The sequence below is a fragment of the Kogia breviceps genome, chromosome 2 (genome assembly GCF_026419965.1).
Source record: "Kogia breviceps isolate mKogBre1 chromosome 2, mKogBre1 haplotype 1, whole genome shotgun sequence".
NCBI classification, from domain to species: Eukaryota; Metazoa; Chordata; class Mammalia; order Artiodactyla; family Physeteridae; genus Kogia; species Kogia breviceps.
In genome coordinates this window covers 29,038,787-30,140,000 of record NC_081311.1, presented here as the reverse complement: position 1 = coordinate 30,140,000, position 1,101,214 = coordinate 29,038,787, and the positions used below count along the sequence as shown (strand labels likewise).

Sequence of the window (1,101,214 nt, the reverse complement as noted above, 5' to 3'; positions counted from 1 at the left end):
CAGAGTAGTGCCAGGTATGTAGGTGGCACCCCGTAAATATCTGCAGATGCGTGGATGCAAGGTGGCATAGCACTGCGCTTAAGCGTGCAGACTGGGAGTCAGGCTGCCTGAGTTCACATCCCGCCTCCACCAACTGGTTTCTGGGTGGTCTTGGGCAAGTGATTTAGTTTCTCAATCTCAAGTGATTTCGTTTTCTCATAGAGTTTATCCCCTCTATAAAATGGGGGTAAGATTCTTGTGAAGATCAAACGAATGAATACGCGTTAAGCCCTTAGAAGAGCAAGCTCTCATCTGACAGCTATTATTAACAGCAACTGAAACAGCTACTACAGAACCATTGGTCTAGGTTGGTCCCAGCCTCTCTTTGGATAAAGAAGGAATGGAGGCCGCGTTCCCAGCTCAACATCAAGTCCCCAGTACTGAGAGCCTTCTTTGCGACACTTCCTTCTCAGACTTAAGCACTGTTTTCTTCATGTCCCTCCCCACTCAGGAGCCGGTGGAGGCTCCCTGCTGGCTGTCACCACACACAGAGTGCTCTCTGCTGCTTGGGATGTTCCCATTCCTTCCTCCCTGCATCCCTAAGGAGGAGGTGGACAGCTAGGGACTGAGCCAAGCCGAAGTCACTGTGGATCGAGACCTCCCCCAGATGACAAGAGAGGATAGAAAGATTGGGCTCAGGGCCCACCAGCTGTTAGGACCCAGGGGTCACACTGGGTCTGGCCTGAGGGATGACCCCGCTCCCTGTCACCAGGAGTCAGGATGCTCCTCATTCTGCCACCAAATTAGGTGACATGATTCAGATGCTTTCTTCTCAGATTCAGGTGCAACACCTCTAAAATGAGGGGGTGGCACTGGAGGTCCCCCAGCTATGATATGGGCCAGGGGGTGGGCTGGGCAGGTCAGTTGTGTAGCTGTGGCTGACATCCCCAGAGTACTGTGGAGGTCTTATTAGAGGCTGTGGACACTCCTGGGCCTACAGACTCCCGCCCCTCCAAGGGGCCTCCATGGGGACAGGGGTGGCCTTCTGCTGAAGGATCCTGGTGCTAGATCAGCTCCCTTCTATGAAAGCCGCCCAGGAGGTGGATGGGCGGTAGAGGAACCGAGTCATATACAGGGAGAGCCCACTCCCCAGCCTTCCTGCCCACTGCAGGTCCCTCTGCAGCTTTCGTTCCCATCACACTTGTATTCTCACGTTCCCCAAACACATCCTTCAGTTCCCAGCCTCCAAGCATTTGCTCTCACTGTTCCTTCTACTTGGGGTACCCCTTCCCTCAATCTCAGATTGTTAAATTCCTACACATCTTTCCACACCCAGTTCAAACGCCACCCCCTGCATTAAGTCCCCCACCCAGACCCCCACCCTCCTAGCACTTGGTGTCTTTGCTTCCTGTCTCCACAACCCAGGGGAGTGTCTCCCATAACTGTTCCCCCAGAGCTGAGCACAGAAAAGAGGACCAGGCTGAGAAGCCTCCCTCAGAGAAGGAAACAGCCTCAAAAGTGGATCTTTTCCAAAGTGAAGGAGAAAGGGATAGAGTGAGGCAGAGGAGGAGGGCAGGTTAATAATAGTAAGTTTATTATACAATTAAAAATATTTATTGAATACTTATCTCCACTTTATAGATGAGGAGACAAGGTCCAGAGAAGCTAAGTTAACTTGCCCAGCCAGGATTCAAACCCAGGCAGCCTGGCTCCAGCACCAGGCCCCCAGTCAGGAGAGAGATGGACACGGGAGAAGGGGAAGAAGCAAGGGAGGCAGGGAGATGAATGAAATTCCACCCTGTTGCTGGTTGATTTATGACCCAGCCGTGGTGTGAGGGCATTGGGCTGGATGCCAGCGCGGAGTGCAACTAAGTGACTGATCCAGGATCCTGCCAGCTTGGAGGAGAGAGGCACCTGATCCAGGTGCTGCCAGGGGACTCTGGCACCTGGCTTGACCTGGCCTTGCTAGAGAGGCTGGAAGTGCCCAAGGGTATTCAGGAGAGAGCGCTGGGGTGCTGTCCTGGTGGGAACCAGGCTCCGGAATCACTGGAAGGCGCTTCTCTCTAGCTTTTTGATGAGGGGGTGGGGTTTCCCCTCTCAGCTCTGGTTGCCTGCCTGGGACCACTGATTGTGGTGACCTGACACAGCGCCAGCAAAGGTCCACCTGTCCAGGCATAGGACATGTAGAGTTTAAAGCCCCCTGCGCACCCTCCATCTCTGTCCCCAGTCTCCCCCCCACCCCAGCATACTCAGTTTTGGTCTGTCTTTTTCAGAGAGCCCGGCTCCACCCTGCCTCTTTGTCCCCTGTCACAGGAATGACGTCTGAACCCACCTGTCCGTTCCCCTGCCTCCCCCTACCCTCCCCCGGGAGAGGCCAGAGAAATGGCTACACTACACGCAGAGTGTCCACAAACAAGACACGCAGGCACCCCGAGGCCACGACGCACCACCCTGGGCGGCCATGGGGCCAAGCTCCCCCACTCGGTCACTTCCATTGGCAGCAGGTTGGTGAGCCACTAGGGGTCTAGGCTAACTGTTCACGGGACCCCCATCCCTGCCATTCCCAGCCTTCAGGAACCCTCAGAGACTTGCTGACCCCCAGAGAGACAGAAGTCGGACAGACAGGACAGCGAGAGACAGACTTGGCCAGGGGCCAGGCAGGGGCTCACCAGCTGGAGTGCGACGTTGCGGGTCTGGGGCCGGGGCTCCGCGGCCGGGCAGCGCTAACGGGCCTCCTGGGGCACCCTGGGGCCCTTTTATCCAGCTGCGGCCCACGGGCGCCCGCACGCCGCGCCCGCACGCCACGCCGCGCCGCGCCGCGCCGCCACGCCCCGCCCCACCCCACCCGCCCCCACCCGCCAGCCGCCGAGGAGGTCCGCAGGCCCCGCCCCCGGGCGGACCTGGACTCGGCGGGCGGGCGCCCCTCCCTGTCCGTCCCTCCGGGGGCCCGGCGCCCACCTCCCCCGGAGGCGGCCCGGGGCGGCCCGGCGCCCACTCGCAGCCCGCCGGCCCGGGAAGTCCCGGGGTCCCTAGGCTGCGGGGGTCGGGGCAGCTGTTTGCCGTGGAGGGAACTGGTGCGCTGCAGCAGGAGGGACTGTGGGAGGATCGGCGCCAGGGGGCTGCGTTTGCCCGAGTCCCGCTGTGGCCTCGTGAGTGCCTGTCCGAGGCGCAGCTTCCTCTTCTGCAAAGCCAGGTGGTATGGCCACCCCCAGAGTTCTCCTGGGGATTACATTCAGTGGCTCCCTAAGATGCGCAGCGCCTTTCACGTGGCAGCGCCTCACTGTCCCACCGGCTTGGTTACTTCGGACAACGCAGGCTCATTTCGGCGGGGGCGGGCAGGGGGCGAGGGGGCTCTGTTCAGATGAGGTCGGGATGGTGGGGTGTAGGTGTGCTGTCTTTGGGGTAACTGGCTGCCCTGGTCCCTCGAAGTTTATTGAGTACTACGGGGGCATGAGGCCCCTTGTACAGTTGGGAATACTGAGCCCCAAGAGACACGACTTGCCCCCCAACGTAATAAACCGTAATGGAGTAAGCTGAAATCCTCCACTACAACCCCTTACAGAGCTGAATGAGGCAGCCCTGGCCCTTGACAGGCTAATAGGCGGAGAGTGTAGGCGGAGAGTTTATGCGGAGGGTGGGGTGTGGGGAGATGGTGGAATAAGACAAAAGTAGGAGGGGCTGACAGAGGGGAGTCCCATCAGTTTTGGGGGGCACCCAGGCACCTGAGTCCCAGCCTGGTTCCTCCAGATTCTTTCCCCCAGTCCTGGTTCCTTCCAGTTCCTCAGTGCCCCGGTCTGTAAAATGGTCAGAGTTCCAGCCTCCCAGCTTCCTCCCTAGGCCCAGATCAGTGCAGTCTGATTCCGCTTCTTCCCCTGACCTTGCCTGACCGTCTTCCAAAGGCTCCTCCATTCAGCACATCTTTGATTTTCTCCTACTTGCTGGACAGGGAGCTAGAGTGCTAGACATTGCAGGGGGTGGATGGGAGGGGCTTCCCGGTCTGGTCCGGGAGGCAGAGGCACGTAAGCAAACATCACTATAAGGCAGAATGCGATAAGGGCTAGGGTTGCAAGGTAGACCTTTTTGATTCCTGGGTGACAGCCAGGTCACACTGACCTGGCCACTGGAGGACTAGTGTTCACCCCTGGCTGCCTGTGTCCCAGATGTACCCCCAGTGCCCTGCCCCACCCCGACTGGGCCCAAAGAGCACTCTGTGATGAATCAACAGCAAAGAATGCTTCCAGCCTTGGTCAGTGGCAGCAGTAGTGGCCCAGCCCCTCCCCCCAGGGACAGTGAGCCCGCTGTGGGCTGGGGTGCCAGGTGTGCCTCGGGCCCCCTCCGCATGCCCAGCCACCTCTCATGCTGAGCCAGGAGCAACACGGGAAGCTCGAAAAACACGGGCTTCATCTGCTGCCAATCACCCTCCCAGGCCTGGCCGCCCAGAACTAAAAATACCCTGGAGGCCAGGGCCTTGCCTGGGCTAGAGCCCAGGGAATGAACGGATGCTGCCCAGAAGTCCTTTAACCTACAAGTGTCTGGGCAGAGGCTGAGGCTGGGGAGCAGTGGAAGGAGGGACTTCCCAGGGGGTCACTGTGAGCCCCCTGCTTCAGAAGTGAGGCGCTCGGGTCCCAGGCCCAGCTCCATGATGTACTAGCGGTGGGATTTTCTCAGCTGAGTGGCCATCTTCTCATCCTTAAATACTGTTGCTCTGGGGGTCAAATGGGACAATTCAGTTCATCTCAATAAGCTTTGACTTGATGGAGACTGTCTGCTTCCTCCTTCGTGCCTGGCTGTGCTCACAGCCTCAGACCCTCTGCCGCACTCTCGATATACAGGTCTGTGTCCACCTCGACTCTGGGGCCCCCCCTTGAGCTTCTTATTTATCTCTAAATGCAGTTTCTATCACAGGGCTTAGCACCCATAGCAAGCGTTCAATAAGTGCTTATGGATTGAATAAATGGGCTGCTCTGTGCTTTGAGCCAGACCTGGTGGAGAAGCAGACAAGCTGGATGTGAGATCCCTGTCCTCAAGGAATTTGCAGAGTGGTGGGGGAGACAGACCCACAGTCAACCAAACAGATGAGGCCTCATCGTCATCATCATAACAGCTTGCAGGTGTGGAGCCGTTGTTCTATATATCATCTTATTTAATCTTAAAATCCCTGTGGACAATACTTTCATTACCCTCCTTTTATGAATGATGAACTTGGGGCACAGAGAGGTTAAGCGAGTTGGCCAAAGTCACACGGCTCCTATCGGCAGAGGGTAGCAAGTGGTAGATTGGAGCCTAAGCACGGGGCTGTGAGGTTACAGAGGAGGGAAGTCGAGGATTGAAGGCTTCATGGAAGAAGAGCCTTGAAGGATGGCTATGATTCACTAGCTGGAGAGGTGGGAAAGTGGGGTGGTCATGAATAAAGCTTTGGAAGTCATGGAGCACTTTACAGATGTCAGGAGTTTCCCATGTCCCCTCACCCCTCACCCAGTCCCCCAGAGCCCCAGGTGTAAGCATTGCTATCTGCCCACCCCTCTGAGTGAGGAGCTGAGAGATTAAACAGTAGCTAACACGAATCCCTTCCCCATGGTGTGTTCCTCACCCCTGCCCAAATCAGAGCCTGGCCTTTCCTCCCGAGTGGGAAGGCCCGAATCTCCTGCACAAAGCTGTGATCTCGGACATTGCCAGCAGCCCCCGGGGAGAACCTGGCTAGAGTACCCAGTGTCGTGCCCGCTGGGCAAAACTTCCTCCTCAGCAGCCTTTGGGACTCAGCCCCACCTCCTCTGAGACTCAGTATGGAGGAAATTGTACATCTTGGGAATTGGGGACGTGAATTCTAGTTCTGACTGACTGAGCCATGTGGCGTCAGGCAAGCCATTTTGCTGAGGCCAGTGAATGGCCTCCAGCATCCATTTGTCCTGCCTTTGCACTCCTGCCCTCTGACATCCCAGGGCCAAACTGCTCTCCTCTCTTCCCTGCATCTTGGCTGGCCCTGACTTCAGTAAATCCTGCGCAGATGGATCTTCCTAACGTGTTGTCATGCCCTAGCTCAAGAATCTTCGGTGGCTCACTGTTGCCCACAGGATATAGTGACTCCACTGTTACTCCTCCTGTTCCCTCTACTCCTTTCTCCTCCTGACTTCATTTTCCACCTTCTACCTGTTCTTCAAGCCTAACTCCAATTCTGACTCCTTCACAAATTTGTCCATGAAGTCTTGCATAAATGGTCTCAAAATATAAGGCGCTGGCCGAGTCACGGAGCTGAACCAGAGACAGTCTCTGCTCACCACCTAGTGGGAGAGATGAAGACACAGCAGTGGTGGAGAGCAGACTGTGATAACACGAAGCAGGACAGATGGAGATGGAGGGACCATTTCAACAGAGGACAGGTTTTCCCTTTGCTGAGAGCTGTTTATTAGGCTTGTGTTTAGAGTGGGGTTTGGGGAGTGGGAGCTGAGGGGACCTTAAGAAATCTTGGGGATGGGGGAGCGAGGAGGTGGATCTAGCCAGGCTGGAGAGGCTTACCAAGGAGATGGGCCCTGGGGAGACAGGAGCAAACGGTCCACTGGGTAAGGGGAGGACATGTGAGGGAAGAGATGTCATCTTCCTCCCTGTTCCTCTGAAAACTTGTGAAAAATCTGTTACTCAATAACATTTGCAGGGCTTGGGCATGAGTCAAAGGGGGCCTCATACTGTATGTCCACGTATCTAAGAATTAAAAATCAAACTCACTCACTGTCAAATAAAACATAGTCTGTCCTCCTGCCTTGACAAATACACCTTTGGAAAGCCCTGGAAAAGCCAGGCATGAATCCAGAACTTTCTACTTCTTGGAGTTCTGTGTCAAACATGTTATTACAGGGAGCATCAACCCCTGGCCCTGAGCCCCGGCGTGGCCCACCTGCCTCCCTTTCCCACCCTCTGCTCCATCCCACACGGCAGGCGTCCTTCTGCTGTGACATGAGCACACCAGGCCCTGTCCAGACCTCTGCAACAGTGGCCCTTTGGCCCCCTGAGCCTGGGCGCACAGCCTGGAGGTGCAGTCTACCCTCAGGAAGAAGGGCTGGGAGCTGGCTCGGGCCTCTTGGGCAAGAATTCCCCAAGCCTGGGTTTAGAAATTGGGTGTGGGCTCCAGTGAGTACATTCTCTTGGCCCTGTGAACGCCACGTCCTCTGGGGGGCCATGATTGGACAAGGGCCACAGTGATGCCCCCTGATGCAGAGAGTCCTTGCCCAGTCTAAGGACAGTCTTGGGGGTGGGGGGCGGGTGTAAAGGGGCCATGAGGAGGTGGGGATGTGGCTTCGAGGTGGGCTCTGGGGCTGCGGGTGGGGTATCAAGTCACTCAAGTTCTGCTTAGAAAGCCTCTGGCCAGGCTTCCCTGGTGGCGCAGTGGTTGAGAGTCCGCCTGCAGATTCAGGGGACACGGGTTCGAGACCTGGTCCGGGAAGATCCCACATGCTGCGGAGCGACTGGGCCCGTGAGCCACAACTACTGAGCCTGCGTGTCAGGAGCCTGTGCTCCGCAATGGGAGAGGCCACGATAGTGAGAGGCCCACGCACTGCGATAAAGAGTGGCCCCCGCTCGCCGCAACTAGAGAAAGCCGCACAGAAACAAAGACCCAACGCAGCCAAAAATAAACAAACAAACAAACAAATAAAAAGAAAGCCTCGGCCCATCCAGCCCCAGAGCCAGGTGTGGGCCCCGCCCTACCTCAGCAGGTATGGGGCCATGGAAGCTTTCCCAGGAGGCCTGGGGGTGGGTTTGGTTAGACCTGGGCCGTAGGAACCTTAATCTTTTGGGTACTATCTTGAGCTGGTACAACTCTTCACGGATTCATATCTTTTGGTGGGAGCGGGTAGGGCCTGGGAAAGGCGGGGAGCTGGGGCAAGGACAAAGAGGATATTAGTAACCAGTAAGCTGCTAAAAGGCAGAGAGCCCGACTGAGTCTTCCCTGTTTCCACCTCCACCTCTTCTCCAGCACAAAGGCCCTGAGTTCCCACAGGTGTTTGGCTGTTCATTTGATTTGATACCAATAGTTTTCCCTCATCTTTGGCCCGTAGCCTTGTTTCTGCCACCACCCTCCCCAGGAAGATCCGTGCTCTCAGCTCGTTACCTTGTGTCTCAGGTTCAAGTCCTAGGCTGAGGAAGGTCCTCCTCGTCGTCCTCCTGCTCCTCCCCGCCCATTGTCTTTCCCTCCCTCTCCCTCTAGACCCCTCCCCACGCCCTGCTCCTCCCTTTCCTTTTCTCTCCCTGCCCTTTCCCTTTCAGCCACACACCCCTCTCTAAACTCTCCCCCATGGAATTCCCTGGCAGTCCAGTGGTTAGGACTCTACGCTCTCATTGCCAAGGGCCCGGGAATGGTCTTCTCCAGGCCCCTTAAAATATGCCCCCCTCCCGTTCTCCTTCTTCCGCCCAGTTCCACCTGCAAACCCCAGGTTTCCCTGTCTCAGCAGCTAAACATGGCCACAGTGCCTGCACGTGGTTCTACTCAGGTAAATGAAAGTCATAAGTTCTGGGGGAAATGAGATGCAATGAAGACTCAGTGCCGCAGTCCCGAAGCCCCCGAGGCCCCTTCAGAATCTCACGCAAGTCTGCTATGCTGACCTTCTCACCCGCCAGTAATTGAACCCCTTTTTCCTCAAATGACACCAGACAAGTTAAATTAAAAACCATTTCTTATTCCATGCTGTTTTCCTGGATCTCTTAAAATGACTAATACAGTGACCTCATTGCTTCTCCAGGTTTCCTGTGGCAGATGAGGTCAGCTGGCCTTAGTGGGCTAGACCGGGAACCTCGCAGTTTGCACAACACTCCCTTACCCAGGGCCTAGCCTCTTCTTGGCCCCTTTGGGAAGATCGTTGACTACTTGGGGGCTGAGCCAAACTGAACATGAAAGTATTAGGAGCCACTCATAGCCCCAGATCAACCATTTGTGAATTATCTCTGGAAGTAATTGAGGCCGTCAGTGAGAAATATGAATGAGTTCTGGAACAGAGCTATTGATCAGAGAGAGGTACACGCAACCTAAACACGGTTTTGTATTCTCTTGCATTTGACTGTATTGATCTAGAGCTTTGCACTCGTTTTTAAGGTTCTTTGTGCAGAACTGGTTTTATCTCCCCAGCTAGAATGTAAGATCAAGGCTGGGACTGACAGACTACGACAAAGGGTTAATTTTCCACACAACCAGCCGACGTCCAGCTTCCAGGAGCCAGGAGGGGGCAGCAAGGAGCTGTCCGGTGGGGAATTTCCCTGACCAGGCCTGCCCCAGGGCAGAGGGTGGGACCTGCCGCGATAGAGGTCAGGGGAAATCCCTGGATGAAGCGGGGAGCTGAGCCAAGACCGGGCAGAGAGCCAGAGGTGACACAGGGAGCCACTGGCATCAGGGCAGTCAAAGGCCAAACCAGCGAGTCTGGGGGCCTAGGGGTGAGAGACAAGCCGCAACAGAAGGCAGGGCTAATCTGATGGGCCTGTTCAGACAACGCCAGACAGGGCAGGAAGCAGGCTGGCAACCTCAGCTCCAGTCCAGCAGTGCCCCAAGGGTGGTCCCAGACCAGCAACCTCGCGTAACCTGGGTGCCTGTTAGAAATGCCACTTATCAGGCCCCACCCCAGACCCACTCCGTGAGGAGCTCCCTGGATGCGGCCCAACATCTGTGTTTTAACAAGTCCTTCAGATAATTCTAATGCCTGCTAACATTTGAGAACCACCTCTAGACCACACCCTCAGAAAATGTTTGCCTGACGGGGTCTGGAGCCCTGTGGATGCCATTTTCCTAGGAGTCTCAGACCTGTCTGGTGGGTCAGCCCTCTCAGCGGCCCTTCTGCATTATGAAGGACCCCCTCCTTGTACGATGAGCTGATTTTTGAGGATCACAGTCTTCTATATCGCAGTTACTCCCAAAGGGATTTCAATCCCTTCATGGTGGGGTGGGAGGGCCATATCGTCTGCTCTATGTAGAGTTCTGCCAGAACCTCCGTGTTCCTGAGGAGCCCATCGTTGGCGTGGTGGTGGTGGATTCCTTGTTATTGTCCTCAGGAGGCCCTGTGTGTGCTGGGCCAGGAGTGGGAGGTCAGGCCAGCCTCTAGATTCTGGCAGAATCTTCCTCCATGACAGGAAGTTCAACATCTCTCTAACCCCACAAAGATGTACGCCGTGGTGAACATAGACTGAATGTCTGGGGTTGGCCAACAGGTGTCATTGACGCCCATCAGCTCTGGGCAGGCAGAGAGACCTGGAGCCCTGTCCAAATGCCTCTCCTTCCCCTAGTAGGTCTTGGCTTTCATAATGCACAGTGAATCCTGAGTTGCAGGAACAATTCTTAGTCCTGGACCATTCTGGATACACCAGTGGCCAAAGAGAAGTTAAACAGTTACAAGGTTGTTGATTTGTTCACAGAGGAAACTACCCAGAAAATACAACAAAAGCTTCATTTCCTAGTCATTAGCTGAAAACCACTCTTAGGACAGCTTGACCCCTAAAGTGTTGACTGAACTATCCAGAAAAAATGTAGATAAATGATGTCTCCTTTTAGCATTGAGTGCTAGTAAACAAGGTGGGAGAGAAGGAATTCCACCAAGATATCAGCAGAAACTTAACTTCTTAGGGGAAATAATTTCCTCTCCTCATTACCAATTAATGAGCATATGATTCTGCCCACCAGCCCTCTTTGAATTATTGTCACTGTGGTGAGGTGGTGTGACGGGAACTTGGTGTTAACGCCTTATGCTTTGGGCAAGGATCTGTAAACCGGAGCTAATCGGTGAATGTTTCATTCAGATGGGAGCGTTATCCTGTACGAAATATTAGGCATGGATCTGTCATATTTGCACAGAGAACACATTGCTAGGTACAGGCAAGGGGCAGACACAAAGGCATAAAGACCCAGTTCCTGCCCTCAATATAAGTCATGAATTATATTTATATCCTTATGTGAGTTATGTGAATTACATCAGCCAGTGCAGTCTGTTTGTGTGGATCAGGTGGTTTATTTACTTATTTGTTCAGTGACATTTGCTGAGCACCTATTATTTATGTAGCCACTTTGGGAAATCTAGAAAAGTAAACTTAACCCAATTTCCCAGGCTCCAGGGTACTACTGGGGTCACAGTAACAGTAAAGGCCATATTTTCCAGGTTCTTCTCTCTATTATTCCAGTAACGCATTCAGCACCCCCCCCACCACCAACCAATCTCACTCAGTTTACATCTAGGAGTTTTCAAGGTGTGGTCAACATGCGCTCATAAAGCAAGCTGTAAGCTACAGTTAGGTTGTAGCATCTTCCATAATCTTCCACCCAGCTTTACACCCCCCAACCCTGCCCGCCACCACCACTGATGTCCATTACCTAAGAAGCTTCTAGAGAAACTTTTCACGTATTTATAGCTAGTGCTCATGGGCCAAAAATGCTAGCTCCAAGCCAGAGGGGCTACTTGTCGATGCTTCTAAAGCTGCCGCCTCTCAAGGCACAGAATGCTGCTGCCTGCCCTTAGAGTGAGGAAACGCCTCCCCCGGACGGGGCTGTGCTCTGTTCCCTGTACTCTATCCTGTTTCCCTGGCCTCTGGCCTATTTTTTTCACCAATATCACACTGTGTTGTCATTACTTTAGAGTAAGTCTTACAACAGATAGTGACTCTTCCAACTTTGTTCTTTTTCAAAATTGTTTTAGTTATTCTAATTCCTTAGCCTCTCAGTATACATTTTAGCATCAGCTTGTCAATTTCTACCAAAAAAAGCCTGCCAGAATTTTGACTGGGATTGTGCTGAGTTTATCAGTCGGTAAGGAGAAGTGGTATTTTAAGAAAATTGGGCCTTCTAATCCATGAACATGGTATAGGTCTCCATTTATTTTTCTCCTTTTATTTATTTAATCAGTAATTTATAGTTTTTGGCATAAGGATCCCACATATAACATACATTTGTTAGATTTACGCCTAAGTATTCCACATTTTGGTACTACTGTAAATGGCACTTAAATTTTTTAAAATTTCCACTTGATCCTTGCTGGCATATAAAAATACAATCAATTTTTACATATTGACCTTGTATCCTGTGAAATTGGCCCCGAATAAGATATGTCCAAGTCCTAACTCCCTGAATCTATGAAAGTGATCTTATTTGGAAAAAGAACCTTTGCAGATGCAATTAAGTTAAAAACCTAGAGATGAGATCATCCTGGATTTAGGGTAGGCCCTGAATCCAATGACTGGTGCCTTTATAAGAGACAGGAAAGGGAGATTTGAGACACACAGACAGGGAAGAAGGCCATGTGAAAATGAAGTCAAAGGATTGGAGTTAGGCTGCCACACGTCAAGGAACCAGAGCTGCCAGAAGCTGGAAGAGCCGAGGAAGGATTCCTGAGAATCCTTGAGAGGGAGTGTAGCCCTGCCGACACCTTGATTTCAGACCTCTGGCCTCTGACTGTGAGAGAATAAATTTCTGTTGTTATAACCACCTAGTTTGTAGTAATTTGTTGCGGCAGCCACAGGAAGCTAGCACACCAGCCACGGACTGAAACTTTTGCTCTGAGAGGACCAAGTACCCCAAAGATGTAGCAGCTGCCCCATTCATTGCTGTGTCACCTCTGGTTGCTGGGATGTGGCCACTCTGTAGTCTGCTGGCCTCATGGACCTCACCCCTGATGTGACTCAGCTGGCCATATCTGTGGTCTTTGTACCCACTCAATATGACCCTGACCTGCAAAAATGTTCCTATTAAAGGGTTTCATCTTCAAGGAATTCATGGAAAAGACTCTGACAAGTACAGGTTTCTGGTAACTGACTATACTGCTGAACTGAATGAATAAGCATTTTCCGAACTCTAATGGAAAACTGATGAATTCATAAAAGTGCTAACAAAAGATCCAGATAAAAAAAATTAATTACATGGGACTGAGTCAACTGATAAGGATGATTATAATTTTTGTGACTTTCTGTTTGAATAAAAAAAAAAAAATCCCACAAGGACTCAGAGGCAGTATGGCCCTGACCTGCATGGTGACCCCACTTTCGGTAACCCTGAAGTGGCTTAGTTGCCCAGGCCCTGCTCTGACAGAGACATGGGATACAGCCTCTTATCTGTCATCCTTCTGACCTTTCAGGCGATAGACACCAACTTCTGCTAACTTAAACAAGAAAGGGACTTATTGGAAAGAAACAGAAAAGCTAAATAATGCAGGCTGGTAAAAGGCAGGCTAACAGCTTCAGGGAACCTGGTTATTAGCAGGAACTAAAGGACAGTTGACTCCGGTTGCTGCCCGTGGAATGGCCTCAGGTCATCTCACTCAAGTTTAAACTCAACCCGAGAAGGTCTGGGGCTGATGCTGTTCTGTGCCAGAGCTTGCTCAGGGACAAGGGGGTGGGGTGGGAAGGGAGCACTTTGACAGTGTTACCAAGGCATCATGGAATGGAGGGGGCGGGTAGTTCCTCAAAGGGAAACTGGTGTGCTGATACCACGAAGGGGAAAGGGCGCTAGGCAGGCAGAAACCCCAGCTGCCAGGCAAGGGGCAAGAGCCAGCTCCCTGTTCCTCTTCCCCCGCTGATTCCTCTCCTCCAATCTCTACTCCTTCCGGCTCAGTTCCTCAGAAGGAGTAAGGAGAAGCCACAGACTGTTTTTTATAACTTCAGAGGATGCCTCGAGTCAGCGATGAGCGATAATTAGACTGTGATCGGTCAATTTCAGCATTTCACTTAATCAGTGACAACCACCTATGCTGTCTCCAGGTATTGATTATAGAGTCCTGCCTTCTGGAAATCTTAGAGCGTCCTCCTGGGGTGCTACCACAGACACTGGGGGTCTCACAGGTGTGTGAACACCCTGTGCTGAAACCACCATTTCCATGTGGTTGCTTGAGATACTTTTTCATCTTAATTGTTTCTGACGACAGGACAAAATAGCAGCTCCTCTTGCTAATCTGAATCTAAGTGGGAAGGAGCGGCCCAGTTAATGGTGCATACAGATGTGCCCAGGTGGGAAGGATGGGGTTGGCTGTTCCAGATGTCCTCGCAGAGAAGAGACAGGACACAGCCTAGAGATTGGCTGTGAACCCTTGTGAGGATGACAATTGAGAAGAGGCGACCCTGGACAGACACCAAGTCACCCCATGCACCCATAATCATCATGGCAGCAACAGGGGCTCAGGCCTGTCCAGGAGCCCCACTGAGCAGAGGCCTGGAGACGCCACAGGTACAGGCAGTATAGAAAGGGGTGGAAGGGCTAGGTCAAAGCAAGGAGGCAAGTTGCAGCGTTTCAACCTGGCTGCATGTTAAAAAAGACCCATGCCTCAGTCTAGCCCAGACTCACTGTATCCGAATCTCTGCAGTGGTGGGGGTAGGGGGGCGTTTCAGGGCATCTGTATTTTCTAACTTCCCAGGTGACGTTTTATTGAGTGTCGAAGGTTAAGAATCCCTGAGTTAGCATGGTCCTCAACCTGAGATCTTTGGTGGGCCTTGCGGGAATCTCTGATGTTCCCCCCGATGCAAAATTATCTGTATATAAGCTTTTCTAGGGAGAGGAACTTATTGCTTTCATCAGATTCTCACAGTCTTGTGACCTTGCAAAGGACACGAAGCACCGAAATAAAGGGGATAGAGGGCCTGAGCCAGGGAAGAGGAGGGGGGATTCGAGCCATGGTGATTCTGATGCCAGGAGTCCCTTGAAGCCCTTCTATCACGACCCCACAAAACGGCCCTTCCTCCCTTAGCTCAGCAGCCAGGTAGCCTGGCCACCAGCCCTGCTGGGTAACTTCTCTATCAGCTGCTTGAAACCATCTGCAAAAAGACAGGATTTGGAAGCAGATGTGAAGTAACTAGGGATCTGCCTCAGGCTCCTCTGACCCAAAATTAGGGCAGCAGGAACCAGTTCCAAACCTTGAAAGGCAGTGGTTCTCAAAGTGTGGTCCTCAGATCAACAGCTTCAACATCACCTGAGCGCTTAGTAGAAGTGCCAATTACCAGGCCCGACCCTAGGCCTCCTGAATCAGAAACTCTGGCGAGGCCCAGCGATCTGTGTCCTAACAAATCCCCTGGATGAACCTCAGGCACGCTACAGTGGAGAACTACCGCCATGCGGAGTGAGCACCTCGTCGTTTGTTGATGGATTTGTTCTGGGTGAGCTGAGTGCCCTGGTAAGGCTGATCTAGTAGGTTGAGAGCCTCCTTACTCCCACTGAGACAGGCTCAGCGGAGGCTGAGAATAAAAATACTTCAGAGGCCTGTGCTGGGTGAGAAGAGGGTTGGGCGGCCATGCTCATTTGCTGCATCGGAGACCACGGAGGCTGGGGAGTGCAGCAGGTTCTATATCCTGTTTCAGGCACACGGAGACCTCCGTATAGATAGTCCCAGCAGCCAGCTAAGGAGTGTCGTCTTTACTTTGGGAGGTGCGGGGCCGGAGATGTACTTACTTGTCAGCAAGTAGGTTTAGGTCCTGCGGCAGAAGTGAGAAGGGGTGAAGGAGCTGAGTGCAGAATCCGAGTCCTTCAGAACCCGCTCGCCGGGCCCAGAGCATCTGCGCTGTGCTGAATGAGCCCTGATGTCTGCAGCACAGGGGCAATCCTGCCCTTGAGGGGCTGTGTCCAGCTGGGAAGAGGAGACCTGTCCGCAGGGAGCAGCCCTGTTTGGAGGGAAGAACTTCAGTGGAGGCGGGGACATGAGGGTCTGGGGAGTGTCTGGGAAGGATGGAGGGGAGTCTTGCACTACTAGCGATCCCAGAGGGGTTCCCATACGTATACAAGCTGGGCGGGCGGGCATCTCCACAGCCTCCCACACAGGCCTGAGAACACAGAGACTCCCGGCCTGTCTGGAGCATCAGATCAGGGAGGCAAGGCTAGAAAGGAGGGTCCAGTGCTGGGTTGAGGGAGCACGACAGCCCGGGTGTGGATTCGGGCCCCTGCTGCAGGCTTAGTGGGGATGCAACGATCAAGTGGTGGGTCAGGGAGAGCAGTTTGGCAGCACAGGCTGGAGACCCCTGAGTGGAGAAATAGCTGGGAGGTTACCCAGGTGTGAAGTGATGAGGCCCTTCAGTTAAGGCGGGGGCAAGTTAGCGAGAGAAGCTAACATCTGAGCTAATGGCCTGGTGGTTATTTGAAGGGTTTTCACTGACGTGTGGAGCATCAACAGCTCGGGTCGTTGCTCCCTTCTTCTGCCCCCGGCCCAGGGCCCAGGCCTGGGAAGTGAGACATTGTGAATGAACCCAAGGACCTGTGCAGAGAACTACCTTTCCTGGTAGTTTACCAGGAAAGGAAGGAGGGAAGATGAAATAACCCATGGCACAGCCCTGGTGTGGAATATGATGCAAGACAAAAAGAATGAGGCCGATCTCCAGGCACTGATGCAGAGTGGTTTCCCTGCACTTTGTAGAGTGAAATAAAGCAAGTTCCATACCAATGTCTGTGGAACGATGCCATTGGCGTACACGGTAAGAACCTCTTGTCATATGTGAGTGTGCAGATACATTTTTTAAAAGTGGTCCAGAAAGATGCACAGCCAATGACTGATGGGGTTACCTCCAGGGAAGGGAGGGTAGCTACAGCACGGTGTGAGGAGGGCCCTGACGTCCTGTTGTTTTTGTAGAGCTGGGGGACAGTGGTGGCCTGCAATGCATGGCCGGGAGGGGGTGAGATGAGAATGACCCCCGTTTCAGGGACTTTTTTTTTTTTTTTTTTTTTGCGGTACGCGGGCCTCTCACTGTTGTGGCCTCTCCCTTTGCGGAGCACAGGCTCCGGACGCGCAGGCTCAGCGGCCATGGCTCACGGGTCTAGCCGCTCCGCGGCACGTGGGATCTTCCCGGACCGGTGCACAAACCCGCGTCCCCTACATCAGCAGGGGGACTCTCAACCACTGCGCCACCAGGGAAGCCCCTCAGGGATTCTTAAACCCCACTGTGCACCAGAGTTACCAAGGGTCTGGTTTAATGCAGGTTCCATGGCCCCATCACAGCCATACTGAGTAGGATGTTAGGGTGAGGCCTAGGCATCTGCATTTTACCCATCTTCCCATGATTCTCGTGCCAATGGTCCTTCGCAACACTCCCAGGGCAACTCTGTAAAACTGCCCTCCCTCCCGTAGCTCGGGCGCTTGGCCCCCAGCCTCGCTGGGGAACTGGGTGGAGTTCAGAGGTGGAGAGGCCAGGGGAGCATTGTGTGAGGCAGCCTTTCCTTTGGCATGTACCCTCCAGTGGGATAAACACCATTCCTAACAACCAAAGTCACTCAGCTCCGAGCCGATTGCATTGAGCTGGATGCTGCTGCCTCCTCTGGGGCCTTCATATATATTGAGGGACAAAGGTAACCACTCAAACTTCCCTGGGCAGTTTTTAAAAGAGATCTGAGCTACCGAAATCATCCTTCCCAAATTCATTTGGAATTCAAAGCAAGTGGGGAAAAATGGCATTAACTAAATATTTAATTGACCCATTAAGGCCGGAATATTGGTTTTGTTCAATAATATTAGTTTAAATAATATTAGTTCAAAAATATTAGTTCAAATTTATGACATGGTTGTATTTTTTATAGCTACACATATATTGCATATAGGCCATTGGTTCCTCTCATGTAATAAAGTGTTGGGTATATTTATGCCCATTTTGTAGGACTTGGAGCATAACTGAAGTACTGCAGGTGATCATGGAGACATACAGTGTTTGCTTTTATCATGCTGGTGGTGGTATAAATTTGCTGCTAAGTCACCACTGATCAGACCAGTAACCACCAATTACAACCCTGGGCCTCTGAGAAAATGTGGGCTGCTTTACTACAATCCATTTTATTATGCAGTTTTCAGGTACCTGTTGAGACAAAATGGAGTCTGTTTGTGTATTTACAAGGTTGGGGGCGGTTGAATGTCCCCTCACCTCATGTGGCCAAAACAAAGTCCAGAAGCAAACTTCTGTGACTTAAAACATGAGTTTGAAGGGTCACTGAGGAACGGAGTGGGTTATGAGGGATAGATGCATGTGCGGATGGGGGATGGAGGAGATAGGAACACGCAGCTCCCCTCTTGCTCTTTCGTTCAGCCTCCAGAAGCCCTTGCCCTGGGCCCCTGACCTCTCAGCAGTGACTATTTCCACCTGGGAGGAGGAGGAGGAGGAGGGGGACGGGGAGGACGAGGAGCTGAGGAATTCCTGGTCTTCTACAGTCAACAAAACTGATGCTGAGTCAGTTTGGGTTCAGTGGTTAAAACAGGGCCAGAACTAGCCCTTCTTCCGGAGCAGCTCTTGTTTCCAGTAAATCAGTTTTGCATAACTTTAAATTTCTAGAATGGCTGAAGTAGGACCCAGTCTGTTTTAATTAACACAAGAGCTGGGAGAGAGTTTAGAGATCTGAGGTCCAACATCCATCTTTGAAGTCTAAAAAACAACAGTAACCAAAACCAGGCAACAAACAAAACTGACCTTGCCTCATTTGACCCTCAGAACAGCCCTACAATGGAGGCACAGTTATTACCCCACTTACAACCAAGGAAATTGAAGCCAGTGAAGGTGAGTGATTTATCCATGGTCACCCAGCCAGAGAGTGGCTCAGCATATGGAATGAGGTCGCCCTGGTGCCAAGCCCAAGCTCTCAGCCCTCTGTTGTTGAGTTGGGGAGGGGGCGGAGGCTTAGATTCTTGAGATCCAGACCTAGGGAGACAGGCAAGGGCAGAGGCATGGCACGGTCCAGAGAGAAAGTCCAGAAACAACCATCGGTATACTCGCCACTTGTGCCAGGATGGGTCTCCATCCTCTGCACCACATCCGTCCCCCTTAGGGTTCCCTGTCCTCTAAGTCTGAGAACAGTTCCCACAGCACCAGAGACTTCTGAGCTGTGCAGCACAGTTTTTGTGTAGCTACAAAGTAACTTTTGCTCAATATTCCAGGAGGTGTTCTTTGCCTCAGCATGGTTTGGAGATCGGCTACTTGCGGGGCCTAAGCCTTTATTTAGACCATCTTCAGATGCTCAGCACAAAGCCTGGCCACTTCAAAATCGAAACACCCTTATCAAACCTACAAGAATCAATCCAGGAAACTGAGGTTCAGAGAAGCCAAGAAGCCTGGCAACAGGCACACAGCCGAGTCCAGGCTGAGACCCAGTGCTCCTGTGACCAAGCCCAGTCTCTCCCCATGATGCTCACGTCCACCTGCACCCGCCTGAAGCCTCAACTTGAGGTGTTTTCAGCCTTAAGCACACCTGGGATTTAGTGGAAAGTCTCAGACGGTTCACAAGCACCCCGGCCCACCACGTTACTCCTTCTTAGACTTCCTTGCCATTTCTGTTTACTGGGTTCCCCTCTCCCTACCTTGACCTTGGCAGGAGGTCACTGGTTGCCAGGGGACATGGCAGGGAGAGAACGATTACAAAGGGCAGCACCAGTTCTGGGGGAACTGGAACTGTCCCGTATCCTGATAGTGGTGAGGGTACGTGAATCTATACATGTGCTAAAACCCACAGAACTCTACACCCAAAACAAAACAAAATGAAAATGAAAAAGAAGATCCACCGCCGCTGGAACACATCCAGCTCTGACAGCAGCAGGACGGGGGATTTCACGTGGAGGAGGGTCGTTCTGGGGGCATCCTCATGGAAGCTGCCTTTCTGCTCTCCAGACCAGCAGGACGGAGCCCCGCTTCCGGGCTCTGACTCTGCTTTGGGCTCTGACCTATTGGGTGGCACTCCCCTCAGCTCTCAGAGGAGTGTCCACCTCCTTCCCCCTCATGGAGTTGGGGTGGTGTGAGGGCAGCAGGCCCCAAGGCTTTCTCCGGACTGGCCGAGAAGCTCCAAGGCCCTTCTTCCTCTGGGTGGCTCTGGGGACTGACGTGGGACGGACGTACTGTTGTCCCTCTGAGCCCTGCTGGGGTCCTGGAGAAAGGAAGTCAACCCTCCACCCTACTAATGGGAGAAGCCTTCCAGAATCAAGTCAGCCTGGATTTGGCCAACCGAGCCAGGAGCCTGGAGCACGTGGGCACAGATGACCCAAGGATGCAGGACAGGGCCCCCAGGGTGGTGACACCTACGTCGGTAGTGGCCTCTGGCCCTGTCTGAGCTGGAGCCCTTGGGGTGACCCACATACCACAGGGCCGTACCGGAAGCACGAGGAGAAAAGGCCGAGGTGGTGCTTTTAACCAGCTGTGGTTCCAAGACGGGGGCTCCGTGGGTGGCAGCTCGTGTCACGAATGACAGGCAAGGCCTTGGCACAGGGTGAGGCAACCCCAGGTGGGCCTGGGCCGCCAGGCTGTCAGCGGCCAGTACTTTTCCTCGCTGACTCATCAGTCTCAAAAACAACCCCACCCGCTGGCGGTAAATGAGGCCCTGCATTTTTCACCCTTGGGTTACAATTCTGTGGGAGAAATATCAGCCTGGGAGGAAATTTTGGCTAAGTTCAAAGGGAAAGCCTTGGGGGATAGAAAGTCCTTTGAAACCTCACTTGGATGGTGACTGCCTGACCCAGATTTTCCCTTTTCAAAAGTACGCTCCGAGCTCCAAGCCCCGGGTGTCATGTAGACAGAGTCTTGGGGAAAACACAGCAGCCAGGCACAGCTGCAGCCTTGCTCAGAGAAACTTCAAGCCTGAGGGTCCGGCCAGACTCCAAAGGGCAGGCTGGCTGCCGACACTTCCTGAGGGGGCCTCTGGGGCCGCCTGCAGAGGGTGAGGCTTCAGCCCACCACCCTGTCCGCGGCTGGCTCCTCTCCTGGGGCTGACTTCTGTCTGGACACGAGGCCCCTCTCCTTTTGTCCCATTTTCCGGTCTCTTAATTCCCGCAGACCTGGAGGTGGTCCCAGGAAACGCTGCTGCCAGAGCAGGAAGGGGGCACAGCAGGGAGGAGAGGATGACCGAGCGAGTTACTACCGTGGGCATCCGGGCTTGAATTCTGCTGGGAAACAGCACAGACCGGCCACTCAGAGTTAGCCCTCCCTCCCCGCCCCCGGGAGCAAGGGAACTGGGGTATTTCTGCTCCATCAGGCATTGGTTAGGGCAACGGCGTCGTTCCACGGCAGAGCAGGCTGCGGTGGTGGCAGCCGTGGGCACTGGGCTGCCAGCTCGGAGGCAGTAGAGGCTGAGGGACAGTGGCCTGGCACAGTGTGGCCGCTCCGCTGGGCTGCATTTCTGCGCCCGGCCCATGCAGGCAGCTGCTTCCCCGGCTCCACACTCCTACCGTGCTGCAGCCGTGAAAACGGGCCGACGCCCCCGACACGCTGCTGGCATCCCTGCGACAAGAAAGAGAGCTCCCGTCCTCCCTCCTTCCAGTGGGCCGAGTGGCGTAGGCCCAGCGAGGACAGCAGCTGGTGGAGGCAGAGGCAGTGCCCCTACCCCCGAGGGGATGCTGTTCAGGGGCAGATTTTCCTGGGGCGGGGCTTGCCCCTCTCTCCCCGCGTCCGCATCAAGGAGTCAGTTCCTCGCCGCAGCTTGCTCCTCTTCCTCCACAGGAAGGAAGGAGAGGTGCTGGAAGTGAAGGCGATGATGACCCTGCATGCTGGCCTCGCCTTGGTTTCCTGTCTCCAGAATGGGGTTGTTTGGCCCAGAATTCCAGGGGCGCCGGCTGGCAGCCCATGGCCATGCCAAGCTTGAGCCTCACCCCAAACCCAGCCACTGGGGGGCCCTTGCCGTTCCACGGGCCCCCGGCAGACTGTAGCTTCGTGGTCACACCGCACCCCGGGCCTTCTTAACTCTCCCCGCCTGCCGCAGACCCCACGGCTGCCGAATGTAGGCTCTCAGCCCAGCCCTACTCTTGTAGATGGGGATTTGGGGCGCCCAGGCTGGGACCCTGCACACCAGCGGGTGCCTGGTAGGTTCTGCCCATGGGGAGGCCGGGGGAAACAAGAGGCAGGAGGAGGAGGGTGCTGGGACTCGCTCCTCCCGGACCAGATCTGCTTCTCGTTCTGGTCACCCTCACCCTAACGGCGGTTCACATCCTGGCAGCAGAAGTCAGTTCCAGTCTCCAGCTTTTCTGGCTCACTTCTAGCATTAGCCTCCTTGTGCCCACTCAGATATGCCAGGCCAGCTGGGCAGCGCCCCTCCTCAGAAGCCAGCGCAGCTCCTCCCCCTGAACCCCTCTTTTTAGCTTCAGCATCCCCACACCCCCAAACCTTCCTTGTTCCTGCCCTGGGGTGGCAGCTGCTCTTGCACTTATTCACTCTGTTTTCTCAGTGTGTCTCCCCTCCTTTTTGTCTCCTCCTTTTCAGTCATCCAATACCTGTTTAAGCAATTCTCTAGATCAAATTCTCTCTGTTAAAATAACTGCTGTGGTTTCTATTTTCCCGACCAGACACTGACTGATACAGACCCCACGGCTGCCAACAGACTACGCGAGGAAGTTGTAATTCACTGTCATTTTTCATCCATCAAAGGCCTAGGTGTCTGCCAGCTTACCTAGTTACCACGCTGCAATGAGGCCGTTCCAGCCCAAAGCGAAAAAACCCGATGCCTTGGTCAGCCTGTGTGACCTGATCGTGAGCAGAGTACGTGTTCCCTTCTGTCTTTAGAAGTAGTTAGGCTTTTTCGCAGGGTCCGTTGAGATCCTTGGGGTGGGGGGTTGAGTGGTGAGGGAGGAAGACCATGATGGGAACATCGATCTGGACTCAGGTCTCCTAATTCTTGCAGACCTCTCTGCTCCCCAGATGGCTGTGACACCCCTCCAGGCTTGAGACTCCCGTGGCTCCCTCCCAGGTTGCCACCGTCTGTCCTCCCACTCAGTCATTACAGGTGGTCCCCTCGGTGTGGTGGAAGGGTCCTCACGGGGCCCAGACTGGGACTGGGAGATTCCAGCACACACGGCAGCCAGGGATGAGTTTTTCCCAGCTCGGCGGCAACAGCATCCACAGTCTTGGAGCTGGAAGAGAACATAGGGATCAACCGCTCCCACCCTGCCGTTCTACTGATGGGGAAACCATGACCCAGAGAGGTTAGGCAGCTTGCCCAAGGTCACACAGCTTGTTAGAGACAAGCCCATGGCTAAGGCCAAATTCTCTGTCTATGTGGGGGAGTTCCAAGGTCTTTCCATGAGCTACACTGAAATTACTTAGCCTGCAAGTCTTTGCAGGTCAGCTGAGGTTACCTTGTTTCTGTGCAGTATCCTTTTCTCCTAGACTTCCTGAGAATTAGCATTTTCTATCTAGTTCTCTCCTTCCCCTGATTCAGCCCTGAGTTTCCTCTGAGCTTCCCTGTCCCTCTAGCTTCTTCTTATTCTTTGCTTCTGGTCCAGCTCTCCTGATTCTCTGATGGTCCTAACTGCCCTCTCCCACCCAGGCCCAGGCCTCTCTGTCCCTCTTAGGGGGGCTGGGAGCGCTCTCTTTACCATTGTTGTCTTGGCTTCCACCAGACACTACCATGTCCTTGTAATGCAACCTCTATTTTTTTTTTCTTACATAAGCCAATGCCCATTTTCTGTTCCTTGCCACCACTGAGTCCCAACTCATGAACAGGGAAAGGGGTCACCGGTCCAGGAATTGACAGGCTGCTAAAGCAGCCTAAGCACAGCATTGAAGCTCACTGGATAATGATGTTAGGCATTTGTTATTGAGCACCTACTGTATGCCAGACACAAGAGAAGTGTTTTATATTCACCAACTATTAAAATATTTACAACGACCCTAAAAGACAAGTGTTATTACCTCATTTTACAGTAAAGGGAGCTAAGGCTCAAGGAGAAGAGATAACATTCCCAACTCACACAGTGAGTGTGGAACAGATGCAAACCCATGTCTCTCGGACTTGAAAATCTAGCCTCTTTCAACTACACCTTGCAGCTTTTTCATGTGGTATGAGACTAAGGAGGAGGATGCGAACACTGGCAAGCCGGTCACGTTCGGTGTAGCTGGTATCTGGAGGGCAAAGCCTGGAAGGCAGAGGCGGTGGACCCAGCTCAGGGCCTGAGGGTCCACTAGGTCAGAAAGACTTTTAGCAGAAGCTGTCCAGGACCCTGGAGAGCTCCCAAGGACCAACAAAGCCTAACCCCTTCTGCCTGGTAGCTCAGCCTCTGTCACGAACCTCTGGATGCTGAAGGCTGTTCACTGGCATACACGGGGAGGGTTTATTCCTCAGGACCCCAGGGATTATCCTGGGCCAGCCCATGCACTCCCATACCCACCGTAAGTGTTTCTCTGCATCAGCTTTTGGGAGAGAATGATGACTTAGGCTGCCCATGCCTCCATGTTTAAAGAGTTGAAAAGAACTTAATCTCTTTCAAGCTAACCCACCTTTTCATAGATGAATGATTGGCAAACGTGATCTGTTAATCATGCCAAGCCTCCTTTGGCAGTGTAAAACCAAACTGGCTGCTTTGTATAATAAAATTATGAGCCGTACAGGGAACAAATAAAGCTTGATCATTCAGGCTCGAAATCTGTGACTGAGCATCCTTGCACTTGCCTTTCACGTTTGCTCCGTCATCACGTGTCTGCCCTCAGCTAAGGCTGTTTATTTTTAATCCACGTTTTCCCAAAATAGATATTAACAATTTTCCTGCAGCTTTCTGGCAGCACCATCTGCATCAACCAAGAGCAACAATATTTCTTTGACCCTACGCATTGGGAAGTTTCTTTGACACCACGAATGGATCCTTTGCTTGGTATTTAAACTGGCTTTTTGTGGGAAGCGTTGGCCAGTTCAAACTTCCTTAATAAGTTCTCCATGACTGCATCTGCCATGACTTTAATGAAATCATTCTGAATATCAATGGGCAGATAATGAGCCCAGAGGTGGTGCCCAGGGTGAGGGCCCAGATGGAGGGAAGGGGGGGGGGGGCGTGGGGTGAATGAGAGGAAGTGGTAACAAAGCTATCTTTCTGGCTCCTAAAGCAAGGGGGAAATTAACTAACCACCGCACCCCCCCCGCCCGGGTCTGACTTTTCTCTTCTCCCCCCATTTGGAGAGATTTGGGTGTTGAGTATCCCACAGTTTTGGCTACTCTTCCCTAGCCTGTGTAGGAGAATGAGACCCAGGAGTCAGCTCTCCCAGCCCTCCCCTCTCATGCTCTCCCTCTGCAGGGGAAGTTAGCTAGAGTTTTCCTTTCCCAGCTTAGAGAGAGAGACCCTGGAGGCAGGGACGCATTTTGGACGCGTTTGGCTTTGTGCTTCTATTTATTTCTCTCCCACGCTGTCTTGCCTCTCTATACCTATCACCCCCAACAGCATCCTCTATCTACACTGCCAGGGGCAGCTCTCAGCCTCCTGCCCAGCTCTTCTGGTTCCAAGCAGATGTTGGTCTGGGCTCCTTTCTCTGCCCTGGGGCCTCTGGCCATTTCTTTGTGCTGGGGAGGGTGCAGGAGGCACTTAGGGCCCCATCAATAGACTGTCCGAATTTATGGGGCACTGCAGGCTGTCCATCCCAGGCCGAGCCAACTGTTCAGGGAATGGAAGGAGACAATCAAAGGTCTTGAGGGGGCTAGTTTGGGAGGATCTGAGATAAGAGGCAGAGCAGAGCTACCAGCCCAGGCCACCTCACACCGCCACGCAGGTGATGCATCGCACAGCTGTGGAGGCCCTGCTCATATCATATACATTACAGATTTGTAAATGAGTTATGACAGTCTCCTGGCAATCAGGTGTCTTGTACTAACAAAATCAATATGTTACCACAATTCTCAACAGGTCGTGGAAGGGGAACTATTTTCTACTTTGAGCAAGGGTGCTGTGCAGGCTGGAGTGTCCTCTATTTGGAAACCCCATAAATTTTGAGGGACTTGATGCATCACGCATAGAGAAAATCTCACTCCACCAGTTGTGCCTGGCCCTGGGAACGTGGCACTAAACTGGTTTCCAAACCCTCAATTCAGTGTAGGAGGTATGGGAGCTGTAGACCGGGCTGCTCACTTGACTGGGCAAAACTCAGCTGATCATCTACAGATTGTGGTGGCTGTACATACAGCCCACTGACCTTGACCTCCCAGGGTCGTTGGGAGGTGCAGCCATGAAAATGACACGCACGTCTTTGGAATCTGGGGTTTGGCATTGTCTAAAAACTCTGACCCGATAATACACAGAGCTGAAGCAGGGGCCGGATCACTCCCCACCGCTGCAAACAGCAGTTCCATTTCATCCTTCTAGACATTCCAGAGCTGCTGGAATAACAGTCTGCTTTTCAGAAGAGTCATTCAGTAGCTGTGGCCCTGCCTGGCCCCTCTGGCTCTTCCCGTAAGAAAACAAACAGGAAGGCAATGCTGGCAGTAAACAGAGTGGGACCAGGAGCCAACCATATGGCTGGAAAGGAGCGCCGGTCAAGCCCCGTGTGGAGCTGTTACTCCAGGCAACAGATGACCCGGCTGAACAGCCCAGCCAGCGAGTCCCCAGGGAGATCACTGTAAGGCCAAGAGCTGTGGCTTTGCCTCACTGAGAACGCAGAGAGTGCCTTCCCCCTCTGGATGTTAGTTCCCCAGCTGGTCAATGGAAAGGTTGAAAGAGATGATCTCTGTTGCCCTTGCCAACTCTAATAAGTGTGGTTCTGGGCAGCTCTCTTCCTGACACGGCCTGTAGGTGCCAGGTAAGGGGATGGCTCGCATGTGGGTTTGTGTCTGTCTTTGCCCTGTCCCTGGAGCCCTCTAGCCACCCTCAGGCAGTTGGGTTGGAAGAAAACGCACTCCTCTCGCATCCAGGGCCAGGCATGCCTCAGCCCAGCTCGGCGGCCCCACTCCTAGACAGCTGGCCCCCAGCTGGAGCACACAGAGGTGCCAAGGAAGCGGAGCCACTCAAGCAATTGATTTTAGAGAGAAGCTTGGAGGTCATGTGTTTTCTTTTTCCCTAGAGAAGCTGTTCTCTGCAGCCAAACATCTCAGCTCAGGGGACTTCAGAATAGTCTGATAAAAATAGACTTTAGCCAGAGCAGCAGAAATGGGAGGAGAGGACAGGGGCTCAGACCCTCTCCTTCCTGAAAATTCAGCACAGGCCATGTGCCCCAGCCAGGGGAAGGGGACATCTGTTTCCTGGAGCAATAGTTCTCTGCCATCTCCCATCTCCTGAACCAGATATGACAGTGCATGGACCAGCATCCTCACTCAGGGAGGGACAACATGGAGAAGAAGCTTCTGTCAGGAGGAAGGCTCCTATCACTATTTAAGAGAATGGTTGTCAAGCAGATCACCCCTGGCCGGGAATAATAATTGTAATCATGGTAATAGTAGCAATAGTAGCTAAAATTTAGTGAGCGCTGGCTATATGCTGGGAACTGTTAAATGTATTTTTCACTTAATCTTCATAGCAAAAGTATAAGCTGTTATTATTAACTCCATTTCCCAGACAAGAAATGGAAGCTCAACGAGAGTAACTGTCTGCAGCCACCCAGCTGGTCCGTAGTGATGCCAGGATTCCAAGTCATGTCTGTGCAGCCATAAAGCCCACGTGCCTAGCCACCTGGTGGTGAGGGGAGCAGACTTACCTGTGGGGCTTCTGGATCCCAAGCTGCAAAGAGGGAAAGTTGAGTAGCCAGGGGCCATGGAGAGGATGACAGAGTGATGACAGGTGCTGGTGGCTCAGACAGATGTCCAGCACTCGGGGCGATGTCCTGCAGGAAATAACCAGGTTACAGGGCTGGCAGATGGCCTCGGCTATCTGGAGTCTGGAGAGGCGGGGGAACTCTGGGAAGTGGGAAGGTCGTCCATGTTCGGATGTCTAGCAGGACAGCAAACAGGTGAGCCAGCAAGCAGAGGTCGGCCCTGGGGAGGGATGCCAGGAGGGCGAGCCCTGCCTCACACTTGGGGATTCTTCTAAAGCCTTCAAATCTTCTATAAACTTAGAACCCCAGGCCTGTCCAATCAGCCTCTCTGGGGAGAGGGTTCTACAGCTGGTTTTGCACAAGCTCCTTTGGGTGATTCTGATTCAGATGCTTGGGGGTGGGGGGTGGGGGATGGCAATACTTCTGGCAACTCCAGTCCAGGAGAAGTGATGAGAGCTAGGAGGGCCTGGATCTCGGAGAAAATGGGCTTTGGGTCAAGGAAAGGCTGGGGCTGGAGCACTGGGATGCAAGACAGGGGCCGGCCACCAGGACAGGGACACCGGGCCTCCAAGAGGTGCCTCCTGCCCGGTGAACGAGGTCCTCAGATCCTGCCACATGGGGCTGATGGGGCAAAAGTTAGGATTTGGGCTGGAAGTGTCATCTCTCCCTTAAAACTTTGTAGGGGCTCCCTATACCTATAGAATAAACCTAGTCACCTTCCATGACCGTCAAGACGCTGCGTGATTGAGCCCTTGGCTGTCTCTTGGGCCTCATCCCCCTTCAGGCTCATCCTTGTCCTGCTGTATCCATATTGCTCTTCTTTTAGTTCCCCCACTCTACTCTCCTCCCCCGCCTCCGAGCCTCTGAACACGCGGGTCCTTTGCCCTGATGAGCCGGTGACAGTCTCCTTCTCTCTGTCCAGTCCTGAACGAAGCTTTGGACCACCTATCTGAGGTGGCTGCCTGTACTCTCTATCCCACAGCCATTTTCCATCTCTCTCCTCATTGCTTTCTTTCATGGCTCTCACCAGTATTTGTGAGGTCTTGCCCCCGCCCGCTCCCAGTGGACTGTCAGCTCCGTGAGGCTGGGCGGGGGGGTGGGGGGGGGGTGGTGAGTCAGCCTTGTTTACCACCTGATTAGTATTCAGGGAGGTGGGGGATGTGGGGAAGTTGCGAGGCTGAGGAAAAACCTCTCTGCGAACTTTTCTGAAACATTTTCTTTAACATGAATTCAATGTTCAGTCATGGGAAAGTAGGGAAAGTTCACATCGCCTTCTGGTTTTATTGTCCGGATCAGAAAGAGACGATGTGGGGGAAAAGAGTTGTGCTCTTGCTGGTCCTTAAAAGGTAGAATAATAAATACAACATCCATTGACAGGCTACTCTTCTTCGAGGCTTTGTTGGAAAAGCTACCTCTCTCAGGAAGCCCTCCTTGATCACCATCTACCTTAGCCAGTCAGACATGACTGCTCATTCCCCTGTATCTTTTTCTCACCTTTGGTATGTCTTCGGCGGTGCTTACTACATTCTGCCTGGATTGTGCTACATTTGTGTGCACATGTCTTCTGTCTTATGTGTGCATCTCTGAATTCATCAGGATGCTTTTGATAGCAAACAACAGAAACTCAATGCAAACTAACATAACCCAAGTGGAATTTATTGACTCATGTAACTAGGAATAAAGAGGAGGCGCTAGCATTGGACTTGGCTGGATGGATACAGGGCAACTATGAGGGGAGCTCTTCTCTCTCTCTCTCCTATCTCTCTGTCTCTCTCATTCTCCTCTCCTACATCTCCCTTTTCTTCTCCACCCCTCTCCTCATTACTCCATCTCTTGGCTCTTCTCTCTATACACGGACCTCATTCTTCTTCACTGAAGAGTTTTCTCTATGTGGTAGGGAATATGACCACTGTCACTGCCAGGCTTATTGCATCATTGGTCACTGTCCACGGAGGATGAACCTCTCTCCCACTGTCCTTATATCAAATCCCCCAGAGTGTCCTAATTGGCCCTTCTTGGGTCACATGCCCAGCCCTTTGACCAGTCACTGTGAATGGGGAAGGGAATTGATGAGGCCTTGGTTACACTCACATCCTTTCGGGCAGGCACAGGCCACTGTTATTGGCAGCCTCACTAGAATCGCATGATCAGAGAGGGGGAGGAGAAGTTTGCCAAAGAAAGGGACGTGGAAAAGGGGTGCTGGGCAGATAAAAGAAGTTTACTAAAATATCTTATAATGGCTTCTATTTCTATAGTGTCTATGTGTTAGACTTGGTGCAAGACCTTTTCCACTTGCTATTTCTAATCTTTTAATAGCCAATCAAGGCGGGTATGGTGCATCCTAGTTTTAAAGATGAGGAAACTAAGTTCAGAGAAGTTAAGTAACTTATCCAAGCCAAGTAGCTAGTAAGTAGTTAGTCCAGGACTCAGACATAGGTGTGTTTTCCCCCAAGGCCCAAGCTTGACCTATTGCCTTGTTATTCCTAGTGATAGAGATTATCTATTACTAGGAATAAAGTGATAGGTAACCTAACATATTCCCACGTGGGAATTGTATTAGTCAGGATTGGCTTGGTTAAGATACAGTAACAAACAAGCCCCAAAATCTCAGTGGCTAAAAAGAGTTTTCTTTCTTGCTGGGTCAGGATGTCCATTACGGGTCAACAGGATGTTATGCTCATCATTTGGGCTCAGGGAGCTGGGCTGATGGACCAGCCACCAACTCAAATGTTGCCAGTCACTGTGCCAGAGAGAAGGGATCTTTGGAAGGTATAGAACCTTCCACTCTGTCCTCATTGGCCAGAGTAAGCACACAGCCTTATTCAACCATAGGGGCTCGAAAAATGCAACTCTCCCATGGGAACCAGGAAGAGGAAAAACAGAAAGATTTAGAGAACAACACTAACAAATATTTTAAAATCATTTTGTAATTTTTCTGTGATATGTGAGAGTGATTTTAAATGTAATAATGTAATTTTAGTTCAGTGTATTATTAAAGGTTGTATTATAAAGTTTATTTTAATCACTCTTTAATTATATCCATTATGTTTAAAACTTGGGCATGTTTGGGCATTTTCCCCATTGAACAAGTGATAAATGTTGTTTAATTTACTTTAATTATGTGAAAAGGTGATTTATTGACAAATTTTAATTTGATATATAATATGTTTCATTTGGGGACCAAATATATTTTAAAATGCAGGTTGTAAATACAATTGCAGTATAAAAAACCATTCTTAGGACCTCTTATTTGGAGTTACTGAAATTTTTGTGTTTTGAAAAATCACCTAGTTTTTTAAATGTAAAGAGTTTTCTTCCATTGGATATTGAGATGAAAGAGAAAGTTTGAAAGTGCTAATTGTAAGCGCTTTTCAAAAACACATTATCGAAGTGGATCATCTTTATTCTTAATAAATAAAAAACCAAATGGCCTGTAATTGCCACTGTGTGTTTTCCCTTTTTAGCACTGGTTTATGGAGTCCTAGGAAAATTTTGAGAATTATTCTGTTTTTTATGTTCCTCATTAACTTGATATTGTATTTCCACCTCAGAGTTCCTTATGCTTCTTGTCTTAAACCAATGGTCCATACTGGGTATAAATTAAACTGAGTATGACTAAACATAAAAAGAATTTAATACTGCATGATAGTGAAAACCACCAGGATGGTTTTTGGTGATTGGCTGAGTGATGAGCCAATGATCTGGAGACTGAGTCACGGGCAGACTTATCTGATCTCAGTGGACTCAAGGTGGGTGCCCTCTCATGGCATGCCTTCAGAGTACTCACAACATCCCATTTTAAAAAGTAAATATTTTATTGATTTAGAAAAGAAAGGGGAAACTATGGTCAACTAATCTATGACAAAGGAGGCAAGGATATACCGTGGAGAAAAGGAAGTCTCTTCAATTAGTGGTGCTGGGAAAACTGGACAGCTACATGTAAAAGAATGAAATTAGAACACTCCCTAACACCATACACAAAAATAAACTCAAAGTGGATTAAAGACCTAAATGTAACACTGGACACTATAAAACACTTAGAGGAAAATATAGGAAGAATACTCTTTGAAGTAAATCAAAGCAAGATCTTTTTTGACCCACCTCCTAGAGTAAAGGAAATAAAAACAAAAATAAACAAATGGGACCTAATAAAACGTAAAAGCTCTTGCACAACAAAGGAAACTATAAACAAGATGAAAAGACAACCCTCAGAATGGGAGATAATATTTGCAAAACGAATCAATGGACAAAGGATTCATCTCCAAAATATATAAACAGCTCATGGAGCTCAATATTAAAAAAACAAACAACCCAATCAAAAAATGGGCAGAAGACCTAAATTGACATTTCTCCAAAGACGACTTACAGATGGCCAAGAGGCACATGAAAAGCTGCTCAACATCACTAATTAATAGAGAAATGCAAATCAAAACTACAATGAGGTATCACCTCACACCAGTTAGAATGGACATCATCAGAAAATCTACAAACAATAAATGCTGGAGAGGGTGTGGAGAAAAGGGAACCCTCTTGTTGGTGAGAATGTAAATTGATACAGCCACTATGGAGAACAGTATGGAGGTTCCTTAAAAAACTAAAAATAGAACTACCATATGATCCATCAATCCCACTACTGGGCATATACCTTGAGAAAACCAAAATTCAAAAAGAGTCATGTACCACAATGTTCATTGCAGCACTATTTACAATAACCAGGACATGGAAGCAACCTAAGTGTGCATTGACAGATGAATGGATGAAGAAGATGTGGCACTTATATACAATGGAATATTACCCAGTCATAAAAAGAAATGAAACTGAGTTATTTGTAGTGAGGTGGATGGACCTAGAGTCTGTCATTCGGAGTGAAGTAAGTCAGAAAGAGAAAAACAAATATCGTATATTAACTCATATATGTGGAATCTAGAAAAATGGTACAGATGAACCAGTTTGCAAGGCAGAAATAGAGACCCAAATGTAGAGAACAAACATATGGACACCAAGAGGGGAAACTGGGGGGTGTGGTGGTGGTGGGACGAACTGGTGATTGAGATTGACATGTATACACTAATATGTCTAAGATAGATAACTAATAAGAACCTGCCATATAAAAATATAAATAAATAAAATAAAAGTCAAATTTTAAAAAAGGGGAACGTAGTATCATTACCTTTAAGCTCGTGGATCCCTTGCACTATCTTCACGAGCCCTTGTGATCACAACCAACCACTGGGAAATGCTTTGCATCAGCTTCCATCAGACTGAGGGGCCTGGGGCACATCCCAGAACTCAATCATCTTTGCACATTTCACCCTTTGTCGTGTCAGCCCAGTGCCTTTGCTGCAGGCTTAGATGCTGAATAGCTGTGGATTGGAGCTAGCAAAGATAAAAAGGAGGGAAAGATCAATGACCCCTCTTTGAGTATATTCTGCTTCACAGTTTACAAGGGGGTTGACAGCATTGCCCAGGTCTGGAGCATGTCCACACCACCAGGGAAAGAGAAGTGGCAGTTGGGGCAGAAAGATGCTGGCGGGGCTAGAGAGAGAGGCAGACGTTCTCCAGTCACCAATGTGTGAACTCCCAGGCCCTGCCCTCCCGCATCGTGAAGAGCCTAGATAATGAAGACAGAGCAAGTTCAGAGAAGGGCAGCAGAAGCAATCCAGGAGACATAATTTACGGGAGGAGAGTTTAATTGGTTTAGCCTAAAAAGCCCATTGCGCTCTCTGGTAGACACGGTAATGCTATAAATATCTGCAAGGTGACAGCAAGAGAGAGAGGATGGACTCTGTCTCACTGGGCACTAATGTGAAGACTGGAGGCCTGGGGGGAGTACAGAACCTGCTGAGGGCTTGAAGGCTTTTTCTCCCGGTCGGAAGGAATCCTTTGTTTAAACAAAAGCATACGGGGAATTCTAGTCCCTGAACAGATGCACAGCGGAGCCTCCTGAGTGAAGTGGAGGAGGGGCACAGGGTCCCTCTCTGCCCCCACCCCTGCAGGCACCTTCCCAGGCTCCCAGGGCTTAGTCGGCAAACCTCTAGCCCATGCTCGGGAGTGACAGTGTGTAGGCAGCAGCTGCGGGGGGTGGGGGGGGGCACGCACAAAGACAGGGGGAGGGGAAGCAGCTCAAAACAGGGCCACTGGTTGGAGAGGGGTTTGGGATGAGATCCTGGTGGCTGTGAAACAGTCCCAATCAAGCCACCTGAAGAACTGAGCTCATTACGTCGTGAGTTGCAGCTCAAGGGCAGCGGCAGCCTTGGGGGCAGGAACCTGGGATGGCGTGCGGGACCTCGTGTGCACGTGCGTGCCCGTGGTGTTCGCAGGGTCTGGAGGGGAGCACAGCTTTCAGGGAGCACCTCAGGGTGTCCAGGTGGTAGGCTAGTAGAAGGAAATCGCTGGCATCCTCTGGACTTGGGGGCTGCCCAGAGGGGGCAGGGTGGTGGAGGTGAGAGTCCAGGACCCAGAGTGTGGACGTCTGAGCTACAAATCCCAGATCTCTGTAAATCCGCTGTGTGGCCCTGGAGGGGTTGGCTCTCAGTTTCCTTAACTGAAACACACAGTCAGATAAGAACGGGCAGTGAATGGAGGGATAAGCACTGGGCTCTCTGATCCCACAGCCAGGCTGCGGGAGCCAGCTGGGTGTTCCTGCAAAACCCATTACTTCCTCCGTGCCTTGGCTTCTTAATCCGTGAAATGGGACAGCAGCCTCATACAGCTTTTGTCGAGGATTAAGTAGAGTGCCCCCTGTAGAGAGCTCGGCACAATGCCTGGGGTATCTAGATGTCAGCTCTGGATATTTCTAGTACATCAGTTAATTGGATTCCAAGATTCTTTGCAGCTCGGTGCCGGGATAGGGGTTTTCTATAGGACAAGGAACGTGCCACAGAGAGCTGGGAAGGGGACAGGCAACTGCACTGTCCTTGGGCATTCCAGAGTGGACAGTAGTCCTCCAAGGCCATGGCTTCTGTTCCGTGTATCTCTCTCACCCCATGTGTACATTTGTTCATGCATTCATTCAGCACCCTCTTCAGGAACATTTATCGACCACAAGCCAGGTACTGCTGTGGGTTGAGGCTGCCACAGTACCGACTTGGTCCCTGCCCTTGTGGAGCTTGTGACTGAGTGGACTGATGGCTGAATAAAACGAGAGTGGTTGGTACTTTGGCAGGGGAACAGAGGAAGCAGAGGGGCACAGGGCAGAGCTCCTAACTGAGCCCTGGGGAGAGAGGACAGGAGGGTTTCCCAGAGCATGTGAGGTTTAAGTGGAGAAGTGAGGGACACCTAGGAGCTGGCTGGAGAAGGTGGGGAGGAGATGAGGAAGAGCAGGAAGGCTGGGGACGAGCATACTAGGAAGAATAGCAGCATGTGCAGAGGTCCAGGGCCCAGAGAGAGCAGCAAGCATTCATGAGCCTCAAGGCCTTAGGGAATGGGGACTGATGAGGCTGGTGAGGTGGGACAGACTTCAGGGGCCGTGAGCAAGCTGTGTGATTTTTATTCTGAGGGTGATGGGGAGCCACTGAGGAGCGCTAAGTAAGGGACTGACGTGATCCTATTGGTGTTTTAGGGACGCTTTCTGATATTCTTTTGAGAATCGACTGGGGAGGCAAGGCTGTGGGCAGGGGATGGTTGCAGTCATCCAGACAAGAGAATGAGAGAGAGCAGGACAGAATTAAGAGATATCTAATGGGTAAAACTGGCACGTCTGTGATGGAGAGGCTACGGGGGACTGGGGAGGAAAGAGCCCAAGCTTCTAGCCTGGGTGGACTGTGGCATTCCTAGAGATAGAGAGCTCAAGGGATAGAGGGAACTGGGGACAAGGATATAGTCCTTCTTTTAATGTCCTAGATGAGAAGCTTGGACCTCTAACAATAGCTCTGTAAGGGTAAGGGCTATGCAACCCCCTCAGAGCTTAGAAAGGAGGCTGCCCCCAAAGAATAAGCCATTGTGCTTCTGATCTGCACATGAGAACATCTGCTCCTTAAACAACTTCATAAGGCTGGCACTGTGGTTATCCTCGCCACTATTGTACAGATGAGGAAACTGAGGCCCACGGAGGCAAACTAAATTGCTTAAGGTTGCAGAGTCAGTTCTAGTCCTGATCTGATTCTCAGTGTGAGGGGAGCTATCCTAGGAGCTGGTGCACGGAATCCTGCCCAGGAGGGCTCATGAGTGGCCTTTGCAGGGGCAGGAGGGTGGGGACATCCATTCAATTCTCTAAAAATGCATGTAGAAAAGAATGGTGGCTTTTTCTGGGAAGAAGTTCTATTGCTTTCGTCAGATTCTCAAAGGGGCCCATGACCCCCTGATGGTAGGGATCTAGAGAGGACCCAGGGCTGGCTGCTCCTGTTTGCATGATCTGGAGTGAGGGCAGGGGAGGAGGCCTGAGCAGCTGGTGCATCTGTGTGAGTGAGACTCAGGGATGCTAGCGGTCCCCAGTTGTCACAAGGTAATAGGAGCATGATCCGATGACCTCTGGCCCACAAATATATATCAAGTGTGAACTGAGACATAGACCCTCTGTTAGGGGCTGGGAACCCAAAGGAGAGTGATGCAAGGTGGCCCTCACCTCCATGCCTGGGGGAGTCAGTGAAGGGGGATCCAGTGCCCATCTCCCTAACCCTGTAGTTTTTAAGGAGCAAAGTCCTGAAGGGACAAAGTGGGGACGGGTAGGGGTAGAGGAAGATAAGACTGGGGTCTTGATCGTTTCAGACAACTCCCTGGAGAGGCCTCCCTCTGGGGTCTGTGCTTGGAGACCCTGTGTGTATATGTGTGTGCGTGTGTGCGTGCGTGTGTGTGTGCGTGTGCACGCGTGTGTTCCAAGGACTCTGAACTTATTCTGGGGAAGCGACCCATGCAGGGTTCTTAGGTCACAGGTGGGGCCCTAAGGCTGGAGGGAACCCTGGAGGGGCCCCCACACCTGCTAGCACATTCCGGCAGGTTGGAGGCTAGGTTCCTAGCAGTCAGGGGGTTGGGTGGGCAAGTTGTTTCCTGGTGCTGACTGGGAAAGTGATGCGGGTGGGGAGAGAGAAAGAGGGCGAGAGGAGTGCAGTCCAGCCGCAGAGAAAGGCTCTGGGGAGGCTTCAGGTGCTGGCAAGTGGCCCCCAGGGGACTTTCTTCCAGTAAAGGCGAGAGAAACTCCAGCCCTGACCACACTCAACCCGCAGTCTATGCACATGTATGTAGGACAACCACTGCCAGTGCATCAGGATTATTGATACAGGCTGTCCCTTGCCTTCTTTCATGTGAACGCCTCCGTAACTCTGCTATTAACCTCTCCCAATTTGCCAAAGAGGAAGTGAGGTACAGAGAAGTCAGTTAACTCATCCAATCTCACACAGCCAGGAAGTGGCTCAGCTGGGAATCCAGCCCAGGTCTGTCTGACGTTGTCCAGTTCTTGTCATGGCCTCTGTCCCCAGAGGGCAGTGCTAGCCTTGCTCCTCCTCCCTTCTCCCTCTCCTGCCCACACCCCACCCATACCCAGACTCCAGGCCAGCGCAGGTTCCCAGGGCCTCCAGCTGCAGGCAAGGCCAGCACACCAGGAGGGGCTGCGTGAAGGCCCATTACCAGCCCTCTCCTGCCCTCTTATGGCCACCCCTGTGCCAGTCTCTGCTATAGGACTCCCCGGGATTCACCAGTACCTTGGCAAGGATGTCCAGGGCCCTGGCTCCTAGGAGAGACAGAGGGCTCAAATCCAGCGTCAGAGAAGGGAGCTGGGAGAGCTCCTTCTCCAAGGGCCTATGCTGGGGACAACCCTTGGACCCTCTTTCCACCAGGGAACAGAGACAGCTCCACATCCTCTCAACCCCCAACACAGCTCTCTGATACCTGCAAATCAAAGAAAAACACCAGTGATGGGGGAGCACTTCTATACTCCAGCTCCCTCCCTCTTATTCCTCCCAATTTCCCTCCTCCTACTTTGTGCTCCATTAAACCCTCCAGACTCAGCAGTCCTCAGATCTCTGCTCAGTTAGTCCCTGTACTTGCAAATGCTCGTTCCTGCCCTGAAGCACCTCCAGTCCCACCTGGGAAATCCTACCTCCTACTTCCACTGTGCCGCCCCAAACAGTGGACGCGAGTCCCCACTGACAAGACACAATTAATTACTGTTAAAATCAACCTGAAACCCCACTACTCACACCTAGATGTGTAGCCCCTCAGAAGGAGCCAAGGTGCACCTGGCATTTTGTTCTTGATTTTTCATCATTATAGGATCATTTTCTTTGGTTGCTACCAATTCCCTGTAACAATAACGTGATGGCTCCATGATCTCTTGTCATATAGACTGGGATTTCTCAATCTGGGTTTAGGGGTGTCCAAGGGGTGACATCCGACCTCTCATTCAACCCCAGGAACTCTGCTTTGATCTTTTTCACAGCCTCTTTGTCGCTCTCGTTGTCACTGTAATACATTGGAGCTCTGGGAAAGATTTTATTTGGAAGAAAATTCTGTGCTTTAAAACACTTAAAAATTACGGAGTAAATTAATGACCATATATCTAACCAAACACGTCATTTCAAAGAATGATTTTGTGCATGTAGACTTTTCTTCTTTTAAAATGATTTCCTCGGCATTTTTCTTCTGCCTTGGCAATGTGGTCCTCTGGAGAATGCATGTGCCTTGTCTCTGCCTTTGGAACAGGGCTTCTGAGAGCCAGGGGCTGGGTCCTGGTCATCCCCAAGCCTGGCCAGGCACCTTGCACACAGTAGGTGCTCACGTAGCACTTGTGGAATTGAATGTGAAAGGGAAGGTTGCTCCATGTGCCCAGGTTGGATGGGCGAGAAGTTCCCTTTCAGAATCGCTCAGCAGGTCAGGGAAGAGCAGAGGTTCTCCGAGGGAGTCTTTGTCAGCAGGGCAGGGCCAAGACCGCCTCGGCTGAACACTATGCAGTGTGTAAGGTCCTTTCATTTTGCTCTAGTTCGTTTAATCTTTGTAATAACATTTTCAGGAGGTAGATATTAAGATTCTCATTCTATAGGTGAGGAAACTGAGGCTCAAAGACATTAGCTCGTCCCAAATCACAGAGTTACTCAGTGGCTGAGTAGGGACCCTGGGCCAGGTATGCACCCCGCCCCCCAACCATCACCCTTTGCTGGCTGTGAGCTGAGGACTGCACAGCATAAGCAGAAGTGCGCTGAAAGGGAAGCCGAGTTTGGTGATGGGGGTTATGAATTATTTGCTAAAACCTCAGGCTAAGTACTAGGTATTCTGTGGTTTTGACAAAGTGTAAACACCTTCCCTGAGTAGAGGGCTTTTGTAAGCTGGGCTTCCTTGGCTGGGAATCTAGGTCTGAGTTGTGGGTTCTGAGATGTACATAACTTTGCTGTTTGTGGAGTCAAAGTTCCTAAGCTCTTCCTTGGCATCGGTAATAATTGTCCGTTAAACGTTGGCATTTTCCCCTCCGCAAGGGCCCTCCCCGGCCTTTAGGCGAAATCTGTCTCTGTAACTCAGGCCTTTGGAAGTGAGACAGGGAAGGGAATTAATATTGAGGAAGGGACTGCCATGTGCCAGGTATGTCACTTCCATTCTCTCATTAAATCCTCTGCGTGAGCCTGAGACGTAATCAAGCCCAGGTTTCAGATGAGAAATGGAGACTTGCCCAGGGCCTTACGCCACGGAAGGGAGGAGCTGGGTCTTGAACTTGTGTGGGGCTGATTGCCTTTCTCCTGCTTCTAAGGGTAAGGGTCTGGTATGCCAGAGAGGAGTTCTCAGAAACCAGTAACATCCTGGACAGGAATTTAAGCTGTATCTAATTGAGGCAAAAGTAGAAACTGTTCCAAGAAATCAGGGACACTTGAGAACATCTGTGTCAAGAATTCCAAGGACAGAGTCCTTCAAAAGCTGCTGACAAACAGCTTTAGAATTAAGGGGCTTTAGAATTCTATTCAATTCAACAAACTTTTATTACTGCTACTCCTGGCGGGGTGCTGGGCCTGGTGCTTTGGGGAAGCAAAGATGAATAAGGCAGGTCTCTGCCTTTATGGAGTTCTCCGGAGGGGGAGGGGTTGGGGGAGGGGGAGGGGGCGATTCTGGCATCACCGTATTGAATGGAGTCTTCGGGTGATCGTCTTCAAACGTGTTTGGGGAGCATTGCGTTCTGGATCTTTCTCTTGTAGCTCATCCACAACAGCATTTTCAAAGACTTGAGAAGGAGGGACATTGGTTTAACTTTCTTTAGTCCAGTGGTTCCCAAACTTATTTGGCAATGGAGCCTCCTCCCCCCATGTTCTCTTGATGCCAGTAAATTATTTATTAACATCCTCAGAATATTCCATGGAACACATTTTGGGACACAGTGGGTGGCCTGAGGCAGCTCCATGGTGGGGCTGGGAGGCTGATGAACACATTTTCATCTTTTAAAATAAACTAGAAGGTTCTACCTTTTGGGGCTATCAGTCTTTCTCACTCTTTGCTCTCTTGGGGAGAAGATGTGTCTGCAGCTGCTTGGGTTTAGACTTGGCTGCTTTCTTAAAAGTGTGTCTTTTGAAATTGAGGGATTACTCAGCCTTTGTGCCTTTTAGCTAAAGGGATCTCCTGGGTTGGAAACAACGTTTGGGGAACATAAGTACAGTCATGGCTTTCATAACGTATGCAAGAGCACAATTTCCAACAGGGGATTGACACAGCCTGCATTTTAATAAGGAGAACATACTGGAAAACAACCAAGGGGCCCTCTGCCTCCAGCTTGGGGGGTTTGTCAACAGGGGTCTGCTCTCATCTATACTGAGGTCACCTACTCCCTGGCCAGAATCCAGGCATTTATTTGCAGCATGAAAATAGGTGGGCAACTGTTTCCAGCATGTCAACATCCTTGGCCTTGTAACAGTGGTCTCTTCTTGGGGTGGCACGTAGCAGAGCTGTTTATCCAGCAGAGCCAGTGCATGCAAAGAAGTGACCTAGATGCCCAGGGCTGTAACAAAATTAAATGCCTTCATGGGTGTGGTGCCATTTTTCCTTGGTGGGGAAATACCCTGGAGCCGTGATTAAAAGGATGCTCTTCGGTGTCATGCAGGTTTGGCCCTGCCTTGGAACTGCCATGTGACCTTTCTGAGCCTGGGGTTCTTCTGTCAAACAGGGATAATTCCTGCCTTGGCATGTCTAGCGCTTGATGAATTTGAAGGCCCCCCCCTCCCCGGGTCTGCCATTATGATTGGATTGTCAAGAAGAGAATGTATGTGAGAAAGTTTCTTAACTGTAAAGCGCTGTACAGTAGAAAGGGTTATAGCTAAACTTTGCTGAGTGCTCACTCTTTGCCAAGGTCGTTCTAATTGAGTTACATGTATTATCTCATTTAAGCCTCAAAACCCTATGTGATCTCCCTTAGGAGATCCTAAGATTCTCTCCATTTTACAGATGAGGAAACTGAGACCCAGCGAGGTTATGTCACTAGCTTAAGGTTACCTACAATGGAGCTGGGATTCCCACCCAGGAGTGTCTGTGCAGAGCCCCAGACCTCAGTTTCTGAATCTTTGTTGGGGCATCTCTTTGGGGGTGGAGGACAGGGATCTGAACGTTCTAGGAGGGCACAGGGTTCTAAGGGCTTCATATTGTTTCCTGAGGTTTCTTGGTCAGGTGTCCCAGGGCGAGGAGTTGGGAGGGAGGAGGGTTCTTCTCACTCTGGTCCTGCAGGTGACAGTACTTCCCATTTCCTGGTGAGGAGGAGGGATGGGGGTCGTAATAAAAGCACTGCCACTTACTCTGCTGGGAGGTTACTGGTTACAGGAACATTGATTGACCCCTTTGGCTTGTTCAGTCCTCAGAACAACTGTGAGGAAGGGCAACTGACTCCTTGTTTTTATATATAGCTGGGAACGCTGAGGTACAGGGGAAACCTGTGCCGTCCCCCAGCTAGTGAGCTTCAGAGCTGACACCCACGCCAGGATGCCCGCTTCAGGGCCTGTGCCTCTCACCACCACTCTGCATAATGCTGCTGTTTCACACCCACTGAAGGGCCAAAGGGGGAAACACAGCCAGTTCCTAACCAGGCTTGGAGAGAACCGGGTGGGCCCTTTACGTATTGACATGTTATTAATCCGCAGGGTTAAGGTAGGTCTTACTGTCCTGCTTTTACAGATGAGGGAGTTTAGAGGCTTGTCCAAGGCCACCCAGCAAGGAGGGGGCGCCAGGCCTTCCTGGTTCCAAAGCCCACTTTGTCCCTCTACACCTTGGTCACCCTTAGGAATCCTCTGCTCTCTGAGGCTCTGAGTCCACGAAAGACCCAGGGGCACTGTGTCCTTCTCAGTGGGACACTAGGGGGACCAGGGCTCTGCTCACGTCTACTTTCCACCTCTTTCCTCGCAGCCCAGACCCAAGGGTAGATGGTTGGGGGAAAAAAAAAGCGTAACCATGAAAGGGAGAAAAGCCTGGTGGGGTGAACCAAATCATTTGCCTTCCACCTGTGATGCCACACCCACTAGAGTGTCAGCAGAGAATTTAGGTTTCTTTTTCCTGCATCCTCTGGGCATTTCATGGGACAGAGTCATGACCAGCTCCTCTTCTCCGGAATCGCACACTCACACTGGTACCTCAGAGCAATACAGAAGGCACCAGGCCCAGGTCTTTGCAGCAGAGATCAGGGACGTGGTTGGAAGAGCCAGGCTGCAGTCGCCCCGCTGGGCAGAGCTGATGGGGCGGGACCGGGCGGTGGGGGATGCTCGCATAGGCTGAGCCTGGGCAAAGCGGGAAGCCAGGAGCAGGCATTCGTTCACTCACCCACTCGCTCCTCTCACCACACTGTAGGGAATACCTGCTGCGTAGCAGGCACCATGGCTGGTGCCCGGGTTAAGAGACAGAGGCTCTGGAGCATGTTGGACTGAATTCAAATTCCAGTTCCGTCCCTGAGCCAGTCATTTAACCTCTCTGTGTATCAGCATCCTCCTCTCCAAATTGAGGACAGTGGCAACGCTCAGCTCACCAAGCTGCAATGGAGGATTAGGTACATTAACTTCTTAGAACAGTGCGCGGCACATAGGTAAGAGCTGAATAAATGGTGGCTAACAGTGCTATTATTATCTCTGTCCTTGGGAGTTCACAGTCCGGTGAGACACAGACATGAAAAGAAACAGATAATTTCCTAATGACTCGGGGCCAGGAAGTGATGCTGAGTTTCACCAAGTAGCCGTGTCAGCATTTCCTGCTTCCCTGCTCTCTACCAAACGCCCTGAGGTCTTATTCTGTGCTTCGCTCTGGAGAGGCATCCATCTGCAAACACTGCCGCCACCCTGAGCCCGGGGGGTGCGTGGGGAGGATCCAGGACAGGGCGCCTCGCCCCTTTACTCCTGTTCAGTTTCACCTTCTAAAAGGGGAGAAAAAATGCGCTGGGATTAGAAACAGTTGCAGAGGATTCTTTACAATTCTGCACTGCAGACAAGAGACAATGAGATGGAAAATCCAAATGGCCAAAATGAATATATAATAGCCAGAAGTTTAACAGCCTGACGACTAGCAGCACATGAAATGATCATCCTCTGGCAGATGATAAGCATTTCAGAAGTGATAAAGCAGAAAGGGATTATGGGGTAAAGTTGGGGACCCTCACTCCCGGACCTAGCGGAATTCCTCTGGGGATGGGGTCGGGTCAGCCGGCTGGGCTTGGTACGGGGCTTGTCTTTCCATTTTGCTACACCTGGAAGAATCACCCAGAGGTGGAACTCTGTTCTCAAGTATCACCTGCTTTGTTATATTCATGATACTAAGGACAATATTTCTCCAGGGGCAGAGGGGACAAGACTTTCCAGTGGCCCCCAGAAATTCTCAGCTTTAATTAGACTTGTGAGAATCTCACTCTCTGATCCTAATAGTAGAAAATAAACAATTCTAAATTTTTTCTTTTCTTTTATACCCAAAAGATCATCTTTAGGAGATAGCTTTACATTTTTAATTATTAAAAAATTATCATTTGGGGATAAATCACACTCTGTATGGAAAAGCTACTTCCTTTTAAGAGGTCAGGTGTGCTTGTCTTAGGATGAGATGGGAATGAAGGTAAATGTTAACTCTTAGGTTTGCCTGCTGGCAGGACTGTTGGTTCCCCGAAGTGGCTACTGTCGTGTCCAGGCATGATCTAGACACGACAATACGGTTTAGCCGAGACCCTGTGGGCGAGAGGAGGATGAAGAAGCAGATTGGAGGAAAGGGAATCCAGGAGGGATATTTAAGTGAACTAGCATCGTGCCTGGTTTGAGATTTCCCACTAGGGTGACCTTGTCTTGGTGGGTGTGGGTTGAATGGTCCCACCCCCTCCAAGATATGTCCACGTCTTAATCCCCAGAACCTATGAATGTGACCTTAGTTGGAGAAAGAGTCTTTGCAGATGTGATCAAATTAAGGATCATCCTGGATTTTCTGGGTGGGTCCTAAATCCTTTTAAGAGCCAGAAGGCCAGAGATCACAAGCATGTAACCTGATTACAGGTGTTCTGGTGGAACACTGGGAACCACCAGAAGCTGGGAGAGGCAAGGATTCTCCCCTAGAGCCTTTGGAGGGAGTGCAGCCCTGCTGATAGCTTGGTTTTGACCCAGGGATACTGATTTTGGGATTCTGGTCTCCAGAACTGTGAGAGAATAAATTTCTGTTGTTTTAAGACCCCAAGTGTGTGGTAATTTGTTATGGCAGCCCTAGGAAACTGATACAGTGGGTACAGAACGAAACATTGGTTGAAGACTGGAACCCACGAGGATCATGGCTCTCAAATAGGTAGGACCTTTAGAGGCAATGGGCCCAGGCAGGGTTGTCGAGGGAAAGAAGGGAATAGAGATCAAGAGCCTCTTATCCTTTTCCTCAGCAGCACAAGCTTAGGCCAGGGGTGAGATATCCTGTATTAAATGGACAGGGCCTCTCCTGGGTGACATGGATGGTCAGGTGGTGACTTCCGTTGATTCCTGCTTCTCCATCCTTTCAGTTGTGTCTACCTGGCTTGTCATGGTCACAAGGAAGAGGTTTGCCGGGGTGACTTAAGGATGCTGAGAACGTAAAGTAGCAGCAATATCAACTCAGCAGCAGCCGACTCACCCTGGAATCTAGAGCTTCAACCAGATGTGTCAGCAGCTCTAGGGCTTTGGGACAGTGCTGGGGGCTGCCCAAGTCCCTGGGACACTTCTGAGATCACAGCCCCATGTCTGGGCATCTGGAAGGGGTTTTCTGACCTTCATGGCCCAGATTCCTGCTCACCCCTGCTCACTATTCTCATCCCAATTCTTGATTTTTTTCTTAAAACTTTGGTACCTACTGCTCCTCAACTGCTGGGAAGCCTCAGTAGACAACAGCATGAATGAACAAGCAGCAAACAAATATGAAAGAGAAATCGCACACACAGCCAATCTCAGCTTGGGAGCTTTTTTTTTTTTTTTTTCCTTCTAGGACACGTGTGTTTGTGGTTACATATTATACTGCATGCATTAATATTGTCATATTTTCTGTTAGTAAAATTGCTGCTGGATCGTATAATGGGATTAAATACGTCAGTATTTCATGGTGTTCCGCAAAGAGCCCCGTAACTTTCAGGTGCTCAGCCACAGGGACAAGTCTGAGAACAACTGATCTATAATAAAGGGTAAAATCATTGAACACACAGTAAACAGGCTGTTTGAAAGAAGCCATTTGTCACTAATCCATCAGCATTCTGGGAGGTGGAAACTGAATACGGGTACAGGCAAACTGACAAATGTAAGTTATTTAAATTTTTCAAAGAGTATTTGATTAGACTTCATGTCTAATAGAATCGCTATGAAACCCTCTCAATGACCTCTTTTGGCCTTCAGGGCTAAGCCAGAAAATCAGTCTCATTATTTCATGAGCCAAACATAGCCTCATGACTTCCTGGCCTCACTGTGACTTGCCCGTCCCAGCCAGTCCGTGCAGATAGATGCTGTATGTGTAGAATCCACATCACAGGCACTGGTCTCTGGCCTCACAGTCCACACATCCCACCTCCTCATCCTTGATTTAGGAAGCACCCTCCAGAGAAGGGAATCTCCTGGGATTAAGGCCATTGTCTCCTTGACCCACATTGTAGTCTGCTGAACTATCAGATAAAACCCAGAAAAGGGACCTGGAGGCCCAGAAGTTATTGTTAAAAAGACATTCTGTAAAGGCCAAGAAGCCTGGACATTGACTGACCTCTTGCCAGAAAGCATTGCTCTCCCTCTGAACCCAGAAGTCAACTAGCCACAGGGGAGTGTGGCATGTATCTTGGTCACTGGCCACGCCCACATCAGAGTCAGTTCAGACAGGAAGTTTCTGGAAGACCAACGGGGTAGTGATTTGGACTGCAAAGGACAGAAAAATCAACAGAACAATTAGACCATGCAAATAAAAAAATTCTTGTTTTATTAATATTAGATGAGGATGAGAAAGAAGAAGATGATTTAGAAAAAGCAAGTAAGCAAGTGATATACTTTTGACTTAGAAAGGATGACTTGAAATCAAGTGGACAAAAAATATTCCTTTGTAACCTGGAGTAGATTACAAGAAAGCATACACAGAAAACAGCTAAAAAAAAAAAAAAAAAAAAAAAAAAAGGTTCAGGAAAATCCCTCTTCAATGGATTCACAATTGGCTCTTATAGAAAATTATGAGTTTAGGGCATGTTGTTCATTCAGTTATAATGTATTCAGTCTCTACCATGTGTCAGGTCCTGTGCTGGGCCCTGGGGAAACAGCCGTGCAGAAGGCAGAAATGAACTTTAAGAAATGAACTCCCTGATGGGAATCCAGGAAGAAAGGTGGTAATTACAACATCAGGTGTCATGATGGGAAACCCAGCATCTGAACAATGGAGGGCCATCTCCCGTGGGGGGGGAGGGTAGGCATAGGGGTGCACGTCTCCATGGTCACTGGTACAGACAGTATCCTGCCTTACATGGCCCTTGGTGGCATTTCTCACACTGCGCCACACCATGCCCCTCGCAGAGTAGCTGCCAGAAGCACAAATGGTTTTGAAAGCATTTTAATGACTGGGCCCATTCATAATGCAGCTCCAGAAGCCCCAGAAGCTCAGACAACGAGTAGCATGATGGAGTCTACTCTCTTATAAATATTTGATCTTCTAAAATGTTATTACCGTAAATATTAGTTGCTGCCCTGAAAAGCTTCAAGCTCACGGTTTTTTTTTAAACAACTTTATTGGAGTATAATTGCTTTACTGTGGTGCTAATTTCTACTGTGTAACAAAGTGAATCACCTATACATATACATACATCCCCATATCTCCTCCCAAGCTCACAGTTTTAATTTCCTGCACCAGGAGTCTAATGAAGAGGATTTCAAAGTGTGCTCTCCGGGGACAGGGTTTCTTGGCAGGTCCAGTCTAGGCCTTGGGGGGGAGGTTAAATTCAGATCAGGAGATGCCTGCTCTCGGTGAGGGAGATGGTCAGGGGGAGTGTAAAACTGCAGGTGTAGATGTAGAAGCCCATGCTGGGGGCCCCGAGGAGACAGAGACCTGTCCTGGGGGTCCCAGGAAAGTGGAGGAGGCTGTATTTCATCCAGGCTCCCAGAGAGGAGGTAAAGCATTTCAGCAGAGCCAGAGCTGCTTCTGATTCGCTGGATGGCCTCAGGCAAAATACAAGGTTGCTTCCTGAGCACAATGCAGATAATCGCCACCCTACCTTCTAGGTGAACTTGCCGGGAAGGTGTGCCCCTAGCACAGCGTCCTGCACAGAGTAAGCGCTCAGTAGGCCCTGGCTGACAGCACTGCTGCTCCTTAGATCCCACAAGAGCAGCTGCTGCGGCTGCTAATGGACACCTGTGACCTTCAGGTTAGACTCCAGCGCCCTGGGCCTGGCCCACAAGGCCCTCTGCGAGCTTGCCCTCTCCTCTCCCATGCTGACCTCCTTCCTCACTGCTGATAAGGTCCCAGCCAGACAGCTTGCAGTTGTCCATCATGGCCACATAGGCCACACTGTCACCTGCCCTACCGCTCTGACTGGGGGTACGCTTGCCTCCAGGCATCTCTGGCCTGGCTGGCCCCTTCGGGTCACCATGTTTTAACTGCTCCTGTCTTCTCCGTGAAGCCTCCCTGACATGCAGGCGCACCTGCTACCTCTCCTCCGTCTCCTGTAGACCCTGTGCCTGCCTGTGAGGGGCTTGTCGACTGCCTGCTTCTCCACATGGCTGTTGAGTGTCTGGCTAGGATGAGACTCGCTCATCTTTCTCTCTCCAGGGCCTGGCAGAGTGCTTGGTTTGTGGTGCTGAGTAAAAATGTGTTGAACAAACGAATAAATTACACAGAGATTCACGATTGCTAAAGGCTTTTCATCTCTGATGCACTGTTTGTTCCACCAAAGCCCCTGGGAGGATTATGGTACCTCGTAGAGGCTCAGAGAGGTCAAATGACTTGTCCAGAGTTACCTGGCAAGTTAGCGGCATGAAGCGGCCCCAAGGCAATTCTGAGTGACTATAGAGTATTCCAGAGTTGGGGTCGTCTAAGTACGGAGCAGGGCATCTCTTCTGACTCTGGCTGATTAAGAGTTAAGACTCTGGCTCCTACAGAAACCTGAGTCCTAGGCCTCCGGTAGTTCCAAGTCATTGCAGGGTGAGCTGGGAGTGGAGGGGCTCTTCCTGGAACTGGAAGCCCCCACGAGTTCCCAGAGTCACTGGATTCTATAACAGTGTGCTTGAACCTCGAGAGGCATTCTCTTTCAAGTGCTTACAGCCCCATTTACAGAAGAGGAAATTGAGGCAGAGGGAAGTTCACCTGCTAAAGGTCACACAGCTAGTAAGTGACAGAACTTGGCGAGGAACCCAAGCTCTTAACCACTGCTCATTTCCCTTGGTCTTGGACACAGAGATCATGTCAGGGCCTAAAACAAATCTAGCCCCCAGGGTGGCTGGTGCTGATGATTTAAAGGGCCCAGCAGTGCTTCATCTTCTTGCCGGACTCCATCATTTTAGTAAATGTTGAGATTTAAGAGCTCATAAAACTGAGCTATAACAGTGCCCTGCCAACAGCTCTGCACGGGGCTCTCTATCCTGGGCTGCACCTGACCCAGCAGTCCCAGCCCTGTCCCAAGTCACCCTGGGAGAGTTCTGTGGCCGATGAAAGCTGCCAGGCTTCTTGAGTCCTCAAGAGGCCCATCGGGTTGTTTATGTCCTCACTGGGGCTGGATTGACATGTGGCGTGGCAGGGTGCACAGTGACAGGCTGAATTCGTAAATTGTTCAGGATTCTGGCAGCAGCAGCAGCAGCAATCCTGGGCAGGCATCTGGGCTCAGCCTGGTCACAAAAGCAAATGCACGTGGACGAATCAGCTGCCCAAGGACCTCCTTGTTGTGGCCACCGTGAGACAGGGGTCACTCATGCCTGTAAAAGCAACTCTGTGGCTACCAGTAATCCTCCTCCGAATCTTCCTCTGTGGTGGTTTTCTTCCAAAGTCTAGGGTTCATGTCACCAACCGATACATTCTCCAGCCACGCCTCCAACACCTGGCATGGTCCTGTTGTGTAGTAGGTGTCCAGTCAACGTGTATTGGATGGATGGAGGGAGGGAGGGAGGGAAGAATAGACTGAAGCAGGGAAGGAAGTGAGGACAGGATAAACTGATGATTTAAATGTCCCCAGTTCTTCATACTCTTCTGTATCCACACCTTTGGCTATGTGACTTTCAGCTCCTCACATGAAGAGGTGGAGGTTTTTCCTCTCCCATCCCTTAAATGTGGGCTGGCCTTGTGACTGGCTTTGGCCAGTGGAATGTAGTGGAAGTGATAAGCCAAGACTTCAAGACACCTTGTGCATTTCTGCTTTTTCTCTTGGAACTCTGTTAAGCGGCTGAGCGAATAAGCATGAGCTGGCTTTCTGGGTGATGAGAGACACATGGCCCAGTCACCCCATCACCTCAGCCTACAGCCAGCCAACCACCAGCATGTGTGTGAAGAGCCTCTAGATGACCCGCCAGCTGATTGCAGATGCAAGACTGAGCCCAGTCGAGGTCAGCCAAGCCTGGTTTAGATCTGCCCAGCTGACCCGTGGTCTCACGAGCAGTAATAAATGCTTGTTGCTTTAAGCCATTTAGCCGTGGAGTGGCTACTTACATAACTAGGCATAGCTAATGCAGTGCAGACACGCAGGAAATGATGCCTTTTAGGTTCAGCATAGCCGCCACCTCCCATCTTTCTTTCCCTTTTGTGCTGTGCCCTCATCTCCTGTCACACCCTAGCTAGAAACTTTTTTTTTTTCTTTTTTAACATCTTTATTGGAGTAAAATTGCTTTACAATGGTGTGTTAGCCATAAACTTCTATCCCAGGTTTGGACTTCTGTGTCTGAGATGCTGGGCAAGCTCCTTCAATTCAGTTCAACCAACAGCTTTTGTGGAGTGCCCACTGTATAAAAGACATCCTTCCAGCTCCTATGGAGATGGAGAAAAACAACCTATGACTCTTGCCTTCGATAAGCTTCTAGCAGCCGTAAGGAATAGCAATATTCAAATAACTGATATCTGCACAGTTCCTGAGGATATTCAAAGCGCCTTCACACACAGCACATATGTGAGCTTACACTTTGGGGGGTGACACAGCAGGCGAGATGCCGATTCAGCTATTACTGAGCGCCTACTGTGTACACAGCGCCATGAGAGATGCTGGTGAAAGAGAAACAAATGGCCCAAGATCACTGTAAAGATTCATATTTCTCGAAGTGTTTGGTGTGGCTGAGTCCACCCCCTTTTCGCATGCATCGGGCTTGGTTGAGGAAACGGAGATGCTGAGCCAAAGATCACAAGGAACAAATGTAAAGCTCCACTTTTGCATTAAAAAAAAGTCAGTGTTGCAAGCACAGGTTAGGCAAGTCATGACTTACCATCAAGTCCCGGAGAGGAAGCTCTGAAGAGGCTTTAGTTGTCAAAGCTACAACTGGAAAGCCAATTCAAATGCTAGATTACAGAAGCAATCTAAATTCATGATGGTGGGGGACAGGGAGAGCTGCTGGGCTTCCCAGACCACAGGTAGAAGAAGGCATCCCAGGCTGGGCTCTCCATTCTAAGGAGCCTATTAATCCAGGATGTGGTTCAAGGGAAATGACTGGGATGGAGAAGAGGCAGGAAACCACGCCTGGAATGTTTGAGTGAATATGGGCTATTTAGCCTGGAGAAGAGAAGGCTAAGGAAAGATGGGAGGGCAGATTCAAATGGTTGAAAAGCCTGCTGTATTTAAAAAGTCTGGTCTTTTCCAATGTTGTCCAAAAGGTGCAGGGCGAGGAACGGTAAAGGGACACATTTCAGTTCAACTTGAAAAATCACTGTCTAACATCTTGACCTGCCCTCCCATCAACAGAATAAGCTCTTCCTCTGTAGATCTGCAGTCTCCATTGACTAATGGTTGCTGGAAAAGCATTCCTAGGCAAGGTAGGAGTTTGGATTCAATGACCACTAAGGTTCCTTCCACCTCTGAGTTTCCATGAAGGGCTCTGCAAAAGTCGAGGCTTCTAAGCCCCCAAAGGTCTGCAATGCTCTTTTGTAAAAATAGCTAAGAGGAAGGTCAATGTGGAATGATGCTTCCATCAGCACATTGGCCACTGGTGGCTGCTGAGAAAGCCTGGGCCCCTCTTTTAGTTATGATGAGTGGCTTGTCTCTCCCAATTAAAGAGTTCAAGAAAATATAAAGCCACCGTGTTAACCAGAGGGAGCTGGAGAGGAAGACAGACAAGGAAGGGAACTGACAAGAAACACCAAGCCAAAGGTGTGGTCAGAATAACAGCGCTGCTGCACGGAGACAGATCAGCCTGGCAAAGAGCTGCGGAAGGTGCAGTGTTCACTGGCTGCAGGCATGCTGCTCTGGGATGATGATGTTGGTGATGATAATAGTAATAATAGTTAACATTTATTGAGCACTTACTTTTTGCCAGGGAACTTTTTGCCAGGGACTATGCTTTACAAATATCTCATTTAAACCTCACAACAATCCAATGTAGTAGGTGCACTTGTTATTTCTATTTTATAGAAAAGCAATTAAAGCACAGAGAGCTTAAGGAAATTCTCCAAGGTCACACAGCCAGGAAGTGGCAGAGTTTGCATTTGAACCTAGATCTTCTGACTAGAGCCTGCACTTTTCACCTCTTCCCACTCACATCTTCTCTATCTGTCTTTGTAGCACTAGAGGAGGGCCATCTGTCTGTCTTTCAGTCACCTGCAGTCCCCAGGGTGTGATGGGGTGGTGTCAAGAAACATTTCAAGAGCGCTGAGCAATCCCACTACCTCAATATATTGATTCCTCCTCCGGAATGAGACAGGCATGAAAGATGAGTTCTGCCTGGTGGCATAAATTAGCTCTGTGCCCTTGGGGTTTTGTCCGCTATGCCGCCCCCTTGCTGTGCAGCCTCCTTGCCGTGCAGGTGGGGGAACTGCCTGCAGCAGAGCCGTTGCTTTAGATCGATTCATGACTGGTACATGGCAAATGCCGGGACAAGAGCTTCCACATCGCAAGCCTGGACGAATGGCAGAGCAGAGCCAAGCAGAGGGCAATGCAATTTACAAGGAATCTTAGCAACCAGGCAACGGGAAATAAACCAGAAAATCACCGAGGAAACTCAATAGAGCATGAGCTAAAGGAATTGCAGGATTTGTGAACCAATTTACAGCCCTCAGAGGAGAGGGGAGAGAGGCACTGGGCAGCTTTGAAGACAGAAGATTGCGAGGGGGCTACCCGCCCATACCTGCCGAAAGGCAGTGAGAACACATGTCTCTGCGGAGAGACAGCTGGGTGGTGACCTCTGGGGACTTCCCTAGGCTGATCTCGGCCTCCCTCTCTGAGAGGGACCTGGGGTAGGTCATCAGTGTGGAGGGATGGATGTGAGTGCACGGGTAAAGATGTGAATGGAGGGGCCTTCTCTTCTCCTTGCTCCCAGGAAATCGATTAAAGATAGATGAAGCGTTCTCAACCAGAAACAGAGCCTACCTTTGGTCTCCACTGCAAGGAGTAAGTCTCTTAGGTAGCAAACACCCCCTCTCACGGGTCCGTGGGCACTGCCAAGAAGTCCCTCTCTCCATTCCACTGCATCAGTTGCCAAGTGGGCCGGCATGGAAGTGGCGTGGCTATCATCCCTGCCTGGAAATAGCTTACTGTTATATCAGTAAGAGGCCATGTTCAATCAGAGAGGCTTACCAGGACTTTAGTTATATAGGAAAAGGACTAAGTGACACCAGCATATAGCAATTCATTCCTAAAAAATCCCATTCTTCTCAGTCAGGCCTAATATCTTCAACTGCATCTTATAATAGCTCTCTGGGCACAGTTGCCTTGAAATATCAGGAAGGAACTCAGAATTAATGAAAGGAATTATTAATTACTAAGGCACCTATGACTTTAAAGACATGGCCTAGGGGTCAAGATTGTCATTTATTTATTTATGATTTGTGTTGCTGCTAACTTCCAAACAAATTTGAGATGATTGACACTTAAATATAGAGGCCCCAGGACAGTGAAATTAAAGATGAAATCTCCAGGGGACACGGGTTCGTGCCCCTGTCCAGGAAGATCCCACATGCCGTGGAGCGGCTGGGCCCGTGAGCCGTGGCCACTGAGCCTGTGCGTCCGGAGCCTGTGCTCCACAGTGGGAGAGGCCACAACAGTGAGAGGCCCGCGTACCACAAAAAAAAAAAAAAAAAAAAAAAAAAAAAAAAAAAGATGAAATCTCCAAAGTCATATGGATAAAGGGAGGAAATGACTAAACCAGAAACCCAGCAGAAGATAGTTACTGCAATTGTGCATTAAACTGAGCTAAAGTGAACGGGGAAATGTGATGAGTTATTGGATGAAAGGAAGCCATAGCCATTTGTCAGGAGAGGCAAACTTTTCCTTGACATTCAATGTAAGCACAAATTTATCATGAGACTCTCAATATAAGGACAGTGAGGCACATAATAGACACTTCCTCCAAAGACTTCTGCAGAAGAAGCAGAAACATCCTTCAGATGGTCGTTTCCTATATCGACCCTGAATAAAAGCTGAGGTCTTAGGGGTGAACCCTTCTGGATTTAATATAGCCCCAGCTAATGGCTTATGGATTGTTGTAGAGGCAGGTCCAGTTACGAGTGCTTAAAAGTCTGGAGACAAAGGTCAAATGCTTGGAAAGATGTGTGGCTTTCCTCCTGCAGGCCAGACTGAGAATGCACTCCCCTTGCCTGGGACACCACCTTGTCTGGGACACCACTTTGCCCATTCCCCCAAAGGCATTAGAGGTAAGCAAGGCAGGGAAAGGTCATGAAAGCCCTTGGACAAAAGAAGACAAACCAGACTACAAAATGGAATATATTATTCATTTACACAAACAAAACATATATGTAAAGAAAAAAGACTGAAAGGAAATCTGCCACAATGTTCATAGTGCTAACCTTTGAGTTGTGGACATTTGGAGGTTGTTTAATGATTTTCTTTACTTTTCAAATCTTCTAGATTGATCTTGTGTAAATTTTACAATAAGAACGAAAAAAGAAAAGATTTATTTTCTAAATCCTGGTTTTTGAGGTCTCTAAGTGGTGGAGAGGTATCACCAGCAACCACCCATGTTTTCTTGAACAGATGCTTTAAAGCACTCTCTTCTTTCTTTTTCTGATTCTCCACAAGCTACTAAACCTAACCCCTCTTTCCAAATTGTGTAAATAAATCACATGTGTTAGTTTCACAATGGGGTAAAGAAAATGATGGAAGAACTCGGCAGCTGTGATCTCCTGAAAATAAGAATGTGTTATTTCATTGGTACAAGTTCTCTGGCAGGAAAGCTGACAATACATGGCAAAAGTCTCAAAAATGTGCATATACTGTTGTTTACCTGTGGGTACTTATTCTAAGGAAATAATCATGGCTACCTGTGAAGACTGCCCAGTAAAAATATCCCTGACAGCATTATCAACATAGTAAAATGTGGGGAACAACCTAAATATTCACCATTAGAGATTTAGTTAAATAAACTGTGGTCCTAAGGAACACAATACAACCATCACAAAGAAGAGCTTGGAAGGTTTCTTAATGGCAAGGGATGATGCTTTGTAGTTCTCTGTTAAATGAAAACTGCAGGGACCATTCTATTTTTGGAAAAAGGAAAAATGTATATATCAGAAGGATTATAGACGATTTTCCTTTTTTTCCCGTTCCCCTATTTTTGGCCTATCTGTATTTGCTAAAATTTCTAGTACGACTATGTGTTTCTTTGGTAAGAAGAAAAAAGGGGAAGAAAGCTTTTTTTTTTGCAAAGCAGTACTATTTCATAGTTCTGTTTTCTGGAGGAAAACTAGAGGAACATCTCTCATGTTGTGATGCTCTGTAAGACGCATGTTTGGAACAGGCTTGCTGGCTTCAGGACAGGAAGTTGGAGCTGAATAGAATCAGAGCATCTCTAGGCCATTTATCTCCTCTGATTTTTCCTTTTTGTCCTCCCTTGGCTTGAAGCAATTAATGTGAGAGCCTGAAAGCCCAGCGGATCCATCCTTCTCTCCTCGCTTCCCATCCCAACGGACATGATGGTAAAGGATTAGGTAGGAGATGATTATGAGGCTTGTCCTGAAACAGAGGCTTCTGGGTGGAGCGTCCTAGTGTAGTGTGCGTGAGAAGTGACAGGAGGAAAGACCAAGAACAATTGCTGACCCTGACATCAGGCTGGCTTTTAAAAGATGGCATGTTCTTCTAAGGATAAACCAGCTTCTCAGAGACAAGGACTCAAAAGCAGTGCTCCTGTGTCTTGTGTATACACTCCTTGAGATTTATTTGGCTTTTTGCTATTAAGTTCAGCCCTTGGAAAAATTCATCTCAGTCCAGTTTCTTACCGTGTTTCTCCTCTTTGCAGACAGGCTAAGACAGACGTACATTTTTCCACTTGCTTTCCCTAGCTTATAAGCCATGAGGAGTGAAGGAAATGTCTTCAAGTGAAAAGAATAAATTTGGCCATGTCAGAAGTGTTGTCTGGACTTGGGTCCATGAGATGAAAGGTATGTCTGGTTGAAATAAAGACAGGCAGGAAAAATGTCCTTAGGGAGAAGGCAAGAAATCACAGACTACAGGAGTCCTGGGCTTGGCAAGACACCAGTGAAGCTGGCCAAGTGCCTCATTGTCTGTTGAGATGGTTCTTAAAGTATGGCCCAGGGATCTGGGTGGGCCGTGAAGGTTTCCCATGTCTTTCACAGAAAACAAGGAAACAGGTATTTATTGAGGGTCCCTCAAATGCAGGATGCTTTGCATATGATACCTCATCAAGCCTCACCACAACCAGAAGGAGCTGTTGTTACCCACACCCAATAGGTGCAGAGATTAAAGTTCAGAAGGGTTGAGTAACTTGCCTGAAGACACACAGCTAGAAAGCAGAGGAGTCTGAATTTGAACCCACACGGGTCTGACTCTGCCATGCAATTTCCTTCGATGTCAATATTTATAATATGACAAAAGTAGATGAGAATATTTAGGACAGTGCTCTTGTCTTGGCACCGGTCAGCTCCAACTATCTGCCAGAAGCACTTGTTTTGAAAACTTTAAAGGCTTTCTATTTCTGCCATGGATCAGTTGTTTGCTTTTGGGATTGTAAACAAAGGGTCACTTCATAGTGTCTTCCCAAAGCAGGACCGGTTTCCTATTTACTCTTGTGAGAGATTTTAAAATTTATTTTATTTTGCTTTGGCATTTTGCACTGGTCAGCAGAAGAGGGGGCTGGACTTGCTTCACTGGAGAGGATAATGGCTAGGCCTTTTTAAGAGGCTCTGCTCATCACAGTGAAGATGTCCCTTCCCTTTATCAAAGGTTTGGGGGCCATGGATAGCAATTGCAGGGCTTGGTTATTTAAGAAACAGATTTTTATAGTTGATTCTGAAGTACGTTCAAACGAACAAGGACATTGCAAGAAGAGTACCAAGAATTCCCATCACCCCTCACCCCGATTCTCCATTTGTTAACACGTTACTTTATTTCCTCCATTCTCTCTCTCTCTCTCTGTGTATCTACCCATTATCACTATTCTTTTTCTGAAGTATTTGAGAACAAGTTGCAGACATGATCCCTCACACCCCTAAATACTTCAGTGTGTAACTTCCCCAAATCAATGACACTATCTTAGGTAACAACCACAAATCGTCCAAATCAGGAGATGACATTGCTACAATAGGACCATCCAACTCACAGATCTCACTCAGAATTTGCCAAATGTCCCAACACTGTTTCTTTTTCTTTTCTGGCTCAAGACCAGTCCAAGAGGTCATGTTGCTTTTGGCTGTCACGTTCCTTGATTTCCATTCAATATGGATCAGTTCCTCAGTCTTTCCCTATCTTTCTTGACCTTGGCAGTTTAAAAAGAGTACAGATCTCTCACTGGGTTTTTCCAACGCTTCTTCACGTGTAGACTCAAGCCATGCATTTTGACAGGAAAACCACAGAAACGAGGCTGAGGCCTTCTCAGTGCATCTCATCAGAGGCTCACGCTGTCAAACTTTCACCCCACTGGGATAGACCCTCTGTCATCTGGTCAAGGAGGTGTCTGACAGACTTCTCTACTGTAAGCTCACCAGTTCCCCTTTGTGGTTGACAAGTATTTTGTGGGGAGAGAGTCTAAGTCTCTGCCATATCTTATTCCTCATCAAACCTCTACCCAGACTTAGCATCTGTGCATGCCTGTACCAACGACCTCTAAGATGGTTGCCGAACAGTGAAAATTGATTTCCATCATTCCTTCTACATGTGTTTGTTGACATCTTGTGGTAAAGAAGAGTTACCTCTTCTGGTTTACTTGTCTGTCTATTTCTGTCTAACTATCTATCCGTCCATCTACCATCTATATCTATCTATCCATCTATCTAATCATCTATCACCTATCTATCTGTTTAGTCATCTATCTGTCCATCTATCTATCTGTCTATCATCAATATCTATCCATCTATCTAATCATCTATCATCTATCTATCTACCTATCTATCTAACCACAAGTTTACATCAACAGTTCCAGCTACAGTCTGTCACCTCAGGATTCTTTCTAATCTTTCCCTCTTCCATATTTGTAAATTCCTTCTCCCACAGTGAAAAACTTGGCTCCAATTAGCCTCAAAATACTTACTTCTTCACTCGCTCCCCTTTCTGTACCCGGCAGAGTTTCCAGCCCTGTCACCACCATCTCAGCCCACGGCAACTTCCTGGGTCCAGGGCCTTGCATCACCTCTTTGGCCCTGCTGCCTCTCAGCCCCCAGCCATACTTGTACCTGCAAGGGAATGAAAGAGAAAGGAAGATGAAGATGAGGAGGAGGAGGAATTTGTGAACTTGGTCATTTTCTTCAGGATCGTTCTGTCTTGCTTCCCTCTGTGCTTATTCCAGTCTGGGAATCACCCTCACTCCTAGGCTATGCTAAAGGGATGAACCTATTTTTTATACAAAAGGACTCTCACTCTTCCAGGTGATTGGATGGGGGAGAGTCAAGGCATTGGTTGGCCAACAATCGGTGAGATGGTTGAGTCCTTTCTATCAAGGACTTGAGCCGAAGCTGGTGGACTCTAGGCAGTGAAGCTGGGGCTTGTGCTGAATGACGAGGCAGCTGCCGCACGCAGGTGGGTGGCCAGCCTGCAGAGAGAGAGCTGAGGATCATAGGCTTGGGTCCAGCTTGCGTGGAGCATGACGCTCTTACAACTTGGGGGTCTGCTTTAAGAAAAAGATTATGGATACGAGTATATAAACTTGCAGGTTTTAGATATTCCTTGCTCTTTCCGTTACTGTTTTAATTAAATTAGCCCAAATGGCTTTCTGATTCTTGCCCCAAGAAGCCAGAACTCTGAGTATTAAAGCATTGACAATGAGCAGACACTAGCTATTTTTTTCTTTCGATTTTGAAGGCCAACTCAGCTCAACGTTTTTGTCCCTGAAAAATGTTCCTCTTAACTAGACCGCTGAATTGCCAGATAAGTTTTGGGATTTTGCAGTAGTAAACAAAGAAGAATCAGAAGTTATAGTTTTGGCATCACTACCCCAGATTTTTAGTCTGGTTCACGAAAGTGCCCTCTAAATCAAGTGTCTGAGTGTCCTTCAGGATTACTGTTGATTCAAGATTACTGGACATGCTTTAAATCCAATTCCAAATAACTTCAGTGTTCATGTCAGAAAAAGTTTACAGACTCGCTAGCAGGAGATAACTTTTAGAAGTAAAAATTAACCCCCCTTACAGGAGGCAGTGGGCCCTTGGTAAGCAGAAGCAGACTGCTAATTAGGGAAGCTCCCTAGGCTTAGCTGACTTGGCAACAGGGGGCAGGGGAGCGGGGTGGGGGAGGGGTCCCCCCAGCCCCCTCCCCTCTTCCTCCATCCCATTCTTCTCCCATACAATCCAAGAATTGTTAGTGATTTGGGGGACCGTTTAGGAAGGATATTGCAAAGTTAACATTGCTGATGTCAAAAAGAAGGAAAACCACCCGGTGCTAGAACAGGAGGAAGGTTTCTCACTATCAAGGCAATTCCTGGCTCAAGTTCTAACTGTACTCACTCACTAACTTTCCTGAACATTGGGGTCCCTCTTCTATAAAATGGGTGTAAAATCAACACCAAAAGCTCTTTGTAAATAGCAAAGTAAACAACAATAATTCAACCACCACTAACAGTCATGTATTATGTATGTATCAGCCTCTGTTCTGAGCGCTTACATTATTTCATTTAATCTTTATAACAATCACATGTCTAACCATATGACATACAAGTATTATTATTCCCATTTTACAGATGAGGAAACTAAGGCACAGAGAGGTTAGATGATTTGCCCAAGGTCATTTAACTGATTAGTTGTTATTTTTATTACATTCAAAGACTGGTTCAGAAAAGACTGAAGTGACTTGCTCAAGGTCACGGCATTAGTCTGATGAAGGGATAGCTTTTTAGTTTCAAGGGGAAATTAGCAGCAGGTTCTTCTCCCAATAAAGGGGGAAAGCTGAGACTTGGAGGACACCGAAGGCTTATGAGGGGTGGGCAAACTAAGCCCAAGGTCCGATAAGAGAGGAAGAAAACTTTCAAATCCTTTCTCCAGCAGGTTGGAGCACGGGGGTGTGGAGAAGGGCTGAAGGGCTCTAAGATTCTGGTGCTTTCTCCTCTGGTGAGGAGAGGAGCAAGCCCTTCTGTCTGTGGAGCTCAGAAGGCCAGCATCAGCAGCGCCAACCCACGGATGGCCTGTTACCTCCGCTGCCCCAGAAACGTACCCCTCAGGGGCTCCCACTGAGTCGCCGGGCTGCCCAGGTACAAGTAATCACCACCCTTTAAAAGCATAGCGCTGCAAGGAAGATGCACTTTTACATTTCAAGCGTGGTGTCTTCTACATTCATATTGCCACGTTACAATGAAATGGCATCAGCTACTTCTTTATGTAAGACCTATAGGCTTTGACTAATTTAGAGGACAATGTGGTGACCTCCCCCCAAAAGAAAATCTTATTATAAAGAAATTTCGCTTGGAGGGTGTTCAAGCCCCCAAAAGGATATTTGCTGGGGACCCTCTCAACTCAGTTCCATGGCTGTTTAGTGGCAGAGCCAGGACTAAACACTTCTTTGGACTTTGGAGCTTGGCCTGTGGGATTGTTTTGACGTGGGTCCAATCCCAGGTTTATCACTCACTAGGGAATTTGAGCAAACTACTCATTGTTTCTACACCTCCCTTTCCTCCTAGGTCTGTTATGAGGATTAAATGAGATCATGCCTGTGAAGGCTTAGCGTGGGCCTGGTGTGGTGTTGCAGAAGAACTGTTATTATAGTCTAATGTTCTTCCTATGGCTCACAAATAATACTCCCAATCTCATTCTTTTGAAGTAGTCTTTTGTTTTTCCTTCAATTTTTTTGAAGTATAACTGACATACAATAATCTACACATACTTAACGTGTACAGTTTGATGAGTTTTGACTTATGTATGTGCCCATGAAACCATCACCACAATCAAGATAACGAACATATCCATCACATCGCAAAGTTTCCTTGTGCTCTTTTATAATCCACCTCTCCTCCTCCCTCCTTGTCCCCCAGCAAACACTGATCCGCTTTCTGTCGCTATAAATTAGCTTGCATTTTCTAGAATTTTTATGAATGGAATCCTACCGTATGCACTTGCTTTTTTGTCTGGCTTCTTTTACTCAGCGTAATTATTTTGAGATTCATCTATCCTATTTATTATTGACTTGTTATTTTTGGGGGAGGGCCGTCCTTTTCTCCCTCACATGATGGACAAAGTATTTCCAAGTGAGAGATGTGGACCGGTGGAGCTCCTCCTCAAGGTCCTGGCTGCGGTTTCTAGGCGTACACTTGTGGCTGCCTGAGGTTTCCAACACTTGGTTCTGAGCACTCAGTTGGTCCCTGTGTCCCAGGAGCATGCAAGTGCAGGTGGCTCAAATGCAGCAGGACTTCAAGGGCACACACCAAGCAGCCTTCTCACATGACACGTGCCCAGACCCCATCCCCAGGATTCATAGGTCTGAGGGGTGGTGGGGTTGAAGACCGCTGTTCTCAAGTAATGGCACGAATTTCCAAAAGTCACCTAGGCAGTAAACATTAAAGCAAAAGGGAGGGAATTAGGGCAGCACCTGGTGGTAAGAATCACATTTCACAGACAAAAATGAGATGCTCTGTAGTGTCTGAAATACATTGTAAGACATCTGTGGGGCATCATCAATGTGGTATCTACAGGTTTTATCACCACACGTGAAAATAAATCTGCTCCCTGGGCTTATTTCAGCTTTCTAAACATATGTGACCAGAGAGCCACCGAGTGTTGTGTGGACCAGGAAATCAACAAGGGTGGTGCCATCACCTGCCTCCACATGGGATTCCAGAAAACCACACTCTAGAGGGCACGGAAATCAGTATCGAAAATGAGACACTCAAGTTACCACAAAGAGCTATTTTTGCTTATTCCAAATTGCTCTGTTTCTCTAAGCAGCTATTTTCATGGCAAAGCCAGCCTCTTCCCCGGCTATGTATAGGGATGACTCAGCAACTTAAAAACAAGTGGGAAGAGAAAAAAAATCTGCAAATAGGCCCTGGGGCTAATTCAAAAGGTAGTGCAAGTTGGTTATTTTCCAAAATATCCGGCCTCTTTGAATTCCACCGTTGGGTTGGAAACCATCATGAGCTAAATATACATGCACGTTGGAGGGTCACTTTCTAGTAAGCGCTCAGTGTTTATAAAAATAGGGATTCAGAAGGAAAAGTCTCCTCCATGTCTAGCGGTGGCGGTTCCCTGTGCTGCTGTTTACTCCGCTCTCCAGGGATTGGGTTTTTTTGATAGATGAGGGGAAGCGCGGGTCTATTTTTAAAGGTCTCTGGTTTTGTGACTGTTGCCAGGGAGAAGGTGGACAAAAGAGGAGCACAGTAAAGGAAGGTCACCTCAAACATTGGTTCAGTGAGTCGGTTAACAATTATTTACTGGTTCTACTGCCCGAAATACATCAGATCTACCCACCTGGCTCCATCTGCTTTGCTGCCATATTTATTTGTCCAGGAGGCCAATATTTTTCACCTTGTCTAAGTGGACTTCCTGTTTTCGCTGGGGGCTCCTCCAGGAGTCCATTCTCCATCCTGCAGCCAGAGAGAGATTTTCATTCCTTTTTTAATAGTTTTGCTTTTTATTTATTTATTTTAAACATTTTTATTGGAGTATAGTTGCTTAGTTTCTGCTGTGCCGCAAGTGGATCAGCTATACGTATACATATGTCCCCTCTTTTTTGGCTTTCCTTCCCTTTAGCTCACCACAGAGCATTAAGTAGAGTTCCCTGAGCTACACAATAGGTTCTCATTAGGTTTTTTTTTTTTTTTTTTTTTTTTTGCGGTACGCGGGCCTCTCCCGTTGTGGAGCACAGGCTCCGGACGCACAGGCTCAGCGGCCATGGCTCACGGGCCCAGCCGCTCCGCGGCATGTGGGATCTTCCTGGACCGGGGCACGAACCCGCGTCCCCTGCATCGGCAGGCGGGCTCTCAGCCACTGCGCCACCAGGGAAGCCCAGGTATCTATTTTATACATAGTATCAACAGTGTATGTATGTCAATCCCAGTCTCCCAATTCATCCTGCCCCCCCACCTTTCCCCGTTGGTGTCCATACATTTATTCTCTACGTCTGTGTCTCTATTTCTGTTTTGTAAATAAGATTGTCTAAACGATCTTATTTACAGAGAGAGCTTTTCAAAAGTGGAAAGTGGACCAAATCACACCCTCGATTAATAGAAATGCATAGTAAAAGATCTGGAAGCATACCTATCCTACCAAACTCTTTATAGGGGGTGTCCCCAGGGAAGGGGTGCAGGAAGACCTGAATGTTTTTACTGTGTGGTTGGAATTTTCTATAGTGAGCTGTATTTCTTTCATGATTTTGAAAGGATCTCAAATGTTTAGTTTGGTCCCTATGTGCTAGGAGCACTTAATCTTGCATTAGAGTCCTAGACACTGAAAATTCAAGGAATTATGCTTGTTTGTTATGGCCTCGCAGGTTAGAAGCTGTGATCACAGAGTGGAAGTGATAGGGGATGTGAGCTTGAAGAGGGAGCTTGCATAAGCAGAGCTGCCCGAAGATTCGCTGGTTGGCCAGCATGGGTGGTGACGGCCAGGACAGGTGTTTGGGCTGACGCTGGGTGCCTTCTGCTGGAAGTGATGTCAGGGACTTGAGTGTCACATGCCCTCAGGGTCCCTGTAGTTCTGTGATTCCACGTGATGCCCCAGAAGGCAGATTTTTTTTTAGCCTGACTGCTAAGGGGATATTCTGCAGGGGCCTTAGTCACAGTCGGCTTTGTTTCTTTTCTACCTCCAATTTCTATCAGTCAAATACATTTCTAGAAGCCTTGAATTCACCTCTTAGTTTCACGTGCCAAGAAGGTTATGGATGATGATCCTTCTGCGAGGAAAAAAGCACACACAAGATGCACATGGATCCAATCTGGGTACTAAAAGTGGAAAGAAGAAGGGATCCTGGAAAAGTAGCTAAGGAGAAGCAAACAGCACAACATTCCCTGCTAATCTCGCTTCAACACTAGAAGCCACTTCGCTGTAACTCCACTCCCAGTTTGTGTGCCCCGCTGTCTCTGGCCGCTTACTTTCTGACCCCCGCTCCTTCCCCAGGCACAGACCACTCCCCGATGTAGCTCCTTGTGTGGCTTCTGGAACAGAAGTCATAGTGCCATCCAAAGGGATGACATATCCTCCGAGATGTCATTATTCCTATTCTGGAATAAACAGAGATATTAATCTGATTGGACAAGCACTTTGTGGAGCCTCCCTTGTTCCCTGTACTGTCCCAGACATTTACAAGTTGCTTGAACCATGTTTTTATTTTTTCCACTACCCCAAGGCCATACCATTTTTTTTTTAGTATACAGATCATGCCTTGCACAAAGTAAGTGCTCAATAAATATTTGTTGAATTGATTTTCCCATTCAGAGATGTGGCAGAAAGACCCTTTTGCTTTATGCACGTAACCAGGGTAAGCCTCGGGTTCTGAGCTGAGGATTGTCTGGATCAACAATAACAAATGTACCCCAAGGACGGGAGTGGGGGGCAAGGACAGCAATATGAGCCGTAGGCAGGAGTCAAGGTAAGAATTTGAGAGTGTGTGAGATGAGGAATGGATGAAGGCATTTACAGTCAAGGAGGGTCGTATGAGAGGTTCAAGGGCCAGACATTGCCCAAGGGCGGCCGAGTCAGACTCCCTGGGCTCATGTGTGTCCTGTTCTGTGATGCACATCCCTTTGGGTAACTCAGTTAATCCCACCCACTGAGCCCCACCCTCGTCAGTGAAACGAGGCGGCCCCTAGTCAGTGTGAGGGTTTAATGAGAGAGCTAATATATTTGAAAACACTATACACTGTGAAATGCGATGCAGAGAAAAGGTGAATTAGCAAGATTTGAACGCATCTAGTGATCGTGCAGAATTCTTCACAAGTATTCTTCTGCCTCCACCCCTCTCCTGCAGTTTTATTCCCAGGAACCCAGTGTCTCTGAGATGGAGGATCTTGGAGTTTCTCTGGCCTATTCCCATCCTGTTCTAGACTAGGAAATGGGCTCAAGAGATTCAGTCACAAGCGGTTAATTAAAAAACAAATCAGGACTTCCCTGGTGGCACAGTGGTTAAGAATCTGCCTGCCAATGCAGGGGACACGGGTTCGAGCCCTGGTCTGGGAAGATCCCGCATGCTGCAGAGCAACTAAGCCCATGCACCACAACTACTGAGCCTGCGCTCTAGAGCCCACGAGCCACAACTACTGAGCCTGCATGCCGCAACTACTGAAGCCTGCACTCCTAGAGCCCATGCTCCACAGCAAGAGAAGCCACCGCAATGAGAAGCCCGCACACTGCAACAAAGAGTAGCCCACTCTCACTGCAGCTAGAGAAAGCCCGCACGCAGCAACGAAGACCCAGTGCAGCCAAAAAAAAAGCAACGAATCAAATGGTATCAAACTGATCAAAGATTGTCAGCATCAGACTCTTCTAATTTAAAGGTTTGCTTTGTTCTTTATTCCCCTAGTTTACATTTTACTTTGGTCCCACATGTCATTTTAAGGACATCCTGATCACTATAGAAAAATGGGGTCTAACTATCGAGTGTGTGACAGAGAAGCTCACTCAGCAGCCCCCAGACCTCTTGTCTTCCTAGTAATGATAATTACTGCAGCTCAGACCCTTTGACTCTCTGCTGCTCTGACCAGGCTACTTTGGAAAGGATGACCTTCTGCAGGGTCTGCAGCCCACTGATCAAGGCAGGAGGAAAAAATAAAGAGCCTCTTCTCCTCCATGTCTGCAGCATCACCTTGCTCTCTCTTGCCCAAGGGCAAGTCTCCTTCGATTCTGTCTGGTTTCCTGCCTGGAGCCTGCTTCCTGCCACCCCTCCTGGAGGGCTGTGTGTTCTCACACACTCACTGGCTGTGTTGCTGCTGTTATAAGTCTCAGTTTCCTCTTCTGCAAAATGGGCTTAATAGTCAAAAACAATGCCCATCCTATTTACTTTATGAGGTTCTTGTGAGGATCAAAGAGTGGAAAGTTCTATGAAGCCTATAAAAAAAGCTATGCTTGCATATAAGATTATTTGTTCCATAATTAGCAAAGTGCCTTGCTTAAAATAAGCACTCACTAGACTTTAGAACTGTAGTTCGATTGTGCAAGAAAATCCTATTATTTTATGGCATTTTGTACCTGACATTCTTATCTGTTTGCCTCTTTATTATCTGTCTCCTCCATTAGACTCAAAGCTCTATGAGAGCAGGAATTCTGACCATCTTAACTCAGAGCTGTAGTCTTATGCCTTGGGTGGTTTTGGTACATTGATAATTAAGTAGTTTGGGAGTGGAGGAATGACAGCTTTCTGGCTCAGAGGGAAGCAATGGAGGGAGGGAGGAGTTAAAATGGGCTTAATTCTTGTGAATGCATGTTTATCTAACTAGAGCTTGCAGCTGGTGTAGAAACGAAAATACACCTTAGAAAGTGACCAGGTCTCTTAGAGATGGAAATATAGATGGAAACACTGAGCATGAGGAACAGGTAAGAGAATTGTGAATTTTGAGTAGAGAGAAAACATTTGTTCTAAACGTCTCCTAAAGGGCTGACTCCTTCTGGGTTGCCCCAGAAGGTAGACGGGGACCTGCAGAGAGATGGAGTTTGTTTTAGTTAAAGGTATTTGAAAATAGGTTGGCCCAGGAGGCACGAGTTTCTTGTCAGAGGAGGTATTCAAGAAGAGGCTGGATGTATTTGTGGAACTAATGTTGTAGGTGGATGAGTTACTATGTTGCTAGATGAGATATAAGATGGCATCCATGGCCCTATTTAATCCTGCCTGTAAGGCTCTGGAGGCAAAGTCCAATATAAATAAATAATATAAAATAATAGGGAAAGAGAAAGAAAGGAAAGGGGAGCAGGGAAAGGAGGGGAAGACATGGGGACCTCTGCTATTTGCTTCCTTGAAAATCTTTTTCATCTGCAATCCCAGGTCCCCCTTGGGGAGCCTCAGACACCACCCACACTCAACTCAGAACAACCCGTGGTTCACATGCTCCTTCTCCAGCCATATCTACGCCTCTCGCTGGGTCACATGGCCTGAGTCTAGCCCTCAGCTCCAGTCACCTCAATCCTTAGTCACCCCTCCCATCAGACGGTCCTAGGGGCAGCTCTCCACCTGTTCTCCTTTAGTATAAGCAAGACAGCTGTTTACTTCATAAGAGGGGCTTTTCATGTATGACCTCAAAATACTCATACTGAGTGGGATTTGGTAGCCCTCATGCTTTGCATGTTTGTGTCCCACCAAAATTCAGTATGTTGAAACCCTAACCCTAAATTCATATGTGGCTATATTTGGAGATGGGGCCTCTAAAAAAAGTGGTTAAGGTTAAATGAGGTCATAAGCGTGGAGCCCTGATCAAATATATTAGTGTCCTTATGAGAAGAGACACTGAAGTGATCACTCTTGCTCTCTCTCTCGCGCTCTCTCTCTCTCTGTCCCGTATGAGGACACTGTGAGAAGGTAGATGTCTGCAAGCCAGGAAGAGTCCTCACCAGAAACTGAATCAGCCAAGCACCTTGATCTTGCACTTCCCACCTTCTAGAACTCTGAGAAAATAAATTTCTGTTGTTTAAGCCATTATGATATATTGTTATAGCAGACCAAGAAGATGAATACACCCTCTTAGAGGTAAAGTAACTTCAAGAAAAAGGCATGATTTGAACCTCAGTTCCGCCACTTACTACCAGGGGGGCCTTGGGTACGTTGTTTTTTCTCTCTGAGCCACAGCGTACTAGTTGGTAAAATGTGGATCTCAACATTTATCATAGAGAGCTACTGCGAGGATTAAGGGAGGAGTCTTATGTAGGGTATGTGGGACACAGTAAAACTTTACCTTAGAAAATGTTAGATTTAAAGGAAGATACCCTTGTCTTGAGGCATGAGCATCTCTTGGTGTGATCCCTTGGAAGCAAAAAACAATAGCCATGACATAAACCACCTGCCCCCATCAAAGCTGCCTCCTCTGGACATTGAACTTGAAGTTCCCACTTGTTTGTCAGTTACTCTTTGGGTTGGTGGAAGAGCGTGCATCGTCTACCAACACCAGCCTCTCCTAACATCCACATCCAAGAAGTCCTTCATGTGCACCTCCCCGTAGAATTTTGGAATCACAGTTAAGTGAATCAACCAGTCTGCCGGAACATTTACGTTCTCCTGCCCTCCTGAGCCCTGCAGACATAGGTCATAATTCCATGTGCACAATTTCCAAGTAACGATCATGGCCCCGGGGCTATAATTCATTCCATGAGGCCACCCCCTGAAGGACACCTGGAGGTCCCCCACTGAGGAGCCAACCTACCCACTCAGCCCATGAGCACTGGCAGCTTGTTAGATCAAATCAGAGGCAAGGAGAGATTTATAGTTTATCTCAAAACACCCTGGACAGCAATGTCAATTCCAGACAAATGGCAGGAGAGGGTACTTGGTGCCGAATTACAGGCCTCGCTTCTGAGGGGCAGCAGCCCTGAGTGCTTGCCTTGAACACTTCTCAGCGTGCCGTCTCATCAGAGTGTGCACATCTGGACTCCCAAGTAAGAGCAAGAGCTATACATTTTTCTTGCTGTTGAAGTGTGGCTCCCCGGGGACCCAGCAGGTCTGGCCAACACAGACACTTCCCGCATCCTGAACTCAAACAAGCCCACATTCTCCAGGATAACAGAGGGAAAGCTTCCAAGTCTACAAGCTGCTGTCAACCAAGAATTCAGGCATCCTTGCTTCGTGCTGGGAGGAAGCTCTTAAACAGATCACTGCCTTGGCTGAGCTCAGCGGAGAAGGAAGTAGAAAATGTGATTAACATGTAACTATAAAATGTTGCAGCCATAAAAAGAGAAGGGAAAGAAGTTACCGTATGTAATGGCTTTGTGAATGGCCACATCAAGCCACTTCCAAAGCTCCATCTCACCAAAGAGCAGTCATCTTGTTTGCCAAGTGGAAACTGCCTTAAGGAATCTCAAAATTAGTACCATTCTGCCAGCAGCCACACTAACTGTACGGAGATTCTGACCACAGTCAGTTTGCTAGAGTCTCTGAGGTCCTTGCAGTCGACTTTAAAAAATATGACGTATCCTGCAGGAAAAATGATGGGGGTTGGTTGGTTGGTTCTCAACCTGCATTGTCATAATCAGGTGTGACATGTTACAACTCATTTGTTTCGAAAGTAAAGAATTCATGCTGGGAAGAAAAAGAGAGAAAACATATCTGAGATTTCTCTGTACTAAACATCATCATCTCACTTACATTTTGAACTGATTTCCTGGAGGGAGAGAGAAAGATGGTATTAAAGGGGAAACAAAGACCACAACGGTGATCAACTAAATGAGAGAAAAACCACTTGCCTTGTGAGGGAACTCACACAAGGGAGGAAGTTCACCAAATGGGTCTAGGATGTCTAATAATAGCCTGGGGATTTCATGTTCTAGAAAAGGGAGTTTCTTTGTGATTATGCTAATTAAGGACTGAAGCTGGTAGCTTGGGTAGGGTGGAATAAATCCATAAGTCCATATGTATGAATCCATATCCATATTATGAACCCATGCATGCATACTATGAAATAGATGATGAATCCATACGTCTGTATATGATGAGTCATAACAAATCCCACTTTTCACTGCTCAGGAGAATCTTCCTTTATGTCCAGTATCAATTTTGTCTGGTTAGACCCAGCAGGGGTGAAACATGGCATCCAGTTTTTTGGTGTTTTTTTTTTTTTTTTTTTTTTGCAGTACGCGGGCCTCTCACTGTTGTGGCCTCTCCCGTTGCGGAGCACAGGCTCCGGACGCGCAGGCTCAGCAGCCATGGCTCACGGGCCCAGCCGCTCGGCGGCATGTGGGATCCTCCCGGACCGGGGCACGAACCCGCGTCCCCTGCATCGGCAGGCAGACTCTCAACCACTGCGCCAGCAGGGAAGCCCTGGCATCCAGTTTTGATACCTCCGAGACAAATGATGCTGCAGGTGGAAAGTTCTTCTTTCACAGAATAGAGTCACTGAGGCAGATATTGGGGCAAGTACTCCAAGAGTCTGCTCTGACCAGCACCACTGCTGTGGCGGTAGGAAAAACACTGAGATTTGCAGGACCTTGTGTATCGATGGCCCTGCCTGCGCATGCACTGCAGGGGCTCCAGCTCTCCCATCCCTCCCCCAGAGACTTTTGGCAACACCCTCCCAAGCCCGATGCTACATGGCTCGACCTTCTTCTGTGATAGCCTCTGGCTCACATCTCTTCCAATGCTTGCTGTCCTGGAGAAAACATTCTTCTTGCTCCATTTTGTTCCCTTACAAATTCGCTCTCTTGTTTAGAGTTGATGTTCCAGACATCTCCTTAAATTGTGTAGTTCTTCCATTATCTGCCACAAACCACTTTCCTCACTAAAGGTTTGTTAACGTGAGCCAGAAGGGCATCAATTTCTGGTGATGGAATCAGACGAGGCAGGTGCAAGGATGATGTTCTCCTTCGTCCCTGGGTGCAAAGTGTCCAGCTCAGCTTAACACCCAACTGACTTAGACTAAAGGGGCCTCCTGACCCATGCCCGGAGGTGATACCACATGGTTGGGTATGTGATGCGGACACAGAGACCCCACTCAAGCGAGTCCTCTCTCTCTGCTGCTTGCTTGCTGTGAGACCCTGGGTGAGGAACATGACCATCTTGAGCTTCAGTCTTCTGATGTGAGAAATGGAGATAATTATTGTCCCTGTCTGGTAGGATATTACAGGAAGCAAAGGAGATCATGCTTAGCATAGTAATTGGAACATCTTTAGGACCCAATAAAAGGGGAAGCTATATTCCTTGTAGTGATGGGGTAGTTCTGTATTTTGATTGTGGTGGTGGTTACATAAATCTACAAATGTGAGGAAATGGCATAGAGCTATAGACACACATCGTCCCAGTGTCAATTTCCTGGTTTTGATTTTGTATTAGAGTTGCATAACCATTGGGGGAAACTGGGTGATGTTTTGTACTATCTTTTGAAATGAAGACCTACAAAATGAAGTTTTATATATCTTTGTACTATCTTCGAAATTTCCTCTGAATCTATAGTTATTTCAAGATAAAACAAACACCAGACCAGAAAGGGAGAAAAGAGGTGGGGTAGGGAGATTTAATTTCCTCAACTGCCTTACTTTGTAACTTCAAAACTCTGTTTGCTGACCCTGCTGCCTCTTCTCCTTTGCCCATCACCATGGCCCGCGGTTTAAGATACATTACTATCTCTCAGACACACAGCTTCAGCCTTCATCCTGGCTCTGCTGGAGACTGTCTTGGAGCCACGTTCCTGGGCTACTTCCCTGGTGTGTCACTCCCACAGGAAGTTCCTCCAGTCCTGCCCTACCTGCAACAAGACACACACCTCATGTGCTCTGACTTCTCAGGCAAGCTCCAAGACAAGAAGAAAGGTTATACTGGGAGAATCCTGTGTCGGGGAGGAATATCTCGCTGTGTGAGCAGGGCTCTCCCCAGGCCCTGAAGGCCTGACCCTGGAGGGTAGCCTCTTCCCACAGCAGTGCAACCTCCCATAGTCTCTGAACCTCAGTTTCCCCTTCTGTGAAACAGGCATGGGGTTACTAGGAAGATTACCTGGGACAGCAAACAGGCTTTGAAAATTGTAACACACCTCTCCAATGGCAGGTGGCATTGCTATTATGACACATGAAGAAGCAGAGGTTTTAGAGTTTGGGGCCATTTTCCTGGGAGGAGGAAGGGGTGAAGAGGCTAGGACGGTTGGTTCTGCTCCAGATGTTGGAGTTGCTATATAGGAGTTAAAATCGCAACAAAGGAAATAACTGAAAATACACACAGGAAGAGCTCTGGACGGAACAGGTTCAGGAGACTCAGGAAGTGACCACAAAAGCCTTCAAAGAGCAAAGAAGAAAAATGGTAAGTATGTGCGTCAGGCTACAGAGATCTATGATTAAAGAAGAAATGTGAAAATGAATAACGAGAATTAAAGTTCTGCAGACAAGAAAGGGAGGGGAGGAAGCAGCCCCAACCCTCCCTGCACATACATCCTTCATTACATCCTTCTTCCGCCCTGGGAAGGAGGGAGGGGCAGTGCACAGCTTTGAAGGACGAAACGGGGCAAGTCGAAACCACATGGCTGATGAGGTCATGAGAGGTTAATAAGAGCCATTTCCAGATCTGTTGGAGAATGTGGGCATCACTAAGCCTGGAACACGATTTGGGGGTCCCCTCTAAGATGTTACTGACAGAAGGGGAAGCGGGGGATTTTAGGATCAGAAACCTTGCCCTGGAGGGGAAGGACCATTTCTGGAATAGATATCAAAGAACTTTCTCCTCGCAATTCTCACCTCATTGTTCAGAGAGGAAGAGCGATGGAGAGAGCAAGTCCTGACCAAGGCTGCAGTGGTAGGCGTGACCCCACTCAGCTCCTGGGGTCAGCTTCCCTGCCAGCTCCCCTTACAGCCTGGAAGGCCAGCTCCCGGTCCATACCATGTAACATTTGCAATAATTTGTATTTAATGCCAGGTGGTGTTTGAGCCACGTTACTATTAATGGTGAGAGCTGAGGGAGTGATTCTTGAGGCATAGAAAGTTCCCTGAAGAAGCCTGGAGTCGCATCGCAAGGACCACACGTGGAAAAGAATGGTGTGACAGGACCTGGGCTTCTAGGCAAGTCAGACCTGGGTTCTGATCCTGGGGCCCCTACCTGCTAAACTTGTCTCCTTGGAAAGGGACTTAACTACTCAGTTTACTTGCTGAGATTCAGTTTTCTCAGCTATAAGACAGGAATGACATTATGTCCCCCAGAGGATGATCAAGTAGATGACCTAAGATAACAGGTGCAGTGCCCAGGGCTACACCGCAGTACTGCTCAAGAAAGGGGTTCCTTTCCAGGGCATTCAGGGAAACCAAGGCAAACAGAATCTTAGTTTGCAGCTGCCCAGAATGCATCTAACATTGTCATTTAGCCATTGAGGCAAGCTCAGAGAAGTCGCCGTATTCTCCTTTGTCCCACTCCCATCTTTTTCAAGCCCAGGGTGCCTTTTAAAAATCAGGAAAGGCAAACTGTTTAAAAGAAGTACCAAGTTCCAGGCAAATGTCGCAGTGGGCGGGTGAGGGTCTTAGCCCCTGGGATCCACCTCTGCCCTGTATTCGCTCCTCTGGGGGCTGGTGGCTTCTTTCCTAGTTTCAGCCACTCCATCCGCCCTGGATTAAACCTTCCCCATCCCTCTGAACTCTTCTCTAACGTCCGCTTTTGTAGTCCCAGAAGCCTTGGGTCTCAGGCTGTCTCCGGAATGTGAAAAAGTCCTCCATTTCACCTCGGCCTAGTAGATTGCACTAATTCACACTGAGGGGCGAATGAGGCTGAACTCATGAATATATCTGCAGCTCAGGAGTACAGGAGGGGTGAGGGGTGAGGGCTGCAGGAGGGGGTGTGCAGGGGTGGGTGTGTGGTCACCAGGTTTGCAGGCCAGCACACAACTTCAGGAGCGGCGTGACTGCCCCTGGCCCGAGAAGACCCCTCCTCACTCAGAGACACATTCTCCCCAGGCTCAGGGGAGAGGATGAAGCACTGGATGTGGGGTTTGTATTGGCCCCCAGTCTTTGGCGGCCTCAACTTTTAGCTGAGATCAAGGGCAGAGGCCCTGTGGGCTGAGTCCCTGCCGGCCAGTGGCTGAGCTGCCCACATCCGTCCCCGCCCCCTCCTGGGGCACAGACTTCACACCTGACAACCGTGACCAAGACCTGCTTGCAGTGAGCTCTGTGTTTTATTTCCCTGCTGTGATATGTAGTATTTGAGCTGTGAGATCCCATTAGCTCTCCCGTGACCCCGGGGCTTTACATTTTCCATTGAATTCATTTTAACCAACATGTATTGGCTGTGTGCAAAGCTCTGGGCTCAGCACAGAAAAGATAATAGTGAATTGGCCCCGGGGGAGCTCCCAGTGTAACAGGAACCAACCTGCAAGCCCCTACCGGTCGGGTCTGGTCTGGGGAATGAGCAGCCCCTGGAGGGCAGGGCTGGGGGAGAATTCCTTCCACAGGGACTAGTGGGCGGTGTACAGCTGCTGGTTAGAGAGAACTACAGAGAAGAGGGAGACTTGAAGTGGGCTTCCTTAGGAGGTCTTCAGACAGAAGAGGCACAGAGGAGCGGGTGCGGGCAGCCTGTGGCAGGTGGGGAGAGAAGCTGGAGAGGGAATTAAGACCCGACCACAAAGAGCACTGGTTAATACTCAAACCTGACGGCCAGGGAAGGGCCTCAGGCGTCTGATTTCCCATATGTTACAGATCTGAATGTACATGCCTTTTTTAAGGGGAGACTATACATTTTATCAGGGACTCAGTGAGATACCTCACTGCTGATCTAGACCATAGGGGACCCATCAGAACTTTAAAAAAATTATTTATTATAGAGATTTTCCAAGTATACCAAAAGTAATGGACCCAGTATAATGGACTCAAAATGCCCTACCTTCAGTGATGACCAACTCGGGGCCGGTCTTCTTTCAGCTATTCCTCCACCTCTTCCCACACTCTCAAATTAATTTGACATGAATTCCAGACATCATATTGTTTCAATTGTAAACATTCAGTATGTATCCAAAAGATAAGGATTCTTAAAAAAAAAAACAAACACAAGGTTAAGTCATCTAAAATGTTTAACAATATTTCCTTAATATTGTCAACTATCCAGTCAAGTGTTTACATTCCCTTATTTTTTTTTTTTTTTTTTTTTTTTTTTTTGCGGTATGCGGGCCTCTCACTGTTGTGGCCTCTCCCGTTGCGGAGCACAGGCTCCGGACGCGCAGGCCTAGTGGCCATGGCTCACGGGCTTAGTTGCTCCGCGGCATGTGGGATCTTCCCGGACCAGGGCACGAACCCGTGTCTCCTGCATCGGCAGGCGGATTCTCAACCACTGCGCCACCAGGGAAGCCCTACATTCCCTTATTTTTATCATCAGTTTGCTTATTTGATTCAGGATCCATATAAAGCTTGTAAATTGGTCTTTAAAGTCTCTTTTAATTCATAGGCTCCCCTGTCATCTCTCTCTCTCTTTTTTTTCTTCCTCTTGCAATTTTCTGTTGAAGAAACCTAGTCATTTGTCCTGCAGAGCTTCTCACAGTCTGGATTTTGCAGGTGTGCCCAGGGTGTCATTTAATATGTGCCTCTACCTGTGTCTCCTGTAAATTGGGAGTTAGAGCTAGAGATGTCATCAGATTCAGGTTTGATTGGGTTTTTTTTCCCCCCAGACTACTTCAGGAGGGTCATAATGCCTGGTCGGCTCCCTTCCTGCCATCAGCATGATTTTATGCAGGAAGAGAAATGCTGGGCATTTCAGAAAGGGCTCTGTGTAGAGTGGAGTCTGGGCAGAGTTAGGGAGACTTGGAGGCAGGCCGGCCAGTTGGGAAGCTCCTGCAGTGATCTCAGCAAGCTGCTGCCTTCCAGCCTTGCAGATGATCTCTTGTAAACAAGGGCTGCCTTGTGTCTGCATTTCAGAAGGCCCACTGGAGCTGCAGGCAACCCTCTGAAGTGACAAGCTTGTTTTTGTGACCTGGAGGGACTTAAGAGCCACCTGAGGTGCATGAAGCAACTAAATACAGCAAAAGAAATGAGCCACTTTTATGGCTATGTTTGCTTTTTTCTGCAGCTTTGCTAGGTGAATTATATCTCCAATGTGCCGCCCCTCCCCAGAAACATAAAATCCCCAGGGGTTAGGAGGTGGGATGGAGCAGAGAACCCCCGTCTGTGTGGTTTGCTGTGTGTGTTTTAAACGAGAAAAACAGCAGCTGTTTTTTTTACTAGCAAATGCTTAAACAGTGAAAAAGCCCCAGATTGCAATATCTCATCCTACTAAAAAGGTACCAGGAACTTAATGTTTGAAAATGGTTTCCAATCTCTTTTGGGACCAGAAATAGTCCTGTTGTCTGTATGCCCATCAGCTAGTCTCTGACTCTCCTTGAAATGCAGGAAAGAGAGAGAAAGGGAGAGAGAGAAGCATAGCATGCCTCTTACACATAAAAGTATCCAGTAATGTAATTTCTGAATGTGTAACTCGGCTTATTTTCTGATAGTCTTGAGTCATAAAATGAGACATTAATTTTAGAAAACACTTTGATTCCAGGATGTAATAAAATCATATTGGATGCTGTGAAACATTTTAAAGTGTGCTTTTAAAGGAAAATAATACACTTTGGATGTCTATTAAGGAGTTCAGCTATTCAAAATAAACTATAAAATGCAAATAGAAATGTGCCTGGACTATGTTTGCATTTTGGCACCAATGCCTTAGAGCTCTGCTGTGGCAACAAGAATGGCAGCTGAGCTGAGCAGACCCCACGGGGCCTGGCATCCAGCGTCACCATGGCACCCACTCCCCACATCCTGCAGCTTGATCTAATGCAAACTAACGCTGAGGGCTCCTCAGCGTCCATGTCTGGGTGTTTTGAGGACACTGATTTTAAGAATGAGCAGGTTGATGTGGCATGGAGAGAGCAGAGAAGTAGGCAGGGCCCAGCCCTGATGTGAACACCCAGGAGCCTTTTGGACAGCAGCTGGGGAGGGGGTAAGGAAGGACTCTGAAGTCTCGTAAGCCAAGGTTTTAGAACTAGACTACCACTTCCTGGCTGGGTGCCCTTGGACATGTCATTTAACATCTCCTTTGTTTCCTTTATCAATAAATGGGTATAAAAATCCCTTGTTTCTAATACCCAGTAATAGGTGGGGACTAGAAATAATGGTTAGGAAAACTGGCTATGCCAAGAACCAAGTAGTTGCCCAAGAAATGATAAACGTTACTATTACCAGGACACATAAGAAAGTAAGTCAATAATAGAGGAAGAGGTTAGCTATCATTTATAGCTGAGGGAATATTTTGTAATCTCATTTTTGTTATTCAGTAAGCGTAATATCAAGGTATTTCTCTGATTTATGAATATTGAAAGTCTGTGGTATGGTAACCAGCTGCCAAGTTGATGCCCATGGACTCCTGGTCTTCATGACTAGAGGGGGATGTGTAGTCTCTCCATATTGCATAGGATTGGCCTGTGTGGTCAATAGACTATGGCAGAAATAATGGAAAGTCACTTCTGAGATTAGGTCATAAAATACATTGTATCTGTATGCAAGTGATTGAGGTTGGATCCTTAACTCACACCATAGGCAAACAGTTTACTCAAAATGGGTCAAAGACCTGAATGTAAGAGCTAGAACTATATAAAACTCTTAGAAGAAACCTAGGGAAATCTTTATGACCTCGGATTAGGCAATGGTTTCTTAGATATGACACCAAAAGCACAAAAGAACAAAAGAAAAAATAGATAAACTGGACACCATCAAAATTAAAATTTTCTGTGCTTCAAGACCAAAATTTTGATCAAGAAAGTGAAAATAAAACCCATAAAATGGGAGAAAACTTTTGCAAATTATATTTGATAAGGATCTTATATTTAGAATATATAAAGAACACTTATAACTCAATAATAAAAAGAGAAATAAATGGACAAGGGTCTGAATAGACATTTCTCCAAAGGAGATATACACGTGGCCAATAAGCATATGAAAAGATGCTCAACATCACTGGCCATGAGGGAAATGCAAATCAAAATCACAATGAAATACCACTTTACACCCATTAGGATGGCTATAATAAAAAAGGTAGACAATAACAAGTGTTGACATGGATGTGAAGAAATTCAACCCCTTATACATTGCTGTATACATTGGGAATGTAAAACAGTGCAGCTGCTTTGAGAAACAGTCTGGCAGTTTCTCAAAATGTTAAACATAGAGTTACCATATAACTGAGCAATTCCATTCCTATGTACATACCCAAGAGAAGTAAAAACACAGGTTGACACAGAAACTTGTACATGAATATTCATGGCAGTATTATTCATAACAGCCAGAAAGTGGAAACAACCCAAATGTCTATCAATTGATAAATGGATAAATAAAATGTGGTCTCTCCACATAGTGGAATATTATTCCACACTAAAAAGAAATGAATTACTGATACATGCTACCAAAAGGATGACCTTTGAAAACGTTATGCTAAGTGAAAGAAGCCAATCGTGAAAGACCACATTGTATGATTGCACTTATATGAAATGTCCAGAATAGGTAACTCCCTACAGAGAGAAAGTGGATTACTTGTTGTCTAGGACTGGGGGGCTTAGGGAGAAATGGGGAGAAACAGTTATGGGGTTTCTTTTGGGGATGATGAAAATACTCTAAAATTGCTCATGGTGATGGTTGCTCAACTCTGTGAATATCCTAAAAGTATTCACATACTATACACCCAAGTACTTACCAGCCCACTTAAAAATTAGAATATTACCAAGAATATTACTCACTGCAGTGGAATTCTTTTCCTTTTCCCAAAAGAAACTCTGAATTTTATGTTAATCCTTCCTTTGCTTTTCTTTCCATCTATTGTTTTCTAAGGTTTCTTGTTGTTTGTTTGTTTGCCCATAGTGGCCAGCATGTTTGCATTGGGGAGGATTCTAGACCAGACTAACCATTTTCAGGTTTCTGGGTGAAAAATCCAGACAAGAAAAGTCTAACACCCATCTTCCCTCTCCCATGACCACCCTAAGTAATGTAGACTCTGGGTGGCATGGCTGTGTCTTGAAACAAATGCCATTAGTCATGTACCATTAAAGATCAAAGGGACTTTAAATATCTTCTTGGCTGAAGGTGGTAAATTGTCCTCTGAATGCTACCATTCCTGTGCTCCTGCAGACATCACTAATCCATCAGGATGTTCTTTCATACTGACCTGTTTTGATCCCAGGGAAGAGATTGTGGCTGTTACTACCATCAATCAACCACAGGAAGGAAGCTAACATTTATTAGACACCTACTATATGCCAGGGACTGTGCCAAATGCTTTACCCTTTATCTTATTTAAGCACCACAATTCTCTAGGCACTAGTATCTCCATTTAGGGCTGAGGAAGCATCACTCAGAGATACTGAGTCACTTGCCCATGCAGTTAGCAAATGTCAGAGCAGAGATTCAAACCTGTGCAGTTGGGGAGCTGGGTGGAACCTGACCCCCCGAGAGAAATACAAATTAATCACAGTGAAAAGATGCCACAAGACCACACAGAAGTCCATCTCAAGCAAACACGTGAATGAAGCTACCAAGTAGATCCAGTTCCTCACCTAAGAAGGCGCAGCCTCTCTCTTGGCAGACGTCAGCCAGCAGCAGTGGTATCCATGGGTGCCCAGGATTCTCCAACCCTCATTACTGGAGGTGATGAGAAAAAAGAGGGAGAAGGGAAGCAAGGTGTCCTTTGGCACCAGTGTCCCAGAGCTGACACCCCTGTAGTGAGGGGACCTGAAGGAGACCTCTTCTTTCCTGCCCTGTCCAATGTCAGGCTTGGCTCTCTGAGGAACCACTGGTCACCAAAACCTTCAGACACAGGTTTTTAACAATTTTGAAAGTTCCCGGCTATAAACTCAACTCTAGATAGGCCACGCAGAGGGCCTAGTTCAGACAGCTCTCATCCGATAGAAAATCCCAGCAGGCCTGTGGATGAGGCCCACCCTGTAGAGCTCATGTGGGCACAGGCATCTGAACAGGCACTCAGATCACTTGGTGGACGAGGGATCTGAGCTGAATTCTGGCTCCAAACAAAGGTGGGGCTGGTCAGGGCACCCCACTGGAACTTCAGCCATTCCCGCAGGAGAGGCTCCTGCCTCCAGGTCTGGTGGAAGCTGCGTGGAGCCAAGTCAATGCTTAATTATCATCTAAGACCAAAAAAATTTTTTAAAACACCCCCAAAATGCTGCTTTCAGGTTTGACGGAAGGGGACTCAGAGTGCTGAGCACAGAGCAGGTACTGCTCCAAGCAACCAAAACGGGCGGGGCTGAGGCAAAGCAGCCTTGGGCTTTGCCTCCACATTTCAAAAGCCTGAGTCAACCCATGACGTTTTAGCCGTGGGGAGGTGGGGACACACACACACACACACACACACACACACACACACACACACACACACACACACACACACACACACACACACATCCCTCTGGGTAAGGCAGGGAGGCCCGGCACAGCCCCAGGACCCCTCTTTGCACATGCAGTGTGAAGTGGGAGATGAGCACAACAGGAAAGGGTTGTCATACCTCCTGAGTCGGGGCCAGGATGATGTCGCAGGAATTTCCAGCTTCGCCCTCAGCGCGCTCACCAACTCAGTGCCCTCTTTATCCCAAGTGAAAAGGGATGGTTGCCTCACTTGGTGCCCAGGGTCCCCAGAATGTTTACTCTTCTCTGTAGAAAATATTTCTGGGCCCGTCCTCTTTTTTCCCACACTTCTGGGACAAAGCCCCCCTTACAGATGGAGGGAGGACTGTGGCTCCTGCTCCGGTTCCATGTCTTCCCCCAGGATAAACAGCTTTACCCTCAGCTTTATGAATTCCTTCCTTATTCTTACTTATCTTAGAAGCTATTTTTAATTGACCCGATGTCTCATGATCTATTGATAAAAGCACCACTAAAAGTGCCCTGTGTGCATGTAAATCACTGTTAATTTGATGTTAAGTCGAGGCCTTGGCATAGATTAGATGCAAACTCAGATTTTTACTTTGATGCTATGGCTCTTCCTTTTATGCTATTCTTCTTCCCCCAAGAGGGAAACTGAGGAGAAGGAGGACATAGGGAAGAGAAGGGAGGTGGTGTTTGTCTCTAGTTGCAAGCGACAGAAACTGACATCTAGCTTAGATGGGAAAGGATTTTATTAGAGGGGCACCAGGTGGCTTTCAGAATCCAGTGGTGAGTCCAAGAACAGGGCTTCGAAAAGGACAGGAACCAGAGCGTACTGGGGTCTGGGCAGGAGAAACTAATTAATTAATAGCTGCCTTGGGGCTCTGTCCCTGGAACAAATTTGCTCCCACAATTTCTGTCTCACTTGGAGCAATTGTCCAAGTCCCAGGAGAGAGCCTGATTGGTTGTACTAGGACTACTTGTGTACCTTAGGCCAGGAAAGAGAAGAGCCCCAAGATGGCACACGGTGCATGGGAGACATCTAACTGTCTACACGCTGTTAGCAAATGAAGGAGAAATGGATGCTGAGTGCCCAAACGACAAATGACTACTATGCCAAAACTTTCTAGGTGTTGGGGACTAAGATTCTGGCCACCCCAAACTGGATTAGGGCTGGGACAGGGCCCTGAAGGTTGAGTCTTATTCATGACATTGGGATGGCCGCCATCATTACCACCATCTCCTTCTATCTAGGAAAGATGGGTTGGGCCCCTACATCCTGCAAACCTGGCTGCTGGGGGTGGGGGAGCATTTCTTCTCTCAGGAAGTAGCCCTCATCCAAAAACATAAGATCCAGCTATAAGGTGGTAGACCAATCAGTGACTTACAATCAACTGTGTAGACACACTGTCTTACAAAGACCACTCATAATGCAGTGGTCTTTATGGTCAAATGACTTGAGTTGGACATCTAGCACTACTTACCTGTTATGAGACTCTGAGAAAATACCTATGTACTCTCTGAGCCTCAGTTTGTTCTGCTGTAAAATGGGGAGATAATAACATGTACTCTGCCTCCATCTACATGTCGTTCAATCAAATGAAATAAAAATGGAGTTTGTAAGCTGTGAGCTATATACAGATACAAAGAGGGATGCTATAATTTTCATTATTATCAAGTGAGGCCAGGCTGCTTGAATAAGTGGACAGAGGCAGGAAATGCAGCTGGAGACCACAGTAACTGAGGGGAGGTTTGAGGAGTGGAGGATGGGAGCTTAGAGGGCAGTCATCTAGGCTTTCCCATTCTTCTCAAGGTCAAGCGCTATGAATAGGTGAGGCTTCCACTAGATGCTGTCACATATCTCAAGGCCAAATGGCCTGAGGGTAGTTATAAATTCCACCAGTAATTTTAACAGCTCTGTTTTAAGTTCTGTCTCCTGAATGAGACCCCAACTGCAAAAGCCTTCCTGGCAATTAAGCTTCTTGAGGCTGAGCATTAACAAAGCTGGGTTGCCTCCAGACTCCCTTCCTCACCTCTCACAGGTTGGCCTCATGCAAGGATGGAAGCTGATAAAACACTCCCTCTTCCATCGCCTACCTTTATCTCGCTGGCCGTGTTTCCTGCAGCTGTGCTCCAAGAGGAACATTTCAATCGTCACTCCTTAATAGCTTCATCTCCTCCTACTCCAGGGGGATGTGAATTCCTCTCCTCGCTTACATGCCCCACTTTAAGCCATCTGCACGCACTACAGGACACTTGCCACCTGACATCTTGATGTTCAAAACAATCCAAATCCTCTGGAATCTCACTGCTTGTGCTATTTATGCCCTCGGAGCATGAAACAGAAAGCAACCTTCTCATCTCTTTATTCTAAACGTTTCATACAGGTTCCATGGACCTGGTCTGTCGCAAGATGGGCTTGGTCTAACATAGTCTTTTTATTAATTATTTCTCATTGTCTTCCATATCCTTGTCCCTTAGTGACTATTCCAGACCCTCTCTTCTTTAAAATCCTATTCCCACTCACATTTTTATTGCTTATTTACTTCCCAGAGGCTTCCTGAGGTTATGGATTCTGTTTTATTTTCGTCTGTATCCCTAACACCCAGCACATGCCCACCCCATCGTAAGTGCTCAATAAATGCAGGCCATGCCTGCATGGATAAGCCCTCTGACGCTGCTGTAACATGTAGTACCCCTGGTTCGAAAATAAGCATCATTAAAGCAGCATTCTGGAAAGGGTTCTGTTAACCTCGTGGTCTCACTTTGGGACTTGGAATCTTGTTTGGTCAGTCACCTGGGGGACCCTCCATTACAGATTTATAATTATAATGATATCCAGTAACGTTTTTACCGTAGGACTTCTAAAGAGAGCAAAATAATTGTTTGAGATGGTCTGAATCTTCACTCTGGAATGAGAATCTTAGACAGCTTACTGTAAAGTAAACAAGCATAATTATAGACTGTGAAGTACAGATATACAGTGGGATTCTGATATTAATTTCCACTCACTCCTCACCAAGGATTGGTAAAAATCCTTAGCCAAGTGCGGTTAAGGAAATGTCCCTGTTTCACCTGGTTTGGGTTTATTGTCGGCGTGCCGCTCACAGATCCTCTTCCTCCAGCTTCCAGGCCGTTCCCGCTTCATACTGCCCGGTCCTGGGAGGCTCCGCTCCCTGCACGTAAGGACTTGTGTCACTGCAGAGACTTCTTGTGTTCTGACTGCAATCCTACACAATCCAGATTTTAAATTAAAAAGGTGAAAGTGGAAAGATTTGGATAGAGGTTCACAGAATATCATCATTGGAAGAGACACGAAACATCACTGAGTCCAAGGATCACACAGTTTTCTTCCTCAGGTGTCTCGCCAACCAGCGCTGCGTCCAGGCTTCGCCGGAAAAAATGTAGTGACCATTCGGTGATTTGGCCACAGGCACGGGATGAAGAGTGACATACGTCACATATCTGCCTCCTTGCAGAAAGGCAGGGCAGTCATATGGGTGAAGGAAGGGCAGGATTCAAGTTGAAAATAGCCCTGGGGTTTCAGGAAAGTGGAGGCATGGTGGCAGAAACAGTATTCTTTTACTCAATATCACCTGATATTCAAAATCACTTCCACTCCAACAAGACTAGTAGCAAAGTGCAGAATAGTGGCATGAATGCCACCAGGTTGGTATGGGGCAAAACAGGCCCAAAGCCAAGCTTCTGCCAAACAACCAAGCTGCAACTCGGCTGATTTCCAGATCGTGAGTGTTGGTGGGAGAACAGGGCGGAGGCAGACCAGCAAAGCCCCACCTCCCTCAGACCAGGTGCAGCCGACTTCATGGACCAGACACGTTAGGAGAATCTCAGCTCTAAAGCAGTTTCTGCAAACCCTCTTTCAGCTTCAGCAGAGGGAAGTTGCCATCCCACAGGGGCGGGCAAATCAAAGTGTATCCTGGGACACAAAATGCTGGAGACGTTTAAAAAGTTGTAATTTAAAGAAAGGGGGGATAAACACTTTGATGAGACGTAAATAAACACATGCATATGAGCCACAGAGTTACGGAGTAAATTACTGCTTATTAATAAAAATAAACAAAAGGGATTAAAAGACATAAACAACCTGTAAATTCTCTGGTGCTCTGAATTTTGATGTTAGAAGTGAAACACAAAATTCCTAATTTAAAAATTCCAAACCTAAAATTAAAATTTCCAATTATAGGGACTAAGTAAATGAAGGTTTATACACTTAGGGGACTATTATGCCCCTTTAAATCTTAGAATTATTAAGAATGAAGGGTTTAGAACAACATGGGGAGATGCTTGTGATGACTTCAAGTGAAACCACAGTTTTGTAAACACAGGATAATGTGTTTCCAGCTAGGGAAAGAAGTGCTTTACTGGAAAAAGCTCTCTTTATTCCTTTACAGAGTAAGAAAGCGTTAACGTTACGTATTATGTGTACTTATATCATTATCTCCCTCTGCGTGTTTTCAGCTGTCCATCAGGCATCAAAGTAATAAGAGCATTTGTGCTCAAGAGCTGTAACTATGGGTGGTTTTCCTTTTGTTAGTTTTATTACAACTTTCCTTCCATTAGAGTTTATTGTAGCAATATTAGAAAAGTGATAAAAGTAAAATAAAAACATTCATAATTCTACCCTGGATATATAGCATTTGGTGTTTCCTTTCCAGGTATTTTCATATACAGATACATATGTAAGTACATTTATTTTATAAAATTAGAATCATACTCTGTGTCTGGTGAATATTTATAACCATCGACCTTGCACTGGCTGGTGCAATCCTGGCCCTGGGAAGCTGCCTTTCTCCTCTGGGTGGAAGTTCACAGGCAGTCAGATCACAGAGCAGTTTGTAACCCAACCAAGTCCGTATGTTGCTTTGGAAGATGTTAAACCTGAAATCAAAATAATGTGCAATCTTCTTAGTTTCCACAGAGGTAGCCCCTCCCCGGGTAATCTGATGAGCAATTTGCTTTTGTCCTAGAAAAAAACAGAGAAGGGCAGGATGGCTCATTGAATCCAGTGCCCTTGCCAAATGGCGTGTGGACAGGAAAATGTCAAGGGGTCCTCCTGGAAGCACTTGACCAAGAACAGCACCCTCCGTGAGCAAGGGAGCGTGCCTGCCAGGGCCCCCCACCCTCCTGCTGCCCAGACATCATCCACCCGCTCCATGCCTGAGCTGTGTGCCCCCACCCCGAGCCCCAAGGGAGGGAGACTCCAGAGCACTCTGATGTTTCTGTCACAGAGGCAGGGAAGACACAGTGAAGACACTGAAGAGGAACTGTCCCTCCCTCTTTTGTTCCCCAGATACCCAGCCCCTAGGGGCTGAGAGCCACTTAGAGGTCTTGCATGAGTTTTCTGGAGCAGCTGCGACTAAGTACCACAAACCAAGTGGCTTACAACGACAGAAATGTGTTCCCTCACAGTCCTGGAGGCTAGAAGTTGGCAATCAGAGTGTGGGCAGGGCTGTAGCCCCTTTGAAGCTTCTAGGGGAGGATCCTCCCTTGCCTCTTGCTTCTGGTAGCCCCAGGTGTTCCTTGGCTTGTGGCAGCGTCACTCAGATCTCTGCCCCTGTCTTCACGTGGCCGTCTTCCCTCTGTGTCTGTGTCTTCACGTGGTGTTCTCCTGCATGTGTGTCTCATTTCCCCTCTTCCTGTAAGGACACCTGTCATACTGGATTAGGACACACCCTGATGACTGCGTCTTAACTGGATTACATCTGCACAGACCCTGTTTCCCAACAAGGTCACATTCACAGATACTGGGGGTTAGAACCACAACATATCTTTTTGGGGACCAACTGAATCAATCCTCTTTCACTATTTAGATGTATCTGGAGGGAGTGACTAAATAGGACAGATTAAGTATCTGAAAATCCTACAACTCTGCTCTCTAACACACCTCTATAATACTCAGAAGATCTTTTTGGGGTCTCCACGACAATCATAGCTTTGAAAAATCATTTAACTTCCCTGGGTCTTAGTTTTCTCATTTATTAAATGAGTTAATGCAGTGCCTTTGAAGGGGTTGGCTATGACTCTGGTGGGAACTAAGTGTTGTTTTGATGACTATTAATGACCCAGGAATGCCAGTCTTTCTCCTGGTTCCTGCAGGTGACTCATACACTTTCCTCCTCATGTAGAATTGAAGGCTGCTTGACAGTAACCCTCAAGAATTTGGTATTCATAAGCTAAACGTAGTGTTTGCAGGGTTTACCAAGGATTCAAATTTGTTATTCCAGGCTATACACCGGTGGAATTTCTCCAGTTTTTGGAAGGATGCTTGGCATTCACTTTGAGTTGTTGTGGTTTCCAATAGCTGTTATTCACACTTTTTATTTACAAGTCACTATTGGTTTTGTGCCCTCATTATCCATTTTAGTCTGATGAGAGATTTTGGTTTGTCCTAGAGTGGGTATTTTGGTTCTATAAAAAGTCCACCATTCAGATGTGGATATAAATGAATTGTAGTTTAGTAAATAATCCCTTATAGATCCCAGTTGCTAAAGGAGACAGATGCACGATCCCTTCCAGTTTGCTTGTATAGTAGAGTGAACAGCCAGCCATCCCAGTCTGGTCAGGACTGAGGGATTTGCCAGGATGTGGAATTTTCAGTGCTAAAACTGGGAAAATCTGGGCAACCTGGCACCATTGGCCACACTCTAGTATAGGCACACTTCCTAGTGTCTTGCCTGCCTGTGGATTTATGCTATTCTAGTAACTTGCATCTCACAATTTAGATTAGTGTAATAGACCTCAGTAGGGTTGTTTTTGAGACCAGAGGCTATTCACTTACTATGTAAAATCCAGTGTATGTCAGGCTCTTCTCTTTTAATACAAATGGGGAGTGAGTCTGATGTCACATGTTCAACAAGTTCAGTGCAACAAGTTCATTGGGTTCCTCTGTGATTCTCACCTCCTTCCCTTTAAGCTCATTCCCCTAATTACCAAACTCAGGAGAGGCATGGAATAAATAGGTGGGACGTTGGTGTTCTTTGGAGCTGCCCAAGTGGGTATAGTGGAAAAAGTTTAGGAACCCCTGGTTAAAGGACTCAGAAGAACGTTCCTCCCTGCCGCCTCCCCTCTGCAGCCTCGGGTTGCAGATCCACCTTGATTTAGCTCAAGGTTCTAGGCAAAGGCAGACGGAGGATCACGGCCTCGTGAAGTATCCCTGGAAGTCCTGACCGAGAATTGCCTCAAGGGAGGGGGATTCTCACCACCTTAGGAAGATTTTGATGCTGAGACAGACTCCTTGGTGTCCAGTACAGATCCTCTTATTTGGGTCCATTGTTTTATGGGAAGCAGGGGTGGGGGGAAGGGAGCTGCTATTAATTGATGTGTTCACCTTCAGCGTGGCAGAGCTCGGATTAGGGGCTTTTTGCTTCTAACTTAATTTACTTTAGTCCTCGCAGCAACTCTATGAAGTCTGACTAACCCAACTTTGCAGATGAGGAACCTAGCTGGCCGGACATACCTCAAACCCTGGTCTCCCCTCTGTGCCCCGTAGCCCTCAGGGTCCCAAAGAACCGGGCACTCCACTTGCCTGAGCAGAGGTCACTCTCAAACTGTGAAAGGAGCAGAAGCCTTAAGAAGCTCAAACAAACAAACAAGAGGTTGACAATTTAAAAATAAAACCAACGCATGCTGAGCCTGGAATGGAAGCTCCTGATGGGTCCGTCCTTAGAACTCACTGCCCCCGATTCACCCCAAGCCCTGGGTGACCCCTCTGCCACTGTTGCGGTTGCATTTAGGGTTCCGTTGGCTCATGGGGCATCACGGCCACCATAAAAGGTGGCCGAACCATGGATGGGAGGCTGCTTTCCCCCCACATACATCTCTTCCCAACTTGGAATGTCTTTTCAAACACAAACATTTCTCTGCCTTATATTTCCAGAGGCGGTGTCCTTAAGCGCCGGTAGGCACAGTGTTGTGACCTGATTCCTGCTCAGCCCTTAGGGTTTTTGTGTCTCCTGGAAAAGGGACAGACACTCAGCATTCCAGGCAGGGTTAGCAGCCAGACTGCTATTTATTTAACTGCTAATCCCACTTATGTGAAATTAATTTATTATTATAACTCCCCTTGCTTCCTGCCCTGAAGGCTCCTATAATTTACACCTGACTGCTTCTCTGTGCCCTGCTTCCTGGGCTGAGGGTTGGGAGCTGGTCTTGGGGTGACTCATGTTGGGAGGTTGTTTACACCGAAGAAAGGTTTTCTCATTATAGACTGAGGAGGGTTACTATAAAAGCAGTGGTGGTGTTTTTTTCCCCTAATAACCGGTTCCCCTTTAGGTCACCCCTTTCCAAGGAAGTCTGTTTACTATTATTAAACTTCTTCCCCACTCCAAGTGAGGGCTGCTCCCGTTTATATAGTGTGCAGATGACTTTCCACCTTCTCTAGCGCAAACCCGGCCCCTGGGTTCTCACCTGTCTCCAACCTTGATGAAATGCAGGTCAGCTGCACAGTCCCAAAGCAGGCACTCACGGCCGAGGTGTCCGGGCTGCTCTTAGAACAAAGAGCTTGCGGGGGCCGTTACTTACCAGGTTTTACAAACATCTCCAAAAAGCAGGGTCTGCTCACTAATACTTCTACAATAAAGGTCCCCTGGCCAGGGTCTTTCACCTTTCTTGTGGGAGGGGTGAGCAAGAAACGGTTGGCATTGAGGCTGCTGGTGACAGGGCTCTTCTACTGAGAACAGAAAGATCCATTCTGGCCCCCTGCAGACACCCCCATATCGAGTTCCTGGCCTGAGCAGACGGTGGGGGTGATGGCCTGAAGATCTGGTTCTAGCCCTCTGGAGACACTGCCCCATTCCTAAGTCTCCTCCATCTCTGAACAGCTCATTTGGGTGCCTAGAAGCCGAGAGAAGGCAGCCGCAAAGCTTACCTTGGAGGGGCGCTGCCGATACGTGAATGTGGTCACTTAAACAAGTGAAGGGACTGGTCATCTTCCAACTTGTATACAATCGCCAGTGTCTTCTCAGGAAAACCTCGTGTTGGCTGTAGAATGAAATCAGCCTTCAGCCAGGCTTGAGCCTTCTGTCCTGCCTATTTCCCATCATTGCTTTTCACAAATCCTCTTCCCACCCAACAGTGCTCAGTGCTCCTGAGCTCTCTGCCCATTGGCTACCTCCTTGCCTTTGCCGCATGGCACCCTGGAGGACTAGAATGCCCTCCTCATCCTTTTCAGCCATCAAGTCTGGAGTGACCTCACTCTAGCTCAGGTCCCCTCTGCTGGAAGAAATACTCCCTGACCCTACCTGTCCACAGGCAGCTCTCTCGCCATCACATTCCACTAGTGTGCTCGGTACAGGTTCATATGGCACTGGAGATGTTAATAATCCTTACATGCATGTTCTCTGCCTTCCCCCAGTACCCTGTGGATACTGTGAGACTAGGGACTATTGCTTCACATTCATGCACAGCCCTTCACATAAGTAGGCCAACAATGAGTGAGACTTGATGATGAGACAACCAGTTATCTACTAGTCAGATCCAGAGTGTAGCTTCTTGCTTAGGAAGTGCTTTTGGTGTCAGAAAGACCTCCCTTCTAATCTTGACTGTGTCAACTCCCAGCTTTATGACATTAGGCAAGCTATTTAACTTCACTGGGCTTGTTTCTCATCTGGGAAAACAGACACCCAGTGGAATTGGCTCTCGGGTTTGTTGTGGATTTAAACGAAGTAACACATGTCAAATGCATGGTTGGTGCATTGGCTGGCACCAAATCAGGTCTCAACAGCAGCCGTTATTATTATCTGATTCTTTTTTGGGCTGGTGCCCAGGTATCTCTGCTACAGTAAGACTCAGCAAATAGCAAATTAATGGAGATGTTGGTTTTAGGGGAGGCATCCTAGTGAGAATGTTGAAGTGAGGCCTGGAGATCCAATAAGGAGAGAAATCAGGGGTTAACCCAGCCCCATTTCTCCCAACTTTTCAACCACCTGTAGACAGACTAGCTCTTAGCTGATTCTCCAGATATTGTAGAGTTTTTCCAGAGGCAGGTTAAGAGTGACTGTGTGTGACTCTGAAGACCTGTACTCGTCACCTGACCTTGAACATAACAAACAACCCGTGAGGAAGGTAGCTCCAATTACAGTCATGGACTTGGAAGAGCTCTTTTAAGGCAGATTGATTTATTGGACCAGAAATTCAGCTCAACAGCCCATGCACAGAATCTGCCTTTGGCAAACTGCCCTGCCTGCTTCCTTCTCTCTTGCTCTGATATATTGATCTGTATGTGTGAGTTGGTGCAGTTTATTGTAGAGGTCTGTGCGTGTGTGCTACTGTCCCAGGATGGAAGCTCCTGGCTTGGGGGCCCTCTGTCTGAGGGATCACCAAACCTGAAACCGGAAGTTCTCTTGCTCCATTTCTTCATGTGGTAGCTTAATTTCATTTGTCTACTTCAGGTGGGCCCAGAATGTTCCAGACTTCCTCTCACTCTGTCTGACCTTCTGTTTCTGAGTGCAGTAACATGTCATTTTGCAAGGAAGGAAGAAACCTAGTCTTCGTTGTGTGCCTTGTGCCAGGCAAAACATCACTTTCCCCATCAGTCAAAAATAACTGAGACTCAGAGGTGTTAAGGAACTTTCCCAAGGTCAAATGCCAGTAGAGCGAAGATCCATGCCCAGGTGTGTCTGAGTGATGACCTCAGTGATGGCAGACTCCAAGCTTAGCCCTGCTGGGGGACAAATGGCCAGCCATTACAGGGGGGACATCTTAGATCACAGGGTCACCTTCAATAGAAATACTTTGAAATTTAGGGTCACAATTTCCACTCATATCATCAGACATATTTTATACCTACCATGTGCATGGCTGTTTGCCCTCCCTGTATTATCTATTGCTGTGTAACAAATAACCACAAACTTAGCAGCTTAATACACATTTATTATCCCATAGATTCTGCCGGTCAGGACTCCAGGCAGGTTTAGCTGAATCCTCTGCTTAGGGTCTCATAATGCTGCAATCAAGATGTTGCCCAGGGCTGCACTCTCCTCTGGAGGCTCGACTGGGGATGGATCTGTTTCCCTGCTCACATGCCTGTTAGCAGCATTCAGTTCCTTGAGGTTGTAGGACTGACAGCTGGTTTTTTGCTGGCTGTTGGTTGGAGGCTGCTCTCAGGTCCTAGAGGCTGTTTTCCATGTGGGGGTTCCCAGTGTGGCCACCTGTTTGCTCACAGCCAGCCCAGGAGAGAGAGATTCCTGCAAGATGGGCGCTACCATCTTTTGTGACATAATCACATACATCCCATCACCTTTGTCATAGTCTGTTGGTTAGAATCAAGTCACAGGTCCTGCCCACACTCAAGGGGAGAGAGTCACACAAGGGCATGGACACAAGGAAGCAGAGATCATGGGTTGGGGGCACCTTGGGGGTCTGCCCACCATATCCCTCTTGTCCTTTCCCCGTTCTTCTTTCTTTCTCTTTTTCTTCATTTCATCATCATCCACATCTAGACTCAGACCTAGGGCTTTGCCAGTAAGTAAGAGCTTTACAGCAATGACGTTAACAAGTAATATGACTTTGTGCCAGGCACCAAGCTAGTTTTCTTTTTAACTTTCTCTTAAAGTATAATATACACACAGAAATCTGCAACATCCGAAGTGGAGAGCTCGATGAATTTGTTTGAGACCGAACATACCCGTGTAACCATCCCACAGATCAAACAGCAGGATATTACCAGCACCCCAAGGCCCTCCGCAAGCTCCCTTCCAGTCCCTACACCCTCAAAGGTGAATCTCTAACAGCATAGATTATCTCTTCCTGTTTCTGTACATTTTATAAATGGCGTCCTACAGCTTGTATTATTTTGCGTCTGGCTTTCTTGGCTCAACGTAGGGCTGTGGCATGCAGTTCTAGGTTGTTCGTTCTCATGGCTGAACAGGATTCCCTTGTGTGAATATACCACAATTTGCTTATCCGTTCCACTGTTGATGGGCACTGAGTTGCCGCCAGTTTGGAGGTGTTACAAATGGTGCTGCTGTGAGCAGTGTATTATGTACCTTTTGGTTAACACCTGTTAGCACTTCTGTTGGAAATCTCCGTGGGAGTGGCACTGCTGGGTGGTAGGGTGTGCATATTTCCATGGACTATGTTTCTATATAGAATCCTTACATCCCCTCTGTGAGGAATCCTCATCATCCCCTTTATATCGCACGACAACATTTGAGCCAGACCCGCACTTCCTCCAGAGCTCCTGAAAGATTAGACTGGAGGAAAGGCACAGTGGAGAAAGTGTAGGTCTGGCTCTAATGCTTTCTCACTATTGGCAACCCTCTTTGTTACTTTTTTTAAGAGACCCATCGTTTTGGAAGAGTTCTGCACATCAAGCTACCAAGCAAATGTCGTTTGTTCGTTCACTATCATTTAATTCATCTTCCAATTCTCTTACTAGTCAAAGACATATCTAACCAGCTGCAGTGTGACAACATGTATAAAGAACTGATATAATTTCAGAAAGAGACAAAGGAAGTCCTGGTTTGGGTTCACCTCTGTAGCCTCCTTACAAGAACACAGGGTTTCCGCAGGGCTGTGGAAACACTGACAGTCTGCTGTCCTTTCCCTTGTGATGTGAGGGAACTCCAGGTGATGGAGATCCCCACCCCTCCACTAAGGAAATCTAAGACCCAGATCCTGTCTGAAATCCTCTGATTTATGATCAATAAATATACATTAGTGCATAAGTAATTCACAAATCATTCAGACTAGACCTAGACCATCTTCTCAAACAAAATTTCAAAGCCCCAACCATTTATTATGGGCTTATTCTTAAACTAAGATAGGTTATAAGAAGAGAGTAAGGAACACTTTCCAAACTGCCACCAAGTGGCCAGAAAGACTTCAGGCTATTGCTTACATGTGGGAGTACTAGTTTCTTTCCCTTTTGTCTGTTTCTGTTCTTCTCCATCTCTGTCTCTCTTTCTCTGTCTCTCTCAGTGTGTCTCTCTCTGTATGTGTATGTATGATATATATACCATACAAATCTCTCATACACATATATCTCCCGTATATACACATATGTAATATCTACATACATATTAGAGAGACAGAAAGATGTCTATCTTTATATCTCTATCTCTATCAACAAAATTGGGATCCCATGGTATCTTACTTTTTTATTAGCATTTTTTCCATGCGATTAAAAAAGTAATTTCAAAAATATGATTTAAAAAATACTGCTGTTTGATATTCCATCACATGCAGTTACCATGATTAATTTAACTAATTCTCTATTTGGGGATGTTTAAGCTGTTTCTAATATTTTGCCATTGCTAATAACACTACATGAATATGTCTGTACCTAAATCCTTGGGGACACCCCTGATATTTTCCTTAGGCTAAATGACAAGATGTTGAACAACCTACCAAATGGGTTGGCTTTTGGATGCTGACTTTTGAGTCTCATTATTAAATTTAAATTTATGCTGCTGCCAACAGTGTACTAGAGTGCCTGTTCTGCCCACCCTGGTAATTTTCTATTATAAATAATTTCTCTCAATTTTATAGGTAAAACACGATTGTTTGACTTTAATTGATTCCTGGTGAGGTTAAATATTTTTTCAGACTTGGTTTCCATTTGCGTTTCTCTTTATTTTGCATTTTGTGTTCCTTTTTATGCCTGCCATGTGTTTTCCCACTCCTCCACAGAATGCCACCCTGTGCTCAGGCAAGCCTCTTTCCCTGCTGCATCCCTGACTTTACCAGGGCAGTGATATTAGTGTCCCATAGAACTCGGCATGGTCAAATGCTTTGCAAACAGAACGTGTGTCAGCAAAATGCACATTCACAAGGCCCGCAGGTGGCTTGGCCAGCCACATCTGTCATTCCTCCCGTTAGGATCCCCCAAACGCTCCCAGAGCTGTAAACCTCACATCTCACCCAGACTCTGGACCTTCACCCAGGGACCGTCAGAGCAGGAGGGGCTGTGGCCACGGTGCCTAATGACTTAACCAGGTGAGGTTCACGTGTGCGTGATTGTGCCTCAGAGGGAGTGTTCCCTACTGCTTTGGGGAAACGGGCAACTGTAAATCAGGTAACGATATGGCACTGACTTATTTATCCTTGTAAGAGTTTTACATTCTGAAGTCAGCAGGGGACCCATCGCAGGATCCACGGCCAGTTTTCAGTCACCACTTTGGGGAAGCTCAACCCCCTCGCTCAGCTGGATGGCATGCAGGGGCCGTGCAGGAGCCAAGGCACCCCACTGGGCCAGACCCATCCTGTATCTCAGTTGGAACCAAATGTTATCTTCCAGAGATGCGAGACAGAGACGGGAAGTCACCAAACAGCGGGAATTTCTCCCCCTCACTGCTAACACTGCTCTTTCACACCCCCCAGCCTCCTGGAGCCAATTTCCTCCTCCTTCAGAGGGAGTGTTTGCCAGGATGGCAGCTGCACCCTGGTAGCTGTGACAGTGAGTCATTCGAGTTGGAGTGGACATGACAAAAGAGAGGCTTTCCAGCCTTTGACTGGTGCTATTTAGCAATCAAAGCCAAGACTGCACTCAATGTCCCCAAATATTGGGCTGGCCAAATCGTTGGGGTTTTTCCGTAAGAGCATACAAAAAAACCTGAACGAACTTTTTGGCCAGCCCAGTAAGTCATGGTATAACCCTTACAAGAGACTATTAGGCAGCCATTATAAAGAACGTCAAAGAATTGTTATGAGACTGAAAAATGCTCATGACATGAAGTAAAATGAAGGAAAGAAAGGTGTAAAACCCACCTGTAGAATATAGAATATGATTCCGATTATGGAAGACTAGCTGGAAATATTGTAAAATGGTGACTGATGATCTCTGCAGGTAAGATTAGGTTTGAGTTTTATGTTCTTGATTATTATATGTAAAATTTTTCCTACACTAAGCATTTGTAACTTTTATTTATAAAAAAAAAAATATTTTGAAAGACTGAGTCTGACGCAAACTGCCCCAGGCCCCTGGGATTTCACAAGTTCCTATTTGTTATTCAATTCTGCTCTCCTTAAGCTAGTGTTAGGGATGGATGTGCTTGCCCTCACCCCACAGCTTTCCTTCCTCCCTCCCTCCCTCCCTCCCTCCCACCCTTCCTTCTTTCTTTCTTCCTTACATTTTCCCCCTCTTGGGCCCTGGCAAGTCTTTTGAGAAAAGCAAATCTTAGAAACCAGACCAAAACCAAATTTTCAACAAGCTCAAAAATTTAGTTGTACCAGTGCTGCATGAAGCAGGGGTAGGGGACAAGATTGACAGCCCTTATTGTGGGAAGAGCTTGGTGCACCCAAAGATTGCTCTGCTCTGCCCTGGTCACACTGCTTCTAGTGGGCTGGTTTCAATCTGGTGCCTGGTTAAAAAAAGGATGTCAAAAAGACTGCTTTCTGCAGAATCCAGAAATGACAATAATATCTCCACCAACAATATTAGCAGCAAGACCACCACCGTGTATCAAATGCTTATCTTGTGCCAGATAGTGGACTAAACCATCATCTGCTGTCTTATTTGATCTTTAAAACAACTCCTTTACAGATGACAAATCTGGGTTTATCGAGGTTAAGTAATAAGGCAGGCATTTGTTAATCTGTATAAATTTGCCCAGGAAAGAGAGGGAGGTGATGCCCCAGGGAATGTTGCACCTCCTCTGCTGATGGGGGCTCTGGACCATGGCCTTGGCTGCTGGGATGGAAGAAGTTGGATTACCACGGGGACATTTGTGTGACACTTTCTGATCAAGAGTGATAACCCAACTCACTTCAGAATAACACAGGTTTACGTGGAAAGATTTTAGTGATGTGACAGGTATGGCTCGCTCATGGGAAGTCAGCGGTTGAATCTCGAGAACTGGGAATGTGGGTCCCCAGATGGCGCTCAGCTACACCCACCTTGCACTCACCCTGACTGCTGTTTGCCTGACTCTGACGGTTTTGATGGCCTGAGAGGCCATGCACTGCTCAGGCCAAGGCTCCTGTGGGTGACCTTGTGGGGCACTGGGGAATTGGGTCCTTTTTTATACAGTTTGCCAGAAATGTGACAGCAGTAGACTGGGCCTCCCCGGGCCAGTCCTTTAATCAGCTAGCAGAGGGGGCCAGACAGTGCGGAGAGGATGCTTGTTGATCAGACGGACTGTTTGGAGCTGATGTTGTGAGGTTACTGGGCACCCCAGACAAGTTTGTCCCATCCGGTTATTGCACATTACCTATTGTACTAATACACAGAAAAATGCAAACTATCGATATAAAACAAAACCAGTTCATTCAAGAAGCCATAGATGCGAGGTTAACTAGGACCCAATGTAACTTGTACGTTTTTTCTAGAATAGTGGTTTGAGACTTGAGGACTTGCCTGCCTCAAGCCGTATCCTGGGAAGCTGACCCAATGGAGACGTAACATCTCAAGGGTGAATTCATCTTCCTGGGTCAGAGTTGGTTTGGGGTCACATGCTCCTGAGGTCCCTAAAGACCACGTGAGCTGCATTGCGTCCAGCGGCTCCCATGACACCTCCTCCTGGAAGGGAGTCTCCCATGAACCAAAGCTGTGCTCACCCCCCTCCCACCCCTCCGTCCCCCCATGGGACTTGCTGAGGCACCAGCCACAAAGCAGAGCAGGGACGCCTGAAGGGTGATGCTGGGGCTGTGGGTATCAGAACCACCTGGGATGATTATTAAGATCCTGGACTCCCCTGAATCAGTGCAGAAAGGGCCAGGTGCCTGGTCCAAGCAAGTGGCCCTCTCCCCCCCCCACCCAGCCTGAGAACCAATGGGCCAGATGGTGAGACTCCCAGCACGTGAAACTAGAATGAGGGATTAAGGATTTGAGAGGAAGTCATGGAAGTATGGACCCTGTCTGGGAGGCCGGGGCCCACATAGCTCAGAGGAAGCATCTATATGAGATGAGCTTCCGTGGGGTCAGTAGGCCTGGGAGGGGAGCAGGGAAGAATTTTAAAATTGAGAAACTGAACTTTGCCGATCCTTACTGGTCTCAAATACCGATGGGGAATTTAGAGGCATGGGTCTTACACAACCCACCATGGGAACTTGGAGAGATGCCTCCACTGGGATGTATCCCCTGGCTTCGTGGGGAGGAGGTGAGCTAACCTGAGGGTTGTGGCCAGAGAATTCTCAATGTGGGTGGTGGCTTGTTCTCCTGGGAGTTCCCTCCCTCTCACCTCCCCCCTTGTTTACCCTGCTCCCCTGTCTGCAAGCCTCTGCCAGCCCTCGATGCCCGCACAGGATAGTGGGACCGAGGGTCACTCACCAGGATGGGCCCCACTTCCGCAGAGATACAGGCCCCGGAGAGGGCAGCGGTAGCTGGAGTGCAGGGGCACAGGGCGGGCGAAGTACAGCTGGTCCAGGGCCATGGTGCAGTGGAATATATTCTGCAGGAGGCAGGGCCACAGTCTTTAACATAGGAGTGTTACATTCTCCCCCCCTTTCCCCTCCCCTGTTCTCCAAGGAAGGTTCTTCTTCCAGGATGTTTTCTTGGGCTCTTGTGATGCAGAATGAGGATGGGAAGACAGAGAATAGGCACAAGTCCTAGGGCTGGGGGTGAAGTTTCCTAGAGGCATTTTTCAAGAAGGAAGAAGGGTAGGGAGCATCTTCAGAGGGTAAGGAAACTGGATGGGAAGGAAAAGGGAGATTTTAAAGATGTTGCTGTGGACTAGGAATCCCCCTCACTCTGTTTGAAAAATAGAGGAAGTGGATTTATTTTGACTGCTGGCACATGTTTCTTTGGCCAAGACACCCAGCTGAGCTTGCGCCTTGGGGTTCAAAGGTCACAGTAAATGGCAGATGGATACTGGGAGCTGAGCAAGGTTCTGCTCCACTGGCCTGGGTCAGACCAGCCGAGGAGGGAGCAGGTGTGGGGGAGGGGGAAGGGCACACCTGCGGGGCAGGTCTGGACAAGGAGACCAACATCTGCTGGACGTCACCGTGGGGATGCCCTTCACCTGCCCCATCAACATGTCGCAGGCTGAGCTCGTCCTCCTCCCTTGAGTCGGCTCCTGTCCTGTCTTCCCTGCTTCCGCAGATGGCGTCACCTCCCCCTCCTGGGCCTTCAGGTGGACTCTTTACGTCCCCTCCACCCGCCTCGGCACGCACATTTATCAAGACCTCTCAACCCACCTGCCCAGGTCTTCCGCCTCCACCCTTTCCCTTCCCTTCCCACTGCCTGGCCTCCCTCACTCTCTATCCTGCCCAGCGCCGTCCAGTAAAAACATAACGGGAGCCACACATGTAATTTTAGATTTTCCAGTAGCCACATTAACACTTAAAAGGAAACTGGTGAAATTAATGTTAATAATATATTTAATTTAACCCAGTTCAATGATATATTTAATTTAACCCAATGGATCCAAAGTATTATCACTCCAACACGTGGTTGGTATTCAAATTATTGATGAGACATGCTACATTTTTCTGTATTCGGTCTTTGCAATCTGGGGTACATTTTATACTCGAAGCGCATCTCATTTTGGCCTGGCCACATTTAAGGGCTCAATAGCCACAGGAAGCTAGTCACTGCTCTATCTGACCTGGCCTCCTGACCCATCCCCCTGCCTCCAGGCTCAGTGAGTTTTTTGTGTTTTTTTTTTAACATATTTATTGGAGTATAATTGCTTTACAATGGTGTGTTAGTTTCTGCTTTGTAACAAAGTGAATCAGTTATACATATGCATACATTCCCATATCTCTTCCCTCTTGCGTCTCCCTCCCTCCCACCCTCCCTATCCCACCCCTCTAGGTGGTCACAAAGCACAGAGCTGATCTCCCTGCGCTCTGAGGCTGCTTCCCACTAGCTATCTATTTTATGTTTGGTAGTGTATATATGTCCATGCCACTCTCTCACTTTGTCACAGCTTACCCTTTCCCCTCCCCATACCCTCAAGTCCATGCTCTAGTAGGTCTGCGTCTTTATTCCCATCTTACCCCTAGGTTCGTCATGACCTTTTTTTTTTTTCCCTTAGATTCCATATATATGTGTTAGCACACGGTATGTGTCTCTTTCTGACTTACTTCACTCTGTATGAAGGGAAGTGTGAGCACATGCTGCCTGGGGGAGGGGAGCTCCCTCTGAAGAAAGGCAGATGGGAGGGGCTGACATGGACATCCAGGCAGAAGGGCCGCAGTCCTGGTGACCTGCTCGGCAGGTGCTGCCTCTCCTCACTCCTCCCTCACTGCCTAAATCTGACCGTGTCTCTGTTCCCTCTCTGCTGTGGTCTCCGCCTCTGTCCTCTCTTCCTGCTGAAGGCTGGGTGTGGAGGGACAGGATAAAGCTGAGTGGGCATGCCAGGGAGTCGGGGTACAGGGAGAGTGTGACGAGAGACCCCAGTCCTGTACTCACCCCCCCAGGAAGCCCAAAGACTCTCTCCAAGTCAGGGGGTGTGAGGATGTCTCTGCCCACCACGGAGCCCTTGAAGCCAGGGGCGTAGGCCTCAATGCAATCACACACTGGGTGTCGAACACAGGGAAAAGAGGTGGTGTTAGGAGAAAGAAGAGGCATTAAGATTGTATAGCTCGGCATATTTACCAAATTCATTAAACTCTACACCTAAAATGGATATTTTTTCATATGCAAATTATACCTCAATAAGCAAAAAAACAAAAACAGTCCACAGGCAAATAAACAATTCATTACAGAGGCCTATGGGTGTCAGGCTAGTAGAGCTTCCCACTCCTTCCCACCTTTTTACTCCAACCCTAAACACTTGTCTCCCCTTGAACATGCAAAAATTTCTTCACCTCATTGCTCTGCTCAAGTTATTTCTTTTGCTTGGAATGCACTTTGCTGCCTGGTCGACTCCTATTCATCCTTTAAAACCCAGCTCAAATGTCCCTTCCTTTGGAAAGCTCTCCTGTCTCTCTGGCTCACAGCTTCCTCCTTTGGTTCCCACAGTCCGTTGTACTGTAAGATGGGTTTGTTAGTCTCCCCCACTGGACTGTGAGCAACCTGAGGGCAGGAACTATGTCTTTTTGGCTTTCTTCATCCAGGGCCTGACCCCAGCAGTTACTCACTGCTGATTTAGGTTTCCCTGGGTACTCCTCTCTCCCTGGCACAGAACTTGCAGGTGTTAATACTGAATGGGGTAGTCAGGAGGAGAGGAGGCCATTCGGGACGCTCGGCCAGCTGTCACTGTGGAGCCGGGGCAGTCTAGCCCTCCTTACCTCTGTCTGCATAAGCGTTTCTCTCCTGCTCGTCCCAGGCCTTGCCTGCAGCCAGTGTGTAGGGCGTGTACTGAGTGAAGAGGGAGATGACGTGGCAGCCGGGGGGAGCCAGCGTGGGGTCCAGCGAGGAAGGGATGCAGAGCTCGATCATAGGTCTATGTGCGACACGGGGAGGAGACAGGGTGGGGACACGGGGAGGAGACAGGGTGGGGCCTGAAGAGCAGCACCTGCCCGAGGGAAGGGGCTGGGGAGCCACTCTGAGATGATGGGACAAAATGAAGGCCTGACATGGGAGGATGCTGGGGCTGGGCCGATGATCTCTGTAAGGACATGGTGGTGTTTGCCTGCAAAGGCTCGGTGACCACCAGGACAGTCCAGACCACCCACGGGGCGCTCCCTCATCTCCAGCCCCCTGTCCCCGGCCAGACCTGCAGGCTCCGGGCTCTCTGGGCCCTCCCAGGCCAGGGCGGTGAATGAGCAGCGGTCCCTGCCGTCCCACCACACCTCCTGTGCTCTAACCAGGGGCTCAAGTGTCTCTAGGGCCCCCACCTGTGGGAAGGCAGGCCATCCATGGCGTCTTCAAAAGCCCGATGGAGAAGGAGGGTGTCCTCACAGTTGAGGTGGATGGAGCACTGGTGATGGGGCAGCGGCTGGCCCCTGGGAGCATTGGGGGCTGCCAGGAAGTCAGGCAGCCTGTCGACAGCCACTGAGGGGCCAAAGAGGAGGGTCAGGGCCCAAAGGTCTGTGTCCTCAGCCCCCCAGGGTCCTCTATCTCTACCCATCACCTGCTCACCCACATGGTGGACTGGAAAGAAAAAGTATAAAAAAGTGTTTCACCTTCAAACTGGGGGGCAGGCTGTGGGGCAGGGGATAGAGATGATGATGCAGGTCAGCCTTTCCCAGACATGGAGATTTCTCACTCAGATAACCTCAAAAGAAACAGCTCTACAATCTGGTGTGCCTCTTACCATTGATCTTGGTAACAGGCGACTGGGTGTCCAGCTGGGAGATTCTCTCCACGAACTCCTCAGGAAGCCACTCCTGAAAGAAGAAGGTTCTACCCTGGGGGTGGCCAAGGCCCCCCAGTAAAGGGGGCTGCTTTACTCCTTTGTTCAGACTGGTCCCTCAACCTCTACTGCTGGAGACCTTCTCCCTCCCTCAGAGCTCAGCCAAACCACTTCCTCTGTGAAGCCCTCCTGGACCCCTCCCGCTCAGCGCTAACCACTTCTTCCTTTGCAGTCTGCCAGCGTCCTGGCTGTAAATGCCCCTTCCAGCTCCTGCTATGGATATGGCCTGTGGGCTGCAGTGTCTTTCACCTCTGGTCTCTAAGCTCTTGGAAGTCTCAATGATCTCAAAATTGTCTCAAGATGCTTTTGAACTGATGTTTGCTGAATTTGATTAGTGGAATCACTCAGAAAAAGTGGTGCCTTGTCCCCAAGAATAATCCCCAAATCGCTGGGAGCTCCATGCTCATACACATATACACATGTCTTTGGGGGACAGGGAAGGTGTGATCAATTGCAAAAACTGCCCCAAGTCCCCAACCCTCCTTGTATGCACACCCCTTTTTATTGCCCTCCCACTGTGACTGAGCTTGGCCATGAGACAAAGCTAATGTTAGCAAAGAGGATGCACACAGAAGCACCTGCGTGACTGAGTTTGCTCAATTTTGCCTTTCGCCAGATCTGGACTACCATGCCGGGGGATGAGAGACACGTGGAGCAGAGCTGAGACATCCTGGACGTTCTGACAGAGACCGCTGGATTAGCCACAGCCATCAGCAGGGCCCACTAGTGACCCGCAGCTGCTGGAGGAGTGCATGAGTGAGCCCAGATCACTTGAACTCAGCCAAGATCAACTGATTTCTACCGCTCTGTGTGCTAAATCTGTATTTCTTGTCATATGCCCAGAAGCTGTGTGGTTGTTATGCAACATTCACGTGGCAACAGATCACGGACACAAACAGTGGAATTAGAGCTGGTTAGAGGGGAGAAATCAGGATAGTAGGAAAGCTGTAGGAGTAACTCTGGGTTGAAAGTCAGACCTGAGTTCTAGCTCTGGCTCTGCCAATTGCTAACTGCCTGGCCTCAGTCACCTCACCTGCCCGGACCTTTCCCCTCACCTGTGAGGCTTCTTTGCTCTTTGCTCCCTGCCCGTTAGGTAAGGAGAGAAGACAGATTTCCCCACATCCGGAGAGACTTGGCACTCGCATATCCCACCCTGATGCAGCCCTGGTCCCCTTGATCCCTCCACATACCGACCCCAGGCAGACATCTCACCTCCACCCCCAGCCTCACCTGTGGCGTCAGCTTCAGGAAGGTGATCTGCGGCGACGCGCTGGACAGCACCACTTTGCTCCTTACCTCCGAGCCGTCTTGCAGCACGACTCCTTGAACGCGCCCACCACTGCTCACCTGCACCTTAGCCACTGTCTAAAGACACCGGGAAGGAGCCCCCAGGGTTCCCGGGCAGGGAAATGCAGGTTGAGTCTTGGGGGATTTCCGCTGTCCGTGCTGCTCCTAAGCACTCACAGCCTTGTCAACCCCGGCCCCGATTCTCTGCAGCTCCTGGTGAGGCGTTAGCCCACCCCTCCAATGCAAAGGCTCAGCCCAAATGTGGGATAGTGGCTGTGAATTCAAAGTGGGTATGCAGAAGAACTGGGACCTGGTTCATAGCAGTGCAGGCTGCAGAGCCCAAGCTCCTCAATTCTGAGCCCAGCCTTGTCCATCAAGGAGAGCCTGTAAAATGAGGGACCCTCCAAATCCGAGACTTTGTTCTACTCTAAGATCCTTGCCAAAAATTGGGGTGGGGTAGAGGGGCTGTTCACCTTTTCAGTGAAGATACTTGCTCCGTGTGCGGTGGCTGAGCTTGCGATGGCGTCGGAGAGGGCACCCATGCCACCCTGGACGTAGCCCCAGGCCCCCCGCATCCCCTCCAGACCCCCCATCACGTGATGGAGTAACACATACCTGAGGACAGATCATCAGAATCAGTGGCTGGAGGTGGGGTTTAATCTCCTCAGAGTTCTAGGTGCAGAGAGTCCTTCCTGTGCTGTATCTTCAGCCCCTCCCTGACCCTATCCAGCCCGGCCTGACTATCCTTTAAATGAGCTCGAGACCCTTGCAAGAGCCCTTCGCTTCCCATTCTGCATCCTCTCCCCCTGTAAACGTCTGGGGGCAGAGCTTTGGTTCCAACAATGTGGCAGCGATGCCCAAACCTGCCTCTCCAGCTCTCTCCTGAGTGCCAGACTGTATGCCCAGCTACCCACAGATATCTCCACTGGCATGGCTTTGGGCAGGCATCTTAAACCCATCCCCTTGCCCCCATTCCCCAACCTGTCTCTCCATCAGTCTTCTCCATCCCAGTGAATGGCACCTTCAGTTACCAACAGAAAACTGGGTGTCAGTCTTGCCTCCCACTAGGCCCTCACCACCTACATCGTCGAGTGCCTCCCAAAGAACTTTCCATGGCCCACTCCCTGCTGCTTCCTCCCTGGCCCAGGCCACTCTCTTCTCTTTCTTAAGTTGCTGTAGTAACGTCCTCCTAATTGGACCAACTTCTCCCCCTCGTTCTTCCCTGTAGACCTTTCTCCACGTAGAACCTGGAGCCCAGTCTCAAAACTCAGCTATGCTCCTGTCACTCAGCTCTTTTCAAGCCTTCACTGGCTTGTCAGTGCTCTGAGGGTGATGGCCAGTCTCCAAAACTGGCCTTCAGGGCTCCTGCCTGCTCGTCAGCCTTGGCCCTCCCTACACCGCCCCCCTAACACCCCGCACTCCTATTAAGCCAAACCTCTCAGTGCCTTCAATAGATCATATTATCCACTTGCAGCTCCTACATTTGCACATGCTGTTCCAGAATCTAGAAGCCCCTTCCTCCCTCTTCTTTTATTTGGCTAATTCCTCCTGTCCTCAGAGTCTCAGATGAAACATCTCTTTCTCATGGGGGGCTTCTCTGAGCCTGGACCACGTTGCCCCACCGTTACAGTGCCCACAACTCTCCATTCCACTCCTTGCTCGGTGTCTACCTCCCCCATTAGGATTTCAACCCCATTCACTACCGTGTCCCTGGACCTAGTCCCCAGGCAAGTGCTCCATCGATATTTATTGAAAGAATTAATGAAAAAACAAATGACTTAAAAGGCCCATTTCACAAACTGGGCGGTAGCTAAGCCTCCTGAACACCCACAGAGAAAAGGACCAGAGACCCCAAATGGAAAACCCAAATTGGCTGGTTGATCTTGGCCAAGATGTTGCAACTGCTGCCAACTCCCACTTTTCCATGGCCCTGGGGAATTTGGGGCTGGCTTAGTGTGTGTTGAAAAACCACTTCCAAAGTGTACTCTTATCCCTTGAGAGATAAGCCACACTGACAGCTTCTAGCTGCATCTTCTGGTGCACTGGAAATGGCCCAAGACTTGGCAGCATCCTCTATCCCAACACACACATGCACACACAACACACATACAAAACACACACACACCACACACACACACACACACACACACCCCTCCATTCCTGCTCCTACAGGGGCTCATTAAATCATACCGCAACTACACACTTCACTGTGTCTGACTGCCCCCTCTCGGATGAGGCTGTCAGCACACCTCCCGCTCACAGGGGAAAGGCAGCTTCCCATCCACGTGAAGGTATCTGTGTGTATGTGAGTCCTGGAAGCCACGGAAAGGATCTGCGGGAGAGGGACAGGCAACGGGGCTTTGTGGGAAGGGAAGAGATGATAGATAGGTAGGCAGATAGGTAGGTAGACAGGTAGATAGATAGATAGATGATAGATAGATAGATAGACAGATGATAGGGAAGAAGATACTCATGTTGAGCTATCACAGGAAGCAGGACAGAAGTGTTTCTACTGAAGCAGTAGGGAGTAGTGGCTAAGAAAGAAGACTTGGGGTGGGGTTGGGGGGAGGTCAGACAAATTGGGCTGGAAATAAGCTCTGCCACTTACTAGCTGTGTGACTTTGGGAGGGATACTTCCCTTCTCTGAACCACGGCTCTCAGATGTTGCTTCAAGGCTTAAATGAATCCTGTGTGAAGTGCTTGGCTCCTGGCTGGCTCACTGGGTGAGCTCAAGGAATGATAGTTATCGCTCTCGTGGGGGAATCTGCTCCACTCCTGCTGCCCCACCTCACCTGCCACACTCACCCACTCCCTGGAATGTAGGGACTTGTCATGGCTCCAATCACAGCATCCGTTGCTAGAGTAGCTTTTAGAGGCTCAGACTCAAACCACTGATCCAGCACCTGGGTCAGCAAGACAGCCAGGAGAAGGGCTTACCTTGGGAGCAGAGGCCTCCTCACTGCAAGGTCCAGTCTGAGGCTGGGGAGCCCCTCACCTTGGCAGCTGGAGCTGTGAGGACCTGGTAATACTGGGGCAGCTGGGCTCCCAGGATACGACCTAAAGGAGGAGATCCATAAAATGTAAACTGAGACAGGCAAGAAGGGAACACTCTGATCCATAATGTCCCTGCACCTGTTTCTTTTCCTGTAAAATGGGAGTACAAAATATTCTGTACCCCTAAGAGCTATTGGGAGGATTAAACGAGGTATGTAGAGCATTTCTAAAGCACTTCCATAGGCACTTAATACATTTTACCTGTTAGAATTATTTTTGGGCAATTTTTAATTTGTATCTTATTCCCCTACTTTGAGTTCTATAAGGCCGTACCCTGGGAGGCAGCAGCTTGGCTAATCCATTCCTCTGATACTGATTCAAACTATCTCCAAGAGTAACTGGGCACTAGGACCTTGAAGGCAGAGGTCATGAACCCTAGGCATTGTAGCCCCAGTGCCCAGCTTGGTGCCTGACACATAGTAGATGCTCAATAAGTATTTACTACATGAATGTTTATTGTATGACGCTCCTTGGACTGGTAATCTGGGAGGTGATGTCTACTTTTGGCATCTGTGGTAGATTCTACTGGCTCTGACTCTTCACCCCTCCCCGTGTCCACACACTTTGCCATGTAACTCTGCACTGCTTCCCTCCCTAGCTGAGTTGACCGCCCTGCCCCTTGATTCTGGGCTCAAATGATTTGCTTGGCCAGTGGAATGTTTACTGATGTGATGCAGTCAGAGGCTTGAAACTGGCCTGCACATTGGGGCTTGCCCTCTGTGCTTCTGTCACTGACATAAGAAGGCCACGCCTGGACTAACCTATGGCTTCCAAGAAGAGGATTAGAGGCACCTGGAGCAGAGCTGCCCCAGCCACAGACACATGCATGAGACCAGACCAGATCAGCTCAGCCCGGCTGGGATCAGCTGAACCATTAAGACACTTGAGAAATAAATGTTTATTTTTATATGCTATGGAATTTTGTAGTCTGTTATGCAGCAATTTTGTGACCACAGCTAACTGATGCAGTATTTTTCCAGAATATAGAAGCTAAACTGGTTTTTGTACCCTAGAGGAGTGGTAGAAAATAATAGCAGGTTTGGTGAAATTTCCATTCTCATACCCACGGCAGACATCACTAATTCATCACAGATTTTTTTCTTTCTGAGCCCAATAATCTAGCATCCTTCTTGTATGGGGGTATCTCTTCAAACTCTCTTGGCCCCATCTCTTATTCCAGCCACGCCTATGGTGACGAGCTCCGTGCAGGCTCTGGTCAGCTTCACACAGGGCAACCTGACAGCATCCCACCTCAGACCTGAAGATGTGCCTCTTCATTTCTTCCCTGGGGCTTCTCTGGCATCACGACAGGACACCCACGGGAACCCACTTGGCACCCATGGATGCACAATCCAGAAGTTAATGCCTCATGTGGGAGTTAATACCCCAGGGGGCAACCTCTGACCACTGGGGGACAGAACCCAATGGGTAAATGTTTTCCCTTTCTTCTCGTGGGCGTGTCCTCATGTGCATTTCCTAAGGCTTCTCAGAGGGAAGGACCTCATCAGCCACAGTGGTGGCCAGGTCAGTAACACACCCTGGTATCAACTCTCCCTCTTTCCCGTTTCTCCTCCTTTCCCTGGGATCCCCCTTCAAAATGAATTACCTGCACATAAGTCTTTGGCTCAGGCTCTATTTTGAGAGCACGCCATCCTAAAACTTTGTCATTTAAAGTGCTCCAGGTGGCCCCTATTAATCGATGGCAGTTGACAGGCTGCCTTGGAGGTTCAGGCTTATGTCCAATTGTGGAGAAAATGGGCTCAATCACATGAAGGTGCTCATCATGCCCAGATTCCTGCCCTTGGACTTACCCGCCTGCAACAGGGGCTTGAGGGTGGAGAGCGACTTGAGCCTCTGCAGCAGGGAGCCCCGCTGGAAGGCCTCCATGTCCACCGGGGCTGCGTCCAGCAGAGGGTCAATGGCTAACGCCAAGCGATTCACGAAGGCCTCATATTTGGGAAAGGCCTGGAACAGAGCTCCGAGTCAAGGCCCCATTGCCTAGAATCCCACAAAGACACTGTCCCCTTGCTTGGCCCTCCAGCTGCCCCATGTGGCCTGCTGCCCCCCAGCTGAGCCTTGATTCCTCAGCCCTCATGCCCAGTGTGGCTCAGCCTGGCTGTGTTGAGTTATTCCCAGTTCTAGGTCTGTGTGCTGATGTCAACACTAGGGGAGGTCAGAGAGAGCCTGGGTAGTAGGAGGGCCACCGTGTAGTGGCAGGGACAAGGGGGTTGATGTGGGCCAAGACCAGTTGTCAGCCACGGAAACCTCAAGTATCCTAGAAAGTGGTCTCTGTGATAAACTAAAAACCACTTAAAAGTTTCTCCTCTCTGTCCTGTCTTTCTGTATCTTATTGATAAAAGTGAGATCTCTCTGCCTGCATTCCAGCATGCTGACTGTTCCTTCCCAGGCTGCAAATCTCCTGCATCCTCTTGTCATCAGCAGGGACAGAAACTTGCATCCCTTCACCCCACAACCTCCCGCAACAGAATCCACTTCGACAGCCTGGTTATGACCCCCACACCCCCTTCCCTGGATGGGTGACAGGAGCAAGGGTGGACACCCATGCTACCCGAGGCCCTGTCTTAATTCTCAGCTGAGAGCTTTTAATTTTTGGTTCATCTAGACTCATGGATATACCCATGGAACTTTAACAACTGTTACATAAAGAAAAGCTCTGTGTTGAAGTACATTGGAGAATCTTGATTAAAATGAAGGTAAACAGCTTTCTCTACAGCAGGTCTTTAATATGACAACGTGCAAAGACAAAACCAGAATTCAGCTCCTTACTTTCCACAGTGGGATGTGGCCTCTGCCTCCTGCTCCTGTGGTCACCAGCACACAGGGCCACGGCCACACATGGCCGAGGCCACTGCTCTATAGGCCCAGGGATCTGGCTTTGCCCTGAATCCTCTCTAGCGCATCTGAGACAAGCAGGACTTGGAGGAGAGGGTGTAGGCAGTGGACCCCCAAGTCACTGCACAAAAGAATCACTTGAAAAGCCCTTTTTTTTGGTTGACTTGATCATCAGCCAGTGTTTGAAAACCACTGGCTGAAGAGAGATGCTGTGTCTGTGGTTTTCTTGGTTTTACCCAATACTAGATTAACACAACAAAAAGTAACACACATGGACTGGTTAACCCAGGTTCTTCTTATAAAAATGTTTCCACCAAGATATGAGTTAATGCTATGCCTTCAGCTTGTATCTAGGCTTGGTACAAAAAATGGCCATTCAAAGAATCTTTTTATATCTGTAAAACCAATCACACCGGGCCCGTTACATTCAACGACTCATCCGGACAAAGCTACCCAGCAAACTCCTCACAGTGCAATCCTAGGAAAAGAAATATGCCTTCTCCATCAGCTGTGTGTACTCCCTTTCACCAGACCTGCTCGCCATCATGGACACATTCTTACCTTGGGCTGCCAGGGGATGATGCCAAAATAAATGAATATTTATTACGATGCTCTTATCCTAAATTCCTGATCGAGTGTATTCTATCCTAACTGTCTCTGATCTCCCCTTCTTCTTTTTGGCCTTCATGTGCTTTAATATTGATGACCACCTGGAATTCTGTCTGAAAGCAGGAGAGGAGAAAGCACATAGAGCTAAGGATATATCAGTGGACTCCCTTTTGAAATTCAGGTGGAGCCCACCTCAACAGTGGTCTCATGCTGAACACACACAGGTTGGAGGGTGTCCAGTGTTCACTGGTCTTAACCAACTGTCCGCCACCCCTTCTCTTTGCAGTGCTGGCCCAGACTGGAGCCCTCCTAGGGCAGATGAAGTGGCCTGTCCACACCCTTGTGGCCTTTGACAACCCGCCCTAGGACAACTCCAACCAAACCCATTTTTTTTCAAGAGCGGCCACCAGGCTGAAATGGAGGAGATCAGTCTCTGGTCACCTTCCCTACCTGGGCATCCTTCCGTGAGAACTGGGTGATCTGCTTCTGGTTTTCTGCCATGTCTGTGCCCAGCAGAAGGGACCTGGGCACCTTGCCCGCTGTGCCCTCTTCCAGCATAGGTGTGAATGAGTGGGGGTTTCGAAGATGAAGCCTCAGCCCGTGTTTCTGCAGAACACAAGACAGCACAGGTAACATTTGAAGGGATCTGCCCATGACCCTTCTCTGGTTGTGTTTGTGTGACCACTTAGGTACCTGCATGCAGGTTCCCAAGGCCTGTGGTCCTGGTTCCTATTTTTGATATAAGTGTATAAAAAGCCCTCTTGCTCAGGCACCCTATGGCAGACCATACCATACCATGCCACACTACCCAGTGCCAGGGACTGTACTAGGGTTTACAATGGTTACATCACAACAGCTCCGTACGTATATCATCCTCATTGTACAAATGCAACAGCAGAGGCTCAGAGAAGTGAAATAACTTGTCCAAGGTCACATGGGGAGGTGGATCCTGGTTTCGAAACCACACCCCTGTGACTCCAAAGCCCTGGCTCTCGTTGTTAGTCTTTAAATGCCCCCATTTCAGAAATAATAATTAAAACTGAGAAAGACACAATAAAGCCACGGTTATGTGAAAATCCATATTTACAAGGTGGATAAATCATTCACATCAGAAACAACTTATTTACTTTGCAGACTCATTTACTGCAGGGTCACTTTAAATGGAAGTTCCTTTGATGCATTGAAAATATGATTTGATTTACAAATATTTGACTAGCACACAGAACTTTCCAAGAGTACATTTACTTCTTCAAAGAAGGTGGAGATAAAACAAAAAGGGCCTGTGCTACCTCCACAAATAAGACTTACTGCTCCCGCTAGAGACTTCTTTTTTCTTAAACCACTTTATTGAGGTATAATTGACATACAAAGAGCTGTATGTATTTAATGTGTGCAACTTGACGTATTTGGCACTTAGAGACTTCTTTCCCCAGAAACTTGGTCTGCTCCCTCACCTCTCTGAGGTCTTTGCTCAAATGTCACTTGAATAGCAAGTTCCCCACTCCCATCCCCTGCCCCCGAAATGAGATCTGTGAGCAGAAGTTTTAGGAAAACATGAGGAAACCAAAAGAGATCTTTCCAATAATTACAGCAGAAGTTTCCCCACACCACAGGTGTTCCAGATGGCAGGATCTCCACGGTTGAGCATTCTATGGAGGCGAGTCTGAGCATTGGTAGGGGCAGGGAGACCCGCAGGATCCTTTCTAACACTAAGATGGGGAATGCCTTTGATTCCAAACTGGAGGAACTTCCAGTTTGGTTCCTCTTGATACAGTGAACTCTTTCCCACCCAGGTGGCGTCCCTAGTTCCTCTGTGTCCCTCACCCTTGGCATCCCATCCATCACCAGGTCTCACAGCTCAGCCTCCAGACCTGGTCCACACGTCCCCGCCCTGACTCAGCCTGAGCCACCACCCTGCGACCACGGCTGCTTGCACCACAAGCCACACCATCCAGCAGGTGGTATGACCTTTCACAAAGTCACAAATCCCAGCACTCCACTTCTCGATTAACACCTCTGCTGTCTGCCCCCTGCGCTCAGGATAAAGCGCAGGCCCTTGCTTACAGCACGCGAGGCCCTGTCTCCTCTGGCCCCTGCCCCTCTCTCACACCATCTGCTGCCTCTCCGCTGGGCACTGTCTGCTCCGGCCACATGACCTTCCTTCCCCCTGGGCCTGTCCACCTTCACTTCCCTCTGACTGCAGTGCTTTCTGCTCAGATGTCCACAGGGCTGGTGACTTCTTGGCATTCGAATGTTAGCTCGAACGTCACCCCTTCAGGGAGGTTTTCCTGGTCATCAGTCCAGGCTGGACCTCCAGTTCCTCACTGCCACATTGCTTTATTTTCCTTTCTTTAGGTGGCACTCACCTCTCCCTGAAGTCCTCGCACTAAGAGCACAAGCCTTGCCCCCTTCCCTCGCCGCTGTCTCCCCACATGCCTCTCCCAGGGCCTGGCACAGGGCAGGTGCTCAGAAGCATTTGCTGAATGAATGAATCAATAACCTCCCCTCACCGAAAAAGGGACCCGAGAGGATCCCAAGGGTTGTTTCAAGTCTCAATAATTGAACAGGATTAATTTATTTATCTGATTCCAGGACTTTCTCTCATAAAGGGAGCCGTGGTTATTCTTGATGGTTTTGATGATGTGGTGTCAGACTAAGAAGAGGCTGTTAAACCATCGTTAGATTGCCCCAGTTAGATTTGCTCAGATCACACAGTTTCACTCTTGTAAAAAACAAAACGCTTCTGATCTACCCATGGGATTTCTCAGCATGTACAGCCGTCCTGGCTGGAAATTGCTGGGAAGGGACAAGCCGTGTATTAGGGACCAGAGAAATGGGAGATTTAAGTGGTGTGGTTCTCCGAGTTGTGCTCTGGGGTCCTCCTGCTTCAGAATCATTGGCTCCTGGGCCTGCCACAGTCCCACAGAATCACCCTTAGTTCCTCTGAGCAAGAACCACTTTCCCACCAGTTGCCCAGATTATCCTGAGGGACCTGACAATTTGAGAGCCCTGCCTTAGAGAAATTTCCGAGGAAAGCAGGAGCAAAGGGATGGGGTTGGGAGCCAGAAGGTGAGTGCAGGGTGGGAGGGAGGACAAGGGGTGCCACTTGAGTGAGGTCAAGGCTGGTCCAGGGAGAGTTGGGGAAGGCAGCTGCTGGCTGATACAGGATGAAAGACACCCCCTCCCCTCCACCACATACACCCAGGGCAAAAGCTCTGCCCTCCTTGTCTGGATCCCACGACTCACTGCGGCGCCACTGTAAAAGCAAGCTTACTCTCCAGGTGGATAGAACTGGGAGATGATCTCATCGACAGCTGGGGAGACTGAGACTTGGAAGACAGGCCCAGTGAGGCCCCAAGCAGGTTGGCGGAGTCATCCTCTGGCTCAAGCAGAGCTCAGTCTAATCGGGTACAGGCCCACAGTGGGAAGGTCTGAGAGGAAGTAGCAGGCCACAGGTCCTTCTGGAGCCTCAGTTTTCTCAGTTGACAAATGGGCATAATACTGGGTTGGCCAAAAAGTCCGCTCGGATTTTTCTGTAACATCTTACGGAAAAATCGGATGAACTTTTTGGCCAACCCAATAATACTAGCTGACAGTTGTCAAGCACTGACCATGCCCCAGGCACTGTATCAATGATTAGCAAACACCAACCACTACGATAGCCTTATGAGGCAGGTACTATTACAGGATGCCCTCAAAATGGCCCAGGAGCCCAAAGAGGTGAAAGTCCCCGAGTCCGACTTCCTGTTCAAGCTGCCGAGGACGGTGACAGGCTCTCATGTGTAATGAGGGCAGAAATCAGCTCAGGTCCTAAGGCAGCTTCGCAAACTCAGATGCCCAAGGCTTCTAGCAGGTTTCCCATAGGGGCTGGACAGACCCCGGGAAGTGATGTGACAAAGCAAAGTTGGGACCGAATCCACGTAAAGGGCCAGCCGGTACAGCATGCAGGAACATGGGCCTGATGTTGACAAAGCTTGTTCTACGAGAGGTTTGAGTATGAAATTTCCGGGTCTTTAAGACACTGGGTGGGCCAGACAAAGCCCATTTGGGGCAGGCACTACAGAGACCATGGGAGATAGATACACCCTCGGAGGGAAGAATAGCAACTGCCCACTTCCCCAGCCCCCAAGCCATGGAGCAGGTGCCCCCCCCTCCCCCACACTCTACCTTCAGCTCCAGTTCAGTGTAAATCTGCGGTCGTAGCAGGCTGAGGAGGTAGGCTGCTCGGGAGAACTTAAACCCTGAAAATGAATCGGATGAAGACAGTAACCGGGGGTCACCAGTGGTCACCCCCCCCACGCCCCTCACCCACCTCTTTGGCTCACCTGGGATTATTTCCTCTGTGACAGCTGCACCCCCGATCACGTGGCGTCTCTCGAAGACTGCCGTGTTCACCCCCAGTCTCTGCAGGTATGCTGCCTGGGGCGGGGCACACAGGGTCCTCCCTTTACCCCTGGGGGCTGACCCGCACTCTCAGGGTCCTCACCACAGGGCTGGCTCAAGCTGTTGTTGCCTCTGAGATGCCCTTCCCCCGCCACCCATACATTTTCACCCCCCCAAACGTTCTCTAAGACCTGACATGATTGCCCCTGCCCCTCCACTTCCCAGCCCGAGGTGACCTTCCCTCCTGAAAGGTCCGGTGCCTCTGTGAACTCCTGCCCATCTCCTGGGGAGGTGGGGTGGCAAGCCTCGCTCTCCTCATTGGTCTGAGGCAGGCAGCACGGTAAGCTTGCCTTGTGAGTGCTGAGCCAGACCGCCCAGGTTCCACTCTCCTTTCTCTTGTCTGCTGGGGCAGCCTCAGCACCTAATCCATCCAGCCTCAGTCTCCTCATGTGCAAAAATGGGGCTGATGATAATAACACCCACTTTGACTGCTTCATGGGGTCGCTGTGAGAATTCTCTGAGCTGGTCCCTAGGAGGGGCTTACACGGGGTCCTGGGCATATGGGACGTGTTCAATCAATGAAGCCATGATTATAGCACAGCCTTATTTTGGGAAACAAATGATGCAGGGGGGGCGGATTAACTTTCCTCTAGCACTTAGTGGAAAATCAATAAATATTTGTTGAACCGAACTAGTCCTGAGTCTACAGACCTAAAATGCTGGTCCTCACACCACTACAGCTACCACCCCCACGGTGACAACAGGGATGGCGTAGCTCTGAAGGCAAACTTTTAAAAAAGTTCGCTTGGCGACTACAATGTGCCAGACACCGTGCGAGCATCATCTCATATAATCCACCCCAGAGGTGGGCACCGTGATTCTCCCCATTTCACGGAGGTGGAAACCGAGGCTTGGTGAGGCTAATAGCTCAGGATCACAGAACTGATGAGTAGAGGTGTCAGGAACTGAACCCGGGCGGTCTGGACCCAGAATCTACACTCCTGACACATCCTAACAAGAAAGGAGAAAAGAGCAGCCCAACATGACATTCAGAAGGTGGCCTGGCCCTCAGACGTAAGCCCTGTTTCTCCCATTAGACGTGAACAATCTCACAATGATGACCGCAGACAGGGATAATCTAGATCACGACAAATGGGACAGAGCAAGCCCACTTCACAATTGTGTCTAAGCACAAACGAGACAGGGTCTACTGGGCCACCACAAAATACCAAATGCCCCCTCTCTCGGCCGAGACGCTACGTGTGCACAGTGACTGCTCTCCTCACGCTAGTCTCCCCTTCACGCACACACGGTTACTGAGATGCCTGCTCACAGGGCTGCCCCGACTCTGACAGTATCCAATCTAGAGCCAACCCCTACTGCCTTAGGCTCTCCCCGAATCAGCCAAGCGAAGCGCATGTCCTAGAGTAAGTCCCTCCTACACCTCTCATCCTGGGACGCCCCGCGGTGTCCCCATACTCACCATCTGTGTAAGGCTTTATGAGCCGGGTCTTTGGGGCACACCATCTGTTCCCTTCACCTCAATTCGGTGAGGGTGGGCATTTTCATTCTCATTTTACCATGGCTCAGAGAGATAAACTGATTCGCCTTAACCTTGGCAAATGCAAAGTGGCAGAGCTGGGGACAAACCCACGTTGGTATTAATACAAAATCAATGTTCTAAATTACTGATCGGTTGAGTTAAATAATGTCCCCACTGAAATGTTCAAGTAAAACTGCTATGTCAGGGAAAGTCTTAAGATTTAACATAGGTCTCCTGGCTCTCCATGTTGCTGAGCCCCCTGCATTGATATTCTAGAGCAGCCGCTGCTGCAGGAAGATGCTCCATGTTGGGCTTGTGGCCTGAACCCCTCTAGCACACACTGTGGCCTCTTAGGGGTACAAGGATTCCGGTCTGAGAAGCACAGCCTTAGGGTAACCCTGGCCTGGCTCAGTTTGGGACCCAGAACCCACCTGTGCTGGGGCAGGGCCCTGCTTCCTCTGCTAGGTCGGCTTCCTCCCTGTCTCCAGGGCACACTTTGGACCGTGTATAGCTGCTGTGTTCCCCTGGTTGGTACCTGGCCTAAACCTAGCTGGGGAACATGGGGTCTGTACACAAGGACAGCCCACCATCTGGAGTCAAAGGCCCCCCAGCCCCAGTTACCTGACCCCGCAAGCTCTGACCTGCCTCCCAGGCTATGCCCATTACACACTTTCCCAGCTACTTATCACCTTGCTTTTGAAAGGTCATGGGGGAAACCTATGCGCATTAAGGAGAGGAGAACAAGGGAGCCCCTGATATCCTCCTTAGCAACTGCAGATGTCCATTCGAGCCAGCTGCTGGTCAGCACCAGGGCGCGAGGACTAGCCGGCCTTTCCTTCTCCCCCTCGGCCTTCATCCTGCTGGCTTCCTTACACTCCTGCTGAGGGCCACACACCCAGGGACCAATGAAGTGGGGCCGAGTGGGAGGGACTCACAGCCACCAGCCCGTTGTGTCCTGCAACGAGAAGGAGGAGGGGGCAGGAAGGCGACAGTGGTCAGCGGGCAGACAGACACATTCCTGGAGGAGTGTGGCCACCCACCCCTGTCCCCATGCCCATGGAGATCCTGGAGAGGTAGCAGAACTTGGGGGACCCCCTCACCTGTACCTCGATGTTGGAACAGCATCTAGCTCAATGCTGTAAGACACCAATCTCTGGGGAGTCAGAAAACCCTGGTTCTTGCCCTGAGCTGAAAAAAGTCCTGTCACCCTGGCTTGGCCAGTGGCTCACGCTGGAGTGGGGACAAGGAGAAATCCACAGTCATTAGATGAAAACAATCCCACGAAGGCTCGCACTGTTGGGCTTCCGGCACTTGGGGATGAGCGGGTGACTCTGTCAGAGGGAGTGTGACAGTTGACTTAGCAGGGGAGAGAGGGAGGCGAGGCTGTACGATGATGCCGCACGTCCTTGGCTGGCATGGAATCACCAGCCGTCCGGGGGAGTGCCGGTCCTGTGGACAGTTGCTGCCACGCATGGCTTGTTGTGCCCCAGAAGGGGCGTCTTTGTCAATTCCCAGTGTTCCCCAAGTAAAACAGGAACAGCTCAAAATGAATGAAACACATACGGCTTTGACGTGCGCTAGAGTAGCTCAGCGTGCTTCAGGGGTGCCAGCTGACTGGGCAGATTTGTCTATTATAAAGTTTCTTTCCAAAAATTTTAGGCAGGCTGCCCCTGGGGTAGGAGCCCTGAAACTTGGCTTGGGATCCCATGTTCCACACACCAAGCCCACTGCTAGCAAGTGCCTCTCCAGCTCTTAGAAGCTTCAGGATCACATGAGAGCTCGGGTAAACACCGATTCCCCAACGCCTCCCCAGAATCTACTCAGCAGGTTGGGGGCGTGGAGCAGGATGCACTTCACAGAAGCTCCCTGGTCATTCTGATGCAGGTGGTCTCAGACCCACAGGCCAAGCACATGGGGCCCTGGGATTGGGGCCTCCCCTTTCCTTAGTCTCAGAATAAAATGCAGCAGCTGGAGAAGTCCTCGATGGGCAGAGAACAGGCCCTGGTTGCTTTCAGGGAGGGGGGCCAGGCCTCCCCTGGGACACATGGCTCATGCTTCTCTTTGGTTGTGGAAAGTCACTCTGAGTCTTCAAAAATGCCAGAAGATAACTATGTTCTCTGAGCGCCAACCTGAACCCAGCGTTGACTCTAATAAAAGGCTCAGCCATTAAATTGACAAACATCCACAAATAGGAGGCAGCAATGACCCACATGATGGATTTCTCATGGCTGAGCTAGTTTTGTTTTACATTTTCCACATAGAGACCTCCCAGAATTTTCGAGGTCATTGAGCCAATTTATCATCCATTAAAGAAATCTCTGAAATGGAGTTTTTTAAACCTCTTTGACCATGATCTGAGGAAGAAATGCATTTTACTCTGTGACCTGACACCACCACCCCCAAATAAATGTATTTCACAGAAACAAAAGTTTCAGGAACTAATATTAAATCATCATGTGATAAGCATGTGATGATCTACTTGATTATATTTCATTTAAAATGCTAATTGATATAGTACTTTTTAAATGTTTTTGATAATTTTCTTAAGAAAGTTTTAAAAATATGATGGAAGGGAATCATGAATGGATGGATTGCAACCTGAAATTTGGAAAGCCCTGCTCTCAAATACATACAACAAATTAAAGGCAGACTGTCCTGGGCTCATTCTGTCTTCTGCTGCCTCCCTCACGTCTAAAAACACAAGGCCTGACAGACCTGCAGCGTTGAAGGGAGGACAACCAGTAATGCACGTAAGGCACCTGTCCCTTAGCAGACAATAAAAGGGAGCTGCCTTTTAATCAGTGCTGATCATAAATCTTGGAAAACTAATGAAGGCTTCCAGCAACAAGGTCCAGTTCAATCATCACATGTAAGCCCACAAATGCACAAACAGACCTCAAAGGGCAAAGGTCAAAGATCCAACAGCCCAAGTTCCTCTGCGCTCCCCAACTCCCCCACCCCCAGTCCTGGCTGAGCCTTCCTGCAGCTTCTGGTGACCTCTCCTTTCCCCTTGAAGGAGTCTTAAGCTGTGGGCTCTGGCTCAGCTTATCTCCAGGCCAGATTGCAGGGTTCCTTATGCAGCAGGAACGGGGGAGCTCTGGAGAGAAGCTGCTCTGAACGTGGGTTCTTGAATGTGTGGGCTGCAGATGCCCCCATCAGATCCATTCCAAGTGTTGGTTAGATGTGCTGACTTCCTCAGAATCCTAATCACCAGGTAGGGGGCCCAGGAACTGCATTTTAACAAGTTCCTTGGGTCATTCTTAGGCAAAGTTAGTCAAATGACTAAATCAGGGTCCTCTTTAAGGTGGCTCCCAGGCTCCCAGTGTGACCTCAGGGAGCAGAGATAACCTTTACCTTAGAAGATGCCACTGTGTTCCTCACTCAGGCTGGAAATGCCTTCAAACCAGCAATTAGAGAAGCAATGCCAAAGAAAAACTCAGGCCTGAGACTCACAACACTTGTGGCAATTCACCCAGGTATCTGGGGACCTATGATGAACCCTCTCTGCCAAGAGACAGCAGGGCTGGGCTGTCACCAAGGGCAGGAAAGGTGGGAGGCACTTCCGTTTCCTGAGCCCAGTCAGTGGGGGCTGCAGCAGGAGTCCCCCAGCCCTGGAAGTTGGTGAGATAGTTGTCAAACGCAGCCCCTGGTAAAAATTAAATTACATCAACTTACAATGAAATAATTATATTAAAAACAAAGGTAATAAGTACTCAAACCTTGTCACTTCCTAATTGTTTTACTTTGCTTTAACGGTTGGCTATGCTTTCACGGTTATTTACCTCTACAGACCCATAGAGGGGCCATGCTACATGGTGATCCTTGGCTGCATTTCTCTCCCAAATTCACCTTCGGTGACATCATATTGGTAACTTTGAAAAAGGCCACAGTGGGAGTATTCACACTATGGAAATCTGCGAACATTACACACCAGGGCTTGAGTTATTATGTTTTTGGTTGTTAGGCTTAAGAAAGTGATGGAGAACCTGCTAATAATGTAGATTAAACTTAACGGCAGTTGTGTCTGTAGCTGTTACATTGTGAAATGGTGCAAAACATTGAGGAACTGTTCTTCCAGTGTTCGAAAAACATTATCTGATTGAGCCAAGTCATTCCCTTCGTTGAGGAAGGAGTGAAGTTCAGACACAAACCTTTGTTTCACTTTTTTTCTGCTGTTTAAAGTAAATAAAAATATCAAACAACATTCCTTTCAGAACTATTTTCATTTGTCAAATTGCAACCACAGGTTGGTTACTGAGTTGAGCAGAAGTCACAGGTACTCAGTAAGAATGGATTGGCTACCTGGAATTTAGAGTATTGTATATTTTATCTGCAAAACTGTGTGCTACACTTCTTTTACTTCCGTATTTATAATAAACTTACGTATGGATATATATGCACACATTTTCCCTGGAGAGGTGACTGGTAAACATTTGCCAGCACACGACTGCTCTTCATAGGGGTAAAAATGAAGAAATGCCCAAACAGGGGCACAGCTTTAAAGCTGTGTGATGAGCATGTCCTTCCAGGCCTGTCATGGTCGCTCTGTCTAAACCCAGTGGGAAATAAGGTCAGAAGCTGAAATTTGGGGCTCTGTGTGAGTGTGAGGGGAAGGCCTCGAGGAAAGGCAGCCTGGTCCTGTCCCCCAGCTTCACACACTTGCGGTGGAATCAGGTGCCCTGCAGCCTGGGGCTCAGCAAAGCATAGCAGGGTCACTGCAGCAGGTCTCCCACATGCCCAGGCAGGCAAGGCAACAGGGGCTGTCACCCTCTGCGTATAGGCAGGAGAACCTCTGGGACTCATTTCTATTTTTTCCTAACTCCCCTTTATGGAGCAACTGCAGTGTCCTCGGGTGGGGGGTGGGGTCTCAGTGGTCAGGTGGTGGTGACCAGAACTCAGGGCACTTGGGGTGGCTGGATTTCACACTTCTGTCATCCCAGGGCTCTTTCCTTCCAAACCTTATGTACCATATGCTTTCCAAGAGCATGGTGGCAAATGGCTAATTTCACAGGAGATATGCGGAAACCCCTGAATTCACCTAGTCCTCCCTGGTCATTCTAGATGGGAAGACTCAAGCCCGGAGACGGCAAGAATCTGCCCCACGCCACACAGTGAGTCGACAGCAAAGCCAACCCCAGAACCCCGGCATCTGCTCGCAGACAGGTGGGCTTCCCACACCAGCACCTGCTCTCATCCCAACTTCTGGCCAGCTTGTGCCAGAGTAGAGGGACGCGAGGGGCTTCTGGGCAGGGCTGCCCTTCAGCCCCTCAGCTCTGGCCCAGCCCACTTTACCTGCTCCTATTACCACTGCATCGTACTCCGGCTTCAGACGTCCCCTGGTGTCAGAGTGAGCTTGTCTCCAAGCGGGGCAGGGAGAGGCACCCACGGCCCTATGGAGCCCTCGGCCACATGCAGCCATTTCTGCCCTGGGCTAGGCCAAGAATTTGCTTGCAAGCAGCTTTTCGTACCTCTCCAGGCAGGGGGAGGAGCAGGGAGAAAGCAGGAAGAGAGGAGGAGCTGCAGCCCAGTTGCCGTACTTGGCCCTGGGCCATGACTAAACAGGGCACGCTGAGCTGCCCACAGCCCAGCCTGGCCCCATCCACAGCGGGCTGAGTCGCGGGAGGTCGCCTGTTAACCAGTCCCGTGCCTCCAGACCTCTGGAGAGTAACCACCGTGCTAATTCTCTAGGGTTCCTGTGTGCCAGCCCCTGTGTAAGCCTCAGACGAGGGGCACTGAGGCTCGGAGAATGTGTGTGTGAGGCTTGGAGAGTGTGTGTGTGTGTGTGTGTGTGTGGTGTGGTGTGTGTGTGGTGTGTGTGTGTGTGTGTGGTGTGTGTGTGTGTGCATGCAAATGAGTGTTCCAAAGGCACTGAGGCTTGGAGAGTGTGTGTGTGTGTGTGTGTGTGTGTGTGTGTGTGTGTGGTGTGGTGTGTGTGTGGTGTGTGTGTGTGTGTGTGTGGCGTGTGTGTGTGTGCATGCAAATGAGTGTTCCAAAGGCACTGAGGCTTGGAGAGTGTGTGTGTGTGTGTGTGTGTGTGCGCGCGCGCACGCGCGCGCGCATGCAAATGAGTGTTCCAAAGGCCCGTCTCCTCCCCCATGCTGTCCTGCTTCTGGTTAAGGAACTAAAGGTCCTGGATGAGCTAGGGGTGGGAATCCAAGTAAAGAGAGGGACTTGGGTCAGACTCTGTTCCAGCTTCCCGTCCCTCCGGCTTGTGGGGGGGCTGCTCTATGCCCACAGTGGGCTCAGGGACCCGCTGCCTGAAGGCTTCTGGGGCAGGCCCTCCGCACTGCTGGCACCAGGGCCTCAGCAACGCTGCGGGGAGGGCGGGCATGTGGCCCTGGGGCCCCCAGAGAGAGCCACACGTCCTTGCTTCAATGCCATCCACTTCTCAGGCTGCCGCACAGCAGGAGAGGTCTGGGGGCCAGTTCAGTCCTTGTGATTTTGGCGGTTCGCCTTTTTCTTTTGAAGGCCTGAACATTTCTCTTCTGTGTTTTGGTACCTTTCCCATTTTCCAAGAATCCTCAAGGATTAGAGACCGCATCTCCAAATATCTTTGGCTTAGTGCTTACTCTCCTTTGGCCTGTCCTGAATTAGGAGCCTCTTTTGCTCCCTTCCCATTGGTTAGGACATTCCCCGTATAGGAAAAAGCACCCTAGGGGCTGGGAATTTCTGTACTGCTCTGATATCTAGAAACCCGTTATTAGAAGTGCATCTCAAAATTATAAGAGTATATGGAAAGTAGCTTCTGGGTAAGAGGGACTTCTGGGGACACTTATACTCGCGACTCAGACACCCCTCCACACGCCACGTAAAGTTTACACTGTGTGTCTCTGCTAAAATCCGAGTCAGCATCTTCCCTTCAGTGTTATTTATAATATTGAAAAACTAGGGGGACTGGTTAAACTAGACATGTCACATCATGCAGCTGCTGAAAGTGAAGGGAAAATATTAGGTGCAGGAGTGAGGATCCTAAATAGCAGTGGCTTCTAGACTTAGTTTCCCCTTCTGCTCCTTTCCACGATCTGTACTTTCCACAATCATGTCATAATTCCTGTCCATAAAGCCATGATATTAAGGAGGAAGGCAGTCCCAGTCACCTCGTGACTCTGTCCCTCACTGCCACCTTCTGCGGACTTTAGCCCGCAGTGTTGTTCTAGCTCCTTCAGTACCTCCGTCCCGGCAAGCTGTTCACTTAACAGGAAAGATCAGTCTGCTCTCATGAATTTCAGCTCAAGACTGAAGGCACGGAAGGCCTGGCCGCTGTCTGGTGTCACACGCAAACCCACCGCCTCGCTGCGCTGTGTACTTCTGCCTCCTCACTTCCCTCTGTCCCAGCTGTGGCCTCTCGGTCCCAGAGCAATGGATGCTCCCAAGTCCCAGGGCTCTGACGGCCTCTTGTCCTTGTGTCTGTTTGGGGGGGACTTTCAGGTTAAAGGAAGGGCTGTACCCCTGGGGCAGTGCTCTCAATCCAGGGCACACCAGGACCCCCAAAGAAGCTTTGAAAAACCTTAAAGCCTGGGATCCATTGGACCGAGTGACACGAATCTCTGGGGTGAGGCTGGGGCAAGAGCCAAGAACCAAGAAGGGCACAAAGAGGCTACCGAGAAGGGCCAGGGGCTTGAACAGTAACAATAACCATAACCAGCATTTATTGAGTGGCTGCTGCACAGCCGGCAGCCCCACGACCATCCTGAGAGACGGGTGCCGTCACTCTGAAAGTGGGGAGACAGGCTGAGAGGTGGGGGAAACCTGCCCAGAGCTGCAGAGGGGGCGTGGCAGAGCTGGAGTTCAACCCAGCCAGGAGAGCTCCTTTCACCTGGGGAAGGAAATGGCTTCCTGGGAAGCTTTCTCTATTCTGAGAACAGCAGACACCCAAGGCAGTGGGGACTTCCTCTGTCTCCTAGGGGTAAACGGAGAGGCAGCTCTGAAAGAGGGGCTGCCCCGGGTCTAAGCTCACAGCCACAGCTGTTCTAAAAAGACCAGAGAACTCCTCTGGCCCTCCTCTCCCTTCAGAGGGAAGGATTTGGGGGTTTGCTCGTTACCCGGAGTGGAGGTTGGTCTACGTGGAGTTTCTTTAAGAAACTCTGGGGCCGCCCTGGGGACTGTGCCATCCTCAGGAGGCTGCCGTGCACAGGAGGAGGCTCTCACCATGGGGATGTCTGCAAGCCAGGTGGGCCTGGAGAACTGGGGTGCACAGGCAGATGCACGGGGGCAGCCCACCCTGGCCTAGAGCAGGGGGACACGGGAGGCCTCGCCCAGGCGCCGGGCCAGCTCGCCGGCCTGCTGCACCAGCACGTCTGTGGGGATGACGGACAGGTGGAGGGTCAGCAGCTCATGGCACCTGACAGCCTCAGCCGGGTGGCCCTTGCTGTAGTAGCGCAGGAGCTTCCTGGGGGATGGAGGGGGAAGGAGGACAGGATTCAGGAGGGAGCCAGGCCAGGGGCCTTCCCGGCACTGCACAGGTACAAGGTCACATCACTAGGCCCCAGCACCGGGCCAGAGAGGCCTTCCCTGCCCCTCGCTGACCCAATCTTACAAGGCTCAGCCCCAGGCCACCACGGCCCAATCCTGTGGGCTCCTGATCCTGAAATGGGGTGCACTAGATGGCAGGGCCCCATCTATGGGGCACACAGAGCCAGCAGGGAAGGTCTTCAGGAGCCCAGCAGAGACGCCTGCAAATGCTGCCTCAACGTGCTAACAGGAAGAAGGGCAAGAACCCCAACAAGCGCCCCACTCTCTTCCTCTCACTGAATGCCTGGCTGTGAGGAGCTTCTAACAAGGGGGGACGGGCTCAGGGGGACGTTCCTGAAGGACGGGCCGCACGCTCTGTGGGGACTGGCACTGATCGCCCATCATCTGCTCCCCTCTGTGCCCAGGGCCCTCTGGATCGGCGTCACCTGTAGTAGTCTCCTCCCAGCATGCCGACGGGAGCCGAGTCATCGGACAGGACAGGCACCTCGATGATCTGGAGTTTGTACCCCTGGGGAAGGAGGCAGGGCGTCTTGAGTGGGGAGGCGGTGGGTGTGGGGGGAAGAGCATGGACTTGAGTCAGACACACTTGGTCTGAGGCCAGGCTCAGCCCTGCTTGGCGTGTGCCTGGTGCTGGGAAAATACACTGGCCTCTTTTTACTTTGTCTTCTCACCTGTGAAGCGGGAATAAGAATAAACTCCCAAAGAACTTTAGACGTGGCTGTACAGTTCCGAGCGTCATGCCCGGCACCTGGTAGCTCTCATTCCCATCAACCAGTGGACCTGGGTCAGCGACAGGCACACGTGAGGGAGGACGACCCGGGGACGCGTCATGAAGAACAAAGTGTTACCAAAGGCCAGGTCTCTTTCTGAAAGCAACGGGTATTCCCAGGGTAGGACACGGCAGGGAAGGGACTCAAGCTCTGTTGGGCTCCCACTGTGTGCCAGGCGCCCTCACGGGGCTCCTGTGACACTGTGCTCACCAAGCCCGCAGGCCCGCCCCGCGCGGGAGGAGGAGGACTTGGTGGCGGCCCAGGTGCAGCCAGACTTCACACCTGGGTCTCCCCGCACCACAGCCTACTGCCCTGTGGGCTAACCACACACACGGAGCCCTGTCCCTCACTAGAAGCTAAGGTGATGGTCACGTCCACATCCTGAGTGCTTCTGAGGCGGGCACAGAGCAAAGATGGGAGCCTGCAGGTCGGGAGAGCCGAGCCTGGGTTCTGACATCATCACCTAGGACCTCGGTGGCCCGGGCCATGTGTCTGATCTCAGGGCGTCAGTGTCTCCATCTGCAAAATGGGGTCAATGACACCCGCCCCGACCATCACAGGGGCTGTGCGGATGTGAGGCCGTGACAACAGAGTGAGAGACCCCGATGGCTGCACCGCACCATGCAGGAAGGGGGGAAGGAGGGCTCGCTGACAGGGGCAGAGAGGGCAGGGCACGAGCAGGGGAAAGGACAGGACGGGGGACCAAGGCCATGTGGGAGGGAGAAGCAATGGCCCTCAGAAAGCTAGAATGATGGCCAAGGGTGACAAGTGAGGAGGAAACAAAAAAAGAAAAAGGACACAAAAGCAGAGGAAAGAGGGGAGACACAGAGCGAGACAGTGAAGCAGAGCAACAGCGAGGTGGGGGGAGGACACGGATAATAAACTCCCGTGACCTGTGCTCATACTGCAGCAACAGTGAGGTTTGGCCAACACGGCCGGCCGCAAGAGCTGAGCCTTCCTGCTAGCTTTGCGCTGGGCAGGTTGGTTAACTGCTCTGAGCTTCGGTTTATCAGACTCTACAACGGGAACAGGGAGCCAGGCTCTGTAAGTGCAGCTGGTAACACTGATGCACCACTGAGGAAGCGCGGGCTGAGCGGCCTTGCTCACGCGGGGCGCACATCTCTTCACATGTCACCTGGATGCTGCCTTGATCAATGGCATGAGTTTTTCAGAGAATGGGGTAGAGGGGCCTGAGAGCAAATGGGACCTGAGTTCTGGGTGCCAACCAGATGGGCTTAGCTGTCAGCTCCACCAGGGACAAGAAGAGCTGGAGACACAGACTGAACAGAATCCAGAAGAAAGGGATCCAAGGGTCACAGGGAAAGAAAGCATTTCAGGACCGCCCTGCCCCGCACTGGCCACACCCACCATCTCGTTCTCGAACCACAGGAAGTAGGAGCAGTAGAAGTCGCCCTCGCGGGACAGCAGCGTGGTGTAGCCCTTCTGCAGGTATCTGCGTGCCAGCTGGATCAGAGACCAGACCTGGGGAGAGGAGAGAGTGTTCATCTCTGCAGCCTGTGGGGCGGCCCTCTCCCCACAGCAGGGGCTGGGCTCAGGCTCTCAAATCCCGAGGGGAGAAAAGCACTCAGAGCAGGAGCTCCTGGAAGGCCAGGGGCCTCTCCTGCTCATCTTCTTACTTTGTGTCTGGGCCCAGCCTTGGCTCAAAGCAGGAGCTTAATAATAAATGGATGATGGATGGATGCATAGATGGACTACCCACCCCTCCAGTTACTGCGATGACAAAATATATGTATAAACACTTTATGTACCTTTACTATACACACAAGCCATAAAGAGTAGATTCATCTTTCGGGCCAGAACAGAGCCAGGGACTTAAGAGAAGATGAGGGGGTGGCCACCTGGAACCCTCCTGCTGTCGAGGGCCAGCCACTCACTTGGGCCCCTCAGGACTGAGGATCTCTGGCACAAGCTCTGTGCCAGAAAGTTGTCAGAAAAGTGTTTGAACGTACAGAGTGCCCTGGTCCAGGAACGTCCTCTGCTCCGGGGCAAAATCTGAACGAGGGCTCACCAAGGGCACCGACGGGAACACAGTGACCGAGAGACAACGTGCCTCAGATCCCCTCCGCGAAGATTCTCCTGCCTAATTCAAGGACTTCTGACGCTGCCTGTGAACTGCCCTAGGGAAGCTGGCAGCAGGGGCAGCTCTGCTCCCCCACCTCCCAGGGCTTGGAAAGGCCTGCTGCACTCTCACCAAAGAGCTTAGAAAAAGCTTAGTGGCAGGCATACAGGAGCTACTCCAAACCTGCCCACAATGCAATGCCTAATTAAATCTGCAAACAAATACATGGGTTTGCTCTGTTTTTCAGGAAAGCAATTCGACAACACGTATCAATAACCTTAAAAACATTCCTTCCGTTTGACTTTGTAATGCCATTTCTCGGATTCCATATTGAGAAAATAATCAGAGATGAGGATAAGGATGTAATGCCCAGAGGTATGTGCTGCAGAATTATTTACAACCGTGAGAGCCTGGGAACAATCTAAATGTTCAACATTGGAGAAATGGCTAAGTACATGATGTTACGTTCACATGATGGACTATCATGGAGCTGATGATAATCACATTGATAAAGAATTAATGACATGAGGAAATGCACCAGATATAAAGTGAAGTGAAAATGTGGTAAACACACTGCTTACACAGAATGATCTCAACTACAACAAACTGCACAGAAAAACAATGAAAAGAAATGTACCAAGATAACCCCAACTATCTCCAGAAGGAGATGAAGATGCCGGTATGGATGGTTCCAGGAAATGCTCACCGACTCCAGCTACATTCTGTGCCACGTGCTGTGGTAAGTATTTTACATGCACCATCTCATACACTTGTAATCTCTGCAGCAATTCTATGATGTCACTAGTGTTACTATTTCTTTTACAGATGAGAAAACTGAAACTTAGACTTTGTAATACCCCAGGCCACACAGCTAGTGAGGGGCAGAGCTGGGTCCCCAACAGGCCTTTTGTCAGGATCTTGTTTTAACCATTATGATACAGCTTATTTGGATACACAATGTATATAAAAGTGTAAAGTTTTTTACAAAGTGGCAGAGGTCCTCCATTCTCCCCACCAAAAATACTAGTTTGCTATGAAGATGAATCAAAGAAGGAGAACCCTGGAGACTGTTTTCTTCGTAGAAACTACCTAGTTTTACATTCTGATACTCAAGCTGATTAACCCGTGTGTCTTCTTTCTGTTTGAGTGAACTCAGCCAACACTTATCGGGCACTTATTTATGCCAGGCACTGAGTTAGGCCCTGGCCATCTCCTCCCCTGAACTCGCTGCCCATACTCTGCTGCTCCAGGCACACTGACGCACCCGGGAAGGTGGCCCTGAGTGCCGACCGGTATCCTGGGGTGACGAACATGGACACTATTCTTAGGAGCCTAAAGAGCTGGGTGCAGACGCCAGGAAGAGTGCCGTAAAGGCTTCTGGCGGGGGTGCTTGGAGCCTCCTGGGAGCCCGAGGGCGGGGGCTAGTCCTCTGGCCAGGGGTCAGCACGCACCATCTGATGCGCGCGGAGAGGGCCCGGGCCAGGCCAGGTTACCTTGGTTCTGACGAAGGTGGCCAGGGGCCCCCTGCCCAGCTCCGATGAAGTCCCTTCAGTGCTGCTGAGGGAAGGGGCCACCATCTGGCCGGTGGTGCGGTCCACATAGATGAAATGCACCAGGCCTGGGAAGTCTTCCAGGTAGGTGAGGGTCTGAGTTAAGGTGTTCGTTAAGCCAGAAGCAGGGAGGGAGCTCCTCTGGCCTCGACCTAGGCTTCCAGCAAGGCCCGCCACCCGGCCCCAGGAACCCCTCTTTCCCAAGGCTCTCTTTACCATCGAACCCCCAACCCTGAGAAGGTCTAAGATGCAAGTACAACGGATCCTTGGCTCTGGCACATTTAATGCAGGGAGTTCTGGTCCCAACAGGAACACAGTATGTTTGTTTTACTATTTTCACGCGGGATGAGTTTAAATGATACACACGCTGTGGCTGGTATGAGAGCAGAGCTGTAGAGCTAAAGAGTGAGGCTAGCTAGCCGCCCACCCACACACCTCGCTGTGATCCTGTTCACCTCTACATTTCATCTCCAGAGGCTGGAAGGTTCCCATCTGAGAGGAAGGGCAGTGGCTGGTGACTAGCAAGGCCTTCTCACCTGCGCACTGAAGACCGAAGTCTCTGGAGACAGGAGGCCACACCCCTTAGAGATTTTAATACAGAAAAAGCTGTTTCATACAAAGTTCCAGGGAAAATCAGTATTTGGTAAAATTAGTTCTGTAATAAAAGGGTAAGTCTTAGAGGTGACTTTTTAAATGGGGACAAATAAACACATTTACTGCAGGCCTTCTCAGAGCCTTCACGCGCCACTGTGTACTGTGACCTCTAAGAAGGAGGACGTGGGCCCTCAAACCTACCCAACCCCGGGCCCCTGCCCCTCGTGGGAGACCCACTGCCACTTAGCTGGCTGGACAACACTGACATAAACGATCCCCAGAGCTCTCAGAAGTAACCGTGGGAGAGCAGGATTTTCTGAAATTCCAGCTGTGGAGCGTCCCTACAGACAAGGCCCCTGGGACACTACCTCCTATCATTTTTCTTCAGAGAAAGAAAGCTGAGGTGGTGAAATATACGCTCTTTTTCCCCAAAGCCACAGTCCTTCAAGTGAGTGGGTGGAGGAAGCAGGGAGTCCCGAAAGGCCTTTCTGGGCCTCCTCAGGGCCAGGTATCAGGATATGACACCATGGTGACATTCCTCCTGCTCTTCACCAACAGGAAGTCCTTCCAGTCTGCCAGCTTTTCTCTGCCGAGGAAGCAGGGAGAACAGGGCTGGGGTCAGGTGCGCCCTAGCTCCTGCCCTGGCCACCGAGGGGCCACACCCACACTTACTGCATGAGCGTCTGGACCTGGTCCTGCAGGTGCTGGGGCAGGGAGGGGCCTCCCCGGCCCGGAGCTGTGGTCAGGAAGCTGAGCCGGTAGATGGTGCAAAGCTGCCTCTTCACCTTCCCGCATGCCTGGAGCAGCCTGGGCACAGAGAGGTGAGATGTCACAGCCGGAAGGGCCCTAGGAGGGCACGCCCAGGATGGTACCCCATCCCCTGTGATCACCCTCCTCCTGGACTGACATACAGCACAGCTGATGTCCCACACCCTGGCCCTCACTGAGCCAGGAGGCAGCTTCCCAGTTTTCTCCCAACGTGTGCTCTGAGTACTTGGAATCTCATCCAGCCTCATGGTTTATTTTATGGAGAAATGAGGGGCAGTGACTTGCCCGAGGTCACACACTGAGTCCGTGCTGAAGCCGGGCCTCTGCTGGTCGTGTCAGGTCCTCAGGCCCTGCTCCTCAAAGTCTGTCCTCTCTGCTCCCAGCCTCCCCTCAGCATCTGTGGGCTGGACCTGCCCTCCCAGGACCCCCTCTGCCCTCAGAAGTGCCTTCCTCAGCATCCTCTCTCTCTGGGCCTGGAGGAAACTTGCTCCTCTGTCCAAACGACTCCCCCATTGACCTCAGAGCCCATCACTCACTCCCGGGATGATCCGGGCTCACTTCTGGAGAAGGCTTTGGTCTTGAACTCCAGCCAGGTGCTCTGTAAGGAGGACAGGTGACAGGCAGCTTCCTGACAACATTCCCACAGCGAGGTCCAGGGGACACCCTACACTGGGCTCTGAAGGGCTCCAAAAGGCCCCCTGCCTCCATGGCTTATTTAGGCCCAGCACACACCTGCCATCCACAGCCAAGCTAGGTCTCTGGCAGGTCCCCCAGCACCCTGCACCCCACACTGTACACCAGTCTACTCATTCAGCAAGCATTTATTTAAAGAGCAGTTTCTGTGTGCCACGTACCGGGCTCACTGCCTCGCTGGCAGACACCGTAAACCAATGCTGCCAGAGTGACAGGTAGGCGCCTCAAGGCAGGGGTGGACGCAGGCAAGAGCTGGGATGCTGACCCCCTCAAGGGAGCTTTGCATCCTAACACGTGCTCATGAATGCGCTGGGCATGGAGAGATGCTGAGCGCTGCGGACTGATGGTTAGTTTGCGTCTGGGCTTCAGTTGGCTGCTCTACCTCTTCTAACCCCTCTGCTCGTTTTCAGACCAGTGCAAACTCCGTGCACAACGAAGCTCGGTTCCTCGAGCCCTGCCAGCTACACGAGTGGCCTCAGATCTCAGCCCAGTGTTCTGGCCTTGAGAGCTCCCTGCCAGGCTCCGGCATGGGCTGTGCCCCGTTTTCCTGCTCTGCTCGCGCACTGTCGCAGGGTCTCGGCCTCATCTCCCAACCTGGGTTCTACGCCCCCTGCGGGTGCAGCGGCCCCCCTGTGTCCTGCATGCCTGAGACCAGCCAGGTGGTGAGGGGTGTGGTGGGCAGACCTCTGGCCGTCACTGAGCCCTCGAGTTGGGCTCTGGCTCCACCGCTCACCAGTCCGGTAACTTTGGCCAAATCACCATCTATCTGAGCCTGGGTTTCCTCATCTGAAAAATGGGGGCTATAACTCGTCACACAAGAACGTTTTGGAAATGTCAAGTGCCACTGCTGTAAGTTTCTGTTCCTGTTTCCTAATGGGGGAAACAAGGACCACAAGCCCCTGGTGGGGTGGGGCAGGGCCCCTCACCTGGGCCCCTCACCTGGTGTGGACAGAATGGGCCCTGCCCCCTCTCCCTAAGGTGGGGTGTCCAGGGCTTGAGTCTCACCTGAAGCTCTTGCCCACCTCGATTCTTGACAAACTTGTCCATCCTCTGGCGTAGGTCCCCCATGAGGGGGTGGGACCGCAGGGCACTCCCGGCCTCCTGCCCCTCCTTCAGCTTCTTCTCCAGTAGAGAAAACCCATCCAGCAGCTGGTACAGGGCCAGGGCCAGGGCCGTACTGGGGCTCTAAGGTTAGAAGAGCAGGGCAGGGCAGACAGGGGCAGCCGTGGGGTGGGCATCTAGGCTAGGGCATTGCCAGGGCAGGCAGGAGTGCTCGTACCTTGGTCAGGAGCACCATGTTGATGCCTGGCCACAGGGGCAGGCAGTACATGGTGTGGGGCACCATGGGGCAGTAGCTCTCTTTCATGGTGGCATCCAGGAAAATCCTTCTGGGGCTGGAGGGTCCTGGGGAGCGAGGGACCAGCGTCTGGAGGGTGTCCTCAGCCATCTGCGGAGGAAGAGGAGCTGTCAGCGGGAAGGGGTGGGCAGCCGTCTGGCCTCTTCCCCATGTCGGGTCCACCCACGGCTGCCCACTTGCTGTCCTCCCTGTGAGCCACGAGGCATAAACTTCTCTAGCCCCAAGGAACCCCAGTTTCCAAATCCCTGCGCTCTGCTGTGGTTGCCCTGGCAGCTCCCGTCCTGCTGCCCCCTTCTCTCTCAACACCTTCGGGGCCCTTCTGCCGGGAGTCAGGACTGGATGCCACACGGGGGTAGCGGGTGGTAAGAAGGGACAGGAAAGGTGGGAAAAGCAGCTGGGTTGGGGTGGCATGAAGGGAAGGAGGCTCCTCTACAGCTTTATGTAAACGAAGCATTTACAGCTGATTAACACCTGTCATTTCACCACCTTCAGGATATCCTGATAGTCATTCCAGGGGGGCGAGTGAGGCAAAACAGGGCTAAACAAGCAAGACTCCAGCCTTACAAGGGCTCTGAGTAAGAAAGTCTTTACAGGCAAAAGCAGAGAATTAAGGAAATCATTAGGGATGCCACAAAAACTTCTCTATAAGGAAGTCACTGCAGTCTTACGATAACAGCAGAAGACTCCACACAACACACTGGTTGTTCCAGGAATTTGCTAAATAAATAATAACATACGCAGGCAATGCACTCTGAACAGTCTTGTTAAAAACCACACTGCTGAGGAGTGCCTAGTTAATGGGAAAATGCTCAAAAAAAGAAAAAAGAAAGAATAATGAAGTACATCAGGATTCAAATTTGGTAAAAGAAAAAATATGTCGTGTGCGTATGTGTCAATGCACATATAAAGTCATGGGAAAGACTAGAAAGAAACACTCCAAAGTCTTAATAGTAGTTAACATCTAGGGTTGGGATTTGAGAGTGATTTTTTTTCCTTTTCCATATTTTACTTTTGTTTTTCCCAATTTTTCTACAATGAACGTATTTACTTTCTCATTTTAGAAAACATTAAAAATTAAGTTGGACTTTCACTCCTAAGAACAGTGAGGGTGGAGATTTCTCAGGAGTGGAGGCCAGGTGTCTGGGGGAGGGGGAGGGGGGCGGTCACCCGCATCCATCACTGCCCCCCACCCCTGCACTGGCCAGCCAGCCGCAGCCGTGAGAGGGCATGAGGAAGGCCAGCGTGGCTGGAGAGTCACCCCAGGAGAAGCCCTCAGAGTCCCCACTGCTCACTGCAGCATCTCAGATCAGCTGGTGCCCCGGCCAACCCCACCCCCATCCCCAAGCCCCCCAGGAGAAACTCACCTGGACATGGGGATCATCAGTGGGAGGGGTACCCCCATCCAGCCAGACTGTGCTACCTGCAGGCCATAGGTAATAATATAACAACATAAATAATGGCAAAATGTAAATACTGGCCCAACAGCCTGTCAGCAGGGGAGGATGGAGCAGAGATGGCCCCATGCCATCAGCAGCTCACAGCACGTTATGAGCTGGAGAGACTTCCCCTTCTCACCCTATCCCAAGCTGGCGAGTGCAGGGCGAGCTCGGAGGTACCAGAGCCAGAGCAGGCTGGGCCAGGGAAGAGAGGCTCCCTGCCGCCCCAGTGGGCTGCAGGGAGGAGCTTCTGCACGTGTACCTGACAGTGGTGGGGGGGTGTCCCTCAACCCCCTCCTCGGCCCCCAATCCACTCCTTGTTTGTGCCCTCCCTAACCCTTCAGGCCCCTCCCTGGCTATAACAGTGCCTCTTCACTGGGAGGCAGCACACACTGTCTACAGTTCCCCATTTATTTAGTCAATCAGCAAACTTTAACTGAGTATCTACTGTGTGCTGGGAACTGAACTAGATTTCCTTTCCTAGGTCAGCTCACAAAAACCAGCTGAACTGACCGCATATTTGAAATATTGTAGGCTTGTAATAATAGCGCTCTAGTATATTTCATTGTGAATAACTATCATTTATAATCATTATAATCATGTTTCTCTGGGGAAGCCTGTGTCTGTGTTTCAAACACCTGACTTACGAATGGATGAATGCAACTCCACCCATTTGTAAGCTGTGAGTTCCGTGCACTGTGGAACAGGCATTATTTACAGTTTTGAGGCATGAAAAAACAAGCTACTGAGAGAAAGGGGCCAGGAGGAGGAATGAGGGAAGGGAGCAGTGAGAAGAAAATGGAACTTCAGCCATTACCCCGAAGTAGTGCTTTTTAACGTGTTTTGGGCTTGTGGAGAGCTTAGAGAACCCAGGACAGTTACGATCCCGGCCGCAGAGAAACGGACAAGCAGAGATGAATTGGCACATGGTCTCAGGGGTCCCAGGCTCTTTTTTTGTTTTGTTAATAATATTTCCAATATTTTTCGTTTCTTTTTGTTGTTTACCCACATACTTTGGAAAAGCAGGTAAGCTATAAACCATATAGACTATTTATATTTTAAATCACTGTACTAGAAATAAAATGATTATTACTTATTTGATTACTTATTAATTATAAAAAAGAGAAGGCAGAGAGTACATATATGAGAGATGAATTTTTAAATGAAATCAATTTGTCATAAAAAATCTTAGGGATCATTTGAGTGGCCTTAATAGTCCTTGAATTCAAGCTGGAGCCGGGAGGGTAGACAGAGGGTTTGCTGCAGTGTCCTGGGCTCTAGGAATTTGGGTGTCTGTGCCTGGGCCCTTACAGGGCATCGGGATTCACTGAACCCTAAGACAGATTCGGGGCTGCCTATCCGCCTCCTCCCGGTGCCTCCTCCCGGTCCTTGTCCCGTGCCCCTCCTCCTCTCCAGGTCTCACCTGAACTCTGCTCCCCAGGGGAAGGAGCTGGTGTGAAATACTCCTCAGGGAGGGAGAGGCTGTCTGTCTCCTGGGAGGTAGAAGGGGCAGCTGGGTTGAGGGCTCAGAGAGGCTCTCCCAGGAGGCTCGACCCTGGTCCCTGCTCTCTGCGGAGAGGCCGACCCTCCCCTCCCCTCCCCTCCCCTCCCCTCCCCTCCCTCCCTTCCCTAGAACACAGCACATACAGTCCCTGTAGAACTCCTGGTCTGGTCTGTAGAACAAGAGCCCCAGGCCTGCTGCACAGGGATGCTCTGGCTGCGGAGAGGCCTCCGTGGGGAAGGCTGCAACAGGTCCGGGGATGCTAGTTAGAGCTGCCTGCCTGGCTCCTCTGCCTCCTGCACTTCACAGTGCAGCCCTCAGGGGGCCCGCCAGCCCTTGCGTGCACTCCACTGTGCAGCCCTGGGTGTGCGCCCTCACTTTCCAGGGATGTTTCAATTTTAGAAATTCCAGAAAGTCCAACACATTGGCACCCAAACCACTGCCAGCACTTGCTGAGAGTGTTCGCTACACCCCAGGCACTGCTGGGCTCTAGGTAAACTGTCTCCTTTACTCCTCATGACAACCCTGAGAGGTAGATGCCATCGCTGTCTCATTGCACAGATAAGGGAATCGAGGTTCAGATGGGGTAAGTACTTGCACAGCAAACAGCTAAGTGGTAAAGTTGGGACTATGTTGGGACTATTTTTGGGACTCCCAAAATCTGCACTTTTAACCCACTAAACTGCATGCATTCTAGAATTCCCCTTACATCTGAAAGCAGCTGGAAAAAAGTCATGCCCAACCACATGCCCAGGACTGTGACTTGGAAACCACAGTCTCCCCAGCAGCCTGCCCAGCACTCTCCAGACTGGTTTTCCGAGTAGCCTTCCTGAAGGCCTCCTGCTGCCCAGAGAGCTGCCCCGAGACCTGGGTGGTGTTGTCCTCCGCCGTGCTCTCGCTCGGGTAGAGGTCCTGCACTAGAAGGATGAGGGCGAGGAGGTTGGCTGGGCGCAGGGAGCCGGCGCTATGGCTGCGGAGAGAACAGGCAGCAGGTCAGCATGTGCCCGCTGCCCCCAGCCCACAGGTGGCAGTGGACAGGGGCAAGTAAGTTAAGGGAGTCTGGAGCATAATCCCTGCCCTCAAGGAGTTTACAAATGTGCCAGCTGACTTCATCCTTTCTGGAGAAAGACAAGGTATGCACAAAATTAGTTAACTCATCCATTTTAAAAATAAAACTTGGTTGTGTTGAAGAATAAAAATTACCAGTGGAAAACCACCAGGGACAAGTAACAGCATATCAGGAAACCCTAAATTAAGATTCTGAGACAGTGTTCCAGGAAGAAATAATTCAGAGAAGGAAGTGAGCTGAGAGGGGAAGAACAGAAGAATCCAAGAAGACTTCCTGGAAGAGATGGGTCTGGAAGGTTTCCCTGGCCCAGGAGGTAGTGCTTTTCAAGTAGGGGGAATAAGAAAGGGTGAAGGTGAGGGGACCCAGGGCCTCCAGGCTACCCCATGCTGGGGTCCTTGGGCTCACCTGGAGTAGAAAGCCAGCAGCTTGGAGTGCACGAGCAGGAATGCGTGTAGGGCCTCCTCGCCGGCCCGCCCAGGGCTGGAGTTGATGGCCTGGATGACGTGACGCTCCAGCACCTCGATGCACAGCTCACATAGCTGAGGGTGGATCAGCCGCTCCACAGCCTGGGCATGCGGGCAGGGAGAGGAAGTCACATCACCCCCACCCCTCCCGCTCCAGCCCCAGGCTGGCATTACATTCACTTAGGCCACAGTGAGCACACACCATGTGCCAGATGCTTGGAAACAGGGAGGCTCGGACCAGCACAGAGCCTGCCCTTCTGGGGCTTAGTGTGATCACTAGACTCTAGCGGATGAGACAGACAATAGGCAGAGAAAGAGATAAAATAAGTGCTAACAACTGCTGTGTAGGAAATATACAGTATTGGACTAGAGAAGAAGAGCAGAGACCTAAGTGAGTAGGGTGTTCAAAGAAAATGTCCCTGAGGAGGTGACCTTTAAACTGCTATCTAGAGAACAAGAAACCCCGTCAGTGAAGGAGGGAGGGGGAGAATGCCACAAGCCGAGGAAAGAGCACATGCAAAGGCCTTGAGGTGGAGACAGAGTTCGGAGCAGTGCTGCCTAATTGATTACGAAGGCAACCCCTACACATAATTTAAAATTTTCTAGTAACTACATTAAAAAGTAAAAAGAAATAAGTGAAATTAATTTTAATAATTGATTTTACTTACTACATCTAAAATATTATCATTTCAACATAAGGTATAAAAGCATTATTAATGGGATAATTAATAATCCTATTTGACATTATTATTATTTGCATTTTTTTGTCCTAAGTAGTCAATATCCAATGTATATTTTACAGGTATAGCATAACTCAATTTGGACTAACTATACTTCAAATATTCAACAGAGATATGTAGCTAATGACTACCACACTGGACAGAGTTAAACAGAGTGCCCCTGAAATGGGAAGAAGTCCAGGGTGGCCAGTGCATGGTGAGTAAGGACAAGAGAGGCATGAGATGAGGCTGGGGCAAAATAGGCAGTGGTGGATCATACAGGGCCTGATAGGTTTGGTAAGGACTGTGGATTTTATCTTAACTGCATTAGGTCACCTCCTACAAGAAGCCTTTTGCTGATGCTTCAGAAGGAGTTGACCACACCAACCTTTGTGCCACCATGGATTTTGAGAAACCCAACCTGGCAGCACCCAGTATACTTTATTGTTTTTAGTACATATGAATGGCTGATTTCCTCTCAAGGGCAGAGACTTTATTCATCTCTGTATTCCCAAGGCCTGGCACACCTCTAAGTGTATGGGAGGTACTATATGTTTACTGGAAGAGTGAATGAGTGGGGTGTGAAAATGAATTCTTTCAGATCTATTTTCCAGTTCACTAATTCTCTTTCTAGCTATGTCTCATCTATTATTTAACCCATCCCTTAAGGTATATTTTTTAACAATTATTTTTTTTAACAGTTATGTTTTCACTTCTAAAACATCTACATGGGGTTTTTCCCTAGCTTTTATGTCTTCAAATATTTCCTGGTTATTTTATGTTCTGAACCTAAAAATTCTAGTATATCAACCTCCTTGGTATCCACATCTGCTGGTGATTGATTTCCCTGACTCCTACTCATGGTGGCTTAATCTCTTGTGCATCTGACTGTTAACTGTGAGCTCATATTTGTTTGCTCTTAATCTGTCCTCAAAATCAATGGCTTTCAAAACATGTAGTTCCAAGACCAGCATAACCAGCATCACCTGGGAACTAGTTAGAAATGCACATTGTAGAGCCTCCCACCCTTGACTCCCACAGTGAATGAGAAAAGTGAGGCCCAGAAACCAAGTCCTCCAGATGATTCTGATGAACACGGAGTGAGAGAATCACTGATTTAGAGAGAATCTGTTTGTCTATACAAGGAGCAAGGGGGTGTTGCTGATGACCACCTTACTCCTCAGGTCTGGGCTTAAGTAGGAGTTGCAGGCTCAGCTCTCCTGTTGCTGTTGGCCTGAGGCTTAGTTTTCTGGCTGTAGCGTTGGTACCATCATCTGTACTCAGGCAATCTTGCCTTTAGTGCTGCTTATTTTTCACTACTTTCCACTCTCGTTTCAGCTCAATATAATTTGGGGGGTGATCAGAGTTGAGGGGGCTATCTTCAGAGATTTCCATAACTTACTGAGAGCCCCAGAACTGCATTAAAAAGTTCATTTTATCCAAAATCTAGCTGTGTTAACATAGGGAGGCTCATCAGAGTGCCCAGCGCACCATGTGGCCAGAAAGAGCAACCCTCTGAAATGCATGGGCTTGAAGGGCGGCCTGTGCCCTCACTCATGGAGGTGTCAAAACATGGTCTTCAAGCTGCCGGGCCCCTCTGACCTGACTCCCCTGTGGCCCGAGGACTCCCGCAACCAGCAGTCACCTCCACAGCGAAACACTGCTCCTGCTCCCGCAGGCGGCCATAGGTCCACAGCAGGCTCTGGAAGTGCTCCCACACCTGCACACGCTGCTCCAGGTCTGGGGGCCGCAGCCTGGGGACAAGCAGGGGAGACCCATAAAAGAGCCGGTTGTCCCCAGCTTCAGCCAAAGGAGCAGCCTGACATCACCGCCAGAGCCAGGCAAGCCCACAAGACATGACCAAACCCCTGCAGGAGCCCACACAGCACAGAGGGGGCATGTCGGGCTCTGCCCTCTCTGTGGAGCCAAGTGGGATGGGCATGGAGCCAAGAGGTGGGCGCCTGAGCAAATCGCCTCACTTCTCAACCTCTCTCACACACACACACATGACAACAGCCAGCTAGAGAGACCCAGGAAGAGGCCAGGGGCAAAGTGTGACAGGCAGCTTCGTTGAGGCTGGGCGCACACCGCCTGGCCTTGAGAGGGGCTCAGCACAGCACCCAGGGGACTCACTCCTTTCGGATGAGCTGCCCGTCCATTGTAACCGGCCCGAAGTGCACCTCGAAAAGGTACTTGAGCACGCACAGCTTCTGCCGCAGGTCCCCCTCGCCCTCGGTGTGGTCTCCATTGATGGCGATGAACAGGCACTCTCCGAACTGCAGGCACAGCGGTCAGTGGGTGTCAGCCAGCCCCAGGGGACCCCCTCACCTCCCCTGATCGCTGGGGACAGTGAGCGGGGCCCAGATCCCAGGGGATTTTGTTAAGATGCAGCTTCTGCCTTCTAAAAGAGTCCGAGTTTCAAGATGAGGAAGAGGCGTGTGGACTGCCCAAGGAGCCGAGGGAAGAGGAACACAGGCCCCAGGGCCGCACGCTCACCAGATGAAGGACGTACAGGTAGTTGCCATTTTCCGTCGAGAAGCAGGTGTATGTGTCTGAGAGCTTCTCCAGCATCGTCATAGAGGAGATAATGACTGGGGCCAGGAGGGTGCTGAGCTGGTCCTCCAGGGCGGGAAGCTGCAAGAGGGGATACAGAATAATACTGCTTAGTGTGCCAGACCCTGGGACGAAGGAATGGACAAGACCCAGGCCTTGCCATCAAGGGCTCCATAGTTTTAGACCCACCTGGGAGGCTATCACTGTCCTGACAGGGAGACACTTGGGTCGTAGTTAGGAAGGCTGGGAAGGGTCAGGCAGCTAATTGTGCTGCTCGGGTTCTGATTCTAGAAGGAAACGTTAAGGAATTAGGCCACATTTCCAAAGAGGAATGTTTGGGGCATTTAATAGAGAGCTGGCCAACTCTAAGAAAGTTCAGTATGTGGACCAAAGTCCATGTCCTTTGTTGCAGTTAAGTTTCCTTTGGGGAATGTATCTTAAGGAAAATAATCAGAGATGAGGCAGAGATACATGCGCAAAAATGTTCCCTACAGCGTAATTTATAGTAGAAGCAACTGGAAAGAATGTAAATGTCCAGTACCAGGGAAAGAGTTAAATAAACAATAGTACATCTGAATGATGGGAGAATATACAGCACTTAAAATATTAGAGTGTTTTCGGTGACATGGAAAATTCCTATGATACAATGTAATGTTTAAAAAAATGGTTGTGAATGCTCTGTATTTTCAAATGATAAAAAAAACAAAGTATTGAAAAACCACTGAGAAATTCACACTATTAAAGTTATTGCTTCTGAAGAGAAGGATCAGGAATGATCTCTCCCCCCAGTTTTTACATCTTTCTGTACTTTCCCTATTTCAGGAACAAGCATGGTTTTACTTTTATAATCTCTTCACTCATGCATTCTTTCTGACCTCCAAGTAAGAAACAGAACAAAGAGACAAAACCAAAAAGAAACTGGACAAATTTGCTGAAGGTCTGGGAATAAAAATGGGATAAAGCCAGGGGAATGGTAATAACTCAAGTTCTCAACACTGGAATGAAAAGATAGGAGGAGACAGCTGACCTTCCCATGCTGATCTCAGGAGCCTTGACTGAAACAGGGAGAAAGTGGAGTCCTAATTTTAACTTGTACACAAGGAGCTGAGTAAAACCTTGCCTTGAGAAGAACAGGCAAGCAGCCAGGGGTACTGTGCGGCACTTAAAATACGAGGGGGTCCATGTCACGAGGGGTGTCGTTTCCTCCCACAGACTCAACATTCAGGAGCCCAGCACCGTGCCCACTGCTGCGGAGGCTGTCAGTCACCTGCGACAGGTCCCCGCTCAGGCAGCTCCTCTCCTGACCACCCCCAGGCCACACCACCCCAGCCTGCCCATCCCACACCCCAGTGAAATAAACCCATGGTGTTTATTTGCCACCTGGCTCATCTTCTTTAGACTGTGAATGCCACAAATGCAGGGTCATGTTGCTATGTTCACTGTAAATAGTCCACTCTCAATTACTATTCGTTGAATGAATATCCCTTAACATTGGCAAACGTTGGTTGAATTATTCATGTACGACAATTTTCTTGAACCATCACAAACCAATTATACTAATAGAAATGTCACTTAAAAACCTAGATGGTGTATAGCAACTCACTTTAAAAGTAGTAGCTTTTTCTGTAGGGATATAGGTGTAGCAAGAATTGTTTTGGTTGGGGGTAAATTATAATCTTTTTGTAGCTAGAGTGTGAAGAGAATTCTCCTATATTACTTGGTGTGATTATAAAGTGGTACAGTATCTTTGAATGGCTTTTGAATCGATGATTCTACTTTTAGGAATTTATCCTAAGGAAATGAGACATGGGATAAAATTCAAGCACAAATGTTCCCTACAGTAATAGCTATAGCAAACTAAAAGCAATATATGTGTCCAGTACTAGGGAAATGGTTAAATAAATGATGCTACATTTATACATATACTGAATATAATGTTTCCATTAAGATTTATGCTTTTGAGAATATTTAACAAAATGGAATAATGCTTTTCCTATAATGGCAAGTGGGCAAAAAAAGGAAATAAAATTGTAAGTGTGGTATGATCCCAACTATTTATAAATGATAAAGACCCAAAGAAAATATATTGAAGAGCTAATAGCTCAGGGTAGTAGAATTATGGGTCATTTAAAGACTATTTCTCTGTTATTTCCCAAATTTTCAACAATTAGTTCACATTATCTATAGGATCAGGAAAAAAAGTGTTGGATACCTGAAAAATAAAACTTTGAAGACTTTTTTTCTTTACCTTAGTCATTTAGGAACTGAAAAGTCAGGAGTTTGTTCCTTTATGAGGTTTTTAATAAAGAGGAAGAGAAACACTATCAAATAGTTTGCCTCTTAAATTGACCAACTTGATATAGTGGTTTAAGAACTAAAATACTTTAAAATTCTTAATTTAAAAAATTATACATCTTGACTGCTAAAAAATAAAGGAGGCTAACAGATAGACCTGATTTTTAGCTTAAATAAGACCACTTAAATGTCTATGATCTCTGATATGTTGTATCATTCCTAAAGAGTATCAGTGATATCGAGGTGAACTAACTTGCTGTTGTGCAGTTGGTCCGGTGGAGCAGGAAGGACACTGAGAGGCAACCAGTCCATGTGGCTGCAGAAACGCAAGGACTGTCTACTGCATCCCCAATAAAAAAGTTTTTAATCCAAAATTAATCTGGAAAAAATTTCAAAATAAATTACTCCTTTAGAATGTAGAGCAGAAATTATCTAAGTGAAAATGACAACTGTCTCTGAGTTGTGATATTAAAGCGTTAAAATGGATATCCATATGCAAAAATATAAACTTTATATTTTACACCACATACCAAAATTCAAAATGGATCATTAGACTGAATATAAAACCTAAAACTATAAAACTTCCAGAAGAATATGTGGGGAAAACTCTTTGTGATCTTGGGTTGGGCAAAGATTTCTTAGATATGACACCAAAAGTGTGATCCATAAAAGCAAAAAATGGATAACAGGGAGTTATCAAAATTAAAAACTGCTTTTTGAAAGATACTGTGAAATAGATGCGAAGACAGACACAGACTGAAAGAAAATATTTGCACAACATAGATCTACAAAAGGACATATCCATAATATCTAGGAAACTCTCAAAACTCAGTAGGAATAATAAGAAACAATCAACCCAATGAAAACTAGGCAAAAGATCTGAACAGACATTTCATTAAAGAAGACATAAAGATGGCAAATAAGCACATGAGAAGATGCTCAAAGTCATTAGTCATGAAGGAAATGAAAATTTCTTCATAGGGTTGGGGGTGGGTGGGTCACTGCCCTGGAGATCATCAAGGGCTGACCTCTAAGGGTGTGCAGGTGTGAGGGGCGCTGGACCACACACAATGCCTTGTTCATCCCTCTGGCTGGGCCAGGACGGGTGGACAGGCTCTCCTGCCTCCTGGTAGTTCTGTGTTGTTCCCTCCCATCCGTCCCTCCTACCTTGCACTCACCCCTTCTCCCGCATTCTCCGACTGCCCAAACTTCAGCCGCAGACTCTCTTCAAACTCCTCGTCCGTCCAGTAGAAGAGGACGTCTGCGCCCTCTGTGGCCACCAAGACGCACTTCATCTGCCAGGGAGAAGCAAGGTCAAGGTCACCTCCCAGCCCCACATCCATAGGCTTGGCCTGAGTAATGAACAGGATCATAATCCCACAAATACCTACTGGCCCTTACTGTGTGCCAGGCACCATGAGGGCCTTCCTGGTGTTACTCTGAGGCACCCTCACAGCAACTGGACAAAGCAGGACTCTTCAGTTACTCCTATTTTTAAGTGACAGAAGTGGGATCCAAACCCAGGCCTGTCTAATGCCAAGGCTGGGGCTCTTTCCTGTGTTATCCGGACTCTCTATACACAGCATCAGACCCACCACCAGCCTACTGGGACCAAAGGCAAGGAAGGACCCAGCTCTTGATCTGAACACGAGGTCAACTGTACAAGGGGTACAGGCAGTCAGGGCCTGGTCTGGAATGGAAGGCAGCTGGTGCACCTCCCTCCAGGAAGTCCAGAAAAAATGTGCTTCTCCTCAAGTCACAAATAGCTCCAGAGGACAAGCTTCAAAGCCCACAGGCAGCGGGTTCAGTATTACAGGAGTTTCATTCACAAGTTCCTCCTGCTCTGGTGGACACAAAGGCTACGTGACCTTGGCCACGGCTCTCACTCCTGCTTAGCTGCTGCGTCCTCAGCCACCTCCACCAGTATCTCCTGCCCTTCCGGACCTCCTTCCCCAGCACCCACACATGTACCCTCTGTGCCACACATTATAATGCTTAACTATATACAATGTGTTTTCATATTCACCAACTGGTAGATTCTTAATCCAGAGCTTCCAATGCTGGGCCTTGGCCCTGTGAGGTGTAGCAAGACATAGATCTTCTCAGCGCTTAGGGAAGCCTGACCATGCCTGGTGAAGCCAGAGCTGTCAGGCCAGCTGCTTGCTTCAGTCAGGGGCTTCAAACCTTCTCCTATACCTCAGCATGTAACACAGATATGAGCACATCACCCACGTGATGTGGAAGCTCTGTTGTAACTCTTCCATGGTGGATGTCCAGTTTCCTCAACAGGATCATAGCATCTCGAGGTGTCAGACTCAGTAACATTCTTCAGGATCCCCTACGTGACCAGCTTATTGGTACTTACCGAATTCCTCCCAAATCTCTAGTTGGTTTATCAACTTTAACTCAGAGAACCTAGCTTGATGGTGTTTCCAGCACAGTGAAAAACAAAGAATGCATCCTATTCCCATGGAATTGCTAAACACCAGGCAGAGACTGGGAGAGCAATGGAGTGTGAAGGAAAGGTTGCTGGACGAGGGCAGGTGGGCTTGACAGGAAGGGAGTGCATGGGCTGGAGAACAGTGGGCTGTAGCATGGAGGCTGTGAACAGCAGGAAGCCCCCATAGGCTGGTAAGGGTGTGGATCATGGATGGGTGGGGTCAAGGTTACGGAGGCTATTGTCCTGGTGTGGGGTAATGTGGGTCCACTCCTTGGTGGAGGCCAGGGGAGGAAGGTGCTGATTCAAGAGGTGTAGCTTAGAGACTTGGTAGGCCATGATGACCTCCTGGATGCAAGGGAGGAAGGACAGAACAGGCAAAGGTGACATCAGGATGCAGAGCTGGGATAGGGGACGGAGATGAGATGACTCTGCACAGCCAGTGAGAGCTCAGTCTACTGCCTACCTCACCCTGTCCACCTCCCAGAGCCTGAGTAGCCCCCAGGGTGGGTGCTGCCTGCCTCCGTCTCAGGCAGGATCATCTGCCTTGGCACGGAGCACAGCGGAGCTTCCAGACAGCCAAAGATTCAGAAAAGGCTGCGGCAGACAGACTCGGTGACCAGTTCATGGAGAGCAGCCTAGCATCCCAGGTCCTGCTTAAAACAGGGAGGTCATGAGGGCAGGCAGAGGCTCTCGTTCCAGCTGCTGCCTGTTCCCAGGAGTGGACAAGCTGGTGAGGGACAGAGTGGTCAAAGGTCTCTCTCTGGCTCTAAGGCCTTCTGCTCAGAACACACTCCCCTCAGCCAGGAGGTGTCCAAGTGTCCCACATTCTGCCCACCCCTGCCCTCCCACAGTGGAGAACACGAACCCGGCAAGCACAGTCCTTTGGCCATAGCAGGTGTCCACAAACATTAATTCTCACCTACTGTTTCCTTCTGAGCACTCTCACTTCCCCGTGGGTCACTCTGAGCCATGGTGTGGTCAGCAAACCCACCCTGAGCAGCCCCAGGAAGCCCGCTATGAGTGCCTATTGGGAAACAGCATGGCACATCCCAGGGAGACAGAAAAGCGGTCCTGGGGAAGAGAGGAGGTATCCTAGGGGAATGCAATGAATGGCAGTAAAGCAATACAACAGGCAGGGGAGACCTGGTTCCAGTTTTGTCTTTGCCAAGACACTTAAACCTCTCTGAGCCTAAACCTCCGGCTCCACCTCCCTCCAGGGTTCTAGTGAGAGCCTGGGAGTAACCAGGCAGACACACCCCTAGCAAACTTTCTTACACAGAGGTGGGGGCTCGTTATTCTTACTTCCTAGTTTCCCCTCCTCAAATAACAGGTGAACTAAACTGCTTTCAGAATCACTCATATTTTGATGATAAAAAGCAGGAACAATATAAAGCTTTAGCTTAATTAGGAAACCAAACATTGTAAACAAACAAGACACAAGAAAGGGCTGTTAGGGGCTCAGCATCTTGTGCAACATGAGACTCACTACATCACCGGCATGATTGACCTTAACACCATATTCCCAGAAAAATGGAAATGCTCTTTAGTGGACGTTCGGTTCTACTTTTATTCCACAAAGTTGTTGGAAAGAGAACCTCACCCGTGTTATTTTGTGATTTCCTTGTTCTCTCTATCATGCTCTGAAGGAACACGGGACTCACTGGAGCCCCAGACGAGGCCGGGGCAACCTAGGGAAACGCCCCCACGCCCATATTCGCCATCCTCCCAGCAAACTGCCCCTATGGCCGCCGCCCCAGCCTGCCAGCAGCCCACTCCCTCAGCCTCGTCCTTGCTCCTGATGGGCTGGAGGACGCAGGAGTGAGGACCTGCAGGGCGCGCCCGCCGAATGGCAGCCTTCGTTTGACCTGCACTTTACAGTTTATGCAGCAGTTTCACCCCCAAGTCCCCAGAACCTCACAGATACCCTGGGAAGAAGGCCCGGCTTGTGACTACTGCCCCACTTAGTAGCCGCAGTAACTTTGGCTCCGAGAGGTGAGGCGACGGGCCCACGGCCCCAAGCTGGGTGGGTGAGGCTGGAGGTGGAGACGCCCCCACTTACGGGAGGGAAGCGCCGGGGTCCCGGAGTAAGCCCCACCGACTACCGAGGCCCTCAGACAGTGCGCAAGGCCCACGTACCGCGTAGTAGCCAGACACCGGCCAGCCTGCCAGGAGCCCGCGGGCGCGCTTCCGGGTGTGGCCACGTGACGGCCCACGTGACCGCCCGGGGAGGGACTGGAAGCCCGCCCCGCCCCTGCCTGGCTTAAACGCCTCTGCCTGTTGTTCGCTTTGCTTCCGCTCGGCGGCCGAGCCCAGGGACCCCTGACTCCTGCGCTTTGACTCCTGCCGGGCGGTGGCCACATTCCTCCCGTCAACAACGGGGGCACCGAGGCCCACAGTGTGGGGCACTTCGCAGGCAGCCGTCAGAGGCACCTGCTCCTTCCGGCCCTGCAACCTGCCTTAGCTCAAGCCACTCCCCACCGAGGTACTAGGAAAGTTTCCATTTACAGAAGAGGAAACTGACGCCCAGAGAGAATAAATAACTTACTGAGGGGCCGAGTCAGGATCAGAATGCAGGTCCCCCGGCGCCCCGCTGGGCTCTTCCCCACCCTCTGGCTTTTCTTGCTGAGCTGCAGTTCTGGTTGGGAGCTGCCCTTCTGTGACCGGTTTCCTTGAGCTTCTTGGGAGGAGACGCAACCTGCAGAAGGACGCAGTTACCCCCAGAGTACCAACGCTGGACTTTCTTTATAAGTGTTCTCAATCCATTTTGGGGATGGGGGTGCACATCAGGGTCTTTGTTTTGAACTTGTGTTTGCTAGTCTCTTAAATTGTATGTGTTTTTGTAGTGGCTGAAGGTGGGGGGAGCTGATGAAGATAATGGAAGGGATGAAATTCCCACCCAAGCCACCCCTTAGTTCCCTGGTGCCACCTGCGAGCTTTGAGCACAGCCCAGCAGGAGATGAGTTTCGAGGACTGGCTGGGGTACAGCAGTTTGAGCGCCACCTGGGGCAAGGCAGGGGCCAAGAATTAATGCCTCCACCACCTACAGACAAAGCGAGTATCACTCTCCCACCCCCGCTTCACCGCCCACTCCTCCCAGCCCACCTTAAGCCCCAGACCTTCCAGCTCCCCATCTGCAGCACACAGCCTCTCTGCAGGCATCTCTGCAGCCCACAGTTGAGATCATTCTGGCTGCACACTCTTTACCCTGCTATTTTCACTCATCATGTTTCTCTGTGTCAAACGTTTCCTGAGCATGAATTTCAGTGGTTGAATAAATTCCATCAAAAGGATACGCTGCTGTTTACGTACTCACTTCTGTTACTAGTAGTTTTCATTCCTGCCAGCAACATCAACGTCCTAGTTACCCCACATCTTCACCAACACTTGTTATTGTCTATTATAATTTAGCCATCCTAGTGGGTGTGAAGTGATTTTGATTTGATACTGAGACTAATGATGTTCAACATCTTTTTATGTGATTTTTGACCATTTTCTTGGGGAAATGTTTATGCAGATTCTTTGCCTGTTTTAAAATTCTTTTTATTATCGAGTCGTGTTTGTTATGTATTATCCATACAAATCCTTTTTTAGATATTTATAAGATTTGCAAAAATGTCCTCCCATTATGTGGTTTGTCTTTTCACTTTCTTAATGGTATCACTTGTAACACAAAAGTTTTCAATTTTGATGTAATTCAGTTTATCTATTTGTAATTATGTCCAGGTTTTGGTGTTAATATAAATTTTTGTTTCACTTGGGTAAACACCTAGGACTGGGGTGGCTGGGCTGTATGGTAAGTGTACGTTTAAGTTTATATTATACTGCTGAACTGTTTTCTAAAGTGCATGAACGACTGTACATTCCCTCTAGCAATACTAAGAGTTTTAGCTGCTCTGTAGCCTCCTTAGCACTTAATATTGTCCTTTTCTAACTTTAGCCATTCAAGTAAGTATATAGTGGCATCTAATTGTGGTTTTAATTTCCATTTTCATGGAAAATGGAATAATGATGTTGAACTTCTTTTCATGTGCTTATATGCCATCTGTATCTTTTCTCTGGAATTCAAATCATTCAAATCATTTGCCCATTTTTAAATTGGATTGTTTTTCTTCTTATTATTTATATGGTTTCTTTATGTATTTAGATACAAATCCTTTATCAGATATGTTTTGCATTATTATTAGTTTATTATTTTTGCCAATCTGTGGCTTCGTCTTTTCATTCTCTTTATGCTGACTTTTGAAGAACAGAAATCTTTGTGCTTCTTTGTGTACTGTCTATTGATAAAAAGTCTTCACCTAAGCCAGGGTCACAAAGATTTTATCTTGTGTTTTCTTTCAGAAGTTTTATAGTTTTAGGATTTGTGTGGTGATCCACTTTGAGTTGATTTTTGTAGGTGGTGTGAGAGAAGGGTTCAGATTTTTTTTGTTATTTTTGCATATAGATGTGCAGTTTTTCTAACACCATTTGCTGAAAAAATATATTTTCATCACTGAATTACTTTGACACATTTGTCTCAAATCAGTTGACCATATATGTGTGGATATATTTCTGGACTCTATTCTGTTCAATAAATTTAGAGGGATTCAGGTCACACCAAGGATTTTACTGATTTTCTCAAAGAAACAGCTGTTGGTTTCATCAATTTTCATTGGTTGCCTGGTTTTTATTTCACCAATTTCTGCACTGATATTTACTCTTTCTTTTCTTTTGTTTACTTTGGTTTTAATTTGCTCTTTTTTTAAATAGTTTCTTAAGGTAGAAACTGACCCATTGATTTGAGACTTCTTATCTTTTCTAACAAAGGAGTTTACTGCTATGAATTTCCCCCAAGGTACTGCTTCTCAGCACCCACAATTTTGATGTGTTGTCTTTTCATTTTTAATTAGTTCAAAATGCTTTCTTTTGTTTTGATTTTTTTGACTTTTGATTTTTTTGACCCATGAGTTATTTAGAAGTGTGTTATTAATTTCCAGACATTTGGAAGATTTCCATGTATCTTTCTGTTATTGGTTTCTATTTCAATTCCATTTGGTCAGAGAACATGCTTTGTGTGATTTGAATACTTTTACATTTATTGACGGTCTAGGGTATGTTCTATGTTGGCGAATGTTCCATTTGTACTTGAAAAGAATATGGATTCTTCTTTTGTTGAGTTGAGGGATCTGTAAACGTCAGTTAGGTTAAGTTGGTTGATAGCAGCATTCAAGTTTTCTATATCCTTAATGGTTTTCTGTGAAGTTATTATATCAAATATTGAGAGAGTGGTATTGAACTCTCTAATCATAATTGTGGATTTGTCTGTTTCTCCTTGTAGTTATGTCATCTTTTGCTTCATATTATTTTGAAGCTCATATTATTTTGATGCATAAACATTTATGACTTATGTTCTCTCAGTGTATTAACCCCATACCATTATGAAATGATCTTTTAATTTTTGGCAATATTTATTGCACTAAATCTACTTTGTTCTGATAATAGTATAGCTACTACAGCTTTCTTCTGATTAGTGTTAACATGAAACGTGAAGGAGTTCAGGACATGCCACCCCAAAACATGCCACTTTGGTATATTGATTATTTTGAGCTAAAGGCACTTGAAAAAACAGCAGGTGCATGCAAGAAGGGTGCTCTGACCTTCCCTTTTCTTCCTGAAAGCAGTCATGAAACTCCCACGTGAAAGATACCCTCCTTATACCAGGAGAAAAGAAACATTCTTATTACCAGAGATGAGGAGTCCAGGCAGAGAAAAATCTTCGTTAAAATAATTCTTATCTTTCTTCAGTCTCCCCAAACAGTTTACTTTTCCACAATTGCTGCAATTTGTTGAACCTAGTATATATGCACTTAGGCCCTGCCACTTCTCTGGGTCTTCATTTTTCTCGTGGGAGCTCCTATGCACATGTGAAAAATTACTAAATAAAACTTGTATGCTTTTCTCCTATTAATCTGTTTTATGTCAGTCCTAGCCAGAAATCCTAAGAGGGTTGAGGAGAAATTTTCCCTACCCTACATATGTAATTTTCTATTCTTTTATATTTAACCTACTTCTGTCTTCATATTTATAGTGCATTTTTTGGTAGGCAGCATGTAGTTGGATCTAATTTTTTATGTGGACTGACAATCTCTGCCAGACTAAATTGTCAGATTGTATGTTAAGACAATGTACATATAATGTGATTATTAATGTGGTTTGGTTTGTTTATCAGTCTGTCATCTTGCTATTTGTTTTCTATTTGTCCTGTCTTTTCTTTGTTCCTTCTTTAATCTTTTTAATGCCTTTTCAAGAAATGTATAGAGCATTTTTATGATTCTGTTTTTTATCCTTTGTTGGCTTCAGGACTAGGACTGGGGTGAGAATGAGATATTTACCTTGAATGCAAAATTTAAAGGGATGTCAAAAAACTTAGTAATCAAGATAAATACTGTATGAATTAATGTTTTTAAAATCAAAATTACTGTAAAAATCCATGATAAATAAAATATCAAAATTTTAAATATAAACATAATCATTATTTCTGATTTTTCCTTTGCCTCAGGTTTCAGTATAGCTCAACATGACACTATTACTGACGGTGAGTCACATATTCCTGCTTCTTTGTGTGTCTATTAATTTTTATATTTTATACTGGACATTGTAAGTGATGCATTGAAAAGACTCTGGATTCTGTTGTCTTCCACTGAAGTGCTGAGTTTTGTTCTAGGTGGCAGTTGAATTAATGGCAGTTCATTTTTATTGTGGAGTCTTGATTTTTGGCTTTGTTAGAGTGGATGTATTTCATTTTCTTTCTTAATCCTAAGAGGGTGTGATCTTTAGTGTTAAGGTGTGGTCTTTTTAGGGTTTCAGTGGGAAGTCTGAAGTGTTTACCAAGCTCCTCTAACTTGGCAGGACCTGAACTCAAACTCTCTCCCACTAGAGAGCAATTTATATCTCTGCTGCTCTCAGCCTTCCAGCTCTTTCTTTCTACCAGGGTTTTTGGAGTCTCACTCTGTGCATACATAGTTCAGAGGTCAGCCAGATATTTGAGGGCACTTGGTACCGGCTTTGTTGGCTTCTCCCATTATTTCTCCTTTTTCTACCCCCTTTCATTTTCAGCTGCTCTGTCATTCCTGAACACCAGTCTCTTACTCCACAGTCCAATACACAGCTGCTTTCTGCTTGACCTCAATCCCATTTTTGTTGTGAACTGGGGGAATTCCATCAGGGGAAAAGCCAGATAAATGTGGTTTCTTACCCCGTTTGATTCCTGTCATTCAAAGGTCATGTCTCCTGTAGTTTCTGCCTGCTTTTAGCTGTTCAGCTGCTTGCTATTGCCTTCAAAGAGCTGTGTGTGTGGGTGGGTGGTTTTTTGTTTTTTTGTATCTTGTCAGCAGTTTAGAATTGCTGTTGGCAAAAGGGTCAGTCTGATAAAATAATGTTAATTAGCAGAAGTTGGGAGTTCTTGCAAATTTTAATATGTAGTATTTTTCATTGAATTTGAAATATTTTCTACTTTTTATTGTGATTTCTGATTTTTTTTTATCCATGGATTATTTACAGGTCTGTTTCTTAATTTCCAAACATAAGTAGATATGCCAGTTGTCTTTTTAAAAATATTTCCACCTGTATTTCACTGTTGTCAGAGAAATACTTTATATTTTATCATTCTTTGAAGTTTTTTGAAACTTTTTTAATGTCACAGCATATAGTTTTTTAAGTATTTCCACGTGCCCTTGAAAAAAATGCTCTGTATTCATTTGTTGGCTCTGCTGTTCTATATATATATTACTTAGGTGAAATTTGTTTATTGTATTTTCTGAGAGAAGTATGTTAAAAATCTCTTATAATTGTGAATTTGCCTATTTCTCCTTTTACTTCTGTGAGGTTTTGCTTTACATATAGGGTACTTCTAAGGTGCATGCAAATTTAGAATTTTTACTGTTACATTTCCTTCTTTATATACCTTTCTATTATTAACACTGCTTTTTGTTTTACAAAAGCATTTGCTGTTTCATGTCAGTGTAGCTAATTACCTTTCATTGCATGACATAGCTTTTCCTTAATCCTTTTTATCTTCTTATATTTTAGATGTTTTTTTGAAACAGCATTTAGTTGGACTTTGTTTCTTTTTATTTCATCTGAAAATCTTTTTCTTTTAATTGGAGCATTTGTTCTATTGACAACACTACAAATAAATGTGTGTTTAAATTCATCATCTTACTATTTGCTTTCTATTAGTCCCACCTGTTCTGTGTTGTCTTTCTCTTCTTTCTTGCTTTCTTTTAGATCAACTATTTTTTATTATGATTCCACCCACCCCCCACCATTCAGTTAGAAGTAATGCGCTCTTTTAATATCCTTTTAGTGGTTACCCTAGAGGTTAAAACATGCATCCTTACTTATCAAAGTTTAATATAAATTGGTACTTTTACCTCTTCCTCAGAAATGGAAGGACGTTAGAATACTTTCCATTTACCTGCTTTCAATATGTATGCTATTGCTGTAATGCATTTTAAATTCTCTCTCTATATTAAATCTCATGAGACATTACTATTATTGTTTTATATTTATTTAGACTTTCCTACATGTTTACCCTTTATGTTGCTCTTTGTTCTTTCCTGCATCTCCCTTAGCATTTTTATGATTATTCATTCTTTTGCTGCCCCCATCTTTCTTTTCATTGTCCCTCCAATTTCCCATCTCCTACTGCCTGCCTCCACCTATAATGAATTCCGGGACATTAGGCACACACATGATAAAATTCTACTATGCTACATCAGATGCTTTTATAGTAATCCCTTGTATGTGTCTTAAAGTTTGATTTAACTAATTTCTCAAAAGTGAGGTCAATCTGTTTCTTTCAAAAACTAATAACAAGGTGAGTGTACCTTGGGGCATGCTCCATCTACATTAAATTTGCAATAAATCACTGCTTGGAAGAACTTGGATGGAAAGAGTCACGTCATTAACTCAAAGAAAAATCATGACATTGACATTATCTCTAGAAAAAAAGAAACCACCATCAAAATGTGTTATTTGTGTTGAATTTCACATGCATGCATCCTGAAAAGCACATTGCATTCATGTAGAAATAGCACCAAAAACTTTAAGGCTAACTTTGAAACCTCTCAGAAAGATATATCTGAGTTGATTTTATATATATAACATACATGTTATATATGAGGAGGAAATAGGAAGACAGTAGCAATAGCACCTGGAACAGGGACCATCTAACATAGGTAGACAATGGGTAGTTTTAGGTGACCCTAGAATTCACTTAATCCAAAGTCCTCATTTTACAGATGGGAACGCTTAAGTCCAGAGACGCTGAGTGACTTGTCTGACATCTCACCGTTAGTTGGTGGAGGGCTGGGACTGGAATCAAGGTCTCTTGGTCAGAGCAGTCTCCTTCAACTACCTGCTCTCCTCAGATGGATTCAATCAGTGGGATAGTGTTTGTGATCTGCAGGTATGGGAACTCACCCATTTGGTCAGTAGCTGAGGCCTCTATGATTCTCCAGTGTACCATTAACCCACTTTGCTATTTGAGGCTTTAAATGATATTTTTGATGTGTCTAGTAGAGGGCACAGTGTCTAGTGCTAGGTAAAGCCTAACTGGATAGCAGTGGAACAACACAGACATTATTTTCTGCTGAAAATCAGCCAAGTACTAGGAGAGGTGGGACTTAAGGAATGGGAGAGATGGAGAAGAAAGCTCCTTTAGGTCATTATGAAGTATGCTAAAAATAAAAAAATCCTTTGAATTTAGATATCTCCACACATAGTGTGTAACACTCACTTGATGGCAAATCAACTGGAGGGACCCAATAGCGTTGGCTCATTCTCTGGTCTCCTAGCTGTCCATCGAAGTTTTGTGCTCCTTTTTCATGAATGTCTTAGTCCATTCAGGCTGCTATAACAAAAATACCATAGACTGGGTGGCTTATAAACAACAGAAATTTATTCCTCACAGTTCTGGAGGCTGGGAAGTCCAAGATCAAGGCTCCGGCAGATTCAGTGTCTGATGAGAACATGCTTTCTGGATCATAGGATATGTCCTTTTGGAAAAGTCCTCACATGGTGGAAGGGGCAGAGGAGCCCTCTGGGGTCTCTTTTATAATCCCATTCATGAGTGCTCCACCTTCATGACCTAATCACTTCCCAGAGGCCCTACCTCCAACTACTATCATGTTGGGGAGTAGGTTTCATCATGTGAATTTTGGGGGGACACAGACATTCAATCTATAGGAAATTAACATAATTGTTGTTGGGAAGTGGCTGCCCAGCCAGGGACTTCATTTCCTAGATCCCGAGCATTTGATGGGACCATGTGACTGACTTAGGGCCTAAGGAATTGAAGGGAAGGAACTTATGCCAGGTTAGGCCCCTAAAATACTCCCATATGATCTGCATACTCTCTTTCCTTGTCTGCCAACTGCATGTTGATGCCATAGCAACCTTGGAGGCCAAGTGCTGAAGATGGCAGAGAGCCTACATCAGTCTGGATCCCTAAAGGACTACATAGAAGAGAAGCACTGCCTACCTTATCCATTATCACCAACTGAACTTTACATGATTTATTAGCAAGAAATAAACTTGGATTGTGTTAAGCCATTGAGATACTAGTGTTTACCTGGTACTGCAGCTAACGGTTACTTTAACATAGTGGCATCTAATTTGAATAATAAAATTGAATTTCCACTTGGAGTACTTGAAGCAACACTTGTGGGGAAGAGAGTAGAGGGAGAGCATAGCACACCATGAAATCAAAGATCCCTAGCGTATATTAGTTCATTAGGCAATCAGTCTTCAGGTCGAGGTGTCGTGTGGACAATAGCGGCCTCCCTCACCCCACAGAACACCCTGAGAACAGAAAGTTAGAGTATCCACATTTTATTACTTACAGAGCATTACCTCAAAATATGAACTACCTCAGGGACCCAAACTCTCTGCCATCACCAGGCTCATATAAACCTTAATATAATCCGTTCCCTGGAAGAAAATATTAACACCTGTTAAAATCCCCTGCACAGAGAACATTTCCCTGGGAGGTGTTCCTGCACTCATTTTGCCAATTTCCAGATGAATAAAACTAAGGTTTCATTTTGCTTCTTCCCCAAATATAATTTATTATGTAACATTTACAACTTGGACAAGAATCCGAGACTATTTTCATGAATAATAATTAGAAGAGTAATGTGCCTGACATAGGCTACAAAGAAGGGCCCCCCTTTTCTCTGCTGGGCGCACAGGACGGTGGGGTTTAGTCTCGAACCAGTCATGTGGAGCTTGGTCCGCTCCCCCAGATGCTCCCAGGGCCCCTGGGGTTGCTCTGCTGTTTAGGAGGAAATGGATGTTGAAGCAGTTGGTTTGCTGTATTGTGGCTTTCTTGCTTTACAGTGATACTTGCAAATACTACCCCTAGGGCAGTAGTTAATGGATTTGTTAGTTAGTCCGGGAAGGTGAAGAGAAGCTTCCAAAGCTGTGGGTGGTGGGGGAGGAGGAGCAGTGCTCAGAGGCAGTGCCTGTGTGGGTGCTGACTGGCTCAGCCACTTACCTCTGGGACTTTGAAATACCAAGAGTCATCACCTGTGGTGGGTGGTAGTGGTGGGAGTGGCCCTTTAAATTGTTCTCCAGACAAACATAGGAGAGGAGCCGACCGGGACCGCCACGGTGAGCCTGGATTCAAAATTCTACAGTTAAGGCTGGTCACAGATCGACTCACTAGTCGTCAGAGCTACTGGTCAGTTCCTCCAATCCCTGAGATCAACTCTCCTGGGCGAAGGCACCGCTAGGGTTCTGTGTAGACACAGCCAGGACCTCACGAAAGCTAGCTGTGGGCAGCAGAGGTGACAGGAAGTTGGCCACAGCCAGTCCAGCAAGAGTGAACCCAGTGCAATGAGAGCAGAACTTGGACTCTGACAGATCTGGGTTCAAGTCCTAGTTATGCCACTCTGGTTCTTCCAAACATCCCAACTAGTCACCACCACCAGGACCGGGCATAGGAAGGCAGTTACAGAAACTGTTAGTGGAACTCAGAGGCAGTGATTCGAATGCTCTTGGGCTTTATAATAACTATTTCTCTTTGCGTACTCCTTACTATCTTATTTGCAATTCTGGTACCTCTTAAGAAAAAGATCAAATCAAAACTTAATTCCCTATCAGTACAGCGGATTTCCCTGGGCTCTGGGTTGGGGAACAGAGTGGCTGGCAGAGGTGAGGCTGTGGAACTGGAGAGAAGGTGTGGAAAAGAGCAATGGGCAGTGTTCAGGCTGGGGCAGTGGTGTTGAGGTTGGGGAGAGGGGGAAGTGTTTATGGCCCCCTTCCCTTGCCTTCCCCAAGCCATATCTTTATTACTTTTGTTGGCTCTATTGACATTTCAAAATTTTAAAGTCCTTCTTTGTCCCAGTGTTTTTACTGTCCGAGTGACCCACCTGGTTTGCCTTGGATTTTGCAGAGATGAAACACTTCCTGTTTTGTTTTCAGAAGTCAAGCTCTCACTGCATTTCCACAGTGAATCCTGCAGCTGCATCCATCCCAAACACAGGGGCCTTGAGTGCAGGCAGCAGGGCCCACCTGCAGATGTTGGGCCTGGCCTGGACCACATGGCTGCTCAGCAGTTCAGTCCTGCTGGATCCTCCCCACCGTTGAGGGTCCCTGGTGCTGAGAGCTGTGGTGGGGGAGGCCTCTCAGGCAGAATCTGCCCACAACCTCTGCCCTGTTGGAGGGTACAGGGCTGGGATTCATCTGCCCAGGGACTGCCCAACAGCTGGGGAGGGGCAGGGACTACGGAGGGCTAGTGGGCCTTTGGGAATTGTGGTTCTGGGAGTCCCCAGCCTTAGGCTCAATGTAGCCCAGGTCTGGTGTTTTCAAGCTTGTCTCCAGCTGGAGATAATGCTAATATCCCACACTTGCAGCTTTTTCAGGGCACTGGAAGATTGAGACTTTCTCTTCAAATAACAATGAGCATTTGTTCTGAGCCTTTGTGATAAGACAGGAGAAAGAAAATCATTCTCAGAGGCAGGGGGAGCAGAAAACCATCTCAACAAAAGGCACAAACTTCTCATTGTACATTATTATGCTTTCAAAGAAGCATTTGTGCAAGCACATTCTTTGGTTTAAAACAAAGTGGCTCTTAAGACTATCTCGGCTGTGTCTTGTTTTGGGAGGAAAAATCTGATGGGGGGAAGCTGGTTGATGAGCTCTTTTGTCCTGGGGCCCAGCCTGGCAAGCTGCTCCCCTGATGTGCAGCGTGATGCTGAGTTTTGCCACAAACTGTCTTTTGGGGAGAGTGTGATAGGACAATCCCTTATAAGGGGGGACCCCTACAGATTTAGTAATTACCCCTCACCCCTAAATGAGAAAGCCAGGACAGATGCCCTGTACTAAAATCCTTACAGAATGTGATGTTATAGTGAGTTTCTCGGTATCCTTTGAACAATGCAAATACTTCTTCCATGAGGCTGCTGCAAAGTTAGAATTGTAGGACTCTAAAGATAAATTTCATTGATTCCCTTCCCTTTTTATTAATTAAAAAAGAAAAAAAAAAACCAAACCAAAACCCAAAACTTAAACCTCTTAGGAGCAGTATTTAAGATATAAAGACAAAAGAAGCACGGACTGCCTATATTCTGCAAGTCTAGAGGCTTAGTGAAGAGTCAACACTTATTTAGAGAAAGTGTGTCTGAATGGAGCTCCGGAGGTCCTGGCTGTACTGAATTAGCAGAACCTATGAAGAGGTAAAGAGGTGAGTCTGTGAATTGGGCAGCCACTGAGCTGGGCGGTTAAATGAACAGGCTCTGGACTATTCTGATCTCAGCAACCCATTCCCCTGGATGACCCTGAGCAAGTTACAGACCCTCTCCAGGCCTCATAAGAAAAATGGAGCTAAGAATAGTGACTCCCTGAGGGGCGGCTATGTATGTAAAGCAAACTAGCCCAGGGCCAGCCTGCGGGGACCTCTGGTTACCCCCGTTATTATGAGGGGCCTGCAGCTGTACCAGTATATAGAAGAGACTCTGCTATCTGCACAAAGTTTTTAAAATTGGGGGAAATAACCTCTTCGTCTCTTGTTTCTCTTTTCTCTTCTCTTCTTCACTTTCCTCTGCTGCTTCTTCCCTGCCTTTCTACCCCCAGCCTTGGCACTTCCCTCTCTCCCAGACCTGAAGCGTCAGTGGGAGAGGCCTGCTTCCGGGGAGACGAGGGGCCCCTCTGGGCAGCCTTGCGGGGATATGCCAGGGTCTGGTCCTCTCTCTGCAGCTGCTTCCAGGCTGAGCCACCACTGACCGAGGCCAGCCCGGTCCTCGGTCTCCCCCTTTCCCACTCCACACCTCCTGGTGCTGTTCCTCCTCTACCTAATAAGCTTAGGTCGAAGCTGACTCCACTCTCTTCCTGTCGTGTAAAATGAGCCCGTTGGTTTCCCTCTCCCAGATTCCCAGTTCTCCACGCTGCTGAGTCCCTTCCTGCTCCTGTCTAATCTTCCTTCTCACTCGCTCTGCAGACTTGGCGCTGCTCCTTAACTCCTCCTTAGGCAGTCTCCCTGGCCTCTGGCCTCAGCCACCTTGCCCCTCTCTTCCATTTCTGTCCTTTCACATCAGCAGAAGTTGTATCTCTCTCTACTGGAACCCTGTGACATTGTCTAATATCTCCTCCTTAAAAGAAAGTCATTTCAGTTGCAGCTTGTTTGCAAAGACCCACACAAACCTCCTGAATCATACAGAAGGTCCTCATCGTGAACTTTATACCACTCCACTCCCCCCTGCCCAACTCGGGGGCCTCCCACCTCCCATTCCACAGTTTCCCCATCAGACCTCAGTCTCCAGATCCCCCTCCCCCAACGTGGCGAACTGAAAGCTTAGTTCTATGGTCAAATAAGCTGGCCTGGGAGAGCACGGACCTGGTCATCTTTCACGAGCACATTAGATTTCTGCCTAGTACAAGCCATTGAGAGTACTCAGATACTTGGGAAGAAGCAGAAAAGGTTCGATTCAGTTGTGTCTTACAGTTGTGATGACCTTTGATTTATACCTTTTTAGAAAATGGTTTTGGTCAACCCAACCATTAAGGACTTACCCTATCAAGCCCTTAATATTCGCTCAAAATTGAGGTAGGTCTAATTATTTGCTTTGTTCAGCCGAGGGACATGTGTGTGTGTGTTTGTGTGTGTGTCTGTGTTTGGTGGTTGGGTGTGCTTTCTCTTTGTACTAAAACTCTCTCCCTCGCAGACACATGACAGATGATGACCGTTTTTTTTTTTGCTGCCTAATACATTGCTGTCCACTCAATGAATACTGTTACCTGACTTCCATTCCAACCCTGGGGGAATCTGGATTCACAGAGGAATAGAACCTTCTTACAAAATCCGGAGTATGATTGCAATTTTACTTTTGAAGCACCCGCTTCCCAGAGGAATAGCTCGTGATTGATGCCACTGTCAGAAACCCAGATGCACACACTCATACATCAGCCAGGAAATTACATTAACAGCTCACCCAGCAGGCCAGCACTGACTCACCCACTTGCTCCCCTATGGGAGGAGAGGTGATACGAAACCCAGGGCAACAGCAGGGAACAAAGGAAAGGAGTTAGGGGGGATTGGGCTCTCAAATGTCCATGGGGTTTTTTTCCTTCCTCATCTTCTGCCGAGGGCAGCAGCCACAGGCTAAGGTCTGTAGTTATTTTGCTACATGACCAGGACTGTGGAGAGTTATTTCATTTGTCCTGGAAGTGCACTGTCAGCTTGTTCTCATGATGCATGTACAAGGGTGCATACAGCTCTACACACATACCTTTGTGCTTACGATATGAGGTCTACATTTTCCTTTGGGGTAGAAGTGACCTACCTAGGCTAAGCTCATGCTAGGGCTTTTGTCTCTTTGGAGAGCAAGTTAGTGTTGATTCCAGCAGGATGGGGTGGCAGAGACTGGTTTGTTGCTCAGAAGATGCCTGAAAAATACTGAAACCGTTAGGACGGAAGAGTGGAAAGCAGTCCAGCAGGCCTGCTGGCAACTTGTGAGTGTGAGGGGGTTTATCGGTAGCGGCAGGCCAAAGCGTTGACATTCTTGACCACATAAAAGCCCATGGTCACCGGAGGGATGACCAATGTCCGGCCGGCCCGCAGGGGGCGGGGCTTCAGTTCTGGGAGGGTCCCATCGTCCACCATCACTAAGGGCTGGCCGTTCAGCTGCACTGACCTACAGTGAGGAAAAACAGCATGGGACTCGTTATTGCCTTGAAAGGAAGCCATCGCAGCAAAGCCTGCGCAGCCTCAAATTGCCCCCGTCTGCTGACCGTGCCCGGCTGGCTATCACTGACTGATACTTACTCTGCCCAGGCTCTCAGCTGGGTGCTTGGATGACACACTCGAACATCCCAGCAATGCTCTGAGGAAGAAACTGTCCTTGTCCCATTCTACCTAGAGTACTTAGATGACTTGCCCAAGGCTATACAGCTTGTGGTCCTGGGAGCCAGGATTTGAACACAGGTAGTCTAGTTCCAGAGACACATCATTTATTTTGACAAGTTAAATGTCTCTGAGGCAGAAGCTGAAAAGTGTCTCATGTCTGTTTTTTCTTTAAATCATAATAGCAGTTCAGTTTGACTCTTCTACCTAAAGAATTTTCTTCTACCTAAAGTGTGGAATGATGCATAGGCTTAAGGGGACTTCAGAAATTCCCATTTAACTGGCATCTTTCATTAGTTTATTTGAGAGATGAGAGAACTGACATTGTGTCACTTGTCTAGAGCAGTTCTGGAGGAGGACAGAGACTTATGTAACAACCTTCCTTTCTCTAATCTGAGCATGAGTTTCCATATCTAATATTTAATGGATGTTTACATTTTAGAGACACAAAGAAGTAGGTGATGAAGCAGGCATTTGTGATCTCAGTTCACCTGTGTTGCTTGCTTTTATCCTTCCTGTGTGTCAGTCATTTTCAGCCCTGAGAAGGACTTAGAGAGCAAAGGGGAACGGCTCATCACCCATCCTAGGCCTGTGGTACAGAATCCAGACAGTCTCCCAGCTGTTTCTGACAGGGGAGTGACTCAGACAGCCAAGTACCCAGACTGAAGCTCAGTTTTATGGGTCAGTAGAAAAGGCCAGAACCAGGCCACTAGCTGGAAATAAGGCTGTTAAGTCACTTTGGAAAATCAGCATTACAGTGATGACTATTTCTGGGCCTTGCCCAGCCTCCAGCGTGATAACATTGCAGTGGTATCATCTGAGCTGTGAAGAGAACAAACTGTTAGAAATTGATATAGAGGTCTTGGTTTAGTGTTCCTTCTATGCTGTGAATGACAGGTTTAGAGAGAGATCATCAGACCCCTTGCTCAGTAAAGCCATGAATCCCCAGAGATAAGTGCAATGCAAATTGCTCCCAGGGGAGAGCTGGGCAGAGAGACGGCTCCAGGCCCGGTCCGACGTGGATCAGTTTGGGCCCGGTCCAGATCTGACAGGCCAGGGGGCAGTCCCCCTCTCTTGTTGGTATGACTGAGGAATGAATGAACAAGCAGGGGGCTCCTGGGTGGAGAGCCAGGCCTGCCTCTGGAAGATGTGGAGGTGTGAGACTTGAGATCTAAAGGTCAGTGTTGACCTCACCAAAATATGCAAGAACCTTCTGCGACCCTCTCTGGTGAACACAGAGTACTCATTGGAGTGGAGGGCAGGGTGAGGAGAGGGGGTTCAGGTGCAAAAAAAGCCAGGACAGATCTTCACAGTGTATTTTTATTATTTGGTTCTAGGTGATGTGACTATCCAACAACCAGACATATGCAGTATCAAATACTAGTTCAATAATACTAATTAATCTTTCCAAAGCATACTCAAATTGCTATCACTTGAAAACCTTCAGTGGTCCCTCCTATATATGGTGTTAGGTGCAAGCCCTCCCCCTGAGGAGTTAGGCAACACCCTCTCAGATTCAGACGATCCCAGAGTATTGCCATCTCTGGGTTCTAGAAGTCAAAACAAAGTGTGAGAAGCAAGCCTTTTCATTTCCATACTAATAACGAGTGGTTATTCTGCAACAGGCTCCTTTCTGATTTCCTTATTGGTTGCTTAAAAAGCTGACTCAGGTATGGTTGGAACCAGGGAGCATGATCTAGACTGTGGACTGATCTCTAATTCCAGGAGCCGGCCACTAACTTCCTAGACGGCTCTGGCAACTCTCTTTACCTCATGTCCCTCAGTTTTGCATCTATGAGAATATAGGCTATACAGGATGTAGTATGAATGAAATGAAATAAAAAATGTGAAAGTGCTTTGAAAGCATAATGAGCCATGTATGTGGGAGATGGTGTTTTTTGTTGTTACTCTTTTCATTGTCATTCTGGGTAGGTGAACTTCTTGGTCCTTGTACTGTGGCACTGATGAGTTTCATGGCTCCTTTCCTGAAGCCCTCTCTTCCCTTGGCTCCCGTGGTAGCATTCTCTCTCTCTCTCTCTCTCTCTCTCTCTCTCTCTTTCCCTCCATTTTCCTCCTTCATTTCTGCATGTTGTTTCCTTTTTGGGGGACTGTTGCCTTATACCTGCCTCTCAGATGCTGGGGTTGCTGGTGCTTGGTCCTGGGACTTCTTTGCTTCCCACACTACATACTCCAGCTGGGTGCTGTTATCAACACCCAGGACTTTAATTACTATCTGCATGTCGATGCTTCCCAAACCTGTATCTCAAGGCTGAATCCTTCTTGTAACTTATATATCTCCACTTGGCTGTTCCACAGGATCTTCGTAGTCACGTGTCCAAAGTCAAGATCTTCTCCACAAACCCTGTCCTTTTCTCTGCCTTTTTATCTTTGGGCTGGTACCACCATCTATAAGATTACCTAAGCCAGAAAGCTGCGGTCATCTGGGTCTTCTCCCTCAGGTCCCAGGTATGGAGTCGCTAAATCCAACCAATTCTATCTTTAAATATTTTTCAGATCTGCTTCTTTCTCTCCCTTCACTGCTATGATTGTAGTTCAGAGTTTGCCCTGTGACCTATCTCCTTGCCCCTGGCCTTGCCTACCTCTCCTGTGCTGGCCACATTGCTGACAGAGCCATCTGCTGTTGTCCCTGCTTCAAACTCTCCAACAACGCCATCCCTTCCACCTTAATCCGGATGATGAAGCCAAGCTCCGGCCACCTCCCCAGTCTCAGACGCTGCCAGTGCCCCTTACTCCAGTGCCACCTGTGGATCACAGCCCTCTGGGGGTGGGCTTGGGCTGAGTAGGCAGTCATTGTAAGGACATCATCAGTATATGCATGAACAGATTGTTCCCAATGAAAAACAGTTAAATTTTGCCCATAAATGAGGTAGATCTTTCTCAAATGAAAATGTCAGTAGATCCTGGTGGGAATAAAATACACCAGTTCATTTTTTTAAAAAAAGTAAATATTTTTCAAATGTTAATGCCTGTAGACACTTGGGATTAATAAGACACAAGTTCATTTAAAACTGTTATAAAATTCCTAGTAGATTTTTTCGGGAAGAAGGGGGCATCATGTGCTTTTTTCAAGCAAGAGGTTTTTAAAGGGACAATTACTATAGTGTGGGAGGGCTATGACATCGGCTGCCATTACAAAGGAAGCTCAGAACCTGAGGGTGCCTTTGCCCCAGCGGGACCAGATTAAATGACTTAGTTCCACTTTGGGTTGTTGGGCGCAGTGCTCCCTCCACCTGGAGCACAGCCAGTTCTCCCCCTCTGTGGGACTAACTGCCCTGGGTCCCTGCAGAGTCTGCTCTCTTGTTGCCCCCCCTCTGGGGAACCTTCTTTGACCCCTGGGTTAGGAGCCCCAACTCTGGACTCTCGTGTACCCAAAGCTTCCGTAGAACCACCTCACGGAATGGTAGGGACTTACCCACCCTGCCCCTCACCGGGCTGTGAGCTTGGTGAGGAAAGGGACAGTGCCTTTCATCCCGTTAGGCATCTCGGTGCCTAACTGAGTGGCATAGAATTGGAATGGAATATTTTCTGAACAAGTGAATGGACTTTTGAGGCTCTTTCACATTATTTCTGGTATTCCAGGACTGAGTTTCTCCAGCTCTAAAGAGGCTCCCTGGAGGTTTGCTGAGTGTCTTTACAGATTTCATTAATGTGCCAATTACTCTTGCTCTCAGTGGCCCTGGAGATGTTAGATAAGACCTGAATTATCGCTGACTCTCACAGTCACTCACCAGATACCTTATCCCAACTGGACACGTGGCCATTGATCATTGATAGCGTTTTTTCATCCTTAAAAAAGATCTATGTGACCACCTCTTAGCTAAGTCAACTTGAGTTAATTTTGTGAGAACTTAAGTCCTCATACAACCTTGTTTACAAAGTTCCGTCACTGTAACGATGGACAGTGTGCTTTACCACCTCCGCTCTATTTTTCCTGCTTGTATTTTTATTTTAATATTTATCCTATTACCCAGTTAAGTCATATCACACCAAATATTACAATTATCTTCCACTCTTATGCACTGAACAACTTGTAAGTTTGCAAACATATCATGTTAATGATAAAAATCACTGATTACTGAGCACTGTCTATGCAAAAGGCAGGATGCTGTGATTTATTCTATCACATTTAGTCCTCACAACTACCAACTGAGGCAGGTGTTAGCAGCCCTACAGACGAAGACATCACAGTTTAGAGGGGTCTAAGATTCATCTAAGTCACATAGCTGGTAAGTGGTAGAGCTGAGATTTGCCCTGCAGCCCTTCACCATAGTCCTATTTGGCCTCCCTTGTGACTGCTACAAGAGCCCTGTGAGGTACATAGGCAAGTATTATTATTATTATTTTTGTAACTTCACTATTGAGATGAGGTCAGAGAGGTTAGGTGGCCTGGGCAAGGTCACATAGCTAATAGGTGGCTAAGCTCTGTCTTGGATTCAAGCCTCCTGATACCTGTTTCTACTATTTCGTGTTGTTCCCCAATTCCAGATGGCACTCACTAGGATCATGTTTCTTTCTTTGAAAACCTTTCTTATCATATTTTCATCACATTCTGGGATCTCCTTCCTGGCCAGTGACTTTTCAAACCAAATGCTAAATGATCCAGTCTATGTTGAGCTATTTCTCTTAATTCCCTAGCTGCTGAGGGCTTTTAAATTATCCAAATATTAGGACAACTGAGTTTTTCTCACCATCTGTTTTGTCAAAGTCTGAATTGCTTTGTTCCTAAACTTGTTTTCTTTGCATGCTATTTGAAATGGGATTCAGTGTCTCAATTTGGAGTCAAGCCCTCTGCTTCCCAGGTCTCTGTGGGATCCCCTTGGCCGGGTCACCCTCCTTCCCCCACCACCTGTCTACAATCTCTGGTCTTCATGGCTTATTTTATGGTTCTTGCTAGCCATGGGTACTGCAGCAAGCTTTCAGCTGTTCTGAGGTCTCAGGGAAGCAAGTCTAGCGAGCATGTTCTTTGCCAGGCTTGAAGACCCTTTGCTGGTCTCTGGCCTGGCCCTGGCTGGGCTTTTGTGGGAGCAGAGGCAAGGGAAGCCTGCATGTTACTGGGAGAAGCCTGGGGAGCTAGTGTCTGGCTCCTGCTGGTGCTTTTAGGGCCTTGAATGGGGCTTAGAGAGAACTAGCTCCACCTCGGCCACTTTGAGAAGGTGATTTGCCTTCTGTCAGCTCAGGTTTCTCCATCTGTATGACAGACTAGATGAACCCTAAGATTCTTTCTGGCTCCCACATTTTTCAGGTTGGCTGCCCACAACCTAATAGCTAGCCTGAAGCAGAGTTTAATGCCAAATTCAGAGTGATCCTGCACAGACAGAAATCTGATCAGGACATTCACCTGTCTAAATGCTCAGTAGCTTCCTGCTGATCTTAGAACATTCTCCGAAGTCCTTAGGAGACCCCATGAGCGAGGCCATTTACCTCCGTCTGCAGCCCGTAGAGGCCCCTGTAGCTGCTGCTGCCCATTGCAGCTCCCCACCACCTCCCACCTCCTTGCGCCTTCTCCAGTCACAATCTCTCCACTCCCAGGGTTTTTGTACATGTTGTCACTCTTCCTGGAAGCTTCTCCGTACTCCATCCCTGCTTCCAGCCTCCTTTGCCCTGCTAACTCCTACCTGTCCTTCAGGTCAGGCGCCCGCAAAGCACTCCCTGTCACCCAGTACTTCTCCTGTCTCTGTACTCGTCACAGCGCCGGGATCGCTGACTGCTTGTCAGCCCCTCCCCCAGTCAGGAAGACCATGTGTGCGCCCCGCTCATCTCGCGCTCTCCTGTCCACTAACCCACATATAGCAGGTGCTCGGTAAAAGAAGGATGGGCTATAAATACATGGGTAGACGAGCTACAATCTGGAGGGAGAAGACACTGCGGTGGGAGGACAGAGACTTGAGTTCGAGTCCATATCGGAGCATGACGTGTGCAGGCCTAGGAATGTCACAGTTGCCTCCGGTCTGGGTTTCTGGATTGGTAAATGAGAGGGAGGGAGGGAAGCAGGAGTGGGGAGCAGAAGAGAGGGAGGAAGGAGGAGAGAAGGAGAAGGTACAATCATCTGAGGAGCTTGCGGCGGGCGGGCAGGTATCCGCTCCCTTTGCTGCTCAATAACCCGCACAACCTCCTGGCTCCGACTCTGCTGCCAGCGTGCTTCCCCGCATGCCACTAGAGGGCCCCCTTGCTCTTCACAACGGTGCTGAGAGCCCGCGCGCCGGCTCCTTGGAAGCGGAGCTCCTGCCTCTGCCCCTCCAGCCTGCTCTCCGCTCCCGGCAAAGCCCGGAGACGTGCGCGGCCCTTGGCCTCCTGGAGCAACAAACCGCAGGATCACTCCAGTCCCGACAAAAACTTCGTTGCGGTGCACTCGGCACCCCCGCAATGTGGCTAATATTAAGGAACCGTGCGAACCCGGGCTGCGATTCCCACCGCGGGTGCGGCTTCCCGGCTGGCGTGCAGGGAGGAGGGGCGCAGGTGCGGGGCTGGCGGCGCCGCGCGACTCGGCGCCTGGCTCTCCTGCCTGGGTCCCGGCGCCCCGCCCTCCCGCCAGCCGCACCTGTGTGCGCTTTACAGGCCCCCGAGGCCCAGGTGTCCCTGGAGGACCCCTCGCTGAGTTAGGAAGCTGGTGTGTGCAGCTCCCTGCCCTTCTCCACCTCAGGGGCAGGTTAGAGCCGGGAGGGAGCCCGGCCGGGTTTGAGGACGGAGGGGCCTCGCTCAATTTCCCAGCTCCGGGAGAGGCTGTGCATCTGGAGTAGCTTAGAGAGGAGGTTCCTTTGAAATGGCCGTGAGTGATGCTACCCGCTGAGGAGGGCTGCTCGGAGGTGGCCTCAGCAGGCTAGTCCCTACTTGCCCAGCTGAAGCAAAAGCTGTAGGATGCTCATGACCCTCTCAGGGGAGCTCCTACTCCTGAGGGGTCATTGGGAGGATTACTTCCTACCAAGCGTGTCCTGAAGCTTTCTCCTATGTGTTAGGGGATTGTTCTCCTGCTAGGCTGATTGTTCTCATTTCTAAATTTTCAGTGGCACGTGGTTCAGTGCCTTCTTGCGCATGATAGTAGTTCACATTAATGCTTGTCGGGTTCCACTCAGTCAGCCTCTCCAGGGGTTCTCATGTGGTTGGTTGGACACTCCAATCCCTTACTCTGCTGTTGTTAAAGAGAGGAGACGAAGTGAAAAATGGAGGTGAACGCTTCCTTTTCCCCTTAACACCTTGAAAAGCCTACATTATATATGAAGTTCCTGGCCACTTAGACAACTTGAGGCTGATAAGATCATTTGCCCTATGTCCTGTTCTTTGAAAGCATATTGAAATAATGAGGAGTTTCAGTCTAGCTTCTGTATCACTGAACTAGGACTCCCTTATGCAAGCAGAGCTGGGGATTTTTTTTTTTTTTTTTTTTTTTTTTTTTGCGGTCCGCGGGCCTCTCACTGTTGTGGCCTCTCCTGTTGCGGAGCACTGGCTCCGGACACGCAGGCTCAGTGGCCATGGATCGCGGGCCCAGCCGCTCCGCGGCATGTGGGATCTTCCCGGACCGGGGCACGAACCCGTGTCCCCTGCATCGGCAGGCGGACTCTCAACCACTGCGCCACCAGGGAAGCCCAGAGCTGGGGATTTTTAGGCAAGTTGTTAGGGATGTAAGCTTTTCCTGTTTGCAGTTAGGTTTGGGGTCATGATTTGATCTGTGTTCTATCCAAGTCTGTGTAATAATGGTTTATGCCATCATGGGATCCTACCATCTGCTTCTAGTGGTTTAAAATAACAGCACACTTGGCAAACAAGGTGAGAGCCCAGCTAAGGAACCTGGATTTACACTGATATTGTTAACGTCTAACAGATGAGGCAGTCATCTGGGGGCACTTTGGGAAGACAATTTGATTCTGTGACCATCTCAAAGCTCCATGTCATAGGCATATCACACTCAAACCACACTAGGAACCGGCTATTAAAATCATGGAGACTTTACCATGCGGTTAACTCTGTTCCCTCCCATTGTAAAGACTTGGTGCCACGATCACCAACATTCACAAATGTATGGGAGGGGCATTATTCATAGTCCTACTGTTCTTTGTGTTGTACAAATTCAATTATAACAGATGTAGTCCTTACCCACTATGACAGAAAACACAGAAATGCAAATGTGTGGTCAGAGGCACTATAATTAACACATTACACAAGGGGAGAGAGAGAAAGAAAATCAAACATCATGGCCTGGATTTCAAGGCCTTCTGCATTCTGGCACTAATGTACTTTTATGGCTTCTCCCCTCACCTCATAAAGCATCCTCTATTCCAGTCACGTGAGACGATATGCTATGGCCCCAAACAAAATGGCCCTTGAACTTTCGTACTTCTAAACCTTTAGTAAGCTCATTCCATTGCCTGGAATCACCTTCCCTCCAGCATTTCCTAGATGTATGACTCATCCTTACAGCTCCTGCTCAATGGTCCTCAGCCCTGAGGATTTTCCAGATTCCCAGGTTAGAAGTCATCTCTCCCTTCCTTACGCATGCATTCTCCTATATTTACCCTCTGTGGTCGGTCTTGTCTTAAAGTATCCTGTGTGGGGAGGGACCAGGTTTCCCCAGTCCTAATTGTGTGGAGCTGGAAGGGGCAGTAGAGGATCAGAAGCATTCTCTTTATTACAGGCAGTCTGCAGATCAAGAGAGTCAAGATCAAGAGAGTCAGGTAAAAGGGCAGGCGTGTGTGTGTACACACAGGTTTTCCATATGTGAGGGTATGAAATAGAGTGCATTAGTCATGCGCAAAATGAGTTCCATTACTGTAAGGTCACAGCTTCCTGGAAACCTATTCAAATATGTTAAACCAAAGGGATAAATAGCTCAGTTTGATCAGATTTTGACCGTGTTCCCTATAACATCAGGTGCATTGGTGTACCCTCAAAAGGGAAAAATAAGATGTCCCGGTGGCACAGGTTCTGCTCCAGGGTCCACAGATGTCAGAGTACAAAGAGTGTGGTGACTCTGAGTTGTTCTAGAGAAGGTGAGTGGGGAGGAGGATAGGCTGTCAAGTGATTGCTGGTGTTTGGCAGCTGGTCCACAGTTTGGAGCTCCAACCCCTTGTCTGAATGAACCACATCCTGTTGTGGGTTCCCGATGCTTGGCAGCCAAAGAAATACTGTTTCAAGGCCCTGGACCTACTATAGGGATGAGGTGGATTAGGCCTTTTCAGTTCCCTGAGGCTTACGTTTGCCCATCACCTAAACCACAGCCTCTGGAGGTTGTGGAGAAAGGAGAAGACAAGGATCATTTCTTCTCTGCCCACCAGAACTGCCTATGTATTCTGCTTCCCTGCCCCTCAGTTTAGAATCAACTGCCCAGAAACGTGTTAGCTTTACTCTAAAGTGCTCATTTACCAGGATTTCATCTGGGTCATCTGGAACAGAATGGAAATCTCTGCTTGCAACGAGGGTCCCCAAGTGAGTGGAGCTGGGGTGGGGACACCACAGTATTGATGGACAGCTATGCAGAGAGGTTCCAGCTGCTGGGAGTGATCTGAAAGAAAATGTATTCTACAGCTGAGAGCAAATGAAAGCTCTCAGAAAGTAACAGTGAAAATGCTGGATTCCTAAACATCTTGGTTTAAGATGTCAAGTCACTGTAAAATATAAAAGCATTTTATAATCCTCTAATCTGCACAGAGATCTGTACATTACTAATCTGGGAGTTAAAACAAAACAAACAATAAAACCTTTGGGAACCGTACACACCTTTCCACTTAGTCATAGAGAACTCCCAGGGGCTCCTGGCATGTTCGCACCTTTGGCAAAATGGCTTAGTGCCTGAATGAAGAATAGAATCTGGGTGAAATCGAAGATGCAAATCAGCTGGAATCTTGTTCCAGCATTTTCTAGAGGGACAATAGTTCTCCACTTTGGCCACATATTTGAATCACCTGGGGAACTTTAAAAAAATACCGGTGTCTGGGTCCCAGCCCAGAGACTTTGATTTAATTGGTCTGGGGTGCGGCTTGGGCACTGGGGTTTTTAAAGACCCGCAGGTAATTCAAAGTGCAGCCATGGTTGATCAGCAGGAGCTGATGACGAAAGAGTGGGAATATGTTGGTAGCTGGGGCAGGGGTGGGGGGACTCAAATAGCTTTCTAACCATTACGTTCTGAATTTATTTTGAATAAACAGGTCTTTTCTTACTCTTTTGGAGTACCATGTAAGAGGCCACGTTTTTTAAACTAAGAAAAAGATGTGAACTTTTCACAGGCAAATTTTTTGTTGAATAGTGTAGAGTGAGCACTTCTGCTATTTCTGCAGCAGTGCGGCATTTAATGGTCCCCCTGTAGTGAGCGCTCTGGTGAGATGGGTGAGCTCCTCAACATGTACCAGGGAAGCGTGTGTGTGTGTGTGTGTGTGTGTGTGTGTGTGTGTGTGTGTGTGTGTGTGTTGGGGGGCGCCTCACAGCAGGAATTCAGAACCAAATCCAACGGAGCATTTGCACAGATAAAAAACTCTGTCTATCTTTAGCACTGAGAAGGAAACGTGTGCTTTTCTTGAAAGGCAAGGTCGCTAAAGTCGTTTAGATTCCTCTCAGATCTTGGGCTGTGTCACAGAGGGCTCCCCACAGACAAAGAGCAGTCCAAGCTCTCTTCAGGCAGAAGGCGCTAAGGGGGTTAAATATATCATTCAGTACCCTCACTATATTTTCCAGATATGTATATAATTAGTTACTTAGATAATGCTGTATGCATTGCTTATAGCTACTATCTCTTTAGGAGCCACCAAAACCCCTCAAATGAGCACAAGGGTGAAAAGAATCCAAACTCCTCTAAGTCTTGTTGAGTAAGCGTACGCTGAGGAAAAATTGGAAGGCTTATTTCTCTCCACTTTTACTTCTCCTTATTTTTTCTACAGACTGACTCTGAGCCTTAAGTAGAAGAATTCTTATAAATACATATAGTCATATATATTTATATTTATACTTTCACAGCATCTATTTCAGACTTTCTGAACTGGAACACTAACTTGAACTTTGCTGGTTAGAAGTACCACCTTCCTGTTCACCTTCGACCATTTCATAAATCTCCCCAATCCCAGGCATCTCTCTTGCCTCAGCTTGCTCCCAGCCTCTGCGGCTCCTCTGTCCCTCTGAGGGGCTCTGAGTGGCCTTTCAAAAGGCCTGCAGGTGATGTGGTTACATGTGCAATAGCAGGGCCTTTACCTCCAGGAAAAAGAGGTCTCCATCATCTTTTTTTTCTGACATTTTAAAACTGGCACCTGAAGCCCTGCAGAGGTTAACAGGGTTCCTCACACACTCTCAGCTTAAAAAGCACTATTGATGTTCCTTACCTCTTACAGAACATCAAAGCAAATTCCAAACGCATTAAAGAAATGAACATAACAAATGAAACAAAAAGGAAACTAGAAGAAAATAAAGATATCTATTTATCTGATTTCAGGAGTATAAGTAGATAACCATATAAATGGAAAGAAAGAACCACAAAGCAAAAGATGGATTTAACTGTATAAAAAGGGAACACTTGGGGCTTCCCTGGTGGCACAGTGGTTGGGAGTCCGCCTGCCGATGCAGGGAACACGGCTTCCTGCCCTGGTCCGGGAAGATCCCACATGCCGCGGAGCGGCTGGGCCCGTGAGCCACGGCCGGCCGCTGAGCCTGCGCGTCCGGAGCCTGTGCTCCACAACGGGAGAGGCCACACAACAGTGAGAGGCCCGCGGACCGCAAAAAAAAAAAAAAAAAAAAAAAGGGAACACTTCTGTATGTCAAGATAATACCCTAAAAATGAAATAGTTGGAAAAATAGCAAATAAAATTCTGAGGAAAATATTTCAACACATATGATAGGTAGCAAAGGGGAAATTGCCTATATTAGAAAAAACTTACAAATCATTAATAAAGTGGATAACAGCCCAATAGAAAAATAAACAAAGGAGATGTAGAAAATTCCCCAAAGCAATAAAATGCTAATAGATGCAAAAATTTCAACCTCACTAATACTTAAAGAATACAACTTAACATAATAATACTGTAATTCATTATGAAGTTGGAAAAGATTTTAAAATATTACTGTTCTGTGTTGCTGAGGTAAATTGTAATAATAAAATGTTCACATTTCCTACTCCTTCTCAGACCTCCACAACTAAGCTTGTCTGAGGTAAGAAAATTGAACAGTTAATCATATGAGATAAGTTTATATAACTCAATGGATTCCAAGGTGAACAGACAGTGAGTGATCAGGGAACCTGCTATTTGAGGAATGGCTGAAGAAGCTGAGAGTGTTTGGCTTGGAGACTGGAACTCTAAGGGAACACATACTGGAAAATTGTTACAAGGACAGTATAGATTTACTCTGCTTAATTTTTCTAAAGCAAGGATAGAAATGGGAACAAAACAGCCTTTGGCCACAAGTAAGGAGGATCTTTCCTGCAATAAGACCTGTCTAGTCCTAAAGTGGGCCAACTCATGAGATGAAGAGTCTTATCAAACAGAAGCTGACGGGCTTTTTGTCAGGGATGTTATAGAAGAAACTTCTTGATCTCTAAGAGTACTTCCAAAATTTTCCTCTATAAAAGCATCTCTTAATAACTTCAGAACTTTTATAGAGTGGTTTATTTTAAGAAGAAACTAATTTAAATGATCCCAGACAAGTGAGGATAATGGAAACCTGCAGGGAGCACATCTGGTCGACCAGAGTTCAAAAACTCCAAGTACCAACTAATATCAGCATATAGAACTTAAACACATAGATGTCTTGAATCTGCTGAGATATATGGAGTAATGGCCCCTTCAGTCCCAGAAGACAGGTCGTCAGGTTTCTGAGTGAGAATTCTTGGTATAGAATTCTTAAGGTTAAGGTTTTTCCTAAAGTTCCTTTTACCAGATCTGTCCATGTCCCAAAATAAATGCGATGCTTCCCGATATCTGTGGGGTCAGGTGGTGGCCAGTTCAGCCCTCAGGACTTTTCATACTAGCCAAGCTCTGAATCTGGAGATGAAGTATCATAATGTGGTCTGTTCCAACAGGGACATGAAGATATTTTTAAAGTCTTAGCACCTGGGAGTTACTTCAGTATTTTCAGAACCTCTCTGTTTGGCTAACATCAAATGACACCTCTCTAAAGGCATGCAGTTAGATGCCAATGTTTTCCTTTGGTATAGGATTTAATGAGGCTGAAATCAAAGCAAAAGTTATATCCCAGAGAGATGGAAAAAATAAGCAGTATGTAGAAAAAGAAGAAAAAGATATTCATTTCTTCACAGAACAGGCAATAAGATTCTTGGTTCACAGGAGGCTTGAAATTCTTTCAGCTAAAGTCATGGCAGCTGAAGGAGAGGCTCATGCAGATATGAAATTTAAACATTTAATATGAAACCTATTAGCCCCAAAGCAGAAATATTCTGCACCTCTCTCATGGCACCACCCACAGTCTGCTTCCTGTTTGGTCTTTTGCTTCTAATAATAGAGAAGAACTTTTTGAGAGCAGAGACCTCAGAATCCCTTTCCCCTCCAAACATCTCTATTAAATAGCTCTTGAAGTTCAGGTGATGACGTGGCCTGGCATTAGGACAATCAAGAGACATTCTGATCTGAAACATCACATTAAACTTTATGTTCAGACTTTTTTCCTAATTTGTCTACTTGGGTTTCCCGAGTTCTTATTAATTATGGGACCACAATTCATTAAGAATTTAGCCAGATTAATTGCCACTGAAAGTTAGAGTGCTGAAGAGGAAGAGTTATGTCTGGCACAAAGTAGGATCTCCATCAAAGTTGATGAATGGATGAAGATACATACTCTCCAATTTCCCTGGGAATCCGCCCCTGACAGCATCTTTCCCTCTGAGGGTGGACTCCATTAGGTTTAGGGGATCTGACAGTGTCTGTGTACATGGGGTCAGAATATAAAATGCTGAGATTGATTTTTAGAGACCTCAAGTTAAACCAACTGACAGGCACTCCTGGCATTTAATAATCCTTTTGTTTGAGAAGAGCATAGAAGAAACAGAAGGGAATTCCCTGGTTTTGCTGAGAAAAACAATGGTTTTCCCTAAAATTCTGTGATTGGGAAATGGAATCTTAGAAGCAGCTCAAAGAAGAACTTTTACAGAGGATCTGAAAATAGGACTTGTGAAGAAAAGTTAATGGAAAAGGGATGAGTTAGCCTAAAGGAGAGAAAACTGGTGGGTCTCCTAATACTTTTCAGATATATTCATAATGTATCATGAATACATAATACATTGTATTCGTAAGCCTAACATGAAATGAACTCAGACAGTATCATGACAGAGCTCAGCTATACATATGTATATTTTTCAATAGCATTATAATTTTACATTACTGGACTCTTAGGGTAGCACAGTGTTGAAGAAAGTGCGGTGGACTCGGGGTCAGGAGACCTGGATGCTAGGTACTTTCTAGCTCTGTCAATAGTTGTGTGACTCTTGAATGAGTCACTTAGTGCCCTAAAATTCAGTTTCTTCAACTCTAAAATGCTTCACGGTGCTGTTTATTATATATAAAGTCCGAGCCACAGGCACGGTCTGCCCCAGTGTTCCTATAAAATTAAATGTTCAGACAGGATTGAAACTGTGGGCATTCCTTCCCTAGAGGTCTTTAGATGTAGAGCATCTTCTGGTCCCGATGTCCTAGCCACAGACTGTCTGAGGGCAGGGGAGTGAACCAGACCACCTCAAAGCATTATTCCACCCCAGGATTCTTAGCATCAGTGCATCAGAATAGAAGAACCAGTGTGATGAAAGTTGTTTCCTTCTTTTCCAATTTTTGGATCGTTTTCTCTCCAAATGGAATTGAATATGACACATAGGGAAGAATGCTGGGATCTGATGAGACACCTGCTCCTGTGGTTTGACTTTCCCCTACAAAGTGAGTCTTCCTGTTTTTTTGAAGTAAATTGCCTTGTTTGACCTAACTTTATGTTGCTTCTCTGTTTGCTGAAAGACATTGGAGATATTTATGTCTTGGGTAGAGATGATTCCCTAAAGGACAATGTTCATTGATTTTTGATCACCCGAGGCATTGGGCAGATTCTCTCATAGATGGTAGAGCTGCCCCAAAGGTGCTCTTAGACTTACCTAGAAGGGGAAATATTACTGTCTTAGGTGTGAATGGTTAGTGTTTCCCCCAGAAAGGTGAGAAAGCAGTGAAAATGACAGGGAAGGGACCTACAGCTGGACATTTTTGGGAAGAGAACTAGCCTGGTATAACTACCACTTTCTCTTGTAGCACCAGTTTCTTTGTGTGGCTCTTTGGTGGCTTGAAGAAGCTACTTTTCTGGTGACCATAGAGACAATAAGCTCCAAAAGTGAAGTGGATGTGGGGGGAGGGAAATGGAAGAGAATAATAGAATTTTAGAGTTTGATGGGAAGCAGTAATCTTTCACCTCAACCTCCCACCGAGTAAGGAATCTTAGAGCACCTCTGAGGTGGCCATGGCTACTCATTCCTTGATTAATAGTCTACCTCCTGAGAAAGCCTGTCCTGTCCTCAGTTAAGCCAGGCATGCCTTTGGAAAATGAGCTCGTTTTGTGGTGACATCTTTCTCTTTTAAATTGTAGTCCCTGGTTTTCTGTCATTTTAGAGGATCCTGGGCCAAATCTATTTTCTTTCATTTAGCAGTCCTTTGAATATCTGAAGAAAGTCCTCACAACTTACCTTATTTTTCATGTCTAAATTAAATCTCCCCATTTTCTTCAGCCATCTTTGAAGAATATATATTCCAGACACAGAATACCCTTCTCTGGTACACACTGCAGTTTTCTAAAAGTTTCCCTTCTTCTGTCCCATAGGGTATTGGGCACCCACCTTTTGTCTGGTTCCCAGAGTGAGAACTATCTCTTACATAAAGAGTTGAGACTTGAGTGGCGGGTCTTACGACTGGTTCACTCACTGATATCAGAAACAGGAACCTTCACTGTGGACCTGGATGTCTGGACTATGCCTGATGAGTGACCTCAAAGGTGCCTCCTGTACAATACCTAACATCCCTGAGCCCCAAGTTCACATGCAGCTACCCTTTCAGAGATCTGAACTATTTCCAACCCTCGTGGCAATTCTAAGAGAAGGAGAATTAACCTATGTTCTCTACACATCAATAAAGGTTGCCGGTATCTCCCTAATCTTAAAACCCCAGGCCAAAAGGCCCAACTGGTGGCTTGAATGGCACACTCATCTGCTTTATAGCCTCTTCCTGGTTCCTAAAGACAGAAGCAGTTTCAGGTTCCCAGAGCTTTCCATCCTCTTCTGAACTGACATGGCTTCAGGCTACAGCAAGGAATTAGCAGGCACAGAACACAGAATCCGGCCCCAGAGGTTTATAAAAGAGAGAAGGAGACACCAAAGGCTGAAATCACTTCCTAGCATTTCCTTTCATCCTTTCCTGCAGAGCCTGTTGCACCAAAACCACACTCTTCCTGTGAGACCCGCATCCCAGAACCATGGAGGGCTCCTGCTCTTATTAGCAGTTACTGAGGAGCGTGGGATGTGCCACTGAGCGTGCGCACGGCAGTCCCTGTCCGGCAGCTTACAGCCGGAGATGGCTCGGCACGTCCTCTCTAGAACGAGAGAGGTGTTAAATTAGCAGTAGTTCACAGGAAGAGGAACAGGCTTGGAGAAGTGAGTGAAGGGCCCAGAGTTCCACAGTGAAGTACTGGCAGGAATAGAGCTGGAATCCAGTTCTGTTGACTTCTAATCCAAAACTCTCTTTAATACAATCTATGTAAAATCATATGTGTGTGTCTGTATTTATACTTCTATATGTATGTGTATGCATGGACGTGTGAAATTTTCATTTGTAGAAGGCTTCATTTCACCCATAGGCTCTAGTTTGATTCTCACAATAACCCCACTTGATGGGTAAGGGAGCTGAGGTCACACAGGTAAATGGTGGCAGCTGGGCTCATATCCAGGCTTCCGGGTTCCAGCTCCCTCGTCTTCTAATTGCATAACATTGCTATTTGATTTCAGTGGGTGTTACCAAATTCCTCTTCAGGACCCCTGTGGATTGAAATTCTCTTTTTCCCTGTCCTTCTCTGACATTGTCAACAAAGCCAGAACATAGCTCCTCACCAAGATGGTGACAAGGTTAGATGCATGAGAGCATAATTGGAAATGCAGCATATCGGTAAGCCAGTGAGAGTCACTTCAGTCACTCTAAAGAGCACGTATAAGCAGGACAGGGGCCAAGGCGTGGCCAGGTTCAAACGTCAGAGCTGTGATCCTGGAGGCAGGGACATAGAGTTGGGTAAACAGGGTCAGAGGCCTATGCCCTTGGTTGATGGAGAAACAAGCTCCTAAGATGGTGCCACCCTGGACCATCATTTCCTCATGTTTCATGGTTTTGCATTTATGCACTTCTTATGTCTTTTTATCATAATCTTAACAAATGTCTTATCTACACATTATCTTAAGAGCCTGAGAAAATGCCACTTTTGAAGACCATTCTTAGAGCAGTTGTTCCTCTCTTCGTCCCCAACCGGCTCGAGTTCTGAGTTGAGGAAAAGGAAGGCAATGGGCATTTACTGAGCGTTTACTATGTATCAGGAACTTTACATAGACGACTTCATGTACTTCTCTTCACAGAAGTCTTACAGTTGAACAAACTGAGGCTCCTAGAGATGATATAACTTGCCTCAGGACACAGCCAGCAAGTGGTAGAGCTGGGATTGACACCTCAGCCTGTTAGACTAAGGCATTTGGTCGGTTCCTTCCACGTGGTACACGTGGTCTTCCTGACACTGGGCAGGCTTAACTCCTAACATCTTGGGCTCTAGAGGACCCTGCAGTGTCACAGTCCCTGCTGAGGAGTCAGTCCCTTTGCCAGGCATGACTTTGTGAGTCATTCCTGGATGACGCTGGGAGGCTTAACCATACGGACCCCAGAAGACCAGACCACGATGAGAATTTCAGAGCCAGAAGGGACCTTACCAAATATATAGCAACTCTTGAATTTTGCAGATGAGGAAACTGAGGCCTAGGGGTTAGGATTAAAGGATTTACCCAGGTTATTCAGTGAACCAGAACCGAGTCTCCTGCCTAGAATGAAGACCAGGAACTCAGCACACCAGTCATGAACTACTGGGAAATGGAGAGAGGGGATAAAATGCTCACGGGAGTTCTGCTGGGATAGATAGGATTGAGGGGAAAGAAAAGTGGGAGCAATGTACTTATAGCCAGAACAAAGAGCCAGTATGTGAACCAAGACTGAATGCAGATCTAGCGTGGGCTAAAGAGGCTCAGTAAGTGACTTCCCAGATGATTGTGTTTTGTTCCTATTGCATACAGTTGGAAACCAAATGCAAGCCACCAAGGTTGCAGTGAAACAGCAAACAATTATAGCGCAAATAGTTGTGGGCAGCTGTGGGAACACAAGCCACCTGCTCTAAGTTTATAGCTTTGTTAAACTTGGTAAACATTAAAAATGGAATGGGAGCGCTCCCAGTTTGTACAGCATCCCATACGCTTCCTGGGAGGCCTTCCTCCAGGATGGGGTGGCCTAGAGCTACTTTCTGTGTTGCCAGTCTCTAGAAGAGACTGAGGGAGGTAGAGTATCACAGAATCATACACTTACAGAGTTTGAAGAGACTACAGAGCCCCCAGAATATAATTTCTCTCCTAATGTTCAGATAAGGAAACTACGTTCCAGAGAGGTGATGTACCCAAAACTATAAAGTTAGGGGCAGAACTGCCTCTTTTTTTATTCTTACAGTGATTTTATTTTATTTATTTCTCCAGGGTTTTATTTACATTTATTTTTTATTAAGTTAAAAAGTAATCCAAATTAACCCCAAATTAAATCTTTGAATTAAATCCAAATTTTTAATTCATTAGAACTGACTCCTGATTCTGAACTTCTGATCCTTTGTCCAGTGCTCCTTCCTTTAAGCCCCACAAGGTTTGTAGATGGAGACAAACAGGGAGTTACAGCATTACAGAATGTTACAGCTGGAATGGATGTGGTTCTTAACTACCACTGTTTTTGGTTGTCACGTGACTGGGAGTGCTATTAGCATTTGGTGGGTAGGGACCAAGGATGCTAAATAGCTTAAAATGTGATCATCCTGCGTAATGAAGAATCCTGTGGTCCAGAATCCAAGAGTGTCCTTGTTGAGATATATTTTGTCCATCATTTGACTTTACGATTGGGGACTCTAAGCCTGGAGACAGGGAGGGGCTTGACCAGGGTCCTAAAGGGAGTGAGCAGTCCCTGAGTGAATTAGCAGCAGCCTTGGTGCCCTCAGCAAAGCGGCACTCCAGCTCCCTGAACACCCAGCTCCTGCTGCACTCGCGCCTAGGCTATTTCCGGGTCGGCACTTACTTGGACTTCAGGCCCTCCTGTCCATAGGGCTGCAGTAGGTACTGGTGCACAAGCTTGTCCCTGAGAGTCCCGGCCAGTTTAATTTTCTTTCTTGATCGGTGCAAGTTGATGATAAAAAGTGTAATGGACCCTCGAACATAGTTGTGGCTGATGTCCAGAGAGAGAGAGAGAGAGAGAGAGATGGAAACACAGTGGTCTGTTAGATGCTTCTAGATCATTTATAGGCTGCACGAAACAGGACTACCCCAGGAAAGGGCACTTATTTTATGGTTCTTGGCCATCCTAGCCCTTCAAAGACAGGAAGGCCTTGTTACTGTGGTGTCCTGCAAAGAAGATACCCACTTTCCACCACACCCCTTTTGTTTTTGTTTAAATGTATTGCGCTAATTTTAGAAAACAAAATATCTTTTTCTGAATATGGAAGTAAAATATGCTGATTGGAAAAAAAAAGGAAAAATATAGAGAAACACAAAGAAGAAAAAGAAAAATCCCCCATAATCCAAATGTCTTAAGATATGATAACATTTTGGTAGACACCCTTCCAGTATTTTTTAGTTTATTAATTCAACAAATATTTACTGAGTTCTTTGACACATACATAAATATTTCTCAGTTCTTACATAATTGGGATCACATTGTTCACCAGTTTTTTTAGTTCGTGAACATCTTAAACATGCTGCTATGTTACTGTTATTATATATTCTTCACTTATAGAAGAATATTAAGTTCTTCAATCATAGAAATTTATTTAACTAGGCTCCTCCTTTGGGGACGAATGTCGTTTTTAATTTTTTGCCATTATAAATTATGTGATGCAGGACTTCATTTATATAAACTTTTTGCACTTCATGATTATTTCTGATGGATGAAGTGCCGGAAGTTGGAAACACTAGGTCAAAGGGAATGCAGTGTATGATTCCTCACCAAATCTTCTGGTTCATACCCAGTTGGTGCCCCTCTCTGTGGGAAGATTTTTTTGTCCCTGCTCTGTTGAACACTAGAGTGATCACATGATTGGCTTTGGTCAATGCAGTGTGGGTGGACCTGTTAAAACCTCTGGGGCAGAGGCTTTAGTAAGCAGCCCATATTTTGCCGTGTCTCTTTGCCCTCTGCCAGAAGACTGACAATGTTCTTGATAGAGGCTGCTCTATTGGTCTGCATCCTGGAATGAGGATGATGTGGAGCAGAGATACAGCTGACCCAGACAGACGAGTAGTGTGAAAGAGAAATACATTTTCTGATTGAAAGCCATGGGGATTTGGAGGTCCTTCGTTATCAGAGCATAACCTCGTCTATCCTAATATACACATTTTGATAATATTGATATTATCTCGAAAGCTTGTATCAGTTTGCTCTGATCACCTATGTATGAGAGCACCCATCTCCTCGTACCCCTAAGAACACTGGATATTAACCTTTTAAAATATCTTTCTCAACCTGAGAGGTGATAATGGTATTTCAATGTTGTATTAATTTGTATTTTTAAAAAATTCACACTGAGGCACAGTATTTTTTTTTTTCATTTGTCTCTTTGCCATTTCATTTCTTCTTTTGTAAACTGACTGTTCATGCCCTTTGCCCATTTTTCTATTGGTGTATAAAAACTATTTATTTATTAAAGATAGTGATCCTTTGTTTGCATGTATATTGCAAATTTTTCCCCAGTTTTCTTTGACTGATTCAGTTTGTTTGCATTGTATTCTGATGTATAAAAGTTCAAAACTTTTAGGTGGTCAAATTTATTGACCTTTTTGATTTCTACTTTTGCTGCTTTACCTACCCCATGATTATATAACTATTCACTGTTTTGGAATCCTTTTAATACAGCACAGGATGTTCAGGAGCCTGAGAGAACTACATGCCTACATGCAAGAGCCTTTTAGCATGTATCAACAAGACTATAATGATTTCCTTCTCTCTTGTAGGAAAAAAGACTTTGTTTCTAAGGGGTCCCTTAAGGCCCCATCTGGATGGGTTAATGAGAGGAAACAGAAAAAATGGCTCCCTCCTGCTTTCAAAGGAGAAGTTCAGAGCAACTCGAAGTCAACTGTGCCCACAGGAAAATATAATTCTCTGCAGAAACAGCACACCTCAGCCTCTGGGTCACTCATCTATGCCTCTAAATGTGCTAATTAAGATCTGAGTGACCAAGGGCCAGTCATTGTGACAACTTGGATTAAAAAAAATACAGAATACAGTTTCCAGGTCTCATCCCTTTATTTAATCCATTTGTGATTGGGGTCTGGGAATCGATATAAAAAAAAAATCTCTCCAGGATATTTGGCAGATGAGTTTGGTTTGGGAACCACTTGCCTAGAGCAACCCATTAAGGTTATGAGAAGAATTCCCAGAGTATACCCTTTTGGCTGTGTGTCCGATGATTTTTCTTGCATCTGCAGGAGGGCACCTTATTGCATTCAAGGCTTTTTGGATACCTGAATTGATATTCTGATAAATTACTAAATGACTCTTCTATTTGGTCCCTCCTCCTCTGGTCCTTCTTCTCAATCCCCTGAAGCATGTGAACTAGCTTTTGGAGCCAATGAGTTAGGGCAGAAGAGGATGCCAACTTATTTATGCAGACTTGTGTCATCAGAGATCTGAAGAAAGGTGCTGCCAGCCGATGTTGGCGCTTACCAACATTAAAGAACACCAACTACATTCCATCGGTGGCTTTAAGCTCAGCTCGGCTGTGTGCAGAGCGGAGGAGGACATCATTAACTACAGGCACTGCGGACTTCAGCGTGTGAGCGAAAGCAGGCGTGCAAGGGACCGATGTTCACAGACTGTGGTAAAGCCTTCTGCTAACTCCCATCAAACAACCTCCTCAAAGGCTAGAGGCAGAGGCGGACAGAGCCGCGTGCTTGCATTCAGGAGTTTCTCCTCTGCAGAGCTGGGGCAGAACGAGCCCTCGGAGATGGCAGAGGAGAAGGGAGGGATGTGGGGAAGTGGTGGGTGGGAGGGAGACCTGAAATCACACCACTGCTTCAGGCAAAGCTATCTTTTCAAGCTGCTCGGCAGTGGTCTGATTTCCATTTACACAGTTCCACTGGGGGAGACAAGCCAGTACTGAAAGCCAGCCCAGACGCCAAATTGCCGAGGCTCTCACAGAGCTCACGGAGCCTCCTCAGGTAGGAACTGGCATTGAAGACGCCCTCGGTCATCGCTTTCCCTGCTTGGCTGATGGGCAAGGACATTAAGCAGAGGCCTTTGGCTGTGAAGACACATTCTTGGCTGGGGAATGCAGCACCAACCTGAAAGTACTATGTTGAGAACCCAGATTCCTGAAGAATGTACATTCTCTGCCAACACAAAAATAATCTTGGGGGACTATTTGTTCCCTGAGGAAATGGGGTCTTACTGAAGGTGTGGACTGGAGGCAACTGCTGACTTTCTGATGTTGTCAAGTCCAGGGGGCTTTTGGTTCTCTTAGTTAATGCCCCTTCTGTCTGGTAGAACATCTGTCTTGTTCCATGTCTCACTCATGGTAAGACTTTGTCACCAGCAGAGAATGCATGTATCTGGAATTCATCTTTCTGGCTGTTCTTTTGCTGCCTGACATCCCTATGTTGCCATGTGGGAGGGGGAGGAAGTGAGTCAGGAGGGGGACGGGGACTGGAATATCATGGATAGAAGAGGCGAGGGGTGTCATATGGGGAGGTGCATCTTGACTTACAGATGAGAAACAGTCCCTGTTCTAGAAACGTCTCCAGTGAAGCTGGGAGACTAGGAAAGGGAAGGGAGGGTGATGCTTTGAAATCCGTGGCCATTTCCAGTGAAAGTCTATGTGTTTGAAAACTGTGTTGGTCCATTGTCTCCAAATCGAATTCAAAGTTACTGGGTTCGGTAAAAGTCAGGCCATGTTTTGCCAAACATCTTTTTCCCTAATTTCAAAGCCGCTGTGTATTTTAAGGGAAATTTAATCCACATGTTTCTGATTCATTTACACTTAACTCATCAAAATATTGTTTTGTAAGAGTCACTTGATGTCCAAGCAGCCTCAGGAACCTTTTTATGAGTCTTTAAAAAAACTTCTTCTGATAAACAGGAAGTTGTGCTTTGCCAATAATAAACGAACTTGAACCCCAAAAGGCTCAATTTTGCTTCAGTATCCACCAGGCTCCAATTGGTTCTGAACTTGGCTAAGGACCTCAGCTCCTCCCAGAAACATACATTGTGTTAGTAGAATGGTTTAGAAAAAGAAGGTTTCCTAGTCAAAACTTATTCGTTCTCTGAATAAGAAGACTTAGGGTGAGAACTGCTATGCTGCCAGTGTCCTAATTTGTTGGCTCTGGAACAGAAAGCAGAAAAGCACCTGCTAGTGTTGGTATGAGTATCTAACTCTTTATCCTAAATCAGTCATAAAAGACAATGCTCTACTAGGTCAGGAACGACCCCCAGTGTAAGAGATGCCATGAGAGGGAGTGAGGTACTCAAGTAGAGGTTCATGACTGTCTGGGAGATTGTAAAGGGCATTTCTGTGTTATATAGGACACCAGGCCAAAGATCTCTAAGGGTTTTTTCCAAATGTAAAAATCTTTACATTATTAATGTTTCTACTTGCCTATACGTGTGATACCATAGAACCTTTGGAATTTGATACGATAATACAAATGCGAATATCTGGCAAGATACTTGGCACATAGCAAGTGTTCAATACAGACTGGAGTGCAGGAGTTATTTTAAAAGACCCCTTCTTTGGTTTATTCCACTGGTAAACTTATACTTTCCCACCCAATTCCCTGTTTTGACCGAGGATGTATTTTCAGAGTATTGGTCAAGACTGGACAGTGTGAAGCTAACATGCCCACTCTGGCACATTTCTGTGACCATGGCCTCTTTGGCCACAAAGAAACTAAGTGAACCAGGAGTGCTTCCTCGTGACTGCTGTGGAGGATGAGGGGGCACAGACAGGGCACGTGGCTTCCCACCGAGAAGGAGCAGACACTTCTATCTCTGTGCCCACCTATCTAAGGCACCGGACACCCACTGACATGGAGAGGTCTGCAAACTCAGCCAGCTCAGAGTATCCACTGTGGGCTTTCTTCTCTAACAGGAGCAAAAAGACCTTCAGCCCAGTAATCACTAAGGTCATCTGTGGAATAGATTAGTAAAGTCTTTTTTTTTGTAACAGGGAGAAAGAGGGATGGAACTGACAGAAGCACAGTGGCACCGTTTCCCCAGAGAGGTTCTAGAGTGACTTCCCACAGAAAGCAGAGGAGACCTGGTGATGGAGAGAGAATATTGAATGCAATGAATGATTTGATGCTAGTGAATGGCAGAATTCTTAACCATTCCACCCCACCCCTTCCTTCTGTCCAGTGTGGTAACAGCAAAGGGAAAGAGAGCTGTAACTGTAAACCATCAGTGATGCCTTGATGCCCTATTTCTGCATACATTCACTCGCCCATTCTTCAAACATTCACTGAGACCTTCCTCAGGCCAGTCACTCTATTGGACGCCAAGAATACAGAAATGCATGAGGCACTGGTCCTGAGGGCACGGTATATTCAGAATATTAGTGACAACTTCCCACAGGAATGTCAAAGCAGGTCAGGATGAACACTAGGATGAAACAATGTGAGGAGGCCTCTGTGAAGACCCTCAAATTCTGCTAAGCCCCTGGCTTGGCTACTGACATTTCCCCCTGTGTCCCCAGACGTGTAGTATAAAGGGCACATACTGCTGTGCTTCCCAAAAGAGACAAAAGGTGCCAAGAGTAATTTTTCTCTCTTGAAGCTGGGGGTCCACCTTTTGGGTGGTTACCTCAAGGCCAGGGTGCAGACAAGGAATACAATGTTTCCTTGTGTGGTGATCAGATAACTCCAGCCAAGGCCATAAAGCAGTCACTCTCTGTCAGGTATTGGATTGAGCTTCCTGTTGAGCAAAAGGGACGTTGAAAGCCTCTGGCCTCTGCCCAAACCAGCCTCCGCTCATCCACAATAGGCACTTGTATCTACAGACAAGACAACTGGCCCCTGAACCCCCTATGCTCAGAGTGATTCTTTGAAAAATCTCATCCTGATAAATTAACTGGCTTGGCTCCTCTGTCATCAAGGAAGGGGAAGGAGCGTCTGTTGTAACCTGACCACTGGAGCTCTTTGTGCGTCCACTACCCGTGATCAGTTCCTGACAGGCTCACTGGAATGAAGATCTGGCTGGAGGCACTTGCTTCCTTCTCCCTCACTCCCACTCCACTCAAGGTTCCTCTGCAGGAAGAGAAAAGTTCTTACTTCCAGAGCTGCCTACTCTGTTCCTTAAATAGAAAGTGATGTAAGAAAGCCATATTTTGTCTGATAGGTTTTGCTTTAGGCTCAGTTTTAAGTTTATACCTTATGAAGCTCATGTTTTAAAATATTTTATCTGCCATACTTTATTTATTTACTAATTATTTTTCCTATTTTTAAAAAGACAACTCTGATAACCAGAGCATCAGATGAAAAAGAGGATAATCATACCTGTTACTGTGCCGATTGTTCAAAGTCCAGCCTCCTAAAAAAAGGAAGCCTAGATTTTATTTAACCTTTAAAAGAGCTGAAAAGGTTTTCCAAATACTGAAATAGCTCTAAAGCTGGCCTACTTTTGGGCGCTCTCAGCTTGGGATGCACTGGTATATGGTTAGGTTTCTAGTGGTATAGCTCTCCAAAATGCATCTTAGAGATGTAGACTTATTTCCTCAAGCTCGCCTGGTGTATCTTAGGAACAGATTTTATATCTTTAGCCTTGGTTCAGGCATAGGCATACAAATAAGCCTCCTGGACATTATATCAACTGGCTGAGAGAAATTGCTCAGGAAAAATTTGTTGGATGAAGAAGTAAATGAACAAATGGCATGTATTTTTACGACCATTTTATGAATAAATCCTCTAAGTGTGAGAAAGGGAGTTTATTTGGAGAAAAAGCTGTTTATCAGAAATCATTTGAAACCTGCAAAGAGCAGGCAAAGTGAATCCAGAAGTGGTTTTCAATAAGTCCTGAAGGGGCCCCATGTATGAAATTCTCAAAGGGGCCTGAAGCTCCCCACGGGTGGCTTTCTGTGCCGTTTCTCTGCAGACTTACTTGTGGTGGTTTGTGCAGTGAGCATAAATCCTTAGTTTGTCCCGGAGCACTCGGCCTGGCCGTGGCTTCCTCTGGAGCCCAGCCACATGCACAGCCAAGACTTTGGGGCCAATCAGACGCTTGTAAAGGAGAGAGAGCCAGTAGTCCTGAGGAGAATAGAGAGGCAGAGAGTCAGAGATAGACACACATTCGGGTGTTCTGAATAAACATACAAACACGCAGGCCAGAATCCACTTCTTACCAGGAATATGGTGAATCAGGACTAGCGAGACCCTAACCCTGTAAGCATGGTCACCCCAATGAAGCGCTCATCTTCGGTTCATAGTGAAGTGGGCATTATCTAAAGTGGCCTTTGCAACTGGCCAAATGAGGAAATATCAGTGGGGCGAACCCCGAGTGGCATACAAAGCAAATGAATCCGTTTTTCACATATAAAAGACCAACCAGCTGGGCCTTGAATTTTCAACTTTCTTTTCCTATGACTTTACTTTCATACTGGTTTATGACTTCTGTTTAATTATAGAATGGAAGATTTCCAATCTTTAGGTTTGTCACCATTGTGAGAATCCAAAATATCATCCTCCAAATATTGTCACTCTTAATGTGGTGGGAGGAGGATGAAGTCCCTCCAGACAGGAGACCAGAGTCCAGATTCCAGAGGCAAAAATACAAACAGAAGAATGTCTGCAAACCGTGGTGCTAATTCTTGGTCATCCTCAATAATTCTAAACTAAAAACAATGTGGTGCTTTTAAACATTCCAGGGTCCATTTGAAACTGATTAATAAATACTCAATCTGTAATCCACACAGGTGTTTGAACTTATAAATGCCTATTTACCACCACCTTAATTTCTACTGTATTTGCTATTATCATGTTTTATTTTTATATTGGATACAAAACATATTTCGTATTTGTTTTCTATTTGCTCTTAAATCCTATTATGGGATAATGACTTCAGTGTTTATAACTCACCATGTAAATAGGGCCTCCTAATTTGTTTAGGAGCTTCCCCCCTCCCCCCATTTCTGGAATTCAGTGAACATACTCTTCAGTGCAGGCATGCTATTCAAGATCTTATAGACATCAATCATGTCTTCTCAGCCTTCATCTTTTAATCTTTTTTCCCCCCCTTTTGTGGTCATCTATAACATCAGCTGCTTAAAAATATCTGGTGAATTGAATAAATCAGAACAAAGTCCCTGAGCTCAGTTTGTCTCCAGAATAGCTCCAAATCTGCCCTGAGCACTAAGTCTTGCCCATTTACCTTAATTAACTTTATGTGGACTTAGGATGGCTGTTAAATATGGTTTCCTTATATTTAAAATGGCAAATATTTCATTATTGTCAATCATATAGATGAAAAAAAATTCATTGCTCTTACTTGACTACAATTTCTGTGTCTTTGATTTGAAGTAATCTTTGTGAAGAGATTATCACAGTCACAGTATTTCCAATGGGATGTCCACATTTTCCTCATTGATTTGAAACATATCTTTTAATATTAGTGGTAAGAATCCTTTGGAATATTTATGAAACAAATATTCTGTCCAAATTTGTAGTTTACTTTTTATCACTTCTTATGATTTTTTTGACATGAAGAATTTCAAAAATTTTTATAGAAAAATATATCAATCTTTTTCTTTTGATTTCTTCCTTTTCTTTTATTCTTAGAAAGTCCTTCCTCACACAAGGGCAAGATCAATCTTCACTGATATTTTTTCTAGTTCTTTTTATATTATCATTTAAAAATTTAAACTTTTAATTCACTGAAAAATATTTTGGTGTATGGTACTAACTTTACTATTGTCTAAATTATCTACTAGTTGTTGTAGCATCATATAGTGAATAACCTATCCCTAAACCCACCTTTATCACAAACTAAAATTTATACATATGAAATATAAATGTTTATATTATATAATATTATACATTATCATGTCTGTTTTATCTAATATATAATATACTGTATATACTATATTGTATTAAAATGTATATTGTATATATTATACAATATATGATATGGTATAATGTGTATATATATTATAATACATATATACTATATATACATATACAGATATATAATATATACACATATATACAATATAATATACATTGTGATATATAATATAAATGATATATAATTATATATGTGTATTATATAACATATATTTAAAATCATGTTATATATAACACATATAAACATATATAAATATATGCATATGTCATATATAATAGTTTATGATATGTATATCATGATATATATACTGATAAGAAATGTTATATATAATTCTGTGTCTGTATTTTCTATTCTCTTCCACTGAACTCTCTATTTTAAAAAAATCAGTTTCACATCATTTTCATTATTATAGTTAGCATTTACTATCTAGAGATTCAAGTTCATTTCATTATAATTTTCCTTTCTTTGTTCAAATGTTCCTTAATTAGTCATATTCATTTATTTTTCCAAATAAATTCTGAAATTATTTTTTTCGCAGCAGTTGTTGCAGAGAAGTTTGAAGCTAGCATGAATTTTCTTCTATGTTTGGTTAGCCTGTTTGTTTCCTATCTTTTGTGTCCTGCCAGGATGCTTATAGGAGTCATGTTTTATCCTTGATATTTGAATTTTTACCAGGAATGTGTCAATGTGAGTTTCTGCATTAATTTGCCTGTATTTGGGGACTACTTTTAATCAGAAAGACTAAGCCCTTTCTTCAACCTGTGAGAATTTTCTTTAAATATAGCTTCAAGTTCTTATGTATATGTTTTCCATATACAGGAGAATATATGTAACTTAACGACAGTTCTGAAGCATATGAGAACCCACCATACACCTTAAAAGCTACCATAATACCCACACTGTTGCATTTAGTTATGTGTCTTCCTTTTCTCGTTTTTATGTTTTTCATTCCCTTCCTTCACAGTTTAGTTTTATCCATATACATATATTTGCTCCTAAGCCATATATTATTTAACTTGTTAGTTTTATAAAAGTGGTATCACACTGTATGTAGATTTCTTTGACTTACTTTTTTCACTTAACATTATGCTTCAACGATTCATCCAGGTAGTTAAGCGTACTTACTTACAGTTTATTCATTTTCAATATTGTATGATATTCCATTGTGTAAAAATACTATAGTTTATTTATCCATTATTCGCTGATAGATATTTGAGTTGTGTTCAGATTTTTGCTATTATGAACAATGTGTCTTTGAACATTCTTGTTCCTGTTTCCTAAGACCCAGGTGAAGAAATCTGGAGAAGCATTACTCCAATTGTGATTGGAAACCAGCACTGCCTCATCACCTGGGTGCTTCTTAGGAATGCAAGTTCATGGACTTTATCTTAGATGTACTGAATCAGAATATCCAGGGGTGAGGCCCCCAAATTGTGTGGCTCTCTAGGTGATTCAGATGCTTGTCAAAGTTAGAGAAGCACGGTTCTATAGTACAAACTGTAGTACTGGAATTGCTGGGTTACACCCAGGTATAAAAATATTCAGGTTTACAGGATAATGCCAAACTGTTTTCCAAAGTGATTCCAATTATTCCAACTTACACTTCCTCCAGCAGTGTCTGTATGTGTTCCCTGTGATCCACATCCTTGTTAACACCTGTTATTTTCTGACTTCTTAATTTTTGCCAATCTAGTGGGAATAAAATATCTATTTCTTTTTATGTTAAGAAGTCCTTCCTCATGTCTAGCTCATAAAGATATTTTATGTTTTCTTTTAAAACTTTTAGAGTTTCTTCTTTCATAGTTAAGTCTTTAGTCAAAGTAGAATGTAGATTCCCCTCAGGGGAATCTAGGATTTGGGTTGGTAAGTCAGTTGACAGTAGGTTAAAGCCAAAGTGAATGTGAAATTTGCACCTTTACATAGCTCCGTGCACCACTTTCAGACTCCTCTCTCACCTTATTCTTTTCTCAGTTCCCTATTTAGCCTACCTCTTTTTTAAAAAACTCCACCTTCCCTCTCGCACTGTCCTTATCTCTCCCTCATGTAAACCAGCAGAAGCAAATTATATTTCCTTCCTCCCTCCCTCCCTTTCTCCTTCTTTTATTTTGCTATGAATATGTGCCATTTATATAATCACAAATAAGATTAAACAAATGGAATAATTACTGAATATCTCTTAAGGCAATGACATGAAAATGCAGAAAAAATTATCTTTATGCATAGATGAGATAGGAAAAAAAATAAAGAATGCACATATATATCTAACAACAGCAACAACAACAAAAAGACAGTCCATGAAAGATGCAATAGAAAGAGAACTTTTCAAACAATAACAGTCATAAAGAAGGAAGGCAAATATAATAGCTTTTCACGTCAACAATAAAAAAATCCAAAGCAAGGAATGCATTGCAATTTTCAAGGGACAAAGAGAGACCCAAACAAACATTCTTTAAGTGTATCAGACATGAGAAGAGGTTGAAGAAAAATAGAGTCCATTTATTAGTTGGAGAGGGAAAACTAATAACAGATGACACTAAAAAGACAGAGGTTTTAAATCTTTTCTTTTTCTTTAGTATTTGTCAGAAAGTCAATTGTGGTCTGAAAGCTGGCAAACGCAGTATATAGAGTAAGTTCAACCAAAATAAATGGGAAAAAAGAAAGAAACTGACAGAGGGTTGCAGAATTTACTGGATTAATCACTGAACCATTTGTTCCTCAAGGTCTAAGACTACTTACTCATTCTTAAAGCCCATACCTAGTAGAGTGCCTGGTTTATAGGAGGTGCTAGAATTCAATTATGGAATGTGTACTATGTTTAAGGCTCCATGCTAGGCATTAGGAACATAGTGGTGAATAAGACAAATACAGTTCTTACCATCATGAAGTTTATAATCTTATCAAGAAAAAATAGTCCTTAAGCCAATGAGTTATGCAATTAATTTCAATAGAACTAATGGTAATGGAGAAATCTATGAGACCATATAGTATCATACATGTGACCCAGTCTGGGCGGGGTGTATGGTCAGCAAAGGAGTCTTGTTGCCAGAACCTGCGTGGACCTCAACCTGGAGTCTGGCTTCCTGGGAGTGGACCATAGCTTTGGAGTGTGCACCACTAGGCTGGAAAGGTGGCAAGGGGCAGCTGCTGATGGAAAAGTGATCAGGGCTTGGGCTTGCAGCCTGGGTGGTCCACATTGCATGACCATGAGACCCTTGGTGATACACTACAGAACTAGGAGTGGGAAGGGGTTCTGGGTTGTGGCCTTAGGCTCTGACCACCCATGTGAGGCCTGCGAATACATCTTCCATTCTACAAGCACTTTCTGAGCACATATTCGTGGCATGCAGATATTCTGCTCAGCCCAAGTGATACTAAGATGAACAGGACATCTTCCTGTCCTCAAGGAAACTAGGGGTCAAGATACATGTAAGCAATTCTTTGTAAAATGAGGCTGACTAAAGTAAACACCACAGAAGCGGGAACCACTCGTAGAACTTAGGGAATTCAGAAGCCAAAACAATTATTTATGACCAGGGGATTCCGGGAAGGCTTCACAGAGAAACAAAAGTGGAGAATTAATTTGCTTAGAGTTGAAAGGTGTATATTCAAATCCTGGAAATTTATTTATTATCTCTAAATCTCAGTTTCCAGGGCTTCTCTGGTGGCACAGTGGTTGAGAATCCGCCTGCCAATGCAAGGGGCACGGGTTCGAGCCCTGGTCTGGGAAGATCCCATGTGACGCGGAGCAGCTAAGCCCATGAGCCACAACTACTGAGCCCATGTGCCACAACTACTGAAGCCCACGCACCTAGAGCCTGTGCTCCACAACGAGAGAAGACTGTGCTGAGAAGCCACTGCAATGAGAACACTGCAACGAAGAGTAGCCCCCGCTACAAATAACTCAATTTCATTTCTTTTTATGGCTGAGTAATATTCCATTGTATATATGTGCCACACCTTCTTTATCCATTCATCTGTCAATGGACACTTCAGTTGCTTCCATGTCCTGGCTATTGTAAATAGAGCTGCAATGAGCATTGTGGTACATGACTATATACACTACCAAATGTAAAACCGATAGCTAGTGGGAAGCAGCCGCATAGCACAGGGAGATCAGCTCGGTGCTTTGTGACCACCTAGAGGGGTGGAATAGGGAGGGTGGGAGGGAGGGAGATGCAAGAGGGAAGAGATATGAGGATGTGTGTATATGTATAGCTGATTCACTTTGTTATAAAGCAGAAACTAACACACCATTGTAAAGCAATTATACTCCAATAAAGATGTTAAAAAAAAAAAAAAGAGTAGCCCTTGCTCGCTGCAACTAGGGAAAGCCTGTGCACAGCAACGAAAACTCAATGCAGCCAAAAATAAATAAATAAAATAGATACAACATTAAAGAAATAAAAAATGTTTAAAATAAAATAAAATAAAACTCAGTTTCCTCATAGGGATTTAATGAGATAATATACCTGGAAATATCTATTAGTGCCTGATATATTGAAATATTTAATAAATGTTACTTCTTCTTCTCTTTATTCCTTGAAAGATGTTTTTTAGCCTCATGAAAATAGTTGTATTCTAGTATGTACACAATTATGCTCTAAGTTGCCCTGAAAACATAAATATAACTCATGTGTACGTGTGTGTGTGTGCGCATGTGTGCATGTGTTGGGAAGGTTAAGGATGGTTGGAAGGAAACTCCTTGAGATCAGGGCTTACTTTTGCATATCTGGTGCCTATGAACATAGATATTGGTACTCAGTAAATGTTTGGTTGAATGAATGATCAAATCAAGATTCACCTCCTGAAACTGATGGGAGGTTTTTCAGGGCTGAATGGTAGTGAAATGATAACTTCGCAAGGTTCAAAGGTCATGGTTTTCCTGAGCACTGATAGGCGTTGCGGCAGGTGCCTAAACTTGTTTAATCTCAATATTTTCTGTTTCTGAGACGTGTACACACACTGAAGTGTGAGCCAAATGACAAATATTTTTCCATCGTGGAGCCTCTTGCCTGACTTCCAAAGTCACAAAAACATAGCTCTAGTAGGCACGAGGCTACCCTAGTAGCCACTCTTTATCTAGATAGCTGACCTTAGAGAGCCAAGAACAAGTGAAGTGGAACATCCCCGTGGAGTTTTGCTCTGGATGTGGCAGTGGGCCAGAGCTCACGTGTAATGGAAAGAACCCTGCTGCTCCAACTTCCTCCACAGAGGGGGAGCTGCAGGGCAGATCTAGAAAGTTTCCATGTGACTGAAGCATTTTTGGAAATAATACTAAAAGCTACAATTTTCCCTGCTGCCCTCTCTAGAGGGAATGAAATCCCCTCCAATCCGTTTTTTGACCACCTTACTTAAAACTGCCCAATGCCTCCCCATTGCTTGCAGGCTAGAGACAGTGGCTAAAATCAGTGGTTCTACCATGAATTGGTCCCGTACTACCTTTCTCTACTTGGCCTTTTATCCTCAAGGACATTGATTTTTTTTATCCCTTCCACCATGGACAGGGCCTGCCTGTTTCTCTAATTATCTCCCATTCCTATCCCGCACACCCCTCCCCAACACACGTGGGTGCACACATACACAAAATTTGTTAACTCTTAGCTCAGATGTTAACTCTAGGGTCACTTTTTCAGGGAAGTCTTCCTGGACCACATTTTTGTAATGTGTCCTCAGAAAACAATTTCTTTCCCTTAGGACACTTGATTCAGTTTATATTTACACATTTATTAGTAGGATTTTCTGATTCATGTGTGTCTTATTTTCTAGACTATGAATTCAATGATGACAGGACTGTGTTTTCTCACAGCTGCCTAATACAGCACCTAGAACCTGAGCACCTGTAAGGGTGCTCAATAAACAGCTGGAACTAGAAGGGCCTGAAGGTACCTGTATCCCCCAGTCTGGTCCCCTGCCCCTTGCTTCTCTTAGACAGTCTTATCTACAACTGGACTTCAGGTAATGTGTTCTGAAACAAATTACAGAGTTTTTCTGTACTCAGCCCCATCAATCCCAGACCTGAGTAAGGGTGGAAGGAAGCACTGGCTGAGCTGGTGTTCTGTGGTGCACAGTAGTAGTAGTGAGGAATTTCTAGCCCAATCCAGTGGGAATGATGCCCAAACCAGAGAACTGAGTGGAATGGAGAATCAGGAAGCCTCCAACCTAGAAATGCAGCTCAGAAGGTCATCATACAAAGGGCACCAGAAGCACTGAATATGAAATCAGAATTCTAGGCATGCTGCAAGTGAAGGAAATCACAAGCTCGCACAAAGAATTATACAGGCCTGCCTTCACCTGCTCACTGAGACAAGATAGGAGATGTTGTCTGGGTTCAAAATGGCAGGGGCAAAACTGATAAGTTTGCTATAAAAATGCCAAGCTACATGCTTTTAATGAGAGTTGCTTTTGGGAAAAAATGCAATTGAACTATTCTTGCTTATCTTGAATAGTCCAGTCATGAAGTTTAGCGTATCAGTGAAACATTTCCCAGAGTTTAGTATCAAGAATGATTTGCCAAATGGTATAGCCACTGTGGAAAACAGTTTGACAGTTCCTCAAAGAGTTAAACATAGAATTACCCTAACACAGCAATTCCACTCCTAGGTATACAGGTATATACCCCAAAGAATTTAAAACAGGTACTCAAACAGAAACTTGCATGTGAATGTTCATTACAACATTATTCACAAAAGCCAAAAGGTGGAAACAACCCAAGTGTTCATCAACAGAGGAATGGATAAACAAAATGTGGTATATCCATATAATGGAATATTATTTAGTCATAGAAAGGAATGAAGTTCTGATACATGCTACAACATGGATGAACCTTGAAAACATGCTAAGTGAAGGAAGCCAGACATAAAAGGACAAATATTGTACGGTTCCACTTATACGAAATATCTAGAATAGGTAAATTCATGATACGGAAAGCGGAATAGACGCTACCAGAATCTGGGGAGAAGGTGAGAATGGAGAGTTATTGCTTAATGGGTTCAGAGTGATGAAAAATGTGGGGAATAGACATGGGAGATGGTTGCATGACATTGTGACTGTACTTAATGCCACTGAATTGCATACTTCAAAATGGTTAAATCAGCAAATATTATGTTATCTATATTTTACCACAATAAAAAAAGAGAAAAAAAAAGGATGAATTGCCAGAAGTAATCCTTCTTGAGAATAACCTGGTAATATGCATCAAAAGCCTCAAATTGCTGTATACCCTTTGACCTAACAATTCCACTTCTCATAATTTATTCCAAAGAAATAATCATAGATATGTGCAAAGATTTATCAGTAAGATGGTTGTAGCAGTCGTTGGTTTTGTGCCTTAATATCAATTCTTCCTCCTTTTGATTACAGCATCTGGATTTTCTTTTGTGATATGGTTCAGCCATGATTGTATACTGTTTATCAAGTTTCCCTGATCTCCCTTGAGGAGAGTAACTGATCATATTAGGCCTGTTGGACTTTCTTTCCAGGGAATCTGGAAACTGAATGGGATGGCCAAGCATATTAAGAGCGGCTGGACTGGATTTACTCTATGGAGTGGCAACTTGAGGGGACTGAATGTTCATTGGTGCTGCCACCCAGATTCTTCATTGGCCTGAATCCTACCCTTTCCAAGCTGGGTGCTTCAGCTTTTCAACAACCCCATTTCTTCTCTGCTTAAGTTCCCTAGATTCCTTCTCTCCCTTTTTTTTCTTATGACCGAAGAATCTTTATTGGTTCCATGATCATCACAACATTATTTTTACTGGGGAAAAAGCTTCAAAACAATTAAATGTTCAATAAATAAATTACTGGATAAGCAGATTGTGGTGGATCCAACTATGGATAGTTTTCAGTCACTAGAAATTCTATTTTAGAAGCATATTTAATTATGTCAAAATATGTTCATTATAGTGTGTAGGAAAAGAACAGACTCTAAAATAGGGTGATCTTATTTTTGAGGGGAAATAAGTGTCTCTGTGCAATGAAACTTGAAGGATATACACCTAAATGAAAACAGTAGTTATCTCTGAATGCTACTCTTCCGCCCATGCCCTGCCTAGCCAACTCCTTCTCATTCTTTGGGTTTTGGCCTAAGTGAAACTTCCTCTTAGAAACCTCTCTGAAGCCCCATGTCCAGGTTAGGGTTTCTCTTGTATGTGATCCTGTGAACACTGAGGTAACCCCCTCAGCAGTTTTCACAGTGTTTGCTAATTGCCTATTTACTAGTGTATTCTCCCCTAGACCCTTCAGTGAGATCAGGGTCCATGTTTCTTCCAACAATGTCAACAAACATTTCTTGAGTGCTTAATATGTTCTTCACATGTATTATCTCACTGAATTCACCAATAAATCCTATGAGGAAGCACTGTTATTTTTCTTTTTACAGGTGAGGATACTGAGGCTCAGACATAGATATAAAGCAATGTACTGAGGTGACAGAATTATAGACCCAGCACCGGTGCTTAATAAATGTTTGTTGAATTAATGAATGAAAATACTAAAATTATGTAGATAAATTTCTCTACTGCAGTTCTCTGAATCTATGATTCAGAAGTATTGCTAGAATTAAAAGTATTGGCCTGATCAAATGGGTAAGATGTCAGTACGCAGCCAAACATCTTATCTCACTGATTAATGAATTCAGTCTGAAGCTCCCTTAAAAATTCAGAGCTAGTGCTGCCTGGAGATAAAAATCAGCCCCATCCTCTCCTCCTCTGAATGCTCTGAATTAGTAAAACAGAGGCCACACGTCACTGGCTGAATTAGGTACAGGTAAACACACTCCTCCTTGCTGAACTACCCCCTAAGATGCCCTGTACCCCTCTTTGCTGCACTTTGAAGACCTGAGCAGAGCCCGAGCAGGCCCAGAATAGGCCTGAAATATGAAGAACTAACCTGGGACAATGTGATAATCAATTGAGCACTGCAGGGAAGTGAAAAGGATCAGGCTGCCAGAATCTCAATTTAAGTTGGGATTCAGCAAACAGAAAAGTAAGTGATAAGAAATCTGATTTCACTAGGATTGTCAAATTTCCTAAATTCATTGGGTTCTCCTTGATTGAGAGAGTCTCTGAAGTAATGTTATACATTATTATTATCTACCCTCAGTTCCTCAATTCTTTGACCCTGGTTCCTGACACAGAGTTCCTAAACCCCTTGAATTTCCTGGGTGATAGGAGCATCTTTTGCTCTAATGCGGCTACTCTTATTGGGCTCCTGGGTGGAGGCTGGTCACCAGAAAGACCAAGCATATTTAGAAGTTTGGAACATTCAGCCCCACTGCCCCATTCTCTGGAGAGGGGAGAGGAACTAGACACTGAGTTAATAACTGATAATACCTAGATGATGTAGCCTTCATAAAATCCCCCAAATATGAGGTTTGGAGAGCTTCTGGGTTGGTAAACACATCCATGTGCTGGAGGGTGGTGCACCCCAACTCCATAGGGACAGAAGCTCCTATGCACAAAATTCTTCTGGACTTCATCCTATGTATCTCTTTTTTTTTGGTTTTTGTGGTATGCGGGCCTCTCACCGCCATGGCCTCTCCCGTTGCGGAGCACAGGCTCCGGACGCACAGGCCCAGCGGCCATGGCTCACGGGCCCAGCCGCTCCACGGCATGTGGGATCCTCCCGGACCGGGGCACGAACCCGTGTCCCCTGCATCGGCAGGCGGACTCTCAACCACTGCGCCACCAGGGAAGCCCCATCCTATGTATCTCTTAAACTGGCTGTTCATCTGTATCTTTATCATCTAATAAACTGATAAACTTAAGTAAGTGTCTCCCTGAGTTTTGTGAGCTGATCTAGCAAATTATCAAACCTGAGGAGGAAGTCACTTTTGCCCGACAACCTGGTATAAATGCTGATTTATACCAGGTTGTTGGTCAAAAGTACCAGGGACAACCTGACACTTGTCATTGGCATCTGAAGTGGGGGCAGTCTTGTGAGACTGAGCCATTAAGCTGTGGGATCTGACGCTAACTCCAGGTAGACAGTGTCAGGACTACATTGAATCGTAGGTGTCAGATAATTGGTTGGTATGAGAAAAAAATCCACACGTCCGGTGTCAAAATTGCTGTGAGTATGGCAGTAGTGTGAGAGTAAAGGAAAAAACAGTGAGTTTTTCCTAAACAGATTCCTGGTTCCAGGCACAGTTATTTTTTTACCCAGGATGCAGGAGGGATGTGCTAGGAATAAGCCCTTCTCTATAATGCCAGGAACCTGGGAGAAAGTGTACCATTTCCCTCATCTTAAAATGTAGAGCAGGGTCTTTCAGCCTCAGCACTCTTGGTAGCTTGGGCTTGATGATTCTCTGCTACGGCAGGTTGTCCTGTGCGTTGTAGGATATTTAGCAGCATCCCCAGCCTACAATTACTAGATGCCAGCAGCACAGCCTTCCTCTAGTTATGATAACCAAAAATTTGTTCAGACATTGCCAAATCTCCCCTGGGGCTCCTCATTTGGCAAACCACTGACCTAGAGTGTGGAAAGTATAAAATATTGGTGCATCTCCCTCCCACACTTCATAGGGTATCTCATAAATATACATGTGGACACACTCATACTTGTTTATCTATGTAGAGTGGAAGTAAACAATATCCCATTAAACCTAACATTTTATGTTCGATGGTGATATGTAAGAATGTCTAAGATTTTGTTAAGAATCATTTAAGAACTTTCCTTCCATTCACCCCAGTTAACTATTTCCAAGCATGGAAAACTTATATTATGCTCTTTGCTTTTGCAGTGGTGTTGGCTCCCTGGACTGCTTTGGGTTTCCAGACACTTGTGTATGATCCTAGCAGAGGCAGAAAAGCATGAGCTTTGGAGTCAGGCACCCTGGATTGGAATTCCAGTTAAATTTCATTTATCTGTGTTCATTGCAAGTCAGTCAACTGCTTTAAGCCACAAGTTCCTCAACCGTGAAAACCTTTCTTGCTTGATCATGATGAACTTTAAATGAGATGAGGTCTGGGAAAGTGCCTGGCCCAGTCCTGGAAGGTAGAACCAGTTCTTACCCATGAATGTTTTCTTTCTTTTGGTGCTTATCACTCAGGAAGTAGAGTAAGGGAAAGCTTCCATCCCAGTGTCTAGTGCCCCAGAATATTCCTTCAGCTCTTCTCAAAACACAATGAGGGCAGGTGGCAAAGTCATGCTGGGGTAATGAAGGAAGGCTCTCGAGTGTGACTTACAGCTTTCACCTGGAGTTGGTCAGCAGTTGAGAGGCAGTGAGTGAAGACTGGGCTTGAGTGGCTAGGGCTTTGTCAAGGAGAATGTCCTCACAGAGTGAGGGGGCTACTAGTACAGAGGTTTTGTTTCACTCAGGACACCTCATTGACATCATTTTTGTGACCTATAACGTGGGTGGCAGTAACTGAAGTCAGACTTGGGTTCTAGTTCAACTTCAGCACTTCCTGGGTGTGACTACCACCTTAGCCTCAGGACTGTCACCTGCAAAATAGGGTAACACTTGTGCCTACCTCTGAAGATGCTGTGAAGATTAACATAATGAATGCAAAGGCCCAGTGCCTGGTGAGTAACAGACACAGAGAAATATCAGCTGATATTACTATTAATAATCATCTTCTATAAATGCCTGTGCTTGTATGTATGGTATCTGAATACAGTCTAGAAAGGATGAATGATGGGGAAAGCATGGCCCAAGGTAGATAAGACATAACTCAAACAACTAGCCAATCAAAAGAGAACAAGCAGAGGATACAGTATATATGGAGAAAAACTCGGGAACAAGATAGAAAGAAAAAGTGGGCAAAAAAGATAAAGGTTACAAGTGAACAGTGGCACTTTTATGAAAAAGTTGGGGGCAATTACTTGCATGCACCAAAGTCTTAGAGAATCAGGCCAGGGACAAGGTCCTGCCTTCACTAGAAATGAATGAATAGGTAGTAGATATGTGGTTTTTGTCTAGATATCATCATCATCATTATTATCATCAGGCTACATTTGCTGAGCACGTGTGATATACCGGACAAGTAGAAATTACTAAGACACAGCTTCACACCTTGAAGAGCTCAGCGTTTACTTGGCCAAAGCCAGTAAGGTCTCTAAGTAGATTTTGAGCAAACTCTGAGGTCCTATCTCTCTCTCCTTAACTGACTCTTCCTTTGGGTGTTGGTAGGCATTGGGGCACAAGCACCTGTGACCTGGAGCAGATCTTTTCTTTCCCCAAACTTGTCCTCTTTTACACCAAACTTTTCTGTCCCCAAAGTATTTGTACAAAACAGGAAAGTTAAGCGCATGTAAGGTACGTAGAGCGTAGAGGCTTCATAATAACAGGCTGCCTTCTGGGCAGACTACTGAAGCTGAGCCAGTGGAGAGATTCCTGGAAGCATTTGGAGAGGAGCTGCTCACTCTTTTGTCTAGGGTGGCAGAATGCTAGCACCTTTCTGGCCAACAGGGAGGGAATCAAAGTCCGTGAAGTCAGCCACAGACTTAACCACAGCTGCAGCAGGCCAACGGCAGGGGCAACCAGCTGCAGAAGAGACATTTTCTTGACAGACACTGACAAGCTCAGGGGATTCAGAACCACAAAGTGAAGGTGGTCTCCACCCAGACAGGTCTAGGAAAGCCTGTGGAACACTGCATCGTCCGCAAGCTATTTTGAAGCTGCTTCAATTAAAGAATTAAACTATATCTGACTAGCAGCAACATCCACCAGAGCCAAACTGGATTTCTCCTTGGCAAAACAAGCTACAGACCATATCTTTATTGTGCAGACACTCATTAGCGAATATGTAAAAAAATACCAGTCGGAGAAAGATGTTTTCCTGCTTTGGAGACTTTTAAAAAAACCATTTAGGGCTTCCCTGGTGGCGCAGTGGTTGAGCGTCTGCCTGCCGATGCAGGAGACACGGGTTCGTGCCCCGGCCCAGGAAGATCCCACGTGCCGCGGAGCAACTAAGCCCGTGAGCCATGGCCGCTGAGCCTGCGCGTCCGGAGCCTGTGCTCTGCAACGGGTGAGGCCACAACAGTGAGACGCCCGCGTACCGCAGGAAAAAAAAAAAAAAAAAAAAAAATTTAATTTAATCTGGCACACATGGCTGAACCTGAAATGGCTACAATGTGTAACTGGTGGGAAAGCATGACCAATGCAGTTCTATCAATCCACCCTCTGCAGGACAAATACACCCCACACTCAGCTGGGGTTAGCAGAAGGGGCTAGCTCCCTTTACTTTTTCTGAACACTGGAGGAGGAGGAGGGTTTTCTATGCTTCAGGAATTTCTAAGGTCAAGATCTTTCCTGAGGAAAAGAAATGCTGGTTGCAGATAACTAGATTAGTCTCTCTACCTCTTCCCTTGCTCTTGGGCAGAAGTTAAATTTCTATGAAAACCACAACTTATAGACCCTAGGATCACCTACAGAGAGGTTTAAAAACTGATTTTCAGGAAATTGTCCCAAATAACCTCACATTTTACTGTTTTAAGTGTAGAATATGCTGTCTGTGTTTGTATGGGGTCCATTAAGTTTGTCTAGAGTCCAGATCCTGCTCTACAAGGCCCATCTCAAGTGGATCCAGGCCTCCCAGTAAAGTGGACTTCAAGGTGCAAGGTAAGGTCCATCCTTTAAGGCGAAACTATATATCTAATGGCTTTTAGGATATTTTCATTGATATCAAACTTTATGTGATTTTAAAAGAATAGTTAACTTTGCAATCACCAAAGTATACTTACTACCCCAAAGCCAGGGCATGTGAAAAAGATAAAGAATCAAGCTGGGGAGGGACAGAGAATCTTTGTTCCCCTTCATTTCCTGTAATAGAAGCTGGTAGGTACTTTGCTCCCTTTTTATGAAAAGCAAAGAAGTGTGTGAGGTTTTGAGGCAGTTATTGGATGAGAGTAAGTAGGTCTTGTGGAAGAAAGCCCACCTCCATCAGGGAATCTCGAGAGGAGGAGACAGAGGCAATAGAGAAAAAAGGCAGAAGACCTGCATCTATCCTGTGCCTTGAGACTAGTTCTCATTATGGTGACCATTTTTGTCAACATCAAGTGAAGAGAAGATCTGGCAATTAACTAGCAAACCCATATTGCCAGCCTGGATCATTCCCAACAGAAAATACACTAGAAACAAAATTAACCAAAGTGGTCATTCGTATGGCAAAATTTTTCTGGACTGGGGCTTAATTTTTTTTTTTTAATGGGTGCTGCCCTCTGACCAGGGACAACAAGCCTTGCTCCTGATTGTACACAGCACAGAACCATTGGAAGAGGTTTTTATTTCCAGCCATTACCTCCATCCTTACTATTCAGGGAGTGATTGAGGGTTAGTGACAGGAACACTTTGGAGTAGGTACTTTGCCAATATATATTATCATTCTTAGTAAGTGCAAATGGGAAGCCACAGTACCAAGTCAATAATTACTTTTGATATTTCCTCACATGTTGGAAAGCAATCATTACAAACCCAAAGAGCTTCATTTACAGGGCTTTACAGACTTTGCACAAAGAAATATTAGTTGATGGAGAAGCTGGAAACAATAGCAACCTTGGCGCAGAAACCCAGTATGAAATAGAATATGGACTCTTAGAAATGTGCAAAATTTTCAAAGTTCAAAAGGAAGTCCAATTCCAGGAAACTGCCAGCTGGAAAACAGCTTACTGAACCCTGAATGAAGACATTATTATAAATCTCATTACATAATTTGATAATTCTGACATTTGCAAAAGCACACTGACATAGTCTTGAATTGCACAAAATCAAACTCTCCACATAAAAGAAGCCAGATGGAAAATTTTATTCTAATTTTGCTCTGATCACCATTTCTTAGTTTTAAGTGACAACAGGTGTTTTAAAAGTATAAGTGGGACACTGAAAATGCATTTAAAATTTCCCTTATAATTAGGAATTAAAGTCTGTGTCATATAGGTTTAATATCTGGTCTCTCACTTTTACCTCAGTGAAGTTTCCTTGTCAACTGGAATGAAAAAATTGGCAGAGTTCCCTCCTATCTTCTCTACTTTCTCAGGCAAAGATATAAACACAATTTTCAGATGTTCCTGACAGAAACTGGAGAATAAAGTCCAATAGGTTAGGGGATTTTCATAATAAGACATTTCATTTGGCAAAGTCAAGGTTCTGTTCCACCTGCTCTCCCAACTACCCAATCCTATAACCCTCCGTCTGTCCCCATTCTCAGAAGGGCCCTGTGCTCAAAAAAGCCCCGCATTTGGCTTAATGCTCTACTGTTGCTGTCTTGAAATTCTTAATAATTTTGTCTTTCAACTCCTGTTTTGTAAATGAAGTCTAATGAGACAAGGGAGCATGCATGTGAGCAGAGGAGATATACCCAATATGTGTGTCTATAGTTCTTCGTTATCCAGTTAATATACAGTGTTTGTGATGTACAACAGCACAGAATTCTGGTGTATCCATGACACGTGGGAGTGCAAAGTGAGTGTGTGTAAGTGGGGAGCAGAGGGGCTGACAGCCTCAAGAAGCCACACTTTCTGTTCACACCAGAACTCGTTTCAAACACAGGGAGAAGGCAATAGCATTCTATGAAACAGAAAAGAATCCTATCATATCCTTTCTTACTCATATTACTTCTCTGTATCAGCCAATCACTTTTGCTGAAAATGAAAGCAGAAGTAAAGGGAAAGATAGGGCAACTCACAGTTCCTTTTTCTTTCAGTCCTTTCTTATTTATCAATAATCTGAAGGTAGGGAATATTGGTAGCACATCCACACATCAAGAAGTGAAATAAAAAACAGTTGAGTTAATTTTGTGCAGTGTTTCCATTGTTCTGTTAAGAACAAAATACATATGTATGTACAACCTATGAAATACAAATTGTATAATTTTGATAATTCCCACACAACCTAAATGCTCTTATATTAGCTTTTAAGTCTCGTGTACAATATAAAGATGAAAGGCAAAATTCATGCTAATTATTTAAAACTTTATTTCTTTACTTAGAACAACATTAAAAGGCAAATAAAAAATACCAGTCAAGAGAGAGACTGGCAGAAAGGAAAAAAGCTTTGCATTCTAGTACCTTTAATAGCACTTTTTAAAAGGTGAGGTCCCACATTTTCATTTTGCATGGGGTCCCGCAAATTATGTAGGTGAAATGATCAGTCCTCACTTTTCTTAACAATGCTACAGCAATGTAATATCTCCTTCTTCTTGTATATTTCACAGGCAGATACTATAAAATAGTGTGGGAGTCCAAAAACACGAGAGAGAATGACAGACTACTTTCTGGGAAGACAGGCCTAAGGGAGATCCAAAGTGGCGTTTTGACTATAAAAGGAAAAGCCATAGAAGGAGAAGAAAAGATAGCAGCTGCTAATTAAGGGAGATAGAAGGATCTGCCTCTGGTGAAAACTGGGTTTGACGGGTGAAGCCCACAAATTTCAGAGAAAGCAAAGCAGGCCTGTGGGCTGCTCTAGTGACCTACACCTACCTCTGTGGCCTCCAGATCTCAGAAGAACAGGAAATGAAACATTAGGAGTAGCGTGGGCTAGGTAGCATGTGAGCTCAGAAGGCCAAGACTGGTAGAAAAATCCTTCAATATTTTACTTCCATAAAAGGGTTTGGGAATTTGGCAGCATGAGAGAAGTAGCATTTGGCAGCTTTTGACATCCATTATGAATGTTTCAACTTAAAATTTTTGATGTAACGCTCCTGTAAGAATAACTATCCTGTAGGTTAGATGCTCCCGCGATGGTAAGGCAAAATTACATGAAGAGTTGTCTAAGAATGTATTGTCTAAAATGTAATTTTCCAACATTACATACCCCTTAGTCATGCCACAGAACTGGGATATTATAATTGCCTCAGGCAAAAAGTCCACAGTCGCAGAAACTAGAGTTTCTGCTATGTCTATCCTTCTAGTATGGTTAGAGTAGAATCAGTTATGTGTGCTACTTAAGGACCGGAGTGTAGGGGGGAAGGTACAGGATAGGACGGGGTGCAGCAAGGGAAACCTCAGCCCTGTGAGTACAATGATTAGAAGTAAGGAAATTGTCTTTTGCTATGAGTTTGTGTTCACGTGGGTGATAGAGATAATAATTGACAATTCTTACAAGAAAACTACAGCTTTATAGCTTTGGTGTGACTGTGAAATAGAAACGTATGTAAGTCATTTACACAAACATCATTTCTCGTAGCATAACAACAATCACATTATTAGATTTATCAGATCAACTCTGATGTAAGTTTTATTTTGGTTACAGCACTAACTCCAATATTAAATTAAACTCCATAGTATAAAGTTTAGCACGAGTCATGGGGAATCAGTTTCATTCCAAAATCACATCTCCTTGGTTCAGATTTCAGTGTCTGTGTTCACCCAGCATGGGCATCTGCTCATGACTTCAAAAAAATAGATACAGAGAACATTGTTTCTAAAGGACCTGGAGGCGAAAGTACAGAACATGGTCATCATTAAGTTTACAGATGACACTAAGGGCAAGAAGCGTGGGTTAGGAATTCAAGTAGGAATAAATGCAGGGTAGAGGCCTGGAGAGAAAACCTCAACCATAAAAGTGAATGAGGGTGAAGGACTGCCTTTGTGTGATCATGACTAGATTAGGATCAGGGCTCATTGGGGTTGGGGGAGATGAAGCTGGTATCAATTTCTGAGGCCTCCTACTCTGGAACAGGGACCAGTGTCCAACTGTGCTACTATCAATTCAAGTCCCTTGCAAAGATTTTCAGCCAGTCTACCCTTGCTTGGGGAGGGGTGGAAACATGTTTTCAGGAGAGTTCAAACCCATGTTGGGGTTTGTACAGCATTGTTGTGATTTAGGATAATACTATCCGGGGGTTTGCATAAAAGGAGGTAGAATGTAAAAATGGTTCTTTTCTTATCCTTGCTACTTCCCATCCAGACCATCCACATGTCCTTTCATTTCTACCTCGTACTCCAATCTCTCATCTGTCCCCTTCTGCCCTCTTCATTGCCATTACCCTAGTCTGAGTCATCACAGTTTCCATCTGGTCTGCAAAAGCCTTCTATCCAGACTTCTCTGCTTCCGCTCTTGACTGTTTACAATCCATTCTCCACAGAGCAGCTAAAGTCATCTTCCTCAAACTTAAATCAGATCATAGCAGCTCCCTGTTAAATCCCGTCAGTGGCTGCTCATTGCTCTTAGACTAAAATCCAAGCTCTTCATGGTGATCTTCGTGCTCTTTACCAGCTGGCTCCTGCTTAGCTCTCCAGCCCCACGTCCTGTCACTCTTCTCCTGCCTCACCACATGTAGCTTCCTTTTCTGCTCTGTGAATCCTCTGGACCTGCTCCCTTCTATGGCCCCAGCGCAAAAGTGATCCCTCTAGCTCTTCTTAAAACCACCTCATGCCCATCCTTTAGGTCTCTGCTTAAGTGTCCCTCTTAAGGAATCTATCTTTATCACTTTATCCAAAATAGCCCCTTCGGGCTTCCCTGGTGGCGCAGTGGTTGAGAATCCGCCTGCCGATGCAGGGGACACGGGTTCGTGCCCTGGTCCGGGAAGATCCCACATGCCGCGGAGCAACTAAGCCCGTGAGCCATGGCCGCTAGGCCTGCGCGTCCGGAGCCTGTGCTCCACAACGGGAGAGGCCACAACAGTGAGAGGCCCGCATACCGCAAAAAAAAAAAAAAAAAAAAAAAAAATACCCCCTTCACCAGATTTCTCCAAATCTTTATTGTATTTCTCACCATCTGTAGTAATTATTTTATTTATCTGGTTACTTATTTATTATGTCTCTTCCCTAGATAGACTCTGAGCTTCTTGAGAGCAAGAGATGATGTCTGTTTCCTTCAGAGCTATATTCCCAGAAACTAGCACAGTGTTAGCACAAGGCTGGTTGGTACTCAATAAGTATGTGTTGAATAACTAAACTCATCTCCTATCACATGGCCAGTGCAGTGCCCAGCATATTTTAAAAATGGACCTCTGAATCCTATGGTCTATAGCCACAGAGTGGATGAACGTACAGGAACAGTAAAATTAACCATATTTTCAAGCTCCCAAGTTGCGTATCTGAGGCCCTTCATGAGTGGGACAGGTAGGTATCACGCATGGTTGGATGATCTTTGAACTTCTGAACCTTTTATTACAGTACTGGCAGCTTTGGAGAAAGCATTTTTTTTTCTTTTGTATACTTTCCACCAACATTTTCTATGCCTTGCAGAATACCTCTAAGTTTAGTGTCACCTACATTCTCATTAAGATGACTTTAACATCTGCCTTCTAGATTGTGAATGATGATGAGAGAGATAACAATTAAATGGCTGCTCATCCCTGAGCCTCACGCAGGCACCCCTCTGTTCGGCCCAGAGTCCCTCATCACTCTCTTGTGTTTGTTTTCCCCCAGCCAGCTTTTAGTTCACTTGACTGGCTTCAATTCAACACACTTAAGTTTTGAAAGCTGAGCCTTATGAGGTAGAATTCTAGACACTTACATTCTCTGAATCATGTCATTTTATCAAAAAAGCATGTGATGCGAGTTTTAGAGGGCATTTCCAGAGGCAGAGATGGAATAATAATTTTAAAAAAAGGTGGAGAGCAAGTGGATGGATGGTACTTTGATCAACACTCATTCCCTAGGCCACATGATGATTCCATCAGTGGAACTAAGTGTGTGCAAATCAAACCCTGAGAGCCAGTGGAGGACAGACAACCAATTAGTTACAATAACCTCTGACTCGTAAGTGAAAGGAGAGACCTATGAAATTGTGGATACCCAGAAAGAATTTTGGGTTCAAACCACTCTGAGTTTCCGGTCTGATGTGTCAGCTGGAAGTGTAGTCCCTCTGAGAACTGTGCTGTGCATTCATTAGAACATGGGGAGCCAAGTGATTACAAGTCAAGTGAAGCAACAGCTCCAAATGAGCTTTACAGTTACTGGGAATGAAAAAGGAAGGCCATATATTTTTAAGAGAAAAAGCCATATAAATCTGACAGCTCCACCCCACTCACAGCAAATCCCAATCATATCTAGCCAAACCATTCTATTTTCCTGACATAGACATGCACAGTGGGAAGGCACCGTGAAAAATCAGTGGTAGTAACCACAAACCACTTACAGTACACTCGGGGCTCAATCATGATGTCTTTGGGTCTGTTCAGGGCAAGGTAGGTCACCTTCAATTTTCAAACACACATACACACACACACATACCCCAAACCCTTACTCAACCAACAAACATGCAGCAAAAAACTCATACATGCAAGATCAATTATGCAAGTAAATTGCTTTTCTCCTTAAATTATATTAAACTTTTCTGTTTTGAAACTTCTGAGTTATTAGTCTTCATAACACTGTTATCCAGTTAGTGCTTTTGTTTTTGTTGTGTTGAAAGAGACAGAGATGAAAACAGTATTTTTGTTTTGTTTTTTAAAATTCCAGGCTTCCCTGGTGGCACAGTGGCTAAGAACCTGCCTGCCAATTCAGGGGACACGGGTTCGAGTCCTGGTCCCGGAAGATCCCACATGTTGTGGAGCAACTAAGCCCATGTGCTACAACTACTGAACCTGTGCCCTAGAGCCCGCGAGCCACAACTGCTGAAACCCGTGCACCTAGAGCCCGTGTTCTGCAACAAGAGAAGCCACCACAATGAGAGGCCCACGCACCGCAACTAAGAGTAACCCCAGCTCGCCTCAACTAGAGAAAACCTGTGAACAGCAATGAAGACCCAATGCAGCCAAAAATAAATAAAACAAATAAAATTTTAAAAATTCCAGTTAAATCTGCAAATATATCGATTGATAGTGATATCTATCAACATTCAAAATATACCTACCCTTATTAAGTAACTTTATTTCCAGGTATTTTTACTACAGACCTACAACAATACACAGAGACATCCTTAACCACCTGTCTTCTTCATTTTTGTACCCAAGCAGCTGAATGTAGCTGGAGAAAAGCATACAATCAGGCAGACAGGTTTCACTTTAAATATGATTCCATACCTCAGATGTGTTTTTGGTTCTACCAGTAATCCTATGATGTTTCTCTAGTTTCTTTATCAAGCTCGCTTTTCTAGTCTCTGAGATGACTATTTTGTACATTTCCCCTCTGTTCAAATCCACTTCTCTACTCACTTCCCTTCCTCTCAGTCCATGACCTTGCATTATGCTTTAAGCAATAGAAGAAATGATGATTTGGGAGCTCCTTTCTTCCCATCACCCAATCTATGCATGGTTGTCTCTGTACCCCACTCTTCCTGTACAAGTCAGAAGTGCTGCTTTTCCTAAAGAAGGTTAGTCTCTATCTCTCTTGTTCTTTCTCTTGTGAGTCATCAATCCTCATACTTTCACCTGGCTTTATAAATACACTGACAAATTTATATCTTCAGTCCAAACATCTCCTTCGAGCTCCAGACTTGTGATTAATCTGCATACTCAATGCTACATTTGGATGTCTCCCAAGCATCTCAGACTTAACATGCTCAAAATAGACCCTCAATTCAGCCTTCCCTCCAAACTGATTCTCCCCTTATCTTCCCCATGCAGTGAATTGTCCGGGTTTCTCTTCTTCAATCCCCACATCCATTCCTGTTATTCGTGTCAATTCTGTCTTTTAAATATATTTTGAATATGTCTATCTCTATTGCCACTAGCCTGGCCCAAACCATCCATCACCATCTTGCCTATACTGTTAAAACATGTTCCTTCCTGGCTTCACCCTTGTCCCATTACAATCTGTTCTCCACAGAGTATCTGAGTAGTTTTTAATACACCTATATCTATACTTATATCTGTATCTATATCTGATCACATTACTCCCCTGAAAAAAATTCTCCATTGGCTTCCCTTAACTCTTCGGATCAAACCCAAACTTCTTACCATGGCTTACAAGGTATTTTACGATTGGTCTCTCCCTACCTTTCCAATGTTATTTCATACCACTCTCTCTCATCCATCATCTTTTAGCCACATTGGCCTGTTTTCAATTCCTTGAAAATGCTAAGTTTCTTTCCGTCTAGGGCTTTGCAAATGGTGTTCCTTATGCCTGGAATGCTCTACCATCTTTGGGTCCCAATTTAAATGTCAACTTCTCAAAAAGTCCTTCCCTGGTTCTGTGTTCAGGTAAGTGTTCCTAGCTAACTCTACATTAGCACACTTCATTTCTCTCATAGCACTTCTCATAATTTGTAATTATATATTTATATCTTCACTTAGTCTACATATTACTGCTGCTAGATTGTAAGCTCCATAAGGCAAAGAATATTATTCAAATATGTAATACCTAGTCCTTCCCACAGTATGTTACACATAAAGAGACCAATAACTATTGATGAATATTTGAGTAAATGAATTAATGAATACAAGAATGTTAGTTATAGCATTGTGATAACAGCAAAAATGTAAACAACTTAAGTGTCTTAAAAAGTGAAAAGTTGTATGGCAATAAAATGGACAACCTGGAAGAAATGTACAAATTCTTAGAAATGCACAACCTACCGAGACTGAACCAGGAAGAAATAGAAAATATGAACAGACCAATCACAAGCACTGAAATTGAAACTGTGATTAAAAATCTTCCAACAGGGCTTCCCTGGTGGCGCAGTGGTTGAGAATCCACCTGCCGATGCAGGGGACACGGGTTCGTGCCCTGGTCCGGGAAGATCCCACATGCCGCGGAGCAACTAAGCCCGTGAGCCATGGCCGCTAGGCCTGCGCGTCCGGAGCCTGTGCTCCGCAACGGGAGAGGCCACAGCAGTGAGAGGCCCGCATACCGCAAAAAAAAAAAAAAAAAAAAAAAAAATCTTCCAACAAACAAAAGCCCAGGACCAGATGGCTTCACAGGCGAATTCTATCAAACATTTAGAGAAGAGCTAACACCTATCCTTCTCAAACTCCTCCAAAATATAGCAGAGGGAGGAACACTCCCAAACTCATTCTATGAGGCCACCATCACCCCGATACCAAAACCAGACAAAGACGTCACAAAGAAAGAAAACTACAGGCCAATATCACTGATGAACATAGATGCAAAAATCCTCAACAAAATATTAGCAAACAGAATCCAACAGCACATTAAAAGGATCATACACCATGATCAAGTGGGGTTTATTCCAGGAATGCAAGGATTCTTCAATATACGCAAATCAATCAACGTGATACACCATATCAACAAACTGAAAGAGAAAAACCATATGATCATCTCAATAGATGCAGAGAAAGCTTTTGACAAAACTCAACACTCATTTATGATAAAAACCCTGCAGAAAGTAGGCATACAGGGAACTTTCCTCAACATAATAAAGGCCATATATGACAAACCCACAGCTAGCATCGTTCTCAATGGCGAAAAACTAAAACCATTTCCACTAAGATCAGGAACAAGACAAGGTTGCCCACTCTCACCACTCTTATTCAACATAGTTTTGGAAGTTCTAGCCACAGCAATAAGAGAAGAAAAAGAAATAAAAGGAATCCAAATAGGAAAAGAAGAAGTAAAGCTGTCACTGTTTGCAGATGACATGATATTATACATAGAGAATCCTAAGGATGCTACCAGAAAACTACTAGAGCTAATCAATGAATTTGGTAAAGTTGCAGGATACAAAATTAATGCACAGAAATCTCTGGCATTCTTATACACTAATGATGAAAAATCTGAGAGTGAAATTAAGAAAACACTCCCATTTACCATTGCAACAAAAAGAATAAAATATCTAGGAATAAACCTACCTAAGGAGACAAAAGACTTGTATGCAGAAAACTATAAGACACTGATGAAAGAAATTAAAGATGATACAAATAGGTGGAGAAATATACCATGTTCTTGGATTGGAAGAATCAACATTGTGAAAATGACTCTACTACCCAAAGCAATCTACAGATTCAATGCTATCCCTATCAAATTACCACTGGCATTTTTTACAGAACTAGAACAAAACATTTCACAATTTGTATGGAAACACAAAAGACCCCGAATAGCCAAAGCAATCTTGAGAACGAAAAATGGAGCTGGAGGAATTAGGCTCCCTGACTTCAGACTCTACTACAAGGCTACAGTAATCAAGACAGTATGGTACTGGCACAAAAACAGAAATATAGATCAATGGAACAGGATAGAAAGCCCAGAGATAAACCCACACACATATAGTCACCTTATCTTTGATAAAGGAGGGAAGGATATACAGTGGAGAAAAGACAGCCTCTTCAATAAGTGGTGCTGGGAAAACTGGTCAGCTACATGTAAAAGTATGAAATTAGAACAATCCCTAACACCACACACAAAAATAAACTCAAAATGGGTTAAAGATCTAAATGTAAGGCCAGACACTATCAAACTCTTAGAGGAAAACATAGGCAGACAACTCTACGACATAAATCACAGCAAGATCCTTTTTGACCCATCTCCTAGAGAAATGGAAATCAAAACAAAAATAAACAAATGGGACCTAATAAAACTTAAAAGCTTTTGCACAGCAAAAGATACTATAAACAAGACCAAAAGACAACCCTCAGAATGGGAGAAAATATTTGCAAATGAAGCAACTGACAAAGGATTAATATCCAAAATTTATAAGCAACTCATGCAGCTCAATAACAAAAAAACAAACAACCCAATCCAAAAATGGGCAGAAGAACTAAATAGACATTTCTCCAAAGAAGATATACAGATTGCTAACAAACACATGAAAGAATGCTCAACATCATTAATCATCAGAGAAATGCAAATCAAAACTACAATGAGATATCATCTCACACCGGTCAGATTGGCCATCATCAAAAACTCTAGAAACAATAAATGCTGGAGAGGGTGTGGAGAAAAGGGAACCCTCTTGCACTGCTGGTGGGAATGTAAGTTGATACAGCCACTATGGAGAACAGTATGGAGGTTCCTTAAAAAACTACAAATAGAACTACCATACGACCCAGCAATCCCACTACTGGGCATATACCCTGAGAAAACCATAATTCAAAAAGAGTCATGTACCAAAATGTTCATTGCAGCTCTATTTACAATAGCCAGGACATGGAAGCAACCTAAGTGTCCATCAACAGATGAATGGATAAAGAAGATGTGCCACATATATACAATGGAATATTACTCAGCCATAAAAAGAAATGAAACTGAGTTATTTATAATGAGGTGGATGGACCTGGAGTCTGTCATACAGAGTGAAGTAAGTCAGAAGGAGAAAAACAAATACCGTATGCTAACACATATATATGGACTCTAAGGGAAAAAAATGTCATGAAGAGATTAGTGGTAGGACAGGAATAAAACACAGACTTACTAGAGCATGGACTTGAGGATATGGGGAGGGGGAAGGGTTGGCTGTGATGAAGTGGGAGAGTGGCAGGGACATATATACACTACCAAATATAAATTAGATAGCTAGTGGGAAGCTGCCACATAGCACAGGGAGATCAGCTCTGTGCTTTGTGACCACCTAGAGGGGTGGGGTAGGGAGGGTGGGAGAGAGGGTGATGCAAGAGGGAAGAGATATGGGAACATATGTATATGTATAACTGATTCACTTTGTTGTAAAGGAAAAACTAACACACTATTGTAAAACAGTTATACTCCAATAAAGATGTTTAAAAAAAAAAAGTGAAAAGTTTTATAAATGATGGCATATCTTTATAACACTAAGAGGTGGAACTATTTGCAGAGGTAGAAAGCTGTCCAAGATAAAGTAAGTGAAAAAAGCAAACTGCAGAACATGGTATTTAAAAAGGTTTATGATACACATAAATATATTACTGCATATGTATGCAAAGTTTCTGAAACCAACATGAGAAACTGTTAACAGTTGATACTTCTGTTTGTTTAAAGGAATCATTTATGTCCTCACATACAACTTGAATTTCCTACCATAATTATGTGTTACTTTTATAATTTGAAAAACTTCTTAAAATTAAAATATTAACATATATTAATTAACAAAAACTTAGCCATGTATTGTGTTCCTGCTCCAGGGGTACTAGTCCCCATTTGCTAGAAGCTACTGGGGTAAAGGACACAGGTGTAAGAAATCATTTTCATTCATGGAGACCTTCTCTGCCTTGTTCCAAAAAATTAACTCGAGGTGGCTACAAGTAATTGTGTTCTATGTGACAGTTAGAAAAGGTGGATTTGTAACCAGATCAGGGAGGACCCTGTATGCAGAGCAAGCGGTCTGCACTTAACTGGATGGGAACTAGAGGATCACAGAAGACTTTGAGCTTTAAAAAGTTCAATCTGGAGAGCCAGGAAGACTACTCTACCAGAGCAAATTTAACCTCTTTATAACATTTTATGATTTAAAAACCACAAACCAGGTAACACTCGTGTTGCTCCTCCGCTAACAGTAATAACACGGAGTTGCCTTTAGTTGTAAATTGCTTAGATGATTAGAATCATCCCTGATGCCTCTGGCACAGATTTTCACGATCCTCACCAATTGCCAGGGCTTTGTCTGATTTGAAAACTTGCAGACCACATTACTGCACACTGGCTTCTTTTGGTTTCCTTCTGGCTGCTTCATTTGTATTTATAGACAGACATAATGGAGGGGTGTATGTAGGTGGGGATGGGGCAGGGTGAGGTATGTGGTCTCTTCCACTCGGAAGTACTAAGCCCAGCCAGCTTACTTCGGTTCACTTGTGTGTTCCATCCCCCACTTGGAGGGCTTTAAATCCTCTAGTGGTTCTCAAATTTTAGGGTGCATAAAGAATCACCTGGAGGGCTTGCTAAAACCCAGATTCCTGAGGCCCATCCCCAGAGATTCTGATTCAGTAGGACTGGGGTGGGCCCAAGAAATTGCATTTCCAATAAGCTCCCAGGTGATGCTGATGTTCTGGTCCCCACCCTCAAACAGTTTATACCCCAGTGGAGGAAACAGACATCTAAGTCGTTACCACGGAAGATCAAAAGCAGCAAGTGCTAAAATGCAAATCTGTGGCAGAACAAGGAGCACGGAAGTAGGAACAATTGCTTCTAATTGGAGAAATAAGTCCGACTTCAGAAAGAGGTTGCCATTTCAGCTGGCCACAGATGCGTATGGGAAGAGCAAGGAGTCTGCTTTGGGGAATAGAAGATGGGAAACTGTATTTCCAACCTTTTCCTTGGTGTCAACAAAAGCATAAGATCTTTCCAACTGTAGCTCTGCCCTCCAGGGATATTTGTAAGCTTCCTAAGTTTGTAGCTGCCCCGAGATCTGTTTTACTCTGGGCCTAGCAACTTTAGAGCATATGTAGGCTAAAATGGGCGGGGAGCCTGTGACTAATATTGATAGGGGTCTTCCTAGGGAAAGATGCCCAGTTTTCCAAATGTAGAACAGCAAGATCAGTCTTATACATCTCATTTTCAAATATGTACCTACATTTCAGACATGGCCTTACTAGACACATGGGCTTTCTTTAGACCCCGTGACATAGGAAATGGAGTAGTTATTTTTCTGAATATTTAATTGAAAATGCAACACAGGAAGCCTTCTAGTGACTTTGAATTTCTACTCTATTATCTAATTCCCTATTATGTAACCCTTAGTAAGTTGTCTTATCACTCTGTGCCTCAAGTTTCCTCATCCATAAATGGATATCATAATAATGCCTACGCTCATAGGGATGTTGTAAGAATTAAATGAATTAGTAAGTGTAAGCACTCAATAATAAGTGTAAGCACTCAATAACTATTAGTTGTTTTTCTTTTCTTTTTCTATTGACAGTTGAGCCAAGCAAATGTATTTTTAGGTGAATTGGCCCTTCTAGGGCCAATTTCCACTTTTTTTTCCCCATATCTTTAATTCAGAACACTATCTGGATTTCATAAGGGCCCTTCCTAGACATGCTATGTACAATGTTTGCCTTTTCAACATGGAAGGCACCTAATTAAGTTCTATGGCTGAGCAGCTCTTCAGATATTTGAGAGCTTGGGGGAAGAAAACTCTCCTCTTTCTGATATGTTGTCAGTCTCTAGTATATCTTTAATACTTCTCCCAAACTTTTTATGAGGTACAAAGTTAGAAAAAACAGAGAAGGTACATCAGGTCCTAAGGGACAATTTACAACACAATGATGAGCACAGAAGTCTTGAACTGCCTCTTTCTCCCAACGGGAGTATGGAATGGCAAGTTTACTGAGTCTTGAGTCAGCGTGGGTCTGGATCCTGCATCTGCTTTGTGATCCTGGACATGTACCTTAACCTCTCCTTGCCCAACTTTACTTATCTGAAAAAATGGAGATGATAAATGTACCTACCCTCAAGAGGTTTTCAGGAAGATTTTATACTACCAAAATAACATTTTAGGTAAAGCTTGGCACATAACAAGCACTCAATAGTAGTAGGTCTTGTAGCATAATGGAAAGATTATACTGGAAGTTGAAGTAATAGATTTTTAGTCCAGATGTGCCACTAATAATCTTTATGGTATTAGGCAACCTCCTAGGGCCTTAGTTTCATTTTTAAAAAAAATAAAATAAAGATAAAATAAAGGATCAGGAGAGGATGATTTCAAAAGATTCTTCCCAAGTCTAATCAGCTGATTTTAGCCTATCATCTTACCTTTCAGAGGGTGGAACAATATAGCCTTCTCTCTCTTTGGTATTTAGAGAACAGACTGCAGACCCTGGAAAAGTTTCCCTTTGTTTGTCTATTTTGACATTTATTGCTTCTGACCTTATCGATTCTCAGGGACAAGGGTAATCTGGTTCTTTTTCTTCATGGGTCTGTGTCTGTTTCCATTTTTTCAGACGCTCTGAACTTACTCTGATCCCTTGGTATCTTGATGTTCACTGAAGACCTAGGACCAGATATGCCCCTTCTTGGAGCCTCAGTATTCCCAGTTGTAGGGACTGGATGATCTCTAAACACTTCTAATTTCGGTGTTTTATGAGTCTGCAAATCTCAGCTGGTACCCTTTTCCAGTGGGTATTTGGCTGTGACTGCCACAAAGCTGGATGCATTCAAAGGCAGAGTGGGCAACAAAGATTTCAGCCAATGGGCTAGACTGCAAATGAAGCTGCTGTGATGTCAAGAAGCATCACTATAATTTGTGGCTCAAACAGTGTAAGGTAGAATTTTATAGAATAAGGTAGGTTTTGGGAGATATTTATGGGAGTCACAATGGGACATTCTGAAGATATAAAAACACCGTAATACAAAATATCCTGGCTTTCTTTTGAATCACTGGAACACAGTGTTTATGTTTCGTAATGTTAATCACATGCAATTCTTCTAAATCCGGGATCTAATGAATGCAAAAATTGGTCCAAATGTCAATTTTAAACATATGTTTTTTAAAATTGAATAGACCTGAATGGTTCCAAGCACTAGTTAACTCTTTGATGAAGTCAGGGTCTGATTTTTCAGTGGTGGTTCTGATTGGTAATCAAGATGCGGAGAACTCCTCAGATCACTCCAGCAACAGGGTCAGCAAAGGAATTGCAAAGGTACCTCCTGAAGCAAGGCATGAAGGTCTGGGATGGCTCAGTGAATACTGCTCACTCTGAGGAATGGAGGGAGTTACAAAGCTGTCCGGCAGACTTTGGTAGGTTCTGGAAATTTCAAAATTGGACAGAACAATTAAAGCCAACGTGTGAACCCTTTCATGGGGACTTTAACTGCAGATGGAGAACATACTGATTTTGTTGGTCATTAATAGTCATTCTGAATTTCAAAATAACCATTTTCATTGTTTTCTAATGATGTGAAACAGTTTTACTCAGTCCTCAGAGAGCAATTAACCAGACTTTTCGTTGGTGTCCAACGACTGTGCTTGTTGTTTTGTCTAAAGAAAAGGAGGCTGTGAGATGGCTTAGCTTTTCAGGACAAGAAGAAATTTATAGTTTAAATAAACTATAAAGCTTTAAATTCCAGGATACCACAATTAGAAGAACTGACAAAAACCATCATACTGAGGGATGGGTGGCATCTGCTCTGAAGATCTGAAAACTACCACCTGTTTTGTCCTACTAAGAGATTGGAGGCAATCTGATTCTTAAAGTTGGATACCAACTTGGTCACTTGGTGCTTCAAATAACACTGCCATGACTCACAACCATTTGGATACTTAAATTCTCTTCAGCCAGTAAAAGTCATGGAAGAAATCCACTTCATAATCATAACCTGGGAATTTTTTCACCACAAGTGAAATTTCTTAGCTAAATTATCCACTCTAGTCATTAGTCTTGGCTCCAAATGACATTTAGCTATTTCAAAAAATCCATCCCACCACTACAGGATAAAGGTTATCCATGGATAGACACGAAAGAATGTGCTATAAACCCAGGAAGCAATTCGTAAAGAGATGTTTCAGAGATACTTTGAGCAACGGCAGTATCAGTAAAAGAACTGCCGAGCCTTCTGAAGTGATTCCTTTTGAAGAGAACTCCATTTGGGTATATTAGTTCTGGCATGTTTGGTAAAAAGTTAGCATACTATCTACTAAGCTTACTTCATATGCCCCTTTTCCCGCCCTATGAGACATTAAGAGTACAAGAGTAATGGTTTATTGAAAGGGCTCAACTTGGTGGAATACCCACAGCAAACACCTTTATGCTTTTTTTAAAATTAATTAATTAATTAATTTATTTTTGCTGTGTTGGGTCTTCGCTTCTGTGCGAGGGCTTTCTCTAGTTGTGGCAAGCGGGGCCACTCTTCGCCGCGGTGCGCAGGTCTCTCACTATCGCAGCCTCTCTTGTTGCGGAGCACAGGCTCAGCGGCCATGGTTCACGGGCCCAGTTGCCCCGCGGCATGTGGGATCTTCCCGGACCAGGGCTCGAACCCGTGTTCCCTGCGTTGGCAGGCGGATTCTCAACCACTGCGCCACCAGGGAAGCCCCTATGCTTTTTTTTTAACCACTGCCTTTCAAAGCCAGTTTCCTAACCCTGAATCTCATCTCAAAGCTTATTTCTTAGCTTTTGGATATTAATAAATAATTTCATTTTTCAGGTATTAAAAATACCAGCCTAATCTTATATCAAAACTTTAGTTTTTCATCTAATTTGATTCATATCTTGACCAGTGTAGGCTTGACATAAATCAGAAACTGTAGTGGAGGAAGGGGATATGTTTTTGTTTGTTTGTTTGTTTTTTATTTAATCCTCTTCTCCCGTAATTCCTGAAGGAGTAGAGGTAAAGAAGAAAGGTAAAATGGGGGCAAAAATGCGTTATTGACTAGTGTTATAGTAATCTGGCTTTGGTGCACTCTCGGAGGGAGATGCTCAAGTAATGGATCCTTCTCTTTGGGGACATTTTTGTGGGTTCTTCCAATGCTTTCCTGCTGGGACCCTCCACGTTATACTGCTTTCTTATACCTGCAATAGGCTTTACGACTAACCCCTTAAAATTCCTCTAAGCTTCTACCCTGATGATATATCTCTCACAACCTCTTTCTGCTGGGGTGTGATTCTTTAAAGACAGCTGAAACTTGGTTGCCTTCTGTAGTGTACACTGTAGTCCAAGCTCTCCCACCTCATTCAATTGTCAAGGACATCTCCAGCCAGCCTCTTCATGAGACCTTTCCAGGGGAGGACCAGGCTCTGGACTCAGTGCCTGCCAAACTTCAGAGAACACATGTCAAGTCCTCCTAAGAATTCTCCTTTTAGTTCTTCTAGGACACATCTGGGGCCGAAGAGCCCTCTCACTTGGCTTGGGGTAGAGAGGAAGAAGCTTCTTCCTGTCCCTACTTCCGAGCTGATAAAACTCTCTTCATACAGAGAAATAATCTTCTCTCTCATCAACCTCCTAGCCTTTTCTTACATGTAGACAGGATATGGACAATGGATCCCTTTTGGGTTTGGGTTTGGGTCCAGAACTTGTTTGGGACTATCCTGTAGGAGGTCCTACATGGATGGTCTAAATAACTCTAATCTCTCTTTAAGATGTGTGGCACTTTATACCCATTGACCTCAGCTTTGGGGTCTCAGCTGAAATGGACAACAGAAAAGTCCCATTTGTTACACAAGAAGAGGCACACGGGCTTCCCTGGTGGCGCAATGGTTGAGGGTCCGCCTGCCAATGCAGGGGACGCGGGTTCGTGCCCCGGTCCGGGAGGATCCCACATACCGCGGAGCAGCTGGGCCCGTGAGCCATGGCCGCTGAGCCTGTGCGTCCGGAGCCTGTGCTCCGCAACGGGAGAGGCCACAACAGTGAGAGGCCCGCGTACCACAAAAAAAAAAAAAAAAAAAAAAAAGAAGAGGCACAATGAGAATTAGAGCCAAGGCAGAATGAAAGGATATTTTCAGTTTATGAAAAGGAAAATCATTTCAGACATAACTATTTCTTTATTGCTTTATTTTGGGTTAGTAGAGAACCCAAACAAAACTGCTGAAGAAGCAGTTCTGGTAGGAAACTTTGAGGTGATCTTAGAAAGAGAGAGTGCTTCTGATGTGAACAGTGAATATTAATGCCCTTCCTACTGAACTATTAAGGCAGAATTAAGCAGAGATGGACCTGGTTATCAGAGAGGGGGAAGAAAGGGAAAGGTCAGGGTTGGTGGTAAAACATCAGGAAGTGAGGTCAGTAGGATAAGAGGCCAGAGTCAGGTTTGTTAAACCGAGGCTAAGAAAAACAGAGATCAGGAGCAGGCAGGGTAAGAAGAGTATTATTCTGAATCAATAGATTAGCGCTAGTGAATTAGCCCATTATCAGAGAGGAGAACATTCTAAGGCTTTGAGTGCCTGAAAACATATTCAGTCTCTCATGCACACACACACACAAGCCACAGTGCTCCTTGGGTGCTTACGTTGTACCAGGTACTGTGGGGCGCACTGGGATTGCAGCAATGAAAATGACAGAGTTTACCCAGAGATGAGAGATACAACATTTAAGGAACTAAAGGAAATTCAATTTGGCTGGAGCACAGAGGGCAAGAAAAATAATGGCAGTTGATGGGAATGAGGTATGAGTAGAGACCACATCATGTGGGTCCCTGGGCACCATTTTAATGAATCTGAATTTTATTCCCGAGGCAATGAGCTAAAGGGTTTTTAAGAAAGTTTTAACAGACATTGTGTTTTAGATAATAGCTTTGATTGCACTATAGAAAATAGATTGAAGAGAGGCACAGCAGAAAGACAGACAAATTAAGAAGACTTGGGGAGTGAGATGAGGGCGAAGTCAAGATTTGTAGCTCATTTCTAGCAATTGGGTGGGTGTTGGTGCCATTCCTTTAGATGTGGCACAGGAGGACATTCAAACTTACAGCATGGGAGTGGAGAGGTAGGGGAGCTGAGATGTTGAGTTTACATTTAGACATGCCTGTGAAGCATCCAGTCGGATATATCCAGTAGGAAGCTCAAAGTTAGGAGAGAGAAATGGGTTAGACAAAAGCATTTATGAATGTGCAATGAATGGATGATAATTGGAGCTATGTGAGTGGATGAGCTTACATAGGGTATGTGTAGAATAAGAAAAGAAGTAAGAGTAGGAAAGAACCTTAAAGAATATTGATGTTTATAGGATGAATAGAGGAAGAAGGGCTTGCAAAGGGAAATGAAATATTGCCAGAGAGGTAGGCAAGAAGCTAGGAAAGAATGGTGTCTCAAAGTGAAGCATCTACCATCAGCCTTCTCCTCCATGGGGCTTTCATCATCTTCCTGTGGGTCCTGACAGTCATGAAGTTTCCTGAAACTTGGTTTGCCTAATAGTACTAGTAGATTTGGGAATGTATTTATTACAATTTTACATTTGTTTCTTGGGGCAGCTGGGAGCGAACAAGGCAGATTGTTTATTCTCTAGGTCTCTGTAATGTCCCCCAGTATATCTTATTAAGAAGGCCCAGGTTCTGAACCTTGGCTGTACACTAGAATCATCTGGGGAGTTTAAAAAAATACTGATAAATGGGTCTTACTTCGCTCCCTGATTTAATTGGTCTAGAATGTTGCCTAGGAATCAGAATTTTTAAAAACTCCCCAGGTGATCCTAAATGTGTAGCCAAGACTGAGAACAATTGACCTTAATTAAGATGACTTCTGATCTTGCATCAGTGTTTCCCTATAAAGGACATGCATTAATCTCTAGAGAACTGCTTGGTTTAGCTTAATGGAAGAAGTGAAAAGTTCGAGCAGGCTTTTCAGGAATGCAAGTGAATGGAGTCAGCATACCCATTTCTGGGGATAGCGAAGACATTGGGGGGACCACAGCTGATGGTTTCTTATGAAATGCCAAGTATTTTGACAAACCTTGTCTAAATTGTCCATTGTTGGGAAGTGACATAGGGTGGCTCTCTAGTAGCAGCACCAAACAGAACTAGAATATTGCTCTCTAGAATTACTGACTCATTACATAGGGAAAGCAATAAGTGATTGCTTAATATTAGGCTCAGGAAATTGACAGCCCTCTCTTGTCCAACCTTTTTATCAACAAATCAACTCCACAATATTTAACAGCCTGCTAAGTGCACAGCATGGTGCTTACCCATCCTTAAAAGCCATGTTAAGAAAGATGTGTGATCCTACTTTTAACATTTTACTCATATTATTAGAAGAGTGTAGATGGCATTCTACTTCAGCAGCGTTTCCACCTCCCTATTTGTTGTCACCACTCTCTTTCTTTCTTTGATCGCGGCTCTGTCTGTTCCATACCTCCCTTCTTTACTCTTTCCCTCCACTTCCTTCTCTTTTCTTCTCTGTCTCCCACACATCTGCCTCTTTCAGTTTCTTGGTACTTTGCCCTAAGCTCTTTGCCTCTTCATTCTCTTTTAACCTCCATATTCATTCCTGGTTTTACCCACTGTTAAGCACATATTTTTTAGCTCTGTCTTCCACTATTCTCCCTGGACCCTTGAAGTCTCACTACATCTTTAAGAGGAGTCTTTATGGCAGCAAAGACCTTGAGTGGAGGAGTATGAAACCTGGATTTCATCCTCCACCCTGACAGTTGTATTAACTGGAATAAGCCACTTAAACACTGATAAGCCTCAGTTTCCTCATCTGTTCTTAACTCTGACTGCATAGGGTAGAATCATCTGGAAAGCTTTTTAAAAAATTCCAATGTCAGTGTCACATTCCAGATCAGTGAAATCAAAATATGTGCTGATGAAACCATTGCCAGGTTCACTTTCCTCTGCCTAAAGAGTTATAAGGAGATTGCTCTCAGAACCTCCAAAATTCCGTCCCATCTTTTTTGGCCTATATCAGTTCTTGCTCTGCTTTGGAGAAGCTTTCCAATTTCATAGTTCCAAGGTTCTAGGTTTTCAAGGCTGAGTAAAAACAAGTGGGGATGAGCAAATAGCACTAAGGATGCAATTAAAAAGGAGTCTAAAAGGATCGGCTGGAAGGCACATTTAATTTAACCACATCAGTAATGACTTGTATGAAGCAAATGTCACACAGTAAAGGAGCATGGTAAACTTCAATGAGAAGGTAAAGCACGAATCTAAGTGCCAATCAGAAATGTTAACATGAATAAAAAGTTTAAAATGTTGAAAAAAAATCAAGAATTTCAATTTTATAGAACTACTGATACAGAGACACTAGAAGAACGGTTAGGGATTGTCTAATTCAACAGATTTCAAAGGATGGTCTGCAAACAACCCCAGGGGATCCAAGACCCTTTCATGGGGTCTGTGAAGTCAAAACTATTTCCACAATACTAAGACATTATTTGCCTCATTCACTATGTTGCATTTGGATTGATGGTAGAAAAGCAACAGAGGATAGAACTACTAGAGCCTTGGCACAAATCAAGGCAGTGCCACCAAACTGTACTAGCAGTCGTATTCTTCACCACCACACACTCACAGTGAACAACAATAACAACAAAATCAGTTTCACTTAAAGATGTTCTTGAAGAAGCAGAAAAAAAAATTTTTATTAATTCTTGACCCTTAAATGCATGTCTTTTAAAAATATCCCATGTGACGAAATAAGTATGCATAAAGTACTTCTACTGTGTACCAAAGCACAAGGAGAAGGGTTAATGTGATTGACTCCTAGCTAAACTAACTGCTTTTTTCATGGAACATAATTTTTGCTTGAATGAATGATTAAGAGGCAAACTATGATTATTCAGACTTGAGTGTTTTAACAGACATTTTCTCCAAAATGAATGAAGTGAGTCTGTCACTTCAAGGAAAATGACTGACAGCACTTGTTGCCAAAAATAAAAATCTGAGCTTTCAAGTGAAAATCAGAATTGTAGAAAAGTTCAATCTACCTCTGTGAGTGTGACAGCTTCCCACTAATTAAAGAGTTTCCTGATGAGATTGGTAGAGATATCAACAAAGTGATTTTTTGATATTGTATAATTCAATAATAAAACATTTGGAAGATCCATGTAGCTCAGTGAACCAATATTTTCCAAGTGATCAATGAATGATGTTACAAAATCATGTATGAGTAAAAGATCCATTCGAATTACAAGACAGACTAATGGATTTTAATGCAACAGAGTACTAAAAAGTTCATTGGTGAGGTGTGGATTCCACATTGCAATTAACCTTTGAAAAATTACTGCTAATTGATATAGTATCAAACAGGAATATCTGAATTACCTGAAAAGCCTATTAAATAACCCTCCCTTCTCCAACTACATGTCTGTGTAAGTACAGATTTTCTTCATATGGTTCAACCAAAACAACATATGGCAAAAAAACTGAATGCAGAAGCAGATGAAAATTCAGCTATCTTCTCTTAAACCAGACAGGAAGAGATTTGCAAAAATGTAAAACAACGCCACTCCTCTCATTAATTACTTTTTTGTTTTGGAAAATAGAGCTATTTTTCATAAGATGTGTTATTTATATGAACATATAATGGAATTTATTATTATTTTTTAAAATTTATATATTTTTATTTATTTATTTTTGGCTGCTTTGGGTCTTCATTGCTGCATGCGGGCTTTCTCTAGTTGCAGGGAGAGGGGGCTATTCTTCATTGCGGGGCACAGGCTTCTCATCGCGGTGGCTTCTCTTGTTGCGGAGCACGGGCTGTAGGTACACGGGCTTCAGTAGTTGTGGCACGCGGGCTCAGTGGTTGTGGCTTGCGGGCTCTAGAGTGCAGGCTCAGTAATTGTTGCACACGGGCTTAGCTGCTGCGTGGCACGTCGGAGATCTTCCCGGACCAGGGCTCGAATCCGTGTCCCCTGCATTGGCAGGCGGATTCTTAACCACTGCACCACCAGGGAAGCTCTATTATTATCTTTGAATGAATTAATACATAAATACTCAAATTTTTTTCTCAGTTTTAATTTCTGCAAGGTAAATATTGATAGATTTAGCCCACATATCTTTAGGTTCTTCAATTATTTTTAAGAGTGTACAGGGAACCCGAGATCAAAAAGGTTGACACCTGCTGTCTAATACGACAAGCTATTGGAGGACAGGAAATGTATCTGTTTAACTTCATGCATCACACTCAGCCTTATGGGCCTAGTACAGCATTATGTATGAGCTTTATGATAGAGTGGGAAAAAAAACAACACTGACAAACCAATCAGGCAACTCATTGGTTCTTTAATTCAATGAAATGTTTACTGTTCTAAGTACTAGGAATGTAGTAGTGAAGAAAACAGAGGAAAATCCCTTTTTTGTGGAGCTTTCCTTCTGGGGGTTTGGGTTTTAGTTCTAATCCTGTCCCTAACTCATTGCATAACTTGGGTAAATAACTAGATCTTCCTAGGGCTCAGTTTTCCCATGCATGAAATGAAGAATTTGGAGAGAGTGATATCTAAGGGCCCCCTGAATTCTATGATTCTATAATTTTGACTGGGCTTTTCAAGGTGACCCTACTGATTTACCTGGAATGTTGCCCTTCTTATCACCTAGCTCACCCCTCATCCACTAGGTCTCTCTTTTTTTTTTTTTGTGGTACGCGGACCTCTCACTGCTGTGGCCTCTCCGTTGCGGAGCACAGGCTCCGGACGCGCAGGCCCAGCGGCCATGGCTCACAGGCCCAGCCGCTCCGCGGCATGTGGGATCTTCCCGGACCGGGGCACGAACCCGCGTCCCCTGCATCGTCAGGCGGACTCTCAGCCACTGCGCCACCAGGGAAGCCCCACTAGGTCTCTTTTTAAATGCCACTTCTTCAAATGGATTTCCCCTGACCCTCAGGTTGGCATCCCTTATAATAACTAGCTGTACTCTCCCCTTTTAGGACACTTATCAGACTGTAATTTCTTGTTCAATATCTGTCATACCTACTGGACTGTTAGCTCTCTGAAGGCAGGAACTGTGTCTGCCTCTTCACCAAATGCATGGAACAGAGCAGGTGTCCAAAAGATATTCGCAGAGATGCCACTCTAAAATTTTACCTTTCTCACTAGCACTTTTTTTTTTTTTCCCAGAAGTATCAGTTTTTTATTATTTTATTTTATTTTTATTTTATTTTTTTTTCTTTTGACATCTTTATTGGAGTATAACTGTTTTTACAATAGTGTGTTAGTTTCTCCTTTGAATCAGTTATACATATACATATGTTCCCATATCTCTTCCCTCTTGCGTCACCCTCTCTCCCACCCTCCCTATCCCACCCCTCTAGGTGGTCACAAAGCACAGAGCTGATCTCTCTGTGCTATGCGGCAGCTTCCCACTAGCTATCTAATTTACATTTGGTAGTGTATATATGTCCCTGCCACTCTCTCACTTCGTCACAGCTTACCCTTCCCCCTCCCCGTGTCCTCAAGTCCATGCTCTTCACTAGCACTTTCTAACCATCTTACTTACTTTCTTTAGAAATCATGTTACATATCTAACTTAGTTATCATGTTTATTATATACGGTAGGAGGGGGCTATAAAATTCCATGAGGGCTAGAATAGCCCCTTTTGTTCCCTGTGTATCTCCAGTAGCTAAAAGAGTACATGGAAATATAGAAAGAAGTTAATAATTTTTTGTTGAATAAATGAATAAATTTTTTGCTTGAATAGGCCATCAGTGGTAGAGCACATAATTGAACCATTTTTTAAGCAGTGGGTTGGATTTGGATTTATTCATACATATGTTTTCCCCTAGTTTCTCTTCTGCCTAAAAATATACATTTGTGTGAATTTTGAACAAGGTCACGAGCAAGGGCTGTGTGCTGTAAATGGTGCGACATAAACTGGCCCATGTGGTAAAGGGCTTGTGACCTTGACCATCACTGGACCGTGATGAAGATGGAGTGGGCCAAATGCAATTATGGTTGGCTTGACCATTCTCTAAACCATTTACAAGTGTGCCTTAAACACATTTTTGAGGAAATCAAGAGCATATGAAGAAAGCAAAATAATCTTTTTAGAATACATGAATAGAGAACAGAGTCCAAAGGATCTTGAAGCAATAAACCAATGATATAAAACATAAATTTCCTCAAAAGCACATAAATAACTTAAATAGAGAATGTTCTCTCTCTGAAAATATAGTTTGCAAGATGGAGCAAAAGTTAAACAGCAAGAAAATTAAGTAAACAAAAGCAACTAAACCACAGCTCATTAAGACTTATAATCCAGTTAAGAAACAGCAAGTTTGAAATGCACAGCCATTTCAAACACATCCACCATGATATAACTGGGTTCTAGATGTAAAAAGGAAATATCAGGATTATTAAATTTAAGGTTGTATAGACTTAAGGACTGTAACATAAACTGAATCAAATCATAAAGGAGAAGCAAGAACAATGTGAAGAAGAAGAATAACTATTCTTTTAGAAATAATCCTTAGTTAGTATCAGATGACTACTTAGAGAACTTTTTATTAATTCCCTTCATATAATTTAAAAAAGTGTTTCAATGTAATAATTTAGTGTGGTATAAATGTTTAGAGTCATTACAGTTGGAAAATAGTTTGCTACTTTTCATAATTTAAAAGGCTTTAACATTAGAATATCCTATACTGCTACAGCAGGGTTTAATTGCTAAAATTTAATTTTTCAAAGTTGAACTTTACTCCCCTGAAATATGCTGCATGTGTCAAATTCTGAACCATACAGAAGCATTAAATCTATTGAAACATTGCAACTGTCTCTGCAGATTACTTAAATAATAACTAAAGTGAGGATATTGAAACTGACTTGTCCATGTCTAAGAATTCATTTAAGTTCAGAATTATTTGAACTAGACATAATTTCCAAGAAGTAGGGCAAGAGGTCTTTCTCCTCTACAGTAATTCAATTTAAAGACTTATTATGCACTTATGAGAATCTAGGCACTGGAAATACAGATATGGGCAACACATAGTCCCTGCCTTCCAAAGCTGATGGTCTCATAGGGGGACAAAACATTCCCACAAAAAAGTATAATGTAATGAAAGTTATACATTCTATAAGACAAAGCATTAAGGCCACAGCGAAGAAGGATATATTACTCACATCTAATGGCTCTTATAAAACTTTTGCCATCATCTTGATTCTCTGACTTAGTGAACAGTGTCAACAAAAAATATATTGTTGACAATGGGTGGACAAATCCCTTTCCCCTCTATCTTCCTGTAGAAATTCAGAGATCCAGAGATGGATACTTACTATTTTTAACCTTCAGTTAAGGGGGTGCAAGAGCTCCTTTGCACACTGATATGGGCCTACCACTGTCGGAATCCTGTTTAGCACACTGAGAAGCTGAGACATTAGGCCCATTCCCCTACCCTCAATTCTACAATCAAGTACTTTAGCATCTGGATACAGCTTGGAAGGGTCAAGAAAAATAAACACATTAATTGTCCTGTGATAATCACTTCTCTCACTATGGCTGTTAAGAAGGATATGAATCTTGTTATTCGTCTCTTGATAGCTCTCTGTTGAATTCATTACAGTAGATTCCCAAGTTATCTCTGTTCCCACAGAGGCACCCAACCTTACCTTCTTTCACTCAACTGCAGCAGATGGCCTCAAGTTCTATTTTACTACATAGTTTTAGGCCATCTGACACAAGTATCTTAAACTTCCATTCTAGCAACCTCAAAGTCTTTATTATCTTACAGTGTGCTGGTTTAGGCTGGAGATTCTGGAATCAAGTTACTTAGAATTAAATCTTGCATATACCACTTACTGGCTTTGAGACCTCAGAAAAGTTGTTTAAAACTCTAAGCATCGGGGCCTCCCTGGTGGCGCAGTGGTTGAGAGTCCACCTGCCGATGCAGGGGACACGGGTTCGTGCCCCGGTCCAGGAAGATCCCACATGCCATGGAGCGGCTAGACCCGTGAGCCATGGCCACTGAGCCTGCACGTCCGGAGCCTGTGCTCCGCAACGGGAGAGGCCACAACAGTGAGAGGCCCGCGTACCGCAAAAAAAAGCAAAACCTCTAAGCCTCAAATTTTTCATCTGTAAAATATGATAACAGTGCTTACCTCACAGAATTTTAGATAAGATTAAACACTTATAAACTTCTTAGAATAATTCTTGATACTTAGCTAAAGTTCAAAATAATAATACTGTTATTATTATTACTCCTCCATTGCAGAGAATGAAGTGTCCTCCTTGTTAAGGATCTCCCTTTCCTCTGGCCTCCTTCAGAAGTCAACTCCTCTAATTATGTGCATCCTATATCTTGACTTATTTCCATTAAGTCAATTCCCCCACTACATCAAAATTGCATTTTAAAAACCTGTTTCCTCACTCCTGCTATAGGACTGTGACTCTTCCTCATAGCATGGACAAACTTCTTGAAAAAATATCTGCAACTCCTGCTTTCTTTTTTATTTATTTATTTGTATTTTATTTGTATTTTTCCTGCTTTCTTTTAAAATCACCTACCCACTAGTTTCCATCTAATCCATCTGAAGCCAGTGCTCTTTCTCATCACCAGTAAGATTCTCATTACCTAATGTGAGGGTTTTACTTAGTCTTCTCCACCTCTTCATTTAACATTGTCAGTTTAACATTGACCAACAACCTCCTCCTTCTTGAAACTCTCTTGTTTGCCTTCTGAGACCTTCTACGGTTTCAGTACTCTTCCTACCTCACACTGAGCCTTCTCTTCTATCTCTCTTAGATGTGGAGTTTTCTCAAGTTGTCCTTAGCTTGTTTCTACCAGCAATATCATCTACTCCCACACTCCCAAATCAATACCCCTGGCTCAATGTCTGCCAAAATCTACACACTAGTGTTTCCAACTGAGTAGAGGATATTTGCACCTGCATTTCTTGTAGCACTTAAGAACTTAATTTGTCCAGTTTAAATATTTTCCTTCCAAGGGAAATTTTCTTATTTGACCTCCTTCTCCCTGTTGATAATTGTTATGAACTGAATGTTTATGTCCCCCTCAGATTAATATGTTGAAGCCCTAACCCCCCAATGTGATGGTATTTGGAGATGGGGCCATTGGGAGGTAATTAGATTTAGATGAAAGTCATGAGAGTGGGGCCCCATGATGGGATTAGTGTCCTTAAAAGAAGAGGAAGAGAGACCAGAGCTCTTTCTCTCTCTACCAATGTGAGGACACAGTGAGAGGGCAGCCATCTACAAGCCAAGAAGAGGGCTCTCGCCAGGAACTGATTCTGCTGGCATCTTGATATTGGACTTCTCAGGCTCCGGAAGTGTGAGAAACAAATTTCTGTTGTTTAAGCCACCCAGTCTGTGGCATTTTGTTATAGCAGCCTGAACTATGACAGTGATTTTTCCTGTTATCCCCTTTTAAAACCTTCCTTCTCTCTCAGCTTCCATCCCCACTCAGCTGACAAGTATTGTAGATTTAAATCCTATGGATTTGCAAGGTCTCTCATGTCCATTTTTTCTATTTCTGCCACTTACTAGCTGTATGACTTTGGGCAAGTTACTTAATTTCTATAATGGGGATAATAATAATAATTCTTATTCATAGAGTTTTTATGACACAATATAAAACATTTAGAATGCTGCTTGGCACATGATAGGTACTACTACATGAGTGTTAAATAAATGACTGAAATAAAGTTGGATATAAGCATCTGCATTTAAGGGGAGAAATTCTGGCAGGAGATGAATATTTGTGAGTTATGATCCTATAGGGAGTGATTGAAGTCATGTGAATGATCAAAGAAAGTATGTAATATAAAAAAAACAGAAGAACCCCTGCTTGGTGAGCTTTTTCTCTTATTTCAACCTGTCAGAATTCTTCAATGACCACATTTCATCAATTCTAAAGTGATTTAACATCTCCTGAAAAGGACTGCCTCTTAAAATCAATGACATGTCATAATTTAATTATCAGAATTCCTTTTTTCTTAGTGGGGCATAAAATAGTGGTGTGTCTCTCAATTGACAGCATCCAGATTTAATGAGATATAAGGAATATGATCTCTCTTCTTTGAACCTTCAAGACACACTAGATGAGCTTCCCCTATAACATTTATTTTAGATTTCCTATATTAGAGATGTCTGTTGACTACTAGACTGTGAGGTCCCCAAGGATCAAGAAAACCCTGATTCTCCTTTTTGTTTCTCTAAGGACACACTAAACGGTTCTGCCTGCAGAAGGACAACAATAAAAATACTTGAATGAAACTGTATTACAGAGCAGGATATTAATATTTTTAGAATTTTGGATATTTTGCAATTAGCCTCATCACTGTTCCCATCCCTTAATTTGACATGCAGAAACGCACTTATTTGCAGATTACTAACATTGCACCTGATTCAAAGCATCTGTCACATGAATTCCACAGGTAGCTGATTATATGAACTATTTCAAGAAAACATATTCTTGTCATTCCTAGGAATTTAAAAGATAGGACCAGAAATCTTACCACAAAGTTATATTGAGAACAGAGTACAATGTTCACACAGATATTAATGATTAATTATGTAATTGTAGTAGATGCTTATTCTTTCTGAGTGATCTCAATTTGCATTGTCTGTTCTTTCTGTTAATGAAGCTTTATTCCTTTCCTTTTTGAGATGTGGGACTTTGGATGGCCCTTACCTGCGTGTTCAGTCTCCCAGGATCCCCAGAGGTCAATTACATGCTCAGACATGCATCCTTATGTGAAGTAAAGGGCTCACCTCTCCCCCAAACCTACCCGTTGCACAGAGCAAACTTCAAGCTTTGGCAATGGCCGGGTAAATTCTCTTGGTCTGTTCCAGCTGATCTTTCTACCAGTCTTCTCTCTACCACTTCTAGCCCTGCCATCCCATTGCTCAAGGCTTGATTTCACCTCTTACCTTCTGGATCCTCATATCGCATGAAGTCATTAGCCTTCCTTCTTTCCCAAGGCCTTAGGTTGCTGAAGCGTCTCTAGCATCACAACAGAAAAGAGGAACTTACTTGTCCTCACAATGATTGCTATTTTGTTTCTCTCTGTGGCTCTTCCTGTGCTAGTTGAGGAGTTGCTTTTCAGTCCCACTGAAACTTCTTTTGTCCAGGTGGACAGCCAACTGTGTATCTGTCTAGTCGGTCCTCTAGCCCCTGTTTCTTTTTATAGTACAATTGGGCATCATGACCTTGTTCATTAGTGCTCTGTCCTCCTCAGAACTCACCAAAGATTCAGGTACTTCAGGTACTCTTAGTGTTAAGCAAATGGGGATATAGGCATGTAACGGTCACTATGAGAACATGTGACTCCTCAGTCCCATTTATCTTGTCTCATCATCTACAGAGTAGAATTCAAATTTCTTGGCACTGCAACCAATGCCCACCAAGACTCAGACTCATCCTGTCCTTCAAGCCTTACCTCTCAGAACATCCTACACACTGACTCCTCTAAGTAGGCCTCCCAAACTCACCATGTACTCAGGCATCTTGCAGACTTTGTTCCTGCTCTTTAATTAAGCCTGGGATTTTCTTACTTCCTTCTTTTTTTTTCTCCAATTCTTTTCTTATTGTGGTAACATACATAGAACATAAAATTTACTATCTCAACCATTTTTAAATGTACAATTCTGTGGTACCATGTACATTCAAATTGTGCAATCGTCACCACCATCCATCTGTAGAACACTTTGTATTCTGTAAAATGGAAATGTTATACCCATTAAACAATAACTCCCCCATTTGCCTCTTCCCCCAGCCCCTGGCAACCACCATCTACTTTCTGTCTCTATGATTTTGACTTCTCAAAGTACTTCTTCATATGAGTGGATTCATACAATATTTGTCTTTTTATGACTGGCTTATTTCACTTAGCATAATGTCCTCAACATCCATGTTGTAGCATGTGTCAGAATTTCCTTCCTTTTAAAGGCCAAATAATAGTCCATAGTATGCATATACCACATTTGGTTTATCCACTCATTTGTCAATGCACATTTGGGTCACCTCCACATTTTAGCTATTCTGAATAATGCTGCTATGAACATGGATGGATGTACAAACATCTATTTGAGATCCTCTCCCTCCTTTTTGCCCAATGAAATCCATTCATCATGCCAAGCCTAACTTAAGCAGCACCTACTTCATGAAGTCTCTCAGTTTCCACCTGGAAGTAACTGCCTCTTCCTCTGTTCTTCTACACCTCTTTTCTTGTATTGCTGTATCTACACTTATTCTATTGTGTCTTGAATAATTATTTTTACTTAACCATCTAATTCCCCATAAAATTACATTCTTTGTGGTCAGGAACCCCATCTTCCTATCTCAGTATTCCTTATATTACTCCCCACAATGCTTTGTAATGTTTATTCAGTGAATGACTACATAAAGACAGAGAGTTTGTTTGTAGTTAAACAAGTATCATAAAGGTAAATAGTAGACAGAAGGGTAAGTTGAATACCTAGCAACTCTGCCGATTTTGAATCATCTTAAATTAACTAGGAAATCTTGTCAGTTGCAAAAGAAGGCACACTGGTCTGGGAATTAAGAAACTTGAGTGTTTTTCTTGGTTCTGCCTTGTCTCTTCTCTGGTTTAGTCTCCTCACAGTTGAGATGAGGGGGTTGCTCTAGCTCAGTATTTCCCAGACCATCTTGATTTTTGCAATATCTTCACAATACCTGTGCTTTATTTGTTTATTAGTTATCTTTAAATCAACCCAGGCCTAACATTACTACCAACTTTAGCTTTATCCTAAATAAGGATATCTGTGAAATTGTTGTTTCATTGTATTAGCTATACTTTGTTTCTAACACAAATTAAAATAAATATAACTATAAAAATTAAAAAATACCTGTGTACCATTAAAATAACTTCTTACGCCAGTAGTGGCACATGGACCATGCTTTACAAGGTATTGGCCTAAACCCTCCCTGAGGTCCCTCCCAGCTCTGTCTTCTCTGGGGACCTCATGCCCCTCTTGAGCCATTTAGCAAAATGCATTAAATGAATCCTTAGGAAGGATTCAGCATTAGCCCCAGGGAATGGAATGTAACTTAATAAGACTTCCAGCACCTCTAATGCCTGGGATTCCACCCTTTATGTCTCCCCTCTGAGCGGTGCTGTTTGCACATTCTACCTTTTCTGCAGCTTCCCCTTTCCTGCAGGGCCCTGTCTGTGTTTGCCTGCCCAGATCTCTCCTCCGAGGGCTGTTTATGTTTGCACACCCGGCTTGTCCTGTGGACTTGTCTAACTAAACTCCCCTTTGAGGGCTGTATATTTTGGCACAGTCTAGCTCTCTAAGGGATTCTTTTGTCCATTAACACCTCCTGTCTTGCAGATATACCAGTCTTTGCTGCTCTCGCCTCAGGCAAATAAGTCCTTACTATTCTGTTCTTAACGATTCTTCTGTGCATTGCCATTTATTTTCTATACTTTCTACAATGAGCTTATATAAAGTTTATAATAAAAAACTATAAATTTTAGTTTTTAAAAATGTGAAGAGGGAAAAGTGAAGGGGATATCTGGTTGCAGATGATGTAATAAAGGCATTTTAACTTCATTACCCTCCTTCAAAACCCACTGACAAAAACAGAGTGAAAAGTAGCATTAAGAAAAAGGCCCATAATCAACGAAACAAGGAAACAACCACAGTAATTCATCATTAGCACCATATACCATAATTAGCATCCTTACAAATGTTAGGCTGGTTTGCTTGAGGTAGAATAGAGTCACAGTCTTAAAAGTACATTCTTGTGAGCACTAAGAAATCTAAGGGCACAGGTGGGCTACCAGAGAAGTGGAGACTGTTCCTACTAGGGACTTAGCTCCCTAACCAGAAAAGACTGAGTGAATAATAAACCATGCTGACTTCTCACTTTTATTGTTTACCACATGTGCTTCTAGCCAAAAGAGACTGGTGATGATAATGGGAAGGGTGAGTTTACCAGATATTAACAGAGTCTAGATCTAAAGGAATTTACTGTGACCTACACTGACCCCTGGGATGCAGAGAACAGAGGAAGGAACATACTTCCAGAGCAAAGGAACTGTGAATGGTAGATCACCCCCATAAACATACTTGTTCAGGAAAGAGATGGCCCCAATCAAAGATGAGTAACAATCAGAATAGGAGAAATAAAACTGTTATTATTTGCTGATAATATTATCATGTATGTAGAAAAAATCCAAAAGAATCTACAAACTATTAGAATTAAGTGAATTTAGCAAGATCACTAGATATAAGGTCAACACTATATACTAGCAACAACTACACAGAAAAATCTTTATAAAAGATATAACTTAAACAAATATCAAATATCTAGGAATATATCTAATGAAATATTAGGCCTCTACCCTGAAAACTGAAATTATTGAGAGGAACTAAGAAATCTAAATAAATGAAGAGATATACCATAGTAATGGAATGCAAGACACACCATTGAAAAGATGCCAATTCTCCCTAAATTAAACTACAGATATAATGCAACTTCTATCAAAACTTCAGCAGGTATAACTGAATCACTTTGCTGATCACCTGAAACTAACACAACATTGTTAATCAACTATGCTCCAATATAAAATAAAAATTAAAAAAATATACTGATTCTATTAAATTTCAACCCTTGCATAGATGTTATTTAAAAAAACACAAAAAACAAAAAAAAATCTTCCGGAGGTTCTTTTGCAGAAATTAACAAGCTGGCTTTAAAATTCACATGAAAAAGACCAAATGCAAGGGGCCAAAAATATCTAAAAGTAACCTTGAAGAAGAAAAACAAAGCTGGAAGAGACTTACACCATTAGATATGAAGGCTTATTACAAAGCTATAGTAATTAAGACACTGAGGTTTTGGTGTAAGAATAGACAAAGTAACAAATGAAATGTAATACAGAATCCAGAAACAGACCCTCACATATATGATAACCTGATTTATGACAAAGGCAACATTGCAGAGCATTGGGAAAAGGATGATCTTTCTTAGTAAATGGTGTTGAGACAACTGGATATCCATCTGGAAAAATACTTACTGACCCTACCTTATATCATACAATAAAACAATTCCAGATGGATTGTAGAGTTAAATATGAAAGGTAAAACAATAAAGCTTTTAGAGGAAACATAGGATAACATCTTTGTGACAGTGAAGTCTGCAAATATTTCTTAAGCGAGACACAAACAATTCTGAACATAAAGAGAAAATTGATAAATTGGATGATGTTAAAGTTAAGAACTTGTGTTTTTATCAAAAGACACTCAGGAGTGAAAAGGCAGGTGACTGAGTGGGAGAAGATACTCCGAGTACATTTATCTCTCAAAGGATTCACATCCAGAATATAGAAAGAAAAGGATAGATAACTCAATAGAAAAATGAGAAAATAACTTGAACAGTCACCTCATAAAATAGGCTATCTAAATGGACAGTGAACATAGGAGAAGGTTTTCAACTTCAATATTCATCAGGGTGATATAAATAAAAACCACAATGCAATACCACTACATATGCATGAGAATGGCTAAAATGAAAAAAAATCACTGTTGACAAGGTTGTGGAGAAACTGGAACTTTCATACATTGCTGGTGAGAATGTAAATCTATACAAACACTCTGGAAGTATCTACTAAAGCTGAACATATACCTGTTTTATGACCGTTACACTTCATTCCTAGGTATATACTCAGTAGAAATGTGCACATATGTTTACCAAAAGACATCAACTAGATGTTCCTAGTAGCACTGTGTGTAGTAGTTAAAACACTGAAACTAAATGTCCTTCAGCAGTAGAACAGACGTATAAGTTGTGGCACACTCAGCACACAGTGGGATATTACACAGCTGAGAATGAGCAATCTACAACTACACCCTCAAGCGTAATGTTGAATGAAAGAACCTAGCCACACAAAAAATGAATTACATGATTCCATTTATATAGCATATAAAACTGGCAAAATTATTCTGTGATATTGGAAGTCAGGAGACAGTAAGGACTGGAAGGGAGCATCTAAGGCATGTTTCTGATAATATTCTGATATTGATCAGGGTACTGGTTACATGGATGTGTTTGGTTTGTGAAAATTCACTTAGGATATTTGTACATTTCTGTATATACATATATGTGTGTGTGTATATATAAAATGTTCCAGTAAAAAGTTTTAAGAACTCTAATTAGTTTCTAATATTTCACAAATGGGAGATTTTATCAAAAATACATATTTCTGGCTTCTCTTGAAAACGTTTCAAGATCTATCCATGGTGGCTCACCTGCAAGAACCCACTGTGGCTGAGCAGAGGCTGTGCCCATCAGAGAAGGTTCGCATTGCTCCCCCTCACCTCACTCATCTGTGCTCCCTGTCCAGGATCTGTAGGCATCTGAGTTTATCCCTGAGATTAAAAGCCATTCTGTCAGTTGGTTCTTTAGCTCAAGTCCGAGTCCTAGGATAGAGCTCCCTCTTTGCCCTGAATACTCCCTTCTCCTCTGCCCACTTGGGCTCTCCACCACCAATCTCCACTCCCAGCTGACTATACCTTAGCATACCTCTCATCATCTCACCTGAAGCCTTCTCTCCTGGCCTGCACTGGCACTTATCTGATTATGTCCAGCTTCCCATCCCCCAGCTCCCTTCTTGCTCCCCTTATCCACATCTCTATTTCATTGTCATCCATCCACTGATTCAACAAACATTTATTGAATACCTATTACATGCCAGACCCTATATCAGGGACAGGTGAATTAAGAGACAGTCTTTGCCCCTGATAGGCCTACCCTCTGATGAAAAATAAAGACAACCTGTTAGTGTCATTATGCAGGAAAAGCATTATATGTATCCTGGAAAGTTTGAGATTAATTCTGTCTGGGAAGGAGGGTGTGGAGATTTTGGAGAGTACTTGTGGAAAAGATAGTTTGTGAGCTGAGCTTTGAATAACTGGCAGTTATTTGGCTACACAGAGACTAAAGGAAATAACTCCAGACAAAGGCTAGATTCTGGTTTCATTTGGGAGAGAGTAAGTACCCTAGAGGTACTGAAGGGGAGCAATGGGAAGTACGGTTGGAAAAAAAAGCTGGGTTCAGACTTGAAGGGTCATGGATGTCTCACTAAGGACTTCATTTTATTGGTAGTTCAGACTATTGAAAGGTTTTGAAAAATGGAATGCAGAGCTGCGGTTATAAAGAATCTGTTTCACCTAGAGGGGTGGGATAGGGAGGGTGGGGGGGGAGGGAGATGCAAGAGGGAAGAGATATGGGAACATATGTATATATATAACTGATTCACTTTGTTGTAAAGCAGAAACTAACACACCATTGTAAAGCAATTATATTCCAATAAAGATGTTAAAAAAAAAAAAGAATCTGTTTCATCCATGCTCACTTCTCTCATTCTCTCTAAATCCCTTGGCCATCTCTGAAGCTCTACCTATCATTACTCCCAATTGCACCCCTAAATCTCCTTGAAAGTCTCCTCCCACAACCACCACAGCAGTCCTAGGTACTGGTAATGATGGTCACAACTTGCTTGTTTCTCTCTATTCCTTTGCTAGTGAGACTGCAGCCTCCTAAAGTATGAGGTCATGTGCTACCTTCTTCTCCCAGCCAGTTTTTATTGGGATAAAGAGCAGGCAGAGGGCTTCCTTGGTGGCGCAGTGCTTGAGAGTCCGCCTGTCGATGCAGGGGACACGGGTTCGTGCCCTGGTCCAGGAAGATCCCACATGCCGCGGAGCGGCTGGGCCCGTGAGCCATGGCCGCTGAGCCTGCGCATCCAGAGCCTGTGCTCCGTAACGGGAGAGGACACAACAGTGAGAGGCCCGCGTACTGAAAAAAAAAAAGAGCAGGCAGAGGAAGGGACAAAGACACATAGGACTTGTCTCTGCCCTGAGATGCACCTCACAGGTGGTCCTGGGCCCTGCCCCTTTCTTTGGGGCCTCCTGATAAGCCCTGAGCAGCCTGAGACCAAAGCCTAGTCCTGTCCCCATGTAAAGTCCACCTTCCTCTTTGCCTCTCAGGCCTTTTCTTCTCTACTGAGTGCATTTTTTTGGTCCACCTCAGGAGAACTTCACCTCCCTGAGAACACTCCTACGACAACTCCTTCACAACTGAACAGCCATTTACAGTACACTAAGCACCTGATCCCATTGGAGCCTCACAGACACCTTTCAAGAGAGCTTGGAAAGGCAGTGAGTAGATCTTTTAACTTCAAATCCATTGGTCTTTTCTTGTATATAATAGATACACACACACAAAAATGTAGTATGAACAAATTATTCAATGTATATTTCAATCTCTCTTGAGGATGAGTTTCATATTTTTTATTCTATTTTTCTCTTTGTTATTCGATTTTATAAGAGGCTTGACATGGAACATCTAATTTTAAGATAATTTTCTGTGCTCCAACTATCATATAAGTGGTTCTGGGGGTCCTGGCTTTTTAAAAAATTAAAAGGATACATGTGTTCCTCAAAAGTTTACACATAGAGTTACCATATGACCCAGCAATTCCACCCCTACGTATATGCCTAAGAGAAACATGAAAACATATGTGCACACAAAAAACTTGTACAAAAACGTTCATAATAGACAAAAAATTGGACACAAATGTTCATCAACTGTTGGGTGGATAAATGTGATATATCCATATAATGGAATATTATTTGGCAATAAAAAGAAATAAAGTACAAATACATGTTACAAATTTATGAACCTTGAAAACACTATGTTAAGTGAAAGAAGCAATTAACAAAAGGCCATATATTGTATGATCAAATCTATATGAAATGTCCATAATAGGTACTTGTCCATAATAGGTTCCTGAGTCAGAAACTTGCTTCTGCCTCTAACTTGCTATGAGGCCTGGGCAAACTCCTTAACCTCTCTAAGCCCTCACTTTCCTTAACTGTGAAATGTAAATGTGATACCTACTTTCCATGGATGTCAGGAGGATTAAATGTCAGGAGGATTAAATACAATTTTTCTTCATTTATTCCTCAGCAAAGACCAGTCTGTTTCCCTCAGTTGCAAGGCAGTCCGATCTCACCAGTAACCAGCTCAGATAGACTAGAAGCTAACTGGTACTATTGTCCCCACTTCATTCAAACGGAAGCGTTCTATCTGTCCGGGAAGTTTGCAGTACAGTGGTGAAGAGCATAGGCTCTGGATCCAAACCGCCTGGGACAAATTGTGACTCTGCCGTTAACTTGAGCAAGTTCCTTATCTCTCTGTGACTCAGTTTTCTTATCTGTAACTATGATTAATAGTAGTACTAAATTCATGGGGTTTTGGGAGGATGAAGTGTGTTAATATCTGCACAGTACCTGGCATGTTGTTAATTATTACAATATTCTTCCCCAAGTAGTAGTCTGCATTCTTATTTTAAATGTTTAGTTGTCCAAGAATTTGTTAATTTCCGAACCTACAGTATCTCCTTTCCACAATCTGAGGCAGAGTGTCACTGGCTCTAAACTCATAATGGTTGCTCATTCACATCCACTAGCCCATAGCACAGAGAAATTTTTGTTTGGCAAACTGAGTAGTTAAGAATGTTGTTTACATTAATTTTACTACCTACGTACCTCCTGGGGGCAGGGCAAGGCAGTTTAGTTAAACCAAACCAAACAAAGCATTTTAGGGGTTTATAAATGAGTACTTGTTTGCAGTTGTTCTAAATCATCCCAGCCAGGCATGTTTTAAATATTTCCAAGGAAGAGATTTCACAAGCTCTCTTAGTAACCTGTCTTAATGCTTCTAACCTACATTGAATGTCTTTTGAAAATCTAATGTTTGGGGAGACTCAACAATTATCCAAACTAGGACATTTTTAAGGGTATTAATAATTACAACAGGAAAAAGTGGGGCAATTCTGGGCAAACTGCTGGGAATTCCAGTCACCCCACTAATGGCAATCCCTCCTGTTATGCGTGCTGCCCACATCCTTTTACTTGATATTCAGTGGAGCAGAACAACTGGTTCTCATGGTCTATGTAACAGCCTTATATTCATAAGCCTTTCCTTTTTTGTCAATTTGTGGAATGGAAAAATAGGAAGCAGAAAACCTAAGTAGGAAAACTGGAAGAATTTTTTTCCTTGTTGTCTTCCTACTCGATGATGATGATGATGATAATGATACTTATAGAGCACTTAATATATACCAGACACTCTTGTGAGAGCTTTACATGTATTATTTTATTTAACCTTCACAAAACTTATAATATCATCATCATCATCATCATCATCCTTGTTTTTGCAGGTGAAGAAATGGGCCACAGAAAGACGGAACATCTTACCCAAGGGCATGCATCCAGGATCTGCCCCTAACCAGGAGTCTAGAGGCTGGGATTTTAACAAAGACACTCAGCTCCAGGCCTCTGCAAGACCCCGGAAGGTCAAAGATTTTTGCTTCAGTGCCCTACCCTGACTGGCTATACCAGTCCAGTGAGTGGATTCAGTTCTCTCCTTGAGCTGGGACTCAGAAGGGTCTAAGCTAGAGGCTCTCCCATGGAAGTGAGGTGACTTAGTCCCTGTGGCTCCTGAGGGAAGGGGAAAAATGGGAAAAGTGGGTGAGAATGATAGGAGGTCAAATTCAGCCCAATGAAAGAGATCTTTCCCCTCATTACAATTATCTTAGACTAGACTCAGCTGCCCAAGGAAGTAGTGAATTCTACTGTACATGACAAAATGCATGAAAGTGCATAGTGAATTCTATTGTACATAAAACAGGGGTGGATGGTCTGCTTCTTGTGGCCATTTCCCCATAATGATGATTCCCAGGAATCTGCATTTTTAACAAGTTTCCTTGCTGACTCTGACACAGGTAGCCAAGCAACACTGCTATAAAGGGGTTCCTGTTTGGAGTGTGAGAGGAGATGAGGTGGAAGGCAGGGATGAGGGGAGAGAGTAGGGCTGATACACATCCCTTCTGAGCTGAACCATACGGTTTGGGTGAACTTTACTCTTTTAGTCTCTCTAATATTAATCTTCTTTTTGGATGTTTATTCCTTGGTTTCCTGACAGAGAATGCTTGAGTGACATATGAGGTGAGAGATCTGGGCTGTAATAATACCGTGTCATGGAAACACTCATAAAGCCATGACCCTATGGCACATGAATTCTCTGTGGGGTTTGCACAGGTATTAAATGTTCTGTGGTTGGCTTTTGGAAGGCTGCTCTATCCTGACACCAGGATTTCTAAGCTGGCCTGGAGGGAAGCAGGCCTGCAGCTTCCTGGTGTTTGGAGCAGATGGGGAAAGAGTCTGAAATATTCCTTGTCATCACCTCCAGCTGACAGACCACAGGCAAAGGAGGCAACAGGGAGAAGTCAGACCAGTTGATCTGGGAGAAAAGAGAGAGAAATCAATGGTGATGCCTTGTGAATGTTTCCTTCTTTGTGTTCCTCTCCAAATGGATGGGGTGTGAGTGTGAGTGTGTGTGTGTGTACAAGCATTCACACGTGTGTGTTGTGTGTACAAAACTGTGTAGCACTTGTGTCTGGTTGAAGACAGTAATAAATCAGGGGCTACAAAAGCACCACTAGCCACCTCCTGCAGGCCTTGTCAAAGAAACAGGCCTTCACGAGCACAGCTGAACAGGCAGGATCCCCAGTACTATGGCCCCACCACATGGGATGAAAATCACATATCTGGGATCTAGCATGCCAGATGTGCAAAGGGCTAACACAGAAAAGACACGGCTGGGAAGATCACATCGCTCTCAAAAACATGAGTGAGGGGTTCAAAGATTTTTCTAACCTTAGTCACCACAGTGCTTTTATCAGTCTTGAGTAGTAGACTTTTTCTTATACCTTGGTTCTCTGTCCTGGGGAGTCAAGAGGGTTGCATAAGGATGTTGACCTCAGTGAGGCAGTGACAGTAAAGACCTAGAAGGCTAAATGAGTCCTGGTTGGAGTCCTGGGTTTGAAACACACTCTGGCACCTGTCAGGTACACGATTCTAAGCAAGTTTCTTTAACTCTATGAGCTGCAGTTTGTTAATCTCTCAAAAAGAGGGATAGCCATCTCAATTTCATAGAGCTGTTGTGAGGATTAATTACCTCTGGGAGATAACTCAGAGATGGTCCCTAGTTCCTGCCTGGCACTAGGCAGCACCAGGGCAGAAAGGTGGAGATGAGCACGCTCAGGGGCTCCAGGGAGGGGGCACAGCAATAGGGAAATAACTTCCTGTTCAGGTGAGCCCCGGAAGGTCTACCGGGCAAGAGCAGTTGCACGATTGTCCTATCAGATTCTTGCATTACCAGGGCTGCTGGGGAAGTGCTGCCTTGCTCTCTGCTCCCCAACCTTAACCCAAGTTGGCTTCTCCTTCCCTTGGGGCCCAACAGCTCCCTTTCTCTCCCCGGGTTCTCTTACCTTTCCCTCCTTTCTGGGCTCCAGTGCTCCAGGCCCTTTCCTCTTCATCCCTGCAGCCTGGTCACATCAGGATGTCTTTCCCTAGAGCAGCCATGACATGGGACTCAAAGATTAATGAGAGTCATTCGAGGTTTCTATCCAGCTAAGAAAGAGAGAATTCCTGGCAATCAGAACCTCCATTCTCATTGTGTTCGTGAGTTTTAAATTAAAATAGGTCAGTCTACTGCTCATGGGTATGGGATTTCTTTTTAGGGTAATGAAAATGTTCTAAAATTAGAGAGTGGTGATGGTTGCATAATTGTGAATATACTAAAACCACTGAATTGTACACTTTCAAGTGAATTTTCTGTTATGTGAGTTATATCTCAATAAAGCTATAAATAAAAAGTTTATTTAAAGTTATAAATAAAACAGTTCAGACTATCTAGCTTTCCAGTCTTCTTTCTCTAGTTTTAATTGAAATATAAATTATAATCTAATTATAAAATTAAATTACAAATTTAAATTATAAAATACAAATTTAATTAAATTATAAAGAGCTATAACATACCATGTAGCATTTTGAACCAAGATTAAAATACTACCTCTACTCTTGCAAGTATATATTCCTTCTCATTCTCTCCTCCTCAAGTACCACGTACCTGTCAAAATTCAATTCATCTTTCCAAATTTATCCCAGAAAGCCTTTCCTGGTCTCCACCAGTAAGTCTCCTCTCTCTAATCATGTATGAAACCTGTGCTTGGTTACTCCTGTCTGGTCCGCGTGGAACCAGGCTCTGGGGTGTAAAGATGAGGAGGTGAAGGAGGATATTAACAAGATCACTCTTGGAGACTCCTCCACCCAGAAGTCTCCCCATTCACTTCTTCCAGGAGAGCTCCAATCTCTGACTCAGACCTGGGCTGATACCCAGAAGACTTTCCTGCTTCCTGGATTCTCCTACTCCACTGACTCCCAAAGAGCTGCTGCAAAAGAAACTTTTTCAAACACCACTTCCATTTACTTTCCTCTCTGAATTGAGAGCCCAACATGGTCCCAATTGCTAATTGAGTCCATCTAAGTGCTAAGAGGCCTTCTCTGGACCAGCTGTTTTATATCTCACTGGCATCTACTGACACTTCCCAATATACCCACTTGTTGCCTCAAAGGGTTTTTCCTGGCAGGTGGAATCCTTTCTCCAAGCTGCTCCTTCTTTGACCCTCACCTCTTTCCAAAGCCAGGTCTGAACATTCCTTCTCCTTGAAGGAAGTCCTCCCCTAAGGAGCCTTATTCCACACTTACCTGATCTTTCTTTGTTCAGCTTATGGTCCATTATTTTGCCCTAGCTGGTCATGTCTATGTGGCATGGCTTCTATCACTTTAATGCCCTCACCACACAGTAAGATACACTGTCCCCAGTAGGTATTTGAATGAATGTTTGCTGACTTGATTTTTCTTCCTTAAGAAATATGTCCTAGCTGCTTCAAAGCTCTCCCTCTGGACTATGAGAAAGTTTGTTTTGCTTTTTAAAATAAACTGTTAATTAATAATTAGCTCTTAATTGTCCATGTGCTAAGAACAGGAATCCAGCAGTTAGTGGTCACCTGGTAGTTGGTTTCATTGTTTTGTCTGTTCAGCCCCCATCTACCAATTCCCTTCATTTTTTCATTAAAACACAGCCATCTGATGGTTATATAGAAGCAGCCCTTTGTACAATGTGACCCTGTGGCCAGAGATGAGGGGTCCAGGGGTAGACAACTAACCAGTATTGGTCAACTGGATCTTGACCAAACTGTACCTTAGATCTTCTGACTCAAAGTTTGAGGCTTGAAATAATCTATCCTGCGTAATTGAATAAATACTATTCCTTCCCAGATTCTGTTTTCAGTTGTATAGTGTTCATTACTGTATGTTTAAAGTTCTTGGTACTGTATAGTATAAAATCTCAAGTGTATAAATCTAATGAAATATGCTTATTGTGGCCTCATTGAGAGCAGAAGGAATATACAACTCTCTTTTAAAAATATAATTCAGGCAAATAAAGGCATTAAGTTATCCTAGTGCAATGGAAGATTTATTATCTAAACTTGGAAAACTCAGGAAATACCAGAGGCGGACTCCAGGAGAAATATTTCTAGAAAAGAAAGTAGAAGAGACCTAATGCATGTCACTGCTTGGTCCATTTGCTGCCTGATACAATAATCCTGTGGATTAAGCATGGGGTCATGTTCCAGAGACTCTAGCCCTGTACCTTGCACAAAGGAGACCAATATTTAATGAATGATTGTTGAATGGGTTTCAAAGGAGTAAAATAATTTTACGTTTTTAAAAGCATTTATCTTGAGGTCACTGACCAATAAAACTACATTATCTCCGTTACAAAAGGAGACATTGAGGAACAATTGAGGAACTGACTCATGTCTCCTAACATGTCCATAGTAGACCTAGGAGTGAATTCAAGATTTACTTACTCCAGAGACCCGACTCCAGTTTGGAAGCTAAAATGTTCATGGATGGCTGACTTATTTCATGAGATAAAGAAATTACAAGCAGAATAGAGGGCATTCAAAAGTCCCTCTAAAATAAAGTTATATAAAATATCTCACACAAAATAATTGGTAGGCAAGAGAGGGTCCTCAAGTCCAGCCTGATTCATCTCTGGCACTGGCAGTTAGGCCAGCCTTATTTTCAAAGCTGTCTGTCTCACAAGGACTTTTATCTATCTATTCTGAGCTCCAAGTCCTGAAGTTCTAATCCAGAGGAAGAAGATTCCTTTAATCCTTTCCCGTTCTTATCTGGTCTTATATCTAATTTCAAAACAAAACTACTTTCCAAATACAGTAGTATCTCCCTTCCATTGAGGCAAGACACTCTAGTGGATGATTTTTCTCTTTGTCTTGAGATAGCATCTGCGTGTTCCAGAGGTCAGTTTTATTTGTTTCTATGAACATGTAAGCATTTCTCAATGTGCATCATTCTGCTTTGTCCATCCTCTAGTTTTCTCTCCTTCCTAATCTGATCCACACATGCTCATGTGCATTAGGGAGGACTGGGGTTGGCTTTCTTCCTTCTGAAGGTACTTTGTTAACTCCTGTACCTATCATTTGCATCCTGCAAACTGCATCCTCCCTATCTCTCCACTTTTCTGCTTTCTTGAGAGTGAATTTACCTTCCATGACGAATGCAATTCGTAGGCAGCCTTCATGCTGATTCCACAGATTTTAATTTCCTAAGATTTCCCTTTAGACTCTTCTTAACATCCTCTTTTTTTAAAAAAAATCCCCTTCTCAGAGTTAGTCAGAGGCTCCACCTGGCCTCCTGTGTGAACCCGATAGGGAGCTCATGCCTCAGGTAGTACATGGCCATGCTCAGACAAGGCCTGCACAGGCGATGTAAGGCAGAAGGTACTAAGAGTACATTTCCACTGACATGTACCAGGAACCAACTGTGTGTGGAGCAGCCTGCGAGAGGTGGTGAATGAGACAGAGATTAATCGAGTAAGCCCTCTGACCTCGTGTTCTCAGGTCCTTAGCATGATATTCAAGGCTAAAATACACGGAAGACAGCATATGTAGTAGAAGGCGCATAGGCTTTGGGGCAATAGATCTGCATGACTTCAGGCTAGCTACTTAACCCTATTTTCCCCAGTTGTGGAAGGTTATGATACCTTTGTCATAGGGTTTCTTGTGAGAATTTACTAGTGCGAGTGGTATATACTAGGCATTCAACATATGGTGATTGATTATTTAATGTTTTCTAATGTAATAGCAGTGTTCACTATTAGTGCCCAGAGTCAGCAATACAAAATCTGAAACCTACTTCTATTGTAGAAAAGCCTTCACAGAGAGGCCTTTAGTACAGAGGAGAGAGAAATTGCTCCAGCCTCGTTGGTAAGCCTGACTGTTGAGCCTGGCATATAGAACATCTTTGTACTCCTAAGGAAAGGGCCCATTTTTACCACGAGCATTGAAGAACTCTTTGGAGAGCCCACTCTGGGAAGTATTGTCTATTGCTCAGGTCCACAAGGATGAAGATGAGGACATTGAGTTTGCTGCCTTCCATTTTAGACTCACAAGTGATATGGGGTGAGAGCAAGTTTCCCGCTTGACTCCTGCTCTTAGGATAGATGATGGAAACCACCAGGAGCTCTGCACTGCTCAGCCCCTGTCTACCCCCTCCTCACTTCTTTACAAAGGTCACAGATCACATAGGTCATGGCTCAAACCTAAAAAACTTTAACTGCTAAAGAGACTAGGCTTATCACAGAACATGCTACCTGTATAAATGAGGAGCTGAGGTTAAAAACCACCAGCACCAGTAAGCAGTCCTTGGAGACAACCTCTGATTCAATCAGTCCTGAAGAAGCATATCTAATGAGATAATTAATATATTTCTTTTTCTTTTATATAGCTTTATTGAGATATAATGCATATACCATATAATTCATCAATTAATGTGTACAATTCAATGGCTTTTAGTATATTCATAGAGTTGTGTGTCCATCAACGCAATCAATTTTAGAATATTTTCATTACCCTGAAAAGAAAGCCTGTACCCCTCAGCCATCACTTCCCAACATTGCTCTCCCTCCCACCCCCAGCCAGGAAACCACTAATCTACTTTCTGCCTCTATAGATTTGCCTATTCTGGATATTTCATATAAACAGAATCATACAATACGTGGTCCTTTGTGACTGGTTTCTTTCATTTAGCACTACTTTATTTCTTGAAGGCAGAAGTAACGTCAAAGTTTGTCAGAAGGGAAATTGCTAAATAAAGCAGAGTGCAGCCATACTGTGGATTACTGTAGCACTTTAAAACATTAGGTAGATCTACATATATTAATAAAGGTCTCCAGTATATGAACATACATATTAAATCTGGAAAAATACACACAAAAATGATAAAAGTGGAAACCTCCAAGGAGAAAGAGATGGGAATAAGACTGGGGATGGAATACAAAGAAGGATCTTCTTGTTTGGAATATATTAATTTTTTTCAAGGATAGTTTATTCATGCATTACTTTTATAATTAAGAATTAATTAAAAAGAGAACATTAGATTTCTGTTTTCCAGTTCTACATGTAAGGAGCTTGGAAGTCACCATCCCATCCTAACTATGAGTAAAAAGCTGAACAGGCTGAGAAGTCAACAACTCTTCTTGGATCTATAGGAGAGGGGAGGACACAGTGCACACTACTGCTCCCAAGATTGGAGAGTCAGACAGGCAAATACAGGTCATTACCGCTAACTGGAGTAGAGACCTGGGAATGGAAACCATCTTGGGAACCAGTGCCTGGGCAGGGAAACCTGAACTGTCACTGACTCTGAGAGTTTAAAATAAAACTCTAGGGGTAGCACTGACATATACACACTACCAAATGTAAAACAGATAGCTAGTGGGAAGCAGCCGCATAGCACAGGGAGATCAGCTTGGTGTTTTGTGACCACCTAGAGGGGTGGGATAGGGAGGGTGTGAGGGAGGTGCAAGAGAGAGGGGATATGGGGATATATGTATACATATAGCTGATTCGCTTTTGTATACAGCAGAAACTAACACAACATTGTGAAGCAACTATACTTCAATAAAGATGTAAAAACAAACGAAAAAAACTCCAGGGGGTCCCAGTCACGGCTCCCCCCTCCCCACCCCCAATACTGTGTGATTTACCACCAGGAGCTCAACCAGGTTCCTACAGTAAATAATGGAGAAAAATCCCTCACGCTTCCAGCAGGAGGAGGAGAAAAGGAACCATATTGAAATAGAGCAGAGTACACTGTTGTTCTTAACCAGGCCTACCCTCAGGGGAAACCAGTTAACCAGTGCCTAATCTACTGGGGTATTATCAGAGCCAAATGACCTGGGGAAGGGAAATACCCAACTCCAACCCACTCTGGGCATCCTGTCCCACCTAAGGGGAGGAGAAAAAAAATTGAGAAACATTGTGAAGTTCACAGTCCAGAAGCACATACTCACTAAAAGACTGAGACCTAATAGTGGCACTATAGAACTTTTCCCCTCCACCCATACCTCACCACCACATTGCTCAAGTCCTATATACAGCAGTTCCTTTTACTCAGTACATCATGTCCAGCTATCAATAAAAAATTACAAGGAGTACCAAAAAGCAAAAAGCACAAGAGACTGAGTAAGCATCAGAATCAGACACAGCAGGGGTGTTGGAAATTATTAGGCCAGGAATTTCAAACAACTATGATTAATGTACTGAGGGCTCTAACGGATAAAGTAGACAGCATGCAAGAATAGATAGCAATGTAAGTAGAGAGATGGAAATCCCAAAGAAGAACCAGAAAGAAATGCTAGAGATCAAAAGCACTGTAACAAGAAATGAAGAATTCCATTGATGGGCTTGCTAGTAGACTGGACCTATCTGAGGAAAGAATCTCTGAGCTAGAGGGTATCTCAACAGAATCCTCAAAAACTGAAAAGCAAAGAGAACAAAAACTGGAAAAGAGAATGTTAGAAATGAGAGAGAGAGAGAAGTGGGAGCTTTCCTTGGAAAGACTCAAAATCTGGACAGTAAGTCATAGGTGTACTGATGCATCCTGAAGAACTTGGAATCATTCTGACGTCATAGACCCATTCAGTTGACCCAATGTGCAGACAACTCCTAGGATAAGATTCAGACCCAGAGCAAATCCCAGAATGAGATGCTCTCCTTTGAGTATGGGATTCAGGAACAAGGTCTACTTCAACCTCAGGACAATCCCAAGTTGTCCTCAGTTTTCTACTAATTTAAAGGGAAGTGGGAGACTGGGGACTGTGAGCATTGAGAGAAACCACCAAGATCCAGGAAATACAAGGGGGGCAGGAACTCATTTCCCAGGACAATTACATAGAAACCAGGATCCAATTTCTAGAACCTTGGGAAATACCTCAACCTCAGGAGTCTCCACAGAGATGAGTGGAATCGCCCTTAAAACAAAAAAAGGAAGGGAACTTTTTACTTTTCTTTTTTTTTTTTAAACTGTTTTCTGGGATAGCAGGAAAGAAAGAAGCTGGGCAGGTTAGTTCTGCAGCTAGTAATAGGGAAAAACAGGCTGAGCAGCCTTGACAAGGAAAAGACCTCAGATAGGATCCTGGGTTTAAGCAGCTAATTATGTATGGATCATGAAAAGAATTTAGGTTTGTTGTCAATAGACTCTGACGTTGCTTAAGACCTAAGCATAACTGAATTTGCTTATGTAATAACCTTAGAAGAGATGTCTGCTATCTCCCTACCTGTGGACAGAATACAGGTCACCACATGATGGTGGTCCGTGGTGGGTCTTAGGCAGAAGAGAGTCAAATTGGAGTGTCACATAAAAACAGAGATAAGAGAGAACTCATCTATTGTAACAGACACCCAGATAGGTAAAATCATTTGCCTGAAGCAAAGTGGTGAATTTGTAGCAGCAGCAGTCATAGTAACATTGATGATAGATTATTAATTATATTTATAGAACATAATTTTAATATTTTAATAAAATTTTAAAATATATTAAATATAATATATAATCAGTTGACCCCTGAACAATGCAGGGGTTAGGGGTGTCAACCCTCCATGCAGTCAAAAATCCATGTGTAACTCATAGCTTGACCTCCTTATATGCACTTTGTCCATATCTGTGGTTCTGCATTCACAGATTCAACCAACTGCATACCATGCGTGTACTACTGTCATACTTACTATTGAAAAACTACATATAAGTGGATCCATTCAGTTCCAACCCATGTTGTTCAAAGGTCACCATATATGTAAATATTATATATAATAAGTTGTAAATATTATACATATATAATAATATATAAGTTAATATTTTTTATGTACTTACTATGTGCCAAGCATTTCATATTCATTATTTCAATTAATCCTCACAATAGCTCTATGATGTAGATGGTATCATTATCCCCATTTCACGGATAAAGAAATAGATTCTCAGAGCGATTAAGTCGTTTGCTAGCCAGTAAGGTCACACAGTTCATAAGAGGCTAGACGTACACCTCATGTCTTCTGACTGCAGTCCAGGACCCCTGCTGCGCCATGATGCCAATTCTTGACTTTCTTGCCCTAGGCCTCCTACAACCACTGGAATCTTTAATTCCTTAGAAGTTTTCAAATTGAATACAGGGTACTTAATCTTTTCTCATCATTTCTAACTGTATATTTGAGCTAAATTTATCTGATAAAGACAAAAGGTTATTTTAGTAAATAATCATCTGCTGGAATTTTGCTCATCCTGTGTAAATCTCCAGTTAGTATTTTCATATGCTGACACTTAAAATCTAAGTGTTTATTATCACTATTTAACTAAAACTTAAAATTGACTCCTGAGTTTCTAAGAGGAATGAAATCCCTGCTTCACTTTTTTACTGGGAAAATATATGTAAAGGTCAAAAGTAAGTTTAGAAATAATTTGAATATTATATACTAAACTACAAAGTGACCAACTTATGACCTCATAGATAAAACCTAGAGTAGGTTAAAATAATGAAAAGTGTCATAGAAGAGCACAAATCACCAGGGAAACAATAAAAATTCTGGCATATGAGAAGGCAGATTACATTTACCAAAGGGAATAGTGTAGGCTGGGGGGTCGGGGAGGGGCAAGGCTTTGAAGAATACTCACCCACAGAAGGAAGTCAACTGAAGACCACAGAGAAATAAAAAGCAACTCAATTTAGTTTGATTTTTTTTTCTCGTGAGAAACAGAAAATGTTTAACTCATCTGCTTTTTCAATTATGAACAGGAAACATAAAACTATAGTCAATAAATACACCAAAAATTGTAATAAAAACTACTCCAGGCCCATGTTACAGCCGGTGAAAGAGGAAAAGGAGAAGCAAAGAGGGAGTGAGTGCAGGGGACGGAAAAGAGGACCCTCAGCTGGGTCCCAGACACCTTTGCATCTGTCACAAGCAGACCTCCTTACCTCTCTGGGTGCCCTCCTCCGGACTCTCCCATTTCTTTGTTTCGGTGCTGCCTAAACTTCTCAAGCACTCCCTTTGCTTCTACTTTCTTCCCCTCCCCCATGCTCTCCCTAACACTCCCCCCTCACAACTCTGAGCAAACTTGGAGAAGATAGTCAATGACCCCTTGTCTAATCAAAGCCCTTATTCTCTAGACTTTCTACTGAGCAATCAATTGCTAATTAGCCTTTCCTCCATTATTATTATTTTTTAATTACCAGAGTAATATATATTTACATAGTTTAAAAAAAACAAAAGGTTCATAATGAAGAGTACTGCCTCTCCCACCAAATATACTACCATTTCTTAATTATCAATTTTGGAAATTATCCCAGATTTCCTTGTATGAAAGATAAGGGTTTAGCTCTTTATAAATTTATTTATTTATTTTATTTTTGGCTGTGTTGGGTGTTGCTGTGCGCGAGCTTTCTCTAGTTGTGGTGAGCGGGAGCTACTCTCTGTTGCAGTGTGAGGGCTTCTTATTGCGGTGGCTTCTCTTTGTGGGGCATGAACTCTAGGCGCATGGCCTTCAGTAGTTGCGGCACAAGGGCTCAACAGTTATGGCTCGAAGGATCTAGAGTGCAGGCTCAGTAGTTGTGGCACATGGGCTTAGTTGCTCCGTGGCATGTGGGATCTTCCTGGACCAGGGCTCGAACCCGTGTCCCCTGCATAGGCAGGCGGATTCTTAGCCACTGCGCCACCAGGGAAGCCCAAGGGTTTAGGTCTTTAAAAGCACCCCCACCACCATTCCTTCCTTCCTCCTCTCAATAGGATTAAATTATATTTTCGCTTCCTCTTCTGTTCACCTCTGTAATTCCCAGCAACACATTTAAGCGGATAATTCTTTTGTTAGCAACCACACACAGTTATCTGTTAATACCTCACTGAGAAAGGAAACCAACTACTCTCTTCATCAACATGACTTTACCACCCCAGGAAGCTCTTGCCCAGGAAGATACAACTTGAAAAAAGTTTATTGTTTGTTTCAGTAACTTTATGAAAACCTATTTAAAGGAACATCAGACTGTTCAAATTTTCAATAGATAGTATCAAATGACTGTTAATTCTCCAAGACACTATGAAACCCTCACCTCAAAACCCTTGCTTTGCTGTATCCACCAATCCTAAACTATTATGTCACGATACCCAAACCTCAGCAAGCTCACACATCGAAAGACATACTTTAAACCAGACTTCAAAATCTTCATAAATATTCTGACTTTGTCCTCGCTCTTCTGAGATGCTGCTAGACTTTGTAAAGGTATTTTCTCTCCTATCACGATAACCAATAAACTCAGTTTTGCCTTACCAACAGGTCAATTTGGTGGTATTTTAGAGTCAGCATTCAATAATTTTGACACTCCCACTAAAATCCAATTGAGACTTCTTCATCAACAGGACCCAAGGCTCTCAATCCAAAAACTGTTTCCCAGACCCCCTCAGCCTCCTGCTGTGGTCTCTTTGATATTAACACTGAAGTTTATAAGTCTTGCATTTGGACTGACTGTGACTTCTTTTTATTTCATTTCTTTGAGCTCCTCAAATGTTGAGTATATTTTGTATCCCAGGATTAAGAAATCTATTTTAAGAATCCTTTGATCATCTGATCAGATTGGCAAAACTTTTATACTTCGTGGAAATCTGTCTTATTAGTAAAAACGCTACTATTTGTTTCTGACTGTCCTTCCCACTTTTTTTTTGAATTTTATTTTATTTATTTTTTTATACAGCAGGTTATTATGTTGAGGTAGGTTCCCTCTGTGCCCACTTACTGGAGAGTTTTTATCATAAATCAGTGTTGAATTTTGTCAAAAGCTTTTTCTGCATCTATTGAGATGATCATATGGTTTTTATTCTTCAGTTTGTTAATACGGTGTATCACATTGATTGATTTGCGTATATTGAAGAATCCTTGCATCCCTGGGATAAAGCCCACTTGATCATGGTGTATGACCCTTTTAAAGTGTTGTTGGATTCTGTTTGCTAGTATATTGTTGAGGATTTTTGCATCTATATTCATCAGTGATATTGGTCTGTAATTTTCTTTTTTTGTAGTATCTTTGTCTGGTTTTGGTATCAGGGTGATGGGGGCCTCATAGAATGAGTTTGGGAGTGTTCCTTCCTCTGAAATTTTTTGGAAGAATTTGAGAAGGATGGGTGTTAGCTCTTCTCTAAATGTTTAATAGAATTTACCCATGAAGCCATCTGGTCCTGGACTTTTTTTTTTGGAAGATTTTTAATCACACTTTCAATTTCATTACTTGTGATTGGTCTGTTCATATTTTCTATTTCTTCCTGGTTCAATCTTGGAAGGTTATACCTTTCTAAGAATTTGTCCATTTCTTCCAGATTGTCCATTTTATTGGCATAGAGTTGCTTGTAGTAGTCTCTTAGGATGCTTTGTATTTCTGCGATGTCTGTTGTAACGTCTCCTTTTTCATTTCTAATTTTATTGATTTGAGTCCTCTCCCTCTTTTTCTTGATGAGTCTGGCTAATGGTTTATCAATTTTGTTTATCTTCTCAAAGAACCAGCTTTTAGTTTTATTGATCTTTGCTACTTTTTTCTTTGTTTCTATTTCATTTATTTCTGCTCTGATCTTTATGATTTCTTTCCTTCTACTGACTTTGGGTTTTGTTTGTTCTTCTTTCTCTAGTTCCTTTAGGTGTAAGGTTAGACTGTTTATTTGAGATGTTGTTTCTTGAGGTACGATTGTATTGCTATAAACTTCCCTCTTAGAACTGCTTTTGCTGCATCCCATAGGTTTTGGGCCATTGTCTTTTCATTGTCATTTGTCTCTAGGTATTTTTTGATTTCCTCTTTGATTTCTTCAGTGAACTGTTGGTTTTTAGTATCATATTGTTTAGCCTTCATGTGTTTGTATTTTTATGTTTTTTTCCCTGTAACTGATTTCTAATCTCATAGCACTGTGGTCAGAAAAGATGCTTGATAATATTTCAATTTTCTTAAATTTAGAGAGGCTTGATTTGTGACCCAAGATGTGATCTATCCTGGAGAATGTTCCATGTGCACTTGAGGAGAAAGTGTAATCTGCTGTTTTGGGATGGAATGTCCTATAAATATCAATTAAATCTATCTGGTCTATTGTGTCATTTAAAGCTTGTGTTTCCTTATTAATTTTCTGTCTGGATGATCTGTCCATTGGTGTAAGTGAGGTTTTAAAGTTCTCCACTATTACTGTGTTACTGTTGATTTCCTCTTTTATAGCTGTTGGCAGATGCCTTATGTATTGAGGTGCTCCTATGTTGGGTGCATATATATTCATAATTGTTACATCTTCTTTCTGGATTGACTCCTTGATCATTATGAAGTGTCCTTCTTTGTCTCTTGTAACATTCTTTAGTTTAAAGTCTATTTTATCTGATATGAGTATTGCTACTCCAGCTTTCTTTTGATTTCCATTTGCATGGAATATTTTTTTCCATCCCCTCACTTTCAGTCTGTATGTGTCCTAGGTCTGAAGTAGGTCTCTTGTAGACAGCATATATATGGGTCTTGTTTTTGTATCCATTCAGCGAGCTTGTGTCTTTTGGTTGGATCATTTAATCCATTCATGCTTAAGGTAATTATCAACATGTATGTTCCTATTACCATTTTCTTAATTGTTTTGGGTTTGTTTTTGTAGGTCTTTTTCTTCTCTTGTTTTTCCCACTTACAGTAGTTCCTTTAGCATTTGCTGTAGAGCTGGTTTGGTGGTGCTGAATTCTCTTAGCTTTTGCTTGTCTGTAAAGATTTTGATTTCTCCATCAAATCTGAATGAGATCCTTGCTGGGTAGAGTAATCTTGGTTGTGGTTCTTCCCTTTCATCACTTTAAATATGTCATGCCATTCCTTTCTGGCTTGTAGAGTTTCTGCTGAGAAATCAGCTGTTAACCTTATGGGAGTTCCCTTGTATGTTATGTGTCATTTTTCCCTTGCTGCTTTCAATAATTTTTCTTTGTCTTTAATTTTCGCCAATTTGACTACTAGGTGTCTCGGCGTGTTTCTCCTTGGGTTTATCCTGTATGGCACTCTGTGCTTCCTGGACTTGGGTGGCTATTTCCTTTCCCATGTTAGGGAAGTTTTCGACTATAATCTCTTTAAATATTTTCTCGGGTCCTTTTTCTCTCTCTTCTTCTGGGACCCCTATAATGCTAATGTTGTTGTGTTTAATGTCCCAGAGGTCTCTTAGGCTGTCTTCATTTCTTTTCATTCCTTTTTCTTTATTCTGTTCTACAGCAGTGAATTCCACCATTCTGTCTTCCAGGTCACTTATCCATTCTTCTGCCTCAGTTATTCTGCTATTGATTCCTTCTAGTGTGTTTTTCATTTCAGTTATTGTATTGTTCATCTCTGTTTGTTTGTTCTTTAATTCTTGTAGGCCTTTGTTAAACATTTCTTCCATCTTCTCAATCTTTGCCTCCATTCTTTTTCTGAGGCCCTGGATCATCTTCACTATCATTATTCTGAATTCTTTTTCTGGAAGGTTGCCTATCTCCACTTCATTTAGTTGTTTTTCTGGGGTTTTATCTTGTTCCTTCATCTGGTACATAGCCCTCTGCCTTTTCATCTTGTCTATCTTTCTGTGAATGTGGTTTTCATTCCACAGGCTGCAGGATTGTAGTTCTTCTTGCTTCTGCTGTCTGCCTTCTGGTGGATGAGGCTATCTAAGAGGCTTGTGCAAATTTCCTGATGGGAGGGACTAGTGGTTGGTAGAGGTGACTGTTGCTCTGGTGGGCAGAGCTCAGTATAACTCTAATCTGCTTGTCTGCTGATGGGTGGGTCTGGGTTCCCTCCCTGTTGGTGTTTGGCCTGAGGTGGCCCAACACTGGAGCCTACCTGGGCTCTTTGATGGGGCTAATGGTGGACTCTGGGAGGGCTCACATCAAGGAGTACTTCCCAGAACTTCTGCTGCCAGTGTCCTTATCCTCATGGTGAGACACAGCCACCCTCTGCCTCTGCAGGAAACCCTCCAACACTAACAGGTAGGTCTGGTTCTGTCTTTCCTGGGGTCACTGCTCCTTCTCCTGGGTCCTGATGCACACACTACTTTGTGTGTGCCCTCAAGAGTGGAGTCTCTGTTTCCCCCGGTCCTGTTTAAGTCCTGCAATCAAATCCTGCTAGCTTTCAAAGTCTGATTCTCTAGGCATTCCTTCTCCCATTTCTGGACCCCCAGGTTGGGAAGCCTGACGTGGGGCTCAGAACCTTCACTCCAGTGGGTGGACTTCTGTGGTATAAGTGTTCTCCAGTTTGTGAGTCACCCACCCAGCAGTTATGGGATTTGATTTTATTGTGATTGCGCCCCTCCTACCATCTCATTGTGGCTTCTCTCTTTGTCTTTGGATGTGGGGTATCTTTTTTGGTGAGTTCCAGTGTCTTCCTGTCGATGACTGTTCAGCAGTTAGTTCTGTCCTTCTCATTTTTTACTGGGCATGTTTAAGATGAAAGTTCAGAGGGGACAGGACAAAGACTCAGAGTCTGTTCCTCAAGCTGGTCCCAAGAACTAAGAAGTTCAGGAGGTTTTGTTAGGGAGGAAAAAGTTTTCCTCAACTGTCTTAGGGTCCCTGGTTGGGTCTAAAAGTTAAATCGACAAATACTGATTATCAGGAAAAAAGCAAATGAATATATTAATGTAAGTTTTTGCATGACACATGGGCCTTCATAAAGAAATGAAGACCCATGGAAACATTAAAACCTGAGGGGTTTTTTGCTGTTGTTTTTTGTTTTTTTTTTGTGGTATGCAGGCCTCTCACTGTTGTGGCCTCTCCCATTGTGGAGCACAGGCTCCGGATGCGCAGGCTCAGCAGTCATGGCTCACGGGCCCAGCCGCTCCACGGCATGTGGGATCTTCCCTGACCGGGGCACGAACCCGTGTCCCCTGCATTGGCAGGCGGACTCGCAACCACTGAGCCACCATGGAAGCCCAAAACCTGAGTATTTTTATGTTGGGTTTGATGAAGAGTGGATAGTCATGGAAAAATGTGATCAGTCAAAGAATATGAGATAAGTGTAGTAAAGTGGGGAAATTTAGCAAGTACTATTTGTTGAATTCTTCTTGGCTTCCCTGCTCCAGGAAAGAAGGAGAGAGGGAGAAAGGTCAGAGTGACCTTTATGCTTCTGTTGTGGTCTTCAACTCCTTCAGCTTAAAATATTCAACATGCTAAGGTGCCGTATTTTGGGGTAATGTGTCCTGAACCCCAGCAGTTTCTTCCTGACCACCATCCTTTGGGTAAACTATGCTTCAGGTAAGTTTTCAAAACCTTATAAGAAATTTTCTCACTCTTGCTATTTTGTCTGTGAGACTCTGTTTCTGGGAGAGATCTTCTCTTCAAACTTTCTGTTTGGGAACTGGAAATCCATCAAATTTCCCAGTGGCAATGGTCCAGCCATTTAGATGGGGACCTAGGTAATGAGGAGCACAGTGACACTTATAACCAACTGTTTCCAGCCTGTCATGTGTTTGTCTCAGTCTAAATCTAATGATTCAACCTTCCAGGCTATACTCCTGCTTCTTACATGTACTTATACAAAGTCCAAATTCATGAACTTACTTTGTAAATGTCATAATTTCACCATAATTTCTTCCATTTACCTCTGTTTCTATCTCTTCTTCACCCACTCTACTTCTCTCCTTGCTGGCCAGAAACCCTCAAATCTCCTTAAAGTTAAACCCTTTTCAGAACAGGGAAAATCCCCAGCTTTTAGTTCCTGATCTCAGCTTGAGCTGACAGCCATTGTAAAAAGACTTTCCAAAGTCTAGACAAGATATAGTGAAATTTGCAGAGGAATTTAGAGTAGTTCTGGTTGTGCATAATCTAGGGCTCCCAAATCCACACCCAATATTTAATTTGTTAGTGGGGACCTCAGCTGCAAACAAACAGATGGAGAAGGCAGAATGGGAAGACTCTGAGGATGACTTAAAAGATCTAGAACTGAAAAAAGGGAAAAGTAAATAACAATAAAGTGGATTTAAATTTTTTTAAAAAAGATCTAGAACTGCATTGGAAGCTCTGATTCAGTCCTATAAGTAAAGAAAGAATGAGTCCATCTGAAACTTCAAGGATAAGCTTTTTAGCACCTTTAACAGCATTCAGGAGTAGATCCTGAAGCAGAGGTGACTCTAGCTCTCTCCTCACTTTTTGTGAATAGCCTTAAGCCAGAAACAGGGGATTTAATATGCAACCAAAATCTAGAATGGGAAAGAGTCCTGTTGCCAGACCATCAATACCTCTCTGTATATTAAAAAAGTTTGAGAACAAAAACAGAATAAGATTTGCCAAGTTAGTGTTCTCCATTTTCTCCATTACTGCAGTAAGCAATATACTCATCTTTGCCACATCAACAGGTCATTTGGGTGGTATTTGCAGGACACTCAACTCCACTTTGTAAGAGAATGTCATTAGTTCTCTCATCTTTCCCTCTATCTCTCCTCTCACTTTCCACTTCCCAACTTCTATCAGCCACACCTTTGTTTTTTACATTTTTCCAAGGCCAACAATATTTACGGTCTTTTCTATAACCATGACTGTCTTTTATTATTTGTCTATTGGTGTATTCTAAACACTGAATATCAACTGCTGAAGGTCATATCAACTCTTAGTTTGCTCGTATTTGAATCATGACTTTCTCATTTGGTTCCCTCCTTTCTCCTCACTTTTCCTCTCCACCTCAGAGTTTCTAAAAGACCTTTCTTCAGTTTTTGCTAAAATCTCCAAAATTCTGCCTGTTTCATCAAATTGCCATTTCTCCCCTGAAACCATCCTCTTGGAGTCCTCCATCTTCCAATGGCTCCGATCTGGACCACCTGCTTTGTAAATTTGCTACACAGCTGGTGCTTTTTGGATTTTCATGTCTGAAAAAGCATTTGACAAAATTCAACACCCATTTATGATAAAAACTCTCAACAAAGTGGGTATGGAAAGAACATACCTCAACATGATAAAGGTTATATATGACAAACCCACAGCTAACAATACTCAACAGTGAAAAGATGAAAGCTTTTCCTCTAAGATCAAGAACAAGACAAGGATGCCCACTCTCACCACTTCTATTCAACTAGTACTGAAAGTCCTAGCCACAGCAAGCAGACAAGAGAAAGAAATAAAAGGCATCCAAATCAGATGAGAAAAAGTAAAACTATCGCTGTTTCCAGATGACATGATACTATATACAGAAAGTCCTAAAGATACCACCAAAAAACTACTAGAACTAATAAGTGAATTCAATAAAGTTGCAGGATACAAAATTAATCTACAGAAACCTGCTGCATTTCTATATACTAATAAACTGTCAGAAAGAGAGATGAAGAAAATAATCACATTTACAACTGCATCAAAAAGAATAAAATACCTAGGAATAAATTTAACCAAGGAGGCAAAAGACCAATACTGGGAAAACTGTAAGACACTGATGAAAGAACATGAAAATGACACAAATAAATGTTCCTGAACTGGAAGAATTAATATTGTCAAAATGTCCATACTACCCAAAGCAATCTACCAATGCAGTGCAATCCTTATCAAAATATCCATGGCATTTTCACAGAAGTAGAACAAATAATCCTAAAATTTGTATCAAGTTGTACACATTTTGGATTAGCAACTTCTGTGTTGTTTTTTCAGTTGTATAAATGCTGAGACTACAAAAATGATGGGCAAATACACTTTGACCTGCCATTTTGCAGAAAGAAACCCCCAAATATTTTGAGATTTTGTACTTTTTAAGCCCTAAAGCTCCAAATATATCTAGTATAGGTTTTTTAAAAAGATCTTGAGTTCAATTTTAGTACTCAAATAGATAATTCATGTTCTTTTGGTTCTGTGACATTTCTACTCATATAAATAAGGAATTAATTTTACAGTGCTACAAGTGGCCATTTCATAAAATGACACACTATCTAGTAAATTCAGATGGTTAAAACTTTCAACTGAATAAACCATGAGAAGTTTACCTAATACAGCATTTGTGAAATAAGAACAGAAGCCTTAAGCTTCTGATCCTTAGAGCTAAGCTGGCTCTTCTAAAACCTGAATGAAAGAGCACTGGAATTGGAATCAAAAGACCCAGATCAAGAATCATCTTAGCCATGTGGCTTTAGGAAAGTCAAAACCTTTCTGAGACTCAGTTCCTTCATTTGTAAAATGGGGTGGGGATAAAGATCAAATGCTTGTATGTCTGAAAGGATTTTTAAGAGAGTTAGACAAAAACTCAGTTAAAATAATTTATTTTGAAATTATTAGAGATTCTTAGGAAGTTGCAAAGATAGTACAGATTGGTCTCATGTACCCTTCACCAAGTTTTCCTTAATGGTTACATCTTAATGTAATGATAATACAATATCAAAACAAGGAATTTGACATAAGTATAATGTATATAGCTATATGTCATTCTATCCCATGTGTACACTAGTGCAACCACCACCATAATCAAGAGATAGAACTGTTCCATCACAAAGATCTCCCTCATGCTACCTCTGCATAGTCACACCCACCTCACAACCTCCCAGCATCTCTAGTCCTTGGCAGCCATGAATCTGTTCTCCATCTCTATAATTTTGCTATTTCAAGAATGTTATAAATAGAATCATATATTATTTGACCTCTTGATACTGGCTTTTCTCACTCAGCATTTTGCCCTTGAAATCCATTCAAGTTGTTGGATGCATCAATAGTTTATTGTTTGTTTATTTATTTTTATTGATGAGTAGTATTCCATGGTATAGCTGTCTCACAGTCTAACCATTCACCTATTGAGAGACAATTTGGTTGTTAACAGGTTGTTAACTATTACTAAGGAAGCTGCTATGAACAACAGTATATAAGTTTTAAGTTTTCATTTCTCTGGGATAAATGCTTAGGAGTATGATTGCTGGGTTGCATGGGAAGTGTGTATTTAGTTTTCAAGAAATTGCCAAATTTTTTTCCAGAGTGGCTGTACCATTTCACAGCAAGGTGTGAGAGATCCAGTTTCTCTGCATCCTCAGCAGCAATATAAAGCAATTGAAACTGTAAAAGGTAGACAAATCTGAGGTAGCTTGTTAATATTCACAGAACTGCAGAAATGCCAATTTTCTCTCTCTTCTAAGCTTCTGAAACTTCTATGTATTGGGCCATTCTCTTAGGCTGACCAACAGGAAAAACAGAATGATAGGAGACTGTGTGGTTATGTTGAAACCGGGTGGATAATGGAACAACATATCCTGCTGAGTAGAGCCAGGAAGCGGGAGGTAGAGAAGAGTGCAATTCAAATCCGGGGCTGATACTATGACAGGCAGGGTGACCTTAAATCATTCACATTAGATTCCATTTGCAGCTCTCAGACTCCCAGCCATGATGAAAGCATTATAATCTCAGGTGGGGGCAGAATAGCTAGACTAGCTTTTTGCTCTTGTTTTTGTTTTTTGTCCCCCTCAGATGTGAACAGGAAAGGCATGAAGAAAATAATTTAGGTGACCATTTCCCATTATAGTGTGTCCTACTTAAATTAACCCAACACAAACCTACAAGTATAATGTTTGTCATGGTAGATTCATACAGTAGGCTATTTTAGCATACTAGTTCAAATGGATTTATAGGTTATTGGTATCAGGTTAATTTAGAAAATAAAATGTTAACAAAATAATTACAGGTACTTAGGCTGGGGACTAGAGCTATCTGGAGGCATTTTTAGTCACTTATCTGTTGACTGAGTTGGCTGTTGGCTGGGATCTCAGAGGGGCCAGTGGTTGGAGCACTTCCATGTGGCTTCTCCACGTGGTTTCTCTGTTTAGGCTAGCTTGGGCTTCCTCACAGCCTGGAGTCTGGGATACAAGAGTAAGTGTTCTAAGAAGTAATCAGAGTGCCTAGTATTTTAGTGATCTAGTCTTGTTAGTCATGTGGTGTATCTTCCACTGTACTCCATCAGTGGAGGCAGTCACAGCAGTGTGCCCAGATAAAAAGAGGGAACACAGTGCCCTCTACTCTACGGGTGGAATGTCAAGGTCACAGTATAAGAATAACATGTGGGATGGATGATATTGTGGTAGTTTAGAAAATAATAAGGCTCAAGCATACATCTAGGGTTTTAGTTGAGTGAATTTTCATTGACCTAAATCCATATGGGAGAAGCTCTATTTCTGAGTAGAAGCAGCTCTCTTTTTCTCGACTGTCTGATTTTGTTGTGATTGGGAACTTCAGGGGCTGGAGAAAGTAGCTCTTAGATGGGCCTGATGGCACTTCTTCTAATAAGGCTGAGCAGCCCTCTCACCCTAAAACAGCTTTCTGAGGAAAGGACTCAAGGGAATCAACCAGTGTAAGCAGGTTTTGTTATGGACTATTAGAATTAATAGGACCTCTTAAACCTGAAAAATGGAGATGGGGAAAAATTATAAAGTATTGCTTATCCCAAACTCACTCTTGTGTATAGAGCTGAGCAGAAAGAAAAGATTTTAGAGTAAAAATTCAAATTTGTGAAGGTCCTATTTAAGTGAGCTTGACAACCTGTTCTACAAAGTCAGTTAATGTCTTGTAAGCTGTCAATAATCCGGGAATTTCCCATTAATTGATTGTTGCCCATATGAGGTGCTCAGTAAAACACTGAGGATAAATCAATTTTTAAACTACTTCAATATAAAATTGAGGAACATGAGAAGAAAGCAAAACAAGTCTTGAACTCTCACTGTAGAATGTCTTCCCTCTGCTCCTCCACCACCTCCCACCACACATGTGTACACCACCTGGAGAACTCTTGAAGCTCTTAACACTCAGTTTGATGTCACCTCTTATAGAGTTTCTCTATGCCCATATAGGGCTAGTTAACCCTTCCTTGATGCTCCTGCAGCTCTCTGTACATTCTTATATTGCAGCACTAACCATACTGAATGATAATAAGTTGTCTGTCTGTCTTTGCCACCAGACTGAGAGAGTTTTGAGGGCAGAAATGATAACATTCATCTTTATGATTCATTACTTAGCATAGTGCCTGGAATATAAGAGGAACTGAATGAATGAAGAATTTTAAAAATGGAAAGTAAAAAGGGTGGAAAGGCAGGCAGCTAAGAAAAAGAATGCATGGATAGGTTGATGGGATATTTTAGTTCTCTAAACAAAACTTTAGATCTCTAATATATGAGTATATTATAAAAGAAGTCTCTAGAAGTCTTAATGATTCAGTGTATAGGGTCAACTGGTTTTGTTTTCCGTGTATATATTTATCTTATATTTCATACACCTTTCTGTTGAAAAAGAGGTAAATCCAGACAATATGTCATTACTATGTTAAATGCTCTTATAATTGTTATAATTGTTTGCTATGATTGTTTGCTTATTATTTTCTTCTTTTCATGTTCTAGCTATTTTTTATATTAAAATATTTTCAACATTTAAAAACAAAATGTGTGTCGGGTGCCCCAAGATCTCAACAGTAGTTTGTAAAAGTCAGTCTTTTCTCATACAGATGGCCAGTAGGCACATGAGAAGATGCTCAACATCACTAATTATTAGAGAAATGCAAATCAAAACTACAATGAGGTGCCACCTCACACTGGTCAGAATGGCCATCATTAAGTCTACAAATAAGAAATGCTGGAGAGGGTGTGGAGAAAAGGGAACCCTCCTGCACTGTTGGTGGGAATGTAAGTTGGTACAGCCACTATGGAAAACAGTATGGAGGTTCCTCAGAAAACTAAAAATAGAATTACTATATGATCCAGCAATCCCACTTCTGGGAATATACTTGGACAAAACTATAATTCAAAAAGATACATGCACCCATATGTTCATAGCAGCACTGTTCACAATAGCTAAAACATGGAAACAACCTAAATGTCCATTGACAGATGAATGGATAAAGAAGATGTACATATATACAATGGAATGCTACTCAGCCATAAAAAAGAATGAAATAATGCCATTTGCAGCAACATGGATGAAACTAGAGATTAGCATACTAAGTGAAATAAGTCAGGAAGAGAAAGACAAATACCACATGATATCACTTATATGTGGAATCTAAAATATGGCACAAATGAACCTATCTATGAAACAGAAACAGACTCACAGACATAGAGAACAGACTTGTGATTGCCAAGGGAGAGGGAGGTGGGGGAGGGAAGGACTGGGAGTTTGGGATTAGCAGATATAGACTATTATATATAGGAGGGATAAACAACAAGGTCCTACTGTATAGCACAGGGAACTATATTCAATATCCTGTGATAAATCATAATAGAAAAGAATATTTTTAAAATGTCTATATGTGTATAACTGAGTCACTTTGCTGTGCAGCAGAGATTGGCACAGCATTGTAAATCAACTATACTTCAATAAAAAAATAAAATTTAAAAAATCAGTCTTTTCTTCTTAATGAACAAAACCAATTTTTAACTTGGGAAATCCATTTTAACTTATTACAACTTAGTGTGGGCTTTAGAACCTCCGTGAGCTCAGAGGTTTGCTAAAAGTTAACCATTTAATTCCAGTGCTAGGCTTATATAACAGTCTTACAGCAAGTTTAGATTTAAAGGATACAATTTTTTACTCTTAGGTTTACATATTTTACTTACAGTAGCTATAGTTGTTAGAATACATAAGCCATAACTTACCATGGATACAGTTACATCTACTCAGACTTATGCAAAAACATCAGTGGTGTTCCAGTGTAGGATAGTGGGGGCAGTCTGCCCTGGTACAGGCATCTGGGGGGTGCACTATTTATAGAGATTTCAAAAACAGTGATAAAACCAACTAAAAGTCAGTCTGCTTTTTATTATCACCATGTGCCAACAGTTCTAAACATTGCCATTGATAAAGTACTCTTCCCTGAAAAAGTCTTTTGTTGGCCTAACTTTGAGACAACCACAATGGTTACTGCTGAATTTTAATAATGTATGTGTAAGCTTCAAATGATCACATTTTAATAATTTAACTGTCAGTAAACATTGTATTCTACATGGAAGTTATTCTGAGAGCCCTCAGTTATTCAGTGGATTCCCTACACACATGGAGTTGGCAACACATGTTCCTTTTGAGAATCAGTTCAGAACAGTGGGAGCTGTTCGGAATTGTGCAAATTCTTTTTCAGCCAGAATTTCACATCTCCAACTCCTGTGGTACTACATATTCCTACATTTAAACTAGAGATTCTAAATAAACAGCAATTGCATGGTGATCTTAAAGATGAAAAAAAATAACGAGTTATTTCAATGCTGTTATTTTATGTGACCACTTGGAGATTTTTTTAAAAAATTTAAACAGTAAAACAAAATACAAGCTGTAAGGTGTACTATTCCTGTTTGATAAATGCAAATTTTAATTTATATTAAAATCTTTTCTGAATTTGAAAAATCTACTTAAATAGAAATATCTTTAAAATAGAAATATATTCACTCTTTTGCACTGTCAACTTTTTAATACTAAAAAAAGAATCAAGGGCTTCCCTGGTGGCACAGTGGGTCCACCTGCCGATGCAGGGGACGCAGGTTCATGCTCCGGTCTGGGAAGATCCCATATGCCCCGCAGCGGCTGGGCCCATGAGCCATGGCCACTGAGCCTGCGCATCTGAAGCCTGTGCTCCGTAACAGGAGAGGCCACAACAGTGAGAGGCCTGCGTACCGCAAAAAAAAAAAAAAAAAAATCAAGAAAATAATGCTATTACTGATGATCACTACTAACTGTCATATTGAGGATTGAGGTTGTTAAAAAATGATCCTCCTCTGAGTGCCAAAGCACATGGAGCACGCTCCTGTGTGACTTGGCTGGCCGCTAGGGCAAGTCCAGGTGGTGTTTGAACCAAGAGAGGTTGGTGGTGCCAGTTCATTAGCTCCACGGGCATTTCCTCTTTCAGGCCCTGTTTCTTCCCAGTCCCCATCCCATTTTTTCAACAAATCCAAGATTCCTTTTCTGAAATTTCACTCTCAGCACTCATGCTCTATTCTTTTACAGCATGACTCTGTCTAAAGAATCCTTACATTTTATGGGAACATTTTTTTAACAACAGCTTTATTAAAATGTAATTCACATATTACAAAGTTCACCCATTTAAAATATACCATCCAATTCTTATTATGTTCACAGAGTTGCACAATCATCACCACAACTTTAGAACATTTTCATCACTCCAAATAGGAAACCCCATGACTATCAGTAGTCAGTCTTCATTTTACCCGGCTCATCTCCCTCCCACCTGCCAGCCCCAGGCAATCACTACTCTACTTTCTGTGTCTATAAATTTACCTATTCTGAACAATGCAGTGATACAGTATGTGGTCTTTTGTGACTGGCTTCTTTTATTGAGCATAATGTTTTCAAGTTTCATCCATGTTGTAGCATATATAATAATTTTTTCCTTTTATTGCCAAATAATACTCCATTGCATGGACATATAACACTTTATTTATCCATTCAAATGCTGATGGGCATTTGAGTTGTTTCCACTTTTTAGCTATTGTGACTAACACTGCTATGAACATCCGTGCACAAGCTGTTGTATAGACACATGTTTTTAATTCTCTTGCACAGATTCCTAGCAGTAGATTTGTTGGGTTGTATAGTAAGTTTACATTTATCTTTTAAAGAAACTGCAAAAATGTTTTCCAAAGTCGCTGCGCCATTTTTCATTTCCATGAGAAATATATGAGCATTCCAGTTGGTCCACATCTTAACAGAAGCCTTTGGAAGCAGGAAGAGGAAAGGAAGGGTGGAGGAAAGGAACATTTGCTGAGCACTAGGCTATACAAAATATATTAACTCCTCATCCCGGGCAATTTTCAGTGTGCTATCCTGATGACCAAAAAGCCTCAATGAATCTTCAGCAGTGTAAGGACCAAAATAAGCACTTTAACACCCCACTTTCCCCAATGGACAGATCATCCAAAATGAAAATAAAAAAGGAAACACAAGCTTTAAATGACACATTAAAGAAGAAGGACTTAATTGATATTTATAGGAACTTCCATCCCAAAACAACAGAATACACTTTCTTCTCAAGTGCTCATGGAACATTCTCCAGGATAGATCATATCTTGGGTCACAAATCAAGCCTTGGTAAATTTAAGAAAATTGAAATTCTATCAAGTATCTTTTCTGACCACAACACTATTAGATATCAATTACAGGAAAAAATTTGTAAAAAAAATACAAACACATGGAAGCTAAACAATAAACTACTAAATAACCAAGAGATCGCTGAAGAAATCAAAGAGGAAATCAAAAAATACCTAGAAACAAATGACAATGAAAACACGACAACCCAAAATCTATGGGATGCAGCAAAAGCAGTTCTAAGAAGGAAGTTTATAGCAATACAATCCTACCTCAAGAAACAAGAAACATCTCAAAAAACAACATAACCTTACACCTAAGGCAATTAGAGAAAGAAGAACAAAAAGAAACCCCAAAGTTAGCAGAAGGAAAGAAATCATAAAGATCACATCAGAAATAAATGAAAAAGAAATGAAGGAAATGATGGCAAAGATCAATAAAACTAAAAGCTGGTTCTCTGAGAAGATAAACAAAATTGATAAACCGTTAGGCAGACTCATCAGGAAAAAAAGGGAGAACACTCAATCAACAGAATTAGAAATGAAAACGGAGAGGTAAAAACTGACACTGCAGAAATACAAAGGATCATGAGAGATTACTACAAGCAACTATATGCCAATAATAGACAAAATGGAAGAAATGGACAAATTCTTAGAAAAGCACAACCTTCTGAGACTGAACCAGGAAGAAATAGCAAATATAAACAGACCAATCACAAGCACTGAAATTGAAACGGTGATTAAAAATCTTCCAACAAATAAAAGCCCAGGACCAGATGGCTTCACAGGTGAATTCTATCAAACATTTAGAGAACAGCTAACACCTATCCTTCTCAAACTCTTCCAAAACATAGCAGAGGGAGGAACACCCCCCAAATCATTCTACGAGGCCACCATCACCCTGATAAAAAAAACCAGACAAAGATGTCACAAAAAAAGAAAACTACAGGCAAACATCACTGATGAACATAGATGCAAAAATCCTCAACAAAATACTAGCAAACGGAGTACAGCAGCACATTAAAAGGATCATACACCATGATCAAGTGGGGTTTATCCCAGGAATGCAAGGATTTTTCAATATATGCAAATCAATCAATGTGATACACCATATTAACACACTGAAGGAGAAAAACCATATGATCATCTCAATAGATGCAGAAAAAGCTTTCAACAAAATTCAACACCCATTTATGATAAAAACCCTACAGAAAGTGGGCACAGAGGGAACTACCTCAACATAATAAAGGCCATATATGACAAACCCACAGCCGACATTGTTCTCAATGGTGAAAAACTGAAACAGTTTCCTCTAAGATCAAGAACAAGACAAGGTTGTCCACTCTCACCACTATTATTCAACATAGTTTTGGAAGTTTTAGACAGAGCAATCAGAGAAGAAAAAGAAATAAAAGGAATCAAAATTGGAAAAGAGGAAGTAAAACTGTCACTGTTTACACATGACAGATATTATACATAGAGAATCCTAAAGATGCTACCAGAAAACTACTAGAGCTAATCAATGTATCTGGTAAAGTAGCAGGATATAAAATTAATGCACAGAAATCTCTTGCATTCCTATACACTAATGATGAAAAATTTGAAAGAGAAGTTAAAGAAACTCTCCCATTTACCACTGCAACAAAAAGAATAAAATACCTAGGAATATACCTAAGGAGACAAAAGACCTGTATGCAGAAAACTATAAGATACTGATGAAAGAAATTAAAGATACAAACAGATGGAGAGATATACCATGCCCTTGGATTGGAAGAATCAATATTGTGAAAATGACTATACTATCCAAAGCAATCTACAGATTAATACAATCCCTATCAAATTATCAATGGCATTTTTCACAGAAGTAGAACAAAAAATTTCACAATTTGTATGTAAACACAAAAGACCCCAAATAGCCAAAGCAATCTTGAGAAAGAATCAGAGCTGGAGGAATCAGGCTCCCTGACTTCAGACTATACTACAAAGCCACAGTAAACAAGACAGCACGGTACTGGCACATAAACAGAAATATAGATCAATGGAACAGGATAGAAAGCCCAGAGATAAACCCACACACATATGGTCACCTTATCTTTGATAAAGGAGGTAAGAATATACAATGGAGAAAAGACAGCCTCTTCAATAAGTGGTGCTGGGAAAACTGGACAGCTACATGTAAAAGAATGAAGTTAGAACACTCCCTAACACCATACACAAAAATAAACTCAAAATGGATTAAAGACCTAAATGTAAGGCCAGACACTATAAAATTCTTAGAGGAAAACATAGGCAGTACACTCTATGAAATAAATCACAGCAAGATCCTTTTTGACCCACCTCCTAGAGAAATGGAAATAAGAACAAAAATAAACAAATGGAACCTAAAGAAACTTAAAAGCTTTTGCACAGCAAAGGAAACCATAAACAAGACCAAAAGACAACCCTCAGAATGGGAGAAAATATTTGCAAATGAAGCAACTGACAAGGATTAATCTCCAAAATTTATGAGCAGTTCATGCAGCTCAATATCAAAAAAACAAACAACCCAATCCAAAAATGGGCAGAAGACCTAAATAGACATTTTTCCAAAGAAGATATACAGATTGCCAACAAACACATGAAAGAATGCTCAACATCATTAATCATTAGAGAAATGCAAATCAAAACTACAATGAGATATCATCTCACACCAGTCAGAATGGCCATCATCAAAAAATCTACAAACAATAAATGCTGGAGAGGGTGTGGAGAAAAGGGAATCCTCTTGCACTATTGGTGCAAATGTAAATTGATACAGCCACTATAGAGAATATTATGGAGGTTCCTTAAAAAACTAAAAATAAAACTACCATACGACCCAGCAATCCCACTCCTGGGCATATACCCTGAGAAGACCATAATTCAAAAAGAGTCATGTACCACAATGTTCATTGCAGCTCTATTTACAATAGACAGGACATGGAAGCAACCTAAGTGTCCATCAACAGATGGACAGATGAATGGATAAAGAAGAAGTGGCACATATATACAATGGAATATTACTCTGACATAAAAAGAAACGAAATTGAGTTATTTGTAGTGAGGTGGATGGATCTAGAGTCTGTTATACAGAGTGAAGTGAGTCAGAAAGAGAAAAACAAATACCATATGCTAACACATATACTGGAATTTTAAAAAAATTGGTCATGAAGAACCTAGGGGCAAGATGGGAATAAAGACACAGACCTACTAGAGAATGAACTTGAGGATATGGGGATGGGGAAGGGTAAGCTGGGACAAAGTGAGAGTGGCATGGACATATATACACTACAAAACGTAAAATAGATAGCTAGTGGGAAGCAGCTGCATAGCACAGGGAGATCAGCTGGGTGCTTTGTGACCACCTAGAGGGGTGGGAAAGGGAGGGTGGGAGGGAGACGGAAGAGGGAGGAGATATAGGGATATATGTATATGTATAGCTGATCCACTTTGTCTTAGAGCAGAAAGTAACACCATTGTAAAGCAATTATACTCCAATAAAGATGTTAAAAAAAAAAAGATTAAAGAGCTGTAAGGACATATTCCATCAAATTGAAACTTCCTCCCAGACTTTAACAGAACATTGAAATGGGAATAATTCCCCCCCCACTATAGGATACAATGTTTTGTAATACTATGCATTGTTTCTCCTATGCCTTGTTTCTCCTTGTTTCACAGCACACCTAGATTTATCTCCCTCATCACCACTGATGCTTGTTTCCCACTTTGGGAATATTGGTGCATTGAGAACAATGGTTGGCTTTGGAGCTAGATTGTTCTGGGCTAGAGTCTGAGCTCTGCCATTAGTAAATTTGGCTTTAGACAAGTCACTAAACCTCTGTGAGCTTCACTTTTTACTTCTTATTAAGAACTGCATATAAGATCTATCTCAGTGGATGCTATAGACTGAATGTGTCCCCCCCCAGCAAAATTCATGTGTTGAAATCTTAATTTCCAAATGTGATGGTATTTGGAGGTGTGGCCTTTGAGAGGTTCCACCCTCATGAATGAATCAACGTCCTTATGAAAGAGACCCCAGAGACATTCTTCGCCCCTTCCTCTATGAGATGACACAGAGAAAAGGCAGCCATTTATGAAACAGAAAGCAGGCCTCATCAGATGTGGAATCTGCTGGTAACTTGATCTTGGACTTCCGACCCTCCAGAACTGTGAAAAATTAATTTATGTTGTTTGTAAGCTAGCCAGTTTATGGGATTTTTGTTATAGTAGCCAAAATGAATGAAGAGAGTGGAATATTTTGAAGATTTGAGATAATGTATACATAGAGTGACTAGCACATGACTGGTCTAAATGAACAGTAGTTTATATTAATATTATTATCTTTATCATCATTATCACTACCATCCTTCAAGGTGTAAATCAAATGTCATTCATTTGGCAAAAATGCCACTTTCTTCCTTGAAATCACAATACTCTGAATATTCTTTCATTTTGAGAGAATAATTTGTTTACATCTGTCTCACTTGTTGTTTGGTGAGTTCTTCAAAGGCAGGGCCTCTTTTCAGCCCAGCAAAGCAGACATTGATTGAAGGCCTATTGTGTTCAAAGCTTTTTGAACCATAGCATTATCTGGAGAAATTTTGCAAATTTGGTTACTGAAAGACAGAGTACTCAGAGTGGGTTATGGTCACATCATTAGAACAGTTGCTCAGAAAACAGCCTTTTACATTCTGAAAAGAGCAACTGGTATATTTTTCCATTTTGTAAATTAAGAGACACTTAAGTCCAGAGAATTTTCCACTATGACCCTAACATGTCCTTGTCTCCCATAGCTGTTGCTCTCTACTCTTAATAAATTCAAATTGCCCAAACAATGGCTGCTAACTCACAAGTGCAATTCCTCCCTCTTCTGAGAACTCTCTTGATCCAACTATTCCCCAAACTAGCTGAACTTCAGCTAGCGCCTCTTGCTAAAGCCCTATGGAAAACTTCCACCTTTCTTCCCTAAGTTAGCTCCTGTGGAACATTTTCTGGTCTGGCATTTTTGAAAAAAGACTTATGCTAACAGGTTGTTGGGTTGATTTTCTTTACTATAGAAGGCAGTAAAATATAATGAGAATGATATTTTAAGATTAAACCAATATATTTAAATTTTTTATTATAAAATATTTCTTGAAACAGAGGATACATAAAATAACCAATTTAGTTTTCATTCTCTAGAACCAATTTTAGCTTTCATTCCCTATAAATCTTTATATATTGATTCAGCTCTTTATATATTGAATCAAGGATATTCAAGTTTCTTTAGAAAGTCAGAAACCACTTAAAACAACAGGGTCAGTGCTCAGCTTTGAGTTTCATATTAGCGTAAGAAAGCTTCATGAGGCAAAGTCTTGTAAAACATATTTTGTTAATTTCTTCCCCCCCAAGTTCTTTTGTTGTTGTTGTTGTTGTTTTATTTGTACACATATATTTTCTGTCCTAAAATTATAACTATTACATATGCTCCATACAGTTCAAATTGAACTTGGAGTATACATAGTGAAATTTATTTTTGACATTGTTTTCAATATGTTTTTTTTCACACAACACTGTATTTTATTTTTACAAGAGCTAAATAAACTGACAAATGGATAAAGAAGTTGTGGTATGTATGTACAATGGAATATTTCTCAGCCACAAAAAAGAACGAAATTGAGTCATTTGTTGAGACGTGGATGGATCTAGAGACTGTCATACAGAGTGAAGTAAGTCAGAAAGAGAAAAACAAATATCATATATTAACGCATGTATATGGAACCGAGAAAAATGGTACAGATGAACCAGTTTGCAGGGCAGAAGTTGAGACACAGATGTAGAGAACAAACGTATGGACATATGGACACCAAGCGGGGAAATCCCCGCTAAGTTCTTAAAGCTAGTCTTAACATAGCAAAGCTCAGAGGTCTGAACATAAAAGTTTCACTGGAGCTCTTATTGTAGAGAGGATTGAGAATATGACATACAGAAATTTTGGAGGACCAGGGTTAGGAAGTTGCCTAGATCACAGAAAAGAGACCCTGTGTTCATCCCCTAGTTCTCAGGCCAGGAAGGAAAAACAGAAAGAAGACGGTAGTGTGTTCTGCTTTTCATATGGAACTCTGGAGGGAGGCTTCACATACCAACATGGGCAGCTACAGTGGCACAGAAACAGTGGCTTAGTGAGACTCTGCAAAAAGAGAGGCTGAGTCAGTGCTTCCTGTCTGCCTTGGCTTCCATTTGGCTACAGGAGACCCACAAGTTTCCCTGTGTTCTGTTAGGTCATGGAGAACTGCTGAGGGGACTGGTGTCTGGAAGAACCTTGGTGACAGTACAAGGAAGTCCCAAAGTGTAGGGACCTTAGCACGGAGCAATGGTAATGCCCATGCTCAATGGCAAGTGCCAACACGAAGCCAATGGCAATACCCCCTACACCTCAGTAAATACCAGGCTAGTGCGTCATGTTATCGGGGGGATGACAGAGTAACCAGATGATAGCACATGAACCATGCTGCCCCTCCCCATTACCAGAACAAAATGTCAGCATCCCTTTGCATTCTGATGGCGTCTAGGAGGAAGAAAGGAAGGAGGAGTAAGAGACAGAAACTCTGAAAAGTCTGCAAAATTACCAGGAAGAAAAGACTGAGCTACCTGTAACTGGCAAGTTGATTTTGGGTTGTTGTTCTATTATTCCCAAGTAGCGGCTCAGAAGGATCAGTTAGTAAAATAAAGTTTGATTTTTTAAAATATCTGAGTTGAAGAGTATAAATTCAAGCCCTGCTGTTAAAATAATATAGTGGTTAACTTAGTGGTACATGCATACAACAGAACATTACTCAGCCATAAAAAAGAAAGAAGTAATGCTATTTGCAGCAACATGGATGGACCTAGAGATTATTGTACTAAGTGAAGTAAGTCAGAGAAAGACAAATATATGATATCACTTATATGTGGAATCTTAAAAAATGATACAAATGAACTTATTTACAAAATAGAAACACAGACTTCAAAAACAGACTTATGATTACCAAAGGGGAAAGGCTGGGGGGAGGGATAAATTAGGAATTTGGGATTAACAAATACATAATACTATATATAAAATAGATAAGCAACAAGGACCTACTGTATAGTACAGGGAACTCTATTCAATATTCTGTAATAACCTTTATGGGAAAAGAATCTGAAAAAGAATGGATATATGTATATGTATAACTGAATCACTTCCCTGTATACCTGAAGCTAACACAACATTGTAAATCAACTATACTCCAATATAAAATAAAAATTAAATTTAAAAAAAAGATGAAGTGCTCTGGGGTCAGACTAGGGCTTCAAATCCTGGCTCATCACTTCTGGCAGGAGCTCAAATTCTTCTCTTTTAAGTTTCCACCCCGGGGTGCAGTCCTGTGCATTACAGGAAATCTATGCCTTATAGAAGAAATCTAAACTCTCTTACATGACAGCCTTTCAGATGTTGGAAGACAACCGTCACATCACCTGTGAGTTTGCCCTTCTTTCACCTTCTTTCTCCAGGACTTTCAACCCATACTCATATTGTACGACTTGGAGTCCCTTCACCATCCAGATGGCTCTGCCTAGAAGCCTTTGCAAGTCGTCTATATTCCCTTCACACTCATTCCACACTGCTGCATGTCACTGCTTGATAACACTACACTTTTATCCTCAGCCTTGATTGGAATGGTTCTTTTCATTCCCTTTGAATCCTTATCTGTGACTTAAACCTCTTATGGAATTACTGCAGAATTTACTCAGTCTGTTAGGAAAAGGCCTTCTGTCAGCTGTGAGTCAACTATCCAGATGTTCACGATTTTCCCTGCCTTGTCTCCATTAAGCTGGTAGATTTAAACAAAGAGGAGCTGAGTTAGAAGGTCAGCTATTGGGTCCAAGTCCCCTGGTCACCACTTCTTTACAGAGCAAGAATAGAAAAATAAGAGAGTAAGGCAAGGGGTATCTGCATGGCCCAACATCAAATCCCAAAAGCCTATTCCCCTTTCTCCTAATGAAAACAAGAGAATTCCATTCTCTCCATTCCCCATTAAGAAGGAAGAAGCAACCATCCTGCCAATGGGAATCTCTGATTATGCTTCCAGGGTCATATGATTTAAATACTGTACAATTTAAATATCACTCCTTATTCTTTTTTTTAAACATCTTTATTGGAGTATAATTGCTTTACAATGGTGTGCTACTTTCTGCTCTATAACAAAGTAAATCAGCTATACATATACATATATCCCCATATCTCCTCCCTCTTGCCTCTCACTCCCACCCTCTGGTTCCCACCTCTCCAGGTGGTCACAAAGCACCAAGCTGCTCTCCCTGTGCTATGCAGCTGCTTCCCACTAGCTATCTATTTTACATTTGGTAGTATTTGTAAGTCCATGCCACTCTCTCACTTCATCCCAGCTTACCCTTCCCCCTCCCCTTGTCCTTAAGTCCATTCTCTATGCCTGCGTCTTTATTCCTGTCCTGCCCCTAGGTTCTTCAGAACCATTTTTTTTCTTAGATTCCATATATATGTGTTAGCATATGGTATTTGTTTTTCTCTTTCTGACTTACTTCACTCTGTATGACAGACTCTAGGACAATCCACCTTACTACAAATAACTCAGTTTTGTCTCTTTTTATGGCTGAGTAATATTCCATTGTATATATGTGCCACTTCTTCTTTATCCATTCATCTGTCGATGGACACTTAGGTTGCTTCCATGTCCTGTCTATTGTATATAGAGCTTCAGTGAAAATTGTGGTACATGACTCTTTTTGAATTATGGTTTTCTCAGGGTATATGCCCAGGAGTGGGATTGCTGGGTCGTATGGCAGTTCTATTTTTAGTTTTTTAAGGAACCTCCATACTGTTCTCCTTAGTGTCTGTATGAGTTTATATTTGCACCAACAGTGCAGGAGGGTTCTCTTTTCTCCACACCTCTCCAGCATTTATTGTTTGTAGACTTTTTGATGATGGCCATTCTGACCAGTGTGAGGTGATACATCATTGTACTTTTGATTTGCATTTCCCTAATAATTAGTGAAGTTGAGCATCCTTTCATGTGTTTGTTGGCAATCTGTATATCTTCTTTGGAAAAATGTCTATTTAGGTCTTCTGCCCATTTTTGGATTGGGTTGTTTGTTTTTTTGATATTGAGCTGCATGAACTGCTCATAAATTTTGGAGATTAATCCTTGTCAGTTGCTTCGTTTGCAAATATTTTCTCCCATTCTGAGGGTTGTCTTTTGGTCTTGTTTATGGTTTCCTTTGCTGTGCAAAAGCTTTTAAGTTTCTTTAGGTTCCATTTGTTTATTTTTGTTCTTATTTCCATTTCTCTAGGAGGTGGGTCAAAAAGGATCTTGCTGTGATTTATTTCATAGAGTGTACTGCCTATGTTTTCCTTTAAGAGTTTTATAGTGTCTGGCCTTACATTTAGGTCTTTAATCCATTTTGAGTTTATTTTTGTGTATGGTGTTAGGGAGTGTTCTAACTTCATTCTTTTACATGTAGCTGTCCAGTTTTCCCAGCACCACTTATTGAAGAGGCTGTCTTTTCTCCATTGTATATTCTTGCCTCCTTTATCAAAGATAAGGTGACCATATGTGTGTGGGTTTATCTCTGGGCTTTCTATCCTGTTCCATTGATCTATATTTCTGTTTTTGTGCCAGTACCGTGCTGTCTTGATTACTGTGGCTTTGTAGTATAGTCTGAAGTCAGGGACCCTGATTCCTCCAGCTCTGTTTCTTTCTCAAGATTGCTTTGGCTATTTCTGGTCTTTAGTGTTTCCACACAAATTGTGAAATTTTTTGTTCTAGGTCTGTGAAAAATGCCATTGGTAGTTTGATAGGGATTGCACTGAATCTGTAGATTGCTCTGGGTAGTATAGTCAATTTCACAATATTGATTCTTCCAATCCAAGAACATGGTATATCTCTCCAGCTGTTGATATAATCTTTAATTTCTTTCATCAGTATCTTATAGTTTTCTGCATGCAGGTCTTTTATCTCCTTAAGTAGGTTTATTCCTAGGTATTTTATTCTTTTTGTTGCAATGGTAAATGGGAGTGTTTCCTTAATTTCTCTTTCAGATTTTTCATCATTAGTGTACAGGAATGCATTCATTTTGTATCCTGCTGTTTTAACAAATTCATTTATTAGCTCTGGTAGTTTTTCTGGTAGCATCTTTAGGATTCTCTATGTATACTATCATGTCATATGCAAACAGTGACAGTTTTCTTTCTTCTTTTCTGATTCCGATTCCTTTTATTTCTTTTTCTTCTCTGATTGCTCTGTCTAAAACTTCCAAAACTATGTTGAATAATAGTGGTGATAGTGGGCAACCTTGTCTTGTTTCTGATCTTAGTGGAAATGCATTCAGCTTTTCACCATTGAGAACGATGTTGGCTATGGGTTTGTCATATATGGCCTTTATTATGTTGAGGTAAGTTCCCTCTATGCCTACTTTCTGTAGGGTTTTTATCATAAATGGGTGTTGAATTTTGTTGAAAGCTTTTCTGCATCTACTGAGATGATAATATGGTTTTTCTCCTTCAGTGTGTTAATATGGTGTATCACATTGATTGATTTGCATATATTGAAAAATCCTTGCATTCCTGGGATAAACCCCACTTGATCATGGTGTATGATCCTTTTAATGTGCTGCTGTATTCTGTTTGCTAGTATTTTGTTGAGAATTTTTGCATCTATGTTCATCAGTGATGTTTGCCTGTAGTTTTCTTCTTTTGTGACATCTTTGGTTTTGGTATCTGGGTGATGGTGGCCTTGTAGAATGATTTTGGGAGTGTTCCTCTCTCTCCAATATTTTGGAAGAGTTTGAGAAGGATAGGTGTTAGCTCTTCTCTAAATGTTTGAAAGAATATGCCTGTGAATCCATCTGGTCCTGAGCTTTTGTTTGTTGGAAGATTTTTAATCACAGTTTCAATTTCAGTGCTTGTGATTGGTCTGTTTATATTTGCTATTTCTTCCTGGTTCAGTCTCAGAAGGTTGTGCTTTTCTAAGAATTTGTCCATTTCTTCCATTTTGTCCATTATTGGCATATAGTTGCTTGTAGTAATCTCTCATGATCCTTTGTATTTCTGCAGTGTCAGTTTTTACTTCTCCGTTTTCATTTCTAATTCTGTTGATTTGAGTGTTCTCCCTTTTTTTCCTGATGAGTCTGCCTAATGGTTTATCAATTTTTTTTTTTTTTTTTTTTTTTTTTTGCGACACATGGGCCTCTTGCTGCCATGGCCTCTCCCATTGCGGAGCACACGCAGGCTCAGCAGCCATGGCTCACAGGCCCAGCCGCTCCGCGGCATGTGGGATCTTCCCGGACCAGGGCACAAACTCGTGTCCCCTGCATTGGCAGGCGGACTCTCAACCACTGCACCACCAGGGAAGCCCTTTTTAAATTTTCTTTTCTTTTTTTCTTTTTATCAATTTTGTTTATCTTCTCAGAGAACCAGCTTCTAGTTTTATTGATCGTTGCTATCATTTCCTTCATTTCTTTTTCATTTATTTCTGATGTGATCTTTATGATTTCTTTCCTTCTGCTAACTTTTGGGTTTCTTTTTTGTTCTTCTTTCTCTAATTGCTTTAGGTGTAAGGTTAGGTTGTGTATTTGAAATATTTCTTGTTTCTTGAGGTAGGCTTGTATTGCTATAAACTTCCCTGTTAGAATTGCTTTTGCTGCATCCCATAGGTTTTGGGTCATCGTGTTTTCATTGTCATTTGTTTCTAGGTAATTTTTGGTTTCCTCAGTGATCTCTTGGGTATTTAGTAGTGTATTGTTTAGCCTCCACTTGTTTGTATTTTTTACAGTTTTGTTCCTGTAACTGATATCTATTCCTATAGTGTTGTGGTCGGAAAACAACTGAATTGTACTTGATACGATTTCAATTTTCTGAAATTTACCGAAGCTTGATTTGTGACCCAAGATATGATCTATCCTGGAGAATGTTCCATGAGCACTTGAGAAGAATGTGTATTATGTTGTTTTGGGATGGAATGTCCTATAAATATCAATTAAGTCCATCTTGTTTAATGTGTCATTTAAAGCTTGTGTTTCCTTTTTTATTTTCATTTTGGATGATCTGTCCATTGGTGAAAGTGGGGTGTTAAAGTCACCTACTATGATTGTGGTACTGTCGATTTCCCCTTTTATGGCTGTTAGCATTTGCCTTATGTATTGAGGTGCTCCTATGTTGGATGCATAAATATTTACAATTGTTATAACTTCTTCTTGGATTGATCCCTTGATCATTATGCAGTGTCCTTCTTTGTCTCTTGTAATAGTCTGTAATTGTCTGATATGAGAATTGCTACTCCAGCTTTCTTCTGATTTGCATTTGCATGGAATATCTTTTTCCATCCCCTCACTTTCAGTCTGTATATGTCCCTAGGTCTGAAGTGGGTCTGTTGTACACAGGATATATACAGCTCTTGTTTTTGTACCCATTCAGCCAGTCTATGTCTCTTGGTTGGAGCATTTAATCCATTTAAATTTAAGGTGGTTATCGGTATGTACATTCCTATTACCATTTTCTTAATTGTTTTGGGTTTGTTATTGTAGGTCTTCTCCTTCTCTTGTGTTTCCTGCGTAGAGAAGTTCCTTTAACATTTGTTGTAAAGCTGGTTTGGTGGTGCTGAATTCTCTTAGCTTTTGCTTGTCTGTAAAGGTTTTAATTTCTCCCTTGAATCTGAATGAGATCCTTGCTGGGTAGAGTAATCTTGGTTGTAGGTTTTTCCCTTTCATCATGTTAAATATGTCCTGCCACTCCCTTCTGGCTTGTAGAGTTTCTGCTGAACGATCAGCTGCTAACCTTATGGGGATTCCCTTGTATGTTATTTGTTGCCTTTCCCTTGTTGCTTTTAATATTTTTTCTTTGTATTTAATTTTTGATAGTTTGATTAATATGTGTCTTGGTGTATTTCCCCTTGGATTTATCCTGTATGGGACTCCCTGCGCTTCCTGGACTTGATTGACTATTTCCTTTCCCACATTAGAGAAGTTTTCAACTATAATCTCTTCAAATATTTTCTCAGTCTCTTTTTTTTTCTCTTCTTCTTCTGGGACCCCTATAATTCGAATGTTGGTGCATTTAATGTTGTCCCAGAGGTCTCTGAGACTGTCCTCAATTCTTTTCATTCTTTTTTCTTTATTCTGCTCTGTGGTAGTTATTTCCACTATTTTATCTTCCATGTCACTTATTCGTTTTTCTGCGTCATTTATTCTGCTATTGATTCCTACCAGAGAGTTTTAAATTTCATTTATTGTGTTGTTCATCATTGTTCGTTTGTTCTCTATTTCTTCTAGCTCCTTGTTAATCGTTCCTTCTATTTTCTCCATTATATTTTCAAGATTTGGATCATCTTTACCCTCATTGCTCTGAATTATTTTTCAGGTAGACTGCCTATTTCCTCTTCATTTGTTTGGTGTGGTGGGTTTTTAACCTTGCTCCTTCATCTGCTGTGTATTTTTCTGTCTTCTCATTTTGCTTAACTTACTGTGTTTGGGGTCTCCTTTTCATAGCCTGCAGGTTTGTAATTCTCATTGTTTTTGGTGTCTGCCCCCAGTGGGTAAGTTGCTTCAGTGGGTTGTGTATGCTTCCTGGTGGAGAGGAATGGTGCCTGTGTTCTGATGGATGAGGCTGGATCTTATCTTTCTGGCAGGCAGGATCAGGTCCAGTGGTGTGTTTTGTGGTGTCTATGAACTTATTATGATTTTAGGCATCCTCTCTGCTGATGGGTGTGGTTGTGTTCCTGTCTTGCTAGTTGTTTGGCAGGAGTGTCCTGCTTGGAGCTTGCTGGTCGTTGAGTGGAGCTGAGTCTTAGCATTGAAATGGAGATCTCTGGGAGAGCTCTTGCCGATTGATATTACAAGGGGCCAGGAGGTCTCTGGTGGACCAATGTCCTGAACTCGGCTCTCTCACCTCCCAGGCTGAGGCCTGACACCCTGCCAGAGGACCAAGACCAGTTTAGAATTGCCTGGTCCTCGATGAATTCAGCTGGCTGATTGATATGGAACAATTTCTGTTGAAATCCAGGAGTGCAGTCCAAATCTTCTGCAGATGTTAGCAGCAGAACCTGCTAGTGTTGGAGGGTCTCATGCAGAGATGGGGGTCGGCTGTTGCTCACCACGGTTACCAAACCAGTTCAGATCCTCTGGGCCTTATTGTCCCAGGGGCCTTTGGCTATTGCTTTGTATCAGCCCGTTTTCTCCATGAGCTCGGACAGACTCTCACTCCTTATTCTTACACTTTAGAATCCTCTTTCCACCTAGGATTTAGCAGTCACAATAGTGGCTGAGACTAGAGCTACATGTCTAGGTTGGTGTCACAGTGTGTCATCTGCTGATAGGCATGTCACATTAGCTTTTCTCCAGTACAGAAACATGCAGTTAATTGAAATCTGTACTTCAAGATTAGATACACCCAGAATTAGATGCCAACTTCTTTTTGTTATGCATTTCCCCTCACCAGGAAAAATGATATTTATGATAAAGTAGCTTCTAAATTCAGCAAAATGTAGTAAAGGGTAAGTCCTTGAGCTAGACTGCCTGGATTTGAATTCCAGCCCCTCCACTTACTAACCAGTGGGCAAGTTAATTGCTCTTTACCTGTTTCTCTATCTTTAAAATGAGGGTAATAATAAGGTCTACCTCACAGTATTGCTGTGAATATTAAATGAGTTAGTATGGTAAAATGCTTAGACTATCCAATCAATTCAATCAACAAGAGATATGAACTATGTAAAGAAACTTTCAACAAGCTACAGTAATCTTCCCTACAAAGTTATACCAATAAGCCATAACATTATCTAGATACAGAAAGAATACTGAATTAGGGCTCAGAAGAACCAGTCTTGAGTCCCTGACACTGCCAGTAGTTAGCAAATGGTCATTTCTGTGCTTCCGTTTCTTGCCCATAAAAATGAAATAGTAATATTATCTAGTGGTTACTGAGAAAATTATGGGACAATGAGTAAAAAGCACCAGGTAAATGGTAACACATTGTACAAATGTAAAAGATTATAATTATCATTGATCATTATTATTTTTCTCATACTTGATTGGGCATCCAGAGATTTTTATAAGATCAAGATATCCTGCCTCCTAGAAAGCAATAGATTATTTTCTTCAACTCTCTTTTCTAGACTTGAAGAAAACATCTTTGTATTTCCTTGTCATTAGAGCATTTGGTTTTCACTTCAGTGTACCTGTATAACACTGCATGGTCTAGTTTCCAAGGTCAGAACTTGCCTATCATGACTGGACTTTAGTTTGGCCTATACAGATGTCTGATCTCTTCAAAAAGTGTTTTCAAATTATAAGGACGGATAAACACTTCTAGGAAGGTCTCCTGTTGATGATCCATAATGTGTGCATGGCTTCAGACAAAGATTGTGTCCTTTCCTAGCAAAGGTATCTCATTTGAACTTGAACTTCAGTTTTCTCTTGCTTTGGATCTCAGACTCCATATTGCCTCTGGACTCTATGCTCAAAGAGTACAGTTTTGACCTTGTTCATTTATTTCCTTGAGTTATCTGGAAAAGTTAGTCCAATTTTAGCAAAACCTTTCTTCTGCCAGGTAAACCTTGATATTACCAAAAGCACAATGGCCACGCCAACTAGAAATTACCCTGAATGTCTTGTAGTCTCCATAACTTTATTGGGTTCTCCCTCAAACAAAATCTCTCTGTTTCTGATTATTTTGCCCCAGATGTACCTGGAGCATACTTTCAAGCTGAATCTCATTTTCTTATTTCCTGTCCATATTTCTACCTTCCCCAGACCCCCTGAATAATTTATCTGTTGGACTAATATTCATAGTCAAAGAAGTATAGACCTGCTCTCTCTTTGTTTGTAGGCTCAGGAAATATCTCCAACTATTTTCCAATAATTTGTGGTCCACAGAGAGCCAAAACATGCCTTTTCTGTGGAAATTTAATCCAAGTGTTTATGATTAATTTATATGTAAGTCATTAAGTTGGTGTTTCTAAGACATTTCATTTGGCAAGCTACCTCTCTCTCACCCTTCAAATTCCCTCTCAAGTCTTATTTGAGTTGGTATGGAACCACTGCACCCAGGTTCTTTTCAGAGCTACCAAAACACTTAGAAAAGTTGTCCTAAATGTATCTGAGATCCATTCTGTCCATATTGTAGTTGATACACAACTGCCTGAATGGTTGGCGTCTTACAGTATAGAGAGCGATCTAAGAATTTATAATCATTTTATAATCAATTCATAATCATAAATGTGTCCCTTTAGGCCACAGCTGTAATTGTTCCTCAAAATGGGGTACGGCTTCTAATGACTTATTCACCCCAAATTCAAGCTCATTTCAATTTAATTCAGCCAATTTAACAATCTTTCCTTATGCACCTATTATGTGCTAGGCACAGTAAGTCATAATATTCTCCGCCTTAAATTTGTTCATTGTCTAAAAGGAGAGACTCACCTGTGTATTTACAACTATGATAGACAGTATTGGAGAACCAGGTGTAACATAATTAAAGTGCTACTAGAGAACCAGAGTGAGGGATTCCTATTGCGGATATTAATCTGGGAGTAACTGGTTCAAAATAGGACTAGAAAGTGAGGGCAAGTCCAGGTTACAAAAATCCTTGAATGCCATGCTTAGGAGTTGAGGGCAATGGGAATCTAATAAGGGTTTTTGAAGAAGGTGAGTGACATGACTATGTCTCTGTCTAATACTGTGGAAGACATACTGGAAGTAGAAGAAACTACAGGCAGGGGAACCATGAGAAGCTCCCTGTGATGACCCAGACAAGAGCTAAAGAGGGACTAAACAGTGACAGAGAGACTGGAGTAATGACAGTGGATGTGTCTTGACTTTGAGAAATATTGCTGAGATGGACTTCAAAGAGCTTAGATATGAAAGATTAGGTAGGTTGTGAGTGATCTCTGGGTAAATTACCTAAAGTCCTTAGGCCTCCATTTCCTCAATAGTAGATGAAAGATAGTATTTCCAGTTCTTTGGTGGTGAGTACACTATGGTACACAGAAGTAGAAATACAATAGAGTACACATGAAACGTATACAATGTTATAAATCAATGTTACCTTGATAAAAAAATAAATCTAAAATTAAAAAGTAACAATTAAAGAAAAATTCCAGTTATTTTGAAGTTTAAAAAACATGGCATGAAATGATCTAGTTCCTGGCATATAGCAGGCTCTCATTTCATGGTAGCTCAGAAGATGAAGATGATAATGAGATATATGAAGTAGGATTTCTAGAAAAATTCACCACCCATTCTATTGGGTCTCTGAACCTTTTGTGCATTCTCTTCACAGGTCTTTCACATGTATGCTCTCCATAAACATCTAGTTATTGGCTCATTTGAAAGGCAACCAGTCATTACAGAGATGTGTGGTAGTTAAAGTGATCATTACCAAAAGGGCCATGTTTCCTAAAGGTAAACTGAACTGCTAACTAATAATCAGAAACACCTTTAAGACCAGATGTGGATAATTAGCACATTTGTGCCACTGATTCCCTACTCTGGTTTGAGACAGCCCAAGTCAGCAGACAATTTTTGACTGTTTATTATGTACCAACTGTGTACTAGGTGCTAGAGAAGATGTAAGAATCAGTATACCAAGTCCCTACTTTCAAGGAACTTATATTCTAGGAAGGGAAATATGACAAGTTTGCAAAAGACTATGAATATTTATAGACAACATCATACCTACTAAATTCATAAAGGGATATGGATAAAATGTTAATGAAATTTAGAAGCAGGAGAGAAAACATTCACTTAGAAGAATTCAAGAAGAGCTCTGAGAGAGTTGATCAGTGATATGAAGCTTGAAAGATAGCTAGACGTTTTTGCTGGATGGAGATGTTAGGGAAGCCAACCATGGGCAATAGAAGAACTCCAATCATGTACTCACACACTCAGTCCCTCTCATTCAACAAACCTTCATTGAATGCCTACTGTATTTGAGGAACAGAGAGATTACTAAAATAGAGTCTCTGTACCCAAAGTTTCACAATCTCTTTCAACTCAAATGTTTCTCCTCTCCTGGGAAAGAAGAAAGAAAGATGAACAGGTGAATTGTAATACAATATTGTCAGTATTTTATAAATGTCCTTTTGATAGTAACTTTAATTAAATGCTATATGTTTTAGAGTTCACAATAAGATATTATGGGTGTATATCTCTCTCTATCTATCTCTATCTATCTATCTATCTACCTACCTACCTATCTACCTACCTACCTACCTACCTATCTACCTACCTAACTACCTGAGAGATTGACTTTAAGTAATTGGCCCACATGATTGTGGAAGCTGGCAAGTCTAAAATCTGTAGGGTAGGCTAGCAGATTGAAGACCTAGGGAAGAGTTATGTTGCAGTTAGAGTCGGAAGGCAGTCTGTTGGCAGAATTCCTTCTTGCTCAGGGGAGGTCAGTTTTGTTTCGATTAAGGCCTTCAACTGATTAGATGAGGCCCACCCACATTATGGAGGACAATCTGCTTTACTTAAAGTCTACTGATTTAAATGTTAATCTCATCTAAAAAAATACCTTAACTGAAATATCTAGAATGTTTGACTAAATATTTGGGTACCATGGCCTAGCCAACTTGACACATAAAATTAACCATCATCCTGTATGAGACAAATTGAACAAATTTGGTCCCAGACTTCTGTCAGTCAGATTGACCAGAGTGACTGACAGACTATCACACTTAGATGTAAATTTGAGCTCAGCCAAGAACATACAGGGCCAAGGGGTGGAATTTTGGGAGAGGCCACCAACCTGGTGGCCACCAGCCCTGATTGTCATGCATGTTCTTGGTGAGTGTGCCAGTCTACAAGGTTTATCTGTATTCGGATAAAGAGCAGTTTATGTAGCCATTTACATAGTCAATAAAATGGGTCAGTGACCATGGTATTACCATGCATGCTTCTGGGGGGAGGAACATTGGTTTGTGTATTGCTTGCTACAATGTTTGTTGCTTGCTCAAAAAGCGCTGGGTCCTTGGTCCTGAATTCCTCAGCTGCAGCTCAAACCCACTGCATGAGGAGCATACACATGGGCCCACTGCACTGCCCCTGTGGGACCTGGTGGCCAGAAGAACCAGTGCAAATATGCTAATGTTCATGATGCTTCCTGTGCAGGAGTACATAGTCTTTTGTTGCTGACCCAGGAGTCTTGGGTCTTCTGCCTACATCTGTGAAGCAGTAAAGGCTAACATACTAGTTTGCAAGTAGGGTAAAATCTCAGGCCCTTCACAGTTCTTAACAGCTGTAGTGATGAGGATGGGGTGCTAACAGTGGCATGATTTTATGGAATAGGAAGGACAAGGGCTTTGTAGGCCAGGTTTAGGGATATATGAAGCCTTCCCAGGATCTGGTGGTGAATGCTCTCACCCAAATGGTGGGTGAGGTTGGGGAGTAAGGGTGCCCCAGTGTCCTGCCTATTAATGAACAAAAGTTGAATTAATATTTAGAGGCTGAGCAGTGACAGGTAGGATTGAAAGAAGCCACCAAAATTGTACCATGACTGTTGTTCACTCTCCCCAGCTGGGTGAGGGAAAGGATATTATCATGACAATGGGGCAGTGAGTCCTGTTACCCCAACCTAAAGTCAATGTGGCTGAGGTTACTGAGCCAAGGGGTTCCTAAAGCTGAAATAGGTGATGTCAGTAATGATGCCACCCAGTATGGGTCTTTGGGTGGTCTGAACATTGGAAGTTCATTTGGTTGAGCTATGAGCAGCTGACACAATGCTCAAAACTGAAAGTAGTTGCTAAGACAATTTTGTAACTGAAGAACATTTTCTTTATGGGACTCATACTCAATTTCAAAATTTACTACAAAGCTGCAGTAATCAAGACAGTATGGTACTGGCATAAAGACAGACATTTAGATTAATAGAATAGAATTAAAAGTACAGAAAAAAGCCCTTACATTTATGGTCAATTGATTTTCAACAAGGATGCCAAGACAATTTAATGAGAAAAAAATAGTCTTTTCAACAGATGGTGCTGGAACAACTGTATCCACATGCAAAAGGATAAAACTGAATCCCTATCTCACATCATACACAAAAATTAACTCAAGGGCTTCCCTAGTGGCACAGTGGTTGGGAGTCCGCCTGCCGATGCAGGGGACACGGGTTCGTGCCCCAGTCCGGGAGGATCCCACATGCCGCGGAGCGGCTGGGCCTGTGAGCCATGGCCACTGAGCCTGCGTGTCTGGAGCCTGTGCTCCGCAATGGGAGAGGCCTACGTACCACAAAATATAATAATAATAAAAATAAAATAAAATAAATATAATAAAAAATTAACTCAAAATGGATCAGAGATCTACACATAAGAGCCAACTATAAAACTCTTAGAAGAAAACATAGGAGTAAATCTTCGCGGCCTTGGATTAGACACCAAAAGCACAAGTGACACAAAGAAAAATATATAAGTTGGATTTTATCAGAATTAGAAACTTTTGTGCTTAAAAGACACTATCAAGAGAATGAAGACAACACACAAAATTGGAAATATGTTTGCAAATCACATATCCAATAAAACATTTGTATTATTAAGAACTCTTACAATCCAACAATAACAGACAAATAGACCCCCACTTAAAGAATGGCAAAGAATTTGAATAGACATTTATCCAAAGAAGATTCATAAATGGCCAATAAGCACATGAAAAGATGCTCAACATCATTAGCCATTAGGGAAGAGCAAATCAAAACCATAATGAGATATATGTCACACTCACTAGGATGGTTATAATCAAAAGACAGACAATAACAAGTGTTGGTGAGGAAGTGAAGAAATTAGAACCCTCATACATGGCTTGTGGGAATAAAAAATGGTGAAGTCACTTTGAAAACAGTTTGGCAGTTCCTCAAAAAGTTAAACACATGACCTAGCAATTTCACTCCAAGGTATATAACAAAGCGAAATGAAAACATATGCCACATAAAAACTTGTACACTTATGTTTAATAGCAGGATTTTTCATAATAGCCAAAATGTAGAAATAGTTCTTATGTCTATCAACTGACGAGTAGGTAAATAGAACATGGTATAGCCACACAACAGATTATTCAGCAATAGAAGGGAATGAAGTATCGATACATATTACAATACAGATGAGGCCTTGAAAACATTATGCTAAGTGAAAAAAGCCAGTCACCAAGGGACACATACTGTATGATCATATTTATATGAAATATCTAGAATAGGCAAATCTACAGAGATAGAAAGTGGCTTAGTGGTTGCCAGCAGCTGGGGGAAAAGGAGAATGGGGAAGAATCGCTAATAGACATGGGGTTTCCTTTTTGGGTGATATTCTAAAATAGATTGTGGTGATGATTGCACAGCTCTATGAAAATATTAATACTAAAACAATTGAACTGTACACTTTTAAAGGGTGAATGTTCTGGTAGGTGAATTTTTAACTCAAAAAGCTGTTATTTTTAAGATGCCTAAATTAATGTAAACGCAAAGCCTTGCTTACTGGTGTGGAGCTGCTCTCTTCCTCAGCATCCCTGATCCTTCCCTTCCCCTCTATCCCGGTTCTAGCTGTTTTAAGGAGAAAGATGACTAGAGGTAGAATTGAGGTCTCCCTTTCTCCATGAGGACCAAAGACCATATGCATACATTCAAGTAAGTTGGGAAACTTTCGGGAGGAAGGAACTCAAACGCTTATGGTTCTTTTAGATACAGGTGCCCAAGTCACCATTCTACCCATTTCGTTGGGGAGGAGGCTCCTGAATTCAACTAATAAGGTTTGGGCAGGGTTTCCAGTAGGAAAAATAAATCTAAAGTGATCTTGTGGGTGAGGCCCTTTGGACCAATTCAATGTCTTGTTTTGGTGGCTTCCAATGTATATTCCCTATAGAATGTGTATTGGCATTGATGTTTTACATGTTTGTGCTGTGAATGCTCATAATATCCAGAGGGGATTCTCCTGATCTAGAAGAGTCACATGTAGAGAAGTAATGAGACATGTGTTAGGATGTTTACATGTAGTGGGAATATTCACATCTAGTGGGACAAGTTAATCACTCCCCAGCCCACCTCCCTATTCTATCTCCAGGTGGTCCCAGGAGGAGAAAGGGAAATCACAGTCTTGATTAAGGTCTAAAAGGCAGCAGGGATATTAAGAGATGTAATATCTCAATACTATAGCTCTGTAGGTCCAGAGGAACAGGAACTGGAGACTTATGGTAGATTATCACCAACTGAATTAATTAAGTTGTTACTCCTGCAGCCCCCGCTATTCCAGACATTGTAGCTGCAGCTGAATCCACTGCACAGACTGATGGCACTTGGTATGCTGTCCTGGACATTGACAACACCTTTCCTTTATTTACCCCCAAGGGCAAGGGTCCAGACCAGTTTGCATTCATGGCAAATCTTCAAATATATGTTTGCAGTACTTCTCAGGAGGTAAGGTTAATGAAGGGGCATTAATTATCTTTTGTCTTTCAGAGCCACCTTGGAACTTTCCTCAGGAAAATGCCCTGCTGTGGCTCTCCCAAACAATTTAATTGACTTCTGGAACCGGATCCGCTATCCATCATCAGATGGCTAAACATCAGGGGATGGCTCAGCTCTTGCATTGGTGGAAAGGTTTTAAAGTAGCCCCACTTTCAAGGAGGTAGACATATATACAAATAATAATGAGGAACATGATAGCTGCCATAAAACAGGTAAACTCTATATCTCTATAATATAGTCACTATAAGTAGTGAAACTAACCTGCTGCTGCATGAAATTGAAAATTTGTTCCTTTCTTCCACTGTTCTTTCATTATTCAGTAAAAATGTAAATCTATAAGTCAGTCACTGTTAAATCCCAGGTTTTATCTCCTGAATCATTTTATTTTACCCTGAAGCCAGCTTTTTATTTTTGCTTCCTCATTGCTTTTTCTATCTGCCTTGGCCGCTAGAGGATATGGTTAACCTGAATTCTTAACTTGACAAAGCTGTGGCAGAACGAACCAAAGGGAGGAGATGAAGTAGTAATGAAGCATCACAGAACTCAGAACAACTGGCTCGGTCTTGCTGTGTCCCCTTGAATAAGTTGCTGGACCTCTCTGAGCCTCAGTTTTCTTCCCTGCCAAACAGGATGAGTATATCTGTGCTATCTACCTGCCTTATCAGGGAGCTGAAAAAGCCAGATGATTTAGTGGGTGGAAATAAGCTGTGGAACTTATGGTGGAACATAAAGAATAAATTCAAAGAAGCCAAAGAAGAAAGTTATTATACAAGATACTGAATATAGTTGCCTGTGCTATACAGTTAGTCCTTGTTATTTATTTATTTTATATTTGGTGGTGTGTATCTGTTAATCCCATACTCCTAATTTATCCCTCCCCCTCCCTTTTCCCTTTTGGTAACCATAAATTGGTTTTTTATGTCTGTGAATGTTTCTGTTTTGTAATATGTTGATTTGGTTTTTTTTTGATTCCACATATAAGTGATATAATGTTTGTCTTTGTCTGACTTACTTCACTCAGTATGATAATCTCTAGGTCCATCCATGTTACTGCAAATGACAATATTTCATTCTTTTTTATGGCTCACTAATATTCCATTATATACATATACCACATCTTATCCATTCATCTGTTGATGGACACTTAGGTTGCTTCCATATTTTGGCTATTGTGAATAGTGCTGCTATGAACATTGGTGTGCATGTATCTTTTCAAATTAGTTTTCATCTTTTCCAGATATATGCCCAGGAGTGGGATTACTGGATCATATGGTAGCTCTATTTTTAGTTTTTTAAGGAACCTCCATACTGTTTTCCATAGTGGTTGCACCAATTTACATTCCCACCAACAGTGTAGGAGGGTTCCCTTTTCTCCACAACCTGTCCAGCATTTATTATTTGTAGACTTTTTGATGATGGCCATTCTGACCAGTGTGAGATGATATCTCATTGTAGTTTAAAAAAATATTTAAATATTTATTTTGGCTGCACTGGGTCTTAGTTGCGACAGATGGGATCTTCACTGTGGCATGTGGAGTCTTTAGTTGTGGCATGCAGACTCTTAGTTGCAGCATGTGGGCTTCTTGGTTGCAGCATGCATGTGGGATCTAGTTCTCTGACCAGGGATTGAACCCAGGCCCCCTGCACTGGGAGCATGGAGTCTTACCCACTGGACCAGCAGGGAAGTCCCACCTCATTGTAGTTTTGATTTGCATTTCTCTAATAATAGAGATGAGGAGCATCTTTTTTTTTTTTTTTTTTTTTTTTTTTTTTTTTTGCGGTATGCGGGCCTCTCACTGCTGTGGCCTCTCCCGCCGCGGAGCACAGGCTCCGGACACGCAGGCCCAGCGGCCACGGCCCACGGGCCCAGCCGCTCCGCGGCACGTGGGATCCTCCCGGACCGGGGCACGAACCCGCGTCTCCCGCATCGGCAGGCGGACTCTCAACCACTGCGCCACCAGGGAAGCCCGAGGAGCATCTTTTCATGTGCCTACTGGCCATCTGTATGTCTTCTTTGGAGAAATGTCTATTTAGGCCTTCTGCCCATTTTCTGATTGGGTTGTTTGCTTTTTTTTTTTTTGATATTGAGTTGTATGAGGTATCTGTATATTTTGAAAATTAAGCCCTTGTCAGTAGCATCATTTGCAAATATTTTCTCCCAGTCCAAAGGTTGTCTTTTTGTTTTGTTATGGTTTCCTTTGCAAAAGCTTATAAGTTTTATTGGGTCCCATTTATTTATTTTTGCCTTTATTTCTTTTGCCTTGGGAGACTGACCTAAGAAAATATTACTACAATTTATGTCCAAGGAATAATTTTCATATATTTAGAATAACAGTCACATTATTATATACTTACTGTCAGGCACTTTCTTAAGCATTCACAAGGACCCTGTGATGTACAAACTATAGGCATCCTCATTATACAGATGATGGAAGATGAGAAAATCTGCCAAATGTGACACAGCAAGTAGACAGTTACACAGCAAGTAGACTAGATCTGACTCCAGAGCCCAGCCTCTTAAGGACCAAGCTAACTATCTTCTTTTACACCGTGTGCATGCAACACCTGACCATAAACACCTGCCTTCCATATTTCCATTCCATTACTAAGTAGTGCACTGCAGCCCCCAGATTCCCAGTCACTGAGCGTCTTTAGAATTCAGTAAGGACTGACTATGATCAGGGCATTGTGAGAGATACAAAGACATGAGAGATGGTTTGTGTTTTCAAGCAGCTTACCGTCAGAGAGAGGAAATTAGATGTACCCAAACAACTCTAATAACGAAAGTGATAACTGCTATAACAGGGTTACAAGAGTCTTGAGAAAAGAGGAATTACTCCCTGTGTGATTTAAAAGTAAAACAGTGTGGTTTAGTTTTATTTTTAAGTTTTATTAGTGTCAGTTCAGCTGGGAGGTATGTCTGAAGATACTGGTATAGAAATCTTGACAATGAATAAGAAAACATCAGAGCTGAAGGGGACCTCAAATGGTCGAGTTCAACACCCACATCTGAGGTGAACCCAGAGTACCCAGTGCCCCAGGACGAGTAAGCTGGTGGCAAAAACTGGGATCAGATACAGAACTCCTGGTCTTCCTTCCATCCTAAGGCACTCCTTCCTTTCCACTGTCTCAGCAGAGGGTGCCCTGGGGCAAGGAGCTTTCTCAGGAACATGTATTCTTTGGGTAACTAATCTTACAAGTGTCCACTAATGACATCTTGTACAATCCTTCCCTGACTCTCCCCTCTAGCGCTTTCTTTCCAGCCAACAGTAGTATCTCCTACTCGGAGGTCTGGCTTTGGAGATACTGAGTGAACAAGACAGATCTTAGGGCATCATCTTTTGGCTCTCTCTCAAAGGCTGTATGTTCTGTCAACCCAAAGAGATTGTGAACATGGAGAGAAGGAATTTGACTTTTATTTTTTATGTCCCAGAACAACCAAAACAGTGCTTTGCTTTATTGTATGTCACAACACACTAGCATGAAGACATTTAAAAAATCACTGAAATTTTTAAACATACACAAAAGCAGAATTGTATGACAAACTCAGAAATGTTCATCACCAGCTTCCACAAGTATTGTTATTCTGCCATTCTTGTTTCAAAGCCTACTGAGAGGTAACGGAGGGTGCACATGGAAATGGCCAGGTCGGTGACAGGGAAACGCAGTAGGCATCAGGCTTGGTCAAGGACCCCAGACGTAGAGGGAGGCGGTGGGATACCATCATTCACACGAAGAGACAGGAAGCAAAGCAGTTTGCCAAGTGCTGGTGACACAGGTAGGGTCGGGAATCAGGTGTGGGAGCCTGAGAGAAATTGTACCCAGCAGTTGGCTGGCTGCCTCTGTGCCTGGTGCATGCTTCAGGGGGGTCTTAGAGACACTGTGCAGCCTCTGATGTGTGACGGAGCCTGTCCCCACCGCAGCCTTTGCAGATGCTGTTCCCTCTGCTAGGACGCTCTGCTCTTCCAGCAGCTTCTCCAGTGGCTGCTTTCTCAGTGAAGACTTCCTCGGCCACACTTTCTAAAGAGGTATCCTCTCCTCATTATTCTTCAACTTCCTACACACCAGTCTGAATTTTGTAATTAATTATATTAGTGTTAGTTTACTTGTTTGTTTTCAGTCTCCCTACTAGACTGTAATCTCCAATGAGGGCAGGGATCTTGTCTTCCTCCTTTACCTCTATCTCCTCAGAAACTAGAAAAGTGTCTGACACATAATAGATACTCAATAAATATTTGGTAAATGAATGAATGATAGACAGTTATAAATTTTTGTTAATATCTTGATTGTTGAAGTACAAGTTGGGTACAAAAGAGTACAGGAAAACGAAAGGGTAATTTCTAATTTAATCAGGGTAAATGGCACCCTCTAACTAAGTGGTTCTCAATCCTGGCTGCACATTAGAATCACCCCGGGAGTTTTAAAAAATACAAACACCTGCCCTCCTCTATAGGCAAATTGAATCAGAATCCCTGGGGGGTGGTTCCTAAGCATGGGTAATTTTTTAAAGCCCTCTAGGTGAGTACAATGTGCACAGACGTGAGAATCACTGCTCAAATGAAGAAACACTACAAGGATTTTGACATTAAGATGACGGCAGTGAATTTGGAGCAGAAGGCAGGTCTGCTCAAGTCAGGTTTAGAGTGAGTCATAAGGACGTGTTCTAGTCAGTCCTTTCAATGCTTAAAATCAAATCAGAGATGAAATAAACAGAGATTGATAATAGTTGAAAGTCAGTGAGTAAAGTACCTAATGACTGATAGATTTTTAAAACTTTATAAATAGTGTAGTGCATATAAATAAGAATTAAAAACAATATTCTATTTTTAAAGACTTCTTTTATTTAAACAAACAAAAAAATCAAAATTGAGTTAGAAAAGACAATGTATTATGTTTGGCTATCATGGTCACCTCTATCAGAGGCCTATTTCTTTTTTTTTTTTTTTTTTTTTTTTTGCGGTACGCGGGCCTCTGACTGTTGCGGCCTCTCCCCGTTGCGGAGCATAGGCTCCGGACGCGCAGGCCCAGCGGCCATGGCTCACGGGCCCAGCCGCTCCGCGGCATGTGGGATCCTCCCGGACCGGGGCACGAACCCACGTCCCCTGTATCGGCAGGCGGACTCGCAACCACTGAGCCACCAGGGAAGCCCAGAGGCCTATTTCTTGGTTCCTAAATGTCATAAACAGGCATCATTGTGCTCTTAATGTTTGCAAATATATGTTTAAGGTGAAATAACTTCAAGTTTGTCATATTGTGGCACTCGCAAAAGATCTTTCCAACCTACAAAAGGGCATTCCACTTTTCCTCTCCTTTCTTTCTTTTTCTTCCTCCCTCCCTCCCTTCCTCTCTTTCTGGTCAGACATTTTTAGATAATATCTAGTGTTTTCGGTGAACCCACGAAGCTAGGTAAGGTGCAGCTTTTCTCATTCTCAGGGCTGGCCTCGCTCCTCCGTCATCTGAAGGTTGCTTCGAGGATGGCACACTATGCTCCTAAGCTCAAGCACAGTGAGGCTGCAATTGCTTTTTCTCCCTCTCCCCGATTTATTTAGGTTGCTGCACAATTTACTGTGACTGTAATCCCTCAGTATCGCAATCTGGGAGCAATATAAATGGTTGACGGTAGAGTGAGATTTTCAATTGTTGCTTCTCAGTGATTCATATAATGTGCTGTCATTAGCACTTTTTATGTGACATATCATGGTCTCCAGGGCTTATTGGGCCATTTATAAATGCCACATGAAGATATTAGAGCTAGTGTTGCAGTGCGGTTACTGTCTTAATCGCCTTCAGTGGAAAAGGTTGGCAGCATCTTCTCTGGAGGAAAGTAAACTGTAATGTTTAGTTTGTCTTTAACCATTTGCAGTCAATTCCTTTCAAGTGGAGGAATCACAGCTTTCCTCTTTTGTTCTTCTAATTCTCCAGTCACTTCATTCTTGCAAAAACATTTACTTTTCATACTTTAGTTATCATTACTTGGTTGATTTCCAGGTATCTGTATGAATATTCAAATGTATATTATCTTACCACAGTTATTAATGATAATTACTGATATTACTGACTTACAGAATTTTACAAAGTGACTTTATAAAATAATAATAGCTGCTGACATTTGTTGAGTGCTTACTATGTGGTAAAAGATACATATGCATTGGTTCATTCAATCCTTTCCAACAATGCTCTGAGATAGACACTATTATTGTCTCCATTTTATGAAGGGAAATGGATGATTGTTGAGGTTTACTAATCCGCCCAGGGACACAGTAGTAAATGACAGAGCCGGGTCTGAAACTCAGTTCAGTCTGATTCCAATGCCAATACTTTTAAGCACTACCTTCAGATACTCCCCCTCTCCCTGACCCCAGCACAGTTAGCCCCATTTTACAAAGCAGGAAATGCAAACTCAAGCAACTGGAACACTGTGGTGCTGCCCTGGAGCCTGTATCTTCTGATTCCAGGTGCAGCACTCTTTCTACTTCCCAAGACAGCTTCCACCAGGGTGAGCTGTTCAACTGCTGACATGTGTCACTGACATCCCATGTGCACCACTCAGGTTGGTAAATAAGCAACGGATGAAGACTGGTAGTTAAAAATCAGAGGGGCTTCTCTTTAAAGCATCAGGAGCAAAAGAGCTGCGTGCCTGGTCACACGGTGCAGGTGCAGGCTCTGATCTTAGAGGCCAGGGTTCAGAGGCACAGCGGAGGAAAGAAGCAAGTCATGCCCACTGGGCATGCAGCCCAGGCGCTTCAGCCACTGACATGGAGCCGGCCTGAGTCCCAGTGATTGATCCTGCAGCTGAGGATGTCCTTCTCTCAGCAGCCGCAGGTTCCCACAAAGGAAGGTTGCACATGGAGAAGTCTTTGTCAGGGACTCTAATGAGAGGATTGGGTTTCACATCACAGCTACCCCTAAACAGGTACTCTCTGCTTCTTTCATCTTCCTGATGGCTCCCACGGGAAAGAAAAGAAAGAGAAAGGAAGCTACGCCAAGAAACAGGTCACAGGCTAATTTGGCAAGGTTCTGTACCACCCCTGCCCCACCACCTCCAGGTTTGTAACTTTGAGATTCCTTAGTTTTTACACAGCCTGTGTGGCCAACAGAGAGAGATGGGAAAAGTTTTCCTAAGTAATTTTTCATAATCCATCCACCATGACTCTCTGGAAAATTAAAGCCTCTGACCCTTTGTACATGCTATTGCCTCCGTTTGGAAGATTCTCCTCAGACCTCAAACTCTTCTTCCTGTGGCTAACTTGCCCTTCCCCTTCAAGATCCAGCTCAGGCACTGTCTCCTCCAGAAAGCTTTCCTTGATGCCCCATGCCTGCCCTCTACCTCTACAGGCTGGCATCTGTTCCTCTTCTGTCCTGCTAAAGCACTTCTGCCACAGTCCCTGCTGACTGATCCATCTCCTATCCACACTGTAAGCTCCTTGAGGGCAGAGACACTGTCTCCAGGGTCCAGCACAGTATCGAGCATAAAGCACAAGTGTAATAAAGCACTTAATTCTTTCTAAACACTCTAGTTTTTCTTTTAAAAATAAACTTTTTTTTTCAGATTATGAAAGCAATCATGCCGATTGCAGCAATTTTTCATACAAAATCCACAAAGAAGAAAATAAAAACTATCTGTAATCCCACCACCCAAAGAAAACCACTTTTAACATTTAGATGTAGTCCCTCCCAGTAATTTTCTATGTGTACATGTACACAGGAAATCAGAATCCTACAGTCATATCTAGTTTTCTCAAGGATTATACCAGTATCTTTTGGAGGCAGATAGAGGAGACATTTTTATCAGAATTTGAGTGATGAGGAAACTGGAACCCCAAGATACACCTCTAATGGACGGCAGAGCTATAGGGCTAGAATCTGTGAAGCTCGTCACGGTACCAGGCTCCTGCTGCTCCCCGAGGCCTCCTCATTAGGTGGTGCTCTTCTTGCAAGAAGAGAGTGTGCAACATCCAGCAGCAATGGGATGTGGGTTTGCAACTGGATGTTTTTCCTCAGGAAAGTGACAGATTTAAGCGGATCCTGTTTCCACATCTTGGTTGTGTAATGCATAAAGAGTCGAATGTTTCAAAGGGAAACAAGGATGGAGCACCTAGGATCTCATCCCTGTGATAGGTTAAGAAGTAGAGCTACGCAGATATCATTAAGATGCAGAGTTTCTTTCCAATAACCAAATGACATCTGAACAGTGATGGCTTGGCTCAGAGTATGTTGCTACGGGAACCACAGCTATAGGTTCAATCCCATCATAGACTACTGAGTTTTCTATGACCACTGACTGTATTCCAGAACAACGTACACAGCGAGTGTTCAATAAATGTGCACTGGGCTGAATTGAATGTTTATAGTTATTCATAAGGGGCAGTCAGCAAAAAAGAATGTTGCCAGCAAATATAAATATCCCTACCAGTACGCCCCGTATAGAAAACGCTATCCAATGTGAACTAGCTTTCTATTTTATTCTAAGCAAAGGACTAAATTGTAATCCCTCAAACACATACCAGATTGTTAGCTCTACAGATGAGGGAACCAAATCTTATTTATCTTCATGTCCCCAGAATACCTAGCCTAGAGCCAGACACATTTGAATTGTCAATGTTTTTTGAATTGAATTATATTTGCTAGGCCGGTGTGGGAGTTAAGAAGATGTTGACTAGTAATTCACTATTCCTTTCCTTGAAAGCTCTGTAAATCAAGCTCTTAAAAAAAACAGCAAGCTAAATTCCAAAACCCTCTCTTAGGAGAAATGCCCACGGCTGGTGGGGTCTGGACTATGTCCACTGAATGTGCAGATCTCTTCTGCACAAACATCCCTTACTCCCAAGAGAGTCCATGACTAGCCGACAGGCTGTGGAGACTCACATGTTCTCTCTTTCCCAATGGCGAGCGGGTCAGGGGAAAGGGGTGGGAGTCGAGTGATGAAGCACTGCTGGACTAAATGTTCTCCTCTTCCCAGGAGAAGGAAAATCTCACAACAGGAGGAGAGTTGGCACTTTTCTAGAGGAACAGCCAGAAAGAACATGGGCTGTAGTTGAAAATGATCTTTTCTCAAGACAAATTTTTCTTCTTTAAAGGACTACCTTCAAAATTCTCTCTTACCTTAGATTGGAATGGCCTTGCCAGAGCTGGACTGGAATCCTACAAACTCGAATCAAAAGCTGACTGGGTAGGTGGAGGGGTGATATGGGATATGGGTTGAGGTGCCATTAGGCTAAGACCCGATAACGACAGCAACAGAAAAAAAAATAGTATCTGCTAATAGGATCTTTTCCTGAAGTGCACTGAGCTGAATTTGAAGGGACTGTAATAGAAAATACTGATTTTTCTGAGAGGCAACTAAAACATAACTCACTAATGCCCTAAACTCTTAACACTCTTGAAGATTTAATCGCAGTGTAAAACGCACAAGTTTTTATTGGCAGTGTTTGGATATCAACTGTACAACTCTCTGAAGTGGCAACAGTATGATCCTAGGTCTGTGACCATTGCACATCTCAGGGGCCTGCTGGCAAGGTCTGTCAGATTGGTGCCCGGGTCTAGCCTAGTAAATTCTTTCCGGGAGACTTAGGACACACTCTCCCAGCTGCAAAGTTCTCTGCTTATAAGGTACAGAATTTATTAGCCCAAAGAAAGAGAAAAAGAAAGCCTGCTACCTTTTAAAGTGTTTTTACATACAGTTTCTTTACTAGATCTTGGCATTTCCAGAAATACAGCTGTCCAGAACATTTGAGCCTTTGTACTAAATCAATAGGACTTGTTTTAGCTTCCAATGAACCTCTGTGCTGCTACTACCTATCAACCAAGGTGTCTCATGGTAAGCTTTTAAAGAAAGTCACCTGTATTATCGCTCATTTGGGGAGAACAAAGCCATGAGAACTTGCATCTTTAACCAAACACATGGCCATGTGAAGGTACATAGAGAGTTGATATGCAATCCAGGTTTGTCCAGCTCTGGAAATCAAACCGGTCTAGTCACCCACAGACCATAGGTTTTCTTCTAGCCTAGGTTTTCTTCTCTCCAGTTCCTCAAGATGCCTGTTTCCATCTCCAGACCCAATTCTGAGACAAACAGTGGCCTCAGACCACAGCACAGACACCAAAGAGAGTACTACAAGAAATAATGTGGCACGGTGAAAAGAAAATAGCATTTAGAACTGAAAAACTCTGAGTCCCAGCTCTTACTACTTGTCTGACCTTGGATAAGTCACTTAACAACTTCAAAGAACCCTAGTTTCTCTTCAGCAAAATAGTATAAATAGTCATACTCATCTCACCAGGCTCTCTTCAGAGCAATTATGACCAATTTTTTAATCTTATTTATGTGTTCATATACTTTCCGTTTCTCGGTTCACTTCACTAGACTATAAGCTCCAGCAGTTCACGGACCTTGTCTTTTTGGCTCATCACAGTGGCTGTTTGCTAGGAATAGTGATCAGCATATAGTACATGATCAAGAAGAGTGAAAGAGATTTGAATGTGTGAAGGAAGGAATAAAGGAAAGACAGGAAAAAGAAAGGACAGAGTGTTTGGAGTTTTACTGATGTGTGGTATATGAAAGTGGTCTGTAAATTGTTAAGTATTATACACATTATTAAATATATAAATAATATTTGGTGCATTAATTATACCAGGGTGATCTTTTAAAAATGTAAGTTAGATCATGTTACTGCCCTGTAGAAAACTCTCCAATGGCTTTTCATACTACTTACAATAAAATTCAAACTCCTTTTAGCTTTCAAAGCCCTTCGTGACCTGACCCGGGCTGGCCTCATGTCCAGTCTCCCCCTCGCCTGCCAGGTCCCCAGCACTCTGGTGTTCTTATGTCTCCTCAAACATGCCAACTCTGTTCCTGCCTTGGAGTCTTTGTGCTAGCCCCTTCCCCAGCCTGAAGGCTCTTCTGCAAAATCTGCATGTCTGGCTCCTTCTTGTCACTGGGCTCTTGGCTTAAATGTCACCTTCTCAGAGAGGCCTTCCTTGTATATACTCTAAAGGAGCCCTCACTGACCCCCTCTTATAGTAATCCACTATCTACTTATTCAGGTATCTACTACTAGTCTCCTCCCCAGTGCCTGATGGTCAATAAATATTTACATTTGTGTGACATTACATTTGTTCAGTGCTTACATTTCATAGATGCTTTTCTAATTGTTATTTATTTTTATCACCACAAGTTTATGAGCTCCAAACAAACAAAGGAAACCCCCTATGGTTACAAACTGAAAATTCCCTCTCACCCCTCCATACCCCAGCCCCACATACACTGAGAGAGGTATCCTGGCCCTGTGAATAAAAGCAACTGTGCCAGTCAGCTTTAATATTTGTGACTTAATTGGAGTCATGTACAATCAGGGATACAATAATTACTTAGTGCTCTAACTAGAGGGATTCTTTTGAGACATGGAAATGGTGCTGTTGGGGGCCAAGATGTTCTCTGTTCTGGGCTTGGAGGCCTGGGTAGTGAGAAGAATAGGGGGGTGGAAATTGCAGGAACACTCACTGGTTCCAGTTGGGTTTGCTTACTGTGGACCCCAGGGCAGCAGTAATTCTGTAGGAAGATTACTGGCCCAGGGCACCGAAGCAGGTTCTAGGGCTGGCTCTGCATGCCCCTTTCCCCCACCCCAGGCTATCATTCCCTCTGTTATATGAGGTGGAACTGGATCATCTTGAAGGGGAATGCCAGCTCTGATATCTATGGGTTAATGAGAGGACTTTGACCTTTTATCATTACTAAGATGTCTGTGAGAAGGATAACTCATGTAATATTTTTGATAAGCACAGCTTTTCTGGACTAAGTGGGGTTTCTTTGATTGGTCAATAAAGTCACTGGACAAACCCAGATCTGTGCTTTTGCCATTCTTCTTTAGCCTTCCCTTTCCTTTGCTTTCCTAGAGAAGGTGATACCCTGGGCAAATCCCCTCATTGTCACATAGGGATCAGTATCTGGTGTAAGTGCACTTCAGCCACTCTCCAAGGGATGGGTTCCTACTGTATCTGATCTTGGCCAACACTCTCCCATCTGCTTTCAACATGTTGCATCTGACATTAACTAATGTCTCCTATTAGCATTAAAAGAAAACAACCTGGAAAAATTCACTCTCAAGCAGAGTTCAAACAGGCCACAAGTAGATTTGGAATCTCAGCTGCACAAGGTTTGTTAAATAATAGTGGTAAGTATATAAATATATAAAAATGTATATATGTGTATATGCATAAACCCATATGTACATACGTGTGTGTATATATTGGGGTATGTGTGGGAGGTAAAGCCAAGAGTCTGTAAAATGGGTCAAGAATTCTTCTGTTCAATTTATGAAATTAACTGGTAACAGAAGGAGGAGAAAAATTCTACCAGTGTGGAACAAAGCATGATCAAAAGAACTGAAGGACATGGAAAAGGAGTTGGGAACCTTTATCGTACACTTACTGGTAATGGGTTAAAATTCTGGTCCACGAGGTGATTGTATCCATGGTCAAAAAATGAGTGCCGAATCACAACATCAATGCCCTGATTGGCCAGCATTCCTAAAGTGTTCAACCATCTGAAAAGCAGGGGAAAAAAGCTACATCAATACATTTTAAAAATAGCACATAACAAGCTCTATTAAAATTGGCCAACATACACACATACACACCACCACCCACACCCATCAAATTTACCTAGTACTTTAGAGGAAACTATTTTAAGCATTAAATACACAGATGGAAGAGATCTATAGAGATTATCAAATCTAACCTCTTCAGTTTATAAGAAAATAAAGAGGTCCAGGGGAGTAAAATGAATTGCACTTGGTCATAAAATAGCTTGTTGCTAATGACTTGTCTCTTATTCCTATAATACTAACAAATAAAATGAACACCCTAGCCACTTGTAAGCCTAAAGTCATCCCCCTTGACCACAAGACACACAATCACAGAAGCATACACACTATAGTTTCCAGCACACACACTATATTTTCCATCACTCAGACTCCCCTGCTTGCACCTATTCACTGTACATGTACTTTATAGGTGACGCTAACCCACATACTCCTGTGACCTATGGTCCAGTCATTTGCATCCCTCATATATCACTGTCAGTAGGCAATGCAGTAATAATTTCCCTTGGCACTATAACTAACTATACAGGGATTGGAGTATGCTACCACCACACACATGTTGCAGTAGAGGACCTGCATTGCTCACACACTTATTACATACCCCATCATGCCAAATACCCACTCTCCAGGGCATGCTATCCTTCAAAAGTACTGCCCTCATGGTTTTTCCAACACCTACTGCTAACTCTGCCTTCATCATTTACATATTTAACTCATTCATTTGTGAATTGATTTCATTTTCTTTCTTTGTATTCCGAAATGCAAGGAAACTTCCAATTGTAATAATATATGTGTGTAAGAAAGGTGACTTAAAGCTTCAGTCTTCTCAGTGTAAATGATAAAGCATTTCACAATCTTTCCTAAGAATATATTGTCTGGCTTCATCTATCACCTCTTCTCTCACCCTAAACTTTATTCCCCAGGCTCTAAGCCACATAAAACTACTTTTGGCTTCTCTCACATACTTACCTGAGCCTTTATATGTTTTAACTTCTCCTTAGAATTTCCTTCCTCTCTTCCACTAACCCACCTCACCTGGCAAATTTCTTCCCATCTTTTAATCTCCAAGTCAAGTGTCATTTCCTTCTAAACTCTGCTGCCCCAGCCAATAGTAGTATCTTTCTCCTCTGTACTTCCCCAGAACTCTTATTCATACCCTCTGCTGGCCCACTGAATGATAATTACTTACTTCTCTGTCTTCTCCCAGCTGGTATGAGCTCATCAAAAATAGACACATTTTAGCTTTGTACCCAAAACAACCATCACAGTTCCTGGCACACTATAGGTGCTCAATACTCTAAGTTGAAATTGATCTGGATAAAATTAGATTCTAGGACTTTGAGAATCACCATTCAGCACACTAGGGACAAATAATGCATAGTTATGATTTCCCAAATCTGAGACCATATGGAGCTCCAAACCAGTGACCTTACTGACATGAAGACCATTGCTAATTAATGACTATGGACAGAGCCCTTGTTTTCCCATGGCTTTTCAGAATACATGGTTAGTTCTGGAGTTGTCTTCATCTTCCTCCTGTAATAATAAATCTCCTGAGTAGAGGAAATAAATGATGTTCCAGGTCTCCCTTTTATTTTCAAGTAGAGAAAAGTGACAAGATAACTGGTATATCTCACCAAGGATGCTTCTGCAGCCATTATCTTTCATCCACAAAACTTTATTGAACATCTGCTACGTGGTAGACATTACTAGGTGCTGCAGACATGGCAGTATGCCAAGGGTAAGGCATCAAAGAATCTCAAAGCCCTGATTGGGAAAACAACCCTTGAATACTTGGCAGCAGAGAATTCTAATTTGTGCATGCATTTGTATATGCCCTGGTAAGCTTATAGTTATGCCATATATTGAAAAAGGGCTGTAAAATGCCTTTTTTCCAACTCCTTGCTAGCCTTCTGGAGCTTCCTAGAATGCTTTACATTTTTTTTCCCAGGAAGCAATTTATGCCCCTTGGAGAACTGGGACTCAAAGGGCATATATCTAGGTACTCCCAGTGGGGTTGAGAGGAAATGGGTGATAAAGAGGTAAGAGAGAAGACCAGGGTCAGAATGAGCTGGTTGTCATTTGATCTGTCAACAAAGCATTGGACATCTGAACTACAACCAAAATCTAAACAACAACGTTAATCTGTGTTTGCAAAGCGATGCAGAGATCTATGGATATTTGGCTGATGCTCATGAAAAGGCAGGTCTCTCTCTAGCTCTCTTCATGAAGGTCTGTGGTATTTCTCATTTCACATCACTCTCTAAAGGGAAGAAAGTTCACGAAAACAGTACAAGAGGGCTGCTTGCTGGGCCCTGCAGAGGAGTCCTTCTGTGAAGGCTGAGCAAAGGCCATTCTCCTGATTCCAGAGGCCTCCTGCAGTACGCAGACTGTCAACCTGTCTCTCACAGTGAAACCCCATGAGGAGAGTTTTTTTGTTTGTTTTTTCTTTTGCAGTACGTGGGCCTCTCACCGTTGTGGCCTCTCCCATTGCGGAGCATAGGCCCCGGACACGCAGGCTCAGTGGCCATGGCTCACGGGCCCAGCCGCTCCGCGGCATGTGGGATCTTCCTGGACCAGGGCACGAACCCATGTCCCCTGCATCCTCAGGTGGACTCTCAACCACTGTGCCACCAGGGAAGCCCAGAAGAGTATTTTTGAAAGAAGACCCTCAGCAACACTGTAGCAAATGCTGATTCACTCCATTTCCTTCACTGAACCATGCTCCCTGAACAACCTCTCTGTGCCTCTCATGTGAGGACACAGGTCTGGAAGACCCCAGCCATCATCATGTAGACATTGACTCATTATCTTCATCTGCATCTGCCGGGATGCCATCTTAAAGACAATCTATTTGACCAGCCTGATTTGTCCTTCACAACTGTATTTAAGAAGCTGCCTTAATGGAGAAGATCTACAGCTATATAATTAGGAGCAGCTGTTAGTAGTGAAACGCACAGTTGACGGCAGAGCTGCAGTTCTTAGGAGAACCTTTTGCTCAGACAAAAAACCAGTACCACAGACTAGACTGGACCAGGAACAGGTCACTTGGCTAAACTGTGGTCCATGACAATGGGAGGCCAGCCAGAGGCCCTCATGCTTCTGGCTTAAGTTGTTCTCCAGATGATTGCAGTAGCCTTCAAGTTCATTTCCCTACCTCTTGCCTATCCAAACTCTTGTGCATACTACTATCAAAGCCAACGTTTTAAATACAGGTCAGATGGGTCTCTCTATTCCTCCAAAATCATCAATGGCTTGCCACTGAGTATAGAACAAGGCCTCATTTCCCCTGCCTGGTTTTCAAGGTCTTCCATGATTTGGTGGTAAAACTCTGTCCCTAATCACAGCCCTCACTACACCCCTGCAGATACTGAGGCTTTCTCACACTAATCATTTCCCCTCATGATGTTCCTCAGCCTCTATGCTCTCCACTACCAACAACAACAATCGTCACCTATAGAAATTAGAGAAATCTATGTTCCACTCAAATGCCTCTTCCTCCGCAAAGCCCTTCCTCATCCTCCCATTCAGAAATTCTTGATTCTTTTGCATGTCTACCCCTTTTGTGGATAGCCCACGTAAGGCAGAAAGAGAGATGGCATACTGTAGTGGCAAAGAGGCTGGACTCTGGAGCAGACTGCCTTGGCTTGAGTCTGAGCTCTGCCAGTAACCAATAATCACATTTATCTCACTGGGTTCTTATAAGGGTATAAGGGTATAATACGGGTATCTAGTACACTGGTTGTTAAATTATTAAATACATATAAAGCACATCAGATAGTCCTTAACACATGGTAAGCACTATGCAGTTAAAATTATTATTATTATGACACTTGTCTCCTACAGCTTTTCTTATTCCCCATCTCCATTCTTCCAATCGTAAGTTTCTAAAGGGCAAAACCCCTGTCTTACTCTTACCTATCTCCCAGGACTCAGGTGAAAATTAGAAGAGAAAATGTATGTTGTCTGTACTGTATTTTGCACTGAAGACATAAAATAAAGCTCTTATTACTATCATGATTACTACTACTATTATTACTTTTGCTCTAATGCTTGTACCTGAGATCTTTGTAACTAGACAAGTCCCTAATTGCTGTTTGTTGAGTGATTAAACACATTTACAAAGAAATGGATGAAGAATTTTCAGTGGGAAATGAACCCCCACCCCCTCCAATGGGCAGAATAATGAGCAATTTCACTGTCCTTTCCTCAAAGCCCTTGGGAGTGAAATTGCAAGTGTTACTCACAAGAATCCTGCAGCATAGGAATCTGACAGATTATTTGTGCCTCCAGCTGAGGTGGTCACCACACCTTCAAGCCAAATCTTCTTTCCTGGGGTGTATGTGTTAACCACCTGTTCACACAACAAAAGCAGAAGGAGATGATGAGATTTTTTAAAGCTGTTCCCAAATGAGAAGGAACATACATTCCCTTAAAGAAGTTCCTCTCATCCCCTGCTCCCAGGTGGTCATGACCTGTGCTTTTTTCATGGTGATGCAACCCATACAGATAGCTGGCACACACACACAAAAGAATTAATATTGATACATGTCCACTCAAAGAAATGATCATTTTTTTCCCCTAAGAAAACCCAAGTGACAATGTGACAGAAGAACAATGCATCCTTATCTAGGACATAAGTTGACTGCAACACCCTTCACTGTAAGATACAGGTGGTATGATGTTTCCATATTAACAAGTATTGAGAAGCACATTTTCTTAATACTCTGTTATGGCAGATCCATGGATGAGTGTACTGTCCATGCATCAGCAGTTGTGAATCATGAGAGAGGGCAGAGATCAATGTTTGGGAGAAGTATATTATCATTACCAAGGCATGTATATATATTACAACCACATTTTGAACATAACTGTAGTAAGTGTTAAAAAGAATAATCACTGACTCACACGTGAAACATCTTACACAGGGAGCTGTCTTGTAAGCAAACACAAAGCCTCTTGTCAAAAGGTGGCCCTCTAAAATTTTGAAATGTCCTCATCTCTGATCCACAAGCTGGAGATTGGCTAGACTATCTAGATCTGGTCTCAGATTCTCTGGAGAGCAATCTGGCAGTACTTAGGGATAATGTTGTATGCTGGGTAATCTCTGAGAGCAGAGTCTAAGACAAAGGCTTGTCTATATGTAGTTCATTTGGGAAGAAATAACAGGGAGCAGGAATGAGGAACTGGGGACTGTGAAAAGGAAGAAGAAAAAAACAGTACAAGAATGAGTTTTCAAGTTGGTAACTACTGGCAACTCATACTCAATTCTACAGGGATCTTGGTAAAAGCCTTAAGAACTGTGTCTCAGAACTGTCCCCCAAGGCGGGTGTGTGTGTGTGTGTGTGTGTGTGTGAGACCAGGGGAAGCATTCATCATTTGGCTCCTATTCTCCAAAGGTCAAGAGCAGCCTTGTGACTGCTATCACCCCATTTCATTGTGCAGGCATGAGTGCTGAGCAGGTTCCCACCATTCCACACTCTGCCTTAGACAAGTCCCAGAGCAGAAAATGAGAGGTCCTCCCACACCACACCAGCACCAAGCTGTTTGCAGCCTGTGCAGCTGCCTAGCTCTGGTCTCTGCAGGGATGGCTAGAGTAGGAGGTGGAACTGAGAGGATGCGGGTTGTGCACAAGAGGGGCTGGATAAAGACAGTAGTGTATTTAGGTCCTACGGCCCAGCAATTCCTCTCCTAGACATATAGAACAAAGCAATTCTGCCTCAGGTCTCTAAGGGGACAAGTATGAAGATGTTTACTATGTCACTGTTTGTGGCAGGTGTCCATTGCTAGAGGAATGAAAAAGTAAAATACATACATGAAATATTATGGAGCAGTTAGAGCAATACATTCAATGTAAGTCCAGCAACATGAACAGGCTTTAAAGATTTAGTGAGCTTTTAAAAAATAGAAACAGAATGAGGTTTATGGCACAATATTATTTATGTAATTACTCATTCATACCCCATAACACTAAAAGTATATAAAGATACATCTCTGTTAAGGACATATATCAAAGACATAAGGAAGGCATGTATAAAAGAGAGGTGAATGTAAGTGAGGATTAGAGATGAAGGTGAAAATTAAAACAAAAGGAGGGCTTTGCATGAACTGATGATAATAGTTTGCTGTAGCTGAGGAGGGTAATTAATTCTCTGCACCTCAGGTCCCCCCCAAAAAACCCATATGTATGTTGTAACATATATGCCAGAACTTTCCTTTTCCCAGACCCATGGGCAGACATTAGCAAGCAATCATATTCCTCTTTTCATCTCTCCCTATGTATAGCTCCCTGCCCTCTGCTCTCTCCCCTGCATCTACTAGAGAATATGCATTATTTGGGACCTATTTTACAATAAGCGTTGGTAAAGTACTTGACCCTTTTAGGGTCAAAGTTGTAAATATATTTCAAAATTTTGAGATGTAAGTAAGGATTATGATCAAGAATAGAAGAAAAAATTAATAGTGGAGGTCAAACTGGAAACTGTTAAAGATTAAATAAGAATTTCCCCTTGCACCCAGAGTCACTGAGGACACCATAAGGTGGTCCTCTCCCGCTTCTTGACACTACTCAGAGTGCCCAACCCAAGGGCAGCTGGAAATAGTATAAATAAGAAAGCGAGAAAAACACCTTAAATGATCAGAAGACAGAGTCATATGGTGAAATTAAAGGCCTACAATGATGATTCCCCTTAAAACATCCATGCTTTTGATAAACTTTGTGCTTCCTTTATGACTAACTGGAACTATAGGAGCAGTTCCAAGTGTAGATGTTTTTCTGATGTATATGTGGGGAGGAAGGTAATTTCCGCGTCTTACTCTTCCGCCATCTTCTCCCTTGATCATGGTGATGGTTTCATGAGTGTTTGCATATGTCCAAATTCATCAAATTGTATACAGGCAGACCTCGAAGATATTGCTGGTTTGGATCCAGGCCACTTTTTTTCTTTTCTTTTCTTTTGCACTTAGTCTAGTTTCACTGGCTCATAGGGTGCGGCAGACAGAGGCCTCAAACCCAGCACTTTCAGACCAGAGTTTGTAGCGCAAAGCCGCTAGACAACTTCCCAACTCAAGATGGAGGCAGCGACGGCAGGCCGTGTGCAGAGAGGCTGCGCTCGGATGGGATCTGGAGCTGTGACTAACTGGAACTGAGTAACATATTTGTGTTTTTCTTTTTTGCCTTTGGCTTCCAGGATAGTCAAAGATTACTTTTTGCTCAAAGATATTGAAATGATTGAGGCAGTTAGAGAAAGGTGGTTTGGTTAAACAAAACAAAATAAAACAAAACAAAAAGGTAACTAGTATAAGATGATAAACCTTGAAATCATTGAGCTAAGTGAAAGAAGCCAGACACAAAAGGCCACATATTCTATTCTTTCATTTATATGAAATGTCCAGAATAGTCAAATCCATAGAGACAGAAAGTAGATTAATGGTTTTCTAGGGTTGGAAAAAGGGGGGGAGAATGAGGGGGGAGGATGGGGAGTGACTACAAATAGGTATTGGGTTTCTCTGGAGAGTAATGAACATGTTTTAAAATTAAATAGTGGTGATGGTTTCACAATTCTGTGAATATACTAAAAACCACTGAACTTCACACTTTTAAAGGGTGAATCTTATAGTATGTGAATTACACCTCAATAAAGCCGTGTGTGTGTGTGTGTGTGTGTGTGTGTGTGTGTGTGTGTGTGTGTGTGTATGTATTATTAGCAAAAGGAGAGGTAGACTCTAATAGGCAGATAACTGATGTGGAAAGAGGAATATGTCCTGGAAATCTGGGGGTCTACCACATAGCAGCTGTGAGACTTTTGGCTCATCATTATCTTGGACTTCAATTTCTTCATCAACATGTAAAGCCACAAATTTGAAGTAGATGAAATCTAAGTCCTTTCCAAATACAAAATGTTAAAAAAGCCACATTTTTTTCCATTTTGCATGCCCTATAAAATGTTTGTCAGCCACTTTGCTTATTAAAAACTTGTTAAATAATGAGACAATGAAGTAGTTTACTTGTTAATAAGTGAGAGAGGTAATATTTTTACCAAGGGAAATGCTGAGTAGATATCAGAGAAGATAACTAATAAACTCAAAACCATAAGAGCAAACATCAAATTCTCACAGTTCCATTTCGGGACTCTGTTCACTTTCTAATTGAATTTTCCTATTTGAGGAGACCTAGAAGCTTCTGGTTCACTAAACTGCCTCCATATTTAATATGTCCTTCTCAGGTTAGACAAGCCGAGCTATTCTGAGCTCAGCCATTCCAATATCTCATCACATTCTTCCTGATTTATTTCTTCTGTCTAATGTACTTCCTGTCAGTTTCATTAATTTTTTTCTGTATAATTTCTTTTTAACATCTTCCTGTTCCGGAGTGCCATATTTGCCCATTTTCTTTTGGTATCAGATCAATTTTTAATTTGTGGCTTCTGTTTCTGTGTCATTTTTAGCATTTAAAATTGTATTCTCTGCTCTTGTTATCTCAAACTGCAGAAAAGCAATCAAGTGTAATTGCAACTAAACATAAAATTAAAATAAGAAAATACACAAAAAAGACAGTCACTGGGGAGGCAAGGAAATTATGATCATATGCAAGAAAATGAGGAAGAAAGTTTCACAGTCCCAAAGCAATGACTCTGTTCAAGGATAAGTGCTGGTGGAGGGAAACACTGGACAGCAGCTACCTCTGCATAAAACACTCTTCTTCCCTTCTCCAGTCCTCTTCTATGACTAACCAACCCCTCAGGCTTCCTGTCTACCTACTGACGAGTCATAGGCTCCACCAGCCCCAGAGGTAATTTCCTCTCACTCAAGACAAACCCTGTAATCTCCCCACTTCCATGGGGAAATGTTAGAAGGTCACCCCAAGCTGCCTTTTCCTCCTGAAGATTTTTGCCCCAAGTGGCAGTTTGTTCTCAGGGCCCTTCCCCTAATATGTCCTTCATATGGTCATTGCCTTCCACACAGCAGGACCTCACTATACACGAGCACATGAAACATACGAATGGAGTCCAGTGAATGAATGCAAATCACTCCCTGAAAATCCTTGTCCGCGTCCACTATCTAATATTGTGATAATATTAGATATCACCTAAGATTGTGGCCCCCAACTTTCATTCAGCTTTCACTTCTAGGACACCCACCCCAGATTATATCAACTGCCTGAGAGGTCAATTTGATATTCTTTCACCAGGAACATTCAGTATTCTTCTTTTTAAAAAGGTTTCCTAATCCTGGATGGTCAGTAATATAAATATTCCATGGGCTACAAAATTAATGGTTAACAAGCATGGGAGATTCAGAACTGTGTATTGGTGTATTTTACTACTTAGCAAGTGTGACCTTGAAAAAAATTACTGGTTTCTTCAATGGGTTAGTAATGTATGATGTACTCAATAGATGGTATTTGTAGCCTAAAAGGCGATACAATTACTATATTTTTGTCAGTTGATGATACATTTTCCACATTTTAATGGTGTTGAAATCAGAATGTTTTTCATCAAAAGAAACTTGCCAGCTGTTTACTCTCTCCCCTCAGCTGTTATTAAATTGATGCTACATTTTATAATTGTTTGTGTTTAAGAATCAAGGAAATGTGGTTCTTGGAATGACACTGACCGAAACTTTGGAGCTCTTTTGTGGTAAACATACCTTTCCAGCTAGATTCCCCTCTTTATCATCAGTGTCCTATATCTGAAAGAGAAGAGCCAAAGTCTCCCTTGGGACATATTCTCCCATTTTCAGAGAGCCAAGTTGAGTCACAGAGGCTAATTTACTGGGAAGCTCATCAACTTCCAGCTCCCCATTTTCACAGGCCTCTACTTCTGTGCTGGGAAGGGCCATGATAATGTGTTAATATGGTCAGATATATTTCTAAAACATGCAAATTTGTTTTGTTTTCTTTTTCTTAAAGAGGTCCCCGTTGTATAAGCTTCCAGCCCCATAAAACATAGACTCACACCTGGATGTCACCTAAGGTATTACTGTGGCACAGTTTGTGTTTAGGGTCCTTTGACTCTCTTAAGTATTTCTTTGCCCCGTGTTTCTCTTCCCCTCCATCAAAATCTTCTCTTGAAAAGGACAAATACCATATGATATCACTTATATGTGGAATCTAAAATATGACACAAATGAACCTATCTATGAAACAGAAGCAGAAACATGGATGTAGAGAATAGACTGGTGGTTGTCAAGGGGGAGGCGGGTGGGAGAGGGGTGGGTTGGGAATTTGGGATTAGCAGATGCAAACTGGTATATATAGAATGGCTAAACAACAAGGTCCTACTGTATAGCACAGGGAACTATATTCAGTATCCTGTGATAAACCATAATAGAAAAGAATATGAAAAAGAATGCACAAATATGTATAACTGAGTCACTTTGCTGTACAGCAGTAATTAACACAACATGGCAATTCAATTAAAAATTTTTTTTTAAATAAACTAAAATTATTGCAAAGAAAAAAGCCCTGCTCTTGGGAAAGGATTATTTGATATTAACACCTTAGTGTGACTTTAAATCAGTGTAGTTTGCCTCTTCTCAAGTTATTTACATTCTGCATCCTCCCCTTAATGTAGAATGAAAAATTATTTTTCTAAAATGAAATATCTGGCATTAGCAAACTGACTGATATTTTACTTTGAGCCACAAAGAGAACTTTCTTTCACCCTTAAGCATATACCCAGAAGATACTCTCCTACTGTGCCTACATATAGGCATAGCTCATTGTTGGTTGCCTAAATCAATATCTATCTATTCAACACTATGTTACAAAGTTAGTAGCAGACTAGATTCTTTTGCATGTGAACAGCTGAGATAGCAGATCCAAATGCGATTGAGACATAGACATTACTTTGCTTCTTTTACATTTCTCCCACTATTTTACTCTGCTCATTCACCTTCCGCTCCCTAACTGCCTCCCTCCAATATTGACTGAGCACCTGCCAAGTGACAGGCACTATGGTAGGCACGGGCACATTGAAATAAGCTGTCAACATTATTGAATGAATGAATGAATGAGTGAATGAATGAATCAATCAATGAAACAGTGATTTTTTTTCCAGTAATGATACTACTGTTCTTTCCCTACTAATGTATTTTCATTCTCCAGTTTTCTTCATTAGAGAAGGTTAACATTGTCATTGTCCTCATTTTCCTTTAGTTGTGCATCCAGTTATTCTATGATCCTCACGAATAACTGTTATTCTTTTACCCTCTTCCCCTTTGATATACTTTCATATAATAAGCAGTTGGCTGAGAAAAATGTTTCCTTTTTAATCTATTCGTTACTTCCAAAGGATTAAATATTCCTCTGCCTTACCTAATTCCATGATACTGCAACTAGGATATATTGGAAAAAGGGGTATAATGTTACTGCATTTATTGAGATTTCAAAAGAATTAATCTTTATTAAGTATTATAAGCAATCATAAGCAATGATGATATTAACAAAAGAATGATCACGGTCATATTATAAATCATGTAAACCATTCCCTCCACCATATACATCTACTACCAGGAGTCCTCTGATCACACCCTAAGAAGAACTGTATAAGGTGTATAAGGTGTCTATCCTTTCAGAATTAGCCTAAATGTCACTTCCTCTGGGAAGACTTGCCCAATTTCCCTTCCTTTACAAACTAAGGTAGATACATCTCACCATGGGCTCCTGTAGCACCCTAAACGTCCCCTGTTATAGGAATCATTGCATCTTACTATCATTGCTTGCTTCATTAACTATTTTCCCATTAGACCATAAGGTCTTTGAGGATAACCACCACATCAATCTTGCTCTCCATTTTATCCTCAGGAGTCTGGAAGATATAAGAATGTTATAAACAGTTGATAAATGAAGGAAGGAAGGGAAGAAAGAAGGAAGGGAGGAAGGAAGGAAATTTTCAAATATTAGGGAAGCCAATTGTTCAGTTTATTTAGTATTCAAAATGCAACCATAAGGACAGTACTTTTGGAAATACTTCCCTTATGACTAGGATTTTACCATCTCTTTCCTGTGCCTATTGAATTGCTGAAAATAATATCAAAAAGTGTTATTTCCTCCTCTGATTCCTCTAGGAGATGAAGACACAAATCATAGAGTCCAAGTGACTTAAGCCAAAGTGGTTCATCTTGGTTCTTATGTTATTGTTTTGGAGTCAGCCCAGCTATCCACGCTATACCATCTGTACTGTATCCTGAACATCTCTCACTTTCCCGTCTGACTCTTGCCTGCCTTGAGACACTCTCAACTCTTTCCCTTGACTCATCTCCCAACGTACAGATGATTATCCTCATTCTAATGGAAAGGAGAGAGTGTGTGGATCATCCAAAGGAGTGGGTTGTCCAAACATTGTCCCTGTTAGGCTTTCAAATGCATCACGTAGATTTTCACATAACCAGAATTCACCCACTGCTCAGAAAACTGAAAATTCTTAAGTGGCAGTCCAAATTTGGAAACCACAACTGTTTTTAGTACTGCCTTTCAGGTGCCAAAAATATCACCTATCATATTCTCCAGGGTTCAAAGAAAGAGGAAAGAGGAAAAAAGCAAAGAACAAGTTGAGGATAAAGGTAACATGAAGTGGGCTTCCCTGGTGGTGCAGTGGTTGAGAATCTGCCTGCCGATGCAGGGGACACGGGTTCGTGCCCCGGTCCGGGAAGATCCCACATGCCCCGGAGCGGCTGGGCCCGTGAGCCACGGCGGCTGAGCCTGCGCGTCCAGAGCCTGTGCTCCACAACGGGAGAAGCCACAACAGAGAGAGGCCCACATACCGCAAAAAAACCCAACCCCAAAAAACACAAAAGTAACATGAAGCTTCTCCAGTTACATAAATTATTATTAAAAATAACCACAATAATTGAAACAACAATGATAATAGCAATAAGAACTAGCATTCACTAGCAATTAACAAAACAGGGCCTCATGTGACCTTCCTAATCTCCCTAAGAGGGAAGGAGAATAGTACAGTGGTCCCTATCTGTTGAGTATTAGTTCCAGGAACAATTGTGGATATCAAAATCTGCAGTTGCTCAAGTCCCGTATATAAAATGGTATGGTGTTTGTCTTATAACCTATGCACATCCTTCCATGGACTTTAAATCATCTCTAGATTACTTATACTACCTAATACAATGTAAGTGCTATGTAAATAGTTGCTGGTACATGGCAAATTCAAGTTTTGCCTTTTGGAAACTTCTGAAAATTTTTTTCGTGAATATTTTCAGTCTGTGGTTGGTTGAATCCACAGATGCAGAACACATGGATACAGATACAGAGGGCTGACTGTATTCTTAGCATCCTTGTTTTACAGATGAAGAAACAAAATCAGAGAAGTTACGTGAATGGCCCAAGGTCATACAACCCAAGCCACTAGACTTGGAATCCTATATCCTATCTCTTCTTCAAACAGCCTCACCACTGGTTTATCTAACCAATCTCACACGAATCTGTTTTGGTGGGAAATTTGCCCTTTTTTCCATTACTGTGGACCTAAGGAGAGGTCATTAGGACTTCTCTGAACTTCTCAAAATAGAAAAGAAACAAAGATTACATTTCTAGCTTTTGGATGAGAGTTTCAGTTATATACATATTAAAATCTTACTTGGTCCACCTCCAAACTGGTTTTGGGGGCTTGAAAGAAGTTTGATCACTCTTTCCCAGTTTGTACCCTGGACTCTAATTCCCCAAACCCCCACCCATCCACAGGGGACTTAAGGAACAGCCAAAGTAACTTTTCAACTGGAAAATCTTGGTGACCCTTCTCTGGTCTCCCAGCCCTCATCTCCCCAAGTCAGGCCAGTACCTGGCATATCCTGCACTGTGGTAGAGACTCTCATCCTCGAGGCCCTAACAACTGGGTCCAGTCTGCTGTAGCCAATAGAAGGTCTATTCCATGAATCAAACCTCAAGGAATTTGTGATCCAGTAACACCCCTAGCAGATACCCGTTTAAGGCAATACCTGGCAAGAGCTTTGCAAGAGAGAACTGGAAAAAGAAAACCAGTCAGAGAAATAACTGAATGAGCTACTAAATGAAACAAGGAGCATGGAACTTTGGCAGACAGTATTTTCCAAAGATGACTGAAAAAATATTTCTGGTCTTATATGCCCTTCCAGAACCTTGCCACTCCCCCATCCAGAGAAGTTTATTTCCTCTTGTCTTAAATCCCTATGGATCTTGGTGACTGTTTCAATGTATAGACTGTGGTTGAAGTGATGCCCTATGACTTCTGAGGGTAGATAGAAAAGGTGATAGAGCTTCAACCTGGCTCTCTCTCTTGGGCATCTGACTTTAAAACCTTAGGAGGAAGCCCAGGCCACACAAAGAGGCATTCCGGTTATCAGCCCCACAAAGGTACTAGCTGACAACTGACATCAACTAACTGCCAGACACATGAGTGAATGAGCCTTCTGATGATTCCAGTCGCCAGCCTTTGAATTACCCCAGTCTTTGAGTTTTCCAGCTGAAGCTAATGGAGCAAAGACAAGTTATCCTTATGGGAATTCCTGACCCACAGAATTCATAGTCATAATAGATGATTGTTTTAAGCCACTAAGTTTTGGGGTAATTTGTTGCACAGCAAGACATAACCGGAACAGGAACATAAGCCTGAGGGGACCTCTGAGCATGTTGTATTTGCAACAGCCAAAAGGTGACTCCAGGTCCTATTGCTAATTCTAGCCATCCCCTGCCAGGTGCCTTCTGTATATAGGTTATTTCTCTTGGAGACTCCACTGCTCCTCTCTGCCACCACACTTAGCGCTCCCCTTCCAAGTCCATCACACATGTTTTTAAAGGTCTGAATTTCAATTGAGCACAGGGTTTGAGCCCTTTATTCTAAGTTTCTTTGGCCTTGTCTGGCCAATTCAGGAGGTGAGTTTAGCCACTTATTTCAGTCTCTGAACATTCTGTGATGATGAAGATGTATGCAGTGGTGGAGAGTACTGGGGTAGTGGGAAGAAAGGGAAGAACCTAACTCCTAATCCATTTGTCTTGGCTTTGACCTAGAGCTACCTATTCTACTTAAAGAATTACATGAACACAGCTAGACCCTTCACTCACAGTGCCATGATACCACTGAATCATTACTTCCAATGACAATCCTTTGATCAGATCATTAGGCTCAAAACTGGAAAAGCCAAAAATAGAAGGACTTGTTGTCTTGTACACTAATGTAATACAGAAACTTAGTATAGTGCCTGGAACACAGTAAACACTCAATAAATACCTACTGAATGAATGAATGAAAGAAATTTCTTCCCCTCTTTTTAGAGACCAATAACTAATATTGGATTAGCATAATGTGCTTAGAAACCTGTAGTGTTCAACAGGCTGACATTCTACTCCATTAGGTAACATGTTTTTCAACCTGCTCAAAGTAAGTATTAAACCTTAAAACTGTGAGTTCCTTGAGGGCAGAGACCATGTCTTATTACATTTTGTATCCTCAGCACCTGGCACTTTGCCTGGTACTTGCTAAAAGCTCAGTAAATATTAAAAACTAAGTGAAAGAGGGAAGAGATATGGGAACATACGTATATGTATAACTGATTCATTTTGTTGTAAAGCAGAAACTAACACACCATTGTAAAGCAATTATACTCCAATAAAGATGTTAAAAAAATAATAATAAAAATTAAAAAAATAAAAACTAAGTGAATGTCAAAGAGACTGACAAAGATATTTCAAATAGTTTAGTTCTCCTAGGCTTTGCCTAGTAGGAGACAGTGACAGATAAGGGTGCTGGTCAGTGCACCTGATCCCCAGAGGGATCAGACTGGGATGTAGAAATTCAGAAGTCCTGAGGCCTCCCAGCCTCTGAAGACTCCAAAAGCTATTCTGTAATCTGAGTATGGCATTGGTATGAATACAGAAAAGTGTACAGACCTCCCGTTTAGCAATCAAAAGTGCTTTTCTATGATTGCTCCAAATAGTATTTTTTTTCACAACTAATTTTATAATGAGCCATTCATTTATTTGCCCATTCATTTATTCATTCATCTCATATATATTTTGTGTTTTTGGCCACACCTCACGGCTTGCAGGATCTTAGTTCCTGGACCAGGGATTGAACCCATGCCCTTGGAAGTGAAAGCATGCAGTCCTAACCATTGGACCACCAGGGAACTCCCCTCATTCATCCTATATTAATGGGGGCCTACCTGTTGCTATTTTTCTGCAAAGATATGTTTAATCTGCTCAAAAGAAAGTTGAATGTTCAAAAGGTCCTCATTCCCTGGAAAAGGACCTGACTAGGAAACTAAAGATGAGATATCACCATTTCGTAGAGGCAGATGGAAATTGTAGACATAAGATCCTCACAGTTCAGAATTAACTAATCTAGTGTATTTCAAAACGTGATCTGCATTGGGTGGAATCACTTGACAGATGACTATTAAAAATAGAGATGTCGGGCTTCCCTGGTGGCGCAGTGGTTGAGAGTCCACCTGCCGACGCAGGGGACACGGGTTCGTGCCCCAGTCTGGGAGGATCCCACATGCCGCGGAGCGGCTGGGCCTGTGAGCCATGGCCGCTGAGCCTGCGCGTCCAGAGCCTGTGCTCCACAACGGGAGAGGCCACAACAGTGAGAGGCCCGCGTACCGCAAAAAAAAAAAAAAAAAAAAAAAAAAGAGAAAGAGATGTCTGGGATCCACTCCAGACATACTAAATCAGAACATCAGAAGTAAGACTGGAAACTACAAGCAAACTCTGGTGATTTTGATTGTATTCAAGTTTGAGAACTACTAACTACAGGTGTCGTGCCAGTAGCACCTTCATGCAATTGCTTAATTTAACCTTATCTTCCCCAACATCTCTACAAAAGTAAGATGTTACTTGGATGATTCTAAGACACCTAGGAAGAGTGTAAATGTGGCTCAGAATTGCCAATACCCCAGACCACAATTCCACTGAATGAATGTAATCATTCTCTCCTTAAACTAACCCAAAATAAACTCCTGCAAGAAGAAAGTAAACCTATTCTTCCCTTAAGAAACTCACAATTTAGAAGCCAACTGTTACAAAATGTTTGTTATTAAAATAGAGAAGCTTTTAAACTTGGATATGGTACATTCAAACCCTTCTTAATCTGAAAAGCAACAAACGGCAATCATCAGCTGTGAGAGGTACCTCTTGGCCATGCAAATCCAGACTGCACTATTTTTCTACCCACAGTGCTAACATCCAGCTGGAACCCCGTGACATTTTCCTCGCCTTACCCCCAAACTCACTCCTCTTCTTCCCCAGAGATTTTTACTCACTTTCTGAATTTTCCTAATCTGGTCAGAGAGTGTGTCTAACAGGCGAGTTTTCAGGAAGTCCATCACCTTGACCACCCGGCCATCAATGTAGCAACTGGAATAAAAATAAAATAAGAATCAGAGAAAATCTCGAGCAGGAGACTACAAATATATTTCTCTAGCCAGAGGTCTCTGTTGCTTGAGGAAAGAGCCCAGGGTTCACTTGGGCTCTTACATTTTAAGAAGTTTTGATCCTGGGTACTTTTCAAACAAATAATATACTTTTTATCCTCTTCATTTTCACCTCCATTTGTGGGCTAATATTGTGATTTTTTTCAGCCTTTGTCCATTGAAACTGCATTTATTGCTCTATAGGAGCTGACAGGACTCTGTAACACAATTGGGTAATGGGGAAAAGCTTAGTTGTGTTCCCCCTAGGGAAAGTAATTTAACACCCCTCCCATACCATCCCTACACCCACCTTAAAGTAATAAAGGTATGTGAGAGGTTTGAAAGACTACTCATACATTTTGAAAGGTTTCCACACCTTTAAATAAGAAAACACCAACCACAAAAATCTGATTTAGTGCAGTGAGCAGGTCTCAAAGAGTTCATCTCCAGTTCACTTCCCTGGGCAAAATACCTTGTAGTCAACCTCCTTCCACCCCCAGAATAAATGAAAGGATAAATGAATAAACAAATAAATAAGTCAGACAGATTAAAGTCCAGGTGCCCTCTCCTAAAATAGCAACAAGTTTGGCACACATCAGTGTGGTGGTGTCTCCTGTTTTGTTAGGTAGCTTAAGTGAAACATCAAGTTGTGCTGATACTACGTTGTTAACATTTAACCAAAACAGGTCCATCTGGCTTTGTGGGGACTCTCTGTGTGAATCTTTACCCTGAAGGCTAAGCCCAGGATTAGGTGACCTTCATTATCTCAAACCGCCCAACACTCATCTTTGCAAAATTCCAAATTAAATCGATTTAATTTAAATCAATGCTTATGACTCCTGGGTGCCTTTTCCAATCCACTTAGGTCTCCTTGGCTGATGGATAATGATAGATTATGTCATTTTTAGTAAGACACCAACTTCTCAGTACATATTATAGAACTATAATTCTAATTCTAGTACTAAAAAATTCCTTTTAATGTTAAATTCCCATACTAATATGTGATGTAGTGGAATGGTTAAAATTCTTTTGTAATTGCACTTTCAACCAGGTGCTCCGGTTGAAGTGAGGGTGGGAGATGAGTTCCTCCCACTCAGCCTTCCCCTTGGCTTGCCTCACCACCTCACACATTTCCACAGAATCCAATGTTTAAATCATTTGTATATTGGAAGGAGTATGGGTTTTGGAGCCAGAGATACCTGAGATCAAATTCCAAGTCAGGTATTTACTACCTATGTGACCTTGGGCAAGATGTTTGGCCTTTATGGACCTCAGTATTCTTATTCTTAAGAGCGAGGTAACATATCTACTACTCAGGATTGTTTGAAGATCAAGCAGATAAACCTAAAGTGTCTGGCATATAGTAGGCACTCAACAACTCTTAGTTCTTTTCTGATTTCTCTAATTTTCAGCTCACAAAGATGGGGTCATAAATAACAGGGGTCTGACTGTGTGTATAGAATTCTAAAAGTGAGGTGATTGTGTCAAAGGGTACATGCTTTTGAAAATCTGGGTGGTTACTTATATTAGGGGATAAAACAAACCAATGACATGACCTTTCACCTCATTCCTGGTATAGATGCTAGACTTAGATCCAATAAACATTTATTATGTGCAACACACAGAGCTGGTAATGTCCATGTCCATTACCTCACAAACCTCTTTCTATTAGTGCTCCACTGTCAGCACCTCCAATTTTTTTAAAGTTGTGATTACATAGTATACTACCTGAAAGCCAGGCATATTAAAACACTGTAGTGTTCAAATTAAAAATAATTCATGAAATGTTAATGTAACACACATTGAAGGACATGAACATTTGTACTATATTACATGATGATTACACATATGATGAAAATGTACTGTAATTAGTGTTCTTTTATGTTCTAGTCAAATATATTATAGTTTCCTCTTTTTTCTTTGTTAGCTCCCAGTAACTATTTTAAACAGCAGAGTTTATAAGTTTTGCTGGCAACACATATAGTTTAATGCTCATTGAGATAAAAGTGCCAGATGTACTTTTTCAATATGTAGCATTCCCTGTGAACATCCTTCCTATCCCACAAAATCCACAGCCCAGGGTTGAGGGACCTCCACTTGTCCCCTCCTTCCTTTGGTCTCATTTCTCAAGTACATGAAACTTGGAGTTAGAAAACCTTGGTTCAGTCCCAGCTTTGCCACATACTACCTATATGATACTGGGTTTCCCCTTCTTTAAAATCAGTTTAAAAAGAACCCCAACCCTACAGTATTTTCACAGGGTTACTGTACCGATAAAAATGAGAAGAAATTCTGGGCACAGAACCTGGCACATAAAAGGTATTCAATAACCAAAACTACCCTCCAGGTTACTTAAGTACCCAAGGTGGCAGCAACCTAGACTGAAAAGCCATGGGATGGGGTGAGCAGGGGAACATCTGTCTGGAGAAAGACAGTATGTTCATCCACCATAGGATTTGGAATTAGGGAATTATGGAGGAGCAAAAACGGACTCTGGATTTCCAGTAGGTGGGAGGCAGAGAGAGAGAGAGAGAGAAAGAGAGAGATGGAGAGGGCTGTGATTCTGTTCCAAAAATCTGGAGTTTGAAAAGACCTTAGTGGTCATGTGGTCTGAAGTAGGTAAGTCTGTGATGACATCCCTGGGAAGTGATTATCTAGGACAGGGAACACACTCTCATACACTACTAGTACTGTTCCACTGTACCACAGCTCGGCTCCAGGGAAGGCTCTTCTTCCATGGGTCTAAAATTGGCTCCCTCTTACTGTTCACTCAATGGCTGTTTTCTTGGACCTGGGAATAGTCCAATTCCTCCTTCATGTGACATGTGGGGGAGGAATTCCAGTAAAAACTTTGGTTTAAACTTTTTAGAGCCTATTTTTGGCCCCGATTTTAACCTAACAAGCTGGATTCAATCATTCTCAGTTGGTCTCAGGCTATTCCTGTGGGCTATGAATTAGACTGGAGCAGGAAGAGCTCCAGGCAGGAAACCAGTGTGACAAGGTTATCTTATCTCAACAGTGCAGGCAAGAAGAAATCTGGGTCTAAGTAAGGGAGATCACGGAAAAAGTAAAAGTGAGAGCCTGTGAAGAAACAACTAATAAAATAAAGCTTCTGTAGTGAGTAAGAGAGATAGGAAGGGAGTCAATGATGACCACGAGCTAATGAGAGAGAATGTCTTCGAGAACATTGGTGCCAAGGACACGTAGGCTTAGTCAGACTCGGTTTTAGGTTTGTCAAAGGAGATAAATTATTCTGTTTGAGATATCAAAGACCCAGAGAATATCAAAGAGAAAATATGCAACAGGTACTTGGAGATGTGAGAAGTCAGCACAGAGAAAAATTGAGACAGAAAACGTTGACCCGGTTGTTTTTTTCAGTTTGTAAGTAATGAATGGAGGCACGGCCGTAGATGAGCTCTCTAAGAGAATCAGAGATGTTAACAGATACGGCAGAGACCCTCTAAAATTCTCAGATATGGCCCTGGACATTGCCTCTATCTTTGGCCTAAATAAGAGTTCCTTCCTTCCCCAGCCTGACCAACACAGTGTCTTTTTAATAATTTCAGTCTGAGTCAGATTCACACTTGGATGCCAAAGGAATTCCCATATTATACTGTGAAGTTTCAGCAACTTTATTTGCAAACATAAACCCACATTTATATTGCACTATGGAAATAAGAACTTTGGTCCTCCAGAATTTAGTATTCCTTTTTAAGAGAGGGGATAATTTAACCATAGGTATGAATTGATAAATACCTGAGCCTTTTTCATGGGTAACCCTGGACAATTAGCTTGCTGCACTTACCCTTCATAAATGTGAAGCTTCTAAGAAAACATTCAATGTCAACAGTCTGTGGTTATTTGAAAAACTCCTGCCTATTACAGAGCTTTGATTCTCTGATAGTGGCTGCCTGTAGTAAAAGGCTCAATACATCATTTAGATTTGGACATGATAGCCTGTGATGACACTTGGTAAGAATAAATTGTTAAAAATGGTAAAGATGGTGATTTCTAACTAAGACTGGGTAAGAGGAAGTAGGATTGGATTCCACCAGACTGTCCAGTGACCTGGGGGCAACTCTCTCTGCTTTCCTCTGTCTTCTTCACTGGGAAGATACAGATGATTCTGAGCTACCAACTGGTCTCTCCTGAAGAGTTAACTAGTTTAGTAATGGATACAAAGGCACCAGAAGACCCAACAAATCAGAGAGGAAAGGAAGGATTGAGGGAAGGAAAGAGAGAGGAAGGAAATTTGCCAATTAGAGGTGCTTTGGCATCTTCCACATAAACCCTGGCAGAATGGTTGGCTCTAGAAACACTTAGACTGATAATTTTAGGTAAATCATAGTCCTCCTCTAAGTTCTCTTGAAATTTCAGCATCTCCTAGGGTCACACCACAGGTGGCTGAGCTGTTCAACTAAAAGCTGAAGCCAGGAGAGGCTGTGCAGAAATAACCTTTCTGTGAACTATTACTACAAATGCAATGAGCTTGAAACCTTTGTGTGTGGACAAACAGCCTGTTCTCAGTACTGGCAACCATCATTCCTTCCTCAGCTGGCCTCTAGATTGGCAGGTCATATCAAGCACATACTTGGGGAGGTGGCAAAGATGGCAGAGTATACATGGTAAATGGAACTACTTACCAATTCATTCACCAACTCTCTTGCTCTTCTTAGTTTTAAATTTTATTTCTAGTTTATTACCTTTCATCTTACAGTAAGTCCCCTACATATGAACCTTCAAGTTACGAACTTTCAAAGATGTGACTGTGCATTCGCATGTCCAATCACATAAGTTAGTTCACGTGAAATTGCAGCTTGCCCTCCGTCTCCTGTTGCTGACTATCCTTCAGCTCTACCATCTCCCATCTCCTCTCCCTCCTCCAGTCAGTAACTCTTCTTTCCTGTTCACTTGATGTCAGCCCCTGTGTGCCAGCTGTTGGACTGTACTACTGTACTTTTCAAGGTATTGTATGTAAGACTAAAAATGTTTTCTTTATTTTTTGTATTTGTTTATTTTTTAAGTATTATTTGTGTGAAAAGTATTATAAACCTATTACAGTACAGTACTCTATACCCGATTGTGTTAGTTGGGTACCTATGAACAAACTGGACTTATGAACAAACTGGACTTATGAACATGCTCTTGGAATGGAACTCTTTTGTATGGTGGGGACTTACTGCATTTAAAATTTTGCCCTTTATCTGTTGATTGTAAAAGAAACAAGTGCTCATTATAGACGAATTAGAAGATGCACGTAAATAAAATTAAAATATGAAAATGAAAAATCATTGATAAACCCAACACCTAGAGAAACTTTTTTAACATTTTGCCTTGTACCCTTTCAGACTTTCCATAGTAAATACACATAAAATTTCCCATAATTAGTTATTTTTAAAACTTACTCCAGGTCCTATTCCACAAGCGTATAAACTTAAAACTGTCCCAGCTGAGATTCCCAAGCCCATATCGCAGAGATACTGCCAGAAATATTAGAGACTCCAGGTGAAATCATCTCACTCGTATTTTAATTCCATTCTGGCCAGTTAGGGATCTTCTGCCAGGGGCAGGTCTCATCTCCTTTCTTCTCTGCCAGCCAGGTTTTAACCCTGATTCCCCTCCCCCCTTTCTCTAGGCCCCTAGATTTAGTCTTCAGGATTGTACCCCAATTAGCCACTTATGCCCATTAACCTCTTAAAAAACATTTAATGAGGAGAGTTTGTTGTCCAGGGGCAGCTGGTTTTGTTTACCGGGCTCTTGACTTTAAAAGGAAAAACCTTTGCCCCTTATTATCTGACCTCTTCTTTTATTTCAGGTAATTGCATTAGTGCTGGCTTCCCAATGCTCAGGAATTTCCGGACCTATTTTGCTGCCTGCTGCTTTCAGGGAGGAGGGGCAGTCTGCTCAGAATTCTTACACCCAACCTCCTGCCTGGGCAGGTAATTCCATAAAACTGGGGCCTTCCCCACTGGATGAGGAGAAGCTTGGATAATCATTAGAACAACCCTGTTGACCTATAAAAGCTATTCTGACACCTTGAAATCAGTCAGACTAGAGGCTGACTCTAGTCTCTCCAAAGCTTTATAAATTGTATCTGCTCCTCCTCCAAAGGCCTCACTCTGGGTTCCTACTGAGCACATTCTTCTCACACATGCCTTTAGGTTTTCTTTCTGAGGCTACACTATTCTTCATTTTCTTTGCCATGGTTCAGTCTTCCCATCTTGTGTTCAGAACTACTTTGAGCAGGTAGAGCTTGAATGAAATGAATACTGTTAGGAAAAAAAACCCTACAAAATATAGATATTTCTTTGGCTTTCTTCAACCAGTTCCTATATAATCCATACAGGAGCCACCCAGCTGACTAAAGGGCTGTGGTTCAGGAATTTCAAAGTTTGTACCCTGGAAAAATGTTATCAGTGAAAACTTATACAAGTAAAGGTCAGGATGGTGGGCAATCCCTGAGGCACATACTGGGTACTCAAAAAATATATTTAATGAAAGCATGAGTATCTGTATAATCTAACCCACAATGAGCCAAAAGGGTGGCCCTGAGGCTCACGTACTGTCCCAAGGGCCCCATTTTCTTGAACTTCTCTCTCTCCTAATTTCTTGCACACTTTGGGTCCTGAGCTTCGGGCCCTAATCATTCTCCCCAGTGAACAGAGTGCATGTGGAGAGACACTTTGTCTTGGCAGGGGCTCAAGCAGCTGGCCCTTGATTCTAGCAGTGATGAGGAGAGCTCTAGGGGAGCAGGGAAGGAGAGAGATAGGAAAGCCATCTGCAGCTCCAGCTATCGGAGTGGGCTCTGAGCAGGGCACCTCTGGGAATTTTCAGGGTAGCAGCACATCATGGCACCAAAAGTGTGAGCAGGAGTGGATCCGTGTGTTTGAAGTCTGAAATGTAAACAATTTGTGGGACCCTCTTTAAGAAAAAGAAATAAAAAGTACAAAACACAAAATTAGGTGCAAAAATAAATATTTATTTAGGATGACAAAATAAATCACAACAAATTCCCAGAAAAATTTTTTCGAGTCCCTTTTTTCTCAGAGCTCTTTAGGCAATTTACCAGAAATGTTTACACAGCAATGCTTCCCCCTCACCACCTAGAACATTCTGCAATTCTCATCAACTCCCAGCACTCCTAGGAACCAATGCAAGTGAAGGGCTTGAAGCTTAAGTCATTAGCTTCATGGTCAATCTAATTGTGGGTCATCAATAATAGGAATGGCAGGGTCTAAGTCACTGGAATCTAACCATCTATGTGCAGTATTTATTTTAGTTCAGGGTTTGGAAATTGGGAGCTTATACAGTTACCACATCCTTTCCCTGACCTCTTTTCATATAATTGTCATTGTAGCTGAATAGCACAACTAACTTAACTATAATTAGGTTAGTGCATTTCTAACTAGGAGAACACAGAAAGAATGAGGAAGGGAGGAGCCATATATGTATTAAGTTTCTTCTTATTTGCTAGCTGTTTCACATATAGTGTCTCATTTAACCTCGTGAACACTCTCTGTTTGCAGATTATAAACTGTGGCTCCTACAGGAACTAGGAAACCAGAGACCAACTAGGTACTAGGCGACAGATACCAAAAACTTTCCTCTCTGTTCTGCCAAGTGGGGGAGCTATGCATACTACTGCACTCAGTTCATTTGTCCTGTAATCAAGTACAGATGCTTTTCAACTTCCTTTAGTCTTTCCTACTTCAACTATCTCGACCACTTAAACAATACTGAACTAAACTCAAATTTCTCAAGAAAACAAAACAATTACAACAAATAAAAACAAAAGCAAAACAACAACAAAAGCAAAAACCTGGAGAGATAAGTAAAGGAATGGAGGTGGTATAACTTTACTCTTTTCCTTGCAAAAATGTTTTTCAAAGTATTTTATTAGTAATTGTTACATGAAGAAAAGGGGCTCCATGGTCAAATAAGTTTAAGAAATGCTAGGTTAAAACCAAGTTAAGTAGTACTTCCTGTTCTAGCCATCATGGAATAGATCAGAATTACCCTCCTGTCATAGACAACCTGAAATCCAACACAAAATATATATAACAACTGTTTGAAGGAATCGAACAGCAGCCAACTCAAGCTGTGATCCTTGAGAGGGGAGAGGTACATAAGGTAAGCCCCGCATTCACCTGGGCTTGCTCTTCTGGATAGGTTGGAGACAATTTATTGACCACCAAAATTTTGTGCCCCCCTTCCACATTGCAGAGCTGTTGCCAAGAAGCAGCTACCTAGCCAGAACCTACTATACCTCTGCCTCCATCACAAGAGGGGTGCCCATAAGACTAAACAGGTCAAAGCATTGTGAGCAGAAGTAATGTGTCACATTAGGCTGAAGTAGTTGGAGATGTGTATCACTTCTGAGCAGAAATCAAGAAGCCATGTCCTTCCTTATAGTTTCTTTTCTCTATTGCCAGATGAATGGAGGAGTCTCCAAGGAAAAGCCACAAGACAGAAAAATCCTGGGTCCTGGAATATCACATAAAAGGCCATCCACCAGGTACCTCAGCACTGGATGTGACATTAGTGAGAAACAAACTTCTATTGTTAAGCCACTGAGATTTGGGGGTTTATTTATAAAAGCAATAAGTGTTAGATTTCCTAGTGCATAGGTATTCATTATAACAAAACTCCATTCAACCAACTGATGTGTTTGACCAACAGTGCATAATAAAAATGTTGTCCTTTGAGAGGAAATGGTCCCTGGTACGAAAATAAAAAGATTAACCCAGAGAACTCTAGTTAATTCTAGTTTGAATTGACTGGGTAACTATAAACAATGGGCTGAATTCTAATATGCAAGGACAGCTGAGGAGGGGAGAGATCATTCTTATTCTTCTATATCTAGGCAAACTGAGTCCAGGGTGAAAACAATGACTAAGGTGATTACTAATGACCAGAGAGGACATGAAATCTAGAATAGTGGGAGGCAGGTCAATTAATGGAAGTCACATATCAGTGGGTGGCGGCCTTTTGACTCTATATCCAGTATCCTCCACTAGTCCTCTGGTGAAAACTTGAGTATTAACTCTGAGGGATAGCCATAGTTTGAGGTAGATTCATTTAGGCAGCATCATTGTCAATGGAATCATATGTCCTAACTAGCATGTATCAGACAAGCAGGAAAACCAGAGGTTCAATTCTCCCCTGCATGATGTTGCTTACTTCTAGGCACCCAGCACTCATAACTGTGCATGTGTGCATACACACACACACACACACACACACACACACACACACACACCCCAAACTGCTCCTCTAGCTACATTCACCAATACTCTGTATATTTTCATTCCTGCATCTAACTTTTATTCCCAGCAAACTCAATGTCATAGAGCTACACATCCTTGAAGTATACTCACTGTGTAGAATATTTCACCTGGAGAAAAACCTTACATCAAAATAATTCTTTTCACAACAACTGCCATGTCTTCGTTTTAAAAGAAATGCTAGCTCTCACCATATAAAGCATTAAAAGGAACTATTTATCAATATCATGAATATATGTGTATGTACACACATGCATGTGTGTGTATGTGTGTATATACGTGTTAAGAGAGACAGAGATTGAGACGGAGAGAGGTATCCATCTACTAGTTAGATTTCAAGATCGGGGTAAATATTACGTTGCTTCTTGTGTTTTATGGTATGTGAATGAGCCCCCAAAGAAACCATTTCTGGTAGGATATTTTAAATTTCAGTATTTGCATTTTTCTGTAATTTAATTTGAGTATCATTAATGTTTTAAAGTTTTCCTTTAAACAGATTATTTTTAATTGCTATATTCTTTGATTCATAATTTTAAAATACAATAAAAATAATTCTGTTACAAAAATACATACTCATTTTAAAACTTAAACATGATAACAAATAGAACAAAGAATTTAGTAATTAAACCAAATCTCAATGCACCACCTTTATCAACATTCAGAGAAAATCATGCCATTCAGCTCTGTATGTCTGTATATATATATATCTATAAACATACATACACATGTATACATACATATATGCATAATAAAGTACTGATATCAATAATTTTAGAGCAACGTTATCTGATATATCAGATACTAGTTCCTTAAAATGTTTTTTATAAAAAATTTTAAAAGATGGAGTCATTATGCTTTTGCTTTAACTATGTTCAACTTTAGACAGTATATATCAACTGCCTCTGTGAAAGATAAGGGTATTACTCCTATTTTTCTACAACATTGACAGCCATATCAGCCAGTGTGATAATTTTTGCTTCAACCATCAATCATAATTTAGAAAACTCAAGAGGAGAAAGAAAGTCTATTGCCTTTTTTTGCCTTTTGCCTTTTTGTTTTTCCTCCTAAATGATGTTCCAAGTTTCCATCTTTTATCATTTCCTTTCTTTTTAGAAAACTTACTTTACCCATTCTTTTAGGTAGGTCTTTGTCAACAAATTCTTAGTTTTCCATCATCTGAAAATGTCTTGATTCCCCTTTCATTCCCAAAAGATATTTTTGCTGGATATAGAATGCTAGGTAGACAATTCTTTCCTTCAGCCCTTAAAAAACTGTTGTGCCACTTTCTTCTGGCCTCCATGATTTCTGATGAAAAAAATCTGCTGTCATTTGAATTGCTTTTTACCTATAATTAAGCTGCCATTTCTCTTACTGGTTCCAAGATTTTATAGAGCTTTCAGCAGTTTGAGTATGGTGTATCTTGGTATGGATTTCTTTGAGTTTATCTGTTTGGGGTTTACTCAGTTTGTTGAATTTATAGGTTTATGTCTTTTGCCAAATATGGGAAGTTTTCAGCCTTTAGTTCTTTAGGTATTTTTTTTAGTCTCACCTGCTTTCATTCTGGGGCTCCAACAACATAAATGTTAGATCTTTTGTTTTGGTCCTGCAGATCCCTGAGGCTCTGTTCATTCTTCTTCTTTTTTTTTTTAAAATCCAGTCTATGTTTTTCTCTGTTGTTAAGACTGGGTAATTTCTGTTATTGTATCTTCAAGTTCACTGATTTTTTTCATCTGTCTCCTCCATTCTGCTGTTCAGCCTATCTACTGAATTTTTTATTTCATTTTCTGTACTTTCAATTCTAAAATTTCAATTTGGTTCTTTATATCATTTATTTCTTTGTTGAGACTTCCTATTTCTTTGCTATCTTTCTATTTTTTTCATTTGTCTCAAGAGTATTTGTAATTGCTCATTGAAGTATTTTTATGGCAGCTGATTTAACATCCTCATAATTTGAGCATCTATGTTATCTTAATGTTGGCATCTGTTGATTACCTTTTCTCATTGAATTTGATATTTCTCTGGTTGTTGGTATGATAAGTGATTTTCACATGACATCTGGTTATCTGGGGTATTGCATTATAAGACTCTGGATCTTAAATCTTATGTTTTGGTTGGCCTCCTATGACACCACTCTGGCAGGGTAAGGAAGGAATACTGCCTCCCTACTGCCTGGTTTGACAGGCCTGGTTTACTTGGCCTCCATTGACACTCATGGATTAGGGAAACTCCTTACTGTTGTATGTGTGTAGTAGTTTCAGCTCCCCACTAGGCCTCCATTGATATACTAACCTGACTTCAAGGGTAGGAGTACCTTGTTACTTCTCCCCATGTGGCCTCCACTCACATGGGTGGGGAGTAACCTCATTCCTTCTGGGTGGTGGTAAAAGTCCTGAGTCTCCACTAGGTATCCTCTGACAGCATCCCAGGGGGGAGGGGAAGAGGCACCTCATTTCTAACAGCTGGGGGTGGGAATCCCAGCTCTCCATTCAGTCTCCACTAACAATGAGTGGGGATGGTGGGGAGGGTCTTTGTTATAACTTAGCAGGAATGAAAGTCCCAGCACTCTTCACTAGGTCTTCACCAATGGGGGCACTGAGATACCTTATTATAGCCTGGCCAGGGGGATGGTCTCAGCTCCCTGCTTGGCTTTTGCTGGCAGGGATAGGGGTGGGGATGGTACCACAGTTTTTTTTTTCAAGTGGTTGTGTTACTGGAATAGAATGGTTATTGTATAAAAGTTTTCTGTTTTGCTAGGTTGTTCCTTTTCTGGTCCTCCGGCTACAGAGAACTGGCTTTGGTTGGGGCATTTTTTGTTTGTATCCATTGGTGCTTCTGGGTTGCCAGCTTTTCTAGAACGAACTCTGGGATATATGAGGCAAAAAAAAAAAAAAAAAAAAAAAACCCAAACCAGGAAGCTCTCCACTGTACTGTTTGTTCCCTGGTTTCCAGTCTACCTTATTCTCTCCAACTTTCAGAATTTTTTCATGTTTGTTTTATAAATAATGGCTAGGACTTTTAGTTGTAGTTAATCAGAGGAATAAGGAAAAGTATGTATACTCCATCATTCTTGAAGTGAAAGTTTTTATGTTTATCTTTAACTGTAATTCCAACAATTTGAATTTTAATTTTTAATCTTAATATTTAAATATAGAAAATTCATTTGATATTTACAACCAATCCTTTTATCATAATTTCTCCATCATGACTCCTTTTTTTGTTCGGCTGCTTCATCTTCAAGTAGACATTTCTACAAAGCCTCATGCATAACTAAATTTTCCCTAAGTTTCTGTGTGCTTGAAAACTGCTATCTGCTCCCTTTGACAAATCAGGTACATAGAATTGGATGATATAAGAGTCTTCCATAATAAATGAAGGAGGTTAAATATCAGATTTTCAATTTTAAGTATCTCTGACTACATTAAAGGTTATAACCAGAAGACAGCTAGTTATGATTGCTTAGGAGAAATGCTTAGATATCACTCTCCTAGAAACAATAAAATTCCCTCTACCATTTTAACAGAATGTCCCCCTTCAAAAAGAGAAATTAATGATAAGGATGATGATGATAGTATAAAACTAACAGCTATTGAATGCTTAGTATGTGTCATGCATCACATACATTATATAATCTTCACATAGTATTATGAGATAATTATTTATCCAATAAACACTTATGGAGTGCATACTATATGCTAGCTATACTCTAGATTCTAGGTAGAGTTCTGTTAGTGTTCATGTTTTACATACAGAGAAACTGAGTCTCAGAGAAGTTAAATACCTTGCTAGTAAAATGGCACCAGCCAGTATTTGAAGTGAGATCCGTATGATGTTTAATCACAACATATACTTACTTTATAGCTGAGTAGATATAATAAATACATCAGTACCATGAAATAAAATTCAAATTCCTTGGACTAGAGCTCAGAATGTATAATTATATTATTTGTAACTGACAGAGGATTTGATTAGATTTATTTAGCTAATAGAAATTTTAATGTCATAATTTCAAGGTAAAATTTCACATATCTCTCCACAAAGGAATGTTTTCTTACCATCTTTCCCTTTAAAAAATTTCAGAGAATTGAAATTTTCATGGTACCCTAAAATATCCTATTTTTTCCCCTAGAATCGCCTACAAATTCAGTTTGATTATTGACCTCAAAAGGGCCTGAGAATCAGGGAAAACATCAGCATGTTGTCTTCCCTGTGGTTAAGAATATGTGTTTGAACATGAAGCATAAGCAAACTGACTGCTATCATTGCAAAGATGTTTAGAAGAACAGCTCCCTTTTAAAGAATTATTTACATTTTAAAGAGTTCATCAATCATGAGTTTAACAAGACAGAAATAAAAAGCAAATAAGTTCTGTTTCTTTTTTTTCTTGAGAGACTCAATGATAGTTGGCTTTCTAAATTAAGAATGAAAACGGTAAATTTTCATTTAATATATTCTGTTTACATATTTGGACAATTAGAGTAGAATGAAGTATACAGTCATCCCTTGGTATCTGGGGGGGACTGGTTCCAGAACCCTCCTCCTTACCCCCTGCCCCCAAGGGGTACCAAAATCTGTGGATGCCCGAGTCCCTTATATAAAAGGGTGCAGTATTTACACATCACCACGTACATTCTCCCTTATACTTTAAATCATCTCTAGATTACTTATAATACCTAATACAATGTAAATGCTGTGTAAATAGTTGCCAGTCAATGACAATTCAACTTTTGCTTTTTGGAACTTTCTGGAAATTTTTTTTCAAATATTTTCAATCTACAGTGGGTTGAATCCACAGATACAGAACCAATGGATATGGAGAGTCAACTGTATAAAGAAAATAAAAACAGGAAAATAGGGGGAAAGAATGAGCAACAGCTGGATCTCCCTGTCAGGGATCTTTTGGTTTCCCCAAAACTCAACTCACCCTCCTTCTCTGTTCTTTATCTCTGCACAGCCTACCAAGCCTCACCACCAAACAACTAGCCCCACATACACACTTCTGGACACCTGCTTCTTCCTATCATTAGCTCCTAAACCTACCTCTCCTGCTCCTTTAACTCTAACCATCACCTGTCCAATTCCACCTCTATCAATGAACCACAACAGAGCAGTTTTTAGCAACCCCCCCTCCTTCCCCAGTCTCCTGCTATCTAGTCCCTACTCCTAACTTCCTGAATGATCTATCACTTGGACTGGCAAACCAAGCTTCAACCTCTGATTTTTTCCCTATCTTGTGCAACCATTCTTGACAAAACTGCAATGTTTACCTACACAATTGGTCTTTGGAGGCCTTTACCTGATCAGCCTTCTCCACACAAAGCCCAGGCTTAACTGAATGGTGTCTTGGGCTAATGTGTCACCTGGACTCTATCCCTTATCCCAGTGGTTCTTAATCCTGTCTACGTCTGTATTAACTAAGTGAAGATAATAGCTCCTCAAACAAAATTTTCACTTATTAGATAGTGATCCGGACAAGGAACTAGGAGACCCCTGTTCTGTCAATCACTAGTCTTGTGACCGTAAGCAAGTCACTTAACCTCTTTTATCATCTCATCTATCAAGGTAGTTGGTTGGCCTAAATCAAGGGTAGCTAACAGTACTCTGTCAGTTTTTGCCTCATGTATTTTGATGCTCTGATATTAGATACATACACATTTAGAATTGTAATAACTTGGAGAATTGACCCCTTTATTATTGTGTATTGTCCCTCCTTATTCCTAATAATTTTCCTTGTTCTAAAGTTGGCTTTGACTGAAAGTAATATAGTTCAAGCTTTCTTTTGATTCATGTTAGCATGGTATATCTTTCTCCATCTCTTTACTTTTAACCATCTGAGTCTTTATATTTGAATTGGGTTTCTCGTAGACAATATATAGTTGGGTTTTGGTTTTGCAGCCTCTCTGCCAGTCTCTGTCTTTTAATTGGTGTATTTAAACCATTCACATTTAAAGTGATGATGGATATAGTTGGGAATAATATTTGCTGTGTAAGTATTTTCTGTTTCATGCATCTGTTCTTTTCTCTTTTGTCTCCTTTTTTTCTGTTTCTCTGGTTTTAACTAAACATTGTACATAATTACATTTTATCTACTTTTTTTTTTTTTTTTTTTTTTTTTTGCGGCACGTGGGCCTCTCACTGTTGTGGCCTCTCCTGTTGTGGAGCACAGGCTCCGGATGTGCAGGCTCAGCGGCCATGGTTCACGGGCCCAGCCGCTCCGCGGCATGTAGGATCCTCCTGGACTGGGGCATGAACCCGCGTCCCCTGCATCGGCAGGCGGACTCTCAACCACTGTGCCACCAGGGAAGCCCTTATCTCCTTTTTAGCAAGCAATTAAACTTCTTTCTAAAACAAAATTTTAAGTAGTTGTCCTAGAGTTTCCAATATATGTTTTAAACTACTCTAACACTATACCTCTTCACATGCAGTACAAGTACAGTATAAAATATTATCCTCAATTCCTCACTCACATGTCTTACAATATTGCTGTCATTCATTTCCTTTATCCATATTCTATGATCACCCAATACATTGTTGTTATTATTACTTTAAACAAACAGCTTTTAGATCAATTAAAAATAATTTAAAAATAAGAAAAATAAAAGATATTGTTTTACCTTCATTTATTCCTTCCCTGACACTCTTCCTTTCTTTATGCAGATTTGAATTTCTGGTCTATATCCTTTTCCTTCTCTCTAAAACACTTCTTTCAATCTTTCTTGCAGAGCAAATCTGCTGGTGATGAATTCCCTCAGTTTTTGTCTGAGAAAGTCTTTATTTCCCCTTCACGTTTCAAGGATAATTTTGCTGTCTATAAAACTCTACTTTGGTGAGTTTTTTTCTTTCAACTTTATTCCACTCAATTCTCTTCATGCTTGCATGGTTTCTTATCTTTGTTTATATTGCTTCATATCACTGTACTTCATATCCTTGTACCCTATAAGCAGTGCTGTTTTCTCCTGGCTTCTTTCAAGGTTTTCTCTTTCTCTTTGGTTTTCTGTAGTTTGAATAAGATAGTATTCCTAGGGGTAGTTTTCTTGGTATTTATCCTGCTTGGTATTCTCTGAGATTCCTGGACCTGTGGTTTTTGTGTATATCATTAGTCTTGGAATGCTTTTTAGCCAATATCGCTTCAATACTTGAATTAGTTCATGCCATTATTGTTTCATTACACTTCTGCTCTATTCCCTCTTTCTTCTCCTTCAGGTATTCCAATTATGTGTATGTTATACACTTTCAAACTGTCTTACAGTTCTTGCATACTCTGTTTTTTTCATTCTTCATTTCCATTTGGGAAATTTGTATTGACCTATCCTCAAGCTCAGATTCCTTAGATGTGTCCAGTCTACTGATGAGTGTACCAAAGGCATTCTTCATTTCTGTTATAGTATTTGTCATTTCTAGTATTTCCTTTTGATTCTTTTGTAGAGTATCCATCTCTACGATTACATTACCCATCTATTCTTGCATGTTGTGTACTTTTTACATTAGAGCCCTTAACATATTAATCATAGTTATTTTTAAATCCCTGTCTAATAATCCTAACATCTGTGTCATATCTGAATGTAGCTTTCATGCTTGCTTTTTTTTTTTCAGACTGTGTTTTTTTTCTTGCTTTTCAGTAAACTTTGTAATTTTTTCTTGAAAACCAATATGCTGAATCAGGTAATGAAACTGAGATACATATACCACTAGTGTGAACATTTGGGCTAGAAATTGGGGTATGTTTCATGTTTGCTAAAGCTTTAAGTACCAGAGACTTCAAATTTTTCTAATGTCTTTATGTTTCCTCTCTTAATGTTAGGCTTCCTTAGTTACTCTTCCTCAGAGAGAGGGTCTGTGTCTTGCATCTCTTTCAGCTGTAATTCACTGTTATTATATTAGAACCCTGTAGGTGTAGTCATTGGTTATAGAGGAAGAGAAGTGTTCTATAACTTTATGACTGAATTTCAGTCTTTTAGTGGGTCTATATCTCTGGGTTATAAGCTTCACAATTTTTTCCCAATGCTATAGCTTTTATCCCCCTAGGTGAGATAGGAAGTCTGGAGGGGGTTAGAGTGGGAGGAATGCCTTTCCCCAGATGGGATAAGGCTCTGGTTATGTCTTTTCCCTTGGAGAGTTGGCCTTTGTTATAGAGAATGCTTAGGTCATATTTTACAATGATTACTTTAAGCCTCTCCCTGCAAGGGCTGCTGGGGGATTTTTCGGATTCTACAAAAGTGTATGTAGGGAGGGCCTAAGACTGCAGCCTCCAGGAGTTTCTCCCTCTCAAGCTAGTCTACACTAAGTCTTTAGTAATTCATCAAAATTATCACTTAAATGTTCCTATCAGTTTACGGCTCAATATTTTCTGTTCCAGGTATGCAAATTTTGGTGGTGACTCTCTGGATTCACCTGTCTTTCCAGATTTCTTAGTGATGGTTTGCCCTGTAATCTTAATTCTCTGACGGGTCTAAGAAAATTCATTCATTATCAAATTGTTTAGCTTTTTCTAGTTGAATGAATGAGAGTAACAACTTCCAAGCTCTTTACATGTTGGGACTAAAACCAGAAATCCATTAAAAGCATTCTTATTGGGCATGCCAGCACTGATCTTTTGGTAATACTTGTATTAAGGGTTGTGTTGAGAAACAGCCTTATCTCCACTTTGTATTATCCATCCGTGTATTAATGTAATCAATTAGTAATGTCTGCCATGGTAATGAGAGTAAGGAATGTAGGCACATATGCCACACATTTGCTATTATTGACCAAGATGATTTCTAAGGCCCTTTTCAGATCCAAGGCTCAAGGTCTCCTCTTTGACACAAAGTGAAATGATACCACTAGGTGTCCCCTCAATATGTGTGAAACTACTACATTTCAGATGGTATTAATGAAATTGTATTTGAGTATTATGTCATCCAACAGATGAACACAGGAGTAAATCCAACATATGAGGAAAGCAAAACAAAATGACTTGCCCAAAGGTCTCATGTAAGTTTCTTATTTGAGTTTAATTTTCCGCACTGTCATTTATTTATGAGATCTAGAAATTACTGCTATTTTGCACTCAGACCCTATAGCATGCCTTTTCCTTAATGTGCATTTTGTATCCATGCTTTTGAAAGAATAGGATAGATAAAAAGTGCCTGTATTACACATGTGTGTGTGTGTGTGTGTGTGTGTGTGTGTGTGTGTGTAAAAGAGCATCCATGTCATCACATAGTAAGCCTTTTTGTGAGGACCTACCAGAAACGTTTATCTCAAGATTTAGTAACAGGAAAATGATGTTTCTCATGAAAAATTAGTTTGGTTTTTGACTCATGGACACTAAATTTTATTTTATTTTCCACTTTGCTTTGGCTGCTTGAAGCAAAGAATCAAATGTGTAGCCTATCTCTAACAAGAGAATAAAACCAGCTGATATACATTAGAGTGTTAATCTTTCCCACTGCTTTAGTATTCTTCTAACCCCGTTTTCCATTTACTCTTACTTCCTCACTTATTTATTTTTATCATTTTGCTATTGGACAGAAAAGTGACCAGAAAGAAGGTTGAGAGAAGCTGTGAAAAAAAAAAAGGCACTCAGTAATTCACAGACTATAAATCTGCCCCTCTATATACACAAAGAAAAGAAAAGCTCCTTAGTTTTAATTCCTGCTTTATTTTCTTTTCTCCAAAATTTAACTTTCATCTTATCAAACATTTGGGAAAGCTTCAGGAAGCCCTATTCTCTTATCAACTTTAAAAACACTCTTTTCTTTGTTATATCAAATGATTTGTTTGATACAATGCACTTTGAGGTTGAATAATGAATCCATTAACCTTTAGCTTGTCATAAATGGATTTCCCCTTTTAAGACTTTTTAGACATTTTTTATGTTTTCCTGGGGTTAGAATTGGCCCTTCTAAGTGGCACCAAGAATTAGTAAGGGTTGAATTAATATAATGAGAATTACTGATTTTTCCTGAACAGATTTCCCAAAGATCACAGAATACTTCAAAGGTAAACTTAAAGAATCTTTCTGAATGAGAACAGGGCAGTTTTGCACAATGAAAAAGACAGTCCGGGGCTTCACTGCTGGACATTCAGTCAGGGTGTGTGTGTGTGTGTGTGTGTGTGTGTGTGTGTGTGTGTGTGTGTGTGTGTGTGTGTGTGTGTGAATGTATGTGTGTTTCGGGGTGGGGGGGTTACCAGGGGAGGTACAGAAGTGGAGGCAGCCTTGGGGTTATGAGGAGATTAACAGGCCTGCACAGTATGATGAAAGCCTACAGCCTTGCCCAGGGGGCTGCAAACTTTTTCTTCAAAGAGACAGTTAATAAGTAATTTAGGACTTGGGGGCTATAACGTCTTTGCTGCAATGTCTCAACCCTGCTATCGTAATGCAAAAGCAGCCATAGACAATTCATAAATGATAAGCATAGCTGTGTTCCAATAAATCATTATTTATGGACACTAAAATTTAAATTTCATAGAATTTTCACACTTCACAAAGTAATTTTCTTCTTTTGATTCTTTTCAACCATTTACAAATGCAAATAGCGTTCTGTAAAACTTGGTGGCCAAACAAAAACCCACGATGGGCTGGATATGGCCTACAGGCTATAGATTGCTAGTCCCTGATACTCTAAACAATTAAAATTCTCCACAGCTAGAAAACTACCACTTATTCTCTTCGATTAAAGCATTATCTGCCATATTTCCCACAGTTGATAATACAACCACTACTGGCAGTGTTAATTACATACATATCTCTAGTACCTATCTGTAATGACTTTTACACTTGAATATATGAATCACCACCATAGAAAGCATGTTAAATGTAAATTCCCTGGCTCTGGGTGGAGCTCTTGAATCTATATTTTTAATCAGCATCCCCGGTGATATGAGTTGTGAATAGATCCAAATCCTTGAGAATCACTGCATCACTGTAAATTATTAGATACTTTGCTTGTATAAAACACACAAACAAAACCCCACCAGGTGCCTAGTGATAAAGAGCAAGCGCTCAAAATAAGGTCAACCAGAAAAGAAAGTGCTAAAAGTACACTGGCTTGCCAACATTTGTTTCCAATGGTTGTATAAACCTCCAGATCCCTCTATTTCTCTCTTTTTACTCTAAATAGCTTCCTGCTCTGTGAACTCTTTTAACTTACTGTGCCCGCAATGACTTATAGTAATATAGTCATGAATCCAGAAACAATCCAGGCTATATCACCCACTCTAATTTAAGTTGACTTCATGAAAATGGAAATTGGACTTCTAAGTAAACACCCATGACTGAGTGGATGCTAGGAATCCCGCCTCCAATCTTAAAGATGTAGAAATGCTGCACAAATAAAACAAAAAATATCAGCTAAAATTTCTGAAATGAAGAAAAATCTCTAAATAGTAGAAATAAATAGAGATTCAAAATCAGAATGGCAACTGAGTAGAATCAAGAGAAACTGGATCAAGCATAGGCCTCAAGAATGGGGACTGGGAGCTACAACTTACACCAGAAATCTCAGAGGGCTGTTCCATACACAAAACAGGACATTTTGTGAAGTGCCTGTTTGTGTCTTTTGCCCTTTTTAAGATCAAATCCCCCTGTTTTTTCTTATTGACAAGCAGTAATATTTTATATATCCTGGATGCAAACCTTTTGTTGTATATATATGGCCAATATCTTCTCTCAGTTTGTGACCTGCCATTCCACTTGTGTATGGTGTCTTTTTTTTTTTTTGCGGCATGCAGGCCTCTCACTGTTGTGGTCTCTCCTGTTGTGGAGCACAGGCTCCGGATGCGCAGGCTCAGCGGCCATGGCTCACGGGCCCAGCCGCTCCGCGGCATGTGGGATCTTCCCGGACCGGGGCACGAACCCGTGTCCCCTGTATCGGCAGGCAGATTCTCAACCACTGCGCCACCAGGGAAGCCCTATGGTGTCTTTTTAAAAATTTAATGATTAGAGATTGTTCATTGACAAGAAGTTCAATTAATCAATCTTTTTTTCAGAGTTACTGATTTTTATGTCTTATTTAAGAAATCTTTGCCTACTTCAAGGTCATGAGAATATGCTGTTTTCTTCTGAAGCTTTGTTTTATCTTTCTGTGATCAATTTAATTAAAATTTTTGTTTATGGTGTGAGATATGAATCAAGCAAAAATCTTAAAAGCAGCCCAAAAAAAGACTTTATCTTCAAAAGAGTGATCATATTACTTATCAACACAAACTATAGAAGCTAGAAGATAATGAAATAATATATTTTTTTCAACAGCTAGTTTTGTTTTCTCGCAGTATGACTAGATTTATCTAGGTGTGATTTTCTTTGTATGTATCCTTATTACAATTTGCTGAGATTCTTCTATAAATGTTTTTCAATTGTGTAACATAAAATTAACCATTTTAAAGTTTACAATAGCGGCATTTAGTACAGTCATAATGCTGTGCAACCATCATCAGTATCTAGTTCCAAAACATTTTCACCTGAAAAGGAAACCCCATATCCATTAAGCAGTCAATCCCCATCCTCTTGTTCCCCAGCCCCTAGAAACCACTAATCTTTCTGTCCCTATGGATATACCTCTTCTGGGCAATCCATATAAATGGAACCATTTGATACGTGGTCCTTTGTGACTGGCTTCTTTCACTTAGCATAATGTTTTCAAAGTTTATCCATGTCGTGTCATGTCATGTATCAGTACTTATTCCAGATATACCACATTTTGTTTATACATTCAAAAGGTGGACTTCTTCCACCTTTTAGCTGCTTTTGTAAATAGTGCTGTTATGAATATTCATGGAAAAGTATTTCCATGGAAATACTTGGAAAAGTATTCATGGAAGAGAATACCTGTTTGCAATTTTAAAAAATACCTGTTTTCAGTTCTTTGAGGTATATAACGCTAGGTAGAATTGCTGAGTCATATGCTAATTCTAAGTTTAACTTTTTAAAAATGTGAGCTTCTTCAATTTGTGGCGTTTTCTTGGTCATTCTGTCTTCAAAAATTGCTTCTGTTGCATTTTCTGTTCTTCTGGTACTCCAATTCTCAGTAAAAGTTGATTCCCACATATTCCATATACTAATTTTTACCATTCTTTTTATTTTTTCCTGTGCTTCATTTTGGATATTTCTGATTAACCTGTCTACAAGTTAATTAATCCTTTTTTTTTTTTTTTTTGCTATATCTTGTCTGTTTTGTTAAACACATCCAGACAGTTCTTAATTTCAGATATTTTTGCACTAGTCCATTTGATTTTTGTAAAATAGGTTCCAATTCTCTGTTAAAATCCTCTATCTTTTACCTTTTATTCATATTTTCCTCTACTTTCCTGAACATATTGATCTGAGTTATTTAAAGTTCCTTGTCTGATAACCCAAATGTCAGAATCATGCGAGTGTACACACATACACGTGTGTGTGTGTTTCTCCTCTCTTAGCTTCTGACAAGTTAGTTCTATTTTTTGGCATGTTTCATAACTTTCAAGTGGATCTTGGACATTGTGAATTAAAAACTGTAAAGGCTATGGACGATTTGCCATTCTCCAAAGACAGTTTTTGCTTTTTCTGGAAAGAACAGAGAATACCAGCAGATCACCTTGATCTTATTAAAGTTTGGTTTAAGGCTTTGGTAGATTTGGTTTTTTTCAGATTTGCCTTTACTGCTAAGACACTGTCCTTATTTCTAGGGCATTGTCATTACTCCTAGGGTATAAGCCTTGCAGAGTCTCAACTGAAAATCAGGGGCATTTATTAAAGCCCCCACCCACTGACAGGACTTGAGCTCTAATCTGTTTCTCTATCATTATGTGGTTGCTAAAATCTTTGTGCAGTACTCTAGCCTCTCAGCTGTTGTTTTTTGCTTCATTTCTAGGGGTCTCACCACTTGTACATGCAGCTGAGGAGTTGGCCAATCATGTGTGGGGAATTTGTATTATATTTTTGGGCTCCTTCTCTGTGCTTTGCTTTTCTCTGGGATTTTCCCTTTAATACGCCACTTTGGCAGTCCCAAAATCTGACTCTGTCTCCCCAGCACAAAAAGAATGCTGTTTCTGTTTAAACTCTATTCCTCTAGGTGATAATCTGGAAAATGCCCTTAGGGAAAAATCTAGAGATGGTGGTGATATGTGGTTCACTTCATAGATTTCCTTTCTTTCAAGGATCCTAGCCCCTCAAGTCTCCCTGTGTTGGTAATACTCCAGTACCTTCGAAAGGTTATTTTATTATTTGACCACCTTTTAGAGTTGTTTTTGGTAGGAGGGTCAGTCCAATATAAAGTATTCCACCATGGCCAGACCAGAAGCTCCCTACAACCGGTTTAACAAAACCCTTAAAGAACAAATAATCCCTATATTAAATACATTGTTGCAAAGAATAGGTAAAGAATAGATAAAGAACAAAAACTACTCAAATCATTTTATGATAGTAGAACCCTCATTCTAAAAGCATTAAAGAATAGTATAAGAAAACAAAATTATAGGAGGACCTTCAAGATGGTCTGGCAGAAGACCTCAGACTTTCCAAAAGGCAAGAGACTTTCCAAAAGCCAAGAAACTCCCCACGTACCTGGGTAGGGCAAAAGAAAAAAGAAAAAACAGAGACAAAAGAATAGGGACAGGACCTGCACCTCGGAGAGGGAGCTGTGAAGGAGGAAAGGTTTCCACACACTAGGAAGCCTCTTCACTGGTGGAGACGGGGGCTGGGGGGAGCTTCGGAGCCACAGAGGAGATTGCAGAAACAGGGGTGCAGAGGGCAAAGCGGAGAGATTCCCGCACAGAGGATCGGTGCCGACCGGCACTCACCAGCCCGAGAGGCTTGTCTGCTCACCTGCCGGGGCGGGCGGAGGCCATGAGCTGAGGCTCGGGCTTTGGAGGTCAGACCCCAGAGAGAGGACTCGGGTTGGCTGCGTGAACGCAGCGTGAAGGGGGCTAGTGCGCCACAGCTAGCCGGGAGGTAGTCAGGGAAAAAGTCTGGACCTGCCTAAGAGGCAAGAGACCATTGTTTCCAGGTGCGTGAGGAGAGGGGATTCAGAGGACTGCCTAAATGAGCTCCAGAGAGGGGTGCAAGCCACAGTCATCAGCGCAGACACCAGAGACAGGCATGAAACGCTAAGGCTGCTGCTGGAACCACCAAGAAGCCTGTGTGCAAGCACAGGTCACTATCCACACCTCCCCTTCCCGGAGCCTGTGCATCCCACCACTGCCAGGGTTCCGTGATCCAGGGACAACTTCCCTAGGAGAACACATGGCATGCCTCAGGCTGCTGCAATGTTATGCTGGCCTCTGCTGCCACAGGCTCGCCCCGCATTCTGTACCCCCAGCCTGAGTAAGCCAGAGCCCCCTAATCAGCTGCTCCTTTAACCCCCTCCTGTCTGTGTGAAGGACAGATGTTAGAGGGCAACCTACATGCAGAGGCAGCGCCAAATCCAAAGCTGAATTCCAGGAGCTGTGCGAACAAAGAAGAGAAAGGGAAATCTCTCCCAGCAGCCTCAGGAGCAGTGGATTAAATCTCCACAATCAAGTTGATGTACATTGCATCTGTGGAATAACTGAATAGACAATGAATCATCCCAAAATTGAGGCAGTGGACTTTGGAAGCAACTGGAGACTTGGGGTTTGCTATATGTTACTGACTAGTTTCTGATTTATAAGTTTATCGTAGTTTAGTTTTTAGCACTTGCTATCATTGGTGGATTTCTTTACTGGTTTGAATGCTCTCTTTTTTGTAATTACTTAAAAATTTTTAATTTTAATATTTTTTAAAAGTTTTTTATTTTAATAACTTTATTTTATTTTATGTTTTCTTTCTTTCTTTTTTTTCCTCCCTTTTCTTTTGAGCCGTGTGGCTGACAGGGTCTTGGTGCTCCGGCCTGGTGTCAGGCCTGAGCCTCAGAGATGGGAGAGCCGAGTTCAGGACATTGGACCACCAGAGACCTCCCAGCCCCACATGATATCAATTGGCAAGAGCTCTCCCAGAGATCCCCTTCTCAATGCTAAGACCCAGCTCCATTCAACAACCAGCAAGCTCCAATTCTGGACACCCCATGGCAAACAATTAGCAAGACAGGAACACAACCCCACCCATTAGCAGAGAGGCTGCCTAAAATCATAATAAGGCCACAGACACCCCAAAACACACCACCGGATTTGGTCCTGCCCACCACAAAGACAATATCCAGCCTCATCCACCAGATACAGGCACTAGTCCCCTCCACCAGGAGGCTTACACAACCCACTGAACCAACCTTACCCACTGGGGGCACACACCAAAAACAAGGGGTACTACAAACCTGCAGCCTGTGAAAAGAAGACCCCAAACACACTAAGTTAAGCAAAATGAGAAGACAGAGAAATATGCAGCAGATGAAGGAGGAAGGTACAAAACCACCAGACCAAACAAATGAAGAGGAAATAGGCAGTCTACCTGAAAACGAATTCAGAGTAATGATAGTAAACATGATCGAAAATCTTGTAAATAGAAAGGAGAAAATAAAAGAAATGTTTAACAAGGACCTAGAAGAACTAAAGAACAAACAAACAATGATAAACAACACAATAAATAAAATTAAAAATTCTCTAGAAGGAATCAGTAGCAGAATAACTGAGGCAGAAGAACGGATAGGTGACCTGGAAGATAAAATAGTGGAAATAAAAAGCACAGAGCAGAACAAAGAAAAAAGAATGAAAAGAATTGAGGACAGTCTCAGAGACCTCTGGGACAACATTAAACACACCACATTCAAATTATACAGGTACCAGAAGAAGAAGAGAAGAAGAAAGGGACTGAGAAAATATCTGAAGAGATCATAGTTGAAAACTTCCCTAATATGGGAAAGGAAATAGTCAATCAAGTTCAGGAAGTGCAAAGAGTCCCATACAGGATAAATCCAAGGAAAAACATGCCAAGACACATATTAATCAAACTATCAAAAACTAAATAGAAAGAAAAAATATTAAAAGCAGCAAGGAAAAAGCAACAAATAACATACAAGGAAATCCCCATAAGGTTAACAGCTGATCTTTCAGCAGAAACTCTGCAAGTCAGAAGGGAGTGGCAGGACATATTTAAAGTGATGAAAGGGAAAAACCGACAACCAAGATTACTCTACCCATCAGGGACCTCATTCAGATTCGACAGAGAAATTAAAACCTTTACAGACAAGCAAAAGCTAAGAGAATTCAGCACCACCAAATAAGCTTTACAAAAAATGCTAAAGGAATTTCTCTAGGCAGGAAACACAAGAGGAGGAAAAGACCTACAATAAAAAACCCAAAACAATTAAGAAAATGGTAATAGGAATGTACATTTCGATAATTACCCTAAATGTAAATGGATTAAATGCTCCAACCAAAAGACATAGACTGGCTGAATGGATACAAAAACAAGAGGCATATATAGGCTTTCTACAGAGACCCACTTCGGACCTAGGGACACATACAGACTGAAAGTGAGTGGATGGAAAAAAATATTCCATGCAAATGGAAATCAAAAGAAATCTGAAATAGCAATTCTCATATCAGACAAAATAGACTTTAAAATAAAGACTGTTACAAGAGACAAAGAAGGACACTATAATGATCAAGGGATCAATCCAAGAAGAAGATATAACAATTGTAAATATTATTCACCCAACATAGGAGCACCTCAATACATAAGGCAAATGCTAATAGCCATAAAAGGGGAAATCAACAGTAACACAATAATAGTAGGGGACTTTAACACCTCACTTTCCCCAATGGACAGATCATCCAAAATGAAAATAAATAAGGAAAAAGAAGCTTTAAGTGACAAATTAAACAAGAGAGATTTAATTGATATTTATAGGACATTCCAACCAAAAACAATGAATACACTTTCTTCTCAACTGCTCATGGAACATTCTCCAGGATAGATCACACCTTGGGTCACAAATCAAGTCTTGGTAAGTTTAAGAAAATTGAAGTCGTATCAAAGTATCTTTTCGACCACAATACTATGAGACTAGATATATTACAGGAAAAAAACAGTAAAAAATATAAACACATGGAAGCTAAACAATACACTACTAAATAACCAATGGAACATTGAAGAAATCAAAGAGGAAATCAAAAAGTACTTGGAAACAAATGACAATGAAAACACAACGGCCCAAAACCTATGGGATGCAGCAAGAGCAGTTCCAAGAGGGAAGTGTATAGCATTTCAATACTACCTATAGAAACAAGACACACCTCAAATAAACAACCTAACCTTACACCTAAAGCAATTAGAGAAAGATGACCAAAAACCCCCCAAAGTTAGCAGAAGGAAAGAAATCATAAAGATCAGATCAGAAATAAATGAAAAAGAAATGAAGGAAACAATAGCAAAGATCGATAAACAAAATTGATAAACCATTAGCCAGGATCATCAAGAAAAAAAGGGAGAAGATTCAAATCAACAGAATTAGAATGAAAAAAGAGAAGTTACAACTGACACTGCAGAAATACAATGGATCATGGAAATTACTACAAGCAACTATATGCCAAAAAAATGGAGAACCTAGAAGAAATGGACAAAGTCTTACAAAAGCACAACCTTCCGAGACTGAACCAGGAAGAAATAGAAAACATAAACAGACCAATCACAAGCACTGAAATTGAAACTGTGATTAAAAATCTTCCAACAAAGAAAAGCTCAGGACCAGATGGATTCACAGGCATATTCTTTCAAACATTTAGAGAAGTGCTAATACCTATCCTTCTCAAACTCTTCCAAAATATAGCAGAGGGAGGAACACTCCCAAACTCATTCTATGAGGCCACCATCACCCTGATACAAAACCGAGACAAAGATGTCACAAAGAAAGAAAACTACAGGTCAGTATCACTGATGAACATAGATGCAAAAATTCTCAACACAATACTAGCAAACAGAATCCAGCAGCACATTAAAAGGATCATACACCATGATCAAGTGGGGTTATTCCCAGGAATGCAAGGATTCTTCAACATACTCAAATCAACCAATGTGATACACCTTACTAACAAATTGAAGGAAATAAACCATATGATCATCTCAATAGATACAGAAGCTTTCAACAAAATTCAACACCCATTTATGATAAAAACCCTACAGAAAGTAGGCATAGAGGGAACTTATCTCAACATAATAAAGGCCATATATGACAAACCCACAGCCAACATCATTCTCAATGGTGAAAAACTGAAACCATTTCCACTACGATCAGGAACAAGACAAGGTTGCTCACTCTCACCGCTATTATTCAACATAGTTTTGGAAGTTTTAGCCAAAGCAATCAGAGAAGAAAAAGAAATAAAAGGAATCCAAATCGGAAAAGAAGAAGTAAAACTGTCACTGTTTGCAGATGACTTGATACTATACATAGAGAACCCTAAACGTGCTACCAGAAAACTACTAGAGCTAATCAATGAACCTGGTAAAGTAGCAGGATACAAAATGCACAGAAATCTCTTGCATACCTGTACACTAATCATGAAAAATCTGAAAGAGAAATTAAGGACACACTCCCATTTACCACTGCAACAAAAAGAATAAAATACCTAGGAATAAACCTACCTAAGGAGACAAAAGACCTGTATGCAGAAAACTATAAGACACTGATGAAAGAAATTAAAGATGATACAAACAGATGGAGATATACACCACATACTTAGATTGGAAGAATCAACATTGTGAAAATGACTATACTACCCCAAGCAATCTACAGATTCAATGCAATCCCTATCAAATTACCATTGGCATTTTTTACAGAACTAGAACAAAACATTCCACAATTTATATGGAAACACATAAGACCCCGAATAGCCAAAGCAATCTTGAGAAAGAAAAACGAAGCTGGAGGCATCAGGCTCCCAGACTTCAGACTATATACTACAAAGCTACAGTAATCAAGACAGTATGGTACTGGCACAAAAACAAATATAGATCAATGGAACAGGATAGAAAGCCCAGAGATAAACCCACGCACATAGGGTCACCTTATCTTTGATAAACGAGGCAAGAATATACATGGGAGAAAGACAGTCCCTTCAATAAGTGGTGCTGGGAAAACTGGACAGGCACATGTAAAAGTATGAGATTAGAACACTCCCTAACACCATACACATAAATAAACTCAAAATGGATTAAAGACCTAAATGTAAGGCCAGACACTATAAAACTCTTAGAGGAAAACACAGGCAGAAGACTCTGTAACATAAATCACTGCAAGATCCTTTTTGACCTACCTCCTAGAGAAAGGGAAATAAAACCAAAAATAAACAAATGGGACCTAATGAAACCTAAAAGCCTTTGTGCAGCAAAGGAAAACATAAACAATATGAAAAGACAACTCTCAGAATGGAGAAAATATTTGCAAATGAAGAAACTGAGAAAGGATTAATCTCCAAAATATACAAGCAGATCATGCAGCTCAATATCAAAACAACCCAATCCAAAAATGGGCAGAGGACCTAAACAGACATTTCTTGGAAGAAGTTGTACAGATTGCCAACAAACACATGAAAGGATACTCAACATCACTAATTATTAGAGAAATGCAAATCAAAACTACAGTAAGGTATCAACTCACACTGGTCAGAATGGCCATCATCAAAAAGTTTACAAACAATAAAGTGTAACCCTCTTGCACTGTTGGTGGGAATGTAAATTGATACATCCACTATGGGGAACAGTAGGGAGGTTCTTAAAAAGCTAAAAATAGAACTACCATATTACCCAGCAATCCCACTGCTGGGCATATACCCTGAGAAAACCATAATTCAAAAAGAGTCATGTACCACAATGTTCATTGCAGCCAGGTAATGGAAGCAACCTAAGTGTCCATCAACAGATGAATGAAATAAAGAAGATGTGGCACATATATACAATGGAATATTGTATAGAAAGAAATGAAATTGAGTTATCTGTAGTGAGGTGGATGGACCTAGAGGCTGTCATACAGAATGAAGTAAATAGAAAGAGAAAAAAAAATACTGTATGCTAACACATATATATGGAATCTATTTTTAAAAAATGGTTCTGAGGAACCTAGGGGCAGGACAGGAATAAAGACACCAATGTAGAGAATGGAGTTGAGGACATGGGGAGGGGGAAGGGTAAGCTGGGAGGAAGTGAGAGAGTGGCATTTACATATATACACTACCAGATGTAAAATAGATAGCTAATAGTAAGCAGTGGCATAGCACAGGGAGATCAGCTTGGTGCTTTGTGACCACCTAGGGGGTGGGATAGGGAGGGTGGGCGGAGGACACAAGAGGGAGGAGATACAGTGATATATGTATACATATAGCTGATTCACTTTGTTATAAAACAGAAACAAATAACAATGTAAAGCAATTATACTTCAATAAAGATATTTTTAAAAAAGAAAACAAAATTATAGACTGATTTCACTTTTGAATATGTAAACAAATATCTTAAAAATAAAGTATTAGCAAATAGAATCTGGCAATGTATTAAAAATATTCCAGTCCAGATAGTGTTTTCTGTAAATAGAAACATAGTTCAATGCCAAAATCTCTGTCCATGTAATATACTATCTTAACAGGTTAAAGGAGAAAAATCACATGATCATCTCAATAGATACAGAAATGAAGTTGGATAAAATTTGACACTTTCTGTTACTTAAAAAATAATAATATTCAATAATAATAAACCATGCGCCAATAAAAATTTTAGAAAAAGAAAAAAATCAGCTCAAGTGGAATACTATAGCAAGCTTAAAAGACCAAAAAGAAAGAATATTCCATACACAGGCTAAATTACTGGTGACTTTTCATATATATAGTTCATTAAAGAAATATAAACATTATACTTGTGTCATATTTACATAAAAGGAAAAATATTTAAAATAAACAAAATAATGCTAATTTACTTATATGAAAACCTAGTTTGAGTTTTAGAATTATAAGTTTTGACTAAATGAGAATGCTGAAATGATATTGTACCAAAAACAAGTAGATTCAAAACAGTTTATCAAATGGCATTTCCTCATCATTTAAAAATAAATATCTTCAATATTCCTGTTTTTAGTAGAAAGCTTTGTCATTTCAAGCATTTCCAAATGAATCCCTCAAAAGATAATCATTCATTTTCCTTTGATTATACCAAAGGTTCTTTAAATCTTGTTCATTTATTCAAAGACATTAAACTCTATTCCTTGATAGGCCAAAAAAATAAAATAAAAATAATTTAAAAAGTAATAAAACATCTCTTTAAAAGAGATAAGAAGATCTTCTTAAGCTGATAAAAGCTATCTACCAAAGCAGAGAAAATATCATACTGTATGGTGAAAATTGTCATTTCCATTCACGTCAAGAACAAACAAGGATGACTTCCAACACCCTTACTATTTAACAGTATACTGAAGATCCTAACTAGTTCAAAAATCAAAAAAAAAAAAAAAAAAAAAAAAGCACATACCTATGAGAAAGAAACAGAAACAAATCTATCATTATTTGCAAGCAATATGATGGTCCATGGAAAAGCTAAAAGAAACTATAGAAAATACTTGAAAACTAGAGAGAAAATTTATCATGGTAGTAACTTAAAAGATGAACATATGAAATCTATAGCATTCCCAAATACTAAAAACAACGAATTAAAAAACATATTGAAAATATGACATTCACAACAGTGGCAAATCTTTAAGATCCTTGGGAACAAATTTATCCAAATATGCAGGAACTATATGAAGAAAATTACAAAATCAGATTTTTAATTTATATCCAAAAATAAAAATTTATTCCAGATGGAATTAGGGCTAAGTATTAAAAAATATCTTTAAAACTCTAAGGAAGGAAAACAGAATATCTTTATGATCTTATAATAGGAAATGTTTTTTATTATACTGTATAGGAGAGAAAATGAAATAAATGAAATAAATTTATATTTAACAATATACATAGATCTTAAAAACATGTTGAGCAGGGGGGGAGGGGGGCTGGGAAAAAACAAAAAACAAACAAAAAAACATGTTGAGCAAAGAAAGCAATCTACAGAATATGTAGAGTGTTATCACTCTATATTTATGTAATTTTATATAATTTTCAATTACCTAATTTATGTAAATGATTAAAGCATACAAAGCAATACAAAAGATAAAGATTCTCACAGCTTTAGTAAAAATATAAAAAAATATAGACTGGAAGCCTGCAATCTAAAGTTACATAAGTATCTCGGGGAAGTAATGGGACAAGACAGGACAAGTAGACTTCAATTTTATATCTATGACATTTTGTTTTATATAAAAATATCATAAGCAAAACCTAAAAAATATTAAAACATTAATTACGAGTGTGGACACATGAATGTTTTTATATAATTCTTTCTGCGGCCATTTTTGACTTCTCATAAAACATTCTATGGATGGTTCTTTTGAAATCACCCTCTTACCTCAGGAAAAGAGTCAGTAAAGAGTTTCCTCTGAAAAAATTTCCACACAAAAAATTTAAAAGATAAAGAAAACAAAACTCAGGCCAAAGAGAAACTGAAACTTTACAGGGAAATGGGTTCATTTCTAGAGGTGGAAAGGAGAACTGACAATAGATGTCAATAGTGTTAGCATTTTCCTCCCTGGGAGCTAGCTGTGGCCAACTTCATTGAGTGCTTGTGAGGCTTTAATGGGCTAAAAACAGGAAAGTTATGAGTCTTTGCTCAATTAAAATTTGGTTGAAGCATCGTTAAAACTAAGCTGTTCCACCTGCTACTAATTTCATTCTTGGCTACTAGGCTGGTTATTTATTTGTTTGTCTGAATGAAAAGAGGAAGTACTGCTGGTAAGGCAGATCAAATTGAACCACACAGAGGAAAAGAATGCTCATGTGTTCAAGAACTAGGGAGCTGATCCTGGAGAGGTTCTCAGCACGATCGTCTCACTGCAAATTTATTTTCTAAATCTGACGACAGTTTGAGCACAGAACTGCACAAATGCCTGGGATTTCTGTTTTCCTTCTTCCAGTTGTGTTGGGTAGTTTTCTTACTTTAAAATTGGAAGGGTCTACATGGTCCTAAGGACCTTCTCATTTACAGACTTGGAAACTGAGACCCAGAAATCATTGGTCCAAGATCATACAACTCATTACTGGGTCTCCTTCCAATGCCTCTGAAAATAATTCCATGTTCTACTTCTAAAATTATTCCATCCCTATTAAAAAGGCAGCTTTTAAAGGCACACTTGACACATCATAGCCTCTCTTGGACACAGGAAAGACCTTGGCAAAGGACTGGCAAGTGAGCCCAGTTGAACAGGGAAGGTAATGCCTGCCATCAGCTGGGTCTCTGGACTTCAGCTTCCCCATATTGTCCCTTATATACTCAGGGTGAGGTTCCAGAGACTGGAGAAAATATGGCTGCTTTCTGCTGCCTTTATGAGGGATGGCAGTGCAGCACCAGGAACAATACTGCTTTATTGTCATGTGAGTGGATGCACCTGGAGCAATTTACTCTCCACCACAAATCCACCTCTTCCATATATATGGAATCCATTGTGTTTTCCAAATACATTTTCATCTATAATTTCATTTGAGCCTCAAAACCCCCCTGACACAAGTAAGTCAGACTTTGTTATTCCAATTTTCCAGAGGAGAAAGTTGAAATGCAAAAAGGGAGGACCCTACGTTGGCACCACAGGTCAGGGCTCATAGCAGCCCACCTTGAATCTGGACTGCTAGTCATTCCTTGGCCCCTCCTTGCCCTGACAGCACCTTCCTCCCAGGTTGTATTAAGCCTGGCAGATACAGAATAACCAGCACTGGTGCTCCCCTGAGAATCACAAGCCTGCCTGAGGGCTGAGAAGTTGGGGATGCAGGAGAAGGGAGGGGGCATGATTATCTTTTTCAAAAAGAATGCATAAGGAAAGTCACCAGAAGTAGCATGATTGGACTAATGAAGTCTCAAAGGATTCTGATATAGGAGGACAACGTATGGTCCAGTGGCTTCCAAATTCCTGCTTCATTAGCATCCCCTGAGATTACTTTTTAGTTATTTAATTTTTGTTTTTGAATAGGTAATAGATTCTCAAGTTTCAAAAAATTAAAAGGAAAAAAGAGTATATGGGTATATAATGAGAAGTCTCCTTTCACCTCTATGTCTTAGTGACCCTATTCTCCTTGGAGGCAAAAAATGTTATTGATAACTTTAAGCATGTATAACTAAAGCATATATTTCCCACATACACATGCCATACACACATTTTTACAGAAAAGATAATATTCTATACACATCATTCTTAACTTTCCCTTTTTCAGCTACATAATATATTTTAGAGATTGTATCATATTAGTGCACAAAGAGCTTCCTCTTTCTTTTTAAGCTGCACAGTATTCTTTTATGCACATATAACATGATTTTTATTTAACCAATTCCCTCTTAATAAAGCATTACGTTGTTTGCAATCTTTTGCTATTACAAAGTTGCAATAAATAATCCTGTGCAGTGGATGTCTAAGAGAACTGAGTTTTACTCTAAACTCTAATACTATTCAGCCTTGTGGCCTTGGGCAATTCGAGGATTTTGACCTTCTAGAAATGAAAAGAATCTTGAGCTTTTGCTTTAGCATATTCCCAAAGTATGTGCATGCGACACTAGTCTCAAAGGGTGCACACCCTGAAAATTAGTAGTACACCTTAGAGTCTGAGAAGATGAAAGCAAACAAACATTAATTAATCCAGGCTTTCACAAATTTATTTCATAATGGGGTCATTTTTTTTCAGAGTCTGTGATGGTTAATTTTATGTGCCCACTTGGAAAGTAATTCTGAATGAAATTAACATTTAAATCAGTGAACTTTGAGTAAGCAAACTGACCTCCATAACGTGGGTGGGCCTTGTCCAATCAGTCGAAGACCCAATAGAACAAAAAGACTGGCTTTGCTGAGTGAAAGAGAGCAAGAGGCAGTCCAGAAGATGCCTTTTGGACTTCATCTGTACCATCAGCTCTCCTGGGTATTGAACCTGCCAGCCCACACTGCATATTTAGACTTGCCAGTCTCCATAGTCACATGAGCCAATTCCTTATAATAAATCTCTTTTTGTATCTATACACATCCTGTTGGTTCTGATTAATATAAGAACCAACCAACTGTTAACATGCTGTGGAATTAATGTTCCTTAATACACACTTTGAGGGCTTCCCTGGTGGCGCAGTGGTTGAGTCCGCCTGCCGATGCAGGGAACACGGGTTCGTGCCCCGGTCCGGGAAGATCCCACATGCCGTGGAGCGGCTAGGACCGTGAGCCATGGCCGCTGAGCCTGCGCGTCCGGAGCCTGTGCTCCGCAACGGGAGAGGCCACAACAGTGTGAGGCCCGCGTACCGCAAAGAAAACAAAAAAAAAAACCAAAACACACTTTGCGAAAAGAGAGCCTAGTCTAACCTCCTCTTATTTTACAGCTATGGAATCAGAGAGGTTCAAGGTTGTATGTTCAACATCTAACACATGCTTGATCAGTATAGCTCAAGAAATATTATTTGATTTGTTTTAAACAGTGATCTGGATAGGAAGATAATACAAACTTGTAAAATAAATTTTAAAAGATTTAAAGAAAATAAAGAAGAACTTGAAGTGACTAAGATAGGGCATGATGAATTGTCAAAAAATTGTCCCATGTTGAATATGAGAGTTTAGAGATCACCTAACATTTATAGAGGGTCACTTAACATTTATAGAGGAAGTGAGATTTAATATGGGTCCCAAAGAATGAACAGATTCAATGGCAGAGATGTGAGGGTTAGACATTCCAAGAGTCAAGAAAACAGAAGGCATGGTCTGGGCATAATGGAAACCAGTGTGATTAGGCCTCCAGTCTTCACCAAGATTCCTTTGGTTTTCTCATTCAACAATTCATTATGGGGGATCTACTATGTACCAAACACCATTCTAGGTACTGGGGATACAGCAGTAAATAAGATAGACAATGTCTCTGATCTCATGGAACTTGCATTCTAGAAGGGGGAGAAAAAAATAAAAATAAACTAATAAATGTATCAGACTGAGAATAAATGCTATGAAGAAAAAATAAAGCAGGAAAAAGGGGATACAAGAAGTATTGGGCTGGGGGAAATTGCCCTTTTACAAAAGGTGGCCAGAGAAGGCCACTTTCGTTAGGGGACATTGGAGCAGAATCCTGAAATGAGAGAGTCATGCAGATTTCTGGAGGAAGAGGATTCTAGGCAAAGGGAAAAGCAAATGAAAAGACCAAAGATAGAAGAAGAAATATTAAGCAGGTGGGAGTAGTGTCGACAGTGAATAGGAGGACAGCAGCAGGAGATGAATTCAGGGACCCAGTTAATGTAGGTCCTTATAGGCCAACTTACAGGCTTTGGTTCTTTTTCTAAGCCAGATGAAGAGATATTGATGGATTCTGAGCAGAGGAATGATAGTATCATTCTAGTTGCTTGTTGCAATAGGCTATAGGTGGGAGCAAAGAGATCAGTTAGAAGGCTATTGCAATAGTCTGGTTAAGAAATGAAAATTGTTTTGAATTTTGATGGTAGTAGTCAGAATGGTTAGAAGTGTTTTAAATCTGGATACATTTTCAAGGTAGAACAGAATTTGTTGATGAATTGTCTGATGGTAGTGTAGGGCCAAGAGATCTGCACAAGGAGGGAAAAATCCTGGGTTCTGGTCTCTCTTGCTACTATTTGGTCATGTGACTTTGAGCAAGCTACATACCTCTTTGGTTCTTACTTAACCCACTGTAAAATGGGGTCATTAAGTTCTTGCTTGGAGTTATAGGGCCAAGTCAAATGAGCTCATGAATTGCCTTCAGTTGTAAGGTCTATACATTTGGTTAATCTGTGCCTCAAAATTAGCATGTAATTATCTACTCGTACTATTCACTTAGTTTGATGTAAAGAACTATATTGTAAATTTCTTGGAGGCTGAGACCTTGTCTAATATCCCTACATATCATCTAGTGTTTATCAACTGATTGAAAATAACCAATCCTCAGATAATAAACCTATGTGAATTGTACCCTGCATTCAGTTTACTAATGAATTTTGTAATTCTTCATCCTCCACTACTTCTTTCACTTTTCTTATGAATCTTTAAGTTTAGTGATTAAGAACGAACCTCAGTTTCAAAGATCAAGAAAGGAAGGGCAAGGAAGAAGGAAATTCCAATTCAATGGTTGCTATTTTGAGTTAGGTAGATTACTTAAGAAAAACTTAGAAGTTGCAAGTTTGACATGGGAGCTCAATTCTAGAGCACCGGTAGGATTTTGTAAGACAGAGAAGGGAAAGAAAGGCATTCCAGGGGGAAGAAATAGCACTGGCTTGAAAGAGCCTAATGTGGAAAAAGAACAGTTATCTCAACTGGAACACAGCATGTCCAGGAGTGAGGGAGGTAGAAGAATGGAGAAGGATAAAACTGGAACAATAAGTGACATCAGGATTATGATAAACCCAGCATGTTGTTCTAAAGTGTTGATATTACCAAGGAGAAAATGGGAAGTTTTGCTTAGAAGGTAATCACCATGACAGCAAGTCCTATGCCTGTTTTCCTTTGTATTCCTAGGGGCCATTACATGCCTGGCACATAGGAGTTCAATAAATAGCTACTAAATAAATCACTATTTTTAAACAGGAGAATGATATAATTAGATGTGTATTTTGGAAAAATAACTGGTGATAGTGATGAGAAGGGACTGGGAAGTGAGACAGACAAGGGACAGGGAGACCAGTTAGTTAGCTGATTATTGACAGTCTAGGTGAGACAAAATAGGCCAGGTATACAATGGTCTTTATTAAAATCAAGAGGAACTTTGATTTAGAATTTAAATAATTGAGTACTAATACCAACTGTATTTTGTTTAAAAATATTAGCATGCAGGGGTGTTCAGTAAATATTTGTAAAATTAATGTAGAAAAGGCATTAATTAATTCTACAGTATCTAATCTGCTTTGTTTGCTGAGAGAGCAATCAATATGCAAAGATAACGATACCAAAATTGATGTAACTGATTAGTTTACTTTGGAGAATAATATTTTCTGTGATGTATGCGAAAATAGTTATTGCTTTCCTACAGTGATGCCTGGTTTACATAATTTTTATTTACAAGATGATATCAAAAAGTCATAAAATTGCAAAAGGCAAGAAAGCAAAGGCGTTGTTTGTGAAAAGGTTACAGATGAGTAGGAATTTCTTTACAATGAAAGAGAATTTGCATTAAGACTAGAGAACCAGAGAGAAAGGGGAGCCTAGGTCTAGAAGGAGAAAGAACCAAGGGAAAAAAGGAATGAGAATATGGGAGAAGTCAGGAGATGAGAAAAAGGAAAGGGATCAGGATTGAGAGAGATTTAGAAAGGACTCAAAAGGAACTAAACATTGGTCTTACATAAAAAAGGATCTTTGTGTAACTAGGTAATAGATGCTGGTGATGCAAACAACCAACCAACCAAAAATTAGACAGACCTAGCTTTAAATCTTGAGCAAATTAGTGAAGTGCTCTGAGCTTTGCCTTCCTCCTCGATATACCTCATGGTATAATATTACCAACTTTCCATGGGTTTTACGAGGGATTAAATGAGATGATACATATAAAGTACAAAGCACATAGTAAGTATGTGACATACATAGCTATTAATTCAATCAGGGAGAAGGCAAAGGGCTAGTTCTGTAGTAAAAAGGACTTGGGAAAGGTTAACCTGAGGTAATAGTCAGAAAGGGGAATTTTAGTATTTGACATTTTAGAAGCACAGCAGAATCACACTGAATCACACTATTCATTTCTTAATCTTTCATGACCCTTACTGCATCAGGTTACATAGATTATTTGATAATCTTCCCAACAAAGTTAAGCATTTTCATGAAAATTTTAAAACAGAGCAAAAAAAGCCTAAAAGTGATTATAAGGAATCAGGACTGGCTCCATAATTTGTAGGGACCAGTGCAAAATGAAAACTCAAGACCCTTTGTTAAAAAATAATTAAGAATCTCAAGACAATGACGACAGAGCATTAATCTGAGTGCAAGGCCTTTCTGATCATGGAGCCCTATGTGAAACTGCACAGGTCACACAGTCATGTAGCCAGCCCTACAAGACATAAATCATGTTGGCATTCAAGTGGTAAAATTCACATATTAAAGCTCTTAAAAGTACAAGCATGGGGTGTTGGCAATGAGCATTCTAGGAACATGTCAATTAACTGTGAAGGTTCTCGGGTCTTGAGATACATAGCATAGAGGAGCTAGTCACAGTGCCAACTGGCCCTGAAAAGCTAGTTGATGGCTAATTGACATTAGAAGGGTTGGCACTAGCTGTTTTTCTACCTCCTTGATTTTTCACATTTTAGTTAATTAAATTACCACTTGAAGACAGAAAGTAACCCACTGATTTCATTTTTTAATGTCCTTCTAGGACATGTAAAACTTTTATTCTGGACCACCTGAGGTGGGTGCATTTCCAACTAATTTGAGGTCACAATTTCTCCCCAAATCCAACATCTCCTAATGTGCATACTAAAGGCAGGCCCACCCCTGAGAAAACTGGTCACTTTTACGGGATAAGTTCCTGTTCCTCTGCACCTTTATCTTCTTCCATTTTACCTCCTTATATATTAATATCCAATGTAAATATAATACCTGATTACAAAGTGCCACATTGTGTCACCACAACATGGATTTGACAGTGGACCATTTTTTGTATCTAGAACTAAAATGGAACCTGGAGATGACTCCACTTAAGCACCTAATTTTATAAATTAGAAACAACTTCAGAGAGATAGACCTGCCCAGGATGAATTCAGGGGCAGGTGGAGAGCAGGATTGGCAGTTCCAACCAATAAACCATACCACGGGACTAAAAAGAAGGAGCACAGAGCCTGTCACATAGAAGGTACTCAATAAATATGTCCAGTTGAGTAAAGAAAGGAAGACATGAAATTCTAGAAATCTAGGTTCTAGTAAAGGTTTTGCTATTAACTAAATATACTAATTGATTAATTATCATATGATAATAAAGATAAATTGATTAAATTGTTTAATTTTTTTCAACCTCTTTTCATCATCTACAAAATTGAATAATAATATTGTTTTGACCAAGACCATAGTTCCACGAACGATACTCTTAGTACATGTGCTGTAACATAATTTTTATTAATTAAATAACAATATAACTTTGGCAAGACCATTGAAAAGTTTAAAAGTACTGTATTTAAGGTTATTCTTTTCCAAAGGCCCTGAAAACCCTCCTGTTATGCTGTGGCCCTGAAACTTTTGTATTTTATCCTCAGGGGAAAGTTGTGATATAGAATAGACCTGAATTGTCTTCCCACAGCACTGTTAAGGGTGTTCTTCAGGAATCGTCACATGTGTTTTTTGGTATGATCAGGGAAGATATCTGAAAAGCAATCATTGTTCCATTTCCCCCAATTGAATCATTGTTTCATTTCCCCCAATTGAAACAGATTCAGATTCAACATTTATTGACTATTTCCCATTTACAATGGTCTGTGCTCGATATTAGTTGAACCACATGAAATTGCCTTTCCTGTGGGCCAAAAATAGTTGAATATTGGCAATTTCATATGGCTCAACTCTATAACATATGTTAACTCCCTTTTCTCGTACAATTATTCTGTGAGGTAGATGGTATTACCCTCATTTTATGTATGAAGAAATCAAGGCTCAGAAAATTAAATTGACTTGCCGAAGGCCCTACAACTGGTCAATAGCAGATTATAGATAGAAGCCTAAGATCTCTATCTTAGGGTTCCAAGAAGAATGGCATATCTTCCATACTATAAAACAATACATAAATTAAAAAGACAGTGTTTAGTAATAAAAGTGGGCAGGTGCATTGGGAAGACTGAGTGAGTTGAGAAGCCCCAAGAGGCTCCAATAAAGTTGAGAAATAAGGAAGTGAAATAAAATGGCAGTTATCGACAAAAATGTATCAGTTCCCTTCTACCTGGAGACACTGGAATTGTAGCTTCAATTATGTATGTGCCCTGGGCAAAGAGCATGGAGGCCAGCGACAGCTGTCACGTGACTTGAGGGTTTCCAAGAGGCAGTAAGTGATCATAATCTGAGTAATGGAGGTAGACAGAGCACTGAGTGGAGAGGAGAGACAGCAATGAGACTGGGGTAGAGTCAAGAGGATTTTCCTGTCTATCCACCAAATTCAAAAGCCAAAGCTGAATCACAGAAGCAAGAGAGCAGAAAGCAATTGTTAATTATAGATCATACAAAATGATGTTGTGCCAGAATAATCAGCAGTTTTTTGCAATCTGCCCACTAAATGTCTGTTATATATGGGTTGTGCATTATTTTCTGTTAATTAAAATTCTTAGTACAATTGCAGTAAAAATGCTTGTCTTTACAGATGTTCCCAGAAGTTCTGGGCAGGAATATATGCCAATCAGCAATGTTCCATGAATCTATAAGGGAGGAATTCATAGAAAATGTTTGGATCATGAGATTATACAAACATTTCACTGCCTCTTTTTCTCTCACACCCAAACTCTGACAAATATAAGTCCAGGAAAAATAAAATAAGATCAAAATAAAAGGTCTTCAGACATTCACGTGTCTTTTTCTGTGTGTCATCTCCATTTCTCTGTACAGTGATTTAATGAACACTAGTCATATACAAAACATCGAGCGAAGTAATGGAGGGAAGACTAAGAAAGATTTCTTTCTTCTGGTACCCACAACCCCTTTCTCCTCTTGTTACACAGTAATAAATTAATTTATATTAAGATTGTTGGGCCTTTATGTTTTCTACTTCAAAGGCATTTTAAAAGAGGACTTGGGGGCATGGGAGTTAGTAGTATGGTGTGAAGGCAGGAGGAAGGCTGCCCAAAGCTAGTTCTTAACACAGGGTCTTTGGATTCCTTTAGGTTCATGGATGGGCTTCAGGGGATCCATAAAAACCTTGAAATCACTTGTAAAATTGTGCATGTGTGGGTGTATTTTTGCATACACACACACACACACACACACACACACACACGCATTTTTCTAAGAAAATCAATAGTCTTCATCAGAATTGTAAAAGGATTGATTACCTTAAAAGTGCCTTAAGGGCAAAGAAATAGCATTGTAGGTTTGGCTTCTGTAGTAAATGGTAAGGATCTAGGAAATCTCTTAAGACCTGGAGATCTTTCCTGTAATTTTGAGTCCCACCAGTCCATAGTCTGCCCACTCACTAGGTTGGTTTTCTCAAGCACTGAAAGACTGCTGCTGTTGATGACACTACTAATACTGCCCTGTCTGGAACAGAGGCTTTTTATGCTCTCCTTATGGCAAACCTTGGCTCTTCATGAAGTAAAAAGTCCCCCATGCCACAGGGAAATCACCATCCCTTCACATAGAGCATGCCAAATATTCAATAAGGAAGGGCATTTTCCAAACCCAGCTGGCCAACTTCTTCTTTGCCCCCTCCCAGTCTGTCAGGCTAACCCCAAATTTACAAAATTACCCACGCAGAACAGGAAACGCAAATGTTAAAGTGCTCATAATACTTGGCCACATTTTTCATGTGACTCACATTAAAGCATCTTATGTAAAAGTTGAACAAGTATTGAAAAAACTATACTAATTACACACAATGTAAATGAATTTTTTCAAATGATAGAAAATTTGAATTCCTTGAATTTTTTAGGCCAAGTTTAGAACTTTAACAGAAGCATTTGTTGGTGCTGCTTCCTTTGTTACTCTTAACTTTGTTTCATTTTACTTACAGGAAATGAAGTGGAAGAGAGAAAAAAGGGGGGCAGGAGTGGGGGGAAATATAGGAAACAGCTATCCACCTCTGCAGGAAAAATACCAGCAGGAAACCACAGTTATGCTGCCATCGAACAACAATATATTCTGTTTAGGAAACTCCCTGATTCCAGAAACAGCCATGTAACTCTAGACAATAATGAAATTACATCCTGCACATGCTCAAAACCATCCTCCCTAGCTTCTAACAACCTAACGTTCTTTTTCTCTTTGCTTTCTTGAACTCTGAGGAGATTTTGTTCCTTAGATAGAAACCTAACTATGACTTTCAGAGAATGTTGTGATGGTGGCACCTGCCTGGTAATATAAGTTTTTCAGGACCTTCAGTTTCAGCTGCCATAAAGTTGGGAGCTTGGCTCATTTATTATCAGAAAGGAGAAAACAGCCAATTTTCTTAAGGAGAACAAATGTCTGTCAGGGTAAATGATTCAAGCAGAGCGCCCAGCCCTTTCTTGGTGACAGTAGCCCGGCTCACTTGCAATTTATCAAGAGACCAGTCATTTCTAAACTTCTTAGGAGGAAAGATTTAAGCAACTATTGAAATCACACAACTGCATTCAATTTTACTTTGCAAACCTCCAAATGGTGACTGTCTTGCTTAATTTTTCCAAGAAAAAGGTAAATACTAAATAATGGTAATAACCATAACTTCTGTGCTGACATCAAGTTGGCAAGTGTTGCTCACAAAGATCATCTGAGAGGAGAAAGTGGAATATATTACCAGAAATTGAAATTTGGATATTTGTATAATTTTCCCAGATGCCATCAGCTATGGTTTACCCCTGGAAATCAGAGTTCTGATGGTGGTAAATATAACAGTGGTTCTAACGAGGTCCTCGGATCCAGTCACCTATGAGGTTGCCATGTTCTGCAATCCTAGAATCCAAACTCCCAAATGAATATAATCAACACTCCATGTAATCCGGGGAACACAATCAAACAGATGTACTCACTGCACAAAGTAAGCCTGAAAGTCCAACATCCACACTGAGGTAATAACAGCACTCAAAGGGATCAAATGACACCAGAGACAAATGTATCACATTGTTGTGGCAACTGAGCCACAGTGTGGTCCAGCTGTTTCTGGTCTGCTTTCCCAACATCAGAGGCGATTCACTCAAGGCAAACCATATAAATACCTCCTTGCTCATAAAATAAGACGTTCCCTGACTCGTACACCAGATTGTTCATCTCCTCAGGCCAGGTCCGCCTTTCTCCATTTGCTCTTGTCTTCTGCGATTTGGGGAGAATCCTGCCAACAATTACACGCGGGTTCCCTAATTCATCAGAAAGGCAGGTAACCTCTGAAGAGCCAGGGGGCATGTGACTCATCTACCCACAGCCACACACACAAACTCAGTTATTTTCTAGGCCTGCTTCTTTGGACCAGTTGTTTACACTCAGACTGTCTGGGCAAATGCTTTCAAAGTAGGCTCAAATAGAAGCTAACCTATTTTTTTCTCTATAAAATAGACTATGAAAAATACCTATTAAAAAGGACTTGTGAGGGAAATAATGTAGTGGAAAGAGTTTGGACTCTGCGAACAGACCTCAGTTAAATCCTGGATTACCATTTACTTGCGGTATTTAGACAAGGTACCTGCTCTCTCTGAAGCTTACTCTTCTCATCTGAGAAAGATGGTGCTAGTGATATTTGTCTTGTCAGGGCAGTGCTTCTCAGACTTTAATGTGCATGTGAAACACCTGGGGTTCTTATTAGAATGCAGATTCTGACTCAATAACTGGTCTGGGGTGAGGCCCAAGAGTCTGCATTTCTAGCAGCTCCCAGACAATGCTGATGCTGCTGGTCTGGACCACAGTTTGAATAGCAAAGTAGTCAGGTTTTTCAAGGATTTAATTTTATATAAAGCAGCTACAACGAACAATATCTGGCAGGTGGAAGGCTTTCAGTTAGTGCTCTTATTTATTTTCATCATCCTTACCCCACACAATATATTACATAAAACACTATGTATACAGAGCGCTGATTCCTCTGAGGATTTGCAGTTTGAGACAGTCAAAATAGAATTCTAATAACATAAAATCTCCCATTCTTTTCTTCTAAAAAGAAAAGAGACATGGAAAGAAAAAATGGTTTGACTGGCTGGGAATACTGGAAAGTCCTCCCTAGTAAATGGTTGTGCTTTTGACCATAGCAACCTTTCAGACAATAACCACTGAGAGACTAATAAAACAGGTGAATATGTGGGAACAGTGGTCACAGCTCCCAATTACCTTCAAAAAAATTTTAATATAACAGAGTTTACACCTTTTTCATGACTCTTGCCAAGGAAAGAAATTATTCAGAGACAATAAATATATATTTTATCTGAAAGTAATATGTATAAAAGTCAAGAATATGTAGGGAGGAAAACAGCAATTGCAAAGAGGCACCATTCCATTCATGTGCTATTGTGGATCATTCTGAAAGATTTTACAACATATTGAATATTTAGAAATGTGACTTCCATAAAAATGATAAATAATAATCATAACCAAACTTACACTTACACTCAACTTACACTCATGATTGTAAGTACTAAGCTAAAGGCTTTACATGCATCATTTCATTTATCCTCACAATAACCCTATGTGGTGGGAATGAATATGACACCTAAGACCCACTCCCATCTTGGAGCCTTTGATCTAGCTCCTCCTTTGCCTGGAACACACTTCCTCAGGGTATCAGCTTTGCTAATTCCCTCAACTCTTTTACATCTTTACTCAAAGCTCACCTTCTCAAAGATCACTCTATTTAATACTGCAGTCTGCCTCCTCCCTACAGTACTTCCTTTATTCCAACTTTAAAAAAAATAAATGTATTTTATTTATTTATTTATTTTTGGTTGTGTTGGGTCTTCGTTGCTGCACACGGACTTTAGCTGTGGCTAGCGGGGGCTACTCTTTGTTGTGCTGCGCGGGCTTCTCACTGCGGTGGCTCCTCCTGTTGCAGAGCTCCGGCTCTAGCTGCGCAGGCTTCCGAAGTTGTGGCACGTGGGCTCAGTAGTTGTGGCTCGTGGGCTCTAGAGCACAGGCTCAGTAGTTGTGGCACATATGCTTAGGTGCTCCACGGCATGTGTGATCTTCCCGGACCAGGGTTCGAACCCATGTCCCCTGCATTGGCAGGCGGATTCTTTTTTTTTTTTTTTAAATTTTTGTGGTACGTGGGCCTCTCACTGTTGTGGTCTCTCCCGCTGCGGAGCACAGGCTCTGGACGCGCAGGCCCAGCGGCCATGGCCCACGGGCCCAGCCGCTCCACGGCATGTGGGATCCTCCCGGACCGGGGCACGAACCCGTGTCTCCCGCATCAGCAGGCGGACTCTCAACCACTGCGCCACCAGGGAAGCCCGACAGGCGGATTCTTAACCACTGCACCACCAGGGAAGCCCCTATTCCAACTTTTGACCTTCTAACATACTATATAATTTGCTTGTTATACTTATTGTTTATTGTCTTTCTACCTAACCATCTCCTTCCCACCAATCCCCACTTCCCTGCCAGAATCTAAGCTCCATAACTGCAGGTATTTTTGTCTGTTTTGTTTACTGATCTATCCCAAGAACCTGAAACAGTGCTTGGCAGAAAGTAAATTGTTTTTGAATGAGTACTTATTTCACAGATGCAAAACCTGAGACAGTGCTGTTAAATGACTTGTACAAGATAAGTAAGCATTAGAGCCAGAATTCAAAACCAGCAGTCTAACTCCAGACTAGTGCAACACTTGCTTAACAGAAGAGTAAAGAAAGTGAGGGTCAGGAATTTCTAAGTCTAAGCTGGTACCCAGACCCTTTGATTTCCCATGCAGTTACAGGATGGATAGTTAGAACCAACCAGCACCTCTCCAGGGTGAGCTTCAGGGTGATTGAGACAAGGACAACTGGGACCTGGCACAAAGATAGAGGGGGTGATCTTAGAATCTCAAGCCTAGTAAGTCCCTAAATGCAGCCCATTTAACATCCATACATGTAGCAGATACCCTTGATATAATGTATATCATGCTTGGGTAGCTTTAATGAATGGCAGATGTTATTAGCTATGTGCAAGGCCCTACATCATCGTTTCTCAAACTTTCCCTCCTTAGGCAGAGGAGATCCCCAAGGGAACCTGGAGATAATGCCAGATCTAGCCTTCTTTGGGGTTTTCTGTATATGTGTATGCTCTGAAATGGGAAGGGAGTAGCCCACTCTCTATTGGCCAAATCAACAGTAGACACTGAGACAGCTTTCCTAGTAGTGACTGAGGTAACAGGGAGCCACTAATGGAGACTACGCAGCCTTCAGAATTCGGCTGAGCAGAAAGCTATAAGCACACCCCTTGGGCCAATGATAAGGTGCCTACCCCCTGGGTCACGGGTATTATTGTGCCTACTTTCCAAAAGAAGGCATTGAGGCTCAATGAGGTGCTGAGCAACTTGCCCAAGGTCACACAGACAGTAGGCGCTAAGGACCTGAACTCAGTCTGTTAGACAGCAAACCCATGCTCTGAATCACTTCTGAAACGAACTTATTAGCACAGAGCTTGACACCAGAAGATGCTCAATTAAATAAAATACACTCTTATAGATGTATCTTATAGATGTGTGTATAGTCTTCACTTTTTTTTTTCTCGGTCACACTGCACGGCTTGCAGGATCTCCGGGAAGGGATTGAACCCCAGCCCAGCAGTGAAAGCACCGAGTCCTAACCACTGGACTGCTGGGGAATTCCCAATCTTCATTTTCCTAAAATAAAGAGCTCTTTGATTCTTCGACTCTCTTTTAGAAAGTTCTTTTTTTCTCTCTTCCTTTTTCTCTAATTCTTTTGCAGTCAAGCTCCATGTCATTTGTGGCTACCTTCCCTCCTTATCCTTTCCTTTTAAAATCATCTGCAGCAGATATTTGTCTCGACATAGCTCTCTCTGGGGCCCAGAGATCGTCTTCCTACTGTCATCCTTATTTCTTCCACCAGGAGTACCTTTTCCTTTCTACTTTCTCTTCCAGATGAAGAATAGGCATGGCTTATAGAAGTGATCACTATAGGGATAAACTCTTTGCTAATCAGAAGCCCACTAAGCTCCCCACGGGGATGGCTCTTGTCTCTTTTCTCTCCCTAGTCTATCTTTAACATCTAGCACAGTGCCTAATATAATAGGTGCTCAATAAATATCTCTTGAATGAATGTAAAACATAACAGGGTGACCCCACAGAACTACCTTTGGCTGAAAAGGTGTTTTAGTGGGTGACCCCGCTAAAACAACGGTTTCTTCCTTTGGCTGAAAAGACCATAAGCAAAACACCTGACGCATCTACACGGTACTATAAAAATGCTCAGTAATAGAATATGTGCTAAACATCTGTATATTCTATAGCAAGACACTCATAAACAGAGAGATTGGGAGGGATCACAAAAAGACAGAAAGGGAAGGAAAAAGGGAACTCACATTTTGTGAGGACTCAATATATTGTGTGTACTGTACAAAGTGCTTTTCATGCATTACCTCATTTAGTTTTAACAATAGTTTTATGAAGTAGGCATTAACCCTACTTTATAGATGAGAAAACTGAGCTCTGAAAGATTTACTTTCTTCCCAAGGCCACAAACCTCCTGAGGGTCAGACGGATTCTGTCCAGGCCTGTTTGACTTCAAAGCCCTTGTTCTTTCTACCAAACCATAAGGTGCAGCTCTACAGGTTCTTCCCTTCCAAAATAGTGTTTCAAATAAGTTTTAGCACTCTTGTGAATCACATTAAGTCTTTTTTTCCAAATAAAGTTCACATTTTGTCAGCACTCGTTTCTCTAAAACTGATTATCTATGTGATGGATTCCTTCAGCTTTTTCTTTTAAGCAGAATTTTTGCTTAACAAGTCATTCTAATCTCTGGTCACCCCTGGAAACATTCATGAATTTCCAATAGATGCTATTCTCAGAGTCATTTTGCTCACATTTAATTATATTGTGGGCAAACCCATAGTTGCCCTTACAATGACTTCTTAAAAATGTTCATTTTTTTGGGCTTCCCTGGTGGCACAGTGGTTGAGAGTCCGCCTGCCAATGTAGGGAACGTTGGTTCGTGCCCCAGTCCGGGAAGATCCCACATGCCGCGGAGCGGCTGGGCCCGTGAGCCATGGCCGCTGAGCCTGCGCGTCTGGAGCCTATGCTCCGCAACGGGAGAGGCCACAACAGTGAGAGGCCCGCGTACCGCAACAACAACAAAAGTTCATTTTTATGCTTTTAAATATAGCTAAAAATCTAAATTATAAAATTGATATCTTAAAATTGATCTATTTAAGCCTACAGCTGTAGTATACACACCATATTTCGTTTTTCTGCAACAGAAGTGAGGAATGAGGTATATAAGTGCAGACTAAGACCAAAGAGAGAAAAGCACTGACTTTTATATAAGAGAAAAACATATTGAAAACTAGATGACTTGAAGCTCTGACTCTGACTACAAGGGGCAGGACTTCTCCTTTTTAAAAATTTTTTGGCTGCATTGGGTCTTCATTGCTGTGCAAGGGCTTTCTCTAGTTGTGGCGGGCGGGGGTTACTCTTCATTGCGGTGCACGGGCTTCTCATTGTGGTGCCTTCTCTTGTTGCAGAGCACAGGCTCTAGGTGTGCAAGCTTCAGTAGTTGTGTCACGCAGGCTCAGTAGTTGTGGCTCACGGGCTTAGTTGCTCTGTGACATGTGGGATCTTCCCTGGCCAGGGATCGAACCCACGTACCCTGCATTGGCAGGCAGATTCTTAACCACTGTGCCACCAGGGAAGTCCCGGGGCAGGAATTTTCTAAAAGCTAATTCCCAGGGAAATTTTTCTTCCGTCTTTTCTCCCATTGACATGTCAGAAGAGAAGCTACTGAAAAAAGTTTTATGCCAAAAAATTCAGTGATGAATGTATTCTTAGAAGAAAAGCAGTCATCTTCTATGGCTGTGGTTCTCAAGTTTAGAACACATCAGAATCACCTGGAGGGAGTGTCAGACCACAGATTGTTGGGTCCTGATTCAGTGGGTCTGGAATGGGACTTGAGAATTTGCATTTCTCACAAGCTCCCAGGTGATGCTGTTGCTGCTGGTGGTGGTCTAGAAGCTGTATGCTGAGTGTGCTCTCTGGAGTATAAGTGCAGAGGGGTTATTGATACTCAATCAGAAGGCTCCAGGGCAGTAGTTCTCAATCCTCACTAAAAGTCAGAAGCACATAATGAACTTCTTCAAAATACTGATGTCTGGGCTACACAGCTGTAGTTTATTTTTCTGTTTGTCTCTGGTGAGGCCCAGGCATTGAGAACACCTGGGTTTGCCTAAATTGATAAATATGAACATTGATGTCATATTTTAAAATTAATTTTTAAATTTTGTCTTACTAAAAATAATCCTAGAAGAACAAAAGAGCAGACAGCAGGATTTCAGGTTAAATATGGTGGTTTAAAAACAGGCATTTACTAAGCTCTCTCCCATAACCCCACAAAAACAATGGTAATGGGGCAAAAAAAGAAAAAAGAAAACAGTCATTAACCCAGAAGGTCTAAGAGAATAGGATAGGAAAACACCACAAGAAAAATGTTGATATTAGAAAACAGAAGAGTGAAAACTGACTTCGCTAACCAGAGGAGGCTGAATTCTACATCCATGAATCCTTTTAGGGAAACCTAAAAGGAGTTTGCTTCTTGCCGTGGAACCCCAGAAAGTCTCAGGAGCTGGAAGCACCAGGTGCCTTTGTGAATGGGGGAGAAAGGGAGGCTGAAACAAGAGAACTGGGAAACAACTAGACCCTCAGATCCCTACCCTCACTCTATATCAGTGGTTTATTAGAGTATGGTCCAGGGACTCCTGGGATACCCAAGACCCTTTCAGGAGTCCATAAGAGATCAAAGCTACTTTCAAAATAATACTACGACAATTATTTGCCATTTTCACTCTCATTTTCTCACAAGTGTACAGTTGGGTTTCCCAGTATTTATATAACATGTGACAATGTCATTGCTCTGACAACTAATGGAATGTATGCTTGTATATTCTTGTTTTCTAGACTTTTCTAAGGTATGATTTTTTGGGGTATAAATATGTATGTTTTCAAAGGTTAACTCAGTTTGTTCTCAATACTTCTACTGTGTTTACAAGCTAGTTTTATTATACCTGCTATGATCTGTGTAACCTTAAAATTATCCAATAAGTTATTTTGAAATTCTAATGTTTTTCTTACGCCTATATGAAAGTAAGAACATTTTGTTGTCTTATTTTGCAAGTAACATTTTAAAATTATTCTGAAGGCTTTTCTAAATTTAAAATCTAGAAAAGTCTTTGAAATAATTTTAAATTTAGAAAAGCATCTTATAGGGCTTCCCTGGTGGCGCAGTGGTTGAGAATCCGCCTGCCAATGCAGGGGACACAGGTTCGTGCCCCGGTCCGGGAAGATCCTACATGCCGTGGAGAGGCTGTGCCCGTGAGCCCTGGCCGCTGAGCCTGCGTGTCCGGAGCCTGTGTTCCGCAAAGGGAGAGGCCACAACAGTGAGAGGTCCGCGTACCACAAAAAAAAAAAAAAAAAAAAAAGCATCTTATAGAGTAGTTTATCATACTTCATTGGCTAGAAAGGTACACAAGGTAGCTAAAAGAGCGATAGAGGCTTCCACAGTTGACATTGCTGAATGCCTGCTGGATGAAAAGTCAGTAAAAGTTACTAAAAGAAATCACCCCAGGACCATTTCCCAACAATACATTAACTCGTTAAAGATTTAGCTACAAACATGAAGACAAAGTTATTATCTCCGGATATTAATATCTTGATAAATACAGACATAGCTTTTTTTTTTGTATCCATCCAACATAAACACCAACTAACCACTGATAAAGATCTTCTTTTATGTGACTAGCAGTAAAATACACTTGGTGTATTGGTACTAAACACAAATGCTTGGCACTAAATACAAATGGTGATGAAATACCTAAAGTGTTAAATAATTTATTTGACTCTCATGGTTTGTTTTGGAAAAACTATTTGACATTTGGGCTGATGGTACCAAAGCAACAGTGGACAAAAGAGCTTAAAACAAATCAAGACAGGAACGTCAAACTGTGCTGGTGGTCAGGTCACATACTTGCAATAAAACAAAAATGTCAGTTTTACTTAATAATTCCCTAAAGTAAAAGTAATAAAAATTATAAATTTTATTAAATTTTAACACCTGAGTACACATTTTAAAAATATTCTACGTGACTAAATGAGAAATATACATAAAAGACGTCACTTCCACAGCAAAGTATGATGATGGTTGTCTCGAGGATAAACACTTACATGATTGTTTGATTTGCAAACTGAATTGGTTTTTTTTATGAGCAAAATTTTTACTTGAAAGAATGACTGACAGACAAATTATGGTTATTCAGACTTGGGTATTTGGAAGACATTTTTCTCAAAAATGAACAAGCTAAGCCTGTCACTTCAAGGATAACAACTGATAGAACTTGTTGCTGATTATAAATTTTGAACTGTTAAGTGAAAATTAGAATTTTAGAATATTTGTATCTGCCACCATGAGGTTGTCAGCTTCCCAAAACTTAAAGACTTTTTCTGATTAGGTCAGGGGTGATATTAATAAATGTGCTTTTTTGATGTTTCATAATAAAATGTATCAACATTTGGAAGATCTGCATAACTCACAACTCAATAAAACAATATTTTCCAAATGATCAATGCATGATGTTAAAATGATGCATGGGTAAAAGATACATTCAAAATGTAAAACCAAAAAATTTAATGCATCAGAGTATGAAAAGTTCATAAACATGGCTTCATAGTCCATATTGCAACTAACCTTTAGGAAGCTATCACTTGTTGAATTTTGGTGTAGTATCTGAGAAGAACAGCCACAATAACCTGAAAAAGACTATTTAAATACTCCTCCCTTTTTAAGCTACATATCTCCATGAAGGCAAATTGTCTTCATATTTTTAAACCAAAACAATATGTTGCCACAAAACATAGAAGATATAAGAATACACATATCTTCAATTAAGCTAGGTGTTAAAGAGATTTTCAAGAATATAAAATAATGCCACTCTTCTCACTAACTTTTTTTTGGAAAATATAGTTATTTTATAAAAATACATTATTTGTGGTAAAATGTAATGAATTTATTATTTTAAAATAAACATCTTTAAAAGTTCTGTTTTAATTCTAATACAGTAGGTATCTATAAATATGATCCACTACCTTACATAGTTGAGAAACTGTCCCATTTCCAAGAGAGCAGAGCATTGGAGGTTGAGCTAGAGTCAAGGCCACCAAACATAGCTGAGGTGGGGGCAACAACACTGAAAACAACAGGATTAAGTGAAAGGCTACATACTAAACAATGAGATATCCAGCTCCTTTCTTAGATATGAGGATGCTAGCAGATTTATACTTCCAAGTTGGCAGAAGAGAGAATTCTTCTCTGGAAAAACTAAATTGCACATAAGAAAAGACCAACAGATATTGCCAGTTAGGAATCCCCTAATGTAATAACCGAGGCAGATCACCCTACATAGACCCTCAACTAGTTGAGAAGAAATGTCCACGAGGAAAAAAACATCCAATCAGTTTTTCATGCCTCTCTCTTAAATAGGAATAGAGATCTAAGGATCATTTGACAATTTGAGGAAAATCTTTAATATGAAAAACAAAAACAAAAAAAAAAAGAAATGGGGGGAGGAGGGAAGAACATAGAGGGAAAAAAGTTTAATGAAGAAATCATAAGAAAAGGATTGGAGAAGAAAGGAAAGGAAGGGAGGAAGGAAGAGGGAGGAAGGCAAAAGGAGGGAGAGAAAGAGGGAGGGAAGAGAAAATAAGAAAAGAAACAAAATAAACAAACACAACTAACATTGATATATTCAGAGAGAAAAATGATTTTGCATCCAGAAACAAGAAAAGAAGCCATAAAAAGGAAGCTTTGAAAAATAGTTTTTGGAAATTAGAAATATGATAACAGAAATGAAGATTTCAACAGAAAACTTAGATGATTAAGGAGATTTAGCAGAAAACAGAAGAAAAAAACAAGGGAGAGGAAAAATATATAAAAATTAGACTACTGTTTGAGGAGTTCTCATATCTGAATAATGGAAGTTCCAGAGGGGGGGGGGGGAGTGCACAAATGGAGAAGAAAATCATCAAAGAAAAAAATTCAGAAAAATTTCCCTAAACTGAAGGGTATGAGTTTCAGATTGAGAGTGTCCACCACATACCTAGTAAACAGAATAAAAAGAGTCACACAAAGGATCACTGAGGACAAAAAGAAGATTTTACAAGGACCAACAGAGAAAAAACAAGGCAAATAAAAGGAATGGAAATTTAAAAGGATCAGATTTCTCAACAGTTACAAGAAAAGCTAGAATAAAATGGAGCCAAAGCATCAAAATCCAAGGGAAATCTGTATGCATCCAAAATATAAATCAAATTCTAATACAAGGTCTCAACAAGTTTACCTCTCATTTATCTTTTCTCAGAAAGTTCTTGGAAAAAAAATGTTCCACCAAAATGAGGGAGTAAACTTCATAAAAAGGCAGGCATCCAACAAATAAGAGAGCCAAAAGGAATCCCTAGGATGATGGTGAAGGGAGATCCCAGGACAACAGCTGTGCAGGAAGCACGGAGATCAATTAGTCCAGATGGGACCAGAGGAGAGACTGCTCCAGGAGAACACCTCCAAGGACAAGATGAAACTGATAGCTACCTGGAGTGTTTGCACAAAGAGAGAGATCTACTAATCTGGTACAGAATTTAGGCATGACTTAGGGAAAGACTAATAAGAAATTAAGCAAATGAAAAAGAGTTATTAACTGCAGGGAGAACAAAAAGTTGTGGAAGAAAGAAAACGTAATCATTGCACACACATTCTCTTCTGCAAGTCATATTTACATAGGAATAAAAATATGAGCACTGAATTCTGATCTAACCAATACTTAAGATATAAAATATTGGAGGATGGGGAAATGTAAGTATGTTTCAGTGTGTGATGAGTTAGGGAGGTATGAGAGCTAAATTCTTATCTTCCATAGTAGGAAATTAATAGATAATATTTAAATTGGAAAAAAATTTAAAATATTAGATTGTTATTTAGAAATATGGAAAGAAATGTAAGAAGTGGCTAAAATTGCGATGAATGCTTCTAGGGAGGGGGAATTGGAGTTGGGAAGGGTGGAGCTGGGTATTGATGATTTCTATTATAAACAAGAATAAGGATGTAATAAGGATGCGATAAATACATCCGTATTACAGAAAACTTGGAAACTATAGAAAAGTAAAGATGACCATAAAAGCATCCCTATACTTCTTACATCTAAAGGTTAATACTATTAACCTATTAGTAACTTTTCTTTGAGTTTCTGTGCATTTTTATATTATTGAGGTATGAATTGTATATTTTATATTTTATTTGATTCACTTAAAAGCATTTTCTTATTTATTTTTCATAACTATTTTCACAACAATATATCATTTAATATTACATAATATATTTAGGTATTACAATTTAGCCTTTTTTCCTATATCTTATTATGAAAAATTTCAAACAGAAGCAGATGGAAAGAATTGTAGAGTGAAAAATATATATCCACCACCTAGGTTCTACCATTAACATTTTGCTAATGTTATCAAACTATCTATCCCTCTATCCATCCATTGATCCATTTTATGTTTTGAGGCATTTCAAATAAGTTGCAGACTTTCGTATACTTCATCCTAAACACTTCATCAATCATACTATTAACTAGAGTTCTTTAATAGAGTTCTCTAATGTCTGTTATGGTTCTTTTTCTTAAGTAAATTTTACATATAATGATCTGCACAAAACTTAAATGTATCATTTGATGAATTTTGACAAAAGCATACATAATCCTGTGTAACCCAAATCCCTATCAAAGTGTAGAACATTACAATTACCCCAGAAAATTCCCTCTTGTGCCTTTCGCTCTCGATTCATGTCTCTACCCGCTACACTTAATTTTTCTAATTTTCAGTCTATTCCAGAACTTCATATAATTGGAAAAACACAAATATGCTGTTTTATATAAGGCTTTTTTTCCACTTAGCGAGATTCATTTATGTTGTGAAGTGTATCATTATTTGGTTTTTTGATCTTGCTGAGTATCATTCCTTTATACAACTATACAACAGTTTGTCTAACCCATTCTCTTGCTGATGGACACCTGGGCTGTTTCTAGTTTTTACCTATCATTAATAAAACTGCTATGAACGTTCTTATAAAAGTGTTTGTGTGGCATGTTTTTATTTCCTTTGGGTAAATACCTTGTGATGGAATTGCTCTGTCATAGGTTAGGTATATTTTATTTATATAAGAAATTGCCAGATATTCCAAAATGAACCAGATATACTATAATGATATCAAGAATTTTTAATGTGTCTTTTTGATGTTATATTTTCAAGGAATTTGTCCATTTCAATTGTCAAATTGGTTGGCATAAAGTTGTTCATAATGTTCCCTTATTATACTTTTAATATCTATGTGATCTGTAGTGAGAATCCCTTTTTTATTCCTGATACTTGCAATTTCTGTTTTTTCTTTCCCATTCTCTCTTTCTCTCTCTCCCTCTATCTTTCAATCTCTCTCTCTAAGTTTTCAAATTTGTTCACCTATTCAAAGAAATACTTCCGGCTTTGTAAATTTTCTTTACTGCTTGTCTATTCTATGTTTTATTGCTTTCTGCTTTTACCTTTGTAATTTTCTTTATTTTACTTGGTTTGAGTTTAGTTTGTTCTTTTTCTAGCTTCTTAAGATAGAAACTAAAAAAGGTCATTGATACCAATGTTTCTTCTTTTCTAATATAAGCATATTAGAATATAGATTTCCCTCTAAGCTCTGTTTTTTCTGAATTCCACCAATTTTGATAAAATATATCATCATACTCATTTCAAAATATTTCTCTTTCCCTCATGATTTCTTCTTTGATCCATAGATTATTTCAAAGTGTGTTATTTAATTTCAAGATATTTAGGAATTTTATAGATGTTTTTCTTACTGATATCTAACTTAATTTCTTTGTCATCAAAACAGACACATGAAAAGATGCTCAACATTGTTAATTATTAGAGAAATGCAAATTAAAACTACAATGAGGTATTACTTACACTGGTCAGAATGGCCATCATCAAAAAGTCTATAAACAATGAATGCTGGAGAGGGTGTGGAGAAAAGGGAACCCTCCTACACTGTTGGTGGGAATGTAAATTGGTGAAACCACTATGGAAAACAGTATGGAAGTTCCTTTAAAAACTAAAAACAGAGCTACCATATGACCCAGCAATCCCACTCCTGGGCATATATCCAGAAAAGACGAACACTCTAATTTGAAAAGATACATGCACCCCAATGTTCACAGCAGCAACTATTTACAATAGCCAAGGCATGGAAGCAACCTAAATGTCCATCAACAGATGAATGACAAAGCAGATGTGGTATATATATATAGGTACACAATGGACTATTACTCATCCCTAAAAAGAATGAAATATTGTCATTTGCAGCAACATGGGTGGACCTAGAGATTATCATACTGAGTAAAGTAAGTCAGACAAAGACAAATATTATATGCTATCACTTATATGTGGAATCTAAAAAATAATACAAATGAATTTATTTACAAAACAGAAACAGTCTCACAGACATAGGAAACAAATTTATGGTTACCAAAGGGGAAAGGGGGAGGGATAAATTAAAAGTATGGGATTAACAGATATACACCACTGTATATAAAACAGATAAGCAACAAAGATTTACTGTATAGCACAGGGAACTATATTCAACATCTTGCAGTAACCTGTAATGGAAAATAATCTGAAAAAAAATACATACATACATATATATATATATATATATATATATATATATATATATATATATAAAACTGAATCACTTTGCTGTATACCTGAAACTAACACAATATTGCAAATCAACTATATTTTTTTCAATTAAAAAATTCTGTATGATTTCAATCCTTTCAAATTTATTGAGACTTGTTTTATAGCTGAGCATATAGATCTATCTTGATGAATGTTCCATGGGCACTGGAAAAGAATGTATGTTCAATTCAGCCTACAACTGTCAATTAGGTCAAGCTGATTGATAGTGTTATTCAAATCTCCTATATCCTTTCTGTTTTTAATTTAGTTGTCCTATTAATTACTGAAAGAAACGCTTTTAAATCTCCAACTATGAAAGTAGATTTATCCATTTTTCCACCTTTTGTTCTTTTAGTTTTTTCTTTGGGTACTTTGAATCTCTGTTATTATGTATTGTTTCTATAGTTTTCTATTGCTGCTCTAAAAAATTATCACAAACAGTGGCTTAAAACAATCCAAATTTATTATAGTTCTGTATGTTAGAAATTAACATGGATTTCACTGGGTTAAAATCAAAGTATTAGGAGGGCTGTATTCCTTCTGGAAGTGCTAGAGAAGAATCCATGTCCTTGACTTTTCCAGCTTCTAGAGGCTGCCCTTATTCCTTCACTCATGACCCCCTTCTTCCACCTTCAAATCCAACAATAGCGGGTCAAATCCTTCTCACATCACATCACTCTGACTTCCTCTTCTGTAGTTAACTCCTCCCATGCCTCCTCTTTTATGACTCCCTCTTCCACTCTGATGGTTACGCTGGGTCCATCTGGATAATCCAAGATAACCTCCCTACTTTAGGTCAGCAACCTTAGTTCTATCCGCAGCCTTAATTCTAGGAATACAATTTCACAGTCTTCTTAGAGTAAATATTATATTCCTTCACATAAAAAAAACTTGGAACAGTATAACTCCATTTACAGCCTCCTCCCTTCATCATCCTTTGTGGTATTATTGCCGTATATTTTTACAACTCTGTATGTTATAAACGCCATGATACAGTGTTATATATTTGTATTAGAGTCAGGTTTTTAAAAAGAAATTAAGAGAAAAATATATTTATCTATAAATTTACACTTTCCAAAGCATTTCATTATTTTCTGAGATCCAACTTTCCTTCTGATGTTACTTCTGTCTGAAGAACTTCCTTTAGTAATTCTTGTAGCACAGGTCTGCCGGCTTTCACTTACCAAAAACATCTTTATTTCACTTTCATTTTAAAAGAATATTTTTCTAAATAGAGAATTCTGGTTTGACTTTTTCTTCTTTAGCACTTTAAAGATGCAGTTCCATTGTCTTCTGTTCTCCATTTTTTCTGATGTCAAGTTAGCCATCATTTGTGTCTTTGCTCTCTATGTAAAGTGTCATTTTTATCTGAATGCTTTGAAGATTTTTCTCCATCCTTTTGTTCTCAACAGTTTAAATATTATGTCCAGGTGTGATTTCCCTTGTATTTTTCCTTCTTAGGGCTTGCTTAGCTTCTTGGTTCTATAAGTTAATGTTTTTCACCAAATTTGAGAGAAGTTCAGCTTTGGTTTCTTTTTTAAAAAATATATTTATTTATTAACATATTAATTAATTAATTAATTTTGGCTGTGCCAGGTCTTAGTTGTGGTATGCGGGATCTTTAGTTGAGGCATGCGATCTCCTTAGTTGCAGCATATGGACTTCTTAGTTGCGGCATGTGGACTCTTAGTTGTAGCATGCAAACTCTTTGTTGTAGCATGCGTGCGGGATCTAGTTCCCCAACCAGTAGTTGAACCTGGGCCCCCTGCATTGGGAATGCGGAGCCTTAGCCATTGGACCACCAGGGAAGTCCCCAGTTTTGGTTTCTTAAAAAAAGTTTTCTGCCTCATCCTCTCTCTCTTGTCCTCTGGATTCTAATTGCACAGATGTTACTTGATATTGGCAATGAGGTTGCTGAACCTTTGACAATTTTCTTCCCAATATTTTTCCTCTGTTCTTTAATTGTATAATTTCAAATGATCTGTATGCAAGTTCACTAACCCTTTCTTCTGTACTTTCCAATCTCTTAGTAAATCCATCCAGTAAGTCTTTCATTTCAGTTATTTATTTAGTTATTTATTTTGGTCACACCACATGGCTTGTGGGATCTTAGTTCCCCAACCAGAGATCGAACCTGTGCCCCTTGCATTGGAAGCATGGAGTCCTAACCACTGGACCACCACAGAATTCCCATCATTTCAGTGTTCTATTTTTTCTTTAATAATTTCATTTGGTTCTGTTTTATATATATATATAGTTTCCATGTTACTGCTGATATTTCCCTATGTATTCACTCAATATGGACATTTTCCCTTAACTATTTGAATATATGTGCAATAGCTTATTTAAAATCCTTGTCAGCTAATCCTATTATCTGGGTCATCTCAGGGTTTCAAGTTATAGATCATTCTCTTGGCCATGGGCCATATTTTTCTGTTTCTTTGCATGTCTAGTAATTTTTAAATTGTATACTGGAAAGTGTGGTTGATATGTTGTAGAGACAGAAGAGTGTTGGTTTGGGATCTAGCAGGCAGTTGGATGAACGTCTGGTCATCTTGTTCTTGTGGCAGCCGCAGTTCAGACTTTGTTAGGGTGAGTCTGTTGTGGTTACACATTAGACTTAAGGCAAATCTTTAGTCCTGGGTCATAGACTTTACTCCTGAGGCATGTCTTTTAGTTTTCACTGGAAAGCACAAGGTGTTTATCAAGCCCCTCAATTTGTGAGATTCAAATTTCAATCTCTGTCCCTCATGTGACAGACAGCAGCTGAAATTTCTGTTCAAATTTGTCAGGCTTCCAGCTGTTGTTTTCTCCCAGGCTCCTTGAAGTCTCCCTTAAATATGCACAGTTCAGGGATCAGGCAAAGATTTGAAAGGAAGTTTATATGCATATTTGGTGTTCTGCCCCATAACTCCATCTTTCTGATATTTCCACCTTCTGACTTTTTTTTCCCGACACCTCAAATCAATATGACCATGTATTTCTTTTGAGTTTAAAGCCACCTCATACTGTATGGATTCTTAAGTAACCACAGATCTCACCAGTGCCATTCACTTCTTTCAGGAATTGAATAACTTCCTCTAGCTTTTGCTGCCTTTTGATCACTCTGTGTGTGTGTGTGTGTGTGTGTGTGTATTTAATTATTGTCCAGATTTATCATTGATATCTGATACAAGCTATTCCACCATTCCTGTAATTGGAACTTCATCTCACTAACTCTTTCTGGGTTTTCTGCATGGGTTGGTGTGCAGAACCAATCATCAAGTTGTATATCTTGGTCCTGAAAATCCAAGAGCATGAAAGTCCAAATCAAAATAGTCTAACTATATAGATTTATTTATTTATGACTTCAGACTCAGAGTTCTGGTTGTTCAAGCTCCAAGCTCAATATCCTAGTATTGAACTGATTCTTTTGGCTAGATGAATACTGACAAATTCGATTCTCCTTTTTTCTTCCTGACAGTGACTCTTGATTTCCTTTACATCATTAAGAAATTTTCACCTCAGCATTTCTCAGGGTTAGAGAAACATGGCATTTGGCTTTAATTTTCACTGAGTCCTCCTGGCCAAGATTTCTTGGAATTGTTCCATGACTATTCCAAGTCTTGACTGAAAATTATGGCTGTAAGGAATAAATGGTAGAGTCCAGGTGCTACTTGTTCTCCCCAAATGAGTGCTGATCCTGGAGCCAAAAGAAACACAACCCCATGCCTGCTTTGGGGGTATTTTTAGAGTAGTTACAAACACATGATATTTATCTTGAGAGATGGCCAATATTTTTTTAAATAGCTAATAAACAGACTGTATTTACAAAAATGTATTTTTCCTTTATAAAAAAAAAATACTGTGCTCACTTCACTGCATTTGTACTATGGAGAGTACTTGAGTAGGGGAAAAAAACTTTCTCTGATCCCTCCCTGTCAGCCATGATAACTGAGTAATGCTTACATTCTTACCCACTAATTTCTGTACACTTCTCATTACTTCCCTTTATAAACACTATAAATTCTCCAGTCTCTTGTCTTTATGCTACATTATCCAGATAGCTCTTGGTGAGGACACTGAAGAGGATTTGAATTCCACCAATAGAATGTAATATTTCCAGTATAGGATCATTGTCTTTTTACCAAAGCAGTAACAGTTAAGAGAAGCCCATGGAGTGAGACAGATCCAACTTCAAGTCCAAAACCTGCCACTTTCTGTGTAATCTTTGGATATTATACATCTTCCTCCTCTAAGTTGTAGAAAAATATAGATTTGGTTGTTCTGAGGATCAGATATGGTAAGACACATAAAGGTTCCTGCCACATTGTTATTATTATCATTGTTGTTATTCCCACCCCCACCCCCCAGTAAATGCCCAATTAACAGTTGCCTAAATAAGCAATTGTTGAACTGAATAAGTGCTATTCTGGTAAAAGGGAAAACACACAAATTACAAAAACAAATATAAAAAATAGTAATTGTAAGTTATGGTAAGTGCTATGGAAAAATGAGCTAAGAAAGACAATTAAATAGGGGGTCTACTTTAGATAGGATCATCAGGGAAGGCCTCTTGAAGGAGGTGACATGTAAGCTGAATCTTAAGAGATGAGAAGGAGTAAGCTACACAAAATATGAAGATAACAGCATTCCAGGCAGAAGGAATGACACATACAAAGTTCTTGAGGCAGACATGCATGTGAACTCTCTACAAACTGAAAGTCCTCACCAGTGTGTTGGGACAGAATGAGTAAGGGCAGGATGGCATCAGACGAGAGCAGAGGCCAAACACAAAGAGCCTTACAGGCCAGAGTAGAGTCTGGCTTGTGGTCTACATGCAAAGGGAAGGCACTGAGGGGTTTTAAGCAAGGGAATGACAAGATCCTCAGACCCACTCAATCCATGGCTCACAACGACAAACTGAAGGAGAATAAGAATTTCTGGAAATATTTGGAAATTGTTGCTTATAGAAACTAAGAGTATAAATGCAGAATAAAATATTTTTCATTATGATTAAAGTTATTGATTGCCAACAACTAATTTTGGAGTTAGTTTTAACTTTTTTCTTGGAGCACGAAAGATAGTTTATTAAATTTCAGTTATAACTTCATGACAACTACTTATCTTTCATTTCACAGCATCTGATAATAAGTAAGAGCAAAAATGGTGAATACCTACTGTTGCCAGGTAACTGCCTCCACTGTGTTTCCTGCCACCTTCATGAATCTGTAGGAAACAGAAAGAACAAAGATATTGCAACTTAAAGTAAACCATACCCGCAGGGTTAAAATAGAATGAGCTGAGACAGAGATGAGGCCAATCCTTGGGCAACTATGCTTTCTGAGAGGGCCCACAGCCATGGCCTATCCACAGGTATTGGAAGTTAAAAGGTACAGAAGGTGAAAGAAATCACACTTTCAGTTCTCCACACATCCTTTACCATCTGGAAATCAAGACCTCAAGACAGCATTATACCTACATCTGTCTTTCCAATCCCATGCCTGAGGGCTCCCACATTGCCTTCCCTGTGATCAAAACTTATCTGTCACATTTCCTATTCTCTAAGGATTCTGAGATCTACTAGGAGACAAATGATAACATTTTCCAAGGATGACAACACAACATATGCCTTTGAAAAACCTCAGGTCTCTCCTTCTATAGAGAGCATGGGAAAACCCAACTTATTTATATAAGTATATAAGTATGAAGCACTAACAAATATGCCCTAGTGATGGGTTGCCACAGCTGTCTAAGTGTAGAAACCTGAGCACACATAGAGAAATTTAACCATTTCTGGAGCAGCTAAGTAGAGAACTGAGTGTCTCGACCAGGATGCTCAGCTCAAAACGGAAACCAGACTTGTTTCCCTGCAAAGCACTGAGCAAAGTCTTGCTAGCAATTTGCCACCCTCCTGTGCCCCTTGGGGTTCCACCAGAAACATAGTGATAGGAGACAGCATCCAAGGCCACACAGATTCCATAAGGTATTATAAACTGCAAGTCTGTGAATAACTCAATTATTGACCTGCCTCCTTTTAGCCATCCACATGTTCTGAGGCCATGTGCTGTCATGGCTCGTGTTACTATTTGAGAGAGTTACCACTCAGACACAGGAAATCAAAAGGAACATCTCAGTTCTTCCAGATCTTACTTTCAACTCTCTTTCCTGAGATCCTGGAAGGGAACTTTTCCTCAGACAGAAACAATCTTCCATCAGTACTTCATAAACAAAGAATTTGTCCACTGAGAAGGGAGAAGGATGGTATTTTGTCAAGAATGACCTACCCCTGCCCTACTCCAGCCTAACCTTGCCAGGAGGACACATGGGCAAAGGCTGTGCTTGCGCTGCCCAGACAGAGGCTCTGTTTTGCCCTGATGGTGGAAGAGGACTGAGTCTCTGCAGGACTGGGTGAGAGAAGGAGAAGGGATACCAGGACTACTGTTTAGTAGCAGAGTGATGTTCATAAAAGAAGATGAAGAGGACGGAGAGTAGGGAGACAATGAGGAGGGGAAGGAGAAGGGGGAGGGAGAAGGGAAGGGGAAAGAACAGGAGGGGGAGGCAGCTTGGCTCTTGCCTGTATGGTTTTGCCTCTTTTTGTCGAGTACCACTCAGCAGTCCAGGAACAAGAACGTGGGAAATGGAGCATAGTGTTGATTGAGGAATGAAAGTGGTTGCTGAGCAGGATCAAAACATAAATGGGGATTGGAGGGAATATAACATTTACTGAATACCTATTTAGTACCAGGTATTCACATGTATTTCCTTCATATAATTCTCAAAATTGCTTTGCTTGGTGAGGTGGATATTATTAATCACATTATACAGGTTACCAACTTCCCTACTGGCTAGAAAAATAGTATTTCCAGACACCCTAACCAGCTCATTTTTATGGGATCATGCCACCCCTCCTAGCAGTACTTCTTAGGAAGCAGGACATAGGAACCCTCTGCTTTTGGAGCCCATGGATTTCTTTTTCTTCTCCTCTCCTTTCTCCAGCCCAGAAAAATCTCTTGACTCTGGGAAGGTAGCTCCACTCTCCTCACCATTTCTAGCCCTATGCCCAGGATTCTTCCTTTAAAATTCAAAAGCTGGAAAAGCTGTGCATTCTCTTCTCCATCCTGTCATGTCCCACCCCCGAGTCAATAAGCACACAACCAGCTATCTGCTTGAATAGACGGGAGAAAAATGGAAAAGTCCAGGGAGAAGGAAAACAGATTAGGATCCAAAATATTATAGCTGCCACATAAGTACTCTAAGCTGTGGAAACCTGATGGTAATCTTAGAAGTAGGATAACCCACAAATTAAGATGGGGAAATGAAATTTTGTACCCTCTCCCCAGGATATTTTAAAAATTAGAAAACCTAGGCAAACTTAGATACAAGTGTCATTAAAAAATATATATATATATATATATATATATATAAAATATATTTACATGGGCTTTACTCCTCCAAAATTATTTCTAAAATCTCTGAAAAGTAAAACTGCCTCCCTTTACATATAAAAATAACCATAATAAAAATTACACTGACATTTAGAGTGCTTTCTCATTAAAATTTTTTTTCAGCTTCTTATGTATATAATTTCACATAACTCTCAAAACAGCCCTGGTAGGCAGATATTTCTAATTTATAGTGGAGGTTGGTAAGTCTCACAGAGGTTATGCAACTTGTTCAAATTCATAGAGTAGTGCAGACTAAACTCAGGTTTTCTGATTCCAAACCCTATGTTGCCTTCAAGCTGTTTTCACTGAGGCCACAAATTATTAAGACTCAAAAATTAAGCTGAATTTTTGCCTTGAGAAAACACTACCTTATTTTTTGGAAAAAGAATAAAAGACCTCAGCACCTTCTTTGCTTGTGGCTTCCTCTCACAGACTTGAGCATTTCAGTGTTATTTGTAAGACTAGGTGCTGGAGCAGGTGTCGAAAGGTGACTAACTCAGGGCCTCTGCTATAAGACAATCACAGTAAAGCCAAGAAGACAGACACTGAGACAAATTAGTCTCTTTGTGTTGCATTACTGGTGCAAACTAACTGCTGTGGGAGAGCAGTCAAGGGAGTAGCTAGCTCTACCTTCTATGGTGTTAGAAGAGGGATAAGCATTGAGTAAAGCTTCACATATCACAAGAGGTTGAATCTAGCATTGAAAGAAGGGTAGGATTTTGCCATGAAGAGCAGGCCAGGCATAGAGCACCTTGAGCAAAGCATGATAGAGTCAAGGTGAGTGTTTTCTCAGGAGTCCAGGATATCTGGGTATCAGGGGACAGGTAAGGGAGTGGTAGGAAGTCAGCCTGGTCAGATAACTAGTTGCTAGCCTGTGATGCTAACACATCTGGCCTTTATTCTTTAACATCTCGGTACAAGTCGAGGTCTTCTTTATCTTTGTATGATTAGCACCCAACAAAATATTGTAAAATACAGCTAGCTCCTCCTGCATGTTGGATTTATCCTGTGCTTAAGCAAGTGAGGGTGTGTCAGGATCAGACTTGAGTTTTAGGAAGATCACTCTGGCTATGGTAAAGGTGAAAGGTAGTGTGGTGTGGACAAACTGGAGGGAGATGACTGCAGAGTGATGGGAGGCTTTGAAATGTGGGAACGAAAAAAGACACAGTTGAAAAAAACACTGTTGGAGCACTGAAGAGGACTCGGCAGGTGAGTTTAAGTGAGGAAGCGGTGTAAGAGAGAACCCCAAAGTTTTAACTGTGGTAATGCCATTGCCTAAGATGGGAAATCCAGGAATAGACTTTAATGCTGGTGTTGGTGAATGTACTCCAAGCCTTCTGAAAATGCCTCAAAGAACTTGAAGTAAATAGTCATTGATGATAACAGTTACACATTCACAAGAAAATTAGGAGGAAAAAATAATCATCAATGTCCTGCCTGGCTAAAAGGCTCTGGACAGGCAATTAAGAACACATCTAATTTGGTGTCTTAGAAGCTAGAAACTTGTTATGTATGATACTACAATCTGGAGATCCTCATATGCATTGAATAGTTTGTTCTGCTACAGGTTGATAATTAAGTCTTTAAACAACCTTCCATTATCAAAAGTTACATTATAAAAAGAATGGGAAAACTAGAGTTAGGAACATTTAAGGTAATGTTAATGTTTTCTCCCCACACCCCTCCCCCACCCACAAAGAAAATCTGTAATATCTATAATTAAATATGAAATATACTGGACCCATATATAGAATATTATATAGTTTACAGAGAAATATTTTTAAATTGAATATAGGAAAAGACCTACCATGATCCTGAATAGGAAAATCAATTATTCTTCCTAACCTAATTTATGGGTTTAATGAAATTATAATAAAAAATCCCATCAGATATTTTTGAAATTTTGCAAAATCATTCTATTTTTGAAACTTTGCAAAATCATTCTAACATTCATCTGAAAGAAGCCAAGAATGTTCTGAAAAAACTGTAATACTGAAAAGACATTTATTTGATCTACCATATATTAAAATATACCATAAAATCTGTAATTATTAAAACATTCCTAGGCATTAGTCAGGAGATCTTAGTAAAGAGATCAGGAATTAGTAAGGATATCTATGGAACAGAAGAGACTTTTTACAAAAATTTATATATAAGAATTTATTACATGGAAAAGAATTTAGTATGTGAAAAACTGAAGCATGTTTTTAATAGTGCTACGTGATTTGTAGCTATTTGGGAAAACAGTAAAGTTAGATCTTTACCTAAAGTCTTATTTTGTAAAAGAAATCAAAATAGTAAAATATACTTTCATTTCATTTTACTATTTTTAAAAATTTGTCAATCACTATTTAATATGTTTAGACCAATGATATTATTATCTTAACTTTAGTAGCATGTTTAAGCAGTAGAAAAGTTGTTTTACCTAACTTTACGGGAAAAAATTATTAAATATATGTTCATATGAAAACTGTTGTAAACTACTTTCTTCCTTTTTCCCTCTTGGCAAAATGATGAGAACAACTTGAAACATATGGAAGCATTTTTACACTTATTCTGATGAGGAAGAATCTAATTCAGGAATAATGTCAAACAAAATATGCATTTCCAAATACTACCAGGATGACTAAACATACTTTTGTTTTTTTGAGAAGTGTATAAAACTCATCTAAAATAGAGCAAATGTTCTGTTTTCAGAAGTCTTTGAATGATTGAAAAAAAAAAACTAGAAAAACAAAAACAAATGACAGAAATAACACATAAAGGAAACTGATTAGACAAAACTCCATGGAATAGATATTGTAGCCAGTGAATTTGGCGAATTCTCCCCAGACACATGTTCCCTCTCTGAACACTAGGGTTCTCTGTATCTACCGTGTATCTATATCATTTCCATACTCTGTTTTTATATCTATATTGGCACTGCGGAGGACAACAAGTCCAAAAAGATTATAATTTTCTTTGTTCAAATCTCACATTGATGGATTTTTCTGCTCCTTAGTTTTGCCTGTTTCTCAGAAACTGGCCCAAACCACATAAATGAATAACTTCCACACAGCTGCAGAATGCTCAGCAACAAGAAAGCTGTAAGGTGGAGGTGGAATAACATGCACACAGACTAGTGCTGTCAGGAGTGAAATACCACTGGGAAAGTGAAATTCTGTTTAGGGTCCAGTATTATCCAAGCGTTTTCAACCATCCACCTTCATTCTAATCCCTAGATTTAGGTCTATGAATGAACAAGTAAAAGATGACCCAGGATATGAATAATGACAAAAAGGAAAGATCTTGGTTTTCCAAGGTTGGATATCACCGTACCTGAATTACGAAGACAGAAATCTTGGATGATTATTTCAGAGAACAGAAGATGTCTGTCCTCATGCTGACATCCAGTCACTCAAAAAAGGATAAGAGAGGGAAGGGGCAAGGACCTGTACCCAAGGAAATTGGCCAGTGCCAGGCAGACCTTTCAGTACTGGGGAATCTTTCCCACTGGAGCAAATATGCTGCTATGGAAAAGAACAAAATATCCCTTTTCATTGTGAGAGTTCCTTTCCTCCCCCAGGGGACCCCAAATCTGGGAGAATTTCTTTCCTTTGTTATCCACCTGCACATATGACGTATCTGAAATGTTGTGGAGTCTTCTCTCCCAGTGCATATCACAGCTCTCTCTTATAAGAAGGCACATCTTTACTCATGGTCTTTGGGGTTTGATTTCTGCTTCTGGACCACAGAGTGCAACCCTGAAAACTGGTTTCTGAATTTTGCTCCCAGGAAAGAGGATAAATCCTTCATGGGGAACTGGATGTCCAAATGACTACAAACTTCAGTAAGAGTGTGGCAGCCTGATCCTTCTTTTCCTTGTCCACAAGGAGAATCTTTGGTTATGTAACTAACATGAATAAGATGTGACAGCCATTCTACACAAAAGCTAGGAAAAACTTGTGAGGAAGTTATTCATTTTGAGTTACAGCAAACAGGCATCTTCTATTTGGTCCAAAGTCACTTACATTTCCATGGCTAATTATATATTAAGCTATACTAGGTTAACTATATATTAAGCTTTAGGAGAAATAAAATACTGATCTCTTTCTTCCCCACCCCCTCTCTCTCTTTTTACTCTCGCTGTTTCTCTTTCTCCTTCCATTCCTCCCTTCAAGCCTCCCTTCCTCTCTCCCTCCCTCCCTCCCTTACTTTTTCTCTCCCCACCCCTATTTATATATAATATTACACTTGCAGTAGGCTGATAAATAACATGGCTATATGTTCATTGACTTTAATGGCTAGTGCAGCTCTCTATTTAGACTACTCTTCTAGCTTATAATTCCTTTAATTTGATAGATTTATAGAGTTTTTAACATACAGGGAGTTGAGAGGGGTGAGACTCTCCACAGAATCTCTCTTGCCAATAAAAGTTACATCCATGAGGCTTAATTTAAGAAGGATCTTAATGAAGAAAGGAAAAAATAAGTTAGCTACCACTTACTGATTGACAGGCACTTGGTAAGCAGTTTACATAATTTATAATCTCATAGGTAGGTATTATTACTTTCATTTTATAGATGAAGAAACTGTGCTTAAGATCACCCAACTAATAAGTTGCAGAGCTAAGAATCAAATCCATTTCTGACTTTAAATCCCTTGCTTTAACCATGCAGAGATGGCAAATTTGTGATATGTGCTCCCTTTTTCTGAACCCATGGTAGACCTTGGTAATAGATCTCAATATCCTTTCCCTAATTCCAGAATTGGCCTAAGAATCCTTCTCAAGATAGGGTGCCAGGCACTATTACCTGGAACTGGCCCCCAAGAGGAAGGCTATTTCATGCTGCTAATGGGGACTTGGGAGGAGGGAGGCTATAGAACCATGTCTGGAATAAAATGGAGGCAGATGTGAGACAATAATACAGAAAGGACAAAATAGGTTTGCTTGATTAGAATGAAGACAAACAGCAGGGGGTTGAGGGATGGTGAAAGATGTTGAAACAGATCTGTAAGGCTACGGCCGGAGCTGGAAGGTGCTGGTTAGGGGAATATTATGACAGACATGTCTCGACAATCTAAAATGCTGCTGGATTCAGGCAAAGAAGGCTATAACTGACCTGATATGATTTGTCCTGGCTGTGGAGCCAGGTGGGAAGGAGGAAAAATGCATCTAGATAACATGAAGAATTTCACACAGAAAAGCAGACTTTCCAAAAGCTCAAGTCCCAGTATGAAGCTGAGTCTATGAGAGTGAAAACTATGGAACTAAGGTGAAGAGTATTATATATTTTTTCCAGTATGCTAGACCATGTGGCTTCACTCAAAGATGAAAATTCAGGAAAACAGCACCACAAAGTAGAAAGAGCATGGGCCTAGGAGTCAGATAGATACTTGATTTAAGACCTGGCTCCACAACATATTAGCCATGTGACCCTGGATAAGTTGTTTAACCTCCCTGAATGTTTTCAAATGGAGAGAGCCTACCTCCCAAAGGCATTGTGAAGATGAACAAGATAACATACATGAAGAAACAAGGGTACTGCCAGGCACACTGCTGGCACTCAATAAATGTGAGCTTGGTAAATAATTTAGCATTTGTGTACCTCCATTCCTTAATCTGTAAAATAAGATAATAAGACCTGCTCTGTCTATATTATAGGGCAGTAGTTCTCATACTTTGGGGTGCAAAGAATCCCTGAAGTCCCTGTTCAAATGCCAATGTCTAGGTCCCATCCCCACACATTCTGGTTGGGTAGGTATGGGCTGCAGCCTGAGAATCATGCTGCATTTTGTTTTACAGAGATATTCATAGCAGCTTTATTCATAATAAACAACAACAGGACAAGATGTCCTTCAGTGAGAGAATTGTTAAACAAAATGTAGTCTACCCACACCATGAAACACGACCAGCAATGAAAAGGAGCAAACTATAGACACATGCAGCAACCTGGTTGAATCTCCAGGGAATTATGTTGAGTGGACAATCGAACCCTAAAAGGTTGAGTATTATATTATTCCATTTATGTAACATTTTTGAAATGACAAAATTATAGAAATAGAGAACAGATTAGTGGTTGGCCAGAGTTTTAAGTAAAGAGCGAGAATGAGCAGATGAAAGAGCGACATGAGATATCCCTGTGGTGATGGAAATGGTCTGTATCTTCACTGTATCAATGCCAATGTCCTAGTGGTGATATTGTCCTATAGTGTCACAAGATGTCACTGTTGGGAGAAACTGGATAAAGGGGACTCGGGACCTCTCTGTACTATATCTCATGCTGCATTTTAAAGAAGCTCTCCCGGTGCTTCCATTGAGGGAGGCCCATGGGCCACACCTTTCACAGATGGTGATCTTAGCAGCACCTGTTAGGGTAGGTCATTCTTGGAGGAAAAGTAGGGTTCTTAGGGAAAATAGAATGGGGAAGGGAGGAAAGGAATGGAAAAAAAGCAAGTGAGGAAGCTATTTCCTAAGACCATATGTGTCAAACCTAAATCTATATCCCAGGACACCAGTCTCCTTTTCCAATGTTCTTTCTAACCCCAATCTGACTTCTCTGACCACAGAAGAAGGGAGAAACATCCTTCATCATAATAGCCATAACTGATATCCTCGGGCTTGTGTCAGGAACTAGGCTGTCTCTCTAATCAAGAAAGAAGTCCTGCCCAGGAAAAAAAAATAAAAAGAAAAAAAAGCAAGTTTAGAAGTAAGCAGTCATTAGCATAATTCTTAGCTAGGGAGCAGACCTTTACAGTAGCCAGTGCTTCCTTGTTAATTAGCACTGAACAGCTGCTGGGAGGCCCTGAATCTCTCTACAGGCAGAGAAGGAAACTCTCTTCTTATAAACTAAGAGGAATAAATTGTTCTCGCCTCCTGTAGTTTAAGTCATATATTCTTTCACAGGTGAAATAAAACATAACAATTATTAGGAATAACACTGTGATGATTTCTCTGTGTACCAAATTGTCCCCGGCTGTGCAATTTCCCACTCCAGACAAGAATGTGGTGTAAGTAGGTTTGTAGGCAGGAGCTGTGATCACCCTCATTATATGCAATGTTACTGTAGCTAATCTTTCTGGTTCTCAATCTCATTCAGTACTCCGAACTGCTTAGAAGCCTACATTGAGTCATAGGCAAAAAGTCAGAAAAAAATCCCTGCCTTTTCCATTTGAAATTCACTTGTCCTTAAGGATTGTAGCTGACATTTCTTTAGGTGTGGACTGTGTCAGGAACTACACTAAGCACTTTCAATTCATTATCTCATTTAACTTCACAACAAGCCTAAGAAATAGATAATTTCATTAGCCTCATTTTACCAATGAGGAGACCGAGGTTTTAGAGAGATTAAATAATTCAAGGTGACCTAGCTAGAAGCTGATCTGGGTCTCATCTAGTTCTAAAGTGTATGCTCTTTACATTCCTGCTATTTCCACCCTTGCCCCCAATCCTGCTATATTGACTTACTACAGTAGAACACAGAAGGCTGTTGATTTAATATGTCTTTATGGAGGAAGGGACCCATGAGGTCAAAAATGCCCAGGGCTCACAAAAGTTGTAATGAGAGTCTGTGTGTCTATGCTTTGAGTACCAGTGGAGTCTATAAATCAGCATTAGGCACTTAGTAGAAGTTTTGGTAATCAGACAGAACTAAAGATAGAAATTCTGGATATAAAAAGGCAATTTTTCTGTTTCTGTTTTGTAGATCATTGAGCACACAGTATACATAATGTGGTCTGCTGTGATGGAAAAGAGCATTATTTCCTTCCTAATTCTCCTGCTTTTATCCTTTTAGCCAAAATTGGAATGCTTTCCATAGCTCTCTGGGCCACCATGGGAGTTAAAGGTCCTGTCTAGCTTTCTGTTCTAACCTAGGTTCAGGTTAGAATATGACACTAGCAACTCTGTAAAATATTAGTATAACTTCCATTCTTCATTCAACAAATTGGAGCTCCCACCATGTGCTAGGCTTTTTGCCAGCACTGAATATATATTAGTAAATACAACAGACAACTTCCTGCTCTCATGGAGTTTATGATCTATAAGCAAAAAATAAACAGTAAATATGCAGTTATAACTTGTGATAAATGCCATAAAGAGAACTAACAGAGTGCACTGATAGAGAATCACTTAGCTAGGCTATTCAAGAAAGAACTCTGATGGGTGAGGAGAAACCAGCCATGTGGCAAGCTGAGAGGACACTCTAGGTAGAAAGAAAAGCATGTGTTGTGCAACCTCCGCTCCCCACAAAAAAAAAAAAAAAAGAGAGAGATAAACTTAGCACATAGCAGGCCAGTGAGGCCTGAGTGAAGTAAGGAAAAGGGAAATCTGGAGAAAATAAGAATGAAGAGCTGGACAGCAGCCAGACTGCTCATTGTAGAGCCTTGTTGGATGTGGTAAGGAGATTAAATTTTATTCTAAGAGCAATGAAAAGTCATTTAAGAGTCTTTAGCAAATGACTGACATCATGTGAATTATGTTTGTAAAAGATTTTCTGGCAGCTGAGTGGTGAAGACTGGAGAGGACAAGAATGGAAGCAAATAGACCAGTAATGGGGCTATTGAAATGGTCCAAGTCCTGAGTTCTCCAAATTGTAATTCTTCTGCTATTGTTCGCTCTATGGCCATATCTCACCTAAAGCAGGGCTCATATTCCAAGTCAGTGATGTCCAAACATGTTAGTGGAACACTAGTCCCTCAAGATACGCTCGGAAAATAAGACTACGGTCAAATAAATTTTTAAAATTCTGCATGCTAAATCCCCTTCTTGGAGATTCAGAATGTAAACTAATGTAATAAAGATGCTGGAAAGTGTTTCAGTACATTTGTATATCCCAGTATTTCTCAAACTTACTTGACTATGGAAGCTTTTACTTTTTTCCCCCTCCACATAATGTTGTTATCCTGCAGAACTGATATTTTCCAGAGCACATTTAAGTAAATGCTGCCATAATTCATTCTAACCAAGGGTTAACTCCATGTGCATGGTTTACTGGGCCTCCTCTTCTCCACATCTCAATTTATTATTTCAATGGCTTAGACAATATTTTCCAACTCCATACATATTATAAGAGGATATCAGCCATGTGGGTCATATTTCTTCTCTCCATTTTTACTGCCTATTTTCTGTCAACTGTCTCCTTAATATTACATTGTAAAGGTTGATAAGGTTTTCATTCTTTCTGTGACCATAATTTTCTTCCTTGTTTCTGGATCTGGATATCCTATGAGACAGCTGTTGGGGATCCTGAACTGATCTTTTATACCAGTAAGATTTCATCCCCAAATTTTTGTCTCTGTCCAACACTCTGTGTATGGGAGATTTCCTTGATTTTATCTTATAATTCGTTTATTGGACTCTTAACTGCTTTTCAGAGATAAAATTTAATACCATATAATCCCCTCATTAACTGTACAGTTCAATAGTTTTTATTATATTTACAAATTTGTGCAACTATCAACATAATCTAATTTTAGAATATTTAATTTCAAAAAGAAACCCCATTCCCATGAGCAGTCACTCTCCATTTCTCTGAAAACTTCACCAGTCTAGGCAACCCAATCTATTTTTTGTCTCTATAGATTTGCCTATTCTGGACATTTCATATAAAGGAAACCACACACTGTGTGAGCTTTTGTGACTGGCTTCTTTCAGTTATAATGATGATTTCAAGGTTCATCTCTGACAACATGTGTTGGTACTTCAGTTCTCTTTATTTTCAAGTAATATTCCATTGTATGGATTTACTGAATTTTATTTATCCATTCATTGGTTGATGGACATTTGGGTTGTTTCTACTTTTTGGCTATTATGAATGATGCCACAATAAATAATTGTGTACAAGTTTTTGTGTGGACATATATTTTCATTTCTCCTGGGTATATACCTAGAAGCGGAATTGTTAAGTCATATGGTAACTCTATGTTTAACCTTTCAAGTAATTGCCAGTCTGTTTTCCAAAGTAGTTGCACCATATTATATGCCCACCAGCAGTGTGCGAGGGTTCCAATTTCTCCACATCCTCTCAAACATTTGCTTTTGTATGTCTGTTTGATTGTAGCCATCCTAGTGGATGTAAAGTGGTATCTCACTGTGGTTTTTTTTTTTTTTTTTTTTTTTTTTTTTTTTTTTTTTTTTTTTTTTTTTTTGCGGGCCTCTCACTGTTGTGGCCTCTCCCGTTGCGGAGCACAGGCTCCGGACGCACAGGCTCAGCGGCCATGGCTCACGGGCTTAGTTGCTCCGCGGCATGTGGGATCTTCCCGGACCAGGGCACGAACCCGTGTCTCCTGCATCGGCAGGCGGATTCTCAACCACTGCGCCACCAGGGAAGCCCACACTGTGGTTTTGATTTGCACATTCCTAGTGACTAATGATGTGGAACATCTATTCATGTACTTAGTGGCCATTTGTATGTCTTTTTTGGAGAAATGCCTATTCAAATCCCTTTTGGTCATTTTTAAACAGGTTGTCATATTACTGTTGAGTTGTAAGAATTTATATGTGTGTGTGTGTATATATATATATATATATATATATTCTGGATATAAATTCCTTATCAGCTGTATGACTTGCAAATATTTTCTCCTATTATGTGTGTCTGTTCACCTTCTTGATGGTATCATTTGATGCACAAAAGTTCTTAATTTTTATGAGGTCCAGCTAATCAGTGTTTTCTTTTATCACTTATGCTTTCAGTGTTGTATCTAAGAAATCATTACCTTACATTTATTGGGCTTAATTTCAGCAATTATATATTTAGTTTTAAAAAATAATTTTTGCTCTGTATACAAAATGCAGTATATATAAATACAGTATCTTACTATATCTTTATCAGGATACTAATTATAGCTTTCTACTTTTCTCGTTCTGATCTTGAATTATAATTCTTCTTGGGTCAATTTTTAAAATGTATTTGTCTTGGTTTTTCTCTTTTATGTTACTTGTTTCCTTCTTACATCTTTTGATATTTGCCTATCTATTTTTTAAAATTGGGGACTAAATAGATTCTTCTAGGTAGTAGGTGCAGATTTTTCTAAGCTGTTGAATATATGGGGTTTTTTTTTATAAGTCTCTCCTTTCCCTGGGATCTCTATTTTGTGGTCAGAGCTTGTTGACTAACACACATCCCTTTAGAGAGGGAGGAGGGAGGGCACAGATAGCCTTTGGGCTAGGATATCCCACAGTGCTCTACTCAGCATCTTACTATGCAGAAGCAACTCCACCTTAGCAGTACTAGCTCATCCCCAAGTATTCCGGCAGTATTTTTTTTTGGTGAAGGCTCCTAACTATCGGTTTGGCATTTGCTAGGAGATAACAGACTGAGCTGTCTTTGCTCTGTAGGCAGGGTAGGGGACTTAAAATGATGGAGGGGAGAGTTTAGTTGTGGGTGTAGTCCCGCTGAAGACAGACTTTCATATTAACCCCTTGGCTTGGTCTCTTCCCACCTCACCCTCTCTGGCCTCTGAGCCTATCTGCAAGACAGATTCTCTATCTTTTCTCAGAGCCCATGTTCTCTGGGTTGCCACTTTCTCACTCTGATTACTCTGTCAACAGGCTTCCATCTGTTTACTGTCTTATAGAAATCTGTCAAAAGTCTCTCATCTGCTAATGATCCCTCTTTCATGTGCTTGTCATTACAGAATTGTTCTTTACCAGTTTTTAATAGGAGTTGGGATGATGTTCCAGAAGGAAATGGAGCTTGTGCTCAGATCACTATCCTGAACTTGAAGCACACCCAATGTAGTTTATTTATTTTTATTTTATTTATTTATTTTTGGCTGTGTTGGGTTGTCGTTACTGCATACAGGCTTTCTCTAGTTGCAGCAAGTGGGGGCTACTCTTCCTTGTGGTGTGCGGGCTTCTCTTGTTGCGGAGCACAGTGCATGGGCTTCAGTAGTTGTGGCGCACGGGCTTAGTTGCTCCGTGTCATGTGGGATCTTCCTGGACCAGGGATCGAACCCATGTCCCCTGCATTGGCAGGCAGATTCTTATCCATTGTGCTACCAGGGAAGCCCGCCAATGTAGTTTAAAGTCATCTTTTGTTGCTCCAGAGATACTGTTTCCTGAGCATGAATATGTGTTTATTTTGGTGTAACTTCTTTTTGAAAACCTCCCTTTTCTGCATGTGATGGCTCTTGAAAGAGAGATGCTAACGTTCAAAAGGTGGAAGTCATCCTTTATTAATTCCTCCTATTCTCTTACCCCCACCTTGCTGGGATATGCATCAACAAAGCAAGTCTGCCTTAACTTCTCTCCATTTCTTCTGCCATTACCTTAACCCAATCACACACACCTTACAGTGAAAACCCTCCTTACTGAACTCTTTTGATTTCTTACTTTTGCACCTTAAAATCTATCTGGCACACAAAACAGAGTAGACTCTGGTACATGTTGCTGCCCTTATAAAAACCCTGTAATAGCTTTCCATTGCTCAGAGAATAAAATACACAACCTCTTTTCCATGGTATACATGGTTCAGTAATGATCTGGTCCTTGCCTGTCCATGCATTCTCACCTCCTACTGCTCTCCTTTTGCTCACTATAATTCCCATCTTTCTATTGCTCAAATGCCTTAACCTTGTTTCTGATTCAGGACATTGACAAACACGACCTACCACCTCTATCTTAAAACTTTTTTCACTCTGATATTTGAACAATTGGCTCCTTCTTATTCTTTTGTTCTTGGCTTAAATAAATTGTTCCTCAGATAAGTCTTCTCTGATCACCTTATCCAAATAAATCCTCCAACTCCAGGTATCCTGATCATTTCCTTCACATAATTATACACAATTTGGGATAATTTGTTTTCTTATTTACTGTGGCTCTGTCTTGCTAAGCTCCAAGAGGATAAGAGTTACTTTGGCTTTATTCATCAATATAAACCCAACACTTAAGGAAGGATCAAACATGAAATAGCTGTTCAATAAATGTTTATTGAGAGATAATTTAGTATTCATCTCCCTATGATTTAAAAGCCCCCCCAAAAGCCTCAGTAAACATGCTTTCAATGAATACCTGCTTTTCTTGTCACATCACCAAAAAATAGATTAGGTTCTTACTCTATAGTACATACAGCAATAAACTCCAAATAAGTTAAAGAGCCTAACATTGAAAATTAAAACATTTTTAAAAGGCTATGTGAAAATGAAATAGTAACTTTATCCTAATTGTGTAAGTAAAGAAACAGAAAAGACAACCAACAAGAAAATGGATAAGAACAACTATAATAAAGAGTAACTTCTGAAGCAATAAAAACATATTTCAAAGTAATAAGAAAAGCAATACATTAAGATAAAATTGTCATTACATAGATGATGCATAAAAGTTTACAAAAGAAAAGCAGAGGAAAATAATAAAACCCTAAAGAACACTACTTATGCCTTTAGATAAAAATCAATAACTGGGAAGAGCCAGTTCCTGAATGAGGAAATGAAAATAATATAACAAGCATTTTATTAAGTACTTCCCATATTCCAGGCAACATGATAGTATCTGAAGACACAAACATGAAGATTCTATCTCTGCTTGTTCATATCCTAACTGGGAAGATAGTCCTATATTGTCCAGTAAATACCTAAGTAGTTTTAAGCTTTTTTAAGCTTAAAAATTAGTTTGGCTCTATAAAACTAAAGCTATTCCTAGATTCTGAAGGCTACAGAATCAATAAAACATAGACTGAGTCTTGACCTTAGTCTACAGTCTGTTAGGCGAGGCAGACAGGTAAATAAGTAAGTTATCATCAATTTGATACGTGCTATAGCAGAAAAATAAAGTACCATATAAGGACAGAGGAGGTGATAAGAAATCCTGCATGAAGATGTCAGAGAAGATCTATTGGAAAGAAGAAAAATAATGGAAGAGAGTGGTATTCCAAAGAAAATGACACAAAACTAAAAGGTGCAAAGGTAAAAACGTGTGGCATCTTCTAAGATGGACATATACTTTGATGTACTAAGTGCAGGTTATGCAAGGGTGTGTAGCTACTGACTAGCTGCAAAGAAGGCAGGTACTGGACCCTAAAGGCCAGGGGTACATGTGAAAGAGTTTGGATTTCAAGCAAGAGTGACTTGACCACATGTTGCATTTTTAAAAAACTACTCAGAAATCTGTAAGGAGAAATTAGAGTCTGAGACTAGATATGGAGAAATTGTTTAGGAGGAAAAATGATAAGGTTTAAAATAAAAATGAAAGGAAGATGGGATATGAGTGATACTAAGAAGTCAGAAATAACAAAACTTAATAAATAACTAATGGAGACTGTGAACAAAGGAGAGGAATGAATCTAAAATGACCTCCTGGTCTGTGCCTCAGGCAAAATGGTTATTGTGTCATTAGTCAAATGTGGAATAAGGGGAAAGGAGACAACATAAAGTTTTGGAAAATGTTTGGTTCTTTTCACAGTTAACAGGATTCAAATTTAAACAACCATGAGGTGCAATCTTGCATTAATTAAAATAGAGTAAATTAATAAAAATAATACTCATTGTTGTAGAGTATTGGGGAAAAGATACACTAATACATTGTTGCCCTTCAACCTGGTGAAACTGTTCTGGAAAGAAATTTGGCAACAAATACAAGAGCCATAAAAATTATTATATACAGTACTTTGACCCAGAAACCCAGCTTTTTGGAATATAGCCCAAGGCTGTAATTCAAAAGAAATTTTTAAAAAACCTATTTGTATAAAGATGTTTACAGCTGTGCTATATATTACAGACAAAAACTGGAAACAGCCCAAATGCCCAGCAGTGAGGGAATGCTTAGCCAGAATTCAGTACATTAATGCAATGGAATATTTTACTGGTATTAAGAATGACAAATATGAGAACTATGTAGAAATAAGGAAGGGGCAATATAAAGTAGTGAGCAAATAATGCAGAATTCAAAGTGATGCATATACAATGATCACAACTACATAAAATTATATCTGTATAACCAGGAGGATTGGAAAAACTACAGAGCTGGTAATTTAGAGTGCTGACATTTTTGTTATTGTTGGTTGAGTCACTGGGAATGTTTACATGTTTAAAGTTATATTTCACTGTATATTTAGTACATATACGTTAAGAAAGGTAAATACCCATTTTTTTCTGGCACATAAAAGAAAAAAATGTTCAATACCTTTCCTTCTTGCCCTATGTAATTTTTTCTAGCCTCTTGAGTGCTATTAGTTTTCGGATGTATGGGGAAGTAGGTCTCACCACTTGTCACCACACCACCCAGTCACATGATCATTTCTTTCATCTGTTGCCAATTATTGTGTCCAAGTTCTTGACTTATTCACAACAAACTAGCATCTATGTGCCCAGAATTACACCATGTACACAAACTGGAATGCCTTAACTATACCTTATATACTGTGTAGAAGTGTCTCCTCAGTATGCCTTTTTAATCTCTGACATAGAAAACTATTTGTTTCTTCCTTTCTGTTACCCTGGTATAATTGTCCCTACATTTAATGAAGGCCAATTCCTCTGGATTCCATTTCTTCTAGCCTTAAAGAACGTCTCATTTTGGTTATATCGTTGATCTCTTGTATCACTTAGCTCTTCTTCTTTCCTGGATAAGTCTCAAAATACAAACCTGTTCTGCTGTCTCCCACATTAAATTAAAGGGGAAAAAATGCCATTATCTTCCTTGACCCCAAATCTCCCTTCATTTTTCTACTTTCCTTCACAGTAAAAATTCTCCTAAGAGTTGTCCACATTATTGTTTCCAATTTCTCACCCTCCATTCACTCTTCAAACTATTGTGATCTGACTTCTGTTCCACCACTCCGCTGAACTATATTTCCCAAGGTCACCAACAACCTGCATGTTGCCAAGTTCAACGGCACTTTTCTGTCTTCCTATTACTTGACCTCCTGGACTTCTAGCAGCACTCCCTCCTTATTTAAAACTCACTTTTCTTGGTTCCTACACCTCAATCTCTCCCTTTCCTCTTACCTCTAAGGTTATCCCTCTTTTCTCACATCTCTAAATGTGATAGATCCTCTGGGCTCTCTCCTAAGCCTCTTTCTCTTTTCTTTCCATATTCTAACAGATCTCTTATAGTCCCATGGATGGCCTTAAATCCCATTTGCATGCTAATGACCACCAAAATTAATATCTCTAGCAGAGACCTTGATCCCTTGACTCATATTCAAGGATATACTTGACATCTCCATTTAGATTCAAGCACAATAAACATAACATGAAACCTAAAGTCATGATTATTTTTCCCCAGAACCAGTTATTCCCCCAATCTTCCCATCTTCGTAAATGATAATAACACCCATCCAGTTACTTACACATCCCTGTGTCACATCACCATACTTAGCCAATATATCAAGTCCTGTGGTTTCTATCTCCAACAATATATTCCATTGCCACAACCCAATTCAGGTTCCCATCATTATGTGCACTCCTACAACAGCCTTCTCACCGATTTCCCTGCCTCCTCTCCAATCCATCTTCCATAGAGGAGACACAGCATACTTTTTGTATAATAAGTCAAATTATTTCTTTCCCCAGCTTAAAAACATTCAATATTTGTCTCACTGCACTTAGAAGAAATTCTAAGCCCTTCACTATGCCTGTAAGTCTCTATATAATATGACTCCTAATTACTTCTCTAGCTATATCTTTCTTTAGCCAATCTGGCCCTCTTTTCATCCTTAGGGCCTTTGCACAAGCTTATCTTTCTTCCAAGAACACTGATAATGTTTACTTCTCATTTTGTCTAGTTAACACCTTACTCATGCTTCAGATTACACTTTATTTATTTTTAATGAATTTTTAAAAATTGAAGTATAGTTTATTTACAATATTACGTTATTGCTAGCGTACAACATAGTGATTCAATATTTTTATAGATTATACTTCATTTAAAGTTATTGTAGGACTGCCCTGGTGGCGCAGTGGTTAACAATCCACCTGCCAATGCATGGGACACAGGTTCAAGCTCTGGGCTGGGAAGATCCCACATGCTGCGAAGCAACTGAGCCCATGGGCCACAACTACTGAACCTGCACTCAAGAGCTCGTGAGCCACAACTACTGAGCCCGTGTGCCACAACTACTGAAGCCCGGGAGCCTAGAGCCCATGCTCTGCAACAAGAGAAGCCACCACAATGAGAAGCCAGAGCACCACAACGAAGATTAGCCCCTGCTCGCTGCAACTAGAGAAAGCCCGCACGCAGCAACGAAGACCCAACACAGCCAAAAATAAATAATAAATACATTAATTAATTTAAAAAATACAATCCTAGACTGTCAAAACTGAAAATTTTTTTTAAAAAGTTATTGTAAAATATTGACTATATTTCTCATGCTGTACAATATATCCTTGTAGCTTTTTTATTTTATACATGGTAATTTGTTTGTATCTCCTAATCTCCTACGCTTATCTTGACCCTTTCCCCTTCTTTCTCCCTAACCGGTAACCACTAGTTTGTTCTCTGTACCTGTGACTCTTTTTTTATATTCATTCTTTTTTTATTTTTTAGTTTCCACATATAAGTAATAATGTACTGTATTTGTCTCTCTCTGTTTGGCTTATTTCACTAATCATAGTACCCCTCGGGTCTATCCATGTTGTTGTGAACAGCAAAATTCATTCTTTTTTATGGGTGAGTAATATTCCATTCCACATTTTTATCCATTCATCTGTTGATGGACACTTAGGTTTCTTTTATATCTTGGCTATTGTAAATAATGCTGCTATGAATATTGGAGTGCATATATCTTTTTGAATTAGTGTTTTCATTTTCTTCAGATATATACCCACAAGTGGGATTGCTGGATCATAAGGTAGCTCTATTTTTAGCTTTTTGAGGAACCTTCATACTGTTTTCCAAAGTGGCTGCACCAATTTACATTCCCACCAACAGTCTACTAGGGTTCCCTTTTCTCTACATCCTCACCAACATTTATTATCTGTGGTCTTTATGATGATAGCCATTCTGACAGGCGTGAGGTGATATCTCATTGTGGTTTGACTTGCATTTCTCTGATGATTAGCAATGTTGAGCATCTTTTCATGTGCTTCTTCCTCTTAAGTGTGACTCCTTTAGGGAAACTTCCAACCACCTAACTTAGTCAAATCCCAGCACTTACAGTCATTCATAGTACCATGTACCTCTCCTTGGTACTGTTTTAGTCTTAAGATAAGTTGATTATTGTCTATGTCTCCACTACCATATTATATACTCCATGAGGGCAAAGAAAGTATCTATTTTTGTTTATTTTTACATTCCCAGTTCCTAACATAGTACCTGGAACATAGCAATTATTCAGCAAGTATTTGCAGAATGAATGAATGATTGATACAGGGTCATGCTACTGAGAAGACTGTCAGTCCCATGAAAATATATTAATCAAATCATTAAAGAAAAGGTATAATCTAAAATAACTATGTGGACTTAAGTGATAGTTATTGGCTTTGCTTGACTGTGTATTATGAACTATGAAAATGTTCTACACATGTGATTCTTATCCCCTAATTAAAACATGTAAAATAAAACCAACCTCTCCATCACCATCCCATACATACACACACACACACACACACACACACACACACACACACACACACACACAGTAATTTCAAAGTTCAGCAAAAGTATGCAAAGGGAAGCCCAGAGCTGCATTTGTAGGTAGGAGTCAAGGTCAGAAAATTGTTCTGCAAGAGAAAACAGAAGTTCCTACTGAGAGAGGAGGAGAGAAAAAAGAAGGATGGGGAAAGGATAGGAATTAAAATAAGGGCTTGGGGATTCTTTGTAAAGACGAACATGCCTAAAATTAAACTTCAGGCTGTTAATGTTGTTACAGTGTAAATCCTTCCAGCTTCCCGAGCCTTCAATAATGTCTGCTATGTTAATTAGCTTAGATCAAGACTAAGCTACCACAAAAGGGAAGAGAGAGAGTCATAAGAGCCATCAAGCCACAAAGGCCATTCAGGAGATTGGCCAGAGGTTTCTTTCTACTGGAACATATCTGTCTATACTTGTACGGCATTTATCTAACCTCACTTGGGCTGTACACTTCACTGGAAAACATCTTACTTGTCTTTGAATTTGTAGGAATAACCATACCTGTCCTAGAATTTGACAGGATGCTGCACAAAAGGTGTGCCTTGTTGCATACTCTGTATGCCACATGAACTCCTGCCTCTCCTAACTTCCTTGTTCCTACCCTCTCTGTTGTAGTTACATATCCTCTTTGAGTATTTGATTCAACATATATCTTCAGTCTTCCTCATGCTATTCCCTCAGACATCCACTCCAACCCTGAATAACTGGACCCAACATGCATGTATGTTCCACTTATTTAATCTGGGCCTGGCCCACCAGCAGGACTGGGGAAGAGAGCATTTAACATAGTGCTGCATCCATAACCACTGCTTAAAAAATGATTGTTAGATTCAGTCAAAATTAAATAAATCACATGATAGCAATTCTCTAGAATACCTAATAAATCTATCTGTCAAGCTGTGCTTTAATGTACAAGCATTTGTAGTGTTTTTCAACTTTTTAACCCAGATCCACTGTCCAGGATTTTGTCAAGTTTTACCTTCTGTAAGAAGTCCCAAGAATACAGTAGATAATATTTTACCTTTAAAAAAAATATTAAGTGATGTTATGCAATGCTGTAATATTAAATATGCTTTTTAAAACAACACACCCTTTCCAACCTGTTCTGGAGGTTGTGATATCCCTCCCAATCCCACTCTCTTCTGCTGACTGTGGAAGGCCTGGAGAGATAAGTTCTTCCACTGTTTGGTAGAGAATCCCTGATTTATGGTGGGAGACGTCACTATGAAAAAGTCTCTCTGCCCTTCTTAAGACCAGAAATAACCAGGAAAAATACGAATACATTAATTCATTATATTTAATGAACAATATTTTAAAAACTGCTAAGTAATCTGACCTACCCATCTAGGAGGGTGATGACGTTCTTCCTGGGCCGCCCAATATTAGGGCCATACAAGCTGGCTCTGGAGTAAATCCGGATGGGTTGTAACAGGCTCTTCAGCTGGATGTAATCCTTTCCCAACTGGCTGCCATTTACTGCCCGGCCATGCATGGTCCGATAGTTATTTGGCTCTAGATTAAAAGCAGACATGCAAGTCAGAGTTGAGAAGAGTGAGGTTCTGCTAACCCTTTCCTGTCCACAGATCTCTCTGCCTTTTTCTTAACAATGTAAACAAAATAACCAAAAAGAGGGTGCAAGCTAGCTTAACTTGAGAAACTATCCCAACTAAAAAGTCAGGTGCCATTTTACCATTCTATTTGTTTTCAAACTAATCTTCACAAAAGATCACCTAATCCACAACAGAGAGACCATACTGATTTTCAAATGATACTTTATAATAAATGGTGTACTGAGTTGAATAGTGTCCCTCAAAATTCATGTCAACCCAAAACTTTAGAATGTGACCTTATTTGGAAATAGGATCTTTGAAGAGGTGATTACTTACGTAATTATTTATGATGAGGTCATATGGAAATAGGATGTGTTCTAAGTCCAATGACTGGTGTCTTTATAGAGCAAGGAGAGGGAGATTCAGGTACACAGACACACAGGTAGGAAGGCTATGTATGGACGGCAGCAAAGATTGAAGGGATGCTGCAATGCTAAGGCTTGTTGGCAGCTATTAGAAGCTAGAGAGAGGCATGGAATAGATTCTCTCTTAGAGATTCCAGAAGGAATTAAACCTGGCAATGTTTTGATTTCAGACTTCCTGAACTGTGATTGAAAAATATTTGTTGTTTTATAGCACTGAGCTTGTCATGATAGGCCTAGGAAACTAATACAAATGGTAAGAAAGGAAAGTTTCATAAAGACGGTCCTTGTATCAAAAAGTTAGAAAAACCTTAATGTTCAATAATAGCAAAGTGGCTGAGTGAAATAACTTAGAGCAAAATCCCCTCCCCCAGTTTCTATTAACTTGGTAGTTCTAAATAGACAAGTAAAGTCCTAAAAACCAGCAGCTCCACTGCTGGAGGGGGCTAACTTGATTCAGAATGAAGCACATATCCCAGGCAAGGCCAACATTTTGGCTAGCTTCAGGTTTTGACACTGGTAAGGGCAAGAAATAGACCAGCAGACTTGCAAGAAATGTAACAGGGAGATTTGGGGAATAAGAAAACCATTGAGGATTTTGATAAGCCCACAAATACCCCCGTAGTCTGGAAGGCTGTGCATGCTCAGGAGGGACTGGAGAGGGCACTAGCTATCCATGTATTTCCAGATGAATGTGAAACCTAGTACACTCATAAAGTAGACATGAGAAGGCATGTCAAAAAGTAAAAGCCAATCAGATTTGTAAACTGCCTAAATTTTGAAAGTGTTCCCAAACCCACACACAGATCTACTGGCAAAGGGTGAAAGCCTTATTAGCTCAAGGTAAACACAACCTCTGATCAATCATCATCTCACTATTAAGCTATGCTGACTCAGGGGCAACCCCTAGGAAGCTGGCCTTAAAAAAAAAAAATTAAAAATAAAAAACTTAAGAGATACTAGCAGCTCCATGATGCAAGAGAGACAGACTCTATGGAACTAGTCCAGGAAGTGACTAAACAAACAAATGAACAGAAAAGAAAAAACAAAAATAACCTCTGGAATGGAGGATTTGGAATCCAGATTTGCTCCAACATATTACCTAAAACGTATAGTTTTCAACAACTACAAAATTACAGCATGCAAAGAAATAGGAAAGTGTGACCCATAAACAAGAAAAAAATAAATAAAGAAAGAAACTATATCTTAGGGGACCCAAATGTTTGACTTAGCAGACAAGGACTTCAAAACTGTTAGTATAAATATATTTAAAGAACTAAAGGGAAGAATAAAAAATTAAGGGAAAGTATGATTTTATTGACTAAACATATATAAAGAGATAGAAATTATAAAAAATTATCAATTGGAAACTTTGGAACTGAAATGATTCTTCACATACAGAATAACACAATGAAATTAGTAGCTGAATTTTTACCAGAAATAATGGAGGCCAGAAAAAGACAGTGGGATGACATATTCAAAATGCTGAAAAAATGTCAATCAGGAATTCTACATGCAGTAATCTATCCTTCAAAACTGAAAGCAAAATTTAGACCTTCCCAGAAAAACAAAGGACAGAATTCGTTGTGAGAAAATCTGCCTTACAAGAAATAAGAAAGAATGTCTTTCAGGGTGAAAGGAAATGTCAGCAGATGGTGATTCAAAAGCACACAAAGAAATAAAGAACACAAGTAAAGATAGTTACACAGATCAATATAAAAGACAGTTGAAAATACTCATTACCCAGCTCTTAACTAATTTAAATGACAGTTGCATAAAACAAAACTATGAAACTGTATTGTTGGGCTTATAACATATAAAGATGTAATACTTAGAATAATAATAGCACAAAGGAGGGGGAAATGGAGTCTTATTGTAGCAGTTTCTACAGTTAACTGGAATTAAGTTAGTGTTACCCTAAAGTAGATTGTAATGAGTTAAGATGTATTATAATAAGAAACTACTAAGAAAATAACTAAAACAAAACAAAAAGAAATTAAAATGGTACCTTAGACAATATCCCTTTTGAATGAAAAAACAGTAAAGGAGAAACAGAGGAATAAAAAAAATGAAATATATAGAAAATTGCAAGATGGCAGATGTAAGTTCAACCATACCAACAATTACATTAAATGTAAATGTATTAAAAACGCCAATTAAAAGCAGAAATTATCAAGCTAAATGAAAAAGTAAGATCCAACTAGAGAGACACATTTTAAAGTCAAAGACACAGAAGAGTGAAAGTTAAAAGGATTTAAAAAGATATGCCATGCAAATGGTAAACATAAGGGAGCTGGGATGACTATACTAATACAGACAAAACAGACTTTAAGACAAAAATGTTACTAGAGACAATGTGGGGCATTTTATAATGATAAAAGGGCCAATTTATCAGGAAGATATAACAATTACAAACATATACATACCAACAACAGAACACCAAAATAAATGAAATAAAACTAACAAAACTGAAAATAAAAATAGAAAATTCAACAATAACAGAAAGAGACTTCAATACCACATTCTCAATAATGAATAGAATGACTAGAAAGAAAATCAGTAAGGATATAGAAAACTTGAGTAACATCATCAGCTAACTTGACCTGACTGAATTATCTATAGAACACTGCACCCAACACATTCTTTTCTAATGCATATAGAATATGCTTCAGGACAGACCATCTATGCTAGGCCATAAAACAAGTCTTGTATAATGAAAAGGATTAACTCATATAATGTATGTGCCCTGACCACAACAATATTAAACTGGAATTCAACAACAGAAAGTAATTTGAGAAATCTATAAGTATTTGGAAATCAAACAAATAATCCATGAATCAAAGAATAAATCACAAGGGGAATTAGAAAATATTTTCAATGAAATGAAAATGAAACTACAATATATAAAAATGTATGGGATGACACCAAAGTCACAATCCATGAGAGAAATAATTAAGAAACTGGATTTCATTAAAATTTAAAACTTCTGCTTTGTAAAAGACAATGTCAAGAGAATAGAAGACAAGCTATAGACTGGGAGAAAATACTTGCAAAATACATATCTAATAAATGACTGCTATCCAAAATATACAAAGAACTTAAAACTTAATAAGAAAACAAACAACCTGATTAAAAAATGGGCTAAAGAACTTAACAGGTACCTCACCAAAGAAGATATACAGATGACAAACAAGTATATGAAAAGATGCTGTACTTTATATGTCATCAGGGAAATGCAAATTAAAACAACAATGAAATACCACTCTATACCTATTAGAATGGCTAAAATTTGTAACACTAACAACACCAAATACAAGCTAGAATGTGGAGGAACATAACTCTCATTTATTGCTGATGGGAATGCAAAATGATATGGTTACTTTGGAAGTTTGGTGGTTCTTACAAAACAAAACATACTCTTACCATACAATCTAGCAATCATTCTCCTTGTTTTTACCCAAAGGAGATGAATGTCCTCACCTTGTCTGCACATGGATTTATGGCATCTGTATTCACAAGTCCCAAAACTTGGAAGCAAGCAAGATATTCTTCAGTAAGTGAATGTATAAACAAACTGTGGTACATCCACACAATGGAATAATTTTCAGCACTAAAAAGAGATGAGCCATCAAGCTATGAAAAGACATGGAGGAAACTTAAATGTCTTTCACTAAGTGAAAGAAGCCAATCTTAAAAGGCTATATACTGTATGATTCCAACTATATGACATTCTGGAAAAGGAAAAATCTATGGAGATTGTAAAAAAATCAGTGGTTGCCAAGGGTTAGGGAGAGGAGGGAGGAATGAATAGGTGGAGCACAGAGGATTTTTAGGGCAGTAAATACTCTACATGATACTATAATGATGGATACCTGTCATTATTCATTTGTCCAAACCCATAGTTTGTGCTCACCAAAAGTGAACCATAAATTCTGGGTGATTATGATGTATAATGTAGGTTCATCAGTTGTAACAAATGTACCACTCGGTGAGGGATATTGATAGTGGGGGAGGCTGTGCACATGTGGGGCAGGGGATATATGAGAAATCTCTATACCGTCTCAATTTTGCTGTGAACCTAAAACTGCTCTTTAAAAGAGTCTTTAAAAAAGTTAATTTGAGCACAAAGAGACCTAGGTATGCACATACAGAGGGAAGGCCATGTGAGGACATAGTGAGCCAAGGAGCCAAGAAGAGAGACCTCAAAAAAAAAAAAGATCTGCTGGATAACTATATGTTAGACTTCTAGCTTTTTTTTGTTGTTTAGGAAAAAAACCCTAATGCTTACAGGGAAATTTACAGCCTTAGACTCCTTTATTAGAAAAGAAGATCTCAAATCAATAATTTAAGCTTCTATCTTAAAAAAGGAGAAAAAGAAGACTGAGCTAAACCCAAAGCAAGAAGAAAAAATGAAATAATAAAAATTAGAGAAGAAACCAATGATATAAAAAATGGAGAAAAACCAATTAAAGTAAAAGTTGGTTCTTTGAAAAGATCAACAAAATTGATATAACCTTTGGCTAGACTGACCAAAAATGAAAAAAAAAAAAAAGAGAGAGAAGACACAGATGACCAAAGTTAGGAATGAAAAGAAACATTATTAAGGATCTCACAGTAATTAAAAGGATAAGGGACTACAACCTTATGCCAATGAACAACTTTATGTCAGTAAGTTACACAATGTATATGAAATGAAAAAATTTTCAAGAAAGACACAAATTACTAAAACCAACTCAAAAAAAAAATCTGAATAGGCCTTTAACAACAAAAAACATTTAATTAGTCACTATAATTATTTCCACAAAGGAAGCCCAGACTCAGATGGATTAATTGGTGAATTCTACCAAGTTTTTAAGGAAGAAATAATGCACAATTCTTCATAAACTCTTCCAGAAAATTGAGGAAGAGGGAACAATTCCCAACTTATTTTATGAGATCAATATTCCCCTGACACCAAAGTCAGACAAAGACATCACAAGAAAACTACAGATGAATATTTCTCATAAATATAGATTCAAAAATACCCAACAAAATATTTACTAACTGAAACCAGCAATATATAAAAAGTATTATAATATCATGACCAATTGGGATTTACACCAGGAATGCAAGGTTGATTTAATACCAAAACCCAACTAATATAAAATACCATATTAATAAATACCATAGAATAAAAGACCAAAACCACATTATCATCGCAACAGATGCAAAAGAATCAAACCAAAACAAAACAAAAAACCATTTGACAAAATCCAACTCCCATTCCTGATAAATACTCTCAACAAACTATGAATAGAAGGGAAATTCCTCAATCTGATAAACAGTATCTAAGAAAAATCTATATACTTACTGGTGAAATACTGAATGCTTAATGGCAAAATATCATACTTAATTGAAATACTGAATGTTTTCCCCCCTAAGACTGGGAACAAGGCAACGACCATTTATATTCAACATTGTATTAGAGGTTCTAGTCAGTGCAATCAGGCAAGGAAAATAATTTAGGCATCTAAATTAGAAAGGAAGAAGTTAAACTGTCTTTATTCTTAGACAACATATCCTGTATATGGAAAATCTTAAAGAATTCACACAGGTAGGGAAAAATAAACAAGATCTAAAAATCAAGTTCAGCAAGATAAAAGATCAATATATAAAATCAATTCTAAATACTAGCAATGCACAATACAAAAATGAAATTAAAATAATTCCATTCGCAATTTCATTGAAAAGAATAAAATACTTAGAATAAAGTTAATAAAAGAAGTGCTAAACTTGTACACTGAAGACTACAGAACATTGCTGAGAGAAATTAAAAATTAAATAAATGGGACGTAATCTATGCTCATGGATAGGAACAGTCAATATTATTGGGATGGCAATTTTCCCTAAATGATCTACAGATTCAATGTTCTCTGTTAAAATTCCAGCAGGCTTTATTGAGGAAATTTAACAAACTGACCCTAAAATTTACATAGAGATGCAAACACCTAGGAGAGCCAAAACAATTTTGAAAAGAAAGAATGGAGTTGGAGGACTTACATTTCCCAATTGCAAAACTCATTATAAAACTTGTAATCAAGACAATGTAAAAAACAAACATAGAGGATAGATTGGTGGTTACCAGAGGCAGGTGTGAAGGTGGCAAAATGGGTGAGGATGATCAAAAGGTACAAACTTACCTTATAAAATAAATGTCACGGGGATGTAATGTACATCATGGTGATTATAGTTAAAGATACTGTCTTGTATATTTGAAAGTTGCTAACAGAGTAGATCTTAAAAGTTCTCATCACAAGATAAAAGTATTTGCAACTATGTGAGGTGATGGATATTAACTGAACTTATCATGGTGATCATTTTGCAATAAATACATATATCAAAAAAAAAAAAAAGACAGTGTAGTCCTAGTATAGTAGTCCAAGAACAGACATACAGATCAGTGGAAGAGACTTGAGTCCAGAAATAAACCCATTTGTGGTCAACTGATTTTTGACAAAAGTGTCATGAGAATTCAGTAAGGAAAGGATAATCTTTTAAACAAACAATGCTGGGACAATTTGATAGCCATATGCAAAAAGATGAATTTAGATTCTTACTTCTCACCATATTCAAAAATTAACTTCTAATGGATCTTATGCCCAAATGTAAGAGCAAAAACTACAAAGCTTTTAAAAGAAAAAATAGGAAAAAAACTTTGTGATCCTGGGTTAGGCAAAGGTATGATACCAAAAGCACAAGGAATAGAATAAAAAATTGATAAGCTGAACTTTATCAAAATTCAAAACATCTGAACTTCAAAAGATGCCATAAAGAAAATGATAAAATAAGCTATAGACTGGGAGAAAATATTTGCAAGTCATATGTTTGATGAAGATCTTGTATCCAGAATATATTTAAACCTCTTACAACTGAATAATATGATAACCCAATTAAAAAGGCAAAAAATTTGAGTAGACATTTCACCAAAGAAGATGTAAGAATGGCTGATAAGCACACGAAAAGCTCCTCAATATCACTTGTCATTAGGGAAGTGCTAATTAAAGCCATATTAATATACTACTTCAAAAACACTAAAATGGCTGTAATCAAAAAAATAGACATTAACAAGTGTTTCCAAAGATGTAGAAAAACTGTAATCCTCATTCACTGCTGGGGAAAATGTATAAAATGGTATAGCTATTTTGAAAAGTAGTGTGGTAGTTTGTTTAAAAATAAACAAATTTACCATACAAACTAGCGACTCCACTCCTCTCCCAGGTATCTTCCTAAGAGGAATGAAAGTATATATCCACACACAGACTTGTATATGAATATTCACAGCAGCATTACTTATCACAGTCAAAAATTAGAAACAATCCAAATGTCTGTCATCTGGTGAATGGAAAAGCAAAATGCAAGATATATATGTATATATATAGATAGATAGATATCAATATAGATTTATCTCTATGTAGATATATAGATATGCACACATATATATGAATATATATATTCATACATTGGAATACTATTCAGCAATTAAAAGGAATGAACTACTTTTACATGCTACAAAATGGATACACCTCAAAAACATGCTAAGTGAAGGAAGTCAGATGCAAAAGACTACATATTGTATGATTCCAGTTACATGAAATGTCCACAAAAGACAAATCTATAAAGACAAAAAGCAGATTAGTGTCTCCTAGGACTGGGAATGGTTACAGAGACTGACTGAAAACTGGCATGAGGGATCTTTTTGGAGTTATGGAAATGTTCCAAAATTGGACTATGGAGATGGTTGTACAAGTCTATAAACTTACTAAATAGCATGAGAGTGTTATGTAGATGGGAGTATGTGGAGAAAGAATAGAGAAGATAAAGGTGATGAAGGTGAGAAGCAGGCAGGGAGAGGGAAAGGAGAAAAGTAAGCAGGTAAATAAACTATATATGTTTTCTCATCTTCCTTTGTCTTCCTCGTTCCCCCTCTTCTCCTTCCCTAAGCATCAAACTCTCTCCAACAAAAATGCAGTTCTCTAAAGCTATGGGCTGTGATCTAGCCTCATAAACAATTGGAAGTGTGTCTGAACACGGTGGCTCAACCCTGTGTTTGGCCTTCACAAGACTATATCTGCTATATACACACAAATATACATAATAAAACTGTATAAATGGCTATATATAAATACATCATACATTTATCCACACAAACACAGACTAAAAGCTTAATAAATATTGAGTTAATGAATGAATTAATAAAGCTGGGCTGCCAAAATCATCATCTCTAAGCGGCTAAGTTTTATAAGGTCATAATTTTAATTTTATGAAGTTGCTCAGTAGACATCAGGTTCCAGGGAACTGATTCATATAACTAAAATCAAACAAGAATAATTGGTGAATGTATAGGTCAGGCATAGGTATAAATATATGACACTGATTCAGTAATTAATTACAGTGGTGTTTATTTGTTCTCAGAAGTGGGCAGATCAATTTGGGGAACACACCTAATTTGGGAAGCAATTTATAATGTAGTGTTCAATTAGAGATGCTGCATTATCTTCAGAAAATTTTTGTTAAGGATAGCCCTCTATAGAACAAACACCATCTCACTGGAGCAGAATTGGATTAAATTTCTTATTCTACACTTCCAAGATTTGAGTCTCGGCTTCAAAATTCCCCTCTGCTCTTCCTTACTTTAGATTCACCAATGATTAATAGAAATGCAAATAATTACAATCATCACCTAGTATTAATCAAATATAGAGTTTACAATTTATGACATTTAAGGAAACATTTTATATCTACAAAACATAGTTGTTAAAAATCTTGTATCAAGAAAGTCATTCTTTGACTTTGACATCCTAAATTTTCTTAATCTTCACCTCTTGTTACTGGGTATATTTTGCTTTCATGGTCTGTAGCCCACACTATTCACTGATTTTAAAGGAGAAAAAAGTTTAGATACTTTAAACTTTAAAAAAGTTTAGTCACTTTAAGTTTAGATACTCCAGGAGAAACAACCAAATAAATATCTACTTTAGTTTTTCCAATGCCAGATTTGCTCTAGAGATAAAGTACTTGTTAACAGGATGTGGGTATATGGGAGGATGAGAGAACTGACCAGTTCTATTGTCTCTCCCTAAATGTGTATATGATAGTTAAACTATTATGTCTGTCCAAAAAGATATGGTTACAAAAAAGAAAATGGATAAAAGATTGGAGAGACAAGTTCAAGCCAGGAGGATGATCAGATAATTTTTGAGGGGCAAGGGCCTAAATATACAACACAGAATCATTGTGAACAGAATACAATGGATATCTTAAGGGATATGATGCTAGCACAAGAAAAACTATCAGTAGTTGTAAAATGAATTAGAAGAATCAGCAAAATAAATCTTCAGATCGTAAAAGGTGTGTTTATTTGGGCAAACTACTCATTTGTCATATCAAAAAATAGAAATGCAATTTTTAAAATAAAAGCAAGGAGGTGGGGAAACAGACCAACTCTAGTCTTCTTGACTAGAGACTCAAAAACCATCTATATCTACCTTGATAGAAATGCTCACAGGAACATTACCAGATACTTTCTACCTTATTGATTTTTAAGTTCATAAATTTGGTTATTTTTCTATCTATTGCTATCTATATCCCTATCTATTTTCTTATCTATGACTGTGCCTTTTCTCCTCCTCAAAAACGATTCTTTGTTTTTGTTAATCCTTGAAGATGGATTGATGATGATGGGAATCAAGTGTTGTGTGGCTAAGGTGACTAAACAACATTTTAAAAATGTAATTAGCTCCGTCTCTAAACTGTTTAGCATAATTTTGGGGAAGGATGGAAAGGGGCAGACTCTCAGTTATTTGGAACAGACATATATACAGAAAGATGCCTATACTCTCCCCACCCCCACCAAATCACATCAGTTATACCAATTAAATATTTATTTAATTTAATAAGCTCCCAAATTCAGAGATGCCATAAACCCTGGAGGAATTATTCCCATCAGTCATTTGTAAGTAAGTTTTAATTGCTTTGGGCTTATCTACAACCAGCTGAGATTCTTTTACAAACCAATTTTATTTAGAAATATTTTAGAAAGAAAACAAACACTTTAGGCACAGCATGTATTCTCTAGCTCATCAGAGGCCCTACCACTCCTTACTGTCTTACACTCACCTGTTTTAAACATTACACCTAATTGGTCCCTCATGACAAGTATAATACCCTGTTTGGGGAATGCATTGTTTGAATTGTTTGAAGAATATTTTGCTGTGTTTGGAGAAAAGAGCTAAGCTGGGTGGAGTCTGACACTGGAGCAGGGTAAGGTTAGGTGTGGTAGTCGTGAGTAGACAACATAAAATACCAAAGAATGTCAAGGAGCATGAAATAGAAGATATAACAGGGAGGGATCAGTAAATGGCTTTGTCTACTATGTAATAATTTTGCCTCGTTCTAAGCTGATCACATCACTCTTGCTCTTGTCCTAGAACATACGATACCTAGACTGGTTGGGAAGATGAAAAATCTCAGGCTACCCTCGTTATGCCCCCTGTAACCAAATTATCTTCAGTTCAGCTCAAGTCTCCATTTGGTAGCTAACTCTCCCCCAATTTCCCCCACTCCAGGGAAGGAAGAGAGAGCTACATTCCAGTTAATGGCTAGTGATAGGAAAAAAGATACTTGTTCTTACGAGATCCTCATCCCTTGCTACCTTATGAGAACTTCAAATTCTAGAGTGGAATGCATAAATATACACATGTGCTTGTGTATATGTACACTGCCCCCCACGCCGCACACACACGGTGCTCCAAACAAACATGGGTTAGCTACAGATATACATGGCCATGGACAAAAATGTTACTATCAATTTGTAACAGTAATTTTAAGAGAATTCTTGGTTGTTTTGTTCTAAGGTTTACCAAAATGTCTTTTTATTAGGAATCAGAATATTTTCACATTTATACTATCTATAATTTTAACTCTAACCCATAGTAGTTGACTCAATAATATTAGAGACTCATGGAATCTACAGAATATCATATGTATCACACAAAGATATATATCACTAGGAAAAATAGTGTGTTTAGGAACATTGTGTGTTCCATGGAACATTGTTCCATGAGATGATAATAAGTCTCTCTCTCCCCCCCACACACGCTCACACACACACACACACACACACACACACACACACACACACACACACAGTACAATGATTAAACAGGACTGGCTACATAATTTTCAGGGCCCCATGCAAAATGAAAACATGGATCCCTTTATTTAAAAATTAAGATGGCAATAGCAGAGCATTAAACCAAGCATGGGTCTCTTCTAAGCATGAGATCCTATGTGACTGTACAGGTTGCATGCCCCTGAAACCAACCCTGGTTAAATGATTTAAGAAATGCTGGGTTAAAAAAATGTTATACAGATTTTATTGCAACAGGACTTCTCAAGCCTTTTACATGCTAATGTGCATTATGAACCTTCAAGAAGTACATATACTGTAGAACAGTTCCCAAATATACTTGACCAAACTCTTTTGAATTATTATAAGGGCCATCTTGTAGGACCAATGTTCTATAGAAGATTGTAAATTTCAGCTTAGGCTGAGCAGATAGGTTGTATCTGGTTTAATATCAATTTGTTAATCATAAGTCACATTTGGCATTTCCCCTATATTTGGAATAAGGTAACTAGAGATAACTATAGATGCAAATGGTGGGCTTCACTAAATCTACTCTCCAACTGTTTGGTCTTTTACTATTTGGAAGGTCAACTCAGTGATCAAACAACCCAAGTGTTTTCTGGGCCACTGTACTAGAGATGGTCTGAGCCATCTTATTTTTTACCCTTTATCATGTCAATTCAGAGGAAATAACATCCTTACTTACCATTACCCAGTTCCCAAGAAATGTTGTACTTTTTACTGGCGCTGTACTTCAACAGACTCAGGGCACTAGAACTGTTCCAGGAGTTATTGGGATTACGACGCAGTGCATTTAGAGCAAATATCAGGTGGAGTCCAGAGCAATCAGCAAAGTTATAAAGTTTGTCTAGAGACCTGGCTGGGAAGAAGCAGAGAAAGGCTTGTAACTTTCAAATCAACATCCCAACAAAAGGAAAATATTAGCTACTACAAAAAGCCTTTCTATGAGCTTCCTGCTAATAGGAATTACACAGAGGCTTCCAAAAGGGACTATTACCTTTTGGTTCAGGGTACGTTTCAAGGTGATTTGCAAAAGCAGCACACACAACTCCAGATAAAGTTTGCAAACTGACAACGAAATCTAGTCTATAGTATATGTTATCTGTTAACAAAAAAATTGAATTGTTAACTTTTAGAAATGGGAAGATATCACAAACTAGCTAGATTTATAGTTTTTCTCAAAAAATCAGAAAATCTGGCACTGCTGGATCTGTACTCCTTTATGAAATGATAGGAATAGTGTCAGGAGACAAGACCAGGAAACAATGACTGGCTGGGGAGTCAGAAAATAGCTCAACCTAGCAGCACTTCCAAAACAAATCTCACTCTATTTCACATTTCTAATATTTCTGAGAATGAAAATACCACAACTACTAATAGAAATATGTTCATTGTTAGGCTGATCCCAGATACCATGAATGCTATTTACCATATGTCCCATACCCATCCCACTCCTTCATGCCTATTGCCACCATTCTGGTTCTGGCTCTCATTTTCATTTGCATGAATTATTACAAGAATGTACTTGCCTCTCTGCCTTTAGATTCTTCCCAGATTGCCAGATTCATCTTCTCCCAATCAATTTCATTAGTTTCACTTATTCCTCAAAACCTTAGTGGATTTGCAAGACCTTTGTTTTCTTTAGTTCAAGGCCCCTACAACTCAACTATAATTTTTCCCCAACTTCAGGTCTCTCTATTACTGTCAAAGAATTCTTTGCAGGTGTTATCCAGTTCTAGTTATTATAGAATCCCCTGCCCCCCTGGCCTTTGCTCTGATTATTCTCATTTGTCATGCCTTTTCTTTCTCTTTTAAACATATCCAGATTTTACTTGTCCTGTTATACAGTGTTTCACAAAATATGGATGACATGATTTTAAGTGGTATACAGACTGAAAAAAATTTTTAGGTTAATAATTATGTACAGGAGTTCACATTATCTTAATACTCATTATCCAAGTCCCTAGAGCAGGGTTTCTCAAATGGGATTCTGTGCAACACCATGTGGGGCTCTATAAGATATCATTAGGGGGTTCTGCAAAAGATGACACAGAGTAACCAAGGTGTCTCATAGCAGCTGTTATAGGTCTTTTAGTACCTACGAAGCAGGATCATGATCATTTGGTTGAATCCATTATCAGTTTTTGAAGTGGGATACAGGGTTGCTGCCATTTTTATCTCCATACATGTACAAGAAAGTGTTTTTTAAGAAGCATCAAGAAAAAGGACGGAAATTGTCTCATTTTAGTTGAAAATAAAATCCATGGGAACTTATCTCATGTTAATCCCAGAATCAAGGAACTAAGCAACAACAAACAGCATAGTTTCACATTAAAGAAATAAACTTAATCATTAAAAGAAAAGGAAATAAACGTAATTATTTATTTTTAGTTCCAAAATAGCAATTAAAATTAAAATGCATTTTAGGCCTATTAAAATGATCATGAAACCAACACATGTGTATACTGATCTTATAATTATCTACATAATCTGACCATGCGACTCAGTAAGAAAGTGGTTTCTTTCAAAGTCTCATAGAAAATGTTTTCTTAGGCTATAATTTTATTCATATTGCTTTGACATATGGTTTTAGTAACTTTACTATTCAATACTGCTAATTTATTTTCATATTGAAAACCACATTAACTTAAATTCATAAACCTTATTTAAATAACCTAACAAGCCTACCTTTAGAAAAATTATATCTCATTTTGGCTTAAACCAGTTAATTAACAAAAACATACTATGTTTGCCTTATAATTTTTCAAATTCATAAAAAGGAAAAAAGGGATTCATTTCAAGAACTAAAGTTAATTACTTGTTCTTTTTTTCTTTTCTAGAAAGACTGTCTAAAAGGTCATTTTCAGTTTTAAATAGGAAGGAAAAAAAACTAAGCTTACAGCTTACCATATATCACGTACCATACCTCAACAGCATTTATATGATAGAAATTTGTGATAATGTTTTAGCCTTACTTGGGTAAGGCACCAAAAAATCAAGTAGAACATTTTAAAAAGAAAAATTGAAGTTTATTTTATCCATACCACTGACCTTTTGGGGGGAACCTACAAAAGAATAGGCTAAAATGTCAGCCAAACTAAACAGATTCTCAGGAAAATATCACTCTATTTAAAAGAGCATTGGCAATTATTATTGGATTATAACATCTACAACTAAATGATTACACTGACATACCATGAGCTTTATATATAATTTTTATCCAGAAGTTCCCTGAGACTTGAGAATATTTCAAGTGTTTCTCTGATATAAAGTTTGAGAAGGCTGTCCTAGAGTTAAAGGATGCATAGGAAAATAAAAGTAATCCTAACACTAAAATATTCACTGTTGAGCTGAGATCTGATTTAAACATTCCTTCCACTTGGTAATATCCTCACTAATCAAAGCAATGATGTTTTTAGTTTCTCCAATATAAGGCAAATTCAGTACAAATCTGTTGGAAAGCCAAGTTGCAAATGTGAGAAAAAGACACAGGGTTTTGTGCGATCAATGAAAATAATGTTTGATAATTGTTTAAATCACATACAAATCCACTAATAAGTAAGGATCTAAAAGAATTTTATCAGTTAACTGAACAAGAGAAAACTCACAAGAGTGATAATAAAACAGGTTGCTCAAAAAATAATTTTATTAAAAGATCATATGAGGTCTACTTTGATGTTTTTTAATACTTATGAGTGTGCCACAAAAGTTAAATTATTTTATCAGAAAAATACTCAATATTCAATTAAATATCATTTTCTTCATTCAAATTGTTCATAGTTGCAATAACAGCTTATAATTTAAGTATAAAATGAAATACACTTATTTTCATAATTTTTAGTTTTATTTATAAACTAAAACCCTAATCAAACTTTTACGTCAAAATTTCATATGAATAATATTCTTTTTAGGTAGATTAATCCCCTTTAAGTGGCCTTTTTCTAGACCTAATTGTCTCCATATGATGAGAATTATCTGTGTTTGTTTCATATGTAATAAAAAACATATATCAAACACAAAAGCACATCAAACCTGTGATTTTATGGATTTGATGGTTTAAGACAAGGAAAATGGTATTTACCAAAAAAGTGTCAGTATAAAGAAAAATATGGAACAATAACAATATAGACAGTTTGTTAATATGGCAAAAATTGAGAACAAGAGAGCTAGAAGTTTGGGAAATACTTTGTGAAGGATAAGTTTGTCCCGCCTCCTCCAGGAAGCCATTCCTCAGCAAACTCACCAATCCGCCGTTTGTTGCATAAAAATGGTCTAGTAAGAAACTGAAAGTTCCCAATGAAAGATATGTATAATAATTATTATTGCTAGTTCAAGAAATATACCCTGAAATTTATTTTAAAATGACATATATTTGAATATAGAGCATTCAGTAGATGCTCAACAAATGTAATCTTCCTTGTAACATCTCCTGTCAGGTTCCATCCAAGCAAGCAGATACTTAAAGATGACTTCTACTCTCTCCACCAGAGGGTGCCAATGCCTTTATATCCTATAGTCAGGTTGTCTTGGCATCTCACAGGAACAGAACTTTAAGGAGTCTTGTTTAGCAGGCAATTAAAGATGAGGAGCTGGAGTCTTAGAGAGTTGGAAAAGAGAGGCTTGGGAGTCATCTATATAGTGCTGAGAAAGTTGATGCTGTGAAAGTTCTTGAGAGTTTTGAAGGACAAAATGGTGGGACAAAACCTTATGAAATGTCCACATATAAAGGTCAGGAAGAAGGAAAAAAAGGTGGGGGGGGCACAGAGAATAAGGAAGAGAACCAGAAATGTAGAATTAAGAGATCCAAAAGAAGACAGTTTCAAGGAGGTTCTGGTCAATTAAAGTAGATGTTGGTGAGAAATTGAGGAGAAAAAGGAGAAAGAAGAAGTAAATTTATTATGGTTAATAAAAAAATGAGATTAGACTCTAGATTTAGGTTGGGGTGTGAACTTAAAGAATGAATGGTAGAGAAAAAAGAATAGACTCTGGTACACTGAACTTACTTCTTGAAGTTCTGTGGCAACAAAAGGAAGAAAAGAAACAAAATAATGAATAGAGTAGTACCAGAGACAGGTTAAAGTAAAAAAATCAAGAACCAAGACTGCAATCTGTCAAAAACCATTTTTTCAATGAGGCTAATCTCAGCTCTGTATTACAAATGGATAAGGTCAATGAATTCACACTAAGATATAAATGATGGTCATTTTTCTCAGTTTCCTCAGCACTTGGCACTTTAAAAACAAAATAGACAAACAACAATCCAAAGAACAAAAAATAGGGCTCCCATTAATCTAACCAACGAGATAGCTGGAATTTCAAGTAGGATTTGTTCATTTATTCAACAAATATTTACTGAGTACCTACTATATGCCAGGAAATATTATAGTCTCCAGGGTCACAGCCATGAACAAAACAGAAAATAGGTCCTTGCGCCATGGAGTTTACCTCTAATGTGGCTGTAGTGGGGGTTGATGGAGTCTGTAAAGCAGGGTAGGAGATAGTAGAACCACTAGGGGTGGTATGCTATTTTAAATAAGCCTCATTGATAAGATTAACATTTGAGCAGAGACCCAACGGAGGTTAGGGAGCAAGTCAGGGGGATAACTACGGAAAGAATTCCAGGCAGAGGGTATAGTAAAGGCAAAGGCCTGATGAGACAGGTAAGAAATTGATGATTGTGAAGTAGAGCAATGGGGCCATTATGGCTGCCCCAGAATGAACATAAGGGAGAGAAATAGGAGATGAGGTCAGAGTGCCAGCAGGGTCAGATTGTGTAGGGCCTTACTGGTCATTGTAAGGACCTTGGCTCTTACCTTAAATGACACAGAAAACCACTGGATGGTTTTGAACATGACCAGATTCACATTTCAAAAGCATCACCCTGGCTGCTGAGCCAAAAAGAGACTATAGGGTAAATAGAGGGCAAAGGTGAGAGCGAGGAAAGTAGCTGGGCATCTATAGTGATAATTCAGGCTAGAGATCATAGTGACTTGGACCTGGGTGGTAGCAGCAGAGTGGTGGATTCCTGGGATGTTTTAAAGGTAGAAGATTTGCTGAAGATTGGATATAGGGTCTGAGGGTAAAAAAATAGTCAAGGAAAACTCAAGCTGTTGACTTGAGCAACAGAAAGATGAAACTGACATTTAAGAAGGAAGTGTAGAAGATTGGGAGATGGAAGGAGAGGAAGGCAAAGATCAGAATTTTGGTTTTGGCTACATTGAGATGCCTAACTGACACATAAGTAAAGAATTTGAGTGATCAGAATATACAAATCCAGAGTTAAGGGGAGAAGTTTTGACTGAAGATATAAATCTGGTTAAGCAAAACATTTTGAAAGGTTGGGAGACATACAGAGCTATAAAGGAAGGAGAGTGGAACCGTCATAGGGATTTTCTGATTTCCAGATAACTACTGTCCTCAAAGCAGCATATCCCAGCCCCTGTTAATTTTACAGGAACAATTAACATTTTCTTAATCTTACGTAAAGTGCTGTCTGAACAAATCTTATACATGTGGCCCCATCCCTCACCTTCCTGATAGCCACCTCTAAACTCCTCTTCTATAGAAATTATGGAGGCACAAGTGTCACCTGGGAATTAAATAGTGACTTGCTAAGTAATTTTGGCTTCCAATTTGTGCTTACCCAGAATTCTGTCAAGATGAGGCATTAAAGTCTCTTCATAACTCAATACCTAGGAAAGCATCCCAAGTATTAACTCTGCCCCAAACAGGCCCCTTTCCATTAAGTGCTTTTTTTCTTTGGAGGGGTTGGGTGGGGCAGGAGGCAGCTGCCTCAGAGGATGTCAAAGTATCAACTGAGCTCTGCTCAAGTATGTCCCATTTCTACATTTTGTTTTTCATGAGATTTGATAATCTGTTCATATTTTCATGTGCTCACAATTAGAATAAGCTGACACTATGCTGTTGAACTCAGCACTAATTTCCCCTTTTGAAGTTCAGTACTGTCCTCTAAGAGCTAAGAGTAAGAAACACATGTGTAAATCCTTAGCCACACAGAAAAAGCACTCTCCCTTCACATGAAGTTTTCAAAAGAACAAATAGTTACCAAGGGGTATTTTTGTTCTTTTTCCCAATTTAGAAATGAATAAGATTGGACTGAGTCCTTAAAACAAGTAAATTATTTTCTCTGCCTGATACTTGCTTAGACTTGGCCAAAGAGTTTCTCAAACACGAGTGTGATGAACTTTGGGTCATGTTAGAACTCCTCACCATTCCTTGACAAACCACATTATTCCATGGTTCTCATTGCTCTAAGCTTTTTATCTCTGCCTGGAATATCCTTTCTCCTCTTTTCTTCATTCTTCCTAGCTTAGGCCTATGGCCTTCTCTGTGAGGTTCTCCCTGATTCTCCAAGGTAGAGACACTGGGGGTCCCTCCTCTCATCTCTCCCAGCTCTTTATTGGCTCCTGTTACAGCAATAGACAACCATGCTATCATTGTTCAGCCCTGCATACCTCTCTAAAGGCAGACTGGAGCATTTGCCAAAGAGAAGGTACCATGTCTGCTTTTTTAGCATCCATTTCAGTATCCAATATACAATAAGCCTTAATAAATGTCTGACACCTACAGGTGTTATTTAGGCCCATTCAATGCCACTTGCGATCTGTCTGCACCCTATATATAACCCAACCTGAATTACCATTATTCATTGTAGCAAATTCCCTCGAGATTATGTCTATTACTACATGCTGCTAAATGCATTCAAATACTCTACTTATTGCCTTAGGTGTTCATTTTGGAATGAATAATATTGGGGAGTCATATGTGACTATTCAATAGAAACTGGAAGAGGAATTTCTAGTGGAAGCTAGGCAGACAGATCCTGAACGAAATGAGAGCTGGAGGCTGTTGTCTGCTGACTTTACTCCCCACCACTGGGCAGCAAGTATTTCTTTGAAGGGAAATCTGAGCAATACGTCTCCCTATCTATCACAAATAAGGAAAGAACAGAAAGCTAATGTCTAGAATTGCCAGATTTAGCAAATACAAATACAAATAATGCTACTGCATTAATACAAGTATGTCCCATTAATATTTGGGACATACTTATGCTAAAAATTATTCACTGTTTATTTGAAATTCAAAATTAATTGGAGGTCCTGAATTTATCTGACAACTCTACTAAGGGCTGAGTCTTACAGCAGAGCCACAGTTGTCAGGAGAGAAGCAAGTGGAATTGTCAAGAAGAGATAAGAGAAAGTCATAGAATGATCCAAGAATCAAGATGAAAGAATAGCAATGAGATCCAACAAAGAAGGTGATTTTCAAAATAATAAGATAATACAATATCGAGTCTTGAAAAGTAAAGAAGATACATAAAGGAAGATAAAGACTGAGAATTACTGCAGTGACTCCCAGATCAGAGATTTAAAAAGCTTCGAAAAGGAATGGACCCCAGCATCAAATGACACAGACACGCAGAGCACAGTTAAAATATTTGGGGGGAAGAGGGGCGAGTGAGATGTCTAATTAGCTGTGGTACGGCATGCCTTGCCACAAGATGGCACTCATAGTTCCCCTTTTTCTGAGTTTCTATCAATAAACATTTTGCAAAATTTTTATTGTCATTGAACAAAGAGAATATCTTATGTTTCAAATCTTACATATAACCTTCTGTTTCATGTTCTATCATTTTCCCACAGCTTATCATTGTTTTTCCCTTTAGAATATGAAGACATAGTAAATGCTAGAATTGAGTGGGGGTGGGGGAGGCATTAGAACCTGGAGGAAGGAACAAATGTAATGCTATAGCAGATACTCAGTACAAAGCCTTAACAAAAGGACTGGCCATCAAACGAAGACTGATGAGCTTCAAGAAAACTTATACAGATAGAAATGGAAGCCAGATTGTTCAGTGTTGAGGACTGATAACATGCTGAGAAAGTAGAGACTATGTGTTTAGCACATCTGCTGGGAAACATAGGATGGAAGACAGGTGGACCTTTTCCTTATAGGTAATTACTTCCCAAATCAGAGTTTGTTTGCCTTATTCATAAGTTTCAAATACTTGACCGAAATATCTATTAAATAGCAGTTGACCTCATATAATAATATCTCTACAAAAAAATGCATTTGTGTTGCAGAGATACACCTACTTAACTAAATAACCCCTTTGGTCCCCCAATATTATAGCACTTATTTCCTTTCAAAAATAACTTCATATCTATTTGTCATATTATATTGCCCATAGAGTGAATGTTTGAATGGAGGCCTAGAGAGATCACAAGATTTGACTAACATTGCACAGAAACAGAACCATGGGCCAGTTTTCCGATGCCGAATTCTGTACCCCTTCTATTAAATTATTCTTCCTGTCACTCAATTTCTATTTCAAGTTTTCCACTTATCTAATTTTATTTTTCTGGCATGCATAAAATGAAAATGGCTCTTTGAAATTACCCTGTTTTGAATATTTCCCATGCTATACCAGATATGTAACAGTTAAAAATTACCTATCTTCAGAATAGTATGGGAAAATATGCTCATTATCATCTCTGATTTTTTACAAAACTGAGTATAACCTTGAGCTGAACTTTAAAGAAGAACTTATAAATTAATGTACCATTGAAGAGGTAAAATCCTGTGCCTGTTGGTTCAGGTGTATACTTTTGCTAGAATACAGTCCTACCAAACAATCCAAAACAGTTTTCCTTTCAGCCAATAAACCAATCATTAGCTATGTGTTTTTATCTTTTTTTGATCATCAAAGTGAAAACATTATTTGTATCTAAATCTGTTTGAACCCTTTAGACATAAAGTAGAGTGAAATGAAGACAACTTTAGCTTTGTTTCTACCATTCACCTCCCCCACCTCAAATATAAAAAAGGGTGGAGGGGCTTCTATAGCTAGTTCACCAATAATTCCATATAAGCCAAACAAAAGAAAACTTCAAACTTGCTTTGTGGCTAGGCCTCCATGGAGGAACAGCCTTCTTATTGAGTTGGAAAGAATAAAGGGTATTTCTGAATTCACAAGTGTCTGAAAACATCATGTCTGCAAAGTGTGGTTGGCATTTTTATGCATTTGAAAGAGTCCAATGAAGCCCAGATCCTTACAAATTCCTACAAATAATGAAGAATGGGAAACGGTTTCTGCCACTCGGAGGTCAGAGTGGTGGTATTGCTCCAACCAACTGTACAAAGGGGACCTGTCATTTATAGATAGTTCCAAAGTCTTGCATTAGCAAGAACACCATGAAGACTGGATCTTACCCAAAGAGTTTACTCAGAGAGACATTTAATATGGAGTAAATACAGCCTCAAAGAGAACAGCTTTGAGGAAGGGCTTTGAAAAGGTCGGAAGAAGATGAAATGAAGAATGCTGTTACTTAGTGCCTGTATTAAACAAATGCTTGCCTTAGCTCTTCTCCAGCACATCTCAAAATGTGGCAAAGTAATAATGACATGCTCACTTCACAGACAAAAAAATAACTTGGAATGGGAAATTTTTTGTTAGGATGGGCCCTCAAGCCACTGGGTTGTTCTCAAAGTGTGTGAATGTTCTATTTCCATCAGCCTGGAGACTCTTCCTCTCTCAGGGGCATATCTACTGCTCCACGAACAGCCCAGGATAGTTTGGAAGTCAGATGTTCTCCCCTAACTGTTATACCAGTTAAGCTTGGAAACCCTATTTTCCCTAATCCTTATACCATGTCCTATCTACTCAGGCCTTTGCTTTAGGAAGAAAGTAACCAATCACTGCTACCATTACAGCAGACAGCACTCTAGGTGTTAACTATTTTGGAGTCACAGGCACTTTCTATTATAAAATCAACTGGCTAGTGGTATTCAATAAAATTTTTAGTTATCCATAACATCACTCCCTACAACAGATTTTTTCCTGTTGCTATTCATCTCTAGTCTTTGTACATATAAATGCATTCATCCATTTGACAAATATTGCTGAGTACCTGTTATGTGCCAGATATTGTTCTAGACAATGGGTTTATAGCAATCATTAAGACAGACAAGGTCACTGTTTTCAGGGACCTATACTCTAAATAAGTAGGAAAGGAGGAGTGGGAGTGAGGAGGTGATAAGCAATAATAAACAAGATAAATTCGGATGGTGGTAAGTCCTATGAAGAAAAGAAATCAGGTTAATGTAATGGAGACTGGGTGGAAAATTATTTTGTTTGAGTAGTCAGAGACTGCTGCCCTGAGGTGAGGTGCTGAAGTGTCACACTGCTAAATCATGAAGAAGTTATATGTGAGGGATCTCAAGAATTGTAAAGTTTTTTTTAACTCCTAAGTATTTTTGTGTGTTTTTCCTAAGATCAAGGACAATTATGAAGGTATAATTAGCAAAATCAGGAAATTTTTACTAAAATAACCAATAATAATTAAAATCAGAAAATAACATTAACAAAAAATAGATAACAACATTATTATCCAATTTATAGACCTAAATTTTGCTAATGGCCCCCCAAAAATGTCCTTTATAGAAATTTTATTGATCCAGCCCAGGATCACATATTTCATTTAATTTTCACATCTCTTTAGTTTCCTTTAATCTGGAACTGTTCCCCATCTTTTCTTTGTCTTTCACGACATTGACATTTTAAAAACTACTGGCCATTTGTTTTGTAGTATTTAAGTTGGGCTTATCTGATGTTTCCTTGAGATTAGATTCATGTTATGCAGGTTATAAAAAGTTTGTCCTTTCAATGTAGAAAATCAGTTGTTTCGTTGCTAATATGCAAGGTGGATGGGATGAAAAAATGTATCTTTTGCTAGGGAGAGATCAATGTATGTTTATCCTTAAGATGGCAGCAAAAATATCAATTCCAAAAATAGAAGTAGAATGTGGACAAATCCTATGAATTAGATGCAAATGCAGGAAGGCTTTCCTTACTTGTTCAAAACCCTGAATACAGAGCTTTAGGAAAATCTCAAGAGTCACTAAAAAATTAAGGAAGCATGAGATGGGAAACAGAATGTGAGTTATTAATAAGAACAAAGATACATTTACAAACTTCAAACAAATAAAAATAGCTGTGACTGAATATAAATCTATACAGTTTAAATAAAATAGACAAAATACTTAGGTAAATAAATGCTTTTACATAGGTAATGTGAAAAGGAATTGTTAAGCATTTATGAAATTGAAATTTGTGTAGACCACCCAGTGGCAATCGCAAAGTCTCCACTGTAGTGTAGCTTTCCTTCAATTGTAGTGTAGTATGGTTTATTTGGCCACAAATACTAACTAAAAGCAAACAAACAAGAAAGGTGTGGTTGGGTAGTTTGTCACTAGGAATGATGGAGAAGGAAAAGACTGGAAAATCCAAAGTCTGTATAGAAAATATAAGGAATGAGAGTGGTAGAGACTGAGCAAGAAGTACTGTCACATGAATTTAGCTATTAGACCACTGCAACATAAGGGCCTTGAGGGCATGGACTAGGGTTGTTCTCTGGTTATAGTTCTCTTTACCAATGCCTATCTTAAAATATGGTATCCAGAAATTAAATTAAAACTCTGTATATGACCTAGCACATACAACAGGACTGCTGCTTCCCTTTTTATTTCTACATCTCTATTCTATTAGTGCCTAAGTTACCATCGAACCTAATCTGTGAAATTTTAGAGATGAAGCAGAAGCAAGACTGTCATTTAGTTCAGTTTCCTCAGTTTTCAAATGAGAAGAATGAGTGATTAAAGTTAACTGACTTGCCCAAAATTATCCAACAGTGATACTACTAGTGAGCAGACAGTTCAGGTTTGGAACCCCAGAAGACGTCATGAAGAAGCCACTACCAAAATAACACCACCCAGTTAGCACAGGGAACAAAGCACTGGACTTGGAGTCAGAAAACTTGTATTTGAATCCCTGCCTCTTACTTTCTATAAGATCATGGGCAATCACTACAACTATCTGTAAAAATGGAATGATAAGACCTGACACATAAAAATGTCACATATACTCAATGCAAAAAAATAATTTGTAAAAAACATTGAATATTAAAGCTATTGGGATGTATTATTATAATGATGATCTCATAGTCACAATTTGGTTAAAAAGATGTAATGTTTTTCAAGTAAGTAGATGGTTATGGGGATATTCCTAATCCCCATGCTTCAGGAAAGATGTTGCATACATTTAAATCTGACTTTAAAGAATCTTAATTTTTAAACTTTTGATTATGGAAAATTTCAAACATATACAAAGTGAACAGAATATAACAAATCTCCATGTATCTTTCACACGGCATCAATATCTTTAAAATTCTGCCATTCTTTTTTTTTTTTTTTTACTGTGGTAATATACACAAGACATAAAATTTACCATTTTAACCATTTTTAAGTGTACAGTTCAGTGGCAATAAGTACATTCAGATGTTGTGTCTGCCATTCTTATGTCACTTAAATCTGCACCTTCTCCCCATCTATTCACTCCATGATATGAGAATCTCACGTTTTACTTTTTTTTTTTTTTTTTTTTTTTTTTTTTGCGGTACGCGGGCCTCTCACTGTTGTGGCCTCTCCCATTGCGGAGCACAGGCTGCGGACGCGCAGGCTCAGCGGCCATGGATCACGGGCCCAGCCGCTCCGCGGCATGTGGGATCTTCCCGGACCAGGGCACGAACCCGTGTCTCCTGCATCGGCAGGCGGATTCTCAACCACTGCGCCACCAGGGAAGCCCCGAGAATCTCACGTTTTAAATCAGACATCTAACACTTCAATTTCCGTCCAAATTCACATGAAATTTTTTTGCTCTAATCCTCAGTTCCCCTTCATGAGTATCGTAACAACTCTCTCTCAAAATTGCTGTGAAATTTAAAGGATGCACTGTACTATCACATAGCAGGCACTCAATAACTTAGTTCACTTGCCCACACCATTCACACAGTATGACTGATCCTAGCGATGCTGTACTGATAATGCAATGGATTCCATTTCACTTATGTGATAACTCTCAAGTTTTATTTGGAATATTTTCTTGATATTTCTTCATTGTTCCCTTGTACTCTAGGTGGGAGTTCCCTTGTCTAGGTGGGATATATAACCCTAATTAAGTTTCCAATGTGTCTAGGTGGGATATATAACCCTAATTAAGTTTCCAATGTGATAATTGTCTCTGTAGAAAAGTGATGAAGAAGTTCTTTATATCTTGGTGATAGTATTTAATTATAAGAGCAATAAAATAAGCTCCAATAGCCTAAATGAGGAGTTTCTCAACTCAGTGCAGTAATTTATTCAAGTGTATTGATGAGAAAATCAAAAACACCTTTGCTTTCCCTTTAATGGCTGAGCCACTGTGGAAGGCACCAGGAAAGTGTTGACTCCCATTTTCTGGGTCACAGCTCTGACTAGACTCTCTCATCTCTGACAGGTTCTTCTCAGCCTCGCTTTATCTTTCTGCATACTAAATGGGGAGATATTCTAAGAACTACTCCTCAGCCTTGAGTTCTTTTACAAGCTCCAACAGATGACTCATTTACATGGCTTCAGTCTACAGCTCTATATGAGCCGCTCTAAAATGAACATCTCTGGCCCACAATTCTCTGACTCCAAGAATCTTCTGAACTCATCATCATCCCCCACCCCACCCCCCAAACTCTTTTTTCCCTCCCAGAAATCTTGTTTCTGTCAATGGTACCATCACTCTCCTGGTCATCCTGTCTTAAACAAAAGCCTCATCCTTCCATTTTTAAAATCCCTATCTCCTATACCCAATTCAATTCCAAAGAAGAGTGATTCTTTCTTAGAAATATCTTTTAGTTGCTCCACACTTTTCCCAACTCCACTAGTTGGAAACATTACAACTTCACAACCTAATTAATGCAATAGCTCATGTGGTCAATCATATATGATTTCTAGCATATAATGCTTAATCAAGGAATCAGAATTCTGAACTCTTCTAGAAATCAATCATGCTTCAGCAACCCTTCAACTAACACTTAGGAGAGTTTAAAAAGACATAAATCCTTTTTCTGAGCCAGATAAAATGAAGTTCTCTTTGTTGGTAAAGCATGTTATTTTATAACTAGGTCTGAATAATGCAAACATCTGATAATCTTCAGAGAAATCACACTAACAAAATCTGAGTGCAATCTGGGCCCTCTTAAATACAGCTCACATTTCCCTAATTTTACAGTCTCTGCATAAAAACCTATATTCCCATTACTTCATTTAGAGAGCCCTTCAAAGGTGCCATAAAGTTCCAGTCTTGATAATCTCCAATTAGTGTCCTAGTTACATAGCTCTGAAGTTCCAGTTTACTAGCTTAACATGTAAGCTAGAGCTTATCGTAACTGAAAGCATTTACCTCTAATGACTGGTTTTCATTCCAATCCCCCAGCTATACAAAACAGCTAACTTCCACAGATTTTAGTTTTCTGCTTAGTTTTTCTCAGGCAGGTTAGTACAGTCCAAACATCTACCTTCCCAGGTTTCTATCAGAGAATACCCCAGTTGACATTCACTCACTGGTGCTCTGGGGCTCAAAGTTTTTATAATATGCATGCACAGATACAATTACAAATACACATTATAGTCCCATTTGTTTAGTAAAATCTTAGACATAACCTTAGTGTCTATTCACAGGTGGATAGGAGAGTGGGTGAGTATATAGATGTAACAAAATTACCATGAGTTGTTACTTGTTGAAATTGAGTGATGGTTTCATTATACAAGTCTCTCTGCTTTTTTGCATATGTTTAAATTCTTTCCATAAAAATTTTTTAAATTAAGGCATAAACCTACTATGAATATAATGTAACACTAGAAACAAATAATTGGTTGATCTGTACTCGCAGAAATAGAGCTATGATACACTAAGTGGAAAAGAACAAGTTAATAAACAATAAGTATACTATGGCTCCTTTTTAGGATTTTGAAAGCTCTCTGTATGTTTATGAGTATATATATTTGCATATCCACAGATAAAGGTCTGAAAAGAGACCCACCAAACTAACAGATAACCCTAGGAATTAGGAGGGATAAGAGTGGATGATCATGTCTTACTCTATATACTGCAATAAGGTTTGAATTTTTGCCAGCATCTGTAAATTTGAAAAATAAAGAAAATAATAATAGTAATAATAATATTAACAACTAAAATCTTTACTGCTACAGGGACCTAGAGGCTTATATTCTTGGGAGTATTAAATACTGAGGAATACTAGAGGTATATGTCTATACTTCAAAGCATGCAACATATTGAAGGTAAAATCCAATCCGTTTATCTGACCTACTCTCTCAAGGCACTGACTTTAATTAAATGCTTTCCCTACCAACCTTATCTGGGACTGCCTTCTGTTACTTCCTGGCAAAGTTTTACTTACTTCTTTGATTTTCCCTTGTTATAGGCAGAACAGATGGAGGAAAGCCATAAAAGATTTTTTTGCTCTTTAGTCTGGTCCAAATTCATAATTTTCTTCAAAATCATGATCGGAGTCGATTTCCATGGCAACCAGTAGCTACTAACTTTGTACTTGGCCCAAAGACGCTACTATTCCTTCTCTACTTTCAACTCAGGGATCTGCACCTCTCTTTGTTTGTTTGTTTTTGCGGTACGCGGGCCTCTCACTGTTGTGGCCTCTCCCGTTGCTGAGCACAGGCTCCGGACGCGCAGGCTCAGCGGCCATGGCTCACGGGCCCAGCCACTCCACGGCGTGTGGGATCTTCCTGGACCGGGACACGAACCCGTGTCCCCTGCATCGGCAGGCGGACTCTCAACCACTGCGCCACCAGGGTAGCCCCTCTCTCTTTGTTTTTGTACCTACAAATTCTTATAACCTTCAGGTCCTAGTTTCCCTGCCTTCCACTATCTCTCCACCCATGTCTGGGTCTAGTGCTTTCCTCTATCAAAGTACTTGTCATATTATACTAAAATTGTTTATTAACTGCCTCCCCTGTAAGACTGTAAGAGAGTTGCAACCAGGGGTAGATCCAGGTTTTGTGGATTCTGAACCTAATGCAACTTAGGGAGCCTTTTTTAAGAGAAGGATATAAATTATAAATACAAAATATACAAAATTATGTATAAATATGTATATTATTTAGAATGAGAAAAGAAATCACAACGGATTATTGAGGCTTTAGAGCTTAAGATCCCTCTCTTCTGAGACTTCTTTAGGCAATTTACTAGAAATGCTTACTTAGAAATGCATCCTGATTTCAACCTGGCTTTCCTTTCCCATTACTGGTACTCACACACTAACAGGTGATGGATCTTAAAGTCTAAGCTCCAGTAACTTCACCATAAATTTATGTCTGGCTTCTTCACTGCTGAATTCTCAGCAATCTGCTTAATGTCCTATACATATTAGGTCTTCAAAAATAAAACTGTGATGCATGAAAGCAGGATGGATGTATTCATCCTTCTTTTACCAAATACCTTTTACAAATCCTTCTACTACCTTTAAGAGAAAAGCCTACTGTAAAATCTAGCCCTTGCCTTCCCTCTCCAATAGCCTCTTGAACACCTCTCTTCTTTACCTTATATGTCTAGCCACTCTGGCTTTCTCTCGTCATCTCAGGACCTGTCTGTGGTGGTCCCCTCTGCCTAGATCCTTCTTCTTATTCTCCTATCTCAGTTCAGATGTTACTTCCAGCCTAGGTTTAATCTCCCAGTCATCTCATTCATTATATTCCCTACTTCTTCAAAACACTTTTCACAGTTTAATTGAAGAGCTGTGTAAAATGTAGTTTAATATCTATTTTGCTCCTGGAATGAAAACTTCATGAAGGTAGCAGTCATAGTTTGCCTATTTATTCATTGTTTCCCCAGCTTACCACAATGCTGTATACAGAGTAGGTGCTCAATAAATATGTGTAGAATGAAAGAAAAAAATGAATGAATGACGATGAATGCCCCAAAGAATACAACTCTCAGTATATATTGAAGAAAATGTGGTGTTTAAGATCAAAGACACCCACTGGCCAAAAGGAGCAATGAAATGACTGTAACATATACACACATATATATAAAATAGATAAACAACAAGGACCTACTGTATAGCATAGGGAATTATTTCAATAACTAGTAATAACCTATGATGGAAAAGAATCTGAAAAAGAATATATATATATATATATATATACACATAGATATACACATAGATATGTGTGTAACTGAATCACTTGGTTATACACCCTAAACTAACACAATATTGTAAATTAACTATACTTCAACTTAAAATGGTTAAAAACATTGAGTAATAATAGTTAACATTTCTTGCTTTCTGTATGCTAAGCTTTGTAGTAAACTCTTTATATGTAGTTATTTCATTTGATCCTCAGAACAACCTTATAAAGAAGTAAATTTTAGAATTAGCTTGTTAATTTCTATAAAAGATCCCACTGGATTTTGATTGGGATTACATTCTACAGATCACTCTAAAGATTAGATTGCCATCTTAACAATAATGAGTATTGCAAACCATGAACACACAAAATATTTTCATTTATTCAGGTATTTTAAAATGTACTTTAGCAGTTTTGTATTTTTCAGCATGCAAATCTTACACATGCTTCCATAGTGTGGCTGTGTAAACACATATTTTTCTAGAGTTGTACCTAATAGTTACATGGTTTGTGTACTACTGTGACATTATTTTTAAAATTTCAATTTCCAATTGTTCATTGTGAGAATATAGAAATACAATTTTTTTGTATCAGCCTTGTATCTTGCTACCTTGCTAAACATACTTATCAATTCCAGTGATGTCTTTGTAGATTATTTGAAAGTTTATATACAATCATGTTGTCTGTGAATAGAGATAATTTTACTTAACCTTTCCAAACTGGATTCCTTTCATTTTAAAATTTTTATTTTATATTGGAATATATTTGATTAACAATGTTTTGTTAGTTTCAGGTATACAGCAGAGTGATTCAGTTTTGCATATACATGTATCTATTCTTTTTCAAATTCTTTTCCCATTTACATTATGACAAAATACTTTGTAGAGTTCCCTGTGCTATACAGTAGGTCCTTGTTGGTTATCTATTTAAAAAAAAATAGCAGTGTGTACATGTGAATCTCAAAGTCCCAATCTATCCCACCCCCCACCCTTCCCCCCATAACCATAAGTTCATTCTCTGAGTCTGTCACCCTTCCCCCCACAACCATAAGTTCATTCTCTGAGTCTGTCAGTCTGTTTTGTAAATCAGTTCGTTTGTATCACTTTTTTTTTAGATTCCATATATAAGCAATATCATAAGATATTTGTCTTTCTCTGTCTGACTTACTTCACTTAGTATGATAATCTCCAGGTCCATTCATATTGCTGCAAATGGCATTATTTCATTCTTTTTAATGGCTGAGTAATATTCCATTGTATATATACACATCTTCTTTATCCACTCATCTTTCAATGGATATTTAGGTTGCTTCCATGTCTTGGCTATTGTAAACAGTGGTGCAATGACCACTGGGGTGCATGTATCCTTTCAAACCCTGTTTTTCTCCAGATATATGCCCAGGAGTGGGATTGCTGGATCATATGGTAGCTATATTTTTAGTTTCTTAAGAAATCTCCATACTGTACTCCATAGGGGCTGTACCAATTTACATTCCCACCCATAGTATAGGACGGTTCCCTTTTCTCCACACCCTCTCCAGCATGTATTGTTTATAGACTTTTTGATGATGCCCATCCTGACTGGTGTGAGGTGATATCTCATAGTTTTGATTTGCATATCTCTAATAATTAGCAATGTTGAGCATTTTTCCATGTGCGTCTTGGCCATCTGTATGTCTTCTTTGGAGAAAGGTCTATTTAGGTCTTCTGCCCATTTTCTGATTTTTTTTTTTTTTTTTTTAATTGAGCCACATGAGCTGTTTTTAAATTTAGGAGACTAATCCCTTGTTGGTCACATTGTTTGCAAATATTTTCTCCCATTCTGTGTGTTGTCTTTTCATTTTGTTTATGGTTTCCTTTGTTGTGCAAAACCTTTTGAATTTATTTAAGTCCCATTTGTTTATTTTTCTTTTTATTCCCATTACTCTAGGAGTTGGATCCCAAAAGATATTTCTCCATTTTATGTCACAGAGTGTTCTGCCTATATTTTCCTCTAAGAGTTTTATAGTATCCAGTCTTACGTTTAGGTCTTTAATCCTTTTTGAGTTTATTTTTGTGTATGGTGTTAAAGAATGTTCTAATTTCATTTTTTGACATGTAGCTGTCCAGTTTTCCCAGCACAATTTATTGAAGAGACTTTGTTGTACATTAATTGACTATAGGTGCATGTGTTTCTTTCTGGGCTTTCTATCCCGTACCATTGATCCGTATTTCTGTTTTTGTGCAAGTACCATACTGTTTTGATTACTGTTGCTTTGTAGTATAGTCTGGAGTCAGCAAGCCTGATTCCTCCCACTCCGGCTTTCTTTCTCAAGATGGCTTTTTTTATTCGAGGTCTTTTGTGTCTCCATACAAATGTTAAGATTTTCTGTTCTAGTTCTGTGGAAAAGGCCATTGGTAATTTGACAGGGATTGCCTTGAATCTGTAGATTGCCTTGCGTAATATAGTCATTTTGACAATACTGATCCTTCCAGCCCAAGAACATGGTATATCTTCCCATTTGCTTGTGTCATCTTCAATTTCTTTCATCAGTGTCTTATAGCTTTTGGAGTACAGGTCTTTTGCATCTTTAGGCAGATTTATTCCTAGGTATTTTACTCTTTTTGATGTGATGGTAAATGGGATTGTTTCCTTAATCTCTCTTCCTGATCTTTTGTTGTTTTTGTATAGAAATGTAACACATCTCTGTGTACTTCTTTTATATCCTGCATTTTACCAAATTCATTTATGAGCTCTAGCTGTTTTCTGGTAGCATCTTTAGGATTTTCAATGTATAGTATCACGTCATCTGCAAACAGCGACAGTTTTACTTCTTCTTTTCCAGTTTGGATTCCTTTTATTTCTTTTTCTTATCTGACAGCCATGGCTAGGACTTCCAAAACTATGTTGAATAAAAGTGACAAGAATGGACATCCTTGTCTTGTTCCTGATCTTAGAGGAAATGCTTTCAGCTTTTCACTGTTGAGTATGATGTTGGCTGTAGATTTGTCATATATGGCCTTTATTATGTTGAGGTACATTCCCTCTATGTCCACTTTCTGGAGAGCTTTTATTGCAAATGGATGTTGAATTTTGTCAGAAGCTTTTTCTGCATCTATTGAGATGATCATATGGTTTTCATTTTTCAATTTGTTGATTTGGTATATCACACTGATTGATTTGCGGACATTGAGAAATCCTTGCATCCCTGCAATAAATCCCACTTGATCAAGTTGTATGATCCTTTTAATGCACTGTTGGATTCATTTTGATAGCAATTTGTTGAGAATTTTTATGTATATGTTCATCAGTGATATTGGCTTATAAGTTCCTTTTTTCTGGTATTTCTGTCTGGTTTTGCTATCAGGGTGATGGTGGCCTCATAGAATGAATTTGGGAATGTTCCTTTCTCTGCAAATTTTTGGAATAGTTTCTGAAGGATAGGTATTAACTCTTCTCTAAACGTTTGATAGAATTTGCCTGTGAAGCCATCTGGTCCTGGACTTTTGTTTGTTGAGAGTTTTAAAATCACAGTTTCAATTTCAGAACTTGTGATTGGTCTGTTCATATTATCTATTTCTTCCTGGTTCAGTCTTGGGTGATTGTATCTTTCTAAGAATTTGTCCATTTCTTCTGGGTTGTCCATTTTATTGGCATATAGTTGCTTGTAGTACTATCTTATGATCCTTTGTATTTCTGTGGTGTCCGTTGGAACTTCTCCTTTTTCATTTTTGATTTTATTGATTTGAGCCCCCTTCCTTCTTTTTGTGGTGAGTCTGGGTAATGGTTTATCAATTTTGTTTACCTTTTCAAAGAACCAGCTTTTAGTCTTATTAATCTTTTCTATTGTTTTTTTAATCTCTATTTATTTATTTCTGCTCTGATCTTTATGATTTCATTCCATCTACTAACTTCGGGTTTTGTTTGTTCTTCTTCCTCTTGTTGTTTAAGGTATAAGGTTACGTTGTTTATTTGAGATTTTTCTTGTTTCCTGAGGTAAGATTGGATTGCTTCAAACTTCCCTCTTACAACTGCTTTTGTGGCATCCCATAGGTTTTGGATCATTGGTTTTATTCATTTTCATATGTCTCTAGGTATTTTTTTGAATTCCTCTTCAATTTCTTCAGGATCCATTGGTTGCTTAGTAGCATACTGTTTAGCCTCCACGTGTTTGTGTTTTTTACAGGTTTTTTTCTTGAGTTGATTTCTAATCTCATAGTGTTGTGGTTGGAAAAGGTGCTTGATATGATTTCACTTTTCTTAAATTTACTGAGACTTGCTTTGTGGCCCACTATGTGATCAATCCTGGAGAATGTTCCATGTGCACTTGAGAAGAATGCATATTCTGGGGCTTTTGGATGGAATGTTTTATAAATATCAATTAAGTCCATCTGGTCTAATGTGTCACTTAAGGCCTGTGTTTCCTTGCTGATTTTCTATTGGGATGATCTGTCCATTGATGAAAGTGGGTGTGTTAAAGTCCCACACTATTATTGTGTTACTGTCAATTTCTCTTATGGCTTTTAGCATTCATCTTATATATGAGGTACTCCTATGGTGTGTTCATATATATTCACAATTGTTACATCTTCTTCTTGGATCAATCCCTTGATCATTATGTAGTGTTCTTCTTTGTCTCTTGTAACAGTCTTAATTTTAAAGTTTTTTTTTTTGTGATATGAGTATTGCTACTCCAGCTTTCTTTTGATTTCCACTTACATGGAATACATTTTTCTATCCCCTCATTTTCAGTCTGTATGTGTCCCTAGATCTGAAATGGGTCTCTTATAGACAGCATATATACAGGTCTTGTTTTTGTTTCCATTCAGCCAGTCTATGTCTTTTGGTTGGAGAATTTAATCCATTTATGTTTAAGGTAATTATCAATATGTACGTTCTTATTGCCAGTTTGTTAATTGTTTTGGCTTTGTTTTTGTAGGTGTTTTTTCTTCCCTTCCACTTTTGTTCTCTACTCTTGTGATTCGATGACTAACTTCAGTGTTGTGTTTGGACTCCTTTTTCTTTTTTGTGTGTATATCCATTTTATATTTATGGTTTGTGGTTACCATGAGGTTTTGATATAGCAATCTATATGTAAACAAGACTGTTTTAAGTTGTTTTTCTTTTAATTTCAAATGCATTTCCAATATCCTGCATTTATGCTCTCCTCTTCTCACAACTGCTGGCTTTTATACCATATTAGTGTGCAGACAATTTCCTGCCTTTACTGTATGTTTGTCTTTACCAGTGAGCTTTCCCATTTTTAAGTTTCTTTTTTTTTTTAAACATCTTTATTGGAGTAGAATTGCTTTACAATGGTGTGTTAGTTTCTGCTTTATAACAAAGTGAATCAGTTATACATATACATATATTCCCATATCTCTTCCCTCTTGCATCTCCCTCCCTCCCACCCTCCCTATCCCACCCCCTCTAGGTGGTCACAAAGCACTGAGCGGATCTCCCTGTGCTATGCAGCTGCTTCCCACTAGCTATCTATTTTACGTTTGGTAGAGTATATATGTCCATGCCACTCTCTCACTTTGTCAGAGCTTACACTTCCTCCTCCCCATATCCTCAAGTCCATGCTCTAGTAGGTCTGTGTCTTTATTCCCGTCTTATCCCTAGGTTCTTCATGACCTTTTCTTTCCCCTTAGATTCCATATATATATGTTAGCATACAGTATTTGTCTTTCTCCTTCTGACTTACTTCACTCTGTATGACAGACTCTAGGTCCATCCATCTCACTACAAATAACTCAATTTTGTTTCTTTTTATGGCTGAGTAATATTCCATTGTATATATGTGCCACATTTTCTTTATCCATTCATCTGTTGATGGACACTTGGGTTGCTTCCATGTCCTGGCTATTGTAAATAGAGCTGCAATGAACATTTTGGTAACATGACTCTTTTTGAATTATGGTTTTCTCAGGGTATATGCCCAGTAGTGGGACTGCTGGGTCATATGATAGTTCGATTTGTGGGTTTTTTTTTTTTTTTTTTTTTTTTTTTTTTTGCGGTACGCGGGCTTCTCACTGTTGTGGCCTCCCCCGTTGCGGAGCACAGGCTCCGGACGCGCAGGCTCAGCGGCCACGGCTCGCGGGCCCAGCCGCTCCGCGGCACGTGGGATCCTCCCAGATCGGGGCACGAACCCGCGTCCCCTGCATCAGCAGGCGGACTCTCAACCACTGCGCCACCAGGGAAGCCCTGATTTGTGGTTTTTTAAGGAGCCTCCATACTGTTCTCCATAGTGGCTGTATCAATTTACATTCTCACCAATGGTGCAAGAGTGTTCCCTTTTCTCCACACTCTCTCCAGCATTTATTGTTTCTAGATTTTTTGATGATGGCCCTTCTGACCAGTGTGAGATGATATCTCATTGTAGTTTTGATTTACATTTCTCTAATGATTAATGATGTTGAGCATTCTTTCATGTGTTTGTTGGCAATCTGTATATCTTCTTTGGAGACATGTCTGTTTAGGTCTTCTGCGCATTTTTGTATTGGGTTGTTTTTTTGATATCGAGCTGCAAGAGCTGCTTGTAAATTTTGGAGATTAATCCTTTGCCAGTTGCTTCATTTGCAAATATTTTCTACCATTCTGAGGGTTGTCTTTTTGTCTCGTTTATGGTTTCCTTTGCTGTGCAAAAACTTTTAAGTTTCATTAGGTCCCATTTGTTTATTTTTGTTTTTATTTCCATTTCTCTAGGAGGTGGGTCAGAAAGGACTTTGCTGTGATTTATGTCATAGAGTGTTCTGCCTATGTTTTCCTCTAAGAGTTTGATAGTGTCTGGTTTTACATTTAGGTCTTTAATCCATTCTTGTTTCTGCTTACGGCCTTTTCTTTTCTGCCTAGAGAAGTTCCTTAAGCATTTGTTGCCAAGCTGGTCTGGTGGTGCTGAATTCTCTTAACTTTTGTTTGTCTGTTAAGCTTTTGACTTCTCTGTGAAATCTGAATGAGGGCCTTGCTGAGTAGAGTATTCTTGGTTGTAGATTCTTTCTTTTCATCACTTTAAGTATATCGTGCCACTCCCTTCTGGCCTGCAGAGTTTCTGCTGAAAAACCAGCTGATAACCTTATGGGAGTTGGCTTGTATGTTATTTGTTGCTTTTCCCTTGTTGCTTTTAATATTTTTTCTTTGTGTTTAGTTTTTGTCAGTTTGATTACTATGTGTCTCAGTGTGTTCCTCCTTGGTTTTGTCCTGTATGGTACTCTCTGTGCTTCCTGGACTTGGGTGACTATTTTATTTCCCATGTTAGGGAAGTTTTCAACTAGTATCTCTTCAAATATTTTTTCAGGTCTTTTCTCTCTCTCTTCCCCTGCTGGGACCCCTATAATGTAAATGTTGGTACATTTAATGTTGTCCCAGAGGTTTCTTAGATGGTCCTAATTTCTTTCATTCTTTTTTCTTTATTCTGTTCTGCGGCAGTGATTTCTATCAGTCTGTATTCCATTCTGATCTCTATCATTCTTCTGCCTCAGTTATCCTGCTATTGATTCCTTTTAGTGTAATTTTCATTTCAGTTATTGTATTTTTCATCTCTGTTTTTTGTTCTTTAGTTTTCTAAGCCTTTGTTGAACATATCTTGTATCTTCTTGGTCTGTTTCTCCATTCTTTTTCTGAGATCTTGGACCATCTTTGCCATCACTACTCTGAATTCTTTTTCAGGTAGATTGCCTATCTCCACTTCACTTAGTTGTTCTTCTGGGGTTTTATCTTGTTCCTTCATCTGGGACATATTCCTCTATCATGTCATTCTGTCTAACTTTATGTTATTACAGTTTCCATTCCACAGGCTGCAGGGCTGTAGTTCTTCTTGCTTCTGCTGTCAACCCCCTGGTGCTTGAGGCTGTCTAAGAGGCCTGTTCATACTTCCTGGTGGGAGGGACTGGTATCTGCCCACTGGTGGGTGGAGATGGGTTTTGTCCCTCTGGTGGATAGGGCTGTTTCAGGGGTGTGTTTATCAGGCACCTGTTTACTCAGGAAGACTTTAAGCAGCCTGTCTGCTGATGAGTGGTACTGTGTTCCTGCCCTGTTGGTTCTCTGGCCTAAGGCATCCCAGGACTGGAGCCTACAGGCTGTTGGGTGGGGCCAGGCCTTGGTGAGAAAATGGCGGCCTCCAAGAGGGCTCATGTTAATGAGTACTCCCCAGAACTGCTGCCACCAGTATCCCTGTCCCCACAGTGAGCCACAGCTGCCTCCTGCCTCCACAGGAGAACTTCCAATACCTGCAGGTAAGTCTGGCCCAGTCTCTTATGAGGTCATAAGAGACCTCATAAGAGAGGTCTTTTTTTGTGTGCACCCTCCAAGAATGGAATTTGTTTCCCCCAGTCCTATGGAATTCCTGAGATCAAACCCTGCTGACCTTCAAGGAGGCCAGATTCTCTGGGGGCTCCTCCTCCCGTTGCCAGACCCCCATGCTGGGGAGCCTGACATGGGGCTCAGAACTTTCACTCCTGTGGGAGAACTTCTGTGGTATAATTATTTTCCAGTTTGTGGGTCACCCACCTAGTGTGTATGGAATTTGATTTTATCACGATTGCACCCCTCCTACTGTCTCATTGTGGCTTCTTTTTATCTTTGGATGTAGGGTATCTTTTATTGTAGGTTCCAGCATTTTTTTGTCAGTGGCTGTTCTGCTGTTAGTTGTGATTTTGGTGTTTCCATAAGAAGGGGTGAACTTACATCCTTCTACTCTATATCATCTTGTCTCCTCCTCTGGATGCCTTTCATTTCTTTTTCTTGCCTATTGTCCTGCTGAATAGGAGTGGTCAAAGTGGATATCCTTGCTTTGTTCTTTATTCAAGGGAAAATCATTTAGTCTTCCACCATTAACCATTAATAACAGTGGCTTCTGCAGATGCTCTTTATCAGGGTAAGGAAATTTCTTTGTATTGCTAGTTTGCTGAGAGTTTTCATAATTAATGGATGTTGGACTTTGTCAAATGCTTTTACTACATCTATTGATGCATCTGTTGGTTTTTCTTATTTATTCTGAAGAACATTGATTGATTTCTGAATGTAGAACCAGCCTCATTTCAGGATAAATACCACTTGATCCTTTTGACATATTGTTGGATTCAATTTACTATTTTGTTTAGGATTTCTGAGTCTATGTTCATGCGGGACACTAGTCTGTAGTTCTCTTTTAATAACTTTGTCTGATTTGGGTATCGGTAATATTAGTCTCATAAAATGAGATGGGAAGTGTTTCCTCCTTTTCTGTTTTCTTGAAATTTTGGTATATAATCAGTATTATTTTTTTCTTATATGTTTGGTAGAATTTGCCAATGAAACAATAAGGCCCAGAGTTGTTTTGTTAAAAGATTTTAAACTATCAATTGAATTTCTTTCTTTAATAAACACAGTACTATTCAGGTTACCTATTTCTTCTTGAGTGAATTTGTTAGTTCAGGTCTTCCAAGGAATTTGTCTATTTCATCTAAATTCTCAAATTTGGGGGCATGTAATTTGTGTCTTATCTCTTTTTTTTTCCCTTGGTCTGTCTGGCTAGTAGTTTGTCAATTTTACTGATATCAAAGAACCGGCTTTTGTTTCATTGATTTCCTCTATTGTTTTTCTGCTTTCAGTTTCACTGATGTTTGTTCTTATCATCACTATTGTCACCATTTCCTTCCTTCTCATGGTTTAGGTTTAAATTTTTCATCTTTAAATTTATCTAGCACTAGCCAAGGAAAATGCTACATTAATATCAGACAGGTTTCAATCACAGGACAATCTTCTTAGGGGTAACTCTTGCTTCAACCTCAATCCACAAGGAATATTGTTCACAGAGGATTATGAATGGATCAAGAGTTACCCAATAGGAGATTATACAGTGGTAATCCCTAACTGATATGAATTGTTCTGACTTTTATGATTTGGAAATGAGAAAGACAGAAATGAAGGACTTCTCCAGGAATATCTGAGGCCCACCCTCAGAGATTCCTGTGCTAGTACCCAGGACTGTGCCATTTTAAAAAGCCACCCTAGGTGAGTCTGATGCAGGTGGTCCATGAACCATACTTGAGAATCACTATTCTGTGCTCTCTAAAGCAGTACTGTCCAGAAAAACAAATATCATACAAGACACATATGCTCATTTAAAATTTTCTCGTAGTCTGGTTAAAAAAAGAAAAAAACAGATGAAATTAACTGTAATAATACATTTTATTCAGCCCAATATATCCAAAATATTATTATTTTGACATGTGGTACTGGCCACATTTCAAACACTCAATAGCCACTCATGGCTAGTGGCAACTGTGTAGAACAGTACAGATTTAAAGCACTGTTTCTCAACTTCTTTGATGATGACATTCACCTTGCGTTTTCTTTCTTTTTTTTCTTTGAATGCTTATTACATATATAAATTAATAAACTTCTCCCCTGAAAATTCTACTTCAGTAGGTTTGTGTGGGTAACCCCAAGAATTTGTGCCACTTCAGGTGATTCTTATTTTCAGGGGTGTTTGGGACTCAATGGCATCAGAGCATGGACCACAGCTCACATGCACTCTCAGGCAAATATTCTCTATGGGCTAGATGGGGCCAAACACATGATAAAGACATTCCAGAACATTAAAGAATTGATGGGGCTTCCCTGGTGGCGCAGTGGTCGAGAGTCTGCCTGCTAATGCAGGGGACACGGGTTCGAGCCGTGGTCTGGGAAGATCCCACATGCCGCTGAGCAACTAGACCCGTGAAACACAACTACTGAGCCTGCGCGTCTGGAGCCTGTGCTCCGCAACAAGAGAGGCCGCAATAGTGAGAGGCCCGCGCACCGCGATGAAGAGTGGCCCCCGCTTGCCACAACTGGAGAAAATCCTCGCACAGAAACGAAGACCCAACACAGCCAAAAATAAAAATAAATAAGTAAATAAATAAATTTAAAGAACTGTTGGTCAGTCCTGGCTTTCTCCAGCCTCCCAATTCTGCTTACTTCCCCTTACCTCAAGGGTATTTCTGTTACCCCAATGAAAACTTGGGGTTTCTTCCTCCAAGGAAAATTGCTTTCTGATCTATCATTCCCATCAGGAGACAAACAAATAATAATGTCACTCAGCATGAGACCTGAGCCACCTAAGCACAAAACTGGATCAAACTCATGAACAGAACTTTAAATATTCTCTTCCTACAAGTCATGAAAAGGCCCAGAAATTCCAGCATTTTTGGTCTCTAAATTATATCATCCCCTAGGTAAAAGCAGGATGTCTCTTTTTTAGGCAGTGTCCCAGTCATTAGCTTAAATATGGTCACCTAAACAAGAAGTTTCAATTCATTAGCTCCAAAGCATTGTGAAGTTGAAAGGGGAATTGTTGATCTTAGGATCCTTAAGTTCATTTCCTTCTTCATCTAGGTATAAAAGTGGCTCTGCCCCTGCAAGAGTCTAATAGAACCAGATCAATTAAAGGAATGCTAAGCAAGAGTAAAATATAATGTTTAAAGACACAGATTCTAGAATCAATCAGCATGGGACTAGGTCCCAACTCCACTGCTGACCAGCTTATAACTTAGGCTAATCTCTTTATTTCTCTAAGCCTCATTTTTATCAACTGAAAAATGCTTTGCAGGATTCTTGAGAGGTAAATTATATATATATATACATATATATTTATATATAAATTCATCACATATGTATTTTATATAAATGTATCACATATGTATTTTACATAAATATATTACTTATATATTATATAGAACCTATATATTACATAATTACATAAATATATTATGTATATTTATATATAGAAAATATTTATCATATACATTATATATCATATACATATTATTATATATTATTAATTATAAAATGTTTAATGTATCAAATATAAAAATATTTATTTAAATAATTTGTAACATATAAAACATATATTTATATAATTATTATAGTATATAATGAAACAAATTATATAAAGAGGATTATTTATTGATTTAATTATTTATAAGATTTATTTTTATATTTATAGAAATTACATAAATATACATATAAATATACATAAGTAAATATATAACTACAGCTACTGTGTTTTGAGGTTCTCACATAGTCACCAGTCTAAAAGAAGCCAGATGATCTATTGGATGCAATGACCTACTGCAAGCTATCTTATATCTGGTCCTGTCTTCATGCTGCAGTTCACAATCAGCTTTCCTAGAAATCAACTGCTAACTAAAAATATTTTAGGTAATTTGGGTATAATTAGGTATAATGCTATAATAATATGCTTTGGTCCTGACAGAGTTAAAGTTTATAAAAAACTATTATTTCTCTAAAGGAGTAATAGATACCCCTAAGATAATTAAGTCCATTTTATTAGATATTGCTATTAAAATAGAAAATGCTTTACTTTATCTTATGGGTTCCAAATTACTATCATCTCTCCATAAATAACCTTCTTTGTCACTATCAGTATTTATAAGGCAGTATTTTCCATATGACAATTCCCTGGCCTTTGTTTTGTGAACTAATTGATATACAAATGGTCATGTTCATTATATTTTCTAATGGTATTCTTTCTTTCCATATGTTTTTGTTTTAATAAATCAACCAGTATCTGAAAAAGTTAAGATAGCCAGTTTGGCCATATTTGAGATAAAACATTTTAAATTCACAAGTAGAGCATGGTCCCTATATTACTATGCAGAAAAGAGAGATATCACTAACATTTACTAAGCTATGTAGCTTAGTAAGCTACGTAGCTTATATGCTATGTACCATATATGTTGACCCATTTCAACCCCCTGAGGTAATTTTTACTATCCTAATTTCACAAAAGGGAAAACTGAAGTCTAGAGAGGTTAAACACCTGCCTAATATTACACTGCTAGTAATTGGTTAAGGGGCAGGGTTTGGATTTGTTTAACCCAAAAAGCTCGTACAAGTTAATGAAAATGTTTATGTAAATTTTCACAGATCTAATTTATCAAATTTGTTACTTTGTATATTTTCTTTTGATGCTATTGAAAATGGTATTTTTTAAATTTTATTTTCCAGTTGTCTGTGGCTAGTATGTAAAAATATAATTGATTTCGTATACTGACCATATAGCCTACAATCCGGCTTAATTCACTCATTAGTCCTGCCAGTATTTTTGTAGATTATACAGATCCAATCCATATAAACTTAATTGTCTGTTTATTTCTCTATGCTATGTCAAGTAAAAATGACCTTATGGGTTTTTACCAAATTTGGAGGCCATGACTTGGACTAAACTAATAATCTATCCAAAAACGAACAAAGGGAAAGGCCACGCTTATTAAAATACCAGGGACAGAGAAAACAATCAATTAAGGAGCACATTAAGGGCAGACATACTAAACTGCAATTTATGACCTGCCTTTCATTTGGGCAACTCTATGTATTATGATGCTCCATAGTGAGAAGCAGCAGAGATTTATTTATTTCACTATTGTAAACAATTATCTTTAGCAATAGGGAAGTCAGCCAGTAAAATAACCATTATTTATTGTTTCTTAATGCTATCTCTGCCTCTTCCTGTTTATCACCCAGTATAACTTGTTATTACTTTATACCCTTGGGGCCAATAAATTTTAAAATAACTCCAAGACTTCCATTCTTGATTATGAAGAGTCATGCTGTATCAGACTATCCTTCCTGTTGCTATAAAAACTGGATTTAAAAAATCAGTTTGAAGGCATTGGAGAGTTATCAAGAAAAGTCAGGACCTGAGAGGTAGATCTATGAAAGAAGAGTGTCTTATTGAGGCTAGCTGAATATTCTTTCGTGGCCTTCCTCTCAAAGCATTTGCTAATTCACATGAGTGCAGAGATAAGAAATTGCAGTCAAGGAGCAGCAGCTAAACGGCTGAGACCCTGAGCACAGTCTCACCGTGCTGGGATGTAACACTTATCCGGAGCTTTCTGTTGGGATCCTGAAAGGATGTAGCCTAGTTGTAAGAATTAACAAGAAATAGAAGTCCTCACAAAGATTGAAACAAGTTTCAAGTCAGCTCAGTCCCAAAATGAATTAAGGTAATTGGCTCCTACTCTGCCTGACAGCAACAAAAGTAAATACTTTCTGGAGGAAAATGACAATCTGAGTGTCATGTTTGTTTTGTGCTAACTTGGTTAAGTTGGAAACATTTTCCTAAATCTCCTCCTCCATATAGTTCTGGGTTAGAGTTGGCCAAAAAGGAATTAATGGAAGATTTGAAAGGCAGAAGGTAAGCAACAGCCATTACACTCTAAGGGATTTTTTTCATGGTGAAAAGTGGTTATTGACAGATATAAAGGTGCCCAGTGTGTTCCAACTTATGCTTATTCCCTTCTGGGAGTGTGGGGCTCAAAACACACAAAGTAGTAAAGCACATGACAACAACAGCACAAAAGATGAACTATTTGAATGCATTTAAAGTATTTTGCAGTCCTTGCATTGCCCAGTAAATTATGAAAGTACTAATTTATATCATAAGTCAAGAATGCATGCTACAATTACAGAGATAATCACTAAAGAGGCGTAAAATAATTTTTATAAAACTAGCCAGCAGGGGGGAAATGAAATAATAAAAGTTGTGAATTTTAAAATTTAAGAAAAGGAACATAGAAGAGACAAGATGATTAGAAAATAAGCAATAAGGTACAGATGTAAACCCAAATATATAAATAACAACATATAAAGGAAATGGATTAAGAACTCCAATTAAAGGACAAACACTGTCAGCTGAAATGAAAAACAAAACCCACTACATCTAACTAAAAAGAAACAAGCTTTCAATATAAGGACAGGGAAAGGATAAAAGTGATAGATGAAAAAGGTATACCTTGAAAATGCTAACTAAAATAAAGAAAAGGGGGCAAAATAGGTGAAGGGGATTAAGAGATAAAAACCTCCAGTTATATAATAAATAAGTCATAGAGATGTAATATACAGTATAAGGAATATGGTTAATAATATTGTAATAACTTTGTATGGGATACAGCATAAGGAATATGGTTAATAATATTGTAATAACTTTGTATGGGAATAGATGGTTACTAGACTTATTATGGTGATCATTTCATAATGTATGCAAATATCAAATCACTATGTAGTACACCTGAAACTAACATTATACTGCATATCAACTATATTTCCAAAAAAAAGGAATTAAGAAACGAAAGTTATATGTACCTATGTATTTCTGTCAGACAATGAAAACTTAAAAATGATGTGGTAGGATGAATAATGGCTTCTCCTGCCAAGATGTCCACATCCAATCCCAGGAACCCGTGAATGTTAGTTTATATGGCAAAAGGGATTCTGAAGACATGATCAAGTTGTGGATCCTGACATGGGGAGATATCCTGGATTGTCCAGATTTAATCACAGACTCCTCGTAAAAGGGATGCAATAGCAGTCAAACAGTAGCCAATGTGACAATAGCAACAGAGTGAGAGATAAAAAGAGATTTGAATATGCTATGTTACTGGCTTTGAAGATAGAAGTGAACCACAAGGCAAAGGATATAGGCAGACTCTGGAACCTGAAGAGAGCAGGGAAACAGACTCCCCCTGGAGCCTCTAGAAATAACACAGCCTGGCGGCACCCATTTTAGACTTCAAATCTCCAGAATTGCAAGATAATAAATTTATGTTGTTTAAAGACATTAAATTTGTGGTAATTTGTTACAGCAGGAATAGAAACTAATACAGATGGATTACTATAGACCCAGAGAAATAATGATTATGGGGAAATCCACCAAGAAATATAATAGTTCTAAATTTTCATGACTATAAAAACATAGCCTCAATGTATAAAGTAAAAGTTAACAGACCTAACAGCATACATAATCAAGTCCACAATCACAGCGGGATTTTAATATATCTCTAATAGTAACCTTCAGAAGCAGGTAAAAACTATCAACAAGGATGTACAATATTTAAAGAGCACAATCAACAGACTTTACATAATAAATATTTATAGAACCCCAAACAGAAAAACACATGCTTTTCAATGAACATTTACCAAAATAAAACATATGTTAGGTCACAAGGTAACTCTTAATAAATTCCAAAGGATTTTAAGAATGTGTCCTGTAAAGTAAAATAATATCTTAAAAGATAGCTAGAAATTAAGCAACATTCTTCTAAATAATCCACGAGTCAAGAAATAGGTCAAAAGAGAAGCCAGAAAATATTTTGAATTGAGATAATAAAAATAAAATATAAAAAAACCTCAAGGGATGTAGCTAAAGCAGTATACAGAAGGACTGGAAAGTTTTTAGTCTTAAATACACTTATGTATTAGAAAAGACAGTCTAAAAGAAATTAGATAATCTTCCATCTTAAGAAGTTATAAAAAGAATAGTAAATTAGACCCAAGTAGTACAATGAAGGAGAAAAATGTAAAAGCAGAAATCAGTGACTATAAAACAGAAAAAAAAAGAAAAAAATCAACAAGGCCAAAAGTTAGTTCTTTGAGAACACTAAGAACATTGATGAACTCTTGGCAGCTCTGAACAACAAAGAGAGAATACACAAATAACAATATAGAATTTAAACTGGCCCATCACTCTGGATACTGTATACATTAGTAACATATGAGGATAGAATGATAGTCAACTTCTCCCAGTGGATTTGAAACTATAGATGAAATGGACAAATTCCAATAAAAATCAATTTATCAGAATTAATGTAAAAATAAATAGAATCAATGGAACAGAATAGAGAGCCTAGAAATAAATCCACACATATATGGTCAATTAATAAATTAATATATGACAAAGGAGCCAAGAATATGCAATGGAGAAAAAGAAGTTTCTTCAATAAATGGTGTTGGGATAAAGACTTGAACAAAAGACCTGAAACTATAAAACTCCTAGAAGAAAACACAGGTTGACATAGGTCTTGACACCTCCTTGACATAGGTCTTGGTGATGATTTTCTAAATGTGACACCAAAAGCAGAAGCAACAAAAGCAAAAATAAACCACTAGGACTACATCAAATTTAAAAGATTCTGCACAGCAAAGGAAACCGGTGGTTTTCATCAACAGAATGAAAAGACAACTACCAAATGGGAGAAAATATTTGCAAATCATATATCTGATAAAGGAGGTAATTCCAAAATATATAAAGAACCCATACAACTCAATAGCAAAGCAAATGAACAATCCAATTAAAAAACAAGCAGAAGATCTAAATAGACATTTTCCAAAGAAGACATACAGATGGCCAACAGGTACATGAAAAGATGCTCAACATCACTAATCACCAGGGAAATGCAAATCAAACCACAATGAGATATCACCTCACACCTGTCAGAATGGTTATTATCAAAAAGACAAGAAATAACAAGTGTGGGTGATGATGTGGAGAAAAGGAACCCTTGTGCACTGTTGGTGGGAATGTAAATTGGTGCAGCCACTATGGAAAACAGTATGGAGTTTCTCAAAAAATTTAAAATAGAACTGTCAGCAATTCCACTTCTGGGTGTTTATCTGAAGAAAACAAAAACCCTAACTCAAAAAGGTTTATGCACCCCGTGTTCAGTGCAGCCTTATTTACAATAGCCAATATATGGAAAATGACCTAATTATTCATCAATGGATGGATAAAGAAGATGTGGTGTGTATATATTAATATACATATATATACATATATGTGTATATATATATATTCTATATAAAATAGAATATTATTCATCCATAAAAATGATGAAATCTTGCCATTTGTGACAACATGGATGTGCCTCAAGGGCATTATGCTAAGTGAAATATCAGACAAATACCATATAATCTCACTTATATGTGATAAAAACAAAACAAACAAAATATAAGCTCATAGATACAGAGAACAGATTGGTGGCTGCCAGAGGTGGAGTGTGGGGGATGAGAGAAATTAGTGAAGGGGTTCAAAATGTACAAATTTTCAGTTCTAAAATATATATCATGAGAATGTAATGTACAGCATGGTGACTATGGTTAATAATACTGTACTGCATATTTGAAAGTTGCTAAGAGAGTACTAAAAGTTCTCATTACAAGAAAAAAAAATTTGTAACAATGTAAGGTGACAAATGCTAACTAGACTTATCGAGAATATCATTTCACAATGTATACAAATATCAAATCATTATGTTGTATACCTGAAAGTAATACAGTCTTATATGTCAATTATACCTCAATTTAAAAAAGAAATAAAGAAATAGAATTATGAGTAGACTAATATTTATCAAAATTTTTAATTTTTAATCTTAAATATTCCCACAAAAAATCTCTATAGCTAAATGGCTTCACTGGTAAATTCTCCCATTGATTTAAGGAAGAAATAAGCCTTACACAAAGTCTTTCAGAGAATTAAAATAAAGAGGAAGCACTTCCCAATCCATTTTATTTGATAAAGCATAACCTCGATATTCTTAAATCCAGCATACCTTGATTCAAAAACCTAACAAAGACATTACAAGAAACAAAAAGAAATACATGTCAGGCATTCCCATGAATATAAATGTAAAAATTCTAAATAAAATCTTAGCCAACAAAATCTAGCAATATATTAAAAGGATAGTACATAAAAATCAAACTGAGTTTATCCCAGTAATGTAAAGTTAGTTTAATATTCAAAAATCAATGTGATTCACCATATAAGAGAATAATTATGTGAAGATCTCAATAGACAAAGCAAAAGCATTAGATAAAATTCCACACTCAGTTACATAAAAATTTTGAACAAATTAGAATTGAAAGAAATATCCTTAATATGATAGAGTATCTACAAACATCTTCAACAAACCTCATACTAATGATAGAAAAGTGAAAGCTTTCTCCCCAACACTGGTAATGAAATAAGTATGTCCATTAGGACCATTTCTTATCATCATTGTACTGGAGGTCCTAATCATCTAATAAGCCAAGAATTAAAAATAAATGTATAAGAAATGGAAAGGAAGTAACAAAACTGTCATTATTCATAGATGACATGATTGTGTACATGAAAAATCAAAAAAATCTGCAGATAAAATTTTAGAATGAATACGTAAATTAAGCAGGGTAATGATAGATGTCAACATATAAAAAATCAATTGTATTTCTATATTCTGTCAACAGATAATGAGAAAATGAAATTCAAAACAACATGAGACTATTTCCAATAGAATATGAAACCAGATTGCTTTGAATAAATTTGAATAAACTTAAATGTGTGTAAGACATCTACACTGAAAACCATGAAATATTGCTGAAAATAACAGATAAATAAATGAATGGATACATCATGTTCATGGGCTGAAAAATTCAGTGTTAATTCTCCCTAACTGATTTACAGATTGAATGCATTTGCAATCAAATCATGAGCAAGCATTTTGCAGAAACTGATTAGCAAATGCTAAAATTCATATGGTATTGTGAAGGCCAAGAACTGCCAAGGCAACTATGCAGAAGAACAAAGGTGGAGAATTCATTCTACCAGATATCATGACTTATAATCTATAGTAACTAGGAGTATGTGATATTGGCATAAGGATAGGCAAATAGGCCAATGGAACAGAACAGAGAATCAAGAAGCATATCTGGACACTTGCTTTATGATAAAGGCTACTCTGAAGACAAGCAGGGAACAGATGATCTTTTCAAAAATGGTGCTTGGTCAACTGGATATCAAATAGAAAAAGTTTTAATGTAGTCCCCTATTCCCACATCATATACAAAATAATCAATTCAATGGATATTGTAGCTCTAAGTGTAAAGGGTAAAACAGTAAAGTTTCTCAAAAATAAAACAGGAGAATACTATTTATTACATGGGATAGGCAATAATTTCTTGAACAGAAAAGCACTACCAGGAAAAGAAAAGATTGATAAATTGAACTACAATAAATTTTAAAACTGTTTTTCATCAAAAGACACCACTAAGCCAGTGAACAGAAGAGTGAACAGAGTGGGTAAAGATATTTGTAATACATATAATCCACAAAGGGAGTGTATTCTGAATACATAAAGACAGAACACCTCTTCAATAAGAAAAAGACAAGTAATAGAAACTGGGTGTACTTGAAAAGGCACTTCAGAGAGGAGGATAACCAATGGTTATTAAATATTTGAAAAGGTGCTTAACTTCATTAGTCATCTGGAAAATGCAGTGAGATACACTATGTACCCACCAGAATGGCTAAATGAAAAAGACTGTTAATACCAAGTGTTGGTGAGAATGTAGAAAAACTGGAACAGCCAATGGATATATAAATTGGATAATCATTTTGGGAAACTGTTGTACAATATTTATTCTATGACCTACCATTTTTTTTCACTCCTAAGCATGTCTCTAGACATGCTTAGGAGTGAAAATGTCTCTAGACATTCTTATACAGAAGTGTTATTTTTAATAGCCCCAAACTGGAAAAACCCAAATGTTCATTAACAATATACAGATTAAATAAATTTGGTATATTCAAATAATAGAATACTATAGAGCAATGACAATGAACGAACTATAGCTATATGGAACATGAATCTCACAAAAATAATTGTGAGTGAAAGAAGCCAAACATAAAAGAGTATTTACACTGATATACTCTGTTTCCATATATATAGAGTTCAAAACTAGGCAAGACTAATTTATGGTGTTTAAAAGTCAGTACAGTGGTTATCTTCAAAAGGAAGATTGCGATCAGTGAGAGAGTGGTCATGGTGAGACCTTCTCAGTGGTAGTAATGATCTACTTCCTCACCTGGGTAATTGTTATTCATTTGTGCTCACTGTAAAAATGCACCCAGCTATTCACTAATACTGTGTGTACTTTTCTGCATTTAAGTTTTAATTCAATAAAATTTTATTAAAAATCAATCAGAATATATTCCTTCCATTTTACTTCCTGTGGTACTTAAAGATTTTGCATGTGTCCTAATGCCTCTTATTATAGAGACCTAACAAGGTTAACAAAATGTTGCTTCATTTACCGTAACTTACCGTAATTTACCGTAATGAGATGTCCATCTCATTTCTAATCTTTTATGATTCTCTAAACTAGGGGAAAGATTTAGTCACATTCTGATTCTCATACTAAAATTACTTTATTCCCTCAAGCTATTCAGTTGGGCCATTTTGAAGACAGAATTAAATGATGAGAATTGCCTAGAATATAAAAACCACTTAATGAATCAGCTTTGTTTTCAATCAGGCAGAGTCAGTTGTTGCTGACTCTTAAAACCCTTTCTAATATCTTACTTCTACTATAAGCTTTCAGCAGGTCACATTATAATTGTTTATTTCTCTATTTTCCTTAGTAGTCTGTATGTTTCTTAAGGGTAGGGGTTCCCTCCCTCCCTTTTATTCACTCTAGAACATTATGATACACTAGTATGTGTCAGGCTTTGTGCTAGGCATTAGGGATATGATAAAAAGGAAAAATGGATATAGTGTCTGTTCTTGAAGCCAAAGGCATAGTAGGAGTAGCACATGTTACTCAAGTAATCGTACTCAAAAAACTCCACCGTAATAATTACAACAAAAGAGAGATACATGTGTCTGGCAAAAGATATCTGGTTCTTTAGAGTTTATTAATCCAAGAAGATTTGATCTGGTGTTTGGATGTATGTGAGGTGGAGAGGCAAAAAAGGTTTTACTGAAGAAATAATACTTGAGCTGAACTTACCTGAAAGAAAAATAGATACTACTATTATGAAAGAAAGGAGAAAGCATACAGCCCTAAGGAATGTCATAGCAAAGGCTGGAACGAATATGTGGATAACTATTTGAGAAGAGACTGGAAAACTAAGTAAGGTGCCAATAGTTCCTTAAGTGTTTCCTTTTCCTCTAGCAAGGATGGCTCCTTCCTGTCATTCAGATTTCAGCTTAAATGTTACCCATTCAAGAAAGATCTTTCCTAACCTCTCAATTTAAAATTTAGTCACTGAAGTTAAAGCCAGCCCTAACTTTATTCCTCTTCTCTTGAGCAGACTGGTGCTTGAGGGGAGACAAACACCATCCCCAGGGATGAATCTAATGGTCTAAGTCAGGTATAGTGGTCTCAGTCCATCACTATGATTGGTTTAAATTTGGGCACGTAACACAATCCCAGCCAATGAGACATGAAGGAAACCTAACTCTGGGAAAATTTCCCTCACTTATGCAAAAGGCAAAGAAAGAAGATGCACATGCACATCCCTTTCTTTTAACGCTTTGTTATCAGACATAGTCATGAATGTGATGCTAGAACAGCTGCAGCCATTTTATGACTATGGGAAGGGAAAGAGGGAAAACACCTGGTTCTTGATGATGTCTCTGACCACTAAATTAACCAGACAGAACTACCCTACTTCCAGACTCCTCATTATTTAAATTACTCTTAACAAATTACAAGCTGTTACTTGCAGCTGAACGCTTTCATTTCCATCATTTTACCACATTATTGTAGTTTAATTCTCTGAAGAGTATGTCATTATTTGATTTTCATGTGGTTTCCCCACTAACATACATGATCCAAAGAATGCAAAGACCTTGTCTATCTTGTTCACCATTGTATTTAAAGTGTTTAGAATAGTGCCAAGTACATAGTATATGTTCAGTAAATATCAATATCTGTTGAATGAATACATGAGAAAACTCTGAAGGATTTTAAGTGTCCACATTGTGTAGGAGCAACTAAAACAAACTGACTCTATTTCTAATGTTTTTTACACTAATTTTACTACATTAAACTTTTTTTTAATTTAAAATAGCAACACTGAAAAGAGGGTGGAGACAAGACCCAACTGTGAGTTTTTTTTTTTTTTTTTTTTTTTTTGTGGTACGCGGGCCTCTCACTGTTGTGGCCTCTCCCGTTGTGGAGCGCAGGCTCCGGACGCGCAGGCTCAGTGGCCATGGCTCACGGGCCCAGCCGCTCCGCGGCATGTGGGATCTTCCCGGACCGGGGCACGAACCCGTATCCCCTGCATCGGCAGGCGGATTCTCAACCACTGCGCCACCAGGGAAGCCCCCAACTGTGAGTTTTATGGAAGTACCTTTGCGGCAGATTTAAAACATGACCACAAGTTTTTTGACACTCTTCTCTTTGACAGGTGGGATCTATGTCTCCAGTCACTGGATCTAGGCTCTGTGACTACCTGACCAATGGAATACTCCAGAGGTGACAATGTACCAATTTTTAAGGTTAGGCCTCTTCAGAAACTTGGCAGCTTCTACTTCATATCTCTTGTAATATTCACTCTTGGCACCCAGTCATCATTTCATGAGAAAGACAAGCAGCCCATGGAGAGATCATGTGGATAGGAATGAGGCCCTCAGCCCTGAGCCCCAGCAGGCATTTGTGCCAGCTCCAACTTACTGGCCATGTGAGTCAGCCACATTGGAAGTGGATCCACCAGCCCCCAGGTCAATCTGTCCAGTTGGTTGATACCAACTGGAGCAGAGATGAGCCTTCCCTGCCAAGCACTGAACAAATTAAAAACCTGTGAGTTAAATGATTATTGCTGTAAACCACTAGGTTTGGGAGTGGTTTGCTATGCAGCAATAGATAACTGTAAGAGCCTTCAACAGAAAAGGGCAGAAAGATGCTTAGAGAAGAGCAGCTTAAATTTGGTTACAAAGGGGAACAATGGTAGGTATAAGTATGGTAGTGAAGGACTGAGAAATGAAAGGGTGAGTGAATTATATATTTTATCATGTGGTGAAAGTTAATAGTTAAAAGCTGCTTTGAGATTGTTGGGGCAGTGGTGCCACCAAGGAATATATCTGCCCACTATATCACCGTGTGGAGTTTAACTTTGTGTGTCAAATTTGCTGGGCTATGGTACCCAGATATTAGGTCAAACATTATTCTAGATGCTTCTGTAAAGATATTTCTTTTACATGAAATTGACATTTAAATCAGTAGACTTTGAGTAAAACAGCTTATCCTCTATAATGTGGGTGAGCCTCATCTAATCAGTCGAAGGCCTTAATAGGAAAAAAGACTGATCTCCTTCGAGCAAAAGGGATTCTGTCAGTAGACTGTCTTTGGATTTAAATTGCAACTCTTCCCTGGATCTCCAGCCTGCCAGTGTCTCCCCTGCAGATTTAAAGCGAATTACTTTAAATAAGCCAATCTCTCTCAACCTCTCTCTCTTTCTTATCATTCACACATACACACACACACACACACACACACACACACACACACTCACACCTTATTGGTTCTGTTTTTTCTGGAAACCCCTTACTAATATAAATTGCTTCTTCTTTGCATAAAGCTTTGTAGTTTCCAAAGACTATTCATATGTATTTTCTTATTGGATGTCCACAATCTTGAAAGGTAGCAGAAGGAAAATTTCAAGTTAAAGAATTCTTCCAATGTCACAAGGCTGCTAAGTGGCAGAGCCTGGGCTAGAACTCATAATCATCTGATTCTTGGTACAGATTATTGGTGCTATATCACCCTGCCTTCTTTATGAACTTTGACACATTCTCATGCAATCTAAGCCCATATTCTGATGAATGGTTAAACTTTGAGGACATTATGCTAAGTGAAATAAGCCAGTCACAAAGGACAAAATACTGCTTGATTACACTCATATGAGGTACTTAAAATAGTCAAATTCATGGAGACAGAAAGTAGAATGGTGATTGCCAGGGGCTAGGAGGAGAAGGAAATGGGGTATTACTGTTTAACAGCTACAGAGTTTCAGTTTTGCAAGATGAAAATTGTTCTGCAGATGGATGGTGGTAATGGTTGCACAACAATGTGAATATCTTAATGCAATTGTTTTGTCTTCCCCACTAGCATATAATCTTCGTTAGGACAGGGACTGCATTAAGGGATTGTGCACTTAAAAATGATAAATTTTATGTTATATATATTTACCACAATTAAAAATAAATTTTAAAAAAATGAATACCAAAACCCCTCAAAACAAACAAACAAACAAGCAAACAAACAAAAAAACCCCACGAAAATCCCATCCAGCATTTATTATAAGGCCTTAGATTGCATTTTCAGTTATTTTTCAACATCACCTTGATTCAGGAAATTTTTACCTCTCACTACTCTCCAATACCAATGGGAATTTTTAAAGTAACTTGTTTCTTTTCTGCATGTTCTCATTCATTCATTTATTTAATCAGGTAGTCTTGTCTTGTCTTTTCTTTTTTGCGGTACGCGGGCCTCTCACTGTTGTGACCTCTCTCGTTGCGGAGCACAGGCTCAGCGGCCATGGCTCACGGGCCCAGCTGCTCGGCGGCATGTGGGATCCTCCCGGACCGGGGCACGAACCCGAACCCGCATCCCCCACATCGGCAGGCGGACTCTCAACCACTGCGCCACCAGGGAAGCCCTAATCAGGTAGTCTTTCAATCAATAAATATTATTGTCTATTCTGTGCCAGGCACTGAGGAAACTGTAGTGAATGAGGCAGGTGCAGCTCCTGTCTAAATGGAAATTACATTCTCCATTAAGAAGACAGAAAACAATAAGACAGAAAACAGATAATAATAAGTGTAATGGGGAAGTAAGGGGAGGAAGAGAGAAGGGGAATGACAAGGAGGCGTGGAAGATGAAGGAAAAAAGAAAGCAGGATAAGGAATAGGACTTAATGGAGAGGAAGGGACTATTTTAGATTAGCGTCATGCCTTCCTCTATTTCATGGGCAAAAGGCACCTACAATACAGAAATGAAAGGCTTCAGTCTGAAAATAGTAGGTTCAGTGACAGAACCCTGAGTCGCAGGGGTAATACCTTCTTGGGAAGAAGGAGAAGAATTTACAAGAATTATGCTTGACTCTTGCTGAATCTAATTCCATGGTAAAAGTGTTCATGTAGACACAAGAAAGGCTTATTAACAAAATTTCAAACATTATGAGAATTTTGCTTTACTTTAACAAAGAAGCTTAAAAAAATAAACATCCATCTTGTGTATGGGGAAAAGACTTGATCCTTTAAAATAGTCTTTAACTTATCCCTTGGTTAAAAGCAAACACACACATGTCAGTCCTAGAGAGCATGATTCTCCCCTCAGAATCAATGGGAAAGTAAGGCCATGCATTTTCAATAGTGGACATGAAATTCAATTTGATTCACAATAGTCCAGGCAGATATTTCCCAAGTTATTTTTATATTAAGGCATGCTTGAAAAATTTCAACCCAGATTTAGGTTTAAGTTTCCCAGACTTAGTAAGTAATTGCTATAGTAATGAGTTCTTATGTCTTAATTTGGTCTGCTCCAGATGTTAACATCTATTTGTTTGTTTCTCATTCTCCACCCCTCTGCATTTCCTTAAAAAACAGTACAATTGTAAATGTTCTGTTTTTTTGGTTTTTTTTATTGGGGAGTGCAAGAAAGAGGGAAGAAGTAGTGTGGTCAAGAACTAGGGTCTCACCTGCTGTGCCAATTTGACCAGCTTGTCTGTTGGAATAAAGCTGGGGGAGGACCAGTTTTTACCTTCACAGAAGTTATACTGGCCTTTCTATATTTGCAGGATAGTGTGGTCCTAAGGAAATGCATTCAGGGCCGCTGGTATGCTTCCCCCAAGGCAGGATACTGTATTGGTGGTCCTCTTTGAGTGGGAAATAAACTCCCTGTGGCAGAGTTGGCTGTGCTGTCCACAACTCAGCTTACTCCCCTGCCTCCATATTTATTGAACCAGGGGAATATAAGTCCTATCCTAGAAAACCAGCACAACTGAATAACGGTTAGGAAAAACTTGGCTTATACATCCAAGTTAATAAAGTAATATACTGATGGAGTATATTAATGAGAACCTGCATCTTAGACCCAGCTGGTGAGCAGCTGGATGGCAGCTGGGAGATCTGAGATTGTTCTCCAACAGATAAAGGAGACCTTACTGAAGGGCAATTGTTCTCAAATTTTAGTATGCATGGAATCAGCTGGAGTGCTTGCTAAAAATGCAGATTCCGTGGTCACGGGTCTAAGAATTCTGAGCCAGAAGAACTTGGAGAGGACCCAGAAATCTGCCTTTTAATAGGCATCCTCAGGTGATTCTGATGCAGGTGGTGCTAAAAACCACATTTTGAGAATTACTGCTCCTCAGAGTTACTAATATCATCATTCAAAATCTTTAGCAGCTGAAAAAGATAAATAGGCTTTCAACCCAATCTTTCTGCTTAGTTTGTTGTGTTTTGTGTTTTTTTTTTTTTTTTTGCGGTACGCGGGCCTCTCACTGTTGTGGCCTCTCCCGTTGCGGAGCACAGGCTCCAGATGCGCAGGCTCAGCAGCCACGGCTCACGGGCCCAGGCTCAGCGGCATGTGGGATCTTCCCGGACCGGGGCACGAACCCGTGTGCCCTGCATCAGCAGGCGGACTCTCAACCACTGCGCCACCAGGGAAGCCCCTCTGCTTGGTTTTTGATAGCCGAGTCCAATCCACAGCTGGTAAAGAGGTTGGATAATGACCACAGATAGGTTTTATCCCTTGAGATAAAATGCTTAATATGGTTTGGGGACTTCCATTTCTGCCCCATCAATAAGGGGGCTGGAAGGCAGCCATAGATGGGGCTTGAAATCCAGCTGGCACAAAAGTTGGAAGACGATCTTCAATGAGGTCTGGGTTCAATATTTAACGGCTAAAGAGCTTGGCTGTCTGCCTTCTGTTATGCAGTCAATCTCCAATTGATACAATGCTTTGAAAACATATGAGCAACATGGGTTAAATCCAGAAACTGTAAAGAACTTAGATAAAAGTTCTAAGACCTAAAGTTTGGTCCTCAAATGGCGTGGAGTTTGGACAATATTTGAGAATGAATTTAATCCTCAAATGGTAAGAGTTTTGGATGTCAGGAGTGAGGTCTGGGTTCAATCTCTTGTCATTAAAAAGCTTGGAAGACTAGCTTGGGAGTCTGGTTTCAATCGTAAGATGGTAAAGAGTTCAAATGACAACAATGGTTTCTAGGTTCAAGTGAAAGCTGACAAACAGCTTGAAATAAACTGCAAGATCTGGGTTCAATCTCGAAATGTTAAGGGTTTAGATAATTGTCATGAGAAATGAGTTCAGCTTAGAGGATTCTAAAGTCTAGGCGAGGTAGCTAAGAATATGCACCAGATGATTAGAGACAACTCGTGGTCATGATCCACATGGGGAAAGGATTTAGATAGTGGCTGTTCTTTTCTGATTATGAGAGAGAGAGAGAGAGAGAAGGTGCCCATATACCACTGACTTAGGGCTACATATTTAGCTAATGTAGAAAGAAGCTTGAATTCCAACCATGGGGTAAGAAACTGTATATACAAGTACTAGGTCATGGACTACTTTTGCAAAAGAATATTTTTTAAACAACTTTATTGGAGTATAACTGCTTTATAATGGTGTGTTAGTTTCTGCTGTATCACAAAGTGAATCAGCTATACGTATACATATATTCCCATATCACCTCCCTCTTGTGTCTCCCTCCCACCCTCCCTATCCCACCCGTCTAGGTGGTCACAAAGCACCAAGCTGATCTCCCTGTGCTATACGGCTGCTTCCCACTAGCTAGCTATTTTATATTTGGTAGTGTATATATGTCCATGCCACTCTCTCACTTTGTCCCAACTTACCTTTTCCCCTCCCCGTGTCCTCAAGTCCATTCTCTACATCTGCATCTTTAGTCCTGTCCTGCTGCTGGGTTCTTCAGAACCTTTTTTTTTTTTTTTAGATTCCATATATGTGTGTTAGCATATGGTATTTGTTTTTCTCTTTCTGACTTACTTCACTCTGTATGACAGACTCTAGGTCCATCCACCTCACTACAAATAACTCAATTTCATTTCTTTTTATGGTTGAGTAATATTCCATTGTATATATGTGCCACATCTTCTTTATCCATTCATCTGTCGATGGACACTTAGGTTGCTTCCATGTCCTGGTTATTGTAAATAGTGCTGCAATGAACATTGTGGTACATGACTCTTTTTGAATTATGGTTTTCTCTGGGTATATGCCCAGTAGTGGGATTGCTGGGTTGTCTGGTAGTTTTATTTTTAGTTTTTTAAGGAACCTCCATACTGTTCTCCATAGTGGCTGTATCACAAAAGAGTATTATGGGACTTCTCCAGATCCATAACCATGGAGACACAGGTACCCGGCCTGGAAATGTGATTCCTGAAATAATGGAGCTCTTGTGCCAGGACTTTGCTGACGGAATGACTGTTTTATATGGCTAAGAAAGCAAATGTCTGAAAAGCACTGAAATCTATGATGTGTATTCCTAAGTGGGATGACAGCTGGCACCACTGCATAAAATCTTGTTCTTACTTTTACAGTTTCACTAATACTCCTCTTTCTGATTATTCCAATTTATCAACAAACAGCAGTTTCTGGAAACTTTTTAAAGCATACTGAAATAGTCAAGAGGCAGACAGCTCTCCAAACACCTAACAAGCCATGAGGCTCTTAGATAGACAAAAATAGAACAAGATCCCTAGGGAAGAAGCAAAAATCAAGCCATGACTACCAACTAGTCTTCTTCCTAGAGATCTTTATTCTTTGACCTGAAAATTCAAGGTGAATTCAAAAAAGATGGCTTCATTAGGGGACAAGTTTAGAGCATGGATATATCTGCCAAAACCTTCTGTGCTTCTTAAATCTGAACATGTTCTGAAGAATATCTTTTAAGGAATAACCATGCTCAGACTTCTGGAATATAGTAGGCATTTAAGACACTGCTACTGAAATAATATTGTTATTAATATGTAATATTTACTGAGTACTTATTATATGTCTGGTACAGAATGAAGTATTTTATGTAGTAACTTATTCAATCCTTAACATAACCCTGTAAAGTAAGTCTTGTTATTGTCCTCATTTTATAGATAAGAAAACTGAGACATAGATGTTAAGCAAGTTACCTAATGTTACAGAGGCATTGCTGTATTCAACATACCACTTTTCCCTAGGCACAATGGAAGACTAAATTTCCCAGCATCCCTCACAATTAAGTTGCAATCAGGTGATTAAATTCAGCCAATAAGGAATGTGGGTAGAAGTGATATATACTACTTTGGGGCCTAGACTTTAAAGCATCTGGTACAATCCTCAAATTTTTTTATAATCCTGTCACAGTAAACTTAGAGTCCAGTGCATCAGATGATATAACAAGATGGACATGCCCTGCTTAACATGCCTCAATCAGACTTTAAGCAAAAAATAAACGTAATTGTGTTGAAGTATTTCAACAAGTCTAAGATGATACTGACTGTATTATCCACAATTATTTTATATATCACAGAAAGAAAAAATAATGTTTCCAAATAAACAATGACACCCAACTAAGTGTAAGATACACACTTATTTCAGAAATGCTGATTGTGATAAAATGACAGGACTCACTACCAGGACTAAGGAAGCAATTTCAAGAGGCTCCAACTAGTTAAGATAGAGCAATATAAACTTCAAAAAGGATAATAACTGCAATTTATTTGAACACATGAAATATCTTTAAGTCCATTAATCCATAGCAATATTTTAAAAGCCAATTGATCAACTTTGGGGTATAACAGAGAACCAATTAATTATCTTGAAAATAGGTAAATAAGGGAAAAGAATCATTTATTCTATCTTTTCTGTATTAACTGTACCACTAAGTACACAGTAGATGTGGGAAACAGATTTGTATAAAAGTATTACAATCAATAAATTTAAAATAAATGATAGAATATCACCAGTTTGCAGCCTTCAATGATTTAATGCATTTGGGCACTGAGCATCAATAGCTGCTATCACCATAAAAAAGATGGGCTTCATGTCCCTCTTGATGAAAAAAATCTCAAAACCACCTATAGACTTGCCCAGAGATTCTCTAAAGACCCTGGTACCCTTTCAGGGGATCTGTGAGGTCCTTACATTTCCAACAATATCTGTGTTGGAAATATCATGTTTTCTTCATACACTTCAAATAAAACAACATAATGCAACAGATTGAATGCAAAAGCAGATATGATAATCCAGCTGCCTTCTATTAAGCCATACATTAAAGGGATTTGCAATAAGACAATGTCATTCTTCTCACCATTTTTTATTTGGTAAAATATAGTTATTTATGATTTTTAAATGCCATTTATATGTTAACATGTAATTATTATTATTTTTAAATGGAATATTACATAAATATTTTTAAATTTCTCAGTTTTAATTTTGAATATAGCAAATATTGATAAATATGACTCACACAAACAAAAGCTTTTGAGGGGCTCTTCTCTTCAAAATTTTTAAGAAATAAAGCAATCCTGAAATTAAAATGTTTGAGAACTGTTGGTCTTACCAAAGAGATCAAACCTGAGTCTGATCAAGCCTTTGGATCCAGTTATCAATTTTCAGGCAACACAGAGGAGAGAGGAACATGTTGAACAGCAACATAAGTATGTAATCAGCACAAATCAAACTATGGGAAATTCTACAAGTCAAATACACTGGATTCTTCCACAGACAAACTGTAAGGAATAGAAAAGGATGAAGGGAGAACTTATTAAAAGAGACTTCAAAAGCATGAATTTTTTTTAATGGGGCAAGGCTAAACTACAGTATTTAGGGATACACACTTGGATGACAAAAATATAAAAATATACAAGAAGTGACTGCGATAGTGGTTACTTTGGGAGGGAAGGGAGTTAATTGTGGTGGGGCACACTGAAGAGATTCAGCATGACTAAAAAGTTTTATTTCTTGATCTCAGTGGTGGTTTTATAAGGGTGTTCACCATATAATAACTCATCAAACCCTAAAGAGTCCATCTTAGAATCAATAAGGTATGGCAGGTTCCTGCACCACTCAATCCTCTCCAGTGCAGGAATGAGTACAGAGCTTGTTGGCTTAACCATTATGCTATACTGATGGATGTGTTACAACGTGAAAAGACCACTCTTCAGCTACATATTTAAAAGAAAATGGAATGCTAGCTATATTCCTCTCGAGTTCTTCTGCCTGTAACTCTCTAATCATGGGTTCCCATAACTTTTCTTTGGAACCTAAACCACCTTTGAAAATGAAATAATGTTTTACATGTTTAGTCAGCCTCCTCGAGACTCTTGAAGTATCCCATGCAAATCTCTGGCACAGACCCTGGCATACTTTGCTATCTTTATCCATTTACAATCTATCTGCCTCCTTGCAGTGGACTGGCACAAAGCAGGTTCTCAGGAAACCAATTACACAATGATCTTACAAACTTTAAAGCAGCTTCTGTTAAGAATTCACAGATTTCTGAGCCAGATGCATAGAAATTCATGCCATTCATTCTGTTCCTCCAGCCTAGAGCCTATCTATTCTTTCTTCATGCACTTTTATTAAAAACTTGCTTCTCTGGTTTATAAGCTTATAGTATGTTAGACCTGACAAATTAGAAACAGAGAGGATGGCTATAGGCTGTCAACTCAGCAAATGTGTACTGTGTACCTGTTATGTGCAATACACTTAAATGATGGAAGATAAAAATAACAGCCTCAAAGAGAGAGAGAGGAGATAGAGGAACAAACCAAATAATAAATTTTGAATGACTGAATAATAATAACATACCTAATATTTTAAAAGAAAGGGAAGGGGCTTCCTTGGTGGCACAGTGGTTAAGAATCCACCTGCCAATGCAGGGCATACGGTTTCAAGCCCTGGTCCGGGAAGATCCCACATGCCATGGAGCAACTAAGCCCATGCGCCACAACTACTGAGCCTGCGTGCTAGAGTCCATGAGCCACAACTACTGAGCCCGCGTGCCACAACTACTGAAGCCCGTGTGCCTAGAGCCTGTGCTCCGCAACAAGAGAAGCCATCGCAATGAGAAGCCCGTGCACTACAACGAAGAGTAGCCCCTGATCACCACAACTAGAGAAAGCCTGCACGCAGCAACAAAGACCCAATGCAGCCTAAAATAAATAAATAACAATAGATAAATTTATTTTTAAAAAAAGAAAGGGAAGGAGGAAGGTGAGAAGGAAGGGAAGAAGGAAGGAAGAGAAGGACAGAGAGAGAGGAGAGGGAAGAAGAAAGAAAGGGCAAAGAAAGAAAAAAATAGATGCCCTACCAGAATTTTTTCAACATAGTGTATGTATCAGTCAGAGTTCAACCAGAGAAGCAGAACCAGTAGGAGAGAGAGAGAGACAGAGAGACAGAAACAGAGACAGAGACAACAGTATAAAAGAATGTGGGAAAGTGTCCATTCCCCTATTTTATCCATGCTACTGGCCTCCTAACCTCTCAGCTGACCTCCTTTTAGGCAGAGCGCTTCTGACAATGCACATAGGGGCACATATACAGTCTTCATCTGGCTACAGGAATTTAGAAATTTAGGATCTAGTCTATATTTAAAATTCATAAACCATCTAGAGAAGTTAATATAAAACTGTAATAGATAAGTTCTAGAAATAGACCAGTGAAAAATATGTGACTCAAATTTTACTACAGTGTCTTTACTAATGTAGGTAATGAGCCATATAAAGAACACTCACTTCATTCATCTAGACATAATTAAAATACAGAAACTGTATAGATTAAATGGCCAAAACCAAAGCCATGCAACATTAAGCCTAAAAATTTGAATGCAGAACTTAGAAGAGGTAATTTTCTCCTGTTACGGACATCTAGTAACTCAACACACATAGCTGTTGCATTTGATAATAGTTATGAGGCTGTAAACTATTATCAGATTCAAACCCTTCCCAAACCTCACTGGTATTCTGTTCTTGAAAGATATGATGGAGATTTTTAAAAGAAACATTATAGAAAGGTGAATAATACTTTTGTAACCATAAATTAAAATTCATCATTCATCTACTAAGTATAATAGAACATTCAGAATGTTTAAGACAGCATACTAAGTTCTAGGAGGTAGAAACAAAGATGAAATATGATCTGGAACCCAGTCTTCCAGATCCTTACAATTTATTAGGAGAGATAGGACATAAACATACATCTTTATAATGAAAGGTATGCTGGTTAAGTCACCCAAGTAAAGTACAGTGAAAAACCTACTGGAGTTCAAACAAGACAGGACTTACTTTCAGTTGGAGGAAGAGGTAATGATGGTAAAAGAAAATTTCCAAAAGAGGCATTCAAGAGCATCTTTGAGAAGCAGAAATGGGAGGAACTAATTACATTTTAAAACATTTTACAAAGCATTTTAAAAATATACATTTGCATTTAAAAATATATTCTTGGGCTTCCCTGGTGGCACAGTGGTTGAGAGTCCGCCTGCCGATGCAGGGCACACGGGTTAGTGGCCCGGTCCGGGAAGATCCCACATGCCGCAGAGCAGCTGGGCCCTTGAGCCATGGCCGCTGAGCCTGCGCGTCTGGAGCCTGTGCTCGGCAACGGGAGAGGCCACAACAGTGAGAGGCCTGCGTACCACACACACACACTATATATATATATATATTCTTATTTAAACCTTATGACAATCTTCAGTTGGATTTCATTTTTTTGCAGATAAGGACATTGAGGCTTGGAGAAATTCAGTGACTTGTTCAAGATTCTACAGCTGGTGAATTTAATCTCAAGTTGTCTTATTTCATGTTCATTGTTCATTCCAGTAGACAAATTATCCTTTAATTAAGAAAATCTCCTATCAAGATGGGGCAGGAAATCATTTATAAGGAAAAGTGAGTTAGTAGTTCAGCTGTATTATATAATAGATAAAAGGAGAAGAGTATAAATATGGTTGAAAATAGGCAGGGGTAGACGGCAGGTCTGGAAGAGCAAACTATTGAGTCTGGACTTTATCCTTAAATGTTAAAAAGTTCTGAGCAGAGGTGTGCCATGAAGTCTGAAAGTATAAAGGGAGAATAAGTCTGAAAGCACCATGAAAATGGATGGGAGAGGTGATAGGCTAGAGGCAGAGATAGCAGTTGGGAGCTATTTCAATATTGTAAGAGAGATAATAAGAGCTTGGGTGAGGATGATGACAGTGGGGATAGAGAAGATGGGGCCAGAGAAGACTGTACAGGGCTTGAAAACTGACTGGATTTGGGAGGAGACAAAAGAAAAAGTAGGCTCCAGAGATGACTCTGAATTTTCAAGACTGAGTGGCTCAGAGGAGGATAGTGTCATTGACCTAAACAAGAAATTCAGAAGAAAAAAATGTTTGGGAAGATGATAATTCGACTTTTAGTCATACTGAGACAAGTGAGAGTGGTTAAAGAAATTAGCACATCTAGCCTGGAACTAAGAAAATGAGAAGTCAAGATAGCCATGTTTATTTAAAGGTCTGTCACTTAACTTTAAGAGAGAAAAAAATGTTTTAATCTACTGTACACAGTATTGAATTAATCATAATTCTTGGTTCATGACACACTCTAATTATTATTTAGTCAACTAATTAACACTTAAGAACTCAAAACTCAACATAAGAAGTGTAATAATTATAATGACATACATTTACCTATATGCTCCTTCCCTATCCCTTCCTTCTGCCTTTCTGATAGTATCTCTGAGTAGTTACTCTAAGGTAACTACTACCCCAATCTTCTGTTTATGATTCCCTTAGCCTTTTTAAAAATGAAGGTTGAGGGACTTCCCTGGGGGTCCAGTGGTTAAACTCTGCACTCCCAGTGCAGAGGGCACAGGTTCAATCCCTGGTCAGGGAACTAGATCCAGCGTGCTGCAACTAAGATCCTGTATGTGGGAACGAAGATCCTGAGTGCTGCAACTAAGACCCGGTGCAGCTAAATAAATAAATATATATTTTTTAATGTAGGTTGATAATACATATATTCTTTAAAAGTACCTTTCTTAGTTTTGGTTGTAATTTAGCATCATTTAAAAAGATATCATGACTTTTTATGCTCATACTTTAAGTAATCTTCTGGAACTTACTTTTTTCACTCATGTTGCTAATATTTATCCTCACTTCTATGTAGCTATAATGCATCCGTGAAATCTTATTTAGTCTTGCCCTCAGAATTGTAGCTGTGAGTGAAATAGGGGCAGCAATTGCTCCCCTGATCATTTTCTTTTTCAATAATTCTCATGTAATATGCTAACCTAAGAGTTGTGAAGGATATGACAAAAAATACATCGTCTTCCTCCAGCAGAATGTGAATTCCATGATTTTTGGCAAGGATTAGTCTTCCTTATTCCATGCTGTATCTCCTTGCCTGCTTCATAATAGATAGTCAAGAAATATTTACTTACATACGCTGATGCAATGGGAACTAGTATACAGAAACATTAGTGATCTAAAGACAGAGTAGGTCATCAGAAGATATTCTCTTTTTATGTGCTTACCAAGGAGCAACAACCCTGTGCAGACTCCAAGTTCCTCATGGCTAAGGTCTCTGCCTCCACAAGTCCACTTTTATAAGGGACAGTGTCCAGTTGCATGAACTGGTTCTAGCTGAGTTTGCCAAAAATTTGCCTCATTATTTTAGTGATGTCAGTGATGTGAAGTTGGATTCATTGAGATTTAAATCCCTTCTAACTTAAAATTCTACATTGGGATATAAAGGAAATGGTTGATAACAGAAAGAAGAACCTAATACAGAATACAATACATTCTCAATTATGACAAAACTGGAGTGAAACTGGAGTGATATAGCTAATTCAAAAGTTATTTGTATTTGGCTTGTTTGAATATGGAGAGGTTATGGAACTATATCAAATTTCAATAATTAAATTAAACCATAACATAAAGACCAATGGAAAAAGAAGAGAAAAGTTTTTCAAATTCCCTGATCTTTTTCCTGCTAACAGCTATTCCCATCTCCCTTCTCACTGTTGAAAGTAAACATAACATCACCTCTCATGAAAAAATTGCATTCTACACAAATCTTCAAATAAAAAATCTTCCATTCTCTCTAAATATTTATATTTGTATGTTACTCCTTCCCCAGGTTGGGGAAAGAGTATTCAAATGTTTTGGTTCTAACGCCTCCAAGTGATGAGTTTACTATCTGGTGAGCAACGGTAAATAAACTCCTGAGTCTTCTGACTTAATTTTAGATATATATATATATATTTCTTATATTTTTAGAAAATGTTATTATCTCGATTGTAATTCTGGCTAAAGGATTCTCTTTCATTCCTAGGATGATAGTTTCACTGGAAGACAGGAATTCCTTGGTGTTTCTAAGGAGTTACCAGTGGCAAGGACTCATTTAAATTAGGTATTAATTGATTTGGTTCTATTTCTAAGTTATGTGACTTTAGACAAGTCACTTTCCCTCTCTGGGCCTAAGTTCCTTCATCTGTAAACTGAGGAAGTAGGCTAGATGATTTCTGAGGTCTTTTCCAGCTCTGATATTCTCTGAGTTGGTAAGTTTAAAAGGGAGAAGAGCTTCCTCAGAAGGCATCTGCATGGTTAAAGCTTTCAGTAAGAACAACTCAGAGTGTGTGTATGGAATGGTCAGTCTCTCGACTTCATTTAGAACTGCTTACATTTTTGGGGTGTGGGCTATGCTTGAGTGTATGATATTAAGCTATTCATATTCTTATGTGCTTTTGATAATTATTTAAATGATAGCCATATGTCTAAAAATAATTTCCTTAGAACAAGACAGTAGATTGAAGAATTTAGACATTTGTCTATTTATGACCTGTGCTTCAGAGACAAAGACAGATAAACATTAATGAAATGAAAAAGTCAGTACCTAGATTAGCAGTAATCAGAGATACAACACACTTGAATCCAAGTCCATACCAGGATACCAATCAGTCATGTGACCTTGGGAAACTCAGCCTCTGAGAACTTAGCATTTACTTTTAATAATAGCTACCACAGGGCTTCCCTGGTGGCGCAGTGGTTGAGAATCCGCCTGCCGATGCAGGAGACACGGGTTCGTGCCCTGGTCCGGGAAGATCCCACATGCCGCGGAGCAACTAAGCCCGTGAGCCATGGCCGCTAGGCCTGCGCGTCCGGAGCCTGTGCTCCGCAACGGGAGAGGCCACAACAGTGAGAGGCCCGCATACCGCAAAAAAAAAAAAAAAAAAAATAGCTACCACATATTAGATATATACTACGTTCTAGGCATTATGTAGGTTTACATTACATATATATTCTTAGTACTTAATCTTTACAACAAATCTGAAAAGTCAGTATTACTATTCCCATGAGAAATCTGAAACTCAGAGTGGTAACATTACTTGAGAATACCAAGATTCTAACTCTCACCTTCTGACTAATAACCCCAACCTCCTTCTATTAACAAATTACATCAAATCAAGAATATTTATTTCTATTATGTGCAAGGTAAGGCAGTTGTTAAATTCCATTAAGATTTTTAATTTACTGGCTGAGCGTGTTGCCAAGTGTGACCCAAATGAAATGGAGGTAACTCCTAAAGTTGTAACTGGGAAGGGAAAGGTGGTAAGGGATGGCTAGTAACAAGGAAGTTTCCTCAGAGCTAGTCAGGGCTGAGGAAGACTTAGAGAAAGGGGAATAAAAAGTAATTTGCCAAAGTAAGTTAGGAGCGTGGGGTCGGGGCAGGAGGGCTCAATACTTTATTCCTCTCAAATGAATGTTTCAGTGATGAAGACTGGGTGAGTAGCCTAAAGATGACTTGCAACATCAGTTTCTCATCTCCTTTTGTTGTTTCTAACAGGTAGTTTGTGGCAATGATGGCATCTCTGGTGGTGTATATCTCCTGTGTAGGCCTCTTTTCTGAGCACCAAATCTATATAGCAAATCACAAAGTTTTTTGTTAAAAGACTGACATGTGAGTATTAAAGAAATGGACAAATTTTCTTGAGAAGATCATAATCTCTAAAGGCCATTCTCAAGGAGACATTCTAAAAGTGCTATGTGCAATGGCAGCATTTCATGTTTTCCATGGTGACCACTTTGAGAAACAATCCTCAATTGAATGCATAAATCCTGTTCTTGGTCCAGTTGTCTCATTACTTTCCAGTCACACCTGGTGTGTATCTCTGATGTGGCTGCTAGCAGCCTGAACAAGGGACTTCCCGTCTACTCTCCAGTGTGTCCTGGCCAGTGCACAGGTGTGTCATGGACTAACATCATGTTGGGAACTGGGTCATTTGCAGGCTAAAGGCAGCTGGAGTCTTTAGAGCACAAGCTTCTGCTGATTGCCTTGGGAATGTTCAGTAAAGGAATCAGAATCCTTAATTACCAGTAGTGGTTTTTCCCAACCAATAGGAATTCTTTTCCATCCCAAGTATTTCCCTCTTGAACAGATGCCTTAGGTCTGGCATGTGGTGTGGGATTTCTGTTTCCTATCAAGCAAGATAACTTTGCAGATTTTCTTTTACAGCTAGAGTTTATTCACCATCAGATGGGAGTTTGTCATAGCTGATTCTGCAGAGAAATATATTATTATAAATTTACTGATAGAAAAATTTCATTTTGTTTTTATACAGAAAATAAACCAGGCTAGAAAGCCTGCACCAGGTTTTGAGAGTTTTAAAAAAGAAGCAAGTCAAAGTTGAAGTTTTTGATAGCTGTATAATGCCCTGCCTGCCTACCTCCTGGGATCACTATACAGATCTATTCATCTGAAAGTGCTTTGAAAAGCAAAATGATCTGTTTAGATCCAACATACAATTACCTGACTTTGAAGAATATTAAATCTAATGACTTTATTGACCAAGGTGATATATGAATTATTCTCTTTTGATAGTTATATTAAGAAATATTAAGTGAAGACTTTTCACCCTTTTCAAGTAGAACATTCTTTAACATTAGTTAGAAATTTAAAAGTGTAACTGCTACCTTATGTTCGAATTTCATGTTTTGGATTTTTGAAATAGAAAACATAGGGCACTGTTTTAAGGGATGCTTTTGGGAAAAGAAACTTTGAAATGGCAGTTGTTATATTATCTAGAAATGATCACTTAAAATTAATAAGAAATAATTTAAAAATTTTTAAGAGTTCAAGGAGCAGAGACTGGAAAGTAAGGATAGAAGGGTATTACTGTTCAATTAACTAGCTCCTAAACGCTAGAAATTTTGTTTTATTCACATTTGAACACACCAACTCTAACAGATTTCTGGCATCTCTAACATGGCAAATAAATGTAGAATGGGTCAGAGATAACTGCAAAATTTGGTTTCTTAATTTTTTTCTAACACATGTCCTACCAACCAAGAAGAGCTTTTTGAGTTTTAGTTTCTGTTTCTTTATGGGAATATTTTTTGTTTTTCAATTATAACATTACAATACTGAATATACCTTTTCAGACTACTCATATGACATGGCTTTCTAAAATGTCCCAGAGGCTCCCTCAAGCCACCAAGAATGAATACTGTGGACCTACATGTTCATATAGGAGACAAAGATAATAAGTTTCAGGGTGATTAAGTGATTTAAGCAAGAAAGGTCAGACAACTAGTTAGTACCAGATCTGGCACTAGAATCCAAGGCTCCTGGATCTTTTAGTTATGCTATGCTACTTCCTACACTTGGTTATATTTCTTCTTTTTCATGACCTGGGTTTTGAAGTTCATTATTAGATTAAAAAAAGAACCTGAAAATACAGCACACATCTATATGTGAGTATGCCGAGCGTGGAGACATGCCTTGCTACACAGCTCCTGTGTATATCTTTTCCTTGTTGTCTAGGAAACCCTGGGAATAGGGTACAATTTGTTGGAGATATCACTGGAGTAATTGATGTACAATTTAAACATCTTAATCCTCAAGGAAAAAAACTTAACAAAATCTGGAAAATCAAAAAGTTACTGAAACTCAAGCCAAGCAAAGAAACATTAAAATAAACAAATAAATGAGCAAATGTAAAATAAACAAATAAATGAGCTGCCTTTAAGGCAGCTGCAAACTGCTGTAATGGCACATTATTTTCAATGACAGGGTTCATGCTGATGAGTGCAAGAGATGAATTCCACAATATCCTGGGCAAGTCAGTGACTGTGTATCTGCAGATACAAAATAACCTCAGAGAAGTTCCAAGCAAGTATAAAATACAGAATAAGAATACTAATGGCTGAAGTTAGCCCAAGCATATCCTTGACAGTCTGACACATTCATCTCTTCAATTCACCATCCACCTTCAGATTCAATGAAAACATTTGACAGGAAACATAAACTCCAAATTATTAAAAGGTTTCCCAGAGCTATGTAGATGCTGTATTAAGAGTGTAATCTGGGCTTCCCTGGTGGCGCAGTGGTTGCGAATCTGCCTGCTAATGCAGGGGACACGGGTTCGAGCCCTGGTCTGGGAGGATCCCACATGCCGCAGAGCAACTAGGCCCGTGAGCCACAACTACTGAGCCTGCGCGTCTGGAGCGGGTGCTCCGCAACAAGAAAGGCCGCGATAGTGAGAGGTCCGCGCACCGCAATGAAGAGTGGCCCCCGCTTGCCACAACTAGAGAAAGCCCTCACACAGAAACGAAGACACAACACAGCAAAAATAAATTAATTAATAAACTCCTACCCCCAACATCTTCTTAAAAAAAAAAAAAAAAAAGAGTGTAATCTATGTCCCCTTGCCTTTCAGTCAGGGATGGGTCATACTGCCTCCCAAAATGCATTTAGTAACTCTTAATTCTAATCATAATAGCAGCTACCACTTACTGAACACTTGTTATGTGTCAGGTATTTGTTGAGTGCTTCATATTATATCATTTAATAATTACAAAACCCTAGGAGGCACTTATTATTATCCCAATTTAATAGCTAAGGGAATTAAGGCTAAGAGAGGTAACACAGCTAATAAGTGATTGGGCTGGGACTGAATCCAAATTTGCCTAAACACTAAAGCCAGTGGTTTTAACCACTACTCCAGGCATGGATACTGAATTTCACTTTATATGCCAATTTTCTTGGATTAGGAATACATTCCTGGATTCTTAGGCAAAGTGTAACCTCAGTGGGGAAAAAATTGTGATCATTTATTGATGTCTGCTATGAGTAAGAGGTGAAAAGTGGTAGCAGTAACAGGCATATCAGGTATTTGCCAACTCTGCCCTAGGTAATGCTTCCTCTATGAAGTATTAATCACTCTACATATGATATGTGATCTACTCTGTAGACCAGCTTGTGTCATGTCTGTGCGAACATATTTTGCCAGACTAATAAGAGAACACTTTGCCTGTCAGCTTGACAGAAATTTTTAAATTAGTACTTTATTAGAATATCCAGGCTGTATAATCACTGTACTATTTGTGGGAAACAAGAAGTGGCCTTGAGTTTTTCATAAGAATTTGGTGGCTCAATCGGGTGGGAGAATAATAAGAACCAGCATATTAATTTTTTAAATGTTAACAAACCTTTATGCACTAGCTAGATGTTTTCTGTGCTTATCACTCATAAAATAATTCAGGTGAAAAAAAATTAGTCTTAAAAAGATTAAGACTAAGATGAAGCAGACTTGTCCACGCCAAGAGTTAATTCAGGATTTGAGACTGAAAAAGAAAATAGACTTAGCAGGAGGAGAGTAAAGGTATTAAAAACTAAGGAAGGCCAAAAAGCAGCAAGGTTAGAGAAAAAAAGAATCAGATCAAAGCTTGAAACTCATAAAAGCCATGACTTACTCTAAAGAAAGAATTATTTACTTACTCCTTATCTGGTAATTTTTATCCCTGCACCAAAACAGATGACTCAAAGTTAGTCTTGTGGATGCAGCGAATAGAATGTACATTTCAGAGGCCATGGAAATGGGTGAGAGTGCCCAGGTCCTGAGACAATTTCAGGGAAGTCGGGTTGTTAGTGTTCCTTTAGCTCCAACACATTCCTATAGCTGCAACACAGTCTCACCTGCTAAACTCAACCAACGTAAGAAAATACAAGATACACTGAAGATTTTTCCTTCATCCTCTCCCTTTCCTCATAATTCTGTGTTCCCTTCTGTCCTTCCTTTTGCTGCCTTTCCCTCCCCTCTTTACTCTCACCTTTCCTTCCTCTCACAAGACATTGCGGAGGACCTGCTACATTTCAAGTACTTCGGGTTTACACGAGTGAATCAGATTCACTCTCTGCCATTCCAAGGCTCACAGTCCAGTGGGGAAGAAAAAAATCCATTGTAACTACACAGCACTTTACAAAACACTTTCTCACACAGGGCAGGGAATTACTATCTCCCTTTTACAAGCAAAGAAACTGATGCCCAAAGAGGTTAAGTGAGTTGTCTAATATCGATCCTCTAGTATAGAATATGGGTGCTGGAGAAAAGACAGGGAAGGAAATAATGAGTGAAAAGAAAGTGAAGGATACCTTTTTTCCCTCCCAGTTTATTAAGTTTCACCATAGCCGCATAATTAATATATACACACTTTGCATATGTGTATAAAACACATACACGTACACATATGCACACACGTGTGTAAAAGACTACACTAGATATATGTGAAAGTACTTGCAAAAATATGTCAGCACCATTATTACACAGAATCAGAGTCAATAAACAAAAGAAAAAGCTAAGATTTGAAATATCTGGCAACCACTCTTATGCTTGCAAAAGGCAGTACATTTCAAGGCTCAGGTCAACCATTCAAGAAACCGAGTCAGGCTGAAGAAGTCTAAAAAACAATCAAATAAATAAATAAGCCTACCAATGTAGGAAAGTAGTGGATTCATCACCAGGAAGTTATGGAACAGATTCTCCAAAGGCTTTAGAAGTGAAAGTCAAGAGTTTAATACAGTCATAAGATCTTCTAAAGGGAGAGGAAAGATGAGAACTAGAAAACTGGAAAGACTCATTCTTCTTTCTCAATATATAGATAAATATAAAGAAGTGATAATTAGCAATGTTAGTCCTTTTTAAAAAGTAAAAATAAGGAAATACAAATTTACAAGTACTTGTTCTTATTTAATATATGAAGAAGTGAACTCAAATATATCAATGACGTCACTTTTGTATGAGGGCCTAGTTTTATACAAGCTAATGATGATAGAGGTTTCCTGACAGAAAAGGCCTCTCTGTACCACACAAATCATCCCATATAGGGTGGACGGCACATTCCATGTCTATCTGACGTTGTTCAACAGATGACCCAAACCCTTATATAAATGAGAAATACAGAGGGGAGTTGAAGATGGCCGAAGAGTAAGACGCGGAGATCACCTTCCTCCCCACAGATACATCAGAAATACATCTACACGTGGAACTGCTCCTATAGAACACCCACTGAATGCTGGCAGAAGACCTCAGACCTCCCAAAAGGCAAGAAACTCCCCCATGTACCTGGGTAGGGCAAAAGAAAAAAGAGAAAACAGAGACAAAAGAAGAGGGATGGGACCTGCACCAGTGGAAGGCAGCTGTGAAGGAGGAAAGATTTCCACACACTAGGCAGCCCCTTCACGGGTGGAGATTGCGGGTGGCAGAGGTGGAAGCTTCAGAGCCGCAGAGGAGAGCGCAGGAACAGTGGTGCGGAGGGCAAAGCAGAGAGATTCCTGCACAGAGGATCAGCGCCGACTGGCACTCACCAGCCTGAAAGGCTTGTCTGCTCACCACTGGGGTGGGCGGGGGCTGGGAGCTGAGGCTCTGGCTTCAGTTGGATCTCAGGGAGAGGACTGGGGTTGGCGGTGTGAACACAGCCTGAAGGGGTTAGTGCACCAAAGCTAGCCGGGAGGAAGTCCGGGAAAACGTCTGGACCTGCCGAAAGGCAAGACTTTTTCTTCCCTCTTTGATTCCTGGTGCGTGAGGAGAGGGGATTAAGAGCACTGCTTAAAGGAGCTCCAGAGACGGGCATGAGCAGCGCCTATCAGCACGGACACCAGAGACAGGCATGAGAAGCTAAGGCTGCTGCTGCCGCCACCAAGTAGCCTGTGTGCGAGCACAGGTCACTATCCACACCTCCCCTCCCGGGAGCCTGTGCAGCCCACCATGGCCAGGATCCCATAATCCAGGGACAACTTCCCCGGGAGAACACACGGCGCGCCTCACGCTGGTGCAACGTCAGGTTGGCCTCTGTTGCCGCAGGCTCGCTCCGCATCTGTACCCCTTCCTCCCGCCGGCCTGAGTGAGCCAGAGCCCCCGAATCAGCTGCTCCTTTAACCCCGTCCTGTCTGAGCGAAGAACAGACACCATCAGGCGACCTACACGCAGAGGCGGGGCCAAATCCAAAGCTCAACCCTGGGAGCTGTGTGAACAAGGAAGAGAAAGCAGCCTCAGGAGCAGCGGACAAAATCTCCACAATCAACATGATGTACCCTGCATCTGTGGAATAACTGAATAGACAACGAATCATCCCAAATTGAGGAGGTGGACTTCGGGAACAAGATATATTATTTTTTCCCCTTTTCCTCTTTTTGTGAGTGTGTATGTTTATGCTTCGGTGTGAGATTTTGTCTGTATAGCTTTGCTTTCACCATTTGTCCTCAGGTTCTGTCCATCCATTTCTTTTTGTTTTAACTTGAAAAAAATTTTTTTTCTTAATAATTATTTTTTAATTTAATAACTTTATTTTATCTTACTTTGTTATTTTCTTCCTTCTTTCTTTTCTTTTCTTTCTTTTCTTTCATTTTATCTCCCTTTTATTCTGAGCCGTGTGGATGAAAGGCTCTTGGTGCTCCAGCCAAGAGTCAGTGCTGTTTCTTTTTTTTTTTAACTTAAAAAAATTTTTTTTCTTAATAATTAATTTTTATTTTAATTACTTTATTTTATCTTACTTCATTTTATTTTATTTTATCCTTTCTTTCTTTCTTTCTTTCTTTCTTTCTTTCTTTCTTTCTTTCTTTCTTTCTTTCTTTCTTTCTTTCTTTCTCTCTTTCTCTCTTTCTCTCTTTCTCTCTTTCTCTCTTTCTCTCTTTAATTTTTTCTCCCTTTTATTCTGAGTCGTGTGGATGAAAGGCTCTTGGTGCTCCAGCCAGCAGTCAGTGCTGTGCCTCTGAGCTGGGAGAGCCAAGTTCAGGACACAGGTCCACAAGAGATCTCCCAGCTCCACGTAATATGAAATGGCGAAAATCTCCCAGAGATCTCCATCTCAACACCAAGACCCAGCTTCACTCAACGACCAGCAAGCTACAGTGCCGGACACCCTATGCCAAACAACTAGCAAGACAGGAACACAACCCCACTGATTAACAGAGAGGCTGCCTAAAATCATAATAAGGCCACAGACACCTCAAAATACACCACCAGACGTGGACGTGCCCACGAGTAAACAATATACAGCCTCATCCACCAAAACACAGGCACTAGTACCCTCCACCAGGAAGCCTACACAACCCACTGAACCAACCTTAGCCACTGGGGACAGACACCAAAAACAACGGGAACTACAAACCTGCAGCCTGAAAAAAGAAGAACCCAAACACAGTAAGATAAACAAAATGAGAAGACAGAAAAACACACAGAAGATCAAGGAGCAAGGTAAAAACCCACCAGACCTATCAAATGAAGAGGAAATAGGCAGTCTACCTGAAAAAGAATTCGGAGTAATGATACTAAAGAAGATCCAAAATCTTGGAAATAGAATACAGAAAATGCAAGAAACATTTAACAAGGACCTAGAAGAACTAAAGAGGAAACAAGCAATGATGAACAACACAATAAATGAAATTAAAAATACTCTAGAAGGGATCAATAGCAGAATAACTGAGGCAGAAGAACGGATAAATGATGTGGAAGATAAAATAGTGGAAATAACTACTGCAGAGCAGAATAAACAAAAAAGAATGAAAAGAACTGACGACAGTCTCAGAGACCTCTGGGACAACATTAAATGCACCAACATTTGAATTATAGGGGTCCCAGAAGAAGAAGAGAAAAAGAAAGGGACTGAGAAAATATTTGAAGAGATTATAGTTGAAAACTTCCCTAATATGGGAAAGGAAATAGTTAAGTAGTCCAGAAAGCACAGAGAGTCCCATACAGGATAAATCCAAGGAGAAACATGCCAAGACACATATTAATCAAACTATCAAAAATTAAATACAAAGAAAACATATTAAAAGCAGCAAGGGAAAAAAAACAAATAACACACAAGGGAATCCCCGTAAGGTTAACAGCTGATCATTCAGCAGAAACTCTGCAAGCCAGAAGGGAGTGGCAGGACATATTTAAAGTGATGAAGGAAAAAAACCTAAAACCAAGATTATTCTACCCAGCAAGGATCTCATTCAGATTTGATGGAGAAATTAAAACCTTTACAGACAAGCAAAAGCTGAGAGAGTTCAGCACCACCAAACCAGGTTTACAACAAATGGTAAAGGAACTTCTCTAGGAAAGAAACAAAAGAGAAGGAAAAGACCTACAATAACAAACCCAAAACAATTAAGAAGATGGTTATAGGAACATACATATCGATAATTACCTTAAATGTAAATGGATTAAATGCTCCAACCAAAAGACACAGACTGGCTGAATGGATACAAAAAAAAGACCCATATATATGCTGTCTACAAGAGACCCACATCAGACCTAGGGACACATACAGACTGAAAGTGAAGGGATGGAAAAAGTTATTCCATGCAAATGGAAATCAAAAGAAAGCTGTAGTAGCAATTCTCATATCAGACAAAATAGACTTTAAAATAAAGACTATTACAAGAGACAAAGAAGGACACTACATAATGATCAAGGGATCCATCCATGAAGAAGATATAACAATTGTAAACATTTATGCACCCAACATAGGAGCACCTCAATACAAAAGGCAAATACTAACAGCATAAAAGGGGAAATTGACAATAACACAAACATAGTAGGGGACTTTAACACCCCACTTTCACCAATGGACAGATCATCCAAAATGAAAATAAATAAGGAAACACAAGATTTAAATGATACATTACACAAGATGGACTTAATTGCTATTTATAGGACATTCCATCCAAAAACAACAGAATACGCATTTTTCTCAAGTGCTCATGCAACATTCTCCAGGAGAGATCATATCTTGGGTCACAAATCAAACCTTGACAAATTTAAGAAAACTGAAATTGTATCAAGTATCTTTTCAGACCACAATGCTATGAGACTAGATATCAATTACAGGAAAAGATCTGTAAAAAATACAAACACATGGAGGCTAAACAATACACTACTTAATAACCAAGTGATCACTGAAGAAATCAAAGAGGAAATAAAAAAATACCTAGAAACAAATGACAATGGAGACACGACGACCCAAAACCTATGGGATGCAGCAAAAGCAGTTCTAAGAGGGAAGTTTATAGCAATACAATCCTACCTTAAGAAACGGGAAACACCTCAAATAAACAACTTATCCTTGCACGTAAAGCAATTAGAGAAAGAAGAACAAAAAAACCCCAAAAGTTAGCAGAAGGAAAGAAATCATAAAGACAGATCAGAAATAAATGAAAAAGAAATAAAGGAAACGATAGCAAAGATCAATAAAACTACAAGCTGGTTCTTTGAGAAGATAAACAAAATTTATAAACCATTAGCCAGATTCACCAAGAAAAAAAGGGAGAAGACTCAAATCAATAGAATTGGAAATGAAAAAGGAAAAGTAACAACTGACACTGCAGAAATACAAAGGATCATTAGAGATTACTACAAGCAACTCTATGCCAATAAAATGGACAACCTGGAAGAAACGGACAAATTCTTAAAAATGCACAACCTGCTGAGACTGAACCAGGAAAAAATAGAAAATATGAACAGACCAATCACAAGCACTGAAATTGAAACTGTGATTAAAAATCTTCCAACAAACAAAAGCCCAGGACCAGATGGCTTCACAGGCAAATTCTATCAAACATTTAGAGAACACCTAACACCTATCCTTCTCAAACTCTTCCAAAATACAGCAGAGGGAGGAACACTCCCAAACTCATTCTACGAGGCCACCATTACCCTGATACCAAAACCAGACAAAGATGTCACAAAGAAACAAAACTACAGGTCAATATCACTGATGAACATAGATGCAAAAATCCTCAACAAAATTCTAGCAAACAGAAACCAACAGCACATTAAAAGGATCATACACCATGATCAAGTGGGGTTTATTCCAGGAATGCAAGGATTCTTCAATATATGCAAATCAATCAATGTGATACACCACATTAACAGATTGAAGGAGAAAAACCATATGATCATCTCAATAGATGCAGAGAAAGCTTTTGACAAAATTCAGCACCCATTTATGATAAAAATGCTGCAGAAAGTAGTCATAGAGGGAACTTACCTCAACATAATAAAGGCCATATATGACAAACCCCAAATCAACATCGTCCTCATTGGTGAAAAACTTAAACCATTTCCACTAAGATCAGGAACAAGACAAGGTTGCCCACTCTCACCACTCTTATTCAACATAGTTTTGGAAGTTTCAGCCAGAGCAAACAGAGAAGAAAAAGAAATAAAAGGAATCCAAATTGGAAAAGAAGAAGTAAAGCTGTCACTGTTTGCAGATGACATGATACTCTACATAAAGAATCTTAAAGATGCTACCAGAAAACTACTAGAGTTAATCAATGAATTTGGTAAAGTAGCAGGATACAAAATTAATGCACAGAAATCTGTGGCATTCCTATACACTAATGATGAAAAATCTGAAAGTGAAATTAAGAAAACACTCCCATTTATCATTGCAACAGAAAGAATAAAATATCTAGGAATAAACCTACCTAAGGAGACAAAAGACCTATATGCAGAAAATTATAAGACACTGATGAAAGAAATTAAAGATGATACAAATAGATGGAGAGATATACCATGTTTCTGGATTGGAAGAATCAACATTTTGAAAATGACTCTACTACCCAAAGCATTCTATAGATTCAATGCAATCCCTATCAAACTACCACTGGCATTTTTCACAGAACTAGAGCAAAAAATTTCACAATTTGTATGGAAACATAAAAGACCCCAAATAGCCAAAGCAGTCTTTTTTTTTTTTTTTTTTTCTTTGTGGTACGCAGGCCTCTCACCACTGTGGCCTCTCCCGTTGTGGAACACAGGCTCTGGACACGCAGGCTCAGAGGCCATGGCTCACGGGCCCAGCCGCTCCATGGCATGTGGGATCCTCCCGGACCAGGGCACAAACCCGTGTTCCCTGCATTGGCAGGCAGACTCTCAACCACTGCACCACCAGGGAAGCCCAGCCAAAGCAGTCTTGAGAACGAAAAATGGAGCTGGAGGAATCAGGCTCCCTGACTTCAGATGATACTACAAAGCTACAGTAATCAAGACAGTATGGTACTGGCACAAAAACAGAAATATAGATCAATGGAACAGGATAGAAAGCCCATAGATAAACCCATGCACATATGGTCACCTTATCTTTGATAAAGGAGGCAAGAATATACAGTGGAGAAAAGACAGCCTCTTAAATAAGTGGTGCTGGGAAAACTGGACAGGTACATGTAAAAGTATGAGATTAGAACACTCCCTAACACCATACACAAAAATAAACTAAAAATGGATTAAAGACCTAAATGTAAGGCCAGACACTATCAAACTCTTAGAAAAAAACATAGGCAGAACACTCTATGACATAAACCACAGCAAGATCCTTTTTGACCCACCTCCTAGAGAAATGGAAATAAAAACAAAAATAAACAATTGGGACCTAATGAAACTTTAAAGCTTTTGCACAGTAAAGGAAACCATAAACAAAACCAAAAGACATCCCTCAGAATGGAAGAAAATATTTGCAAATGAAGCAACTGACAAAGGATTAATCTCCAAGATTTACAAGCAGCTCATACAGCTCAATAACAAAAAAACAAACAACCCAATCCAAAAATAGGCAGAAGACCTAAATAGACGTTTCTCCAAAGAAGATATACAGATTGCCAAGAAACACATGAAAGAATGTTCAACATCACTAATCATTAGAGAAATGCAAATCAAAACTACATTGAGGTATCACCTCACACCGGTCAGAATGGCCATCATCAGAAAATCTGCAAACAATAAATGCTGGAGAGGGTGTGGAGAAAAGGGAACCCTCTTGCACTGTTGGTGGGAATGTAAATTGATACCGCCACTAAGGAGAACAGTATGTAGGTTCCTTAAAAAACTACAAATAGAACTACCATATGACCCAGCAATCCCACTACTGGGAATATACCCTGAGAAAACCATAATTCAAAAAGAGTCATGTACCAAAATGTTCATTGCAGCTCTATTTACGATAGCCAGGACATGGAAGCAACCTAAGTGTCTGTCATTGGATGAATGGATAAAGAAGATGTGGCACATATATACAATGGAATATTACTCAGCCATTAAAAGAAACGAAATTGAGTTATTTGTAGTGAGGTGGATGGATCTAGAGTCAGTCATACAGAGTGAAATAAGTCAGAAAGAGAAAAACAAATACCATATGCTAACACATATATATGGAATCTAAGAAAAAAAAAAGTCATGAAGTACCTAGCGGTAAGATGGGAATAAAGACACAGACCTACTAGAGAATGGACTTGAGGATATGGGGAGGGGGAATGGTAACCTGACAAACTGAGAGAGTGGCATGGACATATATACACTGCCAAACGTAAAATAGATAGCTAGTGGGAAGCAACCGCATGGCACAGGGAGATCAGCTCAGTGGTTTGTGACCACCTAGAGAGGTGGGATAGGGAGAGTGGGAGGGAAGGAGATGCAAGAGGGAAGAGATATGGGAACATATGTATATGTATAACTGATTCACTTTGTTGTAAAGCAGAAACTAACACACCATTGTAAAGCAATTATACTCCAATAAAGATGTTAAGAAAAAAAGAAAAAACTGTAATAAACAAAAACATGTGGAGGCTAAACAATATGCTAATAAACAACCAATGGATCACTGAAGAAATCAAAGAGGAAATAAAAAAATACCTAGAGACAAATGAAAACAAAGACAAAATGAGTTAAAACCTATGGGACGCAGCAAAAGCAGTTCTAAAATACTACTGTAGCTCAAGAAACAGGAAAAATTTCTAAAAAAAACCAAACTAAATTACACCTAAAGCAAATTTAAAAGAAAAACAAACAAAACCCAGAATTAGTAGAAGGAGAGAAATCATAAAGATCAGAACTGAAATAAATGAAACAGAGATGAAGAATACAATAGGAATGATCAATGAAACTAAAAGTTGGTTCCTTGAAACAATAAACAAAATTGATAAACCTTTAGCCAGACTCATCAAGAAAAAAAGAGGGCTCAAATCAATACAATTAGACATGAGAAAGGAGAAGTTACAATGGACACCACAGAAATACAAAGGATCATAAGAGACAACTACAATCAAGTATATGCCAATAAAATGGATAACCTAGAAGAAATGGACAAATTCTTAGAAAGGTACAACCTCCCAAGACTGAACCAGGAAGCAATAGAAAATATGAACAGATCAATCACAAGTACTGAAATTGAAACTGTGATTTAAAAACTCCCAACAAACAAAAGTCCAGTACCAGATGGCTTCACAGGCAAATTCTATCAAACATTTAGAGACAAGTTAACACCTAAACTTCTGAAACTATTCCAAAAAATCTTCCAGAGGAAGGAACACTCCCAAACTCATTTTATGAGGGCACCATCCCACTGATACCAAACTAGACAGAGATACCACAAAAAAAGAAAATTACAGGCCAATATCACTGATGAAGATAGAAGCAAAAATCCTGAACAAAATACTAGCAAACCAAATCCAACAATACATTAAAAGGATCATATACCACAATCAAGTGGGATTTATCCCAGGGATGCAAAGATTTTTCAGTATCTACAAATCAACTAGTGTGATGCATCACATTAACAAATTGAAGAATAAAAAAACATATGATCATCTCAATAGTTGCAGAAAAAGCTTTTGACAAAATTTAACACCTATTTCTGATTAAAAAATTCTCCAGAAAGTGGGCATAAAGGGAACATACCTAACATAATAAAGGCCATACATGACAAGCCCACAGCTAACATCATACTCAAGGGTGAAAAGTGAAAGCATTTCCTCTAAGATCAGGAATAAGACAAGGATGTCCATTCTCACTGCTTTTATTCAACATAGTTTTGGAAGTCCTAGCCATGGCAATCACTGTAGAAAAAGAAATAAAAGGAATCCAAGTTGGAAAAGGAGAAGTAAAACTGTCACTGTTTGCAGATTATATACTATACATAAAAAATCCTAAAGATGGTACCAGAAAACTAAGAGCTCAGCAATAAATTTGGCAAAGTTGCAGGATACAAAATTAATACCTAGTAATCTGTTGCATTTCTATACACTAACAGTGAAAGATCAGAAAGAAAAATTAAGGAAACAATCTCATTTACCACTGCATCAAAAAGAATAAAATACCTAGAAATAAAAGTACCTATACAGGCAAAAGGCCTGTACTCTGAAAACTGTAAGATGCTGATGAAAGAAACTGAGGATGACACAAACAGATGGAAAGATATACCATGTTCCTGGATAGGAAGAACCAATATTGTCAAAATGACTATACTACCCAAGGCAATCTACAGATTCAATGCAATCCGTATCAAATTACCAATGGCCTTTTTCACAGAACTAGAATAAAAAATTTTTTTAAGTTGTATGGAAACACAAAAGACCCTGAAAAGCCAAAGCAATCTGGAGAAAGAAAAACGGAGCTGGAGGAATCAGGCTCCCTGACTTCACACTATACTACAAAGATACAGTCATCAAAAGAGTATGGTACTGGCACAAAACCAGAAATACAGCTCAATGGAACAGAAAAGAAAGCCCAGAAATAAACCCATGCACCTATGGTCAATTAATCTTTGACAAAGGAGGCAAGACTATACAATGGAGAAAAGACAGTCTCTTCAATAAGTCATATTGGGGAACACTGGACAGCTACATGTAAAAGACTGAAATTAAAACATTCTCTAACACCATGCACAACAATAAACTCAAAACAGATTAAAGACCTAAACTTAAGACTGGATACTATAAAAATTCTTAGAGGAAAACATAGGCAGAACACACTTTGACATAAATAACAGCAATATCATTTTAGATCCACCTTCTAGAGTTAATGACAATAAAAACAAAAATAAATAAATGGGACCTAATTAAATTTAAAAGCCTTGCACAGCAAAGCAAACCAAAAACAAAACATAAAGACGACCCACAAAATGGGAGAAAATATTTGCAAACAATGCAGCTGACAAGGGATTAATCTCCAAAATATACAAACAGCTCATGTAGCTCAATATAAAAAAAAAAAAATCAACCCAATCAAAAAAAAAAAAAAAACAATGGGCAAAAGATCTAAACAGACATTTCTCCAAAGAAGACCTATAGATGTCACAAAGCACATGAAAAGATGCTTAACATCATTAATTTTAGAGAAATCAAAACTACAATGTGGTATCACCTCACACCAGTCAGAATGGCCATCATCAAAATGTCTACAAACAATAAATGCTGGAGAGGGTGTGGAGAAAAGGAAACCCTCCTGCACTGTTGGTGGGAATGTAAATTGGTACAGCCACTATGGGGAACTGTATGGAGGTTCCTTAAGAAACTGAAAATAGAGCTACCATATGATCCAGCAATCCCATTCGTGGGCATATATCCAGAAAAAAAACATACCTCGAAAAGATACATGCACCCCAATCTTCACTGCAGCACTATTTACAATGCCAAGACATGAAAGCAACTTAAGTGTCCATCGACAGAGGAATGGATAAAGAAGATGTGCTACATATATACAATGAAATATTACTCAGCCATAAAAAATGAATGAAATAATGCCCCTTGCAACAACATGGATGGACCTAGAGATTATCATACTAAATGAAGTAGGTCAGACGGACAAAGACATATATCATATGACATCACTTATATGTGGAATTTTAGAAAATGATACAAATAAACTTATTTCAAAACAGGAACAGAGTCACACACTTAGAAAACAAACATATGGTTACCAAAGGGGAAAGGTAGGGGGGGGATAAATTAGGAGTTAGGGATTAACATTTACACAGTACTATATATAAAATAGATAATCAACATGGGCGTGCTGTATAGCACAGGGACCTCTCTACTCAATATTCTGTAATAACCTAAATGGGGAAGAATCTGAAAATGAATGGATATATGTATAACTGAATCACTTTGCTGTACACCTGAAACTAATACAACATTGTAAATCAACAATACTCCAATATAAAATTTAAAAAAAATTTTTAAGGTTATACTCCAGTTATAGTTATTATTGTACAACATGAGGAATATAGGAACTATTTTATAATAATTATAAATGAAGTATCAGATTTTAAAGACTACTTTTGTATATTCAGATATTATCATTTTAAGAAATGGGATAGGATGAAAAGGCATATTCTATTACTTTGAGTGAAAGTTCTTGAAGTGTTTCCTTTGATTGTTCATTGGCTTAAATGTTAGATCAATTTAGGTTTTAATCCGTCATCTTGTACAAATTATTTAATCTCTGATACTTATTTTTCTCATCTGTAAAGTGGGCATAGTGAACTATATACATAGATACATCCAAAACATATAAGGTAAAACCACATTTGCTTTGACTAAATAAAAGGCATGCCAATCTAATCTAGTAGAAAATATTTAAAAGATCTAATATTTTCACAAAAACCCAACTCCACATAAATTTATAGAGCATCTATTAAGTATAATGCCTTAACAAGGAGTTAAAGGTCTACAAGGGGACAGAAGAGATGCATGTTAATGAATCAAACACAAAGACTACAAAGAGGGATAAAAGGATTCATTAGAAGGGATAGTGAGGTTCATCCATACACAGAACAGAGAGTTGAATGTACATGACCTCTTAACATGTTCCAAGATTACTACTAAATACTGGAATGGCCTGATGAGTAAACTTATCAATATTGAGATTAGGGAAGAGAAAAGGTTTGAGAGGATCAGAAAAGCATAAGGAAAGATTGATATATTTAATGCAGAGCCAGCCAGGTATGGCTCCTGCAGTACTTCCTTAATTCAGCAGGGCATGGGAAGCCAGAATGGTATTTTTAAGGAGTCAAGTGATAGGATGAATCATGAATTTGGAAGATATAATAGTATAACTAACTGTCTAAAAATAGTTTCCAATTTCAATGGGTCTCATTTGCAGTTAGTCATATTTATATAAAGACAAAAAAATATGGTCAGATCCTTCTCAATCTTCTGCTTTTTAAAGAAGGCAAAGCAGACTTAACGGTTTTGGTTCCTTTGTAAATTAATAGAGATAGCACAAAGGAATGCCTCAGCACTAATTGCTTCAAAAGTCACAAATTTTAAATGATTAAGATACTAAACAATGAGTTTTCTTGTATCACAAAATCTATATCACCTCTGATTCATGCTCTGTAGAACATAATCATACAGTATGTTTTTTTCTTTTTCAAGTCAAAGCTAGGACTCATAAGTTTAGCTTTAATACTGCAAGAATTCCAGGGTTGGATTTCAATTTACTTCATTTTCTTCAAGTCATTAGCCCTCTCTATGTCTGCTGTGGGAAAAAAAATTGATGCTATACACTCACTCTGTTGTTGTGTAAAAGAACTAAATAACATTGGTAAAGAGGTCTAAGACATGGAAAGAGCTAAATTTAATTATTTATTATTAGCATCTCCTCCCCTTGCAGATGTTTCTGGTTTAAAAGATGTGAACCATGTGGGACAACACAGGATCAGAGAGTCTAGTAAATGGGGAGCAAGAAGGTTAAACAGAGAGGCACTGTGAAGCCATGTGGTCAGGAAAGAAAGGGCATCTGAGGTGTGGTGGGAGTTTAAAAGTAAAATAGGATTAATCCAAGAAATATTCACGGGGATGGGCTTTGAAGAAAAACAATTCAGCAACCAGAAAATAACAGAAAAAGCAAAAAGGAAGGAGGGGCAGAAATGATGCAGTCTTGAAGATGTAAAGGGAGAACATACGGAGGATAAAGTAAGAGAAGCAGCATAGGGGAGAGATGGAAAACATGCATTTGCCAAACTTGGCGCAAATGTATCCTTTAGAAAACAGGAAACGTAAGCCTTGGTGAAAACAATCTGCCAAAGGGAAATACAAGGAAAGTAATTTTAAAATGAAAGTTCAAACACACAAAAAGACCAGTTGCAGAAGTTAACGAATACAGACAGACCTTTAAATGTTCATGTGCGCGCACGTACACACACATATCAGGGTAAAGAAAGCCCAGCAGTATATGGTAATTAGCCCTAAAGGAAATTTAGCAAATAGTTTTTCTTTCCATTATCTTTACATTTATTTTCCATTGAAATCTGTTGATAGATTCTCATCACTTACATTTGCATATTTAAGGAAATTGCTTCAGCATAACTCTTAGAAGCATTGTCCAGAAATCACCTTTCTGAAGTCAGAAAAGGATCAATATTTTTGTCTACTTATTATAAATGATAATTATAATTGACTACCCCAAATTTTTGTACTAGGAAATTAAGGCAAAAATGTCAGTGAGTGTCAATGAGAAGAAACCATAGGGAAATCAGATAGATATCATCTCACCTCTTAATTATCTGTTGTGACCCTAAGTCAGTTAACTTTTCTGAGCTTCAGTTTTCCCATCTGTAAAATGGGAATGATAATATCCTCTGTTTGAGGATTATGTAAGTAAAGGTATGTTAAACACAAATCTGGCACATATTAACTTCTCAATTACCCTCTCCTTTTCTCCTCCTCACACCGAGTGGCATAAACACTCTGAAACACACATAATTCATTTGTATAGCAAAAGGTGTTTCTCTATAACCCATAAGGCCTTAGTAAATCTCTTGTTAACTAAAAACAAGGAACTGTGGGAAGCCAATTAAATTTGATATGCCTTTCAATCTGGAATTGCTTAAAAGATATGTGAAAATTAGTCATTTGGAGCCACATCCTCAGAATTAGTAATCTCACCAGTGATACCAGTGTCATATCTAGTCATATCTATCACTATCTTTTCTAAAACAACATAGATTTTTGTTTTCGATTTTTTCTCATGGCCATTCTCCAATAAAAATGAACTGGAAATGAGATTCAGTCATATAGACTGGATTTGTTTTGGTTTTTACACTTTTATTCTTGGGCTTACTCTGCAACATTTATAGCTGGTACCTGTGGGCATGGACCAAGTGAGAACAAGAAAAAGAACAGAGAAGGAAGACATGAACAGCTGGATGGCAGCAAAGTACACTGCACAGGGCACTAGCTCAGGGAATCAAGGATCCCAGGTTGGTCTTGGACAAGTTACTTCACTCTGAACTTCAATTTATTTATCAGTAAGATGATATTCCAGGAGTTCTCTTCCAGCTCTAATATTATAGATTAACTATGGGGTAACTTTTGCTTTTAATAAATTAACAAGACTGAGTAGAGAGTGGGACAGAGGGGAGGGGAATGCATAAAGTTTTCTAAGGTTCACAGTTTGGGTGGACAGGACAGGGTGGAGAACTACTACAAATTAATATAACTCTTAAGAACAGCAATTTGGTAAAATACATCCAGAACATGAGACTCAGATAGTGGTTGCAAGTTGCAGTTTTGTTGTTTTCAAAGTGGCAGGATTTCAATGCCTATTAAGTTAACATAGTTATCATATCTGTAAATTGAAGATAATAATATAGCTATCTGAAGGGGGTTATTGTGAAGATTAAATTCAGGTAGAGGCCTGCTCCACTCACAAACCAGCACATGGAAAGTGCTAAAGACATATGTCATTATTTTTTATTATGTTTTGGCCCAATAACCTCACTCCTGGGAATTCATCCTTGAGAAATAATTATAAAGAAGAAACAAGGTATTTGATGAGATAATTTGTGGTAATTCTGACTGTAGTATGGAAAAAAACTGCAAAATATCTAAGTGTTCAATAAATGAAAAGTGGTTAGAAACCGAATAGAGGATTAAGCCACTGAAATTATTATCATAAGGGTTAGATGATATCATGGGAAAATGTATATGATATAATGCTAAGTGAAGAAAGCATGATCCAAATGCTTGTACATTATGATTTCAACTATATAATCATGTGCATACATGTATATAAGGACTAGAAAAGAACACAGAAAAATAAAATGAGTTAATAAATATATTTGCATAAATCAAGTTATCCTGTTTTTTTTAAACTTTTTTTCAATATTAGTGTGGTATTGTTATATAATGCACTTTAAAAATTAATTCAGTAGATAAAAACAAATGAATAAAACAAAACAAAAGGAAAAAAACCTTCCAGGTAAAGGACAACATTAATAAATGACAGTTTGGGCTCATTTGGGGTTGTAAAGGGGGCATCAAGCCCAGGACATCCTAACAGCCTACACATTTCTACACTGTGTGCACAGGGTAATTAGAAGGTATGCTTTTGTCACGGCTATTTTACTGACAGAGCTAGATTTTAAACTCTTCTGGTCACTCCATTTGCTCCAATAGCAACTGAATATCCACTGAACTTAGAAACGACAAAAAAAGAGAATCATATCCAAATTAGCAACAATAGCCCACAAAAAACATTTGACAAGCAGGTCCTCAAAATTTCAAAGTAATCCCATAAGCATAGAAGGGTTAAAAATAAACTGAATAAATAATTCAAACCATACAGAATCAGTACAGCTGAAAGCCCATAGATGTAGAGCATTCATTTCTAACTGATTCATGGAATGTAAGTAATGGAATTAACAGTTGTTACATTCTTAAATGGGGAATGTGAGAGAATTATTTATACTTCTAGCATTTTGCCACAAATCTTTCAGACACAAAACTAGGGATGGGGAACGTAAAAAAAAGATAAGCAAAAAGCTGAAAAATATTCTTTTCAAAATTAAGTGAGAAGAAAAAAGAAAAACTTAAGTAAAATAAATGTTAGAGAAAATAATAGGGCCCTCGGGATTAGGCATACTATATCCCTGTTGCATTATCCAAATCCTCAATTGTCCAAGGTCACAACCTAATATGACAAACAACCTAATATGGCCCCATCACAATCCCAAGGATCCTAAATGAGCTTTGGAATAAATTTGGAATAAAAATTCTTCAATATATCCTTACACCACCTAGTCAGTCTTCTACTTAATTCGACAAATATTTATCAAGGGCTTATCATGTGCAAGGCATGGGAGTAAGTACAGGAAACCTATCAGAAATGAACAGATATGAATCTTTATCTCCTGATTTCCCAATTTATGAACTCTCAGGCCTTTCTTGAGTAGAAGAACCCTCCACTCTCCTTTAGAGATCAATTTAGGAAAAAGCAAGATATTCGCAACTGGGCCAGTTCCTTCTCTGCTGAGTTCAGTTTCAGTCCCAACTTCTAAAAACCACAAACTAATTCATCAATGAGTTAGTTGCCTAACATTGAAAGTAAATTGCCTTATGATAAGTCTCTTGTTTCCCCTGAATGATTTTAATTATCTCTGTAGCCAAGAATTGTGACTAACTTCTGTAACAGAAGTGAGAAGTACAGCGTTGAAAAAGCCATTAACACTTTAATTTTTTGGGTGTTAAACCTTTGTAGAGCCACCCCCTCGCCTGGAGCAGGGAGGAGGGGGGGTACCTGACTTGAGTACTTATCAAATGCTATAACTGGTCCAAGTGTTTTATGTACATTATCTTATATAATTCCTGCAAACAATACTATGAAGTAGGTATCATTATCACCCTCATTTTTAGGATGAGGCTGGTGGGACTGTAAAATGGTAAAACCAGCTTCAAAAACAGTTTGGCAGTCTCTCACATTTACCATACAACCCATGAATTCCACTCCTAGCTATTTTTTGAAGAGAAATGAAAACAAATTCCCATACAAAAATGGGTACATAAATCTTCATAGCAGTTTTATTCATAGTAGCCAAAATCTGGAAATAAATCAACAGGGGAATGAATTAAGAAACTGTGGTATACCCATGCAAAAGAATACTACTTAGCCATAAAAAGGAATGAGCTACTGATACATGCAACCTGAATGAATCTTAGAAATATTATGCTGAGTGAGAAAAGCCAAACCCAACATACACTATGATTCTATTCATAATGAAACTCTAGAAAAGACCAATCTAACCTATGATAAGAGAAGCATTTCCTCCAAGTGATTCCAGTACTGGGGAAGAAATCTCTGAACAAATCCAATCTCCAACTGTATGCAAATATCCTCTCTACAACAGTCACCCACCTCTGCCTGAATATTTTTCATGTCTGAAGCTTGCAGCTACACAGGCTACTTCGTCCACTTCTTGACAGCTCTGTCAGAAAAACTTCCCAAGCTGAGTCTAAATATACTTCCCTCTAATGGCCATATTTAGTCCAAGGTCTACCCTCAGCAGTTGCCCTAATATAATATTATTGACAGCCCTAGAATATTCAAAGATACCTGTCTTGGAGTAAAATAACAGAGCTGTTTTAACATTGGCTCTGGGATCTGACAGGTCTGGAATTTAATTCTGGCCATATCATTTAATAGTGAACTTGAGCAAGTTACTTAACCTTGCCAGGCCTCAGTTTCCTCAGCTGTAAAATGTTCATAATAATAGCTCTAAGACGGTTATGGGAATTAAGGAGATAATGCACATAAAGCTCTTCACATAATGCCTGGCATATGGCACATCCTCAGTTATTATTACCAGCTCTCCTTATCTTTCTTAACCAGGCTAATCAACACAGGTACCTCAATTGTTAAGACTTAATTCCAGAGCACATGACATCTAGGTTGCTTGAAAATGCTATAATCTGTTAATGTAATCACAATCCACACAGTCATCCATTTTTTTCTTTCAGCATTAAATATGCCTTAGGATCTCAATTCACAATCACTAAATGCTGACTTAAGAGGTATTCATTATCTGATACAAACAATAATTATAAAAGGATTAGAAAAGAGATGTGGAATAAAGTTTAGCAGAAGTAGTACTTGAATATGATTTTGCAGACTAGGAAGTACATAAATAAAGGTGTATTTGATTAGAGAAAGAATTGAGAATTTAATTTGTGATCTTGGTTAGACTTTCCAGAGTCTTAACTTATTTTCTTTTCATGAAGTGCTCTGAAAAGAAATTTTACTACTTGACATATAAAGCACTGCTTCATTTAAGCCTATGTACGATAAGCATGAGATTAAAGTCTAAGATTGCTGTCATGTTAGGGGGCTGCGTACGGATCATAGCAACCTCAATACCTAAGGTCTGGATGACAACGTGAGTCAAAGCATGCTAAGCTGGGATGCTCTATTCCTCCCTTGATTTTGACCAAGTTATTTCCCTTCTCTGGACATCAGTTTTCCTATATGTAAAATGGGAGGGGGGAGTCTAATGATCTCCAAGGTCTTTTCTAACTTAAAACCCTATAACCTGGGTTACACATGTATATGCATTTGTTAAAACTCAGTCAATATATCCTTATTATTTGTGCATTTCTAGATGCAAATTTTATGTGACATTAAAAAAATGCATGCTAAAACATTTAGGAATGAAATACACTGACTTTTGCAATTTATGTTAAAATGCACCCAAAATAAGATGGATAAATGGATGGATGCATAGATAGAAAGGTGATAAAGCAAGTATATAAAAATGTTAATGGTACAATCTACGTGGTGAGTATATGAGAGTTCACTGTAAAATTCTGTCAACCTGGCTCTAGGTTTGAAATTTTCATAATACAATGTTGAAAAAAACAGCAGTTAAGTAATCTTTTAAATATCAGAAAAAATACTCTATGATCTTGATTTCTTCTTACATATTCAAATAACATTGGTAATCCTATATATCCCTGTCTCGTGGCGATGTTCTCTTCCTAATCTTTTCAGCACAGATCCTTAGTCCTTTGTACTAAAAAAATCAAGGCTAATAAAAAGATGACAATAACAAATATTGGCAAGGATATGAAGAAATTGAGACTCTCATTCACTGCTGGTGGAAATGTAAAATAGTGCAGCCACTTTGGAAAACAGTCTCACAATTCCTCAAATGGTTAGACACAGAGTAACTATGTGATCTGACAATTCCACTCTTAGATATATACCCAAGATAAATAAAATCATATGCTCATATAAACACTTGAACACAATGTTCATAATAGCATTATTTATAATAGGCAAAAGGTAGAAACAACCTAAATGTTCATCAACTGATGAAGGGATAGACAAATATAGTAATATCCATATAACAGAATATTATTCAGCCATAAAAAGGAATGAAGTGTGGACACATACTACAAAATGGACAAAACTTGAATGCATTATGCTAAGTGAACAAAGACAATCATAAAAGACCATTTATTGTATAATTCCATTTATACGAAATGTCCAGAATAAGTAAATCTATAGAGACAGAAAGTTAGTTATTCCCTAAGGCTAGATGAAATGAGTGTTTGAGGGGTGATGGCTAATGAGTGCAGGTTTTGTGGGGGGGAATAGTAAAAATGTTCTAAAATTGATGGTGGTGATAGATGAATACCTTTGCAATTTTTCTAAAAGTCACTGAATTGTACAGTTTCAATAAGTGAATTATATGTATACCTCAAAAAAGCTGTTAAAAAAGTATATAAAGTATAAAGTATAAAAGAAGTATAAAGTATACCTCAAAAAAGCTGTTAAAAACTTAGAAACCATGTCAAAAATTATCCAGTCTCTCTGGTCTCTTCTCCACCCCATGCTTCATTAGCTCTGTGGTCAAGAAGTGTCTCACCAACTCTTTCTCTTGCCTTTTTGTTTTAGAGGCACTTAAGTTTTCTTATATATTCCTGGAAAACTACTCCTCAGATTTCTTTGGGGGTTTTATTTCACCTTTGTTCTTGAACTAATTTAATTTGTAGGATTTCCTGATTCCGTTCATTCATTTGACAAATTTATAGAGCAGTTATGTCATGTCAGACACTCTATTAAGCACCTAAGGTATAAAGTCAAATAAGACGTCCCAGTGCCTGCCCTCAAAATGTTTACAGTCTATTAAGGGAGGCAGATATGTAAACACATAATTAAAATATAAATCAACGTGTACCATATTGAAGCAGGTAAAAGTGCTAAGGGAGAACAGACTGCTGTTAGACTTAAAGCCAGAAAACTTGGGTTAAAGGAAGTAGGCTTAATAGCTGTGTGATCTTAAACAAGTCACTTAATTACCCTGAGGCCCAGTAAAATAGAGAAAATGCCACCCACCTCACCAGATTATTGTGATAATTAAATGAAAACATAATATGAAAATATTTTGTAAACTATATATTCTAGTACACCATGAATAACAATATTTTAGAAATAATTGTCGCTTCATCTACTTTCTTTGTAAATTAGTAAGGATAAAGTTAGTAATGTGCTCTAAGATCTGAGAAAAAATAAATACAATATTTTTCTTGTAACTGAAAGTAACAGATGGAATTTTAATAGTTTCTGGAAGAAAAGGAAACATCTTGAAATGTAATGATTTCAAGACTGACTGAGAAGATGGAGAATAACATGGACAAAGGGTTAGATCATGGCTGGAAGAGACAAAGGCCAACTGGACAGCAAGCTTGAACTGAACATAGGTATGGTAGAAAACATGGTATTGAAGGCAGGACTTTGAAACTGAGGAGGAATTTTAGTGAGAGTTATAAGCTTGCTATACTCTTATCTGTCACATGTACTTTCTTTTAACAAGTAAAAGTGAATTTATCTCAGTGAGGACAATGTCCTCTCCCAGAATAATTTAAGCACAAAGTTCTACTGTACTTCAAATCTCCCACAAACGAAGAACTAAGCAGCTACATGCACAGGCATAAGAACAGTATGTTCTCTGGTTGATTTAATCTTTGCTTATCTATACAATGATGGCTTCTGGTAAAAACTGTGAATTCTCTGAATATTTTCTACCCCTCCCTTATCTTTAAAAATATACCGAATAAATTATAAGCTAAAGAACAAGTTAACCAATAAATCCATATAAAGTCAAAAATTAAAAAAAAATAATGGTAAAAGTAAGTTGGCTCTACAGATTATCTGTATTAAAGACAGACAAATAATCATAAAAAATATACAAACAATAAATGCTGGAGAGGGTGTGGAGAAAAGGGAACCCTCTTGCACTGTTGGTAGGAATATAAATTGATATAGCCACTATGGAGAATAGTATGGAGGTTCCTTAAAAAACTAAAAATAGAACTACCATACGACCCAGCAATCCCACTACTGGGAATATACCCTGAGAAAACCATAATTCAAAAAGAGTCATGTACCACAATGTTCATTGCAGCTCTATTCACAATAGCCAGTACATGGAAGCAACCTAAGTGCCCATCAACAGAGGAATGGATAAAGAAGATGTGGCAGCCATAAAAAGGAATGAAACTGAGTTATTTGTAGTGAGGTGGATGGACATAGAGACTGTCAAACAGAGTGAAGTAAGTCAGAAAGAGAAAAACAAATACCGTATGCTAACACATATATACGGAATCTAATAAAAAAAAAAAAAAAAGAAAATGGTTAGAAGAACCTAGGGGCAAGACAGGAATAAAGATGCAGACCTAATAGAGAATGGATTTGACGATACAGGGAGGGGGAAGGGTAAGCTGGGACAAAGTGAGAGAGTTGCATGGACATATATACATTACGTAAAATAGATAGCTAGTAGGAAGCAGCTGCATAGCACAGGGAGATCAGCTCGGTGCTTCGTGACCACCTAGAGGTGTGGGATAGGAAGGGTGGGAGGGAGGGAGATGCAAGAGGGAAGAGATATGGGGAAATATGTATATATATAACTGATTCACTTTGTTATAAAGCAGAAACTGACACACCATTGTAAAGCAATTATACTCTAATAAAGATGTTTAAAAAATTAGCAATTTCACTTCAACTAATTTATCTTAAGAAAATAAAGATGTCAGCAAAGATTACTGTACAAAGATAATCATAACAGTATTTGTTTTATGGCAAAAATTGAGAACAATTTTAATGCTCAATAACAGAACACTAAATACAGTAAGTGCCAATGTGCGTTCCCATGTCCAATCACGTAAGTTAGTTCACGTGTCTGGTGTACCTTGTCACGTGCGTGCATCCTCTACAAGCAGTTGTGCTTTTGTGTACTTTACTGTACAGTACTATATAGAGTACAGTATCTTTATCTCAAGCCCAGGATGTCTGGAGGCAAGCATAAAAGCAGCAGTGATGTAGCTGCTACTACTGTACTTTTTAAGGTATACTGTACTGTAAGATTAAAAATGTTTTCTTTAAAAAAAATTTAAAAAATAAGATAGGCAAATAACTTAATTTCAAATAACAGAGTAATATAACATAGTTAATAGTACTATTTGACATATAATATTTCAATGTCCCAACTCTTATGTATTTATATATATATATATATTTCAATCTTAATGACATACACATGTAAGATATTTCCAAAAAAGTCTTTAATACATTATTGCAAGTTCTCACTTAGCTGGATAAAATAAGAGACAGGAATATTTAGAGACCACAAATAACATCAATCACATATATGGGCTAAATGTTTGCATTTATTCCTATATAATACTTATCATGGTTACTAACAGGTACTTCTGATTGGAGCCCAGCAGCTGATAGATGAAAGTGGAGGAAAAAACCCACTAAATTAAACTGAGGAAAAGGGAGGCATTTTATTTATACAACCTAGATGTTATGTAAATGTTCAGGCCCCAATGATTCCTATCTATCTAGCCTATAGGTATGGCGGTAGCTACTATCACCCATGGCATTTTGGTGGCCCTCCCTGTTAGATTAGAATTAGAAAGCTGGTTATAAAGATTTTTTCAATTAGTTGCTATAAATAGTGCCAACATGTACTATTCAATAAAGGCTGGAAAGAAATAGGTTGAGAGTCACTGCCCTAGATTTTTAGCCATTTGTTGTGTTCCAATGCACTGTAGAGTTTCTGAGCCAAGACCAGAAGGACACAGCTGAAGACAGAATTGGAAACTAAAAAAAAATGACATTTGATAGAGACAATGGAAGACAATGCCCTTCAGGGTTATGAGAAACAACTGAACAAAACAAGATGTAATGGATGCTGTGTTGCACCCACTAGATCCCCCTTCAGGACTGAAGGACTTATTTCCCTGACTGCTGGGAGTGCTGCCAGCTAACAACCCTCTGCTGACTGCCCTCTCCAGGAACTGTCCTTTGTTGAAAAGAGCTGCTTCTTCCAAGGTCAGACAGCCTGCATCCAATGACTGGTCGATGTTAGGGTCTGAAGGTCTGACTCCCTCACCTCAATTCTGAAAGACCATCCCAGCTTCAGAGCTTTGGTCTAGCTTGCTGAGCCTCTGTTTGGAATGTTATCACAGACCAACCTCTCCCTCTACCCAATTCTGACTCCATTCCTTCCCCACAAAGTGTTGACACTGAGAGCACTTCTCAGAGAAGTCTGTCCATGTTCATCTCTATCTCAGAATCTGCTTTCTGGGAAACCCAACCAGCAAGCCAAGGAGATACTGAACCACTGCCATGCAGTTTCACTGTGAATAAATTATAATATGAGGAATATCAAAGGTCTCTAGGTAGTCCAGTACACTAAGCAGTTTATCAAATTCTTGCTTATTTATGGTCTTCAACTCAGTACTTGACAACTGAATATCAAGCTATGGAAAACCTGGAGAGTCAGAGGTGCCAAAGGAACATTAGAGTAAAAGTGATAGGAATTGGAATTATTTATTTAAAGACAACTGAAAGGGAGGAAACCAACAGTATAAGCATAGAAAGTAAAATTTTAGTATAGAGGATATAGATTAGACATAAAAAAGATTTTGCCAATAATTAAAAGTGCTAGAATATTAGAACAACTTGGTAATGAAGTTAGATTACTCATATAATACCATGTATAATAACAATAATTTGAATTCACTCTATGTTAAGAAATATGCTGATCATGTCATGTAGCATATTTAAGTATTTAATCTTCACAACAGTGCTATGAGGAAGTACTATTATTATGCCCATTTTACAGATAAAGAAATTCTCAAGTCTTACAAAGATAAAGTAACTTGTCTAAAGTTACACAGCTAGAAAATGATGAAGTAAGGATCCAAACCCAGGTCTTTCTGACTCTAAAACTCATGCTAGGGACTTTCCTGGCAGTCCAGTGGTTAAGACTTTGCCTTTCAATTCAGGGGGTGCAGGTTCAATCCCTGTTTGGGGAGCTAAGATACCACATGCCTCACGGCCAAAAAACCAAAACGTAAAACAGAAGCAGTATGGTAACAAATTCAGTAAAGACTTTTAAAATGTTCCACATCAAAAAATAAAAAATCTAAATAAAACACTATCTTAAAAAAAAAAAACTCATGCTCTAAATTACTTCCTCTATGTACATATATGTGTTGTGTGCTGTGTTAGAAACTGAGATGATAGGACCTGCTTAATTTTCTCTAATCCAGAGGGAAGAATGGCTAGTTTTCATAGATTTTGACAAATCATAGAATCTTTTGGAGGCTCTGTTGCTATTTGTGTCAAATAGAGATAATGATGCCATTTTTGCCTAAAAGCATTCAGAAAAACAAATCATTGTTCAATGCCCCTAGTCAATAAAATCTAGGATTTTATCATTTTTTGTTGAATAGAATAAAAATGTTTAGAATGTTATATGCCTTTAATAAACTAAACAGTATTATTCACCTAGAGGAAGCTGTTCTGAATAAGTAATTTGGGAAAAACTCGGGGCAGAAATAACGTCCTTATATGCAATCCCTTTAAAAGGCAAGTCTTATATTTCTGGACGACAGAGGAGATAAAAACAGTAGGAATTCTGTAAACAGAGTAAATTAGGATTAAGCAATGGGATGTGACATTTCCCAGAAAGAAAGAGATAACGATGAAGAGCTGGTAGGATCAGGATAGATGTGAGGTAATACGGCAGGTCATTTAAGCAAGACAGAATAACATGAACAAGGATCAAGAACAAGCATGGCATGTTTGAGGAAGATAAGACTTTGAAAAGAAAGAATAACTGTCATCCATATGGATTAACTTAACACTATCTTTTTATTAAGGCTGGGGAATAACCCAAATCAGTGCTTTGCCAAGTTTTTTGTTTCAAGGCACAAGTGCAAAATTTCCATTTGCCATGGCACACACCTGGAGGGTTAATGGACCACCGTACTGCCATTTTTAGAAATGAAATATTTTATGCACTGACAAGTTAGGATATCCACAATGTATTTCTCAGTTGGAAAGAAATTGTAGATATATATTTTTATGTGTATGTACACATATGTGTGCAAAAGGCTTGAAAAGTTTCTAGATTTTTAAACATACACACAAACACATATATACATATATATTCTATATTACATTAAATATTTCTCATACAAATTACTAATATAAAATTTAAAAACACCAATGTTAGAATGTTAAAACAAAGAGAACTTAAAGATCATATTATTCCACTTCCCTTTCTAAAGGAGGAAACAGAGGAAGGTTAGCCTGGAACTGGAAGCCAAGACTCCATAGTCCAGGGCTATTGTTAATCCCATTATGTCATATACCTAATTGTCTCTGTGAGGGGTTTTTCCATAGATTGACCTGCCAGAAATCATCTAGATCAAGGGTCAGCAAACTTTTTTCTGTTAAAGGCCAGAGAGTAGATATCTTTGGCTGTCAGGATCTGTCACATTTTTTTTCCCAACACTTTAAAAACATAAAAACTATTTGTAGCTCTCAGGACAGTGCAAAAATATGCCACAGACCATATTTGGTCCACAGACTGATCTACATTAAGCAGAAGGAAAAAAAGACCAGAGGCAAGGAGATCTGTCATAGGGTTATCACAACAGTCCATTAGTAAGGTTAAGAGACCCACCTACGGTGGTAGGAGTATAACTGAGAGGAGAAAGAAACTTAAAGGATAATTGTGCTCAAACTTCCCCAAGTTTCTGTATCAATCCAAACTGAGTTTTAAATGGACAGCAAGGTAAGTAATTAACATAGAAAATTTTGAAGTTTAGTTGGATTTGTGATTTTGTATATATTCATAATTGGGGTCTCAGGGCAATGTGGCCAATAAATCCAGAGTAAGGAGGTAGAATGTTATACATTGTTTTTAACACTAGTACATTTGTTGAATGTTTGTAAACTAAAGTTAAGAGCTCATTCTGGTTCTCAATTGAAAATTTTTGAAGAAAAAAAAAAGATGATGGAGAAGTAAAGAAGTAGCTCTCAGCCTTAAGGAACTCTCACTTCAGTCTTCTTTTCTGGGCGATTAACAATAGTCATTGGACTTGTTCTGACACTGCCTTGCCTAAACACTGTACATTATTCCACAGTAACATATCACAAGTGCAACAGGCATCCTGGTAGAAATAGGAGGAATCCTGGAATAGTAGAGATACTTTGATGGGAGACAGATCCAGTTTAAATTTTGATCCTACTACTTACTAGCATTTGTCATCTTGAATTAATTAGCTGAACCTCAGTTTCCTTATCTAATCAGTCTGGATAATAATACCTGCTTTACAGAGTTGTTGGGAGAATTACATGAGATATGGTATAAAAGTACCAAACAGTGCCTGACATATAGTAGGTGTTCAACAAACTATAATTCCCTCTCCCTTCCTGTATCCCCAACAACTGCCGAGTATTTATTGAAGATCTCTTTCACCATTGTAGCTAAGCTTATATGATAGAGATCACCCTATTTGGTGAATAAAAATTACTTAAAAAGTGCTTAGAAAACTCAATATTAAACACATAGGGATGCAAAACATACCTAAGATACTAAAGTAAAAGCCAAAGACTGATAGTTGACTTGGGGAGTTCAAGCCTCTTCATATATAATAATAGATAATATTTACTGATGACAGGCCCAGAAGAAGAGTAATCACTCAATGTCAGTGTATTGCTTTGTAGCTTGCAAAGTGCTTCTACATTACATACTACATTTAAGACTCATAATGACCCAGAACAGAGACCTTAAACCCAGGTCAGCTGGTCATCCAGTGATGTTTCCAATAGACCAAATTCAATGCAAAATACATTGGTTACTTTGTTAAAAGTCTTAAGGCATGGGACTTCCCTGGGCGTCCAGTGGTTAAGAAGACTTCATCTTCCAACATACAGGGTGCGGGTTTGATCCCTGATCAGGGAGCCAAGATCCCACAAGCCCCCCAGCCAAAAAGCATAAAACAGAAGCAATATTGTAACAAGTTCAATAAAGACTTTAAAAACTGGTCCACATCAAAAATCTTAAAAAATAAAAAAGTCTTAAGGCATGAGCATTGAGTCTTCCTTTATGACCTTGCTTAACTGAAGGGTATTAAGTTTTTGCCTGCTCAGCTTCATGTGACCACCCTCCAGGAAGATAAATGTCCCAACTGATAGCAAACTGTGTGGGATTAAGAAATTTATAGTGCTTTTTGTATTGTTTTGTCTCTTACTTTTGTTGAAAAAATAGAACCAGGTCTCTGATTTTCACCTACTTAAATTTCATTTCCCTCAATGATTATATGAGAAAGAGAAAAATATTTATTAGCTGTTTATTCATCTCAATTTTTTGTGGATTTAAATTTCCATCAGACATTTCTTCATTCTGAAGAAATTTCTATCTCCACAAGAAAATATTTTTCTAGTCTTTGTGATGCAGAAGATGAAGAATCAGAAATGAAAGATAGAATTAAACCAGAAGAAAAGCAAGAAAAGCTCAGCCAAGAAAGAAGAGAGGGATAGAGGGGAAAGTATCAGACAACAATGAGAAACAAGTCTATTGGGTATAGAAGAAGTGGCTTGGAGAGGAAAAAGGACCTGACCAAATGTTGCTCTAATCATGGATTATATTTCTTTGACCAAGACATAATGTAGTTCCCAGATTTCTAGGGGCAGCACATTAATTGGTGCCCATTGCCAAACTGTTTGCTAGGAGCTACAGGAGATAGTATAAAGATTAAGATTTGGCCCCTCCTCTTAAGGAGTAAGAGACACATAAACAAATAAGGCTCTTTAGTTAGTGCACAGTAGAGGCAAAGCAGGACCCAACAATACTTGGACAAAGAATTGCCCTCAGAGAAGACTGAACTATTTCTGGCTTTTGGTTTCCTTCTGAAATATAATAAAATGTCACCCTAAAGACACTTGATTTGTGAGAAAAATTAGTCTGAAACTTTCCCAAATGAATGACCCAAATGCCACTGACAAAGCCCAGGGATGTGGACAACTCACTGCCCACCATGGCTTGGAAATGCCTGAATCAGAGCAAATAAAATGAAATTAAAGCTCTCACTGGTAGAATCTGAGATGGATCTTCAAAATTTTTAAACAGATTTCTTGAAAGAGAAGTATTCAAGAACTTAAAAAGAAGGGGATGATTTCTTAATAAAAGCCAGCAAAGTACCATACTGAATGACCGGTGGAGCCTCAAATCCACAAATAATTGAGGAGAATAAAGTAAACATCTAATATTTTTTTCCTCTTTCTCAAAAGATCAGTGAAGGAAATGAAATTTTAGTAGGTGAAAATGGAGGACTTCAGTATTGTGAGACCTAGTGCTATTGCTTCAAGAAAAATAAGAGGCAAAACAAACAAAACCAAAAACACTATGATTTCCTCAAACCCACACAATTTAGTATCAGTTGGGGCATTTATCTTCCTGGAAGGAACCATAAAATAAAAATTAAGATTGCTCCAATATGTTGCCTAAAGGCCAATTAGCAAACATTTCTTGATCCAGGGCAGCCACACTTAGTAACTTCCTGTAACATCAGATGTTATGTCTGAGCTAGTTATCTTTTTACATACAGAATGAATGCCTAATAAGAAAAGTTGCACAGGTACTATGAAAAAGCACCCTAGTGGAAGCTGAGAAACGTGAACTGTGGCAGCACTAAGGTACCTGCCCTCTACACTCAAGGGCGAAGGAAGAAGAGCTTAGAAAATGGACATCCATCTGCTACCAAACTGAAGTCAATTTTATCACATTCCAGATGTCCTGCTAGATAAGCATTCAGAAAATAATAGAAGGGAGGTTGTGGCAGACTTTACCCCAAGGCCAGGGCCCCTTCATCAAAGATCAATTAAAACTATTATAAAACTTTCCAAAGTTAAAGCAGTATCAGAAAGTATATACACAGTATAACCTCAACAGCATAGAAAGTATTATACACTAAAAAACAAACAAAAAACCAAAAACAGTGGAAGGAAATATGATAAAACGTTCATTGTTTTCATCTTTAATGGTAAGATTATTATTTTTCTTCTATATACTTCTATATACTTCAATAAAATTTGATACAATTTTATACTTTTCTGAATTTTCCATTTTTTCTACAACAAGCAAGCATTAGTTTCACAGTAAAAACAAATAATTTTAAAAGGAAAAAAGAAAAATGAGAGGGACGGGAAAAACTAGTTCTAAGGGGATAATTCTAGAATCTTCTTTAGAATGTCATCATCAACTCTGGAAGTTAGCATCACCAAAAGTCTGTGATTATGCTTTAAAAACATAACCAACAGCCTAAAATTTCACATGCTCCAGTCACTGGTCTTTCTGTGTTTGCTTTTTCTCTGTGCAAACTTGATGAAATGCTAACAAAAATCTCATTCCATGAAAAGTGTATGAGTGAGAAGAGAAAGAAAGGGAGAAATTTGCCCTTAAGGAGAGGAAGAGCGTTTGGAAAGGGTGTGAAGGAGTGACAAACTTTTGGAGATATATGAATGGGTAAAAGTGCAAACAAAACTCCAAATGAGATAAAATTGAGGCGGGACTTACAACAGGGAGGAGAGTATAGAAGGATTATAATAGACAGGAGAGAGCAGAGTATAAAAGAAAGCACATCAGGAAACATACAAACTTCGTGTGTGTGTGTGTGTGTGTGTGTGTGTGTGTGTGTGTGTGTGTTTCACATAGGATTCACAACATTCCTCAGAAAATTCAATTATTTGCCCTGTTCTAGCTTGCTAACCAGAACCAATTTAATTTTAAATCTACACGGCAGAGCCAAGGGGGACGAAATATTTTGCAATTACTTTTAGCTCCCTTTTGGAAGGCAGGATAAGATTTAACCAGTTCTGCTCCAGCTACAGTAACCATCCAGGTTTGTCAGAGGCCTAGATGGTGTCCTTCGGTTAAAGAGTAGAGAATAGAAAACTCTGTACTGCAATTACTTGCTTTGTTTAACAACTTAATGGGAGTGAATTTTTGAGAATGTGACAAATTGCTTTTGATTTATCTGCACAGGGCATGAAATACTGGTGCAAGATAGCAATTTGTTTCAAAGACAATGTCTACCCCTTGCTATAAAACTGTCCACTCTCACACTCTATTTGACAACCAGTTAGGTGATTTTTGAAAAACTAGTTTATTACTGCATTTAACAAAGAGCAGAAAAATGATATATGACTCTCTCGTTACTTCTCAGCTATCAGGAACACATTTCTCAGATATCAGTCTATACAAGCATTTAGGTTTTATACTCTATTGTGACAGATAGGTAAACAATCAAGTGCATTCAAAAAGGAAAGGTTATCATATTCATGCATTCCCCTGGCCTGTCACGAAACTTCAAACAGTTTCTGGTTCTGCTTACCATCTGCACAGATTTATTCCAAATAACATAACAAAGTTTGTTTCTTGATTTCTTTCAACATAACTAGAACCATTAAGTTTGGGGAGTGTTTATATTCTGGGAGATCATCAGATCATCTATTCTGATTAGCCTTAACACATAGGCCTGGCCCCTGCCTCTACAGAGAGCTCCGCCCTTGCTCCCCTCCTCAGTCGGCACTTTCCACATTAGTATTGCTGTATCTCTGGAGCATCTATCCTCAGAAACATTCCTTGCTATGCCTCCTACTGGGAAGAAATAAGGCTGCCATAGATCTGACTCAAGTTTCCCTTGGGCTATATTGTGGTCTATCTTTATTAAAAGCAAAATAAGTGCCTCACTTGGGGACTTGGCAACTATTCCAGACTGTGCCAGGTTTTTCGGTTCTTGCTTTTTTGGTGGGGGAAGTAGGGAAGAAGGACGCCATTTATAAATGTTATACACATACAGATCCACACAAGACTATTCTATCATTGTCAGTTTAAATGCAGACACCATCCCCACCACCCCAATTTACCACTAGCTGGTTGAAAACTGGGAAAAGTTGAGGAAGAATCACTAGCATTTTTAAGAGAAACAATTCTTGTTGGTAAAATAAGAGCTAAATTACAAACGTTCTGACTATATATATTAGCTGTCCAATAAATATGATTATGATTCAGGATTTAATTTTGTATGAAATTGGTATCATCAGATTCCTGGATTGAGTGGGGAAAAAACCTCAGCAATATAAATAATATAAACAATCTTCAGATGAGTAGGTGGAAATGATTCTGAAATAGATGATTCTGAAATCAATCATGGAATAGGGCTATTTCAAGGCACTAACCCTTGCCTTCATATCCTTGTTCCACCACTTAACTTCTCTGAGCATCCAATTCTTCATCTTTAAAATATTTTCTACCTCATAAAGCTGTTCTGAGGATTAAATCACCTAGTTTGTACCTGAATGAGCACTCAATAACTGGTGTCTAGTCTTATTATTACTATTATTTTTCTGGTGGATTCTTTTTACTTACCACTGTAGGCTGAAATATGAACGAATAAATGAATGAAGGAAATGAATGAAGGAAGGAGCAAATAAACATATTGTAACAATTGTAAAGGACAGACTCTAGCAGGCACCTAGCAAGGAAGTTTCATTTCTTTTTTTCAGTCTTTCTGATGGCAATGCCCACAGGAATTCTAATGAAGAGCAGTCACACATCATTAGTGACATTTTTCTGCAGATACAACCTAATATTAAGGTACAAATTATATGAAAATGAAAATGATATCATGTCAGGGCCATGCTTGCCAGATAACTAAGGCCCTCAATTCTTGCCTATTGCATCACTATATTTATATATATACATGTGACATATATATGAATGGTGTTGATCCCTTAGCAAGGCAAGTAAGGCAACTGCTTTCAAATAATGAAAATGATAAGATTTAAATATCACCAATAAGTCCAGTTAATGAATATTGAAATTGAGGTTTCTAATGGTTCCTTAAGCACATTTTCATCCTATTCATTTACATCCCATAATACAAATATTTGTTCAGGGAGACTCTGTGGTAGACACTGTGAGTAATACTAAGAATGTAACTCAATTTTGGTTCAGTTCACCAATACTTAATGAGCACCTCTCATGGGCCAAGCACTGTGCTAGGTACGAGAATTGAAAAGAAAAATAAGACACAGCCTGGGTCCTTGAGGAAAGGGTACAAATAATTATAATACAAAACACGGAGACTGGTAGGAGACTGAGTAGGAATACAAAAGATGAAGTGATCAATTCTGGAAAGAAATCAGGAAAAGCTTCAAAGAAAATGTGATACCTGGCCAGATGTTTAGTAGTAGTATGCCAAATGGACACAAAAGAGTACAGTCTAGACAAAGAAAAGAGAATTACACAGGCATGCAGTGCGCAGAACTACAAACATTTCAGTAGCACTGGAATAGAAAACCCATGGGGGAGAAGAGAAAGTGATAAAGTTAGCAAGGTGAGGAGGGTTGAGTTATAAATTGCCTCTCTCACTTGTCATGCTAGGTGGCTTGGAATTCTTTCCTCTTAATGCTAGTAAACCATTAAAGTTTTCTACAAGGGTCAGATTTGTGTTTTGTACCTGTAGAGAAGGTGAATGAAACAGCAACAAGACAGGGTCAGAGAGAACAGATAAAAAGCTACTAAAATGATCCAAGGAAGTGAGGAGGAGGGATCTGAGCTAATCTAATAGCACGGGGAATGGAGAGAAAGAACAATTTTTTAAAATATTCAAGAGACAAAATTATCATTCTAGATGAATCAGTATTTGTGGAAAAGTGAAAGTGAAAAGTATATACAAGAGTATTCTTTCTACTCATACCAAAACAGAAATTTGAAGCACTTAGAAAAATTATTAGATACCAAAATGGCATAGCTTTAATAGAGTCCAGAAACTAAAAAAGTCAGATAGTTGGATATGGTGTCTAGAAAGGAAGAGATGAAGGGATTTTTATGAACAATGTACTTTGATACCAGAGGATGTACAAGTAGGGGAAAATATCACTGAAATGGAAAGTCTGCTTCTTGGTTCACTTGACAGCAGCAGTAAATCTGGGGGAAGTACCCCAGTTTGGCAACGCAATATGTAACTGTGGCAGACATGAAGTTGCCCCACTCAGCTCTCCCTTCAAGAGAACCTACTGCTAGAATCCTAGCAATTTGACAGCCTCCAGCTGCTGCACCTTTAAATCCACGACAGCATTCACTCCAGGGCCATGCTCCCAACCCCATCCCCCAACTTCTGTTCCCAAGCAATGACTAAACACAGAAGATGCAGCAGAGCTAGGCCATCTCCCCAACGCTGATATCTCAAACAGGGAACGTTTGCCTAAAGACTCCCATCAGCCTGGTCAAGACTTTCTCAGAACTGCATAGCAGTCTGAGTTCTTCCTGAACAATTTTCTTTCCTTCTCCTGATCCTTTCACAAGTGTCAGACCTGCATCACTGTCTGAAGGCTCTCCCTGCCTACCCCTGCTCCTTCCCCCTTACTCCTCATGGGTGTTTCTCCAAATAAGCCTCATACATATCTAATTCCTCTCTTGTTATCTGCTTCTCAGAGGACCTTAACTGAGACAATTGTTTACGTACTTTTATTAAGAATAAGAATTATACCTGGAACTAACACAGTGTAGGTCAATTATACTTCAATTTTTTTAAAATTAGGAAACATGAGCCATGCCAATATATGTGAAAACAGATGAAATGAACAATTTTCAAGAAAAATTTAAATTACCAAAATTTACTCAAGAAGAATTATAAAACCCCCAAATCAATTACCTTTAAAGAAATTGAACTACTAATGAAATACCTATCCCCATGAAAGACACCAGACTCAAATGTTTTACAGAAACAGTCAAACCCTATGAAATGGTTTCAGAGCTTAGAAAGACAGAGAAAATAACCCAACTCATTTTATGAGGTTAGAATTAGAATATCTTTTATATGAAAAACAAAGACACTGTAAGAACAAAGAATAGGAATCACAAGAAAACATGAGGCCCTACCACAGAGAATCTCACACCTAAACCATCTCCAGGAGACAGAAATGTAGCTAGTCCTCAGGATTTTCCAGAGATGATACAATGGCCTAGTGTTGAACAGCCCTCACAAACACTTTATTCCTAATGACTAACCCACTTCCCTTGGGTCATATGTTCCATTCTAACTTCCAGAACATCTTTTACTAACATTTCACATAATTTAATTAAATTAGATTAAACTTCCCATAAAAACCAGATTGAACTAAAAATAGTGAAAACTCTATCCATAAGAATTTCATTTTAAACCAAGTGAATTCTCAACTTAAATAATCATAGCCTCCTCTTTGAGCCCCAGGGGCACAAGCAATTCAGGCAGACAACATAGTCTTCCCTTGAGTACAACATTCATCCATTTCTCCCGAGAATTTGCCTTTCCTGCTATAAGAAGCTTCATCCAGCTGCTGGGAGAATATTTGGATGACATTGCCTCACAGTCAGCGCACAAGAATTCTAGTCAAGGGGAGTAGCCTGGCATGATAGTTAAGTATACAGGCTTTGTACTCCTACACACTTGAGTCTAAATCCTGGCTTCACTAGGTGCTCAAACTGGGTGACCTTAGGCAAGTTTTTTTTCCCTCTCTGATCCTCAGTTCTCTCAATTGTAAACTGATTATAATAACAGTACCTATCTTGTGCACTTGTTGTGAGGACTAAATGAGCCAAGGCAGATAGAGCATTTAGCACAGTTGCTGGCACACACTGAATAATCAGTAACTGGAAGTTACTATTATTTATGTCATTCTTGTCAGTGGGAACATCTGCTCTGGGAATGGACAGAGTTGTTCTCCACATCTGCGAAGCCAGTGACCATATAAAGTGATCTGGCCTCTTTTTTGACTAGAAAGCTAAGAAGCTATGTAAGTGGCCACACATTAAGACCCAGCCTTCACTCATGACAGCAAAAGGGAAGCTGGCCTCTCTCTGAATAAGGGGCAGATAGCTGGAGAGGGCCAGAAGAGGGATTACCAAAAGATTATGATGGTCTGGGGAAAGCTGAAATAACCATTTTAACAGACAGTTTGTGCTCCAATTACCATCTAAATGTTCCTGGTAAATAAGGATCCATAAAAACACATCCGTAAAACCCCAACTTTACTGACTAGGGCTTTACATGGTTCATTAGCACATACTCCTTTGCCCAACTGTGACATCACTTATCAGCACAGACCTTCTCTTTTCAAAGTCTATTCTCTAGTAGTTAGAGCCAGTGTTCTATGAGGAAATTTTCTGAAATCAGTGCAGAGACCTCCTCAAACGGGTGAAAAAGAACCTTAAGGAAGTACTTTCGATGATGTTCTGTCACCTATGCTCATGCTCTTCTTTTAAGGTAAGGGCTGGTCACTATAAATTAGTAAGGTGAATATTTGTGAGGAAAGATTTATGTGCTAGGTGCAAGTGATCAGCTCTAAGAAAAGGGCTAAATCTAGGACCTTTCCAGCATTCCCAGAGATTCTGTGAGCTACCTAATATCCCTTAATAAATTCCCCTGAGGCTTAAACTAGTTAGAGTGACTTCTATAGTTTCAACTATGAATCCAATTTGACAAAAAAAATCTGGAGATGTACTATCTGGATTTTGATATTATGGAGACAAGAGTTCAAGTCCCAGCTCTGCCATTTACTGGCCCTATTACCCTGAACAAGTCACTCAGTCTCTCTGGATCTCCATTTCCTCATCAGTATATGCAGGAACCATAACAGTGTGTTCATTGTAAGGCAGTTGAAGATTACTAGATATAATGTGTGTCATGTTCTTAGCACAGTGCTTGGTACATTGTTCCTGCTCATATAAAGTACACCCAACCATTATGATTATCAAAAATGACAGGATAGTATACTCTATCCACTTCTTTGTAACCCCTCCTCACTTCTTAGTAGAAGGTAGGGTGTCTCAGAGCCTAACAAATTGAAGTTAAACTACAAAAGGCCATCAGGCTAAGCAAAACAAGTATGTTTACCTTTGCTTTGGAGATGTGCCACTCTGAAACACAGGATGAATGGACACACAGGGAGAGGATTCTCACAATTGTTGAGCACAAACGTGGCAGCAACATGAACAGACACCCACGAGAAGGAGTCAGGAAGAAAATAGGGGAAGGAGGAAAACAAATAAAATACTTCTGAGCACCTATCTGAATCATATTCTATGAAATTACAGGAAAACTAAAGGGAACAAAAATGATTTGCCCCCTCCTCGGGGCTCTTAGTGCATCTATGATTGGCAAACAGTAAGATTATTTGTTTCTGGTAATGAAATATGCCTGCACAACAACAAAGTTACATCGTAACGCTCCTTGTTATATTATAAATAAAATTCTAGGGATAATAGTGGGAGAGTTGGATCTATATATAATGGAAAATAAAGTTAAGTTTAAGAACAAAATTAAGGTATTTACTCTATGGCTATGTACCAGGTTAGGCACTGGAAATATAGATGCAAATAAGACATAGACTTAGTCTTCAGGAAACTCAAATTCTAGGGGCAGACAATATATAAGCAGTTTATTATAAATCCTGCAATCAAGCTACTGCTTACACTGGCTTTTCCTTCCATCTGAATGGTTTTTCTCTTAGATAGGCACATGATTAACTCCCCAACCTGTTTAAATCTTTGCTCCAATGTCATTGTCTCAAGTAAGCATAATTTGACCACTCTAAAATCATACTTCCCCCCTGCAAATCTAGAATTCTCACTGCCCTTTACCCTGCCCTACTTTGTTTTTCTATAGCATTAATTAATCATTTTTTCATCCAGGCTTATTGAGATATAACTGACATACATACATATATTTAAGGTGTACAGCATAATGATTTTACTTACATACATCATGAAATGCTTACCACAAGCTTAGTGAACATCTATCATCATATATAGATACAAAATTAAAGAAATAGAAAAAATATTCTTTCCTTGTGATGAGAACTCTTACAATTTACTCTCTCAACTTTCATATATAACATAGAGCAGTGTTAATCATATCTATCATGTTGTACATTACATCCCTACAAAGTATTTATCTTATAACTGGAAGTTTGTACCTTTTGACTGCCTCCATCCAATTCCCCTTCCCCCCGTCCCTACTTCTGATAACCATAAATATAATCTCTTTTTTATGAGTTTCATTGTTTATTGCTTTTGAGAAATAATAAACCTACAACACTATGTTACTTTCCGTTACACAACACAGTGATTTGATATTTCTATACATTTCAAAATAATCACCATAATAATTCTAGTTACAATCACCATACAATTGGATTCATTTATTTGTTTTTCTTCTCTGATTGCTGTGGCTGGGACTTCCAAAACTATGTTGAATAAAAGTGGTGAAAGTGGGCATCGGTTGTCCTGTTCCTGATCCTAGAGGCAATACTTTCAGCTTTTCACCATTGAGTATGATGTTAGCTGTGGGTTTGTCATACATGGCCTTCATGATATTGAGGTATGTTCCCTCTTTGCCCACTTGAAGAGTTTTTATCATAAATTGGTGTTGAATTTTATGAAAAGATTTTTCTGCATCTATTAAGATGATCATACAGTTTTTATTCTTCAATTTGTTAATGTGGTATATCACATTGACTGATTTGTAGGAATTTAAAAATCCTTGCATCCCTGGGATAAATCCCACTTGATCCTTTTAATGTACTGTTGGATTCAGTTGGCTAGTATTTTGTAGAGGATTTTTGCATCTATGTTCATCATTGATATTGGCCTGTAATTTTCATTTTTTGTGATATCTTTATCTGGTTTTGGTATATGGGTGATGGTGGCCTCACAGAATGAGTTCAAAAGAGTTCCTTCCTCTGCAATTTTTTGGAATAGTTTCAGAAGGATATTGTTAACTCTTTTCTAAATGTTTTGTAAAATTCTCCTGTGAAGCCATCTGCTCCTGCACTTTTGCTCGTTGGGAGTTTTTTAAATTACTGATTCAATTTCAGTGCTGGTAATCGGTCTGTTCATATTTCCTATTTCTTCCTGGTTCAGTCATGGGAGATTATAACTTTCTAAGAATGTGCCCATTTCTTCTAGCTTGTCTATTTTATTGGCATATAGTTGTTTGTAGTAGTCTCTTACAATCCTTTGTATTTTTGTGGTGTTGGTTGTAACTTCTCCTTTTTCATTTCTTTTTTTTTTTTTTTATTTTTTTGCAGTACGCGGGCCTCTCACTGCCGTGGCCTCCCCCGCTGCGGAGCACAGGCTCCAGACACGCAGGCCCAGCGGCCATGGCCCACGGGCCGAGCCGCTCTGTGGCATGCGGGATCCTCCCGGACCAGGACACGAACCTACATCCCCTGCATCGGCAGGCGGACTCTCAACCACTGCGCCACCAGGGAAGCCCTCCTTTTTCATTTCTGATTTTATTGATTTGGGCTCTCTTTTTTTCTTGTTGAGTCTGGCTAAAGGTTTATCAATTCTGTTTATCTTTTCAATGAACTGGCTCTTAGTTTCTTTTTTTTTTTTAACATCTTTATTGGAGTATAACTGTTTTACAATGGTGTGTTAGTTTCTGCTTTACAACAAAGTGAATCAGTTATACATATACATATGTCCCCATATCTCTTCCCTCTTGCGTCTCCCTCCCTCCCACCCTGGCTCTTAGTTTCATTGATCTTTTCTATCAGCTTTTTGGGGTTTTGTTGTTGTTGTTTCTATTTCATTTATTTCTGCTATGATCATTTTGATTTCCTTCCTTCTATTAACTTTGGGTTTTGTTTGTTCTTCTTCCTCTAGTTGCTTTAGGCATAAGGTTAGGTTGTTTGAGATTTTTCTTGTTTCCTGAGGTAAGCTTGTATTCCTACAAACATACCTCTTAGAACTGCTTTTGCTGTGTCCCATAGGTTTTGGATCGTTGTGTTTTTGTTTTCATTTGTCTCTAGGTATTTTTTGATTTCCTCTTTGATTTCTTCAGTGGTTGGTTGTTTAGTAGCATATTGTTTAACCTTCAGTGTTTCTGTGTTTTGCAGCTTTTTTCCTGTAGTTAATTTCTAGCCTCATAATGTTGTGGTTGGAAAAGATCCTTGACATGATTTCAGTTTTCTTCAATTTACTGAGACTTGCTTTGTGACCCAGCATGTGATCCATCCTGGAGAATGTTCCATGGGCACCTGTATTCTGCTGCTTTCAGATCGAATACTCTATAAATATCCATTAAGTCCATCTGGTCTAATGTGTCACTTAAGTCCGGTGTTTCCTTATTGATTTTCTGCCTGGATGATATGTCCATTGATGTAATGGGGTGTTAAAGTCCCCCATTGTTATTGTGTTACTGTCAATTTCTCTTTATATGTCTGTTAACATTTACCTCATATATTATGGTGCTCCTATGTTGAATGTATATATATTTACAATTGTTATATCTTCTTCTTGGATTGATTCTTTGATCATTATGCAGTATCCTTCTTTGTCTCTTCTACCAGTCTTCTTTTAAAGTCTATTTCGTCTGATATAAGTATTGCTACTCTGTTTTCCTTTTGATTTCCATTTGCATGGAACACCTTTTTCCATCTCCTAACTTTCAGTCTGTATGTGTCTCTAGATCTGAAGTGAGTCTCTCATAGGCAGCAGATATACAGGTGCTGTTTTTATATCCATTCAGCCAATCTATGTCTTTTGGTTGGAGCACTTAGTCCATTTACATTTAAGGTAATTATTGATATGTATGTTCCTATTGCCATTTTTTAAATTGTTTTGGATTTGTTTTAGTAGATCTTTTTTCTTCCTTTCTTTTGTTCTCTTCTCTTGTGATTTGATGACTATCTTTCATGTTATGTTTGGATTCTTTTTTCTTTTTGTGTGTTTATCTATTATAGATTTTTGGTCTGCAGTTACCATGAGGTTTTTGTATAGCAGTCTATATACGTGCTTCTTTTAAGTTGCTGACCTCTTAATTTCAAATGCATTTTAGATACCCTGCATTTGGAAACTCTCCCCTCATGATTATTATTTATAATATATTTTAATCTAATTGTTTTGTGTAGGCCTAACAGCTTATTGTGGATATAAATGATTTTACTAGTTTGGCTTTTAACCACCCTATTATCTTTGTGTGCAGATGATTTCCTACCTTACTGCATGTTCCCCTTTAGCAGTTAGCGTTTCCATTTGATAATTTTCCTGTTTCTAGTTGTAGTCTTTTCTTTTCTGCCTAGAGTAGTTCCTTTAGCATTTGTTGTAAAGCTGGTTTCGTGGTGCTGAGTTGTTTTAGCTTTTGCTTGTCTGTAAAGCTTTTGATTTCTCCATCAAATCTGAACATAAGTCTTGCTGGGTAGAGTATTCTTGGTTGTAGGTTTTTTCCCTTTTATCACTGTAAGTTTATCATGCCACTCCTTTCTGGCCTGCAGAGTTTCTGCTGAAAAATCAGCTGATAGCCTTATGGGACTTCCTTTGTATATTATTTGTTGCTTTTCACTTGTTGCTTTTAATATTCTCTCTTTATCTTTAATTACAAGGTGTCTTGGCTCTGTATGGGAATCTGTGCTTCCTGGACTTGGCTGACTGTTTCCTTCCCCCAGGTTAGGGAATTTTTCAGCTCTTATCTCTTCAAATATTTTCTCAGGCCCTTTCTCTCTTTCTTCTCCTTCTGGGACCCATATAATGAGAATATTAGCTCACGTGATATGGTCCCTGAGGTCTCTTCAACTGTCCTCATTTCTTTTAATTCATTTTTCTTTTTTTCTTCTTGACAGCAGTGATTTCCACTAGTCTGTCTTCCAGCTCACTGATCCCTTATTCTGCCTCATTTAGTCTACTATTGATTCCTTCTAGTGTATTTTTCATTTCAATTATGTATTCTTCATCTCTTTTTGGTTACTCTTTATATTTTCTAATTCATTTTTTATAACTTCCAATTTCTCACTTTGTGCATCCATTCTACTCCTGAGTTCTTTGATCACCCTATGACACTTACTTGAACTCTTTCTCAGGTAGCCTACCTATCTCCATGTCACTTAGTTCTTCTTCTGGAGTTTTATCTTGTTCCTTTGTCTGAAACAAATTCCTCTGTTGCTTCATTGTGTCTAAATTGCTATTTGTATTTTTATGTTGTGGCAGGTCAGTTATGTTTCTCGACCTTGGAGAGGTAGCCCTCTGTAGGAGACAATACATGTGTCCCAACAGTACACTCGTCTCATCACCCAAGGGCCAGGGGCCAGCTGATCCCAGGCCTGTGTTTGCAGGACTGTAGTTTTATTGCTTCTGGTGTATGCCCCCGGTGAGTGAGGTTAGTCTAGAGGCTTGTGCAGGCTTCCTGGTGGGAGGAACTCGGTCTTGGCCCTTTGGTGGCCTGTGTTGTGTCTAGAGGTAGCTATGGGCTCAGGAAGTCTTTAGGCAGCCTGTCTGCTTATGGATGGGCATGTGGCCTCACCCAGCTAGTTGTCTGGCCTGAGGCGTCCGAGCACTGGAGCCTACAGGCTAGTGGGTGGGGTCAGGTCTTGGTGCTAGTAACCCAAGCAAGATGTCAGCCTCCAGAAGAGTTCACGCAGATGAATACTTCCCAATATGTCTAACACTAGTGTCTATGCTTCCAGGGTAAGCCACAGCCATCCTCTGTCCCCCCAGGAGACCTTCCAAGACCAGTAGGTAGGTCTGGCCCAAACTCCTGTCAAATTTACTGCTTTTGCCCTTGGTCTTGATGCACACAAGATTTGGTGTCAGCCCTTTAAGAGTGAAGTCTATATTTCCTCCAATTCTGTGGAGCTCCTGCAATCAAGCTTTGCTGTCCTTCAAAGCCAAATCCTCTGGGGACTCCTCTTCCCTGTTCCAGACCCCTGGTCTGGGGAGCCTGACATGGGGCTCAGAATGCTCACTCCTGTGGGAGAACCACTGTAATATAATTATTCTCCAGTTTGTGGATTGCCTACCCAGGGGGTATGGGATTCAATCATATTGTGAGTTTGCCCCTCCTACTGGTCTCACTGCGGTTCCTTCCTTATGTTTTTAGTTGTAGATCTTTTCTGGTATATTTCAGTCCTTCTCAACGCTGGTTCTTCTGCAGATTTTTGTGACTCAGGTTTGCTCATGAGAGGAGGTGAGCTCAGAGTCCTTCTCCACCATTTTGGCTGCTCTTGCCAATGGTATTTTGATAGGGATTGCATTAAATATGTAGATTGCCTTGGATAATATGGTCAATTTAGCAATATTAATTCTTCCAATTCAGGCACACTGTATATCTTTCCATCTGTTTATGCCATTTTCAATTTCTTTCATCAGTGCCTTATAGTTTTCCAAGTACAAGTCTTTAACCTCCTTAGAGTTATTCCTAGGTATTTTATTCTTTTTGATGTGATTGTTAATGGGATTATTTTCTTAATTTCTCTTTCTGATAGTTTGTTACTAAGTGTATAAAAATGCAACAGATATCTGTATATTGATTTTGTATCCTGCAACTTTACCAAATTCATTGATGAGCTCTAGTAGTTTTTAGATTTAGATTTAGTAGTTTTTAGTTTTTAGACGCTCTAGTGGCATCTTTAGGATTTTCTATGTATAGTGTCATGTCATCTGTAACAGTGACAGTTTTACTACTTTCCCAATTTGGATTCCTTTTATTTCTTTTTCTTGTCTGATTGCTGTGGCTAGGACTTCCAATACTATGTTGAATACAAGTGGTGAGAGTAGTCATCCTTGTCTTGTTTCTGATCTTAAAGGAAATGTTTTCAGCTTTTCACCACTAAGTATAATGTTAACTGTGGGTTTGTCATATATGGCCTTTATTATGTTGAGGTATGTTCCCTCTATAACCCACTGTAAAGAGTTTTTATGATAAGTGGATGCTGAATTTTGTCAAAAGCTTTTTCCACATATATTGAGATGACCATATGATTTTTATTCTTCAATTTGTTAATGTGGTATATCACATTGGTTGATTTGTGGTTGTTGAACCATCCTTGCATCCCTGGGATAAATCCCACTTGATCATGGTATATGATCCTTTTAAGGTATTATTGAATGAAGTTTGCTAATATTTTGTTGAGGATTTTTGCATCTATGCAAAATTCACCAGTAATATTGGTCTGTAATTTTCTTTTTTTGTGATATCTTTATCTGGTTTTGGTATCAGGGTGATGCTGGCCTCACAGAATGGGTTCAAAAGTGTTCCTTCCTCTGCAATTTTTGGAATAATTTCAGAAGGATAGGTGTTAAATTTTCTCTAAATGTTTCATAGCATTCACCTGTGAAGCCATATGCTCCTGGACTTTTACCTGTTGTGAGTTTTTAAAATTACTGATTCAATTTCAGTGCTGGTAATTGGTCTGTTCATATTTTCTATTTCTTCCTGGTTCAGTCTTGGGAGATTGTATCTTTCTAAGAATTTGCCCATTTCTTCTAGCTTGTCCATTTTATTGGTGTATAGTTGTTTGTAGTAGTCTCTTCTGATGGTATTTCTGTGGTGTCATTTGTTACTTCTTTTTCATTTCTGATTTTATTGATTTGGGCCCTCTCTCTGGGTCTGGCTAAAGGTTCATCAATTTTGTTTATCTTTTCAAAGAACCAGCTCTTAGTTTCATTGATCTTTTCTACTGTTTTTTTCAGTCTCTATTTCATTTGTTTCTACTCTGCTCACTATGATTTCTTTCCTTGTGCTAATTGTGGGTTTTGTTTCTTCTGCTTTTTCTGGTTCCTTTAAGTGTAAGGTTAGGTTCTTTATTTGAGATTTTTCTTGTTTCTTGAGATAGGTCTGTATTGCTATAAATTTCCCTCTTAGAACTGTTTTTGCTATGTCCCATAGATTTTTGGATCATTGTGTTCTCATTTTAATGAGAATATACTTTGATTTCTTGCTTGACTTCTTCAGTGATCCATTGTTTTTTTTTTAATTATTGGAGTATAATTGCTTTACAATGTTGTGTTAGTTTCTGCTGTACAACAAAGTGAATCACCTATATGTATATGTATATCCCCTCCCTCTTGGACCTCCCTTCCACCTCCCCATCCCACCCATCTAGTTCATCACAGAGCACCGAGCTGAGCTCCCTGTACAGTCAATATACAGAACTTTTCCATCATCACAAGGATCCTTCATATTCTCCTTTTACAGCCATACCCAATTCCCTTCTATGTCAACCCCCTTTCCAACTTAACTCTTGACAACCACTAATATGCTCTCCTTTCTATAGTTTTGTAACTTCAAGAAAATTGCACAAATGGAATCATTCAATTTGTAATCTTTGAGGATTCACTTTTTTTCATTCAGCATAATTTTCTGGAGATTCATCCAAGTTGTTGTGTGTACCAGTTATCTGCTCATTTCCATGCTGAGTAGTATTCTATACTACTACTTTGGATGCATCATTGAAGGACATCTAGGAAGTTTTGTTTCACATTTTGGGCTAGTACAAATAAGCTACTATCAACAATCATGTACACGTTTTTGTGTAAACATGTTTTCATATTTCTTGGATAACATCCAGTAATACAACTGTTGGGTGGAGTGGTGATTGCATGTTTAGTATTTTTAAGAAACTGCCAAAATTATTTTCCAGAATGGTTGTGCCATTTTACATTACCACCAGCAATGTATGTTTCTTCACATTGTTACCAACATTTGTTGTTGCTATTTTTAATTTTAGCCAATCTGATGAGTGTGTAGTGCTTTCAATTTGCATTTCCCTACTGGCTAATGGTACTGAACATCATTTTGTTTGTTTACTTGCCATCCATACATCCTCTTCAAGTGAAGTATTTGTCAGGTCTTCTGTTAGTTTTCTAACTGCATTGCTTGGTTTTTTAATGTTGAATTTTGAAAATTCCTTATATATTCTATTTTGTCAGATATGTGATTTGCAAATATTTTCTCCCAGTGTGTAGCTTGTCTTTTTATCCTTTTAGGAGGAACTTTTACAGAGCAAATTTTTAACTTTGATGAACTGCGATGTAATAACTTTTTTAATGGATCATGCTTTTGGTTCCAAGTCTAAGAATTGTTGGCCTAGCCCTAGATCCTGAAGATTTTTCCTTATGTTTTTTTTTCTGGAAAGTTTATTTTTATGTTTTGTATTTTGTCTATAATCCATTTCAAGTTATATTTGTATAAAATGTGAGATAGATCAAGGCCCATTTTTTTGCCGATGATGTCTGACTGCTCCAGCACCATTTTTTGAAAAGGCTCTTTCCTCCTTTGAATTGCTTCTGCACCTTTGTCAAAAATCAGTTGGGCATATTTGTGTGGGGCTACTTACAGAGTCTCTATTCTCTTCTACTGATCTGTGTCTATCCATCTGCTATTACTACACATTCTTGATTACTACAGCTACCTAATAAGTCCTGAAATTGGTAAGCTGATTCTTCACACTTTGTTTTTCTTTTTCAAAATTACTTCAACTATTCTACTTCCTTTGTTTTTCCATTTAACTTTTAAAATAACCTTGCTATATTTACAAAAAATCCTTGCTGGAATTTTGGTAGGAATTACATTAAATCTGTATATTAATTTGGGGAGAACTGACATTTTATGATGTTGTCTTCCAATCAATAAACATGGCATGTCTCTCCATTTATTTAGATCTTTTCTTGTTTCTTTCATGTATATTTTATAGTTTTCAGCATACAAGTCCTGTACATGTTTTGTTAAATTGATACCTAAGCATTTCACTTTTTTGAGCAATTATAAATGGTATTGTATTTTTCATTTCAATGTTCACATGTCCGTTGTTAGTATAAAGAAATAAAATAGATTTTATATGTTGATCTTACATTCTACTACCTTGTGGAATTTATTTTTCAATTCTAGTTTTTTGCTGGGTTTTTTTGTTTGTTTGTTTTGGTAAACTCCTTAATATTTTCTACAGAGGTAAGCATGTCATCTGCAAATAGAGATAGTTTTATTTTTCCTTTCTCTCCTGTATAGCTTTTATTTCCTTCTCTTGCCTTATTGCAGTGGCTAGAACTTTCAGCATTATCTTGATTAAGAAGTGCTAACAGCAGACATCCTTGCCTTATTCCCAATCTTGGGGAGAAAGCATTTAGTTTTCACCATTAAGTATAATGTTAGTGGCGTCTTTTATGTAGATGCTCTTTACAAGTTGAGGAAGTTCCCCTCTATTCCTATTTTTCTGAGTTTTTGCCTTGAAAAAAGTGTTGAATTTTTTCAAATGCTTTTTCTGCATCAATTGATATATCATATTTCTTCTTTAGTACCTTAATATGGTGGATTACACTGATTGCTTTTTGAATACTGAATCAGCCTTACATGCCTGGAATAAATCCCACTTGATCACAGTGTATATTTCTTTTCATATATTGCTGAATTTTATTTGCTAATATTTTAAGAATTTTTGCATCTGTATTAATAAGGGATGTTGGTCTGTAGTTTTATTTGTACTTTGTTTTTCTAGTTTTGATATCAGGACATATTGGCTTCATAAAATGAATTGAGAAGTGGTCCCTTCTCTTTTATTTTCTGGAGAAATTGCATAGAAGTCTTGTAGAATTCTCCAGTGAAACCATTCAAGGCTGGAAATTTCTTTACATGGAGTCTTTAAATTATGAATTCAATTATATTTATAGTTATACAACTATTTAAATTAACTATTTCATATTGAGTGAGTAGTGGTAGTTTATGTTTTTTGAGGAATTGGTCCATTTAATTTATGTTGTCAAATTTATGTGTATAGAGTTATTAGTATTATTCCTTTGTACTTTTGGTGTCTGCAGGGACTGTAGTGATAGCCTATTTTATTCCTCATATTGGTAATTTATGTTTCTCTTTTTCTGTTCTACTAGCCTATCAATCTTAATGCATTTATCAAATAATCAGCTTTTTGCTTTGTTGATTTTTTCTTTTGTTTTTCTGTTTTTGATTTGATTTCTACTCCTTATTTCTTTCCTTCCTCTTACTTTGGATTTATTTTGCTCTTCTTCTATGTCTTAAGATGGGAACTTAGAGTATTGAATGAAGACTTTTCTTCTTTTCTAATGAGTGAATTTTGTGCTGTAAGTTTCCCTCCCAGAACTGCTTTGGCTGTGTGCTACACACTTTGATACGTTGTGGGTTTTTCTTTTCCATTTTCATTCAGTTCAATGTATTTTTTAAAATTTCCCTTGAGACTTCCTTTTTAAATTTTTTTAAAAAAAATTTTATACAATTTTAAAGGTAACTTTCCATTTAGTTATTACAAAGTATTGGCTATATACCCTGTGTTATACAGTAAATCCTTGAGCCTATCTTACACCCAATAGTTTGTACCTCCCACTCATCCACCCCTAGATTGCCCCTCCTTCCATCCCCACTGTTAACCACTAGTCTGTTCTCTATATCTGTGAGTCTGATTCGTTTTTGTTATATTAAAGAGTTTGTTGTATTTTTATTGCACATATAAGTGATATCATACAGTATTTGTCTTCCTCTGACTTATTTCACTTAGCATTATGTCCTCCAAATCCATCCATGTTGCTGCAAATGGCAAAATTTTGTTCTTTTTTATGGCTGAGTAGTATTCCTGTGTGTGTGTGTGTGTGTGTGTGTGTGTGTGTGTGTGTGTGTGTGTGTGTGTGTAATCTTCTTTATCCATTTATCTGTTGATGGACACAAGTTATTTCCGTATCTTGGCAATTGTAAGTAATGCTGCTATGAACACTGGGGTACTTGTATCTTTTCGAACTAATGTTTTTGTTTTTTGGATATATACCAAGAGTGGAATTGCTGGGGAATGTGACAACTCTATTTTTAGTTTATTTGAGAAACCTCCAAACTGTTTTCCATAGTGGCTACACCAATTTACATTCCCATGAACAGAGTACAAGTGTTCCCTTTTCTCCACATCCTCGCCAACATTTGTTATTTGTATTCTTTTTGATGACAGCCATTCTGACACGTGTGAGGTGATATCTCATTGTGGTTTTAATTTGCATTTCCTTATGATTCATGATGTTGAGCATCTTGAAATTTCCTTTTTGACCCATGAATTATTTCCTGTGTGGTTTATTGTTTAGTTTCCAAATATTTGGAGATTTTCCTCCTATCTTTCTGTTATTGATTTCTAGTTTGTTTCCATTGTGGTTGGATAACACACTCTGTATGATTTCAATTCTTTTAAATTTGTTATGTTTGCTTTATGACCCAGGATGTGATCCACCTTGGTATATGTTCTGAGAGCATTTGAATGTGTATTCTGCTGTTGTTGGTGGAATATTCTATAAATGCAGATTAGATCCTCTTGGGTGATGGTATTAGTGAGTTCTTCTATACCCTGCTAATTTTCTGTGTAGTTGTTAAGTGTTGCTTTTCTCTGGTTGCTTTCAAGATCTTTGTTTTTAGTTTTCAGAAGTGCAATTACAATGTGTCTTGCCATGCATTTCTTTAGGCTAGACCTGTTTGGGGTTCACATAGCTTCTTGAATCTCTAGGTTTATACCTTTTGCCAAGTTTTCAGCCATTATATCTTTGAGTACTTTATCAGCCTCACCCTCTTTATCCTCCCTTTTCAAAACCCTAATCACAGGAATATTAGCTCATTTGTTATCATCCCTCAGGTCCCCAAGGCTCTGGGGATTTTTCTTTAGTTATTTTCTCCATTTTTTCAGATTGAGTATTTTCTATTGCTTTTTTCCAGTTCATTGATTCTTCCCTCTGTTCTTTCTATTCTGCTCTTGAGCACATACACTGCACTCTTTTATTTCGGTTATTGCACTTTTCAGTTTTAAATTTTCCGTTTGGTTTATTTTTTTGGCCACACCACACAGTTTGCAGGATCTTAGTTCCCCAACCAGGGATCGAACCTGGGCCCCCTGAAGTGGAAGTTCAGAGTCCTAACCACTGAACTGCCAGGGAATTCCTCATTAGGTTCTTTTTTATACTGTCAATATCTTTGCAGAGACTTTCTATTTTTCATTTTTTTCAAGTATGTTCCTAATTGCTCACTGAAGCATTTCTATCATGGTTACTTTAAAATCTTTCTCAGATAATTCTAACAGTTCCTCTATCTCAGTGTTGGCATCTGCAATGGACTGAATGTTTGTGTTTCCCCAAAATATATATGTTGAAATCCTAACCCCCAATGTGATGATATCAGGAGATGGGGCTTTCCAAAGGTAATTAGATCATGAGGGTGGAGCCCTCATGAATGTGATTAGTGTCCTTATAAAAAACGAAGACACTTCCTAATGATTATCTTTTCTCATTCAAGATCTGGTACTTGGTATGACAAGTAATTTTCCATTGAAACCTGGACAGTTTCATATTTTGTTATGAGACTCTGACTCTTCTTTAAAACTTCTGTTTTAACTAGCTGTTTTTTGTTTTCTTTGACGCCATGTTGGTAGGGGAAATGAGGGTACTGCTTCATTACTGTCAGGTGGAAGTAAAAGTCCAGGTTACGCATTTAGCCTCCACTGACATCTTAGCAGAGCTCTTTGTTGCTGCTGGGTGGGGATGCAAGTTCTAGTTTCCCACAGTCTCCACTGACACCACAGTGGAGGAGGAAAGGAGTGCCTCATTACCAGTCAGTAGGGATGAAAGTCCAAGTTCCCTACTTGAACCTGACATCACTCTGGCAAGGGGTTTGGTGAATAGTATTAGAGTTTCACAAGGATGAAAGTATAGGCTCCCCAATCAGCGTTTGATAACATGGTGGGGAATGGGAGACACAATTATTCTGTGGTGTTTGGGTGGAGTAGACCAGTTAATATCTAAAAGTTTTCTGTCTGGCTAGGTTATTTCTTTACTGGTCCTTTGGCTAGAGAAAACTGGCTGGGTTTTTTGGACTGCCTTCACTGGAATTTTCAAGGTTCCTAGCTTCTTAAACTCCAAGTCTGGGATGGATGTGGCAAAAGAAAACAGGGAACTCACCACTATGTCATTCCTTGGGTCCTTGCCTGCCTTCTTCTCGCCACCTTACAGAATCTTCTTATAGGGTTTTTAGTTGTACTTAGCAAGAGAAATAGGGGAAAATATATCTACCTTATCTTCCTGGAAGTGGAAGTAGGCTACATTACCTTTTAAAATACTATATTTATTCAGCAATAATGTTTATTATTTATTTTCCATCTTCCCCTGCTAGAAAACAGGCCTCAAAAGAGCAATTTTTTTGCATGGCAGTTGTAGCTTGTTGAATGAATTTATGAAGCCGTAAAATGACTGCTCTCAGAAAAGAAATAATAAAAGAACTCTAATTTTTTTAATGGTTCTTAGCCAGTGGGAGGAGGTTTAAACATTGATAGGATGAGTCAAGAAAAGATCTAAATAAGAATTAAAGGTAGGAAACAAAATTAAAATAATATATGACCAGAGAACAGTATAACAGATAAAGTACACAGAGCTGAACTAAGGGAAGATGACAGTGTAATACAGCTAGGATTACACACTTATGGAGACAGATCCTGATTTAGTGCACCCCGTGGTAAGCAAGCACTGTGTGAAGCATGAAAAAAGGAGGAATACTTCATATTAGCTCTTTAGGTAGTGGGAAAAGTTTGGCCCATTTAAATCATCACCAACCTATTTGTCTAAATACCTTCTCATTGCCTTCCCTCCTAATCCCTCAATGTTCCCACCATTGACAGCAATGGTCATGGCAACAATATATCAAAATGTCTTCAAGGCACCACTAAATCTGAGGTATGCTGTTTCCACCAAGCCCACAAGGTGAAAAAACGGCAGCTATTAAGACACATTAAGTGAAAGTTGTAATACATCTTCACCCTTACTCATTCTTATTCTTTCCATGACATTGAAACCCTGGCCCCAAATTAAATTTTTTTTAAAAGCCAACCAGACATACAAACAAGCTTTTATTTATCCAGTTACCACTAAATACCGTATTTCTACCACAAACCCACCCCCCTCTTTTGAGTCCTCCCTAGACGCTGATGCTTTCTAGCAGCCAGCAACATCCTTCCACATTCTCATTAATACCCAGGGTACATTGAACATGCTCTTGTAAACAAACATAGCAGACACAAAGTTCCAGAAACACACAACACTGTCATTATACCAACAGAACAGAGAAACTGAAAGCTTCAATGACAGTGGACACTGCATATTCTATAATCTTCCATTTTCCCACTGTTTATGACCTATAACAAAGTAAGGCTTTCCTTGACCAGGGCTGTAGTACTAGCCCTTACCTTGAAGAGAATAAAAGTTTTAAAACTCTAGACTTCAGATGCCTTGCCTATAAAATGGATAAAGGATTAGGTAGGTTGACAAGATAATATCCAAGGTCTCCTCTGGCCCTATTGATCCAAGATACATGCTAAAAGTTTCCTCATTCTGAACAAGGGGAGGAGAGGCCCAGCTTTGTGAAGAAGTATACATGCTGAAAGGCTGTTGAAGACCTAGGGTAGTTGCCAGAAGAATTTCCAACAACCAATATTTGAGAGACTACAGATAGGAGGCTTGCTCTGGAGTGACCCAGAATTGTTTAATGTCCTTAAAGGAGAAAAAATAAAACTACATATTTATATTTGTTTGTATTTGCATAAAGAAAATCTAGAGCAGAGGCTGGCAAACTAATGCTAGTAGGCAAAATCAGCCTGCTTTAATACAACCCACAGCTAAGCATTTTTTTTCATTTTTCATGACTAAAAAAATCAAAAGAATATTTTATGATACAGAAAAAAATTTTTTAATTCAAATTTCAGTGTCCATAAGCAGTTTTATTGGCACCCAGACATGATCTCTTCCATACTATTGTCTTTCGGTACGTTCATCCCACACAAAAGAATTAAAGTAGTTGCAACAGAAACTGTATGGTCCATAAAGCCTAAAATATTTACTATCTGACCCTTTATAAAAATCTTTTTCCAACCTCTGCTCTAAATTAATATATGAGACTTTTTAAAATGGTTACCTATGAGAAGGGGAAGGACGAGGGCAAGAATAGGAGACTTGTATTGAATATTTTTTATATTATTTTGATTTTTGTACCACATGAGTGTATTCTCCCATAAAATAGCTTTAATTTTAATTGCTTTTGGACCTCATTGCCAAAGAGCACTCCTGTACTCTTGTGGTAGCCAGCCTCCAAGATGGACCCAAATGATCCCCACCTTCTGGTATTCATACCCTTGTGTAGTCTCCTTCCTCACTGTACCAGGAAGGTCTGTGTGACAAATAACATGTAGCAGATGGTATTTCACTTCCGAGATTGGATTATAAAAAACAGTGGCTTTTTTTTCCCCTCTCTCTGTTTCTCTCTCTCTCTCTCTCAGTTCACCACCTTTGGGAGAAACCAGCTGCCATGTCATGAGAATACTCAGGCAACTTATGGAAAGGTCCACGTGGTGTGGAACTGAAGCCCCTGACCAACAGCCAGTGAGGAACTGAGGCCTGTCAACACCATGTGAATGAGTTTGTCAATGGATTTTCCCCATGTCGAGCCTTCAGATGAGACTATGGCCCCAGTGAATATCTTAACTGAAACCTCAGGAGAGACCTTAAACCAGACCCATGCAGCTATGCATCTCCAAGAGTCCTTTCCCACAGAAACTGAGATGATAAATGTTTGTAGTTTAAGGCACTTAATTTGCGGGTAGTCTGTTACACAGTAATACATAACTAATAAAACAATCATCTTTGTCTTTCTAAGAGAAAAAGAATTAGGATAGTGTTGAGGACTAAAATCCAAGACTGGGAGTAGTGAGGGGTACAGGAAAGGCCTCTCAGCAGGCCTCTATTAAGAGGCAAAATAGGCACAAGAATAAGAATGAAAATCAGTTTAGCAGGCAAAGAGTGGAGGTAGGGAATGAGCTCAGGAGTGATAGACAGGAATCCATTTACATCAAGTGCTCAAGTGGAAAATGTATTAGAAGACTTGCCTATGAAGCAGCTGAGGCAGAGATCACCAGGGCAGGAAAGAGGCAGGGAAAGCTTTGTTGGACTAGGATCAAGAGATAAGCATTTCCTAAACCAACTGTGTTTCTAATTAGGTATGAGATCTTGCACAAGCCTCTTAGTCTCTTTGGGGATTTGGTTTCCCTATCTAAAAAGGAGAGTTGGTTTAAGACATCTATAAACTCTACCATTGGAGTATTCTCTTTGCACAATGCCAGAGGCAGTAGCACTGCCTTGGGCAAATTATAATTTACACTGTTTCATTATTAGTCTTGAGAGATGGGGGTATTGGCAGGGCATGTTTTCAGCTTGGAAGTCAACCCTGTTCATGTATTTGCATTTATATATTCAGTAATTGTTTACTATTTCCTCTGTTCCAGGCGTAATGTGCTAGGCTCTAGGGGTAAGAATGGATTTCAAAGGTCAATGAGATACAGTAGCATTCCTTAGGAAACCCATAATACATTCATACTGCCTGGTCTGACACTATCACAATACCTGCCTTTTGGCTTAAATAGCCTTCATCCATCTTGCCTTCATCCATCTCTAAAATCCTAAATTATCTTGCAGTTTCTTCATCCCTGACCATTTTAAGCTTGCACATCCATTCTTTAATCTTCTCCACAGTGCTGTCTTTGGAAGGAAAGAGCACCTGGAGAGGCAAGGACCTTCCTGAGCACTGTTAATTTTAAAAATCAGGGGGACCATTATTTCCCTTTTTATGGACATTACACATCTATTAATGGTGCATAACATTGCTTAAATTGTTTTGCCATTATACTACAATGGTTGCTCAATCGACTGCAAACTCACTTAGGTACAAATTCATCATTTTAGCTACAAGATGTATGACATGGAAGCCTTTGTAAACTGATTTTCTGAAACCAATATACCTTTTGTGTATGAGATTTTCCAATATATCAAGCCACTAACCCCACCCAATAAGGAACCAAATTTACTTTGGCAGGGTTTCTTCTTAACACAAGTTAGCTCTTACTGATCACCAGTTTTTCTTCTAAATGTTCACAAAGTACAAGCTTTATAAATCTCTACATTGTTTTTACCTATATTGGAACATATAAATCACTCTATTGTTTCCAGAATTCGTTCCTTTCCCTTAAAAATGACATTTTGCTCACATTTGATCTTCTGATAGCTTTACCTACTTATCACATTTGTGAATGACACAGAAAGATTCTTTCATTGCTTTCTTTCTTTACTCTCTTAGACATAAAACAATCAATCAAACATGCAAAGGATTAATAAGATACCCTGCCTTTGGCAGACACTAGCTTCCAGCAGCCATCAAGATAGTTAAATTGCTCACAATTACTATAGTTTTCTCTTTGTAATCTGTTTTAGGAAAGCATTATTGATATCCTCTCTTTGGTCAGACTGTCTATACACACTCAACATCAGGTAGGCAGTCAAATAATTTTTTATTTTAAAGTAACTTTAAATATCCTCTAGAAACTGAGGCTCAGGAGAGTAAAGTGTTTGTCCAAGGTCACAGATCAGGCAGATACAGAAGTCAATGTTCTTGACAGAGAAAGCATCTTAATTGCAACACATCTCTCCCTCACCACAATTCTCAAGTGTACATAACTTTCCTTCTCCTTTTAACCTCAACCAAATGTTCTTTCCATGTTAAGTCTACTTACTTCCATGAATCCATTTTTTGACATATTCACTCATGCAACAAGTATTTATTAAACACTTAGCCAGTATTGTAATTGCCTATTTGTGAACAATATTATGCTCATACAACCTATTTTAATACAGTACACTAAGAATGTAAAGTGACATTATCTATAACAGCCAAAATTAAATTAAATTAAATTGTACACTCCAACCAATAAATAGGAAGTACAGCGTAAATTATGATTCCATCAACATAATGGGATAGCATATAGCCATTACATTATCATTCTGATTGCTACCTAGAAAGATGGGAAATATTTATTACATAATATTAAAGCAGGATAGAAAGTATACGTAAATACAGTTATAACTCTGTGGATGTTTGGGGGATGTGGAAGAGACCTGGAAGGGAATATGCGAAAATACTTTAAGTAAATGGGATTGTGGGTAATTATTTTCTCTCCTCAGTTTTTCTTTAATCTTATATTGAATGTTTTCAATGTCAAAACCCTTTTTAGAGGACATTTAATAGTACCTAAGGAGAGACAATTAGATAACCCTAAACTCTTATTTTACATTTACCACTGACATTGTAAATTTTCTTTCTGCCTAATTCTCAAAATTGGCTGGTGATAAATCTAGAGCACATACTACAGTCTCTATTTTACACATATACAGATGAGACTATTCTTTTCACACTCATAGAAAAATAACAACAATAATGTAAGCAAGGTATGACAGAAGAATTTTTATTTGTAACTCATAATAACCCAAAAAATGGTATAATGCTCCCTTCACACATTATAATCAGGTAATTTCCTTGAAGGTTACCAAATATAGGCTTCTGCCTTTTCCTACAACCAGTGGAACCCAAGGTGAGCCAATCAGCCTTTCCTTGACAGGTATTAACTTGGATCTTCGAAAAGAAATTCAGTCCCTTTCTGGTGGCAAAGCTGTGTCAGAGATATAAGAAGTAGGAGCTGCTGGCAAACAAGTTTCCAGCCTTGTGAAAGAAGTCAGTCTGAGAAAATGAAACTGACCAGAAAGTAGTAGAGTTTATAGATGAAAAGGGACAGTTCTTATGACACTGCAGTCCCAGATGTCAGTAATCCCTGAACTTCAACTGCATCCCTTCTGAAATTACCTAAACAATAAATTTCTAAATTTCTACTTTTATTGTTTACCTAAGGCAGTCTGAGTTGGGTTTCTGTCACTTGAACTAAAAAGGTCCGGCCTAATATATCAGATATTATTATTCCCATTTTGCACATAGGAAACCTAAGGTTCCGAAAAATTAAGTAAGATTACAAAGTCAATAAGCTTTGGCCTCAAAGCACATATCTTTTCTTTAAAGACAAGTTACATCCCATGGAACAAAAACAAACAGCTAAGTAAAAGTCATTAAAAAAAAGTCATAAAAAGTGAAAACATAAAACAGAAAGGCAGAGAAGTATGGCAAATGGAGAAATATGCTGTAAAAATACTATATATATATATATATATATATATACACATATATATGTATATATGTGTGTGTGTGTGTGTGTATATATATATATATATATATATATATATATATATATATATATATATATAAAATCCAGGAGCAGCTTAACTGGGTCTTCTGCCTCAGGGTCTCTGAACTTCAGGGTCTCTGAAGTGGCCCTCTCCATAGAGCATATCACAACATGACAGCTTGCTTTACCAGAACAAACAAGCACAAAGGCAAAGGAGAATGCCAGAAACAGAGAGTCTTAGCAAGATTAAAGTCATGATCTTCTGTAACCTAGTCATGAAGTTACATCCCAGTTGTTTTCTCTCTGTTCTTTAGAACAAGTCCGTAGGTCCAGCACACACTCAAGGATTACCCAAGGGCATTTATATTAGGAGGTGGGGATCATTGAGAGCCACCTCAGAGGTTATTTGTCAATCTAGTGGCACCTGAAATGATAATGTATCTTATAATGGATAATGTCTCAGATTCACTGGGAGAAACTCAGTTAATACTTGTTGAATGATTAAAAAGAATTAAGAAAAAATGATACTAAAATGATAATGTCTTTTTTCAAAGAATCAATTATAATTTTCCTGCATATGTTAATCAATATTTCCAAATGTTTCTCACCATCTCTGTGGCTGTACTGACTTCACTAAAACTGATTTTCTAAAAGTTACAAAATCCCAGAAACAATATAATCAAACTGCCATTTTGTTATGATAGTGTATGATGGAAGAATGTACCATCACTTTTTTTTTCAGTGCAATACTGGCATGTGCTCACTCAATAAACGAATCAAACTTTCCATCTCAAATAACTCACTCAAGAGGATAAGCAATTCAAATAAGTCATGAGCATGCTTTCACCCCTCTTCCAAATACCACATAGTATCATTGTGATTTTTAGCCCATTAAGAAGTGGGTTAGACTTTTTTCCCTTTTAGTTGTTCTAAATACTGGCATCACTGTTTACACATGCACTGACCTCTGTCTAGCTTTCTGTGCCACGTTAAGTTAGAGACTGAAATGAAGGAAAGTTCACATAAAGGCTATCTAAACCAGGCTTTTAAGTATACAAGTGACAAGAAGTGGTGGTTAGCCCCTTTCAAATAATACTAGTTTAAATACAGAAGGAAGAGGGATGCAAAGTGAGCTAGAAGGTGAAAGAGCCATGTTATATGCATGAAGAGATAAGCACTGGCTCCTTTTCTTTTTCAAACCAAAAGCACACTGCAATAACCCTGTCTGGACAACAGTAGTATGACTACAGAAATATTGCAGCCTTAGCTTTAACATAGAAGAGAAGAAAAGTATTTTTATCCTAACTGGAACCATTAAGATACTCTGATCATTCCTACAGAGATATTTTGTTTTGTTTGTTTGTTTTGAGATAATATACTATCTTTGTGAAGAAACAATTAAGTCAGCATATGTGATACGTGGAACCTTTGGACTAGATGTTCTTCCAAGGAAATCTCCCTCCTTTGCATACAAGGAAAGGGTCGGCTTTGGAGAATCACCAAGGAAGTGACAAAAAAAATAATACATGAAGTATAATGTTTGGCCACACTGTACACAGGGCTAGGAATAAAGATGCAAAAAAGCCTAGTGTAACTGACATCAAAAGGCTTAAGAAGACAGATAAACTGAGTGTGCAGGAAAGCATGACAGTAGCTTTTCTGGAAAACAGGAATTTTGAAGATGTTTTAAAAGGCTTGGTGTCTATGAGAGTCCCTTAATCACACAGGAATCCTGCATGCTGTTATTCATATTTGTAAGCTCCCCGCAGGCAGGAACAGAGCATTATTTCTCTGTGTATTTCCAAGTGTCCTTTACAGGATGTGTTTAGTAAATAATAATAAAGCTAACATTTATTGACTACTTAGACAACCAGATTCTCTGCTACAAGCTTAATATAGATTATCCAACTAAATCCCCACATCCCTTCGAAGAGTTATCATAAACTCCATATTATATAGATGAGGCAATGAAGGCTTGGAGAGGTAAAGTCTTACCCAACTTCACATAGCTATAATCTGTGGAGCCAAGATTCAAGCCCGAGTAGCTGATTCCAAAGCCTAACCACTCTTAACCCTATACCAAATAATTGCTGACTTGAATTGCTGTTCTTCGTTATAGAGGGGGATGACAAGTGACCTCTTCCTGATTATGTTTTACCAGATTTTGTTTTTTATATGTCATGGACAGAAAAGAACAATTTACTGTCAGAGGTGGACTCTCTTTCACAAGTGAGATGCTAAGCAGATCACCTCTTTTTCCCATGTCCCACCACCTCCATGTGTGTGAAAAGAGGGTGGTCAAGGAAGTCAAGGACATTGAGGAAGGATTCTTTGCTCAAAAGGATGCGCGCACGTGTGTGTGTGTGTGTGTGTGTGTGTGTGTGTGTGTGTGTGTGTGTGTGTGTGTGTAGCTGGACAAAATGAGCCAGGATTGGGGGTAGAGGGTGCAGAAGGAATGAGAGAGGGACTGCAACAAATCTCACTTTAAAATGACAAAATACCTCCTCCCTCAGGTTAAACTTGTCAGTCATTCACAACTCAATGTGAATTACACTGATCAGTTTGCTTTTCTTTTTTTAAAAAATTAATTTAATTAGTTTATTTATTTTTGGCTGCATTGGGTTTTGTTGCTGTGCGTGGGCTTTCTCTACTAGAGGCGAGGGGGGCTACTCTTCGTTGCAGTGTGCAGGCTTCTCATTTTCGTGGCTTCTATTGTTGGGAAGCACAGGCACTAGGTGCACAGGCTTCAGTAGTTGTGGCGCACAGTCTCAGTAGTTGTGGCTCGCAGACTCTAGAGTGCAGGCTCAGTAGTCGTGGAGCCTGGGCTTAGTTGCTCCGCGGCATGTGGGATCTTCCCAGGCCAGGGATCGAACCCGTGTCCCCTGCATTGGCAGGCGGATTCTTAACCACTATGCCACCAGGGAAGCCCTAAAGTGAATTTTTGAAATAAAGCAAGTCACACAAATTTTTGGTTTCCCAGTGCATATAAAAGTTATGTTTATACTATCCTGTAGTCTATTAACTGCATAATAGCATTATGTCTAAAAAAAGAACATACATTAATTTTAAAATATTTTACTGCTAAAAAATACTAACCATCATCTAACAATGCAGAGTTGCCACAAATATTCAATTCGTAAAAATGCAAGACCTGCAAAGCGCAGTAAAGTGAAGGACAATAAAATGAGCTATGCCAAGTCTAGAAAGAGTTATGCAATACATTACTATATCCAAAGAAGGAAGGTATGATTCACAGGAAGACTGGTCAACCATAGAAACAGAATTACAGAGACAACTGCAGATCTGAGTAGGAGTTTTAGCCGACAGATTTCATTCACTCAGTAATTTTTTTATGGAGTACCTACTAGACATTTTAAAAATTTATTGTATTGAAGTATAGTTGATTTACAACTTTGTGTTAATTTCTGCGATACAGCAAAGTGAGTTAGTTATACATTTATATACATTCTTTTACATATTCTTTTCCATTATGGTTGATCACAGGATATTGAATATAGTTCCCTGTGCTATACAGTAGGACCTTATTATTTATCCATTCTACACATAATGGTTTGCATCTGCTAACCCCAAACTCCCAACTCATCCCTCCCCCATGCCCCTTCATCCTTGGCAACCACAAGTCTGTTCTCTATGTGTGTGTGTCCTACTAGACATTTTTTAGTTCTGAGGACACCATAGTTAACAAAGAAGGTAAGGTCCCTACTGCACAGACCTTACATTCTAGATGGGACATACAAACAATAAAGAAGGAAAGAAATGAGAATTTCCAATTGTTTAAAAGTGCCATGAAGAAGACACTCCACACCCCAGTGTTCATTGACATGAAACTACCAAAATGTCCATCGACAGAGGAACAGATAAAGAAGATGTGGTGTATATACAATGGAATATTACTTAGTCATAAAAGAGAATAAAATAATGCCACTTGCAGCAACATGCATGGACCTAGAGATTATCATACTAATAAGGCAAAGTCAGTCAGACAAAGACAAATATTATATGATATCTCTCATATGTGGAATCTAATTTTAAAAATGATACAATTGGGACTTCCCTGGTGGTGCAGTGGTTAAGAATCTGCCTGCAAATTCAGGGGACTTGGTTTCAAGTCCTGGTCCAGGAAGATCCCACATGCCGCAGAGCAACTAAGCCTGTGCACCACAACTACTGAGTCTGCACTCTAGAGCCTATGTGCCACAACCACTGATCCTGCATGCCACAACCACTGAAGCCCGTGCACTAGAGCCCATGCTCTGCAACAAGAGAAGCCACCACAATGAGAAGCCGCCACACCGCAACAAAGAGTAGCCCCTGCTCACCGCAACTAGAGAAAGCAACTAGAGAAAGCCCCCACACAGCAATGAAGACCCAATGCAGCCAAAAATAAGTAAATAAATAAATAAAAAAATTTTTTAAATGATACAAATAAACTTATTTACCAAACAGAAACAGACTTTCAGATATCAGAAGCAAACTTATGATTACCAAAAGGGAAATGTGGGGGGAGGGATAAATCAGGAGCTTGGGATGAACATACACACACTAGTATACATAAGATAGATAACAAACAAGGACCTACAGTATAGCACAGGGAACTCTACTCAATATTCTGTGATAACCTATATGAGAAAAGAATCTAAAAAAGAATGAAGATATGTATATGTATAACTGAATCACTTTGCTGTATACCTGAAACTAACACAACATTGTAAATCAATTACACTTCAATAAAATTAAATAAATAAATAAATAAAAATTTAAAGAAACAAAAAGAAGACAGGCCAGAGAGCAATGGTTGATAAATCGGGGTCTGTGCAGGCAGGAGAGTGATACTTTAAATTGGTTTTATGCAGTTTTTTTTTTTAATTGAAGTACAGTTGATTTACAATGTTGTGCTATTTTCAGGTGTACAGCTAAATGATTCAGTTATATACATATATAATACACATACACATATAATACATATATAGTATATATAGTTATACACACAGAATATATATATATATATATTCTTTTTAAGAGTCTTTTCCCTCATACATTATTACAAAATATTGAGTATAGTTCCCTGTGCTATACAATAGGTCATTGTTGGTTATCTATTTTATATATAGTAGTGTGTATATGTTAATCCCAAACTCCTAATTTATTCCTCCCCCACCTTTCCCCTTTGGTAACCATAAGTTTATTTTCTATGTCTGTGGTTCTATTTCTGTTTTGTGTATAAGTTCACTTGTATCATTTTTTTTTTAGATTCCACATATAAGTGATATCATATGATATTTGTCTTTCTCTGTCTTGCTTACTTCACTTAGTATGATAATCTCTAGGTCCATCCATGTTGCTGCAAATGGCATTACTTAATTCTTTTTTATGGCTGAGTAATATTCCAGTGTGTGTGTGTGTGTGTGTGTGTGTGTGTGTGTGTGTGTGTATTTAACATCTTCTTTATCCATTCATCTGTCAGTGGACATTTAGGTTGCTTCTATGTCTTCGCTATTGTAAATAGTATGCAAAAATCCTTAACCAAATACTAGCAAACCGAACATAACAGTACATTAAAAGGATCATACACCACGATCAAGTGGGATTTATCCCAGGGATGCAAGGATTTTTCAGTATCCACAAATCAACCAGTGTGATACACCACATTAACAAATCAAAGAATAAAAACCTTAAGATCATCTCAGTAGATGCAGAAAAAGCCTTTGATAAAATTCAACATGAATTTATGATAAAGAAACTCCTCAGAAAGTGGACATAGAAGGAACCTACCTCAACATCATAAAGGCCATATATGACAAACCCACAGCTAACATCATAATCAACAGTGAAAAGCTGAAAGCATTTCCTCTAAGATCAGGAACAAGACAAGGATGTCCACTCTCACCACTTTTATTCAACATAGTTTTGGAAGTTCTAGCCATAGAAATCAGAGAAGAAAATTAAAGAAAAAGAATCCATACTGGAAAAGAATTAAAACTGTCACTGTTTGCAGATGACATGATACTATAGATAGAAAATCCTAAAGACTTTACCAGGAAACTACTAGAGCTAGTCAATTAATTTGTAAAGCTGCAGGATACAAAATTAATACACAGGAATCTGTTGCATTTCTATATACTAACAATGAAAGATCAGAAAGAGAAATTAAGGAAAAAATCCCATTTACTATTGCATCAAAAAGAATAAAATACCTAGAAATAAACCTACCTAAGGAAGCAAATAACCTGTACTCTGAGAACGACAAGACACTGATGAAAGAAACTGAAGATGACACAAACTGATGGAAAGATATATTGTGTTCTTAGATTGGAAGAATCAGTATTGTCAAAATGACCATACTACCCAAGGCAATCTACAATTTTGTGCAGGTTTGACTGAATATACAAAGAACCAAAAATAGCAGTGGCTTAAATGAGATAAAGTTTATTTCTCTCTTATTTAAAAGAAGCCTGAAAGTAGACAACTCACAACTACTTTAGAGACTCACAAATTCATCAGGCACTCAGGCTTTCCAGATCTCTGCTCCAACATACCTAGTGAATGTCCTTTTCTCCATGATTGAAGATGGCTGCTAGAGCCCAGTCACCACACTTGGTGTTCCAGGGAACAGGACTGAGATGGGGAGAAAGAAGGATGAACCTCCTTCCTTTTAGGGATTGTTTTCAAAGGACCGCATTATACTTTGGCTTACATTTCTTTTGTCAGAACAGAGCAATATCTAGCTGCAAGGGAGCCTGGGTAATATAGTTGTTTGGCTGCATGCCAGTGTGCTTAACAAGGGGAGAAAGGGAAAAGGAATATTGGGAAGCAAATAGCATTCTTGTCAAAGGTGGTCAGGGAAGGCCTCTCTGAGGAGCTAACACATGGCTTGAAGCCTCAGTGATGAGAAGAAGGCAGCCATGAAAAGATTTGGAAGTAGACATTTCAATAAGAGGGAAGGTCAAGCTCAAAATCCCTAAAGTGGGAATGAACTCTGTGTATCTTCGAAATCAAAAGAAAACTAGGTCATTGGCGAAAACTGAATGAGGGAAAGGGTGTGACAGAATGAAGTTAGGAGATTGGCATATTAGACCTTATAATAGTCCAGAGTAATAAGTTTAGACTGGAGTATTTTCAGTCCTCTTGAAAGGGCCTTCCTCATTGTGATAAGGATGGACAAGGTCATCCTTAGATCTGAGACCATCAAACATCCGATTTATCTTAGTTCCCTTGTCACGAGTAGTCTTCTGATTCTACATGCTCCATCAATAAAGTGACTTCTGATTCTTGTGTCTCATTCCTCTTCCCCCTACTTCCTTAGCAGATTTTCCCAACTGTTGCATTAGAGTGCTTGGGTTAAAGAAGATCATGTAGTCATGTCATGAACAGAGATACAATTCAAGGTAGTTAAATCTTAAATTCCCTCAAAATAAACATATTGGTGGAGTAATATAAGATTTCACTCTTGGCTCCCAAGAAAAATATTCAGAAAAGACTATCTTAACCTTTGTTTGCAATAAAATAAACAGCTCAACAATTTCCCTTCTGCTTCTCCCACATTTCATATAGGGGTTTGTGGGAAGTGTTCACATATGCAAAGAGGGGAAAGGGAACAGCTGGAGGGGCTGTCTCTTCTTCCAGCATTTGCTCTCTGTAATCTTTGACAATTTGAGTCACAGACCTTCCAGAAAGCTTAGCTGTTTAAAGATGGATCTGGATTTCCAAGAGGAGATCAGTAGGGCTGTTAACAAAATAATGCCCTATAAGGTTAATGTCTCAAAGGCCTTTCATTGTCTCTCTATGTGTCACTCACTTACATACTCAAACACACACACACATTTGTGTATATTTATATACATATAAAATAGCTAAACCAGGCCAAGTAATTGGCAAATGACATATTTTAACACATTTGTAGGACCTGGCTGAGCATTGTAGAGAACAAGTTTAAGTCAAGGATTAGTCAACCAGATAATGGAGTTTTAAAAAAAATACACAGAAAAGGAGGTCACTCAAAGAACTATGGAACAAAAGAGAAGCATAAGAGGAAAAGTCAAACTTTGATTAAATAAATTAATAACGATAATGATTATTATTCATGCAATTATTGAACATTTACTACATGTTAGGCAATGTGCTAATAAGCATTTAAATTACCTTATCTCATTTAATAATAATAACCTCAAGAGAGAGGCACTATTAGTACACCTGATTTATAGTTAAAGAAACTGAGTACTGGAAAGATTAAATCTCTTGCCAAGTCTGAGAACTAGTAAATGATGGAGCTGGACTCAAACCAGATCTGTCTCACTCTAAACCCTGTGCTCTAACAACTTCTTATGCTTACATGATGCTAATATGCCAGAGTGGGTAGAAAGGAGGAGAGAGAAAAATGTAAACTTAATTTAAAATGTAAATTTTAAATTGAATTTAAAAGCAAACTTATATTAACATTGAAAGTTTATAATATCTCTACTGGATTATATTCTTATCACACCTCACCTATAGTATCATGTCAAATTTAGGAGCCAAATTTAATGACACAGACTTGTAAAATTAGGAGGTATTGACTTCTACCATTCTTAGCTATATGATCTTGGCCAGTTCCACAGGAACCTCAATTTCTCCATCTAAAGTTGGAAAAGAACCTACTTTACAAAGTTGATGTGAAGATTAAAGATAATGTGTGTGAAGTGAAAAACACAGTGTCTGGAATAGACTAAGCAGAAAAGGCACTAAAAATATGGCAGCCAATAAGTTTACTATTATTATTCTGAGAGGAGGGTGACTAGGATATTGATCATGTTTTCTGAACACTACCATGAATTGTGAATGCATACTTTCTAAGGAAGTCGTTTCATTATTACTTTGCATTCTGCTAATTATAATTCTTACCAAGCTCAAAGTTGGGCTCTTCTATGGCAAACAAGATAAATCTTATACATCTAGTAATTTCATATTCCCCAGGGAACTGAGAGGGATTCTTCCCAATCTCTTTTCAAAATTATCTCTGGAAAAAAATGTCTAGTGGAAAGGAGTTCCAGTGGCTGCTGATGTGCTGCCAAGTTTCAACATCCATAACTCTTCAAAGGTCTAGCCCATAAAGAAATATCATTTTCTATCTTGACTGACAGCATTTATCTTGGATTTCAAAGCATCAAAAGACTGTTGGTCCCCAGAATGTTTTGTGAAATGATACTAATGTGTTCAATGATCTACATTTGAGAGGTTGTATTTCTGAAGCTGATAAACTCCAGCAAACCCCACTAGTGAGGTCTATTTTCAGTATATAAATATGATCTGCATTTGAAGAGGCACCCATTATTCACATCTGTAAATGCATTTATAGTCTAAAGCAGACTCATGATTGGGGGTGGAAGCCTTCATCTAGATGGAGACACCTAAGAAGAAGGGATTAGAAATGAGCTCATCTCATTAGAAATGAGAAATGGCATTCAGCTCATCCTAACTTCCAGACCCAGAATGAATTCTAGGGGCAGAAAAATAAGACTGTAAAATAGAAGCAAGTCTTCCTCCTCCTCTTTCTATTGCCACCATAGAAACCAGTATGCTTCTGTGCAGTTTGTCCAAGGGAATATCCTTGCCTTAGATTCTGACAACCAAAAGCCTCAAACACGAGGCTTCTTCCACGAAATCTGCCTCTCTTCTACTAGTATCATATCCACCAGACCTACAACCTGGACTGTTGATTCATCAAAGAACTTCTAAAAAAAAATTGAGACTGGTACCAAAAATGGTAAGAGAAATCATTAGCATTGAATCACATAGTAAGAAAGCTATTCTATAATATTTTCAATTCTTTTTCTGATTTTCTGATTTGTTAAGAAACAAGTCTCAGTGCCATGCTAATATGTCATTAGCATCTCTCCAACACTTGCTAAGCTTTTTTTTATAAGGACTTAGACTCAGAGCCAAGGAACAGGCAACATTACCTAGATAGAATTTAATAACATTATTTTGTTTATACCATTTTTATTTTTAGTTACTATCTTTTTATGGCGAGTGAACTGGTTTTCCATTTATAGTACTAAGATAAAGTTTACTTTCTTAATTCATTTATTTGAATTATTAAAGTTAAAAAGATGGATCAACTGTAAAAATGGTATACAGATAAAAAGGAAATTATGAAGGTGGGTTGAAAATGATATAAGAGATACTAGTTATTATATAATCTGAAAACAGAACTTTTAAAAATATATCCCTCGGGCTTCCCTGGTGGCGCAGTGGTTGAGAATCCGCCTGCCGATGCAGGGGACACGGGTTCGTGCCCCGGTCCGGGAAGATCCCACATGCCGCGGAGCCGGTGGGCCCGTGAGCCATGGCCGCTGAGCCTGCGCGTCCGGAGCCTGTGCTTCACAACGGGAGAGGCCACAACAGTGAGAGGCCCACATATCACACACACAAAATATATATATATATATCCCTCTACTATCCTAAGCCAGAGCTAATATCTCCCTCATCTGTAGTTCTACTGCCCTGTTTGTGCCTCTAACACATCCTGAATTCATCCTCTTTGAATTGCAGTCATGCAATTCATTGCAGTACATTTCTCATTTTCCCTAAGTAGAGTTAGCTCCTAGAAGTCTTGCTCATATTTGTAGATCCCCTCTATGTTATACAGAGTACATTTCTCTGTGAATGTTTGTTGAATGGGGAACCTGATTCACCTTGATCCCACCTGCAGAATACTGGTAGTCAGTTTAAGGATCCTCAGGGCCCAAATAGCATAACATTTTCTCTATACCACATGGTCTTCATTACTTTATTTAAATATCAGTCAATAAACAGTAAAGATAGACTTATTAAACTTCTATCATGGGAGAGTAACATCACCAAGATGTAGACATAGATTGTTCCTGACATTGCTTACCCTCACAAGAAGAAGAACTAATAACTATTCAAGAACAAGACACCACTGAGAGAATCCTAGAACATGGGGGTGACACTAAAGCACCCCCCTGCACCACAGAGACCAAGACAGACTGTATTGGAAGGGTAAAAGAAGTGGTTACATGTTGACTGCACTGTCCCTCCTCCAGACCAGTGCAGCACCACTAAGCCCCCAGTTCCTCCAGTGGGAAAAGAGAATCCAGGGGTACAAACAGCACTGCTTCCAGCAGTGTGGGTCACTTTATGGGAGTCCCTACTCTGATCTTGTACCACAGGGATTGCAGGGGAATCTGTGGGGCTCAACAACTGGGAATCTGACTGTGATGGAGAAGAGGGGAGGGGCTTGCAACAACCAGCACATGGTCTTGGCAGACCAAGTTCATACCTGCAGCGCCCAAGTAGTAATCCCAACCAGTGGCTTTCCTCATCTGCAGAACCAAGTCAGCAGTGCACTCTGACCTGGGAACTCAGTGGGGTGCATATTTGCCTAATTTGGATCCTCAAATGAGGAGTTTTGCCAGCCCTAGAGCTCAGTTTACATATGCCCAGAAAAGGAGCTGAATCACAGTTCCATCCATTTCCACTCCATCTGGCCAGAAGGGCTGGAGACAACTCCTGGAAGCAGTGTGGCCCAGTGGCACTCAAGCCAAGAGGTGGGTGGGCAGAGCTGATCGTGCCCTAGAGCAAAGCTGCTCTGGGGCATGGAGTGTTTCCATGTTATGCTCAGGCAGGGGCATTAATTCATAGCCAAGGCTAAGAGTAGCTTCCAGCCCCTCCCAACCAGACAGCCTGTTTGGTAAATTGAGAGAAGCCTGAAACAGCCCCTCCCCCTCCCACCCAGGCAAGGGAGCTGACACATTGCCCCAACCACTGTTGAGAGTGTGGAGACATAGCCCCATCTGACCAAAAGGGCTGGAGACAACTCCTGAAAGCTGTAAAGCCCAGGAGCACTCATGCTGAGAGGCAGGCAGGCAGCACTGATAGATTGCAGAGCAAAGTGAGTGGCCCTGTTTGGTCAGGAAACTTGGGCTGCAGGTCAATTTAAGTTAAGACAACAAGCAAAGAACTTTACTGGCTTTAGAGCTGCTTCTCCCACTGCACCCAGGCAGGAAATCTAATTTGTAGCCCCACTCTTGCTGAACACAGCCTTCAGCTTGTCTGACCAAAGGACCTAACCAGAGCACACAGAGAACAGCACAGCCCTTTCAACAGTCAGAGGAGCAAAAAGACAAAGAATGAAAAAGAGTGAAAAAAAAGCCTACAGGAATTATAGAAAACAATGAAAAGAAACATTTGCATTATGGGAATTTCAAAGAGAGAAAGGGTCAGAAAATATATTTAAAGCAATAATGACTGAAAACTTCTTGAACCAGGGGTAAGAAATGGACATCCAGATCCATATGCCCAAAGAATACCAAATAGGTTGAACACAATTAGGGCTACACCAAGATACATTATAATTAAATTGTCTAAAACTAAAGACAAAAAAAAAAAAAGAGTTTTAAGAGCAGTAAGAAAAAAGAAGTTACATACAAAGGAACAGCATAATACTACCAGCAGATTTTTCAACAAAAACTTTCAGGCCAGGAAAGAGTGGGATGACATATTCAAAACAGAAAGAAAATAACTATCAATCAAGAATTCTATTCCTAGCAAAGCTGTCCTTCAGAAACAAAGGAGGGATAAAAACTTCCCTGAACAAACAAAAGTTGAGGGAGTTCATTACCACCAGACCTACCTTACAAGAAATTCTAAAGGGAGTTCTTTCAGGGGCAGTAAAACAACACTAATTAACATCATAAAAATATAAAAAGGTAGTGTAAATCTCATTGGTAATGATAAATATATAGTCATAGTTAGATTCTGCAATATGCTAATAGTGGTGTATAATTCACTTACAACTCTTATTTTAAAGTATTTTTTAAAGTAGTAAAAAAAACCCGTAAATATTGAATATAATAATCTGTTATTAGTTTTACAATTTTTAAAGAAACATGTAAATTGTAACAGCAGAAACCTAAAATGTGAGGAGGAGAAGAAGCAAAAGTATAAAGTTTATAAATTCTATTGAAGTTAAGTTGTCACCAGGTTAAAATAGAGTGTTATAAATTTAAGATATTTTATGTAAGGCTCATGGTAATCACAAGGGAAAATCCTGTCATAATTACACAAAAGAAAACAATACAGAAGTCAAAGAATGCTGATATCAAAAGACATCAAAACAAAAAAAAAAGGGCAGAATAAGAAATAGGAACAATGAATCTACAAAACAACCAGAAAACAATTAACAAAATGGCAATAGTAAGCTCCTACCTGCAATAATTAATTTAATGTAAACAGATTAAGTCCTCCAATTAAAAGACATAGAATGGCTAAATTGATTAAAAAAAACAGGATCCAACAATATGCTGTCTACAGGAGACTCACTTTAGCCTTAAAGAAACACATAAACTGAGAGTGAAGGGATGGAAAAAGACATTTCAAGTAAATAGTAACAAACAAAAAGTAGTTCTACTTATATCAGACAAAGTAGACTGTAAACTAAAAGTGATTAAGGAGATCCAGACATTGTGCTCTTGCCTGTGTCCACAGCTACATCTGTAGCTCTGCATCTGCACACAGCAAACCTCGACTCCTGTCACTGGTCTCCATGGCCATGCACAAGCCCATGGCTAGCCAGCCAGCCCCAGGAGTGCACACCATAGCAAAGGCCTCTCAGCTGCTCCTGGGCCTGGTCCAGTCTCTACTCCCAGTAAGTTCACAAACTGGAGCCTGGACATGGAGCATAAGGAGTGACTGAGGAAAGAGGAAGCCCATTCCAAACTGTACTTCCAAATGCCTCCTATCTATTTGTGATCCATTGGAAAACTGCCTTTTCTATCACTGGGTTTATACAGCAAAAGCAGAGCTTGAGGAAATGAAAGGCAGCTGGTGCTTTGGTCAAGTTTCAGGAACTCTGTCTACAAATTACAAGGGAGAGGAATTCCACCTTTGCTGGGCCTCAATGTAGCTCAAGGGTCTTGGTGCTCTGGCCAAGTGTCAGCCCTGAGCCACTGAGGTGGGAGAGCCGAGTTCAGGACACTGGAACACCAGAGACCTCATGGTCCCAGGTAATATCAATTGGCAAGAGCTCTCCGAGAGATCTCCGCCTCATCGCTAAGACCCAGCTCCATTCAATGACCAGCAAACTCCAGTGCTGTACACCCCATGCCAGACAACTAGCAGGATAGGAACACAAACCCACCCAATAGCAGAGAGGTTGCATAAAATCATAATAAGGTCACAGACACCACTAAACACATCAACAGACACGGTTCTGCCCACCACAAAGACAAGATACAGCCTCATCCACCAGAACACAGGCACCACTCCCCTCTACCAGGAAGGCTACAAAACCCACTGAACCAACCTTACCCACTGGAGGGAGACAACAAAAACAATGAGAACTACGAACCTGCAGCCTGCGAAAAGCAGACCCCAAACACAGTAAGTTCAGCAAAATGAGAACACAGAGAAACACACAACAGATGAAGGAGCAAGGTAAAAACCCACCACACCAAACAAATGAAGAGGAAATAGGCAGTCTACCTGAAAAAGAATTCAGAGTAATGATAGTAAAGATGATCCAAAATCTTGGATATAGGATGGAGAAAATACATGAAATGCTTAACAAGGGCCTAGAAGAACTAAAGAGCAAACAAACAAATGATGAACAACACAATAAATGAAATTTAAAATTCTCTAGAAGGAATCAATAGCAGAATAACTGAGGCAGAAGAACGGATAAATGATGTAGAAGATAAAATAGTGGAAATAACTACTGCAGAGCAGAAAAAAGAAAAAAGAATGAAAAGAATTGAGGTCAGTCTCAGAGACCTCTGGGACAACATTAAACACACCAACATTCTAACAATAGGGGTCCCAGAAGAAGAGAAAAAAGAAAGGGACGAGAAAATATCTGAGGAGATTATATTTGAAAACTTCCCTAATATGGGAAAGGAAATAATCAAGTCCAGGAAGCGCAGGGAGTCCCATACAGCATAAATCCAAGGAGAAACATGCCAAGACATATATTAATCAAACTATCAAAAATTCAATACAAAGAAAAAATATTCAAAGCAGCTAGGGAAAAGCAACAAATAACATACAAGAGAATCCCCATAAGGTTAAGGGCTGATCTTTTAGCAGAAACTCTGCAAGCCAGAAGGGAGTGGCAGTACATATTTATAGTGATGAAAGGGAGAAACCTACAACCAGGATTACTCTACCCAGCAACAATCTCATTCAGATTTGACGGAGAAATTAAAACCTTTACCAATAAGCAAAAGCTAAGAGAATTCAGCACTACTCTACCCAGCAAGGATCTCATTCAGATTCGAGGGAGAAATTAAAACCTTTACAGACAAGCAAAAGCTATAAGAATTCAGCACAACCAAACCAGTTTTACAACAAATGCTAAAGGAATTTCTCTAGGCAGGAAACACAAGAGAAGGAAAAGACTTTCAATAACAAACAAAACAATTAAGAAAATGGTAATAGGAACATACATTTCAATAACTGCCTTAAATATAAGTGGATTAAATGCTCCAACCAAAAGACACAGACTGGATGAATGGATACAAAAATAAGACCTGTATATACGCTGTCTACAAGAGACCCACCTCAGACCTAGGGACACATACAGACTGAAAATAGGGGATGGAAAAAGATATTCCATGCAAATGGAAATCAAAATAAAGCTGGAGTAGCAATTCTCATATCAGACAAAGCAGACTTTAAAATAAAGGCTGTTAAAAGAGACAAATAAGGACACTACATAATGATCAAGGGATTAATCCAAGAAGAAGATATAATGATTGTAAATATTTATGCACCCAACATAGGAGCACCAAAATACATAAGGCAAAAGCTAACAGCCATAAAAGGGGAAATCGACAGTAACAAAGTCATAGCAGGGGACTTCAACACCCCACTTTCAGCAAAGGAGAGATCATCCAACATGAAAATAAATACGGAAACGCAAGCTTTAAATGACACACTAAACAAGATGGACTTAATTGATATTTATAGGACATTCCATGCAAAAACAAAAGAACACAGTTTCTTCTCAACTGCTCATGGAACATTCTCCAGGATAGATCATATCTTGGGTAACAAATCAAGCTTTGGTAAATTTAAGAAAATTGAAATCGTATCAAGTGTCTTTTCCAACCACAACGCTATGAGACTAGATATCAATTACAGGAAAAAAACTGTAAAAATTACAAACACATGGAGGCTAAACAACACACTACTAAATAACCAAGAGATTACTGAAGAAATCAAAGAGGAAATCAAAAAAATACCTAGAAACAATTGACAATGAAAACACGATGACCAAAAACCTATGGGATGAAGCAAAAGCAGTTCTAAGATGCAAGTTTATAGCAATGCAATCCTAACTCAAGAAACAAGAAAAATCTCAAATATACAACCTAACCTTACACCTAAAGTAATTAGAGAAAGAAGAACAACAACAAAAAAATAGCGGAAGGAAAGAAATCATAAAGATCAGATCAGAAATACATGAAAAAGAAATGAAGGAAACAATAGCAAAGATCAATAAAACTAAAAGCTGATTCTTTGAGAAGATAAATAAAATTGAAAAACTATTAGACAGACTCATCAAGAAAAAGAGGGAAAACACTCAAATCAACAGAATTAGAAATGAAAAAGGAGAAGTAACAACTGACACTGCAGAAATACAAAGGATCATGAGAGATTGCTAAAAGCAACTATATGCCAGTAACATGGACAACCTGGAAGAAATGGACAATTCTTTGAAAAGCACAAACTTCTGAGACTGAAACAGGAAGAAACAGAAAATATAAACAGACCAATCACAAGCACTGAAATTGAAACTGTGATTAAAAATCTTCCAACAAAAGTCCAAGACCAGAGGGATTCACAGGCAAATTCTATCAAACATTTAGAGAAGAGCTAACACCTATCCTTCTCAAACTCCAAATTAGAGCAGTGGGGGGAACACTCCCAAACTCCTTCTATGAGGTCACCATCTGCCTGATGCCAAAACCAGACAACAATGTCACAAAGGAAGAAAACTACAGGCCAATATCACTGATTAACATAGATGCAAAAATCCTCAACAAAATACTAGCAAACAGAATCCAACAGCACATTAAAAGGATCATACACCATGATCAAGTGGGGTTTATTCCAGCAATGCAAGGATTCTTCAATATACACAAATCAATCAACGTGATACACCATATTAACAAACTGAAGGAGAAAAACCATATGATCATCTCAATAGATGTAGAGAAAGTCTTCGACAAAATTCAACACCCATTTATGACAAAAACCTTCCAAAAAGTAGGCATAGAGGAACTTACCTCAACATAATAAAGTCCATATATGACAAACCCACAGCCAACATCATTCTCAGTGGTGAAAAACTGAAACCATTTCCACTAAGATCAGGAACAAGACAAGGTTGCCCATTCTCACCAGTTTTATTAAACATAGTTTTGGAAGTTTCAGCCAGAGAAAACAGAAAAGAAAAAGAAATAAAAGGAATCCAAGTCAGAAAAGAAGAAGTAAAGCTGTCGCTGTTTGCAGCCAACATGATACTATACATAGAGAATCATAAAATGCTACCAGAAAATTATTAGAGCTAATCAATGAATTTGATAAAGTAGCAGGATACAAATTAATGCACAGAAATCTCTGGCATTCCTATACACTAATGATGAAAAATCTGAAAGAGAAATTAAGGAAACACTCCCATTTACCACTGCAACAAAGAGAATAAAATACCTAGGAATAAACCTACCTAAGGAGACAAAAGACCTGTATGCAGAAAACTATAAGACACTGATGAAAGACATTAAAGATGATACAAACAGATGGAGAGATATACGATGTTCTTTGATTATAAGAATCAACATTTTGAAAATGACTATACTACCCAAAGCAATCTACAGATTCAATGCAATCCCTATCAATCTACCAATGGCATTTTTCACAGAACCAGAGCAAAAAAATTCACAGTTTTTGTTTGCAAACACAAAAGACCCAGAATAGCCAAAGCAATCTTGAGAAAGAAAAACAGAGCTTGAAGAAACAGGCTCCCTCACTTCAGACTATACTACAAAGCTACAGTAATCAAGACAGTATGGTACAGGCACAAAAACAGAAATATAGATCAATGGAACAGGATAGAAAGCCCAGAGATAAACCCATGCACATATGGTCACCTTATTTTTGATAAAGGAGGCAAGAATATACAATGGAGAAAAGACAGCCTCTTCAATAAGTTGTTCTGGGAAAACTGAACAGCTACATGTAAAAGAATGAAATTAGAACTCTCCCTAACACCATACACAAAAATAAACTCAAAATGGATTAAAGACCTAAATGTAAGACTGGACACTATAAAACTCTTAGAGGAAAACATAGGCACAACACTCTATGACATAAAAGCAAGATTCTTTTTTGACCCACCTCCTAGAGAAATGGAAATAAAAACAAAAATAGGGGCTTCCCTGGTGGCGCAGTGGTTGAGAACTGCCTGCTGATGCAGGGGACATGGGTTCATGCCCCGGTCTGGGAAGATCCCACATACTGCGAAGCGGCTGGGCCCGTGAGCCATGGCCACTGAGCCTGTGCGTCTGGAGCCTGTGCTCCGCAATGGGAGAGGCCACAACAGTGAGAGGCCCGCGTACCAAAAAATAAATTAATTAAATAAATAAATAAATAAATAATGTGACCTAATGAAACTTAAAAGCTTTTGCACAGCAAAGGAAACCGTAAATAAGACCAAAAGACAACCCTCAGAATGGGAGAAAATATTTGCAAATGAAGCAACTGACAAAGGATTAATCTCCAAAATTTACAAGCAGCTCATGCAGCTCAATAACAAAAAAAAAACAACCCAATCCAAAAATGGGCAGAAGACCTAAATAGACATTTCTCCAAAGAAGATATACAGATTGCTAACAAACACATGAAGGAATGCTCAACATCATTAATTATTAGAGAAATGAAAATCAAAACTACAATGAGATATCATCTCACACTGGTCAGAATGGCCATCATCAAAAAATCTAGAAACAATAAATGCTGGAGAGGGTGTGGAGAAAAGGGAACCCTCTTGCACTGTTGGTGGGAATGTAAATTGATACAGCCACTATGGAGGACAATATGGAGGTTCCTTAAAAAACGAAAAATAGAACTACCAAACAACACAGCAATCCCTTTACTGGGCATATACCCTGAGAAAACCATATTTCAAAAAGAGTCATGTACCACAATGTTCACTGCAGCTCTATTTACAATAGCCATGACATGGAAGCAACCTAAGTGTCCATCGACAGATGAATGGATAAAGAAGATGTGGCACATATACAATGGAATATTACTCAGCCATAAAAAGAAACGAAAGTGAGTTATTTGTTGTGAGGTGGATGGACCTAGAGTCTGTCATACAGAGTGAAGTAAGTCAGAAAGAGAAAAACAAATACAGTATGCTAACACATGTATATGGAATCTAAAAAAAAAAAATTTTTCATTAAGAACCTAGGGGCAGAACAGGAATAAAGACACAGACCTAATAGAAAATGGACTTGAGAACATGGGGATGGGTAAGCTGGGACAAAGTCAGAGAGTGGCATGGACATATTACACTACCAAATGTAAAATAGGTAGCTAGTGGGAAGCAGCCGCATAGTACAGGGAGATCAGCTGCGTGCTTTGTGTCCAACTAGAGGGGTGGGATAGGGAGAATGAGAGGGAGACACAAAAGGGAGGAGATATGGGGATATATGTATACATATAGCTGATTCACTTTGTTATACAGCAGGAACTAACACACCATTGTAAAGCAATTATACTCCAATAAAGATGTTAAAAAAATGTCAGATAAAGACAAATACTGTATGGTCTCACTTATAAGTGGAATCTAAAAACAAAACAAAACAAACAAAGAAACGGAAACCAAACTCATAGAAAAAGAGATAAGACTCATTGTTACCAGAGGCAGAAGGGGAGGGGGTTGTTGAAGGAATGTAGTCAAAAGGTACATGCTTCCAGTTGTAAGATAAATAAGAATGGGGGATGTGATGAACAACATGAAGACTATAGCTAATACAGCTATATGATATATAAGAAAGTTGTTAAAAGAGTAAATGCTAAGAGTTCTCATCACAAGGAGAAAATTTTTTGCCTTTTTCCTTCTTTTACTTTTATTGTAGCTATATCGTAAGATGGATGTTAGCTCAACTTATTGTAGTAATCATTTCACAATATATGTAAATTGAACCATCATGTTATATGCCTTCAACTTACACAGTGATGTGTGTCAATTATTTCTCAGTAAAATCTGGGAAAAAAACCTTCCATCATGCAAGCCCTTTAGGATATGCACAAACAACTAACAAGACACTTTCGTGATTATAAAAGTTAAAATATGATAATTGCAGAAAATTTAGACTATACATAAAGCAAAGACAAAAAAAAGGTATAAAATATAAAAATAAATAAACCATAATTCCCACATCAGCAGATAACTACTATTAATATTTTAGAGTGTTTTCTTCCAGTCTCTTTTCTTTGTTTATTTCAGCATTGAAAATGCATTTGTGTATGAAATTGTGTTCCTGCTTTTAATCTCACTAATCCTTACATTCACTCTTGTGCCACATTGTCTTGTACTTGGTTTCTGTGTAACAGTCACATGAATGACTAGAAAGGTAGAAACATCAAGAAATACATAAATATGGATACAAATGCCCTGTTATAGCCTTTTGCCTAGTAGGGGATTCCATGACTTAAAAAGATACATTAAGGGGTTTCAATAAGGATGTGTCAAATGTCTCTTTAGATGAAGAACATCAATGGTGGCAGTTTCCAATTAAGAATTAGTCACAGAACCACAGACTTTGGGGGCTAGAAAAAGGCTTCAGAAATGCCTTTATAGACTGGGGACCATAGGTCAAGATAAAGTTAATGACTTAGCAAAGAATACTCATTAGGAACAGTAGGGTCTATTATCTAGATTCAAAGCCAGATGGAGATTAATTATTTCACATTATAATGTAAGTCAATGGCAAACACAGGTGAATATTCACACAATTTGAGAAAAGCATGTTTATTACTAAATGAGGAACACCTGCATAGCTCAAAATGAATCCACATGAAAGTTTTTCCCCACCCCAGTGCCCATCCAGGGACTTGTGACCATCATCTTCCTGAATTTTGATTTTGCTCTTCTCTCAGCCACCAAGCCTTTTCTAATTTTGTGTGTTTTATTCTATATTTCAGTTATTTTCTATTTCCCTTCTTGTGAATGTGTAATATAAGCAATCCCTATTTCAAAATTTCTGAGCAGAGACCTAAGCTCTTTGGAAGAAAATAGCTGTTATACATTATCAATAAATGAGTTTATTGAAAGTGGAATTAGGTTGAGGTACTTGACAGTCTTTGGCATTACTTTAATTCTGGCCTTTTTCCTAGCTAATAACTTGATTACTGTTTTAATAATAACTTAGAAACCATATCATCTGCAAGTATCAGCATCTGACACTGCCATATTGCTAATTTCTTAAAGCACTTTCCACTGTATCCCTCTCGTCTGGTTTTCCCACCCTCGAATCACTCTACTACTACTTCAGGTACCACCTCCCCCTTTTTCCCTCTAGATCTTAGCATTTCCCAAGGATTTGTTCCCAGTCCTCTGTTCTTCTCTATTATGTGTGTGTTGGTAGGGGGAGGGGGGAACCTTCCTCTTCTTCCCTTCTAGGTTCTTTGGCTAGTCTAATAATTAAATTGACATAAAACAGATTAACAAGAGAAAAACAAACTTAATTTTGTACATATGGAAGCCCATAAAAATATGAACAAAGAAGTGATCAAAGTAGCCAGCTTTTGTACATTTCAGACAAGAAAACAAATTTGTGGAGTACTGGTGAGAACAAAGGAGCTTGGGTTTGGGGTAGCAAACTAATGAAAAAGTAACAAAGTTCGTTTATATAGCTTTCTCGACCCTAAATTCCCTATGTTTGGTGGTAATGGATGCCTTTTACCCTCCTGGTACAGGAAGGGTACCTTTCATATGGATGATTTATTTCCTGCTTTCAGAGGGACAAAGGAAGTTCAGGTGTCCTTCCTGCACCAGCCGTTTCTTAAGTAACTTTAATCCAAAGTAATCAATAAGCTAAAGTGGCATATTTTACTCCCCTTCACTATCCAAACTTTTCTACTAGAGAATTCTTCTGCAGTCATGATATTTGCTACCTATTTATTAGTCAATTATTAATTAAATCTCTCAAGCTCTGACTTCTCTCCCTAATTCCAGTCACATCTTTTTTTTTTCCCAGATGCACAGGCTCAGTGGCCATGGCTCACGGGCCTAGCGGCTCCGCGGCATGTGGGATCTTTCTGAACCGGGGCACGAACCCGTGTCCCCTGCATCGGCAGATGGACTCTCAACCACTGCGCCACCAGGGAAGCCCAGTCACATCTTCTTAAGCTGCCTGCATAACACCTCCAATTATATGTCTTGCTAGCATCATATAAATAATCCAATTTCATGACATTTTCCCCCAAATTAATATCAATCCCTGGTTTCCTTTTCTTTTTTAATAGAAGTAAACCATTCACCTATAGATGACTCAAAATCTTGGGATCACCAATGGCTTCTCTTTCCATCTCATTATATTTAATCCTCACCAAGTACTGCTGATTCTTCCTTGCTCCTCTTCCTAATATCCGTAACTTGCTTCCCCTGTTTCCAGTTTCCAGATAGGGCCACATATTATTTCATCTCTTCCATTTATCACCTACACTGCACATGCCTACTAGAATAATCTTGCTAAAATATTACTTTCATCATGAAATTCCCATGATCAAAAAAAATCACTAAATATTTTTTAAGATACTGTTGCCTAAAAAAATAAAGTTCAGATTACACATTCAGGTCCTCTACAATCTATTTCCAACCCAAGATTATTATTTTGGGACTGTCTGTAAGAAGTAGCATGGGGAAGTAGAAAGAGAACTAGACTCTAAGTAAGAGTTAAAATTCCAGTTTCTGGTACTTGCTAGTTGTGTGATCTTGGGCAAGTCACTTAACCTCTATGAATCTCAATTTCCTTATCTAGAATATAAAGATAAGTAATAGTATTTTCATACAGCTGGGGTAAATACAAATTAGGTAAACAAATATTAATATGCTTGACACATGGTAGGCATTCAAAGCCATTTGAATCTGAATATAAGGTCTTTTTTATCTCTAAAGTTCAATGATTCTCTTCCCCAATCACTCTCCACTCCAGTCCAACTCCCATATTCCCCTCTCCCAAATAGGAATTCTTCCATTTTCTTGTGCCCCTCTTCAACACCTACACAAATATTAGCAACCTTCAAGTTATTTTCAAAACCTACCTATTCTGGGGCTTCCCTGGTGGCGCAGTGGTTGGGAGTCTGCCTGCCGAAGCAGGGGACGCGGGTTCGTGCCCCGGTCCGGGAGGATCCCACATGCCGCAGAGCGGCTGGGCCCGTGAGCCCTGGCCGCTGGGCCTGCGCGTCCGGAGCCTGTGCTCCGCAATGGGAGAGGCCACAACAGTGAGAGGCCCGCATACCACAAAAAAAAAAAAAAAAAAAAAAAAAACAAAACCTACCTATTCTGTAAAGTCCATAACAAATCTCAGCTAAAAATAGTCACTGCGTCTTTAAGCACTCAGTTCTCTTAATTTATTAGCTGTTTTGTATCATAAACTTTTCATGTACTCAGAATGTATCATCCTGGCAATATTACATGCTCCTTGAGGGCCACTACCCTACATTGTTCCTCTTTGTACCTCTCAGCATTTATTCAATCCTGTATGGAAAGTCCTCTTTGATGAGGACTGGATTACACTGAGTTCTAAAGGATGAGTAGAAGTTGACGAGGCAAAGAGAGGGAGGGAAAGCTTCAGGCAGTAGGAATAGCTTGTGTGAAGGTCCTGAGGCAGAAACAGTTTGACCATTAAAGTAACAGAAAAAAGAGATGAGGTAGAGAAACAGAAAGAGAGCGGACTGAAACACAGTAATGTGGGAAAGAAGGGGAAGCAGTTGCTTCCCCTCAGCATACTCTACCAAAGTGCCATTTTTTAAGGTACTAATAATATATTAAATTACAGCTGTTAATACTACAATGAAAAGACTTCAAAGATAGCAATATGAAAGCTGCTTGGGTAACAAAAAGAGTAGTTAAATGGTGGTGCTTTTTTGAAGTGTAGCTTTTCTACCAACCAATGGCCAGCCTCCCTTGGTCCACTCTCTCCCTAATACTCTCCCCATCTCAGCTGACGTTTAAATCCTTTTAGGCTGGGATTCAGATCAAGCTGAGCTCTCCCAGACTATGAGAAACAAGTTAGAGTTTTATGCAAGGGAGTGTATGATCTTGCTTGCATTCTAATAAGATCATCCTCTGCTATGTGAATCATGCTTTATAGGAGAGAGCAGTTAGAAGAAAGTGGGAGATTCCAAACTGTTTTCTTCTGAGTTTTAGCCAACAGTTTCCATGGAGACTTAAGCTCAAAAAGATGATATGGATACTAAAGCTAGCTGTAAACCAAAAGGGAACAGAATATCCCAGAAACAGCTTAGCACATATTACCATATTAGGCCCACCCCAGCCATGTCCCAAATATGGTTCTGTATTGGAGTTTATGACATTGTAGAGCGCTATAACACAGACACGAAGAAGTGATATTTTCTTCTCTCCACTTAAGTCACTGGAAGTCTTCCTTCCATAGGTTTCCCCTTATCTAACCCTTCAGCTATTGCAATGTGAACTGTCTCCAAACCATCTGAGGTTGTAACTTCCCTATGCTCTGTCTCAGGACAAATACAGACCTTTCTGGGAAAGTCTGAGGAAAGCTCATGAGATATTTGTATGTTTTATTTAATTTTTCAAGTGGAAAAAACAATAGACATTTCCCTGTTTAAAAAGAAAAAAAAAAAAACAAATCTGTTGACTCTTACATACAAATAATTCAAACCAGCTGACCTTCAAAATGTCAAACTTCGCATGTGGTCAAGCCTCAGACAGACTCTAAGCTAAGTTTGGAAAAAAAAATAATTAAATAATGAACTAGTAAAGCAAATAAAGTAAAATATTTGGATGATGATTCAGTTGAGTAACCACTAGTGACCCCAAACCGCCACTTGTTATGGATAGATGCCTTGTTAAGATTTTTAACTTGGGAGAGTTCAGAAACAACCCAATTATGGTGGGTGTCTTTCCAAATTGACCAGAGGCTAGAAGCAAGATGAGAAGGAGTACCTGATGCACTCAAGATTGAAATTCTGAGGTCTTTGGGAATACTAGAAACAAGTCTATCACACACTCAATTCATTTACTCCTGGCTTGAATAATCATTTTTTCAGATTAGGGACTGAAACTTTTGTAGGACTGAAAAATTATGGACTCCCCCCTCCCTATACATCTTCTACCATGTAATTCAAAATAAAACCAACACCAACCTGTAAAGGAAAAAAAAAGTGTAAGAAAGATGAACAAATTTCTGATTTCCCCCATGGTGGCCACTTTTATACTTTCAAAAAAATATATTCTTAGTTTTTAAAATCTGGTGCACCTATTTTCACTAGCACCCTAAGCATATGTTTAGTTTGTCTTTGGGGTAATCAGCACTGTCTGGATCCCCAGAGCTACATTGTTTGGGTTTCTTATCCTTAAAACTCCCTGACTTTTATGAAGTAACTATTGTGGAAACTCTTTTTTTTTTGCATAAATCAAAGTCACTTTACATTACTAGACAATTGACTATCTGCAATTAAAAGAGGAGAGAGAGAGAGAGAGAGAGAGAGGGAGAGAGAGACAGAGAGAGAGACAGAGAATATGACTTCTCAATGAGACTCCTGTTGGGTCTTTTCATCCCTCACACAACAAACTACTCAAGGGTAAGCATGACATATATGTTTATGCACCATGAAAAATTTATTTTGGTTTATGGAAAACTGTAAAGCCAAGTTTACATAAGTCAAGTCTTAGTAACCCGAGGACCTTCTGCACTAACCTTTCCTTTTTCCACCTGCTCTTCAGTATCAGAAAAAAAAAAAATATCCACTGTTCATTTGTAATTCAGATAGTTAATGGTTGCATTGGTCTGATACGCAGTGCCAACTATGTTTTTGCCCACTTCCCCCATCCATAGGAAAGGAAAAATCCCATAAGCCTCAAGGTGGCAAATGGACAAGTCTGCACTTTAACCTTCTTTATGTTCCTGTCTTTATCTTTCCAGGTAAGTGTTCATGTTTTGTCCTTATTTGAGGTTAACTAAGAAGCAGCATGATGTGGTTTCTAGAAAGTACTGTTGATTGAAGACAGAATACATTATGACATTCTGAAGACAGAATAATGTCCCCCTATTGCCTTCAGCCCCTGACGAGTGATATGAGGGTTTGCTTTAGAGTGACCTCAAAGGCCCCTTGCAACTCTGACATTTTATTATTACAGGATGTTCTCTGGCTCAATGAAGTCAAGGATAGGGTTAGATTCGTGTAAAATTAATGGTTTGGTAAACCTGCACAATCAAAGTGGGCTAATACTAAAAAGCATGCTGATTTAAGCAATGTACTCTTCTCTCTTATCATTGCATCTCTTGAATCCAGGACAGTGCTTAACATAAATAACTGGATTGAAACAGACTTTTTTGATTGTCACAAGTATCTGAAACCACCTTGTAAATTTCTTGGGTGAAAGAGTATTATTCTAGGACCAGAATGTGTAGAGGCAAATGGTCACAAAACATGTCACATTTGTGAAATGAAATAAATTTCTGATGGCATGGAGCTCAGGATGCTTGAGGAAAGGGATGAAGCAAAAAGATATAGTCAGAAGAAATCACGTGCATGTTAAGTTTAAAAAGTCATTTTCCCCCTAAAAGCTTAAATGGAGCCAATAAAGCATTTAGTCATGGAAGTAATCAAATTGTATTTTACAAAGCCTCTGATTTAATTAAAACAGTTTGTGATATGATGTGCAGAGCCACCAAAATGGAGAGGCTATATTTATTTCCCTGATTCAGAGCAGTTTGAAACATGGAGATAACTGTAAGGAACATAAGATCACTGAAAAATAATTAGTTGTATTCATTCATCCATCCATTCTACTCATTTAACTAACAAAAATTTACCTACTGCTTACTACTATGTGCCAGACACAAGAGTTACAAAGACTAACAACAACAACAAAATTCATTCTTTCAAACAATATATAATTTGTAGGGGAATTATGGATGATTTTATTTTTTATTTCTGTTATTTTTTTTTTAATTAATTTATTTATTTTTGGCTGTGTTGGGTCTTCGTTGCTGAGCGAGGGCTTTTTCCACTTGCGGCGAGCAGGGGCCACTCTTCATCGCGGTGCGCGGGCCTCTCACTATCACGGCCTCTCTTGTTGAGGAGCACGGGCTCCGGACGCGCAGGCTCAGTAGCTGTTGCTCACGGGCTTAGTTGCTCCGCAGCATGTGGGATCTTCCTGGACCAGGGCTCGAACCCGTGTCCCCCGCATTGGCAGGCAGATTCCCAACCACTGCGTCATCAGGGAAGCCCTCTGTTATTGTTTTTGTTGTTGTTTATTTTACGTGTGATCTCAAGTTCAGAGGGTAGAATTAATTATACTCAGTTCATGACACATTATCATCAAGGATATTTGCAAAGCCCCTCTCTTATTGCATTTATTTTTTTATTTCTCTTTATACCCATACTACATTAAAGTCCCCCTATCCTGAACACAACCACTTAAATTTGTTTAATATATTTTTCTTTGCACATGCTTTTATAAATATGTATTATCCTGTGAGCATGTATTTTTAATTCACATAAATGGTATTGTTATATCACTATTTCTTTCACAATGTTTTTATGATCCATCCATGTTGCTATGTATAACAACAAACTGGTTGCTTTTAATTGTTGCATAATACTCTTTGCACTCATTTTACCTGTGCAACCTTCCAGTAATGAACACCCAAATCACTCCAACTTTATCCACCACAAAAACAGCTGCAGTGAATACCCTAGTACATGCCCCTTTATGGATCCACATGAGAACTTCAATGGGAGTAAAAACACGAGTGGAATTTCAAAATAAGAGAGGAAGAATACTTTTCATTTGCTCTCCAGAACATCCATCCCAGTCTACAGTCCCATTAGCACTGCACGAGGGTTCCTGTATCCCTCACGTGTCAACACTTGGCTTTGTTAAGCTTTCTAACTTTGCCAGTCTAGTATGTAGAAAGTAATAGCTCATTGTTTCTACAACGTGTGTCTTCAAAATTACTAATGATTTTGAGCATATGTTTATTAGCGTTTAGGTTTTTCTCCTAAGTAGATTTTCTGTACCTTCACCTATTTTTCTCTTCTTGTTGATTCCAGGACTATACCCCAAATATTGATCTTTTGTTTATTATAGACTTTGCCAATATATTTTCTCCTTCTATTATCTGTCAATTTTGGCCCTGGAGGGTTCATTGCACAAAAATCCTTAATTTTAATTTATCATTGTTTTCTTTATGGGTTATGTTTAAAATTTGTTGAGAAGTCATTTATTGAGCCCTTAGATCCACAGATATTCACTTAAACTTTCTTCTATTAATCTAACAGACTTATCTTTCACATAGAGGCCCATAGATTTGTGGTGCCACCTTATCACATATAAGTAATCCACACACATGGGTCTTTCCTTGAGATCTCTATTCTGCTCCATTGAGCTGTTTATATGACACTGCATCATTATTTATGCAATAAATAAAACAACTTTGCTACTGTCTTTCCTTCTTTCTCTCTTCTGTTAGTTAGCTCAAAGGACCCCCTAAACCCCTGTCCCCAAAAGCTTAATATTTCCAAGAGAAGGAAGACAACCATCCTAGTTCTATTTAATCAAGTCCTACCCTTAATCAGCAACACAGAAAATATTTTAGTTCCCAGAAATATAGTCCCATTTAATGCAGTTATCTCTTAATGTATTTATTAGATACATATTTTGTGGGACAACCCCATGTGGGCATGTTCTTTGTTTAGAGATCAAAAACATTTTTCATACAAATGATCATTTTTTAAGATAATAAATTTATATATTAATTCCTAAGTCATGTGATAGTAACACCACTGTGCTGAATTGTGCATATATTCTAGATTTCACTAAATAACCAAAAAAAATCTGTGAATTTTTTTTCTTATGAAGCCTCCAGTGACTTCCACTGTACAATATAATTTTGTAATAATTTGTACAAATCAAGTGAGAATGATAATAAACTACATTAATAAACTATAAACTTAAGGTTTATTGTGCCTTCCATCAATCAGTAGCTATAGTAACAACCCTTGCCAAGAAAGCCCTCAACAAAGTAGTAACACAAAATTGACAGTGTTTGTAATTTTCTACATTTTGAGCCATACAACCATGATCACATGTCAAAATTACCTTAATTGATAAGCAATCTTCCATCTAGATCAACTGCAAGTCACAACTTTGACACAAAGAAAGAAATATCTTTCAGAAGAAAGCTGCCATCCAAACTCATTCACTAATTTCAGAATATCCCTCCCATGTACCACCATCTGATAATATTCAAAGAATTTCCTTCCCACAAATGTCTTTGTTTCTGAAGGTAAATTCTTATGTATATAGTAAAGATACTTCCTCCAAAGTAAAATACCCAGGCCTACAAAACCTTAAAAAGCATCTGCTGTATAAACAGTACTTCTGAACTAGATGGTCTTGATCACATCTTAGTAATAACAAAAGGTAAACTTCAAATTTGCCTTACCAAATGTGAACAAGTTCTAAAAACAAGAATGTAGCATTTTGCCAAGAATAAAAATAAGGGCCTTGTGTTTTTCATTGGAATTTTTCAGAGGATATTTGGGTAATGTCTTTAACCTTCCTTTCTATGTTTCTGTATTTTGCAAATTTCCTCTAATGAGCAAAATAAACAAAAATGAAATAATTTCTTTAAAAAAACTGTATGCATCCTCATCATTTTCCATATCCCCACCACCAACACTACCAAACATATACATAGTGACAAAAGAGATGTTCAAAGTCTATAGGAGCTCGAGTGAGCAAAGAGAATGATTAGAAATCCCAAATATCTTTAATGTGACATTTTGAAAGCCTGAAGCAACTTTATAGACAAAAACTTACCTAGTGATCACAGAAAGAGATCATGAAAAATTCCAAATTATATTAAGCCCAGTAATTCAACTTTAGGCACCAGTATACTCATTATAAAGTAAATAAAAATCTTATTGCCTTGTTCCCTTTTACTGTTAATAAATATTTCTCCAGCTACAAACACTAACTGAAGACTGACTACAGATGTACTATTTTGGAAGCAGGGAACTGATGCTAGATAAAGATAACATCAAACCTTTATTAATGGGAAAATTTAATACTGTTAGTTTTGTTATTCTGGTGTTCATTATAGCAGATGAAGTATTACATTTATCTTCTTTGACTACGTAACAACTATATGAAGGCTGAACTATGAAAACAAAGTTCTAATTTTAGTTTTATCCTCAACTTCATTTCCTAAATTGATTTCTTTTTCACTTTGTTTGGGTGACTGCTTTTCATGAAATTTTATTAGATTTAACAGAGAAACTACAACAGTTGCTGATATAACGTTCACCTATCTGGCTGAATAGTATGTATTTTGCTGCATAATTACAAAGTAGAAAACTACTGTAAGATCACACTAACTGCTCAAAGAAAAGAAACAACAGCCACCTCTTTCATAAGGTTTTTGCTCTTCTTTATTCTTGACTATTTCTCTGTGTTTCTATCAGAAAAAGGGATTGGAAAAAGAAGTATTTATAGAAAAACATATGCATATATAATTTATTCAGTTAGTCCTCTCTCATATAGAGGGATTTGAGACCCAGTTCATGTGTTTCAAGAGCTATAAGAGTGCGAGTGAGGAGGTATATGGGTAGATTATTCAACAGAGAATAGGTCAGACAACAGTAGAGGTTGCAACTATGTTGGGCTTCTGGCACTCGGTTCACCTAAACAAATTGTTGGATCTGGTGGATTTCTTAAAAAATCAGAAGAGTTAAGATTCAGAAAACTTGAGATCTGAAAGGAATCTTACAATTAATTCACCTTAGAAAAAAAGGCTAACCAATACTGGTTTTAGAAATAGAGTGGAACTAAGAAAGATGGTTTTTCCCCCATAACAAGGTAAAATTAAGTTGCCAAGTTTTAGTCTGCATTTCCATTAAAACTCTTCATTTATCCCACCCTTCTACTCCATTCCCTACCACAGCACCAGTTCAGGCATCCTTATCTCACATGAGATTTACCATAACAATCTCTAGTATAGACTCCTTAATTTTGGTCTCTCATCCTACAACTAGAACCCAGCTATGTTAGTCCTGTATTTTCCACATCATTTTAGAGACCTCAAGGAAAATGACCATGTCTTACATTTCTCCTGTATCCCCAACAAAGGCAAGTACAATAGCTAATAATAGTTAATAAACATTAACTAATTAAGCGTTCACTCTGTGCCAGGCACTATACTAAATGCTTTACACATATTAACTCATTTAATCCTTATGACAACCCAATGAGATTACTATTATAATTCCCATTTCACAGGCAAGACTTACAAAAGGCCACATGGCTAGTAAATGATGGGGGTAAGGCCAGGGATTTATAGCCAAGCTATCTGATACCAGAGCCTGTATTCTACTATCTTTCCTGGGGGCTGTGGGGGGCTTGTGAGGAGGAGAACTGCATATTAAATTTCTCAATAAGAACTTAGCATGCGTAGCTAGGAATATATTCACTTTTAAGAGTGGCTGAGCTGTGTTTTGTACATACTGCCATCTCCCTGTTTGTAGTTGGCAACATAATCATTTCTCACACCTGAAGTAAGAAACTGTTTGTACCCTCATAAAAACAAATTTGACAGTTGCTGCTAGCTGTGAAAGGCTAAAAATAGCCCCTTAAAATATCCACATCAAATCCCTGGAATCTATGAATGTCACCTTATCTGAAAAAAAGGGTTTTTGCAGATGTAACTTATGATTTGAGATGAGATCATTTTGGAGTATAAGGGTGGGCCCTAAGTCCAGTCAGAAGTGAATAAGAGACACACAGAGGACAGACAGAAGAGGAGGAGGCAATGTTACCATAGAGGCAAAGATTGGAGAGATGCAGCCACAAACCAAGGAGCACCTAGAGCCATCAGAAGCTGGAAGAGGCAAGGGTCAGAACATCCCCTAAGGCTTTAAGATGGAGCCAGTCCTGCCATCACCTTGATTTTGGACTTCTGGGCTCTAGTATTGTGAGGGAATAAATTTCTATTGTCTTATGCCACTACCTTTGTCATATTTTATTACTGCAATCACAGGAAGCTAACACACTATCCATCTGCTATCTGCAACAGAATGCAACCTCCTTGAACAGGAACTGTGTTTTGTGTATATTTATAGTCTTTACTTTTTCAGTTTAGTGTAGTGCCTAAGAAGCATGGGTGCAATGGCAATAATTTTGGGAAGTAAGAGTGGAAATGGAAAATAGCAGGCAGAATTACTACTGAGGACCTACTATGTGCCAGACAATGAATTGGGCAATCAGGCAGTCAACTATGAAGACATGAACATAATCCTTGCCCACATTTCATTTTGGGTGACTTATATTATCCTATAATTAATACTATAACAGTGGAAGAACAGTATTCACTATAAATTTACGGGAGGGACAGCTCCACGATGGTGGAGTCTGGGAAGCATGTCACTTAACTTCTTTGAGACTTCATTATAAAACAAATAATAAATAACAGAGGTGATACAAATACTTCCTGCTTTAGAGAACTGTTGTGTTCTCATTTAAAATAGGTTCTTTGTAATAACAGTATTGTACATACTTATAAAATGTTTATGTGTATCTAGCGTTGTACTGTGCATTGTATACAAATTATCTCATTTAACTCTTACAACCTAATGATTACTTATATATATTATATATTAATTACTTATATATATATATAAATATATTATTATTATTTCACCAATTTTACAAATGGAGAAACAGATTTAGGGATGATAAATATAACGCCCAAATCCACATAGCTAGTAAAAAGCAGAACCAGCATTTGAACTAGGCTTAATTACATAGCCTGAGGTTTTAACCACTACATCATACTTGTTACAAATGTTAAAAACTGCAAATATTGTTAGATAAAGCCTTCAATGAGAACTTGCTCAATAAACATGTACCCTTGAGCAGGTATAAGAAATAAAGGAGGGCTTCCCTGGTGGCGCAGTGGTTGAGAGTCCACCTGCCGATGCAGGGGACACGGGTTCGTGCCCCGGTCCGAGAGGATCCCACATGCCATGGAGTGGCTAGGCCCGTGAGCCGTGCCATGGCTGCTGAGCCTGCGCGTCTGGAGCCTATGCTCTGCAACAGGAGAGGTCACAACAGTGAGAGGCCCGCATACCCCCCCAAAAAAAAAATAAGAAAAGAAGGAAAGGAAAAAAGGCTATAGTCTCAAAGAAACGATTTTTCCATCAGCAAGATCTCAAAAAAAAAAAAAAAAAAAACAGAGATGTAGGGTAGTATCAACAGAAGTGGGCAAAAAAACCACCCTGCCAGTCTGGTGCTGTTTTGCCACAGTTGCTTTTTGACTAACCAGTGGATTGTTCTGTGATTTTAAAATAAACAATTTATTTCAGCTTCTGTTTGTCTAACAGTAATCTGATAATAAATTCAAAATTTTTTCTTTACAGGGATACTCTGAGAAATACACAGTAGTAAAGAATGTGGTAACTTTAAGATGTTACCTATTCATTCAAAGAATCATAAAAGTCCTGAAAATTGCGATGCACAGAAATTGGTTTGTGATAAATCCAATTAGGTTTTTTTTTTAATTTTTTTTTTTTTTTTTTTTTTGCGGTATGCGGGCCTCTCACTGTTGTGGCCTCTCCCGTTGCGGAGCACAGGCTCCGGATGCTCAGGCTCAGCAGCCATGGCTCACGGGCCCAGCTGCTCCGCGGCATGTGGGATCTTCCTGGACCGGGGCACGAACCAGCGTCCCCTGCATCGGCAGGAGGACTCTCAACCACTGCGCCACCAGGGAAGCCCCCAATTACAGTTTTGATGCTATTTTGGCTGATTCTGTATTTGCACATTTGTCTATTTGCTAAAATTTATTTGTAATCCCAAAGTCAATACTCAGGGTGCTCTTGTGTTCATTTGCAGACATGTGCATAATGGCAAAAAATTAGATGTCCCACTGACACGTTCCCAACTGAGGTCAAAGAAGGTGATGGTCTGCCTCCTTGTTTCAGCTCTCAAACTGTAAACAAGTATGCTTTTCTCAGTCTACTTTGTGCCATTTTTTTCCCATTCTTGTGCTTTTTGTTGGTGATGCCATTATTTAACATGGCCCCCAAGCATGGTGCTAAAGTGCTCTCTGGTGTACCTAAGTGCAAGAAAGCTGTGATGTGCCTTGCAGAGGAACTACATGTAGCAGAAAAGCTTCCATCAGGCAGTGAGTTCTGGTTCTGTTGGTCTTGAGTTCAATGTTAATAAATCAGTAATACAGTACCTCAAGACAAAGGCCACTCTGGACAGTGCTAAATTAATATCAATATTGTGTGGTGAAGCTCTGGAAAAGATGGAAAAGTGAGTAAATTTGTGGATTCATGAGACGACGACCAATTTTTTAAAAGTGTAGTGGTGAGGCTGAAAGCCAAATAAATTTACAGTCATGTTACCCACGGTCAGGAAAATGTTACAACCTTCTCAGCTAGTGTTTTATTATAAAGAAATACTCAATACAATTGAAATTGAGCAGGATCCTGTAAGGCCTTCCTGGGTGCAAAAGCCACTCCATGTCCCCTGTTTCTTGTTTGAAGAAAAAAAGTTTTAGCCTCTTAGGCCTTCCACAAGTTCTAAAGAGCAGACACAAGAAGTTAACAATTAGAGAAGTGAGAGAATGCAGAAATAAAGAAAAAGTCAATCAAGAAAAGTAATGATGGCTTAAACAATAGTTCAGCAATAAAACAGAGTCCTAGTTCTTCCTCAAGGAATCTACATAACAATCTGATGCATATCTTTGAGTTGTTCTACACAAACTAAGCCCCCCCCCCCCCCCCCCCCCCGCTGCCCAGGGCCCAGGTGGAGCATGGTGACTACATGCTGACCACAAGTATCAATACACAGACCCCAGACTGGCTGGAACCAGAAGGTTGATGATTAAGATTCCCAAAACATCACCCTGTTACTGCAACACCAACCAATCAGAAGAAAGCCCATGAGTTCATCACATACCCTACAACCCTCATCCTAATGTTTTCTTTAAAAACTCTTCCCTAAAAGCCATGACGGAGTTTGGTTCTTTTGAGCATTAGCTTCCCATTCTTTTTGCTTGGTTCCCTGCAATAAATGCTGTACTTTCCTTCACCACAACCACGTGTCAGTAGACTGGCTTTGCTGTGCATGGGCAAGTAGACTTGAGTTCAGTTTGGCAACACAATTATTTGTAGGAAGTACATATTAAATATATACTTTCTTTAAACAGAAACACATATAAAACAAGGCTATGTGTTGACTGGTTGATGAAAATTGACCAGAAGTTCACAGGAGCTTTTATTTCCCCCAGGAGCAGTGGCTCAGTATTCCCTAATTCAATGTTTCTGGCAACTTTATAAAACAGATACTATAGTAGCTTATTTTAAAAGAAATAATGAAAAGAAAAAGAAATCTTTTCTTATTGATATACTCTTTCAGACATCTTCCCTATTTTCCAACAGGATATTTAAGCAACAAAAGAAAAAATTTCTAGAGAAGGAGTTTGCAAGGCAAAGAAAAAGGGAAAACAACATTAGATTGGTCTCAGAATAAAGAAAGTTATTCTAAACTTGAAGCCACATTAGGAAGGTACCTGCACCTAGAGAGGCAAGATATCCATTTCTGCATGGCTTAATTAAAATGTAAATAACACATTCCATGTGAGATGAATACCACAGACAGGTAATTATTACTACAAGTGTCTTCATTTTCATAGTTCTCCATAGGGAATCAGCCTAGTATACTGAAAGGCAGGGCATTTACAGTCATAGACCTCAATCACAATATGAACTCTGCTACCATCCAACCTACTAAATCACAAGGATTTAGTAATGTCATTAAATTATTGCTTTTATTATTTTGTTATTCTTGTTAAGGATGGTGGAATATTGGCAATTTCATGTGGCTGAACCTAATATTATTGCACAGCTCAACTTTTAACATTAAACAGTTAAGGCAATATTATTATCTAGTAGTTATATATTCTGGCTGACAAATCAAAATGTTCTTCCTCTATGGCTCAATCTCTGCTGCAATTTGGCTGCTAATTTGCAGTGTGATGGGATATTATAATCAGAAGTTTTCCAAATTCTGACAATTTCAATAGCTATCCCTCATGGATTCTTATTTTTATTTTTAAAAAAAATTTTAATTGAAGTATATTTGATTTACAATATTGTGTTAGTTTCTGGTGTACAGCAAAGTGATTCAGTTATACATACATATATATGTGTACATATACACACACATATATATATATTCTTTTTCATATTCTTTTCCATTATGGTTTATTACAGGATATTGAATATAGTTCCCTGTGCTATACAGTAGGACCTTGTTATCTATTTTATATACAGCAAACTCTTGATTTATCCCTCTCCCACCCTCTTTCCCATTTGGTAACCATAAATTTGTTTTCTATGTCTGTGAGTCTGTTTCTGTTTTGTAAATAAGTTCATTTGTGTCATATTTTAGACTCCACATATAAGTGATATCATATGGTATTTGTCTTTCTCTTTCTGCCTTACTTCACTTAGCATGATAATCTCCAGGTCTATCCATGTTGCTGCAAATGGCATTATTTCATTCTTTTTATGGCTGAGTAATATTCCATTTTATACATATACCACATCTTCTTCTGTTGATAGACATTTAGGTTTCTTCCATGTCTTGGCTATTGTAAATAATGCTGCTATGAACATTGGGATGCATGTATCTTTTTGAATTAGAGTTTGCTCTGTATATATCCCCAGGAGTGGGACTGCTGGATCATATTACAAGTCTATTTTTCATATTTTAAGGCACCTCCATACTGTTTTCCATAGTAGCTGTACAAATTTACATTCCCACCAACAGTGTAGGAGGTTTCCTTTTTCTCCACACCATCTCCAGCATTTGTTATTTGTAGACTTTTTAATTATGGCCATTCTGACCAGTGTGAGGTGATATCTCATTACAGTTTTGATTTCTCTACTAATTTTCTCTAATAATTAGTGACATTGAGCATCTTTTCATGCGCCTATTGGCCATCTGTGTGTCTTCTTTGGAGAAATGCCTACTTAGGTCTTCCACCCATTTTTTGATTGGGTTGTTTGTTTTTTTGATATTGAGTTGTATGAGCTGTTTGTATATTTTGGAAATTAAGTCCTTGTCAGTCACATCATTTGCAAATACTTTCTCCCAGCCCATGAGTCATCTTTCCATTTTGTTTATGGTTTCTTTTGCTGTGCAAAAGCTTGCAAGTTTGATTAGGTCCCATTTGTTTATTATTGCTTTTATTTCTATTGCCTTGGGAGACTGACCTAAGAAAACACTGATGCAATTTATGTCAGAGAATGTTTAGACTTCCCTCATGGAATCTTCAGCCAAAGATGGTAATATGTTTATGTTACGTGACAACATAAAATATTGAAATATTGAGAAAAAAACTCAACCATACCAGCCACCAGACAAATGAAAAAAGATCTCAAGTAGAATCAATTTCACATTTATATATCCTGGTTTTGAATAAAATATTACTAGTGAAAAAATCAGATTCTCACACTGCCCAAGCAACACCCCATTTTCTTTCTTAGACAACTCTTTCATGGTCTCCATCTACCCCTCTAAAACCCAAATTACTATCCTTGTGTATTTCTTAATCTCTATCCCCAACGTTGCTTTCCAGTTCTCCCATTCCTAGGTGTCAGATCAGTGTGATATAAATAGGAAAAGTGTGGACTTTGGAAACAAAATACTGAGTTTAACCCTGGCTCCACCACGTGCTAGTAAGACCCTTAACATCCTCATCTGGAAAATGAGGCTCCTACCCTCACAGAATTAGTGTAAGAGTCATTGAAATAACAGTTATGAAAGGTTAGTATAGTAACCAGTTTACTGATGGGCTCAAAAAATGTTCAGTCCTCCTGTTCCTTCTCACTATGGCTCCACCAGGAGATCCAAACAGTCTTTCGGTAAAAGAACACTAGAATACTGAAAGTTCAAAACTCTATTTTCAATATTAACATCTCTTCTAATTTCCTGTCCAATATCATCATCTACCTGGTGGCTATTTCTACCTCTATGACCATCTCCTCTTCCCCCACAATATATCTAAAACCAGTTTGCCCTCCTAAGTACCTTATGTCTACCACTATTTTTATTTCTCCCTTACTACTCCTCAAAAAAACCTCAATCCTATCCTTACATTCATACAGTCTTTCCTATTTCTCTAAAATGTCCTTAACACTAATACATGAGTCCTAGATTAAACAATGCCCTCCTTACTGGCCTCCTTCCCTCGAACTGTTCACTTGACTGGTCACTAACTCCATGCTCATCTTAAATAACTGTTTTCAAATTACTAACATTAGAAAATACCTCTTCTATCCTTTTTTTTCCTCAAAAACTAGGTTTTCTTTCATCTTGACCAATACACATTTCAAAATATTTTTTAGAGAAAAAAGGCTTAGCCCCCATCAGAAATTCTGGTAAAGAGATAAAAGGTCATAAAAAATGAAAATGTATGCTGATCTGAATAGTGTCATGTAAATCTCTTTCAACTGCTACAGAATATACCCACAGAGACACTGTCTTGTAAGGAATCTGGGGCAGGGAGAAGAGAGATGGATGTAAAGTTGCCAAGTTATAAGATGTTTAAATTAATCACACACACAAAAAAAAACAATAAAAACAGATGAAAGAGCTAGGTGCAAGGGGAAAGCTCTATGGAGTAAGTTTTCTCTATGAACTCAATAGATTTCCTAACACAAGACAAACGGATTTCATAGAGACAAACAGATTCCTGGCTCAGTTTTTAGGGTAAAGTCACTGAATGTCTGCTATCTTAAAGCAAAGGAAATAGACTGCGTTTCTTCTTGATAAGAAGGAATAGAAGAAAGTCAAGAATAAGAAGAAAAGAGTTTTTAAGCACCTAGAAACAGATGTGGCATTCTAATGTCAATGTTGCCAGAAACTAACCAAGCAGAGGCCAAGATAAAAGTTATGGTATATAAAATTAACTATGCATTCTAGATAAGTTTATAATCCTAACAATCAGTCAACTAGGGAAAAGTAACTTGTGCTTACAGTTCTATTCCATTCCATTTTAATCCAAAGTATATTTCATTTAGTTATTTACCTCTAATAAAACAAATACTATTGTATTTTTAATAGTTAATCATTTATGGGGGAAAAAATTCTAAGTCTAGAGTCTGGATTATGTGGTTAATCTCTTGAATTATTTGCTGTAAAGAAACCATGAAGAACAGTTGCCAAAATACTAGAGTTGGGAATTACTCTGTCAGGTAACCTTAAGGTAAGTCACTCAAATTCTCTGGGACTTGTTTCCACTCAACAAATAGTTTGTATACAGTATTTACTGGCTCCTACTAAACACTAGACAATGTGCTAAACAATGGTTCTTGCCATGGAAGTACTTAGAGCATCATGTAGTAGTTTGAACAGTATGTCAAATTTATCTTCCAGCTCAAAACTGAAAATAAATTAAAATCTGTTCATCTATATTCCAAAATAAGGCAAGCTTCTGGAGCTCTGGCAATAGGGACACTGGACAGATTGTTAAGCTTCCATGGGATGTGCCTAAAATGGATTCTGTCCCTGTGGCAGGAAAAACACACTCCATTCTTCTAAAACTTGACATCACTTCACATTATCTACACATACAAATAAAACATCTTAGTTTGTTTTTCAGAACTTTTCGCAATGAACCCCAGCATAACCATTTTGTACTACCATTTCCCAACTCAAGCCCAATGCTTCAGTCATACTGGTCTACTCACTATCTCTACAATTGATCATGCATATTCCCACCTCTACTTTTTCCTCATATCATTTCTCTAACATTAAATGACTTTCCTAGCCTTCATCTATCAAATGTCTACCCATTTTTCAAATGCCTACTAGCTCATTCATTCATTCATTCATTCAAAATTTAGTGTGTTCAACATGTAGGCTCTGAGAACATAACACAAAATAAAACAAAGTCCCTTACATTTAAAGGGAAGGTGACAGACACTAAATCACTAAATGGATAAACAAGTGTCTATATATATATATAGAGAGAGAGAGAGAGAGAGAGAGAGAGACAGAGAGACAGAGAGACATAAAGCAGTAAGGGAGCTGGAGAGTGCCGTAGTGAGAGTGGGGATTGTTACTCTATATAGGTGAACTGGAGAAATCTCTTTAACATTTGAACATAGGCCTTAAAAAACTGAGAGACAAGCCACAGAGGCATCTGAGAGAAGACATTTCTAAGGAAAAGAATAGCTAATGAAACAGCCCTTACATAAGAGCATGCTCTGTATTTTCAAGCAAAAGCAAGGAGGCCAGTGACGGTAACAAATGGGAGAATAGTAAGAGAAAGGTCGTATGGTGACCAGGCAGAAGGGGGTGGGGTGGAGGGTGCCTATCAGACCCCAGAGCCTGGTAGGCCACTCTACGAACTGTGACATTACTCTAAGAGACAGGGGAAGCCACTGGGAGATTTTGAGCAGACGAATCACATGGTCTGACTTAGGTTTAAAGGATCCATGTTTGTATGAAACATGGCCAATGAAAGTAAAGGATAAAGGGAGAAAAAGAAGTGGTGTTGGTTTAAGGAGAGAAGAGAAAGTAAGAGTAGGAGACTGAATGGACAAGAAAAACAGAAAGATTGCTGGGCATCACCAAAACCTATTTCAGCTTAATAATCATTATAGTAAAGTGAAACTAGTTACCAATGTGGTTTTTCTCCAGCCACATAAAGCTTCTTGGGAGCAGTTTTGAAGCAGGCTGCACCCAGACAACTCCACTCTCTACAAAACCCTCCCTGACCATTCCAGGTTTCAACCACCTCTTCCATTTCATCAGTTCCACAGATATTTCTCTAAAGACACATAGATTGCTTTCCACTCATGTAGAAAAGAGTAAATTGCGCTCGCCACAACTATTGAGCTCATGCGCCTCAAGGAGAGAGCCTGCATACCGCAAACTACAGAGCCCACACACTCTGGAGCTGGCGTGCCACTACTAGAGAAGAGAAAACCCACACACCACACTAGAGAGAAGCCTGGGAGGCGCAACTGAAAAGAAGCCTGAGTGCTGCAACGAAGAGACCATGTACCGCAATGAAAGATCCCGCATGCCTCCAAGAAGATTCCACGTGCCACAACTAAGACCCAAAACAGCCAAAAAAATTAAGAAAATAAATAAATAAAATACATATTTTAAAAAGTAAATTGCATCTTTCATCAATTCCATCTTTTAACTTTATCTTGCCCTCCCAATCAGATTTTAATTTCTTCAAAAAACAGAACAATATGTTACCACATATTCCTAAATACAGGATAGGCTCATATGTAAGGCAAGGCTATTTTTTTAATGAATGTTAAAAGTGACAAAAATAAAATTTACTGTATAAAATATTTTATTGTTCCCTTGGGCTTCAGGGGACTAGAATAGGCCCTTTCCCTTTAACTTTCTGCCTTCTTTATAACCAATTCTATAATTTAAACAGCTGTTTTTTCATAGTAACTGTTTTGTAATAGAACTTCTTTAGCAATAACTCTCTAAAAGAGCCAAAATAAGACATATTAAAATAGAAAATGTTAATGTATTCCAGAACACAGGCAGGAGATTTTGTTGCTGCCAATCATTTCCCGGAGAGATCTATAAGGAAGCTGAGGCCAATGAGAGTTTTATTTCTAAGCCACAGCCCAGCCTCTGTGTTGGATCACTGGAGCACAGAAAGATTTAATTCAATTTGATAAATTTTTCATTGAGCACTTATTATGTGCAAGGTTGTGCTAGATCTACAGAGTAAATAATGAAAATAAGAAAAGTCTTACACTCAAGGGCCTTATTAAACAAGAAAGTATATATAAGAGTAGACGATATCTCATTGTAGTTTTGATTTGCATTTCTCTAATGATTAATGATGTTGAGCATTCTTTCATGTGTTTGTTGGCAATCTGTATATCTTCTTTGGAGAAATGTCTTTAGGTCTTCTGGTCATTTTTGGATTGGGTTGTTTGTTTTCTTGTTATTGAGCTGAATGAGCTGCTTATAAATTTTGGAGATTAATCCTTTGTCAGTTGCTTCATTTGCAAATATTTCCTCCCATTCTGAGGGTTGTCTTTTGGTCTTATTTATGGTTTCCTTTGCTGTGTAAAAGCTTTTAAATTTCATTAGGTCCCATTTGTTTACTTTTGTTTTTATTTCCATTTCTCTAGGAGGTGGGTCAAAAAGGATCTTGCTGTGATTTATGTCATAGAGTGTTCTGCCTATGGTTTTTTCTAAGAGTTTGATAGTGTCTGGCCTTACATTTAGGTCTTTAATCCATTTTGAGTTTATTTTTGTGTATGGTATTAGGGAGTGTTCTAATTTCATTCTTTTACATGTAGCTGTCCAGTTTTCCCAGCACCACTTATTGAAGAGGCTGTCTTTTCTCCACTGTATATGCTTGCCTCCTATCAAAGATAAGGTGACCATATGTGAGTGTGTTTATCTTTGGGCTTTCTATCCTGTTCCATTGATCTATATGTCTGTTTTTGTGCCAGTACCATACTGTCTTGATTACTGTAGCTTTGTAGTATAGTCTGAAGTCAGGGAGCCTGAATGGCCATCATCCAAAAATCTAGAAACAATAAATGCTGGAGAGGGTGTGGAGAAAAGGGAACACTCTTGCACTGTTGGTGGGAATGTAAATTGATACAACCACTATGGAGAACAGTATGGAGGTTCCTTTAAAAGCTACAAATAGAACTACCATATGACCCAGCAATCCCACTACTGGGCATATATGCTGAGAAAACCATAATTCAAAAAGAGTCATGTACCAAAATGTTCATTGCAGCTCTAGTTACAATAGCCAGGACATGGAAGCAACCTAAGTGTCCATCGACAGATGAGTGGATGAAGAAGATGTGGCACATATATATAATGGAATATTACTCAACCATAAAAAGAAACGAAATTGAGTTATTTGTAGTGAGGTGGATAGACCTACAGTCTGTCATACAGAGTGAAGTAAGTCAGAAAGAGAAAAACAAATACCATATGCTAACACATATATATGGAATCTAAGAAAAAAAGTAAAAATTTTTTTAAAAAAGGTCATGAAGAACCTAGGGGTAAGATGGGAATAAAGACACAGACCTACTAGAGCATGGACTTTAGGATATGGGGAGGGGGAAGGGTAAGCTGTGACAAAGTGAGAGAGTGGCATGGACATATATACACTACCAAATGTAAAATAGATAGCTAGTGGGAAGTAGCCGCATAGCACAGGGAGATCAGCTAGGTGGACTGTGACCACCTGGGGGTGTGGGGATAGGGAGGGGAGGAGGGAGGGAGACGCAAGAGGGAAGAGATATGGGAACATATGTATATGTATAACTGATTCACTTTGTTATAAAGCAGAAACTAACACACCATTGTAAAGCAATTATACTCCAATAAAGATGTGAAAGAAAAAAAAAGAGTAGTATGATGTCTGTTAAGAAGGCACAAAGGACTTAAAGGAAAGGAGTAACATCCTTCTTCCCTACAAGTATTCTCCATGATAGCCAGGTATGGAGTAAATTAAAATGCAATAGAGGAGTCAAAACGTCTTCATATTATACTGATTAAAAGCATGGGGTTTGAAGTTAGACAGCAAAGAGTTACAATCCTGGCTATACTTCTTTGCAGCTGTTTGACCTTGGACAAACTATTTAAATTCTCTGAGCCTTAGTTCACAATAGGGATAATAGTTGTGGTGGGAATCACTACAATTAACCAATATTCAGTTTTCTAGTTCTGGATACATAGGACAATTATACCTTTTTGTCCCCATTTTGATCTCTTTGACCTCAAGATTTGCCATCCAACAATTTACCGTAAAAATTTAGGCTGTAAGATTGCCTAAGCACTGTAATTGGTGCTTAAATAGAGAAAATTACAAGAAGCACTGAGTAGGGAGTGGGACTTCCCTGGTGGTCCAGTGGTTAAGACTCCATGCTTCCAATGTTGGGGGCCTAGGTTCGATCCCTGGTCAGGGAACTAAGATCCCACATGCCAAAAAAAAAAAAAAAAAGAAGAAGAAGAAGAAGTACTGTGTAGGGAGGAACTGACTTCCCAGAAAAGTTGGGCAAGACTTCACAGAAGAGGTGCTTTTAAAGCTGAGTCTTAAAGGATGAAGAGGGCTAGGGCATCTGAGCCATACACCAAAATACAGGGTCATATTCTTGTCTTCAAAAGACAAGTTGCTGGGCTTCCCTCGTGGCACAGTGGTTGAGAGTCCGCCTGCTGATGCAGGGAACACGGGTTCGTGCCCTGGTCCAGGAAGATCCCACATGCCGCAGAGCGGCTGGGCCCGTGAGCCATGGCCACTGAGCCTGCGTGTCTGGAGCCTGTGCTCCGCAACGGGAGAGGCCACCACAGTGAGAGGCCCACGTACCGCAAAAAAAAAAAGAAAAAAAAAAAAAAAAAGACAAGTTGTTCAGGCATACAGAATGTCCTAAAATTTTACACTGAGATTTGTTAAAAGTGAACATAGTTGCCCTCTCGGACATCAGCTTCAAAGCCCTGTCCCTTCTCTGTCACAGCCTGGCTCCCCTAAATAATCAGTGGAACTGTCATTCATTGAACCTTTCAATCTTTCCTCTGAACGTATTTTCCCCCTTTGCTACCCCTTCAGTTAACAAGTTCCATAAGTTGTATAAAAGCACTCTTCCTTTTATTTTACTTGAGATTCCATTCATGGAAGAAGCTTCGATGATAGTCTTCTTATGCTACAATCCTGGGATTCAATGACTAAGACCACGCTCATTTCGTTGATACACTGGATGCTTTTATATGTTGGTTATATTCCCTCTCCACCTCATATATCAGTTCCAATCTACATAATATGGCCTTGAACATCTCTATCACTACATTCTCCTCCTCTCTCTATTATTTTAGTCGACCTTTCTAATTCCATCATTTTGAAGTTTGGTATCCAAAAAAATTACACATTGTGCTCTAGGTAGAAGGGCATCATCTATTTTACCCAAGGATAAAATAGTGTTTTCCAGAAAATTACCAATATACACCTTTTGCCACAGCAATGATATCAGGAAGAAGTATTACTTGGCTTCTATGACCATAGCCACACACACCGAAGTTCACAGATTTTCTTTCTTTCTGTCTGGATGGTATAGAAATTAAGCCTGCAGGCTCTGGAGTCAGACTACCTGAATTCACCATTTTCTAACTGTAATTTGAACTAATTATTTAACTTCTTTAAGCCTTGGTTTCCTTGCCTTTAAATGCAGATAATCATAGGATTGTTGTTAGAATAAAATGAAATAATGCCTATAAAGCAATAAGCAAAGGGTCTGCTACATAGTAAGCAACCAACAAGTACTAGCAATTACTATTGCTATTATTATTATTAGGCCCATTCCTAAAATATCCCCTTCAGGTTTATATATCTCAATGTCCAGACAAACTTAGTTCAACCTATATCTTTGAAGAAGTCACTGTATGTTCTTCTCTCCAGATTAATTTTTAAAATATTAAATCTGAGTCTTTTTTCTGATCCATAGAAACTTGAACATACTTCCCTCTTAAGATAAATATTCACTTCTACTCATCAAGAGACACCATTAAGAAAATAAATAGACAAGCATAGACTGGAAAAAAATATTCACAACATGTATATCTGACAACAGACACATATTCAGAACTAATAAAGAGTTCTTTAAAAAAATCCATGATAGGGACTTCCCTGGTGGCACAGTGGTTAAGACTCTGAGCCTCCAATGCAGGGGGCCCAGGTTCAATCCCTGGTCAGGGAACCAGATCCTACATGCATGCTGCAACTAAGAGTTCGCATGCCATAACTAAGGAGCCAGTGAGCCGCAACTAAGGAGCACATGTGCCACAACTAAGGAGTACATGTACTGCAACTAAGGAGCCCACCAGCTGCAACCAAGGAGCCCACCAGCCGCAACTAAAGATCACACGTATTGTAACTAAGGAGCAGGTGAGCCACAACTAAGGAGCAGGTGAGCTGCAACTAAGGAGCCCACAAGCTACAACTAAGGAGCCCACAAGCTACAACTAAGGAGCCCACCTGCTGAAACTAACACCTGGCGCAACCAAATAAATAAATAAATAAAATGTTTTTCTAAAAAATCCATAATAAAAAGGCAAATAATCCCCCCTCAAAAAAGACAAGACATCTGGACAGTTTACAAAAGAAAATCTACAAATGGCCAATAAACACATCAAGAAAACGATCATCATTAGTCACCAGAAAAGTTTAAATCGAAACCATGATGAGATTAAATGCAATATGGTATCCTGGATTGGATCATAGAACAACAACAACAAAATGACAATAGTGGAAAAATTGAAGAAATCCAAATAAAATCTGTAGATCAATTAATAGTACTGTAACAGTGTAATCTTGTAATTTTTTTATTGAAGTATAATTGACATAACATTATATTTTAATCTTTTAGTTTTGATCAAGGTATCAGGGAGATGTAAGATGTTAACATTAAGGGATGCTAAGTGAAGGGGTTATAGGAACTTTCAAAGCCAAACTTATGGAAGTATTGAAATTTCTATAAATCCAAACTTATTTGAAAATAAAAAGTTTTTTTAAATGAGGTACCATTCCACATCGACTAGAATTGATAAAATGAGAAAGAATTAATGTTGGAGCAAATGTGGGACGACCAGAAATCTTGTACATTATTGGTGGGAGTATAAAATTGTAGAAACTCTTTGGAAAATAGTTCAATGGTTTCTTAAAGCATGAAACATACATTTATCTACCATTTGACTCAAGAATTCCACTCCTAGATAGTTATATGAGAAAAATGAAAATGTATGTCTAAAATAAGCCTTCCAGAAGAATGTTCGTGGAAACTTTATTCATAGTAGCCAAAGACTGGAAATAAGCCAGATAGCCGTCAACAGAATAATGGATAAACAAACTGTAGTATATTCGTATAATGAAGTACTCAGCAGCAAAAGAAAGAGACAAATCACTGATACAAACAACAACATGGATGAATCTCAAAAACGTTATGCTGAGTGAAAGGACCCAGATGCAAAAAAGTACGTGCTGCATAAGTCTATTTATATGGAGTCCTAAAAGAGTCAAACTCAATCTATGGTGAGAGAAATCAGACCAGAGGTTGTTTGAGGGTGGGACAGTATGAGCAGTGACTGGCGAAGGGTATAAGGAAACTATCTTGGGGTGATGGAAATTGCTGGGTGCTGATACAGATGGGGTTACTTAAGGGTATGCATTTGTGAAAACTGATCAAACTTGCTCTCTTAAGACCTTTGTCCTTCACTCTGTGCAAATTATACCTCAATAAAACAATTTTTAAAACAACATAAGTATGCATTATTCCTTCCTTTTGTTTCCTGTTCCTAAATAAAGTCACTTCTTCAGTCTAAACAGACCCTTCTCACTCCAAATACCATGCAATGACTATATTTTAAAGGTCTTTGATTAGAATCCTTGCTATAGATTTTTGAAAGTCTTAATTGGATTATACCTACTTGTTCCCCTCAAAATAGCTGTCAACTTATCTTCACAATCAAGAGACTGAGGGACTACAGTATTTCCACCCTTTGTATTTTATACTTTGACATATTTTTCACGGACAATTTAATAATATACAAATAGCCCTCTTATCTGAAGTGATCCTAAGTGTTTTACAAACCTTCAAAACAGATTTTTAAACTATCTAATATTTCATAGGAGGAACATTTCAGGCACACTAAAGTGCAGTGACATCTGGCCTGCAACATGGCAGCTGTTTAACAGCCATGACACCTCACAAAAGTTTAGGACAGGAAGTGAAGAATTCTACAGCCAACTGAGGCAAAGACAAGGAAAGCTGCAGAAGCAGAAGGCCGCAATGGCGTGGGCTGGAGCACAGCCAGCACGATGTGGTTAACACCTCTGTCGTAATGAAAAGCACAAGTGTCGTTGGTGGTCGGAGCCTCATCTCACAGAAGGCGCATCCCACAGCACAGTGACCTTTCCCTTCCATCAGGAGCACTGGTTTATTTCTACTACAACAAGAAAAATACTCCCACTAGCCATGTTCAAATCATTCCTTCCTGAGGTCTATTCCTTCCTGCAGGTACTAAACTGCACACGAGCCTAACTCTGCTGAAATATAACAAGGTCTTTATCCTGATGTCAGAAGGTCAAGCCAGCACTTAGTTGGATATATTTCATCACAGGCCAGAAGAACAGAGAAGGCTGTAATTTGGGTTAAGGGAGTACAGACAAACATATTGCCATCCAAAGACTCTCCTTTCAGGTACTTTATGAAATTTTTGGTTTTATTTCTTTAGTTTTGCTAAATTAAATGAGAAAATTTTTAGTGCTTTTTTTACCCCCTTTTATAGCCTTCAAATATCTTCCTGATGGAAAGCTCATCTAGTTTTTGTTGAACCTAGAGGAGAATTCTAGATGTAGAAGACATGAAAGAAGACCACAGATTTCTTCATGTGCTTTTGGCCAGCACTATCTGCCTATGAAACCTTCTTGTAAGAAGGGCATGAACATGACTGTAAATAACCATCATACCTTGGTCTCACATCTATGGAAACATAGATCCTCCTTTGTTTAGCTCTAAATTGTTCTGGATGCTAGACCTCAAATCATTTTTCCCATACCCAACAATTGAACCAGATCACTCAGCCTTCCAGAAATTCCCCATCACTTCTCAGGAGTACATAAGGATTTGTGCCTTGAATTTCAATGCTTCCCCCTTGATAGTCATGCATGCACTGTTTGAAAGGCCAGATAAAGATACCTAGTATCCAGACTACCATAATACAGTAAGAGGTCCACTCATGCAAAAGATGCATTCTACCCTTTCACAGTGCATATAAGGCTGTAGTAACACCTCCTGGACACCAGAAGATACTAAAGAGACTCCAACCTTGTAAACTCATTAATCATTATCAAAGGACAAGTTCTTTCTCTCCTTCCATTCTGCCCAAAGAGCAGAGCAGGTCAAAGATACATTGAACTTAAGACAACTCAATACACCACATGAAAATGTTTGATGGAGATGATTACCCAGGAAAAAATCAAGCTGGAGATTTAGATTTGACCACCATCTGCTATGAGCCAAGTAGGGAATAAAATCAGCAACAAAAATTGCATAGAGTGACAAAAGCTAATGGCTAAGAACTAGATTTTACAAACAAAACAAACAAAAAAACCCCACACACATATTCAGAGGTGCAAAACATTCTCAAATTTGCATGCAAATCAAAGAAACTAAGGCTGGGAAAAAACAATTGTAATGGCAATTAGGAGGTCATAGTGATCTTCAAGTGTTATGGTTCAGGCAAGTGATCAGAGAAAAAGGCAGATTTTAGAGAACTAATGAGAGTGTGGATTGAAAGTGGAGGCTATGGGACAGACTACATATTTGAAAAGATTGGCAGTGAAAGGAAAAAGAAATAGGACTTTATATTACGTGCTAAGCTTAATGTACCTGGGAGAATTTTAACTTTCTCAGTCTATTATTTTTATTTCTATAGTAAAATTCTATTATAAAGCACCACTATGCTATAATCTGAATCAGGCTATAATGTGGGTCAAGTCCCGTCCCCTGTGTGCATGGTGTTATATAGGATATCAGTCTCAATATACCAGAGAAAGCATGTGAGTATTATCCTCGTCCACTCCACTCCTATATGTGTTATTACACGGTTGAACTGATATTTGAATTTATAACACTAATGTTGCTTCATTGGGACTTTGATATACTTATTATTTGAAATAAATCACCCCATTTCTCTAATCACCCTCTATTGACAACTTAACTAATTTGGTGAAATGATGATATTGGAGTGTGAAAACCATATTGAAATAAGATTTATGTCTAAATCCAGATGTTGAGACATATGACACCACTATGGAGCCTGATGATTTATTTTCTCTCACTATAGGTCAGAACATATGGCTTAGAGAACACTTAAGAGAAGTGAGCTAGTGTACTCATATTTCACTACTGAAACCTTTGGTTCCAATTTGAGTAAATTTACCAATGAAATAAGCTTGATGAACTTGTATGAAACTCAACATTCTTCACTTCACATCAAATTCTCTACCTGTCTGCTTCCATGGGGGCAGACCTAGTGTTATCATCAAGGAATTTCTCAAAGACATAGCCATTTAAATAACTCAGACCTTGGTTATATGAATTCTTTCAGTCCAAGTTAGTAAAAGGAATAAAGACACAATAGACTTGGTATTTAAATTTTTCCTTTTAATGAAAAAACTGCTGACAGAAAAGGCACCTTGCAACTAGTCAAGTACCCTGGTAAGGAAACAGTCATAGCCAAAGGAACATAGCTACCCAAACCCATGAGTGTTTAGTGAAGGCTTGTTGATGATACCATTAGTGATTAAACTTCAGGGTCAAGATCATGTTCTGAGTAAAAACACATAATACAAAGTTAAATCTGAAAATGCTGGAAAATATACTCCATCAAGTTACAGCTATAAGGCATCACTGGAAAACATAGAGAATGGTTTAAATCAAGAGTCAGAAAACTTTTATGTAAAGGGTCAGATAGTAACTATTTTAGGTTTTGTAAGCCATAGAGTCTCTATCGCACATAGCTCTGCCTCTGTCAGGCGAAAGAAGCCACAGAGAATCTGTTGAAGAAGAGTGTGGCTGTGTTATATTAAAATTTTATTTACAAAAACAGGTGGCAAAAGGAAGTGTTCAACAACAACAGTAAAAGCAACACAAACTCAATCACAGAATATGTCAAAGGGATATGGGAGCCAACTGAAAGAGCTTGCAATGGCCAAAGCTGGAACAATTTGAGCAATGAAATAAGGTAATATTGAATTATAATCAAAAGAATAAAATAAATATCCATGAGTCCATACTGATATTAATAAATGACTAAATGAATAAATAAATGAGGGAGAAGAGATGAATCTCTCATGCAGAAGAATACAAATAATTTATGTTGATATTCCATCTTCAAGAAGGTGGATTAAAACTCCCCACTCAGGTGTGGGCTGCACATAAGGACTTCCTTCCAAAAAGTATATTATGGAAAGAGGAGGAAAAAGAGTAACTTTATAGTGGAGAAATATGACAAACACTACTTCAGCCAAGTGATCAAGGTCCACATCAACAGTGATAAGTCATGTTGACAGTATGTAGTCTTCATATGCTGCAATGAGAATATGGCACTTTATCTCTATGGTTTTCTTTCCCAAACTGGTAGCCTAAGTCTAGTCATGAGAAAGACATGAGGCAAATCCCAATAAAGAGACATTCTATAAAATATGACAGTTCTCCTTAAAACTGTCAAGGTTACTAAAAACAAAGAGAAGTCTGAGAAACTGTCACAATCAAGAGGAGCCTAAAAAGGGATGATAACTAAATGTAATATGGTATCCTGGGTGATATCCTGAACAGAAAAAGAACATATGTAAAAACTAAGGAAATCTGAATAAAGTATGGACATTTTTAGTTAATTTTTAAAAATAATAATAATAGATGGCAGGCCAGATTTGGCCTGGGCCAGCCTGGGTTAATTGCTATATTCAGTGTAGGTCATGGTGGTCACCCAAAGCAGAAAACAAAACATAGAAATAGATGACAGAATGAGAGCAGAGCCTTTAGGGACTATGCAATCTAGCCCCTTATTTTACAGATGAGAAAACAGGAACAGAGAGGTTAAGTGTCTTACCCAAGTCCAACCAGCCTTTAAGTAGTGAACCTAAAGCTAGGATTTGGGGGTTTAACTTCCTGGCTAATGCTCTTTATGCTACACTATGTTGCTGCCTTCTCCCCTTTCCCTATATACATAATTCTGAGTCACTACAGAAATTAGGGAGCACTTTGGCAACTCGTCTGACTTATACTCTCCAAAAAAGAAAATCCTACTATGCCTTCCTATTTTCTTCCAAGATTTTTTCCCTAAATTTCCTATAATTGAAAGCTAGAACCCCCAAAGCACCAGAGCCCAGAAAGAGTGACTCCTCACTGCTTTCCAACTCCTGATCTTGTTTACATGTGTTTGTCTGCAAAAGTTTTAATTAAATAAGAGAAAATGAGTGCTTTAATTTCCCAATAAAATGTGTGCTGCAGTATGAGTCATTGTTTTCTTTTTTTACACTAGCCAGGGTAAAGCCTTCTGGTTTTAATAACTAATGCTGCTGAGTTCAATAAAAAGCACTTAATTTAATTTAATCCAAATCTTGATCAATGCCAGTTTCCCCTGGAATTTTATCTTTGTTTTAATTTGTGTCTTTATGTTCAGAAAAATGAGAGGCCAAGAGGAAAGGAACAGAAGTCAATTAGCTTGTAGGCTTGTTTCTAGGCAAAAGACATGAAAATATAAGATTGACAGGTAAATTCCAAGATGCTAATATTTCTGCCCTGCTGGACAAACTTTTCCTGGAAGAATTAATGTTTTCTTTAGTCCTGAATAAAGAAACTGAACAATTCACAGACCCATTTGGAAAATATTTTTTAAATAAAATATCCCAAAGCCAATTAGTATCACATTTCTAAGCTAGAAGTATATTGCCTTTAATGTGTTAATAATCGAGAGATATGCTACTGTAAATTAGATACAGAAAGCCTCTTGAGTCAGTCTGCTTAAACACTAAAGCAGCCAGACTCAGTGCTTGGGGGACTGGAATGGATATAAAGACTGAAATGCAAATAGAATGAAGTGATTCTGAGGACAGTTTGATAAGCTTTTCTTAAATGGTCCTTTCATTACTGCAATAGAATTCAGTTCTATATCTGAAAGCATACATCTTTTTAGAAAAATTGCTCCTTACTATTAACTGACACCACTTTCTTAACTTATACCTGTTAAGTTCCTTACTTCCCTGTCAAGTGTGAACTAAACACTTTTCAAGGTTGGGGAGGGGGGAGGTTGTTAAAATCTACATTTTAGTTCAATTATGTAGTTTTTCAAAGCTTTTCTGAGGACCTTAAAAGAGGCCAGAGCATTAGGGCCAGCTTTCTATCTCCCCCTAGAGCAGGGTTACTGGCAGCCACATGTCCTTGCCACCATCCTGAAGTACTGATTCAACAGTGGACCACAGAGACAAAGGCAACCAGTCTCTTGTAGAATTCCAAATTTCAGTTGCTGTAGCACCTGGGTTCTCCATAGGGGTTTCGTGTCCAAACCTGATCCAACTACAATTCACAGACTATGGAGTGTTAACCCTGGGAGGAAACTTGGAGAGCATCTGAGCCAGTGATTCACATACTTAGAGATTTCATGGGCCAGTAACGTTTCAAAAAAAATAAATAGTGAGGGCACCAAAATAGGATTGCTCATTTTTTCGTAGTCATTTGCTTTAACAAAATAAAGACACTTAAAATAGCTACTACCACTAAGTATCAGCACCATTTCATAATGTTACATATATTTTAATACCAAAAATATGGGAAGGACATAAACTTGGAACTTAAAAGTTAAATAAATTTAGCCTCATTAAAAACTCACATTTTTCTTTTTTCTCATTTCATCCTCAATTGCTGAAAACTTCATCACACACTGACTGACGTTTATCTATAGACCACTGTTCGGGAGACAACCAGTTAGTCCAACCCTTTTACTTTACTGATGAGAACACTGACTTCCTGGGAGATGAAGACTTGCTCACAGAAATCAAACTGACTGATGGCAGAGACTGGACCAGAACCCAGACCTCTAAATTCTGACTATTTTGCTTTTCCATTGACAGCAGATTATGTCATTTGCTCAACAAACTCCCTGATCCCTGACTACATGCTTATGGAAAAATTTAAAAAGAGAGCTCTCCTTAAAAATTTATGGTCAGGGTGGAATAGGGAGGTAAATGGAGGTTTGGAGAACAGATAAGTAACAACTCTAATTTAGAGAAGAATGTAATGTACAGGGAGATGCAAATTGCATTGCTATGAAAGTTTTAGAAAAAGGAACCACTTATAGCTGGGGACTTCCTGATGCCTTTACAGAACAGGCCACATTTGAACTGGGCCTTAAGAAAAAAAAAGGCAGTAAGGACATACATAACCGAGTGAATGGTGTGAGCAAAAATTAGTAGAAAAGTAAGTTAAGGATCTATGAAGGAATATCAAGTATTTGGATTTGGGCAAACCTTAAGAGTAGATCATAAGGAAAGCACAAGAAAGGTTGTTTGGGAATTTCAGTAGATGTTGAATGTCAGTCTAAGACGTTTACACCAATGCATCTCAAATTTTAGTGTGCATAAGAATCCCCTGAAAAGTTACCAGAGTGTAGATTTGGGAGACCAGAGATTCTGATCCAGTAGGTCTGGGTGAGGCCTGGGAATTCATTTCCAATAAGCTCCTAGGTAATGCTGATGATGCCCATTTGTGGGTCACACTGTGAGTAACACTACGTTCAGTAACATTTAGACGTAAATGGAAGACATTCACAACTAACTGAATCTTTTTAAGCAGAGAAATGATACACTCTATCCTTGTCTATTTATTCACTTATTTTGGACTGAAAAGTGGAATTATCCAAAAACCAGTTATTAATTTTAGACCTTTAGAATTTTCTCTGTTGTGACCACAGTTGTTCTCCCATAAAGAAATAATCCAAAACTCAGTTTTTGGTGGGGTTTGAATTTGGGGGAATAAGATTTTGAAAAGTCAAAAGACTAGGAAGAAAACTAAATGTGTTTATTAGCTACTACTTTGAAAATCTTTAAGCACAAAATATTATAAAAGGTAAATAAAACATACTTGGGAAGAAAAATTACCGTCAAATCAGCCTAACTAGGAATCTTCATCTTCCCTTAGAAGCAGTAATAATGTTAACAATACATCCTCCAAGCTTGGAAAAAAAACAGACTCGTGAATTGCAGTCTTGTGGAAGAGGAATCTCTTATCCTGATTGTAGAGATAAGAACTACTACCATCAATGGGTAGAAATTTTAAGGGATTAATAATATTTCTAAAGATAAGAACTTATTTTTAAAGGCATAACTTTCTAATAAGTCTGTTCAAAGATGGCTGGATCACTTCATGATATGAGGAGCCACCCTATCTTGGAAGTGCCTTAAGCAAAACCTGGTTAACAATTTGGCAGGTTTACTGCAAAGAGAAATCAAGCAAGCTTTCGATAACCGTTTGGCCTAGATGACCTCTAAGAAGTCATCTAATGCTAAGAATCTAGGATTCCTTTCTCATCTCAACCTCTACCAAGAATCAGCAAAAGATTAGTCAGATACTTCAGAATAGACACAAAACCCTCATGAGGATGAATATTAATTACAGTTTCAGAATATTGACAACTCAGCAATCATCAGTCATGCTTGGATAAACTATTATTAGGGTTGAGAATCTGGACTCAATTAAAATGTTCTTTCTTTAATAGAATGTTACTTTTCATTACATTAAAATCTTTAAAACCATTTTTTAAAATAAAGAAATTTATTTATTTATTTATTTATTCTTGGCTGTGTTGGGTCTTCGTGGGCTTTCTCTAGTTGTGGCGAGCAGGGGCCACTCTTCATTGTGGTGCACGGGCTTCTCATTGCAGTGGCTTCTCTTGTTGTGGAGCATGGGCTCTAGGCGTGCAAGCTTCAGTAGTTGTGGCACGCGGGCTTCAGTTGTGGCTCATGGGCTCTTGAGCACAGGCTCAGTAGTTGTGGCGCATGGGCTTAGTTGCTCCACGGCATGTGGGATCGTCCAGGACCAGGGATCCAACCTATGTCCACTGCATTGGCAGGCGGATTCTTAACCACTGTGCCACCAGGGAAGCCCAAAACCATTTTGATATATGCTTTCAGTACACATTTTTAGCACCTACTTCATGCCAGGTACTGTGCTTAAGTGTTTTCCTGAAATATGCATACCCAGGTATTATGTGGAATGAAGCTTCTTTAATTTTAAAGAGTCTTGCTCCCTAGCAGTGGAGGAGTTAGTACCAATAAGGAGGAACAGTAGAAGAAATAGACACCTACTTGAAGAGCTTCCCTGTCCAGGAATAGCTCCCCACCATCTGACTGTTTATGAAATTCCATTAATAAAAATCCTTTCCCTTGGTTCTTAAATAATTTGTATTATGCAACTTGCACTGAAAAGCAAATACCTCCTAAGAGAAACAACTTAAGATTCCAGCAGCTTAATAACTTCCCCTCTTTGGACTTCAGTTTCCCTACCTGTAAAATAAATGGTTTTGACCAGATGACCTTGGTGGTATCCTCCAGCTACAAAAATCTAGGACTTATTCGGCCTACAGGCCAGAGAATGGGAACAACTTGTGGCTGGGTTTTAAAGGCTGCCTAGAAACAAAGGTTAGAATCATAAGCAGCCCAAAGTACTTACAATGCTCAAACCCTCTCCTCAACCTGAAGTTATAAGGAAAGATTTAAACACCCCTCTCCAAGCTTCATGGGTAATTCACTCCCTTATAGCTGCTGGACAACCTTTGGCTAATAAAGATTAAATAAATCAATATAAAAAATGATCCTAGGGGAGACCTTTAAGATGGTGGAAGAGGAAGATGTGGAGATCACCTCCCTCCCTACAAATACATCAGAAATACATCTACATGTGGAACAACTCCTACAGCCCACCTACTGAATGCTGGCAGAAGACCTCAGACTTCCCAAAAGGCAAGAAACTCCCCACATACCTGGGTAGGGCAAAAGAAAAAAGAAAAAACAGAGACAAAAAAATAGGGATGGGACCTTCACCTCTGGGAGGGAGCTGTGAAGAAGGAAAAGTTTCCATACACTAGGAAGCCTCTTCACGGGTGGAGACTGTGGGTGGCAGAGGGGGGAAGCTTCGGAGCCATGCAGGAGAGCACAGCAACAGGGGTGCAGAGGGCAAAGCAGAGAGATTCCAGCACAGAGGATCAGTGCAGAGCAGCACCAACCAGCCTGAGAGGCTTGTCTGCTCACACACCAGGACGGGTGGGGGCTGGGAGCTGAGGCTCGGGCTTCGGAGGTCAGACCCCAGGGAGAGGACTGGAGTTGGCTGCATGAACATAGCGTGAAGGGGGCTAGTGTGCCACAGCTAGCCGAGAGGGAGTCCGGGAAAAAGTCTGGAGCTGGCGAAGAGGCAAGAGACCATTGTTTCAGGGTGCACAAGGAGAAGGGATTCAGAGCACCGCCTCAATGAGCTGCAGAGACAGGCGCGAGCCACGGCTACCAGCGCAGACACCAGAGACGGGCATGATATGCTAAGGCTGCTGCTGCAGCCACCAAGAAGCCTGTTTGCAAGCACAAGTCACTACCCACTCCTCCCCTCCTGGGAGCCTGTGCAGCCCACCACTGCCAAGGTCCAGTAATCCAGAGACAAGTTCCCAGGGAGAACGCACGGCACGCCCGTATGCTTCTTTGTGTGATTTTGTCTGTATAGCTTTGCTTTTACCATTTGTCCTAGGGTTCTTTCTGTCCTTTTTTCTGTTTGTTTGTTGTTAGTATAGTTTTTAGCTCTTGTTATCATTGGTGGATTGGTTTTTTGGTCTGGTTGCTCTCTTCTTTCTTTTTAAATTTTTTTATTACTTTCTAATTTTTTTATTTTTAATATTTTTATTTTTTGTTTAATAACTTGGTTTTTATTTTTTCCTTCCTTCCGTCCTTTCTTCCTCCCGTCCTCCTTCCCTACCTCCCTTCCTTCCTTCCTTTCTTTCTTTCTCCCTTTTCTTCTGAGCTGTGTGGCTGACAGGGTCTTGATGCTCTGGCCATCTGTCAGGCCTGTGCCTTTGAGGTAGGAGAGCACAGTTCAGGACATTGGTCCACCAGAGACCTCCCAGGTCCATGTAATATCAAATGGCAAAAGCTCTCCCAGAGATCTCCATCTCATTGCTAAGACCCAGATCCACTAAACAACCATCAAGCTACAGTGCTGGACACCCTATGTCAAACAACTAGCAAGACAGGAACACAATTGCACCCATTAGCAGAGAGCCTGCCTAAAATCATAATAAGGTCACAGACACCACAAAACACACCACCAGACACGGTTCTGCCCACCACAAAGACAAGATCCAGCCTCATCCACCAGAACACAGGCACCAGTCCCCTCTACCAGGAAATCTACAAAACCCACTGAACCAACCTTACCCACTGGGGGCAGACACCAAAAACAACGGACACTACGAACCTGCAGCCTGTGAGAAGGAGACCCCAAACACAGTAAGTTCAGCAAAATGAGAACACAGAGAAACACACAACAGATGAAGGAGCAAGATAAAAATCCATCAGACAAAACTAATGAAGACGAAATAGATAGTCTACCTGAAAAAGAATTCAGAGTAATGGTACTAAAGATGATCCAAAATCTTGGAAATAGGATGGAGAAAATACAAGAAAGGCTTAACAAGGGCCTAGAAGACCTAAAGAGCAAACAAACGATGGACAACACAATAAATGAAATTTAATATTCTCTAGAAGGAATCAATAGCAGAAAAACTGAGGCAGAAGAACAGATAAGTGACATGGAAGATGAAATACTGAAAATAACTACTGCAGAGCAGAATAAATAAAAAAGAATGAAAAGAATTGAAGACAGTCTTAGAGACCTCTAGGACAACATTAAATGCACCAACATTAGAATTATAGGGGTCCCTGAAGAAGAAGAGAAAAAGAAAGGGACTGATAAAATATTTGAAGAGATTATAGTTGAAAACTTCCCTAATATGGGAAAGGAAAGAATGAATCAAGTCCAGAAAGCAAAAAGAGTCCCAGACAGGATAAATCCAAAGTGAAACACGCCAGGACACATATTAATGAAACTATCAAAAATTAAGTACAAAGAAAAAATATTAAAAGAAGCAAGGGAAAACCAACAAATAACATACAAGGGAATCCCCATAAGGTTAACAGATGATCTTTCAGCAGAAACTCTGCAAGCCAGAAAGGAGTGGCAAGACATATATAAAGTGATAAAAGGGAAAAACCTAAAACCACGACTACTTAAAAAACAAGGATCTCACTCACATTCCACGGAGAAATTAAAACCTTAACAGACAAGCAAAAGCTAAGAGAATTCAGCACCACCAAACCAGCTCTACAACAAATGCTGAAGGAACTTCTCTAGGCAGGAGACACAAGAGAAGGAAAAGAACTAAAATAACAAACCCAAAACAATTAAGAAAATGGTAATAGGAACATAAATATTGATAATTACCTTAAATGTAAATGGATTAAATGCTCCCACCAAAAGACATGGACTGGCTGAATGGATACAAAAACAAGATCTGTATATATGCTGTCTACAAGAGACCCACTTCAGACCTAGGGACGCAAACAGACTGAAAGCAAGGGGATGGAGAAAGATATTCCATTCATATGGAAATCAAAAGAAAGCTGGAGTAGCAATTCTCATATCAGACAGAATAGACTTTAAAATAAAGACTATTAAAAGACACAAAGAAGGACGCTACATAATAATCAAGGGATCAGTCCAAGAGGAAGATAAAACAATTGTAAATATTTATGTATCCAACATAAGAGCACCTCAATACATAAGGCAAATGCTAACAGCCATAAAAGAGAATATCGATGGTAACACAATCAGAGCTGGGGACTTAAACACCTCACTTTCACCAATAAACAGATCATCCAAAATGAAAATAAATAAGGAAACACAAGCTTTAAATGATACATTAAACAAGATGGGCTTAATTGATATTTATAGGACATTCCATCCAAAAATAACAGAATACACTTTCTTCTCAAGTGTTCATGGAACATTCTCCAGGATAGATCATATCTTGAGTCACAAATCAAGCCTTGGTAAATTTAAGAAAATTGAAGTCGTATCAAGTATCTTTTCCGACCACAGTGCTATGACACTAGATATTAATTACAGGAAAAAATCTGTAAAAACTACAAACACGTGGAGGCTAAACAAGACACTACTTAACAACCAAGAGATCACTGAAGAAATCAAAGAGGTAATCAAAAAACACCTAGAAACAAAGGACAATGAAAACATGATGGCCCAAAACCTATGGGATGCAGCAAAAGCAGTTCTGAGAGGGAAGTTTATAACAATACAATCCTACCTAAAGAAACAAGAAATATCTCAAATAAACAACCTAACCTTAAACCTAAAGCAATTAGAGAAAAAAGAACAACAACAACAAAAAAAACCCAAGTTAGCAGAGGAAAGAAATTATAAAGATCAGATCAGAAATACATGAAAAAGAAATGAAGGAAGTGATAGCAAAGATCAGTCAAACTAAAAGCTGGTTCTTTGAGAAGATAAACAAAATTGATAAACCATCAGCCAGACTCATCAAGAAAAACAGGGAAAAGACTCTAATCAATAGAATGAGAAATGAAAAAGGAGAAGTAACAACTGACACTGCAAAAATACAAAGGATCATGAGAGATTACTACAAGCAACTATATGCCAAGAAAATGGACAGCCTGGAAGAAATGGACAAATTCTTAGAAAAGTGCAACCTTCCGAGACTGAACCAGGAAGAAATAGAAAATATAAACAGACCAATCACAAGCACTGAAATTCACACTGTGATTAAAAATCTTCCAACAAACAAAAGTCCAGGACCAGACGGATTCAGAGGTGAATTCTATCAAACATTTAGAGAAGAGCTAACACCTTTTCTTCTCAAACTCTTCGAAAATATAGCAGAGGGAGGAACACTCCCAAACTCCTTCTATGAGGCCACCATCACCCTGACACCAAAACCAGACAAAGATGTCACAAAGAAAGAAAACTACAGGCCAATATCACTGATTAACATAGATGCAAAAATCCTCAACAAAATACTAGGAAACAGAATCCAACAGCACATTAAAAAGATCATACACCATGATCAAGTGGGGTTTATCCCAGGAATTCAAGGTTTCTTTAAAATATGCAAATCAATCAATGTGATAAATCATATTAACAAATTGAAGGAGAAAACCCATATGATCATCTTAATAGATGCAGAAAAAGCTTTTGACAAAATTCAGCACCCATTTATGATGAAAACCCTCCGGAAAGTAGGCATAGAGGGAACTTACCTCAACATAATAAAGGCCATATATGACAAACCCACAGCCAACATCACCCTCAATGGGGAAAAACTGAAACCATTTCCTCTAAGATCAGGAACAAGACAAGGGTGTCCACTCTCACCAGTATTATTCAACATAGTTTTGGAAGTTTTAGCCACAACAATCAGAGAAGAAAAAGAAATAAAAAGAATCCAAACTGGAAAAGAAGAGTAAAGCTGTCACTGTTTGCAGCTGACAGGATACTATACATAGAGAATCCTAAAGATGCTACCAGAAAATTATTAGAGCTAATCAATGAATTTGGTAAAGTAGCAGGATACAAATTAATGCACAGAAATCTCTGGCATTCCTATACACTAATGATGAAAAATCTGAAAGAGAAACTAAGGAAACACTTCCATTTACCACTGCAACAAAAAAATAAAATACCTAGGAATAAACCTGCCTAAGGAGACAAAAGGCCTGTATGCAGAAAACTATAAGACACTGATGAAAGAAATTAAAGATGATACTAACAGATGGAGAGATATACCATGTTCTTGGATTGGAAGAATTAACATTGTGAAAATGACTATACTACCCAAAGCAATCTACAGATTCAATGCAATCCCTATCAATCTACCAATGGCATTTTTCACAGAACTAGAACAAAAAATTTCACAATTTTATGGAAAGACAAAAGACCCCGAATAGCCAAAATAATCTTGAGAAAGAAAAACGGAGCTTGAAGAATCAGACTCCCTCACTTCAGACTATACTACAAAGCCACAGTAATCAAGACAGCACGGTACTGGCATAAAAACAGAAATACAGATCAATGGAACAGGATAGAAAGCCCAGAGATAAACCCATGCACATATGGTCACCTTATTTTTGATAAAGGAGGCAAGAATATACAATGGAGAAAAGACAGCCTCTTCAATAAGTTGTTCTGGGAAAACTGAACAGCTACATGTAAAAGAATGAAATTAGAACTCTCCCTAACACCATACACAAAAATAAACTCAAAATGGATTAAAGACCTAAATATAAGGCCAGACAGTATAAAACTCTTAGAGGAAAACATAGGCAAAATTCTCTATGACATAAATCACAGCAAGATCCTTTTTGACCCATCTCCTAGAGAAATTGAAATAAAAACAAAAATAAACAAATGTGACTTAATGAAACTCAAAAGCTTTTGCATAGCAAAGGAAACCGTAAACAAGACAAAATTACACCCCTCAGAATGGGAGAAAATATTTGCAAATGAAGCAAATGACAAAGGATTAATCACCAACATTTACAAGCAACTCATGCAGCTCAATATCAAAAAAACAAACAACCCAACCCAAAAATGGGTAGAAGACCTAAACAGACATTTCTCCAAAGAAGACATACAGATGACCAAGAAGCACATGAAAAGCTGCTTAACATCACTAATTATTAGAGAAATGCAAATCAAAACTACAATGATATCATCTCACACCTGTCAGAATGGGCATCATCAAAAAATCTACAAACAATAAATGCCGGAGAGGGTGTGGAGAAAAGGGAACTCTCTTGCACTGTTGGTGGGAATGTGAATTGGTACAGCCACTATGGAGAACAGTATGGAGGTTCCTTAAAAAACTAAAAATAGAACTATCATGATCCAGCAATCCCACTACTGGGCATATACCCTGAGAAAACCATAATTCAAAAAGAGTCATGGGGCTTCTCTGGTGGCGTTGAGAATCCGCCTGCTTATGCAGGGATATGGGTTCGTGCCCCGGTCTGGGAAGATCCCACATGCCGCAGAGTGGCTGGGCCCGTGAGCCATGGCTGCTGAGCCTGCGCTTCTGGAGCCTGTGCTCTGCAATGGGAGAGGCCACAACAGTGAGAGGCCTGCGTACCACAAAAAAAAAAAAAAAAGTCATGTACCCCAATGTTCATTGCAGCTCTATTTACAATAGCCAGGATATGGAAGCAACCTAAGTGTCTATCAACAGATGAATGAAATAAAGAAGATGTGGCATATATATACAATGGAATATTACTCAGCTCTAAAAAGAAACGAAATTGAGTTATTTGTAGTGAGGTGGATGGACCTAGAGTCTGTCATACAGAGTGAAGTAAATAGAAAGAGAAAATCAAATACGGTATGCTAACACATATATATGGAATCTAAAAAAAAATGGTTATGAAGAATCTAGGGGCAGGACAGGAATAAAGACACAGACGTTGAAAATAGACTTGAGGACATGGGGAGGGGGAAGGGTAAGCTGGGACGAAGTGAGAGAGTGGCATGGACATATATACACTACCAAATGTAAAATAGATGGCTAGTGGGAAGCAGCCACATAGCACACCGAGATTAGCTCAGTGCTTTGTGACCACCTAGAGGGGTAGGATAGGGTGGTTGGGAGGGAGATGCAAGAGGGAGGAGATATGGGGATATAGGTGGATGTATAGCTGATTCACTTTGTTATAAAGCAGAAATTCACACACCACTGTAAAGCAATTATACTCCAATAAAGATGTTAAAAAAAAATGATTCTATCCAGAATCCTGGAGTCCAATTTGCTGTTAATGGTGGTGTTCAGACCCTAAAAGGGTATTAACTTACAGAATAGTTAAGTCTCCAAACACAGACCAGAGCTTTAAAAGATGTACAGGTGCCAAAATTAAGGGCCAAATTACCTATCTGTTTTAAATGATGGTCTGGGAATCCTCAGTCTGACAAGGAAAATGTATGACAAATAATACCTTCAATACAAAGAAAAAGCTGCTTGAATTTATTAGAGGAAATGTGTTGCCTCTTGGGACTTCTTTTCTTCCCATTCCCCAAAGAGGTGATTTTTCAAAATTGACTTCAAGACACAGCTAATGCAAAATGACTCTTTAAGCACAAAATAAGGCTCATTTTAAACTAAAACAGTTTCCATGTCACCATTTGCCAAAACCTTTGAGAACTTAGAAATCTGGAGGAAATGCACATTCCATTAGTATCAAAACTAGGTGCTTCCATGATATGCTAAATGCTATGTTACTCAACATGTGCAAAAGCTTTAGACCAGAGTAAATCCGGCTGCCTCTCTACTCAGCAACAAATTTAAACAATTGCACTGGCAGCCCTGCTGGATGACAGCAGAATGACTTCCTGTCAAGTAACCTCCATCCTCCAAGGTGACAGGAAATGGGTTTAAACACTGGTAATATCACTAATCAATCTGAGGGAGCAAATGTTTCCAGCCTGCAATTGTTAAGTTTGGCTGCAGTGTGTTAGCTGCTTGCTAGGCCATGTGATTCAGCAAAATGACAGATGAAAGGAAAGGTCAGATCTACTAAGTGTTGAAGAAGTGTCATCAGTGTTGTATATTATTTCAAGATGTCCTCTGCATCAGAGGCATCTCACATAGAGGGGTCGATTTCTTCTACGGAATTCTTCAGTTTTCCAATTACTCTTATAGAAGGCTCCCAAATTTATTTCAACACATGGGGAATTGGACTTTCTCTTATTTCTGATTGATACCAGATAGTCCAAGGTAATGGTCTTACTTTTACATGATCCTACCTTGGTCTTTAAGATAAGTGCATGCATGCATATACTTTCTAGCCCTGCCAAGTTCACTCTTGTCAAGTTAAAGTAGCCAGATTTTCCTCAAAAGTTCTTTCAAATGTCCCAGTTATCTTGATGCTTCAGGGACTGAGATGGTTCCTCCCTCAAATACATTGGCATTTATATTCTTTCTCAAAGAAGCACTATTCAGTTTTACACTAAGGAAGGCATGAGGAAATAGAATTTTCCCTTTATTTATAGAACAAAAGGGACTTTAGGGATCCTCTTCCAGAGCCTATTCTACTATAGATTCATTTCTTCAGTCATAATTATTTTTTGACCACTTATTCTAAGTCAGGAATTGTGCTAGCAGTTACAATAATGAGTAGAACCAGACATGGTCCCTGATCTCTTGCAGGCACTTAATTAAATAATAAAATATTAACGAAGTAATTATTCAAATGAATGTATAATTCATAAATTAAATATTCACTTATTAAATAAATTAATTCAGTTAATGTATAGTTATTAACTGAGGATAAGTAAATAGACATTGAAAGGTAGAATGACTTCCTAAAGTCCCACAGTAAGTCTTTTATAGAATAACGGGTCTCCTGGCTCCCAGCCCAGTTCTCTTTTGGGCCATACCCCAGTGCATTTCACAGTTCTTCCCCTGGACTAAAAGATGATCTGACATTCTACTTCCAAGGCAGTCTCACAGCAGCTTTTCTAGAGCAGGGCTTTCCAAGCTTTTTACCTCCTACTACAACTATAAAACGCTTTGCTCTTTGCTAAGGCATACCTGGAGGAAGAGCAAGGAGCGTGTATGTTTGCGTATTGGGAGGCATGGTTGAGGGCAGGGTACCTAGAGGCGACATCATCATGGAGGTCTCCTAAGTTGTTATGAAGAACACCCAAGACCACACTAGTGAAAGTAGAAGACAGCAGTGACTACATAGCATTTCTTGGGGGACCAGGATAACCTGCCCCAAAGGAAAAAGAGATATACCTGGGAATAGGTGAAGGGAGGCAATCTAAGTGATTTTCTAGAAGAACTACAAGCTTCTGTCTCAAATACTAACTGAAAATGGTGACTCAGCTCAGCTTAAAGGGCCAGGGAACAGAGAGGCCATGACCATAACTTGGCAAACCAGAACAACGAACTATGGCACAGGACAATGCTTCTTGGCTAGGAGAGCACAGGCGGGATCCTCTGAAGCATTACCTCAAAAGTCAAGGTAGCAGGATCAGGTAGTCCAATTCCTCCTTCTCAGAGGAGAAGGAAAGGACATAGAAGTAAAGAACTCTCAGCTATCCAATCCCTCCATTAAGAGCTTTACAATTTCCTGTAAACCCTAAAACTTTCTCCCATAAATATAACTCCTCTCACAGATTAGATTTTTATCTCCACAGGTGAGAAGCAAGCTGTCCTTGTGTGGACGGTGGCATCAATCTGCATTTGCAAACGTTAGTAAATAAGAAAAATTTACTGAGCACTTATAGCTTGTAACAGATACTATTTTAAGCCTTGGAATGCATTAATTTACATAATCCTAATAACCCTATAAAATAGCTAATATTATTATTCCCATTTCACAGGTAAGAAAACAAAGGAAGCTTAGAGAGGTTAGATTACTTACCCAAGGTTCTTCAGCTAATAAAAGGCAAAATCCAGGATTTAAACCTAGGTCTAATACACTCAAAGCTCATGCTCCTGATCACCATATTTACTGCCTCCTTGAGGGTCAGGGCAAGGCAAGATGTAGAGTACCTCACTACAGGGTCCTACTTTCAATTAATTAGGTCACACTCAGCAGCAAACAACAAGAACAAAGTAGTGTAACACTACGTAAATGTAATATCTCACATAAAAAGAGGAATCTTAAAGTAAGGTGTTTTTAGGGTTGATTAATTCCGTGGCTCAGTGATATTTTCTATGATGTAAATCATTTCCAGTTCTTGCTCGGCTGTCCTTAGAGTGTTGGCTTTTGTCTTCGGCCATTTCCCTAAATGGTAGCAAGATGGTTGCAGCAGCTACTGTGTGAGCTCTGTGTGAGGAGCAGCACTCCTTACACAGTGGTGTCTGGAGGCAGAAAAAGGACTGTTTTTCTCAGTGCATTTCTTTTAAAAGTGTTTCGAAACCTTTCTCAGAAACCCCCCAGTAGATTTCCATTTTTACCTCATTGGCCATTCCCAAATCAATCACTGGTAAAGAGATTAGAATTACCAGGATTGACTTAAAGTAATTAAGATCCACCTGCCTAAGGTTGAGAAGGAATCGGCTTCCCCTGAAGCATACAGCTGCCTGTTCCTAAACAAAAGTGAGGTTCTTTTAGACAAGAAGAAGGGCAGGAATGGCTGTTGGGTAGAAAACTAATAGTAACTACCACATACCCAAACCAATCCTAAGTGAAACTAGAATTATATCAACTGAGGTATTTTCTAACCACTGACAAATACTAGTTGACAAATGCTTTCAAATCTAGTTATGTTCAAAGGCAAAATAGTAATCAATTCCAACCTTCTAGGCTTTTGGAATGAGAGGAAACTGTAGAAGCAACCAAAATAATGTTTCCACCTATCTGATGTCAAAGAAAGAAAAACATGATTTCTCTCTAAGTCTAGAGTCCAGATGCCAGACAAAGAGAAGGAAATATATAGAAGCCATTCTTCCAATCTCTCTGCCCTTGATCAGAAGACAAAGGACTACTTGCTGCATCAAGGGCCCAAGGTGGCTCCTGAGTATGTAACTACCCATGCTTCAGAATTTCTTCTGTATTAAATCAGGTGGAAACCATTCCTGTCTATTCATCCCTAGAGATTGTTAACCTGGGACTGCCATTTCATGTCTCTGATCCTTAATTTAGGGATGATAATCTCTTCTTATATTAATAAGCAGTTCTGAAATAACACATGTGAAAGTTCTCTGTGAATTTTAATTTGGTATGCAAACAGAAAGTTCTGTTCAAAGTTCCAGTTTTAGCCAGGGGCATAACTTACATCATGGAAATCAATGTAATGGGCCCCAAACTATTTGGATTTTTGAAGAGCCTTTGCCAGTGTTTTCAGAGCTTATGGTTGACAGATTAGATAATTGTTCAGAAATTTTCACTCACTGTCCTCTACTTCCATGAGTCAATCCTAGGTTTGGCTGGCCATGTGACTTTCTGTGGCCAACAGAATTAGGCTGATATGACAGTGACCTAATCTGAATCTAGGCCTTAAGAGGTCTTGCATGTTTCCGTCTGCTCTCTTGTATTCTCCCATCACCATAAGAATATACCCAGGTTATTTCTCTGGTGCAAAGAGCAGAAGTGATTAAACCAAGCCAAGTCTAGGATCAGCTAATCCCCAGGCAGCTCACCTTCAGACTTATGAATAATAATAAATATTTGTTGTTTAAAGACACTGAATTTTGCAGTAATTTGTTATATAACAGCAAACCAATATAGTGCTCAAAGTGTAGCTATATCCAACACAGAAAGCATATGAATAAACAAATTGGGCAGTCCCCCAAAACAAAGACTCCAAGCACTTTGTCCTAATTGATTTCTATTACCAGTAACACTCAAAAGTGATTTCAGGTATTTTTTCTTCTTTAGACCATGCTGCTGGAAGAACTTATTTCCCTGTCAATTCTCTCAGTACTCCTTATCCAAAACTGATCACCTGCATTGCATATTCATCTGCTCATTTAAGCAAGGGCCTGAAGAGCATGGGCTTTGTCTTATACTGAACATATCAAGATTAACAAAGTTACACAAGAAATTGCCTTACAAGTAAGAAGTGCTCGATAAACATCTGTTTAATTAAATTCTGATTCTATTTAATTACAGTGGTGTCTGATGATCTAGAATAAATGATTTTCAAGTACAGAATCTCACCACCTAAATCAGCGTGGCAAAGACAAATGCACAATAAGATGTTTGTTGTTTGTTGCTTCCTTCCCTAATTCCACCCTTGCTTCAAGTCCCATTCCCAAGCCCAGGGAATACTCTACCTCACTGCTTTCATGATTGCTTAGGAGTAGAGATATTTTCTCCCTTATTCTTCCAAGACCTTTTAGTTGAGATCAGGCTGCATTGCTGGTGGTCTTAATGTCCATTCATGGAGATTTCCCTGGGTGAGTCTCTCTTTCCTCCAAGTCCTTTTTGTCTTTCTAAAGGTGTTCTTTATGACAGTCTTCCTTCCATTTCCAAGTGTTCTCTAAAAGATTTCCTACTACTAGAGTATGTAATCTTTGTCTTCATCATGAAAATTTATTAATATTAATAGCTAATAAGTGTTGATTGCTTATCCCACATCAGGTCTGATATTAAATGATTTGTACACATGATATTTTTTCATCCTCCAGAGAAGCCCTTTGAGGTAGGCAGTATTATTAACTCTATTTTATAGATGAGAAAACATCAACTTAGAATAATATATCCAAGGCTTACACAGAGAGTGAAGATTACTATCAAACTATCCATATCAACAAGTTCACATTTCCCAACAGCATTTTGTCTCTAAATCTCTATACCTGACATAGTACACATCATAATGGATACACACAATTGCCTGTCCATGAATTCTATACATCCTATCCTGAAGAGCTCTCTCACTGAGACACAAGGTATCTGGTTCAGTATTATTTTCTCCCTGCAAGTATTTGTAGTCTTCAAATCAATACTGACTATCCAATTGCTTCTTCATCCCAAAGGATGAAGGGGGTTAGGGACAAGTGTTTGCCTTGAACTGCAAAAGCTCTAGGAAGGGACCTTACCCTTCAAAGAATGGAAAAAATTTAGAAGGAAAAGGAGTATCTCTTGTTGATGGTAGCGTTGAGTGATTTTTAACCCAGCAAAAAATACATTAGGTTCACCTTAAGTGCACTAAAATGTAAGTAGTTTTCTCCTTTGTGAAATAAGTATTATGTCATTTACATCACTGAGATATTATAAGAACCAGTAAGATTATATTTGGTAAAATGCTTTTCAAATTTCAGAATATTCATATGTGTTAATTAGATATTAATATTCTATGCTATACAAGTTACTCTTCCAATTAATTATAATCTTCTGAAATGAAGACTTTTTCCTTTCCAGGACTCTGCTAGAGTCCTAATACTGGTCTGGGCCATCTGTTTTGCATTACTCCCTAATTTACAATGTCCTAAAGACAGCACTTATTTACAAAGTCCTTCTACAATCATTTAATGAGCACAAATACAAGCACATATGACACAAACTCAAACAAACTACAGATCATATCCCAGAGATAGCACATCACACATTCAGACCATAAGCATACAATTTACCAGCACTGTAAGAAAATTCCAATTTCTTCACATCCTTGCCAACACTTATTTTCCATTTTAAAAAATTATTATTACTATGTCCACTTTAGTGAATGTGAAGTATATTTCATTGGGGTTTTTATTTGTATTCCCCTACTGACTAATAAATATTGAGCATCTATTAATATGCTTGTATTTTTGTTTTTGTGGGGTGTTTTTTTTTTTTTTTTTTTGGTTCCTTCTAGTAGACCAAGCTTATAAATAACTGGGCAGTTTTGTGACTTCAAGATCCAAGATCTTAAAACAAAAAAAAATTTTTTTCAATCTGTCCTTCCCATACCCTCTCCCCTTAGATTAGGTTCTCTTTTCTCAGAATGGTAAGGTCAGACATTCCAGAACTTCCTTCAGTCCCTTGACTTTCTTTGATGTATGCCCAGAAAGGGGCTATCCTAAGAAGCAAAGAAGGAACTTGAAGTGGTCAAGATACCAGAGATCCAAAAAAGATAAACAGAAGATGTGGTAGGGAAGAAGAGTAGGAATAGGGAGAAATATAGAATCTATGAACTAGGCAAATGTGGAAGATTGGAGCTGTTCCAGTCTATCTCTTTTAAGTTTCTGTATAGCTTTATTGAGGCACAATCAATATACAATAAACAACATATATTTAAAGTATACAAGTTGATAAATTTTAAAATAAGTATATATATAAGAAACCATTACTACAGTCAAGATAATGAACATATTCATCATCCCTGAAAGTTTCCTTGTGCCCCTTGGTAATCCTACTCTCTTGTACCCAGGCAACCATTGATCTAACTTGTTGCTGTCAATTAGTCTACATTTTGTACAATTTTCCATAAATAGAATCATGTTTAATGTCACTTATCTAAATAATAAATTTATCCTAGTAATTTCTTGCTCCATGTATTTTGAAGCTCTGTTATTAGGTACATACAAATTTAGTATGGTTATATTTTCTTGGTAAATTGATCCTTTTATCACTATGTAATATCCTTCTTTATCCCTGGTAATTTTCTTTTCTCTTAAATCTACTTTGTCTGATATTAATGTGCCTCTGCAAATTTCTTTTTATTATTGTTTTCACAATACACAGTCAGCCTTCCATATCCATGAGTTTTGCATCCACGGATTCAACCAAATGCATATAGAAAATACTACACAATCTGCAGTTGGTTGAATCTACAGAATACAAAACCTGCGGATTTAGAGGTCTGACTGTAAGGGACTTGAACAACCTTAGATTTTGGTATCCATGTGCAGGTGGTCCTGGAACCACTCAGATACTGGGAATGACTGTAATTTTTTCCATTCTTTTAGGGGGTTTTTTGTGGTAAAATATGCATAATAAAATTATCATTTCTATTGCTATTCCTCCATTTCTGATCTTCTAAGTTTCCTTCTGGTACCATTTCCCTTCTGTCTGAAGAACTCACTGTAACAGTTTTTTAATACATTTCCAAGAAATGAATTATTTTCATTAGTTTGAGAATGTCTTTATTTCACCTTTTTTCTGAAGGATATTTTCATCTGATACAGTTTGGAGTTGAGAGTTCTTTTCTTTCAGCACTTTAAAAATGTTGTTCCACTTCTTTCTGGCCATCATGGTTTCCGATAAGAAACCTGCAACTATTTGAATTGCAGTTCTCCTGTAAATAATATATGATTTTTCCCTGGCTGCTTTGAAGATTGTTTCTTTAAGTTTTCAGCAGATTGATTATGATGTAGACAGTATAGATTTCTTTATGTTTATACTATTTGGAGTTCTCTGAACTTCTTGAATCTGCAGGATTATGTGTTCCTTCAAATGTGATAAGTTTCAGACATTATTTCTTTAAATATTTTTTCTGCATTACACTTCTCTTGCTCTCCGAGACTCTAATGACACAAATGTTAAACACTTGGGATCCTCAGATCCTTGAGGATCTGTTAAATTATTATTCAATCTTTTTTTTTTTTTTTTTGGCGGTATGCGGGGCTCTCACTGTTGTGGCCTTTCCCGTTGTGGAGCACAGACTCCAGACGCGCAAGCTCAGCGGCCATGGCTCAAGGGCCCAGCCGCTCCGCGGCATGTGGGATCCTCCCAGACCGGGGCACAAACCCATGTCCCCTGCATCGGCAGGCGGACTCTCAACCACTGCGCCACCAGGGAAGCCCTATTCAATCTTTTTTATCTCTTTTGTTCAGATTGGATAGTTTCTCTTGATCTATTTTCACATTCACTGATACTTTCATCTGTCATCGCCACTCTGCTATTAAGCTTCTGCAGTTAGTTTTTTATTTCAGTCAGTATATTTTTCAGTTCTAAAATTTCCATTTCCTTCTACTTTATATTTTCTATTTATTCACTGAGACAGTCTATATTTCCATTTATTTTAAGAGTGTCCATCTTTACTTGTTGGAGAATTATTATAATAGCTACCTTAAAGCTTTTGTCAGATAATTCCAACATCTGTGTCATCCTGTCATTTGCATCTGTTGATGCAAGTTGAGATTTTCCTGGTTATTTGTATGCGGAATAATTTTGGATATATCCTGGATATTTTGAATAATATGATATAAGACTCTGGGTCTTATTCAGTTCTATGCAGAATACTGATATTTTTGTTTTAGTAGTCAATCAACACAGATGAGTTCAGGCCAGAGTCCAAACCAGTCCTCCATAGGTTATGGTTTCAATGAGAGTTCTGTTTTCAAAGCCTTTACAGTGCTATTTAATATATTCTGCATGTGTGCCTCCCCAGCCCCTCTGACAAGCACAGTACTGCATCAGTGGTATAGTTCTCAGTTGAGTTCCGACAGTTTTTAATATGGTTTTTAGGATCAGATTCATGAATACCCAGCTCAGCGATGAGACTTTGAGCATATAAATAACTCAGATACTCTCCTGAGCCCCTCCCTTTGAACTAGTTTGATTCTTTTGATGCCTGCTTTTTAGTTTTGTTGAGCAGGACCAGAGCAACCTTTGATCCAATACTGATTTTATCCCACCAATGAGGGAATACCCTTATGAGTAATTTATCCAGTGTCCCATTAATTATGAGGCTTTTAACTATGGCTGGTGAGAATACTAGCTATTCCCAGATCTGTGTAAACTCCACATATTATTCCTTCTGCTTCTTTGGGGTAGATATTCCTGGCTTCTGACAGTTTCAGCACATACATGTGCTGGTCAATAATCAGCTGAAAACTCAGTGGGGACACTGTGAATATCTCTGAAGCTATCTCTGTATACAGATGTAAACTCTAGCCACCTTGGCCTTCCTGGACTCCCAGTTCAATCTCCTCATCTCAGGGAAACCAAGGAGGGAGGTTTCCTGCTCTTTCTATTGAAGACTGGAAATTTTCTACAAGCAGTAAGCTAGTGCAATTATAGAGCTTATCTCATTTGTTTTCTTTTCACTGAGATCACTGTCCTGAGCTACCATAGCTATGTTATGCTATGTCTTCATAACTTTTTTTTCATGTATTTTGCCTGGTATGGTAGATATTTCAGGTGAGGAGATAAATCCAGTTCCTATTACTCCCTCTTGGTCAAAAGCAGAAGTCCCCAATCTTTTTTGATAGCAAGCTCCATGTTCTGACCATGAAGAACAGTGACGAAGAATGAAGATTAAGAATGACAGTGAATTGAGGCCAGAGTGTTGGGAATCTAGATAACATGGGTTCTAAAGTGCAATATAATGGCAAAAATAAGGTCAATTAACAAAGGAAGGTAGAATTAAGTCCAATATGGTAGCTGAAGTCAGCAAAGATTTGGAAATCATAGGAAGATAAGAGAGCATGGACTTTCAATGAGAAAATGTTCTGGAAAAGGTCCCCACAACATGATTGCTCTGTGAGGGCAAGGACTTTGTCTTAGTCACTGGTATATGGGCTAGACACTGTTCTAGGTTCTCAATAAACATTTATGTTGAATGAATATTTGTGGAATTAATATAGTTGAGGCTAACCCTCCATTCTTTCCCCTTGAATATATAGAAGTGGGGTAATGAGAGTTATGTGTAGAAGATATATCTGGTTTCACTTGAAAGCTAGTTTTTGGTTAATTAGAGAAGCTGAAGGAAGAAATAAGAATATATTTAACAAGAAGGAATTTGCCCCAAATAGGACAAGAACCCTTGGAAGAATTTTCATCTCTTAGTCGTCCAAGGCTTAAGAGAGAATAATAATTTCTTGGGCATTCTTCAATTATAATATGAGTTTAGATGTAGCATAGTCATAGTCCCCTTCTTTGTTCTAAATTAACACCACCAAGGAAACTAATATACTATTTGTTCTTAAATAGTCTAGTTCTTTGAATTCTGCATGTCAAAAACATGAAACCAGTGTGTTAGGAGTAAAAATACATTAATGCAAAATAAAAGGCAAACATATAAACACGGAAAATAAGATGCCAAAAGCTGGTTTTCCAATGTGAAGAACTGTCCATGTGGGTGGACCATGTCAGTTGTCCTAGTTTTCCTACTCCAACAGTTATTTCATATAACCTTATGCAATATCTCCTGAGAACCTAAAATGTATACTAGGTCCTAAAGAAATTAGAAAAATAATTCAGAAAGTCCCTATCATAAGGAATTTATAAATACTCAAATTTCCATAATACATGACACGGTATTTTAACCTCTCTGTGACAAATTCCTTCCAAGAATAAGAAGAGGACACTTCATGTAAGGAGACAGAATTTCAGCTGGGACTTGAAAAATGCTTAAAGCTTCTGTAGGCTAAGATGGAGGAAGGATGGGAGGGAATTCAAAGTAGAGGTAGGCATAGAAAGGAAAAGGTATGGACCAGTTGTATGGACCAGAAAACAACCAGTTTTGATAATACTTGGATTATTTATAGGGTACTACTGGGAGGCAAAACAGGGAAGGCTGTGAAAGTCCCAAAATCCAAGGTTAAACAATTTGAAGTTAAGTCACTAGGTCCATTCTCTAAGGTAAATGTGACATATTGGCAGTGAAATAGGAATAGGCTCAGCATTTTTTAGGCTTATGTAGAGAATGCCAGAAGTTCAAATATGGCAAGGTATTGGTGATTTTTGTTCCTGGGATTTCCAGTACCTTATTAAGTATGAAAGCAATCACAACATTCACAAAACATGCACGAACCAACCTAGGCTTTTAGCCTTAGTTTGAATAACTTCATCAATCACACCACATATATCTGGCTGAAGTATAAGCACAATAATCTTAATCTCCACTTGCCACATCATAAATAAGACATTTTAAAGGTGTTTTTCATAGATACTGCTGAAAGTTTGGAGCACATCATAAGAAAGTGAGAAACAGCTGTTATATCTAGATTCAGCAGACACACATTTGCACATATTGCACAGACCCACATTTGCACACACATTTGCACATGTTTAGAAAATGTCTTCAACCTGTTCCATTACTTCTTGAGAGCATGAGGTCCCCATTCTGTTCACCCACTGCTTGAAAAATAAAATGGAGAGAAAAAAAAAATCAGCACATAAGAAACTTTGTGTTTACAAAAGCAGAAAACACATCACTCTCTAATCATTAAAAATCAATCTTAAAAGTGAATACCATGGAACCTTAAGGATTCCATTTAAGTACCTCAGTATCCCCACATACTCTCTCTCCCATTTACTTCAAATTCATGTTTACCTATTTTAACATATATTTATGTCTCTGCTTTTTAAAAGTTTTTAAAAATTCTATAGTGGGATGAACACTTACTGATGTAGAAGAATTATGTTGCCACTTACATCCTTTTTCTATTTCTGCTGTAACAAACTACTGCACCTTAAGTGGCTTAAACAATACAAATTTATTACCTTATATTACTAGCAGTAAGAAATATGAAATGGGTCTTGCTGGGCTAAAATTAAGGTGTTAAAAGGGCTGCATTCCTTTCTGGAAGCTCTACAGGAGAATCCAATTCCTTGTTTTTTCCAGCTTCTAGAGGCCACTCACATTCTTTGGCTCATAAACTCCTTCCTCCATCTTCAAAACAAACAACAGTAGGTCACATCTAATCTCTCTGACTTACACCTGCACTTTGGTCTTCCTTTTTTAAGGATCCTTATGATTACACTGAGTCCACCCAAACAATTCAGAACAACTACCCTATCTTAAGATCAACTGATTAGGAATCTTAATTCCATCTGCAACTTAAATTCTCCCTTGCCATACAAGATGGCATATTCACAGTTCCAAGGGAACTCAACAATAAAATAAACAAACAATCCAATTTCAAAAATGAGCAAAAGACATGAAAGATATATAGATGGCAAAAATGAAACACATGAAAAAATATTCACTATCACCAGCCATTAGAGAAATGCAAATTAAGACCATGATGATATCACCACATACCTATTAGAGCAGCTAAAATAAAAATAGTAACATTACTATAAGCTGGCAGGAATGCAAAGAAACATTGCCATTAAGAGTATAAAATGGTACAGTCTCTCTGAAAAATAGTTCAATAGTTTCTTAAAAAATTAAATGTACACTCACCATATCACCAAGCAACTGCATTCCTGGACATTTATCTCAGAATGAAAACTATGTCCACACAAAAAAATCTTTACACAATTGTTCACAGATTAGCTGCAATAGCCAAAAACTGGAAATGACCAAAATGTCCTATAATAGGTGAATGATTACCTGAACCATGGTACATCCATGGTGGCACAATGGAGTAGATGTGACTATAAAGGGGTAACACAAAGAGATCTTTGTGGTGATAGAACGGTTATGTACCTTGATTGTGGTGACAGTGACAAAAATCTACCCATGTGATAAAATGACACTGAACTATACACACACTTAACACCAGTGTCCATTTCCTGCCTTTGATATTGTACTATAGTTATGTAATATGTAGCTAGTGGGAAAACTAGACGAAAGGTACCCAGGACCTCTCTGTACTACCTTTGCAACTTCGTATATATCATTAATCACTAAAACTTTCTCAAATGAAAGGTTTTTAAAAATCAAATCATATCATAAATATAATACCCTCTACCAACTGCTCCCCTCTTTCATTCAATCACTTTTCTATGCTACAAGATGATACTAGACTTGAAAAGAAATCAACTAATCTAGGAGTTATAAACTGGAAGCCCATGGGCTGGATTTGGTCAACAGACTTGCTTTAATTTAACAGTATTAATTCTTTTTTTTATTTCAAAGTCTTCGGAGGGAGCATATGAGCTCTAGTTCACCAGTTTCTACTCCTTTATAATCTTATGCCCTGTGCTCCATTCATTTAAATGCTTGTATAATCCTTAAAGACATTTGAGTTTGCCACTCTCACTAATCTTTTAAAATAGTGTGAAGCAGAGATCTGAAGTGGTAACATGAAATGTTCAAAGCCATAGGTTTCTGATTCCAGCCAGTGCTCTACCTACTCTTCAAGTTATTTCACCTCCTGTGTTAGTCATTCTCTCATTCTAACAGAGTACACATCTAGATCTATGTTTCACTCCCTTACTTGCTGTCTCAAGTAACACACCAACCATGTCTAGCCTCTATTAAAATGGGAATACTTACCTTTCCCAATTCACAGAACTATTGGAATAATCAAGCAAGACAGTGCATGTAAAATCTATACAAATGAAGGTAACTACATATATTTCCCATTTCCTCTCTGAAGTGGCAGGTACTCTGGGCCATGATTCTGTGTTTGGCCTTTCCAAGTAGAGTATAGCTTTAGCAAGATCATCATATTGCTATGGGTTATAGCAGGTCCAAGCAAGGGACAGCAGCACAGAAAAAAAGGAGCAAGTTCAATGGAAGTGGGCTCTGGGAGTCTTGGAATTAAACAGTAGAAAAGGAAAGTTAATGCTAAGAGTGGAAGGAAGAAAAGAAAAGGAAGAAAGTTGGCTCTTTCAACCAGTTGTCTTATTTCTGACCTCACCAAACTAAAAAACTAAAGAGTCAGGGTTGTACTTTTTACATTTTAATTATATCTTAAATATATTTACTTATCCTTAATTATTCTTCAAAATGATTTTCAAGTGTAAATGTCTACCTCCATCCCTTAAAAACCACATACTAGATTCAACTGTTGTTAACTGTAAAATATGTATTCTTCCACAGTATTTTCCTATGAGTAATATATATATGCATATATATATATACACTCACATATATTTTTTTCTTTTTGAAAAAATTAGATCATGCTTTACAGATGTTCTTCAAATTGCATTTTTCATTTAAATATATATCACAGGCAATTTGCTGTACCAACACATATAGTTTTACTGCATTCCTTCTAATAGCTGTATGTATTTCAACTGAATAGATGTACCAAATTTATCTAATCATTCTATTAATGTGCATATACTAGTAATTTGCTATTTTAAACTATGGTACAAAGAAAATATATATTAAAATACTCATAGAATTATTTCTATAAGATAGGGTCCTGGATTTAGGATTGCTAAGAATGTGCCTCTTAAATTTTATACCAATTTATATTCCTACTAGCAGTGTCCATTTTCACACGTTTATCAACTTTTTGCCTTTTTTATTTCACATCCATTTTCTTCAATCTGTTGTTCATCTTTTAACTTTATATAGTATTTTGTAAAACAAAAGTATTCTGATGTAGTGAAATCTGCCAATCATTTCCTTTATTAGCAATAAGTTCTATGAGTTGTAGAGATATATCCAAAATTATAAAAATATTCTTCCACCTTTTTGTAACATTTCTATAGCTACAAAAGGAGTTATATTAAATTTTCAATTAATCTAGAATTTATTTTTGTACATAATATGAAGTATAAAATTAAATCTAAATTTATTTTCTTAAAGTTACATACTCTGGTACTCAGTACAATTTATTAACTCTATCATTCTTCATTGATCTAAAATGTCACAACCTTTTTAATATATTAAATTCCCATATACAATTACTTGTTTCTTTAGATTCTTCTTCTAGGCCATTGATCTTCTTCACCTATCTGGTATTTAAAAATTTTTACCATTATAAATTTCTCAGATACTCTCATACACTTATTATAAATAAGCTTTAAAATCAACATGCCAAATTTCATCCCCCAAAACCCTCTTGGGATTCAGATTTATAATTGTCATACTAATGGTGGGACAAACATATTATTATGTGTCACCTAATATGATGAAAGGTGAAATACATGGCATTTGGGAAGAAATAACATTTGGTTTTCCTCTCCAAAAATATGATGTGCTTATATTTTATTCAAATCTAGTTTTATGAACTTAAGTAAAACTTTATTTTTTTTTAAATTTAGATTTCATGTCTTTCTGATTAAATTTATTTCAATTTTAGACCAAATTAACTTTAAAATGCTTATACCTAGATGTATTCTAGCTTGAAATAAAAACAATAAGGGGGGGCTTCCCTGGTGGTGCAGTGGTTGAGAATCCACCTGCCGATGCAGGGGACATGGGTTCATGCCCCGGTCCGGGAAGATCCCACATGCCACGGAGCGGCTGGGCCCGTGAGCCAAGGCCACTGAGCCTGCGCGTCCGGAGCCTGTGCTCCGCAATGGGAGAGGCCACAACAGTGAGAGGCCCGTGTACCACAAAAAAAAAAAAAAAAAAAACAAAAAAAAAAAAACAATGAGGGGACTTCTTTGGTGGTCCAGTGGTTAAGACTCCATGCTTCCACTGCAGGGGGCGCAGGTTCAATCCCTGGTTGAGGAACTAAGTTCCCACAGGCCATGTGGCATGGCCTAAATAAATAAATAAATAAATAAAGAAAGAAAGAAAGAATAAAGAAAAATCCTTAAAATCATTCAAGCAATAACAAATTATACAAAGTAACAAAAGTCATATTTCTTCTCTACAACACCAAATGCAACACAGCCACATATTACAAAATTTAAGGAGAAATGATTGGGATCACAAATTTTTATACCAAGTCAACTTGTCATTTGTATGTAAATAAAACAGGAAGATATTCGTGGACTAATATAATAATTCACTCAACTATAACCTTTAAAATATCTTGCAGACATAAACCTACAGACTGAAAGAAGAATGGAATAAATTCAGTAATATGGATAAGGATCTTAAAACATCAAGACAAGTAATGCTTCCAGCTATGGTGGGAAAAGAGATCAGCAAACACTCTCTCCCAAAAGCAATGTCAGTTGATGCAAGTGACAGACTAGCCAGAAACTGAGCAAGGTTAGCCTGGAAATGAAAGAGACATTGAAGAGCTACATAAAATCATCACATATCCCTGGCCAACAGGCATGTACAGACGATAGTTCAAAGTAACAATTATAAATATGTTTGAAGGATTTCTGAAAAGTTTATTCAAGAAGTTCAAGAGAAATATGAGGATAATTATTCAACAAACAAAATATCAAGAGACAAATACAAAATATTAAAAATAGCTATATGGAAATTCTAAAGTTGAAAAGAATAATAACTATAATGAAAAATTCATTAAATGGGCTCAACAGCAAACCTGAGATAGCAGGAGAATGAACCAGTGAACTAGCAGATAGAGCACTAGAAACTATCCAATATGAAGGAGAGAGAAAATAAAAGATTGAAGAAAGGTGAGGAAAGTCTCAGAGACCTGTAAGACAACCTCAATCATATCAACAGACTGTAAAGAAAACCTCAGAGGAGAATAAAGAGGAAAGGGACAGAAAAATAAGAGCTGAAAAGGGCCCCCAAATGATGAAATACATTAATATAAATATCAAAAAAGCGCAAGGACGCCCAAGTAAGATAAACACATAAATCTAGACACACCATAGTCAAATATTGAAACTGAAAGGCAAAGAGAAAATTTTCAAAGTATCAAGAGAAAAACTATCCATCATATAAAGAACAAATTACCATTAAAAGTGACCCTAATCAGAAACAGTAGAGGACAGAGGAAGTGGAATGACATAAAATGCTGAGAAGAAAAAAACTACCAACCAAAGTTTCCATATCCACCAAAACTATACTATAAATGTGAAGGTAAAATAAAGATATACTCAGATAAACATCGTAAAAGAAAAAAAAATTGATCAACAGGATTTCATCGTAAAAACTTTTGCTCTTCAAAAGACACATTTAAGAATGAAATTAGAACACTCCCTAACACCGGACACAAAAATAAACTCAAAATGGATTAAAGACCTAAAAGTAAGGCCACACACTATAAAACTCTTAGAGGAAAACATAGGCAGAAGAGTCTCTGATGCAAATCATAGCCAGATCTTTTTTGACCCACCTCCTAGAGCAATGAAAATAAAAACAAAAATAAACAAGTGGGACCCAATTAAACTTAAAAGCTTTTGCACAGCAACAGAAACCATAAACAAGATGGAAAGACAACCCTCAGAATGGGAGAAAATACTTGCAAACGAGGCAACTGACAAAAGATTAATCCCTAACATATACAAACAGTTCATGCAGCTCAACATCAAAAAAACAAACAACCCAATCAAAAAATGGGCGGAAGACCTAAAGAGACTTTTCTCCAAAGAAGACATACAGATGGCCAACAAACACATGAAAATATGCTCAACATCACTAATTATTAGAGAAATATAAATCAAAACTACAATGAGGTCTCATCTCACACAGGTCAGAATGGTCATCATCAAAAAATCTACAAACAGACAACTAACTGCTGAACAACCTTTGACAGAAAGACATAGGAACTCAACAAAAAAGATACCCCACATCCAAAGACAAAGGAGAAGCCACAAAGGAGGAGCACAATCACAAAAAAACAAATCCCATAACCTCTGGGTGGGTGACTCACAAACTGGAGAACAATTATACCACAGAAGTACACCCACTAGAGTGAAGGCTCTGAGCCCCACATTAGCCTTCCTAACCTGGGGGTCTGGCAACGGGAGGACAAATTCCCAGAGAAACAGACTTTGAAGGCTAGCAGGATTTGATTTCAGGACTTCAACAGGACTGGAGGAAACAGAGACTCCACTCTTGGAGGGTGCACACAAAGTAGTGTGTGCATCAGGACACAGGGGGAAGGAGCAGTGACCCCATAGGAGACTGAACCACACTTACCTGCTAGTGTTGAAGGCTCTTCAGCAGAGGTGGCAGACAGCTGTGGCTCACCACAGGGATAAGGACACTGGCAGCAAAAGTTCTGGGAAGTACTCCTTGGTGTGAGCCCTCCCAGAGTCCACCATGAGCCCCACCAAAGAGCATCTAGGCTCCAGTGCTGGGTCACCTCAAGCCTAACAACCAACAGAGAGGGAACTGAGCCCCACCCATCAGCAGACAAGCGGATTAAAGTCTACTGAGCTCGGCCCACCGGAGCAATACCCAACTCTACCCACCACCAGTCCCTCCCATCAGGAAGCTTGCACAAGCCCCTCAGATATCCACATCCATAAGAGGGCAGAAAACAGAAGCAAGAAGAACTACAATCCTGAAGCTGGTGGAACATAAACCACATTCAGAGAAAGAAAGACAAAATGAAAAAGCAGAGTACTATGTACCAGGTAAAGGGACAAGATAAAAACCCCAGAAAAACAACTAAATGAAGTGGAGATAGGCAACATTCCAGAAAAAGAATTCAGAATAATGATAGTGAAGATGATTCAGCATCTTGGAACAAGAATGGCAGCAAAGAACGAGAAGGTGCAAGAAATGTTTAACAAAGACCTAGAAAAATTAAAGAACAAACAATTAAAAGGATTAAAGAAAAAACAGAGATGAACAATACAATAAGTGAAATGAAAAATACACTAGAAGGAACCAACAGCACAATAACTGAGGCAGAGGAACGGATAAGTGACCTGGAAGACAGAATGGTGGAATTCACAGCCGCAGAGCAGAATAAAGAGAAAGAAGGAAAAGAAAAGAAGACAGCCTGAGGGACCTCTGGGACAACACTAAATGCACCAACATTCGCATTATATGGATCCAAGAAGGAGAAGAGAGAGACAAAGGACCTGATAAAATATTTGACGAGATTGTAGTTGAAAATTTCCCTAATATAGGAAAGGAAATAGTCTCCCAAATTCAGAAGCACACAGAGTCCCAGGCAGGTTAAACCCAAGTAGAAACACGCCGAGACACATAGTAATCAACTTGACAAAAATTAATGACAAAGAAAAATTATGTAAAGCAACAAGGGAAAAACAACAAATAACACACAAGGGAATCCCCATAAGGTTACAAGCTGATTTCTCAGCAGAAACTCTACAAGCCAGAAGGGAGTGGCACAATATATTTAAAATGATGAAAGGGAAGAACCTACAACCAACATTACCCTACCTGGCAAGGATCTCATTCAGATTCAATGCAGAAATCAAAAGCTTTACAGACAAGCAAGAGCCAAGAGAATTCAGCACCACCAAACCACCTCTACAACAAATGCTAAAGGAACTTCTCTAAGGCAGGAAACACAAGAGAAGGAAAAGACCTACAATAACAAACCCAAAACAATTAAGAAAATGGTAATAGGAACATACATATCAATAATTACCTTAAATGTGAATGAATTAAATGCTCCAACCAAAGACACAGGTTTGCTGAATGGATACAAAAACAAGACCCATATATATGCTGTCTACAAGAGACCCATTTCAGACCTAGGGATGCATACAACCTGAAAGTGAGGGGATGGAGAGAGATATTCCATGCAAATGGAAATCAAAAGAAAGCTGGAGTAGCAATACTCGTATCAGATGAAATGGACTTTAAAATAAAGAATGTTACAAGAGACAAGGAAGGACACTACATAATGATCAAGGGATCAATCCAAGAAGAAGATATAACAATTATAAACATATATGCACCCAACATAGAAGCACCTCAATACATAAGGCAAATGCTAACAGCTATAAAAGAGGAAATCTACAGCAGCACAGTAATAGTGTGGGACTGTAACACCTCACTTATACCAATGGACAGATCATCCAGACAGAAAATTAATAAGGAAACACAAGCCTTAAATGACACAGAGACCAGATAGATTTAATTGATATTTACAGGACATCCCATCAGAAAATAGATTACACTTTCTTCTCAAGTGCACACAGAACATTCTCCAGGATAGATCACATCTTGGGTCACAAATCAAGCCTCGGTAAATTTAAGAAAATTGAAATCATATCAAGCACCTTTTAAGCCACAACCCGATGAGATTAGAAATAAATTACAAGGAAAAAAAAACTAAAAAACACAAACACACGAAGGCTAAACAATACATTACTAAATAACCAAGAGATCACTGAAGAAATCAAAGAGGAAATCAAAAAATACCTAGAGACAAATAAAAACAACAACATGATGATCCAAAACCTCTGGGATGCAGCAAAAGCAATCTAAGAGGGAAGTTTATGGCAATATAATCCGACCACAAGAAACAAGAAAAATCTCAAATAAACAATCTAACCATACACCTAAAGGAACTAAAGAAGAACAAACAAAACCCAAAGTTAGTAAAAGGGAAGAAATCATAAAGATCAGAGCAGAAATAAATGAAACAGAAACTAAGAAAACAACAAAAACGATCAATAAAACTAAAAGCTAGTTTGTTGATAAGATAAACAAAATTGATAAATCTTTAGCCAGACTCATCAAGAAAAAGAGGGAGAGGACTCAAATCAACAAAGTTAGAAATGAAAATGGAGAAGTTCCTGGACACTGCAGAAATACAAAGCACCGTAAGAGACTACTACAAGCAACTCTAGGCCAATAACATGGACAACCTGGAAGAAATGGACAAATTCTTAGAAAGGTATAACCTTCCAAGACTGAACCAGGAAGAAATAGAAAATATGAAGACACTAATCACAAGTAATGAAATTGAAACTGTGATTAAAAATCTTCCAACAAACAAATGTCCAGGATCAGATGGCTTCATAGGTGAATTATATCAAACATTTAGAGAAGAGCTAAAACCTTCCTTCTCAAACTCTTCCAAAAAACTGTAGAGGAAGGAACACTCCCAAACTCATTCTACAAGGCAACCATCACCCTGACACCAAACCAGACAAAGATATTACAAAAAAAAGAAAATGACAGACCAGTATCACTGACAAATACAGATGCAAAAATCCTCAACAAAATACTAGCAAACAGAATCCACAAACACATTAAAAGGATCATAAACCATGATCAAGTGGGATTTATCCCAGGGATGCAAGGATTCCTCAATAAACACAAATCGATCAATGTGATACACCATATTAACAAACTGAAGAATAAAAATTATATGATCATCTCAATACATGCAGGAAAAGCTTTTGACAAAATTGAACAACGATTTATGATAAAAACTCTCCAGAAAGTGAGCATGAGGGAACCTACCTCAACATAATAAAGGACATACATGAAACCCACAGCAAACATCATTCTCAATGGTGAAAAACGGAAAGCATTTCCTCTAAGATCAGGAATAAGACAGGAATGTCCACTCTCTCCACTATTAATGAACATAGTTTTGGAAGTCCTAGCCATAGGACTGATTGCAGAGAAGAAAAAGAAATAAAAGGAATAAATAATGAAACACAAGTTTTAAATGATACATTAAACGAGATGGACTTAATTGATATTTATAGGACATTCCATACAAAAATAACAGAAAACACATTTTTCTCAAGTGCTCATGGAATATTCTCCAGGAGAGATCATATCTTGGGTCACAAATCAAGCCCTGGTAAATTTAAGAAAACTGAAATCGTATCAAGTATCTTTTCCGACCACAACTCTATGAGACTAGATATCAATTACAAGAAAAAATCTGTAAAAAATACAAACACATGGAGGCTAAACAATACACTACTTAATAACCAAGAGATCACTGAAGAAATCAAAGAGGAAATCAAATAATATCTAGAAACAAATGACAATGGAGACACAATGACCCAAAACCTATGGGATGCAGCAAAAGCAGTTCTAAGAGGGAGGTTTATAGCAATACAATCCTACCTTAAGAAACAGGAAACATCTCGAATAAACAACCTAACCTTGCACCTAAAGCAATTAGAGAAAGAAGAACAAAAAAAAACCCAAAAGTTAGCAGAAGGAAAGAAATGAGATCAGAAATAAATGAAAAAGAAATGAAAGAAACGATAGCAAAGATCAATAAAATTAAAAGCTGGTTCTCTGAGAAGATAAACAAAATTGATAAACCATTAGCCAGACTCACCAAGAAAAAAAGGGAGAAGACTCAAATCAATACAATTAGAAATGAAAAAGAAGTAACAACTGACACTGCAGAAATACAAAGGATCATAAGAGATAACTACAAGCAACTATATGCCAAGAAAATGGACAACCTGGAAGAAATGGACAAATTCTTAGATGCACAACGTGCTGAGACTGAACCAGGAAGAAATAGAAAATATGAACAGACCAATCACAAGCACTGAAATTGAAACTGTGATTAAAAATCTTCCAACAAACAAAAGCCAAGGACCAGATGGCTTCACAGGCGAATTCTATCAAACATTTAGAGAACACCTAACACCTATCCTTCTCAAATTTTTCCAAAATATAGCAGAGGGAGGGACACTCCCAAACTCATTCTACAAAGTCACCATCACCATGATACCAAAACCAGACAAAGATGTCACAAAGAAAGAAAACTACAGGCCAATATCACTGATGAACATAGATGCAAAATTCCTCAACGAAATACTAGCAAACAGAATCCAGCAGCACACTTAAAGGATCATACACCATGATCAAGTAGGGTTTATCCCAGGAATGCAAGGATTCCTCAATATACGCAAATCAATCAACGTGATATACCATATTAACAAATTGAAGGAGAAAAAGTGTATGACTATTTCAATAAATGCAGAGAAAGCTTTCAACAAAATTCAACACCATTTATGATAAAAACCCTGCAGAAAGTAGGCATAGAGGGAACTTTCCTCAACATAATAAAGGCCATATATACAAACCCACAGCCAACATCATCCTCAATGGTGAAAAACTGAAACCATTTCCACTAAGGCCAGGAACAAGACAAGATTGCCCACTCTCACCACTCTTATTCAACATAGTTTTAGAAGTTTTAGGCACAGCAATCAGAGAAGAAAAAGAAATAAAAGGAATCCAAGTCAGAAAAGAAGTAAAGCTGTCACTTTGCAGATGACATGATACTATACATAGGGAATCCTAAAGATGCTAGCAGAAAACTACTAGAGCTAATCAATGAATTTGGTAAAGTAGCAGGATACAAAATTAATGCACAGAAATCTCTTGCATTTCTATACACTAATGATGAAAACTCTGAAAGTGAAATTAAGAAAACACTCCAACTTACCACTGCAACAAAAAGAATAAAATATCTTGGAATAAACCTACCTAAGCAGACAAAAGACCTATATGCAGAAAATTATAAAACACTGATGAAAGAAATTAAAGATGATACAAATAGATGGAGAGACATACCATGTTCTTGGATTGGAAGAATCAACATTGTGAAAATGACTCTACTACCCAAAGCATTCTACAGATTCAATGCAATCCCTATCAAACTACCACTGGCATTTTTCACAGAACTAGAACAAAAAATTTCACAATTTGTATGGAAACACAAAAGACCCCGAATAGCCAAAGCAATCTTGAGAACGAAAAATGGAGCTGGAGGAATCAGGCTCCCTGATTTCAGACTATACTACAAAGCTACCGTAATCAAGACAGTATGGTACTGGCACAAAAACAGAAATATAGATCAATGGAACAGGATAGAAAGCCCAGAGATAAACCCTCGCACATACAGTCACCTTATCTTTGATAAAGGAGGCAAGAATATACAGTGGAGAAAAGACAGCCTCTTCAATAAGTGGTGCTGGGAAAACTGGACAGGCACACGTAAAAGTATGAGATTAGAACACTCCCTAACACCATACACAAAAATAAGCTCAAAATGGATTAAAGACCTAAATGTAAGGCCAGACACTATCAAACTCTTAGAAAAAAACATAGGCAGAACACTCTATGACATAAATCACAGCAAGATCCTTTTTGACCCACCTCCTAGAGAAATGGAAATAAAAACAAAAATAAACAAATGAGATCTAATGAAATTTAAAAGCTTTTGCACAGCAAAGGAAACCATAAACAAGACCCAAAGACAACCCTTAGAATGGGAGAAAATAGTTGCAAATGAAGCAACTGACAAAGGATTAATCTCCCAAATTTACAAGCAGCTCATCAGCTCAATAACAAAAAAACAAACAACCCAATCCAAAAATGACCAGAAGACCTAAATAGACATTTCTCCAAAGAAGATATACAGATTGCCAACAACCACATGAAAGAATGCTCAACATCATTAATCATTAGAGAAATGTAAATCAAAACTACAGTGAGATATCATCTCACACCGGTCAGAATGGCCATCATCAAAAAATCTAGAAACAATAAATGCTGGACAGGGTATGGAGAAAAGGGAACACTCTTGCACTGTTGTTGGGAATGTAAATTGATACAGCCACTATAGAGAACAGTATGGAGGCACCTTAAAAAACTACAAATAGAACTACCATACGACCCAGCAATCCCACTAGTGGGCATATGCCCTGAGAAAACCATAATTCAAAAAGAGTCATGCGCCACAATGTTCATTGCAGCTCTATTTACAATAGCCAGGACATGGAAGCAACCTAAGTGTCCATCAACAGATGAATGGATAAAGAAGATGCGGCACATATATACAATGGAATATTACTCAGCCATAAAAAGAAATGAAATTGAGTTATTTGTAGTGAGCTGGATGTACATAGAGTCTGTCATACACAGTGAAGTAAGTCAGAAAGTGAAAAACAAATATTGTATATTAATGCATATATGTGGAATCTAGAAAAATGGTATAGAGATCTTATTTGTAAAGCAGAAATAGAGGCACAGACATAGAGGACAAATGTATGGATACCAAGGGGGAAAGGGTGAGGTGGTGGGATGAACTGGGAGATTGAGATTGACATATATACACTACTACTTATAAAATAGATAACTAATGAGAGCATATTGTATAGCACAGGGAATTCTACTCGGTGCTCTGTGGTGACCTAAATGAAAAGGAAATCCAAACATAGGGGATATATGTATACGTATGGCTGATTCACTTTGCTGTACAGCAGAAAATGACACAGCAGTGTAAATCAACTATACTCCAATTTTTTTTAAAAAGACACATTTAAGAAAATTTTTTGAAAATAAGTTACAGACTAGGAGAAGGTATTTTTCGCAAATTACTTATCTGATAAAGGACTTGTACCCAGAATATATAAAGAACTCTCACAACTCAATAGCAACATGAACAATCCAATCAGAATACAAGCAAAAGATCTGAATGGACATTTTGCCATAAACAAATGGCTAATAAGCACATGAAAAGATGAAAAATATCACTAGTCACTAGGGAAGTGTAAATAACCACGGGATACCACTTCACTCCCACTACAATGTCAATACAGACATACTTCAGAGATACTGCAGATTTGGTTCCAGACCACTGCAATAAAGCAAATATCGCATTAAAGCAAGTCACATGAATTTTTTGACTTCCCAATGCATATAAAATTTATGTTTACACTATACTGTAGTCTATTAATTGTGTAATAGCATTATGTCTTAAAAAAACAATGTACATACTTAATTAGAAATACTTTAGTGCTGATAAAAAAAAGCTAATCATCATCTAAGCCTTCAGCAATTCTTAATCTTTTTCCTGGTGGAGGGTCTTGCTTTGGTGTTGATGGCTGCTGACTGATGAGGGTGGTGACTGCTGAAGGTTGGGGTGGCTGGGGTAATTTCTTAAAATAAGACAATGAAGTCTGCTGCATTGATTGACTTTTCCTTTCACTTGAACACTTAGGGGCCCCTTTAGGGTTATTAAATGGCCTAATTTCAATATTGGTATGTCTCAAGGAACAGAGAGGCCCAAAAAGAGGGAGAGAGAGCAGGGGAAACAGTTGGTCAGTGGAGCAATGAGAACACACAAAACATGTATCAATTAAGTTTGCCATTTTGTATGGGAACAGTTCGTGGCACCCCAAAACAATTACAATAGTAGCTTCAAAGATCACTGATCACAGATCACCATAACAAATATAATAATAGTGAAAAAGTCTGAAATATTGCAAGAATTTCCAAAATGTGACACAGTGACATGAAGTGAGCAAATGCTGTTGGAAAAATGGCACCAATAAACTTGCTCAACACAAGGTTGCCGTGAACTTCCAATTTGTAAAAAACACAGTATCTTTGAAGTGCAGTAAAGGTATGAAGTAAAGGTATGAAGGTATGCCTGTACTTAAAAAGACTGACAATACCAATTTTGGCAATGATGTGGAAAAGCTGGAACTCTGGTACACTGCTTGTGAGAATGTGAAATGTAGTCACATTGTGAAAATTTGGTAATTTCTTAAAAAGTCAACATACATTTAATAAATGTTCAAGCAATTCCATTCCTAGGTATCTACACAGAAGAAATGAAAACATACCTCCAGGCAAAGATCCAAGAACAAATGTTTATATTTACTTTATTTGTAATTTCAAAAATCTGGACACAAACCAAATGTCCATCAATGGATGAATGGATAAACAAATTGTAGAATATCCATATAATGGAATACTATCCAGCAATAGAAAGGAATGGAAGGCTGACATATGCAACAAGATGGATGAATATCAAAAAAGCATTATGCTAAGTGAAAGAAGACACTTTATTATTCCATTCCTATGACATTCTGAAAAATGCAAAACTTTAGGAACAGATAACAGATCAGAGGGAACTAAGGACTGGGGTAGGGCGACTGACTGCAAAGGGGCAGAAGAGAAATTTCTAGGGTGATAGAAATCTGTATCTTGGTGGTGGTGGTGTAGTTTACATCACTATGTACTATAATCATTTCTCAAAATAATTTTTTGCTTCATGTAAATTATATCTTAACAAACTTGATCTTATGAAATCATAATATACACAAACCTTTTAACCTAGACATCCCAATTTAAAAACCAATTTAGCTCACAACTGGCTATTACTTTAAAATATATATGACTTAATTCCCTAACTGCAAAATTTAAATTTATCCTCTGCATCTTAGACTGGTACTTTACTTTAGCATGTGACATCTATTGTATATTGATGCCTTAGTAAAAACTTCCACTTTAACATGCTGCTATACTTCCTTACATTGGAATGCTTCATCTCCATGTAATTCTAAGAGTCCACTGGCCAAGGCCTCTACTCAACCACCAGAATATGAAGCAACTGTAAGGAAGAAGCTGGGAACTCTAGTTCCTGGACTATTTGGCTCTTCCTTTAATACCTTCACTCATCCCCCCAAAAGCTAGTTGACCAGAGATAACCTGGTAATTAATCTAGTCATGAATGAGGCAGAATCCTAGGGTTGGAATTTGAAGGTAATGTGCCCCATACCTTTGGTGGCAGGATTCTATGTTCACCTTACCATTTCTGATGACAGCCTTCCAGAATACCAAGCTCTTTGCGGCCCTAGCTCTAATTCTGATTTCACAGAAAATATTCCATTATTCTTAATCCCTGATGATCCAAAATAAAATTTTTGAAACTATATAACCTTCTATCACTGGTCATCTGGCCAATATTTTAATAGTAATAAATTTTCTTCAAATCCTTGAAACAACTGGTTTGAAAATGCTTAGCATTAGTTCATAAAATTTGGAATTTCATGGAAATGATTCTTCTGAAAATACCAACAGCTTATTTATTTTTAAAAGGTAATTTTACATTTCTTATTTGATAACACTCACATTCCTGTGAGGAATTAGGAAAATATGTACAGCAGCATGCTAAGTGAAAACTGGGAAGGGCCCTTTCCAAACTGGTGCATCTGATTATCATGATGTAGACTCTTCATTTAAAAACAAATAAACAGATACAACTTTCATTTTCTTCACAAATTTTAAGATCTTGAAAACTCTAAGACAATGGGAAGTCCCAGAGCTCTCTAGAAAGTGTTTTCTCAAGCTCTGTTCCTGCTCAGACAGCTGTTCCTTTGTAGCAATAGGCAGTTGTGACTCCATTTGTAAAAATTCAAGTGAAATCTATCATTTTTGAAGAGAAGGAGAGAGTAAATCCTAGGCTTCTCAAATGTCTTTACAGGTTGAATATTTGGAAAGGTCAGGACACCAACCAATGTTGGAATATGAGGAATTATTTAACTTTCTACCAAACAATATGTAAAATAAGCTCTTTCTCAGCTTGATGATTATTTCGCTTTCATTTAATAAAGAATTCTTGCCAACACTTCTGGGATTACCCAAGGAGTGAATTTTTTAAACTTGAATTAGTAGCATTTTTCCAAGAATCATACTTTGAAGATTCATAAAGAGCACTAGCAAAGTCTGATTTGAGAAATGAATGTCACTCTGACCCTTAATACAATCTAAGTAAGATTTAAAGTAATATGGAAAACAGAAGATGATGAGAGATTTCTATTCCACTGGGAGGCTGGCAAGCCATTTCCAAAAGAGAGGGCTCCGAGTCTTACACAGGGATAAGAACATCAGTGGATTTTGAGTTTTATCTTCCCAGAATCACTGAAATGTTTATGGTGAATAGGCTAATTATTATTCTTCCAGTATTTGTTAAAACATTTGTTGTAGGTGTCTTCTGAGGGAGCAGCTTTCACATTGTTACTCATTTTTTGGATATCAGATTTTGGGGGGTTACACTTGAGTGTATTCCAAGTTAGACGATCCATAACGCATAACGCATAAGAGCAGCAGTTTGCTTAGTGACCTCACTTTGCTGACAGATCTAAGAAGAGTTGATTTTTCAGTTTTTTCAGCTTTTTATTTCCTGTTAGGATGAAGTGAAAACATCCAAGCTCCTTACATACAGGACTGAAAACCAGAAGTCCCGATGTTCATTTTTTAATTTTAATAGTTTGTCAAATTCCTCTCTGTAAGGATGAATAACATCCCCCCACACACACACACAGGTTTTTATGATGACTATGCCAGATAATATATGTGAAAGGCCCTGACATATTGGTTATTTTATATAGGCACTTAACCATTTGTTGAGTCTAAATTTGTTGACAAGGAACCTCTCCAACTTACAATCAGGTTGTTTTATAAATGTCCATAAATATGATGGATGTTTAGAACAATAATTCCACAATGAAACAACAATATTCATGGTAATTAATTGCCAGATTTTCCCCAAAAGCCTACTCTTATTTAACTAGTAGTATAGTAACAGTATTTCTCAAAAAAAATCCCTACCAAGAGAGCTATAACTCTGAAATCACCAGAAACTAAGAACATGAGAACAGAAGGAGGAAGAACAGGAAAATGGAGATAGCTATGAGAGTAACAAGTACATCTTAATCAGATGCCATCATTTTCATTTCCTAAATCATTCTCCCCCCAACCAGTCTGTGATATCCACCAGGTCTCCTACTTCACACACATTATTTCAGTAACACTAATGGCACTTCCCCAAAGTTCAAGATACAGAACTGATATACTGGAAATATGTATTGCTAGAGAAAGAGCTTCCTGAATCCTTTAGTATTCTGGGTGCAGAGTTGAGGACAAAGACTTGAACATATCTAAGAAAAGGAATGAACTTACTGGTCATCTTTCAGTGTACACACACATGCATGTGTGCATGCACCATGCACGCACACACACACACACACACACACACACACACACACAAACATACACACTCCTGTTTCAGAGATCAGAATTGTACTACTCTGGGGAAATGAGGGTCTAGCTTCAAACTTACTCCCTCTGGGATTTTCTTCTCTAACAGTCAGGCCCCCAGTGATATATTAATGAAGTCTATTTGATGAACAGCTTTGCCAATTTCTGACTCATATTTCTTAGAGAGATGTTACCAGGTAAGAAAATAAGCATCCAGTCTTGGAAAGTCAAAGTCACAATAATTTCATAATTCTTTCAAAGGCCAGTCATTCTATTCAACATTCATTCACAGTGTTCCAGGCCTGTACTAGATGCAGAGAGTGCAATGGTGAGCAAAATACCATTTTGCCTTAGGAGCAAATGGTCTAACCTGAACAGAAATATCCTGAGGAGAATTCTATTTGGTCTTATTTATATCCTGGACATACTTGAACCAATCACTGTGGCAATTCTGGGCCACATTTCCATCCATTAGGTGAGAAAGATGGGGTGTGAATCAGGAAAATAGACAAGTAGCTCAAGTATGCAGACTGAGTGTCCCACATAAATGACATGAAGCATTCTCCAAAGCAAAGGTGGGATAGGAGGGAAAAGGCTATACTCAGAAGGAAGAAAATAAAATATGTTGGGCAAACATACCAGAAACCCTTTCCCATGAATGATGCAAATCAGAAAGAAGACACACAAATTTATTTCACAAGGTATGTGAGGTTTAACAAATCCACTTATCTAGGCAACTCACCAGGTAAAGTATCTTTCCCCAATTATTAAACCAAACAGCAAGGGGAAATGCACATATTCTTCAAGGGAATCCTGTTTAAAAAAAGACCTGGTAATATAGGTTGTTTAGTGATCTGTGGTTACGAGATGTTCCTAATTTGGCTACCAGTGAGATACAGTGTGCCATTCTATCATTGCCAATCATTTCCTCAGGCCAGTCACAGAAGAGCCATCTGAGCTTCTCACCACAACAAAGCGTTTATTGGCACAATTGATTTTTTAATAAAACATTCTCCTTTTGTTCCATGCAACACTGATTTGATCCAGAGACAGAAAATGAAAGAACCATATACAATATTTACCCAATAATCGATTCAAGACATTCTCCAGTCTGTGCATAATGGAGCAGAAAGCCCCAGGGTACAGAGTTTAGGGCTGGCAAAGAGTCTGAAAATTGAGATAGGAAATCCAGGAGAAGAAAAATCCACAGAACTAAGAATAAATTCTAAGAATAAAATTATAATTTAAGTATAAAATCTAAGTGTAAACTGATTGCTGAACTGTGAGACTCCAAAAAGTCCATTGGAAAGCAACAGCTGGAAAGCTGAAAAGGCTGAGCAGAGATTTCAGGTACCGTCTGATGCAAGGAGAAAGTGTTTTGAGTTTGAATTTTGCCAATTTAGAAAGGCTTGATAATCATCTGGACTCTCCAGTAAAACTGCAGAAAGGAGTAATGCAATAGGAGCAAAGACTATGTCTCACCCTAAGATTGAAAGAAAAAGTAAAACAGAACTGCTCTATCAAAGTGTAAAACAAAGTCTACACTAGTTCCAGGTAATCAGCCAATAACTGAGCTGTTTCCTTTTATTAAAAAAAAAAAAGAACTAGTCAGAGAAAGAGAACAAAATCCAGATTCTCTATAATGTATCAAACATAAAATCTAGATACCATTTTAAAATTACTAAACATGGGAATAGAAAAAATGTGAGCCATAGTTAAAAGAAAAAGCAGTCAATAAAATCCCAAAATGATGCAGGTGTTGGAATCAGCAGTCAAGTACTTAATTTTTTTTATATACTACCCAAAGCAATCTACAGATTCAAATCAAGCCTTACCAAATTACCAATGGCATTTTTCACAGAACTAGAACAAAAAAATCTTAAAATTTGTGTGGAGACACAAAAGACCCCAAATAGCCAAAGCAATCTTGAGGAAAAAAATGGGGCTGGAGGAATCAGACTCCCTGAATTCAGACTATACTACAAAGCTACAGTAATCAAGACAATATGGTACTGGAATAAAAACAGAAATATAGATCAATGGAACAGGATACAGGATAGAAAGCCCAAAGATACACCCAAACACCTATGGTCAACTAATCTATGACAAAGGAGGCAAGGATATACAATGGAGAAAAAACAGTCTCTTCCATAAGTGGTGCTGGGAAAACTGGACAGCTACATGTAGAAGAATTAAAATAGAACATTCCCTAACTCCATACACAAAAATAAACTCAAAATGGATTAAAGACCTAAATGTAAGACTGGACACTATAAAACTCTTGGAGGAAAACATAGGAAGAACACTCTTTGACATAAATCACAGCAGTCAAGTACTTTAAAGCTGCTATTATAAATATGATCAAGGACTAGAGGAAAAGATGATCATATTGGATGAAAAGATGAAACATGTAAGCAGAAAAATATAAACTATAAAAAAGAACCAAATGAAAACTCTAGAAATGTACAATATCTGAAATTTAAAAACTCAAAAGATGGGCTTACCAAAAGATTGGAGGCATCCCCAGAAAGATCACAAACTTGAAAAACAGGGCAATAAAAAGTATTAGCTCTGAAGAACACAGAGAACAAAAGTTTAATGAGTTTCAGGTATCTACATAGAAAAATATCAAATAGTTGAACATATGTGTAATAAGAATCTCAGAAGCATGTAACTGTGGGGAAATTATTTTTAAATATAGTGGATGAAAAATTCCCAAATTTGATGAAAAACACTGACTTTTAGATCCAAGAAGCTCACCTAACCCAAGTCAGGAAAAACATAAAGAGAGCCATATTAGGCACATCTGAGTAAAAGAGCAGAAAAACAAAGGAAATAAAAAAATCTTGAGAGCAGCCACAGCAAAATGAAACATTATATATAAAGGAAGAATAATACAAATGAAAGCTTACTTTTCAACAGAAATAATGATGGCCAGAAGAAAGTAGAACAATAGTTTTTTTAAACCAAAAAAACAAACAAAAACAAAAAATTTAAAACTATCAACCTGGTATTCTATAGCTTGGTAAAGTATCCTTCAAAAACGAAGGATAATTAAAAATATTTTCATATGAAAAAATTTGAGGATTTGTCTTCAAAAGGGCACACACTTTATGCTAATAGAAATTCTCTGGCAGAAGAAAAATTACATCAGATGGAAATTTATACATACAAGGAGAAATAAAAAGGACTGGAAATGGTAAATATGTGGATAATTTTAACAGATGATATTTTCCATCTATTAATTTCTGGAAAAAACAACTGATTGTACATACATAACACTACTGAACTATACACTTAAAAATAGTTAAGATGATAAATTTTATATGCACTTTTTACCACAATAAAGAGAAAAAAACTGATTACCTAATGAAAAAATTATAATTTTGTATTATGGGGATTATAATATATGTAGATGTAAAAATATATAACAACAATATCACAAAAGGATAGGGCTGTACATGGAATTGTAGTATTACAAACTTTTACATTTTATTGCAAATTGTACTATATTAACTCTAAGATGGGATAAATTAAAGATCTATATTGTAATCTCTAATAAAGTCATTTAAAAATAATACAGAGTTATAGCTAGAAAGTCATTAGAAGAATTAAAATGAAACATTTAAACTTTGATTAATCCAAAAGAAAATAGGAAAGGAGATAAAAGGGAGAAGGGGAAAAAGGCAGGACAAATCGAAAACAAACAGCAAAATTGTGGGCCTAGAATTTCACTTCCAACTATGTTGGAGTAACTGGTAGTAAATCAGCCCTCCCAACATAAACAGCTATAAAATTGAACAAACTATTTGAGGCAACCTTTTTAAGGCAGTGAACAACAGACAGTACATGACTGAGACCCTTGAGAGAAAGGAAATTTATTAGGTGAGCCCCATGATCACCCAGCTCTCTAACTGTATATAATTTCCCAACTGCAGTGCAGAGAACTGGAGGCTGAACAGGTCAAGTTGATTGATTCCACTGACCTGAGGAGGCAGAAATCAGAGCTCAGGTTGGTTGAGGTAGCTGTAATCTATGAGGCAAGGTAACAGAGGAAAGGATAGCTGTGCAGGGGAGACCTCAGGAGTCCATATGGGAGGTCCTATGTAAATCTCTGACCCAGGGTAAGACTGTTCATGTTCAGAGTGAGACCATACAAGATTTACCAGATAGCAATTACTGTGGAGTTAAGAGGGAACTAGGGATATTAGAGGACAAGAAATGCTGGAGGAAAAGCAGAGTTCCTGGCTGCTTCAGAGTGGAGAGATCCTGTTAATACTTTGATAATATCCCTGGCATTCAGTTGAGACACCAGAAGGACACACCACAGGTGTAAAAACGAAGCTTTAGTGTAAGACCTACTCTAGACCCACACTAACAAAGTCTGAAACCAAGTCCTAATGAGATCCACAAGGGAGAGAGAGTTTGAAAGTCAAGCCCTCCTAAGGTAGAGGGGCTTGAGAAACATCCTGGACTTTCCACAGACCTGAAAATAGCTAAAACAAAATCTACAAAAGTTTAAGGTGACCAGCAAGTAATTGAATTGTCTGTTAAAATAAGAATCAATACTATTCAGAAAAAGATAACAGAATCCAGACACTACAATATTTTTATTCACAGTATCAGTATTCAGTTAAAATTCACCAGATACATTTAAAAAAAGAAAATGTCATCCATAGTCAAAAATAAATAAACAACAAGAAAAATCAATCAATAGAAAGCAGATCAGAAATGGCCAGATGTTGAACCTAGCAGACAAAGACTTTAAATCACCTATTATAAATATGTAGAGTTAAAAGAAAATATAGTTTTAATGAGTTAATGGATAAGAAACCTCAGTAGAGAAATGGAACTGCAAAAAATAATAATAAATAAATAAGAGGCAAATAGAAATTTTAGAATTAAAATTAAAAATTCACTAGTTGGGCTAAGGAGCAGATTGTAGAAGGAAGAGCAGTGAACCTAAAGACAACAATAAAAATAATGCAATTTGTTGTCTTTTCACTGTCTGCGTTTTGTTAATGTGAAATTAAATTGTAGTTATAAGCAAACGTTGGTTGCCTAGGGAACAATAATTGTATATTCAGTTTAACAAAAATAAAAGAGTATTTGTCTTAAAATGCAAATATATATATATATATATATATATATATATATATATATATATATACCCAGTCCAATCCAAAGGAGGAAAGAAATTTTTGAAAAACTTTAATAGAGCCTCATGGATCTTTGGGACAATATGAAATTATCTAACATACATATAATTGAGTCCTGGAGACTGGGACAGAGAAAATATTTGAAGAAATAATGGCCCAAAACTTGACAATTTTAATGAAAAACACCAACTGTAAATCTAAAAGATTGAAAATTTATGCAGTGTGTTCTCCAAAAAAAAAAAAATTAAATTAAGTTAGAAATCAATAATAATGAGATATCTAGAAAATCTCTTAGTATTTAGACTTTAAATAACACATTTCTAAATAACCCATTGGTCAAGGAAGAAATCACTAGAGAAATTAAAAAATACTTCAAACTGAAAAATAATGACACATCAAAATTTGTGGAATGCAGGCAAACAATGCTTGAAGGAGAAATTTATAGTTTTAAATTCATAAATTATAGAAAAGAGAAAGATTTAATATTAATTATAAGTTTCCACCTTAAGAAGCCAGTGAGGGCTTCCCTGGTGGCGCAGTGGTTGAGAATCCGCCTGCCAATGCAGGGGACGCGGGTTCGTGCCCCGGTCCGGGAGGATCCCACGTGCCGCGGAGCGGCTGGGCCCGTGAGCCACGGCCGCTGAGCCTGCGCGTCCGGAGCCTGTGCTCCGCAACGGGAGAGGCCACAACAGTGAGAGGCCCGCGTAGCACAAAAAAAAAAAAAAAAAAAAAAAAGAAGCCAGTGAAAGAAGAGCAAGTTAAATCCAGAGTAAGTCATGAGAAAGAAATAATACAGATGAGAGTAAAAATCAGCAAACGATAGAGGAAACTAGCAAAGCTAGAAGTTTTTTCTTTTAAGGGATTAATAAAGCTAATAAACACCTAGCAAGAATAACTAAGAAAAAAAGAGAGAAAAAAACCTCACAAATTAACAATATCAGGAATGAAAGAGAAGCATCACTACAGATCCTACAGACATTAATAAGGTAATAATATGAAAAAATTTATGCCAATAAATTCAACAACTTAAATAAAATTTTTAAAAATTCCTTTAAAGCACACAACAAAAATGAGTGAAGAAATAAAAAAACTGAATAGTCCTATATATATTAAACTAAATTTATAATAAAAATTTCATATAAAGAAAACTCCAGGCCAAGCTGGGTTCACTGGTAAAGTCTATCAATAATCAAGGAAGACTTAATATCAATATTACACAAACTCAAGAAATAGCAAAGAATGCTTCCACCTTATTTTATAAACCAGCTTAACTCTGATACCAAAATCTGACAAGGTCATTACAAAAATAGAAATTTACAGACCAACATCCCAACTCTTCAAATGTATAATCAAGTGGGGAAAGGACAGTGCTTTCAACAAATGCTAATGAAATAACTGGATAAACATAAGGAAAAATGAACATTAACCTCTCCCTGACACAATTAATTAATGTAAAATGGATCACAGACCTCAGTGTAAAAGCTAAAACTGTAAAATGTCTGGAAGAAAACATGGAATAAAATTTTCGTGTCCTTACAAGTAGACAAAAGATTTCTTAAATGGCACACAGAGAACATTAATCATATAAGAAAATTTTGATAAGTTGAACTTACCAAATTAAAACTTTCTGCTCTATAATAATGAAAACAAGTTAGAAGTTCATAAGCAGGAGAAAGCATAAATTGTGGGATATTCATACAATGGAAAATAACTCAGAAAAAATTTTAAATGAACTACTGATACACACAACATGGATGAGTATTGGAAACTTTATGTTAAGCTTAAAAAGCTAGACACAAAAGAGTACATATGAAGTTCAATAACAAGCAAAATAATCCATGGTGATAGAAATCAGAACAGTGGTTGCCTTTGGGAGATGGGGATTGACAGGAAAGGGACAATAGGGGACTTTCTGGATGATGGAAAAGTTCCAGATCTTGTTTAAGGTGGTGGCTACACATACGTATACTTTTATCAAAACCAATCAAATTGAACACTTAAGACCTTTGCATTTTATGATATATAAATTTTACTTCAATTTTAAAGTGACAATAGGGAAAAAGGAATTTCAGTTCCTGCCAATTATGTAATCTTCCATCTAGATTTGAAAAGGTACCATGTATTATACAAAGTAAAATAAAACTCAAGTGACTCATGCACCTTACCTGAACCCAGTTATCAACTATAAGATAGGTAAAATGAAAGGTTCCAAAATCTACCCATCTAATATTCTACAGATTAGGAAAGGCATATTCACTATAGAAAGACACAACAAAGACAGCAGGCAGCCAACTACATGGAGTTTCATCTGCTATCTGCTTCTGCCCTTCATCTCTCCACAGGGTCCAACTTCCAAGGAAAGCACACCTGAACCCTCTGGGGCCCAAAAGATGCCCATAAGCTTTCAGGCCCTGCTACCATAAGCTAGGAATAACTCCAGACAAAGCTTATCATCAAGACAATATCCAGGACCAATCCACAAGCACTCACTTCTTTGGTAGCCCCATCAAGGTCATTCAAGTCAGTGAGACTGACCTTTCCCAACATTAACCCAGGATTCTAATCAAGCTGACAAGATTAACTTATTTTGCCCAGCTGGCTACAAAAACATGTGCATGAATTCTTTCTTGCTCACCCTCATGCTAGCCTTTCCCTCTGCTCTTCCTGTTTCTTTTCTTTTTCACACATGCACAAACAGTCACGTCGTCATATGAGACAAGTGAACACTGAATCTTATGGGTAAAAAACAGATGTTTTCCAATTTTCCTTCACAAAACCATATTTTATATCAGGTTCTCCTATGGATTTATAGCCAATGAAGAGATGTTACTACATTAGCTCATGGAGGGGGATGATAAAAACTGGAAAGGAAGAATCAGACAAGGCAAAGAGAAGCTATCCAGAAGGCTGCAATTGGAGAAGCATGACAAATGGGCAGCACAGTTTTAGAGGGTTCCGGCAGAAAGGCAGATTGCCTGACTGGGAGAGATTCTCCACAGCTGGAGCATCGCACACACCATCTGGAGTTTTTTAAATCTGCTTTCCCCAGGTGATCTGATTCTCAGATTGCCAGTGGAGATGAGAAAAGGAGTAATTGTATAGCTCAGAACAGCTCTAAATTCTCCCCAAATTAGTTAATGAAACCTTGTTTGAATCAGTTTCAACTTCTCCTCCAAACTGAGCCCCTAGTTTTGCATTGTTATTTCCCCAAAAAGAACTGAATGTAGGAGTTTAACCCCAAAGGTTTTCTGTGCAATGGAACAAAACAGGATTCCCAGCACGATGGTAAAAAATGGTGCTCCAACTGTAGGATCTGGTCCAAATTTCTCAATACAGGCCAACAAAGCTTCATTTTCATTTTCACTCCTCTTGACTAGTCTTAGCACTACTTTTAGCTGTTGCCAAATGGAGAGCCTACATACTGAGGTCCCCAGTTTTCTTTCCCAGATGGTCCAAACTCCAGATGTAAAACAGTAAAGGAAAATATAATTTAAAAAAATTAAGAGCAATTGCAAACCCTCAAAATAATGAAAGGCTTTGGTTTTCTTTCTTTCACAACATGTATGTTTGTGAAAACAGAAGTGGAGTGCATGGGAGAAGGGAGAGTGAAAGAAAGAGATAGAGCTTTCTGGGGAACAGGAAGGGCAAAGGAAGGAATAAAAGGTAGAGGAAAGGGATTATGCCTCTATCTTCTATCCTCATTTCTGCCCCAACCAACTTTGTTTTTAGTCTCCTGTTCTATCTTGCTTTAAACCAGGAGTAGTATAAAAGCAAACTTTTCCTGTAAAAAGACAGATAGAAATTATTTCAGGCTTTGTGGGTCATGCAGGTGCTGTCACAACTGCTCATCTCTGCCATTGTAGAATAAAAACAACCATAGACAATATGTAAATGAATGAGTGTGGCTTTGTTTCAATTTATGGATTCCAAAATTTGGATTTCATATACTTTTAACATATCACAAAATATTATTCTTTTAATAGTTTTTCAACCATTTAAAAATATAAAAACTATTCTTAGCTTGCAAACCACACAAAAACAGTCAGTGGGCCAAATTTGGCCCATAGGCCATAGTTTGCCAATCCCTGTTTAATACCAATAACGACCATTATTCCAGGTTCAGTTCCAGAACTGCACAATGGTTACAGCAAGAATCTCACATGATTCCTTACTCAGAGTAGATTTTTTTTAAATTGAAGTGTTACATCCTACCATGAGTAGCTGTGGTAAACTTTTCATTCTCAGGTATAGCATGCCAGAGGGCTAAATAAATGTATATCTAAAATAAATTCCTTCTCCACTTTTAAACTTTCAAGAATTTTCTACTTTGCCTATTCTTCTTATGCATCTTCTTTCATTCTTGTTGGCATCAAGAAAGGGTAGTTTCTTGACAATCTCAAACATTTTTAAGTATCTACTAGTGCTTTGGTGATAATAAAGGTTAATATAGATACCAGTACATTTCTTTTCTCTTCTTTCTCTCTTTTTAATGAAAACCTAACATGTCCACCCAAATAAATTAGCATCTCTACTACTGTAGACTTATTTGCTGAGAATAACAAATTCATTTTCAAAGAGGAAAAATTTCTAGGTACAAATAAAAATAAAAATAAACAGTTTATCATTTATAACTATAAGTTTTGGTATAGCACTTTTCACAGAGTTTTCACTGAAGGGACCATTCCAAGATAAAGGTATCAGGTCAGGATCTGATACTAAGGATATGGTCCTGCCCTCAAAAACTTACAATCTAGTTGTAGAGGCATAAGAGACACACAAAACAGTAATATAATAACCACATCACTCCACATAATTCAGTATATATGAAAATGTATAGCAATATGGAGTCCCACAAGATATAATAAAGTGAAAGCTTAGAGAAATTATAAGAGGAAAAACCCCACTCTCCAAATATATTAAAAAAAATACTTCCTGTCTAACAAGAACAAAATTAGAAAAATGCCAGAAAAGGCAATAATGAAATGTAAAAAACGCCCTATCCAACCACCCCACCCCCCCAAAAAAAAACTATGGATAAAAAAATAAGGACCATCCCCAAAGAAAAAGAGAACACATTACAAATATAGTAAAATTTAAGAAATAAATGACAAAAGACAAAATAATAATATGGACATAAATGAGTGTCCTAGCAGCATACATTGGGGGACATACTTTTATGTTGAAAGTCAAATGTGAATTTAAAAGTTTGAGCTTGTAGTGTTTAAAATTCTAGAGAAAAATGCAAACATGGGTAATAATAAATAATTCAAGGTAACTCAGTATCTGGTAAGAGATACAGATGACAAATAATCTAGGAATTCAGAGAAGGCTGAGGACTAGGGTAATGGTTTACAGAAGAAAGTAGTCCTACACATAAAGCCCAGCACAAATGAAACCCAAATGTTCAGAGGAAGGGTGGTGCACCAGAGACAGGGTGATTGAGAAAGGGAGCTTGGATAGGAAGGAAATCTGCCTGCCCATGGCAAATGGAGTCCATCAGTTGGAAAATAACCCCAAAAGGACCCAGACAGTATAATGTCCAACTGCAGAACCAAGCAAAACCAAACTGTAAGACAGCCGAATATCTCCTCTTTATAATCAATGTGTGGTAATAATCAATGAATATTAGATGCTTTGAGATTATCTAATCCTATGCATTAATTTCATATATAAGTCTTCAAACCAGAGAGGTAAACTAACTTACACAAATTCACATAATGAGTTGGTAGTAGGCCTAAGTTTCCAACCCTAGTATCCTATCTCCCAGATGGTCCAGTATGCTGTCCATTGCACCACAATGCCTCCACACCAAGTCCTTAAGTGATATGTGTCCATTCTTGTTACTGTCTCAGAAATTTCTGAAAGTTACCTTTCAGTATAAGTTCAATACGTAGAAGACTAAACTCAGCTATGTTTTATGTTTTGTTTTTTATCAGTATAAAGAACTGCTAATATTATAGGTCCTGGCATCACACAGATCTGCGCTTCAATTCTATCATTGACATTACTGACTGTATGGCCTTGAACAAGTTACTTTACCTCTCTAACCTCAGATTTTACATCTATAAAACAGATATCATAATAATGCCTCCACAAAGGACTGTTGTGAAGATAAGTAACATTTTACATGTAAAGTATGTAGTACATGTCCTGAAATACAATAAACACTCAATAAATGTTAGCTATAATAAATGGTAGCTATTGTTAAAGAAAACATTCACCTTTTCCCATATTTTCACCCATTATAGGCAGCACAGCCTAGCAGTTAAGATGGTAAAGAAGGCAGACTCTAGAGCCCCCTCTTCTGCCACTTACTAGGTGTGAGCTTGGGCAAATTACTTAAACTCTGTGTCACACTCCCTATCTGTAAATAGGGTTGTTGTTAGGATTAAATGAGACATTGTATGTAAACAGTATCTAAACAAATAGAAATGTTTATTAACAAAAATTAACTTACATGATAGAAGCTTCCATCTGCTGTGAAGTATTAGGGTGAAAATTTTGCCTTTTCCCCATTGATGGGTATGAGAGAGAGTGATTGTATATGCTTATAGTAAGCTCACTGTGGTAATGGGACCAGGAGGGGAAATGGGCAGAAATTGCTCCAGGACTTCTATCAATCTGTCACCAAAATACCTATCAAGAGGTTTTCTGCCTCAGTTAGCCAGAGTTGGATTTTACTGCTTATGAGTTAGAATCCTAACTGATATTAATATTGTAAGGTAGCGCTTCATTTTATAACAATAGGATTATACTATGCACAATGTTCCATAGTTTGCTTTCTATTTGACAATAACTTACTTTACTTTCTAAATTTCAGATTGGCTAGGGCATGCTAGTTTCTTTTACTCCTCCTGTTCCTCTCAAACACCAGGTGACAGAATGATTAAGGAGAATTTGTATGACTTCAATCCATGCTGAGAGAGTAAATTGCCTATAATGAGCTCTCTCTAGTCAGAAAAAAGAATGAAATGTACCACACTTCCAACCTACCCCCACTTCCTCACTAATATTTGGCATCTGGTAGCTGAATTTCCTCATTAAACATTTTGAGGGCATTTTGAAATAAAGTATTTTCTGTTGCATTTTCCCCAATGCAACTCTCCATCTCTCTGTCATTCACTAATATAAAGATCTAAGAGCCCAGTATCACCACCATGGCCTGGAACTAGGGGCAAAATCCTAGATCTGGAACCAGGGGATCCACTGAGATTGCAGCCAGTAATCTGTCCATAGGCACAGCCAATGGTCAGAGCCAGAAGTTATGAAGTAAGCAAAGTTAATGTCCAAGTCCTGAGCCAAGAGCCATAAAACAAAGTTGGCAAGGAGAGTCAAGGAAGGGAAATGGGTGTCAAATCTAAGCCAAAGGAATTAAAAACACCTCGTATCATCATAACCAACTAGAGGCCATTGCAAAACTATTACTGCTGCTTTAGTCATAGCCTTCTTAAAGATTGCTGCCCAAATGGCTGGGCCCTGAAGAGCAGTCAGTTTGTTCTGTGGCTACTTCTTTGTTCAGTGGCTTCTTAGCCTATTCACCCATCATCTACAGTTTCCCTTGTGGTGTGCATTTTTAGCAGTACGGGCTTAAATGTAATCCCTTCCTCCTTGGGCCAGTCACTCAAGCTCTAGGAATCTTAGCTAGCTCATGTGTACAATGATGATAGTGCTTCTTACCTTTACAGATTTGTTTTAAGGATTGTATGAGAATACATATGAAAATCTTGAAAATTTGACTAAATCTAAATGAATTATTTGTAAGACACTATAAACAAAGTTAAAAGATTAATGTTGAACTGAGAGAAAATATTCATTACAAATATTTAACAAAAATGTTAATATCCCAATAATTTAAAACTTCTAAAAATCAATATGAAAATTACAAATGACCCATACATCGAAAAAAATTGCAAGGCATTCACAGACAATTCACAAAAGAAATACAAGATATTCAACTTCGTTAGACATCAGGAAATTGCAAACTAAACAAGGAGATACCACTTTTCCACTTGAAAAAAAGGTTAAAAGATTGATAATACCCGTGTTGGCAAGGGTGTGGGGAAAAGGGTACTCTCATACAGCTGGAGACAGTAAAAACCTTGTAGGTAGACCATTTGCCTGTAATATTTAAAATGTGAATAACCTTTACTCTGGCAATCATACTGCTAGTAAACTATCAATAACAAATACTGTCATAAGTTCTTAAAAATATATGTCCAGGATGTCCATTAAAATAACTAATTTAATTGTGAATAAATGTGCACATATATATATGTTTTACATTTATTCCTTTGCTATATATGTTATATACACATATGTATATATGTATAAATAGTGACTAGAAAAAGATCTAGAAGTTTACACGCTGTTGATGGTATTCATTCCAAGGAAGTGAGATTGGAGAACATAGAGAAAAGACTTTATATATATTTATATATAATATATATAATTTATATATATTATATATAATAAATATATGAATAGTATATCCTATAATTTTCTCCAACCAAATAAACTTCTTCCATAATTTTTAAAGACAAAAAAAAGAAAATGTTTTGCAGATTAGAAAGCAACATATAGGTGTTATGATTCTTAAGTTATACTTTATCAACCAAAAAGAATTTAAGGTGATATACAAACATGTAGTGTTATTATTTCTTACCCAAATTTCTTACTTAAAATTATTTTCAAGTCAAGAAAACAAAAGTTGTCAAGCATTCCACATACTTAAAAATGTGGTAACTCTAGGTTTAAAGTATAGAATTATAGTCCTCTTTAAAAAGGGTATAATCAGAGAAAAATGTCCTTTTAAATTTTAGCAATTCTTATATTTTTACTATTATTCCCATGTTTAAAGAGACAGACATTAATATTATTAATAGATATATCACAGACATTAATATTATTCCTAGAACATGATGCCATCTCTGACCTACTTGTCTTCTAAAGTAATTACCTGAAGCTGAAATTCCCTTCTTTTAATATCTTCCCTCTTCTCAGTTTCTCAGATCATTTTAAATTTGAATATATTTATCTGATGTACAACAAGATCACCAGCTCAGTTTTGTTAGATAAGCAAACACACGCACCTTCCATTTCATCATTGAAGGTAATACAAAAATGTTGCAAATTTATCAAAAAACAAAAATTCCAATAAATCATGTTAAGCTCAGAGGCAAATGGAAGCTTTAGTGTGCCCTTTACCCCTTTCTGTGCCCAGTTTTCCTGTGGTGATGTTTCCCAAGACATCCCAAGCTCCCTCCCACCAAAGCCTGCTTTCAAGAAAGGATCTGGAAAAACAAATTTACATTGATGAGTGAAAAACATACAAAGAAATAAAGCTGTAATTGCTAAATTTCAGAAACTGATTTTTAAAGTTTGACTTGAATACTCAGTATTGCCAGGTACTATATACAATGTGAACCAAATTGATGGGCCCTGTCCTCAGAAAACATGGAAAACAAATAAACAAGCAGCTACACTGAAGTGCAGTAACTGCTATGACAGATTTAAGACATGGTATTGTAAGATGGGAGGTCTCGGGGAGTTGAGGAAGATGGCGGAAGAGAAAGACACGGAGATCACTTTCCTCCCCATGGATACAGCAGAAATAAATCTACACGTGGAGCTGCTCCTATAGAACACCCACTGAACGCTGGCAGAAGACCTCAGGCCTCCCAAAAGGCAAGAAACTCCCCACGTACCTCGGTAGGGCAAAACAAAAAAGAAAAAAGAAACAAAAGAATAGGGACAGGACCTGCACCAGTGGGAGGGAGCTGTGAAGGAGGAAAGGTTTCCACACACTAGGAAGCCCTTTTGCGGGCGGAGACTGTGGGTGGCGGAGGGGGGAAGCTTCAGAGCCATGGAAGAGAGCACAGCAACAGGGGTGTGGAGGGCAAAGCAGAGAGATTCCCACACAGAGGATCGGTGCCAACCAGCACTCACCAGCCCAAAAGTCTTGCCTGCTCACCCGCCAGGGTGGGTGGGGGCTGGGAGCTGAGGCTTGGGCTTTGGTCGGATCGCAGGGAGAGGACTGGGGTTGGCGGCGTGAACACAGCCTGAAGGGGTTAGTGCACCACAGCTAGCCGGGAGAGAGTCCAGGAAAAAGTCTGAACCTGCCGAAGAGGCAAGAGACTTTTTCTTCCCTCTTTGTTTCCTGGTGCGCAAGGAGAGGGGATTAAGAGCACTGCTTAAAGGAGCTCCAAAAACAGGCGCGAGCCGTGGCTAACAGTGCAGACCCCAGAGATGGGCATGAGATGCTAAGGCTGCTGCCACCGCCACCAACAAGCCTGTGTGCGAGCACAGGTCACTATCCACACCTCCCCTCCCGGGAGCCTGTGCAGCCACTGCCAGGGTCCCGGGATCCAGGGACAATTTCCCCAGGAGAATGCATGGCGCACCTCAGGCTGGTGCAACGTTATGCTGGCCTCTACAGCCGCAGGTTTGCCCCGTATCCACACCCCTCCCACTCCCCGGCCTGAGTGAGCCAGAGCCTCTGAATCAGCTGCTCCTTTAAACCCGTCCTGAGTGAAGAACAGACACCCTCAGGCGACCTACACACAGAAGTGGGGCCAAATCCAAAGCTGAACCACAGCAGCTGTGCGAACAAAGAAGAGAAAGGGAAATTTCTCCCAGCAGCCTCAGGAGCAGCAGACTAAAGCTCCACATTCCACTTGATGTACCCTGCATCTGTGGAATACCTGAATAGACAACGAATCATCCCAAATTTAGGAGGTGGACTTTGAGAGCAAGATATATTATTTTTTCCCCTTTTCCTCTTTTTGTAAGTGTGTATTTGTATGCTTCTGTGTGAGATTTTGTCTGTAAGCTTTGTTTTCACCATTTGTCCTAGGGTTCTGTCCGTCCGTTGATTTTTTTAAAAGTTTTTTCTTAATAATTATTTTTTATTTTAATAACTCTATTTCATCTTACTTTATTTTATTTTATCCTCCTTCTTTCTTTCTTTCTACTTTTTCTCCCTTTTATTCTGAGCCTTAAGGATGAAAGGCTCTTGGTGCTCCAGCCAGCAGTCAGTGCTGTGCCTCTGAGCTGGGAGAGCCAACTTCAGGACACAGGTCCACAGGAGACCTCCCAGCTCCACATAACATCAAATGGTGAAAATCTCCCAGAGATCTCCATCTCAACACCAAGACCCAGCTTCACTCAACGACCAGCAAGCTACAGTGCCGGACACCCTATAACAAACAACTAGCAAGACAGGAACACAACCCCACCGATTAACAGAGAGGCTGCCTAAAATCATAATAAGGCCACAGACACCCCAAAACAAACCACCAGATGTGGACCTGCCCACCAGAAAGACAAGATCCAGCCTCATCCACCAGAACACAGGCACTAGTCCCCTCCACCAGGAAGCCTACACAACCCACTGAACCAACCTTAGCCACTGGGGACAGACACCAAAAACAACGGGAACTACGAACCTGCAGCCTGCAAAAAGAAGAACCCAAACACAGTAAGATAAGCAAAATGAGAAGACAGAAAAACACACAGAAGATCAAGGAGCAAGGTAAAAACCCACCAGACCTAACAAATGAAGAGGAAATAGGCAGTCTACATGAAAAAGAATTCGGAGGAATGATACTAAAGAAGATCCAAAATCTTGGAAATAGAATACAGAAAATGCAAGAAACATTTAACAAGGACCTAGAAGAACTAAAGAGGAAACAAGCAATGATGAACAACACAATAAATGAAATTAAAAATACTCTAGAAGGGATCAATAGCAGAATAACTGATGCAGAAGAACGGAAAAGTGACCTGGAAGATAAAATAGTAGAAATAACTACTGCAGAGCAGAATAAACAAAAAAGAATGAAAAGAACTGAGGACAGTCTCAGAGACCTCTGGGACAACTTTAAACGCACCAACACTTGAATTATAGGGGTCCCAGGAGAAGAAGAGAAAAAGAAAGGGACTGAGAAAATATTTGAAGAGATTATAGTTGAAAACTTCCCTAATATGGGAAAGAAAAAAGTTAATCAAGTCCAGGAAGCACAGAGAGTCCCATACAGGATAAATCCAAGGAGAAACACACCAAGAAACATATTAATCAAACTATCGAAAGTTAAATACAAAGAAAACATATTAAAAGCAACAAGGGAAAAACAACAAATAACACACAAGGGAATCCCCGTAAAATTAACAGCTGATCTTTCAGCAGAAACTCTGCAAGCCAGAAGGGAGTGGCAGGACATATTTAAAGTGATGAAGGAGAAAAACCTACAACCAAGATTATTCTACCCAGCAAGGATCTCATTCAGATTTGATGGAGAAATTAAAACCTTCACAGACAAGCAAAAGCTGAGAGAGTTCAGCACCACCAAACCAGCTTTATAACAAATGCTAAAGGAACTTCTCTAGGCAAGAAACACAAGAGGAGGAAAAGACCTACAATAACAAACCCAAAACAATTAAGAAGATGGGAATAGGAACATACATATCGATAATTACCTTAAATGTAAATGGATTAAATGCTCCCACCAAAAGACATAGACTGGCTGAATGGATACGAAAACAAGACCCATATATATGCTGTCTAAAAGAGACCCACATCAGACCTAAGGACACATACAGACTGAAAGTGAGGGGATGGAAAAAGATATTACATGCAAATGAATATCAAAAGAAAGCTGGAGTAGCAATTCTCATATCAGACAAAATAGACTTTAAAATAAAGACTATTATAAGAGACAAAGAAGAACAGTACATAATGATCAAGGGATCGATCCAAGAAGAAGATATAACAATTGTAAATATTTATGCACCCAACATAGGAGCACGTCAATACATAACGCAAATACTAACAGCCCTAAAAGGGGAAATCGACAGTAACACAATCATAGTAGGGGACGTTAACACCCCACTTACACAGATCATCCAAAATGAAAATAAGTAAGGAAACACAAGCTTTAAATGATACATTAAACAAGATGGACTTAATTGATATTTATAGGACATTCCATACAAAAATAACAAAATACACATTTTTATCAAATGCTCATGGAACATCCTCCAGGAGAGATCATATCTTGGGTCACAAATCAAGCCTTGGTAAATTTTTAAAAATTGAAATTGTATAAAGTATCTTTTCCAACCACAACACTATGAGACTAGATATCAATTACAAGGAAAAAAATCTGTAAAAAATACAAACACATGGAGGCTAAACAATACACTACTTAATAACCAAGAGATCACTGAAGAAATCAAAGAGGAAATCAAATAATATCTAGAAACAAATGACAATGGAGATACAATGACCCAAAACCTATGGGATGCAGCAGAAGCAGTTCTAAGAGGGAAGTTTATAGCAATACAATCCTACCTTAAGAAACAGGAAACATCTAGAATAATCAACCTAACCTTGCACCTAAAGCAATTAGAGAAAGAAGAACAATAAAACCCCAAAGTTAGCAGAAGGAAACAAATCAGATCAGAAATAAATGAAAAAGAAATGAAAGAAATGATAGCAAAGATCAAAAAACTAAAAGCTGGTTCTTTGAGAAGATAAACAAAATTGATAAACCATTAGCCAGACTCACCAAGAAAAAAAGGGAGAAGACTCAAATCAATAGAATTAGAAATGAAAAAGGAGAAGTAACAACTGACACTGCAGAAATACAAAGGATCATAAGAGATTACTACAAGCAACTATATGCCAATAAATAGGACAAGCTGGAAGAAATGGACAAATTCTTAGAAATGCACAACCTGCCAAGACTGAATCAGGAAGAAACAGAAAATAGGAACAGACCAAACACAAGCACTGAAATTGAAACTGTGATTAAAAATCTTCCAACAAACAAAAGCCAAGGACCAGATGGCTTCATAGGAGAATTCTACCAAACATTTAGAGAACACCTAACACCTATCCTTCTAAAATTTTTCCAAAATATAGCAGAGGGAGGGACACTCCCAAACTCAATCTATGAGGCCACCATCACCCTGATACTGAAACCAGACAAAGATGTCACAAAGAAACAAAACTACAGGCCAATATCACTGATGAACATAGATGCAAAAATCTTCAACAAAATACTAGCAAACAGAATCCAACAGCACATTAAAAGGATCATACACCATGATCAAGTGGGGTTATTCCAGAAATGCAAGGATTCTTCAATATACACAAATCAATCAACGTGATACACCATATTAACAGATTGAAGGAGAAAAACCACATGATCATCTCAATAGATGCAGAGAAAGCTTTCGACAAAATTCAACACCATTTATGATACAAACCCTGCAGAAAGTAGGCATAGAGGGAACTTTCTTCCACATAATAAAGGCCATATGTGACAAACCCACAGCCAACATCATCCTCAATGGTGAAAACCTGAAACCATTTCCACTAAGATCAGGAACAAGACAAGGTTGCCCACTCTCACCACTCTTATTCAACATAGTTTTGGAAGTTTTAACCATAGCAATCAGAGAAGAAAAGGAAATAAAAGGAATCCAAATTGGAAAAGAAGAAGTAAAGTTGTCACTGTTTGCAGATGACATGATACTACATATAGGGAATCCAAAGATGCTAGCAGAAAACTGCTAGAGCTAATCAATGAATTTGGTAAAGTAGCAGGATACGAAATCAATGCACAGAAATCTCTGGCATTCCTATACACTAATGATGAAAAATCTGAAAGTGAAATTAAGAAAACACTCCAACTTACCACTGCAACAAAAAGAATAAAATATCTTGGAATAAACCTACCTAAGCAGACAAAAGACCTATATGCAGAAAATTATAAAACACTGATGAAAGAAATTAAAGATGATACAAATAGATGGAGAGACATACCATGTTCTTGGATTGGAAGAATCAACATTGTGAAAATGACTCTACTACCCAAAGCATTCTACAGATTCAATGCAATCCCTATCAAACTACCACTGGCATTTTTCACAGAACTAGAACAAAAAATTTCACAATTTGTATGGAAACACAAAAGACCCCGAATAGCCAAAGCAATCTTGAGAACGAAAAATGGAGCTGGAGGAATCAGGCTCCCTGATTTCAGACTATACTACAAAGCTACCGTAATCAAGACAGTATGGTACTGGCACAAAAACAGAAATATAGATCAATGGAACAGGATAGAAAGCCCAGAGATAAACCCTCGCACATACAGTCACCTTATCTTTGATAAAGGAGGCAAGAATATACAGTGGAGAAAAGACAGCCTCTTCAATAAGTGGTGCTGGGAAAACTGGACAGGCACATGTAAAAGTATGAGATTAGAACACTCCCTAACACCATACACAAAAATAAGCTCAAAATGGATTAAAGACCTAAATGTAAGGCCAGACACTATCAAACTCTTCGAGGAAAACATAGGCAGAACACTCTATGACATAAATCACAGCAAGATCCTTTTGACCCACCTCCTAGAGAAATGGAAATAAAAACAAAAATGAACAAATGGGACCTAATGAAACTTAAAAGCTTTTTTTGGGGGGGTGTACATGGACCTCTCACTGTTGTGGCCTCTCTCATTGTGGAGCACAGGCTCTCGACATGCAGGCTCAGCAGCCATGGCTCACGGGCCTAGCTGCTCCATGACATGTGGGATCTTCCCAGACGGGGGCACGAACCCGTGTCCCCTGCATCGGCAGGTGGACTCTCAACCACTGCACCATCAGGGAAGCCCGAAATTTAAAAGCTTTTGCACAGCAAAGGAAACCATAAACAAGACCAAAAGACAACCTGCAGAATGGGAGAAAATAGTTGCAAATGAAGCAACTGACAAAGGATTAATCTCCCAAATTTACAAGCAGCTCATGCAGCTCAATAACAAAAGAACACAAACCCAATCCAAAAATGGGCAGAAGACCTAACTAGATATTTCTCCAAAGAAGATATACAGATTGCCAACAAACACATGAAAGAATGCTCAACATCATTAATCATTAGAGAAATGCAAATCAAAACTACAATGAGATATCATCTCACACCAGTCAGAATGGCCATCATCAAAAAATCTAGAAACAATAAATGCTGGAGAGGGTGTGGAGAAAAGGGAAAACTCTTGCACTGTTGGTGGGAATGTGAATTGGTACAGCCACTATGGAGAACAGTATGGAGGTTCCTTAAAAAACTACAAATAGAACTACCATATGATCCAGCAATCCCACTACTGGGCATATACCCTGAGAAAATCATAATTCAAAAAGAGTCATGTACCAAAATGTTCATTGCAGCTCTATTTCCAATAGCCAGGACATGGAAGCAACCTAAGTGTCCATCGACAGATGAGTGGATGAAGAAGATGTGGCACATATATACAATGGAATATTACTCAGCCATAAAAAGAAACGAAATTTAGTTATTTGCAGTGAGGTGGATGGACCTCGAGTCTGTCATACACAGTGAAGTAAGTCAGAAAGAGAAAAACAAATACCGTATGCTAACACATATATATGGAATCTAAGGGGAAAAAATGCCATGAAGAACCTAGGGGTAAGACGGGAATAAAGACACAGACCTACTAGAGAATGGATTTGAGGTTATGGGGAGGGGGAATGGTAAGCTGTGACAAAGTGAGAGAGTGGCATGGACATATATACACTACCAAATGTAAAACAGATAGCTAGTGGGAAGCAGCCGCATGGCACAGGGAGATCAGCTCGGTGCTTTGTGGCCACCTAGAGGGGTGGGATAGGAAGGGTGGGAGGGAGGGAAACACAAGAGGGAACAGATATGGGAACATATGTATATGTATAACTGATTCACTTTGTTATAAAGCAGAAGCTAACACACCATTGTAAAGCAATTATACTGCAATAAAGATTTAAAAAAAAAAATAGATGGGAGATCTCACCAAGTGCAAAGGGTGGGGTAATTCTAGAAGAAATATCTAAGCCAAGGATTTAAGAGTAAGGGGGTATCAACCAGACAAAAATGGGTGGGAAGAAGGAATGAATGTAAGAAGAATGCCTTCCTGACAACTCTGAAATCACGTCACCCCATCCATCCAAAATAAATGTCTGACCCTGGTGACTAGTGAAGTTGCGAACAAAATTCAAGTCTTCTAACTTCCAGTTCCTTTCATCATTTGGAACACTATATCCCTCACTTCCTCTCCTCTCTTCAGCTTCAAATTATCATGGCAAACAACTGAACTAGTAAAATGAGAAGTTACAGAAAATCACAAATGCAGAGCAAAAAGTGAATAGGTATAGGAAGACAGCCTGAGAAATGGCTTTGAAGACTTTCTCTGGAGGACAAATGTTTGGGACAAAACAGAATTCCCAGCAACAGTGTGTATGCCCCTAAAGATTGTGGCTTTTGCAGAGCAGTAAATATTCAACCCCAATGTCCAAACAGAATATCTGGATAGTCTCTGCCAAACCAAGATTAAAAACAGCTACTATATCTTCTGAAGTAAAAAAATAGCGAGCAATGAATTTGTCCACTTTCAGCTAAGCAATACTTAGGAATTTATAACTTTAAATGCCTCTGCTAGAAAAAAGATCTCAAATCAATAACTTAAGCTTCTACGTTAAGAACCTAGAAAATGAAGAGTAAACTCAACCCCAAAGCAAAGAAAGGAAATAATAAAATTTACACTGCAAATCAACTAAATAGAAAATAGAAAAGCCACAGAGAAAATAAATAAAACAAAAAAGATATGCTCCTCATAAAAGGTAAACAACTATCAAACCTTTAGCAAGACCCACTAAGAAAAAAAGTGAGAAGACAGATCACCAAAATCAGGAATGAAAAATAACACATCACCACTGATCCTACAGAAATCAAAAGAATTGTAAGGGAGTATTATGAACAATTTTATGTCAACAAATTAGACAAATTAGAGGAAATGAACAAATTCGTAGAAATACACAAATGACCAAAATTGACTTGAGAAGAAATAGAAAATCTGAATAGACTTATAAGTGAGTAAAGACACTAAATTAGTAATTAATTTTTTTTTACTCAAAGAAAAGACCAGATCCAAATGATTTACTGGTGAATTCTTTTAAAGATTTAGGAATAAATAATACCAATCCTTCACAAACTCTTCCAGAAAATGGAGGAGGAGGGAATAATTCCCAACTGATTGTATGAGGCTAGTGTTCCCCTGAGAGTACTCTCTAAACCTGCTCTGACGAGAACCCAGGATCACAGACCTCAGTTAGTTCTGATACCTCTGGGTTTTAGATGGATTGTTTTTTGGTTTTTGTTTTGTTTAAAGAAGACGTTGGGGGTAGGAGTTTATTTATTTATTTATTTATTTTTGCTGTGTTGTGTCTTCGTTTCTGGGCTTCGTTTCAAGGGCTATCTCTAGTTGTGGCAAGCAGGGGCCACTCTTCATTGCGGTGCGCGGGCCTCTCACTATCGCTGCCTCTCTTGTTGCGGAGCACAGGCTCCAAGTGCGCATGCTCTGTAGTGTGGCTCACGGGCCTCGCGGCATGTGGGATCCTCCCAGCCCAGGGCTCGAACCCGTGTCCCCTGCATTAGCAGGCAGAGTCTCAACCACTGCGCCACCAGGGAAGCCCTAGATGGATTCTTAAGGCCATCTGAGAAGCTAGAAATGTCATCCAAGAACATCTTAAGAAAGCTCTAGAACCAGCCTGTATCTCAAAAGTCCTTTAAATATTTAAGGCTCTCTCACGGGGAAATTGAGAATAGCTACCTAAATAGGCTAAAAGAAAAAGTTTTTTTCCTGTCTCTGCCCTGAAAAGTTAGTAACTGAAATATTTTGGCTTGCAGGGCAATATTGGGATCAAGTCACCAGAGCTGGACCTCTCAGTTCTCAATCACTTTATAGATTTTGGACATTCTTATTGGTTTAGGTGACATCTCATATGTAAGGTTACTAAATCTATGGAAAATAAGTGATTTTCCAATTTTTTTAAAAAACTTATATTTAAGAGTATGCCCCCCAAAAAGAACTTTTTCTTTCCTTCCTTCTTATGTGTACATTATATGTACACCATAGTTATAGGTATATAGTACCAATACTCAACTTCACAGTTGTGATACTGAAAAGTCTTTAGCTAAATTAGCGTAAAATGGCAATGATAATGATAGCCTTATCAAGCATTCACTTAGTACTCAGAGCTGTCATGTATCTTCTCATATAATGCTCACATTCTCCATGTTTGTTCTCATCTAAAGAGGGTTAGGTAGACACTGCAACTACTGTAACTGTAGAAGCTTTTTATTTGGTAAACTGGAAAAAAATCTATGCTTACTTGGACAAATAAGATTGGGACATTTTGTCCATAATAAAGACAGGGAAAGTGGGGTAGAGGCAAAAAAAGAATCTGCATATCAAGGTATTGAGGCAATTTGGGGAAAGTATAGAGCAAGGTTTTTCAGTACTTTTGTCCAGAGCAATTTAGAGAGAGATGTCTAAAGACTTTTTAAAAAGGTTTTCTGTGCATTAAGAATGTAACAAACACCAAAATCATGGCCCATGAAAGGGAAAAAATGATAAACTGGACTTCATCAAAACCAAGAACTTTTGCTCTTTGGAGGACACTGTCCAGAGAATATAAAGAAAGCAACAGACTGAGACAAAATATTTGCAAATCACATATTTGCTAAAGGACTTTTATCTAAAATATGTAAAAAACCCTCAAATCTCAATAATAAATAAACAACCCAATTTTTTAAGTGGGCAAAATATTTGAACATATACTTCTCCAAAAACGATATGCTGGTGGCAAATAATCATATGCTCAACACCATTTTTCATTAGGAAAATGCAAATTAAAACCACAATGAGATACCACTACCTATCTATTAGAATGCCTAAAATTACAAAGACTGACCAGACCAAGTATTGATGAGGATGTGGAGCAATTAGAATTTCCATACAATAATACTAGTGGAAGGTAACATGGGTGAATCTCAAAACAATATGTTGAATGAAAGAAGCCAACAAAAAAAACAGTACATCCTGTATGATTCCATTTATATAAAATTTTTAAAACTGCAGTCTGATGTATGATGACAGAAAACAGGTCAGTGGTTGCCTAGGTATGGGCGAGCCAGGGTGGGGCAAAAGGAAGGTATTACAAAGGAGCATGAGGAAACTTTGGGGGAACATAGATGTATTCATTATCTTGATTGTGGTGATGACTTCACGGGTGTATATAAATGTTAAAATTGATTAACTTTTATGCTTTAAATATGTGCAGTTTATTGTATATCAATTGTTTACTTATATCAATAAACCATTAAATTTTTTATTTTGTATTTTAAAGACTAAATATCTTAATTACTTTCAGTTACAATTTTCTGCTAAATTGCTATTTCTTTGAAGAGAATACTACACAGAGACTAAGCATGTGGAATTAGAGTTATATTTGGGTGTCAGTTGTCATCTTCATTTTATAGATAAACAAACTGAGGACCAAAGTAGATAAACAACTTTTCCATACCCATAGAGATTGTACATGATAGAGCCAAGATTAGAATCCATATCTGTCTGGCTCCAAAGCTAACGTTCTTTCTCACTGTTATAATCCATGGGAAAAGTGAAATACAAAATGGTAAGGACATGATATTGTAATTATCTAAATATAGCAAAAATGAAAATACTTGTCTAAGGTTGCTGAGATAAAAGATAATTTCTTACTGGAAAATAATTTCATTGGGATTTTAAGTTGTTAGCCTAATGTACCTTATGGAACACAACTTTTATGTACCTAGTTTGAACTATCTTGGCCAAAAAAAACAATAATCCAAGATGAAATGCTTTTGTTGCTTCTTAATTACCTAGTAAACAATAAAAACTGGGCCTATCGCATGTGGAAAATAATGGCTTTTGGGACAAACACGATGATACATTTTCTTCTTACAGCCATAGATTCTGTCAGAGAGAGGGTATCTTTGGCATTGATTCTGGAGAGCCTGGAACCAAGTACTCTTAGGTATGTGAGAAAATAATGTTTAGAGTTCATCACATTGTTTTACTTGGCATTATTTTGATACCGCTCAATCGTTTCGTAAATCTGAGTGATGCCAAGACTACATGTTTCTGATTTAGTTCCATTTAGCAAATCAAAGTGCTGTTTTATGAGTGCTGTTTGAGATTTAAGGCAATACTCAAGTGGTATCCTTTGAAATAAGGAGACTGAGTCAGAAGCCATCATTCAAGTGGCAGATGGGTTAAAGATACTTTAAACAAACCAGCTCTATCAGTTTCCACTGAAGTCCATGTTCTTGCCAAATGCATTCTTTTAGAATATACAATGATATTTTTTTCACATTTATAGGCCAAAATTCCTCTTGTAGCCACATCTTGCTTCAGTTTACTTAGATTAAGTTTCTATCTCTTTTATATAATGCTAGTTATAGAATATTTGAAGCCATGTTGCTTGAATTCTGGAAGAGTCAAGAAATGTAATTAGACTTGAGAGAGAAGTGAAGTGCAGAGAACACAAGACTAGGGATAGCAGAAGTACTTATATTCAAAGGCAAAAAGATGAGAAATAAATGGTAAGAAATGGAAATGTGTGTAACCACCAACCTTTCTTGAAATGAAGGTGGGACTGAGATGAAGTGAAGGGAAATAACCTACGTGTCTGGAATTTTAAAATACTGCTGGAAATTCACATAGCTAAATGGAGAGATAAGTGCTAATCCCACTTTCTCTCTCCTTAGTTTCTCACCCACTTTCATGATTCTCTCCAACTCTCTGATTGTTTTCTCCTATTCAACGATAAGAGAAAGTGCGGTGCAATGAGAGTAAATAAAAGAAGGAGGAGGAGAGGTGAAGAAAGAGAAAGACCTAGATGGGAAGAAACGGGAACAGAGAGGAGAGAAAAAAGGAGAGTATTAAAACACCTAAGCACCTGATAATTTTAAGCACTGAAGCAGTTTTAAAACATGATCCCAAATTTGTTGACACTCTTCCCATCAATAAGTGGGACTCTATGTCCCTTACCCTGAATCAGAGGAGTCTTTTGAGTGCTTCTACCAATAGAGTAGGACAGAAATGATATGTGATACTCAAGATGAGGTCAGTAAAGGCCAAAAAGTTTTCACCTGGTTCTTTTGGAATATTTGTCCTCTGAGAGGTCCCTCTAAGGACTCTACCACTTGGTACTCAACAGCCATGTTGGGAGAAACCTAATTCACATTGAGAAGCCACATGTGACTGCTTTCAGTCAACAGGCCCCATTGAATTCAACCTTTGAGTCATCCCATCCCAGGAATCATAAATGCGAGTGAAGAATCTGGGACTAGCTTCACAGGCATGCAACCTAAACAGTCACAAAGGGCCCATACTCAGAGGGCCTTATGGTTGGTTTAACCTCTACTCTTACCATTCTTAATAATTTTATCTTTGAACTTGTGTTTTATAAGTGAAGTTCATGGGACAATGCAGTATGTGCACAAGTAGAGCACAGTATGTGTAACCCACACACACCACCCCTAACTCTCGCCATCCCTTGCCACCCCACATATAGTCTTCATGTTGTTCTACAAGTACAGAACCTGGATGGACCCACAATATGTGGGAGTTCAGGAAGACTCAAAGTGAGTCCAGAGTAAGCATGTTACATCTACGATAGAGTTAAGTGGAGGCACTAACAGCCTTGAGAAGTCATACTTTTCATTCAAACCAGAACCTGCTTTGAATGCAGGAAGAAGGAGATGGCATTCTAAGAAACTCCAACAAAGGAAGCTTATTTTATCCTTTCTTTCTCATATTCCTTCCCTGTATTAACATACAACCACCTACAATGAAAATGATGACATGGCAAGAAAGGGAAAGATAGGACAACCTATAGTTCTTTTTCCTTTTAGTTCTTCCTTATTCATCAGTAAGCCAAAGGTAGAGAATGTTGGTAGAATGTGTGCATTATCAGAAAGTGAAGGAAAAACTGTAGAGATGGGCTGCACAGAATTTCCATTGTTGCAGTAAGATCAAAATACATATACATATACGAGCTATGAAGTATAAATCATATACTATCTGTGGTTCTGCTTACAAGTTAAATGCTCTTATACTTGCATTTAAAACTCATATTGTACAATATAAATATGAATAGTGGTCTATCTCTTCCCATGTACTGCTTCAATCTCCCTACAACATCACCATAAGCCACGTAGCCTAGATGCAGAATGGGGAAATCACAAAATCTGTAAGCCTCATGCTCCTCACTGTAAAATAGGGATAATGATACTTCACAGGATGGTTTGAATATTTAAAAGAATGCCTTTAAAGCTCTTAGTACACTACCTGGACATATCAGTCATTCAATAAGTAGCTACGAGAGTACTATTCTACTTTAAAAAAATAATGACGATGATGATGATGATGGTGCTGGTGATGATGATGATGATACAATCTCTCAAAGTTACCCATTCATTTTCAGACAGCTTTATTACAAAGCCCTTCCTTATAGTGAACTAAAGCATGTCTCCTTTTAAATTGTACCAATCATATTTCATAAGACCCTAGACCCCAAAGGCCATGGTTAATCCTTCTTCCACAGCCCCTCAGAAGACTAGAAACAATAACAGGGCCTAGCATTCTGCAAACTAAAGAATTATTGCACAGCCTATTTGATGTCTTTGCTAAGGCTGAACACTCCACTTAAGCTCCTGAATATTGGGCAATCAGGTGAACTGACATTGCTTCCTTAGCTATTCTGTGTTATATTCTGTATTATAGCCGAGGAGGTGACTTGCTATCACCCACGTTACATATCCAGTCTCAGCTATATTCTTAGCCCATACAAATTTCAACTGAAAAAGTTGGGGGGTGAGAAATTATTGACTTGAATGTTGGTTCCAGGAAGACAGAGATATTTTCCATCTTTGTCTATTGCTAAATTTCTAGTGCCTGGCACACACTAAATACACATTACTTGTTGAATGAATTTTAAAAATGAATTCACAGGAGTGTGAATACTATAAGTTAAATCATTACTTCCACCCTATTTCCTAGGAACCTCAAAGTTCATATTTTCCCAGATCCTAAGGCCTTAATATGAAAAATAGAAAAATATCTGAATGTCAGAAACTACATTATATCAGTTGGTAGCAAATATATATATATATAATATATATGATTGTTATACATAGAAACACACATGAAAGAAGAGCAAAGAAATAAATTAATATTCCAGCACTGATCAAGACTTTAATTTGAGATCTCTACTTTGGGGCTCTGCAATTAAAATAAGATTTGGGAGATTGAGAACATGTTTGGAAGAATAAAGTTTTGGAAACAGCCACTATATCGAAAATCTAAAAGAAAATAGATACATTTCATCCAGAGAAGCTGAGTCTTTTAGAATGTAAAAGAATATTACATTAATAATGGTGAGTGGTTGTCTTGTTTCCACTGTAATGGGACAAAAGAAACAGCCTTCAGTTTAGAGCAGAAGGTCCTCATACTGAAGAATTCATATCTCAAGGGATGTGAAGCACTGGTAAAGCTGCCAAAAGAGATATGGATTCTTCTACTCTACAGGCTTTGATGAAAAGAGGATCCATCTTTTTAAGATTATTTAAGTGGATTTCTGGCCAAAGGAAAGTGTGAACTAGATAACTTCAAGATCGCTATTAGAATTTCTGAATAAAAAGCAACTGTGAAAAATAGGGCATTTCCAAGTACTTAAAGTAAATCACATAATATGTCTAGGAGATTTTTTTTAAACCCTCCATTAAATTTTTAATAAGATCTTACATTTAAATAGCATTTCACAATTTACAGCAAACTTTCATTTATTTCACCTCTTTATTTTTATTATGACATGGTACCCCAGGTTTTCCTGCCTAAGCTTGAAGGATAGAGAGGTGAAGGGAAGAGAGAAGAAGTCTTGGTTTTAAATATGCCTAGATTCAGGAACTCACAAAGGCCTCATACATGAGGGACAATGTAGTTTCACAGAGTATGAGAAGAACGAAGACTGCAAAGATACACAGACCCAGGGCACAGAGAACACTAAAAAGCAGTAAAGATCTTTTCTTCCTCAATCCAGACAACACTATTCCTGGGTGCACTATGGGCAATGCAGAAGGCAGTGAAAAGCCCTCCATCCCTTCTCAACTATCTTGTCATTCATTTCTCTTGGAAAGAGTTGTTTGTTGAGAGGGACTCTGAGTTTCTTTTTCTCCCAAAAATACACTTTTGGGGTCAATAATGAAAAATTTTTTTTCTTTTTCTGGAAAGAAAAATGACAAAGACAATGAGAACATTTGTGAAAGGCTGAAAAATGCCTGTGATCCAGAAGGCATTGTTCATCTGCAAGTCTAAACGAAGTACCTGCAAAGCTGTATGGGAATGTGCAAAAGGTTTTTTTTTTTTTTAAATAATTGCTCAAGGTTTTCTCCCAACAGTCATTTCAGGCCTGGTCACACTATCTTCAATCTGAAACATAAGGTACAGATATTGGGAAAAGGCTGCCATTCACAGCCAGGTCAGAAGTCTGAGATTTGTTTGGCTTATGCCCTTTGCAGAGAGGACCATAAAACTCAATTCCTCCTCATCCTGAAATAAATACTAAGCAGAGTAATGTTTCTAGAATGTCAACAGAATGTCACAGAGAAGCATTTACTTTTCTTGGTAACCAGTGTTTTAAGAGCACTGAAGTCCATATTTTTAATTCCAAAGAACTATGGACAATGACAATGATTTCAGGCTTTTTTCACCATATGGAAAATGCTGGAGGAAATTAAGATATAAAGTGGCCTTTTTTCTATGCAAATATGTATTGGCCCCTTTCACTAACAAACCACTTGGTGCCCACTAGTTCCCAAGTAGGTCAAAGGTCCTCACAGAAGAAGGATCCAAATGTTCACAGGGCATGGGTTTTCCCTTTTACTCAGGGGGTTATTTTTAAAGTTAGATATTTCTGCAAACAAGCCAAAACTAAGCCTCCCTGGGGAACCACTTTTGCTGGACAGGTTGGCTCCACTGGTTAGAAACTGATTTGAATGGGGCTAGCCATTTGAATTTTCTCTCTCAAGGACCAAAATTCTAAAAATGGAAACAAAAACAAAAAACTGGTAACCCCAGAGATAGCACCTCTTATAAATGCATGCCTTTGGTTGCCAGCAGATGGTATCCAAAGAAGTTAAGAGAGTAGAATCTGCAAAAACAAGCCAATGGACAAACTGTCCCCCACCACCAGCCCCTGTCAATATTGCCTGACACACAGAAGGTACATTAAAAAGGAACATACTCAGCAGTGAGAAAGATCAGAACTATTTTGTAGTTCTCCCTCTACCAGTCCATATCCTTCACACCTCCAGCTCAAAGTATACCTTGACTACCAACTTTCCTCTCTCTGTCTAGTATATCATCTCTCTATGATGTCTCATTCCCATCTCCTCCACCACCCTTCCTGGCCTGTAGGCATGAGACAAGGGGAGGGGGCAGAGCAGGCCAGAGGCAGGGATCTGTGAGTGCATCCAGAGTGAAATGCTAATGTGCCTCAGCACTGCCCACAGCAGCAAAGAAAAATCCAAGAAGGGGTTCTCTCTTGCTAGGTGCAGCCTTGACTGCTCCATATTTTTAAAATATTTTTATTGGAGTATAGTTGATTTACAATGTGGTGTTAGTTTCAGGTGTACAGCAAAGTGAATCAGTTGTACATATACATATATCCACTCTTTTTTTAGATTCTTTTCCGATATAGGCCATCAGAGAGTATGGACTAGAGTTCCCTGTGCTATACAGTAGGCCCTTATTAGTTATCTATTTTACATATAGTAGTGTATGTATGTCAATCCCAACCTCCCAATTTATCCCTCCTTCCTCCTTTCCCTCCCTGGTAAACATAAGTTTGTTTTTGACATCTGATACTCTATTTCTGTTTTGTAAATAAGTCCATTTGTATCATTTTTTTAGATTCCACATATAAGTGATATCATATGATATTTTTCTTTCTCTGCCTCACTTACTTCATTCAGCCTGACAATCTCTAGGTCCATCCGTGTTGCTGCAAAGGGCATTATTTCATTCTTTTTATGGCTGAGTAATATTCCATTGTATATATGTACCACATCTTCTGCATCCATTCCTCTGTCAATGGACATGTAGGTTGCTTCCATGTCCTGGCTATTGTAAATAGTGCTGCAATGAACACTGGGGAGCATGTATCTTTTCAAATTATGGTTTCCTCCAGATATATGTCCAGGAGTGGAATTGTTGGATCATATGGTAGCTCCATTTTTAGTTTTTTAGGGAAACTCCATACTGTTCTCCATAGTAGCTGTACCAATTTACATTCCCACCAACAGTGTAGGAGGGCAGGCTCTGCTCACCACAATACCAATCAAACCCCCTATCAAGGGGATAATGGCCAGCATACACTGAGGTAAGAGCTGACAGTCATCCATACTAAAAACTGCCCTCACACCAAATTTAAAAAATAATTAAAACCACGCAGGCTACACAGGGATGTTCCCACATAAAAACAGCCCTCCAAGACAGTCTGAGGGTCTGGCATTGGGAAGAAGAACCCTAGAGCATTTAGCTTTGAGGGCTAGTGGGGCTTGAGTGCAGGAGCTTCACAGGGCTGGGGAAAACAGAGACTCCACTCTTACAGAGGGCACACAAGGTCTCACATGCACTGGAAGCCAGCAAAAAGCAGTACTTCCATAGGAACCTGGGCTAGACCTATCTAGGGGTCTTGGAGGTCTCCTGGGGAGGCAGGGGTTGGCTGTAGCTCACTGTGGGGGCAACGACACTGGTAGTGGAGGGCCCACGGAATATTAATCAGCATGACCTCTCCCGGGGTTCCCCATTTCAGCACCAAGACCCAGCCCCACCCAACAGCCTGCAGGATCCATGGCTGGAATGCCTCAGGCCAAACAACCAGCAAGACAGGAACACAGCAGACATGCTGCCTAAAGTCATACTAAGCTCACAGCCATCCCAAAACAAACCCCTTGATGTGGCCCTGCCCACCAGAGGGACAAGACTCAGCTCCACCCACTAGAGGGCAGGCACCAGTCCCTCCCACCAGGAAGCCTGCACAAGCCCCTGGACCAACCTCACCCACCACAGGACAGACACCAGAAGCAAGAGGAACTACGATCCTGCAGCCTGCTGAAAGGAGACCACAAACACCATAGGTTAGACAAAATAAGATGACAGAGAAATATGTTGCAGATGAAGGAGCAAGATAAAAACCTACAAGAACAACTAAATGAAGAGGATATAGGCAATCTACCTGAAAAAGAATTCAGAATAATGATAGCAAAGATGATCCAAAAATCTTGGGAAAAAAAATGGAGGCACAGACCGAGAAGATACAAGAAACGTTTAACAAAGAGATAGAAGATTTAAAGAACAAAGATGAACAACACAATAACTGCAATGAAAAATACACTAGAAGGAATCAATAGCAGAATAACTGAGGCAGAAGAACGAATAAGTGAGCTAGAAGACAGAGTGGTGGAAATCACTGCCACATAACAGAATAAAGAAAAAAGAATGAAAAGAAATGGGGACAGTCTCAGAGACCTCCAGGACAGCATTAAGTGCACCAAAATTCACATTATAGGGGTCCCAGAAGAAGAAGAAGAGAAAGAGAAAGGGACTGAGGAAATATTTGAAGAGATTACAGTCAAAAACTTCCCTAACATGGGAAAGGAAATAGTCACCCAAGTCCAGAAAGCACACAGAGTCCCAAACAGGATTAACCCAAGTAGGAACACGCCAAAACACGTATTAATGAAATTAACAAAAATTAAATACAAGGAAAACATATTAAAAGCAACAAGGGAAAAGCAACAAATAACATACAAGGGATCCCCATAAGGTTATCAGCTGATTTTTCAGCAGAAACTCTGCAGGTCAGAAGGGAGTGGCATGATATATTTCAAATGATGAAATGGAAAAACCTACAACAAAGAATACTCTACCCAGCAAGGCTCTCATTCAGATTTGACAGAGAATAAAAGCTTTACAGACAAGCAAAAGCTAAGAGAATTCAGCACCACCACACCAGCTTTGAATCAAATGCTAAAGGAACTTCTCTAGGTGGGGGGCAAAGAGAGAGAGAGAGAGAGAGAGAGAACACAACTAGAAACAAGAAAATCACAAATGGGAAAGCTCACCAGTAAAGGTAAACATACAGTAAAAGTAGGAAATCATCCACACACAAAATATGATTCAAAACCAGCAACCGTGAGGAGAGTACAAATGCAGGAAATGGGAACTTCATTTGAAATTAAGAGACCAGCAACTTAAAACAACCACTTTATACACACACACACACACACACACACACACACACACACACACACACACACACACACACACACACAGACTGCTACATGACTGTTCAGTATTGAATCATGGCAGAGAAAGGGATCCTGGAGAATATTTAGACCAACTCCTCATTTTCAAAATAAGGAACATGAAGCCCAGAGAAGTGGAGTAATTTGTCCAAGTGTGTGCACTCGGGCTAACACAGAGGCCCAAGATTATTTCCCAGCACCACAGTATGCCAGGCTGGAGCTTAGTCGCATGCCTGTGCTAGTAATCTACATCATCTGTAAAAGGAGAAGATAAGAGCTGAAATCTGTTTCTACTTGCATCATGCATCTCTTTTTCTCACCCAGGGATTTTCACATCACTGTTTTCACCTTGAATCCCTTCTATGATATCCATCATCCTTGTTCATAAGCCTGTTTATTCAATATTAAAACTTTCCTGAATGGGTAGAGAATCACATTTATTAAAAGTATTAAAAGAAAAAGAGAAAATATAAACTGGATTGAGTAGAAGAAGCTTAAAGATAACATCTGAAATATTTTTATTAAGAGAAATGACTGGAATTTTATCCTGATATGGACTGAGATTGGAAAAAAACACTAAGAAATGTGAAGTGTTTTCATAGCAAAATCCAAATTCCTCAGCTTGGCATTCAGGGGCCAAAGGTTGGTCACAACTACTTCATCTCTACTATAACTACTCAATACACCCTATGTTCTAACCACACAAGATGCCTCACTGTTCCCCGATATTCATATCAAGCACTCATATAATTATTTCTTCAGGCTTATCACTCCACCTGGAACACTGTTCTCATTATCCTATCCACACCTCTGTCATCAGTGAAAACCACACTTGCCTTCAAAGTGCATCACAGATGATCAGTTACTTTTTTTTTTAACATCTTTAATTGGAGTATAATTGCTTTACAATGGTGTGTTAGTTTCTGCTGTATAACAAAGTGAATCAGTTATACATATACATATATTCCCATATCTGTTCCCTCTTGCGTCTCCCTCCCTCCCACCCTCCCTATCCCACCCCTCTAGGTGGTCACAAACCACCTAGCTGATCTCCCTGCACTCTGCGGCTGCTTCCCACTAGCTATCTATTTTACGTTTGGTAGTGTATATATGTCCATGCCACTCTCTCACTTTGTCACAGCTTACCCTTCCCCCTCCCCATATCCTCAAGTCCATGCTCTAGTAGGTCTGTGTCTTTATTCCCGTCTTACCCCTAGGTACTTCATGACTTTTTTTCCCCCTTAGATTCCATATATATGTGTTAGCATACGGTATTTGTTTTTCTCTTTCTGACTTACTTCACTGTGTATGACAGACTCTAGGTCCATCCACCTCACTACAAATAACTAAATTTCGTTTCTTTTTATGGCTGAGTAATATTCCATTGTATATATGTGCCACATCTTCTTCATCCACTCATCTGATGATGGACACTTAGGTTGTTTCCATGTCCTGGCTATTGTAACTAGAGCTACAATGAACATTTTGGTACATGACTCTTTTTGAATTATGGTTTTCTCAGGGTATATGCCCAGTAGTGGGATTGCTGGGTCATATGGTAGTTCTATTTGTAGTTTTTTAAGGAACCTCCATACTGTTCTCCATAGTGGCTGTACCAATTCACATTCCCACCAACAGTGCAAGAGTTTTCCCTTTTCTCCACACCCTCTCCAGCATTTATTGTTTCTAGATTTTTTGATGGTGGCCTGAGGCCCTTCCAAAATAGCAGGCAAATTGAACTTTTCCCCTCACACTTTATTCTGTCCTGGAATTTTGTTTATATGTCTATTATAGAACTTACCACATTTGTCTTCTGTGCATAGTGTATTGTGTCTGCCCCATCAACAGATGCTAAGTACCTGGATAGCTGGAACTGGGTTTTCAGCCCAGAGTACCAGCCCTGCGACTGGCCTAAAGGAGTCACACAAAAAATTTTTCTTTAACTGAATTGAAGATTTAGGGAAAAGGAAGTATTATTAATCAGCATTAAGTAGCTTAAATATGGTAATATACAAGAGTACTTTCATCTGAAGAGTTTAAATGGTGACCTCTGTACATATTTGAATTGAATTTCTTACAGAAAACAAATTATCCTAATCTAATCCTTCATTCAATGAACAAATGTGTTTTCCACATTTTGTATGTGTATCACAAAATGAAAACTCCCTTCTATTTACTACTGTGTAAAAAAAAGGACAATTTCTCTCCTTCTGAGTACTGACAAGAGCTCAATCTCCAACCAACCTGCAAATCAGAAGATCATGCAGAGTACCAGTTTCCCATTTTCCATGCAGAGTACCATTTTCCCATTTTGTTCCCAGAGTCCAAAAGATCCCTAGCAATTCTCGAACTCTAGACACCTTCGTTGTAGAAAATACATCTAACAACAGAAGAAATGTAGCACTAGTTTGGAGAATGGTTAGTTTTCTTTCTCTGTATTATTCCAGTTCAATTATAAAATGAGAATGATTTTGGAATGTTTGGGCTTAGAATTTTAATTTCATTGTTTTTAAAAGCATACAACAGGCAAAGGATCAAAACTTCACTAGATCCATCTCCTGCATGTTTGAAAACTCATGCATACTCTTGAAAACACATTTACAGATCATAAGTATTTGTAAACTTAAACAGTAATGAGCCAGGCCCATATTTTGCATCCCTGGGCCATCTTAATCCATCAATGTTGACATTACCACAGAAAAAGTTCCCTTTCATGGTTTGTAGCTTGTCCCTCTCCGCAGATCTATGATACTTTCTGGCATCCCACAGAGGGAATTATTTAATTTAATTTCTAAGGGCCAGATCCTGCCCTTGGATACGTGTGAGCAGTAAGTACTGACGTCAATGCAAATTCTGGGTATGCATCTGAGGACAGACGATGGTCCTCTGCATACTCCTAATGTGACTTCTGAAATTCTCTTTGTTAAGACTGGTTTGATTTTGGCTCTCTTTCTCTTCAATGTGCACACAACACCAGAAATGATGCATGAAGGCTGTGATCAAATGAAGAGCTTCAGAGCCGGGTGGGTTCCTGTGTAGCCTTTTGACCCAAGGAAAGAACTAGATTTTAAGTCCTCTACGTTCCCTGGTGTACTATTACCCTGATGATCAGCCCAAAGGAAGATTTATTTCCAGACCCATGTCCTAGTTAAAGAGAAAAAAACACTAAGATTACAATTAATGCTGATAATTTTAAAAACAGCTTTTAGGAGTTTTAGGATGAAAGCTGCACTCCATTCTGAAACTTGATTGTCTTTAGCTACTAAGTTGTTATAGTTTTCCTGTTTTTTATTTATTTTTCACTGAATTGAACTGTAAATGCTAATCATTCCAGGACATTTATGAAATTGCATACAAATGGAGACAAACTGGTAAAGTGGCAAACTGGAACTACCTGGAAACCCGAGACTCATCCTATACTCCTTACCCTTCCTAGCTTGATCTCCACCCACATTCCGCCCCATGCACACACACAAACACATATGCATTCAGTCACCAAGACCTCTCAATTCTATCGCCTTAACTCTTGAATCTCTCCATTCTTCTTCAGCTCCACTATCTTTAGCCCTGTTCATTTTTTTCCTAAACAATTGCAATAGTCTCACTGTTATGGTCCCCTGTCCCCCTATCTTGAGTACTATCCATTCTTCACATAGGTGGCAGAATGATACTTTTAAATTCTAAATCTAAGAATGATACTCTCATGAATATAATCCAATGGCTTTCCATTGGCTTCAGGCAATATCTAACAGTCCATTATTTGAACTGTCTCAAACTGCAAAATCAATAAAGTTACATACGTCCCTCTACTAACCCATTTATCAAGTTCAGTAAGATTTAGAAACTCAAAATTAAGCTCTGATTTCTTTACAATTTTTTAAGTTCCAGACTTAAAAAAAAAAACAAACCTGAGTGATCATAAACATGCTGTTTGGTAGAATGGGTACAATACATAATTTAAAAACTAAAATAAACACAATGTTTAAAAAATTACTAAGGTTAAGACATATCTTTTACCTAAAAGGAATGTTTTTGTGGTTGTGCAGGCCTTGAATTAACTCATCTGAGGACCAGGAGTTCACATCAATAAATGATTATCAAAACTTGACTGAACTTTGGCATTTATCATCAAAATCAACTTGTAAAATAATTTCTTCTAAGAAGTCTTCATGTGGAGATCTCAATCCCAAACTGCATTTCTGACAATCCATTGCAGAAATTCAGCTCAACAAAATATTTATTAAATGCTTACTTTGCAGGCACTAGATTTTCAAAGAGGAATAAGACATTTTATGTGCCCTTGAAAATTATTTTATTGCAGTAACAAACTTGTGTGGCAAACCAGATTATTAAAACCCACTCAGAATGATGCAATGCTTTCTGATTATTTTAGGATCACTATTTTAACTTGAAAAATTCCCAAGACCATAAATTATCTGTCCCCTTCCATCCTTTAATTCCCTAACCTCCCTTCTCATTAATTCTCTGAACATATCCCACTACTACTACATTCCCCTTGCTCACACCTCTCCAGCCACACTGGGTTCCTGGCTGTCCCTGGAACACAGGAGACATGCTCATGGCTCAGGGTCTTTGCCCATGATGCTCCATCAGCCTGGAACACTCTTCCCCTGTTACATGTATGACTTGCTTCCCAACTACTTTAGGTCTTCCTCAAATGTCACTTTCTCAGTGAGTTCTTCTCTCAACATCCTGCTTAAAATGGCATACATATCTCAGCACTCCTAGCTCCCTTCTGCTTTTATTTTTATCCATAGCGCTTATCACCATCTAACAGAGTATATATTTTATTCATTTAGCTTATTTTCTCTTCCTTTCTAATATGGTCATTGTTATATTCTGCAATAATTAAAACAGTGCCCGCACATACTGAATCCCTAATAAATATGTTCTGAATAAATGAGGGAACTTGCTCAAGAACCTGGAGCCTTTGGGAAATTCTATTGCAACGAGACTTCCCTAAAGCAATAAATCATTATCAGAATAATCTCCCTTTATAAGCATAAATTTAAATATCTATAAATGCTAAACAAAATTTAAGTATACATATTTCAATGAGAAATACATAAATCAATAAATAAATGAGTAGCATAAGAAAACTATTTCAAAGAATTTAACATGGTGATCAAATATGTAAAAATATTAATAAATTTTCTAAAAACCATCCTTTCACTTGTACATCATTATTGTATCTTATTTCACCATTATTATGACAGTTTTTTACGGGCTACAGCTCAGTTTTTTCAAAGTGTGATCAAAGATCTACCTGCATAAAAAAAATCTGAGGTGTTTATTGGTAAAAATGGAATTTCCCACCTCCACTCAAGAGCTCAGGGGCTATGGTCTATAAATCTGTATTTTTCTAACAAGTTCCCCAGTAGATTCTTATGGTTACTTAAATTTGAGAACTATTGCTTTAATCCATCAGTCCTCAAAACCCACTGCAGCCATCCGTCTCAGCCTCCCTCCCAGAGGACTCTCCCTAAATCAAGATGATCTTTTATTTCAAACACCTGGATTTTACTTTAACTAGGGATTAAAAAACCAAAACTATATTTTCTTCTTTTGATGGTAATAATCCTTCAGAGATGTTATCTACTGACCAACATGTCTATCAGTGACAAAACTGTTCCGTTTAAACTATTAGTCCTTAGCAGCTTCTTGTAATATCTCATAAAATTAGAAAATGAAATAGAAGTTTTAAAATACCCTAACATACTTTCATGTACTCAAGGAGACACACAGCTACAATTACATTTAATAAGCTCCTACTATGTAGCACAGAGAATCATATTCACTACTTCACTGACACTGAACCTTGTAAAATAAGGGTAAATAACATTATGTTACTTGTCCAGAATCACTTCGCTGGTACCTGCAGAGCAAAAACTAAACCCCCGACTCCATGATTATTTTATCGATCAATAAATAACAAAATTCTTTAAAGTCACAACCACTACTTGCTTATAATTTTGGCCCAATTCTCTGTTTCCTTATAAAGTGAAGTTGCTCTAATTTAAAATTTAAAAAGAAACGGCACAAAGTCTCCTACACATGTTCCATTTGGTATTCTGTGCTCCCTTCCCTATTGTGATGTTTCCTGATGGTTCTGCCAGTATATTCCTCTGCACCAGATGTTTTTAATTTTCCTTTTTATGGGGGCGTGAATGTCATTACTATGTCTCCTAATTCAAATGTTCTTGATGTCACAGTTCTGCCATATCAACGTTTTTTTCTGGTCCTTTTATCATATTCGCTTTCAATAAAGGAAATGTTACTTTGTTCATTAACTTAAAACAAAATTTACTACGGGTTTTTAATTCTCTATGAGCTTTCCTTTTAGAGGCTCTTTAATTTAACTCAAAAGTTTCTCTCATCTTTATTAAATGCATGAGCTTCAAATGCTAAGAATCCTGAAGTTTCCAAACAAATACTTTTAGATGGTATTTTTGAACGTACATTCTTCAGTTTATCAAAGTCTCAAGACATGTAGAGGAAGTGGGAAGAAAGAGGGTAGAGAAAGCGTTACTGGTTAAATAAGTTTAGGGAAAACCATAATCAATATCCCCTCATTGAAATTCATATGTATATAAGCACATTGAAGGCTCTGATAAGTGCTTCAGTGGAAAATGGTTTTAACTCAGTATTTCCCAAACCAGCTTAACCATGCAAATTTCTCCCCCTGACTCAACACCTAAAACATCCCATAGAATTTACTATATGGTAAACATTAGAAGTTCCAATCTGTACTGCGGCACGCAGGCTTCAGTAGTTGTGGCACATGGGCTTAGTTGCTCCACACTCTTCCCAGACCAGGGATCGAACCTGCGTCCCCTGCATTGGCAGGCGGATTCCTATACACTGTGCCACCAGGTTAAGTCCCAAAAAGGATGTTTCTTAAAAAGTACAGCCCTTTCCACCTCTCAAGAATTCCTCTCTCAGATCTATTAACTAGTTATTCATCATAGTTGTCTTGTTACAGTTTTTACATGAAAATATTTTCCTGAAATAAAAAAGACTAATAACACAAACTTTTAAAATTTCCTTAAACTTTTGAATAAATTGTGCATTCACATAGTTTAAGACACAAAACATCATAAATGACATATAAAGTTTCCCTCTCAATCTTTTATTCATCCCATGCCCCTGCCTGTGTCCATCTCTAATCACTTTTGTTTCTTATGTTTTGTTTTTTAATTTCTCTATGCAAATACATACTATTATTAACACGTATAGATATATTTTTTTCTTGAAATTTTTGAGTTACGTATTTAGTACATTGATTTTCATTCTTTCTTTACTGAGATAATTAAGGTTCCAAATTTTCCTACAAGCACTGCTTTAGCTATATCCCATAGTTTCTGACATCTAGTATTTTCATTACCATTGTTTTCTGGAAATCTTATAATTTTAGCTTGGTCGCATTTTCTGCTTGATCGAGAAATTGTTTAAAAGAGATTTCTTGGGTTTTGTTTTGCTTTTTTAAAATTTCCACATTGGGGCAGGGTTTTGTTGTTCTTGTTAATTTCTAGTTTTATTACATTATATACTATTTATTCTTTAGGGACTATTCTGAGATTTTCTGTGTGAACTTTTTATAATCAAGTTCAGAGAATGTTCATTGGGGCACTTCAAAAGATGATATATTCTCTATTTCAAAGTAAAAGTGTATGTGTATACATATATGATCTATGTTGAACTGAAAGGTGGTCATGAATGCTAATGTTCTGATTATTTTCCTTTTATCTCTTAAATCTCTTGTCTTTTAAATTTCTGCTTTAGGAAAACTGTTTTGGGTTATTTGGTACACAGACATTCACAACTGTCACTGCATTTTATATCTATTAGAATGATAACATTTGTTTTGTCTCATTTAATAAATTTTAGTCTTTTCTTTTTCCTGCTACTTCTATTGTGTCTCCTAATTTTTTCTTGTTATTTTCCTAGTATTAAGCAGCTTTATTGAGATATAATTCACATACCATAAAATTCACCCATTTAAATTATACAGGTCAATGGTTTTCTAGTTTATTGACAGAATTGTGCAATCATCACCATATTCGAATTTAGAACATTTTCTTCACCCCAAAAAGTATTGCTCTGTACTCATGAGCAGTTACTCCCCATTTTCTCCAAAGTCTCCAGCCCTAGGTAGCCACTGATCTACTTTTTAATCTCTGCTGATCTGTCTATTCTGGACGTTTCCTATATAGGGATTCAGTCAATAATGTGACCATTTGTTAATAGCTTAGCATGATGTTTTCAAAGTTCATGATACATTTTTTAAATTGTCAAATAATATTATGTTGTATGGATATACCACATTTTGTTTATCTATTCCTCATGTGATGGACATTTTGGTTTCTACTTTTTAACTATTATGACTAGTGAATATTTGTGTACAAGTTTTTCTGTGGACATCCTAGTATACTTTTTGCACGCTTTCATTTTCAATCTTTCTGAATCACATTTTAAAATACTTTTCTTGTATACAACATAATGTGGTTTTGCCTTATGGTGCAATATTTTCTTAATGGATAAGTAAAGTCCATAAGCAAAAACATAAAGAAGAAATTTAAAATCACCCATAATGTACGACTCAGATATACACAGTATTTTTTATTTATCTTCTTGAAATCTTCACAAAATCATATACATTCCTTTTTGAAGCAAAGTTGAGATCATTCAGCAGTTGGTTTTATATATGGTGCTTTTTTTCTTAGTATCATACCATAAGTATTTTTCCTTTTCATAAAAAACAAGCCCATGAATTTAACAGCTGCAGAACACTCCACTGAATAATTATACAAATAGTATGTAATTTTAAAATTTGATTGTTTTTTATCCAGCACACTACTATATTATTTTAGTATGAAAATAATACTAAATTTGAATAATACTAAAATTTATTGAGTACCTAATATGTGTCAGGCACTTTTCTAAGTGTTTTACTTATTTACTCCTCAAAACAATACTGTGGAGTAGGTAATATTTTGTTGCCTATCTTACAAATGAAAAAATAAGGTCCAGCGTTGCTAAATAACTTTCTTGTTAAAACTAAGAATGCCCTTAATATGTGGCCCCCTTCTACTTTGTTAATTCATCCTTCTATACAGTCTAGATTTTACACACTTCCTACTGTATCACTTCTGGGCTAGCTGATCAAACTTTTGCCTTCGGGGACAATCCATACTGGGGACATTGAAATATTTTCCAGTACTTGTGTTTTCTCATAAATTGTAGAAACTTGAATAAAATGTTTTTCTTTCCCACAGGAAAGAAAGTCATCCTTCTTTGATTAAAGAACTTATATAGCACCTGAATCCCTACAGAGCAAAGCCTATATTACCTTTTAAGAGGCAATTGGTTATTATGGCAATATTAGAAAAATTCAGAGCACACAGCGCCACCAGTCCACCCACCTACCCTCTCCCCTTGGCGTGGCAGTGGGCAGGCGAGAAATAGTTATTATTATATGTTGTAAAGTGGATGTCTTCTAAAAATTTCCTGAGAAGATGGCAGAGTAGAAGGACGTGCATTCACTCCCTCTGGCGAGAGCACCAGAATCACAACTGACTGCTGAACAATCATCAACAGGAAGACACTGGAGCTCACCAAAAAAGATACCCCACATCCAAAGACAAAGGAGAATCTGCAATGAGACGGTAGGAGGGGTGCAATGACAGTAAAATAAAATTGCATAACCGCCGGGTGGGTGACTCATAAACAGGAGAACACTTATACCACAAAAGTCCACCCACTGGAGTGAAGGTTCTGTGCCCCACGTCAGGCTTCCCAACCTGGGGGTCTGGCAACAGGAGGAGGAATTCCCAGAGAATCAGACTTTGAAGGCTAGTGGGATTTGATTTCAGGACTTTGACAGGACTGGGGGAAACAGAGACTCCACTCTTGGAGGGCATACACAAAGTAGTGTGTGCATCAGGACACAAGTGAAGGCGCAGTGACCCCATAGGAGACTGAACCACACCTACCTGCTAGTGTTAGAGTGTCTCCTGCAGAGGTGGGGGGTGGCTGTGGCTCACCACAGGGATAAGGACACTGGCAGCAAAAGTTCTGTGAAGTACCCGTTGGCATGAGCCTTCCCAGAGTCCACCATTAGCCCCATCGAAGAGCCTCTAGGCTCCAGTACTGGGTCACCTCAGGCCAAACAACCAACAGAGAGGGAACTCAGCCCCACCTGTCAGCAGACAAATGGGTTAAACTTCTACTGAGCTCTGCCCACCACAGCAACACCCAGCTCTACCCACCACCAGTCCCTCCCATCAGGAACCTTGAACAAGCCTCTTAGATAGCCTCATCCATGAGAGGGCAAAGAGCAGAAAAAAGAACTACAATTCTGCAGCCTGTGAAACATAAATCACATACACAGAAAGACAGACAAAAATCAAAAGGCAGAGGACTATGTACCAGATGAAGGAACAAGATAAAACCCTAGAAAAACAAGTAAATGAAGTGGAGATACACAACCTTCCAGAAAAAGAATTCAGAATAATGGAAGTGAAGATTATCCTGAACCTAGAACAAAGAATGGAGGCAAAGATTGAGAAGACAAAAGAAATGTTTAACAAAGACCTAGAAGAATTAAAGAACAAACACCTAGAAGAATTACAGAACAAACAAACAGAGATGAACAATACAATAACTGAAATGAAAAACACACTAGAAGGAATCAATAGCAAAATAACTGAGGCAGAAGAACGGATAAGTGACGAGGAAGACAGAATGGTGGAATTCACTGCTGCAGAACAGAATAAAGAAAAAAGAATGAAAAGAAATGAAGACAACTTAAGAGACCTCTGGGACAACATTAAACTCATCAACATTAGAATTATAGGGGCTCCAGAAGGAGAAGAGAGAGGGAAAGAACCCGAGAAAATATTAGAACAGATTATAGTTGAAAACTTCCCTAACATGGGAAAAGAAACAGGAAGCACAGAGAGTCTCAGGCAGGAGAAACCCAAGGAGAAACACAACGAGACACATAGTAATCAAATGGATAAAAATTAAAGACAAAGAAAAATTATTAAAAGCAACAAGGGAAGAATGACAAATAACATACACAGGAACTCCTGTAAGTTAACAGCTGATTTCTCAGCAGAAAGTCTACAAGCCAGAAAGGAGTGGCATGGCTTCCCTGGTGGCTCAATGGTTGAGAGTCTGCCTGCCGATGCAGGGGACATGGGTTCGTGCCCCGGTCCGGGAGGATCTCGCATGCTGCGGAGCAGCTAGGCCCCTGAGCCATGGCCGCTGAGCCTGTGCTCCACAATGGGAGAGGCCACGGCAGTGAGAGGCCCGCATATCACAAAAAAAAAAAAAAAAAAAAAAAAAAAGGAGTGGCACAATATATTTAAAGTGATGAAAGGGAAGAACTTACAACTAAAATTACTCTACCTGGCAAAGATCTCATTCAGATTTGACAGAGAAATCAAAAGCTTTACAGAAAAGCAAAAGTTAAGAGAATTCAGTACCAGCAAACCAGCTCTACAACAAATACTAAAGGAACTTCTCTAAGTGGGAAACAAGAGAAGAAAAGGACCTACAAAAACAAACCCAAAACAGTTAAGAAAATGGTAATAGGAACATACATATCAATAATTACCTTAAATGTGAATGGATTAAATGCTCCAGCCAAAAGACACAGGATCACTCAATGGATACAAAAACAAGACCCATATACATGCTGTCAACAAGAGACCCACTTCAGACCTAGGAACGCATTCAGACTGAAAGTGAGGGGATGGAAAAAGCTATTCCATGCAAATGGAAATCAAAAGAAACCTGGAGTAGCAATACTCATTTTAGATAAAATAGACTTTAAAAAACAAGAATGTTACAAGAGACAAAGGACACTACATAATGATCAAGGGATCAATCCAAGAAGAAGACATAACAATTATAAATATATATACACCCAACATAGGAGCACCTCAATACATAAGGCAAATGCTAACAGCTATAAAAGAGGAAATCTACAGTAACACAATAATAGTGAGGGACTTTAACACCTCACTTACAACAATGGATAGATCATCCAAACAGAAAATTAATAAGGAAACACAAGCTTTAAATGACACAATAGACCAGATAGATTTAACTGATATTTACAGGACATTCCATCCAAAAACAGCAGATTACACTTTCTTCTCAAGTGCGCATGGAACATTCTCCAGGATAGATCACATCTTGGGTCACAAATCAAGCCCTGGTAAATTTAAGAAAATTGAAATCAAGCATCTTTTCCAACCACAATGCTATGAGATTAGAAATAAATTATAGAGAAAAAAACATAAAAAACACAAATACATGGAGGCTAAACAATACATTACTAAATAACCAAGAAATCACTAAAGAAATCAAAAAGGAAATCAAAAAATACCTAGAGACAAATGACAACAAAAACACGACGATCCAAAACCTCTAGGATGCAGCAAAAGCAGTTCTAAGAGGGAAGTTTATGGCAATGTAATCCTACCTCAAGGAACAAGAAAAATCTCAAATAAACAATCTAACCTTACACCTAAAGGAACGAGAGATAGAAGAACAAACAAAACCCAAAGTTAGTAGAAGGAAAGAAATCATAAAGATCAGAGCAGAAATAAAAGAAATAGAAACAAAGAAAACAATAGGAAAGACCAATAAAACGAAAAGCTAGTTCTTTGAGAAGATAAACACAGTTGATAAACCTTTAGCCAGACTCATCAAGAAAAAGAGGGAGAGAACTCAAATCAGTAAAATTAGAAATGAAAAAGGAGAAGTTACCATGGACACTGCAGAAATACAATGCATCATAAGAGACTACCACAAGCAACTCTATCCCAATAAAATGGACAATCTGGAAGAAATGGACAAATTCTTACAAATATATAACCTTCCAAGACTGAACCAGGAAGAAATAGAAAATATGAACAGACCAATCGCAAGTAACAAAACTGAAACTATGATTTAAAATCTTCCAACAAACAAAAGGCCCGAAGCAGACGGCTTCACAGGTGAATTCTACCAAACATTTAGGGAAGAGCTAACACCTAACCTTCTCAAACTCTTCCAAAAAACTGCAGAGGAAGGAACACTCCCAAACTCATTCTATGAGGCTACCATCACCCCGATACCAAAATCAAAGATACTACAAAAAAAGAAAATTACAGATGAATATCACTGATGACTATAGATGCAAAATCCTCAACAAAATACTAGCAAACAGAATCCAACAACACATTAAAAGGTTCATACACCATGATCAAGTGGGATTTATCCCAGGGATGAAAGGATTCTTCAATACAGGCAAATCAATCAATTTGATACACCATATTAACAAATTGAATAAAAACCATATGATCAACTCAATAGATGCAGAAAAAGCTTTTGACAAAATTCAACACCTATTTATAGTAAAAAATCTCCAGAAAGTGGGCACAGAGGGAACCTACCTCAACATAAAAAAGGCCGTATATGACAAACCCACAGCAAACATCATTCTCAGTGGTGAAAAACTGAAAGCATTTCCTCTAATATCAGGAACAAGACAAGGATGTCCACTCTCACCACTATTATTCAACATAGTTTTGGAAGTCCTAGCCACAGCACTCAGAGGAGAAAAAGAAATAAAAGGAATCCAAATTGGAAAAGAAGAAGTAAAACTGTCACTGTTTGCAGATTACATGATACTATACATAGATAATCTAAAAGATGCCACCAAGTATGGAGGTTCCTTAAAAAACTACAAATAGAACTACCATACGATCCCGCAATCCCACTACTGGGCATATACCCTGAGAAAACCATAATTCAAAAAGAGTCATGTACCAAAATGTTCATTGCAGCTCTATTTGCAATAGCCAGGACATGGAAGCAACCGAAGTGTCCATCAACAGATGAATGGATAAAGAAGATGTGGCACATATATACAATGGAATATTACTCAGCCATAAAAAGAAATGAAACTGAGTTATTTGTAATGAGGTGGATAGACCTGGAGTCTGTTATACAGAGTGAAGTAAGTCAGAAAAAGAAAAACAAATACCATATGCTAACACATATATATGGAATCTAAGAGAAAAAAAATGTCATGAAGAGATTAGTGGTAGGACGGGAATAAAACACAGACCTACTACAGCATGGACCTGAGGATATGGGGAGGGGGAAGGGTAAGCTGTGATGAAGTGAGAGAGTGGCATGGACATATATACACTACCAAATGTAAAATAGATAGCTAGTGGGAAGCAGCCGGATAGCACAGGGAGATCAGCTCTGTACTTTGTGACCACCTAGAGGGGTGCGATAGGGAGGGTGGGAGGGAGGGTGACGCAAGAGGCAAGAGATATGGGAACATATGTATATGTATAACTGATTCACTTTGTTGTAAAGCAGAAACTAACTCACCGTTGTAAAGCAGTTATACTCCAATAAAGATGTTAAAAAAATAAAAAATAAATAAAAAATAAAAGATGTCACCAGAAAGCTACTAGAGCTAATCAATGAATTTGGTGAAGTTGCAGGATACAAAATTAATGCAAAGAAATCCCTTGAATTCCTATGCATTAAAAACAAAAGATAAGAAAGGGAAATTAAGGAAACAATCCCATTCACTATTGCAACACAAATAATAAAATACCTAGGAATAAACCAACCTAAGGAGGTAAAAACCTGTACTCAGAAAACTATAAGACACTGATGAAAGAAATCAAAGATTACACAGACAGGTGAAGAGATATACCATGTACTCGGACTGGAAGAATCAATATTGTGAAAATGACTACACTACCCAAAGTACACTACAGAGTCAATGCAAGCCTTATCAAATTACCAGTGGCATTTTTTACATAACTAGAACAAAAAATCTTAAAAGTTGTATGGAGACATAAAAACCCCAAATAGCCAAAGCAATCTTGAGGGGAAAAAAACAGAGCTGAAGGAATCAGACTCCTGGACTTCAGACTATACTACAAAGCTACAGTAATCAAGACAACATGGTACTGGCACATAAACAGAAATATAGATCAATGGAACAGGATAGAAAGCCCAAAGATAAACCCATGCACTTATGGTCAACTAATCTATGACAAAGGAGGCAAGGATACACAATGGAGAAAAGACAGTCTCTTCAATAAGTGGTGCTGGGAAAACTGGACAGCTACATGTAAAAGAATGAAATTAGAACACTCCTTAACACCATACATAAAAATAAACTCAAAATAGATTAAAGACCTAAATATAAGACCGGACACTATAAAACTCTTAGAGGAAAACATAGGAAGAACACTCTTTGACATAAATCACAGCAAGATCTTTTTTGACCCACCTCTTAGAGTAATGGAAGTAAAAACGAAAATAAACAAATGGGACCTAATGAAACTTAAAAGCTTTTGTACAGCAAAGGAAACTATAAGCAAGACGAAAAGACAACCTTCAGAATGGGAGAAAATATTTGCAAACAAGTCAACAAAGGACTAATCTCCAAAATATATAAACAACTCATGCAGCTCAATATTTAAAAAAACAAACAACCCAATCAAAAAATGGGCAGAAGATGTAAATACACATTTCTCCAAAGAAGACATGGAGTTTGTCAACAGGCACATGAAAAGCTGCTCAACATCACTAATTATTAGAGAAATGCAAATTAAAACTACAATGAGGTATCACCTCACACTGGTTAGAATGGGCATCAACAGAAAATCTACAAACAACAAATGCTGGAGAGGGTGTAGAGAAAAGGGAACCCTTTTGTACTGTTGGTAGGAATGTGAATTGATACAACACTATGGAGAACTGTATGGAGGTTCCTTAAAAAACTAAAAATAGAATTACCATATGACCCAGCAATCCCACTACTGGGCGTATACCCAGAGAAAACCATAATTCAAAAAGACACATGCACCCCAATATTCACTGCAGCACTATTTACAATAGCCAGGTCATGGAAGCAACCTAAATGTCCATCAACAGAGGAATGGCTAAAGAAGATGTGGTACATATAAACAATGAAATATTCCTCAGCCATAAAAAGGAACAAAAGTGGGTCATTTGTAGAGATGTGGATGGATCTAGAGGCTGTCATACAGAATGAAGTCAGAAAGAGAAAAACAAGTATCATATATTAATGCATATATGTGGAATCTGAAAAAAATTAGAGACAATCTTATTTACAAAGCAGAAATAGAGACACAGACGTGGAAAACAAACATATGGATACCAAGGGGTAAGTGAGGGGTGGGATGAATTGGGAGATTGGGATTGACATATATAAACTATTGATACTATGTATAAAATAGATAACTAATGAGAACCTACTATATAGCACAGGGAACTCTACTCAATGCTCTGTGGTGACCTAAATGGGAAGGAAATCCAAAAAAGAGGGGATATATGTATACATATTGCTGATTCACTTTGCTGTACAGAAGAAACTAACACAGTATTGTAAAGCAAATATACTCCAATAAGGATTTTTTTTAATTGAAAAAGAAAAGTTGAAAAAAAAAAAGAATTCAGAGTATTTCTGAAGCAACATAGTCATTCTCTTAACAGTGTCTTTCAAAGGGCAGAAGCTTTCAATTTTAATGAAGTATAACTTTTCAATTTTTTATTTCATGGATCATGCTTTTGATGTTATATCTGAAAACTCATCACCAAACCAAAGGTCACCTAGATTTTCTTCTATGTTATCTTCTAGAAGTTTCATAGTTCAGCGTTTTACATTTAAGTCTATGATTCATTGAGTTAACTTTTGTGAAAGGTGAAGGGTCCAGTTATTCCAGCACAATATGTTGAAAAGACCAACCATTCTCCATTGAATTACTTTTCCTTGTTTCTCAACAGTTGACATTTGTATGGGTCTATTTCTGCACTCTCTATTCTATCCCATTACCTAATTTGCCAATTCTTTCACCAACACTACATTATCTTGATTACTGTAGCTTTACAGCAAGTCTTGAAGCTAGGTGGTATCTGTCCTCCAACTTTGTTCTTACTCAGTATTGTGTTGGCTATTCTGGGTCTCTTGCCTTTCCATACAAATTTTTGTGTGTAATTTTGAGTTTATAATGTTGTAGCCTTTGTCTTAAAGGGGAGCAAATAAAATTCTATAACCTACAGAGCCCACAAAATCAGGACCCACCTCTACTGACAGTTCAAGCCATAAGGGTGTATAAAAACTTGAAGGGAGAAAGCAGAGGGTGAGGCCCTGATGTATATCCTCACACAAGCAAAAGAAAGAGATAAGGAAAAAGAACAAGAATGAAGAAAGATTGAGATCCTCAAAGTTGCTCAACAATTTTAATTCTAAATGATATCTGCAGGTACCTACATGTAATATCTCTAAACTTAGTGTACAAAAACAAAACTATATTACTTACCTATAAATTATTTCATTCTTTTTGTTTTATATTGGACTATAGTTGATTTACAATGTTATGTTTCACTTGTACAGCAAAGTGATTCAGCTATACATATACATGTATCTATTCTTTCTCAAATTCTTTTCCCATTTAGGTTATTACAGAATATTGAGCAGAGTTCCCTGTGCTGTACATTAGGTCCTTGTTGGTTATCTATTTTAAATATAGTAGTGTGTGTATGTCAATCCCAAATTCCCAATTTATACCCCCTCCCACCTTTCCCCTTTGGTAACCATAAGTTTGTTTTCTGTCTGTGAGTCTGTTTCTGTTCAGTAAATAAGTTCATTTGTATCATTTTTCTTTTAGATTTTACATATAAATGATATCATATGATATTTCTCTTTCTCTCTCTGACTTACTTCACTTAGTATGATAATCTCCAGGTCCATCCATGTTACTGCAAATGGCATTTCAGTCTGGCTGAGTAATATTCCATTGTATATATGTCCCACATCCATCATCTGTCGATGTACATTTAGATTGCTTCCATGTCCTGGCTATTGCAAACAGCGTTGCAATGAATATTGAGGTGCATGTATCCTTTAGAACCACAGTTTTCTCCAGATATATGCCCAGGAGTAGGATTGCCGGATCATATGGTATCTCTATTTTTAATTTTTTAAGGAAACTCCATACTGTTTTCCATAGTGGCTGTACCAGTTTACATTCCCACCAACAGTGTAGGAGGGTTGCCTTTTCTCCACACCCTCTCCAGCATTTATTGCTTGAAGACTTTGATGATGGCCGTTCTGACTGGTGTGAGGTGATACCTTATTGCAGTGTTGATTTGCATTTCTCTAATTAGTGATGACGAGCATCTTTTCATGTGCCTGTTTGACCATCTCCATGTCTTCTTTGGAGAAATGTCTATTTAGGTCTTCTGTCCATTTTTTGATTGGGTTGTTTTTTTTTATATTGAGCTGCATGAACTCTTTGTAAGTTTTGGAGATTAATCCCTTGTCGGTCGCATTGTTTGCAAATATTTTCTCCCATTCTGTGGGTCATCTTTTCATTTTGTTTATGGTTTCCTTTGCTGTCTGAAAGCTTTTAAGTTTGATTAGGTCCCATTTGTTTATTTGTGTTTTTATTTCCATTACTCTAGGAGACTGATCATAAAAGGTATTGCTGCAATTTATGTCAAAGAGTGTTCTGCCTATGTTTTCCTCTAAGAGTTTTATAGTATCTGGTCTTATATTTAGGTCTTTCAAATTACCAATGGCATTTTTCACAGAACTAGAAAAAAGTTTTTAATTTTTAAAATTTGTGTGGGGACATAAAAGACCCCAAATAGCCAAAGCAATCTTGAGAAAGAAAAACAGAGCTGGGGAATCAGGCTCCCTGACTTCAGACTATACTGATAAGGTACAGTAATCAAAACAGTATGATACTGGAACAAAAACAGAAATATGGATCAATGAAACAGGATAGAAAACCCAGAAATAAACCCATGCACCTATGGTCAACTAATATATGACAAAGGAGGCAAGACTATACAATGGAGAAAAGACAGTCTCTTCAATAAATGGTGCTGGGAAAACTGGACAGCTACATGTAAAAGAATGAAATTAGAACATTCTCTAACATCATACACAAAAATAAACTCAAAATGGATTAAATCATTTTTCTGAAGGCATCAAAGGCTACCAACAAATCTGAAGAAAACTTCTCCTGAGCCTATGCCTTTTAGTGTACCAAAGGGTCTTTATTTCTGAAACACATGCTAACCAGAATTTTAATATGAGTAGGAAACAGAGATCACTAGCACCTTTTCCTTCATAAAGGTCCCTCTGATTCCCCTAGGTCAACTCACACTCCTATTCCTCTAATATAGCCCTAATCACAGTGAGCTATAATTGTTTGCATGTTTAACTCCTTATTGGACTATACTTCCAGGGAGGGTAGGTATCAGATCAAGTTTTATCGTCTACATATCCCTAGTGGTTAGCATGGTGCTAGCAAATGATAGGTGTTCAGATATGAGTTGAAAGAATACTGACAAAAGGCAGATACTGTGATTCCAAACTTATGAATGAGAAAGGTGAAGCTTGCCCTGGATACGTGGGCAAATGGTAAACCTGAAATCCAGATCTCTCAACTCTGAAATTTTCTCCCTAATACATCAACCATCAATCACTCTAATAGCTATATATTTTACAATATAAGCCACAGGACAATCAAATGTCTATTTGAATGAACAAACTGTTATTTTTCCCTGCTGCATAGTACAATTTATCACTTACTACTCCCACCATACTTCCACACTTACCCAGATAATGTGTGAAGTTTTAGCTGCAAATCTGCAACTTTTCTTCATACTAAGAAAAGGAACAGGTAACCTACAAGGGCTGAAGCCATTACATTCAAAGGAAATGGTCCAAAGACTAAAGAAACTGTAGAATGGTTGCATTTCTCCTCTTCAGAACCCTGACAGAGTCAAGAGCTGCTCTGGGGAAGAAGTGTGGCAAGTGGGCAAGTGTGTTTGTGTGCTCTTGCCCCTATAATCTCTGCAATAAACTCTCTACTTGCTCAAACAACTAGACCCTTACACACACGCAAAACAGATGCATGGAAAACTTTACTTCTGACAATAATCATGAAATTAAGGACTTACATCTTTTGGAATCTACTTAGTTCTTTCTCACTTTGCATTGTGATAGTACCTGAGACATGAGCTTATTTATGGAAGATTGCCAAAAGGACAATCTCTGTATTAATAATAATTAAAATAACAACAAAAATAGCTAACATTCATTGAGTGTATGGCTTTCTATTAAGTCCTTCATAACATCAGTTAATCTAATCCTCACAAACCATGTAAGATAATATTTTCTCTATTTTACAAATGGGAATGAAATTAAGTAGTTTGCCCAAGTTCACACAACTAGTACATGGTAAGTGTAGGATCAAAACCTCGGTCTGTTGAACCCTAAAGTTCCTGCTCATATCTACTCTCCTACACTGCTGTGAGGAACAAAGGACTTCATAGGTTTCTGGTCCCTAAATGTTTTTATTTCATATTGGTAAAATATTTTTATCATAACTCATACGTATAACATAAAATTACATATATGTAATGCATACATATATTACATATGCACCTACTGCAGTAATATTTTAGTTACATTATAAAACAGAGGTCAAAATAGAAATTTTAAATTACTCAGCAATATTTTAAAATTGTGTTTATTGTTTATAATGGTTCAAAACTTTTTGCTCCTATTTTTTAAATAGTATTAATAATAATGTCTGGGCATTATATAAACTTTCAATAAGATACATTGTTTAAAATAACATGCCGCTTCAATTTTCAAATAGTCTTCTTGATAATTCAGGCATTTTTTTGGACATCTTGTAAGATTATTTTTACTGCATTATGTGGCTGACAGAGATTTCTTACTAAAAGATAAACTGTTGGTTTTTCAATTTTATTGTTGTTCCTTTGTGCTGGCATTATTAGAATTATATTTAATACAGTTTCTTTTCAAATATCCCTCTAAGTCCACTTGTCTGTGCACATGTGAACAGCAATATGTTTAAATACACTGAAAATCAATTAACAGATGATGGTACATTGTCAGTTCCTCCCAATTAGGAAAATTCTCACCCTATTCTCAGAATAAATAAAAAATGTACAAAAGTATTAATCTTCTGACAAGATGACTGTCTAATTAATAATCAGCAAAACTCCTCCACTCAATGGATTTCCTTGCACATCTCCTGGAGTGCCTATACATCCTCTCCCACACCCACCTGGACCTTAAATATCACTTAGCTAAATACTCTAAAATCCACTGTTGGATTCAACCAGACCTGCAGAGAGTTGTCTGCACTTAATTCACTGTCCAAAACATTGCTTTTATTCAATTATGTTTTGATATGATGTCATCAACCTAACTGAAGGAACTTATGAGAAACTGTTTCTCATAGTGGAAAATAGAAGAGCTAAAGTATAAATTCAAAGGACTCCTTCCAATGTCATCTTCTGCAGAGTATGGGTGAAAAGCAAGAAGTAATCATCATCTCCCCAAGTCTCCTAACAGAAAGACTCCTGAAAACAAGGAAGTTCATTCTGTGATTCATAAAGACAAAGATTCCGTCAACTTGAAACCAATCAATCAATGCTCCCAGGTTTAATTTTGAGAGAAGCAGAACATGACCACTATTTTAAAAAAACTATATTCTTTAGTGATTCTCTATACTATTGCCAATACAATGATTTTAATGTACAAAATGAAGTTTTTGCAATTATATCCTTTTCTCCCATGTTCTCTTTTTTTCTGATCATGTTTACTGAAATGTAATTTTATGTCTGTTGAATACAATAATAAGAACTGAGTTTGAAGAAAACTTCACTTATGTGATGGTTCATAAGAGGACTTACAAGTAACAGAGTAAATATCTTTGTACTTAAAACCAAAAGTTGGAGAAAAGGGGAACTGCTAGTCATGCACTATATAACCTCATGACTATGCATTTGTGTATGGCCACTGACTTTTATGCAGACATTTCACTGTTTCGCTAATAGGATTGGGCTCATTCTAAATATGTAAAGTATCATCTAATTTACGTGCTGCTCAGCTTAAGATCTTCATTATATGGTATTCAGGAATAATTCTAATACCAACTAATATTCATCTAGTTAATATCATGCCTTCAAGGAATCAAAATGCTTGACCAAAAAATTTTGAACAATGCTTCCCACACATGACACATTTTCAGACCCTTATTTTCCAGGGGACTTAGTGACTCATGCTTTATTTTACTAATTCTTACACAAATCCTAGATAACTAAGAAATCTAAGGTTAAGAGTGGTTGGGAGATTTATCATGAAACTACCACAAGCTAACAGCAGAGTTCAAAATTAGCACAGGGAGATCAGCTCGGTGCTTGTGACCACCTAGAGGGGTGAGATAGGGAGGGTGGGAGGGAGGGAGACGCAAGTGGAAAGAGATATGGGGATATATGTATATGTATAGCTGATTCACTTTGTTATAAAGCAGAAACTAACACACCATTGTAAAGCAATTATACTCCAATAAAGATATATTTTTTTAAATGTTTAATTGTTTCTGATTGGTTTTATCTTACCACACTGTGTCAGTTGAGGTCTTAAAGCAGAGAGATTTCAGTACCAGAAAAGCAACTAAGCTACCCAAGAGTAACATTTGCATTTGAAAGCATAGTAAGATTAATCACAATAATAAAAATCTAACATATATTGAATACTTACTGTGTTTCAGGCACTGTGCTAAGGAATTATGTACAAAACCTCATTTAACCCTCAGACAATTCTCTGAAATATGTAAGATACAATCGCCTAAGGAAATTACAGCTAAAGAGAGGATAAAACAAACTTCCCGAGGTAAGGGATCTGATAAGTGGCTGTTCTAGAATCAAACTCAAGACTGTTTGATTCCAAAACTCACATGTTGAATCAATACAGTAGGTGGAATTAAAAGCTGCCTAACCACTTGCACATTTCTGCACCAAGGGACCACCGTGTTCCAAACCTGCCAACCTCATCACTGTCACAGTAGCAGCCAGTAGTTTAACTACTTACAGAGAATGCAGATAAAAAGGTGCCCTGGGAGAGATGGAGGACTAAAGCCAGATTCACTAAACTGTGGGCGGGGGGGGGGTGGGGGGTGTGTGCGAGGCACTGCTGGCCTAGGGCCAGAGGTAACAGTTGATAGGAAGTAGCAGAGAGAAGGAGTGAGAGGGATTACAGGACACCTAGGACTCAGGCAGGCTTTGTGGCCCAGGAACTAGATGTACAACATCCCAAAGACCATCACAGAGCAGAATCAAACACCGCTGTAATACCTGGTTCTAGAATAGTAACACCAAGGGCAGGACAGAGACAATCTCCAAACTGCTAGCCTGGCAGGATAAGCACAGAGGGAGGGAGAGAGTAAAAAGAAAAACAAAATGGAAAAACAACTAAACTTTTTTTTTTTTTTTTTTTTTTCGGTACGCAGGCCTCTCACTGTTGTGGCCTTTCCCGTTGCAGAGCACAGGCTCCAGACATGCAGGCTCAGCGGCCATGGCTCACGGGCCCAGCCGTTCCACGGCATGTGGGATCCTCCCGGACCAGGGCACGAACCCGTGTCCCCTGCATCGGCAGGCAGACTCTCAACCACTGCGCCACCAGGGAAGCCCCTATTTTTCTTTTTTTGATTTTTAGGAATTTCATGTAATGTCTGAAACATTAATATTAACATATTCCCATACAAATAACCCAAAGAAAGTTTAGTATTAGTGTTTTTTTGAATTTTATTTTTTTATACAGCAGGTTATTAGTCATCAGTTTTATACACATCAGTGTATACATGTCAATCCCAATCACCCAATTCATCACATAACTATCCCCACCCTCCCCCACAGCTCTTCCCCTTTGGTGTCCATACATTTGTTCTCTACATCTGTGTCTCAACTTCTGCCCTGCAAACCGGTTCATCTGTACCATTTTTCTAGGTTCCACATATATGCGTTAATATACGATATTTAACAACTAAACTATTAATACAACAAAGACAAATTTTAAAAGCCCAAGAATACATTTTTGGCAATATACATGACAAAAGATTACTATCCCTAATATATAAAATGATCTTATTATTGAATAAGAAAGAGACCAATAACTCAATTAAAAAAAGGCTAAAGAAATGTACAATTCACAGAAGAAATAAAAATGACAAAGAATGTAAAAAGTTCATTAACCTCACTAGTAAGCAATGAAATGTAATTTAAAACAATGTCGTATCAATCATTGTCTATTACAATAACACAGATAAAAGAACGGAAAATAATCAGCATGAGCAAAAGACAAGATAAGTGAGTTCTCTCATGCACTGTATAAACTGGCATGACCTTTCTGAAAGTCCATTTACTAAATGCATCAAAATTTTAAATATGTATTCGTTTGACATAGTGCTCATACTTACAGGAATTGCACAAAGATATGCAATGCTGTTCATCACATTATTTATAATCATTAAAAATTAGGGACAACCCTGATGTCTATCAATAGAAGATCAGTTAAACAATTGCAAAATATTCATACCATAATGCAATTCTAGTGTAGCCATTAAAAAGAATATGAACCTATGTTCTTTGATATAGAAAGACGTCTACAAAATATCGTTAAGAAAAAGGATGTTACCAAAAAAAAAAAAAAGAAAGAAATAGGATGTTACAAAATAACAGGCATGTATATTGTATAAAACTGGTTTGTATAAAATTACATGTGTGTTTCCTATACATTTATGGATTATGTATATGTGTGTGTATGGATAGAGAGATGCCTAGAAGGATGTTAATCAATATATCTTTCCTCTATCATAATGATAAATAATAAGTCATTCTCATTTTGAAAAAAATATATTTTGACTTTCAAGGGATTGGTTTTAGTGGATAAATATTCAGATGCTTATACACATGAAATAGTGAAGTCATTTTCATTAAAATCATGTGAAAAGCAGCTATCACCACTATTTTTCAATATTTTGGGGAGGTTTTTAGAAAATAAAAGGAAAACAGTAGATTTGTCTTTGATCAATAGTTTCTCTTTATACTGGAAATAAGTTATAAAGAGAAAGAAATTCACTTTCAACATCAACAAAAGTATAAAATATTAAAGAATATATTTAACAAGAAAGGTACAGAAAAATTATAAAATATTATCAAACAACATAAAACAAGAACTGAACAAGTAAGAAGATATATCATCATAAGTGGAAGACTTAACATCAGAAAAATATCAATCCTACCCAAATTAGGATACAGATTGAATATCATTCCAATCAAAATCCAGCAATGAATTTTCTTTAACTAGAGAAAATGAAAGTTCATTTCAAAAAGTAATTATATGAGAATAGCTGTAAAAACCTTAGAAAAGAAAAACAAAGGTTAGTAAGCCTTACCAGACATGAAAACAGTGTAACACTGGCACAGAAATAAAGAATAAAAAAATAACATAACGTAGAGTTCAGAAATAGGTACAAATATATGTGGGAGTATAATATATAACATATATGATGTTCCAACTCAGGGGCAAAAGAATGTTTTATTTTTAAAAAGCCAGTGTATGCAAAGCTGGCTAGCTACTTGGAAGAAAACAATGTTATTACATGCTTACATCACACTATATATAAACATAAATTCCAGTCATAGTAAAAGATTAAAGCTCTAAACTAAAAAGAGTTGAAAAATAAATGACATTCAGGGAAGAAAATGGTTTGCAATACATAGGACAAAGGATTAACATTCCTAACTCACAGAGAGCACTTATAAACTGATAAGAAAAAGATTAACACCCAATTTTTTTAAAGGCAAAGATATGAATAGGTAATTCACAAAACAGAAAATATAAATCACCAATAAATATGTGAAAATATACCCGCCCTGGCTGTGGCCAGAAAACTGCAACAATGAGATAATATTTTTCACCTGTTAAAGTGGAAAAGATTGAAAAGAGCACTAATACCCAGCGCTAATGAGAATGCTAAGAAATAACTGCTCTCATACATGGTTAGTGGGAATGGGAATTGCTACAATCTTTTCTGAAAATTATCTGGCAGAATGCATTAAAATTTTAAATGCAAACCATAAAAGCAAAACTGGACTTCATCAAATTTAAAAGTTTCTGCTCTTTGGGGCTTCCCTGGTGGCGCAGTGGTTGAGAATCCGCCTGCCGATGCAGGGGACACGGGTTCGTGCCCCGGTCCGGGAAGATCCCACATGCCGCGGAGCGGCTGGGCCCGTGTGCCACGGCTGCTGAGCCTGCGCGGCCGGAGCCTGTGCTCCGCAAAGGGAGAGGCCACAACAGTGAGAGGCCCGCCTACCACAAAAAAAAAAAAAAAAAAAAAAAAATTAAAAGTTTCTGCTCTTTGAAAAGAGCTGTTAAAAAAAAAGAAGACAAGCCACAGAGGAAGAAAGTATTTGCAAGCTGCATGTCAGATAAAGGACTTGTAGCCCAAAATATATACAGAACTCTCAAAACTCAATAGTAAGAAAACAAAAGTCATTATTTTTTTTAAATGGGCAAAAGGTTTGAACAGACACTTCACCAAAGAAGATATATAGATAGCAAATAAGCAAAGAAGAGATACTCAATACCATTAGTCATAAGGTAAATTGCAAATTAAAACCAAAAGATACTACTACTACATACTCACTAGAATAGCTAAAATTTAAAAGACAGACAATGTTAATTATTGGCAAGGATATGGAGTATCTAGAACTCATACACACTGTTGGTGGAATGCCAGATAGTACAGCCACTTTGGAAAACAGTCTGACAGTTTCTTATAAACAGGCACCATAAAATCAAGCAATCCCACTCCTAGGTACCTACCTAAGAGAAATAAAAACATACGTCAACACAAAGATCTGAGAGTAAATGTCTACAGTGGCTTTATTCGTAATCACCAAAAGCTAGAAATGAACCAAATGTCCATAAACAGATGCATGGATAAATAAATTGTAGGATATTCTTAACATAAAATATTACTCAGCAACAAAAAGAAATGAACTGCTAATATATGCAAAAAGATGACTGAATCTCAAAAAAATCATGCTAAGTGAAAACAATCAAACACACACAACTACTTTATTTTTCCATTGATATGACACTCAGGGACAAATATCAGATCAGACACAGCTAAGGACTGGAAGTTGAGAAAGGAGAGTGACTGCCAAGGGAGACAAAAGAATTTTTAGGGTGACGGAAATGTTCTATATCTTGATGGTGATGACAGTTATATGACTCTATATTAACCTGTCCACATTTATTTGTACTATAATGTAAATTACACCTCAATAAACCTAAATTCATAAAATTTAAAAATATGTATCTTTTGACCCAGACATCCACTTTCAGAAATCTATTCTACAGAAATGAATGTGTAAATATGTATAGAAATTAATATACATTAATAGGGAAATGGTAAAATAAAGTATGTTACATTCAATACTATGGAATATAATGCATATAATTAAATAGACCTGGATATAGTCCTTTGAGAACTGAAAGAACACTTATTTGAGCCCTTTGTTCGACTGAAGTTAGAAAGATTGGCCACAACAGGGAAGTATGAGCCTCTTTTGCTCAATTCATTTACCACAGTAATACAATAAAGCTAACCACAGGAATCTCAATATATTTTGGAATCTAATGACTGAAAGAAGAGGAACAAAACCATAAGTAGCAGACAATAACATAACAAGAGTCCTCATAGAGGAATTTTGGAAAGCATCTTGAGTAATGCCATCCATTTATAATGGCTATACAGTTCAGGCTACCTGGAAACAAGAGTTGACTAGATGACTTCACAACACAAATTTTTTAAAAGTTGACTTCACTACAGGATCATTCACTATGTTCTAATTACTATGCAGAATGCAGCACAAATATAATATTCCTTGCCTTCTGGGAGTTTATGTTCTAAAGAAAATCCTAGAAAGTGTATTGCCTCTTAAGGATGGCTTTTAACTTTTTATTTTCTGTTTTTCATTTGATTATAGTACAGGCATCTGCCACAAAAGTTCAATTTATACCTCAAAAGAGGGGGGTTCGCCAGGGGAGGAGAGACAAATAACTAAATTCAAACCTATAAACAGTTATTTAATAGATGTCCAAATTAACCCTTAAAAAGTAGTCTTTGAGTGAACTTACAATGTGTACACAGCAGAACATTTTCAACAAACTTATAGAGCATTATCACATTAAGAATCACGAGAGCACAAAGATACAGAAGAAATGATCATTGTTCTTTCTTAAAGTCACCTACCAAACTCTCCCTTTCATTTATCACTCCTTGAGTAACATGCACAGTGACATTTAATACTCTCAGATTCAAGAAGCTACAGGACAAGATTACATGCATGTGTTGGTGAGTCAGTGTGAAAAAATGCAGCATATTTAAAATAGTTCTATCATTGATGTTCTCCTCGAATTCCTCCATCACCTTCACATAACCTTAGAGTTTACTTCAAAAACCCTCCAGATTAGGTGAGGCTAACATTATTTCCAATACCATGTAAATCATTCACATGAAGATATTAAGACATGTTTAATATCATGCAAAAATACAATCCATTTTTTAAAAAATATATAATGAGGACCACTTGTTTCCATTAACTGGGTTGTCACTAGAACTGTAGAGTTGTTTTCCTTTTATTAAATGTTCAAAAGATCCTCAAAGCTAGAATATCATTTGCCTTCATGTGAAGGGTGGCTGTTTAAGAGAGATCACAAGCTAGAATGCAGAATATGAAGGCATACCTCTCACCTCAATGCCGACAGATCAGCTAAAGATGGAACACCTAAGAATGAGGGCTTGCTTGTGAGGTGAAGGGCAAGAGCCATCATTTTCAATAAGCTTTTAAGCAGCTGCCATTTCCATCACTTTATTAATTTCTTACTAATACTGACATTTCAATCACTTTATTAATTTTTTTCCTCTACTGTTAACTTAGCTGTCCAATTTAAAAATAAAGACTATACCACTAACTGACCACTAACAGGAAACAATCATGATACACTGCTACACATATACATGAAATTCTGTAAATAATTGGGGAAAGGGGTTGAGGGGAGAGCAGAGACATTAACAAGTGATCTCTTTCTGAGATTTCGGAGGTCCAGTTTCCTCATCCTGTTCCCACATACTTTCATGGCAGACATTTCAAACATTATGCCAGAGTTATACAAAATAAGTAAAACATCACCAAGCAGAAATCCTAGGGTAGGTGTTCTGAACATGTTGGTAAAGAAAGTCACTTCATTTGAGAGGTCTCTGCCCCTTCAACCTCACCCTCCTTACCAATATACATTCATCACCGAAAAGGGAAATATTTACAGAAGTTAGTTTAGTTATGTTTAAATATTATGTTTAGCTGTCTGGAGACCATGTTCTCAAAATTTATACAAGAAATCAAGGATTAAACTTCATAACAATTAGAAAACTACACTGTGTAAAATCAAAGACTTCGTTAAAGGATATTAAAATAGTTTTACCATTGGTGCTAAAATGAAATGACTCTATCTCTTCTCAACACCTGGCACCAAAACCTTTTGAACTTTCACGTAAACAACCCAGGGCACACCAAATGCTCTGTCTGCAGCAAGGTACCACCTCTGCAACAGGCATTTGGGTGAAAAATGTGAAAAATGCCTGAGGGCTCTTTGAAGCAGCTTGGGAGAAGTGAGAGCAGGAAAGAGGCTCTTCTCTAGGGTAAGTTTGTTTAGTAGAAAGTAAGCAAGTTGTCAGGGTAAAAGTTGACAATGTTGATTCCAACAGTTTGAACTGAGAATAAACATCCAAAGGGATTATGTTACTGAGAATTAGAAAAGATTCCATTGAACTCAATAGAGCACTTGTGTTTTCAAAGATAATATGCCTTCAAGCCACACTCTGGATGCACAGTTTAGGATTAGAATTACCCTAAGCTCTTTCTATGCCACATTATAGAACACAGGGTCTGACATCTCTAATGTATGCCTAAAAATATTAGAATAAGGATAGCTTAAAATATTGCATTTCTAATAACTGAATTGGAAAATACTATATACATGTACTATTTGTACATTTGAGGTAGACTGAAGAAATTTGGAGAAAAATATGTTCTTCCCAAACATCTAAACTTAAACACAGTTTCACTAACCAATTTAGGATTTATTAGCCATAAATCACTTTTAAGTTTTCCTTCCTTAATGACCTATCAAAGAACAAAAAATAGGGCCTATACTTATGAAATCTATAATCCTCTTCTCTGCTCTCCAAAGCCACATTTAAATCTGGCTTTCATCTCATGCTGCTGAGTTTTCCACCAGGTACAGATGTAGAGTCAGAAGAGACTTGTGCTTTTTCAAAAGCAAAACAACCTGGTTGCTGGAAGCAACCTAGTGAAATGCCAGGAAGCCTGTAAAAAATTTTTAAATTTTCCTAACTTGGAGTTTACAAAAATAAGTGTGAGATGTTCATAGCCTGTCAGGCATTCCATCTTTTTATTTTTTTAATATTCATAAACAAGGGAAAACACACACTTTGATTTATTAAAATTTATTTGAATCAATATAATGCAGATCTACCGTGCATTTCCTTAAGAAAATGGAGGTAACTCAGACTGCTTTTCTTAGTTCATCCAAGTCCTACATGATTCTTAAATTAGAGTGTGCTATTAGAATTTTTTTCCAAAGCTTGACAAAGGCATGCAACTCACATGCTCTTTACCAGCAAAGTCTGCAGCAGCCCTGCAAAAAGTTGTTTCTCCTTTGAGCTCTCACATATATTCACTTCCCTCCTAGAACCAAGGATGTAAAGGAGTATGGCTCAGTCTCATAGCCTCTTTGTTCTTAAAAAGAAAATCAAATTCCCTAGATATTTTCAAACTCCACCAAGAACAGAACATTCTCAGCTCTGCCTGTGGATCATTATCTCTTTTACATTTCATCTTTATATTCACTGGGTTCACAGAAAGGGCATACACAGAAAGAGGAAAATAGCTGCTTCTTAGACACCAAATTTAGTAATTTTCTCAAATCTATTGGCACACATCTAAAAAGTCATATTTTTACAAGGCTTCATTAGGTTTTCATTGGTTCTCTCTTTTGAGAACACACATGCTGAACAGCCCATAACCTCAAGCCAAAATACATCTGCAAAATGTAATAAGTATTTTTATGTGAATATAAAAGTCATCACAATTTTTAAAGGGATAAGTGGGAAAAGACAGATAGATGCAGCTCATCTGAATCCCACTTCAGTGTCTCCCAAGCATCAAGTTGCTAACTGATGGAGACCATCAATCTACAGTGCTCTAAGATTCCAGCCGACGCCAATAGCCTTACCTGTTAATACGAGATTACTGTAAGTATTGGAGAACTGCTCCTTTAGAAGAACCAGATGCATCTGAGCTGCCTTCTCCCGTTGGAGCTCCAGCATAACATCAGGGTGCTGGGCAATCTTGCAGCCTTTCTGTTTATCCAAGGCAACATCACTTCGAACAATGTCTAAAAAAAGAAAGAAAGAAGACAGGCAGCAAAAAACAAAACAAAAGCCATATACACATCAAAGTTCTGTTGTACCCAATATGACAGAATTTATAAACTACCAGCATTTTCATCAAAGTGAAGAGATTCAGAAATAATAAACCTGAAGGGTCTCCTACTTCATGATGCATCGTACAAGTTTCTCTGGTCATTTCCAAATTCTCTGGAGATTTCTGTTTCTTAGCTTTCTCTGACCTCATTTAAGATTCTCACTCCTCCATTCCCCGTCTCAGCTCACATCCAGGACTTATGTGCCTCCTGGTCCCTTTTCTTAACATCTTTTACCATGGGGAAAAATAATACAACTTTGCCTGAATACTAGTGACTATGAAGGTCATTCCCTCTATTCAGGCTGTAGGACTGGGTGATAGCACCAGCATGTGTATTCAGGATACTTGGCCTGTTTTCAAATTTACCCCCCACCCAGCCCATTCAACTCAAATGAAAGCTGCCATTCTGTGGTATAGCTGCTTAGGACTTCTACTGCTATTTTTCATGTACCTCTGAGTTTCAGACTCATTAATTGCCCTTTAAATATATAAAGTATATAAAAGTATTTTGTGGGTCACTTAAGAGAGCAAGAGTAGGGCTAGAGTCACTTTGGAGAACTGCCTCTTTCCCAATTACTTTCCTATTAGTGATAGGCTGCCTTTCACACTTCAGTATGATTTTCACTCAAAGCATATGTATTCTCCAGAAAACAGCCCTTCTCAAAAACAAACATTCATCTAGAATGCTGCCCCCAAAGCAGGGACCTTTTATGTCCCAAAGTAACTTGTTTATTTTTACAAATTAAAAGATAACTCAGCTGATTATCATGGGGCAAATGATATTATCAGCAGCAATCGGAATGACAACTCTAGAAACTTTCAAGTTTTACGTAACAAACTGAAGGATTTTAGGGGAAAAAAGTGCTAAAAATTAAAAAACTGCTCTGCCACTATTGACACCAACGGCTTTGGAAAAGAAAAACTAACGCTCATGTCAATGGTACCAATAGGAAAGATTTGGCTCTTTAAGCAATATTATTGACACCTAAGAGAAAATAGGGCATGTGACATGAAGGGTTGATCATCATTCTGTGCAAAAGATTTTCAAACACATCAAAAGAGACTTAAAAGAGAATATCAGATATAAAAACAAACCCATGACAACATCTTCTACCTTCTGAGCATTAGGATGTGTGGTTGACAAAGATTAGCCAGATGTAAGAATGGTCCTCACTCATTCTTAGATAAAAATAGAGGAGCTGGTTGGAAATAATGCAATATTTATGCCTAAACATATTTATACTAATTTCTAGGATGTAGGTAATAAGGTGCACTCATTTAACAATCAAGTAAGTAATAATCTCATAGATTTTCTGAGCCTTGAATACAAAATTAGAATAAATTTAAGAATACCCTCTAGTTTATAAGATCATCAATAGAAGGTAAGAGGAATAATGAATACAGTATACATCTATTTAAATTACACTCTGTAAAAATTTTTAAATACAGTGTATCACTGAATCCTTCCAACCATCGATGAAAACAGACATTGTTGACTAGCTGACCCAAATCCTAAACACAATCCCTTCTCCTTTGCCTTCCTCTACTAGAGACTGAAGAGCTAAAATATACAATTCCCCAGCTTTCCTTGAAGCAAAAAGTGGCCATGTAACATGCTTCTGGCCAATGAGCTGCAGGCACACATCCCTAGTAGGACCTCCCTGGCCAAATTAAAAGACAGAACTTCACTAAGACCAGTTTTTTTTTTTTCCTTCAGCCCTTTAGTCCTTCCTATTCTTTATGCCTAAAACACAAACAAAGTTATAGTAGTCATTTTGTGGCAATGAATCAAGAAGCAAGGGGGCAAAGGTCTTATGCACTAAGGATGGTGAACAGGAAGATGGGAAGAGCTTAAGTCCCCTAACGTCATTATTGAGCTACCATACTTGTGCTAGACTGCCTATCTTTTGTTTCTTGTTATGTAACAGAAAGGCACTATTTGTATAAACCATTAATAGTCATCTATTTTTGAAATCCTAATCTGTTCTGTAATCCTAAATGATAGAGTAATATTATTATCCCTAATTTATATATGGAAAAACTGAGGTCCACAAAGCATAAGTGACTTGCTCAAGTTCACATATCATGGTCAGTCTCCAAATCCAGAAATTTTCAAAGGCAAATCCACTGATCTTTCCAGAAGTTACTCCTATATAGAAACTCAAGAACTTAATAGTAAAGTATGGTAAACAGTAAAACTGAGGAAATAGAAAGAAAACCTTTTTATACTATACAGTAGCATACCACAGCTTATCTATCCAGAAAAGAAATATGGATGATACTTTCCAAAAACAACATTACAAAACTCATACCAAAATATACTACAAAGAGGAAAAAGAGGTTTCAATTATCCTGATATCTTCTAATAGAAGTCAAATTCAAAGGGTAGAATATCTACTAAACTCTCTATTTCCTATCTAACAAATGTATTGTGCAGAAGGTAGAAGAAGCATAATTACAACTGATATCCTCAACATCATTTAAGCCAGAACCTTGAAATTACCTAATATTAAGAATAGTAAGAAAAGAAAACAATGGGCATGGCCTAACAAACATCCTAGACTTTAAAAAGTACATTTCAACAATGTTTGGGGAAAACATAGATTTGCAATATAGAATCTTTTTTTATTGAGGTATAGTTGATTTATAATATTATATTTATTTCAGGTCTACAAAATAATGATTCAATTTTTATAGATTATACTCCATTTAAAGTTATTATAAAATATTGGCTATATTCCCTGTGCTGTACAATATATCCTTGTGGCTTATTTATTTTATATATGGTAGTCTGTAATTCTTAATCCCCTATCCCTATTTTTCCCCTCCCCGCCTTCCCTCTAGCTACTGGTAACCACTAATTTGTTCTCTATATCTGTGTCTTTTTGTTTTGTTATATTCATTCTTTTGTTTATTAGATTATTCTGCATATAAATGATAACATATAGTACTTGTCTTTCTCTGACTTATTTCACTAAGCATAATACCCACCAGGTCCATCCATGTTGTTGCAAATGGCAAGATTTCATCTTTTCATGGCTGAGTAATATTCCAATGTTCTATCAACAGATGAAAGGATAAAGATGTGATGTGATATATATACACACACACACATATATAATCTCACATATGACTGACCCCGTTGGTCGTATGATTTATAAATATTTTTTTCCCATTCAGTAGACTGTCTTTTCATTTTCGCAATGTTTTCCTCTGCTGTGCAAAAGCTTCGAAGTCCATTTGTTTAGTTTTGCTTTTGTTTCCCTTTATCTTAGGAGATAGATCCAAAAAATATTGCCATGATTAATATCAAAGAGTGTTCTGCCTATGTTTTCTTCTAGGAGTTTTATGGTTTTCAATCTTACATTTAGGTCTTTAATCCATTTTTAATTTATTTTTGTATATGGTATGAGAAAGTAGTCCAGTTTGATTCTTTTGCATGTAGCCGTCCAGTTTTCCCAGCACCACTTATTGAAGAGAGTGCTTTTCCCCATTGTATATTCTTGCTTTTTTTTGTCATAGATTAATTGACCATAAATGTGTGGGTTTATTTCTGGGCTCTCTATCTGTTCCATTGATCTGTGTGTCTGTTTTTGTGTAGGTACCATTCTGCTTTGATTACTGTAACTTTGTAGTACAGTCTGAAGTCAGGGCATAATACCTCTGGATCTGTTCATCTTTCTCAACAATGCTTTGGCTGTTCAGGGTCTTTTGTGTTTCCATACAAATTTTTAAATTGTGTTCTAGTTCTGTGAAAAAATGCCATTGATATTTTGATAGGGATTGCATTGAGTATATAGATTGCCTGGGGTAGTATGGTCATTTTAACAATAATGATTCTTCCAATCCATGAACACATAATATCTTTTCATCTGTTTGTTTTATGTTCAATTTCTTACACCAGTGTCTTATAGTTTTCTGAGTACAGGTCTTAGGTAGGTTTCTTCCTAGGCATTTTATTCTTTTGATGTGATTGTAAATGCGATTGCTTCCTTAGTGGGTGATTGTAAATGGAATTGCTTCCTTAGTTTCTGTTTCTGATAGTTCGTTGTTATATAGAAATGCAAAGATATCTGTATATTAATTTTGTATCCTGCAACTTTACCAAATTCATTGATGAGCTCTAGTAGTTTTCTGGTGGTGTCTTTAGGATTTTCTATGTACAGTAGCATGTCATCTGCAAACAATGAGTTTTACTTCTTCTTTTCCAATTTGGATTCCTTTTATTTCTCTTCCTTCCCTGATTGCTGTGGCTAGGACTTCCAAAACTATGTTGAGTAGAAGTGGTGAGAGTATCTAGGCACGCTTCTGGCCCATACAAGTCAATATATAGAATTAACCATCACAGTGACATCCTGGAAAAGGCAAACCTATTGTGCAGGAATCAGATCAGTGATTGCAAGAGAAACGGAGATTATTGAACACAAAGGGATATGAGGGAAGTTTGGGGGAGGTGATGGAATGTTCCATATTTTTATGTGGTGGTAGTTACATGACCATATAGGTCTGTCAGAACTCACTGAATTGTACACATAAAATGGGTGAATTTCCTTATATGTAATTATACCTCAATAAACATGAATTTTTTAAAAAAAGTGGTGAGAGTAAACATCCTTGTCTTGTTCCTCATCTTAGAGGAAATGTGTTCAGCTTTTCACCATTGAACATGATGTTAGCTATGAGTTTGTCATAAATGGCCTTTACTGTGTTGAGGTATGCTCCCTCTATACTCACTTTCTAGAGATTTTTTTATCATAAATGGATGTTGAACTTTATCAAAGTATTTTGTGCATCTATTGAGATAACCATATGGCTTTTATTCTTCAATTTGTTAATGTAATGTATCACAATGATTGATTTGCAAGTACTGAAAAATCCTTGCATCCCTGGGATAAATCCCACTTGATTATGGTATATGATCCTTTAATATAATGTTGGATTCAGTTAGCTAATATTTTGTTGAGAACTTTTGCATCTATGTTCATACCGTTAACTACTGTAATTTTCTTTTTTTGTGGTATCTTTGTCCTGTTTTGGTATCAGGGTGATGCTGGCCTCATAAGTTTGTAAGTGTTCCTCTCTCTGTAATTTTTTGGAATAGTTTCAGAAGGATGGGTTTTAACTCTTATTTAAATGTTTGGTAGAATTCACCTATGAAGCCATCTGGTCTTGAACTTTTTATTACAATTCAATTTCATTACTGGTAATTGGTCTGTTTCATATTTTCTATTTCTTCCTGATTCAGTTGGGAGACTGTACATTTCTAGAAATTTGTCCATTTCTTCTAGGTTGCCCATCTTATCAGTGTATAATTGTTCATAGCAATCTCTTATGATCCTATTTCTGTGGTGTCAGTTGTAAACTTTTTTCATTTCTGGTTTTACTGATTTGGGCCCTCTCTCTTTTCTTCTTGATGAGTCTAGCTGAAAGTTCATCAATTTTGTTTACCTTTTCAAAGAACCAGCTCTTAGTTCCATTAAGCTTCTCTATTTTTTGTTGGTCTCTATTTCATTTATTTCTGCTCTGATCTTTATGATTTCTCTCCTTCAACTAAATTTGGGTTTTGTTTGTTCTTCTTTTTCTCATTCCTTTAGGTGTAAGGTTAGTTTGTTTCTTTGAGATTTTTCTTCTTTCCTGAGGTAAAACTTGAATCACTATAAACTTCCCTCTTAGAACTGCTTTTGTTATATCCCATTAATTTTGGATCATTGTTTTCATTTTCACTTGTCTCCAGGTATTTTTTAAATTTCTTCTTTGATTTCTTCAGTGATACATTGCTTGCCTAGTAGCATACTGTTTACCTTCCATATGTTTGTGTTTTTCCCTTAACTACTTACAGTGGATATAGATGATTTTACTATTTTTGTCTTTTAATCTTCCCACTTGCTTTGTATGTCGTTGACTTACTACACTTACTATATATTTGCCTTTACCGGTGAAGTTTTTCTTTTCATAATTTTCATGTTTCTAGTTATGACCTTTTCTTTTTCACTTAAAAAGTCCTTTTTACAGTTTTGTAAAGTTGATTTTGTGGTGCTGAACCCTTTTAGCTTCTGCTTGTCTGTAAAACTTTTGATCTCTCCAAATCTGAATGAAACTCTTGACAGATAGAGTATTCTTGGCTGCAGATTTTTCCCTTTCATAATTTTAAATATATCATGCCATGCCCTTCTGGCTTACAGAGTTTCTGCTGAAAATTCAGCTGACAGCCTTATGAGAGTTCCCTTGTATGTAACTTGTTGCTTTTCCCTTTCTGCTTTTAATAGTCTTTATTTATCTTTAATTTTTGCCATTCTAATTACAATGTGACTTGGTATTGTCCTTTTGGGTTGATCCTGTTTGGGTCTCTCTGTGCTTCCTGGACCTGGATGTCTGTTTCCATTCCCAGGTTAGGGAAGTTTTCAGCTGTTAAGTCTTCAAATATGTTCTCTGCCCTTCTCTCTCTCTTCTCCTTCGGGGATCCTACAATGCGAACGTTAATACACTTGATGTTGTCTCAGAGGTCTCTTACACTGTCTTCATTTCTTTTTTCTTCTTTTCTGTTCAGCTTCAATAATTTCCACTACCCTGTCTTCCAACTCACTAATCTATTCCTCTGTATCATTTAAACTACTGTTGATTCCTTCTAGTGTATTTTTTACCTCAGTTATCGTATTCTTCATCTCTGTTTGGTTCATCTTTATATTTTCTAACTCTTTGTTTAAAACTTCAGACTTCTCATACTATTGATCCATTCTTCTCCTGAGTTCTTTGACCATCTTTATAATCATTACCTTGAACTCTTTATTGGGTAGACTGCCTATCTCCACTTTACTTATTTCTTCTTCTGGGGTCTTATTTTGTTCTTTCATTTGGAACTTGTTCCTGTTGCCTCATCTTGCCTAATTTGCTGTTTTTATTTCTATATATCTGGTAGGTTGGTTACATTTCCCAGCCTTGGAGAAGTGGCCTTTTGTAGGAGACATCCTATGCATCCCAGCAGCATACTCCCTTCTGGTCACCAGAACCGTATGCTCTAGGCATGCCCCCTATGTGGGCTGCATGGGTCCTTCTGTTGTGGAGGGCTGACTGCTGTGGGCAGTCTTGTAGGCATGGCTATCCACAGTTCAGTTGGTTGCCGGGACCTTCCTTATGTGGAGGTTGCTAGCTGCTGGTTGAGGAGCTGGGTCACAAGGTGGCTGTCTGTGGAACACTGGGGGGTCCTGGGGTTAGTGCTGGTTCACTGGTGGGCAGAGCCAGGTTCTGGAGTTGGTGGCTGTGAGACCTGGGTTCCTGGATCTAGCGCGTCCTGCCAGTGGGTGGGGCTGGTTCCTGACACAACTGTCTGCAGGTTCTAGGGTGTCCCAAAGCTGGTGTTAGCCTGCTGATGAGTGGAGCTGGATCATGAAGTGGCTGGCTGAGGAGTCCAAGGTATCTAAGAGCTGCTGTTGGCCTGCTAGTGGGTGGGGCTGGGGCCCAGAGGATCCCAGGGCTGGTATCAGCCTGCTGGCTGATGGGGTCAGGGCCCAGGGGGTCCAGAGGTGACTGCTGGCTTAATGATGGGCAGAGCTGACTCCTAGGATCTCTGGCTGCAGGGCCCTGGCATTGGTGCTGGCCCACTGGCAGGAAGCCAGCTCCTGATGCAGCTGGCTAAGTCCAGGGTGTCCCAAAACTTGTGGCCTGCTTGTGGGTGGGGTCAGATCCCAGGACAGCTAGCTGAGGGGCCTCAGGTGTCTCAGAACTGGGGTTGGCTTCATGGTGGGTAGGCTGGGTCCTGGTACAGCAGGCTGCAAAGCTATGATGGTCCTGGGACTGGTGTCCACCTGCTGATGGGTAGAGTTGGACCCCAGGGAATCCTGGAGCTGCTGCTCACCATCGGTGGGTGAAGCTGGGTCCTGGGGCTAAAGCCAGCTGACTGGCAGGCAGAGCTGAGTTCTGGAGTTGCTGGCTGAAAGGCCCAGGGGTCCTATAGCTGGTGTCAGCCCACTGATGGTTGGGGCCAAGGCCCTGGGAGTTTGGGGGCTAATGTTGGCTCACTGGTAGATGGAGCCATGTCCAAAATATCTGGCAGCAGGACCCTGGAGGTCGGGAGTTGGTACTGGCCCATTGGTAGGTGGGGCTGGTTGCAGGGTCCAGGGTGTCCCAAAGCTTATTCCAGCTGCTGGTGGGTGAGCTGGGTCTTCCCACGCAGGCTGCAGGGGTGCAGTGGCCCTGGGGCTGGTGTTGGCCCACTGATGGACAGAGCTTGGTCTCTGGGTCTCTGGCTGCAGGGTCCTGGGTGTCCCAAGGTTAGTGCCTGCAACAGGGGTGTGACAGGCCCAGTTCTCAGCCTTCTGGTGGACATGGCCTTGTCCCAGGGTGGCTGTGAGCTTAGGGGATCTTAAGGCAGCCTGCCTGCTGGTGGGTGGGGCCTGTGTCCCTGCCCAGCTTGTTGCTTGGCCTGAGGCATTCCAGTACTGGTACCAATAGTCTGAAAGTGGGGCCAGGTCCCAGTGCTAATAAGCTAGAGGGAGAATTCCAAATTGCCGTTTGCCAGCACCAGTGTCCACATGGTATAATGAGCTCCCCCAAAATGGCTTCTGCCAGTGTCTATGTCCCCAGGGTGAACTCCAGTTGCCTCCTGCCTCTCCAAGAGGCTCTCCAAGATGAGGAGGTGGGTCTGACCCAGGCTCCTTTCAAATTACTGTTTCTGCCCTAGGTCCTGGAAGGTGTGGGATATTGTGTGTGTCCTTTAAGAGTGGGGTTTCTATATCCCACAGCCCTCTCGGTCTCCTGAAAGTAAGCCCTGCGGGCCTTCAAAGCCAAACATTCTGGGGGTTCATCTTCCCAGTACAGGACCCTCAGGCAATGACTCAGACCCATGGCTCCTTGGGATGAACCTCTGCAATTTTATTTATCCTCCCCTTTATAGGTCACTCACCCAGGGGTATGGGTCTTGACCATACCACAACTCCACCCCTCCTGCCCATCTTATTGTGGTTTTTTCTTTATATCTTTAGTTGCAGAAGATCTTTTCAGTTAGGTTCTGGTCTTTCTCATCAATAGTTGCTCTGTAAATAGTTGTGATTTTGGTGTGTCCATGAGAGGAGGTGACTCAGGGTCTTCCACCATCTTGGTCAAACTCCCTATAGACTCTATTCAACCCTAATCTGTTTGAAATTGTATTAAAGACTAGATAAACACAAAGCAAGGACACTTATCAATGATGTACAAGGCCACAGGTCCAGGAAAAGAGTTAATATCATAGACAGTAGACTCAAAATTCAAAATTATCTTGGGACCCTAGAAACTAAGAGTGAAATCTCCAAAATGTAGGGTGAAGACATGAACACAAAGTACTGTATTTATACTGAAATTTAATTACATAGATGGGAAGACCAAATCAGACAGAAGTCTGAATATTTAAGATCTTATTAAGATCTGTAGGTTTTACTTGAATATAAGTCAGTGATATGCTACCAAATATGATATTACTGTAATCAGGATTAGTGCAATCAGACTAAATTAATAGAACTAGAATATCTAGAATATAGGAGGTAACATGGCCACACTGCACTCTATGCCAGCCAAGGGCAGCATAGTGAAGAGTTGGAGTTAAACAAACCTAGGTTCAAATTCTGGCATAAAGGTCACTGTTAGTTGCAAAAGTGACAGACAAAAGCACCTCTGTAAGCCTCAATTTCTTCATCTACTGTTATTAGAGAGATGTAGAAGACTTAGCACTATGCATGCAACATAATAAGAGCTCTATAAAGGGTAGGTATTATTATTGTTATTAGTATGCTACTTGTGATATTATTCACTTCCAGCTGTAATAGTCTCAGCAGTATACTAATCATTTGGAGTGCATCCAAAGAAAAGCACCAAGAGAGGAAATAATTTTATTTTTCAAATAGCTGAAAAAAAACTGAAAGTGTTGACCTTGGCAAAGAAAAAACTAAAGAAGACCTGCTTTCATAGATAAGAGACTTATTCTGTGTAAATCCAGAAAGCCAAGCATTATAGGAATAACCAAAAGACATACTATTCAATTACACATAAGAAAACTGTAGCAACAGAAGTTGTCCTATAAGGAAAAGAGCTACTTGAGGATGGAGTTTCCTCATAAAACCTCCATACAGTTTTCCACAGTGGTTGCACCCATCTACATTCCCACCAAAGTGCAGAGGTTCCATTTTCTCCACACCCTCACCAAGAGTGTTATTTCTTGTTTTTTTTTATTATAGCCATTCTAACAGATATGAGGTGATATCTCATTGTGGTTTTGATTTGCATTTCCCTAATGATTAGTGATGTTAAGCATTTTTACATGTACCTGCTGGCCACCTGTATGTCTTCTTTGGAAAAATGTCTCTTCAGATCTTCTGTCCACTTTTTGATCAGATTTTTGGGGGTTTTTCTGTTTGTTTGTTATAGAGTTATAAGAGTTCTTTATATATTTGGGATATTGACCCCTTATCAGATATATTTGCAAATATTTTGTCCCATTCAGTAAATTGCCTTTTCATTTTGTTGATGCTTTCCTTTGCTGTGCAAGACAAAATTATTTTTAAGACAAGAAATATTACTGGAGACACACAGAGACAGATCATAGTGATAAAAAAGTCAATATATTAGGAAGATATAACAACCATAAATGTATATACACATAACACGTGAATTCCAAAATACATGAAGCAAAATCTGACTAAGTTGCAAGGGGAATTTAACAATTATAGTTGGAGATTTCACTACTCTGCTCAGTATTTGATGGAACTAGACAGAAAAACAGTAAGAGTATCAAAGGTATGAAAAATACTATCTACCAATTTATCCTACTGACATTTATAGAATATACCAAACAAAAGCAGAATACACATACTTTCTAAGCACACATGAAACAATCAGGATATTCCTATGCCAGGCCATAGAGTAATCTCATAAATTTAAAAGGACTGAAGTCATACAAAGTATGTTCTCTGATAGCATTGGAATTAAATTAGGAATCCATAACAGAAAATCTCTAGAAAATCCCCAAATACTAAGAAACTAAACAACACACTTCTAAATAATGTATGGGTCAAAAAATCACAAGGGAAATTAGAAAATATTTTGAACTGAATGAAAGTGGAGGCACAAAATACCAAAATTTATGGAACAGCACCTAGATGCTTAGAGAGAAAATTATAGCTTTACACACATATATTAGAAAGGAAGAAGATTCTCAAGTCAATAACGTAAGTTCCCACTTAGAAGCTAGAAAAATTAAACAAAAGCAAGCAGAAAGAAGAAAATAATATATTTCTATTGATTTCTTTTCTGACAGAAATTTATGAAATAGAAAACAGAGAAACAACAGAGAAAAATCAGTGAAACAAGGGACTTCCCTGGTGGGTCACTGGTTAAGAATCAGCCTGCCAATGCAGGAGACATGGGTTGGGGCCCTGGTCCAGGAAGATCCCACATGCCGTGGAGCAACTAAGCTCGTGTGCCACAACTACTAAGCCTACGCTCTAGAGCCCGTGAGCCACAACCACTGAAGCCCGCATGCTTAGAGCCCGTGCTCCACAACAAGAAAAGCCACTGCAATGAGAAGCCCGTGCACCGCAACGAAGAGTAGCCCCTGCTCACCGCAACTAGAGAAAGCCCACGTGCAGCAACGAAGACCCAACGCAGCCAAAAATAAAAAATAAAATAAATTTATAAAAAACAAAATCAATGAAACAAAATACTGCTTCTCTGAAAAAAACAAAATTGGAAAACCTTAAGCTAGACTGACAAAGTAAAAAGACACAAATTATCAAAACCAGGGGAGGAAGGGCAATTTTAAAAGGTTATATACTGTATAATTCCATTCATACAACGTTTTCAAAATGACAAAATTATAGTAATAGAGAATAGATTATAAACAAGTAGCATGAGGTTGTTGCTTTCATGTGGTGCAAATTGTTCTGTATTCTAATTATATTGGTTACAGAAATTCATGTATGTAATAAAATTTCATAAAACTACACACACACACGAAATGAATATGTGTAAAAACTGGTGAAATACAAATAACGTCTGTAGTTTAGTTAACTTACTGTGCTATTTTTACAAACTTTTATGAGTCTACCATTATTTCAAAATAAAGTTTAAAAAAAACTTAGACCTTTTTAACCTCATACGACAACAAAAAGTTAATTCAAAATGGATCATATGTCTAAATATAAGAACTAAAGCTACTGAATTTCCAGAAAATGTACAAGAAAGTCTGTTTCCTTAGGTTAGGTAAAGATTTCTTAGTTATAACACCTAATGTACAATTCAGAATGGAAAAAAAAATGGATTGAACTTCACCAAAAGTAAAAGATTTTAATCTTTAAAAGACATCATTAGGAAAATGAAAAGACAGAAATAAATAACTGGGGCCTAATTAAACTTAAAAGCTTTTGCACAGCAAAGGAAACCATTGCTAAATCTAAAACACAACGTACTGAATGGAAAAAATATTTGTAAATGATATGACGGATAAGGGGTTAATATCCAAAATACATAAGTAGTTTATACAACTCATATAAATAATTAATAGAGCAACAACATGGAGGGTTTTATCCTAAGTGAAATAAGTCAGACAGAGAAAGACAAAAACTATAAATACCATACAAATATCACTTATATATGGAATAATCTAAAAAATGAAACCAAAGAATGAATATAACAAAACAGAAAAAGACTCACAGAGAACAAACTAGTGGTTACCAGTGGGTAGAGGGAAAGAGGGAGAGGCAAAATAAGGATAAGGGATTAAGAGGTACAAACTACCATGTATAAAATAAATAAGCTACAAGGATATATTGTACAGCACAGGGAATATAGCCAATATGTTATAATAAATTTAAATGGTATATAATCTATAAAAATACTGAATAACTATCTGTAGACCTGAAATTAATATAATATTGTAAATCAACTATACTTCAATTTAAGAACATTTTTAAGAAAATGAAAAGACAAGACACAGCTGAGAGAAAATATTTGAAAATCATATATATGATAAAATATATTATACTATTTAATTAAAAAATTAACAACCCAATTTAAAATGGTCAAAATATCCGAATAGACATTCCACCAAAGAAGATATACAAATTTCTAATAAGTATATGAGAAACTATACATAGTCATCAGGAAAATGCAAACTAAAACCACAACAACGTGCTACCCCTGTGATCTAAGAGACTGACAATACCAAGTGTTAACAAGTATGTAGAGAAACGTGATCCTTCATACACTGCTGGTGAGAATGTAAAATGCCACGGCTACTTTGGAAAACATTTTAGCAGTTTCTTAAAAAGATAAATTTAAACCTACTGTACAACCCAACAAAACCACCCCTAGCATGTTCATAGCAGCATTATTCACAATAGCCAAAAGGTAAAAGTAGCTCAAGTGTCCACTGACAGATAAGTAAACAAAATGTGGTATATATACAATAGAATATTATTTAGGCTTAAAAGGAAGGAAATTCTGACACATGCTACAACATGGATGAACCTAGAAATACATTATGGTAAGTGAAATAATCCAGTCACAAAAAGACAAATACTCTATGATTCCATTTGTATGAGGTTCATAGGGTGGTCAAATGTATAGAGACAGAAAGTAGAATTGGTGGTTGCCAGGGGACTGGGAGGAGGAGAGAACGGGAAGTTATTTTTTAATGGGTACAGAGTTTCAGTTTTACAAGATGTAAAGAGTTCTGAGGATGGATGGTGGTGACAGTTGCACAGCAATGTGAATGTACTTAACACCATTTAATTGTACATTTAAACATGGTAAGATGGTAAATTTTATTATGTGTATTTTACTACAATTAGAAATGTTTAAGTAATAAAAATAACTGGAAACATAGAGTTTTTCAAAAATTAAAACAAAACATGAGTCACCTTAAAACCTTGGGACTGCAAAGCTATTATTATACAGTCCATGTTCAGTTTTCTCTGTAGATTATATGAGTTTAGATATCACGGCTTTGATAGAATTTTGTATGCTGCTATTGCAGTGCCAGATCCAGAAGAGTAAGGTGCAGGCCTGAAGAACAGCAGCCTAGCTTTGTCACAATCCAGTCCCTCAAGCATATCCAGCCCAGGACATAGCCAACAGAAGACCACAAACAGAATGGACAGGATAAGGACTCTTCCATAACAAGACTATGAAGCCACTTCCAAACCAAGACTGGAGGGAGGGAAGTGGAGGGGTGGGGGGAGTGTATTTCCTGTGCCCTGCCTCTGGCTCTGGCCTTTCTTCTTCTTTTTTTGGTTGACCAATTTTTAGTTTGGAAGAAAAAGAAAAAGGCAAAAGAACGTGAGTTTGAGATTTACAGAAAATACCAAAAAAACAAAAAACAATAAAAAAAACCAATGGGGTCTCTTCTCTAACAAACTGACCAAGGGTAAGACTAGAGACACTCCCTCCCCTCCTAGCTTCAATCCAGCCACTATAAACAGCAGCAGGAAAAGAAAGATCCTAACTATTCTGAAGATCCTAACTATTCCCTTGAAAAGATTCACAGATGCTAGAAGAGCCTCTGTGCTGAGAGACTGGAGCCCCAAGCCAAAGTATTCATTACCTCCCTCATATCCCCCCACTGGCTTGTCCTTTAATTTCCCTGACTTAGTCAACCATATATTTTCCTAATATTCTAGTCTCTGATCCCCACTCACTTTGTATTCCTCTCTCTCTCCCTTTCCCTTCAAGTCTTCCCATCATTTTTTATAAAGCACTTTCTAACACTGCAAGTGTTCCAGGATCACCTTGTATTTTCCCTGCTCTGGTTCTGGAATCATACACTTCTCCAAGGAGCCCTGGTTCCTTTTGAGAATAGTATTTAAAAATCAAGATCTGGGCACAACATGCGCTTGTTGCTATTGGGGTATCACTACTTCTAGGTCCTCTCAGTAGACACAGATAGGAGGTGTATATGTGCATACTAACTGATATATGCCCACATGTCTATATTTATTTCTGTATCTATCTATCTGTATAAGCATTAAAAGGGGGAAAAAATGGAATACATTAGTTCATACTGACGTCTCCAAATCCAATCCAGTACCAAAGCGTTCATTCTAGAATTCCCATTTGCTTGTCATTTCTTTCTCTAATAGTGAGAAACCTGCTTGTCATCAATTATATTTACTTACTTGTTCAACAGCAGTAAAAAAAAAAAAAAAAATGCAGTTTCAGAATTGCTATTCCATACTCCTATGAAAAACAAATTTATCAACTACAGTACAGTGTTTCTGTTCAGTACTTTTTTCATTAGCCTTCCAGAATCCAGTCAAAGTAAAGCTTCTTATTTAAAATCCTTTCTTCTCCGAGCATTTAGTGTGGTTGTGTCATTCATTGTAACAGAATTAAGATTCACTTGTAAATCCACATTCCATCTTTAGTTTCCCACCATCCTGGTTATTTTAAATTTGAGGACAGTAAAATTCACTCTCTGTGGTGTAAAATTTCTATGAGTTTTGACAGTTGCATAGAATCAAGTATCCATTAGCACATCACCACACAGAACAGTCTGATTACCCAAGAAGTTCCCTCATGCCACCCCTTCATTATCAATCCCTTTCTCCACTCTCACCCCTAGCAATCTGATCTGCTGTTTTTTGGTTTGGGGTTTGTGTCCCAAAACCAAAATAGCTTCGTTTTTTTCAGAATGTCGTATCAATGGAATCATGCAATATTTAGCCTTTGGGATATGTCTCCATCCACTTAGCAAAATGCATTTAGGATTCATCCATGTTGCTGTGAATCAATAGTCCATTCTTCTTTAATGCTGAACAGTATACCACTGAATGGATGTACCACTCTTTGTTTACCCATTCATCCACATATGGCTTTTTCTGTCAACATTAGTTTTCAATTGACTTGGGTAAATTTCTAAGAGCAAGACTAGAGGGTCAAATGATAAGTGTACGTTTAGCTTTATAGGAAATTGTCAAACTCTTTTCCAGGGTGGGTATACTAATTTGCACTCTCACCAGCAATGTATGAGAGTTCTTATTGTTCCACATCCTTAACAGCACTCGGTATTATCAGCTTTTGTTTGTTAAATATTCCTTTTTTGTGTGTGTGTGTGGTACATGGGCCTCTCACTGCTGTGGCCTCCCCCGTTGTGGAGCACAGGCTCCGGACACACAGGCTCAGCGGCCATGGCTCACGGGCCCAGCCGCTCCGCGGCACGTGGGATCCTCCCGGACCGAGGCACGAACCCGTGTCCCTGGCATCAGCAGGCGGACTCCCAACCACTGTGCCACCAGAGAAGCCCTGTTAGATATTCTAATAGATTTGTAGCAGTATCTCATTGTGGTTTTAATTTCCATTCCCCGATGAGAATGATGTTGAACATTTTCATATACTTACTTTCCATCCAAATATCTTCTCTGGTGAAGTATCTGTTCATATCTTTTGTCCATTTTTTAATTCAGTCTCTAATTTTTTTTAAATTTTAAGAGTTCTTCATAAGTTCTGGATGTAACTCTTTTATCAGATGTGTGATTTTTTTTGCGGTACACGGGCCTCTCACTGTTGTGGCCTCTCCCTTTGTGGAGCAGGCTCCGGACGCGCAGGCTCAGCGGCCATGGCTCACGGGCCCAGCCGCTCCGTGGCATGTGGGATCTTCCCAGACCGGGACACGAACCCGTGTCCCCTGCATCGGCAGGCGGACTCTCAACCACTGCGCCACCAGGGAAGCCCAAATGTGTGATTTCTAAAAATATTTTCTTCCAGTCTGTGGCTTCACTTTTTCATTCTCTTTACAGGGTATTTCACAGAGCAAGTTTTTGATTTTGATAAAGTCTAATTTATCAATTTTTTTCTTTTACGGATCATACTTTTGATATTGTTATTTTAAAACTTTTCACTAATTCCAAAGCCACACAGATTTCTCCTACTTTTTCTTCTAGAAATTGTATTAAGGTTTGTGTTTTATATTTAAGTATAGGATCAATTTTGAGTTAACTTTTGTATAAAGTACAAGATATATATCAAGGTTCATCTTTCGCAGAACTTCCAACTGTTCCAGTGCCATTTATTGAAAAGACTTCCTTTCTCTTGAATTGCCTTTGCATCTTTGTCAAAAATAAGTTCACAGGGGCTTCCCTGGTGGCGCAGTGGTTGAGAGTCCACCTGCCGATGCAGGGGACACGGGTTCATGCCCCGGTCTGGGAAGATCCCACATGCCGCGGAGCGGCTAGGCCCATGAGCCATGGCCACTGAGCCTCAGCGTCCCGAGCCTGTGCTCCACAACGAGAGAGGCCACAACAGTGAGAGGCCCGTGTACTGCAAAAAATAAAAATAAAAAAATAAGTTGACAACATTTGTTTGCATCTATTTCTAAGCTCTCTATTCTGTTTCACTGATCTATGTGTTTTTCCTTTACCAATACCATACTCCCTTGATTACTATAGCTTTATAATAAATCTTGAAATCAGGTAATGTGAATCTTTCAACTTTGTTCTTCTTTTTCAGAATTTTTTTGCCTATTCTAACTCCTGTGTGTGTCTGTGTATTAGAATATATATGTACATATATTATATATATATGTGTGTATATATAGATAGATAGATAGATAGATATAGATGGAATGTAGATTTACAAATGAATCTATTACAATGAATGACACAACCACACTAAAGGCTTGGAAAAGAAAGCAGCTAACCTAAGTAGCTTTATTTTGACAAGAGATTATTTTATATATATATATATATATATATATATATATATATATATATATTCACACATACACCTTTAGAAGAGTTTTCTTTGGTTTTCTATATTGAGTTGAATATATTGATCTCATATTAGGGAGAATTGATGTCTTAAAAACATGGAGTCCTCTAATCCACGAACATGTTATCACTCTCTCCCTTCATTTATTTGACTTCTTTCACCTCTGTTTTATAGTTTTCAGCATAAATATTCTGCATACATTTTATCAGATTTATACCTTTTGGTGCTATTATAAATAGTATTTTTGGAAATTTCAGATTCCAATATTCATTCTACAAAAACGTGATTCACTTCTGTACATTAACATGCTATCCTGCAGCCTTGGTAAACTCATTGTTAGTTCTAGGAATTTTTTATCAATTCTTTGGGTTTTTCTAATGTAGATTATCATGTTATATGCAAATAGAAACAGTTTTATGTCTACCTTTCCAAACTGCATGCTTTTATTTCTTTGTCTTGCCTTATTGCACTATGTGCAAGTATGATGTTGAATAGGAGTGGTGAGAGTGAACATCCTGCCTCCTTCTCAATCTCAGACGGATAATATTCCAATCTTTCATTATTAAGAATGATGTTACTGTAGCATTTTTATAGATGCTTTTTGTCAGTTTAGGGAAGTTCTTTACTCTTCCTAGTTTACCAAGAGCCTATATCATGAATGAATGTTAAATTTTATCAAATGCTTTCTCTACATACATTGAGATGATCAACCTGTTAAGTAAATTAAACAACACACACACACACACACACACACACACACACACAGAGCTTGTAGGAGTTTAGGAGTTTAAACTGCATTAAATTTATAAATTAATTTTAAGACAATTTCAAGATATTTAGTCTTCCTATCAATGACATTTTACATCTCCATGTAAACCTTATGTTTTTCAATAAAGCTTTACAATATCCTCTATTTAAATTTGGTGCAACATTTCTTAAATATGTTCAAAGGTACTATGGCTTTTAATTTTATAAAGAGTACCATTTTTATCATATATTCTAATTTTTGTACCTAGTTTATAAAAATGCAAATGGTTTTGCTATATAGAGCTTGAATCCAGCAATCTTGATGAACTCTCTTATTATTTCTAGTCATCTGTGAATTGAAGTTTATGAATTCACTAGGTAAACAATTACACATCTGCTAATAAAAACAAGGTTGCTTCTTCCTTTTTAATTTCTATATATTTTATTTATTTACTTTTCTTATTTGTTGGAAGACACAGAACTCTTGCATTTCTGCTTACCTTACAATCAGAGACACTGGCTGCCTTTTTTCCAGGTTATCTTTTCAAAGATGTTTGTATATTAAACAGTCTTAGAAGATAGAGATAGGGCCTCCCTTCAGAGCAAAGGGGAGGCATGCTTAATGTCCAATATAATAAGATAATATTTCCCTCCAGAATAAAGGGCAGGCCTGTTACTTCTCACTATAAATGATTCAGGTTTCCTAATCTCAGGGTTACCCTCCTGTTATATAACCCACTGCATGTTCAAGTATCACCTAGCAGTCTTCCTGTTGTTCTATGGGAAATGGGACTCAAGAAAGCAATGCAAAATATTTGCTGATACTTTGGCCACTGCTATTGCTGTAAAAAATAAACCCCTTTGTGTCTGACACAGGAGTTTCATATTTTTTGCCAGCATCCATGAAACTGGCAGGCTACCTTGTTAGCTTGCAGGTAGGTTAAAACTTCAGAACCTTCAAAGTTCTTGACATTATTCTGCTGGCTAGAACCTCCAGCACAATGGTAACCTGTGGGCATTGTTGTCTTCTTCCTGATTTTAAATAAAATGCTTCTAACACTTTACCATTAAGCATAACAATTGATTTAGATTCTTGGTGGATACTCTTTTTCACGTTATGAGAAGTGGTTAAAAAAATTCCTAACCCACTTAACTTGGGAAACTGGCTGCCTTAGTGGTCTAAAAAGAGTTGAGACACAGCTTTCAAAAGTGGCTCTCCTTAGAATCAAAAATAGGAAAGAAATCCCTAGGAGGGAGCTACTGAGATTTCATGTAAGACAGTTCTTTATGTCCTGCCCTGCAGGACATTTTACATTCTTGGCCTCAGCCAACAAGATACCAGTAGCATCCCTACTCTCAGTGATTGAACTCCCTCTTCCCCCACCAATTTTTTCAAATGTGCTCTAGAGCCAGACTTGGCAGTCTTCTTCTATAAAGAGCCAGACAGCAAATATTTAGGTTTTGTGGACCATACAGCCTCTGTTGTAACTACTGAAGTCTGCTATTGTAATGCAAAAGCAGCCATAGACAATACATAAATAAATGGTCATGGCTGTGATCCAATAAAACTTGACATTAAAAAAAATTTTTTTAATTAAAAAAAAAAACTTGACAAAAACAAGTGGTGGTAAGATTTGGCCTTCAGGCTGTACTTTGCTGACTCCTGCTCTAGAGGAATGGTTAGATCCCATCCCTCAAATTTCACAGATAAGGAAAATGGGGTCAGGGATGAAGTAATTTCTCTAGCATTTTGATTTCACAGCACTTTATACCAAGCAAAGATTAAAACCCAGGCCTCCTAACTGCTGGTGCTCTTCCTACCAGGTCACTCAACAGAATAAATGACACCGTGGCAGAATCTGCCTCAGTAAGTATTTTTATCCATTTTTACTAAATGTATGCAAACATATATGGATACTTGGCAGATGTCCATGAATATTTAAGTCTCTGCTCCAGCTGTCTCCCTCCTCTGTGGTGTGCAGTGTTTCTCTAGTTTTACATCATTCCCAGATGAAAACACCATTGTTCCATTCCAAGAATGTTCATGAAAACATGCAATACAATTGGGTTGAAGGTTGAACCCAGAAGCAGACACTTTCCACAATAACTCAGCATAAATCATTCATCTGCTAGATATTTCTAAGTCTATCTTCACAGTATTGACCACAGCCCTGATTTTTCATCTGCACAACAGGGCTCATACCCAATCAACCTGAAGTCTATTTTCAAGTGAGAGTCCCTGCAGAACTGGATCTAATATTAATCTATACAAAGTATAAGAATATATAACATCTACTTTTCATTCATCTGCAATTGCTAAGATTACATCCACAAAGATATTTTGTTTGGCCTGATTGATTCTTCACAAAAGTTCTAAATAAATTGCCTCAATAATAAGTAGCTGTTAGCAGTGATACACACAGCTTGAAGTAAAGCAGTTATTCTCAGAAAAGGACTGGGCTTAGACAAGAAGAGCGACATAATCAGCCTTGGCCAAAACCAAGACATTTGCTGGTTTACTCAATGTATCTGGGGCCATTTTTACCCTCACTTGGTATGACTCACATGTTGGGTAGAAGACTGGACTACATGAACTAAAGTTCTTCCAACTGTAAGATTTAGTTAGACTAAATTCAGAAAAAGAAAAAAAGAGAGAATGTTACATCCTGGAGAAACCCTCATAGAAGATGAACTCAGGCATGAAGAACAGACAGAAGTTAGATGTAGAAACAGAAGGGAGAGGTGCATGAAGAGATCAATGTAGCTCTGTACAAATGGGCTCCTCTCGTCCTCCTCATATTCAAACAGTAAAACCCACTCAGAAGCTCTAAGGTTATCCCAATAACAAGAAGCACCTGAAGAGATAAGCTTCTAAGAAATGATTTAGAATTTACTGCACCAAAGCGGCAGTAATGATGCCAGTAAGACCCAATGGTCTGGCATATTTGGTCACTGAGCAGTAATAATCTTTAGATGGCAATTTCTGTTGGAATCTGATATATTCAAATCTTTTGAGCTAAATAAATGACAGGCAAGGACAGATGCCAACAATTATACTTAATGCATGCTTTCTGATGAAGAGAAGAAATATTTAGGCACTAGAATAGAGTCAGTAGCACTTGCCTTCATTCTGTGCCTGGAAAAATTAACTTAGCTTCTTTGAAAGTTGACTTCCCCCATGGTATGGGTAGACTAACTAGGACTAGAATGTTTATATCCTTGGCTTACATCACTTAGGTTTAAGCTCTCCAAAGGGTAATGTGTAATCCAAAGCTGCTAAATGTCAAAGTCAACCAAAAACCAAAACAGAATTCTAAAGAAATCAAAACAAAGGTTTAGACATCTGAACTTTTGATAAGGATTTGTCAAGCATCATCAGTTCCTTGCCTAACTTGGAAGCAAACCAAATTTCCTCATGTGGATGGCTTTGGAGCCTCCTAGTGGCAGCCACAGGGGACCTACAGAACTGAGTCCTGGAAAGGACCAGGCTTTCAAGAAGAGTGTTTATTACGTGTGTCGGTGATCAATTCACACAAACATATCAGCTCCTACAATGTGCTCAACACACTGTATTAAACACCAGGAATGCAAAGATGAATAAATGTTGGTCCCTACCCTCATGGAATTCACAGCCTACTACGCAAACAAGTAAGAATAGAAATAACTCTGAAACAATGTAATAAGCACTTATAATCTGCATAAATAGGGAAAGAGGATGAAGTCAGCAGTGTGTAACAAAGGGGAATGACTTCTTAGCCAAGTCTTGACTAAAGGATAAGTAGAAGTCTATCTGCTAGAGAATCCAAGTACATATATATTTTCACGCCTTTGCTAATTCCACTTCCTGTTTGGAATAGTCCCCCTTTTCCACATATCATACTTAGAATACTAAGACTAGAGTACAGTAGGGTGGAAAGAAATCTGGAAAAACAGGGTGGGACCAAACTTATAAGTGCCTTTAAAGTTCTAGCTTTATCTTCCAGAGTCTGAAGAGATGTCAGAGGCTCTGAATCAGAGAAATGACCTATTGAAGGTTATTCATGAGAATAACTCTGATAACAGTATGAAAAATGTATTAGTAGAGCTGGGGAGCAGAGAGACTATTAATATGTCATAATATTCCAAGGGAAAGGTAAAGGCTGGCAGCACAGCAGTAGCAAGAAAGAGGATTCCAGAGTTAAAACTACTATACCTATGTTAAAGACCTAAGTTAAAGACTACTATACCAGATGGCCAAGTGAATATGGGAGATTGGACTCAGAAAAGAACAAAAAATAGTTCAAAGTTTTCCTTAAGAGACAAGGTAGAGAGTGATGCCTTTAACCAAGGTACGGAACACAGGAGAAGTCAAGAGGATGAGTAATAATGAGGAACTTTAGTAAATTTTATTTGGGGTACAAATTAGATCTAATATCTGTTTAAGAAACACTAGGAAGTGTCTGCAAAACTCCTAACCCTGAAAACATTATAACCATCTCAAAATAATCAAGAGTTATAACCACTATTAAAATGTTAATTGTTATCTCTTAGTGATATAGGAAAAAGAACAATCACTTCCATTTTCATAAATAACATCCTGAAATTGATCCAGTCTCAGAAGATTAAACTCTCTCTAGACAATGAAAATTTTCTAGCAAAGGTGAACATCTTATTCCCCTTACTTTTGTCCCCTTTGACTTATCCAAAAATATCCATCTTTCAAGGAACAACCTGAGTTCCACCTTTGCCACAAAGTCTTATCTTACTCCTTCAGACCTTACACATTAACCTATTAGGTTAACATATCTGAACTCTCATAGCACTTAGCATAGATAATATTCTACTACATTGTCCTTTATGATTTGCTGGAGTTTTAAGGTAATTTAGTTGCATTTCTCCAACTATATTTAAGTTCCTTAAGGAGTAAGGCACTGTCCTTCTGCTCTCAGCCAGAGGCCAACTAATCCTTATTCCAACTAATCACCTAATCCACCTCCCTTATAGTTTACAAATGATAAAACTGGGCCCAGACAAGTTAAATAAGTTGGCCAGTGTTCACAAGTAGTTTATGGTAGATCTCAGACTGAGGCAAAGTACCCAGAGTTCTATTTCCATAACATTTCTATGCTTTCAGATGCCCCATAAGTATTTAGTGAGCTACTTGTGCTGTTATGCTTCCTTTTCTATGGGACATGTTTGCATCTTAATAGAATATTCAAATACCTAAAGATCCAAATTAATGATTATTTAACAGTGGAATTATAAGCCTCCTGAAAGGCAGCAAGGAAGATATTTGGGGACAGGGAGACATTCTGGGAAACTTGGAATCGTATCACAAATTTCAGTATCCAGCCATGTTAGAATGACAGAAGCCAGATTAACCCTTCTACCTTAAATAACTTTACGAAAGGAGCAAGATACATGAAACAACTGGTTTCAGACATAAAAACATAAAGCACAGGACAGTGATTCCTGAAGAAGGAAAAACAAACAAGGTGAGCCCTATCATGCCTGATCTCACGACCTGGAGAGAGCTTTCAGGCTGTAGTACAGAACGGGGAACCCAAACAGAACTCAGCAGTCTTCCTGAGTTGCTGAGACAGAGTTTAGAGCTAGGAGAGGCCAAGGCAACTAAAATTTACAGAACAGAGTAGAGGAGAGGAAGGAGCTACACAAAGAACATGAGCTCCAGAGATCTGCAGTGGAGTCTCCTGCCATCCTTGCATATGTGAGAAAACTACCAAGGCAAGGAAAAGGGCCACCAGGAAGGAGTAAGTAAAACAATCACCACAGGGCTTCCCTGGTGGCGCAGTGGTTGAGAATCTGCCTGCCGATGCAGGAGACACGGTTTCGTGTCCCGGTCCGGGAAGATCCCACGTACCGTGGAGCGGCTGGGTCCGTGAGCCATGGCTGCTGAGCCTGCGCGTCCGGAGCCTGTGCTCCGCAATGGGAGATGCCACAACAGTGAGAGGCCCGTGTACCGCAAAAAAAAAAAAAAAAAAAAAAAAAAAAAAAAAAACAACAATCACCACAGCACACACAGGGCCCGGAATAATTCATGTTCTGAGCAGCCAGACTGAAAAGACCTCATAACACACAAGGCATTAAGTAAGAAGGGTATAGATATAGAAAGTACTGCCTCAGAAAGGTATTGCCACAATAGAGAAGCCAAATTAGCCATAGACTACTCTAACAAAACTTAAAAGAAAGCCTTGAAAAAAAAATCAAACTGATCCCAAGGATCTTAAATTCATCTCTCAAAAAGACAAATAATATTTAAAGGAATATCAAAATATCCAGCATCCAACACTGTAAAATTTAAAATGTCTGACATCCAGTTTAAAACTACTATCATACAAAGAAACAAGAAAATATAACCCATAAACAGGAGAAAAATCAATAAATACAAACAGACAAAGAAATGAGACGGATGATTAAGGTGGTAGCCAAAGATATGAAAAAACTTTATGTTTAAGAAGATAAAAGAAAGTACAGGAGTGAAAATGAGGGATATAAAAGATATAAAAATAAACAAATTTAGGGCTTCCCTGGTGGCGCAGTGGTTGAGAATCCGCCTGCCGATGCAGGGGACACGGGTTCGTGCCCCGGTCCGGGAAGATCCCACATGCCATGGAGCGGCTGGGCCTGTGAGCCCTGGCCGCTGAGCCTGCGCGTCCAGAGCCTGTGCTCCGCAAAGGGAGAGGCCACAACAGTGAGAGGCTCGCGTACCGCAAAAAAAAAAAAAAATAAAAAAAAAAATAAACAAATTTAATTTCTAGAAATAAAAAATATAGTGACTGTAATGAAAAGCATATGAATTAGATTATCAGTAACTTAGACACTGCAAAAAAAATTAATGGCATAAAATGACATACATAAGAAGAAAAAAGACTGAAAAAATTTTAATGGAGCATCACAGAGCTATCAGACAATATTAAGCAGCTTAACCTCTGAGTATGGTGCCAAAACAGGATGGGAGAAGAAAAGGAAAAATACTTGAAAAAATAATGGTCAAAACTTCTAAATTAGATGAAAACTATAAACCCAGACAATCTTAAAAAGAAGAAACAGGAAGAATACAACACCAAAGTGCATCACAATCAAATTGCTGAAAAATGGAGATTAAAATAAAAGAAAAATTTAAAAGGTAGACAGAGCAAAAAGACACTTTAGGTACAGCAGAGACAATGAAAGCCAGCAAGAGAGGACAAGTCAAATACAGATTACCAAAATTAAATGCAAAGAGAAAAAAAAAAAAGAACAATAACAACAAAACAACCAGAGAACCCAAGAGCAGAGGAACAATATCAAATGGTATATTATATGCATACCTGGAATCCTAGAAGGCAAAAAAAGGAACAACAGGGCTGAAGAATAATGGCTAAGAATTTTCCAAAATTAGTGACGGACAACAAACCAAGGCCTGGATCCAAGAAACTCAGATAACACTAAACAGGATAAATAACAATAACCAAACACACACACACACACACACACACACACACACACACACACACACACACCCGTAGGCATATCAAAGTCAAAATGCTAAAAACCAAAGACAAAGAGAAAATCTCAAAAACAGTTAGAAAATAAAGATACAATGCTTACAGAGGAAAAAGAATAAGAATTACAGGGACTTCCCAGGAAGTCCAGTGGTTAAAGACTCCACGCTTCCACTGCAGGGGGCACAGCTTTGATCCCTGGTCAGAGAACTAAGATACTGAATGCAGTGCAGCACGGCCAAAAAAAAAAAAAAAAAGAACAAGAATTACACCAAACTTCTCATCAGAAACTGTGGAAGAAAATGTATTGAAATCTTTAAAGTGTTAAAAGAAAAAAAGAAAAGGTCAACCCAGAACCCAGAATTCTATACTATGCAAAAATATTCTTCAAAGGTAAAGGAAAAATACTTTCTCAAACTCACTGTCAGCATACCTACTCTTAAAGAAATGTTAAAGAAAGTACTTGGGCAGAAGGGAAAAAAGAAAAGTGGATGTAAAAAAACAGGTGATGAGTGTCAGAAAAGGAATAAATATTTTTAGTTACTCTAAGAGATACCTGAATGATTCAAGGAAAAATAGGAACAACAGATTTTGTGCATGGCATATATTAAAATGAAATTATGATATCAATGGCATGAGGGAGAGGAAGGAGAATATGGTACTTGCACCATGCATGTAACTGTGTAATATTAATTAAAAGTAGATTCTGACCACTTAAAATGCATTTTGTAAACCCTAGAACACAAAAAGCACAAATTAGCTTTTAAATAAGTTGGACTTCATCAAATTAAAAACTTCTTTTTTAATGCTTAGCACACTGCCTATCATGTAGTAAGCACTCAATAAATGTTACTACTGTTACCAGATGCAGTACCAGGCTTTCTGAAAATACATACAAAAACAATCAGCACTTGCCCTCACAAAGCACATGGATCATCCCAGAAAGTTAAGGAAAGGATGGCTTAGTATGATTTAGTAGTGAATCTGGCTCTGAGCTTCCTTTTGTCCTCAAGGCAAAAGTGGAACCTTGTGATGCGTACCTGAATTCAACTAACTGAAGGATGCATGGCTTTTTTTTTTTTTTACTGTTATTATTTTTAAATTTTTTTATTTATTTATTTTTATCTTTTGACCACCCCCCCCTTTACCCTTTTACTCTTCAAAATACACATTATAAGAAAATGAAGAGGCAAACTAGATACAGGGGGAAAATATTTACAAAACAAATATCTGACAAAGGATTTGTATCCAGAATATATTAAAACTCTTACAACTTAATAAGAAAAACAACCCATTTAAAGACAAAAGACTTGAACAGAAATTTCACCAAAGAAAATATATAAGGTGAATAAGTATGTATAAAACAATGTTCAATATCATTAGTCATTAGGGAAATGCAAATGAAAACACAATGAGTTACCAATGTACATTCACTAGAATATCTCAAATTTTAAAAACTGACCACATAAATTTAAAAAAAAAAACTGAAAAGGAACAAACTACTGAAAAATGGAACAGCATTGATGGATCTCCAAAAAGGGGGATAGAGAGGAGGTGCAGGAAGAAGACATTTTTTATAAAATCATTTGCAAAGGCTGTCACTTTTTCTACCCACTCACAAGGTAATTCCTCACCTAAATCTAATTGAGAGACCTACTAAATACACTTGAAACACCAGCAAATTGTACAATACATTGGAAAAGAGCAATGGTTATTATCTCCTACTGCTTCAGAACTTCAGACAAGAGAAGGCTTAACAAAGCCACTGCAGTAAGAGAAAATTTAGGAGTAAAGGTAGGATTCAAATAGGACTTGGAAGGCTGAGTAAACCTGGGGTAGAAAAAAGAGCCTTTGAACAAGTGAAATAATTTGTTTAAATATTTTTGGAATATCAAAATGGAAGTTCATTTGCAGAGATGAGAAACTATCCTTGGGAAAAGCCCCTGAATTTCTTCCAGATTAATATGGACTAGTCTTCCCTCATAGCATCCCAATCCTGAGGAGAACTGAAAACTCCACAGTCCCTTCTATCTTCAAAAGTCCTGTTCCACAACATGACTTTTCCTCCTTTTAATGCAACAAGAGACATCTAACTAACTTTTCTGACACATGCAGCTGGCACCAAAGCAAACCAAGCTGTGGGGTGGCTGACCCAGAATTACTGACGAATGTTCAAAGTAAACATGTTTTCAGCCAATCTGGAATGGTATATTTCTAAGAGGACAGAGAGCTCTTAAAATTAACTCATCTAGACAAACTGTCCATCCAATGGAAGTTTTTCAGTAATGGATATCAGACCACAGATCTTCCTGTAGCTGAGCTTATTTTTCATTCAAGGGGGCTGCTTCTTCATGTCTTATGGACAGCTTCATGACTTTTATTTTCACTAGCTTCTGGCTTCTCATATTTGTATAAACAGGCCAAGAAAGCAAAACACACATGAGAGCAAGTTTAAATGGTAGATTCTCCACTTCCCCAAAAGGCAGAGACACCTACCTTTCCTTTCCTACATATCAGATAGACAACTGAGGAAGAAAAGATCCATGATTGGGAGGAGAGGAGAGGCCCTTGTTAAAAAAACATTGTGCGAACATTCTAATAAAATGTTCTCTGCTTCAATGTCTGATGATTGTCTAGTGAAGCCTATACACAAAATGACATCAAACCCACATGAATAGCACAGCTTAAACCTAAGTCAGTATCCTGAAAGAACTCACTTGACTGATGGTACAGATAACCAATTCCATGTCAAGCATGATTTTTTGTTGTTTTGTTTGCCTGTTTATTTTTGTTAATATTGAAAATATTCTTCTGAATGAGCTCTGACTATGGCTCTAAAGGGAATAGCATGTGGGTCTTTTTTGAGATAGAGGGAAACTCTTGAAATATCCTAGGAATATCTTGCCTTCCTCTGAATTAACTGACCACACTGCCTGATGGGGAGTTCTTACTGTTCTCTTAGTCACAGAAGGCTCAAGAGATGCTCTGGCCAGCTTAGGAAGCAAAGAGAGTACCTCCAACCCTCTAAGAACTAGCCTAGGTAGATGTTTCTGTTACCTCATATTTCCCCCAATGCTTGCCTCCCTATGGACTTTTTTCTAACTTCATTCATTACAGAGTCCTTCCTGCCACAGATCCCTTAATGGGGCAATCATGTAAAAGAAGAGAGTAACTACCATTTGTTACGTATCTACTGTGCATTGGGCACCATGCTACTACTTTACATATTAATGTTATGACATAATATCATGTCATACACAATAACACAACGTGGCAGTATAGAGTAATAATTAAGATCCCAGGATCTAGAGTCAAACTATGTGACCTAGATTTTTTTAACTTCACCATTTATAAGCTGAGTAACCTTGGAGAAGTTACATAATCTCTTTGTTCCTTAGTTTCTACATCTATAAAGTAGAGAAAATGAGAGAATCTATTTCACAGAATTTCTGTAAAGATTAAATGAAGTGATCAATAAATGTTAGCTATTTATTATTTCTGTTTTACAGATATACAAACTAAGACCTAGCAAGATTAAATGACTTTTTCAAGATCATACAGCTAGAGTTCAGTTATGGGTCTGACTCTAAAAGTCAATATCCTTAACTGCTATACCACATTTACTCCAGAGTTTCTCAAAGCATGTTCTGTGGAACACTAGCCTCATGAAATACATATTTTATCCTTCTCTCCGAGATTTACACTTCACACTAGTATATTAAAAGCTCCTTTAAAATACCTATTTAACTTGCTTTAACCTGCTGTTTGACAAAGATATTTGACAATTAAACTTTATTTCATAGATATTCAGGATCATGGGAACATCCTTTGCTAAAAAACCCAAGGAATTAACCCATCACAAATAAAATGTGGGTACTGTTGGCAAGAATTATGTTCAAATGTCTTGACTTATACAAATAGTAAGTACATCAGTTATTACCTACAATCCTAGACCAACTCTATGGTAAGAAAGAGCAAAGTTATAACCTGTTTACAGAAAAAAACAGTTTATGACATTCAAGTTTTAAGAATAAATAGAGGTCCAGAAATAATAAATTACTTGGCTGAAGCAAGAGTCAGGAATAAAACCCAGTCTTCTGAATCGTAGTTAAACACTCTGTCTTCTACACCGAAATCTCCATACTGGATTATGTGTGCACCGGGAATGTGAAGATAAAATAAAGTGACATCTATTTATTCATTTTAATTGGTTTTAATTTCTGTTTTTGTTGATATATTAGCATAGCATATAATTAATACAATGATACAAATATATAATTTACAAATAAATAAACACACAAACAAAATTTGTAGGTGTGCTCAAAAGTTTTTACTAACAGAAGTACACTGTCAAAAAAGCTGGGAGTCCGCTATTTTAATCTCTAGACCCAGAGAGTAGCATGCTGCTGTGACAGAGGACAGAACATCAGAATATCTATGACGTTTCCTGGTAGTGTCTTTCAGATATATCTCTCCTTTTAAAGACAAATAGGGGGAAAAGAAACGCTCATGGACCACTCTCTAAGTTAAATTATTTTCATCATTATGTTTTTAAATATCTAAAAACATAAAAATCAGCTTCTGCCTATAGTTCTTAATGACTACCAAAAACAAATTTATAAGTTAAATAGAAAGAAACCCACACACACCAAAATCCATAAAATTTAAACTACCATCATCAATTTAATGTGATGGTGTCATTTTATTGAAATACCAAATCACCACTCATGACCTGACTATAGCTGATTTATGGTACAAATTAAGCCTCAGTTTCCTTACACAGAAAATAAGGAAATAAAAGTGCTTAGCACATAGAGTTATTATGATAAGTTAATGAGCAAATACCTGTAAAGTACACAGGACCTGGTACACAGTAAGCACCCAAAAATGTTAACTGTCACCAGAATCAGTACCGTCATCCTTGTTGCTGTCATTATCAACATCATCATCTTGAATTTTGTAAATAATTAAATGACACAAACTATACTAAACATTTAGCACAGTCTAGCACACCGTAAATGTTTGAAAATATCAGTTTCCATTAGTTTGAATGTCTTGACCTTCCTCATATTTAATAAATCTAGCCATTAATCAAAATATTAACTATCTACTGTATAGTCCTCTACCATTTTAAAAGCATGGGGTATGGAAGAAACAAAAGACATGGACTCCACTTTCATAGATCTTACAATTGAGTAAGGATGCCAAAATAGTCACAGAGAACACTTTAAAACCCTAATGTATTCATATAATAAATTTTAGGGTTTTGTAATATTTTTAAGATGGAAATATTTTTACGAGATCGACTCTCTTAAATTTTTAAGTGTAATGTCCTCAAGATTCATACATGTTGTTGCATATCACAGGATTTCTGTCCTTTTTAAGGCTGAATAATATTCCATCATATGTATATGCCACATTTTCCTTATCCATTCATCCATCAGTAGACATTTAGGTTGCTTCCATATCTAGACTATTGTGCTACAATGAACATGGGAGTGAAAATATCTTTAAGATCCTGATTTCAATTCTTTTGGTTAAATACCCAGAAATGGAATTGCTGGAAGGTCTTATAGTTCTATTTTTAATTTTTTAGGAACCTCTATACTACTTTCCAGCTGTAGCAGCTGCAGCATTTTACATTCCCACCAACAGTGCATGAGGGTTCCAGTTTCTCTATATCCTCATCAACACTTATCATCTTTTGTTTCTTTGATAATAACCATCCTAACAGCTGTGAGATGATATCTCACTGTGGTTTTGATGTGCATTTCCCTGATAATTAGTAATGTTGAGCATCTTTTCATATATCTGCTGGCCATCTGTATATCTTCTGTGGAGAAATGTCTTTTCAAGTCCTTTGCCCAGTTTTTAATTGGGTTATTTGGTTTTTGCTATTGAGTGAGGACTTTTTAACTATATTTTGGATATTAACCCCTTATCAGATATATGGTTTGCAAATATTTTGTCCTGTTCTGTAGGTTGCCTCTTTACCCTGTTGTTTCTTTTGCTTTGCAGAAACTTTTTAGTTTGGTGTAGTCCCACTTGTCTTTTCTTTTCGCTTTTGTCACCTGTGCTTTTGGTGTTATACCCACAAAATCACTGCCAAGACCAATTTCATGAAGCTTTTCCCCTATGTTTTCTTCCAGAAGTTTTACAGTTTCAGGTCTTACTTAGAAGTTTCTAACCCATTTTGAGTTTATTTTGTTCACAGTATAAGGGTCCAACTTTGCTCTTCTGCATATGGATAGAAGATATCCAGTTCTCAACACCATTTGTTGAAGAGACTATCCTTTCCCCATTGTGTATTCTTGGCACCCTTCTTGAAGATCAGTTGACTGTACATGCATGGATTTATTTCTAGGCTCTCTACTGTGTTCCATTGGTCTAGATGTCTGTCTTTATGCCAGTACCATACTGTTTTAATTACTGCAATATATTTTGAAATCAGGACCTGTGATGCTTCCACCTTTGTTTTTCTTTCTCAAAATAGTTTTGGCTGTTCGGGGTCTCTTGTTGTTCCAAATGACTCTTAGGGCAGGTTTTTTCTATTTCTATATAGAAATAGATGCCAAAATGCCATTGGGATTTTACAGGGATTACATTCAATCTACAGATCACTTTGGGTAGTACGGACATTTTAACAATCTTAAGTCTTCCGATCCATAAACACAGGATGCGTTTCCATTTATTTGGGTCTTTAATTTCTTTCATCAATGTTTTGTAGTTTTCAGTGAAACATCTTTCACCTCTCTACTTAAGTTTATTCCTAAGCATTTTATTCTCTTTGATGCTACTGTAAATAAGATTGTTTTCTTAATTTCCTTTTTGGATAGTTCAGTGTTAGTGTATAGAAATGCAACTGAATTTTGTATGTTGATTTTGTATTCTTCAACTTTACTAAATTCAAATATATTAGCTCTAAGATGGTAAATTGTATGTTATATGTTTTTTACCATTATTTTTTAAATCCTACCTGGGAAGATAGTAACTCATTACTATCAGTCACCGACTTATTGAAATGTGTTCAGGATATAGCAAAGTGATAGGCACCTAGAAAAATGATGTCAAACAGTTTGTAAATAATTCCTTGCTCCTATAACCAGATTTCTCTTTAGGAGATATAATAATATTATGCTGTTGATTTTTTTTTTTTTTTTTTTTTTTTTTTTTTTTTTTTTTTTTTTGCGGTATGTGGGGCTCTCACCGCTGTGGCCTCTCCCGTTGTGGAGCACAGGCTCCCGACGCGCAGGCTCAGCGGCCATGGCTCACGGGCCTAGCCGCTCCGCGGCATGTGGGATCTTCCCAGACCGGGGCACGAACCCGTGTCCCCTGCATCAGCAGGCGGACTCTCAACAACTGCGCCACCAGGGAAGCCCTATGCTGTTGATTTTTAGCTCTAAAACTGATGCTCCCCACATGTCTGCTGGAGATGCACTTGGAAATGTTTGGGCATGTATAATAGAGATTTGGGGTTAAAGTGATCTCTTTTTCCTGTCCTCACTCTGCCACTTACTAGCTGTGTGATCTTGAACAAGTTATTTAACAACTCTGAGCCTGAGTTTCCTCATCTGTGCCCATAATAAAAATGTGCCTACCTCATAAGATGGTTATAAGAATTAAATAAACTAGTAGTTATAATGTGGGTACAATGTCTGACTCACATTAAATGTTTAATACAAGTCATTAGTAATAAAAATAGCAAGATGATGATGACAACAACGACGATGATGATGATGATGACAATTAACTGAGCTATCCACTCACTCACCTAGTCCCTATTTATAAGCAAGAATATATAACTGTAGGACAAGGGGCAGGTTTAAGAGTGCAGATTACCTACAGGAAAGATTTTCCCCTTATATGTTAACTAGATTCATAACTGTCACACAGATACGTCACAAATACCTAGGGAAGGCTGAAAAATACAAAAGTGTTTTCTGCTTATTTACAAATACTTAGAAAACATTTTTAACCCCCTCCTCAACTATCCAACTGTCTGGCTTTATTTGACTTTTGAAAGAAAAGTCAGGCAAAAAAAAAGAAGAAGAAGTGAAAAGGGGGATTGTTTCCAGTTGAACTGACAACCAAAAGCCTGCTTTGCATTGACTAAATTTTTTAAAATTAAGTTTGGCTCATGCCAGCACTATTAATCCCTCAGTTTATAAACACTGTTTGATCCCAATGAATCTCTTTTTTTAAAAAAAAAGTCTCCCTTTCATGTTAGAACTACAGCACAAAGTAATTGCAAAGGATACTATCCATATCAAATCAATTACCATGTCCTGTCAGTTTTTCCTTTGTAATGACTCCCTAACTATTCCTTTTCTTTCCCACTGCTGCTTCACTAATGTAATCTGTCCACATCTCACTCCTGGATATCTTCACTAGCCTCTCCTTGGTCCCTCTACAGCTAGGTATCTACCACTGTTCTGTTCTGTGAGGAGCTATGAAATAAATCTTCCTAAAATATCACATATAATTTTGTTAATCACAATCTTTCCTTGATTGCTGTTATCTAAAGGATAAAACCCAAACTCCTTGACTTAACTCTCAAGTTAATTCTCAGATTGTCTTTGACAATCGAATCCCAAATCCCAATCCAATTTCATCTCTCAAGGAATGCCTTTTACAACTGGTTCCCAAATGGCCTTGGTATACTGGAAATGGTATTGGCCCAATGGCACATAATCATTACTTTTAGTTCATCAATTCCCAAATATTAAGCAGTTACAAACAAACAAACAAACAAAAGATAAAAGAATAGCATTCCTTCATCTCCAAATACTCCTGACCATGACTGAAAACCCCAGAAAAGGGATCAATGGTTAATATTCATAAAACAAAAACCCACCCTATATTCCCTCATTCTCAAGAAAATTTCACTTTTCAAACTATGCTCACAGATATTTCCAGAGCCCTTCCAACTTCCAATAAACCAAGACTGCCAGAGGATGAGCATGACACTGGTCTCTATGGTGGTAACTCATCAGCCTACCAATGTCATCAAGGTTTCACAATGCTCACTCCATGCCCTCACCACAGCCCTCTCCTATACTAGTAAAGCAAACGAGACTACTGGGGGAGTAAGCCAGGGGCTGGGAGCAGCCAAGTAAATCAGCTGCCAGGCTGGGAACAGAATCCAGGATATGATCCCATTACTAAGAGTTGTCTATTTAGCTTTTGTCTGTTTTTAGTTTCTCCCTGTATTTTTTTTTCCTTCTGAATAACCAAGCTTGCTCTAAGACAGCAAGACTCTCAAGATGTGAGGGCTCCTTCTTCACATGCAAGCTGTAACTCCTCAAGATCTCTATTTTCTGCATGTGAATATTTTATTACATTAGATTCATAGATTCTCTGTAGTCTCTGGGGTGACTGCAAACACAGATCCAGAAACAACCACTGGAAGGACAACTACACTCAAGGTATGTGAATTAAAGACCTTTGTTTTCAATTTTGATGGATTAGAGACCACTAAAACCTAACTCATTCATTATTCTTTCAACAAATATTTATCGAGCATCTACTATGTGCCAGGCCTGTGCTTGGCACAGGGTATATAGTGATTTTTTAAAAATACCACCACACACTCAAGGGCAGAGATACCAGGGACAGAGGTCTACTCTAAGATGAAGTGTGTAGTGAGTCCTTAGGCATCATTATTTTATAGTAAGAAGATGATTAGTCCTTCTCTGGCTTTTAAATGCTGTAAGGATGTGTTAAAACAGGAATTCAATACAAGTAAGCAAGCATTTTTGACCACCCACTATGTACTCATCACTGAACTAGATAAGATAAAATTCTAAAATGTACTGGAAGCAACCATGCATTATTGAAAAAACATAGATTTTAGAATCATAAACTCTGACTCTGTCAAGTCCTAGTTGTAAAGCTGGGACAAGTTACTTAACCTCCCTGAACTTCAGCTTCCTCAAGTTGAAGTGATGAGAAAACCTGCCTGGTAAGGATTAAATGAGATATAATATAAAATGCCTTGCAGAGGGTAGGTGCTCAAGAACTGTTTATTGTCTTTCTTTCAAAGAAATTAGGGCCATTGACACCAATTAAGAGATTGCCAATGGGAGGGAAGTCCAAAAGGGAGGGGATATGTGTATGGCTGATTCATTTTGTTGTTCAGTGGAGGCTAACACAACATTGTAAAGCAACCATACTCCAGTAAAATTTAATAATAAAAAAAAGAGATTACCATTTTAGTAGATGGTCTAGACTAGGACAGCAATAGTAAGACCAAAGGCAATGTAAGAAATACCAAAGGCAGTCACACAGGCAGGAAGGACATTTAGCATTGCATCAAAAAGGTTTCATTATACTCACGAACTAAAAGAAACATTCTTTTAGGGATAACCAAAATATGGTATATCCATACAGTGTAATATTATTCAGAAATAAAAAGAAATGAAGTACTGATATATGTACAAGGATGAACCTTTAAAACATTATGCTAAATTAAAGAAATTATTCCCAAAGAACCACCTATTGTGTAATTTCATTTATTGAAATACCCAGAATAGGCAAACCCACAGGGACAGAGTTATATTAGTTGTTGCCTCCATCTGGGGGGTGGGGGAGATTGGGGGAGATAACTAAAGGATGTGAGGTTTCCTTTTGTAGTGATGAAAGTGTGATTGTGATGGTTGCACAACTCTGTGAATATACTAAAAGCCACTGAAGTGTATACTTTAAGTGGTATGTGAATTGTATTGAATGTGAATTATATAACAATAATGCTATTTTTAAAAGATTAAATAAGACAATGCTTATAGCACCTTGGAAGTGCTCAATAAATGTAGGCTGATGATGTTACTAATATTGTTTCCAGAAGAAAATACATTTAATGTCAATTTTTTCATGCATGTAATTGATGAGAATCATCTACACCCTTAATCTCAAAATTATAAAACCGTTATGTAATACAGAGGAAACGTTAAGAAATCTCAGCAATGGTCTAATAACCTAAACTCCTATAAATATTTAAAACAATCAGAAATAATAACAACATTTATAACAATCAGAAATAATAATGGTGATACCAATGAAGTCTTCCTCAGCTACTTCAGGTGAAGTTTACTGCTTCTTCCTCTGTAATTTATCTATTTGTATTTCCATCACATCATTATCTATTGTATATGACATTTTTCCCACTAAAGTGTGAGTTCTATCAGAGCAAGGACTATGTCCATTCGTTTTTGTATCCTTTGGGAGAGGATATTGCAATGCTGGTACACAGTAAGTGCTTAATAAATGTTTATTGAATGAGCATTTAACTGAAAATTCGTGGATTTTTTGCCTGAACTCCTGTTTCAGCCTCCCTAAAAAAAGAGGAGGAGAGGGTTTTGAAAGGTGACCAATTGAACAATTACAACCCACATCTCTACATGACTAACAAATGAAAACACCTCAACAAGTGATGTTTTACTAGTTTTGCCACAGTCTTAAACTTCCAAGGATCTCAGGAACAGGGAAATAACCTGAAACAGGTTATTTAGCCCCAGGAAAACCCTTAAAAGTTTACATAATCAACCCATGATCCCTGCCATCACTACTAAAGTAAAATGGATGAGAAGCCCCTCCCAGTTCCCGATCTTGCTGCTGCCTTTCAGTGAACATTTCCCCCTTCTGGCTACCATAAGTATTAATATTAGTAACCAGTAGGAAAGACTTGTTCCTCCAAATGTGGTCCCGAGACCAGCAGCATGGCAAGACTGGGAGTTTGTTAAAAAAGCAGAATCTCATTTTTAACTACTAGATCCCCAGGCGATTCACATGCACATTAAAGTTTAGGCTTTACTTCTGTAGAGTTGGCTATACCTGGTCTCTAGATTCAGACTGTCTAGACTTGAACTCCACAACAAATGCGCTGAAGTATCTTAGGCAAATCACTTCACCCAGAGGTTCTTAACGTGGTGTATACTTTAGAACCATCTGGGGAGATTTTTTAAAATCACAATGCCTTGGCTCCCCCAGAGATTGATTTAATTAGCCTAGGACCCAACATTTTTTAAAGCTCCCCTAGCTAGGGGAATGCAGCCAGAATCACTGACTAACTTCTCTAAGCTTCTATCAAATGGGGCAGTTTATACCTGCTTCAAGGGGTTGTGAGGAAAAAATCTGATCACCTTCGAAGAGCTTTTGGCCCAGTACTTGGGATGTATAAGTGCTGGATAATTGGTAGTTATTATTATCAGACCTGGAAACCTGGAAATGAATTGTCCTATAGCAGGGATAGAAAAGAACAGACTCAAAATACTAGTCTGGCCCTGTCCTACAGGTAGGTACCTGCCAAACTCATAAGGTACAAAAGAAAGGACACAATCAAAGAACTCATTATCCCCAGGATGCTCTCTTAGCAACCAACTGTTGATTGAAGCTTCAAGGAAACTACAATGTGTCAGGTAAGGGGCACCATCTCTGCAAGGTGTCAGAAAAGGCCAGCACCTTAATTTGGAATGTATTGATGGAGAGTAGGGGAGCACTATTTCAGCAGTTCTGTAACACAGGAAATCCCCCTTACCACACCTTCCTGATTTACACTGATTCTTGATACACACCACATGTCCTCAAACCTCTTTTCCCCTCTCCCCAAATTTTCAATTGTTCTGTTCCACATTTAGGTGATGAAAACTTAAAACCTGTGGTTATAACTTCTATGAGAAATTTCATTTTGAAAGCTTTCCAAATTTCAACTTTATTGCCATGAGGGAAACAGAAGAAACAAAAGACCTCAGTCATCCACTAACACAAAAACCCCTAATGAAGACATTTAATAAGTGTAAGTTTTCTGCTGCAAGCTGTTGAAAATCCTGACCTTTGGACTAGGTATCATTCATTTGCTTCTACAAACGTTCTATGAAACAACAGCATTTATTTTTCTAATGGTTTCAAGTTATGTTTAGTTTCACCTACGGGTTTTAACTTGGCTAAGCCTGGACTACAGTTTCTTTTGAATCTACAGCTCAGTGAATTTAACCTGAGTCTACTCTTCCAAGAGGATTCATAATGGCCAGGGAAATAAGTCCACAATCTGGTTTTTTTTTTTCCAACAACTGCAAAGAAATAAACACCCAAATGAAAAGAGTGTACCTGTTAGGGCACTGAGAGATACACAAAGATTCACCTCAATGGTGATTACAAACATTTTTAAAAGTGTGCATGGTTTAGTGACTATCACCAGAAGTTCATGTTCTACTTCCAGCTCCTCTGCTTACTCAGTACAGGCCTCCTCTGTGGTAAATGAAACCCTCTCATTGAATGCACCGTGATAGCTAATGAATGTCTGAACTTAAAAGGCTTTTAAATTCTTTGTTGGAAGTCTCCTCAGTGATACTGGCATCCACAAAGTACTCTCAAAAGTCCCCTCTGTGCCATTCTCTGGACTAGTTCTAACCTCACCCTGGGTTTGTATTCCAGTCTCAAAGGAGTCTGAGTTTCAGGTGTCAAATCTACAAAAAATGGCATCCTGCAGCCTGTCCAGAAGTTTGTCAATAAAGAACAGTTCAAAAAGAATCTGGGACTAGACTAGAGCCTAGCACAGCTACAAGCAAACACAGCCTCTCACAAAGAAACAACAGGCCCATTCTAGACTTCCTATTTCAGATTGGCCCAAACACTGCAGAACACAAGTACCCACCTGGTTTACTGAAGTAGAGTGGAGGGATTATCATTAGCTGTGTATACCTCATTTAAGAGTATCAGGCTTGGGCTTCCCTGGTGGCACAGTGGTTGAGAGTCCACCTGCCGATGCAGGGGACACGGGTTCATGCCCCGGTCCAGGAGGATCCCACATGCCACAGAGCGGCTGGGCCCATGGGCCATGGCCGCTGAGCCTGCGCGTCCGGAGCCTGTGCTCTGCAACGGGAGACGCCGCAACAGTGAGAGGCCCGCATACCGCAAAGACAAAACAAAACAAGAGTATCAGGCTTGAAGACAGAGGTACTGAGTTCTAATCCCAGTTCTGCCACTTAAAAGCTGTATTACTCTGAGCAACTTCCTTGAGTCTGTTTTCTCATTTATAATATAGAAATGCCAAAATTTAAAATAAACTTACTATACACAGCTCCTGTGATGATCAGAGGAGTTTTTATAATTCTATAGTTCTATTATTCTTTAGTTCTATAATTCTATAGTTCTTTAAATTTTAAAGAACATTACAAATGTAAAGTGTGATTATTTTTCTCCTGCAAGCTGATTAGGGAGCTATTCAAAAATGGCTACTTCTGCCTTCTTTAGTCTGTTTCTCAAAAAACATTATGTGAGGTCTTTTTTTTTTTTTTTTTTTTGCAGTATGCGGGGCTCTCACTGTTGTGGCCACTCCCGTTGTGGAGCACAGGCTCTGGATGCGCAGGCTCAGCGGCCATGGCTCACGGGCCCAGCCGCTCCACGGCACGTGGGATCTTCCCGGACCGGGGCACGAACCCGTGTCCCCTGCATCGGCAGGCAGACTCTCAACCACTGCGCCACCAGGGAAGCCCACGTGAGGTCTTTATAAGTGTCTCTTCTTTGGCTGAATAGTATTCAAATTCACAGAGTAGCTTTAACAAGATGAGTGACAGGTAGGATTTCTTTCAAATCACACAGTGTTATACTATTTGAACAAAAAAGTCAAAATATTTTTAGTGTCACTTTCTATCTGTATCTAAAACTTTTTAAATCACTTGTTCTACAAAAGAAAACGGTACTTTGATGCACAGGGTTAGTTTTGCTGTGACTGTTTTCTTGACATTTGCTCAAAGAATGCATTATAGCTAAAAGGATTAAAATGGATAAGGGTGGTTAAAAAGACATTGGGGAAAATAAATAATTTAGATCAAGTTCCAATACAAAAAAGATATGATTCTACAGCACTGCTTTGTTAGAAACTACAGACAAATAGCAAACAGAGAAGTTCTTGCAAAAAAGTACCAATGAATTAGAAAGAATGGTTAAATTACTCCTCATCCACATATGGATTATTCTTTAGCCACTGAAAAACAGCCCATAATTTCTGACTAAAAGGTAACCTAGAGAAGCAAGTTGTACAAAAATACAATTCCACTTACACATTTAAATTTTTATATACATATGTATGCACAGAAAAAGTTCTAAAAAGGTACATGCCAGACTGTTAAAAGTGGTTATATTTATGATATATGTATTATTGAATTTATATTAATGAGCATGCATTTCATTGGTATTAATAAAATAAATAAAAAGCCTAAAACTTTAAAAGTAAAAATATGAATAAGGAAGTTAAGCATTAACCAGAAATAGACTATGAATTTTTTAAAAAGCAGAAACAATGAATGGAAGAGCTATTATTCTTTTTAGTGTATTAAGCTACCCAATAAATGGCAAATAATCAGTCAACAAGTATACACTGAAGAACTACTAGGCAAAAGACAGCTACTAGGTTCAGTCCATTGATTTTGATTTTAACATCTTATATCTATGCCAGAATCTGTAATTCATATAAGTTATTTATTTTAAATTGATGTCATGAATCACAGCTCTCAGTTTGAACTTAACAATAAATAAACCACTAGGCTCTATAAAAAAAAAAAAAGACAGCTACTAGATGTTACAGCAACAACAAAAATGATAAAATCACTACTGTCACAGTGACCTATAATCTGGGGGTTGAGCCAAGTCTATATGAACATACACAAAAAGATACCTGAGAACATTGAGGCAGAATATGAAAATAGCCAAAAGAGTGATTTTTATACAACAAATACCTTGGAAATTCAGGCTCAATAAACACTTCATGAATGAATAAATGAGATCGTGAAGAATTCATAGAGAAGGACGACAAATTTGAGCAGGGTTCTGAAAGGCAGGAAGAATTCAGAAGTGGGTAAAAAGTGGGCAGACAGATGATGGAGTGAGAAATCTGGAGGGTTAGAAATTAAGAGAATGGCAGAGTGAGTAGGAGCTCTGTGGCAGGAAGCTACACCATCTGCTTGTGAATAAACTCAGGTTCCTGTGGGGAAGAGGAGAGAAGAAGCTGGCCAAGGAAGGTGGGCTGACTCTAGAGGGCCTTGGAAAACTGGAGGAGAATGAGGAGGATTTAAGTTAGACAAGGGATAACCTTGAAGGTTTCTAGCTAGGCAGTGACAGGAGAACATGGAGCTTCAGAAAGATTAATGAGGCAGGAGGATGAAGAGAGGCTGGAGAAAGGGAACCCAGTTTCCTTAGAGAGAGAAGACAGAATAGATGGGAGACGAAGACTGCCCAAACCAGATGGAAACAGCCATGAGGTAAACAATCATAATTTTCATTTAGCCCCATTTTCAAACTTTCAAATCAGACTCAAGTTAATATAAACCCCTAGAGGAAAGGCCTTTGAAGCTGTCTTGGTAGAAGAATGAGGAATATTGTGCTGTTATGCTATAATGGGGGTGGTGAACATCACCAACTTCAGAGTGAGACTGTCCTGGATCCAGCCACAGCTCTGCCACTTACCAGCAGTTACTTACTTTGTGTAGAATATATAACCTCTTTGCTCCATAGTTTCTTCATTGTAAATGGCTATAAAAGTGATCTCTATTTGAGTTTAACAAACTCTCAGTTCAAAGAGAAAGATAAGGAAGAGAGGTATGAAGGAAGGGTTTTCTTGAAACTTCACCCTTATCAGTTCCCTTTATCCTTCACAAGGTTTCTCTGGCCTCAGAACTTGAAAGAAGAAAAATGCAGAGTATGGTTCTAGTATATAAATAAAAACAAAGTAATTCTTAAATTGCCCAATAATTTAATGGTAACTTTCCAACAACTTTTTCAAATATTCTTATTTTTCTGCTTTTTTTCCTGCCATTTCCCTTATATCAATGACACTGTTGATCCATTTCTAGTATTCTTTTCAATTCATCTGCTTCCAAAATAGTTCTATCCAATGGGAACTAATAAGTTCTATTCCATTGCATCAGTTGCTGTCCTATTCCTTCAAATGTCATAAAGTGTGACAATCATCTCTTTCAATTGTTCATGTGTCTCCCTGTGATTATTCTTTTGCTGTTTTTCCTAACAACTATTTTGTGTCCTAACCCACTAGACCTTTGAAGGAGGGTCTATGGCACACATATTTTTAATGCTCCATGATACTTAGTATAGGGCTTTTGAGTGCCTGATAGATGAATAGATGAATAAATGAAATAGTGAATGAACCAAAGACTGGATCCCTCTTATCTAAGCACAGTGAAGAGAGAACAGGACTGGGTTCTAATCCTGATTGTACTAACTACTGATCTTATGACCTTAAGCAAGTCACATGTCTCTTCTGAGTCCCTATTTCTTCATATACACACACATACACACGTGCATGCCCACAAGTTTGTCAACAGATTGATTTAAGAATTAAATGAGATACCATATGTAAAACACAGTAAGAACTCAACAAACAGTAGCTGTTATTAGCATTATTATTATTTACCCTTAAGGCCAGGTCAAGCTCCCTCCTCCTAGGCAACTGTCCTGACTACTCCAGCTCTCACTTCATCTCCTTCTCTGAACTTCTATAGCCCTTACAGCTTGTTCTACATCCTTTAACCTTTGAATATATCCTATCTTGTTCCCATTGCTATTATTTCCTACATGCCTTGTATGTCTGAGATCTTTGACTCACAGAATCTCAGAATTAGATGCTCAAACAGACAATGTGGTCCATTTTCTTCATTTTATGGATAAGGAAGGCTTCAGGAAGGTTAACAACTTGCACAATGACACATTTAGCTAGTAGAAAAACAAGTTCATTAACACAGGCTCCGCTTAAGCCTTCAGGTTTAATGGGTGATGTCATTGAGTCCCTGCTCCCCAACTCTTTACCTAGATGGCCTTGGCCAAGTTATTTAACCACTCTGGGCCTCAGTTTCCCCATTTGTCAAATGGGAAAATACTACTTTCCTCATAGGGTTGATAAAAGGATTAAATATTAATCTATGTAAATTCCTTAAAATAGTACTAAACATAAAAAGCACCCAACAATGTTAGGTAATATTATTATATTATTACTATTATTAAGCTGCAGGGGAAACATCCATTCTTCCATAGTAATTCAAAGATAATGACCCAAATCTGAGCAATTTAACTTTTGCATTCTCATCTTCCATCTTTCAAAGTGTTTTTGCCTTTCCAGAGCAAGTAAAAAATAAGGTACTGGTTTAATCCCCAACTCCCTCAATACAAACATATAGATGCAGATATGTACCCCATCTTTTCTAAATATGCAGCTTATATTTTTCACTCTTCATTCTTCACCACACAGAAAGCAAAACACATGCATTAAGGTTTGTAAACAACATAAATTTTTGTTTGACTTAATGTGTCTGTTCCATGCAATGTGATGATGGTTATCTATATGGATTTTTATGTGTATGTCAATCCCAGTGTGTTTTGATTGTAAATTCCTAGAGACAAAAATGATGTCTGCTTAAGTCAATCAAACAAATTCTGGGGCACTTGGACTAAATTAGATGAAGTATTCAGAGCAGAATTTCAGAAAAATTTAGAGAATGAGAGAGGATTAGTGAGGATTGGCTCCGCAGAAGGCTTAATGAAACAGGGGACTTGGGCAGAGCTTTGAAGGACAAGTAAAAATTTTAATTCAAGACAGAAAATGAGTGTTCAAGGTAGAGGGTATGCTATGAGCAAAGTTGAAAGACTTAGCAAAGATTAGTCTGACTAAAGTAGAGTGATGATACTCAAGACTATTGAGAAATTCTATTGAATATGTAAGACCAGAGCACTTTGAGAGTACAATTCATGTTCTATTCCTCTTGGGTAGCCCCAGTATCTAGACTAACCTTGGAATTTGGTTTATAATTTTAAAAACATGTATTGAATTAAGCAAAATTACACTGATTTTCACTGTACTAAAGTGAAGAAAACTGATAATGAAACCAAAAGACAAAGGAGTTCAACAAGGTATCTATACGTTCTATAGTACTAGCCACTAGTCTACAAATTGTATTTACTTTGCCTACATCACCACCATGGACAAGTGTAAAAAATAAAACACACCAAATTCTTTCATGCTCATATATTCATATGCTCTGTCTCTGTCTCTGTCTCTTTCTGTCTCATACACACATACACACACACACACACACACTACACACACACACACACACACACACACTGTTCAGAGTCCAATCCATTGCCTCATAGATCTAGACAGCTGAAAACTTGATTAAGGTACTAAGAAGCACAGAAGTTAAGAGTCTTAACATTTAATCCATTTTGATGAAGGATTCTCAGAAGAGGCTCCTGACTCTATGAGCCCAGACCATGTGACTGGCAGGCTAAACAGTCTCAGGGAATTTTAAAAGAAACTTCTTTTCTTCCATGACGTACCCATCCCACCAAGAGGCCTTGGGAGAACAGGAGAGAGAATATAAATAAATATGCAAGAGAAACAGTGATATTTGGTATTGGCAACAGCAGCACAATTTGTGGATTACCTTTAGCCCCAATGATCAGGTGATAAATTATACAAATGTGGTTGTGATTGAAAGGCCTATTTACTAGACTTTTTGATTCACTGAAATTAATTAAGCCACCTCTACAAGCAGTAGACCAGAGTTTCCAGATCTCCTCTCTACCACTTTCAGCACTATATAGATCCACAATAACTTAACTATGACTAAATGGCATGTTAACTATATCTTTAGATACCACATTCAAATTCACAGGGGTACAGTGAGCTGCAACTAGCACTCAGGACCTGGTACCAAATTTCAAACATTATAGAAAATGCACCCACTTTGTTTCCAAAAGGCAGAATAAAACATATATAAAACTTCAGGTGATTTCTGACACCTTTTTTTTTTTTTTTGCGGTACGCGGGCCTCTCACTGTTGTGGTCTCTCCCGTTGTGGAGCACAGGCTCCGGACGCGCAGGCTCAGCGGCCATGGCTCACGAGCCTAGCCACTCCCTGTCATGTGGGATCTTCCCAGATCAGGGCACAAACCCGTGTCCCCTGCATTGGCAGGCGGACTCTCAACCACTGCACCACCAGGGAAGCCCTCTGACACCCTTTAATACAATATTAAATTGTGTCAAATCCTTTTAAAGTTGCTAGCAGACAAATCATGAAATGCCAAATAGTGGCCTTGGAATGGAGGCTTTTCTTGGCCTAAAAATCTCTAGAAACTGCTTTTGACTGATGTTGCTGAAGTGATAAGAGTTCAGGAGTATGTAATTTGACAACCATAGCTGGGCCTCATTCATCGTCCCAGGCTCAGCATCAAACGGGCCTGGAGCTAGCTGCCTGCTCAATGAGTAAATTCATGAGTGAGTAAATATTACAAAGCAGTAGCCTGTTTTTACTCTGTAAGAGAAGGAAGGGAAACAAAAATTATCAAGCAAATTCTAAAACCTTTATTTTATATACCCTATAAGAACCAAATTAATAATTTAGTTTTAAATTATCTATCCTTCAAACATGCTTCATAACTCAAACCTCATCAAGTTCAGTTATAACACACTTTTAGCTAGAGTATATGAATGTGTGCAATGATTTGGAAAAGAAGAATGGGAGAGGGCAAAGTCATTATCCATGTTGAAAACATGTCCTTCCCCTCTCCAATGGAGTAAAAGAACTTATAATAGCCTCTATTTTCCTATAGGGCCAATTCCATTTTACTATGCTTAAAATTCAACATTCTCATCATCTGATCTGGATTTACCCAACCAACCTTTACTCTCACACATGTACTTTCTTCTTTTTTAATTACATATTTTGGAGCTAACAAAAATACATTAGCACTTCTTAAAATTCAAATTAGATATAATTCTAGAAATATGAGTTTTTCTTAGAATAATTTCTAATATGTGCTTTTCATAATATTAAAATAAACATTACTGAATTTTTTAAAAGTATGCAAATAGGCTTCTATAAAAAAGAATCTGTTATGCTTCTAGCAACATGAACTAATATAATTTCTAACATGTACCTTCTATTTAGGCAGGTGGTCTCCTTATTGCCCAAACACATATTTAGGCTTTGCCTCATGCTCTTTCCCTTGAATGAAATGTCCTCTCTCATCTCTACTTCTCCAAAGTCTAGGCATCTTTCACAAGGCCCAACCTAACTCCCACCTAAGTCTGGCCAGTATTCATCTCAACTTTTCCTGTCACATCCTGGCAAACTATTTTGTTCCACTTAGCACTTCATTCTATATTGTCTTTGTGTTACTCTTCAGTTTTATCATTATAAATGTTATCTCACTAACAAGCTATTAGATTGACAGCAGAGACAGTGTCTTTTGAAGGGGAAAGGTCAAGTATTTTGTAGAGTATCCTTCAATTTGACTAGTGTTTTCTCACATTTACAGAGAGTTATGGATTTGGGGAAAGAATATCACAAAGGTGAAGTGCCCGCCCTTCTCATCACATGTTATCAGGGAATACATGATATCAACATGACCTATCTGCTGATGTTAACCTTGATCACTTTGTTGAAATGATATCTGACAGCTTCTCCACTGTGCTTTATAGACTCTCTTCCTTAGAAACAAGTTGTTAAATCCAGCCCACACTCAAGGGGAAAACAGAAGTTCCACATCCTAAAAGTATCAAAGAATTGGTGGTCATATGCTAAAACCACCACAATAATTAATTAATTAACATTATGAGAGAGATGTTTTGAGGCTATGCAAATATCCTGCTTTGCCTTCAACTTCGCCTACTAATTTTAACACTGATTAGTGGATCTTGCCTACAGCAATGATTACTCTTGTGCTCTAATGTTGATATAGGACTGTATCCTTTTATATATTTGATAATCTGCATTTTGTCCAGCATGAAACTAAACACAGAGCAGGTAATCAATAAACACTTGTTGGGGGCTTCCCTGGTGGCTCAGTGTTTGAGAGTCCGCCTGCCGATGCGGCGGACGCCGGCTTGTGCCCGGTCCAGGAGGATCCCATGTGCTGCAGAGCCACGGAGCGGCTGGGCTCATGAGCCATGGCCGCTGGGCCTGCGCGTCTGGAGCCTGTGCTCCGCGACTGGAGAGGCCGTGACGGTGAGAGGCCCGCGTACCGCAAAATAAATAAATAAATAAATAAATAAACACTTGTTAAATGTAATTGGATTTCAAGAAACATTTATGTAAAATGAAGTGAGATAATGAAAGGTGGATAAGTTCAAGGCAAATATGTATTTTGGCAGTTGTACTGTTCTTATGTCATATGTCTTGATTGATGAAATGGGAATAGAAAGATAAAGAATTAACTACCTCACCTCTACTAAAACTAGGAAAACTTCCTGGAGCAAGGAAAACAATAATAATAGTTGTATAGTGCCTTAAAGTTTACAAAGTGTACTCCACATTCATTATTTAGGACTTCAGAAGCTCTCAGAAGAGAAAATTTTCAGGAGACGAAGATTGAAAAAACATTTAAATTTGTGAAGAGGTACTATTAATTTGGGAATTGGAAAATTAGGTGTAGAAACTACGTAAGGCTAACCAAGAAAAGCAAAAGTAAAGGCAAAGAAGAAACAGATACAATAAAAAACAGTGTGGGTCCAGTGCAAGGCTTTAAATCAGGTGGTAAAGTTGATTTAATGCACAGTATGAAACCAAGACACTTAGACTACCAAAGATAAAGAGTACATAGTTAAAGTAATGAAGTATGTCATTAAAATAAATATTAAGAATGGACTTCGTGGGAAAATGCATTGAAGGTGAAAAATGAATAGAATCTTTATGTATGTGTTTACTCATTTCTTCACTAGTAACCTCCGTTTTTCCAGTGCCTTTAACAGGCTCTTAACCTAGTATGCAGCCAAAAATATTTGCGGAAGTTCTACTATGTCATACATAATGCTAGACATTTTAGGATATACAACAATTAGATATGGGCCCTTCCTATAAAGAATTTGCATTCTAATTGAAAAGGTAAAACAAAAATACATATATATATGTTTAACTTTTCATATATATACGAAAAGTTAAAAAGCAAAACAAGGCAGAAGGGGCCAAAAGAACAACATAATGAGAAAGAACTGCAATAGTCCAGAGAAAGAAGAGATAACTATGAAATGACCTGTTCAGGAAAGGCTTGTGAAAATAAGGGCATTTGCAATGGGTATTCAAGAATTGGGTGGAGTGGGTGGTGAAATTTTAACAGAGCCAAGAAAAGGGCATTTAAAGCAGAGATAGAATGGCTGAACAAAGGGGGTTGAGATAAAGGTGTTTTAAGGAAACAGTGAAAATCAAGCTGGGTTGTAATAAAAGTTATATGAAAACATCGGGTACAAAAGGTAAGCTGAGATTTAAAAAGGCTTTGAATGCCAAGTTGAGGAGTTTGAACATTTTCTGTAAACAATCCAAAAATAATCAAAGTTTTCCAGCAAAAAAGTGACATGATGAATATGATATTTTAGAAATATTAAGCTGGCTTTTGATGTGCATAATAAATGGTGTATATCTTGATTAAAGATATGGTTATGTCAGTAAAGAGACAGGCATACAAATAAATCACACTGAATATACAACAAAGAGAGGTAGACTGCAGCAAAATAAACTTAAGAACAAAAGATTAACCCAAGATTTCTTTGTTAGGAGCAAGAAAAGCATAACATCACATAGACAGGCAAAGGGTAAGACTCCAAAATATGAAGAACAATCCTATTTTTTATTTCCGCCATCATCATCATGTTTATATGAAGTTCAAGTTGCCTACGCTAAAAGTGGAATAAGTAACTGTATTAAAGGACTAACTAGAGAAGTTCTCAAAGTTTATGTAAACAGTGACTTTAGAAAGAGAAAATGCAGCTGCATTAATATGCTTTAAAAGTTTTTGGAAAATATAAGCCACATGATTTGTTAATTGCCCTATTAATTCAGGGGAAAACAACAACAAAATATCACATCGAGGTAGCAATATGAATGAATTAACCAGAAAAGTGTACGTTACCCAAGCTGGAACTATCAGTTCATTTTAATGTTAGTATATAACAAAACTAAAGATTAGTCTCTTCTTTCATTACCACACAAAAAAAATAGGCACCTTATGTTCTCCACCTCCATTCCTTAAAGACAATTCTCCCTAAAAATTCTCCCTACATTCTCTTAATACTCTCAAACAATTCCCTAATTCTATCTCCTTTCTTCTGTATAAACTTTGGTCTACCGCATCTTATTCACTCCTTAAACCCACTTTAAAATATTAAACATATATGTTATAAATTTCCTGAAGCTACCTTTAATAAAAGTAGGAATACTTAGCCTTCATAGTGCTTTGCGGTTAACAAAATATTTTATACAGATACCTCTCAGAACCCTCACAGAAGCAATGCAGAGCAGATACTATCACATCCATATATTACAGAGAAGCAGCAAGCCCAGGGCCACATATTCATAAGTGATAGAGCCAGGCCTGAAATACAGGCTGAGTCCAAATTCCATATTCTATTCCCTATGTCACTCAATTTCATAATGTGCCAGTAGCTGTATCTAATTATTCAAAATGTATGTTATTATTCTATATTATGTTTAAGCCAATACATCCCCTTTTTAAAAAAATAAGGTACTTATGCCAAAATGCCTATTACAGGGCCGTTTACTGAGAAGACCTAATTATTTTAAGAGGCTCATTATGATGACAGTTATCACTGGATTAAAAGTGACAACTGAAGTATAACATTTGCAAAATTGCTGAGACTATACCAAAACCATTTTTGCCTTTAATTCTGCAATGCAACATGCAACAACAAAGACAATATGGGTGATTTAAGGATATGTGAGCATCGAAGGGCAGAAACAGGGCATTCCTACTCTCTTTAACTGTGCTAAGGCCTCAAATACTGATATAGTTCAGAGCATCTTATTACCAAGGAGACATAAATCAAAAGGAGTTCAGCTAGGAGCAATAAAACAGATTAGTATCTGGAAGGACTGACTTTAAAGAAAGTTTTAAAAGAATTAAATCCAGGTAGTCTAGATTAAAAAAACAGCTATGAGGAAACCTTTTTTTGAAGCTGACACAACAAAGAAATTATTTTGAAGGTAAATGTCTAAAAAAATGCAAAGAGGAGTCATCAAATATTTAGAGAATATAAAGGGAAAATTCAGGAAAAATTTACCGGTGAAAATCTATGGGACAAAAAAACTCTCTCCCACAGGAGTGGTAAAAACTACACTCCTAGAGATATTTAATACCATGTTGGACAAAACGAGAAAAGGATTCCATATGGAATGATCCTGTACTGAACCCTGAAGTGGTGGGAGGATTGAAGATGACCTCTTAGATCTTTTCCATTTCTGGTTTTTTTCCTAATTCTATGAAGTTTTATGGGGCACGGCCTTCTGCCAATATCCTTTCTCCCCATGATGCCCACTTTCTCCTTGTACAAAGGGAGACAAATTGTATCCTTCATTTTAAGCATATCTCCCACTCTCAATGAATAGGTAATATAATCCTAGGTACAAGTTTGGGAGAAAAGGGCTAATTCCTAAACTTATAATAGTCTTTTTATTTCCCCACAGTGGTTCCTGGGGCTCTTACAAGTTTTTTCACAAACTAAAGAGGAAGTAGTTCAAACGGACTCAAAGAAGAGCTGTTTCATCAGGAAAACCATTAATATTCTCCCTTCTTGTATCGGAACACAGAGCTGACAGTGACCCTGGGAGCTATAAAGCCCCAGGTCAAATTACCATCAGAGCTGCTGTTCAGGATTATCTTTTACCTTTCAGCATTTTATGATGAGTGACAGCAAAATCTACTGGCAATCCACATTTTTATAGCAATGATATTTACCTTTGGAAAGATGTAGCCCTCAACACCTACATACTTAGCCAATGTTGTAAAAAGGCAAGTCTAATTCAGGATTCAAACTCAAGAAGCCTCAACCTTGCCCTCTTTCTCGTCTGGCACTTTAAAAAAAAGGTTTCTCAGCCAACCTTGAAATAGATCCAAACTCTCCACAATTCCCGTTCAGTGAAAGCCCCAGAAAATACAAGGGTTTTTCCTCATTTTGCTGATTTATAAGGACAAGATGTAACAAAATCCAGGGAGCTCTGAGAACATGTCCCTGAGCCCTTTGAAAATAAAACTGTAGCTCATTTATGAGAAGGGACAACAGGGCAGAAATAGCTTTCCAGGAATGGACACTAATGCCTCTTCTACCCAATCTAAACAACCTCAGTGGGTGAAGACCCATCAATTGCCACCTTGCCCATTTGAAAGAAACTCTGTTCCTCCACCAACACAGAAAGTTCACAGTTATTAACACCAAACCCTCTAAACAATTTTCTTAAATACCATTTTCATTTTTCCCTAGTAAAAATGAGACTGTTCAAATGTAAAAAGATTGGCCTCTCACACTGGAATAGGATCTGGCATTTTCAAAAGCCCTTCCAACACTTAACTCATCTGATCCTGGCAGGAAAGGCTGGCATTTATAATCCCACTTTGAAACTGAGAAAAAAAAAAAAGTGCGACTCTGAGATTAGGCAGTCTAAAGAAGAACTCACTGTGAAAAGTTTCAAACCTTCCCAACAATGGACCAATCTAAAAAGGATTATTCCAGAAAACTTTAGAGTGGGATTCAAAAAAGGCTGAATCCCTCCGTAGCCTCATCGCAGGAAAGCAAAGAATAAGAAAAACAAAAAGGCACTTCCTTTAATTTTAGAAAGGAAACGTGACCCTGCCCCTTTATGAACCTGACTGGATTTTCTCAAGAAACCCACTGCACCTTCTCCCTATAGGACTAGCCAGTCATAAGTTTTGGATACTAGTTCTTGGCCTCTGAGACTCAGCGGCCCAAGAAAGGCCAGCAGCCTGGACAAGGACAACCTGATGAGCCCCCTTTGTGTAATCACGACAGGAATCCCACACTCCAGTTTCCCCTCGCCTACAGCTACCAGTTTTTCAGATGAGCTTCAACCTGGCCCTCCTCCAAATCTGCACCCCACACGCATACATACCGATTGCTGGCTCCCACTCCCCAAACTTCCCCCACCCAACAAGAGTGGGGAGCAAGTTTCTCACCATCCTCATAGTTTTTGAGATAGTAATCCGGGCCAGGGCCCCCACGGCTTTTTGCCGGGTTCCTCAGATTCTGGAACTGCAGGAAGTCGGTCCTTTTGCCCCCGAAGCGCAGAAAGGCGGGCGAAAGTCCCCGGGCCAGGGTCACCAGACGCTTGGAGCTGCAGGGATAGAGAAGGAGAAAGGAAAGGATCCGGGGGACAAGCGAGAGGGCGCGGGGCACCAGCAAGGCCCCCTTCCCACTCTCTGTGGAGTTGTGCCTTGTGCCCCAGCCCACCCAGTCTTGGGCCGTGGGGCTCCGGGAGCTAACGCCTCGCGCGCCCAACTGGTCATGGCCCCCGATGATGCTCACCAAAGGTAGTATTTACAAAGAGAGATTGTGTTTGTTAACAGTGTGTGCATAATGTGGGGGGTACCCTTCTGCTGAGAACACTGGACTAAGGCGCAGTTGCAGGGCTTCTGCCCCTGCCCGAAAAGCTCTCCTGGAAGAGATGCGCAGCGCACGGACCCCAGGCTCCGACTTTAGCCATACTTCTGGGCTGAAAGACGAGATCTGCCTCCTCTGCCCCAGGGGCATCGCAACCTCCATGGAGAAGGTGAAACCCGCCTTCTTTCTCTCAGAGCAGGCACCTGAGATCAGGTTAATTTTTTTTAATGCCAAAGCTGATTTTCCTTTTCCACTACCTTATAACAACTGTATGCATCTCCCAAATCCCTGAGCAAGAGAAATTGGCGGGGAAAATCCTTGCCTTTCTGAGAACACTCCCCAGCCCCACCTTGCACAGTAAAAGCAATGCCTCTTTGGCCCCTGAAATAATTCAGCCCGATCTCAGGAAAGGTAACGTTCTCCTCTCCACCCCCCGGGTTGGGCTCCATCTTTTTTCCTTCCCACTTGGGGCCATTTGGAAGCTCTGAGGAAAATGAAGTTTGCCGAAATGTGGAACCTGCGCGTAGCAGGAGACTCGAGGGGCATCAGAATATCATTTACACCTATTTAGATTCAGGATTTCCATAAATAGGTTTTTCAAAAGCCAAATGCTGCTAATTCGGGAAGGGGTAGAGAAGGAGCAATCGGATGCTCTTAATGCTAAGGGCATCAGCTGTTAAGTTCCGGGTCTCTACGTTATTTTTAACGCTTTGCTGCTTCAAGTTCTGAATATCCAATCCAAATGGTACTAAAGAGTATCTTAAAGGCAGTGGATAGGAGAAAACAAAGAAGAAAACAGAGACTCCAGTTTTAGAGTTTCTAACAAAAGTCGTGGCCGCCTGGAGAAGTCCAATAGCCGGAACGATCGCTTGGCCGAGGACTCCGGCACTGCGTTACCCGGCGGGCGGAATCGGGCGTCGTGTGGGCCCACGGCGGGCGAGAAGACATCCGTGCGAGTCCGGCCCCGCAGAAACGGCGTTTCCAACAACCTTCCAGCCGGAAGCCTGCACATCCAATGCAATTGCGCCCTGCCAAGGCTTCTTCCCCGAAAAGCCGCCTTCCACAATCTTTTCTGCGACAAGCATTTAGCGAGAACGTGAAAGTCTGTTGTTGTTGTTTTTAAGGTCAAAAGCAAAAGAACCCCGAAGGAGTCCGCGTAGCTAGAGAAGCGCGATGCAAGTGGGGCGTGTAGTCGCTCCCCACCTCCCGGACGAGCTCACAGACGCGCGCTGCTGCACGGAAGAGCTTCCGAGGAGGAATCCGGCCGCGCAGAGCTGTTCCCGCCCTCCCAGCGGAGGCGCGGGCAGGAACCAAAACGACCTCGGCGGCGGCCACAGCAACCACTCAGTCCTCCCGCAACGCTCGCTCCACGTGGAAGAAGCACCCCTCACAGCGCCTCCTGCTACCTGCCGCGTCCGCTGACCTGGCCGAGGCCAGGGGAGACCTGGAGAGCTGAGGAGCGGGCGCACGCGAGAAGCAAACTCGAATTTCGCAGAGTGAAAGATACTCAGGAAAGGCGCGGCGGACGCGGCCTCAGAACAGAAAAGTGAGACTGAGAGCTCTGGGAGCTCTTCGAGGGAGCCCACAAGCTGAGGCTCCAATTTGGAGGGAAATTTTTTTAAACTCAACACTTGGATTCGACATTGTAGACTTTTTTTTTTTTTTTTTACATTGCAACTCTGTCCCTGTTGGAAAGGGATCGTGGTTGCCTTACTGCTGAACAGTAACAACTGGGGAGAGGGTGAGCCCAATTAGACTCCAAGCCCTAGAGTAATGCAGGGTCCATGATCACAAAACTCCCGGCTTCCTAATCCACCAGTGCTGGATTCAGATCTCCGAAACATCCCCGGAGTATTTCTAGGACACTTTCTGCTCTTTTTATATACGCTTATGACCGGAGCGAGGACTTTTTGTTTTTCTTTAAAGAAAAACTAAACTATGCAGTTATCACAGGAGATTTAAGGAAGAGGGACTGGGGGAACCATTCGGTCTATAAAAAGTATCTTTAAAAGTCCTTAAGTCTGGAAAGGACAGCGGAGGATATAAAATAAAAATCTGAACCAACTTGCCCACCGCTCAAGCCTCTGCTTAGATTCATTTTGTCTGGGAGTGGGAGACAACTGACGAAACGATCTTTCCGTGGAAAATTCCACTTTCGTGCAATCCCCGCTTAAACACTCACAGACACAGGCAGACAGGCACTCTCTCACACACACACCCCCATCCCCCTCGGGTCTTTGTTGTTCGAGACCTTTTTCTTCGCTTTTGTAACTGCCCTGAACCTCTTGTTTCTTTTCGGAAGTAGACGGGGAGGCTAATTGTGAATATATGTAAGCACAACATTTTTTCAGTCATAACTGGTAAGTTTCTGAAATGCCTTCTGCATTGCAAACATGTGCATCTTAATAGAAAACACTGCTTTTCTCAATCACCAGTTACAGCCTCACAGCAAATATTCCAGGAGGAAAACCTTTCTTCTCTTTGAGAGATCCGCTTGGCTTATTTTCTTCTTCTTCCCCCTTTGGAGTGGGGGGATAGGAAGGGGTGGGGGTTGCTACTTTTAAAAAAAATGATCCATTGAAGCCCCTGCCTTACCTTAAGAAATCCAGCCAGCCATCATGAATGATGGACGGATCCAGCTGCAGAGAGAGGAAGTTCTCATTGACTGTTCTGACTGGGTTCTTGGTGCTCACATCAAGTAGAATCAGGGTCTTTTCCTTCAAACCTGGAGCTCTGTCTACAGGCAAGGGTCTCCTGTCTCCAGCTTGGGAGGAAAGGGAGAGATGGAGCAACAGAGCCAAGAAGAGAGCCACCGGGGCTAGGCACGCGGGGGGGCGGGAGTTGCTGGAGGGCATGGCTTCAGGAAAGGCACAGAGCACCCTCATTAAATCCCTCTGATTTAAACCTCTCTTCCTACAGGGTCTCGCTGGTGACTAATTGTCCTTATCTAAAGTGTGTGTCTGTCTGCCTTTTTCCCCCCTTTTTTCCCTTCCTTTTTCCCCCCTCTCTCGTTTTTTTTTTTTTTTTTCTTCAGTGTTTTGGTGCTGTTGGAGCGAACTCACGCCCCTAGCCAGCCTTCTCAGAGACTCGTGCCAAGAGTACTTCACCAGCACCGCCCCTTTAAGAGATTTCAACTGCAGACATTTTTTAACTTTTTAAAGGTAAGGTGAGGTGGGACGGGGGAGGGGGGAGTAGGAGGAAGGGGTGGCGATGTACCCTCCTGATTTAACTCTCTAGGGTCGGGAAGTGGAGGGAGGGATTGAAACTGCACAGTTGTAACATTTGGGGTACCGGGCGGGACGTCTTGTTTTTACTTCCCTCCCGGCAAGGGGAGAGCAGTTCTAGCTGCGACCCCGACGCGAAAGCCTCTGCACCAGTCGCGCGCCTGTTTGTCCTGACAGCGTCAAGGAATGTCTTCCGCTCCAGGCCCTTCCCTTTGGGTTGAAGCAGCGAGAGCAAGGCTGGTTAAGTTGCAGAGGGGTCCTGCGGTGGCGACTGTGATTCCTGCCAAAGCACCGAGGGCAGACGGAGACTACATGGATGCAAGTATGGAGCTCTGTGACGCGCTGGGCAGCAACACAGAAGCCGCCCCTGACCTGATAGGGCCCAGAAGGAATACAGAGAGTGACCAGGTCAAAGGGTTTATCCGCCCGTATGGGGCAAAGGGCCCAGGCTACGCATGGCTCCGTTCTGCCTGCAGCTGAGGCGAAAGTGTCTTGGGGGTTCAATACACGTTGACTTAGGCCAAGTCAAAGCAACCCTGTCTGTGCTTGGCTAGTCTGGGCGGCGCTGCGCCCATCTGAGCCACTGCTTGCCCACTCTACTCCACTGCAGCAGCAGAGCTACCCCTCCAGACCCTCCTCTAGATCACCCTGGGCTTATCCCTCCGGAGGGGAACTGCACCTTTCTGGTGCTGGAGAAGAACAGAGTGACGGGTTTTCAAACTCGGCACGGAGCCGAAGGCAGAATCTGCCCGCACGTAGCTCCTGGATGCTCGAGAACAGCCAGGAGCTGCGCGATGCATCACCCGCCCTAGCTCATGGATCCCCCACCCACAGCACCTCTCAGATCGAGCCCTGGGTCCCCAATTAAAGCGTGGGAAAGAGGCCAGGCCTGGTTTGCTGCAGTCACACCGTCGGGCTCCACTTTCAGCTTATTTCTGGAACAAAATGGGGCTTCTACTTGGCAGATGAAGAGAACTACTTTATGCAGTGTGGGTACGCAGAAGCCTCCCAGGGCCTCCTGATATCAAACAGGCAAAACTCTTAAAATGCAGAGCCAAGGTTTCCCCCAAGGGTTTGTGAGCCAAGGGCAGTATCACAGCCACAGAAAAACACTGAAATGGCAACCTGCCTCTCCTTCCCTCCCCTCAGATAGGATTAAGGAATCTGAAAAGGACTGGAGTAGATGACTTTCAACTGAAGTTCCCTGAGGAGCTTCTACCAAACTAAGCAACCAGGAAATACAGACCTTAGGTTGGGTTAGACTGGGAAGTGCCATGAAGACCTTCTAGAAGGTCTCCATAAAATGAGGCCAAAGGAGAAAGAAAACCCAAAGCATATTATTTAATGATTTTTAAAACCAAGATGTTAATATACTGAAGAATTAGATGTGGGCTCTGGCCCTAAGGCCTGCTTCCTTCAGTTTCTGAATATTTCTAACATACCTAGATCCTCTAAAATATGTGTGCGTTTCTGTGTAGGGGTGTGTGGTATGGTGTGAGTTTCAATAGAAATTATTTTATTTTTTAAATGTGCACTGAGCACCGCCTAGAGATGGTGACACCCTGGTGAACAAAGGTTTTTATCTTTGTATCGCCAGAACCAGGCACTTAGTAGGCATTCAATAAATGCCAGTGAGCTAAATTAATGGTAAATCAAATCATGCTCAACACACTAAAATCATATACTGCTCTCAAGACGAATGTGAAAATAAATACATACTTTTATTTGTCACAGTAAACTGTTAGGTTTCTGTTCAGTAAGTTGTTTTCCCAGTTATTAGCACTTTCCTGGTTATCTCCTTTAGGAAATACTTACCTTGCAAATTCAGAAGCCATTAGTTCATTGCTTATATTGAAAATTAAAACTAATTACATATTTTTAACAAGGAGCCAGATTTTCCAAGGGCCTAAACACCCTCTGGATTACAACTGAATGTATTTTTAGAAGCCACATTAATTGCGACCAGAGGAAGACCACCTGAATGAAATAAAGACAGCACTCACCCACTAGATGTCTATAATTAATGTGCCTTTCAAAAATACCTACTCTTGTGACTAAGAATGAACCTGGGTATAATGAGAATCTGCTTAATTATGAATTTTATCCACAGTTTTTGCTACTAACCTAACCATTCAGTAATTTTTTAGTGGCCTAGTTGTTACTTTAACCAGTATTTAATGTTTTCACCAGAACCTGTATGTAGCATAAAAAATCAAACCCAATAAAACAGTGTTTTCCTAATTCCTGATGAAAACCATCTCTCTAGTCTAGCCACTGAAATTCTATAGGCATGTCCAGCCTCGGGACATCGAGGCAAATAGAGTGATTCAGTAACATTTAAGGAGTTCCAGATAGCCCTGGTTGACTCTGAGATGACCTGATTGTTTTGTCCTTTAGTCTGGTTTGGGTATAGTTCTCCACTGGGCTACTCTTTACAAATAGGACCTCCCTCCCCATATCATGATTTTTGTCTTCCTCTCATCTAACCCTAAATTATATTCTGTAAGTAGCTTACTATTGTGTATATTAGATTGATGTTTCTATCCTAGCTTCTGTGTGCCAGGTGACAACAATCTGTACCTCTGTTCTGCTTTAGATTGTAATTTTCTAGGGGAAAAGAATCAGGCCTCTGTATAAAATATGAATTATTGGGAACTAGATGCACTGAAGTCTCCTTGGAAATGTTCTGCCTGGTGTTACTGAATGGTCCTTAAAGATAAATTCTTTTAATATCTAGGAGTCTAAGTTCCCAGATTTCTAAGAAATCTTGAAGATTAACTGGTCCAGTGATTTCTAGACAATAGGATTTGAAAATAAGTATCAGTGTGGAAGAACAGACATATATTTGCCAAATTTTTATTTTGTCTAGTAAGGACCTTAAATCTGTCAACTACTTATTACTATTTTTTCCCTAAAGAAAAGAACGTTTTAACATCCAAAAAAAAAAAAGCTGAAATATGTCAAAATAAAGAGCAAGTGTGTAAACTGAATAAATTTAGCTTCATAAAAAAATCACTATAATGTTTTATCATTTCATCTCAGAGCAGTGGAAATATGCCAGTGTCCAACATGGGTATTAGGACTGGTGGCTGGGACTAATGATATATCCTATGTTTATGGCCAAATTCTACTTTGTAGCATACAGTGTACATACTGTTTAATGATGGTCATCTTGACTACAATAATTTCTTTCCACTCTCCTATGTTTTTTTCTCATTTTAGCTTGTCACAAACTCATTGATTCCCTTTCCTTCTATGAAACATTCAAAGCCATGGTTATATCTATGCCTGCTTTCCCCTTCTGAGAGAACTATTCCTAAATGTCTAATAGCTAGAAAAAAATTCCTTTCACCATAACTAGGACTAGGAAGCATGAAGCTATAGCAGCCAGTCCACTGTGTCATTGCTGCCTGTGTATTTGTCCATGATGACTACTATTTATTGAGATCTTATGGTCCAGGCATGGTGCTCAGGACCATTATCTTACTGATCTTGAATAATTCTGAGAGATAGATATAGTTCATTATTACCATCTAGTTTAAATATGAGAAAATGGAGACTCAGACTTGTTAAGCAACTTTCTCATGGTACACAGCTAATAAGTGGCAGCGAGGATTGAAACTCAGGGCTGTCTGACTCCAAAGACTATGTCTGTGTTAACCGCCACACTCTACTGTTAGGCTAAAATATTGCATTCTCTCTAACAACTTGTCAACTTGTTCCAACTTTTCATGGGAAAACCTTGGAATAGGAGTTGGAAGACCTGAGTTTAAGTCTTATCTTTGCAGATTCTAGCTTTGTTACCTTAGGTAAATTTTTTTAACTGTTTTAAGTCATAGCTGCCTACTCTGTAAAATTAATATCTTAGAGTAAGAATCGAATACGGTTATGCATAGAGAAAGTGCTTTATAAATCCTAAAATATTATACAGTTGTGCTATTTGTTTCTTGTTATTTCTTATTCCTTCTCCCACACCTGCCACAAATATATTCCTTTAATTGACAACTGGAGCAAGAATTAAGCTATATATAAATAACTTAGTGATAAACTTGAAACAAAAGGTCAACTCTACCTAATATGTCAATAAATACAGTAATAAAATGAGTATGTACCGCACATTTTAACCCTACAGGCTCTTCTGCCTGTGTTTAGCATATAACAAAGCAAGAAAACTTAAGTAGGTTTTATGTGCCTCCTTCAATTTTCCACTGGGAGAGAGGAGACAGGAGTGGGAAAAGGACAGTACTGGGAAATGAGAAAGACTGTGTTCTCCATCCTGCTTAGAGGAGCAAGGGATAGCAACACTTTCTCCATACGGAAAGTTGAAGGGGAAGAGGATTTACAACTCTATGATTGTGCTACCTTATTATATAAGAAACTCGAGCTGGATGATTTTTGTTCCCATTGTTACCATCAAGCAGTAAACTTATATGGGGAAGATCAAAACCATAATAGATGTAGTTGACTCATTAATGAGTTCAGTTTGAAATCCCTTAATATTTTTGGAGGTAGAGATGACAGATATTTGAGAAACTGCTATACGTAAAAAAACCAAGTAACAGAAAAATACATTTAAATTATTCATGTCCTTAGTCACACTCATTGAAGAGATGTCCTGTCTGCATTTTGTACATTGATAAGTCCTGAAAAGCATCATGTGATACTGGAAATTGTACCAGCTCTGGAGTTCAAATAACTTTTATTAAAACCCAGTTCACAACTTACTGTCTGTTCATGTGAACCTTTGGTGAATAAGTCATTTATTCTTGCTGAGCCCCAATTTCCCCATCTATAAAATATGCATAAATACACTTCCCTCCATGTATGTTGTGAGAATTAAATGAGGTATTAGTTCCTGACACACAGTTACTACTCAACTATCAATGTCACTAATTGGGTTTCACTGTGGAAATAAATATAATTTTCATGGATAAGGTAGGAAGAAATTTATACACCTACACCTGAAATCTAAGGTTTCAAAATACTATAATAACTTATTTATATACTATCCCATTTTATGTTCATGGCATAGAAGGACAAGCTGTATCCTCATAATTCAGGTAAGGAAATTGAGAGTCAAAAAACTCAAAATGCCATTTCTTGAAGAACCTGAGACTAAGCCAGCTCTACTGACTGAAAACTAGACTACACTTTTGGTATGTCTGTTATTGAAAATACCTGAGAACTTTCACAGATAATGTCCCAGGACAAAAATTCAAATTGCCTTTCAAATGTTTTATAGCTTCATTAATTCTAAGTTGTTTATACATACCTTCAAATAACTATAAGGTTTTTTAAAACATCTTTATTGGAGTATAATTGCTTTACAATGGTGTGTTAGTTTCTGCTGTATAACAAAGTGGATCAGCTATACATATACATATAACCCCATATCTTCTCCCACTTGCGTCTCTCTCCCACCCTCCCTATCCCACCCCTCTAGGTGGACACAAAGCACAAAGCACCAAGCTGATCTCCCTGTGCTATCCGGCTGCTTCCCACTAGCTATCTATTTTACATTTGGTAGTGTATATATGTCCATGCCACTCTCTCACTTTGTCCCAGCTTACCCTTCCCCCTCCCTGTGTCCTCAAGTCCACTCTCTACGTCTGCATCTTTATTCCTGTCCTGGCCCTAGATTCTTCAGAACCTTTTTTTTTTTTTTTAAGATTCCATATATATGTGTTAGCATACTGTATTTGTTTTTCTCTTTCTAACTTACTTCACTCTGTAGGACAGTCTCTAGGTACATCCACCTCACTACAACTAATTCAATTTCGTTTCTTTTTATGGCTGAGTAATATAGTTTCCACTATACCACTTTCTTAGTGAGACAATCCTAAGAATTAAGGCTAAAGATAATTTCTAAGGAAGTGAAATATATAAATCATATATATTTATCTCAATATACCTCCTATTTTAGTCTCAACATTGAGCCTGTAATAAAACATCTGCCTGGAACAGAACTGTGTCACATAAGTAAATAGCTATGATTATATTTTCCTTTGTCCCTAGGCTAACGGCACACTTTGACCTTTTTAAATACCCTAATGTGCTTAGTTCATAATAATGGGAGTTAAACAAATAATGACAATAGAAAGCCTGCCACAGGTTCAGTTCACTCCTCAATAATCAAAGTCAACTGACACACTCTATCTATACATACTTACTCAACTGAGTATTTTGCCTCTGCCTGAACTAACATCTAGATCCCTAATTCTTTGGAGTAGTTTTGTCCCCACATAAGCAGATCCAAGTTCTTCCTCATTGAATGCCAGTTATGCTAAACCTTACCCACCTAAACAGTCAACAAACTTCCCAATTCTTCTACTCCTTTTGGTCACCTAGAGACATTGACATGCCATGACGTTTAGAAAGTATGTTTCATTTTCATCAGACACTTACATTTTAACTTTCTCTTTTGACCTTCTGAAGCCTAACCATCATAATACTATGTTTAAAAACTTAAAAATGTTCTTCCCTTTCAGAACGATATAAAATCAATTTGAGGGTTTAGGTTAGTGATTCTCAGACTCAGCCGCACATTAAAATCACCTGAGGAGCTTTTTAAAAATACTCATGCCTGGGCCCACCCCCAGATATTCTGGTAATTGATTTGGAGTGGGGCCTCAGCATATTCTGGATCCCTTGCTATACAACTTTACTTGGTTTCTAGTTTCAGGGAGTAAATTTAGTTGATAAGGCATACCACATTATTTGAATCTATTTGACTTCTAGGTTTCAGATAATGAGGAGCAAGAGCTCAAATACTAAGGGATAATTCAAAAAAAATTTTTTGAATCTATTCTGTTCCTAGTTTAGACAATGCAAGCTCAGATATGGAGGGTCCATCCTCAAAGGGGGAAAATTATGCAAGTAAATACCATATCCTAGTAGCTTTAGTGGATTCTCAACTGATTATTCCTTCATTCAAGAAATTTTTTCACTTTACAACATCTGATTGGCAAAATGTGAATACTGGATAACTAATTGTGGATGTGGGGAGATGGGAAATTTCTTGCAAGCTGATGGGAGTATACACTGGTTGAGCCATTTAGGAGAGTGATATGGTAATATTTAGTGAAATTACATATGTGTATTCCCTACAACCTGGCAATCCCACTCTGGGCATAAATTCCCAAACTCACAAAAGGCTCATAAAAGGACTTGAATGAGAATGGTCAGTAAAGCACTGATTTTAATACTAAGGAATTTCAGGTACCTATATGTCCAGCACAAGGGAAATGAACAGGTAAAATGAGGAAGGCAGCAGTTAGAAGCGACAAACTAAATGTACATACAACAACATGGATGGGCTTTAAACAGAATGATACATGAGAAACAAACAAAAAAGCCCAGAAGGATAGTTATAGCATTATAACATTAGTGCAAATTAAACACACACACATGAAACAATATATTTTACAAGCATACAAAAATATCAAAGGACATACATCAAACACATTAGAGTTGATGCCTATAAGGTAATCACTGAAAGAGGAAAATAAAACAAAAGGCTTTGCATGGACCAATGTTCACAAACGTTCTCCTGCATTCAAGGCCGTTCTTAACCTATTTTCTGGAGAGTGAAAGGGAGAAATATTTATTGAGTGCTGACTACAGGCTAGGTTGTATTGTCTGCCTCCCCACCTTGGGATCCAGAGAATATCTCTGCCCTTGGAAACCTCACAGGCCAGTTGGGAAAATGAACAAGTTAACAAAAATCCATTTGGTAAGTCCTATAGAGTTTGGTGAAAAGTGCTGTGGAGTACTATAAGAGATTATGACTTAACATTAATTTGTGTTTATATAGGGGCCTATTACTTAATGTATATGTAACTTTCCATCATAATAATGACTGAAATATATCATAATTTAATGAGTTGGAGTTTTGGGGTTTTTTTTTTCTCTTTCCTCTTTATCTGTTCCTAGTATTGTGTAGTTTCTACTTTGGGAATAGCTAAGGCTTGCCTGATGTAGAAATGTTGGAGTGCCATCTGCTGGTGGAAATGTTTTATAGTCCCCCATCTATCTTGCAATACATTTTAGAAAACAAAAACATCACACATATCATATGATATCTGGGCTTGAAGGAATCTTAGAGATCATCTATTTCAGGTCCTTGATTTACAGATTAGAAAATATCTCCTTACAAGATTTTATTTCATTTAAGGTAAATGTGTGTGTGTGTGCATTTTCACATACCTCTTTCACCCATCTCTGTGAGCTTCATAGAACTTTGTAAAGACAAAGCTAAACTATCTTAATTTTCCCAAAGAGATAAACATATAAACTCCTTAAGAGGGGTCCGTAAGACATGTTTAAACATTTATATAAAGCCCATTTCCCAGGAAAACAATCTTAGGAAGGCAGCTTACTACAGTGCCAAACAAATGAGCTTCAAGGTCAGACTTACATTCATCTCAGCTTTACAATTTACTAAGAAGCCTTAAGTTCAATTCCTGAATCTCAATTTCTTTATATGTGAAAAAAAAACAGTAATCTAATTTACATGGATATTACAGTAATTTGTGGAGTACATGTAACAATAAAATGCTTAGTAATGTCAGAAAAATGTTTAACAGCTAAACTAAACCCCTAATACTAATTTAAATGTTTCTTAATCCATCCTTAATGAAGCTAAAAGCTGTAAATGGATCTTCCTGTCATTTATATTTTATATTCATATTTAATATAAATAATCAGCTGCCTCTAAGATATTTCATACAATTAATTCCCATAAAAATGTAAATGGAAGGCAAAACTTGTTTTAATAGCTCAGTGGATATCTAGGCAGATCATACTTCTGCTTTAAGGCCTTGCTATTCATAGTGTGGTTCACAGATCCAGCAGCATTAGCATTAACTGGGAGCAATTAGAAATGTAGAATCTTGGGCTCCACCCAGACTTACCAAATTAGAATCTACATTTTAACAGGTTGCCCAAGTGATTAAAATTCATATTTAAAGTCTGAGAAGCATTACTTTACAGGACAGCAAATAGAACCTGAGCTTCATTATTTTAGGAGAGGTTGCCAGAACTAGCCCTGCTCTGTTCCTCTTGGCTAAATTTATCTATGTTTTAATGTTTAAGTATTGAAACTTCTTCAGTTCTTTAAAATTTTAGTAAAACTCATCTTTGCATAACACAGAACACTTAACATAGCCCATGGAAAGAAGGGAGAAAGGAAAATATGATGCTACTGTCATTAATAAAATGATGCTCCAAAGCCAAAGAACATAGAAATTGAGCAAACACTACAAGCAATACGGAGTTACAGTTTCTGTTACTGATGGTGAAAAAGCAACTGTAAAATATGGAATAGACCAGTCAGAAATGTCATGAAAATTAATCCATACAGATATGTCTATGCATCTTTGTGAGAGTAATGATAGATGAAGCAGCAATTTCAAACCTAGCAACAGCCAGCACCAGCTTCAGAAAAACTCCCAGTTGCTGAGAAGTCTGAATGTCCAGGTGGTAAAAATAAGGAGATTCATGAAAACAAAATAAGGCATGGTCCAGCTGAGCTTTAACCAAATAATCAAAAAACAAGTAATGTGCTACTCATACTCTATGAAGACAAAAAAAAGTTATCAAATATTTACCTAGTACCCACTGTGTACAAGCCATGATAGAATCAAAACAAAGTCATACAACTAAAGAGGAAGAGTAAGCACACAAAACCATGTAGGCTGAGAAACAGGCAAAAACTGCTCTTGCCAGAGGAAGACTTAATATGAAATTAAAGTTGAAAACTGAAAGCATTTTCTCTAAGATCAGGAACGAGACAGAGATGTCCTCTCTTGCCACTATTATTCAACATAGTTTTGGAAGTCCTAGCCATGGCACTCAGAGAAGAAAAAGAAATAAAAGGAATCCAAATTGGAAGAGAAGAAGTAAAACTGTCACTGTTTGCAGATGACATGATACTATATATAGAAAATTCTAAAGATGCCACCTGAAAACTACTAGAGCTCATCAATTAATTTGGTAAAGTTGCAGGATACAAAATTCATACACAGAAATTTCTTGTAGTCTGTACACTAAAAATAAAAGAGAAATCAAGGAAACAATCCCATTCACCACTGCATTAAAAAGAATAAAATACCTAGGAATAAACCTACCTAAGGAGGCAAAAGACCTGTATGCAGAAAACTATAAGACACTGATGAAAGAAATAAAAGATGACACAAACAGATGGAGAGATATAACATGTTCTTGGATTAGAAGAATCAATACTTGGATTAGAAGAATCAATACTGTGAAAATGACTATACTACCCAAAGCAATCTATAGATTCAATGTAATCCCTATCAAATTGGCAGTGGCATTTTTCACAGAATTAGAACAAAAAATTTTACAATTTGTAAGGAAATACAAAAGACCATGAATAGCCAAAGCAATCTTGAGAAAGAAAAATGGAGCTGGACGAATCAGGCTCCCTGACTTCAGACTAGACTACAAAGCTACAGAAACCAAGACAATATGGTACTGGAACAGAAACAGAAATAGATCAATGGAACAGGCTAGAAAGCCCAGAGATAAACCCACGCACATATGGTCACCTTACCTTTGACAAAGGAGGCAAGAATATACAATGGAGAAAAGCAGCCTCTTCAATAAATGGTGCTGGGAAAACTGGACAGCTACATGTAAAAGAATGAAATTAGAACACTTCCTAACACTATATACAAAAATAAACTCAAAATGGATTAAAAACCTAAATGTAAGGCCAGACACTATAAAACTCTTAGAGAAAAACATAGGCAGAACACTCCATGACATAAATCACAGCAAGGGCCTTTTTGACCCACCTCCTAGAGCACAGCAAAGGAAACCATAAACAAGATGAAAAGACAACCCTCAGAATGAGAGAAAATATTTGCAAAAGAAGCAGCTAACAAAGGATTAATCTCCAAAATATACAAGCAGCTCATGCAGCTCAATATCAAAAAAATAGACAACCCAATCCAAAAATGGGCAGAAGAGCTAAATAGACATTTCTCCAAAGACATACAGATTGCCAAAAAACACATGAAAAGATCCTCAATATCACTTATCATTAGAGAAATGCAAATTAAAACCACAATGAGGTATCACCTCACACCAGTCAGAATGGCCATCATCAAAAAATCCACAAACAATAAATGCTGGAGAGGGTGTGAAGAAAAGGGAACCCTCCTCCACTGTTGGTGGGAATGTAAATTGATACAGCTGCTATAGAGAACAGTACGGAGGTTCCTTAAAAAGCTAAAAATAGAACTACCATACCCAGCAATCCCACTACTGGGTATATACCCTGAGAAAACCATAATTCAAGATGTATGTACCACAATGTTCACTGCAGCGCTATTAACAATAGCCAGGACATGGAAGCAACCTAAGTGTCCACTGACAGATGAATGGATAAAGAAGATGTGGCACATATGTACAATGGAATATTAGTCATAAAAAGGAACAAAACTGAGTTATTTGTAGTGAGGTGAATGGACCCACAGTCTGTCATACAGAGTGAAGCAAGTGAGAAAGAGAAAAACAAATACTGTATGATAGTGCAGAATAATAATAAAGATTTTTTTTAAAAAAGAATTTTACTTTTAACAAAGCTAAAAGAGTTCACACCACTAAACCAGCTTTACAAGAAATGTTAAAGGGACTTCTCTAAGTGGAAAACAAAAGACTAAAAGTAGATATGAAAATTATGAAAGGAAAACTCTCATTGTAAAGCAAACATGCAGTAAAGGTAGGAGACCAACTACTTATAACACTAGAGGAAGGTTAAAACATAAAAGTAGTAAAATAATCTATACCCACTATAAGAAGGTAGGGAATACACAAAACAAAAAGATGTAAAATATGAGACCAAAAACATTAAATGGGAGTGAGGGGGAAGAAGTAAAAATGCAGGGTTGTTAGAATGCATTCAAACTTAAGAAATCATCAACTAAATACAAATATAAATACAAGTATATATCTAACTCATGGTAACCAGAAACCAGAAAACTATAATAGATACACACCAAAAAGAGAAAGGAATCCAAATCTTTAGTGTTACTAAAGATAGTCATGAAATCTCACAAGAGAGCAAAAGAAGAAAGAACAAAAAACTGCAAAAACAATCAGAAAACAATGAACAAAATGGCAATAAGTAGTACATACCTATCAGTTATTGCTTTAAAGGTCAAAAGACTAAAATGCTCCAATTAAAAGACAAATAGTGCCTAAATGGAAACAAAAACAAGACCCATATCTATGTTGCCTATAAGAGATTCATTCCAGATCTAAAGACACATACAGACTGAAAGTAAGGGGATAGAAAAGAGTATTTCATGGAAATAGAAACAAAAAGAAAACTGGGGTAGCAATATTTATATCAGATGAAATATTGATATCAACACAAAGACTGTAACAAGAGATAAAAGACATTACATAATGATCAAGGGATCAATCCAACAAGAAGACATAACAATTGTAAATATATATGCACCCAACACAGAAGCACCTAAATACACAAAGCAAATATTAACAAACATGAAGGAAGAAATTCAAATTAACACAGTAATAGTAGGAAACTTTAACGCCCCACTTACATCAGTGGACAAATCATACAGACAGAAAATCAGTAAGGAAACTCTGGCCTTAAATGACACATTAAACCAAGTGGACTTAACAGATAAATATAAAACATTCCATCCAAAAGCAGCAGAATACACATTCTTTTCAAGTGCTCATGGAACTTCCTCCAGGATAGGTCATGTGCTCAGCCACAAAACAAGTCTCAGTAAATTTAGGAACACTGAAATCATATCAAGCATCTTTCTGACTGTAACACTATGAAACTAGACATCAATTACAAGGAAAAAATTATAAGAACACAAACGTGGAGGAAAAATAATATGCTACTAAACAACCAATGAATCACTGAAAAATCAAAGGAGAAATCAAAAATTACTTAGAGACAAATGAAAATAAAAACACAGCAATCCAAAATCTATGGAATATAGCAAAAACAGTTCTAAGAGGGAAGTTTATAGTGATATAAGCCTACCTCAAGAAAGAAGAAATATCTCAAATAAAGAACCTAACCTTACACCTAAAAGAACTAGAAAACTAAGAACAAACAAAACCCAAATTTACTAGAAGGAAAAAAATCATTAAAATCAGGGCAGAAATAAATGAAATAGAGACTAAAATAATATAGAACAGATCAATAAAACTAAGAGCTGGTTCTCTGAAAAGATAAATAAAATTGATAAACTTTTAGTTAGACTCATCAATAAAAAAAAGAGAGGGCCCTAATCAGTAAAATCAGAAATGAGAAGTTACAAATGACACCACAGAAATACAAAGGATCGTAAGAGATTACTATGAACACCTTTACACCAATAAAATGGACAACCTAGAAGAAATGTATAAATTCCTAGAAACATACAATCTATTTAAAGATTCTATTTCACTTCTAGTGATTGGTCTATTCAAATTATCTATTTCTTCTTGATCCAATTTTGGTGGGCTGTATGTTTCTAGAAAGTTGTCCATTTCTTCTAGGTTGTCGAATTTGTTGACATATAATTGTTCATAATACTCTCTTATTGTTTTTTGTATTTCTGCAGTATCAGTTTGTATTTCTCCTTTTTCATTTCTTATTTTGTTTGTGTTCTCTCTCTTTTCTTCTTGGTGAGCCTGGCCAAAGGGTGTCAATTTTGTTTACCCTTTCAAAGAAGCAGCTCTTGGTTTTACTGATTTTGTTTTGTTTTCTTAATCTCTATTTTATTTATTTCCTCTCTAATCTTTATCTTTTCCTTCCTCCTGCTGACTTTAGGTTTTGTTTGTTCTTTTTCTAATTCTTCTAGGTGGTAGGTTAGCTTGTTTATTTGAGATTTTTCTTGTTTTTTTTAGGAAGGCCTGTATCACTATGAACTTCCCTCTAAGAACTGCTTTTGCTGCATCCCATAGATTTTGTATGGTTGTGTACTCATTGTCATTTGTCTCAAGGTATCTTTTAATTTCCTTTTTGATTTCCTCGTTGACCTACTGGATTTTTAGTAGCATTTCTTTTTTTGAGAGAGAGAGTTAAATCTTTGTTTCAAATCAGTACTTCAAATTCCAAAGAGACACAAGTCACTTCTCCAAAACATGGGAATGCATTGTAAATAACATATATATATCACCAAACCATTAACAAGCCTAATTTAAAAAATGGAAGTAGGTGGATAGTTGATGATTAGTACCCTCACCCACAAAACATTACAAGAAAACCTAAAGCATATGCCCATTCCTAGGCTCCAAATAAAAGAGACACATGATGAGTGTGTTATACTATCCATTTTACCTCCATTGATGTTTTCAGTTGTTTGTTTTGCCAAATTGGTAAATATTACCTATGCCTTTCCTGGTGTAAAATCAATATGAGCTGTACAATATTTGTATCAGAAAAGCAAGTATTGGATATTGGGTTATAGAGTGAGAAATGCAAGAAAAAATAACTTTAAAAACAGAAAGTTATTATCTCCTGATTTAAAAGAGGGGGGTCAAGAGAAGAGGTAATTTGCTTGTAGAAATTTGAACTCTTTTAATGGTTTTTATTACAGTTTGTTGAATATTTCACTCAGGAATTTGAAATGTTAATTAGGAATGCTGTTTTTTCATCTCATCCATCAGAGAACACAGGCAGGAGTTTGTTTCTGCTAGCTCGTTCAATAGCTTATTGTCAGTTACATTAAGACTCATTTAAACCAACTAAATGGGAGTAAATGTTCCTTAAAATAAAATGAAGCTTTCAGCAAATAATTCAACTCATCAAGCAGCTGCTGAATGCCTACTTTGTGCAGTTGTGGTTAACTTAGTATCTCCCAGTTTCTACTCTATCTACCACTTCTTTCTCAGGTCATTTCCTTTTGTTCCCTTTTTTTTTTTTTTTAGATTGCATGCTTCCTGTTGGGGAGCAGGTTGGGACTCATTTTGCTAGTGGACACCTGCACCCATGAATGCCCTATACACAAGTGGCATTCATGTGGAGTGGCAGCAAGCTAGAAGTCCAATTCCCCTCCATATATATCATCTGATGTATATATCATGTCTCATGTCTTTTTTTTTCTTATTAATTTTTACTGGAGTATAGATGCTTTACAATATTGTATTAGTTTCTGCTGTGCAGCAAAATGAATCAGTTATACGTATACATATATCCACTCTTTTTTATATTTCCTTCCCATTTAGGTCACCATACAGCACTGAGTGGAGTTCCCTGTGCTATACAGTAGGTTCTCATTAGTTATCTATTTTATACATAGTAGTGTATATATGTCAATCCCAATCTCCCAATTCACCCCATCCCCCTCTCCCCCCTTGGTAGCCATAAGTTTGTCCTCTACATCTGTGACTCTATTTCTGCTTTGCAAATAAGTTTATCTGTACCATTTTTCTATATTCTACATACAAGCAATATTTTATGATATTTGTTTTGCACTTTCTGACTTATTTCACTCTGTATGACAATCTCTAGGTCCGTCCACATCTCTGCAAATGGCACTATTTCATTCCTTTTTATGGCTAAGCAATATTCCATTGTATATATGTACCACATCTTCTTTATCCATTCCTCTGTTGAGACATTTAGGTTGCTTCCATGTCCTGGCTATTGTAAACAGTGTTGCAATGAACACTGGGGTGCATGTATCTTTTTGAATTATGCTTTTCTCTGGATATATGCCCAGGAGTGTGATTGCTGGGTCATATGGCAGTTTTTAGTTTTTTGAGAAACCTCCACCCTGTTCTCCATAGTGAGTTGTAACATGTTGTTTAATCTCCATGTAATTGTTTTTTTCTCATTTCTTCTCCTGTGGTTGATTCTAGTTTCATGCTGTGGTGGTCAGAAAAGATGCTTGAAATAATTTCTATACTCTTAAATTTGTTGAAGTTTGTTTTGTACCCTAGTATGTGGTCAATCCTAGAGAATGTTCTATGTACACTTGAAAAAAATGTGTATTCTGGGGTTTTGGGGGTGTAATGTCCTGATAATATCAATTAAGTCTAACTGTTCTATTGTATCATTTAGGATCTCTGTTGCTATTGATTTTCTGTCTGGAAGATATACTGATGTGAGTTGGGTATTAAAGTCTCCTACTATTATTGTATTCCCATCGATTTCCCCCTTTATGTCTGTTAGTATTTATTTTATGTATTTGGGTTCTCCTATATTAGGTGCATATATGTTGACAAGTGTAAAATCCTCCTCTTGTATTGATCCTTTCATCATTATATAGTTTCCTTCTTTATATTTCTTTATGGCCTTTGTTTTAAAGTCTATTTTGTCTGATATAAGTATTGCAACCCCCGCTTTGTCATTTCCGTTTGCATGAAATATCTTTTTCTACCCCCTCACTTTCAGTCTATGTGTGTCCTTTGCCCTAAAGTGAGTTTCTTATAGGCAGCACATGATAGGCTCTCATTTTTTATCCAGTCTTCCAGTCTATGTCTTTTGATTGGAGCAATTAGTCCTTTGACATTGAAGGCAATTTTTGATTAATGTGGATTCAATGCCATTTTAAACCTTGTTTTCTAGTTGATTCTGTTTCTTCTTTGTTTCTTTCTTTTTCTTTTTGTTTTTCTCTTTGTGGCTTGATGATTTCCTTTTATTTTATGCTTGTGTCCTCTTCTTTTTGTTTTTTGTTAATCTATTGTTGTTTTTGATTTGTCGTTACCGTTTCTCAAGTATGTTAACCCCTTTCTATATCTGCTTGCTTTAGACTAATAATCATATAGGCTCAAATACATTATTAAAAAAAAAAAAGAAGAATCTACATTTTCTTACTCTCTTCCCCACATTTTATGATTTTGATGTCCTCTTTTACATCTTCATGTTTATCCTTTTGCTGTTCCTTGTGTTTATCATCACTTTCACAAATACTTTTTTTCTTTTTGATCTGTATACTGACTTATTTAAGTGATTTACTTTCCAATTGTGATTTCCTCTTTCCTATATCTTCTTGCTTCCTTTCTATTTAGAGAAGATCTTTCAATATTTCTTTTAGTATAGGTTTAGTATTGCTGTATCCTTTTAGTTTTTGCTTGTCTGAGAAATTCTTTATCTCTCCTTCTAGTCTAAATTATAATCTTGCTGGGTGGAGTATTCTAGGTTCAGATTTTTCCCTTTCAAGCATTTGAATATATTTTGCCACTCCCTTCTGGCCTGCAACATTTCTGTAGAGAAATCAGCTAATAATAGCCTATTGGAGTTGCCTTGTAATTAACTCTTTTTCTCTTGCTGCCTTTAGAATCCTCTCTTTAATTTTTGCCATCTTGATTATGTCTTGACTTAGGTCTGTTTGGGACCCTCTGTGCTTCCCGTATCTGGATATCTGTTTCCTTCTTTAGGTTTGGGAAGTTTTTAGCCGTAATTTCTTTAAATACATTTTCAATCCCCTTTTCTCTTTCTTCTCCTTCTGGAATTCCTATTATGCATAGATTAGCATGCTTTATATTACCCCATAGGTCTCTTATATTGCTTTCATTTCTTTTATTTGGCTTTCTGTCGGCTGTTTTGATTGAGTAATTTCTACTAGTCTATCTTCCAGGTCACTTATTCTTTCTTCTGCATTATTCATTCTGCTATTCATTGCCTTGAGCTCAGCTTTTGTCTTGGCAAATGGATTTTCTAATTTTTCTTGGCTCTTCCTTATAGTTTCTAGTTCCTTTTTACAGTAATCTGCATTTCTGTTGACAGCCTTTCTTAATTCCTTGAGTATTTTCATTACCTCCTTTTTGAACCCAGTATCTATTAGACTGAAGAGGTCTGTTTCATTTTTTGTTCCTTCAGGGGAATTCTCTTGGTCTTTTAAGTGGGAGTGCTTCCTCTGCTTCTTCATTTTACTTATATTTCTCTTATTCTGTGAGCTTAGGAGAAATAATTATCTACTGTAGTCTTGGAAGGCTATTTATATGCAGGAGCATCCTGGCATAGCTTGTGTGGGTTTAACATTTTTGGCACAAGGGCTGTTTTTAGTTTGGATGCCTTCCACCTCCTTCCTCACCATGTGATGGCTGTTATCCCCTTGACAGGGGGTGTGCAGATGCAGCAGCCTCTGTGTGCTCCTGGGGCCTGCACCAGTTAGGGCAGCAACTGGCACTCACTCCTGGCTTTCTCAGCAATGGTGGGAGCCTGCACCTGCCTCTGGGGTTCGTGATAGGAGCAGCAGCTCATGCCTGCCCCTGGAGCTCATGTAGGCAGTATCCTCTTGCTTGAGCGCATGTGCTTAGGTAAAGAAGCTCCTGTGACAGTCCTGTCCCTCCCCTCATGTGTCCCCCAACAATGTCAACTTGCCTCTCTGATGGGCCCAAGCTTCTTCTATGTACACCCTCTGTTGTGGCTGCGCCACACTCCAGCCCCTTCAGGCTGTCTCCGCACAGCTAGCCCTAGTCCTCTCTCGGGGTCTGACCTCCAAATCTGAGCTTCAGCACCCAGCCCCCGCCTGCACCAGCAGACAAGCATCTCAGGCTGGGGAGCACAGGGCACCAGTACCAACTGTCTGTGCAAGTCTCTCTCCATTTTGCCTTCTGCAAACCAGTTGCTGCGCTTTCCTCCAAGGCGCCGAAGCTCCCCATCCATCCCAGCTGATCTCCCCACCAGTGAGGGGACTTCCCAAGGTGTGGAAACATTTCCTCTTTCACAGCTCCCTCCCAGGGGCTCAGGTCCCATCATGATTCCTTTCTCTCTTTTTAACTTTTCTTCCTTCTTTTGTCCTACCCAGTTACATGGAGATTTTCTTGCCCTTTCAGAAGTCTGAGGTCTTCTGCCAGCATTCAGTAGATGTTCTGTGAGAACTATTCCACATGTAGATGTATTTTTGATGTATTTGTGGGAGGAGGTGAGCTCCACATCCTACTCCTCCACCATCTTGATAGCTCTCTCTTAACTTTTTTTTTTTTTTGGCAGTACGCAGGCCTCTCACTGCTGTGGCCTCTCCCGTTGTGGAGCACAGGCTCAGGACGCGCAGGCTCAGCAGCCATGGCTCATGGGCCCAGCCGCTCCGCGGCATGTGGGATCTTCCCAGACCAGGGCATGAACCTACGTCCCCTGCATCGGCAGGCAGACTTGCAAACACTGCACCACCAGGGAAGCCCTCTCTTAACTTTTTAAATTAGTTTGTTTTACTGATTTGATTTAGAACCATGTAAATAATTTATCAAATTATAAAAGAAAAAATTTAAGCAACCATTAAAAACTGAAAATAAAATGAAACAAAGCAACCTAAAAGGTATCCACATAGGGATATAACTACACACAGAGGTACTATTTCAAGTGACTTTAAAGCCCAGTAATTTATACATCTATAGTAGTCATAATCATTGGCAGTAGTATTGGTATTATTATTCTTAGACTGTTATGTGTGTAATGTGGGATAAAGCAAATTAACTTTCATGTAATATTCTATTTTATTCTATCAAATACAGCATTCATGAGAACCAGAGCTCTCACCAAAGAAGGAAAAAGAATTAGAATATCATGTAATATTAAAAGACAAACAAAAGATGAGGTTAAGTGAAAAAACCTATAGTATGGAATTTGAACTAGAAGTATTACCAAGAATTCAGGATGTATTTTATCTTTTTTTAAAAAATCGTTATTTCCTAGTTCTATCCACTGAACTAGCCTAGAAACAATGACCAACCCAGTAGGAATGAGCACCCTTAATGCAAAGATTTCCCTACCAGGAGGAATCATGGATCCTTGGGAAAATACCCCTACAAGAAGAAAGACAGTCAGATATGATGTGCCACCTGGTAGAAGAACACAGTGTTATCTATTAAGAAGTCTTGAGGGAACAAAAAAAGAACCTGGATCTCCAAACTCAATTACAAGTTCACAGGAAAATACATAGGGCAAAGGAATCCAATAAATATCAAGGAAATGCAAACAGAAAAATCCAGACTCAGTTTCCTTTCTACAGGACAAATGATCTAGTTTCTTCTAAACACTCACATACACACAACTGTAAAGGGGGAGGCACTTTATTTATTTTTTTACAGTACGCGGGCCTCTCACTGTTGTGGCCTCTCCTGCTGTGGAGCACAGGCGCCGGACGCGCAGGCTCAGCGGCCATGGCTCATGGGCCTAGCCGCTCCACGGCATGTGGGATCTTCCTGGACCAGGGAACGAACCCGCGTCCCCTGCATCGGCAGGCGTACTCTCAACAACTGCGCCACCAGGGCAGCCCAGGGGGAGGCACTTCAGATTAAAGGAGACAAAAAATATGTCATCTGACGGACCTGAAGGGTATTATGCTTAGTGAAGTAAGTCAGACAAAGACAAATACTATATATTTTCATTTATATGTGGAATTTTAAAAATAAATAAAATGTATTTATATGTGGAATTTTAAAAATAAAACAAGTGAACTAAACTAACACAACAGGTTCATAGATAAAGAAAACTAAATAGTGGTTATCAGTGGGAAATGGGGGGGGCAAGACAGGAGAAGGAAATTAAGAGGTAAAACTACTAAGTATAAAATAAATAAGATACAAGGATGTAATGTACAGCACAGGGAGTATAACTAATATTTTATAATAATTTTAAGTGGATATAATCTATAAATGTATTGAATCACTACGTTGTATACCTGAAATTAATGTAACATTAGTTTACAACTATAAATCAACTATACTTCAATTACAGACACACACATATATAAATATACATAAACCAATCACAACATGATTCAAATGACAAAAATCTAGAGTATTTATGAGATAACTGGAAAACTGGTTATTTGTTGATACTAATGGCTGTTAATTCTTTCATGTGATATCGTTCTATAGGTGATATAACTATATAATTATAGTTTTTTTAAGACCTTATTTTTAGAGATACATAATGGAATAGGTATTAAAATATAATCAAGCTCTGGATCTGTGTTAAGAAGCCCTAGAAAAGCATCTGCTTACAAGAGATTAAATAATAACTGTAACATGGTGATATCAGGTAACCAGTTAGGGTTTGAATCACCTGATCACCTGTATCTAATTTTAAAAGACAGATTTAAATTCCCTTTAACAACAACTCTGACCATCGCTGCTACTCTCCCATGCCCCCACATATACTACTCCAACTTCCCCTTCATTCCTTCTTTAAACTCTTCCCATTATGAAAGTTCCCTTTAAGCAAAAACTAGAACATCAAAGATGGAACAAAACTCAGGCTGTGGGCTTCCCTGGTGGCGCAGTGGTTGAGAATCCGCCTGCCGATGCAGGAGACACGGGTTCGTGCCCTGGTCCGGGAAGATCCCACATGCCGCGGAGCAACTAAGCCCGTGAGCCATGGCCGCTGAGCCTGCGCGTCCGGAGCCTGTGCTCCGCAACGGGAGAGACCACAACAGTGAGAGGCCCGCATACCGCAAAAAAAAAAAAAAAAAAAAAAAACTCAGGCTGTCATAGTAATGTTTAAAAAACGAAAAAAATCCTCAGATTTAATGATGCATCCTGAGGTATTTATAAGTAAAATTTCATGATGGGACTTGCTTTAAAATACTCTAGAAGAAACAAGAGAGAGGGAAGATAGCTGAAAATATTCTCAAAATGTTGTAATTATTGAATCTATGTGATAGATATGTGGGGTTCATTATATAATTCTATTCTGGGAATCTTTTGGAAACTCTATTAAAACGTTTCTTACAGTAAAAAGAAAAAAAATAAAATATTAAAATATGCAGTGATGGACTTCCCTGGTGGCACAATGATTAAGAATCCTCCTGCCAATGCAGGGGACATGGGTTCAACCCCTGGTCCAAGAAGATTCCACATGCCACAGAGCAACTAAGCCTGTGAGCTACAACTACTGAGCCTGCATGCCACAACTACTGAAGCCATGTGCTCTAGAGCCCACGTGCCACAACTACTGAGCCCGTGTGCTGCAACTACTGAAGTCCACATGCCTAGAGCCCATGCTCCACAACAAGAGAAGCCACTGCAATGAGAAGCCCGTGCTCGGCAACGAAGAGCAGCCCCCGCTCAACACAACTAGAGAAAGCCTGCGCGCAGCAACGATGACCCAACGCAGCCAAATAATAATAATAAAATAAAATTTTAAAAATATCTAATGACCATAAAGCAGGTTAAAGGTAAATGCTTAACACATTATAGATAAAGAAAACAGAATCCAAGCAAATAGGGTTCAAATCTAGGCACTAAAACCTGGGAGAATCAGGTCCAATAGTTTCCAAGAGAAACAAAGGATGTAAGTTTTCTCTCCTGGAGTTACTTGACACAGATCTTTAGGCAGGGCATATATAAAATGGGCCAATGAACGGATAGCCAGTGGATGGATAGATGGATGGATGGAGGGTCAGATAAGTAATCCAGTAACTGACCCTCTAAAAAATGAATGCTACAGAGAGAGGGAGTAACCATTAATGGCAGGGACAAAAAGGAAGCCATGATGCTCTGGCCAGTGAGGATATGTGCACTATATCTGATGCCAGGGACATGACTTCTAAGATCCAGTCTGAAGCAAGCCCTTAAAGAAGATAAAGGCAAACAGATCATTAACCAATCTGGGGTCATATAACTTCTCTGACACCTTTTGTATAAAGTATAGCTAAATGCCTTTTAACAGTATGAGGCAAGAAGTTCAAGGAGACAGGAACAGAAACTAAGCTTGGAGCTCCTGAGCTGAAATCTATCAATCAATGGACATGGAAACAGAAAGGGGGCTTTCACCTCCTTCATCAGAACTGCCTTGACAAGAGATAACATCTCTGGGAGCAGCCAGATGTTTTCAGAGCTTCCCTTCTGTCTGAGATCACTTCTCAGGAGGCTAAATGTAGGTAATGAAATTCTCTAGCAAGGATGGCACTGTCTGAAAAACAAATTTTTTCCTCAATTTCCACAAAGCAAACTGAACCAAGTCTTCATATAGTATAAAGTCAAACCACACAACACTCAGCTGGGGAATATATTTCACCAACAGCTGACTTAGTGATATCACTTACATGGATATAACTTTTTTAACTAGAACAAAATTCTGCAAGGGGACTTTTCCAGTTCACTTTTCATGAAAAAAATAATCATTTAATATCAGAAATGCAAGGGACCTAAGAAATTCTTTAATTCACTCCTTCATTTTACAGATGTGGAAACATAAGCTCTTGCAGGGCCAAAGAAAAAGTCATATAGCAAGTTACTGACTGAGTTAGATCTAGAATTCAGTTCCTCCAAAATCCAGTATTATGGTTCTTGAAGAACTGGAGCACTTTTATTGTTGTTGTTATTGTTGTTTTGCAGTACTCGGGCCTCTCACCATTGTGGCCTCTCCCATTGTTGCTGAGCACAGGCTCCGGACGCGCAGGCTCAGTGGCCACGGCTCACGGGCCTAGCCGCTCCGCGGCATGTGGGATCCTCCCGGACCGGGGCACGAACCCGTGTCCCCTGCATCGGCAGGCAGACTCTCAACCACTGTGCCACCAGGGAAGCCCTGGAGCACTTTTGAATTCAGTTAATTTTTCCTGTTGAGATGAGGACAAGTTGAAGTTAAATCTTTAAAGTTTACCTTATTGACTGCAGTTAACTTTTTGTTATCATTTCCCCCAGTATGTCTCTCTTCTCTCTGTAGGTGGTCCTATAGATGGCATGAGCCATGGGAAATTTCTGGACACCTACACCTTGGCATCCTAAAGTTAGGGTGACCATATAGTTTATCACCCAACTTGGGACACTTAGAGCTAATGGAATACTATTAATAAGTACACAAGGACCAAGGTATAAACTGGACTCCTCTGGACAAACTGTAATGTATTATGGTCACCCTACTAATAATTACCTGCTTAGGTTGTCTGGGCCAGAAAGGATCCCAGGGACAGCCCTCTTCCTTCCCTCCTTCCTTTTTTATTTAATCCTGACCCATCTTAATGACCCCTCCTCTCCATCTTCCCCATCCTCATCTCCCACCTCTTGCTCCTAGGGTCCATCCCAGGGATACGTAAAGCCCATTCACGTTGAATACTGCCTTTTTCAAAAAAAAAAAAAAAATGGTTCTGAAGAACCTAGGGGCAGGACAGGAATAAAGACGCAGATGTAGAGAATGGACTTGAGGACACGGGGAAGGGTAAGCTGGGACGAAGTGAGAGAGTGGCATGGACATACATACACTACCAAATGTAAAATAGATAGCTAGTGGGAAGCAGCCACATAGCACAGGGAGATCAGCTTGGTGCTTTGTGTCCACCTAGAGGGGAGGGATAGGGAGGGTGGGAGGGAGATGCCAAGAGGGAGGAGATATGGGGATATATGTTTATGTATCGCTGACTCACTTTGTTATACAGCAGAAACTAACACACCATTATAAAACAATTATACTCCAATGAAGATGTTAAAAAAAAATACTGACTTTTTCCAGCTGAGCAGCATCCTTCCTAGGTGTTCATCCTCTCCCCACCAGCGAAATGACTGTAGTGTTGCCCCTAGAACAATCAACCTCATCCCAGGTACCAGCCCAAATAGGCTCCATTAGACCAGACTATCTCTCAGGACATGAGATTATAAGAGAACCCTTTTACTGGAAGTGAAGGGAATAGATTGTTATAGGATGGAAGGTATGTGTCTATGTGCATAATGCTAATGACTGAATACTAGTTCATGGTATCATGAACACAAATATTTAAAAAAACAGCAAACAAGACACTAAAAATTTATTAGTAATCTTTAGTAACAATAGCTTATATGTCCAAAATAAAGTATCTTATTCATCTTATTATCACATGTAGTACTTTGCCTATAATAAATGTCTAATATTTGTTGAAAATGAATAAAACTAATTTTTGAACTATTTTATCACATATATGTAACAATATTACTACTTAGAACAATAATCATAAAAGGTCCATTTACTAACACCTACAATGAGCCAGAAACCATGCTCAGTGCTTCATAATAATGCCTATTTACCTACAAACCAAGAACTAGTCTATGTATCATTAAATGCCTTTATTTCATTGGCATACAAAACCCCAAAAAAGTGTTAAAATTTCATAATTGGGCACTTGTGTAGCACAATTATCTAGTCATAACTTCGAAAGGAATTTTGCTTCCAGTCCAGGTTTTTTCACTACACACTAATCCCTTTAACATATGTATGTCTTAACCTGTTAGCTCCTTCTGTTCCCCTGTACTCTCACCTGAGCATTTATAGCTTCATCCAAATTGTAACTATAATGCTCATTTATGCATTCCAGAGTTTTTAAATCTGTGGGGTTTTTTGATCTGTATTTAGAGTCTTAAAAATCCCTTAACTGCTGTTAGTAAAGGAAGAAAAGAAACAATACTGAGTTCTATTCTCTACAGGGGTTATTAAACCAGTGACAGTGATATATGTACTAACACCTGCCAAAACTGACAACTACAACCATTTACAATGATTGTAAGATTATGTGCTAGGAATAGAAATATTAAATTATGGTACTATATTACCTAGAATCATAACCTTTAAGTCACCAAGTCAGTTCTGAAAGACTAAGACAAAGAGGGAGAAATGGATAGTGATTATCATCTGGTAAGTTTTTATCTAATTACAGGGAAAATATTTAAAGCAAACATGTTGAGAAACTGCTGGAAGTTAATTTATCCCCCATTCAAACCAAGATATCCCCCAAGAGGTGGGAGGAGAAATAGCATAAAAACAATCATCTCTATCATTTTATGGCATTTAAAGTACACACACACACACACACACACACACACACACACACACACACACACAACACACACGTACCCAAAGTTTACAGAGCAACTCGAATAATTTTTTTTAAAAAAGAAGAAGGTGGTATTGTGACAAAGGGAAAAACAATTTTGCTAGGTAGGATCCTGGAAGAAAGTAAACCCCGACTTTACAGCAGTAAAATGTTCCTGCACGTCTCTTCAGATAATCTGCACTTTAAAATCATGGGTACATTGATTCAAACCTGCAAATATTAAGCTTCTTCCTTATTCCTACAGAGACAAAATCTACTTCTATGAGATACCTTAATTAAAACTCTTTCACTTATTTGTTGTTAGCCCAAAAATTAAATCAAGGAAAAAGGTATCTAGCAAATAGTGAATAATGTTCAGAACAAATAATTTTCAGAACAGAGAGTATAGCCAATACTTTATAATAATTTATATGGAGTATAATCTATAAAAATTTTGAATCACTATGTTGTACACCCGAAACTAATATAATATTGTAAATCAACTATATGTCAATAAAATTAATTTTAAAGTCACAATGGGATAGAAAAGAAACATGCATTATGAATATAAAAATGTTTTATATCACATAGTGATTTGCAATTGTCTTATGGCAAACATGTTTAATGTTGTCAAACTTTAAAAATTAAGCAATTTTTGAAAAGTATTATAAAAAAGAAAAAAAACAAGTGTTCCAGTTTTGTGATAATTTCTGTAATTAAAAAAAGCCATCAGTATTCTGCTATGGCTTTTATTAAAAGCCATATTAAATGTGTATGTGTTACATATATTAAAATACACAGACACATAGCTGACATTCAGATGCACACACACGCACGCACACCACCTTCAAGGTAAGGCTGACATCTTAACAAATGGGATCTTAACTGCTTTCTGGAAAGAAACTCATGCTATGTAAACAGACTTCTGGAAACTGGTGTTTGAAAATATTTTTCTAATTGTATCACTTAGTTGCCATGAACATTACAGCAAGTTAGCTATAACAATCTCATAACTTAAAATTTTCAATTTTGGAAAAAAACTGTCTTTAAATGCAATAAATACTTTAAATTTTTTTAGAATGATGTACAGAAGAGAGAATTTGGTGCAATATAAATTCATTACAGAAACAATTAGAACACTAAGAATCAAAGAAGTTAAAAATAAAACAACAATGAATTTCATTTTGTCCATTTAATTAGAAAATAGTAAAATAAAATATTAATGCCAAGGAATATAATTTTTGCCAAGACTATAATAACTGGATACTCTCATATATTTCTAGTGAAAGAATAAAGTGATTTAATCTTCCTGGGGAGCAATTTGGCAATATATATCAAATGCCTAAAATAGTTATTTATTAATAGAATGACTCCAATTAGGAAGCTATCCTAAGGAAATATCAGAATGATACATAAGAATTCAGGTACAAATATGAGCACAGAGTATTATTTATAAGTTGGAAAGAACATAAATGTCTAGCAATAAAAGGATAGTTAAATAATTCATGGTACAATGTAATATTAGAGTCTATCCTCACAAAATGTTGTTCTACCAGGGTAGGCCACATCTGGAGGGATACTGATAAGCTAGAGACCTTCTGGGGAGAGAAACCAGGTGGCAGAAATCTAAAATCAGCATCTTAGGAAGGTCAGCTGAAGAAAGGACCCAGGAGACTTAACTGGAAAAAGGACTATAAAAGAGAGACTTCTGAGATTGGAAGAACAGAAGAGTGGTCTCTAAACTTTCTGACCATATTTTAACAGATCAATATACATTATTAATTTATGAATTATATACATATATTCCTGTACCAAAGAATGTATATTAAAAGCATGCAAAAACATAAATCAAAAAGGTAGATCATCTCATTCTCCTGAGATGCTTGCACCCCACTTAGAGAAAAATCAGAGAGAAGCTGAAGTACTTCTTTTTGCTGTAGAGAGCAAAGCTAGGACCATCGGGTATAAAACAAAGAAAAGTAAGGTTTGGGCCCAGTTTAAAGAAAATCTACCGAGCAAAGTTGTTGATCAAAAATGAAATGGATGCCTTCTGAGGTAGTGAGCTCAGTCTCACTGGATGAAACCATGAAAAGACAGGATAATGGAAGGGGGTTGGTTCCCCACTAGGTGAGAGTCCCTACAAGCCCTTCCACTTCTGAGGGTACTTTAGATACCACCCCCATTAGCCATGTTCTAAGACATTTAATAATAGAAATACCACTTGGGAATCCTGGTAGTTTGGGGAACAATTAGCTAACTCTTAATAGTGTAAATGCCATATGCACAATACAATGAAATATAAATTCTCAAATTCCTAGGAAGAGGATGAGTCTTCAAGAAGTCAATCATATAATACAATTTAATATGTATGCATCTCACTTTAAGAAAAACTGATATATAAAACTCCAAACTTAATAAACTAGGAACAGCAAGACTCTTCACAATACTTTGACAATGAATATGTGTAAAACAATACATATATCAGAAAAAAAAAAGTTTGAAAGGTAGACGTGGCTATTTCTGGGTTTACAAGGGATTTTTATGTTATTCTTTTTATTTTCTATATTTCCAAAACATTCTATAATAAACACATATTACTTACATAATCAGAAAAAATAATCGTTTAAGAAATAAAACTTAGGGACTTCCCTGGTGGTCCAGTGGTTAAGAATCCACCTTCCAATGCAGGGGACAGAGGTTCGATCCTGGTCAGGGAACTAAGATCCCACATGCCACGGGGCAACTAAGCCCATGTGCCACAACTAGAGAGCCCGCACACCGCAACTACTGAGGCTGTGTGCTCTGGAGCTCATGCACCACAACTAGAGACACGCCCACGCACCACAAAGAAGAGCCCATGCGCCACAATGAAAGATCCCACGTGCCACAACTAAGACCCAATGCAGCCAATAAATAAATAAATACATATATTTTTTAAGAAATAAAATTTAAATTATAAGGTCAAAGAAGGATAATTAGGAACTTCCAAAATGCAGATTTTATTTTGAGTATTATCATTATTACTGTATATAAGTTCAATTAAAGGGTTCTGGCAGAAATAATGCTGTTAATGCCATAATAACTGATGTTTAATAAATAATGGCATTATTATATTCTTATATTTATTACATAACTTGCTTCAGTGTATCAAAATCTGTAAGGAAAAAGATCAAAGGGCATTTAATTTAAAAAGAGAGAGATCTTATGAAGGACTACACCATGAGATCACTTTAAATGCTTAAGAATACAGGTTCTGGAATCTGACAGACTTTAATCCAAGCCCCAGTTTTGCCATAAACTAGTTGTTCGAGAGTGTGCAAATTACTTAAACTTTCAAATCTCTAGTTTCTTCACTTGTAAACAGTAATGGTAGTGGTGATGATGATGATGATGATGATGATACCTATATTCATTGGATTGTTTTAAGAACTAATGAAAGTAATTGTCACATAGTAGTATATCAAGCCAAAAAAATTTTAAAGGAATTGCCCCTCTGTCCTGGTGTATTTAATATGATTTAATTTACAAAACTTTGATTGCCCTACTGTTTACCATAAATAAATCTGTCGCATAAATCAACGCATATCTATAAGTACACTTTACAAATTCACTTTCCGTTAAGAACTTCTTGTGACCATAAGGCAACCAGTGTTTCTCAAACTTTAATAGGCATACAAATGGGGATCTTCTTAAACTACAGACTCTGATTCAATAGGTCCATGCCTGAGATGCTGCAGTTCTTACAAACTCCCAGGTGATGCCAATGCTCTAGTCCACCCACTACACTTTGAATAGTGAGACACTGTACTGTACTGAACTTAAAAAGTTAGTCACTCAGCTATTCAAAAAATGGCAGGCAGACCAGCCACACTGGTCTAGTGTACTAAATGTAGAATGGTTCTTGAAGTCTGTCTTAATTAGGAAACTACATTCAGCTGCTTGTTACACAGATCTGACAAATGGGAACTCTCTCTCTCATTAACATAGCCTGAAGGGGTAGGCAGTCCAGAGCTGTTATGGTAGCACCACATTGTCATCAGGGTCTCAGACTCCTCTGTTTTTCTACTTTTTAGCACGGGCAAGTAGCTTCCATTTTCAAGGTTCCCTCATGTTCATGCTAGAATTTCAGCCATCACATCTAATTTCTAGACAGGAAAGATGAGAAGAGTGAAAAGACAACTGCCAGCTGAGTCATTCCTGGAAGTCCCATCCAACAATTTCCACTTATATCTCATGGCCACTCCTAGCTGAAAAGGAGGTTGAAAAATACAGTCTTTTGCCACTTCATATAAAGTTGGGGTTCCGTTTATAAGAAAGAGGAGAGGATGAACACCAAGTAGGAAATTAGCATTCACTGTCACAGAAGTCAACAAATCTAGGTTTAAACCCCAGTTCTATCACATTATGTGAACTTAGGCAAATTACTTGGGCTTTCAAACCATCTATTTCTTCATCAGTAAAAATTAGTACAAAAATAACCACTTCATAAAGTTGTTGAGGAGATTAAATGAGTTAAAGTATGTAAAAGTGGCTCTCACAGAGTAGTGTTCAATATATGAAAGGTTCAGATCATTCCTTTACTGAAGTACCAAGTAGGTATTCTGCAAAAGGGGAAGAGAGTAATAGTGTAATGTTTAAAAGAGACTATGTTTTAGGCACTTATTTCCCTTTTTTAAAAAAAAAAAAGAAGAAAGAAGTGCCTGTTTAGATTCCAGACTTCAAAATACCAAAGATAACTGATGAAGTCATCAAAATCACAATTTATAAAAACCATTATTTCTCTCCTGGTCACTGAACTCATATAAAGTCCCTTGATCTTCGTTTATCATCAGAAAAAAGTCTCATTTCAGAACAACAGAGTTGCAATTGTTCTTCTTTTTGATAAATGACAGAACCAATTAGAAATGAGGAAGAAATGGCTTCTTTTCATGAAAAGGTTGCATTGTTCTTTACTGATACCACAGAAAGTGACAGCACATAAATGAGCTCTCTCAGAGAAATGCTGCAAGCAGCTTACAGAAAGGTAGGATGATGCTGGACTTTTGGACCAAGAACATCCATTCTGAAAAAGAATATACTGGTACTGGAAAAACAGAGGTAAAAATATTCATAATTCTCAATAAGAATCAAGGCTTTTATTCTTAACCTAAGGGAGTACACTTCGCTAAGAAAGATTCCTAAATTGCAAATAAAACCCAGGTTCCAACTGCTTACACTGTAACTAGAAGGCTAACTTTCCTTTGTCAAATACTGTGGTTCATCAGAGTACCCAAGAAACCAATTTTTGAGTGATAGATTTTGGCAAGTTCTAAATTTAATACATACAGGAACTTCGTAAGTAAATATGAATGCCCAATGTACATAAGACAGAAACATTTAATAATCTCCAGCTTCATCCAATATGGGGCTACCCAGGGCTCTTTTCATTATGGGAAATCAAGCTATGACAAACAAAACCCATGGGAAACATGAAATGTGTTCCTCCCGCTCAGCGACTGGCAAGTCACCAGAGGAGGCAGACTAAATAAATTCTATATTTGCATACTGCTGTCAGGGACTACACTGAGTAAATAAAACAGACGTGACTTTCTTGAAAAATCCCATACTCTGTATATGAAAATCACACTGGCACATATTTTGAAGTTGATGTCAGAGGAGACCCAGAGGCCCTCTCAGCATATTCTTTAGAGACTGCTCATAGCAACCCAAAAGTGAGGCAGAGTGGAGCTGTGCACAGAGCCTGTGACTTGCAAGTTCAGAACTGGGTTCTTGACTAGCCTTGCCATTACCTGTTGGCAACCCTGGATGGACAAGTCTCTTCAGCTTTCTGGATCACAATTTCTTCAAAATCCCTTCCAGCTCCAATGGTGAGTTTGTGAATATTCCAGATTTATCACAAGAGAGATTACAGTCTCCATTAGGCAAGAGCTCTGGGAAAGGAAAATGAAAGGTCTATTAGAGGGGCAGTGAATCAACCAGATCATCCAAAGAAGGGTAACAATGGAAGAAATGGACAAAAAGGGAAGTTTGGCAAAATCACCAAGGGTACTGAATGCCACCACTTCTTTTAAAACACACCTGTATTTATTTAACATCTGCAGTAGAGCTTCAAATGTCCCGTTATATAGAAAAGAAACAAAATGGATATTTGAGATTCATTTCCAAAATCTCAACTATCTAATAATTACTTCAACCTCTCATCAGTTAAACAATGACAAAATTTCCCTTTAACCATTCCCAGACTCTGGGGAACAGTGAAACAGCCACAATTTGAAGCATAAAAGCAAAGAACCGCTGGCCAAATTAAGGAACCATTCCTTACCATCACTACTTACCGTGCATATGTAATACATGCCTCTCTCCTTGTGTTATGGTTAACTGTGAGTATACCACTCTCATGTTGCAAACTAGAGAGTTGTTAAAATTCCAGCTCTGGATTCAAAATCCAAACTCCTACACTTAATAGCTCTGAGAACTTGAACAAGGCACTTAAAATTCCGTAAGCCTCAATTTCTTTATCTGTTAAATGAGATTCCACTCACTCACTCAACAAGTATTTGTTACAATTCTATTCTGGCCCTTTTCTGTACCAACAGTTTTACATTCTCAGGTCTCAGTTATCTGATTCTTTTCTCTCAGTTCTAATGGAATTCCAGTGCTTAGCCTTGAAGCTATGGTCCCTCAAAACTACTTGAGAAGAAGTCTCAAAAAGACAATAAAGAAAAGTGTTCTCTCTTACCTTACAGCCACAAGAAAAGAAGGCTCTAAAGTATTACAAAAGCTATATAGTTAAACTTTCTTTTATTTATTTTTTTCAGATTGGGGTATAGTTGTTTCACAATGTTTTGTTAGTTTCTACTGTACAGCGTGGTAGAGTTCCCTGTGCTACCTCAGTTTATCCTCTGTAAAATAATTTTAAAAAAAAATTTAAACACATTAAAAAAAAAATCTACCTCATGAGTTGTTGGAAGGATTAAGAGCTAACAAATATAAAGAAGTTACAATAGTGCCCAGCACATAACCTAAGTTACTTATCACTGTTGTTATTTTTGTAATAACTATATTTAACATGGTGTAATATTGAGAACACTCACAGAAATATCCAACTTAGGGCTTCCCTGGTGGCTCAGTGGTTAAGAATCCACCTGCCAAGAGGGAAGAGATATGGGAACATATGTATATGTATAATTGATTCACTTTGCTGTAAAGGAAAAACTAACACACTACTGTAAAACAGTTATACTCCAATAAAGATGTTTTTTAAAAAAAAAGATAAAGCATATCCTGAAAACTGGAAAAAAAAGAAAAAAAAAAAAGAATCCACCTGCCAATGCAGGGGACATGGGTTCAAGCCCTGGTCCGGGAAGATCCCACATGCCGTGAAGCAACTAAGCCCGTGTGCCACAACTACTGAACCTGCGCTCTAGAGCCCACGAGCCACAACTACTGAGCCCACAAGCCACAACCACCGAAGCCTGCGTGCCTAGAGCCTGTGCCCCGCAACAAGAGTAGCCAGCACAATGAGAAGCCCACGCACCGCAATGAAGAGTAGCCCCCACTCGCCGCAACTAGAGAAAGCCCACGTGCAGCAACGAAGACCCAACAGCTAAAAATTAAAAAATTAAATAAATAAATTTTAAAATATATATATCCAACTTACTCTGCTATCTACTGTGAGACTTTGAAAATATATAGTATCATCTGTTTTCTGTTATTATAAAAGTATCACTCACGAAAACATAAGAAATCAGTTGATTGTTCCCTTTCCTGTGAATGTAACCTATAAGTTCTAAAATTCTCCATTTCTGATTGTTTCATTTAATAATTCATTGCCCTTGTAATAATATTTGAATTGTTATCTGTTTTCTGAAAAGTATAGTACTTGGGGAGTTCTTTTTTAAGTAAGAACAAGAGCTTTGGAATTTCCTTTTTTTTTCCTTTATCATTAAAGGAACTCATTAAACTAATAAATCTTTTGACTCCATTTGATTCCCTATTTAAAAAGTCTGTCTCATTTAAATTAAGATTGATAGGAAGGAACAGATTGTATAAGACCCTGTAGATCATGGTAAAGAGTTTGGACTTTATTCTGCATGTACCAGAAAGTCATTGAAGGGTTTTAAGCAGAAGAATGACATAACCTTACAGAAGCTTACTGCAAGTTCATGATGACTGCTATGTGGTGAGAGGATCATAGCAAGGAGATAAGAATGCAAGTAGGGAGATCAGCAGGTCACATGAGAAATTACTGAGCTTGGACTATAGTAGTAGCAGTAAAGATGCCAAGAAGTAGACTGAAATGGGATATATTTTGGAAGTGTAGAGCCAAGAAGACTGGTTGATGTAGTGAGGGAACAAGAGAATAATAACACTACTTAACGCCAAAAGATAACTGTAAATATCAAATAAACTCACATTTTAAATGGCTTAACATGCTTGTCTTTGCTAAACACATGGAGGCTGCCATTATTATTTTATTTTATATCTCTACAGAGCCAAGCACTGTATTTTGTAAATATTAAGTGTCTAATAAATGGTTGTTTTAAAATGAACTCTTAAATAACTTCATCTTTTGCAAGAATGTTCCACTTCCCTTAAAGACTACTTAACATTTGAAAACTAGTCTCTCTCACCTTGGTACTGAATCATATAATGTGTATACATTCCAAAAGTACTTTTATGTATTAAAACCATGATACTTTCATTTCCTCCACAATATGAGGTCTGTGGAAAAAAATCAAGGAATGAAAAGCACATACAACACATAAAAAACAAATAGCTAAATGGCAAAAGTAGGCTCTTCCTTATCAGTAATTACTTTAAAGGCAAATGGATTAAACTCTTCAATTAAATGGCAGAAATTGGCAGAATGCATTTTAAAAATACATGATCCATCTATATATTGTCTATAAAAGACTCAGTATAGACACAAAGACACAAAAGGTTTAAACTAAAAGGATGGAAAACTATACTCCATGCAAACAGTAACCAAAAGAGTTCAAGAGTAGCTACACTAATATGAGACAAAATAGACTTCATGTCAAAAAGGTTACAAGAGAAAAAGGATATTATATGTTAATAAAAGGTTCAATTCAGCAAGAAGATATAACAATTATAAACATTTATACACCTAATGACAGACCATCAAAATATGAGAAGCAAAAACTAACAGAATTTCAATACTTCACTCACAATAATAGACTGAACAAACAAACAAAAGTAAGGAAAACAGAGAATTTAAGTAACACAATAAACCAACCAGATCTAACAGACATATACAGAATACTCTACTCAACAACAGCAACATACACATTCTTCTCAAGTATACATGAGATATTTTCCAGGATAAACCATATATTAGGCCACAAATTAAGTCTCAATAGATTTAAAAATATAAATGTCATAAAGTTTCTTCTCTGACCAAAACAGGATGAAGTTAGGAATCAATAACATAAAGAAAACTGGAAAATTCACAAAATTTTGAAGTTAAACATCACACTTTTAAAAGACCAATGGATCAAAGAAGAAATCACAAGGGAAATTAGAAAATATTTAGGCTTGAATGAAAATGAAAACACAACATACCAAAACTTACCAAGGGGAGAAAGTGGGGGGATGGGATGAATTGGGAGTTTGGGATTGACATATATACAGTAATATGTATAAAATAGATAACTAATAAGAACCTGCTCTGTAAAGATAAATAAATAAATAAATAAAAGAAAAAAACAAGGGATTTCCCTGGTAGCGCAGTGGTTAAGAATCCACCTGCCAATGCAGGGAACACAGGTTCAATCCCCAGTCCAGGAAGATCTCACATGCTGTGGAGCAACTAAGCCCATGTGCCACAACTACTGAGCCAGCACTCTAGAGCCCAAGAGCCACAACTACTGAGCCCACGTGCCACAATTACTGAAGCCCTAACACCTACAGCCCATGCTCCACAACAAGAGAAGCCATGGCAGTGAGAAGCTCACACAACGCAATGAAGAGTAGCTCCCACTCAACGCAACTAGAGAAAGCCAATGCACAGTGACGAAGACCCACCACAGCCATAAATAAATAAATAAATAAATAAATAACAAGGAAGGTCACAAACTAATAACCTAGCTTTACAACTTGAAGAAACTACAAAAAAGAAGAAAAAACTAAACCCAAAGATAGCAGAAGGAAAGAAATTATAAAGATTAGATACAGGGCTTCCCTGGTGTGCGGCACAGTGGTTGAGAGTCCGCCTGCCGATGCAGGGGACACAGGTTCGTGCCCCGGTCTGGGAAGATCCCACATGCTGCGGAGTGGCTGGGCCCGTGAACGGTGACCGCTGAGCCTGCGCGTCCGGAGCCTGTGCTCCACAACGGGAGAGGCCACAACAGTGAGAGGCCCACGTACAGAAAACAAACAAACAAAAAATACAAAAAAAGATTAGATACAAATGAGATCATGAACAGAAAAACAATAGAGAAAATCAGTGAAACAAAAAGTTGATACTTGGAAAATTTCAACAAAATTGATAAATCTTTAGCTAGATTGACTAAAAAAAAAAGAAAGAAAGAAAAGACTCTACTAAAATCAGGAAGTGGGCACATTAGTACCAATTCTACAGAAATAAGAAGGATTATAAGAGAGTACTATGAGCAACTGTATGCCAAAAAATTGGATAACCTGGATGAAATGGAAAAATCCCAGAAACACAAAACCTACCAAGACTAAATTATGAAGAAATAGACCATCTGAATAGACGTATACCTAGTAAGGAGAGTGAATCAGTAATCAAAAATCTCCCAACAAAGAAAAGCCCTAGACCTGATGGCGTCACTAGTGAATTCTACCAAACATTTAAAGAAAAACTCATACCATTCTCAAACTTTTCCAAAAAAATTAAAAGGAGAGAACACTTCCTACCTCATTCTTTGCGACCAGCATAACTCTGATATAAAAGCGAGACAAAGACACTACAAGAAAACTACAGATCAATACCCCTTATGAACAATGATGAAAAATTGATGTAAAATCAACAAAATATCAGCAAACACAATTCAGCAGCATATTAAAAGGATTATACACCATGACAAAGTGGGGTTAATTCCTGGTGTGCAAGGGTAGTTCAATATATAAAAATTAATGTAGGGCTTCCCTGGTGGCGCAGTGGTTGAGAGTCTGCCTGCCGATGCAGGGGACATGGGTTCGTGCCCCGGTCCGGGAAGATCCCACATGCCGTGGAGCGGATGGGCCCGTGAGCCATGGCCGCTGAGCCTGCGCATCCGGAGCCCGTGCTCCACAACAGGAGAGGCCACAACAGTGAGAGGCTCGTGTACCAAAAAAAAAAAAAAAAAAAAAATTAATGTAATAATACATCACATCAACAAAATGAAAGGAAAAAAAAATCATCATCTCAATTGATGCAGAAAAAGCATTTGACAAAATGCAACACCTTTTTGTGATAAAAACACTACATGGGACTTCCCTGGTGGCACAGTGGTTAGGAATCCACCTGCCAATGCAGGGGACATGGATTCGAGCCCTGGTGCAGGAAGATCCCACATGCCGTGGAGCAACTAAGCCCATGCACCACAACTACTGAGCCTGCACTCTAGAGCCTGTGAGCCACAACTACTGAGTTTGCGTGCCACAACTACTAAAGCCTGCACACCTAGAGCCTGTGCTCCACAACAAGAGAAGTCACTGCAATGAGAAGCCTATGCACCACAATGAAGAGTAGCCCCCACTTGCTGCAACTAGAGAAAGCCCGTGCACAGCAACAAAGACCCAAAGCAGCCAAAAATAAATTAACTAATTAATTTTAAAAACACTACATAGAATAGAAATAGAAGGAAACCATCTCCACACAATAAAAGCCATATATGAAAAACCCACAGCAAACATAATACTCAATGGTAAAAGACTGTAAGTTTTCCCTCTAAGATCAAGAATAAAGGAAAAAAATGCCCACTTCCACCACTTCTAGTCAACATAGTGCTGGAAGCTCTAGTTAAAGCAATTAGGCAAGAAAAATGGGGGGAAAGCATCCAAATTGGAATGGAAGCAGTAAAACTCATCTCTATTTGCTGTTAATATGATCTTATACATAGAAAATCCTAAAGACTCCACAATAAAGCTGTTAGAATAAATAAATTCAGCAAAATAGCAAGATACAAAGTCAACAAACAAAAATCAGTTACATCTCCATTCACAAACAATGAACAATCTGAAAAGGAAATTACAAAAACAACTCCATTTACAACAGCATCAAAAAGAATAAAATGCCTAAGAATTAGCTTAACCAAGGAGGTGAAAGACCTGTACAATGTTTGACTACAATGGTTTGTAGTTAAAACATTGCTGAAAGAAATTAAAGAAAACATAAATAAATGGAAACACATCCCATGTTCATGGATTGGAAGAATGAATACTATTAAAATGTCAATATTATCCAAAGCAATCTACAGATTCAGTGCAATCCCTATTAAAATCCCAATGACATTTCTGAAGAATTTTTTTGCAGAAAATTCATATGGACTTAATGGGACCAGAAATAGCCAAAACAATATTGAAAAAGAACAAACCTGGAGGACTCTCACTTCCTGATTTCAAAACCTACTACAGGGCTTCCCTGGTGGTGCAGTGGTTGAGAATCCGCCTCCCAATTCAGGGGACACAGGTTCGTGCACCGGTCCAGGAGGATCCCACGTGCCGCGGAGTGGCTGGGCCCATAAGCCATGGCCGCTGGGCCTGTGCATCCAGAGCCTGTGCTCCGCAACAGGAGAGGCCATAACAGTGAGAGGCCCGCGTACCAAAAAAAAAAACAAACAAACAAACAAACAAACAAAAAAACCCTACTACAAAACCACAGTAACCAAAAAAGTGTGCTATTGGAATAAAGACCATATAGACCAATGGAATAGAATAGAAAGCCCAGAAATAAACCCTCACATATACGATCAAGTGATTTTTTACAAGGGTGCCAAATCCATTCAATGGGAAAAGGACAGTCTTATCAACAAATGGTTTTGGGAAAACTGAACATCCACATCCAAAGGAATGAAATTGGACCCTTACCTAACACCATATACAAAAATTAACTCAAAATGGATAAATGGATCAAAGACCTAAATGTAAGACCTAAAACAATGCAACTCTTAGAAGAAAGCACAGGATGAAAACTTCACAACACCGGATTTAGCAATGATTTCTTGGATATGACACCAAAGATACAGTCACCCAATGAAAACACAGATAAATTGCACTTCATGAATTTTGTACATTAAGAGATACTACCCACAGAGTTAAAAAGCAAACCACACAGCATAGGAGAAAATATTTGCAAATCATGTATCTGAGAAGGGATTAATAGCCAGAATATTTAGAGAACTCCTAAAGCTCAGCAATGAAAAAATAAACAATCTGATTCAAAAATGGGCAAAGGACTTGAATAGACATTTCTCCAAAGAAGACATACAAATGGCCAATAATCACATGAAAAGATGCTCAACATCACTAATCATCAAGGCAATACAAATCAAAACTGCAGTAAGATACCACCTTACACCCATTAGAATGGCTAATATTTAAAAATATACAGAAAATAACAAGTGTTGCTGAGGATGTGGAGAAACTGGAACCCTTGTTCACTGTAGGTGGGAAGGTAACATGGTACAACCACTGTATAAAATATGATGGGGGCTCCTCAAAAAATTAAAAATAAAATTACCATATGACCCCCAATTCCACTTCTGGGTATATACCCAAAAGAATTGAAAGCAGGGTCTCAAAGAGATATTTGTACATCCATATCCATGGTTCATAGCAATACTATTATTCACAATAGCTAAAGCATGGAAGCAATCCAAGAGTCCATCAACAAATGAATGGATAAACAAAATGTGGTTTATAAAATGAAAATTATTCAGTCTTTAAAAAGGAAGGAAATTCTGCAATATGCTTCAACATGGATGAAACTTGAGGACAGTATACTAAGTGAAATAAGCCAGTCACAAAAAAGAAATATACTGTATGATTCCATTTATATGAGGTACTTAGAGTAGTCAAAATCATCAAGACAGAAATTATCATGCTGGTTTCCAGGGGATGCGGGGAGGGGAGTATGGGGAGTTACTGTTTAATAGGTATAGAGTTTCAGATTTACAAGACGAAAAGAGTTATGGGGATGGATGGTGGTGATGGCTGCACAACCATGTGATTGTATTTAATACCACTGAACTATACATTTTAAAATGGTTAATATGGCAAAAAAAGGATGTTATGTATATTTTAACATAATTTTTTTCATAGTTTTATTTAAAAGAGGGAAAAAAAGCAATTGTTGAACAACCATAAGTAATTACAGCTAAAGTGAACCCTGGAGGAGCCCCCTTCTTATAGATATTCTGTTTCCAGAAGTAATACTAGGGAGGAAAAAATAACAAGTAGGATTAAAGAGTAAGAGAACTTCCAACATTGATGTTAGAATAATATAGCACACAAAGTCACAAAAGGTGGGTCAACCAATGGAGTTCCCATCCTGAATTCACAAGGTCTGATCTTCATTTGTTTCTCTTTCTGCCCCCTCTGGTTAGTGGTTAGAGAATCACTGAGTGTTAGTGCCAGAAGGGAACACAGAAATCACCCTATCGCCTTAATTTTTCTAATGAAGATCTGAGACTCCGAGAAGAAATCTCCTCAAAATTACACTCCTAGTAAGGACTAGGGCTGGCACCACCACCCAGATCTTCAGACTGTGTGTTTGTGTGCATTTTCTTCCTTGGCTCACATTCTCTCTTTTTTTCTCTCTTGTTCTCAGTCCCATTTAGTTATTTACTTATAAAAGATAATGGCCTGTAGAGGGTTCCAAGCTGCCAAGTAAATCACACTGTAGTGAGCTCCACTGAGAATGGCCTGTGCAGGTGTCTGGGCAGAGAGAGAGGAAAGCTAGATCTTCCTCTCAGCCCTTGGCAAGATCCAGTGAACTTTAATTGAAATTTGCAAGGAGGAACAAAATCTAGAAACAGGACGGGGGCTGACTAAATGGCTTTAGAAGTAATAAATAAAAGGTTGTCAGGACCTATATACCATGTTGGTTGGAAGAGGTCCAAATAAAGAAGAGTTTATAGGGACAGGGAGAGGGGAAAGGAGAAGAAAGGGGAAAGGAGAGGAAAGGAAAGGGGCAAGTAGCCAGACATATCACATTGGAAATTTTTGAAAACCAGCTGGGAACCAACTAATACCAGAGGAAGTGAACATCTGGGAAGTTTCCATCAGAAAGCAATATTTTATTCATTCATCTAATAATAAATATGTTCTGGATGCCTACTACGTGTATAACACTCTAGCAAGCCTAAGGGGAGGTACTCAAAACATTAAAATTCAATCCTGAGTTGTCAGAAGCTTGTAATCTAGTTGGAGGGAAAGACATATGATTAAGCAAGCATTCAGGGAGTTCTCACCATGTGCCTGGCACTGTGCTAGATGCTAGGTATTACAGAGATGAATGAGACAGCCCCTGTGCTCACAGAATTTGCATTCTAGAGCAGTACTGCCCAATAGAAATGTAATGAGAACCACAAATATGAGTCACATATATAATTTTAAATTTTCCAGCAGTCACATTTTTAAAAAGGTAAAAAGAAACAGTTAAAATTACTTTTAGTAATACAATTATCCCAATGCATCTAAAATATTATCACTTCAACATGTAATTAATATAAAAATTATTTATATTCTATATCTGACATTCTTTTTTTCATACTGTCTGAAATCCAGTGTTTATTTTACACTTATAGTACACCTCAATTCATTCTAGCCACATTTCAAGTGCATTTCAAGTGCTCAAAAGCCACATGTAGTTGGTTAGTAGCTACCTTATTGGAGAGTAGAGTTCTAAAGTGATACTTCTCAAATTCCTTTCGATAAACCTAATATTTCACAATACCTCTGAAGTTTCTGATATGTCTCTTCCCTGTTCCCACTTCCCCCCTACCCTTGTTCAAGGAGGAATTCCCTCTCCATTTTCACTTTTCCCTGTCTATCCCCACTCATTTGGTAATATCTACTTTACTTGCTAAAGCAGGAGGCCAGAAGTTCTATACTTTTCCAAGATGTGACCCTCTTCATCTGTAAGGTCTGATAAGCAGCTACCATCCACCACCACTACCAACACACACAGATACAACACCTGTCTGAGAGCCATCATTAAATCTAAAGGGCCACAAATATAAAATAAAATAGTGCTACTATTGTAGGATGTAAATAGCAAAAAAAAAAAAAAAGGCAAACTGTGTAAACTATTTCACAAAGCAGTGCATGATTATACAGCAAACGTTGAGCCAGGATTGAGAAATATTAAATAAGCCAGAGCAGTCAGGCAAGGCTTTATTGAGGGAATGTGTCTTGAAAGATGAATAATGCACATAGAAATAAAATTTAAAATACTTTGCCTTTGTCATACAAATATAGGAATTTGAAAACTTGAGCAAGCCATGACTTAAAAGGTATTTTTAAAAAATCTGAGGAGACTGTGTACCCAGTCCTAAAGTATGTTTCCGGGAAGGGGATAAGAACATTTTGTTCCTCCTATAAAAAGAGGGGTAAGGGAGGCGGGGAGTCAATTAAGGGTCATGCTCAAGTGAAAAACAACTTTTCTTTTTACAGCTTCCAATTTTAAAAGAAAACATAGACACTGGAAAAGTATTTTTTAATCTTTAAACAATGTAAAACCGTATATAGCCACAGAAGAATAACTGAAAAACTGATCAAGAAAACAGAAAATTAGATTTTAACTAACAATATAACAGGATTTTTTAAACCTCAGCCCCAGATTGTGGCCAATTACAGGAGACGGAAAGGAAAGGGAAATATGATCAGAGAAACGTAACAATGTGTTACTCTCTCAGTCCAAACCCTGATTTTCCAAGTCCACCAGCCAAAACGTTTGCCAATATGACTGGACAAATGCTTGTCCAGGCCCACTGCTGATGGGCAAGGCTAACACCTTAAACTCCAAATGAGGTTCCAGGTTTCCTTCTTAGTCTTCACCTCCTGGCAAAATTTTTTAGAGCAAGAATATCTCTAGGGATATTTCTCTCAGGTGAATGCAACAGTACTGTCGGATCAGTGGATTATGTTTTTTAAATTATATCAAGAGTAACTAACAATTTTCTTAACTAACAATTTTCAATACTCAAAATAGGGTGGTGGTAAAGAACACAGATATGGGCATTACATTTGCAGGGAAAGTTACTCAGCCTGACAGAGCTTCAGTTACACATGTGTAAAACAGTGGTAACAATATTATCATAAATTGTTGTAGTCCTGTGGAATTAACTAAACAAATGTCAGCTAAAAATTGGAGTCAGAACTGGCCTGCAGGGGGAGCTCTCATGCCCCTCATCAACTACTCCAAACAGGAAGAGAGGTATACCTACATCTCTGACAGGAACGTGTTGCCTACTTTACTATCAAGCAGGAAGAAGAAAACTACTCTCCACCAGAGGGCAGTCCAGCCAGAGATTGTAGCAGCCTAACCAATGAGAAGCCTCTCCATACTTTGCACTCCTAGCTTCTTCTAATGGACCCTTTGGCTATTACAGCCCCTCCCAACTCCCCCCTTTTCATATAAAAGCAAGTTCCCCTTCCTTGTTCTCTGGATTTGCCAATGGTCCCCCATAGTTCTCATATCCCGAAACGTAATTCTTCTGGCTATTTCCAAATAGACTCACTTTGGGTGGTAAAATAACTAGCTATTATATCATTAAAGTTGACAGCCTCATATAACACAATAGGTATAAATTACCTATTATAAAGGGCCTGCACCCAGTAAGTGCTCAATGTGATTTTATTATCATTATTTTTCCACTGACATAATGATCTCCATTGTGAAGATATATCAGGCAATATCAGCCTAGTCACATAAAACATTTGTTTTGTCCATCAACTCCCTTTCTTCTGGGTCTATGCTCAGAAAACATGGCTTCTACATTAGTCTATCTACAAGAGAATGGCTTTCCTGGGGCTATATTTCTAATTGAAGATAAAGCTAATTAAAAATGTGTGTGTGTGTATCAAGGAAAAGCTGTGCTATATTTATTACATTTTACCAACAGCACCCACAGGACAGAGCTACAACCATTCTAATACTGCAAGTGGGAGAGTTAATTGTAAATTAGCAACACACTTGGAAAGCAATTTGATGAGATGTCTCAAGAGCTTTAAAAAATATACTCTGGGGGGCTTCCCTGGTGGCTCAGTGGTTGGGAGTCCGCCTGCCGAGGCAGGGGACATGGGTTCGTGCCCCGGTCTGGGAAGACCCCACATGCCACGGAGCGGCTAGGCCCGAGAGCCATGGCTGCTGAGCCTGCGCGTCCGGAGTCTGTGCTCCGCAACGGGAGAGGCCACAACAGTGAGAGGCCCATGTACCGCAAAAAAAAAAAAAAAAAAAAAAAAATACTCTGGGGACTTCCCTGGTAGCCCAGTGGTAAAGAAGCCACCTTACAAAGCAGGGGACATGGGTTCGATCCCTGGTTAGGGAACTAAGATACCACATGCTGCGGGACAACTAAGCCCTCGTACCACAACTACTGAGCTCATGCGCCTCAACTGGAGAGCCTGCATGCAGGAAACTACAGAGCCCACATGCTCTGGAACCTGCACACCACAACTACAGAGCCCATGTGCCCTGAAGCCCGCACGCCACAATGAAAGATCCCGCATGCCTCAATGAAGATCCCGAGTGCTGCAACTAAGACACAACACAGCCAAAAATAAATAAAATAAATAAATAAACAACAAAACTACCAAAACTTTAAAAAATATATACTCTAACTTGATAATTGCAATCCAATCTATTTTAAGTAATCAAAGTCCCACAAAAATCTATAAGAACAGATGTTTGTCATTAATCATTAGAGAAATGCAAATCAAAACTACAATGAGATATCATCTCACACCAGCCAGATTGGCCATCATCAAAAACTCTAGAAACAATAAATGCTGGAGAGGGTGTGGAGAAAAGGGAACACTCTTGCACTGTTGGTGGGAATGTAAAATGATACAGCCACTATGGAGAACAGTATGGAGGTTCCTTAAAAAACTACAAATAGAAATACCATATGACCCAGCAATCCCACTACTGGGCATATACCCTGAGAAAACCATAATTCAAAAAGAGTCATGTACCAAAATGTTTATTGCAGCTCTATTTACGATAGCCAGGACATGGAAGCAACCTAAGTGTCCATCAACAGATGAATGGATAAGGAAGATGTGGCACATATATACAATGGAATATTACTCAGCCATAAAAAGAAATGAAACTGAGTTATTTGTAATGAGGTGAATAGACCTGGAATCTGTCATACAGAGTGAAGTAAATCAGAAGGAGAAAAACAAATACCGTATGCTAACACATATATATGGAATCTAAAAAAAAAAAAAAAGTCATGAAGAGATTAGTGGTAGGATGGGAATAAAACACAGACCTACTAGAGCATGGACTTGAGGATATGGGGAGGGGGAAGGGTAAGCTGTGACGATGTGAGAGAGTGGCAGGGACATATACACACTACCAAATGTAAATTAGATAGCTAGTGGGAAGCTGCAGCATAGCACAGGGAGTTCACCTCTGTGCTTTGTGACCACCTAGAGGGGTGGGATAGGGAGGGTGGGAGGGAGGGTGACAAAAGAGGGAAGAGTTATGGGAACATATGTATATGTATAACTGATTCACTTTGTTATAAAGGAGAAACTAACACACTATTGTAAAACAGTTATACTCAAATAAAGATGTTAAAAAAATAAAAAATAATAAAAAATAAAAACAAACTGATCAAAGATCCACTGGAATAAAAAGTCTAACTCCGTTTTTGGCAGCTTTCAAGCCTTAATGCTCCTGTTTACCTTCGTGCCTCACAAAAAGGTAAGCCAGCAAGAGAGCCTGCATGCTCCCCACTTTCGTACTGGCAAGAAGTTCCAAACCACAGAAGCCCTGGCCCATGGGTAACTACTATCACCCCATCCACACACTATTTCCACAATAAAAGCTAAAGCTAGGAAGCTTAGCCACCCAAAAGCAGTGGTCCGGGAGGGGTGCAGGCAGCTGCACTGGGGGGAGGGGGTCTTCCAAGAGGAGGTGGGCTGGGGCCAGGCACGCACATCCGAGACACAGCTGGGCTGGTGACTCAGCTGTGGGTGGCGCCCCAGAGACCGGGGAGGCGGCAGGGGACGCAGGAAGCTCTCCAAGGTTTCCCCCAGGCAGAGCCAAGAGGCTGACTGGGTCTTGGTGCTCCAGCTGGGTGTCAGGCCTGAGCCTCGGAGGTGGGACAGCACAGTTCAGGACAATGGTCCACCAGAGACCTCCCAGACCCACATAATATCAAACGTCAAAAGCTCTCCATGAGATCTCCATCTCAACGCCAAGACCCAGCTCCATTCAACAATCAGCAAGCTACAGTGCTGGACACCCTATGCCAAACAACTAGCAAGACAGGAAAACAACCCCACCCATTAGCAGTGAGGCTGCCTAAAATCATAAGTTCACAGACACCCCAAAACACACCACCAGACGCAGTCCTACCCACGAGAAAGACAAGATCCAGCCTCATCCACCAGAACACAGGAACCAGTCCCCTCCACCAGGAAGCTTAACAAGCCACTGAATCAACCTCACCCACTGGGGGCAGACACCAAAAACAATGGGAACTACGAACCTGCAGCCTGCAAAAAGTAGACCCCAAACACAGTAAGTTAAGCAAAATAAGAAGACAGAGAAATACACAGCAGATCAAGGAGCAAGGTAAAAACCCACCACACCAAACAAATGAAGAGGAAATAGGCAGTCTACCTGAAAACGAATTCAGAGTCATGATAGTAAAGATGATCCAAAATCATGAAAACAGAATGGAGAAAATACAAGAAACGTTTAACAAGGACCTAGAAGAACTAAAGAGAAAACAAACAATGATGAAGAACACAATAAATGAAATTTAAAACTCTCTAGAAGGAATCAATAGCAGAATAACTGAGGTAGAAGAACGGATAAGTGACCTGGAAGATAAAATAGTGGAAGTAACTACCTCAGAGCAGAATAAAGGGAAAAGAATTGAGGACAGTCTCAGAGACCTCTGGGACAACATTAAACGCACCAACATTCAAATTATAGGGGTGGCAGAAAAAGAAGAGGGAAAAAAAGGGACTGAGAAAATATTTTAAGAGATTTTAGTTGAAAACATCCCAGGGAGCTTGGAGACAAGGGCGGCCCGAAAGTCATGTGGATTAAAGGTTCTTGGTGCTCCAGCCAGGTGTCAGGGCTGTGTCACTGAGGTGGGAGAACCAACTTCAGGACACTGGTCCACAAGAGACCTCCCAGCTCCACGTAATATCAAATGGCGAAAATCTCCCAGAGATCACCATCTCAACACCAAGAACCAGCTTCACTCAAAGACCAGCAAGCTACAGTGCTGGACACCCTATGACCAACAAATAGCAAGACAGGACTACAGCCCCATCCATTAGCAGTGAGGCTGCCTAAAATCATAATAAGGCTACCGACAACCCAAAACACACCACCAGACATAGACCTGCCCACCAGAAAGACAAGATCCAGCCTCATCCACCAGAACAGAGGCACTAGTCCCCTCAACCAGGAAACCTACTCAACCCACTGAACCAACCTTAGCCACTGGGGACACACACCAAAAACAACGGGAACTACGAACCTGCAGCCTGCAAAAAGGAGACCCCAAATACAGTAAGCAAAATGAAAAGACAGAAAAACACACAGCAGATCAAGGAGCAAGGTAAAAACCCACCAGACCTAACAAATGAAGAGGAAATAGGCAGTCTACCTGAAAAAGAATTCAGAAAAATCATCGTAAAGATGATCCAAAATCTTGGAAATAGAATAGACAAAATGCAAGAAACATTTAACAAGGACCTAGAAGAAATAAAGAGGAAGAAAGCACCAATGAGCAACACAATAAATGAAATTAAAAATACTCTAGATGGGATCAAGAGCAGAATGACTGAGGCAGAAGAACGGATAAGTGACCTGGAAGATAAAAAAGTGGAAATAACTACTGCAGAGCAGAATAAAGAAAAAAGAAAGAAAAGAACTGAGGACAGTCTCAGAGACCTCTGGGACAACATTAAACGCACCAACATTCGAATTATAGGGGTCCCAGAAGAAGAAGAGAAAAAGAAAACGACTGAGAAAATATTTGAAGAGATTATAGTTGAAAACTTCCCTAATATAGGACAGGAAATAGTCAAGTCCAGGAAGCACAGAGTCCCATACAGGATAAATCCAAAAGAAACACGCCAAGACACATATTAATCAAACTAACAAAAATTAAATACAAAGAAAATATATTAAAAGCAGCAAGGGAAAAACAACAAATAACACACAAAGGAATCCCCGTAAAGTTAACAGCTGATCTTTCAGCAGAAACTCTGCAAGCCAGAAGGGAGTGGCAGGACATATTTAAAGTGATGAAGGAGAAAAACCTACAACCAAGATTACCCTACCCAGCAAAGATCTCATTCGGATTTGATGGAGAAATTAAAACCTTTACAGACAAGCAAAAGCTGGAGAGTTCAGTACCACCAAACCAGGTTTACAACAAATGCTAAAGGAACTTCTCTAGGCACGAAACACAAGAGAAGGAAAAGACCTACAAGAACAAACCAGAAAAAATTAAGTAAATGGTAATAGGAACATACATATCGATAACTACCTTAAATGTAAATGGATTAAATGCTCCCACCAAAAGACACAGACTGGCTGAATGGATACAAAAATAAGACCCATATATATGCTGTCTACAAGAGGTCCACTTCAGACCTAGGGACACATACAGACTGAAAGTGAGGGGATGCAAAAAGATATTCCATGCAAATGGAAATCAGAAGAAAGCTTGAGTAGCAATTCTCATATCAGACAAAACAGACTTTAAAATAAAAACTATTACAAGAGACAAAGAAGGACACTACATAATGATCAAGGGAACAATCCATGAAGAAGATATAACAATTGTAAATATTTATGAACCCAACATAGGAGCACCTCAATACATAAGGCAAATACTAACAGCCATAAAAGGGGAAATCAACAGTAACACAATCACAGTAGGGGACTTTAACACCCCACTTTCACCAATGGACAGATCATCCAAAATGAAAATAAATAAGGAAACACAAGCTTTAAATGATACCATTAAACAAGATGGACTTAATTGATATTTATAGGACATTCCATCCAAAAACAACAGAATACACATTTTTCTCAAGTGCTCATGGAACATTCTCCAGGATAGATCATATCTTGGGTCACAAATCTAGCCATGGTAAATTTAAGAAAATTGAAATCATATCAAGTATCCTTTCAGACCACAACGCCATGAAACTAGATATCAATTACAGGAAAAGATCTGTAAAAAATACAAACACAAGGAGGCTAAACAATACACTAATTAATAACGAAGTGATCACTGAAGAAATCAAAGAGGAAATCAAAAAATACTTAGAAACAAATGACAATGGAGACACGACGAACCAAAACCTATGGGATGCAGCAAAAGCAGTTCTGAGAGGGAAGTTCATAGCAATACAATCATACCTTAAGAAACAGGAAACATCTCGAATAAACAACCTAACTTTGCACCTAAAGCAATTAGAGAAAGAAGAACAAAAAAAACCCAAATTTAGCAGAAGGAAAGAAATCATAAAGATCAGAAGAGAAATAAATGAAAAAGAAATGAAGGAAACGATAGCAAAGATCAATAAAACTAAAAGCTGGTTCCTTGAGAAGATAAACAAAATTGATAAACCATTAGCCAGACTCATCAAGGAAAAAAGGGAGAAGACTCAAATCAATAGAATTTGAAATGAAAAAGGAGATGTAACAACTGACACTGCAGAAATACAAATGATTATTAGAGATTACTATAAGCAACTGTATGCCAATAAAATGGACAACCTGGAAGAAACGGACAAATTCTTAGAAATGCACAACCTGCCGAGACTGAACCAGGAAGAAATAGAAAATATGAATAGACCAATCACAAGCACTGAAATTGAAACTGTGATTAAAAATCTTCTAACAAACAAAAGCCCAGGACCAGATGGCTTCACAAGCGAATTCTATCAAACATTTAGAGAAGAGCTAACACCTATCCTTCTCAAACTCTTCCAAAAGATAGCAGAGGGAGGAACACTCCCAAACTCATTCTATGAGGCCACCATAACGCTGATACCAAAACAAGACAAAGATGTCACAAAGAAAGAAAACTATAGGCCAATATCACTGATGAACATAGATGCAAAACTCCTCAACAAAATATTAGCAAACAGAATCCAACAGCACATTAAAAGGATCATACACCATGATCAAGTGGGGTTTATTCCAGCAATGCAAGGATTCTTCAATATACACAAATCAATCAACGTGATACACCATATTAACAAATTGAAGGAGAAAAACCATATGATCATCGCAATAGATGTAGAGAAAGCTTTTGACAAAATTCAACACCCATTTATGATAAAAACCCTGCAGAAAGTAGGCATAGAGGGAACTTACCTCAACATAATAAAGGCCATATATGACAAACACACAGCCAGCATTGTTCTCAATGGTGAAAAACTGAAACCATTTCCACTAAGATCAGGAACAAGACAAGGTTGCCCACTCTCACCACTCTTATTCAACATACTTTTGGAAGTTCTAGCCATAGCAATCAGAGAAGAAAAAGAAATAAACGGAATCCAAATCCGATAAGAAGAGGTAAAGCTGTCACTGTTTGCAGATGACATGATACTATACAAAGACAATCCTAAAGATGCTACCAGTAAACTACTAGAGCTAATCAATGAATTTGGAAAAGTAGCAGGATACAAAATTAATGCACAGAAATCTCTGGCATTCCTATACACTAATGATGAAAAATCTGAAAGAGAAATTAAGGAAACGCTCCCATTTACCACTGCAACAAAAAGAATAAAATATCTAGGAATAAACCTACCTAAGCAGACAAAAGACCTGTATGCAGAAAATTATAAGACACTGATGAAAGAAATCAAATATGATACAAACAGATGGAGAGATATACCATGTTCTTGGATTGGAAGAATCAACATTGTGAAAATGACTATACTCCCCAAAGCAATCTACAGATTCAATGCAATCCCTATCAAACTACCACTGACATTTTTTACAGAACTAGAACAAAAAAATTCACAATTTGTATGGAAACATAAAAGACCCAGAATAGCCAAAGGAATCTTGAGAACGAAAAATGTAGCTGGAGGAATGAGGCTCCCTGACTTCAGACTATACTACAAAGCTACAGTAATTAAGACAGTATGGTACTGGCACAAAAACAGAAATATAGATCAATGGAACAGAATAGAAAGCCCAGAGATAAATCCACGCACATATGGTCAACTTATCTTTGATATAGGGGGCAAGAATATACAGTGGAGAAAAGACAGCCTCTTCAATAGTGGTGCTGGGAAAACTGGACAGCTACATGTAAAAGTATGAAATTAGAACACTCCCTAACACCATACACAAAAATAAACTCAAAATGGGTTAAAGACCTGAATGTAAGGCCAGACACTATCAAACTCTTAGAGAAAAACATAGGCAGAACACTCTATGACATAAATCACAGCAAGATCCTTTTTGACCCACCTCCTACAGAAATGGAAATGAAAACAAAAATAAACAAATGGGACCTAATGAAACTTAAAAGCTTTTGCACAGCAAAGGATACCATAAACAAGACCAAAAGACAACCCTCAGAATGGGAGAAAATATTTGCAAATGAAGCAACTGACAAAGGATTAATCTCCCAAATTTATAAGCAACTCATGCAGCTCAATAACAAAAAAATAAACAACGCAATCCAAAAATGGGCAGAAGACCTAAATAGACATTTCTCCAAAGAAGATATACAGATAGCCAACAAACACATGAAAGAATGCTCAACATCATTAATCATTAGAGAAATGCAAATCAAAACTACAATGAGATATCATCTCATACCGGTCAGAATGGCCATCATCAAAAAATCTAGAAACAATAAATGCTGGAGAGGGTGTGGAGAAAAGGGAACACTCTTGCACTGCTGGCAGGAATGTATATTGATACAGCCACTATGGAGAACAGCATGGAGGTTCCTTAAAAAACTACAAGTAGAACTACCATACGACCCAGCAATCCCACTACTGGGCATATACCCTGAGAAAACCATAATTCAAAAAGAGTCATGTACCACAATGTTTACTGCAGCACTATTTACAACAGCCAGGACATGGAAGCAACCTAAGTGTCCATCAACAGATGAATGGATAAAGAAGATGTGGCACATATATACAATGGAATATTACTCAGCCATAAAAAGAAATGAAACAGTTATTTGTAATGAGGGGGATAGACCTGGAGTCTGTCATACAGAGTGAAGTAAGTCAGAAAGAGAAAAACAAATACCATATGCTAACACATATATATGGAATCTAAGGGAAAAAAATGTCATGAAGAGACTAGGGGTAGGACGGGAATAAAACACAGACCTACTAGAGCATGGACTTGAGGATATGGGGAGGGGGGAAAGGTAAGATGGGACGAAGTGAGAGAGTGACATGGACATATATACACTACCAAACGTAGGTGGATAGCTAGTGGGAAGCAGTCGCATGGCACAGGGAGATCAGCTAGGTGGTTTGTGACCACCTAGAGGGGTGGGATAGGGAGGGTGGGAGGGAGGGAGACACAAGAGGGAAGAGATATGGGAACATATGTATATGAATAACTGATTCACTTTGTTGTAAAGCAGAAACTAACACACCATTGTACAACAGTTATACTCCAATAAACATGTTAAAAAAAAAAAAGAAAGAAAACATCCCTAATATGGGAAAGGAAATAGTCAATCAAGTCCAGGAAGCACAGAGAGTACCATACAGGATAAATCCAAGGAGAAACATTCCAAGACACATATTAATCAAACTGTAGAGAGTCCCATACAGGATAAATCCAAGGAGAAACATTCCAAGACACATATTAATCAAACTATCAAAAATTAAATACCAATAAAAAAACATTAAATGCAGCAAGGGAAAAGAAACAAATAACATACAAGGGAATCCCCATAAGGTTAACAGCTGATCTTTCAGCAGAAACTCTGCAAGCCAGAAGGGAATGGCAGGACATATTTAAAGTGATGAAAGGGAAAAACCTACAACCAAGATTACTCTACTCAGCAAGGATCGCATTCAGATTCGATGGAAAAATTAAAACCTTTACAGACAAGCAAAAGCTAAGAGAATTCAGCACCAACAAACCAGCTTTACAACAAATGCTAAAGGAACTTCTCTCGGCAGGAAACACAAGAGAAGGGAAAGACCTACAAGAACAAACCCAAAACAATTAAGAAAATGGTAATAGGAGCATACATATCAATAATTACCTTAAATGTAAATTGATTAAATGCTCCCACCAAAAGACACAGACTGGCTGAATGGATACAAAAATAAGACCCATATATATGCTGTCTACAAGAGGTCCACTTCAGACCTAGGGACACATACAGACTGAAAGTGAGGGGATGCAAAAAGATATTCCATGCAAATGGAAAACAAAAGAAAGCTGGAGTAGCAATTCTCATATCAGAGAGAAGAGACTTTAAAATAAATACTATTACAAGAGACAAAGAAGGACACTACATAATGATCAAGGGATCAATCCATGAAGAAGATATAACAGCTGTAAATATTTATGCACCCAACATAGGAGCACCTCAATACATAAGGCAAATACTAACAGCCATAAAAGGGGAAATCAACAGTAACACAATCATAGTAGGGGACTTTAACACCCCACTTTCACCAATGGACAGATCATCCAAAATGAAAATAAATAAGGAAACACAAGCTTTAAATGATACATTAAACGAGATGGATTTAATTGATATTTATAGGACATTCCATCCAAAAACAACAGAATACACTTTCTTCTCAAGTGCTCATGAAACACTCTCCAGGATAGATCACATCTTGGGTCACAAATCAAGCCTTGGTAAATTTAAGAAAATTGAAATTGTATCAAGTATCCTTTCAGACCACAATGCCATGAGACTAGATATCAATTACAGGAAAAGATCTGTAAAAAATACAAACACAAGGAGGCTAAACAATACACTAATTAAAAACGAAGTGATCACTGAAGAAATCAAAGAGGAAATCAAAAAATACTTAGAAACAAATGACAATGGAGACATGACGAACCAAAACCTATGGGATGCAGCAAAAGCAGTTCTGGAAGGAAGTTTATAGCAATACAATCCTACCTAAAGAAAGAAGAAACATCTCAAATAAACAACCTAACCTTACACCTAAAGCAATTAGAGAAGGAAGAACAAAAAAAAAACAAAGTTAGCAGAAAGAAAGAAATCATAAAGCTCAGAGCACAAATAAATGAAAAAGAAATGAAGGAAACGATACCAAAGATCAATAAAACTAAAAGCTGGTTCTCTGAGAAGATAAACAAAATTGATAAACCATTAGCCAGACTCAGGAAGAAAAGGGAGAAGACTCAAATCAACAGAATCAGAAATTTAAAAATTTAAAAATTGTTAAATTTAAAAATTTAACAACTGACACTGCAGAAATACATAGGATCATGAGAGATTATTACAAGCAACTATATGCCATTAAAGAAATGGACAAATTCTTAGAAAAGCACAACCTTCCGAGACTGAATCAGGAAGAAATAGAAAATACAAACAAACCAATCACAAGAACTGAAATTGAAACTGAAATTGGACGATTTAAAATCGTCCAACAAACAAAAGTCCAGGACCAGATGGTTTCACAGGTGAATTCTATCAAACATTTAGAAAAGAGCTAACACCTATCTTTCTCAAACTTTTCCATAATATAGCAGAGGGAGGAACACTCCCAAACTCCTTCTACGAGGCCACCATCACGGTGATACCAAAACCAGACAAAGATGTCACAAAAAAAGAAAACTACAGGCCAATATCACTGATGAACACAGATGTGAAAATCCTCAACAAAATACTATCAAACAGTATCCAGCAGCACATTAAAAGGATCATACACCATGATCAAGTGGGGTTTATCCCAGGAATGCAAGGATTCTTCAATATATGCAAATCAATCAATGTGATACACCATATTAACAAGTGGAAGGATATAAACCATATGATAATCTCAATAGATGCAGAAAAAGCTTTTGACGAAATTCAACACCCATTTATGATAAAAACCCTGCAGAAAGTAGGCCTAGAGGGAACTTACCTCAACATAATAAAGGCCCTACCACAGCCAACATTGTTCTCAATGGTAAAAAACTGAAACCATTTCCTCTAAGATCAGGAACAAGACAAGGTTGCCCACTCTCACCACTCTTATTCAACATACTTTTGGAAGTTTTAGCCACAGCAATCAGAGACAAAAAAAGAAATGAAAGGAATCCAAATCGGAAATGAGGAAGTAAAACTGTCACTGTTTGCAGATGACATGATACTATACATAGAGAATCCTAAAGATGCTACCAGTAAACTACTAGAGCTAATCAATGAATTTGGAAAAGTAGCAGGATACAAAATTAATGCACAGAAATCTCTGGCATTCCTATATACTAATGATGAAAAATCTGAAAGAGAAATTAAGGAAACACTCCCATTTTCCACTGCAACAAAAAGAATAAAATACCTAGGAATAAACCTACCTAGGGAGACAAAAGACCTATATGCAGAAATCTATAAGACACTGATGAAAAAAATCAAATATGATACAAACAGATGGAGAGATATACCATGTTCTTGGATTGGAAGAATCAACATTGTGAAAATGACTATACTCCCCAAAGCAATCTACAGATTCAATGCAATCCCTATCAAACTACCACTGACATTTTTTACAGAACTAGAACAAAATATTTCACAATTTGTATGGAAACACAAAAAATCCCGAATAGCCAAAGCACACCTGAGAAAGAAAAAAGGAGCTGGAGGAATCAGGCTCCCTGACTTTAGACTAGACTACAAAGCTACAGTCATCAAGACAGTATGGTACTGGTACCAAAACAGAAACGTAGATCATTGGAACAAGATATAAAGCCCAGAGACAAACCCACGCACATATGGTCACCTTATCTTTGATAAAGGAGACAAGAATATACAGTGGAGAAAAGACAGCCTCTTCAATAAGTGGTGCTGGGAAAACTGGACAGCTACATGTAAAAGTATGAAATTAGAACACTCCCTAACATCATACACAAAAATAAACTCAAAATGGATTAAAGACCTAAATGTAAGGCCAGACACTATAAAACTCTTAAAGGAAAACATAGGCAGAACACTCTATGGCATAAATCACAGCAAAATCCTTTTTGACCCACGTCCTAGAGTAATGGAAATAAAAACAAAAATAAACGAATGGGACCTACTGAAACTTAAACGCTTTTGCACAGCAAAGGAAATCATAAACAAGACCAAAAGACAACCCTCAGAATGGGAGAAAAAATTTGCAAATGAAGCAACTGGCAAAGGATTAATCTCCAAAATACACAAGCAGCTCATGAAGCTCAGTATCAAAAAAACAAACAACCCAACCCAAAAATGGATAGAAGACCTAAACAGACATTTCTCCAAAGAAGACATACAGATTGCCAATGAACACATGAAGGACGCTCAACATCACTAATCATTAGAGAAATGCAAATCAAAACTACAATGAGGCATCACCTCACACCAGTCAGAATGAACATCATCAAAAGGTCTACAAACAATAAATGCTGGAGAGGGTGTGGAGAAAAGGGAACCCTCTTGCACTGTTGGTGGGAATGTAAATTGATACAGCCACCATGCAGAACAGTATGGAGGTTCCTTAAAAAACTAAAAATAGAACTACCATATGACCCATGAATCCCACTACTGGGCATATACCCAGAGAAAACCATAATTCAAAAAGAGTCATGTACCACAATGTTTACTGCAGCACTATTTACAATAGCCAGGACATGGAAGCAACCTAAGTGTCCATCAACAGATGAATGGATAAAGAAGATGTGGCACATATATACAATGGAATATTACTCAGCCATAAAAAGAAATGAAATTGAGTTATTTGTGGTGAGGTGGATGGACCTAGAGACTGTCATACAGAGTGAAGTAAGTCAGAAAGATAAAAACACACACACACAAATACCATATGCTAACACATATATATATGGAATCTAAAAAAATTTAAAATTGTTCTGAAGAACCTAGGGGCAGAACAGGAAAAAAGATGCAGACATAGAGAATGAACTTACAGACATGGGGAGGGGGAAGGATAAGCTGGAATGAAGTGAGAGAGTGGCATGGACTTATATATACTACCAAATGTAAAACAGATAGCTAGTGGGAAGAAGCTGCATAGCACAGGGAGATCAACTCGGTGCTTTGTGACCACCTAGAGGGGAGGTGGGGGTGGGAGGGAGATCCAAGGGGGAGGGGATATGGGGATATATGTATACGTATTGCTGTTTCACTTTGTTATACAGTAGAAACTAACACAACAATGTAAAGCAATTATACTCCACTGAAATTGTTAAACAAAAAAAAAAGGAATGAAGTACTGATCATGTTACAACATGGATGAACTTTGAAAACATTATGCTAAGTGAAAGAAGCCAGACACAAAAGATCACATATTCTATGATTCCACTTATATGAAATGTCCAGGATAAGCAAATTCATAGAGACAGAAAGCAGACTAGTGGTTTCCAGGCGCTAGGAGTAGAAGGAATGGAGAGTAATTGTTAATGGTCATGGGGTTTTCTTTTGTGGGGGAGTGATGAATATGCTGTGAAATTAGGTAGTGGTGATGGTAACACAACTCTGTGAATATACTTATGACCACTGACTTGTATAGTTTTAAAAGGACGAATTTGATAGTATGTGGATTACACTTCATACCAGTACGGTAAGTCCCCTACATACAAACAACTTCTGTTCTGAGAGTGCATTCCTAACTCCAATTTAAGTCCAACAAAGTTAGCCTAGGTACCCAATTAACACAATCGGCTATACAGTACTGTACTGTAATAGGTTTATAATACTTTTCACACAAATAATTTGTCCATAAAACCAAACAAACACAAAAAATAAAACACTTTTAATCTTACAGTACAGTACCTTGAAAAGTACAATAGTGCAGTATAACAGCTGGCATACAGGGGCTGGCAGGCACGTTCACATCTTTGGAAGTTCACATCTTGAAGGTTCATATGTAGGGGACTTACTGTATTTTAAAAATTAGCAAAACACTTGAACAGACCCTTCACAAGAGTATATCTAAGTGGTCAACACCTGAAAAGATGCTCAACCTCATTTGTCATCAGAGATGTGTGATTTAAAACCTTGAGATACCACTACACACTACAAGAATGGCTAAAATGAAAAGGACAGAAATTACAGTGCTGGAGAAGACACAGAGCAAGGGTCAGCAAAATAAGACCCACCAGCACCTTATTTGTAAATAAAGTTTCATAGGAATGCAGCCCTGCTCATTCATTTATTCACTGTCTATGGCTTCTTTCATGCTACCATAGCAGAGCTGAGTAACTGCCACAAATCCATATAGCCCACAAAGCCTAAAATACTATCTGGTTCTTCAATATCTAACCCCCAACCCTTGAAATAGAGCGACCAGAACTTTCATACACTGCTACTGGGAGTGTAAATTGGTACAACCACTCTGGAAAACTATTTGGCAGTATCTACTAAAACTGAACAAGTGCATAACCTATAAACCCTATTATTAATTTCCTCTGGCTGCTGTAACAAATTACCGTAGCTTTACTGGCTTAAAACAAAATAAACTTATCCTCTCATAGTTCTGGAGGCTCAGACTATTAAAAAATTTCTTTTTAATTGCACTGTCATTATAATTAGTATTAGCACCCAACTGAGCAAAACAGCGTAAACATAATAAAATTTATATAAATATTAAACATAATAAAAATTGTATTCACATCATATCTCTTAGTGAGAGGAATGTGGCTTTTATTTTATGGATCCATGCTTTTACTGACAGTAATAGTAGATGTACAAAATAAATCCCTTTCCTATATTTATTTATTTTTAAATATAAATTCTGAGAAAGCTTGTTTACATAAATAAGTAATTAGGAATAATCATTTTGCTATGGTAACAGCACATAATTCTTTGATCTCCAGAGTTATTTGCCAAAAATCCTACACTGACCTATTTCTAAATATTACTTTTAATTATCTATCAGTTAACAACTACATTAGGTCCTCCTTCTATTTTGTTGAAAGATAGAACTGGAAACCACTTAAATTGGAAAACGATTTGTGGCCCAGTGATTTGGGTCATTCACTTTCTCAAGATCAGCACCAGTTTTCCTTCTATGCACCATAGCAAAATCAGGAATGGATAAGAAGTATGCAAAGGAAATGAATTATATTGTACTATAGTTGTCAAAATATTTTTTTAAGTTAATGATATAGTATGCTTCAGTGTTAATGCACTGAATAAAAGATCAGGTAGCAATCAAATAACTCATAATTTTATAGCAATGAGCAAAACTAGTTCTACATACCACAATGTGAATGACATCTGTGATTTCTCTGGTGGCAATGGTACAGGTACTGTCAAAACCACTTGATTTCTATTGATGAGTCATGGGTACTGCTAATATTCCTGCGGTTTACGATCACTTTCATAATTGATGAAGATGCAAATTTTTATTTAGATGTTAAACAAATATGATTTTCTTTCCATTGTGGTTCGCGGACCACCATAATTGTAAGGTTAAGAACTCCTGGTTTGATGGAAGGAAGGAGGCAGTGATAAGGAGACGAAGCAAGGGGAGGAGTGAAAAGTGAGGAAGGGAAGAAAGGAAGGGGGACAGAATAGAATGAGGGCAAGCAAGAAATAAATACAGCTACATCTCTGGACTCAGACTAAGCAAATAAGCTTGAAGATTCGCAGCCAGTGCTGGAGTTATGTCCATGGTGATTTTATATTTACATTTTATAACAAGTAGTTTCTTCAGCTGAGTCCCACCCGCTCAGTCCCATAAAGGGTCACCCGACTTCATCATGTCTAAGTCCAAATACAACCAGTATTTTCCATGGCCTTCCAGTAAGGTGAGCATAAATCTAATCCCCTCAGGGCCATACCCCAAATATTGTGCTCTCAGTTACCCCTTCATTAGCAGGAAGTCCATATTTTCTCGGGATACCCCCCCCTACGTTAGCTCCTCGAGAAGTCCTCAAAAGGGGGTGCTGCTCACCTGTCTTCTGAGCCGCCGCCTGCTGCTCTCCGACCTCAGCCCAGGGTTCCGCAGCCCAGGGTCGTGTGTGTCGACTCGGTGGCCTCCTCTGTCCACCGACCCTGGGACTCTTCCCCACTGCTGACCGAGAAAAATATTCCCCTCCTGGGTCCCTCTTTTTTCGCTCCCCAACACCGTCTTTCCCTTTTCTCCTCCGCCCGTCAGAGGGCACAGGCCCGCGTCGGGCCTGGGGTGGCCATTCCCGGCAACGCCCGCTAGGCTCTACCGGCTCTTCCTCACTCGCGGAGGTTCTTCTCCGCAGGGGCCTCCAATCAGGCGACCACCATTCTTCCGCAGGCTTCGTCGATTCCAGTTCCGTGTTCCGGGCCCCACAGAAAGTCAAGCAGGGACGGAACATGTGTTGGTAGGTCACTGCGCATTCGACGACAACGGAAAGTTCCTGAACTTTCAACGCCTCAGCGCGGAAGCCTTCGAGAATATGAGGCGGCTCCGCATCGCTCTCGCGGGATCAGGCACCGCGAGATGTTCCCCGCTGTGAGGAAGCAGCTGGTCCCACCCAGCCAAAATAGGTTTGATAGGGATTCGATACACCTGCAAAGAAGGGCCGTTGAGAGGAAAACAATAGAAGCAAAGCAGCACCAGGTTCCACTCATTCCAGTTCCCTCTTTTTCTATCTCTCCTGAGCAACTCCGCTGCCTTTGAGTTCTTTTTAGGTTGTGCTTTGAATCGCCTCAGCAAGAGATCCAAACAGGAAGATGACTAAGGTATTCTCTTCCCAACCCCCAGTATTAAGCTCTAAAACTTGCAGAATGGAATCTTCTGTTCGTTTTTACAACAAATATGTTACCAGTGCCTACTGTATGCACTGAGGATATAATGATGTATAAAATAATCACAGTCCTTGAAATCACAGAATTCAAATTCTTGTCAAAGAGGTAAGTAAATAAACTGACAATTATAATACAACAAATAAGTTATATGTCGGGGAAGAAAAAGAATTTATAGGACTATAGGACAGGGGCTTCTGACTCAGACTTGGGAAATCACGTAAAGCTTCTTAAAGAAACTTCAAAGCTAAGATCTGAAAAATAAATATGGAGGGGTTTTCCAAGCCGAAACTGTGGACAGAGAAAAGTCCAGGCATAAGCTACAGCATGTAGCAAAGCCTAAAGACATGAAAAAGCATAGTTCGTGGGAGACAATGAAGGACTTTCAATATGGCTGACTGCTGGGACAATGCAAGCAAGCAGTTAAGAATATTGGCTCTGAAAGTCAATTACATGAGTTCAAATCCCAGCTCTGCCACTTACCACCCTTGAGAAGCAGAGTGATGAAGCAGAGAGAAGGCAGTTCATGAAGGATTTTGATAAGCCATGTCATAAGCAATAGAGAGCCATTGAAGCAGAGGATTATTATAATCAGATTTCTGTTATGTACATATGGATCTCTTCCCAGACAAACAAAAGCTAAGGGAACTGATCACCACTGACCTTCCTTGCAAGAATTGCTAAAGTGTTTAAGCTGAAATGAAAGGACACTTAATTAAAGGAACTTAATTAAAGTTTAGCAAAATTCATCTCCAAAGTCCCTCGCAGCTCCAACAATCAGTGGTTCTATGCTGAAGTTGAAGAGACTTTTGATTTCTTTGATTTCTCAGCCACACGATTTAAATGAGGAGTTTCATTTTTCCTCTTTCACTCTGTGCTGTTGTTTGAATAGGTGAATCGTGTCAAATGTATGCTTTTAATTGTTTCTTGTTTCTTGCCTCCAAATTCCCAAATGCTAATCAACAATTTTCCACTAATGAAGTGTCCAAAACCAAAAACAGCATCCCAGGTGCTATCTTACTAGGGCCAAACAGAAAGAGCCATTATCAGTGTTATATTTTTCTCACAATATTATACAACAGACATGTATCTAATTTGCCATTTAGCATCACCCTTGGGCCTCTTACAGACATTACTATTTTCCAGGTGTTGCCCTCCCCATGAAAAATTTTCTTTCCAATTACTTTTCCCCAGATGCCTCAACTTGAAATTTTTCCAGGTTGAGTGTCATTCTCTTCGCCATATTGCTAATGTTTTATGTAATTTCTTTGGCGTTCTTGGTGTTTGGACTGTATCCTCTTTTGGGGTCATCTGCAAATTTCATTAGCATATTTGTGGACAGGATGTAGCTGGAAGGGAATTGTTGAGGGATCCATCTTCTGTTCCTTTATTAATTAGGAACTGGTTCTAGAAATGCAGAAGGAACCCCGTCATCAAAAGTGGAAATTGCCTCTGCTCTTTTCGTACACACATGCACCCACACACACATGCACACACGCATTCACCCACTTCTTAAAAATCTTCTCAATTCTATGAATTTCTCTCTCTTAAAAAAAAAAAAAAGCAAACAAACTCCTTGCCATTATATAGAACAAAATCTCTATATCAGGGGTCCCTAACATAAGGATCATGGATGGGCACAATGCCACTGGATGGCATGAATGCCTGCAATTGTATTCACAACATATTCACATTATTGTGTCCTTGAGTACATGTGCAGTTTTCTAGGGAGAGGCACGTAGCTTTCATTAGAAATTCATAGAGTGTGTAAATCCAAAAAAGTTTAAAAACCACTCTTTTATATCATTGTTTCTCAAAAAGTGAACCAACAGTCAGCTGCATTGGAACCACATGAGATGCTTGTTAAAATGCAGATTCTTAGGTCCTATTCCAGATCCACAGAATCAAAACAGAGATAGGAATGTGCATTTTAAAATTAAATGTAAATTGTTTTTGAATAGGAAATGTATGTTAATGATACAAAATTTAAAGGATCAAAAGGGAAAAGTCTCTCTTCTATCCCTGTTGCCCAACTACCAGTTTCTCTTCAGAGAGGCAACCACTGTTAGCAGTTTCCTGTGTATTCTTCTAGAATCTGTTTTAAAAAAAACCCAAAAACTCCCGTGATTTTTATGCTTACAAAATTTGAGAATCATTGATCTACAAAGAAAAAAATTAATGTTTGCCTGAATTAAAGACTGTCTTAGTAAGACTGACTTTCTCTCCTGACCATCTGAGAACCAAATTATCCCGGAAAACAATATGCAAGCCAATCACATATTAATAGCTTTCAATTCCCACCCCCTCTCAGTAAAGAAAACATCTTCAATGGTTTTTTGTTTGTTTGTTTGACTAGAGGTTATTGCCCCCGCTTTCAACTCTTCGTGACCCAGGCTGGTACCCCCCACTGGATTTCTTTATTCGGGTGTTGAATGAACTGATTAGTTCGTGACCAAAGTGGGACCGAGCTTCTGCCTGCCCAGATGCTAAAGAGTAATCATTCCCCTAAGAAGCTCTTGACCTTTTTTTGGGGAAAAAAAAAACCCCTGCCCTGGGCAGGGGCTTCTCTTGTTAACCGATAGAAATGCCTATATCTGAGAAATGCTGTGCACACGATTAACTGTTTTGTGTAGGCTTTTTTAATATATTTTTTAAATTAATTTATTTATATTTGGCTGCGTTGAGTCTTCGTTGCTGTGCGTGGGCTTTCTCTAGTTGCGGTGAGCAGGGGCTACTCTTCGTTGTGGCACACGGGCTTCTCATTGTGGTGGCTTCTCTTGTTACGGAGCACGAGCTATAGGCACGCGGGCTTCAGTAGTTGTGGCACGCGGGCTCAGTAGTTGTGGCTTGCGGGCTCTAGAGCACAGGCTCGGTAGTTGTGGCGCGCGGGCTTAGTTGCACCACGGCATGTGGGATCTTCCCGGACCAGGGCTCGAACCCGTGTCCCCTGCATTGGCAAGTGGATTCTTAACCACTGAGCCACCAGGGAAGTCCCCACAAATAACTGTTTATTGTAGACATTAACAAGTCGAGGCTGTTTTACCCTTGCTCTATCAGGAAGCTCCATCTCCATGCTTCTGTCTGAGTTGGTCCAGGGCTTCAAGCTGAGTAAAGCATGGGTCAGCGTTTTCAGATATGAAGCACTGTTGAATATGTGTCCTATAAAAGAGCAGATGTACTTTTAATGCCAGCTCCAAACTTTAGCCCTTTCCATTCAATTTCACACCCGAAAGGCTAACAAATATATAAAGACATGCTCAGAGTTGTTAGAAATCAGAGACATTCCAATTTTTTTAATGAGATAGCACTTCATGCCCATTAGCTTGGCCAAATCTGGAAAGTGAATAATACTAAGTGTAGGCTAAGATGTAGGAAAACAGGAAACTTCAGGCACTATTGGTGGAGAGTAATCTGGCTGTACTGAGTGAAATTAAGTATATGTATACACTGTGACCCAGCAGTCCCACAGTGGGTACATCCCAGAGGAATCCCCCACTGGTCCAGTAGGGAATGGTAAGGATGTCACTGTGACTTTGTTGGTGGTAGTGGGAAGTTGATGGCAATCTAAGTGTCCATCTCTAAGGGAATGGATGAAATTAATGTTATGGCTATCCACTGTGGAAGACCACCCAGCATTTAGAAACATCAAACCAGGCGTACATTCAGCAACATGGACAGATTTTACAAGCAAAGTATTGAGTGAAAATGTGATAAACAGAACAAGTGAAAATTAAAAGCACAGACAAAGTAGATCAGTGGTTGCTAAAGGCTGGGTCAGGGGAAGACAAGCATGCTAATGGGTAAGGGTCTCTTTTGGGGGTGACTGAAAATATTCTAGAATTAGGAAGTGATGACGGCTGCACAACTTTATGAATATACTAAAAACTGCTGAAATGTATAGCTTAAAAGGGTAAATTTTATGGTATGTGAATCATGTTGCAATAAAAGAAAAAATACACACAAACCAATATTGTATACTTGTTTTAAGGACATATCAAAAAGTTGGAATGGCTGCCTGAAAGGGGAGGGGATGGGATTGGGATTAGGATGGAGTGGAGGAGGCCTTTTCAAAGCCCATGAACTGAGGAAGATGATTAACTCAATACTTTGTGCCTGTGATAAAACCAACATATAAACAACAATAACAACAGAGTATGGGGGTGGGGAGAAAAAAAGGAAAAACATGTTCACAAATAGTTTTAATGAGGGAAACCATGCTATAATGATGAATGAAAAGAGATAGAATACAACAGTTTTAGGAATATTATATGTGCAACTATGTAAGATGATGTATGTAAATGGGCAAAAATATGACAGATAGCTATAGTACGGTATCATGTAAAATTGTGTGGTATAGTGTCAGTGCTTCTGCCACTGGCTACATGATCTTGGCCACCATGGTACTTAATCTCTCTGTAGCTTAGCTTCCTCATATAAAGTGAAAATAATAATAACACCTACTTCCAAAAGTTCATATGAGAATTAAATGAGTTGATTTATGCCTAATACATAGTAAACCTTATGTAAGGGTTAGCTGGCATTATTTTCTTAACTTTTTAAACTATAGTCTCTGGATTCAGACTGTGTATCTAACTGGGCTCCACTACCCACCAGCAACGTGACTTTCACAAAGTTACCCATTGTGAGCCTCAGTTTTCTCATCTATTGTGAGGATTAAAAGGGATAATATACTTGGCATATGGTAAGCACTTGATAAATGTCAACAGGTTATATTATTAGGGATATTATTAATACATTGTCATAGATTTTAAAGTATTACAAAAAAGAATAGAAGGTACAAAATATATTTTTCATGTTCTTCCTAATGTATAAATTCTTCCATTTTCATTTCATTTCGTTTTGGGTATAGTCTGCCCAGACCTTCCTCTTTGTCCTCAGGTCATATACTTGCATGGCACTTTGTCATCTCTTTCATGGGAGTAATTAATTAATTAGATAGGTAAGCAGTTTCTGGTTCACGTCTGTCATCCTCATCTAAACTCAATGATGGTAAGGATGGTATCTGTCTATGTACAGCATCTAGCACAGGGCCTGGCCCTTTGTTGACTAACAAGTATTTATTGATGAATGAACAGGTAATGAAATAAACAAAAGCATTTAAATACATACATTCTGAAATAGCAGAGTCATGAGATTAAAGGCAAGTGTCATTTCCTTCATCTCTCTGGGAAGTGAGGAGTCGCTCATTTTGTAAGCTAGGAGGATAGCCAACATTCAGATTCTGGGGAGCTGTTTTTGGCAGCTCTTCCTTAGTAGAATCACACTGCCTGAACCTGTCCCCAAGAATCCTTTCAGCTACAGTAGAGCTTTGGAAATCCAGTACTCTTCCAGAACCTCCTGTTCAGAAAAGGAAAAGTACTCAGTCGCTCTAGATTATCTTCACCTGGTGTACATTAGTCCTTACTCACTGTCTCATGAAAGGGTAGGGACCTTAAAACTGTCTTTCATTTCACAGATAAGGAAATGGGTCCAGAAAAGTGAGTTGAAAGCCTAACATTGTTAATAATAGAGCTGGTGTAACTATAAATGATATCATTCATACAGTTCTCTCTCTGTCAATATAATATATCCAATAAAATTGGATATTAAAAATTATGTTTATGAAAGAATTTTATTACATTAGGTAAAATGTTCTTGATATGTTACGTGACAGAAGCAGACTAAACTTGTATGCATAATATGTATTCATTTATATATGCATGTGTGTGTTTCTCAGTTATCTATGTAGAAGATAAAAAAGGAAATGTGTCAAAATATTAAGTGTTTATCTCTGGTTGGTGGCATTATAGTTTATTTTTATGTAAGCTTTTCTGCATTAAAACTTTATTTTCAATGGGAATGTAATACTTTATATCAGAAATTTAGGTTTTTAAATTTCTAACTGAATATTTTTGAAAACTTCTGTTTTGGTACAGATCAACCCTGTGGAGTGAGGGAGCATCAACCTAGAGTCCAAAGAAGTTTTACCAGTCATTTCACCTGGTCTGTAAAATGGTTATTATTATATCTACTTTACAGGGCTCTGTGTGTGTGTGTATGAACCAATAGATTTCATATCCCTTTGTAACTCTAAAGCTTGTTAAAGGTGTTAGGTTGATAAAGATCCTTTATCATCCTTGATAAAGGATGGTTAAGTCCTGTGACCAAAAAGGTGGGAGAACCCTTAGGATAACAGGTACCTTTGTGCTGAGGAGCTTAGGCTGAGAGAGGAGAGAGATCTAAGTGTCAGGACAAAAGTGAGAATGTTTTTTTGCCAATACTTAACAGAAGCAATCACATGCCTGACACCTCTTCGCTCTTTCCCCTACATTTCTAATAAATGCCTCAATGTTCCCTCTCTAGATTAAACCTTCCTTCCGTCTCTTAAGCAGCCCATGCAAGAGGCAGCTTGTAGTGCACAAGATCTGGTGTATTTTAAGGCAGTGGCAGGTTTGTTTCACACTCCCGTCAGAAAGTGTGAAAGGCAGCCTATGTGAGCAGCAACCCACTAAGGCCTGTTTAGTCTCAAACTAGGAAGGGGCTATTTCCACTCTGGATGATAAGAGTTTGTTATGAAAAGAAGGTAACTTTTAGCTGGGACCATTTGTATTGAGCTTTATCCTTTGCAAGTCTTTCTCAGTCAATATCTTTGGAGTTCTATGAAAAATAAGATTTCACATATGATTTTTTAAAAAATTAGAGCTGTCAAAGGTAGTATGCCTAATTATTGTTATTTTTATATTAAAAAAAATAATACAGGGACTTCCCTGGCGGTCCAGTGGTTAAGACTCTGCGCTTCCAAGGCAGGCGGCACAGGTTCCATCCTTGGTCGGGGAACTAAGACCCCACGTGCCACATCCCACATGCGGCGTGGCCAAAAAATAAAAATAAATAAATAAATAAAATAAAATTATTTTTAAAAGTAATACAGACCTGTGGTAAATTTACCCAAGAGAAATGAAAATATATATTCACACAAAAACCTGCACACAAACATTTATAGCAGCTTTATTCATAATTGCCAAAAACTGGAAATAACTCAAAAATTCTTTAACTGGTAAAGGGATAAACTGTGATATATCCATGTAGTAGAATACTACCCAGCCATAAAAAGGAATGAACTATTGATAAACACAACATGGATGACTGTCAAATGCATATTGCTAACTTAAGTAAGGGAAGCTAGAGCCAAAAGGTTGCATATTGTATTATTCCATTAATACGACATTCTGGAAAAGGAAAACTGTAGGAGAGAACAAATCAATAGCTGCCAGAGGATGAAATGGGGGGAGAGCTGGCCACAAACAGACAGAAAGAGGGAATATTGGAGAATGATGGCACTATTTTGGATTGTGATAGTTACATGAATATTTGTCAAAACTCATAGTATGCCAGGAAGTGAATTTTACTATATAAATTTCTTAAATAAAGGCATAAAAGTAAAAATAAAGTAACAGGCCCATGGTAAGTTCAGACAATACAAGGAATTCAGTAAAATGTCTCCCTCCTAGCTCTTTATGGTGATAGAACAGTTCTGCATTTTGATTTCAGCGATGATTATATAAATCTATACATGTAGTAAAATGAGACAAAACTATACACACGCATTATACCAATGCCAATTTCCTGCTTTTGGCATTGTACAATAGGCCCGCTCCCCAGAGGTGAACACTACTACAGATTTCTTGTGTATCCTCTGCATGTTAAATCTAATATTTTATATATGTATATATGTACATATACATTTATACTGACATACTTTTAATACAAACAGTAGCATATTATACACACTGTTCTGCACCTTGATATTTTGCAGCTATTACTTTGGAGATATTTCCATATCACAAACACATGGATCCACATCATTATTTTTTTCTGCTGCATAGTATTCCATCGCACAGTGGTATCATAACTTAATTCAACAGTTTCTTATTAATGGATATTTGGATCTTAACAAGGAATTTAACCTAAGTAATTTGTAAATTATTAAAACATGAAAGGTCAGCTGGAGTTGAGACCAAACACAGATTCAGGACTCGTCTCCAGAATATCTTTTGACCAGAAGAGGGAATGCAAGAGACAGGAGGAGAGGCAAAATGCTGGGAAATTTCCCTGGCCAATGGTGAAGTGGCAGGACCAGATGGGAAATTCTTCCCAGTAGGGGTTCGCCGAGGGGCGCCCTACTTCTGGAATAGGAGGCTGTGCTTAAAGACAAGCCTTCCTGAGGCTGCAACTCTGCCCTATCCAAGTGCGTCGGGGTCACGCACCGTGCAGTGATGCGTGACCATCTCCAGCCTCCCGCCGGGACCCACTGCCCGGGCAGGGTCTGAACCCCCACCGCCTCCAGCTCACGCGCGCAGGGCTGCGTACACGTGGTGACCTGCCTGGGGCCGGGTTCCCGGCTCCGGCTCCTCCTCCCTCCAGCTCGCGTTAGGCTTTCTGCAGTATCACGTGCAGCCACGCCGGGTGCAGGATGGCGGCTGCGGCAGCAGCGGTGGGTGTCAGGATCCGAGACTGCTGCAGCAGGGGCGCTGTGCTCCTGCTCTTCTTTTCCCTGTCCCCTCGGCCCCCGGCCGCCGCCGCCTGGCTGCTGGGCCTGCGGCCCGAGGACACCGCTGGAGGCCGCGTGTCCCTGGAGGGGGGCACCCTGCGCGCCGCCGAAGGCACCAGCTTCCTCCTACGCGTCTATTTCCAGCCCGGGCCCGCGGCGCCCGTGGAGCCGATGCCCACACCCACCCTTTCCCCAGGGGAGAACGGCACCAGCGACTGGGCTCCACGGCTCGTGTTTATCGAGGAGCCTCCGGGCGGGAGCGGCGCGGCGCCGAGCGTTGTCCCCATGCGCCCCCCGGGGTCGCAGCGCTGCCGCGAGCAGAGCGACTGGGCATCGGACGTGGAGGTCCTGGGGCCCCTGCGCCCCGGAGGCGTGGCGGGCTCAGCTCTAGTCCAGGTGCGGGTGCGGGAACTGCGTAAGGGCGAGGCAGAGCGAGGCGGCACGAGCGGTGGCGGGAAGCTCTTCTCTCTGTGCGCCTGGGACGGTCGCGCCTGGCACCACCACGGCGCCGCCGGCGGCTTCCTGCTGCGCGTACGCCCGCGGCTCTATGGCCCGGGCGGGGACCTGCTGCCCCCCGCGTGGCTGCGGGCGCTCGGAGCGCTCCTGCTGCTCGCCCTGTCCGCTCTGTTTAGCGGCCTGCGCCTGAGCCTGCTCTCGCTGGACCCGGTGGAGTTACGGGTGCTAAGGAACAGCGGCTCGGCCACCGAGCAGGAGCAGGCGCGCCGAGTGCAGGCCGTGCGCGGCAGGGGCACCCATCTGCTCTGCACTCTGCTCCTGGGCCAAGCCGGAGCCAACGCGGCCCTGGCGGGCTGGCTGTACGCCTCGCTGCCGCCGGGCGTCGGGGGCACCGGGGAAGACTACGGCGACGCGGGGACTCATTTTCCGTGGCTGCCGGCGCTCGTGTGCACCGGCGCCGTGTTCCTGGGCGCAGAGATCTGCCCCTACTCGGTGTGTTCGCGGCACGGGCTGGCCATCGCCTCCCACAGCGTGTGCCTGACCCGGCTCCTGATGGCGGCCGCTTTCCCCGTGTGCTACCCGCTGAGCCGCCTGCTGGACTGGGCGCTGCGCCAGGAGATCAGCACGTTCTACACGCGCGAGAAGCTGCTGGAGACGCTGCGGGCCGCGGATCCTTACAGCGACCTGGTGAAAGAGGAGCTCAACATTATCCAGGGCGCCCTGGAGCTGCGCACCAAGGTAGTGGAAGAGGTGCTGACCCCTCTTGGGGATTGCTTCATGCTGCGCTCCGACGCTGTGCTGGATTTCGCCACTGTCTCCGAGATCCTGCGCAGCGGCTACACTCGCATCCCCGTGTACGAGGGCGACCAGAGGCACAACATTGTGGACATTCTGTTTGTCAAGGACTTGGCCTTCGTGGACCCCGACGACTGCACGCCGCTTCTCACGGTCACCCGCTTCTACAACCGGCCCCTGCACTGCGTCTTCAATGATACCCGGCTGGACACGGTGCTGGAGGAGTTTAAGAAAGGTGAGCATGTGGTCTAATCTCCTCCCTCAACTCCTACCCCCTTATAAAGGATTACCCTCTCATAAACACGTGAGGCTTCAGGTACCCAAAGCAGCTTCTCTCCTATGGTACCAAAAACTCAAGGAAGGCCCTACCTCATAGCTCCCTGGGTCTTTTCATTTCACTTCTCCCTACCTTCCTTGAGACTGATTGAGTCCCTGCCTCTCCCCGTTTACTTGGCTCACAGGATGCACCGCATTCCTCATTCATTGCATTCCAGTATTTTTTCAGGGCCTACCAGTTGCCGGGTATTGTGCAGATAGGACTCAGGAGATAGCCCTTGGATGGCACTGCATAGCTCCGCATTGCAGGAGGTACCTCTAAGGGTTCCCATAACAGGCAGTCTTTGCTTCCTCTCTGGGTGGGAAGCTCACCATTTCCAATTCCAGAGCAAACTCCATTGCTGGACAGCTCCAGCTGCTGAAAATGTATTTCCTACAAGGAGCAGAAGTTTATGTCTCCAGAGCTTCTCTGTGGGTCCTAGTTCTGCCCTTTGAATCACATAGAATAAGCCCCAGACACCTTAGCCATTCTTCCCCCATATTCATCTTTCCATCAACTATGTCTTGGGCACACATCAAGTACCCAGGTTGGAGATTAAAAGTTGAACAAGGCAGTGAGGTCCTTGTACTTCTGGGAACTCTGGTCCCATGAAGTAAGGTAGATCTAGACCTGAGGAAATATTCTGGTAAAGGGAATCACTAAAAAACCTGCGTATCCAAATGAATGGAGTTTCCTTCAGAGTGGTCACATCCTCTGCCCTTGACGTCATGCCTATAACATGTTTACTCCATTTCTGAGGTTTGCCTTTGGAAACTGTCTTCTGAGGTTGAGAACAATTCACTCCAGAAAAATCAGCCTGAACACATTAGGGTTGATCCTCTTGAAATTACACAGTTTGACTGGTACCCCTAGTAGCCAGAGTTGACCCAGAAGGACCCTTGGTTGTTTTTGAAAATCAAATCTACCTTCCAGAGTCACAGTTGAGAGTGTTCAGAAAACTATCTCACAGACCCTGAAAGCAATTCCAGAAATGAGTTGAGAACAGTGATATGGTTAGAATAAGTGTAGAACCTCCCAGAATAACTATTTTGAAAGAGGCATTCATCTGTACTTATGAGTTGGCATGTTTATTGAAAACAAAACAAAGCAAAAAATTAATCCCCTGACTTTAGGATCAGGTTTCAAATGTAGCTTCCCTGTGGCTAGCAGGAATCTCATTTGACTATGTGTTTTTGATACATTTTTATGTTTGTCAAAAATTCAGTCTCATTTCATTATCAGCACAGGTACTCTTTGTATATAAAGACTTTGCATACAGAGAGAAATCTGAGGTCTTCCTCCTGCCACAATATTTTTAGACAAGTGAAATTGTGTTAAATATCAAAAAGTAACCTGAGAAAGGGGAAAAAGTCAAAAAGCTACTTTCAGTCTCAGATTTGGACAGAGAACAGCCTTATGCTTTGTGTTGATATCATGAGAAGAGGAAGGAAATGTATATATACTGCAGCTGTTTTAGCCCAGTCTGGGCTACTGTCTTACCCTCTTCTGTCCGTCTCCCCCCAGTCCTTCCATGACTCATTCCCATTGCATTCAGAGGTTCATCCATACACTTTTAGCATTTTTCTTACATTTTGTGTACCCTACAGAAGGGAGTCTTGGTTCTGGGCATAAAAGCTGTGAAAATCTATATTAGTTTGCTAGGGTTGCCATAACAAAATACCATAGACTGAGTGGCTGAACCAACAGAAATTGCTTTTCTCACAGTTCTGGAGGCTGAAAGTCCATGACCAAGGTGTTGGCCGGTTTGGTTTCTTCTGAAGCCACTCTCCTTGGCTTGCAGATGGCTCTGCCTTCTTGCTGTGTCCTTACGTGGTTGCCCCTCAGTGTGTATGTGCTCAGTCCTGGAGTCTCTCTGTATTTGAATCTCTTCTTATAAGGACACCAGTCAGATTGGATTAAGGCTTACCCTATCAGCCCCTTTTTAATTTAACCACCTCTTACACGTGATAGCTAAGATAGAGTTCACTGTCACACGCTGCCCCACAAGATTTTTTTTTTTATTGAGGTATAGTTGATATACAATATTATATAAGTTTTAGGTGTACAACCTAGTGATTCACAATTTTTAAGGGTTACATTCCATTTATAGTTATTGTAAAATATTGGCTATATTTCTTGTGTTGTACTATATATCCTTGTAGTTTGTTTTATACATAGCAGTTTATACCTCTTAGTCACCTACCCCTATTGGGCCCTCTCCCCCTTCCCTCTCCCCACCGGTAACCACCAGTTTGTTCTCCATCTCTGTGAGTCTGTTTCTTTTTGTTATATTCACTAGTTTGTTTTATTTTTTAGATTCCACATATAAGTGATATGCAGCATTTGTTTTTCTCTGCCATACAACATTTTTAATGAAATTCCTGGGAACTCATTCATTCATTCATTTAGTACTTACTGGCACCTATATAGTGCTAAGCAACAGGGGAAACAATAAGAGTGCCCTGAGAAAATTAACAGTCTACAAGGGTGGACAGTGTTAGAATAAAGGCAGTCTTCTGAAGCAGAAATTGTGTCTTACTAACCTCTGTATCTCCAGCACCTTGCACTGTGCCTCGCATGTAGTAGGCTGCTGGAAAAAGTCACTATTGATCAGAAATGAGTCCTGTTGCAGAATTTCTAAATCTGGTCTAAAAAAAGGCACATTAATGTTCTGTCAGTAAGTGGTTAGTTTGCAATTAGGTAGATCCCTAAAAAGAAGCAGGCCATTACACCACCCCAAGAGATTTCCATGCCCCTGTAGAGCCTTGCTCTTTCCTCAAAGTGTGGTCTGCAAGCCAGCAGCATGGGCCTCACTTGGGACCTTTTTAGAAATGCAGATTTTCACGCCTCACTCTAAATCCACTGAATAAAAATCTGCATTTTAGCAAGCCCTCAAGTGGCTCATGTGTACATTAAATTTTCAGAAGCATTGTCTTCAGAGAACCTTATTAACAATGATTGGTAGATTAACTTAGAATAGAATAAATACAAGGTATAATTATCAAGGTAGGTGTTCTCTGTCTCCAAGCCATATAATACGGTGGTCATTTTCTATAAGAGTTATGTTTGCATAATAGGTTAGGAGAGGAAAGCTGAGTCGAATTACTTTTCTTTACCTTTAAAAATAACGTTTTAAGCAAGTGGTAATAGTCCTTCCATTTCCCTCACTTCCTTGCACTTCAAGTAACTTAACCACCTAAACAAACCCCTTAAGAGGTAGGAGAGGAAAATGGTAATTTTAATAGGAACAATGGTTAACATTAATTGAGCAACAGCCCTGCCAGGCACAACGCCAAACCCTTTACATACTCAGAACAACCCTCCTGGGGAGGTATTATTACTTCCATTTTACAGATGAAGAAACTAAAGCTCAGATTGATTACATGGCTTGCTCAACTTTCCACAGATAATAACTGACTGAATTGTGATTTGAACCAGATCACAGGACCCCAAAGCCTGTTCTTTTTTCCACCACGCCAGTCTTATTCCATCTCCCATCCCCAAACTCCTGCCACCCAAACGGTTCAAAGCTGTCCTTTCACCTTGACTTGCTGCCCATGACTTGCTACCCTTCAGTTTCTGCAGGTTGGAAATGTAGCTTTTTATAATTACAATAATGGCTAACATGCATATTGCATTTTACAAAACATTTCTACCTACCTCTCTTATTCTTAAAACAACTCTGCAGGTATAGGTGAGGACCATAAGAACCAGAAGCGTTGCTTGTACTGCCTAAGATCATCACTCACCTGGTATATTCCAAGGCCCAGATTCAAGTCCCAGTCTTGTGATTCCAAAGCTCTCATCCATATGGGATTTTATATATATATTTCTTATGAGCTCCAGGTCTTTAGAAGTAGGGGAAAAGGAAAGCAAGCATGCTAGCTTTACAAAAAGGAACAATATTTCTCCCCACCTGACTGTGAGTTCCTTGAGGGCAGAGAATGAATCTTACTTACTTTGTATACTCAGGACAAACACAGTGACCTTGATGACTAGAGGATGAATAAATATTTATTGAACAGTGATCTTAAATAGCTAATTTCAATTGTATTTCTATGTTTGAGTGAGGTGAACCTTAAGTACAGGATAATTAGTGTTGTTCCATTGACCATAATCAATCTTCCTCTTCCCAGTTTACCTACCCCAATTAGTGGCACACCTGCGCCCCCAGTCTACCAAGGGAGAAACCTCTCCTTCACTCCCCACCCTCATCCTACTAATCACTGTCTTAGTCTTTTAAGGCTGCCACAACAAAATATCAGACTGAATGGCTTAAACAACAGAAATTAATTTTCCCACTGTTCTGGAGGCTAGAAGTCCAAGATCAAGATTCCAGCTGATTTGGTTTCTGATGAGAGCTCTCTTACTGGCTTGCAGACAGCTAGCTACCTTCTCACTGTGTCCTCATGTGGCCTTTCCTTGGTGCACAAGCACAGAGAGAGAGAGAAACAGCTCCAGTCTCTCTTCTTCTTATAAAACTACCAATCCTTTTGGATTAGGGCCCCACCCTTGTTATCTCATTTAATTTTAGAGGCCCACTGGGGGTTAGGGCTTCAACATATCAATTTGGAGAGGGGAAAGGACACAAATATTCAGTCCGTAATAATCTCCGAAGTCGGCCAAATATTTGGAACAAAGTCTGCAAAAAATTTGCCAATATTGCGTATTTCTTGTACCGATACATAACTTAGTCTGCTATTTCTTCCACTTAGGTTATTCATTAATTTTATTCAGCAAATAGTTACCTACCTATTGTGTAGGCACAGTGGAGAACACCACCAATAGGGCCCCTGTCTGAATGGAGCTTTCATTCTAATACAGGAGACAGAAATTAAACAAATGAGATAGAAATTAAGAGCATAAGCTTTGGTACCAGACTGCTCTGGTTGCATCCTGGCCTTGGACAAGTTATTTAACTCTTTTTTGCTTCATTAGTTGTAAAATAAGGGTAATAATAGTATTTACTCATAGGGTTGTTTGAAATATTAAGACAATATTGCATAATACTGCTTATTTAGTAACTGTCATATAATAAATGCTAAATAAATATTAGCTTTCATTATTAAATATAAACACAAATCTGTTACATACTCATTTGTGCAAATGCCTCCTGAGAAGTTCTACTTCCTCCAGTTTTTTTCACCCTCAAATCCATCCTCTCCAGTGCCAATAAATAATCCCTGGTGTCATCATCCCCTGCTTCAAACACTTCTGCCTGCAGGATAAAGTCTAAGCTGTGCGGTCATGACCTGCTCCCCGCCCTCCCCTGCAGATTCTTCACTCATCACTACCACAGCTTTATGCTCCAGCAATGCCGAACTCTGTAGCCACACTGTGTTATTTCTTGCCTTTGTCCCTTTATTCATGCTGTCCTCTCTGTCAGGAATATACATTACCTGACTAATCCCTAGTCTAGCCCCTCCTTTAACATCAGCACAGGGGCCACCTTCTCTGCGAAACTTCTCCTATAAACCCCAGTTCTGGCCAACTCAATTGTTCAATATCTCTATTATTGAACTAACAGGCTGTATTAGTATGTGTTGGAAAGTGCTGCCCATCCATATAATGAGCACCTGGAGGACAGAGGCTGTCCTATCTACCTTTGTAGCTGTAGCCCATAACAATGGGTATAACACAGTACGTTTTCAATAAATCTTTGTTGAATGACTGAATGAATGACTGGAAGGGGTTAAACTTTAATATAATAGAAGGGATCTGCAGAGCTCTAGTAAATGAATCATTCATTATCTCCAGCCCAGTCATTTTGGACCATGCAGAAGGACAAAGTCAAATTTTAAATGTTAGAAGAAAAGTGTTATGTATTATCTTTCTTTAGTTCTTTAGGAAACAATTACTTAGCCCTTTTCAAAGCACTGTGCTAAGAGTTGGGTGTATGAGATACAGTCCCTGCTCCCAAAGAGCTTTCAGCCTAATGGGAGAATAGCTTTCCCCTTTATAAAGTTAGAAGGCAGGCTGGACTCACCTTTCCCCCTAACTTCCAACAATGTTACATTTTGCAAGTCATAGCTCAGCCTATAAGAATTTGGATAAGACAGACTGGTACCTAAATCATTAAAGCAAACGTGCAATAATAGAAATACTAACATGCAATGAGAACATGGAGAAGAGAGAAATTATGATAGGGTTATTTTGCTTTTATAAAATTTATACTAAAGTTTATAAATTTCTATATTTATTCATTATAGAAAATTGAAAAATATAGAACAAAGTATGAAAATCACCTGAAGATAATCATCCCACTGTCCTGAAATAATAACTTTTAATGCTCTGTTATTTTAAAAATATATTGCATGTGGGCTTCCCTGGTGGCGCAGTGGTTGAGAATCCGCCTGCCGATGCAGGGGACACGGGTTCGTGCCCTGGTCCGGGAAGATCCCACATGCCGCAGAGCGGCTGGGCCCGTGAGCCATGGCCACTGAGCCTGCGCGTCCGGAGCCTATGCTCCGCAACGGGAGAGGCCACAACAGTGAGAGGCCTGCATACTGCAAAAAAAATATATATATATATATTGCATGCAATAACAAACCTTAATCAAATTCTTAAACAGAAAAAAAAAAACCCTATGGTCTTGCCTTCTTCCACAAATCAAATATCCTATTCTAATCCTCAGAGGGATTTTTTTTTTAAGATGTTTTTGATGTGGACCACTTTTTCAGTCAGTGTTTTGCTTTATCCCTCCAAATTCCGGTGTGAGCTATTTTAGCAGAAAGTCATCCCACAGCTTAATTCTATAAAAAGCTGCCAAAACATTAGTGCTCCATTCTTTGTCTTCTACAAAAGAAAATAAAAAGTTATTTCACTCAAAGTTATATTTCACTGGTATAATTAGATGTAATATGCTTTAAAATGTGTTAAACATTGCTAAATAATAATTAGTAAAATTTAGAATGAAATGTTTACCTTCTAAACAATAATTAGAATAAACGGTAAGCAAAGCATAGTCCATCATGTTCCCCTACAGGGAGGAAGAACAAAAGGAAACAAGGAAAAGTGAAAAACAATAAATTATACAGGTTCTAACATTGCTGGTTTATATTTCTTCCTTTACAATTTTTCATTATGATTGTTGTAATTTTGTTATGCAATATTTGTTTTTTTCTTAGCCTGGCAATAGAAATACCAGGTGACAAGGGAATCTGAGCTGGAAGGGGCACTGAGAAACCTGAGAGAGAATCTAATTCACACTTTTTTTTTTTTTTTACATTTAGTTATCCTTTCCAGGACGTAACAGCCTTTGTTATCAGACTCTCTTTTTATCTAATCTAAATCCCACAGACTGCAGTCAAATTCCATTTCCTCTTTTTATCATGTTTTGTGAGTCCTCTTTTATTTGGAGAATATAGTAGCTCACTTCAATTCCATTTTTTAACAACCAAATACATTTGGTTGTGTTTCTGGCTCCCTTAAAGCATTTGGTGTCTCAGGGCAGGGGGCCTGTGGACTTTCCTAGTACTCTCTTAAATTGGTTTACCTCTAGGCCCACTTTAGCCACCCCTGGACCTTCAATAACAACTCTCAATCCTCTATTTTCTGTTGTTTATTCCTTTGCAAACTGAGATTCTTCTCTATTCCTCCTTCCCTCCTTCCCTCCCTCCTTTCCTTTCTTCCATGTGACATTATCCCGTGTGAGGCCTCCAGCCCTCCTGGTGCTTACAGTCAAGTAGAGAGACATACATGAATCCATAAACAATTACAAATGAAGACAAGTGATTTGAATAAAATGTATAGGGCACTATGAGAGCTTATAATAGGGGAGCCTGACCTGGTATTATAGGTTAGGATAAACTCCTCCCTCTCCAAGAGATATTTGTGCTGAATCCTAAAGTGTGGAAAGGAGTTCACCAGAGCTTTCCGGGAGAAGGGAACAGACATCCAAAGGCTCTGAGGAAAGAGGGCCGTGTGCGTGCCATGCAGGGTTCCTAGGCCATTTCAAACCCATTAGGGAAAGCGGCACCTCTGCCACCAACCTTCCCTCTTCCGACATTATCTGAGTGCTGGGCTACCAGGGCTCTGGGAGATGGACGTGGATATAAATATCCAGGAGCTGAAAAGAGGGATGAAAATGATACAAAGCAACCTGGGGTACAGGGAGGGGCATCTAGACAACATCTATGGGCAAGGGGGCAAGGGAGAAATAATTCCCTGGAAGGACCTGGGAAACTTCTCTGAGGAAGTAACGGAAGAGGGACTCTGATAAGCAGTTAGGAAGGGAAAGGGCATTCTAGCTGAGGCGGGAGCTTGAGCTAGAAAAATAAAGGCAGAAAAGGGAACCGAGACAATATGCAAAAGCTGGTAAAACTGTGATTATAATGTTGCTTTTCTTCCAGCTAAATGGGGAGCTAGGCAGATTGAGGCATTTGTCAAACATAATTTACATTCCCTCCAAGTGCTGAAACTATATATTTTAACCATTTTTGGTGATGATATTTCTAAAATGTTTTATACCCATTCCTGCCTTCCTTAACAAAGGATCCTAAATATAACAATCTTTTCTTGATGACGCATGATCATGGTCCTGAGAGTGTAGTTATTTTATGCTGTATTATAAAGCAGTTCTCCATCTACTTTTATTTTTATTTTTTTATTTTTTTTTTATTTTTTATTTTTTTTTTTTTTGCGGTATGCGGGCCTCTCACTGTTGTGGCCTCTCCCGTTGCGGAGCACAGGCTCCGGACGCGCAGGCCTAGCGGCCATGGCTCACGGGCTTAGTTGCTCCGCGGCATGTGGGATCTTCCCGGACCGGGGCACGAACCCGTGTCTCCTGCATCGGCAGGCGGACTCTCAACCACTGCGCCACCAGGGAAGCCCTCCATCTACTTTTACATTTTCTCTGTCCTCTGGCTGTTGTCAGCTTCTAGTTCTCTTTGAGTCGCGGCCTCAAGCAAATCCCTGCCCTCACCTCACTCATGACAAAACCGCTCTGTGTCAGTTCTATTTAACTGAGAAACCAAGTAAATACATATGTTGGGAATTGTGTGCCTGGTGTGCAATAGGCTTCAATAAATATTTGTTGAATAAATTATTAATTAGGCTTTGACTGGGAGCCTCAGGTATGGGGTTGATATATAGACCTGGGATAGTTCCTTCTGGGACCAGATTCAAGACCATGCAAAGTCAGACCTCCAGATAATGGGTCATTACTCTGCTATTTTTGAAGTGTTGCTTAGCAAGCCAAACTGCCAACCAGCTTAGAGTCTAGTGACTAACAACTATTTTTTTCATGCCCTGGTGATGCTGGTTACCATGGTGCTCTGGGTGACATGCCTGGCTTTTTTTATAATTGCCTTTTAGTGGCTCGAGAAATTTTTGGTGATAAATGCATTGATTACTCTATTTCTGATGAAGTAGAGCAGGATTACTACAAAGTACAGCCTTTTTTTTAAACTAGAGGAAGGGACTGTTTTGTTTTTCCAAATTAAGGTGATTGCTGCAGGACTGGTAGGATAAGGTTTTGTGTGTTTCTCTTCCTGATTTCATAGAAAGTGATTTGATTTGATTGTATAAATTTTTTTTAAAGTCTAGCATGTGTCAAAGTAATTTTTCTCATTTTATTCTTAAAATTAAAATACAAACATTAGGAGTTCAAGCTCCTTTGTAAACTCAAGAGGCTGTAACTATTGGCACTGTTAAAATTCTGGTATGTCATACATCATCACAAAGAAACGTCCTATTAAGCCAAACTGTTTTTGTAGCCCGGGACTGTTTAGCCTTATAAAAGCATAGAATTTTAGAGCCAGAAAAAAGCACGCTGGAGATCACCTGATCCCATCCTTTAATTTTAAGGCGGAGAAAACTGAGGCCCAGAAAAGACAAATTATAAAATAGCGATGATAATCCCTTATAGTTGCAAAGCATTTACCTTTGCAAAGATCTTTCCAGACAGTAACTCATTTTGTGCTCACCGTGCATGTGAAGTCAGTAGAATTTATCCCCATCTTGTATGAGGCACATGGAATCTGGAGACACAAGTGTCCTGCTCAGTGTTACTGACTGAGGCAGAACAGGAAGCCACATCTGTGACTTGCTGTCTCAGACTGTGGAGCCACATGTAGCCTGGGCCCAGTTCATCTGTTTACTAGCTGTGTGACTGGGGCAGGTCATTCTACCACTCTGAATGAGGCTTACCTTCCTTCTTCTTCAAATGGCAATATTGATCCTACACTGTAAGCTTAACGCAAAGGCTAAAGATAATGCTTGTACGGCATTTAAGACATTCCACCACTTGCCTCTCACCTCACTGATCTAGTTAAATGAATGCTGTCTAGTTAGTTGTTTTGTATAACAAGTGCTTTCTCTGATTCAGCCCATGTAGAAGTGATTGTATATAATAAGAAAATAAAAGTGAGAGCTGTTTACTTTGGATAGGGCCCAGGAGACCAAAATTGATTGTGGAAATTTCCTTACATTTCTTTTATCCTGTCGTCAGTTCGGTTTCCTCCTGCATCACTCTGCCCTTCCTCAGACATCCCAGGCAAATTTTTAAAAACCTACAAACAAATATCACAGCCAGATCAATGAAACCTCTTAAAGCTGAAAGCAGTCCACAAAATGAAATATCAGGCTGGGCATGGGAAGGTTTGAGCCGGAAGGCAGACGTATTGTGCCGGGGAGTCGGGGGACAGTGACTCCTCCCTTCCCCTTCACAGTCTAAAGCCCACCTCAGCCTTTGTGAGGTGCTGGGCATTAGTTCTGCATACTTTCAGCCATTTACAGAATAGGTTCCCATTTCTCTTAACACATTTGGAACAGGAAACCTGAGATCTGGCCTGAAATGTGGAGTCAGCAAGGTGTACTGGGAGAAGCACAGGCTATGGAGGCAGATGGACCTGAGTTGTTTCCTGGCTTTATGGCGTACTACTTCTCAGCCTTGAGCGAGCCACTTATTTTTCTGGGTGTCATTTTCCTCATCTTCATATTAGTAATAACAATCCCCATTGTGCAAAGAGATGGTAAAGACCAGAGGTGACATATGACCCCAGTTTACAGTAGGTATGGTAATCACCACCATGGCAAAAACTGGAAAACCGGGTGGATGTTAACCTGTGCTCTCAGGAGTCAGCTTGGTTTAGATCAGAAACAGTCTGGAGAACGTTGGAGTAGCTGTAGGCAGTCTTCACCTGGAATGAGAACCTTCAAAATAGCGGGTTTTCAGGCCACCTCAGATGTCTGGCTTCCTTCAGATAGGGCCCCCAGAGCTACATCTCTCTCTTTTCCCAGAGACTAGCCACGTTTGGCCATAGCCCCTGGGCTGGCTCAGAACTAATAGATCTGCTGGACAACAAAGGCCTTTCCATGTATCCTCCTCATATCTGAGATTGCTTTGTGGCCTGAGAATGACACCATCTGCCAAAGCTTAGCCAATGGTGATTGTTAAGCAGAAGATTCTGGTTATATTTAGCCTGAACCTGGAGAGAGTCCAACCGGCCCCACGGGCAGCCTCCTAGGCCAGTTCTGTGCCTAAAAGGCCTGAGGTTAAAATATCCAGTCTTGTTTAGTTCATCTCAGAGCTTTCCACAAATCCTAGCTGGGTAGGTCCTCTTCAGTTCCCTGAGTTCACACTTTGACTCCACCATTTATTGGCTGAGTGTCCTTGGACCAGTTATTTTCTGAATGGGGAAAAAGCATTCAGAAATATTTTCAAAAGCATTCAAAATACTCTATATTTTGACAGAGTAGTGGGAAAGAAGGCAAGGTATATACCCTAAACCATGGAGGCCTCTAATGGCAGGAAAAAGAGTTCAGAAATGATCCTCCATGGTTATTGGTCCATGTTATTGAGATGGGGAATAACTTCATAAGTGCAATGTTTGGGAGCAGTCAATCTGGTTTTAGTGAATAGTATGCCTTAGAACAGAAAAAAAAACAAAAGGAGGACTGGTTAGGATATTAGTGCAGTCATCCAGGATACAATGAGGGCGTGGAAATTAAGAACTATACACCCAAATTGGAAGGAGGGAAATAGGAGACTTCATTACCTTCTGGAACTCCTTCTCAGTCTCCTTTACTGTTCCTCCTATGTCATACTCACTGATATATCATCAGCACTTGGAACAGGACCTACCCATATCAGACGCTCAAATATTTGTTGCATGAATGTTGCACTTCTATAACCTCTAAATGTTGCATGTGCCCAGGGCTGAGAAATGAATCTCATTGTGCATTCTCACTCCCTTGTTTATTTCATTCATTCTCCCAAAGATCACCAACCTGAACTCCAAACTTATATTTCCACCTGCCATTTGACATCTCCACTTGGAGGCGTAAAAGGCATCTCAAACTTAAAACTATCCAAAATTGAACTTCTGCTCTCTTGACTAAACCTACACCTTGCACAGTATTCCCAAACTCCCTAAATTGCTGTTCCATTCTTCTAGTTGTTCAGGCCAAAACTTCTCTTTCTCTCTTGCCCCACATCCAATCCCTCACATGGGCTCTGCTTTCAAAATATATGTTGAGAATCTGTCTACATCACACTACTTCCACCACATCCCGGTCCAGGCCACCAGCCATCTCTCACTTGGATGAGCGCCAGAGCTTTCCGTGAGGTCTCTCTGCTCCTACCTCCGCCCACTTTGTGGCCACTCTTAACACGGCAGCTAGAAAGATCCTTTTAAAACATAAGTTAGATCATATCACTTTTTTGCCAAAACCAAACACACACACACAAACACAAAAGTCTACAATGGCTTTACCTCACTCACAGTAGGCACCAAAGTCCTGACAAACGCCTTCCAGGCTCTATCAAAGTGACACACACACCCCACGCCGTACCTCCCTGCCCTTGGCCCCTACTACTGTCCTCTTTCACACTCTGCAGCCACCACATTGCCTCCTTGCCGTTCCTCTCAAGCACATCAGTTACACTTCCAACTCAGGGCCTTTGCAGCTTGTTCTACACGGGGCTCCCTACCTCACTGCCTTCCGATCTCTATTCAAACACCACCTTCTCAAGGAGTTCATCCCTGGCTTCCCCTGCCTAAAACTGTACTACCTGGTCAGTCACTCCACACACTCCCTCACCAATCTTCCCTGCTTTGCTTTTCCCATAGCATGGAGCTCTATATTTTACATATTCATCTGCCTTATTATGCCTCACCCCATGTACTAGAATGTAAGCTACAGGACGAAAGTGATTTTGTCCATCGTGTTCACTGCTGCATGCCCATTGCCTAGAAGAGTGCTTGGCAATAGTAGATATTCAATAAATACCTGTTGAAAGAATGAAGGGAAAAGAGAAGAATTGGAAGAATGTGGGGATCTTTTTTCTAAATAGGAGCAAAGGAAAAAAAAGGTAAAAACAGATTCCTGGGTTATGACTCTGGGTAACTAGAGCTGATGGTGCCATTTATTGAGGTGGAGAGGGAGGCACAGTGGGGATAGTGGGTCTTGGAGATCGTGTGTTCCTATTTGGATAAGTGATTTTGACAAGACAAGGGGACGGCTCAAGCACAGTGTCTAAAACAGGATGAGAGTTCAAAATAGACACTGATGTGAAGATATAAATTTAGTTCTCAGGAAAAAGGTGATGTGATGTTTAAAGTGATGGACTCTGCTGGGATCTTTAATCAAGAGGAGAGAGAAGAGCAGAGGATCAAGGACTGGAGCAGAGGTTCTTAACTGCAACTTCCCACTTTAGAGTCACCTGAAGACGTTTTGAACATCCCAGTGCCTGGACCACACTCCAGACCAATTAGGTCAGAACTTTTGTGGGTGGGACACAGGTATCAATAGGTCTTAAAGCTCCCCAGGTGATTCCCACAGGCAGCCAGGGTTGAGAATCACTGAGCTAGATTCTTTAAGATATATTTACTGTTAGGGGAGGATAAAGTAAAGGAATCCACAATGGAAACAGAAAACTATCAGTCCTACTGGTGGAAAGAAAAACAGCGTAGTCTTGGCCAGTTCTTCTCCTACTCACTTGTGCATAAGAATCACCTGGAGATCTTGAGGAAGTACAGATCCTGACTCAAACTGCTGGGATGGGGGCCAAACTTCTGCATCTCTCACAAGCTCCCAGGTGGTCCTGTGATGCCTGATCCAAGGGCCAGCCTGCATAGCAAGTGTCAAGATCAGTGCTTCTCAAACTCTAGTGTAAATAAGAACCACCTGGGATATCATTAAAGCAGCTGTCTGGCCCTCACCCACCAAGATCCTGATTCTGTAAGTCAGGAGTAGGACCCAAGAACCTGCATTTTGAACGAGGTGCTGTGCAATGCTGCTGGTCCAAGGGACACACTTCAAGTGGTAGAGAGTCACCAAGACCAAGGTAAGAAAGAAGAGGCACTCAATACTGTCTACCAAATGAATAAGAGATGCTGTAGGGATACCAGGGAGAATAAGAATGTAGCAAAAGCCACTACATTTTACAAGGTGAAGGTCATAAGTGAGGCAGAAACCGTAAAACCATAAAATGATTTCTGCTTTCCTTGGTTCTCTACTTCCAAAGCAATAAGCTTCCCTCCTAGCTTCTATATTTTATCTTGGGAACAATTACCTTACCAAAGTGCTGTAGCTATTTTTGAAAGAGAGAGAAAGCACATCAATTATTTGCTTTTTTTCAAGGCATGGGAGGTATGCTAACAGGGTCCTTGGGAGCTCTTCTCTGTGGATGTGCCTAAACCATCTAGAAGCTATAGTTATTAAAGACCTTTGGAAGATATTTCAGCTTCTTCAAATACCAAAGTACAGTTGTAATGTTGCTGCCACTTCTAACTTTCTGTCTCTTTAAAGCAAGATTTCCAACCTCAGCACTACTGACATTCCTTATTGTGGGTCTGTCATAAAGGATGTTTAACTGCATCCCTGACCTCTTCTTACTAGGCTGCAATAGCATCTCCTGCCCCAAGTTGTGAAAACACAAATTGTCTCCAGACATTGCCAAGTGTTCCCTGGGAGGTAAAAAATCAGCCCCAGTTGAGAACAGCTGCTTCAAAAGCAATGTCTGGGGCTTCCCTGGTGGCACAGTAGTTGAGAGTCCGCCTGCCAATGCAGGGGACATGGGTTCATGCTTCTGTCTGGGAAGATCCCACATGCAGTGGAACGGCTGGGCCCGTGAGCCATGGCCGCTGAGCCTAAGCGTCCAGAGCCTGTGCTCCACAACGGGAGAGGCCACAGCAGTGAGAGGCCCGCCTACCGCAAAAAAAAAAAAAAAAAAAAAAGCAATGTCTGAAAACCTAGTCACCCTTCTAAGAAATCTGACTTGAGTTTAGGTATGTTGATGCCAGGTAGTGATAAGATAGAGCACTACCAGTAACCAGTACTAGGACCACCCTTTGGATTCTTGGGGCAACAGAAAAGACTAGTTTGACTTTCAGTAGTGGGAAATTTTATTGACCTCAGATATACCAAGAGCCTAATAGATAGTGCAGTACTTCAAACTTGTCTCAGAGGTGATTGGTACAAAAGTTACAAGAAACCTGTTTCCAAGCTCATCACTAAACAGTCAACTACTATTCTCTGCCCTATAACAAAATACCATAACTACAACCTCATATGAGAGAAAGTATTCATCAGCTCGCCATACAACTACCCTTTGTCCCAGGAGGTTCTTTCCTATCTTTTCATGAGTTCTTAGCATCTTGTGACTTAAACCAGGTGCACCAAAAGGATGAGGATTTTATTAGAAATCTCAGTGCTTGTTTCTCTTCCTCAATGTAGGTCATCAGACAAATAACCAGAGTGCTATAGAGCCTATGCACAAACCAGTGGTTTTCAAACTGTAGCCTGCATCATAACCAGCTATAAAACTTATTAAACCACTGGACTGTACGCCCCTGTGATTCTGATTTACTAGGACTGGGGTAGAGAATTTGCATTTCCAACTAAGTTCTCAAGAGATGCTGATGCTGATAGTCCAGGGACCACACTTTCGAGAACCATTTACTATAAACCAAAGAATAGTTCTCAGCCTTGGCTGAACATTGGTATTACCTGGGGAACGTTTTTAACTACTGATTCCATGGCCCCATCCCAAACCAATGAAATCAGAATCTCTGGGCATGGGATCCAGTCTTTAGAGTTGATTTAGTTTCTCCGATGATTCTTATGTACAGCCAGCATTGAGAATCATTGAACTAGGTGAAATGTATTCCAAAGCATTGGGGTGGAGGGTCTCACCAGGTGGCCTTACCTATTTAATGGAGGGGTGTAATATGACTTCATCCCATAATCTGACCCCTTATGCTTCATTGAGGATTACTTCTCCAGTTCCAACGAAAATCATACTAACAGTGTGGTCCAAACAAGCTTCAAGCCATAGTTGCGTATTCTTCACTTCGTGTCTCATCAGGCTGTAGACAGCACTGGAGCTGGAGACTGTAAATCAGAGGCTGAGAGGAAGTAGGCTACAGGGAAGCAAACCAAGGCTTAAGGAGTCTACAGCTGCTAGAAGCCAGGAAAGGCTTGTCAACAGGCCAAGCCATCAGGACAGGGCTGGGGCTTCCGCCGAGGCTGGGATACCAGGAACATGGCAGGGATTCAAGCCAGAGGTCAGAGAGTCAGTAGTTGCCAGTTCAGAAGTAGAACACCAGTGAACCCAGAATAAAATATACTCTTACAACAGAGACAGATGTCGCCTTAATTTTTAGAAAGTGCAGTGCCATAAAAGCCACTGTTTCTTTATCTTTCATCTCAGCCCAGAGATTTTCCAGCTGTTGGTGTTCAGTACCACAGCAGGATGATCAAGGAACATGTAAAAATACCTCATAAAGTAGTAGCATTCACGACTCTTCTATTTTAAAAATTACCTTTTGCCTCACTATATCTTAATTAGATCCAATAGGCCCTTGGAATTAGCAAGCTTAAAGTTTATCACTTTGATTTTTTTAGCAAATGGAAGAGTGACTTTTCCAGGGCCCCAGTTGCTTTGGACTTACCTATGGGCTGAGAGAGTGCAGAGCAAAGCACTTAGCAGCTCCTCGACATCAGCAGTTCAACGCAGCCTTGCTGTTCCCCGCCTTCCATCTTGTTTACAGTAATGTTCCTGAAGAAATAGTCCTTTTTAATTCTTCAAGGAAAGTGGGCACCAAATGAGAGAGCACCCTTCAGTGGAAGTTGAAAAAGAGGCTACCTTGCTTAAGAATATGCATATGAAACATGCATAAGACAGCAGTTCTTATTGTCTCTCAATAGATTCTGGAGAAAGCTGGGGACCTGGCCAAACATTTCTAATTCACAAAATGAGGGCTTCTCACAATTCTCAGGAACATCTCCTCACAATCTCCATGACTCTCCTGTACCCTGTAGGGAAACTCTTAACAAATTGTTAAGTTCTATATAAATGTTAATGATCATCAGTCAGCCTAAATTATTTCACAGACACCCCGCTTTTCTAGTAAGTTGGAAGGAAACTGAAATCAATAGACTAGTAGTCGTGAGAAGGAACTTGAAAAATTCTGCTGGTCTGTAGAGGGACAGCTCAGCGGAAAAGGCCACAGTTCCCATTCACAGAACCTCACAGAAGGGCAGAAGAGGGGATTAGCCAAGATTTAAGCTGCTCCCTCAAGTATGCCATTAGGAAGTAAACACAACACTCATCCGTGGGAGGAGAAATAATGCATATTAGAAACCAGCTTTTGCCCAGAAAAAGGTGAAAACACTTGGGAAATTTGAGCCCCCACTGCCCCAGTTTTAAATACTTTTAAGTCATCCCTCAGGGTTGATAAGATCTCTGATAAAGCCGTGAACCTACTATGCCCCAGGCCCACAGCTCCCCAACACTTCTGGGGCCCAGGAAGGGAAGGAGTACCAGGAGGTAGGTCTCTCTTTTTTTTTTTTTTTTCCGGTACGCGGGCCTCTCACTGTTGTGGCCTCTCCCGTTGCGGAGCACAGGCTCCGGACGCGCAGGCTCAGCGGCCATGGCTCACGGGCCTAGCCGCTCCGCGGCATGTGGGATCTTCCCGGACCGGGGCACGAACCCGTGTCCCCTGCATCGGCAGGTGGACTCTCAACCACTGAGCCACCAGGGAAGCCCAGGAGGTAGGTCTCTTAAAGGCCAGCCTTTTTGAGGGAAGGACCTCGGGTATGTGTGTCATGGGAACAGCTGGTTTTCTTGTCCCGGTGTCAGCTCAGAACAGGGTTATGTGATTGCTGATTCCTGTTCCAGTCTGTCCCCAAGAAACAATGACTTCCTTCATTTGTTTGTAGATCTCTACAGGCATTTGAGGGAATCATAAAGGCTGATTGTGAATTTAAAATGTTTTTAAATAGATTACATAAGTACATTGTCTTGAATATTACAATTAGTACTTAAAATCTCTACTGCCTGGTGATCACATAGCTTGTCCTCAAATTGACCTCATAAGGTGTAGACAAACGGTGGATTTTCACATGGAAGTTATGGCACTCTTTGTGAAACAACATAAGATGTTAATTTATTTAATCCCATTATATGAATTAATCTCTTAGTGGCAGGAAGTATGGCTATATTATATATATTCTGGGCTCCACATAACAAAAATTATCCAATTATAGAAAATAATTTTGGATGAATTGGGAGATTGGGATTGACATATATACACTAATATATATAAAATAGATAACTAATGAGAACCTGCTGTACAGCACAGGGAACTCCACTTTGCTGTACAGTAGAAACTAACACAACATTGTAAAACAATGATACCCCAATAAAAAAAAAGAAAAGAATTTTAAGACATAACTTTTCCAGTTTTTTCCTTTATGGTAGTCATTTGTTTTGTCATCTGCTAGCACATGTTAGCAGAAAAGTGAGAACAGGTGCCAGAAGTTTAAGAACATGTGTTGAAAAAAACAACTTTAAATTGAGCACATCCTAACAGTTAACATAATGTAATTTAAGCTACAAAACACTTCAGTCCAATTGGGCAGGATGTAGTTGTTTCAAAGGATAATTTTAGAACCACTGATGCATTTTAAATGTTAATTTAAACACATTGTATTTTATTTTTTAAAAAGATTTTAGTGTCTGGTTTTAATACCATCTATTACATCAACTATGGAGTTCAGTTTCTCAGGCACTTATTGGCTGCCTGTTATATGGAGAGAACCCTGTCTCAGTGTATGAGCCTTTGTCCTGAAGAAGCTTATGATCTGAGGAGGAAACTTGGTCCAGTAGAGGACACACACATTGCAAATACGAGAAGCGGCAAATTGTGATAAATGCGCTAATGGAGTTATCAAGGGCTTAGAAACACAAGCAAGGAGAGGTTGATTCAGATACAAAATGGGGCAAATCTGGGAGAGCTTTCTTGAGGAGATGGCACCTGAGCTGGAACTCAAAGGGCCAGTGGAGACAGAGTAGGAGAAGGAAACAGTGTTAGTGAGGACTTGGAGAGTGGACGTGGAGGAAGTTGAGGAGCTGGAGGTAACCTGGTGCACCTGGGGTCCAGGATGATTAGAGGATGCAGCAGGGCATGCAGTCAGAAAGACGGGGAAGAGCTACATTTTACAGTCTTGATAACACCGAACTAAGGAGCCTAGATTTGATTTTGTGCACACTAGGGAGCCTTGGCGGGTGTTTGAGCAGGGCAGGGGCCTGATCAGATCAGTTTGGGAGTAAGTTGAAAGATGGGTTGAAGGTAGAGAGGAAATTAGAGACCATTCTTGAGTGATATGGATACCATCCTTCCCATTAAAAATCCACTAAGTGGCTATCTTGTGATTTGACGTATTTGATACAGAAATTCATTTGTTTAAATGTTAATGGTTAATTATGCCTCTGGCAAACTGACTACTCCTCTTATCTGATATTTTTAGCAATGGCCAAGCAAAAGTTTATAAAGGGTAATAATGATAAGGCATGAACTTCCTTTTTTTTTTTTTTTTTTTTTTTTGTGGTACGCAGGCCTCTCACTGTCGTGGCCTCTCCCGTTGCGGAGCACAGGCTCCGGACGCGCAGCCCCAGCGGCCATGGCCCACGGGCCCAGCCGCTCCGCGGCACGTGGGATCCGCCCGGACCAGGGCACGAACCCGTGACCCCTGCATCAGCAGGCGGACTCCCAACCACCGCGCCACCAGGGAAGCCCCATTTTTTTTGGCAAGAATAACATCTGAGTCAGTACCCTAGATATTCTCCTAATTTAAGGAGATGTTCTCTTAGCCAAGGAAAAGAACCACCCAGATTGACATTTTAGAAACAGATCCAGGAAATGCATCTATCAGCAAATGAAAACAAATCAAGGTGAAGCAGGACTGTTAGGTAAGACTTAGTCGCTAGGTTAGGACCGAACCCGCTTACCTGGGTTCACAATCCAGCTCTGCCACTTACAGGCTGTGTAACTTTATCCTTATTACTTAACCAATCTGTGCCTCAGTTCTTTCACTTGTAAAATAAGGATAATAATGGTACTTGTCTCAGGGGTTGTTAAGAGGATTAAATGAACTGATACATGTGAAGTGCTCCGAATAGTACCAAATAGTTAGAGCTCAATAAATGTTAACTATTATTCAGTGGTTGGGCAGTCAGTTAACTAACTGCCTATGACAAATCATAGTTTACACAGCGTTTTCACACATCCACTAGGTCATCTGAGCTCCACAATTACCTTATGGATATTGGTTGTCCTAGTTACCACTGCTGCTAACAAGCCACCTCAAAACTTGGAAGCATAAAACAACAATCATTTTATTATGCTCACAGATTCCTGAGTCAGGAATTCAGACAAGGTACAGTGGGAGTTGCTTATCTCTGCTTCTCTGTGACTGTGTCCCCAGCTGGAGACATCTTGGATGGCTGGGGAGGACACCATCCAGCCATCCAAGATGTCTCCATCCACTGCCAAGATGGCTTCTTCTCTAACCTGTCTGGCACTTTGGTGGGATGGCGGAAAGGCCAGGCTCAGCTGGGACTGTCACCTAAACACCTACATGTGACCTCTGCACCATGGTGGCCTCATGATAGTTGTCAGACTTCCTAGAGTGTTTCTACAGCAGAAGATACATGCCTTTTATGACGCAGTCTCAGAAGCCTCATATCAGACACTTCCCTGTTCTCTATTGGTTGAAGCAGTCACAAGCCTGCCCAGACTCAAGGGAAGGGATTAGACCACACCTCTCAGTGGAAGGCATATCGAAGAATTTGGGGGCATGTTTGAAAATCACCATACTGGTATTATCCCCTAATTCTAGATGAGAAGATTGAGGCTCAGTACAGGTTTAATGATTTATCCAGGATCAGTTGCACAGATAGTCACTGGGATAGTAAGGGGTGGGGGCAGGGAAGTTTGCTGGAGGAAGAAGGCTTCTAACCTAATTCTTCCGACTCCAAATTCTTGTTCTCTCAATTAGATTATTCATCGTCCTTCAGCTTAGATGTACTTGTTAACATAGGAAAGTTACAGAAAAAAACATTTAAATGACATTGTGTATATTAGGTAACTTTCTTAAGAAGAGATGGTGATGTAAAAGTATAAAGTTTGCATTTATAAGAACTTGTACACAAACTTCACATTTTAAAGAGGTCCTGGGATGGGTTGAGTCCCAAGACTGGTCAGAGGTCAACTTAGTATAATTTTCTCACAAGGAAAGTTCTCTGAAAATGTCCCGGATGCTTAACTGTGACTTCCTTCATCTCTAGGAAAGTCTCACCTGGCCATTGTCCAGCGGGTGAATAATGAGGGAGAAGGGGACCCCTTCTATGAGGTAATGGGCATTGTCACACTGGAGGACATCATAGAGGAGATCATCAAGTCGGAGATCCTGGATGAAACTGACCTCTACAGTAAGTGCACAGCGTTGGCTTTTGTCCAAGGCCATCATATTTTTCTCTGAGATTCTCAGAGCTGGCTTAGTTTGGTGAACAGTGTAAAAGGGGGTCAGGACAAGCCCCAGGCATTGCTGTGTGTCAGCCCTCTCCTGCCAGGAGCTGGCACGGCAAGATGCCCTGACTTGAACCATCCCTGAGTCACCGAGAGTGTGCTAGCTAAATGTTTATCCAGGGGGAACCTTCAGGAACACAGCCAAGACTATGAAAAGGAGACTTCCTGGCCTTTGGATGGAAAAGGAACCAAAGGAAATAAAGTGCACCTCGGATGACCCCTCTGCCCTTGTTTCTGTCCCCTGTGCTGTTCCTGGTTTGTCTCTTCGTCCACCTAGACACAGACCTCAGCATCCCCTGGGGTTCCACTCAGGATCCACTCATTCAAAACATCCGTGTGCCGTAGAGACTCATGAGATTGCCCACAACAACCTAAGCTAAACCTGAAGTCTCCCTTTTAGTCTCTCATGTCCCTTGTGCGTTTTCAGCCCTGCCGCCTGGTTTCTCCCTCTCCCCACTTCCCACCCCTGGCTCTGGTCCCCGCTCCCTCCTTTCTGGCCTCCTCCCCCCTCCTCCCCACTCCCCCTCAGGAACAACACAGACTCCTTCTTGCAGATAGTGACTGCTTTCAGTTACTGAGCCTTATCACAGCTTTGCTTGCAAACATTACAAAGGCCTGCTTTCCTCAGGGATGGGAGTATTATCTAAATCAATGGGAGTCCCTAGGCCAGGAAGTGTTTCCTCCTCCCGAGTGAATTTCATCACCTGGGACAGCAGTCCCTTTTCCTCCCCTCAGATAACCCATTCCAGACCCCTATCCTTAGTTTGCTAGAGGCAGCTGTTCAGAGACTAGCTCCCTGTAGAAAAGGTTTTGAGACTCTAAGGCAGTGAGTGGTGCAGAAAGAGTGCTTCACTTTGGGGTGAGACCTAAAAGGTGGGTCAGGCCTTAACGAAATATAGCAGGAGTGTCCCAGAGTCTGCTATTGCTGTGGAGCCCTGGCCAGGCTCATCTTCTTGAGTTAAGGGTTAATTTCTCCCTCCCCCATTCCTTTCTCCCTTCTCCACCTCTGCCCATGGCTCATGATTTAGAATTCCCAAGTGTCTCAAAAGATATAGTGGTGAAAACATTCACACTAAAGTGTTAGTGGCTGATAGTAGTGACAGGAGTCTAAATGAGTAAGCTCTTCCTAGGGCCTTTGTTTGAATGACCTAATACTCCGAATGCTCACTAATAAAATAGAAGGAATGAAGAGGGAGATCAGAAAACTGATTCTCCAATGATGAACTGTTCGGTGGCATTCTGATGGAGGAGAGAAAGGGGATATTTAGACAAATGTGTCATGCAGATCGGAAGGTTACTCACTAGTCACACAAAAGGACGGTCTGATACATATATTTGCTGCTGTCTTGCCTAACCGTCCTCTCTCTAAAGGAGAGGGTTTTCCCACTCTTATAAATAAGCTTCTGGCATGAATCCTTAAGAGTTTTGAGAAGGCCAAGGAGCCAGGAATACTGTGTTGCTTCTCCCCGGACCCCAACCCCCGGGGCAGCTGGGCCTGGATCTCACCACTGTGGCAGCCAGACACAAGGAGTGTTAAAGCCAGAGCCCAGAATCCAAGGCAGGCCCACAAGAGAGCAGGTGGTGGAAGGCACTTGCTCCCTTCTAGAAGGGAACCCAGTCGTGTGGTGGAGTGAGCTCCAAAGGGAGGGGGAGAGTCCAAAGGAAGCCCTGTCCCTGGAGTTCATTCCCTTTCATTTCCACTGTGTCCTCTCAGCCTGCACTGAAAGTTCCCTGCAGCCCTGTTTTTCTCTAGGCCAGCTTTGGAGAAAACCCAAATCCGTTTCTCTGCTCCACTTAGCACAGGTTAAGATAGACTAAAGTTTCCAAATTTTACTCAATACTAAGGGAAAGCAAAAGAGACATGACCAAAGAAAACATTCCCCTTACCCCCTAAACATGTTTTTTAAGACAAGCTTTTAAAAAGCAGGAGAAAAAATTAAACTGGAAAAAGCAGAGATTTTCTCAATCAGTAATCACAATAGTCCTGCCTGAGGCCGCCACCCAGAGACCACACCTTTATGGATTACAGAGCTATTTCCATTTTTTCTCCTTCTTTCCTTTATTTCCCCCAATTCTCTCCCCGTGGAGGGGCCAGCGTTGAAGCAAGAGAATTGTGAGTGGGGAGAGGGGGTGACTGCCCTCCTCCCTTGGGTGGCATGCCTCAGGTACCACTCAGAGTGTGGTTTAAATCAGCAGGAAGAGACCAGGTGAGCTCAGCTCTGGGGACAGGAGAAAGGCAGAGGCGGAAACCCCCTGGGCCCTGCCAAAGTCCTTGAGGCTAAGAGTGCAAGTTCCTCGTGTTTGAATGCCTTTTTGTAAGCATTTCACAGATAGGTTCTGATTGGAGTCTCATAATAAGAGACTCCTGAGATGAGCAGAAAAATTATGATTAATCTCTAACCTTATTGTATAGATTAAAACACACAAACACTCTGATGCTTAGAGAGGTTGCACAGCTCGTAAGCGGGCGGGCCAGCCCTCGAAGCCTGAACTTGGGAGCCCCAGGCTGGCCTTCCCCTTTTCCACTGTTCACCACTTCAGTGCAAGTAACACTGAGACATGGCAGCGGCTCCCACCTTCTATCCCTTATCCACATCCTTCCAGTCTCTGGGAAAGAGATGTTGCGATGTCACATACAGTTGACACTTTCCAGAAATCCCCGTGGTCCCAAAGGAACCATCTGCCTCAGGGGACTGTGGTGAAACCTCCAAAAACCATTAGCGATTCTGAGATAGCTGCAATCTGTCCCCTGTCCCGACAGCCGACAATCGGAAAAAGCAGAGGGTCCCGCACAGGGAGAGGAAGCGGCACGACTTCTCCTTGTTTAAGCTTTCTGACTCGGAGATGAGGGTGAAGATCTCGCCACAGCTTCTGCTGGCCACGCACCGCTTCATGGCCACAGGTATGATGACTCTGCCCACCCGCATCTCCACCCCAGGCAGGCAAGGCAGCTCTGGAGGGTGGGACCCAGGCACCAATCTCTTTCAATACCTTACGACCTAATTCCAATTCTGGGGCTGAGAACCACTGTTCCAGGAGACGAGGTCATCTTAGGTGGGGCGACAGGACTCCACATACTGTCATTTTCCGCCTCAGGCCTGATCTTCTAGGTGGGGAAGTGAGCATAATGCAACTCTGCTTTTGTCTCTTCTACTCGAGAAAAGGGCTGCACTTTCCCTTCCTCCACCTGCTTCAAGGCAGGAGTTGGTGGGCCCCAGAGGGTTCATCAGGGAGGGACAGGCGATCTCCTGTGCAGCCACAAAGGCCCTGGGGCCCAGACCCTCCAGGGGCCATGTAGGTCTGTGAGCTATGAGTCCTTCAAATACAGATGTGGATTGTGAATACTGGAATCTTTAGAAAGGAAAAAAGAGAGGATCCAAAGATAAACTGCTTCTTGTGAAGAAAGTAAAGTTTGTCTTTGAACCGTCTAACCTTCTCATCCATGCCTAATTAATGTGCTGACCTAGAATGATCACATACGTTACTAAGTTCAATATTTAATGAATCTAACATGTATTTATTGAGTATATAATGAGTGCTAGTACTGTTCCAGTTACTAAAAAGTAGAAAATATAAATTGGAGCTTCTAAGAGAGTTACAGATATAGAAAATAAACTTATGATTACCAGGGGGTAAGAGTGGGGAGGGATAAATTGGAAGATTGGGATTGACACATACACACTACTATATATGAAATAGATAACTAATAAGGGCCTACTGTATAGCACAGGGAACTCTACTCAATACTCTGTAATGGCCTATATGGGAAAAGAATCCAAAACAGGGTAGATATATGTACAACAGATTCGCTTTGCTGTACTGCAGAAACTAACACAACATTGTGAATCAATATACTCCAGTAAAATTTTTTTTTAAGTTCAGGTCATAAAGAAAATAAATAAATACATACATACATACATACATAAATTGGAGCTTCTTTAGGGTTTTCAACATGTTATCTAGTTCTAAATACAGATTTCTTTTCATTACTGGCTGTCTGATTTCCTAGAACAAAACAGCTGTATCTGTTAATATAATGATACACCATAATAGTATAGTATAACATAACAATATAAATAATAATATCTATTAATATGTAAATATGATACAGTGATGCTTCTCATTATTGAGAACTTCCCACTTAATTAACTTTTCCTGTTAACTTGAAATTTCATTTCATTCAACAGATACACATCATACAAGTAAGTCAGATTAAATTCTCTGTATTTCATTTGATTGTAGCATTAAAACTTTTTTAGCCATGTTTACATGGCTTACTTATCCATGTCCAGCTCAGTAGTTGTGGCACGTGGGCTCAGTAGTTGTCACACACAGGCTCTAGAGCACAGGCTCAGTAGTTGTGGCGCACAGGCTTAGTTGCTCACGGCATGTGGTATCTTCCCGAACCAGGGCTCGAACCCGTGTCCCCTGCATTGGCAGGCGGATTCTTAGCCACTGTGCCACCAGGGAAGTCCCTCTTGTTGTTTTTTGAGCAACTTTATTGAGGTATAATTGATATACAAAAAAACGGTACATATTTAATGTATACAACTTGATGGGCTTGGAGATAAACATACACCCATGAAACCATCATCATAATCTATGCCATAAACATATCCATCACTTCCAAGAGTTTCCTCCCACCCTCTTTATTTGTTATTATTATTTTTGCGTGTGTGTGTTAACATAAGATCTACTGTCTTAGCAAATTTTTAAGTATAGAGGATAGTATTGCTCTTAGGCTCTATAGGCTGTGCAGTAGATCTCTAGGATTTATTCATCTGGCATAACCAGAACTCTGTACGCTTTAACTAATACCTCCCCATTACCTCCTTCCCCCAACCCATTCTACTCTCTGCTTCTATGAATTTACTATTTTAGATTCATCATATAAATGATATCGTGTAGTATTTGTGCCTGTGCCTGGCTTATGTCACTTTAGCATAACATCCTCCAGGTTCCCCCATGTTGTCACAAAAGGCAGGATTTTCTTCTTTTTTAAGTTCATGTGCAGCTTTAAATAAAATCAAGGAGAAAAATAATAACAAAACTGACATTGCCAAAATGGTGACCTGTTTCCCCTGAGGTGCCAGTGCAGGGACACACATCCCCAGAGGGCCTGAGACACACACGTGGGCTTAAGACCCCCACCCACCCAAGGGAATTGCAGGAATCCTGCTAGCTTGGTGCCCGAGAGCATGAATGGCCCTGGCTGTGCCCACCCTGACTCCTCCCAGCTGCCAATTCCTCCTGCCTCCCGGTCTCCCCTAGAAGTGGAGCCGTTTAAGTCTCTGTACCTCTCGGAGAAGATCCTGCTCCGGCTCCTGAAACATCCCAACGTGATCCAGGAGCTGAAGTGTGATGAGAAGAACAAGAAGGCCCCGGAACACTACCTGTACCAGCGCAGCCGCCCTGTGGACTATTTTGTGCTACTTCTGCAGGTGAGTGGGAAAGCCACGGACCCCCCAAGGGCAAGACAGGACCTCTCTAGACTGGAGAGGAATGGCCATGCCTCCTCTGTGCCAGGTTCCAAGGCTTGGCTGGCTGCCCTGGGAGCAAGGCCAGTTGGTGTGGGTGTTTGTCCGTGACGCTCAGAGGGGACAGGTGTGACTGGCTGGCATCCTGGAGTGGTGGGATCTTGATGGCATTTAATCTGACATCAGCAATGTTTGTGGTGGGATGCAGTGGGTACTTCCCAGCAGAGGGGTTCTGCCGCTGAACTTCCAAACCTGCTGCCCTACAGAATCCCTAACACCTCCTTGTCTCTGCTTGGCCATGCCCGGGAATGCAACTGTGCACTGCCTCCCAAACTTCAGACACTTCTTGTTTCAGGCCCTTCTCTCTGTTGAGCTGAAATCTCACCATCTCTGATTCCCACCCACTGGTCCTTGCTCTGCTCTCTGGAAGCACACAGAACACATCCGCTCTCTCTACCACACTTCAGCCTTTGCAGTTCCTTAATCTTCTCCTCCTTAAGAAGACTGGGAAGGGAATAAACGAGCAAATGAAAGAGGGGCAGCATCTTCCCGGTACTCACAGGAGTACAGTCACCCTTTGCCCTGGGTGCCTGGAAAGGCCTGTAAGTAAGTGTCAGGCATGGTTCCAGCACTAGGTAGTGCTGGTGTCCTGGCCTGGCTCCACCATTAGCTCCGTCCCTATTCCCTGTTGGAAAGTCCAACAGAATCTGGTGAGCCCTAAATACAGTGATTGTCTTAAAATCTTCATTAAACTCACATTGACTTAGAAAGGGCTTCTCTGTTACAGTTCCCCTGCAGCCTGTCTGCTGTGACTCGGTAGTGTGTCTCACACCCATCCTTCCAGATAGCCTCAATAAAATGCCCTCTCTTCTCCAGAAATGGAGTTGCATTCTTTTTTTTTTTTTTTTTTTTTTTTTTTTTTTTTTTTTTTGCGGTACGTGGGCCTCTCACTGTTGTGGCCTCTCCCGTTGCGGAGCACAGGCTCCGGACGCGCAGGCCCAGCGACCATGGCTCGTGGGCCCAGCCACTCCGTGGCATGTGGGGCCCTCCCAGACCGGGGCACAAACCCGTGTCCCCTGCATCGGCAGGCAGACTCTCAACCACTGCGCCACCAGGGAAGCCCCTGGAGTTGCATTCTTTACTGTTGGAAATGGAGAAGCATCCTGTTACATCATTTATATAACACAAGGAACACATAGAGTCTTATGCCTAATATAAACTTAACCATTTTCAAATAAATTTTGGAGGCATAAAATGTAGTGGCAAGAATGTAGGTTCAGAAATTGGAAAGATCTAGCTTTAAAGTCTAACTAACCTTGACCGAGTTATTTAATCTCTCTGAGCCTCAGAATTGATTCATCTATAAACTGGGGATAAAAATAGTACAGGCCTCATAGGGTGTGGGCGGATCCATGCAGTGGATTTCAGGCCCATTGACGAACACTATATGCATAAGCTTCTCACAGAATCAGGCTTTATCTCAGCCAGACTTAGAGATGGTCTAGTCTCAGACTACAGCAGTGGGGCAGTTTACGGGGTTCTGGGCTAGCTGGTGCCAGGACCCGTATCATGGGAGAGCCATTACAGTCTGCAAGGAAAGCTTGGATGTACATGACGGGATGATGCTTTATGAACTAAGCAAGTAATTTACCGCCAGGGCCTTCTGAAGTTGGAGTTGCTGTTTCTGAAACGTATCCAGACAGAATTCACATTTCCCTGTGATAAGATTTTAAGTCCACTTATTATCCAAGCAGAAGTGCTTAGGGTCGTAGTCACTAGTAGATCTGGAAGTGCTCGTCCACACCCTTAGTACACTTCCTTCTTTCTCCAGGGTAAAGTGGAGGTGGAGGTTGGTAAGGAAGGCCTTCGCTTCGAGAACGGAGCCTTCACCTACTATGGTGTCCCAGCCATCATGACCACTGCTTGCTCAGGTATTCCAGTTTCCAAGCCATAGCTTATTGGGGAAGCAGTGGGACAGTGGAGAAAATGCATCTGGGTTCAAGTTGTGACTCCCGTGATGGACCCTGGACAAGCCTTTTACCTTCCTGGGCTTTAGATGTGGAAGTACATGGTAGACAGTAACATTACCCAGTGTTAGGGATGGATAGTGGTAATTTTCAACATGAAAAGACAAGTTTATTTTACTTTTTACACTTCCACCTGATTGCCCTGTTTTTACAGGGTTGATTGGTGCTGTGGGTGGGGTGGAAGAGGGAGAATTCCTTTAAGAAGGTGTGTTTTCTGAATTGCCTCTGAAACACACTGCATCCTTCTGTCCTTAGATAACGATGTGCGGAAGGTTGGAAGTCTGGCTGGATCCTCTGTCCTTCGTATGTATCTCTCAAACCCCTCCCTCATCCTCCCTGCTGTGGTCCTGCCTCAGCCCACTCTGGGGACCCGGACCAAGCACTCTCAGCCTGGGCTAGGGCTAACACAAATGCTGGCAGCCTCTATGTATGCTCTGCCAGGAACACTGCTTTCTGCCAGGTACCCACGGACCACAGGGGGCTTAGTTTCTGCGTGTCTGGAATGTTTTCTGCTGCTTCTCTGCTCACGTGCAAATCACGAAGGATGGGGGAGGGAGGTTGTGAGGGGAGGCACCATTTATTGTCACCAGCCAGGGAATGCAGGCACGTGGTTTGTGTGCTCTGGTGTAGGTTCAGCCTTTCCTTCGCTGCTGTGATAATTCACCCACTGTCCTTTACTTGCAAACCCTAATACGCTATTATTGTGTCTGTGGCGGTTAGTAAGAAGTGACTGCAAGATCTTAGGATGTAAGTCCCAGGCTGGTGCGTATGTTGCTTACCTGCTTCTCTTTCCTCGTTTACCACATCTCAGCTGGTGGAGAAGTGTCTGCAGCTGGCCGTGCATGCTGGTGGGGGCTGGCATGGGGCTGCTGGCGGGTGTCTTCTGCGCCTTCTGTGCTCTACCTTCTCTCTGTTTCCTGCATAAGTTATTGCACTTGTGCTTAGAGGGCATGGCATTTCTTGTGATAAAAGTGTGATCCAGAAAGCATTATTTCTCTAGATTTCTCTTTGATTCACCAGTCTGAATTTTGCATTGCTTTCAGCTCTTAGTGTTTATGGTGGCCATTTTAATGCCAAAGGGGTGTTTTTTCTCATCGTAAGAGAGATTTGACATAGTGCTTTATATTGGGATTTATCAGAGGGACCCAAAACTTGATATCTCAATCCGTGGCACATGAAAAGTAGATACCATTTTAACACAGAGAAACTAAAGAAATGACTTGCTCCAAATCACCCAGCAGGTTGGTGATATACCTAGATGCATTCCGGTGTCCTGACTAGTTCACACAGCACAATGAAATAGAGATTTTAGATCCATCATGTTCTAGAATGTAATTTCTATGTGGAAATATTAGAACAATTTGCAGGGTGACTTCACATCCTAGCCCAGCAGATGTCTGAAATGAAATTGAAGTAGGTGCCCACACCCAAGGGGTTGTCCAACATGAGTTGAAGGAGAGCTGTAAAATAAAAAATCCTCGTACATTATTGTACTTATATAAACCAACCACTCTCAATTAAGGTTGATGAAGGAAGTGTCAGTTCTCAGAACAAGAAGTCTAGATGGGGGAGGGATGGTCTACAGGACCCGGTAAATCTTGGTTCTCTAAAGGAGATTTCCACCATCCATGGAGATTTCTCATGGTAGAGTAACTCCTGGGATATGAAATGTTACCTAGACACGTTGGCCCTATTCTGGCTCTTCCACAAGACCAAAAGTGGTGGGAACTCTAGGGGAAAAGAGCTACCTAAAGCTCCCAAGCCCATCTGACTTAGATGACTTTCTTTCTTTTAAAAAAAAGTGTTTTAAGTAGTAAGAAGATGTTATCTGGTTTCCTTCTTTCCTTCCTTCCTGTCTCTAGTTCTTTCCATCAAAATCCTTCCATTTTATACGTGAGACACAGTAAACTTGCAACGCTAATCTCTCCTTCAAAACTGGTTAACTAAAAAAATAGTAACCTCTCTTTTCCTCCCCATACTTGTGAGTATCTTTATCAATCTTCAGGAGGAAAAAGAAATTAAATTAGCCTGCAGGGGTATGGAGACATTTTCCATCCTCCCCGCAAGCCCTCCTTACCTAATACAGCGAAGTGTGTAGAACTCCAAAGAGTTCTTCACACCACCCCCACCCCCTGCCCTGCCTTGTTCCAGGTCCACTCTCAGCCCAGGTCCAGCCACCCAGCATCTTTCACTGGCCAGGGACCTCACCTGTAGGTTGAGGAGGAGCTTAAGCTGAGCCACAAGGCAGTAAACTCTTGTAGGGTCTCAGCCTACCAAACTACCCCTGTCCTTCATGCCAGCCTAGAGCTTTGTCAGCCTTGAGGGTAATAAAGGAGACAATGAGTTTGCCAGAACACTGGCCCTGTGACCAATGCCTCAGAGTTGAACACGAGGTTACAAGTAAGTCACTCTGGTTTTCCTGTGCAGGGCAAAGGGAACACAGTCTGCACTATCTCCTTTGTCTTGGTTCTGATTGCCAGGGAACCCAGGAGGACCGTGGTGAGCCTGGCACTCTGGAGGGACGGGGCCTGAGCTCAGCGTGACCAGAACAGATGCCCACAGGGTGTGCAATTGGAGAGAGAACAAGTCTCCTACCTGCTTGGCTGGGTATACATTTAATCTGTGGCCCAGAAGTGCTAGGATTCTTCTTGAGACAATGGGGTTTCTTATTCCAGTGTGTATCGTGACACTAGGGGCCTGTTAAAATATTCTTTGACAAAGAATATGATTATTTGACAAAGCAAATGATTATCAGGTAGGTATAAGGCTTTCCCCTTCCCACTCCTTTGTGCTATTGGATAATTTCAGGCAAGTCATCGGGCTTAGCAGCTAAGACTATGGAAGCCACCTATTTCAGTGTGCTGTCACCTGCACTCTGACTTCATTTAGCTCCTTGGAAGGGACTCTGGGAATGACCAGATAAGAGAGATGAAAACAGATTCCCATGCAGAAACACTACTTGATCAGGGTCAAGATCGGGAAAGGACTGGAGTATTGCTACACACTCCGCCCCACCCAGGCCCCAAGTGATAGCCAGCACCATTTCAGATTCTGTGGGGAGAGAGAAGGAAAAGGGGATATTTGTACTTGCAAAGAAATGACTGATTTAGTTTATCAACTTGATTTAAATTAAAATTGCTAGAAATGCTGCCCTTCCTGTGTCCCAAGGCTCTAGCCACGCACAGTTCCTCCCCAGCACTGTGACCACAGAGGGAGCTCCTAGGAGTCCCGAGGCAGGAGACAGCTTCCTCGAGGATGCCCCTAGCAGGAGCATGCATTTGCTTTCACCCCTCCCACAGGTGATCTGGACACCTGAGGCAGCTGGGAGAGCCCGGCGGGAATGCAGTGCTGGGCTCCCAGCACATTTGCTGGCTCCAAAAGGCGCCTCAGACAGAACACTGCTCACACACACTCCCTGTTGGGGCACTGCCTGTTCTTGTCATTGGCGGGTCTGATCCCCTCAGAAATTATTGTGCATCTTTTTGGAAGACCTTCAGCAAAGTCTATTTTATTTTCTTCTTTCTGGAGAGTGACTTTGTGAGAGGATGCAATTTCCATGTTTCCAGAGGCAAGATTCACTTTGGCAGAGAAATGTGATGTTGTGAAGATCCGGGAACAGACTGTCTCACACGCTTTGCTCTTTGTCTCTCTCCTTTTATGTTTATCTTCCCTTACGCAACTCACAAATCCTTGACTCTTTAGTGCCCGTCTCTGTGTCTCGTACCTTCGCCTTCAGCAGAGGGGACTCTCTGGCAGGCTCCCCAGGTAAACATGCATGGGGTCTCAATCTCCGTAGATCCATGGGGTATGCAAGAGGCCTTTGGTCTCTGTCACTGTCCCACATGAAAACTAGTCTCTCCCAACTAGTCTCTCCCAGGACTAAGGCATAGCATGTTGCGTGGCTGACACTCACTTGTACTCACTGACCAGGCATTGCTGGTTCAATGGTGTCACTTGTGAACTTAGCCCCGAAGGATATATCTGTGTACGTAGATGGAGAAATGGTGGGGTGAGGAATGGTGTGAATTTTTCCTTATCATTTGTCTGACTGCAGAATGGAGGGATAAGGGGTGCAGCAGAAGAAAAATAGGAAGAAACGATGAAAGACTATGCTTTATTCCTATTTTTCCTACATCTTTTCTTCTATGTGGTCTCTGCCTTTAGCTAACCCACAACCCCTCCTTATCTTTCTAGTAATGTTACTGTGTAGCGACCATATTCTCTCTAGCTCTGCTCATACAAAGGATGCTATATGTAAAATTTTCAAAACAACTTTTCATCAGGCTTAACCTCTCTTGATAATTAAATAAAAGTTACTGGATTATTTTTTAATCAGGTAAAGTAGCTCCTCACAGAGGCACACAGTAACTCAAGGATTGAGTAGAATGTAATAAATCTGAACAATCAGTTAAGCGCTTATATTGTTTTCATCCCTAGACATTGATCTCTTAGGGTCATGGAGCAAGTAATGACCAAACTAAGAATTTGTTTAAGTTACCTTGAAGTTAAAGCACAGCCCAATTTCCCATACCCTCTACATCTGTTTCCCTCATCCCAGTGCTTTGGCGATGATTCTGAGGCCCCACCATAGCCTCAGGCATCAAGAATCCAGTTATGTTTCACTGTCTGTATAGTGGACCCTCAACATTCAAAAGGCTCTGTTCTGAGACCTCAAACCCCCAAATTTGCAACTTCAGAACTACTTATGTTGATTTCTACTGTCTCACAAATCACATTTTTCCATCAAAAACCATCTGGTTCCCATGTTTATCTGTACGAGACGACTTAATCACCTTCTCAAATTTCACCAAAGTTTTCTCTCTTACTTAGTGGAGATTTTCCACCAAGAAATGAATTTTTTTCTTGCTTTGTGAGAGCTCATGCCTTCATGATGACTACAGGAGTACTGTCAATGGGAGATGCCAGTCTGGTACCCTCCCCAGCTAAGTGGTCACCCCCATATGCCCATAAAATTAGACATGACCACATCATGGACCTTCAAGATCCTTCCCATGTGAGGAATCTTGGTGAATGAAGAACATGCTATGAAGTTTCAGCAGAAAGGAAAGATGTACATTTTTAAAAGATTTTCAATGAAAAGGATCAAAGCATTAAAAAAAAAGAAAAGAATGAAAGCATGAGAGCAGGAGTATATTTTTTTTTTAAATTAACCCTCAGTTAACCAGACAACCTAGTTAATTATAACTTCCTACTTGTAAGAAGGTTAGTTCTAGTTCATTGGTATTTATTATGAAAATTAAGGTGACTCATTTCTGCTGTGCAGTCCCCCTAGGAGGTACTGAGTCTTCCGATCCAACTCTGGCTGGTGCCATGTGCTCCTGAGAACTCTTTTAACCTTCCCCCACCTTTTCCATGACTGTGTGTGTTCAACCCAATAGGAAGCAGGGGAGAGCAAGGGCAGCTTATTCCCACCCTTGGTTTAACTCTGCAGATTGGAGCAGTGACGGGCACAGCAGGAGAAAATGAGAGATGGGAACGTTCTGCTTCTTCTTTGGCTCTTTTCTTCCCACATTCTTCTGTCTCATCTCTTTCTGTAGCCAACTGCCAAGCTTTCCTAGCGACCGGGTGACATCCCCAGGACCTATACTTTGGTATTTCCCAGTAGCCCTTGCTTCTGTTCCATATCAGCAGAAGAATCCTCAGTCATTGGATTTTTATGGAAAGCAGTTCTGGGCACACTCTGGTCCCATACTTGATTTATGCTCCAGATACATTCATTTACATATATTATGTCTTACCCCCATCTTAGATAAACCCTGGAAGTTAGGAATTATTGCTGGGCAACGATAGGTAAGGAAACAGCTCTGAGAAATTAAGCTGTTGGGTCACTGTCAAAGGTGTAGTAAGAAGATAGAGGGATGAGGACTGACATCCAAGTCTCTTAGGTCCTGTTCTAAGCGGGGACCTTGCTGCCCTCTGAACGTGGATGTGTTGTGCCCTCTAGAGGGCTATGACTTGTTTGCATTTTGAAAACAGCTGTGCTAATGAACTAAGGTGCTCCCTCTGGGTTGAGGCCGGTGGTCCCTACACAAAATATTGCCACCATGACCGATAGGCAGTTTCCTTCTATCTGAGCCTTATTTGAAATAAGGAGAACAGAGTGGTGTGTGGATTACCTCGAGTGTGGTGTAATTAGCCAGATTTGCAGGTGCTTTCATTTAAAAACGAAACTGCTGAGAGTACACGGCCCCACTGCTGATCTCCCCAGATTCACCCCTTTTTTCTTCTCCCAACAGTGGAGACGATTCCAAGTTCCCCATGACAAAGGCAGGAGAGAGGTCGCAAGCAAGGGTCCTTTTTCAATGCCCAGTTGTCCATCTGTAATGTACTTTGAGATCAGTGAGGTTAGTTTTTTCCCAGAATATAAAGGGAGTACCTAAAAATAATCTTTTTACTATGTGAAATGTGGTAAGTGGAAATATTCCTTTGGGTCGGCTCTTGCATAGTAAGCATTTGGGAACCATTAAAGCTCCATGTAACGTGAGTGAGTTCATCTGGACTCCTAACTTGGGCTGATTTGCAGAGTTCACATTGTAGCTTTGACAGAGAGCTTTTGGCATTTGGTTGTCTGATGTTGACTATTACCCCAGAATGATGAATTTTAATAATCCTAGTTTGTAATCCTATAAGCCTATGTAATTAAATTCCCCCATCCAGTTTAGAGAACACAGATGCCCCGTGGCACAGTGACAGTGACCAGAGCTGTTCCTCCCCATCCCTCACTGATGCTTTGAAAGATGTAAGTGAGCAGCTGCTGAGCCCTACCTCCTCTCAAATCCCCAGCCTGAAAAGGGGAGTCAGATGTTCTTCTGTATCATGGGTCCTGCTCCTGTGATAGAGTTGCGAAAGCTCTCCAGACATAGGTGTCATGAGTAAAGCAGAGCTGTGCATAGGTTTTCAGGGCCCCTGCCTATCAGTGCAGAATGAGGGGAGATTCCATCCAGTCCTAATTGCAGTTTAAAATCCTCTTCCTCCCCTCCTCCCACCCCGACCCAATTTTACCCCAGTGTCTTCTCCACCCAACCTCAGTAACTCCAACTTGCCATCCAGAACAGATATCTCTTGCAGACTGACCACGTGGAGTCTGCAGGAATGAGGTCTGCCACACTTCTCCACAGCACTTGGGGGTCTAGAGCAGGAAACCCTGCCCTCCCCCAGGGTTGCCCTCCTGCCAGTCTCTCCAGGGCCAGCTTGCGGGTGTGATGTAAGAGCAAGAGTGGGCAAGGGATACGTCGGAAGCTTGGCCTGGGCCCTGTTGAGGGGTCCTGTGGTCAGTTTCACGCTGATCTGTCGCCTCTTAGACCTCTTTGCACTGTGCTTCGGATTCTCCTTCTCTCTTCACTCCCCATAGCTGTGCCTCTGTGCTCTTAGGAAATGCCAGGGGGAATTATACAACTTGAACTAGTTTGCCATGCTGCCGGGACACTCGTCTGTTACTGATTTCTTCTCTTTTTTTTTATTAAGAGCATTTCCATTTCCCTTGCTCAGGAACCTTTTGAGTGTATATGCACAATTACCAAAATGCCAAGTCATCAGCATCCTACCTGTTGAGGAATGTAAGGCTCTGGGACACAAAAACGTTGATCTTGCACAACACTCAGATGAGCTGGGACTTTCTCTGTCATGAAATGAGGATTCCTTTGTCATTTAAAAATTGCTTTTATATACCCGACCTTTGTAAGACAGTTGTATCTTCTGCTGGTGTTGGGAATCCTTTGGGATTTTATGAATAAAGCTTCAAAAGCATTGTGTTTACTTTAAAAAAAAAAAGAAAAAAGAAAAAGACACTGTCTTTCCTCCCAGCACAACAGTGATGTCGCTTGTGTTTGACACATGGGTCCTTGTGAGTGACAGCAGGGTGACATGCTTGTACTGGGTGCCAGTGAAGATGAGAGCTTCAGGGAGATCAGGGATGAAGCTGTTTCCTCTGTTTCCAACAGGGAGTAGAATTGATTCAGGCAGAAGTTGTTTAGTAGATACCATAGGGTTGGGGTTCCCTATCAGCCTCCCTGACCCTATCTTGAATTATGACATATAAGGGATGAGGCTGTAGAACAGCAGATGTGGGGTATGTGAAGCACATGTCCCACCAGGCAAGGTGGAGGGTTATCAAGGAGCAATGGTCACTCCTCAGGGTAACTGAAACCACAAACGCCTGCTCACACTGTCTCTCTCCGTTCCAAACTGAGTTGGGGATAAAACCCACCAGATCAAGGTGTGATTTCCAGACTCTGCTCACACCAAAGAAGCTGCACTCCTGCACGACTGCCTGCCCCCCTTTTCCACAACAAACAGCCCTGAGGAAACACCACCGACTTACTTAGCCAGTCACCACCTCAGAACAGCCACAGTGGGCCTAGGCAAGCCAGACCTCATCTGTTTGTTTTCAAGGGATCGAGACCAGACGTGAAATGGGCATTTTTCTGCCCAATGTTACTGCTGTTTACAGTCACCGTGGTGCTTCCGTCTGTTCTCCATGGCACCATCACTGTCCCTCTCAGTCCCTGGTCACTCTGGTGTCACCCAGCGGATAAGTAGGAGACCTGACTCCAAGACCCCCCCCCCCCGTTTCACATGCTCTTATTAAACAGACAGACAGAACGTCTTGATGCTCCCTGCGGCCTCTTCCTCAAGTTATGGGGCCAAGGCCTGAGGCTTCTTGGTGCCCTTGGATTCTCACTGCACACTATTTAACGCTCCAGTGCATTTCTGAAGTGTTCTTCTCCCCACCCCTCACTTCAAGAAGTCAGCTTCCCTAAAATGACTTAGGTTGCAGGGGGAAAGCCTTCTGATTCCAGGGTGATTGAGAACCCTGAAACCTTTTTCAAACAAAATTTAGATTCTAAATTAAAAACTCCTTCAGGGATTCTTAGGTGCTGATTTGTTCATTCTGTACTTTTTTATTGAGTGCCTGCTCTGGGCCAGGCACTGTGCTAGGTACCAGATGTACAACAATGACCAGAAAAGACAAGGTCTTTGCCCTCATAGAATTTATCATTGAACTGAGTAGGCATTACAAATAAATGCAAACATGTAATTAATTAAAATTTGTGAAAAGTGCTTTACAGAAATGAACAGGGGACAGTGATAGAGGAAAATACGGGTAATCTTCTTAGGGTGGCCAGACCAGGTCTTCAGAGAAGGCAGTGTTTCAGCTGAGACCTAATGACTGAGAAGTGAGAGCAGGGACGGGAATGGTGCTAAAGTGGGGGGAGGGGGAGCAGGGGAAATGGCATCTACTGAGGTGGGTATGCTTACATGGTTGAGGATCCGCAGGGTGGCCAGTAAGCTAGAGCAGAGCAAGCAGGCGAGGAGAGGGAGCCCCAAGATGAGATCAGACAGGAAAGCAGGGCTCAAGTCTTAGGGGGTTTAGGGGTCACAGCAAGGAGTATGGATTTTATTGCGATTCAACAGGAAGCTGATTTGTGTTTTTAAAATGTGCTTTTGACAGCTGAGGTGAGAACAGATTATGAGATTATAACTGGGGAGACCAGACTGTGGTCCAGGCGAGGGTGACGGTAAACTGGGACTTGAGTGGAGACAGAGGTTGGGGCAGATGAGTTTATTATGTCGGGGAAGTGGAGACTTGATGCGGGGCTGACAGATTGGCAGGAGTCACGGGAGACTCCCAGGTTTCTGGTTTAAGTAACAGCATGTATGTGAATGACACTTACTGAGAAGGGGAGGACTGGATGTGGGACCCTTAGTTCTATAATCCGATCAAGGCAGCGATTATTCTGGCTCTAATGAGAAAATGATTCAACCTATTGTCATTTTGCTCTTTCCACTGCTACATGGTTTGCCAGACAACAATAACAGCCTGGCAGCTAAACAGATCGACAGACCTCCAGAAGTCACTCCAAATAGATGCTAATCATTTTGATGGATGGCAGCATTATCGTAAGAGACAGAATTAAATTCCCAAGGTTCTTCCCTGAAAGAACCAAGGAGCAGAGTCTCTGAGGAATCAGACTCTTCATTGGAGCCCCTGAACTGAATCTGTGTTAGGAGAGGCTGACAGCCTCCCATTTCTCTTTTTTGGGAAGAAATGAAGAGTGGCGTCAGTTGGGAAGCAGAGGGGTGGGAGGGGCTTTGCGGTCTCTCATTCAGGGTTATTCTGTGGTGGATATAATGGCTAGGGTCACCTTAAGAACCTCTCTTCTCTTCTGTTGATCCTGGGAGGGTAGTTCACACAGTCCATTTTGAAACCAAGTGATGTGGTCTTTTTTTTTTTTTTTTTTTTTTCGGTATGCGGGCCTCTCACTGTTGTGGCCTCTCCCGTTGCGGAGCACAGGCTCCGGACGCGCAGGCCTAGCGGCCATGGCTCACGGGCTTAGTTGCTCCGCGGCATGTGGGATCTTCCCGGACCAGGGCACGAACCCGTGTCTCCTGCATCGGCAGGCGGATTTTCAACCACTGCGCCACCAGGGAAGCCCAAGTGATGTGGTCTTAATTGAACTTTCCCAAGAAGTGGTTCTTGAAAATGGAAAAAGAAGCTGGCTCTGAACACTTAAGAGGCCTTTGACAGAAGGCTTGGGGGGTTATTCCAGCCTCCGGCCTTTGAGCCTAGAAAGAGCCCCGCCCTAGACCCACCCTTTAGGGAGCCTCACTTTGGCCATCCTCAGCTCCACGCCTCTCTGTGGGGTAAGCAGTTCACAGAGCCAAAGGGATGTACCACCCAGAGCTGTGTTCTTCCTTCTAGACCACGTTTCAGGTATGGGAGTCCTGAACTCCCCACCCAAACAGCTCTGGGAGACCGGGCCAGGAAGCCCTAGGGCAGAGCTGGTTCTCCCCCTACAGCCCATTTTCCAGCACAAAACTCTCAAGGAGCCTCATCTGGCCTGCTAGGTTTTTAAGAAGTTATATTTGTCAAAGACAAGGCTAGAACATATTTTAACAGTTTATTGATGTGATTTAAATAGCTATCCACATGGTTTACGGGCCTCCACTTGTCCCCGGCCCTGCCAGTGTTGGCACCTGCGTCATCCCCTCTGAAATGCCTCACCACGCTGAGGGCTGCTTACCTGTGCTGCGACAGGTGGTTTTCAGGGCAAACCTAAGGCCTCAGCCTTCCTAAAAGAAGGTTTGTGAATGGAGTTTATATAAAAGAACTCACCCCAATAGAGGGTCTCATGGTCTGGGGTAGCAACCCACACTCACAGAAGGGTCCTCATCTCCTGCACGTACCCCAGAACCGAGAAAGGCAGCGGCCCACGCACCTTCTCTCTGCTAGAGGTCGTGTGGAGCAGGAGGAGCCTGAGCTGAGTGGAGCCACGAGGCCTTAGGTATTTGCTCCCCGTGAATGGAGCAGCCAGGCACTTTCCTGGGCTCTGATGGGAGGGGAGAGGGCCCAGTCCGACACTCGGTGTTGCCATCACCTAAACGTACTGCGAGACCTCGGTAAACGACACCCCTTTCTCTCTCTCTCCCTCTTTCTGTTCCCCTCTCCTTCCTCCCCACCCCTCCCTCCTTGCCTTTTCTCCCTCTCCTCTCTCTCACCCTCTGCAGTAAACCGGTCCCCTTCCCGCTGCAGCGGGTTGAACCGCTCCGAGTCTCCGAGCCGTGAGCGCAGCGACTTTGGGGGAAGCAACACCCAGCTGTGCAGTAGCAGCAACAACCTCTACACACCCGACTACTCAGTCCACATCCTCAGCGACGTGCAGTTTGTGAAGGTAGCTCCCCAGGGAGGGCTGTCCCCTCACTCCCAGCCAGCAGCATGCTGTTCCCACTGTTCCAAAATAATGCTGCGTGGCAATTGCTCCCTGGCTTTCTAAAGGCCCTGGTTTTGGTTAGCTTTATCCTCTTCATTATTTGTCCCCGTTATTGTTCCTTTGTTCGTTTGAACCATGATGGTTCATTAAGATCTCCTGATCCCCATTTTTCATTGGGGAGAAACTGAGGCACGAAGCAATAGGGAATTAGCTTGCCCGAGACAAGCTGCCGGCAGAACTGTTTCCTTTGGATGCCCCGCCATTGGCACCAGGTTGATTTTATTTATTCAAGGTAAATTTGCAGGTGATTAATAAACCAAGGGTACAGAAGAAACCATGCTATGATTTTACATGTGGATAAGATTTTACGTATTAATATTTAAAGTCTAAAACACAATTCTATTTAAAGTCTAAAACACAATTCAGCCTGTATGTTAGCCGAAAATATTTTGTCATTGAAAATATTATTATAACCCCTTGCTGTCACTGAGCTATTTGAAGAGAGCCGCTTTGCAAGTGCAGTAGAGAGAGGCAGCAGTGCTTATTGCCTTGTAATTAAGGAGTAGAGTTGTTTCTTCATACCCCTCATTGAGATTGGTAGACAGAAACATTCTAAGATTCCCTCCTTTCTCTTGCTTTGATAGGTTTTATTTTGTTTGTTTTGTTTGCTAGCATTCCACAAACCATCACACACTTGGCCTGAGATCAGAAGGGAACCCATTTACCCAAGTCTGACTAAACACCCAACGCACTCACTTGGTAACAGTCATCCCAGTTGCAGGCCGGGTGAGAGGTGTATGGAAATCACAAAGGTGGGAGAAGGTCCTTTCCTTCTGTTCAGAACACTGATTTGAGGGTGGTGTGTGCTGGCTGGCTTTCGATGTTCCAGAACTCTGCAAACACCCTGAACTAAAACCCAAGAGCATTGAGAAAAGTAACCGTGGAGAAAAGGGGTCACTCATGGGGGGGGGGGGCTGGGACAATGACTGTTGGTGGGGTGCTGTGTGCCATGCACTTTAAATCCTTGAACGAATTTCCCACTGAGTCCTACAACCACCTTAACAGGTAGGTACGTGTCATCCCCACTTTATAGACGACGTGGGAGTTTGAGGAGTATAAGGTCACGTGGCTGGGACATGGCAGAGCCAAACTTCAGATTGAGTCTCTCTGTCTCCAGAGTCGAAGCCTTCGAGTCCTTGGGCTTTGGGGAGAGTTTAGGGAAATCAGAGCTGACAGAGCCCGGGAGAAGTGCTTTGGGCACTAACCCAACAACACGCACGGTGTGTATGACTGTGGACACTTACTAGTCTATCGTGACAGTGAGAATGAACCTCAGAAAACCGCAGCCCACGATTCTCCTCCCTCTTGCTTCCAGCCCTGAAGCCCTCTCATTGCACGCCTTGCTCAGAAGTGGAGGTAGGAAAAAATGGGAGAAGTGAAATTCTGCTATACTAACTCTTAGTGGTTTGTAGTACTGGGCACATGGTTTGAGGGAAAAGAAACTGAATGTCGCTATATGAGTCCGTGGTTCAACAGATATTTACTGACTACCTGCTCGTGCTTGGCACTGTATAGGCATCAGCGAGATACCATGGTGGACAAGACAGCAAGCTCCTACCTTTCTAGAGCTTCCATGCTCCTAGGGGGAGAAAGATGATAGACAAGTAACTACATAAATAACCTAGGTAATTTAGGCGAGTGATGAAGGCTATGAAGGAAATAAACTGGATCATGGGATAAACAGTGATTGGGCAGAGTTGGCAAGGAGGCTGCTTTAGAAATGGTTGTCAGAGCAGCCTGAGAGAGCAGGTCTCTTTTGTTGAGACCTGGAAGCGGGTGTGGAGAGAATGTTCAAGATAGAAACAACAGAAGCAGGAAAGAGCTTGGTGGTCCAAGGAGGATCTTTGTTCGGGCGCATTATGCGCAAAGACGAGGCGATGTGAGTTGGGAATGGAGTGCTGGCAGCAGTGTTGCCTGGCATCTTTAGGCCAGAGTATGGTGTCTGGATTCTGTTTTAAGTGCATTGGGAATTTTTGTTAAGCTTGTTTCTCAGGTCTTTCCATTTGTCTTAGTCCATTTGGGCTGCTATAACAATTACCATCAACCGGGTGGCTTAAACCACAAACATTTATTTCTCACAGTTCTGGAGACTGGATCTCCAAGTTCAAGGTGCTGGCAGATCCAGGTGCTGTCTGGTCTAGTGAGAGCCCACTTCTTGGTTTGGAAATGGCTGTCTTCTCTTTGTATCCTCATATGGCAGGGAGGAGAGAGAGAGGAAGAAGGCTCTCTTCTTATAAGGACACTAATCCCATTCATGAAGTCTCCCCCTCCTCATGACCTAATTACCCCCACCTCCTAATGCCATCACCTTGGGGGTTAGGGTTTCAGCATATGAATTTTGGAGGGGACACAAACATTCAGTCCATAACGCCATTTATATCTTAAGTTGAGAAAATCTATATGAGGCTTTGGGGAGAAAAGTGAATTAGATTTTGAGGAGTGGTGTTTAATGAGCAACTGTGATGAGCCCAGAGTTTTTTGAAACATCTCTGGGAGTGCATAGATTGGAGAGCACTTTCAGGAGATGGATCTGGCAACTCCTCAAAGAGGAATGTGTTAGGATAAATACCTAACACTAAGATTGTAAGGATTTTCCTAAAACTTACAGTTGATCTCATATATCCACCCCTAAAACATAAGGAAAGGGAACATTCTACACATAACAAGGAGCATAAAAGGGAAGTCTCTTCCCTGACGTGAGCCAGTGAGGTGTTGAGAACTCCAAATCTGAGGTCAATTCTCAGGTGCACGTGTCGTCCTTTTTCTCAGGCCAGAGGACCTTGCTGTGACTAGGGCAGCCAAGCATCACAGCACATGGTCTGTTTTTCTACCTAAATATTTTGAAATTGAGAAGACTACATGTCAAAAGTAGAAGTTGAGGGGAGGACAGAAACAGTTAAAGCATAATTCAGAAACCTCTTTCAACTTGTTGGCTCCAGTCTCTTAAAAACTTCAGTTGCAATGGGTTGTTCTACAGAAGGGGACGTTGTGAGTTCAAGCTCTTGTTTAACACAAGGGTTTGATTTTCTCTTTTGTTTTTTAATGTAAGTTATCAATAAGATGATACAGTAAACTGACGCTGAGATTGTTTTCCTCCTGACTGAATGGACTTTTAGAGCCATGTTCAGGCTGCTCTTTTACTCACCTCCTCAAACCCGCCTTTTTTTAACATGAAGAGAGTTTTTGAGGAAGCTCAAGGGGTGATTTCACTGGCCAAAGCCCCTGTGACTGTCTGCAAGGGCTTTTCCTGTCCAACAGACTAAGTTCTAGAACTGTTCATTAAGTCCAGTAGTAATTTGAGTTCAAGATAAAATTAGAAAGAAAGGTGTATCCAGTGAGTATCTGGGAAAGGTATTAAAGCCATGATTAATAGTAGTTAATAAGTTATGAAGGTACCAAAGAATCCTTATGAATTTTTTAAATGTATTCTATAAGTATCATTTTTAAATTAAGAATATTTGGCAGATGTCGTATAGACTGAATTGTGTAACTGTGGCCAAGATGCCCCATCACCGTCTGGTGGCAGAATCTCTAAATTGCAGAATCGTGTTTTGAGGGATGAATAAACCACCTGAAAGTTCAAAATGTAAACAGAACATCATAAAATGATTGGAAGCATCACGCTGGCTGAAAGGTTAACTTCTGGACACACTGACTGCTAAGTCAAAATGTCCCAGAGGGTACCCTTAACTCCTATTAGCTTCAAGATAAACAGGTCTCCATTTCCTACGTAATTTAGAGGATGCTTGAGTTCTTAACTGGCCAGAGTATAAGGCAACTTTAACTCAAGCTATTGTTAAGAAATGGTTGTAGCTACAGCAATGAAAAAAGAATAAGAACATATTGTCTTTTGAACAGTGGTTAGATTCCCTCAATGCCAATCAGTAAGTATTGGTTGAGCATTAAGGCTGGTTCTAGGCACCATGACCAATACTCAAGAAATACAGTTGGGGAGAAGAAACATAAGTCAAATGACAGTAACCAATGCAGGGTGGTATCTGATTGATTACAAAATCGTATGGCACTTTATTTTAAGCACTCATTTGTCTGGAGAATATACTGGACCTTTAAGAACTGGGAAAGAATAAGAGGAGAGTGAAGGCAATGCCAAGAGCGAGGAGCGGGGAACACTGATAAATAGGGGTATGGAAGGCAAGTGAACGTGGCGCATTCAAGGAATGTGAAAGAGGAGCTGAGCTGGACCAGTGGTTCTGACTGGCAAGCAGTGGGACACTATGGCCATGCAAGGCTGTATTATCAAAACTGGGCAGAGCCGTTTAGTTGATCTGCTGGACCATCACTGTCTGATACAGTAGCCAGTTGCCACATGTGACTGTTGAGCGCATGAAATGTGGCTCATCCAAATTGATGTTTGGTAAAATGTCAAATAATGGTTTGGCCAAAAAGTTCATTCGTTTAGTGAATACGTTGTTCAATAAAGTTCTTCGTGAAAATGAAAAATGTGTCTTTTAGTCTCACTTAAAACCAAACAAACTTTTTGGCCAACCCAATACATATTGAATTCCAAAGACTTGGTACAAAGATGAATGTAAGATTCCTTATCAAGTATTTTATATTGGTGACATGTTGAAGTGAAGTTATTTTGGATACATTGGGTCAAATGAAATATGTATTATTAAAATTAATTTCACATGTTTGTTTTTACCTTTTAAAAATGTGACAACTAGAGAATTTTAATTTACCTATGTGACTCACATTATTTTTCTCTTGGACAGTACTGTAGTACGTATTTGTGAGCTTCATAGGTGAACAAGGGGAGGGAACTGACAAAAAGTGATGCTTGAATCTAGAAGTGCAGCTGGGGAGATTCCCTGAATACATTTCCAGAGAGGTCGCTTCTCAAATTTCTTTCAAGGTGACACATTGACATGGTATTTGTGATATTTTTTTTAGCTTAAAAAGAGGAAGCAGTGTGAAAGCAAGGCTGTGAGATGCCTAGAGCAGGTAACCAATGGACAGTGCCTTTGTCTTGAATAGACGGTGTGTTTCACACCATATTTTCTAGGCAAAGGGTCTTCTTTAACTAAACTGGAAGCCAAATCTAAACTAACTAGTTAAAAGAACCCAAACAATAATATCAAGTGCTTTGCTGGGCTTATGAAGTGTCATTTAGGAAATTTTCCTGTTCAAGCCAGGAGAACCTGCAAGACTCCAAAGAAAGCTTCACCTTTAGAAACTCATGGGCACATTAAAAAATTGAGTTTTGATGATAACCTTGGCTCAGACCATGTGCCAGCTTCTCTTCAGTCATCTGATGCCTATGGACCCCCCAAAAACACAGCAGTTTTGGGGGGACCTCCCCTAAAGTTTTGTGAAAGGCAGCCTCCGTGGGGGTGTGAAAGGCAGCCTAATGCAGCCAGGTGTGTTTGCAGTGTATAGAGCTGAGCTCAGATGATTTCCCCTGGAGAGCAAGAGTAAAGGCCCTTTAAAGTGAAATGCCCAGATTGCAAGGGGCGCCATTATCAGACCCTGGAGTTTCCCCTCTGAGAACTTGGAGTTCCACATTCCCACTTCATCTTCCATCTCCCTGGCCCCAAAGAATGAATAGCGCTTTCCCAGGCAGAACACACATCACATGGCTGGGACTCTGAAGGCTTGCTAACTGTCAAACCTTAGGCAAGTCCCCCATCTTTCTGGACCTCATTTTCTTATTTGTAAAATGGGTATCACAAGACCTCTCATGCCTACCCCATGCAGTCATTGTGACCAAAGGAGATAACACATTCCTAAGTGCTCTGTGAGCCATAATGCACAGTATGGCTGGAAGGTTCCATCCTCATATCCCAGCATCTGTCTGCAAAAGCAAGCTCTCCTGGGTAACATTAGCACTAGAGCTTTCACCAGCATCTGAAAATCTAATCATCAGTTCCATCTCTTTAGGATATTTGCAGAACTTTCAGTAATATATAGGATTTCCAAAAATAAAGAAATAACCCAACGATGTTTTAAATAAAAAATTGAAAAGAAATTGCAAACGAGTTTTGTGAAAACGCTATCAGGAATGAGTTTGTTACTGCAAGTAAATTTATTTGTGAGCTTCCTGGTCATAAAAGGAAAAAGGGGAAACCAAGTGGGTATTTGAGTTCTCATCTAATATAAGAAAGTATATAATTCATCTAGAGAAAGGAGCTTATTCCTGGCACTAATTTCATGAAGGATTTATCAGATGGATTCCTATATGACTATGGAAGCCATCAGAAAAAAATAATAGTAATTGGCTTAATCGGTGGTTTTGCCAGAGTTTATGTTCTTCGTTTGGAGGTTTCTTATTTCAGCCCTTGACACAGCTGGGGGTCTTGCTCTTGCTGAGTCCCCACTGACTGCCCTTTAGGAAGAGGGACCTTGGCAACAGTATAAGCCTGTGTTTTAAACCTCTCAGTGGGCAACCACCCTGCTAACTGAAGATGCCCTCCATCCTCTCCTGGGTCTCGGGAGAAGGCTTGGCTCCGCCAGGTGCAAGAGTCCAGAGCCGATAAAAATGAACAGAGGGAACTCTGGTGGCAAACAAGCAAAGGGGTCCCCTCATTGTCCCTTAACTGCTGGGCTGGTACAACTTGGGTAAGGCCCCCAGATCATAGATCCCGGGCCACCAAGGCCAGGGGTTCCCAAGCACCTTAGCGGGGCTGCTTCTGAGCTCAGGGAGGCAGACTACATCCAGGGAGGGCTCTGCCCAGCTCCTCCTGAGCTTGCGCCCCTTCCTTCCAGATCACACGACAGCAGTACCAGAATGCGCTCACCGCCTGCCGCATGGACAGCTCACCTCAGTCCCCCGACGTGGAGGCCTTCACTGACGGAGACTCCACCAAGGCCCCTATGACCCGGGGCACACCCCAGGCCCCCAAGGATGACCCTGCCGTCACCCTCCTGAGCAACAGGAACAGCCTGCCATGTAAGTCAGTTGGGAGGATGATGGACCAGGCTACCGTGGGGTAAGGACAGCCCTGCCTTCCTCCTCAGTCCTGCCCAGAGCTGCTATCTTGTCCTCATGGGGCCCCAGGTCTTCTACAAAGCAGGGAGGTGATGCACTCACTGTCCTCCCCAGGCAGCCGTTCAGATGGGCTGAGAAGCCCCGGTGAGGTCGTGTACCTGAGGATGGAGGACATGGCCTTCACCCAGGAGGAGATGACAGACTTCGAGGGGCAGAGCACACAGCAACTCTCACTGTCTCCTGCAGCTGTTCCCATGAGAGCAGGTCAGGGAGGGAAACTGGGCCCTGCAGGAACAAGTGGGGGTGGGTGTCAAGGCCACCAGGTGCTGGGATGGCCCAGGGTGAGCCATGGGAGGGAAGTCTGGGACCCCTGTCCCCATGTAAAACTTCCCACCTCCTTATTCCACCAGGGAAGGGAAACTAAGGCTTACTGTGCACTTACCATGCGTCAGACCCATCTTAATCCATTCTCCTAGGAAAACAGTGTGTAGGACACTGTTAGCTAGGTTTCCACCTGGATTCAGATCCTGGCTTCTCCACTTAGGAGCTCTGCAACTTTAGGCAAGTTATTTTAACCTAAGACTAGGTTTCCTTATCTTAACTCCACTTAGGAGCTCTGCAACTTTAGGCAAGTTACTTTAACCTAAGACTAGGTTTCCTTATCTTAATAGATATGTTTCCTTATATTAGTAGATATAAGTCAGAGTGGCTAGCTCATGAAGTAGCTTTGAGCATAAATGAGATAATGTTTACAGGAGGGCACATCATAGTACTTGGTACCATGCTCCCTAAATGTTAGGTATCAATAGTTATTATTAGGCCTAATTTACGGATTAGGAAACTGAGGTCAGCCATCACTCTTACTGACAAGGCTCATCCCTTCCTTTGGGCCCCAGAGACTAGCTAGTAATCTGGTTTTGAACTTTCACTTGCTGAGGAACATCAGCCAAAACACCCTACCTGGATCCCTGGGTGTGTAGGTGGAAAGACTTGTGTTCTTTCTTCTTTCCTTTCTCTCAGCATCAGATAGTGAATGTTGTCATATCAGCGTGGACACAGAGACCAGCCGCTGCAGCAGCAGCTTTGAGGAATCCATGGGCCAGAAGTTGCTGAGAACCTTGAGTGAGTAGCTAGCTCTGCACCCAGATGAAAACGGCCCACCAGCTGGTTAGTACAAAAAACATGTTGGGATCTTATTCCTGGAGGAGGAACCATTGACTCCTGTTGGGAACCCTAATGAGGTACAGTTGTGGAAACCCGTCATAGGGCTCAGGCGGTACTACACCTTTGATACTTTGGGGAACTGTCCCACTCAGTGGTGGTCGTCTAGGACAGGAGTCTGCAAACCATGGCCACAGATCAAATCCTGACCTCCCTCCCCTGCCCATTCCTGTAAAAAATACTTACTGGATCATAGAACCCCCTTGTTACTGATGGCCACAATGGCAGAGTTGAGTAGTTGCAACAGGGACCAAATGGCCCACAAAACCTAAAATATTTACAATCTGGTCCTTTAAGGAAAGAATTTGTGTTTGGGACACTCAATAAAAAGGAAAGCAACAAGGTGAAAAATACTCCTTCCTAAAAACAATGGAGCTGGGAACAGAGTGCCCTTCCATCCTTGAGGGCAGTTATATAATTACCCCCACATACCCCAGTGCAGAAGGGAGGTTGCCTCTGATCTAGAGAATGTAGGTCCCTGGGTGGGGGGCAGGGGGGCTCCCAGCTACACCCACCACCCCTGGCTCAGGGACATCCAAGTCCGTGAGACCAGTCCTCTCTCCGAGGGTGTCCGGCAGTCATTTGAGCTGGGGATGGGGAGGTGTGATCCGGAGGCATGTGGGCTTCGCTCAGTCCCCTCCAGGAAATCTCCATTCCATTGGCACTAGCCTGGGTGTGTGGCTGTTTGGAGATGTCATCTCAGGTGGAAGGTGCAGCCTAATCCTTCAAGATGTAAATATGCTGATGTCAGCACCAGGAGACAATGCAGGTTACTTCTGACAAACTATCAAGGGCTTTGTCTCCATTCCTGCTTCTATTTTGAAGAAAGCTTAGACCACCGAGAGAGTATCAATGTCCTCCCAGTCTTGAAGATTGATCCTTACAAGCTGTGTTTTTCAGGTGGTCGAAAAAGGAAGAGGTCAGCAGATGGAGAGAGAACCTCTGAGGAGAACTCCAACTTAACCCCTCTCATCACATGACAGGGCAGTCAGCGTTCACTGGGTGCGTGAGACTCCAGAGCTTTGGGGAGAACCCATCCTCCCATCATCTGCTTCTCCCCAAGGCCTCCCACAGGTGACAGAGCGTTCCGCTTTCCTTACCACCTCTTCACCCCTAGCTGTCAGTTTGGCAGATTTTCCCTCATTCCTCCAGTTTGACTCAGAGCCTTGCGGTAGCCATAACGGAAGGAGATGCCTCAGTGGAACATGCTAGAAATGGTCTTATCCACAGCACAGTCTGGGACTGGAGAAGAAATGACCCCAGGCTGACAGTGCCACTCGAGGATCCCTGATGCCCTTTTGTTCTTTGGTGTCCCCTGGCACTATATTTCATACTTAGCTTAGGTCAAAAGGTGCCACTGGCAGACGGGCACAAAGGAGGCTGAAGCAGCAGATAGGAAGATCAGTTCAGGAGACGCACCAAGAATTCCTCCAGAACATTAGAGCAGCGGGACAGTCACGTTGGCATGTGAAGTTACAGGACAGAAAACTGTCAGTGACCAGTTTCCTGTTAGATAAGGGTTCCAGCAGCCTGGGAGGTGTGTCTCAGCTGGAATGGAAAGAATGTGAGATGGAACCTCAAGTCACTGTACTTCCCAGGGACACATCTGTTTTGGCTCCTGATCAGTACTCATCAATCCAACAATAAATCTGCTCTGGAAGAGGAGAAGCAGGGAGCAGAGAACCCCATTTGGGAGCCAGAGATGGAACTTCAGGTTTTAAGTTCAAAATATATATATATGTGGAAAGTTTTTAGCCGTGACGAACCAAAGAGTGCCCAGGTCGGCCAAGAAGGATGCAAGCTCTCATGGGACTTCAGTGTATATTACACTGGAACACTGAAGAATCACTCTTCTTTTTTCATCCATTCCCCCCACCCCCACCCATTACTCCACTCCAGCAAGTCAGCTGAGTGTACTTTATTCTAAGAACGTACTGATATTAGATCTCTGGTTTTTCACCTGATGTTGGGGCAGGTGCAATTCCAAGCATCACCACCAGATGGCAGGATGACTGCACAGACCTACTTGAAGAACAAACTCGTTCTGATCCGGAACCACACAGCCAGCCTTAGGGAAAATGTGGAAGTAAGTGAAGGTTGTCTTTGGGACACCTGCCCCCCTTTCTGATGTATATCCCACCCCTAGATCAGGGATCCAGTGATACAGTGCTACCTGCTCATCTCCAAACCATTGCCTAACTTTTCTCTGGGGTATACCATTCAGGCTTCCCTTCCCTTCCTCCAAAACCATTACTCTCACCTCCCCTGACACATTCAATCAATAATCACATGGGGAGCGGGGAGGCTGATAATTCCTCTGGGTTATTTGCATCTCAAAAGAAAATACTACCCAGAGGAACCTTTAACTCAGGGGGTCCTTAACTTGGGGTCCATTGCTCCGGGGGGGGTCCATTGTTGGACTTCAGAGGGTCTATGAAACCCCTAACTCTGTCAGAATTTAGTGTCTGCGTTCTTATGTGTGTTTTCCAGAGGGCTAAACCTTTCATACGATTTTCAAAGGTCTCAGATCCACACAGTGTTAAAACCCACTATTCTAACTAGTGGAACTTTCAGCTCAGAGTTTCTGCAGTGCAGAGTGAAGTGAATACTGGGTAGTTTGAGACAGATTTTTAGTTGTAAATGGTCTTCTCAAGTGTCCGTCAAATTGATAGGGAAAGCTGGCACCCACCACGTGGAAGTTGTCAGAAACCCTTGACACACACTGTGGTACTGTACAGCCTACACCCGACATAATTTGGTCCCCCTCCCCCACCAAACTAGAGCAGGTGTTGCCAACAGGAGGGCCACAGCATGTGGAAGTAGACTTTCCAGCTGGAGATGCCTTTTTCAGCAATGTATTATTGACTTCACATCCCTTGCCTGGCTCTGCCTGAGGCTCAGCAATGCATGACTTCTTGTAGATAACTCACAGCTACCACCCACCCCCAACACCTACTCTTGCCTGGTAGAAATAGGCAAAGTGTCAGCCCTTGGTGCTGGGTGCTCCGACCTGAACCAGTAAACGGTGAGTTTCAAACAAGGACTGCCATCATGCAGTCGTCTTGCCCAGCTGGCCACTGGCCCGAGGGGGCCTGCCTGTCTAGTCTTCCTTTCATTACCCCTTACGCCACTGCTGCTGCATTAATCCATCCCTTTGCAAAATCCCTAAGGAGCCTGTCACCACTCCCCTCCCTATTCCCCACCCCAACCCAAGATTTTCTTCAGATTAAAAAAAAAAAAAAAGAGGATTTTAAAATAAAGCATTTTTGAAGGCTCAATAAACTGTAAATAACTTTTAAATAAAATAAAAATGCTTTTCCTGGAACGTGGCTCTTTCCCTTGCCCTGGCATCTCAGTGTTCTGACATGGTTTCACTTGAGGTGCAGTGTGGGTGGTGCACACATATAATTATCTTACCTGAGGCCCACCTGCCTAAAGAGGCACCCCTCTTGAGACCAGGTGTGAGGTTGCAGGTAAGGTTACAGAAAAGCCCTCGTGCTCTGCTTTGAGATATCAGATGGGTAAGATGTTGCAGAAACAAATGCCAGAAATGGAAAGTGAAAGCCAAATGAGAAGCCAGAGTGTGACTTCTGGACAAGGAAGAAGCACAAGGGTGATAATGAGAAGGGCTGGCATTTGCCAGAGCCCCGTGATGTGCAAGGCACTGGGCTGGGCGCCTTCTAAGTTCAAGGTCTTGGGGGCCAAACCCAGTTTAGCACTTGAGACAATGTGCTGGTCACACTGGCTCACTTCTGTAGGCCCTTTGGAGAGGAGCAAAAGTGGCCTAATTTCAGCACTTTCCAGCCAACGGCTGGGAAAATGAACGAGGGAGCGGGCAGGGCTTATTGATTAGTTTTAAACCAAGGCAGGAGCGAGGGGACAGCCAGACAGGTGGGCACAGGTGTTGGGGTTTTTAAGGTCTTTGCAGAGGGTTGAAATCTGACACCTACTACCAAAGTCTCCAACCACCACACAGGACAATTAGCGAGTGACCTGCACCAGTATGACCCGTGATTCTTCCCAGGAGCCTCCATAGTCTGTTAAGTTCATTAACAGCAAATAAATGATACAACTATTTTGCTGAGGGTTTTATGTGCCAGGTCTTGTGCTAAGCAGGTGTGCGCTGTGAACCTCAGAGGTAGGACTGGTCCACGCTTGTGAGGAAGCATTCACACCCCTAGGCTCCACAACTTCCTGGCCATGGAAACTTGAGCAATTCACCTAACTGTTCCCAGCCTATTTCATAGACTGTAAAACAGGGACAGGCTGTGAAACTTCCTTCCCAGAGTGGTTTTGAGAAAGAAATGAGCATGCCTGCATGTGAGAGACACGGAGAAGGCCTGCACTAAAGAAACCTGTGTAACTCACTAAGCATGGCTTTTCCCAGACTTGTTCAGAGCCCCCGCTCGTGGGGAAAAAGAACACGCTGTTGGGAATATATGTAAGAAGAGAATGAAGAAAGGCAGATTCCCATTGAGACTGGGGCTTTTATTTTTATTTTTGGCTTAGTCGGGTCTTAGTTGCGGCACATGGGCTTTCTCTCTAGTTGCAGCGGGCGGGCTTAGTTGCCCCATGGCATGTGGGATCTTAGTTCCCCAACCAGGGATCAAACCCACATCCCCTGCATTGGAAGGCGGATTCTTAACCACTGGACCACCAGGGAACTCCTGAGATTGGGGCTTTTTTAAATAGTAAAAACATTTGAGAACTTTGGTAGGTACACTTGGACTTAAAGAAGTGTTTTCAACCGGTTTTTCATTAGCAATCCCCCTAAAGACAAAAATTAAGTTCAAATTCTCCCCAACAAGAGAAATTAAATACCCAGAAATAAGATTTTGTCAAGTAAGATTGTGCTTTGCAGGACTACAAAACCACTTTAATATCTCGGACTTTCTTTGTCCCCGTGAACCAATTTTTAGCCCCTCTCTAAGGGGTACTATCACCTTTGTTGAGAATTCATGGTTTAAAGCTGTATTTCGGAAGAATGATAGAAGACTGACAAAATGTAGAATCATTGGACTCCAGTTTTGCTCATCTTCCCTCATGAAGGGCAAGCATCTTTAAATAGGAAGAACAAATATTGACAGAAAGAAAAATAGAAATAAAGTAATGAAGAGATGAGTGCAAGGTCATCTCATCACTTGAAATCTGTTCCCATCCACCAGACCCAATCATGCACCTGCACATGTTCTCTGAAGGACTGCTGGGGAGCCAGCCAGGTGGTGAAGGATCTGGAAACCATAATCTGTGCTCAAACACTGCAGAATCTTGGAGGGAAGAGTTTCACATGCAGAAGCAAAAACAAGAGATAACAACCACTACTCTCAATTGATGAAAAGTCAACAATTAGAAGTGCCAGTAGACTTAATGTCTGTGGTTTAAAGGAAGAGAAGAGGGGGACTGGGTGAGTAGGACAGATGGAGATCAAATTCTGGATCAAGGTAAAGATCTTTGTAATGAAAGTGCTCCATCAGTAGAATGGGATGTTTCACCAAGCATCGAAAGAACCCAACCCACAGAGGGCAAACAGAAGCAAGAAGAACTACAATTCTGCAGCCTGTGGAAGGAAAACCACATTCACAGAAAGAGAGACAAAATGAAAAGGGAGAGGACTTTGTACCAGATGGAGGAACAATATAAAACCCCAGAAACACAATTAAATGAAGTGGAGATAGGCAACCTCCCAGGAAAAGAATTCAGAATAATGATAATGAAGATGATCCAGGACCTCGGAAAAAGAATGAAAGCAAAGATCGAGAAGATGCAAGAAATGTTTAACAAAGACTTACAACAATTAAAGAACAAACACCTATGGGATGTAGCAAAAGCAGTTCTAAGAGTGAATTTTATAGCTATACAAGCCTACCTCAAGAAACAAGGAAAACCTCAAATAAACAATCTAATCTTACTCCTAATGGAACTAGAGAAAGAAGAACAAACAAATCCCAAAGTTAACAGAAGGAAAGAAATCATAAAGATCAGAGCAGAAATAAATGAAATAAAAACAAAGAAAACAGTAGCAAAGATCAATAAAACTAAAAGCTGGTTCTCTGAGAAGATAAACAAAATTGATAAACACTTAGCCAGACTCATCAAGAGGGAGAGGACTCAAATCAATAAAATTAGAAATGAAAAGGGAGAAGTTACAACAGACACTGCAGAAATAGAAAGCATCATAAGAGACTACTACACGCAACTCTATGCCAATAAAATGGACAACCTGGAAAAAATGGACAAATTGTTAGAAAGGTATAACCTCCCAAGACTGAACCAGAAAGAAATAGTTAATATGAACAGACCAATCACAAGTAATGAAATTGAAACTGTGATTAAAAGTCTTCCAACAAAGAAAAGTACAGGGCCAGATGGCTTCACAGGTGAATTCTATCAAATATTTAGAGAAGAGCTAACACCCATCCTTCTCAAACTCTTCTGAAAAATTTCAGAGGAGGAACACTCCCATACTCATTCTACGAGGCCACCATCACCCTGATACCAAAACCAGAAAAAGATACTACAAAAAAACAAAATTACAGACCAATATCACTGATGAATATAGATGCAAAAATCCTCAACAAAATACTAGCAAACAGAATCCAACAACACATTAGAAGGATCATACACCATGATCAAGTGGGATTTATTCCAGGGATGCAAGGATTCTTCAATATCTGTAAATCAATCAATGTGATACACCATATTAACAAGTTGAAGAAGAAAAACAATATGATCTTCTCAGTACATGCAGAAAATGCTTGTGACAAAATTCAACACCCATTTATGATAAAAACTCTCCAGAAAGTGGGCAGAGAGGGAACCTACCTCAACATAATAAAGGCCATATACGACAAACCCACATCAAACATCATTCTCAATGGTGAAACACTGAAAGCATTTCCTCTAAGATCAGGAACAAGACAAGGATGTCCACTCTCACCACTATTATTCAACATAGTTTTGGAAGTCCTAGCCACGGCAATCAGAGAAGAAAAATAAAAGGAATACAAATTGGAAAAGAAGAAGTAAAACTGTCACTGTGTGCAGATGACCTGATACTATACATAGAGAAACCTAAAGATGCCACCGGAAAACTACTAGAGCTAATCAACGAATTGGTTAAGTTGCAGGATACAAAATTAATACACAGAAATCTCTTACATTCCTATACACTAACAACAAAAGATCAGAAAGAGAAATTAAGGAAACAATCCCATTCACCATTGCAACAAAAAGAATAAAATACCTAGGAATAAACCTACCTAAGGAGACAAAAGACCTGTATGCAGAAAACTATTAAGACACTGATGAAAGAAATCAAAGATGACACAAACAGATGGAGAGATATATCATGTTCTTGGATTGGAAGAAGCAATATTGTGAAGATGACTATACTACCCAAAGCAATCTACAGATTCAATGAAATCCCTGTCAAATTACCAGCGGCATTTTTTACAAAACTAGTACAAAAAATCTTAAAATTTGTATGGAGACACAAAAGACCACGAATAGCCAAAGCAGTCTTGAGGGAAAAAAATGGAGCTGGAGGAATCAGACTCCCTGACTTCAGACCATACTACAAAGCTACAGTAATCAAGACAATAAGGTACTGGCACAAAAACAGAAATATAGATCAATGGAACAGGATAGAAAGCCCAGAGATAAACCCACACACCTATGGTCAACTAATCCACAACAAAGGCAAGGATATACAATGGAAAAAAGACAGTCTCTTCAATAAGTGGTGCTGGGAAAACTGGACAGCTACATGTAAAAGAATGAAATTAGAACACTCCCTAACACCATACACAAAAATAAACTCAAAACGGATTAGAGACCTAATTGTAAGACCAGACACTATAAAACTCTTAGAGGAAAACATAGGAAGAACACTCTTTGACATAAATCACAGCAAGATCTTTTTTGACCCACCTTCTACAGTAATGGAAATAAAAACAAAAATAAACAAATGGAACCTAATGAAACTTAAAAGCTTTTGCAAAGCAAAGGAAACTACAAACAAGATGAAAAGACAACCCTCAGAATGGGAGAAAATATTTGCAAACGAATCAATGGACAAAGGATTAATCTCCAAAATATATAAACAGCTCATGCAGCTCAATATTAAAAAAAAAACAACCCAATCCAAAAATAGGCAGAAGAACTAAATAGACATTTCTCCAAAGAAGACATACAGATGGCCAAGAAGCACATGAAACGATGCTCAACACCACTAATTGTTAGAGAAATGCAAATCAAAACTATGAGGTATCACCTCACACCAGTTAGAATGGGCATCATCAGAAAATCTACAAACAGCAGACACTGGAGAGGGTGTGGAGAAAAGGGAACCCTCTTGCACTGTTGATGGGAATGTAAATTGATACAGCCACTATGGAGAACAGTATGGAGGTTCCTCAAAAAACTAAAAATAGAATTACCATATGACCCAGCAATCCCACTATTGAGCATACACCCAGAGAAAACCATAATTCAAAAAGATACATGCACCCCACTGTTCACTGCAGCACTATTTACAATAGCCAGGTCATGGGAGCAAGCTAAATGCCCATCAACAGACAAATGGATAAAGAAGATGTGGTATATATATACAATGGAATATTACTCAGCCATAAAAAGGAATGAAATTGGGTCATTTGTAGAGACATGGATGGATCTAGAGACTGTCCTACAGAGTGAAGTAAGTCAGAAAGAGAAAAACAAATATCGTAGATTAACGCATATATGTGGAACCTAGAAAAATGGTACAGATGAACTGGTTTGCAGGGCAGAAATAGAGACACAGATGTAGAGAACAAACGTATGGACACCAAGGGGGAAAGTGGAGGTGGGGTGGTGGTGGTGGTGGGATGAATTGGGAGATTGGGACTGACATATATACATACTATGTATAAAATAGATAACTAATAAGAACCTGCTATATAAAAAATAAATTCAAAAAAATAAATAAATGAACATATAATGTCAGCATGTAAAAGGTGCTGTGGGAAAAGAAAAAAAAGAAAGAACTCAACCCCCCAACCCACCCCAGTTGAAAGTGATGAGTCAGGGACAACATAGAAGAGACACTTGCACTGGGAGAGAGGCTGGAGTTAATGATTTCTAAGACCCCGATCATCCTTCAAGACTGTAGGATTTTATTTCTTCAGTCTTGAGGCTGGGTAAGTACAGGGCTTGCAGGACTGTGGTGTGCAGCCCAACACGGAGTGTTCCTGATTTGCTGACTTAACAAATTTACAGGACAGTGCCATGTACCTACACTCCGGGGGCTCCAGTTTCTAAGCCTCAGAGTGGTCCCCAGGCTGAGGTGTTTGGTGTCCCCACCCCCAGCCCAGAAGCCTCCCACTTTAAGATGGCCCCATGACTCATAGTCCTTTAGCTACTTTGAGCCTCAGCCTCATGTAAGGACTGGGTGTGAAGTCTCTCTGGGTTATTTGTGGTAGTTGTGAGGATTAACTAAGATAATGCCTATGAGTTCTCAGTAAACATTAGATTCCCAGATTCCAATTACTTCCCACTGTCCTCTGTTCCTTCCAGAATCCTCCACTGTGACATGAGATCTGTCCAAACAAGGCTTCCAGCCACTGTTGGTCGGATATGAGGAATGGAGAGGAGCTCTTACCTTGCCACTAAGTAAACTGTATTTCTAGTAAAACTGGATTCTTGGGGAAAGATTTGTGGTTCTACCCTTGAAAGGCAAAGGGGCTGTTGTGCCATTTGCCAACTCAGGAACCATGAGGAGGTATATGGTGTCCCATTCCTGGCAGATCCTGAAGAAGGAATAGGGAAGAGTGGAAGACTGAAGAGACAGGTATTTTGAGGAAGGGAGAGGCAGGTGTAGGAGGCGGCCTCGGGTGTATGTGGTCACCCAGTACCTTTTGGAGTCACAAAGAGTTCCAGATTAGGCTTCAGAAAGACTGAATTCTGACAGAGAAAGCCATGTAGGCTACTCTGCCCTTGACACTGAGCGAATCACAGGCTACGCTCTGAGCCCCTGAGAACTGCTCCGTACTCACCCTTCCTGCTTTAGGAGATTCAGAGAGAATAAGGCACAGCAACAGGGTAGAGTAATAGCTTAAACTTATGGACTCTGGACCCAGACTTCTTGGGTTCAAATCCTAGCACCTATTAGTCATGTGACTAATATTAATATCAGGCAAGTTACTTGATTTACTATGCTTGTTTTCTCCTCTGCAAAGGGTGATGATAACATTAGTACCTACCACACTGATTTATCGTTGAGGATTAAGTGAACCGATACATACAAGGGCTTACAATAGTGCCTGACAATGGCAAATTGTATTCAGTAAATGTTAATTTTATTAATAAAGCCTCTCCTCATGTTTCCTTTAGATACATAATTTTTAAAGAAAATATCAGTTACAGGTTAAGCACTTCACCATCTCACTCTCTTTCTCCTCACTGGTAACCACTTCCCTGAGATTGATCTGTACCTTTCCTACCTATATTTAAAATGCTTATTACATATGTATGTATTCATAAGCAACTACAATATGCATCACATTTTAAGAAATGGTATTATAAATGGCATCTCATTTTACCTTTCATCCACTCAAAATTATGTGTGAGCTTTACCCTCATTGCCACACACAGCTCTGGTGCCATGTCCAGTCCTGTGACTGTACTGGATGTGGGGTGTTGATGTACCCCCTACTGATGCACACTTGTGTTTTCATCTCTTCACTGTTACACTGTGCCCTGGTCACTCCCATGGCTCTCTCCAGGTGCACACGTGAGTTTCTCTAACGTGCATACATAAAGTGCATATTATTCCTTGCTTGTAAAGCACACACATCCTCAGCTTTTCAAAATGTTGCCAAATTGCTCTCCAACATATTTGTACCATATTTCCCATTTCCCCAATCTAAGTGTAAAATAGTATCCTGTTACTTTCATTACATTTCCATTTTTTCTAGTGATGTTCAGAACATTTTAATTGTTTATAATTGATTTGAGTTTTCCCTCTGAATTACCTGGTCATATCCTTTGTTCATTTTTCTACTGGGTTATCTGTATTTTTCTTTTAATTTGTAGGATTTTAAAAATAAAAATAAAAATAAAAAATCCCAGATAGTAATCCTGTATAACAGTAATTCTTTATAATTCTGACTAGTAATCCTTTGTCTATCATATGCATGGCAAATATATTCTTCCAGTCTGGGAAAAAAAAAAAAAAAGACTGTAGGATTTCATAACAACTCAAAGGCATCCTAAAAAGGGCAAGATCCTGTTAACATAACAATTATCTTTCAGTATTTTAAGACACCAATTAGTAGACCTCTTGTTTTAAGTAAGACTCAAATTCTACTATATCATCATTTGGAGAGTCCCTTGGACTCCCTGGAAAATGTGATCTATGTTTTAGTGGCTCTAACCGCTTCAATAGACTAAGAGATACTCCAACTACAGTGGGAGGGACTGGGTTCTAGAATCACCCTAAGTGATGTCAACCCTTCTATGAATCCATGAAGTTCAGTTCCTTAAGTAACATATGAAGATGGCTGGCCTCTGAAGGACAAAACTGTCAAAGGGCTGTGTTATGGTGAGTTCACTAAAGGGAGGCAGATTGCAGGAATACTTTTTAGTTTTTTCTTTGGCAACTGGTAAATCCCACTCTAGCATTCACTTTTTTTTTTTAACATCTTTATTGGAGTATAATTGCTTTACAATGGTGTGTTAGTTTCTGCTGTATAACGAAGTGAATCAACTATATATATACATATATCCCCATATCCCCTCCCTCTTGCGACTCCCTCCCACCCCTCTAGGTGGTCGCAAAGCATCGAGCTGATCTCCCTGTGCTATGCGGCTGCATCCCACTAGCTATCTATTTTACATTTGGTAGTGTATATATGTCCATGCCACTCTCTCACTTCGTCCCAGCTTACCCTTCCCCCTCCCCGTGTCCTCAAGTCCGTTCTCTACGTCCCAGCATTCACTTTAAATCGTGGGTTACAACCCATTAGTGGATGACAAAATCAAGTCCATGGGCCTCAATCAGCACTTTCACTTTATTACTTTAGTGAAATAGAATAGAATAGAATAGAATAGAATAGAATAGAATAGAATAGAATAGAATAGAATAGAATAGAATAGAATAGAATAGAATAGAATAGAATAAAATAGAATAGAAAATATCAGAATGCATTACACATAGCAAGGGTAAATATTGTTTTGTGAAACTTCCATGTCAGTTAAATGTGTGGGTAAGATATAAATATATTTCTTACCTTGGTCACTCTAAAGAACTCAAGCTTAGGGACAGGGACACAACCATGCAGAAAGAGCAGGGAGACAGACACTATGGATCAAGATGACAAGTTTTAATGACATAGCTGACACCCACAATCACACTTGGCTCTTCAGACAGCTTGATCTTTGGGACTCGACTTTGTACAGAGTAAAGCAACACACAGGAGCACATGAGTGACATGGGCAATACTCCTGCTTCCAACGACGGGGCAAGACATCTACATTTCATCATCAAAGCACCTTTTTATTCTTCTCAAATAAAAGCCTTAATTTGCTCTGGCCTCCAAAAGGGCTCTAATCCCAGATCCCCATTTCCTTTCAAGAGATGTTCTCTTCCCGTGGGGCCAGCTTAAACAGAAGCCACCCCACCAGAGCAGCTTTTCTGTCCCTCAGTAGTATCTAATCTAGTTGTGATGTATACAACCAGGTTTGTGCAGGCAGGGAATACACGAGACAGAGGACCGCTTTGGTGGTGCTGGTTTGGGTGGTGTTTCTTCACTGGATTTTGGTGACTGCTTCATGGATGGAGCTGGCCACATAATCTAGGTTTTTGGTGGTTAAGCCACACATGTTGATCCGACCACTTGGCAGCAGATAGATGTGCTTTTCATTGACCAGATACTCAACCTGCTTGGCTGTTGAAAACCAAAAGAGATACATAATCAGAGCAGTAGGAATCCTTTAAGTAATGGAGGTCCAGAAAGTCCATTACAATGACAATTTCCTTTCTTCCCCCTAACACAGAGAAGCAAAACAATAGGATTTATTTTGTCCACCTGACACAGTGAGAAATATGCTCAACAGATTCTGGAAACTACTCTTATGAGCTAACTTCCTAATCCCCAGAAAGTTTAACACGGTTCTTCCTGATGGGAATTTTAATCTGGGACTACCTCCCAACCAAACCTTGGAGGTTACCTTCACCGGGACACCCTATCCACTCAACCAAACCCATAGACTTAAGAACACAATCCATTGATATGAAAAACTGATTAAGAAGTGCTTCGTTTATCTCTTCCTTCACCTGTATTTGCTTAACCCTGAGCACCCAGAGCAACTTCCCTTTGACATTTCATTTTCACAGGACATTGGACAAGGCCCTGGGATGGGCATTGCTGGATAAATGCTGTGTGTGTGAACTCACAGGATGAACACTGCAGAGACCTCTCGGGCCTGGCGCATCGCAGCTCTCATTCACACACACACACACACACACACAAACACACACACACACACACATACACACACACACAGGAGGGTTTTCCCATGAGCTTGCAGAAACGCTGCTCTATGAAATGGGAAGGGACTGCCTGTACTTCCCTTCTGCCACAATCTCTAGAGCTTTTTTTGCTTTATTGCAAAGCCATGAGAGAATTTTAGCTGATTTTTTTTTCCCTAAGTAATTAGCACCCTTAAGGCACCATCAATTTGAGGGATCAGGATAATAATAATTGTCATGGACTGAATGTTTGTGTCCCTCCAAAATTCATAGTTTGAAACCCTAAGCCCCATTGCGATGGTATTAGGAGGTGGAGTCTTTGGCTGGTAATTAGGTTTAGATGAGGTCATGAGGGTAAGCATGCATGATGGGAGTAGTGACCTTATAAGAGGAGACCAGAGAGCTTGCTCATGCACGAGCTCTCTCTCTCTCTCTCTCTCTCTCTCTCTCTCTCTCCCCCCTGCTCACCTCCTCCCTTCATGTGAGGATACAGCAAGAAGACAGCCACTTTCAAGCTAGGAAGAGAACCCCGACCAGAACCTGTTGATGCTGGCACCCTGATCTCAGACTTCCTAGCCTCCAGAAAGGTGAGGAATAAATTTCTGTTGTTTAAGCCACCCAGTCTATGGCATTTTGTTATAGCAGCCCAAGCAGACTAAGACAGTAATAAAATCATAATAATCAGAGGAGCAAACATTAGGTGCCACGCAGTGTTCTAAGCACTTTATATTAGCTCAGTTAATCTTGATAATAACCTTATCGCCCCCATTTCACAGATGGCATAGATGGAAGTTAAATGACCTTCCCAAGGTCACACAGCTAGTCAGCTGTGAATCTGGAATTTTAAGGTAGGCAGTATAACTCCCGGCTCTGAGCTCTTAGCCAGGATACTATACTGCCTCTGTATGGAAGTGAAAAACCTAGACCCTGTACTCAGTGCTACCTTTGGGCCCCTCCAAACAAAGCCACCTTCACAGTAGCCCTGACCAGCTTTAACTATGTGAATTATAGCCATCCAAGGAGAGAGCACTTAACCTCACGCATCAGCAGAGCCACAGGCACAGCACCTTGTAAAGCCTATGCCCCAGAGGTAGATGTTGTGGTTACAGGGCTCCCGCCCCGTTTTCTTAAATAGAAATGAAACTTCTCTACTTTTATGGGGAAAGGGAGTATCACAGTTGAGAAGCTAGTAAAAGTTAGGGACTCTTTCCCTAGAAAAAGGCCAATATACGCATACCCAATTTTAAAAATATTTCAGGATGAAAGCCCCTGTTCTGATAGATAAAATGTAGAAAAGGAAGTACAGCAACATGAGAATTGTAGAAACTATGTGGCGGGCACAGGGGGCTCAATTCCTCTAACTTTTCTGTATGTGTTTTTCCTAATAAAATTTTTCCTAATAAAATGTTGGGAGGAAAAAAAACAAACCCTGTTTTTAAAAGGGGTAAATAATGCCAAGTTCTAAAAGTATAACTTTATGTTATAAGCCCAGGTCTATTCTCACCATTTTTCAATTCATAATAAAACTAATTTCCTACTCTGGAGAGTGGGACAATATGGATACTTCATGGGAAGACATCCCCACCTTGTGAGCTTTTAGAATATTACTACTCACATGCACCCCAGTGTTCACTGCAGCACTCTTTACAATAGCCAGGTCATGGAAGCAACCTAAATGCCCATCGACAGACAAATGGATAAAGATGTGGTACATATATACAATGGAATATTACTCAGCCATAAAAAGGAATGAAATTGGGTCATTTGTAGAGATGTGGGTGGACCTAGAGACTGTCATACAGAGTGAAGTCAGTCAGAAAGAGAAAAACAAATATTGTATATTAACACATATATGTGGAATCTAGAAAAATGGTAGAGATAAACCAGTTTGCAAGGCAGAAATAGAGACACAGATGTAGAGAACAAATGTATGGACACCAGTGGGGGAAAGTGGCGGGGTGGTGGTGGTGGGATGAATTGGGAGATTGGGATTGACATGTATACACTAGTATGTATAAAATAATTAACTAATAAGAACCTGCTGCATAAAAAAATAAATTAAAAAAAAAAAAGAGGGCTTCCCTGGTGGCGCAGTGGTTAAGAATACACCTCCCAATGCACGGGACAAGGGTTCAAGCCCTGACCCAGGAAGATCCCACATGCCACAGAGCAGCTAAGCCCGTGTGCCACAACTGCTGAAGCCCACGTGCCTAGAGCCCGTGCTCTGCAATAAGAGAAGCCACCGCAACGAAAAGCCCACGCACCACAACAAAGAGTAGCCCCTGCTCCCAGCAACTAGAGAAAACCTGCGTGCAGCAGGGAAGACCCAATGCAGCCAAAAATTAAATAAATGAATAAATAAATAAATTTATTTTTTTTAAAAAAGAAATGTGGCTAGAAAAAAAAAGATTACTACTAAACACTATTTCCATTACACTTAATATCTTAAAAATTGTATAAGGATGATTTTCCTTAATTAAGTTAACTAATTCCCCATTCCAGAACTGTGAGGACACCAAAGGCTAACTGATCTACCCGTTTACTTTCTTGGTTAGCCTCATTTTACCCCAAAGTGTTTCAGTGAGTCTGCAATATATAATCTTTACCACCTTTCTTTTGGCTTTTTTCTGAGCCCATTTCAAACAGGCACTCTGATGGCCCTGGTTTATAGTACCTCCCAGTACCTCTGAGGTTCTACTGACTACCCAAAGGCACACATCTGTCCCCTGAGCCACTCAGACACAAGCTCCACAGGGAGGTCATATCTGTACCACGCAACCAGTGGCTTGGCTTGAGGTGCTTGGGAATTACTTATTAAATGAATGAGTCCTGTATCATCAGACAGGATGGCCAATCTCTGATACACCCTACTGACAGCTGACCAAGATCATGCATGGCTGCCTGCTAGACTGTCAACTGACTTTTAATTCCAACTACCAATCTAAATTCTTATTTATGAAGTGAAAAGAGAATGTTGTAACCTAGGCAATGCTTGGAGACTAGGAAAGACCTGTCAAGAAATTAGGTCCTTCGATAATCATATGTAATATTTATACTTAAGGTTAAGGAAAAGCCAAAAGGTGCCTAAGCATTTATAAAAGATGTTTCATAAATCAAGGCTCCAAGGTACAAATCCAGTTACTTCCCAGCTGGCTCTGAGCCACTTCCCAATCCCATAAAAATGAAAATATCTGAGTTATGTTCTGGAGGGTAGACCACATCAATGCTCTTCTGAGACCCAAGCGGTCCAGGAGATGGGTGGGACACACTGAGAAAATCTAACTTGTTCTGTTCCAAAGTAATAGCTGACCAAATGGGCAACAGCTAAGGGAGCCAAGCCCAAGAACACTGACAGTGAGCATTCGAGGTGGTGGGGCCACTTACAGTTCAACCCGGTGAAACTGAACATTCCAATCTGCTCCGTGATATGGTTCCAGGTTCCAGGGGTCTTGAGGGCTTCTAATCGTGCCCTGAGCTCAGATCTCATGGTCAGAATGCGGTCAGCCATTGTCTTCACATTACCTGTCCTGGAGTGGACAGCAATATGAATACCAATCCACACAGGAGAGATGGTACACAAAAACATAAAATTTTTTTAAATGTAATTTAATCTGTAAGCTGAAAACATGATCACAACCTGCCTATTATGGTATGTGGAAGCCTGGATGGGTGGATAAGGAGAGAGACCAGAGAAATAGACTTACTAGGCAGAAGGAAAGGACTTTATTTACTGATGGAGTTTATGGCTGGTCTTAGGTATACTGGCTGTAATACCACTTATGTTTTAACTCAGGCTTCAGTTAGGTGCTGCTTGAGACAGGATAATATATTTTCTTCAGCTAGGTGCTGCCTGAGACAGGATAATATATTTTATCTGGTATAATTAAGTAGAGATTGCAGATTTAGCTACTACAAAAAAATTATTGTTTCAAAATAAGATAAAATATATATAAATTAGATAAGAATGAAGAGCCCCAAAATTGTTGCACTAACTTGAAGTCAGATATTCTATTCTATCAGAAATTCCTCCCTGTATTTCCCAACTTTAAGGGGAGGAAGTCTGGGTGGTGGGAGAGTAGGGGAAACTCCCATTCACTGAGGGCCTCCTTCCTATGTTCCCAGTGCTCTGGTACACACGTGTGTAAGTGTCAGCCCTATTTTACAGAAATAATAACTGACACTCAAAAGAGGTTCAAGTATTTTTGTCCTGCCTCTGCCAACATAAAAGGAAGAGACAGTTAAATGTAATGGGAGAATCACTGTTCTGCATCCCCATGCTTTGCCCATCCGGCGTTGAGCCCCTTACCATTCATTAAAAAGCTCAGGGTCAGAGAGGGTATGGGCCACGATTCGTGCTCCCTGAGCAGGGGGATTGGACCACGTAATTCGCACTATCTTCTCCATCTGGGAAAGGACCCGGAGGATGCTATCAGGTTCTTTCGCAACCACGGTCAGATTCCCCACTCGCTCATCTAAAAGGAAGGAGGAGAATCAGCCTTGGGGCTCCGGGGGCGCTGAGGCTGGGGCAGCTGGGCTGTAACTCAGGAGAGCACTCACTGTAGAGCCCGAAGTTCTTGGAGAAGGACTGGGCACAGAAGAGCTCGAACCCTTCAGACACAAAATAGCGAATGGCCCAGGCATCTTTCTCCAGGTTGCCAGATGCGAAGCCCTGATAGGCCGAGTCAAAGAAGGGGAACAGAAACCGGCGCTGTGAGGAAGGAAAGTGAGTCAGGGCAGGAAATCCTCCTGGAACCAACCTCAGACACCAGCCTTCCTTCCCCAACTGGTGCCTGGAAGGCGGCATGTCTCACCCTGTCCGTTTCTCCTACCTCTTTCCTTTCTGCATCCAACTCCACTTTACATCTGTTTCTCTGTTCACCTAAATACCAACTAACAAATCTAACAACTTCGGTAAACCTTATTTTTTTAAGTATATTGTCCTAGAGTGTCACGATGCTGCTTTGCCAACAGGGCACATCTGATCATGTCACTCCATGACACCAAAGATTTCCAGGGGCTCCCCACTGCCCTCAGAATAAAGTCCAAGGCTTCAGCACAGGACCTGGCCCCCATTTACCTCTCTAGCCTCATCACTCACTCACCCCCTCCCCTGGAACTCCAGCACATACCAAGAATTACTTTTACTTCCTCATATGGACCATGACCTCTGCCTTGGGCTTTTGATGGTGCTCTTCCCTCTGCAGGAAACATTCCTTCCCTGCCAGCCCCGACCCATCCTATCCTTCAAGTGTAAACACGGAAACACTTCTTCCAGGAAGGCTTCCTCTGCTACCACCAGCCCTCCCAAAATGCACGCACTCCCCAGAGTCCGGGCTATGTGCCTCCATAGGACCCCATCAACACAGCTATCTCACAGTACGTGGCTGTCTCCCCAAACAGTCTGTATGCTCTGAGGGCGGGACCACCTCTGCTCTGTTCACTATTGTCCCCCTATGGCACCTGGTACACAAAAGTTTATCAAGAAGTATTCTTTAAACACATTAATGAAGAATATTATACACCTTGAGCTAGAAATTCCAGTGTAGAAAGTTATCCCAAAGAAATAATAAAAAGGAGGTTTATTACATATATTGTTCAGAAGAGTAAGAAACCTGGGCACGAAATGGCCATCAACTGATTTAATCAATCTGTAATGTGACATAGCCATGCATGTCATGTATAACTACACTAAAAAAAAAAAAAAGAAAAGAAAAATGAAAAGAGCCTGACATTCTGTATATCAAAATATTAACAGTGGCTTTCTTTGGATAATAGAATTTATAGTTAGTATATATTTTTTTCTTTGGGCTTTTCTCCATTTTTCCAAATTCTGCCGTAAATAGGTACTGCTGTTGAATACATCAAATATTAATACACACTACTTTAAGAGATGCTCTGAAAAGACAGTTACCTTCATGACAGAGGCAATCTGCTTCCACTGCTCCGGAGTTGGGTCAGTCCCAGTCGGGTTGTGTGCACAGGCGTGGAGGACAAAGATGGAGAACTCGGGAGCTTTCTGGGGAGAAGGAAGCTAGGTAAGTTCTGACACCAGCAGGGACATGGGGGGCAGAGTCAGGGGCACAGAGGGCAAGTACTCCCTCCTTACGTGCCATTTCAAAAACCACCATCTGGCTTGAGTAGGGTGTCTCAGACTCTCTCACTTATCAACTGATCCAAAGACTTTTCCCTGCTCTTCTTGACGCCATAGCATTCTGTCTACTTTTTCTTCTAATAACCCACCTCCAGATCATTCAGAAAACCCTGGAGGTCTAGTCCTCTCTTCGCTGCATCCCAATAGTGATAAGACCGAATTTCTTTAAATCCAGCGGCAATAAAGACACCATTATGATTCTCTGCAAGCAAAGGGGAAAAATGTTAAATGTTTTACAAACACAAGGAGGCATGAACAGAAGGGACTCAAGGCAGCTTCCAGGGCCCTCACAGGCTCAACATCCACTGGGTGACATGGAGGTGAGGGGTTAAGATTGAGAGGAATGACTGTGGCCAGTCTAGTCGTGCTGACTTACATCCTACTACAGTGGGACCTCCCTCCTCTGGGAAGGCTCAATATACACTAAAACACAAATTCACCAAGAGTCTTGGGATAAAGTAGTCCCAATCTGAATTTAAGCATCAGGTTACCCATGTACTGCCATAATCCACTGCTCAAGCCATTCTCATGTTAGTTGATCCAGGGCTGGGTTACATTTTCAGTGTAAGCAGTGAGACTCATGAGGATAATTCCTTCCCTGCCAGCCCCAACCCATCCTCATCCTTCAAGTCTAAACACGGAAACCACTTCTTCCAGGGAGGCTTCCTCTGCTACCACCAGCTCTCCCAAAACACACGCACTCCCCAGAGTCCGGGCTATGTGCCTCCATAGGACCCCATCAATACAGCTGTCTCACAGTATGAGAATTCCTCTGGCTTCTCTGTTTCTCCTCTCACTACAGCCACAGGACTCACCCCAGGTCGGTGAGGATACATAGACGGGCGTGTCCTTGTTGTTTGTTCCATTGTACCACCGCGCTAAGAACTCAGCTCCAATTCGAAGTGCACCTGTTCCCCCCAAACACTGCACACCTCCTACCTGAAAGAGAAGAAGCAGGGTCGCTGGTTATTTAATGGTGAGGTCAGATAATATTAGGGAAAATATGGTAATGATGAGCACTTCCTTAAATGTGTTATCTCTATAAAATGTCATAACTATATGCAAAAGTATTATTTGCCCATGTTTACAAATGAGGAAACTAAGGCTAAGAAGTGAAGCGCCTTGCTCAAAGTTACCAGCTACTCAGCAGAAAGGTCAGGTCCTCACCCAGGAAGTCTGGAAGTCTGACCCCCAAAGGAGTGTCCCTCTGAACACAGAGGTAGAGGACATACCTAGGCCCTAGGACATACCTCGGGCACATTAGAGTGTGTCCTACAAGGCAAACCCATCCTTTTGCACCCATCCCAAGATCAAAACTGCCCTCCAACAGAAGCTGGTAAAATAAATGTCCCAAGCTTGCTAACAACATCAGCCTGCAATGCCCTTTCTCATCGCTATAACAAAGGCTTATTAATCCTTAGAAATGTTCTCACAGAACAAAGGTGATATGCAAATACTACTCTCCTCTCCTGACGCTTCCTCTCATCTTAAAATGGCCCTCACCTGGGCAATAATAAAAGTCCTACGTTTTACTGTTTACAAAATACCTTCACACACATTCTTGTTTGACCCTCACACAGCCCTGTAAAGTAAGTTCTACATCCCCAGTTTATACATGAAGAAATTGATTCAGAGAAGTGGTTCACCAAGGGATTCGCAGCTGGTGAGCGGCAGAGCTGGGCATAAATCCAGACCTTCTCACTCTACATCTAGTCACTAGGCCCTACTTCTGTTGTTCTGCCTAAACATCTTTGCATTTGCCCCTTCACACTTCTAATTAGGTTTTAGCATAACTCTTTCAGTACAGAAATGTCATTAATTGAGTGTTGCTTAATATGTCTAAAGGAGAAAGAAAGAGAAAGATCACGTAAGAATGTCTATCAAAAAGGAAGGACACACACCAATGTAATAACAGCAGCAACCTCTGGAGAGGGGCCTAGGATGTGGGAATAGTGGTCAAAGGGACTTTGGCCTAATCTACAAGTTGTTTTTTTAAAAATAAGGAGAATGTATTCATGTATTATTTGGAAAATATATTTAGATGTCTGTAATTTGCTATAAAATAATTCAGTTTTGGCAGGGAGGGTGGGGGAATATACAAGAGAGACCAAATACAGATCATTGTTGAAGCTAGCTGATGGATCCATGGGGGTTTGTTCATTACAGTTTTAACTACTTTTGTATATATTTGAAATTTCCCACAATAAAAAACTTAGAAAAAAAATCTTCCTAGATAAAGAAGAAAAGCTTCCAAAATCTTTTCTAAAAAAACTAACGTTAACACCAATGCTAAAAGATGACAAAGGGGAAAAAAAGATAGAAAAAAAGAGACCTTTTTCATGAGTATTGAGATTAACTTCCTAAATATTCATGAACAGTATGAATCCAACAGTGCATTTAAAAATACTCCCTTGGTCAAGTTAGTCATCCCATGAATGCATGACTATTAACAAATATAGGAGTGAATCAGTTTTCCTGGACCTCTCCCATGTATATGTTATTAAACTTTGATTTTCTCCTGTTTTAAAAAAAAGAGAAAAGAAATATAAAATTTGTCATGCTGCTAGATAGAGAAAATGATCACCCAAATGATCATCATAACAGGAGAAAAAATATAGCTATTTCTGATATAAATGCTTGGTAAAAAAAGAAGCAATGGAGATTTCTTAAAAATGACTGAAAAGAAAAAAAAAAAAAAAGATCCAGCCATGATGAGTAAGTCAGCTTCATGATGAACACTGAATTACGAGCAGAAGTCCCCTTTAAGCTAGGAACTAGGCAATGATACCAATTATCACTATTATTACCCACTGCTCTATTTATATGCAGAGATCTGAGGATCTGTGAAAGAACATCATCTGAAACGTGAAACAGAAGAGAAGTTGACGTTCAGGGAAACGAGGAACTGAGCACAGCATCCACTGCAAAGAGAAGCAAAGGCAGTGGACTGGGATGGAAAAGGTCAGTGTGTATCATATGTGGTTCTTCAAAGTGGTCTCCCCTGAGCACTGGTTGGTCCCTTCCCATTACTTTTTTTTTAATTTTAATAAGTATACATTTATTTATTTATTTATTACAGTAGGTCCTTGTTAGCTATCTATTTTAAATATAGCAGTGTGTACCTGTTGCTTCCCATTACTTTAAAGGTTTGGGCTTCACATTGTGATCTACCTGGATTCCTTACGCAAATCTCAACCAAGGTGATGTAACCTAAATGTACATTTATTTTTTTATGGATTTGTCATCAGCTAAGCTGAATGTCAACTTTATTATTTCACATTTCAAATACCTCAGCACTTTGTATAGGAATGTTGATACTTCCTATACAAATGAGCAAGGTCTCCCTTAAAGCAGGGTTTTAAGTTATCATGGATATGTGACAGGTGCATGTGGATATCAGTAAAGACATTCCCAAGCATAGTTTTTATATTTCCCGTGCTCAGCTTTTTTTTTTGTTTTGGGGTATGTTTTTTTGTTTTAATTAATTTATTTATTTTTTCTTATTAGTCATCCATTTTATACACATCAGTGTATACATGTCAATCCCAATCTCCCGATGCATCCCACCCCCACCCCCACTCCCTGCCACTTCCCCCCTTGGTGTCCATACGTTTGTTCTCTACATCCGTGTCTCCATTTCTGCCCTGCAAACCAGTTCATCTGTACAATTTTCTAGGTTCCACATATATGAGTTAATACATAATATATGTTTTTCTCTTTCTGACTTTATTCACTCCGCATGACAGTCTCTAGGTACATCCACGTCTCTACAAATGACCCAATTTCGTTCCTTTTATGGCTGAGTAATTCCATTGTATATATGTACCACATCTTTATCCATTCGTCTGTTGATGGGCATTTAGGTTGCTTCCATGGCCTGGCTATTGTAAACAGTGCTGCAATGAACATTGCAGTGCATGTGTCTTTTTGAATTATGGTTTTCTCAGTATATGCTCAATAGTGGGATTGCTGGGTCATATGGTAGTTCTATTTTTAGTTTTTAAAGGACCTCCATACTGTTCTCCATAGTGGCTGTACCAATTCACATTCCCACCAACAGTGCAAGAGGGTTCCCTTTTCTCCACACCCTCTCCAGCGTATGCTGTTTGTAGATTTTCTGATGATGCCCATTCTAACTGGTGTGAGGTGATACCTCATAGTTTTGATTTGCATTCCTCTAATAATGAGTGACATTGAGCAGCTTTTCATGTGCCTCTTGGACATCTGTATGTCTTCTTTGGAGAAATGTCTATTTAGGCCTTCTGCCCACTTTTGGATTGGGTTGTTTGTTTTTTAAATATTGAGCTGCATGAGCTGTTTATATATTTTGGAGATTAATCCTCTGTCCGATGATTCATTTGCAAATATTTTCTCCCATTCTGAGGGTTGTCTTTTCGTCTTGTTTATGGTTTCCTTTGCTGTGCAAAAGCTTTTAAGTTTCATTAGGTTCCATTTGTTTATTTTTGGTTTTATTTCCATTACTGTAGAAGGTGGGTCACAAAAGATCTTGCTGTGATTTATGTCAAATAGTGTTCTTCCTATGTTCTCTGCTAAGAGTTTTATAGTGTCTGGTCTTACAATTAGGTCTCTAATCCATTTTGACTTTATTTTTATGTATGGTGTTAGGGAGTGTTCTAATTTCATTCTTTTACATGTATCTGTCCAGTTTTCTCAGCACCACTTACTGAAGAGGCTGTCTTTTCTCCATTGTATATCCTTGCCTCCTTTGTCATGGATTAGTTGACCACAGGTGCGTGGGCTTATCTCTGGGCTTTCTATCCTGTTCCATTGATCTATATTTCTGATTTTGTGCCAGTACCTTATTGTCTTGATTACTGTAGCTTTGTAGTATGGTCTGAAGTCAGGGAGTCTGATTCCTCCAGCTCCATTTTTTTCCCTCAAGACTGCTTTGGCTATTCGGGGTCTTTTGTGTCTCCATACAAATTTTAAGATTTTTTTGTTCTAGTTCTGATGCCATTGGTAATTTGACAGGGATTTCATTGAATCTGTAGATTGCTTTGGGTAGTCTAGTCATTTTCACAATATTGATTCTTCCAATCCAAGAGCGTGGTATATCTCTCCATTTGTTGGTATCATCTTTAATTTCTTTCATCAGTGTCTTATAGTTTTCTGCATACAGGTCTTTTGTCTCCTTAGGTAGGCTTATTCCTAGGTATTTTGTTCTTTTTGTTGCAATGGTAAATGGGAGTGTTTCATTAATTTCCCTTTCAGATTTTTCATCATTAGTGTATAGAAATGCAACAGATTTCTGTGTATTAATGTTGTATCCTGCAACTTTACCAAATTCATTGATTAGCTCTAGTAGTTTTCTGATGGCATCTTTAGGATTCTCTATGTATAATATCATGTCATCTGATAACAGTGACAGTTTTACTTCTTTTCCAATCTGTATTCCTTTTATTTCTTTTTCTTCTCTGATTTTTGTGGCTAGGACTTCCAAAACTATGTTGAATAATAGTGGAGAGAGTGGACATCCTTGTCTTGTTCCTGATCTTAGAGGAAATGCTTTCAGTGTTTCACCATTGAGAATTATGTTTGCTGTGGGTTTGTCGTATATGGCCTTTATTATGTTGAGGTAGGTTCCCTCTCTGCCCACTTTCTGGAGTTTTTATCATAAATGGGTGTTGAATCTTGTCAAAAGCTTTTTCTGCATCTATTGAGAAGATCATATTGTTTTTCTTCTTCAATTTGTTAATATGGTGTATCACATTGATAGATTTGCATATACTGAAGAATCCTTGCATCCCTGGGGTAAATCCCACTTGGTCATGGTGTATGATTCTTCTAATGTGTTGTTGGATTCTGTTTGCTAGTATTTTGTTGAGGGTTTTTGCATCTATATTCATCAGTGATATTGGTCTGTAATTTTCTTTTTTTGGAGTATCTTTGTCTGGTTTTGGTATCAGGGTGATGGTGACCTCATAGAATGAGTATGGGAGTGTTCCTTCCTCCGAAATTTTTTGGAAGAGTTTGAGAAGGATGGGTGTTAGCTCTTCTCTAAATGTGACAGAATTCACCTGTGAAGCCATCTGGTCCTGGACTTTTGTTTGTTGCAAGATTTTTAATCACAGTTTCAATTTCATTACTTGTGATTGGTCTGTTCATATTACCTATTTCTTCCTGGTTCAGTCTTGGGAGGTTATACCTTTCTAACAATTTGTCCATTTTTGCCAGGTTGTCCATTTTATTGGCATAGAGTTGCTTGTAGTAGTCTCCTATGATGCTTTCTATTTCTGCAGTGTCTGTTGTAACTTCTCCCTTTTCATTTCTAATTTTATTGATTTGAGTCCTCTCTCTCTTTTTCTTGATGAGTCTGGCTAAGTGTTTATCAATTTTGTTTATCTTCTCAGAGAACCAGCTTTTAGTTTTATTGATCTTTGCTACTGTTTTCTTTGTTTCTATTTCATTTATTTCTGCTCTGGTCTTTATGATTTCTTTCCTTCTGTTAACTTTGGGTTTTGTTTGTTCTTCTTTCTCTAGTTCCTTTAGTTGTAAGGTTAGATTGTTTATTTGAGATTTTCCTTGTTTCTTGAGGTAGGCTTGTATAGCTATAAAATTCACTCTTAGAACTGCTTTTGCTACATCCCATAGGTTTTGGATCACCGTGTTCTCATTGTCATTTGTCTCTAGGTATTTTTTGATTTCCTCTTTGATTTCTTCAGTGATCTCTTGGTTATTTAGTAACATATTGTTTAGCCTCCATGTGTTTGTGTTTTTTACGTTTTTTTCCCTGTAATTCATTTCTAATCTCATAGCGTTGTGGTCAGAAAAGATACTTGATATGATTTCAATTTTCTTAAATTTACTGAGGCTTGGCTTGTGACCCAAATGTGATCTATCTTGGAGAATGTTCCATATGCACTTGAGAAGAAAGTGTTATCTACTGTTTTCAGATGGAATGTCCTATAAATATCAACTAAATCTATCTGGTCTATTGTGTCATTTAAAGCTTCTGTTTCCTTATTTTCATTTTGGATGGTCTGTCCATGGTGTAAGTGAGGTGTTAAAGTCCCCCACTATTATTGTGTTACTGTCGATTTCCTCTTTTATAGCTGTTAGCAGTTGCCTTATGTATTGAGGTGCTCCTGTGTTGGGTGCATATATATTTATAATTGTTATATCTTCTTGGATTGATCCCCTGATCATTATGTAGTGTCCTTCCTTGTCTCTTGTAACATTCTTTATTTTAAAGTCTAGTTTATCTGATATGAGTATTGCTACTCCAGCTTTCTTTTATTTCCATTTGCATGAAATATCTTTTTCCATCCCCTCACTTTGTCTGTATGTGTTCCTAGGTCTGAAGTGGGTCTCTTGTAGACAGCATATATATGGGTCTTTTTTTGTATCCATTCAGCAAGGCTGTGTCTTTTGGTTCGAGCATTTAATCCATTCACATTTAAGGTAATTATCGATATGTATGTTCCTATTACCATTTTCTTAATTGTTGTGGGTTTGTTTGGTTTTTTGGTTGTTTTTTTTTTTTTTTTTTTTTTTTTTGTGCAGTACGCGGGCCTCTCACTATTGTGGCCTCTCCCATTGTGGAGCACAGGCCCCGGACGCACAGGCTCAGCGGCCATGGCTCACCGGCCCAGCCGCTTCACGGCATGTGGGATCTTCCCAGACCGGGGCACGAACCCGTGTTCCCTGCATCAGCAGGCGTACTCTCAACCACCGCTCCACCAGGGAAGCCCCTGTGGGTTTGTTTTTGTAGGTCCTTTTCTTCTCTTGTGTTTCCCACTTAGGGAAGTTCCTTTAGCATTTGTTGTAGAGCTGGTTTGGTGGTACTGAATTCTCTTAGCTTTTGCTTGTCTGTAAAGCTTTTGATTTCTCCATCGAATCTGAATGAGATCCTTGCCAGGTAGAGTAATCTTGGTTGTAGGTTCTTCCCTTTCATCACTTTAAGTATATCATGCCACTCCCTTCTGGCTTGTAGAGTTTCTGCTGAGAAATCAGCTGTTAACCTTATGGAGTTCCCTTGTATGTTATTTGTCATTTTTCCCTTGCTGCTTTTAATAATTTTTCTTTGTCTTTAATTTTTGTCAATTTGATTACTATGTGTCTCAGCATGTTTCTACTTGGGTTTATCCTGTATGGGACACTCTGCACTTCCTGGACTTGGGTGGCTATTTCCTTTCCCATGTTAGGAAGGTTTTGACTATAATCTCTTCATATGTTTCCTCTGGTCCTTTCTCTCTCTCTCTTCTCCTTCTGGGACCCCTATAATGTGAATGTTGTTGCGTTTAATGTTGTGCCAGAGGTCTCTTAGGCTGTCTTCATTTCTTTTCATTCTTTTTTCTTTATTTTGTTCTGCAGCAGTGAATTCCACCATTCTGTCTTTCAGGTCACTTAACTGTTTTTCTGCCTCAGTTATTCTGCTATTGATTCCTGCTAGTGTAGTTTTCATTTCAGTTATTATATTGTTCATCTCTGTTTGTTCTTTAAGTCTTCTAGGTGTTTGTTCTTTAATTCTTCTAGATCTTTGTTAAACATTTCTTGCATCTTCTTGATTTTGCCTCCATTCTTTTTCCGAGGTCCTGGATCATATTCACTATCATTATTCTGAATTCTTTTTCTGGAAGATTGCCTATCTCCATTTCATTTAGTTGTTTTCCTGGGGTTTTATCTTGTCCCTTCATCTGGTACATAGCCCTCTGCCTTTTCATCTTGTCTATCTTTCTGTGAATGTGGTTTTTGTTCCACAGGCTGCAGGACTGTAGTTCTTCTTGCTTCTGTTGTCTGCTCTCTCCTGTGCTCAGCTTTTAACTCCACCCTTTCTTTCCTGCTCCAAAAAGCAAAGTCATTAACTAAAAGAAGTCACAAAGTCAGTAGACTAGATTGAACATGTGTTTTGAAGAGATAAACCCACTTCACTAACAGTAACTAATTCTTGATATTCATGATGTATGACACTTGACATATTAAATTCCCAAGAAATTATCATTCCCTCTAAAAATATATTGTACACTAGATGGCTTCAGTGATACACCAGTGGCTCTAAACTATATCAGCAACTAGCAGAAATGAATTTTTGGTGAATCAATAATATGTCACATTGGTCATTCTCTGAACTGATTTTTGGCAAATAGCTCTAAAGCTCAAGAGAGTCCTGTATTGGGGATGAAGGGAAAAAATCATAATAGCAAAGGAAATAAATACAAACTTCAAAGGGAGCCAGGCAACTGGACCTGGTGGCTAAACAGGAGTATCCAGAACAAGAGAAATCCAGTAAGACTTGGCAGAAAGCTATGCCAGCAATCTGTATTCCCAATTTAGCCATGAATTGCCTGAAGGAATCCCTGCTGGGCTCTAGAACGCTTCTCCAAGATCACAATTTGCTGATGCAATGACTTCCCTGTGAGGAGCAGGAGAGCTGTTTAGGAGCTGCTTGTGGCCAAGGATATGATGCACTGATCCGGGTGCTCCTAGCAATTCATGTGGTATCTGGCATGTGGCACTAAAGAAACATGGGCTGAACTAGATGAAGAAGACAGTGTTGACAAGGTGAGAGCCACAGAGAAAGCCCCAAGTCTCCCAGAGGCAACGGTCCAAGCAGGAAAGTGGGACGCCATCTCATGCCCCACAGGCCCTCCTACCAGCAGTGGCTCAGTAATTTCAGAAGCTGAAATGTTACCAGGCAGGAGATGACAATTGGACATTTGGTCTGGATTCTAAGATCTGAACATGGAAAAGCAGAAGGCAGCAGTGACGAGTCTAGAAAACAGGTCTCCTCAAAATGGTTGATGGACCTGGTAATGTGAAATCTTGAGAAGAAAAATCTAAGAGAGGACATGATTACTGTTTGTTTTCTGGTTCATTCTTTCATTCATGCCTCACCTCCTTCAAGTTTTGCCTCAAATGTCATTTCTGTTTCTACCATGACCACCCTAGTTAAAACTGTATCCACTCTCACTCCCACCCTCAGCATTCCTAATATGCCTTCCTCTGCTCTGTTTTTGTAGCATTTATCATCTTTCAATACACTATATAATGTTCCTATTTATTATGTTTTCTGTCGGTTCCTCCCCACAAAACTGTAAGCTGGGCAGTGGTTTTGGTCACCACTGTGCTCTGGCATCTAGAACAGTGCCTAGTGGTGAGCACACATCTGCTGACTGAACGAATGAGTGAATTAAAACATCTGAGATCTCTGAGGTGCCAGGCTAGGAGCTAAATGCTGAAGATTCATGAGGTAAATAAGTAAGCCATCGGGACTTCCCTGGTGGCACAGTGGATAGGACCCCGTGCTCCCGGTACAGGGGGCCCAGGTTCGATCCCTGGTCAGGGAACTAGATCTCACATGCATGCCGCAGCTAAGAGTTCGCATGCCACAACTAAGGAGCCCGTGGGCCACAACTAAGACCCAGCGCAACCAAATAAATAAATACACAAAAGAACCATACTTCACACCATACACACACACACAAAAAAAAATTTTTTTTAAGTAAGTAAATAAGCCATCACCCCTGCCCTGGAGGAACCTAGGGTCTTGCGGGAGGAACAGGCTTACAAAATTGTATGTTAAACACAGTAAGTACTGCTTTTCCCAAGCGATGCACAGTCCTGTGATGACTCAGAGCACTCCAACAACTAGCTCTGCCTGAGAGAGCTCAGGATTCAGCATGGAAGTGACCCTTGGTCAGGGCTTGAAGGACTTGGAGGTGGGGACTGGAGAGTCAAAGAAGTGAAGGGGGCATTTCTAGCAGAAGGAACAGCTGAGGCAAAAGTGCCAAGTCATGGCAGGGCTCGGCAGGTCTAGAAAACAGCAGGCTCTTAGGATGGCAGGACCCTGAGAGGATGGGAGCAAGAGTAACTGCAAGAACAGGATGACACCTGGCTACAAAACATGCTGCATGCCCAGGTCAGAGTCTGCATTTTACCCTGTAGATAATGGAGGAGCTACTGTGTGTGTGTGAGAGGGGAAGCAGGTGACACAATTAGCTCTTTTTTTTTTTTTTTTTTTTGCTGAGGAAGATCATTCTATCTGCACTGTGCAGAAAGTACTAGAATGGGGAAGAGACTAGAGGCAAGAGGCTATTATAATAATCCAAATGAGGGCTTCCCTGGTGGCACAGTGTTTGAGAGTCCACCTGCCAATGCAGGGGACATGGGTTCGTGCCCCAGTCCAGGAAGATCCCATATGTGGCAGAGCGGCTGGGCCCAGGAGCCATGGCCGCTGAGCCTGCACATCCGGAGCCTGCGCTCCGCAATGGCAGAGGCCACAACAGTGAGAGGCCTGCATACCGCAAAAAAAAAAATAAATAAATAACAGGATGAACTAGACTAAGAGGAAGGGCTCTACGCCACAAGCAATAGCCCCAAGCCTCAGTATTAAGCCATCAAAATGGGGAACAGAGCATTTTGTCCCTGGGCAGAGGAACAAGCATCTATCTGCCAACATAGTTAATAAGCATTATATAAGAAATGTATAATCTTAGAGGAAGAAGCTCCCCAACACAGAACCTCTGTTTTCATTTGTCAGCAATGGAATTACAACTAATTTATCAACGTCTCAGAAGATCACCCCCAGTTGCCAAAGTTCCCCATTTTCAAACTTCATCAGGACTCTCTCCCTCCCCCTCAGTGGAAACCCTAGATTTTCAGAGCAACTTCCCAATGCCACCCATAATCTCTAAAGTCTACATTTCTACCCGTATTCCTTCAGTTTCTAGAGGCAAGTCAGTTACAGTCTCTTATACTAATCCAGACAAAACCCTCATCAAGTTAATCACTTACCTAACCATTAATCTGAGTTCCAAGACCTTCACCCAGAGCCTCCTGGTCTCCTGATATACATAAGAATGTGCCTGTGTGCAGCCTTCATTTTACCCTGCCTTTCTGCTTATCAGGGCATCTGGGTAACAGCATGAAAATAAATCAGTGACTCCAAGATGTGGTCTCTTTCATGTATGAAGGCTGTACCTGCATGAAGGCTGCTCAGCGGGGCTGACACTGCCTAGCAGAGCAATAAGGGCAGTTGGTATAAATTGCACAATACCTAATCGGACCATTGCAAAAACCTGAGCTCTTCCCTTTCCTACTCATCCAGCCGGGTTTATCTTCTTCAAACACTCTTATTGGGTAACTTCTCTGCACAAACCTTCAAGAGGCTTCCCCTGCCCTGGCTGCCAAAATCAGCCTGCCTGATCTATCCAGCTTGTTCCCGGCCCTAATCAGGTAGGTCTCTTTATAACCTAGACCTGCTCACCTCCAACCTCTGTCCCTGGACTCCTACTGCTCCAGACAAATACCCCTCCTTTTTCTTCCTCTGTACTTTGTGGTTCTCAACCTTGGCTGTACTTTGCAGTTACATGGGGAGCTTTTAAAAAATACCCATGAAGGGAAGGGAATTGTAGGGAAAGGTAATAAAAGGGCAGAGAAAGGTGGTACCCTCCAAGATTCTGATTTAACAGGTCTGGTATGGGATCCAGCCATCAGAATGTTTTTAAAACCTCCCAGGTGATACAGTCACAGTTGAGAACCAGTGTCCTGGCCTCATCCCCCAAGGTTCAGCTCAAGTCCCATTTCCAGCCTTTGCCAGTCTCTCTGAATTCCTACAACACTGATAATCTCTATCACACCACTTTCTGCCACATACAGACTCTTCCCAACTGCATTCCTCTTCCATGGATCTCTAGTTATACATAGACTACATACCAGGAAGCACTTAAACGAAGAGAAGCTGAGATCAAGGCTAGAAGAATCAAATATTAGAACTGGCAGGTTCTTTAGAGAGCATCTAAACTAGTGGCTCTTGGACTTTCGGGGGCCATAGGTTCCTTCAGAAAATCTGATAAAAGTTATGAACTTTCTCTCCAGAAATACACATACACACAGAATTCTGCATAAAATTTCAGGGAGTTCAGAGGCCCCTTGAATGATCCCCTATGCAAACGCTCCTTATGGGACCATGAACCATAAACGAGTCTTTTCCTAACATGTAGATGAGACATAGGGGCTGGAGGGGCAAATTACTTGCCTTTGGTCAAAAGTAGTGGCAGAGCTGGGTCCAGACCCTAATCTCTTGATCATTACATTAAATTCCCTTGGCTTGGCACTTCCACTGACTGCTTCAAACCCAGCAGCTGAAATCCGATCATCTCTTGGGCAAAAGTGAACAACTGAAGAAGCTGTGCTTTATACAAAAGCATGTTATTCGTGCTATCAAGTTCCTGAGGTCACACTATTTAAACCCTTATTCACTGACAGTTCTATAGACATAACACCTAATTTTTAACCACTTTTTACCCTCACAGTTTCTAGAAAAAAATAGATCCTCACCCAAAACTCACCCGCTTCTCCTGCAGAGCTGGGCTGTCATCCCCAAGGGCCAGGCGGGAAGCATGGGTCCGGAACTCTGCCAGGCCCAGGATGGGCAGGTACTCGTGGTTTAGGCTGCTGTCATTAGCAATCCTCTGCTCCACCTTCCTCACGACTGGCAAAACCCAGGGCTGGCTATCATCCGTGCGATAAGCTGGGACACGGGAAAGAGACATACAACGGAGTCTTAGACTTCGTCCAAGGAAGAATTCGGAGCTGTGAACAGGGAGAGTTCTACCACCTTCCAATCAAAACAGAACTGTGAGGGAAATTAAAGTTCATTCACTTACTGACCGCCTGCTTTGGGCCAGGCACCGGGCTAGGTGCTGGGAAGGCAGAAGGACAGTTTCCTATCCTTACGGAAATTATAGTTCTTAAATATGTGACCTCCAAAAAGTAGAATGCTGAAATAAAACTGAGACATCAAAGAGCATGATCAAGTGAGAGAGTGCACGAAAAAGCACTCTGCAAATTAAAAATACCTTACAAATGCTATGTCAGTATCACTAGGACACTGAGGTCTCTACGACCACTGGCCTGGTAATTGCCTTCCTTCTGCATCTCCCCAAGAAAAGGGTTCGGGGCTACTTCACATGAACGCTGCACCTTCAAACATAAACATGGAGAGAGAGAGGAGGGTGGAGGGAGGCCCACCTCCTCCTCTTGTCCTGTAAGAACAGAAATGAGACAAATGGCGAGGAAACACCTGTGACTGAAGATTCCAACAACTGGTTACACAATCATCGAACAACAAGTTTAAACACATCTTTGTCCTCTTGCTGTTTTTTGACATCAGCCAGTGTTTACCATTTTGACTGTTGCTACCACTCACTTCCTCTGCTCCACACTTTTATGGATCTAAGTTTACCTGTTTCATAATTTTTAATCTTGATTACAGCAAATTTCTAAGCATTTCTTCTATGCTAAAAGTATTTTTGGTCTACATTGAGTTATCCTATCACTGATTTTTTTTCCTATACTACCCTATAATCATTTTGAGATTATAGCTTGAGAGGGCAGCTGCTTTGGCTTGCATCCAAGCCAATGACTTCTCTGAGCAGGATTCCTGACAGGGATTTGCTTCTGCTGGACTGTTTAGGTCTCCAATAAACCTATACTTTGGCAAGTGACTGTGAAACAAATTTTTTAAGTAATTCTTCTTTATCTTGTTGATTTCTGCTCAACATTAATCCCTGACTTTGTGTGTGTGTGTGTGTGTGTGTGTGTGTGTGTGTGTGTGTGTGTGTGTGTGTGTGTGTTTCAGTACGCGGGCCTCTCACTGTTGTGGCCTCTCCCGTTGCGGAGCACAGGCTCCAGACGCGTAGGCCCAGCAGCCATGGCTCATGGGCCCAGCTGCTCCGTGGCATGTGGGATCTTCCCGGACCGGGGCACAAACCCGTGTCCCCTGCATCGGCAGGCGGACTCTCAACCCCTGCGCCACCAGGGAAGCCCTGACTTTTATTTTTAATCACTTTTTTAGGGTGGTTGATATTGTTTACTGAACAACACATGTTGATTGTAGAAAATTTAGAAAAGCCCAGAAAGAAAATAATAAACATTATGATTAACATGTAATTCCAGCACTCAGAGATAAGGAGTATGAAAATTTTGGTGTACAGCCTTTTAAACTTTATTTTACATGAGTATATACTTTTATAAATTGTGTCATTTTTATACAGAATTTTCAACATGCTTTTTTCCACTTATTAAATATATATTATGAGTATCTTTCATCATCATTAACTATTTAAGTCTGTGCATACGGAGTGTCTTTGTTCTTTTTAGAGCTGCATAACTGATAAATGTACTATAATTTGTTTTGCAAGTCTCCTGTTGATGGACATTTGAGTTGTTTCTAATCTTTGGCTATTAGAAAATAATACTTCAGTGAACCTTGTACGTATGTCATCTTACATATATGTAAATATAGCTGTAAGAGGCAGGGTTGAAAATGGAAGAGTAGGTTGAGAAGTACGTGTATGTGTAATTTTGTTGTTGTTTTTGAGGGTATACATTAGTTTACTACTTTCAACTGATTTCCATTTTACAACACATGGTTGTACAACAAATATGGTTAAAACAACTGATTGGAAGAATACTGGTGGCAATCAATGAAAAGTTTAAATGCAAATATATTACTTTTAAGCATACTTTGTGTATTTGTAGTTTTGACAGATATATCCACATTGGCTTTTTTATAGGGGTGTTATCAGTGTACATCTGTGCCATAGGGCAGGGGTGTTATCAGTGTACATCACTGCCATCAATGTACAAGAATGTCTGCTTCCACACAGCCACAGCCACTGAGTGAATTTCTGCCAATTTAAGAGGGCAAATGCTATCCTCAGGGTAGTTTAAATTTGCATTTCTCTTATCGTGGATGCAACTGGACATTTTTCATATATATGAGCCATTTACAAACACAATTTTAGTGGCTAGACAATATTCCTTTCTATGTATAATTTATTAACTATTTGTGTTGCTTTTGAATATTTGCTAATATAAACACTGCAATTAATGTTCTTATACTTTACATATATTCATGAGTGCTTCCTTAGGAAAATTTTTTCTAGATGTAAAATTACTAGATCAAAAGTCAGACCACAAATAAGACTTTATAAGATATTTTGATTTTGCATCTGTCTTCTACTCCATCAACTAACCCTACCTTCCAGGAATGTGTCATCTGCAGATTTGAAAAGCATATCAAGCTAGTAATAAAAATGTGGACAGAGTTCCAGACTGACACAGCCACTAACCAACAACCAGTCTCTGGGTAGGTGAATCTGACTCACAATACTGTCATATCACTCACATTAGACCCCCTGGCCCACCAAATTCCCTCCCTCTCAACAAGTTCAAAAAGCCTACTTTATCAGTCGAGATTTGGTCTGGTTTTTCAAAGAGATACCAAAATAATGACTCCCAAGTAATCATTTTCCCTGAAGTAGATCACTCCATCTATGATCACAATGCTACCATTGTTCAAAACGTTCTTGGAATTCTTCTCTTGGAATTGTTTTTAGAGGAGACATCTCATTATTTTGAATATCCTCAATGATGCCAAATCTTTGTCCTTTGAAAGTAAATTTAATTTTTGAAAATGGTACTTGTATTATGTCCAGCAAAGTAGGTGGGTGAATGGACTGAATAATATTAATGGAGAGCAGCTATAAAAAGATGGCCTCCTACATGGGTCTAACATGCTTTGAAGGCCATTCCAAAAGAGGGTTTCGGAAAACTTTGAGCAACAGCAGTATATGTGGACTACACTAAACAGAGGGGATACTGTTTAGATGTACAAGGATATGGGTGTTGTAGAAAAGCCAGTTCTATTATGCTTCCCATCTGTGTTTGGATGGTTAATATATAATTATGTTACATATATTTATCATATGTCATTTGTAAATCATGTATTATAAATAGACAAAATATGAAAGATAAAGCCATAGTAACGCTATTCTTACCAGTAATGTATACTCTGTGCAACTCTAAAAAATCCTGTGATAGGACTGGAGGCAGGGAGGCATTGTGTCCATATTGTGACAAAAGAGAAAATGGCCAATTCACACCTCTGCTTCCTTCTTCACTGCCCAGTTTCCCCCAGATTCAGTTCTAGATTTATTCTCAACGCCTTGTCTCACTGCCCTACTGAAGCAGAACTGCAGTTACTCTTGGGCGTTTGGAGCAATGAGGTTAAGCGTTACCAACAACCACTATTTCTGCTCTCCCAGAGGGGTTTTATTCCCGTTTTGTTGGACCCATGAGTTTCTCATTCATTCTTTCATTCTCTCACTCATTTGACGGCTACTTATTGAATCCACCATGAACCAGGTACTGGCTAGAAGTAGCTACACAGAGATGGGTAAGATTAAACAAGATACTGTCTTGGCCTTCCTCCAGGAAACACAGAGCATAGAGTCCTTAGTTCTCCTGTAAGTGATCAGGGAAGATGAAGTATGAAAGATGAATAAGAGTTTAAAAGACAGGAAAAAGGACTTTCCAGACAGAGGGAACACTTGTGCAAGGAGAGATGAGGTTTTTGAGGATCTGCATTTTCATGGCTCGGATGTAAGATCCATGGAGAAGCCGTAAGTAATGGCTTAGGGAGTCTTGGGGGTCTCTTCTAAGGAACTTTGTCTCAATGGGGAAACCACTGAAAGCATTTAAGCAAGGGAGTGACATGGACAGCTGTACATTTTAACAAAATCATTTGAGTGACATGATGGAAAATGAACTGGAAGGAGGACAGAAGCAGACGGTGAAGTCAGGAGGCTGCTGCAATAATCCACGAAGGAAATAATGAAGTCTTGAATCACAGCAGCGGCAGCGGCAGTGGAGATAAACGAAAGGGGAGACATTCAAAATAAATTTATGAGGTAAAAAAGACAGAACCTAGTGACCAAATAAATATACATGGGACTGATGAAAGGGTCACCGACAACCTCCAAAGTCTCTCTCTAGTCTGGATAAAGACTACTGGAGGTGGGGCAGGGGAGAGGGCATCCAAGATATAGAGCAAAGCAGAAGAAAAAAAGAAAAGATTGAGGGGAGGGTGGAATCCATGCATTGTTTTAAACATGTTGAATTTGAGGTGGTTGTACAACGTGTCCAGCAAACTGCAGCAAATATGGGTCTGGCATCCAGGTTAGAAGTCCAGGATGGAAAGAAAGATTTTATAATTATAGACATGGACGGTGGCTGAAGCCATAGTAATAACAAGGAGTTACTGAATACTTACTACATACAGGGCACTGTGCTAAATACTTCACATTTTTTTAACTTTCATTTAATTCTTATAACAACTCACAAAATAGATATTATGATCTCTATTTTCGGGATCTGCAAACTCAGGCCAGAAAAGTTTGCCCAAGATCACAAGAACTGTAAGAGCTAGGTTGTCATACTATTAATTAAGTTCATGGATCCCTATGCTTTTTCTAAAGAGCAAGAGATGTCTTGGGAAAGCCTGAAGCCAGCAGGCCCCAGAGGACTGACTGTGCAAGGGGCCTTTCTACCTACCAGCATGCCCCTCAGCTCCACACACCACACCCTTCTCCCTGAGGACCAGCTTTTAGAGGAGTCACACAGTTGCAAGTGAGTCTCGATTCCCAGAAGAACACAGAGAATTAGATGATCAAACCATCACCCTCCTCCTCCTCCTAAGATCTCCACTTCCCCCATCCATCCCTACCCAACAGCCCATGCACATATGCCTCTTTAAGGCCCTTCTCCAACTAAGGTCCTGAGGAGAGGACCGGGGGTACTCAGAAACACCTGATACAGCACATCTCTCCCACAACTTTATTTGAAGATGCTAAGAACCCACATTAAAAACAATAACAAATATGAAAGCAAGCACAGTCTACCTGGAACGAAAGAAAGCTAAGTTTACATGACGAACGGACTGGAGTCTATGTAGTAATGTCTTGCTTCAGGCTGCATCAGGCTGAACTCATATCTCCCCTGCCCCTAAAGTCACTTGTCTGAAACTTTACGAAGCACTAAAACAGTCAAGTCGAAGAGCATCATATTTAACAGTGAAAAATGTGATGCTCTGCTCCGTTTAACTATATGGAAATTATGCAAATAGTCACAGCAAGAAGAAAATCTCTGGGGAAACTATCTGCAAGTAGGAATGAGCTAATGAGATTATAGTTGAAGTTTGTTCTAAATGTCCAACATCATTAGAACTTGAGTTGGTTAACTTCCATTAGGCTTTATCTTAACTTAGAAAAAAAAAAAAGGGCATCTTCACCAAAGTCAGAGATTAATTATCAATACATTTCCTTCACAAAGGATATACTTCGGGATGTGTATAAATAGAGCTAGGACATACAAAAGCCGTAAAGAGACTTCTTATTCTACTATACTTTAATGAGACCTTTATCTGAGCACCTGCCATCCACAAAAAAGACAGGTCACAGTGATCATCAAAAATAACATTTATACAACACTTTTCATTTATATGTCACATTTCACACACATAATTATTTATTTAATTCTCAGTCATCTGATGAAGCCAGTAACATTATTATTCTATACTACACTCATGTAACATGCTAGTGAATCTTAGAGTATAATTTTAGAGAGAGGTCATTCCGTTCTGGCTCCTCATTTAACAGACTGGGTCTGGGGATGTTAAATAACACTCCCAAGGTCACATCACTGGACCGCAGGCCTGGGCCTGTACCCAGGTCTCCTGGCTGTTTCACTACCATACACTGGCTCCCTCTGGACCACCTGAAGGTGCCCAACAGAGAAGAGGGCAGAGACCGAGGGACCTAAGAAATGTGGCCTGGAATCCCAGCTCCACCACCTACAGCCATGTGATCTCGACCAAAATGCTTCATCAATCTGGGCTTCAGCTTTCTTACCTCTAAAACAGTAATAGTAATAAACAACCCTCCAGAGTCATCCTAAGCACTAAATACGATTAACTGCATAAATCATTTGCTTGTAGTAAAGAGAAGCATTCCTCGGTTCCAGGAAAACATGACAAAGGCACTTTCACAGTTAAATTGACCACCATCTGGGCTGCAGGATATGCTTCTGAGCCAATCACTTCTGGCCTCGGCTGGCAGGGTGCTTTTTCTATGCATGAGCAATTTATTTCTGAACCAATGTCAGAAATTATTTCATTTTGCAGTTCTTGAGCTGAAAATTTTTATTTTATTTTAATATGTTTTATGCAAAGAAATGCTAAAACAACTACAGTAGCAGTGAATACTTACATAACTCCTACTTATGTGCCAGAGACTGTTCTAAGCGCTTTAAATGCATTTAATCCTCACTAAAATCCTGTAAGATAGTTCAAAGGTAATTGAACCAATGAAACCTAAGGTTTTAAAAACATGTATTTGGATTAATATCAATACTAGTTCTTCACGATATATCCGGCCCTAAAGAAATACTTGGAAGTTTTGGATTGGTTTTAAATTAAGAGCTTGAATAGTGCTCATTCCAATTGAATTCAAGGCAATCTTTCAATATCACTTCCACTTTGCTGCCTGCTAAAAACATCACTTTCCCTCTGTGGGTGAAACTATGTATTCTGAATTGACTTTTTTATGCTTTATTATGTAAAATTTCAAACATACACAAAAGTTGTGAGAATAATATAATGGATGTCCATGTACCCATTACCCAGGTTCAACAAACCATCATTTTTTAATGGCTTTTTCCTCACCCCTCCTCCACATTCCTTGGTGAAGACTTTAACAGGTCCTATGTATAGACACAGTCATTGTGGGACACCTGATTCTGCACCTCCTTCTCGCTACTGCTTCTCTGCTACAAAACAGCTCAATTTTCTCTTTCAGAAATTTCGAGTCCTTCTGCTCTAAGTCTGTTCCCTGGCACCGAACATTGTCCTATTCATTCTCTTCTCCCTGGCTCATCTTTCTATGTGGTTGAGTAAGTGTTGGCGTGGCTTCAAACATCCAAATGACAGTGACAGAAATAACAAATTCACCAGAGAAGATTAAGATAAGAGTTAAAGGAATTTCAGAGGCATTTCAGTCCAAATCTTTTTCTTGGCAGTAGGAAAAACTGAGGCCCATGCTCTGAGCTGTCCAAGAAATACAAGCAAGAAATGATGACAATGTTGTGTGGAAAGTGAGCTTCTACTGTCCACACTCTTTCCTCTCTTTTCTACCATCTCTACCCATTCCCACCACATCTGTGAGAGCCAGAACATTCTTCCCAGATCCCCGGGGAGCATTAACCTGTCTCAGAAGCATTTTTAGATCTCTATTACATCACTTAACACCTGCTGATTTTATTTTCCTTGGAGCCAAAACCAAGACTCAGTCTTTCCCGCACAAGTCTTGGTAAACTACCTGACTGGTACCTGGTAGTTACTCAAACATTTACCGACCCAGACCAGAGCTCCCTAGGGCTAAGAGTTCTCCTTTTTCCATTCCCCAGCAGCCAGGACTCCAAGCCTATATGGCTTCCTATTTTTATCCCTCTCCTTCCAATCCCTGGCCGCCCTATTTCTTAAGAGGCGAAAGGATGCAGTATAACGAACACACAATGCGGAATGGGAAAAACTGAGTTTGTGCCCTGACTGTTACACCTTTTCTGTGTGTACACTGATATATCTCCCTTTCCCAGGGACTCCATATGCCCATCTGTAAAATGGGCAGGTTGAACTAAGCCTCGTGGATCTTGCCTTCTCTCCGACGGAGCTAAGCTGGGCCTGGGCATCTACTACGGTCCCCACAGCCAGGGTTAGGCCCGCTCCACTCCCTGGCTGCTCACGGTCTTGGGCACTGCATCCTTACCTCCCACTCCCAAGTTGACCTTGCGGGGGTCCGGATCCTCCCGGAAGTCAGCAGTGAGCTTAAAGACAAGGACTGGCTGGGCCTGAGGAACCTCGGCAAAGATTGATGGAGGCGCCATAGCTAGAAAGCTGGAGTCGGCCGAAAGCTTCCACTCTGCGCTTGAAGCTGCTTGGTCCGGTCCAACCGCGGCGACTGGAGGAGACGCTCACCTTCACCTAGCCGGCAGGGGCGGGCCCGCGGCCTCCAATGGTCGAGCCGCGTCCGGAACTTGGCAAAGCGGTTAACCAATCGCGAGCTTCTGACGCAAAAGGGACAGGATGATATTAACTAATCCAAGAAGAGAATCTTATCGGAGGCCGGTAATGATGCAACCAATGCCGGCTGGGACGGGGCGGGGATAGAGTTGATTGGCAGAGCGTGCTCCTATCGCTGAAGCCGTTGTTTCTTGGGACTCTGAGGGGAGGAGCCGAGCGGCGTACGCGGGAGGCAGCTTTCTCGACCTTCAGGCGCCCGGAGACAAGCGGGAGGTAGCTGGCGGCAGGTAGCTGGTGGCAGGTAGCTGGCGGACCGGCCTTCCGGTACCCGCGGAGCTGGTGTTCTCCTTGCCAGGCCCGAGAGTGCGCACGTTCCTGACCCAGTTTGGCCCGGCTCGGGCTGGCAGCCCAAACCGGCTCTGCGCACGGGTCGTGAGTCCTCTGTTTCCCCCTGAGAGAAATGTGGGTGGGCCACCTGGTTTCAGACAGGGGGCCATCCTATTAAAAGAGGAAGTGTCCAGGAATTCCTTTCTGCCGCTATTACAGTTTGAAGCTTTTGCTCCCCTTTCCTTACCGAAAGAGCTTGGTCCTCACGGACCTTACGGATCTGGGCGCGGCCTCCCCCTCCAGCTTTTATCCCACTCAGGCCCTCAACCAGATCTTACTGTAGTCAGCTGGCTGGTATTCAGACTGTCTCTTCTTTTAGTCAGAATGTTCCTTCCTTCCCGGCCCCTCTCTCCATCTGTTGACCTTCAAGATCCAGAGCAAATTCCTCCTCCCTAAAGGTTTGCCTTAATCCTCACTCTGGTTAAAATCCCTCTCCCTTTCCTGTGCTTCTGTCCCTTGTTGACAATATTACAATTGTAGAAAATGCCCAGTTAAGAACCTAGTTCTGGAGCCAGACTACCTAGGTTTAGATTCTAGTGCTAACCACTTACTAACTTGGTCAGGTCTAGGCAAGTTACTTAACCTCTCTGTTCTTGCTCCATAAAGTGGAGATAATAGTACTTTTCTTAGGGTCGTTGTGGGGATTATGTGAATTAATACATGAAGTGTTTAGTTGCATATAGTAAGCACTCCCTAAATGTTAGCTATTGTCATCATTGCACATCTGCACACCCCTTGTAGATGCTAAACTTTTGGCTAGAGATCTTAACCCTGTATTAGTCTCCATTAGTTTCTTGCACTTAGTAAGTATTCAATAAATGGTGGCAGGAGGAGTCAGTTCTTTTGGTTCAGAAAAAAGCAATACCTTACCCTCTATTCATTGGATAATATGACAAATCTCAAAATGAATTTTCATTCAAAGTAACAAACATAAGCCAAAAGTCCTTTGTGCAACACCTGCCAACCTTTGTATCATTTGCTTCTTTTCAGACTTAGCCTCTGGTTTTAAAGGTAACTGTCAACAGTGTTTCATTAACAACACTTTCCTCTAAGATTGTGAGTTCAACACTGAAGGTGAAATGACAATGAACTTTCGGTGCTTCCACAAGCAGAGGCAAAGGGCAACTGCTGAGTGAGATGTTATATAGCCCAGCCTTACCAAAGTTTGATTCAAAAGTATGATCTTCACAGCGTTGGCTGACAGTGTCATGGTCACTCCTTACGTCATTCCCTGTGGGAAAAACAACCCTAAATTACCTAAACATTATCAACTTAGCTAAGTCCAAATAAATATTTATTGGCAACCTAAGCAACCCCATAACCAAGTCAGTGCTGATAAGGGCAAAGAAAGTACCATATGCAGTTTTTCTTCATGTCCCCATAATTATCTGTTCTGAATTTTAGAAAGGGGCAAACAGTTACTGGGTGTTGGGGGAAGGGATTGTATATTATGTGGGATGCAAGTCTCAAACTTTTTTCCTCGGGAATATGTTTCTTGGAGATTACTTTAAGTTCAGTGCCCTTCTATCTTGAGCCCTGCAGCCTGCCCCTCTAAGCAAAATGCCTGTATTGAAGTAAACAAAATGCTTTCCAGGCCATCACTAATTTTAACACTTTGACTTAGAATGGATGCAAGACAGCCTCCCTGCTGAATGGATAATTCAAGCAAAAGATTCTTGAGAGGCAAACATTGCCCAGACTAGTAGGCAGCTAGGTAAAGTGAGTGTCCAGGGAAAGGCAGTAAGGATCAGAAGGAAAAGGGGCAGGTATTCCCCTGGCTCCGGACTTCATTACGACTATCTGTCCCTACCATCTCCCTTCTGCCTTTTTTTTTTTTTTTTCAAAAGAATTGGAAGGGAGGAAGTAGGAACCACATAGCAACAACTTGATCGGGAATGAATTTCTTTAGAATATACTCGCTTGGAAGTCTGAAGCCTTTGGGGCTAGGCAGCACTGCTGCATAGCATAAGAGGCAGGCCAGGGCAGTAGGGGGCACTGCATGGACCTCTAAGCAAATCCACACCTGCTTATTGTTTAATCTTGCCGCTGATACCCAGAAGGTCTACGCTTAGCAACAAGGGAGGGAGGAGTTTATCACACTTTGCACTTAAGCACAAAGCAGTTTGGAATGGTTATATTTGGGTATGTGTTGTCACTAAGGATAGGATATTATTGAGAAACTGAGTTGTGCACTGAAAAAAAGTTTCTTTAAAAACCAAAGCTGTCACTTAGCTGTACAACTGAAACTAACATAACATTGTAAATTAACTATACTCCAATAAAAAATTTTAAAAAGCAAAGCTGTTAGAGGAGATCTGTTTGATAGTCACCATGTGACCAAATCGTGGGCAAGAAAGTAAGTGTAGAGCCCCTAAGCTGGTGCTGGCTTCTGACTGTACTGAGTTTACTCTTGCTAAGGAAAGTGATCGCTTATCAACCACTCCTTTCAGCTTAACTGGCTTGTTTCCTGGCTGTGCCTTGTTGGAACCATCTCCCCTTGCATCTCTTCCCTCACTTGTCTCCTCCCTCCCTTATGTATGACTTGTCTCCCCACCTGCACACATGGATTGGACCAAGTGAAGGTGTCTTGCTGTTTCCTGTTTCATAGAAGAGCATGTCTAGTGAGGCCTGCGGTGGACAAGGTCTTATGTTAGTTCTAAACTAGGCACCTACATGGGCAGAACTTTTTTTAAAGCTGCTGAGGCCTTTGTATAACAGAGATATCAACAGGACAACAACTATGGATGGGTTTTATCTACTTATTAATAGAACTAAGTTCCAGGGCACCATTTAGAAATTGTTGTGCTATATAGTTTTTGTACTTTACTTAAGAAGCAGTGTAGCATAATGGTTAAAAGCGTGGCCTCTGGGACTAGATTTCCTCTGTATACCTCAGTTTCCTTACTTATAACATGGAGATAATATTCCTACCTCATGGGGTTGCTGATAGGATTAAATTAATGTTATTAAATGATTGACTCTAAAATGCTTTGAATTGTACTGGACACTTAGTAAGTACTCAGTATGTTAACTATCATCATTGTCATCATGACATGTTGTTTACAAGCATGTGCCTTTGAGATTTGTTTAGTTTGTTCGTTGAGCAGCTGCATAGTAGAACAATGCATAGGCTTTCAATCAAATTCTGAAATCAAATTCTAGTTTTGCCTCTTACTAGTTTTGAAAGTTTGAGTAAATTAATATGTCTGAGTTTTAGTATTCTTATCTGTAAATTGGGGGAAAAAAGATTTTTTTCTTGGTGTTGATACACACACACACACACACACACACACACACACGCATGCATGCATTTAACAACAGTTGTAGAAATTATTATCATGAAGATTACAATTTAGTCCCTGGGTAGCTATAGGGTAATCGTTAGACTGTCTTTAAAGTCTGTCTGCCATGGCCTCTTGAGGGCATGTACTCTGAAATTGTTTTTAATGGAAAAGAAAACAGAGAACATAATTCTTAATATCTTCAACCCTTCAAGAAGTCTTTGTAGAGATCTGTAAAATCTCAAAGCAATTTAAAGGTAACAAGACATTTAATAATTAACTTAATCGTAGCTATATTAATAATAGCCCTTTGTATTTCTATATTATCTTTTTCTGAAGAGTAGAGTGTTTTAGAAACCCTATTCCACCACTCTCTTAACATGCCCAGGTGACTGTCATCTCCAGTCAAAGAAACATAGAGATGGAAATAGATCACCCTAGCTAAAAGCTAATGAGAACGCTCCAAATGACAGAAGACCAGAAGGCTACAGACCTTAAAGTCAGAAGAAAGTTTCCCCCCCTTGCCCCGTTTCTCCCTAAATGCATCAAAACACAGCCTCTTACCTCTAGAGCAATGTCTTAAGCTTTTTCCCCCCAAGTTGTAATATCCTTTTTTTTTGTTGTTAGGTCATATCCTAAAAGTCCTATGCTTTGATACAAGAGGAAGGTAGATGAAGAGATAATGAAGGAAACAAATTCAATGTATTTTCCAAGAGCAAATTTCTTTTAAACAACTCCTAAAGGGGTAGTGTAAAACCTTGTACTAGATTGTCTTCCTCTACCCGACATGGCTGGGGTGGGGTGCGGGGTGATGCGTGGATGTAGAAGTGTATTGTGAACATTGCAACATCCTGCAGTAGAGGGCAGCACTGCCCTTCTTTTGCAAAATGTTGAGCACTCACGAGAAGGAAAATGAAAAGCAAAGCTCTTGACCACTGTGTCTGTGCGTTTACTTTTACCTAATACTTAAAAAACAAAAAATTAGAGTATTTTTCTTGTTTAGGTGATTATTTAGAAAGAACGTCAGATCCTGTATTGCCCTGAAGTAACTGGTGAAAAACGCAGGTTTTAGGATATGGGCTCTGTTCAGGATATGGGTTGTGTCTGTCAGAGATAAACAGTAGCTTGACCCTGGGCAATCAGATAGGGTTATTGTATGAACAGACCTAATGCTCCTCTGCACTTTCTGGGGAGAAGTCAGTCCACTGAACTAGCAGGATGTGGTTTTAAAAAATGTCTGTAAGTCATATGGTCTTAGCCCTGATAACTGCATTTAAATTTGAATTCACTGACTTTATTCTGCTGTCTGTGTTAGTTTTCCTTTCTGTCACACCTGGGTCAGATCAGACCTGTCTGATCTGGTACAGTTAAGTGCCATATGTATTATGACTTTAAAGAATAATGTCAGACATGATGGGTAAGGAATGTCTGTCATGGGACTGCAGTTGGCTAAATGGCTGTGTGTATATAGCGGTGAAATTAAAGTCTTGCATGTTAGTCCTCATTCAATCGCAGTTTGACTTGAGTTTTCTATGCAGTAACTAGCAAGAAAAAAATAATCCCTTATTTTGTATTAAAAGTTACTTGATACTCTTTGGCAGGATGACAGCGAGGAGAGAATAATCATAATTCTAGCAAATACATAACCATAGTGTCCCTGGCACATTTGAATTCTGCTGTAACCCTCAAAACTTTCTGGCAGCAAATCTTCAGTGCCAACTTAAATAAATCCCACTAGGAGTAAGAACTGGAAGACACTGAGTCTAGTTCCCAGTTCTGCCGTGTGAACTTGGAAAAATTACAACCTCTGAGCCTTGTTTCCTCATCTGTTAAACGGAGATAATGTCTCCTAGATCTGGTAAAAGGGTCAATTTGGAAAATATATGTTTAAGTGCTTTGAAAGCCCTTTAAGTACCTAACAAGTATTTCTATCACTGTAGTCAGATTCCTGCTTTTTCTAAACTCCTATAAGAATTTGTGTCTCTCCTCCTCATTTGGTATCATTACATTGCCTGAGATTGTACATTTTCATGCATACTTAACTTTTTTCTCCAACTTGATAGCTTCTTAGTTCCTTGAGAACTGAAACCACCAATTATATTTCTGGGTATCCTGCACCGCAACAAGATATTTGGTACATAACAGATACTCAAATATTTGTTGATTGATTAAAAACATATACTGTAATGCAGAATTAACTCTTTTTATTTAATTGTGGTAAAAAACATATAACATAAAATTTACCATCTTAACCATTTTAAAGTGTATTGTACGGTAGATTTAGCTACATGCACATTGTATACAACAGATCTCTATAACTTTTTTATCCAGAATTAATTCTTAATAACTATCTTCCAAATCACTTGCTTTCCAAAGCACATCTTTGTTGATTGGGCAAAAACAGGAAAAAAATATAGGACTTTCACTCTGTGGATAGGGATGTGTAGAACAAGGTAATAGAAACACTTCTACTCTGTTTTTAATTCTCACTCCCCTCTGAGAGGTTCTGTCCTGGTCTCTCTCTAACCATTTTCTCAGCTATTTTCTATAAACATGGGAATATATGCCAGAAAAGAGAGGCGCCTCTATAAAATGCTTTCACAGGTCATTTATGTCTAGCATATAATTAAACATTTATATGAAGAAAACTATCACGTTAAAAGAAACTCTATTATTATTTGATTTCCAGAATATGTGACTTCTGTTAATTACTGAAAATTAAGTACTATTTTTAATCATTATTGCTATCACTCTAGCAATTTTTTGAAATTTAAATATTTAAACTACAAACAAAATAGGGAAGATAGTGGAGATTTTTGAAACAGTACTGGGGTGGAATAGACTTTCCCAATCACGACACAATCTCAGAAGCCGTAAAGAAAAACATTGACGATAGACACCGTACATTAAAATATGATGACTTGGAAAAAATATTTGCAGCCTGCTTATCAGTCACATCTACTAGATACTCAGTGCTTCATTGTATTGATATAAAAATGAATTAAGGATATAGAGAAATCAATCAGGAAAAAATAAATACAAATGGCCAATAAATGGACCAAAAGTCATACTCATAAAATTGAAACCACACCAATTAGTCCATTTTTGCCCATCAGACTGACAAAAATATTTATAAATATGGATAAAATAGAGTCGTTGAGAGTGCAGGGTGGGGTAGGCACTTTCGTGCACTATTGGTGAGAGTGTCAATCGATAAACCCTTTTCTTAGAATGCATTTTGGCAATATCAGTCAAAATTAAAATGTGTATACCATTTCACCAAGCAATTTCTCCTCTTAGGAATCTATTCTAAAGACATTTATACAAGTTTACAAAGAGAGACAGTCATATACAACTATGCATTGCAGCATTGCTTTAATAGAAAAATAAACAATGACATACTTTCCAACAAAGGTGTTATTTTATAACCTAAAAATTCAAGTTTTTATTGAAAAAATAACAGATTTGAAAGAGACTTCACAAGAATACAAAATTAAGATAGTCTCTAACAATGATAATTAAGTAGAACAGACAGAGGGAGGAAAATAGTTATACAAAGCTTTAGAAATGTAGTAATTTAAAACTTCAGAAGTTATGAGAATATGTTTTAATAAAGATTAATGTGACACACTACATTTTGAGCTGATCTGGAAATCGAGGGAGCTATTGAAAATCACTTGTTGGTAAAATAGTAATTTTTTAAAACATAAATCCCAAGACATTGTGTCTCAGGACCAAAAACAGCTCCTGACATCTAGTGAACACTCAGCAAATATGGGCTGAAGGAATGAAGGAGGATGATATCTCCAGCAGAGTTGTCATAAAAATTGATACAAAACTGCCTACAGATTAGTGCTTGATACATAGAAAGTGATCAGTAGATACTAGCTCACTAATGTCCTGGAAGCTTGTTGGTGCTTAGTATGTGCTTGGCACATTACAGGAGTTTGTTTATTTAAAACCATGTACATAGTGCTCACTATATGGCAGGTACTGTTCTAAGTGCTCAATAAAAACTAACTCAAATTACAATAACAATGGAAGTAGGTTGTCTCATTATTCCATTTAACAGATGAGGCAATTGAGGCAAAAAGCACTGGAACAATTTGCCCAAAATGGCACAACCATAAAATGGTGGGGATATGAATTTAGACAGCCTATCTTCAGGGTCCCTGCTCTGCAGTGCCGTATGGCCTCTGGTGTTATAAAAGTTTATTGAGTGAAAGAATGAATGAGATGTTCTAGTTTTAGATATTATATTGTGCTTTTATTCCAGAGACCTCAGAATATTTTATATTAATGCATACCAAAATTTAATCCCACAACTTCTCTTTAAGGTAGAGCATATTTTGAAAAACATTTAAAATGTATTACTGGTTCATTACTTGAGTTTAAAAAGACCACAGGAGGTCCTTGTTCTGTGATGAAGTCACTGTATTTGCTTTCTGACATCATATTAATTTCCATACAAGAGTTCCAAGTTCCGAAGAGAGAAACATCCTGCTCTAGAAATGGAAGAGGCATAGGGTTTACAAAGAAAAATGACCTAACAATGTCAAAATTATTTAAAGGGATAAGGTGTGAGTTTTAATCTTCCACATGACTAAAGCAATGGGTCTCCAGCTTTTCCAATCAGGAATCCTTCTTCCATAGCTAAGCTTTGTCGACAGAAAAAATATTCACAACCTAAAAGTTGAGAGTTATGTTTTATTTGGTGGGAATTTTTAGGACTTCAGGCCCAGGAGGCAGCATCTCAAGTAACACTGAGAGAACTGCTCTGAGGAGGTGAGGGGGGAGCTAGGATATATAGGAGTTTTGCGACAAAGGGCAGGTAGTAGGAACAAATGATTACTGTTAATTAAAGAAAACTGGTAATCTCAAGTTAAGGAATTTATTGCTTTTCTATGTATAGGAAGATGCAAGAGTCTGGGCTCACTGAAATCATTCCTTTGATATGTACTTCAGCTAACTGAGGCCAGTATCCTGTGTTTTCTCATCCTGAGTTTCCTCAGGGCTCACCATAGGGAGTAGCTGCAGCCTGATGGCTGCTAGATGGCAGGTACACTTTTCCTTCCTGAGTTTCCTCAGCGCTCCCCAGCTCACCACTGGCTGTGGCTGCAATTGCTGATGACTGTGACATCTTTTGTTTACTGATATGGCAGGCAGTATTCCATTTATCAGCTTTGTAGTCTTGAGAGCCTTTTATTTTTTAGTTTTAATTATAGTTTTAACCTTAGTTACATTAAAACTCCATCTCGTAACATAATACCACTGTTTCTTTTTTTTTCATAATTTTCTTCATGATTTTTTCCATTCACTTCATTCATTTTATCAATATTTATTGACCATCTACTATGTGTCAAGCATTGCACTGGGTGCTAAAGATAACATGGTGAGGGACTTCCCTGGTGGTCCAGTGGTTAGGACTCAGAACGTTCACTGACATGGCCTGGGTTCAATCCCTGGTCAGGGAACTATGATCCACAGCCGCACAGTGTGGTCAAAAAAAAAAAAAAAAAGATAACATGGTGATCAAAAAGACAAAGTCCCCTTCCTCATGAATTCTCTAATCTAATGGAGACACAATAAAAGCAATGCACAAATAAAATTACTAAAATTACAGTCATGGTGAGTGCTGTTTGTCCTTTCATGGAAAAGGAACGTGAAAGCATATTAATAAGGGGAATTCATCTAGTTGAGGCCAGTTCTTTCCCCTCAGAACGTTCCCTCCAGTGTGGATAGCATTCCCCTTCTAATTCCCACCCCAGCAGCACCTCTTAGACCCTACAGCTTGCACATATTAATCTTAAGTTTCTGGATCTGTTTTGGCAGCCAATGTTTCCAAGAGAAAATGACCCATTAAAATAATACCTTTATTATCTTATTAGTGCTTCTAACTCTTTTGTTCCAAATGATAAAAACACAAAAACAGAATTGAAAAACATCTAGTTTCTATTAGTAAGATACAAGTATCTTTATCTTTGTGACTCAGTTGAGAAATGTAAAGCAAGTAAAAAATTTATTCTGAATCAATAGATCTTTATTAATTAAATAAAAACAGATATCAAGAGAAAGGAGAATCAGAAACGTGTACTTATATGTTTATTATTCTTATCCTACACAGGACAGGAATCTCTAAAGAGTGAGAGGAAAACTGATGACAGGCACTGCCCAAAGAAGATGGAACTGTCATAGTTGGTGAGTGGATATGGCCAAGAGACTTACGGTGTCTCCTCCATGTCTGACAGAGATAACAGCCAGAGCTGGGCTGCAAAGTCTCCTCTGGAAGACCACTGAACCAAGAGAGTAAATGGTGCGCAGAGACAAGTCAAGTTCAGAATTGGAGCCTCTGGTTCCCCCAGGAAGGAGTGGGTTGTAAACAAGGTGAAAGGCTGTGGGATGAGCACTACAGGACCCATGGGCTACCATCAGGATCCCCCAGAAGGGAAGGTTACAGAGACAAGAAATCATATTGGGCAAGCTCCAGGATTACAGATGGTGTGACAGCCAATAGGCTTGGAATGCTTTTAGTGCCATATTCAGGATGTGCCCCTGTTTAGGGCATGGGATTCCAAGATGAAAGGCATCCTTGTTTAGCTGATGGAGAGGAAGAGCTGCTTTGCTGTCCATCCTTCTCCACCCTATATTCCCTTCTCCTTTCACTCCTTTCTTCGTCGTGCTAAGTGTCCATCATTTCAATGACATCCAGTTTCTTCTATTGAATTGAGTTCTCCATTGTATTTAGCTCACTACCTTTAATCCAGGTGCTTACTAATGAGTGTGGTCCTCAGATCAACAGCATCAGAGTCACCTTCATGCTTGTTAGAAATACAGAATCTCAGGCCCCACCCCTGACCTACTAAGTTGGAATCTGCATTTTAAGAAGATTCCCACATTTTTCCTAAGCATATTAAAATTGAGAAGCATCATTTTACCCCCATCAGCTTCCAGGACTGTAAAATAGACAAGGTCATTCCTGGCCCATCTTGCTCACAGCTTTGAATTGAAGATGCTGAGATTTTAAGAGGAGAGCATTTCCAAAGAGAAAAATGCCATGCAGCTATTAAATATATTTATTTTCACATGGATAACTTAATTTACTCAAGGTGTTTTCAGAGTAAATGATTAAAAATTAATCAGTGACTATTTGACTGTCTCTGATTGCTTCCGTAATAATTGATTGTACTAAAAATGCTCTAGAGTTCTGTTTTATTTTGTTTAATGTGTAGATCATGATTCTCAATCCTTGCTTCACATTAGAATTTTCCAGTTTTTTTCTGAAAAAAATCCAGAGCCTAAGCCCTGCTCGCAAAGATTCTGAATCAGTGGGTCTGGAGTGCAGCATGGGTATACATCATTTTTTAAAGTAATAGCAAACATACTGGAAACAATTTTAATGTCCACCAGTTAGTGAGTGATTCCCTAAGTAGGGCACATCCCTATAATGCAGTACTGTGCTAATGTGAAGATGAATGAGGAAGAATCATATGTACTGCTATGAAAATATCTCCAAGATATATATACTATCGGTTTTTTTTAAAGTTACATAGCAATATATATGATCTCATTTATGTGAAAAGATGAGTGTGCATATATACATACATGTGTATGTAAATGTTCAGAAAGATGACTGAGGTATACTTACTGAACTGTTGACAGTGGTTACCTCTGGGAAGAGGAATGGGAGGGAAAGGGACTTTTTGCTGTGTAAACTTCTAAATATTTTACAAGAATGTATCCATGCACTACTCATGTAACTATTCCAAGTGCATTCCAGAGCTATTGTTTGTCATACCATCTGTAATCCTGGATTACAGACTATTTAAGCTAATTATTATTTTAATATTATCATCTTGAATGCATAATTTTATAATAAATAGCAGAGTGGCTGACAAAAAATAAATCTGTAATTCCTGCACCAAACAGAAACTGCTAGGGCACCAAGGTTTTTGTTATTAAACCTGTCGCTTTTCGATTCTGGGATTACTGGAATTGTGTTACTCTGACTTTTCCAGATACATTCCCCCCACACCCCTGATGTTACACTTGGCGTTGTCTCTAACAACCTCTCTGGTTCCTTGGATATCTCATCCGTGCGAGCAGATCCCACTTCTGGAAAGATCTCTACATTAGCACTTTGTAAATTCTCCCTTGTCCCAGGCCTAAAAATCACTAGGGACAAAAGGTCTCCTACAGCTCAGCCATGCTGAGAGCCAGGTCTCCCCCATTTTAAGCAGCTGAGAAAAGCACACTGATTAAGCTACAGTATAAGGGCTGTGCATCCTGTCTAGGGCAAAATTCTCAAAATCTGCTCTGATAGCTCTTCCTCTTTGAAATGGTGATTAAGAACTGGAAGTGTATAACGAGGGAAATTGCTTATGAATCTGTGCCTCTCGGCCCCAGGCCACTTCTCTTTGCCTGAGAGAAACTCAAGGATTTTTACCCTAATAGCACTGGAACAAAGTCAGGGCTGAGGCAGGCCGGTGGGACCCTGCTGACAGCTTGTTAGAAACTGTCCCTCTCCCTCTCCCTCTTTCATTCCTTCAAGTTACAAAGCCTGACTGAGTTTGATAGGAAAACCAAGGCGGCAACATCCCCTGCGGCAACCAAGTCCCTGCTCATCTATCCTTGACAGATAAGGAGAATAGATGTCATCTTCAAAACACCTCACTCACTGGAGCCAAGTGTACCAGGACAGCCCTGTCTCCCTCGCAGATCCTGCAGGTGGAATCCAGACAAGGCCCACCTACCACAATTGAGATTTCTCTCTAAAGAAAACCATTTTAACCAGGCAGTTCCTGAAAACCAAATGCCCACTCTAGTTTTCCTTAGAAAAGGGCATAACATCTAACAGCTCAAAGAAAGTTACGCTTTGATTTACAAAAGTCTATTCCGGGTTACACCCTCCCTGGTCTTTGAGGGCTGGTGACCATCTAAGATCTGAGAAGTCAGTCTAGGTTCCGTGCGGACTGCTGGGAAGGGGAGTATGACAAAACAAAACAAAACACCTCTCCACACCAGCTGGCAGAGGCTGCGATGCACTGGGATCAGCCCAAGCTTCTGTCAAGGGTTCTCTGACTTTAACATGCCTCAGACAAATCTGTGAAGCTTGTTTAAAATGCATATCCCAATTCAGTAGATCTGGAGTAGGACCAAGGAATCTGCATTTTAACAAACTCTCTAGGTTATTCTCACTGCTGCTACAGGGTAGCGCCTCCAGCAAGGGCTTCTAATGGTGCTTCCAGCACACATCTTGGCGGAGCTCCTCGTTGCCTCCCCCAAAAAGCCCAGAGTGGGTCCTCAGCAGCTGTTCCTGTTGGAGGTGAAGCCTTTTGTCTTTAGGATTCTCCTGGCCGTAACAATAGTCCCTCGCAGCAGAGGCATCATCTCCCAGACAGCAATCTCTGAGAGCCCTTTCCAGAAGGCAACTCCAACAAAGTCCTGCTGAGCCCGATGCTGCCACCTGGACATAGTGGTTGTTGGTTTTAACCAATTGCTTTTTATTGGCTCACAGATTCTTAAACCTCATTTTGCATCAGAATCACCAGGGGATCTTGGTAAAAGTCCACGGACCCAGGCCCCATCCCAGAACCACCTAGAAATAGAGGCAGTTGATCATTAGTTTAACAAGCTATCAGATGATGCTAATGCACACCCAAGTTTGAGAACTGCCATCGGAAGAAAAGCAACAATCATAGAAATATTGAAGTCCAACCACTGTTTTGCAACAACTGAAATCTAAAACCCTATTAACACTAAACACGGTTCTCCTTCCTTGCTCTCTTACTGTCCCTAATAACTTTCCACTCAAGTATTCAAATACTTTCCTAGAGGGGAAAAGCTACTAGACTACCTGACCTACTAAGCACAAATATGCTGTGGTTTAAGAAAATCTATACACAGAAATCTAAACTTTTAAAACTAATTAGAGATTATTTTTATCATTACAAAAAATTATAGTGATAATAATAACTAATATTTATTATGTTCTTACTATGTGCCAGGTACTGTTCTAAGCATTTTCTAAGCATTAAACTATCTGATATTTTTTGAGCACTTGCTTTGTAATGAAAACAATTATTTCATTTAGTGCTTCATTTCCTCGAAGCATTTTAATAGATGGGGTAACAGATGAGGAAACTGAGGAACAGATAAGTTAATTACTTGCCAAAAGTTGCACAGCTGTTAAGCAGTAGACCTAAAATTTGAACCCAGAGTCCAATTCTTAACGATTATATCACCTTGCTCATGTTATAATGATAGGGCTTTATTTAACAAATGTCTATAATTAGATTGTCAATTGCCAGTACTGGGAGTTATGTTCTAAGTATACAGTGACAAACAAGGCAAATACCCCGGCTTTCTGGGGCTTATGATTTGGTGGGTGATCCAAATGTGTAAACAAGTCATTCAATGCAGTGTGAGGAGTGCAATACTGGGAAACCGCTGGGGTGGGTGCTAGACACGTAGGCGAGAGCAGGAGGACCAAAGAGTTGTAAAAGCCCAGAGTTTAAGGAACACAGGACACGGTTAGTGGAAGAAATGAAAAATGGCTTTTGGTCTGATTGGAGCAGAGAGGGAAGAGGGAAGGTGTGAGCAATGAGATTAGAAAGGTAACCTAGCCCCAGATTTTGAAGGACCATGTAAAGCATGTTAAAGTGTTTTAGCATGCAGGAAATGGGGTCCGTTAGAAGGTATCAGGCAGAGCATGGAGCTAAGGAGAGAGATTTGGCCTGATCCATTGACTTGTATGTCACAGGCACGCAGTGGCCACTAAAGCCACAGGAAGAGAATATCACCCAAGGAAAGGAGAAGAGGGCCTCGGACATCAGCTTTAGGAACACCAGCATTTCAGGGCTGGAAAGAGAAGGAGGAGACCCCCCAAAAAAGATTCACAGGAAGGAGGAGGAAAACAATGAGAGGTGATGTAATTTGCCCATGATCACAAAGCTAGTAAGTGGCAAACTTAGAATTCAAAATGTCTCTATCATCCCAAAGCCACATTCTTGACCTCAACATGTCTTAAATATTGTTTTCCCTTACTGCCTGGTGATGTAAAAGTTTTATTTATACGTTTTTCCAGGGGTTCATTTATGTAACAACAACAACAAATTGGTCAAGGAATTTGTTCAGTGCCTCCTTGAGTTGCATTAAGGAAGCAAACTCATGAAACATGCTTGTAGCGGCCTCCTCATGGCTCTCCTTGAGTGCCCTGCCAAATCTTTGGCTGGGACATGCTCTTTTTCTACCTAAGAATGCCCCCTAGGACATAGCCATGCACAGTTCATTGGCAGATGCTTAGGATTTCTCTTCAGAAGTCCTTCCATGTGGCACAAGGGGCACATACAAATCCAGGAACCACTCTGGGTATCCACAATTAAGTGCAGGGTATACAACAGTTCAGAAGTTATAAAGTAAAAATAAATTATTAAATTCCCTGTCTCCCCAAACCCATTGCCTATAACCCATTCCCAGAAATACCATTGTTAACAATTAAGTATATATCCTTAAATGCATTTTCTACACATATATAAGTAAGTTTTTTAATGAACGGGATCATGTTATCTGTACTGTTCTGAGACTTTCTGTTTAAACTACAAAGTGGCCATCTCTTCACATCAGTGTATATAGATTTACCTACTTCATTCTTGCCGCATACCAGTCCACATTATGAAGGTGCCATTGTTGCTTTAATCAAATCCTCTATTGATGGCCGTTTGTATTGTTTCTAGGTTTGTTTTGTTTTCATGACGCTTGTCTTCTGCAGAGTGTGAGGGACCCAAAAAAATGTTGTTTGGGCTCAGTTTTGGACCGAACATTTTTCTGAATTTGCCACTGTTTGTCCTTAACTTTCTTCCCTTTTTGAGCTTGTTGGCTGTTTCCCTCCTGCTGTTCCCTCTAATCTCACTAATACTCAGTTCAAGGTATGTTTGTTGCTTTAAAGATCTCCTTACAAAATCTAGGACTCTTTGGAGGAGGTATGTTCAGCAAATAAACAAACTACCATCCTGACTTTACATTCTTATTCTGGAGGATTTCGGAGACACTGGAAGAAGTTCCCTTGTTATCTGAGAATCAGCTTAAAAGCCTCAAGTTATGTTTAAACTGTGCTTCTCATTTCCTTTTTAACAGTATCATAGATAAAGATTGACTAAATATGTTTAAACTGAAGGCATAGCCTATAACTTCAAAGAGTTTACTGGCTCCTACAGTCTACTGGGAGGCAAAATTAGTGTAAGGGAAACAATTGGAGAGCAGCTGAGTATTAATTCTGTGTTACAAGCCCTTGGGCACCAAAAGTTCAGGGAGGAGAAAGCTGGAGGAGTTCTCTGCCCCTCCAAGGGGAAGGTGGAACTTGAGCTGAGTTAGGAAGCAGGAGGTAACTTTCGGAGAATTTTAGGCAGAAGTTGGAAGGCTTTTCAAGTACAGGGTAAATTTTCATACCTTTTTATTATCGGAAATTTTCCTACTTTTTGTTTAGGATCTGCTTACCTCCCTGAGAACATAAGCTTGATGAAGGCAAGGCCGTTTCTTATCACTGTTGAATCCCAGTTCCTGGTACAGTGCCTGGCACATAGTGGATGGTCAATGGATTTATGAATGAATGAACAAATTAACAAACAACCATGGGATGTGTGAAGAGCAGTGAAAAGACTGGACTGTTTGGAAAGAAGTGTCTTTCCTTGAGGAGTAGAGGAATCTCCGATTCTCCAGCAGACTGGCAGAGGAACAAGTAAATGGGCCTGCATGGGATTCAAAACACGGGCAAGTGGAACCAGCTGAACAAGGTATGATGATTGCCAAGGTGGACCCTGTGTAGATTGCAATAGGGCACTTGAATCTGAAATTAAATTAAAGCACAAACAAAGGAAAATTGATCTGCAGAGCCTCCTGGACTCTGCTTGGTCAGCCGACAGTTAGACTTAAAAAAAATAAAAATAAAAATAAAAAAAATAAAAGATTTGTTCAGTTCTACCCTTCCCTTGCTAAGAATACAGTAAAATGTTAATGTGATCACAATACTTTTATTAACACCTACCATGATTATATTCACTCTTTAAGCAGATAGGCTCATTTTTATCTCATATCGAACCAGTTGTTGACCAAAAAAATGGTTTGTTTTATTTTGTTTTTACATAAACTGTTGTTTTGTAGGTCTTCCCGTCCTATGCTCATAAATTGATTATTGGACCTAAATGTAGTGCTTCACATTCCTGGCACATCCTCTCTTATTGATTTTAGACCATCTTTCACCTGATGGAATTCATTTTAAACCTTGATCCTATCATCAATCATAGTAGTTGCTCCTCTTAGCTTGGGGTAATCCATATATATGATCTGCAAATCCCCAAAGATTTGGATGCCTAGAGATCCTTTGGAGAGTTTTAAGGGGCAAGGAGTGTTTACCAGCTGATATACCACCAGCCACGTGCAAAAAAGAAATGACATTTGGCTCTAGGATGACATTAGGCTCATGAGTACGTGGGGCAAAACTTGAGGGTGGTTGGAAAGGAGAAACTGTTGGAATTCCAAGTTAAAGCAAGCCAAGGTCAGAATCTCCAGTTTAAGCAACCCAGAAAGTTTTCTTCTAGGAAGCAACATTTTAGATGCAGAAAGGGAAAAAGTAGCTTGACAAGTTTTGAGGCAGACAACAAGGGGGAAAGGGCATGTTGCTCAGTTTATATATTTATTTTTATTTATTTATTTTGGGCTGTGTTGGGTCTTCATTGCTGCATGCGGGCTTTCTCTAGTTGCGGCGAGCGGGGGCTACTCTTCGTTGGCGGTACGCGGGCTTCTCATTGCGGTGGCTTCTCTTGTTGCGGAGCACCGTCTCTAGGCTCGTGAGCTTCAGTAGTTGTGGCACGCAGGCTCTAGAGCGCAGGCTCAGTAGTTGTGGTGCACAGGCTTAGTTGCTCCACGGCATGTGGGATCTTCCCTGACCAGGGCTCAAACCCGTGTCCCTTGCATTGGCAGGAGAATACTTAACCACCGCGCCACCAGGGAAGTCCCATGTTGCTCAGTTTAGAAGCAAAACTAGGGGTGAGAGAAGGATGACCAACCAAGTTAGATTGTGAGCCTCATTGCCTGGCAGGCAGATATTAAAATTCACTTAGAATCATGGACTACTTGGAATAATCTTCCCTTCCAGCTCTCAGGAATAAGTCCTACTTTGGGGGTTTAAGATGTTTCTCCCTCTCTAGCCACAGTCCAGGTTTTTCACTGGAATTCTGCCTCATTGAGACTCCTCTGTACCTCTCCTCTCCCTCTGCCTCTGTTGTAAAATCAATTACAATTGGCTTACATCTCCAGTTCTGGGTACATTTTCCATCTGCTCCAAACATGCACAGCCTCCGACTGTACCATTCCCCACTCCTCCCACGTCCCCCACCCCCTTCCTTCTCCCCATTAACTTTATCTTCTTAAGCAGCTCAGGAACACAGATGTTTTCACCCTGTAGCTCCCGCACAGGGGTATTTTCCCAGTGTCTCTCTGTGTGTATGCTCCAGGCACAGTCTCTCTGGGGAGGGAGAGAGTAAATGTTTTCATTCCAAACCCTCAGGGTCAGGTCTTGTTTGTCTAAACTGTGTTTGTTGCCATAATTATCAGATTAGCTGATCTCTGGCAGCAAGTTGGGGGGCAGGGGAGGGGGGGAGGATTAACCCTTTGCAGGGTGGTTGCTGTGCTTTGTCATGGGAATACTTCTGGGAGGAGCTGTCATTTCTCTTCTACCCTTGAGGATTTGGCTAGAATTCTTTTCACCAATGCTAACAGGCCTCAGTAATAGTTTGCTCTGAGTCAATCCAGCCACCCAATGGGCTCCACTGCTGGGATCCAAAAGGTATTTAGTAGAGATGGAGGTTGGAGGTTGAAAGGGCATCTCCCCAGGGATCTGCTAGGGAAAGAAAGAGACGGAGCTTAAAGAGAATCTAGATAAGTAACTCAACAAGGGGTATCAGCGTCTCTCAGGCTGAATAAGGAAACCAGGAGTATGCACTGGATGTCTTCAGCCTGTCCACCCACCCCCTTCCCCTTAGCATAAAGGCTGTGAGACTACCAGGCCCCATTTAGGTTTGTTTGGGGATTTTCTGTTGTTACAAAGAATACCACGACCATTTTCACCACCGCAGTTTTAACAGAACCAGTAGTCTCCCTTTGTAAGAATATTGCCAGCCTTTGCCATCAGACTCAAATGGCTGGGCATTTCAGGATTTTCTCATCTTCCCTTGTCTCCCGTAGCACGACTGAATTTCTGTCTGGTCTCCAAAGATACCATAAATACAGAGTTTTCTTTCTCCTCTCAACTCCAAGAGTAGCAACTCCTTTGCATTTTAATTATCTCTTTTACAAATGAATAAATCTTGTCTCCTCAAAAGTGTTGTAGGCTCTTTGAGGACAAGAATATTCTTGAGTCCCATACATTGGGGGACCTAAACATATAAATAGGAAGTTCTTAGTAAATATTTACTGTTGATAGTGTTTTTTCTAAACTTCTTTTTTCCATTTCTCACCTCTGTTCCTTTCTGTTTTGTGTTTGATTTTTTGTATGTTTGTTTGTTTGATTGTATACTGATCCTTTATTTCTGGACCAGTCATCCAATTCATACTCATCAAATCTTCCTCCTCTTTTCACCAAACACACACACACACACACACACACACACACACACACACACACACACACACACACACAATGAGAGAAGGAAACTAACATTTACTGAGTGTCTATATACCTAACATTATGCAAACTTATTCCATGTGCTTTTCAAATACCTTGTTTGAAACCCACAATGTCTTCTGAGATAAGTGCTGTCAGTCACATAGAAGGAAGTGGAGACTTAGAGTTAAGTCACATACACAAGCTCCCACAATTTTAAGTGGTAGAATGAAGATTGAGCCCCAGATGTATGTGGCCCTAAAATCCATAGAAAGCCCATCTTTCTAGTTATGGAAGTGGAGAAAAGTTCAGACAATTGGGGAAAACGCACTTTTACCAGAACCCTGACTAAAAATCAACCAGTGTCTCTTTGGTATTTTTTCCCCAACGAATATAACTATAATAAAATCTGTATTAAAAATAAAAGAAGCTCAAACCCAATACATAAATTCTGAACAATATTTTATACAATAAAGTAGTTTTGGAATTGCCTTAGCTTTAGTTATAATTGAATTAGACTCATCTGTTCATGTCCATTCTGTTTGTAAAGCTGTCATTGCTTGAAAGCAAATATGATTTTAAAATATTCTATGCAACCCACACACTGATGCACCCAACACTGAAAAAAATGGCTGCTGACGTAGAATATTCCCGTGTTCTGAGAGGACAAAAGTCTTTCCTCTCTACTGATATTGCAGACCTGATTGCAAATGTAGATAGGGCATAGACAGAGGTTCTTGGAAAGAAATGTACACAAACAGATTTGGGCAGGAGTTTTCAGTTCTGTCCCAGGAGCAGAATTCAGGTGAACGTCCATGGAAGCAAACAGCCAGGGATCCAGCTCCCTTCTCTGCTGCCAGAGAGGTGCTCTGTTCAACATGCAGCCAGCTAAGATGCCACACATCTCCATGTTCTACCCAGAGTTCTTCTCTCCTGACACCTGCTCACCCTTCACCATAAGCCACATAGGAGAAAGATCCAACAGATCTTGAATAGGTCAACTGAACTGTGTTTGTCAGTTGTTCTGATGGGAAAGTTAATGGCAGACAGGTTGAAATGATTTTGTTCCTGATCCAGAAATCTCACTGACGTGGAAAGAAATTCACTTGGCTATATTAGAAAAGTTTTTAGAAACACTGGGAAATGGAAGGAGAGACGATACAAGTGCCTTAAAGGAAATTCAAAGAAGGATTTACTTTAAAAGATAACAAGGTAGGAAAGGTGATTTTGGCACCTTGCGGCAGAGTATTAGCCATATGTAGAACAAAACAAGGCAGATTCTTATGAAAGAGAATCTCAGGTTCCTACAATACCTTTCTTGATCCTGGCTATGAACAGTGAGCTTGTTGTTATTAAGATGCTTGACATCCCACTCTACCACTAATAGCTGTGTGACCTAAGATAAGGCACACACCCTCTCTGGAACTTGTGGGGAAAGTTGAGGATTGGACTAGATGACATCTAGATTCCTTCTTTTGTGGATATGCCATCAAATTCTGGGCCCCTGTAGGGAAGCAAATAGGAAAAGTTGTTTAGAGAAATTACATTTACTCAATTTAATATATGCAAAATGCTAAGAAAATGCCTGGCACACAGTAATTCTAGAGAAGTATTAGCGATTATTATTATACTAGATGATGAGGCTGAGGGGGATGGATCCATGCACTACAAACACATTTTTACCTCCACATCTGTAATTCAAAAAGACACATAATCCAGTATCTTGATAACTTTAAAGCCCTCTGTCTTGCAAAAGCGTTGATAGGAGTGCAATAACCTATGGCTATTGAAAGCTACAAATAACTATAATTCATGGAAGGAGAATTTACAAAGCAAACAACCACCATGACAAAATATACGAATGTTTTCTTTGAAAATCTAGCTTTCTTATTTGGTCGTGGAATGGATTAGGCTGACTTGGGAAGTAGTGAGTTTCCCTTCGCTGGATTCAGGGACGTAGATGTCAGGCGGCCAGATGGACTGAACTGACTTTGAAGAAACTTTCTGCCAAAATCTCTATAATTCCAAAGTGAATCCCAGAATCACAAAGTGTCTCAATGCCTGTGGGCAGTAGAGGGTAGCAGAGGCTGGACTTCATCCAGATTTCTTAGTCCTGTAATAAGAGCATAATATCAGTGCCATAATATCAGCCTGGAACATCTTGCACCTTAAACAGTGAAGCTGTGCCTTCTAAGCCGTTAGTTGAAAGGTGATTAGTAAAGTGCATTACTGAGCAGTATCCTGGGTCATTCTCTCTTTTCAGTGCCAAGACTAAGAATTAAAAGAAGTAAGGAATAACAGAGCCACACAATAAGAGAAGGGTCAGAACCAGAGCTCTGGTTTTTTTCTAGCTTTTCCTTCCTGTGAAGAGATGGTATTCTCTTGGGCTGAAGATGTACACCTGAATATGAGTAGAGGCTCATATGCAGTGTTAGAGCAAGATAAATGGCAAGTAAAACAGAAAACGAAATAAATAATCAGAAAGAACAGAAGGGCAAAGGGCAGGAGATAGAGAGTTGGAGAGGCAGAGAGGGAGAGAAAATAAGGAAACAAAGGGACTTTTCTAAAAAAAAAAACAGTTTATACTTTGAATGAAAGAGAGAAGTAGAGAAAAAACATTTAAAAAGAAAAGGGATGGCAAAGAAAGTGGTAACATATTGTACATGAGTACTACAAAAGCTAGATAGAAAAGAATAATTAGGGTTGAAAAAAAAGTCTGTTATAATTTAACCTAGGTATCTGATGAGAATATCTACAGGTGTCTCTTTGCAAAAGAGAGTCTCAGCCAGAGGCCTCAGGATCTGGGAAGAGACCTCTTGTCAACTCCCCAGGAATTTCAGCCTGTCTGACATAGCATAGATCAGTTGTTAACACTGGAATTAGAAGCAAAGCTTCTGTTAAACCCCCTTAGAACCTGAAACCTACCTTTCCTTGGAGGGCTCCCTTCCTTCCTCCCGTCACTCGTCTCTGTCTCCTTCTTGACTGCACTGTTACTTAATTGACTGTGGGGTGCTTGGTCTGGAGGACCTTCAGAAATGCCTTCCAACCCTCCAGGCAGACAGTTGTCTACTTCTGCTTTCCTATTCCTTTCTTCCTTTCTTCTTTCTTTCTACGATGGCTCTTTTATTGGGATCTGAGGTTCGGGGAGTAATCTAAGGATATGCAGTAGGGGCAGGGATGACTCACATGACAGCTCAACTGTGATGCTGTGGCTCAGCTGTCTCTTTTTCTGGTGGAAAAAAAACCTGGAAGAATTGGTTCTAGGTCCACAGAGAGGTTGCTTGGTATCAGGTATTAGTCATCATTGGAAGCAGAAGCCATGTTACAAAATGGCTGAATGTTATTTTATAAACAGTCGTGATAGTGAACTAAATAATTTAATGAGTACTAAAGATAAAACCATAGATCCCGCCCTTGAGGGGCTAACAAACCAAAAGTGGTGGTCCTAGACCCCTGTAGTTCAATAATACTCATGACTGCCTGATACCGAGCCACCGAGGTGCTTAGGTGCTGGGTACAATGCTGAGCAAGTGACAGTCATCAAGTTATTTAATCCTCATAACATCCCAGGAGGCAGGTACTGTTGTCATCCCCACTTTACAGATGAGGAAATGGAAGCCTAAAGGTTAAATAATTTACCAAGATCACTCAGCCTGAGATAGACTGGGATTCAAACATGCTTGGAGGCACCTTATTAGACTGCCTTCACCCATCCCCTTTCTACATCAGCCAGAATCCATTTAATGACTCAAGACTGACTGCAAGAGGGGTGAAGTCCCCAGATTCATCTCATTCCCATTTCAACACTCATTTTGAGGATTCGTGCTTGGAAGCCGCTCCCGTGAGCGCTTCCTCACTGTGTCACCTGTGATCCAACCTGCCTGTTCTTCTACCCGCCTGAACCTGCAGATGCGCACACTGAGGAATCCTTGGCCCTGGGTTCTTCCTTCTCTTCCCGCCCTTTCCACCAATTCATCCGGAACCCTAACCACATCAAGCCTTCCCAGCAATGGTGGTGTTACTCCCAACTAACTGCACATACCTGGGACCTTTGGGGTTCCTACATGTGCTGATTGTCTCCTTCCTAAATCAAGTGAATGACTGAGTGAAGACGCATAAACCTCCTTCAAGACATGAAGTCCTGCTCTCTGGAAGGCTCTCTGCACCTCCTAACCAAGGTGTGGTATCTTCTTTTCAAGTACTTTCTGCCCATAGCAACAGTCCAATGAAAACCTTCACTTGGACACGGTGCTACTTTGGAATTTAAAGTGACTAGTTTTTGTATAACTGAATCATTTGTTATATAAAGCAGAAACTAACACACCATTGTAAAGCAATTATACTCCAATAAAGATGTTAAAATAAATAAATAAAGTGACTAGTTTTGAGAAATTATGCAAAGTATGCATGCAACCAGGATTTTGGAATAGAATAGGACAGGAATGTTTTCACATAATGGTTACTAATATAGTTATTAAAAATCATATTATATTATCAGTTTTCACTGTCTCTAATACTTTTTAACCCAGTTTGAGGTTTCCAATTATCTGAAAATAATAGTGTTAAAATTTATAATTCAGACTTTTTTTAGATCAACTTTCCCATTCCTCCAATCCCACCACCCTGCCTTCCCCACTCCCTCCAGACATCCAAAATGGTACAATCTATATGAATAGGGCCAGGTATCTTATGAATACTCATTAAATATTAACTAACTGACTGACTGTCTAAATGAATTAATCTGTTAGCCTCTGGTACAAGTGCTTTTTCTGTCTCTCAAATTCAAATCATTTCCTCTCCTTTTACTAACATGGGCATTCATGCATTCAGTTCAAACAGTTGTTTACCTAGGGCTGTTCTGGCCTCCACAAATGCACAGTATGGTAACGGTGCAAGACAGTATGAGAACAAGTGCTCACATGACCGTCACAGCAGTGGGGAGATGGAAAGAACCTGGGCCTTGACCACAGCAGACCTGGGTTCAAAGGCTGCCTTATCTGTGAAATTGGAGTATCTACACCCAGCTCATAGTGTCATTGATAACAGAACATTTTGGGAGGGTTTGTTGAATGCAGTGTGCATTTACCTCTTCAGTCTGCCCTGAAACCCTACATAGGAGGGAGATGGGACTTGGTGGGGTGGAAAGGTTTACCTAGCCTGAGGTCTCCCAGCTGTTAGTGATGGGCATTGCTGGAAGTTGAACACATTCTTAACTCTGGAACCACACAACACAGATGGGATTCGAACCCAGCCAAAATTCAGATTGGGACTTGAACCCGTGAGCTGGGACTCGAACCCACTCACTGTCTTTTAATCGAAATTGAACACCTGGTCTCAGGACTTACTGAAGCTCAGGTTCTTTATGTCTCAGCGCAGAAGGAATTCAGCAAGAGGCAAAGTGATAGGTAGATTTATTGAGAGAGATGCACGGCACGCTCCATAGACAGAATTTAGTCCGTCTCAAAAGGCTTGAGAGTGGCCCCCAAATTTGGGGTGGTTAGTTTTTATGGACTGGGTAATTTCATAGGCTAATGAGTGAGAAGATTATTCCAACTATTTTGGACAGGGGTTGGGGATTTCCAGAAATTGGGTCACTGCCACCTTTTGGCCTTTTACGTCCGCCTCAGAACTGTCACGGAGCCTGTGGGCATGTCATTTATCATATGCTAATGTATTACAATTTATCTTACATTCCTAGTAAATGTTCCTTTACTTTTGAAAAGTGCTATCCTTGTTTCTGCTCAAAAAAGGGAAGCAGGGGATTTGCCTTTACCCAGGTTGGCTCAAGGAGAAGATCAGTGTGCCCTTTGGCTTAGGTGTGGTGATGGCTGCTGGAGAAGTGGGGGAACCAGGAGGAACTGGGCAGATGGAAAGGGAGACAGTGGGAGGCAAGTCAGAAAGCTGTGATGACTCATCTCTCACTGCAGGGATTCCACCACCAGTTCTTCCCAGCCGGCTTTTTCAGTCCCCATTTCAGGTGTGGAAATATCCTAATGCCTGGAGTAGAGGGAAAAGACTGGGGGGAAGCAGTGTAGTATAGAAAGAACGACATTATAAAGCTTAGAGCCAAGGACACTAACTATAAGCTTTGAACAAGTAACTTAACATCTCTGGGTGTCCCTGTATATAATGGTGGTGATATACAGACCTCAGGGAAGCTGGGACTTCAAGTGAAATCTTGTTCATAAAGGACCTGGCAGAGGAGGTGACTGTTGAGCACCTGGGGAAAGATGCGACACTCAGACTGCAGCCCCAGTTCGTGACAGAATTTGGCTTTTGCTGAATCCTACCCAAAACACAATTGGGCTATGGTCATCCTCCCAAGAAAATGTGTGATGATGGTAACTCTAACGGCCACTAAAGTTAACTAAAGTTACTCCATTTGGGAGAGGAAAAAGGAGCTGCAAAAGAACTCCATTATCGGGAGGGTAAAAATGAAAAGCAACATTTTAAAGAAAGGGTTTTTTTTAATAGATTTATTTATTTTTATTTATTTATCTTTGGCTGCGTTGGGTCTTCGTTGCTGCTCACAGGCTTTCTTTAGCTGCTGCGAGAGCAGAGGCTACTCTTCATTGTGATGTGGGGGCTTCTCATTGCAGTGGCTTCTCTTGTTGTGGAGCACAGGCTGTAGGTGCGCGGGTTTCAGTAGCTGTGGCACGCAGGCTCAGTAGATGTGGCTCGCGGGCTCTAGAGCACAGGCTCAGTAGTTGTGGTGTATGGGCTTGGTTGCTCCACAGCATGTGGGATCTTCCCAGACCAGGGCTCGAACCGGTGTCCCCTGCATTGGCAGGCGGATTCTTAACCACTGTGCTACCAGGGAAGTCCCAGGAACATTTTAGATGAAAAAAAAACAAACATTGTGAATCTAGAAAAAAATCTAGAGTAGCTCAATAGAAGGTCTAAATTTAACTGTAAAAAAAGAAAAGTCCAGGTGCCTGAGGTGGGAAAAAAAAAATTTTGCTGACTATTCAAGTAAGATGTTTATAATAAAAATACAAATTAAAAAAAATTATGCTGAAAGTAAGGTTAAAAAAAGGAAATCCCACAAATGATTCTCAACATTTTTTTAACTGTAGTAAAATACACATAAACCACTGTAATCGTTTTTAAGTATACAGTTCAGTCCTATTAAGTACACTGACATTGTTATGCAACCATCACCACCATCCATCTCCAGAACTCTTCATCTTGCAAAACTGAAACTCTGTACCCATTAAACAGTACTCCCCATTTGCTCCACCTCCAGCCCTGGCAACCACTGTTCTACTTTCTGTCTCTATGAATTTGACTACTTTAGGAACCTCATATAAGTGTAATTACACCATATATTTCCTCTTGTGACTGACTTATTTCACTTAGCATAATGGACTCTCAACTTTTAAACTATATATATTCCAAAGTCATTTGCAAAGTGATTTAAATTTCCATATGGAAGAAGAATGAAGATGGCTCTTCCCAGACCTGGAGGAGGGAGTAGATGCAGGTAGAATGTGGACCCAGTGGAACCCCAAATGCAGTTTTGCGGATTAGAGACTTCTGTTCCTTTCTTTCTTTTTTCTTTTTTTTTTTTTTAATAAATTTATTTATTTGGCTGCACTGGGTCTTCGTTGTGGTATGTGGGCTTCTCACTGCAGTGGCTTCTCTTGTTTCAGAGCATGGGCTCTAGGCATGCAGGCTTCAGTAGTTGTGGCACGCGGGCTCTGTAGTTGTGGCTCGCAGGCTCTAGAGCGCAAGCTCAGTAGTTGCGGCACACAGGCTTAGTTGCTCCGCAGCATGTGGAATCTTCTCGGACCAGGGCTCGAACCCGTGTCGCCTGCATTGGCAGGCGGATTCTTAACCAATGCGCCACCCGGGAAGTCCATCTGTCCCTTTCTTGAATGCTTTTGTGTTGCCTCAACATAAGAGTTCAGAGGGGTGTTGGCCTTAGTATTCACAGTGTTTCCCTTTGTGTTTTCCATAGGGCCCATTCCATTATTACTCTCTCCCACAGTGTTCACTATAGGTCATAATAAACAGGCAGATGGTCAGCTAGACAGTTCATTTTACTTACAACTTTCCATGTAGCAGACACAGTCAATAGTTTAAAGTGGATAGTTTTAAAGAGGAAATTATAGTGGGCAACATAGTCACATCCCATTATCTCTACTCCTTTCTTTCCCAGATTATGAAGCAGCTGTGGAATTTGGATGAGTTGACCCTTCAGCTCTTGAAATGAACTTTGATTGGTTTGAGTGAATCAGTAAAGCCCATCACACTGGCCATCGTGATTGGTTTGGGAATGGGTCCATGCCATAATTCCAACTAACGAGACATGTTCACTGGAGGTGAACTAGGAAGCACAAAGTCTCAGACATACTATATCAGTCTCAGTATGAAGGCAGTGCTATGGACATCAGAGTCCTTGATGACAGGGTTCAGGCTCTGGATCAACCCATCCAGAGAGGTCGTGAGGATGGAGCACCACGTTGGGATTAGTGCCCTTGTAAGAAAAGACGGAAGAAAGCCTCTCTTGCTCTCTCTGCCATGTGAGGACATGTGATAAGGCAGCTGTTTGTAAGCCAGGAAGAGAGCCTCACCAGAACCTAACCATGGCAGCTCCATGCCTCTGAAATGATTCACAGGCAAGCTGCCTTTGGGGGGCTCTGAGGGTGGCATCGTCACCTAAATAAATGAAGATTACAAAGAAGAACAAGGAAGAGAAGGGGAAGGAAAGAAAAGGTGAGAGGCAACATGATGAAGAGCAGTACTTCTCACTCATTTCCACCAGAACAGCAGAGAACAATGAAAGCACACCATCCAAAGGCCTGGGGGCATGGCCAGAAAAAGTGTGCCAGTATCTTTGAAATCTTATATTTTATTGTAAAAATTCATGCAAATTCTGCATTCTACTTCATAATGTGCCTTTACTCTTTTATATAAAAATGTTTTCCTAAAAGTGCCATTTTATACCAATTTTTTTTTTTTTTTGGCCATGCTCCAAGGCTTGCAGGATCTTAGTTCCCCAACCAGGAATCGAACCCCTGCCCCCTGCAGTGGAAGCACAGAGTAGCCACTGGACCGCCAGGGAATTCCCTATAGCAAGTCTTTGAAATGATCTCTTGGCCCTGCCCTACCTATCCTGGCATGCTTACACCCCAATGTGGGTAGCACAAGTGCATCAGAAAAAGCGCTGGATTCAGTTTTAAAATCTGAGTTCCTTTTCCGATTCCATCCCTTCACAGCCATATGACCTTGAAAAATCACTCACCTTCTTTAAGCTTCTCTTTCCTCATGAGTAAAAGGGAAGACGACATCTCTTAGGCCTTTCACACAGGGCTGTCAAGCTCCAAGGAGATAATGTGAGAGAGAGAGACTTGGGAGACCAGGAAACTCTGACCCTATCGCCCTGTAGGGTGGTATCAGTATTATTTCAAGACCATTTTGGAAGTTTCCCCAGCCCAGACTAATCCATTCATGGACAAACCTTTCCAATACCTTTTTGTCTGATCCTTGCAATTGTGCTAGGAAGAGGAATACAGGAAGGCAAAAAGGATGAGGAGAGGTTATTTATAATCAGGTGTCAAGGGGATGGGGGAGAAGTCGGATCTTATTTTCATGTGATTCTACATCTCTTGGTTCCCCTCATTTCTACATCTTCTATCTTTAATATGGAATCTCAAGCTTTCCTACTCAGAGGAATACTGAGCCTGTATCCCCTATCCTTGCCTTATGAACAAATCACCTAAGATTCAGGGTAGAGCAGGAAAGACAAGCTGGTTTCATCTTCAGCAACAGCTCTGACCCATGGGTTGCTTGGAACACTGTATTAAGAAAACCACTCTGTGGAAATGGTTGCAGAGGTCAATTAGAGATGTCTGCCACAGGCACAGAAAATGAGAGAACAGCAGCACATGTGCCATCACTGGCCACCCCTGGTTTAGAGGCTTAAGGTGAGTCAACTCTAAAAAATGCAGCAAATATTAAAAGCTGGAAGGTTTTCAGAAAAATCTCAAATGTGAGGATTTTCATCCTCTGGGACATTTACAAAGTCAGTAATATTGGCTTATGTCTTATTTTTAATAATATGAAGGGCCAACTCATCTGTGATAGGATTAAATAGGTTAACTAAATGTCGTTTCCTTTTGGATAGAATAGTATCAACTCCATTCTCTAACCTAAGCTGTATTATGCTAGTCAGTACATTTGTTGAAATCACAGAAAATTTGGGGATGTTATTGGTCAACCTGACAGTCCAGCATTGAACCCATGAACAATTGTGGACATAAATACAGACTGAAAACTGAGATAAGTGACTGACTTCAGGGAATAATACTAAAAAAAACCCCAAAACAAAAAACAAAAACAGAGTCATGGTGATTAAGGGTGCCGGGAATCACTGTTCTAATGAAATCTGGTGTCAATCTTAATGCAACTGCTTCAAATTCTACCCCATATTTCTGAGGACTCTAGGGGTTTCAGATGTGGATGAACACTCCATGGGTTTATTTCAAAATACTATTTCTATCTTAGCATGTGTTACTTGAGACTTTTAAAAAATAACAAACAGCTTCCATTAAGTAAAGTATCTTTTTTGTTGTAGAATTCTAAGGGGTTTAGCACTGTGTACATGCACAGCATTTAAGCTTTTAGGAATTTATTTTACCACTTTGGTGCTTTCAGTTTACTTGAAAGCAGGCCCTTTTGGGTGAAAGGCCTTGTTGGGCTTTAAAAGCTGTCAATTTGCCTTTATCTGCTCTTTAGGCAACTAGACTTCCTGGCTGAGTAGAGAATGTTTGGTTAGTTTTGGTCATGTCTTATACTGCAAGAAGCTACACGCAATAATAAGAGATGCAGTAATTAAATATTTTTGGAATTTCTTATTTTATTTTTCTGGGTTACCTTGGGGCCCACTGTTTTGAGCTTCCTTTGCAAATGAATTCTTGCATTTTAAGTAATTAGCCTTTGAGGAAGGGACTGTGAGATGGGTCACACTTCAGAGAAAACCAGGCGTGGAGTGGAGAGTGACATGCTGGCGTTGGGTGTCTGTAGGGGAGATGAGCACAGAGAAGACACAGGCTCTCCTGTGTCTCTCCTCAAAGCAATGGGGAGGTGGTTTTAGTAAGAAGGGGTCTTTCTGGTGGTACTTTCCTGCTCCGCACTTCCTTATCCTCATTCTCTTAAATGTTTCCTCCCTCTCTTTGCCTCCCTTTCTCCTTTCCTTTCCCCTTTATGTTTCTTTACTATCCCTCTTTTTTTCTAATTTCCCTCCATTCTCCTGCTTTTTCTCGTCTCCTTCTTTCTCTCTTCCCCATCCCTTCATTTTTGTCCTAACTGCCATCCTCTGGTTTTTCTGTGAAGACCATTTGCCACTGCGGCATCAGACTGCATTTCCTAAAGTGTATTCCACCAAGCTCCAGGTCCATGAGATGCTTTGTGAAAAATAAAAAAAGATGAGGTGGGGTGTGGGAGATGAAGGTGGATCTGTGGTTACATTGCATACCATGTCTCCCCCTTGGAGCTTCAGCACACCCATTAGCATTTTATACGTTCTGAGAAATCCTGCTGTGAAGAAACTGGTCTAACCTGGCTTGTCCCACTGCTCCCCAAACCTCCTTGACCTCAGTGTCTTTTCCCTTCAAATAAATGAATCTCATTGAGAATACATTAGGGGAACCCCTGTGGGAGAGCCTCTCCTCTTGGCTCACCTTGGAGCTTCAGAGCATTGACTTCCTCCAGTTGTACCTGATGTCAAGGCATCTTCTCGCTTGTCTGAGCCTTTCTGAAGGCCATCACAGCCAGGGGCTCCTCTTCTGTCTCTTCCCTTCACTGCCCAACATGGCAAAAGACATGCTACCGAAAAGATTCAGACATGCAAAATTTCGGTATTGCTCACCTCTCGTGTTAAATGTTTAAGGTTGGTTGGTGGTTCTTTTTTCTTTTCTTTTCTTTCTTTCTGTTATTTGCCTAACAAATTGTCAAAGATTGTTTTTGAAGAATAATATGCAGCATGGCAGAGGTTCAAGCAGGGGAACATTTTGATTCCCTGCTGGTGGCAGTGTAAATTGGTATAATCATTCTAGAGGGCTATTTGACAATATGTAGCTAAAGTCTTAGAATTCTACTTTTGGGACTTTATCCTAAGAAAATAATTAAGGATGTATGCAAAGATTTAGCTACAAGGATTTTTTTTTTTTCCTGGAGTGTTGTTTATAATAGAAAAAACTTGGAAACAACCTTAATATCCAACAATGGGAAGCTGGTTGAGCATACTGTGGCATGTTCATGTGATGGGGTATTATGTAGTCCTTACGAGTAGAGTTTTAGGAGAGTATTTACTGACATAAAGTAGATGCCCAAGATCAATTCTGTGTAAAAAAAATACATATGTACAATGTACATTTTTGTAAAACCAACATTCATTGACTGTTATACATACATATAAATATGTAGAAGCAAGAACAGTCACCAAAATTTAGCAGTAATTGTCTCTTACTGGGTAGTAGGATTTCAGCAGCTTCTTGTTCATTTCTGCTTTCTGACTTTTATATAAAGAGCAGTGAAAGGAATAGATAAGTTAGAAAAATTAGCAAGAGTGGTTGATGATCCCATATAAGTTTTGTTAGCATCTGAACTCCCAGCTTACTCCAAATAGGGCCCTGTCAACACCAACTGGGACTTTTCTGTCTCCTGGGGGTAAGTACTCCATGCGGAAGGTCAAAGAGAATGTCAACCTTCCTTCTGCTATCTGAGGAAATCTGGATACAAGAGCCAGTTTCTAATGTTGTGATGCTGCAATTTACTGGGGGGAAAAAAGATCAACACACCCCACCATCTATTTATTTAATATTAAAAATAATATTTCACTGAGTTTGGCTGGCGTCAACTTGAGCAGTTACTCATACAGGAATTCAAACAAAAGCAGCACTGGCCCTGGGCCAGTGGGCTGGTGCTGGGTGGTCCATGTCCATCCTTAGCTCAGAGTAGCTCCTAGGCTGCTTTCAGACCTGCTTCGGGTTGAGAAGATGATGTTTTCATTTATTTATTAGAAATGTTTTAACAGGAAATGCTAATAGTTTGCATTTAGGGAGAACTACCCTGGAGACAGCTGGAAGAACCCAGCAGACGGGGCTGGGAAGGAGATTGCTACTCTCATCCTTGGAGTCAGATCAGGGCCTGTTGTAAAAGTCTACACTGGGGCCTCACGCACCAAGTTAGCCCGAAAGATGCTGGTTGCTTTGCTTCAGGACAGAAACAGGAGCAGGGCCGTTCTTTCAGCTGCCCTGTTTCCCTTCTCTATTGCCATTTGCTTCTTAGGAACCTGAAGGTGTGTTTTCAATGTGGCCATGAACACAGATGTTGGCTCTGCTAGCAATGAACAGGTCCTGTATACATGAACGTTCAGGTGGGAGTGTTTGAGCCGAGGTGTAAGCAAGCACATGTGTAACTCGAACCCACTTTTAGTTTGACTGTGGGCTGGTGGAGTTATGTGTGAGTTCAGGGGTTACATGTGCACATCTTTTCAGTGTATCAGGATGAGTGAAAGACAAGTGTTTGCAGGGGATTTCAGGCGTGTCCTCAAGCTCCAGAGTGCATTCCAATGTTGGATCATATTCATGGGTATGGGCTTGTGGAGCCCAGAGAAAAAATGAAAGACAGCGGTAGTACAAATCAAGCCCGAATGTTTATGTATGAGAGGAACATGAGCAGGTTTGTGTATCGTTAAAAATCCTCTTCCAGCTGTTTTGGAAGATGGTAGGACTTCATTCGTTGGCGGGGGTGGGGGGGGGGCGTGACTACAGTGCCGTGGGGAACGGGGTCCAATGTCTAACCCAGTCTGGCACGACAACAGGGCTGTTCCTGTGTTTCCAGATAACAATAGAGGTGAAGCCTAACCCTGGAAACCAGTCAAGATTCCCAGAGATAACTCGGGCAGCAAGAGCACTGTCAATGAAAAGAAACTGACCTTTCGCCTTCTGGAGTCACAGAATTCCCACAAATGCTGTGTCCTCATCAGCTCTGGCAGGCCCGCCACCACAGCCCAGACTTTGACGCCAATTCATAAACAGCACGGACGGGGCTGTGCTAGAAGTCAGAGCTTCTCCACCTCCAGCACCTCAAAATACAGGCTCCCCGCCACCCCATTGTCTTCTAGAAGTTAACCTTCTCCCCAGGCTCACAAAGTTATGAGACAGCCTTTAAGGGGTTTTCCTCTGACAGTGTGGTTTAGTCTGCTGCTGCTGAAGAGACCTCAGGTGAGACTTGAGCCTTTCAGAAATGTGTTCTAAAATCTGAATGGAGAGCCTTTGGAAGGACTGAAAAGCCTTGGGAGTCTCAGGGCAAGGGTCGTGGAGGACTTGGGCTGGGGTGGGGAGGAGTCGGTGAGAGAGGATGAGGGAGAGGAGTCTGTGTCTAAGACAGTGAGAGGTACAAGGTTAGAAATTCATTAAATTTCTCGTTTAAGGTCACACAATTAATGAATCTCTTTGAGCCCCCGCTTCCTCAGCAAAATGAGAATGTTAGAGTTTCTGGTTTTTAAATCCAATAAACTAGGACTTTATTCCTTAACAACTGCTTTCCCCCACCACCCTAAAAACCATTAAGTATCATCACATAAACCACTAGAACAATGGTTTTCAACCTTGGTTGCGCATGGAATTGCTGGAGAAGGTGTCGACAATGTTAATGCATGAATTCCACCTCCAGAGATTCTGATGGAATTCATCTGGGTAAGGCCTGGACACCAGGACCACTCTCTCCTTTCTTGAATCCTCTTGTCAACTCTTATCCTGAAATGTAGGTATTTTCTAAAGTTCTGTCCTTGACTCTCATCTTTCTCTATATTTTCTCTATATTTCTCTTCTCGTTCATTCCCACATCTTCAACTATCATTTCTTCGAGGATCATGTCCAAATCCATGTAATTCCTGATCTATTTATCCAGCTTTCTTTTGCCTACCTACTTCTGGAATGATGCTGTGTCTCTAACACATGCTCTGTTCCCAACTCAACATCTTGAGTTCTATTCTTTGGTTTCCCTATTTCTGTAATGATACATTGCCCCATTAGCCTATCACCAAGACTTGAAGTGTTAGTGTTATCTTTGTTGATTTAAAAAATGTATTAACATGAGTATTGGTACATTACCTCTCTGCCACAACATAAACTTCTCTACTACCCACCATGAAGAGAATATTGTCTTTGATAGCTTTGCTAAGCCTGCCCTCTAAGTAGAGTTCTGCCTTTTCCAGGATGGTCCCTAGGCTTTGTGATTCAAAATAAGGAGAATGGATAAACAGAGACAAGACTGAAAAGGCAGAAGGAAAGGAGGAAATGAACAAAAGACCGAACAGAAGAAATGGAAAGTGAGGGGTTAAGACAGTGAGGAGCTCCAGAGCTGCTGAAATGTAAGAATCAGGTGAGGAAAAGTTTAAGAACTGTTCCTAAAATTTATGCTTTTTAGTGTTCTTAGAAAACGGCAAGAAAAATTTGAATTTGTTTTAAAATAGTTCTGGTTGCCAGATTGTTTTTCAGTTCAGCATTGCTTTGAGACTGAGCCTTGTGATGTCCAGCTTATATTTGGGTTATACATGACACCTCCTTTTTCATTTGCCACATCTAAACAGTTGCCAAACCCTGTAACTTTTTTCCCTTCCAGCCTTATCACTACTGCCCAACAACACCATACATGCCAGCTCGACTTCCTCACACCTCCAACTTTTTTATTTCCTTGAACTTTGGCTCATTCTGTTTCCTACGCCCAGAATCACTGCCTATATCCATCATAAGTTCTTTCTATATTTCAAAACCCAGCTCAGATTCCACCTTCTCAAGGAGACCTTCCCTGTTGGCACTTTACACATTCTACATTCCTTCCTGCCCTTGCACATGCAATTTTCCAAAACAACAGTAATCATAATGATGGGAGTTCCCTGGTGGCCTAGTGGTTAGGATTAGGCGCTGTCACTGGCATGGCCCGGGTTCAGTCCCTGGTCAGGGAACTGAGATCCCGCAAGCGGCATGGTGGGCAAAATATGAAAAAAAAAAAAAATGATGATGGTGGTACCAACGACTATATTTAGATTGAGCTCATGGTGGTACCAACGACTATATTTAGATTGAGCTCATTGTGTCCAGGCACTATTATAGGTGCTTTGCACATATTATTTCATTTAATTCTTGCAACAGCCCTGTTAGGTAGTACTGTGGGAACTAAGGAAGGGTAAAGCAACTTCCCTAAGGTTACACGGCTATAATTGTCACCAACAGGATTTGAATCCAGGCCTCAGAATCTGTATGATTTCTAGAGTGTACTTACATTTTAATACTTCAATACATGACTGAATATATTCCTGTCATTCCTCTATGTGTACAGGCAGTTTTCATTTGTTACTGCTTCACATTTTGCACCTCCCCCTATTCAACAGTCTCAAATAAATGCTTGTGCTTCACTATCGTCACTTACATAATCACTTAACAATTCCCACTGCTATCCAAATAGAAGACATCAGCATGTGCATGATCAGGATTTTGACTTACAGAGGTTCACTTTAGGTTGAAGTCTTCAGGGACACTTAATCTAAGAGCAGGGAGCATATGTTTATAAATGTTACCTTTGAGTTTCATCTTCTTCCTCTTCATCTTCTTCCTCATAATGTCTTTGACATGTCAGCTGTAAAGCAAACCACAGAATGTCCATACTTGAGTGAGGTGAAGATTTAATGCTGCTGCTCTAGTTCAAGTGGCTCTACCTAGAACTACAGTTGTGTTTTGCCAGTCATTGTGAAATACACACACAGTGATTTAATACAGCTTGGTTTATATTCAGAGGCAGCTCTGTTCTAACATCTTGGAGTGAGCAGTGAGGTTCCTTTTAAAGCAAAGGGCAATTCACTTGGTCAGGAACAGTTTTCAGGTGAAGAAAACTATAGTTTTCGTTGAGAAATACGTAAGCCAATTATTTTTAATTCTATAAAATATATAAATACTTTTCAGGATAAAATCATGCTTTAAATTTTAAATGCAAACTATTGGCCATGATTAAGGACTGATTTACTCCCCCACATGAAACAACCCCCAAAATTGACAGAATATCTGAAACAATGGTGTTTGAAAGGCACTGAATATCAGACAAAGAAGGATAGTGATCCCTGAGAGATGTGAAACAAATGAAGTAAGCACTATAATTGCCCCAGATTACTGCCTTGAGAGAGTTTCCAGGCCATAGCACAGAGAGGGTGCCCAGGCAGAGCCAGGCAAGCTCAATGAGTTGAAAAAACAAAGCTGAGAGTTTGAGGAGACTAAGGCTTCTGGAGTTCTTAGGAGAGAACTGCACAGAAAGAGGAAGTTCTAGACGTTTGCAGAAGGTTCTCACTTCAGTATTCAGCTGAGGACTGATCAGCACATACATATCAAGAAACTATCTGAGGCCAGAGAATCATCTAAAAAAGTTAGAGGTAATGGACTGGCACTCACATAGGGCTAAGAAGAGTGTCTGTTCTCATCAGCCAGACTTGAAAACGTCAAGATTCATGGCTCGGGGGATAAGAGTACACAGAAGGATACTGCTCTGTAGTAAAGACTAATTAGTCCTAGGCTGAACACTGCCCCAGTCCTACCTAACAAATCTTAAAAACAAGACCCAAAAGCATTAAGCTCTTCCTAAGTGATTTAACAAAATCCTAGAACAAAGCTCCAGAATATTTAAAGAAATATAGAAAAGACAATGTGGTATGGACTACTAGGACTACTGAGTTTATTAGCAAGGTTGCATGATGCCAGATCAATACGCAAAAATTAATGGTATTTCCACATACTGGCCTGAGCAATCAGAAATTAAAATTTAAATAAACAATACTATTTACAAGAGTATTAAAAGATATAAAATGCTTAGGTATAAATCTGACAACAGGTATGAAAGAACTATACTCTGCAAACTACAAAGCGATGTTGAGAGATTAAAGACATAGATTGTGTTTTCAACAAATGATTATGACAAAATTGGAGATCTGTATACGAAAAATGGACCATAGCTTTAAATGTAAGACCTAAAACTATAAAATTTATAGAAGAAAACATAGGAGAAAACCTTTGTGACCTGGGTTAGGTAAAGATTTCTTAGATACAACCCCAAAAGCACATTCTATAAAAAACCAAATTGATAAATTGGACTTTATCAAAATTTAAAACTTCTGCTCTTTGAAAGATGCTACTAAGAGAATGAAAAGGCAATGATAATTGAAAGGAAATATTTGCAAATCATGTATGTAATAAAAGTCTTATATCCAGAATAAAGAACTCTCAAAACTTAGTAATAAGAAAAAACCCAATAATAAACGATTAACCCATCCAACAAGAAAATGGCAAAAGATCTGAACAGACACTTCACCACAAGGACATGTAGATGACAAATAAGCACGTGAAAAGATGCTCAACTTCACTAGACATTAAGGAAATGCACATTAAAACCACAATGAAATACTACCATGTATCTATTAGAATAGTTAAAATTGAAACACAGATGATACCAAGGGTTGGTGAAAATGTGGAGGAACTAGAACTTTTGTCCACTGTTGGTGGGAATGTAAAATGGTCCAACCACACTTTGGAAAATAGTTTGGTAATTTCTTTAAAATTAAAACATAACTCTCGCATGATCCAGCAATTTTGCTCCTAGATATGTACCCCAAATAAATGAAAGCATATGTCCATACAAAGACTTGTACGTGAATGGTCATAGCAGGCTTATTTGTAATAACCAAAGGTGTGGTCCCCAGACCAGCACTATCAACATCACCTGGGATGATGTTGATTGTTAGAAATGCAAATTCTCATACCCCACCCGAGACCTACTGAATGAGGGGGTTTATGGGTTTACCATTTTCCATTTGGACTGGAAATTGTCCCAGCAATATGAGATTTTCAAACCCTTTAGGTCATTCTGATGCAAACTAAAGTGTGATAACCACAAGCCCCCCGACTCCACCCCATCCCTTACCCCAGATGATGCTGGTACCCCAACCACACTTTGGGAGCAACTACTTCAGAACAATGCTTCTTAAACTTCAGTGTGCATATAAATTCCCTGGAGATCTTGTACAAATACCAATTCTGATTCATAGGTCTGGGAGGGTGGGGTCTAGAGAATCTTCATTTCTAATAAGCTCCCAGGTAATACTGATTCTGCTGGCCCTGGGAATTCTGGTAAAGATTATCCTTGGAAATGCCCTAATTTCTTAAAAGCAGAGCTCATTTGGCTACCTCAGTTCTTCTCCTATAGAGAACCCACTGAGTGTTAGGATAGAATCTAGGCTTCTTTATTCTCTTCTGTTCTAGTACCTACCCAGTTTTGGAAGAGAACTAAAACCCTTCCCTTTCCAGCAGAAAGGGGCTCTCTTCTGGAATGTTCTCTTGGCTGCCTTAGATTCTGACATTCCCTTAGAGCCTAGACCAGAGGTTCCCAATATTAATTCACCTATGAAGCTTTTTAAAAATACCGATGCCTGGACCCAGGAGATTCTGTTTGGATTGGTCTGGTATGAAGCCTAGGCAGCAGTATTTTTAATGCTCCCCTGGTGATCTTACTGTGAGCCAGAACTTAGAATCACTAACTAGCTGACTAGCTTACATGTACCCCCAGACTGCCCCCTTTTATATTCATTCAACAAGTATTGATAAACCATCCTCTATTTCCCTCCCAGGCTCTGAGCTACTGTGCTGGGGATACCAAGATGAGTAGGCCATGGTCCCTGCCTTCAGGAAGTTAAAGTCTGGTGGGAAAGACGGAGAAGTCTACACAATTTTCATACCTATGATAAGTGCTACAACAGAGATATCTCATTCAGTCAATATTTATTAACAATTTACAAGTTTTAGGCACTAGGAATGTTACAGTGAGCTAGACAGACACAATCTCTACCTTAATGGAGCTCATGTCCAATGGGAGCCCCAAATTACAAGGGACACAGAAAAGGGGGCCCTAATTCAAACTGAGAATCATCAGTAAAGGACTCCCGAAGGTTCTGAAGCTTCCACTGAATCTTTTTTCTTTTGTCTGTGTTGGGTCTTCGTTGCTGTGCACGGGCTTTCTCTAGTTGCGGCGAGCAGGGGGCTACTCTTTGTTGCAGTGCGCCGGCTTCTCATTGTGGAGCATGAGCTCTAGGCGCGCAGGCTTCAGTAGTTGTGGTTTGTGGGCTCCAGAGCGCAGGCTCAGTAGTTGTGGTGCACGGGCTCAGTTGCTTCACGGCATGTGGTATCTTCCCAGGCCAGTGCTCGAAACCATGTCCCCTGCATTGGCAGGCAGATTCTTAAGCACTGCGCCACCAGGGAAGCCCCTCCACTGCATCTTAAAACCTCATATCATCCAGGCCCAAGAAGAGGGGAGAGTACTCCTGGCAGAAAAGACAGCATGGGCAAAGGCCCAGAGGTATGAAAGAGCGTGGCACATTCAGAGAACTGGCAATACCACAGCCAAGGGGGCTTCCCAAGAGCCCAACTCCTGGGATTTGTCTAATGTCTTCTCCCCTTCCTCCATCCTCATGCTTAAGGCCGCCTTTCCCCTTCCACTTAATAACAGTCTTCAGGGTTCAGACATGGACAGTTGTCTTCCAGCTCATTCTACAAACCCAGAACGCCACTATTCTGACACCGTTTATACGGCACTTTCAGGCGAAAACCTTCTTCCTCTCTTCAGACTGAGACTGCTTCCCAGACGCACCCGTTTCCTCTTTTCTGCTCCCACCACCAGAAAAGGTCTCCAGGTGGCGCCCTTTCACTCAGTTCTGCTATGGTCAGGCACACCCATTTTCCCACCTAATTTCCTCTCCACTGAATTTCCTCCCCGCAAGCCCCAGGGCTGGAACCTTAATCTGAGGAAGAGGATCACAGGAAGCATATTCAATACACAAGCCAGTGAAGTTGTTCAGTTTGCGCCTCTCCCTTAGTTCAAGCAGCAGGGTTCATTCTTAGCTCTCTCCTCCCTTCAGCTTCCGTTGCAGCACATTGTGCCTCCTACTCAAGACTTCCCCAACTCCACCCACCGTAAGCTGGATGGTCCCCACTCCTCGGTGAAGTTTTTCTTTTCACACAGACAATGCGTGCTCAAAGAATTGTTCCCCGGATGATTTGACATCTGCGCACGGATGAGGGTACATTTTTAAGGGGGGAAAAAAAAGAATTGAGATCCAACATGCCAATCCCTATCCCCTGCTCTTCGCCTAAGAGAGAACCGGAAGGATGTTTCCCTCCCATAGACGCTGCTGTCAAGAAGCAAGCTGCTGAGAAGTCCCTGCTGGTCCAGTGGTTAGGACTCGGCGCTTTCACTGCTGAGGGCCTGGGTTCGGGGAACTAAGATCATGCAAGCCGTGTAGCGCGGCGGAAGAAAACAGCAAGCTGCTACTGATCTCCTCATGGAGTAACCTGTTTTAACGATCACAACAATCATGGCAATTGCTTCCCCTGACCGTTTCCCCTCCCCACCATTTTTCTAGCCATGCTTACTAACACTGAGGCAGGAAAATAAGACCCCAACAGAAAGGTAGTGAGGAATTGTTATCAACGTTCCTGGGAGCAAAAGCCAGGCGTAAATAATCTTGGTAACCCACATAGTACCTAGCACAGTGCCTTATCTAGTCCAGGCGGATTACTCTGTATCAGACACAAATAGAGCAAAAAATACGTGATGGATTCCAGCCTATTTGGAGAATGGAAGCTGCAGCAGTACAAGGCCAATTCCAGGGCTGACCCTAAAGTCCACTTCCCTGTTTATTTCCACTTACTATGTATGGGTTGAGAAGGTGTTTCAATTGCTGTATCAGACAACGTTTGTTGAGCATACGCTGCCTACTGGTGCTGTGACCCTGTGACTGGATGAGAATTCTCACAGGGCCAATCAGACATAAGGACTTACCCTACTAATGACATAAACATCGCTTCTAATGAGCTCTTCCTTAGCATGCTTGTCCACCCAGGAATAACCAAACTGCAGGGCAGTTATGGATTAAAGGTAGCTGTCGATTCTTTGCTGCTTCTCCCATTGTTATGTGGAGTCTGAGTCCTCTCTCCTTGAATCTGGTTGGCCTGAGTGACTCGCTTGACCCATAGAGAGTGATGGAAGTGAAGTAAGTTCTGGGACTTTCAAGACTACATTATAAGAAGCCTTGCAGCTTCTACCCAGACCGCCTGGAACAACTGCTCTAGAGTAAACTGGCCACTATACAAGAAATCTGATTACCCTGACACCACCCTGCTGTTAGGAAGCTGGAGCTGGGAAAGGGCATATGGAGAGATACTTTACCAGCCCAGCTTTACATGAGTGAAGAAACCTTCAGATGGCTCTAGACTCAGCTGTCATCTGATAGTCACTGAATGAGGGACCCCATGTGAGAACCACCCAACTGAGCTTATCAACCCCTAGAAACATCATAGATAATGATAAAGTATTTGTTCCTATATACTACATCAAAAACAAACAACTCTGGCTAGGTAAGTTATTATCATTGGGGGAAGCTGGGTGAAGTGTACATAGGAAATCTCTGTAGCATTTTGCAACTACTTATGAATCCTAAATTACTTTTTAAGTTATTAAAACATAAAATACTAGTGCCTTGATCTGGAGAAAATCTATTTTGAAAGAACTAAAGACAGCTGGAGATTTTCCCTGAGCCACATTCCAGATGCTGACAATGCCAGCACTGGCTGCAGCCAACAGGTGTGTGTAACTACAGCCCTAAGTACATTTGCTGGCTTTGAAAGCTCTGGGGAAGGCTCTGACCCCCCCCCCCTCCCAATGCCAGTGACTCAGCCTTAATCCTAATGTTTCAATCATCACATTCGTGTCTCCTACTGAGGAAACACCCAGCTCTTCCTTCTGCCTAGTGAGGAAAGAGACTGCGTCAGCTCTTTGTTTTTCAAAGTCTGACATAACGATATGAACAGGCATGAAATGTCACCCAGCGAAAGGAGATTTTCTCTGCTAGCATTTTTTTTTTAATACCTCTTTTCTTTGGTTCAAAAAAAAAATCTCATAACAAACAAGTGAATTCATGTATTCATTCTGCAGTGCTTTAGTGATATCCCCCCTTCTCTAGCTCTCAGGGAGACCATTCACCTCACAGAGACTAATTTTTCTCCACTCCGAACTAGGCACTGTTGGCATATGGAAGTGTGAGAGACAAAAGACTATAGTGGAAAAGCTTTGGACTTTAAGGACCTGGGCTGACATCTCAGTTTTGCCATTTGCAGTATGGCCTTGGGATAGTTTTCCATTCTCTCTGAGGGGACAAGAAAGGTCTCCTTACAAACCTCAGGGACATGTGAAAATCTCAAGTGAGTGCAGTGCTTTGTCAACCAGTGGGCCAGTGAAGGCTATTATTATCACATACCATTGTGTAGCTGGAGGTCAGAGAAGGAAGAGGGAACTGGGCAGGAGCTGTCAGGGAGGACTTGATGGAGGACATGGGTCTAAAGTGGACCTTGGAGGAAGGAAAGGATTGGGAAAGGCAGAAAAGGCATTCCTCCCAAGAGGAACTGAGGAAGGGATTATATCCTGTGGGGGAGGGATGAAAGTAAGGAAACTTGACCTAACCTGTGAGAGTGGTTTTGATTGAGAAACCATATGAAAAACAAGTTTAGGGAGATAAAAGTTCCTCAGATTGGAAGTACCTAGAAAAATAAAGATGTAGGAAAGGGGAAAGGTACTGGATGAAGGATGCTCACCAACTTCTTACCTGCACTGTATCACAGAATATATCCCATTCTTCTGAAATATTTATTGCTCTCGTCTATACTGCAAAACCACCATAGTGAACCACGTTGGAGAATCGAAATTATGACAGTAACGATATAATCAAACAGATTGATGGATGCAGTGTGTAGGGACGAGGTTCTGAAATTTATTCTTTATGATCTCAGAAACAAAATGATGTTTATCCAGTTGGATGTCTTCTAAAAAATGTAACAAAGTGTCTTCCTACTCAGAAGTTTCTAGGAAAGGGAGCCCTGTACCTTTCTTTTGTTTCACACACTGATCTACCCCAGGACTAAATCAGCACACTAAGAAGAAAGGGCAGCATGTGTCCCTACACAGCCCTTCACCAAGATTCCATCCGGCTAGAATCTCCATAGCTCCAGTCTGTGATATTCTCTGACCGTGGACATCTTGCAACTATTTTTGCATGGGTTATTCCAAGACAGTAAATAAATCTCCTTACAGGGTAAAGACCATGAATCATGAAAAGATCTCACTTTTTTGTAAAGTAGTTCCTAATGTTTCTTTGGCGTCTTATTACTTTTGGGGGACCCCTTTTATTTAACCTAAGCTTCTTTCTCATAAAAAGGAAATAACGTGAAGAATCTGGTTGAATCCTAGAGAAATGCAAGGTATGACAAATGTAAGAGGAAATTCAGACATACTGTGGCTAAAGACCATTTCAAAAGAATCATGTTAAGACCTCAAAAGCTGCTGTCTCTCCTGTCCTTGCAAGAATAATCCAACAATTTTTTTTACAAAATTATGGCTAGTCTTTGTATTCAAATTACTACTTGCAAAACTACAGAGCCAAAATAAATAAAATGATTTCAAAATGAGAAAAACTTAGTTGATGCCCCAAGACTTGAAGTCTGTGATTGTATCTTGTTCTTTTTGTATTCCTGTTACTTAGCACAGTAAGTGTTTGTTGAATGAATAAATGAATACAGTGAGTGCGATCTAATGGTAATAGTGAATAATGTGTCATGAAAATAAGAAAAAATGACAAACCTCTGGGTCCCACACAAAAGCAGATGAGAATGAGCAGTGAAGAAAACCTGTGTATGCAATGTGAGAGAAATCGTCATTACTGAGGACAAATATATATTAACTTCCCACAATCCAAAAATAACTATACCAGCTTCTTAGTCTAGAGAGCAAAATGTAGCCATAATTCCTATCCAGAGGGAGCTTATAAATTAATGGAGGAAAAAATACACAAACGTATTCCACAGAAATATTTGAAAACAATTATCTACAGACTGACGTGAGAAAGATGATGTGTCAGCAATTGTGCTGGCAAGTTGGAGACTAGGTGGGGTTACTCAGGCAATATGAAATTCCTTATCCTCAACGACCATTTGTTGAGACTGATTCTCCCTGATCATGAGGAGGGAAAGAATAAGTTAAGGATGAGGTTGAAATTGAGAATAAAGTTGAAGATGAAGTGAAAATGAAGATTGGTAGTGAGGGCGGAGGCTGAGGAGAAGTAGAGACTGAAGCTGAGGTTCAGGAATGACTAGGGCTTGGTCATCTATACATTGTGGGATATTCTTGTAAACTGGTGGAGAATGGATTTCCTTCTAGTACTTTGAGCAAATTCCTCATCTTTTTAGACTCCTAATTTCCTTTTCTGTAAAATGAGACAATAAAGAGTCATCCCCCCACATAATCACAACCCCACACATTTTCTATGACCTTGCATGTGGTGATATATATAAAGCACCTCTCACACTATCTGGCACATAGTAAGTACTCAATAAATTGTAGCTTCCTTCCTCATATATTTGTCTGATGCATCTTCTTATGACAATGCTACAAGTTTTCTATTCTGTCCCTCATCTCGTTGATTGTCCATGGCTCTTGGTCCTTGTTCCACCTCTTCTGCTGACTTGCCATATGACATTTGGCAAATCTCATATCCTCTCTGAGCCTTGACTTTTCATCAGTGAAATGGGGATAATATCCGCCCAAGACACCTCCCAGTCTGGTTATGAGGATAATGCATGTGAAAGTACCGTGAGTTGTGTCAAGTGTCAGCAAATCTAAGATACTGTTAGTTAGGATTGAGCCCTATATGTATCAGTCCCCTAAATAGTATGTTTATCACTCAGAGGCTAGTGTGAGGCTGGAGAAGGACTGGGTAACTTCAGTGAACTAAATATTGCACAGACCCCCTGGGATGCTTTCACTTGCTCTGTGGTGCTTCTGTGGGGAGATTTGCACATCAAGTGTTTTTCACTGAACCCTTTCAACATTAAATTGCAATTTGAGCAGAGGAAATCAAATGGTCCACAAGTACTTATCAGGTAACCACAGAGACCATTGTACATATTCATGTTATTATAAACATGAACATAAATTCTCACTTCCAGGAGCTTGGAAGTGATTCCAAGTTCATAGGAGAGACAAGGCCGCCAACCGTAAGCGGACGCTTGCACGTGCACACAGACGTCATATTTGGATACACGGAAAGGGCCAGGCTTATTTGCAGGTTGACAAGCTGGTTCAAGATCCCAGGAAAATCTCCTGTCAAATACCCCAAGGGGAGGGGAATTATACCATGATGAACCTAGAATTCAGTTTCTGTCCTCTACCCCAAGCAAGCTGAGAACAAATATTGGAGTTGATTTTTTTTCATGGAATAGGTTTGTGGGTTTTTTTGTCTGTTTTTTTTTAAGTCCTATTAAGCAGTAAATTCATAGAGAATAGGTTCCAGCAGCTCAAGCCCCTCACAAGTGTGCTTCTCTGGGTGGAGCTTTAGTTGAACCCAGGTACCTCTCTCTTTGGCTCCCTTCTTTTTCTGATCATTTTCTTTCACACATTTCAGGAAGCTGCCTTGCCTCTTAAAGTGCTTAATATGTTCAATATGTACATTAATTCTCTTGGAAAGAATCTTGTCCTTAACTTGTTTGTTTACAGCAATGCCAACAGCATGCTGGCTAACACTGTAAACTATTCCAGATTTGCCATGGGGACACTTATGGGGCATTCCTTTTTGAACAGTGCCCATTCCCTTGATGTCACCCATACCACCTCTCTTGTGGATCCGCACGTATGTAGCCAAAGGAGTAGCTCCATGTTTTCTAAATGGCCCTGAGAATGTATAATGGGTGCTTCTTCCCTTTCCCTTTGTGTTGGTCATTTGGCAGATTACTAGAAGATGGCACTTCTGGACAAAAAAAAAAAGCAGATAATTGTTTTCAACGCAGCTCACGTGGTGAAAATCATGTATGTATAATAAAAATTTGGCTTTGGAAAGCCCTCAATTCAGTCATAAAATAGAATAGATATGCCCATACTTAACATGCCTCAAGTCTTTACATCTCTGTTAGTCAGCCTAGCAAGTTCCTTGAAACACCAAGATCACACCCACTGCAGCAAAACGCTTATACTATGACAGGCACATGGCAAATGAGACCAAATGAGCAAAGAGCAGAGTCACCCTTCCAGTCTCACTTTTTCCGTGGGTAGAATCACTCATACTAGTTAAGTCATTGCATTTTAAGTCCTGAGCCTCTACTCTGGGCAGATCCTATCTGCCTCTTTGCAGAGAGACAAGCCTGCTTCAAAAAGTCCCCTTTTCCAAAAATTGATGTATAATCTACAAACAATAAAACAATCTATCTTAAACTTATAGTCTGATAAGTTTGACAAATGTATACACCCGTGTGGCCATGACCACATTAAAGAGATAGAACATTTCCATCACCCCCAAAAGTTCTGTTGTGCCTCTTTGCAGTAAATTCCCACAACTGACACTAGGTAACTATTGATATGCTTCTCTTTTCTGCAGTCTTCTAGAATTTAATATAAATAGAATTTCTTTTTTAGAATTTCATATAAGTGAAATCATACAGTATGTACTCTTCTGTGAAAATGACCCATTTAAACAAGAGTTTAACCCATTTATAGAATAGAACGATTGCCTTTGAATGTAACTTACAGGGAAGAAGGAATGTAAAGTGGAAATAAAGGAGGGAAGTTTCTCTATAAATATGAGACAAATTTCTCAATCCTTTAAGATAGGACACTCAATTGATAGTCAAGTTCAAGCAACCTCAGTAAGGTTGACTTCAGGAGAAGGATGGTTTAGGATGGATCATTGTGGAAGATGAAGGCAGATAAAAACCTTTAAGGAGGACAGGAAATAGGAAGTAGAAAAAGCCTGGGAATGACTGTCAAACCTTGTTTTCAGTCATGGCTTTGTCACTAACAAGCCATCTGACCTTAGGCAATTTATTTTCCTGCTCTGATCCTGGTTTCATTGTCTATATAATAAAGGCACCGGACTATAGACATGGTTTCCAAGTAGCTGCATCACTAGACATAAGTTTCTTGAGGGCAGGGACTTACTTTGTCTTTTACTGCTGTGACCCCAGCACCAAGCAAAATGCTAGCACTCAATAAATATTTGTTGAATGAATGAATGATCTAGATCTAAGCTTTCTTCTAACCTTGACATCCTATCACTTTTTGGCAGAATCATCTAAATAATGTTCGTTCTTCGGCCCCTGCCAGCGCCCAGTGAGTCTTGGCCCAAACTGCCTTCTTTGCCACACAACCTGTGTCCATGTGGAGGCTAAAGGTTAATCTTACCCACCCACTAAAAGCCATTGAGACAAATATTTCCATTTACTCAAAAGGCAAAACAGCCTCCAGCCTTCCAGGAGAGCTAAGGGTGGAGGACAAAATGGGAAATTATCTGACCCTATAAGTTGTGGCAGTAAAATTTATAACACTTGTGAACAAATGAGGCTAAAGGGTCAGGCGTGTGCTCATCTAGAGTTACTTAGATGGTTGTAAGCAAGGTTTTCCTTGGCTTAACGGCTTTCATTCCGGAAGTTTGGCAGCCTCTATCACATGGCAAAAAGGTCTTCTCCCCCCGGAGCATGTGGGATCTTAGTTCCCCGACCAGGGATCAAACCCACCTCCCCTTCGTTGGAAGGCAGATTCTTAACCACTGGACCACCAGGGAAGTCCCACTTGTATCCCTCTTCTAATAAAAACTTTAAAATACCACTGGAAAAAAAAAAAAAAAAAAGGTCTTCTCCCAAAGGTTGCCTTCAGGGTCTGGATTAGCAATGAATGAAGAGGGTTGAGAATTTGCCAATATAGAATGTGAGAAGTGTGGTGAATTGTACCGGGAATGGTTAAACTTTAAAAAAAAGTTTTAAATCCTAATTCAATTTTTTTTTTTTTTTTTTTTTTTTTTGTGGTACGCGGGCCTCTCACTGTTGTGGCCTCTCCTGTTGCGGAGCACAGGCTCAGCGGCCATGGCTCACGGGCCCAGCCACTCTGCGGTATGTGGGATCTTCCCCATCCGGGGCACGAACCCGTGTCCCCTGCATTGGCAGGCGGATTCCCAACCACTGCGCCACCAGGGAATTCCCTAATTCAATTTTTTAAATGGTTTGCTGCCAAAAATACTGCTTCTAAATTAGGCCCCGGGGTTGTCAGTTTGCAATCGAGGCATTACTTTATGTTTGTATTCATGATGGCTGGAGCCTCTCCAGTGGCTGCTCTTAGAAAAGCCCTGGGCTTCCCTGGTGGCGCAGTGGTTGAGAGTCTGCCTGCCGATGCAGGGGACACGGGATCGTGCCCCGGTCCGGGAAGATCCCACATGCCGCAGAGCGCCTAGGCCCATGAGCCATGGCCGCTGAGCCTGCGCGTCCGGAGCCTGTGCTCCGCAACAGGAGAGGCCACAACAGTGAGAGGCCCACGTACCGCAAAAAAAAAAAAAAAAAAAAAAAAAAAAGAAAGAAAGAAAGAAAAGCCCTGAGCTCACAGTAGGAGCTAAATGAATACTTTTGAATCAGTAGATTGTAGTGATGGACTGGGATTTTATTGGGCTGAAAAATCTGATGGAGTGAATCCCTTTTATCATCTCTTCTCTCTACCTTGCTTCCCAGTAAAGTGCCTGCTCCAGTGCCTGGCTGTTCACTCATTTCCACACTTTCAGCTTGGTCACCTTGGAGCAACATTGACTTAAGTGGGCTCAAAATGCTCCAGTTCATTTGTCATCTCTGTCTCTCTCCCTCCCTCTCTCCTCACCATGACCTCATCCTCTCAGGGCAGAAGCTGGGTCATTTTATTCCCCATTATTCCTCCATCCCCTTCATGATTTTTTTTTTTTTTTTTTTTTTTTTTTTTTTTTTTTTTTTTGCGGTATGCGGGCCTCTCACTGCTGTGGCCTCTCCCGTTGCGGGGCACAGGCTCCGGACGCGCAGGCGCAGCGGCCATGGCTCACGGGCCCAGCCGCTCCGCGGCATGTGGGATCCTCCCGGACCGGGGCACGAACCCGCGTCCCCTGCATCGGCAGGCGGACTCTCAACCACTGCGCCACCAGGGAAGCCCCCCTTCATGATTTTTGACCGTAGAATCCCAGCTTTCTCTTTCTTAACCCTCCAAGTTCATGCTTTTCTTTCTATTATAAAAACTACCTAGCAAACATATTTACACAAAAGTATTAATGATAATATGTTGCTCCTCTAAGAATGTTTAGTTTCAAAGTGGATATAAACACAATACTGAATGCAAAGGAGTATAACCAGGCGATGAAAAAAATTATTTGACCAATTGACCTTCTAGGTGACCCTCAGACCACAGTACTTTATTCCACTTTATTGCAGTGGAATAAAGATAATACAAAGCTAGGTAAACCTTCTGCTATGAAGAACAAAGCTGAATTGGCAGAAAGTTTAGTAGCTATTTGCTTAGGTTCACATTCCAGTTTTGCTTCTTACTAGAAGATCTGAGGCAAATTGCTTAACCTGTCTATGCCTCAGTTTCTCCATCTCTAGACAGAGATAATAATAGTACCTATCTCATAGGTTACTGTAAGAGTGAAAAGAGTTAATACATCTAAAGTCCAAGAAGAGAGCTTGGCACATACTATAAATTCAGTGAGTGTTAGCTATTATCATCGGCAAATAGGGGGCAGTCCCTACTTCACAGGGTGGAAGAATTAGAAAGGTACCTTCATCAAGTCATTTAGCACAGTACTTAGCACACAGTAAATGCCTGATAAATTCCTGTGATTATTAAAGGGCACGATAGGTTTTTATAACTATAGGATTACAGCCCTCAAAAATATCCAGGTCCTAATCTCTGAAACATATGAATGTGACCATGTATGGGAAAAGAGACTTTGCAGGATCTTGAAAAGGGGAGATTACTCTGGATTATCCAAGTGGATCCTAAATGTGATCACAAGCGTCCTATAAGAGGGAAGCAGAAACTCAACAAAAACAAAATAAACAGCTCAATTCAAAAGGACTTGAATAGATATTTCTCTGAAAAAGATATACAAAAGGCCAATAAACATATGAAAAGATGCTGAAGCACTGATCATTAAGGAATTGCAAATTAAAACTATAAGATACCACCTCACTCATATCTATTAGGATGACTATGATCAAAACAGCAGAAAGTAACAAGTGTTGACAAGGATGTGGAAAAACTGGGAAAAGAAATGTAAAACGGTAGAGCTGCAGTGGAAAACAGTGTGGCAGTCCTCACAAAATTAAAAATAGAATTAATCATGTGATCCAGCAACTCCACTTCTGGGTATATATACCCAAAAGAATTGAAAATAGGGTCTCAAAGAAATATTTGTACACATATATTCACAGCATTATTCACAGCAGCTAAAATATGGAACCCAAGTGTCTGTTGACAGATGAATGGATAAGCAAAATGTGGTACATACATACAATTGAATATTATTCAGCCATAAAAAGTAGGGAAATTCTGACATATGCTACAACATGGGTTAACTGTGAGGACATTATGCCAGTGATATAAGTGAAATAAGCACGTCACAAAAAGATAAATATTGTGTGATTCCACTTATATGAGATACATGGAGTGGACAAAATCATAGAGACAGAAAGTATAATGATGGTTTCCAGGGCTGGGGGAAGGAGGGAATGGGGAGCTATTGTTTAATAAGTATAGAATTTCCGTTTTACAAGATGTGAAAGAGCTATGGAGATGGATGGGGGTGATGGTTGCACAACATTATGAATGTATTTAATGCCACTGAACTGTACACTTAAAAATGGTTAAGATGGTAAACTATGTTAGTGTATTTTACCACAATTTAAAAAATTGAAAAAATAAAAGAAAGAGACAAAGGGAGCTTTGACTACAGAAGAAGAGGGAAGCAGATGCAGAGAGAAAAGATGCTATGCTGCTGGCTTTGAAGGTGAAGGAAGGGGCCAAAAGCCAAGAAATGCTGACAATTATCAGAACTGGAAGAGGCAAGGAAGAGATTCTCCTCTGGAGCCTCCAGAAGGAATCAGCCCTACCAGAATCTTGATGTTAGCCCTGTAAGACTCAGTTCAGACTTCTGCTCTCCAGAAATGTAGGTGAATAAATTTCTGTTGCTTAAAGCCATTAAGTTTGTAGTTTGTTACAGCAGCCATGGGAAACGAATACAGAGAGCTCATTTTATCCCGAGTCTCTCTCGTAGCCCAGCAGGATCTTCAGGGAAGTCAGAGGAACAAGAATCCTTAGAGATAAACAAAGATAGTAACACTCTTTGGAGAAAACACATTTTCAGACCTCTCTTGACCATTGGGGGAATCCAGTTAAACTTTATTTTGCTCTGGGTTTGGAAGGAGACTAAGAGTTGATACTCCCAACCTATTGGCAGCAATGCAAGAATCAACAGCCAAAATTGTCATTTTTTTCAGTTTTTTAAAACAATAGAGTTTGTTATTTCTTTTCTAAATGCATCAGCAGGGCCAGAGGAGAAGGTCTGGAAAGCGACAGCTAAGATTAGCCTCCGAGCTCCCCACGGAGACCTTGAGTGGCTGTCAGCTCTGCAGGGAACAGCAGCAAAGCCTCACGCAAATGGCCTGTAAGAAAGGCCTTGTCAGACGCACCTTGACCTGCCTGGCTTTCTCTGGTACTCGGATTCCCAGTGGCCCTCCCAGGGTTACGCTCCTTCTCATGATGTATTTCCCCTGCCTTTTTTAGAGCTGCATTATGCTTGCTCCAGGAAACAGCCTCTTCCTTCTCATAAACACAGCCTTGGGTTCCTGACCAAGTGCCCTGCCACTCCACAGCTCCTTATCCATCCATCACACTTTGCTGTCACCCTGGCTGCGATTGTGGAGAACTGGTCCGATTCCAGAGGTGAACTCAGGGTAGGCAGAAGGAAGGGGAAAGCCCTGGGAGCAGTGGAGGGTCACACACACCCCACTTCCAGCCCGCTGATGAATTCCCTGGAAGCCGGCTGGCCTGCCCAGTGAGCAAGCTTTTCCGATGACCCAGCGAGTATGATGGAAAAGTCTTGATAAGGTCACCACCAGAGCTAGGCTTGGGGTCTCCACTCCCTCAGCTGAGTGTACAGTGCCCAGGGATAGGCTAGGAGACACTGGGGAGATGCAGTGAAAAGCTCCTTGTAAGCAAGGTAGAAATGGCTATGGGTGGGATTTGAAGGGTGGACATGAACCACTTCCAAATAAATGTTCCACTGGCGCTAGCAGTGCACCTGGAATTCTCACAAACAGGAATGTCTCTCTCCCAGTGTCCAGCAAACTCCAAAATCCTTTTAGCTCTTCCTTTACAAAATCTCTCCCAACTGCTTCCTCCCCCAGGCAGACCCTCACGTGCTCACCTCCAACTCTGGGTAGGGCAAGCAGAGACGGCCTTTGGAAAGGGAGTTCTTTCCCAAAATCTCTTCCTCTAAAGCCCAGAATTGCACACCATCTATTCATCACTGTGTGTAAAGCATCATCCTCTCCTGCAGTTCTCTTTTAAGATGCAAAACTCCTGAGAGGAAGAATATTTTGGTTTTGAAGTAAGAAGATGAGTTAGAATCCCATGTCTGTCCATCAGTGTGTGGCCTAAATAAAGCAAGTCCTTAACTTCATGGAATCTTGGTTTTCTGCTCTGTAGAATAAGAATATTAATGTCTTCCCTAGCTACCTCACAGCTAATGTTGCTTTAAAGACAAATTATTAAAGATTTATGTGCTCTTCAACATGTTTGGTTTTTTTTAAGTTCCCAACAACTTTGTTTGAGTGGTTTTGTTGGGTCCCTAGAAAAAGGACAAGGGTACTGTGTCCCTCAGGACAAGGAGATGCGTGGTTCTACCATTTTGCCTCAAGGAAGTGTTGTAATTCTATCATGTAGTTTTATATACATATGAAATATATATAACATCTCATAACTATACATATAACATCACATAATTATATATGTCTGTGTATGTATGCATATATATAAATACATAAAATCACTTGTAATAATATCAGATTAAGGAGAGAACTGAGGAAGAGTGGTTTTACTAAAATCTAGAAAAATGTATGTAGGGTAACATGTCACGATGGCCAGAAAGTATGTTAAAATACTCAGCAAAGAAACAGAAATAAATGAACTGAAATGATAAAATGTTAATAATTTTTAAATCTAGGTGGTGTATATACAGATGTTCATTATGATATTCTAATATTCTATTTACTTTTACATGTTTCAATTTTTTTTTAAATTTATTTTTGGCTGCGTTGGGTCTTCATTGCTGGGCGTGGGCTTTCTCTAGTTGCAGTGAGTGAGGGCTTCTCTTTGTTGTGGAGCATGGGCTCTAGGTGCATGGGCTTCAGTAGTTGTGGCACACAGGCTCAGTAGTTGTGGCTCGCAGGCTTAGTTGCTCTACGGCATGTGGGATCTTCCCGGACCAGAGCTTGAACCCGTGTCCCCTGCATTAGCAGGTGGATTCTTAGCCACTGCACCACCAGGGAAGTCCCTGTTTCAAAATTTTTATAGTAAAAATTTTAATGTGTTTAACACATAGAAATAATAATATAGAAAATGTTCACCATATGTTATTAACTTTTTAGAAAGTTAAGAAACAATATACTAGTAGGTTAACATGTTTATATCGAAAAAGAGAAGTAAAAGAATATAAATTATAGTACTGCCAGTAAATGACCCCAAATTGTAACTTGGTTGTTGCTGGTTGGGATTATGGTTGTTTTTAAAATCGTTTTATTTTGCTTTTCTGTATTTTGTAAATTTTATCTAGCAATCATTTACCTTTTGCACAATTAAATCATGGAAAATTATTTAAAATTAAACCAATAAGGCCTATTATATGGATGAATATATCAGAGATTGAGAATAACCTATATTGGTGAAGCTGTGAAAAAAGGACACTTTCTCCTTTTATAAAAACAGCTTTATTGAGGTATTATTGATATATATATATATATATATATACATATAAATATACTGCATATATTTAATGGTACAATTTGATGAGTTTGGATATATGCATACACCCATGAAATTATCATCACAATCGAGGAAATAGACATATCCATCACCTCCAAAATTTTCCTTGTGTCCCTTTCTGTGTGTGTGTGTGTATATGAAAAGCACTTAATATGAGATTCTACCCAGTTAAAAGTTTAAGTGCACACTACAGTATTGTTAACTATAGGTGCTACGCTGTACAGCAGATCTCTAGATCTTATTCATCTTGTGTAACTTAAATTTTCTACCAATTGAATGACAACTCCCCATTTTCCCCTTCCCCAGCCTCTGGGAGCTACTGTTCTATTCTCTGCTTCCATGAATATAACTATTTTAGATACCTCATATGACTGGTATCATGTAGTATTTGTCCTTCTATGACTGGCTTTTGTCACTTAACATATCATCTAGGTTTATCCATGTTGTCACAAATGGCAGGATTTTCTTCTTTTTGACTGTTGAATAACATTCCGTTGTATGTATATACCACATTGTCTTTATCTATTCAACTGCTCATGAATATTTGGGTTGTTTCCATATTTTGGCTCTTGTGCATAATGCAAAACAGGCACTTTCATATATTTGATGGAAGTGTAAATTGCTATAACCTTTTGAGTGTGTAACTTGGCAATACCTATTAAAATTCTAAATGTTTATATCCTATTTTTTAAATAAAAAAGTAAAAATTTTAAAGAAGAGTGAGGGGAAAGACTAGGAAATAAAGCCTTAAAAAGAAAAAAAAGATGGTAAATCAACTACACTTCAATAAAAAAAACCAATAAACAAAAAAGAAGGAAAAGAGATGAAATAACATAAGGGTTCATCACTAGTGTATTGGTTGAATACACTGCGGTTCATCCATGCAATGGAACACTATGCAGAGGTATATTAAACAACAGCAACAAAAAGTCCTATTTGATGGGGAGACAAGTGTAGAAAATTGTGTACAGAATGCTACCCTCTGTTGCAAAAAGCAAAAAGGAAGAAAAAAGAATATGTACGTTTTTGCTTATATGTGCACAAAATGCTTCTGAAAGATACATTGAAAAAATTCATAACATTGCTTGCCTCTAGAGAAGGAAACTAGGGTCTGGGGCACACAGGAAAACAGGAAACGTGTATCTTTTGAGATTTGAAAAACACAAATTTAATACTATTCAAACACAGAAATAAAATTACAGTTAAATACAAAATATAATTAGCCAAAAAAGAGAGAGTGTGGAGCCAAGTCTGTACTTTACCAGGTGAGGGAATTTATAAGAGAAAGAACAGTCAGAATGACTTGACTTCTAAGATCATTTTAAAAGTCTCTGATTCCTAATTTTTACTATGATTCTACCAAGTGAGGCTGCTGAGAATAACAATACTTTGTATTGACTTACCCCATGGCATGGGATTTGGAAATTGGGGTTCTAGCTTTGGATTGCCCCGGGTAGGGCAACGAGAGGTGAGGTGTTCATCATTCTTCCTTATAATCACTCTATGACCTGCTCCTCCAGGACCAAGCCCTTGCCAAGTGTTCAGAATTTTATCAAAAGGGGCAAAACCTGATGAGGCAACTTGTATAGTTTGATTTGGTGCCTCTGTGAGTACATGATCCACTGAATTGACAGCCTCTGAAAGTTTTCTTTCCCTCAAGATCCAGACTTCTGGGCTCCCTCTGTTCTCTTGGGAATTGTGTGCTCAAGGATCTTGGCTAGCTGTGTATCAGGCCAGGCAAACACAGAGCTCAGAGAATGCCTTCTGGTGCAAATACAGGATGTCTGGCTTGGGGGCTCATCTTCTGCACATGTCAGGCTTGAATTAGTTACAAAGCACCTTCCAGTTCTGACATTCTCTGTTGTGGGAATCCAGGATTCCCTTCATTACACCCAGGTGATTAGAAAGTTAGCTGAATGTCTAGAACATGCATAATTCACTCGATTTTTGCATTCTCTCATGCAGGTGTGACTCCTTGCTTAAATAAAAACTGGATGTTAGGATCCAAAATTTAAACTCACACCATAGTCCTATCTTTGTTTGTTCTTTAGTTTTTTCACCACCAAGAGTAGAGACTTGTAGCAGAATCAAGAAAACTGAATCCCAAGCTAGCAGTGGGGAAAGCGGAGAATCAATCTAATTTATACCATAGATTCTCAAAACCTCAGAAAGAGCAGCAGCAGCCAGGAGACTGGAAGAGAATTCCCTGAGAATTTGATCAACCCAAGAGGAAACACCTGGAGATTCTGACATCAGGTGTTCTGCAACAAATAGCTCACCCAGATCACCATACAATGAAGCTCAAAGTCTAAAGCTTCTCTCCTGTTCTCAGAAGTTCTGATTAGCACTTTAAGTTCCTATTCTTTTTTTTTTTTTTTTTTTTTTTTTGCGGTCCGCGGGCCTCTCACTATTGTGGCCTCTCCCGTTGCAGAGCACAGGCTCCGGACGCGCAGGCTCAGCGGCCATGGCTCACGGGCCTAGCCGCTTCGCAGCATGTGGGATCTTCCCGGACCAGGGCACGAACCCGTGTTCCCTGCATCGGCAGGCAGACTCTCAACCACTGCACCACCAGGGAAGCCCTAAGTTCCTATTCTTAATCATGCAGAATTCAAGTATCATCAGACATCTGAGGAAACTCATTATCAAAAAATGCAAGGACAAAAGAAAAGTAACTTGGAAGACATAGCAATTATGCAGAGAGAAGAAAACAAAACAAAACCAAATTATCAATATTACCTTCAGAGAAGTAAGAGAAGATATTGCAATCATGAAACAAGAACAGGATGTGTGTTTCAACAAAGCAACATTCAGAGGACAAAATTAAAAGGAGCTCTTGAGAATTAAAATTATGAAAGCCACGGGGCTTCCCTGGTGGCGCAGTGGTTGAGAATCCGCCTGCCGATGCAGGAGACACGGGTTCGTGCCCTGGTCCGGGAAGATCCCACATGCCGCGGAGCAACTAAGCCCGTGAGCCATGGCCGCTAGGCCTGCGCGTCCGGAGCCTGTGCTCCGCAACGGGAGAGGCCACAACAGTGAGAGGCCCGCATACCGAAAAAAAAAAAAAAAAAAAAAAAAAAAAAAAAAAAAAATTATGAAAGCCACAATAAAGCTATTGAGTAGGAAGATACCACTGAGGAATCTCCCAGAAAGCTGAGTAAAAGAAGAAAATGGAGAGGATAAAAATCAATTAAATAATCCAAGAAAATTTCCCAAACTGATGGACATGAATTGATAGACTGAAAGGATCCGACAAGTGCTTAGCACAATGGATGAAGACAGACCCACAGTAAGGCACATTGTTGTGGAATTTCACAACATTAGGGGAAAAGAAAAATTTCTACAAGATTCCATACAGATAACATAGGTGATCTATAGAGGATTAGGACTTCTCAAATTAACATGGGAAGCTAGAAGACAATGGAACAATTTTTCCAAATTCTGAAAAAAAAAATTATCCAAACAAGAATTTTAGATCCAGATAATCGATCAAATATACGGGTAGAATAAAGGTCATTTTAAGATATTCAGGATCTCAAATTGTTGACCTCCCATGCACCCTTCCTTTTGCAACAAGCTCTTGGAAGTAGTACTCCTAGAAAATAAAGCAATAACCTCGAAGAGAACGTGGGCTACAGGAAACCAGCGGGCCAGCCTAGGAGGGGGTGAAGGGAACCATTAAGTGAGTGATTGAGAGCAGAAGAGAACAGTTTACCCCATTGATGAGGACAGGTGGTTCAGACAGAAGCAGTAAGATTCAAGGACTAGACATTCTGAGCACTGTCATCCTCAGGATTTCCTCCACCATCGCATCATTTTTTTAACCTGAGGATAGAGTGCCCAGGTAAACCTGGTCCAGATTCCTATCCATACTTGCTTGTTCTGACCATGTGTGGATCAAATTCTAGGTCTCCCTTCCATGCTAGCTAAATGGGCCAGCAGAAGACATTCATTTCACCCCAGAGATGTCTTCTTTGGCCTACTCATAAGCTTTAGAGGGAATCTATAGGAGCTTAGAAGTAAAACATACAGACCAGCCCACTCCTCTGATCATATATCTACTGCCCGTCCTGTCTCTGTCCCATATGACAGCCCTGTTAAATTCCCTCGTTCCAGAGCCCCAGACTTCAGGACTTATTTATGGCTGTGCCCGTCAATGTCTCCCAGATGTTCAGGTAAACTCTCAGAAAAGCTTCAGTAGGACTAACACCCAGAGGCTCTGCTCACCTTCCCTCCTTCTGGCAGCCTTCATCTAATAGCGGCAATATTGTCCTTTTCTGGGACTTCCCTGGTGGTGCAGTGGATAAGAATCCTCCTGCCAATGCAGGGGACATGGTTTCAAGCCCTGATCTGGGAAGATCCTACATGCCTCAGAGCAACTAAGCCCCGTGCACCACAACTACTGAGCCTGTGCTCTGGAGCCCATGAGCCACAACTACTGAAGCCCGCGTGCCTAGAGCCCGTGCTCCACAATGACAAGCCACCGCAATGAGAAGCCAATGAAGAGTAGCCCCCGCTCACCTCAACTAGAGAAAGCCCACATGCAGGAACGAAGACCCAACGCAGCCAATATATATATGTATGTATAGTCCTTTTCTCACACAGCTAGATTTCAGTTTGACACTCATTTTTTTTCCCCCCAAATTAAGCAATATGGTGTTTAGGGATATAAACATAGGTTGAAAAACTCTAAGGAAATAATTAACAATACTATCTGGGGAAAAAGAAGGCATACAAATGGGGAGAGGCACACAGGGGACTTCTAAGTACCAGCCATGTTTTATTTCTTTGCCTGGGTGGTGAGTTCATAAGTGTTTATGTTATTGTTGTTGCTATTAAAACTGAACATATGTGTTCTATACATTGCCTTCTGGATATTTAGTACACACACACACTGCTGTATAGAAGGAAAATATCCATAATCACAATACCTATGTGCAACATGTTAACATTTTTAAGTTTCCTGTCATCTTTCTTCTGTGCATTTTCCATAATTGAGATGATACTGTGCATACATTTTAATAGACTGTTTAACAAATAAGCATCTTATATTACATTCTTTGTATATCTATCATTTTAAGAACCATTGTAATAATGCGGTGAAATTTTTATGTTTCAAAGAGCATAGCTCTTGGTAATACAAGGACTGAATCTTCGTACTGGCGGAAGCTTGAATCGGAAAATGCTTTCGGGGTGACCCACAGTCCTCCCACGTCCCACACATCACCCTGTCAAACCCCCCCTCCTTCAAGGCCTAGCTCAAATCCCACTTCCTCCATGAATCCTTCCCTGACCATTCTCCAGGGAAACCTCTTTCTTTAACCTTCCAGGGTACTTGTTATCTATTCTGCCTCTTGTTATGGCTATTTGGATTCATTTCTTTTCTCCCCAGTACATTATAAATTCTTAGGGACAGAGACCTGTCTCTTGAGGGCCTGGAAAATACTAAGTGCTCCATAAGTAATAAGTAAATAAATTTGAAAGACTGCTTTTCTTATTCTTTGCTTTAGTATCCTGCATTACCAATAGTGTTTGTCTACATAATTAAGTCATTAATGGGCTTTCACCCAAATTGGAGGTCTGCAAATGGAAACACATTCTGTTTGTCCATAATTGCCACATTCAGAAATCAGGAAGATGACCACCCCTGCTGTCCCTGATAATAGATTATTTGATATTTGCTTTTAAGGTTGGATTAAGGAATGTTTGGGCTCTAAAAATAACAACTTGTATTTACTGAGGACCTATTAAGTGCCAGATACCAGCCAAAGCAGTTTGTGTGCACCTGTGATGTAATTCTCCCCAAACACCATGAGATAAAAGCTATTTAGTTTCCTCATTTTACACCTGAGGAAAGTGTCTCTTGCTCAGGGGCAACCAGGTTGTACGTGGAGGAATTAGGACTCAAACCCAGATCTACCTGAGTCTCACGTGCCTCACTTCTAGGCAAGGCTGCCTCCCCAGAAATAAAAACATAAAATCTAAATCTTGATCTCCACCTCTCAGTTCTATATTGCAGAACTGGTTCTCCATCAAATGGGTACCACTTGTGAATGCACATTTTTATTGATAAATACAAAATAATATATAATGTTTATGAGGGAAATAAAAAAGAAATCCATAATTTTACCACCTAATAAATACTACCATTTTGGAGACTCTCTTCCGGGCTTTTCCCATATGTGTACCTTAAAAAAGAAAAAACATCTTCAGGCAGTTGTGTATGTGCTTTTAAGCAGAGGAGTCTGTTTAGTGGTAAAGACAAGAGTGGCATCAAAGACAAATGTCAGCTCTCTTGCAGCTTTGCCTGGGACTCATCTTGCATCAGATGGAAACCTGGAAATATGACAGAGGTAAAGCATAGTTAACAGGGAGTTGACTTCCTGCACACTCAAAGATAGCCTGCAAGTAGCAGGGGACTCCAGGATGAGGAGAGGGGGCAGAAGTTAATAGTATTTGCTTGTGCTTCGAGTGTCTTATGTTGTGTCCTCAGCTGCTGAATGTGCAGCAAAAAGTAGAATATAACTTATGAGAAAGTGTTGAACTTTAGCTTCATTCCTAATTCTTAATTGTTCAGCTACTGAAAGTCCATTTTTCTAGGAAAGACACCAGGCGAGTATTTCTCCCTGCCTCCCAGCCCTTCCCCCCTCCTCTCCCCCCTCCATTCCTTTCTTCTTCTCCCTTTTTCTCTTCTCTCTGCCCTCTCCTATCTTTCTGGTAGGCAGAATAATGGTCTCTAAAGATGACCATATCCTAATTCCTGGAAACTGTAAATATGTTACCTTACATGGAAAATTTGCACTGCGATTAAGGGTATAGGCCTTGATATGGGGAGATTTTCCTGGATAATCCAGGTGAACCCAACCTAATCACAAGAATCCTTAATAGCAGAGAACCTTTCCCAAGTGTGGTCAGAGAAAGAAGCAGGGAGATGGCAGCTAAGAAGGACTTAGTCTGTTATTGCTGGCTTTGAAGATGAAGGAAGCAGACTGTTAGCCAAGGAATGTGGGCAGCCTCTAGAAGCTGGAAAAGGCAAGGAAATGATTCTCCCCTAGAGCCTCCAAAATGGCTAACACTTTGATTTTAACCCAGTGAGACCCATGTCAGATTTCTAAGCTGTAGAACAGTAAGATAATAAATTTGTGTTTTAAATTGCTCAGTTTGTGGTAATTTGTTACAGCAGCAATAGAAAACTAATTCTGTTTTTCCCCTGCCCTCTCACTCTTCTTCTTCTTTCTCCCTCTGGAATTGTGTGTTTATTGACTAGTGTGCGCGACTATGTTATGCTTGATTCTCCTGTCCTTTGTATGTCCTTGAATTCCTCAAACAGAGACCACCTTCCCAGGCTCAGTCCCTGCAACAAGTTCCCTGGACTTCAATCTCCAGATTCTATTTTTTAAATTAGTTAATTTATTTACTTATTTTGGCTGCATTGGGTCTTCGTTGCTATGCATGGGCTTTCTCTAGTTGTGGCGAGCTGGGGCTACTCTTCGTTGCAGTGCACGGGCTTCTCATTGTGGTGGCTTCTCTTGTTGCGGAACACGGGCTCTAGGCGCACAGGCTTCAGTAGTTATGGCTTGCAGGCTCTAGAGCGCAGGCTCAGTAGTTGTGGGACCCGGACTTAGTTGCTCCACAGCATGTGGGATCTTCCTGGACCAGGGATTGAACCCGTGTCCCCTACACTGGCAGGCGGATTCTTAACCACTGCACCACCAGGGAAGCCCCGATCTCCAGATTCTTAAATCCACTCATCTCAAAAAGAAAACAAGAAAAGAAACAGAAATTCCAGATGTCATTATTTGCACTGGCTAAAGGGACTGATGACAGAAATCTTGTCTGTCTTGTTTATTGCTGAATCCCCAACACTTAGAACAGTGCTTAGTACATAGTAGCAGCTCAGCAAATATTTGTTGATTTGTTGCTTTATTGATTAATTTAAAAACGTGTATCTTTCCCAAACCAAGTGCTGGAACCATTTGCTACTACTGACTCTATGATTCTCATCACAGCCCTGTCTTCCTCAAGGGAGAGGGGGTGAATGCAGGGGATAAAACTAGGGTTGAAATTGACCCAGTAGTAGCTCTGCTTGGCCAATGAGGACTTTGTTAAGTATACCTTATGCTGTGCCTGGTGACACATATATGAAGCTTACTTAATCATTCATTCAACCAAAATTGAGTCTGCCATGTGCAGCACTCTCTGCCCTGTTCTAAGGACATAAAAGATAAATAGGACACAGTCACTGCCATCCCAACATCGACAATCTAGGAATAGCTTGTTGGCTTCCTTATTACTATGTGGTGGACACTCTTTTACATACTAGGGTCTCATTTAAATCATAGAACAATGATTCAGAGAAAGATTATTAGCCTCATTTTATGGATAAGAAAACTGAACCCAGAAAATTAAATAACTTATATAAATGACAAGTAAGTGATTCCTGCCAGGCTTGGAATCCAGGTCCACCTGACTCCAAAAGCACATAATTACTACTCACATTGTAGAGTGACTTGTAGTTTACAAAGCACTTTTATCACCCATTATCTTACTTACTCCTCCCAATAAGTTTATGAAGTAGGCATTGCTATCATCATTTTACCAAAGAGAAAATTCAAACTCTACTTATTTGCCCAAGTCACAAAGTTCTTAAGTGACAGAAACAGAACTGGAACCCAAATCTTCTTAATCTAGCCCCTAGTCCCTTTCCACTCTTCCTTGTTTTTATTAGCCTCTGAATTCTGCACACAGACCCACCTGCTCTCTATGACAGTAGGATCTAAGACCCTGATGAAGACATGTGTGAGAATACAAAGTGAGGCAAACAGTACTGCTAGAGCTGAAGTTCATGCCAGGTGAAAATGTGTTAGTTAGAGCTGTGTTTACTCTGTGCTGTCAATTATAATGAGTTGCTTGATCTGGGGCCAGCAATTGCATAACTATTCTCAAATGTCATGTTGGGTGTATCTCACACATTTCTTACATTTGGAACAAGCCCCACTTTGTTCAACACTTTAACGTTATTTTTTTAACATCTTTATTGGAGTATAATTGCTTTACAATGGTGTGTTAGTTTCTGCTTTACAACAAAGTGAATCAGTTATACATATACATATGTCCCCATATCTCTTCCCTCTTGCGTCTCCCTCCCTCCCATTCGCCCTATCCCACCCCTCTAGGTGGTCACAAAGCACCGAGCTGATCTCCCTGTGCCATGTGGCTGCTTCCCACTAGCTATCCACCCTACGTTTGGTAGTGTATATGTGTCCATGCCACTCTCTTACTTCGTCACAGCTTACCCTTCCCCCTCCCCATAACCTCAAGTCCATGCTCTATTAGGTCTGACTTTAACATTATTAATTGTGCTCATCAATAGAAAAGACAAGTCCCCAACCAATCAATATGGTACAAGCTCTTCCTCTGTTCCAGTAAGACTTCTGTAGCCTTGGTGAATGCACAAACATCAAATCATGGCTGGGTCAAAAGAGGTTTGATGCTTAAGTTTGCTTAAGATTGCTAGTGATAAGAGAGGGTATCCGAGAAAATACCTTAAGAGTAGTGATCACCTCTTTACTCATTTGTGTATATTTCATAGCATCTAGGACAAGACCTGGTTCTTGGCATTCATTGAATGAATGAATGAGTGAATGAATGAAAGCTCCAATGATGTCAACATGGGAAGACTCTGTAAAGGAGCTCAGAATTCAGAGCACCTTAAAGAAAGGAAACCAGTGCAAGAGCTGATGGAGATATATAGGGCCACAGGGACACAGCTTGCTACTGAACCAGTTAATTTCTGAAGTTCTTCCAGAGCCTCTGCCAGCACATTGGTATCCTTTACCAAAATATCCCATTCCAGCTTCCTTCCCTGGTGTTCTCCCATGCCCCAGCTTGCTGTGCCCACCAAGTCCATGTGTACCACCTCCAAGCAGTCTCCATGGAAGAGCTCCTGCCTAGTATCCCTGCTTTCCCACCCCACCCTCCAGCTCTCCAAGGATCTTCCTGTCATCATCCAAGCGACCAACCACAGTGCTGATGCTAATCGGTAAAGTCCAGATGCAGCGATTCTCACACTTTGTGTGAAAACAGTCCTCTGAAAATTCAGTTTAAAATGCAGTGTTTTGGGTCCACCCACAGAGTTGATCTTAGAAGGGGCCCTAGAATTTTCTAACAAACACCCCTAGAAGATTCTGATGCAGGCGATCCAAAGACCACTCTTTGAGATGAAATGGTCTAGATTTTGACCCTAGATCAATGGTTCATAACCTGGCAGTTTATGGATTCCCAAGGGACCTGAGGATAGAATTCAGGGGGTCCATGAACTTACAGGGGAAAATACATCTTTTTTTTATTAGTTATAACTAATTTAGCATTTCTGTCACTTCTGAATGTAGACAACAAACCCATTAGTATTAGTAGTGCCTGTGATTTGTCACCAATAGAAATCACTGATATTGTCATAGCACATTACTGCTTCTGCAGATACCTTGAAATTTCATTTACATTCGTTACAGCTTTGAAATTATAGTTGTTGTTAGACCTGCCACTAGATTTTGTTATTTAGTCAATTAATAAAGCACCTGTATTACTATATGGTTATTTTTAAAAAATTTTTGATAACTGTATTTCAATATTATTGTATGTATTTAATTTTATGTATTTAAAAATATTGTTCTGAGGGAGGGGTCTATAGGCTTCACCGGATTGTCAAAATTATCAAAGGGGTCCTTGGCCAAGAAAAATAAAGTTAGAAGTCCCCACTCTAGATAGAGCCAATTATGTCAAAGGGCCAAACCAATTTCTGGCATCATTTTGCCCCATTTTTTCTCTACTGCCCCTCCCCCAAAGCCAACCCTTCAACCAGGTGGAAGCTCTCACAAGAATTACTGAATTCTCAGGGCTGAAGAAGGAGCAGCCTCCCTGCAGGGACTGCCTTCTGAAAGTGAATTTGGCAAAGGTTAGGAGGGGTGGGGTTCTCCTGAAGCTTCCCTTGGCCTGGAGAACTTGTGCCTTTGTTTTCTCCATCAAACTGAGACACATTTCCTAGTTCAGAATCTACTGTTTTGTCAATATAAATATTGACTTGAGGGGATAAGAAAACCACACTCTAGATGAGCAGAAACTTCCTGGAACAGATCACCATATAGTCATCAGAAATAGAAACTCAGAGAGGTGGGGAGCTAGGATTGTCTACTAGACTGTGTGCCAGTTCCAGCATCCTTACTTGATTTCATATATAGTCTGGCCCAAGAGGAAATAAGGTGGGCATTTCCTTTTGGAAAGAGAAGCAAAAGCAATGCCATACGAGCTGGTCCTGACTACCTCAGGATACAGGGTGTATGGGCAGTGCCCACCAATTACAAGTCTCCTGTGCTTAATAGACTCCTAAGTAGCTGCTGAAAGCACTATCCAGTTTACAAATGAGGAAGGAGCCTGGAACACAAGTTATCCTGGCCCCTAGCACCATCTCCATTGGTTGCTCTCTGCTAAGAGCTCCTGGAGAGCTGCAGAATTTATGTATGCATCCACAGCCGGAAAGGAATCGGCATTCCTGGGCTTGTAACTTAAAGAAAATTAATGACTAGGCTAGACGCCTCCTGGGGACTCCCTACTCTCAAAGTCCTAACACCCAGGGCGGGATTTCTAGACCAGGGAGGAATGCCCCACCTTCTGGCTTTGGTCAAGACTGGGATTTCATAGAAGGTTGGGGGGCCGATCAGCGGCCATAAATCTTGGAGAACCTTCACCATTTTACAAGGGAGTTCGCGGGGGCTGCTCTTCTCCCTCTTGCGGTCTATTTACAACGCCAAAATCTCCTTGTTAATGGACCTGGGATAATGGTGTTTACTTTACCGCGATAAACCGCTCAGCTTCCTGGGGGAGCGGCTGTAAAATGTCCTGGAGGTAGGGGTGGAGGGGGCGCCATAAAAGCGGGCGCTGGAAGGGCCGGGGCACCAGGTTCTCTTCCAGGACGTCCCCAGCCCTCCACCCCCTAAGCCCGGCTGAGCAGCCCAGGCCTCGCGGGTGAGTTCGGTTCCCACATAAATCAACAGCGCCAGAGTCTCGGGAAAAGGCGCATTTTTCATTGCTGGTTGCAGGGCAACTCCCGACAGCGAACGAGAAACAGAAGTTGACTTTAGATAAACCGTTTACCGGAGCGCGCGTCCTGGCAGCGGGGCCCCCAAAGCACAGGGCAACAGGGTCCTGGCGCTGTGCCCCTGCCAGCCGAGCACCTCCCAGGGGCCCCGAGGAAAAAACCAGATCCTCCAAAGGTTTAGCCCCAAGTCTTCCCGCAGGAGGAAAGAGAGCTCCAAGAGTGATAGAAAAGGAGCGCTTAAGGGTCTGGGGAGACGAGAAATGGGGTGTACGAAGATTCTAGAGACCAAAGATCTGAGAGCCCAATAACACATTTACCAGCTGTGTGATCCCGAACGAGTGACTTTACCTCTCTCTCTGAGCTTCAGGAATCTTTTTATAAAACGATAGAAAAAGTTACCTTACTAACAGATGTTCGAAATTAACAAATTAAATCAAATGTAACTTGTATAACCTGTAAAGCCAAATGTATTAATCAGAGGTCCATGAAAGGGCCTAGGGGGTTCCGTGAAACCCCTGGAATTATTGACAAATTGTCGCGTTCTTCTAGAGGAGAGAGTCCATAACTTACATCACGGTTCCAAACGAGTGCATGAACCCCAGAACGTTAAGAACTACCGCGCTAGTTCTGTAGCCCGACTGCATGGTTATAGAGTCATGGCTCTGACACTAGCTATGAGACTTTGACCAAATTACTGCAGCCTCCTGTTTCCTCGTCTGTAAAATGGGATAACAGTTCCTAGGATTGTTGTGGAGTGTAAAAATGCTTGGCTTGGTGTCTCGCACATTCCAAATGCGAACTAAATGTCAGATATTTTTACGCATCAACCCTAGCCCTGAAGCAAAGACGCTTGAAAGCCAGGAATTCCAAGCCTAGCCTTTGCGAGCTGAAAGCTGCCAAGATCCCAGACACCTGCCCGCTGCCAGATGGAGGGCCTTCCCACTGCGCGGGGGGGTGAGTGCCCAGGCTGTTTCGCTCCAGAGTGCTCAGGTGGCATGCGGGTCCTGTGGGGAGCTGCGCCCTCGCTGGGAGGCCACCCTTTGAAGGCGGCTCTAACCCCGCCGGCCGCCAGGCGCCCGGGGCTCAGCCATAATCCGGATTTGGAGGCCGTGAATCAAAGCGGCCGCCATCCTGGTAGCTCCAGGTCTTGTTTACTTGTTGACGTGTGTGCGCACCCAAGCGGGACAACCTCGAATTTGGAGTCGGCCTTGAGAGAAGAGAAGTAGGTGCCCCCTTCTCCCCGCCTCCACCCAGCGGGCACCTCCAGCCTCCACCCCACCGGAGGCCTAGGCTTCCTATCGCGAACAGACACGTTTCCTTCCCTCCTAGGGTCAGAGGTCGAGCCCAGGAGAGGCCTGCTCCCTTTTCCCAGGAGGCCCACCCCACGCGGCGCCCGGAGCCCAGTTCCCAACCGCGCCTCCTTCCCCCCCTCCCAGCTCTCCATCCATTAGTGTAATCCTCTGTCCAAACACTGCGGCCCGGACGGCCAGACGTTGGTGTAAACAGACCCGGGGGACAATTCTAACGATATAAATAAAATAACCATTAATAGCGCAAATTGTTCGATGAGCAGGAGGCCGAGCAGCCGGGACTCCAGGCTCTCGCTGGGGTTTGTGTACACAGCATGGACACCACGCATCCGTCAGGTAAACCGAAAGCAGGTGAGGTCCCCGCAGGAGCGTCAGTGGGACCGGCTCGTGACACGCACAGGCCTCGACACGCACGAGGTTTGGGACAGACAGACGCACGCGCCGAGAACGCCGCGCAAGTTCACGTAAGCGCCCGAGCCCAGCCCCAAACACAGCGCCACCGGGTTACCTCGGCTCTTCTCCAAAAATTCCCGCGCCCAAGTGTCCAGCCACGGCCCCCGGGCGCCTTCCGGCCGCGTCCGCAGCCTCGATGCGCACAGGGACGCAGAGCTCACACCCAGAAACGGAAAAGGCAGCCTCCACTGGTCCCAGAGTTCATCACAATAAACTAACATTTATTGAGCGTTTATTGTGCCAGGCGGCGCACTAAGTGGTTCACGGAGGTAATCTTTAACCCTCAGAGCGACCTACTGAGGTGGGTACTTTGAGTAGTCCCAGTGTTACAAATCAGAGAAGCAGGGCTCAGAAGTAAGGAATTCTCCCGGAGACAGAGTGGAGACAGGATTTGAACCCACCACTCTGCTCCAGGAAGCACAGCGCGCACACCCAAGGTACAGGCACTTGCTCACATTCCGACAGGCTGCGTTTCCAGGGGCTGGGACTGGCTCCAGTGTGTCCCCGGCCCCGCCGGGCTGCGGTGGTTTGCTTTCCAGTGGGAAGTTCCTTTTTCTGTGAAGGGCGTGGGCAGAGTGCCCTGAGAGGTCTGGACAGAGAGGAGAGGGGGGAGCCATCTCGAAAAGTCCTGTAGCTTGTTCCCAGGGAGCGGGGTGAGGGCTCACGGGTGCTCCCGGACTCAGCGGGCCTGCTCTGACGTTAGGGTTGCATGTACGGCTCCCACAGAGAGGCCTACGGGCTAAGGGGTCAGCTCAGGGACTAGACAAGCTCACTCGGGGAAGGTCTCCCTGGGGGCAGGTGGCCCTGAAGTCCTGGTTCCTGGAGTTGGGCTGGGGCAGGACATTCTCTGCTGCGGACCTAGGCGGTGGAGTGGCAGCGTCTACGGGCCTGGAAGTCTTGCATCCACCCCTTACCTGCTTTGCGACCTTGGACAAGTCATTTCATTTCTGCAGACCTCGATTTCCATGCCTCTAAATTGAAGGGGGAGGAACAAAAATATGTTTCACAGGGATGTTGTAACGATCATGCGTGTGGAACACTTTGTTTACCCGGTGGGAAGCTTATTATCATGATTAGTATTAACTCCATGGCAAGCGCCTCAGAAGGCAAAGAGGTGGGCTGGCCGCCCCTCTTCTTTTTGAAGAGATGGCAAGAAAGGAAGCAGCTCAGAGGGGGTGTGGGTAGGGAGAGGAAGGGAGGAGGCTCCAGGAGGTTCCACCCCATCCCCAGCCATGTTTATCTTCAAGACAGTTTCCAGTCAATCCCACCACCCAGGGAACATTCTTCTTGGGGGCTGTGGACTACCACTTAGGCCCTGCAGGAACATTTGGGTAGGGGAGAAGGAGGAGGACAGTCAGGCACCCAGCACTGAGCAGGAATTCCCAAAAGCAGAGAGAACAGTGCCTGGTCAGGCAGTCCACTCATGGCACTCAGCCTGGTAACCCTGGGGCTGCCCAGGAAAGGGAGAGGGGCAGAGAGAGGGAGCTGAATGTGGAAGGCAAGGAACTTAAGAACCTTGGGCAAGTTACCTCACCTCTCAGCCTCAGTTTCCTCCTCTGTAACATGGTTGCATTAATAAGGCCATAGACAAGGGCTCTGTTGCAAGAAGCAGAAACAATAACAATGGGTAGACACTTAAAGAACTTCACAAAATGCCTGGTGCTCTTCCCTATCTCCATACCCATGAGTCTTCCAGCCCTACCCAGGTGGCTTGCCCATGGCCTGACAGTTTATGTGGGAGTTGGAGAGTGGGGAGGGAGTCTCTTAATTATTGAGCCATACCATGTGCTTGTAGGAAAGCCATCCGTGAACAGTAGCTAATGTTATTGATGTGACCATTGCTGGTGGGAGTATTATTGTTGTAATTATTATCAGCAGTATGATTTCTATTATTACTGCTGTTCACTCCCAACTCTGAGAAGCAGTCTTCATTAACTCCTCTTTATGGAAAAGGAAATAGATTCAGAGAGGGTAAGTGACTTGCCTGAAGTCACACAGCAGATCTGGAACCGAGTGAAGAGATTAGAAACCATGTGAATTTGAAGGCCAGACTTTCTTGCCCACACCAAAAGGAAAAGGAGAGGAAGAGTGCTGGTGTTGCTTGATTGAGAGAAGGACGCCCACCGCTGGGGTAGGTCCGGGGGCAGCAGATTTATTTACATTCCAGCAAGGACACTAATTGGCCAGATCTTTATCTAAACACAATAACAATGACATGAGACGTTGGGGATTTGTTTACTGCAGCTAAAAATGATGCATTTGTGGAAGTGGGAATCTCACACTGACTGGGTGTGGGATTTGTTTGCTACAGCTCCAGAGGATGGGAGTGGGAGAGGGGGAGGGAGGCTGCTGGTGGTTCTGAGAATATATCCTAAAACTTCAATGATTAACAGAACTAGTTCCCTTGTTTGGGGACCAAAAAAAAAACCCTCAAAATTTGATTGATAATTAAATAATGCTTTTTTTCCCCAAGTGAGAAAAGGAGTGCCTGAGAATCGGGCTCCCTCATCTCAGCTCAGGGGAGGAGAAATTCAGAGCCTCCCTCTTCGTGCTTAACAACCACCTGGCACGCCCACCCTCCGCCACCAGCACATGAACATTTACTACACAAGAGGGCTCTGTAAACGCTTTCCTTCCATCATTTCTTTAATCCTTACTGCAGGCCTGTAAAGTCCACACCATTATTATCTCCTTTTATAGGTAAGAAAACTGCTGCTTAGCAAGGTTGAAGGACTGCCTCAAGGTCACAAGACTACAAGAGAGGTAGGACTGGGCTCCAAAGCCCTCCACTGGACTCCAGGGTCAATGCTTTGGCCCAAGACAGGGGCATGAGGTGTGATTATGATTTAAAGAAAGCCACAGTCTTCCCCAGACCCCACCCCAAATGCAGTCTCCTCACTCTGTGGGCTCTCCCTGTGGAGGAGGGTGTCATAGGTGCCAACACTTACACATGCATGCTCCTGCGGTTTGAGTACATCCATTCACATACACACTTAACACGCTTACTGGCTGTGGGAGGTGTAAAATTTTCATATGTGCCCACATCCGTGCTCACTCACTTTGTGTGTGGGCACAATTATACACACACACAAACACAGACCACCCTCTCTACTATACTAATGTGTGTGTGTATTTTTTAAAGTATTAATTGCAGAATAATTTCAATGTGGTTTGTTTATTTTGTGTGTGTGGTACGTGGGCCTCTCACTGCTGTGGCCTCTCCCGTTGCGGAGCACAGGCTCCGGACGCGCAGGCTCAGCGGCCATGGCTCACGGGCCTAGCCGCTCCGCGGCATGTGGGATCTTCCTGGCCCGGGGCACGAACCCCTGTCCCCTGCATCGGCAGGCGGATTCTCAACCACTGCGCCACCAGGGAAGCCCTCAATATGGTTTTATTACTTTCAAGAATACACACAGTCATTACAACTCTGGTAATAAAATCTATTCCCTCTTCTCTGACTGCAACTTAGGTCCTTATGGGACTACTTCGTACAAGACTAATTGTAATGATACCATAAATTGCCTGTATGGAAATAGTGCATCTGATTGTCATGGAAGCTAGTTTTCATCTTGGATCATATAAACATTTCTCTCCAAACCTCATGACACTACCAGTAATTCACATTGTGAGGGAAAAAGGAGGGAGGAGGATTCAGAATGAATGTTAGCCCAGTCCTCCTGTTTTGACCACACTCTCTGAAAGAGCAGAGCTCTAACGTGGAAGTTACAGTTATAGGGAGTCCTGAGTGCCTTCTTCTGCCTGCCTATCTGCCTGTGCACGCACTGCTGTATTCACACAGAAAGTCACCTGCCTTGTCATTCAAGGTAAAAGGTAAGTCCATAGATACATATATGGCAGGTCTGCGTCCATCTGTTGGAAACGCATATTTATTAGAGTAATGCAACCTCAGAAATGTGGTTGCAGATGGGAGGTAAAAGAGTAGAGATTGGCTGGCTGCCCACCTTACAGCTGGGAAGCCTGACTCATAGGAGAGGAGGCCCCACACCCTGTCTCCTCTCCAGAAGGCAGTGACTCAGTTGCCCTACTGGCTCCATAGCAGTGAGGTAGGCCAGGAACTTGTACCAAGTGCTCAGTCCTTGCCCCTGCTGGCTGTTGTGAGAGCCAGGGACCCCACTGTCCTCTCCCAGATTTGCCACCTGCATTTTAAGGCAGTCCCTGAAACACTTCCCAGCTGGGGTGATCTGAAGGCAAAATGGCCCCTTGATCTATAGTGGGACTGGCAGGAAAGAAAGAGAAGGGAAGGTCAGTTCAGTCTGCTCTTGCCTGTGTGGAGTGACGGAGGGGGTCAGCCCTGGTCTAGGAGCCCCCATCTGTGTGCTCAAGGGATGCCTGGGGCCCAGGCCTTATGGTCACCTTCAGCTCTGCTGTGATCCTCTCCGGACTGCCACAATAGAAGGAAATGGAGGCTCTGCAGGATCTGCCTGCAGTGGGGATTTCCACGGGGAGGGTGGCCAAGCTCGCCACCTGGAGCCCTACAGACCCTGTCAGGGCTCATAGCTGAGGCTGCTGGGTGTTGGGGGGCTGGGAGATGGGAAAGGTCCTACAGGCTGGAGGGTACAGCGGAGTGTCCCTATCACACACCCAAGGGTGCTTGGGCATTTTTATGAGCAGCTGCTGAGACAGAGTAAGCACAGGGGTGGAATGGGGGAGAGGGGTCTGGGGCTCAGGAGTGGGGACCTCTGGTGCACGGGGCGGGTGTGGGGGGCGGGTGTGATTCCCTCCATACCAAACACCTGCAGGGTCCAGGGACAAAAAGCAGGAAAATACAAGAGTTGAAAGGAGGGGAAAAGGGAATGAAATAAGATGGGGGGAGGGAGGAGGGAGTGAAGAAATAAGGGAGAGTGAAACAGGTGGGGGAGGAGTGGAGACCGAGTAGGAAAGGAGACCAGGGAGAGGAGGAGGGGGTAAGGGAGAAAGGAGGTGGGGGAAGGGTGGTCAGGAAAAGAGGGAAGTGAGGAAGGGAGGGAGCGGAGGAGTAAGAGATGAGCCCAGTGGAAGAGAAAGGGGCCGAAAGGGGAAACAGACTGGCTGCAAGGGGGAGGAGGAAGGCCACTGAAGTTCTGGGGTCCGGGCCTCGGTGGCTCTGCCAGGCCCCTGGGTGCCGAGAGCCGCGAGAAGTAAGGCGGTCCTTCTCTCGGGTTGGCGGGAGTGCAGAGAGGTCGAGCAGCGTTCGAGAACCTACTGGCAGGTTCAAGGACAGAGGCCCAGCAGGCGTCTCCCCGGGGCTCTTCGCTAGGGCCCCCCGGGCTCTTGGTCTGCAGTGGGAGAGAGACGTGCCATGGAGAAGCTCCGGACTCCCGGCCCTAACCAGCGCGGACGAAGTGCACGGGCTTGGAGACGCGGCGCCCTCGGCTGATGGGCAGAGCGAGGCCTGGCAACTTGTCAGTCCCCGCAGCCTCGAGGCCGCCGAATTCTTGACCTCCGACCTGACTCACCTGCGTCTCTGCAGGGCAAGGCTGCCAAGTCCGGAGGCCTCGAGTTGCGGGATGGGACCTGGCGTGTCACGCTTTCTGTCCCTGTGGCTGTGCGCCCTGGTGCGCCGCAGCCGTCTGGGTCCCCGGCTGTTCCGAGCAAGGCCAGGAGCCCACGCTTTCCCACCCCCAATATCCCCGCAGGGTCAGGCAAGATGGTACTATCCCAGGGCAGTGGTAATTGTTAGGTGCCCCCGGAGCTTCAGGGAACCAAGGGCAAGTGGGCAGCTAGGCCCGCAGATACGGTTGCCCACTGACGGAGCGAAGGTCCCGCTGCACCCTGGGAATTGCTCTCCAGGTGCCGACCGAAGACCGGGAACTCCAGGCTGGACACAGCAAGGACGGGGATAAGGAGTTACTTAAGGCGACAAGACTTCGGCAAACGTTTCTTTCCAAGTGAGAAAGGGGTTTTTTTGTTGTTGTTCTCAAACGGTTTGAAGTTATTCGCTCCAACTTGACACCCAGGGAGGTTTCGGAAAAGAGTTTTGCGTCCGAGAAGGCTGAGGTGCCTTCGGTTTGCGGTTGAGAGGAGACAGAGTTGAGAAGATCGCGCTAGGAAGAGTCACGAAAAATCTCTGCTTCTTGGACATAATAACCACATCCCTCCCTGAAACCCTTTGTGCTCAGAGCAGGCAGGCGCGCTGGTTTAAGTGAATTAATTCGCCAAAGACTGCTGCCGCCCTTCTGAAGTCAGATTATATTTTAAAAGGTCTAAAGACATTGGAATTTCGATACAGGAAGTTAAACTCACACTTAAAAAAAAAAAAGAGTTAAGGAATGCATCCAGAATTCCAATTTAACCCTCAAGTTAAAACTGCTCACTGCACTCCCAAATAACACACGCAAATAGTAAAAATAAATGTCTATGTATAGACATCTTTTACTTACGTGTTTTTGTTTGAAAAAATATTGACTTTCACTCGACAAAGCTAGCTTTTCCGACTTCTGTGTTTTATTGGGAAAACAACTGTTTTTGGTGACGAAAGCTGTATTTACACGGTTAACTTAAAATTTTTGGAATGGGGCAGATACACAAAGATGTGAAAGGTCCTCTCCCTGAGAAATCGAAACTCACTTCCTCGGCAAGGGCCTGTAATTTACAAAGAACTACAGGGATTGCTGAATTTGGACCAATTTTCTCCCAGGGAAGGGAAGTGGTGGGTTATTTAGAAAACTCAGTTCCAAACACAATCGGAGAAAATATGGCATTTATACAAACACATGCAAAACAAGCTAAAATGCTCAAAAATGCCATTTTTAAATCTCTCTTACCAAATTACTGAAACAAGGGAAAAAATCCTCTTGAGGAATTAGATCAGTTTAATGCTTTCTGGGACTGACGTACCTAGCTGACATTTCTTGAAAAGTAGAAAGTGTATTCACCCTTCTCACAAAACACTAGCCTCTAGATTGCTCAAAAATTTGGATAGCTTTCTAATATCTCTCAACGAAAAGCCAAACGAAAACACATACACACCACCGCCAGCAACTACAACAAAATAACAAAAATCCAGTGCTCCTGCAAAAGAGGAAATTTTTTTCAAGTTTTTTTTGTAAGATGTCATTGATAATGAAATTTCTAGGAGAGCAGTAAAAAAAAATAGAAAAGAAAGAAAAAGAAGGAAAGAAAATTTCAACGAAAAAAAAATCGTCTGAAATGTTATCACATAGTTTTAGCTAGCTGCGTTCATCACATGATGGTTTTTCATGCCTTAATAGAAAATCACTCCTGACTGTGGTACTACATGTAGATTAGAAAGCCACGATAACCTTCAGGTTTTTTGTTTTTTGTTTTTTTTATAGCCATGGCTACATAATTAAATGGCTATTCAAACAGGTGAAGGATATCAGAGTAAGCTGTGGCATATATAACTAAAATGATCAATTATCTGCCTATATAAGTATATTAAGCAATTTTGGGGTAGAGAATAATAACTTCTTGGAACATTTTACAGCTTTCAAAGAACCATCACATTTTTCTTGGATAATGTTTGTTGTAGTGATTAATTAGCATGTGGGTTTTCTCCCAAAAAGGTATAATTTTATTTATCGCCTTTTTACGCATCTATATAGCACCTCCCCTCAGAGAATTTGCCGTCATTTTACTATGATCTGTAATCACATACGGGAGGAGGAAGACTTGTATAAATGTATAACGTGACAAAACGGAACGTAGGCAGATACACTCGATTAAAATAAGATCAAACGCTTCCATGGATGCAACGATATTTACTTTATCTGTCAGTAATTAGCTAAACTGTCTGGAACAAAAACCAATTATTAGCTACGGGATTTCAAAGATCCTCTTTTTCCACAAGAGAATGCAAATGTCCCAGAACGAGATTGTAACTGGATAGGCGCTGGAACCAGATTCTACATTCTGATAAGCGACTCCTGAGAACCGACCGCTGCTGTAATGTAACTATCTCTCTGGCGGCGTTTTCGTTCCGGACAGTGGCGCGCAGCTGGCGGCGCACACGCTCGCGATCTTCGGGGCTGCGGGCGCAGGAAAGGCAGGCTGCCGCGATGTGATTGGCCCGGCGGGTATCCCAGCAGGGAAGCTCCGCTGCTGGGGAACCAGACCGACCAAAGGGAGCCTGAACAATCAGGAGACGACCCGAGCCCCTGCTCAGGGCTTAAGGCCAAGATCTAAGTCTCCCGCCCGCTAGATCAGCCCTGCGCAGAGCTGGGGTTGGGAAGAGGGAAGGAGGACAGGGCATACCAACCGCCTGCTAGGCCCCTTCGCCTGTGCTCCCCACACTGCGGCTCTTCACGAGCTTCCAGCCCCTCGGGCCTGAACTGCGTCCTGGGTCGGCCTGCCGAGGAGCAATCTGGTTAGGGACCTCTGGAGAGAACTATTCAGGCCTGGGCCAAGGATATCTGGCGGGGTAGTCGTGGCAGCGGGTTTGGAGGAGAGCGAACTGCGTGGGCCTGCGGCTGGGGAGGAGACAGCCTTCTGCGTGCTAAGGGAGAAGGAGACTCGGTGGATTCTGGGCGGCAGCAGCGGGTGTGTGGGCGTGTCTCCGCGTTCCCGGCACCCCGGGCCACGGGTTCTAAGATAGGGATTCTTGGGAATGAGCTTAGGGAAGGCCTAGGAACGAAGCACCGTGGAGAAGCAAGAGAATGTAGCAAGGAGAAATGCAGGTTTCGGCTGGAAACTGGGCAGAGAGATTTTCCGTAGCTTTTGTCTTTCTCTCTCTCTTTTTTTCTTGAATCTTGAAATCACTCACGAAAGTCTCCCACAGAGGCAAAAATAATAATAATAATTTTTTAAAATTAGGAGAACAGCAGGGAGTAGAAATATTCCCAACGACAATCTAGCCCTCGGGATGGGGATGGAAGAGTGGGATTGGAAGCAGCTTCCTTCTTTTATGCTCGCCTGCTACTGCGACGCACACATTGAAGGACTCCTACCCGGCAGTGCCCCGCACTCACCCCCATCTCTCTCTGGATCTTTGCGCTCAAGCGCTCGCGAGCCGCAGCAAAAGCTGGCGCATTCTTCTCTCTGCAGCTGCATGGCCTGGTCTGAAGATGCCGGCTCTGCCTGGGGCCTCAATAGTCTCAGAATTCAACGCGGAAAGCCACCGGGCGCCCTTGTAGCTGAGGGATGGTCCTCCCGGCGCAAAGGCCGTCTCACAGAGGGTCTCCCCAACAGCCTGCGGGCCGCCGCCACCTAAGTACTCCCGGGCGCACGTGGCCCACGCTGAATCCCAGCTCCCCAGGCGACCCCAGGGGCTGACTCCCCGCACCATTTCCGCTCCCTCCGGAACAGCCCCGCCTCTCCCCCCTCCCGACTGGCTATTCATTCTCTTCTCAGCTTTGGGCACCCACCGCTCCCGCTGTTACGGGGTTCCTCCCATGACAGTTCTCCGCTCTCGCCCCCACCCCCATCCCGTGTCTGCTGCCGCCGGGAGGTGTTGTCCACAGTCCCTGCACCTTCCACCTGCCCCTTCTAGCTGAGGCTAGTGCTCCCCCAGCTCCACTATCTTGACCACCAAAAACTGCTTGCGGTGGCTAGGGCCAGATGAGGGGCACCACGGTCGGGCAGAGTCGGTGCCTATTATTTCAAGGCCAGCACTGCGCGCAGGGTTTTCTGTGGGTCTCACAGCAGCGCCTGCTGCTCCCCACTGGGCTAGACGTGGTGACAAGCGAATGCCTATTGTGCGGGAAGATGATCTCCACCAGCGCCGTTTCCAGAATCACAGAGGACACCATAGATTCGCCCACAAAACAACCAGGGCCTTAGGAGGGTGCCAGAAGGCGTGTGGGTTGGAGAAACTAGAAAGATGCCTTCGAGGGTCAAGGCCTAGACCAAGGTGCCTGATTTCAATAGGCGGAAAAGACGGCCTCCATGGCTGGGTCACCTTCCTTTTGAAGACAGACTCTTCTCTCAAGACCCTATGAAACAACCCAATGTGGGAGGCACTCCAGCCATGTCATCACCAATGCAGTCAACAAATACTGCTTGACTTCTGATGCAGCATAGCAGTCGATGATGTGTATTGAGCACTAACATGTGCCCGCATGAAAATCCTGGCATGTTTTGTCTCATTTATCCCTGGCAACAACCCTGAAGAAGGTATTACTGTCTTTTTGTAGACAAAGAAACTGAGGCTTAGAAACGCCCAAGGCCACACACTGACTAGGCCGGGATTCAAACCAAGAGCTGTCAGTCCACAAAATTCAGTAATGGCTCCATCGTCCTGTCTCTCACATACCTGCTTAGTGCGGCCGCTGGAAAAGCTACAAGAGCCAATGCTACCGGTGCCCTGCCCTTGGGGGCTCATAGTTTACCCAGGGAGACCAGGCAGACAGTATAGCTATAGTACTAGGCGGGAAGTGATAAGTGACACGAATGTCCTTTACTAACACGCGCTGCAAGTTCAGATGCGAGAGAGATGACTTCCGGCTAGGCGACGAGGGAGCGCTTCCTTGGAGGAGGTGGCATTTGAGCAGAGCCTCAGAGGACAGGCTTGTCATGGAGACAAGGGCGGAGAAGACATTCCGAGTGGAGGGAACAGCTTGAGCAAAGTCAACAAGGCGAGAACGCACACGTCGCCCATCCATAGCTATATAAAACATTCCATCTCCTTGGGGATCCAGTGCCGGGTATTTACAAGCCAGGAAGTTTTCCTGCCCCCGCAGCATCTGGAAAAACCACACTCCTGGGCTATCCTTCCTGGTAGCTGGTTCTCAGACAGGAAACCTCCCAGAACTGGCTTTGCCCGGGAAGATGCGGCCAGTCTGGGTGGGAATCGGTAGTTCTCGTACCCCAGGCAGTACAGCCTCGCCCGCAGCGGCTAGGACTTTGCTACTTTATACTAGTCCTTGTCTATTTCTGGTAGCTCCACGGCACCCACACTCTCTGGCTGCGGAGGGGCGTGGTCCACAGGATCTGGAACCAATAGAGAGGGAGGTCGAAGCGAGAGCCCCGCCCCAGACGTGACGTAAGACCCCCGGACTCGGGCTTCGCAGCCCCGGCCCCAGTCCCTTCAGTGGCTTTAACAAAACCCAGACCCCCACGTCCCGGCCAATGGAGGCGATTTAGACTGGAGCGGGACCGCGTCTGTCAAAAGCCCGACTCGGCAGCAACGGCGGAGTCCAGAGGAGAGCTGGAGCCGCCGCGCTGCCTCCCCGCCCCCGCCGGGATTTATTGAGTATTTGGACTGGACAATTAAGTGGCCCTGATGATGTTACCAAGCCCGGTCACCTCCACCCCTTTCTCAGTCAAAGACATTTTGAATCTGGAGCAGCAGCAGCAACAGCATTTCCACGGCGCGCACTTGCAGGCGGACTTGGAGCGCCACTTCCACTCGCCGCCCTGCATGCTGGCCGCCACTGAGGGCACGCAATTTTCTGACGGAGGGGAGGAGGACGAGGAAGAAGAGGGAGAGAAACTGTCTTATTTGAACTCACTAGCTACAGCCGATGGCCACGGGGATTCGGGGCTCTGCCCCCAGAGCTATGTCCACACGGTCCTGCGAGACTCGTGCAGCGGGCCTAAGGAACATGAAGAGGAGCCCGAGGTCCTGAGGGACCGGAGCCAAAGTGAGTAGAGGGGGAAAGGAAACGCACCCGCACATCTGGAGCAATGGCGGGGTGCCCGCAAACAGCCCACAAACCTCGCCAGCACGGCTGCCCGCCCCTGTAGCCCCTGGCTGGGGTCATGCCCTGGCCCTGGTCAACGACAGCTCCGCAAAGCGCAGGTGCCTGCAAGGGAGCCAGGGCGGAGGGAGAAAGACAAGGTGACTCCGCCAACTACTCCCCCCAGAGCGGGGAGGCGATGCAGCCCCGGAGGGAAGGGAAAATAGTTACTAATGCCCTGATGGTGATAATAAGCAACATGCGCTCAGCTGCTGGGGGCTGACAACTCATAGTATTTTTGCTCTTCCCAAGAGCTAGAGGGGCACGAGCCTGAACTTTTCCCACTTTCTCTCTAGCGTGAGACGAGTTTTCTGAGGCCAGGGCAGCCGCTCCCTCTTCTTGGAAAAGACAGTCGAAGCAGGTTGTGTGCCTAGTGTCCGCAGGACGCAGGAACTTCGGTTGAGTTCAGCTGGGTGGTTTCCTCACTTCTCCGCCTGGAACTCAGCGTCCTCGCACCCACGGCACCCGGCAGAGAGGGAGGGGATGGTGGGAGAGTGCGTGGGAACACAGTCCATTCTCACTCACATCCCTGAGGCACCAGACTTTTTTGAAAATTCTTAACGTTTTGCTTTGTGTCCCAGGCTGTGGGGCTTCGGGCTGAGTGAAAAAAGCGCCGAACTTAGATCCTGGCTGCTCAAGTAGGAAGCGAGGTGAATTGGGTAGGGAAATAGGACAAATGAATAAAGCCTCCAAGGAAGTGTTTGTTTCTGAGGAGAGAGAGCCAAAGAATCTCCTTCCCTAAGAGGGGGTTTGACGTGGTGGAAGCCAAGGCCTGTGCTCTGACAGCTCCCCTGGGCCTAAAATCGACATGAAACTGTCTAAATCAATCAAATTTCTTTTTCTCTCTAAGGTAATACAGATGTCGTCATGCATTTAGCTGTGGGCCTGTAGGCTTTTAAAAGTAAAAAACTGTCCCTGGGCAATACATGAGCGTTACACTCAGACATTTACGAGCAGGAAGATATTCGCAGAACGCACGCATACCGGCTCCCAAATACCAGCATGTCTCACACCTTCAGCTATTCCTGACGGAGTGGAAGGCAAACGAGTTTGCAAATACTATAGTTATTATGGAGTTGCAAACTTCCATCCTGAAAATAATCATCAGCACGCCGAGCCGCACATTTAATACAGGGTAATCTCTCGCAGATGCTCAAGTTCTAAATAAACGCGCACTAACTACCCCTCCCCACGGAACGTGCCTCCACCCGCCAAGGGCATTGTGAGAGGCCTTGGGCTATCGCAGGGTCCCACGGCGTCAGGAGCCACAAACTTTCCCAAAAGTCCAAGCAGTTATTACCGCATGCTCCGCGCTGCCACCCAAAGGGGACACGGTGCTCCGGGACCGGAGCCGCGGTGAGACCGGGAACAATTAAAGGACGCTGTTGTTTTGTTTCTTCCGCAGAAAGCTGCCAGCTGAAGAAGCCTCTGGAGGCGGCCGGGGACTGCAAGGCAGCGGAGGAGAGCGAGAGGCCGAAGCCACGCAGCCGCCGGAAGCCGCGGGTCCTTTTCTCGCAAGCCCAAGTCTTCGAGCTGGAACGCAGGTTCAAGCAGCAGCGGTACCTGTCGGCCCCCGAGCGTGAGCACCTCGCCAGCAGCCTGAAGCTCACGTCCACGCAGGTGAAGATCTGGTTCCAGAATCGCAGGTACAAGTGTAAGAGACAGCGGCAGGACAAGTCACTGGAGCTGGGCGCGCACGCGCCCCCGCCGCCGCCGCGCCGCGTAGCAGTGCCGGTGCTAGTGCGGGACGGCAAGCCGTGCGTCACGCCCAGCGCGCCAGCTTACGGCGCGCCCTACAGCGTGGGCGCGGGCGCCTACTCCTACAACAGCTTCCCCGCCTATGGCTATGGGAACTCGGCAGCCGCTGCCGCCGCCGCTGCTGCTGCAGCCGCCGCCGCTGCGGCCTACAGCGGCAGCTACGGCTGTGCGTACCCGGCAAGCGGTGGCGGCGGCGGCGGCGGCGGGGCCTCCGCGGCGGCCTCGGCCATGCAGCCTGCCTGCAGTGCGGCCGGAGGCGGCCCCTTTGTGAACATGAGCAACCTGGGCGGCTTCAGCGGCGGCGGCGGCGGCGCGCAGCCATTACACCAGGGTGCGGCGGCCGGGGCCGCCTGTGCGCAGGGCACCTTGCAGGGCATCCGGGCCTGGTAGGGACCGGGCGGGTCATGCGGCAGCCGCCCCACCGCAGCCTGGCGCCGCGGGACTGAAGCGCGAGAAAGGCTGGATCCAAGGAAGGGCCAAGTCCCCTCGTTAAATAAAAAATATATATACGTCTCGCTCCCCAGGGCCCCGGAGCGCAGCTCACGCGAGGCCTGGGGAAGGGAGCTCAGGGGCGAAGAGGATGCCCGGGAGTGGTCACGAAGACTGTCTCTGAGGCAGAAACGCCGGCTGGGTGCTGGGAGGACGATGGCCCCGAGCTTGGCCCCAAAAGGAGTGCGAGAGGCTGGGACTCGGGCTGCTGCTCGGTTCTCCCAGAGCAAGAAGGGCTTCTCTCCCTCGAGCTTCTCTCCCTCAGCCTTCCAGCGGCCGCCGCGAAGCGCTGGCGGAGAACTCAAGGACAAAAAAAAGCATGAAGGAGAGGAAAAATGGGCGTCGTGGCTTGAGAAATCCCCAGGCCCTGCCGACCCTCTGCCCCCTTTGCGGGGCCGGCGTACCAGAGCACAGTCCATTTTCCTTTTCCCAACCGCCTGCCTTCCGCACCAGATACCTCGGCCTGGATCTCCAGATTGTCACGGGGGTGTAGAACTCTGCGAGAAAAACCAGTGGAGCGAGATCAAAAGTTGGGGGGCTGAACAAATCCGGGAACTGGTGGCCCACCGGAGGTGTTACCGGCTTTCCTTTCTGTTTTGTATTCTGTGTTCAGCACATATTTTATATATATATATATATATATATATATATATATATATATATATATATATATATAAAACTATATCCACACGCCATGTACACACCCGCTGCCATACACTACAGGAGTCAATAAACAAGGTGCAATATTTTCAAACCGTTGGCCGGCTACAGACTTTGTTTAGCCCACAAGAGTGGGGAGGGATCCTTTAACAGGGCGGGCGGGGAAGGAAAACGTACTCAGGAAAAACAGTTCCCCCTGGATGGTTGTAGGCCTGGTCTCCCCTGCCTCAGTCCCTAGGCTGCAAGTCCGGTCTCCAAGGCTTTGTTCATTAATTTCTCTTTACTGTTGTAGGGAGGACAGGTCGGAGACTCAGAATCTTTTGAGGTCTGGGCTTTGTAATCCCCCCAAGTTTCACCCAGATGCTTGGGCTAGTATCTGGGCCTGCGTTAGATCAAGGCCTAGACTCTGCCCCGCCTCGAGGGTCGCCAGGGTAAAGGAAAACCTCGCCCCCAGGCCCAGGCGTAGGCCGCGCGAAGGCGGCTGTATCTGCGGCCGCCGCCCAGGCTTCCAGCGCGCCCGGGGGCGCTGCGCCCCGCCGCGGCCGAGTTCTCCCCCTCGGTCGCCCTCCCTTCTCCCCCGGCGGCCGCGGCTTTATGCGGCTCCTTGTCACTTGCGGAGAATGCCTGTGCGAGGCCTGTGCTGCCACACGGCCGATTGTGAGCGTGCCAAGGCGGGTGAATGGGGAGGCCTCAGTGCGCCGCGCCATTGTGGGGCCGGGCCTTGCTGAAAGGCGGCTCCGGGCCGGGAAGGTGCGGAAAGAATGGCTTTTTATTGGAGTCCCGAACAAAAGGTGTGGTAGGAAGGCGAAGTCCCCTGCGCGAACAAAAACCCCAGCGCGTCGGGATTGACGTCCCTCCTGAGCTCCCCATTGCTTCCCAGAGCGGGGGCTTTGTGCAGCAGTCTGCTCAACAGAGGGACGGAGAAATGCGCGGGGATTTTGTTCCCCACTTTTTGTGCGCTGGGGGAGGGGGCGGCAAGGGGGGACGGGGCCTGGGCGGGCAGCAGGGAGGGGCGCGCTGATTAGGCCGGGCCGGCCGGGGCGCGGAGACGTTCAGCGGGAGCCGGCGGCCTGAATGCAGGGTCATTATTGCTACAAGTTTAGCAATTTCACCCTTACAGGAGGGGGCGGGGGCTGCTAGGTTGCTGCGGTAGCCGGGCTGGGGAGCTGCAGAGCCCCGGAGGAGGAGGAAGAAAAAAGAGGAGGGGAGAGAGGGAGGCAGGCAGGCAAGCGAATCCACCAAAACCCACTGACCGCCCAGGATGAGGCTTGGACGCGTCCAAAAAGGGTCTAGCGGGAGGCAGGAAAGGGGGCGCCTGGGGGCCGGAGACCCGCCCTCCCCTTGCCTCTCTAGAGGCAGAAAGACCCCGGAGCCAGGCGTGAGTTAGTGCACCAGACTGCGGTTCCCTCAGCTCCTCGCCGCCAGTTCCCTCCTCCTGCAAACCGCACTGGAGTTGGGACACCGCCTCCCACCACCGCTTTCACCACCGTGACGTCCCAAACCCCCTTCCTAGCGAGCGCTCCTTCTAGAGCTATTAACTTTCCTTGAGTTTCTTAGGCTAAGGGCATGGAGGGAATTCTTGCTTCCTAATACGTTTCTGCAGCCTCGGACTCATTCATTCATTCATCCATCTATTCAAAAGTATTCACTGATATTGATACTACTACTATATGTTCACTTCACTGTTCTGGCCGCTGGGGACGGTGAAAAAACCAGTGTCCGTAGGCTTAGGAAGTTTATTTGAAGGAGTGTATGTGGCGGGGAGATAGCTAACAAACGTAAAAATTAGTAGTCGATAAATTCTAAAAATGAAAGAGAACCAAGTACTGGAGGGAGGGTTCTTTTCCAGTAGGTGGTCAGAGAAAGCCACACGGAGGAGATTAGATTTAAGCCGATGCCTGAATGACAAAAAGGAAGCCAGTCCAAGCAGCGCTTTGCTGTTGCAGGCTCCATGTCTCTGCACATGTCCTCTCCATGTCTGGTATGCTCTAATACCCCAAAATTTCTGGTGAACTCCTACTCCTCCTTCAAGGCCAGGGTTTTTTCCTGCACCACCCAAGTGGGGGTAATCACTCCCTAATATGTGCCACCAGAGTCTTAGGTACTTTCCAAAATCACAACGTAGTGTCATGCAAAGATTTATTTGTCTCTCTTTCTCCACGTGAGGGCCTAGTGAGGTCGTAGGGAGCCAGGTTGGCATCTTTTCCCTCTAGGACAGATAACACAGTAGGAGATGATGGGGCCAGCCTCCTTAAGCACCGCGTTCCCCAATGCGGATGGCCCCTGTGGTGGGGAACTTCGCGTTGGGTGTTGGTTGCCAGGGAGATGAACAGCTAGACTCTTGGCCCACCTGGGCGGAGCCAGAACACCTAAAATCATCTGCGGAAGACGTGCAGCCTATCTCCATCCCAGAGGAAGGTCCGGCCTTGGGTACCCCATGATACCGCCGGGGAAATGGCTTCCCCAAGGGATTGTTGCCCCTTGCCCTACAGCTCAAACCTTTCCTAAAGGAGGCTGAGAACTTGGTGATAACCTTGACAGGAGGACACAAAGTTTAGGGTTAGGGAAGACGCAGGGATAGGGCAGGGTGGGGTGGGGGTGGGGGTGGGGTGGAAAACTGGGAGGTATACGGTTAATCTGGGACCTGCATCTGGGACCCAATTGGACTTCCCCTACATTCACTAACTGAGGAGTATGGTCGGTGATCAAGATGCTGCCCTGCGCGGAGCGCTCACTTCCAAGACTGGATTTCAGCGCGTGCGCGCTAGGAACCCAAGGCTCCGGGAGCAGACGCCTTAGCTCCGCTGGGGGTTTCCTAAGTAAGCCACCCCCTTTTCTCCCTCCTGATCTGTATCCTGATGGGCTGTGGCCTCGCAGTGCTCCCCAGCGCCGGATCCCCACCTTCCTTGCCTGGCTTCCTCCTGGCCCGAATTAATCTTCCTTCACTTTGCATCCATCCCCTCCTGTTCTGGAAAAGAGGCGTGTGATTCTCATAGAGGAAACAGAGCTGGTTCTGTGGATTGGTTCCTGCGCAGTTTGCGTGTCTTGAGATACTTAAAGCCAGTCTGGACCAGCCCCCTTCCTGCTCCCTACCCTTTTCCAGATCCTGCAATCTCTGGGTATAAATTGCTCACATCTCTCCACTGAAGGATTTCCCTACTGCTCAGTTGCTGGGGTTCCAGTGCCTTGGCTATCAGAGGGTGAAAACCCTTAACTAACAGCTACCTCTTCCGTGAGCTCTCTCTCTAGGGGAAAAGACACCCTCCCAGGCCCAAACCACTGCTTCACTGATAGTCCTGTGAGCCAGGAGGAATTGTAAAATCCAGACAAGCCTTCTAATGACCCGTGAGACATTGAGTGGGTGAAGTAAATCGTCCCTCTGGGTTCTGGTTTCTGAGCTCTAATGCAGAGAAAAGGGATAATCCCTCCCCACCCAGTGACTGGTGTCACATTGGGCTCAAGAAGTGGGTAGGCACTACTCGTGGGGCAGGTGGAATAGGTGCTAGAAGGCCAGCATTTTTTTTTCTTTCTGCAGAGCCTAATCTTGAGGGGTTAAGAGGATGGACTCTGGAATCAGGCTGCCTCTATTCCAATCTCAGCGCCACAACAAACAGCAGTAAAGACCTTGAGTAAGGAGCACTCTGAACCTCAGTTTTCTTCTCTGTAAAATGGGTATGCTTAATAGCACCTCTCTTGTAGGTTTTTTTACAGTAGAACACACAAATATTAAATGTGCAAGTCAATTAATTCTTATGTGTGTAAATGCTCATGAACCAATCATCTTGGCTTTTAAAATTAAACGAGATGATCCATGTAAAAGCAACTTAGTGCAGTCTGGTACGCATCAGGCATTGCATCCATGTTATAGGGCAGGCCGGTGCTAGGCGCTGTGTATAACTCAGAAGACCAGGACGGCCCTTGGGGCACTCCCAGGTGCGCGGGGAGAGCGGGGCGGGCCCGAGGATTCGGAACCCCAACACTGTAGGCTCACGACACCACAGAGGCGGGTCGGAGCCATGACTGGTAAGCCAAGGGCAGGGGGGCACCCGGCGGGGCCTGCAGACTGGCAAACTTATCAGAGGCTCGGACCTTGGCAGGGTCTGGGGAATTCGACTGAAGGGGGAGGTGAAAAGAGGTTCCAGGAGGAGCCGCAAGTCCCCTCTAACCCATGCTGCAGGAAGAAAAGGGTCAGAGGGGAAACCTAGCTCCTCTGGGAAAGGCTCCTCGGCGTCCAGCGTCCGGCGGTTCCCGGGCGTCGCCGGGGTGGGGCCGGGTGGGCGGGTTCTTGGCTGGAGAGCTTCGCGTGCAGGAGGCGGGTTGGTTCAAGGCCTCCTTCGCAGCCTCCTCCTCCGCTTTATGGTTCAGGGCTGAAGGGGGAAGTCCCGGGCGCCTTCTCCCAACTCGAGGGGCCCGAGCCGCGGAAGAACGGCGGATTCTCGGTGACTAGAGTTCAGTGCTCTGCCGCCGCCTGCTCCGCGTGAACGGAGGGCGCCTCGGAACCGCGGGGGGCGGCGCAGGTGCTTCGGCGCCGGGCGCCGTATCTCACCCAGGCCTGGGGCGGTCAGAGCCCGCTGGGAAAGGAGCCACCGGCGAGCCCCGGGAGAGCCTGGCCAGCTCTTGGGATGAGAGCCCAAACTGGAAGAGCCAGCCGTCCTGGCAGTCGCATCCTGGACGCGGAGCCAGGCCAGCGCGAGGCGCGGAGGTAGGACGCTCCGCGGAGGGTTTGGTGAATCCATAAGGCCTCCGTGCCAAGTCCAGGGAGGCCTGGGGCGGGAGAGGGCACTGATCTCAAAAGGACTCTGGCTGTTTTGAAAAGACAGTCCCGCAAAAAGCCTAGACTTCAGGTAACGTCAATAGCAGCAAAGTTTTCTCGAGGGGAGTTTAGAAAATTTATTGAAGTATGAAATACATACAGGAAAGACGTAAGTGTACATACAGTTCGCCGAATCTTCATAAACCGAACGCTCCCTGCGAACAACGCCCAGATGAAAAACCAAAACAGTATCCGTCCCCCACCGCAAGTCCCCTCATGCTCCCTTTTGTCACCACCGCCACTGACCACCAAGAGTAACCACTATCCTGGCCAGGATAGATTGGTTTTTGCCTGGTTTGGAACATTATGTAAGTGGAATCACGTAGCGTGTAGGCTACGTGCCTGGCATTTTTCATTTGTGAGATTTATCTATATTCTGCCTGTCGTTGTAGATTGTTCATTTGCATTAGTGTACAGTATTCTCTTGTGTGGATGTGCCACAATTGATTCATCCATTCTGCTGTTAATGGGCGTTTGGGTAGTTTCTAGATTGGGGCTGTTGTGACTAATGTTACAAACATTCTAGAACAGTATCCAGTAGAACTTTCTGCAGTAATGGAAGCGTTCTACATCTGTGGTGAGCAGTATGGTAGCCACTAGTCACATGTGGCTGCTGAGCACTTGAACCATGGCTGGTGTGACTGAGGAATTGGACTTCTAGTTGTCTAAAATTATAATTAATTTAAATGTAAAGAGTCATATATGTTGGACAGCACAGTCCTAGTATGCCTTTTGGAGACTGTAATGCACATTTGTATCCTGTACATACCTAGGAGTGCAATTGCCATGCATTAGGGGATGAAAGTCAGCTTTAGTAGATTCTGCCAAGCAGTTTTCTAAAGTTGGTTGTACCAATTTACACTTCTGTCAGGAGCAGCACCACATGCTCCCCAATACTTAGTATTTTAATTCCATTTTAGCCATTCTGGTGAATATGTAGTGAAAAGAGGCTTTTGTTCCCTTTTAAGACTATGAAAATTGACATTTCACCATAGTAAAGATGATGATAATGATGATGGTTGGAGGATTTCTTGGGGACTGAGAGATGCTATAGGGGTTGGAAGCTTACCCTTTATGCCACCTCACTTCTGCAGTTGGGCCTCCCACCCAATCAACCTTCTGCCCTAGGAACTGGACCAGGATTAGCAGGCCACTAGGGAAGAGGCTGTATGTTTGGAAGTGATCCATCTCCCACATCTGTTGTTACTTTTTGTCTTCCTAAAATCAGCGCCCCTCTTCCTTTATACTGTTATAATTGGAATATCCCACCAGAGGTCATGGTGAAACTGCCTGGCAGGCTGAAGCCATGGCAGAGAAGCCAGGTTTTGTGCTGGCTGCAGTTTTCGTTTGCAGCTTGGCTCGGCGTTGTATAAAAAGGCAATAACAATCCTGAGTGTGCTACCTCACTGGCTTGCTGAGAAGCAAAGTCAGCCCTGGGGAAGCAGCAGGGTGATTCCTTACTGTGTCAGGCTGTGTGTGTGTGTGTGTGTGTGTGTGTGTGTGTGTGTGTGTGTGTATTGCTTTGTAGACATACTCTCTAATCCACAGGATAATCTTGAGTTTACACATGTGAAAACTGAGGCTCAGAGATGTTAAGTCATTCCCCTCAAGGCCACACAGTCAGTAAACAGTGACAGCAGCCCCAGGAGGACTTTCCACCCATTGCCACTGAGAACCTTTCTGACGTTTTCTACCTCCCTTCCCTGGGTAAACAGAGCCCTGGCTGGTGCAGATCTTGAAATTCTGGATCAAATTAGATGTCCTCTGCTAAGTGTCCCTTTGGACGGACTCAAACCAATCATTGAAGTCTTGTGTTTTTTATGTTGTAATACTAGTGAAACTCACTTTGTGTGACATACGAGTTCTTGGAAAGTTGTGTGCAAAAGAGCTTTTTGCTTGTGGTGAGGGAGAAAAACAGTACATTTTAAGTTCATCTCTGGGATTTGTTGCTTAAAGATATCCCAAAGTGAATTATTTTGTAAAGTGAAGGATTCTTTTGAAATATAAATAATAACCTAGCATGGTTGGGTTTTCAAATCATAAACAAGGGTAAAGAGCAGCTCAAAATTGTATACAGGATTCATCAATATTTCACACGTATTTCTTCTTTCATTGAGAAGGGTTCTAATGAAAGTTTCACCTGGACCATCTTGACAGTGAGCTCTCCGAGAGGTCCACAGATCACTTCTCTATCCAGATGTTAAGTTACTAGAAACCCAGTGCCCCCAGTGGCTACTGGTTGATTCAGGCTTAACTTGGGTGTGTTTAACAGTCCCTGATCACTTGGTGAGCCTCTCACAGATGGGGCTGAAGAGTCAAATGGGTTATTAGATTAAAAGACCTTTAAGGTCCCACCCAGTCGTGAGAGTCTGTAAACTAAATGTTACATGCCTATAGATTCATAGATTTCAGCTGTGCTGGTGGGAAGGGCCTTAGAAATCACTGAAGTACAGCTCTTTTCTGTTGCTGAATCCTGCCTGGAGTATCCTGGGCGAGAAACTGTCCCACAGCTCCTGGGCACCACCCACGGGAGAGCCACTCACCTCTCGACTCCCTAAGTGTGAGAAAGCTCTGCCTTGTGTTCATGTGGACTCTGCCTCCTGCACCTGCCATTTGCCGCCCACAGATGTCTGCTCCTTCTGTATGTCAGCTCTTCAAATATTTGAAGCCAGCCATCGAAACCCATGTAGACCTTCTCTCCTCAGGTGAAATAGCCTCAGTTTCTTTGACTGTCCTGAATCTCCCGGTCATTCTGCAGTGGGTGTTCTCTAGCTCACCCATTTCTTCTGTGCCTGGGCTGTTCTGGTGTATTCCCTGTAGGAGGCCCCCCTTCCTAAGCCTTTAAAGATTTCCATCTTCCCATCCTCTTCTGAGAAGGCTGAGGCCCGCTGGCAGGCTCTCCCTCATGGGTCCCGCTGTGCTCAATTTATGTTTTTATTTCTTAGTCTTCAGAGGAATAAGTATCCATTCTGTCTACAAGTAACACTTCCCCTTAAAGTCTAGATATACTTTCTTACCTACTTCTAGAAACAACGCTTCTTGTTTTGATTTCTGAGGTCCCCCCACTGTACAATTTAATATTCTCTACCTTCCTTCCTTTCACTCTCAAACACGTCGTAATCTCTCCGTATTGTCTTCTCTTAACACTGGTGTCCCTTCCTCAAATATCTTTCCTTTCCCCTTTGGGGTCAGATTTCTGAATTTTTGTCTTGACAGCTACTTCCCTTTCCCTCAGCCTGAATGCCGCTTACCTCCCAAGTGCTGGATATTGATGCCCAGTTGGAAATTACCTTTGTGGTCAGTTGGTTCAGCTCTTTCCCTGATGCCTGATTCCCTCCTGAGGTGTTAAAGTCCTGCTCCTCCCCCTAATTATCTGAGACTCATTCTTTGAGATCAGACGGCTTCTCCTCCAGCTTGTGTTTTATTACCTCTCTTCAGTGTTTGGCATAATGACTTTTTTTCTGGAAAGTCTGGAAAGCTTTTGACACCCTCTACTATCCTGATCATTTTCTTTCTCAAAGAGTAGTTACTCCTCTTCCTTCTCCAGCCCCGCTTATTGCAACCCTCCAAGTCTCAGTGACTTTTCTACACTCTTGCTGTACTAAAGCTTGTCATTGCATACACACAGCATCAACTATCACTTTTATATTAAGGGTCCCTGAATCTACAGCTTTTGCTTGGTCTCCCTCTAAAGTCATATTTTCAAATGCCCAGGGGATAATTCTTCAGGTACCTGTCCATTGTCACCTCAAGTTCATCACCACTCCCCCAATCTACTCACACCTCAGCTTCTGCCCAGGGCATCACCTCTCCTTGTTCTCTTCCCTTTGGTTGGAACCAATCAGTGAACACATGGTTTCCCTGAGAGTCTCTCTTCTCTTAGAGCACAAGAAATGGGAGAACAAACAATGTCTGAACGCCTAAACATTTCAGGCATTGGGATCTGCATATCCTGACCTGTTTAGTACTTGAACCATCCTGAAAAGTAAGTGCCATTATCTACATTTTAAAAAAAATTATTTATTTAATTTATTTTTATTTTTGGCTATGTTGGGTCTTCGTTACTGTGCGCGGGCTTTCTCTGATTGCGGTGAGCAGAGGCTACTCTTTGTTGTGGTGTGTGGGCTTCTCACTGCAGTGGCTTTTCTTATTGCGGAGCACGGGCTCTAGGCGTGCGGGCTTCAGTAGTTGTGGCACGCAGGCTCAATAGTTGTGGCTCTCGGGCTCTAGAGCACAGGCTCAGTAGTTGTGGTGCAGGGACTTAGTTGCTCCGCGGCATGTGCGATCTTCCCGGACCAGGGCTTGAACCCATGTCCCTACGTGGGCAGGCAGATTCTTAACCACTGCGCCACCAGGGAAGCCCCTATCTACATTTTTAAGGGTTAAGAAATGAGATTTTGCGACTTCCCTGGCAGTCCAGTGGTTAAGACTCTGCTCTTCCATTGCAGGGGGCACAGGTTTGATCTCTGGTCAGGGAACTAAGATCCCGCATGCCTCACGGCACGGCCAAAAAAAAAAAAAAAAGAAAGATTTTGAGGATATAGACACCTTGCTCAAGGATCCTCAGCTCTTAAGTGAAGGAATCCAGAGCTCAAATCAAGGTCTGGCTGATTCTAAAACCTAAGGACTTTACTATAATGGCCTTGTTGTTGTTGTTGTTGTTGTTTAGTTTAATTTTACTTATTTATTTTTGGCTGCATTGGGTCTTCGTTGCTGTGCGTGGGCTCTCTCTAGTTGTGGCAAGCGGGTGCACGGGATTCTGTTTGCGGTGGCTTCTCTTGTGGAACACTGGCTCTAGGCGCATGTGTTTAATATTGTACATAGTGCTCTTATGAATGTGTACAAAAAAATTCCTCTGAGGTTGTGAGCATACACACTTTTAAAATGTGTGACTGTTTGGGAGAAACACAACCTTCACCAGGAAGTTACAATTCAGAATCTCTTCAGGGCCTCTCTCCAGAAGAATTTCAGAATTCCTCTGAGTCCAGAAACATAGTAGGATTTTAGATAAACCACAGTCCAATTGCTTAAAATGCTGATGATGTACTAGGTATTCTAGAAGGCGCATGGCAACTCTGCAACTCCAAGGCTAGTAGCTCCATTTCACAGATGAGTAAACTGAGGTGCAGAGAGGTAAAACAACTTGCTCAAGGTGACACAGTATCAGAGCAGGAGATTGATCTGATCTATTTGCCTTCTCTAGAAAAGTCTTTGAGACACACTGCCCAACTATCAGCTGCTTCAATTGGATGTCCACTTCCTCCTCAATGGCTGCTGTTGGTGAGGTCTCTCATGTAGGAACAGCTGCCACACCTTGGCTCTATCCTTGTTCCCATCTGTTTAGCATCTCTGGAGAGCTCAGAGGCAGTGCCCTGCCTGCACCCCCTAGTGGTCACAGGGGGATGTACAAGTCCTTCTGGCACTGTCTCAGTACCTCTGTCAGCACCCTCTGGTGTTGGCCAGGGACGCAAAGTCATATAGACTCAGGCTTTCAGAGGTGCACTTATCTCCCAGGGTGGACGGTAGGCTGTTCCTTGAGGAAGGACCCGGATTCTCCAAGTCCCCCACTCCTGATAGTCCTTTAAGGGAGACACCCCCCCATGCCTGACAGTGACCAAAATCAATTAAGAGAGGGACTTGACAACAGCCTCAAGTTCCTTTTTAGCAAGTTAGCAAGAGCATCTGACTCAGAGTCCGCATAACTTGTTCTTGGCTTCCACAGTCCTTTGTTCATTGACATACCTATTCTTAGTATTGTGCCAAGTTCCCAAATTTGCTTATCTTACACGCCGCTGATAGGTCTCAGCCTCTCTAACCAAGTGTCCTCATCTGAAAACAGGGAACACCTGCCTCGCCTACCTATGGGGATGTGATGAGATCAAGCCAGAGAGCAAATGTAACATGGTTGTGAGGTTGGAGATAGTCCACCTTCCTCTTCCACTGCCATCTTGGGAGCACTGGAGCCTATGTGCGGATCAAGCCCCCAGAGCTGCCCACAGTCTTGCAGCCTCCTTCCGATAAATAAGCAGTCTTGCTCTGATTGAACTCTGGGTCACATAGGCCCACTGGTGCCTTTGGGTGAACTAGGAAGGCACTGCTTTCTCCAAGTGGACGTGGCTTTGCCAGCTGCTTGGCTTAGTGGATGGATATGGGTGTCTCTTGGACAAGGCACGTGGTGAGTGAACAACCCACACAGCCAAACACGGAGGCTTTGGTGCCATATGCGTCTGTGAATCCCTCTCCTTCCTCCCCGAACAACATGACACCGAATGAATATGTGGGCCACATTTACAGGACACCATAACAATCACTGGGGAAAATTCAGCAATACATAGCTGACTCAGCCTGTCACCTGGGGGAGGAAAAGCCCAGCTTTCTGTCTGGGTTTGCTTGATTTCCTAGGCCCTGGGATAAACATAGCTCTTGTCACTGGCCCTACGGCCTAAAGAATTCCTCCCTTAAATGACCCAAGTTCCTACAGTGGATTTAATCCTTAAGTCTCTAAAAGCGCAGATGAAGACTTGGGTTGTGGACAGTGATGAATTACAGACTTACACTCGAGGGCAAGTGAGAGCAAATAACCCTGTGATGAAAGACAACACCCTTGGGGAGGAGCAGGGCCCATGAAGGGCATTTAGATTCCGTTTTCATCTTTTTCCCTGGATGCTCTTTGCTCTCTCCATCCGCTTCTCCTTCTGCTCCTCTCCTGTCCACTCTGTCTTTCCTCCTTCTATCCTCTTCTGCCTCTCTGCCTCTTCCTTTTTAAACCTCTACTTAGCATTCTATCTTCCTCTCTGTCTCCTTCTCCCTTCCTTCTTTCCCCCTCACTTTTCCTTTTCTCTACTGACTTATGGAATTAAAGAATATTTGATAGCTTGATGTATTCTATTATTCGTATTGAAAAATAAGGCAATTCTCGTGAAAATAGCAATTATATTAAATTGCTTTTTTACTTGTATATAAACCATAGTACTTTTTCCTGTGCCTCAGTGATCTTTGATAGAGAAAAGCCCCCATCCCCCAACACATGCACAGTCCATGCAGTGCAAGGCAGGGGAGGGAAGCCAGCAAGGAGGTACTCGTCTGATTAGCTCTACTCCAAGTTCCTTGCTTTGTTTCCAGGCTCCTCATCCATCCACCCCACATTCCTGGAGTTTTCTGGAGAAGGCAAATAGATCATATCAATGCCCCCAGACAGGAAATGGAAGTCCAGAGAAATTACGTGATTTCTCCAAAGTCATGCAGTCGGTTCATGGGAAAACCTTGAGGAGAACCTATTTGTCAAGCACAACAAATATATAACACCAGGTATATCACGTGAGGACATCATAGGAGCTACAAGTATTGGAACAGCTTGATAAGACCCAGTTACCACTTAAGTGGAATTATGACCTCCAGGGAGAAGCTAGATCATTTAACCAACACTCATTTACCAGGTGGACAAAATGGGATTCGGCCCTAGAGTCTATGGATTACATGTCAAATTCACATTCACACACAATGGGTCACTCTAATGGAGGGGTCAGGGATACGGGCCATGCACACAGAAGATGATCTGGTTTCCTTTCAGCACTCAGTACACACCCAGCACTCCCTCGCTGACATGTTAGACAACAGTTCCAAGCAGCTGCTCCCGTTACTGTCTGCCCCTCTGTGTCCTCTAAGTACCTTCTACAACCTGCCGTGTGACCCCTCTTCCCAGGGAGGCTGTGATCTGCAATTAGCGGGCAGCCTTGATGACTGGCTTTGAGTTTATTAAGTCCTGAATTCCCAAGTACACTTTGTTCTTTTTCTTCCTCCCTCCCTCCCTCCCTCCCTCCCTCCCTCCCTCCCTCCCTCCCTCCCTCCCTTCCTCCCTTCCTTCCTTCCTTCCTTCCTTCCTTCCTTCTTCCTTCCTTCCTTCCTTCCATCCTTTCTTCCTTCCTTCCTTCCTTTCTTCCTTTCTTCCTTTCTTTCTTTCTTTCTTTCTTTCTTTCATGGCACCAGTCACTTTATGTTCAGCCAAAAGAAAATATCTATGGAGTACTTTTGTAGCCAGGCACTGTGCTGGGCACTAGGAATACAGATACAATAAGCCGGGCTCCCTTCCCTTCCACTGGTTACAGAGTCATGGGAGGTGGGGTGGCACATTCATGAAAAACATCTTCCTCCCTCTGAGATGGGAAGGGATAGCCTGTGGGCTGCACAGGGTGCTATTGGCCCAATGGGGGCAGGGTGGGTGGCTGATCAGGACAGACTTTTCTGGGAGGAGGGTGACATCTGAGCCAAGTTTTGAGGCATGAATAGAAGTTTTGGCCAGGCCAAGTGAAGAAAACTAGTTCTGTCAAAAGAAAGGTGGAGGGCTTCCCTGGTGGCGCAGTGGTTGAGAATCCGCCTGCCGATGCAGGAGACACGGGTTCGTGCCCTGGTCCGGGAAGATCCCACATGCCGCGGAGCAACTAAGCCCGTGAGCCATGGCCGCTAGGCCTGCGCGTCCGGAGCCTGTGCTCTGCAACGGGAGAGGCCACAACAGTGAGAGGCCCGCATACCGCAAAAAAAAAAAAAAAAAAAAAAAAAAAAAAAAAAAAAAAAAAAAAAAAAAAAAAAAAGAAAGGTGGAAAGTTGGTGGGAGAGGCAGTTGAGAGAGAGCTCGGGGCAGGCTGTGCTCACTTGTATCGCTACAGTTTTTCCACACTGAAACCATCTGTCTGGGGGAGAAACAGGTAGAAAGGCATACGTGTTTTGGGTTTTTTTTTTTTTTTTTTTTTTCGCGGTACGCGGGCCTTTCACTGCTGTGGCCTCTCCCGTTGCGGAGCACAGGCTCCGGACGTGCAGGCTCAGCGGCCATGGCTCACGGGCCCAGCCGCTCCGCGGCATGTGGGATCTTCCCGGACCCAGGGCACAAACCCGTATCCCCTGCCATCGGCAGGCGGACTCCCAACCACTGTGCCACCAGGGAAGCCCAAGGCATAAGTTTTATTTTGACTGTAGGAACAATTTCCTTTGGCTTTAAAACTTATGTTGGAATAATGGGTGAAACTGGGCAGAGGAGAGGGGTATATGGGAACTCTCTTCTATCTGCTCAATTTTTCTGTAAACCTAAAAACGTTCTAAAAATAAATTATTAATTAAAATTTTATGTTGGATTATTTAATTTAATTAATTTTTGGAGGGGGGATCAGCTAATGTTATCTTTGTCATCATTGAGAACATGGAACTCCTTGGAGGTCATGATAAGGAGTCTGGCTTCTCCGCCCATTCCTCTTTCCCCCTAGTGCCCCCCCCTCCCGTCTCGGTAAAGGCTACCGCCATCACCTGTTCAGGCCAGCCTGATCTGCTCATCCTTCATCCCTCCATCTCTAGTTCTATAGATTGCACTCTAAGCTGTCTCTAGAATTCATCCAGTCTGTTCCATCTCCTTTTCTTTCCCTCGGGAGCAGTCCACCATCATCTTCTCCCAGGCTGTCCTCTTCAGGGACCTCTTAAGTGGACATCCCACTTATATTAGACTGCTTAAGCGGTCACAACAAAGTGTCACAGAAATTTATTTTCTTACATTTCTGGAGACTGGAAGTCCAAAATCGTGGTGTCAGTGGGTTGCTTTCTTCTGAAGCCTCTCTCCTTGGATTGTGGGTAGCTGTCTTCTCCATGTGTCTTCACATGGTCTTCCCAATGTGTGTGTGTATTTGTGTCCTAATCTCTTCTTTAAGGACACCAGTCATATTGGATTAGGGCCTGTCCTAATGACCTCACTTGAACTTAATTACCTCTTTAAAGACTTTATCTCGAAATACATTCACAGTCTGAGGTACTGGGACTAGGACTTAAACATATGAATTCAGTATATAACACCACTTCCCCTCTGTGGCCCTCTGAGCCATTTTTCATGCACCCACCAAGGTGATCTTCTGAAAATGGAAGTCAGACCAAGTTACTTACCTGCTTCAAAGCCTTCAGTGGCCTCCCAGTGTGTTTAGAATGAAATCCAAACTCCTCCCCGTGGCTTACAAAGAATGGTCTGACCCCTACAAACTCCCTCCCCCAAACTCTCCCTGCCTCTTCCCCGGCTCATCACCACGCAGCTAAACAGCCTTCCTTACGTTTTTAAAATATATGAAACTCTTCTATGCTCTGCCCACTCTTCACCTGGCCACCTCCTACTCATCCTTCAGTTCTCAGAGACGCCTTCCCTGAAGGCCTGGTCTCAAGTAGGCACCCACTGTGATTCTCAGTCCTAGCCTCCAGTTCCTTTACTTTGTATCTTTTATCACAATTTGATGGCACATGTTTTTTTTGTTTACTTGGTTTGTTTGTCTTTCCGAGGACAGAGACCATTTCTGTTTTGTTCCTGCTGGTGTCCTTGCTCTTAGCATAATGCCTGGTACAGGGAGGGTGCTCAGCAAATGTTTACTGAATGACTGACAGAATGAACTGGGAGCTTGCACTTTATTCTCCAGGCATGGGAAGCTGCTGAAGGATTTCTAGCAAGGGAGTAACGTGGTCAGATGCACGTTTGAGAGAGATCTTTCTGGCTACAGTGGGGAGGGGGTGAGTTAAGGGTCCGATCCTGGAATCAGGGAAGCTAGTGGGAAGACTACTGTAATAGCCCAAGTGAGAAATGATGAACTATTGACCTGGGGTCATGGAAATGAGATAGCATTTATAGGATGTGACCATTTATCGGATGTAAGGAGAGGAGTGACTCCAAGATTCTTGGACCAGGTGAGAAGGTGAATGGGAGTATCTTGCGTGGAGACTGGAAGAGAAGAGGAGGAACAGCTTGGTTGAGAGTCTTGGGGGATAAATTAGAATACTTATCTCCCCACTAGAAGGCTCCCCTTAAAGACAGGGACTGTGTTGAAGTTCCCATTTAAAAAATACATTGCACTTAGTAAGCCCTCAGTAATCCCAGGTGGGGACAGTGCATGTGGGCCCTTAGTCACATGCACACCGTCAGTTCCAGAAACCTTCACATCTGTCCACAGCCTGAGCACCCTGGGGATGTTGTTTCTCTGAATTCCCATGTCACTCATCCTCCAGCCCGGCTCAGCCTGTTCCATTCCTGATGACCCCCAACTCTTTGCTTGTTTTCGGCCCTGGCAGAAACAAAGCAAGCCCAAAATACACCATCCAACTGGCAAGTGATGAGTGATTAGCTGCCTGGCTCTAAAAGGCTGGAATGAGGCAGCCTTTCAGTACTAAGTGCAGTAACCCTAGCTCTCGGCTTGTTGTAATTCTAGATGGAGGTGGTCTGGGACTGGGCGTGGGCAGGGCAGCATGAACAGACCCTCGAGGTCCAGCGGGAAGTGGGAAGAGAGCGCATCTCTCTGCAGTCAATTGAAAGTATGAAATTAACGCTCAAATGGAGGGAAATGAGATGCACTGGATTACGTGAGAGGATGAGTGATTCTTCTCGCTAAGGGAAGGCTCTCTGCCGGGGATGGGATGGCAGGTTTGGTGGCCACACTTAATCTCTTGCTCCTCACCTAAGATAAGATACTACATTTATACAAGGAGATTCTCATTGCTTTTTTTCTTCACTTTATTTCTGCTAAATATCCTACAGCTCTGTGGCTTTGAGCGAGTAACTTAACCTCTCTGAATTTTAGTTTCCTCATCAGTAAAGTGGGAGTTCTCAAACAGCTGTTGTGAGAACCTAAATGAGCTAAAGGATTTAAGGAATTATAGAGGCATTCCATAATTGAGGTGGTTAGTTCCTACCAAAAGCAAGTCTCTACTTCAGAAGCACCAGGGCACTGGAGAATGCAGTCAGTGCTCAGATGCCTGTGGTTTACAGTGTGAGAGTAAGTATGTGTTCATTTAATCTGTGCTCTAGGAAAGGCCCAGTGCCTTAATCAAGAATATACAGCACAGGGGCTTCCCTGCTGGCGCAGTGGTTGGGAGTCCGCCTGCCGATGCAGGGGACGCGGGTTCGTGCCCCGGTCCGGGAGGATCCCACATGGCACGGAGCGGCTGGGCCCGTGAGCCATGGCCGCTGAGCCTGCGCGTCCGGAGCCTGTGCTCCGCAGCGGGAGAGGCCACAACAGTGTGAGGCCCGCATACCAAAAAAAAAAAAAAGAATATACAGCACAGGAGTGATCAGTTGGCATTTAATTAAATGTTCACAGCTACTATGAAGGTTTCAGTCTTTATCTCCCATTAGCATCAGAGTATTATAATTAGAATAATAAGGGTATTAGATAGCATAATAAGGGTATTAGATTCACTGGGGGTGGGGTAATGTGGCTTGTTAATAAACCCCATTAGAAATGAGTCCTCATCATTAAAATCAGTGGTCTGGAAGATATGTATATTGGCTAAGACAGTTTACAGTCCCTCCCAACCCTTGCATGATCAGAAAAAAGAGTCTGCTGTACCCCATACCATTCACCTTTCTGGAGGGTACTCGCTGCAAGATTCTAACATGGTCCTGGGTCCAGCCATAACATCAAAGGATTCGATTTGCCTGAAACCTTAAGGTTAACGCACTCCTGCTTCTCGATTTTGCAGACCCACCTGGAGCAAACCTTTCGCATAAGGGCTGGTTAGAGCACCTCAAAGGACAGAGCCATGATCAGCTTTCAGAACAGGTCCTTTTGTGTCTACTTGCTGATAAAAGTGTGTCTAATAAATGTCCAAAATGTGGCAGAATTTGATCTGAAACTTGCGTGAAGTGAAGTGGTTGGGGGAGCAGCTAGCCCTCAACAACCCCTAATGTTTGGGAGCTACCTACAGCTGCCGAAAACAACCTAATAGTTTGTGCAAAATTAAATTCGTTTAGGTCAGTTGGCAGCAGCTGCTGTTAATGTATGTTAGGGCCAAGCACTTTGTTTACCTTATTTCATTTAATCCTCAGAACAAATCTGTGAGGTCGGCCCTATCATTATTCCAATGTTTTTAACCAGGGAAAAGGAGGCCCAGAGATCTTAATGCACTGCCCAAGGTCACACAGCTACTAATTAGTGGATCAAGTTTTGAATCCAGAGCCCTTGTGCTTAATCACTGCACTCTACTTCCTGATCGCATTTGAGGGTTTGAGATTGAAAACTGTTTCCCTCAAACAGTGTCAGGCTATAGTCTGGCTTTGCTCACAGCTATGCCTTCCTCATCTGAGCCCACCTGCTGAGAAACGTCCACCTTCAAATTGAGCGGAAGCTGCCTTACTCAGACTGTGTCATGGATTCTGATGCCTCTGTCACAGATTCTGGCAATGGCCCAATGGCCACCTCTTGACCCTCCCTTCTCACAGTCTTTTTTCCTCTTTTCCTCCCTCATTCTTCATATAGACTCTTAGGACCTCAGAGTTGGAACATCCAGTCCTGGCCAGAATATATAAATATACAAGATCCCAGAGGTGGTTTCCAGCCTTGCTGGAATGCAGCTCAGAGTGGGCACTGATGCCATATTTGAATGGCTCTAATCCCTCAGGAGCTTGTCTTCTTATCAACCAGACTGTGCCTTCTTGTCACTTCATCCACTGGTCCTAATTCTGCCCACTGGAGTCACTCAGAAGCCCAATCCCTGTGTCACATGACAGCCCTTCAAATAGGTTAGGATTCATGTGTCACTAAGTGCGCTACCTTAAAGGACCAATGGATGTCACATGCCTTGAGATATAATGTGGGATTTCTCCAGTTCCTGCAGGTCTCCCTGCTGGAAGCTTTGGAACCTGAACGACTCTGGCTTCATAGGAATCTCTCCTGTCCTCTGGGCAGAGGTGCTTCCTGACCAGCTTTCCAGAATCAAAGAGGAAGCTGTTAAAGCCCTCTCTCCTTTTACTATTATTTTTATTAAGCTATAACTTATACAATTATTTACACAGATCTTTCTTTTTAAATTTATTGACATACAATTTATCTACCATAAAATTCACTATTGTGAAGTGTACAATTCACTGATTTTTAGTGTATTCCCAAAGTTATGCAACCATTACTACTATCTAATTCCAGAACATTTTCATCACCTCCACAAGAAACCCCATGCCCATTAGCAGTCCCTTCCATTCCCCTGCCCCCATCCTCGGTAACCACCACTCTACTTTGCAACTTTTAGAATTTGCCTCCTGTGGACATTTCATCTAAATGGAATCATACAATATGTGCTCTTTTGTGACTTCTTTCACTTCGCATAGTGTTTTCAAGGTTCATCCGTGTTGTACCATGTATCAGAATTTCCTTCCTTTTTACGGCCAAATGATATTGCATTGTATGGATATACCACATTTTGTTTACCCGTTCATCAGTTGAGGGACATTTGGGTTGTTTCCACTTTTGGGCTGCTATGAACAATGATGCTGTGAACATTTGTGAGCAAGCTTTTGTGTGAACATGTTTTCAAGTCTCTAGGAGTGGGACTGCCATTGTGCAGCTCTTAAGTGTATGTCCGTTTTAACGCATCTCATGTGGAGCTCTTTACACACATAAAGGTTTCAGCCTGCGCTTGGGACTTGAGTGAGCAGACAGGAACCTATCTCACCAACAACATGTGGTGGGATCCAAGTCAGCTGGAAAGCCCAGCCAGAGTCCTACTAGCAATTCTTTTTCCTCTCTCCCATGCCCTGAGAGGCTCAATGGTTTTTTCAATTCAAATATGCTGTCTATTTGATAACAATTCAGAGGGCTGGGGTAGGGGAAGTGGTGGCAGGAAAGTTTCTTTTGACATTGATTGTAAGATACCTCTTGATTTTAAAAAGTTAAATTGCGAGTGTCAGTTTTAATCCTTTCAACAACCCCATCTCCATCTTCTCCATGAAGAAAGTAAGGCTCGAGATTGGAACCAAGATGGTGGAGTAGAAGGACGTGCTCTCACTCCCTCTTGCAAGAGCACCAGAATCACAACTAGCTGCTGGACAGTCATCGACAGGAAGACACTGGAACTCACCAAAAAAGATACCCCACGTCCAAGGACAAAGGAGAAGCCACAGTGAGACTGTAGGAGGGGCACAATCACAGTAAAATCAGTCCCATAACTGCTGGGTGGGTGACTCACAGACTGGAGAACACTTATACCACAGAGGTTCACCCACTGGAGTGAAGGTTCTGAGCCCCACGACAGGCTTCCCAACCTGGGGGTCTGGCAACGGGAGGAGGAATTCCTAGAGAATCAGACTTTGAAGACTACTGGGATTTGATTGCAGGCCTTCGACAGAACTGGGGAAACAGAGACTCCACTTTAGGAGGGCACACACAAAGTGGTGTGCGCATCAGGACACAGCAGAAGGAACAGTGACCCCAGGGGAGACTGAACCAGACCTACCTACTAGTGTTGGAGGGTCTCCTGCGGAGGCGGGGGGTGGCTGTGGCCCACCGTGGGGACAAGGACACTGGCAGCAGGAGTTCTGGGAGGTACTCCTCAGCGTGAGCCCTCCCAGAGTCTGCCATTAGCTCCACCAAAGAACCCAGGTAGCCTCCAGTGTTGGGTTGCCTCAGGCCAAACAACCAACAGGGAGGGAACGCAGCCCCACCCATCAGCATTCAAGTGGATTAAAGTTTTACTGAGCTCCGCCCACCAGAGCAACAGTCAGCTCTACCCACCACCAGTCCCTCCCATCAGGAAACTTGCACAAGCCTCTTAGATAGCCTCATCCACCAGAGGGCAGACAGCAGAAGCAAGAAGAACTACAATCCTGCAGCCTGTGGAACAAAAAGCACATTCACAGAAAGATAGACAAGATGAAAAGGCAGAGGGCTATGTACCAGATGAAGGAACAAGATAAAACCCCAGAAAAACAACTAAATGAAGTGGAGATAAGGCAACCTTCCAGAAAAAGAATTCAGAATAATGATAGTGAAGATGATCCAGGACCTTGGAAAAAGAATGGAGGCAAAGATCGAGAAGATGCAAGAAATGTTTAACAAAGACCTAGAAGAATTAAAGAACACACAGAGATGAACAATACAATAACTGAAATGAAAACTACACGAGAAGGAATCAATAGCAGAATAACTAAGGCAGAAGAACAGATAAGTGACCTGGAAGACAGAATGGTGGAATTCACTGCTGCGGAACAAAATAAAGAAAAAAGAATGAAAAGAAATGAAACAGCCTAAGAGACCTCTGGGACAACATTAAACACAACAACATTCGCATTAGAGGGGTCCCAGAAGGAGAAGAGAGAGACAAAGGACCCAAGAAAATATTTGAAGAGATTACAGTCAAAAACTTCCCTGACATGGGAAAGGAAATAGCCACCCAAGTCCAGGAAGTGCAGAGAGTCCCATACAGGATAAACCCAAGTCGAAACACGCCGAGACACATAGTAATCAAATTGACAAAAATTAAAGACAAAGAAAAATTATTAAAAGCAGCAAGGGAAAAACAACAAATAACATACAAGGGAACTCCCATAAGGTTAACAGCTGATTTCTCAGCAGAAACTCTACAAGCCAGAAGGGAGTGGCATGATATACTTAAAGTGATGAAAGGGAAGAACCTACAACCAAGATTACTCTACCCAGCAAGGATCTCATTCAGATTCGATGGAGAAATCAAAAGCTTTACAGACAAGCAAAAGCTAAGAGAATTCAGCACCACCAAACCAGCTCTACAACAAATGCTAAAGGAACTTCTCTAAGTGGGAAACACAAGAGAAGAAAAGGACCTACAAAAACAAACCCAAAACAATTAAGAAAATGGTCATAGGAACACTCATATTGATAATTACCCTAAATGTGAATGGATTAAATGCTCCAACCAAAAGAAACAGGCTTGCTGTATGGATACAAAAACAAGACCCAGGGCGGCGGCGGGGGAGAAAAAAAAAAAAAAAAAAACAAGACCCATATATATGCTGTCTACAAGAGACCCACTTCAGACCTAGGGACACATTCAGCCTGAAAGTGAGGGGATGGAAAAAGATATTCCATGCAAATGGAAATCAAAAGAAAGCTGGAACAGCAATACTCGTATCAGATAAAATAGACTTTAAAGTAAAGAATGTTACAAGAGACAAGGAAGGACACTACATAATGATCAGGGGATCAATTCAAGAAGAAGATATAACAATTATAAATATATATGCACCCCACATAGGAGCACCTCAATACTTAAGGCAATTGCTATTGGCTATAAAAGAGGAAATCGACAGTAACACAATAATAGTGGGGGACTTTAACACCTCACTTACACCAATGGACAGATCATCCAAAATGAAAATAAATAAGGAAACAGAAGCTTTAAATGACACAATAGACCAGATAGATTGAAGTGATATATATACGACATTCCATCCAAAAACAACAGATTACACTTTCTTCTCAAGTGTGCATGGAACATTCTCCAGCGTAGATCACATCTTGGGTCACAAATCAAGCCTCAGTAAATTTAAGAAAATTGAAATCATATCAAGTATCTTTTCTGACCACAATGCTATGAGATTAGAAATGAATTACAGGGAAAAAAAACGTAAGAAATACAAACACATGGAGGCTAAACAATACGTTACTAAATAACCAAGAGATCACTGAAGAAATCAAAGAGGAAATTAAAAAATACCTAGAGACAAATGACAGTGAAAACATGACAATCCAAAACCTGTGGGATGCAGCAAAAGCAGTTCTAAGAGGGAAGTTTATAGCTATACAAGCCTACCTCAAGAAACAAGGAAAATCTCAAATAAACAATCTAACCCTACATCTAAAAGAACTAGAGAAAGAAGAACAAACAAAACCCAAAGTTAGCAGAAGGAAAGAAGTCATAAAGATCAGATCAGAAATAAATGAAATAGAAACAAAGAAAACAATAGCAAAGATCAATAAAACTAAAAGCTGGTTCTTTGAGAAGATAAACAAAATTGATAAACCATTAGCCAGACTCATCAAGAAAAAGAGAGAGAGGACTCAAATCAATAAAATTAGAAATGAAATAGAAGTTACAACAGACACCGCAGAAATACAAAGCATCCTAAGAGATTACTACAAGCAACTGTATGCCAATAAAATGGACAACCTGGAAGAAACGGACAAATTCTTAGAAAGGCATAATCTTCCAAGACTGAACCAGTAAGAAATAGAAAATATGAATGGACAAATCACAAGCAATGAAATTGAAACTGTGATTAAAAATATTCCAACAAACAAAAGCCCAGGACCAGATGGCTTCACAGGTGAATTCTACCAATCATTTAGAGAAGAGCTAACACCCATCCTTCTCAAACTCTTCCAAAAAATTTCAGAGGAAGGAACACTCCCATACTCATTCTACGAGGCCACCATCACCCTGATACCAAAACCAGAATAAGATACTACAAAAAACCAAAATTACAGACCAATATCACTGATGAATATAGATGCAAAAATCTTCAACAAAATACAGAATCCAACAACACATTAAAAGCATCATACACCATGACCAAGTGGGATTTATCCCAGGGATGCAAGGATTCTTCAATATATGCAAATCAATCAATGTGATACACCATATTAACAAACTGAAGAGTAAAAACCATATGATCATCTCAATAGATGCAGAAAAAGCTTTTGACAAAATTCAACACCCATTTATAATAAAAACTCTCCAGAAAGTGGGCCTAGAGGGTACCTACCTCAACATAATAAAGGCCATATATGACAAACCCACAGCAAACATCATTCTCAATGGTGAAACACTGAAAGCATTTCCTCTAAGATCAGGAACAAGACAAGGATGTCCACTCTTGCCACTATTATTCAACATAATTTTGGAAGTCCTAGCCGCAGCAATCAGAGAAGAAAAAGAAATAAAAGGAATACAAATTGGAAAAGAAGAAGTAAAACTGTCACTGTTTGCAGATGATGTGATACTATACATAGAGAATCCTAAAGATGCCACCAGAAAACTACTAGAGCTAATCAATGAATTTGGTAAAGTTGCAGGATACAAAATTAATGCACAGAAATCTCTTGCATTCCCATACACTAACAACAAAAGATCAGAAAGAGAAATTAAGGAAACAATCCCATTCACCATTGCAACAAAAAGAATAAAATACCTAGGAATAAACCTACCTAAGGAGACAAAAGACCTGTATGCAGAAAACTATAAGACACTGATGAAAGAAATTAAAGATGATACCAACAAATGGAGAGATATACCATGTTCTTGGATTGGAAGAACCAATATTGTGAAAATGACTGTACTACCCAAAGCATTCTACAGATTCATTGCAATACCTATCAAATTACCAATGGCATTTTTTTACAGAACTAGAACAAAAAAATCTTAAAATTTGTATGGAGACACAAAAGACCCCAAATAGCCAAAGCAGTCTTGAGGGAAAAAAATGGAGCTGGAGGAATCAGACTCCCTGACTTCTGACTATACTACAAAGCTACAATAATCAAAACAGTATGGTACTGGCACAAAAACAGAAACATAGATCAATGGAACAAGATAGAAAGCCCAGAGATAAACCCATGCACCTATGATCAACTAATCTATGACAAAGGAGGTGAGGATGTACAATGGAGAAAAGACAGTCTCTTCAATAAGTGGCACTGGGAAAACTGGACAGCTACATGTAAAGGAATGAAATTAGAACACTCCCTAACACCATACACAAAAATAAACTTAAAATGGGTTAGAGACCTAAATGTATGACCAGACACTATAAAACTCTAGGAAGGAAAACATAGGAAGAACACTCTGACATAAATCACAGCAAGATTTTTTTTGATCCACCTCCTAGAGTAATGGAAATAAAAACAAAAATAAACAAATGGGACCTAATGAAACTTAAAAGCTTTTGCACAGCAAAGGAAACCATAAGCAAGATGAAAAGACAACCCTCAGAATGGGAGAAAACATTTGCAAATGAGTCAATGGACAAAAGATTAATCTCCAAAATATATAAACAGCTCATGAACCTCAATATTCAAAAAACAAACAACCCAATCCAAAAATGATCAGAAGACCTAAATAGACACTTCTCCAAAGAAGACATACAGGTGGCCAATAATCACATGAAAAGCTGCTCAACATCACTAATTATTAGAGACATGCAAATCAAAACTACAATGAGGTATCACCTCACACCAGTTAGAATGGGCATCATTAGAAAATCTACAAACAACAAATGCTGGAAAGGGTGTGGAGAAAAGGCAACCCTCTTGCACTGTTGGTGGGAATGTAAATTGATACAGCCACTATGCAGAACAGTATGGAGATTCCTCAAAGAACTAAAAATAGAATTACCATATGACCCTACAATCCCACTACTGGGCATATACCCTGAGAAAACCATAATTCAAAAAGATACATGCACCCCAATGTTCATTGCAGCACTATTTACAATAGCCAGGTCATGGAAGCAACATAAATGCCCATCGACAGATGAATGGATAAAGAAGATGTGGCACATATATACAATGGAGTATTACTCAGCCATAAAAAGGAACAAAATTAGGTCATTTGTTGAGACGTGGATGGATCTAGAGACTGTCATACAGAGTGAAGTAAGTCAGAAAGAGAAAAACAAATATCGTTGATTAACGCATATATGTGGAACCTAGAAAAATGGTACAGATGAACTGGTTTGCAGGGCAGAAATAGAGACACAAATGTAGAGAACAAACATATGGACACTAAGCGGGGAAGGCAGTGGGAGGTGGGGGGTGATGTGATTAATTGGGAGATTGGGATTGACATGTATACACTGAGGTGTGTAAAATTGATGACTAATAAGAACCTGCTGTATATTAAAAAAAAACAGCAATGAAAAAAAAGTTAAATTGCTTGGGGAGGGGAAAGAGATTACTGCATTTTTAGATGGGGAGATTACAGTCTTACATTTAAAAATTACCCTCAGAGGCCAACCCAGTATTTTTATAGAGGAGCAAAAGGAGGGATGGCTCCATAGGTTAGACAACAGCATAGGCCAACCCTTACTGCTGAGGCTGCAGCAAGAAGGGTTGTTGACACAGAAGTAGGAGGCAAGGCTGGGGCGGTGGTGCATCTACTGAGCATCTCTGATGTGGCTTCTAGGGGCAGCCCATGGAGAGAAAGGTTACTCTTTGCTACATCAGACACTAAGCAATAGGGATCTGCTCCTTCATTCTCCACACCATGATGTCACAGGAAAGGCTGAGGAGCTCCAAGTGGCAGAGCCCAGAGAACTCTGGACTCCAAGCCCAACCCTGTTCCTTCCACAATGCCACGTATTACTTCACCTCCCTGGGCCTTGGTTTCCTGATCTGTGCAGTCAGGAGAGTGATCCCTTCCCTGTCTGAGTCACTCTGTCATTATCAGGACCAAACAAAATAAGTTAATAAGGAGGTGAGCACTCTTTAAAATGAAGGACACATGTGGGTGATGATTTATTATGGGCCTGGATTCATTTAAGCTCACTGATCTATTCAGGTCACAGATATTAATAAGTACCTGCTTATAGTTTAACCTCAACTACCTCTTAAAGTAACTACCACTACATTTTTATCCCCTACTGTATACGTTGTCTAAGTCACTCTGTCTAATTTCAAAAGAAGTTCCTTAGGCTTCCCTCCTAGTACTCATGTCTCCTACTCTCTGCCCAATACTCACGTCTTCCTGAAACTTGGGTCTTTACAGTGGTCTCCTTCTCAGAACTGTTTTGACTCATTTATGTTTTGGCTGAGATCTCAAGGTCGGTACCACATGCAACATGCACCACAGTCCGCTACAGATCGACAGAGTAAACAAATCTGGTTTACCTCTAAAGCTTTTTCCAACAGTGCCCAGCAGACACTTTCTAAGACAGGGCAAATTCTTTCAGCCTTCAGTAAAGATTTAAGAACTTGAGGTAACTTCTTCAAAGCATTCACTTAATGTTGTCTTTCCACCACTATATACCAAGCTCACAAGTGAGACACATATCACCCCTTTGATATTCTAATGACTTTGTAATTATGCAACTGGCAAGAAAGGAAACTTGAAAAGTTAAAGGCACGACGCAAATGTCCCTTGGTGGATGAACGGATAAATAAAATGTGGGATATACATACAGTGGAGTACTATTCAGCCTTAAAAAGGAAGGAAATTCTGACACATGTTGTAACATGCATGAACCTTAGTGACATTGTGCTAAGTGAAATAAGCCAATCACAAAAAAACAAATTCTGTATGATGTCACTTATATGCGGTACCCAGTGTAGTCAAATTCATAGAGAAAGAAAATAGGACAGAGATTACCAAGGGCTGGGGGGAGGGGAGAATAGGGAGTTATTGTTAAATGGGTACAGAGTTATAGTTTGGGATTATGAAAACGTCCTAGAGATGGATAGTGGTGATGATTGCATAACAGTGTGAATGGACTTAATGCCACTGAATTATACACTGAAAATGGTTACAAAGGTAAATGGTATAATGGATATTTGGCTGATTGGCTTCCTTCTAGTGTTTGACTATTATGAATAAAGCCACTAAAAAAAGTTAAAGGCAGCCTTTAGAATGTTGTGATATAGTAAGGGGAAATGTAGGTCATAAAAGACTATCATGCTCTTGCCACCATAATGGTGCACATGAACATCCTAGCCAAGGTTCTCAAGATCAACAACATTGCTGAGAAGAGAGGCAAACACCAGGTTCTTACCAGGCAGTGCTCCAAAGCCATCGTCTGGTTTCTAACTGATGATACAGCATTCATTAATGACCACAGAGTTGGGTAGATTGTTGTGAACCTCACAAGCAGCTTAAACAGTTGTAAAGTGATCAGCCCCAGATTTGGTGTGCAATTTGGTGATCTAGAATAATAACAGACCACCCGATCCCATCCCATCCGTTGTACTAGTGATCTTGGCTGGCATCATGGACCAAGTGGAAGCAAGATGAAAACACACAGGAGGGAAAATCCTGGGATTCTTTTTCTCGGGGTGTAACACATACATACAAATATAATGCCTCAGTGAATAACAACAACAAATACTATAATTTCTTTCTTAAAATAATGATATATACTGTTATATATGCACATAGTAAAAAGTCTTAGATAATATTCAGCAAAATGCAAATAGTGAATAACTCTGCATGGTGGGGTTATGAATAATTTTTTTAAATGAATTTATTTATTTTTGGCTGCATTGGGTCTTTGTTGCTGTGTGGGCTTTCTCTAGTTGCGGCGATCGGGGGCTACCCTTCGTTGCGGTGCGCGGGCTTCTCATTGCAGTGGCTTCTCTTGTTGCGGAGCACGGGCTCTAGGCACAGGCTTCAGCAGTGTGACATGCGGGCTCAGTAGTTGTGGCCCGCGGGCTCTAGAGTGTGGGCTCAAGTAGTTGTGGCACACAGGCTTAGCTGCTCCGCAGCATGGGGGATCTTCCCAGACCAGGGCTCGAACCTGTGTCCCCTGCATTGGCAGGCAGATTCTTAACCACTGTGTCACCAGGCAAGCCCAACAAATAATTCTATTATTTTTATGTTTTAACTGTTACAAAACAAAAATTCAACTGAATAAATTTGAAGAGCTAATTAGATTTATTCAATGATTCATAAATCGAGCAGCATCTGATCTAGTAAATAGAAGCACGCTCCAAGGAGTTGTACAAAATGGAAGGTTTTTATAGGCAGAAGGAGGGTGGGGCAAGGAAGTTATTAGCAAAAGAAAAGAAAGAATTGTTTCAGGCCAGGTCGTCTTCTTTTTGGGGGGGAAGCAAATGGCAGGGGTCTTATACAGATTATCTCACTAGTGCTGATCAGATTGTCTATTTGAAGGTCACTTTCTGGGGAGAGGTTGAAACTGCAGCAAAATCTTGGTTTGCTGACATGGGGACAAATGACTCCATTTGGGGCTTTTATTTCTTTTTAACAGTACAAAAAACACATAAAGTTATTTTCTAGTGTATATGTCTGCTTCCCCTAGTCATGGCAGAGAACTTAAGTAAGGAGGCATGGCTTTTCCTTCAAGTGATCTGTTTCTTTTCCATTATGTTCTTAGGTGCTTACATGTTGTGAGGAGCTGTGGTTCAAAGGTGGAGCCTGTGGCCTTGGAAAAGTCACTGAATCCTCTGAGCCTCTATTCCTTCACCCATTAGATGAGAGTAGTAGTAATAATAACAACAGCAATAAAACCTGCCTTTCGGTGTTGTGCAGAGGTGTGTGGTATGATAAGAAAGCACTCAAATGAAATTGATGTCACTCTTTATTACAGAAAGTACTGCTAGCATCCAAATTACCACAGGAAGTAGGGTTGAGGAGAATATTTTCAAAGTTCTCTCCATTCCAGCCAACGGTAATCAATTAAGTTGAGGCTGCCACTGATCTCCACCACCAGTCCATTTCTCACTCCGCCTCCCAACCTTTGATCTTTAATGACTTGAATGTGCTAAAGAACAACCACTAGGGGGCACAATTTCATCACTTGAGAGCCTGAGTGAATGCGAACCTCAGTTGTGTTTTTTTTTTTTTTGCGGTACGCGGGCCTCTCACTGTGGCCTCTCCCGTTGAGGAGCACAGGCTCCGGACGCGCAGGCTCAGCAGCCATGGCTCACTGGCCCAGCTGCTCCGCGGCATGTGGGATCTTCCCGGACCGGGGTACGAACCCGTGTCCCCTGCATCGGCAGGCGGACTCTCAACCACTGCGCCACCAGTGAAGCCCGAACCTAAGTATTAAGGAAGCTTTCCAGTGGAGGGAAACCCAAGGTCACAGGCTCACGGCTCCACCCTTTTATGGGTCTCCTCCCTCCACCTCCTTTCCTCCTCTCTGTTGTAACTGGCACCAGTTCCCCTCCCCTTTGGCGGGTAGGGCCTTGTTTTGCTTACTCAGCCAGAGGTTGCCAGAAAGGAACTATTTTCCCCTTGTGGGCTGTGAGGCTAAACATTATTTGTCCTGCTCAAGGCTGCTATGGGACAATATTTGGTTTGAAGGACTTTTTTCTTTGCTTTGATTCAGCTCAAGGTAGCTACCAAGGTCAGCAGCTGTCTCCCTGTTTCTCTTCAACCTACCAACTTCTCAGCAGGTGGTTTAAGACCATTCCTTTAAAATTTTTTTTTTCATTTGAGGGGTGGTCAAACTAGCCCCATTAATCTACTATGGGCAATGACACTTGTAGCCAAATCCCTGCTTTGCTTCTCAGACTTAGAAGTCTCACTGCCCCTTCTCTTTCTGCTGCTAAGATTTCTTTTTTAAAAAATTTATTTTATTTATTTATTTATTTTTGTCTGTGTTGGGGCTTTGTTGCTGCTCACCGGCTTCCTCTAATTGCGGCGAGCGGGGGCTACTCTTCGTTGTGGTGCGAGGGCTTCTCATTGTGGTGGCTTCTCTTGTTGCGGAGCACAGGCTCTAGGCGCACGGGCTTCGGTAGTTGCATTACGCAGGCTCAGTAGTTGTGGCTCGCCGGCTCTAGAGCACAGGCTCAGTAGTTGTGGCACACGGGCTTAGTTGCTCCACGACATGTGTGATCTTCCCAGACCAGGGCTCAAACCCGTGTCCTGTGCATTGGCAGGCGGATTCTCTACCTCTGAACCACCAGGGAAGCCCCTGCTAAGATTTCTAAAGACAGCAATTCTCAAACTTTGGTGTGAATAACAAGCATGTGGATGGACTTCCCTGGTGGTGCAGTGATTAAGAATCTGCCTGCCAATGCAGGAGACACAGGTTCGAGCCCTGGTCCGAGAAGATCCCATATGCTGCGGAGCAACTAAGCCCCATGCACCACAACTACTGAGCCTGCACTCTAGAGCCCACGAGCCACAAGTACTGTGCAGCTACGAAGACCCAACACAGCCAAATAAATAAATAATTAATTGATTTTAAAAAGAAAGAATCGGGTTTCCCTGGTGGCGCAGTGGTTGAGAGTCCGCCTGCCAACGCAGGGGACACGGGTTCTTGCCCCGGTCCGGAAAGATCCCACATGCCGCGGAGCAGCTAGGCCCGTGAGCCATGGCCGCTGAGCGCGTCCGAAGCCTGTGCTCCTCAATGGGAGAGGCCACAACAGTGAGAGGCCCGTGTACCAAAAAAAAAAAAAAAAGAAAGAATCACGTGGAGGAACATGTTGAAAGTGCAGATTTCACCACTTCACACCCATTAGGACAGTTATTTAAAAAAAAAAAAAAAAAGAAAAGAAGTGTTGGAGAGAATGCAGAGAAATCGGAACCCTGTACATTGCTGGTAGGAATGTAAAATGGTGTAGCTGCTGTGGAAAACTCTATGATGGTTCCTCAAAAAATTAAACATAAAATTACCATATGATCCAGCAAGTTCACCTCTGGGTATATACCCAAAAGCATTGAAAGAAGGAACTTCAATAGGTATTTGTACATCTGTTTTCGTAGCAGCATTATTCACAATAGCCGTGAGAAGAAATGCCATTCCCTAACATTGGGGAGGGGGTTGTGATGCATCTCACAGGGTTCTAGCAGTTTTATTTTGTTATTCAGATATGTTTAAAAAAAGCCTCCTGGAAGAATTTATACTATGCTCTGTTAAAAGGACTAAGATTTGTGGCAGAAGGTGAAGGGGAACTTTCACTTTTCATTCTGTTTACTTCTGGGTTGTTTATTTTACATTGGGAGGCCCTGTATTACTTTTGCACTTAGAAGAAAAGAGTTCTTTAGTTAGTGGTGGAGGTATTAAATGTGGCTACCCCTCCCATTTAAGCAACACTAGCAGTACAAACACAGATACCCACTCAAAATAATATCCTTACATAATAATATGGATGATGATACCTTAGTAATTAGCAAAGCATATCCACGTCCATTATCTCATTTAATCCATGGCGAGGCTTTGTGAAATAGGTAGTATTTTACCCATTTTACAGCCGAGAAACTAAATGCACAGTAAGTAGACATAACTGTTGTCTAAACTGCATCTTTCTCCCTCCTTATCCTCTGAGTGTTGTCTTTGGTTCACTTTGTTGGAGTGTTTCTGGCACTTATTCTAGTCCTATAATAAAATATATTTATAATCCATTCGTTTGAGGATAAGCATCCTTGGCTGAAACTGCCCAGATTGAAAGGACTGTTCAGACAGGCAATGAATGCCACCCTGGCCAGGTAGGAGCTAGTTCTGCTGTGTTTGTTTGCCTCCTGAGGTTATCATAACAAAATTCCTAAAAGCAAAATATCTCATGCATATATGTTTTAAAAGAAGCATCATTATGTTTAGTCTGTGTGACAGGCAGAAACTGCATGAGATTTTTATTGTGCAGACCTTCCTTTCACAGAAAGTTGAAATGTCAGGTAGTCTTTGAAGAGCTGTAAATGGCTTTTCCAGTTTGGGCAAAGTGAACCTCATCATTTGAGGGTAGATATTCCTGCTGGCAAATGTGTGGCTTTTAGTGATCAGGCAAATACAGATGATTTGGATTGTTTGCCCTGCAATTGCAAAGATTTATTTGGCTATTTATTGTTTAATGGTTGTCATTAGTGGCCACAAGCAAATGGAAATGTCTTTGACTTCCACAAGTATCTCCTTTTAAATCAGGACTTAACCTCAGATAACATTTGTAAACCAAGAGTTTCTCCAGGATGGGCTAGATAGTTTACACAGCCCTAGTGCAAGATGAAAGTGAAAGGACCCTTGTTCAAAAACTATTAAGAATTTCAAGGTGGTGACATCGGAGCATTAAACCGAGTGCAGGGCCCTTTGCAAATATACAGGTTGTACGTCCATTAAGCCAGCCCTGGATCTCTTTTACATTTAAAAAATTTATCTATCTATATTTATTTATAGGTACAACGTTAACATATCACAGATTTTAAAAGATATAAAAGTAAGTTTATCGGGAGGGGAAGTCTCCCTTCCCTATATGGACCACTGTTACCAGTTTCTTGTGTATCTTCCCAGAGATTTTCATTCATTTACAAACATACATATACATAATATATTATCTACCTTCCTTCAGGACCCACATATGCAAATAGTAACATACTTTACACACTGTTTTGCACTTCGTCTTCTTAACAATATATCTTAGAGGTCATTCCTTATCATTACAGGCAGTCTCCTCATTCTTTTCCATGGCTGCATAATATTCCACTGTATAGATGTAGCAGTTGTTTAACCAGTTCCCTTTGATGAATATATAGGTTGCTTCCAATGACCAAAAGTGTTGCAACAAAAACCCTTGCACATCATTTTCCTACATGTGTGAGTGTTGATGTGGAATTGTCAAATCAAAGGTAATAGACCTTGCCAGTTGCCCACTAAAGAGATTGTACCAATTTACATTCTCACCAGTACAGTTACCAGGTTTTTGGATCTTTGCCAATGCAATAGGTGAGGGCTTCCTTATAGTCTTAATTTTCATTTCTCTTATCAATGAAGCTCAATATCTTTTCAGATGGTTAGGGGTCAGTCTCTTCTGTGACCTGTCTATCCTCATTATTTCTTTATTGTATTGTGTTATATTATTATATTGCTCATCAATCTTTTTCTAATGATTTGTACAAATGCTTTATCCATTAAGGCAGATTGTTCTTGGTTTGTGATACTTTGAAAATGTTTCCTCCAGTTGGTTTTACCTCTTTAACTTTGTTTTGCCATGCAAAGTATTTTTAAGATGTAGTGGAATTTATCAATTTTCTCTTATGGCTTCTTTTTAAAAATATTTTTTCGGAGTATAGTTGATTTACAATGTTGTGTTAGTTTCAGGTGTACAGTAAAGTGAATCAGTTATACATATACATATATCCACTCTTTTTTAGATTCTTTTCCATATAGGTCATTACAGAGTATTAAGTAGAGTTCCCTGTGCTATACAGTAGGTCCTTATTAGTTATCTCTTATGGCTTCTGAATTTTGTATCGTACTCAGAAAGATCTTCTCCATTCCCATGCTTCCTTCTAGTATTTCTTTGATTTCATTCCCTCACTAAAACCTTCTTTCCATTTGGAATTTATTTTAGTATAAAGTGTGAAATTTTTTAAAAAAGTGTGAAATAGGGACCCAACTGTATTTTTTTTCCAGATGGCTACCTAATTGTCCCAGCAACATTTACTGAATAAGTCACCTTTCCCCCCACTGATTTGAAGTCCTATCTTTATCAAATAGTATAAAGTTCCTATATATATTTGTGGTTAATTTCATTTACAAGAATGGTTAAGCATGGTGTGTCATAAAGAAGAAGGAGGAGGAGGAGGAGGGGAATAATAATTATTTTTTTAAAACCTCTTTCTAGTTTGAATAATGGTCATAGAGAGATGATGATGGTTAAGAAACATAATGGATTGGATGAATTTGAGAGTCAGACAGACCTGGGTTTCAATCCCAGCTCCACACTTACCTAGCTGTATGACATTGGGTGAGTTACTTGCCTTATCTGATCCTTAATTTCTTTATTTGTAAAAGAGAAATAAATACAGTACCTCTCTCATTGAGTCGGTTGAGAAGTAAGTGAATGTAAAGTGCTTAGAATAGTGCCTGACACATAGTAAATTATTATTATTATTATTATTTACCCCTGGAGTGACCTGGTTTTATCACTGAAAGTCCCAAGTCCTGGGAAGTTGCTTGGTCCTGAGAAAACTGGGACATTTGGTCACCCTTAACCCTATTGTCATGTGCAATGTGTGGTTTTTCCTTCTATCAAAACCATACTACTCAGTACCTACAATGCTTAGCTCAATTTTTTTTTCTTAGCTCAATTTTTACAGAAATATCACAAAACGCAATTTTTTTCATAAACATAAAATCCATGCTCTTATCTCATTCCAAATGAGTGCCCCTCCCTGGGGCTGATAGACCTTCTTTGGCCATCAGAGCCTAATCTAGGATTTCCTCTGGTTTCCACCTGAACCAAGATCAAAGAGACCCCCGACTCCTGCCACCAAGAAGGGGTAGGTGTTGGGAAAGCAATGGAGGTGGAGGTCAAAATAGGGGTAGACGAAAACACAAGGCAGAATGACTCCAGGACATCGAAGACTGGGAATAATACTTCTCTTCTAGAATAAAGAAACAGAGTAGTCTCTCAGGGACTGATTTTCTAGAATGTAAAAGAGCAGTTGTCTTCCTCACTCACTATCATTCTAACTTTAGCCCTGTAACAGACTAGTGGGATATATATCACTGGGGCAGTAGTGCAGCATGTATTTCTTAAATCCTACCACCAAAGCTGCACCTACTCTGGGGAGGTGTGTCGGAGGCTCTGAATCCACAAGGACAAAAGTGCCGGGTCCTGGCTGGTTGAAGGAGACAGGAGAGAGGATTATTTGTGTTGGAAAAATCCAATCTTGAGCTTAATCAGACTTAATTTAATGGTGCAAGGAAGAGAGGCCTGAAAGTCAGAAAACAAAGTGCTCATTCCATCTCTTTCATAAACTAACTCTAACCCCAAGCCATCCATTTCTCCCAGAGCCACCCTGCACAACTTCAGGGGACATGTGTCATTCATAGAAACATGTGAATATGCCCCCTTTGGGGCTGGTGATACTGAAAGTGAGCAGGACCCTGAAGTACCTTCCCAGGTGCAAAAGCCCCTGTGTGTCCCCTGTTTCTTGTTTGTACAAAAAAAGGCTTTAGTCTACTAGGCCTTCCCTGAGTTCCAAAGAGCAGACTCAAGCAGTTACAAATTAGGGAAGTGAGAGAATGCAGAAACAAAGGAAAAGCAGTCGAGCAAGGAAAGTAGTGATAGCTAAAACAATAGTTCAGTGATAAAACAGAGTCTTCGTTGCTCCTTACTGGATGTATGTAACAATCTGATGCATATCTTTGAGTTGTTCTGAAGAAACTAAGACCTTGCTAAACCACAAGCAAGGCCTGGTTGGACTGGTTGGAACCAGAAGGCTGATGATTAAGATTCCTGACACATCACCTTGTTATATCACCACCAACCAATCAGAAGAAAGTCCACAAACTGCAACCCTCACCTGCCAAAATGTTGCCTTTAAAAACCCTTCTCTGAAAACCATCAGGGAGTTCAGGTCTTTTGAGCATGAGCTGCCCGTTCTCCTGGCTTGGCCCTGCAGTAAATGCTGCACTTTCCTTCACCACAAACTGGTGTCAGTAGATGGGTTTTTCTGCTCAGTGGGCAAGTGGACCCAAGTTTGGATCAGCTGAAAAAACACTCTATTATAATATTAGTATGTCCTGGGTTTCTTGGACTCCTTCCCTAGAGAGTAAAGTGGTAATGAGAAACTAACCCTGATGAAGTAAATAGCTACTGTTTCAGCTTCACTTGAATTCATTCCTCCTTCTTTGGTAACTGTCCCTAATTTTGCTTTGGGGAGTTAGTTACCTCTCCAAAATGGATAAAATCTGACCAATCAAGGCACCCACTCTCCCCTGGCCAAAGAATTTTGCCAATCAGATGCTTCCTTCTTTGAATTTGAATCTTGAGCCAAAGATTCAAGAAAGATTCAAGAAGACTGAAAACAGAGTAGATCCATGCCAAACGATATACCCCAAAGCAAAGGTTGGCAAACTGTGGCCACCAACCAAATCAGGGTCTCTGGCTATTTTTGTAAATGAAGTTTTACTGGGACTCAGACATAGTCATTTGTCTATGTATTGTCTATGGCTGCTTTCATGCTACAATGACAAAATTGAGTAGTTATGATAGAGACTGCCCCACAAAGCCTAAAATATTTACTGTCTGGACCCTTAAAGAAAAACTTTGCTAATCTCTTCACAAAAGGGATTGCCCAGTAATTCTTGCTACTTAGATCCCAGGAGCTATTCTAGTTCCTGTCCATTCCAAAGCCAGGTTCTTCAGGTTTTCCTTGGATTCTGTTGGGTTTTGTGGTTTTTTTTGAGAAATTCCTTCTTTGCTTAAGTTAGAGTGAATTGCTTTCTGTTGCTTACAACCAATGAAACCTAACTTTTTGGTATTTACATATACTTTGAACTTTTAAAATCACTTAGAGAAATAAACTGATGGGAGAGGATCCACATCTCTGTGGAGCAGCAAAGGTATGGCAATGAAAATGATGCCTGTTGTGGTCTATCTTTGACCTTATGAAGGATTAAAAAAATTGTGGCCAGTAATCAATGTCAAAGCTTACAGTGATACCTGGTATGACCAGCTGTCCTAATTTACCCAGGATGGAGGGTTTGTCCAAGACTGAGGGGTTTGAAAACTGTAGCATTTTTAGTTTTAAAACAGGAAGTCCCAGACAAACTGGGACAATTTGGTCACACATCTAGGATATTGTGTGATTGAAGTTGAATTCTATTGTTTTTAAAAATTAAAATAAGAGTAGTATTTTAAAAAATAGAGTATTTCAAAACTTCCCATTTCTTTAATTTGTTTTTAGCCACAATATTTTAAACATTTAAAGTTTTCAAATAAAAGAGATCATGAGATTTTCATGTTTAGTTAAAGGGGACACAACTTCATTATGTTTTAGGAATTCTCTGTTATAACGGAAATAGTAATAATTGAATCTTGGCATCATGGAAGGAACATTGCGTTAGGAATCCAGAGTTCCATGTCTGCATCCTGCCTCTGGGATAACAGCATTTCGTATGTGAACATTACTTCTGAGAAGCATAAGGTGCCACACAAAGCAATATGTTATAATTATTGGTGGAAGAAAAAGAGAGTACAATCATTGCAGATAATTTCTGAAACTTGGGCCAAGAATCAGAGCCTGGTTGGTGCCGGTGATTTCAGAAATGAATCCAGTGCCGATGCTTGTGTGAAGGAAGGAGACTGATCCTCTGGATTTACAGAGTCCTGGAAAATACCTTCAGTGATGAAAAACATCTATTTGGATTAGGCAGCCTCCAATAAGTAGGCGGATTATCCAGCTTCCTTCGTTCAGAACTGACTGGACTTGTTTGGCGATTTTGTAACTATTAGGAAGGAAGAAGGAGGGATGTGCATGTTAAGTCTAGTGCAAATATGAAGCAGGCTGAGTTGGAAGATGGTGAGACGAGCTCCTTTCTGTGTATGTGCAGAGGATGACCAGGGAGTGGAAGTGGTTGGGGGCTGGGCAGTTGGTTAGAGATGGGTTTCTCCCATCTCTAGAAAATTAATTCTGAATGATCTCGGCATCATGGGAGCTGGAGAGCCTGGTGGTTTGGATAAAATATATAGGAAAAAAATGAATAGGGAAGAGATATGGAAATAATTTTCTCCCTTCATCTTTCCTAGGCTAGTAAGTATAGAAATTCTGCAGAACAGGCATCAGTTGACCTAGAACCCATTTCTCTTATAGAATTCAGGGGGTCTATGAATTTGAGTTGGGGAAAAATGACATCTTTATTTTTGCTAACATAAAATAAAATGTAGCATTTCCTTCAATTACAAATGTACTCAACAACCACAGCCATATTAGTAAACCTGAGACTTGTCACCAATAGAAGTCACAGGTGTTTTCATATCACATTATTGTGTTGTAGATATCGTGAAATATTTGTGTTCATCACAACTTTGGAATTAATGATAGAAATTAAGCTCACTGCTAGGCTTTGTTCCTTAGTGCACAAAGAGTTACATATATTACTACAATTTTACATATTTTTATTTTGATTATTGTACTTCAATGTAATTGTTTTCTTTTGTAATCTTATGTATCTTATTTTATACATTTGGTTTTTTAAAATATATATATTTATTTGGCTGTGCTGGGTCTTAGTTGAGGCACGCCGGACCTTCGTTGCTGCGTGCGGGGCTCTTAGTCGCAGCGTGTGGGCTCTTAGTTGCCACATGCGGGATCTAGTTCCCTGACCAGGGATCGAAGCCGGGCCCCCTGCGTTGGGAGCGTGGAGTCTTAACCATTGGACCATCAGGGAAGTCGCTTATTTTATACACTTGAAAGTATTATTCTGGGAAGGGGTCCAGGGGTCTTACCAGACTGCTAAGCGCTCTGTCCCTGGAGCTCTGCTCTGGACACTACCCTGTGGAATAGCCCACCACCTCCCACTGCTCCCATGCTCTCCACACCTTTATACAAGCCTTTAAGGGGGCTCCGTAGAAACGTGGGCAAATGTTTCAGATAATGTGATAAAGGAGTATCTCAGCATGATCATAACTAGGTAAAAATATTTGTTCTAGTTCTTGTATGTGGACAAGAACTGGAAAATAATTAACAAAAATGAAACTTTATTTTTAAAGTGTTGCTACATTATCTTTTCAATATTAGTTTTAAAAAAGCACCTCTAATCTCTTTCTCACTTAAGCAATATACCTTCATTGTTGAAAAGTTTAAAAATATTGAGGAGTTAAGAAGGATAAATGTTCACTCTTCCTTAACCAGTTAAAAAAAAGCATGCTGCATTTTATGTAGATTTTAAAATATAATGTAGAGCTTTATATTCTGACATGGAAAGATTTCTATCATATGTTAAGTGAAAAAGCAAGAACTGTACATAAAAGAGAATTTCTTTTTTTTTTTCTTTTTTAAAGGATGTGTAGATACATATGACGATGCCTAGGAGGCCATACATCAAACAAGCGTTGGTGTTAACAGTTTGATTATGTGTTAATATTAGTCAATACCAATTTTGTTAAAGGAGAGGAAATCCTTCAAGGAAAAACATAGTGTTGATGCTAGGATTAGCAGCTTCAGGGTGTCCTGGGCATATCCTGTGGCAGCCTATAGAGGTGGCTCCAAGCATCAGATGTCTGGTGCCTGGGAGGGGCCCGCTAGGCACTCCCATGGAGCCCTCGGGGCCTGGACTTCAGCTTTGCAGGCCCGAAGGTGCTATTTGGGTTTCTACACCCAGAAAATATTTGTCTCTGGGGAAATGATTAAATTCACAAGAGGTAAATGGATAAACCAGAATTCAAATATTCTGAATTAGGATGATAACACCTGCCTTTCAGGGTGCATGAAAATGAAATGCGAGGATGTACTCAAAGCTCTTAGCAGAGGGCATGTGGGAAACCATCAGTAAAAGGGAACCATTGTTATTATGAAGCTTCCCAAGAAGATTTACCTATAGGGGAGGTTAAGCTGGTCGGTAACCAAGAGGGCTTCCCCTGTGCCAAGAACACTGCTAAGGGCTTTGAGTCCATCCTCTCATTTCATCTTCATACACCCTGCAAGACAGGTATTATTATTCCCATTTTACAGATGAGGGATTGGGGCATAAAGTGGTTAAGAAACTAAACTGTGATAAAGCCAAGATTTGAATCCCATTCTGCTGTCTTAGCCAGCATTACCTTTGAGGATAGCTAGGTAAGCATGAGCTTGGAGCATGTGTGTTACCTAGATGGTCTTAATGGCAGTATCATGCAGCTGTGAGTGCCAGATATCTCTATGCCTACTAGCCAGATGTGGCTTTGGGTGGGTCACTTAACAGCTCTGTGCCTCAGTTTCCTCATCTGTAGAATGGGGATACTATTAGTGCCTACCTCCTAAGGTTGTTGTAGGATTAAATGCTTTTAAATGGTGACTGGCACTTAGTAAGTATCCACTTAACGTTAGCCATTGGTTTGACTGTGGTTGTGGTTGTTACCTGCCTCCAGAACTGATCTCCAAGTTGTGGATCTGGACACCTTGTCCCCCGTATCGTACTGAAGATATAAACTGACTCTCTGAGTCAGACCTTCCTGGCTGCCTTATATAGATTATGCCAGTTCTGAGCACATTCTTTCTTTAGCCCGTGCCCCATAAGATATAAACAGTTTAAGCGTCTTCAGTTATACCCACAATTAAGTTGGTTCTCTCTGAAGTCACTCCCCCACCCTCAGGTTATTTTGATTTTGGGTGTTCAAAAATTCTCTTGGAACTTTTTTTAAATTTATTTTTTAAGAGCAGTTTTAGGTTCAGAGCAAAACTTAAGAGGAAAGTACAGAGAATCCCTGTATATTCCCTGCCCCCGCACTTGCCCAGCCTACCCCATTATCAATAACCCCCACTGGAGGGGTACTTTTTTTTCTTTTTTGAAAAGGTGAACATAAAATTTTTTTTTTTTTTTTTTTTTTTTTTTTTTTTTTGCGGTATGCGGGCCTCTCACTGCTGTGGCCTCTCCCGCCGCGGAGCACAGGCTCCGGACGCACAGGCCCAGCGGCCATGGCTCACGGGCTTAGTTGCTCCGCGGCATGTGGGATCCTCCCGGACCAGGGCACGAACCCGTGTCTCCTGCATCGGCAGGCGGACTCTCAACCACTGCGCCACCAGGGAAGCCCCATAAAATTTTTTTTAACATCTTTATTGGAGTATAATTGCTTTACAATGGTGTGTTAGTTTCTGCTTTACAACAAAGTGAATCTGTTACACATATACATATGTTCCCATATCTCTTCCCGGAGGGGTACTTTTGTTACTAGTGATATATACATTGATATATCATAATCACCCAGAGTCTGTCATTTACATTATGGTTCACACTTGGTGGTTTACATTCTATGGACTTGGACAAATGTATGATGGCATGTATCCATCATTATAGTATCATACAGAGTATTTTCACTGCCCTAAAAATCCTCTGTACTCTGCCTCTTCATACCTCCCCCCCTTCTTGGAACATCTTAAAGTTGGCAACTCTTATTCCTAAAAACTGGATCCAATCCTTTTTCATTCTCAGAGTGTGACTGTCAGCCCATTAAATTGAGCACACATCCTTTTGCCATCTCAGGGTCCTGGTTCATCCATTCCCCAGGGGGGCTCTGAGTCCCCATGAAAAATAAAGGTGTGAATTGAGCATACATGGGGTTGGACCCATCAATATGGGTGTGTAATTTTTGGCAGTAACCACTCAGAGCTTAGTCCTTCTGGGCTCCAGGCAGGGGCTGGGACTGGTGAAACAGAGGAAACGCTGTGCCTGGACGGCTAGAACCAGACTCTTTGGCTTCTACGAGGGCCTGTCCTTGGATACCAGACTCAGAAGAGCACAGCTCTCCTGGCGTGTCTGCAGCAGGACTGAGACGTTCAGCTGAGTGTGGTCTCCTACAGGCTTGTTGGAGCTTGAATGGGCCGGGGAATTGTCCTTTCCCTCAGCTGGACCTCACTGCAGGCCCTGGAGGGCTTGATGCTGTGCTGTTTTCATTCCTGACCATTATTCCAAGACAATGGATTTCTTGTCAGCAACAGAAATTCTTTATTATTGAAAGACATGCTGCTGACAACCACGTTTCCCTGAAAGCCTTCCCTTCCACCTCTGACCTTCCAAACAAAGGACACAGTCCACCCCCTCTCACTACATCCTCAGGGTATACCCAGGCCCGGTCACCATTTTGGCCATATCCAAGTCCCACTCGTACTGTTATTTCCTTAACATTTTGCTTTAAATGTGCTCCCTTTTTTCTTAAGTAAATTAACTTTTCCAGGAACTTTATATCAGAAATATCTGTGAGACTTAGAGAACGAACTTATGGTTCCCAGAGGGGAAGGGTGGGGGAGGGATAGGTAAGGAGTTTGGAATTGACATGTACACACTGCTATATTTAAAATGGATAACCAACAAGGACCTACTGTATAGCCCAGGGAACTCTGCTCAATATTCTGTAACAACCTAATTGGGAAAAGAATAGATACATGTGTAGGTATAACTGAATCACTTTGTTGTACACCTGAAACTAACACAACACTGTTAATCAACTGTACTCCAATATAAAATGAAAAGTAAAAAAAATTTTTTAAAGAAATATCTGTGAAATTGCAGATTTAATGAGCTGCGTTTTTCTTAATATACATTAAAATAAATACATAAGTATTAAACACTTAAAATTTTTCCTGTGGATCACCTAAAACCAACCCTCCCAACTCTGCCCCGGGAAACCCCGGCAAGGTCTTTGAACTCTTCAGGAGACCCTCCCAGGTCACCTGTGTTGTCACTGTCGACTTCCCTCCCTAAGACCCCTCAATCTGTGCCCTCATGGGCAGGTGCGGCAGGAAGGAATGGGTCTGTTCCACTTGGAGGCCCCACCCTGGGAGTGGTGAGTTCCATGGCGAGGTGCCCTTGCCCACTCAAACTTGGATTTCCTTCCTGTCTGGTAGGGAGAGACCCATTCTTTTTGTGGTCAGTGATGAAAACAGCGTGAGGATTCTAATAGGCTCTCCTCTCTGGGGGATGATGAAGCCAGACAAGGCGCTGGGAAAGGGGGCATCAAAGGCAGGTGGAAGTTGGTGGCAGCTATGGAAAGAGGATGGCAGCTAGGGAGGACTGACTGCCTGACTGAAGACATTTGCCTCTTTTCACAGAGGATTTGAGGGAGAGGGTGGATGTGGAAACACAAGGGCTCTGTGGGTCCTGGCTCCATCAACTGCCAGCTGTATAACCTTGGGCAAATCCCTGTATCTTCCTGCACCTCAGTTTTTCCCAGTAGAATGGGGTTGATGATATTTAGTTACACTCGTCTTTTCTGCTGTCTAGGCTGTGGCAGGAATTAAATGGAAAGTAAAGTATTGCTGCTCTGAAAACTCTTAAGGCAAGGTCCTCAACTCTGGTTGCACTTTGGATTAACCTGGGGGAGCTTTAAAACACAGGAGTAAAAACCAATTCTCTAAGACCCAAGCCAAGAGATTCTGGCATCTGTATTTTCCAGTGTGTTTCTGGTAATTCTAATGTGCAGCCAAGATTGAGAACCACTTCCCTCGAGTTGTGCTGTCCAAATAGCTGTACCATTTAAACTTAAATTAATTAGAATTAAGTAAAATTTTTAATTAAGTGAAATTCCCCAGTGACACTAGCCACATTTCAAATATTCAATAACCACCTGTGGCTAGTAGCTGCCATATTGGACAGTGCAGATATAGAACAGTTCCATCATCACAGAGAATTCTATTGCCTCTTAAAGCATGGTCTGTGGACCAGCAGCTTCAGCATTACTGGGAGCTTGTGAGAAATACACAATCTCAGGCCCTCGCCCAACCTATAGAATCAGAATCTGGATTTTAACAAAACTGAACAAAATCTCTAGGGTTTTCATGAAAGTTTGTGAAGCATTGCTCTGAAGCATACATTCAACTCTTTCATTTATTCAACCAATATTTATTAAATGCCTGGCATGTGCCAGGTACATTCAGGTGTTGGAGAGTGATTAGGGAAAAACATAACAATGTCTGTCATTCTAGCCAGAGGAAACAGATATTAAGCAAGGAAACAAGTAAGCAAACTCATTTCAGAGAGAGGTAACAGGTGAATATGCTAGAAAGGCACTCTGGGGGGAGGGCGGCTACTTTATATTGAAGGGGAGGGTCAGAAAGTGTCACTCTAAGGAGGGGACACTTGAGTGGAACTTGAATGACATGGAGCTGGCCAAGGGAGGATGTGGCGGTAGTATGTTCTGGACAGAGATAAAAACCAAAAATGCCTTGCTAGTAGGTTGCCAGATTTAGCACATAAAAATACACAATGCCCACTTAAATTTAAATTTCAGTTAAACCGTGAATAATTTTTAGTATGAGTATATCCCAAATAGTCCCTGGGACATGCTTATACTAAAAAAACAAATGTGTGGTTTTGCTGAAATTGGAATTTAACTTGCATCCTGTATTTTATGGAGACTCTACCTGAAAGAAAACCAAGAGGGCAGCAGAGTCGGCTGGACACGAGGAGGTGCAGTGTCACTGGGGTAGTCAGGGAGCAGGGTGCCATGAGGAGGGGTAGGACAGAGAGCAGGGCCCAAATCTTGGGCTACACAAAGACAAGTTTTAAAAAACAAAGTGGTCAGTAAAGGACTGTACTGACCACTGTCATTTCTTCCTCTCAGTGACGTCATTGGTTTTACCTTCCTGCAACCCTTTGGTTTCTGGGAAGGGCTTCTTGGAAGATGAACAATTGTCTGGACTGTTAAACTTGGGTGGTGCTTGGGGAGACCTCGGACCATGGTTGACCTGCCTGAGCATAGCGTGCAGTATATATTGTTTGGTCTGAGCTTTTAAGTGCTCTTTCCCTGTTTGTTTGTTTAATTCTTCTGCTTTTGTATGTGATCTCCTATAAATCTCCCTCTCCTTAAGGACTATGTTTGACAACTTCATTTCCCCCCAACTGGAGACATTTCCCCTGCTAAGGGTCAGAAAGACTAATTACCCTAAACTGAGTATTGGAGACACCCTCAGGCTCTCACATAACCCAGCAGCGCACGATCTCGGCCATATTAATAGAAGAATGTGATGAGAACAGAGCCGTGCACAGAAGCAGTGACGTCCTCCAAGCCCGACTGTATTCCTGTCTGAAAATAAACTCCTGACCCCTTTAGCCACAAATGGGTGGAACCTCATTGTAGAAGAGGCCATGCGAGATATTCTATTCAGAGAGAAGCCTAGGCCCTGGGAAGATCATAATTTGCCAAAGGACCCCAAATTGATGATGGAACTTGGACCAGAACTCACAGCTCCTAACTCCCTGTTTGGTGCTCCTTCTACCCAAGTTGGGCTTGATGTCAGAGGATGGAGGGTTGGAGTGGGAGAATTGTGGGGGGAGATGAGAAGGGCAGCAAAACATCAGCTGAGTCTCATAAAGTTCCTTAACACTTACAAAGCACTTCCCTACAGTATTTCATTTGAGGTAGGTATAATTTCCATTTTGCAAGTGAGGAACCTGGAGCTCAGAGAGATTAAGTGACTTGTTCCAGGTCACACAGCTGTTATATGGCAGAACCAGGATTCAGACCCAGATCTTCAGGCTCCTTGGTCTGTTTCCACCACAACCTGGAAAAAATAGACAAGGAGAGAGCAACACGCTGGCCACCAGTGTTATCAGAGGTGAAAGGGCAGGCAGTTGGGAGGGCAAAGTGTCCTGAGAAGTCAGGAAGAAGACTGCTTTCCCGGAGCCAGGTTGGGCACTTTCCATGCGTAAGCTCCTTCCATCATCACATCAAATTCATGAAAAGGTATCATCACCTGCACTTTACAGATAAGAAACTGAGGTTCAGAGAGGTTAGTTAAGTGGCCATCCAGCTGGTTAGTGACAGAGTTGGGACTTGAATCCAGACCTATCCGACTTGAGAGCCTTAGCAGGTCCCCCCTGGGGTTTTCTGGGTCAGTGGAAGTCTGCAGGATGAAACTGGACATGAGGGAGGCACGGAGCACATGCAAGGAAAAAGGACGAAGGCGGCTTTCGGGTACAGTGAAGGACCCTGAGGGTGAGGGTGCTCTCCCCACGGCTCTCCCCTCTGCTCTGTAGGCAGATATTGTCCCAGAAGCATTAGCCAAATCCCCTCATCTTCTTATGGTCTGTAGGTTTGCTTGGGGGCTAAACTGGGGCTCTACCTGTATTGCTCTGCCCTTAAAACTGCAGTATTCTGGCCCCCCTCACTTCTCTGGCCACCTCTCACAGGGCCTGCTCCCCTCTAAGCTGCCCCCCTCCCCCAGGACCACCAGCATGAGGCAGGAAACAGAGCTGGATTGCCTTGTTTTCATGTGGGAACTTGTCCCATCTTCTCCTGCCTCCCTCCCCCTACCCCCAGCCTCCTAATCTTGTTTCCAAAATAATTTGAGGTCTTTCCCTAACTGAGGGTCCCTGATTGCATACTAGTGGGGAAATTCCTACCAAGTCTCCCCTATCTTTTCTAGTCAACCATCTCATTTTTTTCTGAGGTGGCATCACTGACAAGGTTATCATTTTCCCCAGAATTTAATTCAGTGCCCGACTCATAGTAGGCTCACAGTAAGTCTTTCTGCCCTGAACTGAGAGCACAAGGGAGAAAGACGTGGGATTATTCTGAGGGGCCGTCATTGCTAATGTTTCCCTTGTTTAGACATCTTTTGTTGCTAATGAATCTCTCAAGCCTGGCGTCTGGGACATTCCTCCGAAGCCTCCCCATCCGACGAGTCGCTGGATGACCCTCTTGTCCTCTGGGGGAATGTTGGGAGTCGGCACATCTGTTCCAGGGCGTCTGGGTTCCCATGTGGTCAGTGCAGTCCGCTGCCCACCAGCCAGCTGCCACGTTGCTTCTTCTCCTTGCCTTCAGCCGGGGTCTGCAATCGCTGAAAAACGGATGAAAATTTAAGTCCAATGGGACATAAAAGTACAGTCAGGAAATGTAAGCTATATTTACGCCTGGCGATAAAAGACCAACATCTGGGGCGTGTGGATGGAGGGTATATGGGGATTATTTGTGCTGTTTTTGAAAAATTTCTGTTCATCTGAAAACATCTCAAAATAAAATGTTAGTTGGATAGGTAAACAAAATGTTTTGCAACCAGGTTAAGTGAGATAGAACATGGAGCCAATAGAGGCAGGGAGTGGAGTAGTTAAGATGAGGGCTTTGGGGTCAGGGAGAGGTGGGTTGGTATCTTGCTTTCCCACTTAAGAACTCTCATTCCTTGAACAGGTTACTTAACCTCTTCACGTTCCAGTTTCTTCATCTGGAAAATGGGGATTGTTAATGTCGACCTCCCTGGAATATCAGGAGATTAAATGAGATAACGCATGTACAGCATTTAGGATGATACCTGAGACTTGGTAGGAAGAGGGCAAAACGAGACAGAAAGGACAAAGTCCTCCCCTTATCCAGTCTCAGAGATTTCTCAGTCACTGCCATTTAAAGGTCCTAGATCCCACACCAGAGACCCACTGTGCAGTTGAAACCAGCCCCTGGCTTCAAACCGAAGTTGCCCATGTGCTGAAATAGGCCAGGGCTGCCTCCCACAGAATGTTTCCTGACATTCCCAGCTGGTCACCTTAAAGGGCCAGCAGGAAGGTCCTTATGGATCCTTCTTAGCTTGTGACCTCAGGGCCACAGTCTTTCATTCATTCATTTAACAAAACTTCATTGGGTAAGCGTGGAGGGAACCGTGGACTAGATCGTGTACTTGGTGTAGTGATATAGCATGGAACAAAACTGACCTGGTCCTTGCCTTCCAGCTGCTTACATTCTAGGAGCTAGCCTTTCCCTATGATTTTCTCTGGCTCCCCTCCCTTGGCAACACCCAGGCTTGGTCATTCCTTTGGAATGCAACCCCTCCTTTACTGCGGCCTGCAGGCGACTCAGGCTTACGGGTCAGAAGGTAGGGACGTTGACAAAAGCTGGCAGTTACTGGGTCTGACCGTTCTTTAACTGCAGTCCTAGAGTATAATTCGGCCTTGGGAGCTTGGGAGGAACCAAGGGTAGCCGGTGGTGTAAAGCTAAAACTGCCTATCTGTGAGTATTTAAACTCCAATTGGCCTCCCCAACCCCATTCCATGTTCACAGTATTTTTTTTTTTTTTTTTTTTTTTTTTTTTTTTTTTGTGGTACGCGGGCCTCTCACTGCTGTGGCCTCTCCCGTTGCGGAGTGCAGGCTCTGGACGCGCAGGCTCAGCGGCCATGGCTCACGGGCCCAGCTGCTCCGCGGCATGTGGGATCTTCCCGGACCGGGGCACGAACCCGTGTCCCCTGCATCGGCAGGCAGATTCTCAACCACTGCGCCACCAGGGAAGCCCCACAGTATTTTTTAAACTAGTCTCTGCCCTATACTCTCTTTTCCTTCTCTGTCTGCAGTCCCTATCAGTCTGAAAAACTTTTTCCAAGCAGCTTTCCTTCTATAATCAAACATACCCTCTGCCCCGTACCATCCTACCTCACCCTCACGCTGCCTCTCGGTCTGGGGCTGTGATACCTATCCAACTCCACCAGGAGTGCATGCTTCCTAGCATCTTAGATACTGAGCAGTCACAAAATTAGCATTAGCAAACCTGGCCACCCTCCCTATGTGGCCATTTTCCCACTCATTTGTTTTATAGGAAAACTGGAGTGATAATTCAAAACACAGTACAAATTGAAGGAGGAAGAATTTCACCTTTCTTACCCTCTTCCACATTCACAACTATCTCAGTAGACCTCTCACCTGTGAAAACTGTTTACCTTGAATGTTCTCAAAAATTAATTTCTATTTTTTCCCTTTAGAACATTATTTCAATGTTATTTATTGAGAACCGCGTGTGTTTTACAACCTATAGAGAAAGTCTTATATATTCTTCACAAGTAAGACCTACAGTAATACAAAAAAATGTAACTAAATACATACTGAAGGAGGGGCTCCAGTCAGTTCTGTATGGTGAGATGCAGCTTCAGAGACTGTAAGACTCAATCTCTGAAAGATGAAGTGTGTGTGTGTGTGTGTGTGTGTGTGTGTATGTGTGTGTGTGTGTGTTTTGTCAAGAAAAAAAATTTTATCAATTATTTTGTGGTTTTTATATCATGCAACATGTTTCCACAAAGCCTAAAAACTTTTTTTTAAAAAAGAGTCCATGCTGTGAACTCAGAGACAGTTCAGGTCTTACTCTCCTTTCCATTATGTAATTGCTCATAGAATTGGTATAAAAATTAAGAGATCGGGCTTCCCTGGTGGCACAGTGGTTGGGAGTCTGCCTGCCGATGCAGGGGACACGGGTTCATGCCCCGGTCCCGGAAGATCCCACATGCCATGGAGTGGCTGGGCCCGTGAGCCATGGCCGCTGGGCCTGCGCATCCGGGGCCTGTGCTCCGCGACGGGAGAGGCCACAACGGTGAGAGGCCCGCATACCACAAAAAAAAATAAAAATTAAGAGATAATTGATATAAATTGATGACCACAGTGCCTCAATAGCTGGTAGCACAGCTGCTAGCTGTGTGCCCCCACATCTGTTCTTCTCTTTGTTTTAGTAATACAACCCTGATTTTTTTTTTTTTTTTTTTTTTTTTTTTTTGCGGTATGCGGGCCTCTCACCGTTGTGGCCTCTCCCGTTGCGGAGCACAGGCTCCGGACGCACAGGCTCAGCGGCCATGGCTCACGGGCTTAGTTGCTCCGCGGCATGTGGGATCTTCCCGGACCAGGGCACGAACCCGTGTCTCCTGCATCGGCAGGCGGACTCTCAACCACTGCGCCACCAGGGAAGCCCTACAACCCTGATTTTTATCTGGGCATATAGACTCCCTTACAGCTAGGTACAGCCATGTGACTAGGCCAATGGGTTCTGAGCAGAAGCATTGCCTGTGATTTCTAGGAACCCTCCCTAAACAGAGACACTCTTTGTCATCCTTATGCCTGTTATTGGTCTGGACTCTAGATGTGATGGCTTGTGCCCCAACTGCCATATTGGAGCATGAGGAGGAGGGCCACACACTGGGGATGGCATTGCAGAGAGCTAAAGAGTCCTTGATGAGCAGGGAGCTGCCATTCCAGCACTGGACTTCCTAAGGATTTCTTTTCATAAAATATAAATTAATTTTTCTCATATTTAAAGCATTATTTTTCAAAGTGAAGCTAATCCTAACTATACTATAATTATTATTGTCATCATTATTTTATTAGCCCTAGCCCACAATCAGTCTCTCTCACAGATCCCCTCTTTAGGCCATTAAAAACAGCCTAAATGTTATCAGTAGTACAAAGAATTTTGCCTTGGTTCTGTTCTCTGTTGCCAACCCAATCATGTCTTTAATGAAGGGGCCCCTGATGGCATGCATGGCATCACCACTGTTTTCCCTCCTTTGATTCCCTCTCTTGCTGCGTTCCTGATTCTAGGTTTTCCCCACTTTCCATGGCTCTTCTTGCAGAATTCTCAACTGACTCACTGAGACTGAATCCCTTGAAAGAGGAGAAGGATTTGCACTAGGTAGAAAGGACGGGGAAGCATTGCAGGTGGGAGAAAACATAAGCAAAAGGGGAAAGCAGATGGAGCATAATTTAGGGATTAGAAGGGGAGTGGCTGAAGGTTTCTTCTGAGGGTGGGTGGTAGGAGATCGGATTGAATCGAGAAGGCTGGTGGGACCTCTGGAGGGTCTTCAAGGCCCAGTAGAGGAGTTTGGACTTGATCCTGGAGGAAACAGAGAGTCACTACAAGTTACTGAGCAGGACAGTGACACAAGGCAAGTGATGCTTCCAAAGGAATTAATCTGGCTGCAGTGTGCAAAACAGATTGAAGGCAGGAAGAGCCTGGAGACAGGGGGACCAGTATAAATCTTCCACCCAATAATCAGTTGCTCAAACATTGTCAACAGACTTTGAAAGGGGCCATATGAAACAGCAAAATTAAAGTGTAATGATTTCAGTTAAGCAGAATAAGAAGTCTTAAACAAAGTCTTTCCCCAGAACTTCCCACACAGAGAAAGTAGCCAGCTTCCAAATAGCAAAAACGGGTTCAATCCTTCTGGAAAACAATTAGGCGCTATGGATCAAGAGCCTTAAGAATGTTCACATGCTTTGACCCAGTAATTCTACTTCTGGGAATGCTAGGGAAATAATCCAAACTAGAGAAAGGGGAAAAAAATGCCTGGAGATCTTACGCACAGAACACTTGATAATAGCAAATCATTAGAAACAATCTAAATGTTCAGCAATAGGGGGATGGTTAAGCAGACTGTGGCTCTCAATTAAGAGCATGGAGTTCAGGCATGAACTCCAAAGGATAAGAGGACCAGGCAGATGACACAGAAAATACCCGTGACATTAATTTGAGGAAAGCAGGATACAAAATATGAGTGTATATCACACAAGGGTTACCTCCAGTATAGAAAAAAAAAAAATCAGACTGAAAAGTAATTCTAATCACTCCCATTTGTTTGTTTGTAATTCTAATCACTCCCATTGTTTCATTAAAGTGGAGGGACTGTAGATTTTGTTTCTTTTCTCTTCAAAACAATGTTTCCCCCAGTATGCTTTTGTTACAGCTATACCTTTAATTATAGGAAATGTCAGGAGAAGTCTTGCTTTTCTATTCATTCTGAATTGTTTGGCTTTTATAAGAATGTGTTAAATATGTATGACTTGTATTTTTTTAATAAGTGGTTTTTCAAAAAATATATATTAGGAAATGTGGGGAAACCATAAGAAGTGCTCATGTCATCACAGGCAGATACTTATATTCATCTTCTCTATGATGTGGTTTTTAAAAACATTATAGGCTTTAGAGTGTGTTGGGGGGGCCTGAGTTTAAATCCCCCTTTAGCTGGATGACCATGGCTAGGTTATGAGTGAAGTAGGGAATAACGCCTTCCTTGCAAAATTATTGGAGAAATCAGTGAGAAAATGTACAGAAATCTCTGAGCACAATGCTCTGCATTTAGGAGACACAGAGCAACGGTGGCTGTAAATCTCGGAAGCTGTTATTTTCTCCCTTCTGTGGTTTTCTGCCTCTCGCAGGCAGGCAGATGAGAGTTTAAGGGGTGACCTCTGAGGAGGGAGACAGGAACCCTGAGCAGTTCCCCAGCCACCTCTTGCCCTTGTGCTGCAGCCACCCTGGCTCTTCCCCACTCCGAGCCCACTGGGCAATCTCTTCCCCTTTCTCTGCTTTTGCAATGCTTTTCCCTCTGCCGGGACCGCGCTTTTATGATGGTGTGTAATGAAGCACTTATAGAAGACAAAGTTTATTTTCAAAAGGAAGTTTTTTCTCCATATACTCAGCCAGCATGTATTTAAGAATGGTTTTATGTTTTTCAGCATTTAGGTTGGAACATAAAGTGGACTTTGTTTGCTTAAATCATTCTGTTATAGCTCCCTTGACCCCTGGTTTTATGCAAGTCCCAGTTTACAACCCTTTTCAAAGCTGCACAAGTCCCTTTGAACGGTCGCTGGGATTAGGAGAGAGACCGAGGGGGAGGAAGACAAGGGTGGCTTGGAGACCACCTAGGGCAAAGCAAATTGATGCCAAAAATGATTTTGGGGGATGCTAAATGACACCACTAATTTTCCCAACATCCTGCTTAATAAAACTTTCACACCGAGCCATATTTTCCAAGTTTCTCAAGGACTGCTTAAGTGGGAACCCATTCAAAACCTTATTAAAGTCCAAGGAGATGATGTTTATTGGCTCTGCATGGACTGCTAAGCCTCCTGGTCTGTCAGGGGAGGCCTTGCTCCGACTTTGGTGTCCCCAGCACACTGGGCACTGAGGCTGTGGGAGGAGAAAGAGCCTCCTCCTTCCCCGCCCTGGATTCTGTTCTTGAACCCAGGATGTGGCCTGTCTGGGACTAGAAACACTGGATGTGACTCTTTTTTTTTGGGGGGGGGGCAATTAATAACCACCATTTAGTGAGTTAGGTTAGGAATCCAAGATTCAAAGCCAGGGTTCGCTAGATTCCAAAGCAGCCCTTTTAGCATCACACTTCACTAGATGAAACTCAAGGCCCCTAACATTGGGTTTTTACCTATTCACAGCATATACTAAAATTATAAATAGCTTCTTGTCCTCAAGTCTAATAGCAAGGAGAGAATACTAAGTAGGTAGTCAAGGTTTTCATTTTAAATAAGCTTGCTACAGGGATTATCATAGAATACTGAAGGCAGGGGAATGGGATGTGATCAGTTCCCTACTGGATGTTTGTTTACCACATCCCAATTAAAAATATCCAGGAAGTAACAAAACCTAAAATGTGCTCCAACTAGACAAAGTAGCTTTAAAATATTCCTATTAATATGAAGCAATAAAGCACTGATGACTAAGATCTGATTATGGGTTGCCTGGGTTTGAATCTTTGCCCAACACCAAGCACCTGTACCCTTGGGCAAGTTACTTGTGCCTCAGCTTCCTTTCATGTAAAATAGGCAAAATAAAACTTCTTCCAAGTTTTTTATGAGTACATTATGTAAAGTGCTTAGAATGTCACATAACGTATTGGATGCAATAGAAATACTTATCATTGGTTTAAATAAAAAAGGTATTCTAGTTTTTAACACTTTACTGAGGCCTGCTGCATAAAAGGTCTAAACAACTCAGAACTAGCATGTAACTAGTTTAACAATGTATTTTTAAGTAGTAGGCTTCAAAGTTAAGTTCCTGATCCTCAAAACACAGCTACTTAATTTATGATGCAATTCTGAGTAATCAACTTTTCCTGAGCTTAACTATAATGCAGCAGATAACCTTTCATTTATTTATTTTAAATCCTTATTTCATAGGAATTTAGAGACTATTTTCAAACTAGTACAAATATATATATATATATATTTTTTTTTCCTGTACGCGGGCCTCTCACTGTTGTGACCTCTCCCGTTGCAGAGTACAGGCTCTGGATGCGCAGGCTCAGCGGCCATGGCTCACGGGCCCAGCCGCTCCGCGGCATGTGGGATCCTCCCGGACCGGGGCACGAACCCGCGTCCCCTGCATCGGCAGGCGGACTCTCAACCACTGCGCCACCAGGGAAGCCCTAGTACAAATATTTTATAAATAGTATCTGGCAGTTTAGTAACCAATGGAGTATATTGCACAACAAACTACCTCACATCTTTCAGGAAGAAAACCCACTAAATTTGAAAAGTAAAGATGTCACCCTCTGAATTCAGACACAAAATGTGCTTTAAATATTTGTTTGGGGGAGGGGACACACACTTCTACTCAATTAAGAGAAACATTTATACAGTCTAGTTCTTTTATTTTCTTTACACCCATCATGCCATGAATTCATAGGGAATGGGCTCCAGCCGTTCAGGCTCCTTTCCATTGGTTCTCACGAAGTGTGCCGCTCTGGGTGGAGCAGGCTGGCGCTTCAGCTGAACCCAAGTCCCTTTCTCTTTGGCTTCCTTCTTTTTCTGATCATTTTCCTTCACATGTTTCAGGAAGCTATCTCGGCTCTTACAGTGCTTAATATGCTCAATACGCACATTAATTCTCTTGGCAAGAATCTTGCCCTTAACTTGTTTGTTTACAATGATGCCAACAGCATGCTGGGTAACATTGTAGACTCTCCCAATTTTGCCATGGTAGCGTTTGTGGGGCGTTCCTTTTTGAACAGTGCCCATTCCCTTGATAACTACAATATCACCTTTCTTGTAGATTCGCATGTACGAGGCCCAAAGAACAAAGCTCCATGTTTTCTAAAAGACCTAGAGAACATGTAGCGGGTGCCCCTCCTCTTTCCCTTCGTGTTGGTCATTTTGGCGAATTACTGGAAGGTGGTGGTTCCAGCTGAAAGTGTATGTGACTCTTGCACCACAGATTCTGCCCCTCCAAGAAGAGGGAATCTAAGGGGGATGGTCACAGGAGAGAACAAAGCTGGGCTGGGACCGTGTTCTTTTTCTCTTGGGGCTACCGCTGGCCCCTTTTGCCCCAACGCTTGCTCATAAGTCATCCGGTTTCATTTTCTAGTCTGAGGGAAACTGTGACGTGAACTGACTTAGAACAAAGGCAGGGGCCCTGTCTTAGGTGCTGTTGTAGTCCCAGAACCAGTTACTTATTGGATGGTCAGTGACTGATGAATAAAGGAAGGCATGCGTGTGTGAACAAATGGATAAGACTACTTTTCATTCACTCCCACTCTGCCTAAATCGCAGCCTCCTTGGCAGATGAAAAAGTATGGCTACTCATTGCTATGTGTCAAACCATCTTTCGTTATTACTGATTTTTAAAAGAATTAGGACTTTAAAAGAAAAAAAACCCTAGAACATTATTCAAGCACCCAAGAAATCGGAATTCTATAACCATGTGGAGCAGAGCTGCCCAGTGAACTGCAACCTCTCTGCTGACCTGTATATGGTGAGAGAGAAAAAGTCTATGTTCTTGAAATAAAGAGAGAAGAGAAGGAAGGGAGAGAGTGAGGGAGGGAAAAAAGAAGGAGAAAGAAGCAGAGAGAGATTGAGAAAGAAATTTGCGTTCTGGTCCTATGGCCCTGACTGAGCCACTCGTGGCTTTGTAACCATAATCCTCAGTTTTCCCGTCTGTAAAATGAGATGTTGGACTGGATGAGTTCTCAGACTTTGTGAGGACATCAGAATCACTTGGGGCCTGGGGAGAGGGGCAGTGGACGCTGTTAAACATGCAGATTCCTGAGCCCCACACCCAGAGACTTGGACTGGGGCCCTGGGAACGTGCGTGTTTAACAAGCCCAGCTGCAGTTGTTTCAAGAGCTCACTTGGAGGAAACAAGACCTGATGGCCTCAGAGAGGATGTGGCTCTGACCCCTCAAGGTGGACAGTGGAACTGGGAGATGTACCAGTATTCCTCGTCCCTTGAAGAAACAGTCAACCACTTTGGAGCATGGTTTAGCTCTGGTTTAGATCTGAATCACGAGTAAGTGGTGGAGGCAAAGGGAATGGTACATTAGCATCTTAGAAACCAGCAGACTCTCTCAAGGTGGCCTTTGCCTTGGTTGTTAAGACTTGTTAAATGGGGCCGGAATTAATGCAGGTGTACTGTCTCCCTGACTTTGCCTACCGTGTGGAGATGGATCAGTACCTCCCATCTGGGGGTGCTTTGTGCTTTTTCTAAACACTTTTCTATACATAATCTCATCTGACCTTCAAGGCATAGACTCTCGCTTTCATTTCACAGATGGGAAAAGTGAGTCACAGGGGCTTCTCGCTAGAGTATACACTGCTCTTTATTGGCAGAAACAGGAAAAGAGTTCAGATCTCCTGATTCCCAGTGTAACGTTTCTCCCAATGTACCATGTTGTAGGTAACTGCATATTTAGTAAACTAAAGGACTGAGGGATTATTAACAGTAAGTTTCTAAAACTTCTTACTTAGCCAGAGCAATGATAAAGATCCATTATAGACTGAGATTCCTACTCTAATGAAGTTAATGATAAAAATTCTAAGAGCCCTGGCGGTAAAGTCCATGTAATCCAGTCTTGTGGTGAGTGGGCATGTGCATATATAAAATATATTTGCATATGTGTGTTTTGGATACAAGATTGAAAGAGATATACAAAATGGTAACAGTGATTGTAAGTAGTAGAATTATAGGTGATTTTTATTTTCTTCTTTATACTTTATGTATATTGATTATATTCATTATATTTTCCGTAATGAGTCATTTTCCTTTTTTAATCAGAAAAAATGCATGCAACACATCTCTGTGTTTATGGATACTTTAGAGTTTCTAAGATGCTTTCACATATTTGTTATTGAATTTTATTCTTACTCTTTAGGAAGTACTATGAGCAGGTATTATTTTATTATCCCTATTTGACAAAAGGAAGTAATTTCCCTGTGTCACACCACACAGCTTGTAAGAGATGGACTGTGACACAAACCCAGATCTCCCAGCTGCTTGTAACATTTGTTTCCACTCTGAGACCCTGGGTGTGTTCTTTTTTGTGTGTGAGTGACTTAGCTCTGGGGCATTGCTGCCCCCTCACACACACACTTGCAGTCCTGCCCTCTGGGTTGTCTCTGCCAGGAGCCCAAAGATGGGTCTTCACCCGGGTTTCTGCCCTCACAGTGCTGGGAGCAGCCTGCTGCCCACAGCAGGGTAGACGTCCGCCGGCTGGTGAGATGGACTCTTTCACTCAACATGGGGCCCGTTGTGAGCGGTGCCTGGCTGCAGGGCTCCCAGTGAAAGGCCAGGAGGGAGAGAGGCAGGTGTTCCTTGCATCACCAGTGAGGTTGAGCGGCTCTTGCTGTCTGGAGGACGATCTGGGTTCGGCCCACTGCACGGCAGCCGGATGCTCAGTGGCAACTGGAAGGGAGACGGTGACACCGATGCCATGCTGTGCTTCTCGGAGGATGCCTCTCTGCCCTGCCCAGGCACTGTAAATGGCTCTCCCGGGCGTTGCTGGGTTTCCTTCCTTTCCACAATCAGCCAGCAGTCCCTGGACTACAGAACTGTGGACTGAGTCAAAGGAGGAGAGGAGGACGGTGTTGAGCTAAGAGGGCGGTGTGGGAATGAGAGGGGCCCGGCCACACGTCCAGACTGACGGGGTGCCCTGTGTGACTTGACTTGCCGTATGACTTCTTTATGCCTCTTCCCTTATTTTTAAAATGATGATGAGGTTCGTGATGTTAATGATACCTTCCTTGCAGGATTGTTGTAAGGTTTAAATTGATTTACTTGCTTAATAAATTATTTATTATTGATTGTGTTCCGGATCCTGTTCTAGGTACCGGGGGTAGAGCAGCAACCGAGACAGGAAAGGGCCTGTCTTCATTTGGGGGGATGGACAATATGCAGATAAGTGTATAATGAAACTTCAGATGGTGATGAATGTGGTAAGAGAAATAAAGCAGGTGCAAGGCACAAAGGAGTGGGGTAGGCTATTTAGGTAAGGAATTCGAGGAAGATGTCTCTGGGGACGTGAGATCAGAGCAGAGACCAGGAAGAAGTGAGAGAGTGAACAAGACAGCGGGTGACAGTCCTGGCTGTCGAATGCGAACAGAAGGACCCTCCAAGGTGGCCATTCCTCACAGGCCTCTGGACCCTCTGACAACTAGCAAAGAAGTGGGCAGCCACAGAAAGACAGTGTTCAACTTGACATTTCCAAAGGTCTGGGTCCCACCCTGAGCACCACTGCAGGAAGAGGCAGAGAGGAAAAGAGAACACTTTCTTCCTGCTTCCATTAGAGCCAGGAAAACCTTACGTTTCACGATCTGTTTACAAGCCCGTCTCTCCCCTGGGATGTGGCTTCTGTAGGTAGGACTGCCTCTCACTTCTCAGGTGCCCCAAGGGGCCATGGTGAGCCACACAGCCATTGGAATCCTGATTCTGTCATGTACTTGCTGTGTGAATTCAGGCATGCTTCTTACCTTTCTGAGCCTCAGTTTCCTCATCTGTGAAATGGGGCATTTTTATAGCTAACCCACAGGGCTGTGGTGAGAATGAACAGGTCCTACATAATAAGTGCAAAATTATAGATTGCTCATTGCCAATGACGGTACATAGTAAGTACTCAATACATTTTGTGGAATGAAAGCTCTAAAGTAAGAAAATGCTGCGTGAAGCATTTCATATTAAGAATTGTGCCTTGGGGACTTCCCTGGTGGTCCAGTGGTTAAGACTCTGTGCTTCCACTGCAGGAGGCACAGGTTCGATCCCTGGTCAGGGAACTAAGATCCCTCATGCCTGTGCAGTGCAGCAAAAAAAGAAAAAAAGAAGAATTGTGCATTGCCCCCAGGAGGGACACAGCCATCATCTTGGAACACCTGTGAGACAGGCAAGCGAGCTAAACCCTGAATCTAACTCCTTGCTTCCAAGCCTCTTTTAATGTCTTGTTCTCAGATGGCAAACACGTCAAACCATTAACTTGAAAAGGACAGATATAGCACCCGACCTTGACCTGAAGCTAAAAAGTGGTCCGTTTGCTTCCCGTCCTAGGCGTGGCACAGCTCCTGCACATGGGGTCTCCCCCATCCCTCTCTGGAGCCACGTGTGGGCCCTGTGCTCCCCCCACCTCCACTGCTGGTGCTTGGTTGTAGTTGTTGCTGTGATTTGTGGAAAGTGGTCTGAGAATCAGGTGAGCCAGGTAGAAGATAAAGCAGAGATCTGAGGATTTAGCCAGATGCAAAATGTACCTTAAGTTCACGTGTTGCAAAGGTGAGACTAGCAAGAACCATCTTGGTTCACAATTACCCATGTAATTGTATAGGTTAGAAACAAGCAGCTCATGGTCCTGGAAGAGAGAGGATTTGAGGGGACAAGGGGAGAACACCTTAAATGGCAGAACTTGTTGCTTGTGTGGGCTGGGCATGTGGCTGGGGAGTGGGAGTGGGTTTTGAGGGGCTGGCAGGAGTACCTGGTGGCCGAGGCCTAGGAAAGTGCCTCCCAGGGACCTCCTCCTTTGCTTTCTCTAGTTCCAAGCAAGCATCAGCATTTTATTTGCTTTCCTAAGACTCGACCCTGGCATGAAGAAATAGTGGTGACCTTGAGACCCTGTGCTCCCTCCGTCCGCCTTTATCTTGCTGTGCAAGCTGATGTAATGCAGATCGAATGTGTTGTCCAGATTCTGGCAACCCAGGCCCTCTCTGAGTCGGGGGTAGGGGAAGCAGAGAGTGTTTAATGTCTTCTAAAAGATGGGGAGGTGATGGGAGGGTTGGACACCTTGCCCTCCCCTCTACTTCTGCTCCTTGAGCACCTTGTCCACGCAGTCCCGACTCAACTGAGTGACCCTGAACAAGCTGAATTACTAATAAATCAATGTCAGGAATTGGTGTGTTTAGCTGAAGTGGGCAGCAGATCAAGGCCAAACTGGTGTTTTACACTGGAGGTCTCTTAAATTTAACACTGTGTCTGTGAAATCAGAGTAAAAGTAAGGTGTCAGGATCCAAAGAGCTGGCTGACACTCCTTGGCTGTGTAGCTATGAGCAAATGCCTTCACCTTTCTCAGCATCCGTTTTCTTATCTGCAAAATGGGGATAATAGTTCCTGCCACACCTAACACAGAGCCTTCTTACGAGACTCACGTTTGGGCAAATCTACAACACGTGATATCAAGTTAGAAAGTACTTGGCTTCTTGTGTATTTCCCTCAGGCAGTGGTTGTGAGGTTCACCTGAGCTGTTAATGCAATGAGCAGCACATAGTAGACACTCGATAAACCATTATAAATAATTCTCATTGTTGTTTGGAAGAATTCTATATGTGCAAATGTGATCTTGCACAAATGAGACCACAGAGCCATATAAAATATAAATTATTATTTTCATATTTTATTGATCTGCTAGGAGGTAGGGTGAACAGAAGGGCACACTGCCATCTGTCTCAGCCCAGGCAAATATCTCCCATCCAGGTGAATTTAGAAATTCCCCTGCCACCCTCCTTGCATTTGGTGGGTCCCTAATTCAGACCTACACACAGTCTCTTCCTCAAATATCATTTTCATCGCATTGTCCCTCTTGAAGCACAGTGTCTTTTCTGGGATATGACCTCAGCACCTTCCAATGTGGTGTTTGAAGAAACCTCCCTTCTCTGCGCTCAGGATCAGCCACCTCTTCTCCATACCTCTGCTTATTCCTTGAGCCATCTCTGCTGGGTGGAACACCCTTGTCTCTTCTCTCTTTTTTCTTCAGACTCAACCCTTCTTCAACATCCGTATCAACTCCTTCCTTTAAGGAAACTTCCTCTAGCTTCCCCACCCCACAGATCACTCAGCTTGTACGGGGAGCTCAGTTTGTGTTCTATGACTCTGCCTTTGCCTAAACATAACTTTCTAAACATTCTTTGAACCACGTGGCAGGGACCAGGTTTTCCGTTTCTTTTGGATCCCTAGCCAGCGCTTAGTGGGATGTGCCATACAGTGGAGACCCACACTTCCTTATCTACCTCCTTAGGCTCCTCTTTAGCAGCAGAAGCTCCCGGAGGAGCGGTGCTGTCCTTCCGTGTCAGATGCCAAAGTAGGTTCCTATACCTCCCGCCACACCCAGGTGGGGAGCCTGACCGGGACAAACCCTGCATGACGCACAGCTTCCCTACTCAGGTATAATAGCTCTGGTTCTCCAATTTGGCAGAGAGTTTGCAGCCAGAAGAAACCCATGCAAGGAGTACATCGGAGTCTTGGGTCAGTGTCTCTGCAGCAAACTAAAATTTTTCCCCTAGTTTATGTTTCTGGTGTACCTGTAGACAAATGTGCAGGCTGTGTATCCCCTGCACACAGATCTCCAGTTCTGCTTTGTTTCTAGGCCTCCCTGGGAGTCCCAGAATCTAAGACATCTGACAGGATGCTATGTTGTCACTGGTGGGCAGCCCCTTAGGAAGAAAGAGCAGTCCTGAGCTTGCCTCAATGTGCAGATTTGCTCCCAAGTTTCTCTTCTCTCCTTTGGGTCTGTTCAATCAGCATTTGTGTGTGTGCTTGGCAACCGCGGATATAAGATAAATAAGATCCTATCTCCCCTGGAAAGTCTCACGATCTAGTGGAACTTCCTACCCCACTGGTAGGAGGCCTCTAAGAGGGCCCCTGGGTTCCTCTTCTTCTCTCTTGCTCCCCTAAATATTTGGGGTTAAAGACCATTTTGAGAATTTTCTTTTTTGGTCATGCCATGCGACATGTAGGATCTTAGTTCCCCGACCAGGGATCAAACCTGTGCCCCCTGCAGTGGAAGCACGGAGTCCTAACCACTGGACCACCAGGGAAGTCCCCAGAATATTTTTAAAGCTATGGATTCTGTCCCCAGAAAAAAATGCACACATAATTTGCATAAAACTCCAGTGGCTTTACAGACCTCATGATGCCATCCACAAACCCTACAGGCCCTAGGTGAGGAATACTTCTGCTAGTATTCCTAGTGAGGAATCCTAGTGAGGAATACTTCTACTCTTCAAAAAAAAAATCAGCAAGGATGAGGAGAGGAGAAATAACCTAAAAATTGAATACAAATAGAAACAGATGAACCTAACTCTATTTCAAATAAATAATATTGCCACACTGAAAGGAGAGTAAATAAACAAACAGAAATTAACAAATATTGAATTCTAATTAGAAGGAATTTTTCCTGTAATGGTATGGGTTAGCAGTCCTGAAATACTTTTTGTGTGCTGTAGAACTGAGCAAATGAATAATATACTGGGGATAATGAGAGGCAGTTCTTGCTGTTAGAGAGTTACAAACATGGAGAAAGGGAAGATTAAAATGAGTCTTGCGGTACTGAATTGGAATGGAGGTATCTGTATGAGTTCATGATTGTGTGCATGTGTGTGTGTACAGATAGAGAAATAAATTAAGATATAAACTTACTATTTACATTTCTTAGTTCTGTGTACTAAAGGGCTTAGAAGAATACCCAGTAGTATTGAGCACACCTGGCACCCAGATCTTGGTTTCTAAATACCATTCTCCACTAAAAGGAACCAGGGTTCCTTGGAGAAATGGCTGGTTTCAGGGCTGAGACAGGGAAGGTGCAAGATGAGCCTAGAATACCAGAAGACAAGGAAGTGCTAAAAATATAATGGCGATATGTCAAAAAGAACAGAGGAATCAGAAGGGACCCTTATTGATCAGATCTGGGACCATCTGAACATCAACATAAATAAGAAATGGTACTGGGAATTCCCTGGTGGGCCAGTGGCTAGGACTTCATGCTACCACAGCAGGGAGCGCGGGTTCGATCCCTGGTTGGGAACTAAGATCCCTCAAGCTGCATGGTGTGGCCAAAAGAAAAAAACATTAAAAAAAAAAAAAAGAATGGGGGCTTCCCTGGTGGCGCAGTGGTTGAGAATCTGCCTGCTAATGCAGGAGACACGGGTTCGAGCCCTGGTCTGGGGAGATCCCACATGCTGCGGAGCAACTAGGCCCATGAGCCACAACTACTGAGCCTGCGCGTCTGGAGCCTCTGCTCCACAAAGAGAGGCCGCGACATTGAGAAGTCCCACGCACTGCGATAAAGAGGGGCCCCCGCTCGCCACAACTAGAGAAAGCCCTCACACAGAAACGAAGACCCAACACAGCCAAAAATAAAAATTAAAAAAAAAAAGAATGGTACTATTACAGTAGAATATTCATAGAATAAAATAAAAACCTATGAGCTCATACTAATGTAAATAACTAAATAGGGAAGAAGGGATAGCTCTCCCTTATAGCAGAATAGCAACTAATAAATATAGAGACAATGATGAAGTTAGAATATTATCATTGTGCAACCATTAGTAGTAAGAATTGATTCAAACAAGAATTATCAATGGATCATAAAACTTGGAAGTTTAATGAAGAATAGGATACCTACATAAACTAAAAGCACCTCCCTGCAAACTACTTATTAACTATAAAGGGAAAATTAGTAATTGTACAGTGGCTTAGCCTGGTGAACACAACCATAAACATTTAATTAAAGTTAACAATACCAATAAAGACACAAACTGACCTCATATGCCTCCTGCTATATTGCTCTGAGGACTCAGCGTCATTTCTATGGTACACCTGCCAAAACAGCACAACCTGAATCTAATTGTGAGGAACCATCAAGAAAACCAGACTGAAGGGTGTTCTGCAAAATAACTAGCCTGTAATATCCACACACACAAAATCAGGTTCATAAAAGATAAAGGAAGGCTAAGGACCTAATCTGGATTAATGAAGACTAAAAAGATATGGACAGTAAATGCAATGTGTGATCCTGGATTGGATGCTGGATCAGGAAAGGAAATAGCTCTAAAATAGGACACTGTCAGAGCAGTTGGTGAAATTGAACATGAACTGTGGATCAGATAATAATTTTGTGTCAATGTTACATTACCTGATTTTGATAAATGTGCTGTGGTTATATAAGAGAAATTTCTTGTTCTTATGAAATATACACTGAAGTATTTATAAATAAAGGGGACATAAATAGTTCAGGAAAAAATGTATGTGTGTGACTAGATTAAATAGATACATAGATATAGCTAGATAGATGAATAGATAAAATGATAAACCCCATGGGACAAAATGTTAGCAACTAGAGCATCTGGGTAAAGAATATATGGGAGTTCTTTATACTTTTTTTTGGCCAACATTTCTAAAATTTTGAAATTATATACAAATTAAAAGTAGAAAAATATTTGCACTAAACTGGAACTCTCATACATTGCTGGTAGGAGCATAAATTGATACAACTTTGGAATGAAAACTAAACATATACATTCCTAGGACCCAGCAAGTCCACTTTTTTGTTTTACAGAAAAGAGTGCTTATGTCCACTAAAGGACAGGTACCAGAATGTTTATAGTAGTAAAAATGGGCAATGGAAAAAAATTAGAAGCAACCTAAACATCCGTCAACAAGAGAATGGGTAAATACATTGTGGTGTATTCAAACTCCACAGCAATGGAAGAACCAACAGCTGACAGCAACAGCATGGATGAATCTTCAAGACATCATGTTAAGCCAAAGAAACCAGACATAAAAGAGTATATACCATGAGTCTATTTTTATGAAGTTTAGGCACAGGCAAAACTAATCTATTGTAACAGAAGTAAGCACAGTGGTTACCTTTGGGAGATGGTACTGTGAGAGGACACGATGGAACCTTCTGGATTTTTGGAAACATTCTCAGTGTAGTAGTTACACAGGTGCACACATATGTAAAAATTCATCAAGATATGCACTTTATGTGTATTATTTAAGCATCTTACATATGCTGTTTTGAAAGGGTGTTAAAAAAAGAAAGAACTAAGCAAAGTCAGAAAAAGACAAATACCATATGATATCACTTATATGTAGAATCTAAAATATGACACAAGGACTTCCCTGGTGGTCCAGTGGTAAAGAATCTGCCTTCCAATGCAGGGGACGTGGGTTCGATCCCTGGTCGGGGAATTAAGATCCCACATGCCTTGGGGCAACTAAGCCTGCGTGCCACAACTACTGAGCTCTCACGCCTCAGTGAGACAGCCCGCATGCTGCAAACTACAGAGCCCACGCACCCTGGAGCCTGCACGCCACAACTAGAGAGAAGCCCGCGCCACAACAAAGACCCCGCATGCTGCAACTAAGACGCGACGCAGCCAAAAAAATAAAAATAAAGAAACAAAAACGACACAAATGAACATATCTACGAAACAAAAACAGACTTACAGACATAGAGAACAGACTTGTGATTGCTTAGGGGGAGCATTGGGGGAGGGAAGGACTAGGAGTTTGGGATTAGAAAAGAAAAAAAAAGAAAGAGTACTTACTCTAACTCTCACTTTCTCCACCCAGTCTATGGCTTTAGCTATAACCTCTGTGCAGTTAACTCATTAATCAATATTGCGGATCCCCAAAATCTACTCAGGCCTCAAATGCATGTTCATAACTATATTATTCCTCCCCAGAAAACTTGCTTTCCTTTCCAGAAATGTGCAAGCTGTTCAAGACAACTCCTGTCTGTGACCCCTAAGCACCACTGATCTCCAGGTTCAGTCCATTCAACCCCCTATATGTCCCTCCAGTTTGTCTCTTCCTCTCCTCACCGTCAGTGCCTTTGCTTAGGCTTAGGCTCCCATAATTTCCACTTGGGCCACATCATCAGCTCCTCACTGGTCTCCTTGCCGCCATTCCTACAATCTCTGTATTAACTCCCCAAGGCTGCTGTAACAAAGTACCACAAACAGGGTGGCTTCAGAAATGTACTCTTTCACAGTTCTGGAGGCTAGAAGTCTGAAAACTAAGGTGTCTGCAAGGCCACGCTCCCTCTGAAAGCCCTGGGGAAGAATCTTCCCCAATTGTTAAGTTTAATCTGGATTGTGGCAGTCCATGGCTTCCTTGGTTTGTAGCTACACTACTCCACTCTCTGCCTCCGTCTTCACATGCCTTCTGCTCCCCGTGTCTCTGTTTCCTTTTCTTAAAAGGACACAAGCAATTTAATTTAGGGCCTTCCCTAATCCAGTATGATCTCATCTGAATCCTAACTAATTACATCTACAAAGACCTGTTTCCAAATAAGGTCACATCCTGAGGTTTTAGGTAGACACAAATTTTAGGGAGGACACCATTCAACCCACTACACTCCCCCTTCATAAAGCTATTCTCTGGCTGCCAGAATAACCTTTTAAAAACCCAAATCTGACCATGGTCCTCCCTGCATTAAATTTCTGGGTGACTTACCATTAGGCCAGATGACAAAATAAAACCCAGATTCCTTAATATTAGGGAATGAGGTCAAAAAGACTTTGGCTTCTGTCCTCAGAAAGTTTATAACCTGGGGCTTCCCTGTTGGCGCAGTGGTTAAGAATCTGCCTGCCAGTGCAGGGGACACAGGTTCAATCCCTGGTCCGGGAAGATCCCACGTGCCACGGAGCACCTAAGCCTGTGCGCTACGACTACTGAGCCTGCGCTCTAGAGCCCGCGTGCCACAACTACTGAAGCCCGTGTGCCTAGAGCCCGTGCTCCGCTACAAGAGAAGCCACCGCAATGAGAAGCCCGCGTACCACAACGAAGAGTAGTCCCCGCTCGCCTCAACTAGAGAAAGCCCGCATGCAGCAACAGACCCAGCATAACCAAAAATAAAAAAATTAAAATAAATAAAATTTTTTTAAAAAGAAGTTTATAACCTAATTGGTACACAGTCATTAACATACCATGGAGGGAATAGTGAGTCTAACATCTAGTTATATGGGACACTAGTAATAATAGCACATGCTTACACAGTGCCTGCTGTGTGCCAGGCCTGGTTTTAAACACTCACTACCTACATTTTAGCCCCATTAATCTTCAAAAACAACCTTATAAGATAGCTACTGTTGTTACTTCCAGTTCACAGATGAGGAAACGGAGGCAAGAGGGGCCAGGACGTGTCCAGAGTTACACACTCATGAGTAAAGGGTGTGCTGGGAGTTGAACCCAGTAAGAGCAACACCAGAGAGTGTGCTCTTAACCACAGTATTACACAGCCCCAGGGACATCATGCCTGATTCAAAGTGAGCATTCTGACTTCTGTGAGCAATCACGACTTGTATCAGGTCTCAATTTCCCACTGCACAGTTTCCACGTTGCTATTTATTTATCTCTGTTATCCAGTGGACTTTGAGTTCTTTGGCAGCAGGAGTTGGGTCCAGTTAAGTAATTAAATCATTTATTTAACAGTTTTTCAGTGCTAGCCTACTAAGTGTGCAGCACTGTTCCAGGCCCCAGTGAAGTCATGAAATAAGACCAGTAAAGAAAGCACCTGCTCTCATGAAATTGACATCCTGGTTGGGAAGGAGGCTGGTGCTGAAACAAGGAACGGTGAGAATGACTTTCATATAGTCCAATACCCTGTTTTATTTTATTTTTCATACACGTTATTACTATTTGATAATGTGTATGAAAAATAAAACAGGGTGACATGAGAGTGACTGAGGACATTGCTTTAGATTGGGTGGCCAGGGAAGACTGAGGAGGTGACATCTGAGCCCAGACTCAAACGCTCAGAAGCACCCCACTATCCGAAGGTCCAGGCAAAAATGTTGTAAATAGAGGAAACAGTATGTGGGAAGAATATGGGATGGGCAAATTACCAAACTCCTCCAAGTCTCAGTATTCCCATCTGAAAAATGGGAACAATAGTGCCCACCTCTCAGTATTGTTAGGACAATTGTGTGAGGACTGAGTGAGCCAGAGGAAATGAGGGGTCTGGCCAGCAGTAAGTGATGGTTTCTTCTTGTGTGTGTGCACACTTACACACTGCATCAGTCAGGGCTCTACCAGAGAAGCAGAACCAGTAGGAGGGGTGTGTGTGTGTGTGTGTGTGTGTGTGTGTGTGTGTACACACTCTTGAGCACAAGCTGAAGCTATAGCCCACACGTGGAATTTCTTCTTCAGGGAAACTTCAGTTCTGCTCTTAAGGCCTTTCAACTACTTAAAGCAGCCCCCCGCCAGATTATCTAAGATAATCTTTCTTACTTCAAGTAAACTGATTATAGACTTTAATCATATCGTCATATCCTCAAAATACCTTCACAGCAACGTCTAGATTAGTGTTTGATTGAAAACCTGGGGACTGTAGCTTTACCATGTTGACACCAAAAGCTGACCATCACATTGGCCCAGCATCTACCCCAGTGCCCCCACCTGCTCAATACATGTTTGTGCAGGGGCTCATTCTTAACCCCAGTACCATCGTTTTCCCAGACAGACCTCAGTGTGTGACCACAACCATTTCATTGTCAGCAAGTAGTTATCAAGCACCTGTTATGAGTACTGGGGTGCAGGGGGTGATACCCAAAAGGCACAATTCTGGGCCCCAGTCTAACGAAGGAGATGAAACACAGCCAGATGAGTGCAAACAGCCTATAGGTAAGTTCCCACGTGAATGTCTAAACCATCATCAAGTCCCTTTCATCTTCCAGTAATGATATTTCTCAGGGTCCTCTTTTTCTTTTTAAAAACTTATTATCATTATTATTATTATTACTATTTTTTGGCCATGCCACACAGCATGCGGGATCTTAGTTCCCTGACCAGGGATCGGACCCATGTCCCCTGCAGTGGAAGCGCAGACTCTTAACCACTGGACCACCAGGGAAGTCCCGAGGGTCCTCTTTTTCTAAATGGGGACAATAGCCCCTCAGCTAGAGTCCCTGTCTCCAGTGTCCTACCCTCTAGGTTGTCCTATATCCGGGCTGTTGCTTGAATCATCCTCAGACATTGCTTTAGTCATGTCCCTCTCTGCTTAAGAACCACGAGAGCTCCTCATTAGCTGCCAAGTCTAAACTCCTCTGCCTTGCTTTCAGGCTCTCCAGAATATGACCCTCCCTGAGTGACATGATAGCCGTCTTAATATTTTTGAAGGGCTGTCAGAAGGAAGAAGGATTAGTATGATTCTTTGCTGCTCCAGCAGGCAGCAGGAGATCACAGGTGGAAGTTATGTGGCTCAATAGAAAGAATTGTTCTTTCTTTTCAGTGTGTGAGTGTGGGCAGAGAGAGTGGTGGCGGTGAGAAAAGGTTGCGTTTACGGAACCCTGATAATGCAGGGAGTATTGTGTGCGGCGCTCATAGACTTGCTCTCTGCTCACCAATCTAAGGTAGCAGGAGGTAACAGGTATTGCACATCCAGTCTGAACAGCGATCGTGTGAGGTTTCTGATAATTTAGACAGAATATTGTTTATCAAGCCTCCTGTATCAGTGACCGAACGCAACAGAAGGAATATTTTATTTTTTATTTTTATTTATTTTTTTTTTTGCGGTACGCGGGCCTCTCACTGTTGTGGCCTCTCCCGTTGCGGAGCACAGGCTCCGGACGCGCAGGCTCAGCGGCCATGGCTCACGGGCCCAGCCGCTCCGCGGCATGTGGGATCTTCCCGAACCGGGGCACGAACCCGTGTCCCCTGCATCGGCAGGCGGACTCTCAACCACTGCGCCACCAGGGAAGCCCAGAAGGAATATTTTAGATTTTCACGAAAATATGTGTTTGTTTTGAATGCCTCATGTTCATGTTGTAGGTCTGGGTTGGAGAGACAGGCAGGGGCCAAATTATGTAAAGCCTTGTGGCCGTAGTGAGGAATTTGGCCACAGAAGCAGAGGAGTGACATGATTCTAGAATGGAAGCAGAAGACTAAAGAATGAACTTTCTAACCAGTGAACTTTGCAGCGATGACATGGATGGCCTTGGGCAGCAGTGAGCTCCCAGACCCAGGAGTGGGTCTGTCAGGGATGCTGTAGATGAAGTGGGGCTCAAGGAGGGACGACTTCTAAGAACCCTCCTACCTCTGACATTCTCGCTGGCCAGCCTTACTCCTTCCATCCCTTAACTTGCACCCTGGTCTCCAGTCAGGATCTCTTCAGCTCCTGCTGGGAGGTGGCACCAATCTGTCTCCCCACTCTGAACCTTCTCTCTGTAACTACCCTGCTCTCCTTTTTGTCATTCACATTCTACCTCCCATGGCAATGCTCTTGAGAATAACTCAGTATAAAGGCACACCAAGGAACTGACTGAATAAAGCTACTGTACATTTGTACAATGGAATGTTGTGTGGCCATTTACATTGAGATGATGGAAGAAAATTTAATAATGTGGAAACACGGGCATCATATACTGTTAGGTTAAAGAAGCTGTTTACAGTGTGGTCTGATTTTTGAAAATTAACAAAAAATAATGCATAGAAAAAGTACTAGATTATGTGCACATCAAAATGTCATATTCTCTGGGTAAGAGGATTGGAGGTGTTTTCTAAATTTTATAAAATTAGCATGACCTTTTATTGGCTTTTACAAGTCTTGTTTTTTCTTTTTCATTTTACTATTCATCAAAGCCACCTCCTCCTCATTAACTCTGACCTACACTAATCTCACCTTTTCTGTCTCTCAATCTCATTGTTGGTTCCATGTAGTCTAGTATTGGGTTGGCCAAAAGGTTCCTTCGGTTTTTAAAGTAAAAATAAAAGATACATTTTTCATTTTCACCAAGAACTTTATTGAACAACATATTCACCGTTTTGTTCCCCTACCTTCCGCCATTTTTCAGGCAGCTTCATAATCCCATCTTCCCAAAACGTTTTATCTTTTTGAGCAAAGAACTGTTCCAGGTACCTTTTACAGTCTTCCAGGGAATTGAATTTTTTTCCATTAAGAGAATTTTGTAAAGACAGAAGTAAATGGAAATCCAAAGGTGCAATGTCTGGTGAATATGGAGGATGAATCAGAACTTCCCAGCAAGCTGTAACAGTTTTTGCCTGGTCATCAATGAAACATGCAGTCTTGCGTTATCCTGATGGAAGATTAAGTGTTTTCTGTTGACAAATTCCAGGTGCTTCTCAAGTGCTGCTTTCAGTTGGTCTAAATGGGAGCAGTACTTGTTGGAATTAATCGTTTGGTTTTCCAGAAAAAGCTCATAATAGAAGACTCCTGGGGCTTCCCTGGTGGCGCAGTGGTTAAGAATCCACCTGCCAATGCAGGGGACATGGGTTCGATCCCTGGTCCTGGAAGATCCCACATGCCATGGAGCAACTAAGCCCATGCACCACAACTACTGAGCCTGCGCTCTAGAGCCCACGAGTCACAACTACTGAAACCCACGCGCCTAGAGCCTGTGCTCCGCAAGACGAGAAGCCATCGTGATGAGAAGCCCGCTCACTGCAATGAAGAGGAGCCCCCACTTGATGCAACTAGAGAAATCCCGCGTGCAGCAACGAAGACCCAACGCAACAAAAATAAATAAATAAAATCGATTCTTAAAAAAAAGAAAGACTCCCTTCCAATTCCATCATATATACAAAATCACCTTCTTTGGATGAAGACCAGACTTTGGTGTGGTTGGTGGTGGTTCATTTCGCTTGCCCCACGATCTCTTCTGTTCCACGTTATTGTACAGTATCCACTTTTCATTGCCTGTCACAATTTGTTTTAAAAACAGAACGTTTTCCTTCTGTTTCAGCAGAGAATCGCATGCAGAAATACGGTCAAGAAGGTTTTTTTCACTTAACTTATGTGGAACCCAAACACCAAAGCGATTCACATACCCAAGCTGGTGCAAACGATTTTCAATGCTTGATTTGGATATTTTGAGTATGTCGGCTATTTCCCATGTGGTGTAACGTTGATTATTCTCTATTATGTCTCGATTTAATTGCTATCAACTTCAACTGGTCTACCCAACTCTGGAGCATCGTCCAGCGAGAAATCTCCAGCACGAAACTTCACAAACCATTTTTGACCTGTTTGATCAGTCACAGCACCTTCTCAATACACTGCACAAATCTTTTTTTGCATTTCAGTTGCATTTTTACCTTTCTTGAAATAATAAAGCATAGTATGCCGAAAATGTTGCTTTTTTTTCTTCCCTCATCAATATTAAAATGGCTACACAAAAATTCACCAATTTTGATAAGTTTTTTTTAAAAATGCACACTGAGGGCTTCCCTGGTGGCGCAGTGGTTGAGAATCCGCCTGCCGATGCAGGGGACACAGGTTCGTGCCCCGGTCCGGGAAGATCCCACATGCCGCGGAGCGGCTGGGCCCGTGAGCCATGGCCGCTGAGCCTGCGCGTCTGGAGCCTGTGCTTCGCAACGGGAGAGGCCACAACAGTGAGAGGCCCGCATATCACAAAAAAATAAATAAATAAAATAAAATGCACACTGATATGACAGCTGTCACAATACAGTCTAACAAAATTGTTTCGAATGAAGTTAAAGACAACTAAGCACTACTGGAGCCATCTTATGGAAAAAACCAAATGAACTTTTTGGCCAACCCAATACATGACTATATACTGCTTTGTGTTAATACAAGATTGTTTCATTCACATTGGTCTTGTATGTCAGATTAAGAAAAGTTTTCTCTGGCCAAATTGTGACATATTTTCTCACTTTCCGCTTTGGATAGCACTGTGCAGGAATTGACCCCTCGATGGCGGCTTGGAGCTGGGTCCTCCCGGTGCCACATAACCTACCTGGCTTTCCAGGAAGTCTCTGGGCTTGGAGATACCCCCAAAGCCCACAGTTCCCATGGGTGTGGTGAGCCCATGAAAGTGAGGCTTGGTTCCTGACCCAGGTACCCATTCACTGGCATCCAGACTCTCAACCCCATCACAGTGTTCTGCTTCTGTCTTCTCTAGTGATTGGGCCCAGAGACCTACAGAATCTAATGCCCTGTCCAAATGCCAAACTCATCCAGTAGCTAGAACACAGTTGGAGACTGGAAGGTCACTTTGCTCTCTTTTCTCATTATTTGTGGATGGCATTAGAGCTGAGGGGGTCTTTAGTGACTTCCATTCTTTCTGAAAATACCCCGTGTCCTTTTCTTGAAAAGTGGGCCTTATTGCCACAGTGTCTGCTGTGGTCCGGGTACCACACCAAGCAGTAACTCTGGAAAGCTCACTACAGGGCTAAGGTTTGTGGAGGCATCCCTTTGTTCTCATGCTTACTCCATGCTGGGAGGCAGGTATTCTCTTAAACTTTACAAGCAAACCCTCTGAAATGACCTCTGCAATGACTTCATCATGCTCTTTTTACTCCACAGGCGATTCAAACTCCAGTGACCACCGTTTGGCCCTTTTAACATCTCTCTTCAGTGCTAAATCAGAGGGCCAGGAGAGCTTACTTAAGGCTTAGAAAAGGAGACCCTGCTGTTTTCTTGACAGTTTGTTTCAAGTGCATTCAGACATGATTCTCCATAGATACTTGAAGAGCTGTCAGGTGGAAGGAGAACAAGATTTACTCTGTAACCGAATCCTGCTGATCTGCAACCCTAACCTCGCTCCAGTCAGGCACTTTTCTCTGTCTCCCTCACTACCGTCCCTGCATAGACCACCATGCAGCCTTGCCTGGATGCAGACTGCAGCAGCCTCCTCCCCGGTCTGCCTGCCTGTCCAGTCTTGCTCCTCTAATCCTTTCTCAGAGAGCCTAAGTGATCTGTTTCAGTTGTAAATCTCATCACACCACACCTCTGCTTAAAACCCTGTAATGCCTCTGCACTGCCTTCAGGATGAAGTCTAAACTCCTTAGCATTGCTTTTAACACGCGGACCCCACTTGGCTTTCCAGCTGCATGCGTTGCCCAGGCTGTCAGCCCCACTGAACCCCTCGCACACTGAACCCCAAACGCTTCTAATTCTCTTACCTCCAGGTCTTTGCCTAGAACATTTCCCCGCCCTTCTTCACAGTTAGCTCATTTGCCTTCCAGGTGTCACCTCAGATGTCACTTTCCTCCAGACCTACCCCATCACCCACGGCCAGGCTGGGTATTCTTCTGTCCTCCAAACGACTGTCTAGTTTTACCCTATCACATTTCTTGTCATTTTATCTTGTAATTGCCTGCTTATATGTATCTTCCACTCCAAACAACAGGTTCCCTGAAGGCTGGAATGTTTTTTGTTTTTTTTAAATCTTTTTTTTTGGGGGGGGGGTTATTTATCATCGTGTGCCCAACACCAGTGCCTGACACAGACACTCAGTAGTTACTGAATGAATGACAGATGCAAAGATGATAGAAGTTTCAGGAGGGTAACTTCCACTCTATGTACTGAAGAACTTGCTAATAACTGGTTCAGTTACACAAAAAGGAACAGACTGACCCACAAAGCACAGTGAAAGCCCCGTCCCTGTAAGTATCCAGAGCCCAAGTGGCCATCGGCAGGGAGCTCCTTCAGATGGCATGTGGAGTACATGCCCTCCGCTCATTTCCTATCTGCAGGAAGGCACAATTAGATTCACTTCTGGGGACAAAAGATCTGGGTTGGGGTCCCAGTTCTGTATTTACTGTGAGACCTTGAGCCAGTCACAGCCTCTCTGAGCTTTCCTTACCTGTAAAATAAGAGATGACACCTGCACTGCCTACTTCAGATTTTGTGAGAACCAAAGGAGATCACGTATATGAAAGTACTTTGTAAAAGCCTTAAAATCAAATGAAAGATATTGTTATTATTTACCACGTCATCTTCAGGACTTGCAGCTTCACTAATTTTAGCTTTACACTGCATTAGAAAACCAAGTGCCATATGGAAAGCTTTACTGCTGCAGGCAGAGCTGAGAAATAGAGCAGAGAGATCTACCTCTTCTGTGCCATGCCACTGCCCTAGGGAAAAGGCAACAGTGGGGGTCAAGAGCACCTGTTTAGCTAGGATCTGTCAAAGGCCCATTGCTCCTGCCATGAGAGAGGTTCAGATTCCTTGGAGCCCATTACTAAAAAAGGGGGAGTAGGGCCCCAAAGTCTTAAATCACCATGAAAACAGCAGAAACAAAAACTACAGACATACGCAATAAACCTTCCCCGTGGGCCCCTTGATTTACGCTTAGTCAAGAACAGTTGACAGTATTTCACTTCCCCTTTGGCAAGACAAACCCAATGAAACCGTTTAATTTAAAGGCTTTTTATTAGGAACCAGGGGAATGAGCTGCTTATCCCTCTGTAACAGTCTAGAGCAGGTCATCAGGCCCAGGAAGGAGAGAGTGTCAGAGATGCTGTGGTGTGACTTGCTGCACTTGCTTAGGGCCCGGAAGGAAAGGCGGCGTTGGCAGGAACTGGTGTCAGCCAAAACACCAAGGGCCTGGGGGAGAGAGCCCTCTGCCTTCCTTCCCACCCTGCCCGAGGCTGGAGCGTGCCGGTAGACAGAGAACGTGGCTGGAGTGGGCAGAGCAGCAGCGTTGGCCGAACCCTGGCTCCATTCAGTGCTGCTTCACTTGCCTGCCCTCCACTCTTCTTGCCGTTTAGTGATTAGGTATTTGAAGAACTCATACACAGACCATGCAATGGCCGTGGAGGGGATCTGGTAAATTACTCTAGCCTGCACCCCGCGGAAGTAGGCGGTCACCCCGCCGACTTGATACACCGTCCTGAAGGCACTAGCCATGCCTGTGATGTGTCCTGTAACGTTTGAGTTCAAAGCCAGGGATTCCTGGGTGTTGAGCAGTGTTTTGCAAACGTCCAGTGGGGTTGTGGCAGCGGCAGCTACAGCTCCTGCACAGGCTCCGGAGAGGACGTGGGAGCTGGGGTTGTACCGTCTCTGGGGGTTAAAGTGCTCCTGCAGGAATTCATAGGTCATGAAATGAATGGCTTGGAAGGGAACGTTCATGGTTAGCTGCGTGGTGTAGCTGCGGTAAAAGGCCCCGGCCCCTTCGTTTTGCCACACTGCCCGTACACAGTCTGTCACCCGGTGGTACGGTGAGTTGTACATTTGCATCCTTTGCTTCACCACTGGCGGCGCCATCAATGAGAAGAAGGGCATGGTGACAGCAATCAACCGGTGAGCAGGAGTGTCCAGATTCGGAGTCCCAAGTCAGTGGATCAGCCAATGGATTGGAGAGAGAAAAAAGTATGAGTGAATTGTCAGCCTGATTAGTGAAGGTTTCCCTTTTTTGAGAGGAGGGGATGGGAGAGGGTGATAAAGCGCTGAAAAATAATGGACCCAATTCTAGTAGGATTTCTTTAAAACCAGCCAATTAACATATAGGATATATCTACAGTTTAGACTCCAGAGGGTTTCCTTGAAATAAGTACCTACCTGTTACTGTTACCATCTTACCCTTTCGTAACTCTTAAGACAAGAAGTGATTCAGCGGCAGTGAACATAATAATGAACACATGGCCCTAACAATCCCAATCCTCAGGTGCACAGAACACTGAACTCTTACAACATGAGGATGTCATCCTTCCACAGGAAGAGAAGGGCTACCAAAACCAAAATTCTTGGCCAAGAAGGGTATGGCTTTAATGTCCAAACATCTCCTACCCCCTCAAGTAGATACATGGTATAAGCTCAGGTATAATCTTCAGCTTAGCTTTGGCTCTTTCCTTGCCATGGCCTTGCCCAGACAGGTAAAGAACTGGAACTTTAAGGAACCTGGCAACTGTGCTATCCTTTCATATTTGTTTGGGTACCTCATTCTCCAACTGAAAAGCCAAGATCCAAGCAGCAGTGCAGGGACTAAGCTCTACCAATGTACCTTTCATTCCTATCTCAACCACTCTTCATTCCAACAACATAGGCAGTATTTTCAAATGTCAATATCCATCTTCACCTTTTTGAAGAAAAGTGAAATAATCTGCTAAATTTTTTAGATCAAATCCACTATAAAGCGGACTTCCAGGAAGGCCCAGGAATAGGCCACATAGAGCCATACCTTTTTCCAGGGAAGCCCCAGGTGAATAAATCTCACTGAACATGCTTCCTGTCTAAGGGAATCCTTCTAAGCACCGACAACACGGAGGGAGTGCCCTCTAGTGGTAAGACAATGTAACACGCCAGGATTTCCCACCAGAACTGATGGGGTGCTCCCTGGCTTTCTCCTGCAAACCAAAAATAAAGGAAAAGCCCAGAGATGTAGATGCAGCTGCCCACAGAGGGAAAGGGTGAGGAATCATTACCTTCTGCTGGATTCATGGCTGCATCATGAAGTAATGTTGCCACACACCCGGCCGCACCTGCAAAGGAAAAAACAACTGCCACATGTGAGGCCAGGAAAGGGTGACTGACTCATGGAAGACCCAGAGTGATGGGGCATGGGTGTGATAAACCACAGCAGGGAGAGGGAATGTTAAGAGCCAGTTTAAAAGATGGGAACCCACTGCTTCTAAATACCTGTTCAGAGAAATGAAGATACCTGTTCCCTCTTAGTAAGGCCTTCAATCTACCTTCCTCAGCTACGATAGGAAGGCCAGGAAGTCTGAGAAACAGCCCAGATTTTTTCAACAAAGATGGCTCTGAGAATAAATGCAGTTCATGCTCCAGACAGGAAGCAGATACACTGTGGCCAAGGGATGCCAACACATCAACCGCCTCCAGTGGCGGGAGAGCACGAGGGGCAGGTGGTCAGATCTCCACCACAGAATCTCACCTTCTATCCTGCTGCCCAACCCCAGTCTCCAAATCCTAACATCTGTCCATCTAGACCTTTCCCTCAGGTCCTGAACTACCATATCACTCACCCTCTCCTCTCCACTTTCACTTTGGTTTTCTCCAGGCTGCCATCTCTTCCCTTACTTCCACACAACCTCCAACCCTCTGGTTTCTTTGTACAGAAGCCCCCCGCCCCAGCCCCATTCACTTGTTGAGGCCTTGTCATGTCCTCCATGACACAAACTGCCTGTGGGCAGCTGGGATCCTGAAAAGGTGAGGCGAAGAGCTGAGGCTCCACTGATGTCTTCCTTGGGTGGCTGGGTTACCTCCAATCCTGCCCCGAGGAGCGGGATACCACCCAACTACCAAGAAATACACAACGGGGGCAGTTCAGTGTGTGTCTCCACATTACCAGGGCATCAGAATTTGATACCAGCGAGAAAGTGAGAGGAAAGAGTCAAGCTAGTACGTAAGGGAGGATATTGTAACCCTTTGTTGCGACGCCCCAAAGAAGGGGTGGGGTTGACGCAGCCCCTTGTCTGAGAACATCAGGTTTGGAAGTCCCTCCCCTATAATCTGGCCTACCCCAGCCCAAAACTTCAGCTTCAAATCATGCTGAGACTAGAAAGCACTGACAACAGCAAAGCCCAAAGAATTGGGAAAGTGGGGGAACCAGCACAGGAAGGCTCAATACCATTGGCAATATGGCTATTGCCCCCAGGATGGATTACATCACTCAGTGTCTTTTTTAACTTTTCATAGCAGGCAAAATAGAGGGCGTGGGCAGGCCCTGCGCCAGTTGCTGTGACGTTCAGGCCTCGCATGGGCCTCCACAGCCCCTCCGTTCTTATAATCCTCCAGAGGGCCTCCAACACATTGCGATAGCGGGCAGCTGGATCAGGCTGTAGGCTCTGCATCCGGGTCTGAAAGGACAGAGAGGAGAAGCGCGATGTCAGTGATGCGGACTTCGCACCCAATCTCAACACTCAGTCTTGGGCACTGGGCAGACCTCCTACGAGAAATCACGCCAATATGTAGAAGTGATACCTGGCATCCAGTTTTACTGCCTTCCAAATCTATGTGCAGTCTTTCCAAGCCTTGGCTGGACCTTTCTTTTTCTGGTCACCTATGACCCTACAGTGGAACACCATTATTTTACTTCAAAAAATCGCCCCTTGGGGGCTGCCCTGGTGGCGCAGTGGTTGAGAGTCCGCCTGCCGATACAGGGGACACAGGTTTGTGCCCCGGTCCGGGAAGATCCCACATGCCGCGGAGCGGCTGGGCCCGTGAGCCATGGCCACTGAGCCTGCGCGTCCGGAGCCTGTGCTCCGCAACGGGAGAGGCCACAACAGTGAGAGGCCCACGTACCACAAAAAAAAAAAAAAAAAATCGCCCCTTGGTAAGCGTTCTTGAACCCACAACAAATATTAAGCCTGTGTTTCAGGAGAAGTTGCTTTTCTTAATAAACTCAGGCTAAGAGTTCTTTACAAGTGGATTCTAAAGTCAACTATTTACTCTCTACAACATAGTTTATTATTTCTGAAGACTGATCCTGGGCCTGCTTCCTGGCCACATACTGCACTGACTAATGAGATGAGAGCTCATCCTTCGAAATAACCTTGATGATAATCTGCCTTCTTCAGACTATCTGGCATTGACAGCTGGGCCTGTAAGTTAAAATTTTGGCAGAAGTAGCATTCCTAATAGATGCTGCTCTAATTTCCTGGAAAAGAAAGTTTACCCTCAAACTATGAAGGTGGAAACCAATCTATTCTCTAAAACTGAGGGAGATTCCAGATTTCTAATCTAAACTGACTGAATCCCATAACTGGCATCAATAAATAAAATGAGTCTCAGTTAAACATAACCCTTGGAATCTCTAGAGGATTCAATGACTGGAATGAATGTATATGGTAGATATTGAAATTTGGGAAATTAATCTTACTTGAAATACTTCCCAAATCAGAGACCTTCTCTGAAGGATGAGTCTCCAATGCAGATCTTTTGTCTATTGATCTATTTCAAGGTTAGGGTGGCATGGAGACTACCAGATAGTATAAAATCAATATCCAGGGACTTCCCTGGTGGTCCAGTGGTAAAGAATCAGCCTTCCAATGCAGGGGATGCAGGTTTGATCCCTGGTCAAGGAACTAAGATCCCACATGCCGCAGGGCAACTGAGCCCACGCGCCTCAACTAGAGCACCCACGTGCCGCAAACTAAAGAGCCCACGTGCTCTGGACCCCGCGCACCACAACTATAGAGCCCACGTGCCCTGGACCCCACGCACCACAACTAGAGAGAGAAAACCCGCACACCACAACTAGAGTGAAGCCTGTGCATGGCAACAAAGAGCCCGTGCTACAACAAAAAGATTCCATATGCCACAACTAAGACCTGACGCAGCAAAAAAAATTAATTAAATAAATACTAAAAAAAAAAAAAAATCAATGTCTAGTGCCTGGAACACAGTAGGCACTCAAGATTTGTTTGTTGAATGAATGAATGAAAGAAAGAATGAATCTTAGCTTTGTCTGCACCAGTTCAAAAAGGCCATTAGTGAGCCACAGGGGCAACTAACGCCCAAGTACAATTTAAATTCCTACTTCATTCCTGTCACTGATTCAATCTGGATTTAAAAGCTTGAACCTTCCTGTTGGCCATCTGAAATCCAAGAGTAATGCCTCTTCTCAAAAGCATGGGAGAAAACAAACTAACCAGATTAACAAATCCTGGTTAGCTGCAAGCAATCCACATTCCTCTAGTTATTTTCTCCTTCCTGCTACCAACAAAGAATTGGTAGCCTAAAAGATTACTGAAGTTCAATCAGAAATACACAATATCACTTATCACAATGTGACACATTCTTTTCTACTTCTCAGTTAAAAAAAAAAAAAAGACTTTCCTGGTGGTGCCGTGGTTAAGAATCCACCTGCCAATCAGGAGACGTGGTTCGAGCCCTGGTCCCACATGCCACGGAGCAACTAAGCCCATGCACCACAACTACTGAGCCTGCGGTCTAGAGCCCGTGCACCTAGAGCCCATGCTCTGCAACAAGAGAAGCCACCGCGATAAGAAGCCTGTGCACCACAATGAAGAAGTAGCCCCTGCTCCTGGCAACTAGAGAAAGCCTGCGTGCAGCAATGAAGATACAACACAGCCAAAAATAAATAACTAAATTAAATTTTTTAAAAAACTAATCTTGTATTGGGGGAATGTTTAGAAATTGCACTGTTCTGCTGGAGTCAATAGCATATTTGGGTAACTAGTCTTAAAGGTCTGGCCTCAGAGGCCTGGAACCGTTTACCCACAAGAGAAACCTGGACTATGTGTAAGTTACAATGAAAATTTTACACACACGTCTAAATCTAACTGACAATTCTAACTCAATGAAAATACACCCTCATGGAGAGGACCCAGGCATAAGCCACACCAAATATAAAAACAAATATGGCTCCCCAAATTTGTGGGCCAATAAATCTCTCTCACAGAAAGATGAAAACCTCTTAAAGAAGAAATCTCTAAGTAAGAATTAGTGAATAGTCTTCAACATAAAGAAAAACACTGCCTGACTTTGAAGAAAAGCCAAACAGGTAAGTAGTTTGGTAAGACAAGTCACATTTGAGTTAGAAAGGCTGAGTGGGAGACCCAGCTTTGCTAGCTATGTGGTCTTGGGTATGTCACTTAACCTCTGAGCTTCAGCAATGTCATCTGTAACATGAGACTAAGAATGGCTGGCTCAGAGTGCTGTTTTGGAGATTCACAGTTAAGGCAAGTAAAAGCCATTGCTAATTTATGTGGTGCTAGAAATATAAGGCTTTTTATTGTATTCAACTATGTTTCTCAAATATGAGTTCATATCTCAGAATTTACAGATCACGGTAGTGTTGTCTCGTGTGTAAGTCATTTTGCAAATATGCATGGGCAACTAACTGGTCTTTAACCACTAATAAATCAGGCTTGATTTTGTATTTTTTGTTTTCATTTTAAAGTTCCTCTGTGGCTATGATTTATATGTCCAGCTGTTCATCTAAAGGTCATGTTTAGGAAGGAGCACAGTTGTGAAATTCTGTGCCTTGCTTGGTTCTGGAAATCTGCTTTTGGGGGCCTGTATGGAAGGCTTGGGAGTCAGACTGGGTTTAAATCATGACTCTGCCACTAACTGTGTGACCTTGGGCAAGTTACTTAACTTGCCTGTTTTCTTCATCTATAAAATAATGAAAATGGTATCTACTTCATGAAGTTGTTCCAATGATTAAATCAGTAAATATTAAGGCACATCAGATAGTGCTTGACAAACAGGAGCAATTGCCATTTACTGAATATACTCATTATTAGATACAGGAAAATCAAATAAGCCAATGTTTCCATTTCCTCACTGTCCACTGGTGAATGTATATAGATAACCATTTACATCTGGAGTTTGGAAAAGATTTATTTCCCTTTGTTCTTTCCCTCCTTAACTTATTATATAAGTAGATTATTTGCTTCACGATTACAAAGCCAAAAAGCAGCACCTTGGTGCCAGGTGCTTAGCCAGATGATTTTGAGAAGAGTTTTGACTGCTTTACGCTGTAGAACCTATCCCTTTAGATAAAGTCTGGTGCTTGTCTCTGAAGCCCAGAAAAGGAAAACTGGGATTCACTTGGGCTCCCAAACCTCCCTATTATGACCATGAAAATCGCTGGTTAACTAACTATAGCCTAGCAAGGCTATGCTGGTCCCTCCCAAGGATATTTTAAGTCGACTTGACCCTGATAAGCGGTTTGGGGGTGCACAGGCTTGCATGCCAAGAGTCACTATCAGCTTTCACTTGAAAACACTGTGGTTGCCCTTTAGGCTCCAACACAGATACCTGCCTCTAGTCTTAGGGTATGTTGGGCTGCTTTTCCTCTCCATCACCTATTTATGGTAGAAGAGGAAGAATAGCTACCCAGGGACAAGGGTACTGCGAAGCCCTTTCTGAAGGAAGAGATTTGAATTTTACTTTCATGCCTGCACAACAGTGTCTACTGTAAACAGTGTTTACTGACACTAAATCCTGATAGGCTCACCTAGTTTTTCCCTCTAATCATTTAAATCCCAGCATTAATGGCAAATGAAAATGATACTTCTAAAACACGCTTTTGTGTTTTTGAAGACTCCTGAGCATTTTTTCCTCCAGATGAAATAATTATTTCTTTAATGTAGTGCTTTGAGGCATGACTTTACAGTCATGTTGTATTACTAATTTTTAAAAAAAAAAAATTCCAAAGCTTATGCAAATGAATAAGAACTGTTCTTCAAAAGTTATCTTGGAAGGCTACAAGGGACTTATTCCAGCAATGCTGCTGCAGTTATGCAAAACATTTCTAGAACTCCTCTTTCCAAAATGTTCCCTCAGTGGGTTTATCAACCTCAGGAGTAAATCAGCCTCCTTGCTTTCCAGTCCTACCTTATTTTTGACCCCAATCATCATTACCCATTTTGATCTCCCACCTGAACTGCCATATTTGATTCTGAATGGTCTCAATTACTGAAACATCAACTCTTTCTCTTCACAGGACGAAGACTTGCCCCATTTAAGGATATGTAGCCAAGTGTTCTAGAGGCATTTCTAACAGAGGAAGTTATAAAATGTTTACAACAACATTAGCATTATGTAAATATATGGAGTAAGGAGATAGTCTCCTAAGGTAGTGGGACAACACTTAAATTGATAAGCTGAGGTAATATTTCTAAGTCAGTCACGTTATTACACTGTACTTTTCAAGCCGTTCAATAATTTTCATTACTCTCCTTGATCTAGTTTTCATTTGAGACCCATCCTGAAAGATAGCACCCTAGACTATCTTGGATTTTACTCACAGTCCAAGTATAGTGAGGTTACTTTGCAGTTAGATCATGTTAACTTTTAGGTATATAGCATTAACGACTCACAGTCATTCAACCTAGACTCTAGTACATACACGTCTGAATCTTTTTTATTTGTACTTATACGTATGACATTTCAATATTGTTAGAGCATTAGCCATCCTCTTAATTTTACTATTTATTTCTATTCCTCACAATTGACACGCGTATTTAAAATTCTAGGGACTTCCCTGGCGGTCCAGTGGTTAAGACTTGGCCTTCCAATGCAGGTGGTGCAGGTTCGATCCCTGGTCGGTGAGCTAAGATCCCACATGCCTCGGGGCCAAAAAACCAAAACATAAAACAGGTGCGATATTGTAACAAAATCAATAAAGACTTTAAAAACGGTCTATATATTAAAAAAAAAAGTCTTTAAAAAAATAAATAAAATTCGAATATCCATTTTAGCCAAGTGCATTTACCACAGTTTCAAGGGTATGGCCCTTGGTAGGAGTTACCCTGAAATGTGCTAGAATACTCCTACCAACTCGGTGTCATTCACAAAGCTTAAGGAGCACTTTCTCCATTTCCTCATCCACCTTACTAATGAAAACATGAAACAGTACTGGAACCAGGGAGCAGAAGAGAAAGACTTTGCATCTTCCAAGTTGATATTCTCCTCCTGAATATGTAACTTTTTCCTAATTTGAGAAGAAAACATACATCCAAGAGCTGTGAGGATATTGTTTAACTATATTACCCTTAACATGTAAAGGAGGAACCAGTCTCTGTCATTATATTTATTTCAACAGTCTCCTTGGTTGTTCCTTTGTTAATGCACAAGAATAAGAACTGTAAAGAACAATGTGTTCCCCTCGTCACCCAGCTTTCTTCAGAAGCATCTGACTTCTTGTACCCACTCATCAGCCTGCTTGGTGTGGCTGAAATTAGTTTTACTTTCACATGAATCATACCCTCTTGTTGATCCCATTTTATTTTCTTCACAGTAACATCTATTTTCCAGTATTGTCATGCTTCCCTTCTAGACAACTTTTCCCTTTTTGTCAACTTCAAGTGGCTAAAGAAATGCACTATGAGGTCCATCTCTCCTTGGAGGGCTGATGTGCTCCCTGCATATACACAATCCCAATCCCAGCTCAATTTTCATGTTCAGGAAATAGGTGGAGTATCATGCTTTCTGCACAGAGAAACCGAAACTTTTTCCTGAACATGGTCTTTCCCATAGTATTTCGTCAGGAACTCTGAATTCTGACTGCACAATGATTTCCAATCACTCATGGGTTAAGATTTAATAAGTAAATCCTTCATCTAGCTGAGAGATCCCAGATTCCCGTTCCTGCCCCATCACTTTTAAGGGAAAACACAGCAAGGAGCTTGTAAAAGCACTGGCCAGAGAACATCTCTAGCCATTAAGATCCTATTAAGGGTGTTCAGTAAGCTTTACCTTAATCAAGTTAGTAGCACTTACCTGTTCCCTTCCCATCCCACCCTATTCTTGTTTAGTCCCAGTTGGGATCCAGGGTTTTGGCTGACAGATTTTCTTTCCAGAGTCCCAATTTAGATCTCACTGACGGTGAGAAATTGGTCCTGGCTTCTGACTGGGATGAGTTCCCGGCCGGGACCTTTCTTGCATAGGTGTGTGCTTCGAATAGTGTGGTGGCAGAAGCCAGAAAGGGACCCTGGTCGGCTCCGGCTCTCGGCTGGGATCCTGGCTCCGGGCATGACCCAGGGGTCGGGTCAGCCCCAGGTGAAGTTCGGAGCAGGGCCAGGTCTCACCTTGACGCAGTCGATGGGGTACATCACGCAGTGCTCCAGGATCCCTGCCACGGCGCCCGCCACCATGTGCGTGGTGACAGTGGCTCCAGCCGGCAGCGCCTCGTAGTCCGGGCCGGAGTCCGGATCCTGCCGTACCGGGGGCCTGCAGGCCCCGGCCTCCCCGCCGCTGGCCCCCCGGCCCACGCCCCGCTGCAGCCACCCGTCCAGCAGCGCCGACTCCCCGGGGCTCCGCCCCGGCCCAGCCGCCGGCCCCCCCGCCACACCGCCAGCACCCCGCCCCTCCAACTCCATCCACCCGGGCCAGCTGCGGCGCCCACCCCCGCCGCCGCCGCCGCCTCCGTCGCTGCCGCCGCTGCCGTCGCCGCCCCCCAGCCCCGTTGCGTCTGCCTCAGGCGCGGCCCAGAGAGCCCGGGGCCTCGGGCTCCCGCTTGGCCCCGAGGACACGCCCCTCAGTCAGCCATTGGTGCAGCCGTCAAGCTAGCCCCGCCCCTGGCTTACCTACGTAAAAATAGGTCTGTGGTATTAGTGAAGTTTCCTGTCATTCCTCCACCCCGCGGCGACGCGACAGCTTAGATCCCACCCCTTCCCCTTTGATCTTGGAAGCTTCTTGTTTATTGGCTACTTGATTGGCCAACATGTAAGATCAACCCGCCCTCCGACTTTTCTGGAGGGCGGGAGAAACTTAAGGCTGGACTTTGATAGGCTCAACGACTCTTGATACTTTGAGCGCGGGCATTGGCCAGTTTTTTGTCGGGATCCGATTGGCTACAGGAAGAGGGCGAAGCGCCCAGGGGCTATCGAGGGGGAATTTCGGGCCCTGACTGACGCCCGTAGAGCTGTGGGCGCTGCAGGCTGGATCATGTCGGGGAGGAGGGGAGGGCGGTGCCTGGCCTTCAAGGTCAAACCGCTGACGGATGCGGTTAGGCCCCTTCTAGAGCGCCCGCCCCGAATCCCGGGACTCGCGGGTCGTGTGCTGGCGGGTGGCCTCGGCCCGAGAACTCTGTTCCCGCGTGATCTCGGACTGGCGTTGGGTGGAGCGGGCCGGGGCCGGGCATCCTCTGGCGAGGCCCGCCGGCATGCCGGGAAAGCTGTTGCGACATGCAGGAGGAAGCCCGTTAAACTCCGGTCAGGTCGGGAGAGTTGACCCCTCCGTGCTGCGCGCGGGCGGACTCCTTAGGGCTTGATGCTCCTCAGGCCCCAGCGCGCGGCACTGGGCTTGCCCCGGAGTCGCCAAGTAAACCCCGCAGTTGTTGAGTGAATGAGTTCTCCGGGGGCATGCTGTCGCTCGGCCCTGCGCCAGGCCGAGAGCTGGAAGCGGGGAAGGGAGATGTCGAAATGGGGCGGGACGATTCAGAGACGACGACAGGTGGGGAGGCTGGGCAGGAGGCAGCTGCCCAAACACAGCAGGAAAGTACGGCAAATTTGGGGAAGCTTGGACGCACAGCTTGTCCCTGAGCTGACTCACTGATGAGCTCCCCTGCCCGTGTTGATGCTTTTTGTGGTAAGAAAGACTTCTCTCGATCCCAGACTCTTCGGCTGGGGTCTCAGAGGGGCGCTTACTGATTAAAGAACAATACCAGCAGTTCCCAGCCTTGAGCACCACGTCCAGGGCGGTGACATTGCACAGGTGGTGCTTTGCTAGGGCCGCGGGCTCGGTTGAGGAACACAGGCTTTCCCCACTCCGTCTTCCCGGCTTCTTCAGTCTCCCTTAACTGGAGCGTGTTTGCACAAGTCTCCCCAGTGTTTCCAGATCTGTCTTTACTTTCTCTCTTACTGAGATGATGATGAAATTGTGAACTTTTAAAAATCTGTTTCTAGCTTTTCCTTAGATGAGAAAGAGGTTTTTCTTTTTCTCTCTAAAGCTTAGCCCTTTTATGGGTCTCCGTTTTTGTTTTTGTTTTTTTAACTTATTCTCTTACTATTCAGCACTGGCTATTTAACTTTTGGGTCTCGACCTTTTGGAAAATAATGAAACTACAAATCCTCTTTCCCCCACCTCCTACCCCCATGCACACAAAATTTTGCCTATAATTTCTGAATTTGCAGTGTCCCTGACAATGACTCGTGGACCCCCTAGGGATCCATTAACTTCAAGTTATGAACCATAGGTTTCACAAAAAGAAACCCACTTAATCCTGCTGGAGTACTAATTCCCTTTACTGCCAAACCTACTCCAGTAATGAGCTATACCTGCCAAGTCCTTTCTCTCCTCAAGCCCTACATTTTTACTCCTTTATTCATTGGTCACAAATGACCTTCCCAAATCCAGTGGTCTTTTTCTTATTCCCATTTTTCTTGACTAAGAGATAACACTTGCCCCACATTGACCCATCCCTCACTGAAACTTTTTCCTCGCTTCAGGAGACACTCTATTCTACCCTTTAGACTTCTGAGTCTCCTACGCTTCTCTGCCCACTGAGGGGAAACATTCCTGAAGGTTTAATGCTTCTTGTTCATCTTTAATGCTTTAGAGAACTTCACTTCTCCAAATCTGTTTTCCTCATTGGAGCCCTATCTATATGTCCCTTATTGCATACCTGTTAACTGAAATTTCCATGTGAATATTCAGTAAGTATTTATTGAGTACCAACTTTGCTTGGCACTGTACTTGAAGCTGGTGATACAGGATAGACAGAGTCTATGACCTCATGGAGCTTACTTTTTAATGGGGGGAGAGGGATAGACCAGTGAAAACATTGGTTAGCTCTAGGTACTATGCTGGTAGCTGTAGTAGGGAGGTGTGATAATGTATGACTGGGTGGCTACATTTGTATGACCAGGAGAGGCCTTTCTGAGGAGGTGACACTATGGTTAAGTTCTGAATGACAGGCAGGAGCTCATGATAGGCCCAGAGAAGAGCATTCCAGAAGAAATTGTAGGTACAACAATCCTAAGGTGAGAACAAGGTTGGTGTATGAAGGAACAGAAAGGTCTGTGGCCGGAGCACGGTGGGGGGTTGGAAAGATAGGCAGAGGGTGAATATCCACCTTAATTTCTGATTTAGCATGTCCGTTCCAAACTCAGCCTTTCCACTCCCCACTGCAACCAATTCCTCCACAATTTTTCATTTCTACCCAATCAATCAGACTCTAAAGCTGGGAGCCTTCCTTGACTACCTCTTCAGAATAATTATCCTGAAATGTTTTTGTTGTTGTTGTTGTTCATGCTCTTCTCCTTCCTATAGATATTATACTTTCCCAGTGTCTGATAACTTTACATCTACATTGTGATAACCTTTGAAAGGCCTCCCTACCTTTGGGATCTCCTGGCTTCACCAGTATTTTGAGTCCTCTCCTTCCAGGGACATGGTAGAATTGTTCTTCCCACCTCCCTGAAGATAGGCATGGCCATGAGATTTGTGTGACCAAGGAAGTGTGAGCGAAGCATGAGAGCCACACATTACCTTCTCTTGCCACCTGACTGGTGACGTTCAGATGGTAGAGGCACCATCAGGCTGTGGCCCAGGTGAGGATGATGAAGCAGTTACGTATTTGCCACCCTCTTCCTTCCAGATGGACTTTCAGCATGAGTAAGAAATAAATCTCTGTGGTTTTAGATACAGATTTTAGGATTATTCCATACCATAACATAATCTAGCACAGCGCTTCTCAGACTTTAATGTGATATTAATCACCTAAAGAATTTGTAAAAATGCCACATTATAATTCTGTAGGTCTCGGTAGGGGTCTAAGATTCTGCATTTCTGACAAGCTCCCAGGTGATTCTGATGCTGTGAGACCCTGGACCACACTTCAAATAATAAGGACCATACCCATCCTATCTGATATACCCTCTCAACACATCTACACATACTCTGTCCTACATCTCACCAGCACTTAAACCCTCCTAGAAAACAAACAAATTAGCAAGCAAAGAAATAACTTCCTTGGTGATATTCTTTTTTTTTTTTTAATATTTATTTATTTGACTGTGCTGGGTCTTAGTGTGGTAGGCAGGATCTTCGTTGCCGCGTGCAGGATCTAGTTCCCTGACCAGGGATCGAACCCGGGCCCCCTGCATTGGGAGCATGGAGTCTTAACCACTGGACCACCAGGGAAGTCCCTCTTGGTGATATTCTTTATAAACCCTGAATAGCTTCCCACGCTTGCAACTCCTCAGTCGGGCACTGTAGAATCTTAATTTCTTATATTCTTAGGACAGTTGTTTTCCCCATTCTCCCTTCTATCTCCTGTCATTTTCTTTTCTGCATTAATCTGTGAGACCACTAGTTGTCTCAATGTTGTCTCAGTTATTTTCTTTAGTAATAGAAATTCCAAGTTTTAGCTTGGGCCCATGGCTTCCCAGCAGAAGTCTATACTTTCCCCAGCTTCTCTTACAGCTAGCATTGTCTGTGTGACTAAGTTCTGGCGAGTGGGATGTGCGTGTAATTGATATGAAAAATCTGGGTTCTGCCTTTAAAAGGAAAGATTATGTCCTCTTTGAGTATTTTCCTTGTTTTCTCCCTTCTTGTCATCTAGCATACAGACCCAAAATGTCAACCATTTTTGGCCATGAGGACAAGGCCTCTACCTTAGCAGGTAGCAGAGCAAAAGGTAAAGGAAACCTGCTACCTTATGGATTACAGTAGTACCTCTGGACTATGCATGCTCTGGTACATGAGAGAACTTGTTTAGGTAGTTGCTGTTAGTCTGAATCTTCATTACAGCAGCTGATTTATATCCTAACCAACACATGTTATTCCTGAGAATGCATTTCTCTCTTATAAAAATCTCATCTTGGGGGCTTCCCTGGTGGCTCAGTGGTTGAGAGTCCGCCTGCCGATGCAGGGGACGTGGGCTTGTGCCCCGGTCCCGGAAGATTCCACATGCCGCGGAGCGGCTGGGCCCGTGAGCCATGGCCGCTGAGCCTGTGCATCCAGAGCCTGTGCTCTGCAACGGGAGAGGCCACAACAGTGAGAGGCCCATATACCACAAAAAAAAAAAAAAAAACAAAACTCGAAGGTCTAAAACAGGTTCCACTACTTATTCCGGCTTACATTACCCTCTTTCCCTGAACTGCCATTGTACATGACCAGACATGAGGTATGAGTATAATATAGAATGGGGTTGATTCTGGCAGCCACACTTGAAAATAAGACTGATTTCTTTACAGTCACTTCAAGAGAAATTGATTCCTATATTATCAAGAATAGACAGCTGTAGGAATTCAGAGAGGGGGCAGTCAGTAAGGGCTGAAGGGATAAGAAGATGGAATTATGTATTTTAGCAGTTTCAAACTGGAGAATGTATACAGGAAGACTTTCCAATGGGTATGTGGGGAACAGTTTAAGGGAATCAGTTTGCTGTTCCTCATTTTCCGTATCTTTCATAAAATTCATCTTCCTGAGAAAGGTGATGAGGCAGTTCTCCTTTCCTTCCTCCGGTTTCTCGCTCTGTCCTCCCACCTTATGAAAGACAAGTGCGCCTTTGCCCGTCCTGTATCTTGTTATAATTCATTGCCCTGGTGCATTAAAACCTCCAGGTAGCCAGATGACCAAAAGAGCATCTTCTTCTGGAACTTTAGTTAGTTGCATCATCCTTTAAGCAATAAACTGTTTCCCTTTGCACATTTTATTTTTGGGTGGTGGTAGTACTGCAATCACACCACCTTTTAAAATTTTTTTTGTTTCTCCTAAAGGATCTTATTTCTAAAAGAAAAAAAGGCAAAACAAGGAAAATCACTAATTTTGATCAGGCTAAGAAACAATCATGTCATCTCTGGCTTATAGGCAAAAATCCCCCCAAATTGTTTTAGCTTCACTGGTTCTTATCTAGTAGGAAGTGTCAGTTCATTTCATACTCAAGTTGAAACAGACACAGGAAAAAAATATTATTTGATATGGTAAATCCATATTATTTGGGCACAAATCTTCTCACTGCCACTCATTTTCCCCTTCATTTATGCATTTCTATTATATCCTTATTACCTTGACAGAGATATGTTGTAAATTATGTAAATAATCCCCCTAAACATTTATTTATTTATTTTTTGCGGTACGCGGTCCTCTCACTGTTGTGGCCTCTCCTGTTGCGGAGCACAGGCTCCGGACGCGCAGGCTCAGCGGCCATGGCTCACGGGCTTAGCCGCTCGGCGGCATGTGGGATCTTCCGGGACCGGGGCTCGAACCTGTGTCCCCTGCATCGGCAGGCGGACTCTCAACCACTGCACCACCAGGGAAGCCCCTAAACAATTATTTTTACACCATTTTGTAAACTCTACCTACTAGTCATATAAAACCTTCTCGTCTTTTTGCTGTTTATTTCCACAAACTAGATAAAACTGCACTCTTTTTTTCTTGGCTGCACTGGGTCTTTGTTGCTGCGTGCAGGCATTCTCTAGTTATGGCAAGTGGGGGCTGCTCTTTGTTGTGGTGCACAGGCTTCTCATTGCTGTGGCTTCTCTCGTTGTGGAGCATGGGCTCTAGGCACATGGGCTTCAGTTGTTGTGGCATGTGGGATCTTCCCGGACCAGGGATCTAACCCATGTACCCTGCATTGGCAGGCACATTCTTAACCACTGCGCCACCAGGGAAGTCCAAAACTGCACTCTTAAAAGCATCTACTTATGTACCTGGTAAAATAAAAGTGTTCCCAAAATATAACCTAAGATACAATGCCCTGAGCTTTTGGAAGCCATTTCATTTAATTAGAATTAATCTCTTCATCTCAGATGGTGACATGTTCTTTTAATTCTGTCAAATGTATAATTTTAAACTTGTTTAAATCTTGAAATGAGATTTAAAAACCTGTATATAATATTTTTATTATACCAATTTCTGCCCATCTGTAATGTCTTCTTGTGGCACTTTAACATGACCTAAATAATTGAAGTAGGTCTTTATTCACAATCAACAAGAAAAATCATGAAACACATTTTTAAGGGGTTTTCGGCTCCAAAACCAAAATGCCTCTAAGTGAAAGAGAAATAAGAACAATTAGTAGTCACTTGATAAAGCTTTTTGGGTTTATTTCCAGAGATTACGTGATTACTCAAATGAATAACACATCCTTTTGCAAATGAGATGGTTTCTAATCCTTTAACAAATCTTAAGGATTTGGAAAAATTGTGACAAAGATTTGGCAAAATGCCATTCATTTATTTGTGTAAAAAGTTTTTTGGTACCTATCTATAATAACAAAAAATAGGAGTAGAATTGGTGATGATCTCTATTTTACTTTACCAAAAAATGAGTCATCTAGTGATCTAGTCATCTAATTACTTTAAATGATATAATTTAAAATGTTTTTAAAGCTCCATCCATCTATGAAGAGGTACAGTCCAATAAAGTTTTACTTTTTATGTAGGTAGTGATTCATCAAAATCTGATTTATAGTTATATTGTTTTCATATCCCAATTCAATAATTATTTCCCTGATCTCCCTGACTTGATCAGTTCTCCCATCATGTCTCTGGTCCTGTATCTTACAGAGCTTAGATAGCTGTAATTTTGCATATGTTTATAAAATTATTTCATTACTGTCTGTATCACCAGTAGATGGTAAGCCCCATCAGAAAAGAGTATCTTTTTTACATTTTTTCCCCTGTGTCGTTATATTTTCAGAATAGCTTAGTATCTGAAACACTGTAAGAATTTGGTAGAATTTATTTGAATAAATAAATAAATAATGAGTGAGACACTCACGGATCTTGGGCCTGAGCTGCTATTTCTCCCCTTAGGTAGTAGCAGTGACTGACTCATCCAGTAAGTTCCAGTTCCTTCACCCCTCAACCCTCCCCAGTGTCTTGCAGCTGTCACCAGAGACACCACCCAACAGGATGCTAGCAAAGCTCATCCCTTTCCTAATCATGGCCTTAATTCTGGGAAGCTGCCTCAGAAGCAACAAGCCCAGCAGTGAATTCAGAAACCAGGACTGGAAACAGAGTCCTGCCATTACTTTATCAGAGTTTACTAAAAGGTAGTGAGACTGTGAATTAGCTTCTTCCTCTCCTTTCCTTTCTTTCCTTCCTTTGTAACCAGTGGTTCTCAAGTCACCCTGAGGACTTGTTAGACATGCAAATTTCTAGACCCTATCCTAGACCTATCAACTCATATCTCTGAGAATGAGGCTTGGGAATCTCCATTTTCCAAGGAGGTTGTTCACTCTTTGAGAAATACTGCTTTGTTATCACCATACTAATTCTGAACACCCAGGTGGTGCTTGTTTCACAGGCTAAAATTATAGTCATAGCAGGGGCAGTGAAGCTTAATAGTGCTAGCCAATTCAAGTGTTCTTTCAGATGATATGTGCCAGGCCCTGAACTAGGTGCTAGGGAGACAAAGATGAGTAAAACTAGACATGGTCTCTTTTCTGGTGGTGCTTAGGGTCTAGTGAAGAGCACAGGCATTAACCAGAGACTCACAAATGTAACATTACAACTGTGATGTATGCTATGAGGGGAAAACACATGACGCACTAAAGGCATATGTTAGAGGGACTTGACTTAGTCTAGGGAGTTTTGTTACACAGGGAAAGTGGCATTTGAAGTAAGATCTGAAAGATAAGAGTTAATTAAGCTAACTCAGATGGGGAGCAGCAGAAGGGGTAAGGGAAGCAGAACTTTCTGGACAAAGAGACCGTCATATTGCAAAAGTCCTGTAGTGAGAGGCGTAAGCCAGTGTTTGGGGTAGAGGAAGCATAGATTGAGATGCAGTCTGGGAGGTGAATTAGGGGCCAGACCATGAGAGGCTTTGAAAGTCACGTTAAGGGTATCAATTTATATATCTTAAGAACAATGGGTTGAAATTAGATAACATGGTCAATTTTGCATTTTGAAAACTTCCCTCTGGCTGCTGTGGAGAAAGATTGAGGGCAGCAACCCTAGAAGTGTTGTCATTATTGTTATTTTATGGATAAGAAAATGAGCCTTAATGAAAATAGTTTTCTCAAGGTCATGCAGCTAGTAAGTGGTGAAGCCAGCTTTCAAACACACCTGCCTGACATCAGAGTATAAACTTAACCACACAGTGCTGTCTCTCCAGATCAAGGTAATAAACCCCCAAATAGAGTTAGTTACAATGATTTAAGAAAGGAAGAAACAGAGACTTATCTCTGACTCATTCTGACATTGCCTGGGTCATGACTGTCAGAGATCAAGGAGGGAAACATAGGGTAGCTGAAGTTCCATGACTTAATGCAAACTTCAGTTACCTAATCTGTAAAATGGTAATAGTAATAATATGTACTTAATTGGATTGTTTCAGGATTCAATCAGAAAAAGAAGGTTAAATTCTTACTATACTATAGGTTAGTTAGAAGCCAACAAATGTTGATTATTATGACTACTATTATAATTATTATTACCTATTTTTCTTTATGACTGCCCACCCACCCACTGCAGAAATTGATGGCATCATGTTACCTAACTGCCAATCAAGAAACCAAGATGCCCATGACTAGTTACTGTCCTTTGCTTCTTCGCACAATCAACTTGTTTCTAGACTAGCACACCAAATTTGGGATATCTCACAAATAAGCCTGACAATAATATCCTGAATTCAGGTCCATGTCATGTATGACGTCAATTATTATATGAACTTTGTATCATAAAGAGTAGATTTAAATATTTTTAGGGCTTCCCTGGTGGCGCAGTGGTTGAGTCTGCCTGCTGATGCAGGAGACGCCCCAGTCTGGGAGGATCCCACGTGCCACTGAGCGGCTGGGCCCGTGAGCCATGGCCGCTGAGCCTGTGCATCCGGAGCCTGTGCTCCACAACCGGAGAGGCCTGTGTACCGCAAAAAAAAAAAAAAAAAAAATTTAATTTCTTAAGTAAAATGGCTAAAATTGCAAAACTTTCCTTGAATATTATCAAAGACTGTAATGGTCTGTTGTCTTTGACATACAAAGAAGATAAGCTGTTAGCAGGGAGTTATTTAAGTAGATGTCATGTATTTTTAATGCTCTGTGGTATTGAATCCTTTATAAATATGGGATATCTTCTCAAAGCAACTAGCCAGAGTTATGGAGGCAGCAAACATTATCAACAGTAAAAACATCATCATTAGCAAAAAACAGCAGATGTGGGCCTCAAAACCATGAACCTTGAAGCCCTGAATTATATGTGTAATTTTCCTGGCTGTTCTCCAGGTGCAATTCCCATTTTTTACTCTTTTTATTACAGGTACATACCTGACCGTCTTACCTGGTCCTCTGCCTTATCCAATGTGCATTTCTTCATTGCCTCCTTTTAGTCAACCAAGTCTTCCCTCTCCACCCCTTGACCTTTACAGCTTAGTCATTACAAACTAGCATATAAAAGTCCAAGCATTTACATTAACTGTACCAAAAGGTAGTCAAATATTTTAGGAAGTGGAAAGTTATCCTCAGGTGACAAAGGGAAATTGTTTCACCTTCGGATTTAATTCCCTCTTTGAGAGTTACTTACTGGGCTTCTGTTGTATGTGTGCCCAGCACTATGCTAAAGGGCTGAGAGGGCTGAGGAGAGGCAGAGAGTGCAAAAATGGGAATGAGCTGCAGTCCTTTTCAAGAAGCTTGCAACTGTTGGTGAAAAGGACATGCATGCATTTTCACAACAACAGTTATAACAGCTAACTTTTATGAAGGGCTTACTGTGTGCCAGGCAAGGTATATATTATTTCTTCTAATTCTCTTCGGTTGTATATTAGTTATCTACTGCTCAGTGAACAAATTACAACACAGTGGCTTTAAACAGTAGTAAACTTTCACTATCAGTTTCTGCAGGTGAGGAATTTGATAGTGGCTTAGATGAGTGGTTATGGTGTAGGTTATCTCATGAAGTTGCAGTCAAGGTGTTGGCTGGGGCTGCAGCTATCTGAAGGCTTGACTGGGGTTGGAGGATCCACTTCCACAGTGGCTCGTGTACACAGCTGTCAAGTTGTTGCTGGCTGTTGGCAGGAGGCCTCAGGTGTTCTCCTTGTGGGTTTCTCCAGAGAGCTGCTTAAGGGTCCCTATGACATAGCAGCACATGGTACCACATTCTTGGCAAATTATTTTCTGCCTTTTTGCTTATAGCCATACTAGTGGGTATATAGTAGCATCTCATTGTAGTTTTAATTTGCATTTCCCTAGTGACTAATGATGTTGAACACCTCATTTGCTTATTTGCCATCTGTATATCTTTTTTGATGAGGTGTGTAAATCTTTTGTCCATTTATAAATGTTTTTTGTTGCTGTTGTTTTCTTATTATTTAGTTTTGAGGATTGTTTTTATATTCTGGATACAAGTCCTTTAACAGATAGATTATTTGCAAATATTTTCTCTGCCAGTGTGTAGCCCATCTTTTCATTTTTTTCAGTGTCTCTTGAAGAACAGTTCTTAGTTTTAATGAGTACCTATTTATTAAGTTTTTCTTCTGTAGATCATGCTTTTGCTGCTGAATCTAAGAAATCTTTGCTAAGCTCAAGGTCACTAAGATTTTCATCTAGTTTTTTCTTTTACAAGTTTTATAGTTTTACCACTTACATTTAGAATTATGATCTATTTCAAGTTAATTTTCATATGTGATATGAGATTTTTTGTTAGCTGTCAGTTTTTTATTTCACAATATTTCTTAGAGATCTTCTCATCTCTGTACATAAAGAGCTTCTTTATTCATTTTTTGAGCCAAATTCCTGCTCTGATGGAGCTTATATTCTAGTTGCAGGAAGATAGACAATAAAACATACTGTATGTAAAATGCTGATATAGGAAGTGTGGGTGGGAAGGACAGTTATAATTAGGATGATTAAGTGAGTCTCCCTGAGAAGTTGATATTTTAATAAAGACTGAAGGAGGTAAGGGTCTGGGTAAAGCACTGGGTAGGGAGAACAGATGCATAAAAACTCTGGCAAAGGGAATACTAATTAAAAAAAACTTAAATCAAGACAGGGCCTGTCATAAGGTAGAAACTGTAAGGAGGCCCCTGTGGCTGGAGTAAAGTGAGTGAAGGGGATAACTGAGAAGTGAAGTTAGAGAGGTAAGAGGTATGTGAGTTGTAGGCTATTGTGAGGACTAGGGCTTTTCCTCTGAGATGAGAAGCTACTAGAGAGTTTGGAGGAGTGACAAGATCTGGCTTATACTTGAAAGGATCCCACTGATTGCAGTGTTCAGAATAGACTGTAAGGGGCAAGGGTAGAGACAGAAAGACCAGGAAGAAGGCTACTGCAATAATTCAGTAAGAAATGGTATAGACATTTCTCCAAAGAAGATATACAGATTGCCAACAAACACATGAAAGGATGCTCAACATCACTAATCATTAGAGAAATGAAAATCAAAACTACAATGAGGTATCACCTCACACCGGTCAGAATGGCCATCATCAAAAAGTCTACAAACAATAAACGCTGGAGACGGTGTGGAGAAAAGGGAACCCTCTTGCACTGTTTGTGGGAATGTAAATTGATACAGCCAGTATGGAGAACAGTATGGAGGTTCCTTAAAAAACTAAAAATAGAACTACCATATGACCCAGCAATCCCACTACTGGGCATATACAATGAGAAAACCATAATTATAAAAGAGACGTGTACCACAATGTTCATTGCAGCACTATTTACAATAGCCAGAACATGGAACGAAACTAAGTGTCCATCAACAGAGGAATGGATAAAGAAGATGTGGCACATATACAATGGAATATTATTCAGCCTTAAAACGAGACGAAATTGAGTTATTTGTAGTGAGGTGGATGGATCTAGAGTTTGTCATACAGAGTGAAGTAAGTCAGAAAGCAAAACAAATACCGTATGCTAATGCATATTTACGGAATCTAAAAAAAAAAATATGGTACTGATGAACCTAGGTGCAGGACAGGAATAAAGACGCAGGAGTAGAGAATGGACTTGAGGACACGGGGAGGGGGAAGGGTAAGCTGGGATGAAGTGAGAGAGTGGCATGGACATATATACACTACCAGATGTAAAATAGATAGCTAGTGGGAAGCAGCCGCATAGCACAGGGAGATCAGCTTGATGCTTTGTGACCACCTAGAGGGGTGGGATAGGGAGGGTGGGAGGGAGACGCAAGAGGGAGGAGATATGGGGATATATGTATACATAAAGCTGATTCACGTTGTTATACAGCAGAAACTAACACAACAATGTAAAGCAATTATGCTCCAATAAAGATGTTTAAAAAAATGGTAGTAGTTTAGACCAGTGTGGTAGCAATGAGGTTAGTGAGAAATGGCTGGCTTTTGGATGCATTCTTAAGTTAGCACTAATGGGCTTTGCTCATGGTCTGGATGGAGGGTGGGGAGTGGGTATGGGAGCAAGAGAAGGGTTAGGGCAACTCCAAGATTTTGGGCCTGAGCATCTGGAAGAATGGAGTGTTTCTTACTCCTTTACTACCATAGTGTGTCATCAAACATTTTAATCTTTGCCAGATTGATAGCTGAAAAAATGGTATCTAATGTAGTTTTTTCCCTATATTTTAATTGTGAAAATTGTCAAGCATACAAAAAATTGAAAGAATAGTACCCATTTCATACTGACTTAAACAATAAAGGATACTTATTAGCTCAGATAATTGGCTATCCAGAGATACAATGGAATTCAGGTTTCATTTGACTCAGTAACTTAACCATGTCATCAAGAATTTAGGAAGTAAGGGAAATAGAGAGAGAGAGAAAGAGAGAGAGAGAGGCAGGCTCCCTCACTACACTCCATAAGAAAAGCGAATAAACTTTTTATTTGCCCCAGCAAATATGTCTTTTTATCTGGAATTGGACTATATGCCCACTCGTGAAAACACAGCTGTGGCCAAGGGATGGGATTTTGCCCAATACCTTAGACCTGGCTTGCATGTCCCACCCCTAGAGCCAGGGTGAAGTCAGAATCCTCAAATACACAGGGCCTATGCCTAGGGAAGGTGCCCACACTCAAAATCGGAATGGATGCCAAGAGAAGGGGATCAATATCCTTCTCCCCATGCCTTCGTCCCAAGTACTATGGGAATTTTAAACTTTGCCATACTGCAGCCCACCTCCCCAGCTGGAATCTCTGAAGAGTGGCCTTTCATTTCTCTGAATGATCTATGGCATTGATTTCCTGTGTTTGTCAAATTTTCAATCATCCTACTTGTTAATTCACTTCCTACAGTTGCTGTCATCTTTTTTGCACTGCTATGCCATCATTTCTCAAGATACTCCAACACATGGCAGTAGTGTTATCAGACTTTTACTGAAGGTTTAGGGTCATGGAGAGGATTATAACATAGCTCAGAATTCAAAATTGAACCCTAGATGTCAATGCTATTACCTGAAATTTCCCTGACCACCGTGTCTTGGGGACTAGTGATTTTAAAATATCTCCGCAAATTGTTTGATACTTCTCTCTTCAAAAAATGGAGCCTAATTGCCCTACCCTTGAATGTGGACTGAGAGTTAGTGACTCGCTTTTAACAAATAATATGTGGCATAAGTGAAGACATGGCTTCTGAGGCTAGGTCATCAAAAGAATAAAGCTTCTACCTGGCACTCACACTCTCCCTCTCTCTCAGATCACTCTGGGAGAAGCCAGCTTCCACGTCATGAAGACACTCAAAGATCCCTGGAAAAGTCCCACGTGAGAAGGCACAGAGGCCTCCCAAGTTGACAGCATCAACTTGCCAGCCATCACTTAGCAGCGCATACTTTAGTGCCAGGTAAGATGTTAGATGACTAGAACCCCAGCTGACATCTTTCTTTTTTTGAAAAAAAAAATTTATTTATTTGGTTGCACCAGATTTTTTTTTTAAAGAAGATGTTGGGGGTAGGAGTTTATTAATTTATTTTTGCTGTGTTGGGTCTTCCTTTCTATGCGAGGGCTTTCTCTAGTTGTGGCAAGTAGGGGCCACTCTTCATCACGGTGCGTGGGCCTCTCACTATGGCGGCCTCTCTTGTTGCGGAGCACAGGCTCCAGACGCGCCACAGGCTCAGTAGTTGTGGCTCACGGGCCTAGTTGCTCCGCGGCATGTGGGATCCTCCCAGACCAGGGCTCGAACCCGTGTCCCCTGCATTAGCAGGCAGATTCTCAACCACTGCGCCACCAGGGAAGCCCTGCACCAGATCTTAGTTGAGGCATGTGAACTCTTAGTTGCGGCATGCATGTGGGATCTAGTTCCCTGACCAGGGATCGAACCCAGGCCTCCGGCATTGGGAGCATGGAGTCTTATCCACTGTGCCACCAGGGAAGTCCCCCCAGCTGACATATATTTTTTTTAATATTTATTTTTATTTTTAAAAATTTATTTATTTTTTTGGCTGCGTTGGGTCTCCGTTGCTGCGCGTGGGCTTTCTCTAGTTGCAGCGAGCGGGGGCTGCTCTTCGTTGTGGTGCACGGGCTTCTCATTGCGGTGGCTTCTCTTGTTGTGGAGCACAAGCTATAGAGCGCAGGCTCGGTCGTGTGGTGCACAGGCTTAGCTGTCCTGAGGCATGTGGGATCTTCCTGGACCAGGGATCAAACCCATGTCCCCTGCATTGGTAGGTGGATTCTCAACTTCTGTGCCACGAGGGAAGGCCCCCAGCTGACATCTTGATTGCAACCTCATGAGAGACCCTGAGCCAAGCTGCTCCTAAATTCCTGACCCACGAAAACTGGGAGAGATAATAATTTGTTATGCAACTATAGACAATGAATACAGGGACTCTCTCATGTGCTGTTCTCTCCAGTCCCAACTGCCACCATCTTGCAGAGGTCCCTCATTTTTCTTTTATCTCATTTGTTTTTTCCTTTACCAGAGCTCCCTGAACCTAGTCTCTAGAGGGAATGCTCAAAATTCCTGTATTTTATTTGGAGAGTAATTGAAGTCTTCTTGGTCTAAACCTCTCCCATCTAGACTAAGCCCAGGGGATCCCACTCTCCCTGACCAAACATAACCATTATGGTCCAAAACCTTGATATTCTGTCTTCCTACCTGGCCAGCTGGTACCAGGTCCACTCAAACAGCTGCCAGCTTTTAAAACAAGTATTCTTGCCCTAATAGAAGTATGCATGAGCAAAGTGCTACAAGAGCAGAGAGGAAGCACCTAAGCTGACTGGGGGAGCTCATAGAGAGAAGGTGACATTTGAGCTGAGTTTTGAAGGATAAGTAGGAGTTCATTTGGTAAAGAAGTGAAAGGAAGTCATTTATGCAGAAGTAATAACAAGTACAAGGGCTCAGAGATAAGAAAAGGCATAATTCAGAGACCTGTAAATATGTCAGGGTTGTGCGTGAGAATACCTGTTGAGGAGCTTGGTTGATGTTGGGGGCTAGATCATATCAGGCATTGTAAGCCACATATATCAGTTAGGAGACCAAAGCTAACAGAATCCCCTGATTCAACTGACTTTAAAATAAGAGCAATAATGAATTTAGTATTTCAAATAATAAGTCCATAAGTAGGGCTGCTCCCATGTTGGTTACCTTCACAGCTTAATGATGTGATCAAGGACCCAGGTCTTTTCCATAGTTCTATTCTGTTATTCCCAGGCTTGTCCCCTATCCCCCACCTGAACCCTACCCCCGTGGTTGTAAGATGACTAAAGCAGCTCCAGGTACCCTAAAGATTACTTCCGGAGGTAGAAAAGGGGCCTTTTCTTCTCTCTCATTATGTAAACTTTTGATTGACATACTCCTCTTAAGATGGAGAAAGCCTTTCCCAGAAATGTCTTCCCTCCTCCTCCCATTCCTCCCAACAGCCGACTTCCTTTTAGTATCACTGGCTAGAATTGCATCATATACCCAGGCTCAGTATTTGGTAAGGGAATAGGCCACCATGATTGATATAGACCAGTCACAGTTTACTTCCTAGGGCTGAGGTGGGAGCTAGCACTCTTGAAGCACATGGCCAAGCATAGCAGTGTGATTACTAGAATAAAATTGGGATTCTGTTAACAAGGTGGAAGAGAGATTGTTGGCATTTTGGGTAGGCAGCAGAATCTGCCATACCATGCCAAGGAATTTGAACTATATCCCATTGGGATGGGAAACCACAGGATTTTAAAACAGGAAATAGCATGATTATATTTCACTATGTCAGAATAGAGGGGTACTCAAGAGGGGCATGGGTCTGGAGGTAGGGCCACCAGTTAGAAGATTTCATCAGAAGATATTAGAGAGGATTTTAGGCATTTGAATTAAGAACACATAGTGACTAATTGGAATGGGAAAAGGAAGTAGAAGGGATAGATTCAAGAATGACTTGCCTGTAAACTAGACAGCTACATGTCAAAGAATGAAATTAGAACACTACCTAACACCATACACAAAAATAAACTCCAAATGGATTAAGGACCTAAATGTAAGACCAGACACTATAAAACTCTTAGAGGAAAACATAGGAAAAACACTCTTTGACATAAACCACAGCAAGATATTTTTTGACCCACCTCCTAGAGTAATGAAAATAAAAACAAAAGTAAACAAATGGGACCTAATTAAACTTAAAAGCTTTTGCAAAGCAAAGGAAACCATAAACGAGGAAAAGACAACCCTCAGAATGGGAGAAAATATTTGCAAATGAAACAACGGACAAAGGATTAATCTCCAAAATATACAAACAGCTCATGGAGCTCAATATCAAAAATAACAAACAATCCAGTTAAAAAAGGGTAGAAGACCTAAATAGACATTTCACCAAAGAAGACATACAGATGGCCAAGAGGCACATGAAAAGATGCTCAACATCACTAATTATTAGAATCAAAACTATAATGAGGTATCACGTCACACCAGTCAGAATGGCCATTATCAAAAAATCTAGAAACAATGTTGGAAAGGGTGTGGTGGAAAGGGTGTGGTGAAACGGGAACCCTCCTGCACTGTTGGTGGCAGCCACTATGGAGAACAGTATGGAGGTTCCTTAAAAAACTACAAATAGAACTACCATATGACCCAGCAATCCCTCTACTGGGCATATACCCTGAGAAAACCATATTTCAAAAAGAGTCATGTACCACAATGTTCACTGCAGCTCTATTTACAATAGCCATGACATGGAAGCAACCTAAGTGTCCATCGACAGATGAATGGATAAAGAAGATGTGGCATGTATATACAATGGAATATTACTCGCCATAAAAAGAAACAAAATTGAGTTATTTGTAGTGAGGTGGATGGACCTAGAGTCTGTCATACAGAGTGAAGTCAGAAAGCAAAACAAATACCGTATGCTAACGCATATTTATGGAATCTAAAAAATAAAAAATGGTACTGATGAACCTAGTGGCAGGGCAGGAATAAAGATGTAGACATAGGGAATGGACTTGAGGACACGGTGTGGGGGAGGGGGGAGCTGGGGCAAAGTGAGAGTAGCATTGACATATATACACTACCAAATGTAAAATAGATAGCTAGTGGGAAGCAGCAGCATAGCACAGGGAGATCAGCTTGGTGCTTTGCATCGACCTAGAGGGGTGGGATAGGGAGAGTGGGAGGGAGGCTCAAGAAGGAGGGGATATGGGGATATATGTATGCATATGGCTGATTTACTTTGCTGTACAACAGAAACTAACACAGTTTTGTGAAGCAATTATACTCCAATAAAGATCTATTAAAATTTTTTTTAAAAGAATGACTTGCTGATACCTGCTTGGTTGAATCACAGGGTATTTTGTCAAAGTTGGGAATATGCATGGAGGAGGTTTGGGTGGATAAGGTGAGAATGGAGAGACAGTGAATTTGGTCTTCGACAGTGAGGTACCTACGGGACACATGAAGAGAGATCAGTAGACTTGGAGGGGAGAGCAAAGACCACATTAAATTCCATTAGAGGTTAGGGCAGGATGGAGTGTGGAATGAAGGAGAATTGATGAGAAATAAAGCGATGCAGACAACTGATACCTAGTGTGAGACTGGTTTGACTGATTTTGCTCAGGGTGGATAGAGTCAAGGACGCCTTGAGAAAATTGCAAATGTAATTGTAGACAAGCCTTTAAAAAGCAGTTAAAAACCTGTTTTGAAATATGGATTTCTGTAATTTGTTTCAACATGTTGAATTACAGCAAATGAGATGGAGAAATGATCTCAACCCATTTTTTTTTGGCCTCCTAACTGGAAACCTCAGAACTTAGCCCTGTAGGCTGTTAATCAGATAAGCACTGCAGGCTTTACCATGCCTGAGGGCATATGGACTGATTGAAGGAATTATTGTCCAAACCAGATGAACAAAGAAGGTATAATGAGAAAGTGTTGGGATTAAAATGTAGGTTTCTTTTCTGTTTTATAACAGTAGTTACAAAATATAAATTAGATGTTTCAATGCACCTTCAAGTTCTAAGTTAATATAGTTCATAAACCATATAAATCAAGTACTATTTAAAACATAAATAGGAATTTTATTTCCACTCAAAAACCCTCATTTAGTGGAACACTGGAGTTTAAAATATACATAGATTAGACTTAGAACTGCACAGTTGGCAGGGAACTTCAAGAATTAAAAAAAAAAAACAAAGCCAAAACATTTGTTGAGTTTTTCCCATGTCTACCTTGTTCCAGGCACTGAACTGGGCTCTAGAATAAAAACACATGGTATTTTGTATTTTTTTGTGGTTAATCCTAACTTTATGCAACTATTATACTCGATGTGGTTTCCAGGGCCTGGATAAAATATAACACTTGAAGCAGAGTAAGGACTGAGGGACAAAAAAGAAAATTGAGAATTGAAGGAGAAAAGCAACCTAGGAAACCCAACAAGGTTGGGAGGGTAATGGAGGAAAAAAGAAACAGTCATGAGAGACTGAATATGCAAACTGGATAATGGCGAGACCATATATGACAATTAAAATTCTGACCCACAGCCTCTGCAGCAATCAGCCCAGAACTCTCATGACTGGTCAATGACTGTCAGCTTCCCTAATTTTTGCCCCTGCCCTTCCAACTGAGGACCAACTGGAGAAGGTCAAATATGGTCCCCCAAAACAATCACATAAGATGCCTTGCTTCTAGTTAGCCTGCCTTCCGCTTCCCCATGCCAAAATACTCGGTGAATACATGAAATCTTCCGTTTTTGTTTTTCCACCTTAAACTTCCCCAACTCCCTTGACAGCCTTTGATTCTCTGCCAGATGCCAAGTGATAGTGGTTGACTGCCTTGTTATAGCAGGAATAGAACAAATAGCCTCTTTGTTCTCATTTGGGTGGTCTTCATTTATTTCCACAGTCATTCATTCACATATTTATCATATATTAGTTGTATTTTATGTGCCAGGCAGTGCCCAACATTGCTATGCAAGCAGATAGTCCTTGCCCTCAAGGATATTCTGTCTACTGGGATAGGCAGATTCATAAATATAATTGTAATTCAATTTGGTAAGTGAAACAACAGGCATCTATAAAGGAGGTGTAGATCAAGTAAGGCTTTTAGGGGAAGTGACCCTTAAAATCGAGTGGTGAGGGATGAGGACGAGTTACGAGACCTGGTAAAGAGGGAAGGATACTCAAGGCAGGTGGAGGGGAGGGGTGAAGGAGGCAGAGTGAGCAAAGCCCAAGAGGGCTTCTAGAAACCACAGAGGTGCGTTGCTGGAGCATGATAAGGGAGGAGCGGAGCAGCAGCCTATGCTGCACGGGCAGGTCGTGGACGGCCATGTGTGTGCCAAGTTTGTAAGGATTTGGACTTCATCCTGTCCAAGCGGCTCCCGCCTGGACATGAGAGAAGGGGCTGGTGTAAGCAAGGCAGAAAAACAACATTCAGGAAACATTGCCTTTTGTGTATCACTGTTAAGGTCCGGGAGGGCAGGGACACAGCCGCTCTTAATGTTTGGCTCACAGTAGACATTCAATGAATGGATGGATATAAGCGCTGCGGTGTAGTCGTCATTACCCCCCAATTTATGTTTTTTTCTCATGGGACAACACAGTGGATCCGGGGCATCTGTTCGGGAGGCGGTAGGGAAGGTTTGTGGTGGGAGAACTGCCATTCTACAGGGCAGGATTTGTGGACACAAAACCTCCGACTGGCTTTAGG

The 1,101,214-nt window shown here is 41.1% G+C and overlaps 8 protein-coding genes, 3 long non-coding RNA genes and 2 pseudogenes across 25 annotated transcripts in view; 4 read left to right on the top strand and 9 right to left on the bottom strand.

Moving 5' to 3' along the window:
- LOXL4 (lysyl oxidase like 4) overlaps positions 1-2,813 on the bottom strand; it is a 20,349-nt gene extending 17,536 nt beyond the window's left edge. The window contains exon 1 of one of the 2 annotated variants that reach the window (XM_067024898.1): positions 2,649-2,813. The gene's annotated coding sequence lies outside the window, so the exon portion shown is untranslated. The remainder of the gene's footprint in view (positions 1-2,648) is intronic. The other variant, XM_067024899.1, reaches the window with a different exon arrangement.
- Positions 2,814-27,317: 24,504 nt separating this feature from the next.
- Positions 27,318-37,142, bottom strand: LOC136793684 (uncharacterized). The gene is made up of 3 exons (XR_010839297.1): positions 36,996-37,142; positions 32,531-32,736; positions 27,318-27,429 (listed from the first exon to the last, which is right to left on the bottom strand). It is a non-coding gene; the product is annotated as an uncharacterized lncRNA (long non-coding RNA).
- A 36,605-nt stretch (positions 37,143-73,747) lies between these two features.
- LOC131751259 (uncharacterized) lies at positions 73,748-88,245 on the bottom strand. Of its 2 annotated transcripts, XR_010839296.1 has the most exons (5): positions 88,130-88,245; positions 83,978-84,141; positions 82,318-82,472; positions 78,420-78,504; positions 73,748-73,870 (listed from the first exon to the last, which is right to left on the bottom strand). It is a non-coding gene; the product is annotated as an uncharacterized lncRNA (long non-coding RNA). The 2 variants fall into 2 exon arrangements; XR_009334112.2 differs by lacking the exon at positions 88,130-88,245 and having other exon boundaries at positions 83,978-84,198.
- A 6,085-nt stretch (positions 88,246-94,330) lies between these two features.
- Positions 94,331-119,917, bottom strand: PYROXD2 (pyridine nucleotide-disulphide oxidoreductase domain 2). The gene is made up of 16 exons (XM_059054714.2): positions 119,464-119,917; positions 115,107-115,126; positions 112,571-112,664; positions 112,413-112,486; positions 108,696-108,851; positions 106,595-106,748; positions 104,725-104,786; positions 104,535-104,632; positions 102,203-102,344; positions 101,673-101,807; positions 100,344-100,416; positions 99,925-100,081; positions 99,376-99,530; positions 98,555-98,661; positions 96,470-96,590; positions 94,331-95,719 (listed from the first exon to the last, which is right to left on the bottom strand). The coding sequence occupies exons 1-16, from the start codon at positions 119,588-119,590 to the stop codon at positions 95,649-95,651; spliced, it is 1,746 nt and encodes a 581-aa protein (XP_058910697.1). The 5' UTR covers positions 119,591-119,917; the 3' UTR covers positions 94,331-95,648.
- HPS1 (HPS1 biogenesis of lysosomal organelles complex 3 subunit 1) lies at positions 112,637-145,127 on the bottom strand. 7 transcript variants are annotated; one of them, XM_067024889.1, is made up of 20 exons: positions 144,992-145,120; positions 143,852-144,003; positions 141,671-141,787; positions 138,141-138,278; positions 137,778-137,920; positions 137,290-137,398; positions 134,867-135,027; positions 134,260-134,362; positions 133,539-133,634; positions 133,315-133,384; positions 131,820-131,875; positions 130,378-130,545; positions 130,104-130,283; positions 128,942-129,003; positions 128,310-128,444; positions 128,159-128,223; positions 126,987-127,132; positions 124,782-124,895; positions 123,069-123,151; positions 121,804-122,560 (listed from the first exon to the last, which is right to left on the bottom strand). In XM_067024889.1, exons 3-20 carry the CDS (start codon positions 141,785-141,787, stop codon positions 122,398-122,400), a joined length of 2,109 nt encoding a protein of 702 aa, XP_066880990.1. In that variant the 5' UTR covers positions 143,852-144,003; positions 144,992-145,120; the 3' UTR covers positions 121,804-122,397. The 7 variants fall into 7 exon arrangements, with proteins under 7 accessions (XP_066880992.1, XP_066880991.1, XP_066880993.1 ...); XM_067024891.1 differs by lacking the exons at positions 121,804-122,560; positions 143,852-144,003 and adding an exon at positions 112,637-112,664 and having other exon boundaries at positions 144,992-145,121; XM_067024890.1 differs by lacking the exons at positions 121,804-122,560; positions 143,852-144,003 and adding an exon at positions 112,845-115,126 and having other exon boundaries at positions 144,992-145,121.
- Positions 145,128-158,156: 13,029 nt separating this feature from the next.
- Positions 158,157-751,074, bottom strand: HPSE2 (heparanase 2 (inactive)). Of its 2 annotated transcripts, XM_059054720.2 has the most exons (12): positions 750,762-751,074; positions 747,743-747,900; positions 694,546-694,707; positions 418,132-418,305; positions 405,627-405,798; positions 383,470-383,517; positions 320,324-320,417; positions 307,318-307,424; positions 302,899-303,013; positions 185,692-185,837; positions 178,633-178,779; positions 158,157-159,104 (listed from the first exon to the last, which is right to left on the bottom strand). In XM_059054720.2, the coding sequence occupies exons 1-12, from the start codon at positions 751,049-751,051 to the stop codon at positions 158,939-158,941; spliced, it is 1,779 nt and encodes a 592-aa protein (XP_058910703.1). In that variant the 5' UTR covers positions 751,052-751,074; the 3' UTR covers positions 158,157-158,938. The 2 variants fall into 2 exon arrangements, with proteins under 2 accessions (XP_058910703.1, XP_058910704.1); XM_059054721.2 differs by lacking the exon at positions 418,132-418,305.
- A 68,176-nt stretch (positions 751,075-819,250) lies between these two features.
- CNNM1 (cyclin and CBS domain divalent metal cation transport mediator 1) lies at positions 819,251-874,985 on the top strand. Of its 5 annotated transcripts, XM_059054694.2 has the most exons (12): positions 819,251-822,295; positions 843,954-844,097; positions 846,956-847,096; positions 849,466-849,635; positions 851,503-851,602; positions 851,954-852,001; positions 855,401-855,463; positions 863,228-863,391; positions 870,217-870,400; positions 870,554-870,703; positions 871,460-871,561; positions 872,561-874,985. In XM_059054694.2, exons 1-12 carry the CDS (start codon positions 820,732-820,734, stop codon positions 872,638-872,640), a joined length of 2,910 nt encoding a protein of 969 aa, XP_058910677.1. In that variant the 5' UTR covers positions 819,251-820,731; the 3' UTR covers positions 872,641-874,985. The 5 variants fall into 5 exon arrangements, with proteins under 5 accessions (XP_058910677.1, XP_058910678.1, XP_066880987.1 ...); XM_059054695.2 differs by lacking the exon at positions 855,401-855,463; XM_067024886.1 differs by lacking the exon at positions 870,554-870,703.
- Positions 874,986-884,007: 9,022 nt separating this feature from the next.
- Positions 884,008-914,058, bottom strand: GOT1 (glutamic-oxaloacetic transaminase 1). The gene is made up of 9 exons (XM_059054732.2): positions 912,948-914,058; positions 904,632-904,813; positions 892,137-892,260; positions 891,411-891,523; positions 891,082-891,186; positions 889,728-889,878; positions 889,477-889,642; positions 888,555-888,697; positions 884,008-884,586 (listed from the first exon to the last, which is right to left on the bottom strand). Exons 1-9 carry the CDS (start codon positions 913,063-913,065, stop codon positions 884,447-884,449), a joined length of 1,242 nt encoding a protein of 413 aa, XP_058910715.1. The 5' UTR covers positions 913,066-914,058; the 3' UTR covers positions 884,008-884,446.
- Positions 913,405-978,073, top strand: LOC131751256 (uncharacterized). 2 transcript variants are annotated; one of them, XR_010838853.1, is made up of 6 exons: positions 913,405-913,488; positions 922,994-923,067; positions 927,629-929,657; positions 946,373-946,755; positions 947,751-947,917; positions 977,079-978,073. It is a non-coding gene; the product is annotated as an uncharacterized lncRNA (long non-coding RNA). The 2 variants fall into 2 exon arrangements; XR_010838854.1 differs by lacking the exon at positions 977,079-978,073 and adding an exon at positions 953,484-953,588.
- A 14,449-nt stretch (positions 978,074-992,522) lies between these two features.
- NKX2-3 (NK2 homeobox 3) lies at positions 992,523-995,127 on the top strand. The gene is made up of 2 exons (XM_059054775.1): positions 992,523-992,883; positions 994,385-995,127. Exons 1-2 carry the CDS (start codon positions 992,523-992,525, stop codon positions 995,125-995,127), a joined length of 1,104 nt encoding a protein of 367 aa, XP_058910758.1.
- A 28,002-nt stretch (positions 995,128-1,023,129) lies between these two features.
- LOC131750303 (small ribosomal subunit protein uS8-like) lies at positions 1,023,130-1,023,523 on the top strand (annotated as a pseudogene).
- Positions 1,023,524-1,049,726: 26,203 nt separating this feature from the next.
- On the bottom strand, positions 1,049,727-1,050,230 carry LOC131751249 (large ribosomal subunit protein eL21-like; annotated as a pseudogene).
- A 19,991-nt stretch (positions 1,050,231-1,070,221) lies between these two features.
- SLC25A28 (solute carrier family 25 member 28) lies at positions 1,070,222-1,080,637 on the bottom strand. The gene is made up of 4 exons (XM_059054773.2): positions 1,080,332-1,080,637; positions 1,073,398-1,073,626; positions 1,072,232-1,072,288; positions 1,070,222-1,071,061 (listed from the first exon to the last, which is right to left on the bottom strand). The coding sequence occupies exons 1-4, from the start codon at positions 1,080,620-1,080,622 to the stop codon at positions 1,070,544-1,070,546; spliced, it is 1,095 nt and encodes a 364-aa protein (XP_058910756.1). The 5' UTR covers positions 1,080,623-1,080,637; the 3' UTR covers positions 1,070,222-1,070,543.
- Positions 1,080,638-1,101,214: the final 20,577 nt, after the last annotated feature.

Bases quoted from the DNA above. Each gene is read 5' to 3' on its own strand.
- GOT1 (XM_059054732.2), bottom strand. From the start codon at position 913,065: ATGGCGCCTCCATCAATCTTTGCCGAGGTTCCTCAGGCCCAGCCAGTC. The intron at 891,524-892,136 runs GTGAGTCCTGTG...CTTTGCTTGCAG, and splicing joins TGTATCCTCACCGACCTGGG to AGAATCATAATGGTGTCTTT. The intron at 888,698-889,476 runs GTAAGGGGCTCA...TGTCCACTCCAG, and splicing joins CCTGAGCTTTTTAATGAATG to GACAGGTAATGTGAAGACAA.
- HPSE2 (XM_059054720.2), bottom strand. From the start codon at position 751,051: ATGAGGGTGCTCTGTGCCTTTCCTGAAGCCATGCCCTCCAGCAACTCC. The intron at 405,799-418,131 runs GTAAGTAAGGAT...CTTTTAATCTAG, and splicing joins TTCTTGGGAACTGGGTAATG to AGCCAAATAACTATCGGACC. The intron at 320,418-383,469 runs GTAGGTATTCAC...TTTTTATTCCAG, and splicing joins GAGGCAGTTACCTGGCAACA to TTGCTACATTGATGGCCGGG.
- NKX2-3 (XM_059054775.1), top strand. From the start codon at position 992,523: ATGATGTTACCAAGCCCGGTCACCTCCACCCCTTTCTCAGTCAAAGAC. The intron at 992,884-994,384 runs GTGAGTAGAGGG...TTTCTTCCGCAG, and splicing joins CCTGAGGGACCGGAGCCAAA to AAAGCTGCCAGCTGAAGAAG.
- SLC25A28 (XM_059054773.2), bottom strand. From the start codon at position 1,080,622: ATGGAGTTGGAGGGGCGGGGTGCTGGCGGTGTGGCGGGGGGGCCGGCG. The intron at 1,073,627-1,080,331 runs GTGAGACCTGGC...CTGTCCTTTCAG, and splicing joins ACCCCATCGACTGCGTCAAG to ACCCGGATGCAGAGCCTACA. The intron at 1,071,062-1,072,231 runs GTAATGATTCCT...TGGCGCCGCCAG, and splicing joins AGCCATGAATCCAGCAGAAG to TGGTGAAGCAAAGGATGCAA.
- CNNM1 (XM_067024885.1), top strand. From the start codon at position 820,732: ATGGCGGCTGCGGCAGCAGCGGTGGGTGTCAGGATCCGAGACTGCTGC. The intron at 847,097-849,465 runs GTATGATGACTC...GGTCTCCCCTAG, and splicing joins GCACCGCTTCATGGCCACAG to AAGTGGAGCCGTTTAAGTCT. The intron at 855,464-863,227 runs GTAAACATGCAT...CACCCTCTGCAG, and splicing joins CTCTCTGGCAGGCTCCCCAG to TAAACCGGTCCCCTTCCCGC.
- PYROXD2 (XM_059054714.2), bottom strand. From the start codon at position 119,590: ATGGCTGCATGTGGCCGAGGGCTCCATAGGGCCGTGGGTGCCTCTCCC. The intron at 104,787-106,594 runs GTAAGTCCAAGG...CTCCTCCTTTAG, and splicing joins CAAGCCCCTGTTGCAGGCGG to GTCGTATCCTGGGAGCCCAG. The intron at 104,633-104,724 runs GTGAGGGGCTCC...TTGCTGACCCAG, and splicing joins TCACAGCTCCAGCTGCCAAG to GTGCTGGATCAGTGGTTTGA.
- HPS1 (XM_067024888.1), bottom strand. From the start codon at position 141,787: ATGAAGTGCGTCTTGGTGGCCACAGAGGGCGCAGACGTCCTCTTCTAC. The intron at 129,004-130,103 runs GTGAGACTCAAG...TCCTCCTTACAG, and splicing joins GAGGTGGGCAAGAGCTTCAG to AGCACCTGGCTGGAGTTCAA. The intron at 128,445-128,941 runs GTGAGTGATGGG...CTCTGTGCCCAG, and splicing joins GAGCCCGGATCATCCCGGGA to GCTGCTCCAGGCATGCGGGA.